We start from the raw sequence: 1,060,395 nt of genomic DNA on the forward strand, positions 1-1,060,395 counted from the left end.
TAACCAAATCATAACAAAATTACCTAACCAATCATATCCTACCTCCTTAATTGATTTTACACCTAACAAAATTAATTATACAGCAGACAGGAACAATTACAAACCAGACAGTGATCACACAGACAAACATTAGGAAAGTGCAATGACAATGACCATAGAATGAGGATTCCATAACCTCAAGTATTGATAAGCAGTTCCTTGCCAGACAGAATGGTGTTTCTTAAGTTTTTTTTGCCCATCTTGAGATCTGTTTCTTTATCTGGTGACAGTGGGGGAGCTATCAGGACAAAATCCCCTCCTCACAGCTTGGTGTGACACTATTTTAATACAATTTAGATGGAATGTGAGGATGTGACTCTAGGCCTTACAGCTAATAGCTGCTGCTCTTCAGTCTGGCCGCAGAAGAAGGCTTTCGTTCAGGCCTACCACAGGCCTTCCAACATGGCTACAGAAAAGCCATATTGTTACCCCCCCCCCGCCCCCAATAAACCCTTCAGTGCAGAATGGTCCAAGTCTTCGGCACTGCCAAGTTACCTTAGGCTACAGAGACACTGGGATTTCATTTGTCTTTGAGCAGCACGGGGTTACACAGAGCACTATGCACAGTCCATGCACAACCAAAGACACAGGCCTGAAAGCACCAAAAGGAGTTTGGTGTTGTGTTGCTGAGCATTGCCGTGCCTAACTTGTAGGTACCTAGAAACATCACTGTGATTCTCAAAGCCTGAGTTTCTATACAATGCATGGGAACAGGTAGGCCCTTAGACTGTGATTCACAAGAGTCTGCATACCAGCCAGGGAGACACCTAAACTAGATGCCAGTGATAGGGAGTGTATGGTAAGCCCCACCTTGTCTCAGAGAGGTGCCTGAATCTGGAGGGGAGGTGTCTCCCTCTAATTGGGATTGTCAGCTGTAGCCTATGAATCTTCTCCAGCTGGTAGGTGTTTGTGCTGTTAGCAAGCAGCAGAGGATGGCCACAGAGAAGTAATGTTGAGCGTAGTGGTTAGTAGTCTCAACCTTTGGCCAACATATCTTGAGAAAGAAACTCTGGGCACATCTATACTGCAGAGCAAAAGTCAGATTCAGCTATGCAACTTCAGCTATGTCAATTGCTTAGCTGAAGTCAAAACTTAATTAGGCTTTTGGTGCTGTCTCCACAGCAGAAAGCTGAAGGAAGAGCACTCTTTCTCTAACTTCCCTTACTCCTCATAAAATGAGGGTTACAGGAGTCAGAGTAAGAAGTTCTCCAGCTCACCATTATTTCGAAATAATGGCTTGCTGTGTAGACGTGCTCTTTGTTGTTTTGGAATAATATCAGTTATTCCGAAATAACGCTGCTGTGTAGACATACCCTGTGTGACTATAGTCTAGTGATTAGAGCACTCATTTTGAAGAGCCAGGGTCCAATTCCCCAGGTCTACTAATCATTTATTGAGAGTTCAATAGTTCCAACGGGAGGGATTGAGGGAGCAGCCCTTCCCCCGTCAACACACACAGTAGAATATTCCATAAGCCAGTGTTTAGAGGACTCATCCAAGATATGGGTATGACAGAAGGTTGGTTCAAGTTCCTTCTCTCTCTCAGGTGGAAGGGGGAATTGAATTGGGACCAGGTGAGTACCTTAACCACTGAATTGAATATTATGAGGGAAATTGTTCTCATCCTCCTTCCCCTGCAACATAAGCAGAGATCCAGAGGCTCAGACAAGATTTGGACTCCTGAATTCTTAGAGTGAGGCAGCAGTGTGCATCAAAAAGGCAAAATCATAGGGCCCTAAGAAACTTTTATTGCAAAACCAGCCACTGAGTTCAAGCACCTGGGTACAACTCCGTGGTTCCAAAATTGGAACCTAGCTGCCTAATTCCTTTTGTGCAACCCTTGCCCTGAGGTGCTCAGAAGCTAGCTTGTGAAGTTGCTTACCTATGCGAGGAAAGTAAAAGGTTGGATAAAATCAGTGACAAAAATGCATACAGGCAGTCCCCGACTTACGTCGGATCCGCACTTACGAACGGAGCTTTCTCGCCCCGGAAGTCGGGGCGAGAAAGCCCCGTTCGTAAGCTGCTCCGGTGCCCCTGGTCTGCTGGAGACCGTCTCCAGCAGACCAGGGGCACCGGGTGGGTTCCCGCACTTCTGAGGCTTTGCCAGAGCAAAGCCTCAGAAGCGCGGGAACCGCTGCTGCTGCCCCTTGAGACCCGGTGCCTGTGGTCTGCTGGGGACGGTCCCCAGCAGACCACAGGCACCCGGACTGAAGCCGCAGCCGCGGGGGGTCCCGCGCCTCTGAGGCTTTGCCAGAGCAAAGCCTCAGAGGCGCGGGGAACCGCCGCTGCTGCCGCTCCAGTCTGGGTGCCTGTGCTCTGCTGGGGACGGTCCCCAGCAGACCACAGGCACCCAGACTGAAGCCGCAGCCGTGGCGGGGTCCCTGCCTCTGAGGCTTTGCCAGAGCAAAGCCTCAGAGGCGCGGCACCCCGCTGCCGCTGCGGCTCTGCTCCCCGTGTCCCTGGTCTGCTGGGGGGGGGGGCGCAGCTAGTGTGCTCCCCCCCCCCCCCCCCAGCAGACCAGGCTTTTGTTTTGGACTCTGGGGCAGAGCAGCTGGGGCGCTGCCGATTGGTCCTGCAGCGCCCGTGGGCACTACTGGACCAACCCGGCAGCACCCCAGCTGCTCTGCCCCAGGTCCTGATTCAGCCGCTGCTGGTCAGTTTCAGCAGCGGCTGAATCAGGACGTCTGGGGCAGAGCAGATGGGGTGCTGCTGGGTTGGTCCAGTAGCACCCCAGCTGCTCTGCCCCAGGCGTCCCCAAGTCAGCCGCTGCTGAAACTGACCAGCGCTGACTACAGGAAGCCCGAGGCAGAGTTGCTCTGCCCCGGGCTTCCTGGAATCAGCTGCTGATCAGTTTCAGCAGCAGCTGACTTGGGGACGCCTGGGGTTCTTAAGTTGATTCTGTATGTAAGTCAGAACTGGCGGTCAGTTTCAGCAGTGTCTGAATCTGGACGCCAGTTCCGACTTACATACAGATTCAACTTAAGAACAAACCTACAGTCCCTATCTTGTACGTAACCCGGGGACTGCCTGTACTCTTAATTTTCCTGACAGTAGAATTTTGCTTCCCACCCACAAGATGGAGCCAGCTAATTGAGGTTAATTTTGGTTCTTTCCCATGTTGTGTTTATATGAGGAATACTGAAAGGATTTGGGTTTAGTATTCAACATACCATGATTTGGAAGTTGTTCAGAGGGACTCTTAATAAGGTTCACTTTTGTTGTTGTTGTTAGCAACAATAGCTTATACAGCAAGACTGGCTTCATCTTAACTTAACATGAAATAGGTCAGTATTAGGCTAGACAGTTTAATTGTGCACTTTGTATTTGGGATTAACAGTTAAAATAAATAGTCCTTTTCTTCCCTTGGTAGCTGAAGAGCCAGCCTTACTAACTGACTCAAGACTTCTTAATTGGAGCACTGTATTTGTCAAAGAGCACAGAATAGTAAACAGGATTAGACACACTGAAAAAAAGCTCTTTATCATTAGAAAGTTTGAATGTGGGAAGTGGGATCTGCTTTAAGTGTTAATTGTTATACTGATTTAGTGATTTTTCAAATCCAGAGGTGAGATTTTTGAAAGGGGAAAGCACTTAAAAGCAGGCATCTATCTATATATAATTTAAAATGAAGTTTTTAAGGTTCACAGACTTAGACTTATTATTAGCCACTTGAACAGATAAGCAACTTATTCCTCTTTAATTAGTGGTTTCTATTAAATATAGTTGATTTATAGATTTTTTTAAAATCTTTTTTTCACTCAAATGGATGAAAACCAAAACTTTCAAGGCTGAGTCAGACACATTATGTTTGTAACTGTAGCAAGAGGCAAAAGACACAGGGTATGTCTAAACTACATTCTATTTTCGAAAGAGGATATGCAAATTCTGTGGATCTTTTGAAAGTGAAAGTAGTCTGGACGTGGTTTTTTTCGGGAAAAAAACCCTTTTTCGAAAAAACAAACAAACAAACGTGCAAACCTCATTTTTTAAGGAAGAGCGGGGGGGGGGGGTTTCCGAAAAAGGGGTTTTTTCCCCCCAAAAAAACGCATCCAGACGACTTTCATTTTTGAAAGATCCACTTTTGAAAGTGAGATTGGAAGAAGATATGTAAATTCCCATAGAATTTGCAATCCTCTTTCGAAAATAGAACGTAGTCTAGACATAGCCTCAGTAAGCAAGTTTGTTGGGAGCTCATGAGTCCATTAGATTCTGTGTCTGAATACAATTCACCATCTCCAAATAGAGATTTATTGCTGGGGTTCTGGTTTAGTCCAAATTGCCATGAATTTGGCCAGTTTCCAACTGCAGCTCTTCCATCCAGTATCACAAGTGATAAGCTCACAATTATAACAGAAGTACAAAGTTTTCCTCCGTGATTTTGTTATCCTATACTTAGATGGCTCCCTCACAGTGCCCTGCACTGGATTTTGAGCAGCATGAGCTTTTTGGCTCTCTGTCCATAGGAGAAACACCATTCATTAAAGGTGTTTAGGTGAAATAGGCTCTGTTACACCAAAATCAGTTCCTGTTTGTTAGTGTCTCAGGGTACATCTACACAGCAGCATTTTTTCAGAATAATGTCAGTTATTCCAAAATAACGTATAATGCGTCTACCCAGCAAGCCCATTATTTCAAAATAAATTCAAAATAATGGGCTTCTTACTCCCACTTCTGTGAATCTCATTGTATGAGGAGTTAGGGAAGTCGGAGGAAAAGTGCTTTTTTTCAAAATAAGTGCTGTGTAGACGTGCCCAAATTCGAAATAAGCTATTTCAATTTAAGTTGCGCAATTAGTGTAGCTCAAATTGGATAGCTTATTTCAAGTTTAGCCCTGCTATGTAGACGTACCCTCAATGAGTAGCCTCTGCACTCTGCCTCAGAAGTAACCCCAAAACCCAATACTGCTCAACTCATTTGGAATTATTTCTAGGGATATCCTTTGACCAGAGTACAGCAGGAGCTTATGCACCCTGTCAAAATAAATAATGAAAGGAAAATCATAGTGATCCATTTATATTTAACAGCTTAATGCATTTAATTATCTAGAATGATTGTTTTCATAACTGCTCTCCTCTGTGTTCTGGAGCCAAGGCAACAACAAAAGTTCCCTGAACTGGCCTGAAGTTTTCCAGGCTGCTCCTGGAGTGCTTTGATAACCTACCTGTCTATCCCATTTCTTGTGCAATGTGGATCTAACTCCTATGTTCTCAAAAGAGTGGAAGAGATTCTACTTTCCAACTTAGTTCCAAGAGAGAAGAACAATACAATATATGCTAATTTGAGATGGATGTTCAGAAAAATCAGGGAATTTTTTCAGTGAGAAAAGTGTTTCAGATTAACAGGTCTAACAAACTACAGGAAATGTAATATTTGAAGGAGGTTAAAAAGGCAAAGGAAATTCTTATATGCTGTAGGATCTCTCAAGTTAATATTCTTTCTCCACAGCAAAATAATTTAGGTTCTTTTTTTGCTATTGATTGTATTTTTAGTTTCAGAGATCAATGGTTTGTGAGAGGGAAAATGAGAGTCCATATTAATGGCACAAGTTGGCAAGGACTCATTGCTAAGTGCTTATAATACATAAATAACTGCCTTACCAGCTCAGCCCATTTAGTCATCATCAGATACTTCACAGAAGGTCCAAGAAATCCAATGCAGGACAGTTACAAAAACAATCTGCTTCACTTATTAGAGAGTGGCTTATGCTCTAATCATGAGAGCTTGTATGCCATATAATGTAACTATGGATGTTCACATTAGCTGTATAATTATCTAATCCTTTTTGCCAGTGATTAAGCTTTTGAGCTCAATGACATCCGGTGGCAATTATTTCCACAGGTTAGATATGCACTGTTTAACATAGTATGACCTTTTTATCAGTTTATACTTGTTGCCATTCCATTTCATTGTATATCTCTTGCTCTCATATTATTAGAGAGTAAATAGGAGCCACTTTTATTGTTTTGTATATTTGCATTTATATATTGTTTTGTATATTTCTCCTCTCTAACTAACCTTGCTTCAAATGGAAGACTTTCCATGATTCTGATATAGTCCAGCAATTATCTATGGGCACTTTTTTACTTCAGAGAAGGTGACCCGAACCCCCAAACCTCAAGCAAATTCTTTCCAGTAACCACGCAGCACACCTCCATCATACTCGTCCAGGAACCCACCCCTGCAATCAACCCCAATGCCAACTCTGTCCACATATCTATATGGGTGATATAATCACAGGACTTAACCACATCAGCCACCACATCAAAGGCTTGTACAACTGCACACCCACTAATGTGATCAATGCCCCTTTGCCATGTAAATTGGCCAAACCAGACAGTCTCTACGGGAGAGAATTAATGGGCACAAATCAGATATTCGAAAAGGCAACACACAGAAACCTACTGGGGAACATTTTAACTTGCCCAGGCACTCATTAATGGTGCTCCAAGTCTGTTTCAGGCCAATTCCACAAGCCAGCTCAATAGGGAAGCTACAGAACTTAATTTCTTTTATGAGTTTGATTCCTACAACAGAAGTTTAAACAACGACATTGGCTGGATGGCCTGCTACATTCCACATCCTAATGACATAAAAAACCAAAGGGTACTTGGAGTGGGTACTAAGTATTCTTATCAGCTTCATTTAGCATTGATGCTCTAATTGACAATTTCCTTGCCCTCCTTTTTTTCCTTCTTTTTCCTTCTCTCCCTCCGCCCCCATCCTCTCTCTGTGCTATTTATTTGAAAACTGGACCCCTTAAACTCCATTCATCTGAAGAAGTGGGTTTTCCCCACGAAAGCTCATGATACCATCTGCATGTTTTGTTAGTCTCAAAGGTGCTGCAAGACTATTGGTTGTTTAAGTTTTTCCAGAACTGAATTCAGTATTCCAGGTAAGGATGTATCATCGATTTACATAATATTTGCAGTACATTGTAATCTGTTCCTTATGCACATCGACACCCCTTGCTCATATGACTTCATGTTGACATTGAGCAGATGTTCGCAGCAAGGCACCTACATATTACAATGCTGATGGACATGTAATTTATAGCTAGAACACACCCAGATCTTTTTCATGAGTTTTTACAGTTAATACCTGCTGTGGTTTATGCTTCTTTCTATTGGCTTCCCTCAGGATAGAATCCATTTTATTAAGAACATTTGTGTGGCTCTAAAAGTATCTTGAACTTTGCCTTTTAGTCTATTGTTTCCAATTTCTTGTTTTATTGATTCTGATTCTGTTTAGGGCAATGGTAGGGAACTTAAGGCCAAGGAGCCGTTTGCCTGGTACCAGCCCCGGAGGCTCAGGGTCTCTCCTCCAGCATTGGGAAGCTTGTTCTGGTGCTCCAGTCCCTGTGCTTCTCACTTGTGTGCTGCCCCCATCTGATTTTCCTGCAGGTCAGTGGCCTCTTACCCCAAAAAAGGTTCCCCACCCCTGATTTAGGATATGCATGTGTTTGTGATGCTATTCTCATGTGCCCTAGATATCCTCCATACTGAGTCTAAGGATTTTCATACTCTTGACTTAGAGGGTGAGTTTGGACTAGCTGCCTCATTTTTAGAGAGCCTTCGGTCTTGTGGAGATTGAAGGAAAATGGCAGGTCTGGGTAAGTCTGTCTGCCTCCTTCCATATTCCTCTTTAGATATTCTGAGCCACTAGAGACCATCCCTAAAAATTATGGACCTTCATAGAGATACAAAAGAGACAAATGGGAAATATCCAAACAGAAAGGAAAATCAAAACCATGGAGCTATCACTGTTCCAGTTTAGTTTGGTTTCTATATCTTACTCTCACCTCCTTTCTCAACCCTAGCATGCTACACAGAGGTAGGAGAGAAAGATGCTGAGTTATAGACACTCTAATCACTAACCTCACACTTGGGAATGCTTCAACATGCAATAAAATATTTTCGCATGCTTTACTTTACACTTCCCAAATTGTTTGTAGATTAAATGAGGCCTTTCTTAGATAAAGGAGAACACAGGAAGGAAGTGTAGTGGAGTAGATCTTAGCATGGAGCAAGGAATTTTGCAGCTGCATTTGTTGATAGAAACTTGAAAAAAAACCCACTCCTGGCTTAATGCCCTTGTTTTCTTGGTGTCCATGGTAGTTTCACACATTTCCCAGTGTTCCATCTGTGTAAGACAGAATTGCAGTAACAATGTTCAATGCACAAGCATTAGTAAAGGCAGACAGAGGAAGAGCTTTACTCAATGGCTGAGCTCAGTGAGAGATCGGGAAATTCATTCAAATCAGTTGACACATTGCAAAGCAAAAGGACGTTAAGGAGTATAAGAAACATTCCATAAAACACACATCTGCAAGTTACTGTCATTGATAATACGTGATTTGATTAATATAAATGTGTGAGTAATAAAATATTTTGAAAGGGAAGTAGATAACTATTGTGGGGCTGACTGCAAAGGAAAAAAGAACCTTTTGTTTACTTTTCCTTTTTTGTTTTGTACCAAATTATGATGCTACATTGCTAGAATTGGAAGATAGGGAAATTATCTTTAAACACTGGAAGGATAATGCTGCTTTGATGGAAACAGAGCAATTAACAAGCATGTCCCAAGCAGCTTTATATGGGAAGATTTCAAATTTTATCCAAATGTCTTGCATAAGATGTTTATTATCCATATAGAAAAAATGCAGATTCTGGTTAATAAAATAAAATATAGAATGTTCCTTTAAAATGTAAGATGTCTAGTTAGGATATTATGTTCACCTTGATATTAGATGAATAAATCTTTGAAGTAATTGACCACTAGTTACTTCCCACAATACTTTTTAATTTCGACATGATCTAACTAAGGCTGTGTCCAGACTCCATGCCTCCGTCGACGGAGGCATGTAGATTAGCCAGATCGGAAGAGGGAAATGAAGCCGCGATTAAAATAATCGCGGCTTCATTTAAATTTAAATGGCTGCCCCGATCTGCCGATCAGCTGTTTGTCGGCAGATCGGGAGAGTCTGGACGCGATGCCCCGACAAAGAAGCCTTTCTTCATCGACACAGGTAAACCTGGTTTCACGAGGCTTACCTGTGTCGATGAAGAAAGGCTTCTTTGTCGGGGCATCGCGTCCAGACTCTCCCGATCTGCCGACAAACAGCTGATCGGCAGATCGGGGCAGCCATTTAAATTTAAATGAAGCCGCGATTATTTTAATCGCGGCTTCATTTCCCTCTTCCGAGCTGGCTAATCTACATGCCTCCGTCGACGGAGGCATGGAGTCTGGACACAGCCCATGAGTTGGACATTCAGCTTGGATTGGTGAATCTGATAGAGATGGAGCTCTGGTAAGCAAGTGTAATTATGTGTTTCAAACTATTATAAATTATTTGTCAGGAATCTCATTTTAGGTGTTAACCAATGAGCACCAATAAAACACCCCCAAACCAAACATCTTTTTAACTATATTTGTGTTTAACTCATAAATACCAGATACACCATGAGAATGGTTATTCAATGCATGTTGACCTCACTGCTTTTCCAGTCCAGTTTGTGTATATAGGTGATATCCCTGCTCCCTGATTTTACTGGAAACCTCACAAAATTGACAGCTCAGTTGTGAAGTCCCAAAAGGTTTCAGTCAGTCAGGTGAAGTTTTGATGGACCTGCAAGCTAGTGCATAGCTATTCATGCCCAGTTCTTACTAGCTGTTATGATAATGACTGATGATAATGGAGTAATGAGATTTTGTAAGGGTTATATTTCAGCACAAAGGTTTTCAAAAAAGAGTTGCTACAGAAATCTGCTTTCATCATTTTGGGTACATCTACACTAGCCCCCTAGATCGATCTAGGGAGGCTAATGAGGGCGACTGGAATTGCAAATCAAGCCTGGGATTTAAATATCCCGCGCTTGATTTACATGTTCCCGGCCGGTCGCCATTTTAGAAATTGACTAGCCCGAAGTAACTGCTCGTGTCTACATGCGACAGTGAAACGGCATTCCAGAATAAAGCCCTACATTGAATTGTGGTATTCCTCATGGAATGAGGTTTACCACCTAATTCGAATTAGGGGCTTTATTCCGGAATCCCATTTCACTGCTGCGTGTAGACATGGGCAGTTACTTCGAGCTAGTCAATTTCTAAAATGGCGATCGGCCGGGAACATGTAAATCAAGCGCGGGATATTTAAATCCCGGGCTTGATTTGCAATTCCAGTTACCCTCGTTAGCCTCCCAAGATCGATCTAGGGGGGCTAGTGTAGATGTACCCTTTGTATCTTCTAAATTGCTATTCACACTGAGATTAGACCAGTGTACAGCCACATTGTTTAAACTGTGTTGGAGCTCAGAAGATTGTCCTGCATTTTGCTTCTGATCCTTTGTTTGTGACCAAAACCTAATGTTCCCTTCCTACAGAAAGTCTGGACTAAAAGCACAACATAGACCTCAGGTATCAGTCAGATTAATTCTCTGGTGTAATATGCATTTTACAGTTACCTGGAAGTGACAGGGTCTTCCCAAGATTCTTGCAACCTGATAAGGGGACTCTGTGAAAGAGCTACATATTAGTGTACTAACTCCAGGGACCACAAAAATGAAAAGATGGCTCGTAGTTAACAGTCTGTCAAAAATGCATAAAGAAAAGCAACAGAAAGTGGTTTCTGCAGACTACAGTCTCTGCATGATGTCCAAATACTCAGACTGATATGGATACTGTCGATAAGAGCTAGTCAGATAAAGGGGCTTAGGACTCAATCAAAAATTATCTGTCACAATCTCTAAAACTACCATAAACCTTATAATCTCGTAATCCTTCTGGTTTTCTTTTGCCTTTCCAATTTCCTTCCTCTTTTAGTGTACGTCTACACTAGCCACCCTCGTTCGAACTAGGGTGGCTAATGTAGTCATTCGAACTTGCAAACGAAGCCCGGGATTTAAATATCCCAGGCTTCATTTGCATGTTCCCAGGTGCCGCCATTTTAAAATGCCCCATAGTTCGAATTACCTGCCAGTGGCTACATGCGGCACGGGCTAGGTAGTTCAAATTAAAGCTCCTAATTCGAACTACCGTTACTCCTCATTGCAGGAGGATATTTAAATCCTGAACTTCATTTGCAAGTTCAAATGACTACATTAGCCACCGTAGTTCGAACTAGGGTGGCAGTGTAGACATCCCCTCAGATCATTACATACTTACAAAAATTAAATCTAATCCTTCATAAAAATGATGTAATATGGGCTTTATGATCATACCCTATTCATCATCTTACCAGACTTATGTATGCTTTGTTGTTGATTTTTGTTAAAAAAGAAGCTATACAATATTCACCTTTACTATTTGATTTATTGAAATGTCTATTCAGGGCTGCTGACAGAATTGCTGGGCCACTGTGCAAGGTGGGAGGGGCCAATCCTGGATCCCCAGAAGGGGCAGATTCTCAGGCAGAAGGGACAGATATCTGGGGTTGGGGGCTTGCTTCCCCTAGCCAGCCCTTCAGAGCTGCCCAGCCTGTGCTGCCCAGGGCTCTGGCAGTGGTTGAAAGGGCCCACGGCTCTGGCTGCTGCCATGGTAGCAAGAGTCACAAGAACTAGACTCTTTTAAATGGCTGCATCCTGGGGCAGCTGACTCTTTTGCCCTCTCCCCCATCAGTGCCCAGTGTCCATTAGTCACTCTTTACATCTCTGGAATTTCTCCAGGGAGCTAGAGGAAAAGAGATTCTTCTTTTTGTTTTAAATTTTATTTACTGTTATTTCAAGTAGTTAATAAGGATTTAGTGTTCCATAGGACGAATATTAATGCTACAAAGAAAAAAAAATATTTATATTAAAACTGTGCAACTGACAGTACTTCCTAAGACGTATCAGACAGGCAGTGAGCTCAGGTAATAATTTCTCTCTTCCCCTGAACATTAAAGCATGCCACTTTAAGAAAGCCCCCAATATGACCACACCTAGCTATCTTTAGATATGTTTGCCAATGAAGAAGTCACAGTCAATCTAATGACAAATGGCATGTAGGCAACTCCATCAAAGCTAAGAGTTTGCAGTGATTTCTTCATTGACAAGCATGTCTGTAGGGAAAGTACTAGGCACTAGGTCACCGTTTCGGGTGGGCTAAAAGGTCTGCAGCCCTCCCTAAGACTCCTACCATAGTAGCACACTGTCTTCTGCCTCCCCTCTATCCAGAAGTGAGGGGAAAGAAGGCAGCTTTCTTCATTTTCTCCTTTTCCCTTCCTGCAGGAGAGTCAAAGGAATGTGGGCTCATCAAACAGAACAAAAGGCCCATCCCAGGCAGACTCCTGGCTGAAATCAGGAGCAGCTGGGTTAGAATCAGAGCTCCTGAGATACTGGTTCCATCTTGGCAAACACAGAACTGCAGCAGCAAATGCAAAACTCACAGATGAGAAGTCCCGCTGCTTGCTTGCCTCCCTTGGCTTCCGCTTCTCCCCTCTCCCCTCCTGGCCTGGCTATTCTTTCTTCTACCAACAAAAATGCAGAGGTGTATCTGGCAGAGGCTGGGAGCTTCTTCAGCACTTTTTTTCAAATTCATTTAAATAAGTAGATTCAGGGAATAGTGGGGAAGGAAGCTCTGTGCTTAGGTCAGAAGATGTTTGGGGCAGATTTCATCATGATCTTCCCTCATCTTCACATAAAGGCTGGGAGGAGCAAGCCCCTTGTGACACCAGGAGATGAAGGGCTTCTTGGGAAAGGGAGAGGCATGCTCCCCCATGCACATTCAAGCTAGCCCAGCTTTAGGTGTTTCACTGCAAGAACCACAACGCTAAAGAATGACTACTTGGGATCTTTCCTTGCTGTCAAGAAACAAACATGAGGTGCAACACCAAACATTGCTTAAATTTTCCCATTTTTTTCCAACTCGAATTTTTTTGAGGTGTGGAGAAATCAATACCCCAGGTTGGCTGCTATTCTTCCATTTAGTCCCACTAGTTTCTATGGGTCTTTCCTTTGATTAAAATGGGCTTTGGGCCAGGTTGCCAGGTAGGGCCATACAGACTGTTACACACAAATGCTGATTCCTCAGTTGGGTTGCAGCTGCATTTTTTAATTCTAGGACTTTTCCCCAGAACACCTCTTAAGGAGCTTCTGGTCCTTTATATGTGTGGACACAAACACATGCTGCCCTATACATGCCTGTTAGCAGTAGCTACAAGTACAACCACCATCAGCTGTTTGTTAAAGTGCCGCAGGAGCGAGGCCAGAAGAGACTTGAGCTAGACAGATTAAGTTAAACTCACTGGTCATGCCAGTACAACTCTGCATACAAGATATGGCACAATATTGGAAACACTTGAAGCCATTTCAATTCAGAATGCGGATGGCTTTGGCCCATCAGCTAGCATTGTAAAGGGATTGATGGAAAAGCTAATGACTTATTCCTTTCTGCTGAGGTTTTGGAAAGAATATTCAAGATTTTGAATAGCGCTCCAGAAGTACTACAAAATGAAAATTTGAATTTGCCAAGTGCCATGGAATTAGTAGAAAGCAATGTTGCTGCTCTTCAAAAAAAATGAGAACATCTGATAGCAAATAAAAGGAGCTGTGTGATGAAGCTGCAATCATTGCCAAGAAATTTGAAAATGCTACTCCATTTCAGGCAGTCACAACTCCTGAGCCCAGGAATACCAAAGCCCCGTGGCCAAAAGACCAAAAAACAAAAACAAACAAAAAACCTCAAACAAACAAAAACCCCAGGCTGGCCTTGTATTTTGTTTCTAGTTTACTGTGTCAGCTATTTACACATGATGTTCCCAAGAGCACTTGAGAAATCTATAAAATCTGATTTCTACTCTCCTGTTCTGGACAGAATTCTTGCAAAGCTTCATAAACAATTCACATCCAACTCCAGTTTGCTTTCTGCATTAACTGCTTGTGACCCAAAGAGTGGGAAATTTTCTTGATTATAAGAAATTGAAAATAATTGCAGATCACTGAGTCAATAGGGACTGACTTTGACAGTGTGGATGCAGAAGTCCAAGTTACTACGAAGCACATTGCACTAAAAAAAAATTAACCCCAATTTCTGAATTCTGGAATGTTCTGACCTTACCAACAAGTTACCACTATTTACTGCCAACTATGGAAGTTGTGTTGAGCCTTCCAGTTTCTACAGCATCAAATGAGAGGTACTTCGCTGTACTCAAAACAGTGAACAACTACTTAAAATCCACAATGGGAGATGGATATTTAAGTGACTTGATAATTTTAGCCTGTGAATGTGAAGCTTCACAACATCTGGATATCAATAAGGCCACTGGCAATTTTGTGAAGATGAGTCTACAGCATTATCCTTTGCTTTAGCTCATATTTGGATTGTTAATGGCAGATTTTAAGATTTTATTTATCTCTACTAAAGATCATGTACCAAGTATCAAACTTGTGTTAAGGCTCCAAAGCTGAAACTTCAAGATTTGGGATGGGATATATCTTGCTGTTGATTGTTCTAAATTTACAAATAAACTTAAATTATGCCTTTAATTGGTATTTGTTAAATATTTTTCTTAAGAATTAGGAACACTGTTCCTGTCAGATAATTTCTAATGATTACTAGCAAAAGAAACCTAGTTTTCAGGTGCCTAAGTAGCTTTAACCATGATTCAATTCCAGGGGCTGCCTCCCCAACACCAAAATCTGACACGGAACCCCTGCAGTAGGCAGAGGGGAGGAGGTGGAGATAATGTACACTGCATGCCTTTTATCACCTCAAGTGACCTATTTCTGAAAAATAACAAAACCCATTACAAATGGCATTTCTAAGCAAATATACAGCATCCTCTTTTTGATTTTGAGTCAATTAACTTACCACTTCCGGGTCACTTATTTAATCTAGAAATCTTCATATTCTAAGCATACTGTTCTAGAATGTCTCTACCAAAAAGCTGTGTTCTTTGCAGTCTTCAAGACTCCCTCTACTGCTTTCTTTTCTCATGCTATGACTGAATCTGTAAGGCATAATCCTTATGATGCTAGAATGTAACATGAAGCAAACTTTGGAGACAGAATAAAGAAAACCTACTGGGGCTGGGAGTAATTCAATAAATAGTTGGAAAGAGATATTCTGAAAACAGTGTTTGACAGATGTGTGATACAATGAAATAAAACCATAAGAAGAAAAGCAAAGGTTAGCAGGAGCACGTCCAAAGTGTTTCACTCAGCTCATATTGCACACCACAACATTAATAACATCCTCTTTCCCCAAAGACTAACAGCATCCAGTGGCATTTGGATAAGACTCTAAAGTCAGTGGAGAGATTCATGTCAACTTCAATAGCATTGGATCAGGCCTTTAAATTTCAGTGAACCTAGTTAGGATTAGCCAACTAAAGAATGGTTAACATCAGTAGACAATATTAGGCTGGTTAGACACTAAGCTACACCTCTGCATTAATAGTAGAATGTTGTTGGATGATGAATTTATACATTAAAGCTACAGTTGTTAACATAATGAAAGTATGTAATAAAAACACTCACCTATTGTTTTCACAAGAAAAATATTTTGATTTGCAGTAACTCAAGGGATGAGACTGCCGTAGAAGAGTAGCAAATCAATAACTATGCTTCTCTACAAACAGTTTTCAATGGTATAGCATTTCATGCATAAATATTGTGTAAACAGACATTACATTATAGCAAGGAAAAAAAGAGCAGATGGAAAAAGAAATCCTGTATTTTGCACTATAATTCTTTTATATTGCAGATGAATTACATTAATAACGTAACACACAGTTCCCTTTAGGAGACAGAATATGAAACAGTAGCTAGAATTACAAGAATGTGTTGTCTCATCCAAAGAATATATTCCTTTGTCGCTGAACTGCAGGGCTAGAAGAAAGTTTTCTGTTGAAACTTGTTTATAATGGAAAGTTGGATTTTTGACTGCACAAAATTTCCAATCAAGACCTCACCTACCTGAAGAAACATTTCTAGCTCCTTTATATTCTGGAGGTAACAGGATGCAACAGCATGACTCAGCAATAATTATTCTGAATCATAATGCTGGTTTCAATGCCTGAATTTAGCATGACTTAAAAGAAGAGCCCTTTAATCCTATACAATATCTTAGGGCATGTCTGCATTATGGAAACTATACTGGGATTGCTTGCCCTGTCACATAGTCACAGCTTACAACACCAGAAGGAACTTTTCTGTTGGTGCAGGAATGTCACCTCCCCAAATGAAAACAACAAGTAGTCCAGTGGCATTTTAGAGACTAACAAATATAGAGAAAGTATCATGAGCTTTTGTAGGTAAAACCCACTTCATCAGGTGAGCTCAAATGAAATTAGGTATGTGTCTGGAAGCACTTTTCAACTGACATGACTGTGTCTACACTGGAGGTTTTGTCAGCATAGTTGCATCAGTTGCATTTTAAATGGCTTAGCTATGCTGAAGTAACATCTGTGTGTAGATCAAGCATTGTATTGGTATAGGTATACTGATATCATTACCCTGGAGCAAACCTCAAATGTAGATGCACTGCACCATGGATCATGCACTTTGGGGACTTACTCTGGAAATTTAACCACATTTTACGTACAAATAGCACATCTATAGTGTTGTTACATCGGTACAAAAGTCATTAATATTCCTAGGACCATAGTCTGCCATCCCACAAATCTTCTCTGTATGTTTGTTCTTTTAGTTCTGAAATATTGAGTCTGAGTTTCATCTCCATCATCTTCACCCACCAGGTCTACATTGGTCTAACACAACTGATCTTACAGGAGTCACTCCTGATTAATAACACTGTGACATCCAAGCCAAGTCCATCATGCCCTCTTTTTCCACAAAGGTAGCAAAAGCCTAGCCCTATTATGCAGGGACAACAAATTGCAGCTCAAGTTTCAATCTCATGTGTCCTCATTATTCAGGTCCTCCAAAGGACCTGTGTGTGTAAAATAGGTTTTGCTGAGGTCCTTCAGTAAGAAGAGAAAAGGGGAAGACAAAATTTCCCTGACATATCTAGCATAAGCAAAACTTCTTTAATAAATGGAATCATTCATCATTTATATAAAAAGAATAGTAAGTGGCAAAACAAATGTGGTTTTTTTTTCTTTGTACTTTCCCTTTAACAAATGTCTGGTACTTAGTTACCAAACAACACGGCAAATTTATGGAAAACACATTTAGATTATTTTGATGGCAACGTACAACTTACTGCAAAGATATCACTATCATTGTGGTTTTCTTTGAAAAAAGGGCCTTTTATTTTGTTTGCATGTAAAATGTAAAGTCTAATTATTCAAACTGACATCCCACAGGAACTTTTATGAAAATGTGTCTGGGTCTGCAGATGGGCAAAAGCACATCAGATAATCATTTGCAAGATTAGGGCCTAATCCTGTTCTGCTGAGTTCAGTGCTTGTTACCAGGAGTGGAACTATTGACTTCTGTGAATACTGGGCTTGTCTGGGGGGAGTCACCGTACAGCAAGCTGGGGTGAAGATCCATAGCACTCTAGCATATCACAAACTGCCTGCCAGTGTAGGCCCATCTGCTGCACACTAATAATCCAAAGTACACTAGAGAACCTTTAGTGCACACTGGCAGGGTCCTTGTGGCCAGTCAGTGGATGGCAGGCTTCCAATATAGAACTTTATCCCAACTTTCCCCATGCTAACTTTCCACTATTCACAGGAGTCAGTGCTCTGCTTGATAGAATTTTCAGGATCTGGTCCCTATGTTGCTCCCATTGCTATTCTTATTAGTTGTGAACAGCCCATTATAATAAGGCTGTGCTTAACTCCAAGAGGCTCTGGGAGACAGACCCATAGTCTCCTATATGTAAGGGGACTGTTAGCCCCTTACTTAAACTCTGTGGGAGTTTTTTGGCTTGCCAGCTCCCAGTGTCAACAGGGGAAGGGTCCATGAGACTGACAGACCCCAGAGACAATGGAAAGCAGCCAACACTCCAGTTTAGCCTGATTGACAAGTTGGACAGGCCAGTGAGAAAAGCAAGAGGCCAGGACCCGTCCTCCCTGTGAGCTGGGATTGTTCTGGCTCTCTCTGAGCAAACAGAGAGCTGAGGGTACGTCTACACTACAGCGCTAGTTCGAACTAACTTAGTTCGAATTAGTTAATTCGAACTAAGCTAGTTCGAACTAACGCATCTAGAACTAAAAACTAGTTCGAACTAGCGTTTTGCTAGTTCGAACTAGTAAGTCCACATTGAGTGGACTCTGAACAGGGCTTAATGATGGCCGGAAGCAGTGCCGGCAGGGCATAAAAGGAGGACTTAGAGCATGGAGATGCTGTCTCAGGCTAGCCGAGGGCTGCGCTTAAAGGGTCCCGACCCCCACCCCGGACACACAGTTCTAAGGGGTGCCCCGCTTGCAAAGAAGTTCTGGCTTGGAGTGCCCTGAGTGCCCACACTGGGCACATCACACCACTCGGCCATCAGCCCGGCTGCACTTGCCGCAGGCTGCCATCTGGGGAGAGGGAGTAATTGGGGGGCTGCAGGAGAGCTTCCACCCCCAGAAGCCCGCAGAGCCAGCCCAGTCCTCCCCATCGGGGGCTCGTACCCCATTCCTCCCTCACCTCCTTCCACTTGCCCTTCCCTAGCCCCCCTTCTTCTTGATGTACAAAATAAAGATAACGTTTCTTCCAACATTGACTCTGTCTTTATTGAAAAAAACTGGGGGAGACTGGGAAAAGGAGGTGGGAGAGGGGAAGAGAAAGGCTGGGAGAGGGGAGGGCAACTAACATGATCAGGGGTTGGGAACAGGTCCCAGATGAAGAGAGGCTACAGAGACTGGGACTGTTCAGCTTAGAAAAGAGGAGACGGAGGGGGGACAGGATAGAGGTCTGTAAAAGCAGGGGTTGGGTGGAGAGGGTGCATTCAGAAAAGTTCTTCCTGAGTTCCCATAAAGAAGGACTAGAGGACACCAAAGGAAAGGAATGGGTAGCAGGCTTGAAACTAGTAAGAGAAAGTTGTTGTTCTTGACAAAGCAAATAGTTAACCTGTGGAACTCCTTGCTGCAGGAGGCTGTGAAGGCTAGAACTAGAACAGAGTTGAAAGGGAAGTGAGATCAAGTCATGGAGGTTGGGTCCATGGAGTCCTATTAGCCAGAGGGTAGGAGTGGTGTCCCTGCCCAAAGTTTGTGGAAGGCTGGAGAGGGATGGCACGAGACAAATGGCTTGGTCATTGTCTTCGGTCCATCCCCTCCAGGGTCCCTAGGGTTGGCCGCTGTGGGCAGACAGGCTACTGGGCTAGATGGACCTTTGGTCTGACCCAGTATGGCCATTGTAAGCTCAGGGCTCAGTGTCGGGGGTCTCAGTGGACCCCCTTGATTTTCATTCACACCTGGTCCTGGGTGGCCAGGCTGGCAGCTCTCCTGCCCTAGACGGCCACTTTCCTGTGCCTAGTGCGGAGATCGTGGACGAGGTCCACGATGTCCGCACTAGCCCAGGAAGGTGCCCGCCTCTTGCGGTCCAGGGCAAGCTCCCGGGAGCCGCCAGCCTGGTCCCGGCAAGAGGGGGTGGGCTGGGGGGCATCGGGTGGGTGGCTCTGTGCCGTGCCAGGTGCAGGGTCTGCTAGCTGGGTGCTGGCAGGCTTGCACCTGGCACGGGCACCGTAGCCAGCCCGTGCCCCTTTAAGGGGTCCGGGGCCGGGAGGGGGGCATAGAGTTTCCCTGGTGTTGGCCAGAGTGGCCACCAGGGAAACCTGGGGAGGGCTAGCCTCCCACTAGTTCGAACTAAAGGGCTACACAGCCCTTAGTTCGAACTAGCTAGTTCGAACTAGGCGTTAGTCCTCGTAAAATGAGGTTTACCTAGTTCGAACTAAGCGCTCCGCTAGTTCGATTCAAATTCGAACTAGCGGAGCGCTAGTGTAGCGCATAGGAAAGTTAGTTCGAACTAACGTCCGTTAGTTCGAACTAACTTTCTAGTGTAGACATACCCTGAGAGACTGCCCAAGGGGGGGCAAGCAGTGTGCAGAAGAAGTCCTGCAAAAACAGGGAGCAGAGGGTACGTCTACACTACAGCGCTAATTCGAACTAACTTAGTTCGAATTAGTTAATTCGAACTAAGCTAATTCGAACTAGCGCATCTAGAACTAAAAACTAGTTCGAATTAGCGTTTTGCTAATTCGAACTAGCGCGTCCACACTGATTGGACGCAGGGGGGCATTTAAGGGCAGCTGAAACCGGTTCTGGCAGGGCATCAGGTCAGTAGTTGCTTTGTGTGGCTGCTGTCTGAGGCTATCTGAGGCTCGAGCTTAAAGGGACCCCCCCGGACAGCCGGTTCTCAGCTTTTCCTGCTTGCTTGCCAAACTCGCCGAGGGACAGCAAAGCGTTGGTCTCTGTGCCCGTCTGTGTTGGTGCTTCCCTTCGGGGACGCCGCCGCAGGTGGCAACATGGAGCCATGGCTCGCCCTGCACCTTCTGGTGCTCTTTCTGGACTTGCTGCTGCAAGCCTGCCAGCAATGGCTTGAGGCTGCCTGGCACCACCTGGTGCACGTCAGCCCCCTGCCTCTCCGCCTGGCCGCCCTGGGGGCTGTGGAGGAGCCGTGGCGGCGCCCCGGCACCGGCGTGCCCCGCCGTGTCTGGCGTCGGGACACCAGCACCGACTGGTGGGACCGCATCATCCTGGAGCGCTGGGACGACCGACAGTGGACCCAGAACTTCAGGATGAGAAGGGACACCTTCCTGGAGCTCTGCGAGTGGCTCGCCCCTGCCCTGCGCAGAAGGGACACTCGCATGAGGCCCGCCATCTCCCTCCAGAAGCATGTGGCCATCGCCCTCTGGAAGCTCTCCACGCCGGACAGCTACCGATCCATCGGGAACTAGTTCGGCGTGGGGAGATCCACCGTCGGAGCGGTGCTCATGCAGGTACGGCACTCGTCGGCCACCGAGCCGAGGGGGGAGGGGGCTGCGAGGAGGGGATGGGCCGCCCCAGGGACAAAGGGGGGGCGGGAGGAGGCGAAAGCGCCCCGCACCGGAGGGGTCGGGCTGTCCCGGCCGTACTACACGCCGCCAGGGGGGTTGCTACCGGGAGTGGGGCGCGGGGCACTACCATGGCACGAACGCTCCCAGCCACCCGGGCGCCCCACTGATTGACGCTTTGCTGTGTCTCTCTCCGCAGGTGGTCAAGGCCATCAACCGGGTGCTGCTCCGCAGGGTGGTCCGCCTCGCCGACCCGGACGCCGTCATCCGGGGATTCGGCGCCCTGGGCTTCCTCAACTGCGGGGGGGCCATCGACGGCACGCACATCCCCATCCGTGCCCCGGAACACCAGGCGTCCCGGTACGTCAACCGCAAGGGGTACTTCTCCGTGATCCTGCAGGCCGTGTGTGACCACCGGGGCCAGTTCACGGACATTAATGTGGGCTGGTCCGGCAAAGCACACAACGCACGGGTGTACCGCAACTCCTCCGAGTGCCAGCGGCTGCAGGCCGGGACCTTCTTCCCCGACCGCCACATCAGGGTCGGGGATGTGGACATGCCCGTGTGCCTGGTGGGGGATGCCGCCTACCCACTGCAGCCCTGGCTCATGAAGCCCTACACGGGGCACCTCAATCCCTCCCACCAGGCCTTCAATGCCAGGCTCACCAGGGCCCGCATCGTGGTGGAGGGGGCCTTCGGGCGACTGAAAGCCCGCTTTCGATGCCTCCTCACCCGTCTGGACCTGGCCGAGCACAACATCCCTCCCGTGGTGGCGGCATGTTGTGTACTCCACAATTTGTGTGAGCGAAAGGGGGAGGCTTTCCTGCCAGCCTGGATGGCTGAGGCTGACCGCATGGCTGGCCACTACGGTCAGCCCCGCACCGCCGCCATCCGGGAAGTCCAGCGGGGGGGTGTCCGGATCCGGGAAGCCCTGCGGGAGAGCTTCCTGGTGGAGGAGGAGGAGGACTGACCTCTCCCTGCATGCCCCACTGGGGCCTTCTTCCACCCTACCCCCCTTCCTCTTTCCCCTCCCTATCTACTGTAAAATAAAGACACCTGTTTTTGAAACATAAACGTCTGTTTATTTAACATAACTGGGTGCGGGAAGGGAGGAATGAGGGTTGGAGAGGGGAGGGGGAAACCTGGGACGAGGGAGCTGGAAGGGGAGGGGAGGGGAGGGAAGGGAGGAAGGGAAAGGAAAGCTCAGGGGTGGGAGTCCAGCTGCCTCTCCCGTCTCGCCACACTGCAGGTCCGGGGGCGTCGGTGGGAAATGGTTGTGGGGGGGGGCAGGAGGGACAGGGGGTGTGGAGGAAGCAGGAGCGGAAGCGGGAGCAGGAGGAGCAGGAGGAGCAGGGGGAGCAGGAGGAGCAGGGGGAGCAGCAGGAGGAGGAAATGGGAAGCGGTCGAGCAGGCTCTGGAGGTGGCCTCGCAGGGCACGGCCCTGCTCCTCCAGGGCCTCCAGACTCCTCCGGCGCAGCCTCAGGTCCTCCTGGACCCAGTGGTCCTGGAGACGGAGCTGTTGATCCAGGAACCGGAGGTGCTGCCTCTGGTACTCCTCCTGGTTCCTGGCTCTCCTGCTTGCCCGGGCGTGGGCGGCTGCTGCAGGCGGGGTGGTGTGCCCTGCAGTCCCAGGTGCTGCGGCTGTGGTGCAACAAGACCAGCGGTCAATTACCCCAGGGGCCCAGGTGTCTGAAACCCAGCTCCCCTCTGCAAGGCCAGGGCCCCTGCAGGATCCCCAGCTGCTGCTCCTTGGTGGGCAAGGCCCAGGCGCACGGTCCCGGGGCTCCCTCTCGCCCCAGCCCCCCGTACACATAAGGGGAACATGAGGGTACTCACAGGTGGACGCCTCCCCGGCCTCAGACGACACAGGCAAGCGGCTCTGTGGCGTGCCTCGGGGGTCCCGGGTCCCGGGCAGGCTGGCGGCAGGCTCCTGGCTCTCAGAGCCCTCTTCCTCCTCCTCCGTCTCCAGGAGCGGTCCCTCTGCCCCGGGGTCAATCACGTCCCGGGGGGCAGGGATGGCATGAGCCCCCAGGATGCGGTCCAGGGCGTGGAAGTGGGGGCAGGCCTCCGGGTCGGCCCCTGGCTGGCAGGCCCGGGAGTAGGACTGCCGCAGGTCCTTAATTTTGCAGCGGACCTGCTCCCGGCTGCGCTGGTGGCCCCTGGCGGCCAGGCTGGCAGCCATGCGGCCGTAGACGGCCGCGTTCCTGTGGCTAGTGCAGAGATCGTGGACATTGGAGGCTTCCCCCCAAACCTCGATGAGGTCCACGATCTCCGCACTTGACCAGGCGGGCGCCCGCCTTTTGCGCCCCCGGGCAGGCACCTGGGAGCCGCCAGGCTGGTCGTGGGGAGCAGTGGAGGGCTGGGAGCCCTCGGATGGCTGGCTCATGCTGTGGCAGGTGCAGGGTCTGCTGGCACGGGTGCTTGCAGCCTTGCAACTGGCACAAACTGTGTAGCCAGCCCGTGGCCCTTTAAGGGCTCCGGGGCCGGGAGGGGAGCAGACGAGTTTCCCTGGTGTTGGCCAGAGTGGCCACCAGGGAAACCTGGGAAGCCTTAGCCTCCCACTAGTTCGAATTAAGGGTCTACACAGCCCTTAATTCGAACTAGCTAGTTCGAACTAGGCTTAATCCTCGTAAAATGAGGTTTACCTAGTTCGAACTAAGCGCTCCGCTAGTTCGAATTAAGTTCGAACTAACGGAGCGCTAGTGTAGCGCCTAGGAAAGTTAGTTTGAACTAACGTCCGTTAGTTCGAACTAACTTTGTAGTGTAGACATACCCAGAGAGACAGCCCAAGCAAAGCAAGCTGTGTGCTATGGGGCAGTTTTTGCAGCAGCTGAGCCAGACACACACAGCCCAAGGAGCGCAGACCCTGTGTTGAGCAGCAGACTGGCAGTGCTCAGAGAGCCAAAAGGAACAGAAGCAACGCAAGAAGCTAGAGACTGGCCAAGCAGCACCCTGCAGCTGGATGTGGTGAGCAGCTGGGAACTGCAAAGTGTGGGGAGAGGCTCTGGACTGGGAGAGGAGTCTGTCCACTTAGAGCTTGAGGCTGTGTGGTCACTGCCAGAGCAAGCGTATCCAGCCTGCAGCCCCCCCTGCAGCACATCCAGGGCCTCTAAGGGGCCTCTAAGGAAGAGACTGTGGACTGTCCTTACACTCTGTAGGCTGCTGTTTTGATGTCCCTGTGCTACAGAGCAGGGCTGTGTGTTCTCATTTAACCATTCTCATTTTTTCTTATTCTTTTCTCTTTAATCAGTTGATGTTTAATAAATTGTATTTGCTTTGAACCTTATGAAGTGATCACTGGGCCAAGAAGGCCTGCAGTGTAAAGAGAGCACCTCGGAGTGGGGACACCCTAACTCCTGCCCCTAGTGACTAGAAGGTCGGGGATTAAGCCCCAGGAAACCTGGGCCCAGCTTTGTTGGGGTTTCGAGGGCTCTGCTACTCAGGAGAGTGGAGGGGGAGCCCTCAGGATCAGGGAGGCTGTGGGGTAAAGGAAGTGGGAACGGGGACTCAGACCCTTTCGCTGGTCCATTTCACCGGGGCATATAGAAGCCAGGAAAGTTCCCCACAATAGCGGGACCATTCCCCCGCTTACATATAGACAACCACCTAACCTCAAGATGATTCTTACCAACAACCACAGGACATACCACACTAATACCAACCCCGTTGCTAGCTTTGTCCACATATTCACTCTGCTGATACCATTATTGGAGCCAACCAAGTGAGTTATAAGATCAAGAACACATAATCCTGCGCATCCAGAAATACAATTTATGCTATCATGTGCCGAAAGTGTCCGTCTGCTTTGTACATTGGACAAACGTCTCAGACACTTCGCCAAAGGATTAATGCCCACAAAAGAGATATTAGACAGGATCACAAAGAAAAACAGTTTCTTGCCATTTCAACCAGAAAGGACATTGTCTCAATGACTTGATTACTTGCATCCTGCTTCAGAAGCCTTTTAAATCTGCACTTGAAAGGGAATCCTCTGAACTGTCATTCATGCTAAAATTCGACACTCTCCAAAAAGGAATGAACAAACACTCAAGCTATCTTACCCATTACCAAGATAGCTTCCCCAATTATCACCTCTAATACCATTAACTCACAAACATCCCACTCTCCCCACCTCTAATATCATCAATTCACAGACACTTACCTTCCTTCCTTCCCCCCCTCCCCCCCCGCATCTCCCTGCTGTTCTGAAATGTGATTTGTCCTTTTCATATGTGTTCATTTTTTTTAATTGTATCCTTTGGTATATATGGTTGTGACTATTTTCTTCCACTATTTGATCTGAGGAAGTGGGTCTGGCCCACGAAAGCTCATCATCTAATAAACCATCTTGTTAGTCTTTAAAGTGCTACATTGTCCTGCATTCTGCTTCATGCTAAAATTAGACACTCTACGCGAGGGGCTCAACAAAGACTCTGGCTATCTTAGGGTACGTCTACACTACAGCGCTAGTTCGAACTAACTTAGTTCGAATTAGTTAATTCGAACTAAGCTAGTTCGAACTAGCGCATCTAGAACTAAAAACTAGTTCGAACTAGCGTTTTGCTAGTTCGAACTAGCGCGTCCACACTGATTGGACGCAGGGGGGCATTTAAGGGCAGCTGAAACCGGTTCTGGCAGGGCATCAGGTCAGCAGTTGCTTTGTGTGGCTGCTGTCTGAGGCTATCTGAGGCTCGTGCTTAAAGGGACCCCCCCTGGACAGCCGGTTCTCAGCTTTTCCTGCTTGCTTGCCAACCTCGCCGAGGGACAGCAAAGCGTTGGTCTCTGTGCCCGTCTGTGTCGGTGCTTCCCTTCGGGGGGGACCGCCGCAGGTGGCAACATGGAGCCACGGCTCGCCCTGCACCTTCTGGTGCACTTTCTGGACTTGCTGCTGCAAGCCTGCCAGCAATGGCTCGAGGCTGCCTGGCACCACCTGGGGAACGTCAGCCCCCTGCCTCTCCGCCTGGCCGCCCTGGGGGCCGTGGAGGAGCCGCGGCGGCGCCCCGGCACCGGCGTGCCCCGCCGCATCTGGAGTCTGGACACCAGCAGCGACTGGTGGGACCGCATCGTCCTGGAGCGCTGGGACGACCGACAGTGGACCCAGAACTGTAGGATGAGGAGGGACACCTTCCTGGAGCTCTGCGAGTGGCTTGCCCCTGCCCTGCAAAGAAGGGACACTCGCATGAGGCCCGCCATCCCCCTCCAGAAGCGGGTGGCCATCGCCCTCTGGAAGCTCTCCACGCCGGACAGCTACCGATCCGTCGGGAACCAGTTCGGCGTGGGGAGATCCACCGTCGGAGCGGTGCTCATGCAGGTACGGTGCTCGTCGGCCACCGAGCCGGGGGGGAGGGGGGCTGCGAGGAGGGGATGGGCCGCCCCAGGGACAAAGGGGGGGTGGGAGGAGGCGAAAGCATCCCGCACCGGAGGGGTCGGGCTGTCCCGGCCGTACTACACGCCGTCAGGGGGGTTGCTTCCGGGAGTGGGGCGCGGGGCACTGCCAGGGCACGAACGCTCCCAGCCACCCGGGCGCCCCACTGATTGACGCTTTGCTGTGTCTCTCTCCGCAGGTGGTCCAGGCCATCAACCGGGTGCTGCTCCGCAGGGTGGTCCGCCTCACCGACCCGGATGCCGTCATCCGGGGATTCGGCGCCCTCAGCTTCCCCAACTGCGGGGGGGCCATCGACGGGACGCACATCCCCATCCGTGCCCCGGAACACCAGGCGTCCCGGTACATGAACCGCAAGGGGTACTTCTCCGTGATCCTGCAGGCCGTGTGTGACCACCGGGGACAGTTCACGGACATAAATGTGGGCTGGTCCGGCAAAGCACACGACGCACGGGTGTACCGCAACTCCTCCGTGTGCCAGCGGCTGCAGGACGGGACCTTCTTCCCCGACCGCCACATCAGGGTCGGGGACGTGGACATGCCCGTCTGCCTGGTGGGGGATGCCGCCTACCCACTGCAGCCGTGGCTCATGAAGCCCTACACGGGGCACCTCAATCCCTCCCGCCAGGCCTTCAATAACAGGCTGAGCAGGGCCCGCATCGTGGTGTAGGGGGCCTTCGGGCGACTGAAAGCCCGCTTTCGATGCCTCCTCACCCGTCTGGACCTGGCCGAGCACAACATCCCTCCCGTGGTGGCGGCATGTTGTGTGCTCCACAATTTGTGTGAGCGGAAGGGGGAGGCTTTCTTGCCAGCCTGGATGGCTGAGGCTGACCGCTTGGCTGGACACTACGGTCAGCCCCGCACCGCCGCCGTCCGGGAAGCCCAGCGGGGGGCCATCCGGATCCGGGAAGCCCTGCGGGAGAGCTTCCAGGTGGAGGAGGAGGAGGACTGACCTCTCCCTGCATGCCCCACCGGGGCCTTCTTCCACCCTACCCCCCCCTTCCCCTTTCCCCTCCCTACCTACTGTCAAATAAAGACACTTGTTTTTCAAACAAAAACGTCTGTTTATTTCAGAGAACTGGGGTGGGGGAGGGAGGAATGAAGGTGGGAGAAGGGAGGGGGAAACCTGGGACGAGGGAGCTGGAAGGGGAGGGGAGGGAAGGGAGGAAGGGAAAGGAAAGCTCAGGGGTGGGAGTCCGGCTGCCTCTCCCGTCTCGCCACACTGCGGGTCTGGGGGCGTCGGTGGGGAATGGTTGTGGAGGGGGGGGGCAGAGAGGACAGGGGGTGTGGAGGAAGCAGGAGCAGAAGCAGGAGGAGCTGGGGGAGCAGGGGGAGCAAGAGGGGGAGAAAGAGGGGGAGCAAGAGGGGGAGCAAGAGGGGGAGCAGGGGGAGGAGGAAATGGGAAGCGGTCCAGCAGGCTCTGGAGGTAGCCTCGCAGGGCACGGCCCTGCTCCTCCAGGGCCTCCAGACTCCTCTGGCGCAGCCTGAGGTCCTCCTGGACCCAGTGGTCCTGGAGACGGAGCTGTCGGTCCAGGAACCGGAGATGCCGCCTCTGGTAGTCCTCCTGGTTCCTGGCTGTCCTGCTTGCCCGGGCGCGGGCGGCTGCTGCAGGCGGTGTGGTGCGCCCTGCAGGCCCCGGTGCTGCAGCTGTGGTGCAAGAAGACCAGCGGTCAATGACCCCAGGGGCCCAGGTGTCTGAAACCCAGCTCCCCTCTGCAAGGCCAGGGCCCCTGCAGGATCCGCAGCTGCTGCTTCGTGGTGGGCAAGGCCCAGGCGCACGGTCCCGGGGCTCCCTCTCGCCCCAGCCCCCCGTACACATAAGGGGAACACGAGGGTACTCACAGGTGGACGCCTCCCCGGCCTCTGATGATGCAGGCGAGCGGCTCTGTGGGGTGCCTCGGGGGTCCCGGGTCCTGGGAAGGCTGGCGGCAGGCTCCTGGCTCTCAGAGCCCTCCTCCTCCTCCTCTGTCTCCAGGAGCGGTCCCTCTGCCCCGGGGTCAATCACGTCCCGGGGGGCAGGGACGGCATGAGGCCCCAGGATGCGGTCCATGGAAGTGGGGGCAGGTCTCCGGGTCAGCCCCTGGCAGGCAGGCCCGGGAGTAGGACTGCCGCAAGTCCTTAATTTTGCAGCGCACCTGCTCCCGGCTGCGCTGGTGGCCCCTGGCGGCCAGACTGGCAGCCATGCGTCCGTAGACGGCCGCGTTCCGGTGGCTAGTGCGGAGATCGTGGACATTGGAGGCTTCCCCCCAAACCTCGATGAGGTCCACGATCTCCGCACTTGACCAGGCGGGCGCCCGCCTTTTGCGCCCCCGGGCAGGCTCCCGGGAGCCGCCAGGCTGGTCGTGGGGAGCAGTGGAGGGCTGGGAGCCCTCGGATGGCTGGCTCATGTTGTGGCAGGTGCAGGCTGTGCAGGCACGGGTGCTTGCAGCCTTGCAACTGGCACAAAATGAGTAGCCAGCCTGTGGCCCTTTAAGGGCTCCGGGGCCGGGAGGGGGGCAATAGAGTTTCCCTGGTGTTGGCCAGAGTGGCCACCAGGGAAACCTGGGAAGCCTTAGCCTCCCACTAGTTCGAACTAAAGGGCTACACAGCCCTTAGTTCGAACTAGCTAGTTCGAACTAGGCGTTAGTCCTCGTAAAATGAGGTTTACCTAGTTCGAACTAAGCGCTCCGTTAGTTCGAATTAAGTTCGAACTAACGGAGCGCTAGTGTAGCGCCTAGGAAAGTTAGTTCGAACTAACGTCCGTTAGTTCGAACTAACTTTCTAGTGTAGACATACCCTTACCCATTACAAAGATAGCCTCCCCAATTATCACCTCTAATACCATTAGCTCACAGACATTTACCTTTCCCCCCCCGCCCCCCCGGCATCCCCCATCTGTTCTGAAATTTGATTTGTCCTTTTCATATGTGTTCATTTTTTTAAATTGTATCCTTTGGTATATATGGTTGTGTCAGCCGACGGTCAGGGCAGTGAGTCCCTTATGACCGGCTGAAGTTCCTTTTAAATTGTGCTTGGTTCTGTTACAGCAACTGAAGGAGTCAGGTTAAAGCTTAAACAGTTACTATTTATTGTTACAGGGTAAACTTAGTTGTTAAATGCTACTGCTGTGTTACAGATAACACAGCCACTACAAAGGACAGGACAGAAATTACACTAATAAGTCACTTACAGGTACCATGAAACCTTTTTGGTTCTCTGAGCTCTTATTAAATGCATGCAAAATAGACACATAGCAGGTATATATTCTCACCCCTGCGTTCCAGACTTGGTGTGGCCAGCGTCTTTCTCTCAATCCCTCGGGAAGAAGTAGGGCGAGGTTGGGCGTCCCACAGACCTCGGGAGACAATCAATACCTGCCAGCAGGTATAGATGATTGGAGCTCAAATTGGGTGGGCAACTCAACCCTCTTTATACCCCTTGGGTCACATGGGCTTCTTCCTGGTCTTAAGTGGCCAATCAGGAAAAATGGCTTTGAATGCCAAGTTTCCCACGAAGGGTGCAAAGCATAATTCACACCTGGGAAGATGCAGACAATGGGCACCTCTGGTATGTGATGGGCGAAGATTCCTCTCCCGAGACAGTGCAGGCGTGTCAATTACTGATACTAGCCATCACGGCGACGGGAGGCCTCCCAGTCGTCAGCTAGCCCATTTACTGTCTGGTTTCTGTTTATGGTAGAATAAGGGACAGGCACCACACCTGCGTTCCCAGGGCATCAAAGGCTGACTGCCTTTCTCTTGCTCTCTGGGGGGGGGAGAAAACAAGATGGGGCTCGTGGAAAAACAAGATGGGGTTTTGTGTCTGGCTACAGGTTGTGACTATTTTCTTCCACTATTTGATCTGAGGAAGTGGGTCTGGCCCACGAAAGCTCATCATCTAATAAACCATCTTGTTAGTCTTTAAAGTGCTACATAGTCCTGTCTTTTGTTTCAGCTACACCAGACTAACACGGCTACATTTCTATCACTATCCTACTAAAGGAGTAACTTGCTATTTTGTGTCATGCTTTTAGACCCTATTTTGCCCTCACTGATAGCCAGTGAAAATTTCGACATTCATTTAAATGGGGGTAGAAGCAGAGTTTTTATAGTGCAAGATGCAGTGAATACTGGCTTTGACTCATGTTGGGTTTATTCCTCTAATACTTCATTCTCCCTGTGATGGGCCGTCACTGACCCAGGGGTGGGACGACCGGAGCCCCCACTGGCAGGGGGTTGACGGCCAGCCCCGGACCCCCCAGTACCTCCGCAACACCAGCCGCCGGGGACGGTGGGCTGGGGCGCTTCCCCCGTGCCTGCACCGGCAGCCGTCTTACGGCTCGACCCCCGAGGGCTCGCACAGGGGGGGGGGGGCGGGGCCGAGGAACGCGGCTGCTGGACAGGGCCGCCCGCCGGGACATGCCCGGAAGAGGCGGGGCCCCGGGCAGCGGCCGGCGCAGCGGGCCAATTCAAAAGGGCCCGCCGCCAAAGAGGCAGGGTGCAGGCTCCTCGCGGCGGCGGAGGAGCAGCCCCCGCCACAGGATGGAGCGCGAGCGTCCCTCAGCCCGGCTACCGGCCCGGCGCTGGTCCCGGGGCCTCCGGGACAGCCACTGCCCCTGGCGAGCGATCAGCCCCTCTTCGGACGGCGGGCAGACCCCGCCGCGCCGAGCCAGGAGGGAACGGGACAGCCAGGAGCACGCCGGGACCAGAGAACCCACCCCCGAGACTCCACCCGGACACTGGACGCCGCGGGCCGCCGAGTCAGGGTAGGCGCAGGGGCGTCGGGGGCGGTCCGCAGGACATGGCGAGAGGGAGGAAGGAGCCCGGGGCAGGGAGCTTTTGGCGACCGTGGGTGGACGAGCTTAGGGGGGAGTGAATCCTCCCCCCCCCGTCCACCGTGCCGGGGTCCCCTCCCTCCACAAGGGTCCCCCTCCCTCCACCGGGTCCCCCTCCCTCCACAAGGGGAGCATCCAGCCCCAACGGCCACACTTAAAGGACGAGCGCAAACCAAATCCCCGTGTTGGGAAGGACTTACACTGGGGGCGTATTCCCCACCCCGCAGGGCGGGTAGTCATTGCCAGGGTTCACTGACCCCCCCCCTCCCATCGGGGAGGGGGTGATCGCACCCAAGGGCCCGGGCCCCATATCCGGGATCCGGGGACACTAAGGAACAAAAGGAGGACAAAAAGGGGTCCGCAGACCCCCCCCTCTCTTGCCGAGAGGGGGTGATCGCACCCCAAACCCTCACACTCCCTATCAGGAGTGTGATTCAAAGCTCACTGAAGTCACAGGAAGACTTCCATTGACCATGAAATCTTTGGATCAAGTCCTTGGATATTTCCCCCAGTTTTGAAATAATGAGGGCATGATTCTCAGGTCATCCTTCTCAGCCTCCCTGTTTCCTTTTGCCTTTGTAATTACTTGGGCACACTAATTATGTGCATTCACTACTATTTGTGGATGTGATTGTTGTAATGTAGCTATCTAATTACCTGATTGTATGCACATCTCAAATGATGTAGTGGCTAAATTTATTCCCCCAGGTAATTGTGGAAATAACTCTTGTGCCTGCTACTTAGTTACCCCCAAACTGTGTGTGTAAAATAGGAGACCAGGCTTTAAAAATCTGGCCTTGAAGCATTCCTGTTTACTCATGGTTTCCTCTTATACTTTCAACTTTCAGGTTTTTACTTTCTGACTCAGATGCTGCTGACTGTAATCTGACCTCAGTCCTGCAGTCTATATTCATATGTGCATGCATAAAGTGGAAGGGTTGCTCATAGATATAAGGTTTTGCAGGTTTGGGCTCTTTAACAGTAAATGAAAACCAGTCATCTAATTGTCCAAAGATCTTTCAGGATGAGTGTATTTATTTTAGATGAAAGAGCACAACAAAACAAGAAGGAATGTAGGTAAAGTCTCCATGAGACCACAGTACATGCATTTTCTGTAACATCCTTTATCAACTGACAGATTCTTGAAAACTCGAAAGCCCGAGGTACAGAGAAAAACAAAATTATGACCCAGAGCCCTCAGCATTGCCCGGTATGTGCTGCGCAGGGCTCTGATGGCAAATTAAAGGGCCTGAGACTGCAGCCACTGCTGTTGTCACGGTAGCAGCGGCAGCAGTCCAGAGTTGCTGGGACCCAGGGCAACTCTCTCTCTGTCCCCCATCTCTTCCCTGCCCCTCTCCCATTGATGGTCCTGCTGATGACTGAAGTCTTCACATTGGCATGCACAGCAATCTATACTGAAGCAGTACAGTGGCTGCAGTGTTTTAAGCATAGACAAGGCCTTTGCCTTTGCACATTTACCACAAACAATGTATAGACAATGTGGTAAAAAAACTGTTCCATTTCAATCAGCATTGCTCGAGGTATCCATCGACACACTGTGGAAAAAACAAGGCCCACTGAGATTGTTCACTGAATATTATTTCCAAACTCAAAGGTCTTCCAGGTCCTTTGCCTTTTGACATGCACTGTAAATCATTTGGGTTTTGATAGGCACTCTTATTTTTATTAAACTGATATTTTGCATTCCACAGCTTCCCCTTTCCTGTAAAGGGCAATGGTCTTAAAATACACGCCTAAGCCACTAAGCCACAAACTGAAAAGTAAATGAGAATAATACACAAAGTCTCCAACTATACTGATGAAAAAAAAGACAAATTAAAAAGATACAAAGTTTTAGTTAAAACAAGAAGGCCTGCTTGTTTAAACTTCTTATCTAATTTTCCAATTCCACGTGTCCAAAGGTGAAAGGTTTTGTACATTTTGTAAGTTTCTGGGCTGCTCAAGCTTGTTCAAAATACTCTTGTTTCTCACACAGGTTTCCCACTCACGCAGCAAAAGAACCGCTCCTGAAAAGTTCTTTGCTTCCCATCCTCCCATGCTCTAATCTAATCTGACAACATGTACCCACAATGGTGTTTTAAAAGGAAAAATATGACCTATCCCTATTCCAGGCCAGCTTAACATAATGTCTTCATTTGTAGACATATGGTGCAAGGGCTTCACTGCTTCGTAATTTGTAATGCAGAGGGAGTAAAATATACAGATTATTAAAAGTTTAACTATAAATGTCAAAATAGCAGGAAGATAGACAGATGTCATCTGGGAGGTTTTTATGCAAAAAGGACTCCCTGGCAAAATGATGTGGTGCACAGAGAAGATGCAAATGGCACGCTACCAGATAATAGCTCTCAGGACTCGATGTGCAAAAAATGCTGTGGGAGTTTGCTGGAGATGACAGGGGAAAGAAGAGGACAGAGCGGGTAACTTTTGTGCTCAGCCACGGGCAGTGGATAATGTAGGCAAGGGAAGGCATTGCCTTCCCCAAACTGCCCAGCTGCCTGGCAGGGGCTGGGGCTGCACCACGCAGCTCCCCAGTAGCCAGGGAATTCTGGGGCCGCACCATGTGGCTTTCCCAGGGAAGGCTGGGGCCTAGCTGTGTGGCACCTCCAGCCCTCAGCTGGGGTTGGGCAGGGCATGGCTGAGGGGGAAGAAAGGTTGTGAAGTGGCAGGGTCTCGGGGAAAGGGGTTTGGCTTTGAGCAGAAGGGTGGAACTTTGGCTGCCTTCCCCAGCTAGGCCTTCACCTACCACTCATGCCCTCAGCATCTGTGGGTCAGGAATCCAGTGCAGTCTTCTTTGGAGTGCTAGACCAGATGTCCCCCACCACATCTGCAGAGGACCTTGCTCTGATAGCTTTGATGCTTATACTGTGTTTTGAAGCGGGCTTGTTACAGGACTACATGTTACTCATTATTACCAGGACAAGGGCAGTAAAGTCAACCTCAGCGTGTATTCCCCGCCCTAGCACATCAGATCAAATGCCTTATATCTTCTCTCATCAAAACAAGTTTGTTTTAGCCATAGAAAAACTAGCTACCCAGCTATAAAAGGAAAATGGAGACAAGGAACTTGTAGCATAGGGAAGCTAAGTGAAGTCAACAACAAGTGGTGGGATAAGGTTGACCTGGCCTACCTAGTTTTTGATAAACCCTACAGTGCTTTCTCTCGCTGTTAAGCCCTGCATGGCAGCAATCCTGTGCATTAACTTGCTGTAAAGCTACCTGTGTGTCAGGGAGAACAGAGCCTGAATCATCTTCCTGCTCTGTGTTGGCAAGATGGCTCAGGCTACGTCTACACTTGCACAAGTTTTGTGTGGAAGAGAGAGCTGAAGGGTATTGATTCCCTTAGCTGCTTGGATAACAACAGCCCCCACTGTAGATTTCTTCACTCCGAATTGATTCCCAACTGACAAGTAGCTGTCTGGCATTGCAAGGATCAGGAGATTGGCCAAACTAGATTATATGAAACTAGAGTATTACTATTCCACTGGGAATCTTACAATTCTATTCATAGAATACTAGAACTAGAAGAGACCTTGAGAGGTCAGCAAGTCCAGTCCCCTGCCCTCATGACAGGACCAAGCCCCATCTAGAACATCTCTGATACATGTCTGTCTAACCTGCTCTTAAAAATCTCTGGTGATGGAGATTCCACAACGTCACCTCTCAGGCTAGATCTAGACTACACTCTTTTATCAGCAATTTGCGTAGGCTTTTCCAATTGCTTTCCAGAACCTTTTCCAGCAATCTAGATGGGGCCAAATGGCAAAAAAGCCTCCTCTTTTGGTGGAACCTTTAGTCCTCATAGAACAAGGTATACAGGGTTCCCTGAAAGAGCGTGTTTGCTCTTCCACACCACTCTAGCTGTACCCTCAGTCTTCTCTTTTCTAAACTAAACTAGCCCAAGTCTTTCAGTCTTCCCTCATTGGCCATGTTTTCTAGACCTTTAATCACTTTTGTTGATCTTCTCTGGACCCTCTCCAATTTCTCCACATCTTTCTTGAAATGTGGTGCCCAGAACTGGACACAATACTCCAACTGAGGCCTAATCAGTGCAGAGTAGAGCCGAAGAATCACTTCTCACGTCTTCTTCACAACACTCCTGTTAATGCATCCCATAATCATATTTGCTTTTTTTGCAACAACATCACACTGCTGGCTCATATTTAGCTTGTGGTCCACTATGACCCCTAGATCCCTTTCTGTAGTACTCCTTCCTAGACAGTCACTTCCCATTCTGAATGTGTGAAACCGATTGTTCCTTCCTAAGTGAAGCACTTTGCATTTGTTCTTATTAAACTTCATCCTGTTTATCTCAGATCATTTCTCCAGTTTGTCCAGATTATTTTGAATTATGACCCTATCCTCCAAAGCACTTGTACTCCTCCCAGCTTAGTATCATCTGCAAACTTAATAAGTGTACTCTGTATGCCAATATCTAAATTGTTGATGAAGATATTGAACAGAACCGGTCCCAAAACTGACCTCTGCAGAACCCTACTTGTTATGCCCTTCCAGCATGAGTGAACCATTCATAACTACTCTCTGAAAATGATTATCCATCCAATGCCCACCAAAATCAATGGAAGGACTAACAGACTTCACCTGGCTTTGGCTCAGACTTTATATTGGCTGCTTCCTTGTTTAATATTTGTGAGATACAAGCAGTGCCAAGTGTCAATGCAGAAGACATAGTTCATTTTGTAGTCTACATACAAAAAATGGTGTGATGCAATTTTTTGTTAAACTTTTTTTTTTCTGTGGGAACAGCTCACTTAAACTAGTCTGTAATAGAAGGTTTTTCCAACATCAAATATTTATATGAACAGGAATACTGTACTATATCAAACACTTTAGAAGCCTGAAGACATTTGTAAAGATCTATGTATCTGCTCTTTTAAAGGATTTGATAAGCTATTATGGAACTAGTTTATATAAAAAATAGCTAAGAATTACAGTACCTGCATTTGTTAGTTTTGAGTTTGCAGTGCATGACCTTAAGTTACCCAAATGACAGAAGAGGATGTATATATTACACAACCCAATCTGGTTTATGTCTTTTAGATTTTAATGCTATTACTCTCTTAATCAAGCAAATGAATGTTAAGTTTAACCATTGTTGTGAACAGGAGAAAAATATCCCCCTTATCTTTCAAAAAGGGTATAGATTCAATCTTTATAATTTCGAATATATAATACTTCAGTCTAGAAACTACAAGTCATATTTCTTCATCTCATATCACTAGTGAAACAATGAACAAAACAAAATTAACTTTTTAAAGTTTTGTAGTCTAGTGCATATTATCTGTTAATTCTAAAAGTCCAGGTTTGCTCTGAAAATGGTATTCCTTGTGCATACTCTCTCAATGTGTTTCATAACATTTCAAATTTGAAAAACAGGGGGGTCTTTGCCTGTCATGTAAACTCAACTTGTGATTGGAGATTCAAGTTGGATTCTTTCCTTTTCACAGCTCATCAGTAATAAAAGCTTCATAGTCCCAATGCCAGTCACTCCTGTACAGTCCAGTTCTGTTAAGGAAAAGTAAAAGTGTGCAAAAGAGGTTCCTGAGGTACTGAAGCAAAGCAAATTGTCCAGATTCCCATTCAATTCCTTCCTTATTTCTCATGATGATCTTTGACGTTGTGGATCTAATCTATTTGTGAAATTGTGATGTCTTGAAGGGGCCACCATACCTGAGCCAGGAGTTAGAACTGAAACACACTTTTCAAGTTATGAAGAGCAGTTAGAGTAAATTCTTTGCTGCATCCATTGGCACCAGAGCTGGGCATGGCTGATATGGAAGAAACAGTGGTACCATTGGCTTGAAGAGCTGCATAGGTTACATAATCCTAAAATTGTCACTGCATCCCAGATGGCCAGAGTGAGGTTCTAGGGAATGAGTTTCTTCCCACCTCCCTCAAGAATAACATGGAAGAAAAACCAGGAAGCACAGACACCAGGAAGGATGCATGATGAACAGGTCTGTGTAAGAGCATTAGCTGCACTATCTTAAATTGTGCTTTGACTCCAAAATGGGGCTCTGTAAAACTGGCAACCTGAGTTGCCATTAGTATGGCATCCCATCAATATGATTTACTTGTGACACTGTACTCTGCTTCCTTTCACAAGTCACAGATCGGGGACAAAGCCAAACCAGCTGGTTTCAATTTCTTGTTATAATCAGTAATAGAGATGTAGCCATGTTAGAGCTTTAAAGTGCTGCATCGCCCTCTCTTTTGTTATAGTCAATTTTACTTTCTCCTTCTCTGGCACCTGTGCAAGGTTGCAATATTTGAGTTAAGATTTGAAGAAAATAAATTAACAAAAATGTTACATTGTTTGTAGAACTTAAAAAAACTGAACTTTTAGCCTAAACTACTTGATACTATCCCTTAGATAGAGCTTATCTAAACTTGTGATGGGATGTACGGGATGTGCAATTACACGCTGCAATGAAAGGCAGAATCGCTGAAACCAGTTCAGGCTCAGGCTCTGGGTTTGGATTAATAGAGAACGAGCATGTCTGTCTGCCCATCTGACTCTAAGTGTCTGCGTCAGCAGCAGTCCTTACTCAGGCAAAGTGCTGGCTGAAGTTCCTGGGTTCTGAATGGTGTTGACATAGGACAAATTTGAGATTTAAAGTGTAGTCAGACAAAACATTTAATTCCTGTTGTGGGCTTTGTTGAGTGAGTTCCCTAAGAAGATTGTAGCAGCAAACCAGGCAAGTTCATTCAATAAGCTAATACATATATTGAGAAGTATGTCTTATTTTATATTAAAATGTAAAGCCAAATAGAGCAGAATGCAGAATATGGCCATACATCATATGAAGGGAGCATTTATAAGTAGTTAATAACTTATGAACAGATGGTAAATAAATGGTTAATCACTGTCTATAGACTCCAAGAGGTCAAGAGGTTGTTTTTATAATGATGGCATATACCTATCTTTCTGATGATGTGCTTATAGCCTTTTGCACCACAGACCACTTATCTTTGTAAAATGCTCATAACATTTTTAATTGTTTAAGCCTTTGACAGCCTAAGTTCACCCTTTATATAAAGTGTGACCAAAATTCTTTAGGTTTTGGTTAACTCTCCAGCAAATATCTGAAAATACGGGCAAGCCTCCATAGTGATTTCTTTTTATTCATTCTGGTCCATGATGTTTACTTGTGAGTTCACTTTCATGCTACTTTAAAAACAGCATAATCAAGAGTGTATAAAAGTCCTGCAAAGCTAAGGAAGACTTTGAATTTTTCCCTCTTTATTCCCATTCCTTGGCTCTCTGATGTTCCCAGCTATATTCTGTGATCTCTGATACTTGTGGTATATGCACTAGCACTACTTGAAGAACTGATAAGCAGTACAGGAAGCTTTGAAAGAGATTGAATTTATATTGATTATGAGACTTCTGGCCATATAAGATATAGTTTCATAATCTTACAGGATGTCTGAACTGACTTTTTTTCTCTGTTGGAAATACTTTCCAATACACACTACTGTACTGTTTTCAGTCTTAGTTAATCTTTGGGATGATTTATGATCTTTGCAGTATTCAACATGATGAGCCCCACTGATATGAGTACCCATGGGAAGGCTCTTTTAAAGAGATAGATGATTACAGTTGGTGACTTGTGACAAAAATCTGAAGCCAAGTATTCTCTTGAGAACAATTTCTCTTTTAAATGACACAAGTGGAACTTTTTCTGAAAAGTAATAGACTAGATGCAAATGCAGTCAGAGGAATTTATCATCTTAATCACTCTAAGACATATTGGTGATGATATGACTATATGGTAGTAATGAATTTTTCATGGTTTTATAAATGCTGTTTGTTACAATGTTATGCATATATATTGAAAGTCAAACTGGAAATCCAGTTTCACTGGTTTTTTATTCTCTTGCCACCATGGACGTGCTTTATAAATATTTAGAATGAGTGGATCAACTGCTACATTCATACTACCATGACTCATATATTTCTCTGGATATTATGCTGGATATTTTGGCATAATTTGGTTTTGAAGTTTCTCTCTAGAAGGCAGGCTTTCTAATCCTTTCTGCAGTCTCCTGGCTCTTCTCTGGACCCTTTCCAATTCATTAACATCCTCCTTGGGCTCTGGGCACTAGGACTGGACACAGTATTCCAGCACTCACCATGTGGTATCAAGAAATCTCTAAAACAAGTGTTTGACTGGTGTTGTAGGATATGGGAGACAAAACAGAGATAAACAAAATCAGGATACAGAAAAAAAGTAAAAAAAAGACAGACCGTTAATTACTCATCAGCATAGTCTCTGTCTTTTCATATCCGGCTTATAAAATGGGTGAGATGGGACAGAATTTCTGATGAAAGATCATGGGACAGCTGAATTACATAACAAATATATATTATGGGATGCAATGCCAAAACAGCATATGACAAGGAAACTATACAAATAGTTTTAACACATTCCAAGCTTCCTGAAGTTGTTTATATCTTTCTTCAGTTGATGAAAAGCCTTTTATTATATGCTTGTGTGAACTAGCTTTCAGCCAGTGCTTAGTCTGCAAAGGATTGTGGGTAAAACTGAAATCTTGTTGCCTGAGGCTAGGAGAAATATATTTATACCCCAACTGAATACTGACATATTGGTTTTATCCAAACATTACTTTCCTTGTATAAATTAGTGGAACTAGGAGGAATTCTGGTGTTATTTTGGATTAATTTTATTGGGCAGCATCTCTGCAGACATAATTCAATAACTTTTTGTGAGCTACTGAATGATTCCAAGGACTGGTGATGAAAGGTAGAGACTTGCAAGAATCTCATTTGAATACAAAGTAGGGCCATATTCACCACTACATCACTATGCTGTTTATGCTAGCATAACTCACATTGATCATTGCCTAAAAGTAGAGTAAGGCAGTTATGAATGAGACACAAAGTGATTAGACACCAGTTGTTAATGTCTGTATTTGGTGAGCCCTATGAAATGGGTTGATATTTTCAGTGTAGCTCATAGAAGAGAAGACATGTTTTCACGCTTGATATACCCCAATGAGAGAAAAAGGAGTAAGAAACAAAACAAAACTACTGCCAGCTTCAAAAATCACACTTGTCTGAAGTACACTTATGGTAGCTGAGAGAGCTGGGAAAAGAGCTCCTTATGTATTTCTCTGAGAAAGCATAATCATGCTCCGTCCCTGAGTGAAAGCTGTAGATGTCAGATTCATATAAACAATGAAGATAAAATAAGTGAAAGGGTTATTAACGGAAAGATTAAAGAAAGGACATTTTTCAGTTTATTTTCTTGGGCACTTAAAAGGCACTTTGGCACTAACTCAGCAGAGTACTTAAGCATATACTTAATGCTGTGCTCGTGACTAGTTCCATTGCTGAAGCAATGTAAATGCCATGTTTCATTGTGGTCAGTTACCATTTTCAGGGCCTGCACAGACAGCAGCAGAGGATATAGACATTAAAAAGAAGACAGGAAACTTATGGTTGAATCCCAACCTATTAAATAAAATTGAGTTAAAAGTTAGTGGATTTCAAGCCAATGGCATTTTTCAATGGACATGGAGATGCCAACTCTACACGGCGGTACCTCTGGAACAAGGCTAGGCTAGATTAGTGGAGCAATGTGGGAAGTTTCTGCTGCCAGGTTCTAGGGGTAAACAGAAGAGATTTAGTTCCTCAAGGAGCACTGAAGACTAATTTCATGTTTTAAGTTACTTTAATTTATACAGTAATATGAATAGGAAATCAGCTAGTATCAGCCCTTGATTTTATTTTTGCTACAACTTCTATACCTTCCTATTGCTATTTCTTTATCTTTAGCTGATTCTTACTCAGACATTTTGGATCCATTATGGCTGGGGATAGGTTGCTTTTGATATCTGATCCACTCTTCCTTTGAAACCTTCTCTTTTCTGGACTTGATCTATACTTATATTTTCATGCTCCCCCTTTAGTACTCCTGTTTCTCCTCAATGCCCTAGTCCTCATCTCCTTCCAAGCAGGAAGAGTGAATATCTAAATGCCAAGAAGTATGAAAAATTAAAACAAAAGATTATTTGTGTTTTGGAAATATTTCAGATTTCCCCTGACTTTTCTCACACTCCCCTGCTATTAATCGCTTCATGCAGGATCTCTTCATCAGGGACGCCATTTCAGATTTTGGTGGCAGTGGGGACTTGTGCAAGCTGTGATGTGGGAGAGGGGAAGAATGAAACGATGGGGGGGATGAACTGAGGACAAGGCTTCAGCAGTGTTACTGAGCATGCTCAGTAGAAGCCAAGCAGCAAATGAGGAGGGGAGAACCAACCCCATCTGTCCTCCCCCCACGTACATCATCTCTATCCGGGGGCTACCAAGGTATTGGAAAACTCTATTTTTTGGGCAGACAACTTAGCAGTTAGCTGACAAGAGCACTGTATCTAATTCCTATATAAAAGAAAGAAAATTAAATAAATATTAGACCCACTCAGCTCTAAAACTAACATATTCTGACATTGTGTGGCAAGTCACTTAAAGTTTAAAATTTTAATGTATAGTCTTACTTTGTTACTAACTCTGTGGAAAGAGAGAGACACTCCATCAGGACTCCTGGGCTCTCTCTCATCTCTGGAAGGAGAGAGGGGTCCAGTGGGTAACAGCAAGGGGGCAGATACATTTCAGCTCTATATAAGAACACCAGAATGGTCATACTGGGTCAGACCACAGATCCTTCTAGCCCAGTACCCTGCCTTCAACAGTGAACAATGCCAGATTCTTCAGAAGGAATAAACCAAAGAGACAATCATCATGATCCATCCCCTATCACCCATTCCTAGCTTTTGGCAAACAGAAGCTAGGGACACCATCCCTGTCCATTCTGGCTAGTAGCTATTGAGGGACCTATCCTCCTTGAATGTCTTCTTATTGGAACCCTGTTGTAGTTTTGGCTTTTCCACCATCTCCTGGAGTTCCACAAGTTGATTGTGAAAAAAATCATTTATTTTGTTTGTTTTACATCTGCTGCCTTTAAATTGGGCCAGTTTCTTGTTTTATGTTAGTAAAGGAATAAATAACATTTCCTTATTCTATTTTTCCACACCATTCATGATTTTCTAGACCTCTAACATATCCCCCCACCCTTTAGTCATTTCTCTTCCAAGCTGAAAGTCCCAGTCTTGTTAATCTCTCCTCATATGGAAGCTGTTCCTTACCCCTAATAATTTCTGTTGCCCTTTCTGTACCTTTTCCCAATACAATATATCTTTCTTTACATGGGTTGACCAGATCAGCATACAGTATTCAAGATGTGGGCATACAAGGACTTTATGTTGAGGCAATATGGTATGTTGTCTAATTATCTATTCCTTTCCTAATGATTCCCAATAGTCTGTCACTTTTTAGTTTTTAGACTGCCACTGCACATTGAACAGATGTTTTCAGGGGACTATCTATAATGATTCCAAGATCTCTTTCTTGAGTGGTAACAGCTATTTTGTATCTATGGTTAGGATTATATTTTCCCACCTGTGTTACTTCACACGTATCAACACTGAATTCCACCTGCCTTTGTATTACCCAATCACCCAACTTTGTGAAATCCCTTTGTAACTCCTTGCAGTCAGTTTTGGATTAGTCCTGGTTCACCCCTTTTTCAAAAACATTCATAAGTTTGACAAAGTGCTTCAAATGCAGATTCCTGCTGCTCAACACTCATTTCTTTCCCCCATCTCTTCCCCTCTCCCTTCCCATGCCATCTTTTAAGTGGAGTACCCAGCAATGTTTTTATAATGATCTAACGATCCTTCAATTGCCTAAATGCCCAGCTTTTTGTTATTCTTAATCATCTGCCTTCTTCTTTTTATAACAAACTCCCTGCCCCAAAGGCAAAACTGGGAGCAGCTCAAATGCTGTTGCATTTAAAAACTGCTTCCAGAGTCAGGGCATACAGCTTTAAGGAGACCTCAAATAGGAAATCCATGGAGTTCAAACTCGGGGGGTGGCTATGGTCACCCTAGCCCCCCATAAATGGTGCTCTTGCTCTTCATTATGTCACTATTTGCTTCCACTCAGCTAGGTGAGCTACAAGGGAGAGAAACCCCAACAAGCTACATTGAAACAGATGCTCCTACAGACTTGCTATGGAATTTTGGAGGGAGCAGTTAAGGACAGACCATAGAGAAGAGAACTTATTCTCCCTAAGGATGGAGGAAACTAAAGAGCAAATATAAAACCAAATTAACAAAGAGGAACTGTAAAGTTACACCTGCAGTGGCATATGCAGGGGGTGGAAGGGATGAAGTAATCACTCTTATTGGACCAACTTCCGTGGTGAGAGAGACAAGCTCTGGGAAATACATTTCCCAGACACAAAGACCTCTGTGTAAGCTCAAATGCTACCCTCTCTTATCAGAAATCAGTTCCATAAGGGATATTACCTCATCCACCTGTCTCTATTAAAGCGGGATGTAAGTTTGGAAGCTGGCTTGAAGCCTCTGATAATTTGGCCCATAAAATAAAAATTAAGTGTAAATTAAGTCAGCTGTATTGTTTTTTGTAGATGAGAAAGTATAAACTAGAATCAGCACCAATGGCTCCTGAAAAAAGTAGTCCATTGAACTTGCATCCACTCAGTTTTGTGCAGACCGCTGCCTACATTATGTACAGTGCAATGTTTTATCAATGATGTGTTTGGCACTGTCTCCTGGGAGTCCCAGGTTAAAAGCCATGCCACCAAGGGAAGGGATAATTTTCTTGCCACTGATGGCATATAAGCTATAGCCTTCTCTGTCTACTGCTACATCATCTCTGCCAGAGACTACTTATCCCTAGCCAGGAAGCATGGTTCTGAAAAATTAGGTTTTTTTAATATTTGGAATTGGCTGGAGGCCACAAATGCAGTGTTTTCAACTCTTGTGATTGTATCATGACTTTGCAATATTCAGTGTTCTTAAGATCCAGCTTGTGGAATCAAGAGATGATTGCAGGAGCATCTCAGCTTAGATTTTAAAAAGTTGTGGTGCTCACAGTTGCAAAAAAAAAAAAAAAAAAAAAAAAAAAAAAAAAAACCACACACACACTTGATAACATGAAGTGAGTGCTCCTTACAGACTCAGAAACTGAAAGGCAAATAATATCCACAATGTATTTTTATTATCCCAACTCACGATTTTTAAATGCTTAGGGTTGGCACTCCTGCAAATAACAGGTTCAGTCAAATATTTCTTGAGGGAAAACAGCTCTTTTCCTTCTACAAAGCTATCCTTCCCAATAACAATTACCCCAGAAGGGTTATCTGATTTGAGGGACACATACACAGCACAAGCATAGTATGCAAATCGCACACCACAACACCCTGCTCCAAAGACCATTCAAGTCAATGGGAAGCTTTCCAATGGCTTCACTGACGTTTGGACCATGCTCTGCAATAGGAGATTTATTACAGGTGAAGGCAGGAGTGGGCTGTTAGACGCGCTTGGTAGGCTATTACTATTAGACAATGTTACTAAATGAACCCTACTAATTAGCCAGGGGTGTAGTAATCACCTGGAGAACCCTTTCTGCTCTGGAGATGGCATAAGACAGCAGCTTAAGTTATTTGATTGTTCTTAACTTCCCACGGCTACATAGCTTTGGATTTGAAAAAGCTTTGGCCTAACATCAGACATATATTGATTAGAAGGATTTAGAGGTAATAAGCAGTTTTTGCCTGATGTATATCCCTCTTTTAATGGAATGTCTCTTAAAAATAACCCTGAAACTGTCTTGGTGGTGGTGTTTTTTTAAGAGCAACATTATGCCCCCTGGATATTCACACAAAACAAACTGCCAGTGAAATCAATGGGAGTTACATAGGAAGGCAAACTGGGACTCAGAGCAGCTGTGTCCTTCAGAGCAGTATTTAGGAGACTGAGTCATTGCACCTGCAGAGAGGGAAGGGTGAATCAAGTCAATTTTCTATAGTCCTGTCCACAGACAGAAAAGGGTAAGAGATGGCACTTGGGCAGGGACAAGAACAGAGGATTGCATTGCTTTTTGTGCCTCCCCTAATAACAGGCACTTAGAAAATTAGGAAGAGCATATAGTCATTAGCTGCCACTTTCTGGCTACTTCAGTTTAAGGGGACCGTCTGCCAGTCACTTTAAAAGATTGTAGTTTACTAGATATTAAGTTTTAATACCTTTGGGGCCAGAGACCCTAGAGGCAGTGCAAAGTCATAGAGCCTGCTTGTAGATACAGCCCTTGTTTTCTACGGGATCCCCACCCAGTTCTAGGTCTGCCAATATACCTGCCTTCTGACCTGCAGTATCTTCACTAGGACAAGACGGTTGTATTTGCGATCCAACCCATCTTGAATCAGTTTCCTCAGGTAAAGAGCAAGCTAAGCTCTCCTACTATTCATCACTCATGTGGTATAAGGCAGCACTCTGATATTCATATCAATGTTTTCAAAAAGTTAACTTAGACATTAATGTTTTTTCAAGATTTAAGTCTATGATTATATTACTTAGGCCCCAGTTCTGCAAAGACTTAAACACATACACAGGTATACACATAAGCAGGGCTCAACAAATAATGCAATCTACTTGCCCCTGGTGAGTAGATTGCAACCTGGAAGAGCTGGGTTCGGGTGATGTGTGCCGATCACCAGACAGCGCGGCTGGCGAGCTGGGCTCGCCATGGTTTAGCAAGCCCTGCACATAAGTATTTCCATTTACTTAAATTACATTTACATATATGAGGCTAGTCAAATGCTTAAGACTTTGCAAGATCAGAGACTTAGATTTTTAGATTGAATTTAAATTGTTCTGATGTAGTAATGTGAAAATCAAAAGTGTACATTTGTAGTAAAGTTCTAGGCTATGTCTAGACTGCCATGATTTTCCGCAAATGCTTTTAACAGAAAAGTTTTCCGTTAAAAGCATTTGCGGAAAAGAGCGTCTAGATTGGCACGGACGCTTTTCCGCAAAAGCACTTTTTGCAGAAAAGCATCCGTGCCAATCTAGACGCATTTTTCCGCAAAAAAGCCCCAATCGCCATTTTCGCAATCGGGGTATTTTTGCTCAAAACAAATCTGAGCTGTCTTCACTGGCCCTTTTGCGTAAAAGCTTTGCGCAAAAGGACTTTTGCCCGAACAGGAGCAGCATAGCATTTCCGTAAGTAGCACTGATTTCAGACAGTAGGAAGTCAGTGTTCTTGCGGAAATTCAAGCGGCCAGTGTAGACAGCTGGCAAGTCTAGACACAGCCCTAGTGTTCTTAAGAGCTGATACATTACCTACCTGTGTCCAACCCTATGTCCTTTCGTGTGCAGAACTACTACTGAAGCCAGTGGAAGGTCTGCACTCAGATTGCAGACTTGCATACAGTAATTCCTCGCTTAACACGTTTTCGCGATAGCACGATTTTTTTGGAGGGAACATTTTTTGAACAACACGACCCATCCCCGCAATAACACGATTTTCCCTAGGGCTGGCCGGTGGCTGGCAGCTGCGCGAGGCTTTCCCTGCCTCCCTGCCAAGTGGCAGAGGTTCTCTGCTCGCCATGCTGTTCTCTGGCGATCCCCTCTGGCCGGATGCTTTGCTCCCACTCCTCCACCCCCTGCTTGCAGCTGGTGACTGGGTTTCTCCAGCTGGCAAGTCACTGGCAGCTGTGCGGAGCTTACCCTGCCTCGGGAAGTTCACCGCTCACCGTGCCATTCTCTGCTGACCCCCTCTGACCGAATGCCTCTCTCCCTCTCCTCTGTCCCCTGCTTGCAGTTGGCAGCTGGGTTTCCCCAGCTCTTTGGTCACCGTCAGTTGCGTGGGGCTTCGTTTGCCTCCTTACCAAGCGGCGGAGGTTTGCCGCTCTCTGTGCAGTTCCCCGGTGACCCCCTCTGGCCTGATGCCTTGTATCCAGCCAGAGGGGGGGTCACCAAGGAACTGTGCGGCAAACGGAGAACCTCTGCCGCTTTGTAAGGAGGCAGACGAAGCCCGGGGCAGCTGCTGGTGACCGGCGAGCTGGGAAAACCCAGCTGCAAGCGGGAGGCAGAGGAGAGGGAGCAAGGCATCCAGCCAGAAGGGGTCGCCAGGGAATGGTGCAGCGAGCGGTGAACCTCCGGAGGCAGGGTAAGCCCTGCGTAGCTGCCGGTGACTGGCCAGCTGGGGAAACGCAGCCGCTGGCTGCAAGCCCCCTCCCCTGTCCTTCCCTTTCCTTTCCCAGAGCTAAATACCTCCCCTTCCTGCTATAACTCAGTCCCCTTTTTCCCCCAACCTTATGTCCCGGTCCCAGCTGCTAACAAATGCAGGCTGGAGCTGCAAGCGCACGTGCACTTGAAACGCAACTCCCACCTTTTCCATTATTTTCAATGGGAAAATTGACCCCACATAACACATTTTCACTTAGCGCAATCATTTTCTGAAACGTATCTACCGTGTTAAATGAGGAATTACTGTACAGGAAATATATTAGGTTGTGCATAATTTTTACTTAATCTTGATTTTTAACTTTGAAATGTGGTGGCCAAAATATTTTTCACATGTGCCTTTTCAACTGAAAATTAACTCATTTTGGTCAAAGTTTTCTGGTCTTTGTTTTCTAATACCAATTAAGCTTCAGTTTCCTTCCCATCTCTCTTTTCCTCTTTTCCGAGGGGGAGGGTAATGCATAGCTGTAAGGGGAAAAGAGGCCCAAAAATTAAAAGCAAAAACAGATCGCAAATACCACCGCAAGTTAAACAAATTGCATGTTCTTCATTTTATTCAAAAGTTTCACAAAATATATCTGGCGTTTTTCATCCAGCTCTACTTAGGATGGATGAAAATTCAAAGAGAACAGAAAGTGCAGACTATGGCCAAATGAGCATTTCAAATCAGGAAACAATTAAAGGTTATTGTTATGTGCACTTAAATGCATTTTCTGATTCTCTCTTGAGTCCAATTGCTCTGAAGAAGGCAAATAATCGTAACCCATGTATTTTGAGCAACTTTCATCTCACCACATCACATCAGTTTGAATAATGTATGAACTTATCAAATTCATAATTTGTCAGTATTTTAGCAATTACATGGCATGTTGAAATAAAAAGAGTAACTCAGCTGAGAACTGTATAGGTTTAGGGGTTGAGAGGGCATAAAGCTAGTCAGCTGTTCAAATCCAGCCCAGGTTGCTAATGGAAAAAGCAGCAATGGAAAGTCTTTACCATCTGACAGCTGTTTGGCTTTGTGAGAAGTGAGTCAGTGGCTACTCAGATATTTTTAGAGCACCCACTATGGATTCTAGGCAGCAGCATCTGTATCCCTGCCCAGATTCTCATGGACAGGTGTCCATATCATGAAGCTCATTAATGGCATCCAAAAATCTCTGCTGTGGCACCGAGGAAGGAATAAGTTCAGTTGGTGACTGAACAGCCCTCTGACTGAGAGCTAGTCCCCGCAAGCAAGCATGGGGACACCAGGGAAGCAGAAGGCAATGTGATAACCCATATTGTACTAGTCTTACAGATACTTCTAGAACATTCTTCAGGCCTGTTATTTCAGAACCTTTCACAAGCCCAACATTCACTCAAATATGAAAGGTGGAAAACTGAGCTCGCAAAACTCCATAAAATAATTATGAATGAGCATGTGCTCCAAATACTATCCTCCCAATTAGGCTCCTCTCATTTTTTCCTGTAAAATATTGTCAGCCTTTAGGTCCTACATCTAGGTTATTCATTTGTTATTACTGGTGCCTTACTCAAAGAGCCTCATGAGCATATGGTAACGTGTACATACAGAGATAATGCTGTGTTCAATATTTGTGATTTATTTTGTCACAAATGTCATCTTGGAGCTGTCACTTGTATAACCTCCCTGCAATCTAATGCTCAGGAAGAAAGGAGGAATAATATGGGATCTTTCATGGACCCACATACTGAACATTTCCCTCTCCTTTTATTTTTGTGCAGATCTTAGCTGAGGCACAGGAAGAAAGGCATCTGCAGACTAAGTGGCAGGTTCCAAGAAATTGTCTGTGTCTAACACATAATTGATACATTAATAAACACCTCACTGCAGTTAGTCAACCCAACTAGCTTTCTCACAGTGCATATATGCACTATGTCCTGTATTTTTTTTATTCTGAACGTAAACTTTTTCCTCGTACATACTCTAGCCAAGGTCTGAAGAGAGTAGGAAACTTAACAGTGCAATGTTTGAGTATCAGAAGAGTATTCACATCCAGTTTGTTAAGAAGATTTTTGAAACAGAAAAGTGTTCATCTAAATTTTTCCATGGAAATATTTGATTTTTTTTCAGCATAAGTTTGAATACCAAAAAAATTGTCTAAAACCAAAATCCTCCAGGTTTGGGGGGGGAGTGGTGGTGTTTGTTTTTTTGGAAGCGGGGAGTGCAGGATGGAAAATAAAACTCAAAAGATTCCTTGAGGAATCAGGTACTTTTCAGAAATAAAAGTAAGAATGTCTTTTGTTGAAAGCACAGTTTTGCATTAGACATAGTTGGCAGAACTTACTTGCATTATTTAATTTGGGAGGCTTCTCTTTAGCTTAATGGTTCATCTTGTCCTCTCCCTGAACACAAGAGACTCGCAACACTTGTCTCAGAATTAAAGTTTATGAAGCTAAACACTCATTGTGTTCCTAGGGTTGACTGTTATTTCTGCCCGTTCTTGCCATCAGAGTTGGCTATTAATGGAATTACCGAGCCTCAGACAGAAGCTCAAGGTTCATTGGGCTGGGAACCCCTTCTGATAACAAAAATTACTCTAGCCTACCCTTCTGGTCTGTAAGGCCTGAGCTCCACCAGCACTGGTGGAAGCCAAAGCCAAAAGCCTGACCCCCTTCATTCAGGGCAGAAGCCCTTGAACTTTGACCCCTGGCACAGGGTCTCGGGCTTTGATTTCCAACCTAAGTAGTGGGGCGTAAGCTTCAGCTCTGGGCCCCAGCAAGCTGAATGCCAATCCCGACCCACAGTTTGAGAACCACTGACTTAGAGGATGATTAGCACCCCACCCCCAAGTCCTCTCTATCAATGTCCCTGCACGTGCAGCTCCTAATTTATTCACCTGTACTAGGGGGGAAATCTACTCTGTAGTGCCTACCTACCACATGCTGTGGTCCAAAAAGCAGTGAGTCCACAGGAGTCTCCTGTGCAGGAGGGAAGGGGAGCAGGTATCTGAATTCATGTAGGGGAATCTATGCACCTACAAACTGCAGATATCCCTGGTATCATAAAGGGTGATTTTAGGTGTAGGAGAGAGTTCCTTTACTGCTGCAACCAGCAATCAAAACTCCTTGTGAACAGGGAAAAACTGGCACATTGTTTCAGTGTTGCTATATCTCAATAAAATAGATTCTCCTTCCCTGTTCCTAGCCTCACGAAGTTCTACACAAAACCTTCTTACTTCAACTTCTACAATTGTACAACTCCCCCTGCTCAACTCAGTTGACATGAGCTAACCCTGGGGCTGTGTCTACATTGGCATGATTTTGTGCAAAAGCGTCTGCTTGTGTGCAAAGACATGCTGCCTGTCTACACTGGCGGGGAGTTCTTGCGCAAGAACACTGATATTCTAATGTGTGAAATCAGTGCTTCTTGCACAAGAACTGTGATGCTTCTGCTCAGGAATAAGTCCTCTTGCACAACTGTTCTTGAGGCAACATAAATTTCTTGCGCAAGAAAGCCTGATGGCTAAAATGGCCATTGGAGCTTTCTTGCGCAAGAGAGCGTCTACACTGGCACAGATGCTTTTGCGCAAAAGCACATCTCTTGTGCAAAGGCACATGCCAGTGTAGACACTGTCTTGCGCAAATACTTTAACACAAAAACTCTTGCGTTAAAAGTATTTGTGCAAAATCTTGCCAAAAAGTAGCCTGGGGGTTTAACTGTAGTATAGATGTACCCCTGCAGTGCTTCAGCATCTGAGCCAGGATACAGCATGCTGTTGCCAACAACCCTGCAGTTATGCAGTCACACCATGGTGTGACCATATATAAATGTGGTATTTATATTAAATATCTACAGACAGAGTGCAATAGCCTTAATCACAAAGGGGATATTGAGGCATACAGTGCATTTACTTAGAGATGGGGCCCTTACTCATAAGTCTGAGAATATTATGCCAACTTGTCCAAAGCATATAAAGGCACTTCCTGGGGGTGTTCAGATCCACAGTTTTGGTTCAGCACATTATAAGATTAGGTATCAGCAGTTAAGTTTTGTCTGTGAAATTCTAAATCTCCAGGCATCAAGGGTTTTTGAATCCAGCCCTCTCCTTTAATTTTAGAAAAATACTAACATGATGGGAGAATAATGTTGGTAACTATTACAAGTTTTCTTAAATATAATGGAAGCTAATCTCAGTTTGAGATTTTAGGCCCAATCACCAGAGATACTTAAATACTTAATTCTAAATTCCATTAGCTTCAGAAAAACTACTCATGAGCTTAACCTTATATCTGTGAAGTATCAGGGTTTTATATTTCAATATGAGTTGCAATAACTAAAAATTAATAAAGTTGCACCAGATTCCTCAGTGGAGTTATTCTGATTCTCTGTTAAGAGCAGAATTTGCTCATTTGTTTTACCTCTTTCAGAAAAGTACCCGCATAGTTTGAGTTGTATGGAAAATCATTCATATCAGGATCATAGTACTTCCCAACAAAGCATTTGGATATGAACGACAATCTGTCACTTACCTCCAGAATCTGTGAAGACTATCAGCTGCTTCAGAAGAATTCACTGTCTGGGAGGGCAACAGTGGAAAAACAGTGAATGTAGCTTACTGATGTTTGTGTAATGTTTCCATCTTGTGGCCAGATAAGTGAGAAGCTTCTCTTTTAACACGGATTAAGAAATGCCTTAAAGATGAGAGATTTTTGTAAAGATTAGAGACTTTTGTGCTAGTGTCTACATTAGGGTTGCCAGGTGTCCGGTATTGACCCAGACCATCCAGTATTTTTGCCTCCTGTCCGGTAAGAAAAATTCAGAAAATACTGGATGCTTAAAATGTCCAGGATTTTCTAATTTTTTTTCCCAGCCAGGAGATGAAAATACCGGGTGCTTACCTGCTTCTGCAGGGAAGCTGTCTGGCCCAGAGCAGGAAAACAAGATGGCAGGTGGCTGCCAGCAGCTTGTTAAGGCCAAAAAAGCCTCAAAAGCATTTCTTAAAGGGGTCGTGCTGGTGGGGTTTTTTTTGTTTGTTTGCTTTTTTAATTAATAACGCTCGGGTCCTTTTTTTTGCTCAACAACTTTGTTCTCAACAGAATTTTTATCCACCATTTTTGGGGGGGGGGGGCGGGGGGGAGATGTTCAGTATTTTTGGTTAAACCATCTGGCAACCCTAACTACATTTACTAATAAATTTAACAAATCATGAGAACTTTGTATTTTAAGTAGATGAGTGTAAAAGAATGGACACTCCACTGAATTGCCATTAGGCATGGAGTAGCAGCTCTCTGCCTTCTGGGTACACCCTGCAAACAATCACTCCACTCCTGGGATAGTCTCTCTTCTCATGACTCAGCCCTCCAGGCAGGTCCACCCCTATCAGGGTAACAGAGTTCAACAAATAAACACTCCAATGTCCTTACAACATGTCTTCAGGCCTGCCTCTGGACCTGAAGGTCCTCTCTTGGCTCAGTTCTGTGAGTATCATTATCCCCTTTTTATGTCTAAAAGGAGGGCAGGAAGGGGCTTCATATTACCTTTTTCCACTGCTGGATATGGGAAACCCATTGCTTCTCTCTACTGTGGATTCCAGTCCAATAATCCTGTAGCAAGCTGGCTAGGTCTGACTAGTGAAAGCAAGCCCTGCTGCCTCCCTGGACTTCTTTCTACTATAGCCTTTTACTAGGCTGTCTCCCTACTACCTCTCTAGGTTCACCCTTCTCTCAGAACTCCCAAAGTTCTCCTGAAATCCACAGTAAGTCTCAAACCACAAAGGTACATCTTAGCTCAAATTCAGTCCTCCTCAAGCAGCTCCTGTCACCACTCAAATATCCCCCCTGGCAGAGCTGTTCTTCACTTAGCTACTTTGCAGGGCTCTCTCCCTGGAATGCTTCATCCTGCCTTTTTATCAGGGCTCACCACTTGTGACTGCTTTATGTCACTTCTGTCAGATTTGCCCACTCCCAAGAGCCAACTTTCCTTCTGGACAGCCTCCTTTGGGCTGCTGGCTACTACGCCCTCATGTAACACATTTATTCTATGCAGCACCTTCTGGGGCACACTCGCTGTGTTTTAAATAACCCACCAACTTTCTCGCCCTCCTGGGACCCATTTTTAATTAAGCCTGGCTGGCCAGCTCACTGTCCAGGCAGTCAGGGCCACATTAACCCTTTCAGATTCTGTATGGAGTACACATACCATCACAAGCTAGTCAAAACATTTCCTTTTAAACTTGCTTTTGGGGGGAAGGGGCGGACAATAGTATTTTCAAATTACATGTACATTTTCATTTTTCTTGAAATGTTTAAATTTTTTGTCAGAAAGCCAGAAGAGTTTCGGTTTTTAGCAACATATTGAGGTTTCAAATTTGTGGATTCCTCCCTCCCTCCCCCAATAACAAATCACATTTCTGTTGAAGAAATGCTCCTTTTTCAGCCTTTTCCAACTCCCCCCAGGGAAAGAAGGATTTCTGGAGCCATTCAGGGGTTGGACCCCTGCAAGGAGTTGGGAAGAGAGATAAGGAAATACGGTAGGGGCGGTAGAGATAGGGTCAATGAATCTGGAGCCAGTGACTCCCACAGAGGCAGGGGATATGTCAGCACCGGGGAAAACTGCAGCTCCAGGCTTAATTTCAGTTGCAAATTCTAGGAGCCATCCAGTTCCCAAAGGGGCTTTTATTGTTCCAAAAGCATACACATGCCAAGCAGCTTTTTTTTCTTTTTTGTTCTGACCCAGAGGGTTGATGTTGCTTTTGGCTAGGTCAGCCCAGCACACAACTTCCATAGGCAAACAATTTCACAAGGATCAGGCCATTAGAAGGGCCATCTCACCCATCCTATCATGAGAATGCCAGGTCTCAGCTTCCCTCAGTCTCTCTGGCAGGTTAGATGATTTAAGTGCTTTGGCCCTCTGGCTAGAGCAGGATGAATAAACTTGGATGAAGCCATGTTCCACTAGAATGGGCAGCTCTGTCAAAAATCAAAATGCTTGGAAAAATCTGTTGCTCCAGCATTTTGCTGAAAAACAAAAAATTTCCAACAATATAAAAGCCTCCACTTTGACATTGTCAGAACAAATTTGTTTCAAGTGATATTCCTGTTTCAATGCATAATATCATATTAACATTTTAAAAGTTGAAATAAAAATGAAGCATTGAATTTTTGTAGAACAAAATGTTTTGAACAACCAAACAGAAAAATGAGGCTTTTCTTAGTAAAGAATTTTTAAGTGTTTGGTTTTCCCTTCAGTTGTGAATGAAGACAAATTTCAAAATCTTAAAGTCCTTCATGAACAACACTTCCATCCTCCATACAGCTCTACCGCTGGTGTACCCTAGCAGGGTAAATAAAAGTACATAGCAACACACTTTTTCATCTTCCTGAGCCATCACCCACTACATATAACCGTCAAGTCCTTCTCCCCGGATTGCGAGGGGTTCCTTCTTCACATCTAGCACAGGGCTGACCACGGTCCCCAGCCCATTGCTGAACTCAGAGCCAGCAGACCTTTGTCCTCAAGAACTACAATTTCTTTGATGCTCCTTAGGCTAAGTCTTTGTTTCTAGATGACAAGATATTTTGTTATCATGACACAATATGGTAACCCTGGCCCTGAGATCCCATGGTAGAAAACAGCAACCTGACCTCAAATCTAAACTGTCCCACTTCCTAGTTCCCAGAAGCATTCCACACTTCTGCTCATTTATTTTTTTCCCTTCCCCAAATTCTGCCTCAGCAATAGGGTTACCAGATGGTTTCAAAAAAATACCAGACACACTTGATCTCAGATGAAGCGGGGGGGGGGGGGGGGGGGAGGGAGGGGGAAGGGTAGAACCAGCTGGCAGGAAGCAGGGTGGCTGGGATGGGGTTGGGGGGAGCAGGGCTGTCTGGGAAGAGGTTGGGGAGAGTGGGTCTGGCTGGGGGGAAACCAGCCAGCGGGGAGTGGGGTTGGCCCGGGTGCACACAGATCCCAGGGCGCTGCCCGTCCCGCACTCGGTCCCGTCAGCGTTCACGTTCGGGTCCGGCTCCTGGGATTCCATCCCGCCCTGCCCCCGCCCCCGCCCCTCTCCTCTCTACTGTGTAGTTGTGTACTGCCTGGCTGGTAGACACACTCATTCAGTGTAAGCATGTCTACCAGGTAGGCAGTACACAACTACGTACTGATGGTACTCATGATAATAATAAAACATACTTAATTAGAAAATACTGGACATGTATGTATCCAGTACTTTCTCAATTTGTTTTCTGGACAGAAAGCTCAAATACCAGACTGTCCAGTTCAAAACCGGACACCTGGCAACCCTACTCAGCAAGCTGGTTAATTCCCTGGCTCCATCTCCACAGGATAACACAGCTGGTTACTCAGGAGCCATCTCGGCAAGCTTCTTTCCTTCTGCAAGTTTCTCTATACTGCCTTCCCCCTGTCACAAGAGTCTCCCAGCACACTGCTATGCCTGCCATCTCGCTTCCTTACGGAAAAAAGATTTCCTCCTGTATCCCAGCAGGGCTAGTTCTCAGTCACCTAGGGCCAGATTTTTTTTAAAAACTATTCAGGTCCTAAGGATGCATATAGCCCCAAATAGCTTTTTAAAAAGTGTCCAGGTTCCTAACTACCTTTAGAATCAATGGGACTTAGGCACTTGTGTGTTTTCAAAAATCCCAAGAGGTGCCTATCTGTATTTCTAGGCATCTAAATACCTTTAAATGTGGCCAAAATCCCTCTCCTATGATTTAAGAGGAAAATCAGACATAGGTAGAGGTGGGCTTGACTTCCCCATTCAAGTGTTGTAGGTTCCAACCTTATATCAAAGTGATCATAGAGGGCATTTGCACAGTGCTAAAAGGCATGTTTCAAAGACCAAATCATTTTGGCCTCCTTAGAAGCACAATGAGCCTTTAATAATGTACTACTCTGTATGGGACTTTTTTAAATACAAATCAGATATGTAATTCTATATGAGGAACGATCCAGATATGTAGACAGTATCCAGGCAGGTTTGAATTGGGTACAATTTGAATGTTCAAATATTTAAAGTTGAAGTTGAGCATATTGCTCTTGCAGGGCCTCATGGGTAGATTGCATTCACCTGGAACACTGCTCTGCACAAGTTCCTGCTTCCTTTGCAGGAGCTCTTTGAAAAGTTGTTGTCACATTTTGTTGTGACCAGGGGTGTGGATGAGCAGGTTGGCCGTCCTCCTTACACAGTAGTGTCTTTGTTATACAAGTGTTCTGAACAGTTTTCAGGCTGCTTTCAGGAGGAACGAAGGAGCTTGAACTGGCCTGCAGCAGACTGAACAGGAAGATGATGTCAGAAAACCAGTGGCAAGGGTGAGCAAAGCCTGACAGCTGAAAAAGCTACATTGACAGGTATTTATTTGGGCACTGACTAGACCAGGGGTCGGCAACCTTTCTGAAGTGGCATACCAAGATTTAACCCTCCTGCTCTGGGCCACACCGCTCTGCCAAGAGGTGGGCAGGAGTCCTCTCCACTACGTGCCCCAGTTGGTCTCCTGCCCTGGGCTTGGCTCAGCTGATGTACGTCATTTCCGCTTTTGCAAGTGGAGACGATGCACACTTAACGCCGTGTTACCCACCCTGTGGCAGCAGCACGCAAATGTGCCTAACTCTTCCCCTCCCACCCCTGAACTCAGTCTTACATCTGCAGGGCACGAGCAATGAACAGGTTCCCCCTCCCCCCCTCAGGAAGCCAGTCTTGCGAGAGGCGTGATGCTGGATCACCAGCACGGGCTCCCTGTTGTGTGCTGGATGTTGCCAGTCCCTGGACTAGACAGAGAAGAGAGCAATGAGGTGAGTCCTGGGTAGACCTGTTAGAACAGTCACTGGGTGGCCAGGGCTGGATAGTTCAAGTTTGAGCAATAACCTACAACAAGGAAAAAGAAGGAATGTCTGTTGATGGGGAATAACTGGGAGACAACAGGGCTGGCCTTACCATGAGGCGAATTAAGGCGGCCGCCTCAGGTGCCAGACTGTGGGGGAGGTGCCACTAGGACCCAGAGTATAGAAAATTGTGTCTGCTGCTGGTGCATATGTATTCTCTCTGCTCTAGATGCACAGAGATGGTGGAGTGCCATGAGAGGAGCAGAACAGGAAGAAGGCAAAATTGAGACCTTTCAAAGTTTTGGCCCAAGTGAGGAGGTATGGGGATGTCATTTGAGCTCCCCATCTCAGGTGCCAAAATGTTGTGGGCCGGCCCTGGGAGACAAAATATTTGGGGCTCCACATTTTGATAAATCTGGGTTATAGTTAGCCATAGGCCACCCCTATGGTAACCACATGCTGTAGAGTGGAATTATTAAGTCAATGATATAGCAAAGTAGGACTTATCATAACAGGTTAAAGCTGTAATAAATAAATATGAATGACCACATACTAATCAGACAGGGAGCACGCTTATATTCCACAACATGGAATATCATTGCATATCTTTGACACATTTATTTAAACACCAAACTGAAGAGAGTGCCACAACTCACACACCTGATCTGAATATATTTTTCAGAACTTAAGTGATGCGATTTAGTAATTACTGAAGTAAAAGTCTATGGTACATATAGATTTATCAACAATCAAATCATAATGGTTATCAGTGTTTGAAGTTTATTTAAAATTGATTTATTTAAGTATGGTCTTAAATTTGCAGACGCAGGGGTAGAGCAGGGGGCAGAGGCACGAGGAAAGTAAATGTCATTGACAATCTGAGCAAGTTTTATTCATTATCAAGTGATCATCTTTAAATGAGTATAGACCCCTAAATAGCCTTAAATTATATATCATTTATTGAAATATAGAGATCTTAATGTACAGGTTTATGACAAAATATGAACGGGGCATATGTAATACATGTTGTACTTCCCATCATTTATATCAGTTAGCCCTTCTTCAAACACTTCACAATGCCACCATTTTGGAAACACTTTTTTTTTATTATTCTAAAATATAATTTTTGGACATTCAAAAGTGCAACAGTTAACGTGCCTGTGGATTATATCACAGTTAAAAAAATATAAACAAAGGCAGTGATACAGCTGTCATAATTGTTTTGGCAGTATTCTAGGGCTATGTCTACACTTTGGGAGAGGCATACGGATCTTGTGCAAAAGGGGTTTTTTTTTGCGCAAAACGGAAGCGGCTACATTGCTTCTTTTTGCACAAAAATCCCTTGCGCAAAAGGAATCCGTAGAAAATATGCTAATGACATCGCAACGTATTTTCTGCCGCAAAAACTTGCAGTGTAGACAAAGCCTAGAAGTCTATATAAAAATACATATATACATATTGATGTATAACATCATTATATCTTACGTCCTTCATCATATAATAGGACCATTTTGTACAAGAGACAGCCCAAATTTTAAGGGATTTGATTGGCCATTCAAAATAGGAAGCTGTGTTTCACAGGAAGGTTTTGATTGTCATTATACAGAAGGAACTGGGAATTTCTCTTCCGGTGGCTTCTCAAAATTAAGCCATAAAAGAAAAAAAATCTGCAATGCTAAAAGTGTCAAACAAACAAACAAAAAAAATCTTAACTCTGCTTTCTACTCAAATCCAAATAATTTTTCCAGGCTAATATCCCTGGCCCCAGTCCTGCAATGAACTGTGCTTGGACAGACCCCTTCACCTTGCAGTGAACCCCACGGTCTTCAATGGGGTTCTGCACAAGCTTCCATCTGCATGCAACTCATTGCAGGGCTGGGGGTTTATGATTGATAAGGGAATGGCGAGACAGGAAATGTTTGAGTGCCAATCTAAAGCATAGGTCCAGTCCCAAAATGTGTAGTGAGATTCAGAATAAAACCAACAAGAGGAGGGTGGGGGGCAGTATAAGAATGTTACATGACCTGTCTTTTGATAACACTAAGCTACACGGCCTGATTTTCAAACATGATGAAATATGAGCCCTATGCAAAACTGTTTGCCTACCATAAACATGAAGTTATGTGACTGTACATATAATTTATGTAATTTGTGGTCTTGGTTGGTCAGTGCTTAATTTGTAATAAAAAATGCTCAAGCAGTTAGGAACTCAAGCATTTTTTTAAGCTTTCACTTCTGACACAGCAAACCCAGAAGTTTGAGCTGTGGCATAAAATAAGAAATGAAAATGGCCCTTCAGCTATCTAATAGGCCATTTTTTCATAGATTCATAGAGTTCAAAGCCAGAAAGCAAAATTAGGTCATCTAGGGCTATGTCTACACTGAAAAGAAAAGTCAGTAAAAGATATACACATTACGAATCACAATATGCATATCTTTTTCCACTTTTCTTTTAAAAGAGGCTTTTCTGAAATTTGGCACGTCTACACAGCGCCAAATTTTGGAAAACCCTTCTTTTTTGAGCCATCCCTTATTCCTCGTGAAACAAGGTTTACAGGGATGGCAAAAGAATGTGTCCGCTTTTTCAGATATTTTTCAGAAAAAGCGGATGCATTCCTTAGATGCGGCATAGCTTTTCTGGGATACCTCTGGTATCCTGGAAAAGAGCTGCAGTCTAGACGTACCCTAGTTTGACCTCCTGTATGTGTCAGGCTCTTAAATTTCATCCAGTAGTGAACCCAATAACTTGTGTTTGACTAAAGCATAGTTTGAGATTACCACAAGCTTATTTTCCAGAAAGGCATCCAGTCTTGATCTGAAGACATCAAGACCTTGAGAATCCACCACTTCCGTTGGTAGTTTTTTCCAGTGGTTAATCACCCTCTTTGATTAAAAAAAAAACATTGTGCCTTACTTCCAATTTGAATATGTCTGGCTTTTGTTTGCAAATGCCTCATTGGCACCCACAGTTGCATGCATGCATACTTTTGCATGTGGCCTGAGCCATCTGACACTTTGAAATTCATACCCGTACTGATTTATCTGTAACAATGGCAGTACTACATTTGAGACCTATTTTGCTCTCCTCTGCTCACCACAGTAAGTGAAGTCAAGAGGCAGTGCACAGTATTTCTAAGGGCCTAACAACTGGTCCTTCAAGTTTAGTTTTAGTTGTTATTCAGAATCCAGTCACTTTGTTCTGTTTAGTCACTCACTGGTTGTCCAATTCCACATGTAGTAGGAAAAAACATCCCATGCAAGCTTTAGTTTAGATCTCATTTGTGTTGAGTGTGTCATCTCAGGTACTGAGCACTTGCTGTGAGGTTCTCAGAGCACACAACTCCTACTGAGTTTAAAACCTAAGCACCAAATAGGATTTGGCCCATAATTGGCATGTACCTTATCTGTAAGACTTCCAAAGCATCACATTTCACAATGACAGCAGTAATCATAGCATATTCTATGTACATGTTATATCAACAAACAAATATTGCAGACCCAAGAGCCGATTTCATTTTGTAGTCCCTCTTTCCTAAGTAAAGGATTCAGACCAGAATAACCAATACACTTGAAAGCAATTACCTGTCTTAGAGGGTTGATATAGATAATACAGACAGCTTCTTCTGCTGCAACTGAAACCTGAAAACTAAGATAAGAACATGTGTTGCAAAATGATGACTGCATATTTAATCTGGAGTCACAGGCTAAGAAACAAGGCTTCCTTGTTTGCTTCCAGAACAGTTCATATATCAAATCAGTTCTTCACATTTGACCCCCAAATAAGCTCCCTTTTGAACAGATGTGCAAAATATTACTTAAACACTAACAATAATGTTACTATTGATTAGTCATACCTCTGTTTTATCATAACTTCGGAAACATGATGTACATTATTTAAAGGTTTAAAAATAGCTCTACATTTGAAAAAAAAACCCTCAGTAAATCAAAAGGTGATTGATTTAAGAACATCTTAGTAAAAAAGCCACTCATCTGATGCTGGCAAATTAACTCTTCACGTTTTAGAAGATACAAAGTTCTTTTCTACGCGTGAAACTAGTTTTAGCTCACCAGAGCAATTATCGTATTGTATACAGTCAAATACAACAATTGTTTCATATAAACATTTTGAATCCTAAATCCTACTTATAAGTTTTTAAAATCTGTGCTTTTACTGAAGAACAATGAGTTATAAACTATATAGTTAGTGTTATTGAAAACAGTAGTAGTATGAAAATAGCTATTTTCTATCGTTAAAAACTCACTAGGTTTCTAACACCTATTATAGATGGTTTTTTAAATTACTATTCCTTTTTATTTGTATTAACTGTAAAAATTAAAATGTTATGTAGTTCCGGTACCTTTAAATTTCAAAAGTGGTTTTTGCACGTACTTCATTCACACATGGATAGTTCAGCAGCAGAACTGAAATCAAACAGAAATCTGGAATGGTCTCTTCAGAAGTCCACAGAGTATATTCAATGCATACCTCAAAAGATCCTTGAGCTGACAGTTATTTACATAATTACAATGATGATGTTTTGCCATAGTGGAAATTCTATCCATCGGAGTCATGAATGCCCTTGAAACACAAAACTGGTCTGTTTTATGGCCTCTGTCCTTGTACCTATTCAAACTGCAAACAACACTGAGATGCTACTGAAGTACTGCAAAATGCAATGCTGAAATGCTGGCTTCAGCCTGTCTTACTCTTTCAAATTCAGGATGATCTCTGTGTGCCGGGAACAAATTTCTACTTTCTTTGCATCCTTTGCATTGCAATAAAGTGGTTTTCTCTACAGAGTAAAAAAATCCTTAAGACTGCATGGAGAGTTTCTCTTTTGATATAGCTCAAAGATGTCTATTTATTCCCTGTGAATTACAGGAAACTGTCTTCCACCAGGTCTGAGGAATCTATTCCAATGTCGTCCATCATGTCAATGTCCTCAATGGTCTCATCCTCTCGCTTGATAAAGGTAGAGCTGCTGGAACCAGTCTCAATGGCACTTTCTTCGGATGTCTGGGAACTGTAAGAGGCAAAGTAACTAGGAGCTGTAATACACAGTGAAATAAACATGATCTTTAAATTTCTAGTAGTTGGCCTATTGACCTGGAAATGGATGTATGCCCTATCTTTTGGCACCTTGGGTTATCGTGGGTGATCTCTGACCACCTGTTTCTTAGACATCTGGTAGGAAGAAGTCACCAGAGGTAATGAATAATCTTGGAATTCAAGGGAGCGGGTTGCTCCTCCCCCCCTTTTCTGGGAATGACCCCTGACAACTCATCCATACAGTATTCAGGAGTGAAATGTTAGACTTGAGAGCAGCCCCCACCAAACAAAATCAGATGTTGCTGTGGCAACTGGCTAACTAGAAAAGTCTGGAAAAGTGAGGGAATGAGATGCTTAAAGAAAAGATGGTACAACAGAAAAAGATGGCAGGTGCTTAGATCAGGCCTGGAAATTTCTGCCCTACGGCCATGAGTGACCTCATTTCAGCATCTCTTGATCATAGTCTAAAAATCCAAAAAACTTGGCTCCTGGAATCTTAACTTTATAATTCATGTAGCATAATAAGAATGTAGCTGGAAATATTGCTAGCTACATAGTGCTAGATTCAGCTACCCTCATTCACATTAAGCATTTTATTAATGTAACTATTTATATTGATAACAGTCCATTGAAAAAAATCCCAGCCAAAGGCTCTGTCACCAATTTAAAATAAAAATAAACTCTCTCTGAAATAGCCTAACCCCAGTTGTTCTGAAATAAAATAAATGGATCCATGGATCCCTCACATATCTCAAACCTGTTTCAACTCATTCACTCTAGGAAAAACAAATGGGGTCTTACAGTGTGTCCCAAAGGTCAGTCAATTTTGGCTGCTGGACCAAGCAGGAAAGTGAATTCCAAAGGTGAGGGGCCTCATGGGTAATATCCTGCCAGCCCCTTTCTATATGGCAGTGTGGTATAAGAATGGAGGCAGCCTCGTGAGTAGGCAGGTTTCTGGCCATAATGAATAGCTAGTTTCATGGGCTGCCCCACTGAAATCATTGGGGCCAGTCACGGAGGGCTGCACTCTACCCCCTGACTGATGATGAATAGTACCTAACTCAACAAGTAGTCCCACTGAAGTCAATGGGCTAGCTTTTGAGTAAGGTGCTACTCAAGAAGAGAAAGGGAATCAGAATCTAGAGCAGAGTAAAGTGCTATAGAAGTGTGAATGCAGACAGCAGGTCCATAATGTATTATAAGCAGCAACTACCTGTGCCTGTTCCTTTTGCCAAGTTCATCTTCGGAGATGGGATCAATGTCAGGCAGAGGAATGATGTAGCCACTGTCAGCACTCAATCGCTGCTCATCAAATCCACTCTCCCTGTCCTTTAACTTGTCTTCATTCTTGTAGGTGACACCGATGTAGGTGTTGTCACAGTCCACTCTCATGCGTGTGACAGCCGGGTGGTCACTTTTCAGGAAGTCCAGATGAATCCTTTCATAGCTCTGAAAAGATTCATTTAAAAATGCTATTTGATGCTGTATGCGGAGGCCTCAGCTTCCTGCTGCAGATAGCTGTGCTGCGTAACTAAAATGGATGGCACTCTGAGCAGGCCTGAGTGGAGCTTTGCAGACTTACTCAAGAAGATTTACAAGCCTTCCCTGGACCAGTGCCTATAGCCTGACCCTACAGATAGGGTACCAATATTTCATATATGGAAGGGTTTCATTTTAAATTAGTGCTCAGGCCCCTCCATGTGCATAACTTGCAGGCACGTGATGGCAGCTTGCAGATGCAACTCTGATCCAAACAGGGAGTTACTAGTTTAACTATCCAGTGGTGCATGTACGCCATGAGCCTGGTTACCTCGTGACTGTTAAACTATATTAGTGCTGGGGATAAGTGAACATGCAAGTGTTCAACTGTGGGGAGTACTGGGACTGCATGATCTCTCTCCCTTCTGTTTTTGCTTCCACCTGCTCTCCCTACTCTAAGCTAATGAGGAGCAAGAATGAAGATTCCCCATTGGTTTCCCTTCCCCGTTGCTCCTGGCAGCTACCCTTCCCCTGAGTTTACTAACCAGTTCTGGCACCTTCTCCAAGGAAGGAATGAAAAGATACTCCTGTTGGAGAGAGGATGAATTCCTCTCCTCTCGCACTCCAGTGGGTGGGGCCAGGAAGTGTGGATGTTTGCAAATGGAGCCAAAGATGATGATCCAGGAAGAAGTCAGGGGAGCTGACAGCCACGATGGATCCCTGGGCCAAGCGTGGGGAGGGAAGGCAGCTCCATGCTCCACTGAGCCTTGGACAGAAGGGGTGGGGCCAAAGGCAACTGACCCTCCGCGCAGCTGAACCCCCTCCCAGCCGTTAGCGCTACCAACAGCATGCACAGCACTCTGGTGGCCATTCCATAGGGTCTCAGGCTCTTGGCCACTGTAGCGGCAGCGGTAGCCAGGGGCCTCAGGTCCTTTCAAATCACCAAGCCCTGGGGCACTTGCCTCCTTTATTCCCCATTGGTGAGCCTGGAAGGAGTGTGTGTGTGTCCTGAGGAGGGTCAGAAATAATTACCACCTCTGTGGAGAGGAAGAAGAGGGACTCAGACATCAGTGAAGTTCCAGGGGCCCAGAAATGATGGGCTGGCCATCATCATCCATGCTTCTCTGTATATTAGGCAGTAGAGTCCCAGCAATAAGGGATGAATGTAGTGAGATAAGAGGCCCATCAGTGAGAAGTGACTGGGTAGTTGTGGGGTGAAGAAGTGAGGAGCACGTTTAGGGAGGCACAGCAGTGGGGATGAGCAGCAGAAGTGAATGGAGGGGCAAGAGTGAGTGAGGGCTGCGGGAGGGGGCAGCAGGAATGACGATGTGTGGGAGAACCCACTAATAAATGATGGGTGAATGGGAAGCAGGACTGAGTGATAGGAGTGTGTGTGATGAGGGGTCATTAGTACCCGGGGATCAGGGTTCAACGTGGGAAGGAAGGGTTGATTGAGGTTGGTGGAGATTATACACAAGGAGGAATTGGTGCCTTTCTTAGGATTTTGCATTTTCTTTAAAAGGCCTATGCTGTAGGAGCAGCTCTGTGGTCAACAGAAGGATTAAGATGATAGAAGGCCTACAGGAAATGAAGAGTGTCGTTCCTTATGTAATATTGTAAAATGATTCTTGGCAGCAGCCTTAATTTTATAGCTTTACTGCAGGGGTAACCAACACCCTTAAAGTGCGCGAAGCAGCCCCTGTGCCCCTAGAAATGGCCTCGGCTCCCTGTGCTCACGGGAGCAGGGAAGCCATCTGGTGTGGCAACTGAAAAAGCCTTGTCTTTTAAAGGGGCAGTGTCCTTTTTTTTTTGGCTCAACAACTCTGGGAGGCTGGTGGGGAGCTCTTCCTTTTTTTTTCTTTCCCTCAACAAAATTGCTCAAAAAAAAAAAAATTCTGGTGCGGCTCTTCGCATTTTTTCTTCCACTCTTTTGGCTCTCTATGTTTAATGGGTTGGCCACCCCTACTTTATTGTCTCTTATATGCTGCAACAGCATATCTGAAGGATTTCACTGACATGGCTTAATGAAATGCTTACTGTACAGATGATCTGAGTCGCTGAATTTCAATTCCTCTGGGGAACAAAGATACAAAGTGCAATAGAAATTCCAAAAAACAAACCTTCTTGTACTCGCCAGGCAACAGATTCTCAACGATTTCACTCAAATGGTAAAATGAAGGTCTTTTCTCTGGTTCGCTGTTCCAACATTTCACCATGATCTCATACCTGAAAATAAGACAGAAACCAGTTTCATCCGTTGGAAGTTGAAAATAAAACAAAGTTAACTAGAAGTAGGCTTTGGCACAGGAGAAACAAGAAAGAACATACGTACACTTCACTGGTAGCATGGTCAGGTTTTGCCATTCGGTAGCCACTTTTTATCTTGTTGTAGAAAGAAGAATCAACCATCATGCCAGGGTATGGGGTGCCACCTTATCAGTAAAAGGCAACAAAAATAGCTTTTTTTACACTGTTCAAATACTTCCAATGTCATAATAAGACACGACTAAATATATGAAAAACCAACCATCCAGCAGAACCCCTTTAAACCACTAATCTCCTCTGCTGGGTATTTAGTGAGCTGGAAACGTGCTCTTTTCCTGTGTCTGGTTATTATTTTTTGCATTAGATGTTCTCCGAAGTTTTGGAGAGAGCTAGGAATGTGAGCTAGATTTGGAAGGTAGGAGTTTAGCTGGCATGTCTAAGGCTCTTGAATCAATGTACTGTATTTCTGATTTCTGTACTGTACTTTTTAAGTCTTGTAATATATCAGGACCTAGGGATTGATGCTCTAAGTCTGAAAATTCAACAAAAATAATTCTTAGTCTCTGCTATCTCTTTTCATCTTTCAGAGATGTAATAGCAGGACACTGTAGTAGGTTTCATTATTACTATTATTGATTATTTATAATGCCTTATGGCTTCAGCTGAGATCAGAGTCTCATTTTGCCAGGTGTTGTAAAAACATATAGGTACGTATAGGGAAGGCATACAGCATATACTACAGTATATTTACTAGTACAAAAGCTATTCCTTTTATTGGCTTTTACTTGTCATCATATGTTTAATTTTTTTTTTTTTTTTTTTTTTTTTTTTTTTTTGCCTGGGCAAAAGCTCTGCCTGTGGGAAAATGCTAGATTAGTATCATTAACTAGAAGTTAGTTATTAATAGCAAGTGGGTGTTGCTATTGGCTAATTGCTGGGGCCTAAATGGGGCAGAACTGTATTATGAAGTGTTATCAACTAATTAATGCCAAACAACAGTTGACAAAAATGAATGAACAAAGTACAGTTTATGATGCATTATCCTTGATTGTTTTTATTGCATGTATTCACTTTGAGTTATTCAGCCACTCTTACTGACTCTGAGCACTGCACTCCTTCACAGGTAGTCCCATTGGAATCGATGGGACTAGTCAACAGAAAGCTCAGCATTTAATAGAAACTAGTCAACATGAACAGTCAGGACCTTTACAAAATTCAGTTATTCACAATAGCTCTTCCTAAGACTAACATGAGTCATTGAGATTCTAATGTACACCTTTGGAAACTCATTGAACTATAGCATGACTGTAATACTCTATGTTTGTACAGCACCAAACACAAAGGAGCCCCTGGCTGAGGTTCCTAGATGCTCCCATGATAAAAAATAAACAAATAAATAAATAAATACATGTGCCAGAGCTCACATTAATGTCCTGCAGAAAGAAAGCTTAATATGGTTAACAGATTTAGATAAAATGTCTTTTAGAAACAATTGTAATAGGCTCTATTTAGAGAAAAATCAATCTTCAATATTTTTGAAGTTTATTATGCTAGGAGAGAGAAAGGAAGGGCAATGCAGGGGGGTCCAGGCACTGGATTTGGGTGGCCTGGATTTTTCTACATTCCCCCTACAGTTCAGACAATGGGGGTGTGAATAGAACAGCACAACCAAGTATTGCTCTGGAGCTCCCCTGTGTGGAGAATGTGGCATATGCAAACAAAATGTTTCTAGTTCATATTAATGATTAATGTAAGCACATGTAATAATGGTGTTTAGATACTATAGACATGGATGAGATAGGATTGAGAGAGAGAAAGAAAGAAAAAGAGATTATATTGCATTGACCTGATTAATGTGTTGGAACATCATTGCCCTCCTCCGGATATAATCAGAACTTCTCCAATGTCTCATAGACTCTCCACTGCAGGAGTACATCAATGCAACATTGGCACCTTTTTAGTTTGCACCTGCAGCATTTATGTAGGAGCGTTTCAGCACAACAGGTCTGGTACTCTACAGGGCAGTGTAGCCATAGCCAATATCTTGTCTCTCTGGGCCAGATCAAAGGTATTTAGGGGCCTAACTCCCATTGATTTCAAAAGAATGTAGGTACCTAAATACCTTTGAGGATGTGAGCCTCAGTTGCCCATCTGCAAAACATGCCTTGCTCACAGCAGTGCTGGAAAATTTTAAAAGATTGTGAGATACTCAGGTTCTCAGTTGCCAAGGGCTGAATAAACCCAGCTGATAGATGTGTGTGTGTGTGTGTGTGTGTGTGTGTGTGTGTGTGTGTGTGTGTGTTGCTGTTTTAATAAGTACTTATGTGACAAGTCATTCTAGAGCTTAACAGTCACTGCTCACTTTAAAGGCTACTAGCATGTGGTGAGTCCAAGGGCTATTCAATGCCGTCAGCTCTCACCATTGTAATTTCAGGCAGACTCACCTAATTTAGTCTCTTCCTACCAGGCTTGAAATGAGCCACCAAGCATACGGGCAGCTGCCCAGGGGGTTAGTCAGTAGGTCAGCTAAAGAGCCGTTCTTCTTCTAGTCCCAGTACATGCGGGCTGTGTCTACACTGGGCCACTTATTCCGGAAAAGCAGCCCACTTTTCCGGAATAACTTGCCAGCTATCTACACTGGCCGCTTGCTTTTCCGGAAAAGCAATGACGATCTACTGTAAAATTGTCAGTGTTTTTCCGGAAAAACTATGCTGCTCCCGTTCGGGCAAAAGTCCTTTTCCGGAAAAACTGTTCCAGAAAAGGGCCAGTGTAGACAGCACAGTAGTCTTTTCCTCAAAAAAGCCCCGATAGCAAAAATGACGATCGGGGCTTTTTTCCGGAAAAGCGTCCGTGGCCAATGTAGACGCGCTTTTTCTGGAAATACTTATAACGGAAAACTGTTCTGTTTTAAGCATTTCAGGAAAAGGGTGCCAGTGTAGCCGTAGTCCCTTCTGAAAGATCCCTTATTCCTTATTTTAAGAAGAATAGGGGATCTTTCGGAAAAGGCTTTATTTTCTGAAAGATCCCCGTCTAGACTGGCGCTTTTTTCCGGCAAAGCTCCGGAAAAGGGATGCAGTCTAGACACAGCCTAGCTGTGCTTCCCTAAGCCTGTCTGCTAGGCAAGTTTTCCCAAGCCTGTATGTAGTATGCCTCTGTCCTTTGGTTCAGTAAATGGAAGGAAATGAGTTGAGGGTGGCTTTCAACTCAGTAGCAGCCAACTCAAAGTCAGCAGTGATCAATAGCACACGCCTTTAATCTGCCTACTATCAAAAACCAATACTCTCAGTTCTTTGGCACAGGGGCTGACTTTTTACTTCATGCCTGCACAGAACCTTACACAGTGGGACTCTGATCCCAGTAATATCTACTAGAAATCATTGAGATAATTCATCCCTGCAGTTTAGCACAATAGAATTTACAGTTCTTAATTTAATATGGCATGAATTCACCCAACTTAATTATTACTGTAGAGAAGCGCTCATGGTACATACCAAGAGAAAATATCTCCCACAGCAGAATGCCATAAGACCAGACATCGCTTAATGTGGTGTACAGGTTGTCAAAAATGCTTTCAGGTGCCATCCATTTCACTGGGAGAAAAGTCTGCAAAAAAACCCACCATATTTATCATTACAGAAATCCTGCTCAGTAGAGCAGGTGTATCATTTTTAGCAGGAAAGTTTGCACTAATACACATTTGCTGAAGTGGTTAGTAAGTTGTTTTATTCAAGGAACTATGAAGAGGTTACAGGATTGGGAGCAAAGCTTCTACTTACTCCGTGTAAAGACTAATCTTGGAATCGCTGAATTGATAAAGTGTTAGCAAGTGACTCAGTTGATTTGTGGACATGATATAGGAGGTAGACTGGTGATTTGCTTATGCAAATGTGTCACTGATTGCTATGTTATGTTACATTATAATGACAGTGCCTAATAATTTATTCAGTCACAAAACTGGCCAGTTAAAATCTGACTGCTAAATGCTTGTTCTGGCCAAGAACTTTTTATCATTCAGACAAACTTTATTCCCCTAGTTTTCATCTTGCTGTCAATTAGTGTAAGCAAACTCTGACCAGAAGAATCTTACAAAGCATATTATACTGAAACTTATCATCTCAATTAAGAACTGAAAGAAAAAGATTAAAGAAGTACATACGCTGCCTTTGGAGACATAGTTGGAATCGTGCATGATGTCCCTAGCCAGACCAAAGTCACAGATCTTCACAATTTTTCCTTGAGCCAGAAGGACATTACGAGCTGCCAAGTCACGGTGCACACACTGCATGGAGAGATAAGACATGTAAAGAGATACCAATTCCCATGAAGGCACGTTTCCTTTGGAATGCATAGCCCTCCTCCCCCCACAAAAAAATGTGTTGACCTTTTAGGTAGGCACTGTTTAAAATTGGACCATCTTTTGAGCCAGCACTTAAGGAGGGTAGATTTGGGAGCGGGTGGGTCTTGTCAGCTAGGAAAGTATGATGTGAAAAAGCTCTGCCTTGCAGTTGATATTTTGGCTAGTAATTTGTAATCACTTTTGTCTTGGCTTTCTAGTTAACAAGGAGAATGTGTAGAACCTTGAAAGGACAATCTTTCATGTTGTGATTTTTAAATAATAGTAAAAAAAAAAAAAAAAGACTAGGCCATTTCTATTGTGTTCCACATGACACTCACATTTTTAGAAGCCAAGAACTCCATTCCTCGTGCAACTTGGTACGTGAAGCTTAGTAAATCCAGCAGACTGAGGCTGTCAGAATTGTCATCGGAAAGCAGGTTTTTGACTTCTGGTTCTGTTGAAAAAAGCAGAAAGGAAGGGGGATATGTTATAAAAGTGTATTTAGGCCAATTGGTGCCCATGTTCTTTCTACCTTCTGTGCCTCTGAAGTAATGATGTTAACAGAGTATCATGACCCCAAATCCATCTTTTCAGAATAAATAATCATGTTTGCATCAGTTACTAACACAAGCTGCATTCCTTATGAAAAAAATCAATATTAAATATAGTTTTTTGTTTGTCTTCTGTACATAGACTTTTTATGGGGAACTGTAAAAAACAGCTAAGTTAGAAAGGGCCAGTGACATTATGTGGGTTGTGTTTACAATCTGACATGGTTAGAAGCTAGGCATTAGCTTAGATATGGTAATGCCATTAAGACTTTTGTACATTTTTGACCATTTCAGTTTTGCTGAGTGCTGTTATGTTTCTCAGCACCTACACATTAGAATATGTCCAATACTATCAGTGGAGGATCAGGAATTCTATGGCAATCATTCTTTTTTAAATTAAAACAAATTCAGGAAAAAGCAGTCCAAGCAATTCGTTTATCCCTGCTGACCCAGAGCAAAGCAGCAGTGCACTGATGGGACTAATGACTTGGGAATTGGTATTGACTCTGAGTCTGAAAATGATTCAGAGACAGAAATGAGCAACCTTCTTTTGGAAGCAGTGCTTTTGTTTGCTGAGAAAAGGGAAGAGGAATGGGATGTGCGGCCCTTCCTCACCTGTGTTACATAATCCAGAAAAGCATTTGAATTTTTTCCCTTTTTCATAAATGTCAGATAATGAAAGTGCAAACAGGGAAAGAAAAATGATCATGGTGAGTAGTACTGTGACATTGCTCAAAATCTTGTAACACGCACAGAAGTAACAATACCATTGCTACTTAAGACCCTGAATGTCACCATGCCATATTCCATGATTAATCAGTTAACATTTAACCAGTTAACCAATTAAAGAGGGACAGGCAGGGGCTGTTTTGGCAGGGCTGGAGTGCACCCAACCTGCAGTGGGCACCACAAGGCTGGAGCAGCTCCCTGCCTGTGGAAGATGGGAAGCTGCTCCAATCCTCACTGGTTAACCCGTAAGGGTGATGCTTACCTGTTAACCAGTTAATCATTCACATCCCTAATCATGACGGCTCAGCTGCAGCAACCACAAAGATAAAACTCCATTCTTTTTGCCCCACAAGCACAGATGGCTATCACATGAGCTGAAGGAGAATCTTCCTTGTTGGTAAACTGCATGAGGCTTGCACAGATATTGGAGTACTTCTAATTCTTTCTATTGGAGAGCAGAGGTAACAGGCATTTCTGAAGGAATAATTTTTAACAACAAAAAATACACTTACCTGACACAGATTTTTTCTTATATGATGCAGGCCGATCATACAACGATCTCTGGATATCCGAATACTTAGAACCCTGCTTCCTTTCCAGCATTGGCACATACTGTGTTGTATCAGCTTGTTTCATGTCCATGTATTCTCCATTGTTTTCAAAAGATAAAATGACATAACTGAAATAATAAGCAAAGGCAATATTACCCAGTGAATTGGTTGATATTTCACATGGCATTTTCATAGTTCTACTTCTAGATCATAGTTAATTATGGCACAGTAAGGCCTATCATGTCACTCTGATGCAAAGAAGTATAAAACATTACTTCTCAGGGTAATAAAAAAAACCCTGCCCAACATTTTCTAAACTAGGTGCTTATATTACACTCCTATATCCAAATTCAGACACTTATATAAGACTAGTTGATGAGGCTATTTGCCTAAATCAAGATTTGCATTGTAACATCAGGGCCTTGCATTGTAACATCAGGCACCAGGTCTTTTTGTCCACCTTTTTCCCCACCTTCTTGTGCTTTCATCAGCTGTGTTCATCCCAAAAATGTCGAAGTCCTTCTTTGACTTTTCTGGATGTCGGCTCAGGAAATTATCCCTGTTTTTATGCAGGTAGTTTACCAAGTCACCATAAAAGCAGTATTCAGTAATGATGTAAATTGGACCTAATGAAAGATGGCACAATAATACTTAGATAAGAGAAAAAATATAAATCTGTGAAAAGATCATGGAAACCAAATAAACAGTATACAGAGTATTAAGGATTGTGCAAGTCTATTTGTTGGGCTGTAAGAAGAACTACCAGTATACTTGCTCAACACCTAGACTATGTTAAATGCTAATTTTAGTTGCTTGGCAGACACCAATTTGGGATTGTTAAATACACAATTTTATATCCTTGGCAAACATTGATTTATCTTAGACAAACCTACCTGATTTGGTACAAGCTCCTAAGAGATTCACAATGTTCAAATGGGGCCCAAGATGTGTCATTATCTTCAATTCAGACATCAGTGCCTGTTTTTCACTGGATCTAGCTGTTGCTGTCAGAAAAATAAACAGGCCACTTAAGGGTCAAGGATCCTTGTTCTTGAAAATGTTAATACAATTCCGTTAATACAAATATTTAATATGATGCATTGTTTGATTGGTGAAAACATTTACATAGAGGCCTCTTGAGGTTGGCTTTGCACTTTATCTGATGATGGAATTACTAGATACTAATAAAGGACTCACATGACACAATTCACTAGTGAGTCCTATCTATTTGCCATTCTCTGTGATACAAAGTGGTCATAATCCCAGGTCATAATCCCTTTGAGTTTTCTCCATGGTTGGATGAACCTCCAAGTGGCACAGAGACAAGGGCTAGATTTGTAATAGCCAGGGCTCAAGCAATTTTCTTGGCCCAGTGCCAGAGCTGAGAACTGACAAGCCTAGAAGTGCTGGGGCTAAGCCTGGCACAAATTAAATACTGACAGAGTCTCTTTAGAAGCTCCCCACTGAGCACCTCTACTCCCTGACAGCACCCACTGAATGGAACAGCCTTTGGGGGCCATGAACAACCAGAATAAAATAGAGAAGCCTTAAGGCAAATATATTTTATACCATTTCAGACTAGGGTTGCCAGAGGTCCGGTTTTGAACGGGTCAGTCCGGTATTTGAGCTTTCTGTCTGGGAAATAAATTGAGATTTATATGTCCGGTATTTTCTATTAAGATTTATTATTATCATGGGTATCAGTATGCAGTTGTGTACTGCCTGGATGGTAGACACGCTCACACTGCATGAGTGTGTCTACCAGCCAGGCAGTACGCAACTACACAGTAGAGAGGAGGGCCGGGGCAGGAATCCCCAGGGCCGGACTCGCCTGTGCACCCTGCCGGGACTGTGCGCAGGACAGGCAGCACCCCGGGTCCTGCGTGCGCCCGGGCTAGCCCCACTCCCCGCCTACCATTTCCTCCCCGTCCAACCCCACTCCCCCCAATTCCCTCCCAGCCAGCCCTGCTTCCTGCCAGCCAGTCTCCCCCAGCCAGTTCTGCTCCTCCCAACCCCCTCCCAGCCAGCCGCACTCCTCCCAAACCCTTCTTGGCCAGCCCTGCTTCCTACCGGCCATTTCTCCCCCCCACCCCCGATCTTCCCTGGCCAGCCCCGCTCCCGCAACCTCCTCCTGGCCAGCCCTGCTCCCCTCCTCACCAGTCCCCACTCCCATCTGAGATCAAGTGTGTCTGGTATTTTTTTGAAATCATCTGATAACCCTATTTCAACTACACAGCCCTAAATCAAGGGCCCACAATCTTTCTGCCCAATACTTTCAATCACACACCAGCCAATCTGGCTTGTGAGGTTTATATACTCACAGGCTAACCCCCTCACCTTTCTGATCATGCCAGAGCACCACTATCAGAAATATTTACAGACACAGAGATATTAGATTCCAAAACGTTTATCACTGATTTTTACCTCAAAAGTAGCTCTTTGTGGTGTGATGGGTGCACATTACCACATATATGCTGTAGTCATTGATTTTAAATTTCTTTTCAAGTCATTGGGTCAGCTCCTTAGCTAACATAAGATGATTTAGTATCAGTGGAACTTCAGTGAGAGGAATTTCTTTATAGGTTGGACCCCCGGTGTGTGCACAGGCAGTGGGGCTGCCTGGTAGGGCAGCAGGCCAGCAAGAGTATGGAGCCAGCTGGGAGGGCAGTCGTTGGGCCAGGATTAGAGGGGCTGGCAGCCAGAGGCCAGAAATGACCACCTCTGGTCCAGCAAAATCCCCCATCTGGGACTGGACAGGTCCCAAGGGTGCTGCTCCAGTGCCCAGCAGCCCTATTGTCTCTGCATGCTGGGTTCCCGCTGCAGAGCCTGGCTCCTGTTGGGAAGTCCCGCTGCCTTGCCAGTCTGCAGGGCTCCTGGGTGCTCACCCTCCAGTGAGACTCTCTGGTCCTGGAACATCCATGGTCCGTGACGGAGTAAAGAGTCCCAGTTAAAAGAGTTTCAACCTGTACCTGAGAATCTGACTGATTCCACTTCATTGCACCATGGTATTATTTTAATTTGTTAAAAAAAAAAGATTATTTATCCTTTTCCAAACTTCTTGAGTTAGCTCAAAGTCTAAGCCAATGCAATTAAGACAGAACCTTCTAATATCTGCAGAAGCCTCAAGGATATTTTTAAACCACAAATATCACAGATCAGTCCAAAAGAATCTCAAAATCAGGCAGCTCTATGGTTTACTTTCAACATTACAAATGTAAGGAGAAATCAGAGATACAAATGAAAACAATGCTAATGATTCTGCACAAGCTTGAACCACCTGGCTTGGATACTGACAACATGAGAATCACTTACGTTTTAGCATTTTCACAGCTACCTTCATCACCGGTTGAGAGCGACTTAATCCATATGCAGTTCCTTCAACCACTTTCCCAAACGCGCCTGAACCCAGGATTCGCCCTGCAGACAATAGAGTTTGTTAGTCAATGAACAGTTGCATGATAACTTATCTCAGCTTCTGCACCCATTGCTCTTTATGTAATGCTGCTGGTATGTGTTCTATGTACACAGAGTGAGCATGTTCTTCTAAGGCTGGTAGTAGCACTAGTAGTAGTAATACCACCACCACCAATAAAAATCAGGTAAGCAGGAAAAAAACAAGAAAAAGAATTGCTTGAATTAAACAATATTCCTAAAAAAAGCCAAGTAACCAAGAAGACAAGAGCACATTATTAATCAGCTTGTAGGGCAGGAGGTGACATCACTGGGACTCCCTGTTTCATTCAGGGTTGCCCACTAAATTCTTTGGCTGAACACTTTTAACTATAGAACACTGATTTCCTATTGCCTAATCTAAATTCTCTGTTCCAAAGTTTGTTGTAGTGTAACTGATTTGAGTTGTGTTGTTTTGCTTACCCCAGGGCAGAATTTGAGTCTCCATGATTAGTTTGATGCCCTCGCTGTCGTTAGACTCAATTTCAGATAGAACTATCAATCTAAAGCAGTGGTGTCCAATGCAGTGCCCGTGGGCGCAATGGTGCCTGCTGGGGCATTTATGTGCACCCATCTAGTGACCAGGGCCGGCCCGAGCCATTCTTACGCCCCAGACGCCCAGAGCATGCGCGGCCTCTGCCCCGGGTGCGCGGTGCATGTGTGGTGCTGCCCCCAGGCAAGCGGCATATGTGCGGTCCCGCCCCCAGGTGCCTGGCAGCCCCAAAAGGTTGGGGACCACTGATCTAAAGGATAGTCCAGCAGAGTGCCTTAGACTGTTATGTTCATGCTCTAACAATAAGATAGATTTGATGTCAGAACCAGCTTAGTTTAAGAATTCAAAACCAGGGACTATCAACAATCTAAGAGAAGTTAAAATACATGCTGATTGCCCATGAGGGAAAAGTCCTCTGAAGTTTCATAAACAAATGTGTTTCATATAGATTGTATTGCTACAATCGATATGTTATATTCACACCTCCCATGTTTAACCCACTTTATTCTGCCCACAAATCAGTTAAGACAAAATGGTGGATTATTATATTCTATCCTTTGTTGTGGGTTCAGGATGTGGAAGAATTGTATGAGGAACTGAAGACTCCAGACAGATTTTTTAAAAAATACACAACATGCAAAAATACACCCAAATTACTAAAGTCCATGGATTTGATATTCAAAAGCAAGTGCAGGTGCATTAAGTCAATGTCTGTTCAGTAAACAAACTGTGCATAAATTCCAGATGTCAGTATGTGATCACATTTCGGATGCACTTTTTTTTATTACCAGTACCAAAAAAAAAAAAAGGTCACCCGGATTCTGTTCTTATCGGGAAATACAACATTGCTCCTTTTAATATTCCTGTCGTTTACCCTTAATCTGTCATATATTGCCCCTGTTCTCTCCTTCATTTCTGGAGATGATGCTTCTGAAGATGCTACTCTTTCTCTTAACTACAATACCCAGTACAAGGCCTACATATAGGCTATGTCTAGACTGCATTCCTCTCTGAAAGAGGAATGCAAATAAAGCAGATCAAAAATTTAAATGAAGCAAGGATTTACAAATCTTGTGCTTCATTTGCATAATCGTATCCAAGCTCTTTTTCAAAAAAGGAGTTTTCGAAAAAAAAACCACAGTCTAAACGGGGTTCTTTAAAAAATCACCCTTTTTTTGAAAGAACCCGTACTCCCGAAAAAATGAGGTGTATGGGTTCTTTTGAAAAAGGGTTTTTTCCCCAAAAAAGAACCCCATCTAGACTGCAGGGGTTTTTTTTTTTTCGAAAAACCCTTTGTCAAAAAAGCGCTCGGACGCGATTATGCAAATGAAGCACAAAATTTGTAAATCCGCGCTTCATTTGAATTTTTTATTTGCTTCATTTGCATTCCTCTTTCGAGAGAGGAATGCCATCTAGACGAGCCCATAGTGAACAAACTTACATGTAATTTTCAGTAAAAAAATGAATGTATCACCAAGATAAACAAGAAAGATGGGATTTTCAGAAATGGTCAGTGCTGGCCTATCTATAATCCTATCTAAGGTCTCTCTCAACTCGGTTACAAAACAGCATGATTTTTTCTCATTTTCTTTCCTATTCTTGTGCGCCACTAGAGTCTCCTACCAGTCAGGATGTGAGATGCTTCCTATTAAATTCCGCCATCCTGAGTGTGTAATTTAGCCCTGGAACATTTTCAGCTTCCAGATCTGTGAACCACATGGCAGGATGCAGCCCTTTTAAACATGCTGACCTTTGCCAACATGGCTTGATCTTGTCATCTGCACTCACGAGTTCAGTCCACAATTGTATCGGACTGTGAGTATGAGAAGTCCTTCCCCCGCACTGGTATTTCAGTGCAATCTGAGGACTTGTGGAGAATGGTGAGCCTCTGACATTTAGGAAGTGGTTCCATTATTTCCCCCTTCCACCATACTCTTCACATATTTTTTAAGTCCTGCGTCCCATATCTTTTACCCTTGCATTTTGGAATTGGAGTTAACTGCTTGGAGCTGAATGCTTCTTCTGGCACAAAGTGAAGTTTTATGCTATTGATACAGACACCTTGACTGGTTGCCCCCAATTAGACTATACATTTATGTTTATTTTTACTATACTGGTGCCAGAGTGATAGCCCTGGAGAGTGAACTCTTCTATTTCTCTACATTGATGGAAAAGGCAATATCTTGGGATAAGGAGGTGCCTTAGTTCAGCATCCATCTACATTCAGTCCTTGGCTTCTCTGCTTAGAATGCCAAGGAGAGAGACCATTTTTGTCATCAATTCTAGACCAAATTCCACTCTAAGCATAAATCTGGTAAGTTCCTGAGATGCTCCAGATGTAGATCTGTGAAATGGAGACCTAGACACATAAATTTGCATTGTGCCAATTAATTAATTTCAAATCCAGCCTCCAAATGGTAACACACACACAGTCATTGGCGTAGGGTGCCAGTCTGTGTTAGTGGCTAATAAATGATAGACTCTGAAGCCATATCCAGTCTTGTGAACTATTCAGGGAATTTAGAGTCATTAGTTTCAATGGAGTTTTGTGCATGAAGCAGCTACATAGTTGGGTCACTCGGTTGGTATTTAAATACTGTTGGTAGTCTGGGCATGGGAGTGAAGCCATTAGTCTTTCAGAGTTTATCAGGCAGAGTAACACCAGATTTTTAATAAGACTATTGTGGCAAATTTGTGGCCATGTACGAGACCATGCATGTCACTATGCTGCACACTGTGGGTATGTCTACACTTGCACCCTCTTTCGAGAGAGGGATGCAAATGCACAGAGCGAAATTGCAAATGAAGCATGGATTTTAATTTCCCGCACTTCATTTGCATATTTGCGTTATGGCGCTGTTTTGAAATAGCGTTATTTCGAAAAAAGAAATGCTGTCTAGATGCAGTTATTTCGAAAGAAAACCCTTCTTCTGAAATAATTGGTAAAACTCGTTGTAGGAGGAATAAGGGTTATTTCAGAAGAAGGGTTTTCTTTCAAAATAACCACTTCTAAACAGCATTTCTTTTTTCAAAATAGTGCTATTTCGAAACAGCGCCATAAGGCAAATATGCAAATGAAGTGTGGGAAATTCAAATCCATGCTTCATTTGCAATTTCACTCAGCTGCATTTGCATCCCTCTCTCGAAAGAGGGTGCAAGTGTAGACAGACCCTATGGCCATTCAGAAATTCACAGCAATGGCAGGGATAGAACTCAGATCTTGGCATTCTAAAATCACTATTTTCTACCACTTCAGAGAAAGAAGAATGTTGATTTAGCTAGTAGCAATGGAGGTCTTATGGCACATAGTGGGGGTATTCTGATTACAGGACATCCCTGCTATAATTCTCCCTGGTATATATCCATTCTGCACTAAAGTTGTTGGTACTTGTAGGAACTATAAGTCCTCCTATTCCTTGCTCTTAAGTCACGCAAAAAAAAATCATTTTGCTATAAGTCCAAGTTTTTTTGAACATATCTTGGACTCATAGTGAGGACAGCCTGCGTATCCAACAGAAGGTAGTGGTATTTAAACACATTAACCAAGTCATTGCAATGTAATTTATCTCTCTCAGGTAGTTCTAACTCATCCATGACTGTAGGATCTAAACCCCATCCTTGTATGTAATTGTCACAGGAGAAGGTTTCCTCTCCTTGGATTCCTATTGCACACAGCCCTCACACACATCATTAACAAATTCAACCAAGTGCTTTATTTACAATGTGCTTGATAAATGTTTGTTCACCATAATATACGACTTCTCCCCAAGTCTGTCCTTTACCAACAAACAGGGCAGGGGAGAGCTCTGACCTCTTTAAAATCTTGGGCTTCTTTGGCCTGCAGCCTTCCAACCTAGGCTCTTCCTGCCTCTCTCTTGTAATGGTTTCCAGCTGATGAGCTGAATCACCCAGCTAATTAGTTAATCACTGAGAACTTAACTATTACCTCCTCAATTTACCTAAGGTAGGGATGCTGCCCCCAACCCTCCACCAGAGCACTGAGTCAGCGTTGGCCTATTCACACTCCATCAGTGTAATACATTGGGGGAACAAAACAAAGCAAAATTGTAGTGTGACCTCAATTTATTGAATTCCAGTCAACTGAACTCCAGTGACCCAAAGCTGAGTATGGTCACCTTGCACTCCAGATATCACACTCTAGATACCACAACCCTATAAAACAGGTAGAAGGAGGCCTTCTGGAAGAAGAGGAAACTTGCATGTTTAAGGAACAACACTAGTTAAGCCACATCCCCTAATTTTCCTAAAGGCTTTGGATACCTCTTAAGATCTTCAATACATTTGCTATAAGAACATGCAATGCCATTTTTCTAAAGTGAACCTTCCTCCCGCATAAACAAGAATATATTGAAGTTAACTGATGCCAATGAGTCACAGAGACACAAAAAAATACTGTGGTGAACAATTAACAATGCAATTCCAGCAATCTTTTTACTCATATAATTAAAGCCAGGGACATAGTCAAATATTTCCCTTAAATGTCCATCATGGTTTAGTCTGCAGTTAGCATAGCAAATTTAATTAAACAAATTTATTTCTGAATCAGAAATTCCTGGTGATACATTCATTTGAGAATCAACAGAAATCCGCTCCCTGACAAGAAGTACTTTTGATTATATTGATTCACATAAGAAATAGAGGTGTATAAAGTGAAGAGGTTTTGTAAAGTGTATGAAACAAAAATAGCATTCTTTTTTTTCACGTTTTGTGTATTATTTGATGCATAGATACCTCTGTAATGGGGATGTTCAAAATACATAAGATGCTATATACAGATAGGAGAGAGAAAGAGGTAAGCAGACAGACAATTATTTATTATATCACACTTCCTAAAATTCCCTTATAGTTGAATTCCACATGAGATGTGACAAAGAAACGGTAAAGCAGGAGTGGAAGAAAGAAAGGCAGTGGTTACAGAAATAAGTTTATGAGGTTACTTGACAATAGCATTTCACATCATGGATTAATAAATTATAATATTTTTTAATAAAATGGCATAACTACTTCCAGGTTACATTTGGTTCCTACAGATAGAATTAATAATTGTATTTTACAATAAAAATGCCATTGCTGACTCACTTCTTGTGGGCTTCTCAGCAGAAGTGAATCTTAAGGCAGGAATTTAGGGAGGAGAGGAGAAGTTAATGGCCTAACAAACCATTTTGGGGAAAGCATGATGTGTGAAGCAGTGTGGAAGCAGTATGAAAGAGGTATATTTAGAGACACTAAAATGTGTGTCTCAAGGCAGCCAAGTCTGGTAGAGAAGAATGGTCAGTGGGTAGTGTGAAGAAAAATATGGACAGATACATAAGTAGGGGCAGTTCCACAGACCATTAAGAGGAAGTGGAAGGAGCTTGAACTTAAGGCAATGAAGCAGGGATAAATCAAAGGAAGGACAGTGACAGTTTTGTAGGGACTTGAGAGGAGCCATGTGGGGAGAAGAAATGCCAGATATGAAAAGGTCACAGCACTTAACACAGGAGAGAACTTTGCTGTCTGGAAAGAGAAGAAATTGGATCTCAGAAATGTTGTGAATAAGCTTGGATGTGAGAGGTAAAAGAGTGGGAGAGGCAAACATGGCTCCAGGTTTCAAGTCAGGGTGACAGGGAGGATAGTGATATGACAGAAAAAGGAGAAAGAGAAGAGGATTTTTGGAGGAAAGTCAAGCATCTAAGATAGGTGTAGATGAATGTATTTTTGGTATATTCAGAATAACTTTCCATGAAAAATCAGTTTGCTTGTTCATTTATTAATAATTTTGTAAAGATTCTGCAGCCGCATAGAACTTCATGGCCATCAGCTGTATTTCCAGCCATGGGCATGGAGATTCAGTTGTCCTTAAACTTTCTGTTCACAAATCCAAAGCTCCTAATGATGCCACTACGTGGAAATTTCCATGAACTTTAATAGCATTAGGGTTTTTATACTCTATGATCCATATACTAGTGGGTGACATGATCAAGCACACGGTGCATGTCTGAGATTCTGTCCAATACTGGGCAATGGTACTTATATACTTGCCAGGGCATTCTCATTTCTATGTTTTTGCAAGTCTTTTCTGCTTTTGTTTATATGCCAGGTTAAGAACAGTATTAATGTTGGATAGCATACAATTGCTGTGGTGTGATATTTTCATTTCACAACATAGAAAGTTATTTTTCTGTAAATCAACTTTTTCTGCAAACTTTGGCTCTTCACAGAGCTCATCCAATGATTGTAGGTCAAAAGCTCTGCTTCACCACATCATTAAATCAACATCTTATCTCTACAGAAGAAGAGGGGCTCACAGTTCTTACCAAGTACTAATCCATCTCTAGGAAACTCCCATCTTGAGTCATAGGGCAATTGCATTGGGTCCACATAAATGTACTCATGGCCATCAGGGCTGATAGACTCAATGACTCTCCATCTTATCTCATACCTTGGTTTCTGCCATACATAATAAATAAAACATAAATTGTCAGGCTCATGCCTGATTTACAAATGGGTCAGATCACTCACTGAATTCAATATAAAAATTACATTCTTTAAGTTACCTGTTTCCATACGATGACCAGGACAATCAGTAAAATAATCACAAACACTAATAACACTAGGACTGCAGCAGCCACGGTTAATTTTGAATTCAATGCTGTAGTAAAAGAAAAGAGTGTAATTTAGATTTGCCTCCTGAATGCAGGATGTGATAAAGTTTGTGAGTGACATAAGACTCCCACTCCTTTGCCATCAAAGTTCATGTGCACTGCAGATGTGATAATGCAGTCTTCTGAAGCAGGGAACATTAAGCTATTCACTGTCTAGCGTAACCCTCCCTCCGTAATTAAGGAACACTTGTGGTAACCTGAAGAGGCCTCCATGGCCATTAGTAACTAAAAAGAACAGACAGATCATGGAGCTACATAATATGGGAAAGATGGATCCAGAACTAAGACCTGAAGAATGGCTCACGTCTGGGGAAGATTTGTCAAATCTGTTTGCATTGTTATTTACTTTCAAAAAGCTGGGTTTTTTTTAAAACCTATTAGACATATTGCATAATTATTTCCAGATTTGATGGGGAGTGACAAAGTTAACTCACTAGGAGCCACAAGCTTCAGTTCCCGAGTAACAGCACCAAGAGTGTTCCTCGCCATGCACCGTACTGCCAGGGTCTCTTCTACCTTTTGGAAGGTCACCTGGCTTTCCACCTGGTCCTTCTCAACCCGATGAGCCTCCATGTGTATATCTGAGATGTTGTTAGTCAGAAGCATCCATGAGGTATCATTACTGCATCTGCAGAAATAGAATAACCATGAATATAGACATCAGATTTATGTATGGGTCAGCAAGTGTAAACAAAATGAGGCTCACCCTAAGGCTTTTCCCTTCTCCTTTCCTTTGGCAAGAATAATTTTAAGGACCAAAAATGTTTAAATTATGTACCCACTGCCTAATAATCCCCTGGCTCCTATAACTAATAGGTTTCTGATCCCTACCAGCACTACTATCTTTAAAGCACCAATAATGGAGCCCAGCAGTCCACTGCTGCTTAGTCCAAACTTTGCTTTGCTTTGGGGGTTTTCATTACATCCCAGAATTTTTGGCTTGTCTCTGAAGTCCTGGCACCAATTCTGGGATAGAAAAGAGTGGGAAATCCCATACGGCAATAGTGAAATGTGAATATAATGACACTAGAAAGCATTTCTGAAGTTACCAGGGCTGCTGGGGCTCACCAGACTTGTTGGCGGCCTGTGAGACTGCCTCCAGAGGAGGAGGAGAATGGATGACCCTGGAACTAGATCAGCATATGTGAGGGGATTAATTAGTTAATATTTTAAAGCACATTGAATGTAAAATATATTATCTATGATGGGATCAGTTACAGGAAGAAAGGTGGCTGGGGGAACATGAAAGGGATAGGTTAGTCTGTTCAGGAGATGGCAGGAGAGCTTCAGAAGTATGTGGATATGCATCTGACTTTTTCAATCTTCTTTGGACTTCATTGAGTCGCACTCAATACTAATCTCCGCTTAGAGAAACTTACCAAATAAATATAGCAGATGTGTCTACAGAACAAAATCAGTAGGAATATCTCCTAGCCCCATCTCTATGCTGATTAAGTATAAACAACTTGTCACTTTGGCAAGACAATCTAGAATCATAATTTACAGAGGACTGACCAGGAATGTGTGTCATGAGTTTAAATTATGTTGGTCAAGGGAAAACACTCACATTTGGAGATAAAGGCACATCTGTTTTCTTACTTTTTAATGTCCTTGCAAATCAGCCAATCCACGTCAGGGAAAGGTGTCCCTTTTGCCATGCATTGGACTGTCTGTCCCCCTCCAGAGCTGTGGTGATCATCCACTAGGTCTAGAATTGACGCTGCAACTAGAAGTGAATAGGGAAACACATGTCAACATTTTCCCCCTGTATTTGGGGTAGAATTACAAATGGAATATGACAGAGGTTTAAATTGCTCTGCTCCTCAGGGAATCCAAGTCTGGGTCCTAAGTTCTTTACTTCGCTCCAGGCTTGATGATTCCCTGAAGGATATGACTAACTCAGATTGACCTTGATATCCTGCCAGGCTATAACACAGCACCAGAAGGGGGCACTGTGGAAGGGCATGCTCAGAGCTGGGACATAGGGAGAACATGAGAGCCTCACATTCAGGAGCGGATTTATAATGAAACATACCATACCCTGCCATGGGGCCCCCCAAATGTCATGGGACCCCCAAGGGCTGGGCAGGCCAGCATCCCCTGTGCGGGGTGCAGTCCCTCTGCAAAGTGGGCTGTGGGGGGGGGAGGGAGGAGAGCAGGAAGGCTCACCTACAGGCTGCAGCCCCAGGAGATCCAGGAGGAGGTGGTGAGCAGCATGAACACAGGCTGGAAGGCGTCAGAGTCGCAAAGGCCAGCTGCACTGCCAGCCAAAGAAAAGCAGTGCTTTGAAGCGGGAAAGTGCCACATTTCTCTGGCTGCTGGCTTTGCAGCCACCCAGGTTCCTCTGAAGTCTTCCAGCCCGTGTTCCTGCTGCGGACCACCTCCTGGTGAGTGGTGGGTGCCCACAGGATGGGGAGGGTGGCTGGCCGTGTCTGGGGTGGATGCGGCTGGGAAACGGAGAGCCTAGGAGCTGCACAGCCAGCAGGAAAAAGCCACACTTGGAAGCGGGAATGCATTGCTTCTCTCCAGCAGCTGGCTGTGCTGCTCCCTCCTCCTGAGTCCTCCAGCCCTTGTAATGTTGCGCTGCTGTTGGCTGCCACCTGGTGAGTGGCTGCTGCCCGCAGGCGAGGGGGAGAGCTCCAGAGGATGGAGAGTCTGGGGAGGAGAAGAAGGGTGTTCAAGTGGCCAAAGGAACTGTGCCCCCCCACCCCCCTTCAGATAGATAAGCTGAGTAAGTTTCTTCAGAGGAAGTTAACTTTTATTTTTCCAGTCATGTGTCATCTAAACATTTTATTTTACATCTTTTCCATGTTAGCTTAATGCAAAAAAAAAAAAAAAAAAAAAAAAAACGAAACGAAAGTTTTCATCTAGACCAGAAGTTCTCAAACTGTATTCTGAAAACTCCATTCAGGTAGACCGAGGAAAGGTTATTATGTTTTTTTAAATAAATTGCTCTTATCCAAAGCTCTTTCCAATAGTTAGCTAATGACAGAAAAAATATTTGGAAAGATCATTAAGTGATCCACTGAGACCCTCAGCAATTTTCAAGTGATCTGTGAAAAAAGTTAGACTACAGAAACAATCAAGGTACCTGAGACGAGGCATCAAGACCCCGCACTAAGACCCAGGGGGTCTGCGCCCTGGCAGAGAAGCCACGGAGCAGATACCAGCTGTGCGCCGGCTGCTCCCAAGCCGCGGCTCAGCCGGGTAGAGCCACAGCTCAGCTGAGCGGAGACGCCGCAGCTCAGCTGAGCGGAGGCGCGGCTTGGCGGGGCAGCGCCGCGGCTCAGCTGAGCGAAAGCGCAGCTCAGCTGGACGAGCGCAGCAGCGCCGCTGGAGAGATGCTGAGGCCAGCCCTGACAGGCCGAGAGGCCAATCAGCGGGGTGGATGATGCAGGGGGCGGGACGGACTCCGGCGTACCAGCACGGCCGGAGCTTTAAAAACCGCCGGACAACACAGGAAGGGGGGAGCAGTTGGGCAGAGAGGCTGGATCCACCAGGAGGGACATTGATGGACTCCGAGCTGTCGCCCCGCTGAGACCCGCCGCCACCGGGGTAAGGACCACGGAAGGGGGAAAGGAAGTAGCCCAGGGCAGGGTGGGGAGGAAGCCCATGGACTGACGCGTTTAGGGGCACACCCCCATCAGCCGGACCCAGACTGGCAGGCAGTCTGAGTCCTTAGGGCCCTGGGCTGGGGCCCATGAGTGAGGGCGGGCCCGGGCCCCCCTTTTCCCCCCTTCCATGTGGGGGAGCATGACCGACGAGGAGTGCCCAGCAGTGAGGGGCTAGGGAGCCTCGCGTTTAGAGGGCCTGACGTCCCAGGACGGGACCGACGTGGGCAGGACTGGGCTTGACGGACTCGCATCTTCCCCCCCTCTTCCTCCAGGATAGATGAGGGGGTAAGGCCGTCACAGTACCTCACTTTTTTTCATTTACTACTTATTCCTTATAATATAGGAGGAGGAGGAAGGAAAAAGAATGAAAAAGGGGAGGGGCAGGAAGAGTGAATGTTCTTTTTTTTGTCTGGGTTCCCAGAGGCCCCCCAAAATGAAGCTGAGCACAGGGCCCCAGAAACTTTAAATCCACCACTGCTCACATTGCTCCTGAGAGCCACAAGTAGGGTAGCAATTTGGATGTCTCTGATGGAATGGAGAAGGAATATTCTCCTTTGTTATGCTGCCTCATTTGAGAGCACAGGGAAAGTAAAGATGAAAAATAGAGAGAAAAAAAACCCCAAAGGATCTTCCTCCCATCCACCTCTCAGAACTCAAGCTATTTTGCAAAATCACTATGATTGTTATTTATGTCTTACATGAGCGCACCTGTAGGAAGCAGCCAGGGCCAACCCTCAGGAGCCAACAGGACTTTTCAGATAGGGGATGAAAGAGAGGGAGAAGTTTATACCATTTTCGTGAGAGGAGGGAGCAGAAAGCACCCAGCACCTCGGGGTACTCTGCTCCTTCCCTCCTCCCTTTGCCACTCCTGCAACACCCAGCCTAGGCAGGGGAAGTGGGTGAAGTGTGTGTGAAAGACCCCTAGAGCTGCAGAAGGAGCAGAAGTGAGGCTGAGGGAAAAAAGCACGTGTTGGAGTGGGACCGGCAGAATTAATGTGGGAGCTGGGAAGCAATTAATTGCTGGACTGGGGATGGGCAGACATGGGGCCGATGTAGTTAAGTAGAATTTGGGGGTCAGAGGAAAAGATGGAAGCTCCACACCATCAGGCAGCCAGGGAGAGCGCGCCTGCAGCAGGGACCACGTTTCCTCATTTTATACATCTGAGAAAGGTGGTGACATTGTAACCATGACACAAACACTGGAGTGGGAGGGAGAGTTCAAAAGACAGACAAAAAATATAACAAAGCTCATGATTTTGGGGGATCTGACTCACTATTTTTGAACTTTTTGAATTGGCAATATTGGAAATATTGTTCCTGAAATGTGCATCTCCTGCAGGGGATAATAAACAGTATGAGGGTATGTCTAGAGTTTTTTCAGAAAAACAGCCGTTTTTCAAAAAAAACTTCAATTATGTCCACATATTTCTATCACATTCTTTCGAAAGAGAATTGGAAGAACAGAGGGGTTTTTCTGACATTGGTAAATTTCTTTCTATGAGGAAGAAGCCTTTTTCCAAAAGAGCTCTTTCGGAAAAAGGTGTGTGTGGATGGGGAAGAGGGAGTTCTTTCGGTAGAAGAGGAAAGAGGAAAAAAGCACAGGTGCCCTGGTGGCCACTCCATCCATAGTAATCACAGCTTAAATGCAAGATAGAGTCCATTCAGTGTGGACGTTATCGTTCGAAAAAGCAAATTGCTTTTTTGATGTGCTTTGGCAGTGTGGATGCTCTCTTTTGGAAGAAGTTTTTTTAGAAGATCTCTTCCGGAAAAGCTTCTTCCAAAAGAAGCCTGCAGTCTAGATGTAATCTGAGCGTGGAGTGGCTAAAGGTGAACTGTTGTTGCTAAGAGTCCTACCTCAATGACCAGTCAGTACAAGTGGCATATCCAGTGAGAACTACTCTTGGAAAACAACAATCCAGCTCCAGCCAATCAGCTAGGCTACGTCTACATTGGCCCCTATTCCGTAATAGGGATGCTAATGTAGCACTTGGGAATAGGCAAATCCGCGGGGGATTTAAATATTTAAATATCCCCCGCGGGATTTGCATTTTCATGGCTGCCGCTTTTTTCCGGCTTGTAGATAAGCCGGAGAAAAGCGCCAGTCTGGACGCGATCCTCCGGAAAATAAGTAGGAATAAGAGATCCTCCGGAAAAGAGCTTATTTTCCGGAGGATCGCGTCCAGACTGGCGCTTTTCTCCAGCTTATCTACAAGCCGGAAAAAAGCGGCAGCCATGAAAATGCAAATCCCGCGGGGGATATTTAAATCCCCTGCGGATTTGCCTATTCCCAAGTGCTACATTAGCATCCCTATTACGGAATAGGGGCCAATGTAGACATAGCCCTAGTGTTTTGCTACTAAGCAATGTGGCAGGGAAGCAGCCAAAGGGATTTGTTGCTAAAATTCTAACACTTAGCACTCTTTGTCTTCATAATAATCTCTTGTGAAGTAAATTTAAAAAACAACAAATAGTCTGGTAGCACTTTATAGACTAACAAAACATGTAGATGGTATCATGAGCTTTCATGGGCACAGCCCACTTCTTCAGAAGACCGGAGTTTTCTTCAGATGACTCCGGTCATCTGAAGAAGTGGGCTGTGCCCATGAAAGCTCATGATATCATCTACGTGTTTTGTTAGCCTATAAAGTACTACCAGACCATTTGGGTTTTTTTTAAGTTTATCCTGCACAGACTAATTCGGCTACCCCCTGAATCTTGTGAAGTAGTTTAATTAGTATGCTCTCCATTTTGCAGATGGAATAACTCAGGTAGGGAGATAAACTACTTGCAAAAGGCCTCTGAAGAAATCAAGTCAGGATTAGAACACAGCCATTCCTGGCTTCCAGGCCTTTCATTTTAGTGTACCTGTAGGTAGCAGGATATTGTATTTGAATGAACCTGTCTTTACTGTCTACTGCTGCCTCTGCCTAGTCCAACAGGTTTCTCAATGTGCTTACCTTGTATTATCAATGAGAAAGTATAGCTTTTAGTCTCTTCTCCGTTTTCAGCAACCAAAGTATAATCTCCACTATCTTCTTCCTTGGCCCGAATCAGTTTTAATATACTTTGGAATCTATGGAAACAAGAGATTTTGTACACATTATTTTATAAAACATCAGAACAAATAATTACAAAAATCAAGCAATTTTAGTAGAATATATATATGTACGCAGATACTTTGCATTTCTATAATGCCCTTCCTGTCAAAGTGCTGTTCAAACATTAAGTAAGTCTCCCACACCTCTGAGAAGCAAGCAAACATTATCATACCCTTCAGGGATTTGGCAAGGGCACTGATGTGATTAAAATGATGAGCAAGAGATTATTTTGACAGCAACATTTTGAAAAGATTGGAATGGAGCCAGGCGAGTATCCAGAAGGCAGGATTGTAGTAAGATTAAAGGAGGTTACAATTGTCAAGGTAGCAGCCGATTACAGCCTGGAAAAGCAAATTAGCTGATAAGATGGCCAGAAAGGGATGGTTTTTATATTTGGCACTGTGTGACTGCTGCTGGCATAAAGTTCTCGTACCTAAAATTCAAGAGGGATATTGATGAATTGCTCAGAGAAAAGCCTCAGGAATCACTGAAAGATTAGAAAACATGCTTTATAATGATAGATTCAAAGAGCTCAATCTATTTAGCTTAACAAAGAGAAAATTAAATGATGACTTTTCTACAGTTTATAAATATCTACAAGTAAAACAAATATTTGATAATGAGCTCTTCAGTCTAGCAGAGGAAGGTATAGCACAATCCAATGTTTGAAAGTTGAAGCTAAAGAAATTCAGACAAGAAATAAGATGTACATTTTCAATGGCAAGAATAATAGACCACTGGAACAATTTGCCAAGGGTTGTGGTGGTTTCTCTATCACTGCCAATTTTTAAATCAACACTGGATGTTTTTCTATAAAATGTGTTCTTGGAATTATTTTGGGGAAGTTCTATTGCTTGTTTTATACAGGAAGTCAGATGAGGTAGATCACAGTGGTCCTTTCTTGGCTTTTGAATCTGTGAATATTGTGGCGGAAGCAGCAGTAGAATATGGAGTGAAAGAGGAAGAAGGAGTCAAAAATGTTGCCCAGGTTACGTTAAATTATAATGTTGTCAACAGCAATGGAAAATGAATGAAGGGCATAAAGTGTGAAGGAAAAATAATGAGCTAGGTTTGGCTTTGATAAACTTGAGTTAACTGCAAGTCATACAAGAAGGGCTAGCTATCAGAGAGAGAGATAACAGTAAACCACTGTAAAAGTATACTTGAGAATTGCCACCAGAGCAATCATAATTAAAAGAGAGTTAGGCTACCCAAGTATAAAGGAGAAGAGGATGAGTGGAAAGAGAGAGCCCTGACATACTCCAGTGAAGAGGAATGCCCCCAAAGGAAACTCTTAAAGAAGCGTAAGAAAAGCAGGAAAAGAATCAGAAGGAGACAGTGACATGGAAGCAGGCCCACCAACAGGGGTGGAGAGTGGGGAAAGGGAGCAACTGTCCAGTGGCCTGGTGATTCAAAGGGGCCCGGAGCTCTGGACATCACTATCATTGCTATGACATGGCAGTACCCAGACCCTGGGTTTTTTAAACCACTGCTAGAGAGCTATGCAGTGCTTTGGGGCAACTCTTAGGGCTGGCTGGGGAGGGGAGGTGGGGGCACAGCCCCCCACACACCAGGCAGCACTGGGGGGGGGGGCGGAAAGACATCTGGGTGAGGCTGGCTGCCCTCGATCACAGCCATCCCATCTGAGGATCTGCCCCTTCCAGCTCCCAAGAGCCCAGTGTGGCTGTCAGCTACCCTGCATGGAAATCAAGGACAGAAAGGATATCAAAGAGGGGATTATCATAGGCAAGGAAAATGAGATTTTATGTGATGTCTTGGTTCTTCTCACCAAATTCTAGGCATAGATTTGATTAAATGGAATCACAAGATTTCTGGAAGAGAAACTCAGACCGTCACCTTATCAAGACCTTTCTTTACCTTGTCTCGTGGATCTTGTTTGAACTAGTAACAATCTCTGTAAGGTTCTCAGTCAGAGTCACATTGTCTTTCAGCCAGATCATTTTTGGAGCTGGGTACGCCTGCACATCCACTATGAAATTTTTGACCTCATGTAAATTGACTGCTTCCAAAGGACTGAACTGGGGGTCCAGATGAATGAATCCTTTATCTGTAAATGACAATGGTTGACATAAATATTGCTACTCACTTTATTTCAAACATGGTATTTGCCAGCATACTAACAATTTCTGGACACTAGAATTGGACCTTACCATAAACTGTAATTGCTACTCTCTTATTTTCTTTAACCTCCTTGGTTGCATGTTGGGCAGTACATTCATAATCCCCGGTGTCTTTCACTGAAGCCTCAGGAATGGTCAAAGTGTAAACCAGCTTCTGAGATGGAACTTTAATATCATCAACTTTTGTCACACCTTTTTCTTTCTGTGTTTTGGAGAGAAAACTTATCTTATTTAAACAACCCAGCTACAGGAAATAAATACAGTACAAAAATGATGATCCCATCTGAAGGACAGCAATGAAAGAGTTACTACTGTATGATCCAAATTCCATATTCAAAAAAAATGGCTTTATGAGCAAGGACAAATTTTCAGGCATGGATGCTGCAGGTATGCCCATAAGAATGCATAGTTTTGGAGCTAACAAAGGTTAAAATAGGTTAAAAATTGCATAGGTTGTGCACAGCGCCGTAACTAGGTATTTTTGTACCTGGGGCAAAATACTAATCATGCGGCCCCTTTTCTTAGGTCAGCACATGTCAGTCACACTCTTCATATTTGCAGCTTATTATTTTTACTTATTGCATCTTTGCACCCCTGATTATGATGCACGCGAGGCGAGTGCCCCACTTGCCCCACTGGTGACAATGGAAGAAGACTGAAGTGATGAATGTGTAAAACTGAAAATAAAATGGAACCTTCTTACACAAAGTAATTTTTTTTTTCAGGCCCTTACATTTAAAAAAATTAAAGCTGCAAATCTGGGTCCAAATTATTCTACAACTTTAAAAGAATCCACAATTACCAGACCTTTTACACAACAGCAAATCTGTGGGACACTGACTACAAATGGGATTTCACTGAACAGAAACTTCACTTCAGAATCAACATTATGAGAATTTGGGACTGGTTCTCCTCTCACAACAGGTTTTCATTAGTGTAATTCCACTGACTTTACCTGAGTTACTCCTCATTTACACCAGTGTAACTGAGAAAAATCAGGCCCTATCAACACTGCGACTTGAAGAGAGTCATTTTTAGAGTCAGATTCACTTCCCCACCAGTGTTACGTGCAGACATTTGGAGACATTTCCAGAACATTCCATCTTTATTCCACCAGGCTTTCTAAAGCACATGTTTAAGAGAAATTTTATTCCTTCTTTGCCACAGTTCCAATCCCTGATAACTTCTTATGCTCCCAGTCACCCCAATCTTGCTCAAATCCTTTGCATGCTTACTAATATGAATTCTATCACCCGATACTGATTTTCTGTAGTCATAACCTGAAATAAAAGAAATGGTACTTTCTTTTCTCTCTTCCTCTGTCCTTGTTCAAATGGTGAAGAACTGATCTCTTCATATCCCCATATTCCTCACCAACTGATAACGATAATTATGCAAAAACAAACCAAGATATTTACCACTTTCCCTGGATAATTCCACTGTAAATTAACCATCTCGTTGTCAAAGACCACACAAGTTACAACAATTGTTTCTCCTTTTACATGTACAGTTTGAAGGGCCTCAATCTCAACTGGCAGCTGTGAAGTAGCTGAGGGGAAAAGAAAGAGAGTGCACCAAGTTTAACAACCATATGCTGTATACAAATGGTATTCTTCTAGGGCTAGATTGTTTACGCAATTATGGTGTTAGCAGGGAAAGAATCGCACTCAATATTTTTGCCGTCCTTTAGAAAATAAACAAGAGTACCTTTCAAAATGTAGATGAAAAACTGATCTGACTTGAACTCCACTCCTTTAACAGTTGTTTTGCATGTGTATGAGCCTGCAGGAAAATTTCCTAGGAACCCTTGTTTGCTGTCATAATAGGCATATACGACCTTGGCTTCACTGTTAATTAAAACTACTTGAGCATTAGGGTCACTTGTCCGACAAGGGATAATGGTCGAATCTCCATCTTCTATTAGGATGAATTGATCCTCTGGAAGTAGAGGAACAAAGGGCATATCTGGATCTGTAAAAAAGATAATAATTTAACATTGTATTGTTTTTAATGTACAAGTGGGGAGACATTAGCAGGTAATTATGCATATTGATTGAAATGAATAAATTTGTTTCTTTAGCAACAACCCATAATGATATTTTCCATCTGTTGAAACATGTAACAAGTCAGGAGTCCCACCAATAGACAGGATCCTATGGCCCCAGCCTGGGAAGTTTGAGGTCTCCAGGAGAATGGGAAATGTTCTTATTTCCTTTTGATGTGGATCTGGTGCAGCTTTCCCACAATGCTATTCATAGACAAAAACCAAAAGGCTAGAAAATCAGTAATGTTTAAGTGTGAGAACTGTTGCACATTCCTGAAGGAGAAAATAAAAATGAAGGGCTGAACCTCTTGTTACGCCTATGCAACCCCACTGACAACTCTTTCCAGAAACACTTTTAGGGCAGAATTTGGACTGAAAAGACCCATTTTCCAGCTCAGGGAAATTGATTTGTATTTTGGATCTACATTAACTGGCATGCACAAAGGAGATTAGGCTGCTTAGAATAAATATCCTGGCTTTCAAGTGGTATTGAGTATGAGTAGCCAAGGGCATGTCCACACTACCACTTTTGTCGGTCTGACTCAAGGGTGTGAAAAAACATCACCATGAGCCACATAAGTTACACTAGCGACGAGGAGTCCTGTGGCACCTTATAGACTAACTGAAGTGTAGGAGCATAAGCTTTCGTGGGCAAAGACCCACTTCGTCAGATGATAAGTTACACTGGTATACACAAACTTTCCTGGTGACACAGCTACCAGTACTCATAGAGGTAGGTGTGTTATGTCGATGAGCAAGCTGTCTCGTCAGTCACACAGAGTGGCTGTATGAGTGATCTGACAACAGCGCAGCATTGGTACAGCTGTGCTGCGGTAAGCTTGCTAGTGTAGACCTGGCCTCAGGCTGACTCACCAGGCTGTGCACTTTGTAAGAGCCCCCACTTGGGGAAAACTGATGAGATAATTGATAATTCCTTTTTAAATATAACCTCAGAGCCCTGGAAGACAATGGGAAGAGTTCGTAAAACATTCATTTTATAAAAAACACTTGTTCATGTTCCTCTCCCTCCCCCGTCAGCCCTCCAAAGAAAAAATATTAGAAACCAAAGACATTGATGTGATTGGTTTTCAGCTAAGTTAGTTAGATTTTTTTAAACATTTCTGGCTAGATATCTGTACCTATATATTTCTGTGTGTCCAGCACCAGGATACTCAGGTGTCATTAACTATGGTTGTTGTTGCACGCGGTTTCCTGAACTAAATGGCCCAACCATAAAAAAGCAAACAAATACCCAACATTTTAAAAAACAATGCAGTGCACCCCAGTGCCAATTGCAAGTCATAGCCAGCTTTAAAACAGCAGCTCTGGAAATGATCAGAATCTGCAACTTCTAAATACGTAAATAACTACTGCAAGCTTATGAGCTTATGAGCCAAGGTTCATCATCCATTTTAACAATGGGAGTATAAACCCCTCCAACAATGGGATTTATAACACAATGGCAGACTCCTTGTAACAATAACCCAAACATAGCACTATAGAACTAATATTCACCCAAGTTGATACTTTTGCTTTCCACATGTTTATTAAAAACATAAAGAGGATTCACCTAAAGTTTTTTTTCTGCTTGTATAGCTATTAGATCCTTATGTAAAAGTCTTAAAACAAGCTGGTTTTGATCAAGAAATTTGCTCCCCCACAACCCTCATAATTTATTATTGGGAGGGGAATTGCTTTGCACAAAATAAAAACATTTCAGGGTAGAAACAGAACTTTTCTTGATTATTCTAAAAATAGGTGAAAAAAACTTTTGGAACACTGCCAGCTGGCTCTCTAGTAAGAAGAAAAACTACAAGATGTCTATGTCTTGCAGATCTAGTAGGCTCAAATCTGTGACAGAAAGTACCTGTGGGTGTGTCTAGACTACATCCCTTTTCTCGAAAAAGGGATGTAAAATAGACACTTCAAAATTTCAAATTAAGCTGGGATTTAAATGTCCCATGCTTCACTTACATAATGCTGACCACGGGGTTTTTTTTAAAATGGGGCTTTTCTATAGAAAAATGACAGTTTAGACGGGGATCTTTTGAAAATAAAACCCTTTTTTGAAAGGTCCTGTAAACCTCATTTTTTGACCTTGTGTGTCCACACCTTATCTACTGTTGTAATAACTTTTGTACAAAGACTGCATTGAGAGGTATTATCTGAAAAATAGACAATATTATCCTTTTAAAATATGTGTGATAACACTGTAGGTGAAGTTATAAGATTCTACTGTATGGTGATCTTAACACATCATCCAAACTGAGATTGACAAACAAGTCTGTCTCAAACAAAGCAATGCACACTCTGCTTAATTTGCATTTAAGCAATAAACAAAGTCATCAAGCAGGAAGGGAAGACAAATAAACCTCAATCAACTAAGGAAAAGCAACAGGGAACATCCTTCTCACAAATTTTTTTTTCTCCAAAATCTCAGCTGGGAGCAGTGGTAAAAGTAATTTCTTACCAGTGTGGTGGGGCACATCAGTAAAGGGGGGGACCATGTGACCTTCCCACATGCCCCTCCTTGTGACTCTACTCTACTCCCAGTCTGGGGCCCAATACTCTTCCTCTCCCTTCCCTATCCCATGTCACCTAGGAAGAGGAGGACTGGGGGCAGTACAGCTGGAGGAGCTGCCAGCTGTTGTGCACCTTTCCCCGTTCTGCCCCAGCCAGCAGGGAAAGATACAGAGCCCACAGCCCCACCTCCTGCCCTTCCATGGAGCTGCCTCTCTTTGGGGTTGGGGGTTCTGCTCCTTTCCCCCACTGGGAGGGTCAGCAGTGTGGGCGAAAAGAAGCGGAATTATCAGAAGCTCCTCCAGCTGCTGTACTGCTCCCATTTCCCCCTCCTCTGCCTTGTTCTCCAGAGAGGCAGCTCCATGCGGGGGCTGGAGGTGGTATGGCATCTTTCCGGTACTCTGTACTGGCTATGTATAGCTTGCTGGTTGGCATACCAGACCATACTGGCTTCCTTGCACAGCTTTGTTCCTTTCTTACCTGTATGCTGTACTGGCCTGTACTCCCACCTCTGGCTGTAAATATTTTTCATGAGGGAGACTGACTCTATAAAAAGAGAGACAAAGACCCCCAAGGAACCTCTCTCCTTTTCCTTTCTCTCTCTCTCTCTTTGGCTGTGTCTACACTGGCACCCTTTTCCGTAAAAGGGATGCTAATGAGACACTTCGGAATTGCAAATGCCGCAGGGGATTTAAATATCCCCCGTGGCATTTGCATGAACATGGCTGCCGCTTTTTTCCGGCTCGGGGTTTTGCCGGAGAAAAGCGCCAGTCTAGACGGGATCTTGCGGAAAATAAGTCCTTTTCCGGAAGATCCCTTATTGTACGGAATAAGGGATCTTCCGGAAAAGGGCTTATTTTCCACAAGATCCTGTCTAGACTGGCGCTTTTCTCCGGCAAAACCCCGAGCCGGAAAAAAGCGGCAGCCATGTTCATGCAAATGCCGCGGGGGATATTTAAATCCCCCGCGGCATTTGCAATTCTGAAGTGTCTCATTAGCATCCCTTTTACGGAAAAGGGTGCCAGTGTAGACACAGCCTTTCTGTTCATTGCTTCACTGCACCAGAAGGGAAACAGGACACAGCCCCTGAACTGGAGAAGGGATCCCAGCATGGGCATTGAGTGAAAGCCCAGCTGGGGAAAGCAAGCCCAGCCCTGCCCCTTCCACCTGATATCCCCTCGACACCCAGTCCAGTCCTTCCTGGCCACTTGGGGTGTGTCTAGACTACATGCCTCCTTCGACGGAGGCATGTAGATTAGCCAGATCGGAAGAGGGAAATGAAGCCGCGATTAAAATAATCGCGGCTTCATTTAAATTTAAATGGCTGCCCCGATCTGCCGATCAGCTGTTTGTCGGCAGATCGGGGGAGTCTGGACGCGATGCCCCGACAAAGAAGCCTTTCTTCATCGACACAGGTAAACCTGGTTTCATGAGGCTTACCTGTGTCGATGAAGAAAGGCTTCTTTGTCGGGGCATCGCGTCCAGACTCCCCCGATCTGCCGACAAACAGCTGATCGGCAGATCGGGGCAGCCATTTAAATTTAAATGAAGCCGCGATTATTTTAATCGCGGCTTCATTTCCCTCTTCCGATCTGGCTAATCTACATGCCTCCGTCGAAGGAGGCATGTAGTCTAGACACACCCTTGGAGAGCCAGGGCTGCTATGCTGTGGCCCTGGCATAGCTCTCCCTGGTGGCTGGGGAAGATGAGCTGCTGTGTCATGGTCCTGTGACTTCCCTGGCAGCCAGGCTGTTGAGCTGGGCTGCCTCTCTCAGCAGCCCAGCAGAGTCATGCTGCCACGTCGCCTTCCCCAGACTTCCCCCTGATTGTGAGATTCCACCCTACCCAGAAGTATCTTTCTTGTGGTGGGCCACTTAGAACTGACCTGACGTTGAGGTATAAAGACACAGGCTCTGCCCAAGCTTCTATAACTGTCTTAAGAATACATATTAGTGCTGTGAGTTTGTCATGATAAATGTGAGGGAATTCATGGAAGAGTCATACTGACAGTCGCATTTATGGTCCATAGAAAATCCAAATGTCATTGCAAAACAGACTTCAAAGTTTTAGGGCACTTCACAACATCTCTGGTGCTGCCTCTTTCCCCTTATATAATCTTTTTGTAGCTCCCGGCATCTTTTTGTTTTCCTTCACTAACATGTTAAAGTTTTACAGGATGACTTGGAACCTTTTCTTTTCCCTTGTTTTCCTGTACTGCCCGTCTACGCTAGCACGCCGAGTGCTCACTGCCAGTCTACCCATCTGCTCCTTTGTGTCCCTGCAATATTGTCTCTCATCCCGTTCCCCAAGAGAGCCCCAGGCAGTCCTATATAATGCTTTACACAGGCTCTCAATAAAGTTTATAAAGCCATTTATCTTCACATCACCCACTTTTCACCCATCCACCCACTTACCCTCCTCTTCTCCCCGCCAAAATCCCCAGATGTCAATCGTTATCATCTCTTTCTTTTTAAGGACGTTGTTGCTCATGTAATAGTGAATCATGACTCAGGCTGTGACTCCTATTACAGCCATGACAAATAGGTTTAATAGATTCTGACTCCAACCTCAGAGGATTGGCAGACAGGAGGGCATTCTGTGAAGTCCCCACCACTTCCCCAGGGGTGTGGGGGAGCACTTCTAAAAAGAGAATGGGAAGGATGATGTTCCCTGAAATCCCTGTTGGGCAGTGTTCTTGTTAATAATCTAACACCTAGCTCAGTAGATTCAGAGTGATTTACCAAATTGCTCAGTGTCATTTGCCCATTTTATAGACGGGGAAACTGAGGCTTGGAACAGCTGTGGCTTGCCCAAGGTCACCCAGAGGGCAAGAGGCAGAACTGGGAATGAAACTTAGATCTCCTGACTCACAGGCCAGTGCTCTATTTACTAGACTACACTGTCTTGTTGCTTTTGTCATTGTCATTTCTTTGGGGCTAACAGATTTTCCACTCTGCATGAGAGGAAGTTGGCGGGCAAGAAAGGCAGGTCTTGCTGTGGAAATTATGACACTTTGTGGCAAATGATGCATGAAAACATCGCATTATTTGCCTTTTGCCAGACTGCCTCGCAGCAAATTCTTGTTTCCTGCTCTCTTGTTATAGGTGTTCAAATACAGCATCTTATAATCACCTGGGATTCCTACTTCCTCCACCCCATACATAGGTGATCATCTGCTACACTGCAGTTTAAGTTTTCTATCAACTAATACATTTCCTCACCTCAGGTATTTGAAAGTCACAATATATAACCTCTAAGCTATCAATTCAAACCCAATTCAGCTCAACAGTGACCAAGAGCCATTAGCATCCACTGACTATGTTATGGGATGTATGAAGTTAGTTGGTCTCAGTACAGGTCCCAAAAGACTCATTCTACAAGCCACCACCAAATAATTAGCATTGGTGTTCTCCTGACTAGAAGCCTTCGCAAAGAAATCAGTGGCCACGGAGGTAGACCTACATGCACCTACAGGTCTGGTCTCTGTGTCTGAGTTGAGGTGTCCATGGGGGATCACTGCCTTTTCCTGCACTTTGTGGGGAGAATGCTTCAGTCACATAGGGATGTAAAATCCCATTTAACGGGTTAATCGGTTAACCGTAGTGCTATGCACTACATTTAACCAGTTAACCAGTTAAAGGAGGGGTAGATGTGGGGAGACCACTCCAGCCCAAGAGGTGACAGGTAGGGGGGTCTGCTGGCCCCATGTGGGGCTGCTGCTTCCAGCCCATGTCCAGTTAACCGTTACCCAGTAAGCACCAGGTTAACCGTTCACATCGCTGGTCTCCAAGGCCGTCAGTTCATTATCTTTCATGAGAACAAATTCATACAAAACAAAATGACTGTGAAGAGGAGCATGCCCAGCCCAAATAATGAGGTTGCTCTCCATTTAAAAGCTCAATAGGGTCTTTGGTATTTCTACAGAGCAACCCAGGTAATCCTTTCAGCACTCACCCATAACACACTCACCAGGCACATAGATGTAGATATCCTTCCCCTCCACCTCCCCGTCCTCCTCTTGGGTATGATTGTAGTAACAAGTATATAATCCGGTATGAGCAGCTGAGGCATTCCCCACTTCCAGCAAAGTCACAAAGAGACCACTGTTGTTCTCTTCATTTCTAATGTCTATTCTGTGGCTTCCTTCAGCCATTGGATACTGCCAGGTCACTTCGCTGTCTCCAGAGCACTTCAGGGTAAAGGAGGAATTCAGCTGTACAACCATTTCATCTCTATTCGGAAGAACAGTCGGCAATGGAAGCTGGCAGAAAGTTAGCCAGGGTCCTGTCAAAGGAAATGAAGAAGTAACTGGTTACTAAGCAGAAGATGCTCACCACATGGATATGGACAAACCAGCCACATTGGTCAATGTGCCCTTTTGAAAGCAGTCACAGCCATTTCTCCATGGAGGGAAAAATAATTTCTCTTTGGAACTCTCAGACAAAATGCTGTTCAATTCAGATCAGTCTGTCTGGCACTGAGAAATGGAAGACAAAGAATTGAAATTAGAGGCGGCTCTTAAATCCTCAGATCCAAACAGCCCCAGACTGTGGGAGCATTTTGTGCTACATTAACGCCTATATCTGAGCATTACAGCAGCCTGGATCCAAACGTTGGGTGTGTTTCCACTGCAAAACAGACAACCAAACAAAACAACCAAAACAAAACCTTGCGGCAGTGAGTCTCAGAGCTTGGCTCTACAAATTTGGGAAATACTATGATGTTAAAAATCACCATGTAGACATTCTAGCTTGGGTTTGGAAGCCCAACTCAGACCTCAAGCTCCAGCTCAAGCCAGAATGTCTACTTGGCTATATTTAGTGCCATTCTGTCAACTGCAGGCCCTAGTCTGTAGACCCAAACGCTGAGACTCACGGCTGTGAGTTTGGGGGTAGGCGGTATTGCAGTGTAGACATAGCCTAAGAGGCTCAGGCCCATCTCTAGTTGAAGTATATGGCAGACCAGCCAGCAAATATAACTAACTTATTGAACAGGGTATAGTAACTGTAGTACTTTTAATGTTCAAACTGGATTTACAGAGCCAGAGTCTCTGGTTTGGGCCAATTGTACTTGTGCTGGTTCAGACCCCACCATGAGAACAATGAATGGTTCAGCCACACTCAGCTCCGTGTCCCCCAAGAAATCATCAGGGGATAGATAAACGGTTTGTCTGCCAGGGGACCATCACAAAGCAGGTTGAGTGGGGGCAAGGACTGGGCCCATCGTGGTCACTGTTCTGTTTCTCAAGCCATTGCGAGTATTTTACCTCTCCTAGCTAGGAATTCTGGCCTTTTGTATATGTGGCACTTTGGAACAAAGCTTGTCCTGCCCCACACTTCCTTCTCTGGATATAGAAGGTCTGCTCACCACAGCAGCCAGTGGTGCAGAGGAAAGAGGCAGCCTGCACTCTGCTGCACATCATTGAGCTCTGCTCCCACCAGTGGCTGAAGTAATATGGTGGGAGTGACATGGCATGGCTGTGCATCAGCAGTGACACAGACCCACGAGCCAAACCTCTTCCCCAGAGAGAGAGAGAGAGAGAGAGAGAAACAGGTTCAGGGGTTACTACAGCTGTACAGTGACTTCCATTCCCCTCCATCCAGGAACTTCCTCATCTCATACCCATTCCTGCAGTCAGTGATCTTTAATCAGTTTTAAAAAAAAGAATGAACTGTCCATATATATTTAATCTGAGTTTTGGGACTGTGTTCCTCACTGTTTTTATTACAACTAATGTTAGAAAAAAAAAAGAATTTACAGCAGCTTGGCTGTAAGCCATGTTGTGACATTCATTATCACTGATCACACTGAAAACAACCCTATCTTGGACATCTACTGCAGAGTGCTGATTGACACCCAGATCTACAAAAGAGAATGAATGAAGACACACAGGAATGTTACCTGCCAGGAGACATCCCAGGAGCAGGAATGTCCTTGGGGAAGTACCCATCACTGCAGACACCTGAAAGAAAAAAGCAGAAAATCAGGAAAAAGTACTTAGTGAACATATTGATAAAAGAAATGAGCTTTGTGTGGTGATTCTGATTCTACCAACAATTTAGGAGTACAGACAGCATACAACACACAGAGCTCACTCAGGGAAAGAATACGGAACAAAAAACAGGACTATGTAGCACTTTAAAGACTAACAAGATGGTTTATTAGGTGATGAGCTTTCCTGAGCCAGACCCACTTCCTCAGATCAAATAGTGGAAGAAAATTGTCACAACCATATATACCAAAGGATACAATTAAAAAAAATGAACACATATGAAAAGGACAAATCAAATTTCAGAACAGAAGGGGGGTTTGGGGGGGAGGTAAATGTCTGTGAGCTAATGATATTAGAGGTGATAATTGGGGAAGCTATCTTTTTGTAATGGGTAAGATAATTAGAGTCTTTGTTCAAACCTAAGTGTAAAGTGTTGAATTTGAGCATGAATGACAGTTCAGAGGATTCTCTTTCAAGTGTATTCTTAAAAGGCCTTTGAAGCAGGATGCAGGTAATCAAGTCGTTGAGACAATGTCCTTTCTGGTTGAAATGGCAAGAAACTGTTTTTTCTTTGTGATCCTGTCTAATATCTGCTTAGTGGGCATTGATCCGTTGGCGAAGTGTCTGAGACGTCTGTCCAATGTACACAGCAGACGGACACTTTTGGCACATGATAGCATAAATTATATTTCTGGATGCGCAGGAATATGTGTTCTTGATCTTATAGTTCACTTGGTTAGGTCCAATAATGGTATCAGCAGAGTGAATATGTGGACAAAGCTGGCAACGGGGTTTGTTGCAAGGGAAGGTACCAGGGTTGGTATTACTGTGGTGTGTCCTGTGGTTGTTGGTAACAATCATCTTGAGGTTAGGTGGTTGTCTATAGGAGACTATGGATCTGTCTCCCAGAGCCTCTCGGAGTTTAGTACCCTGTTCCAGTATAGGCTGTAGTTTATTGAAGTAGTTGGTTTCTAGGTATTCGTCTGGCTCTTTCAATTTGCTTTTTTATTTCTCTGTGTGGGTAGTTGAGTTTCTGGTCTCTGTCAGTGGGATTAGAGCAGATGCGGTTGTATTGCAGGGCTTGGCTATAGATGATGGATCGTATGGTGTGTTCTGGATGGGAGCTGGAAGCATGTAGGTAACTGTATGAGTCAGTGGGTTTTCTGTAGAGAGTGGTGTCTAATTTTCCATTGCTGATTTGTACTGTGGTGTCCAGGAAATGGATCTCTCGTGTAGAATGGTCCAGGCTGAGATTGATGGTGGGGTGTAGGTTGTTAAAATCTCTGTGGAATGTCTCCAGTGTTTCTTGGCCATGAGTCCGGATCATAAAGATGTCATCGATGTAGTGTAAGTAGAGAAGGGGTAAAAGAGGACGGGAGTTGAGGAAAAGTTGTTCTAGGTCAGCCATAAAGATATTAGCATACTGTGGGGCCATGCGTGTACCCATGGCTGTGCCGCTGATCTGGAGGTATAAGTTGTTCTCAAATTGGAAATAATTGTGGGTGAGAACAAAATTACGTAGGTCTGCTATCAGATTGGCAGTGGTGTCCTTTTTGTTCCAGCTACACCAGACTAACACGGCTACATTTCTATCACTATTCTACAGGAAAGAATACGGGCACTTTAGGTCAAATTCTGCACTTGTGGTTCAATCATGCTAAGCACTTTCTGCCTAAAATCCCTACAGCACCTTGCAGAATTAGGCCCATAGTTCCATCGCTCTATGCATGGAGTAACTCTATGGAAGTAAGTGAGACTGCAATGGAATTATATCAGTGTAAATGATGGCGAAATCTGGCCTTTGGATTGCAGTATAATCTAAAATCACTTTCTCTAATAAAAATGTACCATCATCTGCAAAAGATCTATTTTATCGCTTTATCTCTTTTTCAGATTGTTCAATAAGTGCATTTGTTTCATTTAATAAGAATCCCCTTGATTGAGAGAGCTTCTTTTGAAAACATATGTTGAAGCTCTCTAGTAAAACACAAGAGGGAGCACAAGACTATAGTTGTGTTTCTCCAGAACCTCTTTTCCCAAGCAGCGTAAAGAGTAATGGACTATGTGGAGTTTTCTGGTCTTCTGTCTAAGAGATACAGAGCACATTGCCATAAGACAGCAGGCAGTGTCCAAAGAATAATTGCAATAAATAACATGCCATGTACTTTAATTTCAGCTTCTGGCAATCAAACTGTTCATATTTCCAAAGAAAAACCGGTCATCCCTATTCAGTTTTGCTATTGATTTCAATAGAGACCACAACATCAGTATATATTGAACAAGGACAATACAAATTGAGCTACCAAAGTGGACACAGAGCTCTGCAATGTTAATTAAATGTTGACAGCAAGCCATGCTAGTGTAACCGCCCGAACCTGGGACCTCTAGAGCTTAGTGCATGAGCCTCTACAGCTTGAGTTTTTACAAAGCCAGTTCACTCTCAGCTAAGGATGTAGAGCTCACTCAAATCTTATCTCTCCCTGTAAGTGGTCTAAATGCCACTCCATGGGACTGTGAACCACATCCAGTAGGTGTGTGGGTTACACTAGCAACCAGTTCTTCCAAAGTGCTGGACACCCTCTACAACCACCATAAGGACCCAACAGCTGTTGTTGAGAAGGGAACACATGCAGATTCTTCCAGCTGTCAACTACACTTCAGAACAGCATGATCAGAGAATGGCAAGAAATATTTATTTATGAAAGATGAGTCGGTCCTTCCTGCCTCTAGCCACATGTGGAACAACATATAAAAGCTGGGTTGAAGACTAAAATGTGTTTCATACATTGTGAAGGACTTGAGCGGTGCAGTGGCAATTTGAAGATTTACAAACTCCCAGCTAAACGGAACATATGCAACAGCTTCAGAAATTCAACAGACAGCATTCCAGCAAAGACAAGCTATTCAGCCTGATTTTGCAATTAGCAATAATGGCCATGTGTTTATGTATCTGCCTCCCACTGATAACTGACTCTGGGACATCAAAGAAGTCCTCTGGTTTCAGCCTGTTTTCTCACTTTTATCACATTTATATCCTGTATTTCTTTAGATAAAGCAACCCACTTTAAAGAATTCCCATACTCTGCCTTATTGATTTGACTGTTTACAGCTCTGGTTCCCCAAGAGAATGTTACTCCTAATGTCTGCCAGGTTTCCTTCTGCCCTTACACATAGAAGGATCTTTTATCACAGTATATTGCTTTCATGGCTTTTCATGAAAAAAAATGCAGTCTATAAAGAAGTGTTTTGGATCTGATTCTCCTCGGACCCTGATATGTAAATCCGGAGTAATTCCACTGAAGTCACTGTCATGATGCTCGTGTAAAATTTGTATAACTACATGGTGAATCAGGGCTTCCAATGCCCAGTGTAACTATGGGTGATGACACTATGATGTGACATGATTAATCAGCTTAGCTGCTAGCGTTATTTTGAAATAACATAGACCACATCTACACAGCAGAAAGTTATTTCTAAATAATGTTGAAATACTGTCAAACTGGAGGACTTCTTACTTTGACTCCTGTAATCCTCAGTGTACGAGGAATAAGGGAAGCTGGAGGAAGAGTGTTTCATTTCGAAATAAGTGCTGTGTAGATGCTCCCAATTTTGAAATAAGCTATTTTGAAATAAGCTACGCAATTCATGTAGCTCAGTTTGTGTTGCTTATTTCGAGTTAAGCTCTGCTGTGTAGATGCACCTAAACGAGCAAAAAAAAATTGTCTCATTCCAGGGCAAGAGAGAGAGTTAGTCCATTCCAGCTCTTCATGCTTTTTATTTTAACTATTTTAATTTAGTCAGCTGCAGTCAACACACCAGGTTCAGTTCAGAACATCCCATGGACCAAATCCTTATATGCCAAAAATTGAGTCAATAAAACTACACTAGCTGAGAATCTGGGATCAGGTCATAAGCATATATGCAGTGTATGAATATTTCTGGTGTGATCCTTCATTCCTTGTACATCTAGGACATCCACTGATAACAGAAGGAATAAGGAGGCATGCAAAGAATGTTACATCTGGTTCAAATTTCCAAATTAATCCGTCAATGTATATATAAAAAGCAGAGCATATAGAGAAAAGCAGTAACTATATTTATTTAGATGTTTTGGTGTTAATTAAATGTTAGCATTTTTTATACTTATTCTGATGACACTAAATCATGAAAGGAATATGATCAAAATATTTGTGTATAAGGACCCAGTCTGCCACATACTTGCTATCATGTACAGTGCTTATCACCATGAGTGTTCCATTGTCTGTGGTGTGTAAGTCTAAACAAAATGTGGTGAAATTTTTATCCAGAATTTTGTGAACCTTGATGGAAAATTTCATATAGAAAATGAGAGACCCAGCCAGTCATTCTGCACATGGTAGAGGGAAAGCACCAGCACTACCAGGAGGAAAGAGTGGTATACCTCTTTCATACTGTCATAAATTAAGCAAAGACCTTCACCAGGAAAGTAGTAGTGTATATCCATTGTTAAATCCCATTGGGTACCAGTCACCTGCATTTAATCCAATTGACCACATGATGGCAGTGTTGATCCACCCGAATGCAGCCAAACTGCATTTCTGCGGCAGAAAGGAACTTAACGAAGTGGCAGATGGAATTTGAAGACTCCAAGTCTCCATGGATCAACTTGAAACTGTTATTTTATATGGAAATGATTTTAACTTCATACAAGCAATAGTCTTCCTAAAAAGACTTGATTCCTGCAATGCTTATCTACATATGCAGAGCTAGGGGGGACTGCTGCAGCAGCAGGTCTAAATACTATTATCTATCTCTTCAGATTTTGAAACCATAATGATAAGATTATCTTAATTTGGGAATCAGTTTGATGCTTTTTTGTGCAAACTCTCGCTAAGACTGGCTTCTATGGGGAAGCTCTGAGCTTTTCCAGGAAAGATTGGAGCAAGATAAGAAAAAAAAGAAATCATTGGATGGAAATGGCATGCTTTCCCAGGGCTGATTTAAATATGTAAACAAGGCCACCTGTAACTTTCTTGGTCATTGGCTACTTTCTTTATAAGACATCCCAAAAGCAAGACCCTATGTACAGTGAACAACAAGTTCCGAAGATTTCCATCGATACTCAATGGAAAGGACCAAGCAAGCCAAAGCCCATTTAAAATATACTAGCAAAATGCAGTTTAAAATTAAATATCTGTTCTTAAAGAAAGGGTGGCTCCATTGCCCCTTTCAAACTATTTACATTCAGGGTAGCCTCAATTAGTTAGTAAATAGTAATTCTCACTCCCCAAAGAGTTTATAATCTAAGGCCCTGATCCTGCATTATGATCCATGAAGGCCCCTTTGACTTCAGAGAGAGACTACAGGAATCAAGATTTCCCCTTGCAGATCAAATTACAAGATCAGGGTCTAAAATTTAAAAAAGAGAAGACAGTCTGAAGTGGCACACCCAAAGAAAAGGGAGAGTGGGCGACAGTCTGCCTTTGCATTTTAAGCTATTACCACTTTTTGTGAGCCACAGTGAGGCAGTCTTCGAAAACACTGCTCTTTGAAACAGCTGAAACAACTCTGGCTTAAATCATCCGAATTTGGATCCAGAGTACAACACAAAGAAAATTAGACCAAAAATGCACCTTACTACATCATGCTTCCCTGGTACGAACTCTGTGCTGTGTGAAGATCTCTTTATAGCCTACACAGCTGGTGACAAATGGTAGCAAATATGGCCCCAATCCTACAGTCAGAGCCACGCTGGCAGACACTTGTGTGTCCCCTCCCTGCACACACTGATGTAATTGTGGAATCTGGGCCATCATTTAAAAACACAGATCTCTGACCAGGAACAGAAGAATCTGGTGTTTGGGGGTTCTGAAATCCCCTTGAACTTTTAAAATACACTTTTAAATTTATTGAAGTTTTATCAAGTGTTTAGACATTTTTCTCTTAATTCAAATCACTGCTTAGTCAGGCACATTTCTTTTAACAAAAGAAAAAGCTGACTAGACACTAAGAATGAAGATGTGTTATTGAAGATAATTCTTCCCTGATTGTAGGGCATTTTTAAAAGCCAGATCTTTATAGTTCAAATTTTGCTTGAGCCAAATGGAAGATAAACCTCCAAATCTTTTCTTTCTGTCCTATTAGTTTTGCTTAGTCCTGTCTCTGAATCCACTGTGGCAGATTAAATCTACCCAGCCCTTGAGTCTGGGTAGAGTGGCATTGACTTCAAGAGGGTTCTGCATTGGTGTGGGGAACTACTCTAGTAGATCCTATAGCAGGATGGGCTCCTTAGTTTGGGCGTGAGGGGAGCGGTACAACTCAGATTCTGGTCAACTTTCTATAAACATTGTACGACTCGGGAGGTAACCATACATCTAACTGCTAGAGGGCAGTACAGCACTGCAAAAGGCACCACTTCAAGCCCTGCTTTTGCAGAACGCCGTCAGCCCCAGACTGGATAATCTCCTGCCGCCTCTTCCCATGGGAAAACAATCCGGCACCAAGCAGCCTATCCACCATGTCATCCCACTCAGGCACCAGCTCTAACCGTTTAACTAACGCCTCGTCTCTCACTTGGAAAGCAACCTCGGCCCTTTTGTTAAACCAGGCGGCTTTGTTTGGGAGGGAAAGTTCTTTGGGGCTGCCTTTCTAACTGTGGATGCTAACCAATGGGGACGGGTATTAGCCAGTCACTTTAAGAACGAGCAGTCCTGTGGCACCTTTAGAGACAGATATATCATGAGCCTTCGTGGGTAAAACTAATATAACCAATATATGTGATCGTGAGTTTCTTGTGAGTAAAAACGGTGAACGGTTAGGTGTGTTCTCACCACTTCAATCCCCCAGCGTTGTGGCAGGAGGCTGAGATGTTTCCCTTATGCACACACGGACATGTATGGTACTAATTACTGGCAGGAAAAACCCTGCAGAATCAACATTCCTATACCTAGAGATACAGGCAGACAGCTGAAGGACAGACCTCTGTAACTCTTCCCTTCCTCCTCGCCTCAGCCCTGACTCAGACGAAGAGGCCACTGATTTCCTTCCCTCCCTGTGGGGCGCAACCAATTCTCCTCTGCGAGAAACACCAAGGTTTGGGATTACAGCCTGGGGAACGGTGTCAGGTCAAACCATTCTTCTCCCCAGCGCCGCTCTCTGTAGGGCAGGCTGTCATTTCAACATGGGTTCCGAAACCCAAGCGCGCACACAGGGAAAACTCGCGGAGAACTCAATAGAGATAAAACCTGTCAGGTCAATGGACATTTAACAGGGTGCAATGGAAATTACGCTAACTCCCTAGACCTTTTAAGAAAGAGTGCTGTCCTTGAGTTGAACCTAAATCCTAGGGCAAGGAATATACTTCTCCATTACAGCAGGGAGATGGAACAATGTTTATAGCAGGCTGCTGAGAGCCCTGGAACTAAACCGTAAATCTTGGAAACCACTTCAAGGCTCCCCTAGTTCCAGTACCTATACTCTGCAGTTAAACAACCAACTGGACTTGTGAGCCCTTTCTGCGAAAGACTGCAGGGCGTTAGCATCGCAGCGCGCACGCACACACCCATGTACACAAACACACACACACTCTCAACCGCCAAGCCCAGTCCCCTATGGCCGGAGAACAACTGGATGCTATAAAGCCTGCCTTGATGGTATCAGTTTGTTTAGTTTCGGGGGAGGGGAATGTTTACATTCACACTTTCAAGCGCCTTGGTCTGTTTTTAACGTCTGGCCAGCGCTTGCCACTTACTGACTCTTTGGGAGCGAAGCCAAACGATCCGAGGGTACCACCCAGCGAACAAAGTCAGCGCATGTTAGGGAAGACCCGTCTATGCCGTGACCATATTGGCAAGCCAAGAAGCGGCGAGTTAGCGGGAGAGGCTGACTCGAAAGAGCCCAAGAACAATGAGAGAGCCCAGCAGTGACGTCAAATTTCAGCCACTTCGCTATTTTCAGAGGAAACAATAGCACGACCTTTGCCAAGCTGCAGCAGCAACCCTTAGGCGAGCCCGCCAGAAAAGGAACAAGAGGCGGGGAGGAGCCCCGCAAATTTGTACTTTACGTGGGTGAGTCAAATGTTTTCCACTCCGCATGTCCTGGAGCTGTCACACTGGATCTGTCCCCAAGCCCTCGGGGACCCCTTCACACACGAATTCCAGTCCACACTAGACCATGCTCAGCAGTTGCCCACCGTGGCGGTAAGGAGTCCGCAGGGTCCCCAAAGCCGCTTTCCATGGAGGGGGTATTTAGATGTTAGGGATCCATTCACCCTTTGTGGGATGCCCGGTCTTGTAGGGGATCCGACGCTGTGGACATCCTGCACAGATAAAGGCGCCTGTTGGGGCAAGGGAAAGAGTTCCTCTCTCTACCTGGCCTCAAACCTTCTCAGCCCCGAAACGCTCCGTATTTGACCTACGGCGCAGTTCCAGCGGCACACGCTGGGCGAGGGGAACGCAATCCGAATTCCGGGACCACCGGTCTCAACAGTGGGGCCCGGATAGATGTCTGCACGCCAGAGGTGTCACTCCCAAATCTGCTCCCCGAGCCTGCAGCTGGTTCCCGGCTTGCATGGCTTTCTTCGCAGGGACTAAACATGTGGGTGGGACGTGGCCAAAGCAACTGGAGAATTTGCTTATGGAAGGGTTGAAAACTCCGGATAGAAAAGAAACCCGTAATCCAGGCAGGAGCACAGCGAAGGCGCTGTCTGTAATTGCAGTTACCTCACGTTAACTAAAGGCAGCGCTCTCTCCTCGGGGATTGACCCCAGTCTCTGCTCCCAGACGTGTTGCTGAGCCCTGAGGGCTGGTGCTGTCTCCCTAGAGCCATCCCGCTCCAAAAATCTGTCCAGCCCTTTTCTTAGGAGTGTCTACAAGCTGCTGGAGCCCAGTCCAAAAACGTTCAGCAATGTAGCGAGGAGCCAAGAAGCCATTTCCTCGTCCTCTCGGGACTTGTCCAGGGGACTCCAGGCTGGCAGGCCCGGCTAGTGTCAACCGCAGCGCCTGACAAAACCCAGGCGCCCACACCACAAGCCGCAAAAGGCGACGGCCCCCGACAACCCCCGGTCATCCCCACAGGGCTCGTGCGCCTGGGCTGGAGCGGGCTGCCAGGGGCGGAGCAGGGAGCTAGGGGCCCTTTAGTGGCTTCCAGGTAGCGCCCAGAGTATGGAGCTCGAGGGGGGAGCGGCTCCTGGGCGCAGGGATCGGATGGAGAATGACTTGCCCCTGCAGGCTGAGTCCTCCGGGCATCTCCAAGCGCGTAGCCCGAGAGGGGAAGGGGCTCGGGAGGAGCAGGGAAAGACAAGGGAGGGAGGGGTGTGAACCGCCGTGGGGACAATGGAAGAGGAGGGCAAGTGGGGAGGGAAAAAGATAAAGCCCAGCGTGGATTGAGACCACAACAGCCAAGGGGTTGGGAGGCTCGAGAAAGAGCGCTCCCCCCACCCCGCGTCGGTCCGTCGCATCTTCCTTTTACCTTAGCGAAGCCCTAAGCTCCCCGCCTACGCCGCCCAACAAGCGGAGCCGGGCTCCTTGGCAAGCCCCCCGCTCCCCTTCCCGCTACGAGATTCCTCCGCCCATCCCGGTCTGCACACAAAGGGTTTCACTCCAGATTGGGGCGCCTCCTGCTCCGAGCCCGGCGGCAGGAATGCGGCGCTGTGGCCCCTTCGCCGCGGCCCAAATGTGTTTGTCATTAGCGCTGCCTTTCCGCCAGCGGGGCAGCCGCCTCCAGACAGGGGCCTTGCTCGCAGCTCCCAGTGGGAGAGCCCCCGCTGCCACCTCCAGTCCCTAGGCGATCGCCGCTCTCTCTTGCCCCCGGGACACCGGAGCGCCTGCTCCATCCATCTCCCGGGCCGAAGGGGATCAGGGAGACGTTTCCAGCTTTCGCTCCTCTGCCAGCGCCCTCGCTGCGCGTCCCGGGGTGCGGCGAGTGCCCCGACCTCGTCCGCCCCTTCTCCAGCCAAGCCCCCTTCGCCAACAAAGCGCCGATGAGTTGTGCTCTCAGGGGTGGAAGGAGCGTCCCCTTCCCGGGACAAAACACCTTCCCAGCCCGGGGAGCCTCCGTGCGCCCCCTAGGAGAGGGCTGCCCCCCGAGGAGCGAAAGCTTCTAGCGCCCTGTGAGTCTCAAGCGCAAACTTCCAGGGTGAGGATCCCCAGCGCGGATCCCGGGAGGGGAGCCTGCCCCGTCAGCCCCCGCACGCACAGGCTGATCCCCAGCAAACTTCCATTCCTTCGATCCGGATCGACAACGTCCCCTGGACAGAGAACCCGGACTGGAACGCTCCCCCGCCCTTACCTTCCCGTTCACACGTTAATCCGCAATGAAAAGTCTAGAGAAAGAGTCAAAAATATGTCCACGTCCTCCGCCGCCTCCTCCTCCCTCGCTCCCCGCGGCTCAGACTGCAATGCTCTCACAGACCGAGTCTCGTAATTGATTCGATGTTCGAGTCCATCCTTCCAAAACTAATCATTGCTTTAAGTAAATAGTTGTCAGGAAACGAGCCCCCCCTTCGCCCCTTCAGAATAAGAGCTGCCTTGGTCCGCTCCGCGCCTGAAGCCCAGCCCCCAGCGGCTCTTACGCAGGCAGGGGGGCCAGCCAGCTCCCGCCGCGGAGGGGGGCGACAAGTAGAGCCATATGGCAAGGGAATGGGGGGCGAATTTGAGAGTTTTGCACTGCGAGGAAAGGGGGGTTTCCTGCAAACCCACCGTGTTCCCAATGGCACCAGTGCGCTTCCCTCCACACGCGCTTTGGGCAGGTGAGGGCTGCCCAGGCTGGTCCCTCTCCCGGTGTCAGAGCCGGGATGAAGAGGCAGCGCTGGAAATGAATGGGAAGCTTGCTGATGCGCTGGGGCTTGGTGTAGGATGGTGGCTGGCGGGCTGGCTGAGAAGCGCCCGGCTCCCACAGACAGGCGAGGCCCTAGAGGGTAGGAATGGAGGGGCCAACGCAAGGTAACGCTGCCCGAGCCCCGCTGCTTCCAGTGGGCGCCCTCTCTTCCTAGGTGCGCTCCGCTCCCAGCGCCCCCGCAGAGCAGCGAGGCGCTTGGCAGGATATTGCCTGGCGCTTCGGAACAGGTCGCTTTCGCAGAGTCTCAGGCCAGAGCTTTGATCCCCCGCCGGGAGATACGCGTATCTCGGCGGGGTCGGCGGTCGCTATGTGCTGGAGATAAGCGAGCGTGGAGACACTGAGATGGAATCGTGGTGGGAGTCAGATGGGGCTGCTCTTCGTTTTCTGGCTGGCTCCTGCCACGAGGCGCTGAGCTCACCGCTGCTCGCCTCGAGAGTTATTCAGCTGTTGGGGGCGAGGGGGCACTGCAGCCCTAGGAATGGGAGCTGAGGCGCGTTTCTCCAGGGCAGGACTTGGGGCGCGCAGGGGGGAGGAGGGGCGCTGCTGCAGAGGGTGCCCTAGAGGAACTGGGGGTGAAATTGCGTCCTCGGTTTGTTCGGTCCTTTCCCTTTCTCTCACCCTGCGTCTGTCCTTCCTAAACAAAAGAAGTTTGTTCTCAAAGTCAAGCAACGGGCTCTGGAGGGGTTTTCTCCCTCCCAAGCGAAGGAGAATTGGTCTCTGAAGCGCAAATCCCCGAAGGGACAGGGCCGCGAGAACTGTGAAAGGCAAGGAGTGTAATCCTGCTCAAGCGGAGAGCCCTCTGGCTGCCTTTGCAGGGTCCCTGGTGCTCCCACTGCCTGCAGCCTTTTGCATGTTCTCCACCAAGGCAACTTCGGCTTGGGTGAGTGCACAACCTCACTATTGCTTCCACATGTTCCTCCAGGAAATCATTGGAAGCAGCTATATGAACAGTCCCTTGTTTGGAATGCTAACAGGATACCGTAATGCTTGTAAATAAATACCAGGCTCCCATCGATCCTCAAGCAAGGAGAAAACGTATGCATCTTGGAGTGATTTTAGCTACGATCTTTCAAATGGATGGATAGAAGAAAAACAAAACCTCTAACGAAACCGATGAACCCTGTATCCTTACAACGGTTTAAATAAAAGCGAGATTTGGAATTCGAAACACCCACCCAGTCTGGGCTCCGGAATGGCAACGAACTCGCTAGTAGCTTTGCAAAATAGTTTTGTTTCCCTTGGGTTTATAGCCATAAATATCGCGTGGGGATTAAATCCCTAAAACGATAGACTGGACGTTTGATGCTGTTGTGTCCGGGCTAGAGGTGAAGGGAGAGTCACTCTTGCCAAAAGAACAGAGAAAAAGGGGGGGAAAGGACTTTTCCTTCTGGTTGCAATTACCTGTCTCATTTGAATAATGTCTTTGTTATGATCATTAGCAAACAGTCGCTAACTGCTTCCATGTGGGATACCCCTGGGCTTAGAGAAAAAAGTAAATGCCCCTCAGTAGAAAAGTTCTTTGGAGGATGATCTGGTATTCTGGGAGCTAGCATTTTATTTACTGGCTCTACCGCAGCCACCTCTAATATGAAATAAGTACTTTAGTTAGCCACAACGTGGCTAATTACAAGCCCTGGAAATCTATGGCCAGACTCCCTTTGCCTTCAGCTTTGGCTAGGTTCGGGCCCAACGAAATACCGCTTATAGTTCAGCTGATATTGACTCTGCTTCTGTCGTGTTGACATTCTCAGCCTTTTATCTCAGTCCCTGAGCCAGGCGGGCTGCCTCCTTCAGCTGGCTTACCAAAGGGAGTGCGAGATGCCCTTCCCTCCCTGTTGCTCTAAGATCCTACGGGATAGTAGAGCAGAGCCAAGCAGGGGGCCATGTGTGGTCCCAGGCTTGGGAACAGGGCGAGAAACCTCCCCCTTACAAGGCTGGGTGTTTGGTTTGGTTCTTATCTAGTGTATCTGGTTGATAGGAAGCAGCGAGCTGCACACCATATGGGCGCCCCAGGCCGGAGGGCTCCCTCTGCCCCTGCTACCGCCCCAGCTGCCTCTGGGCCATTTGCTGGGAACGAGAGACCACGCTGTGCTCCTGTCCTCCCCCTCTCGCCTCCGCTCCTTCGCTAGCCGCGCTCAGCCCTGCTTTGGAAACGCAGCTAAGGGTCCTGCCCTGATCACCGAGCCGTGCGGGGCGTGCAGGAGCCAGGGCTGAGGCGGCGCCCCATTGTCACATGGGTCCCACTTTGGCGAGCCAGGCTGGGGAATGGGCCTGAAGGACACCGCCTTGGGGGGAGGGGCTGGGGCGAGGGGAGGGAGAGGAGGACCCTGGACGGTTAAGAAACCCGTTTAAAACATAATTCAACATCTGGCTATTTTCACCCCCTCCCCCCTCTCCCGCCTCTAGGCACTGTGGTTCCCTGTGGCTTGGCCAGACTCGGCCTTCTGAAAGGCTGATGTATTGCAACAAGCCGTTCTCCTGAACAAGCGCCCGCCCCTCCCCACGCAAGGCCCGAGCCTTTCACAATCCTGCCTCGTTCGGACTCGGGGATAAGTGTGGGGAGTCTGCGGATCCCAGCCCGGGCTTTCGTGGGGCGAGCCAATAGGTGTAACCCCTCCAGACAGGGGCAGGGGCAGGGGCAGGGGCAGCGGGGGCGGGAAGGGGCGCTTTTTGGCTCTCCCCCCCGTGCTTCAAATGCCCCCCGCTTATGTCACAAACTCTTCCGAGGGGCATGGTGCTCTCGGGGGGACTTTCCTCCCCAGACTGTGGATGTGGCAGACAGATGGGAGCTTCGCGTCTGAAACAAAACAACTGGAGCCCAGCAGCTGACACGGCTGTTGCCTCAAAGTACATGTTTACACTTCAGCCCTGTACTTCGGCGTGTGTATACACTGCGGCGCTAACCCCGCCTGCAGGGCAGTTCGCACTCCCACCCCGGGCTTGCAGGGCCAAGAGCAGAGACAGTGGGGAGGAAGACTCCCCGTGGAGCAGGGGGCGGCCGGGAGGTGCTGTTGAAACGAGCGGCGGAGCTGCTCCTGTGCGCCGTGTATGGGGCCCCGCAGCGCTCCTGGTCCCCAGGAGAAGGAACAATTTGCTGGAAATAATGAGCCTTTCCTGCGCCTCCCTCTGGCCCCAGGGCGAGATGGGCTGCGTGTGACTAGCCGGGGCTATTAGGCAGGCGAATGGTTTGTTAGTTCGCACCCCTGACTTGCGGGGCAGCGCTGGCTGGGGGGCTGGGTGAGCCTGCTCGCCCTCCAAGCGGGCAGCGGTTTTCACGTGCTTCGCGTGTACACGGGGGAGTGGCTGGAGCGGGGCTGGAGGCCTTTGTCTCGGCTCGAGGAGGTCTGGTTTTCATTATTCTTACCCGTGTTTGAGCGTTTGCAGCATGGACTTTCTTTGAAGCGCTGTGCTGGCTGATTCCAGCCAGCCCCCTCCTCTTGCCCTACCTCTGCGGGCCGGGGGGAGCCTTCCTTGTATTTCCCACCTAACCTGGCTCATCTCCCGCAGCGCTCCGAGGTGGAGGGCTACAGGAACCCACGGGGCAAGCCCTTGTTTTGAGCGTACTCCTGTAAAACTGTGACTGGCCCACATCGGAGTCACTCGGGGCTTGTCTGGTTCGATCCCAGCTCGGACCACAGTTACCTAAACCGAGTTGCACTCAGAAAGGTGCGAAGCTAGCTCCCCTCCCGCCCCCCCCCCCCCCCACGAAAACAGCAAGGAAATGACTTCCCAGCCGGCTCCGCAAGCACGAGTGCATTAAATGCCACAGGAATTGGCTTGTGGGGAATCGTTTCTGATCCCCAGTCCAATGAGCCCCGCAAGCTGGATCCCCTGAAACCCGATTTCGTTGTGGCACTACGCGTTTCCCTGAGCAGCCTGGTTTCCACGTGTCCCCAGCTTGTCCTCTAGATCGGCTCCCGGGCTAGTCACGCCACCCCGCCGCAGCAGCGATTCGGTTCCGTTCAAGAGGGTTTCTTAGGCCATGTCTACACTATGTCTTTGACCGGCTAAGCGAAACACTCGCGTTTGGGTTGGGCGGGCGTATTGACACCCTCGCGCGCGATGCCACCTTCGCTTCAAAGCACAATCCTGGTTTGGAGCAGTTACATTCAGGGGCGCGACCCCGCCAGTCCCAGAGAAGGGGGCTTCTCAGAGCCTCCGTTTGTCGCCACCTTTGGGGGAGGGGGCGGCAAAAGGGTTGTTATCCCTGCCAGACTAAACAACTAGCCAGCAAGTAAATCAAGCTGCAAATTCCCTCTGAGACACTACACGGGCCGCAGTGAAGACAAAAGCAGAGGAGAAAAAGAAATCCAGTCGTCATCTCTATTGAGTCTGACAAGGTTAGCCAGGCCCTCTGCTGACGCGCACACATTTACAGTTTCCCTGAGATCTTTTTTGTTCTGCCCCAACACCAGTTCCACTCAGTCTGTTTGTTCAACATAATTTGGCTTTGAATAGCAGGGATCCAGTGACACTGGAGGGGAGCCAGACAAAAGAAATCAACGGTTAGTTTCTTCCCCCCTCCCTTTCCTCCTATCTTTATTTTTATTCATAACAGTGTTGGTTAAGGTAGTTGTGCCCAGAGTTTTTTCTAGTGGGGCTGCTACAGCAACGGGGAGATATTTTACTTTCAGTGTTGTAGTTGGCTTTTAACATTAAAGGAGGGGAGGGAAAGGCTGAAAGCTTTATTCTCTGAAAATAAGCTTTGTTTTCCTTTGGCTCCTGCCCTGGCCTGGGTTTTGACTGTGGCAGAATAAACAGGCTGCTCTGGGCCTGAAGCAGCCCTAACCCGGTATAGAGGTGAGGTCATGCATCCCAGAGAGGCAAGGAAAAACTGACTCCTTGATATGCTCGCCGGAGAAGTAGCAGGATTCGTCAGAATTTCCATAGGTCCCACGCCACTGTGTTCACCACTTTCTGCCATTTGCGTTCCTAAGTGAAATTACTTTTCTCAGCCTTCTTAAGAGACAGACAAGTGCCTTGCCTCATAATAAGTAGTCCTGAGGCACCTTAGAGACTAACACAATATAGATAGTATCATGAGCTTTCCTGGGCACGACCCAGTTCTTCAGATGAGCTTGAGTGGAGCAATAAAGGGGGACTCTCAGAATTCATAACCGAAAAAGAAAAGAGAGAGAGGGAAAAGTACCTATCAATTGTAGTGTCAGGGCTAATGAGGTCAATACTGTATGGGACACACCTAGCTCTCTCAGCTGGCCTCATTAGCCCGGCACTACAATTGACGGGTACTCCCCTCCTTTTTCTGTTATAAATTCTGAGATTTCCCCCCCTTTTCTCCATTCCAGCTCATCTGAAGAAGTGGGTTTTGCCCAGGAAAGCCTATGATACTATATATATGTTAGTCTCTAAAGTGCCACAGGACTACACATTTTTAAAGTGACAGACTAGCACAGCTACCCCCTTGAGACTTCTATCCTATTAGAAGCCTCACACAGGACTGATGCTCCAGCTGAGATAGTCTGTGTGTATCTCCACACCTTCCTAGCAAGAGATAGTACCTGTCTGGGAAGAGTTAAATTGGTACAGAGCTGAATGCACTGTGGGTAGATCCGAAAGATGGAGAGGGTATAACACAGGTATGAAAAAGTGGACTAAAAAGTGGACTCAAAAGCAGGGGGAGATTCTGAACATAAAAGCCTCCAGATGGCATGAGGATGAGCATTAAATCCGAAGGATTTCGGCTGTATTGTAAGTCAGGCTGTATTGAAAGGATTATTAATCTGCGTGCTATGCGAATTTCCAAATATCACGGCAGGAACATCTGTTAGAAGGTTTGAAAAAAAAACTTCCGCAGACTTCTGCGGCAGTCTTATTGCACAATGTGGGCTGGAGATTGTCGTTGAAAAAAGTTTAGTTGGTGATAAAGGAGGTTTTCAAGTACTTGGGGCGGGGGGAAGTGTCTGCAATATTGTTAAAACCACAGTGACAGAGGGGTGGGAGTTAGAGAAGAGCAAACCTCGGGAGAAATACTTCTTTCTGTAGCGCAAACATTTCCCGGTGCCCACACTTAAAACCACTAGAGGGCGGCCCAGACCGACAGGGAACCCAAACATCTGGCAACCAACCAAAGTGAAATGGGTCAAATTGTACATCGACCGTTCAGATTTCACCTCACTCATCTCTCCGGCCACACTTCAGAGACGCGCTTTTTTGCTACTTACAATTATGGACAGAACTCTTTTTTAAAAGTTTCCAGTCCTTTCTGTCGGAAATGTCAGCCTACAGCAACGAATGGATTACAACAGCAAATCAAGTGTCGGCAACTGCAGCCCGCGTTGTCTATACAGTTTTATTGACTATCAGGACCATTCCTCTGTGAGGTCTGACAACGCCTTGGCAGATAGGAACAGAAACAGTCAGCTGCTGCAGAAAGTGTTTTTAACTCAAATGTTGTTGTGAAAAAAACAAGCTCTATATGAATGGGGCCAGGATCTGCTCCCTTATTTAAATGTGTTGTAACTTCATTTAGCTGAGTGGAAATATTCCCGATTTAAACTCGTCTAACACCTACAAATGTGGCTGCTCTACATGTCTTTTCTTTGGCAATAAAAACAAAGCACTGCAAAGAGAAATAATTCAAACCAGAACATCATTTGGGAACACTTTTATTTAACATATGCTATAAGGGTTTAAAGACATTTATTCTCCATAGTAGCAACATTTTAAAATGTTCAGTTTGGTTCCAGTAACTAAGTTAACCCTTGAAAGCAGAGCATATTTCAACTGTAAATAAATTCATTAAAAAGAACATCAATAATGCAATTGTTAATATAATACAAGATCACTTCACATTATTGACTGGGTGATTATTGTCATGTGCTAAAGAAGCATATTTCCTTCTAGCCAGGATTTACTGTGCAGGTCACAATGGTCCAGAATATTTGGCCTGCATTATCAGAAGTAGCTAGTAATTTTGGGTGCCAGCTAAACACATGGACATTTCAGAAAGCATTTGTTCAGTAACTGAAAAGCAAGTATCTCATGGTGTCTCAAATTGGGGGCTCAAAACTGAACCACCCTAAATCACTAGCAGCTTTTGAAAATGGCCCTGCCTACATAACTCCCCATGCATAAAAATAACTTTATATCCTTTAATGGCCACCTTGTTTGATATAAATGTATTTGTTTAGTTTGTATCACTGATATAAAATTGGTTTATCCATACATTTTCCCAACCCCCAAGAAGTCTCTGGACTTGATTCATGTAGCTGAGTGATATTTTCCAGGCAGGGCTTACTTTTTTAGAGATTTTTTCCCCACAGTTGTACATGCCCCACCCCAGTTTGGGGATCTGGGCTTCAGCTAGAGGACATGGGGTGGGTCTTAGGATCTTTAGGATCACCAGGGCTTGGGGCTTTAGCCCCATAGGCAGGGAGAAGAGCAGAGACTTCCATGAGTTTGAACATATTTACTGAAACTCTGTTCCAGACAGCTTTGGATGAATTTGAGCTCTGGTTCCAGGGCTAAAGTGTTGGCCCCACTGAAGTCAATCAGATGTTTGCCATTGACAACAATGAGGTGGAATTTCAACCCAGGTTAATAGGAGTGTTTTAAAGGTGGGTTGCAGCAGGACAGGGAAGAATTAGGGTTGTGCTCTTATTTGTTCTTTGTGATCTATAAAAGAGCTTGAAAAAATTGTATTAGGGATTCTTTGTTTGTTTGTTCGTTTTTAGTGGCAGGAGGAGAAGAGACATCCCTATTTTGTTTGCTTATTAAGTGTAATAATTTCTCTTTTTTTGCTGAATGACTCTTGTGGCACCAGAGACTTGAAATGGGTATATTTTCAATGACCAGTTAAATCTGAACCTTTTACAAAGTAATCATTCATCCCAACTGCTTGCTGTACATTTGAGTTATAATTCTTATCCAAACAAACTGTCAAAGAATTTCTAGTGTTCTGAGAGAGGAAGGGATTTCTCATCAATTGCTCAGGCTTCCCTGCTGTTACTTGTGAAATCAATATCCTTCTAGTTAACTAGTCATCCATAGTCTGCTATGAAAAATACAGTAAATAAGACCTGGATTTTTAATGTAAAAAACAACCTTAAAGAAAAGTAGTGGCTTGATTCCCTTTAAGAGGAGTTTGCCAGTCAGAGTGAGAAGCTGCAACCGAATACAACACCTGTCAGCTTTTCAGAATTAAAATGGGGACAGTGTACTATGCAACATCCAAATAGGTCAGACAAATAAAAGCAGAGGGGCTCAAAGACCCAGAGAGAAAAGCGTTCTGCAGTGCACTGATATCAAAAGGGGGAAGTGTTAGCAAAGTTCATTCACACAGCAGATTCTAGGGGGTGTCCCACGTTGTTTGAGTACAGTCTCTGGCAGCTGCAGGGCACAGGGCGCATACATGCTATTGCTGTAGTTAGCAGCCTAAATCTGTCTATTAGTCCTGCCTGTGTGTGTTTCTTTGGGGTGGGAAAAGAGACCCCAGACTCCCCTCTTACTCTGCTAGCATATTTGTGCAAGAAAGCTTGATATGGATCAGTGAACGACACTGGAAATAGGGCCCATTATGTGTTCAAGAGGCATTTCCAGAGTCAGTAAAGATGAATATGGGCTATCTCACTGCTATTCATTTTTACTGAAAGAACCTGGAAATAGGTATAAAAATAGCAACGAGTCCATTTTCTTTCCATAAAGCTGAATTTAGGGCCATTCTGATTTATAGTATTTTACACTTGCACTGGGGTAAAAGCCTATTCATGGTATTAAGTGTTCTGTTCCAAATACATACTACCTCAAATACCCAAAAAAGGATGTTAGTAGTGCACATAAATTAGATGTGAAAAATTGTTAGAAGCTACCCATGAATGTGTTTAATACCTTATGTTATATTAAAATCATCATTAGCCTTTGTGGCTCAAATAACTTTATGATGCCCAACATCACATGAGTTTCAAAATGGGGAGTAGCATTCAGTCAGCCTAACAAAGTGATAGAAGCAGAGAACTGCTTTACTGCAAAGAAAATATGTCAGTAGCTGTATTTATAGGATTGTCTGGCAGGCTGATCCTAGAGTTTCAACTTCAGGATGAGAGCTGTGTTTTTTATAATGTCACCAATATAAGCACTGGCATTTAGATCATGGAACTTTCCTTGTGTGCAGTTCAACTATATAGGCAGCTAAACAGTTTCAATGAACAGAGGCCATTATAAATATATAAGAAACAGAGTGACTTCTTTTTCTGGGAGACAAATGGTCCCACAGCACACTTGCACCTGTCAGTGCCCCTTAATTGCCCTTTGCCCTGTGCAGTCACTTGTTGAGAGTGTTTCTAAAGTACACCCTGGCTCTAACTTCTTTTCCGTATGTTGGGTTTTTTCATTGTAGCCTATCCCAATATTGACTTAGGAAAGAGTAAAGTTAAAAGTAACTTGCTCTGTTATGGTCTACAGACCCACTGCATAGCTTTGCATTAGGGCCTTCAACGGCAAGCATTAGCTTAAACCATTATTAGCATCTGAATAGAGATAAAGGTCACAAAAGGAAAATTGGGTAAAGCAGTCACCTTGTGTACATACTATGCCATCAGCTATTTTGTAACAGAGAGTGGAAGCTGGGTCACACTGGACATCTTTTAAGTCTCTCTCAGAAAAGTAGATATTCTGATGGAGGGAAGCAGCAAACTCACTTTTAGCAAATGTATCAGGTTTCAGGGATACTCTGTTCACTGGATTTCAAATAGGGATGCTGATGTGGATCTAGTCAAGATCTTTTCAAAGGTCTCTTCTCTTCCTCTACTACCCATGCCCCCAACTTTTCATCTTGGTGCAGGGTGCTTTGCCCCTATTCCTCTCCAGGCACTGCCCACTTCACCCCTTCTCCCAAGCCCTGCCCCCCTCTTATCACCCCTGCTCTATCCCAGCCCTGCCTCTTCCCAGCCTCCTCCCACAAGCTTCTCCTTATCCCTGCTTCTCCTCCTACCTCGCAGAGCTTGAACACTGCAAATCAGATGTTCAAGGCACTCACAAGTGCTGGGAAGGAGGGGGAGGAGCTGGTAAGCAGGGGACCGCTGGTGCTCAAGAGGCATGCAGGGAGGGGAGTAGTGGGGAAGCGTTAGTTCCAGAGGGTGCTCTGCACCCACTAATTTCTCCCTGTGGGTGATCCAGCCCTGGAGCACCCATAAAGTCAGTGCCTATATTCCCACAGCTGCTCCACCATGGTACACAAGTCCCTGAACAAGAGGTAGCAGTAGGGGAATCTCAGGGCATTGGGATGGTAGTGGGAAGGAGCCAGTATGTATATGGGAGGGGGCAGTGGGCAGCTCAATGGATGGCTCAGTAAACCTGGGCTTTATCAGATCACCAGAGAGAGCTGGTAGCATTCAAACAAGGAGCCCTCCACTAAGAACATCTCACCTCTAACCTCTAAAAGAGTGCACATCTGGAACTGTTAGCAATGGCATCTCAGCCTAGCTCATTAGTACAAAGTTGCATAAGAGCAGAGTCAACTGGAAAGAGCAATTCTGAGCCATGCTGTCAAACAGAAATTAAACTGATTTGGACCCAGAAGCTGATGACAAATCAGCAAAGCACGTGGAGCAGAGGTATAATGTGCTCAAAGTGAGCCACTCCGCTAAACAGGTGGTTCATCAACTTGCACACTCTGGAACTTCAGGGTTGTCGTTAAGGGTAGCGCCAAGATATACTGCAGTAGTCAGGCCAGATGTGGAAGACATGAATGACAATGGAACGGTCTCCTTTCAGCAAGCAAAAGAAAAACAAATTAAAACCCTTAGCTGACCATAGAGGTGAACAGATAACAAAAGCCATTGCTTAAACCTAAGATGCCAAGCAGTTAGTGGGGTCAAAAATACCCTGATACTCTGGGCTTCTTTGGCAGGAAGTCTATTATGTCATCGTACCACAGGACCATAACAAAGCTCATCAGCCGCATTACCATAAACCCTGCATAGAGCTATAGAGGTAGCTTTGCTATGTTTCTGCAAGGCTAGATGAGCACCAGTCCTGGAGTTGGAGTGTCATCCTGGGGTGGACAGAGAGGTATTATATGGAAGCACTAGGGCCAGCCAAAGAGAAAACGTAGGTTTATATTTATACTTTTTGCCTTTATTGCTAACTCAAATAATGACAGCCTAGGAAGAGGGCTATATCCCATGTGTCTATTCTCTTCACAGCAGAGTGGAAATGCCATTTTTTTTACATATGATGGGAGCGATCCAGCACTGGAGGACAGAACAGCAGCTACCGTCCTTGATGACATTTCTGAAAAGCCAGGAGCCCAGGCCTGAGCCCAACAGCAACAGCAGGAAGAGCTCCAGGAAAGGCAGCAAATCCAGGCAGGAGTACAATAATAGCAGCAGCATTCCTAGAAGCAGCTGCTTCCAAGGCTATTTAATCCAAGTGCACCGTCCCTATCCAAGAACATACCAAGAGATGACCCAGCAACATGCTTGATGGCTTTCAAATGGGCAGGTGCTGCTGCTCAGTGAGAGAAAGTCTTGGACTACATGACTGACCCTGATTCTAATGGAAGCAGCCCAAGCAGCACATTAGGGCTTGGAGGAGGATGCATCTACAGACTATGAGTCATGAAAACTGCTATTTTGGAGCAGTTGAGAGTCTCTGTGGAGCAGTAATGGCTGTTTCAAGATAAGTTCTATTTAGGGTTATGCTTGATGGGTGATGGGGTGGCCAACAGTTGACTTGAGGCCAAGATCCAGGTAGTGGGGAACTAATGGACATGATAGAGTAGTTTTTGGAAAGTCTGCCGGGGAAGATGCAGACTTGATGAAATAGCAACAATCATATACACTGGCAGACAAGGGCGGATGAGAGTGCCATGGGGCCCAGGGCAGCACTGCAGGGCCCCGGGCAGCGAAATTTCGCGGGGCCCCCCCTTTGACACGGCACATGCGCAGGGCCTCGGGAATCATGGGGCCGGAGGCAGCCGCCCCACTCACCCTGCCCTAAATCCGCCGCTGCTGGCAGAGGCAATGCCATAAACCAAACAGGCTGACTCTCCAAAGAGACCACCATTTAGAATGAAAGAATAATCAAATATATAGATGTATGAGCCATTATACAGAAATATGAAGTGACTGGGGGACTCCATGGAGAACAAGAAAGTTCACAGAGACTCTAGGGGAGAGTCACTAGCTGTCCCATATGTTTACTTGTGGCAAATATTCTCATGCAAAGATTCTTTCCCTTGAGGGAGCATGGACTATGTTATATATGAAGTCTTGCTTAGGTCACGAGGTGCAGGGAACCTAAGGAATATTCTGGGCTTGTGTATCTGAGAAGGTGGAAGAGATGTAGCCAAAAAGACTTGGAGTGGGTCCAGTGATGGTCAAGAATAGAGATGTAAAAGCAATTTCACAAACAATTTTGAAATGTCAAAGTTGTTTCTGGTTCACAGGATTCAAGTATCTGTCTCATTTGTTTTAAATTTGTTGTTTGTTTAAAAACATTTTAATTTCTATTGCATTTAGTTGTGAAAAAGAATAATGGGAAAAGGACGAGAGAGGGAGAAAAATTAAAGGAAATCAAAAAGCTTGAAGAGCAGGAATTGTTTTTAAAATGATTTATTTTGCTTTTGATTACAAAGTAGAAAAAACATTTTAAAAGATTTTATTGGAAGATTTGTTTCAAAGAGAAGCCAGTTTTCATCAAAAAATTTCATGTGAAAAATATTGACTATATCTAGTGTCCAAGCATTGGTGTATGAGGGTTTGATCAAAGCCAAGCTACTGCAGAAATTATAACCAGGGATTTCTAGAAGTATTTCTTGGGTGTAATCCTATATGTGTTGTGGTTTCATTGTCTCCACAGGATAACCCACTCACTACTCTGGATATTTATGTTGAGGAGAGAGTGGGAGAACTTTTGTACCCTATTGAGCTCCAGAAACTAATTAGAAGGTCATGGAATCTACTCATGACCACAAAAGGAAATGCCATACACAACAACAGATTTTCTGGTAGAAACATGGAATTTCTGGTGCTGAAGCTCTTAATATTATGCAGAACAGAAATAAGGAGGGCATCCATGTAGTCCAAGACTACCATGGGTGCTATACTAGAGGGATTTAATAGGGTAGCAGATTCTAGTACTTTGAATCTTCTTTTGAACTGTCATAATGTCAGAGCTTTGAACCCTGCATACAGATAAAGATTTTTTGCCAAGTCACAGTGAAGTTAGATCAGGTGGGTCCAGTTAGATCCAATCCAAGAGCATGAGATGGGTTTGAGAGTCTCACAGGCAGAAGGAACTAGGTCCAGGTGCAATAACCAAGCATGGGGAGAAATCATAGGCAGATAATTGAGTTTTCTTTTTGTTATTTAATTGAGACAAAGATATAGAATTAGCCCATATTCATTGTATTTTCTGTGCATGGCAAGGCAGGAACCTACAGTCCCAGCCATATTATACATAGATACAAATGACTGAAAGATACAGTCCATAGAAACAGAGCAAGATTTTACATAGAAAGTAGAATGCATCCACTACTGTTTGTTGCCAGCTGTGTGTAGAAAAAATACATCAATGTAACATTCAGTTACATTGATATAAATAAGGAATAATTCTGTTGATATTCATGAAATTACACCAGGACAGAATCAGTTAAGTGAGAAGAGAATCAGATTTTAAAGGTCAGAGAATTTTTTCCCAAGCTACAGGAATCACATATGGTATCTTTTTACATTTGATTATTAAAAATTGCCAGGCGATTTCAGCAATAAAACAGGGACTAAATAATCTGCAAGGACAACATGAAGTATAACAAACACTATGCACCAAGAGCTGTCAAATGTCTGAGCAAATAATGTGTCCAAAAGGTGGGGTTTGGGGAATAGTTAGTAATGTTCTCATCCCACTTTTCCAGACTTATATGTTAGGAGTATAATTGGAAAGGAGACAGCTCTTTTGGGAAAAGAGGGAAAATTTTGTTTGGGAAAGATACAAAAAGAGAGCTTATTTTGTCTGATTCCCTTTCAAACATGACCCATTCAGCCAGAACGTGCAGGCTGCTTTGATTTGACAATGCATAGGTTATATATATTTGGTGAGGGGAAAAGGAAAACAGGGAAAGCATAAACAATACAGGAAGCGAAACACAACCACCTCTTTTCATAGTAAAAACAATGCCAGACTGTTTCCTATCTCTCAGCGCTAGGACCATTTTCTCAGATTTTTCAAATCCCATAGCATATGTTTATCAGCATGTTTTAACCATACAGCTCCAATGATTCTATGCATTCAGTTCAAAATCAGGCACTGCCTCCACAGGTTCAGAAGGAAAGCCAGGGAGGTTCCACAGTACACGTGGTGGCCCCTACATGGAAATACGGAGGGAGCAGGTCTCCTTTTCTGCTTGAAACATCCCTTCTTGGCCCACAAGGGCTGTGTGAACCTACTCTAGACTCTGCACAAGTGTAGGCTCCACAAAGTAGGTCCACTTCCTGGAATGAGGGTTGGGTGAGGGAGGTGCTTTATGGAATTTCTGAGTGTACACAGCTATAGTGTTTATAAGGCAGGACTGAAGGAAGTTGTGACCTGCATCACTAGCAAATAAAGTTTGCATGCTATAGAAATGCACATAAATAGATGTAAAATAATGTGTCCTGGAATAGACACTCCATGCATATACTGCCATCTTCCCATGTGTGTGTGGGGATTCAACCACCTCTGTGATTGCCTGCCCCCTTTCTCTAGGCCTTATAGAAGATTCCTCCTGGTCTAGAATCTATGCAGGGGAGAAACAGGTACTGGGGCATGGAGTTGGAGGGTTCAGGAAGTAGTGGTGTGACCGGGGAAGGACTGAGAGCACACAATCTCCTCGTTCCAGTCACTAGATAATACAGCTTGAAGTGGTATGATCCTTCTGGCAGAAAATTCCTATCGGCCTGTCAGAGGCAGCCATGACCAGGGGTATTGCCAATAGCACAGCACCAGTTGAACCATACTACTGAAGAACAAGGGAACAAGGGCATGGTCAACATATAAATGGCCCTATGGCTTCCCTGAGACTCTCCAGTTTGGGGGTAAAACCTACAGCCTAATTTTTTTGAGAGGTGTACAAACCTCACCTATCATTCACTCCTATCCCCAACAGAATAGTGTGTAGAACTGTCCATGAGGTGATCTGTATTAATATATCCTCCCACTGAGATGTCTGCCTAGGATTTCAAACTGGTCTGACTTTATCTAATGATTTTTTATCTTTTAGTAAAGTGACTGCAACAAATATGCTGTATTCTATGGAATGCATCATGCTGGCAACATCTGAAGCTCCTCACACAACAGTCTCATAAAAGGATTATTGAAACAAAGCAGATAAAGGAAGGTACACAAGTTCCAGGCCACTCTAGAAAGTCTGGTCCTGATGCTCATGGAAGATAATAAAAAAACTCCAGAGGATTTTCAGAGAGTATTGGGCCTGAATCTGCACTCCCTTACACCTTTTTGATTTCAATGGAACCACACCAGCTGAACTGGTGTAATTGAATAGAGTACCAGTTGCATTTTCTTCAAAGGAGTTACTCCTGACTTACATTGATTGAGAATCAGTCTGGATGTGATTGCTGCCTGAAAAGGCTGCACAAGAATTTGGGGGGAAAGAAGGCATTACTCAGAACTAATGCTATTTACAGTAGCTTTTCCTCTTGAAAAGGAGTTAATATTAGGCAGCAGTGGCATGTGCACCATATCTTGGTAACTGCTCTTTCTAACACAAAAACATTACCATTAAAATGGAACTAACTGCATAAGAACCAATTGGGAACCTTAAGAAGCATTTAGATAGAAACTTACTACTGCATATTAAATAAACATACATTGTTTCCACTAAATAAGATATAGGAATATGTCATGCTACCTGGAGCATGGCTTAATAATGCATCAGCCTTTTCAGTGCACATGCATGTACACATGCACGCACACACACTCACACTTAAAATGGCACTTTTTCTACATCATGCGGTGTGGAGGTTGGCCACAGTGATTGAAGGTTGGGAGAAGGTGCGATAACTGATAATGACACATTCACTAACTGCTGAGCAATATGCACAGGAAACAAAGAAGTTAGTTTTCTTTAGTTCCTTGCCTCACAAATTCTAATCTATAAACATTGTGTAGAGCAGTTGTTTACTCAAGGGTTTGATTTTGTTCCCACCTCAAGTCTCTGGACAAACTCACACTGATCCAAATGGTGCAAAATCAAACCTTAAAATGCCTTCACACTTGAGGTATGTCTAGACTACATGGCTCCATTGACGGAGCCATGTAGATGAGTTTACTAGACATAGGAAAATGAAGCGGGATTTAAATAATCGCCGCTTCATTTACATCAAAATGGCCGCCGTGCTGTGCCGATCAGCTGTTTGGTGGCACATCGGGGCAGTCTGGACGCTCCGCAGTCGACAACGGAAGCCTTTGTCGACCACTCCGGTAAACCTCATTCCACGAGGCATAACGGAGCGGTCGACAAAGGCTTCTCTTGTCAACCGCGGCATGTCCAGACTGCCCTGCTGTGCCGCCAAACAGCTGACTGGCACAGCGCAGCAGCCATTTTGATGTAAATGAAGCAGCAATTATTTAAATTGCCGCTTCATTTTCCTATATCTAGTAAACTCATCTACATGGCTCTGTCGACAGAGCCATATAGTCTAGACATACCCTTGGTGCTACCATAAACACAAGAATTGGTCAGAAAGTGGTAATTGGTTTTCCATGGGAAATTGTGATCCATCTTAATCTGTTTTGAATTTGTTTCCAAAAGTTTATTACATTGACAAAAAAAAAGAGAGTCAACCCATAACAATGAAAGCCCATATTTTCTTCAGTTTTGAGGTTTATTTTCTCCCCAGACACACATTTCTTCCTCTTTCTTCTCTTCCCACTTTTATAGCTATATACCTAGATTTTGCTTATTACTTAATGATACTTCGCTTTTAGGTTGTGGCTACAGATGGCTACATCCTGTACTAATTTACATGGAACATATGAGCCCAAAGAATCAAGGGTCTTAACGTGACCCTGTCACTATCCAACAGGAAACAGTTTTAAACAAGGTTCGGGGTTTGCTCTAAAGACCTCAACCTACTTATTCCCATGGAAACACACCATTAATCTTTTATTAAAAGATACAGAAAAAGTAAAACAGTTAAAGCATGTGAAATGTAAAGTATTAAATAAGACTTTCATTTTAACCAAGATTGCAACCTGCAACCTTCACTGAGACCAGCGGGTAATATTATTGAACTCCTACTATTCTCAAAGTGAAACGATCCACTTTTATGCTATAGAATCCTGTAAGTTCTCTTTTCTGACCAACTAAGTCTTTATATCTATAATAGATTGAGATGAGAAGATACCACAAAATATCTGTGTGTTGTTGCATGTGATAATCATATTACCGTACTGATGTTAAATAGCTACCTTGTGGAGAGATATTGTCAGACATAGCTCTAAAAAAGTTGATTTTCAAAGTCATTTGAACCTCATGTTGTTTATACCTGTAAACTGATTAACCCTTGCACTCATCTTTCAACATATCAACTCAATTTTCCATTGAAAGTGTCAAATTAACTGACATTCCTAATAGTTTTTTCTTTAAAAACCTCTATATAAACATGTCACAATTGCTTGCTCTTGGGACTGTCTCTGTCCTTAGCACTAATGTCTCTGTTTTGCCAAATGATTGTGATCTAGATGTATTTTTGAACCACAGAGAGAATAAATCAACAACTACTACTGACTGCACAATAATCTTTAGCTCCAATGGCAGAGACTGGTATTTTCAAGCTGAGAGACAAAGTTCCTATTTTCTCATCATCAGCCACAGGTGTCTATTGTTTGCAGCACATGGTGCCATTAGAATATTCCTGAAAATCCATGAAAAGTAGAATTGAAAAATAAATGGATGTAGACCAATGCATGTGTCATCTGGAGTGACAAAGTTCAGAGTTAACCAATTAGAGATCAGAGTCAGCTTATGTTCAGAGAAAGTGAGGAGATGTCTGGACTGGGGTCTTTCTGAAGACCTGAAATTAATCAGTTTAGGGCCTAATTCAACATCCATTGGAGTCAATGGAATAACTCTTCTTGACTTTAGTGGCCTTTGATTCAAGTCCTCTGAAGAGGCTGCAAAGACCACATAGAATATAAGGTATTGTGAGCCCTGTAATATGATTGTACCATGACTTGGTCTGATCTATAGAAGCAAACTCAAGGTGTTATAACATGGTTAGGATGCAGACATATCCTGACTCTGTTTTCTAATAGGTTTGTAACTGTAATGTAAATAAGTTATCTGAGTATATATCCAAAATATTACTATGCTCTATTGTCTAGATATTTCTTCATATTTCTTCCTCTTCATATTTGGATGTCTGCCTATAAATACTGGACCAAATGATGAATAACCTACTCAGGACACATCTTGTAGCTTTTATTCTAATATGCCTCCTAGAGACTCCTTTTGCATTTGATGTCAATGGTAGTTTTGCCAATAATAAGATGTACACAATCGAGCCACAAATAAGGAATCCGGTTTATGTCCAACATCTAGAAACAGATAAAAACAACAGAAAACTGAAACATAATTTTTCTTCTGTTTTGGATTTATATTGTACAAAAGGAGACAGTGAAGACTGAAAGAAAATTAGATTGTTTCAACAGCTACCTTTTCATGTGATCATAAACATACACAGAAGCCAGATTTGATTTTTCAGTTAGAGATTTGTTTCCTCTTGAAATAATCAATCATGTTTTTATGAGAAAAAAGAATTTATGATTGCAGAAAATTTGCAACTACTGTGCTTTCCGAATCCTCAAAGTCAATAGTGATGATTTTACTGTAAGGAGATGTGGTATATAGCATTTCTTATTGTGCAACATAACTCCTTCTAAAGTAGGGAGAGACAGCACTGTTTTCCAAATTATGCCTAAAAAGGCCATAACTCTTCAGAACTATGGAAGAATGGAAATAACAGTTGGTTATTTTTACAGTAAAAAGCAATGTAACTTTATAATGAATCATTTCAAACTGCCTATCATATACCCCATTATAAAAATATTTTAAATCAAATTGTAAGGAAGTGAACCCAATAAATCTGAAAAGATTCTAAATCCTATGAGAACCACATTACTTCTCTTGGTAGGTCACATTTTGCATTGGAGAAGTCAGTAAGGGTACGTCTACACTGCACGCTTATTTCGAAATAGCAAGTCAACACTGCAGGGAAGCCTCAAAATTAGTCTGAGGCAGGCTTCCCTAATGTAGACATGTTATCTCAATTTAGAGCCCCAGGATGCACTGGGGAGGAATAACTTAGAATGGTCCTGGTGAGGGGCTATTTCAAAAAAGCAACAGTGGAGCGTCTACACACACCTTATTTTGAAAAGGTATTTCAGAATAGGTGTTATTCCTCATAGAATGAGGTTTACAGAAATCACAATAAGCCATCCGTAATTTCAAATTTATTTCAAAATAACAGAATGGCTGTGTAGACGCTCACATTGTTATTTCAAAATATTTATGTGTCATTTAAAGTGACTACATAAAGTCCCCTGACACTCGAAATAATGGTGCAGTGTAGACTACACAGCAACCTAAACTCAAAATAAGATATGTAAATTGCATATCTTATTTTGAATCTATTTCAAAGTAGGCGACTTTGAAATTTGGTGCATCTACACAGCACCAAATTTTGAAATAACGTGCTATTTAGAGTCATTCCTTATCCCTCATGCAACAAGGTTTACCAGGATGGCAAAATAGTGCGCCCATTATTTAAAAAAATATTTTGAAATAAGAGGCAGCTTGTGTAGATGCAGGGTAGCTATTTTGGGATACCTCTGGTACGTCTACACTGGATAAATCCGGTATCCTGAAATAGCTGTGTAGTATAGACATACCCTAAGAGTTTTGCCACTCAACTTAATAGGATAGTATCAGGGGGTGTTATGTGGTCAATGTAAATGACAGTGCCCCAAACAGATTATATTATTGGAGTACTTTTCTTTTTCTCTAATCAGCCAGAATATTTTACTGAGCAGTTTAATAAAAGGCATGTTACACATGTGATTCAGCTCATAAATCAGGAGGACCTCCAGTTAAATCAGTGGAGTAACTGATTACTCTGAAATCCGTGTAATTGAAAGAAGAAACAGGCCTTACTTCTGAGAGAACTTTGCAGGTGTATATTTACCAGTTTTTTATTATAAATGATCCAGAGGGTTTCTATTCACTTGAGAATCTCCTCAAGTAAACATCTGTTCACATTTATATTCAACCGTCATATATTTTCAGGCTTTTTGGCATTCAAAATATAGTTTCATTTCCATTTTTAAAAAGCATGTGCTTTTCATACTCCTCATCAAAAAAATTTTCTCCTCAGCTCAGCCCTGATTTCTAGCATGTGATATGTATTCATCAAGAAAGATGTGGAGAAATTCAAGAAAGATGTGGAGAAATTGGAGAGGGTCCAGAGAAGAGCAACAAGAATGATTAAAGGTCTAGAGAACATGACCTATGAAGGAAGGCTGAAAGAATTGGGTTTGTTTAGTTTAGAAAAGAGAAGACCAAGGGGAGACATGATAGCCGTTTTTGGGTATCTAAAAGGATGTCATAAGGTAGAGAGAGAAAACTTGTTCTTCTTGGCCTATGAGGATAGAACAAGAAGCTATGGGCTTAAACTGCAGCAAGGGAGGTTTAGGTTGGACATTAGGAAAAAGTTCCTAACTGTCAGGGTAGTTAAACACTGGAATAAATTGCCCAGGGAGGTTGTGGAATCCCCATCTCTGGATATATTTAAGAGTAGGTTAGATAAATGTTTATCAGGGATGGTCTAGACAGTATTTGGTCCTGCCATGGGGGCAGGGGACTAGACTCGATGACCTCTCGAGGTCCCTTCCAGTCCTAGTATTCTATGATTCTATGATTCTAAGGTGCTGAAGCAGAGCTATAAGAAATAGCAATATTTGTACAGCAGATGCAATTGATGTTAAGAAACCCTCTTGATTTGGAAAATATGTCAGTGAAGTTCCAATCCGCAGCCCAATCACATGAGTAACCCCAATCATGTCAATGTCAGCTCCAAATCAGTGCAGGTATAGTGGAACAATTTTATTAAAAAGTGCATTGCATCTCTTCATGGTGTGTAATTTCAGCAGCACTTATACCAGCCTTTGCCTTGGAGAAGGTGCTTCTAGGGATAAGCTCACATGAATGAGCAAATCAGTAAACATACTATCACCAATATTTCAGTGCTATTTGCTTTTTGAGGTAGCTTGTAAACTCAAAAGCTATATAAATACTGTAAGAAAATAGAAATCAGACTTCATTAAGGATTGGTCTACCATTTTTCCTACAAACATACACCTGGAAAAGGTATGTTGATATAGTATTTTGGAGCCCAGAGGAGCAAGCCAGACAGCCTTGGTCAACAGACTTGGGCTACTCGGGTCATACTAGTGCTCTGAATATAGCCCTGTAGACAGCACTTTGAAGTTGTGGGATGAAGCCTATGCAATAACTTCAAAGCAGTGTCCATACGGCTAGTTTTACAGAGCAAGCAAAACCCCAACGGCAGCATAGGTCTGTCAACCTGGGCTGGTAGGTTCTCTCCCAGAGGCTCCAAAATGCTGTGTAGATACCCTCTATAATCCTTATTCATGCTGGCAATCTCACAGCAGTGCTGTTCTGTGTGCACATAGCACCAAAGAGTATCTATGCAGGGCCCAAATGTCATGGATGCACCTGACTGTGCTAGCGATCTGACCAGTGGAAAGTCCTTGGAGGGGTATACCTCATGCTGTAAGACACCACTGCGAGGTCTCCATATATTGTTATAGGGAGAGACAGGGCAAGGGCACGTGTTGAGATTGTGACCAAAGAGTTCACACACAGTATTGATCCACAAGCACCACATTCCATGTGCAGAAGAGCAATGGGCTGAAGCCACTGAATACCCACCAGTTACCTTGTAACAACCCAGCAGGAGGTAGCTATGTGAGTTTGCTTCAAGACAATCTCAATTAGAAGTTATGGTGAAATTCTAATTTCCCATACTTGTCAGCTGTGGTATTTCTGCCCTCATTTTCTGAAGCATCTGGTACTAGCCACTATTGAGTACAGGATACTGGAGTAGATTGGCCATGGATCTGATCCAATACGACAACTGTTATGTTGAAATTATTCAAGATTTTGTCCTTCAGCTGCACTTTGAATAAAGCCCCTTTAATAGGATTTGGTCCTATATAAATGAAGAACCTTAGGGTATGTCTACACAGAAGGGCTAAAGTCAGAATAAGCTACGCAACTTCAGCTATGTCAATTGTGTAGCTGAAGTCAAAATAGTTTATCTTGGCTTTTGACACTGTCTATATGGCAGGAAGTTGAAGGAAGAACACTCTTCCTTCAACTTCCCTTGCTTCTCCTGAAATGAGTGTTACCATGAGTCAGAGTAAGAAGTCCTCCAGCTCGACATTATTTCAAAACAAAGGCTTGTAGTGTAGATGCGCACCATGTTATTTCAGAATAACATCAGTTATTCCGAAATAACACTGCTGTGTATACGTAGCCCTCTCATAACCTCCCCCAATAAAGCGGTGAGGAGTCCTGTGGCACCTTAGAGACTAACTGAAGTGTTGGAGCATAAGCTTTCGTGGGCAAAGACCCACTTTGTCAGATGCATGTAGTGGAAATTTCCAGAGGCAGGTATAAATATGCAGGCCAGAATCAGGCTAGAGATGATGAGGTGGATCCAATCAGGGAGGATGAGGTCCACTTCTAGTAGCTGATCTGGAGGTGTGAATAGCAAGAGAGGAGAAGCTGCTTTTGTAGTTAGCTAGCCATTCACAGTCTTTGTTTAATCCTAAATTGATGTGGGTCTTTGCCCACGAAAGCTTATGCTCCAACACTTTGGTTAGTCTATAAGGTACCACAGTACTCCTCGCTGCTTTTGCAGATTCAGACTAAAACGGCTACCTCTCTGATATTCCCCCAATAAGGCTCACAGAAGGACTATTTCTTGACCTGACTCAGAAGATTCTGCAGTGGTCTCCTCAGACTGAATGCTTCCTATAAAGGGAGAGGTTTGTGGAACTGCAAGGGAAGCAGGGACCACTCTCCCTCACTGTAGGTGTATTGGGACAATAGGCCACTTGCATGAAGGGCCTTGATTAATGTGGTATAAATCTATAATAAACAAGTTTTGATGACCGTGTGAGGTATAAAGTCCTTTCTATATATTATAACACAGAAGAAGGAAGAAATGGGGATGATGGATGATAAAAGAAAAATGTTCAAGATTCAGGATAAGAATAAATCCTCATCTTGACCCAGTTATCAGATCTTTTAACAAACCTCCCTGCTCATGGTCAAAACTGAAGTTAATGTTTATATTCATGAAGCATTTGCATGATTGAGCCTCAAGTGTTTAGGCAGCTACTTACGGCCTCAGTCCTGTTCCCAAGACAGAACTCCCATTAAAATTGATATACATACACATTTGTTATTTCAAACAAGCTGAAAAGAGAGAATCCCTGATGTTCAAGGTATTCTAAGCTCCCCCTGCAGAGTTTGTAAAATGTGTGAGAAAATTCCTCCAGGTTTATCCTTCTTATTTTTATTCCATAAAAATATACTCTAGAAATTAAATACACAAATAGTGTCTAAGCAGCTGGTCAGTAAGGATTACAACAATCTATTTTAATTGTTCTTCTAGAATTAGAAAACCCAACAAACTATCATTAATGCCCCTGTGACTCAGGTTCCACCTTAGTGCCAAGTGGCAGAAGGCACAGAGTCTTGCAGGGAGCCCTTGGATCAGATATTTGCATAATATTTCATTGAAGGGTAACATGTAAGATCTCTGATAAAAGCCAGTAGCCCACTGGTCATCCTAAGCATTGTGCATGTATGTAGAGAGAATGTTTAAAGTGTTATGTATCTATAATAAAAGTTACGTTCCTAAGCTTTCAGAGGTAAGGAAGGTCACTTGGAGGTGAAATCTCAGACAGGTTTCTTTCAGAAAGCAGGTAACTGATACATGTCTCCCAGCCTGGTTATATATACGCTGTTTGCATTCTGAACCTGATGTTAATCCAGAGACTGCCAAACTGACAAGAGGAAAATCGCAGATAAAAAAAATCAGCCCAGAGGATGAGGTCCTGTTTATGAATATGCACAGAGGATTGTTCTGATATGTCTAGGGGTACCAAGAGACACTCAGGCTTTGATGACCACAGGGTGTGCAGAACTTCCCAACAGTTCCACATTGTGTGGATCTCAGAAGAGGAGCTGTCATAAGAGAAAAGGCAGAATCACTAAAAAGCTGTAATTGTGTAAGCTTTCTGCCTCGTAGCACCAGCAGCAGCCAGGGCTGGGTTCAACATCTAAGGATTCCTCTCCATCCATCCAATACAGAACTGGCTCAAGTCCCCACTCCAAGAGGCAATGCTTCCCCATTTGCAAGCACAGAGTCTGAATGGAGAAAAGAAACCTTTAATAAAAGGAGAGGGAAGTAACATGTCATTAATTTGGGAAAACACCACAGAGTTCATAACCAAAACCATGAGTAACAGTCCCACCCCAAGTAGGTTGGGCAGTGTCCTTTTCCTCTCAGGTTCTTAAGTCCAGCAATGCAAATGTCCTCTTCACATGCCCAATCCTTCTCTGCACCTCACTCACAGTTGCTGCCCTTGGTCAGAGCAGACCCAGAAGTATATCCACAGAGTTCACCTCCCATCCTGAGTGGGAGAGGGTAAGGAGGCATCGCTCATTACACCTCTCTGTCATACTGCGCTGCTGGCTGCTCATTATGTCTCTCCCTCGCCACTCTGCTGGCTGCTCATTGTGCTGCCACCACTCATTGCATCTTCCACTGGCTTGTGGTAGATTTGACTCTGGGCCAAACCTAGTGATTTCAGTTCTCAGTGATTTCAGCTCTAGGTCCAAAGCACAGTCCAGCCACAAGAAATTCCAGCACCCACTGGAGTAAATAATAAAAGAGACTCCTGGTGGAGCCTGTTCTAGTTCTATCATTGGGGGGAGAAACAGATTGAACCAGTCTTACAGCTCACTCCTGGAGGGCATGTAGCCTGCTGATTCAGAGTCCTGCCTTCCCCCCAGTTAGATGCACAGAGCTTTGGCAGGAGAGCCCTTGTCTGTCCGAAGTTCTTTAAACTGACAGTCTCTCTCCTTTTGAACTGAGTTAAACACAGTCTGACTTTTCTGCATTCCCACTGTTACACTGTACATAAGTTTTATGTTAACAAGGGCATACAAAATGGAGCCCACAGAACTTCCATTTTGTTTAAGGAATGCTTTCTCCCTCAGATTCAGCTTCCTGACAAAACCACAGCTTTGTGCACGTGACCCCACCTATGCACCCATCCCTAAGCTATGTGCACTTGGTCCTAACAGCTGCACTCAGCCCCGACATCGCTGCACTCATTCCTAAAAGGTGCACTCACTCCACTCACCAGCTGCACACAGCCCTAATTGTGCACCCAGCTCATCAACACCTTTTTCCTGCCACAGAGTCTATATAAGCTCTGGCTTGAGAGGAATTCAGTTGGTTCCTCTGATTTCCTTGATCTTTCCAAGTTCCTGTGGTTCCAATCCTTTTTCCTGTCATCTTTGAATAAATGGTTTTGATCTGGTGAGGCCTTGGTTTTGACTCATCTGCCACCTTGCGTGTGGGAATGCCCCACATGGAGAGTATTTGGCCAGAGTCATTGGACTGAGACTGGACTTACCACCTACCACCACTTACCTTCTGGACCGGACGGCTTAGCCAAAGGGCGACTAGTACCATATCCTGAGGAGCCATTCTGCAAGAGATTGAGGGTCCTTCTAGCATTCTTCTGCCAAGAGGTGAGAATTATCACTTCGAGGGATCTCCCGCTTGTCCTCCTTCAAGGCTTCCAATTAGCCATGAAGAAGAAGGTCGCAGGCACCGATTGCCACATATTTTGTAAAGTATACCTTTCTTGTATTGGGATCTTTCCTGTTTTCTTGGATTCTAGGGCTAGGCGTAGCAAGGTCAGGGTTCGAGGGGATGCCCTAAGCCCCCTTTCCTTGCTCTGCCTCTATCCTTCTTGTATCCCCTAGGGTGTACCCCATCCCACAGTCACAGCAAGTTCACGCCTGGTGGCAGTTATCCGCTTGGGTTCCTCCATGTCCTCCTTACGTCCAAATTCCTCGCCTGGCCAGGAAGGCTCTGTCTCCGCGGCGTCTGCCTCTTTCTTGCAGGCTACCTTCTCTGGGCTTCCTGGGGGTGAGTGCACATCCAGCCCCTGCTCTCCCCACTTCTCTCCTATCCTCCCCCCCCTTTTGAATTCCCTGTGTTACACCATCCGGCGTCCCCACGCAGTGAGCAGCCTGTGGCCACGAGGTCCTAGCACCGCTGGGTTTGGGCCGTAACACACCCCCACATGTGCAGCAGGCCCTGCGCACGCTGGCCAGCACACCCCAAGAAGTCATGCTCAGGCGTCCTTCTCTGTGGGGGCCCGACCCCCCATCGCAATAGGGTGGGAGAGTTTTGTTTATTATTCCTGTTTGTGGTGTTAGTTCAAAATACATGGTTTGGCCCCAAACTTTGTGTTGCCTAATTATTGGGTCCATAAATCAGTGACAGAGATTCAGATTATTAGGCGAACCTTGCTTCCTACTCTGCGATCAGTTACATCTAGTCAGAACAGGTCTAATTTCATTCTAAATTAACGTGTTGCATCATTCCCAGTGTAACACCACGATAATTGTAAGCATTGGTGATCATATCTCAAAATTCCTGCATTTAGTGTTAACATAGTTGGTAGCCCCACAACAGTCGAATTGGTTACAATGGGCAAAACACCATTGTAACTGTTGAATATTTAAGCAGGCCTATGCAAACTGAGTGAACTGTATTTATATGCATGTACCTAGAATCTCATTCTTTAACCTGAGAGTGTTTCCCTCCTTTGTGTCAGGTTAAGCACAAACTTTCTTTTTTTGCATTCCCCCAATAATTACAGACATTGCAGTTAGTATTAACACAATTTGTGAGCCAACACCAGCCAAGTTGATTACAACGAGCCATTGTAACTGCCAAATATCCAACACATCTAAGCAAAGCAGGGGCAAATTATATTTACATGAACACACCCAGGATTTCTTTCCCATTCTGGCTGGCTGAAATAGAAGCATTCTTTCAGACCCTAAAGGTATGTTCAGACATTCACATAATTCTGTTTAGTTAAGAATCACATGTATCCTGTCAGCAGTGACACCTTTTTTGCTTTTAATATGAGTAGAGTACCCATCTATACTCTCAAATGTGGTACTGTTGACAAAAACTTTGCTCTGGAGAAGTCTGAAATGCATACATTTCCTCCTTACAAAGCTCTTGAGAGAAAACTCCTGTACATAGTAAGAATGACTGACTTACAACTAAATTTTAACCAGCTTTCTGTGGGTATGTCTACACTACCCTCCTATTTCGAAATAGGAGGGTAATGTAGGCATACCGCAATTGCAAATGAAGCCCGGGATTTGAATTTCCCGGGCTTCATTTGCATAAGCGGGGCGCCGCCATTTTTAAATCCCCGCTCGTTCGAACCCCGTGCCACGCGGCTACACACGGCACGAACTAGGTAGTTCGAACTAGGCTTCCTCCTAGTTACTCCTCATTCCACGAGCTTCATTTGCAATTGTGGTATGCCTACATTACCCCGCTAGTTCGAACTAGCGGGGTAGTGTAGACATACCCTGTAAGAGTAGTCCCACTACACACCAAACAACAACTACAGTGTTCAAAGCCTTCCTGAGGCCTGGTTTATTGATTAAAAGGTCATTCCCAATAACATTACATGAACCACTATCTATGATTTCATACCAGCCTAAATTTTCTCCTCAGGCTTGGCAGTTACTAAAGTTCCTTCTGTCAGGATTTTCCTGTTCCAATCCCTAGCTTTCTCTATCCTGAGGTCTTGTCCCACTACCCTTATATCTGGGTGGGAGTAATAAACCACCTGCTCCCATGAGTCAACAAAAAAGTGCAGTATGTTCCTCAGCATCTGAGAAACATAACAGCATGAAGTGTTTCAGGCAGACAGTGCCATTCTGCTCCACCACTTTCCCACACTATTAAACATTTTCAGAAGTGCATGTGCTAAACTGTATACATGCTGTTATGTACAAGCAAGCCCCAATGTGCCACTCATACAAGCCTGACAAATCAGGGTTGGTTTGTATGTGCATGATGTCTGCACAATCCTGCATCAGGCACATGCTTTGGGTATATTTGCCTCAGGTCTTTTAATTGAGAACAAGCAAGAAACATTTCAAACAATCGCTACTTCAGCACAGTTCAGTGTTTGAAAATGGGCCTGTAATGCAAGTGTCTTAGACAAACTAAATATCACTTTCATGATGCTACAGTGTAGCTGAAAGACATTTACTGATCAACAACACCCATGTGATTAAAGTGCAAGATTACACTCTTTAAAGTCTTTTGCTAATGTGCTATTCCAGAGCTATGACCATGCAGGCATTCTATCAAAGAAACCATAATGTTCCACAAAATAAAGAGCCAAGGGTGTTAGGGCATCCAAGGAAGACCACACAAGATTACTTTATTAAGGCTGAAATGGGTTACCTTTGTGCCATTCCCACTCTCATTTGCAATCATTGCCACTAGAATGGATTCATGTTGTGCCATTTTCTGCTCCGGTTACAATAAGAATGAAGTTTTTTAATCCACGTACATTCTTTGACTGGTTGATCATTCCCACTCTCCCTTTGATACAGCTTTGGCAGGTTGGAACAGTGAAATTGTGAGTGAATCAAAATACACACTTTGTAGGAAAGTTTTGTTCTCCCCTTTCTGTCTTTCATCTTCACCTTTTGCCTTCACCATACCCCCCAAAGAGGCCCAGGATGGAGCCAACACAATCTTTCCCAGATTCCCCAGCCCCTTAAAATTACAAAACACTTTTCTCTCATTTAGCCTCCAAGATAAGTTATTCACTCTCTCCACTAGATGGCACCAGTTCAAGAGAGGAAGTCTTTTCTTCAACCACATGCTATTCCCAGGAAACTACTCATCTCCCTACACCCCTGGTTGAGCAGTTCAGCTCATCAGTTGCCTATTCATTCCTGATATCAGTATCACAGCTCAGAGTTGGATGCCTGGCCATTTCTGGTTGTCATTCCTGCATGCCTGCCAATATGTTCTGGCAAAAAAAGTATGAATTGCAAAATTGCATGCATTTCATCTTTGCATGAAGCCAGGAGTAATCCATTAGAAGCTCAGAATTTCCTGTTTAAAAGCTACAGTACAACAACTCTCAATACAGGGAGAAAATTTCACTCTCTTGTGGGGAGTTGTGAGTGGTTGTCAGAGGATGTATGCATGGCACAAATCCAACAAATACACCAAAGAAACTTTAATGACAGGTTTCCAGTATTCTTCCTACTTTTGTTCACAGTGAAAAGTTGTAAGAAAGTGGATGGGGAAGGAATGCCTCTCAGTCAGGGTGGCCAGGTGCCCATTTTCAACTGGAATGTCTGGTCGAAAAGAGGACATAACAGTGTCTGATCAGATATATTGACCCAATACCAAAGTTACTGTGGGCAGAGGAGACGGGGAGGTGCTAGAACATCACTAGTACTATCCCTTACTTAGCCAGGGCCACCTCCTACTTGTATTGTGGGGCTACAGCTCCCAGGGCAACAGGGGGTTGGGAGAGGAAAAGCAGCCAGTGATTGAGAGGAAAAGGGAAGAGGAGTAGATGGCAGTGGGGCCGCCATGGAAGAGGCAAGGCAGGGGCTGGAGATCAGGGAAAAAGTGAGGTGAAGGGCCTTTGGAAGAATAAATGGGGTAAGGGTGAGGCCTCAGAGGGAAGAGACGGGGCACACGAGGGTCTAGCATGACTGAGGGAGTGTCCTGTTTTTAAATACAAAATTGGCAACCCTACTCTGAGCACAACATGGATCTTATTTTTTACTCAGTGAGTCCTCAAAATGTCAAAAAGAAACACAGAAAGTTTAACTAATTCTCTACTGATTTTCTTAAGAGGTGTGAAGGTGACATCTTAAGGTTAAATGCTGGAAAATCAGGGATCCAAAATATACATCCCATTTTTTTCTCTCGTTTTCTGATTTTGGGGAGCAGTCTGAAAAATTCTAAGGTTCCTCCAAGATATTCTCACCAAAGATTTAAAACATGAGTAAAATTCAATGAGAAATCTGATTTATGGAGATGTGGGGAGGTGATATTTGTTTAGAATTGTGTCTTGCCAGAGAATCTGGAAATCTGGTCATGAAGAATCTAATAAATTATCTAATTTCAGGAAAGATGTTGACAAATTGGAAAAAGTCCAGAGAAGAACAAGTAAAAATTACTAAAGGTCTAGAAAATATGACTTATAAGGGAATATTGAAAGAATTTGGTTTGTTTAGTCTATAAAAAGAGAAGATTGAGAGAGGACATGATAACAGCTTTAAGTATCTAAAAGCTTGTTACAAGGATGACAGAGGAAAAATGTTCTCCTTAGCCACTGTTTATAGGACAAGAAGCAATGGTCTTAAATTGTAGCAAGGGCAGTTTAGGTTGGACATTAGGAAAAATTTCCTAACTATGTGGGTGGTTATGCACTGGAATAAATTAGCTAGGGATGTTGCAGAATCTCCATCACTGGACATTTTAAAAAGCAGGTTGGACAAACACCTGAGGGTATGTCTACACTAGCCCTCTAGTTCGAACTAGGGAGGCTAATGAGTGTGACCAAAATTGCAAATGAAGCGCGGGATTTAAATATCCCATGCTTCATTAGCATGTTCCCGGGCAATCGCCATTTTGGAAATTGACTAGCCCGGAATAACTGCCCATATCTACATGCGTCAGTGAAACAGGAGTTCGAAGGAAAGCTCTAACTCGAATTAGCTGTTATTCCTCCTGGAATGAGGTTTAACAGCTAATTTGAATTAAGGGCTTTACTTCGAACTCCCGTTTTACTGCCGCATGTAGATGCGGGCAGTTATTCCGGGCTAGTCAATTTCCAAAATGGCGCCCACCTGGGAACATGCTTATGAAGCATGGGATATTTAAATCCTGCGCTTCATTTGCAATTTCGGTCACCCTCATTAGCCTCCCTAGTTCGAACTAGGGGGCTAGTGTAGACATACCCTGACAAGGATGGCCTAGATGAGTGGTGGGGAGCCTACATTTCATGTGCCAGATGTGGTCTGCGGATTGTCTTAATCCGGCCCATGAGGTTAGGGGTTCAGCTCCCTGCAGCAGTGTGAACTGATGCTAGCACTCTCACCATATGAGGGTGCTGTGGCTGGAATGCCAGCACAGACCAGCTAGTGCTGCTGTGAGGTGAGGAGCCTCGAGTCTCATGAGCCCAATCAAAACAAGCCATAGGCCGAATTGGGGACATGGGCTCTGCCTGGCTGGGAGGAGGGAGCAGCTTCACAAGGCTCTGCATGCTGTAGGGAAGCACTCCCTGCATGCACTACCCCCTGTCACCTCTGCTGGCCAGGAATCAGGGCCAATGAGAATTATGGTGGGGAGGGATGTGTGGTGAATGTAGAAAGTGCTTCCCTCACAGAGGCACCTGTGTCCCTTCCAAGCTGTGCCGGCGGGGGGGGGGGGGGGGGACAACTCTATATCATGGCCCCTCCCACCCAGCTCCCATCCCCACACTCCCAGCTCACTCCTGTACCCACCAGACCCCACACTCCCAGTCTGCTGGTGCACCCTGTCTCCACCCAGATCCCACCACGCCCTTACCCCTAGCTTACTCCTGCTTCCTTTCTCCTTTCTATACCCGCACCTCCAATTCCAGCCTGCTTCTGCACCCTACCTCCCACTCAGACCCTGCACTCTCCTGCTCCCTGGCAACCCCCGTCCCACACACCTGACCTCTCATTTTTTGCCCCACCCCAGAGCCTAGGGAGCCCCACAAAATCCTCTGTCCCTGGGCATCCAGAAGAATTAATTCAGCCCTGGGATAAACCTTGAGCTTCGGTGCCTCCCTCCAAGGGTGTAGAGTGTGAGGGAAAGGCCTTTTTCCTGCTTCTCAGTTGTGGGTGATATCTGTGAGGTTTTTTTTCTTCTTCTCCTTCTCACTGGGAGGCCAGGTTGGTAAGGGTTGTGGAGTTTTGTTTTTGTTTGTTTTGCTTTGCTTCTCACTTGTGTGTGGCTCCTGACTGATTTTTCTGTGGGTCAGTGGCCTCAGACCCAAAAAAGGTTCCCCCATCTCTGACCTAGATAATACTCAGTCCTGCCAAGACTAGACTGGACTATTTGACCTCCTGAGGTCTCTTCCAGCCCTACAAGTCTATGATTCTATGAAAGTGTTTTGTAGGGAGTGTTAGTCATACTAACAGTGGGAGTACCTTGGCAGATTTTGCATCTGTTATTCTAGCAGAATCTGTGGGTTTTTTTTTTAAAGGATGGACTTTTTTTTCTTAATTAGATTGAAGAGCTAGACAAAGAGAGACTGCAGGCTGTGTCTGCAGACCAGCACATATGTGTCCTGTTGGGAGGCTGTAGTTTTATAACTATGACATCAGGAGGTATTAGATGGTAGTAAGCAAGCGCAATATGCCTCGTTTATTTAATACCACAATAAACAATCTCAGCGTGGGTAATTAGCCAGCAAGATTCTGCTGAGAGACTTTTGAGCCTTGTTTTAGGCCTTTCTGGTCGACATGAGAGCTGAGGGCGCAGTAGAGGGAAGCTGACTGTCCTGTCTGGCCCATGGCTCGGCGTTTGTTGCTAGCTGTAGGACCTTTCCCGCTGCCTGGCTCTCTCAGCAGTGACTTGTCAGAAGAGCTCCGCGCCCTGAGCGAAGCTTCATTCCCACACTAGAGACACCAACCGCGGGCTTCAGGGAACGGACCATAAATCACCTCGCCGAGTCCTGTGCCCGCCCGTGCGCCCCGCGCGCCACTTCCCTGTGCTGAGCAAAGCGCCGAGCAGCTGCCCGCCTGTGAGCGCTTCGGGCGGGATACGAGGAGCAGTTGCTCTTGCGGACGCTTCGCAAGAGGCCGGAGCCGCGCTGGGGGCCGATCCGGGCTCCAGCCCCATGCCTGGAAATGTGCGGAGGAGGAAATCGAACGCGACCCGTGTCCCCCTGATCTCCTGCGCCATGGCCCGGGCCCGTCCGCCCCCTCCCCGCCTCCCAGCTCGGGAAGGTCGCCGGGATCATCCCGAAAGCGCTTGATCCGTGACAAGTGTGGCGCTTAATGCGGGGAGAGGCAATACCGGTCAGGTGGCAGCGCTCCAAAGCGGAGATTCGCCTCCCTCCTCCTCATTAAAAAAAGGCGGGGAGCGGGGGGAGGGAGCAAAAACTTTTGCACGCGATTAATATATTCGAGTTTCCTCCCACTTTCCCAATGGGCTACCAGCTGCAGAACTCCTGAATAGCAAGCTTAATTGTGTTTTGTCATGCAGAATCCCGCGCGCTTCTATAGAAGGGTACAAAGGGCCATTGGCAAATTTGGAGTTTTTATTTCTTTGCCGAGGCGGGCTCGTTTGCATAGATCACCTCTTCGCCTGCCAGACCCAGGTAGTAGCCCGGAGGCTCCCTGGCCCTCGCCTCCTCCATTGTATAGCAAGCTATGTCACTGTCACCTGGGGGTCGGAGACAGTCCCCGGCGAAGAACTAGCAAACACGGGAGATTTCGCCTTTAGTGCCTTTCGCTGTGAGGAACACAGCGGCTAGCTGGAGTTTATTTTCTATGCCGCACTCTCATGTTATAATGAAACTGAATCGCATTCGTCCTATGACAGTTCCTTGTTTGATAGCGAATCAAAGGGATGGGACACTGGATGAATGGACAACTCCTGGACTCAGCGGAGATTTGCCATTATAGGCTAATCATACAATCTAATCTCTATATGATATAAATAGCAAATACTGTGTGGTGTACATATTCACTGGGAATTACAGCTAATTATTATTTGGGTACCACGCTTCTACTTCTCCCAGTTGATTGACATCGCTGCCTTCAGAATATCTTTTTTCTTGTTTCTTGTTTTGACAGTTTAAATCCAGGTCTATGTGACATAGAAAACTAATAAAATTCTCATTTCATTGTTAATCTGATTTCACTGCAGTGTAGGTTTTTACCCTCACACCTGCGTGGCAGGGTGTAATTCCATTAATAAAAAAAAATCAACATATTCATTGCATGTCTTTTTCCTGATGATATATTGTGAGCAGTGTGAGTTGAAAAAGAGCCATTTATTCCCACCGTGAATGAGTCTGCATGGGTCTGAGACTTCACCTGCCTTCTCAGTCAATTAGGAATGTATCGAAAATTCTACCAGAAAACGAGTTAAATTAACCGTTAGCTAATTTCCTTGTGTCCCTCCTACATAATCCCCCCTTTTCAGCTTGCCCCAGAAATTACCACATGTTGCAAGGTTCAAATAGTGCCTAATGAAACAGTGACTAAATGGTTCTCTCAAACCCACAGTGTGGCTCTTTAGCTGTGCCTTCAAAGCCTGTGGGTCTGCAGCAGTCGGGGGTCCCCATCTTAAAAAATACTTGTCTTTGGCAGAAAAATCCAACTCGTCAACGGCTTTGCCCGGCGAATGTAGCCTCCCTCCCTCCCCCCACACACACATTTAAAACACACGCACACAAAACATACACACACTTAACACACACACACACAACAAGCCTACTAGCAAAGAAAAGATGTCCCAGACAGGGCCACAGTGTAGATGCTTCCATCCAGCAAAGTGGCAGGAAGGGGTTGCCGAGGAGAGAGGAAACCCAACAGCAGAAGGGAACAGACAAACTACGCAGGGCACAAAGGACACACATCTTTTCAACCTAGTTTCCCCGATTCTTCCGGGTTTAACCCGAACATTTGCAATGACATTGTACAAAGAGAAGCTCTCGTGAAAATGCCCTTTTATTAATCCACATAAGCATGCAATATTTCTCTACTGGATTTTAAGAGCCCTTAGAATAAGCTTTGAACACGATCAGTTTTGAGTTTGCAGCCCACCTGCAGGCAATTCAAGCCCATTCGGTGATTCACTGCTGTAATTGAATTATTTTGCCTCGCTAATTTTATGAAGTCTGAATGCCTCCATGTTATTTATTTGGGGAGGGAAAATTAAACCTGCCTGTGATTTTCCTTGTGAAAGGAAAGATGCCTTGGGTCGGTATTTTGTTTCCCCTAACTTCACTGGAGAAACTGATTCCCTCCTTGCCCTCCTTCCCCCCGAGTTAGAGACTCAGGGTGCTAGCAAAAGTGCCTTCACTGAAGTGTCATCCACTAAATTTCCTTGAGTTCTGCAAGGAGAGCAGAGTCACTTCTTTGAAACGGTGAGGCTAATACAAAGTCATCAAAGCACTATGGTTCTTGTCTTAAAGTGACAACCGTCTTTATGGGGCTGTTTGAAATACGCCCCCTGCTTTTCAATGTCCTTCTATCCATCTTTGTCTCCTCTTCAGAAATGCAGACAATATAAAGCAAAGCCTGGCCAGCTCCCCACGCTCAGGCTTGGGCAGTGCCAACCTCAGCCTTTAAACAGATGGAAATTGTCGGGGCTTCATTAATTTGAAACTAGTTACTTTCCAGAGCACACAGCACACACTTCCGATCTAGTCTGCTGCACTTGCAGGATAACGTGTGATGTGTCTGAAGTACTGGAGGGAGCATAAGAGCCCTAAGAGTTCTAAGCCCTAGAAAATGCTCAGAGGCTAAGAGCAATACGCTTGCCTTGAAAACTGGACGGTACCAAAACCGGGCACTGTGGGATTCGAAACAGAACTCAGGGCAGGAAAGGGTTAGGAATCACAGGCTGTGAAATCAGAATTTGTATTTCAAGGACACATCGTGCTTTTTATTTAATTCTCAACACATACACATGGGCATTCTTATAACCCCGTGGCACATTTTATTTATTATTTGTATCAGTTCACAATAATGAGAACATTTCATTTATAAATAATGACAAGCAATGCCTCTACACTTCCAAGGCAGGAATTCGTTAGAACGCAAAATGTTTACATTGGCTATTGCTGTCACTAGGTGTAGAGTCCATGTAATATGAAATTATACATATTAAGGAGGAGGAGGAAAAGTGGGCACAGCATGAGCTTGTTAAAAATAGCATTTTGCCATCAGATCCTGTCCCTTTTAGAACAGCTGTTTAAGGTAGTCATGTGTAGAATGCTCTTAAAAGACACAGGGTTGGAATTGCTCCTCCTAAAACTAAGATAACATGAAGAAAAAGTGTAATAACTTTCACCTAGTTCGGTGCAGAGGGTTGAAAGAACACTAACAGCAATAATGGCCTATTTTCCTTCACTTTTCTTTACTCATGGATATTAAAGAATGCCTAGATCTTCTTCTTCAATTTTATACCCCATAACATAGTCAGTAACTTGGTTTTATTTTCCTCCACCTGCTTTGTGTTGGAACTGTATTTTGAGGGTTCAAGGAATTGCAGCCTTTCCCATATAGCTTTTCCCCCATTGCAATTATTTCATAGTCTACTTCATGGAGGGTGGCTAGGCACTGCATAGTGGGCCTGATCCTCAAGGTATCTGGCCCCAGTCCAGAGCTGCAAATGAACTCAGCCCAAATGTGGAAAAGGGAGGGCAGCTTTATGTTATCTTTTCAAGCATCCTAGCTTCTGGGGCTGGCCAGAGCTGCCTGAAGGCTGCACTAGGTCCCCAGAGCTGTTCAGATAGCCAAAATAGCCAAAACAGAAACATATTCCTAATACACTCCCTCTCTTCAGGCCATGCCTCCAACACTTTTTTATGCTGGAACTGTAAGGAGATGCAAATGTTCCAATAGCCCTTCACTACTTGGGGAATCCCTCTACTACAGAGGAATTCTTCCCACATGGCCAATTCACCTGGTTTTATATTAAGGGGCTGTATTGGAACCTAGATTTGAGTCCAGAGGAATTTTATTTAAATACGTCCTGCAGGGAAGGAAGCCATTTATTCCTCTTCTGCTGTTAGAAGAGATCCCAGCAACACAACCCAGGTACTATGATCTGGGGGGATCACAGTTTCAGCCATAATAATCAGCTGTCCTTACTCTCAAAATCTCTTACTTTAGTCCCCATTTTACTATTCCTGCAACCTCCAGACTATTATATCATATCCTCTATATCCCAGATGCTGACTGGTAAGACTGAGATAACAGTGAATGGTCTATGTGTCACTTAAACTAGCTCTACATCCTTTTAAGCCTCCTGTGAACTTTCTGTGTTTCCCTCATTGTGGGTCTTGTCCCATTCCTTGAGAGGTTGAAGGTTGTCGTTTCTGAGCTTATCCCCCTGTCTGTAACTAATTTGGGAAAGATCTCTCCTCTTTAGAGCCATGTGCAAATCCACAGTCTTTACAAACTTTTTTCAAGTGCCACAGTCTGTCGCCCATCTTTTATGGATTTGTCACAAGGTCTTTAATATCCTTAAATGCAAGACCCTAAATAAGTGGGCAGTATTTCATTATGATGGGCTTTCATGAGTGGTTTCTTACAAGTGGGACATTTCTTTTGAGTCAGGCCTCATGCATAGCCAGTGTAGGATTGCTCTCCAGGAGAAGGTTTTTGGCTTTGGGTCATGGGTCTTTCTACTCCGATGGCACAAGTTGATGTCAACGAGGGGATACTAATTCATTGTCATAGATTTTACTCTGTGCAGTGCTGCAGCCTGTTTCTCTCCATAACCGAATTGTTTGCAATCTATTACTTTACAGGCATACTTCCCATTAGCCTCTTATCTTATTTTGAGTGGAGTTTTGAAGGGTTCAACCATCTAAATCTCAGTCAGGAACTACAGTCCATACCTATGTCCCCATCTCCCCAAAGCACTGGAAAATATTGCTGTGTCCTCCAAGATAGTAGTGCCATTTCCCCTAGTATAACACAATATTGAGGAGGTGGAGAAGGAATTTACAGTATCAGGTCATTGGTATATGTGGCACTCTGAGAGGCTGTTTCTTGTTCTTAGCATGCATGGTGAGGATTTCCAGTGATATCTTGACTTATGGGGGGAAAGGAGTGAGGTGCCATAATGCGGGACCAAAAATAGATGAAAAGGGGATGCACACACACACACATAGGATTTTCCAGAAACACAAATTAAATATCCTTTCATTTTGATGTATCAGGAATGTTTAACCCTACCCTACTGGGTGGATCTATTATCATTTGGATACTATGCCCTGTGCAATTGTATATAGTTGAAGATTTGCTTATGCCTGCTGTATATTTCTTGCTCTCAGGTGGAGTTGGCTGAGAAGTATCTGGTATGGCCTCTTCCAAAGGGAGTGGGGGAGAGGTTAAACTACCATCAGGGATTTCATTATCACCCCTCTCTGAGGCAGATGGTCTTGTGTGTAAAGCAGTCTCTATTGTGAGTATGAGCAGAGCTGGCAGCAAAACCTAAGCTGTTTAACATTTGCCATTCTGAGTTGTTTGAAGTTGTTTATAACTTTGCCAAACTTCAGCTGCTCCTGCTGGTTGTCTGCCTCCGGCTGACTTTTTTTCTGGAAAGTTTTAGTAAAAATGGGTTGGCCCTTTCTGAGAATGAATTTGGGGGAAATCTGTTGCTTTGCCAATGTCAAGGCAGTGCTACAGCTGTTTTGTTGAGAAGCCTGAGTGCCTCCATCCATTGGAACAGGGACTTGAAATTTGGCAGAGGGATTGCCCTGAGATGAGCAACATGCCCTTGGTCCACCCTTTGAAAATCCACACCAATTTGACTGAATTATATTGTCCTTTGTGTATGCTCAGAAGACATTTCATAAGAGTTTGAAAGAGAATTTCTTGAAATATTCCGTCTACACAAAGTATACACCCTACAAGATGAGGACAAGTCACCACTTCTGGGAGTCACTAGAGATAAACACCTCCTCCCACACCCAACCTCTGCCTTGTTCTGGAGCCCCCTTCTGCAACCAAACTCTTTCCCGAGGACTGAATCCTACACGCCCTCCTGTGCCCCTACCCCAGCTTGGAGTCCCCGCCCTGCACACAAACCCTTCATTCCCAGGCACATCCCAGAGCCTGCACCCCCAGCTTGAATCCTCCACCTATGCCTCAATTCTCTGCCCAAGCCTAAAGCCCCTTTCTGTACTCCAAACTCTCATCCACTTCCACACCTTGGCACCCAGACTCCCAGCTGGAGCCCTCACTCCCCCTCCACACCCTAACCCCCAGCACTAGCCCTGTGAAAATGATCAAGTGAGGTGGGGGACAGCGAGTGACAGAGAGAGGAGATGGAGGGACAGGAAGGACAGACCTCAGTGAAGGGGTGCGGTTGGGCAGGACTTTGGGTAAAGGGCAGGATAAGAGCATGTTGTGAAGACCAGGACTTTAGCAGGGTTCTAAAAAGAGCTTGATAAATTCATGGAGGTTAGGTCCATAAATGGCTATTAGCCAGGATGGGTAGGAATGGTATCCCTAGCCTCTGTTTGTCTGAGGCTTGAAATGGATGACAGGAGCGGGATCATGTGATGATTACCTGTTCTGTTCACGTCCCATTGGGGGCATCAGGTATTAGCCACTATTGGAAGACAGGATACTAGGCTAGATGGACCTTTGGTCTGACCCAGTATGGAAATTCTTATATGGGCAAGGCCTCAGTGAAGGAACAAAACAGAGGCAGAACAAGGGTGTTTGGTTCTGTGCAATTAGGAAGTTGGAAACCCTAACTGTATTCTAAAACTTTTGAGTAAATTTGAATCCCATCATTCCTCCACTGTCTAACAAATAGCTGTAAAGCCTATGACAATCTGTAGATCTCATCCTTTTCTGGGAGATGGTCCACACAGAGGATAATAGTCTACTATTAACTTGCAACTTTACCCATGACTGTCATAGGGCTCACTGTGATCCTACAGACAGAATTTCTCTTTTTGTATTCACATTTTTAGAAACATAGAAAATTACATTTTTAAAAACTCTATTGAAAGGAAATTAAGGTTGCCAAACCAACCACTCAAAAATTAGGGAAGATAAGTATTGTTACTTGTGCACCTTTAATTTTCACCCTTTGTGCACATGCATCATGATACAGTCTGTAATGACATGATCACAGGGCCCTGCCTCAATCAATGTGTGCAGCAAGGATGGTGCTCAAGGAATGAATCAGGCAAGGCACGTGAATGAGATTGAAGTTGGTAGGACTTTTGCCTGATTTGTTGCAGCAAAAGCTGAACAGTATGAATGAGTAATGAATGAGACAAGCTCTTGAAAGAAGAGAAGGGAATGGTCTTATGATTAAGAAAGCTGCAATACTGCCCTGCTGAACTGGATTCTGCTCCTGTCACTGCCAGAGATTTGATGAAATGTTGGGCAAGTCACTTAAGTGAAACTTTTTAGATGCCACTAACTATTTTTTCAGTATTTTCTCAGTGCCCAATGTGAGGCACATGTGGCCTGCTTTGCAGAAGGGCTGAACTGCACAAATGCAGTTGAAATAAATAGGAACTGTGCTTTGAATACATAAAGTGCTTAAAAATGTAAATCGCTTTAAAAAATTAAGCCCTTTGTTTCCGACATTGGGCACCCAAAATTAGTGGTAACCTTTGACAATTGGGGATTTCATCTCCCTGTGTCTTGCTTCTCGGTCTGTAAAATGGTGACAGAAGCATCCCCTATTTTTACTGGGGTGCTATGAAGACACAGTCATTCATGGTTTTGAAGCTCTCTGTGTGATGATGAGCACCAAAGAAAAGCCCATGAGAAAAGTAATTCTTTATTCAGGGGCAGAGTTTGGAGGGTGTGTAAATAAAGCCTGGGACCACACATTGATGAGGATAAAAAGAAATATTGAATAGCCAGCCATTCAGTGAGCACCATCCATCCTATGCACTGAATGAGGCAGGGGTTCCATGGAAAATATAGCATGTGAGCGTGTAATTAAAGACAGCGTGATATAGATGCTTCAGGGGCATATATTGAGGCTGCTCAGGGAATCTTAATCTGTCTTTTGCTAACTTTGTAACCATAAGGTACTTTTAATGCAGTGGGGGAGGGGAAAGGGGTGTGTAATGTAATTTTATATAAAGTTTGTTTACATTTGTAGCTAATTTATTAGGGTGCGTCTACACAGCACTCTAAACTCAAAATAGCATATATTGAAATTTGGCATGTCTACACAGTGCCAAATTTCAAAATAATGCTCTATTTCAAGCCATCCCTTATCCCTCATGCAACAAGGTTTACCAGGATGGTAAAATAGCATGTCCGTTATTTCAAAAAATATTTCGAAATAACGGGTGACTTGTGTAGATGTGGGATAGCTATTTTGGGTTACTTCCAGTATCCTGAAATAGCCGTACAGTGTAGACAGACTCCTAGATCGGGACTCAGGAGAATTGTGTTTTATTTGCAGCTCTGCCACAAATATCCTGTGTGACCTGGGCAAGCCCTGTCCTATTCCTCAGTTCATTGGCTGTAAAGTGGAGATAATACAATGTTCCAATTTCCCAAATAATTAGAGTTGTGCCAAGGCACCTCCTCCAACTTGCCAGGGTCAGGGCTTTCCCCTGTGGTGTGCTAATCTTCCAACTTGAGATTTATTTCTCAAATGTTTCCAGGTAGGCCTCAGGCAGGCCAAGGAGTGCACCTCCACCAAACAAACAAAGAAACCAAATCACAACACAAAATAAAGAGAATAACATTTCCACCCCTCTCTGGGGTGAGTATCACCTTGTTATTGGTCCCAGTCCTTCCCCTACACAGGCAGTCAGGTTGCATCCCCTGTAGGGAGGAGATCAGCAGCCATCTTGGAGAGGCCTGTCTCTCCACTGCCACTAGCCCCGCAGCAGCTCATCTCTCTCTTTGTCCTCTTTTAGGAGAGGAGAGGCTTGTAAAGGTCTCAGCAGAGCCAGCACTAGGCATAAGCAGACTAACCAATTGTATAGGACCTCAGGCAGCCCCTATTTGATTTCTGTTATAAGAACTTGCCTTTTTAAGTTTTAGAGAGGGTAATAGTCCTGCTTAGGACCCCCAATGGGCTAACACAGCCTTTAACTGGACTCAGATTTCCCTAGCTGGCCTGAGGTAACCCCTTTGCCGCTTATAGAGAAAAGGAACTTTGTTATTCTAATATACTTACCATTTACCACTTTCTTAGAGTTGTCCAGCCTGAGTTTGCCACAATGTTCATAAAGCACTTGGGGTATGTCTACACTAGAAAGTTAATTCAAACTAACGGTCGTTAGTTTGAATTAACCTTGATAGGCGCTACACTAGCGCTCCGCTAGTTTGAACTTAATTCGAACTAGCGGAGCACTTAATTCAAACTAGGTAAACCTCATTCTACGAGGACTAATGCCTAGTTTGAATTAACTAGTTCGAATTAAGGGCTGTGTAGCCACTTAATTCGAACTAGTGGAAGGCTAGCCCTCCCCAGCTTTCCCTGGTGGCCACTCTGGGCACAACCAGGAAAACTCCTCTCCTCTCCCCCAGCCCCGGGCCCTTAAAGGGGTAGACTGTGGCCTGACGGCACTTGACACAGCCAGCCCAGCCAGCAGTCTGTGCCCCGAACCAGTGGCCCCAGGATGAGCCAGGGAGCCAGTGCCAGCGAGCCGTCCCCTGCCCAGTCCCCCAGCACCCAGGGGCCATCCAGAGACCATAGACGGCGTGCACCCTCCTGGTCTAGTGCGGAGGTCATGGACCTCATTGAGGTTTGGGGGCAGGTCCCCAACGTCCATGATCTCCACACTAGGAGGAGGAACGCGGCTGTCTATGGCCGCATAGCAGCCGCCATGGCCCGAAAGGGACACAGGCACACCCAGGAGCAGGTGCACCTGAAAGTAAAGCAGCTGCGGCAGGTGTACGCCAGAGCCACCAGGGGCGGCGCCGCAGCAGGGGCTGCCACCTGCCCCTACTTCCCCGCCCTCGACCGACTCTTGGGGGGCGGGGCGGTCCGTGCCAGCCCGGGGGATAGCGATCCGGGGCCGGAGGGGCCACCGCAAGCAGTTCCATCACCAGAGTCGGCAGGGTCATCCAGGGAGACCGTACTGGGTAAGTAGTTCGAATTAAGTAGTTCGGGAGGGAGGGAGGCAGGAGGGAGACCAGAGACCGCGCGTGTGGGCCATGCCTTCCACGGATCACGCAGACACCTGTGCATGTGCGAGCACGTGCCATGCCACCCTTGGGCAGGTGGCTCCAGCTGCTTGACACCCAGGGGCCATGGCCCAATAGGCACATGTATGTGTGAAGAGACCTGACACGCTCCCGACCCCGGGGCGGGACCCAGCAGGATGCTTTCCCTTCACATGTCCCCTCTACACGGAGGCAGGGGACATCTCTCTCCCCCCGCCCCCCCGCCACCTCAGCCACATTATACACGGCACAGGGGCATGGGTGCGGTCTTGGGGCAGCTCCCAGTCCCGGGGAGAGCCAGACATCCTGACCATGGCCTCTGTACAAGCACAGCGGCTCTGACGGTGTAGGGCATGGTCGTCCTCATGTCGCGGGGGGGGGGGGGAGGAAGGGGGCTGGGCATCATCCGCTGCATCCCCAGGGAGAACTGACCACTTCTCTTCTTTTTCTACAGCTGCACCAGCTGCTCATGCAGGGCGCACCACCCCGCCTGGGACATGCTCCCGCACCCGCGGCCTGCTCCGGACCACCACCATGGAGCAGGAGTACTGGGACCAGCACCTGGGGTCCTTGCAAGCCCTGCACCGCACAGTGGAGGCCTGGATGCGGGCAGACCTCCAGCTCCGCCAGGAGCAGCTGGCTGAGGTCCGAGGGCTGAACTCAAACCTGCAGGCCCTGCTGCAGAGCATGGTGCCCCATGCTGGTCCTGCGCCTGCTGCCCCCCCAACTACTGTCCCTCCTCCCACTCCTGCCCCCCTCCCACCTCTTCCTCCTCAACCCTCACACCCTCTTCTTCAATGTCCACACCCCCCACCTCAACCTCTGCACCCTCCACCCCATACCCCTGGGGACGCCGAGGCCCCCTCCCTCGCCGTGCTGGGAGGCGGTTGGCCCGGCGAGACCACCACCCCAATCCCTGAGTTTCCCCTCCCCTTCCTTTCCCTTGCCTCCCCCTTCCAGCTCCCTCCTCCCAGTTTTCCCCCTCCCCTCTCCCACACTCTCTCCTTCCCTTTCCCGCCTCCTCTCCCCCGTCTTCCCACAGTTTTATTCCCCCCCCCCCAGTTTTGTGAAATAAAGAGAGTTTCTATTTTTGAACAAGTGTCCTTTATTTTTTACATCCGGAAGGGGGGCTAGAGAGGGGTAAGTGGAAGGAGGTGAGGGAGGAATGGGGTACAACCCCCTGATGGGGAGGACTGGGTTGGCTCTGCGGGCTCCTCGGGGTGGAAGCTCTCCTGAAGCCCCTCAATTGACCCCCCCCCCCCCGGATGGCAGCCTGAGGCAAGTGCAGCCGGGCTGACGGCCGAGTGCTGTGATGTGCCGAGTGTGGGCACTCAGGGCACTCCAAGCCAGGACTGCTTTGCAAGCGGGGCACCCCTGAGAACTGTCTATCCGGGGTGGGGGTCGGGTCCCTTTAAGCACAGCCCTCGGCTAGCCTGAGACAGCAGCTCCACGCTCTAAGTCCTAACCTGATGCCCTGCCGGCACTGCTTCCGGCCAGCCTTAACCTCGGTTCAGGGTCCACTCAGTGTGGACATGCTAGTTCGAATTAGCAAAACACTAATTCAAACTAGTTTTTAAGTCTAGATGCACTAATTTGAATTAGCTTAGTTCGAATTAACTAATTCGAATTAAGTTAGTTCGAATTAGTGCTGTAGTGTAGACATACCCTTGGATACTATGGTGATGGAAACCATAAAATATTCACATATTATACTAGGTGGCTGTGCCTTACTCACTTTGCTCACCAACCACCCCTCTTCCCCAGGCCACTTCATGGCCAGAGAACGTGATGCCACAATGATGTCATTCTGTCACCCAGCGGGAATTTTATATATATATAGTGCGATTATGTTATATAGTATAACAAAACAATACTACATAACAATACTAAAATACTAATAATAAACAATAATAATAATAATAATAATAATATGTAGTCTTTAGAGCCTGCTACATCCTCAAAGCACTGTAAAAATATCAACTAGTAAGTCTAACTATAACATACCACTTTCCACGCTTTTTAAGAAATAAACAACTCTGTTGAAGCCATCACTTCACCTATTTCTGTGATGACGATAAATATCAGAGAAGGAGGACATAATATCACTGATTCCCACTCATTTATACTGAAAGAGGTCAACTTGGTCCAAGGAAATGTGTTTATGGGTAAAAGAAAAACCATCTGTGAAACTGCAGCTATTTCAGTTTCAACCAATTTTCTTTGGTTTCACTGTCTGAAGACACTAAGGTCTTGCCTGACTCCTTCTCTTATATGAGCAGAAGTTTCCTTGGTGGACTTTAGGGACATGTCTATTTTCCAGAGAAAATCAACCCTCCAGAGATCTATCTTCTAGCATTCGAATTAGCAGGTCTAGTGTAGGAGGTAGGCATTTTGCATAATTGGATGGCATACTTTAAGCCATCCTTCAAGGCTGAAGGAATTGGACTTGTTTAGTTTGGAAAAGAGAAGATTGAGAGGGGACATGATAGTGGTTTTCAGGTATCTAAAAAGGTGTCACAGAGAGGAGGGGAGAAATTGTTGTCCTTGGCCTCTGACGATAGGACAAGAAGCAATGGGCTTCAACTGTAGCAAGGGAGGTTTAGGTTGGACATTAGGAAAAACTTCCTAACTGTCAGGGCGGTTAAACACTGGAATGGATTGCATAGGAAGGTTGTGGAATCTCCATCTCTGGAAATATTTAAGAGCAGGTTAGATAGACATCTATCAGGGATGATCTGGACCGTGCCTGGTCCTGCCATGAGGACAGGGGACTGGACTCGATGACCTCTCAAAGTCTCTTCCAGTTCTAGTGTTCTGTGATTCTCTGATTCTAAGCTGACCTGCCTGGTCTAGTGTAGACCAGGCCTAGGTAGAACTCACCTAATGGGAGCAGAAAGGGGAGTTCCCATATCTGTGGCATCACTCCCTTCCCCAATAATTACATGAAAATGTCTATGCAAGAAAAGTCTCTGTGAGATTTTGGGAGCAGACCAGAGTCAAGTGGGGTGAAACAAAGCACCAACTGCTCTCTGGTATCCTCCCCTGTCAGACCCATAGGTGTCCTTCTGTAAATGAATACTTCTTGAATTCAAATTCACCCCAGTTGGGTCCTCTCAGTTGCTCCTCCATGCTGGTGAGGAAGGCAACACTGAAAAGACTGGACAGCTCCCCATGAGGAGGCCTCAGCCTCCACAAAGCTTGCATTTCTCTCTTTCATGGATCCTTAGGATTCCTTTGATTGGAGAGCCATGCCATTGGTCCCTCATTACCCCCCAAATGACTCCTGTCTGAGGAAACAATTAGCTGAGTAGCCCATAAGGTGCCTCTGGCAAATTTCTTGGGCCTGCTCCTCCCTACAAGAAGATTTCTCTTTACAAGGGAGCAATCTAGCCCACCGAATTTACAATAAAAAGGACCATCTCTTGCACTCAAAATAAATTCCCAATCATTTCAGCTGAAGCAGAACGGGACGCACAAAGCTAAAACCTGTGCCTAAACCTGAGTTGAAGAAATGTGATAATTTTTAGGGAGTAATAATGAAACTCATTTTGGTTTTATTTCTCATTTCATTAACATTGTTATGACAAGTACAGTCCTGTGCAAGGTGAAAGTAACATTACCTCTGGTCATTTCATCTTTGAATTTACATGTGTTACACAAGTAGATGTCCCAATATTTCATTGTATACTCTGGAACACAATTAGAAAATGTTTCTAACATATTGATATATAACTGTAGTTCTCACCCTCTTGTATACCAGGCTCCCTCTTCCAAAGTCCTCTTCCTATCTAGCCAGGATCTAGCTGGAACCCCTTACCTCCTGTACCTGTATAGGATGGGCAGGGTGTCTCTGATCCCCTCCAGGGGCGGCCTGTCCATATAGGCAAACTAGGTGGTCGCTTAGGGCACCAAGTTAAATGGGACGCCAAATGGTGGTGCAATATCATTGAGGGGTTTGGAGGTGGGGGTGCCGATTGCATGGTTCGCCTAGGGCACCAGTTGCTGGCAGCTAGTCTAGGGCCGCCCCTGATCCCCTCAGACCTGTTCATGAGCTCCCAACAATTGAGAACTCCCTACAATTCTTTCTTTGGCTCAACACAAACAACTTAAAAAAAACTAGACAGAAAATGTATCCGAATTTTTACAATGATAGAATTATGGGGGAGAAGGGAAACAGGTTTGCTTCTTCTCAATCCTGCTCTACCAGTGATTGCCCCCAACCTGCTCTGCTCAATTTTCTTCTCTTGCTCCCCATCCATTAATTTTACATGTTTCTCTGTGGAGTGACTTCCCAGTCCCAGTTTGTCAAACTGAAACTCCCTGATCATTCCAGTCCCACCCCCAAAACATATTTTGAATTAGATGTGAAATGAATTTGTTGTATGATATGGGTGAATAAACAAAAGCAGCCAAATAAAATACTGAGTAGTCCCCAGATTGTACCCACTATATCCTTCTCTGTGTGTTGCAAATTCATAGAATCATAGAACGGGAAGGGTCCTCTAGAGGTCATCAACTGGCAGGACCAAGGACCATATCAATTATCCCTGACAGATGTTTGCCTAACCTGTTCTTAAATATCTGCAGTGATGGAAATTCCACAACCTCCCTAGGCAATTTATTCCAGGGTTTAACCACCCTGATTCACAGATTGTCAGGCTGAAAGGAACTGCTGTGATTGAGTCTGATCTACTGTATAGCACAGGCCATAGAACTTCCCCACAATACTTCCAAGGGCAGATCTTTTAGGAAAGCATCCAGACTTGATTTGAAAATAGCTAGTGATAGAGAATCCAGTACCAACTTTGTAAATCATTACAGTGGCTTTCACTGTTCAAAATGTATGCCTCATTTCCAGTCTGAATTTATCTAGCTTCACCTTTCAGCCACAGGATCATGTAATCTCAGCTTTCTCTGGTAGGCTATAACTATTTCTAGAAGCCTTTGGGGGAAGAGCTTGTCCTAATCTTTGTGTATTGTACATTGTCTGCATTGAGGGCCTGATTCAGTACTTCAGGGGAGTCACAGCAGTATGAAACTGGTGTTAGGTAGTGATGAATCAGGTCCTATGTCCCTGAACCTGTGGGTTATCTAGCTTGTTGATCTGATTCTCCTCTCACATCACCTTCACCCCAGTGTAACTTCATTGACTGCAATGCAGTTACTCTTGATTCTTGCTGGAGAAAATGTAAGAGGAGCCAAGTGCATTGATTTCAGTGAGAGTTGGGAGTGCTAAATCAGGCCCTGCCCAAATAATAAAGCACAATATTAATAACCATGCACTATCAACCCATAACTAATGTATTTCTAATTACCCTTCTATCAGAGGGCATTTTCTGAGTAACACTATTTGTACTTGTGTTTTGCATGAAATCTATCAAACCTCGTTGTTCAGAACTGCATTTGCTTTCATGCACCAGGACATGCACTGCTAATGTACAGTGTGCCTAGGTTATTGGCTTTTGCTGTGCAAACCATTGGGAACCTCATTATCCATCCTGTGATTAAAAGTGGGACAGGCACTTGAAAGAAGGGACCAACATCTTAGCCCAGATGCCAGGGTTTTGTTAGAGAGAAAGGATATATAAAAAATAAAGTGTGTAGGAGATACATTTTTCTAATGGTTTTTTATATCAGATAGAGGCTGTGGTTGGAAATCTCTCTCAAGAGAAGGAGAAAATAGCAAGAGATTGTAACAAAGGGCAAAAAAATGGTGTTAGAAAAGAATTCAGGAGGTAAAATAGGCCTATCTAATCCTAGGCAAAAAGCTGGCACAGTCACATGAAGGATCGCTGCGGGAGGTGTAACCCAAAGATGTTCCAGCCTTTGGAAAGGGTGGCAGGCTCATGAATGGCAATCCATCCTGCTATGAGGAATACTCACTAAGGAGAGACTGAAGAGCTTTGTCCCATTGAAATCTGTGGCAAAACTCCCACCATCTGCCCTCCAGCCTTCACTCTCTGCAGTCCAGCTGTACAACTGGGCTAGAACTAGGATAGCTCAGTGGGTTGAGCACTTGCCTGCTAAACCCAGGGCTGTGCCATCAATCCTTGAAGGGTCCATTTAGGAATCTAGGGCAAAATCTGTCCTGGATGGTACTGTGCTGCTGTCACCTACCTACACTTAGTGGGCCAAATTCCACAGCTTAGCTCCAGCTGATGCCTGAGGTTAATGGATTTGACTCAGGCAAAGTCACCTGCAGGACAGAGCACACTGCATCACACCACACCCCTGGGCTGTAATTCACCCTCCAGTCCTTTGTCTTTTTGGACAAGCTTTAGGCTGTACACACCTACGGTTGGAGTCACTCAGCCCTGCTCTGGCACAAAGCTTTCCTAATACAGCAAGGGGCCACGCCTGCGGGCTCCATACTCCTCCTGGGGCTCTGCCATGCTCAGGAGATGCTAGAGCAAGCTCTTGGGGTTCATGGCTACTCTGCCACTGACTGTAGTGCCTGCAGGATTGGGCCCTCCAGGGAGCCCCCTCCCCTCACTCCCATGGCTGGGGATTGTGTTGCTCCACTTTCAGTAGCACCACCAGTAACCAGCTTCAGAAGCACTGCTCTGCTGCATGGTGGGTACCACACGCTGTCACAGGCTCTCAGACCAGGCATTGCCCACTGCTCAAAAGTAAGGAGAAACTATTTACAGTGCCAGGCTTTGGGACCTTGCTTCTTTTGCAAAGTTATGCTGAACTAGGTGCGACTTTTTAAAACCCGGTGTGACAGGAAACATAGTTATTCAGGTTAGTAGCTGATGGCATTTATTTGGATTGATGTAGATACTTCTGAAACAGGAAATTCAATTAGTGTACAAAGCATTTTTAAAAAACACCATTTTGCCCCATTAATTAATTACACCATTATTGTTTGAACTACGCTGACACTTAAAAAATTAAAATTCTTGTCTGACCTCATTTAAATAAATATAAATATAAATCTTATATAAAACTATTCACATACAAACGCACGTCCGAACGGTTTGCAATGTGTAAAACTGTACAGAAGATTCTCATGCTGTTAGACCTACTTTTTTTCCTTTTCATTCGCTAACTTCTTCTCAACGTCACAACTTTTCAGCAAAGTCATGAAATGGGATTTTCTTCACCTGTAGTGAGGGGAGGCAACCTGCCATGCCTATGGGAAATCCAGGACCACGCTAACTTTTTGTTAAGTTCAGAATCGCTCCATGTGTTCTATAAATAAGGTTTTAGTTGAACGCTCCCCCCTAAAGCCTGGACATTCGAAATAGCTAGGACTGGATCCATTCAGATAAACCGGATCGGCCGAGAAAGCCAGCAAGAGCTGTTTCCTTTGTGCCTTAGCCTGGTCACAGCTGGGTCAGGTGTACGCCCTTGCAGTCACATAGGCTTCCCTGTTTAGTTCAGACTTGCAACCTTCTAGTAGGAGCAGTTAGTTCAGAGGCTGGAAGGCGTCCCAGCTTGGCGAGGGTTTGCTGAGCGCTTTATAAAGGGGAGATCTCTTTGTCCTCGTTCGCCGAGGAGGGGGATAAAGACTCTTCGTCTTCTGACCTGGGGTAATGGCCCGGGTTGCCCGTGCACTTGCAGCCTCCGTGGGGGTTTCGCTGGGTTCCTTTGCCTTCTTTCTTGTGTTTCACCCTTCGATTCTGGAACCAGATTTTCACTTGCTTCTCCGACAGGTTCAGGTAGGTCGCGATCTCGATTCTCCTCAGGCGGGACAGATACATGTTGGAAGAAAACTCCCTCTCCAGCTCCAGAAGCTGCGTGCTGGTGAAGGCAGTCCTCATCCTCTTGCCGTTCTGAATATGGCTCGTCTCAGAGCCTCCTAGGCGGGAGAGAAAGAAGGGCTAAGTGCCAGGAAAATAGTTAAGCCTGGTCTGTCCCTGGCGCTCTTGACGAGTCCTGCATTTCTCCCTCCCGCGCTCGTTTCACGGATCCCAGAAACAGCAAGACGCAACCCCGCTGTAAGCGCCTCGCAAGGCGTGGCTGGCAGAAAGCCTGCGCTTACCTGCCCGCCCTGAAAACCTGCCTCCTCTTTGTCTGTCTCACAAGACCTGCCCCCGCGGGAGCGACCGCACACCTGCTACTTCCCCGAGCCGGCGCGGGAATGCCCGATCCTTCCCTAGTCACCACCTTCCCTCGCCCTTCCCCCCAAAGCCCGGCCGCCCCTCGCCCTCCAGCTGCAGCTGGAACGCCGCGGCCAGGTGACTCCTACCCATGCCGAGGCAGTGGAATCGCCGGGGGTCGCTCACGCTGTAGGTGGTGGCGCTGCAGACAGGTGCGTGGTGCGCCGGATGGCCCAGGGCGGCGGCGGCTGCTACCGAGCTCTGCTGCTGCTGGTGCGGCTGCTGGTGCTGGGCATGGCTCATCCGGGGGCAGTACTGGGCATCTCCCCCGGGAGGGAACTGGCTCTTGAGCAGGGGGATGGCCCCGCTGCCGCCCCCCCGGGACGAGTGCAAGTGCGAAGTGACACAGAGCGGGCACACGCAGAAGGTGCCGCTCTTGCGGGACGGGCAGCCGGGGCCGGACACCGACATGACCAGGGGGGAAGGCATGCTGAGGGGGATGAGGAAATCCTGTCCGTGGGGATGCTCAGGCAGGGAAGGAGCTGGCCTCGAGGAGTCTTTGATGATTAAAGAGTCGACATAGAAGGATCGGGACATGGCTGCAGGTCGGGGCTGGCTCTCCCGGGTCTGTCTCCTTTGCCAAGGCGGGGAAGTTGCCACTGGAGCACTTGGCTAGCGAGAAGGTGCTTATGTCTGAGAGCTGAACAAAAGGGTCCCTGGAGAGGGCTGGTCTTACAGTCCCCCGCCTGGATCCCCTGCGCCGGGGTTTTATATCAACTATTTAACACGTGATTCCTGAAAGAGATGCAGATCTAAACCTCCTTGGCTTCTCCTCCAAACCCCTCAGGATAGGCTGCCCGAGTTGGAACAAAACGGGGCGGGGAGGGGGGGGGGCGAAGGGGAGACTCTCCAAAGTGTGTGTGTTTTGTTAATTTCACCATGACTTCAGTTCTCCTTCTCTCCAGATAAATTATAGGAATGGGGAGCAACGGAGGGGGCACAGCTGCCCTGTTTGTGATTCAGGCACAGCCCACGTTGAGCTTGCGGACACGTTACCCTGTAAACAAATGCACGGTTTTGACTAGGTTTTAAAATGAACCGCAAGGGAGTCTCCCATCACGGACTTTATGCCAATAATGCACCATTTCTTGAGTAGGGGGAAACCAGTGACACGTGAGGAAATAAGTAGGATCCGGGTTGGTTTTCTTTTCATTTACCCTGTAATATCTGGTCATTCTAATTTCTGGATGATCGTTTCTCTCAGTATGTCGATTTACACCTAGAAACAACTCCCTCTGCTTTCCCAAGAATTTAGTCGCCCTTATATTTTCTGTGAAGTATGTTATCAGAGCTATTCCAGAGGTAAAAGGCGGGGGGGGGGGGGGGGGGGAGTGGCTATGAGCGAATCCTGTCAAATTGGCAATTAGTTCAACAGGCAAAACCTTCAAATATCTGGACACTTCTCAGCCAAGACGTCAAAACGGAAGACTTTCAAGTTAACTTCCATGATCATTTCAAAGCTTCAATTCAAAAGCCTAATGAAAAGAGAAAATGTCAGCGAGGCATTCTTTGATCTCCACCAAGTTTGCCGAAGCAATCATTCCAAGTAAAATTGGATGAACAGCGAAATATGGTCGGTGACTCCTGAACATTTCAAATTTCATTAAAGAGCCAAGGTATTTTCAGCATGCTGCACGATTTTCCAATGACCTGTTCTATAGTGGGAGCTTAAGAGGGGACTTATCGTTTAATAGAAGTAACGTTGCATTCTTGGTGAGCTGACTCCAGTCATCACGTAGAGATAACAGCAATGTATCCAACTTCAAGTGACTTTGGAATCAGGGATGACAATTGCAGTTTACAGCAGAAAACTCTGGCCCCCAAAAGCCAGGCTAGAACAGGAGTCTATGTGCTAACGTATTTAAAGCATATTAAGGTGCGGGGCGAAAAAGAAAGACGGACAATCACCCTAAAAGAAGTGCCTGGGCAATTGGGCACAATCGAACAGCGATCACCGTTCAAATGTCTCTCAAAGTCAAGTAAAGTGGCCTTCAAAGCTTGCTTATTTGCTTGCATTTCTATTAGAGGGCTATTTCCACGCCACTGATCTGGAAGTATAAAGTACCAGCGCATCTCCGCATCAGTGAAAAGGCCAGTGAGCCTCCCCCGTTACAAAATAGAAAGAAGCTAGGCCTTCCCCAGCAGTCGGGAAAGGACACGCTACGAGAAACAGAAGTAGGGCTCCGTTCACCATCAATAGCTGAGTAAGGGGAGGAGGAATTGTCACTGCCTCTCCTTGCCGCCATCCAGTTAAATTCAGGCAAGCGCGGTATAATTGAATTGTAGGGACACTCCACACTCGGGGAGCTCAGGATTTATGGATGGCAATTAAAGTTTTATGAATTGCAGCTGAGGCTGGTTATTGAGCTATTCAAATGTGATTAGAATTCAATTAGAAAGTGTTTACTGGACTGCGGCTCTCTGGAGTGTAAACAGACAGCTATTCCAGAAATGTGTTAATCCAACATCTTGTGACAACAATTAGGGAGTTGCAGAGTTTAAGGCAGGTCAGCTTTAACTATTGCTAGCAAAGCACCTTTACAAAGGCACCATTTACTCCTTCAGAGCAACAGACAAGATCAAAGACTTAAAGATCCCGGAAGGCAGGAGATAGCTAGAGAGAGTGGGTGGGGGGAATGATTAAGAAGAAAGATCAATTAAAGAACGATCAATTAAAGCAAAGTGGTCTGAGGCAAAGCGCCATGTTAATATGGTTTAAACTATTGCACTGATTAAAGTCAAATTAACAGATGCGATCCACAGGTTATCTAGGCCTAACAGTGTCTTTGGAAGCTAAAGGTAGTAAATTATCGGAAGTTCATTGACACTTTAAAATATTATTCTTATTAGGCTTTACCACATAGGTAAGTAGCGCACAGATATACGTGTCCCATTATGAGATTCTTTTTCTAGATCGTCCAGTGTAACCTAGCGTTTACTGGAATGGATAGAGAGCTTTGGAGTCATCTGTGTGTACAAGAAGGAAATCACCCGCTCCTTGAAATGGGGGAGGCTGTCTCTGCTCGGAAAGAGCGGATCTGGAGGGAAATTGCCTTATTTAAGGAAAGTCAGACAGGGTAAGAATCAGATCACGGTTTTAATCGGTAATTGTTCTAACAAAGCAAGGGCAGTGATAACAGAGGAAGCAAACAGCAATTGTAGGCGAAGATATCCCAAACCAGGCGGAATGATGCAAGGCGTGCGCCCACATCACATCGACCTCCTTACAATTTTATTTTTCAATAATTCTGTCCGATAAAATTTCATTGTCCATTAAGTAATCCCCGAAATGAGAGCTCTTATGAGCCTATAATGAGCTCTAATTGCCACGACTAGTCGAGCCACGTGGAAGGATTTAGAAGGTATTAAGCAGTTGGGTACAGAGCACAGGCTGTTACCTAGCCATTACTTTCATAATTCAAGGAGAAAATTAGTCCTTTTAAGGGAAAATCCTTTGATTCCCTTCATTCTGCTCGGGGTGACAGAGTATAGCTTTGTCTGCCTTTAGTTCAAGACAGTGTAACAAATGAGAATGTAACGAAATTGCTCCCCTTTTTAAACCAGAGCAGTTCAAAAAGAACATCAGCTCTGCTCCCCCCAGACTGCAACTTGCAGGACTAGGTGCCCTTATTTTCCCTTTCTTCCAGATGGCTTTATTTATAAGAGATTCGCAGCTTAAATGACAAAAGCGAAATCTCCCTCCCCCAATCCCAATAAACTCCTACTAGGGAACGATTCCGCTCTCGTTCCCTATAGCACACACGTTCACTTCCCTGCGGGATTTGGCTATGCACGGAAGGCGGCACCCAGGCATAACTGTGTAAGTCAAACCGTGGAATAGCCCGCTTACAAACAGCCAGTGACCAAATTGCTCTCCAGTGAATGGGGTGTTGTGGGAAGAATGCACACTAGTTTGGATCATTTGCATGGGGAAAGAATCCCTTGCAAACCAAAGGGAACATTGACTTCTGCGTTATAATCACATTTATCTGCTAATCTAACATGGGTTTCATATTAGTTTGCGAACGATCTCAAAGCTGGGTTTTGTTAGGTGAACACAAGCAGAAGACAGGACTTGCCCCCAGCTCCCATTAACGAGGTCATTATAAAAGCGTGAACAAGTCTATTAATGTTTTATTGAAAGCGCATCGTTAACTTGTATCCATCCTTTTCTGAAAGTGGCATTGTGATATTGCTGTCTGTGGCACATCTTACCCAATATAGCCCGAGATTTCTCCATTATCTGTAACCAAGCAACACTTTCTGAATACCAAAAATTGAAAAGAACCGCTTAGTCTTCAAGAAAGTCCTCAATAATAGTGGAAAAGAACAAAGATCCAGGAGACAACAAAATGCCACAGGGGTGACTTTTCATGAGCAATTATCTCTCATTAATCAGAAGAACAGCTGCAATATTAATTTTCTCTCTTTCTTCCTCTCTTTTCACACTCCCCAACATTTGAATAATCATAAATTTTGATTTCATGGAGTAGCAACATTGCCGGGGACCTGAAGATACAAGCTACCTATACAAGACAGAGTCTTCCCAAAAAGCTCTTATTTTAAGGCTGACAGAAAATAGTAAAGGGGGGGGGGAAATAAAAGAGAAAAATGTTCCTTCCCCGCCCCCAGCCTCCTTCACTCCACCATGTCTGTGTCACTTATAGAAACTTAACAGGAAAATGTAGCGACTGCAGTGGCTAAAGCGTGGGAGTTTCAACATCCTTGTTACCCATTTAACTTCCAAACATTAAGCCAAGCGTTGTAGATCTGTCCAAAGAGACAATCTTTGGGCGTAACGCGCATTGTAGCACATCAAAAGGCCCTAGCATTATATGAGCTAAGAAGTGCATTCAGCAGAAATTGTGCAATAGGTCTCTTTTCAGGGTCTTGGGCTCTGATTGTTAAGAGGATATGTAACAAGGATGGAAAAGTAGGTTTTCCCCAAAGATAAAGATGTAACATTAAAACGTGTCTTTTGGGATTCAAAGGATCTCATTATGGCAGAGACTGGCAATTACAAAAAATTGAAAAGATGTGTATTAGGATAAAAGGGGGAATTTCATTTCTGATCTCTCCCCCCCCCCTCCCCAATCCTTCCGCTGCCCATGGAGAACTGACTCTGCTTCTAGACTCCAGCAGCCTTTAGCTGCTAGAATACAACTTTTATCAGGGGAAAGCAAAGCTGTTTCATTGAGTGAAACCGGGATTGTGAGGGATCAGGTTTTTCCACTTGATTTTCTACGTCGTTTGTTTGCTCAAAAGGCCAGTCCCGCCAAAAAAAAAAAAAAAAAAAAAAAAGACAGCCAAACTTCTAATGCGTTTCCAAAAGAGAGTGCTTAGTTAACCAAGAGCGGAGCAGATCGACAAGGTGGCTTTTGCTTTTAAATCCCGTTTCAGGACACTTGCCTTCGAGAAAAAGCAAAATAACGATCCACCACTACCACCAATGAGTCCGTTGGAGGAATGAAGAATTAATAAATCAGCATTAATTATTATTCACGTTATTGTACTAGCAAGTAAGTACCCTTAATGTCAGGCGCTATCCAAACATAGGCAGAGACAGTCCCTGACCTGAAGATACAGGTTAGCTAACGAATGCAGCAGTGGCTAGGGCTGGCCGCTTACAAAGCCACCACTCGGGGTAAAGGCCTGTCTAAAGAACCAGGTTGTATCTAAATACCTTTGCTTTTTAGTAACACAGCAGCACAGTCACGCGTACCGTGAGGATCACATGGGGTTGGCTCTTAATTCGACTTAACACCTCTTCGAAGGAGTCTTCTGAAACGAAGGGTTTCAGACGTCCCCTCTCCTGGTAAAAGGATCTGGATGGCAATGTATGCTCCTTGTCCGTAGTGTAGTACTGAGATCTCTGTCTCATTTGCAGATCTTTAAGAGATCGGCAGTAGCCACGCCAGCCCACTCCACTAAACTACAGCCCGCACTTTCTTCCCACCCGGAAAGAAACGCGCGCGGCAGCTATGCGACCGGTAGTGTTACAGAATGGGTGGAAGGAGGAGAGTCCGTAACACCGCACCAAGACTCTCCCGAGCGGATAAGATTCGCTCAGTGAGAACTGAGGCTCTGGTGAAGTTGGCGGTGTCTTAGCGAAAGTCAGTTTGGGCCAATCAGCGCCCACAATGTGAAGCCACTTGTTTAGCCTTAGGTGCTATTTTAAAAGACAAAAGTGATGAGATATCTTTGGATTGCGAAAGCTGGCTGTTAATTGACCAGCACTGTCATAGAAGCAAGCTAAATATACTTGGTGTTCAGATAAAATGTGGTGTTTGAAGTATAAAGTTGTTTTACAATGGAAAAAAATACAGATGCTCAATGAAGAAGACTTTTTTTCCAATACATGGATTTCTTCTTTTGTAGAAACCTTTGCATCTGGCTGGAATAAACATACGCAAGTGTTTTAGGCTAATTAAATCATATATGGGTGACCATTTAAAAACAATCTCAATACAAGCCTTTCAAACTATTTATTCCTAAGGGCCCATCCTACACCAACCAGGTCTTTGTTCAAGCCCAGGGTAATGGTGTCAGATCTGTAGATGAATTTCAGTTCTGTGGACTCACTCTGTAATTGGTTAGTGAAATTCCTTTGATTGGCATATTACAAAGCCAATTTCTCCTGCATTTCCACACCAAAACCTATGTAAGGGACATATCCAGCCCACTTATTTAGCCTCATTAACACAGTTCTACAATTGACTGGTACTACTTCTGCTATTATATATAGCCTGGCTTCTGTTATTTCCACTCCAGTTCAGCTGATGAAGTGGGTTTTGCCCACAAAAGCTCATGATTCTATATATTTTGGTTAGTCTCTAAGGTCTCTTTTAAAGTTATAGAATAACAAAGCTATCTCTCTGAGACTTTTTATCCATTTAAAGTTCTGCAGATGTTTAAGAGCTTTGCTGGATTGGGCTGTAATTCAACCTTTTGAATTTGATGCCAGCTGAAGTGTTGCTTTTCTAGCCAGCTGAGCACACATGACATTACCAAGGAGAGCCATCTCCATCATTTAAAATATATGAGCCAGATTATTGTAGAAATTGTGCATGATGCTACATTTAACCTTCTCAAATTAGCATAATTAGTATAGTTTACTCAACTATACTAATTTTCCTCTTTCATTGAGTGAAGATATTTTTTTATCTGCATATTGTGGTCTCATTTATTAGCTATGGTAGTGCTGGGTAATTGAATGAGAGTTGATAGTGCCTCTCTAGATAAAAACCATCATTATTATATAGTGATATATCTTCAGACTGCTTTGAAATATCTGACTTTAGATGCAAATGATTATTTAAGTGAATATATTACTTCAGGAAACATGCTGGTCTGATATCGTTGGAGCTAAAGTCCACTATTGCATTAAAGTGCATAGAACATATAAAGCATTGGCAGAAACAGAGTCCTAGCCATTTCCATCTACACTGTCCATCTCAGGGTCTGAGGAGGTAATTAATTTTCCTGATTATTTAACCATTTGCTTTGTGCAGAGACTATCAACAAGAGTGTTCTGTGGTAGTGACACTTATTAGGGACTGAATTGAGATTATTAATTTATTTCACATTTACCATTAAGAGACTGAAAGAGGATAAATGACATGTCCAAAGCCCCCCACTCAATGTAGATTTCACAACCCACATTTAATTTCCTATGCTAAAAGTTTAAAACTAAAATAAACACCATTCCATTTTGAGTTGAGCTGGATGTCTCAGAGAAATATGGAAACACCCAAGGGCTTTTCTCCAGGCACCTTTTACACAGGACATGTTGCACTTTCAGCCAGGTGCTCCCAAGTCTTCTTTAGCCAGGGAGATGGGACTTATTTCCTGCTGGCTGCTTTAGCTGGTAAGGTAATAATCCTTCTTCCCCTCAGCTTCGGAAGTGACTAGTTTTGAGTTTTCACCAGTCAGCCCCAAACTGAGCCAGGTTCTCTCCTTTTCTTCCCACTCCAGGTCTGGCATTGGCTGCAGAAAAATGGGCAGAGCTGACCACATCCAAAAGCTCTCTTTAACTCCCTCTGTGACAACAGGCAGTTTCTTTGTTTCATATTTGAGGTACAAGATACACAATAGCCCAGATCATATGTCCAAAGTTCATGTATGGAAAAGACATTTTCATATGCAGGTACTATTAACTGAGTGGAATCTTGGCCCCTTTCAAGCCAGTGAGAGTTTTGCCATGGTGTTTAAGGAGGCTGAGGTACAACTCATTATAAGGACAGCAGGAGCAGACTGTACATCATTTTTTCAGGATTACAGAGCAAGTCAGTGGCAGGCTCAAAATTAGAACCAAGGACTCCAAGTACCTTGCACTGATCACTAGACTAGACTGCCTCTTGAAAGGCTTCTTAAGGTTACAAACAAGTCTTTTTAGTAAGGGGAAACATGCTTTAAAAATTCCTATGGCAAGGAAATATTTGCCGCTTAGTCACCGTTTACCAGCCATCAGAGTTCCTCCTGTAGATAAGGACTTCTACAGTCCAGGTTTTAATCCTACTCCTGTGATGATTCTAGTACATGTCTTGTGATGTGTTCCCATAAACAGTGGTGAGCTTTCTGAAACTTATTTTTATCCTAATAGTGATAAAGACAATTAATCCAAGCTGGAATGTGCCTTATTCCTTCATCTACTCCTCCATTGTCCAAAAGCAGGGTGAGATTTATGCAATACCCATGGAATTATATGTGTGGCTTCTTCCCCCTTCAGTATGTTTGAGGAGTTCCAAATATGCACCACTGGAATAATATTACAGCTATGTGCAGTGATGGAATGAAGAATAACCAAACAGCTCTGCCACTTCAGGTCTGATATTTTGGACAGAACTGCCAGCATTTCTGATAGGCCACAGTTTTTTTCGAGCTGTACCACTTTTCCTTCTTAATGTCTCACAGGATCAGACCCAGATTAAGGAAATCCTTTAAGTCATAGAGGGAAAGGTCTGAATTTAGAGATGCTCAGAAGAAAACGATAGAAATGTAGCCGTGTTAGTCTGGTGTAGCTGAAACAAAATACAGGACTATGTAGCACTTTAAAGACTAACAAGATGGTTTATTAGGCGATGAGCTTTTGTGGGCCAGACCCACTTCCTCAGATCAAATAGTGGAAGAAAATTGTCACAACCATATATACCAAAGGATACAATTAAAAAAAATGAACACATATGAAAAGGACAAATCAAATTTCAGAACAGAAGGGGGATGGGGGGGGGGGGGGGGAGGGGAGTTAAATGTCTGTGAGCTAATGATATTAGAGGTGATAATTGGGGAAGCTATCTTTGTAATAGGTAAGGTAATTAGATTCCTTATTCAGACCCAAGTGTAAAGTGTCGAATTTAAGCATGATGGACTCAAGTATTTACTTTTCCTAAAGTGCCTTACATTGAAATTTCTTGCCATATAAAAGTAAATAACCCAGGTTTGCCTCCTTCCTCTTAGAAAAGATTAAAAAGTTTATTTTCTCACATTTTACTTCTTATAAATGCAACGTCCTTCATTATTAACATAAAGGATCAGCCTATTCACAGTTTAGTACTTGTTAATATTAATTTCAGTTTTTTGTTATCTATGAGAATAACAACTTTAGAGGTTCAGTCATATTTGAAAGACAAAATCAGTGTCTTCGATAGAAATAGGAACTGTCCAGTGAGATAGCAAAGGATTGAAAACAAGGACACAAAATTAAGTATGGAAGTGAAAACCTGACCCAGTTAAGTGAAGAGGAGCTTTGTTATAGACCTTTACTGAACCAGGATTTCACTCTGTGTTTTTTGGCAGTCATATTAAATGTGTCCATAAAATATATTTACACTCACTTAAAGGTTGCTTTACTCTGCCAGAATGATGTGAGAAGTAGGCCCAAAGTGTCTACTGAAAACTGTTTTAAACAATTCAAAAATATGTTGTGCTTTAAAAGTGATCTTCTGGTGGTAATGGTTTGGTATTGTGCACTTGTCATGTTTAAGGGACGTCTCTAAAGCTTGAACTTGCTTTAAGACGGTCACATGTTTGCTTTTAAAATAAACTTTATAGTTTGCAGACCTAATATTTCAAGATGATGAACACTTCTGCAAAAACACATTACATTTCACATAGGTGACTATGTGTGTGTATTGTATTGTGTGATGACAAAAAAAGTGAGTAAGGACTCTGTCATAGTAGTTAGAACTCTCACACATGAAATAAGTGACCATACACACTCACTACTTCAGTGATTCTTACTACTAAGGGCAAGGTGAATAAATCAGTGGAATGCCTAAAAGCATCCAAGAGTTTATCTTGGCAGTATATAATATGGAAGACAAGTAGGTCTTCCTTAGGTCGGGCATATTACACATTCTTTCTGGATTAGGGGATTCTTCTACCCTCAATAATGTGTCATGTCATGTGGTCTTTAAAACTGAACCAGACCACAGATTTTAAGTTACAAGGGGCCTATTCTTCACTATACTTTGGTATATAAAAAGACGATATCTGCTTTTTTTCTTTATAAGGGATCTATTCTTTACTGTACTTTAAATGGGATTTATAAAGCATCTCTTTCAAAAAGAGACTATACCCCTACATAAGTACCTTTTGAACCCTCTCCTCATTAGTGTCACATACAAGATCTAGCTTCTTATATTACGAAGGCAAAACAGAATAAATGACTTGACTGGAGTGAAAGGGACAGAGCAAAACATTGAAAGAGAATTGAATCTACTCCCATATCTCTTTGCTCTAAGGGCCTAGTCCTGCACCATTAAAGTGACCACCAAAACACCTGTAAATGTCAGTGATTCAAAATCAAACCTCAGTAGAGAGTTTCTCTTCCCTTTTTTTGTTTTACAAAGAGCATTTTTATTCACATTACTGTAGATTCAAAAGGAGTTTATAAATTAAAGCATGCATCAACGTAAGAAGACCAGCAAATCTAGCCAGGGAAATTACATCAATTCTCTGATTACATGACATGGATTCTTTGAGCTGGAATAATAGAGTGAATTATGTCTACTTTTCTTTTCTTGACTGTGCCTCTCCATGTCTTTATTAACACCTCAAATTCACTCTTTTTTTACTTTTGTACTCATGGTTTGGATTTTTTATTTGTTCAATGTTATAATAGAGGTGGGGAACCTTTTTGGGTTGGGGGCTGCTGACTCACAGAAAAGTCACTCAGGTATCACACACACACACAAAAGCCCTACCCAACCAAACAAAAATAACCCCTTCACTGACGTGGCCCCCAACTGAGAAATTCCCCTCGTACACCAGGCTAATTGATTTTGTGTTCTCCAGCCCTGTGGGTGGTGCCAACCTGGACTCCTCAACCAGATGGCCCCTAGGCCTTAGGTTCCCCACCACTGTGTTATAGTTAAACTATATTGATCTTTTGCTCCTTTTTCCGGTTTTCCCTTTGAATTTGCTGGTGTCTTCAGTAGAAAAGTCAGACCCTTTGCTTATCAGTTTCTTTTTCTATGGAACTATGTGCATTAAGATTGCCCCTTTTCAAGTCCATTCTTCTTTCTTCATGCCTTCATCCTTCCCCTTGCTTAGTGCTAGCACTCACATTTTGCAATCAGTGATGCCCAGCTGTTACCTAGTTTCCAAGATTCCAACCAGTTAATTTCTAACTAATTTCTGTTGATTTATATCTAATCTAATTATAGTGTTTACTTTTTCCTTTTAGCCTTCCAAACAAAATAATGTTGATACCATTTGGAATGTACTGCAGACCTTGAATTTGCTATCCTACTTTTAAATACAGCTAGATAGATAAGTAAAGTCCCTCTCTTCCAACATGACTACACTACCATTTTTGGGGGTGTAGGCACTGTTTATCTTTCTCCTTGGGCATACTTTGTCCACCTCTTTTTTTCTGATACTTTGATTTTTATAGTTTACCTTCCTTAATGAAGTCCCTTCCATTCCTTATTTTTATCTTAACTCATTTGCTATATTTTGCCTAGTCAATAACAGCTGTCTTTTCTTACTCTGTCTCTGTGATACAACTGTTTCTTCTTCTAGGTATGTTAGCTATTATCCCCTCATTTCTCATCTCACTCCTGTATATAAGCTATTTTAGTTTTTTTCCTTTTTAAACACATTTCCCACCACCTTATCCCTATTGATTCTCTTTCTCTCTGTACCAGTTAATCCTGAAAATATCTTTGAGTTTTTGAGATATTATTTTATGTAGAAGGCTATACAAAGCAAATGCAGGTATCAAGTCAAAAGTTTAATCAGTTTTCACTGGAACTTTGCATAGGCTTATGGGGAGCTGTGTAAGAATTAGGGAGGCCAGAGATACTTGAGACATAAGCCAGTTTCAGCAGAAGAAATGATACTGGAAAGGATGGATTCTGTAGCAGCTACAGAGGAAAAACCAGAAGCATATGGTGACTGCTTGGATGTGGAAAGCCTGAGAGTTTTTATACGATTCTATATTTGTAACAGCTGAACCGCACTATGATGTGTGTGTGTGAATATAAGTTCTCTTTAGCTGGTATCCCTTTCTTGCTCCTCTCCGCTTCTTCTTCTCCTTTCCCTTCCGCCCCCATCTTTCTTCTGTTCTCTTTTTCTTGCCAGTTGCCACTCACTTTTTCTTTTAATCCCCTCTACCCACTTCTCTGAACTAATCAAGGTCTTGCCTGAAAAAAGAAGTAGTTGCTGTCAGCTTTGCTTTGCTGCTTGGCAGTAATAGGAGTTCAGAGAACATAGATACTACTGGACCTGCTGATTGTTCTTTGATTATCTGTTGAATGGAGGCATTGCTCCTTAGAAGCCCAGATCCTTGCTAACTCACTAATTTAGGGTACGTCTACACTGCACAGCTCGGAGGTATCCCAAAATAGCTACCCTGTGTCTACACAAGCTAAATATTTTTTCAAAATAATGGGCGTGCTATTTCAGCATCCTGGTAACTCTTGATCCATGAGGGTTAAGGGATGTCTCCAGATAGTACGTTATTTTGAAATTTGGCTCTGTGTAGATGCGCCAAATTTCAAAATAAGCTAATATGAAATAGATTTATGATGCATAGTGCAAATTGTGTATCTTATTTCGAGTTTAGGGGGCTGTGTAGACACTCCTTAAGAAAACGATATAGAGAAACAAGGTAAAGGGGAACTTCACAAATATGGGAGAAGGAATGAAGCCAGAGGAAGAAGAAAGAGGCAAAGCAAGTGAGCAGTAAAGAGGAAGAAGTTAAAGAGGAGCAAAGGAGAAAGCATGAAGCAAGAGAAGGAATAAGACCAGGAAGCAAGGAGAAAAAAGGAAGAAGAAAGGGAAAGCAACAGGAGAAAAAGAAAGAAATCAAGTATCAAAAGAAGAAAGAGACCAATAGGAGTAAGGAAGGGAACACAGGAAAAGAAGTAAAATGGAGGAGAGGGAGAAAGCAGGAGGAAGAAAGGAAGTAACCACTTATTGGGCATTAAGATCTAGGTGGGAATATACTGCAGCAACTCATCCACTGTGCTGATAGATGTTGAAAACAAATAGGGCTCGTCTACACTGGCCCCTTTTCCGGAAGGGGCATGTTAATTTCACCTATCGTAGTAGGGAAATCCGCGGGGGATTTAAATATCCCCCGCGGCATTTAAATAAAAATGTCCGCCGCTTTTTTCCGGCTTTTAAAAAAGCCGGAAAAAAGCGGCGGACATTTTTATTTAAATGCCGCGGGGGATATTTAAATCCCCCGCGGATTTCCCTACTACGATAGGTGAAATTAACATGCCCCTTCCGGAAAAGGGGCCAGTGTAGACGTAGCCATACAGTGGGTGTTGGGAAGATAAATACTAGTTACACCCTTAATTATGACATGTATATTTTTGCTCTGCAGCATTGGACAAGATTTCCTGGCACTTAGATAGCTAAGTTGTAGATCCTTAGAAATACAATAATGCTAATACAAAACTGTAGTTTTTCATAATGTTCCCAGAGGAGTGACAGATCTGAGTTGATTGTATTTAATCTGCTCAAAGGGCTGGTAGTGGAAAAATGGTTAGGTGGTTAACATGCTAGCATAGAAGTCAGGGGATCCAGATTTTATCTCTTGCATCACGAGACACGTTGGGCAAGTCATTTAGCCTCTCTTGCCCCAGTTCCCATTTGTAAAATAGGGACAATAGCAATTCCTGATCCACAAGTGAGAATAACAACATGAAAGACTATCTACATTTTTTGTTAGTCTGGTCTCTTAGGTCCTGAAGGACCATTTGTTATTTTTTATGAGGTTCTCAGATACTATAATAATCGAATAGCATAAATATCTTATATTAAGGATTGCCCAACACTCCCAAATAATACTGTTTTCAGTTGTCTAAAACTTTGCCACATTTTAAGAGTCTGGACTAAAATTTTCTATGACAAGAATCTGCCACTGACAATTATTTTGAAGTTTGTCAAAAAGGTTAGCCCTTTTCCAAGAAAGAGGCAAGGAAAAATAAATTTTAACATTAACATTAACCCTTCCTTTGCTTGTGCTTTAGAGTAGAGACTTGAAATTTGATTGTGGACAAAACACTTTGTCTGGGAGGTGCCTTTTTACATACACCAGGAAAATTCATCCAAAATTTGCCAAGCTGTAAGTCTTTGAAAAAAATCACAGCTTGCATGTTCAACCAAAAATTCTTAGTTTAGCAAAGAAAATTTCCACAATTCTGTTCTCACTGAACATGAGTCCAATATGTTTACTGGGATTAGTTGGAAAAGGAGATTAGGATGAGAATTCTAGTAAGAGGAGACTAGGACTGAGTAGGCAAGAAGAAGGAGACTGAGATAAGGAGTCACGGTGGGGAAAAGACAGAAGACGGGGACAGGATGGAGAGGACAATACAAAAGGGGTCAAGCCTGTGAGGAATGGGCAGACGAACCTTTGTCCAGAAGGACGCACTCCCCTCCAGAGGTTGAAATGGAAAGCTCATTCTTATCATTCCTCCACCACCAAATATCTGTGAAACCCACTAGCAAAGGGTGTGTCACAATCCCTTTTAGTACTAGTCCAGACAGAGGATATCAACTTGCTATTGTTATGAATTACTCCGTTAGTTCAAGTGGGAGAGTACGCAAAGTGGATTTCTAGGTTTCAAATCAGCTGGTGAACTATATGGGTATCAGCATGGTGCCACATGACAGAAGTTCTGGTTTTTAATTTTATTTAAATGAAAGAAATTATACAAAAACTATGTTAAAAGAACATTGTTACTTTTGTAAAGTCAAGCAGTCAAGTTAGGAAATGCCAGAAATGAAGTTATATTCCCCCCCCCCACACACACACACTACTAACCAATGTACCTATTTCAAACTAACTTTTAAATGTAGACTGATCCTTAGATTCCTAGCTGGCTTTGCATGTTATGGCCAGTAAACTCCCCCCCCCCCCCCAAACACACACACATAGCTATGTATTCTGTAAAAGAAGCTTAATCACTTTTTGTATTTAACCTGAATGAAAAGCAGCTATGTTACACCCACCACTTCAACAAGGTTTCACTCAACCCCCCATCACAACAATATGATCAGCTATTATAATAGAACTCATGTCTCACCTCAGTGTATCCTTTGGACAACAGTCAACACATAAAGAACATTTCTATCAGGGTATGTCTACACTAGCACCCTAGTTCGAACTAGGGAGGCTAATGAGGGCGACCGAAATTGCAAATGAAGCGCGGGATTTAAATATCCCACACTTCATTAGCATGTTCTCGGGCGGTCGCCATTTTGGAAATTGACTAGCATGGAATAACTGCCCGCATCTACACGTGGCAGTGAAACGGGAGTTCAAAGTAACCCCTTACGTCAAATTAGCTGTTAAACCTCATTCCAGGAGGAGTAACAGCTAATTTGAGTTAAGGGGTTACTTTGAGCTCCTGTTTCACTGCCGCGTGTAGACGCGGGCAGTTACTCCCGGTTAGTAAATTTCTAAATGGCAACCGCCCGGAAACATGCTAATGAAGCGCGGGATATTTAAATCCCACGCTTCATTTGCAATTTCGGTCGCCCTTATTAGCCTCTCAAGTTCGAACTAGGGGGCTAGTATAGACGTACCCTCAGTGACTATCACAAATACCTGTTGAAAATAGTAGGTGAAATCCATTTCAGTGAAATACAAGTGGCAAATTGGCAATCAGTATTCTCAGTCAATTCGTCCTTCCACGGCAGTCTATTACACAAAGGTTGTAAACCCATCATCAGCCTATCAAAACACAGGATCTAAATGTTCCTGCATACTTCATATCCATTGGCTTAGTCTGTTCAAACCAAAAGATAATTTTTCCTTTCTAAAATGCCATCCTGTTGCCACTAAGTCCCACACTGACTATGATTTGTTGCCACAACAGCCAACATTCTGTTACTAAAGGTCTTACTATATTGCTGGAATTTTGAACTCTTTACATTAACTTCCAGTTTTGACAAATGTTAAAGGTGCAAAGGAAAAACAAAAGATTTTTAAAAAACAAAACAAGAAATGTGTAAGTCCTAAAAGTTCTAGGGTATGGGGCAAGTGTACAAATTATATTTTGGGGGAAGGAGTTAAAGCACATTATAAATGCAAGGTTTTTTTTCACTTGTATACTTCCTGGAAGACACTATGCATTACTGAAGAACTAACAGAATTACATTATCACTAGTAACAAGAAAGAGAAACCTGAAGTGACAATGAAATATCTTGCAAATTGCATATTATTTGCTTTTTTAAAAATAAACTATTTAATTCAAACACCTGATTAAAAAGTTTGAAGAAAATATTTATCTGCTCCTCCAATAAGAACTCCAGCAAAAACAGTGAAGACAAAACACTTGATACTCTTGAGGGAGGGTGAGAGGGTTGAGGGGTGTCCCCCCCCATTTGTATGGGAACATTGCTGGCTGTTCCCCTTTGTCAGGGAGTAAGGGGAAAGTGTACAGTTTCCTGTATTCCTCACTCTGGCTGACGAGTACAGAGGAACCTGGATCTACCTCAGTCAGGGGACATATACCCCTTCCCCTAGCTGTGCCCACTTGAAGCAACAGTAGCCATAGAGAGGCACTTTTCACCTGGCCCCAAACTGCTGTAGTGAGAGAGAGCTGGGGTAGTCCTCTCTCCCTGGGGGTAGCCTGCATACTGACCCCCTTATCCCCAGTCCCACCCCAGAGCAATGATTTAAATGGCCCCCCAATTAATTGAGTTAAAAACCTGAGAAATGCCAGGTAAATCTTTTCGTACCTCATAAAGAAGAAAACGAAGGATACAGATTTGACCATTTTTCATTAAAAATGGTGCTTAATCCCCCCCACATGTTAAGCAATGTCAAGCTTTGCTTTAACACTTGCAGGAAATGGGCTGGAGATTTATCAGGCTCATCCTGTACAAAGAATTTGATTCATATAAATTTATTATTAATTTTTTTCTAAATCATCAGGGTAAACTGCAGCAAGTTCTGTGGCATGCTTGTGAATATCAGATATATCTACCAAGTTGTTTTCAACTAGTACTCCAAGTTGGTGATTCAACAACTCACGTGTATCCTGTCATACAGACAAGCGAATACCTGGTTGATTACATACAAAATCTCAGTGCAAAACTTTTGACTTCCCTCAAGTAAAACCTCAGGCTCTCCCACTTCATCTGCTAATTATTTTCATTTTTTGACACAGAATGTTTGGGAGTGCATTGCAGGGTCCCAGTCATGGGAAGGAGCACCACCTAGCCACACTCTGGCCTTATCCCAGCCTATCCTATGGTTCTATTCCTGGCCACGCTCCAGCTGCACCTCTGGTCCCACTTCCAGCCATGTCCATGGGGCACAGGATACTGGAGTACTCCTAGGTTTTTGGCATCCTGGTCCTGCACCCCTGTAACCCAGGATCCTGGCCACTAGCCCCATGACCCTGCCATCTGGGATCATAGCTGCTGGGCCCACTGCTGGCCCAGGTCCCACTCCTAACTGCTGGGTCCATACCTGGGAGCTCTGTCACTGGGCCCCACACATAGGTTTCCACCCAGCTGCCAGGCTGGGGGGGGGGGACCTGGCTGCTAGTCCCAGCTCTAGGGGGTAGTGAGGAGCATGGGCAGGTGTAAGGGGGGGGAGTGTATAGCTCAGCACCTCCCCTTTTTCTGGAGGAGAAGAATGGTTCAGGCTCTCTGTGGGGGTGGGGGAAATAGGAGAGGTGGCTCAGGCCAGCTCTAGCCAGGGGAGGGCAGAACCTGGGGTGGGGGAGAAGAATCCTAGGGCTGGACGAGACCTCAGGAGGATACCAAGTCCAGCCCCCTGCCCAAGGCAGGACCAATCCCAACAAAATCATACCGGCCAGAGCTTTGTCAAACGCGGAATTAAACACCTCTATGGATGGAGACTCCACCCCCCCCAGGTAACCCATCCCAGTGCTTCCCCCTCCTAGTGACATAATTTCCCTAATGTCCAACCTAGCCCTCCCCCGCTGTAACTGGAGAGGCGGAAAGGGGGCGGGATCCCCAAAGTGGCCTGGCCAAGCCCCGGCAGTAATTCCCTCCCCCCACTGAGCACCATTTGCCCACCCAGGCCTGGCGCCGTCAAACCACCGCCCGCGCGGCACCACCCCAGGACGGACACCCGCGCTCGCCTCCGAGCCGCGGGCCGCGCGCCGCAGGAGCCCGCCCCCATAAGCTCTCGCGAGGCCTGGGCGGCGCTGTTGCTGTGGCTCCCGCGCTGGGGGCGGCGCCACGGCCCGGCCCGGATGTTGTTGTGCCTCCTCCTCCCCGGATAGCGACGGGCGCTTCCTGCCCCTGAGTCGCAGCGACGCCGGCTCAGCCTCGCCGGGGTAGCCCGGCCGCCCCGTACCGGACACAGCGCGCGGCCCGGCCATGGCGGATTTCGACGAGATCTACGAGGAGGAGGAGGACGAGGAGCGGGCGCTGGAGGAGCAGCTGCTGAAGTATTCACCCGACCCGGTGGTGGTGCGCGGCTCTGGCCATGTCACCGTGTAAGGGCCGCGCCGGGGAAAGGGCTGGCCCGGTGCGGGCAGGCCGCGGCCATGCGATGGGGCCGGGGCGCGGGGAGACTGCGGCGAGCTGGTGCTCCAGCGCGGGGGGTGGCAGCGCTGTGCCCCGTCCAGCCCCTGCTCTGGGAGCTGGCTCGGCCCTGGCGGTGCCCCGGGCGGTTGTGAGGCGAGCGGAGTGCCTGCTGTCTGCAAGCTGGTTGGGAAGGGCCAGGCGGCTGGTTCCGCTGGAGACCCGGCCGCTCCGCTGCAAGGAGCTCGCCTACGACTCTGGCTTTGAACTTCCCAACCCAGCAAGTCGGGGGCGTGTGGCTTCTCCCTCCTCCCAGCGCTCCTTCGTAGCCAACAGTGGGGGCACCTGTGGCGTGCCCCCTGCGTCGCCTCTTGCATTTTGTAAACACTTCTGCGCGCTTGGCTAGAAATCTTCACAGGCAAATCGCCCGTTGGGGCGATAAGTAAACAAAACTGACCTGGGCCGTGACTAACAGCGGTATGCAGAGTATTAAATCCAACGATGAGCTGTCAGGAAGTGGGACGTTGGGGGAAAAATAGTTCAAGAACGTAACCTGTAGTTCTGTAGTTATTTATGCGTTTGTTAGTCACGGTGTTAGCCTCTTCCTTTTATCAAGCTCCAGCGATCTGTAGTGCTCTCAAAAGTCTTAGTAAATGAGAGCAGCCAGCCAGTCTGACCAGCACAAGCACGCCCAGCATCATTAGCTTTTGGCATGTAATAAGGGTGACTGTATTGTTGTTGAGGGTGGTTTTGGTTTTTTTGAACAGGTATAAGTGAGGGGTCTGGTGATGATTCTAAAATAAGTGTACTTAATTTCTAGTAACTTAACAGACTCAGTTGTTTTATGTGCTCTATTAAGAGTTCGTTTAAAAAAAAAGTGCTCAGTGGTAGTGGACGCTCTTAGGCACTTTTTAAAAAAATGTAAAAGATAGAATAGGCCGTAAGAAGCTTCTTCATATGCATTCACTACTGAACTGAGCTGGATTTGAGACAGTAGCATAGAAGTTAAAGACCTGTATCCTATTGTCATCTGATGTTGAGTTCTCCAAGATGCTGGGGGGTAATATTAACAGTACCGTGGTAACTTTTCATTAATACTGTTTTACTGTGTTGCTAATGTCATGGAAAATATTGATGTGGAAAGACAGATTGATTTCCTCTCTGCTGAGAAATTAAAGTTTACATAAGGGCTTTGGTGCTCATTGAAAGAGATGTTAGAGGTTGAGATGTTACCACCATCCAATGATATATGTGAAATAGTCCTGATCATATACTACATTAAAATTATAACTGTAATTATGCATTAGTTTTCAACAGTTTCATTGTTCTCATTTTAAAAGGCTTAGAATTAAAGGAAATTAAGATGCTTTTCTTCTCTCTCTTGATTGTGGGTTTTGTGGGCTAAGATCAAAGCCCGCTGGTGGGAAATCATGGAAAAGACTTCACACTTCTAGCTTGTAGAAGAAATTTGGCTCTACGCTACCAGTCCTGCCAACTGTTCATGTGAATTGTTTTCTCTTTTCTTTTCATCTCTAGTACAGGTACCGGAGCTCTTGGATGGCCAAAAGAGTTCCACAAAAGTTATTTTGAGTGGTGGTCTTCAGGTTTATATATCCCACCTAGTATTAAATATGCTCTGAGGGTACACAGCAGGGCTAATGTCGAATTAAGCTATGCAACTTAAGCTACACAACTGATTAGCTCAAATCGAAATAGCTTAATTAGGCTTTTGGCACTGTCTATACAGTGGAAAGTTGAAGGAAGACCACTCTTCCTTGGACTTCCGTTACTTGTAAAATGAGGGTTACAGGAGTCGAAGGAAGAAGTCCTCCAGCTTGCCATTATTTCCAAATAATGGTTTGGAGTGTAGACACATTCTTTTTCGGAATAATGTCAGTTATTCTGAAATAAAGCTGCTGGGTAGACATAGGCTGAATGTCCTCGCTCAGCCACCTATTTTCCCTCTCTTCCCCCAAATTACATCTATTAAATTTAATGACATCGGAGAAGATTGAACACTTCTACTGGAGTTTTTCAGCTCTCCTAATGAAACTGAAACTTTTTGTAATTCCTACTTTTCATCATGTTTCCTTTAATAAGTATTTTGACACTAGAAAATTTCAAAAGTATTTGGGATAGGATGTTAAAGCTGTTTTTCTCTTAGATTTTTGTTACAGAATTTGCATGCAAAGATTTCTTCCTTGATTTACAGAAATGTGCATTTTGGAGGTTTGGAAAATTTTATCACAGATCTAGCAAGCAAAAGCAATACTTATTATTCTCTCTGTGCAATTTAAAAATGTTGCTGACTATATTTGTAGTTAAAAACTTCCTCCTTCATAGTCTGTTGTCATATCCTTTCTGATCTTGCAATGGAGTTGTAATATTGAATTTATATTATCAGTAATTTTTATGACTATAGATTAACGTGTCAAAGCCAATTATTACTTGAATGTTATCCAACAGAAGGAGAGATGGGTTGTGTGTGAAAGAATCCTTAGTCTTTAAAAAAAAAAAACACACAAAAAAACCCCACACCATCTTAGAAAAAAATAACAAAGGGAATGCAGGTGAATACTGTCCAAATAAAATGTTTAATGCAGAGGTAATCAACTATTATTTGTCAAGGTCCAAATTTCTTTGTCAAAATATAGTCAAGATCCAGACTCCAGAGAAAATCTGGACTCCCTAACTGACCCTGGGCTCCCTGTGGCATTTCTGCAGAACCAGGAGTCAGCTGGGGAGTCCCCAGCTGTTGCTGGGCTCCATGTGACGCTGCCACTTTGAAATGCCGCACTGGAGCCCGAGATTACCTGGGGAGTTCCCAGCTGACCCCGGATTTGGGGAAAATGCTGCACAGAGTCCAAGGTTGACCCCAGGCTCGCTCTACTTGGCATTTCAAAGCGGCAGCACAGCATGGAGCCTGGGATCAGCGGGGGAATTAGTGCTGTTCAGTGTTGTGGTTCTAGATTAACTGGAATTGATTTTTAAAGACACCTTACGATTGTTGCAGAAGCGGACGTTCATATTTTTCCCCACCATATCACTGCAGAGCACAGTTAAGGATACTTGCATGCCTTATTTTCATATTTCCATACTTTAATATGTTTGGATTTCTTTTGAGTTTGAATACTCATGAAATTCAGAATTAGTGCTTGTTTTGTAAATAAATACAATATCCTTGTGCTATTTACCCTTAAGTTACTGATGTATGTGCTCTACTTCATCTCCACTTTAAAGTCATTTTTAGGGATGTTAGCATTTAGTCATTTAAGCGATTAACTGATAAGCCTGGGTTTACTGGTTAATCCAAACGACTACCCCCATTCCCATGCTGCCCCTTTATCAGAGGCACTAAGGCCGGGGGAGGTGAGAGCCAGTGCCTGTGGAGAGCTGGCTTTTGAGTCAGCTTCCCATGAGTACCGGATCTTTCGAAACTGTCCCCCCCCCTCCAACCCATGCTGTTACCTCTGATTAGCGAAGCAGCAGCACAGAGGGTGAGGGGGCACTTTGTATGTGTGGGGAGCCAGCTTTTAAGCTGGTTCTCCGTGTGTACCGGCTCCACAGAGCCGTCGCCCCCTCCCCCACCCGGCTGCCACCCACAAAAGTAGTGGGGAGTGCAGTTGGGAGCTAGTGCTCAGGGAAGGAGCCGGCTTTGCAGGGATGCCTCCCCCCCACCCCTTTGTGCTACCCCAAGAGGCAGCAGCACAGTGTGGTAGGGGACTACCTTGGGGGGGGGGGGCTCGGAGGACCATAGAATAATCATGTAACTGCTAAGATTTGGTGTGGTTACATGATTATTAAATTAAACAACATCTAACATCCCTAGTTGTTTTATTTTTCTCTTGAAATGATGTTGGATGATGTTTTGTAATTAAATTTTTTCACATGAACATTAACTAATGCTACAAAGTGACATTTCTAACTAAGGATGTTAGCAGCTAGTCAGCACAGCCAGACCATCAGTTAACCGATATACCATTAACGTCCCTACTCTATGGTAGAGATGTAATAGTATAGTCAACTAACCGATTAACTGATAAGCAAAAGCTATAGACTACATGCATTCCCCGCCTTCCACCAGTACATTTTTTAGCAGGCTGGCCAGCAGCCCAGCTTAGTCCCAGCTTTCACCTGGTCTGGGACCAATCCCTACTGTGGCTCTGAATTTCAAGTGTATTAGGAACCAGGTGGGCAGGCAGCCCGGCTCAGTTTCGGCTCATGCTGGGTTTGGGAGCACAGATCCCCAATGGACAGGGGCTGCTGATGCCTCTGTATCAGCTGGTTTTTAAACTGGCTCCCTTCCTGGACCAGCTCCCGCCTGGCACCCTACGCTGTTGCCTCTGATACAGAAGCTGCAGGGCCAAGGGGCAGAGAGCTCCTTGGGAGTGGGGGTGGAGTGCACTGGCTGCAGGCCTCACCCCTGGGGAATAATGAATAGTTGAGTAACCGATAAGAATTCATGAGGTTAATCAATATTTAACATCCCTAGTCTACGGCCATATCTCCAAGTTTTCTCTTGAGGTCAGTGACAGAAATCCCGATCTTTTAATTTTTACAATGTCAGTTTCAGCAGTCCTCTTTTTTTCACCTTATTTACTTTAAGCTGAAAATGAGATCTAGTCAGTCTGGAAGACTGTACCATAGTTGCCTGAATCATAAAAGTTCTTCAGCATTTGCTTCCAGCCCTGCATCTACATTATATGCTCTTCATAAAACAATAGTTTTAAAGTTCCTAGAGAACTTCTCTATCCCACTGTGTTTTGTGTTTTCCTGCTTTTCAGCATTTGAGAGGGTGTTTTTCCTAATTTTTTCAAATATGGAAATGGTTTGCTTTGGACTGAGTTTTACAAATAATCGCAGAAGGGTAAATCCTTCAAATTCAAATCCATACTGAAAGGCAACTCATCTACTCCCATCTTTGTGTGGTTTTTTTGTTTGTTTTTTTTGTTTTTTAACAAGACAGTAAATACACCAAGGAATTCAGTTCTTGTATTCTTACCCCAAGTTTAGAAAATGCTTCCATTAACATGTTTAATGTACATCAGCCAAAAGTTGTAAATAGAGTAACCAATCTCAAATAAATAAATAGATTTTTATCTCTGTCTGTGTTTGTTTAAAAAACAGGATTGTTGAGCAAATACATTCATTTCCACTATCCTGAGTTTGAAGTAAAATTAAGGGATTGTCTACACTATCAAGTTATTGCACTGAAACTTTCTTGCTCAAGTGTGTGAAAAATGACCCCTCTGAATGCAGCAAGTTTCAGTGCAGTAACTTGCCAGTGTAAATGGTCTCCCAGCACTGGGAGCTACACTGCTCATAAAAGTGGTTTTACTAAAGTACTAGGATAGCTCTCTCCTAGTGCTGGTGTTGCAACCACACCATCATTTTTAAGTACAGGCAGTCCCCGGGTTACATGGATCCGATTTACATCAGATCCCTACTTACAAACAGGGTGAGGCAACCCTGCACTAGCTGCTTCCCTCCAGCAGACCAGGGAGATGCGAAGCTAGAGCCCGCCCCCCCCCCCCCCCCCAGCAGACCAGGGAGACGCGGAGTGGCTTTTCTCAGCAGACACCTCAGCTTGAGAATAAAGGACTGAGGGAAGTGAGGTGTGGGAGAATAAAACTGAGCTCTGGAGAAATGTTTGGCTAGAGTTTCCCCTATAATATGTACCAGTTCCGACTTACATACAAATTCAACTTAAGAAAAAACCTACAGTCCCTATCTTGTACGTAACCTGGGGACTGCCTGTACTGTAGTCCATGGCAGCACGTCAGTGCTGCAAGTGTAGAGCCTAAGTAGTAAATCTCAAGAGTAGACTACCGTTTAATTAAATTATATATTTAAGGTAGGGGATAAATTTGATTCTCTAGCAGTAAAAACATCCCATTGAAAGGGATTCTGAAACCTCGAGGCATATTTACTAAACTGTTGTGATTAAGATGAAGTGACTGAATCCCAACCAATGTCATCGTAGAACAAGAGTTAGAAAATGGCAGTCCAAAGAAGGAAATACCTGTGCAATATATTTCCAAAATGTAGCACAGCAGTGCATATCAAGTCGTACATGTTAATTAAATGAATGTAATAGTCATATTATGTATTGCTGTGGAATCTAATCCTGTTGTCATTGCACAGTGACTTATATAATGTATTATTGACTTGATTCATGCAGCTGTGGCTGTAATTTTTTTTTTTTATTTAAGCTAGTATGTTGATAGTTAAAGTTAGGAATGTTAGATGTCGTTTCATTTAATAATCGTGTAACTGCACCAACTCTGAGCAGTTATATGATTATTTGGTGGTCCCTGGGGCCAGGACCAGCAGCCAGTGCACTCCTGGCCCTGCTCCCAGGGAGTCCCCTATGTACAGGATAGCAGCAGCCTCTGTGTGGGGAGGCTCCCCCAAGCCTCTTTTAAGCGGGCTTCCCAAGAACCGGCTCCCACGTGCCTCCCCCCCCCCCATCACCTCTGTGGAAGGCAGCAGGGGAGGGCAGCTGGCTCCACAGGAGCCAATATATACGGGGAGTACTAGCATGTACTAGCTCCCACCTGCCTCCCTCACTATCCACGCTTCTGCCTCTCTATCAGAGGCATTAGGGTTGGGGTGGGGGCAAGCAGCTCGGTGTGATCCGGTGCTCGTGGGGACCGCCTCAGCCCCTCCCCTCCCCTCCCCTCCCCTTCTGTGCTGCCTCTGATAGAGAGGCAGCAAGGGGGGACTGCATATAGTCATTAGGATTAACTGATAAGCCTGAGCAACAAGAGCGGGGGAGAAGAGGGAACACTTCAAAGTGGCAGCTCCACTTGGAGCTCGGGCCAGACCCCAAGCTCCACATGGCATTTCAAAGCAGCAGTGCTGCATGGAGCCTGGAGTCAATGGGTGAGTCCCCAGCTGATCCTGGGCTCCACGCTGCCCTGCCACTTTGAAATGCTGTGTGCAGCCTGGGGACACCCTAGCTGCCACTTTGAAGTACCCCCTCCTCATCTCCTCTCTTCTCCCCCCCCCCCCCCACTTCCTCTATCAGAAAGAGACAGCAAGGGAGGGAGAGAAGCAACCAGTTGACTAGCATGACAACTATCCAATAAGCATTTGCTTATCAGATAAAAACTAGTTGACTCACATCCCTAGTTCAGGAAGGTACTGTTTCCACGCCAGCAGAAAAACTCCTTCTGTAGGTGTATGATGCATCCACACTAGAGGGTTATCATAGAATACTAGGACTGGAATGGACCTCGAGAGGTCATCGAGTCCAGTCCCCTACCCCCATGGCAGGACCAAATACTGTCTAGACCATCCCTGATAGACATTTATCTAACCTACTCTTAAATATATCCAGAGATCCCTGGGCAATTTATTCCAGTGTTTAACCGCCCTGACAGATGGAGATTCCACAACCTCCCTGGGCAATTTATTCCAGTGTTTAACCGCCCTGACAGTTAGGAACTTTTTCCTAATGTCCAACCTAAACCTCCCTTGCTGCAGTTTAAGCCCATTGTTTCTTGTTCTATCCTCAGAGGCCAAGATGGACAAGTTTTCTCCCTCCTCATGACACCCTTTTAGATACCTGAAAATGGCTATCATATCCCCCCTCGGTCTTCTCTTTTCTAAACTAAACAAACCCAATTCTTTCAGCCTTCCTTCATAGGTCATGTTCTCTAGACCTTTAATCATTCTTGTTGCTCTTCTCTGGACCCTCTCCAATTTCTCCACATCCTTCTTGAAATGCGGTGCCCAGAACTGGACACAATACTCCAGCTGACGCCTAACCAGCGCAGAGTAGAGCGGAAGAATGACTTCTCGTGTCTTGCTCACAACACACCTGTTAATGCATCTCAGAATCATGTTTGCTTTTTTTGCAACAGCATCACATTGCTGACTCATATTCAGCTTGTGGTCCACTATAACCCCTAGATTCCTTTTTTGCCGTACTCCTCCCTGGACTGTCGCTTCCCATTCTGTATGTGTGAAACTGATTGTTCCTTCCTAAGTGGAGCACTTTACATTTGTCTTTATTAAACTTCATCCTGTTTACCTCAGACCATTTCTCCATTTGTCCAGATCATTTTGAATTATGACCCTATCCTCCAGAGCAGTCGCAACCCCTCCCAGCTTGGTATCATCTGCAAACTTAATAAGCGTACTTTCTATGCCAGTATCTAAATTGTTGATGAAGAGAGACAGTCCCAAAACAGACCCCTGCGGAACCCCACTTGTTATACCTTTCCGCAGGATTGTGAACCATTAATAACTACTCTCTGAGTACGGTTATCCATCCAGTTATGCACCCACCTTATAGTAGCCCCATCTAAGTTATATTTGCCTAGTTTATTGATAAGAATATCGTGCGAGACCATATCAAACACCTTACTAACATCTAGGTATACCACATCCACTTCTTCTCCCGTATCCACAAGGCTCATTATCCTATCAAAGAAAGCTATCAGATTGGTTTGACATGATTTATTCTTTACAAATTCATGCTGGCTGTTCCCTATCTCCTTGCCACCTTCCAAGTGTTTACAGATGATTTCCTTAATTACTTGCTCCATTATCTTCCCTGGCACAGAAGTTAAACTAACTGGTCTGTAGTTTCCTGGGTCGTTCTTATTTCCTTTTTTTATAAATGAGCACTATATTTGCCTTTTTTAGTCTTCTGCCTTCTCCAGTCTTCTCCAGTTATGCTGACATAGGTTATGTTGTACAGACATACCAAAAATAGATTACATAAAGTGTATGTCAGAGTAAAAAAAGATGGAAAAAGGCAAGCTTTTTTTCTTCTAAACTTCTTCAGTTATGGTAATTTTAGAAGTTTTTTTTTAACAATAATAGATATATTTTCAGATAGAAATGTGATGATTTTTTTTTAATTTGGTTTGCTTTTGGAAAGGAGCCTTCATAATGACATGTTTGTTAATCTCTTCATTGAATTATTGTGTTTCTGATATGATCTGTTTTTATTCCTTTTCAGGTTTGGACTAAGCAACAAATTTGAAGCTGAATTTCCTTCATCATTGACAGGAAAGGTGAGCCTCTATGGATAAGAATCAGTTACAAATGTACTATAAGAGTCTCTAAAACTTAGAATTTGGGTAACAAGATTTTGCTACTAGAAAAGATTATTTGGGTTTTTACATGTAGTTGACTTTGCAGGAATACTCATCGTTTAAATTATACTGCAGTAGTACTGTATTTTTTTTTCCCCCTCACAGGTTGCACCTGAAGAATTTAAAGCCAGCATCAGCAGAGTTAACAGTTGTCTTAAGAAGAACCTTCCAGTTAATGTCCGATGGCTACTTTGTGGCTGCCTTTGTTGCTGCTGTACATTAGGTTGTAGTATGTGGCCGGTTATTTGCCTGAGTAAAAGAGTAAGTTGGACTATATTATCATTTGGCACAACTTGCTGTAAATTGTGATTTGGCTTTGTTTGTGTATTGGTTTTTTGTTCCTTTTCAAAACTCTGCATGTAGTTGTTGGGACCTGGCGCGAGACAGGACTGAGCCAGCATGCCTGATCGCTGGCTCTTAAACACCTTTAAGCGCTGAGCCACTTACGGGTTGATCATGTAACGGATGATATTGTTGTCTGCTACATGATTATCGAATTATATGCTTCCTAACATCCCTAGTGCAAAAGTGAATTTTACGTGCTTCAGTATGGAATTGAAGTGTGACACACAGGGTTGCCAGATAGTTTCACTAAAAATACCAAACATGGTTTGGGGGGGAGGGGGGGAAGGGAGTGGGAAGGGGAGAAGGGACCAAAGAAAACAGGGACCAAAGGTGTTGAGCAAAAAAAAGTCACCATGCCTTTAAATCCCCATGCTCCCTCCTCCCCCTACCAGACATGGCAGGGAAGAATGTTTCCTGCGGCCTTCCGTCTGAGACAAATAGAAAACACCGGACATTTTACATGTCCGGTATTTTCTGTTTTTTTTTTTTTTTTTACCGGATAGAAGACGCAATTACCAGACTGTCCGGGCCCATACCGGACACCTGGCAAACCTAGTGACACATCACCTCTGTATTTGTGCACATAACACAATTGATGGGTTGGGGCTGAGAGGTGCAGCATGTGGGAGGTTGTCCAAACATTAATGAGGGAGGTTTGGTCATAACTGAGCTACTGCAAGCAGCATAACCTATTCAGGCCATCCATGTCCATCGGGACTTGTATACCCATTTCTCATTATGTACTGCCCTTACAAGGAGTAAATTAAATAGGCTTCAGAGTGAGGTATCTTTCTCATTAGCCTAACTCAGCGATGAACAACCAAGTCTATTGAGTGGTCCTCATGATTGGCCCCCAGATCTCAGCGGGATGCAAGACTGACATAACCAAGACAGTTAGTCTCCCTGGATAGGGTAGTTTTGCTATCTAGAACTTGTGGGATGTGCCAATAGCTGCACTTGATTGGATGCAGAGGGAGCACACAGTTTTTTCAGTCAACGTTGTATGTGATCAGCATTCACCTCAGCTCACATGCCTGTGCTTTATGTGCATGTCACTTTAGAACACCTGTAAGGGGGGGGAAAAATCTGTGTGAATGGAACACAATGGAATGTGGCAGTCCTGCACATGGACAACCCCTCACACTGGGGTATTATGTCTTCGAGGCGCGTTCTCAGGGTGGCAGATTGAGGAAGTCTTCCATGGAGTGAGCTTGAGGAGTTGCACTGAATAGTATGGAATAAAGTGCTGTGAACTACCAGTACCTAGAAGAATCAATACTTGATTTCAAACCAAGGCAGACAGAGCTTGCTAAGCCATTTTAGGCACATCTGTTTTGGGGTGCGTCTACATAGCACCCTAAACTCGAAATAAGATATGCAATTAGCGTTACGCAAATTGTGTATCTTATTTTGAAATTTGAAATAACCCTTGTGGACTGAGGGTTACAGTGATGTTGAAATAGCGTGCCCTTTATTTAAAAAATTATTTCGAAATGATGGGCAGCTTGTTAAGATGTGGGGTGGCTGTTTTGGGATACCTCTGGTATCCTAAAATAGCTGTGCAGTGTCAACTTACACTAGGAGAAAGATTCATGGAGGATAGAGGTGTCACTGGCTATTAGCCAAGATGCTTAGGGACTGAAGCCTGTGCACTGGGTGTCCCTAAACCTGTAACTGCCGGAAGGAGACAAAAGATGGGTCACTTGATAATTGCCTTGTTTTGGTAATACCGTCTGAGGCATCTAGCACTGGCCATTGTCAGAAAGCAGAGTAATGGGTTAGATCCATGATATCCAACCAGTCTGAAGCAGTAGCCAGTACAGTGGCTACTGCTGTAGTGAACTAGTCACACTCAACTGCCAAATAGCCACATGTGGCTAGTGTGTTGGTCACCAGGGTCTAGATGGATCATTAGGCTGACCCATGATGGCCTTGCTTATGTTCCTATTGTGTATCTGTCCATACATGTATTTTGACACTTTCTGGAGATTATTGTATCATCTGGAGATTACCAGCACATTTTATTTGTCAAAAGTTAATGAAGGGAATAGTATAGGTTGTACCTCCATACATCGGATGTTCCTGGACCACAGAGCCTAGGTATAGGAAGGTTGTGCCATGGGGCAGAAGCTGCAGTGAGGACACGGAGACTTAGCTGGGAGCCAGGGGGCAGGGCGCGGAGGGGTGGGTGGCGCAGCATGGAGCTCTGGCCACTGCGGCCAGGTGGTAGCGGGGGCCTGGCAGCAGCAGCTGTGGAACTCTGGCCCCGGAGCTCCGGCAGTGACGGTAGCCAGGGGCTCTGTCCCTGGCTGCAGAGCTCTGACTTCAGTGGCAGCCAGGTCCAGGCAGGCAGCTGTGGGGCTAGGCTGGAGCCCTAGCTGGGGGCAGCAGGACAGTATGGGCCATGTTGGGAGGGACCTCCCTTTGTCCAGCAAATCCCTTTGTACAGTACTAGTCAGGTCCTGAGGTTGCTGGATGAAGGAGGTCCAACCTATACTTTATATTGTCCACATGTACCTAAAATTTACAGTTGGTGATGAACTGATATTTGCATGAATTGTTTGCAAAGGTACAATACACCAGTAGATATGATGTATGATCTATAAACTAAAACAATAAGAATGTTGAAGAAGGTTGCAAAACAAACTATTTTGGGTTTTTTCCTGCTTTATATCAGACAGATGAACACACTTGTGTGGTTTTAGTGGCTTTCATTTTCTTATAATACAGCTTATATTTATGTCCTTGTACTGTTTACAACTATCTTAAAGAATTTTTAGGTTTTTTAATATTCTCAGTTGTGTACTGTATTTTTCTTTTATTCCCTATAACACCCTAAATGTTTTTTGGGTCTTACCAAGTCTCTGTTCTTCTGATTTCATGGTAGCTGCCATCAACAGTCACATGATAGAACAATCCTCTGACTTTTAAAAAATAATTTAAAGCAGGAAGGGCATTTTTACTAGTGGGTTCTTGGCTTGGGAAATCACTACCTTATCTTTGTAGTATCAAAGGCCAGTTTTGGTAAACTGCAGGGTACTCTTCAAAGACCTGCCTCTCTCCTTCCCCCAGGCTTTTTTGGGGAAGTAGAAAAATGAGTAAATGCTGAGTGAAGTTTTGGTAAATGCCCAAGGGAGTATCTTTTTATTTTGCAATCTTTTTTGTTGTTGTTTTTTTTTTGTTAAATGATTACTTTTTAAAATGAAAGCATCTATATGAATATGAAATAAATTGCAAGATATTTAGTAGTATCTATCTCTTGTGTATTAAAGTTCATATGTATTTAAAAAATAACATTCTAAAGTTGACTCAGAGTCCAACATACTAAGAAGTCAATAAGGAATGCTACAATGTGAACATTATACAGTAAAACCTGTGTTAACCAGAATGCCCTAATTCCCGAGCTTTCCGGTTATCTAAAAATTCCGGTTATCTGAGGGTGTCATCAACCTAGGAAAAACCAATGAACAATAAGAGTAAAACTCAAGTTTTTAATATTGGTAGTTTTGTATTGTGAGGAAGTTGGTGTCACATTTCTGTTTTCAGTTAAAGATTAGTACTACTTAAATAAAAAATTGTTAAGCCAATCATGGTAAACCAAGCCAAGCCGGTGCGCCTGAAAATATGACACTATTGTGATTCGGGGCAATGCCAGTTAACAAAGTTTTCTGGTTAACAGAGTGCCGGATAACAACGCTTTCACTGTCATAATTTTATGTATTTTGAATTAAAGATGTTAAGGACTTGTTGACTAGTCAATTCCCTCCACCCCCCTTGCTGTCTCCATCAGATAGAGGCAGCAAAGGGGGCGGGAAGGGGAGGTACTTCAAAGCAGCAGCCCCGGCGGAAGATCTGGTGAAGATGCTGGAAAACTTTTCATCACCAGTCCCACTGTAGGGAACAAGAGAATGAGTCGAGGTGGGCCAGAGATCCCTGGTTACACACAGCCGACCCCTCTGTGCAGGCAGCCTGTGCTGAAGAGGAGCCTGAGTCGGGCTGGAGCTGAAGGGGACTTTCCGGGGATGCTGTGGTCGAGGATTGCAAAGCATTGGCTGAACTGTATGGAGGAAACTTGCTTAGCACATGGTAACAGGCACCTCCCAGGGCCTTAGACCTCCTTGGAGTGAGGCTGTGGCCTGCTGAGTAGATGCTGGCAATTAGCACGCCCTTCTTCCCCGGCTTCCAGGCCCTGGAGACTGATCGTGGCATTTCAAAGGGGCAGCGCCGCATGGAGCCCAGAGTCATCCCCTTGTGGTGCTGCTTTGAAACGCTGAGGCAGAGTTTCAAAGGGGCAGTGCCGCACAGCTGAGCCCGTGATCAGCTGTGCGATGCTGCCCCTTTGAAATGCCGCTGTGGCATTTTCATGGAGCCTGGTGTCAGCTGGACACAGAGATGGCGGTTCTGTGGAAACCTGGGTTCCGCGGAAATGCTGCAGGGAGCCCAGGATCAGGTGGGGAGACCCCAGATGACCTGGGCTCCACATGGCATTTCAAAGCAGCAGCTCAGCATGGAGCCCAGGGTCAGCAGGGGACTCTGAGTCCCTTGCTGACCCCAGACTCCATTAGGGCGCTCCCACTGGAGACTCTTGTACATTTCAAAACTGGCACCCGCATGTAGCCAGGAATCAGCAGGACTTCCCACTGGCCCGAGGCTACATGCAGAGTTCCGCGTTCCTCCTTTGAAATGTACAAGAGCCCCAGCAGGAAATTCCATTAACTACTCAACTAGTAAATTACGCAATATTTAACATCCTTATTTAGAATAAAGTTATATATATGTTTCAGTTTGGGTGATAGATATGCCTTTCAAATATAAGAACAGCCATTTTTTAAAAATGTTATCAGTGAATTGTTTGCTGACTTTTTAAAGATCTTTTTGAATTAATTGTATGTTGGAATTATGCCTTTGAAAACTTTTAATAGTAATCCATAAAGGATATATATGTCTACCACATCATGGCAATATTTGAAATGTTTTAGATATAAACAAACTATAATGTCTAGTTTATTTTTGAAATCTACTACATAAGTTATATTGACCATAATATTTACTTAAAAATAAAAAACATTTAAACAGTGATTAGGGATGTTAGATATCGTGTAATTGAATAGTCATGTAACTGCTTGCAGTTTTAAGGGTTACACGATTATTCGATAGTCTCCACAGGCAGGGCTGGCAGCCAATGTACTCCCATCCCCATTCTCGAGGAGCCCCCTGCCACCTCATGCTGCTGCCTCTGTATCAGATGGGGGAGCACAGGGTGGCAGGCAGGAGCCAGTCCACCGGGGAGCCAGTTTAAATACTTTTGGTACAAATCAGCTGCCCGATTCATCATGCTGCTACCTCTGTGGGCAGCAGCCCCTCATAGAGGCAACAGGGCGGGGGGGGGGGCAGGAGAGTAGCTTTAAGACAGCTCCCCCCAGCACTGGCTCTTGCCTGCCTTGAAGCAGCAAGTGGGAGGGCAGGGAAGTCCAGAGAGTATTGCCTCTAGCCTGCCCCTCCTCACCCTCCATGCTGCTGCCTCTCTATCAGAGGCAGCAGTGTGAGGGAGAGGGGAGCAGTGGGAGGCAGATCTGGTGTTCATGAGGAGCCTGCTTAAAACAGCTCTTCACAGGCACCAGCTCCCATTCTCCCCCACTTTGCTGCCTCTGCAGAGGCAGCAAAGGGCAGGGGGGAGTACAGGTAGTCGACAGGATTAACAGATGAGACCACGCTTATCAGTTAATCATGTAGGTGACTAATAGTGGTGTGGGTCTAGTCAAAGCATTCATTACTTATGGTGATGGCATCTGCCAACAAAAATAATCCCAGCAAAGCATAATTAACCAATCTGAAATGGAAAGTACAGAAAATCAAAGGAAAACAAATATAATGTTATAGAGAAGCAAAGAGTATAAAAACATAACAGTAATAAATTACATTGAAATAATTTAGTAATAGAAATGTAGCCATGTTAGTCTGGTGTAGCTGAAGCAAAATGCAGGACTATGTAGCACTTTGAAGACTAACAAGATGGTTTATTAGATGATGAGCTACCATATATACCAAAGGATACAATTAAAAAAAATGAACACATATGAAAAGGACAAATCACATTTCAGAACAGAAGGGGGATGCGGGCGGGGGGGGGGGGGGAGGAAGGTAAGTGTCTGTGAATTAATGATATTAGACTTTCCCCACCTCTAATATCATTAATTCACAGACACTTACCTTCTCCCCCCCCCCGCATCCCCCTTCTGTTCTGAAATGTGATTTGTCCTTTTCATATGTGTTCATTTTTTTAATTGTATCCTTTGGTATATATGGTTGTGACTGTTTTATTCCACTATTTGATCTGAGGAAGTGGGTCTGGCCCACAAAAGCTCAGCATCTAATAAACCATCTTGTTAGTCTTTAAAGTGCTACATAGTCCTGCATTTTGATTGAAATAATTTGTTTGAATGAAATAAGTCCAGTATGTGTCCCTTGCCATGAAAGGAAATATCCTCTTTTGGCCCCAATGAAAAGGAAGCAAAAGAATATATTGGTGAGAGCCGAAAAGAAAAAAACCTCTGTCCTAAAGACATTGTAATTAGAGCTGTGGAAATCACTTGGTGCGGCTTTTGTTGTCGTTGTTGTTCGTTATCAGTTCTGAAAAATTAGGAAGAAGGTAAAATTAGTTTGACCCGAACTGAAAATGACAGTTTTTAGCATTTTGGGCACACTGAAAAAGTTCTTTACTTGATTGACTGAACAGCGGTGATGGTAGAGCCCCCCTGTATTCTTCCTTTATGGTAGCACCTCCAGGAGCAGAGACTTGAAGCCAGATTTCCCCTCCTCTTCCTGGGTGGTGTGCTCAAACCACCCAGACTCATAGGGTGTTCAGTGGTTGGTGTGTCTCAATTTCTGTGCGGAAATTGTCCCATTTGATATGAAACTGTTGAGTATTCAATGGCATGGGGACTGGAACCCATGTCTCCTGCCCACCCATATCCTCTGCTCAGTGTTGTAGCCATCAGATTATAGAGCCCCTCTCTGTCTCTCTATCACTCTTTTTGCTCTCATCCAGTGATTGTGGTTCACCAGGGATCTAAAAGGCCATGAATTAAAACCCTTCATGTTGCTGAGGTACAGGGAGATTGTAAATGGCATTTTTTCTTTGAATGTGCATACCAAGTGCTTATCACCTCCCATGGTGCCAAGCCACATATGCATCTCTGAATCTCTCTAACTCCACACAGCCCCTCTCACTTCCACCAAACCACAGCTGTAGCTCCTGGAACATTTGATTAGTGGAGCAGGGATGTGAAGTGGTAGGGAGAGCATAGCTTTCTAGGGGGTGCTTGAAAAAGTGGTCGTCAAGCTGACCGGGGAACCTCTGGTGGAATAAGCAGAGCAGAGGATGGCTGCATTCTGATGAATAGGGGGATCCTCTATTACTCCCCTATTTTCACCCCAAGCAAGCCCAATGCATCCTATTCCCTCACCAATCCAGCTTTTAGGCCAGGAGTGGGAAACTTTTTATTGGATTGGGGGGCCTCTAACCCACAGAAAAATTAGTCGGGAGCCGCACACAAGTGAGAAGCAAAAGAAAAAACCCTCTCTGACACATCCCACGACTGAGAAGCAGAAAGACACTCCCCTCACACAACAGAGCCTAGGGGGCTCCAGGCTAGTAGATTTTGTGTGCTCCAGCCCCACGGGAGATGGGGGTTGGAGCACCAACACAGGCTCCCCAGGGCTGGGTGGGGGACAAGCCTTAAGGACTGGATTTGGGCAAGCCAGTTCCCCACCCCGTACCCTGACAGTGGCCAATGCCAGGTGTTCAAGAGGGAGTGAATCGAACCGGTAATGACCAAGCAATCTCTCTCCTGCCATCCATCTCCACCCTCTGACAAACAGAGGTTGGGAACACCATTCCTTACTCATACTGGCTAATAGCCATTTATGGATTTAACCTCCAGGAATTTATCTAGTTCTCTTTTAAACCCTGTTATAGTCCTAACCTTCACTGCCTCCTCAAGCAAGGAGTTCCATAGATTGACTATGCGCTGTGTGAAGAAGAACTTCTTTTTATTTGTTTTCAACCTGGTGCCCATTAATTTCATTTGGTGGCCCCTAGTTCTTGTATTATGGAAACAAGTAAATAACTTTTCCTTATTCACTTTCTCCACACCACTCATGATTTTATATACCTCTATCATATCTCCCTTTAGTCTCTTCTTTTCCAAGCTGAAAAGTCCCAGTCTCTTTAATCTCTCCTCATATGGGACCCGTTCCTAACCCCCTAATCATTCTAGTTGCCCTTCTTTGAATCTTTTCTAATGCCAGTATATCTTTTTTGAGATGAGGAGACCACATCCAGATGTGGGCGTACCATGGATTTATGCAAGGGCAATAAGATATTCTCTGTCTTATTTTCTATTCCTTTTTCAGTGATTCCTAACATCCTGTTTGCTTTTTTGATTGCCGCTGCACACTGCAAGGATGTCTTCAGAGAACGATGACTCCAAGATCTCTTTCCTGATTAGCTGTAGCTAAATTAGCCCCCATTATATTATATGTATAGTTGGGATTATTTTTCCCAATGTGCATTACTTTACATTTATCCACATTAAATTTCATTTGCCATTTTGTTGCCCAGTCACTTAGTTTGGGTTCACATGTATCCTGGTCATAGACGAGGGTTGTGGTGGATAGTAATGCTCATTGGCAGGAGTGTGTTGAGGAACAAGGTTGTAGGAGACCTTGGGAGGAGTTGCAGCTGTATGCAGAGCCAGAAGAAGAAGTGGAACTCGGGGAGTACAGCATAGGAAAGATATTAGACATTCTCTAAGACTTCCCCAAGCACTTGCTTAGCTTGCAGTTAATGTTGCTTGGGTACTCATTATTTCAACACAAACAATAAAACCAAAGGAAATCCAACTGCACACTTGAATTGTACCTTCCACTTACCAGACCTCACTTAGATTCATGACGCTCACTGATATCCTACAATACCCAGCACTAAAAGTTAACTCTCTACAGGGCTATTTTTATGACTCAAACTGCATTCTATTGTTGCATATTTCTTGCAGAAATATGATTCCTCAGTTTTATGATACCTCAGTTTCACTCCTCCCACTGTGCCCCCACAACATAGTTCAGATATAACAATCATATGTCAACTGTTCCCACAGTCTCAACCTAAACACATTTCTCTAACTAATTTGGTAAGAATTGAGGTAGGCATTTGGTTGTAAGAGGGAGATGGTCTGGGTGGTGGTTTTTTGTGTTTTAATTGGGGTGATGAGAAAGTATGGGTGAAATATATTTAACTTGTGACTTTTTTTGGCTTTCATTGTGTTGGTGGATGTATACCTGAGTAACCATAACTGGAAGCTAACACAGATTTAGAGATGAAACTATAACTTATTTCTGGAAAAATTCTTTTTTAGACCAAAAGCATGCATAGATGCAGGCACAGAATAGATAAGAAGCCTTTCTGTCTTTGTATTTAGTTGAATTCCTGTGAAGATGCATAGCCACAAAGACCCCAGATGTTGCAAAATCCCAACTAAATTAGATTACTTGCATATTTGAAGTCAATCATGTTCATAAGTCTTTTCAGGAGCAGGGCGAAAAGCATTATCATTTAATTGTGTAATTGGTTATACAGACAGTCCCCGGGTTACGTACAAGATCGGGACTGTAGGTTTGTTCTTAAGTTGAATCTGTATGTAAGTCGGAACTGGCACCCAGATTCAGCCGCTGCTGAAACTGATCAGCGGCTGATTCCAGGAAGCCGGGGGCAGAGCAACTCAGCCTCGGGCTTACTGTAGTCAGCCGCTGGTCAGTTTCAGCAGCGGCTGACTTGGGGACGCCTGGGGCAGAGCAGCTGGGGTGCTGCTGCGTTGCTCCAGTAGCGCCGCTCCTCGGCACTTCTGGAGCAACCCAGCAGCGCCCCAGCTGCTCTGCCCCAGGCGTCGTGGGCAGAAAAGCCTGGTCTGATGGGGGAGGAGGCACTAGCTGCGCCCCCGCCCCCCAGCAGACCAGGGAGACGGGGAGCAAAGCCTCAGAGGACGCCCGCAGCGGGACAGCCGCGGCGCGCCTGGGCTGTCCCACTGCGGGCGGCCTCCACGGCTTTGCTCCCCGTCTCCCTGGTCTGACCAGCAGACCAAGGAGACGGGGAGCAAAGCCTCAGAGGCCGCCGTCTCCTTGGTCTGCTGGTCAGACCAGGGAGACGGGGAGCAAAGCCGCGGAGGACGCCCGCAGCGGGACAGCCCAGGCGCAGACCAGGGAGACGGGGAGCAGCTTTTCTCGCCCCGGAGAACGTGGGTGACGGCACTGCGGCTCATCTGGGCATCCTGCCGCTCCCGTCTTCCGGGGCGAGAAAAGCCCCGTTTGTAACTGCGGATCCGACATAAGTCGGATCCGCGTAACTCGGGGACTGCCTGTATTTATAAAATAATTGGTTGTCTTGGTACAGTTCTTATGGGGCATGTGTCACATCACAGTTAGCACCCTTGTTGTCAATTTCAGGAAAGAAGCCAAAGATCAAATGGTCACGAAGAATGAAGCTCCCTATTAATCCTAGAGGAATGTGAACAAAATTGAGTAGGGTGAAAAAGTTGTAATGCAACTGGCCTTCCCCTGTTGTATTTAAATAGAGGGCTTTATTCTCCAGGACTGTCAAAATTACTATTTATGAACTATACAGTCCTTTAAATATTTATACAAATATAGTATGATTAATCCTTAGGAATCCACACCTTAAAATAGGGAGATACTCAAATAGCATTATAATAAGTACAGGGTCTCTGTAATTTAATATTTGCATTGCAGTAGCATTGAGAGGCCTCCATCAGGAATTGGGTTCCCATTCAGCTAGATGCTGTAAGCATGTATGAGGAGAAGGTTATCTTGAAATTGAATGGCATGAGAGGTTAGAAGATAAATGTTGAGCAAAATTGTATGATGGGATATGTTGTGGGAAGACAAAAAAGAATGTATAACACTGGGTGCATGGAGACATTGAGGCTCAGACTCTTGGATGGCAGCTGTACCCAGATTGCCCATTTGGAACTTCGAGGGGTTTGAATTTAAAGGGTATTTTTTGGCTCTTGGAAAGAGGATACGTTTAGACTATGATCATCAAGGGAAGCATTGCTGGGGCTTTACAAGATTATGGTTTCTCTATATGGAGTAAGAAGTAGAAAAATTACTAAATGTGACTGTTATTTATCCAGAGTAAACAGAACATATATACGTTTAGTGGTTTTTCAAACCCAGTAGTTGGAAGCATAGTCAGTGGGTTTTAAAGAGATCTTCAGTAATGTAGAATTATGCAGAGCAGCTGGAATCACCGAGTATTTACAGAGGCCAGGTTTACACTAGGGGAAAAGTCAGCTTAAGATATGCAACTCCAGCTATGTGAATAACGTAACTGTAGTTGACATACTTTAGATTGAATTTCTTCAGAGTCCCCACTGTGGAAGGTCAATGGGAGAAATACTCATGTTGATTTCTCTTACTCCTTGTGAACTGGTGAGTACCAGAGTTACTAAACCCTCTAAATTAGACCATGGAAGATGGATCTTAGCAGTGTCAATCTCCAGGTAAGTGGATCAAGCCCTGATAAGTGTCCTGAAAAGAAGAGTAGAGGGGCAAAAGGGCTATTCTAGTCATCCAGAAACAGCAGTATTCAATAAGTAAGGTACATGTCCAGGGAGAAGCAGGTTGATAACAGATCTTAAAAATGTAAGTAATTTTTGATAGATAACACTGATTTGTCACACTCAGCCTACCTGAAAACCACACAAATTAAATAACTAAAAAAGTGCAACATAGCTTTTAGCTAAAGGGCTTAACTTTGCTCCCTTTGCAGAAATGGCAAAACTCTCATTGACTTAAATGGGAGCACTATCTGACTAAAAGTGTTTATTTTGGCTGTAGATTTTCTTGTGGCTGGAGGAATAATTTTTCAAACGAGGCCATCAAACATGCTCATTTTAGAAGCTGAGTCAAATCTAATTGCATGTAGGAATTCAGGATGCTATGTTTTCATATTACTGAAATGTCTCATTCAATTCTCCACCTAGAATTGATGAAGCTGAATTTGTTATGCTACTTTTTTTTTTTTTTTTAATGGAGAATAAAGATCTGGTTTGTCACATCTGTCTATACTTTTAACAGTGAAAAAACAAAAAACTTGTATTGGTAGTTGTTTACAAAATTGATTTTTAAAAAGATTTAGAGATGTGAACAGTATTAACTAACTTCCTTATAACTAAAGCTTTCTTCCACTTAATTTGTGCTTTTGTTGTTACTAACAAATAATTTGCAGTATAGGTTTTTTCTGTACACCATTGATAGAATCTATATGCTTGTCATCCCAGTATGCTGGAAACGTTACACTAAAATCAAGGGGTCCTTTCTGGTTTTGTATGTCCTCACCTGCTCCTCACTGTAAATCATTGAGATGTCAAGTGCAGTGATTAATTAAGCTGCACGTGCAAGTGCTTTTTTTCACCTGTCAAGTAGGAAAGAAGACTTGCTATAGAGAATTGTGATGCTGTTTAATTCACTTCTTTTCCCCCAAGCTGTGGAGTTTTCAGTAGAGTTTTACATTTTAAGTTTTCATTCACATTTTTATAGCTGTAATTCAGTGTTGGTTTATGAATTGTAAATCTCACAAAGCATATATACAGGGGGATAGGAAGTATTATAGTAGCAATTTTACATATGTGATCAAGACCATCTTTGTTGTAATGTGTTATCAAACGTTATATAGTCCAAATCTTACTAGCTAGAGTAGTTCTAATTGGATACAATTGATTAGTTTTTAAATAAATTGATTAAACCTACATCAGTAGTTTAACAGGTTTAATATTTGGTGGATATTTTTACTGTAATGAAGGATCTAGTACAGAAAGTATTTTTGGTCCATTCTGCATGCAACATTTTAATATTGTACGTTCAGTTTCTTGTGCATATGTAATGTATGCAATATACAGTATACTATCTACATACACATATTTGTGTTAGCCATTTTATTGGAATTTAGAAATCTAGAATATTTGTTCCACTCTTTTTCAGGCAAGTAATAAAATTAATAGATTAAGATCACAATACAATTTATTAAAAGGTCCGGGAAAGGAAGATTACAAGGTAGATTCAAAACCTGAGTCGGTTTTGCCATTGGTTTAGCAGCGGGTGGGCAGGCAGATGCCTGCTCAGAGTAGAACCTATTGCCATTTTTCACCATTGATAGAGTAGCCTTTCAGAGTCAATGAGCTCTGTCAATGTGAGCTTGTCAAGGCTACAACTTCATAGACCTGAGAGGCGGTTTGAGAGGTCAGCCCTTTTCAGGTTTGCTGTGATGCAAATGAACTTTAATGCTTAAACAACTATTGGAATTTTTATGTCTGCTCCTTGTTCTTTTTTCTTCACAAAGTCATTGACGAGACATTCAGTGCTTTTTAAATTGGAAGTTGCATTGTGCTAAAGACCTAGTACAGATTTACGGAGGGCTGAAAGCAGTTAGATCATGTTCTTTTCATGGTGCGATTAGAATCAAATCGATTTCCCTACAGCCTTCAGCATTCAGATGGCAATTTTAACAAAGCTTGGGGGCTAGACAAGGGACAAAACGACTGAACTGAATGTTAATTACACTCTGCAGCCTTATTTTCTTTTGATTTGGAGCTGACTGGCAACTAAATTAACAAAAGTGTGACCATAACTGCTGCCCTATTTTCATTTAAAAGGAGAGCAGACTCTAAAAGGCTATCTTTACAAAGAAACAAGTTAGGTCTGCTGATCATTGTTAAAGGGCACTGTCTTAAAAAAAAAAAGTAGTAGTTGTTGTTATTATTTTTATTATTATTATTATAGTAAACAAAAAACCTCAATTCCAAAAAAACCCGATGCAATACACTAAGTCACTGACAAAACCATGTTTAATGTCCCTATAATGTGTGATTTTAAAATATAATGTAGTTGAAACACAACCCAATAATGATTATTCCTAGATTATAATTAATTTATTTTTAATCCTATGACCATAGCTCAGGCTTAAATATGTTTGTTGAAAGGTTGTATGGTAACTAAAAAGCAAATAGCTGACTTTAAATAAATATTAACATTTTGTTTTTGAAATGCCTAACCAATCAGTTGAAAGCAGTCGTTTAATTTTTATTTTCTTCAGCTTATACTTGCTTGATGCACAGATTTGTCGCTTGTCATTGTTAGTGTTTGTTTATATTACCTCTGTTATTTTGCAATAATAACAGCAAGATGCTTCCCCCTTCACCCCATTGCCTTGTAAGGAAGCTGCAGCTGCACTAAGTTGCAGTTGATCCTTGTCGGTACTGTGTCCTTTTGCACCTGCAGCTCTGTTGGTCTCATCTTAACACCTGGCATCATGAATTATCCTCTTTTATTCATACTTGCTAGCAAATCCCATTAAGGACTGAGCAGTATACATTGCAGCAGTCAAATGACCATAAATGTCGGTGTACGTTTCTAAAATGTAAATACAACTAAATTAGTATACCCAAATACTCAAAATATCACTAGGCGTGAAGCTGTTGTTAAAGATTGCCATTTTCATTACATTTTGTATACATGCAAAATGTCAGTTGTAAAGATTTATCGAGGTTTAGATTTTAAAATGTCAGAATTCTTTCCATGAAATGTCAAATGTAAAAACACAAATATCCAAACGTTTAGAGTCTGAAATATTGATATTTCACTGCATTTTTATGTAAATCATAGATTTTTTATAACCACTTAAGATGGTAACTTGCACAAACGCTTAACTTTCTGTATTTGGACTTCTCTGGCAAGTTTTCAGAGGTTAAGATATAAAAGATTTTGTTAAAGATCTTGCTTAGATAGAATATTAGATATTTATCCTGGACATCTTACATTACAAAATAAGGTTTACAGCATCTTTCAGCTGTTCAAATACTAACCTTTTGGAAGCAGTATATTCACATTGATATTATTGTGTAACATTCTTTTTGATACTTAAAAAAAAGTCTCAAAATTGCTGTTTGAGTACTCTGAGGAGACATTTTTAAGGCCAAAGCTAGTCTCCAAGCAATTAAAACACATATGAACCACTGTGTTCAAAAGTTGTAATGCTTTTTTCATATGGCCCAAGATTTTATTTTTTTAAAAGGGTCATTTCTGCTCTAGTTACAGTTCAATACTACAGAAGGTTTGATAGTATTGCAGACCACCCTGTACTCAGTCACTGTCCTATACCTCTCCCCTTTTCACACAAAAGCAGCTGCAAAACAAAGTTTTTCTAAAACCAGTCAAGAGTAAAATTCTTTCTCATTTGTCTTCCAGACACGAAGATCGATTGAGAAGTTATTAGAATGGGAAAACAATAGGTTATACCACAAGGTGAGTGCCGCAGGGAGCAGCTTCGTACTGTTGGAGTTTGAATTGCACAGTATGGAAACAGATGCTTTTGTTGAACGAAAAATATGAAAGGTGGACAAATGGGCTACTCTGTGTGCTGCAATAAAATACAACTCATTTTTCTTCTTTTTCTTTCCTCCTTGTCTAGCTGTGCTTGCATTGGAGACTGAGCAAAAGGAAATGTGAAACGAATAACATGATGGAATATGTAAGTTAAAGGGCTGTTTTGTGAGTTTCTCTATTAAATGATCATTTATTTTGCTTCTGATCTTATTCTTTTCATGATTATTAATCAGTAAAGGTGTCAGGAGCTTAATCGCCTGAGTGCAAGGATTTTCTACGGTTCACAGATGCATGGTTTCATGTGCAGGACTGATTTATAAAGTTATGAATGACTTGAAAACAAGGCTTCACTGTGTTCTGAAAAATAATAAATTAATTGCCAAGATAAAATAGCTTGAACGTGTGTTGATGGAGTGTGAAATTTTAGATGCTGTATAAAGAATAACCACAACTTTGGTTCCGCAGCAAGTCAGATATGGCTGTTTAATATAATGCTAATCAAGTCTAAAAGTATGGAAGAAGACCTTTCAGCTAAGCTGTTGGAGCTTAAGAAACCTTTAGCCTTTATAGATATTAACTGCCCCATATCTCAATTGTCTTGATAGTATCATTAACAGGGTCACTAAAATCTATTTTAAAGTTATTCTTGTAAGTAAGCTACAAAAGAAACTTCCCTTTAGAACTTTTTAGAGAATACATTCCAAAGTTACAAAAATACATACACTGAAAAGTTGCATGCCTCTACAGTCAGTCAGCATGGGATTTTGGTTTGCACACCTAGCTGTTATCTTATTCTTTTATTTGTTTTCTGTTTTATTGCTATTTCCAAAAATTTTCGAACACAGTCAAGGGAGAACGTAGTGTGGTGAGATGAGTTTGTTAAATTGATTATATAATTCAAATATGTAGGAATTCCTTAATAGAAGTGGGCCAAGAAGGAGTTAACTACTGAAAATAAAGACTAACCTTGGAGAAACACTTAAGATAGCATTTCTTAAATATGCATGGTCTTTTGTTATGTGATATTTTGTCTATTCTTTGAAACAATAAAGCCATCATAGACAATATATGAAAAGATTGGTTAAAATAGTATTTAAATAAGTAGAAATTATCTTAAAATTGTCTTTTCACTGCTTTCTTCCATTTTCATGCGAAATCCTATTTCTAGGCTGAAACATAAAAGATTTTTAATGTCTCTTCATAGAATAGCTCTATTCACTAAACTGAATAAGTAGATTTTTGTATCATTACACTTTACTCAGCCAGTTAGTTTTCTCCTACATCCCCAAATGTACTTACTGAGAGTCAGCTTTTTGTCTATTTCAGGTAATAAGCTTTTTATGTGATAGGTTTTTGATGATGAAACATTCTTTTGTTTCAAAAACTTTTAGGAATGCAATTTTAATTGATTAGAAGAAAGGCTACCTTCTTTTACCAGCGTGCTTTGAATTGCACAGTTAGAAACCAATAAAATTCAATTACATTCCTTTGTTGAACAGAGTAGAGTGTTAGGAGTCCCAATCTTACTTATGTGTCAGTAATTTTATGGACAATTTTATGGAGGGGGAAAGTTTTGAAAGGGTAGCTTTTTTTAAGATGTCCTTCAACACACACTAAGGGGTAGATTATATTCAGATAGGTTATATTGAGGGCCTCCTATATCTTGCATCCGAGTCCAGCTGTAAATATTCATGTTGAAACATAAGTTGAGTTTCTTTTTACCAACCTCAAAATTTGATATAGAGATGGGCATTGAAATATGTTAGGCAGAAGATTAGTGAAATAGTAATTTATTACTTGTTATGGAAAGTCATTGAAACTGTAAGCATGTTTTAAATTTCGAATTGATTGCAAAACTAATTTGAATTGAGAACAGCTGTTGATAGTTTGCATGTAATGTTATTCTTCAATGTATTTATCTTCTCTTTTAAACATTTAATACATTTACATTTTGTTAGGGAAAAATTGACAGGTAGCTGAATTTCTTAAAGGATTGTCATCTCGTACTGTAGCTGTGAAGGTTTATTGCTCTTAGATAGGCACATAGTGTGCATCACCTTTTGTTAGTGGTCCTTTACCTAGAAAGGGTAGCATGACCTTTGATTGTTCATTCCTTCCGCCCTTTTCCCCCTGCCTTTCTAGATAAATGGGAACACATTTTGTGAGTGGTTGCTGTGATGGATACAACTAATGCCCAGTTTCCTTAAAATTATTTTTCTTTTTACACAGGTCATCCTGATAGAATTTTTACCAAAGACACCAATTTTTCGACCAGATTAGCATTTGCTTTATTTATAGAGACTTATCCAAGTATGTTGTCTTTCCAATGGTGCCTTGCTTGGTGCTCTCATGGTGGTGACATAGCATTGGTTCTACAGATTATTGTGGTGGTTTTTTTTCTTTCTGTTTTTTTTAATAATGGCATGTTCTAAGTGCATTTTGTCAAAATTTGCAAAAGTCATTTCATGCAAATGTTTAACTACTACTTAAGTTATTACTTGTACTTTTTATGTTAATGTATCTTGATTTTTGGAGAATCTTTTATATGTGTGTGTGTATATACAGAACTATAAATATACAGCTGAAAATAGCTTATAAGTGAGCAGATATTTTTTTACTCCATAATACACATAATGAGTTGATTATAAATTGTGGTAGTTCTTTTAATTTTTAACCTGTATATCTAAGTAACTTCTATGACCATCTGCAGATTTTACTGGTGACATGTATACTAGTTGTATATTTTTACTTTCCTATCTTTCTCTGGATGGGATGCGGGAGGAAATATCATTCTTCCCCCTCTACTGGGATAATGACTTACATTTGTTTGAAACTGTCCATTTTGGAACCCAAATGTCAATGCTTCATTAGAAGTCTCTGTGCTCTTTTGTGAAGAAATCTATCAGCTGGTTCTGAAGAAGTTCTACTTGAAGATTAATAAACCGGAATTCGAAGTATTGTACTCAAACTAGAAAAAAATCACAAAGGTTTGCATGTATCTGATGACTACTAGAGCTCAGGATCACAAAAATACATTAATATTGCAACTTACAATGTATATATCTTAATTCAGGCTGATGCCATGTAACAGCTTTACTATTTTCTTCTTATTGTTCACCAGATCTTGTACACAAGGGTGCAAAACTATTTTTCAGTGAATTTATTATCCCAATAAAATATTTTTAAAGGTTTTATTTAAATAAATTTATAACCTCACATAGGCAGTTGTTTGAGAGAGATTTTGAGAAACACAGGTCCAGACACAAATGTGGGCTGATGCCATGTATCACAAAATTTAATCAAAGCTGGGTGCACAGGAGAATTTAAGAAATATATTGGATAAATATTTATTGCACCCTTGTTTCTTCCCAGTTTGTTTTACAAGGTATTATATTCTGCACAAATATGATTTAAAAACCTGTATATATATGATATATGCTTGGGTCAGGCCTTTCTATTTCATTCTGTTATTTATCTCACTTAGTTGTACATATCTTCATGTATATTTTGTTTTTAATAGCTACTTGGTAATCTTATTTTTATGTTTGTTCTTTGTATGTCTGGAATAACTGTACATGAACATAAATGTAAGCTAAGAAACTGTTCCCCGTAGATCTGTGGTAGCAAGCAATAATGTGAATAATTATGACAAACAAATATACTCTGCTTAGTATTTGTATCAATGAAAAGTTGACATCACTACAAGAATAGCTTTCTCTTTTTACTTTTTTAAATGCAAGTTTCATTTTTCATTACCAAAAACAAGTACCCGGGTGTTTATGAACTATTTTTGTATACTTCTTCAAAATAGTTATTCTTGATAAATCTTCACTTGTGAATGTCATATTCATTGTTTGATATCAGGAACTCTCTAGAAAGGTCAAGGGTTTTCTCTGAATTATTTTCATCTGTGTTCTCAATACATGTCCCAGAGTAGAAATCTTCCATACTCAGCTTTTATCTATTGATCCCCACTCTCTGCTTTTGAAGAAAGGAATTCTGTTTCTTGTGAAAGCTTCAGGTATGTTCTATTGTTATCAAAGATTTCAATGGACTGTATAAAACAGCATTTTCATGGATGTATTGTTTGGTATCTGTTATCTCTTCAAGGTTCCCTGTGGTATTTCATTAATGAAGAAGAGTCAGAGTGGTTTAAGATTTTCACTGGCTGCATATCCTTTGTAAACTTCCTATATGTGATACAACCCTGTGTTAAGACCAGAGCTATGACTATGCAAGCTGTCAAATTTGTATTAACCAAATGAATATCTGTCTAGTTTTATCAGACTTTGCAACTCAGTTTTGAAACTTCTGTGAATATCTGTTGTGCAAAAGTCCAAATTAGAGCTTTTGTCAGTCAAAAACTTTGAAAATTCCTTGATATAAAGGACAAGTCAAAACGTCTGAAAAGCTCTAAGAGCAGTTCTCATCAGACTTAATGTCTCTGACTTTGGATGGCCTCCAGAGAGACTCAGGAATTTGAGATCATTGAGGCAGTTATTGCTAACCAAGATTCTTAAATCCTTGTGGTTTCTCCTGTCAAAATAGACCATTCATCTAGTAGTAGTTATAAAATGACCTTACACAAATCCCTTTACAAAAATCATAGAAGCCAGAGATGGAAAAGACCTTAAAAAGTCATCAAGATAATCTTAATAGCAGCCAGTAGGGATTTTTTAACAACATAATTTCTAGTGTTTTGTCCAATCTGCAGTAAGTTTGTATGTCTAACCATGGTTTCATTTCCTACAAGTCCAACTACAAAAATAAAACAATTTATAGCTTGGGCAGGCAACAAGACAATGGTAAGGGGAAAAGGGGAATAATAATGATACTTTCTTTTGCATGATATTTTTCAATTATAAAGAACATCCTGAAATGCAGTTGACACTAGATTAGTTTGTGTTAACTGCTTTACAATTATGAAAGAGAGCCTGAAAATACCCTACAGAAGAAAATAATCTTTCTGATTCCCTTTAGCTAGTTAACTTTACTCCCTCATTAAACTGTGAAAGTGGCTATACATGTAAGATTTCTCATTTGTATTCTTTTTAATTAACTCAGTGTCTAGTTATGCCTATTTCACTTTTAATATGGGAAAAACTAGTGTTAGGGACATCAGTATTTGAAAGTTATGTTAGATGATTATAAGTGCTGTTTCCTTGAATTGATTGGCCAGGATTTCTCTTTCTATAGTACAGGCAGTCCCCGGGTTACGTACAAGATAGGGACTGTAGGTTTGTTCTTAAGTTGAATCTGTATGTAAGTCGGAACTGGCGTCCAGATTCAGCGGCTGCTGAAACTGACCGCCAGTTCTGACTTACATACAGAATCAACTTAAGAACCCCAGGCGTCCCCAAGTCAGCTGCTGCTGAAACTGATCAGCAGCTGATTCCAGGAAGCCTAGGGCAGAGCAACTCTGCCTCGGGCTTCCTGTAGTCAGCGCTGGTCAGTTTCAGCAGAAGCTGACTTGGGGACGCCTGGGGCAGAGCAGCTGGGGTGCTGCTGGGTTGCTCCAGTAGCGCCGCTCCTCGGTGCTACTGGACCAACCCAGCAGCACCCCAGCTGCTCTGCCCCAGGCGTCCTGATTCAGCCGCTGCTGAAACTGACCAGCAGCGGCTGAATCAGGACCTGGGGCAGAGCAGCTGGGGTGCTGCCGGGTTGGTCCAGTAGTGCCCAGAGCGGCGCTGCAGGACCAATCGGCAGCGCCCCAGCTGCTCTGCCCCAGGGTCCAAAACAAAAGCCTGGTCTGCTGGGGGGGGGGGGGCACACTAGCTGCGCCCCCCCCCCCCCCCCCCCAGCAGACCAGGGACATGGGGAGAAGAGCCGCAGCGGCAGTGGGGTGCCGCACCTCTGAGGCTTTGCTCTGGCAAAGCCTCAGAGGCGCGGGACCCGCCGCGGCTGCCGCTTCAGTCCCAGTGCCTGTGGTCTGCTGGGGACGATCCCCAGCAGACCACAGGCACCGGGACTGAAGCGGCAGCCGCGGCGGTTCCCCGCGCTTCTGAGGCTTTGCTCTGGCCTCAGAAGCAAAGCCTCAGAAGCAAAGCCTCAGAAGCGCGGGAACCCGCCCGGTGCCCCTGGTCTGCTAGAGACGGTCTCCAGCAGACCAGGGGCACCGGAGCAGCTTACGAACGGGGCTTTCTCGCCCCGGAGCTCGCAGGTAGCAATCCGCCACCTCGACCTCCGGGGCGAGAGAGCCCCATTCGTAAGTGCGGATCCGGCGTAAGTCGGGGACTGCCTGTATAAGCAAAGCAATTAGTTATCTTTTGATAGAGACAACTGAGTTGTTGAGGAAAGGCTCCTCTGCAGAGGGCTTTGGATCAGGCCCTACATGTAAAGTCTTCATGGTATTATATATTTGCTAGAACCGTTAACACTTGGTCATTCATTAAAGTTTGAAGCTTCCAATAAGATTTTACAGTTGATTCAGTAAGCTGTTAGGCAAAGGAAGGAATCTTTATAAAAGTTACAGCTAGCAAGCATTTCAATATCCCCTGCTAAGGGTACTTTTAAATACATTTTAGAAGGAAATCCTAGAGTCCCAGTTACACCCATCAGAATAACAGAACTATTCATTATATATGCTCTGGTTTCTGAGGCCTAGTGGTAGTTGAGTTCTAAATATCTTAGGAAAGTGTTAAAATTGTTTTTCCCCAAATAGTTACCAAATCCAACGTTGCCAACTCATTATTTTTATCATAAGATCTTGGAGGCATGTGATAGGTTAGAATCTTAGCTTTAAAAATATAAATTTCTAGTCATCCTAGTTGCAGGTAAACACTTGAATACATGAGTCCTAAAGGCTCAGAAACTAAAAGGAAAAGAACCATACATTTTTTTTTTTTAAATCAAGAGACATTTAAATAAATAAAATTTGGGAGGAGAGGAGTGACTCATTTGAATATTTGAGTTTGGTAATCCTCTATATAATATTAGTGGCTCTAGTCTACACCTTGAAGCACTGCATTTTTGTAGATAAGAGCCTTCTCCCTATCTGAGGTCAAAATGTTTAATGTGACTGATCCTTAAAATCAGTCAAGGATGCATCCAAATCTGAAAAGATGTCTTGGATTCATTGTAGCAACCCGGAAGTGTGAGTGGTGCCTTCAGCCTGGCTAGCTTTAGATCCATGACTGAAACCAAGTTCTTGCTTAAATAATTTGCTATTGAAAGAACAGTGTTTCAGAAGAGAAATCCATATTCATCTGTCCAAAACAAGCCTTAACTGTAAATATTGATTTTGCTAGCCGTACATAAATAAAAATATAATTCCTGAGGCATTAATAGGAAATATGATAAAAGAGCTAATAGGTTGAATGGGCCTTTCTACATGAAGACTTATTTTGCAAATGGCTTCCCAGAATGCACAACCATTTAGAATGTCATCACCCTGTGGCCAAGAGAACCCACTTCATGGTGCCATGTCAGAATGTTAAACACAATGAGCGTTTTAGATAAGGACAGATGAATTTCCTTGCTATATTGGACAGCCCTTTAATGTGAAACCTGAATGTTTCCAAGGATGACTAGTTTCACACTGAAATGCTTTCCACATGCTTTCCCTTTCTATAACAGGTGTGTCTGCAAACTAGGTGAGCCAGGATTTTCTGTTAATGGTAATTGCAATGTCCTTTTTTGCTAGAAGACAATCAGTGGGTCCTGATGGAGAAAAAAGTGCAGTGGACATAAATGCTCTTGCTACTATGTGTTGTAGTTCTAGTCTCAGTTAATGCGGTTATCTCGTTTTCCACCAGATTAATATGTTTGGTGGTGTTAATAGTAGCATGTCAAACTCGGTTTTTTTATTATCCACTGACATAGCATTAGTCTTTACCCCCAGAATTTCCTGGTAAAATGGCTAGTCAGTGTGATTTGGTATGTTTTGAGACTAGTGTGTTAAGGCTGTTAAAAATGCTTTGAGTTGTGTATTAAATTTACTATTGTCTGTATATATCCCCACCATATCACAGCTGGATGAAACAGATTTTTTTTTGTAACCAAGATTATTTTGTTTAACTGGAAGACTATCTTTTTTTAAAAGCTAATCTAGTCTTATTTCCTTTGATACTCCTTCATTAAAATTTGCTTGTGTTGGAGAAAATTAAATTATACTATTCCATTTACCATCAAGAGTCAGGCATTTGGGAAAATTACAATGAGTCAATGGTGCAAGTAAGGTAATTGTAATACATTTTAGTAGGAAGGCAAGGTGCAAAAGGCTGAACATAGAGCTTGGTAACAGAACTCTGAGTGTACTTCAAAATGGATTTCTTTCTGTATCAAACAGTACTGAAGGATGAAGGTTATGTCAAGACTAATTGAATCCCTTTCCTGAGCTTTTGTAGACAGTGTTCTAATTTCCACTGCATTTTGGGTCTCCAGCAAGTGCCTCATTAACCTTTTTGGCTGTGTCCTAATTGAGAGAGATTTTTCTAGCCATACTACTTATGAGAAAAGCTTCCATCTTAAGGGTAAATTATCTTTTACCTTTCTGTTAAGTTTTAAACTAAAGATACCCAGTTAAGCTATCTAGATCAAAAAGGAATCACAAATAAAAGCGGGACAGTCTTAACTACTCACCAGTCTCTTCTGTAGCTAGAGCCTGCAATGCATAGTTAATTCTTGCAAAAGAAAATTCTTAACTTGTCCATACAGCTCCTGTCATGTGACAACTTACATAATATCCAAAAGTAAGGTTCCAGTGAGGCTAACTTACATTCAGGTTAATTAAGTGGATTTGGTAGCAGGCTTTCTTTTTGAGAATGAACTTAAAATATTTACCTTGTAAGGGGCAGATACATTTTTTTTAAATGGCCCTTGCAGAATATTTCTCTCTAACAAGCATTGCAAATTAGATTGCCCCAAATGTCAAAAATTAGGATCGGTCATAGTATTCTAAAATTTTTGTTTCAATAATTTTTATTTGTAAAAATGGTGTTGTTCATCCATTTTATAGACAATGCTTTAGCAGGTTTTTATAAATTAAAATACACTGATGATGCAGTGTAATCCTAAAATATTTTACGGTTGTCATGTATATGGAGGAACCTTCTCAATGAGTTTTCTGATCTCATGTGGTTGCAACCCATTACCTAATGCATTAGGATATTCATTTGTATATATTTCAAAACAGAAGGGTTTTTTTCAGTGAGTAAACAGTTTCAAGGAAATCTAAGTAGTTCAGCATTAAAATGTGCTATTTATTCAGTTTTCCTAAAAGACCAAAATTTTACAGTGAAAAAAGCTGACCTTTAAAAGAATGTTTCCAGGTTCAAGTAAAATAAGGGCCATTATACACATTAAGTAGAAATCCTAAAAATGACCTAAGAGATCTGTCAAACTGACCAAATAAATAAACTCGTTAGAATAACCACACTGCATCAGTCTGTTTAAAAAAGCCAAAACAATAAATTAAGATTTAGTAGCAGCTTCTTAAATACCTAAATTCAAAAGTAATCATGTCACTTAAGGATACCCTGGTAATACATAATTGAGAATATCAGAAGGATTGGATTGCAGTGACTTGACTATTTTAACATTACTCTTCAGATATTTTAAATCCAGGATGAGTGACTGAAACTTTAAAGAACAGTATTATGTTAAGGGGAGGGAAATGAGTGAAGAAAGGATAGTTTAAAAACTGTGCAATTGTAAATATGCATATTTAACCACATTTGCTACAATTACTGAAGTTAATGACTTGTTAACTTTACAACTTTATTTAATGCATCAACCTTTTGTTAGTTTTTTTTTTTTTTTTAACCTGACCCAGGGTTGGAATGGATTCCAAAACACCTTTTTAAAGCGTTTAAGTTGTATTATTTCAAACTAATAAAATAATAGTTTCACAATCTACTAAGGCTTATTTCTTTTATAAAATAGTAGCTGGAGGTACCTGGTGTTGCTCGGGAAAGTGGAGGAACAAAATTTAGAAAACTTGTTGAAATATAAGTTGACAGTTGATATAACTGAGGTGATCCTGAGGGAAGGGAGGGGGAAGGGAGCCGTGCGCCTCCCACTGGCGCCCAAGCCCACCTTCTGCTTCCTTGTCCCTCCGCCGGCCTTAGTGAGCGACTGTCCCTGCTGCTTCCCTCCGGAAGCCGCTTCTCCCCGCACTGCCAAGCTCTGTGCAGCCTCGGGGAGAGGTGTTGGTCTCTCATCTCTTCCCTCCCACAGTACCTTAAAACCTTCTCCTGAAAAAAAGGTTACCCATGCAAAGTTTGGTTGCGGTAGCTCTTACAGTGTCCAAGTTATTAGCATACAAACATTCTCCTTTATATATTAGATGTGAAAGCTGTTTTATGGCATAATAAGTTTTAATTCTTGAGAGACAAGGTGGGCAAGATAAGATCTTTTATTGGACCAACATATGGTAATGAAAGACAAGCTTTCCTTCTTACACACACCTCCTCTTAGGATCTGGTTAAATCATATCAGTTTAATACTTTAAGTCTCATTGGGAGAGAAGTCCATAAACTCTCTAGAACTGCAGAATTCAAATTGGGTAGTTTTGCCTACACCGAATCTTTCAAACTGACTTATTTAATTCTGTGGCTGAAGTTCTTAAGCATTTCATACCAGCATACTATTGGTGTTACTTGGTGACATAATTAACTTGTTGGAGCAGTAGATAATACCATAGTTAGCACTGTTTCAAGTTAGTTTTATATATTAGTTACCTACACAGTTAATATATAATCTCCATCCAATCGAAAGTCACCATCTTAGCCCCATAAGAACCATTATTGTTTAATTATTTCATATTAGGCAAATATACCACACTCTCTTACAAAACCTAGTAATGTTCCTTAAACTGGACCTTCATAAGCAATGCTCAACTTCTCTCCAGTGCTGTAAGAAGAGCATTGAATGTAATCAGCGAACTTCTTATTTCTTTATGTATCAAACATTATATCCCTGAGGTTACTGTGCTTATGAAATCCTAATTGCCTCTTTTTTTAAGCTATATTTTTAAAAAATCCAACCCCGCCCTGGAACTATTCTCAAGCATGCAGGGTGTTGTAAATTCAGCTTGCAAAGCGGTATGATACAATGTTGCTGAGCAGAAAAGCACACGATAGATTTAATGTAGCCAATTGTGTACTTTTGAAAAAAAGAGTAACTGTTCAGTGTGAGTTAATTTTGGATTTTTTCAGCATCTCTCTTTTAGGCTTTGTGCTGCATTCTTCTAGACAAATGCGTATTCCATGTGGGCCACTGTTCTGCTAAATGCTCTCAGTTCTCCTTTTGCAATCAAGATTATGTTGCTAAGGAGATTTTGCTTTTATTGGTGCCATTGATTTGTGTTAATACGTTTTGAATACCTCTCGGTATTCTTCCGTAGACAAGGCCAAAAGAAAAACTTCCCCGAGTTTCCCGATTTACATTACAAATGGAGCGGTGGTGTAATGAAGCCGATATAAAGTGGGCAGTTGAAAGGGAACTAAAGAAGGGCACTCAAGTGAGAAATGAAGAAATGTGCCGAGTGCAGTCTGCAGGCCGCCTTCGGCCCAGCTGCAGGAACTGGCTCAGGCCAGCAGCAGAGGGAGAAGAGCGAGCGCCTCCCTCCGCACAGACCACCCACTCGCTGCTCCCCGGGGATTACCTCAGTGCTCACAAAGCACTGCTCTGCTGGCTGCGGGAGGCATCGATGGAGCTTCCCCTAGGGGTCCTAGAACCAGGCCGCTCTGCTCACCCAGTGCTTCCTGGCCTTTCACTGGGAACGAGCCCTTAGCACTATCTTGGGGCGTTTGTCATGTAACCTCTCCATCGGACTCCTCTGTGAGAGGAGCTGCAGGCAACTTCTTGCAGCCTAGTGAACTGCCCTCCCTCCCCATGCTGGTAGGCCGCTTCATTCCCACCCCTCATCCCCCCGATTGGCATTGCATGGCCTCTGTTGTGAATTGTGAGATGATACTGCTGTGTGCCAGGGAATAGGAACATTTCCTCTTAAAAACACAGGATTGTGCCTGACCCCAGCAAGCCAAACCCTGCTGGCCTGGGACTAATAAACAGGAAGCAGACTCGATACAGCAACACAACCAACTGCAAATCTTTGTGTTGTGTGGTGATGGGGCTGGGGATCCTATTGCAGCAACTGTGTTACAAAGCAGCTCCAATGTGACAGCCTCCTGTAAAATCAGGAGCCAAGGAAGGGCCTCATCTACTTCCATTCCTTCTAAGAGGGGCTTTGCCAAAGAAGTGAGCAATTTGAAGGCAAGTGCTCATTTGTTCATGACAAACTGTGAGAACATTAACGTTTGTGACCTTGCACTACATTGTGGGTGGGGAACCTTTTTTGGGCCAGGAGCCACTGACCCAGAGAAAAATCAGTTGGGGGCCATACAAGTGAGAAATTCCTTCCCTCTCCCCTCCCCTCCCCGCCCAAATACTCCTCACTGACTGAGAAGGAGAAGGACACTCCATACATTCCCCTGGCACACCAGAACCTGGCGGGGCCCAGCCTAGTAGATTTTGTGTGCTCCAGCCCCATGATGGGATAGTAGGGGGGCTGGAGTGCCAGTGCCAGCTTCCCAATGCTGTGGGGGGCCCTGAGCCTTGTGGCCAGATCCAGTCAAGCTGGGGCGGGGGAAGTGCATCCAGTCCCCGGGCCTGAGGTTCCCTACCCCTGCACTAAATCATCAAAACCCCAAGAGGGTCAATTTTGGGAGAAAAGGGTGATTTCAGCTTGTTCCTTTTGGAATAGGACCAGTGGTGCATAGGATATGGTATCACCCAAATCTTGCTCAGATAAGGGACTAAATCTTGCTCTGCGGTTGTTTCACCTTTCAGCCTTACCATTATTTTTACAGGACTACCTGGTCCAAGAGGGAGTTGGCAGAGACAAGGTTGGGGAGATAGCACTGCCAGGCAGCATCGCAAAGGAGGACTGTTCATGTATGAAAAGTAACACAGTAAATACTTAAAAACAAGTAGTCCTGTGGCACCTTAGAAACTAAAGCATATATATAATATCATGAGCTTTTGTAGTAGCTCATGATATTACAAAACACAATACAATGAAAACTCATGAAACTATATATTTTTGTTAGTCTCAAAGGTGTCAAAGGGCTATTTGTTATTAAAGTTAGACTAACATGGCAACCCCTCTAAGACAGAAAATAATATATTGGTGGTGGATGGGTATTAAAGATTCTAACCTGAGGCAACGAGAGGACTAAGAATAAAAGTTTAATATAGATGATGTTGGTCCCATCAGGTCTGCAGGCATTTGATCTCCCTTCCTTCCTTTTTCCTCCTCACATGAACTTGTTTTTCTTCTTTCTATATGTGCACAGCTGAGGAGCAATCTGACGTTTTAAATATTTGACCATCATGTACACAGTTGGCTTGTTCATCCAGCAGTGAGTATCTCACCCCCTTTCCTCCTGCCAGGGAGTTCCTACAACCATGTAATTAATTAGCTAATCCAGTTTGCGAGCATTCACCATGCAAACTATTCTACTTTTGAAACCATAGGGCTCAAACTCTAAGTTAGGTTTTATTTAATTGTTTTGGAGGGAGAATACAAAATGCAGCCCCACTTTCTGGAAAATGAGCCATATTAGTTTGGCTCGCACTACTAAACCTCCTCACCACAGGAGTGACATATGGGTCGTCCTCCCCCCCCTCTTTTCTCCACTAAGGTGCCACAGAACTACTCGTTTATAAGAACTACAAGTAACACTCAAACACAAGAACTAGAGGTCACCAAATGAAATTAATAGGTAGACTAACATGGCTGCCCCAATTTAGTTTAATATAATAGCGAGTTTAAATCAAACAAAAGGAAGTACTTCACACACTGCACAGTCAAGCTGTGGAACTCCTTGCTAGAGGAGTTGGGAAGACCAGGGTTCAAAAAGGACTAAGATAAATTCATAGGGGATAGGTCCATCCATGGCTACTAGCCAGGATCAGTAGGAATGATGTCCCTAGCCTCTGTTTGTCAGAAGCTGGGAATGGGTGTCGGGGACAGATAACCTAATGATTACCTGTTCTTTTCACTCCCTCTAGGGCATCTGGCATTGGCCTCTGTCGGAAGACAGAATATTGGGCTAGACAGACCTTTGGTCTTGACCAACCATAGCTGTTCTTATGTTACAATCAGGTCCGAGAATGAGAGTCAATACCCTGTGAGCAGTCATAGCCAAATAACTGATGTGAGGCTAGAAAAACACCCGTTTTTTCAAGTGTTTTAAAAAAAAGTGTTCCTATTGTGCTAGATGTCTTACAAAATGAAAACATGAGTATTTTCTCTAGAAATGGCAATCTATCTCTTTATCACTATAAAATAGTACTTCAAAGCAGTGACTATGTGCTGCCTGGCTGGCTGGCTGACTGATTTCATTACCTTTCACTTTGTTATGCAAGCAATGATAGCCATGGCACTGATGGGATCTAAGAGTCACCATTTCCATGCATTCTACCTTTCAAGGAGGCCATTGTAAGGATTAAAAATAAAATTTACTGTCCTTTTGAAGAGTTGGTACTAATGAATCAGATCTTGAAATGAAGACAGTGGAACAAGCACATTACATTCCTGAATTAATGGGAACAGAAATCCAGTAGCCAAGGTAAGTAGTAGATTTTACAGCATTTTCTTCTTCCCTACCTCTTGTGGGACAGGAAGCTTTTAAAATCTACCTTTGTGTTATTCAATGAAAAAAAGTTCAGTTTCAAAAAGGGAAATTTCATTGGCTGTGATAATTTTCTTAATAGACATACAATTAATAAGAAATGAACAGTATTTTACACTTTGATCTAAGAAAGTCAAAACACAAATATGAATGAAACCTTACTTCAGTTCTGTGATGGTCGATACTGTTGGTTTAGCTGAAGCCAAGTGATTTGTGGGTACAAAGGACACCAATAGCAGAGCCAGTAAGGAGAACCCAGCACTCTTGAATCTTAGTCCCACATTCTAGTCACTAAATCAGTTCCTCCCCAAAATAGTTTAGATGAGCTATTTTGCTGTTCTTAAGCTCTTTAATTACTTTATAATAAATCCAATAATTGTTGCTTCATTTGAACTAAACCCAGCTAAGAGGCTTAAAAATAGTGTAGTCTTAACAAATTTGAATTTTTCCAATATAAGGTATGTGTATTTCAGATACTGTTTTACAGATCACAGGGGACTCACTCCATAGTGTGTTGTGCCAAAAAGGAAATAGCGAGCAATTGGATTCTTTGTCTTTTGAAGCTTGCTCTTCTGGTGCATCAGAGTGCTATGTGGTACTGCTTATCCCATGTATGTAGTTTGTATTGGGGTATATGTAATGCAATATACATTATAGACCTGGGGTGGAGAACCTCAGGCCTGGGGGCCAGATGCAGCCCTGGGCTTGCCTGGATTCAGCTCCCAAGACTTGGGGCTCCCCCCCAGTAATGGGAGCCAGCAATGGTGCTCCACCCCTGTGGGGCTGAAGCACTCAAAATCTACTAGCCTCTGGTGTGCAAGGGGAATGTAGAGAGTGTCTTTCTGCTTCTCAGTCAGAGGCCATGTCAATGAGGACTTGTTTTGTTTTTTTGCTTCTCATTTGTGTATGGGCCCTGACTGATTTTTTTTTTCTGAGAGTTAGTGGCCCCTGGCCCAAAAAAGTGTCTCTGTTATAGACCAAGAACAGTTCTTCTCAGGGGCTAGTACAAATAGCCATAATGAAAGACTTTACACATTAGCAAGGGGAATTTGGGCTATTTTTTTCCCTCTAAGTCCTTTAAGCTTTATACAAATAGTAAAGCTTTGATCTTACTCTGAGGTAGGTACTGTACCTATCTTACAGATAATAGAGGAATTCGGTATGGCAGCTCAAGCAAGCAACTGCCACAGGGACCCCTACTAGTCCTGCAGCCAGAAGAGATAGTTGGCTGTATATATAAAGGAAGCTACATCAGAACCCCATAAAATGTAAGACTTTCTCTATATTAGTCACTCTGCTTGCATGTGTGTGATAGCTACATAGCCATTAGAACATTGCAGAATGAACAGTCCCTTTGGGAAAGGGCATGGCAACTGTGTTGACTGTCTGCCAGCACAGCAGGGTTAAAAAGAGTCTTTTGGGCCTAGTTAGCCCAAGTCCCTTATACCAGCAGTCAATGACAAATCTAGAGGAGGAACAAAAGGAGAATATCTGGCTCAGTTTAGAGATGAATGGCACACCGATAAGGACTAGTTGCTTCCTTACCTGAGAGGATGGGTCACTAGCTGCCATCTGCCTGGGAGTAAGTATAGTCTCTCCAGCCAAGAAGGAGACATAGGAGTTCCCTGCAAAGGAGACCTATAAGCCTCCTGAAACTGAGGAACTGGGTGAGTGAGGTCTACAAACATTGTGGAGCTCGGCCTCATCAACTCATGGCCGCCTGCCTGGGTTGAGGGGGTTTAGGACAGATTGTTACAGAGTGCTGCCCACGATCCATGAAAGGATACTATGAGAGGCAAGATACCCAGAGAATTGGACTAGAGGGGCTACACTCCAACCTTAAGACACAGTGGAAGGAAGAAGTCCAGGGCAGTGCATTTAGACTCTTTCCTGGAAGGCCCTTCCACCCACCACTCCCATTCAGGATGATGCACTGGAGGGGCACACATGGATACATGCTTCTCCCTAAAATCCAGAGTGGGGGCCGGTGGCAGCACCAGAAGGGAAGAGGTGGCGCCAGAACCTTTTGTTGTGGTTCCAGCCATGCTGCTTGCTTGAGATGTTGCCCAGTGCAGTGCAGTGGCTGCAGTCCCCCAGGCAGCTGCTGTGGTGCACTGGACAGCATCCCAGGCAGGCAGTGTGAGCAGGAGAGGTTGCGGGGCCCCAGGCTGGGAGTGGGAGTTGGTTGCATGGGGTTATGTTCCTGCTCAGCTGTGGCACCCCTTATTTTCCTCCCATTAATCATTTATGGGTCAGGGGTTGATGCACACAGAGCTAGTGGCTGGGAGCTTGTGGAGAAGGATGGTCTGGGTCCATCTACCTCCCTGCCTTAAAGAGTGAGGGTACGTCTACACAGCAGCGTTATTTTGGAATAACTGACATTATTTCAAAATAACATAGTGCGCGTCTACACTGCAAGCCATTATTTCAAAATGTCAAGTTGGAGGACTTCTTGCTCCAGCTTCTGTTACTCTTTGTGAAATAGGGTAAGAGAAGTCGAGGGAAGGCTGTTCTTCCTTTGACTTCCTGCTGTGTAGACAGCGCCAAAAGCGGAATTAAGCTATTTAAACTTCAGCTACAGAATTGACGTAGCTGAAGTTGGTAGCTTAATTCGACTTTTGCCCTGCTGTCTAGATGTGCCCCGAGACTCCTCAACAAAGCAATGGGCTGAAAGTCAAATGTTCCAACCTCTCCAAGCCCCCTGTTACAGTAACCTTCAAGAAATACCCAATGAAGATAATTTGCCTGTAATCCTTGTAGATTAGATCTATTAGAAAATCAGATCTCAGCCAAAAATTTTTAATATGTGGTATGCAGGCACCAGGCAGATAAAGAACACCAGGATCTGACAGACCGTACGGAAACAGAAAATCTTAGGTTTATACATGTTGAAAATACCAAAGATTGTTCACAGAATTCAGGAACATTATTACTTGGCTTTGACTGCTCTCTGATGCAGTGATCAAATTTCCTTCTCTCACAGTTTGACTTCTGAAAGGTACAAAATAAAGATCTAAATTCAATTTCACAATAAAGAGTAATGTATCTCTCCCAAATTATGCATGTTTATAGGAAAATGTCTTGGTATTTGCACTGCAGTATGTGAACCTGCTAGTTAATGTAGAGATACACAATATATATTTGAGAAGCACACATTTCTACCTGGTTACTGAATCAAATTAAAATAGCTTGCCAGTTTTCAAAGGTGTAGCTTCCCTAAATAAGAATTGGCCTGTCAAAACATTTAATAGTGCTTGTTAATGTCTTAGTACTTTCAGAGGATATCTTAATTATTTCACACTATCTTGGTGAGACAGGCAAGCATTATTATAGCTGTATTACCCAGCAGTGGGGAAATGAGGCTTGCCCCAAGATTACAGAACTGATAAAAGAACCAAAAAGCATCTTGACTCCCTGCAACTAGAGGACCTATATTCTCTCATAAAAAAGGGTAATTTATCACTTGCACTATGAATGCCCGAATAGGATTGTTTTTGTGGCTGGACCTCGCAGTTCTCACTGATATTAAGGTGTTATTGCAGTTATCTCATATTAAACTGGTTTTGGTTTTTCAGTTTGTTGTTCCATATTATGCAAATAATTTCATCCTAATATTCACTGACTGCTGCACACCTTAAACCTCTCTTTTCATGCTCTGTTTTTCCAGTGCAATACAAATGGAATACTAATAGAAAATATGATGCCTCACAAGGCTGGACTGTGGCAATTTTTTAATGTCTGTAAGTACCCACTAATGAAAAGGAATACTTACAACAAGAAGGTTTCATTACAAAGTTTGCCAGTGTTACCTTATCAGTAGACCTTATTTGCAGCATGTTATACTATTTTAGAGAACTTAATTAGTCTGTCAAATTAAATCCTTCCATAATAATTCACAAGTCTGTGCCTGGGTATCAAATGCATAATATGTAAAGTCCCTTGTATATCTTTTCCAACATGCTCTGGTAAATTCTGCTCCTAGAGAATATGAGAGTTTTGCCCATTACATTAGTGGGAGCAGGTTGAGACTAAAAGGTTCTACTGTATTGTTCATAGGGGCATAGATCTTTTTAAATCCTCTTTTTTGTTTTATATATTTAACATTCAGAGTTCAACCCAGTTAGATGTTTAGCTGATTTTAATGTGTCCTCTAATCAGTTAAATGAGAATGTGTAGAAAACCTGAAGAGTTGCTTCATATCGGCAGAGAACGTCTGTTTGCATTGTTGCACTTCAGCTAAGAGGATATTTGTCATGTACAGTGCATCTAAAAGAAAAATGTGTAAGGCCAAAGAAATCTTTTAGACAATTGGATCCAACCCCTTTTCCCTCCACTCCACAATACAAGCTCTGATGACTTAGTATTTTAATTAATGTCAACCCGTACCATCAAGGCTCATGGGAGTAATCATTAAACCAACACAAAAACATTTTAAATGGTTGGCAACCTACCAGACACTGAGCTAAGCATTCCCATGGTAGACTGGATTGCTTCATCTCCGACTCTGCATCAGATTAAATACATACTCTATTAGCACAGACACTAAAGCCCATTATTTTCAAACTAAATAGTGCAATATGGTTTCAAAGTTTTCTATTTTAGAATGTTTTTATATTGACTTTCCAACACTAGAGTCCATGTTATTTATGTGGATGTGGTTTACTTTGTTTCTTGTTGTTCCTAAAAGTTATTTTTCTTTTCATATTATTTTTTTGGCTTCCTCTCCACTAAACCAAAAACAGTTTTTCTTAAGAAAATCTCACGATGAGACAAAATAGAAACCAAGGATGATTGTCTTTCTAGTTCCAAAAATCGCTGGCTGAGTAGATTTTAAAATTAGACAAATTTATGCCTCTGGAACCTGGTTTCACATTATTTCACAATCAGATTGTTAGTCCCATCTATTCAAGTCTCTATGGGTATGTCTACACTACAGCACTAATTCAAACTAACTTAATTTGATTAGTTAATTTGAACTAAGCTAATTTGAACTAGTGCATCTAGACCTAAAAACTAGTTCGAATTAGCATTTTGCTAAAAGCCCAAAGTTAAGGCTGGGCTTAAGCAGTGCCGGCAGGGCATCAGGTTAGGACTTAGAGTGTGGAGCTGCTGCCTCAGACTAGCCGAGGGCTGTGCTTAAAGGGACCCGACCGTCACCCCGGACAGACAGTTCTCAGGGTTCCCCGCTTGCTTGTCTACCTCGATGAGGGACAGCAAAGCAGTCCTGTCTTGGAGTGCCCTGAGTGCCCACACTCGGCACATCATGGCACTCGGCCATCAGCCCGGCTGCACTTCCGGGGGGGTCAATTGGGGAGCTGCAGGAGAGCTTCCTCCCCGAGGAACCCGCAGAGCCAACCTAGTCCTCCCCATCGGGGGCTCATACCCTATTCCTCCCTCACCTCCTTCCACTTACCCCTCCCTAGCCCCCCTTCCTGATGTAGAAAATAAAGGACACGTGTGTTCAAAAATAGAAACTCTCTTTATTTAACAAAACTGGGGGGGGGAGGGATTAAGCTCTGGGGAGACTGGGAAGAGAGAGGGTGGGAGAGGGGAGGGGGAAACTTGGGAGGAGGGAGCTGGAAGGAGGAAGCCAGGGGAAGAAAGAGGAGGGGAAGTATCAAACTATGGTATGCCATATCTTCAATACTGTGTACAGATGTGATCTCCTCACCCCAGAAAAGATATTTTGGCCTTGGAAAGGGTTCCGAAAAGGCTAACTAAAATGATCAGGGGTTTGGAACAGGTCCCATATGAAGAGAGGCTAAAGAGACTGGGACTTTTCAGCTTAGAAAAGAGGAGACGGAGGGGGGACAGGATAGAGGTCTATAAAAGCATGAGTTGTGTGGAAAGGGTGCATACAGAAAAGTTCTTCATTAGTTCCCATAATAGAAGGACTAGAGGACACCAAATGAAATGAATGGGTAGCAGGCTTCAAACTAATAACAGAAAGTTGTTCTTCACAAAGCAAAGAGTCAACCTGTGGAACTCCTTGCCGCAGGAGGCTGTGAAGGCTAGAACTATAACAGAGTTTAAAGAGAAGTTAGATAAAGTCATGGAGGTTGGGTCCATGGAGTGGTATTAGCCAGGGGGTAGAAATGATGTCCCTGGCCTCTGTTTGTGGAAGGCTGGAGATGGATGGCATGAGACAAATGGCTTGGTCATTGTCTTTGGTCCATCCCCTCCAGGCTACCTAGTGTGGGCCGCTGTCGGCAGACAGGCCACTGGGCTAGATGGACCTTTGGTCTGACCCAGTACGGCCGTTCTTATGTTCTAAGCTCAGGGTCGGTGGTCTCACTGGACCACCTTGATTTTCATGCAAACCTGCTCCTTGGTTTGCATGTGGCCTTTGGTGGCCAGGCTGTCAGCTATCCTGCCCTAGACGGCCGCTTTCCTGTGCCTAGTGCGGAGGTCGTGGACGTTAGAGGCCTCCCCCCAAACCTGGATGAGGTCCACTATCTCTGCACTAGACCAGACGGGCACCCACCTCTTGCGGCTCCAGGCAGGCTCCTGGGAGCCGCCAGCCTGGTCCCGGGAAGAGGCGGAGGGCTGGGTGGCAGAGGTGGGCTGGCTCATGCCGTGCCAGGTGCAGGGTCTGCTGGCAGGCTTGCACCTGGCACGGGCACCATAGCCAGACCGTGCCCCTTTAAGGGCTCCAGGGCCGAGAGGGGGGCAGACGAGTTTCCCTGGTTGTGCCCAGAGTGGCCACCAGGGCAAGCTGGGAAGGGCTAGCCTCCCACTAGTTCGAATTAAGTGGCTACACAGCCCTTAATTCGAACTACTTAATTCTTACTAGGCATTAGTCCTCGTAGAATGAGGTTTACCTAGTTCGAATTAAGCGCTCCGCTAGTTCGAATTAAGTTTGAACTAGCGGTTTGCCTGTGTAGCGCCTATGAAAGTTAATTCAAACTAACAGCTGTTAGTTCGAATTAACTTTGTAGTATAGACATACCCAATGTGACCCTATTCTCTGTATATCTGAGCACATGATATGCTAAATAATACATTCTTAATCTTTATCATCCCTTCCAGGCTGTGTTTGCTGTGTTCTCAAATTGTTTGAACATGGTACTCCGTAACAAGCTATGAATGCAGGCTAGAGCCATGCATAATGTAGTTTTATGTTGTGTATGCTTCACAACTTGACTGTTAAGTCATCTCAGTCTTGACCTGAAATGCCCTTGCTATTTCGGTCTATGGACCCCACCTATTTAAAAACTACTTATCCACTGTATGTCCTCAGGCCTTTGAGCAAGAGGTGTCCATGGAAAAAAAACACTGGAAGCTAAGGGAAGATGCCAGAATGGATTTGACTGTTATATCCCTAAGCAGAGATTATCATCCATTCTAAGTTGTGATGAACTAGTGAAATCTGATTTGGGGTCAAACCCTGCTTTTGGCTTTCTCACATGGGTAGTCCCATTGCATTTAATGAGTCTGCTTTGGTAAGGAGAGCTGGCGCTAACCCTTTACCTCTTTCCTACAACATTTTTGCCAGAGATCTGTTCTCTTTCACCTGGAATATTTCTCTGCCCAGGTGACATACCTGCCACATTGAATTTGACTTCTCCTTCTCTCAGCTTCCATTGCATGGACACCTCTTGCATGGACACCTCTTGCTCAAAGGCCTGAGGACATACAGGGAATATGTAATTTTTAATTTGTCAGTCATGTAAAACGCACAGATGCCAAAGGCATTGACAATGTTAGGCAGCTCATTAGAAAGAATAGGACTTCCAAGACCGGGATGACAGCAGAGGGAATCTTCTTGATGATTCTGCCTGTGCTGAGATGAAAAGAAGCAAAAAAGGGTCAGGAAAATAGAAGAAAACTGATCTTGATTGAGGGAATATAAAAAGGGGGTGAGTGGGTCCTCAAAACACTGATCTTTTTGTGGGCTTCAGTGGAGGAGTAGCCACCCCACATAAGACTGAAAGGGGTTAAGGTAGCCAGGCCTATTAACTCTACGTGCTGCACCTGGAGGAAGAGCCAGGAAGTAGGGAACTAATTAGAAGCAGGGTCAGCTGTGTTGGAACAGCCAAAGCCAGAATAAAGCCAGTTAGCTGATATCAGATAGGGCCTGCAGGAAAGCAAGCAACAGTTACTCCATTGGAAAATGATTTGAAGCTGGTACTGCCAGAGAGAGAAAGGCATGACAGGATGGAAGAGGACCAGTGAAGGGGCAGTGTGGAAAAGTCCAGAACTGCTGAGCTGTTGGGCCCTGAGCTGGAACCCAGAGTAGAGGGTGCCCTGGGTTCTCCTTGCAACTATTGAGGGAGTGGCACTAAGGCAATGGAAGGGAAGGCTGCCTACAACTTCTAGGGAGACTGGAGTTTGTTACTCTGGAAGGCGGGAAGAGGGTGAGTCACCTGGAGGTAAGGCTGAGTCACAAAGAAGGTACTGTGATTCCTGGGATGAAAAAGGAACAGCAGACCCTCTTAGAGAGATCATGGTAGCATGAAAGGGGGAACTGACCTCATGAGTTAATCCCTAGAATGACTTGCTGGAGACATCAGCCCAGCAGTGAGTACTATATTCCATGACAGGTGCCAGAGAATCAATGGGCTCATCTGGAGATACGTGGTGGGAATGATAGACAATCAAATGGCTGCTTGAAGAGCTTTGACTCGATTCCTTTGCTGGGTAGTAAAGGACACGGGATTAATTGGATTTTCGGAGGTGGGGGTAGGGGATGAGGCTAGAGAATGTCCAATTGGATAAGGGGTTGGAGTCAGAAACACAATTGGCTGGAGGAAAGGCCTGCAGGATACAGGATGGATTGGTTGGAAACTGTTGAGGACACAGGTTTTGATTGAGCGGTAGGCGCAAGATGCTAGCTGAGTTGTTGTGAATGGAAATAAAGGGATGGAGGAACAGGACAAGGCTCTGAGAGCACCAGCACCTGGGGATGATAAGAGAAACCAATTATGGAAACTTGAAAAAAGAGAAGAAAATGTAGGGAGAAGTGGTTGGAGCAGGTCAGCATTAAGGAAGTCATTGGTGTAGGGATATAGAATGGCAAGAAAATGGTAGAGTAAACTTAAGCAGAGGTCAGAAGATTACTATCAAGGAAAAACAGATAATGTGAGAAGGGTGAATAAAAAGAAAGTTACTGGAAAGGCAAATGGCACAGATGGATAAACTAGAAAGGGAGAGATCTGAAGGAGGAACAGGGGATACAAGACACAGAATTAGGGAAAGGAGACAGCTACAGAAAGAAAATCAAATGAAGATGAAAATGTCCCATCTCCTCTCAGAAGAAAGACAAACACACACTTCATGTATTATTTGTATTGCCAGAGCACCTAGTAGCCTGGTGCGGCACTGTGCAAACACAGAATAGAAAGACATTTTCTGCCCCAGAGAATTTGCAACCTCTGTAGAAGGCAACAAACACCAGATGAATACTGGCAGTTGGGGTGTACACGAAAATAATGTGACATTATTGGTCAGTGTAACTGGTAGTGGTCTCAGCACACCAGCAGGCACCCACTGTCATGGGTTTGTAGGTATGAGGACAAAGGAGAGTTGTAAGAAGAGATGTGAAAGGGAACAATGAAGTGGCTTTATGGACACAAGAAGCTCCATTCAAGCAAAATGTAGAAAAGGGTGTGTATCTCTTACATTTTTTAAATAAATAAGCTGCCTGGAGTTCTCCCTACATCCATTATCTGGGACTGACCCAGTCAGCTCCATCCACCATTGCTGACCACCCTTATTCCAGCTTGCTTCACCTGGGGAGGGCAAGGGAAGGAAGTCTGATTTTTTTTTTTTTTTTTAATTCCCAGAAGCCTTCACATTTCCTGACTCTTCTTCCTTTTTGGAGAGGCAGCTGTCTCTTTCAGTTTGTGTGACTAAAAAGAGGGAGTAAAAATCTTAAGTTGTCATAGAAGTGCCATATCTTCTCGACCCTTTGTGTTGCTTCAAATGTTGCAGCTGGGACAATGGGGTCATCATCATTCCTCCCACAGTTTGCCTCCTGTCATTGGCAAGCACATGGTTGTCTCTTTTCCCCTCAGATTAGTTTAATGTGCAGAGTAAACTTGATTTGAAAAAGACTGCTCTGAAAAAGAACTGCTCTTCTGTCGTTCTAGTCGGCACAGAACTGATTCAGTAGTTCCAATAACAAAGCTTTTAGAGCAGTCACTACTTTTGAAAATGTTGATTCAACTCTGTGAGCGACCATGGCAACAAAGATAGGATGGAGACCTTTGAAGAAAACTTTGAAGACTATTTAAAAGAGGCAGAATGGATGGGTGACAGAGGGAAAGAGAATAGGATTCATTTACTTCTTAGAGGTGCTATCATTTTAGGAGACTGTAGTAATTCCTATAATAGATTTCACTCCTGGGCAAAGAAAATACTACTGAAAAGCCTAGCATGAGTGCCACTTCCCATTGAGATAATATCTAAGATTGTAGTCATGTTTTTTGCTATATTTGTTTTGACAAGTAGATTCCTTTGCTTTATCTCTCTTAAACAAGAGAAGTTTTAAGGCTTAACGATTTGAGCCCTCTGAGAAATAAAAACTTCAGTCTTTGAGGTTGTGCTAAGTATATTTACACAAGATTTATGACAAATCCCACAGAAGTAAAGAGAATGCTTAATACAATTCAAATAGGCTGGAATTTACCATCTAAAGAAGTACTAATCTACTGCCTGCCTGTGATTCCCTTGTAAGAGACAACACAACTCACAATGTAAAACAAAAGAGGATTTTAGGGAACAAGAAAGTATAAAAATCCTCATCTTAAATTCATGGATATTCTTTTTTAACTGAAATTTCAAAGGTTATGCCTACTCAGGACAAAGGCATTTTTCAGGTTTTGCAGCAGCATTATTATTTACCATTTTTACTCTGAGAAAATTCTGTCCCTTTGTACTGTATCATGTTTCTGCTATAAACAAGTTTTTTAATCAGCTTCACTTCTAACAGGATTTTTAATTGCACTATGAACTGTTTTCTTGTTGTCTACTGTATTTTTGAAGGTAAAAGTTCTCCCAAGTTTGGGATGAGGTACCGTGGAATATTTTGTATCTTCTTGAGGTTCTATCTCAAAGCCCTTATAAGGCAATACAATGGATGTTCTGCAGTAGGAGCACTTAACTTAGTTTAATGGAGGAATAAAAATGGGTTCTGCTTTAATGTTTTCTTTAGCATTCACCAACTGCCATGCTCAACTGTTTGTCACCCTAAATGGAACATTGTTTCCTATGAACAAATATAGACAGGCATTAATTACAGGGGAAAAGAGTGCCGTGGGTACACTGCCTTCCCCTTTTTCTGAAAGCAGAAGTCCTCTCCTGCCTTTTCACTGGCTGATAAGGAGAGGCCTTGTTAGATAAGACAAGCCGCAGGAACACGTGGTACCTGACTAAATAGCCTTTTCATCTGTAGGTGGAGTAGCAGCAGTACTTGCATTGTCTCTAAGTAATTTGTTGATCAGTTATGGGATTATTGGGGAAATAGGCACTTTGGGAGCATGGCATTGTGGTTGATGCTCCCACATTGTTTTTTCTCCACTAGTTCATCTCCATACATTGGTCATGCTGTTAAATAGAAAGCCAAAAATGTATAGGGAACCTGAGTTCTGAAAGTCTCAAAGTTCATTGAAGTCCATCTGACCAAGAGAAGCATGGTTTTTTTTCATCTTTCCACTAACCGCCCTTTGGCTAAAGATAGTCTATGTGTTTGGCTAGCTGTCAAGATCTGGAGATAACTCAGAAGAGACTAGTAACAAAGGGGTTGCCATGTTAGTCTGGATCTGCAAAAGCGACAAGGGGTCCTGTAGCACCTTATAGACTAACAGACGTATTGAAGCATAAGATTTCATGGGCAAAGACCCACTTCGTCAGATGCATGTAAGATACATGCATCCGACGAAGTGGGTCTTTGCCCACGAAATCTTATGCTCCGATACATCTGTTAGTCTATAAGGTGCCTTAGGACCCCTTGTCAGAAGAGACTAGTATCAGAAGGGTAGCCATGTTAGTCTGAATCTGCAGGACTCCTCGTCACTTTTTCAGAAGAGACTAAATGTTTACCATGCAGGTCATGATACAAGGTGATTCATAGAATTGTCTAGGTAGGTATATGAATTTCCAAGGACAAAACAAATCTAGAGGACTCCATTGCCATACTTGGTGGCTTCTCTGGTAATTTTTCTAAGGCCAGGTCTACACTATGCAAAAAATTAGATTTAAGATACACAACTCCAGCTAAGAGAATAGCATAGTTGCAGTTGATGTACCTTAAATCATATTTCTCCAGCATCTCTGCTATGGGAGGTGGATGGAGAAATACTCTCCCACTGACTTGCCTTACTCCTCGTGACCCTGTGGAGTACTGGGGTTGATGGGATTGCCATCAACATTTGATTTAGCAGGTCCTTATTAGATCACTATATCAAACCCTAGAAGATCATTCTCTGGAGTGTCAATCTCTGTGTAAGTATAGACAAGGTCAAAGGCTTTGAAACAGTAGAATCCCCATGTTCCTTTTCTACAAAATAGAGTACTCCGAACATCTTTTATTACTTACAAAACTGGCCACCATGGAAAATTTCTGCAAGAAATGTACAGGTTGTCAGTGTTCCAATTTGTTATGCATCAGCATGAAACATTGACAGCACATTTCTGGCAAAAAAAAAAATCCATTTCAGGGCCTACCAACCCACACACCAGCTGAGGAGTTAGCTGGCTGGCTTGCTGACTGCTGGGCAAACAGCCCAGGGAGGTTCACCCCCACCAGCCAGCTCACTGAGGCAGCCCAGGAACCCACCAGCTAGGAAGCCAAGGAGTTAGCTGAGCAACAGGTGACATGGGTTTTCTGCTAGCCAAGTGGCTGGCTGGTAAGTGTACTGTTAGAAAACCAGGTAGAGACGGTGGCCATAGGCAGACAGTTTGGCCAGTCCACCAGTTAGCTTCCCTGTCGGTCTGGTTTCCCTGTAATCTGTTGAGGGAACTGGCATATTCCCATAAAATGTTTAAATTCCACTGAATCAACATTTTCCAACTGAAACCTGTTCCATCAGAAACATTTCTACCAGTGCTCACACAAACAGGGTACTGTGTTGGTTTTTGCATTCAGGTCTGAGTTACATTCCAGCTAATTATGTAGAGTAACACTGAGTTATGTATATAGTACCAGACCTTACCTCTTATTTAGTCTAAATTGCATTTTAGTAGAATTTCAAGTATGTGAGGAGGGAGAGCTTAGTGGATTATTTTATTTACATCAGAACCAAATGGTTGCTAAGTGAAGTTCACAGGATAAATGAAGCTGTCAGAGTTCTAAATGTTGGCCTCTTGGGACCAACATGGAACACTGCATGTTATGAAGTATAGTTTCCACAACCATGCTGCTGGATTAAAATGGCTGCTCCAATTTATGGAAATTGGGTGTATCCATTGGTCTTTGGCATATTGCTAATGTATTCCTGAATTGGCAGCCCTGGTATAAATGACCTGCCTGTGATTTGCTGAAAGTCATCAAATACATACACTTCTAAACATATGAGGTCTCCTCCAAAAGCAAATCTTCTTTCAAATGTTGTTTGCTCCAATCAATTCAGTAACACTGTTTGCTTTTTTTTCCTGTGTTGACATGATGGCTTAGCTTCATCAAGATTATTTTATTATTCTGCTTAGATATTTATTTTCCTGTCCAAACATCCTGTGAACAGACCAATTGTACTTCATCAGATTCAAATTTTAGCTGTCTGCCAATTGCTTTCAAATCTCAAACCAATCAAAATTAACAGCACTCAAAAAAACAGTTAGAGGTGGACACCTCCACTTCACAAAGGTTAACCAAATATTTGGTTGAGGTTTTTTAAAGCCTTGTAAGGATTACTTTCACCATTTTGGCTCTGTGTATACACCATGTCTTGTTTAAAACTCAACACTATGCCCAAATTTCCCTCCTAAACAAGCGCGTGCGCGCGCACACACACACACACACACACACACACTGCTGTTCAGCTTGTCATTCACATTCTGTCCAGTGCAAATTACAGATTCCTGTCTTATCAATGGCCAAGAGAGATGCTTTTAGAGTTCATGTGCAAGATTTCTGCTTTTGCTGTTGCTGATTATTATAAATTACATGACCAGAAAATTAGACTGGTGCATCCTGTCACAGATAACTAATTTTGTTTTAGCAAGCAAAAGAAAAGATGTTGTTAATAAAATATTTTCTTTCAGAGTCAGATTCCAGTCCAGTTGCAAATATTGGAAGCAAAGGACACAGCTAGCATACACAAGTATGCAGTTTAGTTTGTCAGAGCCTAAGGGTATGTCTATATTGCCACCCTAGTTCGAACTACGGGTGGCTAATGTAGTCATTCGAACTTGCAAATGAAGCCCAGGATTTAAATATCCTGGGCTTCATTTGCATGTTCCCAGGCACCGCCATTTTTAAATGCCTGATAGTTCAAACTACCTGCCCACTGCTACACGCAGCACGGACTAGGTAGTACGAATTAAAGCTCCTAATTCGAACTACTGTTACTTCTCATGAACCCTCAATGAGCAGGCAGACAGGGATTCTGTCTCACTGCTATGATCAGTGATACGGAACAGAGGGATGGGTGAGCTAATTCTTCCCTTTACACCTTTGGAAAGAAATGGTGACTGTACAATGGATGTTCTCTAGAAACAGAGGGTATGTCGTTTGTGGCTTTGTTTACATGTCTTGGGTTCCTCCTGAAGGATCCTCAGAGGTGACTATAATATGTGACCTTTTTTGTAGACTAGGTAGCTAGTTCCTTAGCAGGTTTGTTTTGAAATCTAACCCTTTAAAAGAGGGGCTTTCTCCTTGTCATAGTATTTCTTCTGTTCTACTTTCCTAACAGGTACCTCTTTTGTAAGTACAGATTGAACCTCCAAAATCCAGGACTTTCTGGTCCAGCAACATCCGGAAGGACCATGGATGTTGCTGGACCAGAGAGTCCCAGAGATGAGGAGCACAAGCCAGCCAGGAGTCCTATGGGTGCTGGGGAGCCTCAGCTGGCCCTGCGGTGGGTGGAGAGCCCCAGCCTGGGGATGCCTGGTGGCAGCAGGGAGGAATCCCTGGTCCTGGCCAAAAATCAGCTGCGGCAGCGGCCAGGGTGGGGGTGGGGGAGAATCCCTGGTGGCAGCAGGCCGTTAGATGGCCAAGGGGATCCCTGCCCCAGCCAGGAACCCCAGTGGCAGCAGGGTGGTGTAGGCTGTAGTCCCAGCCCAAGGAGTCTGGCCCCAGGCATGGGGCCAGCAGCAGGGCTGGGAGCTCAGGCACCAGGGACCCCCACAGTCCAGAAAGTAGCTTGACCTCCCGTGGTGTGGCAAATTTCCTGGTTTGGGACTGTTCAGGTCCCAAAGGTGCCAGACCAGGGAGGTCCAACCTATACTTCCATGTAAATTATGTTTAGCTCAAGAAGTTTTAGATGCACTAATACTTTTGTTATTCTGCCAAGGATTTGCTCAAAAGTTTATTCTAAAAAAACACTGAGATTTTCTAACAGTGGCTATTATTTCACACTTTAAATATGCAAGGTTTCTCATAAAAACAGTCATACTGAGTCAGACCAGTATCCTAGCCCAGTATCTTGTCTGCCGACAGTGGCCAATACCAGGTGTCCCAGAGGAAGGGTACATAACAGGTGATCCTCACGTGATCACCCATTTCCAGACAAACAGAGGTGTTAGGGACACCATTCAAATACTTTTGGTATTTCTACTGACTCTTATTCTAACCCATTTTTGGGGTATAGTTAAGTGCTTGATGTTTGAATATTTATCTCAAAAAGAAAATCACCAAAGTGAGCCTTTCCTAAATTGTGGGTCACTATTTATTAACTCATCTGGAATCCCATTAAGTGATTTATGATGATATTGTTATTTGATGTGTTGTGCAGCAGCTTAACTTTTAAGAAAGTAGCTCATCAAAGAAAATATAATCAATAATCTTATTTCCTTCGTATTTGTTTCCCTCTGCAATTGTACAAGAGAAACACTTTATGCTCTCAATAGTGATATTTATAAGTCTGAACCCTGTGTAGCTAAGGGTCTAGTTTTCTATGTGGAAAAAGCAAGGTCTGTGAAGTTGGTAAAAGGAGAAAAGGATAACTCAGAGGAAATTCCAGGCATGGGGCTTCCTAGAGATAGTATCCTCTAAACACAGGATATATAGGTAGGGGACAATCTGGTGTTCAGTAACTTTTCATAGATAACATTAATATACATAGATAACATTTTCATAGATTAACATACTGACTTTCCATTAATGCTACTTAATGTTTCAAGCGAGTTAAGATCTATCTTAATGAAAACATTGTAATGTTTAATACATGCAATAAATATACCAGCAACTTGCTTGAATTTAGACATTTTCCCTTTATATTAAGATAGTGATGAAGATGAATTAAGTACGCTAACAGTAAGCTACACTTGGAATAGAAGATTATTTGCCATCTTTTAAAATAAGTAGTGTTTAACATCCTTACAAAAGTGAGCTCTCTCTTGTTACATAATATTTCTAATGACAATAGCAGCCTTAATTATAAAGTATTGATCCGACATTTTTAGTAACAGTTTAAACATGCAACTGAGAATAGTAAATGTATTAAAGTTATGTAAACCCAATAAAAGATTACTGAAATTAAATGAAAACCACTTGCAATTAATATAATCTGTCCTAAAACTGCAGAATGATCACTAATACTTATCATAATTACAATGATATTAAGGCTTGTTTGTTTGGTTTTTGTTTCTTTGTAAATAGGATTTAAGCAGCAAAAATGATAGATCTAACTGCATGACTACCAGGTGCAAGAATTCTATCTTTGTGCTAATCCCTCACTAGCTCTTTCCCGTTTGGCAGTGAAGTATTTCCTGGTGTGCACTGTAATAACAGGCAGCTGTCCTCTCAGCTCCACTGAAAAATGAGATAATAAGGCAGGCAAATGATGTCCTTTAAGTCTCAAATCTACTATTTCCTACAGTTTTCCTTTAAGAGGGTTCAAGCAACTTTTAACAGTTTTTTTTTTCCCTTCACATGTGATTGGACTGAATTGTAATGAATAACAGTACAGGCAGTCCCCGAGTTACGCGGATCCTACCTATGTCGGATCCACACTTACAAATGGGGCTCTTCCCGCCCCGGAACTCGCGGGCGGCGGGACCACCCAGACGCGCAGTGGTCCCGCCACCGCATCCTCCGGGGCGAGAAAAGCTGCTCCGGGTGTCCCTGGTCTGCTGGGGGAGGTCCCCAGCAGACCAGGGACACCCGGAGCAAAGCCTTGGAGGCGGCGGGGTCCCGCGCCTCTGCAGCTTTGCTCCGGAGCAAAGCCTTGGAGGCGCGGGACCCCGCCGCCTCTGCGGCTTTGCTCCAGGTCTCCCTGGTCTGCTGGGGGGGGGGGGGGGGGGCGCAGCTAGTGCGCCCCTCCCCCAGCAGACCAGGCTTTTGTTGTGGACGCCTGGGGTAGAGCAGCTGGGGTGCTGCCGGGTTGGTCCTGGGGGGACCTACCTGGCAGCGCCCCAGCTGTTCTGTCCCAGGCTCCAGATTCAGCCGCTGTTGAAACTGATCAGTGGCTGATTCCAGGAAGCTGGGGGCAGAACAACTCTGCCTCGGGCTTCCTGTAGTCAGCCCCTGGTCAGTTTCAGCAGCAGCGGCTGAATCTGGAACCAGTTCCGACTTACGTACAAATTCAACTTAAGAATAAGCCTATAGTCCCTATCTTGTACGTAACCGGGGGACTGCCTGTACTGAATATCATCTCCCGAAGAAGAGGCAGCATGTTAAATAGGTTAAAAACATCTAAAGAGACAAACCAGCTAATTGAAAACATGACACTAAAAGTCTCACTAAGGTAATAAGACCTATAGATGCCAACACTGCTTCTGTTAAAGTTTTTCCATTAACTTCAGCTGGGAGCAGGGTCAGCCTGATAAGCTGAAGGATGGGATGCTCCTTGTTGTTCACGCAGGACTAGGAATCAAGTGATCTGTAGATTCCCACTGGTATCACAAGCTTCTTCTGTGAAATGTCCAGCCCTGCACCAGTTTTTGATAGAATCCCCCCTCTAGCCTTTGACATGGAACTAGACCTTGAGGCCTGTGGCCTTTTGGAACTCCCAGTACTGGATGCTTTCAACCTTTAATTTCTCTGTGCTGCAGTTTTCCTATCTATAGCATTAGGCTACCAGATATTGAGTAATATTTTGAGCTCCTCTGCCCAAAGGTGCTATGGAAATATTAAGTGGTATTATCATTTGTTACAAAGAACTTAAATCTTGGAAACATTTATCTTAGACATGCTGTCCTATGATCTGTTCTCTCTCTGATTTTACAGATAAGAACATGGCTAATTCCAGTTACAAAAATCCTCTAAAATTCACGGAGCTGTTAGGAAGGAAAACATGCTTAATTCGCTTCATTGAGAACCCTTGAATAGATAACTAACTGGAATAAGCTGTCTATACAGGAAGTTTTCCAGTTAGTAGATGGCTTATACCCTAAACAAAAGGGTTTATGTAACTTAGGCCAGGAGTAATCCATTATTTTTGTTAACTTCCAAATTTCTTGGTCAAGTTCCAGACTCCAAGAAAATACAATAATAATAAATGGATTTTGTGGTCAATTCAAAAGCATCTGATGGCGGGGGGCTGGAACAATTTGTACAGCGGGGATGCTGAGAGCCATTGAATCTAATTATAAACCCTCTATATCATTATTACAAGCTTGGGATGTGGCAGCACCCCTATTCCAGCATGTGTCTGGTGGTCGGTATTTGGCCTGCAGTCCACCTATTGACTACCTCGGTCTTAGGATCAGTTTTATTAATCTTGTTTCCCTGTACGTGTCTATTTTTAAATCCTGTTAAAACTTTGCATTCTGTTTCATGATGTGTTCTGCAGGTTTCTAGTAAATTATTTCAAATTTATTGCCTTTCAATGTTGTTGGCTGTCTGCTTGATTTTGTATTAAGAAAGAGGGTAAAATGAAACATCAAAACTACCTTCTTTGTATCACTCAGTATGCATCTCTCTCCATCTTTCTTCAGATGGAGGCCTTTTATTTACACTCAGTTTTGTTGCTTGCCTTAGGGCAGAAATAGATAGAGCTCAAACTTTAAAATTTGAAATTTAGGCCACATGAAAAGCAATCATGTACCCCTGATTTTTCTCATACCATATTTTCAGTGGTTTTTTTACCTCATTCATTGAGTCCGGACATTTTGTTTGCTAATTTGACAACTGCTACACCTGGATGTCTGCATTTTGTGATCCACAATGACATCCAGAATTTTTTCATTAGAGATTACAACTAAAGTAGAAACAACTGGTGTATATGAGAAGTTTGAATTATTTTTTCAATGTGCATTAATTTCCATCTATCAACATTACTTGGCATTGCTTGGGTCCTTAATTAAGTTTTTCTTTTGGAAAATGTACATGCTTTATTTAAATTATTGAATTTTTCAAAAATAGTGTTATTTTTATTGTTAATTTTTATTTCTTAAAAAGGGAGAGAGTTAAAATTTTCCCATTGAATTTTAGTACATTTTTGAAAATCAGAATTCCATCAAGCCATATTTTTTCTTCATCCCTATAAACTCTTATCATTCACTGTTTTAAACAAAAAGAACTATAGTCAATTTGGTTTCCGATAACATTTTCTTCTAGTTTTCAAACCTTAACCATTGATTTAACTGTGCTCCAAATTTCTCTGTTATCCCTTTTCTGTAAGGCTTATTGAGAAGCAATTCACTCCAGGTTCATCCTACTTTTCTGGTTCATCTTAGTTCTGTCTCTTTCAACATTCACTCAGTTATGTCAATGTTGAGGACTATACTTGAGTTGGTGATTCTTTCTTCTTTCTATTTGGTTTTATGAGAAGCAATCGCAATACAGGCACATCCCTTTTTTCTGGCACAACCAAAATCGTATGTTGCTTTAAGTTATCAGAGGAAGCTGTATGCCAAATTTGGTGGTCCTAGTTCTTACCATTTGGGAGGAGTTCTTGATCAGACAAATTCTCTAAAATGTATAATAGATAATTTTCATCAGCCATCATATTGCCCATTCATTAGTCTTCATAGTTCCTCTCAGTATTCTCTAGTCTTGATTCTGTTTTATGTAGGTTCTTATACTACACTTCTCACCACAGAATCTGATCACCTGCCCCTTGTGCTTTTAGCAATATGACTAACATTCATGACGCACATGATTTATTCTCACACTGTCTCCCCAGAGGTAGAATTACAGCTCCTTGACTTCTATATGTTGTAATTTTAATTATTTAAATAAGGTTTGCTTGCCCGTAATTACTAGAATTGCTTGTCATATTTTTTTCTGAAACATTAACTTTTGACATTCCCCAGTCCTTGGTATAGTAGCTGATTTTAATTGAAAACTGCAAGTGTGATGGATAGGAGGAGTGCTGGCTTTTTCCAAACATCCCAGTTTTTGGTGACTAAAGGATTAAACGTAGGTAGCTTGGGGGTGTTGGCAGGGAGCCAGGAAAGCCAATGGAAGAAGGTGTTGAAATTTGAATTGGAAGATATACCTGCCTGCTCTTCTTCTTTGTGTGATGTTTTTAAGCCAAGAGTTGTCAGAACAAAAATAATTGAACCAGGCAGAACTTGCCTACAAAGAATAGTGGACATGGAAATGGACTGGACCTTGAAGTATGGATTGTAAGCAGATAGGGAAACATTTATTTAGATGTGATCAGGTAATTTTCTTTGGAGAATAGTGATAGAAATGTAGCCGTGTTAGTCTGGTGTAGCTGAAACAAAATACAGGACTATGTAGCACTTTAAAGACTAACAAGATGGTTTATTAGATGATGAGCTTTCGTGGTCCAGACCCACTTCCTCAGATCAAATAGTGGAAGAAAATAGTCACAACCATATATACCAAAGGATACAATTTAAAAAAAAATGAACACATATGAAAAGGACAAATCACATTTCAGAACAGAAGGGGGCTGCAGTGGGGGGGAAGAAAGGTGAATGCCTGTGAGTTAATGATATTAGAGGTGGGGAAGGGTAAATGTCTGTGAGTTAATGGTATTAGAGGTGATAATTGGGGAAGCTATCTTTGTAATGGGTAAGGTAGTTGGGGTCTTTGTTCAGCCCCCTGCGGAGAGTGTCGAATTTTAGCATGAATGCCAGTTCAGAGGATTCCCTTTCAAGTGCAGATTTGAAAGTCTTCTGAAGTAGGATGCATGTGATTAGGTATCCCAGGGAAGAAATGTTGTGTTTTTTAAATTGTCCTTTCCTCAGTTGCTTTAAAACACCTAGCAACCAAGTATGCTTCATCAAGTATATCTTCTTGTTTTGTTTAATAAAATCACCTTTTTTAAGGCATTGATTTGATTCTTGTGTCCTGGGAGCTAACAGGAGGTTTGTGTATGCATACCTAACGCATAGGGGTCAGCTATTAGAAATTACAGTTTGTTTTCTCTTTTTATTCAAGCTTTCTTATGGTAGAAGAGCTTGGGGTACCACGCTGAAAGAAGTTCCAAGTGCTTCTTCCAGGGTTCAAGAAGAAAGGGGTTTTTCACTTGGTGATGACAGCCTCTCTTCCAAGGCCAGGAAATCTATGATTTTGGCAAGTTTTTAAGCAGAAGCCTTTAGAGTCAAGGTATTTTTAAGGTCTCTTGTGGGTCCCCACTTTCTGCACTCAGAGTGGGGAACAGTCTTGATAGCATGCAACTCAGCTACAGCTTTAAGTTCCTTTAGAGCATTTGGATGGATAACAGTTTGAGACTCTCTATCAATTTTTCCCAAGATCATCTCTTAGGTGTCTCCTCAACATCCCCTAAAGACTTATTCTATATGATAAAGACCAATGGTGACTATTCTCTCTACTTTCCTTTAATGCCCTTTTGTTATTGAATACTTTAGAAAAGCAAGGTTGAGCTAATTTCTTAGTAAATAATTTATTAAAAATTATAATCTTTCTCTGTACTTTCCCTCAAAACTTATTTGGTTTTATGTTAAAAAGCTGTGAAAATAAAAGGCTCAAACAGTGTTTGCATATAGGGACATCATTTTGCTATGTTACTACTAGTTTTTGATTCTATAATCACTTCCTTTCCATATGTCAAGAGGAGGTCTAAGTCTCCTATATTAGATGCAATATTTTTGAGTTAGGAATTTCTCATAATTTTCAGAAATTCAATCAGGGGTTTAGGTCAAGCCCATCACTCCTGTGACTATCACCTGTTTTAAGAAACAAATTCATAAATTATAAAGCCATAAGGGACAATTGTGATAATCTCTAGTCTGACCTCCTGTATAACACAAGCCATAGACTTTCCTGAATGAATTTCTGTTTGAACTAGAACATATCTCTTAGGAAAAACATATAACCTTGACTTCAATATTGCCTGTGATAGAAAATCCACCACACCACGCGGCAAGTTGTTATAACAGGTAATTACCTTCACTGTAAAAATATGCATCTTATTTCTCATCTGAATTAGGTTAGCCTCAACTTCCAGAAAGTAGAATTGGGTAGATCTTTGCTAGAACAAAGAGCCCGCCATTGTCAAAATTATCTTCTCCATATAAGTACATAGGCCTGGGTCCACAAAAGGGCTTGGGTGATTCACATCTGGGAACCCTTCTCATAGAATCAGGTGCCTTAGGCTCCTAAGTTGTTTCTTATGAGAATGGCTTAGGTATGTGCCTATCTCTATATACAATGTGGGAAAGAGGAGGGCAACGATTATGACTTTTTGGGCATCTAGTGTCTTGCAATTGATTTAGCTCATAATTTTTTCCAAAGTGGCCTTTTTAAAGCATCAAGTATAATTATATTACAGTTTGGACTTTATTCTGTTTGCATATAGTGATTGTGACTTGATCACATTTTGCTATGTTACTACTAGTTTTTTTTTATTCTTTTCCATATGTTAAGATGAGGTCTAAGTCTCCTATATTAGGTGCAATGTTTTTGAATTAGGAATTTCATAATTTTCAGAAATTCTAGAGACTCCTTAGTACTGGCAGCATGAAACTTCCTCTGTAGCGTATGTCACTTGGACTGAAGTCTCCACGGTGATGCTGTCCCTTCCCCTCCCCTGCGCGCGCGTGCACACACATATACACACACACACACACACACCCCCTACACATTCTTGATAAATGCTTAAGGCAGTGTATCCCAATTTTATTTGGCCACGGAACCCTTTAAACTCTGAAGAATTTCGAGGAACCCCTAGGGAAAATTTGTCGAGCCAAAAAAAAAAAAAGCCGCCAGACCTGATCACCACGACCCCCCCTCCCTATCCTCCCCCCCTCCCCCCAAGCTCCCAGGAAGACAGTCTGGTTTTTGGAGCTGAAAAAGTAGACCACAAATAAGTAAGGATAATAATAATCAACAAATGCTAAATAAGGTCATGAGATCAACCTTTAGTTTAATTGCACATATTTAAAAACAAAAATCACATTTAATATGTTCCAAAAAATAAAGCTCAAAAACTAGTATGAATTATATTGGCAGTTTTCAATGTGAAGAGTGGTTTTTATTTTTTTCTTGGCAAATTCTTTTTATATTTTGTTTAATACTAAAAAGTTGGATTTGCATATCTGGCGCTGCATTCAGTTTTCTGTATTTTGTTTTTGTTGCTGCATAATTCGAGAACCCAGCTTCACACAAGTATGTGCTGGTGAATGTTAACAACTGACAAATTGCACGTCTTTATAAAGCTGAAAATTCTTGACATAAGCTGCCCCAAAATGTAAGAAACTTCTTTAAATTTTTGTATTAATTGGCCATATGAAGTGATTTCGATTAGGTTTTCATAATCTTGCATAGAAAAACTGACTGGCTTTCCTGTTACACTTAATGGATTTCAAATCCTGTTATTGTTGTCACTTATGGTTGGAAAATACTTCATGATGTTTGTGTATAAATCACAAAGATGATCTGTAATGTCCTAGACAGGAAGAAGAGTACAGGAGAAAGCTTGGGGCAGAGTGCCTGGCCAGATGGAGGGTACAAGAGGGGACTTGGGGCAGGGTGTCAGAGCAAGCTGGGAATGCAGGCTTTTGGCGGGGGGGAAGGGAGTGAGGGGTCTTGGCGTGAGGGGGGACGCTTACCTGGCTTGGCACCCTGCTGCAGCAGGGAAAGCCTCCAGGCAGCATGCTCTTCTTCCTGAGGGGAGGGAGCTCAGTCCCCTGCCCGTGCAGTGGGGAACCCAGCGCAACTGCAGCACCAGGTCATGCTTTCCACTTCCCCAGCAGAGAGGAGGGGCGCAGGGGAGAAAGAGCAGCAGCACATGGGGGAGCAGCAAAGCCCAAGCGCGCCCCGAGCGGGGCAGCAGAGCCCAAGCCAGGTTCCACACAGGTGGCAGTTTTAAAACACCGAGATCCGAGAGCGGCTCCGGCCATCCTTCCCCCTCCCAGCAGCAGCAGCCACTGTAAAAGCTGCTGCCTGCACACAAGGAGGAGGCTGCAAGGCACCAGGTCAAGGCAGTCCTGTAGGTGAAGAGGGGCTGTGCTGTGTGCGGGGGTGGGGCAGCTGCAGTGGGTGGTGGAGCGGTCAAAGCTGCGTGCCCCCAGAAGAGCGTCCTCGCCGGTGAAGCCCCAGTGGGAGCTGCCTATGGCTTCTGCACGGGGCAGGGGAGCAGAATTTTTTCACGGAACCCCAGGGGTTCCACAGAGCACCATTTGGGAAACACTGGCTTAAGGAGCTGGGTCATCTTATTCTCTAGTTGATGTGCTTGTCTGTGGCAGGCATCAGTTAATAACCGATATGGCACAAAACAGGATAAGACCTTAATCTATAATTGTTCAAGACAATTTGCTTCTGAGTTGTCAGTGACTCAGAAACAGGAAGTACCCATTTTGACATAATTGTTACAATTTAGGTTCATGAATAGTGTTCAAGTCTATAAGATTTAAAGAGAGTTACTTTTTGATGATACTTCAGCAGCCTAAAATATTATTTTGCATTAATTATATTCATGTGTCTTTTGTGCACCTAGGGAAGAGTCCAGAAGATGCATTAAAACACAAGTAGCGCACAATGCTTGAAGTTATGTGTTTGATCTGATGTAATTTGGTGGACGGGGGAAGCATTGAAGACTTGCCAGCTACTGAAGTCCCTGGAGCTGATTTAATCCTAATGTCAGTTTTTAAGTGTGGGCAAAAAGCCCACAATGTGAGCTCTGGAGATGAAGCAGAAATTGTTGGTTGCTTGCATGTTTTGCGGCACAGAAGCAAACTTGTGGTTAAAGCTTCTGTCAAGGATTATGAAGGTCTAAAGTTGAGAGCAGTGATCTCCAAGGGGAAAAAAATAAACACATAGTGCTCTTAGTGAGAAAACTTAGCTGCTCAACTAAAAACTGGCAAATGTGATTAGGACCATTACATATCACTTTATGATCAGTAATGAGGCAGGATTTCAGCTGGTATAAATTGGCATAGCTCCATTGAAGCCAGTGGAGTAAAGCTAGTTTGCACCATTTGAGGATATGGCTAGTTGTGTACCATTAAATATAGGCCAGGGAAGAAGTGTAATCTTCCTGCTACATGTACAATGGGCTGTACTTTATCTTACAAACCTTTCTGACTGGAGGGTGAAAGAACGTGCTCGGCCCTAGTTGCAGGAGATGAAAGAAGCTTACAGTTTGACTGATTTCAACAGTTATTGCCATTTGCAGCCTGGTCTAGTGGATAGAGCGCTGGGTAGGAGACATGGGAGTGAAGTTGTGATTCCACTGAAGTTAATGACCAATCCCCCATTGACTTCCACATGGGCAGTATTTCATCCCAAGTTATATTTCTGGCTCTGCCACTGACTCAAGTATGAACTTGAAAAAATCACTTAGACCCAGTTGCTCAAAAGTTGGCTTCAGATTTTTTTGTGTGACCAACACATAAGAGGAAATCAGTGGGAATCACATGGGACCTAGCCTCTCTGAAAAATCAAGTCTCAAGTGTGTGGAGATGGGCACACAATAATGTGAGGCATCCAGAATTAGTGAACATACTTTTGATAATGTGGGCCAACTTGTATATGCCTCTTCTTCTCAGGAAAATGGAGGGTTTGCTGCTTGCACCTCACTTCTATAATTCTTGTAGATCTATGGTTGAAAACTGCTTACAGGTACATTGCACTAAATATCACAGATGCCACCTACCTCTGGAGGCTTTGTCAGGATTGTTCCTTGTTTGTCCAGTCATTCCTTGTGAGCTGGGCAAATGGCAGCTGTGGTATCATAGGTTTTGAAGGGTTGCAAACTTTTGTTGAAAAAGAAGAAGAAAATACTCCTTTTTCCGTAAAGAGAACATAATTCAATATATAGTATTTCTGGATAAGAATTTGTTCTGATTATTTCATTTAAAACCTAGGGTGCTACAATGCAAGTCAAGCACAACAGGGAATGTATCAGTTTGCTGAGTGATTTAACCCTGTCTCAGTCCAGACTCTGAGTTTGCTTGGAAGTTTGAGTTCACACACAGCAACACTCTCCCAGTGAAGTTGACCTTTCCCCTCTAACCAGTGCTGAAGGTCCCTTCTTATCTTAATTTTGGGAGCTGTGTATGTTGGGACGAGGAGCAGGTGTTGAGACTGAATCATGGAAGGCCAGCTGGTGAAAGTGGAGCTTCCCTCAGGGAGACTCCTGTCACTCATGTAGTATAATGGGAAGGAGGATCTGGCAACCATCTAAAGCCATTTTTTTTTACCAGAGACTTTGTTGTGCTAAGCTTTTAGTGATTGAACTCCTTGCTCTGGTTGGCACTTCTTGTTATTCCAGAATCAGTTAATTTGTCCAATATCTGCTTGTAGAGTCACAGATCTTTGGACAGCAGAGCTTAGTTCAGCCTAAATTGAAACGTCCTCTCTGATCAGGATCAAAGTCTATACATCAGCCTCATCCCAAGCATCTACTCGACACCAGTCTGTTACAGGCATAGTAGAAAAGGACATAAAATGCGTGCTGCTGCTGCAGCCTGTTGTATGGCACTTATTTTTTTTTTCTGTGGCCTGCATTGCCCTAGGTGATGCTTTGGGCAGGGCATACTAAGGGAAAGCTTTCTATGTAACATCCTGTGTCGTGGGATTGCCAGCTGCAGAACAAAGTTGGAGTAAGGGCACAACTGCATGGGGATAATTAAGGTGTGTCTACATGGGGATACTTAGGAAGCTAAAAATGAAGAAACTAAAGATGTAAAATTAAAGCATGTTAGCCCCATAGATAGACACATAGTCATCCAGAAGTGAAGTGGCCTTTGTACATTGTAACTTTAATCCTCTTCTCACTTTGAAGTCTTGTCTACACTTAAAACATATATACACTTAAAACATATATCTCAGGTGTGAGAGAACTCCTGAGCATCATAGCTATGCTGACCTAACTCCTAGTATAGATGCAGCGAGGTGGATGGAAGACTGTTTCCATTGACCTAACTGATCTCCCTCAGAGTGGGGGTGTTTCAATAGCAACGGAAAAACCCCTTCTATTGCTGGGGGCTGCTTCCTTGCCCCATGTAGATATTCTTTAGGAAGACCAGCAAAACAATTGGGTTGAGCTAACTCCTGAGCATGAGTCAAGTTTTTCTTGCTGCAACTACTCATATTGTGAGTAGGTGCAAAAAGAAAAGTCTCTCAATCTACAGCAACTCTAGCTTGACATTGAGACTCTGGTCTTTGTGTGGAGAGACTGGCAACTAGGCAGGGTATCAAGGTGCTTTTCACCTGAGGAGCTAGTTATTGGTAGCTGCGAGATAGTGAACCATTAAGTTGCTTATCCATGAGGGGTAGTAGTTGATTGAGCCTCCAAGTTCAGCTTTCAATGTGGAAGGGATTGCAGTAAGAACAGGAGGGAGTAGTTGTGGGCTGAAAGTTGTTGCTGGAATAATAGAGACCACAAGAGTTCAGGGTTCTAGCGTAGGGCTACTTATCTAGTTCAACACTAGAGCTACCCATGGAACTGGGAATGTTTGGCAATTCCCCAGCTGTGTGAACAACCCTATTCCACAGTCCCTAACTCTTGCAAGCAAGAGTTAGGGTTGATATTAGAGCCATGTTCAATAGCAATATTTGCTCCAATATAAACAAGTATTTACCAATTCAGAGCAATACATTATTCTAGGAAGTTCAGAAATTGTTATATAATCCTGGATCTGCCCACCATACCAACTCTGGAAACATTCAGATTGTGTTTATAGTTTGTGTTTATCTCTACTTCCAGTTGCCATCTTTGTGCAATATGTCTCTACACTAGACATCCTTGAGAAAATTTCTATGGGAGAGAAGGAATCAAGAGTGAAATGTATTCCCAACTAAATAAGGTTTTATGACTATATTATAAACCCCTGCAATTTCAGGATTTATCAAATAAATTCTGACTCAGCCATATCCAGAGCAGCATGTATACATAGCTGCTTTCACGTAATCTGACTACTGACAAGTCCCAAAACATTACTGAACTGTTTGTTAATCATATCTAGTCCCTAATGGTGAATTCATTTTTATTTAATAATATGCTGTTATGAAGTATGAAGAAAAAAACAGTGCCATGCATAGTAAAAGGGCCTGTTTTCTTTGACAGAATGCCAGTTCCTCAGCTGCAGCATTACAGTTCTATTCATCTTCATAAAGGGCTCTTTTGAAAATGTTATTAAGCAGCAAGGAAGGAAGGGTGTATGAAAGTTTCATTAGTCATTGGAGGTAAACCTGGCCAATTTCTTCTGGGGAATCGTTAGCACATTCCTCAACATCCCTGGTTTGATGGCATCCAAAAAAAGAGGGGGGCGGGGAATCTGTTTCACTTCTGGAGTATATCCAAATCTCCATTTAAAACCTCCTGGGTTACAGTTTAGCAATCTGTTCATTTCAGTGTTCAAGTAGGATCTGTCTGCTTAGGGACCAGGGACTCTCCAGTTCAGGGATTGTCTACAATCTGGGGACTTTTGCAGTACTGTTATTTTATCACTTGATTTGAAATTCAGATGAACTGTACTAGCACTGGCCATTTTGTACACCGTTACAGCACAGCTACAGTAAAAATTTGAATTGGTGTAGCTACACCAGTGCAATTTCCCAACCCCTCTTCTTAGTGGTTGACAAAAATGTCCAAAAGTAAACGGGTGTGTCTGTACAGAACCTAGCACAATAGGGTCCTGGTGCATGGTTGAGGCCACTAATCCCTTTGATAATATGTGTAATGTATAAACTGTTGCTAACAGGTGAAGTGTCCTGTACAAACAACAGGTGAAGTGTCCTGTCCCTGTTGCTCTACAAAACAGGTTAGACTACAGTATTTCATAAGTCAAGTGCTATATGTTTCCAGGTTCTAAGGTCATGGTTCAAACTAAGACTATATTAATGTGCTTAGAGCTAGGCACTTGCTTATGTATGTTGCTCAGTGAGAGCCTAAGTTGTCCTATATACACTTTATGCTATAATTTTATAGATAGCAGTTCAAAAACATCAAAGGTAATTTGTACAATTCAGTAATTTAGGCTAGAATGAGTCTGACAATCCTGCTGTTTTGTGAGTATTCTACTTAGATTTGATGCACAATCATCATCCAAGAGCTTTTTTTAAGTGCCAAGATGGTAATACTCACATATATAAATCCTTTTATAGGAAACGGGTATGACCTACATCTTATGTGATGGCTGGCATCTCCTTATGAAGCAAATGATCCACTCTAGGAAATGAGTAGCAGTATATGTTATCTTCGTTAGAAGCTTTTTGCATCATACAAGAATAGTCATACCAGGCAATGCACATATTTATGGTTACCCTTCCCAAGAGATACTAGCAATCTGTGTTGTTTTGTCTACAGGTTTTTTCAACATCTTCGTAGGTTTACTGCAGGATGTGTTGTGGTTTTTATTTTATGCCTTAATACCAGCCATCATTCTCTGGCAAGAATTATGAACATTTAGAAATATGAATCACTCTAATAAATTAGCTATGAGTGCTGTGTGGCAAAATTATGCATTAAGATGCAAAGGCGAAATTCATTTCACATAGAGCCTGAGGAACCTGGTATTATGTGAGTGAAGTACACCAGATTTGGAGAGTGACATTCAACCAAGGGCTGCAGCAGCTACTCCAGACTGCGTAGCCTGTCTGCACTGGATCTGCATAATACCAGATCCCAAGGTTTCTTGCAATGCCTTTTTCAAAACAACTCAATAGCAGTCTATGCAGGGCTAGCACAGAGGAGAGATAGATGCTCCCCAAAAGCTGTTCCTCAGCAACAGCCACACAGTGTGACATAGCAGGGTTGAAGTGGCACCTGGTGAATTTTACCCATTGTTCCATGCTCAATAAAGCCTACACCTGAGTCCAGGAAGGAACATATACAGAGAATCTGTTGTTGCCTATCTTTAACAGATCTGCAAATACATGCTGAATTTTTATAAGGACTGTAGTATTGAATCCAGGCCTAACAGTTAAGAAGCATCTTTGGCTGCTGCACTAGAATAGCACACTAAACAGGTACTAAGGGGCATACCACAGGCTCCTGACTGGATGGACAGACAGACCTCTCATTGTGTGGCTGGACTATATATAGCCCCAACTGGAAGAAGCAGCTGTCTGAGCAACAGATCTCTGATTGCTGCCTCATACTGTCCTGTCACCTCACCTGACTCCACCTACTCCCAATCCACTTGGCTTCTTAGGGTGTGTCTAGACTACATGCCTCCTTCGACGGAGGCATGTAGATTAGCCAGATCGGAAGAGGGAAATGAAGCCGCGATTAAAATAATCGCGGCTTCATTTAAATTTAAATGGCTGCCCCGATCTGCCGATCAGCTGTTTGTCGGCAGATCGGGGGAGTCTGGACGCGATGCCCCGACAAAGAAGCCTTTCTTCATCGACACAGGTAAACCTGGTTTCACGAGGCTTACCTGTGTCGATGAAGAAAGGCTTCTTTGTCGGGGCATCGCGTCCAGACTCCCCCGATCTGCCGACAAACAGCTGATCGGCAGATCGGGGCAGCCATTTAAATTTAAATGAAGCCGCGATTATTTTAATCGCGGCTTCATTTCCCTCTTCCGATCTGGCTAATCTACATGCCTCCGTCGAAGGAGGCATGTAGTCTAGACACACCCTTAGATTGGATCTTCTGGCTGCTGACTCCTGTGAGAACTCTTACCATTCCTACAGGCTGCCTCTCATTCACTTGCTGGCAACCCAATGATCCACATTCACTTTCCACTTTCTGGGAGATCCATGCAGACTCTTTCAGTGGACAGAATGTGCCCTGAAAATTCCACAGTGGGTTGGTCCAAGATGCATTGCTCCTTTAGCATATACTTGAGAGAGGAGTTGGAGAGAGAGAGCATAGAATCAATAAGTCCAATGAAGAGGGAGGGATTGATGGTGTCAAAAGTGGCAGAAAAGAGGCGGAAGAGAGGAATTGCATGGAGGGTGGAATGAATGGAAGAGGCATTGTCAAAGATCCAAGAAAGAATCAGAACACTGAAGAGAGACTACTCACTCATAGAGCAGGGAAGCAAAGCAGATAAGGCAGTAGCTGGTAAGGGGGGACAAGCATAGGGTAAGTCAATGTGAGGATTTAACAAGTGTAGGAATCCTTTCTCTCTCCAGAAGTTTCTTGCCTCTTATACCTCAATATAAGTCAGCAGAATCTTTTTTCTTTATATTCCTATGAACCATTCTGCAAATGTCTCTCGACTTTGATAAAAATTCAGGGTATTTTTATATACTAAAGGAAGTGTATTACTGATTGCTTCATCTATTGAAATGATGGTGCACAAAGCAATTCCAACTGGTCCCTTTTAAAGAACACTATACTTCCCTTCCATTGTGAAGCTTTTCTCCCTGCCCTGCATATGATAGCGCAGCTGCTACTTTCTCTTATAGCTTGGCTTCCTCAAAGGCTGTCCCCAATTTCAAACACTAGTGATTGAATGTCTCCCCAAAGGTTTGCTGTTCCCTATAAACAATGCAGAGAAACATCTGCTTTTCTCATATGGATCTCATAATTTTTGCCTTAAGTTTTATCTAGTGCTGCATAGAAGAGTGATGCCTCCCAGCCTCAGAAACCTGACTACAAGGAACATTGGGGCACTGACTATTGTCTGCAGTTTGTAGCTGATTTTTGGAGAGAGGGAAAGGACAGGTAGGAAGAAGAGGTTTTCACTTTGAGGCTTGCCACACTTGGTTCACTCTCTAATCTCTAGGCAGATCCACCCTTTTAAATACGTGGTGACAGTTGGTTTTTTTTGCAATAGCACTCAGGTCCCAGTCAGGATTAGAGGAGGCAGGCCAGCACGCTGTGTGCATGCTCCCCCTCCCAACCATGGGGAGAGGAGGTGAGCAGGTGGGCGCACGCTTACCCCAGTGTCTCCAGCTCTAGGGAGGGTAAAGTGGGTGCAGCATGGCCCCAGCCCCCAGAGGAAGGCATGCCATGCTGCGCCCCAGCCTCTCCATCCCCAGAGCACTGGGGGAAGAAGGAGGGCTCTCCGCATGATGCAGCCTCTTCAGCCTCCTGGACGGGGAAGGCAGAAGGTGCATGGCATGGCCCCACCTCCTCAGCCCCAGAGCAGGGTGTGCCACGTAGCCTGGCCCAGCCCTCCTTCTCCAGCCCAGGAGCATGGGGAGGGCAGGTGCAAGGGGCAGCAACACTCCACCCCAGAACACCTACAGCAGCCATTCTGGGGATGGAGTATGGGCCAGTCTATGCCTGGCAGAGCCATTCCCCGGACTTACATACCAGATGCCCATGAATATAAAAATGAACTGCAAACAATAAGCTTTTGAGTTTCCTTATATTGCATAGTGTGACAGTGCTCTAGGGTGAGGCCATGGATGAGGTGTTCAGGGTGCAGGAGGGGTCTCAGGGATGATGCAGACAGCTGGGGTGCTAGCGGTAAGGGCTCTGAGGTGGGGCGGGGGATGAGTTTTGGAGTGCAGGCAGTTTGCCCTGGGGCTGAGCCCAGAGGAGGACTCTTTTTCCCCCCCACCTCCAGCCCTCTCCCTGCTGGCAATAATGAACTCTGAGGGGGAGGAGGCCCCTTCTACCACCAGTCATGCCTGCTGATGGGAGGGTGGGATGGGAGGCAAAAGGGGCAATTCCTCAGGGGCTGGAGCAATTCAAAAGGGCCCCAGGGCCTCAGTTGCTGCCATGCTTTGGGGAAATGTGCCTCTTGATTCAAAGATGCTTTGGATATGCCCCATGCAGATTCCGGAGCAGCTGAGGCAGCAGATAAGCAAATACCAGTGTCTCGGCCAGCTGGAAACCTGCATGAGGCATATTCAAAGAATCTCTGAATCAAGAGATGCGTTGGCTTTTCCCAAAGCAGGCTGGGCTGGTGAAGCTGCAGCTGCCCTGTAGCTTCTCTAGGAAGGTGAGGGAAGGGGGGCGCTTGGGACTTCTCTGGGCATGGAAGCTTGTGGCCCTGGTTGAGGGAAGGGATGAACGGCTGCAACCTGCTGCCGCCCACAGTGTGGGGCTGTGGAAGAGGCCTGGTCTCTGTGATTTGAATATTGGTGGAGCACAGGTATCATAGGCCCATATAATTCACCAGAGCTGGCCTTACCATAAGGTGAACTGAGGCAGCTGTCTCAGGTGCCAGGCTTGGGGAGGAGAGGGAGGTGCCACTAGGACCCAGATAATTGAGACCTTTCAAAGTTTTGGCCCAAGCAAGGGGGCATCATTTGAGCTCCCCGCCTCAGGTGCCAAAATGTTGTGGACTGGCCCTGTAATTCACCATTTACGTCTGCACCTAATTGTGGAGCAAGGATAATGTGCAAGGAGGAAGCATTCAGCACTTTCCTCATGCATGGCACAGATTGGCTCTCCCATATACAAAGAGCAGCCCTGGTTAAATATGGGGTCGTCTCTGGTAAAATTACTTGTATTCAAGGGAGTTCAATGGCAATCAGAACTGCTCAGTACAAATGTTCAAATTTTAACATCAAATTGACTGAGGCCCCATTAAAGTAGAAATACTGAGTAGCTGGATTCTTTGTTTACTTTTTTATTTTTAAGGCCTTACAGTTTACACAGGTAGGGGCAGAGGCAACTGCTGAGGATGTACACTAGGGACACTGACCATGTGACCGTTCCCCCATGTGACTACTCCAGCACCACTCTTTGCCTGGGGAAGGGATGGAGTAACTCTCCCTTCCATCTTTATCCCACCACTACCAACCCTTTATCATGAAACCCCCACGTTCCTAGTGACCCAGCCCCAGCCCATTCTGCTCCTTGCTGCGCTGCTCCACTACCTACCAGTGAGTATGGGGCTGATGGGTAGATAGCAGATAACTGGCCTCTTCCTTGTGTCTGCCCACACTTGCGAGCTACTGCAGCTCACAGCAAGTGCCATCTGGAAATGAGACAGGGGAGGTCCCTGCTGGCTGAGAGCCTTGCAGTGGAGGCCGTGCTGACAGACGAGCAAGGGAAGCAGCCCGGCCCACATGCCATGTCATCATCCCGCCACCAATCTTACACACCGACCTGTATTATCAGCCACTGGACTCTCCCTCCCTCACTGATGGTGTGTGGCTGGCTGGCAAGCAGAGGTCTGACCAGCAGCAGGACCCACCATTACTGATGGGAGGAATACAGAAAACACGGGACAATTTGCCCATTTTTAAGAAAAAGTTGGGTCACTGGCAAGAGGGCTTAAATACAAGGACTGTCCCTCTAAAAATGGGATGTCAAGTCAGCTTAACCCTAGTAGATAGTCATCCTTATAAACACTGGCATGTTTTGTTGACAGAAACTGTCCTTTGTTGACAAACTGTGAAAGCATACACACTACAATGCAACTTTTGCTGGGAAAAACACCCAATTTTGGGGACAAAATACTTCCAGCTCTTCAAGAGACTTTTGTCTTTTCTCCTTCCTTCATTGTTGACACAGACTCAGTGTGGACTCCGTAGTTTGTTTTGTTGAGGGGACTGGTTTTGGTGGTGGTTTTTGGTTTTGATTTTTTTAAAATCTGTGATACCTCAAGATAAGCACTGTAGTTCACTAACTAGAAAAATGCAGATTCCGACAGTCAAATTTTGTCCTTACGTAAATCCTTAAATCCCACTAAATTTAATGGGGTTAAACAGATGGGGCAGACTGTAATCCAGTTTTTCTAAATGGATAGCATTTTCCTGTAGTGAGAGCATTGAGCTTAGAACAGTGTTTCTCAAAGTGGTCTGCAAAACCACTTTGAGAAACCTGCTACCTGGTCACTCCAGAGTCTCATGGCTCCCATTGGCTCTGGTTCACCATTTGCAGCCAAAGGGAGCTGCAGGAAGTGGCAGCCAGGACCACACTGCTTCCCCCAGCTCCCCTTGGCTGCAAACAGTGAACCAGAGCCAATGGAAGCCACGAGGCTCCATGGCCTCAGAGCTGGTAAATAAACACACTGGAGAGGCCAGTTAGCAGGTTTCTGAAAGTGGTTTTGTGGACCACTTTGAGGAACACTGTCTTAGAGCCTGGCATCGCATCTCAGGTGCTAGCATGTTATAGTACCTTTGGAAAAATTAGTGTACTGGCGCCTTAGCTTTTGTTCATTTTATAGAAGGGAATACTGATTACAACCTCACAAAAAGTAGTGAGACCTAAGGCATATCTACTCTACATACTTGTATCAGCACAAGTAGGGCTGGGATGCTTCTGGTTGAAGCTTAGTTATAGCCTCCTGTGGAGATGAAATTGTCAGTAGAAGAAGTTCTCCTTTCAAAATAGCTCTATTTGTGTGTGTGTGTGTGTGGGGGGGGGGTGTAGGTTGATATATCTATATTCTTTCACACCCCTGAGAATGTAGTTATACCAAAGTAAGTACATTTTAGGGTTTTGTAAAGCTGTTTTATTAATGTTGTTTCTGAGGGGAAGAAACTTGGTTTATTTATGTACAACTCTGAGTGCACTGTCAGCCCATTACAAATGATCAAAATTATAGTAATTTCCTCATGTGAAACGTTTGACGTGTGTGCTAAGTATTATTGTTCTGTGTTAGCTTGAGGCATCATATATCTTTGGCTTTTGATTGCTACAATCCACACCCTTCCCTTGTGTTTATAGTAATCTGTTACATATGTAGGTTTGTTTTTGTATGTGTCCTGACCTCAAAGAGGAACAGCAAAGATTCTCTTTGGGAATACTGGTGATGAGGTACATATCCTTTCTATTCGTGTTGAGGTTTTTTTTCCTCTCTTGTTGACATGGTCTCCCCAGGCTTTGGATGATTTAAAAAAACATATTTTTCTGTTTTTTAAACCTGCTCTTTCGTTGGCTTTTTCTTTTGTCTGTGTGTCTGGGTGTTTCCACATGCTGATGTATCAAAATAACACAGACTTTTTCAGTGCAGGAATAAATATATAGAGAAAGTGACCTATAGAAGAGTTCTGTATAAGCTCCAAAGCTTGTCTCTTTCTCTAACAGAAGTTGGTGTAATGAAAAATATTATTCATCCATCCTGTTTCACCTCCTCTTTTAATAGTCCAGAAAGGCAAACATGAGGTCCCTTCATGAAGGAAACCTGAAACATTACAAAAATTAGGATGTTATATATTAATGGAGTGAAAACTAATTACATTTTTCCTTATAACATCAATATTTTCAAACTTATTTTTCTCTTTCCCTTTTGCCCTGGGTCCCCCATTTTAATCCCCCTCCTTCGTGAATATATGCCTCTCCTCTACCTTCTCCTCCCTGCAAAGGAAAATAATGACCCTAATTGCAATGGGTCATTGGCCTGATGACAAATAAATGCTCCCTTCACCCTGTCCCACTAGCACCTCCATAAGAGTTTTGCCTGAGCAATGACTGAAGATCAGACTCAGTAGGAGAAGGGAAAAATATAAGCATCCATATGTTGTCTGTGATATCCTTAGTCTGCTTTTTCACAGCTCAAAAACTGAGCTGCCAAGTGGCAGTTAGAGGCTTTAGGAACATTAATATGTATGGGATCAGAGATACAGAGATTTCTGATAGCATAAGAAGAGAAATGGAGTAGATTATTGCTACAACAGTGAATTAATTAGTAACATGAAAAGAACAAGATCTTCCATTTAATATTTAAATATTGCTGAGGGATTGCACCCTCAGCAAGTCTGCAGATAACACTAAGGCTAGGGGGAGAGGTAGATTATGCTTGAGGGCAGAGATAGGGTCCAGAGTGACTTAGACAAATTGGAGGATTGGGCCACAAGAAATCTGATGAGGTTCAACAAGGACAAGTGCAGAGTCCTGCATTTGAGATGGAAGAATCCCAAGCATTGTTACTGGCTGGGGACTAACCAGCTAAGTAGTAGTTCTGCAGAAAAGGACCTGGGGATTACAGTGGATGAGAAACTGGATATGAGTCAACAGTGTGCCCTTGTAGCCAAGAAGGCTAATGGCATATTAGGTTGCATTAAGAGGAGCATTGCCAGCAGATGTGTGATTATTCCCCTTTATTCAGTTCTGGTAAGGCCACATCTGGAGTATTGTGTCCAATTCTGGGCCCCCCACTACAAAAAGGAGTGGATGCATTGGAGAGGGTCCAGCAGAGGGGAACCAAAATGATTAGGGGGCTGGAGCATATTACCTACGAGGAGGGGCTGTGTCTACACTGGGCCACTTATTCCGGAAAAGCAGCCGCTTTTCCGGAATAACTTGCCAGTTGTCTACACTGGATGCTTGCTTTTCCGGAAAAGCAATGACAATCTACTGTAAAATTGTCAGTGTTTTTCCGGAAAAACTATGCTGCTCGGCTACGTCTACACTGGCCCCTTTTCCGGAAGGGGCATGTAAATTTCAGCAGTCGTCGTAGGGAAATCCGCGGGGGATTTAAATATCCCCCGCGGCATTTAAATAAAAATGTCCGCCGCTTTTTTCCGGCTTTTAAAAAAGCCGGAAAAGAGCGTCTAGACTGGCCCCGATCCTCCGGAAAAAGTGCCCTTTTCCGGAGGCTCTTATTCCTACTTTGAACTTACCAGAACTTTGAAGTAGGAATAAGAGCCTCCGGAAAAGGGCACTTTTTCCGGAGGATCGGGGCCAGTCTAGATGCTCTTTTCCGGCTTTTTTAAAAGCCGGAAAAAAGCGGCGGACATTTTTATTTAAATGCCGCGGGGGATATTTAAATCCCCCGCGGATTTCCCTACGACGACTGCTGAAATTTACATGCCCCTTCCGGAAAAGGGGCCAGTGTAGACGTAGCCCTCCCGTTCGGGCAAAAGTCCTTTTCCAGAAAAACTGTTCCGGAAAAGGGCCAGTGTAGACAGCACAGTAGTCTTTTCCGCAAAAAAGCCCCGATCGCAAAAATGACGATCGGGGCTTTTTTCCGGAAAAGTGTCCGTGGCTAATGTAGATGCGCTTTTCCAGAAATACTTATAACGGAAAACTGTTCCGTTTTAAGCATTTCCGGAAAAGGGTGCCAGTGTAGACGTAGCCAGGGAGTTGGGTCTGTTTAGTCTGCAGGAGTGAAGAGTGAGGGGGGATTTGATAGCAGCCTTCAACTTCCTGAAGGGAGGTTCCAAAGAGGATGGAGAAAGGCTGTTCACAGTAGTGACAGATGGCAGAACAAGGAGCAATGGTTTCAAGTTGTGGTGGAGAGGTCCAGATTGAATATTGGGGAAAAAACTATTTCACTAGGAGAGTGGTAAAGCATTGGAATGGATTACCCAGGGAAGTAGTGGAGTCTCCATCCCTAGAGATGTTTAAGTCTCGGCTTCACAAAGCCGTGAATGGGTTGATTTAGTTGGGATTGGTCTTGCCTAGAGCGGGGGGCTGGACTTGACCTTCTGAGGTCTCTTCCAGCTCTATGATTCTATGAAATATTATTTGAATGATGATTTAAATAAATATTTGACTATTTTATCTATAGCAAAATAGAGAAGAAGGATGTTGGATGACTAGGGCACTAGCCTAAGACTTGAATTCAAGTCCCCCCACCATGCTTTCTTGTGAACTGGGGCAAGTCATTCAACCCCTTCTGTACCTCAGTTTCTTTATCTGTAAAATGGGACTCTGCTACTTCCCTAGTCATAGGATTGTTATGAGGCTAAGCAATATGAGGCACTTGGATACAATGATTGTAGGTCGGTGGATGTATAAGTCCCCAAAATAGAACATGGAATCAAAACATATGTGTGAGATGTGTGCGTGGGGAGAGGGGGGGGGCGTGGTTTTTTTTTTTTTTTTGGTAGGATGTGGGCAGGGGGTTAAACTGAACGGTGCATGGAGAGTTCATAGGCATATTTAACCATTTTTATTTATATACGTTTGTTCTTTTATTTATATACAGATAGATCCCTATAGATAAATGCTGCTTCAGGGTCTGTGTTATCTTTTGAGGAGAGTAGAAGGCTATTAGGCAGAGGCAGCTGCTAAATTCTGCATGAAGTGTTTTGCCTGCTGCTTTCAAAATTCATGTTCTCCAGCAGGCCCTGAATTAGCTGTCCATCCCTGTAAGCCAAGCATCTAAATATGTGCTTAAGCATGTGCTTAACATTGTTTTTTATGGTTAAGTGGTTTAGGGAATAAGGGTGGATTTAAGAAGGCACTTAACTGTGTTATTGAATTGGGAATTCAAATCTTACTCTTCAAAACCCCAGACTTGCACACTCTGCAGTCAAAGGCAAAAATTCCTTTGTCCGCAGTAATACAGGGCTGGGCTCTAAAATTTTCAACCTCATAATGCGCCTATAGGTAATAATGCACTCTGTGTGCAAGGTGGTCAACATTTGGAAATTCTGGTGTCATCAGTTACACATCCATCTGAATTTCCTCATATCTGTCCTTTCAGGTGCCTGATTACTCATTTTCTTAATTACACTATGTATTCATCAGAACTTATTAATTGGCTCTTTATTTGCTTTGATTTATTTTTTTCACCGGATTTGAAAAACCTGGAAAATCACCTTTCCTGGGCTTCCCTTTGTCAGGCAAATACTACCGCCAGCTGTGTTTGGTGTGGTCCCCTCTGACTCTGTTACCATGTCAGGTCAGTGTCTCAGGTCAGTGTCTCAGGAAAACTGATTTGCAAGAGTGTAGCATGCCACGTACAGCGTGTTCTCTGTCTACCCCCAATTTCTGCTGCAATCCTGCCTTCACAACAGCACTCTTGTGGAAATGCTGCATGTATCTTTCACTGTGGCTATCCTGAAGCCTATCCAGAAATAGGAACATACTACTTAGGTTGGTTACACCCATGCAATGGGTATGTGGTCTGTTTTAGGCATAACTAAATACAAGTAGCTTTCCGTATGACATAAAAATTGCTTCCTGTGTAATTGAGTTGTTAAAATGTAGTTATAGGGGGCCAGATTGCCTTACCTAGACCTTATTCAGGCAATATATCTTCTGGCCTGAGTATTGATTGGTTTAAGGACTACATAGGTGCTTATACTAGATGTTGCTCTCGATTGTATACAAATTACTTCCAGTGCCTGGGTTCCCCTTACATTCTGTTGGAACAGAATTTTGCCATAAATATTTTTCTTCTGATATTGAACAAAACTATAAAAACATGAAGGATTTTCTGTGTGCAATTAGTAAAAGAATCTTGAGCAATCTGAGTACAAAAAGGTGGGGTGTTTTTGCTTTATTTTTAATTGTTACATCCTTTTGGATTTTGAGAGGCAATGGCAAAGCTCAATATCTAATCTTCTATGGTCTACATAATCCCTGTTTCCTGTGTTATGAAATGCTGGAAGCAGCTCTGAACTGCAACTGCGCTTTAGTAGAAACTAAGCTGCCTTCTGAGGAGAGGTAACGTAGCAAAACAGCGCCCTCTTTTGTCCATTATATGTTGTTTTGCTGACTGTTCCAACCATAAGAGTAGGTTAAAAAAATAGGACAAAATTGGCATTTAGTTGCATCAGATTTAAGCTTTATAGTATTCTGCTTTGTTTCAGTTTGATTCAGATGTTTGAAACACTGATAATTTAGCGAGCAATATTATTACACACAAATTTAAAGACAAGGCAACTATTTTTCTTAAAGCACGAAAATATTGATTTCTGAAACTTATTATTTAATGATAGCAATAAACTATTAAGAAAAATGTAGTGTTTATCATCGATGCAAGTTACCATAAAGACCTCTTTATTTGTGTGTGTATATATGTAAACTTCCCTTTCCAAAGGCAAATTAGGCTAAATGTTTTTCTAGTGTACCTCCATAGACGTCAAGAAGTTTTATTGAGAATGAATTGAGACCTGTATGTTTTGATAAAATCGTAGAAATGTAGGGGTGGATGGGACCTTAAGAAGTTATCAACTCAGATGGCAGGACCAAGTAAACATAGACTACCCCTGACAGGGGTTTATCCAACTGTTTTTTAAAACTTCTAATGATGAGGATTTGATAACCTCCTTTGGAAGCCTCTTCCAAAGCTTACCTATCCATATATTTAGGTTTTTCCTAATATCTAATCTAAATGTCCCGTGCTGCAGATTAAGCCCATTATGTCCTGTCCTAATTTAATTAGAACTGAAGAACAATTGATCAATCTGAGATCAGATTTTCTAAACCTTTGATTTTTTTAAATTGTCCTTCTGTAGACTCTATTCTGTTTGTCTACATCTTTCCTAAAGAATGGTTCACAGAACTGGACACAATTCTCCAAATGAGGCTTCACAAGCATGAAGCAGAGTGGGACTCTCCTGTCTTACATATGGCATTCCTGTTAGTACACTGCAGGATATTAGCCTTTTCTTACTACTCCATCATATTGCTGACTCATATTCATTCCATAGCCCCCAGATTGTTTTCAGCAGAAGTAGTAGTAGTAGTCAGTTCATCCCTATTTTACAATTGTGCCTCATTTCTTTTTTTAAATATAATTTTGCACTTGAATTTCATCTTGCTGAATTCAGGCCTATTCTCTATTAAAATCTTTTTTAATTCTAATCCTGCACTTCATGGTGCTTGCAGAGGATACCAGGAGGGTTTGAAAATTTTATAAGAGTATTCTGCACTCCATTATTGAAGTCATTAATGAAAATATTGAGTAGCACCAGACTCAGGATGGAGCCCTATCGGATCCTCTAGATCAGTGTTTTTCAACTAGTGGTACGAGTACTCTTAGGGGTACTTGAGAGAAGTCTGGGGGCACATCAACAGAAATGAAATTTGGAGAAAACTGAAATTTTGTTTTAAGTTTTTACAGCGCTTTATTGTTTTTTACTTTTTACACCCAAAAATGTCATTGCCCGCCCGGCTATGATTGTTTAAACAAATGTGTTGCAACACTAGGAAAAAAAATTGTGTGTCTGAAAACTGTAGGTACTGGGGGTACTTATAATTTTTTTGAAAAAGGGGTACTTTATAAAAAAAAGATTGAGAGAAACTGCTCTAGATGCACCCTCCCAGTTTGACAGTGAACCACTGAGTATGGTCTTCCAACCAGTTGTGCACCCACCATATAGTAATTTCTTCTAGGCCATATTGCTCTAATTTGCTTATGAGAATTTTGTATGGGATTTGTCAAAAATTCTTTCCACCACCACCATCTGCTAGGCCTGTCATTGAAGGCAATTAGGTTGGATTGGCATGAGTTGTTCTTGACAAATCCGTGCTGGTTATTTCTTATGAGCTCTGAGGACTCGCAAATTGGTTTATTACATAATTTTGCCTCCATGACATAAGGATCTTGCGCAAAATGGAAGCAGCTACACTGCTTTTTTCACAAAAACCGCTTGCGCAAAAAGAAATGGCGGAAAATATGCTATTGATATCACGACTTATGCTAATGATTCCTTGTTAGCATATTTTCTGCCGCAAAAACTCAGTGTAGACAAAGCCCTAATGACTTTAAAGAACCTCTATTTGCCTTTTATGTCCCCTTCCAGATGTAACTCCTTTTGTGACTTAACTTTTCTGATTTTGTTATTACATGCTTGTGCTGTTGTTCTGTACTTCTTAGCAATTTGTCCATGTTTCCACTTTTGTAAATCTTCCTGAACTTCTTTTTCTTTTAGAACATTTTCTCATGGGACCTTATATGCCAGCTCTGAGTTAAGTCCGCCTTTTTGAAATCTATTGACCTTTTTCTGCTGCTTTCACTCCTTCCTTTCCATAGAATCTTGTAATCTATCCCTTCATGACCACTTTTACACAGATTTCTTTCCACCTTCAGATTCACTGCCAATTCCTCTGTGGTGATCAGAATCAAGTGTAAAATGGCTATCTCCTTGGTTACTTCTGTGTACAAAAAGTTGTCCCCAAAGTATTTCAAGAACTTCACCAAAAGTGTGTGTGTTGCTTATTACTTTTCCAGTGATGTCTGGGTATTTAAAGTTCGCTGCCCCATACTACTAGGTCTTATATTTTGGCTGTTTTTGATATTTAAGTGGCTAATTGTTGTCTAGATCTAGTAACTAATAATTTGAAATACATTACTGATTTCTAAAAACTTTAACAATCCTGCACACATGATATGATTCTTTGGACGGAAATGTAATGAGAGACAACACAAAAGACTCCACGTGGTTTGTGACATTCTGTAAAATCAAGTTTATAGTTCCTTGCTTAGTTTTCCAGTTGCCTGGTTGGAAGCATACATTTAATAGTGTAGGAATTTCACTAAGAGGGCCTGATACATCCAAACTATAAATGTTTCTTGTTTCAAAAGTTAAAAATATACATTTTCACTCTAGATTTATCCTGAATAAATGTGTAATCTGTTTCATTATTGTATTTGATTTTTTATTGTTTTGAGAACATCATTTGAAGTTACTGTTTTCAAATATAAACAAACAATACCTTTAATTTTTGAATATGAAATGTTATATTGCCACTTAATAGCATAATGCAGGCTACAGTTTTGCAGAAAAAAAAGTATCTCTGTTTTTGTTTAGAGGTGAAGACAAGTGATTTTGTTGATTGACTGTCTGATTATACTGAGATAGAGCAATCCTATTAGACAGCCTGGTAACTTCAGTCCTTACAGTACTCAGAAGTTGATAGGCAGAGTTATATTGAGGTTTGTCACTATCTGTATGTCAAAGTATAAAGGTCAATCTGCCACTAAAATGTCTTTTAAAAATTCATATGATGCTGTCCTAGCGTTTACTGATGGATTTTCTCTGATTTCCCTTTCTTCAGTGTCCAGTTACGCTTGTGATGACATTGGCAGATTTCATCCAGTTCTTAGATTGTTAAATCTTATCAATGACGGGGAGGGGGGGTGCAGCCCTTGTGAAAGAGTTGGATGATTGTAAAGACCATTAACAGGGTATCTAGTACTCAAGATAAATGGTGTTGCCTTAAAACAGTTGGCAGAAAGGTCTTCGAGGTCTGAGACAGGGATTAATTAAAGAAGGAAAATGGATCTGCCTTGCTGTTTGTTTGTTTTTTTTCATTTAGATGGTTCCAAGGCAACTATATTTAGCTTAAATCTTAAGGTAAAATCTCAACTCTCACTCATTTAAATGCGTAATGTTTCCAGCAATTTCAACCTCCCCCCCATATCACCTAGCTGATGGGGCAGATAGGTGGATGGAGGTATCTGTGTGAGTGTACACACTTAGGCTATGTCTACACTCGCGGGTTCTTGCGCAAGTAATATGCAAATGAGGCTAAGTGTGGAATATTGCCGAGCCTCATTTGCATACTTAATGAGCCACCATTTTTTTCAGAAGAGGCTCTTGCACCAGAAGGAGTGTCTACACTGCCCCTTCTTGCGCAAGTAAAACCCTCTTGCGCAATGCCATTACACCTATTACCTTTCAGGAAGAATGGCATTGCGCAAGAGGGTTTTTCTTGCGCAAGAAGAGGCAGTGTAGACACTCCTTCTGGCGCAAGAGCCTCTTCTGAAAAAAATGGTGGCTCATTAGGTATGCAAATGAGGCGTGGCGATATTCCAAGTGTAGCCTCATTTGCATATTGCTTAACCTCATTTGCATATTACTCGGGCAAGAACCCGCGAGTGTAGACATAGCTCTAGTGTATCATCTTCAGCATATTAACATAGTTTCTGGAAGGGTATTTGTATTGTCTTTTTAAAAGTTATATGGTAAATTCTAATGCCCCCCCCTTTAAACTCAGGTAGGGAAGCTGGGAGGGAAAAGCTCTTCCAGTAATAAGTGTATTCTGTCCCTAGTGACCAACTCTACACCTTAACAGGAAGCACACCTACCTCAGCAAACACAGAATTAACAAAAGGCAGACACACCCAGATCTCTCTGCTGACACAGAAGGGCAATTGGCTCTACTCTTAAAACGACATCAAGGGGAGTTCTAAAAACTTCTTAGGGGCCAACCCACTGTTACAGCGGTTTCTAGATGCTTCATCTGATCTTTTCTTATTAAACCTTAACACTGTCTCCTCCTAAATACGGGCCACAGTGTACTTACAGAAGTGGTGCAAACTAAGCAATAAACGGGGGGGGGGGGGGGGAGAGGGATAGTGAAGTAGTGAACTGCGTTAGCTCCGGAGACTCCCGTTGAAATGGGACGTTTTCCCTTGCAGAGGACGCGGTGATGTCTGCGCTGCTGCAAATTGTCACGGACAGAGGGGTAGTTAGGTAAGACACAAGCTTTTCCATTGAAGATTTCTGTCTCCTCCTTTCATCTCCTACGATCCTCCCCGGCCATTGTTCGAACGCATTTCAATCACCACCCGCCCCAGCAGGGCATGGCTGCCACATGGCTGCTAATAGTCTCCCAACTGCAGCGTCTTGGGGGTTCATGCAGGAAGCTCAATTTTAGTTCAACAAATTACCGTATTTATCTTGAAACTGACACCTAGCACATTTGGGTCTGCCCTGCTGGACGGCAGACTGCAGTATTTGTACAAGCTTGCTTGAGTTCTGCTGACAAATCAAATCAAACCAAAACAGATGACTATTTATTATATATTTTGAAGAAAAACTTTCAAAACAACAAATAGTCTAGTCTTTAAACAAAACCACTCCGGTCATCTGAAGAAGTAGGTTGTGCCCAGAAAAGCTCATGAAACCATCAACATGTTTTGTTAGTCTTGAAAGTGCTACTAGACTGTTTTTTGTTTAAGTTTTTCCTGTTACAGACTAACTCCGCTACCCCTCTAAAGCTTTTGAACATATTTTGAGGAGTTTGTTTTGGATTTGTGCTAAATAAGTCATACTTCATGATTACCTATAGATACCAAATTGTGCATAAACAATCCTGCCACTTAAATTAGCTGAATGCACTACATTTTACACCAGAATATGCTGGGTGAAAGGTTTAAATAATTATTTTTGGTTTTCATTGAAAAAAAAGTTATGACTATTATGAGGAGAGTACATAAAAATATTTGCTAACAAAATTAAAATCAAGTCTTCTATTCAACTGTCATTTTAGTGCAAAGAAAATTTTTAGGATTACAAATCACAAAATAATTCAAATTAGTTACAGATAGACTAATGGAAGCTTCATGAGTTTCTGATTCAAATTTACTATGTATGGTAATTATTCAATAAAAAGAATGTTTTAAGTTAAAATCCTACAAATTTAAAACTGTTCTTTTACTTCCCTTTTGCAAGCACATTAATACAAATTTCTGTTACGTATAGGAAAGTTCAAGAAATTAAATATAAGTGTAATCTACACAAAATGACTTTGCCTGGTCAATGGCAGGCCTCATCTGCTAGTTTTCAATAAAAGGACACTGATTTAGCTGACCTTCCCACTGAAATATAGACTGCCAGACTTAACTACTTGATTCTTAGCTGGCATCTGATTTCTTACACTTCTGAATTTTGAATATTTTCCTTTTTTCATTGCAGTATCCATGCTGCTATGGAAGTAAATGAAAATTACAAAGCAGTGGTGTCCCTGTAAAACAACCTTACACACAACAAAAATTAGCATGCTGTTAAGTTGTTCCAAGAAGTGTCTGGTGAGTTAGCAAGTCACTTCATCTGACTAACCAGAGAGATTTTTCTAAATCTTGTTTCCCCCTATGCCCCCCCTCCCCAAAAAAGTGGGGAAATGGTTACATAAGATTGGACTAAAATCCTTTCAGGGCTTGGCTCATGTATTTCCTCAGTGCCTCACCAATCTCTGTTTACAACATTTAACATTTCCAAGGGGTTGTAGATGTAACAACTATGCCGTTGGGTTCAGATTTGGGTTCATTGTCTGTCTTTCATCTTTAATTTAAACAGAATTTTTAGTTAAAGGAACAGAGTTAAAATCCTACAAATCCTGTGGTCAAAGCTGTTGGCTTTTGCACGTGTGGCAACCAGACTGAAAACAATTCATGATATGATGTTTGTGAAAACTGAGGAAAACCAGTCCAAGTCTTTTGAAGGCTATAATCCAGATCATAAAACACATTGCATATTAGGCAGACTCAGTGGTCCCTGATGAAAAGCCAGCCAGAATGCTAGTACAATAATGGGCAATGGCACACAGCGAGATCAGTCAATGAATGGGCCATATGCTTTACAAGGAAGGTTGATAGGCCTGTCTTAGCTCTGTTTGTCATCACCTCCATCCCTCTTTTCACTTATAAAAAAACAACCTCTGAAATGTTTAGTATCTTCTTCTGAGCCACTGTGGTTTCTTGTTTCATCCTGTGCTTGTCTGACTGAAACACCCAGGTCACACATTCCCAGTGCTTTCTTGTTGGTTTGCTTGAAAAGGGCCATTTTAACTTTCTACAGCATTGCCCTGGGGTATACTATCCTTAATAAATCAGTCAGCAAGCAAATCACCTGCTGCTGAAATCTGAAGCTAGAAGCTTAGAAAAGATGGCACAATCAAGCATGCAAGCCAATTACCCAAAACTGGATTTGTCATGCCCCTCTGCTTCCTGCTACACATCCAGCCCTGTTTTCATCCTCAGACTGAAAGCAGTCTTCACTTCCTCAAGCATTTCCACAACAATGTCACATTAGTTCCAGGTATAAACCTAGGCTCTGCAGAAGTTGCCATTCAATAGCTGTCCAGTGGAATGGAGGAGCCGAGAGCTCTTTGAGACATGGGATGCACAGTTGAAAATGTATTGTTAAGAGGTGACTTGTCTCCTGGGCTGTGTCTGCAGCAGCAAAAGTGGTGCACATAATTCACTGCCTGTGCAGCTCCAGCCATGGAAGTAACTGCTGAAGTGATGAAGACAGTACTCTGACAAGCGCAGGTGTTTTGTGTTTTTTACAATCACCTCATCTCCTGTTGGGCAAAGATGATTTTATTGCTGATCAAACCCCTTTTCCAAAGAAGACATCATGAAGTCAGCTGTGGGGTGATGATTTTATGTTGCTGTGAGGGGAAAATGGGGAATTGAGAAAGTTCTTCAGCCTCCATAAAGACTTTTTCCACAAACAGCAAGCAGTGTTGCCTTCCTTCCCATTGCCAGCTTGGCAGGTTAAGAAGTGGGTTCTGCCTAGTGCTAGCTATCGTGCTCACAGAGGTTGCTGTAGATTGCAATGGCTCATGCTCTCCACTGCACCTAATTTGTGCCAGTTCACCACCACTTGGTGCAGCTCTGCCTGGCACATCTCATCAGCAGTGTGAAGGAATCTTTCAGTGGCGATGACACAAAAACCAGGACAATGTAGCACTTTAAAGACTAGCAAGTACTTCAGTTACACCAGACTAACACGGCTACATTTCTATCACTATTCAGTGGTGATGGTGAGCCATCATAGCTGCCCCTGTTTTTCCCCCTTCCCATGGCCACACATACTCTGGAAACCGCTGTGAGCGGGAAGGGGAGTGTAACTGGGGGCACTGCTGCTCCTAGAATAACCCTTTAAATGTTATTACCAACAAGCGAAAAGTAGAGCAGCCCTGTGGCTGCTCCACTTAGCGTTGGAGACTGGATTAGTGCCTAAACATCCCTAAGGTTTAAAGCCATTGTTTCTCCATTGTGCTGTGAAGTACATGGGGACAGCAGCCCATCATGCTCATCCACTGTTCAGGATTTATTTTTTCCACCCATTCCTTCTAAGATCGGGTTTATGCATCCCAAGCTATTTTTGTTATCTTATTCTGTAGAGCTGTGTAGATGAGACAGATCCATGGATAAGTTCTTTCAGAGCTGTGTTGTCGCCTTCATGCAGGGCAATGATGGCTCTTCTGAAATATTTTAATGCACTAACGGAAAATACAATCCTGATGCTTACCTCTTTAAAGCCGCTCAAGTCTCTGAATCTGTTTCCACTTTTTCTTGTTCTCGTCCCAGCCCAAACACATGTACTTGGTTTATTGACATACCGTACAGTCATTTGTGACCATAGTAATATTCTATATGAAAAAACTTGAAAAACAACAAATAGTCCTTTTGTGAGCTCATGATGCTATCTACATTTTGTGTTCGTCTCTAAGGCTATGTCTAGACTGCAAGCCTCTTTCGAAAGAGGCTCTTTCGAAAGATACTTTTGAAAGAGCCTCTTTTGAAAGAGCGCGTCTAGACTGCACGCGGAACTTTCGAAAAAGCAAGCCGCTTTTTCGAAAGAAAGCACCCAGTGAGTCTGGATGCTCTCTTTCTAAAAAGCCTGTTTGCTTTCAAGAACGCCTTCTTTTGAAAGAGCACTTTCGAAAGAAGGCGTTCTTCCTCGTGGAATTAGGTTTACCACCGTTGAAAGAAAAGCCGCATTCTTTCGATTTAATTTCGAAAGAACGCTGCTGCAGTCTAGACGCAAGTGAAGTTTTTTCGAAAAAAGGCTACTTTTTTCGAAAAAACCCCTGAGTCTGGACACAGCCTAAGGTGTTGCAGGACTACTAGTCTATAATAGAAAAAACATAAAAAACAACGAACACAGCTACCCCTCTGAAAAAATTCTGTATGAAAGGCAAAGAACTATTGGCGCTGGTTGGTAAAATTGGAAACATGGAAAGCATGGAAAGTTGGTAAAATACGGTAATAGTTATATCAGAAATAGTCTGTGTGAGTTAGACTAGTGTGAGAGCATTCAGGCACTGTTGTACCCAACCTTGAATGACTACCCTGGTCTGTGTCATCAACTTATCAGTTTGCATGATTCATAAGGCATATTTAAATAATTGATCTGTGAATATTCTGTGGCTGTGTCTACATTGGCACCCTTTTCCGTAAAAGGGATGCTAATGAGACACTTCGGAATTGCAAATGCCGCGGGGGATTTAAATATCCCCCGCGGCATTTGCATGGACATGGCTGCCGCTTTTTTCTGGCTCGGGGTTTTGCCGGAGAAAAGCGCCAGTCTAGATGGGATCTTGCAGAAAATAAACCCTTTTCCGGAAGATCCCTTATTCCTACTTTCAAGGAATAAGGGATCTTCTGGAAAAGGGTTTATTTTCCGCAAGGTCCCAACTAGACTGGCGCTTTTCTCCGGCAAAACCCCGAGCCGGAAAAAAGCGGCAGCCATGTTCATGCAAATGCCGCGGGGGATATTTAAATCCCCCGCGGCATTTGCAATTCTGAAGTGTCTCATTAGCATCCCTTTTACGGAAAAGGATGCCAATGTAGACACAGCCTGTGTGTATATGGTGGGGGGGAAGGAAGAGATTTAAGTCTATAAGAAGTTAAGAACCACCTTTTTTGAGTACTTATTATAGGTATCACACATGCTGTCTTCTTCTCATTTTGCTGGGGGGATGGGTGGTGGGGTGCTCAACCTCTCCCAGAACTTGAATGCCACGAATTGGATGTTCACAGCCCTCTGAAAGTGCTGAGAGGGAGGGGAGGAGTTGGCAAGAGCTGAGCACATGAAGAGGCAGAGTGGGGGAGCTTGGTGCTAATGGATGCTCTGCACCCACACATTTTTCCCCATGCATACTCCAGGGCTGGAGCATCCATAGAGTTACTATCTATGATAGGTTTGATAGTCGCCTTTTTTTTATGGCAGCTATTTGTTTGCTGACATTTTTTAGTAATTCTGTCAAACAAGCCACTTCACTTGAAACCTGCATACTTGCAGATAAACTCCCTGCTGATTGCTAGCTGAGCTCACACTATAACACAGGGATGGGCAATAATATTTGATGGAGGGCTACTCCAAGAATTTGGAAAGGGGTCAAGGGCCACACTCTTCCATGATGCTAATGGAGGAGGAGCAGGGTCTGAGATGGAGGTTGGGTGCAAAAGGGAGTTTGGGGTAAGGGATTTGAATGCAGGAGGGAGAGTGGAGTCTAGGAGGGAGTTTGGGTGAAGGAGGTGGTTTTGACCTAGGGCCAGGACTAGGGTGCAGGTGTTTGGGATGTGACCTAGCATAGGAGGGGATTGTGATTTGGGGCAGGAGATTAGGGTACCAGATCTGGGAGGGGGTATGGGTGCAGGAGGGGGGCAGTGGGTTTGGGTTTGTGGGGCAGGAAGGCAGGAGTGGGGGAACAGAGGGTTGGAAAAGGGAGGGGCTGGGGTGCCAGAGGTAGGATCTGGCCAGGAGACTTACCAGCCAGCAGACCAACCAGCCTGCCTGCCTGCAAAGCTAAATGTTTGCAGAGCTAAAAATGTTTCCCAGCCAGCCAGCTGGCCTGCCTTCCCGGCCATGTGCTTGTGTGAAGAACTAAGCCAGAGGGGAGGGCAGCATGGTGCTTCGTGACTTCCTGTTGTTCAAACAGGCAGTTCCCATTGACCAGTTTCAGGCCAACAACTGGCCAATGGGATTGTGCTGTGGTGGCAGCAGCACCTGAAGCCTTTCCCCCACCCTCTCCAGGATCACAGTTTTGAAACACAAATGGCCCAGCAACTGCTTTTCTGAGCAGCATCCAGGGTTGTTAGGTGAAGCAGTGGAGCCAGCCTGGAGCTCCCCACTGTGTTTGCAGGCCTGATATGGTGGTTTGGCATGCCAGATTCAGCACCCGGGCCATATTTTGCCCAGGCCTGTTATAACACTTAATTAGTGTCAGTAATGTACATTTTATACATGTTTGTCACAGAGGGAGATAGCAGACAGCTATGGGGAATGCTGTGGGACTGTTTGGGAAATAGCTGGCAGGACTGCCTTAGCTACTCAGTCTGGGGATCCTGAAGTCTCAGACTGTGTTAGCCAAAACCTTTTGCCCCCACAAATGTTGCTGCCATTGTAGCTGCAGGTGCTAAAACAAGGGATAAAAGGAAAATCTGGCTCTTCCCATGCCAAGAGTCATATCTTAGCCTGGAATTGTTCAGAATGAGCGATGATGCAACCAGTGTTTGATGCCTTCCAAAAATGGTTAAAAATAAGACCAATGTGAAACATTCCAGCATACTGTGAGATTACCCTTTGGGTCGGTGTGTCCCAAGCACTTTTCAAAAGCGGAGTCCCTGTTTCAGGAAAATGAGTCTAAATGAGTTATGCCCTATTTCCACATATGTATTAAAGACCTGCCGATCTTAATATTCACATGTTCTTTGCCTCCCCATGCCCCCGGTTGATAATGTGTCCCCCACACTTTGGAAAACATTGCTGTAGGTGTACAGTCAATGGAGCTGAGGACTAAAGGAGACTGCCTGGGTAAGGAGAAATAAAGGAGTGTCACGCTGCCAAAACGGCACTGAAAGGAGATTCCCAGCAGCGAGTTACTTGGCCTGTAACGGCCTCAACCCCTAGGGCTATGTGGATTCCTTTTTCTCTGCCATGTTGACTTAACATTGAAAGAATCCCATCTTGACCACATTTGAGCATCCCTGTGGAGTTTTCTCATCATTAGCTTTGTCTTATCAATTAATGAGTCTTCACAACCTTAGTTCCTTTGGCTGCCTTCATTAAGGGTCTTTTTTGATACTTTTTACTGATTGGGACTGGTTCCTATCTGTGCCATTGTTTGGTCTGCCAATGATGATGATTTGGGGGTTTTAGGCATGTATAGAAAGTTGCCTCTTCGTAGTCCAGAGTCTCCATGTGATAGTTTATAGACTCTGGGATTGGGGTGAAAGGCAAATTAGCTCTAATTGCTGATTTAAAACTACAGATTATTTCTTGGTAATCATCTTGACTTGTATCAGAAATGCCGGCCATGTCTTGCTTTCTTCACATTGTCATTAATATTTCGTCGCACTATGCTGTGTGAAAGAAAAGCTTTCAAAACAGAAAGCGAACTATGGCAAGGAGCAACGGAATCCTATTAACTTCTATAGAGAAAGCACTTGGCTTAGAATGCTGATTGGAGGTCACTTTCAACATACATCTAATTCTGTTTGTTTGTATGTGGCAAATGTAGCTTTGCTTTAATTGTAGCCTGTTTGTTTACTTGACAAAGAAGTTGGCTTTGGGTTTTAAAGAAGAAAACTCTCCTCTTTTTGAGGACTCATGTTTGTTCATCTCTGCCCCTTACGTGCATTTTTCTGGCTACATATTACATCTCCCCCATTCATGTCTCAGCAAACCGTCTCCCACCATCAGCTCTGCAGTATGACCTTGCACCCCAGTTATTCTCCCTGTCTGACCTCTGCCCTGGTTTGTGAACTGGCAGACAGGCAAAGGGAGAGGTGATGCAGAAGTTGTTCTTCCTTGGTTCGGGCTTTACCCAAAATCTTCAAAGGCTGCAATGCAGGCCCCATGCAGCAGGAACAACATATAAACCAAGATTTGTGTTCTCCAGAAGAATACCTATTTAAGATTTAGGTGAGAATAAATTAATGCTGCTTTTGCAATTTTCCATGCAGCAGTTTATATAGTGTGTTATGCAATCTCAATTTCTAGCATATAAACTAGAAGATCAAGGATTTGGGAAATGAGATAGCAAGTCTATGGATACCTAAGACATTCAGTTTTATGTTCTTGTCAATTGCCTTGCTGCATACAGTGTGTATAGAGAGCTTTTTTTTTCATGCTTTGCATATAAATCAGCCCTGTGCAATAACTAACTTGAGAGGTTTTACCCAAAATGAAACTGACCAGTGAGAAGTAGTCCTCAAATAGCAATCAGAGGAGGCTAAATATTAAAACATTAGTAATGGAATTTGACATGTTTGAGAGATCTGGAAGCATTGACCTGTTTGTGATGCCTCTCTTAGTAATTGTAATTGACAGGCTGCTGCACTATTAAGAGTTTGTTCAGCTAGAGGGAAAGTCTTCAAATATATATTTTGTAACATGTTCCTTTGGTGCCATAATTGCTTTGATGTACACACCATTCTTTCCAATATGTTGTATAATCATTTTTATTTGTATAGACATCATGCTCAGAATGAAACAGTACATTGAAAATGTTTTAAAGGATCTAAACAATGTACAAGAAGAAGAGTAGTGCCCTACAATAGAACTGGCATTGCTTACTCCTTGCATATCTTAGCCATTCACCTTGGCATTAGACGGTGGTTGATCTGAGATGGGACTGACCACTGTTACCTAACTTCTCTTGTGGACCCTACAGTTTCTGGAAAACCTTAGCTTTTATTTTCAAACTGAGAAACGTTTCTCACTTTCATTGTGGAATAAGCTTCAGAAAATGAATGGACATGATGTTATTTCTGACTATAGACAGATAGCCTTAAAATAATTGAGATGTAGGAACCACCCCAGTTACTTAAATGGGCTGGTAACATTGCAGCCTAACGAGGACCACTAGCACAATAGCATTATAAAGTACCCATGTTCAGCTACACTGGGATTGTGTGTTCAGCCTAAACTGACCACTACTCCTCTTCTCCCCACAAAGTGATCCTATGGTTTAGGAAAACGTAAACTTCCACTGTAGATAAATCACTTCCAGAATGCTGATAATTACAATAACCCCGTGAGTCAGACTTCGGAAGCTAGGTGCAGTTGTGGTCAAACATTTGTGTCCTTCTGACTTATTTGATCAATGTACTTAAATCAGGCATTTGCACATGCACTTAGCCCAGGCTTGGGCAAAATATGGCCCACAGGCTGGATGCGGCCTGTCAAGCCACTGGATCTGGCTCGCGGACACAGTGGGGAGCCCCAGGCAGGCTCCCCTGCAGCCCCACACACTGCTCAGAAAAGCAGCAGCTGGGCTGTTTGTGTTTCAAAACTGTGATCCTGGAGGGGAGGGAGGGAAGGCTTCAGCCTCTGCCCTTGCCCCCAGCACAATCCCATTAGCTGGTTTCTGGCCAGAATAACAGGAAGCCACAAATCATCATGCCCCCACTCCCCTCCAATTCTGTTCTTACACAAGCACATGGCCGGCCAGGCAGGCAGGCTGGCTAGCTAGCTGGCTGGGAAACATTTTAAGCTCTGCAAACATTTACCTCTTCAAGCAGGCAGGCTGGTTTGGCTGCTGGCTGGTAAGTCTGCTGGTCAGAGCCTGCCTCTAGAACCCCAGCCTCCAACCTTCTGCCCTCCCACTCCTGCCTCCCTACTCCACATACCCAAACCCTATGCCCCTCCCCCCCAACATCATGCACCCATACCTCCTCCCAGGTCTGGCACCCCTATCTGCTGCCCCAGATCACAATCCCCTCCTATGCTAGGTCACATCCCAAACACCTGCACTCCAGTCCCCTGCCCTAGGTCACAACCACCTCCTTCACTCAGAGTCCCTCCCAGACTCCACACTCCCTCCTGCACTCAAATCCCTTACCCCAAGCTCCTTTCCACACACAACCTCCATCCCAGACGCCGCACCTCCTCCATTGACATCATGGAAGAGTATGGGCCTCGACCCTTTTCCAAATTCTTGGAGTGCCCCCCCATCAAATATTATTGCCCACTCCTGAGTTATCCAGTTAAGTGTCTAATTGGCCACATTTGCGCTTAAATACCAAGTATGCACAAGGATGAGGGCAAATGTATATCTCTGGTTATGCACAGTTCACTTAAATTTGTCTGTTTTTCTTCCTAATAACAGTTAAGGGTCATTCTGCATTAATGTCATTTTATGTAAAGTTGTGCTTTATCAGGATACCTTTGAATGGTTTGAGAGTGTTGTTCACAAGTTCATTTTCAAACAGTTCACTTGGAAAGATCATATCACATGACTGTACCATAGTAACTGAGTGCTTCACAGTCTTTAGTGTACAGGCAGTCCCCGGGTTACGTACAAGATAGGGACTATAGGTTTGTTCTTAAGTTGAATTTGTATGTAAGTCGGAACTGGCTCCAGATTCAGCCGCTGCTGCTGAAACTGACCAGGGGCTGACTACAGGAAGCTGGAGGCAGAATTGCTCTGCCCCCAGCTTCCTGGAATCAGCCACTGATCAGTTTCAACAGCGGCTGAATCTCGAGCCTGGGACAGAACAGCTGGGCTGCCAGGTAGATCCCTGCAGGACCAACCCGGCATCACCCCAGCTGCTCTATCCAGGGTCCACAACAAAAGCCTGGTCTGCTGGGGGGGCACAGTAGCTGCGCCCCCCCCCCCCTCCCAGCAGACTAGGGACATGGGGAGCAAAGCCGCAGCGGCGTGGGAAAGCCTCAGAGGCGTGGGACCCCGCCGCCGCTGCGGCTTTGCACCCCGTGTCCCTGGTCTGCTGGAGACGGTCCCCTTCAGACCAGGGACACCGGGAGCAAAGCCGCAGCGGCGGAGGGGACCCGCGCCTCCACAGCTTTGCCAGAGCAAAGCCTCAGAGGCGCGGGACCCCTCCGCCTCCACAGCTTTGCTCCAGGTGTCCCTGGCCTGCTGGAGATGGTCCCCAGCAGACCAGGGGCACCTGGAGCAGCTTTTCTCGCCCCGGAGGTCAAGGTGGTGGGACCGCTGTGCTTTGGGCGATCCCGCTGCCTGCGAGCTCCGTGGCGAGAGAGCCCCGTTCGTAAGTGCGGATCCGACATAAGTCAGATCCGCGTAAGTCGGGGACTGCCTGTATTTATTGTCCCTGAAGAAAGTAGTAACAACCCCATTTTACAAATGGGTAACTAAGGCACAAAGAAACAAAGGGTAGGTCTACACTACACCTTTTTTTTTTTTTTTTTTTTTTTTTCAGAAAAAGGTACACAAAATGCTCTCCGCATTTTGCGTACCTTTTCCTGTTTTTTTTTTTTTAAAAAGAGGCTTTTCTGAAATTTGGCCCATTTACACTGGGCCAAATTTTGGAAAATCCCCCTTTTTCGGAAGATCCCTTCTTCCTAATTGCACAAAAAAAGCAGAAGAGCAAACGCACTCCCTGGACTAGACATACCCATAGTGAATTGCCCTAGGTCTCACAGGAAGTCTGCTGTGGAGCAGGAACTTGAACACATATTTAACAAGTCCTAGATTAGTGCCCCAATCACTGAACCAGGCTTTCTATCTTTCATAAAACCTGTTTGCACTGAGACACTGAGTCTTACCTGTGAGTTTGAAAAGAGATTTGACTATGAATACTTCCAAGGTTTGGGATATGCAGCTCATTGTGAACAGACACTGTACAAATATATATAAGTAGATTTTAAAAAAGCCAAATTTCTTTCAAAATCAACCCAGAAGGGATTTCAACACTATAAAGAAAATAACCTGTTAGGAATACAGGCATCAGTGATTGGAATGTGATCTCTGGGCCTACTATAGCCAATTAAGAAATAAGATTTAAATGTTGACTTTAGGCTTCAGCAGTAATTACTCCTTCAGATATGCCATCTCAGAGGAAGATCTATTTGTCTCCTCCCTTAAACATTGTTTTGTACATGGAGATGGGTCCTTGCACAAATCTCTAAGGTTGCCAGGTGTCCGGTTTTGAACCAGACAGTTCAGTATTTGAGCTTTCTGTTCAGGAAACAAATTGAGAAAATATAAATGTCCAGTATTTTCTAAATAAGATGTAATGTAGATTGTGATCTAATGTTAAGTGTGTCCGGTATTTCTGTTGAAACCAACTAGCAACCCTACAAATCTCCCAGCTTGGTATGAATGCTGGACCAATCTCTGAGTTGTATAGTAATGTTGTGAAAGATTCGTTGTCCTACAAGATATATTTTACGTCTATAACCCACCTGCAGTATAGTGGTTTGTTGTATTTTGGTATCCGTTTCTTCATTCATGAATCGTCTCTTAAATTCTGCCAAGTTTTGCTGGCCATTTTGCACAGTTAGACTCAAATTTGGAGAACACCAGTTCTGAATTCTAATAGGGTGTATTTCCTGTCTTGCTGGCTGCAATAAGCGCTACTGTTGTCCCAGATGACTGCAAAAGAGACAACTATATTATTACTATGCTAGAGTCATTGTGAAGTTTACTCATTGACTCACTCTGGCCCTGTCTCAGGACATTTTAGTATTTAGTTTCAAGGTCTCTCTAATAAATTCTCCATAAGTTTAGTTGAGTCTGTGTGTTTTCTTTCAGCGAATCCTAGCACTAATATTTCTGGTGCGCATTTGGTTTTCCGGCATTTTTTACTGGTAGTCAACCTCTGGGAGTTTCTCATTACCAGGTTCACTGCTTTTATTCCTTTTTGCTACTAGTTTTCTTCAGTGTTCAGTGAACTATATTGCTTTTTCTAGCCTCTTCACTAGCCCTCCTCCCACAACTCTTCCTTCTCCTCAGTAATTCATATTTTACTTTCCTAATAATGTCAGTTATTTTCTTATTACCAATTTTACATTAACACTTTTAACAATGATTTTCCTTGCTTAGCACTTGCAAAAAGTGTTGCATGTTGTTATTCTCTGCAAAACTCAGGCACTTAAAAGGCCAGGACATAAAACTGCATGGACTAAAGACTGTTTGACCTTTTAAAAATTCCTTTGGGGCAGTTTTCAATGTAGCTGCTGAATGTTGTTGATAGTCTTCCTAAGTAGTCTTTGCTTGAAATTCAGAGTTAAATCAACTGTTCTAGAGCAAAGCTTGGCACAAATTGTGGACATACAGCAAAGGAGGATCTAGGTTACCTCCAAACATAAGGTAGGTTCGGTGCCAGGCTAATTTATAATAGCCTCTTATAGGCCAGTACGTCAGCAAAGATCACTGGGGTATAATGTAGTCCTTCAGGTCCTGAAATGCTCCCCTAGCTCTGAGTGGAGGTGGGAAGGGAGGCCTGGCACTGAACCTCGTATGCTGCCTTTACAACATCCGAGAATTACCCACCACTCCCTCCAGAGAACATTTGGCTGTTAATTCAGAGCAGCTTCTAAAAGTATTTTGTTGTTAATGTGTAACTATTGTTGTTTTTGTTCCCCAGGCTTTTTTTTACACAGAGGAGCTCCACCAAGATGGGTCTCCTCTTTTGGTTTATAGCCTCTGCCGTAAGAAGTAAAACTGCATAAAATAAGAGGGAAAATCCATTAAGATGCATCTGAAAGAATTTAAAAGCAGTAATTTTAGCCTGCCTAGTTCTTGTTTATGTAAGCTTTGTTTCAAGTGAGAATGTCAGGCAAATGGAATGGTGCAAAAAAAGCCTTTTTGTGTTTCTTTAAGGATACTAGACCGAGTGAAAGGAGAAATTAAAAAAAAAAAATCCACCAAACCCAATTTAGCTAAAAACAAAGGAAGGAAGTGGCAGTGATAGACCAAAAAGCCAAACCAGGACAAGAAAGGGGCTGTAGGGAGAAACTCTACAATCACTTCCCTGGCAGCAAACAGGCCTAAGGGGAACAGGGGGGCTCCTGCAAAGTAAGGAAGAAGCGTGGAGAGGGCATAAAATTGGAGAAGATTGCTGTGGTTGACCTTAACAAGGGAAGGAATCAGACCACTGAGAGAGTGGTGCTGGAACAATATTAGAGTGGGGGTACTGATCTGAGCCTTCTTCCCCCACCTTACTCTATCCACATCCCTCACCTCCCCAGGCTGGTGTCACATCTGGGAGTGGCTGTGGAGCCCTAGTTTTGGGGTCCCAGCACGGGTGACTTCTGCAACTCTACTTCCCACACCTATGCACTGGGGAGAAGCCATGAGTGATGCTAATTGTTTAGAAAGAGCCTAAAAAGAGGTTGAGCCTGAAGGAAAGTTAATGGTAAAGAGCCCAGTGAGACAGCAGCAAAAGTGGCTGCCAGAGCAGGCATTGTCTGCTCACCCTAATATTCTTGGAGGGTGGGGCTGGATATGCCAGAGAGAAGCGTGTAAAGATCATGGGGCTTAGAGCTGGGGCTGAGGATTAGATGTAATTGGGTCTTTTTTTGTCTGGTCTGTAATGTCAGAAGGAACTACAATGTGGCTTATGGGGAGGGGGTAAACTGGGGAGGGATAGCTCAGTGGTTTGAGCATTGGCTTGTTAAACCCAGGGTTGTGAGTTCAATCCTTTAGGATGCCATTTAGTGATCTGGGGCAAAATCTGTCAGGGATGGTACTTGGTCCTGCTGTGTAGGCAGGGAACTGGACTGGATGACCTTTTAAGGTCCCTTCTAGTTCTAGGAGATAGGCATCTCCCTTCATTTCAAGTTTTGAGAAAAGACTGCTGTAGGGCAATGTAACTGTCTGAAAAGGATGCCAGAAGAAAGAATTGCTACACCATGCACAGCCATTAGGAGCACACCTATGGTGAAGGCACCCTTCTACACATCCCCTCTTTCAATCAAAGGGCAAAAGAAGCTCTGTATCATGTAACTTGGATCGCATGAAGTGCCAGCTTTATTTCTGAACGAAATGGAGTCACTGATCAGAGAATGTTGTGCAGCAGATGCAATATACTTAGCTGTAGCCCAGAGGAACACTTCTGTGGTAGCTCAGCAATGCACCTTAGCAAGGCCAATGAGTCACATGAAGAAATCCTAAGTAGCATTTTGAAATACTCAGATATTCTGGGGAAAGTCAAGTCACCCTCTGGCCCAACTAAAGGAGCTGGCTCAGAATCTTTCACTCTTCTGACATTGAAGCTGCTGTTTGACATGATTTGAAAGAGGAGGTCTTGACAGAACATTTGGCTTGAATGATGAGAAATGGACTTTATGCTTTTATCAGAACAAAATACTATTTCCACTTGAAAAGAGAGGCCTACATCTGTCCCAAGAATAGGGGTTGGTAAAAACGGACTATTTAAGTCTGTAACCGTTCTGCCAGGTGGTGTTGGCAGCAATGAGGTATCGGTTCAATAGCTAGGGGTTCCTTTTAGTAAAACAAAACCTGCACAAGCCCCAACCCAGGGTGCCTCTAAGAGACTATAATTGGGGGGAAATCATAACCATAATTAAAAAGCATGTAACCATAAGCAAGACCCACCCTACAATATGCTGTTCAGTGTCCTTTGCTTCAGTTTCCCACTTTGCAGTGTGACCGTTCAAACATAACTCCCTTTAATACTTCTCTTCTTCCACTATATCCCAGTCACTGTTGATTGTCCTTGGCTTGTGAAGACGGAGTTCAGATGAGTTCACCTCCCACTTCTCAAGCAAGGAGGGAGGGCATTGAGCAATGGCGGCTGCATGGCTCTGAATCTGGCTGGCTGCTGCTATCTCTGCTGCTGTGTGTTACTGCCTTTGCTCGCCACAGCTTTCTTTGCCACTGCTGACCCCTGTGGCTGCTCACTGCCACTTCTGCAATGCTATATTCTGAATTTTCCCACCACTTAGCCCCAGAGGCAGATTAGCTACTGGGTCAACAGAGCCTATACTCAGGGGCCCTGGCCATTTGGAGGCCATGGAAAAATGGGCACCTTTGCACCCTGACCTTGCACTCTGCCATGGTATGAGGGAAGTCCCATGTCCCTACCCCGGTCTCCAGCAAGAACACAGGAGGGAGTGAGGGTGGCTTGTTGGAAGAAGGGGTGGGGAAGGGTCCCACTTTCTCTAGCCAAGGGCCCCACAAAACCATAATCCACCTCTGGTTAGCCCAGGTCTTAGTGATTTCATTAGGTAGGAGGGAATCTCACTGCTAGCGCAGGCTCTGCATTATCTTTCACCGCAACACTGTCTGACAGGGAGGCTTAGACCCTAGACCTGCTTATCAGTGATTCAACTCTAGTAATCATGGAACAAAAACAAGAACCACAACTGAGTCTAATTAACTTTTTAAACACTGGCAAGAGGAGGGTCAATAGCATCAAGGACTCTTTTCAAGCAGAGACCACAATTCCCCCTTTAATAGAGTTTTGGCATCCTTACGCCTGCTTACTGGGGTTCAATTTAAGGAAGGGGTCTCACACTCCTGGCTGGTGGGCCATCCCTTGTGAGAGCAATTGCTCAATCTGGCATGGGACTCCCTGTGGGCCAGGGGGACCTATCCATTACCAGCCTCTAAATCCTGCCTTTTCCTGCCATTACCCTCCCCCCGCCCATGGCACACCATTCCCGAGCAAGCAGCTTTGGAGATCACCATGCAGCAGCAGCAGCAGCTGAACCCCCCTGCACTCTCTGCAGCAGAAGGAGTGGTGGAGAAATGGAGCACAGCAGGGCGAGTGCACTCTCCCAGTATGCTCTGCATGGGCAGTGGGTGAAGGCCCAGCTGGGGAAGACAAGCCTCAGCCCTGCTCCTTCTACCCAAGGCCAAGCCTGGTTCCCATCTGAGGTTACTGCCCCCAGCCCTCTTCCAGCAGGTGTCAAGGTTGCACCCTTCCCAGGTAGTCAGAGCACCTGGGCAGCTACGCAGCAGCCCGATCCTTCCTGGCTAGCTGGGGAGCTGCACCATGGCCCCAGACCATTGGGGGGGGGGGGGGGGGGGAGACATTGGAGAATGTAGGCAGTTTGGGGAAGGGAATGCCTTCCCTTGCCTATGTTACCCACCCCTGATGGCGCTCCACTTCCTGTGTCTCCTGCTGCCACAGAACTCCCAGAGGGCCAGGGATGCCACGGGGAGGAGAGGGAGTTTGAGACTCCTAATTTAAGGTGATCCCCCACCAGGCATGCTCAATACAGTTCTGCTGCCCTTCATTCATACAATAAGTATAACAACAGTTCTTTGCCCCTTCATTCAACTTTAAACTTTTTATTACAGGTAGTGTTAAAATTATGTAATATACAGATTAAGGAAATAGTGTTTGTACATCTGGGGGGTAATGCATAGATTATCCAAAAGTACAAAACCTGTATTAAAAGTCATTAAATACATATAATATATAATCTGCAATAAACCAAATTTAGGTGAATAAATTCAATAGTACAGTTTAGATATTAGAATCTGAATACTTTGGTACATCACTAATGAAGCTATACAGAGTTGGTTGTAGAATGCAAATCTAGGAATGAGTGTAGATTGTCCCTCAGTAACTGAGCATTTAAAATAGATCTAATCCACCTGAGAAGTATTTCATTTACTTTCTGATTTTGCTTCTCATCGGCAGGCTAGATCATCTCTCTTGGTATTGCCAATATCTAGTGATGTGTTTTAAGTAGATGTCCCTCTACCACCTGATAGCATCAGACAATGAGTTGCCATGTCAGCCAAGCATAGCACTGATCAATTCTGCATTCCCAGAACACTCACTCATTACTGGGGTCCCATCCATCCAGGGCTCTGACAATTCGCGCTTGTGTTTGAACACTAGCTCTCAAGGGTTCATAGGAATATATTTCTCCATCTTTCAAGGTTGGGCATTATGCAAAGCCAGGATCCTGTTCTCAAAGGGCACTGAGACATCCACCATGATCTTCTTGATCATAATTTTGCTGTTTGGAGAGAGAATCACAAAAACACTATTAGGAATGAGTGGAAGCAAATGTGGTATATTTTTTCTTCTTGTGACAAATCATATCTTTGAGTTTTCAGATATTTTCTTCTCTCTGTAGGTAACTAAAACAAATTCTATAATCCCATGATAGCTGAACTTCAGATATTGCAAATATGAATTGGAAAAGATTTAGGTAAGGCCTTGCTGAGGCTACCCAGAACATCAGAAATTTCCAGCTCTGCATCAGTGTAAATGAGGAGTAACTATTGAAATGAGGTGTAGATTACATGAGTACAAAACCTGTGAGAGAAAAGAATTGGATTTATTTGTTACTACGCTAGAGAGTGATCCCACAGGGAAATCTTTGCTACAGTGCATGCACAAAATATATGTCCCCTGCTGATTTCTTTGTTTCGCTGCAGAAAAATGACTTTTTGAGAGGGAAGCAAAGGGAAGCCACAAGAGCAGTTATGTGACCCTCCCCAGCAGATTACTGGATGCCCTGGGCACCCAAAACAGAGAGGTACATTTCAGTGTGTATATATGTTTAAACAAATAAATGCATTTTAAGATCCCCAGTGCAGCCTCACTGCGGAGTTTGTGTCCTGATGTGGGAGCTGCACAGTGATCTACCACCTCTGTGCAGCCTGTGGCCTGTGTTTCCCAATGTCATGCACATCTGTTTGATAAATAACATTTATCACGTTTATTTGATTAATGTGCAGAATTTTGCAAAATTTTAAAATTGGGTGCAGAATGTAATTTTTTGGCACAAAATACCATCACTATTAATAGAGGTCTGAATAGGCATCTAGTGTTGTGTTTTTGTGCTTTTTGTTTTTTCTTTTGTTTCTAATTTGTATCCTTTTGTAGTTACTGAAATAAACTTATGTGACATCCATTGTAGATGCCTGGCCTTTTTCTGATCCTCGCTTTCCAGAAGGTCAAGGAGAAACAGGATAGAGATTGAGAGTTGCAGCAAATCAGTCAGACAGGAATGGGGGGAAGAGAAGGGCTGGATGGATTCTGTGGAGCCTGAAACGTGAATTACATAAGGTGGTCTCTGCAATATTGATTCAAACAAATTGGCAGCGACCACCTGGATAAAGCAGGAGATTAGGGTTCTACAGAACATGCACTTTTGTGCCTCAGACCTTTATCTTTTTCTTTAGTATGGGATGGAGAGAAGGGAAATGTTGTTTTGGCTTGCATTCTCTCTCCACGTCCCCTAACTTTAGGGTAGAGGATAAACTTAAAAAATGACAAACAGTCTGGTAGCACTTTATAGACTAACAAAACATGTAGATGGTATCATGAGCTTTCGTGGGCACAGCTCATGACACCATCTACATGTTTTGTTAGTTTATAAAGTGCTACCAGACCATTTAAGTTTATCCTGTACACACTAACTCAGCTAACCCCTATAGCTTTAGGGTAGAGAACAGCCAAAGAGGGCTAAAGAGATCCTAAGCCTAATAATTAGTTGTTAATTTTATTTACTCATATTACCATAGTACCAAAAAGTCATGGATCGATATTCCAGTGTGCTAGGTGTTGTACAAACACACAACAAAAAGATGGCTCCTGGCCCAAAGAACTTATTGTCTAAGCCAAATGCCTTCACAGAGTAATGCCAGGAAGCTTCTTAACTTCCTTCTTCTGTCTGCTGCAGGACCAAGTGACATCCCAGAGAGCCTTCCTTAATATAAAATAATCCATTGCTAGGGATTTTCTGTCCTTCCTGAATCCATTGGCAAAAGTACTAGTTAGATGATCCCACTTGGCTACATTACCCTCCACCTTTCTATCTGAAGCAAAAATGGAGTTACCACCTGCCACATCATGAAAACACTGACACAAATAGCAGGCCTTGGCATATCTGGATATCATCTCTTGAAGGCAACAGAGGTTAAATTTAGGGAGCATGTAGTAGTCTGTGGACCTATGCTAATAGTCCTAAGAATATAACATGACTGGCCATACTGGATTAGACAGTAGACAAAACCAGATGCTTCAGAGCTGAATGAAGAGAACAAGGCAGTTGCTGAATGATCCATGCCCTGCCATCCAGTTCCAGCTTCTGGCTGTAGAGATTTTGGGACATTCTCTTCCAACCTGATCCAAATGGTAGGTGGTGGCTAGGCAAATGTTTTCTACTGCCCTAGCAAAAAGGTGTAAAATAAAGTAGAAAAATGTGAGGGAAATGAAATAATTTGGCTTTTGGAGGATGGGGGCGGGAGGAGGGGAGAAGCGAGAAAAGAAATGAAGAAAGCAAGGCATGCATTACACAATCTTACAGTAACTAAATTTAAACATATTAAGTTTCTATACTTATTGGCTGTGTCTACATTGGCACCCCTTTCCGGAAAAGGGATGCTAATGTAGCATGTTGGAATAGGCAAATCCGTGAGGGATTTAAATATCCCCCGCGGCATTTGCATTAACATGGCTGCCGCTTTTTTCCAGCTTGGGGAAAAGCCGGAGAAAAGCGCCAGTCTAGACTTGAAAGTAGGAATAAGAAATCCTCTGGAAAAGGCTTTATTTTCCGGAGAATAATGTCTAGATTGGCGCTTTTCTCCGGCTTTTCCCCAAGCCGGAAAAAAGCGGCAGCCATGTTAATGCAAATGCTGCGGGGGATATTTAAATCCCCCGCGGATTTGCCTATTCCAACGTGTTACATTAGCATCCCTTTTCCGGAAGCGATGCCAGTGTAGACATAGCCAGAGTGTATCCCTGAGAGAGAGGAAGTAAAAAGAGGGATTGGGAAAATCAAGCAAATGGTAGGAGTGGAGACGCTTTTGGCTTCAGTCTAGGTAGTTGAAGGAACAGAATTCCACAATCACTTAGGCAGTGCCTGGCTTTTTTTATACCAGATAAGATGTTCATTGCCCCTTTGACTTGATTCTATATTCTGGACTTTATTTTTGATGTATGCTTGTGTGGTTTTTTTCCTGAAAAATTGGTGCTTATTTAAGCAAACTACAATTCACTTCCAAATTGTATTTTCCAGTTTATCACTGTAAAATGAACTTTCAAAGTATTTCTCTCCAATTTGTAATTACAATTTACAGTTCAAATAACTTTTTTTTCTCCTCAAGAATCCAACTCCTTTCCAGATGAATTATTTAACTTCTCAGCAACACATATGGAGATGTAACTCAAAGATAAGATGAGAAACAAAGAGAAGATTGTTAATTTTTGGCATATTTTCAAGAAGCTTAACACTAACCAATAGCTTTGGGGGTAGTTTTATTAGTCGGCATTAGATTTAAACCAATACAAAGAGACCCTGAGGTAATCTTATCTAAATAGGCATAGCGCCATTTACTTCATCGACGTATTCTGATTTAAGCAAACATCTGGCTCCTATGTATACTACATTACACAATATGTTTATATTCTACACACAACATTAGAAATATGTAAAATAGTATGTTCTAATTAACCTTGTCCAATAAATGTATTTTACTTATCACATATATGAAAGTAACTTTTTTTTGCTTTGTAAAACAAGTTAATGGGCAAAAGCCTTGAAATCTAAGGTAAAAATTACAAAGTATAGATTTAAGTATCAACACTTTCTTGTGGACAGTTGTAAAACCAGCCTTATATGAAGGGCATAGCTATTAGATTATGATGTATTTATTCTTATGAAATAGACATTCTTCAGTCTTTCCAACTGCGTTAATTCACTCCAGTATCATTTTTACTTGAAGCTGGTAGTATCTTAATGGATTTTAAGTGGTTCCAGCAGTTCCATTAGAAGAGGATGGAATAAGTGAATAGACAGTTTGCCAAAGACAGGCAAGCCACAGTTTTGAAGCCAACTAATGTTTTATGTCAAACACAGTCATTTTTTTAAAAGGGTGTGGTGAATTAAAGTAATAGTGACTTAAAGGGTAGGAGCTCTACAGATTGTTGCTCTAACTGAAGATAGCATTATGATCAGCAGTGTAGAGATAAAATAAAGCCCAATTTGAGAATAACATTGCTTATTTGAACAACTTCAGTGCCAGTGACTAAATTTAAAACTAAAAACTAGAGACTCCAGGGAGTTTTGGAAGAGGGACAAAAGGTTGACAACTTGACAGGAATTTTTCAGCAGCATTATTGTATAAAACTAGCTGTCAAGAGAACAAGAGATGACACAACACTTAACTGCAAACACATTGAATGATGATTCTGCGACTGCCTTCAGTGGAGCTATGTGAGGGCTGAGTCTTAGTGTCTATTTACAAGGAGAATCTAAATCTAGTTTTTCATTTTTGGCAGGTATTTTTGCCTTATGCTAGCTTTAGTCATTGCTGAAAAGCATAATAATACCAACATGTTTTGGCTCTCATAAAATGTATTCTATTGCACGTAATTTCTACTCTTGGCCATCTTCCTACTCATTAGCCCAGGAGTGAGTTATATACACTAGAGTTTATTAGGATAATTGAGTATGCTTCCTGTTTATAGATTAACAAACCCACACCCAAGCCAAACAAAATCAGAGACCAGAGGATGAGGTACTCAGGATATTATATAATTACTACTGAGCTAACAGGAAGCATTCTCAAGTAGATGCAACAATCTTCTGAACTGTTTAATAACTACGGTGTTTTTTTTAGATCTGTCTCCTCTTGAAATGGTTGTTTGGAACCAGCAGCATTTCTTCTTTATTCTTCTGGGTGAAGCTAAATGGAGCTGGGCCACATTTTATTGTGCAAGTCATTGTGGTGAATTTTGATGACAGCTATGAGTCAGTTCTAGAGTCTTACATTATGTATAGTTTGTGCTTACTGATTCACAAATGCACACTAACCACTTCTGTGTTCTGATTGGCTGAAACCATTTCACTTCAGTATAATTTACCATTGACATTGGGCACAATAGTCATTAGTAAGAAAAAATTCCATAGTGTGCATCGAGAGAACAGATTCCTAGAACATGGAAAGAAACACAATGTGACTTACAAAGATGTGTCAATTATTCTAGATTCCTTACTAATTAGTTGTTTTATAGTCCAGCCTTTATTATATTTGTGGCACTATTTAAGTAAAACTGGTGTTACCGCTCAGAAGTCTGCTCTTCTGTCACACTACCTTTTGTTTTGATTATTGGAAGAGAAATCGTTTTTATAAATATTTGTAAAACAAAAGGCTAAAGACATTTTATGTTAATTACAGTTAAGTAACTTCCTCCATGTGGCTTTGAAATAAACAAGTAGTTTGACATTAAACTGTTGATTCTGAAACAAAGCGCGGAGTTTAAAGAAATCCTTTGAAAACTTTATTATGTCTCCCTCTGATAGAAAAGAAAGCAGAGGCTCTGCCTTCAAAATGGACAGCCCCTGAGATGGCTCTTGGTGGTCCTGTACTAAAACTGTAGCTGTCTGAGACCCCCTGTGGACCGAACTGTGCATATGGTGCACTGATCTTACCAGATAACAAAGACGATCTAGGAGCTTCTTGGTGAACAAAATTAAACACTGCAGGTCAAATGTAAATCAATTACAAACTGTGCTGAGAACCATGGAAGTCAACACAGGCTCTCACCCATGAACTGGGATGTAGGCAATCAAATGTTAGGTCAGTTTAGGTCAAGCCTATGGCTTTGTATATCCATTTTTCACTCAGTATAGGGTAGGAAACTATAAACATATGAGACAGCGGGTGAAGCTAATTAATTACTGAGGAATGGGAACAGAGCCAGTGCTGATCATATTGTGCCAAGACCCCTGATAAAAAAAAACAAAAAAACCTCCCCTCCCCTGAAAGCAAAATACTGCTTCTTAAAATGAAACAGTCATATCTGGAAGAGCAAAAATAGTTCTAAGATGATGCATCTTATACTGTGTGCTGCATTTTGTACATGGCATGTACTTTTATATTGAAATATTTGCATATTTTATCTGTGAAATTCAATGGGAGTTGTGCATTGAACTTCCATAATGCTTCTTCGAACACTGTAATCTCTATCAATACATACAGTGCTTTATGTTAAAAAGGAAGCACGTCTTCTATCACGATAATAACCATGGGTGGGATTGTAAAAAATGCCTCAACAAATTAGTAGCATAAGCCCTATTAACTCTTAGTGGCATGGTCCTAAACCCCAATGGTGTTTTTGAAAATCCCACCCCATCACTTCAGAAGTTGTGATATTTTTATTATCCCAAGAAAGCTGTTTTGAAGGAAGGCTTTATTAGTGCAATAAAAGTAATGCTTCATTTTAAAATGTAAACTGTAGTTACATCTAGTAGTTTTCTATTACACATGTATGCTATGCACCAAAACATCCATCCTGAAAGCTTATATTATTAGGTTAGACTTTCGTTATCCCAGGCTTCCAGAGGACAGAATTTTCCTGTGTACATCTGTGTGTATAAATTTATTACGCAAAAGTATTTGTATACTCTCCTGTTTACATTGCAGTCTTTTAGGGGCAATGAATTTATATTTTGTGTCTTGTATTCCCTGAAATGCTGTTGATTTTTAACAAATAATAAGCAGTAATGCTTTTAACAGAAAGCACATTAGAGGTGATTTGTATGATCCTATGCAGCAGAACTGTGTTCTGAAGTCAGCAGGTTTTTCTCCTCAATGAAGCTCAGAATTAAAACAATAATACCCAGTGTAGAACAAAGGAACAATACCTAAGATTTCCACATTGCACTGTTATATGGTAGAGAAAGAGCAAGTGCATTGCATCTTAGTAATTATTTCATATACAGAAGGTCACAGTACCTCCTTTGGAGATTACATTGGCCAGGAGCTCCAGGGGACAAATCTAACCTGAATAAAATGGAATAGATTACAGGTATGAACATCTTAAATACAGGCAAGAGGCCCAAGGAAGTGATAGGTCACCGCATTACATACCCCACCATCATCTAAATTGCCTGGGATTGGTAGTCTCCATTGGCTGCATCTTTTAATGACAGATGAGGCTCAGCAGGCCAAATTATATAATGTTATGACCTGCATTTGACACACAGAAAACATTTTCATCACCACTGCTGGGGTATGCTGTTTATTTTGGGGGCTTAATGTATAAGAACAAAATTTAAGTAGAAAGCTGAAATGTAAATATTTTTTCCAAAAGTAGGTGACGATTAATGAAGATTTCTCTCTGTGCAGCAGTAAACAATATAAACTATTAGACAAGGTACATGAGGTAATATCTTTTACTAAACCAACTTCTGTTGGGGGAAGGTACTAGCTTTCTGAGCTATACAGTGCTGTTAAATTTTTTTTTTGAAAATACTGCTAAATTTTGATGCATTGGTTTAATAGCAAATATAAGTGGACAGCTATTGTAAAAGTCATTTTAAACTCTGCTTGGGAGGAGGTATAGCTCAGTGGTTTGAGCATTGGCCTGGAAACCTAAGTTTGTGAGTTCAATTCTTGAGGGGGCAAATCTGTCAGGGATAGTACTTGGTCCTGCTGTGAGGGCAGGGGGCTGGACTTGATGACCTCTCATGGTCCCTTCCAGTTCTATGAGATGGTATATTTGCAGTCTTTAATACTAATAAATGTGTATGGAAAAGTTGAAAATATTCTCTTTTGATGTATTACGAGCCAAAGTAATTCTAGCAGATGTCCATCTTTACTATTTATAGGCTATACTCATGTCATATTGAAACACAATTTTCTGGCTAAAATTTTCTATGCTTCAATTATTCCTGATAGTGTGACTCTTTCTTGGAAAGGTCATCAGTAACATATAGGGCATGTCTACACTGGGGAGTTATTTTGAAATTACTCTCCTTGGTTTGAAATAACAAGGCAAGTGTCCATACTACCAAGCCTGTTATTTTGAAATAATGGGCTTGTTATTTTGAAATAATAACTCCTACTTGTTTTGAAGTAGTTATTTTGAGAGTTATTTCGAAATAACATGGTAGTGTAGACATAGCCTAAAAGTCTACTTAAAGCAACAAAAGAGGGGAAATTCAATTTTTAGGGTCAACTTCTCAAAATCACTTAATCAGTTTTATTTTTTGCTTCACCCAGGATAGAAAACAATGAACTTTTCTTAACTTAAAAAATGGTAACCAAACTTTTCAAAACCCATCTAACGCAAAACATGGCTGTAGTTTGAAAGGTGAAACTGGGAATGGATTACAAATGTCCTCATGAAGACTGGTGGTTTTGTTTGGTTTAGACAAAAAAGAGGCTTTCATTCAGTAAGATATATCTGTATTATTTGAGATTGATCATGCATAGAAGACTCAGGTTAAAGAAATGGCCATTGTAAGGATAGTGGTCAATTGCAAAATCTAGATTTGGATGTACTCAATACCTATTTGGTCTGAAAGAATTTCAGGGCCTGTATCAAAGCCCAGCTCTTTTTCCCATGTTTTTTAGAAGGAAAGGATATGCTAAAGGTGCAGATTTGTGCCTCAAGAACTGTGATTTGTGGCTGGAGTGGGGTTTTTTTTCTTTTAGGGGCTTGTGCATTTGTTGTTGTTGGAGTGGTTGTATTTTTCACATATGATAATCATGTCTGGAGCCTTTTATGTCTTGAATAAATCTATATAAATAATTACCATTTCCCCTTACCCAAAATTAATGAATATGTTGATCTGAAGTTCTGGTTCTGAGCTGCCTTTATTGAAAAACCTTATTTTCTTGAAGGTCAAGAATAACTTTGTTTACATTTTTCATTGATTAAATAAAAATGTTAATCAGTTTGCAGCAGGAAATACATTTTTATGATCCATCCACTGACACTAAATTAAAGGTTATTTCTAAGGGCACGTTTTCTATAAGGCTATTGAGGTTTCTGCTAAATCACTGAGAACACAGATTATTTTTAAAGTTTGTACTAAATTTTCACAATCAGCCTGGGGCAAAATTAGATGGTATGTCAACATATTTGGTATGAGCACCTCAAAGAAACCAAATAATAAAAGAAGAAATAAGTTGTGAGACCACTAAAGTCTCAAGGGTCTTCTGATTTGTCATCAGACACCTTATGTCTGACCTGCAAAATCAAAGTATTTCTTTAAAGTACAAAAGTTTACAGTTAGATTTTAATTAAACTTGCTCCTCTTGTCAATCTGCAGGACTCTTGATTCCCACTAGACTTTTCCTTCATATACTACTATAATGTCACGGACAACAAGGAAAAGAAGTTTCAGAAATAAATGCACGTGACTTAAACTTCTTTTTTAAAAAAATAAATGAACTTTTAAAATAAATATACAGTTATGTGGGTAAAAATGTAATCCATACTTCTCAGTGTGGCACTTTGTCTCGTGATAGTGGTGGCTAGGCCAGCTAGAGATTGAGTCTGCTATAGTCTTAGCTAATATAGATGTAGATGTATCTTTTAGCTCAGGCAGTTGAGGCTTGTACATGAGCTCCAGAGATCTCAGATCTGATCCCTGTTGCTGATGACTCACCAAGGAAGTGTCCACATTGCATGAGGAAAATGTATTCTAAGGATAGAAATAGGATAGTTAATGAAGTTTCTATATTGAGGGGTGGAGAAGGGGAAGAATGATGGATAACATTATTACCTTGACACACTATAATAGAAAAAGGGGCCAATTTTTGCTTTTGGAGATTCTTGCAGGGTTCACGCTAAAATCTGTAGTAGCCCTGTTCAAGTATGCACATGTAAGCTGGATCCTGGGCTATGCCTTCAAAGGGAAGGGGGTGAAGGGAAGTGAACTGAACTCTTTTCTGGAAAAGTGGTGGAGGCAGGATTGAGGTGGGGGCAGCAGGAGGAGGAGGACGTTGGAGAGCTGTACTAGAAGCCTGTGGAGAAGGATTTGGCAAAGGAAGAAGCCAAGGGTCTGGCTGAGGTGGTATGTAAGCAGTTTTGGCCACAGAGTCACCTCTTCAGACCCACTTCTGAGATCTCTGTTTATTTTAGCAGCTCTGTGACCCTGCGTGTCCCATTTCCTTTTAAAGCTTATTAAGCCTCGCTTTGGTTCAAAGACAGGATGGAGATCTGTCCAACTCTGTTCTTTTTGTGAAATCTGATGAGTAGCCTCATTTGCTCAGCTCATGTCTGTCTGTCAAATCTGTCTTTATACCATAAAAGAAAGGACTTGACAGTGTGTAATAGCTCTGATACTTTAAGTTGCCATGGATGGCCTTAAATCCACATATTAAAAACTATCAGCGTTGTTTTTTATAAATTCAGCTCTAAAACCTCATTTAATTAGATTCAATATGTTTCCAGAATATAATAATCTTTCATTATATTATGGACTAATCTCTTCCAAAACGGATTTTTTTTAAATCACTCTCATTCTCAATACAGCCTAAACCCAAGATCTTAAGCCAATAGCTGTCTGTTTACAGGCATTATTTTAAAAGGGCTGAAGTGATGTTTCTAAAATGATAAAAATTAAATAATTGCTTCCCAGGTGGGATTGAGGCATGCAGGTCAAGTTCCAGCTCAGAACACCTTTCTATGGCTGGCCTATAAACCCCTGAAACTAGAGCACTTAAAATAAAATTGTGATTTTGAAGTGAAATATATGCTGCATGAAACAGCAATGTCTGCAACCATGACTTACAGCTTATAAAAGGTTACCACAGCTCCTGTTGTCTTAAACTATGTTTGCCTCCTCGTTATCTCCTCCCAAGGGAGCCTGAGGTCATGAATCCAGTTGTAAACACTGTTGGGATGGAGTCCCATGACCTAGTTACAGTTGTAGTGAAACTGGGGCTTTAGATGACATAGATGTACATCCCCCCTTGTGACCGATAGAAAATGTTTAAATTGCAACATTTTGCACACTGGAAGTTTTGTTGATTTGATGGAGAGAATCTATAACTATTTACTAGTATATTGTTAAACATGTTGTACTTGCAGAGCGCTACATGGCAAAACCAAAATAACATTTTCTGGTCTTGGTGGTTTTCTCAGTCAAGAGACTTGGCTCTCTACAGTGATATATCCAGTTGTTTAAAATATATATTTGAGGTGACTGCTGGTGGGTCAAAGCTTTCTTGGGGAGGTGTTCAATGCAGTGTGGCCAAACCATGCAGAGTTTGGTAGTCCTCTGCTGGTGAATGCCCCTTTAGAGGCCAACGTAGCCAAAGCACAGTTAAGTCTTGAGACCTAGCAATTCAGGGCTGCTCTAAACTATGCCTAGACTCAAACTAGGGCCCTGCAGCTTCCAGGATTGCAATTCCCCCTCATTTCCTATGTCTAGTTTCCATTGGGTGAATCATTGGATTGAGCAGACATATATTTTAACTGACGGTAGAATGAGTCCATCTACATAACAAAATCAAACCCCAAAATGTTAGGAGATAAGATTTCAACATGATTTAACCCTCAACATGGTTGAAACAGTATGAAATGTAGAGGTGACCAGTCTTTATTTTTAGCCATGTTCCTGAGTCATACTAACATTGTACAGTACAGGCCGTCCTCTCTATAAGTCCAAGATATGGTCCAAAAAACTTGGACTTATAGCAAAACAACTTAAAGTGGGGAATATTTTCCCACAGTTGACTTCCATGAGCTCATTTTTTTTGGCGCGTAACTTAAGGGGAACGGGAGGACTTAACACGTATCACTTCCTACAAGTGTGGACGACTTTAGTGTGGAATGGATGTATACCGAAGTGACTTAGTGGGGACGCCCTGTACGTATGGTTTGCTAATGGTTATTTTTGTTTGCTAATGGTTATGTGAAAGAGTATATTATAGTTTTCTACTGGGTAGTGATATAAAGAGTATTGATGGCAGGGTAGATGAATGAGGTTTTATTTTAAAAGCAATTTTTATTTTGATATTAGACACATTTGCCTTTTTATCGTCACTGCTTTGCACTTTAGACCACATTAAATGTTTTGTCTGATGACCAAATAATCTCTTTTTTTCCTTTAGCCTCATTTTGTATCTTTATTCATGATGCTATGGCAAGAGTTTTAACAGGATACTGAACCATCGAGCTGTTGGCATACATTCCACTGAGCTATGCCTTCACTTAATCAATTGATTGCAACTACTTATCTGTTAATTGACCATTTATAATCCAGTGGGACCGTAACAATGACCTGTGTATTAGAATGAAAGTAATGGAGTATCAGCATGACATGGAGTTAGCCCACCTTGAGAGCACTGACATAACAACTACCCCACTGGATTAGAGAAGATATGGTTTATATTAGTGACCTGAAGAGAGTTCATGCCCTCTGGGAAAAGTTTGTTCCATGGAATGGCAGTGTGATTAATGGCTTATTTACAGCACTGACATCCAGGCTGTCAGAACTCTTCATCAGCCTTTGATGTAAAACACACTAAGAGGCCCTAGGTCATTCTTATCTGCTTAGAGGAGAGAAATCAGAAGTGAAGAATGGTTGAGTATGGTTAACATACTGGCACTGACACTCTCCACTAAGGAAACAATGCGAGAGAGCTACAAGGTCACCAACTTCACTGGCTGGAATGGTGAAACCATAGGCCTGAAGTAGGTAATACTTCATTCCACTTTTATGTGTGATCTAGCAAAGAAACAGCATAACGAAGCACATGGTCAAGGAACAGAGGGATGCTTACATCAAGTACACTGAGAGGCATGACATAAACCTTAAGGCCAGATGCACCAAGCACACAAGAAGTAAATGTTCCCCAGTACGATATAAATTCATGTACTGACGTGAATTTATTCTAATGTGTATGTTTATGGGCATTTGCATAGTATTCTGCACTGTGACATCAAAAGTCTTTCCTACCCATCATCAGTTCACTATAGTTCAGTGTCTGAGTTTACTGAGGGATAGTAGAATTTTTCTGAAAGCCGCTTTGGAGAAAGTGGCCATGTGCACAAGAATCTCACTTAGTCCGTTGTTCTATTGGATCATGAGGTGAGTGGGCTAGTGTTAAGGTAGCTTTAATCATTCCTCTCACAGGAGCATGGATTGGAACCTGCTTCTTGGTCTCCAGAACATTTGCCACAGGAATCCATCTTTATGAATATGAAGCCACTAGTAGAAACGTTGATACAGTGTGGACAGAAATGTGCAGCTGATACTTGTGAAAGTTACAGTGATTAAAATTTCAGGAGTATGCAGGATTTCCCAGCTCTTGAGGATCCTATTCAAAACAGTATCTGGATGAAGATCCGAAAGATGAAGCTGAATTCAGAAAAGACAGAAAAATGCTACCTATTGAATTTGGACATAATCACAGTGATCCAGGTAGTCATGACTTGCAGACTTGGTAACTGTAATGGAATGTTCACAGGAATTAAGCTATTTTTAAAAAATATAGCTATATTTAAAAAACCTCCTCCAATTTGGTTCAAAACACAATAGCCTGCTTACTCACAAAGAGGATATTATGCTGGGGTCTCATTCTTCCACTGGCTTAATGCAGAATACAGAATAAAATTCAAGGCTTGGTTCCTCCTCTGAGCCCTCTCAGAGATTGACCCAAACAGTATCTAAAACAGCACCTCAGCCTATGTGATCCTGACTTTCTGGAACAGTCCTTTAGAGCTGTGGGATTGATAATGTTAGCCTCAAGAGAGAGACTTGATGTGTTCAAGACCCAGAGATTTTTTCAAATAGGCCCACAAAAATTGAACTCATTTCCAGAACAATGTTGAATAGCCATGAGCCTCAGTATTTTCACACTGAAACATCAGGCTCATCACTTTGACCAGCTTTAATTCCATAACCCTCCAGAATAACAGCCAAAACCTAGTAGCAACAACAGCAAGAAAAGCACAATAAAATATCAAACAAATACCCAATTAAATCAAAGCCCACACACAGTTACATGCAATGAAAGAGGAGAGAAATATACAAAGCCCTATGTGAACACACTTCAATCATTATGGGTTCTCGACCATGTATAAGTTCCTGTCTAGAGTTGGGCAAATATTTTTTAAATAGGAGTTTGATTCATTTTACCTCTTTTTCTGCTTGAAAACTGTTCATGAACTAATTGCAAAAATCCTCAATTTGATTCTTTATTTGAAAAGTCTTTGCCGAGTTTTTTAAATAAATAATTTATTGGCAAGAGGCCATTTGTAAATTAATATTTGAAATTTTTGCTGTTGGTTTGTTTTGTTAAATAAATTATATGGTATTTCATTTTCCTGACTAGATGAATTCTTAACTAGACAACAGCACATATTTCAAATTGCATATCTGAGTGCAAAATTAGAAATGCATAGTGTTGGTTAACTATACAATTAGAAATTCCCTCTCCATACATCATCAATTTCTCTTTCTTTAGAATTCTCACAGGAAGCAACCACAACAAGTGAGAATACAATCCAAGAGATCTTCTGATGATTCAGTTGGACGTTTTGCTGAAAAAAAGTGGTAATTTTTGTCCAGCTTTAGTCCTAAAAGACTAACTGAATCAATGTGAATTAAAGTGAAATACTGTGCATAGATCCAAAAGTGAAAAGACTGTAAAAAGCAAATTAACCAGAGAAAAATAAGCTTGTTCATGTATTTTCCATCCCACTCCTTTCCCAAACTTTTTCATGCAACCATCTACATAACAGCGAGAATGAGGCTCATGAATTATGACCTGCAATGGAATACTATAAATAGTGTACATGCAGTTTAGAATTCTCAATTTCCTAAAGCAAGTTTCTTCCTCTTCTTCATTTTAAATCTTTCCCAGACCTTCCTCTTGTTAAAACATTGTTGAATTTTTCAGGGCTGTGAAGTGTTCTGAAGTCTCTGTATCCTAAGAAACATGGGAAGTTGAGATTATGTTGCAGGAACCCCAAAACAGAGTAGGCTATCCACCAGTTCTTCCCTCCATCTTAATTCATGAGTACCCATATAGTATCCCCAGTTAACTGCAGTGTACAATGCCTCAACATTTTAAATGTTCAACATGATACAGATTTTTGTATAGAGAGTGGGTAACTGCAATGTAAAAATTGTGAATGGAAAAAGTGAAGTTTTGGGCTGCTAGTTTGAACACTCAGAAAGGTCTTCCCTTTCATTCTACTCTTGCTGGAGCTAAATGAGGCTTATTAGAATTCCAGAGGTTGCAAAGATTGTTTTCAGAACCAGCTGGCCTGGTATATAGCGTTTCAACTGGCCATATGAGGCTACCATATTCCTTACTGTTATGCAAACCTAGAACTAGGGTTTAGCTCATTAGGGATAATCTTTTTGTTCTCTAACTTGTATTACACTTGTGAATTTTACAGGTAGTTGGCAAAGGCCAAAATGTGGCAGTCACAAATGGTTCAGAAAGCCACATCGGCTTCCTAGGTCCTCTCCCGGGCTTATGGAGGTACGAGAGGAGAGGAAAACGCCTATGCCGGCCCTGCACATACCACACAGTATGTCCCCCTCATGTGCTGGGCAGCTGTGCATTTTGGGGGAGGTGCAGGTTTGGTGCCTAGTCTCCACCCAGTTCTTGCTCTTCTGTATTGGAGGAGGAGTGGTAGCTTTTCAGATGCTGCTTCCCTCCCCCACCATTCTGCCCACATTCTGCGACCAGCAAGAATGACCCTGTGCCTAACCCGGTGTCTCCTTGCCCTTCTGCATGGGAAAGAGGCACAGTTTGGGTCCAAAATCTAATATCTGCTGCCAGAAGTCTGGTTTGAACAAGTCACTTTGTCCGTTTTCCTAAAGCATCCATTTAAATAGCATAGCAAATCGTAGTCTGTGTAGCATACCTTGTATTTGGCATAGATTATAGAGCAAGAGATTCCAATGGCAGAATGAGACCATTGTGATCATCTAGTCTGACATCCTTCTGTGACACTAGGCCACAGAACTTCCCCACAATATTTCCTAAGGCAGATCTTGTTGGAAAAACATCAAATCCTGATTTTAAAAGTTCAGTGATGGAGAATCCACCACCACTCAGACTGAATTTGTCTAGCTTCAACTGCTAGCCATTGCATTATGTGATATCTTTCTCTGCTAGATTGAAAAGCCTATTCGCAAACATTTGTTCCTCATGTAAATGTGATTGAGTCACCTCCTTAACTTCTCTTTGCTTAAGCTAAATAGATAAACTCAAGAAATTCTATTACTACAAGTCATGTTCTACATGTATTAACTTACAGACTTCTACATATTAACTTACATGGTTCTTGAAATGGAATACAGTATTGTATCTGGTCATAGTTACATTAGGGTCAGGCTTCAAGAATAAAGTGCTGCAGATATGCTTTCAGTCAGTCGGTTTTCAAAGCATTCAGACTGAGTAACAAATACATCCTGGCCTGAGAGTGAATATTTTTTATCACTAGCCCCACAAATAATTTTTCAGTAATTCATCTATGGAGCATTTTCATTACTGAGTATTTACAATCCATTAACAGGCTGATTTGTTGCTCTGAAATGGCCTTAAAGGAACTGTGGTTAATAGTCAGGTTTGACAAATACACTGATTCATCTGTGTTACAAGGTATTTTTGCTTTGTCATTCTCAATTTAACAAATGCCCATGGGCTTTGGATGGGGCGTCTCAGGCACAGCGAAATGGGAAACAGAACAGCAACAATTCTCCAGGCACAATATTTTGTATGAGTCATAATGAATTTCTCCTGCAAAGTGCTAATACAGAATGGGCATAATCCTGCTGCCTTTCAAGTTGATTAAACTTCCATTGACTTCAGTGGGAACAACACTAATCCCAAAGGGTATATCTACACTTGCAGCCTAATTCAAACTAGGGCTGCAAATGTAGGCATTTGGAATTGCAAATCAAGCCCGGAATTTAAATATCCCGCGCTTGATTTGCATCTTCCCAGCTGGGCGCCATTTTTGAAATTTACAAGCCTGAAGTAACTGCCCGCGTCTACACGGGTGTTCGAAATAAAGCGTTAGTCCGAACTACCTGTTAAACCTCATTGCAGGAGGAATAATAGGTAGTTTGAACTATGGCTTTATTTCAAATGCCCTTTTCACTGCCGCGTGTAGACGCGGGCAGTTACTTCGGTCTTATAAATTTCAAAAAATGGCTCCCGACCAGGAAGATGCAAATCAAGTGCGGGATATTTAAACCCCGGGCTTGATTTGCAATTCCAAATGCCTACATTTGCAGCCCTATTTCGAATTAGGCTGTAAGTGTAGACATACCCAAATAAACTTTTCTAGTAATGAAGTGAATTAACACATCTATTATCTTACCGAGATCAAGAAATGTGGAGTCTTTTGTGCATTCTTGGTTTTGTTTGAAATGTATTTTGTGTATGATTTCAGATTTGCTTCCCTAATTCTTAACTACAGCTGTACCAAATACAAATGCATTCCTGGCACAGGAATATTTCCCATACCTAAGACCTGATCCTGATGCAATTTGAATTGAGATTAGACCTGACATGAACTTTGATAACATTGTCTTATACTTTGGATTTCCTAAGCACATATGTACACAGTTTACTGAGGAAAGATTGTCCCTTGCTCAAGGCACTGTTTGTAGACTCAGGAGCTCACTGACATTGTGTGTGACCTTATTTGTTTTACTATAGGGCCTAGAGGGTGTAACTGAGACATTGGGCGCATGGCTTCTAGGTGCTGTACAAACACTTAGGAAGACTGATGCTCTCTGGAAGAGTTGACAGTTTTGTTCAAGTAATTTAATATCTCCCTGTCTCCGTTCCCCATTTATAAAATGGAAATGATGATGAAGTTGTCTTGCTTGTTTACTTTATAGGATCTTTGGAGCAGGGACAGTCTCTTGCTATCTCCTTATACAGGGTCAAGGGACCCCCTGTCTAGGTGGGGGCACAATGGTCATACTACTAATAGTTGTACTTTTAGTGTATAGTAGGAAAGGTAAAGCTCTGTTCTCAACCCCCTCATGCTATCATAATAATAAGCTGCAGCTGATGATGGTGTCCTCCTTAATTCTAAATTTTCTGTCATTTGGTCAAGTTTTTTGTTTTTAATTGTTTCAAATTAGTTTTACCACTGAAGAGCCTGATCCTGCAGTTATTACTCAAGTGGAACTCAAGTTGTGGTCAATGGGAGGTGTGCCAAGTAAATCTGAAGGAACAATTCCTCAAAATGTGTTAGCAAGCACCAAGTCAGCACATATGCACTTTGTGCACATTCCTAATCAAGCCTATTACATGTTTACTTCAGTGTGCTTGATATGAATCCTCTGTTCCTCATTGAGGATTTCCTGTATATTTACATTTGGGTGTTCATATGCAGCAAGTAAGACCCATGTCAGAAGAAAGATATGTTCGGGTGTTTCATAATAAGGAAATTCCTGAAGACTTATTTGAAAATCTGTCATACTTTCAAGAATTTATCCAACCACTTGACTTTCTTCTTCTTGTGAGGTGCCGTTGGTGTTAAACTTTGAGAAATAGATCTAGCAGAATCTTGTTCGGGCGATAAGACAATATGTCACATTTATTGTAAATGCAGAATTCATTTACTGTTCCTAGTTAAGATTATCCATCACACATACACACTTTCTATGGATGTGTTCTATGGATGAGATATAATTACCAACCTCAGTTGCTCATACTAGTCCACTGGCTACCTGGTCTAGACACGCGGAGGGGAGCCGGTCGTGCTGGTGCACACTGATTCTCCTGAAGGACGATTATAGAACCAAAAGACCCAAACCTATGGCTTTGCCCCAGTCTTTTTATATGTTTTCATCTACAGATGCTGTCCTGTCCCTCCTCCCTCATGGCACTGAATGACCATGTTGGGGTTTTGTCTCTCTCTTTCTTGGGTGGGTTCTTTTGCAGGTCTTTTCCTCATTGTTCTTATGCCATCAGGGTGGTGCTGGCAGCTGGTCACCATCATGGGCTGGCTGGCTTCAGGGATTGATCCCATTACAGATGCCTACATTCACACTTTTAAATGAGATTCCAAACACACCTAACTTTAAACAGAGTGAAGGCAATTCAAATAGAAATTTCATTAATAAAAACAGTGGTTTCAATACAGCAGTTTCATCGTAGGTGTACAGAGTCATATTGGTAGATCTAATTCATTAAATGTGCGATTTCATACTTCAGCCTTACACTGGGAGCTTCTGTTTCAGAATGGCAAGCAAATAAATTGACCTTAGTTTAGAGGCACTTGATTTTTAGGCATCCTCGGCCCACCTTCCCCGCCTTGCCCTGACTCCTTTGCTCAGGACTGGTCCCGTCCTCTCCCCGTCTCCCTCCGCACCTGTCTCCCCACCCCTCTCTGGGCTGAAAGCGGCCACCACAGTTCCCCAGCTGGCTGGGACCCAACTCCTCAAGCCCCGCGGCGGGGCCAGGCATTGCCTGGGGCAGCTTCTTACCTGGAAATGCCACCCTTGGAAAAGTGTCACCCCAAGCACCTGCTTGCTTTGCTGGTGCCTAGACCCGGCCCTGCTTTTAGGAAATCTCAAGGAAGACTCCAAACAGGAGTTGGAAATTGATTAGTTTCAGTTCAGCCCAGACTCCCATATAGTGCCAGGTATTGGATCAGTGAGACACTAACAAAAGATGTCCCAGTTACATTGTACCTGGAAAAGAACCTTTCAGCACCACTTGGCCGAAGATCTTTTGGTTGCTGAACTTATCCTGTCTCTTGGAACCCAGTGCATGTTGAAAGATCAATGGAGTAAACATGGCTATAATTAAGACTATTCAAATATTTTAATTCTTTACAGGATGCTGCTTTTAACCAACAGAAAAATATACACCTTAATCTGAGAACCACAAACAGTTAAAAAGCATATTGGAAGTAGCCATGTTAAAGAAATATATATATGCAAACATTTTATTTATATATATATATATATATATATATATATATATATATATATATATATATATATATATATATATATATATATATATATATATCAAGATATGTGGTGGTATATATATATATCCCCAAAAATAGACTAGTTAACATACATAACTTAACTGTAGTGATCTGAAGAACTAGATTGTGAATCTTTGCTCCTGTTGGTGAATGACCCCTGTGCTCTTTGGCTGTGTCTACACTGGCATGAATTTCCGGAAATGCTTAAAACGGAATACTATTCCGTTTTCAGTTTTTCTGGAAAAGGAGCGTCTACATTGGCAGGCTGCTTTTTCAGAAAAGCCCTTTTTCCGGAAAAGCGTCTGTGGCCAATGTAGACGCGCTTTTCCGGAAAAGAGCCCCGATCGCCATTTTCGCGATCGGGGCTTTTTTCCGGAAAAGACTACTGGGCTGTCTACACTGGCCCTTTTCCGGAACAGTGTTCTGGAATAAGGACTTATGCTCGAGCGGGAGCAGAATAGTTTTTCCTGAATAGTGGCTGATTTTGTACAGTAGAGAATTGTTGCTTTTCCGGAAATTCAAGGGCCAGTGTAGACAGCTCGCAGCTTATTCCGGAAAAGCGGCTGATTTTCCAGAATAAGTGGCCCAGTGTAGACACAGCCTTTGAGTTTTGGTGTGAGAGTAACTGCTCATCAGCTCCAGTTCTGAATTTGACTTTGAAAAGATAGCATCATTTTCATGATGATCTGTTTAAGAGGTTTGAAATCGTAAGCTTGTAACATTTCTTGGGACAGCATGCTAGAAAAATGCCCACCTGATGTGTCATAGAATCATAAAATCATAGGGCTGGAAGAGACCTCTACTTAGACAGTGCTAAGATTTTTTTTAACTCCATAAGCCTAGATTATCAAGTGTGATAGCTTCACTACAGAGCAGCAGCATTCTTTAATTTAAACCTATATTTTTAAGCTACCAGGGTGAGAAGTGGAGAGAAAGAACAGAAGAACATTGCCTGAAAACAAGGCATTTGGTATGGGGGGAACAAAGTACTACTGAGTAAAGATACTGGGATGTACTAGACACTGACTGAGGCCCCACCTATCTGGTTGCTAGAACACACTGTGCTATACAAACTTGTATCGACATAATGATGGGCATAAACCTGAGTAATTACCTTTCTAACTGATCAGATTTGGACACTCTTATTTGCACTAAGTCTCACCTGACTCCCAAAGTATGTCATCGAAATCAATGGGGTTATGTGTAGAGTTAAGGAACTACTTGAGGTGAGTAAGGGTATCAGAATTTGGTATCTGCCACAAGTGAGGTAAAGTTGCTACTACTTGGATTTGTGCCTGCAGTTAAATTTCTAGTGAAAATAAATTACATGTAGAAACAATGAGACTTCCTTCTGAAAATGTGTTGGTGACATACCACCTGATGGGGCAATCAGCCCAGTCCTTCAGTCTTTGCTTTGGTAAAACTTCCATTGACTTCAGATTAATGCCAATAACTCCAAATATATAAGTAATGGGAGTTGTCCTTATAACATAATGCCTATTAATGAATACAAATACTCTCCTGCATCTTGCTGCTTCAATGAGGCCTAAAACAAACATGAAATTCCCTTGGCGCTACAGTGAACTCATTCCAAAGGCTATCCTGTTAGAACACATTCATCCAAATGTAGGGATATACGTTATTGTAAAGCTTTCACTTTGTGTTGGCTGCAAGTACTTTGACCACAGGAAAACAGACAGATTAGCTGCAAACAAGATATAACTCAAGACGCACTTTTCTCAGGATAACCTCTTGGGTTTCCACAGCAAATTAAAAGTACTCAGTTGTTTTTCTTAGCTCAGTTTGGTTCTTTCGTCATGGAGAACCATGCCAGAATCACTGGCATAAGATATTTTTATGACTATTCAGTTGTGTAGTGGGGCAGTCTTGGACCAAACTTTTTAAAATTCGACTCACTTTTTCATGTCTCAATTTCTAAATGTTCCATCTGAGGTAACTTTAATTTAATGTTAACTTTGATTTTTTTTTAGAGGGCTGGGTCCTTTCTGTGGTGCTTTCTGAAAACCAAGTCTCTTTAAGGCATCTCAAATGGGACCCTTTTGCTTCCAAAAAAGAACCCCCCAAAATAACGTATTACTTCTTAAAATGCTGGCCTCCATTCTTTGATCTTGTCTTAAAATTAGATTCAAGTTTCGCACAGATGATTTTTCCAGAGTTGAGAATGTAGCTATTTAATATAGATTCATATTAAAAACAAAAATAACTTTTATTCTTTGGATGGTATTTACATTGGATAGAGTTGACGGATGAACTATTTTGATTGATGGCAGAAAAATGCTCACAATTCATAGGCCCTTTTCTCTTTATTCCAGACAAGTGGATAAGAATGTATGAAAAGACTTTGTAGGAGCCATGGACAGAAAATATATTCTTCTTTGAATGAAAGGATTTTGTTAACTCAGTTATTCCATTTCTTAAAAAGCACTATATTTTTCAAGTTTAATCATAGAAACTTAGGTTTGGAAGGGACCTTAAGGCCTCCTGAGGCAAGACACTTTGCCTGTCCCTGGCAGATGTTTGGAGGTGTTTAAGAACAGATTAGACAATGATGGAGATTCCAGAACCAGTCTATTCCAGTGTATAACAGTACTTATAATTAGAAACTTTTAATGGTGTATGGACTACATATTTACTCCACTTACCTATTTGCCTATATGTTCATAAAGAAGCATGCAGCTTTCTCTGCTTCGTGTGATGTTGTTTGCTTCCCTTTGATTTTTTGCAAATGTAGCTGAAGGGGGCAGTCCACAAGGATAATTTTTAATCAATACAAAAAACAATTTTGTATTCTATTGTGGCCGGAGTATGAAAGCTTAGATCGTGGTAATACTATATTAGGGGTGATGGGTTCCTATTTTTAAATCCATTCTCTTTTTTATTATTTTAAAAGTTCATTGTAGTGTCATGACTCATGAGCATTTGGAAATTGCTGCTTTTTGCCTTCAAGGGATGTTCAATCTTTGCTGTGGAGGAGAATGAACACAGTGCCTTAAAATCTCAACTGCCCATCAACATTTCCAGATGTGCAAGTAGGACTCAACGCATCTTTCTCAAAGCTCCTTTTCAACACACAGAACAGCCAGCAACACTATTCAGAACATATGGAAAAGGCACCAAATGTCTGACCTTCTGCTGGAAGAGACCTTTATTTGGGAGCTGCCCAGTGTGTATCTTACATAGAAACCAATACTAAGTATACAAAGCAAAACCATATTTTTGGCTGCACTGAAACAAATTGCAGCCCCTGACGCTCCAAAAGAATGAGGAGTACAAGAAAAGGAAGAGAAAATAAAAGCATATGAAGCAGACCAATTTCAATGTGCTTCAATCCAAACTATTCAAAAAGTTTAGTTTTAAATGAAAATATCAAGGGACTACTTTAGTTCAGTAGATGCAAGATTCCCTCCTCCCTCGCCGCCCCCAGGGGTCCTGTGAAAGGCAACAGACTGTTATTTTTGCACATACATCTACTCAAATATTTATTTTAATGAATAAATGAATATTTATTTTGCTTTGTTAAAGAAAAGAAGTTTTTGTTGCTGAGAATAGAAAACCACTTTAAGTTAATAATATATGCAAAGAGGTAGGTACACGCAGCTCCCATCACACACACACACACACATGCTATTGCTAATATCCCATTTCCTTCCTCAAAAGAATGGGCTGTCATTCTCCTCACTTTTTTCCTTCATATAACAAAGCAGTATTCTGTTATGCGAGGAAAATCTCTAAATTAAAATGAGAGCAAAAACCTGAAGCATGACTTGCTGCTTTTGTATTATAGCAAGAAATAGCCTGTTCTATATGTATAGCTAATAATGGGCATTCAAGGTATAATTGTAATACATAATCACTGTTTCATCTCTAGCCCTAAAATGTGGGGAAATGCTTTATTTCTGTGCAGATTTCTGGGACTGACAGGAGCATTATATAAGATAGATATCTATATTAAAGTCCTGTTTCTCCATGTTCACAATGTCCCATAGAGACAACATTTTCATTTATACTTGTAAATTCTAGTTTCTGCAAACCTCGAAAATTACAAATTTGCCTGTTTTCCCACTTTTGTTTCTGAAGCAGAATTAGCAGGATTAGTAATTGCACGAATGAATCTTGATAATGGTACAGGGGACCCAGATGGTTAATAGTTACTTTTGTTTTATGTTAATAGTTACTTTTGTTTTATCCACAAACTATCTTGAGGTTTCGTCAGTCCAACATGTGTACCCAGATTGTTTGTTTGGTGTGGTGTGGCTTAGATGTCCTCTTGTGTTAGCATTTTCTGATACATTTTCAGTCCTTGAGTGACGCTTGCTGTTGGCATAAACTTGAGCAGCCTTCACACTGCTCAACTCCAGAGCAGGAGGATAAACCTGCGGCAGACTGAGGCCGAGTGGAAAGGACCTCACACAGACACCCATCCTGTGTTCTGTGCAGATCAGCCAGAGCCCAGAATCCGGCCCACTACATTCAATGTTTTTCTTCTGCTTAACTTAGCTGGCTTACATTTAGAGGAAATGTGGCTAAAATTAAGGTAAACAAAATACTTTTTCTCATTCTGCAGAGCTTCATAAAGTCACATAAAATTAACAGTAAACACAATATATGGGCATCATTGGCCAGTCATCTTCCTCCACATTACATAAAAATGTCAGTGTAAATAAAGATCGTCATTAATTAATTGCGTTCCTCTCCTCCACCCTTCATGTGTTGATTCTCACTCAATGTTTCAATGGACAGTGCCTCACACCTTTGAGAGAGCTACTCAAAGACAAATAATTACAGTATTCTGATACAGTATTCTGTCCTGCACTTCTATAAGGTTACACATAAATAAGATGCTTTTATATACTCAGAATCTGTTAATGTCTCTCATTCTAGCTTTATGCCAAAAGTTCATTTCTATTTTTGTTGTTGAGTTTCCATATCTGAGGGAATGGGCCATAGCAATAGTATGGTTAATATATGTTTTTTAGGAGGGAAACTTTCTGGAATTTATATGGGGAACATAATTATATTTCATACTTGAATATCAATTGCTGCTGATAAAACATTTGCCCCAGGACACAAGCTATATTTTCTGTGTGGAGTGTCAAAAGTCAGTATTTTATTCCCCTGAATATTGTCTGTGTGTTAACATGTGGATTTCAGTCTTTGGAAAGGATTGTTTGGCTGTTTCTCTTTAATCTTTCTTCTCAAAATCACTTGTGCTGATGTAGCTGTCTTCCACTCTGGAATATCGGGAGGACTTGTTAGGATTAGGCTGAAAACTACCATTGTGATAGTTGTCTTTCCACATGTAATAAAGAATATTTACATTCTGGAATTACATTTCGAACAGAGAGACTTAGAGTTTGTCTGCATGGAAAGTTGCACTGGTATAAACTGAGATGTAAATCAAGATCAAAAGATCAATATATTTAAACTGATGCAAGCCTCTGTGTGAAAACTCTTTTAGTTTTGAATGTCTTATTCTGGTTTATCTTAAGGTGATGATTCGGAGCAGGTAATAAACTAATAAACTATTGTCATATTAAAATGTGTTTCCAGAGCCTTTTACCCCAATTTAGCCACATCAGTTTAAAAAGCAATTCAGATTGTATAGGGGAAACTTTCTTGTGTATTTAAACTTTTGCATGATATTAAATCTTTCCACTGTGGCAATTTTGCTGATGTCTCATTTGGGAAGTTCACCATTGAATGGATCAACAAGTAATCATTCAAGTGATTTAAAGAGGACTTATCTAAACAGGTACCTAGATTTCTATTATGATTTCTATAATCAGCATCTTTCTAAACCACTGTGCATCATCAATACCACTCTCAGGGTATGTCTACACTACCCTCCTATTTCGAAATAGGAGGGTAATGTAGGCATACCGCAATTGCAAATGAAGCCCGGGATTTGAATTTCCCGGGCTTCATTTGCATAAGCCGGGCGCCGCCATTTTTAAATCCCGGCTGGTTCGAACCCCGTGCCGCGTGGCTACACGTGGCACGAACTAGGTAGTTCGAACTAGGCTTCCTAGTTTGAACTACCGTTACTCCTCATTCCACGGGATTTTAAAATGGCGGCGCCCGGCTTATGCAAATGAAGCCCGGGAAATTCAAATCCCGGGCTTCATTTGCAATTGCGGTATGCCTACATTACCCTCCTATTTCGAAATAGGAGGGTAGTGTAGACATACCCTCAGATATTTTAGATAATTTATTATTACACTGATTTCCAAAACCTTTTAAAATTAACTTGCACATTGATATGAGGGGAAACTCTACAGAAGCTTGCCCTGTTTTGTAGAGAACTGAGATCATGATAATTTAATACATTGTCTGACCCATAGTAAATCATCAATCATAGCTGAATTGTGAATGCAACTGATGAGAGAACACAGCAAAAGCCCAGGGGCATGTTGGGGAGCTAGTGAAGCATGAAGACAGAAGAATAGATGTGAAAGCCAAATGGTCAAAAATTAAGTGGCACTAAAGGTCCAAGGGAATCTAAACTGCTGCAAGCAGCTCAGGAGTGTTGGGAGGGGCTCAAAGTAACCAACACAGGGGGGCTAAGGAGAGACCCTGAGTAAGTAGAGTGTGTGCTGGCAGAGTCCAGTCATAGCTAATGAAGTGAGACAGAAGGATCCAATACGGACAGCCTTTTAAGGACCAGAAAAGTTGCATGATATCTTGTGGAAAGCTTTGCCTATGCGTGTTTATAGGTGGCTCTCAGGAGGCACTGTAAAATGTAATGTCAGGTCTTTATATCTCTCTTGCTGTAAAAGTCTGTCAAATGAATCATTTACTCACTCTTCAGTGGCTACTCTTTCTCATTGCTCCTTGGAAATGAAGACAACATGGACAGAAATGTGCCTCAGCAGCCAGTGGGAACCACTTCTGCATCCAAGAAGAAAATACAGCCTCTGGATTCTTTATCTCTGTGGCTTAGACAGATTGGCATTGCTACAGGGGAAGAGTGCTTTGGGAAGGGAGGGTTGTGTTGCTTAGCAGTGATGGCCTGAACGGATTAATAGGCAGCATTGATGGGGTCTGCAGGGAGTTGTATATGGTTGTTTTTGGTTACAAAGATGATGGCTGGTGTCATTGTGCTTGGGGCAGCGCCAGGTTCCTTGGCAGTGTTTCTAGACAGCATGCCTACCAGAAACACTTATTTGCTTGTGCTGTAATGGCATGTTGGAAGGAACCCCTGAGATGAAATAAAAGCCACACACAGAGATAAGTGGATACTGCACATATAGATGTATATAAATCTTTGCCAGAGTCTATTTATTGGAAACCCCTTGTCCTTCCTCTCCCTGTAAGACTGTTTATTTCTGACGGTAATAAGAGAATGTAATGTAAGAACGTAAGAATTGCTAGTGACCTGGTTTGGAACAGACCAATGGCCTATCAAGTCTGATAAGTGCTTTCTGGTAGTGGCAGATGCTTCAGAGTAAGGAGTAAAGTAACTTCAGTGTTTCGATTGAAGTGATGGTGTCTCTTTACCCAAGCCTGTGATCAGTTTCCTACCCAAAACTTGATGAATAATGAGGAGGAATTAGTAGTGATGGGCAAACAGGCTGATATTTATGGTCTAGGATCCAGATGTCACCCAACTAACTAAACTATAAAGGCTTCAGTGTCTATCACTCCAAAATTTACATGGGCTACCTTCTGGTTGGGGGCAGCCACATGGCCTTGTGCTCCATTATCTGATGCCCTGGTACTCCACTTTTTCCCCGGCAAACATTAGAGAGACCCAAAAGCTCACTGAGGGGATGTGTCTGCTAGATTTTATGTTGACTACCCATTCAGGTCAGGAGAGGAGGAGCTCACCTCCCCCGCAAGGAGTTAGATCAAGCCCTGTTCTTTGCCTGTGTTCAGCAAAGGGAGAGAGACTGGTCAACAGTGTTATCTTCATCTGCCTAAAGCTAGCAAGAGAGAACAGAGCCATGGATCCTGACCATCTCCCTTCTCCAGCACCAAATCAAGGCAAGCAGGGATAGGTGGCTGCTGCTTTTTCTTCCTCTTAGGCTGTGTCTAGACGACAAAGTTCTATCGGAAAAAGTTACGCAAATTGCGAACCGCAATTTGTATATCTTTTTCCACTTTTCTTCTGAAAGAGGCTTTTCCGACAATTGGCCCATCTATACTGGGCCAAATGTCAGGGGGAAACCCTCTTTTGGAACATCCCTTCTTCCTCGTAGAATGAGGTTAATAGGGATGCTGAAAAAATACATCTGCTTTTCCTAATTTTTTTTTGGAAAAGCAGATGCATTTCTTGGATGCGGTAGAGCTTTTCCGAGATACCTCCCAGAACTCTGCAGTCTGGACGTACCCTTATAGCAATAGGAGGAGGGAGAATGGGCCCAGCAGCTCAGGCCAGTAAAGGGAGGAAGAGCCACTCGGTTCTATTTCTGTAGCTCTCCTTTGTTTGACAAGTATTTTGCTACTTGCTGTTCAGGTTTTTCAGCATATGTATTCTCAGCTACATGAATTTACTGCATAGAAATGCCTGTAATAGTGGGGTATTTTTAAAAGTACTAAGCTATTTGCTTCAGCAATATCCCAGTGTGTCTGCTCCAGGCTCCTCATAATCCCCTTCCCCAGGCAGTCCAGCCCTTCCTCTGATCTCAGTTTCACTTTCACCCCAACCAGCTGCCAGGTCCTCTGTAGCCCACACAGAGTCCCAGACTCCTGATCCCAATTTGCTCTCTCTACTACTCTCTTCCTTCCTTCCCCTCCTGGCCTGAACCTTCTTTCTCTGTCCATGCTGCCTTGCGAGTATGGGGGCATTGGGGGCACAAAGGAGTAAAACAACATTTTCCCCATAATCTTATTCTCCTAAAGGGCTGCACCATTTTTACTGAAAATTTTCAGAACTATACAGCCTGAGGCAGATACAGGGCATGGAAAATTCCAGTTCTAAGCTGGACAATTTATAAGCCACTGAAAATACAGTCTTAGAATGGGCAGTGGAACTTTAAGTATAGATGATCAGCTCTGGCTGTAATCAACAAGGATTTATTATAAGCAGCCTGACTGTGGTGGGACTTCAGAAGACTCGGCCGTGGCCAGTGGAGAGGTCTTGTGGAATGAGCCCTGCAAGGCAGAACCACGCACAAAGGGCTGTATAAAAGAAGGCAAAACGAGTACTGTGATAAACTGGTAGAAGGGTGGGGGCACTGACAGAGCAGAGAGCATGAGTGGCAATGGGAACTGACAAGGTGGAGGACAGGGATATGTAGAGTGTTGCAAGTGGTGATAAGATTCTTACACACCATGCACAGGTTCCTCTAGAACTTCAAAGGGAATACACAGGTCCTATGTAGTATAAATTGTGTTTGTACCCAAACCTGACTGAACCTTGAAAACCCAAGAGAGCCCATACGCATGCATACAATTGCACACGAGGTTACCCATCCACCCTATTCTGCAGATGGCCATTTGAATCTGGATGGCCTCAACTCCAGATTGTTACAAAAATGCACATTTAAAATACAGAATACTGCAAAGTTCCTCCTAGCCGGAGAACACATACCAGAACTTTGCTTTATTTACTTTAGTATATTTTCATAGGAAACTTGATGATCTAAACATCCTTTCTAATTCAGGCTTTTCTTGTATTTGCAAATCTTATTTGTTGTTCTGGAGAAGGTAAAATGGAGGCTTGTGATGGTGTGTCCATCCCACACAAGGCCTAAAGGAGTTCAGGTGGCTAGGTGGGCCAATTAACCATGCAAGCTGCATCAGGGACTACGGAGCCATTGCCAGCTCAAATAAATAGGGTTCTTTGGTACTAATTTGGATGGGGGAGAAATATGTGCCACATACATCAAAATATATGCAAACTTCTGGACTGTACAAAGAAATCTAAGTCAGTGTTTCTCAATCTTTTTTTTATAAAGTACCCCCTCCAATGCAGCCCTAGACTAGCTGCCAGCAACTGGCACCCTAGGCGAACCATGCAATCGGCACCCCCACCTCCAAACCCCTCAATGATATTGCACCACCATTTGGCGCCCCATTTAGCTTGACGCCCTAAGCGACCGCCTAGTTCACCTATATGGGTGGGCCGCCCCTGTACCTCCTTAAAAAATTATAAGTACCCCCAGTACCTACAGTTTTCAGACACACACAAATTTTTTTCTACTATTGCAACATATTTGTTTAAACAACTTAATCATAGCCGGGCGGGCAATGAAATTTTTGGGTGTACAATGTACAAAAATAATAAAGTGCTATGAATCTTAAAACAAAAATTCAGTTTTCTCCAAATTTCAGTTGTGTTGACATACCCCCCAGACTTCTCTCGAATCCCCTGAGGGTACTCGTACCACTGGTTGAGAAACACTGATCTAAGTAAAGTCATAATTCCAATGGAAGCCTAATATTTTGGAATCTGCAATTTTCACAGTATCTCAAATTGAGGAAGGCTCTTATTCATATATAAAATTGGAATAATGATGCTTGACTCCTTTTGTGAAGCACTTTGAGATCTACTGCTGCTAAGTGCAAGAGATGGTATTGAGCCACAAAGTTTTCATTTCAGGGATTGGAACCAGGGATATCCAGGGATTACAGACATTTAGAACCATGAAGTTCTGTTCTAAATTTTCTTAAACCTCAGAGGTGTTTGAGTCTTAATGTTGAACCAGGCACATGTCCAATATGGGAACATCATTCCTTTGCTCAGTAAGTGTGGCTGTGGGGCTGCTTTTTTATAAGAGGCACGGATAACACAAATTATACATTTACTTTAGCAGAAATCTGACTTTTGAAGCTTCTTTGTGAAAGCAGGTAGATGTGATAGTACATAGCTGGATTGGCTTCACAAAGAACCCTGAGAGTTGCCCAAGGGACACCCTGGCAGAGTGAGGGGAGCAGAGACTTGCATAATTAGCATTGCTGCTGTAATGTGATTTGTGTCTTTGTTTACTGCTACTAATTGCTGGAGAGCACTGGGGAATTCATAGAGGTTTTATAACTAGCTTAACACACATTTGTACTGGAGAAGGCAGCATCAATAGTATCCCACTCCCTTCTTGATGTTTTTGGCTTTCTGTTCAGCTGCCGCTGTGAGGCTGCCCTGGTAGCATCAGAGGGAGTTGTTTAAAATATTATACAACTGTTAGTTAAATGTTTGTTGCATAACAAAGGAAATTTTGATTAAAACAATGTGACCTATGAAGCTTTAAGCATAAATTCATGATTTTTTGGTATTTTCTCTCCATGTCCAGACGGTGACTCATTTTGCTGGTAGCTTCACTCGTAGCTTTTTATGGGAGTCACTGATAACACAAATTATGTTTACTTTAACAAAAATCTGAATGTTGGGGCTTCTTTGTGAAAGCAAGTAGATGTGATAGTAGCCAGTCAGACTGGCTTCCCAAATAATCTTGAGAGTTGCCAAAGGGTCATCCTTATCCTAGTCAGAAGACTTAAACAATTTGAGACCTTAGTTAAAATTTTCAAAAGCACTTATATGGTGCTCACCTGTTTTGAAGCTGTTCCAAACTAGATCACACAGACTGAGTGAAAAATGACTGCCTAACAGAGGGATTTGATCTCACACTTCAGTGGTGGATGCCCTAAGTTCAAGTCTTTGTTCTAATAACTAATAATTATAATTATCTATACAAAGTAGAATAGTTTCAACAGGAAAGTATCAGCTAGATGTGTACCATAGCCCAGTAGTTAGGGAATGATCCTGAGCATTAGAAAATGTTGGTCCTTACTCTAAATCAGGCAGAGAGAGTATTTAAACCTGGATCCCCAGCATCTTAGGTTAGTGCTGAGCTAAAAATTATGAGATGTGTGTGACAGCTTGGGAGTCCAACTCCAGGAGATGGTTCCTGGCTATGAATCACAAATGAAGAGAGGCATTGTTACATTAGAAACACTTGCAAGGTAAAAACAGAGATAGTCACAGAGCAGCTGACCACCTCCCTTATGTTGATCTGCAACCCTTCAGCATTTAAACAATCATCTGAGAGATTTGGGAAAACAGTGTGCCCCTCTCATGATGGATGTGAAGAATAAACTGAGAAGAATAAAAGCTTAAACACAACAGAGATTTATTAAAAGGAAAAGCTACAACACTGGGATCTAACAGGATTGGCAGAAAATAAATGAATGATGTTCCATGTGAGTCTGAAACTCAGGCCCTGAATACCCATAACAAAAACCCAAATAAACAAAAGAATAAAAGATAAATGCCCAAAATATTACTGTCTCTACTTTGGCAGGTTACCGACAGGTGGACCATCACAGCCACTGCTAGGCATTTGGTAGATCTAGTCCTCAACTGCCACAGCAGTTCAACAGACCTTTGGATTGGCATTAAGTTCTCACTCCGTCCCTTTAGATGGATAACTGGAATGAAGGAGTGAGGTAAGTAAGTAAAGTTTATTGTCCTCATTTTAGCAGGTAAATCATTGCTAAAGATTGTCACCTGATCTTGGTCTGGAGCCCATGCAGAGAACATTGACGCGTACAGCAAGTCCTAGCCTTTCTTTTTTGGTCTCTGCATCCCAGCTCTTCCCATTCCCTCAGGCTCCTTGCTTCTTTGTTGAGGCAGTCCCAATTTACCCTCTCAGCTCCTAGTCTGATCCATCTCTGTCCCACTCCCCACCCCCATCCCTGCCTTGAGTCACCTCTCTGTGCACATTGCACATCCCCAATGGCTCCTCATCTCCCTTCACAAGATCCCTGTACAATCTGGTCCAAAGGGCTCCTTGTCCCACTCTTTTTGCCCAGCCAATCCCAGTTCTCCCCCAGGCATCTAAGCTCCTTGTCAGGTCTCTCTCCCTTCCTCTTTCTAACATGCCACTGGTTCCTAGTCCCATTTTCCCTTCACCCACCATGCCAGCTTCCTGTCCCATCTCTGCCCATACCATCCCCAGGTCTGCCACCTTTTGTTTTTGCATTTCAACTTACCCCTCCATTATCCATACTGCCTGAGCCCACCTGAGAGAGTGTTGAGAGCACTGGAGAGACTGTCCCTGCTGTAGTGACCAGTCCAGAGCTGCAGTTGTACAAGTCCCGTTCAGCCCTGAGCTGAAGCATGCTTAGTGCAGATGGAATACTTGGGGAATCTAGCTGCAAAGCTGCAGCGAATCTGCACTAAGTGTATGTAAAGGCTTCTAACTCAGGCAGATTTTCATAGGAAAATGCAGAGGCCATCTCCTGCCAAATTTCAAGTCCCTATGCCACAGCATTAGGGTGCTATCATTTCTCAAAAATGTGCCAGAATTTTTTAACACAGTATATTGTCCCTGAGTCATTTTCTGGGAAACAGCTTCACCATTTTGGCTGATAATATCCCAAACTAGTCAGCCAGAGGTAGACATTCTGCATAGAGATTCAGTGCAAACAGCTGAAATTTGGCAAATTTATAAGCAATTGAAAATAGGGCATTATAACTGAAAATGCTGGGCCACTGAGGGCTGATCGCATCACCTATCATACATGTTCGCAGTGAACTAAAAGAGAATTTATATTTCTTAAAGCAGCGCTCAACAAAGTCAAGGGGTTTGTAGCAAAGTGATATCTGTCAGACTTGATATTATGCAGTAAGTTTATTACTACCACAAAGTACTTTTTTATATTTATTTTGCTGAATGAAAGGATATTGATCAATAAACCACAAAGATAAACTCTCTTGTAGAGTGTGGTGATGTCTTACGCTTATGGGAGTAATGGCAATGCATTCACTTTGACAGTGATTACATTGAGTAATTTTGAGTGTGTGTATATATTCGTCAGAATTCTGACAGTCCACTAATGTGTGACTTTTGCTCACATCTGCATGTAGTCTCTAATATTGTAAGTCCCAAGCTGTTACTTGTGATGCCTCCTGGATTTGAAACTCCCTCATTTTTGGTCCCAAATGAAAATATTTCATTTTCTGATTTGAAGGCTAGACAGATGTATTAGTCATTTTTTCAAGCAAGATTTCGTGAGTCACGATGACAAATGCCTTACAAAAATGTAGCTGTAGTATGCTTATTCATGTTTACCAATGATTTTGCAATTCAGTTAACAGAATGATTTGTTGAGTGGCTATTGTGCATTACGTGCACAGAAGAGCTGTTCATATTGTTTTGTTTCAAATATAGAAGCACATACCTAACTTGTAATGTTAATTACAAACAGACTGGGATAGTAAACAAATAAATAGCTCTTCCTTGGGTAGCAGGACATGACATTATATGCAAAACATTTTCCCAATTACCATTAACATCTTAGCTGTGTCTAGACTGGCCAGTTTTTCTGGAAAATCATCCACTTTTCCGGAAAAACTTGCCAGCTGTCTACATTGGCCGCTTGAATTTCCGCAAAAGCACTGACGATGTCATGTAAGATTGCCAGTGTTCTTGCAGAAATACTATGCTGCTCCCATTTGGGCAAAAGTCCTTTTGTGCAAAAGGGCCAGTGTAGACAGCTCAGATTTGTTTTCCGCAAAAAAACCTTGATCGCTAAAATGGCGATCGGGGCTTTTTTGCGGAAAAGCGCGTCTAGATTGGCACGGACACTTTTCCACAAAAAGTGCTTTTGCGGAAAAGCGTCCGTGCCAATCTAGATGCTCTGTTCTGAAAATGCTTTTAACGGAAACCTTTTCCGTTAAAAGCATTTCCAGAAAATCATGCCAGTCTAGACGTAGCCCTTGAGTATGGCATTTTGTGGGGGAACTGATTTTTATTTCTTGTTTTCTGAAAGCACAGTTGCACTATTATTGTATGTGTTTACTGTCAGGATATATTGATCACATTGTGTGGCATGTCAAATCACATAAGGTGACATGATTGGCACAGTGTGATTTGATGCTCTAAGCCTCAGAGCTGAAATGTCACCTTTAATTCATTGATGGTAGTTCTAGTCTGTGTTTTATTTATCCTTGCTGTTCCCTAGTACTAGTTTGCTAAATCATGCAAATATTCCAATGCTCCTATGACACTTCTTTCTTTGGCTGTCCACAATACAGTGTTGTGACTCTCCTTAATCAGAAGTCCAGGAGGAAAAATATGTTCTGTGGTGCTGTTTCATTTCATACAATGTAAATCAACTCATTTTAACATTTGGTCATTTGAATTACAGAAAAAGACTCAAAAAACAACGAATAGTCTAGCAGCAACTTAAAGACTAACAAAACACATAGATGGTATCATGAGCTTTCATGGGCACGACCCACTTCTTCAGATGACCAGAGTGTTGAATGTACCCTCCAGTAATCTAAAGAAGTGGGTTGTGCCCATGAAAGGTCATGATACCATCTACATGTTTTGTTAGTCTTTAAAGTGCTACCAGACTATTTGTTGTTTTTTTTTAATTTATCCTGTAAATGAAGTTAAGTTCCAAAGCTTCCCTGTGTATTTGGCTTGTGGAATTGGCCTGAAATAACACAGTGACTTTGAGAACCATTAATAGGTATCTGGGCAGGTTAAAGTGTTCTCCAACAGGTTTCTGTGTGTTGCATTTTTGGATATTTGATTTGTGTCCATTCATTCTTTCCTGTAGAGACTGTTCAGTTTAGCCAATATACATGGCAGAGGGGCACTGATGGCATAGATCACGTCAGTGGATATGCAGTTAAATGAGCCTCTGATGTATTGTCGCCTTAGGCACGGCTTAAAACCAATGTGCAGTGTTTTATCCTAAATCTGTTCAGATCCTTCCTGCTTCCTGTGCTTGAATCCAATGATTCAGGGTCAGAGCCCACCTGACCCTTTAAAAGGTGTGAAGAGAGGTGTTGCCAGCTCTTGCAGTTTTATTGCAAGTGTTGTGATATTCAGTGTGTTTCCTGAAGCTCCAGCTTCTGGAATCATGTAATCACGTGAGAGATTCATCCTTGTGATTTTTTTCCAGTGCAAGTTCTGGTTTTCCTGGATGTGGAGGGAAATGAAAGTCTAATCCCTAAAGAGACAAAAAATGGCAAAATACAATAACGTAGTTTAATAAAAACCCATCATGACTTTAGACATCTGATTCATAGTCTTCAAATACTGGGAGTTGGCAGTACTGGGAAGGGGAGGATACATGAAGCTCCCCAGCTCCCAGCTACAGATAGTGTAAGAGATGTGCAATTCCAGTAAGCATAGGGACTTCTCATAGGGGCTTCTCCCCTCAGTGCTTCCCCAGGGAGCTGCGAGGGATGGAGTCAAGGCCATCTCCCTTACCCCCAGCCCAATCCATAGAACTGGAAGGGCCAGTGAAATCTGCACACTGTGGCAGGACTGGGTGGAATGATTTAGAACTTTCTTTACTATGGGCTGTGCCTACAAGACATACAGGAGCCCTTAAAATGTTTAAAAATCTGTTTACTCTTCCATACAGCACAATGCCCAAAGATTTGTTGCAAAAAAAGAAACCACAATATGCTTGAGGGTACATTCTCCAGACACTGAAGAATTATTGGTCAATTGCCTTGTTGTAAATGGATCTCGTCTCTGATTCAGAAATTGTATGGCTTTTGTGCGTGCTGAAACCTTGTTTTTGTCAGAGTTACAATAATACGCTTTTCCTTGTCTGTATCAACAGATCAATTCAATGAACAAAAGCACTTTTACTTCCTTATAGGACAAAACATTTTCTCCATTGCAAATGGAAAAAGACATATTGTTAAATAGGGACATACTTTCAGCTCCTGAATGAGCTTTGGCAAGAAGCCCAATAGTAAAGACATAACAGTCCGTAGGTTTGCTAAACCTGCCAACAGCTCCTGAACAGGAAGAAAACACTGAGTTGCCGAAGTAGTTATAGGTATAATCCTAGCCCCTGAAAATTTCCTCTCATCTGCAGAGGGAACTTCTGAAAATCATCCACAACTTTCCCTCAGGGCAGATGCCATTTTAAGAGGCCAGATTGTAGGGTTTTTTTAAAATTATCTGGGCAGGAAATCTGAAGTATTCTGCCACTGACTTTGTTTGCTCTTGGTCAAATCATTTAACCTCCCTGTCTATAATCCCATATTTGTAAAATAGGGCATGGGGGATGGTCTGGGGTGCCTTGAGAACCTCACATACTAATAATTCTGAATTTTATAATAAGCAGAGATTGTACTTGTACTTATTTTCACCACTAACATGGTCCAGGATTTGGCTGAAGATTTCTATAAATGCAGACAATAAACAAAAAAATATATACTTTTAAAATAAGGTGTTTATTTTTATATATACAAAATAAACAAAATACTTTGATTAAATCTTGGTTCCACTGAAATTAATGGGAGCTTTGAATTTTTTACTTTGGTTGTATAATCACTTTTACTGTTTTCCCAAATAGTCACTTTGTTAATAAGTTTTCCTTACTAAATGTGTTTTTTTCACACAGCAACAGAGAAGAGAGGCTTTTTTAAAATAAAAAAGATTGAACAGCCACAAAACTTGGCAGGGAACTCAGAAGCAGGGAACTTTCAAGTATACTACTTGAAACAACTCAGCTTCATACATGTTGATTTTTCAGGTTAACCTGTAAATTTTCAGTTTTTTGCTACTTGAAACATATCTTTGCAAAGGTAATTTACTATCTTTTTTGTATATATCCTTGCTGGTAAATACAAATATGCCAGAACAGAGGTAGAGTCATAGAGATGAAAGAGACCTCAGGAGGTCATCAAGTCCAGCCCCCTGCCCAAGGCAGGACCAATCCTAACTAAATTCTTCCATTCTTATTTCACAATTTAGAGGTGTTGCCCAACAGCGGATTTTTGGGTTGCTCTAACTAACCTGTCACCAGGCTAATGTATCAGGTACTTTTACATCTGCTCTGCCCATTTGTGATGGCTTGGACACTAGCCCTGCAAGAGGAGAATTAGGCCAGGTGGTCCCAACTGACTAATTAGGCTGCAAGGCAGCTAATTAAAGACAGAATCACCTGTGTAGGAACTGCTAGTTGGCTACAGAGAGGGGACTAGTGGTGGTGGTGGTGGCTGCTGCAGCAGCAGCAGGAGGAGCAGGTTGCAGTAGCCATCTGAGTGGAGGGAGTTGGAGTCTGGCAAATCTGGAATGAAGGGAAGCCAGATATGTAGGAAGAAGCTCAGGGAAACTGGCTGCTTGTTGTAGAGTCCCTAGACTGGAGTCTAGTGTAGAGTGTGTGTCTGGGAAGTGGTAAGGGAATTAGAGGGGCCAACCAGCCAGTAGGTCTGGAAAGATTTTGAATTCCCTGGAAGGGGAGGACTTTAGTGACTTGGTTGAAGGGCCAAGTCACACAGAGCAAGCTACAGACCCAGCATGAACAGGGCAACAGAGTGAGACATAATGGGAGAAGTCAATACCAAGGTGCAAGCTAGCAGAACCAGTCCCCAGGATGGCTAGCAGGAGGTGCTACCTGTGGTGAGTGGACCCCTGACACTGTTGTATACGTTGTATGTGTTTGAGGGTAACAGTAGTGGCACATCAAGATAATGCTTCTAATCCCACTGAAGAAATGGGATTAAAACTATTTTGCAGTAAATCTTCTCCTTAAAATAACTATGCTATTGTGTCCAGTTGAAGATTACAGCATAACAGTATGTTGGCAAGTTGCTCCAACATACCAGTACATCATTTACTTTGGATACTTAATTTTTTCTTGTACTGTGGTAACATTAACCTGTTCCAGTGTATCTTGTTTTATATGACCTATGGAGGCCAAAAAAATTGGTTATTTAATAGAGGTGGTCATCTTACAAAGAAATATAGAGAAGAACTGTCCTTAGTGAGCCAGATCGTGGCCTACCGCACAGGTTTTTGTGCTGCTGTGCTTGCACAACCAAACCATAAGTCTTCCCTAGCTGGGAAACATTGGGAAAATCTCCAAGTGGTGTAGCGCTAATGTGGCTGGGGATTTTGGTGGTGAGGTCTTTTCAGCTAAGATGCCACATCTCCATGTGAGTCTCTTATTCGGTTTCATTTTATTTGCTGCATTTAGAGAGTCCGCTCACAGACTGATCTGAAGACACCACAGATTCTCCTGTGGGAGGCCAAGGGTGTGGGGGAAAGGCAGAATATTGCAGAGGAGAGAGCACTGAAGTGACTGGAGCTTTGGGTTTTGTTGCTACTGAGCTGCTGTACAGCTGTGGTGAATCACTTGAGAAAACCAAGGTGAAGAACATTCATCTGTAAAATAGGGCAAATGATGTTCACCTTTATAAAAGTACTTTGAGATCTCTGGATGAGAAATCCTACTGAAATGATCGCAAAGCATTCTTATTAAATGCACACAGGCAATTATATTCTGTGTGCAGAATATGCAGTTGAATGCACAATTGCCTGTTTACATTGACTCTGGCATATTTTACATGCACAGTTTATGAACCTCTTTATAAATACTCCCTAAATAGAAATTGTGAGGGTTAAAATCTCAAATATTTGCCAAAAGTTAAATAGGAATTGTTGATTATAATAGAGAACTAGCCAATCCAATGCTAATTTTAATGTACACTAAACCATCAAGTCAAGGAGCTGACATGTTACCGTGTAACATACAGCTAATCAATGCAATGCAAATCTTGACTTTAGAACATTCGCAACAAACTTTTTGCAAGCTAATCAGAGTAGTGAGTTGCATGAAGAAATATATGCAAGTAATTTTAAATTAATTTTTAAGAATGTTTCCATCCTATTATGAATGTTTCTCCAACAGAAAAGAAGCGTGTTTTCAATTCTTTATGAAGTATTTACACAGCTTTTACCTCTCACCCTATTTTTTTGAAGTAACAGTGTATTTCTTTTATTGGTGAATCTTGTCCTCTTTGGACATGGCACACCTTCTTCCACTCATCTCTATTAAATTACTTTGGTAGTTTTTAGTGATGTGATGTATGGGCCCTGTTTTAGCAGTACGATATACAGGGATCTCCGGTTTCTTCTGTGAGGTTCAGTGACATGATAGCTAGCTACTAGTGATGAAGATCAAAGCCACTGCAAGACAAGCGAGTGTAACAGTGGACCTGACAGTGGGTGAAAGGGTGAAAGAGAATGTACATAGGCAAGTTTTGTCAGTGCTTTGGCATGACATTTGGGTGGATGACAAATGTAGTCAGAGAATATTCCTGCCTTTGTTAGAAATACTAATAAAGGGGGGAAATATAAGGCAAGACAGTATCCCACAATGCAGCCAGTGGAATTGTGCTCTCGTCAGACAAGAAAATGTTTTTCCTTGTCCATGTTTAATTCAGGTGCATCCTGTAACGACCGCTCACTTGTACATGCACTAATGTATCATAAGAAATCATTTACAACTCCTACAACTTGACTTGCTCATCAAAATACTAAAATCTAAGTCCTGCACTGAGTGCATCGGTAATGTATAGTCATTATATGCCCCTAGGGCCTTCCTGCACTCCTGAGAGGCTTTGGGCAGCTCACCCAGGCCAGTAAGGATTTTTGTCACTGCTGGCTCTGTTTTGCCTCCTTATGTCTAGGAGTCTGTAATGAGACTATCAGAATGATCTCCCATGCAATGTTGTTACAGTCATTTCACAGTGATATTAATAACCAGTGTGTTCTGAGTTTTTCAAATGATCTATTCCAAAAAGATACCTTTCAAATGAGCATCATGGTAATAGTAAATGAGGCATGTTGAGCTGGTCAGGCCAGCTGAGACTGATGTTTTACACAGGCAGGAGCCTTTGCTATCTGGCATTCGGGTGTTAGGGCCACAACTCCTCACTGCTACTGGATACTTTATAACTATTCATCTGCTCTCCAGCTTATCAGTTGGATGCTGATGTGGCCACATTGCTGAGACCTACAAGCTAGCTATAGCAACTCTCTACATTGAGGAATGAGTATTCAAGTTGTAAATAAGCTTTAGCTTGTTAAAAATGCAGCATTTGGCCTCCAGCAATCCTTGTGTCTGAGAACAAATCACCATAGGTGTTCGCTTTATTATACTGGCTCCCCAGAGAGCTCCAGGTCACATTGGGCCAATTCCTTATAGCAATTTAATATGATGACTAACCTCTACCCAGAATGGTTCTTTCTCCTCAATCCTGTTGAAACAGCTTTGTTCCTCAGGAGCTATGAAATGATTAATCTGGACCTGTGGGAGGGGGGCATGGGGAAGGCAGGAAGGAATGTGAGTGGAAGATGAAATTGTTCTCAACTGAACCATGAGCAGTAGAGATATGCTGGTTTAATATGGGGAAGGCTAGAAACTAGACCAGATTTTTTTTTTATGTGTTAAATATATATTGTTCAGTTGAGAACAGTTTCTCTCACACACACACACACACACACACACACAACACACACAATAAAATGGAACCATTCCATAAGAGTTCGAACTATTCGAGCTGCTCCTTGCCAATACTAAAACCCAAAGTTATTAAATTTAACATTAATACATTAATGAATAAAAACTAAAGCGAGATTTTCTGTATGTATGGTCTCTCCCATGGCTCAAACAGTCATCATTTGCCTCAGCCCTGGACACCAGTTTTATAGTCTCCCGATCTTGACTTCACCTTCCTTTTGGTTTCAGCCAGATTCTTCCATCAAACTGTTAGCACACTCTGCCTTTTTACTCTCCTGTAGCCACGGGGAAGCTGGGGAGAGGGGGGAAAGAGAGAGAAGTCAATTGCTGCACTTGCCCTCCTGGGAGACTGCAGTTTGGCATATGTGCTGCCATGTAGGCTAGACAGACAGCCAACTGCACTCCTGGGCCCCCTCATGATTCCAGAACATAATCTCCTCGCTCTTGGGACCTGTTGGTCTCTCTTCAGACTCTGAACTAAAGAGGGGACCCAAAATACAGGTGAACAGTCCCCCAAACTTGAGAGTATTGACTTGTTTTCTGTGGTTGCAGTGGCAGACAGCTATTAAGCCCCATTAAAAGGGATTGAGATGATAAATATTGTCCCATCACAGTAGGATACATCAGACCACGCTTCAACATTTTGTCATTGAATCAACAAAGCTGAATGAAGTTTAGCAAATCTCTCATTTACTGTACTTTCAGTTCGTATTAAAGTATAAACTACTAGATTCACATATTTCTGAATTGGAGTATGATAATCTGTTATTAGTCAGCTAACACATCCAACTGGTTGACTTAGAACAGCTAATATGATCACTTTAATAAAATGCTTACAAGTGCCTATTTGTGTCTAAGTGCAGGCATGAGCATCCATTTCTGGACATACTAAATCATGCTGCTGAAAATTGAACTCTGAGTGTGTGGCAACAGACTCTGATAATCATAACAGGGTTCTGAATGCGCATCTGGTTTGTGTTCTATTAATGTTGGCTGGCTCTGAGAGGAAAACTTTGGCATTCATTTGGCCTGAGTTTCCTGTAACTTCTATGGCCACTTTCTTCAAACTGAAATTCTTTGTTTTAGATATGTTTTGCTTTGTTTTAAAACGTGAAAGTGCTCAAAAATCCTTTTCTGATGCACTATGGCTATTCCATCTGAAACTACATGCTTGTGAATTTATGTAAAAGTTATTGATATTAGTAACTGGTGTTTAATCAGTTTTATTTATTATAGGCAGTACTCATTATTTGCAAGATAAAAAATATGAAGCAGCACAATGCTGCCAGCCTTCATTTTGTATAATAAATGTGTAATACACATTTAGGTAGGAAAACAAATATAAATACTGGATTTTTTTGTGTGTGTGGGGGGGGGGGGGGCAAGGAAATCCCATTCCACAAAAGCATTTTTACACTAGGGGAAAAAAAGGCTAGATATAGTAGTCCTCCAAAGAGCACCCCTTCTTCTATTTTGAATGTGGCTCCATGATTTCTGTATGTAATTAACTTTATTCTTAATTAAGGATCTGATGCTGGCCCTCCCTGCAAAAAAGTCAGCAGTTCTCTCAATGACTTATGAGGTAGGTCTTATTAATCCTATTGTCCGTGCTATGTAATTGCTTACATTAATCCATCTATATAAAATATCACTGAAATAAATACCATATACCTCCATTGCTAGAAGAGACTGGAGAGTCTGACTCCGGAGAGGGGCACCCCAGAGAGCAGGTGGGTGAGCTCTGTGGTATTTTAGCACATCAAGTAACAGTCTCAAGGGGAGCTCTGTGACCAAACCTGTTGCAGAGGATGCCATCCTCACAGATATCTGTTTGAGGAATCCCCATTTCATATGTTGAAATACTTGGATGGCTCCAAATGAATTAGTGCTGTCATGCTGAGCGGCCCCACTCATACAAATGTGGGGATTAAGAGGCAAGTAAATAGAATAAGGGATAGTCTAGATCTCATCAAGGATTGATCAATTTATATATCTTATGATTAAAAATACTTTATTGGTATAAAGTGGTAAGTATGGCACAAAAGTATAGCTGAGTAGAGAAACTGCTAACCCTGCAGTGAACAAGCTACATGCATTTAAACATAGACCTAAAAAAAGAAAATGACAGGCATCATTTAACTGAAAAACTAATCAGAGAAGCTGATGTTTCTATACTGCAGAGATCTTTTCCTAATTGCATTCTTGCACTTCTGACAAAATAGTGCCCTGTCTACTAGTGCCAACCCAACCAAACTCAACTCTGGACCAAAGCCTTTCAAAGTTTGTGGATATTTAATTCTATTGGTTTGGTCTGAGTTATAAAGATGGTGGTCAGATGCATTGCTTGGATCAAATTCTTAACTTCTGCAAAGTTTGGGCTTCTTTATAGACTAGTGTTTTAGTTTCAGACTATTTTAAACCAGCACATTTTCTGCAGCTTCAGCCATTCCTGCAAATTGGCCAACACAATTTCTGAGGAAAAAGTATTAGTGGGTATGGAGTAATTTACCTGGAATTTCAAAAGGGGTAAATGAGTATTGCTGCTATCAGCTTCCATAATGATAGGAGACAATATAATAATAATAGCATAAAGGGACATTATTTGCATTACTTCTATTTAAAAGAATAAAGCTAATTGTCCTGTAGTGCAGCTGTGCCTACTAAATATTTTGGTGGCTCCTCTCCAGTATCTGTTGTGAAAGACTTTATTTCCGCAGGGAATGTGGTCAGTAGCAGAAATCTACAAATGTTGAAAAACTCACTATGTAAAGTTTATATATTTTTCAACTACAAAACATTCCAGAACTAAGCTTCAGTGGGTGTTCTGGGCTTAAGGTGAATGCTTACTTAGCTGAAAGCAGGGCAGAATCAGGACTTTGGATTCTGCATGTTATAGTCTCCAAATCTCTAAGTTCTCAACATGGCATACAGGAAACCCCTTAAACCCAGAATTTTCAAAGTCAGTTTCTGAATTTGTAATTATAAGCGTATGAATATCTCCTAGTGAGGAGTGTATTGTAGTTTCCTTTGTATGAAAGTTTTGAGTGTTTCCCTTAAACTTTCATTAAAAAGGTATAGGATAAATTGCCTGCTTCACATTGTTCCTGCTTATCTTTAGGTTTATTTTGATCAGGAACATGGAGCATTTAACAAAGCATGAATCCACAGTGGTATTGTAATTGCGTGTAGTTTTTGTTTTTTGTTTTTTTGAGAGAGAGATCATAGGGAAGGAAGCAATCTGCAATGGACAGCATGTGTCTGAATAGCTCTTGATCTGTATGGAGACCAGGTCCCAGAAACTAAAAACCCAGTTGGGGTGTGTGTGTGTGTGATGCAATGTGAAATGGAAGGTGCATGCAGTAATCTGTTTTAGACGATGTATACAAGCTGCCGAATGATTTAGTATATTGGATGTAGGCCCTATACTATATCCACTCCAGAAATCTAACTCTAACTCCATGTAGCTTGATTATATAGAAACATCAGTCACAAGTTTGGAGTCAAGTTGAAGTCTTGGAAACTGAGTGGATAAGGTCAGAGAAGTCATCTCAACATACTCCTGAGGGGGGAAGGTCTCAGAGGCCACCCCAACAGTATCAAGTAATATTGAATCATGACTGGACCATCCTGGTGGTATAATAGTAGTAAATTTGTCAAGTTTGCATATAAGTTACACTGCTTGTCCTGAGGGAGGAATGTAATGAGATGAGCAACTGTGGGAGAATGAATTCCCAAGTAGTGGAAGGAAAGGGCTAGAAAGCTATGATGTGGCAACCTTAGCCTTCTGCACCCTAGTCCTTTGACCTCTCCTCTCTGACTTTTAACCATTACTTTTTATCTCCTTTCCTCTAATTAGCAGATGTAATTTTTGCTCAAGTTTTCCCTTGATCAAAATAGAAGAATAAAAATACAGTAACATGTTCAGTGATACTTTCTCATGCAGTACATTGCAAACTAACCTAAATTGCTCTTTGCAAACCTTCCTGGCTGCTGGCACCATGGAAACATCTAAAACCAACCTCAAAAAGAGAGAGAACCTCTTAATTAAGAGGAAATATCGTTTGTACTGCCTCTTCCTTCCAAACAACTTGATCCTGGTGAGGTAGCATGTTCCCCTGCAAGATACTACAGCACTGTAGCCTTTTAAAATTCATGGGCAAAACGTTCTCCTTAGAATACCTTTTCAAATTCACATAGCTCACATAAATATTTGGCTTGTACTGATGCTACTATTAATCTGTTTAGACTGTTGCAGTACTATTTACATATAGTGGAAAGCCATAAGCTTACTTGTCCAAATAATTTTAATCAAGGGAGACACTGCTTTTAACACCTTGCATAAATATTTGTAAAACCTATAAATCCCAGATAACCTTGTCTCCCTTTAAAGATATTTACTACTTCCTAAAACCATTCTCCAAAATGTTCTCCTTTATTTTTTGTTACTACATTAGACAAGCTTGACCTTCATTGTGAAATGTATTTGCACACCCTTGGTGACTCTGTAAGAATTCATTAGACACAGTACAGCTCAATTTCTGTCTACCTAATGCTATGAAGTTTAAGATCTGTTTCCCAAATCTCCTACTATTTGAAACAAAAAGTTGACACTCAGCCACAAATCGTAAACACTCAGGACAATTGAATGAGTGGTCTTCAATCTGTGCAAATTTCTATATAGCCTAGCTTGTAATAGATAGGAATCTGAACTCATCTTTTCTTTTTTTGTTGCTGTGATGATAAATCGTATTTGTATTATAGCCTTAAAATCTGCCATTTCTACAGCATAATGGAGATTTATTCTGGCTGAACTTTTTAAAGAGAAATATTTGCATTTCATTTAGCTGAGCTGTGTGTGGAACAGGTGAGTGTTTAGAATGAAATATCATAATTTTAATTAGCACATGTTGTGTTGTCCACAGTATGAAATGTGCATTATTTTATAATTACATCTATAGTCAGTTTCTGCTTCTGCTGGCCAGGTTGTAAAAGGAATTTTCCTAGGTCATTCTTGTAAACTACATAGCTCAATGCACCCAGGATAAATGACAATAAACCTGTAATGGTTTTAATGATGTCAGGGTTTCACCCTTCATTCTAGTAAGAGAGCATTAGTACCAACTACAAAATTCAATTTTTTTTCAATGAAAGCAAGGTTTGAATTCCAATACTAGGAACACAATTCTGATAATCAAAAGTACACTACTACTTCCACTTATTCCTAGAGTAGAGATTGAAGGCCCAATTCTCTGCTAGCACAACTTTGAGCTCAGTAGACTTACATTCACAAACCATTGTCTGCTTATATGTCAGATTTTTAAAGCTTAGGCCAGGTCTGTAAAATATTTGGGGACACTTCTCACTCACAAACGACTTAGTTTCAACAACTCTCACTTCTAGCAAGGTATTACAGGTCTGAACAAATTTTAACTCATCAGGTAGCTGTATGTAAAATAAAGTTATCACTGCTTTCTATTGAAGTTTTTTATCTTGGTCACAGAGACTGATATAGAAAATATTAGCCTGAATGGAAGCTGATGTAGAAAATGAGACAGATTTGATATGTAGATTATCATAATCTGGGGAAAAAACAGAGAGCAGCTCTAAGACTCCTGCCCAGCAAAGTGCCAAGAATCAAGAGGTGAAATCACAGTCCCATTTCAGTGGTGGTTTTGCCACTGACTTCAGTAGAGTCCAGAATGTTATTGAGGTTCTCAATGTCACTGGGTAGCCAACTTTTTCAGCAACACATTAGCGCACAAGAGGGGATCCTTCTTGTTGTGAATCTCCTCATATACACTGTTCACCCTATCAAATGCATAGGAGCAAAGAGCCTAATGTAACACAATACAATTGTGCCTGGTGCATAAAATTTTCTAGGCAAACTACTATTGGTCTGACATAGCAGAAACCACTTGCAAAGCACATAATTTGCAGTGCCAACTTGACTTAGGCTTTCTGGTCTCCTTATATATATTTATTTATAAATAAATATTTAGGAATTTAAAAAAGACAGATAGCAAAGCTTGTGAACTAACTTAAAGTGGCTAAAGTCATGTGGTGATTATGTGAGGTTCTAACCAGAGCAGTCTCTTAATAGGAGTTGCGGAGCAAATGACTAGTTTTAAAAGTGTGCCAGACAATTGTAAGTAGGATATGATGTGGTTGGTTGTTACAGAGTGGGGCAGGGCTCAGCAGTCCAGGGAGTCCATTCCTATTTGTCTTATGTTCTTAAAAATCTGTCTCAGTATTTCAGCTGGTCAACGGCAGGATATACAAGACCCTTCTCCCCTTTCCCCATGTATTCTGCTTGGGTTTTTGTTTTTATCTCCTTCTGAAGTATCAGGTATGGCCATGGCTGGAAATGGGACACTGGATCAGGTGGACCAGTTCTGTGAGGTGGTACAGACAACATTTTTTTTTTTTCTTCCGGTGTTTAGCTGGGTGGTTGTGCTCACCTGCTCCAGGTGTAAATTATTGCCATAGGGTAGGTTTTGTGAAGAAATTTTCCAACAGCACAGGTTGGAAGTGACACGGTTGTCTTTCTGTGCATGATGGGGATAGGTCACTTGCCAGGATTAGCTTGGTATACCGCAGTTAAAATTCTTCCTGTTTTAGAAGAGATATGGTGCAGATCGGTCCTTCTTCTTTGCTGCTGGTGGCACACACTCATTAATCTCCTGAAAGCTGTAATATTTTGGTCATTGGGCTTAGTGTGCAGGTCTAATGGCTTTGGTCCCAGATACACCAGTGGTCAGATTAGAATAAGGCCCTAACAAATTCAAAATCCATTTTCACAGAATACTAGAACTGGAAGGGACCTTGATGCCATCAAGTCTAGATCACCCCTGATAGTTAAGAGCAGGTTAGATAGATGTCTGTCTCCAGAGGTGGAGATGCCACAACCTTCCTAGGCAATTTATTCCAGTGTTTAACCACTCTGACAGTTAGGAAGTTTTCCCAAATGTCCACCTAAACCTCTCTTGCTGTAGTTCAAGCCTATTGCTGCTTGTCCTATCATCAGACGCTAAGGAGAACAATTTTTCTCCCTCCTTCTGTAACACCCTTTTAGATACTTGAAAACTGCTATCATGTATAAACTTGACGACATAGCATTTTAAAACTCTGCATTTCACAATTTCAGATACATTAATATTAATGTTTGTAACAAAATATGAATAGTTATTTTAAATGGCAAAATATAAAAATTTGTAAAGCCCTTGACTTGACATTTTTCAGACAGGAATTTAGGGTGGGGGTGGACACATTATTGCCACCCTTCTGTGCTGCTTTCAAGCTTGGCAGTCAGAGAGCAGCAGCTGCTTAGCAGGGTGCCCAGCTCTGAAGGCAGCAGCATAGAAGTAAGTGTGGTAATACTGTGATCTTTGCAATCCCCTTTTGGGTTGAGATCCCTAGTTTGAGAAATGCTGTGTACTAAAGTACACAAGCCAGATTCCATGGTCTGAGACACATCTTTCATAGCTGTGAATTTTGTAGTGCCCTACATATAGATGAATACAATAAGTTGGAGGAAGAGTCAACAAGTTATACAAGTTATAAAGTGGTGAGCCACAATTTCAATCTATCAGAATTATTTGAGGGAGTTGATAAATGTGGACAAAAGGGTAGTCCAGTGGATATAGTGTATTGGAATTTTTGGAAAGTCTTTGACAAGGTCCGTTAGGAAAAAGATAGAAAATACAATGTCCCTATATAAATCCATGCCAAACAAATGCCTTGAATACTGCATGTAATTCTGGTACCTCACCTGAAAAAATATGTATTATTATTGGAAAAAAGAAAAAGAGCAACAAAAATGACGTGGGGGTATAAAATCCCTTTTATATGACTGCAACTGTTCAGCATGGAAAAGAGACAACTGAGGAAGCATACAAGCAAAGCATATAAAACAATGAATGCTGCAGCCTATATATATATATATATATATATATATATAGGAAATGTTATGTACCCTTTCCCACAACACATGAACCAGGAATCACCTAATGAAAATAATAGGCAGCAGGAAGTACTACTTCATACGCTGTGCTTTCAGCCTGTGGAATTCCGATCTTCACAACATCTCCAGGCAATGAAGTATAACTTTTCTTTTTAAAAAAAAAAAAAAAAAGAGAGAGAGAGAGAAGTTGATGGAGAGGAGGAGAGGGATAGGCCTGTCACTAGCTATTAACCAAGATGATCGGAAATTCAGTCCTATGTTCTGGCTATCCATCTATCTCTAACTGCCAGATACTGAGACTTCATGATAGGGGGATGGATTACCTATAAATTGCCTTGTTCTGTTCACTCCCTCTGAAGCATCTGGCGCCAGCTGCTGTCAGAAGATGGACCATTGGTCAGACCCAGTATCCCTGATCTTACGTTCTCAGCATATTTGAAAATGGGCATATTTGAAAATCAGGCCTACATATGGATTTAGCAGTGTAACTTTAGGCTCCTTTTTTTTAAATCCTGGCTTATAGTATCACTATTACAAAACTCTAAACACTAAAAAAACTAGTAGCTTTACAGTTCATCCAGTCATTTAACATTGACAAGTTTGCACGTGAATATACATTTCAAAAACAACCTTAAGCATGTCCCCAAAACTTCTTCTGAACCCTTCTCACATAATTGTGAACTTCTTCAACAAACGGGCGATAACTGATATTTAACATCCCTAACTGAATAGTAGATTAACCTAATGAATGCTTATCCATTACTCAACAGCTCTATAGTCCCCAAGGGTGGGGGCAGCAGCCAGTGTGCTCCAGACCCACTCCTAAGGAGCCCCCCACCACTCCACTGTGGGGTGCTAGGTAGGAGCTGGTCTGCGAGGGGAGTCAGTTTAAAAGCTAGTTCTCCTTGTAGTCCGGTTGCCCTGTTGCCTCTGATGCCACCTGTGCAGCTGCCATTGTAGCAGCCCCTGTCCAGGAGGTCTCTGAGCTGCCAGACCCAGTGTGAGCCCGAACTGAGCCAAGCTGGCTTCCCGCTTGGCTCCTAATACACTTTAAATGCAGAGCCGCAGCAGGGGTAGGTCCCAGATCCAGCGTGCAAGCCAGGACTGAGCCAGGCTGCTGGCCAGCCTGCTAAAAAATTGACTAAAAAGTGGGAAAATGTATGTAGTCAATAGCATTAAACGATAAGCTTTTGTTTATCAGTTAATTGACTATACTACTACATCCCTAATGGGAGTAGCTGATGGAAATGAGGTTGTCATAAGAGCATGGAGCGGTAGGAGGCTGTAAGGAAGATGACAAAGAACATGGTAAACTCAGAAGAACTAATGCAATCTCCTTAGTACACTGTAAATCTAATTAGCAGATTTCTATTGTGGTCAGATATAAAAATCAGGGAGGGTGATGTTGTTAACTCTAAAGATGATCCAAATGGTTCAAAGTAATTACAGGAATACACAGGACTGCTATAGAAATCCCAAGACCTGTCCACCTAAGTGCTCTGTCCAGTGAATTAATCCTCCTTCAGAGAGGAGAGAAGTTGAAAGGTCTGATTCTCCGCCCCCCCCTCCCCCTTATGAGAGTTGATGAGCTAACACAAGAGAAAAGAGAAACCTACTAAGTATGAGAACCACTTCTGCATTTCCAGAAAATCTGCCAAATATGCATGTATTTGCATGCTCCGAATAGCCCTGTCAATTTCAATACTAGTGATGTGAAGGTTAACAGGTGAGGCTTACTGGTTCCGCTTAACCATTAGGCGGGGAGCTACTCCAGCACCCAACAGTTGCTGCATGCAGGGGGCAACTCCTGGCCCCCCTCCCTCCCCACCCCCTATGGCCTGGCACAGACAGGGACTGCTCCGGTTGCCCAGAGCAGCCTCTGTCTGTGGGGAGCCCGGGTGCTGCTCAAGCAGGGGCTGATCTGGCAGCTGTGCCACACCCATGCCCCCTTTATGTTTAACCGGTTAACCAATTAAACCGTCTTTTACATCCTTAATAAATACATTAATAATTTCTTTCTAGTCTGCTTTTTCATGCAAAGGTCTGCTTAGCTTTCAGAGAGTTTAATTACAGTACAAGGAGAAAAAAGTGATTTGTCCTGTAACTGCTGTTCTGAAAAGTAAATGCTCACAAAGTGTCTATAAATCCTACTGAATATAAAGCAGAACCAGTTGTGGCACCGCTTCAGGAAACCTGCCAGATCCTTCTCTTGTCTGCATTGTCTCTGAAGCAGGAAAGCTAAACATATATTCCAGTTTGTCAAACTTCCCAGAGTGCTGCTATGTATGGTTGCATGATAATATTATGATTGAACTAGTCTCAACTACTAGTGTTAAGAGGGGAAAGGAAAAATGTCCTGGGTTAAGAGTAATATGTCCTCTTTGGAAAATATTCCCAGACTACTAGTGTATAGGCCACCATGTTCAAACTTGGATGCCTACAGTTACTTAAATAAAAGTGGCCTGTTTTTTTTTTTTTTTCAGATGGACTGAGTGTGTACACTACATTTAATGGGAGCACTGAAGTTAATGGCAGGTACAGATACTCAGTCTCTCTAAAATTCCACTTGTATACAATTACTTCAATTTGGATGTCTAAGTTTTGCAGCCAAGTTTGATTAATGTTGGACTTTGTCCTCTTAATGCCAACCAGCATCCTGCCTCTCTTAAACTACTGCTACTTTTCTTGTAAAGGATCAGTACTCCATTAACTGCAGTGATGAGTCCTTACAAAACCTTGTTAGATGGAAAGGTAAAAATTATAGTCTGCAGTACACCTATTCTGATCATGGGTATCAGCCAGTTTAACAGGATACTGCCAAGATAAAAAGCTATCTTAAAATATTTTCATCCTTTTATGACTAAAACAATTTGAATAGTTCACAGATTCCAAGGCCTGAAGGAGACCATTATGATTATCTTGTCTGCTCTCCTGGATAACGCAGGTCCCTTAGAATTTCCCCAAAATTATTCCTTTTGAATTAGAGTATCTCGGGGGGGGGGGGGGGGGAGAAGGGTGATGGATACGCCACCTCAACCCTTCTAGCTAATTCCAATGATTAATTTAACATCACTGTTTAAAAAAAAACATGTGCACCTTATTTCCAGTCTGAATTTATCCAGCATCAATTTCCATCTTCTGGACCTTTGAAGATCCCGTTACTAAATATTTGCTCTGTGTAGATACAGACAGTGATCAAATCACTTAGCTTAACAAAGAGAAAGTTAAGTAGTTTGAGCTGCTTGAGTCTATCACTGTAAGGCCTGTTTTCTACTCCTTTAATCATTCTTGTGCCTCTCTCTGAACTTTCTCTAATTTATCAACACCCTTCTTGAATTGTGCAAACCTGAACTGGACATTGTATTCCAGCAGTGATCACACCATTGCCAAATACAGAGGTAAAATCTAATCTCGCCTCCTATTTGAGATTCTCTTGTATATGCTTGTAAAAGTTTCAGAGCGGTAGTTGTGTTAGTCTATAACTGAAAAAAACATAAACAACAAATGGTCCTGCAGCACCTTTGAGATGAACAAAAAATGTAGATAGCATATAAGTAGACATACATGTAACACATGAGCCTTCAAGGTAACACTATTCAAAAAAAGTCAGCTGAATATGAGCCTATCTGCCATAAATCTTTATCACAACTTCTGAGAACAGCCCTCCTGTCCTGTAAACTTGGCCCACCTTAACTTTCACCCTTTAGGATATTAATTTTGCATTATATTAATAGGGACAGAAAATAAACCTGCTTAGTTTTCCTTTCAGTTTATAATTGGTTTCATTTCCTTCAAATGCCCTCACTAGCACAGTGCTGATATGGCTTTCAGTTTGCAGTGCTGCAGGACAATTTTTAAATTATAAACGGTTTAACTGAAATACTTTTTAAAACCATGAAATTATTTTAGCCTGTTCTGTAAAACCAGCTTCCCTATCTTTAGGAAATAACAAGAATAGGCAACTACTTCATTTTACATGTAGGCTACACCTCTCTCTGCACATTTCAAGGTGGCAGAAACTTTATCACCAATCTTGAGAGAAGATTAATTAGGAAGGCAGAGTCTTAGTACTAAAGTATGACTGGGACTAAATACCCGTGTAGATGAATAGCTGGGGAGTTGGAACTTTTCTTTTTACCCATTGGCAAGCAATTTGGACCTTGTGTCCAAGGTATAGACATTGCACTCTCCTCTAGTAATGTGAGCAGAGAGGTGCAGGAAATAGGCTGAGTGTTGCTGTGTCTTCCACAATGTACAGGCCAGCAAGCAACTTACATTCATCTCTGGGCATAGAAAAGGGTAACAGTATCAGAGTCCCAGTGCCTCCCAGTGCTTAAGGGTATGCCCAAAGGTGAAGCCTAGCTTTTTAACTACCACAACATGAACAAAATAAGTGTAATTAAGCTTAGGAGGAAGGCCCCATTAGCAAAAACTTTACCTTGAAACATCAAATTGTACAAAAACTATTTAACAGCCTATTGTGGGACAGCCTACCTGATGCTGTAGTATCCTTAAATGGAACAGAAAGATACTGAATTAAACATATGATCAAATCAGCTATGTGCTGATCAATTGTAATATGTGTGATTGCTTCCAAGAATGGCCAGTTGATACTTAACAAACTGACAAGTACACTGTATGCTGCCCTTGAAATGGGAAAAGATAGTACATACTAGGGTCCATGAGACTGATATGTACAGCCATGAGACAAGAATCTCACCAATGACATTTTAGATGAAGCAGATAAAATTTTTGAAGAGATGCAAGGTTATGTGTTATGAGTAGGAGATACATTGCATCTTTTTCATTAGAATTGTTTTCTTCTCTTGTGAAACAGGTGTGTTTTCTGATCCTTCTAATATTTGCATTTAGTTTTAATCTCAAAACCACAGTAGTTTGAATGGGTTCAAGATTAGGTAAACAGTGTGGCCTTTCCTATCAAGAATCTCAGTGAATCTACTTGTGTGGGATTTAGTCAATTCTGAGCTATGCAAAAGCACAGGGAGGAAATATATAAAGAAATAGATCTCTTGAAGGATGAACAAGTATTTTTAAATTAAAATAGGTATTTCTGATCCACTTTCTGGGTGTGACTTTCTGGTTGAAATGATGTGATACAGGACATGTCAATAATAGGTTTGAGGAGCCAGAAGAAAAGTCAGTGTGTAAATAAAAATTTTGATCCTAATATCGTAGAGTTTTTATTAAAGCAGGAAGGGAAGACAGCTTTACACTACCTTCAGCTCCCTCAAATGCTTACATTGCCACTATGGTCAATCACATTGAGAGAGAGAGAAAATGCATTCACCTCACCCAGAGGGTGAGAACTAATTTAATTTAAAAATGTATCCATGGTGATAAGTATTTGTTAAGCTTAAAAGTTTCATGCTGCTTGGCAAGAACAGAATGGGCAGTCGTCTTTCACCATAACACAAACATTCTCTGATTTGACAAAATAACTTAATATTGACAACAGCCATCTGCAACTGATCTGAAACCAGTTTGTAAGGAATTAGAACCTGCAAAGCTGCTGACCAGCCATTGTGCACCAAACATATTTCATACAATAAAAAGGAAAAGTGGAGAAAATCTGAGAAGGGGAAAATAGGACCTTGAAATACATTATTTTAAATTCATTTTTCCCCTACATATAGTAGCAAGATCTATTAAACTTGCTTTTAGTGAAACATTTTTTTAATTTTCCACTTAGTGTGTTCTTCTTGTTACCTTTGGTAACCAGATTCTTCTGTACCAAGTGCCATTTAGACTCCTTTTGTATTTTCTCCAATAATTCTACTTCCTCTTCCTTTATTGTCTTAAGCACTTCCAGACATTAGCCACCAGGTGTCACAAGTACTCATGCAGTATCAATATCCTCCTACTAAAAAGAAATGTCCATAAAATTGGTTCCATAGTGCCAATTTGTATTTGTCCTTCAATGGTTTTGTAACTCACCTTTGTTATATGCAACATATGACTTTCTCTTCACCTGCCCTGGAGAAACAAGCAGTAAGGAGAAGAGATGGGTCTGTCTTTTTACATGTGCAGACAGCAGGGTAGAGTAATTCAGAAAGACCCAGAATTTACTACAGAAGGTCAGTACCTGTTCTAAGGCTGTGTAGGAAGTTTTCATTGTGGGGCTCCCCAATTGGTATGCTGTCATATCCTATTCATCCTCTGAGAGCTGAGCTAATCAGAGAACAAGGGAACAAGGGAAGGGGGTATAAACTAAGGAGCTAAAAACTGCTCTGTGTATTCAATGGCTCGTCAATGCAGCACTAAGCATTGTGTGTGTTGTGAAGGCTGGGTCCCAATCCCATCACCGTTCTGGATACAGGTTTCACCAGTAGCTATTAGTCCAAGGGCTGGAATGTTGCTAACTGTGGAAGTGCCCAGACTGCATTTGTTGACAGGCTCTGCAGTGTTTTGAAAGGATGGCAATGCTGCCATTTCTCAAGTGCTGAAGAGTCCAGATGACACACACAATATACTGTGGTCACACTCTATTGACTCAGAAATCATCTCTGAGAGAAGATGAGAGGTCAGCCTGATTTTATTTTAACTCTGTGCTGCATCCTACAGAGTCCTGCAAAGGCAGAATTCTAGCCTGTGCTTCCACGAAGAGTTAAGCTGAGGAGCAGGAAGAAAGGGAATGTAAATAAATTATGCCAAATATTTTTGACTGGTCATTCTCCCCATCTCCCTCCCCTTTACGGGTGCATTGTGGCAAGAGCAGATTAAGTGGCTTTCCTCTCTCCTGCATATAGGGCTGGGAAGAATTTTAGCTTCCTGTAGTATGAGGCAGAATGACTCCTAGTGTTTCCCCAAGAAAAATGTGGTTCTTTACCACCAGACCTATGGTCTGATACTAAATGCCACCCCCCCCCTCCCAAAAAACCCACCCTAAAGTATCCAAGTAAGAGAGAAGATAAACCATCATTGTTCTAGTGAAGAATAAATGTTGGACCATCTCTTACTCATAATCTTTCACAAAGAGCTTGTGTGTTCACAAATAACCAAGTGTTCCCAGATACAAAGCATCTTTCCTAAGCAGTGCTGTGGCCTCTTGGGTTTTGAAACCTTCCCCAATGCAATGGGAATTACTGAATGCATTGGAGAAATTGAAGCCAAGGATTAAAATGTTACCTCTTTTGAATGCTCTATGCACCCTAAATCCCCAATAAATGTTAGAAACAGGTTTCTGCTTGGTTCTCTATCAGCACACTGGCTGAAAAACACCTACAACTATTGGTTAATCCAGGATTTAAGTAGGAACGTACAAAACAGCCTATTAAAAGAATGCCAGTGTTGCATAGCTACATAAAGTTAGGAATGACCAGAATCAGAGTTGTCTGTGAAGCCTTAAATTTGACCTGTTTGTGCATATATACTATGACCTTTAAAAGTCTTGTATTACATTGCATTGGAAATCTGTGTCAGAGTGAGAAATAGAATCTGCTCTCTTGGAATAATCCCAGTGGATTACCACAGAGTTGTGATACACCTGTCTCATTGGCTCTCCTTTCTGTGGTCTGAGTGAATGGGGATATCCTTAGAAATAGTATGTGATCATGTTATAAAAGGCTGGCTAATGAAGAATATGCACAAAGGGGCCAAATTAATATTGCAATGGACAATGCTAAATGTGGTCTTCCCTGATTGAGTGCTTGACTTTGGAACCATAACATTATTTAATGAAGTTTTTTTTTTAACTTATTAGAAAACAGGAAAGTTACAATTTTCCATCATGTTACCATATTGAGCCCTGTATGAATCATTAGTGTTTGTACCCAGTACTTTTAGATCCATAACATGCACCGCTATTGCTTAAGTTACAGGAGTAGCTGATAATTATTATAGCAGAGTCCCACGTGTTCAAACGAAAGCAACTATTACTGCATTATATAAATGCATACCTAGGGAGAATCACTCAATAAATCAGAAAACCATCTGAAAGGATTTGAATATACAAGAAAAATCTCTTTTATTGGGTGTTAGGTAAAAGCTAATACTATTGTCATAGCATTTTTGAATGTTTCAAACCTATTGAAATTTTGTCAAATTTCGATTTTTTTGCACGCACATTTTACTGTGTAGTTATCAAATGCAAGTTACGGTACTGTCTTGCAGAATGGTTTGGTTGTTACTCATAGTTACTATTCCAGGCACGGAAAAACTTGGGGTTCAGTTTTTAGAACCATAATGTTTTTTTAAATATTGTCATATGTGGAATTCTGGTAGATGTCTAGCACTTAACTTCTCGCTGACTGAATCTAAATACAGACTTGATGATGTCTTGGCAATTGTCTGTTATGACCTATGGCACATCAGTGAAATTCAATTAGTCAAATCAGTGAGTGTAACAGGAACAACTGGACAAAACGGGTGTTACTGACCTGTTACATACAGCTGTATTTGGCTTCAAAGCCCTGATCTGGTCTTGCACTTGTGCCAGCAAATAATTTTTAGTTTTCCTGTCAGCATTCCTGCATCAGATACTTATTACAGTGAGACATGATGCACACAGTGTCTAGCTCATCCTGTGTTAAAGTTGTAGTGCAGAGGAAGATTAACTTTTGTCCATGTCTGTCCATTTTCGGTATCAGGTTTCAGTAGTTTCTACGCTGTATTTGTACCTTTAATTGAAATTATTCTTTAAAATGAAGGTATATTTGATCCAAAAGAATTTATCTCCCTCATTCTCTCTTTAATCCATTGTTTGTTTGGTTCTTTTTCAAACAAGTAGTAATTGTCCTCCTTTACTAGTCAAAAAGCCATCAGATTTGGGCTTTAGTACTTTATTTTCAGATCAACGTTCTCTAACTGGAATCAGGGTTAGGCCATGTGTTTGTCAGGTTTCCTTCATCTTATCTAACTTATCTCCTCCAAGTACTATCACCAGTAGTATTGTTTCCATCCACAGTGAGTGAAAATTAAGTCTGTCAGTTCCTGCAAGAGAAAGTAGGGAAGGTAAAGTTTGAAGAAGAAATGTTATAAAATTTGGAACCAACATATGATTTGATTAAGTATCTGAATGTCTGGTTTTATTTGGGCTCTTTCCAGCAGGAACACTCACTTTTCTGATAATATCTCATCTGGATAGAATCTGAGTAATTCTCTTCCAACTGATGATATCCTGAGTTCCATATTGCAAGACAGTCTGGTGAACACTGTTTCCTCTGGAGATTCAACTAAATTTTTTCATTTATTCTGAATGGATTACATCAGAATCCTCTTCAGAAGCTGCAAACTCTGTTTTCCAGTACATTAACATTTTGTGTGTGATCACTTTTCCACAATGTATCTCAAGTTCTCCAGGTGTGTTTGGATTTTTGTTTTCTGTACTTCTGGACAAAGTAGCTTGTTAGGAACTGTTTACTTAATGTGGATGTTACTAGTATATAATATAGTCTCCCCCTTAAAGTCATTAGAAAAGCCACTGCTAAACCAATATTAATTTCATTTCCATTTTTAATTTGTCCGATTTCCACGTTGCATCTGTTCTCTGCTGTTCTGGCTAAAGTGCAGATTTAAGCTTGTGTGTGATGATAAAGGTTTGTCTGTACTAATTTAATCAAGCTTTCATCTAGGACAAACTATAGTTCACTCCCACCTATGTGACCAGCTAGTTTATAAATACATCAGATTCAAGCCATTCAGAAGGCTTTTTTAAAACTTTATTGTCTCTTACTACCCAGAAATCATGAGGTCCCACTAAAGGTTCTGGTAGTTTTGCCTCTGGTCAGTTCTTATATGGCTGAAATATACTATTGCTTTTGGTGCATAATTCTGAATCTGTTTTAGTGCACAGTGATTTACGTAATATGTAGCTTCATGGTTCTGATCTGATATTTTATTCATCTCTGCATATTACTCTTACCCACTGTTTTTAGAAACATAATTTTTATTTCCAGTCAGATTAACGTCCAATCCAATTTACCATCTCTATCGAGAGAGATTGATGTTAAAATGTTTTGAGCTGTAATATAAATACACGTGCAGAATCTATATATAAACACTTTCTGCTCAGATTACTGAAACAAACTGTAGTGGCTTAGAAAAAAAGTTTGTTTAGACTGCTGCTTATATGTTAAATTAAAGTATTTGGAGGGTATGCTAGATGCATGGTTGAACTTAGATTGCGTATATGCAGGGATCACATACAGGCAGTCCCCGGGTTACGTACAGGATAGGGATTGTAGGTTTGTTCTTAAGTTGAATTTGTACGTAAGTCGGAACTGGCGTCTAGATTCAGCCGCTGCTGAAACTGACCAGCGGCTGACTACAGGAAGCCTGAGGCAGAGTTGCTCTGCCCTGGGCTTCCTGGAATCAGCCGCTGATCAAATTCAGCCGTTGTTGAAACTGGACGCCTGGGACAGAGCAGCTGGGGCGCTGCCGGGTAGGTCCCCGCAGCGCCGCACCTCAGCGCTGCGGGGACCAACCCGGCAGCACCCCAGCTGCTCTACCCCAGGTGTCCCCAACTCAGCTGCTGCTGAAACGGATCAGCGGCTGATTCCAGGAAGCCCTGGGCAGAGCAACTCTGCCTCGGGCTTCCTGTAGTCAGCCGCTGGTCAGTTTCAGCAGCAGCTGACTTGGGGATGCCTGGGGCAGAGCAGCTGGGGCGCTGTCGGGTTGGTCCAGTAGCACCGAGGAGCGGCGCTGTGGAACCAACCCGGCAGCGCCCCAGCTGCTTTACCCCAGACGTTGTCGGCGAGAAAAGCCAGGTCAGCTGGGGGGGGGGGGGTGCACTAGATGCGCGCCCCCCCCCAGCAGACCAGGGAGACTGCGGAGCAGCTTTTCTCGCCCCGGAGGATGCGGGAGGTGGGACCGCGACGCATCTGGTGTCCCACCGCTCATGTCCTCCATGGCGAGAGAAGCCCCGTTCGTAACTGCGGATCCAACATAAGTCGGATCCGCGTAACTCAGGGACTGCCTGTAATACAAGACTTCATAAAGCACACTCTTGCAAGAACCATGCAGAATCTGACCCTTTGTGCTGAAGTTGGAGAGGAAGGGAAAAAATCCCCACCACCCACGAATGCAATATGTAAAGGCTAGATCAGGCAGAGCTCAAGTCATAGAATCATAGGACTGGAAGGGACCTCGAGAGGTCATCGAGTCCAGCCCCCCGCCCTCAAGGCAGGACCAAGCTCCGTCTACACCATCCCTGACAGATGTCTATCTAACCTGTTCTTAAATATCTCCGGAGAGGGAGATTCCACCACCTCCCTTGGCAATTTATTCCAATATTTGACCACCCTGACAGTTAGGAATTTTTTCCTAATGTCCAATCTAAACCTCCCCTGCTGCACTTTAAGCCCATTACTCCTTGTCCTGTCCTTAGAAGTCCCCAATTCCCATACAGAAACTGCTCATGTCACATTTCCTTTGCAATGCAACAGTCCAAAAGGGAAAGGAAAAAGAGGTGAAGAAGTGTTCCACCCTTCCAGCACGCTGGACAGAAGAACTGACTGGCCCAGGGATGCAGGAAGCATGATCCTGTGTGGAGATTTCTTTAGGAGATTTTTGTTGCATTATAAGAGTGGCTCTCAAACTTTTGTATTGGTAACACCTTTCACACAGCAAGCCTGAGTGCAATCCCCTTATAAATTAAAAACTCGTTATAGATATTGAACACTATTTATAAATGTATAGGTGAAATGGGAAGTTTAAGAGTGAAAGCTGATAGTATGCGGGAGTTGCACACTAGCCTCACAAACCCCTAAGGGGTCATGACTCCCCAGTTTGAGAGCGCCTGCATTCTGAGAACCCCAAAGCTGTCTAAATTTCCAGGCCTCCACCAACCTAAATTCATGTTCATTAAGGGCTTGCTGCCTTACGGGTGACCACATCTGACTATGAAGTAAGAGATGATAGCTAGAGAGCTGGAGGTGGAAATCTCGGCATGTCTCTCTCTCTTTTCATATATGTAACACTGCTGTAGTCCGGAGAGCAGACAGAATTGCTGGGCAAGAGTGTGTGGGGGGGGGGGGGATGGCTCCATTCTCCTGTAAGGGCTAAGGCCTCAGACAGAAGGGGCTGCAGCAGCTAGACATCGGTGCTGCCCAAACTGGATCCCCATCCCCGTTCTTAGTGCCACCTGAAGCGCACCATCCTGGACTCTGGTACTGCTTCTTTTCTTTTTCTTTTTTTTTTAAGGGCTGTGGTGGCAGCTGGGAAGTCTGCATCCTTTAGAATATCTCTGCCCCAGACCAGCTGTCCCTATTTCCTCCCCCACCCAACCACCCCCATCGGCAGGCCTGGCTACCAGGCCCAGCCCTAGGGCAAGGTGAGCAAGGCAAATTCCTTGTGCCCTGCACTTTTGGGGCCCCACCATGCTGAATGTTCACCATCCACCAGCCTGGGATCCTGCTCCTAGCATCCTGCCTTGGGCCTTGCAAACCCTTTGGCCTGGCCTGCTGGTTACAGTTGTGCTCATTGGAGATATCTGAGCTTGTGTGCCATTCATACAAAGAGAGAAGGCTGCCGGCGAGACATTCTCTCTGCTAGGCTCCCGTGTCTTTGTAATTAATTTCTCCCTTTGGCTGCAACAGCCCAAGATATGCCTGCTCTTCTGACCAGTGGTGCTGGAACACTTTTCATATTGGAAGCACTGAAAGCCAGTGAAACTGTAAAGCAATTTGGTCCCCAAACTTTACCTTGTGACCCCTTACATCTGTCCATGACCATTTCCCCCCCAGTATCCCTCAGAGAAAGGCCATGTCTCTGGGGGTGAGGGGAACTTAGATAGGAGTAAAGGGGCCAAGGCTGGAGTGGGCAAGGTGCCAAGAGCATAAAACTGAGCCTATGACTCATGTAAAATCTGGAGGTGCTGCAGCACCCCTGTATCCCTAGTTCCTGTATGTATGATTTTGTGCAGTCTATTGGATGTTAATAGACTTACAAGAACCCCTGGATACCCCTGAATTTAATGTAGCAAAAATCTGAATTTTTTTTTTTTTTTTGGAGGGCTGGTCCGAAAGCCATAGTCCAAGTGTATGTCAGAAGCTGCAAGTAGTTGTACTGCCTCAGGAGGAAGAAATAGTGCGCTGGAGTCACTGTTCTTCACCAGCACTCTGCTTTCTTCCAAGGAGAAGGTAATCTGCCACTTTCCCTGGCCAACAGCTAATCACTTCCCCTCCCCACCTAACATACATGACAGGTGCACTTGCTAGATCATTGAAGGAGCAAAGCTGATGCTCCAATGATTCCTGACTTCCCCATCCACTCCTTGCCCACCTGTGCAGAAGGTGAGACGGTGCTAGATGAGCAGCTCTGGTTTGCCCTACCCATTGGAAGATATAGGACAGCCATGCAAGACAGAGGATGAGATGGTATCCCTTCGTTTTATAGCCATGTAAGACTGAGACACAATCTGTCCCTCACTGTTTTTTAATAAATACAGCTATCTGACTTATAGAAAGCATATAAAAAATCTGAATATCAAGTATGTGCAGTGAACTGAACTATTTCACATAGATTGTTTGATAGATTTGAGAGGTTTAAGATATTATATTGAATTCATGAGTAAAAATAGAGTGCTCATAAGTCCGTTACAGATTTACCTCTTGGTCACGTTAAATATTAACCAAGCTCGGTATGAGTAAGGTGAGGTCAGGCAGTGATTCCAGCATTTTTTCTTTTAACCTGAATTATGCATGGCTTTTTAGTGACTAAAGACTGCAGTTGGAAGTAGTTCTTTGATTCTGCGTTCATGTTTTATTTAAAATTTAGAAATACAGAAATAGTAAAAATGTGCCTTTTGAATGTAACATTGTGAAAGAATAAATCTGTCCACTTTCTTCAAAACTTGTAATCTTACAAACTCCATATGTTATGACACTGTCCCTATTTTTGTGTATACTGCTCAGGGACAATAGAGAGACTTTACCACATTTAGTGCAGCAGTCTTCAAAGTTTTTGAGCTGACTTCCTTCCCCTTTTGTGTTACAACTGTTGGTTGTGCCCCCCCCTTGACCCAACACAAAAGAGGTGAATTGTAGTGGTGATGGTGGTCCCACTTCCTCCTCCCCTTCTGCCTGGGTAGATGGTCTGTAGTAGACCTCTAGCATCACATCATCCTTCTTAACATAAGAACCGCTATACTGGGTCAGACTAATGGTCCATCCAGCCCAGTATCCTGTCTTGCTGACAGTGGCCAATACCAGATGACCCAGAGGGAGGGAACACAACAGGTAATCCTCACGTGATCCCTCCCCTGTCACCTATTTCCAGACAGAGGCTAGGGACACCATTCCTACCCATCCTGGCTAATAGCCCTTGATGGACCTAACTGCCATGAATTTATTTTTTTATACCCCTTTTAATATAACCCAGAGACTCTTAACAAGTCTGTCCCCTACATCCATCTCCACCACAGTCCAAGTGTGTACATTTTAAATATATAAGGCAACACCTCCTCCCTTTTTTTCCCCTGCCTATCCTTCCTGAGTAAACTGTACCCTTCTGTGCCAATATTCCAATTGTGTGTATTATCCCAACAGGTCTCTGTGACATCCACTATGTCATAGTTGTGTTCATTAGCACTTCAAGTTCTTCCTGCTTATTGCCCATATTTCTTGCATTTGTATACAGGCATCTAAGATACTGATGTGATTTTGCTTCCCAGTTCTGTCTTGTCCCTCCTTTACCTTTTTTGTTCTAGCCCATGCTCCCTACTATTTCTGACCCATCTCCCAGGTCTCCATGTTTTTCGCTTACCTCTGAGCTTTGGTCACCTGTCCCCATCGAACCTAGTTTAAAGCCCTTCTCACTAGGTTAACCAGTCTACATCCAAATATGGCCTTCCACTCCCTCGAAAGGTGAACCTCATCCCTGCTTAGCAGTCCTTCCTGCAACAGCATCCTGTGGTCGAGGAAGCCAAATCCCTCCTGGTGACATCATCTTTACAGCCAGGCATTCGCCTCTAGGATGCACCTGTCTCTGCTTGGGCCCCTTCCTTTGACAGGAAGGACTGATGAGAACACCACCTGTGCTCCAAATTCCTTCACCTGTACTCCTAGAGCCCTGTAGCCACTCACGATCTGCTCAAGATCATACCTTGCAGTATCATTACTGCCCCATGGATGAGCAGCATGGAGTAATAGTCAGAGAGCCGATTAATCCTCGACACTGCCTCTGTAACATCTTGGATATGGGCTCCTGGCGGGCAGCATACCTCCTGAGATAACATGTCAGGGCGGCAGATGAGTGCTTCCGTCCTCCTCAGAAGAGCATCTCTTTCCACCACTACCTTAAGTTTCCTCCTGTAAGTGGTGGCTGCAGACCACCCAGCCTTGAAACCAAAACATAGGCAAGGGCAGACAATACCTTCCCAAACTGCCTCAACTGAGCCTGCTCATGCTCCACCCTCCATGAGCCTGCTGTTGCTGTATCAGGGATTGGGTAGGCAGGCTGATGGCTGCACTGCACCACATTCCTGCTCAGTGCTGCAGCTAGTGATTTGGCTGTGGGCGGGAAGGGGAATTCTGGTTAGAGGTCCCACCTGGGGCTATGCTGCTCGCCAGTTCTCCTCTCCGAAGCTCTGAGGTGGGCTGAGGGCAAGGGCCATAGCTGCATTGAGGAGAGGGGGAGTGGAAAGGAGCCAGCAGCAGCCAGACTGGAAGGGGGGGGGGGGGGGCTGTGTTCTGGTGGCCATAGAAGGGGCAGGGCCTTAGCCAGAAGAGGTCATGCTGCAGGGCTTGCCTTCCCAAGCCATGAGGTCACCAACTGCCCATGTTGGAAAGAATTGAAATTGACTGTTTCAGAAGGATTGCTTGATTAAATTGGAATTCTACTGAAAACATTCTCTGTAGATTTTAACATCTGTCAAGGCTTCAGTTAAAGCCCTGTAAAAAGACAAAGGATATTTTGTGTGTGTGTGTACGAGGCCTCTGGTGAAAGCAGCAGTATGAGACTTCATGTTTTCCTCTTTTTAAATGGCAATCTGTATTTACAGTTTCCATGTAGATTGAATGGGATCCTGGGTAAGAAGCAGTAGGATATGGTTGATTTTAAAAAATGTTTCATGAAACTGCTAGATGCAAATTGTTGCAGCATTGAGCAATAACTAGCAGCTGCCTACCACTTTCTATCCAAATTAATATTGTAATGTACTTTTGATTAAATGTAAACAGAATCTTAAAGTTCAATATTAGAAAAGGCCCCAAGGGCATCTTTGAACAAAAGCTGAGTGGTGGTAATTTAACCTCTCCCAAGAAACTGAGGACTCAGTGTAATGATATACATTCCCAATCAGTTTGCTGAGGTTATGTGAGGAAGCTTCTCTTTACAACAGTGGAAATTCTTTTTCATTATGACCATTGTTGTATTTTATGCAATTGTCTACAAGAATGGATAAGTACAGGCTAATCTGGGATTGGTCTGTTTCTTCATCGCCACTTTTGATGTTCGCATTTTCTTATCAAAAGCTATGAAAGGGACACATGCAGCATACTTAATTAGCTTCATTAAAGTGGGTCCTCTGACTGGAAGGTAACTGATTTCGCTGTTCTATAACTTGGATTCTGTTTCTACTACAACTCATCAGGAGTGGGTTTTACCCAAAAACTCTCATGATCCTTTTTAAGCCTAAGGTGCCAAAGGACTACTCATTGTTTTCATCACTGAGGTTGGCTTTGCTCTTGAAATATTTTCCATCAAAATTGTATGGCGTGTGTGGGGTTTTTTTGGGGGGGAGGTTTGTTTTTTAAACTATTGAAATTCTGTCACTTTTTTGTTTGTTTTCAAAACTAAAATACAAGTTGAACCTCTGAAATCTGGCACTATGGTCCAGCAGTATCTTGAGAGCCTACCTGGGAGCAGGGGTGGCCGGGATCAGGAGCGAAGCCCTTGACTGCAGCTGCAAGCTCAGCAGCTGGGAGCCCTTACAGGGCCAGTGATTGAGAGCAGAGCCCTGGTGGGGTCTGGTGGCAGCGAGGCTGGTGCAGTAGGGAGTGGATCCCCGTGGCCAAGGCTGGGAGAGGAACCCAGTTGCTAGGACTGGTACTCCAGAGGACCACTGAACGACCTCAGGGTGAGCCTTAAACCCTCTTTCCGGTCCAGCAAACTGCCTGGTTCAGGACCACTCAGAGTTCTAAGGGTACCAGACCAGAGAGAACCAACCTGTATTTAGATTCTGAAACACTGCTGTAAAGTCTCATGGGAAGTGGCATTTTGGTGCTTCATATTTCCCCTTTACTCTCTGTAGGTCAGGTTCCCGAGTCAAACATCCTATTGGCAAATGCACCATGGAAGTCTTATAGGCTACCTCTAGACTAAGGATGTTAAAGATCGATTAATTTACTAGTTGAGTAGTTGATAGAATTTCCGTCGACTAGTCAATAGGCACTTCTGCTTTCCTCTTTTGAAATGTACTTTGCCTCAGCGGGGGCTCTTGTGCATTTCAAAGCAGAAATGCCTGCGTGGAGCCCGATGTCAACAGGACTTCCTGCTGGCCCTGGGCTGCACGCGGCATGCCAACTCAGCGGGGGCTGTTGCACATTTCAAAGCAGCAACACCCGCATGGAACCTGGGGTCAGCAGGGAATACTTTGAAATGTTGCATGGAGTTCTCCATTCCCAGCTGATCCTGGGTTCCATGGAAATATTGCAAATTGCATTTCTTTTTCCAGCTTACCCTTTGCGGTGTAGACCACGCCATAAGCTGTGCTTATGAGGAGGAGAGGCTGGAGGGCATCATAAGTGGTGTAATCTGATAAGGGGGGCCCAGTGTAGAGGAGCTAGAGAGGCACTGAAACAACTCCCCTGAAGTGTGCCAGAATTGAAATATTTCAGAGATTTGCTTTGATTGTGGTTTTGACAAAAACTAGACTTTTTCCATGAGAGGTGGGGGAGGGACTTTTCCTATGAGCGCTTTCATGTTGAACCACAACTTGGTATTTAACTTGGGCATCTTTTATTGTTTAGTGCCAGCCTGAAGAGGATGTTCTGTCTGGTTTGTGTCTTTCTTCTTAGTGACTCATTTCCACCTCCCGCTTCTTCCTCTCAAACATCTTCTGTGCTTCCAAATAGAATTTGCTGTATTACCATTTGTAATCTGTGGAAGACAGCCCAAACCATTTGCAAATCATTCATTCTTGGCCAAAACTCCTTTCTGGGCAGATTTTCTTTGAATTTGGTAAATGTGGTTAATGGTTATTCTAAAAATCGGTTTCTGGTTTACATTTTGGTAGCTAAGAGCTCTTCTTAGGCAGTGGAATAGAATGAGAATGGGATGAGACATATTAGCCTAAAAATGGCCAGTTAAATTCCTTGGTTTTAAAAGATCATCTTGAGGGGATCTAATTTGTTCATGATCATGTGACTTTATAAGTCTACTTTCTCTAACTTTTGACCATCTTCTGTTGCTTGTTTTCTCTGAGTTTGAAGGTTATCTTGAATCATAGGACTGGAAGGGACCTCGAGAGGTCATCGAGTCCAGCCCCCCACCCTCAAGGCAGGACCAAGCTCCGTCTACACCATCCCTGACAGATGTCTATCTAACCTGTTCTTAAATATCTCCAGAGAGGGAGATTCCACCACCTCCCTTGGCAATTTATTCCAATATTTGACCACCCTGACAGTTAGGAATTTTTTCCTAATGTCCAATCTAAATCTCCCCTGCTGCACTTTAAGCCCATTACTCCTTGTCCTGTCCTCAGAAACCAAGAGGAACAAATTTTCTCCTTCCTCTTTGTGACACCCTTTTAGATATTTGAAAACCGCTATCATGTCCCCCCTTAATCTTCTTTTTTCCAAACTAAACAAGCCCAGTTCATGAAGCCTGGCTTCATAGGTCATGTTCTCTAGACCTTTAATCATTCTTGTCGCTCTTCTCTGTACCCTTTCCAATTTCTCCACATCTTTCTTGAAATGTGGCGCCCAGAACTGGACACAGTACTCCAGCTGAGGCCTAACTAGTGCAGAGTAGAGCGGCAGAATGACTTCACGAGTTTTGCTTACAACACACCTGTTGATACAACCTAGAATCATATATGCTTTTTTTGCAACAGCATCACACTGTTGACTCATATTCAACTTGTGGTCCACTATGACCCCTAGATCCCTTTCCGCCATGCTCCTTCCTAGACAGTCGCTTCCCATCTTGTATGTATGGAACTGATTGTTTCTTCCTAAATGGAGCACTTTGCATTTCTCTTTATTAAACCTCATCCTGTTTACCTCTGACCATTTCTCTAACTTGCTAAGGTCATTTTGAATTATGTCCCTATCCTCCAAAGAAGTTGCAACCCCACCCAGTTTGGTATCATCTGCAAACTTAATAAGCGTACTCTCTATCCCAATATCTACATCATTGATGAAGATATTGAATAGTACGGGTCCCAAAACAGACCCTTGAGGAACTCCACTTGTTATCCCTTTCCAGCAGGATTTAGAACCGTTAACAACAACTCTCTGACTACGGTTATCCAACCAATTGTGCACCCAAGCCTTCTTTTGCTAGGCAGTAGACTAAGATAAATCTGGTCAAAATCAGGCAGCATTCCCCTACTTTTCTTCCCTCTGATTTTTGGAATAGGCTACTAAAAGGAACCCACCCTGTTTAATTGGATCTTTGGTGATGGCAGTTCTTTTTAAAGAAAGTGAATGTAGAATGCAGGAGAAATGTTTTGATATTTTGTCCAGGGCCATGCAGGATGGTAAAACTTAAGCTAGTTAAGCTCTGATCCAGGATGTGTAATGAAGAATTTGATTTAGCCAGGTGAGTACAGTTAAGCTTGTTGACTGAGCAATACACAGCTCTTTACACACTAAAATCTCACTTGTGAGACATGTTTTGAAAACTGAATCTAATAAATTTCAGGGAAAGTTTTGTATAGGTATCATCAGTGGGTAGAATTCTATCCTGGATAGTGGCATACTAGAGGGTTGCACATTTCATTGCTTATGTAGACTGAGCTCTGTATGTCCATCTAGGCCCTCCTACCCCCCAGCCAGGCCCCTAGTTCCCCCACTCCAGCCAGCTCTTGTCCATCCTGTCACCCTCTTCCCCCCCCTTCTCCCTTCACCTCCCCCCTCCCCCCCCCCCCCCCGGCTGGGCCCACCAGCAGGGTTAGAGTAATTTGGGTTATCCATATGAGTAAAATTATGTGAATTACATTTCAGAGGGGGTAGCCATGTTTGTTTTAGGGGGGGGGGGGGGAAACAAGTTCTGTGGCACCTTAAGACCAAAAAGTGTATTTGGGCATAAACTTTCATGGGCTGCATCTGACAAAGTGGGCTCCTGCCCATGAAAGCTCATGCCTAAATACATTTGTTAGTCTGAAGGTGCCACAGGACTCTTCATTGGTTTTTATGTGAATTTTTATTTGTGTTTTTTAAGGTGACTGTATCTCTAACTTTCAAAGACACCTCATATCTATGTCTTTAATACCCTTGTTCATGTTACTAATATTTCAAAATGTTGAAACTAAAACAATTAAAAAATCAAGTTGACAATGTTTATGCTGTTTGTTCATTTTGCTCATTATATACAGTGAAACTAGACCTGTATTTCTAAGTTTCATTTTCTGTTAATTATGTGTAGTCACTTTCACTTAATATCATGTCCTACTATGGCACTGTTTCCTAACAAAAATGAAGAGAAAGGGTTAAATATTAAAAGCTGTTTTCATTTAAATTTATAAAAGAAATCATACAGGCATGTTCTCTTTTTGAAAAGAGTGAACATCTAAGAGCATGAATATTGTGCAAAAGCTATAAATCTATAATTACCTTTTACACCATTCGGCCTACAAATATCCATATTTCTAAAGATACGTGAAACAAATATCTTGACGTTTTAGCGTATGGGCAAAATCCTCCCTTGTGAAAATCCATTTGTGAGGGATACATTTGACTTAGTATGTTCATATACTTTTACTCAGAGCCAGTGGTCCTGATTCTGATCTCACTTTTGACTTACTAGTGGAGTTTCTACAGTAGTGTATCAGTGAGGAGTTCAAATGCCATTGATATCACTGAGGGCTAAAGTGATGCAAAATTGCTGTGTGTGAGATACAAATCTGACTCTGACAGTTTTACCACCAACTGTGTTTACTGGTAGTCATTTTGTAGAACTGTTGATGGCACTGCACTATATCATTTACCTAAGTCTCTACAGTATTGTACAAAGGTTTTCAATAAACAATCCAGCTAAACAAACTTCACTTAAAAGTTTCTAGTATCCTAATCTACACTAAATATGCTAGCACAGGCTCACTTTTGGGCGTCTTTCCTTCTTTTGATGAAACAGAACTCAGGAAGAATGTTAGCTACAGTGTGCAGACTTGTAGGGATCTGTTATTTATTTAGACAGACAACTTGTCTGGAAACTTCTTCTAATTCTGTGTTGGATCCCATACCCAATTCTTCTTGTAGCAATCTGTACTACTATTAAGAGCTCATTTGGGCACGTCTACTCAGCTCAAGTTGCATAGTTTATTTCGGCTTTAGCCCTGCTATGTCAATTGTGTAGTTAAAGTCAAAATAGTTTATTTCAGCTTTTGGCGCTGCCAACACAGAAGGAAGTCCAAGAAAACACTCTTCTCCCTCCCTCCCTCCCTCCCCCCCCCCCAACTTCCCTTATTCCTTGTAAACTGAGGTTTACAGGAATCAGAGTAAGTCCTTCAGCTCAACATTATTTTGACAGTTCATATCTACACTACAAGTAGTTACAGGGAAGCCCTGAGAGGCAACCGCCCGCACTTACAACCATTTTTGTAAGTTCAGAAGGGGCCAAAAACCCCCGACTTACATCCTTGTACCGCACAACACCTATTTTAAATGAGTTACAATGCCTCTAACTTGCAACACTTCCCCAGGAACCGATCATGTAGCAAAAAATCAGGGGCATCCTGTATTTCGGAAGAACATCAATTATTCTGAAATAACACTGATGTGTAGCTGTACCATTAATCCTGAATTAATCAAAATCATTCCTTTTTTTCATAACTGCTGTTACTCTTATGGTTTTATTTGCAATTATCTTTGAAACTGACAAATCTCCTACACCTCATTGTTATACAACTGCATCATGCTTCTGTTGCTCATCCTTTCTGACTCGCTAAGCATTCCCAAGGTTCACAATCAGCAGGTCAAAAGAGCACGACATCTGTTTTTTGGTTTAAAAATGCATTGAAGTAAGATTCTGAAGAGCTTGAAGGAAAAAATCTTAATTTGAACATCCACTTTAAATATATGGTGTTCTGAATATCCCACCAGCAGGAAAATTTTGGATGTTTCTTGAGTCCTTTGTTGGTGCTTACTATATAAGTACTTAATAATATGAATTGCATTGAATTGTATTAATGTTAGCCATGAAAATTGCCTATAAAAGTCCTGCAAAGATCTCAGGAACCCATTGCAGACACCCTTAAAATGTGACTGTCAGGGATGAAAAAATTTCTCAATCTCTCTCCCCCCCCCCCCCCCCCCCCCGCCCGCCCCCGGTCCTAGGGATAAATGTTGCATATAACTGTGTTGCTGTATAAGGGACCAAACTGGTACAAAAATCCCTAGATATTCTGAAGGATCAATGATCTCAGGAATCAGATCACTGTGGTGGGGGAGAGGAAAGACTCCTGCCATAGCATACTAGCCAATTAAGTTATGCACGCTTTGGATTTTTGTAAAAAGAATGAGTGAGTTTTACTTAGAAAACCTGGCTAAGTGGAGAGGGGTAAAACACCATTTAACTTAGGACAAAGAATTATTATTTGGGGTGGTGTCCAGGAGTAATCAGATTGTTAGGAGACTGTGCTTTTCTAATCCGATATAACAATGTCAGTGAATGGTAGAATAATCCACCAAGAGAATTAGTGCAAGTCCTCAATGTGCCTTGTGTAAAATATCCTAGCAAAAAATTCTTTTTATAATGGAGATTGACTATCTCCTAGAACTGGAAGGGACCTTGAAAGGTCATAGAGTCCAGTCCCCTGCCTTCACAGCAGGACCAAGTACTGCCCCTGACAAATTTTTGCCCCAAATCCTTAAATGGCCTCTGCAAGGATTGAACTCACAACCTTGGGTTTAGCAGGCCAATGCTCAAACCACTGAGCTATCCCTCCCCCTGTTCACCAAGGAATGTTCCTGAATTAACAGAGGAGTGGGCTGAGTGAGCTAAGGTTTTTTTTACTTGTAATGATTACATGTAACTAGCACATACACGTGTAAGTAAATGCATTTTATGTGCTGTACTAACCCTGCCTGTGTGATGCACTACACACAGGCCCAGGAAGTGCAGAGTGGTGGTGGATGAGAGCATTGAGATGCTCCCACTGGGTTGTATTCCGCATGGCTTTCACATTACACTAAGCCAGTGGTCTCCAATCACAAGATCACTTTTTTTAAATTTAAGTGTGATGTAAGATCTACCTCAAACCCAGATACCCTTGTCCCACTTCCTTCCCATCCCTTCTCAGAGTCTAACCCTGCTCACTCCATCCCTCTCCCTCATTTACTTTCACCAGGCTGGGGTATGGAGTTGGATGTAGGCTCTTGGGCCACGGAATTTGTGTGGAAGAGGCTCTGGGGATTTAGTCCAGAAGGGCTTTCAGGGTGCGAGTTCTGGCACAAAGTTCAGGTGGAGACTCACATCTGGGGCAGGAGGTTGGGTGTAGGAGGAGGTTCAGGGCTGGCACATGAGTTCAGAAAGCAGGTTCTGACTGGACACCATTTTAATTGAGACAGCTTCCAGGAGGCGGAGCAGTGGTGTTAGCTTCCAGGAGGCGGAGCAGCGGTGTTAAGGCAGGCTTACTCCTGCCCTGGCCCTGCGCCACTCCTGAAAGCAGCTGGCATGTACAGCAGTGGCTCCATGGCACCATGTGCTGCTCCTCATCAACAGGCACTGAGCCCACAGTTTCTATTGGCCATGGTTCTCCATTACTGATCAACAGGAGCTGCAGGCGTGGTGTCTGCAGGCAACGACAGCGTGTGGACTCCCCTGCTTTGCCTTTCTCAGAGGCTGCAGGGACCATGTCTGGAAGCAGCAATTACCACCGGGATAATGACTTCAGCCATGACAGGTTAGGCTTTAGAGCTCACTTTTCAAAGAATTACATTTAAGCATAAGAGAAATGAAAATTATGAAATGCACAGACCAGTCCAAATAACACCCTGTGCAGGCAGTAAAACAAGTAACAACTCCTCCCTCCCCCCACATACGTGTTGGGTTGGGAAATGAGTGAAGGACATTGTGTGTTTGTGAGAGTGACAGACACACACGGGGTACGTCTACACTACAACATTAATTCGAACTAAGCTAATTCAAACTAACGGATCCAGACTAAAAAACTAGTTTGAATTAGCGTTTTGCTAATTCGAACTAGCATGTCCACATTAAGTGGACACTGAAGCGGGCTTAAGGATGGCCGGAAGCAGTGCCGGCAGGGCATCAGAGGAGGACTTAGAGCGTGGAGATGCTGTCTCAGGCTAGCCCAGGGCTGCGCTTAAAGGGACCCGACCCCCACCCCAGAGACACAGTTCTCAGGGGTGCCCCGCTTGCAAAGCAATCCTGGCTTGGAGTGCCCGGACTACCCACACTGGGCACATCACACCACTCGGCCATCAGCCTGGCTGCACTTGCCGCAGGCTGCCATGTGGGGAGAGGGGGCAATTGGGGGGCTGCAGGAGCGCTTCCACCCCCAGAAGCCCGCAGAGCCAGCCCAGTCCTCCCCATCGGGGGCTCGTGCCCCATTCCTCCCTCACCTCCTTTCACTTACCCTTCCCTAGCCCCTCTTCTTGATGTACAAAATAAAGAAAACGTGTGGACAAAACTAGAAACTCTCTTTATTTAACAAAACTCGGGGAAATTGGGAAAAGAGAGGGTGGGAGAGGAGAGGGGAGGGGGAAAACTGGGAGGAGGGAGCTGAAAGGGGGAAGCAAGGGAAAGGAGGGGGTGGGGAAACTGAAGGATCAGGGGTGGGGGTCTCGCCGGGCCAACCGCCTCCCAGCACGGCGAGGGAGGGGGCCTTGGCGTCCCCGGGGGGGACGGGGTGGAGGGTGCGGAGGTTGAGGTGGGGGGTGTGGACATTGAGGAAGAGGTTGTGGGGGTTGAGGAGGGAGAGGTGGGAGGGGGAGCAGGAGTGGGAGGAGGGACAGCAGTTGGGGGGGAGCAGGTGCAGGACCAGCATGGGGCACCATGCTCTGCAGCAGGAGCTGCAGGTTGGTGCTCAGACCTCGGACCTCAGCCAGCAGCTCGTGGCGGACCTGCAGGTCTTCCCGCATCCAGGCCTGTAGTGTGCGGTGCACGGCTCGCAGGGCCCCCAGGTGCTGCTCCCGGTACTCCTGCTCCGTGCTGGCGGTCCGGAGCAGGCCGCGGCTACGGGAGCATGTCCCTGGTGGGGTGGTGCACCCTGCACGAGCAGCTGGTGCAGCTGTAGAGAAAGAAGAGAAGTGGTCAGTTCTCCCTGGGAACGCAGAGGATGATGCCCAGCCCCCCCCACTCCGCAACGTGAGGGTGACCATGTCCTGCACCGTCACAACCGCTGTGCTTGTACAGAGGCCATGGTCAGGATGTCTGGCTTTCCCCAGGACTGGGAGCTGCCCCAAGACTGCACCCATGTCCCTGTGCCATGTATAGTGTGGCTGAGGTGGCAGGGGAGATGTCCCCTGCCTCCGTGTAGAGGAGACATGTGAAGGGAGAGCATCCTGCTGGGTCCTGCCCCGGGGTCGGGAACATGTCACGTCTCTTTGCACAAGCATGTGCCTATTGGGCAATGGCCCCTGGGTGTCACGCAGCTGGAGCCACCTGCCCAAGGGTGGCATGGCACGTGCTCACACGTGCACAGGTGTCTGCGTGATCCGTGGAAGGCATGGCCCACGCACGCGGTCTCTGGTCTCCCCACCCCCCCGAACTACTTAATTCAAACTACTTACCTGGTATGGTCTCCCTGGACCTGGTATGGTCTCCCTGCTGGAACAGCTGGCGGTGGCCCCTCCGGTGCGCCCAGGTCAGGGCCCTCTGGTCCCGGCTCGCTGTCCCCCAGGCTGCCACGGACCGCCCCTCCCCCCAAGAGTTGGTGGAGGGCAGCGAAGTAGGGGCAGGTGGCAGCCCCTGCAGCGGCGCTGCCCCTTGTGGCCCTGGCGTACCCCTGCTGCAGCTGCTTCAACTTAATGCGCACCTGCTCCTGGGTGCGCCTGTGTCCCCTGCTGGCCATGGCGGCTGCTATGCGGCCGTAGACGGCCTCATTCCTCCTCCTAGTGCAGAGATCATGGACGTTGGGGGCCTGCCCCCAAACCTCAATGAGGTCCATGACCTCCGCACTAGACCAGGAGGCCGCGCGCCGTCTACAGTCTCTGGCTGGCCCCTGGGTGCTCGGGGACTGGGCAGGGGACGGCTCGCTGCCACTGGCTGCCTGGCTCATTGTGGGGCCACTGGCTCAGGGGCAGAGACTGCTGGCAGGGCTGTCTGACTCCAGTGCCATCTGGCCAGAGTCTACCCCTTTAAGGGCCTGGGGCTGAGGGAGAGGAGAAGAGTTTTCCTGGTTGTGCCCAGAGAGGCCACCAGGGGGAACCTGGGAAGGGCTAGCCTCCCACTAGTTCGAATTAAGGGTCTACACAGCCCTTAATTCGAACTAGTAAATTCGAACTAGGCTTAATCCTCGTAAAATGAGGTTTACCTAGTTCGAACTAAGCGCTCCGTTAGTTCAAATTAAGTTCGAACTAACGGAGCGCTAGTGTAGCGCCTATGAAAGTTAGTTCGAACTAACTTTGTAGTGTAGACATACCCACAGTGTTTAAGTGACAGATTTGCATTGCCAAGCTCCCTGCATCCCCTTCTTTCTGTATGGAGAGAAGGTACAGGAGGGGGGCAGTGGGCACCCTGACATAAGCGCCCCTTCTCCTTCCCACACTGCACAGCAAGCAGGAAGCTCCCGGGGGGGCAGCTCAAAGGCAGAGGGCAGGAGCAGTATGACAGTGGGTAGAGGGGCACCTGAAGTGCCAGCACTTGATAACTTCCCAGCCAAACCTGTCAGGATCACTCCAAGATCTACCGGTAGATCCTGATCTACTGGTTGATTGATCACTGTGCTAAGCATTGCATCAGATACCATTTACCCAAGGCTGTATAGTGGCAGTTGTTGTTCTGCCCTCACAGGTATTATGCAATCTCCATAATAAAGGAGTTCTCATGACCCAGGAAATAATTTGTCTTAAACATTTAGGTTGCTCATAGGCTCAATTATACACTGTTAATGAGCAAAATAGTGCCCCTGCTGTACCTTTCACAGCTAGGCAACAAAGAATAGCTGAGGTGTGACATGGGATGCCACAACGCTGGTGCCAGTACTCCTCCAATGAACCCACGGCGAATGCTTGTCAGACATGTGTACATGATATCACTCGGTACTTCAGGTCAATCACATGTGAATGCAAGAAGCAGGTACTAATACCTGTGTGAATGTCAGTCTATCTCATTGCACAAACATAACCACACTGTCCTTGGTCCCAGCAGGTACTGTTTTCAATACAAATCTTACCCCTGAAAGATGTGGGTATGGATGTGTTAATCTCTGCTAACACGCTCTGCAGCTGGCTTTGTGTTTGAAATGTCCAGTCCATACTTTCACTCATGTCAGTGATGGTCTTGCATTTTACCTTAATGGGAGTGTGCTTAACTTTTACAAATTTAGATAACTGAGTAGTGTCTTAATGGCTGAGCGCCCGCAGTCCAAGGGTGGAAGAAATGAAGAGCCAATGTGGAGAGGGCAGCTGGCCTAGGGGTTTAAATGCTATCTTCAGACTTGGGAGCAGTGTTCCCTATAATCGGTGCCCTCCCAGAAAGGCTTTTGTTTCTGTGGGTGGTATACATTCATAAAGGCATTGGTGCATATAAAATTATTCCACACATGGATGGAAAAAAATGAGAGAACAATACTTGGGAGATCCTAGTTCAGTTTTTTGCTCTGCCCTAGACCACTTCTGTGACCTTGTTCTTTGGGCCTAGAATCCCACAAAATACTTAGGCTCTGAAGTACCAATTATACGTGCTACCATGATTCACAAACCTCCTGCTTGGTTGACGTCTAACCCAAGAGTAGACAAGTAAACCCTCTCAGCACCCAAGTTTTCAGCATTAAAGTTCCCAAGGTGCCTAAGTATCTACTTCTGGATATGTGCAGGATGCACAGAGACACTTATCTCCCACCTAAGCTCCAGAGTGACCAAAGAATCAGGGGATGATAGGTGTTCATCTGCCTAACAACTCGTAGGCACACTCATTGGCCACTTACCATTCAAAACCTGGACAAAAAAGAAGGCAGCAATTCCATGGACGGAGAATTCAGCTGTATTGAGACACCCCGGTTAATTTTCTGCCTCAGACAGCAAAGAGATTTGAATGGGAAGCTGCGTTAACCAGCAATCTCCAGAATTCTCCTCACTGGCTTTCATGGCTTTTCCGTAGAGGAACAGCTTCAACAGGAGAGAGTGAGAAAGCCTCACATCAGACTCACCCAACCCAGTCATTAGAGCACTCCCCATTGAATGAAAAGCCCCCGTTCAAAGCCTTTCTCCCCCTCAGAGGGGGAATTGAACCTGGACCTCCCTCATACAGGGCAAGTGGTCTAATCTGTGACTGAACATCTCTCAAGTGAGCACCACTGCTTCCATCAGCCATTTCATAGAATCCTAGAACACCTGAACTGGAAGGGACCTCGAGAGGTCATAGAGTCCAGTCCCCTGCCCTCATGGCAGGACAAAGCACTGACTAGATCATCTCTGACACATGTCTGTCTAACCTGCTTTTATGTGGAGAGAGGCAGGTACCTAACATCTTGCAAAACACAACTTGGATGCCAAAGCCTCCTAACTTCAGAGGAGGAAGTTCCTGATTGTGGATTACCACCAGAGAGATATGCATCTCTCAAGTCCAGACTTAGGTGCCTAACTCCTCGTTGCATCTGACAAAGTGGGTCTTTGCCTACGAAAGCTTATGCTCCTACACTTCAGGTAGTCTATAAGGTGCCACAGGACTCCTCGCTGCTTTAACTCCTTGAGAGAGCCAGGGCTCAAGATACATCTCTCTCTCTCTTTCTCTGGATCTTTCATAGGTTATCCAAGGCAACTCCCCACCTAGCATGCTGGCTTTTGTGGATTACATTATAAAACACTTAGTTCTCCCTATTCATTGTATAGGGAGTCTAGGCTTTCTCCATCATATTGTTGTTCCTGCGAAAGATGCCTAGAAGGTAGTGTTGCAATGCTGAAATAAGGCCCTTTGTAGATCTGGTCCTTGGTCTTTCTGTGCCTCAGTTTCCCACACGTAAAATAGGATAATAGTACTTCCCTACTTCAGATGGGTATTGTGAGGATAAATACATTGAAGGTTATGAGATTCTTGGATACCACAGTGAGCAAGACAGCTACCTAATATGTCTAGAGGATCAATATTTTGATTACAAATTACATACAGGAGCTGATAGCGGAACACAACTAGTGAATCTACAAATGAGCTCTGTCCTTCATGTAAGCTGGGGACAGTGTACTGTATGATGCCATATTTCAGCAAGCAGGCTGACAATGTTGCTTTAATGATGGCCTTGATCAGGGTTGCCAACCATCAATACATTTACGGACAGTCCATAAAAAAAAAAGCTGAAATTGGACATGTCCATAAAGTCCATAAAAAAAGTAGGTGTCCGTAAATTTTGTAAAAGTGCAATACAGTTTCAAAACACAGTGATTATTCTATAGCAATTACATTCTTCTATGCTGCTTCAGCCATTTTACTGTGGAGCAGCGGAAATTGGACGTTTTAGTTGTTTGTTTATGGTTAACAGCATCACTGTTCGGATATACGATCACAAAATGGAAAACTTCCAGTACCATGACTGACTAAATGAAAGTGAGTTAAATAGCATATTGTTCTTGTGATGTATGAATGAAACGATTACTTTTTACTTTTGGCCATAAAAAAAAAGTCTGTCCGTAAATTTTTCCCATTTTGTCCATAAGTGAAAGTTCAGTGGGTTGGCAATCCTGGCCTTGATTCAAGGGACTTGAGAGTATTGGATCTGTAGTGAGCTGACCTCTGTGCTGAGTTCCCTAGCAGTAACCAAGTCCAGGCCTACACTAAAGGGGAAGGTTGAATTAAGATATGCAACTCCAGCTATGTTAATTATGTAGCTAGAGTTGACAGCTTAATTCAAGTTTTCCTGATGTCCCCACAGCAGGAGGCTGACAGGAGCGTTGGCTTCCCTTACTCCTTGCAGAAGCAGGAGTACTGACTGCCTACGGGGGCACCCTTCGAGTTTGATTTTAGCAGGTCTCTACTAGACTTGCTAAATTGAACTCTGGAAGATCAATTACGGCAGCGTCCTTCTTCCTTGGAGTGAAGATGTGGCTTGCCGGGCAAAAGCTTAGAGACTCTGCAATGGTTTCTGAGGTGGGCTGCATGCAGTCCTGTCTCCTTTGTTACTGCAGCAGGGTAAGAGCACAGGAGGCAACATGCTAAGGGTAGTAAGTGCTAGTATTGAAGCCAACAAAAGTACTGTTTTGGAACATTGTCATATGCTAGTCTGAGCCCTGGGGGGAGAGAACGAACACTAGGATACTGAACACATTCGGATCCCATTCCTCCCAAGCACACATGGGGAAGGTGGAATAAACTTAGAATCTGAATGACTGTCAGATATGAATGCACATCCTCATGTAATGTCTCTAGAATGTGTGGAATGAACAAAGTACTGGTCTGTGGCAAAGAGGAAACTGATGTATTGCAGCTGACTTTTTAGTGTATGCGAAGAGCCCAGTTTTACCACACATTTGTAGTATAGAGCAGTAAGTAGAAAATACACCAAAATGAATGAATACTAATGGCTGTAATAGATGATCATACATACCTACATCACCAGGCTTTTATGAGGATTAATGTTTGTAAGATGCTTTAACAATGAAAAGCATGATGTAAATACTAAGTATTAACATTAACACTCTCAGTATTATATAACTGATGGCTCCATGGAGTGAGAAATCACAAGGGCTGTTTAGTTGAGTTCTTGGAGATGCACATGTTGCACAGACAATTCTGCATTCAGGGATATGTGGATTTCACATTGTCCCCACCATCTGATACTGTTCCAAAACAGAGCGTGAATCAGTGATGTGTTGTGTTTGAGCACAGAGTCCATTGAGTAATCTATGTTCCTACAAGTTTGTGTGTTCTGAATAGAATATATGTGCCATCATGTCACTCTATATAGATTGTAACGTGTTTTTGTTAGCTGCCTCAAGAAGCTTCAACAGATTGGGGCCCATTGTGGTATGTGTTATTTGTATACAAATATTAAACTATCCCTGCCTCCAGAAATGATCTCTCTGTAGAAAAGACAAAAGATGGGTGGGAGGAAGTAAGTAGTATTTCCCTACTTTACAGATAGGTGATTAGACACAAAGATTAAATGACATGTATGAGGTCACTCAGGAAGTTTAGGACAGAGCTAGGAATTGAACCCAGATCTTTTGCATCCCAATGAAGTGTCTTAAACATATGTCCTCTAACACTGCATTTAGCACAGACACTCTAATTGACAATATTTTTTCCCTTCTCTTTTCCTCCCCATCCCGTCTCTTTCTCTGCTAATTATTTATACCCTGGACCCATAGGCTATGTCTACACTGCAGAGAAAAGTCTCAAAAAGATACACAAATTGTGAACCGCAATTTACCTATCTTTTTCTGCTTTTTTTTTTCTGAAAGAGACTTTTCCGAATTTTGGCCAGTGTATACAGGGCCAAATTTCAGAAAAAAACTTCTCTTTTGGAAAGCTCTGCAGTCTAGACATAACCTTAACTCTATTCATCTGAAGAAGAGGGTTATGCCCACGAAAGTTTGTGATACCATCTACATTTTTTGTTAATCTCTGAGGTGCTGAAGAACTTTTCACTATTATAGTGGTCTTTCTTTACACTTTGGTCTGGTGATAATTGACAGACTGAATGGTCCAGAAGGGGACTCCTGGGGGACTCCTGTTTTAGGATAAAACTCAATTTATGAGGAGAATCTCTAGTCATTGACCCAGTGGGTGAAGTTTTCAGTGAGGTTTTTCTAGTGACCACTGAAGACATTTGAGACTACTGACCTCTAACAACACTTAGGTCACAAGGAAGTGCCATGTGTTTTGTGCAAAGCCATGGGGTGTTGCCCTGGGGTCCTGAATTGCTAGGTTATCTCTGAAGGGCAAACCAAAAAATCTTGTTAGATTGACACATTGAGCTAAGAATGCAGGCATCCTGCTGGTCAATGCCAGATGTTATTCAGTCACTCTGCTGGGCAGCTGAAATCCCTGAACACTACATACATGGTTTACTCAATCATTTAATTGACAAAGATGTACTGTAAATTAAAATTGACCCTGAGCCTCAGTTTAAATCCTTCTTCTTCCTCCTGGTAGGCCCCGGAGGTTCCTGTAAATTTGGTAATAATTCTATATCTTCTGAAATCAGTCTTGCTTTGAGAAACCCTATGGAACATGGGTGAAAATCAGTCCTGAGAAATGGAACTAATGGAATCCGGACACAGAGGATTTGGGAGGTAAATATGTAAAGAACTCTTCCCTAATAGAAATGGAGCTATATGCTTTGATCTGTATGACTGATCATTTGTGTAATGATGATGGTCTTGGGCGAGATATTCCACTGGTACTATTTGGTAAGTATCAATACAGTAGATTATTGGTAGAGTTGGAAATACCATTCAGATCTCCTTATTGCCAGGTGAGTATGTTGTCCACTGTACTCTGTCATCTCACTGTGGTCCTCCGTGCACACTGCCTCCTGTATGTGACTGGAGGAGGCCTTGTACAAAACTGGAGAAAGTATCAAACAGGGTCCTGTTGCAGCCTAGAAAGGAGGAAAAAGATAGTCTCTTTCTATTTTTTAACATTCTAAGTCCTAACTAATGCATTTACTGACAAATGTTTGCCAGGCAAAAAGGAGGTTCTGCAGTATTTATATGTCTCCGTGATCATTCTGTGCAAAGAAATGTCACTACTGAAAAGCAGTATGCTTTCCATTCTTCTGAAGTGCAATTAAATCTCCTGTGTCTCTATTAATCAAAAAACATGTTTTTATATCAACATTTTTAACAGAAATCACCAAAAGTTCTTTGTTTTATGGACAGGATTAGAAGATTGCAAAATGCATTTGATTCATTTTACCACAACAGGTGCTTTCAGGAAAGAAATATACTGCATGTAGTTGTTTCGCTGCTAGGATGTATGGTAACTTTGCTTTTAATATTACTCGGTGCCAAATTCCATTTTGCATCTCTGTAGTGTCCTCCATAGAAAGGAAAATCAGAAACATCTGTCCTCTCCTCACCCATCTCTCCCTCCCTGAAAAGAAATGTTATAAACAGGAAGCTGGCATAAATAGTAGAAGCTAGTGCATAAAAACAGGACAATAATACAGAGCCAAATGGATGCATATTCTGCACATTAAAAAGATAAATCACTTGTCAATTATATTTACTAGCAACCAATATTGATGTTTAATATTGAGATGTTCTTTGGGAATAATCATTTCCCATCTTGTAGTAATGCCAACAGTACACAGCTGTACAGTGCCCTTTATTGTGATGAGAGCGCTTTCAGATCTGTGACTGAGATACCAAATGATGACTGAAAAGGAACCGAGGGTAACAAATACTTTACTTTTCCCTTGCTGTAGTACATCTCTGTCAGCATTTCTTTCTCTGAAGAATAAAAAAAAGTCCCTCAAGTTTATTTGATATGATTTTTATATTTGAGCAACCCAAAGTATGCTAAGTCCTTCCCAGAAACTTGTACAGATGTAGCTTTGTCCTGCGGGGCCTGCAACATGGAAAACAAATGAAGGTCACAGCTTAGAATTAGGGAAAGAGAGGAGAAGGAGAAAAGGAGTAAACATGAGAGTGATATGGTTATCCAGAGTCCACTGGAGACAACAGAAGACTTCTAACTTACTTCAGTAGGTTCTGAATCAAGGCATAAGGCAAATGATGGCTCTGTTTAATCATTTTTTTCTATTGTTTTTTTAACTACACAGTAGAAATCAGAGAGATAAATGTTAAGAGGGAATTAGCTGCTCTGACACATTTAAGGAGACCATTCTATGGAAAGGGATCACAGACATTAAAACTAGGAGGAGAATGCCAGGTTACCCAAATAACTACTGCAAACCTTTGTTATTAGTAATTATTTTCTTGACATGTAAAGAAAAATGTTCCCACGCATAAAGGAGAGAACAAAATATAGACCCACTAAATTACAGTCTATTTTGTTAAAATCCTCCAAATATTTTGGGCAACTTACAGAAGGATGTAGTAACATTAGGATACATTTTTAAAAACCACCATTTTAAACAACTAAAATACCACTCTGTGTGGATACTGGGAAATTTTTCTTTTCATTTACGGTAATGATAATATTACATTTAAGACAGAAAGAGCACAGAATTCTACTTCCTGTCTAAGGACCTCAGAAAGGTAGATTACCTTTAGCTGTGCTAGAGACTCTTAGAAAGGGCTAATCAGAACACAGGTAACACTGGTTAAAGAGCACTTTTACTAATAATGGTCAAAATTGAAGAGCAACTAGGAAAGAACACAAAAACTAACCAAAAGAAATTAAGTACATTAGAAGCGGGAAGACTGCCAAACAATCAGTGGGGCCACTAGACAATTGAGGTGCTAAAGTACCCAAGGAAGTCAAGGCTATTGTAGAGATACTAGATTCTTTGCTAGAAAGATTTCCACACCTGAGCCATTTTCTTTAGGTTAGAGTTCTGATGAACTATCCCAAACTAAAACAACATTAAGAGATGGTTTTGGAACAAATTGATAAATTAAACCATAATATGTCACCAGGACCAGATGGTTTTCACTGAAAAGTTCTGAAGGAACTCACAAAATTGCTATGTTTGGTGTGCAACCTATTATGTAAATCCACCTCTGTGCCAGATGAATGGAGGATAGATAAGGTGGTAATACTGATATATTTTAAAATGGGGCTCTAGAAGTGAATTATTCTTATCAATAAACTAGGCAAATACAACTTAGATGGGGCTTCTATACGGTGGGTGCATAACTTGCTGGATAACCATACTCAGAGAGTAGTTATTAATAGTTCACAATCCTGCTGGAAAGGTATAACAAGTGGGGTTCTCCAGGGGTCTGTTTTGGGACCGGCTCTGTTCAATATCTTCATCAATGATTTAGATATTGGTATAGAAAGTACGCTTATTAAGTTTGCAGATGATACCAAGCTGGGGGGAAGGTTGCGACTAATCTGGAGGATAGAGTCATAATTCAAAATGATCTGGAAAAATTAGAGAAATGGTCTGAGGTAAACAGGATGAAGTTTAATAAAGACAAATGTAAAGTGCTCCACTTAGGAAGGAACAATCAGTTTCATACATACAGAATGGGAAGCGACTCTCTGGGAAGGAGTATGTCAGAAAGGGATCTAGCGGTTATAGTGGACCACAAGCTGAATGAGTCAGCAGTGTGATGCTGTTGCAAAAAAAGCAAACATGATTCTGGGAAGCATTAACAGGTGTGTTGTGAGCAAGACACGAGAAGTCATTCTTCCGCTCTACTCTGAGCTGGTTAGGCCTCAGTTGGAGTATTGTGTCCAGTTCTGGGCACTGCATTTCAAGAAAGATGTGGAGAAATTGGAGAGGGTCCAGAGAAGAGCAACAAGAATGATTAAAGAGAACATGACCTATGAAGGAAGGCTGAAGGAATTGGGTTTGTTTAGTTTAGAAAAGAGAAGATTGAGGGGGGACATGATAGCAGTTATCAGGTATCTAAAAGGGTGTCATAAAGAGGAGAGAGAAAACTTGTTCATCTTGGCCTCTGAGGATAGAACAAGAAGCAATGGGCTTAAACTGTAGCAAGGGAGGTTTAGGTTGGACCTTAGGAAAAAGTTCCTAACTGTCAGGGTGGTCAAACACTGGAATAAATTGCCCAGGGAGGTTATGGAATCTCCATCTCTGGAGATATTTAAGAGTAGGTTAGATAAATATCTATCAGGGATGGTCTAGACAGTATTTGGTCCTGCCATGAGGGCTGGGGACTGGATACTATGATCTCTCGAGGTTCCTTCTAGTTCTAATAGTCTATGAATGTGACATACAGGCCAGTATGCTTAATTTCAGTGCCACAAAAATTGAATGAAATTGTAGTACAGAATAGAATTCTCAGACACACAGATATGTTGACTGTTCCCCAGTGGCTTTTGTAAAGGGAAATCATGTCTCCCCAATGTAATAGATTTGTTTTGAGGGTCCCAAAACGTGAATAAGGGTGATCCAGTGGATAGTATACTTGGATTTTCAGAAACCCTTTGACAGGGTCCCCCTCTGAAGGTTCTTAATCAAAGTAAAAAGTCATGGGATAGATCAGAGGACCTTCCCTCTTATCTATCAGTAACTTGCCAAGAGATGGGCAACAAAAAGTAGGAATAAATGCTAAGTTTTCACAATTGAGAGAGGTCCATAGTGGGGTCCCCCAAGAATCTGTACAGGGGACAGTACTGTGCAACATGTAAGTGATCTGGAAAAAGTGGTAAACAGTGATGTCAAAGGTTGCAAACATTACAAAATTAGTCATGTTAAGTCTAAAGCTGTTGGCAAATACTTACAAAGGTATCTCACAAAATGGGTGACTGCATAAGAAAATAACAGCTGAAATTCAATGTTGATAACACTTGGAGAGGAAGATGATCAGGGACAGCCTATATGAATTCACCAAGGATAAATCATTCCTACCTAACCTAACTACATTCTGTGATGGGGAAAGTGGTGGATGTGTGAGAAGCTGGACATGAGTCAACACAATGTCTTTCTTGTCAAGAAGGATAATGACCTATTGGGCTGCATTAGTAGGAGCATTACCAGCAGAGATGTAATTATTACCCTATGTTCGGCACTGGCGAGGCCGCATCTGGAGATTTGCATCCTGTTCTGGATCCCTGACTACAGAAAGGATGTAGACAAATTGGAGAGAGTATGTCAGAGGGCAACACAAATAATTAGGGGGAGGTGAGATGAATGATATAAGAGGAGAGGCTGAGGGAACTGGGCTTATTTAGTCTGCAGAAAAGAAGAATGAGGGGAGTTTTGATAGCAGCCTTTAACTACATGGGAATGGAGTTAGGCTATTCTCAGTGGTGGCAGATGGCAGAATGAGAAGCAAGGGTCTCAAGTTGCCAGGGGGAGAGGTCTAGTTTGGATTCTAGGAAGAACTATTTCATTAGGAAGATGGTGAAGCACTGGAATGGGTTACCTAGGGAGGTGGTGGAATTTCCATCCTTAAAGATTTTTAAGTTGAAGTTTGAATAAACCCTGGCTGGGATGATTTAGGTGTGATTGGTCTTGCCTTGAGCAGGAGTTGGACTAGATGCTCTCCTGAGGGCTCTTCCAACCCTAATATTCTATGAAATGTGAACCACCTTTGGGAAAAAAATTGTAAATGTGCACTCAAAATGATGGGATCTAAATTAGCTGGTACTATTCAAGAAAGAGATCATCATGAATAGTTTTCTGAAAACATCTTCTCTATGCATAGTGACAGTCAAACCAAACAATATTGATATTCATTTAAAAAGGATAGATAAGACATAAGAACATATGAACGGCCGTACCGGCCATACGAAGGTCCATCTAGCCCAGTAGCCTGTCTGCCGACAGTGGCCAGCACCAGGTGCCCCAGAGGGGGTGGACCGAAGACAACGATCAAGCGATTTGTCTCGTGCCATCCATCTCAGAGGAAACAGACAAACAGAGGCCAGGGACACCATTCCTACATATCATATCATATAATGCCACTATATAAAGCCATGGTATGCCCTCCTCTTGAATACTGCCTGAAAGTCTCATCACCCATTTCAAAAAAGAGAGATTAGAATTGGCAATAGTACCAAGAAGGGCCACAAAAATGATTAGTATCAGAGGAGTAGCCATGTTAGTCTGGATCTGCAAAAGCGACAAGGAGTCCTGTGGCACCTTATAGATGAATAGATGTATTGGAGCATAAGCTTTCGTGGGTAAAGGCCCACTTCGTCAGATGCACGTCAGAAATTTCTAGAGGCAGATAAAAATATGCAGTCCAGAATAAGGCTAGAGATAATGAAGTTAATTCAGTCAGGGAGGGTGAGGCCCACTTCTAGCAGCTGTTCTGGAGGTGTGAACACCAAAAATGATCCGGCGTATGGAACAGCTTCCGTATGAGGAGAGATTTAGAAAAGAGATGGCTAAGGGGAGGGGGAAGATGAGGGAAGTGTATAAAATAATGAACGGTGTGGAGAAAGTGAAGAGGAAGTATTTGTTGTTTGTCCCTTCACATAATGAGACCCAGGGATCAAACAGTTGAAATTAACAGGCAGCAGATTTTAAGTGAAAGTGAAGCATTCCTTCAAACATTGCATGATCAACATGTAGAACTCAATGTCAAGGGGATATTGTGAAGGCCAAAAGTATAGTTGGGTTCAAAAAAGAATTGGGTAAGTTCATGGAAGAACCATTAGCTATCAGCTGGTCAGGGATGCAGCCCCCTGCTCCAGCGTCCCTAAGTTGCTGACTGCTCAAAGCTGAGACTGAAAAATGGATCAGCCAATATTTGCCCTACTTTGTTTATTCCCTTTAAAGCACCTGCACAGGCCACTTTCAAATGTCAGGATATTGGAACAGATGGACCCAACAATGCCATTGATCTGACTCAATAATGCCATTTCTGTGTCCTTATGTTTCCCCTTCCAATAAAAAGTTCTGCAATATTCTGTGGGGGGTGTTAGATTAGAAAAAATATAAATGAAAAGTAAGTCAACAGTCCAATGTTTATAGAAGGCCCTTAATACTGTTCTGATTACTTACAGGAATTGTCAATATTAATATATTTAAAGCATTTTTTCCCACTTTAGTATGAGTTTAGGGTAGTACAAAGTGACTGGGTATATAATGCCACTTGAAAAAAAACTATCATAAATTAAAGGCCATACAGCCATAAAATGAGAAGACTTTGGAATCTTTAGAAAAAATGTTGAAATGTGTGACTACATAACTAATTATCCTTTGTACATAAAGAAATTAATTGAATTTAAACTGGGATCTTTTTCATTCAGGTGGGTTTGATGTCCATCATCACAGTACTGTGTACAAACAGCAACTCATCTATTTTATAAATATAAAAATAATGCTTGCTTGTGTGTAGACTTGGCTTTCAGACAAGATTTAGGTCTATAATTAGAAGAGCAGCTGGGTGGTTGAAAACCATCAAAATGCCTTAAGGCAGGAGGGGGAAAGTATTATTTTTAGAATTATTTTAAAGCAAAAACTATAGAAAATCCATTGAGTTCTTTAACTATATAAAAAATGTGGTTCTGATATCAGGACAATGTTTTACTGGATATGTTAAAATAATGCTGCAGCTAGTGTTGTTAACTTATGTAAAAAGTAGCTAATCTTCATGTATATTTTTGATGACCACAATAGGCATGAAATAATATTGTTTAACTTTCTTTTGTTTCTTTTAAAGAGAAAATGAACATTTTAGGCCAGATTTGAATAATACCAATAAAACCAATTTTGTCATTCCCAGGCATATCCTGTATCTTGCAGAAATACAGACAAAGGCAGCAATATAAAGATGCAAGTTTTCTGCTGGCACAGCTCTGACTTCAGTGGAATTACACTAGCATAGAATTCAGCTCTAAAAGTTGTGCTGGGAGCCGGCTTGTTTAAACACTGTGTGAAAGTTTTTCATAACAATCACTATCTAAAATCTTATCTGCCAAGAGGGTTAGAAATTAGTAGAGAGTTCTTGTGAATGAAAGTGTTTTGATATTCCCCTGATATATAAGGAAAAGATAACATTTCTAGCATAATCAGTGATGCCAGAACTAAGGCCATGAGCCAGGATTCAAGGCTCATTTATACCAACCTTAACAAAGTCCCTGGCTTTAAATTAGTATACTGATTGATCCTGTTTTCCCACAAACTTCAGTAGATATGGGATTGGTAAGGGCAGAATCAGACCCATGTATTTTTAAACGCTTGATCCTGCATGTTATGAAGTGTCTTACTGAAGGTGAGGATGATCGTTATCTCTAGCCAGCACTAGGTACTTCACAAGAACAAACTAAGTGGGTGAAATCCTGGCTCCTTTGAAGTAAATGTGACCATTGCCATTGACTTGAACGTGGCCAGGATTTCACTCTTGAATCACAAAAGAAACACAGTAGGTGTAGTATTGTCACATTTCAGTACAACTGTACTTGTACTCCCAGTCCTTGGTCCCTCAAGAGAACCTGTGCTCTTCAGCTGTCGCCTCTCTTGAGTGGAAACCTGTGTCTTTCCCCCTCACCCACACTCTTTCCTATTCAGGGATTTTACAGACCGCACAGATGCCATCTTTCAAAAGTGGCAAGGGGTGCCTGACCTCTGGCTCTGCCCCACTCCCACTCCACCCTTTCCCTCGACATCCCACCCGCACCCTGCCTCTTCCCATCCCTGCTCCACCCTCACTTCTTCCTGCCCAATTCCATCCTCTCCTCTGAGCATGCAGCATACTTGCTCCTCCCCCTGCCCTCGCAGAGCCTGCCAAATGCCATGAAGTGGCTGATCGTAGTGGGCGGGAGGTGCAGGGAGTGAGGAGGAACTGATCTCCCAGTGCCTCCTGCAGGAGGAGCAGAACTGATAGGAGGGCTCTCTGTGGGTGCTCCAGCCCTAGAGCCCCCATGGAATCTGCACCTAGGCTATAAAGTGATACTTCCAGCAAGCTAGCACTGCCAAAACAGACCAGCATTTGTGCTCTGCTTTCTCTTTGAAGGCTACGAACAACATAATTGCCAATTGCTACAAGTTAGCACGCTGTTCTTTCTAAGGAATCCCACTTAAGAGTAAGTTGAAAGCCTTACAGACAACACATTAAAACCAATAAAAGTTGTGGTCACCATCAGACTCATGGAACCTGCATAGTCCAAAATCTTTCAGTCTCTTTTCAGGAAAGATTGGGGTTCTGCTTGGACTGAAGGTTTGGTCCATTTGCTGAATCAGAAGGAAGGCTGTGTCCATTTAAATTAAGGCTGTTTGTCCAAAAGTCCTGTGTTTGGCTGTTGGTCTCTGGAGAACTCCATCTGAACCAATGTATATGAGCATCTGCGGGTGGTAGAACCTCTTGGGAGGTGTTACAATCGGAGTGAATTTTCCTGGTCATTCCCTACAATTATTCTTTCCAGGAGAGCTATGGTCACATTTCCTCATAGAATTACATGGCCTATAATGATGCACAAACATAACATGGCAAGATCTCGCAAAGTTATTGCAGGAAATGGCCATATCTGTCACAGTGTAGAGTCATGAAAATAAGGAAATCTTACATTCTCAGTTACCTCTGGCTTAGCATTGATTTGATTGTCTGGCCCTCTAAGTTCTGTGCAAGCACTTTGATTTTGTTTTCATTTGTACAATGATGTGTAATCCAGATATCTCTCAGATGATAACTCGTATTTCTGGTTAACTGTAGCAACTCCCTGAATGTGTGTGTCTTGTAAAGGTAGGGGAGGGTCATGGGAAACAAATCTGGTGTAATTTTTTCTTTGATGTAAATGGAGAACTTTCGTTCAGCTGATCAGGCACAGCAGCAGCTCCTCCTCCACTATGTGGGAATGCAAAGGGATGGCAATTTATTTGCAAATGCATCATAGGAATAATAGGTTTTGTATGACACAGAATATAGGTTATCTTGATGCTATACTTGCTGCTGCAAGGAAGCAAGTGTGTGGGTGTGGTTGCCTAGTGGCTGGCCAGGAGACTAGAGTACAGGGGAGTGGATGAAATAATGTTCACATTTACAGTAATTCTTTATAAATGTTACTGAGTTCTCTTAATCCTCAGAAGTCCAATTTACTGAGTTCTCCTAATCCTCAGAAGTCCTATTTGGGAATCCAAATTTTTAGCATTGCAAGCAGCTCAACTTTTCTCACACTGTTTTTGCAGTTATCGTTTCCTGCTAGACAAACATAATCAGAGTCAAAGTGGGTGAGGTAATCTTTTATTGGGCCAACTTCTGTTGCTGATGGAGACAAGCTTTTGAACATAAGAAAATAACAGGTACTCTTAAGGGATCAAAAGCTTGGCCACAGAAGTTGGTCCAGTACAAGATGTTACTTCACTCACCTTCCGTCTAATATCCTGAGACCAACAAGGCTTTAACAATAGTGTGTGTGTAGGGGCTGGGGCAGTCCGCCACTATTCCTTATGTTTGGCAGTATCTTTCTTGGCAGATAATTGCATGGATTTCAGTAGAATTTCAAGTATAGGACTGCATAGCATGAGAGATTGAATATGGCCCACCGTGTTCAGTAAGATAAATGAATGCAAATCCAAAGGAAGTATTCTAATTGTAACTGATACCACACGCTGTAATTCCAGTAAACCTCTACAAGCTAAGATAGGTCAGGCTTGCAATGGAGAACTTCACAGAGAACACTGGTACCTTATGAGGAGTTGATGGTGATTCCAAAGCTGGCATTCTTCCCTCTGAATCAATACTGGAAGTGGTTTGCTGTGCTGCTAGAGGTGCTGTCTGGCTGATGGGGTATAACACTGAGATCGTGAATATGTGTAGTCTTCAAAGTTGTTCTTATAAGAGTTTGTAGTGTTAGCTCCTGTATCCTATTACTTCCAGCTCAATTACTACATTCGGCCTGCCCAAATTCCTCCTTCAGTATTCAGTGGTTATGATAGTATTCTTCATTTCACTTGCTAAATTGAACAGCTAATACATTCCACCACCAGCCTTTATTGTGACTGTGGATAAAGTTATTACCATATACAATATCCCTTACCTATGTTACAAGAGAGTTGTGCAGCTTAGTAAGTTATAAAGGGCTAAAAGTATGCCATGTATTATCTTACTAGGAATAACTATATCCCTTACCTATGTTACAAGAGAGTTGTGCAGCTTAGTAAGTTATAAAGGGCTAAAAGTATGCCATGTATTATCTTACTAGGAATAACTATATCCCTTACCTATGTTACAAGAGAGTTGTGCAGCTTAGTAAGTTATAAAGGGCTAAAAGTATGCCATGTATTATCTTACTAGGAATAACTATCACCTTAAATATCAGTCTGAATAATTTGTCTAGCTACACAGATTGATAGATTGTCATAGGTTGTTTGTATAAAGAACAGATGATTTACACTGAACCCAAGTCAATTTGTAACTATAGGGTATGTCTACACTTGCACCCTCTTTCAAGAGAGGGATGCAAATGAAGACATTCGAAATTGCATATGAAGCTGGGATTTTAATCATGCAGGGTGCAAGTGTAGACATCATACCCATTATGCTTCAGAGACAGAAGGAAATATTTCGTTTTTAGCCATGCTACAGTCTCCTTCACTTGAAGATACACACCCTTAATTGTTCAGGTCAGTACATAGCTTAGGAGTGCTCCTGGATTCCTGGCTGTTGATAAGCTCTCGCATATCAGCATCAGCAAATAATGCTTTTTACCATTTCTGTTCATGCTGGCAGATGATTCATAGCATTTAAGACCAGAAGGCACTATTATATAATGTAGCCTGAGCACCTGTATATCACGTATTAAATTTCACTTAGTATCCTGGAATTGAACCTAATAACTTGTGTTTGGTGAAAGCATGCCTTCTGGAAAGACATCCAGTCTTGATTTGAGAACATTAGGAGAGCCACAACTTCCCTTAATAGTTCATCCCTATAGTTAATCACCTCACCTGCATGATTAAAAATGTATTCCTTATTTCCAATTGGAATTTGTCTGACCTCGGGTTTTAGTGTAAGGCATTTTCTTTAGCTCTCAAATAGTGCATTGTGGATCTTTTCTTCATCCTCTCCAATTTAGAAACATCCTCTTTAGAACACGGGCAACAGAACTATATATAATATTTCAGTATCAATCTCACCAATCCCATATACTAAGGTAAAAATCACCTCCCTATTGCTGCTCTCCTGTTTATGTCCAAGGATCTCATTAGCCTTTTTTGCAACAGTATAGCACTGGGAAAATGTTGTCATGTTCAGTTGCTTGTCTACTGTGACTCCTTAATCCTTTTCAGAATCACTGCTTTCCAGAATAAGCTCTCTATTATGTAGGCCAAACCTGCTTTCCTTGTTCCTAGATGGATATCATTTAACTTTTTTGGCTTTTTGTTTACTAAGAGATCCAGATCACTCTATCATTACGTGGTATGACAGCTACCTTCCACTGGCCCAATGGAAGAACACATCTTGTCCGAGGATGCTTTTTCAGAGCCTAGATTAAGACTGTAGAATGAAATTTGACAGAAACTAAGGATAACCACAAACCTTTCCACTTTCTGTTCTGGAAGTGCAAGGTGATCAATTTTTTACCTGCCTCCTCTAATGGAAACACAGAGCAACATAAACAGTTTAAAAAAATCCTCAATGAGCCATACTAAGGACATATAATTCTCCCTCTGGGGAAAAAGATGAGAGGAGAAAAAATAAACCACATGTGACAGATGTCAGTCCACATCACTTAATGCGCTACAGGAAGTTGCTTACATACTATGGTGATGAGGACAGTATAAGAATCTATATAAAATAGAATACAGCTCAACTTTTCCAGTGCACTATTACATTGCCCCCATTATGAGATCACTGAAGATTGTTTATCTGAGTTTCTAATGAGGCAATATCACCAGGTGATCGCTATTGTATTTTTTGGAAGTGCTGTATGAGAGGCAAGCCCACTGACCGGGATGGGGGGGGGGCAACTGCCCCAGGGCCCAGCTATTCAAAGCCGTTACTGCAGCAGTGGTAGCAGCCAGAGCCCTTGGTCCTCTAAATTGTGGGAGAACTGTGTGGTGTGTTCGAGGCAGCACTGAGGCCTGGAGGGTGTGCAGTGGTTAGGGTAGCACTGAGAACTGACTGCCTAGCCCTACCCTTTCCATCTGAGGTTCTGCCTCTTCCAGGAACACAGAATCATCCCTCCCTCCCCCGCCCCAGCTGTCTGCTCCCCTGGTGAGAGGATACAAGGCTCTATGATCTGGATATACTTCACCTTACATTTCAGCTTTATAAGCACATATCAGTGTGGTGTTTGCCTTTGCAGTGTGATTAAGTGCTCCTAGTATGAAAATATTCTAATCAAACAAAATTTATACAACTGAAGTGGGCTAGTAAATCCCCTTGGAGAGAGTACAGATTGCATTTTTTTAAAACTCTACTAAAGACATTTTCTTTTTGTAATTCAGGCATGCAGTTTTAAAAGAATTTTCAGATAAAAATCTGGAGTGTTCGACACCTTAAAACCAGGGCATGACTGGTTTCTTTTCTTCACTAGCTTTTATAGCAAGAGTTTAAATGAACCAAACAATGTATCTTCCATGAAACATTAGCATGGCATTTCCAGTATCCGTCAGAAATCTGGAAGTGATTCAGTAAACTGGGCAACAAGCTGTGAGTTTCTTTATTTTGTTTAGGTCCATTCAATCAAGTTGGTAAAGAAAACACAAGACTGTTTAGACATTCAAATTGGTGCATATTAATTATTAGGAAAACCTCCTATCTTTATTCCCTAAAAAAATCCTATCTAACTGGGCTAACAGCATCATCCAAAATGAATGTTTAGAAGTGTATTGTCTTACATTAGATGGCAGCTTTAAAAATGCAGTGTAATTCTGAAACTGATCTGTTCCAAGATCAGCAATATAAACAGAATAGTTCCAAAACACACTTTTAAAACATTTCAGCTCACAATCTTCACTCTAATGACCATGGTTTCGCAAGATATTCTAGTCCAAAGCCAATTCTCAAATCCGGCCCCTTGTGGGTTTTTCCCAACATCTCTTCCCCCTTCGTGCCAGCTATATCATCATCCACCCACTTGTAATATTATCAGAATTTGTCCATTCTGTGCTGATGTGTGTGTTCTCAGGATAGTAATACTCAGAGTTTGGGGTCACACAGGCTAATAAAGGGTTCAGTCAATATCTGCCTTGTAACTTTGGGTGTCCTGTGGCTGTGCTCTGACCTGAGAAGCTTGTTAGCAGCCCACAGGCTTCACCCCGGTTTTGCAGACCTTGAATGCTTCTTGCAGAGTGTCCTTGGTATCCTTCCAGCCCTGAATTTGCCAGAATTTTCTTACTGTGAGAAGCAATCTTTCTCATTAGACCTATGCTGGTTGCTGCCTCTCCAAGGACAATACAGTTTACTCGAAGCTTTAGTTACCTGACATGGTACTGAGTATTTATAATAAAAGCAAAACAAGTTTCAAGAAACAAACTTAGATTGAGTGATATCAAAAGAAATAAAGGCAGAGATGGTTACAAGCAAATAAAAGTGAAAATGCCAATTTCAAACTCTAAAATTTCATCTAGCAAGATACTGTCTTTGTTCAAGATGATTTCTCCCAACTACAGTCTTCTTTCCAGCATTTAATGGCCAGGACCCATCACAGAGATCAGAACACTTGGTTTCTTTGTCTCCTAAGATGAAGGAAAACCCTGGAATCTGTGTTCCTTCTATCACCAAAAGGATGTCTTTTGTCTTACCAGTCAGGAAGACCTCCTGTGTGTTCCTGTGGGGCAGAAGACATGTTCATTCTCTGTCTCTTGAGATCTGGTTCATAATACTCCAGTTTAGTTCGATAGCTTGTTTGTAGCTAATATGTAAATTGAAGAAAACCCACATTCCTTTGTCTAGGGCAGACCTGTTTATCACTTTTGCCTAGAGTAGTCGTTCTTATTTTAAACAGGGTCTAATATATAGAGGGGGAATTTGGAACTTCACATATAAGATTAATATACTACCTCTCACGGCCTATATTGCACACACATTATTGCAGTAGTGTTCAGGTATGAATACAGGGGTACCTAGAGTCACAAATCCACAAATGATAATCTCATATGTACCTGTAAAAATCTTTGTGTGTAACTTATTCATATAAACAGTAAGGTGAGTATTTATGAATAAGTCTTAGCATCACATTAGAGGAGGATAAGTCCCTGAGGGTAAATTTTCATAGCATGCAGTGATTTTATAAATGACTCCCACTGAGCTTAATAAGGACAGCCTGACACTGAAGACCTGTGAAGTACTAGTAAAGACCATTTGTCCAGAATACAGATATGGTTTTTTATCTCCTCTGTATATAGCACTTGCACAGGTAACAGCAAAACATATTAAATGTCAAGTATCTGACCTAATTAATCCATTTTACAAATGTGACTATAGCTTCATTAGTATAATTTCTTTATATCCCACGGAGCTTCATTAGTCTCTCAAGCTGACCATGTTCATGGTATTTAACATAATTTGTTTCATAGTCTGAAAATATATTTTCAGAAATATCTTTATTTCTTCCATATGGGTCATGTTCCTCTCTTTATGCTAGGGTCCTTCATTTAAGATTTGTGGATAACTGAATACTGGGGTCTTTTGACCTAACCAAATGCTGGAACATCCTGCAATGGTTTAAGTGAGGATTTTTGAGTTTGGAGAGGAGGGGAGCAATGTTGCCTGCTTTCTTTTCTCTCCACATTGTTGTTCTACCTGTACTTTTCTCCTGAATTTACCTTTATCCAGGCCCTGATATTTGCCAGCTAACTTCTCCACATTTACAGTTGCTATAGACTATAATGAAAATATCCTGGCCAGTTGTGCAGCTAGGACTGGGGGAGGCGGGCCACCAGCCCCACCTCCCCACCATGGGAAGGTGAGAAGGCAGGGTGCCGCCCCACCACAGGGAGGGGAAAGGTGAGCATGCACGCCCCAGCCTCCCTGCCCTGGAGTTCTAGGAAGAATGCTGCACGTTTCCTTCTCCCAGCCCTGGGGAGGCAGGAGGGAGCCTGTCCTTAGCCGCACCACAGCACGGGGAGGGTGGGCACCGGTGGCAGCAACATTCAATCCCCAGAGCGCGTGCAGTATAATATGCCTACAGCATTTTGGGGGTGGTGTGTGGGTAGGGCCATGTATGGTGGTTTGGGAATTATGCCCATGCAAAATATCCTTCAAGGAAACCAAACAGGGAGGGATAGTCTTAGATTTTGAGGGGCCACACACAGACTTCTAACAGTGAGTGGCTGAAGAATGTCTTTGGTTGAGGCCAGGGCTGTATGCAGAAACAAGTAAACACAGTGTATTTCTTTGCATCTCCATACGCAAATTTTATCCTAATGAGTATCTACAAGACTTTAAATATTCCTTCTTGGATGGAACACCACATCTTCCTCCTAGGTTCTTGTTCTTCCTGCTTTTCCTCACACATTACCAGGAAAACTGTCTTGTGGCCCAGTTATATCTGTGTTGGATCCTGTTGTGTTATCACTCTCTGGGGATGACACTCCTTCTTCTCTTCCTCCTAAACCCAGGAATCTTGGGAGATCTGGCTCTGACCTCTAGTCTTTTCCTTTTAACTACTGATTCTCTCTTCTGACTCCAAATTAGAAGACTTTCCTAGCTGGGCCTAATACCATACTTTCTTTTGCTTTAACTATAGGAGAATACAAGTTATTTCTTTGTATTGGCTCCTAATACATGTAGCTGTCTCTTTTTCAGGGCAAATGACCAATTACTTAAAACATCCAAAAAACTATAATAACCTGCCTAAATCCTCACTCCTTCATAAAGCAACTACATGTTGACAGACAAAAGCCGTATGGTAACTTGGAACGCTGCTGAGCTGCTCTTCTCCCTGAGTCCTTGCTTCAGTTGCTGTGCATGAATCAAACAAATAAGTCGTTGGAGTAGGAGATGAGTTGGATCTCGGGAGAAAATAATTAATTTTTTAAGAGTTGATTAGAGCATCTGGGTGTGAGCACAGCACAGAGAACCTGTTCATGAGCATACTCCGAATAGTCTTACCGTTGGCTCTGACCCTAGAGTTGTTTATTCTCCCTTTTTATTGCAGGGGTGAAGACACCTTTTTGGATCGGGGGCCACTGACCCACAGAAAAATCAGTCAGGGGACACACAAGTGAGAAGAAAAAACATCAAACAAACCCTCTTTGTTGTGGTCCCTGACTAAGAAGCAGAAGGACACTCCCTACATTCCTTTCACACACCAGAGCTGGGGAGGGTGGGGCAAAAGACAGGCTAGTAGATTTTGTAAGCTCCCAATGCTGGTGTGTGAGGGGGAGCCCTGAGCCTCAGGGGCTGGATCCAGTGAAGATGAGGGCCACATCCAGCTCCCAGGCCTTTGGTTCTCCACCCATGCCTTACTGGGAGGTGGAAGCATTCAGCATATTAGATTTACCAGAAAGTGGTATGAAAGGAAGAGTAGATTATGAAAACTAGAGCCACTGGCTCTCCTAAAAAGCTATTGTGTTTGGGGAAAGTTAGTAAGGTCCAGAGACCAATTAGGAAAAAAAATCACTTGAGCAATATTAAAATCTAAAACTTATTTAATTTGGATCCTCAAGATAGAATCACTTCTTAGCTTCACAAAGACCTCCACTCCACACACAACAGTAGACAACATTAGTCACCCCATGAAACACAAGACAGTTTTATTGCATCAACACAACAAAACTTCACAGGCAGATGAAAATTCCAATTAACCTCTTTCAGGGTGTCAGGTACACTACAATATTTATTTGTGTGATCACCATCTACTCAACATGGTCAATCTACTGAGGAAGTAAAGAATTTTGAATATCTTTGTGCTGGATTTTTTGTATTGCTTATTGGTTATATACAACAGGAAATAGTTCTATAGAACTCTTTTAGAAACCTTTGTGGCAGGAATCTATCTTCCCATGTTTGTTAGTTCAGTGCAATGCCACCAGTCTGGATGCTGCATGAAGTCTTTTAAAGAGCTATTTAAGTTCTCAGCTAACTGAGAGGGGGGTGGGGGGAATCTGTTTCATATTTTGCTACATATTATGTTTATCCTTAATACGATGAAAAAAACTTGCTTTTAATGTGGATTGATTCAAACAAGGGAATTCTTCCAGTCTCCAGATTGACAAACAGTCCTTCCATGAGCAACTGTTCCCATCTTTATAAAAAAGAGAGAGGTAATTAGAGGGGATTTGAATGTTATCCTAGATGTTAATAGATTTTAATTCTAATAAAGGATTTCTCAAGTCATGTTGTATTCTGCAGCTCCCTTCTAAATGTCTGCGTGGGAAATAATAATTAAATTGGCAACAGTTGTGTGGAAAGATTGATTTAATCTCTAGACTCAAAAGTGGTTTGTTTGCTTTTCCTTTATAAATCACTGGAGTTGAATCACAACCTTTGGACTGGATCCTTAGCTATGCCACTTAACACGAAGGATCCAGAAACTGAGCTGATGTAAACTGGCATGTTGTTATTGATTTAATTGGAACTACCCTGATGTGCACCGGATAAGAAGTATTGTGCCTCTGTGATTATGAGCATGTCTGCACAGCAATGTAAGTTCAGAGTCTCTGGGACTTGAGCCCACATGACTGGTGTTTGTAAGCCTGAGCTTGAGCATCTGCACTAAATAGTGACAATAAGTTTGGAGTTTCTGAACATGGGTCACATCACCCACACTTATGCATTACGCTGCATTATGCAAACCCAAGTGAGCCATCCTATCCCATGCTTCCTAGTGCCCTTCCCAGTTCTAGCCACTCTGGCCGTTGGTTCATGATGCACCGTGAGAAACCTTGACAGTCATCCTGCTGCACTTTACAGAAAGTTGTTGCAACTTGCCAGCATCCAGCTGAGGCCCACTTGCTCCCAGCAACAAGAGCCAGCAGTTCATCTGAAGAATTCAGGCTTTCGCTCCCATTTCAAGAAACGAGCAGAGCATCCATAAGAACTATTGTGCTGCGTCAGACTGAGTCCATCTAGCCAAGTATCCTGTCTTCCAGGTGCTTCAGAGTAATCCGTCACTGGTCATTGAGGCCCAGCTTCTGGCAGTAAGAGGTTTAGGAAGACAAAGAGCAGGTGGTTTCATCCCTGATCATCTTGGCTAATAGCCACTGATTGACCTATCCTCCATCAATGTACCTAATTCTTTATGGAACTCAGTTATATTTTTAGCCTTCTCAACATCCCCTGCATTGAGTTCCACAGGTTAACTGTGTGGTCTGAAGAAGCACTTCTTGTTTGTTTTTAAACCTGTTGCCTATTAATTTTATTGAATGATTTCTACAAGTTGGACCTTCCTGGTCCAGCACCCTCAGGACCTGACCCATTCCAAAAGAGGGAATTTGCTGGATCAGAGAAGGTCCCCTGCCACCGGCCTTACAAGATGCTCCCCTTCCATGCAGCTGGCTCCGCTCTGGCCCTGCTGTCACTGGGATCCAGCTCTGCTGCCAAAGGGCTTGACTTGGGCTCCAGCCAGCTGGGGCTACCCAGGACAGAGCTCCCCAGCCTCTGTGGGCCCACTCCTCCCCTGCCTGGCCAGTGCACTCCGGAGACGGGGTTTGCTGGCTGCTCCGCTTTTGCTGTGTCCCTAGTATGGGGTTCACTGGATGCCCCACTGCTGCCCCGCCTGGCCAAGGCTCCCCGGGGATGGGGCTAACTAGTTCCACTGCTCCCCTGCCCACCCGGCCAGAGCTCCTGGGAACAGGTCTCCCAGCTGGTTTGCACTCCCAGGCACCGGGGTGTTCTGGTCCTGCAACATCCATGGTCCTGCAGGACCACAGATGTTGCCAGACAAGAGCGTCCCAGATTTAGGAGGTTCAGCCTGTACTTCTGTTATATGAAGGTGTAAATTACACTTTCTTGTTCACTTTCTTGATGACATTCATGATTTTATAGACTTCTGTCATATCAACCCTTAGTCGTCTGTTTCCAAGTTGAGCTGTCGCAGGCTTTTTTAGCTGCCCCTTTTACTCTGTTTAACAATGGTGGTGTTTCTTTGCTCCTCTTGCTGCTGCTGCTGCTGCTGCTGCTGCTGCTGCTGCTTGGGTTGCATGTATTGCTTGAGCTTCTATTATAATTATTATTAGAAGATTCCATCAAGCTTGGAGGCATTTCATTCTTATGATAGTTCCTTTTTATTTTCTGTTTAACTAGCTTCTTCACTATTGTGTAGTTCCCTTTTTCAAGTTAAATGCTGCTGTGGTGAGTTTTTGGTATTTTACCCCTCCAGGACATTTACACTGAATTACATTATAGTTGCTATTACCAAGAGGTTCAGCTATATTCTCCTCTTGGACCAGATCTTGTGAGCCACTTAGGACTAAATCAAGAATTGCCTCTGCCATCATGAGTTCCAAGACTAGCTGTTCTAAGAAGCTGTCACTAGTAGTGGCCAGTGTGGGATGCTGGTGGATATTTTTGATGTTGCTTTCTTACCATCTGATGCCACTTGTCAGGGCATGAGGAGAATGAGACTGACCTGGAAGATTCAAACTGGCTTATGCCTCTGTGTAGATGCTGATGCTCCTGTGTAGAATGAGATTTCTGGAGGAGGGCCACAACTCCAGCCTACCAAGATCACATCATCACGTGGACCTGGGATGATGATGAGCAGTGGCTCCAGAACTTTCCCATGGAGAAAATTACACTTCAAGAGCTTTGTAAGCAGCTTACCCTGACCCTTCAGCATCACAACCTGTGTATGAAGACAGCCACACCAGTCCAGCTTGCTATAGCATCTGGAAGCTTGTTTCCCCAGACTGCAATTGGTCCCAAGCTAAGCAGTCTGGTGTTGGAAAGTCAACTCCAGGAGCAATGGGGGCAGAGATTTCTGAGGCAATCAGCCCTGTGGCCTACCCAAAGATGGTGGTCATAAGCAGTGTCCCTGAAGTAACTGTCGGCTTGATGAGAATGGAGTTTCCAAATTGTAGTGAGGCCATTGGTGGGACTCCTGTCCCTGTAGTTTGCTCTTCTCAAGAAGTACGTAAGTAAATAAATTGCAAAAAAGTACTACTTCATTGCTATGGGGGCCCTTGTTGACCGTAGAGGCCAATTTTTGGATGTCAGTAGGGGCCACACTGGAAAAGTTCATGATGCCATTAGGGTCTATCTTCATGGGCAGGCTGGGACACTCTTCTCCCCAAATTACATTGTTGTATGTTAAGGAATTTCCCCTTTTTTTGCCATTAGGTGTAGAATGATGGTTGAAAGATTTTGGGAGATTTTGGGAGATTTAAATCCACTGCTGCTGTTTACAGAACCTTTTGGATTCCAGTGTAATCAGTGCAGTCTCCATCATTGTGGCTTGCTGTGCTCTTTACAGTCTTTGCAAATCTAAAGCTGAATGGTCTCTGAATGGATCTAATAATGGTAATGGGTTGCTGAATTCAGCCAGAAAGCACTGTCACAGCTGGAACAAGATGCCCACTTGCAACAGAAATCAGAGCTGCTTTGTTCTCCCACATTATGGATTTGTGTGGGTCAATGGAACAGAGAGACTAGTGTGTGGATCTGTTCAATTTGTATAAGAATACGGTATGTATGATTGTCTTGCATTATTCATCGAGGAAATGAGTGCTTATACAATATGGAGAACAGTAGTTTGTGACACGTAAATTCTGGATTTTCATCATGGATGGATCTGTATAGATATACTTAAATTGTGATACAACTTTCCAGTTGTACCTCATCACTTCTTTATCTTCTTCAAACTACACATTTTATGATATGATGCAGTGGTGGTAATACTTTCTTAATAAAATAAAAATATTTATGAAGATGGCTGTATAACCAAACAAAATAAAACCCCCATAGGCAGGCCAGATGCCTTTACAACATTCAAACAATCACAAACTAACACCCACACAGTAATTAAAATAAAGTGCATAACACACACATTGAACAGTGCAAAACAATGAAACTAGGGCAAACACACACCCTACTTCTGTATGCCTCCTATTCTCCCTTCCCTCTCTGGCACATTTAGCATGCCCTTGGGTACATTTGCCCTGTCCAACTAATGTTCAGTCCCAGTTGCATGGGTCACTCACCATGGCAATGTCCAGTGCAGTGCTGGTCTTCAGGACATGGTGCTATGGAGGAGAAGCAGGACATGGTGTGCATGAAGCAGGAACCTGAACTCTCGCAGCCATTAAATCAAGCAGACTCTCCAACAGGACAGTCCTGCTGCAGACCATCTTCCTCCAATAAGCAATGTTCCCGTTCCAAAAGCTGTGCCACAAGTTTCTCTTCATGCTCTGTAGCCTGTTAGTGCCTTTCCACTTGCCTTGAATCCTGTTTCCTTCTGGTATGGTACCAGCTTGTTGCTCTAGCTGGGATATCCATCAGAAGTCCTCTGACCACTCTGGGGCAGTTCAGAATTCCAGGCTCCTGTGAAGTGTAGCTGGGCTGTGGAGGTGGAAGGACTGCAGCAATGGAAAGAACCTGAAAGCTGACCTCAAACAGTACATTACTACCTTAGCCCTTCAAAAAAGGTCCAGTGCATCTTCCAAGGAAAGGGCACTTGGGATTCCATGGGCAAAAAATGATATTTTGTAAAACTCAGCTTCAGTATATTCTCAGTGGATCTGGTTGGTTCCCATAAGTTCCATGGACACAGCTGAGTTAGAAGAATTCATGAACATTGGTAAGGTGAAATTTACAAATCTAAGACTTAAAAATCTGAGAGCACTGTAGTCTGAGGTGTGTGGGGGTGGAGGGGTGGGGTGTAACTACCTAAGGTTTCTCAATCCTCCTCTGCCATTCTACATTTTGGAGGACATAATCCAGGAGGTTCCTGAATGGCAAGGGGCAATACTGTTCCAAGCTACTGACCCATGTATGTCACAGAGCTTTAGAGACAATGCTCGGACTGCATCTACATATGGACTTCATGCAAATACATATAAGGATCAGGACTGTCAAAGAGGTGCACAGCCAGCCCCCACTTCTCTGGCACATTTCTGGACTCCTTGCAATCCCCCTGCTGTATTGTGGGCATTCATTTAGTCACCCTGGCACTACAGTTAGCTAGCTCAGAAAAATGCACTGCTCAAAGGGGGCTGACTACACTGTCTTAAGGTTTATTTGTATAGTGTAGCATTTTAAAAGGAAAGTTGTATAAGGATCTTTCTTTTAACTCCTCCAGCACATTTTTGTAAGAAAGTGCAAGTATTTAGTAACAATTTACTGTTAAATGCATTTCCCAGGTCTCCATTTTGAATTCCACAAGGTGACATGGGAGTTGGGAGTGTGCTTTCTGCTATTAGTGGATACACATTGCTACCCATGGCTTGTAATAAAAATTGTATTGGATCATAAACCAGAAATCCTCTCATTGTATATTGCAAACAACATATGTGGAGCCCAAAACATACCAGCCTCCATGGCTACTTCTGCTTCTTCCGTTTCTCCTGCAAATTCAATGCCAGGCTGGTTGTGCAAGTACAGACCCAGTATGTGTGACCATGAGTATCACTTCACTAGGTCTGGGACCTGAACCTTGGTAGCACAGCAGGGGCCACAGCAACCCCAGTAGCAGGACCGGGAATGTGGCAATTGCGGCAGCCCCGATAGCGGAGCCAGGGCTGGAAATGCAGTAGCTGCAGCACCTTCAGTAGTGGGGCCAGGACTGGAGACACAGTAGCCATGGCAGCTCCAGTGGCGGGGCCAGGGCTGACCTGGTCCAGCACCTGTTTTCCCTCCCTCCCTTCCTCTCTCTGGGCCTAGGCTAGATTCAGGGATCACCAGCCTGGCTGACCAGGCTATTGTGAACAACCAGGGACTCAGTGCTCAGCACAACACCCAGAACCTGGTTAAAGTCCTCATGAAAATAGGCAGGGTGACAGGGAGCTCCCAGAGGTGCAGTTCTTACTTTCCAGCAGAACTTACACAATTGCTCTTGAGCCAATTTTCCTGTCTTACTGGGGATTCAACAGACTGGTGATCAGTGCAAGGGATGGGTAACAGGATTGTGAGAAAGCATTGGTGGACTTTCAGGACGCACATTTGGGGGATCAGGGGTTGAGCTGTATCTCTACTACAGAATGATGCTCTGCGGGCTCAGACCCGCCCCTCCTGCTGGGCCCTAGCATCCAGGTCTTGAGGGCTTACTGGTCCAAGTCAGATTTGTGTGTAAACAGAAAAGGTCTTACACTGAGGCAAAGACACACCCAAGGAGTCCTCCTTATGAGAAACTTTTGTAATTGTTGTTTAAATCATCCCTGGGATATAAAAAATAGTTGTATTGATTCATTCTCAGTTACTTATGATTCCCTCTCAATGTGGGTAGTATCACAAGTAAATAGCATAACTGTAACAATTTGTGTATAACAAGAAGTCAATACAGAATAGAGTTCTGTCAGACTATAATTTGCCCGTGTGGCTGCGTTTTATTTATAAACTAGCTAAACCTCTACTTACAGACTCCATCTGCAATTTAATCTTAACTCAAGCCCTCATAAGTAGAAAAATATAGTTATAAGGTGGTTTGCTGACTTTTCTAATTGTGCCTTCCTGGCGTTTTTATGAGTCCAGCATCAGCCTTCCTCCTCCCTCCTCCTGGCTCCCACAAGCATACCTGCTCAGTGCCGCCCTAGAGGCTGCCTGGATGCAGGAATTCTCACTGAGTGTAGAGGAGATTCCTGAATGATCTTCATGGTAGGGTGGTGCAAGGTCAGCTGAATTCTACCCACGACGCACATACACAAGTGGCCACTACTAAAGAACACACACATGCCTTTGCTATTGAGGTGGGAAAGACCATATGTCTAACTATTGTAGCCATTTTGCTTAACCAAAACCAAAGAGTGCTGACAGTAGCAGGATGCTACAGTCCTGTGCAACCCACAAAAAGAAGACGGTCGGTATGTAAAAAACCCTCTTCACTAGTAAATGCTAATTTTTAAGTTTATACCAACCAGCTATGTTAACAAAATTATATCCAAAAATAAATGAAGGGCCACCCTAGAGGCTGAGTGGTAACATACTCTGCACTGCTCTGCTGGGAGACTTTGACTTGATTCCCATTCTCATTGTCTTTCTCCCTGAACTGAGATTGAGGACCAAATCGTTAAAGATCTCTCAGATGCAGAGAAGCACCAAGGGTTTGAAAAGCCTAAGGTGCCAAGGCAATTTTGAAAATCCTACTTGAGGCATATCTGCATCTTTAAATGCCTAAATACATTTAAAAATGTGGCCTTGAGTCCCCAGAGAGAAGAGGAGGGACCATCTTGGTTTCCCTCAACAGCATCCTTTATGGCTGCATAAGGAACTGGGTAAGCAAATCCTAATGAAAGCTCCTTTCAAATTCCTACTATTGGAAAGGATTTGTCTATATTACAAGACCCTCAAAGTGAGGTTCCTTCTCTGTCCTGCCCTTCATTAGAGAAGAAGAGAAAAACAAACTATAAGTTGTTATTCAAAACAAAGGTAGGTAAACAAGTCATGAAATGGGCTTCTTGGCACACAGACAGGTAAAATCTTTCATCTAGGCACGTGAAGACTATTGGCATCACTGGGAGTTCTGCACCTGGAGTGACTGTGATATTCAGCCTGTAGACAGGGTGAAGCCAAAAAATAAAATAATAAATAACTATCTATCCCTGTGCCATGATTATTCTGCCACATGGCTGAGAAATTTTGCACCTCTTATTTTAATAATTTGTGATCAGAAGCAACACTGCACAGATTGGCACTTAAATGTCCTATGGTCTAACAAAACCTTTTGCTCTTTACTGTAAGTATGATGAGTGGTAGAGGATCTGTGTATAGCAAGGCTACTCAACTTTGGAAGCCCCGGGGTCACAATAATACTCTCAGCATATGCCGAGGGCCGCAACCTAAGTGTGGTTGCATGTACATGCAACCACAAATATGCAAATAGCTTCTTTCACACTGACGGGCATGTATACAAAGATTAAGGCAAGACTACACAACACATAGGCCCCGTTTAAGTCAGTTCTACTGATATTAATAAAATGCAATATTAACCCAATCTTTACCCATATGACATCACTTTTAATGAGCAATTACAGTCCAGGTATTTAACTACTAAAACGCATATCAACAGAAGACCATTATATTGACTACTTTTTTGTTTTGGCTCCCACCTGTGGGCTGCATGTTGAGCCCTGCGTAAATCCAAACTGCACTTCAGGCCGCAAACATACGTGTTGAGTAGCTCTGGTGAACAGCATCAATACTACTTATGGGCTGTCTGCAGGATAAGTCACTTTTGATATGTGTAATTTTGTAATGAAAATAAGAAGTGCCTTATTTAAAATCTAGAGGAGTAACTGGGTTCTTCTGCAGCATCAAAGATGCTGGCACATGTGGCCAGAAAGGTAAAGCAGCCTAGCTTCTGTTGCACTCAGCACAAAGTGCAAACACAAGAACCTACACTCAACCAAAAAGCTCCTAAGCTCTGTCAGGCCATGAACTTGTTCCAAGAGAAGTTTTGTTTATGTAACCTCTCTAGAAGGCACTGGAGAACATCTAATCCCATGTTACAGGAATATGGTTGCTATAGTACTGTGTGTGGGCCTGGGTTTTTTTCCTATTGTTCTTGACTTGCCGACTAACATTATGACTTTTAAAAAATCTGGTTTTCCATCAGAGTTTGGCTGCTTCCTCATTCCTGCAGCCCACCTACATAATGACGCAGGGGGGAAGGGCTAAAAATGGAGACTGGGTTTCATTCTGAGTGCCACGAGGTATAAAGCAGTGGGGTGCAGAGTATCTGTTCTCTGTGACATCCCAAAGCTCTGCTAACATGAGGAGTATTTCATCTCTGACTGGTCATTGCTCCACTTGTTGCTACTCTGTTCAGTAATCCCTCCATCATCTGAGTTTACCTGACTACAAGCCTTTTATTACTAAGGGTTTTTGGTGGGGAAGATATTTGAAAATTATACTTGAGGTTTTTCTTGAATTCACCAATTGTTAGGCAGGGCAGCAGAGATCCAGTAGACTGAAGACAAAGATAAGTCAAATTACCAGGGCTCTATTAATATTTACCATGACTTGTTTGATCATGAGCACTTGGCCTTTCTCTATTTCATTTACCCCCAACTGGAGATAAGATTAATTCATTTTATCAAAGTACTCTGAGATTGACAGATTGCTAAGCATATGTTTAAACCAACACATATAATAATGTGAATTATTAAGAATACTTAAGTCTCTTACTGTATAGTGTTTTTCACATTTTTTGAGATATTTTAAAGTTTATAGTTTCTTTTATGTTTTAATAGCTCTCTTTTTAAAATCAGTGCAAATAAGGAACTAGTTTAAAAGTTAACATGAATCTATATGTAACTGATGCACAGAGATCAAATGTGTGATTTTTTTTTTCTTTTTTATGCTGAGCTCCTCCAGATCAGGAGAGAATTTTGAGTCTATTTAAATAAATAACCAAAGTGAGATATTCTAAAGCCTCTGTAAGAGGATTTTCAGGGAAGATCATTCTTTATATTTTCAATTAATCCTTTGGGTTTTACAGCAAAAAGTGTCAATTCTCTTGTAGAATATAATACATGTTGACATAAATCACCAAGAGAATTGCTCAAATATATATGCTAACAAAATAGCACTATCTTCTCTTCAGCTCAATCCTATGAAAAATTAGGAGACCAAGGACAAGAACAAACCATTCTCAGAGTGTATAAGCAGAGGTCTGGGTTCCAGAACAATTAGTTTCTGAGTCTGTCCCTGAAACCTCTTTGGCCTTCAGAAGTAATTTAGTTGTTCCGTTCCACCGGAAATAATCATGCTTTGGAGATTTTAGTGAATAACTGGCAACAGCTAATTGGCTCAAGTTATCATCTTTTCCTGCATAAAGAATGTCTTCATGGAATTTTTGTTTCTCTCTGGGCTTTTTTCTCCTCTGTGATTGACCATGAACAGTTTGAGAATATGTTCCATAAACCATATCTAAAGTCCAAGTGGTGTGTGTTGGTTGCAAGTCACATGATGGTGTTTTTGTTCCATTCCCTAACTAGAAAAACACACTACTCCTCATTGGTTAGGTGAACATTTGTCAGGGATGATCTAAATTTACTTTCCACTTTATGCCAGCAAAACTTTTGTGTAGACAGTCCCTAAGAAACTGTAATTCTGACTGCAAATGTGATCAAATTCTTGTCTAATTCATTTTTTAATTGCATCTGTGTCAGACTTCTGGCAAGGGGTTTTGATCTTGTGTTAAGCAAATCCATCCTATATAAAATACAATACTTTCTTGTGTAAGTTTAAAACCTATCCACAAAAACTTGCATGATTTGTGTAATGTATTATTTGGATGGATTATTAAAGCTAGATAAATGATTTGTAGCAGTATATTCAAGATGTTTTGCCTTTTTTATGAATTGTTAGTAAACAGATTATGTGAAATTCTAAATTTGTATTTATTATTCTTCAGCAAATAATTCTTGGTCCTCCTCATGCAATTTTAAGTGTCCACTGAGATTAGTTAACACAAATCATCTAATCAAAGATCAGAAACAATATCATATCTAACCCAGTTCTGATTGCTAATCTTGCAATTTGTATTGCATGGTGCAGTGAGTAATTTTGAATCATGAATTTGACAATTATGCGGACAATCAAAATTCATTTTGATCAATTTTCAAATATCTGAGATAAAAATTTGCCACGTGTAATAACTTTGAATGCTTAGGTGTTTCCAAAAAGGAAAGAAAACTGAATCATGCCTGATCAAAATTATCTTCAAATCTCAATGTATAACTGGAAAAAAATTATCTTCAAATCTCAATGTATAACTGGAAAAAAATTAACTATTTCACTCAGCCCCAAATATCAGTAATTTCAGATTTCAGTTTAACAATTGTTAAATGTTATCCTATCCCAAAAATTACTAAAGCAAAGGTATCTTTTAGTTTTCACCCCCCCCCCCCCCCCCAAACACAAAAGCTGACATTTTGCTTTAACTCTGAATAAAAAGTGACTAAGTTCAATATTTTAAGGTGGATACCTACACATAATTCTGCCTTCGGAGAAAAATCTCCTCCTCTCCTCTCCTCCTTTAAAAATGTTGTATTAGGTTACAATGGTTAGCTCTGTCACTAATGACATCTGTTGCTCATCTAACCATTGAAATGCTAATAGGTCCCATTAATTACATATGCTGGAAGTTCACCAGTCATGTTACAAATGTGATTGAAATGATCCCATTAATAGCCAATTGGAATACATTTTAACACTCTCTAATGTCCAAGGAACCACCTATCTCCAAAGGAAAGGTAAATGTTGCTTTTTTGCTTTGCCCAGAATTAAATTTTGCCCAGAATTAAATTTTGGGCTCAGCCGTCAGCAGTGACCTGTAATTCCAATTACATGAAAACTCTGAGATTTTCTCTTAACAAAGGTGCTATAGAGAAGCTCTGTTAGAGCTGCAGTAGCATTAATTGAAAGGCTGCCAATGGGTAAGGGACTTGCATATTTCTAAGGTATTCCTGAGAGTATTTATTTTGCACATTATTCTTTCTTTATTTTGTTTCACATTAACTAAGTATGTGCCACCTGGGGCTTTAGAAAACTCCTTTTGCTTCATGGGAAGAGTTCAGTTTTGCTCCCGTTTTCACTGGTTGTCTATCCGACTGTTGTTTCTTTTGTGAGCGTGTGAAAGAGATTACTGGATATGAGCAGGAAGTAGCCTCTTTTGGACAATCTGAATAAGTTTCCTGCAGAGGTGAAAACAGTGCAGTTTTATTAGCTCAGACTTCTAAATATTCACATTACAGATTCCATATAACACATTGTGCTTTGCATTTGTGCTTTTGATGCTAGGTCTAGAAGTACAAATAATATTATTTCCTTTTTTTTAATGTTGGAAGTTTTTTTAATATAGTAAATCAACCCTACACAGGCATTTTTGAGGGAGAGGATGAGTGCAGTTAGGCTTCAAAGTCAAAAGCCATGGTGACTTTTCACCAACCAATCACATTCCTCTATGTGTCTGACAATTCTGTACTTTATTAAGGGACATCTCTGTCCAATCCATGAGCTCCTCCGCACTTGTCCATTTTCACCCAAACGTTGGTTGCAAAACTCCTTTATGATCTTTGTAACTTTTCATGCCAGCAATCTAGTTCCATTTTGACATAGATAGAGCCCATCCTTCCTATATAGGATCCTCCTTTCCCAAAAGATTCCTGAGTTCCTAATAAAACAAAATCCCTGCTCCCTAAACCTAAATTGTCTCACCCATCCACCAAGACTGTGAAGTTCTGCTGTCTATCTCACCCTACACGTAGAACTGTAAGCATTTCAGAGAATGCTACCATGGAATTGTTGAACTTTAATCTCTTAATTTAGCAGCCTAAATTTGAACACCTCTGCTACCTTTCCCTATGTCATTTAAACTTACATGTACCATGGCCTCTGTACATATGTCTATCTAGATGTTTTGAGAGGTCCATGCCTTACAGGCAATTCACCAAATCCCCCATTACTATTATCTGTCTCTTTCTTATAACAGGGGTCCCCTCTCCTGTAAGGGTAGTCTCAGGACACCATATCACCTTCCCAAAAGGCAGGTAATCATATAAGCTAACTTTAATGCAATAAACTGGAGAGCCCCCACTCTGTTGCTGGATTTCTGCCTGCATTATTTTTATTTCTGTTGGAGGGCATGTTTATTCCTTTTTGGGTTTTGGTGGGATGGTGGTAAGAGCTGCTATTGGCCTAAGTTTTTAGTATGTTTTTGTTAAGTGTATCTGACGCTCTCACGCCCTTTCTAAACTTCCTCACAATATTCACTTGTTTGCTGCTTCGATTTGCTAGCTCTTCTACTCACTGATGAGCTGGCTTTTTAAATCCTTGTTTGCCCTGAGCTAGCCACATGCCCTTGGCAAGGGATCCTAAAGGGAATAGGTATCAAAGGACAGCAGGCTAGAGCATTGCCTTGCCAACTCTGCACACAGACCCTCTACAGACCACACTACAAATGTCACTCAAGCAGGTACATGGCAAGCAAGCACACAACAAACCACTAACAAACTCACCCCAACAGTCATGTATTCTCTCCTCCTTCACCTGGGAATGCCTTCACAAAACTCCCCTGTTGCAGCTTCTCATTGCTAGAAGAGGTTAACCCTCATTTAATTTCACATAGAAAATGAAAGAAAAAAGCTAAAAAACACAGACGGCCATATTATGAAACAAAGCAAACATTATTATGGTAGCAGTTAGCTCCTCAATGTGAACATAGCCAATGTCAACTTCAGGCAATTTTCACATTTCCCTCCGTAAAGGATATATTATTTGTTAAAATAGGATGTTGAGGTTCTTACATTTTTTTCTCTGCCACATGGTAGCATGTTAAAAATTATCAACCTTTTTTGTGCACCAGATGGAGGTTCTGTCTATGGCTTGTATTGCCTATCCTCTTAGAGTGTCAGAATGATTTTTCCATCATATTGTCCTTTAAAAGCATATTTTTCAAAATTTGATGGTGTAGGTGCATGTGTGTGTGTCCATGTCCTATGTAAAAAAAATGCACAAGCCAGTTTCGGGAGATTTTCACTACTGGCCATAAACCCTAGAATTAAAGCCTCCACCCCTTTCACTTTCCTCTTAATCAAGCATGATAGACTTGTTTGAGGCCATAGGTAATACGTTAAATGTTGGCCTTTGCGGATGTGCTATCCAGGGCTTCCCACCAATGTTCTCTCTAATCTTTTCCATCCATGTGCAGATTTTTCCATCAATGCATGGAATACGTTTTTCGATGTGCACCAAGGCATGTGTAAATGTGCCCACCAGTAGAAACACACAACCTACATCTGGGTGCTCTGCAGTGTTCCCTCTAAGATTTTTCCATCCCTGAGTGAAGTGAGCTTTGTCTTATGCACCAATATTGATATCATGCATGCTTGTTTGGATGTGTGCCACTCTGGCACCCTAGTTAGAATCATAGAATACTAAGACTGGAAGGGACCTCAAGGGGTCATCGTGTCCAATCCCCTGCCCTCATGGCAGGACTAAATACCATCTAGACCATCCCTGATAGACATTTATCTAACCTACTCTTAAATATCTCCAGAGATGGAGATTCCACAACCTCCCTGGGCAATTTATTCCAGTGTTTGACTACCCTGACAGTTAGGAACTTTTTCCTAATGTCCAACCTAAACCTCCCTTGCTGCAGTTTAAGCCCATTGCTTCTTGTTCTATCCTCAGAGGCCAAGATGAACAAGTTTTCTCCGTCCTCCTTATGACACCTTTTTAGATACCTGAAAACTGCTATCATGTCCCCCCACAATCTTCTCTTTTCTAAACTAAACAAACCCAATTCCTTCAGCCTTCCTTCATAGGTCATGTTCTCTTTAATCATTCTTGTTGCTCTTCTCTGGACCCTCTCCAATTTCTCCACATCTTTCTTGAAATGCAGTGCCCAGAACTGGACACAATACTCCAACTGAGGCCTAACCAGCTCAGAGTAGAGCGGAAGAATGACTTCTCGTGTCTTGCTCACAACACACCTGTTAATGCATCCCAGAATCATGTTTTCTTTTTTTGCAACAGCATCACATTGACGACTCATATTTAGCTTATGGTCCACTATAACTCCTAGATCCCTTTCAGCAGTACTCCTTCCTAGACAGTCGCTTCCCATTCTGTATGTATGAAACTGTATGTATGTTCCTTCCTAAGTGGAGCACTTTACATTTGTCTTTATTAAACTTCATCCTGTTTACCTCAGACCATTTCTCTAATTTTTCCAGATCATTTTGAATTATGACTCTATCCTCCAGAGCAGTCGCAACCCCTCTCAGCTTGGTATCATCTGCAAACTTAATAAGTGTACTTTCTATGCCAGTATCTAAATCGTTGATGAAGATATTGAACAGAGCCAGTCCCAAAACAGACCCCTGCAGAACCCCACTTGTTATACTTTTCCAGCAGGATTGTGAACCATTAATAACCACTCTCTGAGTACGGTTATCCAGCCAGTTATGCACCCACCTTATAGTAGCCCCATCTAAGTTGTATTTACCTTGTTTATTGAAAAGAATATCATGCGAGACCATATCAAACACCTTACTAAAGTCTAGGTATACCACATCCACCGCTTCTCCCTTATCCACAAGACTCGTTATCATATCAAAGAAAGCTTTCAGATTGGTTTGACACGATTTGTTCTTTACAAATTCATGCTGGCTGTTCCCTATCACCTTACCACCTTCCAAGTGTTTACAGATTATTTCCTTAATTATTTGCTCCATTATCTTCCCTGGCACAGAAGTTAAACTAACTGGTCTGTAGTTTCCTGGGTTGTTCTTCTTTCCCTTTTTATAAATGGACACTATATTTGCCCCTTTTCCAGTCTTCTGGAATCTCTCCTGTCTCCCATGATTTTCCAAAGATGATAGCTAGAGGCTCAGATACCTCCTCTATCAGCTCCTTGAGTATTCTAGTGGATAGAAATGTAGCCGTGTTAGTCTGGGGTAGCTGAAGCAAAATGCAGGACAATGTAGCACTTTAAAGACTAACAAGATGGTTTATTAGATGATGAGCTTTCGTGGGCCAGACCCACTTCCTCAGATCAAATAGTGGAAGAAAATAGTCACAACCATATATACCAAAGGATACAATTTAAAAAAATGAACACATATGAAAAGGACAAATCACATTTCAGAACAGGAGGGGGATGCGGGGGGGGGGGGGGAGGAGGAAGGAAGGTAAGTGTCTGTGAATTGATGATATTAGAGGTGGGGAGAGTGGGATGTTTGTGAGTTAATAGTATTAGAGGTGATAATTGGGGAAGCTATCTTGGTAATGGGTAAGATAGTTAGAGTGTTTGTTCATTCCTTTTTGGAGAGTGTCGAATTTTAACATGAATGACAGTTCAGAGGATTCCCTTTCAAGTGCAGATGTAAAAGGTCTTTGTAGCAGAATGCAGGTGGTTATGTCATTGAGAGAGTGTCCTTTCTGGTTAAAATGGCAAGAAACTGTTTTTTCTTTGTGATCTTGTCTGATATCTGTTTTGTGGGCATTAATCCTTTGGAGAAGTGTCTGAGATGTTTGTCCAATGTACATAGCAGACGGACACTTTCGGCACATGATAGCATAGATTATATTTCTGGATGCGCAGGAATATGTGTTCTTGATCTTATAACTCACTTGGTTAGGTCCAATAATGGTATCAGCAGAATGAATATGTGGACAAAGCTGGCAACGGGGTTTGTTGCAAGGGAAGGTACCAGGGTTGGTACCAGGTGTGGTATGTCCTGTGGTTGTTGGTAAGAATCATCTTGAGGTTAGGTGGTTGTCAATAGGAGACTATGGGTCTGTCTCCCAGAGCCTCTTGGAGTATGGTATCCTGTTCCAGTATAGGCTGTAGTTTATTGATAATGTGTTGGACAGGTTTAAGTTGGGGGTTGTAGGTGATGACAAGTGGTGTTCTATTGTTGGTTTTCTTGGGTCTGTCTTGAAGTAGATGATTTCTAGGTATTCATCTGGCTCTTTCAATTTGCTTTTTTATTTCTCCGGGTGGGTAGTTGAGGTTTATAAATGCTTGGTAGAGATCCTGAAGCTTCTGGTCTCTGTCAGTGGGATTAGAGCAGATGCGGTTGTATCGAAGGGCTTGGCTATAGACGATGGATCGTGTGGTGTGTTCTGGATGGGAGCTGGAAGCATGTAGGTAACTGTATGAGTCGGTGGGTTTTCTGTAGAGAGCGGTGTCTAATTTTCCATTGTTGATTTGTACTGTGGTGTTTGTTCCAAGTGTTGATTTGTACACTTCCTGGACACCACAGTACAAATCAACAATGGAAAATTAGACACCACCATCTTGTTAGTCTTTAAAATTCTACATTGTCCTGCATTTTGCTTGAGTATTCTAGGGTGCATTTCATCAGGCCCTGGTGATTTGCAGACATCTAACTTTTCTAGGTGATTTTTAACTTGTCCTTTTTTTATTTTATCTTCTAAATCTACCCCCTTTCTACTAGCATTCACTATGTTAGGCATTCCTTCAGACTTCTTAGTGAAGACCAAAACAAAAAAGTCATTAAGCATCTCTGCCATTTCCAAGTTTCCTGTTACTGTTTTTCCTTCCTCACTGACCAGTGGGCCTACCCTGTCCTTGGTCTTCCTCTTGCTTCTGATATATTTATAAAAAGTTGTCTTGTTTCCCTTTATTCCCATAGCTAGTTTGAGCTCATTTTGTGCCTTTGTCTTTCTAATCTTGCCCCTGCATTCTTATGTTGTTTGCCTATATTCATCCTTTGTAATTTGTCCTAGTTTCCATTTTTTATAGGACTCCTTTTTATTTTTAGATCATGCAAGATCTCGTGGTTAAGCCAAGGCGGTCTTTTGCCATATTTTCTATCTTTCCGACACAGCAGAATAGCTTGCTTTTGGGCCCTTAACGATGTCCCTTTGAAAAACTGCCAACTCTCCTCAGTTGTTTTTCCTCTCAGTCTCGATTCCCATGGGACCTTACCTATCAGCTCTATGAGCTTACCAAAATCCATCTTCCCGAAATCCATTGTCTCTATTTTTCTGTTCTCCCTTCTACCCTTCCTTAGAATTGTGAACTCTATGATTTCATGATCACTTTCACCCAAGCTGCCTTCCACTTTCAAATTCTCAACCAGTTCCTCCCTTTTTGTTAGGATCAAATCTAGAACAGCTTCCCCCGGTAGCTTTTTCAACTTCTGAAATAAAAAGTTGTCTCCAATGCAGTCCAAGAACTTATTGGATAGTCTGTGTCCCGCCATGTTATTTTCCCAACATATATATGGATAGTTGAAGTCCCCCAACACCACCAAATCTTGGGCTTTGGATGATATCGTTAGTTATTTAAAAAAAGCCTCATCCACTTCTTCTATCTAGGTAGGTGGCCTGTAGAAGACTCCTAGCATGATATCACCCTGGTTTTTAACCCCTTTTTGCCTAACCCAGAGACTCTCAACACTTCCGTCTCCTATGTCCATCTCCACCTCACTCCACGTGTGTTCATTTTTAATATATAAGGTAACACCTCCTCCCTTTTTTCCCTGTCTATCCTTCCTGAGCAAGCTGTAACATTCCAATCGTGTGTATTCACGAGGCATAAAGGATCTGATGACAAAGGGTTCTGGGGTTGGCAGATCCCCGTCTAGACTATCCCCAACAATCAGCTGATCGGAACAGCGCAGCGGCCATTTTGATGTAAATGAAGAGGAGATTATTTAAATCGCCACTTCATTTCCCTTTGCCGAGTAAACTCATCTACATGGCTCCGTTGAACGAGCCATGTAGTCTAGACACACCCTGAGTGCCCTTGGGACCACATTACACTAGCAGACTGTTTTGTGTCAGCATCTTAACTCCAGTTGTAACTGGAGTTGGATAAGAGTTTAAAAGCAAATGATTTGCTTTTACTTTAAGAAGTTTGGAGGCTGCCATTTAAGTCAATAACCCATCATTCCAGGAAAACTCAAGAATAAATTAAATGCAACTGCTATCAAACACTTTCCATTGTATTTCACTTTAAATTAACATCTCTTCCCTGGAGTAAATTTCATACAGCTGTCAGCATTTTTAGAACTCCATAAAATAAAGAGAAAACACATTTCACAATATTATGGCATGCACTTCATTTTTTTAAGTATAAAGTCAATTAAGGATCTATTTTTGTATCAAAAGCATGTCAGTAGTTGGAAAATGAGTGACAACCCTTTTTAAAGGGAGAAAATTTCTCAGTGCACATGTGTTTACTATAGTTGTGGAAATATCTGATATGCTAGACCTGGCAGTAGCAAATTGCTCTGACATACAGGGGCCCTTCATTCCTGAACCAAAAATGCCAAACAAGCAGCACAAATAGCCCTAGGCTTACAATTGTTTTGCTTCTGGAAGCATATTCCATTTTCAGCTGTTTTCCTGGACATATTGTTGGTATGTCCTGCAATATGAGAGCAGGCTGCTGGGTCTACTCTCCACACCCTGTGATCAGAACTCCGCTGTGCTAGGGAATGGAAGAGAGATCTGCATGAACAGCCATGGGTGGAGGGGGAAGAGCAGGGGATATAAGGGGAAGTGTGGAGAAAATTTCATGGGATAGAGGCAGAGAGAGCATTAGAGAGAAAGTAGGAAAGAGAGTAAGTGGAGGTGCAGGAGCAAGAGGAGGAGAAATGAGACCACATGAGGGAATAAACTGTGTCCTGCGATGAACTCCATATCTTGGAGGTCACTGCCTGTCATGTTTTCGGTGATTACATGCCTCTTTGCAGCTGTGGGATTATTTCAGGAACAATGCTGATAGACTCTGGAAGAAGACACAGCCCTCTGTGCACAGCTGAGGAGACAATCATTGTGACATGACATAAGAGCCTTGAGGATTGGGGCAGTAAAGAGCAAACATGGGAGACTCCTCAGGGCTCATTTATTGTTGACTGGCCTTGATAGGATACTAAGGAAAGTGTCATTATTCTGAGAAGCTCTTATGACTTTAGCAGTTGACTTCCAAGTAACCTTGACATTTTATCCAAACAGTGCTAACCGGAATTGCAGCTTTGCTGGGAGGTCATGAGTAAGCTGAATGTAGCCTGACATGTGGCAATGGGCCTAATTCTGATCTCACATGCAATTATTGTCTTCATTGAAATTACCCCTGATTCACACTGTTATGACTAGGATGAGCACCTGTCCCACTGGAGAATTAGAAGAAATAGGAGAGCTTTAGTGTACTGAATTATTGATAGGCTGGTGTTCTCTAGGCAGTTCTTGCACACTTGTAGGACCAAATTCAACCGTCTAGTGGATGAGTGATGATTGTTTTCTCACAGTGTGGCAGCATTTTGGGTCTAAAGGTTACTCTTAAACACAAAATTCCTAAAGCAGCCTGGTTCAGATGCTGGCTTATATTGTGCCAGCCAGCTCCACAAGGGACACACGAGTTGGGGAGGCTTCAGAGAACTACTCTGCTCAGCAGTGGGACACATCTGGGAGTTACTATTACAGCGTAAGGGAATAGAAATACATTTTTATAGGCAATGAATGAGCCCACAGGATGCTTCTACCTGTGGATGTTCCTTCTACTCAAGTCTTCCCCTTTCATGACTGTTAACTCATTCTTGTTGCCTGTTTCTTGATTTGATTTTTGTTCCAGGCAGGACATTCCAAGGAGAGGGCCTGTGTTGTGGAGCTGGCTTCTGACAGACTGCAGAGCTAAATTGGGCAGTCATCAAGGCCTGCTGCGAGGCTCTCTGGTTTACTCTTTTTAATTAGCACAGTGAGACATGATCTATATTTAATTTTCCTGAGTCATTCGAGTGATTCATGTAGTCATCTTTGTTGAATTTTAAATGAACGTGAGGCACCCATATGGCATTATGTCTCTCGGTGAAGAAAGAACAAAACAGGAAGCAATTTTTTCTGAGTCTTTTGATCTTTGCCAGCAAAGAGGCAGTGTGGTATAGTGGACTGAGCAAAGGGAACCCCTGGCTATGTCAGTGATTTACTTTGTGGCCTCAGGCAAATCATTTAACCTTTCTCTGAGTCTGATTATGCACTGCCCTTCACCTTGTGTAGTCATTTGCATATTTACAAATGGGCCAGAGTCTCAGTTGCAATCTGGCTTCTTTAAATTTCCCTAACAGCATAAACCATAAAGAATATTTTTAAAAAAATCTTTAAACAACAATGGTCCTGTATCACCTTAGAAACTAACCAAAATATGTATAGATAGTGTCATGAGCTTTCATTGGCACAACTCACTTCTTCAGATGACAAGTAATAAGCAAGAAGCATATTACATACAGACTATCACAGCTACCCCTCTGAGACACAAAGAAGTTGGCAAGTCAGTGGAACTAGTCCTAGGAAATACACCCATGGAACTTTATGCCACTAGCTCAAGGCATCCCCCTCAGTTTAGGGGATGGGAAGGGGATGCAAGCAAAGTGCACTCTGCTGCTCTCCAGCTATTCTTAGCAGCAGATTAGCCTCTTGGTGCTGTTGCAGCTGAGCATAATTAAAGCACTCCCTGTAGGTGTGCTAATTTTTGCTTCAGTCAGGTAGGCCTGAGGGAAGGCCAAGGATACAGGATTCGAAAGTGGATTTAAGCCACCTTTAGCCTACCCTATTGTCCTCTGCATCTTAGGATTGGTCCATTGAGAATCAAGTGGCTATAAAAGGCAGCCACAGCAAAATGGTAGGTTTGAACACCCACTTGGTACTCCATGTACAGGTGTCAATGACAATACAAGGGGCATAGCACTAGAGAACAAGACCAAATGTCTGGCTCTCCATATGTAATAAAAGCCCAAAGGTAATAGGCTGGCAAAATTTGTCTTAAACAACATACCCCATTAGCAGATGTTGATCCTTCGGAGAAAGGGTTAATGTACAATGCAGACTACTTTTAATACTTAAACATTCTTAGCCTGGGCTTACCATGAGCAACTGACATGTTTATAAAGATGTTAAAATATGTCTGTCCTTGACATGTTCTTAAACAGCAGTAAACTAAAATGTTTGCTAACTCACCCTAAAATGTTCAATTTTCCCCAGAATAGGCAAGGTTGGGTAGATGGCTTTCAACCCCAGCCAGATAGGAGGGAGGCAGATGTAACCCACTGGGGATAAAAAAAATAATCTAGAGAAGGGTTGAAAGTTTAGTCAACTAAGTCTAGGTGCAATCAGAGTTCTTAAAGAAATCCAGCTGCATATATGAGGGATCTCATCAGTTTACATGGCTCTGAATGGAAGTGTAAGGTATTTGGTTTCAATCAGGTGGAGTGCAGAGGGAATTGTGGGGAGAATAGATAGCAAGATTTCTTTACATCAGACCATCGAGGGGTTTTGCAGTGTTTCTGCAGCCGCTTATGCAGCCTCGGGGCTGCAATTGTGTCTTAAAACTTTGTGATGCCCTTTTATGGAGCCACGTTATTCCCAGCCCACTGGTCCTGACCCCAAAATCAACTTTGTGTCCCTTCCCATTTATCAATGGCAACTGTAGATAACAAACATTACAGAAGTTTCTGAAACTTTTTTTTCAGATCATTATGACAAGTGAATACTTCCCACAGTCAGAGTTTCCTGTATCAGGAAGATGGAGTGTTGTCAATACAATTGTGTTTCCTAATCTTTTAAAGGGGTGAATGACATCGGTCAGGTTCCTGGATGATATTGAAATGGAAGGTAGGTGAAAGGAAGCTGTTTCTTTACTGGATATGACTAAGAGACACATAGGGTTGTGCACTCATGACCTGGAGATCAGTGAGCGACTTCTCTAAGGTAGGGAGCAGGTGATTTTGTTACCTCAGTGTGCACAGTATGTGAGCTGAAGGTCTCATTATGAACCAAAATGTAGAGGCAGTATCATCTAGAAGAGGTTCATGTCTCTTCTGCGACCTTTCACTTTTTCTTCCCTTACCCCGAGTCTTCTATTTGCTCTGTCTCCTGCCAGCTTAAGCCATGTCTGCAGTACCGATAAGCCATGTCTGGCCCTAGCGTAGAGGCAGACTTACAGTTATGGGAAGGGCTTTTCCATCACTGTAGCACTTCATGTCCTCGAGCAGCAGTAGTTAGGTTGATTGGAAGGCAGACCTAGCTGCACTCTACATGTCAGCATAGCTGTAATGCTCAGGAGTATGGAGTTTTCACGCCCCTGAATGCCATACCTATGTCAACCTAAGTTTTATGTGTAAACCAGGCTTTATTCACCTCTTCAGCCAGCCTCTCTGCTGTGGAAGACCTCTGTCATCTACTGCCTCCCTGCTGTGATTGCCACATGGGCTAACACTGATCACAGGAAAGTTACACAAGACAGTGGTAGAAATGCAGGTAGCAACTGGCTACTTGTTTACACGAGAGCTCCCACTTGTGCAACCACCAGTAAGTAGCACTGATACCAGAAAGCCATTAAACCATTCTATGTGGGAAAACTCAGCCAGAGGAGAACTTATGCATGCCATGACCACAAGAAAGTCTAGCACAAAGCTATAAAGTTAAAAACCATATATATATAAAGCAGCCTGCCAATTGACAAGGCACCACCTGTCCAATTCCAAATGTGTACCACAGATGTCAGAATGGACAATCACCTCTTCAACCATTTTAGTTCATTTTTTCAATTCACATTAGTAACATGAGATTTGTCTGTTGAGAATTACTGTCAGGCATCCAGTATCTGAAGTAAGCAAAATATATTCTCATTATTCATAATGTAGTACCATAAATTTTCACCTTGGTTTACAAACTTAGGATAAAATATGGTCCCTGCTGCCCTGTATGTATGGTTTTGGAAATTCATTCTGATTCTAGACTCCCCACAGGTGATCTCCATCTTTTCCAGGCACAGACCATTGCCTTCTTAAAATGCTTGCCTTGTCTGGATTTATTTCTACTGTGTTGTTCCACTTCCTGGCTCTCTGAACAATGTCTTCCTTATAGGAGACTTTCTAGCAAAGCACAGTACAGTTCTTATTACTGCAGCTGACTTCCTTTTATCCCAAGAAGCATTTGTGTCATTTTTTAAGATGCAGAGACACTAAATAGATTCAGGCAACCCTATGCAAGAGCAGGCAGGACTAAATTATGCATGCTAAGGAGAAAAAGCTCATGCAGTGCAAATGGGCAGGAAACTTGCCTCTTGAAGGTGCATAGTACCTTAAAAAGAACTGGAGGAAATGTGAGGAGCTGGAAGACTTACTTCACCTTCAGAAAAGTATTGCCAGAACCCCTCTCAAAGCTCTCTTGATGCTATCTATGTGACACACACACACACACACCTTTGAAATGTCCTGCTTGTCAAACACGATTTTGAGTGGTTTCTTTGTAAAGGTGCCAAAAGTGCCTCGAGACTCTCCAAATGGAGAGCTACTGATGATAAAAGTAATTAGGTCTCTTTTAGACCTGCTGATTGTGAAGAGAACTTTCCCTCAGCATGCCAATCCAATACTGCCTCAAAGTCTGCTGTAGCCAGGTAGATTGAGACAATGCCACAACAAAGAAAGAATGCTGGAACTGTATATGGCATAGCCACCACAAGAGTTGCCTATTTCCATGGTTGCCTTAATAGGGTTTCAGAGGGGTAGCCGTGTTAGTCTGCAACTTTAAAAAGCGTAGTACTGTAACACCTTAGAGACTAACAAATAGTACTGTAGCTCTATATAGCACTGTACAAATAGTATTGTACTATATATAGGGTTGCCAGGTGTCCAGTTTTGAACCGGACAGTCCAGTATTTGAGCTTTCTGTTCAGGAAACAAATTGAGAAAATAGAAATGAGAAGATATATATGTCTGGTATTTTCTAAATAAGATGGAATGTAGATTGTGATGTAATGTCAAGTGTGTCCAGTATTTTTGTGGAAACCATCTGGCAACCGTAACTATATATATTTTTGTTAGTCTCTAAGGGTATGTCTAGACTACATGGCTCCGTCGACGGAACCATGTAGATGAGTTTACTAGACATAGCAAAATGAAGTGGCGATTTAAATAACCGCCGCTTCATTTACATCAAAATGGCTGCCGTGCTGTGCCGACGATTAGCTGATCAGCAGCGGCACTGCAGCGGGGAAGTCTACATGCGCCGTAGTCATCAAGGAAAGCCTTTGTCGACCGCTCCGGTATGCCTTGTGAAATGTTTCAGGTCGACGGAGCCATGTAGTCTAGACATATCCTAAGATGCTACAGTACCACTCGTTGTTTTTTTAATGGGGATAAACTTCAAAGCTTCATAGACAATTCACAGTGTAAAATCTATGCTGCATTTCCTCAGTGATCATATTTTCACTAACTAAAGGATTGCATTTAAAAACCACATGAAACATTGTTCAAATTCACATGCATTCCAAACCCAATTTGGCTGATATTTGTTGACAAAGGCCAAACATGATTAGGACATTGGAACAGGCTAGAAACAAGAGTAACACAGATTGTGTCCATTTGACTTGCTAGCGTGTGTTAGACTCCATTTTACAGCAAGCTATGTTTAAACAGAGACTTAAAGCATGTTTCTTTGAATAGGGAGTTTGGAGTCATTGAGGGTATGTCTATGCTGAAATGAGATGCCTACAAGCTGGTCCATACCAGCTGACTTGGGATCATGGAGCTCAGGCTAAGAGGCTTACAAATTTCAGTGTAGATGGTCAGCCTCAGGATGCAGCCCAAGCTCTGGGAGCCTCCCACATCACAGGATTCTAGAGTCCAGGCTCCAGTACAAATGTCTATGACAATTAAACAGCCCTTTGACCAGAGCCCCGTGAACTGGAGTCAGCTGGCACAGGCCAGTTATGGGATTTTAATTGCTAAGTGGACATACCCTGAATGATGACATAATTTCATTTTCTGCAGAATAACTTTCCCCTGGGGTGTTAACTTAGAAGCCAAATTCTAGCTTTCAGTATGTCAATCAGTGCACTACTTCTTCCTATATCCTGTTAGCTTGTGTCATGGCTCAATGCCCCAACCTTACACTATGAATGTAGAGATTGAGGGGGGGGGGGCAGCTAGTAGACTAAGCTCTGTAAAACCTGTCTGTGTAACTCCCAGAGACAAACTTGTTCGGTCTCAGTTTCCCTGAGATCCAAGAAAAAAAATTAAAATTTGCTGCCACCGCCCAAGTGTACTTAAAAAGATATAAAATAAACCCTTTTCTAGGGAAGAGATCACTTGGGAACCCCCTCTCTAAGTCAATGCTCTCCCCGCTGCCCCAACCTGTTTTACTTGGAGTTTGGAAAACAGTGGGAATCCACGGAGAACAAAGGGGCTCTTCTTCCCCCGGGTAACTGCAAGCTAAAGGACACAAAAATGAACCAATACTGGTTAATCAAAACTAAAAAAAGGAAAACACTTTTATTATCAAAACAAAACTATTGTTGCGAGCGTAGTAAATGACTGCATGTTAAATAGCCATGGAGTGAAATAGACTCAGAAGGAATCCCTGGGTTATAATCCTTAGTTACAAAAGAGAGAAAAACTATTAGCCAGCTCAGACATGATTTCCAAACAAAGAAAACAATAAAACCTGACAGCCTATCTAAACTTTTCCCTACTTACACATTTCAAGAAGTCTATTCCTGGGAAAGCCAATCTCCTTCCATATCTGGAAAAAACTGCTCTGATCTCACACAAAGGAGAGAAAGAAAAAAACCCTCTCTCTGTTTGAAATTCCTATTTGCATTTCATTGACTGAATGCCCAAGCCCCCTCCCTCAGGTGCATCTCCAGTTGCTTAACCCTTTTCTCACTCTCCAGATAAGTCCGATTCTCCTTAGCAGCTCCTATTTATGACAGCCTGAAATGATGATACCACCACCAAGGTGTAAATTTACCCATTTTGCTTAAGAGGGTGTTATCATAAAAGTCAAGCTGGGCAGATTTTTAAAAGCTGACATGATAAACAAATAGGCCACACATCTTCAGCAACTGAAATGCAGTTATAAAGGTGCATCTGCGACTGCTTTTGAATCTGAGTATTGGTGGAGGGAGCAGTTAGAATGCATCCAGCTTTCAAAGCCAATTCTGAGGACCCAAGTCAAAACATATGCATGTTTCCCAACTGTTTCTAGCCTGATACCAAGTCTCAAAACTAAATGCTGGATATTTTTAATTAATATACTTGTCAGGTAGCAGAAAGTTAGCATTTTTTCTTGAAGAAATTAGAAAGAAATATCCTCCAGATTATTTCCCTTCTGAAGTAATTTCCTCCCTCTCCTCCATTTGAACTGACCTTAGACGGTTTCTTTTGGTCTGTTATTATTGTCACTAGTTCAAATATTTTCTTCTTTCCTAACATCTGATCTTTTCTAAAATTATGGTATAAGGTCCTTGAGTACTTTCCTTTGGAACTCTGTGACTTGCTTTCAAATGACAAACTATCTTTACTAGCTAAAACAGTTTACTGAATATTGTTACTTTTCTGATCTTGATAGCAGTATGCATGCAAAACAATTTTTTTCATAATCAAAGGTTTTATGGGAAAAATGAAAACATAATGTGAGATTTTAATTTCCCATGTTTCTGTTGAAAACGAGTAGTACTGTGGCACCTTAGGGTATGTCTACAGTCAGGGGTGGCCCATGCCTATAGGCAAACTCACCAGCTGCCTAGCGTGCCAAGTTAAATGGGGAGCCAAATTCCCTGCCACTTCCCCTTCCCAGAGGAGGAGCGCGGCGGCTTCCCTGTGACGCAGGAGGGGTGAGTCAGCCCCGGAGGAAAAGTGCAGGGAGTTGGTCCCAGGGGAGGCGGTGCACGGAGGTTCCCTGCACTGCGGAGTGGGGGGGTCGGCCCCAGGGGAGGCACTCGCCGGCTTCTCCTGCACTGTGGGGGGGGAGTTGCCCCGGGTGAGGCGCGCACCAGCTTCCTTTGGGGGGAGCAGGAATCCTGGGAGGAGGCGGATGCAGGGGACTCTGTCCCTCCACTGGCACCCTGTCCCCTCTCCCATGTCCCCAGCCACAGAACTCTATCCCCAGCCCCCCTCTCTCCAGCGATGTGTTGGTAATGGCAGTTAAAGCAGGATAGAGTAATGGACTATTTTGGATTTGTAATAATACAAATTATAATTAACATTTGTAATGCATTTTTATTTGAAATCGTACTGAAATATTGTCTAGCTGTCATGTACAAATCTATTCTGAAAATTTCCTGTGTCTATTTTAATCTGATCTCAGAAACATTGGTTGGACAGATGGACAAACCGAATAATTATGCCTGTTTAAATAAATATGCTTAAAAAACATTAAATGGAAAATAGGGGCAAAATGTTTCCCAGTTTACCAAAAACCTCAGCCTATATCTGCCCTTGGGATTGGGCCGGGGGGAGGGGCACCGACTGCATGGTTCGCCTACGGTGCCAGTTGCTGGCAGCTAGTCTAGAGCCACTCCTATACTACAGAGAAGATCAAAGCTGCCACTGTCGACCTTCCAGGGTTCGAATTAGCGGTCTAGTGCAGACACGCTAATTCAAACTGAAATGGGTGTTCCCGTTGATGCCAGTAGTTCTGCTTCCATGAGGAGTAAGGGAAGTCAAAGGGAGAGTGTTCTCCCTTTGACTCCTGCCATGTGGATGGCTCCAAAAGGTGAATTAAGGTACTTTAACTTCAGCTACACAATGAACGTAGCTGAAGTTGAGTATCTTAATTCGACCTTATCCCACAGTGTAGACATACCCTTTGAGACTAACATAGATCAATAGATAGATATAGTATCATGAGCTTTCATGGACAAACCCCACTTCTTCAGATGTGCTTGAGTGGAGACTTTTTTAAACATGTTTCTGTTGGTTAACTAAATTTAAAAGTTTTTTATTAACTGTTTTTGTTGCATGTAATTGTCACAGTTAATCAGTCAGCACTTCTCTATTTCCAATTATTTAATATTTCAAAGTGCATTGGTTGATTAGAATGCAAAGTATAATAGAAAGAGAACCCTAGTAGCACTAAACGATGAACTCTTTCTGAAAAGTAATAGAATCTGTTATCACAGCAGTACTCCTCTTCAATCTCTCTCCCGTGTTTGTTACAGTTGACCAGAACGTCTGGCTGATTTGTTTAATGCAATGTTTCCCAATTGGTGCTCCACAGAACCCTGGGGTTCTGCAAAGTAAAAGTAGGGGTTTCATGAGGAGCTTGCACTCCTCTGCCCCCTCTGAAAGGGAGAGAGCTGCTAGCCAGCTTCTTAAGAAAGCAGCACACTTGTTTCCCCTTCCTCCCTGGCAATGCAGAGGCATAGCGAGGTGGGGGCAGAGGGGAACAGTTGCTCCCAGCTGGTACACTAGAGGGGTGCTGGACAGGGGTGACCCCACGTGACCCACAGCGGGGAGGGAAGCACTTCCCCTCCCCAAAAGAGCCGGCATGTTCTGCCTGAACAGCTGGGGCTGTGGCACCTGGCAACTTAGTTCCACGGTGCGGGGGGGTGGGGGGGAGGAGGTCAGGAAATCCGGGTCAGCACAGCTCCGACTGTGCAGGCAGTGCTGTCTGCCCTGGGACTCCCCGCACCCTCCCCCCGCCCCGCAGGACAGCATCGCGGAAGTAAGTTGCTGGAGTGCAACAGCCCCTGCTGTTCAGGCAGCACACGCACCAGCTGTTTGGGGAGGGGAAGTGCAGTCACATGCTTCCTGGAACCCAGAGGTGCTGCAGGATTGCCGGGTACTGGTCCCAGCTGCCCCGTCCCCTGTCCAGACCCCCCACGAGTACCCTGTCCCCTTCCCCCACCAGCACAGTCCCCAGCACCCAGCAGCGCCCTGGCCCCAGCACCCTGCCACTTACCCCAGGACCCTGTCCCCACCCCAACACCCTGTCCCCACCTCAAGACCCTGCCACCCACCCCAGTATCACCCTGTCCCCGGCCCCAGCACCCTGTCATCCACCCTAGCACCCAGCATCTCCCTGGCCCTAGTCCTGGCCCTGGCCTCAGCACCCTGCCATCCATCCTAGCACCCAGCAACACCCTGTCCCCAGCCCCAGCACCCTGCCACCCATTGCAGCACCCAGCACCACCCTGTCCCTGGTCCCAGCACCCTGCCACCCATCCTAGCACCCAGCACCACCCTGTTCCTTGTCCCAGCACCCTGCCACACACCCCAGTGCCCAGCAGGACCATGTCCCTGACCCCAGCATCCTGCCCCAGCACCTCACCACTTGTGCCAGCATCCTGCAACCCAGCAGGACCCTCTTCCCGGCCCCAGCACTCACTAGCACCCTGTCCCTTGCCCCCACCAGCACAGTTGGGACCACATTAGTGAGGCTTGGGGGTTTTTGAGGGTTTTTTTTTTTTGCATCCCACTTGTGTGGCCGCAACTGACTTTTCGGTGGGCCAGTGACCCTTGACTCAAAACAGGTTCCCTGCCCCTCTCATAAATAAAGACAATGCTAAAACCTTTTGAGTTTGACATATTTTATTTAAAAATAAAGCCTGGCCAACATGCCCCCAATTGGGGCCAAATCCCCATCTCAATGCAGCATCATAACACTCCTGCACCACCTGACCCCCAAATCTGAGCCTATCATACCCTGGTACACCCTGTCCTGAGCCTCTTACATCCCCAAACTCCTGCATCCCCACATCCTCAGTCTTCTGCCACAACACTCCTGCACTATGCACATGCTGCAAATCTATGTCCTGAGCCCATCATACTCACAACCTCTTTGCTCTGAGCCCCAAACTCCTGCACTTTAACATTCACATCCACAAGCCTGTGACTTGCTTGGCACTCCAACCTTCCACCTGAGCCCAACACTCCCCAGCCTGGAGCCCCCTCCCCAAGCCAGCATCCCCTTCTCCTGCATCCAAATTCCCTCCCAGAGCTTGCACTTCTCACCCTTCCCACACCCAAATCCCTCATTCCCAGAAAGCCCGCACCTCCTGTCTCAACCCAGTGAGAGTGTATAAGGGCTGGTGATAGCAAGTGATGGAGAGGAGGGGAACAGAGAGGATGGGGCCTCAAAGGGGTAGAGTCTTGGGGAAGGAATGTGATTTTCATGCATTGGTGGGTTGTGTTTGACAAACGTAGGGGTTCCTTGACATTCTGAAAAGGGTTCCATGGCCAAATAAAATTGGGAAACACTGGTTTAATGACTTAGCTGCAGTACATGGTGCAGCAGTTCAGTGGCTTTGATCATTATCCTCAAACAGGGCCTCAGGTGGTAAAGGGTAACTTGAGAGCTCTTGTGGAAGAGGCACACCAGCAGTATTCAAGAGGAACCTAATTTGTCCCATTTCCTCTTTAATGTCTAGATGAGACAGCTTGGGCTTTCCACCCAACAGAATGCTTCTGATCTCCACCCATTTCACAATCCCAGGACTTAGCAATCAGTCCCAGGAGAGGGATGTCCCAGTGCCTACATAGGATAGGCTATCCCTATGTGAATCTGGGTAAGACCAAAGCATTGCTTGTATGAAGAAGAAAATAACTGAAACATTGACCTCCCCCTCTAGTACAGGTATCTACCCAAGCTTTTCAAAGTGAAATGACCTTCAGAATCTTATTTCACCTTTTGCTTGTCCTAGATAAACAGGTTCCATCTGTGCTGAAAAATGTCTCCTTCCATGTTCAGCATGCTAGGAAACTTTCCCCTACCTCACAAATGAAGATCTGGCCACAGTGTATTCATGAATTCATCATTTCCCCCACTGGATCACCACAATGTACTGTGACTCTGTCTAAAAGTGGAAGCAAGGCAGGAGACACTAGTTTGTGCAGAATGCAGCAGCTCTCCCTCACAACAGAATGTACTGGCTAGGAGCACATCACGTCAGTGCTCCAGTCCCTGGACTGGATCCCATGCTGCTTCCATTGCCAGTCCAAGACACTGGTCCTGATTTTCATCATGGGAGGACCCAGCTGCATCACTTACTATATTTACATCCACAACCAAGCTGTACTTTCTTTGAAACAATACAGTTTACAACCTTCCTTCTCTTGAGCAAAATGTGAGGTTAAGCATTTTTGGTGGCAGAAATAGAATTGTGGAAAAACCTTCTGAGGAGATTCGGGCAGTCTAAAATGTTAGTGCATGCTGCAAGACTTACCAATGCCATAACTGAGAGGTTTTTTTTAAAGGATGTTTGTGTATCTAACCCAAAAACAATTTCCTTTGACCACTGAATGGAGAAGAACAAATGACTCCATGAAGTCCATGGGACATTGCCATGCAGATGTTAAAGTTGCTGTGAAATGCTTAGATTCTACAGTGGATGGATATTATAGAAAACCCTAAGAGAAGTGGAAAGCCAGGATGTTAACTCCATTCCCTAGCATTAGAGCAAAAAATGCAATGTTTTATGGAGTTTCTCTGGTACACTTTCTCAGGGACTGTTTTGCAGGAATGTGCAGATAGTCATGAAAAGAGACAGAAATATTTAATTTTCAACCAATTTATCCATTATTTCATTGTGAAAGAAGTATAAAAACAGATTTCAAATCTCAAACATACCATTTAAATAAAATAACAGGATCTACACACACACACACACACACACACGAGCCAAAATATTTTTTAAATCTAGAAAATATTGTTCCAATTAAACCAGTCTATTTTCTGCTGCTCTACACTTTCCTTTTCCATGACTGTTGTGATTATATCGTATAATTATATTATAATGACATTTCAGCTTGTTTTTTGAATCTCTGGCCCTTCTGGAACTCCCCACCCATGGTGAGAATGACACTCTAAAGTAATAGAACTTGCTTTTGCTGGATAATATATAGTGATGCTTACCGCCAATGAATGAGTAATTTTGGCTGTGGAGAGCAGGCATTTGAAATCAGATTGAGATCAGTTCTCATTCATAACTGCTCTGTATGCTTTTAAGGAAGCCATTTAAATTTGTCTTTCCCTTGTTTCCTATTTACATATTTTACTTGGCAAATATTAACTGTGTGGTGTCTTTCTGCTCCGAATTCTCTCAAATAAGCAAGGAACAGGAATTGTCTTTCCAGCTGGCAAGCAAATGGAGTGTGAAAGGTTTTTATTTTTCTATTTTAAAATAAAACAGAACTCTAAACCACTCTAAACATAGAGATTATATAGGAATAAATCACATTAGTGTGTGTGTGTGATATATATGTGGTGCAGCAGATGGTAAAAGAGAGAAAAATCTTAGTCTTTCAGTTTTTCCTATTTTTCTTCATGTGTTTCATATAGTTCCATTGAGACAAATTAGTGGCTATAAATCACCTCTCCTCAACAAAGATCTCCAAGAACCATGCCTATCTGTAAACAGAACTAAATACATCACTCAATAAATCATTAATAAGCAAAGCAAAAGGATCATCTATAAAATAAAACGCCTCTCTTCATTCAGAATTTCTATAATTACATCAAAGTGTTTTTGTAGAGCAGGAACAAAAACAATTAAGACAGAACACTCAGATATTAGACTTTATCATCAACACCGTCTATGTCTTTGGGAGTCAGAAATTCTAGTCGGATTATATGCATCTGCTGAAGTGAAGTGAAAAATAACTATAGGCCCATTTTGCCCAGAGAAGATTTGACTCAGCAGGAGAAAGTACGGTCCAACAGCAGAGGAGGATAAGAGCTAGAACCAGCCATACTTGCAAAGAGTACTAAAGAGCATGTTATTTTAGTAAGTCAAATTAATGCTTTGGCTCTCTCTTAACAAACTGCCAACAGTCCTGCGATAGTAACAGTGTCCTAAAGAACTAATTGTTGAGAGCTTCCAATAAAGATAAAAGAAAGAAAAACAAAAATGTCTTAAAGTGACCTGAAGATAGAGAACATATGTTCTGGCTTCCTTTATACATTCAGACAAAGTTCTACAGTTTGTCATATTCAGTCTCATTTGCCTCATCAGAGTCAATGAAGAAGCCTGCAGCTATCAACCACAAAACAGAGATTGAGCTCCCTCCTCCGCCCCATCACAACCATCCTAAGGAATGACAGGGAATTGGATGTTTCACCACCTTGTTTACACCTCTGCTTCATAGCTGGGAAGTAGATTTATTAGCCTGTAGCAGTGGCAGCAGCTGCTAACTAAGCAGCATGATCACATCAGCCTAAAATACTGTTTTGGGGAAGTTGGTACTGGGGTTGGAAGAGAGGAGATTTGTTTAACTTCTCAGGAATGGACTACTGAAGGACTTGGGCGGAGGGGGTGTTAAAATAAAAATAAATAATTTTTATTTGGCATCCAGATTTTTTACTAGATTCTGGTGATATTTATGAAGGTAAAATTTAGGGCCTCTTAAGAGTCCAATATAAATCCTATTAAAATTCTTAAGATTTTCACTAACTGTAGTAGCAGTTGAAACATCAAGCCCTAAATGAGAAGTGACCTAATTGATATTTACTTCTCAGGTGCACTGAAAATACTATCCCAAATCACTGGTTCTGTTTTGTTTTGGTTTTTTTCCCAGCGAGCTGAAGGTCACTTTTTAATGCTAGCAGGAACCCAGTTGGAAACCTGCTTTAACAGTGGTTTGTCATGCCAAATGGAAGTTAACAAAGGAGTGGTGTGTTATAGATGTGTGTGACAAGAATTAAGGTGGGAAAGAGTAATATCGGGAAAGGTCTGAAGTACCGGCCCAATTAGCCTTGTAGCAGTTAGTCATTGATACTAACGAGGACATGTCTACTTAACTTTTCATCAGAAATAAGGGAGCCGCAATATCAGCCAACATTTGGAGGTTGTTAAGAGGAAGGAATTGTGACTGAAGACAGTAGCATACAACATCAAATGATCAGAAATGTAAATCCAACCTACAATATATATAGCTTCTGGTTACTTAACAACCAGGGAATCACTTGGCTTAAATTTGTGAAAAATCTGACACTAGTCAGACGAATGACACTTGGCTCTTATATCCCTTACTTCCTACCTTTAAAAAAATCTACTCCTTCTATAAGCCACAGATACATTTTGTTTGTAATAATGCAATCCAATCTATTGCTATTATAGATCATACTTATGTTTTCAAATGTCCAGGAAAAAAATTGTAACGTCTTAGATGCTCATTGTTCTCTGTCTCAGATTCCCTATTGCCAATGTGTTTTCATTGTTTATAGCTTATGATTTTACAGAATGCCCTATTCTTCCTCTCTTTGGCATGCCTGCTAGTTTTGCTAATATGTGCAATGGAGAGAGGTTTTTCTATGCAAGAGTGATTAGACTTGTATTTCTATATCTTTTGTTATAAAACCACTGTGACCCTAGAAACTCTTAATGCCAACTGGCATGAGGGTCCTGACAGAAGCAGCAGTGCCTTGCCAAAAATGAGGGGGAAGGGTCCCTGCCCCTCCTCTTCCCCTTAAGGCTCTGCCTCTTCCTGAGGTCCCACTACCACCTCACCTCTTACCGCAGAGGCACTGTCCCCAGCCAAACCAGAAAATAGAGTGGTGATGAGGGTAAAAAACAGCCTCCAACTGTGTCCCCACCCACTCATTCCCCCATCCAGGGTGGGTAGAGAGACCCACAATCCCCCCTCAGATGTCCATGTGGCTCTTACCCCAACTCAGTTTCAGCCAGGGGTTGGGGCCCTTGTAGCCATAGCCTGGTCATGATTAGAGATGCCACAGCAGCTGTGCAGAGCCACAGCAAAGGGTTAGGGTAAGAACCATGATGAAGTCAAGACAGACCCTCCACCTCCACTGACCTTGGGCTGGACTGGGAACCTGGGGGGCCGGGACATGGGCCAGGGGCTTCTCTCAGGCCCCGTCTGCACAGCAGGCAGATGCAGAGACCATGTGTCTCAGCTGCCTGGGATCTCTACCAGCTGCTGGCCTCATAGGCGGATGAGGTTTCTGGGGGGAAAGAGGGGGAAGCTGTGCAGAAACTGTGCGGAAACATGGATGATAGAGATCCATCAACTTCCTCTTTTTGAAAGATCCATGACCCCCCGACTCTCCCCTTTCTGGTGCCACTGGATCCACAGTGTTACAAGTGTCTCCTGACTATGGGGTATACACTCAGTTACCTAAATAATGTCAGGTCAGGTCTCAAGGGAAAGCTGGTGTCATGTTGGTCATCTGTACCATTTTGAAATGTAAATACCAATACTATGTATGGAGGTATGTAGACCTACTGAAAAAAATGTGTAAAGGCTATATCAAGGTATCAGTAACCAGCAAACATGAAAAACAGGTTTATATCAGAAACAAGATGTCTATGCATCTATGGCTACGTCTAGACTGCAAGCCTCTTTCGCATAGTCAATCTGTGGAACTCCTTGCCTGAGGAGGTTGTGAAGGCTAGGACTATAACAGTGTTTAAAAAAGAACTAGATACATTCAGGGAGGTAAAGTCCATAAATGGCTACTAGCCAGTATGGGTAAGGAATGGTGTCCTTAGCCTCTGTTTGTTAGAGGGTGGAGATAGATGGCAGGAGAGAGATCGTTTGATCATTACCTGTTCGATTCACTCCCTCTGGGACACCTGGCATTGGCCACTGTTGGCAGACAGGGTACTGGACTGGATGGACCTTTGGTCTGATCCAGTATGGCTGTTCTTATGAAAGAGGCTTTTTCGAAAGATACTTTCAAAAAAGCCTCTTTCGAAAAAGAGCATCTAGATTACAACCAGTACTTTCGAAAAAGCAAGCTGCTTTTTTGAATGAGAGCATCCAGGCAGTCTGGATGCTCTCTTTTGAAAAAGCACAGTTTGCATTACATAGCGCTTTTTTTCAAAAGAGCACTTCCAAAAAAAGGCATTATTCCTTTTTTCCACATTTGGAAAAACTGCCTCATTCTTTTGATTTACTTTTGAAAGAACGCGGCAGCAGTCTAGATGCAGGGGAAGTTTTTTCAAAAAAAGGCCACTTTAAAAAAAAAAAACCTGTAGTCTAGATGCACCCTATGTGTTCACATGTCAATTGAATATTGTGTCATTCAAAATGTTATTTCCTATCACTAGTCTGAACTGAATTCAAATGAAAGATAATAAGAGAGAACCTCAGAAGCAAACTAACATGAAGAGAGAGAGAGTGCAGGGGGGACGGGGGGAAGAAACACAGGGTGGGGAAAGAAAACCTTATCTTGAGGTTCATATTACAGGTTTGCTTGAGGATAGTTGGAGGACAAAGAAACATTAAAGCACCCTCACTGAGAGAGAAAAAGATGGTGCTATTGCTTCATGAAAAAGGGATTTTGACGATGGTTGGTTGAAAATACTGATGAGAACTTTGGCTGAAAACTTCATTCTTTTCTAAAGAAGGCTATGTTTAGTCTGTAGAAAGCATACTACGGTTTTACTTTACATGTATTCATTTATTTCCAATATTCTTTCTTCATATCACTCAAATCTCTAGTCTTTTGATAATAATTTTTACTTTCCCTATAAATGTGTCTAAGTGCTGTGGGGATAAACAAAGAGCTGGTTCTGAGTTGACTCTTACAAGCTTTGGGGACATGAGACCTGGTCACAGACTGATCGATGGATAAGGGCAAGGTGCTGCAGAACTCGAAGGAGGGTAGATGCCTATCACTACCTACACATAGAGAATTAAAACTGCGGAGGCCTGGACAGTGGTGCTCGTGCTGCCTGAAGACAGTGGTTTTAGAAAGCTGACCCAAAGTAGACACAAACAAGACCCTTTTACACTCAAGTCAGGCATGGGTGAGGTGCCTCACAGCCCTGCAAACTCCTGGGAAGGATACTAACCAGTATAGCAGCAATTCAGTGACCCATAAGTACTGGTTACTCTTTTCAGGCCTTGTGAATGTAAAATCTCTTCTTTATATTGTTGTGTGTCACAATTAAAAATATTTGGCCCTTTCAACAGGATAAGTTGCTTGTTCATAGAACATAGAGTTAGAAGGGAGCACAAGGGTCATCTAGTCTAGCTCCTACCAAGATGCAGGATTGTTGTCTATACTATCGAAGGCCGATGGCTGTCAAGCCTCCTTTTGAAACCCTCAGTGAAGAACCTTCCCCAACTTAGTGAGGCAACCTGTTCTGACAGTATGAAGTTTTTCCTGAAATTTAATCTAAGGGTACATCTACACAGCAGCACTATTTCAGAATAACTGATGTTATTCCAAAATAAAGAGCATTTCTTCTACACAGCAAGCCATTATTTCAAAATAATGTTGAGCTGGAAGACTTCTTTCTCCAACTCCTGGTAACCCTCATTTTACGAGGAGTAAAATAAGTCAACAGAAGAGTGTTCTTGCTTTGATTTCCTGCTATGTAAACAGCGCCAAAAGCTGAGTTAAGCTATTTCGATTTAAGCCACACAGTTGACATAGCTCAAGTTGCATAGCTTAATTCAACTTTAGCCCTGCTGTGTAGACGTACCTTAAATCCTTGAAGGATGCAAAATTGAGGGGAGAGGAGTAAGGAGACTCTTTCTCATACTCTCTCCAACTCTCCACCAATCTATTCAGATAAGCAGCAGGGCAGGAACGTTTCACTGCATATAGGAGTGCTGATAAAATAGGCTTTCCCAATGAGTCTGTACATGACCCTCTCTGGGAGAGATGTGGCTCTAATCTAGAGTAGTCTAGAATCTAGCATTTAGACTGCTGTAATAGTTAATGCTAGCTGGCAGACCAGGGGAATGGCTATTGCTCAGCTGAGAGACACAGGGCAGTTCAATGTTTCTGATGGAATCTTGCTCAGGGCAGCGCACACAGCAAGGCGCTCTCCCCCTCTTCTCTAGTAGCATGCACCCGTGGCAGGTCAGCAGTGTTCTGAAGGGACATATGGGTCCAACAGTTTTTTTTTTCTTTCAAAATGCATCTCCTATAGGTGGAAACCAACAACCATATGTAAACGAACTAGAGTGCATGAAACAAAGTGATTGGGCCAATAGTCTGTGTGGGTAGAGAATTTGGTTCAGGTGCTAAAACACCTGCTTTGTGTTTTGTGTTTCATATACTGCTATAGGCATGTAATTACCTGCAGACACTGTTAATGAATACCATGCAGTGCAGGCTGAGGCAGGGTTGGGTTTTTTTGGCATTTTAACCATCCCTCTCATCTTTGGGAAAGAAAAGAAATTAGTTTATTTCATTCTGAATCCTGTTATCTAGTAATAAAAATTGGCATCTGGGATAAAAATAATGTATGGCTTATGAGCTCTCTTAGCTGGCTACCACAGACCTTCTTAGCACAGAAGAGAAATTTGAAATGGTGGAGACGGCCCCTCTGACAAAGACAGTGTTTTGGAAGAATATGAAGAGAGGGATTTTTGGCAGGTTAACTTGCGAAACTCTTTCCGTTATAGGCTATTTTAAAGGTTCGGTCTTCTGCTTGCATTTCTACTTGTCCCCTAAGGGATGCCCATTTGGTTTCTGTTAGGAAAGATGGATGGTCCTGGCCCTCTATCAGTCACTTAAAGGACTGAACAAACAAGCAGAATCAATAGCCTCTTTCATGCATTTTATCTCTTAAGGACCAAGACCACTCTTTGCAACCTCTCTTATTTCTGTTTCCTCATCCACCTCCTGTCTTCATAAATATGACAAATGGCACTGCACTATACAAACTAGTCTGCCACAGTAAAGACATCTGTAGTCCTGAATAGCCTTTGCAGAAATGCCACTTGAGGGAATAGCTCTTCTTTTTATGAGAGGCTCCATTTTCAAGTCCATGCTGCATTTGACACTATTTCTGTATAGTTTTTCAGGGATTTTGTGGAAGAATGTCATGTATGTGATTTATTAGGCTGCCAACATGAAGATAGATGGCAGTGGATTAACTATAATAAACACCATAACTTTATTGTTTTTGAGTTCTCTACTCAACCCTAACTAGAGCAGCCTTTTCTGTTCTACCCTCACACCTGTCACATGTCACCTAGTGATCTAGCAGGGAATTGTGTGTTGTGGGAGAACTGCAACTTAAAGGAAAAATTAATAATCTTAGGTTTATTGCCTGGATGAGTTAAGAGGAAGTTATATACTTGCTTACTTTGTCATCCTATATTGGTCAGGATATATTTGCTACATATTGATGCCTCAAAAATATTAGTTCATAAAATTTGTATATCCTATATGGCCAGCTTTCTTGCTTCAGACATATAAAAATAATTGGAAGGATATAAGTTTTACCTTGTGAGACTTGCATAGCTATTCCTGGACCTTTAATTCCTAAAAAAGAGATGGCCAATTTTTTATCTACACTGGCAAATTTAACTTTGTCCTCCCAGTGTTTCTTTTCTTATATGTATTTTTCGTTACCATTGGGTTGTTTAATATTTACACAGCTAAGAAAGAGCTTCTCCTTAGGACTGGGTAGTGTTACTGCTTTTGTATTGCAGACTTAGAATTCATTGGGACTTAGCTCCATTCTGTGAAGGCACACACCAAATTGTGTTGATTGTCCCCTTCAAATAATGTGATTACTGCTAATCATACCTCTGATACCTACCATGTAATTTACTGCATCTGACTGTTTACTATAAACTCCGTTCAAACCAACAAAACCTGAGCCTCAACAAATCTGGATCTCTCCATGTAGATCAACAAATGTCCAATTTTGTTAAAAGGTTTTTGAGTCCAAAAAAATCTTCAAACAAAAATCTACTAGCTCAATAATTGAGTGCCAGTTACAAACCGGGGAACTTCTGCTGTGGACCTTCAGCCTAGCTCTGCTTCGAATCTCTGAGATTATCTTGACAATAATTGTAAAACCTTGATTTAAAGTGATCTGCTACATTCCATGATTATAAGGAGTTTCACTATTCTTCTTTACTAAGCCATCAATCTCTCCATATTTGAGTCCTTCCCTACAATTCACTTCTTCCATGATACTTTCAAGATGCGAACAAACAAAAGTTTGTATAACACACAAAGTTCCTATGTGTTTCTGTGTGCAAGCTTATCTTTTTCTATTTTGTTTCTTGTTTTGTTAACTCTTGGATGTATAGGCTATCTTTTGTGACTTGTACAGCACCGAGAACATTGTCAATATTTAAATAAATCCTGGGATTTTGGAATTAGACAGTTTTAGAATCTAAACTTTATATTTCACATTACTTTTTCTATTGCCGTGTTTGTTAAAGTGTTCCTCAGGCCTGCTTTGGGAAAGCCGCTAGTGAGCCCAAACCACTTTAGGTAAACAAAGGGACAATAGTCACAGAGCATTGTGGTTCCCATTGGCTCTGGTTCACCATTTCCAGCCAAGGGGAACCACAGGAAATGGCAGCCTGGGCCACACCACTTCCCACAGCTCCCCTTGGCTAGAAACGGCAAACCAGAGCCAATGGGAACCAAGAGGCTTCATGGCTACAGACTCTTTAAGCAAACAAAGCAGTTCTATTGCATTTGATCATATTGTGCTATGGAATATTGATACTATTATGCAAATCACTACCACAAAGTGCAATAACTCATGTTTATTTTTGTTAGGATACAGATATAATTGCACATTTCTAGATCCAGGCTTCTTATCTGCAGTTTGTGTAACAAACTTGTTCTTCTAGTTCTTCAAGAAGTGGTTAGGGTCTGCGAGGGGATCCCTTCAAAGATTTCTGAATTCTAGTACCATTTCCAACACTGTGTTGGTGGCTTACAAGGAGCAGCACAAATACTAATTATAAGTACACCTCCACATTTCTTCTACTATAAAGGTACAATTTAACTATACTTAAAAAATTGCACCAATGTACTCAAAGTCTATTTTAAGTAGTTAACATACTAATGATATCTTTTCCATTAGGCAAAAGTCACTTCTGCTTTATTTGGTGTGTTTTGTTTTTTCTCTGATGTATTTTTCATTTACAGTGTGAGCTTCTCTCCTTCAAATCTTTCCCTGTTTTCCTCTACTGTATCCTGTTGTAATATTCCCTTTGAGAGGTTTTTTTATGGAGTATTTTTATACAGATTCTAAAAACTTCCTGCCCGGTGTTTGCATCCTCTCTCAGATGTCAAAATCAAAGATAATGGTCCATTGCTAAACTTTTTGGAAGAGGAGAGGGATGTGAGGGAGTATGAGGTCTTCACACACTTGACAAGTCAACATTTTTGCATGGTATGAGGGACCTAGTGTATTCCAACAGTAGTTCACTGTTATCTGTTACAAGAGGCAGTATTGAAATTCAAGGCAAGCATTGTGAAAATAGTTAGTATTATCCAGTCCATGTCCTCAAATGAAAAGCAATCAGATCTTCTATATTATAACAAACATGAATGACCCAATGTCTGAATGTAAATGGCAATTTCCCCTGAAATACATTAATGTAAACTTATTCTATCAGCAGTCGAAACACATTTTGATATTATGTTAAATGATTACTACTGCTGAAACCTTTGACAGTTAAAAATAGAGTATGTTCTCAAAATGCACAGTAAAAGATGTGCTCTGATCACAAACAGATGAGTTGGTTAGGAGGGGAAGTGTAGGTGTAGGATTAATGCATCACCCTTAAACTTCTGGAAATGTCAGTTCATCTCCTGCTTGGGTTATGTGTAAATACTAGTTTGGTGGTCTGTGTCCTAGTTTTCTTCATGGTTATTGCAAAACTCAGATTGTTTCTTTCTCTGCTCCAGAGAAGCCTAAGACTAGGATAGCAAAACTATGTGTTGCAGGCCAGGATAGAGGTTTGTTAGCATATCTGTGTAAAGATATTGTGACAGGGTCAGAACAGAAGGTTATAAAAAAGTAGAGGAGGGGAGATACATAAACCTCAGACTGAGGAGATCTCTGTTCCCAAAGTAACAGGAAGGAGCTGGTTTAGAACAGAGACAATTAGGAGCAGTGGAACACCTGGACCTAATTGACCAGGTCTGCAGTGTCAGGCCAGACTAGATTAATTAGGGCAGTTAGGGGTAATTAAGAGAACTAGTTCAGACTGACTATAGGAGAAAAGGAGACAACTGAACTCTAGGAGGATGAACTGAAGAGAAGAAAGGTGCTGGGGAAGTAGCCCAGAGATCTTGGATCTGTCTTATAGCAGGTGTCCGGGATTCACACAGGCAGCTACTATTGCAGGACCCTGGACTAGAATGTGAACGTGAAGTAGAGGATGGGCCTGGGTTCCATAACAAAATTGAAATAGTGCATGCACACCACAGGAGCGCATTGAAATAGCTCAGAATTATTTCAAAATAGTGCATCCACGCTGATTGGAGCTGCCTTGGATGTACAGCCCCCAGAAGCACTCTGGGGAGAGCACCAGGAGGACGGACACTTCCTGTGGCTGCGTGGTCAAGCCAGCTGAGACACGTGTTTTCAGGGACTCCTCTCTACACCCTCATCTCACATGCCACTCCTCCATTGCTCCCCCCTCGTGGACACCAAATGCACAGAGTGTGCTCTGATTGCCCTTGCGGATGCCACAGCACTGACACCAGGGAGCCAGAGCTGCTGCAAAAGCAGTGCCAGGCTCACGGGGCTCATGCTGTGCCTCAAGGCACAGTTTGTTCAGACTGCCCACATGCTGCTCCAGGAGGACAATGACCAGCCCAAGTTCTGGTGCTCTTTGTGCTGCAAATGGCCCTCAATCCCCTGGACACTGTTGAATGTCCCTTTTGGTGGAGGGAGACCACTTCTGACTGGTGGCACCACATCGTCATGCAGCAATGGGATGACCAGCAGTGGCTCCAGGACTTCCACATGTGGAAGGCCACCTTCCTGGAGCTCTGCAAGTATCTCACCCCTGTCCTCAGGTGACAGGACAGCCACCTGCCACCCACCTGCAGAAGCGGGTCACCATCACCATTTGGAAGCTTGCCACATCGGACAGCTACCACTTCGTGGGAAACCAGTTCAGTGTGGGGAAATCCACAGTTGGGGCTGTGCTCCTGCAGGTAGCCAAGGCCATCAATAACATCTTGCTATGAAGGGTCATCACTCTGGGCAATGGCAACAGCATCATAGATGGCTTTGCCACCATGGGCTTCCCCAATTGTGGGGGGGGCCATAGATGGCACACTCATCCCCATACTTGCCTCTGACTGCCATGCCGTAGACTATATAAATAGGAAGGGATTCTTCTCCATGGTGCTGCAGGCCCTGATAGACCACAAGAGATGCTTCACCAACATCCATGTCAGCTTGTTGGGGAAGGTGCATGATGCCTGTATCTTCCAGAACTCATGCCTATTCCAGAGGATGCATGCTGGTACTTTTTTTTCCTGACTGCACCATCAGGTTTGGGGACGTGGACATGCCCATCTGCATCCTGGGCAATGCAGCCTACCCCGTGCTCCCCAGCTTATGAAGGCTTACACAGGCAGCCTGGACCACACCAAGGAGAACTTCAATGTGTTCGGCCACTTAAAAGAGAGGTTCAGGAGTTTCCTCACCTGCCTAGACCTCAGTGATTGCAATAGTCTGCTGTGTGTTCCTCAACCTATGTGAAAGCAATGGAGCTACTTAAGTGGGAGACTTTACTGCCAGGGTCAGGGGCAGAGGCTGAAAAATTGTCCAGGGCTTATGAGCAGCTGAACACCAGTGCCATTTGCAAAGCACATCAAGGGGCTCTGCTCATTCAGGAGGCCTTGAGGGAGAGTTTCAGCCAAGACCAGCTGTGAGATTCTCCCCCATGCCTCTCCACAAGGGGCCCCTGCATTCCCCCATGTATCTTTTTTCCCCTTCTTCTTCTTCTTTCTCCCCTGTCCTCCCTTCCCACCTTCCCTCCCCTGCAGATCAAATAAAAAGCCTTTTTGTTTGAGAACACAAGTCTGTTTATTAAAGGGAATATAAAACAGGGGAGAGACTGGAGAAAGAACATGGAATGGGAAAGAGGGGGGATGGAGGCCCAGAGATGGGGCTGGGAGGGGCGCCTGCCTCAGTCAGTTCATGAGGCTTTGCTGGGCATCTGTGTGACAGTGTCATGGGACTGAGTGCTCCAGACTGACGCTCCATATGCACCTACATGCACAGGCTGTTGTGCAACCCCCAGGCTGAGCAGGCCGAGTGAGAAGCATGCAGACCATTGCCTGCCCCCGTCTGTGCTTAGGGAAAGCTATAGAACACACCTGAAATGCCTTCCTCAGCTTTTCCAAGGCCTGGGAGACATCCTGGGAAAGGGGACTGGCTCCCGGCTGAGGAGCAGCTCCTGGCAGTCGCCTGGCTGGCCTGCTTCTCCTCATCCTCCACAATCACAATTTTTTTTGTGTTCCCCATAAAAAAATACTGTTTGGTGATCCTCAGTCTTAAAAAGTTTAAGAAACACTGGCTTAATAGATTTATTTGGGCATAATTTTTTGTGGGCAAAGACCCACTTCGTCAGATGCATAGATTGCAATTGCACATTGGGTTATACATCTGATCAAAGTGAGTTTTTGCCCACTAAATCTTATGCCCAAATAAATCTGTTAGTCTTTAAATGCTACAGGACTCCTTGTTGTTATAGCAAAGACTATCAGCTCTTTGGGAGATTATCTCAATTGAAATTGATGGAAATGTTGCCTCAGTGAAGAGTGTAGAATAAGGGCTGGAGTGAACACTTTTATATTGAATTTCTACAAACTAACATTGTACAGCATTGCTAGGCTACCACTAATAAGTTTCCTACCCCCACACTCTGCTTGAGCTTCACACCCATCCATGATCTTGCAAACAAATGCAGACTCTTGCACTTGCATGCAGTTGCAGTTCCTTTGGCTTAACTGGGATGTCAGTAGACTATAACATTCTACACTGACATCTCTTTGAAGTAATTGAGGATTTATTTTGCCTGTTCTGGTACACAAAATCCTAACTTTAATTTGCACATTTGAAAACTCCTAATTTGTATATGTAGGATTAACACACTACAGACCTTCCCCACAGCTGGAGCAAATGCTGCCTGATGCTTTTATGTTTGAAATGAGACTACAGTGATGTTGCTATATCCAATATTGTATGCTGGGACTCATAAAAAAAAAAATCATCAGGAAACAGAAAGTGTAAGTGGGTGCATGTCACAGCTGGGTCAGCATCTGCTGCTGCTGCAAGTGCTTCTGGAGCTGTAATGTTTGGATTTCACTCTCTGTCCCCTATTACACCACAACTATAGAACTCTTAATTTGCAGCAAGCAGGGTCCATGCAGCCCGTGAGAGAGTGGCAGGCATAGTGCACCATAGATTTTACACCATGTGTTGCCAGGCACTAACTCTGTGACAATTCCTGAAGAAACTGCCTTGTCTTCTTACAAAGAAATGGGTAGCACCGGGGCATCCATGACACCTCTGGAATAGTCCTGGGCACTGGGGTGGCTGTCATCTCTGTTCCAGAGAGTAACCTCAGGAAATTTGATGGTATTCTATGTGGTATATATGAAAAGGCTCAATTACAATAGGTAACAAATACTGTCACAGATTAGTAAAAGATTAAGTTGTCTCACATAATAGCAATCTATTTCTGCTTGTTGTGTGAAATGCAATTGTCTCTCTATAGACATTTCTACAATGTTTTTTGGCTAAGTGTGGAGCTGAATACTGTGGCTTTATATCAGGAGTCTATAGACAGTGGTCCTTTGAACTTATGTCATTAATCCTGATTGCATAACGTAAACAGAATTGTTACACTGACATTTACAATTTCACTTCTTGAATTAATGTAAGAAGCCACCTGCAAAAACAGAATGTTCTTATGGAAAAGAACAACATTATTAAAGCCGTAGTGCAAATAAAATATTCCATCTTCCTTGTGTCAGTGTCTCACATGTCATCAAAAATATCCCGTGTTTGTTGTTTGCTCCAAAAACAACATAGGGATAAATTCTCTGTGGACTTGCCACACATGCAAAACTACTGAAGTTAATTGGGTTATATTAGTGTCACAGAGGACAGAAATCTTCGTTTTGCGTGACTGTGAGGTTGGAGAATAGCTGGAACCTCTGGGAGGATGTTAGACTAATGATGGAAGGGAGGGGTAGGGGTTGCTAAGGAAGCATATGTGATTCAAGCTCACCAGTCAGGAACAAATTAAATAGATGTAGCAAGTGATTGTGAAGAGACAACTTTTTTCAGTTGCTTAAATACCACTGCCAGAAGACTGGGTAACAAGGAAAAGGGAATTGGAATTCTTATTTCCAAGAAGAAACTTGATATAACTGGCACTATGGAAACCTGGTGGAATCATTCCCATGAACGGAATGTTAGAATCACTGCTTATATTCACTGGGCCAGAGAGTGGGACCAAGGGTGCCATTTTGTGAGGGTGGGTGGGGGGAGGACAGCTGCCGTGTGCTCTGGGACATGGCTAGCTTTTCATCCCATTCCCCAGGTGCAAAGGAGTGAGGGGAAAGTGCTTGCATTCCATGCGTGCCCTTCACACCTGGCTGGTGAAGGGAGCACTTTCCCTTCACTCCTTTAGCATCCAGGGAACGGGATGAAAAGCAAGCCATGTCCCAGAGCGCACGGCAGCTGCCTTCCTTTACCTGCCCAAAATGACATCCTTGGTTGGGACCCACTATCCCTTCAGACTCCCCAATACCCTCTCCCAGATCTCCACCCTGGAGTTACACAGTTAAACCAACTTGATCCCCTAGTATAGACAGCACCTCTGCCTCTTGGGGAGGTGGCGTACCTATGCCAATGGAAGAACTCCTCCCGTCAGCAGAGGCAGTATCTTCACTGAACCACTGCAGTAACCCAGCTGCTGCAGCATGTTAGGTATAGGCGCAAATCTTTGTTGTGAAGCAGCCAGCACACTCACACATTTCCCAGTGTAAAACGTCATGCTGTTTTATCTGTAGTCATGTAAAGAACAGAAGAGTAATAGATCATGCAAAACAATGCAACAGCATAAACACAATGTCCCGTGCTAGCTCACCTTTTCCGTTGGGAGTCCTTGGGAGATCATCTGTGTGCCATCGGACATACCATCAGGTTCCTCCTTGAGCTCTCTATCCCTGCAACAGCCTCCCTCATCTTAATCTGGTTCAAAACAGGGATCTCCTCCCCTTTTTGTTTTCCTCCTGGTAATTTTTCATTACTTGTAATTCACCATCCCTTCAGACAAGAGGAGGGGGAGTGTCTTCTCCCAGCCACAAATAAACCATAGTCCCAGGCTAATTTACTTTGAATAGATGATCGGTCATTGAGTGCTGATGATTCACCATTGTCTCTGGCCTGGTAGAAATAAAATACAGCCTGGCTAACTGAAGCCATGTCTATACTAAACAGAGGCTCGACACTCCAGAGGTTGATCTTCTGGGGTTTGATTCAGCAGATCTGCTAAGACCCACTTAATCAAATGCTGAGGGTGCCCCCATCAATTCTGGAACTGTAAGGGAAGTTGATGAAAGAGTTTCATCTCAGCTACAATTAAGTTGTTTAAACAAATTGTTGCAATGATAGAAAAAAAAATGTGTGTGTCTGAAAACTGTAGGTACTGGGGGTATTTATATATATATATATATATATATATATATATATATATATATATATATATATATATTTTTTTTTTAAAGGGGTACTTTATAAAAAAAGGTTGAGAAACACTGCTTTAGATTCTCAGTCAAACGTTTTCCCAGCAGAGCTACTGTGACTGGATACAGTATGGGCTCTCCCCAGGTTAAATCATTCCACCTTATTACATATAATCAGTAGAAAGAAGATGGATTCTTGGTTAAAACTTTGATGTGACTGTCAAGAGCTCTATCCAGATATTACTTCTGCCACAAACTCCTTTTATAATTATTTGTAAGTCACTTTACCTCTGTGTCTCAACTTCTGCATTTGGAAGATGGGAACAGTATTTGTTTTCTTTCCTCATTGGGAGGTTATAAAGCAAAATTTAATTAATGTTAAGTAGTTTGAGATCTTTGGAAGATGTTATGTAAATACAAAGTATTATTGTGGAAGAAAAAAGTTAATTTGAAAATTGTTGAAGTGCATGGGCGATTTAATGCAGCAAACCACTTTCATCTGCACGGATGCATCCCCTTTATTTTGGTTAGAAATCCATCAGCACGCTGAACTTTGAGGGGATAAATATAATTGTCATAGGATTGGTTATGTAACAAGCTTGCTTTTCAATTTAACTAATGAATGCACTGAAAGCCGAGATTATCTTAACTTTACTCCTGAGAGAGACCTAGAAATCTAAAAACACTAAAATAGTTAACTGATTAAACATTTTGTTTAACTGGTTAACTACCAGCGAGTTGGCCAGCCTTCGGTAGGGTCCAGCTAGCTGGGTCCACTGTGGCCACAGATGGGCTCCAGCCTGCCAGGCCAATTAACCAGTTACCTTGTAAGGCCAATAAGCCTGCTTCTTACTGGGTAACCAGTTAACCCCTTATATCTCTAGTTGTTTGGTTAATTTATATCAAGTAGTGATTTTTACTTTGGTGTCTTAATTTTTATTGTTGTTGTTAAGCCCAAGCTCTATTTATCAACTGATTAGATTTCAAAAGGGAAATGAGACAAATTAAAAGTTGGACACATGGACAATATGGACATTTAAGATTCAATGTTTGAAAGCTAAGAGCGGGATCACACTCTGGGTACATCTACACAGCAGTGTTATTTCGGAGTAACTGACGTTATTCCAAAATGGTGCGTGTCTACACTACAGGCCTTTATTTCAAAATCATGGAGAGCTGGAGGCCGACTTACTCTGACTCATGGTAACCCTCCTTTTACGAGGAGTAAGGGAAATTGAAGGGAGAGTGTTCTTCCCTCACCTTCCTGCTGTGTAGACCGCACCAAAAGCCAAAATAAGATATTACGACTTAAGCTATGCAATTGATGTAGGTGAAGTTGCATAGCTTAATTCGACTTTAGTCCTGCTGCGTAGACATACTGTGATGGTTTTGAGGTTGGAATTTAATACGTTCTTTTGTTAGCAGAATGTGAACATTGCACAGGTAAGAACACAGAAGTGAAGAAATGGCATATTCATGTTGTATATATAACCTTAATTTGTCCACATATTGCTATATAGTTTTCAATAGCATGGTCACGTGCTACTTATTGTAATGTTGTCATTCTTTTATGTGGACAATAATTTCAGTGTTTTAAAAGTTCAATGTATCTTTATTGACTTGAAGCTTTTTATATACTGTGATATCAAGTCAAATGATTTGATGACGATATTGGTGATATTTAATTTTTTTCTTAAAGCCCCTATTCTTAAAGAGATGTGCCAATGACAGAATCTCATATTTCTTTTAAAAACATAATAAGCTTCTAGCCCTCATGGTTGCAGAGAAAATATTTCTGAATGTGTGGGGTTGGCAGTATTGTATATAATACTTTCTTTACCCTCCAAATTATTTATTTAAAATTTTTTGCAAGCATCTGTGCACTTTACATTTTCATCTCAGTCAGTACCACAAGCCTTCCTTAGATGTCCTTCAAAGCTGGACTCTGGTTGATTAAAAAGAGTAGCAACAAAGAAAAGTAACTCCCTTTCCTTTGAACTGAAGCAAGTAGGGTCTGTTGACTCTGCAAATCATGTCTATTTACAGAGACCTCATCTACACTCACACACTTGCACCAATTCAGTTACACTGGTTTAGATAAAACAAAAAACAGGACTATGTAGCACTTTAAAGACTAACAAGATGGTTTATTAGGTGATGAGCTTTCGTGGGCCAGACCCACTTCCTCACATCAAATAGTAGAAGAAAATTGGCATGACCATATATACCAAAGGATACAATAAAAAAAATGAACACATATGAAAAGGACAAATCACATTTCAGAACAGAAGGGAGATGGGGGGGAGGTAAATGTATGTGAGCTAATGATATTAGAGGTGATAATTGGGGAAGCTATCTTTGTAATGGGTAAGATAGTTAATGTCTTTGTTCAGACCTAAGCGTAAAGTGTCAAATTTAAGCATGAATGACTGTTCAGAGGATTCTCTTTCAAGTGTATTCTTAAAAGGCCTTTGAAGCAGGATGCAGGTAATCAAGTCGTTGAGACAGTGCCCTTTCTGGTTGAAATGGCAAGAAACTGTTTTTTCTTTGTGATCCTGTCTAATATCTGTTTTGTGGACATTGATTCTTTGTCGAAGTGTCTGAGACGTTTGTTCAATGTACATAGCAGACGGACACTTTCGGCACATGATAGCATAAATTATATTTCTGGATGAGCACGAATATGTGTTCTTGATCGTATAATTCAATTGGTTTATATGGTCATGCCAATTTTCTTCCACTATTTGATCTGAGGAAGTGGGTCTGGCCCACGAAAGCTCATCACCTAATAAACCATCTTGTTAGTCTTTAAAGTGCTACATAGTCCTGTTTTTATGTTTCAGCTAGACCAGACTAACCTGGCTATATTTCTATCAGTATTGGTTTAGATAAACTGTATAAACCTCTTTAAGGACACCCTTTCATTTCAGTGTAGCTTAAACATGTTACTAACTGATTTTTGTTGAATCAAACCCAATTTAAACTGAAATAAGTATGTCCACATTGCCCTTGAACTGGTTTGACTAAATTAATTGAAAATCACACATAAAATTAAACCAATGCATCTCTTCAGGCAGACAAGCGTCAAAGCATTTAAAAGAGAGAGAGAGTAATGGGGATTCAGGCTTGTGTGAGGATTCAAAATTCTGTGGAAGTCTTTGCTGGGGGATGTTTTTTTGTTGCGGGAATTAGCTGCTGACTGTTAGCTTGATTATTTGTCTGTGAATGCTATGTAAAACTTGCCTATATTTTGAAGAATGATGCCTTTTTGGTTAATCTTATAAATATTTCTGAAAGTTTGTTTGTTTGTTTGTTTGTTTGTTTGTTTGTCCCGAAAGATCTCCAAAATGGTAAGAGCTAGAAACACCAAATTTTGCATGGTTTCTACTGGTTTCCTAACTTAAATAACTGGATTGGTTATATCTTGAAATCAGTTCCCCCAGAACCCCTATTGGGCCCACTGGTAATTAGCTTTTAGTAGCGCCTGATCATAGAAACACAAAATTTTGCACAGATACTACTGATTTCCTAACTTAAATAACTGTATTGGTTATATCTCGAAATCAGTTCCCCTAGACCCCCAGTTGGGCCCCCAGAGCCCCAATTGGGCCACTAATTTGCTTTTAGTAGTGCCTGATCATAGGCATTTGCTGGACTCTTCTGTTAAGCGTGTCACATAAACTGCAACTACGAGATCTTTTCCCTATGATAACAGAAAAAGTATTTCCAATAAAATATCTTATGTTAACATAATTTACGTAGTTCATTCACCACACCTTTTGTTATCAAGAAATGAGTTAAATGTAAATGCATTTTGTAAGCACATCACTAGCTATGTTAATTTCTTAAAGTAATATATAAGAGAAAAGTATTTCCAATAAAATATGCTATGTTAATGTCATTGACGTAGTTCATTCATCACACTTTTTACTATATTTTCCTCAGGCGACGCCAGGTATTTCTGCTAGTATTTTATAAATTTAAATAATGGTTGGGGTCTTTTACTCCTATTTAGTGCAATATCTCATACAAAAAATGATGAATTGTGCAAATATCACAAATAACTGTAAAAGGGGTACAGCATATCAGTGAGTAGCCAATTGTACCAGCTAATCTTGCATTTCATTTTCTAGGCATTTCTATTTTAGAATAAGGAAAGTAATGGAACAAAGAATAATACTGAAGTCTACATGATAGCATGCTGCATCCACTCTACCTCATAAAATAACTACTGCCTCTGCAGACAGCAGTTTTCCAGAAATGTAAAGGTATGGTATAGAGAAAATTAAGCCATAAATTATATAGCAACATATACACCACATAGTTCATTTCAGCTTGGTAGAGCCTGATCCAAATCCCACTGAAATCAATGAAAAGATTCCTTTCATTCCATGGGCTTTTTGTTAAAGCCGTTAGACCTGTACATCAAGACAAACTTTACTTCCCATAAAAATTCACATCACAGAAAATCTTGCATTATGCAAACTGCACTGAGATAAGCTCTCTAAAGTCATGTGTACACTGGCACAAAAGACAGCTAACTTGGGTTCCCATGGTTTAGGTTATGGGGCTAAAAATTGTTGTGTAGGTGTGCAGCTCAGTGCAGAATCCACCCTTCTACTTCACCAGGTGCAGAGCTCAGAGTCCACTCTGGGCCTGAATGTCTACCCAGCAAGTTTACAGCCCCAGCCCTGTGAGCCCGAGTCAGCTGTTCCAGGCTAGCCCTGGGTGTTTAACTGCTGGGTATACATACCACATAGGGCCAGTTGTGAGGGTCCTTCATAGAACTTCACAGTACAATGTGTTTTTAGTCTGGCATCACTAGACTAGTTGTTAAACGAGAGTCCGTAGTGCCATCTCCTAGCAGACTGGTACACCATGCTCAGTGGTCATGAGAGAATCCATAGTAAACTCCCTTTCCAACGTGGCACAATCCACCAGAAAACTATGCCCAGGTTTTTAAATCTGATTTAAAATGTTAATTCCCTAAAAGAAGGGATGGGTGAGGAGAATAGAAACAAAGACAATGGCTTTAAACCTAAAGCCGTTACTAAACTGGATGATGAGGGACCATTTCCAGACTTGTCTTTGCCCTTCCAAACTCAGTGGGCCAGATTCAGACCTGGTATGTATGGAAACAACTCAATAGAATCAAGAGATTTTTCCCCCCACATTTATGCCCAGAGCTGAAGGCAAATTTTGGCACTCAGGAAAATTCATCCCCGGGTTTGGACTTGTAGATAGCATCCAACATTGCAGAAGAGCAGTGAAGGGGACTGAAGAAATTATTATTCAAGTGACTTTGCATCTTCTCCATTTTGCACAGCTTAGCTCCATGCCCTTTCACCCTAGCCCAGCATAGAGTATTATAGGGACTGTTTTTGCCAGTCCAAAGTTACAGATATCTATTGGCTACAGTTGGAAGGATGGGCTGTAATAGTGCCCATCAGCAAGCTGCACAGATGAACACACACTGGTGTCAATCTGACCCTAGCCTCCATAGAATTTCCTAGAGAAAGTTCCGATGTGTGTGAGGAAAGGCAACTTCACCATTAAGGTTAGGAGAAACTTAAGTTGAGGCTGCGTGGGAAAAAAACTAATGCTCTCATCAGAGCTCAACACAAATAGCACCTATCCTATAACAATATTATCTAACATTTTGCTTATTACAATTTTCAGTAATTTGACTGGACTAATTTGTAGTATACTGAGTCTACACCATGTGCCAGTAAATATACCAGAAGCTGAAGTAACTTAACAGAAGGAAATGAATAACTGAATGTACACTATGCTGTCCTGATGTAAATACTTTCAGCAGTTTGGAAGTATAGAATGACTTCAATTAGAAAGGCTACACATTAAAATCAGATGTTGTGTGTTCAGTCAATTGATGCAAACTGTATAATGTGTTAAAATTAAAGACAGTAAAACTGTAATGAATCATTTTTGTTCTTTTGATTTTGCATCCGACAAGTGAACTTCTAAATCATTAGGTGGAATTTCATTAGTTCAAAGAAGCATCTAGTGTACTCAGCCTGGGTAAATAAGAGGCAGATTTAAAATAGGACCTCACATAAAGACACATCACCAGCCCTATGGCCCTGATTCTACAAAGCACTTAAGCATGTGCTTAATCATTGTGGAAGTCAAAGTATATGTTTAAGTCCCTTTGTTGAATAAGGATGGACTTAAGCACTTGCTCACAGTTAAGTATGTGTAGTTTAAATACCATTTTAAAACTCAATTGTATATAACGATGACATTTCATTAGTAAATATTTAGTTTAGGTTTTGTAGTGATTCACTGCCATTCAGTTTTTAGTGTATTTTGAAGGATAAACAAAGCATCTTACAGTATGAATCAAAGGACAGATGCAAAGATCCATTAGTCACAAACATTTTCATTAGTGACAACTGAATTTTTGTTTCGACATGAGGTAGAATAGCTGTAGAATCAGTGTTTTTTAATGAAAACATCTTCTTTTAATCTTTCTTAGGGAAAAGCAGGCATGCTGGAAGAGTGTTTATAGTGGGGGTTCTGAAAGCCACTCAATCAAACTGTAAACTCTGTGTATAATGGAAACCATTTCAAATCACAGGGTGCTGCAGCATCTCCCACACTCCTCGTTCCAACAATTATGAGTTGAAGGCCCTGTATTTGTAATGATTCATGTAATCACTACATTAGTTTTCTGCCAATGAAAATATTCTTTCAGACAAAAGAGATGTTTTTATTTTTATTGTAAACATTCATACGTAGTCATTTCACTGCAATGCTGTATACCTGTACAGCTTTTTATCTCTTTGATATTCATGGTATTTTCTCTTTTTTAATTTTTATCCATAAAATATACTCTTTTTTTGGTGGTTTAGTTGGCTTGCTTGCTATGGAAGAGTCAAACTTGAAATCAAGATTATGAAGTTTGCTCTTAATTTTTAAAAGAGTAGTCATTCTAGTTCTGATTCTTCATCTGCTGACTCCTAAAGGATTATTCTTTTAAATTGAATGTGGGTTTTGCATTATTTTCTTTTTGCATGGTTCTAAACTGAGCTATTTAAACCATTCTACTAGCAGCCTATAATTGGTCGCTAGCACTTGACCGAGTATCCTACTATCCAAGTGGATAATGGTTTTTTTGTTTGTTTCAAGTATGAATTGAAAAGAAAGAGAGATGTGTTTTGCTTACGTACCACTATCATATTATGGGAAAGGTACTGTGATGGTCTTTCAGAAATGAATATATACGTGTATTTTAATTGTGGTTTTGCTTTACAAAAATGGTATTCTAAATAATAGTCAGCACTTACATTGTACTTTTCATCTATTGCTACTGAAAAAACATTAGAAGAATTAAAAGCCAGTGAAATAGGTAAATATACCCATTTAATGGAGGATAAACTTTGATAGTTAGGATAAAGGAGACCTGCAAAGTGGTGGAGGGGGAGGGACAGAGGAGAGAGTGGAATAGATGTAGTCTTTTTTTGCTGCTGTATGTTTATATAATATGGCTTGAAAGGTCTCTCTCTCTTTTTCTCTTTCAAAAAGGCTTCTTTTTCATATTAGAAATAATCTAGACCTGAAACTCTCTGATGACTGGACATTAGTGAAATGGTGACATCTCAAGAGCCAAAAAAGTGCAAGTTGAACAATTGTGGGGGAGGGGGAAATGATTTCTAATAAAACTGTCTTTAAATGTCTTTTTTTTAGCTGTTTCTGCTAACACCTCTATAATTGCATTGACTAACATTATGGATATAAAGGAAGCTTTTGCTCAAATTCAACATCTTTGTCTTTTCAATTAAGGCCTAAGATCTTACAACATTCTCTGATTCTTCCCAGAGGCCCTTCAGCAAAAACAAGGAAAACCCATACCTGATATTTTGATTAGTTTTTTTTAAAGGGCCTCTTTTATGCACTATTAAGAAGCAGAAAAAGGGGTAAGTGATCTTATACATGATTTGTCTGGGAATCCAGCAAGCCAGCAGCAGAGCAAGGATTAGAACCTAGGATTCTAGGTCTGTGTCCAAAGCTCTCAAACTAAACTGAATGAAAGTTACATTTCAAAAGTTCAAAAGCAGAGCTAGGGTTGCTCAGTTTTTTCTGGCTTCATCTGCCTTCTTCAGGGGGAAACAAAAACAAAGTTTTGTCTTGAACCAGTCCACAGGTTTTCATTCAGTTGTTTTAAACCTGTACTAAAAGTTGATCAGATGGAAAAGCTATACTATAGTGAAAAGCACAAAAATCAAATGGAATGTATGTTGAAAACTAAAATCTACAAATGACTTTTGCTATCTGATAAGTCTGAACATGCAGGTGTGAGCAGCCTAGGGCCTGGTTTGCCAAAGCTTTAAATTGCTTATGAGTGTGCACTGAAGCTTGTCTTTTCTACTTTTTGTGATGTCAGGCATTTCCTTATGTGGTGCGACCAATAAGAGTTTTCTTCTTACAGAAATCAGACTGAAAGGTAAAACACCATTGTTGGGCAGAAAATCTGCCAAAGTTCATTAAATTACACCTGCAGGAATCTAGCAGCAGCAGCACAACTCTGTATAAATGAAAGTAAGACAGAAAGGTGAGTTTAAAACATTTTGTTCTGACTTTTAATCTTCAGTTGGCCACATATTTGTCTAAAAAACAAATGTGAAAGGAACTGATCATGTGAACAAAATACTGTACTCTTTTAGAGGAAAGGACAGTTTAAGGATCAATTAGTATCTCCGTCTTTATAATTATGAAATTACTTGCTACCATGGCCTCAGCAGTGACTTTTTATTACTTCATACGTTTAGTTCAATCTCTTCATAAATTAAAATGCTGATCAATTTCATAATCCATAGGAAAAGGCTTGTAACTTAATTGCAGTGTAACAGTGTTTCTTCCTAACTGATTTTAAAATACTCTTCTGGTTGGAAAGGATAGTATCAGCCTTAATCCACAAAATCTCTGTTTGCTAGTTGTGTTTTGTTTTGTATTTGTACATTTCTAAGTAAACTTTCATCTGTGGTAAAGTATGTTAACATCAAAATGATATCCCTTCAGATCAGAATGTTGAACTACCTTTGAAAAGATAAATTATTTAATTCAATTTGTGTTGGTTTGCTTTTGGCACATACAGTCTTCCACTGACTAACTTAATCTCACAGTCAAGTTTTAACTTAAAGCAACTAAAGTTTTTAATGATATAGCTGCAGACTGTGACCTGAATCCTTTACATAGTTACACTTGTGAATAATTTATGCATATATTAGCAGTCCCATTAACTTTTATAGGTCTTTTGACCTCTGCAAAAGTTCACAGGACTGGACCCTGTATTGGCACATACCTGCTAATGCCTCAATTTCAGCAAAGTATTTAAGCATGTATCTACATCCATCCCATTCCTGCAAAGTACTTCCAGAGATTTAGTCAAAGGGAGTTATCAGGTGCCTGGAGTGTTTTGCTGGGTTGGGAGGATGGACTGCTGAATTGAGGTCTTAGATGCATAGCTATCTCAGAAATATCATAAATAGAGTATTCAGAACACAGCTGCAGTAATTCATGCTTTCCATTTATTGGCAAACATATTGGTAACAAATTGTTCTCCCAGCAATAAAAAGAGCAAGACTGACCTTAAAAGTTCTCACTGGGGAGCTACATCAGTTGATTGTTATTTATTTAATTTTATTTTATTTTATTTTATTTTATTTTATTTTACACAGAACTGCGCTGTGGAATCCTATGTAAAGATTGAGGATCCGGTTTTTCCCTTGAATCTATTTGTATTTGCTCAGTCAAATTCCTACAGTACAACACCAATAGCTTGGCAGTTGTCCCAGTGAAATAAAACCTGTGCTTTATATTATCATCTATTGTTAAAACAAAAAAATCACTGATCTATAAAATGGAAGGCTAGGATTCACCACTGGGTTATATAAGGCATTTGAAAGGATGCTTTCTTTGAGAAGTTCTACACTAAATGCTCTAATCTGCTTTTTTCCTGAGATAATATTGGAAAATTCTTCTCAAGGAAGTAATCTGTTAATAATTTATTATCATATACTCTTTCACCCCAAAACTCTGATTGTATATTTTCCAAAAATATAAATTGAAACAAGCTGTCTGTTAGCCTTCTCTTGCCACCTGAAAATATTCCTGCCTCCACTGTCAATTCCTTTCACTCACTTGGGACTCATCTTGTTCTGGGTTCCACAAACATTAGTGCTATTTAGAGGTTTGTTCTTTGCTTGTGCGTTTGGGCGTTAACTGCTGCAGTGCTTTATCGTAGCACTGCATTAGAAAAAGAGAAGGCCCTTGACTCAATATCGTGCTTATTTATCAGAGCTGAAAATTTAAATTTCCTGTGTGAGCATTCTGAAGAGTATCCAGTATCTCTCCTAGGATAACATTTTTGTACAAAATGCCAATAAAGTACGCTCACAGGATGAGATGGTAGATAAGCTTCATTGCATTGTAGAACATTGAATTACTTTGTTGAATGTAAGACTATCCAATAGCTCAACGTTTTTTTCAAGCAGGAAGACAAAGGGACAAATTCCAAAATGCAATATTTCAATATTACAGGCCCTCTACGGGAAGTGAGGGTGAGGGGTAAATAGGTCAGTTGCTCTGGGGCCTGGGGCTCAGTGACAGCAACCAGAGCCCCATGTCCTTTAAATCACTGCTGGAGCACCGTGCATGCACTCCAAGCAGCTCTAAGGGCTGGGAATGGCCAGCATGGTGTGCTCTGGGTGGCAGTCAGAGTCTTTAGTCAGTACAGGCAGTCCCCGAGTTACGCGGATCCGACTTACGTCGGATCCGCAGTTACGAACAGGGCACTTCCTCTCCCTGGTCTCGAGCAGACCAGGGAGAGGAAGCAAAGCGGCGGCGGAACGCGCGGCCAGCTGTTAGCTGGCCGCGCGCACCGCTCTGCTTCCCCCCCTCCCCCCCCCCCGTCTGCAGACCAGGGGGAGGGGGAGCAGAGCGGAGCACAGCAGAGCGGCGGAACGCGCAGCCAGCTGACAGCCCAGACGCGTCTGGGCTGTCAGCTGGCCGCGCGTTCCGCCGCTCTGCTGTGCTCCGCTCTGCTCCCCCTCCCCCTGATCTGCAGGGGGGGGGGGAGCAGAGCGGAGCACGCGGCCAGCTGACAGCCCAGATGCATCTGGGCTGTCAGCTGGCCGCGCGTTCTGCCGCTCTGCTCTGCTCCGCTCTGCTCCCCCTCCCCCTGGTCTGCAAACCATGGGGGGGGGGGGGAAGCAGAGCGGAGCACGCGGCCAGCTGACAGCCCAGACGCGTCTGGGCTGTCGTTCCGCCGCTCTGCTCTACTCTGCTCCCCCTCCCCCTGGTCTGCAGACCTGGGGGACGGGGAGCAGAGCAGAGCAAAGCCGCGGAGCCCGAGGGCAGCAGGATAGCCACGGCGCGTCTGGGCTGTCCTGCTGCCCCTGTGCTCCGCGGCTTTGCTCTGGACGCCTGTGGTACAGCAGCTGGGGCGCTGCCGGTTGGTCCCGTAGCGCCGCTCTGGGTGCCACTGGACCAACCCAGCAGCACCCCAGCTGCTCTGCCCCAGGTGTCCCCTAGTCAGCAGCTGCTGAAAATGACCAGTGGCTGACTACAGGAAGCCCCTGCCCCGGGCTTCCTGGAATCAGCCGCTGATCAGTTTCAGCAGCAACTGACTTGGGGATGCCTGGGGTTCTTAAGTTGAATCTGTATGTAAGTCAGAACTGGTGTCCAGATTCAGTCACTGTTGAAACTGATCAGTTTCAGCAGCGGCTGAATCTGGACGCCAGTTCCGACTTACATACAGATTCAACTTAAGAACAAACCTACAGTCCCTATCTTGTACGTAACCCGGGGACTGCCTGTAGCCTGCTGAACATAGGGGCTTAGAATGGAAACATGTATGCAAAACTTACTCATTGCTTGCACTCCCACTATGACACTTGATGATTTTACAGGCAAAATGGGCAGTGTGCACTGTTACTGTGTTTTACAGCTGAGATAAACTGAACAAGAAAAAATGTGTTGTGTGTCCAAGGTCCTGTAGGTATTAGAGGCGGTATTAGAACTGGAACCATGTTATTTGTGCCAATAGGCCTCACTTTTGTGTCTCACTTTATTCCCTTCTTTTAAGTTACATTTTACTTTGAACACAGCAGCATTAGGCCTGCCAGCAAGGTTCAGTTTTTAGAAATATATCCAAAGTTTCAGATGCTCATTAAAACTTTTTAAGCCATGCTTCCTCAAATCACCTGAAAGCAAAGTTGAGTGCAGACTGCTGCTTCTGTATAGTTCCTCCATGGGAATTATTTGCTGGTGGGAAATGAACTATCCATCTGTCCTCTGAAAATCCAAGTGTGGGGATGAGAAATAGACAAGCCAATCCCTTCCTGAAGTAGCAAGAGGTTTAAGCAGGAAACCACTCAGCCTTTTTCTACCACACTCACAGGAAATGGTTCATATGGAAAGGGGAACTCTTATGTAGGAATGTATACTGCACTCCTCACTTCAGTGTGTGAGCATAAGAACCTGTACCTGGGGAGGATGTACCTGGGGAAAGGGCAGGGAGATGTTTAGGATTGGGAAAATGACCAGACATCCCTGCTCCCTCTCTGGAGGGAGATTGGGAGATGGGGTTACTCTGAGGAAATTTTGATTTCCTCCAGCTGGAAACAAGAAATGAAGAACTTCTACCCAAACATTTCAGAATCTCGTAAATTTCAGTTGACATTTTAAGAATTTGCCCATCACAACCTTTGTTAGATGCACCTGACTGCAATTTTGTTAGCTGCCCTCATAAATTCTTTCCTTGCACAATCACTTATATGACCACCTCCTAATACTGAATTCAGCCAACCAGCCTTCAGCCTAACCACTGAAAACTTGTGTCCACTTTAAGTTGCATGAATAAAATCATTCTCTCCTTATTCAGTACCAACTCTGTCCAGTGTTGAGCAGCTAATGCAGTATACTTGAGAGCCAATCCCTGTACTTGGTCTGGGAACAGAATAATAGCCTGATCAGCAGAATCAGAACTGCTCTCCAAGTAGTGTTCTTGGTCCCATTGAATTCATTCAGTTCTTCCATTGACATGAGTGGGGCCAAGATTTCACCCAAAATGCTTTCTCCTCAGTTCTGTCCCTGACGGCTAAGAATGAATTGTGGGTTGCTGGAATTCAGATAACCTCCCTGCAGCTCACCTGTGCAGTTTATGAAATTGGCATTAAAAAACCTAAAATCACATTGGGTGTTGTGAGAATGGATTAAATTGTATGTAAAGCATTTAAAAGTCTATAAAGGAAAGGAGTTATGTAAGTTAACAGTCCAATTAATGTAGCATACTCACTGTTACAGTATTAATGCAGCCACCAATTACATGTGCTCTGTTTTATAGTTAAGTCATTATTATAATGTGATGGGCATGCCATGGTACTATTAAACATCCTATTCGTTGTAACAAACATAATAATAGCTGACACAGGTGGTGTCTGTGAACATTTTACCCTTGAGCTCAGTCTCCTTTACAGAAGGGATGTGGACACCTCAGGGCCTGCATCCTTCAATGCATTTCAAGAATCTTAACTGTGCCTGTGTCGTTTTTTTAAAAAGAGAAACTTGAGGTTCCCCAGACACTTCAAATGTTATGCCGACTTGAAACAGCAGTTTCGAAAAAGTTGTACAGGGAGAATGGACGGGAACAGTATCCTTTAGAACCCTGAATAAGAGCCATAGGCTGAGCAGCCTTCGGTGGACAAGCTCATTCCAGGATGTAAATCTAATAAGAACATAAGAATGGCCGTACTGGGTCAGACCAAAGGTCCATCTAGCCCAGTATCCTGTCTGCTGACAGTGGCCAGCACCAGGTGCCCCAGAGAGGGTGGACCGAAGACAATGATCAAGCGATTTGTCTCCTGCCATCCCTCTCCAGCCTCTGACAAAGAGAGGCCAAGGACACCATTTTATAATACTGCCCAATATGGTCTGCTAACAAAGTTGGAGGCCCAAAAAGGGAATGTAAAGAGAGATTAAGACTGTTGGGTAAATCTGTATTAAGATTAAGATTTTCAAATTACCATACATTTTCATTTTTTTAAAATTTATTATTGCTTTCTAGTACATGGTTACAGTAAGTAGAGAATGGGAACACAGTTGTATAGTGCATATACAAAATACACAGCGATTGGGGAAATATTCCAGTGATGGCACCCACGGTTATTAGTGTTAGTGCTTTGTATGGCATGTGAATGTATAGTAAACCCTGGCTACCTGGGTTCCACTAACTGAACCTCTATTATCAGAAGGTCGGTTGTATATTCTGGGTGTTGCTGCAGTTTCCACAGCATTCGGGTTCCAGGAATCTGGAGCACAGTCAGAAGGAAGCCAGCTGGCTTCCCTATGGCCAATCAAATGAGGACCAAAGCAGAGCAAAGCTATCCACCCACCAGCTTCCTCTAGGCTTGCCAGCTGAATTTATTAAAACTTTCACTTATCCAAAGGTTTTAACATGTATACGTTTCTATAAAAAGGGACTACAATCCATATAAATATTAACATGTAGATATTCTTCATATTTTAGAATTATGTGATGGATATGTTGATTGATAAGCTATATCTATTGTAGTGTCACTCAGTCATCTGTAGCATTTTGTCTATATAGAGTATATATTTAGTAGAGCAGTGTTATTATTGGAACAACTTTGAGTTGGTGACATAACCCCCAAGTCACAAAACCATGAGTCAGGCAGGCATGCCATTCTAAACCAGTGCCAATACAAATATACTGTACAAACACAGAATACAGTTGTACCACATTTTGGAGTAAAGCTACTTAGATGTTTTTAGAGGATTATTTTGTTGCCTTTTCAGCTTTATTAATTCTTAGTGTTTCATGAATTGGACAGTCTGGTTACCTGAGTTACCCAGTAGCCTAGCTAAGGCTACCATAAGCTTCAGAGGGAATGAACAGAACAAAACAATTATAGAGTGTTCCCTCCTTTGTCATCTATTTCCAGCATCTGGATGTCAGAAGTTCAGATGCCAAGAATACGTGGTTGCATCCCAGGGCATCCTGATGAATAGCCATTGATGGACGTATCTTCCATACATATATCTAATTCATTTTTCAACCCAGTTATAGTGTTGGCCTTCACGTACCATGGCAATGAATTCCACAAGTTGGCTGTACATTGTGTAAAGAAGTACTTCCTTTCCTTTCCTTTAAACCTATGGCCTAATAAGACCTCAGGTTCTTGTGTTGTCTGAAGGAGTAAATACATTTTTTTATGTACTTTGTCCACACCAGTCACAACTGTATAGAAGCTGAAAAATCCCCGTCTTATTAATCTCTTCTCGTATGGAAGCTGAGGAGATACCCATAATTATTTTTGTTGCCCTTTTATGTTCCTTTTGCAAATCCAGTTCATCTTTCTGAGATGGGGTGACCAGAATGTCACACAGTACTTGAGTGTGGGAATACTATGGATTTTATATAGTGGCATGATGATATTTCCTGTTTGATTATCTATTTCTTTCTAAATGATTCCTAACATTGTTAGCTTTTATTTTTAAAACTTCTGCTGCACATCGAGCAGATGTTTCCAGAGAGCTATCTACAGTGACGCCAAGATTTTTTTGACTGGTAACAGCTAATTTAGACCTCATCACTTTCTATGCAGTTTTGTTTTCCAGCGTTCATTACTTTGCATTTATCTACATTGACTTTCATCTGTAATTTTGTGACCCAAACACCCAGTTTCTCATGTAATTCCTTTATAACTTTTTACAGTAAGTTTTGGACTTAACTGTTGTAGTCTGCAAATGTTGTCACTTCACTGTTTGCCTCTTTTTTTCAAATCATTTATGAATTTATTGAACAACATCATTTCCAATACAGACACTATCTAGGGAGACCCAGCTATTTACCCCAGCTATTGTACACTGTGAAAACATTTTTTTTTAATAATTTATGAATGTTGAACAACTGTTATGTTGAACAGTGCCATTTCCAGTAGAGACACTATCTAGGGCGGGGTGGGGAACCTCAGGCCTGATGTGGCCCCCAGCATGCCTGGAACTGGTCCTTGAGGTTCAGGGTCCCCCACCAGCATTGGGGAACCCACGCTGGTGCTCCAAGACCCCCGCTGCTCCAGCGCTGGAGCCTACAAAATCTACTAGGCTGGCTCCCCCTAGCCTCTGGTATGGAGGGTACACGTGTAGAATGTCTTTCTCCTTCTCAGTTGGGGGCCATGTCAGTGAGGGGTTTTTGTTTGTTTAATTTTGTTTTGCTTCTCACTTGTGTGCTGCCCCCAACTGATTTTTCTGTGGGTCAGTGGCCCCCAACCCAAAAAAGGTTCCCCACCGCTGATCCAGGCGACCCAGCTATTTACATCTGTACACTCTGAAAACTGGCTATTTATTCCTATCCTTTGTTTCCTGTCTTTTAACCAGTTATCAGTCCAGGAGAGGACCTTTTCTCTCTCTCTCATTCCATGACAGCTTACTTTATTTAAAAGCTTTTGATGAGGGACCTTGTCAAAGGTTTTTTGAAAGTCCAAGCACATATCCATTGGATCACCCTTGTCCATGTTTGTTGACCCCTCAAAGAATTCTTATAATTTGGTGAGGTATGATTTCCTCTTGGAAAATATATCCCCACTATACAGTGTTCATCTGTGTGTCTGATTATTCTTTTCTTTACTATTGTTTCAACTAAGGATGTTAAGTTGTGGGTAATTCATTAATCGTGTAGTTGATAACATTTTTATCAACTACACCATTAGTTGATAAAGGAAGGATTGCTCAGTCCTGGCTCATGCTGGGTCCGGGAGCTAATCCTGCTGAGGCTCTGCAGTTTAAATGTATCAAGAGCCGGAGATGCAAGCAGCCTGGCTCTTACTAGATTTAAAATGCAGAGCCTCAGCAGGGGCAGCTCCTGGACCCGGTACAAGCCAGGACTGCGTCGGGCTTGCTCAATCCTGGCTCCTGCTGGTTCCAGCAGTTCCTGTCTGTGGGGGATCCCAGTAGGGAGCTGGGACCCTCTACAGACAGGAGCTGCTTCTGGAGCAGCTTCTGCCTGTGATGAGCCTGGGTCTGCTACAGGCAGAGGCTGCTTTGCAACAGCCTCCCTTGTCCCATTTCCTGTGCTGCTGCTTCTAAGAAACAGCATCATGGGGGTGGGGAAGGTGGCACCACAGAGACGGTGCTGGGGGGAACAGGCTTTTAAGCTGGCTCCCCTCAGCACCGATTCCTGCTCGCCCCCTTGCTGCCTCTGATACAGAGGCAGCAAAGGGGTGGGGAAGCAAGTAATCAAGTAGTTGAATCAACTACTTAGTAGGTCTAGGCTTATTGGATAGTCGACTACTCACTTAAATCCCTAGTTTCAACTAGTTTGCCTGGTACTGAAATTAGTCATACTGGCCTCTAATTGCCAGCATTGCCTCTGGAGCCTTTTTTTAAAAATCAGCATTACATTAACTATTCTCCAGTCAGCCAGTACAGAGGCTGATTAAAATGATAGGTTACATACTACAGTTAGGAGTGCTGCAGTTTCATATTAGAGTTTCTTCAGAATTCTTGAATGAATACCATCTGGTCTTGGTGATTTATTACTATTGTCAGTTTGTTCCAAAACTTCCTCTAATGACAGTTCCTCAGATGTGTCACCTGCAAAGAATGGCTCAGGTGTGAAGAATCTCCCTTTCGTCCTCTGCAGTGAAGGCTGTGGGATGCAAAAATAGTTTAGTTAGAGCAAGCAAAATGTTTTCTAAATCAAAATGGGGTTAAGAACCTTCTGCTAGCTCTTTCCAATACCATTCTAGCTATATTTTTCCTCTTCCATCCCAGCTGCCTCTTTAATTTCATTCCCCTCACTCAGGGTATGTCTACACTACCACCCTAGTTCGAACTAGGGTGGTTAATGTAGTCAATAGAAGTTGCAAATGAAGCCCGGGATTTAAATATCCGGGCTTCATTTGCATCTTGCCGGGTGCCGCCATTTTTAAATCCCCGGTAGTTCGGACTCCGTGCCCCCGGCTACACGTGGCACGGAGTAGGTACAGTAAAACTCCATTAGTCCGGCATCCAATGCTCCGGGACTCCTGATGGTCCGGCACCATCAGGAACCCGGAAGTGCTGGGGCAGCCAGACAGACTTCCCCCATTCAGCTGCTGCTGAAACTGACCAGCAGCTGAATCGGGGAAGCCGGGAGCAGAGCAGCTGGAGTGCAACTGGGTTGGTCTTGTAGCGCTGCCCCTCGGCGCTGTGGGACCAACCTGGCAGCACCCCAGCTGCTCTGCCCCAGGGGTCCCTGATTCAGCCGCTACTGAAACAGATCAGCGGCTGATTCCAGGAAACCCCGGGCAGAGCAGCTCTGCCCCGGGCTTCCTGGAATCAGCTGCTGATCTGTTTCAGCAGCGGCTGAATCGGGGACCCCTGGGGCAGAGCAGCTGGGGTCCTGCCGGTTTGGTCCCGCAGCGCCGTCCTTTGGCACTGCGGGACCAACCCGGCAGCACTCCAGCTGCTCTGCCTCAGGCGTCCCCAAGAGAAGCTGGAGTGCTGCTGGGTTGGTGCCGTAGCGCTGCCCCTCGGCGCTGCGGGACCAACCCGGCAGCACCCCAGCTGCTCTATTGCAGGCATCCCCGATTCAGCTGCTGCTGAAACTGACCAGCAGCAGCTGAATCAGGGATGCCTGGGGCAGAGCCGGACTATCGTAAGGGGGGGCTATAAGGGGTCTGGGGTGGCATCCCCTCCCACCCCACTCCAGACCCCTCATAGCCCCCCCTTCTGATAGTCCGGCATATCTGATAATCCGGCACCCCCTGGGTCCTAAAGGTGCTGGATTATCGGAAGTTTACTGTAGTTTGAATTAGGCTTTCTAATTCAAACTACCGTTACTCCTCGTGGAACGAGGTGGTAGTGTAGACATACCCTCAGTCTCTACTCCCCCCCCCCACCCCCATATAGCCACTGAAGGCAGCCTGGGAATATCCTATTTGACATGGAGGAGTGAGGGAGAAAATGGTAGAGCTCCTCTTTGCAACTAGATGAAAGGAGCAGAGAAGCAGCTTGAGGACCTGCTCTCCAGTGTGCAACCTGTTTCTTTGAAGAAGGACAGGGAACAGGACATTGAAATATAGAGCAAAGTAGATTTCATTCCTAATCATTGCTCGGAGTGGTGGCTGAGGAACAAATCCCTGCTCTAATGGGTTACTCATCAGGAAATATGGATATTTACCATAGATGGCCAGGTGGGGCAGGAAACAACATTGACTTTTAGAGTTGAAGTCCTGGGTGTAAAAATGCTCGAATCAAGCAGTCCCCATGACGATTAGTGAGATGAGTACAGAGGGTACAAATTCAGTTTATTCCAATCTTTTCATTTTGTATCTGCTAAAATACAGGCGTTTCTTTGATGGGTTCTTTTTACCACACACTGGGTATCCAAGGCAGCTAGCTATCAGTACTTTGTCAAGCCAAAATAACCATGGCTCTAAATCAGTGGGAGTTGGGTAAGACCATTGAGTCATACTGTCAAACCAACCAGTCTACCAGCAAAAGAAAAACATTGTTATTTGGTCATATGGTTTTAGATATGGTCATATTACTGAAGACGTTACTTCTTTGGGAAAAGTATGTTAGGGGTATTAGTAAAAGTATTTTAGGGGTATCATCCAAACTACACTGTAATGCAATTTCTATTACATAAAGCTTAATACTATTTATAAAGTGCAATTTAGTACATGAAATGTTGATGGCAGTTATTATGCAATTAGGTGGAGTACATATTTAGGAAGCTGTTCAGGAGCTAATCATCATTGCTCACATGATCTGACCTGAACCACATGATGGATTTCCTCCGTATAGGTAGAAGCATATGTTTGTGAAGCAGTTAGCCTCTGTCTCTTGGTTTTGCCACAACTCGTCCTCGTACTTGTAACCTTAGCTTGTGGTTTAGTCATGGGACTGTTTGTCAAATATTAATGTATTGAACCATACAAGAAATTGGAACTTTGAATTATTTCCTATAACAGCAGTGGAATATTTTCAAATTATTGACCATTTGAACTATGCAAGCAACAAAACTAAATCTCATCAGAAGTATTATGTATTGCCAAGGTAAGTCCATTTATACTGATATTCATTATAGTACAAGCAACAGCTATAGTTAAAGATGAACCGCAACTACTATTTTGTGTGCTTTGTGTTACTCTTTCCTCTGTACCCCTTCCTCCTTTTCCCCTCCCTCATCCTACATCTCTTGTTCAGTTGGTCCTAATGCTCTTAAAAAATTATTTTGGGGCTGAAATTTAGTATTTTTGAAAGTGTCCGTTAAAATCAGTACAGGCATGTTGAGAGGGGCATGTACATGCATGAAAGAGAGAGTATTTCAGTATATTCTGATCAGAAATTTTGTGTACAAAACTCAATGAGCATCAGTTTCTCCAAGTTTGTTTGTTTTGTACATTTGTGGATATCACAGAGTAAGCCATGTTTCAAAGAAATTTTTTCTATACTTTTAAAATTACTCACAGGAGCTGTATGGATTTTGTCAGTTTCATAGCTTGATCAAAAGCATAATAACTTGCATGCATTAACTTACATTACAGCTCTATTAGATTTTTTGCTCAGTCTAAAGTAGCTTAAGACATCCATGTTTATTGATCTTCATGTTTGATTCCTGATGTAGAGTAAAAACAGAATTTCAAAATTCTCAGAGAAAAGGAAAATAACACTGGCTCCGGGTAGTACACCTGGTGGGTTGCCCTTTAGTCACAAACCCGGGAGCCCCTGGTGTCCCTAATTCAGAGGTAATCCAACAAGCAGGCAGCCAAGGAGCCTGTCAGGCAAGGTAGCAGAAAGCCAGGCAGGTTTCTGATTAATATCAAAGTTTCTTTGGATTCCAGCCAAGGGCCCATCAGAAAGTTGTCAAAATCCAACAGTCTTTACTGAATGCTTTCATTTTGATAAATGGGCAAAACTGACCAAAAAAATGATTGGAATTTTGCTGACCAGCCCTAGGATGCATAGTAGGAGTTGTGCTTTGAAGATCTGAAGGAGAGAATATCTTAGTGGTCTAAACATCAGGATTGAAATGCTTTGTAACCCTGGCAGCTAAGGTTCAGATGAGGGGTGTTAGCGTGTAGCCATTTACATGATTAACCAATAAACCTGTGCTCATTGGTTAATCCTAATGGTTACATGCACCCTCCCTTGCTGCCTCTGTATCACAGGCAGCAAGGGGACGGAGGCAGCCACGTAGGGGAGCAGACAAGAGCCTGTGCTGGGGGGAAGCCTGCAGAGCTGCCTCCCTCCCCCAGCCCCCATGATGCTGCCTCTGATAGATTCTGAATTAGGATGGCCAGGAAGCTGCTTAATTAGATAATGAATAATGTTTAATTAGGCCAATATTAGAATCAATAACTGGTGGCAGACAGCTATTCTGGTTTTCAACCAGATGTCCACCAAGTGTGAAATTTTTAGTTGTGGTGTTTTTATACATAAGTTACAAAATAATAATTAAATAATATGTTTCCTTGTGTATTTTTATCCCTGACCCTGTTTGAACTAATAGTGGGGTTTGAAACCTGGAACTTGAATGAAAAATGCATGAGTCATATACTTTGAGCTAAATGAGTAACTCTTCATTATTTCAAGTATCAGGGGGGTAGCCGTGTTAGTCATACATGCATCTGACGAAGTGGGTATTTGCCCACGAAAGCTTATGCTCCAATACATCTGTTAGCCTATAAGGTACTACATGTCTCCTCGTTGCTTCTTCTTTATTTGACATCTGTAATAAACTTGCACCTTATTATGGGGTCAGCCAGTAGGTGGGGACAAAGAACTACATTCCTTATTTTTATACTTGCTTAGTAAAGGGCAGCTGGGTTCAGGAGCCATTAAACCAACAGATTCTGAATTATAACATTTACAAACTCAACTAGCTATTTATTACCTTCTTTTTGCCTTCATTTAATAAATCAAACATACAAAATACCAAATGACAACTACAAAAACAAGTTAAATCCAATCTAAAAAACCAGCCCAGTATTAGGAACATCTGAAATGACTGTTTTCATTCAGTGTTTTACAAAGAGCATTTTACAACTGTTTTAACTTACTGTGGCTGTTTCAACTTTAAAGCTCAGTGTGGCATAAAATTATATAAAACTTTAAAAACAGAAAAAAAAAACCTCTCCTTCTGCAAACATATCTAGTTTTAATCACCTGGATGATACTGTCCATTCTTCGTCTGCTGTTTGTCATTCTCCTCAGTGTCACTGATATGTAGTTACTGCTTACTTGTGTATTATTTTTTATATTGTTTATTATTTATCTCAGCCTATCAGGGGTTCTGTTGTGCTAGGCATTGTGCAGACACACTAAAGGGCAATCCATGACCTAAAAAGCTAATATGGGGAATGACTAGGCTTGATAGTCTGACTGCAGTCCAAGCCACAATACATACACAGCTATTTTTTACTATGCTTAAACCCCATTAGTGCAAATATGCCCGGGCTAGATGGTTCTCTTCCTGCTAGACTATAGATGCGCCCTATACAAGCTTAGTTCTGCAAATGCTTTATCACATAACTAGTGCCAAGCAATAGTTTTGGGAATAAGATCAGGCCATTAGTGGCCAGCTTCACTCCCATGAAGAAGACAATGTCAAAATTCCTTGAGGGGGGGATCATAGCCCCATTGAAGTCAACAGGAGTTTCCCAGGAGTTTGTTCCTTGAGGAAGAAATCTTGGGCCTGATTATACTCGCATAAATGAGATCAGAATGACACTTTTAGCATGATTGTGAAGTACCATCTACATGTACAGTCCTTCTTCATTATGTATTGTTTACTAATTGTAAACAGGTAGGGTATGTCTAGACTACAGGGTTTTGTTGACAGAAGTTTTGTCGACAGATACTGTCGACAAAGCTTCTGTCGACAAAGAGCGTCTAGACTACATCCAGTTCTGTCAACAAAGCAAGCCACTTTGTCGACATAACAGTGTGGACGCAAAGGACAGTGTATATGCAATAATGCCTTCTATCGACAGAACTCTGTCAACAAAAGGTGTTATTCCTCGTAGAATGAGGTTTACATACGTCGACAAAACTGCTGAGTTTTGTCTACATTATGTCGACATAACTCAAAGGCAGTGTGGACGCAGGATTAGTTTTGTCAACAAAAGTCCACTTTTGTCGACAAAACCCTGTAGTCTAGACACACCCGTACAGTCCTTCTTAATCATGTATTGCTTATTAATTGAATGTAATGGAAAATCACTCCATATGTGAGTCAGTTTCATAATGACTTTTTTTTTTAAAAAAAGGTTAATTTTTACACACAAAGAGATCAGTGACACTAGTTTAACATCATGCCAGTAAAAAAAAGACATGACATGAATTATGGAGGTTGTTATGACAACACAGTAATATAAATTCTGTTGTAAGCAGTACAGAATAATCCCTTTCTTTTAGAGAAGTATTTTCTATACTTTAAATACAAAATAGGTGTTAATGTAATCTTTTATTACAGGCCAAACTGTGATTGTTTTATTACATGGGCTGACACAATGATTTAACAAGATTGCTTGTGTATAAAAAGTGATCACAGTTACGCTGTAAAAGTTTGATTTAGTATTCTGATTTTTTGTATAACAGTAAGTACTTTACTTTTGACATTCAGGTATAATATCCACACACACACAATACTAACTGTAAATCAGATGAAGGAGTGTACTGCATAACCATAGATAATACATATGATGAGCCAAGTGGAATCTAGGGATGTGCAAGGTATAAATTAAAATAGGTTTTTAATTTTTTTGTTTTTGTTTTTTTACCATTTCTATGTTACCCATGCCACTATCTAATATCAAGAGATCAAGTCATTCTAGTCAGTACAAAATTGTGTACTGAATCTGCTTACACTAGAGAAATGCAGCCAATAGCATTTCCCCTACATTTGACATAGGCCATGTGATTTCCATGGCATACTGCTGCCTATAGTCTCTCCCACAAGAGTCTGCTTTCTAGACCCTGTCAGTGCATCTAACATGCTGCCACTCTAGAGGGCTGTGCCAAGTTATCAACTAGACTTGTTTGCAGTGGATCCCATTGATCTTTCTTACTTCACCAGGGTGTGATCTTAGGACAGGCCTGGATAAAATACGGCCTGCGGGCTGGATCCGGCCTGCCAAACCACCATATCTGGCCCATGGAGGCAGCAGGGAGCCCCAGGGAGGCTCCCCTGCTTGCCCTGCAGCTCCGTGCACCAGGCAGAAACACGGCTGCCAGGCTTCCTTTCTGTTTCAAAACTGGAAGAGGGGGGGAATTTCAGGAGCCATCTCACCTCGCAGCACAATCCCATTGGCTGGTTTCTGGTCAGAAACCAGCCAATGGGAGCTGCTTGTTTGAATAACAAGCAGCCAAGGAGAACCACACTCCCTCTCCTCGACTCAGTTCTTCACGCAAGCACATGATGGGAGAGGTAGGCTGGCTGGCTGGGAAATGTTTTAAGCTGTGCAAGCCTTAGCTCTACAGGGAGGCAGACTGGTTTGGCTGCTGGCTGGTAAATCTCCTGGTCACAGCCTGCCTCTGGCACCCCAGTTTCTCCCTGCCCCAATCCTCTCCCCCCCACCACCACACTCAACATACCCAAACCCTCTGTCCCCCTCTTACAACCATACCCCCTCCCAGACCTGGCCACCCCAGTTTCCTGCCCCAGATCACAATCCCTGCTATCTTAGGCCACATCCCAAACTCTTGCACTCCAGTCCCCTACTCCAGGTCACAACCACCTGCTTCATCCTGACTCCCTCCTGCACACTAAACCCTTACCCCAAGGTCCCCTCTGCACCCAGCCTCCATCCCAGACCCCACATCTCCTCCATTAATATCATGGAAGAGCACAGCCCTGAATCATTTTCTAAATTTTTGGAGTGGCCTCCGTCAAAAATTATTGCCCACTCCTGCCTCAGGGAAACAATGTCTTTCTCTCTCTATTGTCACTGTGAAAATATTGTCACCTAATAGGAAATGGGTAACTGTTTTGCACTGGAGAGAAAGGGAGCATGTTTTGCTCACTAGGGTGCTAAATACTGTTTCTTACACTTAACTTGCCGTGTGACTATCAAAAGGAGTGCTGGGGAAGTCACGGTGTAAAGCAGGGAGCTATGCAGCCAGTTCCCCACCCCACTCACAAGGGAATGGGACAATGGGCCTGCCCAGAGATAGGGTGATGGCTGGAGGAGGCCTGACTGGACACTCCTGTGGTGGAACGTGCAGGTGCAGTTATCCTGAAACAGTCAGCACTTCTGAAAATAGAGCCTGTTTTCTGAGGGACCTGCATATGAATTTTCATGCTGAAATTGAGGCACTCAAGTTTGAAAATCTTCCTCTCTGCACTCCCTTGGTCCTTGGATGTTGATTAAGTAAACTTCATGTATTCAGTTCTTTTAATCTTTCCTCATAGCCAATCCCTTCAGTTCCTAAATTCCCTCAAATATGTCTAATCTTTTTGGTAAAACAGTGTTCAGAAATAAGGCCCCTAGTCAGCACAGCACTTAAGCATGTTGATTTCAGTGGGACTTAAAAGCATACCCCTGAGCAGTGTTCCCTCTAAGATTTTCCAACCATGAGCGGAGGGAGTTTTGGCTTGTACAGCAATATTGAGGTCTTGTGCACTGGTTTGGATATGTGCCACCATGGCACCCACTAGTTATTAACGCATACGTTCCCAGCCACCATGCAGCAGGTCCCATTCCTGGCTGCCAGAGCGGACACTCCCCCCACCCCTACCATGCAGCAGGTCCCATTCCTGGCCCAAGTGTCCAGAACAGACCCTGACCCCCACAGCCATGTGGAAACCTGCCCCGCCCACACGTGGCCACAGCAGGTTCCAGTCCCCTACCCCAGTGGCTCCCTCATCACACCATCTCATTCAGCCCCACCCGCTGGAGCAGCCACCTGCCATGTGGCTCTCTAGAGAAGGTGGGAGAGGGAAAAAAATTTTGCGTGCAGCCATGCAGGCGTGCACCATAGTGGGAACTATGCCCATGGGTTGTTCTTAATAGGGGCCTATAGACTGTAGGCCATGGGAAAGTCTTACCAAAGTCTTAGACTGTTACCTCTGAGCTCCATGATATGATACATTAGAACCGTGGTCACCAACAGGTGTGGGCGCTGTGGGCGGGGGGGGGGGAGAGTCGGGCCCAGAGGAGGCACGTGCTGGCTTCCCTCTGGGGAGGGGGGGGAATCCTGGGAGGAGGCAGATGCAGGGGACTATCTGCCTCCACTGGCACCCTGCCCCCAGACCCCACTCCTCAGCCACAGAACTGTGTCCCCACTCCCATCCCCACTGGCACTCTGTCCCCTGCTACAGAACCCTGTCCTCTGCCCTCCCAGCATCCTGTTCCCTCTCCCCTGCCCCCAGCCGCAGAACTCTGTCCCCACAAAATGTATAATTATAAATGCTTCATTTTAGATTTAAATAGCATGAATAAAAAACAAACCATTTATTTCATAACTATAAACACCTGATTTTAATTTTATATATTGCATAATTTAAAAATAAACTGTTTATCAGAGTGTGTAAGTAAGGGCTAGGGATAGCAAGTGATGGACAGGAGGAGACTAGAGAGTGCTGGGCTTCAGGAAGTGGTAGGGCTTCAATGAAGGGGCGGGGCAGTAGATCTTCACCTTTCTGAGATTTAAAAAGTGATCTTGGGTGTAAAAAGGTTGGAGACCACTGCATTAGAATATGGAACTAAAACAGCTTTGACTCTTTTGGAGGGATGATCAGAGGTGAAAGTAAGCAGGTGAGCCCTGGGGCACAGCTCTGGCAAGAGTTGGCTAAGCAGCAGCAAAATCCAGCAAGGAACTATTTAAAGTGCTGCCAGGTACCCAGGTTGCAATAGGACAGTGCCTGTAAGGAATTTTAAGTTACTTTCACTGCTGGAGATGATTGATGGTGGGATGGAGGAATTCAAAAATGAAAACACAAAATTAAAAGTTACATTTAGGTTTCTGCTTAATCTGTCTTGCTGTAGCTAGCCAATGCAGCATTTAGGATAGATAAAACATACTTTTGTGTAGAGAGAATATATGTAAAATATATATATAATTAGAGAAGTTAAAGATTTAGTTTCACATTTGTTGGTTTTGATAAACAAGTAAAACCCCAATAGTGCTTGGCTGTAACATATTTATATGTGTGTTTCTCTGTAGCAGTGGTTCTCAAACTTTTTAGTCTGTGGACCACCTGGCTCAATTGTAAACCTTTCTGCAAATCACCAATTGCTCACCGTTAATTACATAATTATGCCTGAGCCATTTTGCTAGTGCTGCAGCTAGGGAGAATGGTTTAATTTAAATTATTAAACAGATTAAGCATTTTAACTTTCTCATGTTAGTTTATCAAACTTCGTTTTAAATAAAGTAAAATATTAATTTGTTTCCAACACAAAAAGTTTCAATGTTTTCTTTATTTATGGGAGGGGACCCACAGAAAATCAGTTGAGGACCACACAAGTGAGAAGCAAAAAAACTTCCCCCAAAACCTCCAACCTTCACTGATGTGGCCCCCAACTAAGACACCTCGGCTACATCTAGACTGGTATGATTTTCTGCAAATGCTTTTAACAGAAAAGTTTTCCGTTAAAAGCATTTGTGAAAAAGAGCATCTAGATTGGCATGGATGCTTTTCCGCAAAAGCACTTTTTGCGGAAAAGCGTCCGTGCCAATCTAGACGCGGTTGTGCGCAAGAAAGCCCCGATCGCCATTTTCCCAATCGGGGCTTTTTTGCGCAAAACAATACCGTGTTGTTTACACTGGCCCTCTTGCACAAAAGCATTTGCGCAAGAGGGCTTTTGACCAAATGGGAGCAGCATAGCATTTCCGCAAGAAGCACTGATTTCAGACAGTAGGAAGACAGTGTTCTTGTGGAAATTCAAGTGGTCAGTGTAGACAGCTGGCAAGTTTTTCCGCAAAAGCAGCTGCTTTTGCGGAAAAACTTGCCAGTCTAGATGCAGCCCTCACTTCTCTGGTGCTCCAGCCCCAGAAGGCAAAGAGAAGGGGCAGGGAAGACTGAGGTTCAGGGCTTTCCATAGGCCAGATTTACTTTTTTGGGGTTCTGGAGTTAGTGTATTTTATGGACCCCCTTAGGCTCTCAGGTAGGGACAAAAATGAGGGGTTCAGTGTACAAGACAGGGTTGCCAACTAGTGGAATAGGGATGGTAGTGCAGGATCTGGGAGGGAGGTGGGGTGCAGAAGAGGGAGAGGTTGCAAGGCCTGGGTGGGAAGTAGGGTGCAGAAACAGGCTGGGAGTAGGGTGTCTGGCCAGGGGAGGGTGCAGGAGCAAGGGAGTGTGTCAGAGCAAGCTGGGGGTGCAGGGTCTTGGCAAGGGGAGAGGAGTGAGGGGGACTGGGGTGTGGGGATCTGGGCATGAAGAGGGGAACTTACCTGGTTTCACACACCCCTTGCAGTGAGGAAAGCTTCCAGACAGTGTGTCATTGCGCTGCCGTTCCCCCAGTAGTGTGGGGACAGAGGAGCTCAGTTCCTCCCCATGCACACACACGCAGCAGGGAACCTACACACCTGTGAGGCTGCAACACCAGCTCCTGGTTTCCAATGTGGGGTGGGGGCGATGAAGAAAGTCCTGACCTTCCCTGCCAGACCTAGCTCATGGAGAGGGGCAGAGCAAGTGGCTCCGGAGCATGTGGAGCCACTTGCTCTGCCTCTCTGCAAGCCAGGTCTGGAAGGGAAAGTTGGGGCTTTCCTCACCTCCTCCACACACCCTCCAAGTGGGAAGCTGGGTCTGGCGCGGCAACCTCATGGCTGCAAGGCAACCACAAGGCTCAAGTGGCAGTGCTGGCTCCCCGCTGCATGGGGAGGAAATGGGGGCTGAACTTGAGCCGTGAACCACCTGGCAGGCAGCTGTGAATGACTAGTAGTCCACAGACTGCACTTTGAGAATCACTGCTCTATAGTATATAGTGTGATGGATGCTTCCCTCTGGACTAATATGATGTTTTGCATGTTTGTACAAGTAAATGTATAGTTTGTGAAAAAGCCTTAAGTACTGAAGACTGAAATTGTCTGGTTTGTTCACAAAACAGATGTAGTATGGGTGGTGGTGGCAGCATGCAGCCCGTCCTCAAACCACTTCAGCAATGTGCCTGAGTCAATGACGATTTAAAGGCTTAATTTCTAGGGGTCGGAGGGAACTTAATTCTTCATATGTATTTAATCACTATTGCTTCTGGGACTGCCTATAGGGTTCCAGATTTTAGTTATGACAAGTTTCCACTAGAAACTAGACTAGCTGCTATTAAATACAAATATATAGGCCCTGTTCTCATCTCTCACTAGTATAGATCAGAAGTAATTCTTCTGAAGACAGTGGAAGAACACACAGGTTTTAAATCTAGTGAAAGCAAATCATAATTAATCCATACAAATATTTCCTCTCCCAAAAATCCAGCCTTATCCATCCTTCAGATCTCTATGCTCACTGGTTGTTTGAAGGATAATAGTATGTTTTATGGTTATTGTTCTTTTCTTCCACAGTTGAGGCAACATTTAGAAGAAAGGTCTTAAAAGTTTATTAGCGGCGAAAAGTGCAGCATGGGACATGGACATAGCACTAATTCAAAACATAACTCTTTGCCTTTACATCTACTTTACAAGTGGCTTCTCATTCTGTGCTGAACTGGTGGCAGAGGAGGCAATCATTATTCTTAATGGTATTTCTACATGAAGTGTCATGCCACTTTCACCTTTACATGGTGCTGCTTTGTGACTGCAAAGTTTTCCTGTAGGGAAAAAATAATCAGCTGACTTGCATGCTTTAAACTCAGATCTCTTCTCCTCCTTCTCCCTCCCTTCAGAAATGCCCGGGGGGGGGGGGGGGGGGGAAGCAGAGAGGAACAGCAAGAAAAAAACATAAGTTATATGGTTAACTCATTTTCCTGCCCTAATGATGCATTCTTTCTGTAAAATTCACTGAGGCATTTTCTTACAGGACACAGCACAACCAGATAAACCATAAATTATGTTTAAAAACAACCATCCCAAAATGTAATTATTTGGTTTTTTTTCCCTACAGGTTTGTGGTCTCAGTGAATTTGCTGATATTCTCCCAAATAGAGAGCAGTTTTATTTGCTCTGTTTTGTATCATATCATATCTCATCATGAGTCAAAGAGATTTGTCAGTAGAAGTTGAGGACAATCGTCATCCCTTATGTATCACCTGTGGCCAATCACACTTACCAGAAGAGAACCACCTGTACAGCTACACGGAAGAAATGGATGATGATCTAATATGCCACATCTGCCTGCAAGCTTTGATCCAGCCACTGGACACTCCCTGTGGTCATACCTACTGCACAGTCTGCCTTACAAACTTTCTAGTGGAAAAAGACTTCTGCCCTGTGGATCGCAAAATGGTGATTCTACAGTCTTGCAGAAAGTCCAGCATACTAGTAAACAAACTCCTGGATAAGCTAATGGTTAGCTGCCCCTTCACAGACCACTGCTCAGAGGTTTTGCAACGTTGTGACCTTGAACAGCATTTCCAAACTGGGTAAGTCTCACCTTTCTGTTTTTTGCTTGCTTGCTTATTTGTCTATCTGAGAAGGGATTGAAACCATCAATAACTGGACTGGAGTTGAATACACTCTGCTTGTTATGGACAGTTAATGTTAACACAGATTTTTCAAATTCAGCCCTGATTTAAATTCATTGTATTCAAAGAAGTTAAGGCTAAATTTTTACCATTCATTTGAATATATCTTATTCTCTTCTCTACAACAAACTCACTCAGCTATATCAGGTTCTCCTGGGCAGTATCCTAGGGCTGTGATCAGAGAGGATATCTCTATGGTAAATTACACACTTTAACTGTACAATTTCAGAATCCAAAGTGAGCTTAGAGATTTTTGGGACCTGGGATATCTTAAATATGTTGTAGTTGCTATCAGGGGTATAAATGGCTCTCTCTCTTCACAGAAACAGACACACACGAAAATGTATCAGATACAATTTTGAAAAGAACTGCAGGCCCAGTTTCAAAAGTGGCTTAATTATTTTGAAGCCTAAATCCCATTGAAAGTCAGTAGCACTGGCATTTTCGAAAATGCCAAAGTTATTTTTGAAAAAATGTCCCTTTTTCTGTGAAATGCAAAGATGCTAATCTGCTCTATGTCACCCATGGATCTGGTCAATGTAGTATGATCAAAACTGAAAGACATCTTAAAACTTAGGCCCAGATTTTGAAAAATGTAGGCCCCCAACTTACAAGTGGTTGTTCCTTGTAGAGGCATAAAATCCTGGTTAAAAAGTTAACTGGTTAAGCAAAATGTTTAACATTCCAGTTAACCGATTAACTGGGATCCTGCGGGTAGGGGGTCTGGTCAGGCTGGAGCAGCTCCCCACCCAGAGGGCAGTGGACCTGGCTGGAGAAACCCCCCACCTGTGGCAGAGTCAGCGGGCTGCTCTAGCTTGGCCAGGTCCGCCACACCACAAGCTGCTTTGGCCAGGCTGGCCCCAGCCCACCACACTGCAGACAGAGGCTACTCCAGCTGAATTTCCTTGCCCCTACACCAGAATGACCTACCCTGGGAGTTCCAACCCTGTATTTATGTTTAAATACAAGCATTTGGTAATTATCACTACCATTTTTATGCTTTTGAGGACTTCAGCCCCGAAACCCCACTTGCAGTCTGAATTCCAATTCATAATAGTACAGGAGACAAGAAGGGCTGCATGTTCTTAAAGTTAGGAATTTGTCCTGTCTAAGCACAATGCAGTTTGAAACGACTGTGTTCTGTTTAATACAAGCAAAACAATAGGGAAGGAGAAGGCATGTGACTCTGTTAATAAAATAGTCTGATGCTCCTGGAGGGAGCAGCTCAACTCAGGCTGAAATCTCAGCTAAATGTGACTAGTTCTCAGTGAATAAATCAAAGTGGATTCTATTAGAGTCATTGGTGTACCCGGCAACTGCTACATTCTTTCATAAATCAGTCTCCAGCCCCTTCTTTTTCTCTAGGAGAAAATGAAAGCTCCCCATTTACAGAGATGAGCTCACTGACGGGACAAGATGAATATCCTTTATATTTATGCTTGTGCTAAGAGAAATTTAATTGCTTATACCTGGAATTGGCACAAGCATGCACTGGAAACACTCTCACTTAAAATTAGTCATTCGCATTACTTCTAAAAGAGAGCAATATATCCTGGGTTCACATTTAAATCACCTTTGCACAAAAGCATCTAGCTGAATACTGAGCAATTAGACTGAACTGGAATCAATAGCCAATCAGATAAGCTTCTTTGTGGTGTTTTACTTTTAAAAGATGTAGTCATCCTCCATTGCATGCTTTGGCACTGCGGGAGTTGGGGGAGGGAGGGGGCTTCATTTGCCATGTTGAGCCTACTACACTCTTCTGTGATGCAGTTTAGTTCATAACCCATCTGCTTCTGGCCAGTGATGTAAATGTACCAGCTGCTTCTGAAGAGCCACTCTGGATACTGCAGGAGGCAGGTCTCTTTCCTGTGCATCAGCCTGCTATGCAGCATAAGTCACTGTCTTGCCAACCATGCTGTGCTGTCCCTAAACCCTCACATCTACCCATCTGAGAATCAGCTCAAGTAATCCTCTTACAGGTCAATGATTTTTCAGCATAGCTTCGTTTAAGGGATTTAAATTTGATTCATAACGTGCTACCAATTGCACTGAAATGGAAAGGCTTGCTTAGAAAGGGTTTGGCTGACATAAAAGCTCCAAGTTCTGTGTCCCATCAGCAGGCAGAGGAAAAAGTGGGAAGGAGGAAACCTAGCAGCAGTGCCAGCAGTGCCAGCTGAAAATGAAGGCTCTTCTGTTATTGGTCCTACCTTGGCTAAGTCCTGCAAACTACATAGACAATGTGGGCAATCTGCACTTCCTGTACTCAGAGCTGTGAGTACTCACAGTCATGCTGTTGTTGTGGTCTCTGTGTGTGTCTGTGTATTGTCTTTTTAATGGGGAATTCTCGGAATGCAATACCTGTATGTGTGTGTAAGCTACAAAGCATCTTGCCAATGTTTAAAACAGTTCCACATGCAGCCTGCATCTGATCGGAAGGACTAATAATAGCGAGACTTCTCTAATTCATTCCACTTCTGAAATGTGGAAGCAGCTGAGCAAAGCTGTCTTGGTGTCTCCCTGTCAATTTTGCCTTTCTGGGTTGGTGATTCTGATGGAAGTTTTTTTTTTTTTCATCCTTTTATATCTCCTTTTCTGTCCATAGACTCAGAGAATGAGAATAGAGCATGGGATCACAGATACACACCCTTTGTAGATCACCTTTTGTGTGTGCACATGTGTTCTCTTTGTAAATCTGCACACCTTTCGTGAGAACACTTTTACTATATATTCACTTTTGAGATGAAAAAATCCTCATGTTTGTGGGGGGGGGGGGGGTTGCCTATAGCAGAATATTATTTTTCTATAATACTGTCTATTTTAAATGTAGTGATTCATATTTACATCCTCTGGAGCATTAAAAATATAACTGACTTTTCCAAAGCTTACGATAAATACTCTGTCACTTCATGTATGGTCAGTAAATGATGCTAGTTGAATTAACACTTAGATGCAATGGTAATAGGTGCTTTAAAGTTTCAAATAAATACAGGAACATTATGAAATATGATCCAAAATAAAACAGGTTTTATTAATTTCAACATGTTGCTTGAGATGAATGAATGGAGTGGCTTTATTTTGCTCAGGAATTATAAGATTACCTTTTGAAGAGGAGAAGATCAGAACAGTTTTAATTCACAGGGTGTGTTTGTGTTGTATCGTCTCTGCTCTCATGCCAAACTAGTAGCATTTGAGATAACAAAAAGCCCCTTTTGAAATTCGTATTTGATGTGCACAGCAGCTATTAATAATTCAGTAATTATTTATAGTGCTACTCGGGATTACTATAGGCCACACAGGTTTTTCTAAATATGAAAGAGAGTCTGGCTTAGAAGAAGATGATTCCCTGACTTTAATTTAGCATTTTGGCTAAGAACGTTCATTAAAAAAATAAATCACTTAAGCAAAACAAGCAGAAAATCAAGCAGAAACCAGAGCAGATGAACACATTTTTTATAATGGCAACAACGACATCTGGGCCATCCAGTTTCCAGGAAAGCAAATTGATGAGATTAATCAGAGCTTGTGCACGCGCGCACACACACATACCCCCCCCTCCACACACACACTCACATCCCTATTGCTTTCTTTTGAGGAATTCTGGTTCATTTGTTTTACAGGAATAAAAAGCTACTACATGCAGTAGTTATTCATCTCCAATTTACTTGAACCTTTTGTCCTCCCAAAATATTAGTCACTTTATATAGTTGTTCTTGTAAAGATGCACATTCCTTGCCCAGTGACTCTGGAGTTGGACGTGCATCTCCATCTGTGAGTAATGGGAGGTGCACATCTATTCTTTTGAGAACTTTAGTGAAACACAACCCAGCCACAAAAGAGTAATTTAAAGCACTGAGGACAGGATATGGATTGTATGACTGGAGACTGGCTTTTTTTATAATGTACAGGAGCATTAGTCAGTTATCTTCTCTTTCACGTAATTCAAAAGAACATTAGGCAGTTTATACTTGTTTAAGAATTGGCTTCTGTAATTCTTCTTTGTTTTTTCTGTGTTGGCTACTCATGGATACTGCACAGTCAGAGACATACTCTGTTAGCATATGGGTTGGATTCAAGGCCCTCCCTCTCTAATGGCAGCAGTTGAAAGAGAGGAATTCTGTTTTCAGTCTTGTTTAGTCACATTGCATAATTTTTTTAGTCTGACAGTTGCTTTTCGGGTTACTTGCACACATTGTCCAGTGCATGTTTGTGTATATTCTTAAAGATTTGTCTGTCTGACAAATACAGTATCAGTATCCTAAACAGTCTACAGGCTGTGTAGGCAAGTTTTTAACCCCTTATCCTTTAGTGAGTAGGGTAGGGACAGGTGTCATTTTTTTAATCCCTGAACCACACAGCAGAAAGCGTTAGTGCATCACTGCATGCAACAGATCGACTTGTGGGTGTCACAGGAAATTCGGTTGCAATAAGTTACACTTTTGGCTGGAGGCCAATATAAATACAGAACTTGGTTGGACCTCACTTTATTGACAGTCATCAAAAAGACATCAACTCAGAGGACAGGACAGGAATGCTGCCAAGGGAAAAGACTGGTGTATTCTGATCATGAGTTGCTATTGGTGTAAAACTAAATGAAGGTCCTGCAATGAACAATAGAATGAAGCAATCAGGAGATTCCCTATATCACCCTGTAATACCATAATTTACTAGGGACTAAGATGCAAGCAAGCCAGGAAAGGGGCATTGAAAGTAGGAATGCCAGGGTTTGTTCTACACAACAGCAGAATGTATGATATTTTGGATGAGGACCATGATATAGCCCCAAATCTCTTCTAGCTGCTAGAGAAACATTTTCTTAAGCTATGGAGAAGTCATTGGTTGCCCCTTTCACCAGAGCAGAGGAAGAGTAAAGAGGGGGAGACAGCTGTTGTAGAGCACAGAAGCCTTCCTTTCTGTGACAGTAGAGGCATTAGTGGGAGGAGTATCAAAAGGGGTCAGGGCTCTCTATCTGGGACCAGGCAGGTGGGAATATAACGGTACGGGCATTGGGCAGTTCCATGAAGCCCAGGAGCAGCAACTTTAGGATTTCCCTGAGAAAGCGTGGGTGGGTGTGGAGTCGTTTTTAGCTTTCTACTTTTTTTTGCCATTTGTTCAAATTAGGGAAAAATATTTGATACTTACAAGTACTCTGTGAGCAAATGTCAATCTCTTGTTTGAGTTACCACTATTAAAACCACTTCCCCCACCTTTCTGCAGGGCGGCTGTTCCCTCCCCTTGGGGCACATAATGCATATTACTCTCATTTTTGTCCTGAATATTAGACAGTTGTTTATTATTATTTGACTAGATTGCTCCATCATGCAGAGAAACCCTTGGGATTGTGCTAAAATTTCCTTTGCCAAGCCTCCTTTCCATTGTTCAGTGGAGGGGAGTCCATTCCAGCAGTATGGGTAAGGTATTGAGAGACAAACCTAAACAGCCTCTGAGATCCAGATGTGGGGGTGCTATAGGAGACCTGGGCAAGGTGCATTATGCCTCAAATTCATTCCCCCTGGCAAAGCCACTCCAATGGATAATTTTTTGCGCTTCCATAAAACCTAGATAAATGGGCCAAGAAGCTCTTCGGAATGGGAATAGAGTTCTTATGAATTTGAAAATCAAACATGAAAATCAAAAATCAAATATGTAAATCGCAATGTTAGCATGAAACAATTTTTCAAGAACATTCCTTAAGCAGAAGGCAGAAAGTACTGGTGGAGTCAACGTAAAGGCATCAAAAAAATCAGGCACTAACTAAGCATACTAGAAATACAATGGTGAAGGAAAGGATGCTAGTCCAGCTAGTGGATGTTACAGTACTTGACTTCTACCTTTGAGAAAAAAGGCTTCAGCCATGCAAAGATTGTATCTATTGGTTTTAATCTAGGTGCACCCTTCACTGGTGTGACAATTCCCATTCAGTTGTGAAGGTTTGGCAGTTTGGGTGTTTAGTGGCAATCCAAGATTGAAATAACTGTTGCCAGGATTGAGTGCTGGGTAGTAAAGCATATACAGTGCCTAGGTATAGTCAGTGCCATTAACTGACCAACTTCAGAGCACCAGTAATTTGAACCCAAATTTTTTAAATCTGTATCTGAAGTCATGTTTTTAATCTGTTTCTTGTGTAGTGCAGAGAATTAATTTGCAGTCTTTTTTGCATTTGCATTAGTCAAGAATAGCCACACCAATTTAGCTGGATTGGGTTTCCCATTTAATTTGTATTGGATAATTCTCTTAAAACAATAGTCTGAACTTCATAGGTTCTCCAATAATAATTAGTCTGCAGAAGTTTCTTTCATGAAATTAAAAAACAAACACAGCTGTCTTATAGTTTCCTTGGCTATATTTCAAGTACCATAAGCAAAGTTTGGGTCAAACTACTAGGAGGAGGACTTCCTTACACAATGAGAGATGAGGGTTACAATTCATTGCACAATTTGAATGATTGGTTTCAAGACAAATATGCCCAAAAGTCCACTTTTTCAATAAAAATCCCTTATTTGTGTATACACAACTTGCCAATGCAATGGTGTCCCTAGCCTCTGTTTCTCTGAAGGTGGGTGACAGGGGAGGGATCACATCAGGTGATCCCTCTGGGGCATCTGGTATTGGCCATCGTCAGCAAACAGGATACTGGGTTAGATGGTCCTTTGGTCTGACCCAGTATGGCCGTTCTTATGGATAGGCTCTGATTCTACAAAACTGTACATATGTGGATAACTGCATGTATGTGTAATTCCACAGTAAGTGAAGTTACTCCTCATCCTAAAGGCTTGTAGGTTTGAAGCCTGATTATTGCAGTGGTTAATTTCTACATTGTATATTTTCAACGTATTTGTAGGATTGTCATTTTGGGGCTCAGTTCTGCAAGATGCTGAGTACTCTGCCCCCAGTTCAGCACAGTACTTAAGCCACCCATTTAACCTTCAGAATGAGTAGTCCTGTCAAGCTGAGATTACTCACATGCTTAATTTTAAGTGCACGTGTGTTGTGCTTTGGATAGGGTTAAGGTGAGCCCATAGTGCATTTGTTATCATTTGACAGAATTTATAAACACGGGTCCCATATGCATGTAGGTGCTAGTGCATACCATTGATTGTGCACTTGGAAATGGCCTGCTTCAGGAAAATGTATCCCAAAAATTAAGATTTTTGGTTTTATAAGGAACTAAAACATTGTGCAGGTCCATTGTCAAGTGAAAGAAATTATTGTTCTTGAGCAGAAACCACTGAGGATATTTAAGTTAAATTGGTAGCACAAAACTAATCCTCTTTCCAGTGTACTAGAATTGGATGGGTCACAAGAAAAACAAAACTGAGGAGCAATAAAAGGAAATAGCTAATTTTTGACTGTTAGCCTCAGACCTACTTTACAGCATTACAAAAGAAACTGTGCAAAAAACACCACCTTCCATAAAAAGCTCGCCAGTCTGGGGTTCTGTAGCCTCTCTGCCCCTGATATCTCTTTGGGCCTCCCCTGATCTGGATATTATCTTCTGGTTCAAAGCCCTTCATTTAGTGTGAGCAGCTACTGCAGGATGGATGAGTAATAGGCACTGGAATTTTTCACCCTCCCTTTTTATTTCTCCCCAACCTCGTTCACTACAGCAGCAGATCCCCTCCCCCAAATAGTTACTGTTCCAAACTGCTGGGATTGATTACAGTTTCTAGCAGCTATTGTTGACACTTTCCTCAGCTTGAAGGTAATGACCCGTATCTGGTGTCTGGCCCTACTTTCACTCTCCCTTTCGTTCTCTGTGGTGTGACTTTCTGGTTCTGACCTCTGCTTAGTATCTGCTCCGGATCCTTCACTTGATTTACCCACTCCTTCCATCTCTATCACTTCCACTCAGTTGCTTTTCCTTTTTTTCAGTCTTGTTCCTTTCCTCTCATCAGTAGCTCTCTCCTGCTGTGAGTGGGGACCAGCAAGGCAAACGCAAAAGAAGAGCTGGACTGTGCATCCCTCACACACATTAGTAAGTGTTTGCTTACACAAGGAGGCCCACTGAAAGCGCTGGTACCACTTGCGTGAATAAAATGCTCACTAGCCTGAATAAAGTTTCTAAAAATCTATCCTGAAAGTTACATTCAAAATGCTGTAATCTGTTTAATTGGACTTAAATTAAAATTAAATTAACCAGGGGAGGCTCCAACTCACTCCACCAGTGTCCCAGAAGCCAAGTCGAGGCAGGAGGCAGCAGCCAGGCACTCTTCCAGGCAGCACCAGTGAGTGGCTCTGGGGCCTAGCTGCTAGGGAAAGCAGATAAACATGCTGTGAGGAGCTAGTGCAGCTGTAGGACAGAACTTCCCCCACCCCCAGTAACATGGAGTGAGGAGGGTACCAGCTCATATTGCTGGTGCCATTTTCTGCATTTACACAACTGTGCCCTTTAAACATGTGATTATACAATGCTTTGAAAATACTGGGCTCTATGTAATGGCTCAGTATTGCTAGTAACACAGGCAGGGCCGGACTAAGGGGTGGGCAAGCCGGGCAGCTGCCCGGGGAGCTAACTGATGGGGGGGTGCCTGATGGCAGCTGTAAGGGGTGTGCGGCGCCCCTTATAACTGCCATCAGGCGCCACGCACCCAGCTCCCACAGCGCCGGCCCCCTCCATCCCCACAGCACCGGCCAGCAACGCCCTGCCCCCCCCCCCCCATAGCCATGGGGCCCTGCATGACCAGATGCGGCGGCCGGGCCGGGCAGCACATGGGCCGTGCCCGCACATGTGCCGTGCCCCCTAGAGGGGTGGGCCCGCACATGTGCCGTGTACCCGGGCCCAGGGCGCCAAAATGGCTCGGGCCGGCCTGAACACAGGGAAGGGCCATTTAAAAAAAAAAACAGTGTATTGGGCCACATTGTCTATAGGAGATAGACTCATAGTCTCCTATAGACAACCACCTAACCTCAGGATGATTCTCACCAACAACCACAGGATATACCGCTCGAATACCAAACCTGGAACTTTCCCTTGCAACAAACCCCGTTGCCAGATTTGTCCACATATTTACTCTGCTGACATCATCATTGGACCTAACAAAGATCAAGAACACACATTCCTGTTCATCCAGAAATATAATTTATGCCATCGTGTGCCAACAGTGTCCGTCTGCTATGTATATTAGACAAATGTCTCAGACACTTTGCCAAAGAATCAATGCACACATCAGACAGTTTCACAAAAAAGTTTCTTGTCATTTCAACCAGACTGGGCATTGTTTCAATGACCTAACGACATGTATCCTGCTTCAAAGACACTTTAACACCAGACTATGAAGGGAAACCTCAGAACTGTCATTCATGCTTAAATTTGACACTTTATGAATGGGCCTTAACAGAGATGCTAACTATCTTACCCATTACAAAGATAGCTTCCCCAATTATCATCCCTAATATCATTATCTCATAGACACTAACCTCCCCCCCTCACCCCTCCTCTGTTCTAAAATCTGATTTGTCAGTTTTATGTGTTCACTTTTTTTGATTGTATCCCTTTGGTATATATGGTCATGCCAGTTTTCTTCCACAATTTGATCTAAGGAAGTGGGTCTGGCCCATGAAAGCTCATCACCTAATAAACCATCTTGTTAGTCTTTAAAGTGCTAAATAGTCCTGTCTTTTGTTTCTTTTTTTTCTAGGGTTACACTAGGGCCAACAACACTTATTCTTTATAGATTCCTGTCGATCTCTACCAGGGAATTTTGCATAGGAGGCAGACTGGTGGATTGAGTAGTTTAAAATAAAATGATCAAACCACATTCTACCATCTGGGTCCTGTGTGAAACTCCTTATCTCATTGGTAGCTAGATGCATACTCCCCTCTGGAGGCAGAATCTGATCTGTAGTGATGCTGTGTATCTCCTCTCTAACAGTTTTAAGACAGGCTGATGTGAAGTAGTGTACTGTCAGCTGGTACACTCCTTTGCATCAGGGTGTGATACTGCGAGGGCCTCTTGTCTCTGGCAGGTCCTGAAGACTTGTGCCTCTCACAAGGTCTTCTGTATCTCAGTCCTCTGGCCAAATCACATCAAGATCCCCACCCCACCCCCCAAAAAGTAAAAAGAGGGTTTAAAGTGAAAGTTCACAAAATATCACAACATTAAAGAACTGGGGCTGTCAACTGATGTGCGTTAATGCCTGTGCTTAACTCAGGGCAGGATTAACACATTAATTTTTGTAACATGTTAATTGCAGGCATTAATGCTGTGCTGCCCCTTTGAAGTGCCACTCTAGCACCTCAAAGGGGCAGCGAATTAGGAGCCAGGTATAAGCTGGAGTTCCCAACTGATCCTGGGCTCCCACAGTGCTGCTCCTTGGAATTGCCACCGCTGCATTTCAAAGGGGCAGTGCTAGCAGAGCCTGGGATCAGCTGAGGACTCCAGCTGATCCCGGGCTCCTGTGGTGCTGCCCCTTTGAAACACTGCTGCAGTGTTTCAAAGGGGCAGTGTGTGCAATTCATCATGATTATGGTTTTTTTATTCATGCAATTAATCACAATTAATTTAAATCACTTGACAGCCCTAAAAAAAAAAACCCTCAGCCTCCTCTAGGGTGATTCCTTTGCCTGCCCGTTGGGGTCAGTCTCAGCCCCATCCTGAGCTCAAAATTCTTTACATTGGGCTTGTACACCCCTTTCTTCAGGACTGGTAGAACAATTTTGGCCCACTCTCCACTCTTGGCTCCAGTCCAGGGGCCCTGCATTAACCATCTAGGTCAGCTTCTTCAGGTGTGTTGCTGTTTCCCAATCCCAAATTCCGTAGTGCTGCTTCCCTGCAGCCTGTTCTGAATGCAACTTCCCTTTGGTTGTCAGACTTCTGCCTTCACCCTAGATCTTCCCAGCCTCTCCTTTTTCTGCTGAACCCACCTTGCTTGGGTTTAGCTGCTCTCTATAGAACTCTCTCCTCAGGAGAGAACAGTTTCCCTGCTCCTTATAAATCCCAGATACCTAATGATTCTTAGCTCACCCTCAGCCTTACCCTACTCAGGCTAGGAGGCAATCAATCAGTCACAGGTGCACTGATTGGCTCTTAACCTCTGAAAAACAAACCCCTGTCTAGGCAACATCAATTAGGGTCAATACTTCTATACCCAAAAAGCCAAACCTGTGCTAGTTGCAAAAATTAAACCTCACCAAGCTGGAAAGGTAATCCCATAATTGCAGTTGGCAAAAAGCGCTCTTTTCATGAACTAGTTATGCCTCAATTATGTTGGATTTTTGTATGAGTTTCCTGAACCACACTGGATGCCTTTCTTACATAACCTGTTCCCAAACACAGCACAAGAACTGCCCCTCAGAGGCTAATTTGCAACAGGAGGTGATGGGAGGGGCCTGGAGAAAGAGGTTGAGCATTGAAATGGGGCAGGAAATGAAGGGGAGAAGGTGCAGGCTGGGTATTACGATGCACCAGAGACAGATTCATAACCAGGGCTGCCCTAGGCACTTTGACAGAAAAAAGAAAAAGCTGCACAGCCCAACAAGCCAACCCCTACAGCTGGCCCTGTTCATTCCCAAAGCCTTCCTGCCGTTAATTTGTATTGCTACCATACGTAGGCAGGCCTAACTTGTGCTTCCTCACTTTACTACAATTAACCCAGTTTATCACTAAACTTGGCAGCATGCCGAGGATGATATTTTACCTTGAGCGCTTTTTCTGATGGATCAGGCAGAACTCTGCTTTCTTGCAACACCAGGGATCAACATTCTTCTCTCCCTCTCCTCCCCCCGTATTTCTGTGCTCAATATAAAGTAAATCCTACTCAATAAATATATAAGGTCCCTTACAGGAATGTCCTGCTTAAAATAGGGAAGCAGAGTGAGGAGGGATGGACTGCGTGTGTGTTGGGACACCCGTGACCTTTTTGTAGAATCTGCCTTCAAGCTTGTAGCATAGCAGAGCAGCTGGTTGTGTTTAGTGACCTTCTCTATAAGTAGTTGTATCTTTTAGGGCTTAGCATTGATTTTTGCATCTTGACATGTGACTGAGTATCCAAACTGTTCCCCTTGAGCTATAGACTGTATGTGCAAAGACACTTACAGCACCAGATACAGAGGCAGAGACTTATAGCAGCACAAGTAGTAACACTAGCATAATAAAGTAGAATGTATGGCTAAATGTTTAGGGTTTGGTTAGGGATTCACTTTTGTAAATGAAGGCATAATGCGGCCCCTTTTGCTGAATCAGCACAACAATGGAAACAGTCTCTCTAGACTTGGCAGAATTCAATTTTTAATTTTTACAATGTTGATGGATATCATATCATTGCTGTTTAAGTATTTTTAAAAGCTTCAGAGGGGTAGCTGAATTAATCTGTAACTGGAAATAATTAAACAATGAACAGTCTAGCAGTACCTTAAAAACTAACAAAACATGTAGATGATATCATGAGCCTTTGTGGGCACAACCCACTTCTTCAGATGAATGGAGTATCTAAAAAAGTGGGTTGTGGCCACAAAAGCTCATGATATCATCTACATGTTTTGTTAGTCTTTAAGGTGCTGCTAGGCTATTCGGAAGGGGAGGGAGTGTTTAAGTATTTTTAGATTTTTATCGATTTAAATTTTCACAGTTGTACAAAATTATGGTATTTAACCGTTTTCTTTATTTTGTATTGATTTAAACATTCACTGTTTAGAGAAATTATGGGACAATCAATATCATGTCAATATACAAAGTAAATATCCTTAAATCAAAATCTGAGTGTTCAAACAGTATTTTTTTACTTTGCTTATCTGTAAATTTCTATTATTGATGGAAATATTTTTCCAGTGGCTTGTTTATGTATGATGAAATTGATATTTATTGGAAAAAAAATCCTTCCACGCCTACATATTAATAAAGAAGGTGTACAGGCAGTCCCCGGGTTACGCGGATCCGACTTATGTCGGATCCGTACTTACGAACAGGGCTTTTCTCGCCCCGGAGGACGCGGGCGGCAGGACCGCCCAGACCCGCCGCCCGCGTCCCCCGGGGCGAGAAAAGCTGCTCCGCGTCTCCCTGGTCTGCTGGGGGGGGGCCCCCCAGCAGACCAGGGAAACGCGGAGCAAAGCCACGGAGGACGCGGGCGGCAGGACTGCGGCGCGTCTCGGTCCCGCCGCCCGTGTCTCCCTCGTCTGCTGGGGGGGGGGGGGCAGCTAGTGCGCCCTTCCCCCCCCCCCCCCCCCCCAGCAGACCAGGCTTTTCTCACGGACACCTGGGGCAGAGCAGTTGGGGCGCTGCCGGTTGGTCCCGCAGCACCACTCCTCGCCGCTACTGGACCAACCCAGCAGCACCCCAGTTGCTCTGCCCCAGGCGTCCCCAAGTCAGCCGTTGCTGAAACTGACCAGCGGCTGACTACAGGAAGCCCGAGGCGGAGTTGCTCTGCCCCGGGCTTCCTGTAGTCAGCCGCTGGTCAGTTTCAGCAGCGGCTGAATCTGGACGCCAGTTCCGACTTACGTACAAATTCAACTTAAGAACAAACCTACAATCCCTATCTTGTACGTAACCTGGGGACTGCCTGTACTATGGTTAATCATGTATTTTAATCACAAAGGGATTTGAGTGCTGTAGCTACATTTTGTTGAATCCAGATGATAAATCAGAGAATGTGAAATCAGGTTTTTTGAATCACCGAGGAAAATTCATCCTTGGCATTACTTCAAGGATGAATTTGACTTTTCATAGAATTTACTTTGCACAGAATCATGGAAATGTAGGGTTAGAAGGGACCTCGGTAGGTCATCTAGCCCAGCCCCCTGCTGTGAGATTGTCTAGAAGCTGGCTTTTAAGCTGGCTCCCCACGCCTATCAGGAGCTTATGTGTAACCATGAAGGCTAACCGATGAGCCCAGGCTCCTCAATTAACCGTGTACATGATTACACTTTCACATCTCTAGGCAGGACAGTCTTGCTCTGCTGTGAAAGGAAAGCAGGATGTGTGCCCCTTAGTGCATGCAGTAAATTAGAGGAAAATAGCCCTGCTAGTGACCTAACTCTATCTAAACCAAACCACACATTTCGTAGATTATCTTCTGATTTACTGTATAGAACAGCTGAAAGCCCATGATTTTGGTAAGAGTGCAGAATCCAGTGGGGATTTAACCTGGTGAGACTGGGAACGAAAAGATCTCTCCTGACCCATGCTTGTAACTGATTCTATTGTTTCACATTATTTTAACCACTTAGTTAATGTCCGATGGGGAGCACTGGAGGCTCTCTCACTTGGAACTTTTTAAACTAGATTATGCAAATGCTAGAAACTATCATATTGAACAATCTTGTATGGACAGGAAATGGCCTGGATGGTCCAATAGATCTTTTTAATTTGACTTCTGTGATTCACAAGCAGCCACCTGAAGGCAATGAGTACACTGGGAGTCTAGAGTAGGTGCTGGTAAATGTTTAGATTGAAATTTCTGAGTAAGAAGTAAGATTGTTCCTCTTAATATTCTTAATAGATTCTGGAGCTTGTAGTGATACATTAAATTACATGCAGAAAAGCATACAAACTGTGTGCAGCACGTGTTGTAATACAACAATTCACAGAACTGGTTCAGCAGTAGCATTCTGTGAAACCAGAATCTCGAGGTAATTGTTACTTGTATTATCCAACACCCAGGAAAAATCACCAATAATTTTGGTTTAAACTTTTGGTAAGTATCTCATTGGTATATTAATATCCAATTAATAGTCACAATAACTGTCACTAAGGACATGTCTAGATTACATCCCTCTTTTGAAAGAGGAATGTAAATTAGACAGATTGAAATTGCAAATGAACCCGGGATTTGAATTTTCTGTGCTTCATTTGCATAATGTTGACTGCGTGCTCTTTCGAAAAAGTGCTTTTCAAAAGTGAAACCGCCATCTAGACGTGGTTCTTTTGGGGGAAGGGGGAACCTTTTTTGAAAGATCCTGTATTCCTCAGAACTCTTGTGCAAAAAGGAGTTATTCCTCATGAGGAGAGGAATAATTCTACAGCAAAAGCCCTCTGTCCTGTTGATTTACTGTATTTTTTTTTTTTTTGGCGCAAAAACGCGCTTAGATGTGGATTTTTGTGCAAAAACTCTGTAATGGAGACATAGCCCTAGAGTCTTCATTGGAGGGGGGGAGAATAGAATTATTTTCCCCATCTGTGGCATGAATGTAGTCTTAATTGTCTTGCTATTGGTGCTACTGTGCTTATTTTGCCATGGTAATCCATTTGGGGAAGCAGGCAGATGAAACATGCTACCCACTTTATATTGTTTGCATAAATGCATGAGAGGTGACTATAATATTCATAGCAGATTCAAATGAGGAGAGGCAATTCTGGGTGCCTCAGGATTGCTGGTACACAGTAACATTCTGTCTATACTCTCTTCATGAAGGGCTATAGGAGATGGCCCTTCTCAATCTGGTGATCCCACTACACTAAGTAGTCTCCTGTTCTAGTTTTTCCGCCACTATACAGTGTTGTGAGCCAAGGATCTTTTTCTAGGAATGTATAAGTATTTTTTTTCATGCATTGTTTTAATTGTCTGCATCCCCCATTTGATGTACTTTGTACATTTTACTTATCTTGGTCATTTCCAGGGGCCTGAATGCACATAGTTGCTAAGTGATATTTTCTGCTTCCAATTTCTCCTCCTGGAAGAGATTGCATTCCAGTGCATTCTTATTTTATCCTTCCAAGGCATGAGTATAATGAGAGCGGACAGTAATGGTTGTTGCATTTCACATTTTTGTGCTGTGTCCCAATGGTCTAAGCATTTGTAGGTTTGAAGGCACTTATAGTCACAGTCTTTGAATTCAGAATAAATTAGATGAGAACAGAGCTAAACAGGACAGAACATTTAATAAGATAAATAGCGCCTATCTAAACATGCATTTAATACATAGAGCTGACAGAGCAAATAAACGTAACGCTTCACGGGTCTGTCTTTTTCAGATTTTAAGGTTGACTAATAGTAATGTGACCTGAATGAAGAAAAGAAGTTTGTAAAGGGAGATTTAGACCAAATGACCCTTTTGTACAGATGATGAACCATAATCCATACTACACACTTTTGGAGAGCTTCACTTACCCCACAATATGCTGTCTGTCAGCTGACACTGAGTTTCAGCCCTTGTGATAATTTACATCAGTATTATGGAGTGTTTATTCTTAAGCAGCTATTTAAAAAGGCTTTTTAAAGATTGGCGATAGTATCTTTGCTTGTTGTTAAAGTCAACTAATAGTTATGCAAATTTTGTTCTGTACTTGATGTCTCTTCAGTTATATCAATTTCTCAATAAATATGTCTTGACAAGCAGTTAATAAAATCCTAGCCTGATCTGGGCCTTTTGTGTTTTCAAGCCCCAGGATAGCTGGTAGTTAACAGACCAAACATTGCTGCTTTACTGATAAAGCCTGATTTGTAGTCATGCTGTTTAAGGACAACAAGGTTAAACAAATAATATTTAGCACTTTAATTAGGCCTCTATGTCTTCAAAATATGTTATAAACATTAACTAATCCTCTCAATCCCACTCTTAGGTAGGTAACTTTATCTAAATCTGGTATACATCTGTAGCAGCTTATACTTTATAGATATTGAGAGTTATGGAGAGCAACACACATGAAACAGAGAAATACTTCTTTTTGGTGTCCTAGGGTATGCCTTGTAATTTCCACTCCTTGTCCATTCCACAATCCGGTCTTGCCTTGATAACTTTAACCACGATCTGTCTGGCTCTCACTCCTTATCCTATCTGTCCAAAATGCTTCTGCCAAAATCTTCCTCTTGTTCTTGCTTCAATTCAGTTTGTGTCTCCTTGAAATCCTCATTTGTGTCCCTGTCTCTTATCTCACAGGGCTGCGAACAGAAATGCTGGGCCCCTGGAAAAGGGGATTTGGAAGGGGGAAAGTCTGGCTCTGGGCCCTCCCAGAAGAGGTGGGGCTTTGAGTGGAAGGAGTGGGCTGGAGGCTAGCCTCTCCCCGCCAGTGCTTTTTGCCTAGTGATTTAAAAGGGCCCCAGAGTTCAGGTTGCTACTGTGGATGTGGCGGTGGTGGGAACTGGGAGCCCTGAGCCCATTTAAATGGGCAGGTGCTGGGACAGCTGCTCTCTTTGCCTCCCTTGTCCCCCTCCCATGAGCAGCCCTGTTACTTCATCACATTCAATCTCCTTGCCCTTTCCTACAAAACTGCCAGTGACGGGTTTCCAAGCTGCTCACTACTAGTGGTAGGGTAGCTCATATTTCATGGGGAATTGCCCCAAAAGAGCATATGATACTTTGGCCATGTGATGGAAGAGAGAGATAAAGGGACCATGGACAAATAATAGGACTCTCTTAAAAATAAAAGACCAAATTCTGCTTTCACTGATGCTGGTGTAAATCTGGAATAATTCATTGTGGTCAGTACCAAAATCAGGAGTCAGGTGAGAATTTGGCCCTTGATTATATAGTAATTTATTTAGTATGATAGTTGATGATGGGTGAACTTGAAAGTTATGAGTTCAGAAGTCTGTCTTTGATGGGTTTGAGTTGGTTTCCCTTAGAAGAGACTATTTTTTAAAATGTGTATGTGGGGGAAGGAAATTGGAGCAGGGAGGGGAAGAAAGGCACATCAGTGGTCCTGATTCTTCTCTCACTTCTGCAGTATTGTACTGGTGTTACTTCAATTATTTTGGTGGGATTATCCTTGATTTACACCAGAGTAAATCAAAGGAGAACAGGCTTTGTAAATGTGGATACGTGTACATGTATTTACACACACACTCTCTCTCTCCCTCTACAGGGGAATGCAAGCTTTTTCTAAGAGCCTGGTTCTTCTGTTTCCCTTTCAGTTAGAACACAAAAGCAACTTTTAAAACACTCAATCTCCCTTGGAGGGGCAGGAATGAATGAGTTTAAATTACATAAATAATGTTTTATGAACTTCTATTTCTGCAAATCCTGAGACCCCAAAAATAATAGTTTGTTAGCTTCGTAGACCTTGTACTCATGAGCTTTTCCTTTTCCTCGGACAATGGCAGGATTTGAAGCCAGATTCTAAATAGCTGTGAGTTCTTGCATATTTCTGTTGATATTTATCTTCCAATGGTGGTGGAAACAAATGCCATATTTGTCTTCCTTCAAACAATTATCACACTTAAATAAAGTCCCTTTTAAGTGTAATATTCCTGATAAAACAGCACAGCTATTTTATGAGGCTTTCCAACACAGGGCCAAATTCTAAGCATCAGTTGAGAAGTACTCAGCACAGTGCAAGAAGAAGATGCTGCCTTCCAAGTTGTGCTTTTTTTAATTGGATTAGCTCCACACATACTTAAAGAAGTTTGAAAGTGGGTTAGATCAAGCTGCTCCTGTCTGTGCAAGTTGCACTAATGAAAGGTGAGTGTTGCTGAGGCCCAGGGTCAGGGCCAGGGCCAGCCCACAACATTTTGGCACCTGAGGCGGGGAGCTCAAATGACGCCCCGTTGTCACCTTTTCACCTGCCTACCTGTTATGTCTCTTGTACCCTCCTTCCTCCAGCACAGCACTCCACCATCTCTGTGCAGCTAGAACAGAGAGAATACATATGCACCAGCAGGAGACACAATTTTCTACACTCTGAGTCCTAGTGGCGCCCCCCCACAGTTTGGCACCTGAGGCAATTGCCTCAGTTCTCCTCATGGTAAGGCCAGCCCTGTTCTGGTCAACAAAGTAAATCTGGTCCTAATTGATTTGAGGACGAATGTTTCTAACTTACCATTGGAATCAGATTTGTTTTTATAACTCCCTTTCTTACGCATAAAGGTTGTCATAACCAAACCATCTTGAGATGCATTATAAAGGAAAGAATCTGAATATATAAAGCATCACCTTGAAAACATCTAGTGTGCTGACTGCTAATGACCTTCCATTGCAATTTATTTTTCTTTTAATGGTTCCAGAAAGAACAGCTGTTGCATCCAGTGTCTCTTGTGCCAGGGAAGCTCTTGTTCTCATCCTTGTCTCCTCTGGCACCATTCATGAAGAATACTATTTCCAGGCCTTTTAAAATATTCATATTGGAGAAAAATTATTATTTAATGTTTAACAGAACTTTCAAGCCAATGACACTGTTAATATTTTCAATGAGCAAATAAGTTTGGATGAGCAATAATCCTGAAATGGAATCCCAGATCAAGGGACCTTTAAATTTTGGTAACATTTGGATGTAGATCCAGATAACAGTTCAGGTCCCAGTTTCATGTAGCTTTCAAGTAAAATAAATAAACCAAAGCCTTGAACTAATTAAAAATAAAATCCATGCCTTTTTGAATTACTAATCCCTTCTGTTGTTCCTGGTACAATGCTCAAATATCGTTAAATATGCTCTCTATATAGTTAAGTGAATGGGAGGGTCTTTTCCTAACTGTTAATATTTGTACTAGTGTAGTACATAAAACCCCCCATCCAGATCAGTGCAAGTCACTGTACAAACACATAGTAAGAAATAGTTTATGCCTCAAAGAGCTTTCTGTCATAACAGATCCTAAGGGGCTGCACCCTCTGCTCTCTACGCTTGCCCACCCTCCTGTCTCTGGCTGCTTTTGCCACACGGAGAGAACCTGTTGATGCTGATGATGTGATTCTGTCATCCATCAGGAAAATCTTTTTTGTGTATTAAGAGAGAAAATAGATGGGGTGAGGACAGAAAGCCACAGCTAGGTGAAATGACTTTCCCAAAGTAACACAGCGTGTGAGTGGAAGAGCCAGCAACATAATCTGTGTCTGCTGAGTTTGACACCATCTATTCATTGGACCAAACTACTTCTCTTGGGCCAAATTCTGTCTCTGGCTCTCTTGCTTGAGTGCAACCTTACACGTAAGGCATCGGATATTAGTTTCTGATCTTTTAACCATCTATCAATGGATTTAATGTCACATACACATGTAGTGCTATTAGTTTCAACAGGACTACTTGTGTACATACAGTTAAGCAGGTATTTGAGTGTTAGAAGGTTCAGAACTTGAGGCCAGTTCTGAAAAACAGAACCCCTTTTTCCTGAATCCCAATGCCTTGCTCTAACTGGGAGCCGAGATAGCCTGCTCATTGACATTGAATCACAGCTACAGTGGTGACTGGATTTATCTTTTGTTTAGGATGTTAACTCACAGAAGTGTCTTGGGATTTTTTTTCCAAATCAAAGCACCTATTTTAGTGATATTTCTCAAGATTAATCAACTCAAGAGAAGATTGCCAAGGAAAGAAAGAATAACCTCAAATTGCCCCCTCAATATCAGAATGAGCTGCTGGTCATTGTATTGTGTTACTGGCATCCTGTTCATACTCAAATATACCTAAGCCTGGATAGGCCAGAGTAAGGGGCTAAGTACTTTCATTGCTTGTGATCTTTTATTTTTTAATCAAAGTTTTGAAAAGTTTCTGGTTTGAGATCATTGTGTTTAGGATCTTTCCTATGTGATGGAATGGAAACCAACAAGTCTGACATTTAAAAAAGCACATATTGGAGAAGACATTCTGATTCTTGCACAAAAGTAGGTCTCGGTCCAGATATGACAACTCGGGGGGGGGGGGGGGCCCAAGCCAATAGTAGGTTCTGCATTCAAAAGAATGTGTCCTATCCTCCATCTGGAACACTAGATACTCTTGCATTGAAGTCAATGCACTTAAGTTGGGGAGTATAATTTGGGGAGACTATGCCTTGGTGGGGTGTCTCAGTGTGTGAAACCATCTCAGTCAGTGGCATTCTCAGGGGGAGCTAGGGAGGACAGAGTAACCCACGTTTTTGTAGATGTATGGTCCCACCCAGCCTTACCCTATTGTGGGAATTTGTGGCTGCAGAACCTGGAACAGTAGCTGTGGAAGAGTCTAAGGAAGACTCCAAACCATCTTTCCTATGAAGATGTCCCCAGTTCCCTGTCAGTCTTGTGAGGGGTGGAACAATTTCCCCCTAACTGAGGCCTTGTTCCCACAGGGAAGTGATGCTGGAGTAAAGTAGAGTGTGAATTTAAAATGATGGTCACTAGTCTGGAAGAACAGTGCCTTTTTCTGGTTTAATTTAATCTACTCTGAGTAAGGTAAACTGAAGACAGATGCACTCTTATTTCCAGAGCAAGTGTATCCACACAGAGAGCTATTCTGGAACAGTTGTTGGAGAATATCTTATTCTGTAATAGAGAGAGAGTATAATTTACTGAACCTCTTGATGAAAGGGACACTTTTGAGCTACACAGAGCTCTTCTTCAGGACAGTGGAGCTCAACAGTGAGTCTCTTTCACCAATGAAAATTGGTCCAGTAAAAGATACTGCCTCATTGACCTTGTTTCTCTTCTCTCCTGGACCAACAAGACCACAACAACTCTACCAACAACAATGGAAATTATTCCATAACAGCTATTCTGGTCAGATTCCCCCTGTAGATGAGCCCTTAGTAAATAGTTCCATCTACTGAAAGTGGTCAACTGGAGTGGCAATTTGGTAGGACTCTTAGAGTTCCTTTTTGGAAGCTCTCCTGTAACACAAAAATCTAAGAATGCAGCTGTCATTAGGGATGGTGTTGTAACATATCCAGTAAACTTGTTTAAAAACAGAGCAGAAAATAGTTTGCCATGAGTCTTTGTTCTGTTTATCGCCAGTAAGATGTTAGGCATTTCTTCCCTTTTCTTCCTCCTACTTTGTATATCCGCCCTTGTAAACAAAAAGTGATGACTGCTGAAAATCCTCTCTCTGCCTTCCAGGAAGAGAACTCCTTCCATTAGAAATATAATGCTGCCAAACCACAAAAGGTACAATCAGGTAAAACTACGTAAAACAAGGATCAAATGTACAGGACATTGCAAACAGTCACAAAGTTAAAATCTGATGGCCAAGTCATTAATATAAATATTTGAATGCATCACCAGATTTGTTTAGTCTTTCTTTCCTGGTGAAAACCTTTCATGCACAGTATTCATATCCGGGATCTTTTTAATTGAAGAAAATTTTCAATATTATAGCTCTAAGAGTATTACATCCTGAAAAGCTGGTCAGTTTGGATGGATTAGCCATCTGCCTTGACTAGCTGTTATAGTAATATTTACCAAAAACAAACAACATTTGTTTCCAATATGTCTGGATTCAGTTTGTCAGCCCATCCAATACTCACCATGTGTTGCAGTCTGGTGTGTGTGCGTGTCCCCCTGGAGCTCTTAGAGGTTGCTGCTATTAGTGGCTTTGAGTCACCTTGTATTGACCTTACATGATATTGCTAGTTCCTCTAGTGTGTAAGTTTTAGCAGGAGGTGAGCCATGCAGTGAATATGCTGCTAGGATTTGTTTTCTGAGCTGCTTACTCACTTCTGAAGGAGTCAGGTCATCACAGTTTTAGGGAGGTAGAATGTCATTGCTCACCTTTGAGTCAGTACTGAGCCAGCAACATTTCCTACATCACCTTGGTTTCCTTGAGGGTCTGCCATTGCTGTTCACTAGATCCAAACCCGTTTAACTTGTGATGCTAATGAAATCACAGCCCTGATGTGTTGTGGCTGCCAGCTGAGTGACTGACAGACTCACCATGATGTCAGAACCTGTCAGAAACAATGTATATTTGGCATAATTTCAAATGTCTCACTGTTTTGGTTTTTTTTAATAACCCAGATCCATTTTATAGCAGCAACAAGGAAAAGCAGAGTATGCATTGGTAGGGAGTGTGACTATGAGGGACCAATGTACATCCAGAGTCTAATTTTGAAGCATTGATCTCTACATTTGGGTACCTAGTTCTGCCACTGGATATTTTGTTGCCCAATTACCCATTTTAATTTCATGTTTGAGTTTCCAGATTTGGAACAAAGAACCCAAAACAGGTACAAAAAACTAGACTCCCAATTTGGGCATATTGCTATATTTAAGAAAAACCTTAGAGAATATTTCCCTCTTCCAATTTTTGCTTTTTGATACACTGTATATTAATTGGAGGGAAAGTAAATGAGCTAATACTTTTTGTATTAGCTGATATGGTGTCAGTTTCTCACCTTGGTATCTTTGTTGGATATAATTTTTAAAAAAGATTGTAGTGAAAAAGGGGTTTTATTTTGATGATTGTTATTTATAATCGTACTTCAAGAGGCCAATTGTGTGAAGGACCTGAAATGACTGAAGCAAAGAGGTGTGAGAGAGACGTTCCCCGAAAATCCTGAGTATATGGAGATGAAGAGTGATTTCCAGGAATAACTTTGATAAAAGTACTTTAAAGACTAACAAAACATGTAGGTGGAGGAATGAGCTCTCATGGGCAAAACCCACTTCTTGCCCATGAAAGCTCATGATACCATCTACATGTTTTGTTAATCTTTAAAGTGCTACTAGGCTATTTGTCTTTTAAGTTTTTCCTGTTAAGGTATGTCTACACTACAGTGTTATTTCAAAATATCTAATTTCGAAATAGTTATTTCAAAATAACGCGTCTATACACAAAATGCATTTTGAAATAGCACATCCACACTGATTGGATGCTGAATTGCATTTAAGGACAGCCGGAACTGGTTCCAGCAGGGCAGCAGATCAGATGATATCTTGTGGCCAGGGCGGCCTGCAGGGCACCTTGGGAAGGGTACACAGCACTTATTTTGCAATAGCAATTTCGAAATTGGTGTTATTCCTCGTGGAATGAGGTTTACCAATTTCAAAATAAGCCCTCCGCTATTTTGAATTAATTTCAAAATAGCAGTTGGCTTGTGTAGACACTAGGAAAGTTTTTTCGAAATAACTTTTCTGTGTAGATATACCTTTACATGCTAACTCGGCTACCCCTCTGAAGCTTTTGATAAAAGTGTAATTGACATGGTGTTAAAGTTTTTTGTTTTTTGTTGTTTTTTTTTTTTTTAAATGATTGCTGTATAATATTTATATAACATCAGCACCAAGTGATCAGATCAGAAACTAGGCCCAGTTGCGGTTGGTGCTGTACAAAAGACAGTTCTAAAGAATATGTTTTTTATCCAGCTCTTAATTTACAATTTAACAGTAACTTTCACTCCAGAAGCATGCAAGAAAACATGCATTAGCAGCATTAGGTATATAAAGGGAATCTATGTGGGCAAGTTAGGCCCAAAATATAAAAATGTTGCAAAACCAAATGCTATGAAGCCTAATTTCAATAGAAATGTTCCCATGACTTTTTAATTTCAATAGTGAGAGATTTTTTGGGGGGGTTAAATTTTACTAGTGTGGTGCAGTGTGTTGGGAACTGGACTAGAAATCAGGAGACCTAGATTTTATTCCCAGTTCTGACCAGGGCCGGCCTGAAGTATTCTGGGGGCACGGGCACGCGGCGCCGCCCCCCAGGTGCACAGCGCCGACCCCGGGTGCACGGCGCATGCTTGGCCCGGCTACAGCTGCTGGCGCGCAGCCCAGGGCCCGCCCCCAGGTCGCACGGCGTATGTGCAGCCCGGCTATTGCTGCTGGCACACAGCTCGTGGCCCACCCCTATGGCGCATGGCGCAAGCGCAGCCCAGTCTAGCTTGGTTGTTGCTGCTGGTGCGCGTGCCAGGCCATGTAGGACCCCGCAGCAATGGGGGGAAGGACGCTGCTGGCGCGCAGCTGGGAGCCGGGCGCGCAGCACCTGATGGCAGCTGTAAGGGATGCCACGCGCCCCTTACAGCTGCCATCAGGCGCCCTCCATCGGTTGGCGCCCTGGGCAGCTGCCTGGCACACCCATGCCTCTGTCCGGCCCTGGTTCTGACACAACTCTGTGACTCTAGAGAAAGTCAATTCATTGTCACATGCCTCAGTTTTCCCATCTATAAAAAAGGGATAATGATATCTACTATTCACTCTAAAGTACTTTATTCTATAGGTAAAAAGTAGGGCTGTCAAGCGTTAAAATATAATCTCAATTAATCGTGCAATTAAAAAATTTAATTGCGTGATTAATCATGTGCGCCTCCCCTTTGAAACGCCACGGCGGCGTTTCAATGGGGCAGTATTGCATGGAGCCCGGGATCAGCTGGAGTCTCCAACTGACCCCAGGCTCCATGGAGCGCTGCCCCTAGGAAGTGCTGTGGCTGCGTTTCCAAGGGGCAACGCATTAGGAGCCTGGGATCAGTTTGGGACTCCAGCTGATCCCTGGATCCTCTTGCACTGCCCCTTTGAAATGCCAGAGCTGCACTTCAAAGGGGCAGTGCAGCATTATCACCTGCGATTAATGCATTAAAAAAATTAACATGTTAATCCTGCCCTGCATTAATTGCAGGCGTTAATGCAGGTCAATTGACAGCCCTAGTAAAAAGTCAGACTTATGAGCTAAATCATCTCTGCTGTGATATTTCCCTCTGTTATGTATCTCATGCCCTCCCTTATGGCCTGATCTTAATTAAAATCAATGGCAATTTGATAGGATTATGCTTTGACTTCTTAGGTAAATAAATACTTTGTATTATCAACAATTCTGTTTGCATGAAAAAATGAGGAAGTGCATTTTGTAATTTTTACAAAGTTATCAGTGTTACATACTATGTAAACTTTCTCTGGAGTATAATCATGTACCTGTGATATTTGTACTATGGCTGACCAAAGACATCTCAAACCTTTGTATTTGATTTTGGCTTGTATGTATTTTAATAGTTTACCAGAGTACCTCCTCAAAATTCCAGGCAATTTCTTTGTTGTTGTTATCATCAGTTATTGTTTGTTTTAAGAATATTCCAGGGAATGTTTTTAATCCCATCAACCATAGAGATTTTGTCTACCCAACTGGCATGGGGAAAAAAGGAAAGTTCTAATTAGTTCACAATTTCTCACTTAACCAAATCTCCTTCCAGTGATAATCATAGCAAGAGCATGGGGCAGTAGGTAGACTGGAAACCAGACTGGTGCTTTTCTACAGTTAGATGAGCAAGGTATGTTGTTCAGTATGTTACTTCCAAAGAGCCTCCAGTGAAATCAATCTAATCCACAATGTGACTTAAATGAGCATTGCCACTGGAATAAAAAGTAGATTATTTTGAACATCCTGAAACTGAAACTATAATAAACCAGGAAATGTTCCATTCCCTTTTACAAGGAGCCCCTGCTCAATCAGGGTTTTGTGCAAAATACTCTGATTCATTCATGTTTTGAACTGGTTTTTGCTCCTCATTAGAGGTCAGAACATGAAGATAATAGGTCAGGAAAATCACTTTTTAAAGTAAAAAAAATTATTTTAGCATTCTGTGATGCTCCTGTCCCTACCCCTTCCTGCACAACATTTACATGGACACTTGATTTACATCTTCATTTTTACTACCATTTTAGCACTGGCCATTTTCTGACCTTTGTTAGCATGAAGCAGATCCTCTTTCAGAATTCAGTCTCTACCAAGATATGCCCACAGTGGAAATCTGGATATTTATGTTGACCTAAAGGGGGCCTTGAGGGAATCTACAGGTCCTTAAGGTCAGAGGCAAGTGTCATTAAATCCAGATTTCAAGGCAGCTATTGCACCTTTTTATGTGATGGAACATGGTGTTAAGACAGTGTTCATTGTTTGTCATAATATGCCTGGGGATGCTGTCAAAAATCTCCAAATACTTCAGGCAGCAGGTTAGTAAAAATAAGATCCTGATTGGAAGCTCCCTGAAATTGAATGGGATTCTTTTAAACTGGTTTAGATTTCAAATCTTGCCTTTTATAATCTTGTGGGGCTTGGGGGTTTGTTTTGTTTTTTATTTTTTCAACAGTAGGTTAAAACCAGATATTTTGAGCTCATGTAAGTTGGCGTGTTTAGTCTTGGTGGGTAGTCTTGGTGGGTATTTTACTTAGCTATAGCCAAGAAAATTGTATGTAGTGTGTTCATACTTAATGTTATAAAACAACAAATATTAATACAAAGGGTCAGAATAAAACTATTTTTGAGAGCTCCATTTCTGTCCTGCCTTTTCCCCCTCCCCCGCCCGACAATAACCATTGTCACAAAACTAAACATCAATATTCGTAAAGCAAAAATATTTCACTCCTCACTAATCTTCTTTAATATGAGATGTGTATTTTGTATGATTTAAAGACTTTGATTTTATAATCAAATGACACACAAATCCACAACTCATTAAAAAGACTCCTCCTAATTTATTATTTGGTAGGTTTATGAGTTGCATTAGTACTGGCAGTTCAGATATTGCTTTCTGCTGGTTATGCAATTGCCTTAGAGAACCAAAATCCCTTTCTCCCTCTTTTAGGCTTGTTCTGTATGTGGCACTAAAACACTTTTGAAGTTCAGTGGGAAGGGAAGATCATGCTGAGATACTCTTGAGCTTTCTGGGTAACTAGTTATACTTGTTTGAATGTAATCAGAGGATCAAACACTGAACAACAAACATGAAAAATACATCAAGCAATTAACAGATTTGTGGCTGCATTTTACCATTGTAGTTCAGAATGAAGAATCACAGTGTCACTGTAGCACATTGTATTAGTTATGAGGCACATAACTGCAGTATTATGGAAATTTCACTCTGTTTTCACTTCCTGTTTTTGCATCAAACAACTTGACTGAGCCACTATAAAAAAATAGCCATTATATAAAAGTACTGATTTAGATTAGGCCCTTTAGCAAGGAAAATGTTAAACTCTGAAAGCACTAGGTCTGCAGTCTCACTAAGTATGGTGTTCTTTTGCTATTGAAAGGATTATGTTTATTGTTTTCTTACTATATATTTTAGAAATGTGGGTCTGTCTGCAAGTCTCTTCACAAACTCCTTCAAAACAGTAAGACCTAAGACCACCAAATTTGGTATGCAGCTTCCTCTTATAAACCTAAAGCAAGGTTAGGGTTGTGCCAGAATAATGGGACGCACGTAGAATTCAATTGTTTCTGATAAAATGGAAAGGGAGGGGAGTGACAGGAGAGAGTTATACTGCAGAATGAACACAGGATGTGGGGGGAGGGACAGCGAGGGGCCAGAGTTAGGTACTGGAACAGCTGTAACCCGACTGGGCCAGCAGTGAAGAAAGGGACAGCTCTCTACTATCCGTTTCAGAGAGTTTATCTGTGTGTGTCTGTTCCCCCAGCTAGGGGACATGCACCATGAACATGTAGCTGCAGTGGTCAGGTGCAGGTCTTTCTCATGTGGCCCCAACTTGCTGTGGTGAGAGAAAACTAGAGTAGTTCTCTCTCCCCCAGGTTAGCCTACATATTGAACCCTCATTCCCAGCCCACTCAAAGTAGTGATTTAAACAAAGGGAAAAAAACTTACTTTAGTCTGTTTAGTTTACTTTACCTGAGCAATGCTGGGTAAATCTTCTAGTATTATTGTAAAGCAAACCTAGTCCAGATTTCCTGCTATTCTTGTTCTCCAGAGGCTCTTGGAAGGATTCAGAAACCAGATGTGAAGTTGATAATCGGAATATTTAAGCACATGGAACAGTCCAAGTGAGATACTAACACCTTGTGGAGATGTACACATAGCTAATCTACCGTTCATAACTTCTATATTTAATCATTGATGGGATGAGAATGTTCTAGTATTGTGGGACCACTTACTTAATGAACAACATGGGCTTTCCACCATTGTCTTTTCAGGGTCAGATGTTTTAAATTAACATTTTCAGGCCTCCTTCTTGAAGGGGAGTATTCATCAGAAAAATCCTAGCTGAAAGCTAAAATGTGTCTTGTAGTAAATGGCCCAGTCCTGCGAGGTAAGTAGGGATATTAAATTGAGGTTATTTTAGTAATCAAGTAGTCAATAGAATTTCTATCGACTGCTCGATAGAGAAAGGCAGTCCAGCTCAGTCCCACAGCTAGCACCAGACCCAGACCCTGCTGTGGCTCTGCAATTTAAAAGGTAATAGGAGCCGGGCAGCCTGCTCCGCCCTCACCCTCACTTCCCCAGCTCCTACTGCATTTTAAATTGTAGAGCCACAGTGCCAGGTCCCCAACATGGTGCGAGCAGCAATTGAGCTGGGCTGCCTGCTCACACGGCTTCTAAATTTAATAGGACCCAGGCAGGCAGTCCAGCTCAGTCCCTGCTTGCATCAGGGTCCAGGACCAAACCCTGCTGTGGCATGTAAAATGTCCAGTATTTTCTGTTTCTCTCAGATGGAAGTCCAGCAGGGACATTCTTCCTCTGCTGCATCTGGTAAGGGCGGGGGAAGTAAGGAGCGGGGGGATGTTTAAAATCGCAGACACACCTTTCTGGTCTTGGTCTCTCTTTTTTTTTTGCTCAACCAATTTTTTTTCCTGCCATGGGATTTTTTGTGATAGCATACTTTTAAGATTGGTGGGATAAAACAGTTTAAAGCCTGAATATATGAATAGCTACGTGCCCTCTAATCCTATTGACCATCAGTAGCAGATAAAGGCTCTCTACACCCCAAAGGTTTGAGCCCCCAGTACTGTATTTTTCTGTGACTTGTTCTGAATATCTGTCTGCCAACCTACATGCATGTGACACCCCTCATCGAATTAGTATTTGAGCTTCTCTCAAAAGTAAAAAAGTAATATCAAATCTCTGACTCTCTCCATCTTCCTTACCTGGGGTTTGAATAGATTGAATGTGAGTGTGTTTAAAATTGTTAGGTTTCTCTTAAAGCTATTAATTCCTCACTGCAAATGTTTACAGAAATAGTAGCTACCAGTTGTTGATGTTACAAGATCATCCTGATTATATACTTAAAGCCAATGATTTTCCTGTGATGAATAAAATCAATATCTAGCATTCTTAGTGCATATGATTATTAGTCTGGCTTCTAGTCTTCAACTCATTTTGCATCCTCATTTTTGTTGCTTCTATTCTACATCCATACAAGTACTATATTAAGAGTGATGTGTCTGAGGGAAGTAAAACAATTGCTGTGTTCTTAAGCTGAATTCTGAAATGTGCAATAAGAAAGGGTCATTAATACCATGCTGTGTCTCAAAGTATTAATGATTTGAGGAAAAAACAGAAGGTGAATCCATAAACTGAATTCTAAGCACTAGCTTTTCAAAGAAGTAACTCTGTTAGGCAAGTTAAATAAAGCAGTTCTGCTGTGCTCATCCATAAGAGAAGCTGACATTTTGCACCTAAGTTTTGACACATCCAACTAAGCAGTAGCTAGAAATTGAAAACTCCCCTTGCAGACTGATAATACAACCACAATCAATTTTTGTTTCCTTTAAACTCAGATGATAGGCCTAAAGAAAGCCATGTATGACTGTACCCTCAAAATCATCCCAGTAGAGATAAGATGACAGGGAAGTAGAGTTGGAGAAGAAATCCTCAAGAATAATGATTCTCTCTTATCTGTGTGTTATCTATGTTTGTACAGTATGCAACAATCCTATTACAGATTGAGGCCTTTAGGACATTCCATTTGTGAATGTTATATAATAAGAAAAAGCTAGTGATAAAATTCCATATTTCATTTAACTATAGTTTAACTATAGTAAAGAGTCACATACTATATATTTTTTTAAATGTAGTTTATTCAAGTGTAGAATTTCAACCTTTGACCAAATTTTTGAATTCTCATGAAAGTGCTCTGAAAATTTTAGGTTTCATTCCATCTCCCATTAAAATCTGTAACACAAAAAAGAAGTGGATTGTACCCATGAAAGCTCATGGTACCATCTACATTTTTGTTAGTCTCTAAGGTGCTGCAGAACTATTTGTTGTGTTTTACTTTTTTTCCAAGTCTCCCAGTGTATCAGTGACCAAGCTGGGGATTAGACAAGTTCATATTTTCCAGTGGTGCATGCAGTACAACAGACCATGCCTCTTCTGGAGAACTGGAAAGTTTAGCAGTTTAGCTTGATCTCTCTGCGGCTCACCTTTTGGTTATATTGTGCCATGCTCACTAGTGGAATAGACAGTTATATTGGGGATGTAGGCATTCTGAGAGGGTAGGTGCCTGGAAATTGTGATGTGCATGTGCTAATGAAAGTGTTTTAAGTCTCTCTGATCACTGGCAGTGTAGCAAATGCAAATAGTTGCTTCACGTTTTATTGAGGTTTCTCCACTACCACAGCCATAATATAACTTGTTGGTTACGGCTTAAGACCTTGAATAGAGCCTGATTTCTCTTTGATAAGTGAATGCTATGGTGCTACTAGCAGAGCAAATACAATCTGCCAGCCCTTCAGATCTGCACATTCATTTAGTCTAGTACCAGAGAGCTGAATTGATTTTCTGAATCATCAACATGTGCTTCAAGGCTACACTATGTGCACATCATTGTCCAGGAAGAAAAACAAATAGCCCTGTGTTGGTGATGTTTCACAGAATTATATGTAACCCATAAAAAGCTACTTTTTAGGACAAAGTAGGGAAACACAGCCTGACTATGCCAGGACATCTGATCAAACCCAGGTTGAGACAGCTCACAAGAGAAGGCTAATGGTAGTTGATTTATCATCTGTCCTTGCAGCTGGCCCTCATCCTCTGTAAATGACTGCCTACCTTGCCACAGGCTCAGTTCCCTGTGGGCTAATCCAGCACCTATCTGCCCACGTACTAGCCAACAGAATGGGAGGTAGAGAGAATAATCTGCATTCCTGAAAGTGAAGTTTTAGATTGTGAGATTTTGCTTCCTCCAGCATAGCCGAGGAAGGGGTGGGAGGCACATCTTCTAAAGCTTCCCTAGGATGTTGTGTCTTCACACTCCCCTTTCTATGGGTTATAGGTAAAGGGCACAATCTAGCCATAAGTTAGCACTTCAGTGCAGGGGAAATCCTAACTCCTGGCTCTGGACTTTCATTATAAAAGAGGCGGCAAGTATTAGAAGCCAGGTTTTGAAATTCCTGTATGCGCCTTCTGACACTGATTTAACGGTACTAATTCAATGATGCACAGTTTTGTAAAAGGACAGTTTGTGTTATCTTCTTTTTGTGGCTTTCTGTGTCCTGTCACAGCAAAGAACACAAATCCACAATTTACCTTGGCCATTGGTCAGTGTTCCAGAGCTAATCAGGGGTTCTACTTTCCTTTCCATCCTTCTTTTTCATCCATAAATCAGGGCGCTGCATATTAGTCGCAACAAGAGAGGAAATTAGTACCGGCATGTAGCTATTTCATTGCTCTCTTTCTGTTTGGAGACCCAAACATGGCCATATAGAAAGAAAAGAAACCATACAAATATGATTCCACTTAAGCAGTTGCCTCCATTCATGGCTAGAGAAACATATTTGCTTAGATCTGCTTTCTGTTATCTCATGTGTTATTTTAAGTGAAAAGAGAATATTTGAAAGTGAAGAGATGCAATTGCAAGATTGAGGTTTTTCCTTCTTCTAGGATGTTAATCTGAAATGTGATTGCTGAAGTCTTGATGATTTATGCCTGCCACAGTTATGTGGGGTAGAGATTTGGTGTTCACACTCAGAGTCAAGGCTGTCTTTTAACTTCTTCTGGTAGAATTAGAAGAAGATGTTTTTCACCTTAGAACACAGCACCAGTCAGCCACATCTTAAACTTTGCTGTCCATCTATATGTTAGAATAAATTATTCTCTAAAATAAACCAGTTGGCTGCACCCTGCTGTCCATCTGTAACAGAATAAACATCAGTGATTTGGGATGCCCAGGGAATGTGAGATGTAGTTGAAGTAAAAGAAGCACTTTGTGAACCAGCAATTGGTGGGCCTATGGGCTTGTGCAGTCTCATTTTCTCCAATGGGGCGTCCTGCAAATGTAAGGCTCTAACTGTGCAGATCTATTTGCAGGACTGGGGCCTAGGCATGTAATTAACTGAACACTGGTCACAGTAAAAATACTCAGATTTCTAGTTTAGGGTTAGTCTGGTCTGTCGTTGCTCCTTGCTGTGAATCCCTTACATCATTAACTACCTAACATTGGTTTTAAAGTGTGAAGTCTGTAACCATTTGTGACTCTTCGCATCCCAGTGTTCACTCCCTACTTGCAATAATGTTGATGTAAAACATGCCTTCTGAGGTATCATTTGAAAACTGATTGTCAATATCCATGTAAAAGGCATGTATTAACATTAGTATGAAGTTATAAATGTCCCTTGTAGGATGTTACCAGAACATGTTTAAGACCCAACAGCCTAGGCTAGGAAAAGGTGATCAATAGGTCTGTCTAGACAAAGGATTTTGGGTTTACCTTAATTTACATATTAGCAATAAACAAAATCATTGAGCTGAAATGGCCAGTGTTATCCTGAGCCTGAACTTGAGAGAGACAGAAAATTAACATAGCTCATCCCAGAGAGACACAGGAGACTGAATCCCCAAGAGGCCTTCCTGACTTGTAAGACAGAAACATCCCTTTGAGCATATAAGGAACAAAGAGTGAGTCTATCGTTATCCATAGGAGACAAGGAAACCAAGTGATGTGATCTCTGTGATGGGATCCTGTCCAGTAAAAGCTGGAAAGAAGACTGGGGGTGCGAGAAACAGTCTTGAACAAAGACTGTATCTTGATAGTTTACATTTAGTCTTTTAGATGCTTATAACCATATCTACCTTTATCTCTTTTACTTAGTATCCCTTATCTACATCTATTTGTTAACAAACTTGCTTTATTTATACTATAAACCAACTCCAGGTTGTGTTTGAAAGGAAGGATGTATCTTTCCCAGTCAAGTTATTAAACTGTGGTGCACTTACAGTGAACTTAATATGTTTGGTGACTATACAGTGATACGGGCTGAGAGTTGCAGAGAAACATCTCTGAGAAGCTCAGGTGCCGGAGTCCACTGACTCTTTCTTACCAGGCCAGTTTGAGGCAGAGAGAGCTTGGTGGAGTTGACTGCTGAGGAAGACAGATGATGGTGGCAGGGATCTGATGCATAATCTGCTCTCCAGCAAAGCTCACTCTGTAATAATAAATACTTACATAGGAGCCTCTGATACTAATCCTGAATCCTTGCAACACGTCCATGAGGTAGGAAGATTGTAATCAGAGATGAGCAACTAACTCAGAATAAACATTTTGTTTTTGTTTGTTTGTGCAATGTTCACTGGGCAACTGCAGCATTTTGAAATTGGTTATTCCAGATTCTGCAGCTACGTTTTATTCCCTGCACAAATAAGTTGTGACTGGTTTGTGGGTGTGAGTGGAGTTGGTTTGGAATTTTTCATTGGAAATCTTTTCTGGCCAAAAAAATTCCTTGTCTACAAAATCAAAAATGTCATTAAAAAATTTGGTTTTGGGGAAAAGGAGAAGAATTCATTGGGATAAAATTGATGTGATCGCTCCCTAGCTTCTGACTGGAACACTCTTCTAAATGTCTGTCTGGCCAAAAATGAAATAGATGGTTGCTTTTCAGAAGAGCAGTTGACTGAGTGCTCTGACTGGCTCTCAGCCTGCTGTCTACTCCCAGGCCAGAGAGACAACGGTCCACTTAGTATGTGACATTTTCTTGGAGGAAAGGATTTCCATTCTCCAGCCAGCTATACTTGTGACACAAACCCTTCAGGACCCAAAAGGGTCCTGGTTTCATGGTCCTTGTTCTCCATTCATAGTTTCCCCTAACTAAAGAAGGCAACATTTGGGTGATGGGAAGCAAGAGCACAGGGGACTTCAATCAGAACCAGTAGGGCATAAAGCAGGATAGCGACAGCTTCCAGCACCTATAGGAAAAGGCCAGTCTGATAGAAGGAGCTGCTTTAGTGAGGAAAGCTCTCCACTCCCCCAGTGAGTCCTTACAAGCTTAGTTACTTTTTATTTTGCCAGTTTTGTTGTGAGCCTGGTTTTAAAATAAGCAGCAGATCAGAGGACCTTAGTGTGGACGCTTTTACTTTTTGCTGTCTCTTTATAATTCTTCACCAAGCCTTTGTCCCAGAGGAGTTTCCTTCTCCTACTGTTTGAAAGAGAGCTCTGGATACTGCCCCAGGCATCCAAACACTGAAATGTAGACATGCTAGTTAAATACTAAGTCATATGATATTGTGGGTTTTTTTCCCCCAACTGGAAGCCTTATGTCTCTAGCCAGCACCAAATATATTTCTAATATTACAATCAAATGTACAGCTTGCCTGAAATGTGTTTCTGGTGACTAATCAAGAATTAAGACTTGCTTCTCTAGCATATTTATATTAGGACAGCTCGACCACTTGACAGTTCACAGCAAGCAAACAGTAACAGGTCACAAATACAGTCAAAAGGAAAATTGCTTGTCAATTCAAATAACTATTCACCAAAAAAAGTTGTCATTTGTTGCTAAGCTCTCATAAATATTTAAAAATGAATAAGCTGAGCCAGCTTTCTGCCCAAGAGGGAATTGATGTCAGAACCAGTATCACGAGAATGAAGATAAAACATGATTTAGTATTATAGGAGTTATTTTTAATTCTTCTCTTAAAAATACCACTGCTCTAATTAACAGTAAGCTGATTTAAAATACAGTTCTGAAATGTTCTGTGACTTGTCTGCCTCCCATCTACACCTCCCCTACATCCCTAAAAATACCCCCATAAGCCATTTTTATTTCATAGGCCTCTGATCCATGTATTACTGTTTTCCTGATGCATATTCCACCAGCATCATGTACTGTATGTATTATGCATTCCTCTATGCATGGGCCACATATTACAAAAGGCTTTGTGTCCCTAAGGGCTTCCGCAGCTATTTCTGTGATTTCATCCTACAGGGCATTTATATGAAAGTCATCAGTTAACCTTAGCCACAAGGAAGATACAATAGTAACAGTAAATAGGGCAAGTTCATTAGGAAATGATTAAAAGACAGAATTCATTACAATGAACATGTTTGTGATGGCTGAAGTGGTGGGGTAGAAATGACACTGGAGAGAGGTGACAAGCGCTGTTCCCTTGAACCCCCATGGTTTTGTGGTTATTGTGTGACTGATTAAATATGGACTCACTAGAAGCACAGAACCCTTCTTTCTTCAGGCAGACCTAGGAGTTTTAAAAGCAACTATGTGTGTGTGGTCTCTCTTCTGTCATACAGGATCAATCACGCGCAGGCTCCAAAAATAAGTATATTTAAAATTAGAAGATTTGTGTTTTTATCTCCTATGATGCCATATCTGTAGCCTTCCTACATGTTTTAAGAAGAAATGTGTCTGTTAACTGCCAATGGACTGACTTGGATTTGGTTGCTGCCAAGATTAAGATACAGGGTTTGCATTTTTATTTGTGAAACAGCTGGATCCCAGATCCAGCATTTAATCCCAAACAGTAGTATCCATTGACAGTGGCAGCCCGTCAATACAGGCGAATTAGGCGGTCGCCTAGGGCACCAAGATAAATGGCCATTGAGGGCTTTGGAGGCGGGGAGCAACGATTGCGCGCCGATCCCGCGTTTCGCCTGGGGCGCCAGTTGCCAGCAGCTCATCTAAGGCCGCTCCTGTCCATTGAACAGCTATTGCCAGCCTCTCCTGGGCCCTTGCTCACCACTGCTGTATTCCGGATGGACCCACAAACTTCCATCCTCTCCAGGGCTCAGATTCTTATGACAATGGTGGTAGATCACTCCCTATTGTCTCTTGGGCCTTCTTAGACTCAGGGAGCGAGGGAGGGGGAGATGAACTTTACAAATGATTTAGCCCAAGGGAGGTGGCCTAAATCATCTGAAAACCCCACACAAACACCACTGCAGATACCATTTAAATGAGTTTGATTTTTTTTTTAATCTAAAGGTGTTAACAGTGCCTGTGTTATCAGGAATGAGGTGTTCCGTCAAGCTAAGCAAGCTGGGTCTGAATCTGACATTACACTCTTGACTACACCCATATTCAGGGTTATTCATATCCAAAGTTGTGGCTCATTGATACTGTTAGCTCATTGATACTCAAAGTAGGTGCTGTCAAGGAAGAGGTTTTTTAAAAAGCGGGAAGGGGAGAGATCTTCTGCCAACACAGGGATGCTGCTATGCTAACAGAGAATATTTGTTATGGTGAGGCCTTCACAAAGGTACTGTGTATGTAGCTTTTTCTTTCACAAATGTAAGCTGACACAAACAAGCTTTCAAGCCTCACACTGGCCTCTTTCATTAACTGCAGACAAAGGACAGATTATAGATTCTGGTCTTTGATTTGATCAGTCACTTGCTATGCCTGTGTCTCCCATTTGCACCCAGTAGAATTACTGCTACAAACAGACTGAATCTCTCTAATTGTCTCTTGAAGTAGATTGCTCAAGTAAAATTATAATTTAGCTAATTATTCAGTGGTGTTTATTCTGTGAAACCTGGAGAGGGCAGGCTTTTTCCCACATTGCTTGGTCAAGAAGATTTAATTGCAATTGTTACCCTTGGTATTGTTAGTCATTTGTCAGTGCCAGACCCTTGTAAACATGTAATGTTTTAAATGCAACTTTTACTAATGTATCCTTTTCCTTCACTTTGCCTTAGATGTAAAGGAGCATCCCATTATGGCCTTACCAAGGAACGAAAGAGACGTTCACAAGATGACTCTCCGGATTGTAGTGCCACTTTAACTGTAGCAGCTCTTGGCCCAGAGCTGTCTGCAGCTGCAGCAATAGCCTTAATGACAGATGAACCAGGCCTAGTTAACCCAGCCTTCAGCTCTGCTTCAGAAGACAGCCAGTCAGGAAGCAGTTCTGGGGATCCCAGTAGAAGTAACCGAAACAGAAGTAAGAGCTAACTAGCATGATCTCCGAGGCTAGGGTGCCTCTTCTGAAAGTTTTACAAATGTCAGAGAGCAGAGAAACCTGTCTGCTTTCTGTAATAACCATTTTTAATTTGTCTTGTCAGCGTGTGCTCCCAGTAAAGCAATATATTCATTCAGCAATGTCTTGAAATGAACCAGTGTTTTGTGGGTATAACATTTTCCCAGGGAAACGAACCCATGACCTTGGGTGAGTGTTTGCCAACATTCCAAGATGATGAAGCTGAGAGGAACTGACATTGCAAAAATGAACCACAGTAATGAGCTAGCCACACCAATAAATCTTTCCCTATTTCTTCTTCTCCTATCCTGCCAAGCCCTACTGAGTGTAGCATATTGGAAAAATGCAGTGGGGCCAGAGGTAGCCATCAGTAAGTGAAAAGAAGAGTATAGTAGAGTTAGAACTATTATCTGCGGAGGTAAGGGAGCCAAACTGAGTTTATCTTGGGAGGATGGATGCAAGAAAAGCTTTGAAATGAGTTGAATCGGGAACCAAGACCAAAGCCATGGTCATTGAGAATCTGTGGTGGGAGGGCAGATGGAAAGGTGGATGGAAGCACCAGAATCAACGTCCTTCATCACAGAAGTGAACCCTTCTGTTTTGGGGGAGCTGTGAGATTTAAAACGTAATTATGAGAAGTTTTGTACCACTGGAGGACAGGACACTTATTGTACTGAAAGATACGGAATGATAAGTGTCATGCACTATCTTTGACCCTGTAGCAATCAGAAGAGTCTTGTTTAAATCATGCATTTGTACTGTCTTGCCAGGTCGGTTTGGCTCTTTTTGCCTCTCATTATTTTTGCTCCATTTTAGAAACCTTTTCACAGAATTTTTGTCTGCTTTGAAACTAGGGCCCCTTTTGATTTCTCACCTTCCTTATTATAGTTCCTAATCAAGCAGGTGGGCTGCCATATGGCTAGGCATTCCTGACAATTCTCAATGTAGCTATTAAAATATTAGGCACTCTTGGGGTAGGGCTGGAGAGGCCGTCCTGGTGGCTTTGTGGCATGAATATGTACTGCTTCCATAGCCGACCTAGCAGCAACAGCCTCCAATTTCTCTTCTGCAGGCTGCTGGAACATACTCTGCTCATTTGTTGAACTAGCCATTGCCCTTATAGGCATTTTCCACTAGCCAATCTATGGGATGGGTTTGGCTTTGAATAGTGTTGTTGACAGGCACTGCCCTTGGAAATCGATGCTAAGTTCGTTGCTGGCTAAACACATGCATGGCTGTGTCTAGACTGGAAAGTTTTTCCGCAAAAGCAGCTGCTTTTGTGGAAAATCTTGCCAGCTGTCTACACTGGCCACTTGAATTTCTGCAAGAACACTGACTTCCTACTGTCTGAAATCAGTGCTACTTGCGGAAATGCTATGCTGCTCCCGTTCAGGCAAAAGCCCGCTTGCGCAAATGCTTTTGCGCAAGAGGGCCAATGTAGACAACCTGGAATTGTTTTGCGCAAAAAAGCCCTGATCGCGAAAATGGCAATAGGGGCTTTCTTGTGCAAAACCGCATCTAGATTGGCACGGACGCTTTTCCACAAAAAGTGCTTTTGCGGAAAAGCATCCATGCCAATCTAGACGCTCTTTTCCGCAAATGCTTTTAACAGAAAAGTTTTCCGTTAAAAGCATTTGCGGAAAATCATGCCAGTCTAGACATAGCCATGAAATTTAGAGCTCCTGGGATGTGGGGCAAAGGCAGGGTAGCAATTCTTAGAATTAAGGGTAAGAAATTCTCAGGCTGGCAACTCCTTTTGGGGATAGGTACAAGGTAAGGGAAGCCATATGCAGTAGGGAGAGGAGGTAGACACTACAGCAGCCTCTGCCTCCCCAATGCATAGCTGAGGTTACAGAAGTGACATGGTTCTGTAGGTTGTAGAGCCCAAAGCTGCTGCAGTCTACTTATTTTCTCTTGTCTGTTGCAGGTCGGCCCTTTGAACGTTCCACTATAAGAAGCAGATCTTTTAAAAAAATCAACCGTGCTTTCAGTGTCCTTCGAAGGACAAAAAGTGGCAGTGCTGTATCCAGCCAGGCTAACCGGGAAAGGGAGAGTGTTGAAAACTGTTTTGTCTCTGAGGAAGGTAACACTTTGTTCAGCATATGTATTTTTCTATTTACTGTGAGAGGGTAGGAACCCCATTCACATGACTATTCAACACCCAAGACTTACAGTACTTGTCATATTTATATATTGTGTGACCATAATGTTTAGGAGCGCTGGTCATAGACTAGTTTGTGTTTTTAAAATGCTTCATTGTTTTATTCCCATGTTTGTGTGTAACCATGTTTGTGTGTGTCTACGAAAACAACAAGGAGTCCTTTGCCACCTTAGAGATTAACAGATGTTTAGGACATAAACTTTTGTAGGTAAAACCCACTTCATTACCCAATGAAAGCTTATCCCTAATAAATCTGTTGGTTTCTGCAGTGCCACAGGACTCCTCATTGTTGTTTTGTTGTTTTATTTTTTTTAAATGTACCAGCCCTCAAGGAGAGGGAGAACTTAGAGGCATTTGAGACCTAATTAAAACTATTCTGGAAACAGAAGACATGCTACAGAGACAGCGGAGGCCTAGTGTTTAAAACACAGATTGAAATTCAGAACACCTACATTCTGTTATTGGCTCTGCCCGGACACACTCTGATTTTGGACAAATTACTTATCCAGAGTGTCAGTTTCCCCCCTATAAACTTGTGCATTATCTACTATACATCTCAGGGGATGTGAGGGTTCATGAATGAGTTTAAGCATATGGAAATCTGCAGGTGGAAGGCATTATACAAATCATCCATGTCATCAGAGTTCTGGCACCTGTGTTTGATACTGGGTGGCAGATGCATGCTAACGTGGCTGGGCAGGTGACACTGCAAGAGAATTGTGCTCTGTCATAGGGAAATGAGACAGGTGTCAATGTCATGTGTCAATAATAAGAGAGAGGTGGAAACTAATACCTAGCACCTGATGTACTCACAGCACTACATAACTAATTGCTCTGAATCATATGCCAACACGGCAGCCATCAGCATGGAGAGAAGTGGCAGTATCTTTACCTAAATCAAGCTCTAAACTTTAGCCATAGGAATATGGCATAGAATCTCTTATCCCCAAATCAGATATCCATTTGCATCTTGCTCAGGTTGGTGTTTCCAGAAGACAAAGGGTCCAGTTGCCCCATTGCATTGCGATCATTAGCACCTTGTGAGGGGGCCAACTCACCACCGCAGCACCACCAGCCATCTGACCTTGGAATTAGCTCTTTCTTGCTAGCTGGTTGCCTTCCCTCAGGTGGTGTCCCCTCTTTCTCCCGGTCATGGCGTCCTCTTCAGGACACTGCCCTCCGGCAGTGCCCACATCAGTCTCTGAGCCCCCCTTCCGGGGGTGGTTGTTTACTCAGCGTGCCATGTCTCAGGCCCTGCAGCCTGGGAGCTTACTCGGCCAGAGCTCCCCTAGCCCTGCCTTGCTTCCCCAGTACTGCTTTAGCTCCAGGGAGCCTCCTGCTTCCCTGGCAGCCAGGTCCTTACTGCTGTAGGTCCAGAGCAGTAACCCAACCTCCTCCTCCCTCCAGGAGTCCTTCCTTATATAGCTCCCAGCTGGGCCCTAATCAGTGAGGCCTGCCTCAGCTGGGGCTTTACTCCCAACCCTTGCTCAGGGCTGGGGTTTGCCCTTAAAGGGCCAGTGCAGGGCAAGCACCCTGTCACACACCTGAATACAGCAAGGCTGTGTCTGCATTGGCACCCTTTTCCGGAATGACGTAGGGAAGGGTAGGAGAGATGTCCTGGAGGCCAAATTTAGGCTGCTAGGAAAGAGACTGAAATCCAGGACCTCTATAGTGGCATTCTCGGAAATGCTTCCAGTTCCACGCGCAGGGCCAGGTAGGCAGGCGGAGCTTCAGAGTCTCAATGAGTGGATGAGACAATGGTGTAGGGAAGAGGGGTTTAGATTTATTAGGAACTGGGGACACTTTTGGGAGAGGGGGAGCCTATACAGGAAGGATGGGCTCCACTTAAACCAGGGTGGAACCAGACTGCTGGCACTAAACATTAAAAAGGCCGTAGAGCAGTTTTTAAACTAAGAGATGGGGGAAAGCCGATTGGTGCGGAGATGCACATAAATCGGAGGGAGACTTCTCTTAGAGGCGAATCCATTGATAGAGATTCTCTAAGCTGTAGTCAGAAAGAGAAGAGGGGAGAGGGCAAACCATGGGCCAGAGCAGACACACAACCGCATACAAAGGAATCCAATGCACCAGGGAAGGGCAGACAAATAAGCAGTGGCAAATTTTTAAAGTGCTTTTACACAAATGCTAGGAGTCTGACTAATAAGATGGGTGAACTAGAGTACCTAGTATTAAATGAGGAGATTGACATAATAGGCATCACTGAAACCTGGTGGAATGAGGAAAATCTGTGGGACACAATCATACCGGGATATAAAATATATAGAAAGGATAGAGCAGGCCGGGTGGGTGGCGGAGTGGCACTGTACGTGAAAGATAATGTAGAATCAAATGAAATAAAAATAATAAGTGAATCAACATGTTCAATAGAATTGCTATGGATAGTAATTCCATGCTCCAATAATAAGAAATTAGCAGTAGGGATATATTACCGACCACCTGACCAGGACAACGATACTGACATTGAAATGCTAAGGGAGATTAGAGAGGCTACCAAAATAAAGAACTCTATAATAATGGATACATGTCACCTAAGGAAGAGAAGCGGAGATAAAATTTCTCAATGGCTTAAATGACTGCTTCTTGGAGCAGCTGGTGCAGGAACCCACAAGGGGAGTGGCAATTCTTGATTTAGACCTGAGTGGAGTGCAGGATCGGGTTCAGGAGGTAACTATTACAGGACCGCTTGGGAATAGTGACCATAATATAATAACATTCAACATTCCTGTGGTGGGAAGAACACCTCAGCAGTCCAGCACCCTGGCATTTAATTTCAAAAAGGGGAATTACACAAAAATGAGGAGGTTAGTTAAATAGAAATTAAAAGGCATAGTGACTAGAGCCAAATCCCTGAAAGCGGCATGGAAACTTTTTAAAGACACTATAATAGAGGCCCAACTTAAATGTATACCCCAAATTAAAAAACATAGCAAGAGACCTAAAAAAGAGTCACTGTGGCTTAACCACCATGTAAAAGAAGCAGTGAAGGACAAAAAGGTATCTTTTAAGAAGTGGAAGTCCAATCCTAGTGAGATAAATAGAAAGGAACATAAATACTGTCAAATCAAGTGTAAAAATGTAATAAGAAAAGCAAAAAAAGATTTTGAGGAACAGCTAGCCAAAAACTCAAAAAGAAATAACAAAATGTTTTTTAAGTACATTAGAAGCAGGAAGCCTGCTAAAAAACCTGTGGGTCCCCTAGATGATCGAGCTATAAAAGGAGCAACCAAGGACGATAAAGCCATTGCGGAGAAACTAAATGATTTATTTGCTTCAGTCTTCACGGCTGAGGACGTTGGGGAGATTCCTGAATCTGCACCGTCCTTTGTGGGTGATGAATCTGAGGAACTGTCCCGGATTGAAGTGTCATTAGAGGAGGTTTTGGAACAAATAGAAAAACGTAATGTTAACAAATCTCCGGGACCGGATGGCATTCATCCAAGGGTTCTAAAAGAACTCAAATGGGAAATTGCTGAGCTATTATCTGTGGTTTGTAACCTATCTTTTAAATCGGCTTCCGTACCTAATGACTGGAAGGTAGCCAACGTGACACCAATATTTAAAAAGGGCTCTAGAGGCGATCCTGGCAATTACAGACTGGTAAGTCTAACTTCAGTACCGGGCAAATTAGTCGAAACAATAGTAAAGAATAAAATTGTGAAGCATGTAGAGGAACATAATTTGTTGGACAAAAGTCAACATGGTTTCTGTAAAGGGAAATCGTGCCTTACTAATCTGTTAGAGTTCTTTGAAGGGGTTAACAAACATGCGGACAAGGGGGATCCAGTAGATATAGTATACTTGGATTTTCAGAAAGCCTTTGACAAGGTCCCTCACCAAAGGCTCTTGTGTAAATTACATGGCCACGGGATAAGAAGGAAGGTCCTTTCTTGGACTGAGAAATGGTTAAAAGACAGAAAACAAAGGGTAGGAATAAATGGTAAATTTTCAGATTGGAGAGGGGTAACTAGTGGTGTCCCCCAAGGGTCAGTCCTGGGACCAATCCTTTTCAACTTATTCATAAATGATCTGGAGAAAGGGGTAAGCAGTGAGGTAGTAAAGTTTGCAGATGATACAAAACTGTTTAGGATAGTCAAGACAGAAGCAGACTGTGAGGGACTCCAAGAAGATCTCACCAAACTGAGTGATTGGGCAACAAAATGGCAAATGAAATTTAATGTGGATAAATGTAAAGTAATACACATCGGGAAAAATAACCCCAACTACACGTACAGTATGATGGGGGCAAATTTGGCTACGACAAATCAGGAAAGAGATCTTGGAGTTATCGTGGACAGTTCTCTGAAAACTTCCACACAGTGTGCAGCGGCGGTCAAAAAGGCAAATAGGAATTATTAGGAAAGGGATAGAAAACAAGACCCAGAATATCTTACTGCCTCTGTATAAAACTATGGTACGCCCACATCTTGAATACTGTGTACAGATGTGGTCTCTTCACCTCAAAAAAGATATTTTGGTCGTGGAAAGGGTTCAGAAAAGGGCAACTAAAATGATTAGGGGTTTGGAACGGGTCCCATATGAGGAGAGGTTAAAGCGACTGGGACTTTTCAGTTTAGAAAAGAGGAGACTGAGGGGGGATATGATAGAGGTCTATAAAATCATGAGTGGTGTGGAGAGGGCTGATAAAGAAAAGTTATGTATTAGTTCCCTAAATAGAAGAACTAGAGGACACCAAATGAAATTAATGGGTAGCAGGTTTAAAACTAATAAAAGAAAGTTCTTCACACAGCATGTAGTCAACCTGTGGAACTCCTTGCCAGAGGAGGCTGTGAAGGCTAGGACTATAATAGAGTTTAAAGAGAAGCTAGATCATTTCATGGAAGTTAGGTCCATAAAAGGCTATTAGCCAGGGGATAAAATGGTGTCCTTGGCCTCTGTCTGTCAGAGGCTGGAGAGGGATGGCAGGAGACAAATCGCTTGATCATTGTCTTCGGTCCACCCTCTCTGGGGCACCTGGTGCTGGCCACTGTCGGTAGACAGGATACAGGGCTAGATGGACCTTTGGTCTGACCGAGTACAGCTGTTCTTATGTTCTAATGAGACAAGTCAGAATTGCAAATGCTGCGGGGGATTTAAATGTCCGCCGTGGCATTTGCATAAACATGGCTGCCACTTTTTTCCGGCTCGGGGCTTTGCCGGAGAAAAGCGCCAGTCTAGACGGGATCTTTCGGAAAATAAAGCCTTTTCCGGAAGATCCCTTATTCCTCTTAAATTCAAATTCAAATTCAAAAAAAGGTAAGTAGTTCTTGGATGACAGTTCTGGGAATCTCTTTAAGTGCCCCCTCCATTTTGTAAACAAACATGTAAACAAATAACCTGCAAGAATTCAAATACACCCTTAATATGAATCTGTTATTTTGATACTTGACAGTTTGTTACTACAAGTGCTTTGTGTAGTAGAAACTCAAAGGTTCTTGCTCATCTCTTTTCTCTTGCCTGAGGAGAAACTGAATACAGTTCTTCCTGAACCAACTGTAATCAGCTTGACAGGCAGCAGAACGCTAATTATGTGGGTGGGTATAGGGGCTCCTTCAGTTCTACTCCATAGGCTACAATCTGACTTTGGTTAATTGTGTTGTCACTGGGTCACACTCTGGAAATGGCTGGTGTCTGCTAACCAAATAGGTGACTACTCTGCAAGCTGGATTTCAGCTTGCTACAGATTCATCTTGCTTTGCTGAATCTCTTATTCATTTTGGGGAGATGTTCCCTCTTGGAGAGTGTGGCACTGTGTTGGATGTGATGCCCTTCTTCCCTTAGTGGTCCACTAGCTTCCAGGCATTGCCTTGTGCCTTCCAGGATCATCCTGACTGGTCAATATTCAGATGAATTGAATCCTGGTAGGAGTAAAAATCTGGCTGGTTTTACCAATAGAGCTTGAAATTCCCTTAACTGGGATTCTCTGATCCGGCAACATCCATGGTCCAGTACAGATGTTGCAGGACCACAATCCTGGTGGAGGGCCAGTGGCAAGGGTCCCTGTGGGACCGGTAGGGCAATGGGCTGCCCACAGCAAGCTGATGGCAGGGCCAGTCAATGTGTAGCAGCAGGGTTGTCCGGTGGGGCGGGGAGTCCCTGCATGCATGTGCCCAGAGGGACTGGAAGCTGCGGTAGCTCAGTGGAACAGGGAGCTGCAGCACACAGCTGCCCGTTGGGTCCTGGAGCGCCGGTGAATCGTGTGCAGCTGTCCTGGGGGGTCCCTGAGCCCTAGCGATGGCTGCCCAGCAGGGTCGGCAGGGCAGAGGGGCCAGCAGGAGGTGAAGAGCTGGCTGGGAGGTCAGCGACTGGGCCAGGGAGAGCTGGGGCGAGGGTCCAAAAATTACCTTTCCTGGGCTGTCAAAATCCCACATCCGGGGCGATTCAGGTTGTGAGGGTACCGGACCAGGGAGGTGCAACCTATATTAGACTTTATACCTCATGTTTTCATAAAGGGCAGCAGCAGTTTGGACAGTTTAGCTGCCACTATTATTTTAATGTTTTCTGTAGTTGTCAACTCTACTTCAAAGTATTTCTAGGCATATGTCCTGTGCCACTCAATGTCCAGTCAAAATGGGATTCAAAAGCCAGATATTGCCTTGTGCTGAGCAGTTCCCAGTGCAGGAGAGACCAGGACCATCAGAAAGCCAGTTATGTATGTTCCTTGATTCTCAAGATGCCCAGGCCTCAGCCCAAGTTAGAACAGCTTGGGGGCTTATGTGATTTATGACAGCTTGCCCTGGTTCCCAAGGTGCCATACACCTCTTGTGACTTGGTGTAGCAGAGCTGCCTTCTGCCCTGCCATCTCCCTGTTCCTTCCTGCCTGTGAAATGCCCTCTGTCTCCTACCACATGTCCCTTATGCCAGGGTGGTTGATGCTGATGTCAAGGTGTCAGAGCTGATCTGCCAACTTTACGTTATCCCATACATCTCCCAAATTGCCCATCTTTCCCTTCCTACATTTCCACCCATACAACTGCACTGACAGCAGCTGAGAGATAACTGGTGTATGCCAGTGTGAGGGTAGAATCGGGTCCAAGTATTCATGTGTTTTCTTACCATAGCATCTGAATAGCAGAAATCAGGTTTCTATAAACATTTTTGATAGTGCTTTATTACTAATTAAAGGCAGACCTTTCTGTGAGGAGCTGCTATCCGGTTTACAAAAGCCCAGCTGAGCCTGAGTTATTAATGTCTGTTGTGATTGGTCTGCTGGTATGTCCAAATTCCCTCCCCTTGCCTGGGTTAGGGATCTATGACTGTTTTGTGTTTATCTCTACCTGAGGCACAAGATCTCCATAAATAAGGGGCAAGTAAGAAGATGCTTGCACTTCCTAGTGCTGCACAGCATGAACAGAATTTAGAATTACCTCCCTGCCATAGTCCATGTAGTTGGTATACTCCCCTTTATATAATTGGTCTGATATCATCGCTGTGGTACTGCTCTGATAATGTGAAACCAATAGACTAGCTGCTGTGTGCCTGAGGTGATGATCTATACTCCTCTTTGTCATGCTTTTTGTTAAGTTAAAAAGATCCACATCGAAGCAGTCTTACCCCTATTTAGCTTGTGGTCTTTATGGAATTGTCCTTGCGGAGTTCTTTCATTCACCATGGAGAGTGATACATTTGATAAATATTAAAAAATGCTGATTGTATTTTTCTACCCTACTAGCTATCTTTAGACTTTAGTGATCAGGTATAGATGAAGCTGGTAGTTCATTGTGCAAGATGAAGGAAATGCTTTAAAAAACACTAAACCATAAATACTGAGAAGTAAACTGAATTTTTAAGAAGTATTTCATTTTTAAGAATTTTAAATATTTTCTGGCAGTATGGCCAAGGAACTGTTTGTGTACAATATGGCATCCAAGTTGACAGCATTTAGATGGGAATGGTCTAACATGTAGCATTATAGGGTTTAAAAAATATAATTACCACTTCATCCCTGCAATGCTGAGAATCTAAAAATAAATGGCTTTTCATTTTGAGAAGTGAAACAAGGTGGTGAGCTATTGAAGTAGCTTCTCTGACTGTGTTGCATTTTAAATGTAATTTCTCATGACTAAATCTGTCATTGTGAGTTACTTCAAAAGTTGACGTAAATGATCAAGTACCTAGGAGCAACTTAGTAACAACTATAGCATACCACTTATGTAAGCATTCTCTGAGTTTCACGTCACCTACTCTGTCCAACAGAGGAAGATATACTCCTCACTGAACCCAGTCTCCAGTATTAATTTTAAATCACCTAGACTAAAGCCAAGTGTGGGAACAACATTTGCATCTTTCCCTGTAACAGGTATCCATGCTAATGGTTTTCAGTAATGTCCATTAATTCTTTTAGGATTCTATATCACTCTAAAATGAATGGAGATTGTGATGTTACTTGCTATTTTAGATGGAATGCGTTCTACAATGCATTATTTGAGTAATTACAGGCAGTCCCCGAGTTACGCGGATCCGACTTACGTCGGATCCGCAGTTACGAACGGGGCACTTCCTCTCTCTGGTCTCGAGCAGACCAGGGAGAGGAAGCAAAGCGGTGGCGGAACGCGCGGCCAGCTGACAGCCCAGACGCGTCTGGGCTGTCAGCTGGCCGCGCGCTCCGCTCTGCTCCCCCTGCCTCCCCCCCCCCGTCTGCAGACCAAGGGGAGGGGGAGCAGAGCGGAGCGGAGCAGAGCAGAGCGGCGGAACGCGCAGCCAGCTGACAGCCCAGACGCGTCTGGGCTGTCAGCTGGCCGCGCGTTCTGCCGCTCTGCTCTGCTCTGCTCTGCTCCGCTCTGCTCTGCTCCCCCTCCCCCTGGTCTGCAGACCAGGGGGAGGGGGAGCAGAGCGGAGCATGCGGCCAGCTGACAGCCCAGACGCGTCTGGGCTGTCAGCTGGCCGCGCGTTCCGCCGCTCTGCTGTGCTCCGCTCTGCTCCCCCTCCCCCTGATCTGCAAACCATGGGGGGGGGGGGGAAGCAGAGCGGAGCGCGCGGCCAGCTGACAGCCCAGACGCGCGTTCCGCCTTTCTGCTCTACTCTGCTCCCCCTCCCCCGGGTCTGCAGACCTGGGGGACAGGGAGCAGAGCAGAGCAAAGCCGCGGAGCCCGAGGGCAGCAGGATAGCCACGCGCGTCTGGGCTGTCCCGCTGCCCGCGTGTTCCGCCGCTTTGCTCCCCGTCCCCCTGGTCTGCAGACCAGGGGGACGGGGAGCAAAGCAGAGCAAAGCCATGGAGCCCGAGGGCAGCAGGATATCCACGGCGCGTCTGGGCTGTCCCGCTGCCCCCGTGCTCCGCGGCTTTGCTCCGGACGTCTGTGGTACAGCAGCTGGGGTGCTGCCGGTTGGTCCCGTAGCGCCGCTCTGGGTGCCACTGGACCAACCCAGCAGCACCCCAGCTGCTCTGCCCCAGGTGTCCCCTAGTCAGCAGCTGCTGAAAATGACCAGTGGCTGACTACAGGAAGCCCCTGCCCCGGGCTTCCTGGAATCAGCCGCTGATCAGTTTCAGCAGCAGCTGACTTGGGGATGCCTGGGGTTCTTAAGTTGAATCTGTATGTAAGTCAGAACTGGTGTCCAGATTCAGCCACTGTTGAAACTGATCAGTTTCAGCAGCGGCTGAATCTGGACGCCAGTTCCGACTTACATACAGATTCAACTTAAGAACAAACCTACAGTCCCTATCTTGTACGTAACCCGGAGACTGCCTGTATAGCATTATAATTATTTTATTCGTAGTATTGTGGTAGGCCCTAAGAACTGGGACTCCATTGTGGTAGGTGCTATACAAACATAGGGCAAATACATCCATACAGCAAATGTATTTTGTGGACTTATTGTTGGCCCTTTAGAGGCCTCATGATGCTATCCCACTGAGGCAAAGCACATTAAAGGGAAACTGCAGAGTTCTATAAAAAGAAGGTGAGTGCATAGTGAGCAGTCAGACAAGAAGGTGCCATCTTGAAAATCTCACAAGGCAAATTTAGGCCTAAAACAATTCAGGTCTCATTGGAAACCACTAGAACTCAGACAACTTCAAAGCTATTTACAAGGAAAGATTAAATTGGAAAATGTAATTGTCAAACATCTTTTTTTAAACGGGCTATATGTTAAAATAAAATTTAAAATATCTGCTTATCTGAATTTTTCTCATGCCCATATGTCTCATGAGGCCTGGCTGCTTCCTTGGGACTGCAGTGGCATCAGTGGCATCCTGTAGTGAGGGCTGCAGCTTAACCCTTTCCTTCTCTGCTGAAGAGGGACGTAGAGCTGGTTTAGACACTGCTAGGATGTCTGCATCCTTGTACACCATAGAGTTCCTTTATGAAGTGGGGGGTCACTCTAAGTGAGTTGGTGGCAAGACTGTGGGCTGGCTGGGCTATACATGTTATAGGAGAGGAGCTCCTGTGCTCCATTACTCTCCAACCCTCACCTCGTGAAGAGCTTTTGCAGAGTCAGGGCTGCAAGAATGGCTGCTGAAGATTTTTTTCCTTCCCGTCCCTATGCTAAGCCTACTACTTGGGTTTTGTGGAAGAGACAGGAATTGATCCTGAGAAGATGAGAGTCCTATATACTGAATGGAGATACTGAAAAGATGAAAATAGGTATGACCTTAGAGAATTAGCATCCCCTTTTCAGCTATGTGCTTGTGACCTTCTGGTAGAAAAGAGAGGGAAATGGTTTATATAGGCCAAAGAAAGAACACCAAAAATCAAATTGATTCCAGAGATGGCCCAAATCCCGACTGTGAAGTCTAACTCGCTTTCAGCTATTTTGTTTTTCCAATTTAAATCTACCACAGCACATTGGAATTTTTGGTTCTGTTTTTGCCACTTTCAGTTGCAACCAAAATCTCACGAAAGAGTTGGTGGAGATTTCATAAGCACTCCAATTCCATGGTGGTACACAAGGCATAAACACATAGGGAAAAAAAGTAATCCTCCAGGGTTCCCCCATTAGAGTAAATTCCTGTTTTAGCCTGTCTGTACCAGGCAAGAAAGGACTATAAAAGAGCAATGTGATTACTGATGAAATAAACCAAATGCAATTTTAGTGTGATACTATAGGATTTTAAACCATCACATCATCAGTCCTACCAACCCTCTTTGAGAAGATTGGTATACCACTGGAGGAAAATACAGAAGCAATAAGATGTTAAAAAGATGAAATCCCCAAAGTATAGATTACTTCACTGGAAAATGTAGGTAGGTAGATCATGTCTCCAAAGTGACTGAAAATCATTATGAAAGTCAAGTATTAAATCAGGTTGCAAAGGACAATATGCAAGGCTCTCGTATCCTGCATAGCCTTACTTAGGGGAGTAGTCCTTAGTCATGCAAATAAACCCATTAACTTCAGTGAGATACTCATGTGAATCAGGCCAACTAGCATGAATATAGATTTGCAGCACGGAGTGCAAATTGCATTAATTACTGAGTCTAATCAAGATGGACTAAAACCTAATAGCAGACCATTATCAGTACTCCTCGCGTCTGATGTCAGAAGTTAAGTAACAGGATATTTCACTAGCAGCATTATCAGTAGGTGAATAATAAGCATATGAGTTTGTTAAACTTGAGTATTGAACTTATGCTTACATTAAGTAACATATATTTGAGGGACATAAAGTCTCATATAAAAATCCTGTAGCTAAAGTGTTAATGTATCTGAGATCTTTTCAAGCAAACATTACCATCTTAAACAAGAATGGCCATTCTCTCCTGGGTTATTTAAAACTATACTGTTATACAGAAAGTTTACTGCTTCTAGATTCTGCCATTCAATGATATGTAAAGACTGGAACTGTAAATGGGGAAAAGAAAAGTATGAAATACTTAATGGCTTTGCTACTCTAGAAAACCTGCTAAAAGAAGATGGCGGGGGGTAACTAAGAATAATTGGACTCAATGGGGGGCACTCCGATTAAGGCTCAGACCCTACACTAGTGTATTGTGTGGTGTGTGACTCGCACCGTGCAGAGCTTTATTGAGATCAATGACCTAAAAGTACCTACTTTATCAAAATAGCAACCAGTTTTTAATCTGGTACAATTTAGACAAACGTATACCTGAAAACCCTGGCTCAAAGTAGAAATCGATAAACCATACAGAAGAACATCAAAGAAACCAGCAAAAATAAAATTAATCCAATTATTTCACCTGCTTGACCTTTATGGGCAGAAATGTATACTTTTTATATAGAACATACTATATTGTATAGGATGTTCTTTACAGGCATCAAATGCTCACAGTTGTATGTAAGAGGAAAACCTTTGTAATCATTGACTGGCAAGACAAAATTCTTGTGGAGATTTCTTTGTAGATTACATGTTTGTTTAGAGTTAAAAGCAAATTAGATATTAAAATTCTTCTTGGTATATCTACAACTAAGACTCTCTAAAAGTTTGTAGTGGACAGGAGCATGCCATTACAAGACTTAATAGGTTACAACCTAGTTAAAAGCATCATCTATACATGAATCAAGGAACCAAAGCTAAAACAATTGTTCCTGATTCACCATATTGACTGTTACTCCACTTTTGTGCTGACTGGAATAAAACTGGGATAACACAGTAGTGTATCAGGCCCACAATCAAGAGACTATCAGTACAATTCATTAGAAAAGGTTCTGAGAATAAGATGTAGAGACTGAAACTGATCAAATCAAATGGTACATTTTGTAGAAGCCATAAATAGTCACCATGGAATGTGAAATTCAATCAGTTTTTTGATTGGTTACATTGGTAAGACTACAAAGATTCCATTTGCACCTAGAAAATACAGTAATGAGGGCTTGAAAAATGCCTAGGACAGACAGACAAGATGATTTACTGTGGTGTTTAGGTATAATAAATAATACTGGGATTCTGATTCTCATTTACACAATATCCCCCTTACAATCTCCCTTATATTTTCTGTCAGTTGTACATCCACTTATGCAAAATGAGAATAGGCCCTAAAAGTGTGGGTCCTTTATAAAAAATATTTAGGGCCAAATTCAGTGATGACTTAAAGTTGTTGAGTATCTTAGAAACTGGGCAAAATCTGGTTCCAGAAAAATTGGATGTACATGGCAAAGTAACATGACTTCTATCTATTTGGCATTTAGTGAGTGTGCAGAACAAACAGGAGTTGATATTGTAGCAGAAACAACTAAAAGGAGGGTGTAGGATAAATGGCACTCAGATGCTGCAGTGATGAGGCTGTATAATTACCTAGATCAGTAATAAACTATCTACTATATGTAAAAAACAAAGACCAAGTCCATGCCGCTGGTAGGTCCTTTTTACTGATGTGAAGGAGAGTTTCCTGTTCTGAAGAGTTTACTGTCAAAGGAATGATAAGGGATGCAACACCATGCTACTTTTCTTTTCAGCTTCTCTCCCACTCTTTCTCTGTCTCTGCTGTTTGACAAACTTATGCTTAGGAAATACTGTGCTCTCTGAAAATGTTCTGCGGTAACCCTAGTTAAGTGTTGGCTTTTTTTTAATGGAAACTTCTGCTCTTTGATGTAAAAATAGCTAATTACAGGTCTTTGAGAAGAATGATGACACATTATTTTTCTACCTGTGGCTTATTCATGGGAACTTGCTGTTACAATCAAAAGATCCCTTGTACCAAAAAATTCAAAATTTTGGTACAAGGGTAAAGCCTTCTGTCATGTGTGAAGGCTTTACCTCTGTAATAGATGGTTTGGGGCAGAGGAATACATTGAAAAATACTAAGGCATGTGTAAAATAATATTAAACCACATACCTCCTTAGTGTAAATCAATTGATTTTTATTTGGATTTAGACCAGGGATTAATCTGGACCAAAAGTTTTAATACTCCTGAAAGAGAATAAAATTACAGTAACATGCTGTATAGAGAATTACTGTGCCTTCTATAGTAAATTATAGTTTAAAAAGATAATACACCTACTCTCAGATCTTCTGGTACAGCAGAGCTCCACACAATGCAGCTGGGAGGACACCATAGTTCTGTGCCACCAAGGGAGAGGTAGGAGGTTCTTTAGTGAGATGAAAAATATTCCAGCATTGAGGGGAAATAAGGTAATTGTTCCCATCAAGTACATTTCCTGTTATTAAAATCCAAACCTACTTAGTCTCTGTATAGAATAGCGCTGCCACAGCAAGGTACTAGTATATGCCACACTTTAAGAACATGAGCAATCCCCTGGTTTCAGTGGCCCTACTATGTGCTTAAAGTTCAGCATGTTCTTAAGTTCCTGGCTGAATGGGGGTCTTTTCCCCTGAATTTGGATTTTAGGAAATTTTCTGGACATGAGCATTTGAGGAAATACTTTTTCAGGTTTTGTAAGCCAAGCATCCCTTGGAATTTTCTGGTCTGGTGCTGATCCTGGGCTACTAAATTTATACTTGGCCATGTGTGGGGAGGGGGAAGACAGAGGCATCCACAACCAACCAACCAACCAGTTAAAAATGTCGATGACATCTCATATCTGAGTTCTTGCTGCTGCTCTGCAGGCTGTTGGCTTATCTGGTAGTTACACACGTCCCTTTGATATAATCCTTGGGCCAGTAAAGAGCTGCCTTAGTAGGGAGCGTATTTGAAAAGAAAAGTGTTTATTTAGCTCTTCTAAGATACTAGAACAAACACTGCAGATTTCCTTTAAATGTGTTTCACCTCCCTGGATCACTCTGAAGTCCCAGCTGTGTTCTATAGAATTGTACTTATGAGCAGGGAAGTCACAGTCCATCTAGGTATTGGCTTTCAGAGAAGAACTGATTTCAGAAAACATGAAACCTTGAATTGACTAATTAAAAACAATCTCGGGCAGGGGGTGGAGGAGGTAAAGAATACAGATCGTCCTCTCCTCATATCAGCTGCTAAAACCTGGTTGAGTCTGCTGCAGAGATCTGAAGTTATGTTAATTTTGCTTTTATTAAGAAAACCATCATATCAGATTTTTTTTATGTGCATTTCAGTCCTCCCCAGATTATATCACCTGATTCCAGATGGAGAAATTACGAGTATTAAGATCCATCGTACTAATCCCAAAGAAAGTCTTGCCATTAGAGTTGTGGGAGGTAGCGAGACGCCTTTGGGTCACATCATTATACAACATATCTATCGAGATGGAGTGATTGCCAGAGATGGAAGATTACTGCCAGGAGACATGATACTAAAGGTATGGTACTTGGAAATGCCAGGTAAAGGGTTATCATCTTAACAAAGAACAAGTCAATGTAAATACATAATGCAAGACAGGGAGGTAAGACTTACCTGTTGGTATATATGGAAGCATAATGCAAGACAAGATGTGTGATAAAACTGCAGACCCAACTGCTTAATATGGTTCCTTCTGTCTAGGCCTGTATTAAGTGCTGTCATGTCAAGACACGCTTTCCCAAACTGTGGCCTCAGTGAATAAGGATGGATGAACTGTGTTGCACAAATAAGAACTGATCATAACCATTGCTCAAAACCAGAACCAAACCGATTTTGAAGATTACTGATGGGTTTGCTCCTTTTCCCCGATGTTTCAGGTCAGGCCCCTCAGCTTTTGGGCCTGAGGTGGAAGGACCAAAATGCAATACAAGAAAGTACTCCTGTGCCATTTCTGACCCAGCCAGAATCAGGAAGTACTGTTCAACCTGTTCTATTGACATTTTGAGCCCCACTCTGGATGGAAGGGGCTTAAATTCTCCATTGTTCTGCTCCTTGTTTACTGAATGACTCTATTGCAAAGGGTGTGAAATACACCATTCTGGCTTGATATTTTTCTCAGCTGATAAACTTTAATAGAATTCCACCAGTAGAGAATTTGGCCCTGAAATGCCTGAAGGCCCAGACTAGTGGGTGGTTCATGCCTTCAGTTCCCAGCAATACTGAGAGACTTTCAGCACCTGGCAGGATGAGTCCCTAGTTCTGTCGGTGCTATTTGGTAAGCAGCTCCATCTGTAAACTTGAATAATTAGGTGACATTGGCTGTCAGCTGCTACTTCCACTCCTGTTTCCACAGAAATGGATGACAGGTGGGCAAAAAAAGAGGCCACCTACTCGGAAATAATCCGGTTTGTATATTTCATCTGTGGCTTCAGAACAAAGGCTGCAAGTATCATTCCTCACATTGTGCCTGTGAGCTCAGAGGCCTCAGTGGCTAGTGAAATCAATGGCATTTCAGCTCTTAGAAGAGAAGAGTAATAGCACCTAGCAAAGACACTACCTTCTTCCATGGCCTAGAGGTGTGGTGTTGGTGGAGGCCCTGTATATTTATTCTACAGGAGTCCCACAAATCTAGAACTTCTGACAGCCATGCTAGTGCCTCCTTTTGCTATGTTGGGGCATGAAAAGCCAATAGTTAAGCTAATTTAACCCCCCCTAGACAGTGCTAGAACAATGGAAGAATTCTTCTGTCAACCTAGCTGTTGCCTTCGGTGACAGGAGAACCCCTCCTGCTGCTATAGTGAGTGTCTAGACTGAAGCACAATGGTAATGCAGTTGCAGCTGTGCTGCTGGAATGGTTTAAGTGTAGACATAGCCAAAGTCTATTTTTGTTTTGTTCTGGTCCCCAGCTCAGAGTAGTAGATTTGTCGCATCGATAACAGGTTAGCAGAGTCTGTATAAGTGGCCATGGAATTGGTTTACAAAGCCAAACCAAGCTGAGTTGTATTTGCCTTGGTTGGGATCTTTTTTGTTGCAGTACAGAAACATTTTGAACTACAGGCAGTCCCCGACTTACGTCGGATCCGCACTTACGAACGGGGCTTTCTCGCCCCGGAGCTCGCAGGCAGCGATCCGCCACCTCGACCTCCAGGGCGAGAAAAGCTGCTCCTGGTGTCCCTGGTCTGCTGGAGACCGTCCCCAGCAGACCAGAGACACCGGGAGCAAAGCCGTAGCAGCGGCGGGTTCCCGCGCTTCTGAGGCTTTGCTCGGGCAAAGCCTCAGAGGCGCGGGACCACGCCGCGGCTGCGGCTTCGCTCCCGGTGTCTATGGTCTGCTGGGGACCGTCTCTAGCAGACCAGGGACACCGGGAGCAAAGCCGCAGGCACGGCACCCCGCTGCCGCTGCGGCTTTGCTCCCCGTGTCCCTGGTCTGCTGGGGGGGGGGGGGGGGGGCGCAGCTAGTGTGCCCCCCCCAGCAGACCAGGCTTTTGTTGTGGACCCTGGGGCAGAGCAGCTGGGGCGCTGCCGGTTGGTCCTGCAGCGCCGCTCTGGGCACTACTGGACCAACCCGGCAGCACCCCAGCTGCTCTGCCCCAGGCGTCCTAATTCAGCCGCTGCTGGTCAGTTTCAGCAGCGGCTGAATCAGGACGCCTGGGGCAGAGCAACTGGGGTGCTGCTGGGTTGGTCCAGTAGCGCTGAGGAGCGGTGCTACTGGAGCAACCCAGCAGCACCCCAGCTGCTCTGCCCCAGGCGTCCCCAAGTCAGCCGCTGCTGAAACTGACCAGCGCTGACTACAGGAAGCCCGAGGCAGAGTTGCTCTGCCCCAGGCTTCCTGGAATCAGCACTGATCAGTTTCAGCAGCAGCTGACTTGGGGACGCTTGGGGTTCTTAAGTTGAATCTGTATGTAAGTCAGAACTGGCGGTCAGTTTCAGCAGCGGCTGAATCTGGACGCCAGTTCCGACTTACATACAGATTCAACTTAAGAACAAACCTACAGTCCCTATCTTGTACGTAACCCGGGGACTGCCTGTATTTAAATGGCTTGGCTATTATAATGTAAAATACATAGAGGTTGTTGTCTAGTTTGGTTTTTTTCCTCCAACAATTTAAAAACCTGCAAATATTTTTTTCATTTAGCAAGGGTAAAGTTCAATAGCCATTCAGTTTTACAAAACAAAAATTACACAATTGAATTAAAGTTCTTTGTCTGAAGTCATTTGAAAGAAATATGAATGATTCTACCTAGGAAAAATAGGGAACTATGAAAGATTAATTCCTTGGCTGATGTAAATCAGCATTGTTTTAAGCTGAGATTCTGGACCACAGCAAACTAAAACTACTCAGGACTTTCTCCTCCCCATTTTAATTAGAAGTTTTTTTTTGTGAGGTAGGAAATTGGGGATACAGACTGTCTACTGTCTAACCACAATGGTAATGAAGTAATGAACAAGGACACTGCAGAAAAGGAGTGGGAGTAGGAGGAAGGGTAGCTGGGAAGATGGTTTGAAATCTGAAACCAGTGAAATAAATACACAAAAGGATCTTGGGGCCTGAGGGGGAGGAGCAATAATAAACTGAAAAATAACAGTTATGTCTGGAGACAATTAGAGAGAAGGGGGGAAAGACAGTAAGTGTCTGTATGCTGTGTCCTCTCCTTGGGGGAAGCATACTTAATAATAAAAACTTGGCTCTTGTGTGACACCATTTCAAATACTGCACGTCAGTTAACATGGAAACATCTGTATAAATAGATCAGCTGTCTACAGTGCCAGTTCAGATTATCTGCTTCTTTACGTTGCTGATTTATGGTTCTCTTTTCCAGGTGAATGGCATGGACATCAATAATGTTCCTCACAACTATGCCCTGTCAGTTCTGAAGCAGCCGTGTCAGGTACTCCGACTGACTGTACTCAGAGAGCAGAGGTACCGATCCCGAAACAACGGACTTTCTCCTGATGCTCACTACAGCAGGGATGACAGTTTTCACGTGGTTCTAAACAAAGGTAGCCCAGATGAGTATCTGGGAATAAAACTGGTCCGCAAGGCAGATGAACCTGGGGTATTTATTTTCAACTTGCTGGAAGGAGGTGTGGCTGCCCGCGGTGGACAGCTTCAAGAAAATGACCGAGTGTTAGCTATTAATGGGCATGATCTTCGGTACGGCAGTCCAGAAAATGCAGCCCAGCTGATACAGGTTTGTCATGATGACTTGACCCCCATTTCTGAACTCCATTAACTAGAATGAAAAAGCCCAATTTCTCCATCCAATGCTATGACACTCTGAGCCATATCAAGTTATAGGGTAACTCCATGGGCCAGATTCTGCTGTCACTTAAACCTGTGCAACCCCACTGCCTTTAGGAAGAGTACATGGGTGAAAATGAAAGCAGAATTTTGCTCAGATTGGTGAAGAACTCCATGAAAATAGCAGACATCATCCATGTATACAAGATTATTCAAGAGACCTAGTTATATTTTAAACTAGATTTAATCTCTTTGCGTATTCTGCATGTCAGCAATAGGATTGTTAACTCGTTGGATGCCAGACATGCTGATGTGCTCAGTACTACAACTCTTTGGACAGATAAGGGGCAATGGAAGCACTTAAGGGAAGATTTGTTTAGATTAGATCAATTATTTACATACCGACTAAGAATTAAAAGAGGCAACTATCAAAGGAACTAGGCGCCCCATCAAAATTACCAAACCAAATAGACTTTCAGTTGCCTAAACTCATCTCCCCACTACCAACCTGATTTCTTTCCAAATCCTCTAGACTTTCCACACAGCCATTTGGATTGGTCTTTCTTTGAGACCCAGTCCTTTCCTTTTTCTTTTTGCAGTGTTACCAGCAAAACAACCGAGAGCGATTTACTGTTAAATCTTGCATTTATGATAGAAGCTTCAGAGGGGTAGCCGAGTTAGTCTGTAACAGGAAAAACTTAACAAACAACGAATAGTCTAGTAGCACTTTAAAGACTAACACCACATGTAGATGGTATCATGAGCTTTTCCTCCTTCCCTCCATGTTTTTCCTTCTTTCAATCCCCCCCCCCCCCCCCGGCCTTATTTATTCTTGGATCTGAACTTACACTCTGGTCATCGTTTATGACAGAGTCGCTGTGCTTATTCTGTGTGATGTGGTATAGCATATATGTAAATGGAAGCATTTTACATGTAGAAAGACAAAGACAACAGATCAGGCCAGATTCGCCTCTTTGTCCTTTGCATAAGCCTACTGACTTCAGTAAGGTAACATGGGCTTGGCTGAGAAAAGACTTCAGCTCTGCATATTGTGCATATTATTTTTAACAGGCTTATTTTTAGCATAGATTTATGGGGTCCAGTGATCAGTGTGTATTGAAAATCTCTAGCTGAGCTGGAAAATGTTCATTTACTCAGCTGTTTCTCACTGGGTACAAGTTCCATAGTCAGCCTTCTCTAAGTAGAGTACATTCTAGCTGGGGAATGAGATTCTACACCATCTTGCCTACTGTGAGTTGTTGGAATCCTGACTGAGTCATGCTCTGGTTTTCCTTGTGTAACTTACTAATACAAAAGGGGGGGGGAGTGCTCTCTGGAGAAAGCAACGAATGAAATGGAACCCTCATGAAAATGTGGTGTTCTTGGAACATTTCTTTATGCTTAAAAAACAAAGCAACAATGCTTCATACGCAGAAAACACACACTGCATTTTGGAAAGAGATGGAAAAAATTACTAATGAGACCATTCATGCTAACGTTTAAAAACACAACTAAAGCGCCTACTAGTGCCACAGAATGGGTGTTATTTATATAAATACTTGAAACGTACAGCAGCCTCTGGAGATTTAAGCAACATGCCTATCAAAGACTTTGACTCATGTTTCCAAACAGGCCAGGATTACATTGCATTGATGTGAGCTCCATGAATCATGGTTGCCTAACACTGAATTCCCAGACTGTGTGTCCTTTTTGTCATGTTTTTCATAAATCTCCTTGCTTGTTTCCACATTATTTCAGAGGAGAACGATTATAGAGGCCACAAATGTTTTGCATCTGCTTTTTACACAGCACAATACTTCATCTGCTTTCTCAACCATGCTCCACCTGCCAAGACTCAAATGTAGGACATTTGTTAGATAAGGAACCAAAAAAAAATAATAGCACAGGAAGTTCAAAATATGGGATTAATTTTAAAATATAAATAACCTTAATTAACATTTGTAAAGAATTATATATCACAAGTGATGGGTGGTGATGATTATCCTTTTATTATCTTGTCCTATATCTTTACTTTCCTGACTCATTGCACTGAATAAAACTGAGAGAAAATCAGGTTTCTGTAGAGCCTGATTAGATTTGGCTCCTAAATGATGGATAATTGAGAGAGATCTGACTCATCAGCCCTAGCAGTTAGATATTAGCACATATTAAGTACTTGTTAATCAGTAGATTGGGTGTCTGGCTGTTATAAACTCATCAGTCACAAAAGCTGGAATGGAGAAAACAAGAAGGAAGTAATTAGGGATGTGCATGAATTACAGAACTTGGATTTAGGACTTTGCACATTTTCCCCAACACCCTATGATCAGGATGGATCATCTAGAGGCCTGCAGAAGGAGGATGTGGAGGTGGGAAGAGTAATTGCTGAAGGGCGTGGCAATACAAAAGGGCCCTGAGCTCCTAGCTGCTGCCACTACTGTAACAACTGTGGCAGCTGGAACCCCGGACCCTTTAAATTGCTGCCAGAGCACCCAATGTAGCCTCATCTCAACTGAGGCATCTAGGGGTGGAATATAAAAATAATAAGTTTGACTATTGCAGAGCAGTGCAGTGTAATTAGAGCAGCCCTTTGGCTCCTCTAGTGCAGTGCAGGAGGGAATACACTGTGCAAAGCAGGCCCAGAACGAGGCTAGTGTAACAGTGTTAAGACACCTTGATCCCTGTGTGTGTGTGTGTGTGTGTGTGTGTGTGTGTGTGTGTGTGTGTGTGTGTGTGTGTGTGCGCGCGCGCATGTGCGTGCAGACATGCACCTTGGTTTGTCATTAGAAAGGATCTGACCTTAGTAGTTTCTTTATGCTACAGTTTATGCTCAATACAGAAACAAAGCTAAAAGTAAAATGCATGAATCTTTACATCTTGTCTGGTCATGAATGGCTGTGGAGGAGCTGGGGAAAAACAAGTAACAGAGAGAGCTCAATTGAAACAACAATTTACATACTAATTGTGATAATTTTATCTTAAATTAGGAAAAAGCACTTGTATACAAGGGTCCTACAAAATCTAATAGCCCAGGCCCATAGGAGAATTAGAATCATAGAATACTAGGACTGGAAGGGACCTTGAGAGGTCATCGAGTCCAGTCCTCTGCCCTCGTGGCAGGACCCAGTACTTTCTAGACCATCCATGATAGACGTGTATCTAATCTACTCTTAAATATCTCCAGAGATGGAGATTCCACAACCTCCCTGGGCAATTCTTTCTGTGGGAAATTGTGGGGCTTTAGTTCCTAGTGAACAAATGTCCACATCACAAAAAACAACCATGCCATTCATTTTCAGCCTTGTTAATGAGGCCAAGACTACACACACACACATCTGTTTGTCTTCTCCATGTTAAGGTTGGGATACTGGTGAAGCAACATGCACCACTGCCACATGCAGTGTACCCATTCCAACTGATCTATCTAGACTCTACACAGCATATGGGCATTGTGAATTAATCTTTCCCTGTCTGGTTCTCAGTTCTGTGTTTGGTCCATGCTGCCTCCTCATTACCCTAATCTGTTAAGATTATATTGTTCAAAATAGTAGCATGGCCCCTTTTCTAAGTAAAACTACATGAATGATGTTCGCCATACTACTGAATGAAATCCTGCCACTGGCCCCCTCAGATGAGCATTCCATCATAAGCAGCATTGCCTCCACAGTCTCCATTGACCAGTAATAGGCCTAGTTTTATACCTGTGAGGTAACCACGAGACACTACTTAGCTGTGCTAATGTACACCAGTGAATAGAATAAATGTCTAAAAGCAAGAACTGTGCAGGATTATCGTGTGGTCAGATTGTTAATTCAAGGGAAATTCTAAATGCATGAAAATAGTCTTTAGGGCATGTTTACACTAGGAAATTATTTTGAAATGAAATAACTCCCAAAATTACTATTTCAAAATAGTGTGTCCACACTAGACAGAAGCCTTGAAATTAGTCCAAGGCAGGTTCCCTTAATGTGTCAACTTAGAGCCCCAGGAAGCACTGGGGAGTAATTCCTTTGACTCTGGGGAGGAGTTATTTCAAAATAGCAGCAGTACAGTGTCTGTACTAACACTATTTTGATATAACTATTTCAAAATAAGTGTTGTTCCTCATGCAAAACAGGAGTTGTTATTCCGAAATAACCAGTCCCTTATTTTGAAATAACAAGCTTGGTAGTGTGGACATTCCGCTTTGTTATTTCAAAATAAGGGCGGTTATTTCAAAATAACTCCTTAGTGTAGGCCAGGGCTTAGAGGATTAACTTAAATTGTGCACTCTTTGTTGTACTGAGTTGAACTTAAATTACTGTTTTCTCTTGTGACAAGCTGATAAGAAGGGTGGAGGCACAGGAAAGATTTGCCCTTCAATTCACCAAAATACCACAAAAGAAAATGAAAATAACAGCGAGCTTACCTAAGACCTGGACTTTGTGAATTTCTAGCACTGAAAAGATTGGTTTTGTAGCTGCCGAACAGCAGGATTTACATCTGTGTCTTGTCATATAGGCCAGTGAGAAGCGGGTTCACTTTATTGTGTCACGGCAGGCCAGACGGCAGACCCCTGACATCTTACAGGAGGCTGGGTGGAATTACAGCAGCAGCCATCAGCAGTGCCCATCGGAAAGAAACTATTCTAACAAGGTAAGGCCTAGATCTATTCTTATATTTACTGTTCTGTGGGAAAGAGAAGGTTGGCTAGCATTTTGTTGTCTCTAGACCCTGCCACCAGAAGAAGCACATCTTATTTTGCGGTATAAATGTGAAAATAGAGATCGTCTTTATTTAAAGCCTCATAAGTGCTTCTATCTTGACTCCATTTGGAAGGATGGGGAGAGAGAGAGGAAACTGTAGGATAATAATGAGATAAACGTTTTATACATGCACACTGTACCCTAGACAAACCTGCCTCCAGCCCTGAGCCAACAAAATATAATACATTCTAAAAAAGATAGGTTTATCTGCACTTACTGCATCTGGAACAAAGCATGAAGGCAAGAAGCATGCATAGACTGGCTGAGATATTCCCATCAGCTGGGTGTTGATTACTATTACTGGTACTCTATCATTTATTTTTTAGGATAGGTGTTGTTATGATTGGACCTTCAGTATTTTTGCCAAATTCAGAGCCAGCTTGCAAGCTTTACATGTTCATTGATAGCAGTAGATTTATTTCTCCACATCCTTGTGCCTTGGCATCATTTACAGCCAGGCCCACCAATGAGCCTGAGCCCTGGACACTTTAAATCACCTCTGGAGTGCTGTGCGCTCTGAAGAGGGCTGAGGGCTGCCTGGGGGGGATGACATGGCACACGCCAGGCTGGCTGCCCCAAGTCGGAACCACACCCCACCCCCGCGCACGCGCACACACACACACTTTGCCTGGAGGAGATTGATGCCACCCGTTTACAGCTGCAGAAAGTAGCTGTATGATGCTACCGTTCCAATCTGGTATCATCTTGCATAAATACAAATTAGAGAGCAGAAAGGGCAGGCCATGAAATACCTGACCAAACGGGGCCTGCACAGTCTGTATGGCTGCACAGAATTTGGCCCTGATTCCTTTTATGATGTTGTTTACCCAGCACTCTTCCATCTTCCTCTTGTACCAGGGGGCTTGCCTCGTACACGACTCACAATGTAATAACAGTAAATGAGTGCAGTTAAACCCCCCTCCCTCAATATAATTCAAAAGCAATAAATAGAACCAATCTCAGAACTAGAAACAACAACAAAAATGTTTTAAAAAGCAAAAGGGAAAAGGAACTGAAAGCAGGATGAGAGTGGGAGGGAGGAGGAGAGGGGAGGAAGAATGGGTCTGCATATGATCCCAGCTAGGGTCACTGTACAAACAGCAATCAACCCAAACAGAGCCTTGTAAAAAGAGAATATTTTCAGGTATTATTAACATGAAACTGTTCGGTGCATACAGTGCACAGTATGCAATTCATGGCAGATGAGTTTATTTTAGATGAGATTCTGCTCACATTGTAATTGAGAAGGACTGGCTCAGCAGCTAGTGCACTGGGGCGGGATTCAGTAGATCTGGGTTCTAGTTTTGTTGCTGCTTTTGTATGGTGTAGGGAAAATCTATGCTTCTGCTTCACTGTCTTTAGAATCATTGCTTGGACTGTTGTAAGCCATTTGACTTGGGACAATATTTTGATTAACAAACTAGAACAGTATACATGAACATGACCCATTAAGTATACTAAAAACTGGCTAACTGATAGGTCACAATGTAATTGTAAATGGGAAATCCTCATCAAATGGGTGTGTTTCAATAGGGTCCCACAGGGATAGGTTCTTGGCCCTTTGCTATTTACATTTTTATTGGTGTCTTGGAAGAAGAAAACCATCACTGTTAAAGTTTGCAGATGCAGAAGTTGGGAGAGTGATAAAGTCTCTGATACAGGGTAATCTGCATTGCTTGGTAAACTGGGTTCAAGCAAGCAATATGCACTTCAAATATAAAAATATACACCTGGGAAATGTAAGACTGTGAGGCACACTTAAAGGATGGGGGACTCTATCTATCATGACTGCTCAGTCTCTTTCAGAATCACTGCTTCCCAGAATAATCAGCCAAACACGAACTGCCAATGCAACAGCGTGCCCAAAAGAGCTATGTGATCCTGGGATGCATAAGCAGGAGAATATTGAGCAGGAATAGAGAGGTTATTTTACCTCTGTAATTGGTACTGGTGCAACCGCTGCTGGAATAGTGTGTCGGGTTCTGATGCCCAAAATTCAAGAAGGGTGTTGATTGGCAAGGATTCAGGAAGAGCCACAAAAATGAACAAACTATTAGAAATGTTGCCTTTTAGTGGTAGACTAAAAAACTCAATCTACTTAGCGTAACTAAGAGTAGGTTTAGGGTTGATTTGATCACAGTCTATAAGTATCTATGTGGACAACAAATCATTAATAATGGGCTCTTCAGTCTAGCAGATAAAGGTGTAATGCCATCCAATGGCAGGAAGATGAAGCCCGGGGGCAGACTGGCCCAGTGGGACGCCAGGAATTTCCTGGTGGGCTGTCCTCCGAAGGGCCGGCCGAAGGGCCGGCTGGAGGCTGCTAGAGGAGGAGGGGGATTGTGATAGGGCACCGCAGCCCCGCACTTTAAATTCCCCGGTGCCGCGCGCCAGCCATATACAGTGCCCTGTGGGGACGAGGGAGCGCATGCGCAGTGTGCTCAAATGCCACGCAACAGGTGAGAGTGGAGACGCCTAGGCGTGGTGTGACGTCACGGCCCGGGACTCTAAAAGTGCTCGGCCCAGAGTTGCACTGTGCGGCCCAGCATGTGGTCTGGAGCCCCGGAAGCATCTGGGGCCCGATCACAGATTCTAGCCCCGCAAACTGGAAGGCAGAAGGTAGGTGGGTGGGGGGGGGGGAGTGGAATAGGAGGAAGGGGTGGGAAAGGAAGAGGCTTGTGCTGAGTGGAAGGGGGCAGGACAGGAGAAGAAAGGGGAAGGCACCAAGGGACAGGGTGGAGGAGAGACAAATGCCAGGGGGCCAAGTGCAGACAATGAGGAAAAGGACAGGAAGGGAGGTGTCAGTGGGATGGGGGACAGGGTGATGCTGGGAGAGGAGAGGGGAAGGGCATTGGGGAGGTACTGGGATAAGGCTTGAAAGAAGGGGTGAGCATGAGGAAGGCCAGGATGGAGCAAGTTGTATAAGGGGAACTGGGAACAAAGAGTGGTGAGGGGGTTGGCATCAGGGAAAAAGAAGGCAAAGAGGGCGGGGCAGTGAGGGAAGGGGGAGGCACTAGGAGGATGCAGGGGTAAGGGAAGGTGCAGGTGCCAGGGGATTCCGGGGTGAAGCAGAAGGGCAGACACCTGCAGGGGAGGGATCAGGACCAGAGGAGAGAGGCAGGGAAGATGTGTAGAGGAAGGTGTTAGGAGAGAGGATGAGGCATAGCTCACATGATCAGAGTGAGGCTACTGGAGGAGTGGGCACGGGGGGAAGAGAAGGGCTAGTAGAAGGGGGCAGGTCTCAGGAGGACTGAGGGCAGTGAGAAGGGCAGGAGTCCAAGTCAGGACAGCAGAGGAGGGTGAGGAGTTGGGGGGGGGGGGCAGCAGGCACCAGGGAAGCAGATGGAGCAAGGGGAGGAGACATGGCAGCAGAGGGAAAGGATAGAGGTTTATAAGATATTTATTAATAACTTGGATGCCACAGTGGCACATCCAAACAAGCCACATGAACTCAGTACTGGTGCACAACACAAAATTCATTCTGCTCATGGGAGGAAACTCTTGGAGGGAACACTTCCCCCAGCCTCTCCGCCCCTGAGTTAACGTCACACACGTTGGGTTAATGCAATTGCAGGATAATTGCAGGAGGTGGGTTTGGTGGGGGCCAAACTAGTCCCTATTGGTATGAGGATAGTGGGAAAAATCCTTAGAGGGGTCACATGACACCTTTTACTTCTGGTCATGTGTTCATCTTGCCCCGAAAGTGTTACCTCCAGAGGCCTGGCTAATGGGGGTGTGGCTAATGGGGGTCAGGGGCATGGTTAATAGGGGTCAGGGTTGCGGCTAATGGGGGTCAAAGAGTAAAATTTTAAAAAAAATTTGATGTGAAAAAGTGGGCTGTTCTCAACCCATTTCCAGGGCCTATTTTGATTGCCAGTCCGCCCCTGGATGAAAGTAGACAAAGGCGTAAACATTTGTATGAGTACTTAACCATTGGAACAATTTACCAAGATCAGTGGTGGAGTCTCTATCATTGACAATTTTCCAGCCTGGCTGTGTTTCTAAAAGAGCTGCCCTAGGAATTATTGTGGGGAAGTTCTGTGACCTGTGTTATACAAGATGTCAGACTAGCTTTAGAGTCTAAGAATGTGTGAAAATGAGGCTAATGATCTCCTTTGTAAAATGCTGTGGGATCTATGTAGGAAAATGACAAAAGAACAAGCATACAGTTTCCATGAAGGGGACAGTAGTGTGTGCATTATTCAGCATATCCTCCACCTGGAAGCCAGGCAGACAGAATACTTCATTTTGAAAGTGCAGTACAGAGAAAGCAGAGTCCCAGATACTGTACATACACCACTCAAATTAGGTGTGGGAAGACATGGGGAAAAGCAGATATCAAGGGAGAGCATGTTCCACAATCTGGGGTCCTCCACAGCCAAGGTGCAATTCCCTGCCAAACAACAGTGAACTGTATAGAATCACAGAGCTGGAAGAGACCTCAAGAGGTCATCAAGTCCAGCCCCCTGCTCTAGGCAGGACCAATCCCAACTAAATCAACCTAACTAGGGCTTTGTCAAGCCGAGACTTAAACACCTCTAGGGATGGAGATTCCACCACCTCCCTAGGTAACCCATTCCAGTGCTTCACCACCCTCCTAGCGAAATAGTTTTTCCTAATATCCAACCTAGACCTCCCCCACTGTAACTTGAGACCATTGCTCCTTGTTCTGCCATCTGTCACTACTGAGAACAGCCTCTCTCCATCCTCTTTGGAACCTCCCTCCAGGAAGTTGAAGGCTGCTATCAAATGCCCCCTCACTCTTCGCTTCTGCAGACTAAACAAACCCAAATCCTTCAGCCTCTCCTCATAGGTCATGCACTCCAACCCCCTAATAGTTTTGGTTGCCCTGCACTAAACCCTCTCCAATGCATCTACATCCTTTCTATAGTGGTGCTCTTGTGCATTTCAAAGCGAAAGCACTCGTGTGGAGCCCAGAGTCAGCGGGACTTCCTGCTGGCCTTGGGCTGCACCTGGTTGCCTGCTTTGAAATTTACAAAAATCTCCAGCGGGGTCTCTTGTGGATTTCAAAGCAGAAGTGCCCTCAGAGTCTCCTGCTGACCCCGGGCTTCAATGTGCGCTGCCACTTTGAAATACCATTTGGAGCCTGGAGTCAGCTGGGGATTCCCCAGCTGTCCTTGGGCTCTGCGCAGCATTTCTGCAGAATCCGGGGTCAGCTGGGGGGTCGCCAGCTGATCCCAGGATCCACTCCACATTTCAAAGCAGCAGCCCCGCACAGAGCTCAGAATCAGATGAGGACTTCCCAGCTGGCTCAGGGTTCCATGGAAATGCCGCAGGGAGCCTGGGGTCAGCTACGGAGTCCCCAGCTGCCCCTGGGCTTCACACAGCGCTGCTGCTTTGAAATGCCACTGTGGCATTTCAAAGGGGCAGCGCCGCACAGAGCCTGGGATCAGCTGTGCGGTACTGCCCCTTTGAAGTACCCTTTGGGGGGATGGAATCGACTAGTCGATTTGACTATCTGATAAGCATTTGCTTATAGGATAGTCAACTAGTCCTTAACATCCTTAGTAGATATAAGAGGTGGGGAAGGCATTTCCTTCCCAAACTGCCAGGCATGGCATTGTTCCTGGGCTGCCCCTAGGACAGGGCTCTGCGGCTGCCCTGCTGCTGATGCTCTGGGACTAGGTCTGCGGGGACAGGGCTTTCCGGTCCCACTGCTGCCCCATTTGGCCGGGGCTCTCTGGTTTTCTGGCTGGCTCATACTCCCAGGTGCTGGAGCTCTCTGATCGTGAAACATCTGTGGTCCTGCCAGACCACGGATGTTGCCAGAACAGAGTTCTGGATTTAAGAGGCTCAGCCTGTTCAAGTTGATTTTGGGGAGCTACATTGACTTGCGAGGTTTAGGGAGTTGTGTTTGCATTGTGTCTATTGCACGGAGCTGGCTATTTTGTTGCACAGGCTGTGGAGATAAGGGAATTCCTGATCCACTTTAGGAATCCCCAACAAGGTGTCTGGAGCAACCACAGAAAAAAAATCAGTAGGTACACCAGCAGCCATACTCCCACAATTCCTTCAGCTCCTCTTGCCCCCTGGTGGCCTCACTCATCAATTCCTCCCCCACACTTCTGCAGCATGCAGAGGCATATGGTGCACATTAATTGATCATGCCAGACCCTGCTTGTGTGTACTTTAACATAGTACTGAAACAGGCACTGAGGCCACTGACAAGGAAGAGTGAAGTCTGCTCTACAGCCTTACCAGAGAGCCTCTGGGATGGATTTTGCAGTGGTGTACTCTGTCTTTAACTCGCTGTTGTATTGTTGTTTGACTTTTGTCAGGCACATGCGAGTGTTGTTCTGGATTTGTCTCAGTATTTGCCAGATACTTTTCACTAAATACCTTCTTTTTTTTTCACTGTACTCTTTCATAGTTCACTCTCTTTAAAATTAGGCTGCATGGTCTGCATAGTCTTAGTTTTCTTTAAACCAGACCTTAATGCAGGGATTAAGCTTGCTAGCCCAGTGTTAGTGTAGTCTTGTAGTACAGTATGTACTCTTGCTAAGATCTAATGAACATCATCTTGGCCATCTTTCCAAGTGAAAGCAATTTCCTCTGGGTGTGTAGCTGAGTGAATCTTATATCTGGCTTCGTCAGTGAGATTGTTAAATTAAATATGGCTAATAGAGAAACTGCTAATTAACATAACCTGGTGTTATTAATTTGAAGTTTATGGAATAGATAATTCATCCTTGGGAAAAGTGGAATTTTTTAATATCACTGGTACCCTTTTTTAATTCTCTGAGAGAACCAATTCTGATTCTATAACATGGATGTAAATGTGTGCTGGAATTTGCTTTTGAGTTTCCAGTGTATTCAGTGCCAAGCATAAACTCCAGACTGCAGTTATTTGTTATTGTATAATGAGTCAGGAATCTCTTTTGGCCATGTCACTGCCCTCATGACATCCTGCCTCCATCTGGAAAGAGCAGAAAAGAGGTTTTCTTTCAAGCAGATGCCAATAGTAAACAGTACAGCCAGCGGAGCAGTGAAGAAGTAGCAAGACAATCTGTACTGAATACATCCTCTGTAGTGGTGGCGGGAGTGCATTTTACATGCAGTGTGGTGTACAATTGGTCATAGGCAAGGTTCTTAGTAAGCTATCCTTCCATGTATGAGGAACAAAGAAATGTAAAACAGGAGTTGCTGCTGCGGCTGAGACTTGAATAGAAAAGATGTCAGAAACACTCTCCTGAACTACAGAGGAATCTGTTGAACAGGATTTGTATTTATATAAATAGAGCCAGATCCTGCTCCTTTGAAGTCATTGGGAGTTTTGCCATTAACATCAATGGAGATGCAGTCCTAGGCACTAAAATAGCACTTGATAATTATTGCAACTATTTCTTCTACCTGTATTGATTGTTTATAACAAGTCGTCCAGTCCTTAAAGACTGACCCCATTGACCTTGATGCTCAGGCACATAATGTTGTGTAGCTGTATGAGTGGGTTAGCCTGTAGGTAATATATATTTTCCAAGCAGCTGCAGCTGTGTCCCTTGCCTCTGAGACACGCGTCATGACTTTGAGGTTGTGATAATTTGCTGTAAATATTTATTTTACAGTAAACTTTAAAAAAGGAACAAGCTATATGTTTTCCCTGTCATGGCCCACAAGGTCATCTCAAAGTGATGGAGAAGGGTAGTTGTTTAGAAAAGAATGTATTGAAATGCATTTGCTAATAAACATTGCCTTTTAACTGGTTTACTCATCAGCAATACCTCCAAGAGAGCACTCCATGTATTTATTAAAAAGGCTTTAATTTCCTTTTATCACTATCCTCCCCTCATTTGAGAATTCACAATTCCCATCCATCTATATGATCATTTTAAAAACAAGATGTTACAAGGAATCTTCAAAGGGAAGCTGATTGTTGGATTGTGCGTGCGCGCGCGTGTGTGTGCACATGCTCAGAAAAGCAGTGCTTCTGTCATTTTTCATTGAAAAGTAACATGATTTTTTGTTCCTGAGCATAACTATTAAATGCTGATAGTGTCTGCACGGTTTCCTCAGAAATATGGCTTAAACAGCCTACTTTTATCAGTAACATTCTTGATGTCTGAGACAGAACGGGCAACGAATAGCTAACAAGCATGCTCTGAATCAGAGGGTATAATTTTAAGTGGTTTTCATATTTTGTTACAAAATAAAAACTGCCCTTGAAAAGGGCTATCTCATTTAAATCAATCTGTTCTCAAGGTGGAAAAGGCCATTTTTTAATATGTAAATTGGTAAAACAAAGAAAAATTAGGTTTATTTTTTGAGTAAAGGTCGGATTACAACAATTTGACGCATTTGTGTAAAAATATTAATTTTGAAACAATAGACATTATTTTGCAGGAATGAAACTGCTTAAAACAGAATAATGACTATTTTTTGTGAAAAACCATATAGAAAAAATGTTGATTTCACGTAGTTGTGCTGTAGGATCTTTGGAAGTCTTCAGCTGTTCTCAAATGACAATAGCTAGTCTTCTTATAGCGGTTCTGACTCTGTGTTCTATCTCAGGTCAGCAGTTATGTGGTATGCTACCTTTGCAATTCATGACATAAGAAGGAACCCATTTAGATGGTGTTAATAACTTTATTCACTGAAGTGTTATGGAATGTCAGGATTTTGATATTTTCTGCTTATTTTCTAAAATATCCAGAAGTCTTTTGCTGAACAGTGCCGTTGTTCCCTCTTCTTACTTTCCCGCTTCTTTTTCCTTGAAGTTTACTGTAGCCATTGCCTGATTAGCCATACTTTTGAGTGTTCTTCTCACTGTGCTATTGAGCTAGAACTTGAAATGGGATTTCTTGGTTGAATCCTGGATTTCTAGGTTGGAATTAACACAGCCCCGAATGAGACTGATAGATTTTTTTTTTTTTTTGCATATCTCAGATGTGATACGACACTCATGAATGATGAGATCTTTTTTTCACGTTATAAAAAGCAGTTAACCTTGAAGCACATGTATTGTATTTTTATATTAAAACTTAACTGTTTTGTGTCAGTTCTGCTCCAGAAGCTGGAACCTTTAGAAAGTAATTGCATAACATAACATGAATTCTTTAGGGAAGTTAAGTTAAAAGTAAGGTTTAAATCCAGATTCATTTGGAGAAAAATCCATGTCCATGTTATAAGCACAAATTTTTAGCAGGGACTAAAGTACTTTGAACTATTCCCACGTTCTCACTGAGGAGAGAAATTCTATTGGACTACTAGAACGGCTTCTCCTGCCTGTATTACATTTTAGAACCTATATTACCTTTTGATCCTTCAGCATCTGTTGGTGTGTGTTGATTTGTCTGACCTTTATTCATAAATAGGGTGACAGTCCCTTATTTAAGACCTCCTCCCAGTGTCCTTTTTAAAAAAAGGCACATTATCCTGTATTTCTCCTGCAGCAGGGTTGGGAGTGGGGCATGGAGAGGAACCGCCAGTGCTCAGGGCTTCAGCTGCTGAAGCCCCAAGCACCAGCGGTTCCTTTTACTGTTGCAGGGCTGAAGCCCTGAGTGCCAGCCCTTCTCATCCCCACCCTGAATTTCAGCCCTGCAGAGGGGCAGGGTGGGTGGGGAGCTGCCGGCACTCAGAGCTTCAGCCACTGGAGCTCCCAGTGCTAGCGGCTCCTCTCTCGCTTCCCTCCCAATGTGGGTATGAAGCCCCGAGCACTAGCAGATTTCCCCCCTCACCCCCCTTTGGACTGAAGCCCTGAGCACAGGCAGGCCTCCCCCCTCGCCCCCCCCCCCCCCGCTTGGTATCCCATATTTGGCATAGGGAAATATGGTCATGCTATTCATAAAGTACAAACAAACTAACTACATTATTCGTGAAGGAAGTTCAGCTTTTCTTCTTTGTTAAATGTGTGTGACAGTTTTCAAATTTGGATGCCTGAAGTTAGGCACTCAAATCTAAATTGAGACATCTGAATAAGGGGCCTGATTTTCAGAGGTGCTAAACACCCAACATTTTTAGTAGTGTCTAATCCCTGGTTACTTTCTAAATTAAAAATTAGGCCACTTATTTAGCTGTCTGAGTGCCCTGTTTCGGCTCCCATTAAGGTAAATGACACAGCCATCACTGACTTTAATGGGAGCAGTACTGGATTCCAAATACGGATTGTGTGACAGTCTTTACTCATCCAAGTTGAAGTGCTTTGCCGTAGTTGTGACCATGCAGAAACCCATGTGGTAGAAGAATTATATTTACTATCCATACAAGTGTTGTGAGGCTCAGGGATTGTAAACTGCTTTGAGATCCTCTCCATGTTCATCCTACAACTGCATATTGATACCAATGCAATAACTTCAAGTGATGAAGTTATCAGAAGACTGGCTGTGTACCTGGCATTTATTCTTGCTATTTGGCTTCCACAGAACTCCCTCCATTCTGTCACCTGTCATGAGAAGGTGGTGGCTGTCCGAAAAGATCACACAGAGTCACTGGGAATGACGGTGGCAGGTGGAACGTGTCACAGGGAATGGGATTTACCCATTTATGTGATAAGTGTTGAGCCTGGAGGAGTCATCAGCAGAGATGGCAGAATGAAAACAGGTAAAGCTAAAGGGGTTTGGAGGCCTGCTTGAATTGAAAGCTCCCTTTTGACAAACTGAAAGATCAGAAAAAGGGTGTCACCCTCTGCATGTTTCTGCATGTTTCTGAGGTGAGAGAGAAACTTACCTGGAAGAGTGTTTAAAAGAAGGCAAACTCCTTAGCTGAGATCTATGGCTGGAGGGACCCAGCTTCTCTCAGCTACTTCTGTAGCTCCATCCCTCTACCCTCCTCTCAGAGCCTGTGGTTGCTCTCTGTGGGGCCTGCCAGTGCACTGAGGCAATAGACGTGGGGAGCGCGGGGCTGAGTAGTAATATAATGTAAATCATTCCACCACCCCCACAGAGCTGCTGAAGTCAATACAAAAATAGTGCAGCCTGAGGGTGTATAGTATAGCATAGCTCTTCTACTGAGCTTCCATTCCCAAAGTCTTTTCCACGGGGAGAGACTCTTTCCTCAACCAGATGATGTGAGGGGACCTCAGCAAAGGGATCCTTGCAGAGATTTCCTATTTAGTATCAATTCCTAGGGCTTTTACCATGAGGGGAGGCTGACTGGACCTAAATTATTTATTACATACAAAAATATGTTTTATGAACATTAAGGTTGTAAAGTCAAGCACTCAGTTAGGACAACATTCAGATAGCTCATACCCACTTTATTTGGCCCCCTCATCTGTATATATATTGTGACAGTCTTCAGTTACATGATCACATACTATTTTCCCACAGGACCCATTCAATGCACAGGATGGACAGTGCTCGCTTAATAAACAGCTTTTCAATATTTTGTTTTATCCTCATTTTCCAATCTGCAGCTCCCAGCCTTATTTATTCAAACCTTTCCTCAAAGGCTTTTCAGTTATGCTCTTCACAATAGTATTAATGTCAAAATTGTCCACTAATATAAAATGCCCAGTTGGTGACACCTAGGACCTGGCTTTTTCATGTTATCTAGCATTATATAGCATATCCTGTGTTCCAATCACAGACCTCATTCATTACATGCAATACTCAGTCCTGCCTCATTCATGACACACCTCCTGTCATCTGCAACAAGTGAGGCTTACATATATTATTAGCCTCCTTTACTGTACAATCTTCATTTATTTCCAGTGTACCAGCCATTCTATGCACTGAATGAGACGGGGGTCCTGTGGGAAAAAAGTATGTGATCCTGTAATTAAAGATTTCATCATAATAAATACATGCAAGGCAGACAAATTAAGACCACATGGGCAACCTTAATTCTGGCATTTCCCAACTTTTGAGTGCTTGACTTTGCAACTTTAACTTACTTCTAGAGTTTTTGTATGTAACTTCCTAGATTTTCAAAAAAGAAAATTGGAAAAAAAAATTTTTTATAATGCAGACCCATTTACTCCATATGATTCATCTGCAGGGTTAAAACCTTTAGAGCCCCAGCGCTGCTTGGCTTTTGAGCAAATAGAGTAAGTAATAGCAGGTGTTGATTTTCATCCTCTATGTTGGCCAACCACTAAAGGGAGATGAGAGATTTTGCCTAGTGGGTTTGACAGCAGACAAATATTGAGACTATGGATTCTGTTCCAGGTTCTAAGTAAAATGTGTTGTAGTGATTACAGATCCATTTCCCTCAGCTCCCATCTTATCTTTGTCCTAGTCCCAGACTTCATCTTGCTTCAGTCTCTCATTCTAGCACCCGTCTCTGCCTCCACACAGCTCCAAATCCCAGTGCTCCTCACCTGTTTTCATTTCAGTCTGGCTGCTTCCTTTTTTACTTTTTACTGTCTGGGTGCCAGGAGGAGGAGCACAGAGAGCCTGCTTTCTTCCTGGCAACAAAGGCATCCTCAGCCCCTGAAGCTATGGATTAGATCATGCACCATACAGACAGAATTTTAGGTATCCTTGTTACAATGTGTGGAGCTACTGGAGTTTCTCTGAAAAACAGATTAAGAATTGTATTATCTATTTTTATGCATTAAAACAACCTGTGTTTCCCTACCTTCATTCTGAGACATGGCTGAGTCATCTTAGCTTAAATTTTCCAAGTATTCAGCCCTTGACAGATGTTTCGCATGGGAAATTTCAGCCCAAAGTGCTTAAAATTTGGCAAAGTTATAAATAACTGTAACCACAATTTTATAATGGAAAATGTTGGCCAACCTGAGCTATAGACATCACTACTTTGCCACTTAGAATTAAATGCTGATCAGGTGCTTAGCACTGCTCAGGGTGCCTGTCCATATAGTCCGTACCACAAGAAGTTTATGGTGTAAGGGTATGGATGTGCTGTAGCTATAGTAGTGTAGATATTTCCTACATCAGTGCAAGAGGTTTTTGGATGTAGTTAATCCATCTCTCCCAGAGATGATTGCTAAGTAGATGAAAGAGTTGTTCCGTCAACTTGGCTACATCTAAAGTGGGGGTTAAGTTGGCTTAAGTATGTTGTTCAGGGCCCAACATTTTTCACAGCCTTGAATGGAATAGCTAAGTCAAGCTATATTTAGGAGTAGACCCAGAATAAGAGACAGACACAGATAAGATAAAATGCACAGGAGGCAACCCAGGAAGCTTTTAGCTTGGAATTTGTTCCAAGTTGTAAGGTAGCAATTCCCATTCTGGTACTTGTGCTCTCGCTGATCATTATGGGATCATTTTTATTTTACAACTGTTATTTTTCATTTGTTGTATTGCATGAGGCAACCAGAGGCACTAGGCATATTTAAATACACATTAAATCTGCATTGGTACCAATGTCATAGAAAACCTGCTAAATTTGCTCTCCTCAGTTTAGGACAAGTAATAGCATCCGGGGAGAAATAAAAACAAAAACCCTTTCTCCCCCATATTTTAAATTGTTTGAAAACAAACCCTTGAATGTAAACAATAGCATTTGAAGTTCATTTCACAGACCTTAATTATCTCAGTGCCATGTACGAATATTATTCCTATAGTTTCTCTAGCTATACTGAGGCAGAAACATGGTGACCAATCATGGGGGAAATCAACATTCCAGATGGGATTCAAATTTTAGAATTCAAATCCATGCTCTTTAGCCCTACTTTGTCCCATTTTTATTTCTGCATCATTTTAGAAAGGATATAAACTGCCCTACATGGTTAGCTGATGATTGCAACCATGTAAGGGACTTGTGATATTCCCTTCCAGTTCCTCACCTGCTGTACATAGTGTGCTGGGGTGAGGGAGGACATCAGTGGTCCCAATTTGCTGGAGAATCTCACCCAACATACCTTCCTTTTTACACCAGTTCTTTTTAGAGTAGCTCTGTTGTGATAATTGAGCCTGCAAATTTACCCTAATTTACTCTCAACAGTAAAAAATGAGTGAAAGGCTGTAAGATATTGCAACAACCTTTAATAACAAATGTTGAGAAAAGATGCAAAAGCAAGACTGAAAAGTTTGAATGTGCTCCCCACCCCCAAAAAAGGGCTGCTGATGTAACTGAAGGACTTTGAGAAGATCATGCTTGGTAAAACAGAAATCAGTAAAGCAAAAATTGGGGTGTCAACGTAGACCTAACTGGTGGATAAAATAATTACATGGGCTGTTTTGCCTGTTGTTGCCTTTTGGAACCCTTAGAGAAACTTTGGGAGGCACATTCAAAAAAGGAGGGAAATTGGCTACTGAACTTTACCACCATGATTGCCAACCCTAGCATCTTCTGGGGTGCCAAAGAAGATCCAAAGAGAGAGCAGGGCAAAATTTTCACCTCTACTAGCTGAAATCCCACCTCTACCTAGGATAAGAAGCTTCCTGTCTCCTCTCCCTTTCTGGCACTCCCTGTGTCCTTTTCCTTCCCTGCCTTATTTTTCTGCTTTTCTTTTGCTCCTTTTGTTTAATAAGAGTCTAGCTTAGCCAGTCAAGACTGTGCATTGTAATGTAAGCCTGTGGCTAGAACGAGGCATCTAAAAGCAATGTCCTATACAGCCTTATTCTGACATGAGTCTGTCAGGTTCCCGAATGGCTGATAAGAAATCTTCCGCAAAAAGTTCTTGCGCAAGAGAGCATCCACTCTGCCATGGATGCTCTTACACAAGAAAGCTCTGATGGCCATTTGCAGAATGGCCATCAGAGCACCTGTGCTTTTTCCCATAGGGGTTTCTTGTGCAAGAAACCTGTTGCCCGTCTACACATGCCTTTTTGCGCAAGAGCTTGTGTGCAAAAAGGTTTATTCCTTGTAGAAAGAGGAATAACTCTTGTGCAAAAAGCCCTGTGTTGTTACGATCTACTGTACTTTTACTTGCACAAAAACGCGTTTGTAGTATGGACTCTCCGAGTCTTTCCGCAAAACCAGCCATTTTTGCACCAAAACTCTGCAGTGTAGACATAGCCTCAGTGTCTATTTCATGTTTGTTTCATATGAAAATATTAACAAACACTTTTGATAGGCAACAAGTTTCCAGCCCTGGGCTATGCCTGAAATGCTTTTTGTTTGAAAGAAAAAAATTAAAGCCTTAAAACATTTTCTCCTTTTAAGATGGTTCTGCTTATTGTCCTTCAGGTGATATTTTACTGAACGTGAATGGAATTGACCTGACTGGTGTCAGCCGTAGTGAGGCAGTAGCCCTTTTGAAAAACACCACCTCGTCTGTAGTACTCAAAGCCTTGGAAATGAAAGAATGTAAGGCCCAGGAGGACATGAGCCATGTATCACTCCCTGACACCAATCAGAAGACATCTGATAACAGTGAATGGTCACCTTCCTGGGTTATGTGGCTTGAGCTGCCACGGTAAGTCCAAAAATTACATCCTTGTGTTGAAGGGGAGTGGGAGGAAAGATTTATGTTTCTTGAATGGCTCTTGCTTTTGGCCTGATTGATTACACTGACATCTTAATTAAATCCAGGCTCTGTCAAAAATCTTTATTGTAAATACCTCTTTGTAACTGTATATACATATATGGAAAATAGACAGGGCTGCTTTTAAGGGAGGAAAGAGAGATCCTGAACAGCCCTATAGTCAAAAATATGCTAGAGAATGAAGGGAAAAGTCTGAATGGATGCAGGAGCTCAGAGAACAGGGATCTGAGCCCTTTGGACCACCCTGCAAAGTCCACAACTACCCCTGCAGCACTCAAGCTTCACAGACTACTGTGTTAAATGCAGCTGAATTGTTTGACTTTACCCAGATGTTAAAACGTGCACATAGTTGGTGCATTTCTCAGAATTGCCTTCCCTGACTCCACCACCTGCCTGAGAGAAGTTCATTTGTAAGATACAGGAAGCAGCTGGTTTGTAGTTTTAGTAAAAATAAGCAGCCACATAGTATATAGTTTAATTGTCACACAACGTTCATCTTGCAATGCTTGTTTGAACCTGAGCTTTTAATGAACACTTGGCCTGCTTCAGGGAGTCCACTGAACTAATGCCACAGTGTGTGACATTCTAATGCTTAAATGGAACAAAACTGTCATTGGGGTTTCAAGGACAGTGGAATTTGACTGAACAGTTTATATAGGCTTTACTTCTTCACCTGAACTGTCAGAGATGCAGAGAATCAATAAGCAATAGCATACCGTTAAGATCAAGCAGTCAGATATCTTTGGCTTTCTGTGCTGGAAGGGACTTTACCCTTTTGAACAGCATCTGAGTTTGAGCCTCTCTGCTCCAGAAAATACACAAGTACAACCCTCACCCTTTTAACTAAAGGAAAATTACCACCATGTCAGCAGATCTGAAAACAGGAAATTCATTGTAATCATATCCCCAGCTGCAACTCAACTCACAGAAAAGGGTCTCAGTGAGGATGAAGACTAGGGGAATTACTATGCTGAACTAGTACACTGGTCTTCTTAAATTTAAATGAAAGGAGGAAAAAAGATTATTAGAATTGACAGTAACAGAGGTGCACTTCACCCTTATTAGTACTTGCTTATTGGGTAGGCCCCAAACATTAGACCTGGATTTATTCTCTTCACAATAATGTTATCAGATACTTCAATCTCACCTAGTGCTAATACTAGTTACCCTTCTGTTCTCTCTTTGGCTCTCTGGTGCCCACACTACACATCTGGAAGTCCTTCAAGTTCTGTCACCAGGACATGTATCATTAATACACATTAACTCATTTCCCACCAGTCTGAGAATTTAACCTTTCACTATTAGGCTTCCAGTATATTGTTGGCAAGAGCCACTCCCCACTGGCTTTAAAGGTTATTTTCAAAAGCCTTGCTACACAGTCCCAGCTTGTCTTGGGGAAAAGATGATTCAATTCAAATACAGTTCTGCTTAGTCAGTGTTCATCTTGATTGCTTAATATGCAAGTGTGGTGCAATGGGAAGAAGTCTCAATGAACAAGAGCATGGTACATTTAGATACTATAATTAAAGTTCAACAGCAAGAGACAATGCCCCTGAGGAAGAGGAATGCAAGGAACAAGCAGGTCAGGTCATGCAGGATAGGAAGCTGGAGAAGGAAAAGCAGGCAGAAAGAGAAAGGAAAGAAAACGGAGGAGAACTATAGAACATGATATAGTTCTATATATGCCCTAAAGCAGGGCTACTCAACACGTGGCCTGTTTGCAGCCCATGGTGTGGTTTGGGTTTACACCGGGCTCAATATGGGGCCTGCGGGGGAGGGGATCCTTTGAATATGGCCTCTGCTGGGAACACATTCCACAACAGCAAGGTGTCTCCTGGGTGGGGTGAGCATTGAAAGATGCAAGTGGACAGGCTGGATGGAACAGATGGGTACAGGGTGTCCAGAGTTTCTAGCCCCCACGGAGGAGAGGCCGGGAATGCTGGGGCATTATGGAAAGTGCTTTGTATTCATGCCCGTCAGTGTGAGAAGCTATTTGCATATATATTTGCATGTATGTATGCAACCAGAGTTAAGTTGCAGCCCTCAGCATGTGCAGAGAGTATCACTGTGGCCCCCAGAGCTTCCAAAGTTGAGTAGACCTGTCCTACAAGCATAGGAAAAGGTAGGGCAAGAAGGAAGAAAAGACACTGGCCTAAGCAACATCTTGGAGTAAGTTTTGTTTCCTCTTAAATCATACATCTACAATCACGAATTAAGACTAGTGTTTCTCTGGGCATGCCTTTATGCTGATGCAAATCCTGTAAATGAGCAATATGTTCCCCTAATATAGCTCACCTCTCTTCCAAGGACTGTATATATATATATATATTACAAAGGCTGGCCCAGATGAGGAAATAAACCCTGAGGATTAGATAATTACTCAAGGGCCCACAGCAGTCAGTGGCGGAGTCAGAAATAGAAGCCAAATCTGACTGGTTAGACCCTGTCTCTCAGCACCAGATATCACTGCACCTTCCTACATTCTTCAGGTGTGTAAACACTTGCAGAACTCATAAGAAATGAGCAGAAATTTAATTTCCAATTATATTTTAAAACTGATCTTTGGTGAGTCATTTTTAGATGACTTGCTAGCATATAAATAACTACCCTCTGTTCACTCTGTAGTATGATGCACAGTGTGCTTCCAACAACTGTCTGAGCCAGATACCATGTATCACATGAGTGTGGAGTATATGGTTGTTGGTTATCACGGATCTATTGAAGTAAAAACGTATCCCTATCCAGCATAGATACTGATTAAGATTTGCCTCTCTTTTTCCTCCCACTTCTCCCCTTTTTCTGCTTTATAATCAAACTCTATACCTCTTGCTCCATATTTGTCATCTGAAGAAGTGGGTTGTGCCCAGGAAAGCTCATGATACTATTTATATATTTTGGTTAGTCTCTAAGGTGCTATAGGACCATTGTTCTTTAATCTGTAATTTAAGGTCTTTTTAAACATGGCTACTCTTCTGAGACTGCTTCAGATTTGTTTTTCTACTCAGTTTGCTGTTGAATAATAATATAGGTCATTTATTGTTCAAGGAAAATTATACTCCCTAACATGAAATTACTGTACAGCAGCTGGATCAAAGATACTCCAGTGCTACCGTAATTTTTCTATCCTTGCTAATCTTGCCCTCCTTCCTTCGCTAGCCTCACATTTTCCCCCCAATGCTTCTATTAAAAATACATTATAAATCAACATATCGTAACTTATAAATACTTCCTATACTGTAAACAGCAGTGTCTTCACCCAGCTGTGAAGCGCAGAGACAGGTTATGAATTAGCCAAGGTCAAACACAGATGCAGTGGCTGAACCCGGTAGAAACAAGAAATTGGACAAGCACTGCCCTTTAATCATTAGATGCAGAATATGGTCATGATGTAAAAACTTTCAAACATAGCTCTAAGCTGTATGAAGTAGGGATATTAGATATCATGTAACTGTGTTAGAGGCAGCAGCATGGGGTAGCAGGTGGGAGCTGGTCTGCAAGGGGAGCCTGCCACCCCATGCTGCTGCCTCTGATATGGAGGCAGCAGCGCGGGGTGGCAGCAGCCCCCGTCTGCTGGGGGACCAAGCTCCCTACAGACAGAGACTACTATGCCTCTGACAGAAGTGCAAGGGAAGGGGGCAGATAGTACTGCAGAGCTAGTGCTTGGGGGAACCAGCTGCCCCCAGCACTGGCTCCTGCCTGCACACTTCCACTACTTGTGTAGGAGGCAGCAAGTGGAGGCTGGGGAAGGGGAGAGAAGGCAGGTCTTCAAGAGCCAATATGCGCGGGGAGCTGGCTCCCCGTGCTTATTGACTCCAGACTGCCCTGACCCTCCACGAAGCTGCCTATTGGAGACAGCAGTGTAGGGGTGGGGAGCTGCCTCTGATACAGAAGCAGCAAGGGGGGAGGGAGGAATGTGTGTAGTCAACAAGATTAACTGATAAGCCCAGGCTTATCAATCAATCATGTAGTCTACACGAGCACATACCTAATATGAAGTACACAAGCTAACATCAGTTTTATAGACCCATTAGATTGAAAATTGTACTTATTCTATAACTTTATTAAAACAAGGACAAAACAGATGAAATTTGGTATGATAGGAAAATCAGTTTTGTCTGCTAACAATGGTTGCCATTTTGAAGTCTGAATGACAAACAGTTAAAAAAAAATCTTTCAGTATTCATTATTGCAGAGACAAAGATGAAGCAACCAGGAGGGCATTATATATTTTACTATTTGAATCTAAGACTTAAAAGTAAAGAGAACTCAGTCAAATTGTATTTTAATCTTCTAATGTATGAGTGAAAGCTTTGTACTGGAGTAGTTTACCAATGTGTATCTACAGCTGTGGTCTGACAGGGTAGTATAGAAGTTACTTTATGTCAATTACATGGGCTATGTTTAGACTCCAGGATTTTTTTGAAAAAAAACTTCACCTGTGTCTAGACTGCCACCTGCATTCTTTTGAAATTAAATCGAAAGAACGCAGTGCTTTTTTCGACAGCAGTAAACCTCATTTTATGAGGAAGAACGCCTTTTTTTTTTTCAAAAGAGCTCTTTCGAAAAAAGGTGTTCTTGACCATAAACGGTGCTTTTTTGAAAAAAGTTGTGGCTGTCTAGACCTTCTCTTTCGAAAGCTTTTTCTAAAGCTTCTTTTGAAAGAAGTATGTAGTCTAGACGTACCCATGATGAGTGTATGTATGCAGGGAGAACTCTCATAGGCATAAAAAAATACTTATCACTATCTTCTGTAGGGTGTTAATCTGTCAATTACTATGGTTCAAAGTAGGCATTGTCCCTTTTACTGAAGCAGTTTCAAAGGAACCATTGTGGTCCAAATAGATCAATACTCTACAGATTTAGAGTTTTTGGCTTGTTTTTGTTTTTATAAACCAAGAACCCCCCTACTCTACAAAATAAATACAGAGATGCAAATGTACCATTTTATTTTCTCTTGGTGATCCTATTAAGCCAATCTTTACTACTACAAGACTCAAAACTACCCCATTCTTATTCTTAAACTCTCCATTTGTAACCTCCATTACGTCTGGCAGTGCAGAGTAGGCTTTTCATTTCTTATATGCTGAAATATCCAGGCAAATGCATTACAGCCTTACTTGCTTCTGTGCAGATTTCAGGCCCTTAGCAGTCATTGCAATGTATTAATATATAGGTGGGGTGCACTATTGTAACTTATTGCCATGACTTTGGTAAAGTAATGACAAAATGTAACTGCATTTGCATGAATACAAATTCACCTATTGGTGTACTTCACTTTTAGTCTCCAAATTTGAACATTTTTAGCCTTGACTCCTTGTATTTCTGGCCAACCAATTAATTAAAGTGGCTATTAGAAAGTTAGACATTTGTATTTTTTTCTTCTTGAAGATGTTTGGGGTTTTTTTTGGGGGGGGGGGGGGATTCTATTTTTTTGTAACACTGGGCAATTCCTTTTGGCCAGTGCCAAGATACTGCCACAGTTGGTTCAGACTTTCCAATCCAACCTGAAGATGTCACATTTTCTACTCTTCACCTACATGCACAGTTCTCAAAGACTGGATGTGCTCCTTCAGCTATCAATACCCAAAGCTAAGCATTTAACAGCAAGTGAACCACCAGATAGGAACAAGAGCAGTTCAGGCAAAATTTGTTCCTCTGAGGGTATTCACCATTGCTGTCTGATTAGTCTAGAGGGGCTGCCAAACAGCACTAGCTTCCTACTAGAGCTCAAATTGCTATTCACTATGGCAGCAGCATCTTCAAAGTTTATGACTCTAGGGTTCTCTCAGATATTCTCTAGTTCATGAAAAATGCTTGATGTGCATTACTTTTTGTGGCACTCATGGTATTCCATGCAGTTACAGAAAGGGACAATACTTGGCTCATGAAGCTCACTGTTTAAGAATATCTGAGTTTTAGCCAAAGTGTTGAAAGGAAAGGGACATGTAATTCATGCAGTATCCCAGTTACCCCATCACCTACTCTAGGCTCTGTCCAGAAATCTGCTTCTTCTCTCCATTGGGGGAGCCTGGCCATCAGGTTGAGCCTAAAGACTCCATCCCAGACCTTGTACCCCATCCTACACATGTCCCCCAGGTTAGAAGCCCAGTATCTACACCCCATCACAACACCTTCTCAAATCCCTTACCCCATGCGCCCAGCCTCCAACCTAGACCCTGCATCCCCTCCACAGAAAAGTGTGGCCCTTCACCACTTACCAAAACCTTGGAGTAGCCCCCCACCAAAAATTATTGCCCACCCATATGCTAGGCCCGAGGTCACCAACTGGTCGATCACTATCGACTGGTCGATTGCGAGGCCTTGACCAGTCGATCGCAAGGCGTCCTGTCTGCCCCGCCCCCATTTCTCTCCCACCCCCGAGAAGCCCCACTACCTACCTCCAGTGAAAATGGAGGTAGTATAGGCTTCCCGTGGATGGACAGAAGTCCTGCAGCTTAGCGCCACTTCTGGCAATTCCAGAAGTAGCACTAGCTGCTCTGCCGGGTGTACTGCAGGAGGGAGCATCAGCTCCCTGCACCGCACAGGAGGGGTGAGTCAGCCCCGGGGGAGGCATGCGGGGTCAGCCCTCAGGGCAGGCGCGCACACCAGGGGGATTCCCTGTGCTGCAGGTGGGTCAGCCCCGGGGCAGGCATGCATTGGTTTCCCTCTGGGGGCGGGGGAATCCTGGGAGGAGGCAGATACAGGGGACTCTCTGCCTCCACTGGCACCCACTCCCCAGCTACAGAACTCTGTCCCTATTCCTGTCCCCACTGGCACTCTGTCCCCTGCTGCAGAACCCTGTCCTCTGCCCTCCCAGCACCCTGGTCCCTCTCCCCTGCCCCCAGCCGCAGAACTCTGTCCCCACAAAATGTATAATTATAAATGCTTCATTTTAGATTTAAATAGCATGAATAAAAAAGACCATTTATTTCATAACTATAAACATCTGATTTTAATTTTATACATCGCATAATTTAAAAATAAACTGTTTATCAGAGTGTGCAAGTAAGGGCTGGGGATAGCAAATGATGGACAGGAGGAGAATAGAGAGGGCGGAGGCTTCAAGAAAGGGGCATGGCAGTAGATCTTTGTCTGTTCGGAAATTTAAAAAGTGATCTTGGGTGTAAAAAGATTGGAGACCACTGTGCTAGGCCAATAGGGATACCAGATGGGTTTAAAAAATACTGGACACAGGTGATCTCAGAACAGCAGGGCTGACCCAGGTACATGCTGCACAGCCCAGGGATTCCATCCTGCCCCGACCCCCTCCTTTCTACTGCATAGTTGCATACTGCCTGGCTGACAGACACTCTCACGCAGTGTACATACTGATAGTCATGATGACAATAAAACTAACAATTAGAAAATACCAGACATGTATATCCCAATTTATTTCCCAGACAGAAAGCTCAAAAACCGGACTGTCCGGTTCAAAACTGGACACCGGGCAACTCTGTAGGCGAAGTATAAGAGCAGACTCACTTGAAAAAAAATCATAAAATGTTCACTATAAAATTGCCCTTATTCAAGGATCAAAAACTTCCTCCTTAAGGAAAAGTAATGTCCAAATACAGCAAGTTTACCCATTCTTCATATCAGTCACAAAAAAGGCTGAATTAATACTGATGACTACATCTTGGCAACACTTGGTCATGACCTTATTACCAAATCCTGTGAGCTTAGGGTGGCTGGGTTTTTTTCTCTCCATTTTCTTTAAAGTGATTTTGCATGCTCAAAACCTCACAGATGGGAAAGTAATAGAGCCTGCCTTTTGGGGAAAACTAAGAGTCACCTGCTTTTCCCATTAGCAGCCCATGAACGGTTGTGCAAATACTATACCTAACATCCTGGCAGCAGGTGAATATTTGTAGATCCTAGGGGACTAATCTAGTAATATTGTAAAATCCTGCTCTAAATTTTGCAAACACATTATTTTTACAAAAAACTCTTTTTCTGTAAAGGTACAATTTTTCCTTTTTCAGCAGAAGGGTCCACTCTCAATGAGAATTTTAAAATGTCAATACAGATTAAATTCAACTGTAATGGATTGTTTTAGAACATGTGCAGACTAAATGTCACAATACCAAATTTCAAACTTGGAATAACAAAGGGATTTCAGCTTTTTCTGACATCCTTAAGCTAGAAGGTAAGGTAGTCGGGGGCAAAATTTTGTATTACTACATCTCTAATGAAGATGCCAACATTATTTTCTCATTTCTAGCAAATATTTGACTGGCGCACTGAAATTTTAGGATGTTAGTTTCACAATCAACCCACAAATTAACAACAAACAGCCATTTAAACTAATGCAAGATTGAGATATTATAACAGAATACCACAAAATACAAGCTTAAAAATACAACTTAACACTCCCCACCCTTTTTTTCTTTGAATCAAGTAACAGTTCTGTCTAGTTGGGCAGTATACCTTATATTTTCAGGTAATATAACCAATGTATTATAACAAAGTAAACCAAACCAAAAGACAGACAGGGTTTTAAAATCATTCTTTACTATGTTAAAAAACCCAAAAAACGTGCACCAGTCTTGGACCCATAACAAGGTACTGTCTCTCTAACAGCATAGTTACTCTGTAACACTTCACCACTGGAGTTATGAAAGTATAATACTCCTCCTCACAATTCCCACTCATCACTTACCATGTTATATACCAAACAAAGTTATAAATCTCTTCCCTGTGATGCTATTTTTCCTAGTGTGATATCTTTGATTTTTGTGGTACAGTTTGTTTATGGACATCTGAATTATTCCGTCCTGTACCAGTCCAAGAGGCATAGCCATGTCAGTTTGTATCTGCAAAAACAATGAGGAATCCTGTGGCACCTTAGATTAGGGCATAAGCTTTTGTGGATAAAACCCACTTCATTAGATGAATAGGAGTAGAAATTACAGAAGCAGGGATATAAATACACTATTATAACAAAAGAAAGATGTTTCTTATCAAAGTGTAGGACCAGTGTTAAGAAGGCCAACTCAGTCAGGGTGGATGTGGCCCATTCAACTCTGTAGTGCACAAGAATTCATATCCAGTCTTGTTCTGAAAGCTTTGGGGTGTGTTTGTTTTTTAAAGCATGTCTATTACTGATGTAATAGATGATCAGATGTTGTTAACAAGGCTCTTCAGACCTGCAGGCAGCATCAGTGATGTTTTTAAATTTTGACTTACATGAAGTTTAACCTCATCTGAAATATTTATTTCAATGGAACTTTGTTGCTTTTTAGCAGTCTCAAGAGTGTGTTACCAGTACCTAGAAAGGCAGATGCATTGACAAATAAACTTAACTTAGTCCTGAGACATTAATTAAACTGATTTGTTTCAGGTATTTGTACAGCTGCAAAGAAATTGTATTACGAAGAAATACAGCAGGAAGTCTTGGGTTTAGCATCGTGGGCGGTTATGAAGAACACAATGGGAACAAACCGTTTTTTATCAAATCCATTGTTGGGGGGACACCAGCATACAATGATGGAAGAATTAGGTAAAGATGACAACTAATGAAAATTTCAATAATACTCTTCATTCAAGGAACTCAAAAGGACTGTATAATTAAATATTAAATATGGGGAGACTGATCCAAATAGACCAAGTGTTACAAAGAGGGCTTAGTTGCATACCAGTTCAATGAAAACTTGCATTACATCCAGTCAAGTGTAAACCTTTGACAGAGCTGGAAATATAACCCGAAACAGAATCCTGTGCTTTAAACATGTGATAATATTCTGCCAGGAAAGCAAGTTTATATCTATCAACATTACAACTTCACAGATGTCTTTTATGCTATTTACAAAGTAACAGATTAGAACAATTCTATGTATTTCCACACTGACAGCTAAAACGTTCATTAAAATCCAATGTTGGGGGTGTGTGGGTGAGAAAATATAGGTGACTGAAGGACCTGTCAGTTCTTACACTGTTTTACCATATAGATCTGATTTGTAAAGAAATGCAAGGAAAAAACAAATACACATGAAGTAAAAACACAAGGATTCTTTTACCAGCTTACCTTCAGCGTCCTCAGTTTTTTCACCCGTCTCTTTGGGTCCTGCTTAGTAGCTGTCATCCTTCTGGCAAATGGTGACACAAGGTTATAGAAGCAGTGAAAGCAAGAAAGGTTTCTGAGGTCAGGCTCGCATCTTAGTTAAGGGAGTTTAATTAATCTTATCTACACTTTTATTTTTCCAGATGCGGTGATATCCTCCTTGCTGTCAATGGCAGGAATACATCGGGAATGATGCATTCCTGTTTGGCAAGGATGCTCAAAGAACTGAAAGGAAAAATTACTCTCACTCTTGTGTCCTGGCCTGGCACTTATTTATAAAACAAGTATTTATGGGAAAATGACAGATCATTTGATACAGAAAACAAATGGAGATGAGTTTTCCTACACTTTTTTTGGTCAACTGTATATTTGTAAAAAAAAACTTTGTGAAAATGTAAGTTTGTATGTCAAGATTGTTTTAAGAAATATGGCACCTGTCAGAAAACGTGCACTTCAGAAAGAAGCAAATCTACTGAAATTACAGATCAGGGTACAAGTCTGATTCATTATTATGGTCAAAGTTAAACATAAAATATAAAAATACAAAGACCATTAAGAAGCAGCAGTAATTCTGTTCATCACCACCTTCAATTTATAAAAAAAAAGTTATAGAAAAATACAATGATAAACTTGAAATATTTTTCTACTGACTGTTTCTATTGGTCAGTATGATGCTGATATTTTCAAGACTTTCAAATATTTTGTCTCTTAGAATGTAATACTGTGAATGAGATTTTATTTCAAAAATTATTAAAAATAAATGTAACTATTAAAAATGTATTTTATTTTAGATTTCTTGAAGAAAACAAATAATTCGTCCCAAAATTTGACTAACTGCAGATAATCTAGAAAGATTAGGATTTCATATTTAACTTTTTTAAAATTCATGGATAAATTATTAAATGTATTTCCAGATTGACTGCTGATTATCTATTTGGATAGTGGTAGTACATGTTTTACTAGACTCAAACCTTTTCTGAAGATAATATGTTCAAAAGAGTGTCTTTTCCGCTCCCCTCAAACAATTATAGGTGCTCTTCATTGAAATTACTAATATTTTGAAGTCAGAGCTTTCCATTAACTTTTTTTTAAAAGGTATTCTGGACAGTTGTCTCTAGAAAATATGCCAAGTCCAACTTTATTTTACAAGGGCCAGAGAAGCAGGACTAAAGGATAACTACTTTTGGTTTCCATTAAACTGGTTATCCAATCTTTAATCATTTTAACTATTTAAGTCATCCTCCTGCACTAATTTGTATATTTTAAAATGGTGTTAAACATTTTATATGTAATATAAATACTCTCCAATCACACAAATAATAAGGTGAATATTTTACGTTTTTCTAATATTTCTGCCATACCTTCCAGTATAAGTTTCTCAAACACCTCTCACTTCTCCTATGGCACAGAAAAGGATGAATTTATTTATGTAATGAATTAAAAGGGCAAAGCTACACTTCAAAGATCCATTAGCACTGTTTTAGATGTATTGGCAGGTGTTAATATGCAGTAACATGAAAGCAATCCAACCTCAATACAGGAGAATAAACTTCCCCAGCTTCTACTGACTTTAGGAACAAGAGAAAGTTTTGGGGTAAGTTGGGTGTAAGTTTCCTACAATACTGCAGTAACATCACCCTTTAGTCCTTAGAGCCAGTGCTGCACTTTCCTTTAAATATCTTAAAAAGAAGATGAAGTCAATCCATGAATCTTAACTTAACATGAAAAATTCACTCTTTTATTTTCAAAAAACAAATTAACCTTATATTTTGTACTAACAGAACAAGATTAAGAGTAAATTTCTTTAATACCCAGAAAAATAACAAGATTTATAGTAATCTATTTCTGGCACTAATATATATGCAAGTAGGCAAATATCACTCATGACTATTCCACAGGCGCAGCTTCAGTATTTTCCTGTTCAGGGGCAGGTTCACCACTAGCTTCTTTTCCTTCTTTGCTTCTTTTGGACTTTTTGTGTTTGTGCCTCCTGTGGCTGTCCCCTTCTTCACTGTCGTGACGACGCCTGCTGTTACTAAGAGAAAAAAGAAAACGCTCAGTCACACAAACAAGCACTCTTCTATTATACACTTTTTGAGGGCCTACTTGAGAAATCTGCATCTTGCACATGCAACTTTCATGCCATGTGCAGTACTTGAAAATGTGGACAAATAAGATTAAGAAGCGATCAGAACAAAATGTGCATCACAATCAAGCTTCATATTTAATAAATAGCTTTTATGCATCCACACCATACTTTGAACCAAGAGTGACACATTCTGTCTCTAAAAGCGACGAGGAGTCCTGTGGCACCTTATAGACTAACTGAAGTGTAGGAGCATAAGCTTTCGTGGGCAAAGACCCACTTCGTCAGATGCATGTCCCTGACGAAGACATGCTCCTACACTTCAGTTAGTCTATAAGGTGCCACAGGACTCCTCGTCGCTTTTGCAGATTCAGACTAACACGGCTACCCCTCTGATACTTGACATTCTGTCTCTAAATGTATCTCCTATTCTAACTGCAAAGTTTCATCCTTACAGCTTTAGAATGCCCCTACAGGTAATTCCTTTAATGTTTTTGTTATTCCCCAGCACTTATACTCCTTATACAAATTATATCATTAAGGTCCAAACAAAGGATTTTACACATTGCCTCAGGTAAAGCCAATGGAGACATTACACAGTAACCCTGGACCAATACCTCTTTTCAGCTACATATCTTTTATGTGACAGTTTTGCTGCAGGCAGCACATGGGAATCTTTGCAACCTTTCCATGATACACCAACTTTTTTTTAAATATCCAATTAAAGATCATACCTTCGAGATGATTTGTGTCTAGTCTCTTCTTTTTCTCTATGTCTCCTTTCTCTGTGTCGTTCCTCTTTCTCTCTGCTTGTTCTGTGACGTTCATAGCCTCTTTCCGCATATTCTCTATACCTATATCGCTCTTCATCACTTATGGGAAGAAAGAAAAAAATCTTTCAGCGAGCTAATGAAATGTTCAAGTGGCTGGGGACACACATTCTAACATTTACACAACAAATTGCAAAACAGACTCAACATATGTCAGGATTCATAAATACCATCTACTGCATATGTTAAAAAGCTAACATTGTTTGGCTTAAGAGCTAGACCAAGGGTCAGCCACCTTTCAGAAGTGGCATGCCCCAGTGTACTCTTCTGCCCAGAAGGTGCTCTCTCCACACTGCACCCAGCTTGGTCTCCCTGCCCTGGACTCCCAGGCATGGGGAGGCAGCGCATCTCCCACATCCCGGGAACATGTGCTTTCCTGCAAGCTGGGTCTGGTGTGGAGCCTCGGGGCTCCCCCCCCCAGGAAGCTGGTTCCAATCTTGGGGTGTGTGTGTGCATGATACTGGATTGAGGATACTGGGGAGGAGCAAGGGGGAGCCTGTTCATTGCATGTGACACTGAAAATCATCTTGCATGCCACTTAAAGCATGCATGCCATACATTGCCAACCCCTGGGCTAGACTAAGTACTCGGAGTCTTGATATTTTGACCTAAGAAAGTACTGGGGCGAGGAAAAATAAATTAGCAGCATCTTATTAAATAAACACACAGCTTATTATGCAATAATTCAAATTTTGTAAGAAACTCACATGAAAATGTATTATATTTTAGTTTTTGAAAGAACACACTAGCTATTTCTTCTCAGTATCTCAAAGGTGTTAAAAAACATGCAGTAACATCCATGATGGAAAAATCTAGGCATATAGGAGGCCTTAAACTGTAAAAAGATACTGTAAAATATATAAGATCCTGTAAAATATTGTAGCTTTGGTATGACTCCATAACATCTCAGTTTAAATGTATACTGTAACATGTCCTGTCCTGCTAAAACACATGTCAACAAAGAGTTCCATAAAGTAAGAAGCTGACAGTAAATGCTTATTTGAATTTACCCGAACAGAAAACACAATAGATTTTAACATTTTTTTTTCTTATTCACCCCTGCGAACAACATGTATCCAATGTACTTTTGTTTTGAAACCTGTTTATGAAAATTGCTGTGTCAGAGTTGGGTATTATTTACGACTTGGTTAAAAAACAGATGCAGTGTCATAGGTAACATTTGACACCTATGCTGCTCAATGAAGATGAGTTGATAGAATAGTAACATTTAACAAATTCTTAGTTTCCATAGCTTCAAAAAAAAAAAAAAAAAGGGGGGGGGGGGGAATATCTCTGCAAGTTAAGAACCTGAAAGTTAAGTGCAGGCTAATGTGATCACACTATGAGTTAGTGACTAGCTAAAAGGAATAAGAACTTACTGGCTTCCAAGTTATAGCAAGAACTAAAGCTCCACATTTTCAGTGTAAGCCAACATTCAATATATCACTGTCTTTTCCTTCAAAGAACTGGGGACCTTGTGTGCAGAAGAATCCTTGTGGTTCCACTAATCAGGAGGAATTTGGGGAGGCTGTGCAGGATATACCTTCTACATGAATTAGAGCCAGGCTCCACAGAGATTCCCACACGTCAATGAAATGGAAATTTGGATGAGAGAAAATTGATCTGCCACTATATGGCGCCAGTGGCCATTTCTTAAGGGCATGTCTACACAGCAGTGTTTTTTCGCAATAACTGACATTACTCCTAAAAAACACAGTGTGTCTACACTACAAGCAGTTATTTTGACATAATGTCAAAATAATGTCAAGTTGGAGGACTTCTTACTCTGACTCCTGTAACTCTTCGTTTACAAGGAATAAGGGAAGTCAGAGGAAGAGTGCTCTTAGACTTCCTGCTGTGTAGATCGTGCCAAAAGCCGAAATAAGCTAGTTTGACTTAAGCTACCCAATTGATGTAACTCAAGTTACGTAGTTTATTTTGGCTTTAGCCCTGCTGTGTAGACATGCCCTAACAGAACTACTGCATTTCTGACTACTCCATGCCTGAGCATAAAACTTGCAATGGGGGTGAAGAAAAGGAAATAAACACCTGAATGAGTACAATCAAGTTTCACAACGGGTTTCTATATGTTGCTTTGAATGATTTTACTGTTGTGGACCAGTAAAATTAGGGACTGCTATGGCAGCTAAATCTTGGGTACATAATTGAAAAATTTCCTTGAAAATTACAGAATGCTAATTCCAAAAAAATTACACGGCACTTCAGCAAATGGATTAATGATAAAGGAAGCCAATGAATGTTATTTGTTTCTCCATAATATGTTAAAATATTTCATCCATTAAAATATGGGACAACAGCCACCACTGGTTAGCTCACAGTAATGATTCATTGCTAAGTAATACAACTGGATTGACTAATCCTGACTCCTGAACCCCTGACAGTTCCAGCTTCCTGCCCTCAGCCCCCTACATCTCCAAGCTCCTGCCCTGACTCCTGCACCCCCACAGACCTCAGGGACATAAGCAATGATGGGTAAAAAAAAAACACACACACACAAGATGCTGTACTGGACCCACAATACACTCCTATTGTATTCTTCTTAGGTATCCAACACCAGAATACATAGTTCAAAACAAGTTGAAGTAGTTTCACTAGAAAAGGACACTTTACTGAATCCCAACTGTAGTAAGAGTAGGGCTGTCAATCAGTTAACTCAAAAAGTTAATCATGATTAATTGCACCAACTGAAGTATATTAAATATTTGAGAGTATTCTTCTACATTTTCAATATTAATTTCAATTGCAAAACAGAATACAAGCTTCAGAGGGGTAGACAAGTTAGTCTTGAAAGTGCTGTTAGACTATTTGTTGTTTAAGTTTTTCCTGTTACAGACTAACAAAACATGTCATCTGAAAAAGTGAGTTGTACCCACGAAAGCTCATGATACCATCTACATGTTTTGAGAGTCTTTAAGGTACAGAATACAAGATGCACAGTGCCTCGCTTTATATTATTATTACAAATAATAATGTAAAATGATAAAAGAAATAGAATTTTTCAGTTCACCTCATACAAGTACTGAAGTGTAGTCTCTTAACTCTGAAAATGTAACTTACAAATGTAGATTTTTTTTGATTACCTAACTACACTCTCAAACAAAACAAACTTTAGAGCCCACAAATCTACCCAGTCCTACTGCTTGTTTTGCCAATCACTAAGACAAACAAATTTGTTTATCTTGATGAGAGATTCTGCTGCCTGCTTCTTATTTATGTCACCAGAAAGAGAGACCAGATGGTCACATGGCACTTTTGTAGTCAGTTTTGCAAGATATTCACTGCCAGATATGTTAAACATTCATATGCCTCTTCATGCTTCGGGTCACCATTCCAGAGAGCATGCTTCCATACTGATGATGCTCTCTAGAAAAATAATGCATTAATTAAATTTGTGACTGAACTTATGCTGGTGCCATCTGACTCAGATGAGATGAAAATAAACATTCATCAGTCTGGATCATTATCTAGAAAAACCCATCATCAGTATAGATTAATGTACCCCTAGGATGGTGGTTGAAGCAAGAAAGGACATCTGAATCTTTAGTGAATCTGGCACATAAATATCTTACAACGCTCATTACAACAGTGCCAAATGAACCCCTGTTCTCACTTTCAAGTGATATTGAAAAGAAGAAGCAGGCCGCATTATCTCCAGTAAGTAGTAACTAAATTTGTCTGTCTGAGGCCAGGTCTACATTAAACCCAGACGGTCAGCTTAAGGTATGCAACTTCAGCTATGTAGACTATATAGCCGGAGTCGGCTTACCTTCTTCAGCTGAGCTTGGCACTATCCCCAGAGGTAGAAGCTGACAGGAGCAAATGCTCCCATTTACTTCTCTTACTCAAGAGCAGGAGTATGGGCCGCCAGTGGGGGGGCCCTGTGAGTTCAATTTTCTAAATCGAACTCTAGAAGATCAATCATGGCAGCGTCAATCTTCTGCAGAGTGAAGACAAGGCCTGAGTGTTTGGCTGAACAAGAAGTAGGGTGGACTTGTAATCAATTGTTTTATTTTTGAATGCAGAAGTTTTTGGTACAAAATTCTATATTTGTAAGTTCAACTTTCATGATAAAGAGACTGCACCAGAGTACTTGTATGGGATTCAATTAAAAATACAATTTTTGTTCACATTTTTGTGCAAATGTGCAATTTTTGTTCAAATGTTTTGTGCAAATATCTGTTGTAATTAAAACTAAATATAAAGTGAACACTGTACACTTTTGCATTCTGTGTTGTAATTGAAATCAATATATTTGAAACATAGAAAACCAAATATTTAAAATAAAATAAAACTCTAGGACAAATCTAAGAAACCATTTGTGTAAAGGGTCTATAGAAATATGGAAATATGCATCTTGGAGATCAAGGTCTGAGCCAGTCCTCCTATTGCAGAGCTGGGATTATAAATTATTAACACGACCACCCTGAAGCACTGCAGTTTGACAAATCAAGAACAGGTCTCCATCTGCTGTTCTTCTTTTGCATTATGAAGTAATTAGAATATTTTTTTTTCCCTCGGTGTTGGAATGCAACTGATTCTCTGGCTCCCAGTTGAAGAAGGTGGCTCATTTTCTCATAATTAAAAGGGTCCCTGAAAGTGGGGAAGGAGGAGGGAAAAGACAGTTACCTGTTTCTGTAACTGATGTTCTTTGAAATGTATTGCGCATGTTCATTCAACATAGGTGTGTATGCTTGCCACATGTACTGGTGCCAGAAGATTTTCTCTCAGCAGTATCTGTATTTACTATGAGGTAATTAGGGGTACAATAGGAAAATAAAAAACCTGTATTTTTTTGCAGGGTATGACAAGTGGCGATTGTATTCACTCTGTCATGTTGTGATTTCTACTGACTTGTGCTGCACTGTTGTAACAGTGTGTGTGTGCGCCTCAGTTTCCCTGGGCACTGCACCTAGCTGGGGATGGAAGCTTTGGGTGTGACTCACTGAGGGGGAGGCTGTCTGCAGGGCTGGACTGGTTGCTGAGGGTGGGAGTTGGTTTCAGTTGGCTTAGGATGCGGGGGGGGGGGGGGGGCTGAGGGTCCTGCTCGGGGCCCTCTTATACTCACGATGGATTGTATTGACTACTCCTGGTTCCTGTACTAACAAGTCTGTGTTATGCTGTATTCCTGTGAACCAATAAATCTTCTGAAGGGGGTGCAGGGCCTGGTTGCCCCCCCCCCCATCTCCGTGACACAGGGACATAAAAGTTTTTGTTTATCCACTTTCAGATTAATGATATGGACACATGGGTCTGCCAGATTACTTTTAGTTGGTTTAATAAGACTCACTCACAAGTGTGAGTCTTGCCAACGTGGAGGCTTGTATGATTAACAACGTATGTTGTTGTTCACAGACTTCTTCTAGAGGGATCTGTAGAGCGTCCACTACTCTACTAAAGAGTTCTTGGATGTGTCTTAGGTCATCTGCAACAATGGGAAGCAGTGCATGATTGCATCATCTGGAAAGGATGAGATGTTAGCCAGTGGTCTGCCTTCTTCCTCTACTTCCTCTTCCTGATTCCTCCAGAAATTCTAACTCTAGCTTTGGTGGCATGGAAACCAAGAAGATGGAGAGAGGCTATGTCTGTAAAGCCCTTCTGTGAGAGGATGGTTGAGGAAAGGATGCCTATACTCTGCCCATGGATCCCAATATGCCTACTTTGAGGGAATAAGCATATTAGGTGGCCTCCATGGGTGATCATACAAAAGACTTCATTCAGTTGTGCACTGGGTTGGCGTGCGTTTGATGCTGAGCCATGTTCTGTTATGATGGAAGATTGCACAGTGCAGCAGTGCCTTTTCTGCCTTTTCTTCTTCTCCATTAGAGAAGGGAGGCCAGTTCTAGGAGGTGAGGGAGAATGTTGGTGTGGGGAAGAGACATGGATTGTAGCAGATCAGTACAGAAGAGAGTCAACTCCAGGGTGTTAGAAACTGCCAGGTTCTTTCAGGAACCTAAACTCCTGAGATACTAGCATATGCATCCTTAGCCTCAAATGTTGAGATGTCATACAATGAGACATCAGTGAAAAGCTCGTTGGTACCATGTGGTACAACAGTCAAAATGTAGCATGCTGAATGGCCACCAAATGGCTATGCCAATAGAGAGGTCTTTTGGTGATTTTGCCGCTGCCGAGGCACTTGAGAGTCGTATGTTTCAGGATAGAGGGCAGAGCCAATTTGGAGCTTCTCTCATTACCTTTTCTTTTTTCCCCCCCCTACTCAAGCTCATCTGAAGAAGTAGGTTTTGACCACAAAAGCTTGTGATTCTATACATATTTTTATTGGTCTCTACGGTGCCATAGGACTACTCATTTTTAAAGTTACAGACTAACCTGGTTACCCCTCAGTCTCATTACCTTTGTCAGTCTCACACGGTGGAATCTTCTCATGAGATTTTACACTCTTAGGGTGTGTCTAGACTACTAAATTTTTTCCAAAAAAGTGGCTTTTTGAGAAAAAAAAATTTCACCTGCATCTAGACTGCTGTCGTGCTCTTTCAACATTAAATCGAAAAAAATGCAGCAGTTTTTTCGATATTGGTAAACCTACTTTTAGCAGGAAGAATGCCTTTTTTCAAAAGAGCTCTTTTGAAAATAGGCGTTCCTGAACACAAACAGGGCTTTTTCAAAAGAGAGCATTCAGATTGCCTGGGTGTTCTCTTTCAGAAAAGCTGATTGCTTTTTCAAAACCCCTGGGGCTGTCTAGACAATCTCTTTCGAAAAAGCCTCTTTCAAAAAGAGCTCTTTCGAAAAAGCCTCTTTCGAAAGAGGCTTGTAGTCTAGACGTACCCTTAGGGTCTTTGGACCTGCCAAAGCATCAGTACAACAGGTAAGCAGACTGTCAGAACAGCTACATCTCAATGAAAACAACATGACAACCACAACTTTGCTGTGATGGTCTTTTTGGGGGGTGGCTTCTTGGAGGGTGAGGCCAGGATTTTCATCTTTTGGAAAGAAAACAGCAAACTTTCACTTCCCAGTGTACAAGGAGCGGCGTCAACATCGATGACGCCGAGGAGGATCAGTGCTGTGGAAGAGAGGTCTCAGGATCTGTATGTGGTCCATTATAATTAACTTGAGTTTGAGGCCAGTCTTTTCTGGTCTGTGCCTTTCAACTAAGGAAATAGGAGTCACCAGCGCCCCAGGCCACCAGAGCCTTGGGCAGCGCACTTTGGACAATGTTGGAGGAGTTATCTGGGCAGAAATGAGGGCTAGCTGCCCCACCCCATCAGCTTGAGGACTTATCCCTTTCATGAGTGCTGAGCTGTGCTTCCCGCCCCACACACCTTGCCTAGGGGTCTGGAGAGACTGTTGGCTCGCCTGGGAGTGACTATCACTCATGGGAATACTCTCACAGTAAAAAAAGCACATCTTAAAGCCAGAGCTTCTGGGCACAGATGAGGAGAGAACATCCCAACCGGGAAGGACTGTGGAATCTCTGCTAGGAAATAATATAGAGGAGAGAGTGGAATTTTTTTTTTCAGGTAAAAATATGAGAGGGAGAAACAAGTATCTAAAGCAGAAACGTAATGAAGTGGTTTCCAACGTTTTTCATACCACGGACTGGCAAACACATTCACAAACGTTTGGTGGACTGGTAACATTTTATTTGCACGTTTTCATATTCATTACATAAATAATGAATATGCAAATAAAATATTACCGGACCGCCAAAAGCCCTGGCCCTCAGAGCTGCCACAAACAACTGGCTTCAGCTCTAGGAGTTGCCATGTGGTGGGCGGCTGCCATAACTGAAGCCAGCTGTTTTCAGCAGCTCTGGGGGCTGGAGTGTACCCTGGCCCCCTGAGCCCCACAGTGCCAGATCTAACCCCTAGAACTCCCCCGCCACTACCCTCCCAGTGTCAGCAAGTGACCCCAGAGTCACCTGCACCCAATCCCCCCATGTCTGCCTCCCGCCCTCAGAGCCTCCCAGTGCCAGCTCCCCACCCCTTAGAGCCCCCACCAGACACTCAGTGCTAGCCTCGTGTTTCCAGAGTCCCACTGCACCCAATCCCCCCAGAGTCCTCCCAATATTAGCCTCACCCTCAGGTGCAGCCCTGCCCCTGTAGTCCCTCACTACTAGCCCCACCCCCAGAGCTCCCCAGTGGCAGCTCCCTGCCACAGATGCCCCAGTGCCAACCCCCACCTCTTAGAGCTCCCCAGCATTAGCCCTGCTCCCAGAGCCCCCCAGTATTAGCTTCGCTCCCAGAACCCTCTACCCCCAAATCATCCCAGCACTAGCCCTGCCCCCGGATCCTTCAGTGCCTGCCCCATCCCCCTCGCCTAGCTCTGCACTGCTTCCCAGGTCACAGCTGTTCTAAAGCTGCCGCGCCGGGGTCTGTACGGACCTCCCGCCACAAAACACTCTTCTTTGTTTGGGAGTAGATCCTACCCTGCAACAGCTGTGGCGGAAGGGGAGGTGCTGGGCAATGTACCCCAGCCCTAGCCCCCAGAGCCGCCACGGCCCAGCAGCCAACAGTTTGCAACCCAGCACTGGTCCATGAACCGGCGGTTGGAAACCGCTGACTTAATGCACCTAAAGCCAGGACAGTGAAAGAGAGAGAGAGAGAGAGAGAGAGAAAGGGAGTCAGTCTGTTAGAGGCCCAGTCCCAGAGTGGTTGAGAAAATACTGAGGGTGACTGGATAACTCAGTATATAAACACTGCTTAAAGTGCATGATGGGGTGAGCATAGGAGAAGCATGGCTACCGAAGACCTCCGATCCTAGTCATAGGTACGCCATCACACAAAGCGAAGAACCTCTAGGGACAACACTCAACGAAGAATCTAATATTTCATCAGTGCCCTTTCTGACAGAGAAATCCAAGTGGGATAGAATCCAGGAAAGCCTCCTTTCACTACCTCTTCTTAGAAGGTTGAAATTTACCTCCTCAAGACGGCATTTAAAAAATGAACTGTCACATACCCTTTCCAATCATTTAAAGCTGACTTTTTTGTCCTGCAGAGCTGAATAATATTGGCTTCCAATCCAATTACTGGTGCAGGACTGAACAAATATAGCCAAGTCTTGGGCAATGGCTCAAGTGAGTTTTCAGAGCAGAAATAGAGATTCTATGACTTTGGACAGAAGGAAACAACATTTCTCTGCCTGGCAGGTAGCTTAAAGTAATAATCTATGGGTATTTGAAGCAGCTCAGGTTCCGAATGTCAGAAATATTCTCAATGAGAGAAATAAAAATTTATCACGACTACAATATTTTACCATATAGATAGCACGTGCACACAATAATTGAACATATACACACAATCAATGTTTGTGTACACTCTACCACGCGCAAACATTTTATGCCCACAATTTTCAAACATGGGTGCTTAAAGGTCAATATCTGACTCCATATTTAGGCATCAAATCAGAAATTAGCACAATTTTAGAGGTTCTGAGAAAACTGCTGTTCACTTCAGTGATGGCCAAGAGTGTTCAGCATATTTGAAAATGCCACTCCCAACAAAGCATCCATATTTGAAAATTTTATCAGATATTTTACTAAAACCCTTCAAATTGATTTAAACAGCAAAATTCATTCTTTACAAGGTATCCTGCTGAGACTAAGGGTGGAAGTCAACCAAGTATTTGTATTTTAAGGTGTTCGTAATAACTAGCTTGAAAATTGTACCTTAGCACAAAGACTTGGTTCTTGCCCTGAAGAGACTACAAACCAAGAAAGAAAGCACCATTTTGAACAGCAGGGAGTGGGATTAAGCAAAATATGTATAAAATATGCACAATTTTCATATACAGAGAGAGGTAGTATGGGGAAGATGTAAAGATGGCTGTGGGATCATATTAAAACCACATTAACTTGCATATTTGCAGTAACATTCACTCTGGTTATCTTCCATTAGTAAAAAATGCAATAGAGCAGACACAGATTTTTTCATTTGTAGGACCACAACAGAAGTGCATATATAGCTTCATTTTACTTTTTCCTGCACAAAACATGATGTCTACTTTAAACCTCATGGAAACATTATTTCTGGGCATCTTAAACTGAGAGAAACAAAAAACACAGAGATAGTAAGTATTCGCTCCCTAAAATTTAATGTTCTTTGTTATGTGTAAAATTCCCATTCTCTTTTTCCTCCTCACAGTGTTTTTATTTTTGAAAAGCGAACTAAACCATAAAAAAGCTTAAAAAACATTACCATATATGAATTATCTGTCCTTTTAAATCTTCTCCCACTTTCTTTGTTACTCCCAAATCTACTTTTTACTAGTTAAGGGCCTCTTGCTTCCTTACATAGCCATGTGGCAACAGCTTTGCTGCAGATGGTGGATAATTTAGACACATTTAAAAAAAAAAAAAAAAAAAAAGCTGAGGCCTCCTCTTCCCCCTCCTTTACTGATATCTCTGGCAGCAACACAGAGACTTCCCTGGGCCTGGAAGTCATTAAGGCACCCCTGAATGACCAGCCTTTTTTCTGGCCTTCAATCAACCTGCCTGAGAAACAGATGTTTAAATTGGACTTAAGTTTTTAAACACTAACCCTGTAATTTGCAACACAAAACTCTGACACAGTACAGGACCACATCACCACTATGTCTGTGTCTGCACAAAATAAGAACTAAGTTTTCTTGCACCTAATTTAGGTCTTTAACAATTCTTTCATGCCTTCAATGGTTGATAAAGATGACAAAAAAACCTCTTCTCTCTTACAAAGATAATACTAATTCTTGGCGTTCTGTTCACATTCTGTAACACAAAACAATTAAGGTGACAATCCCAAAATCAATGTAACAGCTAATGTGTATATAAAAAAGAAACAGATCAAAACAATTAACTGAAGAGTCAAGGCATTAATCCCAAAATATTTTGCAGACATTAGAAAAGCATGAAATAAACTCTGAGCAAAGTAATTTTCATCCCTCAACTCACTTATGTCACATCCAATTCAATATTAAATTCTCTGTTCTTGTGCACAAAAACATACCGAAGATAGCAGTAGTGTCTACATTTAATCACATAAAATTACTGAAGATGTGAAATGTCAATAAAGGAGTTATCTGTTTGAAAACAAAAAGTTATTGACCTTTGAATGAAACCTGCAGTTCATAAATGAATAGCTTGGACAGAACCTTATTCATTCCCCAACTACTCACAAAATCCATTAAACTAACCAACCATTTTGAGCCAGCAGGAATACCACTGTTTCAAATAAGAGACAACCATAGGTGGACACTGCTCTTGGAAAAAATGCAGAAAATCCAACTGTAAAATAATAAAGAGAACCCACAGATTCCACAGTTGTTTTTTGAATTAATGAGGTCAAAGAGCTGCTTCTTTCCCTCATAAACAAAGTTTAAATCATACTCTTAATGCCTGGAGCCCTATAAGCAGTATCTAAAACATATTTTACACTTCTGTTTTACATTGGGAAATTTTTGCTATAGTTTCCAAGAAAAAAAAAAAGTGGAGAAGGACACCCACACCCTCTTGTCCCCAGAGAACATACAGCTGCGCACTACAAGTTTTAAGTGTTGAAACACACTACCTAACACGGACACTGCATTTAAATACAGCATTATAGTTAACTATTTTATTACTAACCTGTTGAAAACACTTGGAGTTGGGCTGTGATCACGTTCCCTCTCTCTCTCTCTGGTCCGTTCTCGTTCCCTATCACGATCTCGATCCCGATCCCTCTCTCGATCTCTATCTCTCTCTCGTTCTCTATCTTTCTCTCTTCGTGAATAATAATCCCATTGTTTGCTTGTGTCCACAAGACTAGGCCATGAAGGAGCAGAACCTGCAAGGTGCGGAAAAGTGACTAAAGAAAAAAATGCTGGTATTAGCAAGAAAAAAAAGATAGCAAAATGTAACATGATTCACTCTAGAAATTAGAGTTTTGTACATGCAATTTTTCCTTAATAAGTCTACATATTATTTAAAACTAGGTAAAGCATTTTACTATGATGGTAATCCAAGGTCTCCTCTGTTTCATTTTAATTCCAAAGATATATGGTTACTAGTGTACATGTTGTTTCTTCAGACACATATCATGCAGAATGCCTGAATTCTAGGTCACTACAAATAAAACAGTCATGTAAACACTTCTTAAGAAGTGTCAGACTTTTTATGTGAGTAACTTAGAGTAATTTTGTAAAACGAGAAAATAGGAAATAAAGAAGCCAGAACAAGCATAGATCCTTTTAAATGTTGTAGCTCTGAAAGTATAGTTAAAAGAGAGGTAGAAAAATGGTTTCCTACGCTGATCAGTTTAATTATTTTGAAGAAAAACATTATGGAAGTAAAAATATGCACAAAATAAAAACAGTTGCACCTAAATATACAATTTTTGACAGTTACGTTCCATACATTCTCTCAAGCGTTCATCTTCTACACTATATATTTTTTAAAAATATTTCCAATTATAGAACACAAACGAGTAATTATGGAAGTCTCTTCTGTAAGTTAGCCTTAGGAAAGCTGCTATAACTATCCAAAGGAATATTGTTTATTTTACACAAATATACCGTTCTAATAAATGATCACCAGAATCATCGTTACTACTAAAACATTCATTTTCTCAAAATGTAGGTGTTTTTTTTTTTGTAAAATACAATATACAGGTTGGATCTTCTTTGTCTGGCACCCTCAGGATCTGACTGGTCCCGAACAAGGGGATTTACTGAACAAGGGAAGGTCCCTCCTAACATGCTACCCCCAGCTAGGACTCCAGCTGAGCCCCCGTGCTGCCTGCCCAACCCTGGCTCCCCAGACTGGAGCTCCGCAGCATTTAGTGCTCCCAGGGCTCTGTGGTGGCCACAGCTTCTGGGGCTGCAGGGACTTTGCAGCCATTGCCAGCCCCCTTGCCCAGCAGCAGGGGCCAGAACTCCCTGCTGCACCCTTCTCCCTCAACACTGGGCTCCTGGCTGAGTCGCACCGCCCTCCCGCCCACTCCTGCCCTGCAGCCGACCTCCTTATACCTGGACTTTGTGGTCCAAAAACATCCGTGGTCCTGCCGGACTGTGGATGTTGCCAGACCAGAGAGTCCTGGTTAAGGGAGATACAACCTGTATTTGTTTAGAAGAGAAGAATTATAATTCTTTATATGTAATATAAATTATAAAGCAGGTTTAAAACAAAAGGAAGTTTTTCTTCACTCAGCACACAGTCAACCTGTGGAACTCCTTGCCAGAGGATTCGGTGAAGGCTAGAACTTTAACGGGGTTCAAAAAAGAGCAAGCTAGATTCATGGAGGTTAGGTCCATCAATGGCTACTAGCCAGGATGGGTAGGAATGGTGTCCCTAAATGCTGTTTCTCTGGAGGTTGGTGACAGGGGCGAGATCACGTGAGGATTACATTTATTGTTCCCTCCCTCTGGGATATCTGGTATTGGCCACTGTCGGCAGACAGGATCCTGGGGTGGATGGACCGTTGGTCTGACCCAGAATGGCTGTTCTTTTGTTCTTAATTAGACTTCCTGATAAGCAAACTGCCTCTGGCACTCAAGATTTTTTTTGCAACCAGCAGTGGGATAAGGAGACTCTCCAGTGCATTCTGTCACCAGGAAGAAATCAAAATGTCTTCGTATCTGGCTTAGTGGCCAAAAGATAATGCTCAATGGGACAACTCGAATGCCTCATTCTGCCCAACAGTGATGTCTTTATTTTACTGAGACACAGCATTCTCTGCTGGACTTTGGGTCCCAAAGTCAGGAATTCCTGAGGGCTTTTGCAACCAACTCACTGTGTGGCCTTAAGTAAATCAATTTAACTGCAGTGAGTTACGAGTTTTCACCATCTGTAAAAGAGTAAAACACTTATCTAAATTGTGTTATGAAGGCAAGTTAACGAATGTACAGAGCTTTCAAAAATAAAGCATAAAGTGTATATTTTAAGTGCATAAAAAGCAGCACTAATGGGTTCGGATGAGAATCATGTTCACTTTTCTTTGTCTAAGATGCCTGTATGTGTCTGCAGCAGCGCGCTTGAGCAGAAGTGTAAAGCACCAGGTGGCAAAGGGCTCCATGAAATAATACAAATAATTCTTTGGGAGAAAGGGGGGGGACTATAATTAAAATACTATTGTCAATGACAACCCATATAATGTATGAGAGCAGGAGTTACACAATGCTTTACATCCACAAAATCCTGAATAAACATTACTTGATGTATGAATTAAGGAAAATGAGGAGTTAACAACAACAACAAAAATCCTAAAACAACAGTGTTTTATTTATTATGCTGCCAAAACTGAAATTCTTCTAAGGACAGCAGCCAGAAATAGCAAAAAACAAAAACGAAAAACAAAACAAAAAACATCTGGACTTAAGACTGCTAATTTCCTTAACTTGTCATGATTTCAACAAGGCACATATGGTTTTCAAGGGTTGAATAAAATGGATGATAGAAACTATTCTAATTTAAAAATATGTTATTCTATTTTCTAAACTCTACTGATTACATTAAATGTAAATTGCAAAACAGAAAATGTAATGATTTTTACTTATTATGGAATCTACATCCATGCTGATTTGGTCTGCTCCCTCCTATGCATTAACTACAGGTTGAACCTCTGAAAACCAGTACTCTCCAGTCTAGCAACATCTGTTGTCTGGCAGGATCACAAATGCTCCCGGACAAGAGAGCCCAGGAGTCTAACGAGAGGAGGGCCAGCAGTCCAGCTGAGGGCAGAGGGACCAGAGCCCCACAAAGTGCTGAAGACAGGCTGGAGAACCTCAGCAACCAGTGGCAGTATGGGGGACAGAGGAAGCATAAGCTTGCCCACCCACGGCAGCATGGAGATGGAGAACTCTGACAGCCAGCAGCAACACAGAGCTGGGGAAATCTAGCCTCTTATGGTAGCATGGGGACAGGGAAACGCAGCAGCTGAAGTCAAGGGCTTGAGAATCCCAGCAGCCCGTGGCAGCATGAGGCAGTGTAGAATCCCGTGGCAGGGTGGAGCTGGGGAAACCTGGCTGACCACAGCAGCACAGGGCCAGGGAACCATGGCAGTGTGGGGTCGGAGAACCCCAGATGACCATAAGGGCCTGAGTACGGGGGGCCAGCAGCAGCATGGCAGGAGAAAGGGGGGAGGGAGAAAGTGGGGGACAGAGGCAAAGGGCTGTCTGGCTTGGGGCTGGTGGCAGGGGACACCTCCCCTGGCTCAGAATCATCTCTTGTTCAGGACTATTCAGGTCCCAATGTTGCTGGACCAGGGACATCCAACCTGCACAGTAATCTCCATATCCTGCCAGTCAGATACACCAGAAAATTCATTTGACATAACCAAAGTATGTCATTTGTGTTGCAATGAACTAATGTGACCCTGTACTCTGGCTTTATACATCTCCAATTACAGCTACTGGGATTTTATCTATAGATGTTCTCAACATACAAGTTAAAAAATAGAATTGCTTTCTAACATAATCAAGGTTAATATTTTGTGTGTTCTACTGAACAAATTTCAGTATTTTGTTATTTCTTGATGGATTTATACTAAACTTCACACCAAAACAGCACCTAGAACAGAAAGAGTACCACCAAGTAATTTAGAGATTGTGATTTCCAGTACAGGAAACTTTTAGTTTATTCAATATATCTAAAGACATTAACTCTGCTCTAAAGAGCAGTTTCTTATAAATAAAACTATACTATGGACGTAAAACAGCAAAACATTAGCTGATCTTAGTTATGTTAAAGAAAAGGGGAGTCTTTTTCATGCATAGGGAATAGAACAGGAGAAAGCTGATTAAGTCCATATAGGGCAAGTAGACAACTAGGAAATTAAAAATTCTGATCATGACTACCTAATTTTTCTTTGAAGAATCTATGGACAACTAAAGAAATGATTCAGAAGGGTAGCCGTCTTAGTCTGTAATAGAAGAAACTTAAAAAACAATTAATGGTCCAGCAGCACCTTAGAGACTAATAAAAAATGTAAATGGTGGTATGAGCTTTCATGAGCACAACCCACTTTTTCAGATGAAATGATACCAATCTAGCAGAGAAATTTAAGAGATTCTAAACTGTTTAAACTGTTGTTAATACTTACAGAACTGCACCTTAAGAGAAGAGAAGTGTGTGTGTTAAGGATTCAAACTACTCTAGTTTTTTCAGTTAAAAATTGAACCCATATCTCAGGTTTCTAGTAATGTCTGAGGTGGTTAGACATTTGTGATAGTCTCAGATAAAACACCAGCAGGAAAACACCCCCCCCCCCTCCTCCCAAGCCCTTTTGTAAAATTCATTTATAAAAGAACTAAGCAAGCATTTTATATATATTATGAAGGAAAAAAATAGACAAGTCGATGGTTTTCCTCTTTGAAGGTTACATTTAAATGTCTTCCTTTAAAATCTCCTTCATAAAATTCTAGCTAAAAAGTAGCACACTCAAGCCACATTAATGAAGTTGATTATAATAGGCCAACTTCTGCCATGCATTCACAAAAATGTTCTTAAGGAGTAAAAATGAATTGTTAGTAACTAAATATCTACGATAATCACCCTTCAAAACTATCAGAAAAGGCAAAATGCAGTAGGGGTCATGGTGAGAGAAGTCTGTTGATTTGCAGTGTGAGAAATGTGCAAAACAATGTAAAAACAAGAGGGCTCCTACTTTGTCAAATGTATACCACACAAAAGATAGCATTTTATATCCCTAATATATACTCAATGTAGTTGGAACTACTATGTAATCAAGAAAGCAAATATGCAAATATAATTACAGGCAGTCCCCGGGTTACGTACAAGATAGGGACTGTAGGTTTGTTCTTAAGTTGAATTTGTATGTAAGTCGGAACTGGTACATATTGTAGGGGAAACTCTAGCCAAACATTTCTCCAGAGCTCAGTTTTATTCTCCCACACCTCACTTCCCTCAGTCCTTTATTCTCAAGCTGAGGTGTCTGCTGAGAAAAGCCGCTCCGCGTCTCCCTGGTCTGCTGGGGGGGGGGGGGGGGAGGGGAGGGTGCTAGCTTCACGTCTCCCTGGTCTGCTGGGGGGAAGCAGCTAGTGCGGGGTTGCCTCACCCCGTTTGTAAGTAGGGATCCGATGTAAGTCGGATCCATGTAACCCGGGGACTGCCTGTATATCAATTAACATATACTATATATTTGAGAGTCTGTTTGTGTGTTTGTTCAAGAACTCCTCCCAAACAGTAAGAGCTAGGATCATCAAATTCAGTATACAGCTTCTTATTATAACTTCATGCAACATAAGGGTTTGGTTGTGCCAGGAAAATGGGATGTGCCTGGAATGGGAATGCTTCACAGAAAACTACACAGAAGAGACTGAGAATCACCAGGCAGGTGAAATGGGATGGTTGGGGCCCCAAAAGCCCTGAGTCTCCCACTTCCTAGGCGTCCGTTAGGCAAGGCAGAGAGGAGGGGGCTGAAGCTCCCCCTTATTCATATGTGAACATTGCTGGCTATCCCCCTTTGTCAGGAAGCAAGGGGAAAGTAAAGTTGGCTGCATTCCTCACTCTTGCTGGGCAGTGCAGGCGGCAAACGAATATGGACCTGCTTCAGCCAGGGGACATGCACCCCTTCTCCAGCTGTGCCCACTGGACTTTCAGCAACCATGGAGAGGCACGTCTCACCTGGCCCCAAGCTGCTGTGGTGAGAGACAGCTGGGGCAGTCCTCCCTATCTGGGGCAGCCTGCATACTGAACCCTCATCCCCAACCCCACCCCAAAGCAATTATTCAAATGAAACACATACATTTTCATTTTATTTTCCAAAATCTAAAAACTGAGTTAAGGACCTGAGCAATGCTGAGTAAATCTTCTAGTTCTCCATAAAACATTTTACAAAGGATATGTCTATACATTATTTAAAATATGTAGGCTATAGTAAAAATACATATTTTTTCTCATAAAGGGTTTTATATATTGGACATACTACTATGTTAAAATATTGTTCATGTTTTCAAAAGTATCTTTATAATATGCTTCCTCCTTGTGGGTCACTGAGCATGCCTGTCAATGTTAGGGCCTTTTCTCTATCAGGAGTAACAAAATGCATTAATATTTTTGTCCAAATTAATACTGAAGATGTCTGTATTCAACTGAGGGTTTCTTCTTATTGTTATTTTGTTTTTTCTCAAAGCATGGACAGGTTCTGTCTGGTTTCCTTTAATTCTGACCTTTGAAAAAGCAACTGGCATTCAGCATTACTGATGTTTCCATTCATCCGTCTATCAGCAACCTCAAACAATGTCTTGTGATTTTTTCTTCTTCCAGACAGTATCAGGTGAGCACCCTGATTAAGATGAGTGAGAAAATGAGTCCACACCTTCACCCTATGATCCATGAATGCATATCACACTAAATTTTGGGCTGGATTGGATAAGAGAATCTCTTTGGCAGTGTGCAGCCTCTCAAAGTCACTAATCTTTCTTTGGCTCCATCCAAAGAACTTTTAACCCAAGCCTTTGGAAATTATTTTTGATAAGGCCCAGTTAAAAGACAACCCTTTCTAATTAAGACTTTGCATCAGGCTTCAGAATCAAATGAGGATTAACAGCTCGCGCCTCAGAAGAATTTTTTAAAGAAGGTCTCCCAGTGTCATGCCACCAGAGTTTTTCACAGAAGTTAGTAAGGAATCGGTGTTAGTCATTCTAGAAGACTCTGAGATCCTCCATTGGTCCTGAAGTATTTTGGCACTTATATCAATACTGGGAATGCAGATACCATTTCAAATAACTGAAGTGACTGTAACACAGCTCTTCAAAACACAGCATGATTTCTGGCCTGCTGAGTGATGGCATAGTGAGATGTGTGGACTGATGACCACTTCACAGCTCTACAGATGCCTTGAATTGACACGTCCCAAGAAGATCACCAAGGATGCCTATGTCCTGGTCAAATGAGCCTGGACAATCGGTGGAGGTGGGACTGTTGCCAACTTGTAGCAGTTCCTTATAAAAGAGGCAATCCAGTTGGAAATCTTCTATGATGAAACTGGGAGGTCCTTTACCCTATCAACCATAGCAACAAAGAGTCGAGTCGACTTGTGAAAGGGATTAGTATGTTCCAGGTAAAAGGCTACAGTTCTCCAGAAGTCAAAGGTGAATAGATATCCCTTTTTTGCAGTCTTGTGGGGCTTGGAGCAGAACACAGGTAGAAATAAGTTCTGGTTCATATATAAGGAAGAAACCCCACTGCACTGCTGACCAGGAGCCACTCCAGGCAAGTACTCCCCAACCCCAGCCCCAATCCGTACGAAGCTAGAGCCATGCCCCAGAGCTTTCATCTTCAGCCCACTCCAGAGCCCACACCCTAGTCAAATTCTATTGGCAGAAATGACGGGTGAGTCTGCAGCTGCACCTCGTCTTTGTAGAAGACTGTGTAAGGTCAGAGCCTTGATCTCCAAGACTTGTCTCGCCAACATCATTGCCACTGAGAACACAACCTTTCAGGACAAGTAGGAAAGGGAGCAGGATCTCAGCAGCTCAAAGGGTGACCCAGTGAGTCTGTAGAAGACCAGGTTCAGGTACCACTGTGGGACCAGGTTTTGTACCTGGAGGTAACACCACTCAAGACCATTTAGGAATCAAGGCTCTTTAGGAATCATCATGTCATAGAAGAACAAGGTCTGCCCCGGACCAGTTTATAGAATGTGGAGATGACTGCAAGATGCACTCTGATGGAAGAATGTGACAGACCTTAGTTTCTGAGTTGTAGCAGGTAGTCCAGAATGGACTGCAACTGAGAGCTCGAGGGGGTAGATACCGTGATCTGATGCCCAACGGGGAGACCTCATCCACTTGGCCAGGTAAGTCAGGCTCATGGAAGGTTTCCTACTTCCCAGAAGGACCTGCTGGATCTCCTCTGAATAGATAGGTTCTTCCTGGGTCAATCATGGACCATCCATGCTGAGAGGAGCAGGGACTCAAAGTTGGGGTTCAGAAGCCAACTGTGGGCCTGATACAGCAGGTGCAGTTGGGTTGGGAAGGGCACAGTGCCATGAGAAGGGCCAGGGAGGGCACAGGGCCATCGTCACAAGTATGCTGAAACAGTGCTAGGGAGGCCACATTGTGGTGATCATAACAATCCAAGATTTCTCTCTCAATCTTTACTAGTACCCAGCTGATGCGAGGGATCAGCAGAAACGTGTACATCAGACTCTTGGACCATGACAGGAGGAAGGCATTGGAGAAGGAGACCCCTATCCATCTGGGAGCAAACCAACAGCACTTTCTGTTGCGTCTGGTGGGAAACAGGCCCACGAGTGGAAAACCCCAATCCTGAATGATCACACAGGCCACCTACGGATGGATTACATCCGGTGAGAGGAGCACTGCTGAGATGTCATGGGATTTTTGGCTACAGTGAAGTGACCCACTTCCAGATGCCATGTTGTGACTGATGCAGAAGCCCAGACACTGAGGGTGTCTTGGCATAGAACTGAAAAGTATGCCTCACCTTGTCCTCTGATGTAGAACGTCGAGGCTGTGCTGTCTTTGAGGACTTGCACCAATATGCCTGACAGGAGGACACCCTGCAGGCCAACCAGACCACTCTGAATTCCTTGACATTTATGTGTAATGTTGCACGGGGTCCACATCCCTTGGGCGTGGTGATCTCTTGAGATGTGTCTCCCCAATCAAGGCTTCTGGCACCAGCTCGAGAGGGGGAGTGGGAATGATGAATCGGAGTACTTCTAGAATGTTCTCTGGATTGATTCATCACAACAGGAAAGTAAATACTGCCAGGGAGATGGGCACATTTTTATCCAGATTATCAAGAACGTACATACCGCCACATACCCCAATAAGAACAGGCAGACCCTGCTCATGATCAGGGGAAACACTGACATCTCTGTGTTGAGGCTCATCGGGGCCTGGAACTTGTTTATGAGCAAGAATGCTCTCATACAAGTTGAATAAAGCACCACTCTGAGCTTCCGCAGGTACCTAGTCAGGTCTTGCAGGTCCAGGATGAGTCAAAGACCTCCCTTGGCCTTTGTAATTCAGAAATAGAGCCTCCTGCTCCAATACTTGGGTGGAAGGTCCTCTAGCACCCTCAGCCACAACAGCTCCTGGACCTCCTGAATGAGGAAACTCTTGTGAGAAGGGTCCCTGAAAAGAGGGATGGGGAAGGTAGTGTAGGAGGAGTTTGTGGAAAGGAATTGGAGTTTGTGGAAAGGTATAATCCTTTAAGACTGTGCACCCTCAAAATGATTCTGAGTTTCTTGTTTGGAGTGAGGTGAGCCCAACTGGGCCAAGGATGTTGGTTGACTCTGCCAGGATTTGTAGCCCTGTTTTTCTTGGTAGGTTGCTCCTGACATAATTGGATACCCTGATACAGAGGGTGTTGAGGATGGAAACTTTTCTGGGCCAGGCTGGGGACATATAGCCGCAGGGTCTTTGGAAGAGTGGGGGGTCCTTAAGCCTGTGAAATTTGGTATCCGTTTGCTCAGCAAAGTGACTCCATCAAAATGAAGACCCTGCATCGATTACTCAGCCTGCGCTGATAGGTCAGAGAGAAGCAACCAGGATGCCCAATACATAGGATGTCGTCTGATTCCATCGTGTTACGTCACAGAGTCCGCTGTGTCTGAGGCCGCTTGGAAGGTTGCCTAGAAACCACTATGTCCTTCTCCAGGATCCTTCTCCAGGATCAACCTTAAACTCCTGCCTGGAGCCTTCAGGAAGGGATTCCTCAAAATTGGTTATGATCCGCCACATATTAAAATTGTAAAAAACAATGAGGGCTTGGTGATTCACCAGCTGAACTAGAGGCTGGAGGACAAATATATTTTTCACTAAAACAAATCTAGTCTTTTGGAGTCTTCATTCTTTGGCATCACCCCTGGTTGTCCCTACCTCTTCTGGTTGACTGCTTCTACCACCAACGACTCTGGGGTTGAGTGTATAGGAATTCTGAGCACGAGGGTGCAGTATACTTGGAAGAGGAGGAGGAGCCAGGAGTTGAGCACTGGAAAGGTGGCACCTATAGCTGCAGCCCCGGAGTTATTAACTTCAGAAGAGCTTCAGGTGGCTCCTGAGCCTCAGGCTGGCCACCCCTGAAATAGGGCCTCTGCTAGGTCCTTGAGCTTTTCCACATGCAGCTCCAGGTTAGATGAGACCCTTTTGAGGACCTTTTTGAGGATTTTCTGGTGCACCTTTGCATGGTCTTGTGGCACTGAGAGACAGGAACTTGTGATGGCCTCATCCAGGGTAGGGATATGAATATTAACCTTACTGGGTGATGAACAGCTCCTAACCAGCTGCAAGGCAGGTGCACTCCAGCCTGCCCCCATTTAACTGGTTAAGCGTAGTGTTTAACTGGCTAACAGATTTACTGAGATTTTACATCCCTAGTCTGGGGAGGATAATGATGCTGGTGCCCCACCCCTTCCTGCAGAGTGACCTGTTGAAGTGCTAGAACCTCCCGGGTCTGAGGGTTTTCCTCAGGAGCTTGAACCTGACTTGGGGGCTGGGACACTGAGGCCAATGGTCTCACACTTCCCTGAAACTCACCGGGAACCTGAAACAGTTGAGTAATCACCATGCGTTCCAGGGGTACCAGCTACTGTCCCTTCAATGATGTGGGGAGTTGCAGTAAGGGCCCTACCACTGACGTCAGTGCCTGACTTGGTGGAAGGGAACCCTACGCTGTGCCAACTTCTGAGTCTGCATGCTCACTGCCTGGAGACCAGGAGTGTCTCTTACCATCTTCCACATGATGGTGAGTATTGTGGTCCTGAGAGGATCTCTCTGACCAGGACAAACCTCTGCCATGGACTCCAGAGACTATTGAGGATATGCAGATTGGTGACAGGAGCCAGGCGACAGATGCTTCTCATCGCTTGCTTGGCATTAGCAACCTGATTGGGCCTGGGAGCTAGAGCAAGTCTGGTGGCCTGAGGACCATCAAGACCATGAAGATCTGTATGGGGGGGACCAACAATGCTGTTTTCCTTAATGGTCCTGGGAGTGGTGCCATAGTCTCAGAGATACAGGGGTCTTGTACCAGTGGCCATGCTGGGATCCACATACCTTGACTGGTCTACCTAATAGTTTCCATGACTGTTGCCCTCCGAGTCCTGCTTTTGGCACTCAGATACAGAAGGTCTAATGGGTGTTTTTTAAGCCAGTATCCTAATGTGAGGAAGAGTGCTGGTGGTATGATCCCTTAGACAGGGAATGGGCCTGCTGGGAAGATGATCAAAAAGAGCCCAATACGGTCTTGCCCTGGGATCTTGACACTGCTGGTGTCGGTGCCACTGGCACCGGTAAGGACAATATATCCTGCACCACCCACAAGGCCTCCAGGGTCAATGGTACCTCTAGGTGCCAGAGGCATTCATTGCTTCCCAGCATAATTGGCCTGAGATGGGAAGGACTGAACTGTTCTACTTGAGCTGGAGCCCAACTCTCAGACACAGGTGACAAGCCACTCAACACGAGTCTTAGCTCTCTTCCAACTTCTCCTTTCCCTTACAGGATATCAGAGATCATTCCCTTGCTGATGCCTTCAGTTTCTTGTCCGGATCAGGGAATGGTGCTGGCTTTAAGATTGCACTGGTGGGATGCTGCACACTGACACCATGGTTCTCAAGGCAAACTCTGACTTCTGCACTGGTGCCAGAGCTAGCACAGACTCCAGTAGGAGAGCCTAAGGTCACTAATGGTGCATCTACATAGCAGGGCTTTACTCGAAATAAGTTACGCAAATTGAGCTATGACAACAGCATAGCTTATTTTGAAATAGGGAGTATCTACACAGCACTTATTTTGAAATAGAGCACTCTTCCTTCTAATTCCCTTACTCCTTGTACAATGAGGGTTACAGGAGTAGGAGTAAGAAATCCTCCAGCTTGACAGTATTTCAACATTATTTCGAAATAACTGCCTGCTGTGTAGATGTGGAGTAAGTAATTTCGAAATAACACTAGTTATTTCAAAATAATGTTGCTGCATAGACGTACCCTAATAGGCATAGGATTAAGGATGTTAAGAAGCGGGTTACTGACTAATCATATCAACTACATGATTAGTCAATAAGGGAAGGCTGCTTGAGCAGCCTCTGCCCGCAATGAGCCTAGGGTCTACCGCGGGCAGAGGGTCTGATAGAGGCAGCAGCGTGGGGGAGAGGGGCAGGTGGCACTGCCGAGATGGTGCTAGAGGGAACCAGCTTTTAAGCTGACTCCCCTCAGCACCAGCTCCCGTTCTCCCTCCTTTGCTGCCTCTGATACAGAGCCAATAATAAGGGGGAAGGGAGTGGAGAACTGAATAGATGACTAGTCAACTCAGCTACCCAATAAGCTCAACTTATCAGGATGCTTGCACTCTTCAAAAAGGCTTGAAGCCTCGGATTGAGGCATTCTGCATCCCTAAGGCTAAATCCTGTCTCGGACAACTACAGACTATTACAAAAAGAGAGTTATATCACTTTGTGCAGTAACGTCTGTTCTTCGAGATGTGTCCCCCCCCAATGGGTGCTCCACTCAAGGTGTCAAGCTCGTCCTGATGCCACAATCCGGAGAATCTTCATTAGCAGTAGCCCCGCCAGACCGTACATGCGTGCCTGCTGTCTCACACAGTTTGCGCCTTTCTGCTGAGCACGGTCTGGCCCCATCAGTTCCTCCCATCCGGAAGCATCTGAAAAAGAGAAAACAGTAGCTCCGAAGCAGGGAGAAGGGAGGGACATGGAGCACCCATGGACACACATCTCGAAGAACAGACGTTACTGCACAAAGTGAGTAACTCTCTCCTTCATCGAGTAGTGTCCCCGGGGGCGCTCCGTTCAAGGTGAGTACATAGCAGTGGTCCAATGCTATACGTGTGCTTCGGACTTATGTTCTCGGCGCCGTGGACAGAACTGCTTGGGACATTGCAGAATCGCTCTTCAATATTTTCATGAAGGCATAATGTCTGGCAAAGGTAAGAGCAGATGACCAGGTTGTTGCACAGCATATGTCCTGTAATGATACACTCTTAAGATAAGCTGTTGATGTGGCCATGCCTCTGGTGGAGTGGGCATAAGGTTGCTTTGGTAAAGATTTATTACGAAAGGCGTAACATCAGGTGATGCAAGAAACTATCAAGTTAGAAAAGCGTTCTGCGGAGAGTTGCTGGCCTTTTGAACACTCGGCTGTAGATAGGAAAAGGCGCTGAGACTTCCTGAAACCACGTGTTCTCTCAAGGTAAAAGACTAGCGCTCTTCTGATGTCCAGCGTATGTAACCATGATTCTTCCACTGCGTAATGCGGTTTTGGATAGAATGTCAGCAGACTTATGGGATCATTTATATGAAAAAAGGAATTCACCTTCAGTAGAAAGGGAGGATGACACGAAGCACTACTCCATGCTCAGTGAACAATGTGTATGGTGGATCGGTGGAGAGAGCCGCTAATTCGCTCACTCGCCACGCCGAAGTTATGGCAAGCAGGAACACCACCTTTATCGTGAGCATTTGGAGGTCGCACATCACAAGAGGTTCGAAGGGGGGGATGAGTCAGGGTGTCCAAGACTAGAGCCAGGTCTCACAGCTCTGGTGGAATTCTGTGAGCAGGATACAGATTCTTGAGCCCTTTTAAGAATCTTTTGGTTAGTGAGTGTGCGAACACCGAATGGTCGTCGATGGGAGGACAGAAGGCCAAGATTGCCACCAGGTGAACCCTGAGGGAAGAAATCGACAAGCCTGTTGTCTTTAGGTGCAGGATGTAATCGAGTACTTGCTGGATAGGTAAGGAAAGAGGATCAAAAGCTCTTGCTGAGCACCAGGACTGGAACTGGTACCATTTATGGAGGTAAGTCTTGCAAGTAGCGTGGCATCTGCTGTTTATAAGCACATGCTTCATAGCCTGAGAACAGCTCATTTCCAGCCCTTGGAGCCAACTAGGAACCACGCCGTGAGATGCAAGCGATCGACGTGAGGGTGAATCATAGTACTGTGTTGCTGAGATAGTAAGTTGTACAGCTTTGGTAGTCACTGTGGCTATGCCACCGACATTCGCAACAATTGCGTTAGCCACGTCTGTCAGGGCCAAAAGGGTGCTATCAAAATCACTGTTGCGCCATCCAATGCTATTTTCTCTAGTACCTTCAGAATGAGTGGGAGGGGGGGAAAGGCACAGAGCAAGTGGTGATGACTCTAGTCGAGCAGGAAGGCATCCCCTAAGGAAGCTGCACCAATGCCCGCTCATAAGCAATAATGATGGCACTTTCTGTTGTGGTGAGTGGCAAAGAGGTCTATACTGGGGAACCCCCAGCGTTGTAAAAGATTGCGGAGAACTTCGTTGTGCAACTCCCATTCATGCTGAGGAAGGAATTGTCTGCTGAGGGTATCAGCGAAGACGTTGTCCTTGCCTGGAAGGTATGATGCACTAAGGGTGATACTGTGCTGAATGGCCCAGTTCCATAATCGTATGGCCTCCACGCAGAGGGGGCGTGAGTGTTCACCGCCTTGCCAATTAATATAATAAACCGTGCTTATGTTGTTGGTGAGGATCTGGACTGTAAAACCTCAGATCATGCAAAGGAAATGCTTGCAGGTGTTGAATACTGCTCATAACTCGAGGAAGTTTATGTGCTGCAGAGATTCTTGGGGTGTCCAGAGACCCTGAGACCAATGGCCCTGTAAACGGGCACCCCACCCGAGTAAGGACGGATCTGTTGTGATCTGTACTGTGGGTTTCTGCCTGTCAAAGGGGACACCTATTAACATGTTCTTGGGACTGTCCCACCACGCTAGTGAGCCCCTAACGTCTTTTGGAATGGAGACTGTACTGTGTGCGCTATGGACAGTTGGTGTGTATATCGTGAATAGCCAATGTTGAAGGCTTCACAGATGAAGTCTTGCGTGCGGCACCACATATGTGGTGGGAGCCATGTGCCATAACAGCCGTAGGCAGGTAAGTAGATGAGATTTGGGAGAAATTGATACAGTCTGAACTAAGTCCTGGATAATGTGAAACCTCTTTATGGATAAGTATGGTCTTGTGGTCGATGAATCGAGCCTTGCACCAATGAATTCTAGGCAGTGACTCAGCATTAGGAAAGACTTCAAGATTGATTATGAGCCCTAGAGCCTTGAACACTGTCGTGGTAGTGGTGACTGCCTGCGTAGCTTCGTCCAGGGTGAAAGCCTTCAATAGACAATCGTCTAAATACGGAAAGATCATGATATGGAGACGTCGAAGGTAGGCAGCCACTACCGCCAGTGTGTTGGAAAAAACTCCTGGCGCTGCTGAAAGTCCAAAAGGTAACATTCTGTATTGGTAGTGGTCCATGCCCTCTACGAACTGGAGAAATCGCCTGTGGGCCGGGTGTATTGTTACATGAAAATAGGCATCCTGTAAATCAAGGGACGTGAACCAATCCCCTTTGTCGAGAGCTAGGATGATAGAGGCTAACGTGACCATCTTGAATTTTTGTTTTCACAGGTGATGGTTGAGCTGGTGTAGGTCCAAAATAGGTCTCCAGCCCCCTGACTTCTTCTGAGTGAGGAAGTACCGGGAATAAAAACCCTTCCCATGAAACTGAGCTGGTACCCTCTCCACTGCTCCTATGGTAAGTAGGTGGGAGAACTTTTGCTGTAGAAGAGGCTCGTGAGAGGGGTCTGTGAAAAGGGATGGGGAAGGTGGGTGGGAGGAGGGATTGAGTTGAAAGGGATGACGTATCCTGAAGTGACTATGCCCTGGACCCAACAGTCAGTGGTTATGAAAGACCAACGCTGTTGATAAGGTCTCAACCCGTGATGAAATAATTTTTGTACCTCATGCAGAGCCTCTGTCAAAGGCGTGGTGCACAGTCCCTTGATCAACACGTCTAACTTGCTGCCAACCCTGCTGGCACCGTTTTTGCAGGCATTGTCTTGGCCATAGTATGGCCTAACACAGGGTGCAGCATAAGAGAAAGGCCTCTGTTTGTTTTAGGGCATATATCTTTTACATCTATGCGGAGGCATGTACATCCTCAAAGTGGTGCAGGAGTCTTTGCCTGAATGGAATACCTGATCTGTATTTTGAGCAAAGAGCAATTGGCGATCAAAAGATAAGTCTTCAACCTTGGCTTGTAGGTTTTTCAGGACGGCCGCCAGATGCAACCAAGATGCACAACGCATAACCACGGCTGTAGCTGTGGTTCATGCCGCCGCGTTGGCTATGTCAAGGGCGATCTGCAGTGCTCTTTGGGCCACTGTGTAGCCTTCCTGGATTACTGCCTTCAGAATTTGTCATTTGGAGTCCAGTAAGGGCTCCAAAAGAGGGACTAACTTTGAAAAGTTGTCAAAATCGTGATTTGTGAAAAGAGCCATGTAATTGGACATTCTTAAGGTTGAGGTGGCAGAATAATATACTTTTCTGCCTAAGATGTCCAGATGCTTAGCCTCGTCGTTAGCGGTGGTTTTGACCTCTGTTGTGCAGCATCCATGACGAGGGAATTGGGCTGGGGGTGTGTAAACAAAAATTCCATACCTTTCTGGGATACAAAATACTTCTTATCCGATCATCTGTTGGTTGGTAAAGTGGGTGCTGGAGTCTGCCAGATGTCATTGGCAATCTCCAATATGGCCTTGTCAAAAGGGAGCACTAGCTTTGATTTTTGCAAGTTTTTTAGCAAACAATGTTGTTTTTGCTGCACATCTGTAGCTTGGACCTCCTGAGATTGGGCAGCTCTCTTAAAGAGCCCCTGAAATTGTTTATGGTCCTTTGTTGGAGAAGATTCCCCTGGGAAAACTGTGTTGTCAGGTGGTGATGATGACTGTCCGGTAGGGGAATCCAAGTGCTGTTGCTCCTGATGCAGAGTGTGGTTGTCACTCTGCTCCTCATGACTAGAGACTGAGATTGTGTCCTCCGCAGGAGTTGGCAGAGCTGCACAAAGAGCGGATCTTGAGGTGGTGAAGCCAGGGGCCTGCAACGCAGAGATCGTGATCGCGGGTATCATCTACTGAGCGAGCTTGGGCGGTCGTGATAATAACAGTCATAGCATCACCCATGATGGTATGAGCCCGGCGAACATCATGGAGAACACCTCCTTGTTGCCCCATAGTGGAGTGAGTAACCCAAGGGTCTTGAGGATCTTGGTGACATAGACCCCAAAGTGTAATGAGATGGGGAGTGGGAATAGTGAACTCGGTAATACCGTTGTGGAGGGGAGTCACGAGGTGAACTGTAAAAGTGCTTTTCTGGTGGAGATATAATGTGAAGCGCACTGATGACTGCCAGAACAGGATGAGGCAGATGAAAGAGGTCTAGGAGAAAAAATAGCCCAGTCCAGAGTAAGGGATGGCGTCCAAATGTGTCCTGACTTCCGCCATGCCTTAGTAGGCACCAAGGAGATGCATGGGGAAGACAGTGCCGTGTGCAGCAGACTGGCCAGCGCGGAAGCAGCATCATGTACACTGTTCTTTATGTACACTGGTGCCGCAGGCGCTATCAGCTGTATCGGCACCAGGAGCAGCAATGGCAGCGATGAGGGCTGTGTGGCGCTTGACTCTGCCTGCACCGCCGGTGCCACCGTGGATAGCGGGGCTGATGTTGCCATCACCACAAAGGTGCCGGTACCAGGTCCTTTGATAGGGCAGGGCGTGGAGCTGAAGTGCTACGGCCCTTGCCCATCTTTTCGGTGGGGTGCCTTGGCAGAATGCCTGAGGTGCCCGGTCTAACACCCACACTCACTCGTCCGGTGGGTTTTGAAGTCCTGCGGTTAGGCTCATTGGAGATCGGGTGAGCTTCATGCGTCCCTGAGATGCCTGAGGATGGCTCGTCCGCACCGGGCATTTGGATTTATTAAACAAAAGCATCCTCAGCCTCATTTCCCTATCGCACACACGCGGTCAGTTTAGTGCAATGTGCGCACTTTTGCGGAATGTACCCGTCTCCTGGATGGGCATAGCAACTCGGCACTGCGAACAATTTTTGAAGCCGGGTGACCCCAGCATAATGATCTTGCTTATTTAACTGTCTTAATCTTTTCTTCTTATTCTTTTTTTTGGGGGGGTGGGGGGGGGCGGCGCTACTCAAACCAAATGTATAACTAGGACGGAAAGTTTTTAGTTTTTTTTTTTAAACTGTAGTATATACTATAATGAGTAACAAAAAATAACAACAACTAACGAACAAGGAACTAACTATGATTCTATAACTAATTTCCTGTTTTCCTCAGATCAGAGGGGGAGCGCGTACTAACTCAGTCTGCAGCCACAGACGGTTGGAAAGGAACTGATGGGGCCGGACCATGCTCAGCAGAAAGGCGTGAACAGCACGAGACAGCAGGTGCGCATGCACGGTCCGGCAGGGCTACTGCTAATGAAGATTCTCCGGATTGCGGCATCGGGACAAGCCCGACACTTTGAGTGGTGCACCCATAGGGACACTACTCAACGAAGAACTATAACAATAAGGTAGAACTATATACAACAAAGGTACTGCGTTTACAAGAATGAATGGCAAATAAGACTAGCTGATGCTATAGCAATTCTATTACACCTCTCTGGCAGCAAGAAGGAAGTGAGGGTTTGGGGAGCTTGCGGAACTCTTTATGCTATACCATCCCAAAGGTCACCAGAGCCATTCCTCTACAGATAGTGCTCAGGGAAAAAATTCTGGCACTGGTGCACATGACAAGTAAACACACCTAACGTGGAAGGGACATATGCAATCACTCAAAGAAGAAACTTGTTTTCCACATTTGCCTAACAAAATCCAAATCAACTGACCTTCAAATAATCATGTAAAAGCCATCTATTATCAAAATTTCATCTGAGAGAATTGGCTAATGAAATATATACTGTATCCAAGGCAAATATATTCATTATGAAAACAGCTTATTTTCTGAATATTGGATATCCCCAATGAAAAGTGAGAGTACATTTTAGCAATTTAATAAATAAAAAGTCATGTATACTAAAACCAACTACACCTAAAAAAATTAAAATGGACATGTGGAAAATAGCTTAATACATTATAAATGAATAGATAACCTTGAGTGCCTTTACTAAATGTGATCAAGAACGAAGATCCTCATTTTCTTCTGCATTACAGCTATTCTGACAGACAGAAATACAGAGAAGCCACTTATACAGACTGTTAAGTTGGCATTTAAAACTTGTATTGTATGTGACACACTATGTCAGCAGTGATGGCAACTGGAGCCCTTTGGAATCACTGGGCCCCAGGGCAGCTGTTCCCTTTGCTTCTTCCCTCCCCGTCGGCAGCCCTTTTTTCAGTTTTTCAGTGAGTTTGCATGAAGTTTGCAAGAAGTAAATCATCTGCTCAGGTTTACAAAATCTAGTAAATATTTGTTTTCCATTATTGAAGTGTTGAATTAATTAATAAACTTGCATTGCTCATCTTGAGAAGAACTATACTATTCCTGAGATGCAGTACTAGGAGCTGGGGGAATTTGGCTGGTGTCTTTGTGTGATTCATGAATGGCTTGGAGCTTTTGTGCAATCTAGCTGGGCTCTTCACATGGTTGGGCTAGGTGATAACAGTGCCTGGAAGTGTTTGCTACTTGTCACTAGCAAAGCATTGACACACACAACCCAGGCTGGAGAGGTATGGGGGCACACCTCTCAGTCTCAGGCTGCACCCTGAGGATCTTGTCATATTGTATTTTGACAACTGTAAAGTTTTTTTTTTATAAATGAATTTGAGAGGCTTGAAAAATCATGTTCTAGATTTGCATGTTTTAAGGAGTCAATACAGTACTAGTCTCTGAAATAAAGAGTGATGCTCCAAAGTCAGAGTTTCAAACTTGCTGCCTGCACCTGGAACCAGCTATATGTTCAGAGGGCGACAGGGAGACGAAGCACCACATGTTCCTCTCTAGTTAACTTATCCAACTGACCTAAAGAGCCCATTGATAAATTTGAAGAGGGGGCCATTTCCAGCTTGTCTTCATTGGAGAGAGATTCACCACAATGGATAATGTTAAAGAGAAGAAAAGAAGAGGGGCGGCGGGAATCTAGATAATATTTATTTAACTTATAAAAGGCAGTTTAAAAATAAATGCTTGCATACAGGTATTAATCAGATCACATCTGTCTTCTATTACAGAAGACAATTTGACCAACATCTGTGATGAGTTACCTGAAATAAAATCCTGCCCATTCACAACTAAATGTCCCTCTGACTTTCCATCCCCCACCCCCATTTGCTGCTTGGTCCTCACAACCACCTATACTTACCATTACTGTTTTTATATTGCCCGTCAGACAGGGAAATATTCATTGCAAGAATGATCACCCCATGTGAGCTTTTTTTTGGGTAGTCAATCTCAGTGTGATATTACTATAAACACCAAAGGGCAATCACAGTCTTCTAACGTAGAAGATGCTGTGTGGGTTCTGCCACTATCTACAGCAGCAATAAAACAGAGCTGGAAACAGCTTACCCTTTATAATCAAATAATTCTCAAAGTGAAATAAAGACTTCAATTGGGAGTACAACAAAAGATCAAACTATCGTGGGTGGGTGTTTTTAGTTTTGTTTGTTGTTATAGATAGCTTAGACTGTAAGGTAGGTGCTGCATGCCCCCTGCAGGGTGAGATCTGGGGGAGGGAGGGAAAGGCAGTATTAGGGGAAGAGGAAGACTTCATGTGCTCCCCCACTCCCAGGCCAATCAGATGGGGGAGCACGGGAAGTGTCCTGATCCTGTCACTTTCTCCCAAGGACATTCTGGGATGGTCCAGGGCCACTTCAAAAATTTGTGAAGTGGCCCCCCTTCTAAAATTATTGCCAACTCTTGCTCTAGTGGTTAGCCCACAACACATGACAACCTACTATTTTTGTCATTTACTCTTAGCTCAAGTGGAAGATGCTGTGCATCTCAAGTTTTTAATCCTGAAGATAAATCATTTGGGTATCAGTATGATTATACAGGATGGAATTGGTGGTTTTTCAGGTCACTTTTTTAAAAAGCTAGGAAATATAAAACCACAAACAAAAATGTCTGAAAAATGTCATTTGCAAACTCAAGCACTCCATAATTAGGAATGACAGAATTAAGGCTATCCATGTAACATTAACAAGATTTAAATTCATTATTTGCAGGAGATAAAAGTATATTTTTAATTTAGTATATTAATTTAATTAAATATAGTTATTTTAAAATAATTTACTTTAAATTTAAACTTCAAATTGACAACTTATGTTGAGGCCTAACCTTATGATAATCACTTCAATAAGCATCAGAGTCTGCTGAAGGCTAGATCAGCTTTTGACAGCAGGTTTATCACGTTAAAAAAAAACTAATTTCATTTTATTTAATTAATTCAGTTAAATTACTCATTCATTCAAAGTTATTAAACCAATTCAAAGTTTAAAAAGTAAGAGAGCTTGTTTTCCTCTTCCAATCTGTGATTAAACATTAAGTCTGAGAATGTGAGATTTACTACAGAGTGGACTACCATGATCTGGTGCCCTTGGGCCCTGAGCGGTCCCAAACCAGGGAGCTTGCTAATCAGGGGAGGTGCATACTCCCCGATGGCTGCCCTACTTCTATGCTCCTCTCCTTGGGGACCCCAAAGCTGGGGCTCCCACCCCGCTGCCCGCTCGCTGCCACCAGAGTTCCCTGGGGTTCTGACTGGCCTAGTCACTGGGGATTGCCTGGGGTTCCCCTGCCAAGCTGCCTGGCCATTGACAGTCCCACTCAGACACTACTGGCCCCGCTGCGGTTGCGGGTTCTCTAGGGTTCCCTGGCTAAGGATCCCCTGCTACAGCCTGGACCCACTATCGCTGGGGATTCCCTGACGGGGTTACCCAAACAGCTTGGTTTGGGGCTACCCGGCCGCTGCCACTGGGAGTTCCCCAGTGTTACCGGCTCCACTGCTGTCAGGGTTAGTCCTGCTCCTGGCAAGGGGTCCCCCAGCTGCCACCTGGCCCCACTGATGCCAGGGGTTCCCTAGTTGGGGTGGGGGCTCCCAGTTCACTGCCTGGCCCCAATGACGCTGGGAGTTTCCCCAGCCGCTGCTGGTCCAGCCAGAGCTCCCCAGCCCTGCATTATTCTGGCTGGCTCCCACCCCAGGCCTCTGGGACAATTTGGTCCAGCAACATTCATGGCCCAGCCGGACCACAGATGGTGCTGGACTAGATAGTCCTGGATTTGGGAAGTTCAACTGTAGTTCTAAAACCTTGAGGGACATGGGGCTGAAGAAACAAACTCTTAATTGCAGACAATAGTTCCTTTGTTTTATTAAAATCATTTAGCTATAAAAGCAAAATATTGTGATACATTTGATAATTTTTTTTGTTTCAGCACTTGCAGTAGTTTTATTTAATAAAGAATGTGCTTTTATTCTTTTTAATTGAATTTAAATTACCATCCAAACAGACTGACACAAATCACAAGTAAAAAATTAATCCTCATCTTATAAATAAGAAATGCATTATTCACAATTATTTAATGTGTAAAGAACTTAATAAATGTAAAGTAAGTTATATAAATGGCGTAAGTAAATGCGTAGCACTACAGTGTATACTACTTGTTAGCAAAAAGAATACCAAACTTAGTATTAAAGCTGTACTGAGTTTCAAGTCAACATGTTTCAATAGTTGCGAGAGAATAAAAATCAACTTTTCTTTAGGAAAAGAATGAAAGTAAAAATGCAAAACAATTAAAACACATGACTCCTGCTTGCTGATTTAAAACATGGTTACAATCATCCACTTTCCTTTTTTTTTTAAAATAGTAAAATAAAAAAAATTCTCTAGAAAGTGAATGCATGCGCACGCACGCACACACACAGAGAATGTTGGAATGAAGAGGTTTCTCACCTTGCTGTAACTGATGTTCTTCGAGATGAGCGTCCCTGGGGATGCTCCACAGTAAGCGTAGGTGCATCCCAGCGTTGCAGAACAGATTCTTGATAGCAATGCATGGGGGGTTATGCATGCATGGCGCGCTGGTCCTCCAGCACCATCCAGCATGTGCAGCCACCCTCCTTTCAGGTACTTCTCTGTCCGAAACCCACCATAGGAGAAAGCCTTTTTTTTTTGCCCCCCCCCCCCCCGAAGTAGAGGGGAGAAAGGGAGGATAGTGGAGCACCCCCAGGGACACTCATCTTGAAAAGCGTCAGTTACAACAAGGTAACCTCCTCTTCGAGAGAGACAGACAGCTCCTTGGGGGTGCTCCACAGTAGGTAACTGCAAAGCAATTTGTGTTATGGAGGTAGGGACGTTGGATCTGGCAGGTAAGCTGTCTGCAGTACAGCCTTTGCTACTCTTGTGTAATGGAGAGGCCAGGAGGAAAGTGCATTGTGCTTAACAAATGTTTGTTCTGATGCCCATGTAGCAACAGCACATGTCAACGATGGGAACCTTCCTCAGATAAGTGACTGAGGTGGCGACTGCTCTAGTAGTGCGTGCCCAGATTGAGGTAGGTGGTGGTAGATGATTGAGCAAGTAGCACATGGTGATGCTGTCAGAATTCCAATGAGATATCCTCCCAAAGATTATGTGGCTCCCCTTCTTGCATTCTGCAATGGAGACGAAGAGTCATGGAGACAATCTGAAGGATTTTGTTCTGTGGGTGTAAAAGGAGAGTGCCCTTCAGACATGGAGGGTATGCATCTGTGCCTTGCAGGTGCTGGCGTGAGGCTTTGGGAAGAATGTAGGTAAGTATCATTTGGTTGAGGTGAAAGAGGGACCACACCTTTGGTAAAAACTTGGGGTACATCTGTAAAGAGACTTTGTCCTTAAGAAGGATGGTGAACAGTAAGTCCTCCATTAGGGTGTCCCTGTAACTTACTTTATTGCGACTAGAAATGCCGTTTTTTGGGTTAGCTGGAGAAGGGGACCACAGGGTTGCAAGACATCATGTGACCCAAAAGTTGTAGACAGTCGTGAACTGTGACAAGTGGCATTACACAGAGCGAATGAGCTAACTGGATGAACCTGAGGACCCTGTTGGGAGGTAGGGAGGCAACGGCTGTGGTGGAGTCGAGACGGGCTCCGATAAATTGGATGGACTGAGTGTGTGTGGGCACTGATTTGCTCTTGTTTATCATAAGTCCTAATGATTGGAAACACAATTGTACCAGATGGGTACAGTGGTAGGAATCGTGCCTGGTTCTTGCCTTGATGAGGCAATTGTTGAGATATGGATAAACGGGGACACCATGTTTCCTGAGATGGGCTGTGACCTCTGCTAACACCTGGAAGAAAACCCTTGGTGCTGTGGAGAGTCTGAAGGGTAGGACAATATATTGGTAATGTTGCAAACCTAGGGTAAAACGAAGAAAATGTCTATGAGCAGATTATATGGACACGTGAAAATATGCATCTTGTAGGACGAGAGATGAAAACCAGTCGCCAAGCTCCAGAGTGGGGATAACAATGGCTAGTGTTACCATTTTGAAAATTTTTGTCTAAACAAATTTGTTTAGGGCTCTCAAATCAAGAATTTGGCACCAGCCACCGTTTGTTTTCTGGATGAGGAAGTAATGGGAGTAAAAAAACAGTCCTCAAACTCCAGGGGAACGGGTTCTACGGCTCCAAATTATAGCAGGTGATCCACCTCTTGTTGCAATATAGTCTCGTGAAAGGGGTCCCTAAAGAGGGACGGGATGGGCGGGTGAGGTGGAAGAAGAGAGAGAAAGGGAAATGGTGTATCCGAAGGTAATTGTCTGTATCACCCATTTATTGGATGTGATGTTGCACCGTCAAGAAATGGCAAAAGATGGTAAGTGAAAAGTTTACTAGTATTTGGGAGCTCTGGAGGAGATAAGATTTTTTTTTTAAATCTCTCAAAGGATGGCTCAAATTTGCTTATTAGGTTGGGGTGGATGGTTGGAAGTATTAGTCTGGGGCCACCGATGCTGTTGATTATCATGGCCATGTTGTAAGTATGGCAGGTGGTCTTGCCTTTGGTAATGACATGTGGGTATCTTGGCCTCTAGTACGGCTGTATCTGTATTGTCAATGCTGAGAGAGCAGAAGGTTGCCCTGGAGTCTTTCACTGAGTGGAGGACCTCATTGATTTTCAATGAGAAGAGTTTCTCTCCCTCAAATGGCAGGTCTTCCACTGATGACTGGATTTCTCGAGGGAAGGTTGACCAATTAAACCATAAGGCATGTCTCATGACAACTGCTCTGGCTGCTGTTCTCGTAGCCGTGTCAGCTGCATCTAAGGCAGCCTAAAGGCCTCTTTGTGATATTGCCTGACCCTCTGCGATGATTGCTCTAAATTGCACCTTTTTATTTTCTGATATATCACCTAAAGCTCTTCATAATTATTGAAATCATATTTACTGAGGAATGCGGCGTAGTTGGCCACTGATTTGCAGTGTGGCTGATGTGTATACTTTCTTACCAAGTATGTCAAGTCTCATTATGCTTGCCAGACAGTGCGGAGCAGTTTCGTTGTTTACTTCTTTGCTGAGCCACGTCCACTACTAGTGAGTTTGGTGGTGGATGAGTGAACAGAAATTTTGACCTCTTAGGTGGGACATAATACCTGCGGTCTGCCTTTTTACAGGTGGGAGGGACTGAGGCGGGGGTTTGCCACAGAGTTTTGGCTGGTTCAAGCATGGCTGAGTTAATTGCCAAGGCAATTTTTGAAGATGGCATCGCCTGAAGGATATTTGTGAGTTCGTGCTGTGTGTCCTGCACGGCAACGTTCAAATAGTTTGCAACTCGCTTAAGCAGATCCTGGAAAAAGGAGAAGTCCTCGATGGTTACTGAGGGCGGTGGCATGATAACCTCATCTATCACAGTTGCAGAGCTTAAGTCAAGTAATGCCTCTGGACCCGAGTTCAGAGAATAGTATTCGTCAATTTCATGTTGTGCTCGCCACACTGGAGGTGATTTGAGTTAGGGGAGAAAGTGCTTTCGCTGTATGCTTCATCTTATATGGTCTCTTCCTGTGGTGTTCAGGCCACAGCCTCCAAAATTGCCATTGGGGTGGGTAAGGCATTGGCGGTGGCATCCATGGATATGGGGTCCAAGGGGCCATGGCTGCTCCGCTGTAGTTGGGAGCATCAGAATGAAACTAGTGTCCCGATGCCTCTTTGCAGGGGATACTTGTGGTGAGAAAACCCTTGGGTTCTCATCGTCATCAACTGATAAAATGGTAGGCGATGATGTATATTTAGACTGTGGTGAATAAGATGGTTTGTCATTACATAAAAATGGGAAGTTAAAGGTTGAGGAGACTGCAAGGTCTCTGTGATTCCGATAGGTAATGGTAGGAGTGTGAGGTGCCGAAGATGTCATTGTCATAAGAGGTGCTGGCGCCTACAGTACTGTAGAAGCAGAGCATGCAGCGTGAGGAGTTGTTACGGGCAGCGAAGGGGGGGGGGGGCGCTGAAGCTGGGGATGGTATGAAGGAACTGAAGGGAGGGTAGCTGCACATGCGCGGCCCCCAATGCACTGCTATCAAGAATCCGCACTGTGACACTGGGACACACCTACACCTACTGTGGAGCACCCTCAGGCATATATCTCAAAGAACTAGATTATCCTGTGCCTCAAAGTATACATTGATACCGAGAAAACACTGACCAACTCAGCCACTTTCTTTCTATTGCCATCTGCTACAAATTTACAGCATCCTGCAGAGAAAATAGATGCTTAAAAGTTTGCATCTTTCCAACCAGTTACAGATTTTGAAGGTACATGAAAGAAAATTATGTCTGTCCACCTGCTATTGATACACACTGAATTCTACAGATGTGCGTTTTTTGTTTTTTAAAAATCATGCAAACATTTGCACTGAAGACAAAAAAATTCATCATAGAAATTTTAATTTAGAGGACAGAAAAATAAATGACCAGGTAAAGCAGGTGCTGTTAACATGAAGTGCTAGGTATCCGGTAATGATAAAACTCACTTTGACCTTCTGCATCATCTTATTTTGATTAGTGAACAAATTCTTGCTTATATTTTACCTGAAACAATGTTGCTATAGCTATTCTAAACAATTTTTAACAAAGCTTAAGTAAAATCCCCAAAGCAGATAACCATACTCACACGGAAATGCACGAGCAGAGCGGCTGTCATAGCCAGAGGAATGTCCACTGTTGAAAGGTAAATATACAAGTCAGGTTCCTGCCCACACCTGCATGGATTTATATATATATATCACCTGATTTTACTTTTCACCAGTGGTGGGCAACCTGAGACCCATCAGGGATCTGTGTGTGGCACATGAGATATTTTGTTTACCATTACCTATCAGCAGTGTTGCCAGATTTCACTGATTTCCATCGACGTATGCCTTTTTTCCTACCAGTATTACTAAAATGACACACATGTAAAGCAAAGGCACATGAAGTGAGATGCATATTGATTACACACAACTTTGACTGCCATGTGCTCCCCCTGCATCCAATCAAAGCACTGCGATGATTCAATCAACACACCCCACAAATTCTATGTACGTAAATGCAGTTAGCAAAAATATCCTAATCTGGGAGACTGTCTTGTTTACAACAACCTTGCTGCCCACAGAGATGAATGAGGCCACTCATAAAATTGCCCACTTACTAGCCTAGGTTGCCCATCACTCTTCACAATTCTTAGAAGTTTGTGACTAAAACAGTGTTTTTAAAAGGATATATTTAAATAACATGCCTGCCATCATAACCATTCCTACTATAAAAAGCAATCTAATGATTAACTGAATTGAATACATACAGACATCTAATACTAATATATACATATTTTTATTTTAATACTAATGTAGACAGAAGAATTTGTATTCTTCGTTAACATTCCTAAATTTTTAAACATTTATTCCCAAAACTGTCTTAATATATTTCATAGTAAATTTAAACTATTCTGTTTTGTCCTCACTGGATTTTCTATTTCAATATATTACTTATATCTGAGAAACAGTTGCAAATATTGGCAGATAAAACATACTCCATGCCCAGTTGCTTCGCAAGAAGCAAATTTGTGAATGAAAGCTTCCTCATATCCTTTCTTTAAATAACTAGGTATAGAAGTGAATCCAATTTTTTCAAACACATATGTATATAAAACAGGTGTGCTTCAAATAGATTATTCTATAAATATTCTTCTAAATCAACTTCATATTTTCTAGAGCTACTTCTTTCAATGGTAGCCAACTTAAATAGGTAAAATATAGAGGTTGAAAAGGATGATATGCACACAGGGCTTAAATTCAATTTTCTATAACCTTTGATAAATTTTATCACTTCCTAGATAGCTTGAATTAATCTTCTATACTTTATTTAACACATTTACTTGAGTGCTACTTTTGTTCTTGAAGACAGCCTCACAGTATAAAAGGGCTTTTGGATCAGCATGGTTTTAAAAATAGAATAATGAAAGCCTTATGGAATGTTTCAACATGTCAGAACTAGAGATGCAAGTTTTAATATAAACTAGATAAAGAAGTTTACAAAGTTATACTATACTGAGAAACCTATTGAAATTATTCTCATAATTAATAAAAAAGAGCCATAAAACATAATGACCCAAAGAAACAAAGCCAAGCGTATACTTCAGTTTTCTGTATTGGCTATGACTTCTTTACTGGAAAAATCTTAAGAAAAGGAATTGGTATCTATTTTATTTCCTTCAGCAAGTTTTAATATTCTGCTCAGTGGGAATGTAAATCTTTTCATGGTACATGAGCTATGTTAAAAAAAAAAATCTTTCAGCTTTTTCACTGAGAAGCATTATCACCTGCATATTGTGGCGCAAGGATTTGAAATCTGGGAAAGAGGCTACCCTGATGTCAAAAATGTACCTTTTACCTTCTCTGAAATTCCACTCAAATTTGGCCAAAATATAAATCAATGAAAATCTGTTTGCACGTGTCAAGAAGGCTTGTTAGAGGCTGAGAGTGGAAAATAGGCTACTGATGCTACCAGTTATCCCATAAATTCAAATGGAAAATGTCTGCATTATGAATCTAAAGATTCTGATAGTGCTGCTGACTGTGAAGATTAAATTGGTTCTATATAATAGAATTTGTGGAAGTTTTACACCTTTTTTAAGAAAAATTTAGGATACTACATATAAAGACAACCATATTACTAGAATGTTAAGGTTACAAGTCATTCACTAAAAGGCAGGAAACACCAGAAATAAGGTTGTCTGTGCAACTTTAATTTGGCCCCATGAGCATATACATTATCAAATCAATAGGAGTTAGGTGCCTATGCACTTTTGAGAATCCCACCAAGTTCATCCCTGCATCTAGATAGCTTTAACTATCTGGCCCATAGTCTTTAATAACAATTATGTACTATTTTTTAATATTCCTTTGCCCTAGCTGCTGTACATTTTTCAACCCTACAAGCACCTGACCTATCTTAAGTGTAGACCAGGTTTGAAGTAGTGTATGTTCTGATTTAGGATGTTGCATGCAGGGTCTGATATTTTGAAAACCAGGAAGGTGTGTAGTAAATAAGGCTGGGAATTGGAGGAAAGGAAGAAATGATCTTCTGGTTTGGACAGTGGACAGGCCTCCCCAGACACCCTGATTCTATTCCTTTCTCTCCCACAAAGTTCCTGTGTGACAAAGGAAAGCAATTTAAACCAACTTTTTAGAAGTGGCCATTGTGAATGTTTTATTATCTAGGGACCCATCCTGAGACATCTGGGACCTGATTTCCAGAAGTGATAAATACAACTGCAACTAGAGTCGAATGGGGCCTGAGCTTTGAACAGTAATTGCTATAAAAATGTGAAGTATTTACAGAAATCAGACCCTAGGCATCTCAATTTAGGCTCCCAATACTCGTGGACATAATCTCTGTGTATCAGATCTTCATCTATAAACATGGGAATAATTTTGCATCTTACCTTATAAGGATGTTATGAACATTTCTGATTCTACACGGTTGAGTGTCAACAGTTGCACAGAAAACCTAATTTCTAGCATTTCCTAGTCTCTGAATGCTTGACTTGGCAACTTTAACTTTTTGGCATGTAACATGGATGCTGTTCCAGAGAAACGTGCTAATATTATGTTAGATAATCAACTGGATAACCTGAGAATCTCTGAATAATCAGCCCTAGGGATGTAAACGACTAGTCGGGTAGTCTAATCACTATTCAACTAGTCTCTTCTCTCCCCACTCCTTGGAAGGGGGGAAAAGAAGGAGCCAATACTGCGGGGAGCCAGCTTAAAAGCTTATTCCCCACAGCACCATCTCCGCGGGAGGACAGAGGAGACAGATCTGGGACCAGATGCTGTGGCTCTGCCTTTTTAAATGTAGTAAGAACATGGTGGCTCTTACTACTTTTAAAAAGCAGAGGTGCAGCGCCTGGGACCCGGAGCAAGCTGGGGACTCAGCTATCTTGGCTCATGCCCAGACCTCTATGCTCTACCTTTGAAAAGCATAGCTGCAGCAAACCCCCTTATCAACTAGTCAAGTAACGGATGGAAATTCCATCAACTACTCAATCAGCTTACTAACCGTTATTTAACATCCCTAATCAGGAGCCTAACAGAATAGCTCCTCTGTTCTTAAATCTTGCATCAGTATAATGGTATAGAGCTACATAATGACAAATAGCACAATGCTTTATAAACAAACATTGCTATCTGAATTAAAGCCTTCTGAAATTTTAGATCACAGTAACTGAGGAAAAACCAAAACAAAATGACAAAAGCAGAATTTTTTTTCTATAAAAGGAAAGTATTCTTTATGTAAGATTTTTTTTTTTTTTTAAAAAAGCCCCGTGTTGCAAGGGATGAAAATGAATGATTTTGAACAAAGTTTACCTTTCTATTGTTGGTATAAGAGAAGGTGGTGGACCTCCAGGTGGGGGAGGAAAACCTGAAATATTTAATTGGAAAACATAAAAAATTGGGTTAGATTTACAATGGCATACTAATTTCAGAGAAGCTGAGCTGACAAAGAATAACCCAACTACACAGTTAGTGATTACGTAAAACTGGACAACACATAACTACTTAATGAAAGAGCAGGGTCAAGTCCTAAATATATACATGCTTTCAGTGTCTCAATTTCATTTGCCATCAGTCTTTAAAACATAAGTATTTTCTATTGTACTGAACTTTCAAGAAGTTATCAAGAATGCTTTGCACCAGCAGTTCAACAAGACTCTGAGGAGAGGGAGAAGTGTAGTTCTCAGGGAAGTGGCACATTGGTCCCACAATTAGGAACATGAAAATGGTTTCATCTCTACCTTTCTATGATAACGAGGCCTAGTTTTATGTTCATGACCTTTTATCTAGATATGAACAAGCAGATGTAGAAAACTGCATGTTGCACCTTCAAATTTAAGTTCCACATTACTTAACAACACTTCAGAAAATATATAAATAAGTTACCTGGTGGTGGCACTGTTATTGGTATACCTAAGAAATAAAAATATATGATGTATACTAAGTCAATTTTAGCAATAACTTGTGTTCATTATTAGCAGAGCTAATTAAAATTATGTCATCAAAACAAAGAACGAAAATATCTAAATTTTCCTGGTTTTAGAGTAAGAATCATGGCATACTCAGTGATACCAATTTGTCATTTTTCTCATTATATTTAGGGTCTAATTTAAAATTTCAGCTCCTGAGAATCGTTTTCAATTAATACAACAAAAAACAACCCTGGAAGTTCTAGGTTTCAAAGTTGCAAATAATACCTTGAAAATGTGAACCAAGCACACCCAAAACATTTAAAAAACAGAAGGCAAATAAAATATACCCAAGGCTGTTTTATTGTTGCTCTGTTATTGTTTTGTTTGGTTGCTTTTTAATGTGTCAAAAAAGGATCTGTAACCTTTTGGGAGCAAAATTAAATTACATAATTTATACCCCTCCTTAAAACTACAAACTAGCCTCACGTACAATTTGGTTTAATATACTAGGTATCATGATACTTCACCAAGAACACATGCCTACTTTAGGCTTTGATCCAAAGACCAAGGAAGTCAATGAAAAAGACTGATCAATCCTGCAAACATTTAGTTGCATCTCTAAAATCCAGGATTTTCTGGTTTGGCAACATCCGTGGTCCAGTATGACCATGGATATTTCAGGATCAGAGTCCTGACGCACTGCAGGCGGCTGGAGCCTGGGAGCAGGCACACGGCTCAGTTGGGCTGCGAAGGGGGAGCCAGAAGCTGGCACGTGGCTCTGCTGGGCTGCGAGGGGAGAGCCAGGAGCTGGCACGTGGCTCAGCTGGGCTATGAGGGGGGAGTCAAGAAGCCCGGGGGAGGGGAGACGGGGGCATACCAGGGGGCCTGAAATGACCTTCCCTAGTCTGGAAAAATCCCTCATGTGGGACCAGTCAGATCTTGAGGGTGCTGGGCCTTCGAGGTCCAATCAGTATAACAAGAGTAATCCCACTGAGTTTTAAAAGACAAGTTTTTGCAGGATCAGTGGTTAAAGTATTAAGACCAAAATTTGCAAACTTGGGTGCCTAAAGATCAACACCTAAATGAGAGCACATACCCACTAATTAATTTCAATGCAAATCTTTTCACTAATTTGAATTGGAGTTATGGATACTCAGCACATCTCAGAGTAAAGATACTTTCCTTATACATCTAAATATGGATTTAAGTGTCTTACATTTTGGCATCCAAATTTGAAAACTTTTGCTTGAGGATCTGTGCAGATTGTATTTCTTTCTCAGTTCTATACACAGGTAAAAATATGTTTAAGGTTTTGTTTAAAATCAAAATTTCCTGTCTAAAATTGTAACTACAAATAATGTAACATTTTCTGTTTGAATGGTAACAATTTGTTAATTTACAGAAAGTTCCTTGAAAAGTTCAGCTCCAATAAGAAAGCATAACTAATAAATTATTTTTCACAAGACTCCAGGTATGCATTTTCTAGAACACTGTAATGGACATTTTTTAAATATAAAAACCTAAAGAAATTGTGGATAATTTGAAGAATGTTCCATTTAGACATATTTTAGTAACTACATCCAGAAATTATTTAAATAAGTCTAAAAGGGCATTCATGTTAATGCCAAAAATGATTATCCAAAACAGGTCATGTGGGCAGGTGTGGCAGTCTTAACAAGCAATGTAAGGATCGTTATATACAACAGTGCTTCCACTAGGAAAATGAGCATCTGTACAATCTGATAAGACTCACATCTTTCCTTCATGTTATTAAAAAGAACGGCTGGAAAGGTGTGTTCATCAGCTTTTTTAGGACTATTTTAATATGCACACTGAAAAAAAGCACAATCACATTCATTGGCTCCATCCTCAGAATCTCTCTCGTAATAAAAAAAATTATACTACACTTCTCTAGGTAAGATACCTTCACCTTGCAGAAGCCAGCATTAAAGTTTATCTTTGGGCAAGACTGACAGACGCTAGATGCATGATGAGTGGTTCTATTCTAGAATTGAAAATGAATCTATTGTGGAGTTTGAGCATATTATGGCATAAAATGGAAGTATAGCTGTGTCAGCCATTCTGCTGGCACTACTGTTTTACCAAATTTCCCAATGACTTATGCATGAAAGCAGAGTGCTTAAGTATACAAGCTGAGATAGAGTACTGGATAAGACCCACTTTAACTGGTGATGTGCTTGGTTTTCAATGACTGAACGGACATATAAGTTTAATAACCTTAATTTAAGGCAATTAAATTGTTTATGTTATAAAATTGTTTGTTGTTCAAAACCAAGAATTTTAAAGCTAATTTTACACCTGAAATAGGAATTAGGAAATGACACCATCCAAAAAAGTGGGTGGCTTTGCAGCCATAGGTAACTTCTGAATTCAAGTAAAATTCCTCAACAGTTAGACTAAGGGGATTACAGAACCCTGGCAATTCCAGGAATACTTACATGGTGTCTGCTACCTAGAACTAAAGTATTGCCCTGCATGGATACAAAATTTTTATCTGTATCTGCAAAAATGAGAGGTGGGTATCTGTATCCACAACTGCAAATGCGGATACCCGCAGATATAAAGCAGGTAACTATATTTGCAGGGTTCTAGATACAAAATTTGTATCTGCATCTGTATCCACAAATATAAGCTGTGGATATCCGCATCCACGGATGCAGATATCCATGGATATAAAGCTGATATTTGTGTATTGGAGGGGTCTAAAGATTTAGACATAATTATTAACTAAGTGCCAAAAAATGTGTAACATAATATCAGCAGAATCAGGTAATTAGCATGAGGGACACTCTAGTCCCTCATTTCTGATTAACACAGTGTTAAAAAAAGATACTCTTTGGACAAAATAGTTAGCCAATAATTTCTTTTGAGAGAGGACAGCACTGAAGTACAGATTCATTCTTGGCAATATCTGACTTGACCTGAAGACTAACCTGAAAAGACACGCTAATATAGTTCCAACACTTTATTTTGGGATCTTGCCGTTAGCCACCACACACTGTCCAAGTGTGTAAAGTCTTCACAAAATGTTACAGCTTCCACTAAAGGGGAGCAGGGCCACAATATGCTGTCACTAGGATTCAGTAACACCCATAAAATTACAAATGGTCTGGTAGCACTTTATAGACTAACAAAACATGTAGATGGTATCATGAGCTTTCGTGGGCACAGCCCACTTCTTCAGATAGTGGGCAGTGCCCATGAAAGCTCATGATACCAGCTACATGTTTTGTTAGTCTATAAAGTGCTACTAGACTATTTTTTTTTTCCTGTACAGACTAACTCGGCTTCTGTAGCTTGAAGCTTCTCAACCCATAAAATTATGTGGCATGTTTGAATGCGTCTATAACGATGTAAAGCGGGGGGTGTACAATAATTTTTGTAAGGGGGGCACTTCACTAATGTTCGTAGTGGTCGGGGTTCCTGGCTGCAGTATTGGTCCCCCAACCCTGCAGTGGTCCCAGCCGTGCTGCCAGACCTCCCCGCCCTTGGGTCCTTTGGCCCAGGACCATCCTTGTCGGACACAGATGTTGCTGGACCAAGGAGACACGGTTTAGGGAGGTACAACCTGTACTTTTTTTCCTCAAAAAGCATTTGCATTGCAAGAGAATAAGTGAACACAGTACAGGAGACAGAACTTCAAAGCAGGATCCTTTTTCAAAGGGGCTTTTACAGGATGTTTTATATTTGGAGTACTTAAATTTTCTGGGAAGTGGTCCCAGTTAATATTAGGTAACAAGAGTGGATTTTTTTCCACTGAACCTAGGAGAGATGGCAGAGTCTATTTTAGTAACAGCTTTGAAGATAAAGAGCTGGCAGCAGCACTATTAATGCATGGGACTGGAGGCTGGAGGAGTCAAAGCCACAGGTCTTAATAGTTATTTTCAAATTACTTGAAACACAGAAGGATGTTGAGGGAGACTTTCTGAACAAGTGCATGTCATAAACCTGTCTGTAAAACATTAGACTAAAGCCAAACTGGTTTGACAGATCTGCAACATGTGTTTATTTCATTAAATGCCTATTCTTGACATGTGAAAGGTTTTATAAAAACACAGTACACCTACATATCATCATCTCACTTAGTAGTGGAAAAATGGGAGATCAGCCTAACTTTTATAGTTTGCAATTCTGATCCTTTCCACTATTATAAAGAAGATAATTATTTTCAAACCATTCCAATGAGTTGTACACATTGATTTAATGAAAAGTTTTCTTTAAAGTTGAAAGTCTGATTAACTCTGTTTTTAACAATAATATAACTTTTACAAAGCCTCCAGAGCAGCAAATTTGTATTTCTACATCTTATTTTTACCCATAATTTCTCTCTCACACACACACATACACACACAAAACACAGCTGAAGGATTACATTTTAAACTTCTCTCCCCCTCCCCCTCATCTGCCTTAGAATGTACCATTTCCTAGATGCAGGCCATTGAGAACGATTCTGTTTTCCAGGGATCGGGAACTGACAATTCTAAAGGTTGCAGCAGCAGCTGCAGAGAATTTTGCCTCCTCTTCCATGAGCAAGATCTAAAGCAGTGGTTCTCAAACTTTTTGGCCCATGCCCCACCTGGTTCAATGCAAACCTTTCCGTGGACCACCAGTTGCTAATGGAAACTCGCCATTAAGCAAAAAAAACCCCAAAATACAAAAACAAAACACACACACACACACACCCTCCTCACTGATGTGGCCCCCAACTGAGACACTTCACTCCTCTGGCACTCCAGCCCTACTGGGGGAGTGGGAGGGACAAGTAGAACTCTGGTTCAGGACTTCCCATAGGCCAGATTAACTGTTCTGGGGTTCCAGGTTTAGTGGATTTTGTGGACCTCCCAGGCTCTGGGTTGGGACAAAAATGAGGGGCTCAGGGTGCAGGACAGGGCTGCCAGCAAGAGGAATGGGAGTGCGGGATCTGGGCAGGAGTGCAGGCGCAGGATGTAGTAAAGGTGCAAGGCCTGGATGGGAGGTAGGATGCAGGAGCAGGTGGGGAGTAGGGGTGTTTTGCCAGGATGAGAGGACAAGAGAAAGGGAAGGTGCAGTGTGTGGCCAAGAGGGAGGGTGCAGGAGCGGGCAGGGGTAGGGTTTCTGGCCAGAAAGGTGGGGGGCAGGAGCAGACTGGGGGTAGGTGTCCAACAGTGGGGAAGCCTCAGAAGTGGACTAGAGGGTTAGGGTCTGTGGCTAGGGGGAGGGGGCAGGAGAAGACTGGGAGTGCAGGGGTCTCAGCATGGGAGGGGGGATGCGTGAGGGGGCTGTGAGTGTGAGGGTCTGGGCATGGATGGAGGGAGAGTGAATTTACTTGCCTTTGTGTCCCACACCTGTCCCAGGCACCTTCCCCCGCTGCTCCCATTGGCCAGATTCTGGCCTAGGGACGCAGCAGGAAAAGCTTCCAAGCAGCATGCCTACGCACTGCTGTTCCCCCAGCTGAGGGAGCAGGCAGCGAGGCTTGAGGCTTTCTCCCTCCCTCCTCTAGCAGGAAGCCAATGCCGGCATTCCAAATGCATGAGGGAGGGAAGGCGGGCAAGGCTGGAGTGTCAGCGTGGGCTTCCTGCTGCAGGTTGATGGGGGAGGTCCTGGGCTTGAGCTGCAGACCACCTGGGAGGCGGCCGCAGTTTGAGAATCACTGATCTACACCATGAAAGGCCATAAAAAAAAAACCCACCGCAGAGAGGAATGGAGCTACCTCGATAGCAGGTATCCCCATCCAATTCATGTGCAGAGAAGATTAGAAGGGAGGATTCTAAAAGAGCATCAGACAGCAGAGGAAATGTTAGGCATAAGGAGAGGCTGAGAAGGATTTCTGCAAGGCCAAGGAAGGGAAGGAAAACTGCTCAGCCGGGGGACAGTGGAGTAAGTAAACAGAGCAATGGGGAAGCTAAGAAAGGAGGAGTGTGTTTCTCTAGCTCTACCTTGAACAAGTCTCTCTTCCTATGAATAGCATAACTCTTAATGAGCTCCCACACATCTGCTCCACTGTTCAAGAACCTCCTCACCAAGCCCCACTGCACTTTTAGTATTATCCCCTCCAATTCTTTTGCCATCCATAGCTCCTTTTTAAATGATAACACTGAAATATTAACAATAGCAAAATATTCCTAAGAAAAGCATTAGGCTGAAAAAAGCCCTTTCAAGGACGGTAGACTCAAAATTGTAGCTATTAGTATCTATATCTGTAGATTGTCAGTAGTGAGGATGTAAAAACAGACTTCACACTCAACCTTCTCAGTTTAATTCTGAATGGGAAAGAGGGGAGGCAGGAATGTTCTGAATAATTGATTTTAGGATTTCAAATATAAGCAATTTGGGTATATCTAAACTACATGGCACTGTTGACAGAGCCATGTAAAGTAGTTTACCCGACATAGTCAATTAAACGGGGATTTAAATAAACCCCGCTTCATTAAAATAAAAATGGCCGCTGCACTGTGCTGACAATCAGCTGATCCGACATAGCGCGGCAGTCTACACGTGGATCGGTCGACAAGGGAAGCCTTTGTCAACCGCTCCTCTAAACCTCGTTTCATGAGGCATAAGGGAGCGGTCGACAAAGGCGGGAGTGGTTGACAAAGGCTTCCCTTGTCGACCGATCTGCGTCTAGACTGCTGCGCTGTGCCGGATCAGCTGATTGTCGGCACAGTGCGGCGGCCATTTTTATGTCAATGAAGAGGGGTTTATTTAAATCCCTCTTTAGAACCCTTTAGGTTCTATTTTTTTTTTAAACCAAGCATTTCAAATATCACGTTCCTGTTTCAATGTTATACATCTGAGCAAGTTTTTTCTGTCTGTGCATGTGTCTTTTTGTTCAAGAATGCCTACTAAATGGTAAGATCTAGGACTACCAAATTCGATATGCATCTTTCTCTTATAACAACTTAAACCAAGGTAAGGGATTGATTGTGCCAGGAATGGGATTGCTTCTCATAAACCCATACAAAAAAGAGACAGAATCACCAGGCAGATAAAAGGGGATAGCTGGGGGTGCCTCCTCCCCCAATCCAGGACTGTGCCTCCCATCTCCAGGCTCCCTTTAGGATGGGCAGGGTTTGCTTCCTCACCCCCATTCATATGGGAACACTGTTGGCTGTTCCCATTTGTCAATGGGCAAGGGGAAAGTGCACTGTTTGCTGAATTCCTCACTCTGGCTGGGAAGCACAGGGGAAGACATGGGAGACATGCACCCCTTCCACTGCTGTGCCTGCTGGAGCTGCAGCAGCCATGGAGAGGCTCTTCTGACCTGGCTCCAAGCTGCTGCAGTGAAAGGGGGCTGTGTTAGTCCTCTCTCCTCAGGGCAGCCTTTATACTGTCCCCCTCATCCTCAACCTCACCCCAGAGCACTGATTTCAATGAGAAACAAAAATGGAGTTAAGGACCCAGGCAATGCGCGGCAGTCTACACGTGGATCGGTAACCTTCTAGTAATTCTATAAGACATACAGTATTTACCTGGTGGGGGAATTAGAGGAGGAGCAGTACTGACAGTTGGAGGGGGTGGAAGGAAAGGAGGCGGTGGCAGGTGGGTGGGCGGAGCTCCTGGAGGGAAAAATGGAGGTGGCTTGGTAAAACTGTCTACGTCAGCACTGGCTCTTTCTGAAAGAACCTGTAAGACATGAAATGTAGAGATACAGTTGTTACGTAGAGATAGACTAGAAAATATAGCTTTCTTCTCTTTCTAGTTCTTTCCTCAATATCTATGTAAGGAATATATATTTGCTTTCTATGAACCAAATGAAAAATTCAAAAGGATTCTTGTTTGTTTTTTTAATTTCTAGATAAAGTACATGACGCTGGAGTTAGGATTGACACTACATATCAGTAATTTATGAGTAAAAGCCATTACAAGAAAATTGCTATTATTACATTCAGAATAAAGGTTAAATTTAACGGAAATCCTAATATGTGAAAACATAAAAATATAGCTAGAACTCTCAAAACCTTAATTTTGACACACAGTGATGCTATGAGGGGGAAAATTAAGAATAAAAATCCTGATTACTTTAAAAAAATCAATTTAATTTAATCAGGGTCCACAAATGCTAAAATATCTTGTTACATAATGTGAGATAGGGGAATAAAGACCCAGAATTAAAATATCTCCCTTCATTACAAAACCATTTATTCTGTTAAGTGAGTTGTTTGGTTTTTTAAAAATTTGTAGTTCTTAAATTGTATATTAAGAAAATTTCCTCATTTCTTTTTAACCTCAGTGTCATTTATGGGGAGAAGAGACATACACAGCAGATAACTATTTTCAATATAATATCCTCCCTTGCTGTAAAATTGATGTTTATATTTATAATGTATGCACACTCAACCGTACAGGCCTGATGAAATCAATGCATCAGTTTGGAGTGCAAATCAGAAAAGAAGTTCGACAACTTCTCTCTCTTTTTCTCGCTCGCTCGCTCTCTCTCTCTCTCTATTTATTTATTTATTTATTTCCCTGTGGTATGACAAAATGACATAATCACTTCACTCTTCATCCCGCCTTCCCCTCTGCCCTTACCCACTTTCCCTCCTCCCTCCCGCCTCTGGTGCAGCAGGGCGGGAGCCACACGCCCTCCCCGCTCCCGGGGGGTGGGAGCCATACAGACTCACACCCCTCCCTCCCAAGGGGGCTGGTGACCCAAGGCCTCCCACCTTTGCCAGGTGTTACGTGACTGCATGCCCTCCCCCCCCCCCGGGGGAGGCGGCCTGGGAGCCACACGCCAGCCCCCCCCTTGCACCCATAGCCCCTTTGGCTGAGACGCTGCACCTGCAGCCCACTCACTCGCCACCCTGCTGAGACCTCATACCCCCAAACCGTTTTACTCCCCACCCTGCTGAGAATGTGCGTCCCCAGCCTCCTCACTCACGCTTTCCACCGACCCTGCCTTCCCCTGCTCTTGCACCCTTCCCACCACCGCCAGACACCAACCACCAGAGAGAGGGGAGCTGGCGATCGTAGCAAGCAATGGGCTCAGCCCCCTAGTTTTAAGAACAAATTTTATTTTATTTTTCTTTTGAACTACATCTATTTAGATTTCACAGAGAAATATGCATTGGCATTAAATGCAACGTGCTAATTTTAAATGATATTTGTTCTTTTCCTTGGTTTTTCATATTACTATGGACAGGTGGCATATGTGTGCATTCGGTGCAAGGAGCTCCGGGCCCTCGGAGAGCACATAAAGGCTTTGGAGACCAGGGTGACTGAATTGATGGAGCTATCGGAGGCAGAGATACACGTAGAGGAGGCTTTCCGGGACACTGTATAACAGTCACACCTCCAGTTAGACAGCTCCTGTGCTGTTAAGGAGAGTGAAAGGCTCAGGGAAGGAGAACATTCAATTGGAGCAGAGGGAAACCATCCCATAGTTGGGACCCTCCTTCAAGAGGATGTTGTGGTATCCTCTTGCACTGAGGATATCTCTCTGGGAGAGGGAACTCCAGTCATTAGGAAAAGGCAGGTGTTAGTAATAGGGGGATTCAATTATTAGAAATACAGACAATCTGGGTTTGTGATGACTAGGAGAACCATATGGTGACATGCCTGCCTGGTGTGCAGGTTGCAAATCTCTCAAGACATCTAGACAGACTTATGTGTAGTGCTGGGAAGGAGCTGGTGGTCATGGTACATGTAGGTACCAATGATATAGGCAAAGGTAGGAGAGATTGAGGCCAAATTTAGGCTGCTAGGAAAGAGACTGAAATCCAGGACCTCTATGGTAGCATTCTCTGAAATTCTTCAAGTTCCACACGCAGGGCCAGGTAGGCAGGCAGAACTTCAGAGTGTCAATGCATGGATGAGACAATGGTGTAGAGAGGAGAGGTTTTAGATTTATTAGGAACTGAGGGAATTTTGGGAAAAGGTAGCCTATATAGGAAGGATGGGCTCCGCATAAACCAAAATGGAACCAGATTGCTGGCACTTAACATTAAAAGGGTCATAGAGCAGTTTTTACACTAAGGACTGAGAGAAAGCTGATGGGTGTGGAGGAGCACATGGATCGGACAGAAACATCTCTGAGGGGAGGGTCTCAGAGAGATTCTCTATGTTCAAGTCCGGAAGAGAGGATGGAAGATGATAAAGTATGGGTAAGATCAAATGAGAAATAGTCAAATATAAAAAGAGTCTAATACATCAAGAAATGACAGACAGATTAACAGAGACTAATTTTTCAAGTGCTTATACACAAACACTAGAAGTTTAAATAATAAGATAGGTGAACTAGGGTGCCTCATATTAAAGTAAAATATTGATATAATAAGCATCACAGAAACTTGGTGGAATGAGCAAAATCAATAGGACACAGTCATACTAGGGTACAAAATACATCGGAAGGACAGAGCAGGTTGTGCTGGTGGGCGAATGGCACTATACGTGAAAGAAAATGAACAATCAAATGAAGTAAAGATCTTAAATGAATCAAAATGTTCCATAGACTATCTATGGGTAGAAATTCCATGCTCTAATAATAATAGATCAGTAGTGATATATTATCAACCACCTGATCAGGACAGTGATAGTGACTATGAAATGTTCAGGGAGATTCGAGAGGCTATCAAAATAAACTCAACAACAGTGGGGGATTTGAACTATCCCCATATTGACGGGGTACCCATCACCTCAGGATGGGATGCAGAAAATAAAATTACTTGATACCTTAAATGACAGCTTCTTGGAGCAGCTAGTTCTGGAATCCACAAGGGGAGAGGCAATTCTTGATTTAGTCCTAAGTGGAGCACAAGATCTGGTCCAAGGGATAAATATAACTGGATTGCTTGGAAACAGTGACCATAATGGAATACAATTTAACATCCCTGTGGTGGGGAAAAAATCTCAGCAGCCCAACGCTGTGGCATTTAATTCCAGAAAGGAGGAGGTTATTAAACAGAAATCGAAAGGTACAGTGACAAAAGTAAAATCCCTGCAAGCTACATGGAAACTTTTCAAAGACGCCATAATAGAGGCCTAACTTGAAAAACACAGTAAGAAATCCAATAAGTGCCACTGTGGCTTAACAACCAAGGAAAAGAAGCAGTGATAGATAAAAAAGCATCGTTTAAAAAGTGGAAGTTAAATTCTAGTGAGGAAAATATAAAGGAACATAAATTCTGTGAAATTAAGTGTAAAAATATAATAAGAAAAGCCAAAAAGAAGTTTGAAGAACAGCTAGCCAAAAACTAAAAAAGTAACAGCAAACTATTTTTAAGTGCATCAGAAGCAGGAAGCCTGCTGAACAGCCAGTGGGGTCCCTGGACAATGGAGATGCCAAAAGAGCTCTCAAAGACGATAAGGTCATTCATTACACACAAACACTAGAAGAACACAAAATAAATTCTTTGCTTTGGTCTTCACAGCAGATGATGTTAGGGAGATTCCCAAACCTGAACCATTTTTTTAGGTAACAAATCTGAGGAACTGTCCCAGACTGAGGTGTCATTACAGGAGGTTTTGGAACAAACTGATAAACTTAACAGTAATAAGTCACCGGGACTAGATGGCATTCACCCAAGAATTCTGAAAGAACTCAGATATGAAATTGCGGAACTATTAACTGTGGCTTGTTACCTATCCTTTAAATCAGGGTCTGTACTTAATGACTGGAAGATATCTAATGAGACACCAATATTTTAAAAGGGTTCTAGAGGTGATCATGGCAATTACAGACGGGTTAGCCTAGCATCAGTACCGGGCAAATTAAATGAAACCATAGTAAAGAATAAAATTGTCAGACACATAGATGAATTTGCTGGGGAGAAAGTCAATATGGTTTCTGTAAAGGGAAATCGTGCCGTACTAATCTAATAGAGTTTTTTGAGGGGGTCAACAAACATGCGGACAAAGGGGATCCAGTAGATATAGTGTACTTAGATTTCCAGAACAACTTTGACAAAGCCCCTTATCAAAGCCTGTTAAGTAAAGTAAGTAATCATGGGATAAAACGGAAGGTCCTCTCATAGACTGATAACTGGTTAAAAGACAGAAAACAAAGGGTAGAAATAAATGGTAAGTTTTCAGAGAGGAGAGAGGTAACTAGTGGGGTCCCCCAAGGGTCCATACTGGGACCAATCCTATTCAATGTATTTATAAATGATCTGAAGAAAGGGATAAATAGTGAGGTGGCAAAATTTGCAGATGATGCCAAACTGCTCTAGATAGTTAAGACCAAAGCAGACTACGAAGAGCTTCAAAAAGATCTCACCAAAATAAGTGGCAAATGAAATAAAGTAATGCACACTGGAAAAAATAATCCCAACTATATATACAATATGATGGGGACTAATTTAGCAATAACTATGCAAGAGAGATCTTAGAGTCACTGTGGATAGTTCTCTGAAAACATCCATTCAATGTGCAGCAGCAGTCTAAAAAGCAAACAATGTTAGGAATCATGAAAAAAGGGACAGAGAACATCTTATTAATAAGACAGAGAACATTTTATTGCTTCTATAGAAAACCATGGTATATCTACATCTTGAATACTGCATACAGATGTGGTTTTGCCTCATTTGAAAGAAGATATATTGGCATTGGAAAAGGTTCAGAAAACGGCAACTAAATTGATTAGTGGTTAGGAAAGGGTCCCATATGAAAAGAGATAAAAAAAGACGGGACTTTTCAGCTTAGAAAAGAGGAGACTAAGGGGGGGATATGATAGAGGTCTATTAAATCATGACCAGCGTGGAAAAAGTCAATAAGGAAAAGTTATTTACTTGTTCCCATAACATAAGAACTAGGGGTCACCAAATGAACTTAATGGGTAGCAAGCTTAACACAAACAAAAGGAAGTTTTTCTTCACAGAGTGCACAGTCGGCTTGTGAAACTCCTTGCCAAAGAAGGTTGCGAAGATCAGGACTTTATCAGGTTTGAAGAAAGAACTACAGAAATTCATGGAGGCTAGGACCACCAATGGCTATTTGCCAGGATGGGTTGGAATGGTGTCCCTAGTCTCTGTCAGAGGCTGGGAATAGGTGATGGGAGGGAGACTGCTTGATGAGTCCCTGTTCTGTTCACTCCCTCTGGGGCATCTGGTGTTGGCTGATGTCAGAGGACTGGATGCTGGGCTAGATGGACCTTTTGTCTGACCCAGTATGGCTGTTCTTATGCACTACTGCAGTGGTCCCCAACAATTTGGGGCTGCTGGGCGCAGCCACCCATACGCTGCGTGCCCAGTGCCGGTGCCACCCATACGCTGCACTACCGGGGCCGGCACTGCTCCTGTGCCGCACGCCCAGGAGCCGGCATCACCCACGCGCTGCGTGCCTGGGGCCAGCGCCGCTCCTGCGCTGCATGCCCAGGGGCGGGGATGCCCATACGCCATGTGCCCGGGGCTGGCACAGCTCATGCGTCACGCGCCTGAGGCCGCCCATGTGCTGCGCACCCGGGGCTGGCGCCGTCTCTGTGCCGCGTACCTGGTGCCGGCGCCGTGCACCCAGGGACCGGCACCATGCCTGTGCCACGCACCCGGGGGCAGGCATCACCCATATGCCGCGTGCCCGGTGCCGGCACAACTCTTGCTCTGTGCACCCGGGGACAGGGCCGCCCAAACGCTGCGCGCACAAGGGCTGGGACAGCCTATACGCCACATGCCCAGGGGCCGGGGCTGCCCATACGTCTTGTGCTCGGTGCCAGAGCCACCCATGGGGTGCGGCACACCCAGGAGCCAGCAGCCCATGCTGCCCAGGGGTGGAGACGCTCATACGCCACGCGCCCGGGGCTGGCACAGACCATGTATCGTGCGCCCAGAGGCCGGCACAGCCCTTGCGCCGTGCACCCAGGGGCAGGGCCACCCATACGCTGCGCACCCAGGGGCCGGCACCGCCCATGCACCACGTGCCTGGGGCTGACCCCGATCACTCGGCGGGCGCACAGAAATGGCGTGGAGGGAGGAGCCATGGCGCCCACGGGTACCATGTTGGGGACCACTGCACTATTGTTTATCCATGCAGTTTAGAATTTATTCATTTGGATAAGGTGAAAACAAAAAAAGCCCCTCTTCAGTCATTGATAGAACATGTGTAAATCTGCAATACAAAACCTGTATGTTGCTATTTTCATTGGCACGCCGCCTTCCTTCCACTCTGCTGATAGTTATGGTCTGCCCAATCACATCTATTGTGCCAGACAATCTCCTGTAACACAGGACAAAATGGAATAACCAAAAAGTACTACTCAAGGACTTTTCCAAAACTTAGAGCAAGTCAATTAAACAGGCAAGGCAAATAATATGAATCAATTTAAGACTATAAGCTCCTTCTGCTGTACCACAGCAATGTACAAGACGTGTAAGGTTTCTGCAGAATCCTAGGTGTTAAACACACTTTTTTTTCTTTACTGAATCTTACAACCTTAGCTTTTTTGTTTTTTTTAGAATTAAGGAAAGGAGCAGTATAGCATTCCCAAGATTCAAGGGTGAATGTTTCCACACACAACTCCCACCTCCCTCAGTAAACTGCTATATGTTTCTGTAACTAGTAAAAGAAAGATCAGCAATATTGCAGTGAAAGAATACTAGTACCATGTAACAAGAAAAGAGCATTCTAAAAGAAATTCTACAAAACTTATCAAAAGCAATAAAATAAAACACAGAAATGATAGCTGTAACGGTCCATGGAAAGTGGAGAGAAAGACAAGGTAAATAATGAGGCACTGATAAAAACTGTTAGCCAGACCTACTGTGCATATTGTAGGTATTGCAGCACATATTACATTAAATCACCTATTAGCCTTGGGCTTCTGCAACATCTAGACCAGTGTTTCTTAAAGTGTGTTCCGCAGCACAGTCGGAGGTGTGTCGCAGAGAGAACAGAATTCAAAATGGCCATCCTTAAAGGGACAAGGCTCCCCCCTCCCCTTTTTCTTTGGTTCAACAACTGTTCCCTGGGGGCTTCCCCCCCCAACAAAAAAATCGTCAGTGTTCCCCATAAAAAAAAATTATCGTTTGGTGTTCCTCGGTTTTAAAATGTTTAAGAAACACTTATCTACACACAGCAACATGCCATCTACTGGGTATTGTCAAATGCAAAAGGGTACAAGAAGCCATGAGTCCTTGATTCTGTTCTTGGGAATGATTGGCTTCTGAGTTTCAGGCAGACCTCTTAGACAAGCCACTTCTCCTTTGGTACCCTAGTTTCCCAAAAAGTAGAAATGTGAAGAGCTGCCTTTCCCTAACTACTCTAAAAACAAAGTAGAGGCAAACACGTAGCTCCTTCCTGAGTTTGCCTTTATTAACAAAGTAATTAATAGTAGGATAAAGTTCAACTCAAGCCTGTCTCCAAACTTTAATTTTTGTGTTTGGTAGAAATAACAACAGTGTTTCTCAACCTTTTTCTCATCCACTATCCAAAATCCATTTGTAGTTTACTGCCCAAATGACAAGCCTTTATTATTCAAAGGACTTATTCAGATCATAGATCCATAACTGGTTTTGTCTACAAGTGGTGGAAGAACAAGTGTAAGTACTGCTGAAAGGAAGACAAAGGTGTGGAATGGAATGGCAGTTTCCATAGAAAGAGTAGTTGGAGGAAACAGGAACAGTGTTTTTCCTACCATCAACTTCATTTACTCCTGATGGAGCCTAGTATCCAAGGGACTCTGCTTTTTCCACCCATTTCAATCTCAAAAGGTACGACCTAGTGGTCACCTCATAATCCACCAGCAGGTCTTAAACCACAAGTTCAGAAGTTCTATTCTACATATACTCGGGATAATTAAAGATTTTCTGATTATTTTTTTTGTCACTTCGTTACTGAAGACCTCTCACCCTACCACAACATCCTCCTCCTTATTATGGAGGAATGGATCACAATCAGATATTTAAGTACAGACAAGGCAATAAATTTCAGAATGCCACTGACAAATTTTCTATGCGTATTAGATATCAGCACAAAGGTCATGTATAAATAAGTTTGAAAAACCATACTTTTTTTAAACGCAATGTAACAGGAAAAAAGAAGTGTTTGTTAAAGAATCTGTGGCATTTTTATTAGCGCAGGCGTTATTAAATCTTGGTACCCTAAGCAAATTCTAGCTCTAGTACTGCATCCTGACTACCTAACTCCTCCTGAAATTTCACTTGGCTTCACTTCCAGTTCTAAGCTGTCACGTGCTATTGTTCTGTGCCAGTAACAGTTTTCCCATGTCACTACAAAGGCTGCCATACTTCAAGTGTCCTACATATGTTCCCCAACTACTTAAAATACTTATAAAGATTCAGTCTTTATAATATTCTTTGATATCCTCACATGAAACTCAACCTATACATACAAATTATTAATAAAACATGCAAGTTGTGCCAGCAAAGACTTTTCTTCATCGTCTCATGAAGATAACTCATCAGTCTTCGGCAATGAACTAATACTCACCTCCCTTTGAACTCCTTCCTCAGATATATTTCACTATACTCTTTCAAATTTGAGACATTTAAAAATGTTCTCAAGTTATACTGCCCAGATAACATAGGAGAGGGGTAATGGCCCTCATGAAACTTGGACTACTCATTTTCATTAAGCTTCAAGTAATTCCCAAAGGTCTGCATTTTTGAGAGAACGTCTAAAACTAAAGGATACTAGTCCTGAGGTAGGAGAAAGACAAGATTTTCCATTAACACATTTAAAAGAGGTAAACTAACAGAACATAGCAATTCCAGTCCGTTGAAATGCTGACATTTTTTCATCTTAGAAGCAGGAGTCCAAAGGGTCTGGGTACCCATTTTTCTTCTCTTCCCTACTGTAGCAAGTGTCTTAGTCTCTCTCTCTCTCTCTTCCACTTCATGAAAGTGTGTAGAACAGCTTGATTCTTTTGTCTTCCAATATGTTTCTCTTATTTTACTCCAAACAAAATGTGCATGTATTCTATGAACTGGAAACAACAAGTAGATGAGGCGGTCTCTTTTCTCTGGTTTCTCATCTTTTGGTATTAAAATCTTTGATGACAGTAATAAGGGGAAAAAGCGTATCATAAGGAATCAAATCATGGAAATCAAATCTAAGTGTATACTACTGGACGCACCTCTAAAATCCAGGATTCTCTGGTCCGTCAAGACCACAGATGTTCCAGGATCAGAGAGTTCTGGCGCACTGCAAGAGGGAGAGGGGGCCCAGGAGCCGACACATGGCACAGCTGGGCTGCAGGGGGGGAGGGGAACGAGGGAAGGAGGGGCAGGGAGAAGGGGTGCAGAGAGAGTGTATGGAGCCAGCACGTGGCTCATCTGGCCTGCAGGGGGAGCCAGAAAGCACGAGAAGAGGGCAGCAGAGGGGGTCAGCAGAAGGAGGCCTGAAATGACCTGGGCCGGAAAAGTCCCTTATCTGAGACCAGTCAGGTCTTGAGGGTGCTGGATCAGGGAGGTCCAACCTGTATATGTAGACAATTCTCTGTAACTAGTTAAGGATCCAGCTACTAATAAAGTAGGGATGTTAGATATTGATTGAGTAAATCATGAAACCACATCAGAACTTTGTGGTTACACAATTATTCAATAGTCTCCCAGCCCCACCTCGCCAACCTGAGCAGCAGTATCTGATACAGAGGCAGCAGCGCAGGGCAGCAATAGCTGCTGTCCATGGCAGGTTGAAGCTCACTGCAGACAAAAACTACTCCATGGTGCCGCTGCTCAGGGGGAAGATGGCCCCCTCCTCATTGTCTCTGTGGGCTGCTGCAAGGGGAAGGGCAGGCCACTCTGCTGAGCCAGCTCTCCACACATATTGTCTCCCCCTCCTGGGAGAAGCAGCTCTGCATGAGACAATACACATGGGGAGCTGGCTTGAAAGGCAGCTTCCTGCACGTACTGACTTCTGAGTGTCCCCCTCCCCATATCATCCAGAGGCAGCAGCACAATGGTGGGGAAGCGGGCAGTTCCGCAGAGCTGGTGCTGGGGGGAACCAGCTTTTAAGCCAACTCCCCCCAGCACTGGCTACTGTTCCCCCCACCCTGCTGCCTCTGACACACAGGCAGTGAGGAGGAAGGGAATGCAAGTAGTTGAGAAGGTTAACTGATAAGTCTAGGCTTATTGGTTAATTGTCTACTTGACTACTCATTCACATCCCTACTCTTAAGGCCTATTAAGAAAAATGACTATTACTAAGATCTCAGCTTCACAGTTTGGGGATAAAGTTATTAACTATTACAGGATGGACCTCCTTGGTCCAGCACCCTCGGGACCTGACCAGGCCCTGGTTGGACCAATGGAGGTCATATCTGGCCCCCCTGCTACTGGCCACGCCCCAGTCCTGAAGCAGCTGCCAGCCAGCTCTCCCCACCCCCACCGTGCTGCAGGTGCCACCCCCCTGCCAATCCTTGCTCGCACCCATGCCTGCCCTGCTGTGGTGCTCCAGTATCCCGGAGCCACTGGGAGCACGAGGCTCCAGGTCCCAACCAGCAGCCTCGCTGGGCAACCTCGTTAAGGTGCGCCAGGCCCCGGATCCTGCCCGCAGTTTGCTGCCGGCAGCCTTCAGCCCTGCAAGCCCTTTATAGTCCTAAAACTTCCGTGCTCTTGCCGGACCATGGATGTTCCCAGATCAGGGAGTACCAGTTTACAGAGGTTCAACCTGTATTCCTTCTAGCCATCCCCAAAATTAACTTTTGGAACTAAGTAATTTGTTAAATTTTATATGGCAGAAAAATCACAGACTGAAAGAGGAAATTACATGCATTTACCAAAAGCTAAGCTTTTCATCTTACATAAATTAAATCAAATGGATGAGAACATACCATCATAGGTGAAAATCAAGCATTACATACATACAGCACACTGCAAGGTATGTCACAAAGCTACCAAACTACATAATAAAACATATCAACAGGATATGAATATTTTTAGTGACATTGGTCAAAGCAGGTACAGGAGATTGCAACAAAGGTAGTGTGAAAAGAATGGAGGACCTGGCTATTCAGGTCTGAAAATGCAGTCAACAGAGAAACTTCACGTCACATACAGAAGTTATCTGCTGATTTTCTAAGGCAAAAGAACAAATAATATATCACTTCAGTGTTACACACACAATTCCTAAAAAGGGGTAAAGAGCAAAATACAAATGGTGAATGCTGTATGAATATAAAGTATAGCTTACATATTGTGCCTAAACAAAAGCAGAGATCTATTTGTGCACTATGTACATGTGCACATAAGGAAAAAAGGAGGCGATCAAGAGAGAGACAGTAATATCTACCAGTATTCACAATTAAACTAGATAATCTGATGAAAGGTCTTGGACTACACCAATCCTTAAATCCAAAGAATGAAAATATGGATTAACAGCTAAAAACATTCAGAGGTTCTGACTATTTAAAGTATGCTCCTAGATTTTACAATTAAATCACCTATATGTTAAAAGCAAATTTGGGAAGCAGAGTTTGGAAGCAGATTGGCCCAATTAGTAGTCAATTGGCATACAGACACTATGCTGAAACTCACACAATTAAAATCTTTACATGTTATTCAAGACCCAGTAGTGAAAGGACAAAACAAGTCCATGATATAGCAGTTTACAATGAACATCTGGCAAGATTAGTGCTGGCAAATAATGCCACATTCTAGTAATGTTAATGCACAGGGTGTTTCTGGGACAGCGTCCTGACAAAAATAAATTAACCAGAGAGTGGATCTGCAGATCACCTCCTTTACACAGACAAACACAGTCTAAGTAATCTACTATAGACTCCCAGATACTGAAAGAGTGATATGAAGGTTCATGCACTTTGTTTACTTTCTATGCCTCTTCTCCATTGAGTTAACTTTGTCTGTTTTCTGTAGGAGTGAGGTGTAACTAATATAAAGGAAGCTGCAAGAAGTATTACTTGACAGAATTCTTTAATACAAATTGAACCGTTCAAAATCCTTCCTTTCTGAAACATTTTATTGTTTACTTCCTGAAAAACAAGCAGAGAATAGCTCTCTACCAATTACTTATATTACAGTAACTGGAATTCTTTGAGATATATTATCTACATGAATTCCTTTTCTGGAAAGCATATTTCCTATGCATATAAAATTGGTTTATTGTACGCCAGCAGTGTGGAGGAGTGGGTGGTGCAGCAGCTAGCTCTGGTCCCTGCGGCTAGGTGGTAGTGAGGACCCAGCAGCAGCTGCCACGGAGCTCCGGGACCTCAGCCACTGCCGCAGAGCTCCAGTACAGTAGCGGCTGCCACGGAGCTCCGACAGTGGCAGCCAGAGCCACAGCCACAACCAGGCAGAAAGTAGCAGGGCTAAGCTGGAGCTCTAGCTGAGGGCAGCAGGAAAGCATGAGCCATGATGGGAAGGATCTTCCCTGGTCCAACAAATCCCCTCGTTTGGGACCAGTCAGGTCCCGAGGGTGCCAGACTACTAACTAGCTCAACAAGATCACACTATAATCAGATGCTCCATCTTGCTTCCATGGGCAGTAAGATAGAATTGAGGGACAGTTGTGCTTGCTGCACACTTTATGCTCCAAAGTCAATTAGGGCGTAGGCATTGCCCAAAAGGACTCTGGATGCCAAGAAGTATCTATTCTTGCGGACATGGGCACATGCACACCAGAAGTATTATCTACATGAACTTGAAAAAGAATGATGATCCAGAAATAATAAATGGCTTCATTTGAAGCACAGAAAGGTTATTTATAAACTATTCAAATCACACTATCACTTTTCTTCAAGGAAAACTAGTTCAAAGAGTCTCATGACACACTGAATTTGTTTAGTTTTATAAAAAGGAAGAAAAATATAAATGGAACTATTAAGAAATTCATAGCTGTTATAAACTGCTTCATAACTTCATCAGACATAAGACTACAAACAATGCAATGCGTTTTAACAGAAACTTAACTTTTTCCAAATGTATAAGCTCATAAAATCTGAAAGATACCAATTATTGACTAAGCTACTCAGTACTAACTTTACATTTATGTTTTGCTCTTCATCTTCAAAGTGTTTTAGAAACTATTAACTAATAAAGTAATACTTTCATTTGTCTCTTTTTATACAATCTCTATATATACGTTGTATCTCTTTACGAGGACTGGGGATTTGTTGAGTTTTATTTGCTATTAATTGTTGAGCAAAAGTAAGCAAACAAATGTAACCAAGTAATCCAGGTTCAATTCTGTACATTTACTGAACAGACATACTTCAGTATAATTAACTCTAGTTGATAATTCACTCGTTAATCTTGCTGATTCAGCGAGTTTGTGCTTTTTAACTTTTTATCTATGAACGATCACAGACTAATATTTTATAGTACTTCATTGCTTTTTTTCTTTAAACCACATGGAACTGAGAACATGAATGTCAAAGAAAGAAGTCATTTTTCTCCTTATTGAAATACCCATTAGAAACATAAAACAGTAAAATTTACAAAGCAGACAAGGGAAACAATATAAAAATACTACTAATAAAGTTACGGAGAGTTAGTTATACTATATATTGCTAAAAATGTGTTCTACCATTTGCTATTTAGATGCAAGAAATGTTGCACATCACTGTTCATGTTCACACCTAGCGTGTTTGAAAAATACCATTTTTATAAATGTATCATTATGATCTTAGAACAGAATAGTCTACTAAGACCTAAAGTTTTTGTGATCAGACTGTTAAGCTAGTCTGAAATAAACTTAATAAATGTTCAATCTGTTCACAATCTAACTACTAATATGTTCAAAGAGGGTCTTTCACATTGTTGTAAGTCTATATGAAAATAATTAGTGTGGAAAAACTGGGAAAATATAGGAAATGCAGAAAAATGGGAAATGTTTTTATTAATATAAGTAAAATAGTTTCCCCATTCAATTTTATATTGGTGCCCGACTGACTGCAGAAAGCTAAATCAAATGAGCCCGTAAAGCGGCTTCTACAGTACTGAGCAGGAAAAGTAAAACAATGTCAGATATAATTTAACTTCAGGTATACGCCTTCAAAGCAGCTAAGTGCACTGTGGCTGGGCTATCAATTGAGGGAGCACTTACTTAGCTGGCACCATCCAGACTAGAATGTTTCACTTTCTATCACTGAGATCAAGAGACTGACTTGAACTGGTTTTTGGGATGAACTAGCCTTGGGTGCTGAGAGTGGAAAAAAAATGCTAATAGGAGAATGTACTCAGAGACAAAGGAATAAGGCTATGAGCAGTGTAGGCTAGTTCTCCCAACTAAGAGATGGGAAATAAGCCAGGCCCACTTGAGCTATAGATAGAGATAAAACTTCTGCAAGAGAATATGTATTTAAGGTCTCTTATTTTATATCTACTAATCTAAACACTGTGTACCCTTTGGACAAAATAAATCATGTTTTGTTTTGAAGAAGCTGATTCTTTGTCATTGCGATCATATGTTGTCACAGGTTCTAAAGAGAAACTCTTGAGGGATCATAGCTCATTAATTATGGTTGATACCCAAGGGATTGAAACTCAGGTCCTGGTGTGACAGTGGACAAACCGCAGAATTCCACCACAGGAATGGTAAAGACAAAGGCCTGACATCTCTGGTGTGGGACAATAATGCAGCCAGGCCAGTGACAGAAAGAGACTCACCCTATAATTATTTGTTTCTGTTAACATGTTCAAAGTTCTAAGTAAATGTTATTAATTAGACATTTACTAGATCAGTGGTCCCCAACGTTTTGGGGCTGTCGGGCGCCTGGTGACGGGGCCGCTCACGCGCTGCGCGTACGGGGGCGGGGCCGCTCACAGGCCACGTGACTGGGGGCGGGGCCAAGCATGCGCCGCACGCCCGAGGTTGGCACCGGCATGTGCTGCGATACTGGGCAGGGGCTGCCCAGGTTCTGCGCGGCCGGGGCCGGTGCAGGCACGCGCGGCGCTCCCGGGGCTGGGGCCGGGGGTCAGGGTCGGCACCGGCACGTGCGGCGCCCCCGGGGGTGGGGCCAGGGCCGGCAAGGGCACGCGCGGCGCACCCGCAGGCGGGGGTCAGGGTCGGCACCGGTACGTGCGGCGCACCCAGGGCCGGGGTTGGCCATGCGCCCGGGGCTGGCACCTGCTGCACGCCCATGGGTGGAGCCAGCCCAGATTGCTCCGCGGGCGCACGTAAAAGGCCCAGCAGGCGTCATGGCGCCCGCGGACACCGGGTTGGGGACCACGGTACTAGATGATCTCTACTGATTTGTAGTTCTTTCAGCATTACATATCACTAGATTATTAAATAAAGTTTAATTTCTTTCATAATTATATTTATACTACAGTTTCTAAATAGAGCTAAGAACTGAGCTATAAATAGATGAGCTATTAGGGATGTAAGCAAGTAGTTGACTAACCAATAAGCCTAGGCTTAAAAGCCAGTTGCTCCCAGTGCCATCTCCGCTGTGCCACCTGCCCTCCCCCCCACGCCGTTGCCTCTTCTACTACATTTTAAATTGTAGAGCCGCAGCAGGATTTGATCCCAGACCTGGCATGAGCTGGACTACATTCCTCTATTGACTCAGAGTAGTCGATAAAAATTCTATCAACTACTCGATTAGTAAATTAACCGCATTTTAACACCCCTATGAGCTATCACTAAAGATAGGCGATCAAATGGAACTCTTCCATTATACAGCTTCCATGTTCATGGCTGCTGATGATTACTGATTTATACACCAGAGGAAAAGCTATTTAGATATTAGAGTTTTCCAACTGATAAGTCGTTAAATGGAAGCAATTAATAGGCTCTAAATTCAAAAATTAGAGGAAAAATATTTTTAAAATAAAATGCTTTTCAATATTTGCTTCTCACACATATAATGTAGTAAAACCACCACCTGTTCTCAGATTCCCAAATAAGGGAAAATATGTGCTGCAATATCTAGGCATAAAAGTATATCCAGTAAACCAAATAACAGCCAAGACTAGATTTCCAAAAAACTGTCAAAGTGGGACAATGTCCCACCAATGACAAAAAATGGGGAGAATGGGGAAGAGAGCAATTAAAATGATTGTGCCCTAATTTTTTTTTCTTACCTTAGTTTAGGTGATTCGACCCTCCCATAGCGCTCCTGCCACTTCCCGATGCCTGAACTAGCTTTTCTGGAAGCAGTGCTTGTCTGTGACTGAGAAGAGGCGCTGTTTCTGGTGAGATAAATTTTCTAGGTCTTTCTTTTCTTGTGTCTCTATCTTCTCTGTTCTTTGAGCCCCTCTTCTTTTCCCTATTCCCATCTTCCCCCACCCCACATATCATCTACAGATAAAAGGTAGCAGGAATTATTATATAAGTTAAGAAGCTTAACTAGAAAATTTAACAACAACACTACTGCTAGAGCCTCATACTACATTGGGAATTTTTACCAAGTGACATCAAATTGGGATTGCAGTGCAATCCTACTACATGAAATGATCCATACCTAGCTAAAATTCTCTTATTCTAAGGTATAATAGCATTTAAAATAGTTAAAAAAAAACCTTTGGAAAAACTAATATACTAACTTGAAGTTAAAAAACCCCAACAATCAGAGTAACCTTCCTATGTAACAAGGCACAGGCAAGGGTGATGGTGCTGAGATATGTTCCACTGCTACTGCATTCTACCAAAAATGTTTTAAGGAGAAACATGTAAGTGATCCAAAACTAAGTAGTTTATAGTAATTTATAAAAAAAAAGTTGCTTTCAAAGTCTCATCTGACTAGTTATAAGAAATGGTGTTTCTGGCATGGCAATTTATGATTCAGTGTACCCTTAAACAGTAGACATCAAATACTAAAAAGTCAGCCTTGCCATTGGCAGGACATGCAACACAATGATTTAAGCAGTCTACATATAAACACAGACACACACAATGTATACACCTATTCTAAACATGTACTGCTGGGGAAATATAAATGTTGGCATGATGATTTGTGTTGCCATGCAAGAGAACCAGGTTTCATTTCTAGTCTCTACTCGGAAAGCTATCAAAAGTGGAAGACCTAGAAAGAGAGTAAACTCAACTCTTTTAAGAGGAGTGCACCTTCAATTGCTCAAGAATAACCTTCTCTAATAAATAAAAAAATGTTTACTGACTTTAGGACTAGTTAAAAAAAAATCAGACTATGGTAACTGCAAGCTGAAACTCAAAGATAAGGGATGTGAGGGGAAATGGAAGGAGGCAAAGGAATACCAGGAAAGGTAAGAGGCTTGGCATGATTTTTCCCCCCTATCTGCAGCATGCCACAGAGATTTTCCTTACAAAATAACAAATTAAATCTCAACACACACACACTCAGTGACACACACACACACACACACCGTGTTTAATAAACTAAAACTGCACACTCATATCAAACACATGCATAGAATATGCCATCCAATGTTTTTCACATATTTAAAGCTGAATGGATATTATTTAAAACCCTAATTTCATAGCAGTTCATTAGTACTATTTAAAGTATTTAAAATACCAATGCAATAGTAGGCTGTGTTACACAAAGGTGTCATGGAACAACAATGGCACTCTACAGAGTACCAAAGCAATCACACATGAAATACTACGTTTCGTATGGAAATTTCATTACTAAAAGACAAACAAGAGGTAATTCAGGAGAGAAATAACATTTATCAGGGACTGGAAGGATATAAAAATGAGGGAAGTTTAAAAATTATACTGTTTTGTAGTACAAGTAAAGCAAGGGTAGGGAACTGGCCCCGGGTTCGTCTGGATTCAGACCCTGAGGGGGCTCCCCTCTCAGCATTGGGGAGCCTCTGCTGACACTCTAGCCCTGCTCCACCCCACCCCCCACGGGGCTAGGACATACAAAATCTACTAGTCTGGGCCCCTTTGGGCTCTGGTGTGTATGAGAATGCAGAGAATGTCTTTCTCTCAGGCAGGGACCATGTCACTAAGGGGTTTTTTTGTTTGTTTGTTTTGGGGGGTTTTTTTGGTGTGTTTCTCACTTGTGTGCATCACCCACTGATTTTTCTGAGAGTCAGCAGCCTCCAACCCAAAAGGTTCCTAACCCCTGAAGGAAAGGATGGTGGAGGGGCTTGAAAATAACTTACCAACACCTCAACAGTATGGGCCCCAAGCACAGAGAACTATTTAATTTAGTACAATGGTGTATAATTCTGAGCAAGAGAAAGGGAACATTTCAGCTGAATATCAAACAGGTAATTCTCTAAAGAGAGATTTATTTGCCTGTTAAACACATTTTTCAAATAAGTGATAAAAACTCCTTTCTTTGGGATATTGAAAATTACTCCTGACATTGTACTAAAAATGAATAGAAAAAAACCTTAAACTGGGGAAAAGTGGGAAGGCATAGAAACACATTTCCCCTGCAATCATCTCTAATGTCTACAATATGGTGATAAAATGCCTTCAGGTTTTTTGAGTTGCCAGTAGAATTGCTCTTCAGGACTATTTGATAACTAGAACAAAGAAGAGGCATGAAATCCAAATAGAACCAAATTCATAATCACAAACACAGTAAAGCTCACAGCTGAAGAGAGCAGAACCCAAACTGTACGTATTAAAGCCTGGGAGGTGTGGAGTAATACTACAGTCATGAAGTTATTTCCTGCATTTTTAAGAAAAGTATGCTCACATGTAAACAAAATATAAGAAAGCAAGAGATACTTTACAGCGGATTTGATACCAGGAACCCTGAGTTGTAGTGCCCTGCAAGAACAGAAATGTCTATATGCGGATGTTGATATTCACAGATACACATCATGATCAACAGGGCTCTCTCTACTCCCAAGAGCCACGGTAGCCAATAGCCCTGCATCTGCAGCTCCTCCTGCAGTGTAGCTGCACTGGCCCAACAGGACTGTATGAACCTGGACAGGAGATGCCGTGGCTGGGGAGCGGTGCAGCCATGCTCCAGGAGCAGCAGCAGGTACAGGACACTGGCTCCAGGACACGATAGGGTAATGCTTTTTGAAAGATCCTATACTCTGAGCTTTTGAAAAGGCGCCGTTGTCGAAAAAAATCCAGGAGTACAGGATCTTTCAAAAAGGCGCCCCGTTGTCGGGAAAAAAAAATAACACATCTAAACTGCGATTTCAGTTTCGAAATGGCATTTGTTCGAAACAGAGCCATGACGCGATTATGCAAAGGAATCATGAGATATTTAAATCCTCGCTTCGTTTGCACTTTCGAAGTGCTTCATTTATATCCCTCTGCTGACAGAGGGGTGTAGTTTAGACGGAGCCTACGTGATTGGGCAACAAAATGGTAAATTAAATTTAATGTTGATAAATATAAAGTAATGCACATTGGAAAAAATAATCTAAACTATGCATACAATATGATGGGGACTAATGTGGCTACAACTACTCAAGAAAGAGGCATCACTGTGGATAGTTCTCTGAAAACATCCACTCAGAATGCAGCGGCAGTCAAAAAAGCAAATAGAATGTCAGGAATCATTTAAAAACGGATAGAGAATAAGACAGAAAATATCTTATTGCCTCTATATAAAAACATGGTATGCCCACATCTTGAATACTGCGTTCAGATGTGGTCGCCTCATCTCAAAAAGATATACTGGTATTGGAAAAGGTTCAGAAAAAGGCAACAAAAATGATTAGGGGTTTGGAATGGGTCCCATATGAAAAGAGATTAAAAAGACTTGGACTTTTTAGCTTAGAAAAGAGGCGACTGGTGAGGGGGGTATGATAAGAGTTCTATAAAAGCATGACTGGTGTGGAAAAAGTCAATAAGGAAAAATTATTTACTTATTCTCACAATATAAGAATTAGGGATCACCAAATGAAACAAATGGAATTTTTTCTTCATTCAGTGCACAGTCAACCTCTGGAACTCCTTGCCAGAGGATGTGGTGAAGGCTAGGACTTTAACTGGGTTAAAACAAGAGCTAGATAGATTCATGGAGGTTAAGTCCATCATGGTTATTAGCCAGGATGGGAAGGAATGGTGTCCCTAGCCTCTATTTTTCTGAAAATGCGTGACAGAAGAGGGACCACATGAGGATTATATGTTGTGTTCCTCCCTCTAGGGCATCTGATATTGGCAACTTTTGGCAGACATGATACTAGGCTAGATGTACCATTGCTCTGACCCAGTATGACTGTTCTTATGTTACAAACTGAAACTAAGAAACATCATGCTTCCTCTCATATTTATAACTAGTAATTTATTTATTTATTTTGGTTCCCATAGAACAGAGGTCGAGGCAACCTTTCAGAAGTGGCATGCCAAGATTTAATTTATTCACTTCTATTTACGGATATGCATACTGGAGGATGGAGAGGATAGGGGTAGGCTGGGGCAGGCTAGGTACAATGACCATATTTTCTGAACCAGCTGCAGCTAGGGAGAACGGTTTAATTTAAATTATTAAACAGAATAAGCGTTTTCACTTTATGCTACTTTATCAAACTTCACTTAAAATAAATATTAATTTATGTCCAACACAAAAGGTTTCAATGTTGTCTTTGTTTATGGCAGGGGCAGGGGCCACTGACCCACAGAAAAATCAGTTGGAGACCACACAAGTGAGAAGCAGAAAAAAACCCCAAACAAACAAACAACAACAAAAAAAAACCACCTCCAAAAACCCCCAGCTGATGTGGCCCCCAACTGAGACACCTCATTCTTCTGGCTCTCCAGCCCCACGAGATGAGGGGAAGGGACAGGGAGGACTGAGGTTTAGGGCTTCCCATAGGCCAGATGTACTTTTTCTGGGGTTCCAGAATTAGTGAATTTTTGTGGACCTCCTTAGGCTCTGGAGTGGGGACAAAAATGAGGGGTTCAATGTACAGGACAAGGCTGACAGTGGGGTAGGGGTGCTGGATCTGGGCCAGAGGTGGTTAGGAAGGCAGGGTCTGGAAGAGAATTTGGCAGTAGGAGAGGGTTTGGGGCGGGGATACGAGAGAGAGTTTGGGGGCAGGAAGAGGTTGGGGGAGTAATGCAAAAAATGCGCGAGGGTGAGAATGCAGCCAAATAGCTAGTTGGGGAGGGAGGCAAAGAAGTGGGAAGTAAAGGAAAGTGCAGCTTCTGCAAAGTAAAATTGTAACCCCCCCTCACATCTTTCCTCTACTCCAGCCTCGCTCCCCTCAGCCCCATGATCTCCCCCGCAGCTTGATCTCCTCCATCGCCCCATTCCCCTCAGTAAAACCCCTGACCCCTCTCATCCTACCCCCTATTACTACACATCCCCGTGTACCTAATGTGCACACCGGAAGGGCAGCAGTGCTGGGGCAAGGAGAAGCTAGAGGGGAGGGGGAAACAGAGTCACTTCCCTGCCTGGCCCAGCCCTCAGCCAGGGCTCGCCCCTCACCCGTAAGCTATGGCTCCAGGACTGGAGCAGGCAGAGTCCAGGGCTGCTTGGGGCTGGTTCCAGCCTGGCCAGGTGCAGCAGGGTGCTGAGGAAGGGGCTCTCTACTGCCACACACCCCCCGCGGGTAGCTGCATAGCACAGCCTGGGCTCTGGCACCCCATGAAGGCGGCAGCAGCGTGTGACCGGCCGTGCAGCTCTGGATCTGCAGAGCAGCTCCAGCCCCAGCCCCTCCCAGAATAAGGAGCAGAGCCTGTAGCGAGGAGAGGGGGTATTAAACCCTTAGCTCCTGGGAGCTGCACGCCCAGGCTAGGCAGAGGCAGCCCCAGGGACACGGAGCCCCGTGCAGGGTCATGCCTCCTGCTTTGCTTCCTGGGCCACCCCGCCCCCTATGCTCCTGACCCACCCCACCCTTCCAGCAGGAAGCCGGAGCTGGTTCTCCAGCCTGCAGCTGTGCAGTGACCGCAAGGCTCTAGCCACTGCTGGGAGAGACGGGAACCGAGCTCCCACCATGCATGCCACTCAAAACTGGCTCGTGTGCCATAGGCTGCCAACCTCTGCTAGAGCAGATCAAAACCTTTATAAAGAAAAAACTTTTACCACAAATTCTGAAATTATGACTGTCCAACTGACCTGTTTGTCGGGATTCCTGATTTGAACAGGGGGGGAGGAGATGTAAACTCAGCTTTGGTTGATTGCACGGCCATCTCTTTCTCCATATTTCCAGTTCTGCCCTGCTGTACCTTCAAAACAATATTTTCCTCATTAGCTCAGTCTCAGAAGTTTAACAATACTATTACTTGACTTAACAATACACACTGGAAAGACCATATGATTCACAACTTCAGTAATATTAAAACTATTATTCTTGAACAGATAAAATGTGGGATTTTGTTAAAAAGAAGCTGTATTTGCCAGAAACTGTTTTTGACATTTAAAAGGAAGCTAAAGAACTCCACATTTATCAATAATAATCAAAATGCGTAACTTTTTCAAAGCACTTGCCCAACAATAAAAACTGGGTTTAGTGTTCCTGTAAAAGTCTTATTTTATAAAATAACATTTTGTCTTTGAAAATAACTTTGATATTTTAAAACAATTAAGTGAACTAATGAAATGTAAAATCTTCACATCAAAAACACACTACAAAACAAGGTGAAAACATGCTTCATTTAATGAGACAGTAACTACAGCCCAACTAACTACTTCACGGTTGAAAGTTATTCCAAGAATATTCAATTCATATACTTTCACCATGCAGCTACTAGCATTTACAGTTTAGTAAGAAATACTAGAAATGTAGAAAAGTCTGTACAGTACTGGAAGATTTTGTAGGATTTCTATCTTATTAAATACTTTTGGTGCAAATACCTATAATACCTACTTTTCCCCCATACACTTTTCAGCTGACACCCAATATCCTAAAGATTTTGTTAAGAAAATATGTGAGAACTAGGAAAAAAACCCAAAAGTAGTAGTGATTCAGAAGTGGAGTGATTCAGTAGTGGAGTATACATATTAACTAGGGCTGGCAACACACACATATCACCTCCTCAGAGATTATATTTGGAAAAGTAGTAAGAAAAGTGGAATTAGGAGTCAGAAAAAAACCTAAGACTTTTTAAAAATATACTGTATCAGATATCTATTAGCCAATAAGATAGATCAAGAATCAGAATTTTAAATGCAGAATGCAAAATATAATAGAAAGTATTTTTTATTTTTTTAAACAATGCATTACTCAACTTTCCAGTCCTTAACATCTGTAAAACAATTTCCATTTATTTAACAATTTGTATTGAATATCTGCTTAGATACCTGTATCTCAAAATCTTATATGGGAGTTTAACTAAATCATAGTATAATTAATTCCACATAACTCTGATTTTGTAACTTTCTACATGAGAGTGAACTGTTGAGTCTTTCCACAGCCCCAATGCCTTAAAGCAAATGTTCCCAACCACTAGGCCACAGACCTATGGCTGCCAGGCTGTGGTGGATATAGGGGCCAGGACTAGGGTACAACACTCTCAGCACGGCTGTTGGAAGAGTCGTGTCTTGCCAGGCCTCTCAGCCAACCAGTGCTGGGCAGGGTCTTCTTCCAGCCGCAAAAGAGTGCTTCCCTGTGCTGCAGGAAGGCCGCACACAGCCGCTCCGTGTGGCCCTCCCATTGCACAGGGAAGCGCTCTTCCACTGCTGGTAGGAGACCCCCGTGCCATGCAGCCCTCCTGCCTCATGGGGAAGCACTTTTCTGCAGCCGGAGGAAACCCCACCCCTGCCCGGTGTTGGCTGGCTGACAGACGGGGCAGGACACGCCTCTCCCAACAGCTGTGGTGGGAAGGGAGGCACTGGGCAGTTTACCCCAGCCCCGGCCCCCAAAGCCGCCATGACATGGGCAGCAGCGCAGGGCTAGATGAGCGCGGTGGGGCTAGTGCTCAGGGGCTTTGGAGGCTAAGCTAGTAGTGGGGGCTCTGGGGATGGGGCTAATATTGGGGACTGATATTGGGGAAGGCTCAGGGGGGTTGGGTGCAATAGGGCTCTGGAAACAGGGGACTGGTATTGGGAGGTCTGGTAGTGGGGGACTCTAAAGGGCAGGGGGCTGGCACAGGTGTTTGGGATGGGGAGCAGGTACTGGGGGAGCTCTGAGGGCAAAAGGCTGGCATTGGGAGGGGTTAGGGGCTGGTGCTGGGGGGTAGTGGAGAGGTGGAGGGCTCTAGAGGTTATGGCTGGCACTGAGGGCTCTGGGGACTAGGCTTTTGGCAGACCGGTAACGTTTTGTTTGCATATTTGAATATTCAACATTTGCATAGGGAATATGCAAATGTTCAAATAATTGTTACCAGGCCACCAAAAGTTTGTGAATGGGCTTGCTGGATCCCAGTTACGAACAGGTTGGGAACCACTGCCTTAAAGAGAGCTCCACACAGACACAGTAGTCTAACTGTGCACAAAAAATGCCTTAGATAGTAAGTTTACATTTACATATTTACATACAACACCTCATATGCTTTCAGTGCTTAAATAATTAATCATGATAATAAATCTTGCATTATTTAATCTCACAGGCTATCCAATTTAAAGAAAAATCTTTGTTCAAAGCAAAATTACTTTATGTGACAACAGCTCCACATTCTGTTGCCATGCTCATGCTGGGTTTTAAACAAATACTTTGATTAGAAATGTTCTAATTTAAGCAAACATGCAAAAGATTAGCATAACTGTACCAGTTCTCAGCCAGAATATGTATGTTGCAATAGCTCACTTCAAAAAGTACTATACTTTTTAATGACTTACCTTTTAACCAGTAAAAAAGTGTAATAGCTAGAAAAAGTCAATTAAAACTAATTACAGGTTCAATCTCTCTACACCAGGACACTCTGATTCAGCAAAATCTGTGGTCAGTTCCAGGAACAGAGTATCCCAGTGGAGGGCTGGCAGCTGGGAGTCCTGCAGCAAGCTGGAGTCCAGTAGCAGGGCTGCCCTATGGCAGTGAAACCAGGAGGCAGCAGGGCTACCCAGCAGCGAGGTATGGAGGGGGGCTGCCGCCTGACAGCAAAGCCAGAAGCCCAGTAGCTGCCCAGAGGTGCAGCTGCCCAGTTGGGACTAGGAGGCAGTGGGACTGTCTGGCAGTAGGACCAGGAGCCCAGGAGTTAGGCTGCCACACTGTGGCACAACCAAGAGCCTGGCAGCCACGATGCTGCCTGGCACAGGTGCCCAGCAGGACCTGAGTTGCACTTTTGTATTTTAGACCACTGGTATCTAATCTTTTTGTGCCCAGGATCACTTTTTTGAATTTAAGGGAAACCCAGGATCTCCCCCATCCTTTCCGCAAGGCCTCACCCCTTCCTCAAAACCCCATCCCACTCTCTCCTCTGCTTGCTCTCCTCCACCCTCATTCCCTTTGATTGGGCTGAGGCAAGGGATTGGAGTTCAGGATGGTATGCAGGTTCTGTCTGGAGCATTCAGTGAAACTGGGGGTGAGCATACAAGCTCTGGGAGGGAATTTGGGTGCAGAAGGGATTCTGGGCTGGGAACAGTATTGGGGTGCAGCAGGAGGTGGTACAGGGTGCTGGTTCTAAGAGAGGGCAGGGATTTGGGGTACTTGCACTTGAGAAGAGGGTCTGGTCTGGGGCAGAGGTACAGGATGAAGGAGGGAGTATGAGGTGCTGGCTCTGGGAGGGGCAGTTCCTATTCCCAGCCATTAGGCATCATCAGTAGAAACAACAAATCAAAATATGATATAATTTTTTTAAAGTTACCATATGGTTAATTACTCCAGTCAGGACAGGTTAGACATTTTAGAACTCACTACTCAAAGAATTAAATTTAATGTAAGAGAAGTAAAAATTAAAATGAAATGCATACATATGTCAACAACCTTAAAATAACATATTCTGAAAGAATGAAATTGCAGAGAATATATAGGTATAGTCGATTAACTGCTTAATTGATAAGCAAAAGCATATAGGTTAATGCTATAGACTACACGCATTTTCCCCCCCTCTCCCCTGCAAGTTAATTTTTTTGCAGGCTGGCCAGCAGCTTGGCTCAGTTCTGGCTTGTGCTGGGTCTAGGACCTACCCCCACTATAGCTCTGCATTTGAAGTGTATTAGGAACCGGGGCAGCCAGTCTGTGTGAGGAGCTGGTTTTTAAGCTGGCTTCCCTCGCATACCAGCTCCTGCCTGGCACCCCATACTGCTGCCTCTCATACAGAGGCAGCAGCACAGAGTTGCTGGAGGCTTCTTTAGAGTGGGGCCGGAGCACACTGCCTGCCAGACCCACCCCCAGGGACTATAGAATAGTCAAGTAACCGATAAGAATTCATGAGGTTAATCGACTATTCAATTAACTGATATTTAACATCCCTAGTGCAATGCAAGAAGTACAATACAAGTATGTGTTGGGAGGTGAACGTGACAGAGACTGTGTGTAACTCAAACAGTGAGAGTGTGAGAGAGAGAGAGAGAGAGAGAGAGAGAGAGAAAGTGTGTCTATTCACGCACGATAGACTGAGAGAGCTGGCTGCTGAAGAAATTGCAGAAATTTTCGAGGGCACTCTGTCTGCATTTCTTAGAGGATCTCATACACTTCGGAAGTGCACTGAAGCAGTCAGGCTGTCCTCCCTCTTATGGAGATGAGTTACAGGGGCAGGGAGAAACCCCAACATCAGTGCTCCCTCCCTGTTGTGCACAGCCACCTGCCCAGGAGCAGCTGCAAGAGGGAGAAGTATGGATTGAATAAATGGACTGTAAGGTGGACAGAAAGCTGGCTAGATCTTGGGGCTCAATGAACAGTGATCAATGGCTTGATGTCTGGGTGGCAACTGGCATTAAGTGGACTACCCCAAGGGTCAGCTCTGCAGCCATTTTTGTTCAACATCTTTATTAATGAATGACCCGGACGAGGTGATGGATTGTATCCTCAGCAAGCTTGCAGATGACATTAAGATAGGGGAAGAGGAGGGACCTCCGTTGGAAGGTAGGGACAGGGTCCAGAGTGACCTAGACAAACTGGAGGATTGAGCCAAAAAAAAATCTGACGAGGTTCAACAAGGACAAGTGCAGAGTCCTGCACTTGGGACAGGAAGAATCCCAAGCATTGCTAAAGGCTGGGAACTGACTGGTTAGAAGCAGTTTGACAGAAAAGGACCTGGGGATTACAGTGAATGAGAAGCTGGATATGAGTCAACAGCGTGTCATTGTAGCTAAAAAGGCTAACAGAATATTGGGGTGCATTAGTAAGAGCATTGCCAGCACATCTAGGAAAGTGATTATTGCCCTTTATTCAGCCCTGGTGAAGCCACATCTGGAGTACTGCATCAAACTCTGGGGCTCCCATTACAGAAAGGTGTTGGACACCATAGTTTCCTTTAAAGTACACACTTGTGGGGATGTGCACCAAGAATTTGCCACCCACCCACCTCAGCTGTTCCAGGGAGACGCTGCGTGGCGGGTGGCTGCCCCGCCCCAGGAGCAGCTGTGGAGCCACCATGCAGCCACCATGCAGACATGGCATTAGCTTCAGCCCTTCCCCAGGGCTGGAGCTGCGGCCAGGGTAGTCCGTGGGCTGGAGCTGCTGGAGATGGAACCTGGGCCTTGGTACTAAAACTAGCACCGCAGCAACAACTCCAGTCCCAGGACATGGGGTAGCTGCCTGTCATGTGGCCACGCCTCCATATGCTGGGACTGGAGCAAGGGCCCTGGTGCTATTTTAAGTACCATGGTCCTGGCCCCAGCCACGATATGGCCCCAGATGCTCCCGGGGCAGGATGGAGGAGACACAAATGCCAGGGGTCCAAGAGGAGACAATGAGGGAAAAGGACAGAAGGGGAGAAGAGGATGGGAAGGTGTCTGTGGGGGTGGAAGTAGGGAGGGGACAGGGATGCTGGAAGAAAACAGGGGAGGGAAAATGGGGGCAAGAGGAAGTAAGAGGAGCGGTGTCGTGAAGCGGGTGCCAGGAAAAGGAGGTTGAAAGAAGGAGTGTGAATGAAGAAGGCAGGGGATGGAGCAAGTCACATGTGAGGTTGCAGAGAGGTGTGAGGAGAACTAAGCAGAGGATGGGTACCAGAAAGGAAGGGAGGGGGGCAGGTGTTGGGAGGGCAGAAGTAGTGAAGGAAGGGGGAGGCACCAAGAGGGTACAGGAGGCAAGGGAAAATGCAGATGCCAGGGGTATTGCGAGGGTGAAGCAGAAGGGCAGACATGAGGAGGGGAGGGACGGGCACCAGAGGGCAGAGGAGGCAGGGCAGGAGAGTAGAGGGAGGCGTTAGCAGACAAGGTAGGGAGCGGCTCAGAGGAGTGAGAAGGGCAGAAGCATGGGTATCAGTTGAAAGGCCAGCTGGGAGAAGGCAAGCCCCAGCCCTGCCCCTTCTGCCTGAAGCCACGCCCACTCCCAGTCCTATCCTTCTGGTCCACATGGAGAGCCGGGGCTACCATGCTGCGGCCCCGGCATGGCCCTCCCTGGCGGCTGGAGAAAGCTGGACTGTTGCGTAGTGGCTCTATCCTTCCTCGGTATCCGGGGAAAGCCGGGCGGCTCTATTCCTTCCCAGGCGGCCAGGGAAAGTTGGGCTGCTGCACAGCAGCCCTATCCCTCCCTCATGGCTAGGGAAAGCTGGGATGCCGTGCAGTGGCTCTATCCTTCCCCTGCAGCCAGGCAGAACCGGGCTGCCAGGCCGAGGCTCATTCCTCCCTGGCGGCCAGGCTGCTGAGCTGAGCTGCCTTCCGCAGTAGCCTGATGGAGCCGGGCTGCTGCGCCTCCGCCCCAATCTTTTCAGCAGTCGGGCGTGCAGGAAGTTTTGGGAAGGCTGTGCCTTCCCTTGCCTACATTACCCATGGGCAGAAACCCGGACAACAGAGGATGGGGAGGGGTGGGGGCAGCAGCAGGGCAGCAGCAGGCACCAGAGCAGTAGGTGGGGTGAGGGGAAAAGGGAAAGGTTTATAAGGTATTTATAAAGATATCTGTTATTAACTTGGCTGCCATGGTGGCACATATCTGAACAAGCACACATGACCTCAATATTGGTGCACAAGACAAGAATCACTCCGCTCACGGATGGAAAAATCGTAAGAGCAAACACTGTTGGGCGCATTGGAAAAAGTCCAGCGGAGAGTAACAAAAATGTTTAGGGGATTGGAGCATATGACGTATGAGGTGAGGCTGAGGGATTTGGGCTCATTTAGTCTACATAAGAAGAAAGTGAGGGGGGATTTGATAGCAGCCTTGAACTACCTGAAGTGGGATTCCAAAGAGGATGGAGAGGCTGTTCTCGGTGGTGACAGGTAACAGTACGAAGAGTAATGGTCTCAAGTTACAGTAGGAGAGGTCTAGATTGGATATTAGGAAAAACTATTTCACTAGGAGGGTAGTGAAGCACTGGAATGGGTTACCTAGGGAGGTGATGAAATCTCCATCCCTAGAGGTTTTTTTAAGTCCCAGCTTGACAAAGTCCTGGCTGGGATGATTTAGCTCAGGTTGGCCTGCTTTTAGCAAGGGGCTGGACTCTATGACCTCCTGAGGTCTCTTCCAACTGTATGATTCTAAGAACATGGGGGAAAGGCACCTGAACACAGGTGCTGGCTGTGGAGCTCTGCATATCAGCAAGCCTGACTTCCTGCCAGAGACTGACATCGACTGGGAGAGTCTTCAGGATTGACCAGTCAATTACAATGGGTTGGGAACCACTGTTTTAGAGCTTTCTCTGGCTTATCATTTGAAAAGTATTTCAGTAACTAAAACCATACATTTACAAAATTATATTTTGTCACATTCTAATTGTAATCATAGCTCAAATATGATTCATGGAGTAGTTATGACCAATTTATATTCAAATAAAAGCTATTTTTCTTAAGTAATTCATTCATGGTTTCATTATGGGTAAATTAACAAGATTAATATTAAATGACAGAACTTGTTCTAACACAGACAGAAGTTATATTCTTCAATGAAAATGTGTCTTTCTTCAGACATCTATAGAAAACAGGTACATATCCTAGAAATAAATACTCTCTCTATTCCCAGAAAGGGCACATAAACTGCAAGACACATATGCAAACAACCTATAATATTCAGACAATTAAATACTTACCTAAATAGTGACAGATCACTAGCTCTTGCCCCCAGACTGTCTTCCCATTACAGCTTCAAACCTCAATCCCCAGACTCAGGTGAGACATTCTCCAAGTCAGATCACTAACATTTAACACTTTATTAGAGCAAGTAGAAGGTCCAGAAGAGAGTTTGACCTTGTAATGGTTAGCTGCAATGGCAGACCACACTCCTTGCATTTCCTGAACTCTACTATGACGAACATTGAGGAAAGAAAAGCTACAGAAGCTACTGTAAAGGATGCCTTCACTGAAACAGAGAAGAAAACTAGTGGACAGCAATGTAAGCATGAGGATAAAATGGCACCAAAAAAACCAAAACTGGCTCTAATTGCTGTTTCTGCATTATGGATTAGAGGAACAGCAATCGTGTTATGAACTGGTTTTATGAAGTTCAAGAATGAAATACCATAAATTATAACTGAACAAACAAAATAAAATGACTTCAATATTGCAACTGAATTTACAGGCTTATATTAAAAGCAGTTTTAACAACTTAAAAGATTAAAGAGTAACGTTTAGAAAAGAGAAAATTGCTATCAATACTTTAGTCTACTGAAGATAAAAAAAGGTAGCTAGGTTGTTTTTCTGTTCAAGTATTGCTATTTTCTTATGGCACTTTGTCCTCATGTAGACAAATATCAGATTTGTAAAGCAGAGTACCTGTAAACGCACATTAGACAACAGAAGAACTTAAAAGAAAAGACATCTTCATATCTCAGACTCATCAGAGATGAAGGGTACAAAAAGTCAAGTAACCACAAAGCTGTGGAGTAAAATATCATGCTATAATCTGCAAAGCCTCTCCAGCAATTCTTTAACCTGAACAAACAAATGCACTATAAACTAAAAAAAAATAAAAAAAATAAAACCACCACATAAAGCAAGTATAGTTTCACTCAGCAGTTGTTAGTGCACTAGGCCATTAACTCACATGCTTGCAGCAGTGATGTCAAAAAATATTTTTTTAATTCAGCAAGTATGTGAGATACACAGAAAGTCACTGATGTAAGATGAGAGCTAGGAAAAATAGCTATGTCCACTTCAATCTTGCCTCTATCACTTCGGAGTGATATGGGAAGCAATACTCAACAAAAATGAGAGCAACCAAGGAAAGTTTACTAAAATTCACCTTAAAAAGATTGTATCTGCCATCTTGAATCTCTGCACCTGGTGTAACTTCCATAGAATTGTCTTCGGCCTAAGTTAAATAACACATTGCCCATTAAGATACCACACAACTTTGAATCAATGGGCTACAACGTGACTAACACACAGTTACAACCTAGTGGTGCCACTATCCGCACAAATAGTCAATGAAACAATGGAGAAGATTCTGGGAGACAAGAAGGGAAAGGTAAGGTATGAACATACTAACAATGATATTATACCAGACAGAAGAGATTTCTAACACAAAAACAAACACAGCACTATATCAATTTTATGTGGGGGGGAAAAAAGTGTTTACATATTATGGAATATCACAAAAACGTTATTATTACCGTAATTTTATTTGTAGTTGAGGTAACTGGTAACATTTCAAGTCCCATTCGTATCCTCTTTTGTTTTTCACAGTAAGCTTTCCAGGTATCTTCATTAAACCCATAATTGAAATAATCTGAAAGATCAGCACCTTCAAACAGAAAAGCAAAATCTCTTAAGAATTAAGAATTATAACTAAACTTTCCTTTTCTACTTCTGCTTTGTTTATAGCAACAGAAAGCATCAGAAATCAGGGAAAAATCTTGATGTTAAGAATTACAACTATCTGACAACGAATAATATGCAACGTTCTATGGTTCAATGTATTTGATGTCTATTCAGGACATGCTATATATACACATTTAAATTGTGCTGAGATCAGTTTTGAAATAATCAAAGCAATATGCTTCTTACATCTTTATAAAGACATTGTTTCCTTCTTCAATGCAATTTACAAAACACTAATGAGAAGTTCAAAGTAGGGTTGTTAAATTTAGTTTAATCAATTAGTTGACGGATTTTCCATCAACTAGTCGATAAGTGGGGTAGCCCCAGGAGCTAACCCCGCTGCGGCTCTGCGTTTTAAACGTATTAAGAGACGGCAGCTTTTGCTTATTGGATAGTTGACTAGTCGCTTACATCCCTAGTTGAGAGAGATAAAAAGAATGCAAAATACTTGTCAAATCTGGCTCTACCATACGTCTGTGAAATTTAGACAGGGAAGCAGAACATAATGAATACATGCATGAATATATGTTTCAGCATCCCTGATCCTGTCAGCTTTTTCCTCAAATTCTGTGGGTACCCCTTCTATGAATATAATACATCGGAGAGTGGCCAGAGCCATGGGGCAACCATTCTATGTAGATTTTTTTTTCTGTTAGTACAGGATGAATCTCTCTAAATCGGGACTCTCTGGTCCAGCAATATCCATGATCCAGAAGGACGTTCCTGTACCAAAGAGCCCCCATGGCCAGGGAGTCGGGCGGCAGTAGGGCAAGCAGGAGGGAGTTGGCTGACCAATGCAAGGCCTGAGGTCAGCAGTCTGGCTGGGGCTGACAGCAGCAGGGCCACCAGCATGGCTACAGCCAGCAGCAGTGGAGCTGGCAGCCTGAGCCCAGCCGGGGCGGACAGCTTGAGCAGGGCCAATGGCCTGGAGTCTGGCTGGGGCCAGTGGCTGCGGGGCAGGCAACTCAGGTGGGGCCAGCAGCCCAAGCGGGACTGATGGCAGTGGGGCTCATCTGAGGGGTCCAGCAACCAAGGCCTGGTGATGGGGAGAAGGATGCAGCCAGGGAGTCTGCAGTGGAGCCAGAACTGACCTCCTCTGCTCTAGAAAACTTGCTCGTTTGAGACCAGTTAAATCTTGAGGGTGCCGGATCAGGGAAGTCCAACCTGTATCACTACTTTCTGTTTTATCTCCTATAGTGCATGGAGCCAATGTCAACAACCCCAAAGAATCTGGATTTGCCAATAATGGATCTCCCAGGATATCCATGAATTTAGCTGGGCATATGCTATGCCCCCTTCCCCGCTCCCCTACTTGCTGGCAGGTGTTCGCAGTGGATGCCCTAGAAACTCTATGTAATTTAATACATTCTCAGAATAATTTGTGTCCCTTTACAGGTTTTTCAAGTAAGACTGGATGATTCAGCTCATTAACTGTACAATTAAATATTTGTGAATATTACTTCCAGTTGTAGGTTGTTACCAATAAACTAATCTGCTATTGGTGAAAACTATCCGAAATAGTTTATTAAATACCTGTATTTAAACTCATGTGTACATTATTATGCAGTAAGATATCATACGGATATACTACCTGGTTTTCGCCAAGGTTTATCCTCAAAAGAATCTAAATCTACTTCAAGCAGTGGAACACCATTAATACTTCCTGGTGCATCAAGATCCACTCCTTTGATTTTTCCACCTATAAAAAAAAATAATAATAATAATAATAATAACTTATCACTGTAAAAGGAATTTTAATATATGAAACACTTTTCATGTGACTTTTCTAAAATGAAAATTTTATTGAAACTTATACAGCATTAAAGTTCTAGACTTTTTTACAGACAAGTATGAAGAAAACATCCCTGCTCCAAAGAGCTTGTAATCTAAATGAAATAATTTTCTTTGCTACTTTAAATGCATTTTACCCTTCCACCTTTCCTATAGAGAAATAATAGCAACTAAGTGGTCTGCAAATAATTTTTTGTACACTCAACTAGTTGCTTCCTGCCCCACATTGCCTCTATCAGAGGGAAGCAGCAGGGGAGGGAGCAGGAACCAGTGCTGGGGAGAGCCAGCTTGGGTCCTCAACTTGTCCCATGCTTTGCCTTTGAAATGTACAAGAGTCCCCTGGGGCTCTTGTAAATTTCAAAAGCAGGGAGCATGGGGCCAGCAGAGGACTGCTTGAGTCCCCCGCTGGTCCCATGTTCCCCAAAGTGCTTCTACCTTTAAAACATAGCAAGAGCCAACGGGTTTTTGCTACATTTCAAAGGCAGAAGCACCCTTATCGACTAATTGAATATACAACACAAATTCCATCGACTATTAGGTGACTAAGCTCAATTTAACATTCCTATGCCATACCCCCTAACTGTTCCTTTGCACCTTCCTAAGGGGGCATCCCCCCTAACTGTTCCTTTGCACCTTCCTAAGGGGGCAGACCTCTGCACTATAAGCTAATTATAGAATCATAGAACTGCAAGGCACTTTGAGAGGTTGAGTGCAGTCCCCTGCCCTCACAGCAGGACCAAGAACTGTCTAGATCATCCCTGCTACATGTCTATCCAACTTTTAAATAAAATATTAAAGGCTTTATAATTGCCTAATTCACTACCACACTACTGCAGAATCTTTATGCAAGAATTATATTACTAAATACAGAGCATGTACTACTACTACAGACTACTGCATTTATTACATTTTCTATTAATATAAATGTGTAAACTTTTTTTACCAGAAGATCCATAAACTCGACCTCCTGTCTTGATGTTGAGATTCACAGGAGCTGTTCCATAGCTTCAAGAAATCAACAAAATTGATAGAAAATTAGGTAGAAAAAAAAACTGACGAAAGAGTGTATTCAGAAACAAAACAAAGAGGACATTGGTTCAACTATAATTCCAAATTTCTAGCTTTCCAAACTAGCAATGCAGAAGTAGAGAGAGCAATCTAGGAGCAAGAGCGTGCACGGCTCCAACACTTCATAACAAAGGGCACTGAAGTCTCAATTACACTTTGGGTGCTGAAAGCATAACGACCATGCCAAAGTTTCAACAATACACAAGATAAAAAAGAAAACTAAAACAAAGGGGGGGCGGAGGTGCCTGCTTAGAGATATAGAGGATTCCAGGGAACAAGGATTGGAGAATGCTTTAGATAAAGATTCTTCATTGTTTCAGTATCATCATTTAATCTGTATGGAAGCAGGAACAATAAGTATTTATCAAAAATGACTGAAAGGTTACTGTAGTTTCAATAAATATATATCCTTGAGTCTTTTTCTGAAATGCTATTTCTCAAATAATTCTCAGTACATTAAACAAATATCTCATACCTTTAAACTAACAATACTATTTAACAAAACCAGTAAACAAAAATTAGGCCTTATCAGATCTTAAACTTCCAGTGTATATAAAAACACATTAACTAAAAACAAGATGCTATGCTGATCTATTACTAGAGTCCAACACCTGAAAAGATCCAGAACCGTACTGTACCTCAGAACACTAAGGAACAAATTCTACCCCAGAATGTGTGCATGTGGGACAACCCCACAACTAGCATTTGCCTCTAAACATGGTGAAGACATTTATATTATGTAATCTTGGTAAGTAAAAAGAAAGGTACAATTTACAGCATAACTACCCTGCAATATTTTGTATTCCAATTCTCTGCCTCAATAAAAGTAATATGCATTGCAATAATGCAAGACTCACAAATAGCACTTTTCTTCTGTTATGACATGCTATATTAGTATTCAACTTTGCTGAGAACATTTTGTAGTTCGTGTGTCAATGGCTGAACCTAAACGTATGAAGACATAATTTAAGCTTGTAAAAATTATTGCACCAGTTTATTTAAAGCTGAATTAATTTTAAAATCCTTTTGCTGTACATAAAACAAGAGTGGGTGACAAATTCATTGAATAATCTTGCTCTGAAAGGGCTTTTTAGAAAAAAGTGGTCATTTTATTTAAAATTCCTAGTACTCAGTCTTATTAAACTTTAATGTAATCTGCTGATATCTCTATGTACTCATGAGGGGCACCCTGCCCGTTAGTAAAGCAATATTAATCTTCCTCCCTCTTCTTTTTTAGGTTCTCCTTATCCAAAGGTGACCAGCTCCGGAGCATGCAGTATGCTGTTGAAATGATAATCAATCACAAATACTCATGACAAATAGAGCTGGCATTTGTTAACACTGCACTGTTTGGCAAACTTAGTTTTTAATATATGAATTACCAAAGCCCTGGAACACTAAATACTTTGCAAAACTGAAGAATATGTCATTCTAAAGCGGACACTGTAATAGTATACATAACCTAGTAAATATACCACTGCAGTACATAGAGCATTAAACCCTACAAGCTCTATTTATATAAATAATCAATATGTCTATTCATGTGAGAAAAGCAAGCAGAATATGACTCAGTATCATCAGAGGCATCATTAACAAAATTTTATTCTATGCATGAGCAGCAACCCCAAAGCAGGCTTTCCATTCTTTAATGCTGCTTTTTCTTTGAAATCCTTGCAAACATGTAATTAACTTGAAAAATTATATTCCATAAATTTAAGTTAACATAGCGCTTTTTAAAGTTGTTGGGATAGCAGAAAGTGAAAATGAAGTGCTCTATTCACAGGAAAAAAGATACAAGACAGTGATAACACAAGTTTTTCTACATAGCCCAACCATGTCTCTAACTTTCAAGAACCATGCCAGTTCAATACTCAAGTCCACTAAATACTCTGTGAACTAGGGATGTAAAAACATGTTTAAAATAACTGTGTATAACCTCTGTGATTTTCAGCAGAGCTGCTGCAGGTTTGCCGGAAGCAAGACTGGCATGAGCTGCTGCTGACCTTGCTCCTGGGAAGGAGACTTTGCTGACATAGCAAAGCTGCCTCTCTGGGAGTGGGGCCAGAGCTGCTGCCAGCCCTTCTCCTGGGGAGGCTTTGCTGCAGGATATGCAGCTGGCTCCCTGGAAGCCCCAGGGAGACAGTGTGTAACCTGTTGCAGGGAGGGGCAGAGGGGGCCACCATGGACAGGGCTACTTCGACAAGCCTCACAAGGCTGCAGTAGCCTCTTGCCCAGGACAGATTGGTAGCTACTCTAGCCCCTATCAGTTAACCACAACCAGTAAGCCTCACCCATTTTACATCCCTACTGTAAACAGCATAAAACGTCAACTATAATGGTGCTATAATATGCACTTATCCACTGGAAGTTGGCTGAGAACATATTTCAAGTTCTTTGTACACAATACTTTCCAGTTTGCAAAAAAAGGCCAAGATGTCATAAACACTAACCTAAAATTCTAATTCGGTTATATTTTCGCTTGATTAAATTAACGAGTCTCAGCCACCATGTTTCTGCAAGGCAACTGTTTTTCAGAAATTTAAAGTGAAAATGTACTTTATCTGCTGTTTCTTCCTTACAGAAATTTTATTTTAAAGTTTTCTGTTTTCAGATCATTTTGATCATTACATTTTATTTGGTTAACCAAATGAAAAGGCTATATAGACATGCACAGAATAACCCAGTTGCTGTTTATTTCAAACATTATACTTGCTGTAAGGTCTGAGTCAAACTCTTTAATATTCCAGGTCTGAAAATAACATACCCATACTGTGGACCACCTGTTTTAATATCTCCTATGGTGACATGAACATCATCCTCATCATCATCACTGTCACTGTCACTGTCATCCTCAGCCTCTGTTGTCTTCTTCAACAAAAACAGACAAAAAAGAGATACAATCAGGCATTTACTAAAAAATCAGACTTAAGCATCCATTCCAGAGATCTTTGGTGAAAAAAAACATTAACAAGTCAGTTTATACTTTTTGGCTTACAGCTGGCATCTACAGCTTAGCACGAAGGATCCTTATAGGACAACCAAACATATCAATTGAGTCTATATGAACACAGATGATATCTGGATGCAAAGGGGGTAAGAAAGCTTAAATAGCTTGAATGTCAACAGGCTATTTGTGAAGTTTAACATTCTGAAGAAAAAGTGGTTATGGTTAGGGTGATGCTTACTGGTTAACCAGCGACCAGGCTGGAACAGCCCCCAGCCTGGTGGACCCAGCCTGAGCCGCCCACGGTGCAGCAGGTTTAGATAAGAGGCTCCATCCGCGGGATCCCGTTTAAGCAGTTAACTGGTTAAACTTAACATTTAACTGATTAAATAGGATTTTACATCACTAGTTTTAGATAGACAAATTTTACTTCCCTAGTTTTGGATATCTAGTTCATAGCAGTTCAGCTCTATTATCATGTACTCAACATGGAAAGAACATAAAAATAAGAGACTAAATTCTGTAAATACACCTTCACAGGGAATCAAAAACTAATATTTACGAATGCTGGTAAAAATAATGTTCAGGTACACATTCTTCAGCAAACATCACAAATTATTATTAAATAAATCACACAATTTCTTCTCTATAGCTGAATGAATACTATTCAGCAGATAACTTATTCAAGGACTATACTTGGTATACAATGAATAAGTTGTTTGTTTTTTGTTACTCAAGAATTTTTACAGTAAGGTATGCTTTTTTTAGACTCCTGTTGACTCTATATGTATATCCTTCCTATTCCCCATTTTCCCCTAATCACCATCATTTTATTAAAGTGACAATATATTAATAAGTGAATTGCCTGGAGATGTAAGAGGGGGAAGGATCAAATGGTATTAGAAATAAATATTAACATGCATACATATTTAAAACATAGTACTAATTAGCTGCCTCCATGTCGCCAACATATTAAAAATACTATTAATTTAGTAATTTACAATTATCCCTTCTCTCCTCCCTTCCCCACCAAAAAACTAACCTTTGCAGCACTACTAGTAATTAGCATTTACATAGTGCTTTTAATTGGACAACCATAAAACATTTCTGAAACATTATATAAGCTTTGATATCCCTGTTAGGTCATTTTTAGGTCACTGGTTTAACCCATGAGATGTGCAAAAGGTTATACAAAAAGTATTGTTGCAGGCGCAAACTCTGCACAAAAAATGAGCTGAAAATAAGTCAAATCAAGTGACAGAGTTCTTCAGTCACTGAAATTATCATTGCCTCATGTGAAAACAAAAACGAAGCATATTAACAATATCTGTAATATATATTTAAAATTACCGTTTTCACAACACCATTTTCAGAAGCTTCCTCTTCATTTGAAGCAGGTGGCGGAGCACTTAAACAGAAAATGCAAGCTAGTTACTATGTTTATCTACATATTACAGTAAAAAAGCACTGATACATTATTTTGAACTATAGCCAAGGTCCCAGCACTCTTTTATATGACTGTTAAGCAATATTCTGAGAGATAATTTAATAGCAACTTTATGGTCTTAGGAGACACAAATTATGCTAATATTTTTAAAGTACTATATTTTCAATTCATCATCAGGCTTGGATCCTGCATCTTTGAAAGTCAAAGAGAGGTTTTCATTGGAATACAATGGGAACAGGATTTGATCCTTGATATACAAAAATGAAGACTGAGATTTTACAATGAGCAGATTAAGACTCATCTTCCATTAAAATGATGTGCCTAAACATACCATGTTTCAAAAAATCTCTATCAAAGTTTTGTTCTCTCTGGCACAAGAGTATAAGATATTTTAGAGACAACATTTGATCATCCTTTAAATTTGTTGTAACCTAATTTGTCCATAAGTATTGAAAACTATTTGTTTGTAAAGTAATTCTGCCACTCAAATTTATAAAAAACAAGTGAACCCAATAGCCAGTTTTTTGTGGCTTCTGAGACAGCAATTAATTTAATTTCTATAATTGTGTTGACATCCTTGTTTATGCTGCACGACAAAAAACATACAAGAACCACACTGACCAATGTTCCTTAACTGAAAAGGAGAACATTGATACTTAAAAAAATATTTCCTCAAGCCTGTATGTGGGATCTGCAGTTCCAAATTATTTTTGGGTGGGCAATCAGACCAAAAAAAAACAATTTGGTACTAATTTAAGTTGGCAACACTTCCGGTACTTCAATGAGAGATGCACCTGCTAGTTATCAGGGCTGAATCTGGTTCTGGGATTCACTCCCAAGTGTTTCATGTCACTGTTCATTACAATGATACACTGGCTAATGTCAAGTTAAAAAACAATAATTTAATTTAATGTTTTGAATGGTGCTAGAATTACAAGAATGGAGACTGAAGCATTAGTAATAGTACAACCTTCATCACTCTGTCCCAACCTGTAAGAAGACAGATTAGGGGTCAAGAACTAGTGATTGTCATTCAGCATATTGCCAATAGTGATGCCAATTATTGTCAATCAGGATGGCTTGTTTTGTGGTCAGATATGGCATTATTGACTAGAAACTGCAGAAATCAACTTATTTAACAACTGATCATTTTTACTGACACATAACAAATACTCTAAAAAGAAAACAGACTTTAATAATAAGATCACTATAAAGCCTTAAAAAGTAACCAATACATCAAAGAACTAGTCCAGCACATTTTAATTACTATGGCAAATACAATCTAAAGTTTATCTGCCACAGAGGCCAATCCAATAAAGATGAAAATACTTGTCTTTAAACATGTTCAAATGCAGTGAATCTCAGAGAGTGCAGGTACATTATTAACTTTCTCATGGCTATGTTCTTTCAGTATTTCTCTTCATTACAAATTATACCCATACTAGCAGGTGAAGCTCGTCTTTGAGACGCGGAGCAAAGCTGCGGAGGACCTGGGCGGCGGCACCGCGGCGCGTCTCAGTCCTGCCGCCCACAACTCCATGGTCTGCTGGGGGGGGGGGAGCGCAGCTAGTGCGCCCCTCCCCCCCAGCAGACCAGGCTTTTCTCGCGGACGCCTGTGGTAGAGCAGCTGGGGCACTGCCGGTTGGTCCCGCAGCGCCGCTCCCCGGCGTTACTGGACCAACCTGGCAGCACCCCAGCTGCTCTGCAGCACGCGTCCTGATTCAGCCGCTGCTGGTCAGTTTCAGCAGCGGCTGAATCAGGACGACTGGGGCACAGCAGCAGGGGTGCTGCTGGGTTGGTCCAGTAGCGCCTAGGAGCGGCGCTACTGGAGCAAGCCAGCAGCACCCCAGCTGCTCTGCCCCAGGCGTCCCCAAGTCAGCCGCTGCTGAAACCGACCAACGGCTGACTACAGGAAGCCCCAGGCAGAGTTACTCTGCCCCAGGCTTCCTGGAATCAGCCGCTGATCAGTTACAGCAGCAGCTGACTTGGGGACACCTGGGGTAGAGCAGCTGGGGTGCTGCCGGGTTGGTCCCCGCAGCGCCGAGGTGAGGGCACTGCAGGGACCTACCTGGCAGCGCCCCAGCTGCTCTGTCCCAGGCATCCAGATTCAGCTGCTGTTGAAACTGATCAGCGGCTGATTCCAGGAAGCCTGGGGCAAAGAAACTCTGCCTCAGGCTTCCTGTAGTCAGCCGCTGGTCAGTTTCAGCAGCAGCTGAATCTGGACGCCAGTTCCGACTTAAGTACAAATTCAACTTAAGTACAAACCTACAGTCCCTATCTTGTATGTAACCTGGGGACTGCCTGTAAAAGAACAGTTTTAAATTTGTAGGATTTCTACTTTAAATATTATTCATTTAACTGAATAATCGCCTTACGTAATAAATTTGAATCAGAAACTCAGAAAGTTTCCATTACTGTTTCCATAACAAATTGTAATTATTTTTTGATTTGTGACAGTAAAAATTTTCTTTCCACTAAAATGACAATTGAATAGGTGATTCAATTTTAATTTTGTTAGTGAATATGATTAGAGTTCATAAAAAATAATGATCCTGACTTTTTTCCTGATAAAAAACAAAAATAATTATTTAAACCTTTCACCCAGCATATTCTGGTCTCAAAAGTATTGCATTTAGCTAATTTAAGTGACAGGACTGTTTAATACAAAATTTGGTATCTGTAGGTAATTGCAAAGTATGACTATTTTGCACAAAACCATAAACTCTTCAAAATAAATAAAACAAAGCACTTTTGCTGCAAACACCTAACTAAGCAAACTAGCATATTGTTCATTCATGCCATTTTGACTAGAGTTGTAAAATGGAGCAGGTGGAAGCAATACTGGGAAATCAAAAAACGACACTGAAGGTTAGGTTCACAAGAGGGACTTAACCCCCCCTGCTACCTAGTCGAATTCACAACCCCAAGTTTTCTCCCCACACAACACATAGGGAGAGTTAGGTGCCCGAAAAAGGGATTCACAGAAGTCAGCATATTTGGTGGACTGTAGGGATGTGAATGTATAATGGTGTAAACGGTTAACTGATAAGCCTGGCTTATGGGTTAACGTTCATAGTTTCATGCAGATTCCCACCCTGCTACTGGAAATTCGGCTGCTACCCTTGCACTGCTGCCTCTGTATCAAAGGCACTAGTGTGGGGGCAGCAACCAAGGGGGCTGCAGGCAGGAGCAGGTACGCTACTGGTGTGCATCAGTTCCTGGGGAGTTGCTGCTGCTCTCTCTGGTATGTCTACACTACAGTGTTATTTTGAAATAGTTATTTCGAAACAACGCGTCTACACACAAAATGCATTTCAAAATAGCACTTTGCTATTTCGAAATAGCGCGTCCACACTGAGTGGATGCTGAATCGCATTTAAGGCTGGCCGGAACCAGTTCCGCCAGGGCACCAGGTCAGGACTTACTGAGCCTCAGGCAGCAGCCCCACAATCTGAGATCTGTGCTTAAAGGGACTCCACCCTTCCCCCTCCCCTGGATAGCTAGTTCTCAGGTTTCCCTGCTTGCCTGTCTACCTAAATGAGGGACAGCAAAGCATTTTGTCTCTGCATGCTCTGGTCGGCCTCACTCGGGACACCACAGAACTCTGCAATATGGAGCTAGAGCTGCCCCTGGGCACTCTGCTGCTTCTCTTGGTTGTGTTGCTAAGAGCCTGGCTGCACTTTCTTCAGACTGCCATCCGGGAGGTCCATCGGGGGGCTGCCAGTATCCAGGAGGCCCTGCGGGAGAGCTTCCACCCTGAGGAGCACTAAGAGCCTCCCTGGTCTGCTCCACTGGGGGCTTGTGCCTCATTCCTCACTCACGTCCTTCCACTTACCCCTACCTAATCCACCTTCCTGATGTCAAATAAAATACACGTATTTTCATGAACACAAACTCTCTTTATTTAATGAAACTGGGAGGGAGGGAGTGAAACTCTGGTGAGACTGGGGAAAGGAGGCAGGAGAGGGGAAGAGAGAGGGTGGGAGAGGGGAGGGGGAAACCTGGGAGAAGGAAGCTGGAAGGGGGAAGGGAAGCTCAGAAGTGGGGGTCTTGCCGGACCAACTTGATTTTCATGCGAACCTGGGTTCGCATGTGGCCTTTGGTGGCCAGGCTGGCAGCTATCCTGCCACAGGCTGCATTCCTCCATCTAGGGCAGAGATCATGAACGTTGGGGGAATTCCCCCCAAACCTGAATAAGGTCCAGGATCTCCACCCTGGACCAGGAAGGTGCCCGATTTCTCTGGGCCCTAGCAGGCTCCTGGGAGCTGGCAGACTCCTTCTGGGGAGTGGTGAAGGGTTGGCTGCCAGGGGCTTGCTGGCTCATGTTTTGAGGCCACTGGGTCGGGGCAGTGACTGCTGGCTCTGGGCTAGCAGGCTTGGAGCTGGCACATCACTGTGGCCAGAGTCTACCCCTTTAAGGGCTCCGGGGAGGGGGTGAGGGAGTGGAGTGTTCTTGGTTGAGGCTGGAGTGGCCATCAGGGCTCCCTGGGAAGGCTGGAGGCCCCCTATTTCAAAATAAGTGTCTACACAGTACTTATTTTGAAATAACTATTTCAAATTTGGCGTTATTCCTCGTAGAATGAGGTTTACCAAATTCAAAATAAGCGCTCCGCTATTTCGAATTTATTTTGAAATAACTCTGCTGTGTAGACATACCCTCTGATACAAGTGGTAATGGAAGAGATATACTGAAATAACACAAAGCCATGAGATGATGAGAGGGCGAGCCTTAAAAATCACTCTTCAAAGGTGATTAGGCAACAGCTGAGCAGCAGTTTGGTGTATGCTAGTGACATATAAATATTGAACTTTGGTACATAAACCATTTTGTGAATCTATGAAAGAAATGATCAGCATAGCAATTAAATACTATGGGGAAGAAGAATCTGGACACTGTTTACAGAAGATACTAGAAAATCAGAGAACAACAAGGTAGTATAACTTCAAACATCAATATCAGAAGTGTCACCAATATGAAAGTAACATTAGAAAAGTCAGATTGATACAAAAGGGACCATTTCATTGCTTAAATTTTCATTGACTCATATACACAAATATGCCCGAGCTATTCAAACTGGATTTAAATTCTGATATGAGCTAGAAACAGTGTAACGTGATCATAATCAATCACATATAATGGTACTCCTGTATAGGAGTAGAATGCAAATCAAAAATGTCTTGTGCATTTTGGTGAACTTCCACTACTATTACAGTGAAGTTTCACTTCATTACAACTGAATCCACTGTGGAATACTGAATGTAAAGCATAAAATTTCAAAGGGATTGTCTCTACCTCGTTACTGCTTAGGGATAAAGTCCAGTCACTCCAGAGATTTTAGAAAATGCCAGTCTTGGAAAAGCATGAAAGCACTGACTACAGCTACTCCATACTGTGGCCTTCATCACACTGAGAATTGCTAGCAATTCTTTCTTCATTAGTTAAACACCAGTGTAGCTTTGGCACCAATGTGAACACAGGTGAAAAAGGCAGAGTATATTCATGTAAGCTTCTGAACAGGCTTACAAGGCTCTAATTTTTTAATTGGAGCATATGGTTTTACACACACACGCAAAATATACTTCCATAGATGATAACCAAAATGTACAGTAATAAAATGTTAATTAAGAACTTAAAGTCAATATCCAGTGATTTAGACTTTTTACAAATTCACTATGAACGAATAGTAGTAACAGGTATAATCTGTTGATGGTACGTGTATTTGAGTATTTGACGTGACATTGAAAAGTTGAGTTTTAATGGTATATAAAGCTTTAACTTTTTAATCTCAACACCTTTCATTAAATAATTGTCTGATCCCCATAATTTCCTGCAACTGTGCAAATGTTTAAGCTTTTATATTGATTAATTTACAGTGTTATCTACTAAAATTATAAAAGAATAAAAAATGAATTCTGTCAAGCCTATCTATAGATTATGAGAAAAGACACAGTAAAACAGCTTGTCTAGATGACATAGTGTAACAATGACAGACCTCAAATCTACGTTAGCGTTTCCATTAGCATCAGCAAAACTGCACTGTGCTAGACTAAACTGCTAAAAGGCCCAGATTTGTACAGGTATTTGGACAGTGCTGAACTCAGTGTCACAACACTTAACTGACTTAGGAACCTAAATATCATTTTCAAAAGCTATAGGCATTTTAGGACTCTAAAACAATTATTGTAACACAACACTGAGCATAGCAACACCTAAATATCTTGGCCAAAGTCTTCAGTGAAACTACAGCCTAGAAATGAAGGTGCAGCCTTCCAGAGTTATATCTTGGTAAGATTTCAGTCTCCACACCCTGCAGTTGCAAAGGACACAGGGCACAACAGAAGGTGTAGGGACCTCTGGATGATCTCTGTCACCAAGTTAACTCAATGATTGGCTGAGATATGCTCTTGGATAAAGAAAAACTGGTTGTAAGACTGAAATTATACTATTAGGTAGAAGAAAATACCAAGAAGAATGTGTAGGCACTGTGCAGTTTAGGAAGCTTTCCTTGATTCCTAGCTGAAGCTAACCTCTCACAGCAGCACCTGCAAGTAACACGTTCTACCATCTCTCACTGACCAGAAGTAATGTCCTATCCTTACATAACATGGGTAATTCACAATTTTGTCTTCATTTCCCTGAACTACAAGAATGCAGGCCTGACAGCACTACTGCTGAGGGAATTAGAATGCAGCAGCTTATCTCCTCACTTACAAAAGATTCTGTGAACACATCACATCTGCCTTTTACTCACTAAAGAAAATCATTTCAAGTAAAAGATTTCAGTCCTTACTATTGATAACTAAAAGGCCTGGTCAAAGAATACCTAGAAAATATGTACTGCTCAGAAATCTCAGTCACTCTTGACAATAAAGCTCTATTTAAAAGGATTCAACTATAATCTAATATCATATGTATATCCCTGACAAGGCAATCTCCAAGAACATTCAGTATATGCTTCAGGCCTAGCTTCTAATTTTAGGAATACACTAAGCAAGTCAAATGAATGAAAACCAAGAACTAGCAAAAGTGAATGATTCCATGCTGTCATATTTATTGCTCTAGATGTCTTTAGTTGCTCAGTATCTATTTTGTCACCTGCCTCAAAAGAGAACATCAACAGCTTGAAAATAGAGTGAAATGTTCTTATTTCACTGTAGCATCTACACTGAAATGTTATTACACCTTCCTCACAAGTACAGGCAGTCCCCGGGTTACGTACAACATAGGGACTATAGGTTTGTTCTTAAGTTGAATTTGTATGTAAGTCGGAACTGGCGTCCAGATTCAGCCGCTGTTGAAACTGACCAGCAGCGGCTGAATCGGACACGCCTGGGGCAGAGCAGCTGGAATGCTGCTGGGTTCGTCTGGTAGCGCCGACCCTTGGCGCGGCGGGACCAACCCGGCAGCACCCCAGCTGCTCTGCCCCAGGCGTTCCCAAGTCAGCCGCTGCTGAAACTGACCAGCAGCTGACTACAGGAATCCAGAGGCAGAGCTGCTCTGCCCCGGGCTTCCTGGAATCAGCCGCTGATCAGTTTCAACAGCGGCTGAATCTGGACGCCTGGGACAGAGCAGCTGGGGCGCTGCCAGGTAGGTCCAGTAGTGCCGAGGAGTGGCGCTGAGGGACCAACCCGGCAGCACCCCAGCTGCTCTACCCCAGGTGTCCCCAAGTCAGCTGCTGCTGAAACTGATCAGTGGCTGATTCCAGGAAGCCCAGGGCAGAGCAGCTCTGCCTCAAGCTTCCTGTAGTCAGCCGCTGGTCAGATTCAGCAGTGGCAGAATCTGGATGCCTGGGACAGAGCAGCTGGGGCGCTGCCAGGTAGGTCCCCGCAGCGCCACACCTCGGCACTGCGGGGAGCAACCCGGCAGCACCCCAGCTGCTCTACCCCAGGCGTCCTGATTCAGTCGCTGCTGAAACTGACCAGCGGCGAGAAAAGCCTGGTCTGCTGAGGGGGGGAGGCACTAGCTGCGCCCCTCCCTCCCCCCAGCAGACCAGGGAGACGCGGAGCGGCTTTTCTCGCCGCGGAGGACGTGGGCGGCGGGACCGCGGCGCGTCTCGGCGGTCCCACCGCCCACGTTCTCCGCGGCGAGAAAAGCCTGGTCTGCTGGGGGGGAGGGGGCACACTAGCTGCGCCCCCCCCCAGCAGACCAGAGAGACACGGAGCGGCTTTTCTCGCCACGGAGGACGCGGGCAGCGGGACCGAGATGCGCCGCTGTCCCGCTGCCTGCGTCCTCCGCGGCGAGAAAAGCCGCTCCACGTCTCCCTGGTCTGCTGGGGGGGGCACTAGCTCCACGTCTCACTGGTCTGCTGGGGGGAAGCGCCACCTGCGCCGCCGGAGGCGGCGACAGTGGGGGAGGCACCCCGCACTAGCTGCGCCCCTTCCCCCCGTTTGTAACTAGGGGTCCGACTTAAGTCGGATTGACCTAACCCAGGGACTGCCTGTACTGCAAATTACAGCAGATATCCCTAAGTCCTATAATAATACATTTAAGTGTGAATGAAGTGGGCTCCCAATGTAACAAAAACTACATTAAAGAAATCTTAGTCCTTTTTTACAATGATATGGATAATGCTGCACTTAATTAAAAATGGATTTTCATATGTAAGATTGAAAAGCCCCAATTCTAGAGAAAGCTATTTAAACAGTTGAACTGGCAGATCACACAAATGATATGAAGGAGATATTCAAAGGTAACCATTTAGGTGTCCAACTCCCAACGATGTAACCGCAAGAAAAAGGTGTGAAATTATGTTTTAATACACTTTTTGCACAACTACATTACCAGATTCACAACTTATCAAGACACCCACCTAGCTTTTTGTTCCTCTGGTCTCTCTGGTTCATTTTCATCTGTCAAAAGAAAAACATTATTTAAATATTATGTATGAGAAACCCTAGAGTCAAAAATAGCAGTTTATTGCAAGCTTATCCTATACCAAATAACTTTATTTAAGCAATGATCCCTGAATAAATTTGTGGGCTCTCCAGTCCTGAGTTAGATATATGTGCTAAGACATCTGACCCAAGACAGCACCCCCTTAAGCCAACAGAGCTCTACAAATAGACCCTTACAGTATCAGTGTTTTAGTTTGCAGGCAACAGTAATGTGGTTAGGGTACAAAATTGGTATGTCTACACTGCAGCTGGCAACAATGGCCCACTCAGGGAAAACAAATTCATCCTAGTGAGGTGCAAGGTAGCACTCTTAAAACAGAAGTATTGATGGTGTAGCTTAGACTGCATCTTAGACTCACAAGACCAGTTCATATTCCTAATGTCAGCATGCTAGCTGAAGCCCCACTAATGAGAGTGTCTACCCAGGCTGGAAACTCACTCCAGTGGCAGATTAGACATACCCACCAAAGTGAAGCTCCATAGTTTCAAACAAACAAAAGAGAAAGATTACAGTATTTCAAATGTGATTATGTATGTGAAAATTTAAGGGCCTAAGAATATTAAAATAATTTTAAGATAATTTATATGAAAGGCATAACAGAAAACAAGGTGTTGATCTTGCTATCTTTATTCATGAAAGCAATCATGGATTTTGGTGGAACTAATGAGATGAATGAGGGGCCAATCCTGCAGCCCTAAATGTAAACTCAGTATTCCGTATCAATCACATCTCAGAATTTTCTCAAAGTGTTGGAGACACTACTACCTGTCAGAAAATAAAATACCGTTTGATACACAAACATGCTTTTGATCAGTCATTATATTCTAACCTTCCAGTCCAAAACGAGTGGATTTGGTACAAATTATAGACTGAAGCACTATAGGAACCCAGTGTCCAATCAGCCTTTTCCTCCTAGTTCTAAGTAATTCTACAGAATGGGAAATTACACTTGGAAGTACACATTTTAAATCTTTGGTATGTCAAAGGAGTCTCTCACCTCTAGATCTAGGTAGGAGCTAAATAGGATGGTGATGGAAAATTTACAAGGCCAGAAAGAAAGACTCATGGACCTTTTAAAGGGGGCCGCATTTGTGGGAGCACATAACCAGCCAGGAGCTGCCTGAGGCTTATGGCGGAAGGGGGGTGGCCGGATAATGGAGAGCTGAAAACCCAGGAGGTCAAGCGAAAGGAGGGGACCAGGCAGAGATGGGGCGGGGAGCAGAGAGCCGCAGGCCTGGGGATCACTGCAGTCACACTGGAGCCCGGGGGTGCGCCGTGACCAGCCTCCAGTCCGGCCACACTAGCGCAGGTGGTTCCCGCACCAACAGGCCAGGCCGGCAGCCCCCGGCGCGGCTCCTGCGGGAGATGGGCACGCGGTCAGAGGCAGCAGGCCCGGCCCGGCCCGGCCCAGGGATCGGCCTAGGCGATGGGAGAGCGGCTGCTGCGCACGCTAGGGCCTAGCGCTCCCCTTCCGGCCTTTCCCCGTCCCGCGGCGCCAGGGAGCGCGAGGCGGCCGGGCCAGGCCGGGGCCTAGGAAGGTGCGTACCGCCATAGAGCCACTCCTCCTCCTCATCCCCGCCGGCCCCGCTCAGATCCGCCGCCAGCCGCTCCACCTCGCCGGCCGACATGGCCGCCTGCCCTGGACCGCGCCGGCCCTGCGCTGCACAGGCACAGACCGCGCGCGCAGCTCCCCGCGGCAGCCGAGCGGCGGAGGAGGAGGCGGCGGCCGGTGTGTGCAGCGCCCGCCCTCCCCCGCCGAGGAGCCGCCGCCGCCGCTCGCTCAGCGCTTCCCCTCCCCCCGCTGAATGACTGACACACACACAGGAAAGGGCCGAGCCCCGCAGCCCGAGGAGCACTGGGACTGCGGGGAGGAGTAGGACACTGCTGGGGGTTGGGGCGGGGAAAGGGGGCCTGCCCCCTCTCCCAGCTGGGCACAGTGCGGGAAGGAGTAAGAGGTTCTGGGCCTTCGCCGTGCGGCACAGTGGGAAGAGGAGCCTCTCCGAGGGGCCACCCTGGGGGAGAAAGATACAAGCCGGCGTAATGTAGATTTTACAGCGGCCTGTCTCAGGCCCACCCCCCGTGGGGCCCTTTGCTAACCCAGCCCTGCTAACTAGTGCCACAGAAATTGGGCTTCCCAAAGTCAGGGAAGGCGGGAAACGGACACTTGCCTGCCACCAAAGTTATAAAAATCCTCAGCCCAACAATAAAAAGTCGATTAAAACAAATCACTGGGAAGACTGCAAGGGGGCAGGTGTTTCAGTCTGCAGGGGAGTGAGCCCTTACCCAACAGGAGCATGCTCAATGCAGCTTGGACAATCCTCCAGCCAACAGGCCCACATTAAGGGAAGCCTTCCCCAGGCTACTGGCAAGAGGAGAAATTAGCCTCTCTTACTTTTGGAGGAGAGGGTAGGAGCTGCTGTTTTATCCCTTCCTACCCACTCACATAGCATTATTCTGCATCTCTCTGTACTGCAGCAAGGATCCATTCCTTACCTCCTTGTTTTTCACCTGCTCCTCTCCCATATTTTCCCTCCCCTACAGGCGTGGCATCCTAACCTTCTCCTTTTCTGTCAGTCTCCCTCCCCTATTCCCTTTAGCAGGGCCGGCCCGAGCCATTCCGGTTCCCCGGGCAGACAGTTTAATTGTGCCCCAGGTTGGGGGAGGGCACATGCACGGCCCTGCCCCCGCCCAGCATGTGGGGGAGGGCATGCGGAGCTGGCGGCAACAGGACACACATGCCCAGCCCGGCTATCGCCATTGGCGCACCGCCAGAGGTGGGCCGAGTCTGGCTGTGTAGGGCCCCACAGCCGCAGGGGGAAAGGGCGCTGCTGGCTGGCGCTGCGGGGTTTAACGTGGCCCCCCGCCCCAGGCGGCCACTGCAGGGTGGCCGCTGGGAGCTGCTGCAGTCCAGGATCCAGGTGCGCGGCACCTGATGGCAGCTGTAAGGGGTGCTGCGTGCCCCTTTACAGCTGCCATCAGTTGCCTCCCCATAGGTTGGCGCCCTGGGCAGCAGCCTGGCCAGCCCTTGCCTTAATCCAGCCAGCCCATGCCTTAATCCTGCCCTGCCTTTAGGCATTTCTACTGCACCCTGTATTGCCATGCCTTCTGGCTGTCCAGTTAGCATGGAAAGTGAGATGATTTTTCTTAAAGACAACATTTCTTCAATCTCTTTTTCAAAAGTGAAAGTTACTTAAAAATTTCTTACAGGTACTGTCCTATTGCAACCTGGGATCTTGCCAGCTCTTTAAATAGTTTTTGCCACAGCTCAGTCAGCTCTTGCCAGAGCTTCACACCAGGGCATACACCCTTACTTTCCCCACTGCACATTTTAAAAACGATAGGCAATGGCTACCATCTTTGTTACGGAAAGACCCTCATAACTAAACCTACAAAAATTGACAGGACTCAAAGGTAATTGCAGAATGTGAAACTACTTTTACATCATTTTTTAAAACTTAAAAGTTTTCAAGTTTAAAGCAAGTCTTCAGATGAATACTGATTATTTTAATTTCAGGAATGCTTAAATATTTACACAGGCAATAATTAAATCAGACTACAGAGAACTGCCAAGTAAATTATTAATTCTTCATTAATGTAATCATTCTGGATTTAAACTGGTTAATCTGATTTTGGCTAGTGGTCTTTCTTCCAAACTGGCCCATAAAGAGAAATAGTTGCACTTTGTGCTGTACAGTATATATAAAAACAAAACAAAACCCTCATGATTTCCTGACAGAACTTCCATTGCTTTGACTTTGCATAATCATGAAAACGGAAGTTAAAACATTAAAAAATAAAAACATAACACTGGAAAAGCAGAAGAAAACAAAAACAGTTTTTTCAGCCTTTATCTGTGATGTATCAAAGCAAAAACTTTAAGAATTATAGTCTCCAAGATCATTCAACCTGACAACAAATTAATTCTGTATGGCTGTGTCTACACTGGCCCCTTCTTCGGAAGAGGCATGCTAATTTCTAACTTTGGAATAGGGAAATCCGCGGGGGATTTAAATACCCCCCGCGGGATTTAAATAAACATGGCCGCCGCTTTTTTTCCAGCTCGGGGAAAAGCCGGAAAAGAGCATCCAGACTGGCGCAATCCTCCGGAATAAAGCCCTTTTCCAGAGGATCTCTTATTCCTACTTCAGGTTGGAATAGGGAAATCCGCGGGGGATTTAAATACCCCCCGTGGGATTTAAATAAACATGGCCGCCGCTTTTTTTCCGGCTCGGGGAAAAGCCGGAAAAGAGCGTCCAGACTGGCGCGATCCTCCGGAATAAAGCCCTCTTAGAATAAGAGATCCTCCGGAAAAGGGCTTTATTCCGGAGGATCGTGCCAGTCTGGACGCTCTTTTCCGGCTTTTCCCCGAGCCGGAAAAAAAGCGGCGGCCATGTTTATTTAAATCCCGTGGGGGGTATTTAAATCCCCTGCGGATTTCCCTATTCCAAAGTTAGAAATTAGCATTCCTCTTCCGAAGAAGGGGCCAGTCTAGACGTAGCCTATGGTTTTAAGCCCAGTAGCCTGGTGATCAACCATCACCAATTCTTTTGGCATTAATTGTTCACATCAAATATTTTCCAGACTAATTTTATTTTTCATATTGTTGAGTACTCTAAAAGTTTATACCACATTTAGTAGGTTAAAATAATAAATCAGAGCTGAGATTAAATAAAGGTACAAATCAGAGGCAAGAATTGAAAAAAAATGGATGAGAGAGGGAGTTGGAGGGAGATGCACCAGAGCTGGAATTAAAAGAACATTTTCCTGCCATTTATCACCACAAAAGATGAGAAGTGCTTATTGTCAGGCCCATTACTACTTGTCCTATCTTCACCAGACAATGAGAACAATTAAACACAATCTTCTTTATACCGCCTTGCATATCTGAAACCTGTTATCAGGTCTCACCTCAGTCTTCTTCTCTCAAGACTAAACATGCACAGATATTTTAAGCTTTCTTCACAAGTCCGCTATTCCAAATCTTTCACTGTTTTTTGTTGCTCTTCTCTAGACTCTTTCCAATTTGTCCACATATTTTCTTAAAATGTGGCACACAGAACTGGATACAGTATTCCAGTTGTTGAGGCAAAACAGAGCAGGAAAATTATCTCTCATGTCTTACATATAACACTCTTGTTAATATACCTATTATAACCTGAGGGGAGGGCAAGAACCTAGAGCAGGGGTATTCTAGGCTGCCTATGCTTCCACATCACTATTGGAAGGGCCAGGTTGCCAGTAGAGAAGTCTGTGACGCTAAACCTTTTTAAACCGCGGACCGGCAAACACACTGACAAACTTTGTGTGGACCGGTAAAATTTTATTTGCATACATGCACACCCATTACGCAAATAATATATATGCAAATAAAATGTTATCAGCAGGTGGCTGCTGCAGCTGAAACTGGCTGTTCATGGAGGCTTGGGGGCCGGGGCTGGGGTATACCCCAACCCCTGAGCCCTCCAGTGCCAGCCCCAACCCCTAAAGCCCCCCCACTCCTCCAATACCCCCAAGCACTAGCCACTGATCCCAGAGTCCCCTGCACCCAACTTTCCCAGTGCCAGCCTCCCACCCTCAGAGCTCCCCAGTGCCAGCCCCCGCCCCTTAGAGCACCACCACCACCAGACCTCTCCAGTGCCAGCCTCCTGTTTCTAGAGCCCCACTGCACTCAACCCCTCAGAATACCCCCGTGCCAGCCCCCAGTCCCCAATGTCAGCCCTGTCCCCAGAGCTCCCCAGTGCCAGCCCTGCCCCTGTAGCTCCTCCACTACTATCCCTGCACTCAGAGCCCCCCAGTGCCAGCTCCCCACCTTGGATGCCCGAGAGCTGCCCAGTGCCAGCCTTCTGCCCCTTAGAGCCCCCAACACCAGCCCCGCCCCCAGAGTTCCCACTGCCTGCTCCACCCTGCATGCCTCCCAGCTGAGCACTGCTGCCCAGGTCACCGCTGTTCTAAGGCTGCCATGCAGGGCTCTGCACAGTCCTCCTTCTGCGCAGCAAACCACTCATCTGCATCCAGGAGGAGCTCTCACCCCTGCCGGGTGTTGGCTGGCTGAAAGGCGGGGTAGGGTATTCCTTTCCCAACAGCCACGACAAGAGAGGAGACGTTGGGCAGTGTACCTCAGCACTGGCCCCCTGAGCCACTGCGGCCCATCAGCCAGCAGTTTGTGGCCCAACACTGGGCTGTAGACTGGTGGCTGAAACTGCTGAGCTAAACAACGTAGGAAGTACCATCCAGCAGGACCTCAGTGATAACCCCCCATAGACTACTGACTGGCCTGCGCTGCTATAGAAAGCAGGAAACCATCATATGTAGTTGTCCATGCAATGACACAGACTATTTGCTTGCTTTTGCTCCAGACCTTTCCTCACTGTAAAACTTAGTCTCTGGCTTCTGACTCTGATTTCTGTTAGTGGCCTGCAATCTGTCACCTGGTGGCAGCCTGACCCTGACCTCCTCCTATCCTGACTCAGTCCCCAGTTTTAGGGACAAGAGGCTCCTCCTCCTCGCCATTATGGTCTATTCCTCAGACACTGTGATCTGCTCCTCACTTTGTGTTGCATCTACAGTATACTGATTCCTGACTGAAATGGACAGGTGCCTGGGTGCGGTGTGGAGCATTGTCTACTGTCCCAGGGGGCCAGCCATTCTCCTTCCTCTAGACAAGCCAGTTTTCCTTCCTCCTCTGGTACCACTGTAGTTGTGTAGTGAGCACGTTATTTCCCTCCCTTTGTCAGTTCTTACTTGTAGGGTACCTGAAAATTAAGGAAATTCAAAATTTTATGTCTCTGCTTTTCCTCTACTGGCAAACATCATTGGCTAACTCCCTAAGGCAGAGGTCCCCAGAGTGTGGGGTGCAACTGCTGGGGACCATGGAGAACTGTTTGGGGGGGAGCAGGGTCCTGCGCCAACCCCCAAGAAGGGTGAGGGAGGAGTGCCACACAACTCTACTCCCAGCTCTGGCTGCTGGTCCTGTACCTCAGGCCCCACTTCCAGCCCCTCACCTAGGGTCCCACCTCCAGGCTGGGGCCTCAGTTCCCAGTACTCTGCTTCCGGCTCTGTCCCCCAACTGTGGCCACAGTCTCAGTCCTCATATTCCTGTCCATGTCTCTCTGTCTCCTTCCTGCTGCCACAAACCTTATCAAGGTGTTCAGGGCTGTGAAAAATTTCATGTTCTAAGTACAGGCAGTCCCTGAGTTACGCGGATCCGACTTATGTCGGATCCGCAGTTACGAACGGGGCGTTCCTCTCCCTGGTCTCCAGCAGACCAGGGAGAGGAAGCAAAGCGGCGGAACACATGGGCAGCGGACAGGGCTGTCAGCTGGCCGGGCGCTCCGCGGCTTGGCTCTGCTTTGCCCGTCCCCCGTCTCCCTGGTCTGCAGACCAGGAGGACGGGGGGGGGGCAAAGCAGAGCCAAGCCGCGGAGCGTGCGGTCAGCTGACAGCTGTCAGCTGGCTGCGTCCTCCGCGGCTTGGCTCTGCTTTGCCCCCCCCCCCCATGCCCTTGGTCTACAGACCAGGGGAACGGGGGGGCAAAGCAGAGCAAAGCCGCGGAGCACGCGGGCAGCGGACAGCCCAGACGCGTCTGGGCTGTCCGCTGCCCGCGTGTTCCGCCGCTTTGCTCCCCGTCCCCCTGGTCTGGAGACCAGGGGGACGGGGAACAAAGCAGAGCAAAGCCACAGAGCCCGAGGACAGCAGGACAGCCACGGCGCGTCTGGGCTGTCCCGCTGCCCCCGTGCTCCATGGCTTTGCTCCGGACACCTGTGGTACAGCAGCTGGGGTGCTGCCAGTTGGTCCCGTAGCGCCGCTCTGGGCGCTACTGGACCAACCGGGCAGCACCCCAACTGTTCTGCCCCAGGCGACCTGATTCAGCCACTGCTGGTCAGATTCAGCAGCGGCTGAATCAGGACGCCTGGGGCAGAGCAGCTTGGGTGCTGCTGGGTTGGTCCAGTAGCGCCGAGGAGCGGCGGCGCTACTGGACCAACCCAGCAGCACCCCAGCTGCTCTGCCTCAGGCGTCCCCAAGTCAGCCGCTGCTGAAACTGACCAGTGGCTGACTACAGGAAGCCCCTGCCCCGGGCTTCCTGGAATCAGCCGCTGATCAGTTTCAGCAGCAGCTGACTTGGGGATGCCTGGGGTTCTTAAGTTGAATCTGTATGTAAGTCAGAACTGGCGTCCAGATTCAGCCACTGTTGAAACTGATCAGTTTCAGCAGCGGCTGAATCTGGACGCCAGTTCCGACTTACATACAGATTCAACTTAAGAACAAACCTACAGTCCCTATCTTGTACGTAACCCGGGGACTGCCTGTACCGTAGTTAAATTGACCTAATCCCTAGTGTAGATGCAGCCCAACTGACAGAATTCTTCCACAAACTTAGCTTCCACCTCTTGGAGAGATGGATTAATTGCATGGACAGAAAAATCCCTTCCACTGATGCATTAAATCCAACACCTCAAGGGGAAGTAGCCAGGTCAAAAGAAAATTTATTTGGGGTCTACCATGGGACTTAGGTTGACTTAACTACATCTCTCAGGGTTGTGAGCATTTTATGCACTCAAATATTTTATCTCCCTGAGTGACACAGCTATGTCAACCTACGTTTTGGATGTAAATCAGGGCTGAGTCTTTCAGCTGCTTTCATCTTACAGAAACTGGGCATCTGCATGCCTTTAAAAGCCTGGGCCCACACACAGCTGCAATGGATTATTTCACCTCTCACACTCAGGCTACATCTACACTACAGCAGAGATCAATGGTGAGATCTATCCACCAGCAGTCAATTTAGCAAATCTAGTGAAGACATGCCAAATTGACTGCAGATCATTCTCTTGTTGACCCACTTTACCCTGGATGACAAGAGTAAGGGAAGCTGATTGGAGATTTTCTCTTGTTGACAATCATGGGGTAGCCCCTGTGGTAATAGGTACATCAACTCCAACTATGTTATTCTTATAGCTGGAGTTGCACAGATTAGGTCAACTTTCTGAAGAAATATAGACACAGGCTTAACCTCCTCTATTAATTGACCTATTGAAACTAAAACTGCACTACTCACGCTTCAGATTTCCCTAGGCTTAGAAGGCTAGAACCCTTCAAAGAGCCATGCTGGAAAGCAGTTTCTAATGCACCTAACTGCAGGGCAATCAGCTATCAAGCCTAAATTTCAAAATACATCAGACACACAGTAACCAGACATATGTGTTTGTGTGTGGGGGGGTTACCAGGACAGCGATACTGACATTGAAATGCTGAGGGAGATTAGAGAGGCTACCAAACTAAAGAACTATATAATAATGGGGATTTTAATTATCACCATATTGACTGGATACATGTCACCTCAGGAAGAGAAGCAGAAATAAAATTTCTCAATGGCTTAAATGACCGCATCTTGGAGCAGCTAGTATAGGAATCCACAAGGGAAGAGGCAATTCTTCATTTAGTCCTGAGTGAAGCGCAGGATCAGGACCAGAAGATAACCATTACAGGACTGCTTGGGAATAGTGACCATAATATAATAACATTTAACATTCCTGTGGTAGGAAGAACACCTTAGCAGTCCAGAACTCTGGCATTTAATTTCAAAAAGGGGAATTACACAAAAATGAGGAGGTTAGTTAAACCGAAATTAAAAGGTACAGTGACTAGAGCCAAATCCCTGCAAGCTGCATGGAAACTTTTTAAAGACACCATAATAGAGGCCCAACTTAAATGTATACAGGCAGTCCCCGGGTTATGTTGGTCCAACTTACATCGGACCCCTAGTTACGAACCGGGGTGGGGGCCCATTAGTGCGGGGTGTCTCCCCAACTGTCGCAGCCTCCGGCGGCGCGGGAAGCGCTTCCCCCCAGCAGACCAGGGAGACACGGAGCTAGCGCCCCCCCCTCAGCAGACCAGGGAGACGCGGAGAGGCTTTTCTCGCCGCGGAGGACGGGGGCGGCGGAACCGCCGAGACGCGCCGCGGTCCCGCCGCCCGCGTCCTCTGCGGCGAGAAAAGCAGCTCCGCGTCTCCCTGGTCTGCTGGGGGGGGGGGGTGCGCAGCTCTGCCCCAGGCGTGTCCGATTCAGCCGCTGCTGGTCAGTTTCAACAGCGGCTGAATCTGGATGCCAGTTCTGACTTACATACAAGTTCAACTTAAGAACAAACCTACAGTCCCTATCTTGTACATAACCCAGGAACTGCCTGTTCCCGAAATTAAAAAACAAAGCAAGAGACCTAAAAAAGAGTCACCGTGGCTTAACCACCATGTAAAAGAAGCAGTGAGGGACAAAATGGCATCTTTTAAGAAGTGGAAGTCCAATCCTAGTGCGATAAATAGAAAGGAATATAAAGACTGTCAAATCAAGTGTAAAAATGTAATAAGAAAAGCAAAACAAGATTTTGAGGAACAGCTAGCCAAAAACTCAAAGGCTGTGTCAACATTGGCATCCCTTTCCGGAAAAGGGGTGCTAATGAGACACTTCGGAATTGCAAATCCGCAAGGGATTTAAATGTCCCCCACGGCATTTGCATTTACTTGGCTGCCGCTTTTTTCCGGCTTGGGGTTTTTGCCGGAGAAAAGCGCAGTGTAGACGCGATTCTCTGGAAAATAAGCCCTTTTCCGGAAGATCCCTTATTCCTACTTTCAAGGGCTTATTTTCCGGAGAATCGCGTTTACACTGGCGCTTTTCTCCAGCAAAAACCCAGAGCCGGAAAAAAGCGGCAGCCATGTAAATGCAAATGCCGCGGGGGATATTTAAATCCCTTGCGGATTTGCAATTCCTAAGTGTCTCATTAGCACCCCTTTTCCGGAAAGGGATGCCAATGTAGACACAGCCAAAAAGAAATAACAAAATGGTTTTTTAAGTACATTAGAAGCAGGAAGCCTGCTAAAAAACCTGTGGGTCCCCTAGACGATCGAGATATAAAAGGAGCAATCATGGACAATAAAGCCATTGTGGAGAAACTAAATGATTTCTTTGCTTCATGGGTCCTTTATGGGTGATGAATCTGAGGAACTGTCCTGGATTGAAGTGTCATTAGAGGAGGTTTTGGAACAAATAGAAAAACGTAATGTCAACAAATCTCCGGGACCAGATGGCATTCATCCAAGGGTTCTAAAAGAACTCAAATGGGAAATTGCTGAAGTATTATCTTTTAAATCGGCTTCCGTACCTAATGACTGGAAGGTAACTAACGTGACACCAATATTTAAAAAGGGCTCTAGAGGTAATCCTGGCAATTACAGACTAGTAAGTCTAACTTTAGTACCGGGCAAATTAGTCGAAACAATAGTAAAGAATAAAATTGTGAGGCACGTAGAAGAACATAATTTGTTGGACAAAAGTCAACATGGTTTCTGTAAAGGGAAATCATGTCTTACTAATCTATTAGAGTTCTTTGAAGGGGTTAACAAACATGCGGAAAAGGGGGATCCAGTAGATATAATATACTTGGATTTTCAGAAAGCCTTTGACAAGGTCCCTCACCAAAGGCTCTTGTGTAAATTACATTGCCATGGAATAAGAGGGAAGGTCCTTTCATGGATTGAGAACTGGTTAAAAGACAGGAAACAAAGGGTAGGAATGAATGGTAAATTTTCAGAATGGAGAGGGATAACTAGTGGTGTCCCCCAAGGGTCAGTCCTGGGACCAATCCTGTTCAACTTATTCATAAATGATCTGGAGAAAGGGGTAAGCAGTAAGGTGGCAATGTATGCGGATGATACCAAACTGTTTAGGATAGTCAAGACAGAAGCAGACTGTGAGGGACTCCGAAAAGATCTCACCAAACTGAGTGATTGGGCAACAAAATGGCAAATGAAATTTAATGTGGATAAGTGTAAAGTAATGCACATTGGGAAAAATAACCTCAACTATACGTACAGTATGATGGGGGCTAATTTGGCTATGACAAACAGGAAAGAGATCTTGGAGTTATCGTGGATAGTTCCCTGAAAACATCCACACAGAGTGCAGCAGCGATCAAAAAGGCAAATAGGATGCTAGGAGTTATTAAGAAAGGGATAGAAAATAAGACCCAGGATATCTTACTGCCCCTGTATAAAACTATGGTACGCCCACATCTTGAATACTATGTACAGATGTGGTCTCCTCACCTCAAAAAAGATATTTTGGCCTTGGAAAGGGTTCAGAAAAGGGCAACTAAAATGATTAGGGGTTTGGAACGGGTCCCATATGAAGAGCGGTCAAAACGACTGGTACTTTTCAGTTTAGAAAAGAGGAGACTGAGGGGGGATATGATAGAGGTATATAAAATCATGAGTGGTATGGAGAGGGCGAATAAAGAAAAATTATTTATTAGTTCCCATAATAGAAGAACTAGAGGGCACCAAATGAAATTAATGGGAAGCAGGTTTAAAACTCTAATAAAAGAAAGTTCTTCTTCACACAGGATGTAGTCAACCTGTGGAACTCCTTGCCAGAGGAGGCTGTGAAGGCTAGGACTATAACAGAGTTTAAAGAGAAGCTAGATAATTTCATGGAGGTTAGGTTCATAAAAGGCTATTAGGGGATTGAAATGGTGTCCCTGGCCTCTGTTTCTCAGAGGCTGGAGAAGGATGGCAGGAGACAAATCACTTGATCATTGTCTTTGGTCCATCCTCTCTGGGGCACCTGGTGCTGGCCACTGTTGGCAGACAGGCTACTGGGCTAGATGGACCTTTGGTCTGACCCAGTACGGCCGTTCTTGTGTTCTTATGTTCTACCAATATATCATGGCATCATGGTGAGATAGAACTGTAAGTATTATGAGCATACAGATGCTTGTAGAGCGCAATGTACTCAATCCTATTCTTCCCACGTAACTCATGAGAAAAGGGTATGGTCAGGGGGACTCAGACTTTTAGACCAGAATAAATTAGTCTGATCAACTACCTGAAGCACATGCACACATAGGCCATAACACTTCATCCAGAAACTGAATTAAAGCATCACTTTAAAAAAAGATATCTAACTATTGTAAAGACTCCAGCAGTGTTGAGTCCATTCCCTCCCTCAGTAAACTGTTCAAATATTGAAATGCCTGCACTGCTGAGAAAGTACATCTTATTTCAGGGTTGAATTTGTTTAACTTCAGCTTCTACTAGTGGTTCCCAAACTTTTCGGTATCATGCCCCCTTTTTGATTTTTGAGAAACCCTCATGTTTCCTCGCTCCCCAAAAGCAGCAAAACTTGTTGAACATAAAAAAGAAAGGAACTGACGAGGGCTGAAAAACAAAAATAGCAGCAAAACTTTGGGGGGAAGGGGAAAAATTGACAGAGGAGGGCTGGGTCGCCTCGCACGCCCCTTGAAATTTCTTCACACCCCCCCCCAGTTTGGGAACCCATGTTCTAGCCATTAGATCTTATTCTGACTTTCACCACAAGTCTCACACTATTTGGGTTATGCCTAAACTGAAGCTGGGAGGTGTAATTTCCAGCTTTAATAGACAGACCGATGCTTGCTTTTATTAAGCTAGCACACTAAAACCAGAAGCGTAGTTGCGGCACTGTGAGTCACTACACTAGCCACTCCAAGCATCATTCCATCTGAGACGTCAGATACAGTTTCAGGCAGCACTACTGTGCCTATGCTTCTGTTTAGCACATTAACTCCATTACAGCTAGCATTGACACATCTACCAGAGCTGCAAATTACACACCTTCCAGCTCCGTTGCAGACTAACCCTCAAGCTGTTGACTGCAGCTACGCAGAAACGGCTCAAGGAGAGCTGATGGCAACTGGCACCCCTAGGCGGAATGTGCGATCGGTGCCCCCGCCTCCATAGCCCTCAAGGGCGAGACATCATCATTGGGCGCCACGTTAAACGCAGCGCCCTAGGCAACTGCCAAGGTTGCCTACATCCACGGGCCGCCCCTGAAGCTACACCATAGAGTTATATTGGCATAGCAACCATGTTGGCATAGTCTTCATAGAATCATAAAACACTAGAACTGGAAGGGACCTCAAGAAATCATTGAGTCTAGTCCCCTGCCCTCACGGTAGGACCCAGTACTGTCTAGACCATTCCAGATAGATGTCTATCTAACCTGCTCTTACATATCTCCAGAGATGGAGATTCCACAACCGGCCTAGACAATTTATTCCAGTGTTTAATCACCCTGACAGTTAGGAACTTTTTCCTAATGTCCAACCTAAACCTCCCTTGCTGCAGTTTAAGCCCATTGCTTCTTGTCCTATCCTCAGAGGCCAAGGAGAACAATTTTTCTTCCTCCTCCTTGTGACACCCTTTTAGATACCTGAAAACTGCTATCACGTTTCCTCTCACTCTCTTCCTTTCCAAACTCAACAAGCCCAATTCTTTCAGTCTTCCTTCGTAGGTCATATTCTCTTGACCTTTAATCATTCTTGTTGCTCTTCTCTGGACCTTCTCCAATTATGCCACATCTTTCTTGAATTGCGGTGCCCAGAACTGGGCACAAAACTTCAACTGAGGCCTAATCAGCGCAGAGTAGAGCGGAAGAATGACTTCTTGGCTGTGTCTACATTGGCATCCCTTTTCCAGACACTTCGGAATTGCTCGGGGTTTTTGCCGGAGAAAAGCGCCAGTCTAGACGCGATTCTCCGGAAAATAAGCCCTTTTCCAGAGGATCCCGTAGGGCTGGTGGGCCCAAGCTGGGAAGGGGGGGCTATATGAAAACCATGGGAAGGTGGGCTAAAACCCCACCCCAGCCTTACAGGAGGGACAACTGGACCCATGTCCAACTGATTACGGGGGACAAATGATGAGGAAAGGATCAAGGAGTGCGGGTCACAGGTTCAAAATAAAGGGTGGTGGTGGAGGAGGCGGCGGCTGGGCAACGCCTGAACCCTCCCATTGGCCGAACCTGGCCCAAGCGCGGTCCCAGCGTTTCCTTCCGAACCCGGCTCGCAGCCGCAGCCGCAGCCGCAGCCACCGAGGCGACAGCTGGCCAAGGCTACGCCGAATCCGGCGCTTCGCATTGCCCCGCCCCACTTTCAAGTAGCCAATGAGCGGCTTTCTTCGGCTTTGTACGTCACATTCCTGCGCCCTCCTTCCCCCCTGGCACGTGTGCTGCGCTGTGCCTGCCCCAGCCACCCGGCGGTACCTGTCGTGCCGCGGCTCTTCCGGGGTTTAGCTCGCTCTGCGGGGCGCGCCCTGCCCTTCCAGCCCAGCATGGCGGGGTGCTACGCCGCCGCCGCGCTCGGCGCCTGCCGCCAGGCCTGGGAGCAGGTGTCGGCCAAGGCCAAGCGGGCCGTGGTGTTCGTGGACGCGCCGTGCGCCGAGAGCCTGCATTGGGCTGCCGGGGGCGCGGGCAGGCTGTTGGAGGCCGGCGCCCTCAACGTCAAGGAGTTTTCCAGCTTCGAGGCGGGCGCGGCGGAGCAGCCCAAGGCGGTGTTCGTGGTGAGCAGCCTGCTGAAGGGCAGGGCGGTGGACATCATTCGGGACATCGTCAGCCTCAGCCGCTTCCAGTACTGCGTGGTGTTCACCGCTGTCAGCCACGCCGTGCACTTGTTGGCGCACGGGGCGCCTGGCGGCGCGGAGCCGGAGGGGGGCAGCCAGGTGGTGTTCGAGCAGTTCGAAGAGAAGCTGTGCCAGTGGATGGGCAACATGAACTACACCGCCGAGGTGCGGCATGCCCCCCTGCTTCTGGCGCCCGTCTCGCCGCAGCTCTTCGTTACCCCAGCCTTTGCCTCGCTCTTCCCCTTGACGCCCCAGGACCTGGCTCGCATCAATGCTCCCAGGCCTGAGAAGAAAAAGTTGAGCAGTTTAAACGACCTGGACTTCTCCTCTCTACCTACTCAGCTGCAGCTTCAGATCAGGATCTTGGTGTCCGGCTTGAACTCCTTGTTTGAGTGCCTAAATGTGAGAGAGGAGTGCTTTGCAATTGGGACACTGAGCAGGATTATCGCAGGGGATTTGGCAAATTACTCACAGGCCAAAAACAGGAGGAAGACTGCACAAAACCGAGCCTCTGTCATCTTCATAGATAGGACATTGGATCTGACAGGTAAGAAGCTTATAGCATGGGTCGCTGATTACATCGTTGTGAGCCACACTTCATTTACCTTATTATGGTGATCACTGGACTTCCCAGTGTTTATGCAGATAGGTGTTTGCATACAAATGTAGCACTAGTTATAGTGGTCCATTGAGAGGGTGTAAGTAGGAGATGTGACTGCAAAGGCAGGGTCTTATGTTTTAAGCAGGAGACTGAATCATAAGTTTTGGATTTGGGTTCTGTAAGTTCTGTACCTGGTTCTGTCACTGATCTTTGTGCCACAGGTTCCCAGTCCTGGGGGAAGGAAAGGTGCAATATGTTGGAATGTATTTTATCATGATTAGGTACTTCCAAACCTTTGAATATAAAATGGTACATAAGGGCTAGGAATGTAAAGGGGATAACGTCGCCTTAATGGGTGATGTTTATCAGATAACTGATTAACTAGTTAAAGATAACATTAACTTTTGAAGTGGGATTTAAAATCCCTAATAAGGGTAACACTTTTTTTTTTAATTAATAGGATCAAACCTGAGTGATATATTTAATTTCTAGTTTTCAGAAGTTTAGCTTTCATGGTAGAAGCTATTTTAGCAAATTCAATAGAAAAACAAAACAAATCTCTGCTTGGGGAGAAAATAAAATAATATACATGCTGTATGTTAGGTATGTCACTTAATACACCGGCTCCCATGTAGTGGCCTGCCCAGCACAGCAGCAGTGGGGGAGCTGGAGGGAAGCGGGAAAGAGGAACTGCAGCCAACAGGAGCTTCAAATGGTTGTACCTCAGGGGGCAAACCGTGATGAACCCCATCCAGTCTATGGACTGGTTATTGCTCACCGCTTATTTAGTGCCTCTGCAATGGTGTTATCATTATCATCCTTAGTTTTCTTTTAGCATCTCAGTCATTCAGTGGCCCAACTGGTGGTTTAACAGGCTTCCTGCTTCTGATGTACTTCAAAAGCAACAGCACAATTTTTAGAGTCTTTGTCTATTGTTCAATTTTTTTGGCTTCCTAATTGTATTTTATACTTTATTTACCAGAGTTTATGCTCCTTTCTATTTTTCTAACTAGGATTTAAGTTCCACTTTTTTAAATGATGCCTTTTTGTCTCTTGCTGCTCCTTTTACTTTTAGTCACACAGCCACTTTTTTGGTTCTCTTACTATATATTTTAATTTGGGGTACACATTTAAACAGGGATATGAAAGTGTAACCTTGTACACAGTTAACCAAAGAGGCTGCTCCCTACCCCCACCTCCGGGGAGCCACCAGTCCCCTACCCCCCTGCTGCGCTGCTGCCTCTGTATAAGAGGCAGCAGCACAACAGGGGGAGATTGTCTGGAGCCAGTACAAGCGGACTGGCTCCCAGGGAGCCAATTGCCGCCCCCTGTGTAACCATGTAACCGCTGAAAATTAAACTCTGGGTACTTAAAAGCATTTTAACATCCCTATATTTAATTTGAAAGTCTATGATATCTTTTAAAAGTTTCCATGTAGGTTACAGGGATTTCACTTTTGACACAGTACCTTTTTAATTTCTGTTTCACTAACTTCCTCATTTTTGTGTAGTCCTCTTTTTGAAAATTAAATGCTACAGTGATGTGTTGTTATGGTGTTTTTCCTGGCACAGGGATGTTGAATTTAAATTTATTATGCTCACTATTACTAAGCAGTCCAGCTCATTTTATGGTTCTTTTATGCTGTGCATCTTATTTCTGTTATGCCAAAAATTAATTCAGCCTCCAAGGTGAGGATTTGCCATTGATATACATTATGATATTACAATACTTTCAGTACTCTTCTCTATTTGTGTAGTCTTGCTGTACTATGGTCAGTTTCATAGTTGTTCAGAGGGTGCTGAACAGCAGCTGTGATTTAGCATGATATTAATGTCAATGAGGTCAGTGAATGTTTGGGAAATCTATTAGCAGTTCACTGGTTCACATTGTAGCCCTTATGGTTAAACATGTGGCCTACTCAACCTTAATACTCTTTAACAAAAGTTTAGATTCTACTGAAATTGATAGCTTAAGTCCCCTACTCTGCAGGGAAAATTTCCTACTTGCCACTGCGTTTTTCAAGTTCTGATGGATAACTAAAATGACACAAGTATCCAAATACTTCTTCTGTATTTTTACCATCTCTGAGAACTGCATGAGAACATACTCGGAGGAAAAAAGGAGCAATTGCTTATTACCACATTTTGAGACTGGTCAAGAAGAAAAAAGAACAAAGTTGTACCCCACACAATCTAACCATGTCCCCAGGCAACATCTCCTAATCAAAAGCAGTCAACATATTTAACAATATTGGCATGGGTACTTGATGTGCATCCGTTGGCAGGGGAAAAATCATCCACCAATGCAAACAGCTGTTTCTGTGCCAGTTTAGCATCTTGCCTACTAAAGATCAAGGAGATTTGAGGCAACAAAGTGCCAAAAGTTGTTTTGTCACCACCTTTCCAATAAGCTTAAATAAAAAGAGAGACGGAAAGAGTAGCATAGAGTTAGCCATATTGTGATTGCTAGTGCTTTTTTGAGAGAGAGGGATATTAGTGACTTCCACTTATTTAAAAAAAAAAAATTTGTTTCTGGAGCAGCAGCCACATACCTCCACTAGAGATGTAATAGTGTAACCATTTACGTGATTAGCCAATAAGCATGAACTTATAGCTTATACCAGCTCCCAGCCACATGCCCTGCATCTGAGGCAGCAGGGCAGGGTGGGAGCTGATGTGTGCCAGAAGCCGGCTTAAAAGCCAGCTTCTAGCACGCAGTGGCTCCCGGGGAGCTGCCCTACACTATGGGCTCTGTAGTATAAAGCTTATAATATAATACTGGATAGCTTCAATATTTAAAAATGTGTGTTTTCTTAGTTTTGAAAAGAGGCTAACAATATCCTCTCTCCAGAAATGTAATGGTTTTTTTACTTGTTTTTACCTCCCCTATTTGTATCTGAACTTTATTTCTTTATCTTTTTTTTCCCCAGGGGCGGTTGGACATCATGGTGACAGCCTAGCTGAGAGAATTTTCTCTGTGCTTCCCCGACTTCCTGGCCACACAAATGATGTGATGGTTAATATGGTGGAGCTCACTGCACTGCAGACTAAAGATGAAACTTGCAGTATTATAGCACCTGGCTGCTTGGCACAACCCAAGTAAACTGGCTTTCTTTTCTTTTTAAATTTATAGACTTTTTTGTGTGATACAGGAGGAGAGAACAGTAACATATGTCCAGAAAAATGGAAGATGATGGTTTTAGTGCTATTGTAATTCTGAAATAATAAACCATACATACAGCTGTGGTTGAAATAAGCTCCCGATAGAGGCAGGATTTCAGTTTTTTTTTCTTCAGATTAAGCGTATTTTTTTTTTTTTTTAAACTAAAACAGTACAAAATAAACCAAAACAGATAAGACCGGTTCTGCTGCTTGGTCCTCCCTAAAGCCTCTACCTCACAAGACATCTGCTCCCACATATTGAGTATTTCTAGCCTGGTATTCCAGCTAGCTAGGGTGGAGAGGCTCCTTCCAGGTTCTGTCTTCTCTACAGAAACCTTCCTGAGCTGCTTGCTGGCCTCTCACCTGAGGCTGGAAATCACCTGATCCTGTCACCTCACTTGCAGAGGGAGTTAATTAGGCACAGGTGGGGCTAAATTCACCTTTCTTCAAAGGCCACCCCACTTTGCGATGACAAATAAAAACAATAACACTTAAAAGAAACAACTTTTGTTTTATTTGCCTGTGTTTAATTGAGAACTAATATTTTTATTTTTGCATATATAGTGTGCCTTACTTTATTTTAAATTTTTAGATGTGATTGTAGGTTTGTGAATTGCTGTTACTACAGCTACTGTTACGGTATGAAAGCAGTGCATAACATCTGTCTGCCTGTGTGTAAAAATAAAAGCTCTCTAGTTGTTTTTATCTTACAGAAAGATAGTTTTGCTCTGCAAGTCCTAGGGTGGGAATCAGTTCGCTAGGTCATTTCCCTTTTCCACCACATCCCCACTTGTCTTGGAAAATGATTTTTGAGGAGAGGTGTATTTTGTTCCTTCTGCACTGACAACTTTTGGCTTGTGTCTCTTCTTGCCTTCCCCCTGGATATTTTGCAGAGGACATCCCAATCTATTACATTTCATCCTATAACCTTCACTTTATAGGATTCCTATGTGCCTGCTACCCTCTCCCAGCTCCGACCTCAGTCTAGTTAGGTGCAGCTGAGTAATGCAAAGCTGTATGTTTCTTTAGTCTGCTCTTCAGAGGGTAGAGGGGGATACATTTGCTGAGCTAGGTGGTCTTTACCTTTACCTAGGCAGTTACTGCTCTGATGACCAGGGCTGTAGAATCCCGTTTTAAATGTTAACCAGTTCAACTATAGGTTGAACTGGTTAACCAGCCTGCTGAATTGCATTGTGGGCAGGGGTCTGGTGCAGCAGACCCTTGCCCGCTGCAAAGCACTGTGGGCCCAGCTGCACTGGATCAGCTACCACCCATGGTGTGGTGGGCTCAGCCAGGCTGGTGTGCCACTCTGCCTGTGGTGTGATGAGCCCTGCTGGGTGCTAGTTAATTGCTTATCTAGGTAGGCAATGCTTACCTTTACATCCCTACTGATGACTGAATTAGCAAAAAGAAACCATTTGTTGGATCTTCACCAAACATTTTCCATGGTGCTATCTGGTCTTTGAGTCACACTTTTAAGAATATGTTTCAAGGGGTAGCTGAGTTAGTCTATACAGGATAAACTTAAAAAACAACAAATGGTCTGGTAGTCTATAAAGTGCTAAAAACATGTAAATGGTATCATGAGCTTTCGTGGGCACGAAAACCACTTAAGGCTTCCTCACACTTTAGGAAACAGCTCGATTCTGCTGAGTTATTGTAAAGCAGATTCTAGGGAGGCTATTAGCATCTTTTATACTCTTTGTTCTGTTGCTAGCTGGAAATGTTTTTGTTACAGCCATGTTTATATTTCTACACATAACTCACAACTGGAGAAGTGTTACATGATCCAAAAAGTTCACTCCCCAAATCAGAATGCTATTCTGGAGCATGAAGACCTAGTTTAAAGAATGAAATATTTGGAAACAGTTTTCAATTACAGCTGGCATTTCTGACATAGTTCAAGATATTTTGCTGAAAGTAGCAAAATCTGTGACATCATTGGAATGGAAGTTTAACTATTTTAAACTAGTTTTATTCTTCCATACAATTCTTTTTAAAAATACAACATTACAAACATTGACCAGTGTGAAATGCCGATGTCCTGAAATACTGAAATTGATCAACAGTCCCTTACAATGAGCTTCCAAACTGGTGGTGCTGTTAGTGATCTCACTGTTCATCAAAATGGCTGTTACAAAGGCTAGCAAGCTCAAAAATGCTAGTTATACTTAAAAACAAGAGCATACAATTTATGCATAGCAAGCTTACGCATAGCAAGAAGTGTTTCTCTGCTTGTAAATTTTCTAGTTACTGCATAGAGGGAAGGTAGTGGCACTTCTGCCAGGGGAAAAGATCAGTAATTTCATTTGGCACAGTAGTGGATAGAGTGGGGGCTCTTTACACCAGGACTGGGCAAAACATGGCCTGGGGCCTTGATCTGGCCTATCATGCCACTAAATATGGCCTGCAGATCACCCTGCCAGGAACTTTAGGCACTCAGCTGCCAAAGTTTAAAGTGCAGTCCCTATGTTTCTGTGCTCTGCAGGGAGAAAGAAGTTTCATGTGATCTCCCTGCCCCCCAGCCCAATCCTCCGCTCCTATTGGCCCAACCAACCAATAAGAGCTGATCTCAGCCATTCTCTCTGCTCCTAGTGGCTGGAAACAGCCAGCCAATTGCAGCTGAGAGATTCCCCTGGGAGATGGGGGCAGTGCAAGCCTCTTCCCCTACCTGGAGTTGAGAGCCACATGGAAGGATTTTGAAGCGACCTGGAACTGCAGCAGTCAGGGAGCAGAGCCTGCCTTGGGGTGCTGCAGGGCTGCTGTCTGGGAGATGCGTAGATAAGTACCTCCCAGCCAGAGCCTGTGTCTGGCAACCCTGCCCCTCCTGCACCCCAACTCCCTCCCCCAGGTCACCATCCAAACCCTCTGCACTCCCCTGTCCCAGCTCACAACTCCCTCCCAGATGCCTTCCCCAGGCCAGAATCCTGTTTTTCACCTGAACACCCTCCCAGACCATGCACCCCATTCCTCTGTCCCAGGTTACAACTGTCTCCTTCACCCAAACACTCTTTCAGACTGCACACCATCTCCTGCACCCCAGTCTCTTACCCCGTGTGCCTTTCTGCACCCAACCTCCCCCGTAGATCCTCCACAGAAAATTGTGTCCCTTGACCGCTTACCAAAATCTTGGAGTGACCACTTACCAAAATCTTGGAGTGGCCCCCCACCAAAAATTATTGCCTACCTCTGCTTTACACAATGGCTTGAGGACAGTTGTGCCAAATCCAATGGCATTTAACAAATGCTGACTTCTAAATTCAGAATATTTTCAAATACTTAAGTGGGATTTTTTTTCTGAGTTAATACTCAAATATATTGTGGGGGGAAGAGGAGGAGAACAGTCTCTTCTGTCAATGCAGCCTGCAGTACTTAACATGTTTAAGGAATGTTTCTCCAACAGAAACATCTGGGCTCCGTTAAGGGGTTAGCAAACAGAATTGATGAATAATTTATAGCTGCTGTGGTGAAATAAAGCAGGGTTATTTTCTTAAACCTAAGGAAATAATGGGCTTCTTTAAAGATTTAAATGAAATTTTAAATACCATATGCTGCTTAAGTTATTATACTTTGAAGGTGATCTCTTGACACAGGTAGTTCAAGGATTGCTTTTTTAAATTTTCAATTTTTGTAGTATTAGTAATACAAAACAAGAGGAAAACATTTGCATTATTACAATTATGGACACATTTGTGTTCCAGCATGTGTGGTTGCTAATCAAGAAATATTTGAAAGGATATTCCAAGACTCTTTTCTAAGTTAAAGAAACAGTTCATGGAATGAGAACAAAAGACCTCCATGTTGAATCCGTACTGTGTGATGCTTCATTTTCTTTAAAGCTGAAAAACCTTGCTTTTTCAGATAAATAATGTACAATATGAGTGAAATAAGAAACAGAGACACTTTTTAAAACAAAAAGTGTGATATTGCTGGCACCTTGGTCTTAGCATTGAGATGACTTGTGGAATACGTTTGGAATCAAGAAGCTTTAGGGGGTAGCTGAGTTAGTCTGTATAAGATAAACTTAAAAAAACAACAAATGGTCTGGTAGCATTTATAGACTAATAAAACATGTAGATGGTATCGTTCATGAGCTTTTGTGGGCACAGTCCACTTCTTCAGTAAAATGCTGGTCTTCTGAAGAAGTGGGCTGTGCCCACAAAAGCTCATGAATGATACCAGTTACATGTTTTGTTAGTCTATAAAGTGCTATCAGACCATTTAGTTGTTTGTTTTTTGGAATCAAGTTTGTATTTAAAACCATTTTACTTAAAGACAATGGCAATTCTTTGGGGGCACTTTGTGCCCTCTTTGGATGAATATTTGGGTGCTGTTGACTTTGTTTTGTCCACTTGAGGGCAGAATTTGGTCATTTACTTCAAGAAAAAAGTGCCAGGTTTTTTTTTGGTTTTTACCTGTTTTCCCCATTACCATAGTATCTGATCATCTGAAAATTATTCATTCTGACAACATCCTGAGCTGTTGATGAGGCACAGAGGCTTAGTGATCTGTTCAAGGTCACATGGAGATAGTCTGTGAATATAGAGATTTGCACCCAGGGCTCACAAGTAAGGATGTTAAAATGCAGTTTATTTTACTAATGGAGTAGTCAATACAAATTCTTACTTGATTAATCAACAGGGGAAGGCAGCTGGCTTAGTCCTGGCTTGTGCTGGGACCAAACCCCACTGTGGTTCTGCAATTTAAAATGCAGTAGTAGCAGGGGAGCCTTGCCAGCTCTCCCCCGCCCCCCCCCCCCCTGTGGTTCCTACTGCTTTTTAAATTGCAGAGCCACAGTAGGGTTTGGTCCTGGACCCAGCACAAGCCAGGACTGAGCTGTCTCCCTACCCTGACTGGCTCCTACTGCCTTTTAAATGCAAAGCTGCCCAGGTTCTGCTTTTAAAATGTAGTAGAAGTTGGGCAGGCAGGCAGTCTGGCTCAGCCCTGACTTGTGTCAGGTCTGTGACCAAACCCTACTGTGGCACTGCAATTTAAAACACAGTGGGAGCCGAGGGGCACACTGCCCAGCTCCTACTGCACTTTAAATTGTAGAGGTGCAGGGGGGTTGGTCCCGGCATGAGCTGGGGTGCCTGACCAGCCGGCAGCAGCCCCTGTCCACAGGCGGTCCCAATGGGGAGTTGGGATCCCCTGCAGATGGAGCTACTGCTGGAGCAACCTCCTCTGCTGTCCCCGCAGCAGTGGAGAGGTAAGGCAAACAGCACTGCAGAGACAGTGCTGGGGGAACCAGTTTTTAAGCTGGTTCCTCCCGGCACTAGTTCCTGCTTCTCCCCCTGTACCTTGCTGCCTCTGATATAGAGGCAGCAAGGGTGGGGGGAAATGCAAGTAGTTGACTTGACTTACTAGTCGACTACTCACTTACATCCCTACTCACAAGTCCTAGTCTAATTTCCTAGCCACTGGACCATGATGAATGAGACCAAAGAATACAAACTAACATGATGTTGAAATGTGGGAAATTTTATTTAAAAAGTCTGTAAATGGTACCTTTTTATTATTCAACCATATCTTATGTTTTTAGTATCAAATGAGACAAAGTATAATGTTATAAATATATAAATGGCTTGCTGAATACAGCTCATGTTCCTTGCCATCCCCAAAACTCTTGGGGAGCTTCTAAATTTCTCTTATGTATACATTTTGGACCAGTTTGATGGTAAAATACAGCTCAGGAAAGGGCCAGACATTTATGAAGAAGATAAATAGTTTTTATAAATCATGAAATGGGCCATTAGCTACTTACTATAAACATTTTGTCCATGAAAATGCAAAAATGTACTGCAGTACATTTCACATTTGGACTACTATACCTAAAACAATTCAATAGGCAATAGTAGTAAGGTGTCTAGACATTTTTGACAAAGCAACTAGAGTCATTAAATCTTCTGGGTCTGCAGTGGTAAAAATAACAAGCTCTGAATGTGGTGATCTCGTTCATTTGGTGTGCGATTCAGTAAAGCTTGAAGTACAGACCAGATGTTTAAAATACAGTACACTAGAGAACTAGCTTTTGTTTTCTCCCCTCCCCACCATGTAACACATTGGCAGTAGAAACTTAATCATGCATTGAGAATCTTTCTGTCTTATTCAAGAATATGATGAAGCTGAAGGCAAGTCTCTTCCTCAGTCTGAAAAATAGTAATGCCTCTGTTTAACTTGAGGCTTTATTCTCTCTGGAAGGTGTGCCAGTGCACGTGTGCATGTTCATTTGGTCTGAAACCATTAACATGTTTGTTTGCATGTGTATTCTTACAATTTTTACACTTCAAAAAATCCTTGACTTGTTACAATTTAAAGTAGGAAGAAAAAAAATCCTTAATTCTTGTTCTTTCATTATATTTTCATTCTTTCAGATAAGATGGAAAAAATGTCATGCAGCATACACCTGGAACTCTGAGAGTGCAGATCTGGGGCAGTATATGGCTCCAAAATATCTTAGATGGCTTATGATCGGTGGTGGTGGTGGTGGTTTTTTAAGCGTCTAGTTAAAAGCTTTGAGCGCACTAATGATAATAGTCCTTATGTGAATAGGATACTGCTCTGTGAGGTGACCTGAGAGCTAATTCCAGTTATGCTATCAACTTGCTGTGTGACCTTGGCCAAGTCAATCTCTCAGTGCCCTTTTCCCCTCACTATCTGTCTTGTCTACCTGGATGATAAGCTCTTTGGGACAGGGACTGTCTCTTTTTATGTGATCTTTTCAATCTGAGCATGGATTGAAAAGATTAGAGGAACATTGCTTACAACACTTTGTAATCTCCCATCACCTGTTTGTTCCACACAGATATTGGACAGACTCTTAATCCAGAGTCCCATTCTGTTCTAAAATCTTAGTATAGTCATTATTTAAACAGTATTTTTTAACTTGAAGATTTTTACCTTACTAACCTCCTCAGGACTCCCAACATCGAAATTTCAAACAGTGTAGCAAAATAAACCACCTCAGGACTTTGTTCATTCCATAAATCTTAATGTAGTCCCTCATTACCAGGACTACCTGTGTTTTGTAACTGAAGGGGATCACTTCCATTTTGTGCTGGTGCTTTTCAGCTTCTTGTTCCTTTGTAGAAAGATTTAATTTGATTTCAACATCTCAGAATATTTCTCAGAGCACTCTCACATGTCAGCTCGCCATCTTCTGAGGATCAGCATAGTAATAACATTGCCCATGGCAGACCCGGCCCTTGGGCAAGGCGTTCACCTTGGACCCTGTGCATTCAGGGCCCTGCGCTACCCAGCTCCCGGCCCCGCCCACCTGGCTGGGAGCCACATGGCCATGCGGTTCAGCGTGCTTCCTTGGGCCTTGCATACTCTTCGGTTGGGCCTGGCCTGTGGTCTTTGGTCTTTCTCACCAGTCATTTGCACTACCAGAAACAAATTACTTTCTCACTCTTCCTCCCTCTGTGCAGCTATCTTTTGTGTTATCCTTTAACTTCAAAGCTTATGCAGGGAAAGCCTCTGACCCATTCACCAACAATCACAATAACAAATGACACCATCTTACCAGGGTAGAGGTTGCAGAGAGGCTCATCTGTGGCTGTGGGCAAATTGTTATTCTGGAAATCTCAATGTAACATTAATTTTCTGGAGTTGAGAGTGGTAAAGAATGTAGTATTTAATCTGCTAAGAAATTTCCTCCAATAGAAAGTGACAGGAAAAATCATAATGATGTATTTGCACTTTCAGTATGTAGCAAAATCAAAATCCCAAGTCATGAAATGAGCTCTCCTACTGTGCTTAGAACAACAGGGTCTGTCAATCAAAGCCATGCATTTTCAAAGTAGAAGCAACAGACAGGCTAACAGTTATAGCTGCCGTGAGCTAGAAGCAGAAGAATGGAAACCAAATCAATCAGATTGAGAAATCATCTTCCTTCAGATGAACCTTTGTGGAAGTGGTCTGACATGAGATTTTATTTGTCACTGAAATCCAGAGCCTGGTGGTTTCTTTCTATTGGGCCAGAGAGATTTACACTATTCTCTAACTTCAAAGGTAGCCATCAGCGGTGAAAGTAACTTACAAATTTCTTACAGCTACTGTCTTATTACAACCCAGGCCCCTTCCAGCTCTTTAAGAACATAAAAATGGCCATAATGGGTCAGACCAAAGTTCCATCTAGCCCACTATCCTGTCTTCTGACAGCATGGGCTCCAGTCTATGCATAATGTTACTATCTTTGTAATTTTGGCTATTATTATAAAGTACTCTTCATTGTTTGGTTAAAATTTGTGTGCTGTCTCAGATTGACATGAAAGTTCGAAAAAGCAGTTGTACCTATTAGCCTTATTGCATACTGTGGAATTATTCCTAGGTACCAGAAGAGACCGTGTGTGTGTGGAAACATCATTCAGATGCCCTTACAATAGAATAAATCTGCTTTCTCACAAAAGAGTGATGTAATTAACTGATAGCAAGAACAAATGTGAGCTGCTTATTCTGATGAGGGAGCAACATTTGGGAAGAAAAACATGATCTGCCTTATTCTGGGCAAACTAATTTTGTTGCAGTTTTTTGAAGTATGGTTAAGAGTCCATCAAATTTTCTTATATACACTCAAGCTTCAGTGTCTGCTGGTTGCAAATTCTATGGGTTGAAGATAAGTTCAAGGCACAAAACCGTTATCTTAGTGGTTTGAAAACTAAGCCTGCTAGCCAGGGTGCAAAATACCGCACTACCACAACTCCTACATTTAATTCCAAGGTATTGGCAATCCCCTTACTGTTTAATACATAGTTTACTACTGCTCTCATGTTTCTGTTGGGTCTTCTTTCTCTGTCAATTTTTTTTCTTTTTATCTTCCTGTAATATATTAGTGATGTTTTCAATGTGACTCATCTTTTTTTCTTTTACCTTCTTTACTCCCCACATTTTTTTTTTTTGGCCTCTTCCTTTCTGTGTCTCCCCTCTTCTCCCTGAAATCAATCATCTCTCCCTACTTCTGGTTTTGAAATTGTAGGACCCTTGTAAGGGGCAGGCACTTGTCTCCTCTGAAGTGCTTAGTGCTCTGGTGGGTGCCATAAAATATGTAATAATTGTTTTTTCTCTCTTTCCCTGCCTTCTCTATATTCTGTGCCCTTTTTATTAGGTACCTAATTGAATTCTCTGTTTTATGACTGGTCTTTGTGTCCAGTGGTAAGTCAGGGCATTTTCTCATTCACACCCCATTCACATCCTCAGAAGGGAAAGTCTCTCTCTTTCCCTGTACTCGCATTCCAGATCTGTGAGTAATGGTGGCTGTGGCCCTTTATTCTGTCCTTCAGCCGTTAGCTCCAGTTCCTGCTGTAATGGTGCTCATTGCTTTTCCAAGAGATACCAGGATGATTTTTGTCGATTTCGTAGCTGCTCTGCCAGATCCCAGTAACAGTGCAAATTAACAAAATGGATCAGTTTTCATTTGCTTACAAAGCTCTGAGCAGCAGTAAAAATGTCAGACCTGTCCGTCTTTTTCTACTATTGGGTCCATGAAGAATAGAATTTGTCTCATAGATTTTTAAGACTAGACGAGGCCATCATGATAATCTAGTCTGACTTTCTGCACGACAGGTCCCAGAGTTTTACTGCAGTTGACCCATAACTTCTGGATGAGTTATGAAAGTCTTCCACTCTTGATTTAAAAATTTCAAGTTACAGAAACTTCAACATTTTCTCTAGTTCAAACAAGAAAGTGACCCCTGCTCCACTCTGTGTCTAGCCCAACATTTGCCAGTTTGACTTGGGGAAAACATTTTTCTTCACTTGTCTTCAAATAGGATAATCATTTAGTGTCTGATCACAAAGGGAGACCCACTAGTGAGATGCTGGGTAAAGAATTCTGTGTGGTAGCTCAGAGCCTTCCCCATCCAGTGTCCTATCTCTGATTATTGGAGATATTTGGTAATCTCTTTGGGTTTTTAAAACATAGATGCTGGAGTAGTTTGGCACTCAACCAGGAAAGATTCCTGTTTGCTGTGGGAGAGTGGGTTTTTCAGGCCTTGCTTTAAGTTGTTCCCCAAATGTGTTAAGTCATTTTTAATTGTTAGTTAAACTTCAAATCCAAACTGTAGATATACAACTGAGCAGAAGAAGAATTGAAACTTAACAGTAAAACTTGCAGGTCATATTACTTACATGGACAGGAGGCCATAATCAGGTTTCCAAAACTTCTTACAAAAGCTAGAAAATACAAACATGCTGATTAAAAGAATCATAGAACCACAGAGCTGGAAGATACCTCAGAAGGTCATCAAGTCCAGCCCCCTGCTCTAGGCAGGACCAATCCCAACTAAATCAACCTGGTCAGGGCTTTGTCAAGGTGAGACTTAAACACCTCTAGGGATGGAGACTCCACTACTTCCCTAGGTAACCCATTCCAGTGCTTCACTACCCTCCTAGTGAAATAGTTTTTCCTAATATCCAACCTGGACCTTTCCCACCACTTGAGACTACTGCTCCTTGTTCTGCCATCTGTCACTACTGAGAACAGCCTTTCTTCATCCTCTTTGGAACCTCCCTTCACGAAGTTGAAGGCTGCTATCAAATCCCCCCTCACTCTTCGCTTCTGCAGACTAAACAGACCCAACTCCCTCAGTCTCTCCTCATAGGTCATATGCTCCAGCTCCCTAATCGTTTTGGTAGCCCTCTGCTGGATCCTCTCCAATGCGCCCACATCCTTTTTGTAGTGGGGGCCCAGAACTGGACACACTAGTCCAGATGTGGCCTCACCAGAGCCGAATAAAGGGGAATAATGACATTTCTGGATCTGCTGGCAGTGCTCCTCTTAATGCAACCTAATACACCATTAGACTTCTTGGCTACAAGGGCACACTGGTGACTCATATCCAGCTTCTCATCGACTGTAACCCACAGGTCCTTTTTGCAGAACTACTACTTAGCTGGTTGGTCCCCATCCTGTAACAATGCTTGGGATTCTTCTGTCCCAAGTGCAGGACTCTACACTTGTCCTTGTTGAACTTCATCAGATTTCTTGTGGCCCAATCCTCCAATTTATCTAAGTCACTCTGGACCCTATTTCTGCCCTCAAGTGTATCTACCTCTCCCCCTAGTTTAGTGTCATCTGCAAACTTGCTGAGGGTACAATCCATCCCCTCATCCAGGTCATTAATAAAGATATTGAACAAAACCGGTCCTAGAACCAAACCTTGGGGAACTCCGCTAGAAGCCAACTGCCATCCTGACATCGAGCTGTTGATCACTACCCATTGGGCCCGGCCTTCTAGCTATCTTTCTATCCATCTTACTGACCATTTATGCTATGCTTTACTCATAGCAAGGAGGTAGTAGATATGAGACAAAGTGGTTATCTTTCTTGTGTGTACCTTTCCCTCTTCTTGTCTGCCTGTGCATGCATGCAAGCACGTCTGCATGTGGGTGTCGCCAGAAGGCAATTACTCACCTAGGTAATATCTCCTCCAAAAGAGATTGCCTGTGTTGAAGACCTGCATAAACCTACATAAAATCCGGATATCTTTTTGTAGTCAAAATTTGTTCTCTTAGTCACTGTGGTAGTCATCTGGTCCTTTGTGATAGGCTCTCCAGAATAGTGAATGACCTTGTGCAGTGTAGGAATGGTTATCTGTGCTGTCTTGGTAGATCACTCTCAGTATGAAAACAGACAAAAGAGAGTCAGAAGTTAACGATTAAGCTTTATATGCATGAGGTTCAGTTCAATCTAGATGTGTGCAATCAGCCAGATTGCGTGAAGTCTGCAAAAATAAGACTATAATGTGCAGTCCTAGTTTGTACCAAGATAATGACACACAACTTTAAAGGAAAGAGAGAAAATAAATATCAAACATTCTGTGTCCACAGAGCCAGTTCCTCAATTGGTGTAAATCAGAATAGTTCCATTGAAGTCTGTGCAAAGCTACACCAATACTTAACTATTTTAAAATAATAGAACTTTGTAATGAGGTGCTTGATTTACACTAATCTATTTATTTAATTTTGGGGGGCTATATGTGTCTATTACTAGAATAGCTGGATCATCAGAAAATGTTTTAACAGAACAGTATTATAAATACTGATGTAAAAATTACGGTTCATATGTCATTTAGTGAAAGGGTCTTTCTACCTTTTCTGATGAAAAAACTTCCCCTTGCAAAACACACAGAACAGCATCACAGACTACAGTGGAATGAATTCCCAGTTGGGAGGTTGCTTTAAGGCCCGAGAACTAGAGAAAGGTCAGAGGATCAGGTACCAAAAGGTGGCTTTGCAAATAGAAAACAGTCAGAGGCAGGGAATTCTTGGCATTCCATGGTATCAGAATTTCCATTTTTTGTTTTATACATGTAGAAAAAAGTAGATTTTTGACGTATTTGATGAACGCTTTCAGTCATATTCTCTATTTCTCCTGCAAAAAGTGATCCAAAATATTAATTTTACATGTATCAAGGACATATATTGGATAACTAGCTAGCGCATCTGCAAAAATGGACTTGGCACTCTGGATATAATCCCTGAACATAGATTCAGTTGTCAGCACCTCATTATTAACTGCTCTTTCATTGGAATTGTTTTTATTATGTGAGAGTGTTAAAACAGAAGAGGTTATTTTAAATTGTTAGTATGTTACATGTAGAATTCCCAAGTAATACATATGTTGTAAGGATCAGAATTTATTTTTAGCATAATTCATTTGCTTTGTCCAAAACCAAAGTTCAAATCCCTGACAAGTGTCTCTTTAATATCTAGTTTGTGAAGAGTTACTTGGCAACAGTTTTAATAACTTGTATTGTGCAGAATATCTGATTTGGAAGTTTTCCAATAACTAGATTCCTAGAATTATAATTCAATCTGCTGTTCTCTATAAAATTGTGTGTCAGTTTGTATGTATAAAATATTTAATAATAATGTCATTGGGATAAGAGGCAACTAGTTGAAACTTGGGCAAGTCTGAAGCAATACTTGTAGCTCATCCATGCTGGTTTTTAGGAAGTCTGTAACTGGATAAACAGGAGCTGCGTTTAGGAGTTATGCTGGTGTGATTTCTTGGTGTTAAGATCCATATTGTTATAGTGGGAAAGAGTTATGTTCTGCTTATCTAGAAAAGGTGACTATTTCTCTTGCATGTGGACTATATCATGCTTAGTCACATTTGGACTACAGGCAGTCCCCGACTTAGGCGGATCCGACTTATGTCGGATCCGCACTTACGAACGGGGCTTTCTCGCCCTGGAGGTCGAGGTAGCGGATTGCTACTTGCAAGCTCCGGGGCGAGAGAGCCCCGTTCGTAAGCTGCTCTGGTGCCCCTGGTCTTCTGGAGACCGTCTCCAGCAGACCAGGGGCACCGGGCAGGTTCCCGCGCTTCTGTAGCTTTGCCAGAGCAAAGCCTCAGAAGCGCGGGAACCCGCCGCTGCTGCCGCTTCAGTCCGGGTGCCTGTGGTCTGCTGGGGACAGTCCCCAGCAGACCACAGGCACCCGGACTGAAGCGGCAGCAGCGGGCGGTTTCCCGCGCTTCTGAGGCTTTGCCAGAGCAAAGCCTCAGAGGCGCGGCACCCCGCTGCCTCTGCGGCTCTGCTCCCCGTGTCCCTGGTCTGCTGGGGGGGGGGGGAGGCGTGGCTAGTGTGCCCCCCCCGCCCCCAGCAGACCAGGCTTTTGGTTTGGACCCTGGAGCAGAGCAGCTGGGGCGCTGCCGATTGGTCCTGCAGCGCCGCTCTGGGCACTACTGGACCAACCCGGCAGCACCCCAGCTGCTCTGCCCCAGGTCCTGATTCAGCCGCTGCTGGTCAGTTTCAGCAGTGGCTGAATCAGGACGCCTGGGGCAGAGCACCCCAGCTGCTCTGCCCCAGGCGTCCCCAAGTCAGCCGCTGCTGAAACTGACCAGCGCTGACTACAGGAAGCCCGAGGCAGAGTTGCTCTGCCCCAGGCTTCCTGGAATCAGCGCTGATCAGTTTCAGCAGCAGCTGACTTGGGGAAGCCTGGGGTTCTTAAGTTGAATCTGTATGTAAGTCAGAACTGGCGGTCAGTTTCAGCAGTGGCTGAATCTGGACACCAGTTCCGACTCTCATACAGATTCAACTTAAGAACAAACCTACAGTCCCTGTCTTGTACGTAACCCGGGGACTGCCTGTACATTGCTTAATGTTTTCAGATTGCAGCCTCCACTTCAGCCCAACTGTTGTAGAAAAAAATCTGCTCACTTGTTCCTCAGAATAGGAGGAAGGGAATTTGCTATAACTACATTTCCAATATCACATAGGAAAAGAAATCGGGTATGGCCAGTCTGTAGTCCTCCAGTTTGGGGTTTCTTGCATTATTTCCTGAAGTATCTGATACAGTCCATTGTTGAGACTACAGGCAGTCCCCGACTTACGCGGATCCGACTTATGTCGGATCCGCAGTTACGAACGTGGCTTTTCTCGCCCCAGAGGACACGGACGGCGGGACCTCATGGTCCCGCCGCCCGTGTACTCCGGGGCGAGAAAAGCTGCTCCGCGTCTCCCTGGTCTGCAGACCAGGAAGATGCGGAGCAAAGCCGCGGAGGGGCTCGGGCAGCCAGGCAGCCCAGGCGCGCCTGGGCTGTCCTGCCGCCGGCTTCCCCCGCGGCTTTTGCCCCGCAGCCCCAGCCCCTCCGTGGCTTTGCAAAGCCGCGGGGGAAGCCGGCGGCGGGACAGCCCAGGCGCGCCTGGGCTGTCCCACTGCAGGCGTGCTCCAAGGCTTTGCTCCCCGTCTCCCTGCAGGGGACAGCTCAAGCAGACCAGGGGAGATGGGGAGCAAAGCCTCGGAGCACGCCAACAGTGGGACAGCGCGGCGCGCCTGGACTGTCCCGCTGCCCGCGTGCTCTGCGGCTTTGCTCCGTGTCTCCCAGGTCAGCAGACCAGGCAGACGGAGCAAAGACGTGGAGGACTTGGGCGTCCCCACCCCCGTCTCCCTGGTCTGCTGGGGGGGGTGCAGCTAGTGCCTCCCCCCCTCTCCCAGCAGACCAGGCTTTTCTTGCCTACCCCTGGGGTAGAGCAGCTGGGGGCTGCCGGGTTGGTCCCGCAGCGCTGCTTCGGACCAACCCGGCAGCACCCCAGCTGCTCTGCCCCAGGAGTCCTGATTCAGCCGCTGCTGGTCAGTTTCAGCAGCGGCTGAATCAGGACGCCTGAGGCAGAGCAGCTGAGGAGCCGCGCTACTGGAGCAACCCAGCAGCACCCCAGCTGCTCTGCCCCAGGCGTCCCCAAGTCAGCCGCTGCTGAAACTGACCAGCGGCTGACTACGGGAAGCCCGAGGCAGAGTTTCTCTGCCCCAGGCTTCCTGGAATCAGCCGCTGATCAGTTTCAGCAGCAGCTGACTTGGGGACGCCTGGGTTTCTTAAGTTGAATCTGTATGTAAGTCAGAACTGGCGTCCAGATTCAGCCGCGGTTGAAACTGATCAGTTTCAGCAGCGGCTGACGCCAGTTCCGACTTACATACACATTCAACTTAAGAACAAACCACAGTCCCTATCTTGTACGTAACCCAGGGACTGCTTGTACTGATTTGATGTGGGAATGTTATGTTTTTAACTAATTTTAAAGGTGAACTACAGTGCTTAAACAATGATAATGATCTGTATCCTTGTCTCCGCCCTCCCTATGTGTCACCGTGAATAAAATGGGCTGTTTGAATATTAGAGTATCGATTTCTGAGTTCCATTCCCAGAGAGGAGTCCTGTTTAGGGGCAGGGACCCCGGTTCCACTCCCTTCTGACTGGAGTCTTTATGGCTGCATAGCATTCTGGCTTGCACTGTGATGTCTTCAGCAAGTCAGCCTACCTAATAATGGCCAATGCTCTGCTTTGCTTTCTCCTCAAGGGATAAGAACAGTATTGCCGGCAGTTACAAGTTAGCACGCAGACCTTTTTCGAAGCAAGTATTGTAGAAAAAATGTAGTACAAACAGTAAACAGTTTTAAAACTATACAAAACATATCTGTGATCGCCCATCAGTCTTACGGAGCCAAGCAGGTCATAATCAAACTTTTCCTCAAGGCTTGGGGCCCTCCCTTGGACAGAGGGTCTTACCCATATGCTGGATCAGAAAGAAGCCCTGAGTAAGTTCAGGCTTAAATGTTTTAAAAAATAAATCAAAAGCCCTTTCTTTGTTCTTGATCTTTGGAAAAGTATATAAAAGCATCTGTAGGAGGTGGTACCTCTTTGAGGGGGGAGGGGCGTGTTGCTTAGGTTGTAAAACAGAAATTGAAAGCCAAGAACTTTCAAGAAACAAGAGCTGATAGGCTGAACAGACTAGAGACTGTAAGTGTAGGTGTAGCATGTTTGTGATTAGATTTAATTGTAACTTATTTATAATAAGAATTTAGTATTTTATTGATTAAAACTTTTTTAAAAAAGTTTTAACCACTCTGTTAGTAAGAACTATTTCTAACTGGTACAGGTGGTCCCCGACTTGCGAAGCGATCGGTTCCTGGGGAAGCACTGCAAGTCAGCGTTGTAAATGCGGGTTTGAGTTGCTATAGGCACAATGCACTGTTGTAAATGCAGGCCAAGAACGCAAGTTGGGGGTTTTCACCCCCTTCCGTGCTTACAAAAACTGTTGTAAGTGTGGGGGGTCGCAACTCAGGCCATCTTAAGGCGAGGGTTTCCTGTAGTACATTGGTCATTGTTTGCTTGATAGATGAGTTTCACTGATGATTGATATATTTAGAGATGGAGATAATGTTTTGCATGCAAAATTAAGAATTCCAACCCCATTATACATATTTTCATTGTTTCTATATTTCTGCCTATAAAATATGGTTCTCCCTTACAGGGATGAGAAGTGAAAGAGCAAGCAGCACTGCTACCAGTCTTGAGTGGGAGTGCTTCGGTTCCTTCCACACTCGCATGCGCGCACACACATGCACTCCCAGTCCCCTGCCCTGAGCCTCTCTTCAAGGACCTGAGAAATGCCAGATAAATATACTAGTATATAAATAAGTTTGGATACCCTTAAGTGTTTCAAATGGCATTCAGGGTGTGTAATAAATTTATACTCCCCCCCCCCAACATTTGTGGGATAGATTTGAACAATGAAGTGTTTTTCCTGAACATGAATGCTTTATTTATCTATCCAAATAAACAGATTTATAATAACCTAGAATTTAGTTATAAATCTGTGTTCTTTTGTGCCAGCTCTTGCTTTCTTAAGAATAATATGCATGTTTGACTTCTCTTAGAATGTATTATATGGTTCCCAAGATTTTTTTTCTACAATTCTTGGTTATTGTTTCTCATTGTGGGTTAGCACCGACCAAATACATTGAGTCATACTAGTTTTATTGAAATTGGGTGGAGGGGGAGAGCACAGTGAGCTGAGTTGAAAATGTTATTCCCTAGACAGCTGGATTATATCTTGTCCATACAATGAATAACATGTAAAGTTGTTCCATGTCACAGAGACTAAAATACTTTTTAAACTTAGACATTGGAAAGCCTAGGAACTGTGTGTGTGAGAGAGAGAGAGCACACTCTTCTAGATCAGCATTAAGTAGAACTGTGGTTAAGATGCTAGTCCTTGCAAATTTACAAAATTTACAGGAAACCTTTGATACTGGTTTTGTTGGTGGTTTGGCAAGTTACGAACTTGCTTAGAATGTTGGTTGACCTCATGTGCATGTATCTGTAATACAGATTTGGGAGGCAATTAGTTTTCTAAGAGCTTAGTAAAGTTTACCAAGTTATGTGACATTTTTCCCTTTATCCTACCTAATCTTTTTGTATATTTTCAGTTTTTATTTGATTACATTACAGTTTATTCCATGAGACACATTTTTGTCCAGAAAGTAAACTTATTAATGGTTATCTATTAAGCAATACTTAAGTAAAATATTGGTGTTCTGCACTAGGGTTTGAGTTAATCAGTGATGTTTCTAGGGCATCTCAGGATTTCTAGTTCTGTTGTGCTTGAAAGCATCTTTTGAATTCTGTTCGTTTTTAAGTTCTCCCACGCTCCCCAGATGACAGGGAATACATCTTTTTGGAATGCAGTGGTTAGTTTTATTGGAACACAATATTTTACACAAAACAGAACAATCTTGTAACTTAACATTATCTCAAAGTAACATTAAAACCACACCATAACTCTTTGTATAGTCCTTATCTGGCCAAAATACAATTGTGATTTTATACGTTCTCGGCATCACTTCAGCGCCTTTGAGAATACTTCTGTGGACAAGGTATTGCCTCCGTTAGCATGAGTGGACTCTGGCTATTCTGTTTATAAAAAATTGGACCTAAGTCTTCTGGAGAAGATCCTCAACAAATTGAGATTTGTTTTTTCTTTTACTTAAAAAAAAAAAAAATCGCAGATGTGGGATCCCCTTCTCCAGTGATATTCAACTGCCTGTGTGATTTTTTTTTTTAATTGTAACTGTAGAGATGATTTGGGGAAAATACTGAGTTATTGCATCAGTCCCCTTTGAGATGAGAGAGTAAATGTGCCAATGTAATTAACTTATCTAAGTCTAGGGATGCATAGATTCTTTGAACATACAGCTGAAGGCAGTGAAAGCAGACAAGGAAAAGATGGTGTTCTTTAATCAGATGATGAAGGCCTGTCTACCTGCATTACCATACTTTTGGTATATGGAGACCAAGCTTCTTACAGCAGATTACCACTTCTAGGCTATGTCTACACTCACGGCTTCTTGCGCAAGTATGGCCATTATTGCACAAGAATCCGCAGAGCGTCTACACTGCCTGTCCACTCTTGCGTAAGGAAATTTACAGTACGGCGTGGTAAGAGAAGGCTTCTTGCGCAAGAGCTACGCTCTTTTTTTTAACAGGTGTAAGCCCTCTTGCGCAGGAGCTCTTGTGCAAGAGGTCAGTATGGACGCTCGGCAGGGATTTCTTGCACAAGAAAGCCCTATGGCTAAAATGGCTGTCGGTGCTTTCTTGTGCAAGAGAGCGTCCACGCTGCCATGGGAGCTCTTGCACAAAAGCACAGCGCGCACATGGCAGTGTGGACGTTTTCTTGCACAAGACTTCTTGCGCATATCCCTAGTCAGCTTGAAAATACTTTATCCTTAACCAGCATACACTTGTAAATACCCTATTTCATTTGGGAAGAGTTGCAGTGCAGACCTAATTGCAAGCTCATGTTTGATCATAAAACAGAACTTTTTTGCTAAAAAGCTTCCTTATTCCTTCAGATACCCATAACTTTAGAGGTATCCCACAAAAGCCATGAGAAGCCGTGCCATCTATTATAATTTTTTTGTATTTTAGCTGCTGAATGCTATGAATAAATTTTAAAGCAAATGAACTGTACTGGATCTTCAAGAATTTACTGTTTCAGGTATCAGATTCTGGTCTGGCATTTCAGTGCTTTCTTGACAAAGCTTTACTATTAGCTGGATCTTTTGCCTCATTAAAGAATATTTGGAATCGTTTCTATTCATAAAGTTTGCTTTGCCATACCTTTTTGTTTGCGGAAGATTGTAACTGTTCTTTTTGTAATTAAAAATGTATAGGTACTATTTACTCGTTGCAGCCTTAAGTTTCTAACCCTTGTTAATCAGATGAGAATGAATATGAATATCTTGGAGGTTAGATCCATCAGTACTTATTAGCTAGGATAGGTAGGAATGGTGTCCCTAATATCTGTCTGTCAGAAGCTGGAAATAGATGACAGGAGAGGGGTCACTTGTTGATTACTTGTTCTGTTCATTCCCTGGGCACTGGGCATCTGGCATCAGAAGATAGGTTACAGGGCTAGATGGACCTTTGGTCTGACCCGGTATGACCATTCTTATGTTCTTATTAATGGAACTGGCACTGCTAAATATGATGGTTGAGAGGAAGTAGTAGGTCTTCAGTGAAATTCCTGTTTGCTTTAAGAATGTGATGTTCTGAGAAATATCATAGCACAAAATGTTTTGTGAATTTCATAACACATTTTTATGGACAGATTGTTCCCCCCCCCCCAAAGTCTTCAATCAATTAATTGAATAAAACAATACTCTTATTAGTTGCTCTGAAACCTCCAAACCCAGGGTCTCCACTAGAATTTGGAAGAACTCCAGGAATGTAATAGCCTTGGGTTATTCACAGTTGTTTCCAATTTAAAAGCCACTGTCTCTACACACCATGCCGCTAGAAATATATGTCTAAACCAGTTAATCCATTTGTACCAAACCTACCTATTCCCTTAAAAAAACCTATATATTTCTTCCTTGGCTACACTTCTGCATTACTGTTTTGCTGAAGGAAGAGGTACTAAAATATAGGTCCTCCAAGTCCTTTATCAAACTCATGCACAGGTGTGACTCCGCTTACTACATATCTGTTAGTTGTTACCTTAATGGAAGTAAGATTTATTGCATTTTTCTCAGTATAAGTTCTGTTTGTTACACAAGGGTTTTTAAGCTGGAATTGACTGCACAAACCAGTACAGCTTGCATGTTAGTTTAATTTTCAAATGACAGTCTTGTTTGACATATAGCATAATGAATGTAACTGAATCAAATAAAAACTTAACATTTATATATTGCCTTTATAAAATGTTTTGATAGTATTTTGTATTAAAGTAGTACTGCATAAGGACCATTTATCCAACAACTAAAGGCAACTGGGTCTATGAGATCATCTGCACTAACTTATTCCCTGTTATTTTATTGTATATTTACTGAAGTACTGTACCATTCATTTTTAAATTTCAAATTCTTTGAAAAAACTTCCACTGTTTTTTCTTAAGAGACATTCAACAGTCTAATATATCTCACTCAGGAAATTTTCTGGATGTTTAGCCTAAATTTTCTTTTTCTTTAACTAGGGGCTGTGCCCACTGCTCACTATGCTCTCCTGTCCCCCTCTTGGCCGGGGTGGCAGCCCAGGGCCAAGGCCACACCCAGGGCTGGCCTTACCATGAGGTGAACTGAGGTGGCCACCTCAGGTGCCAGACTGTTGGGGGTTGAGGGTGCCACTAGGACCCAGAGTGTAGAAAATTGTGTCTGCTGCTGGTGCATATGTATTCTCTCTGCTCTAGATGCAGAGATGGTGGAGTGCCATTAGAGGAGTAAAACAGGAAGGGAGAATTGAAACCTTTCAAAGTTTTGGCCCAAGTGAGGGGGCATTGGGGCGTCATTTGAGCTCCCTGCCTCAGCTGCCAAAATGTTGTGGGCCGGGCCTGGCTGCCCCAGACCTGGCTCTTCCCCCATCCCACCCCCAGTTGCTGGGGAGGGCCTGGCCCCAAGGCTGCCCTGGCTCTTGCCACGCTTGCTGCCTCCAGCTCTTGGAGCCCTCCCCCCGGCAACTGAGATGGGGGGCCATGGCAAGGTTATGCGTGGCTCTCCCCCCTCCACTGGACTCTGGGAGGGGCCGGGCTGAAGCTGCGGCTGCTATAGGTCTCTCCCCAGCTGTTCAGAAGGGGAGAGGGGAGAGCCAGGCTGTAGGTAGCCCCAGCTCTCCATGATGTCATCTGTCCTTCCACAGGAATTTTTTTTTTATATATATAGAGAGAGATTGCATTCATTCAGAACTATCAGACTGATTTTAATCAAACACATCTTATAAAAGGCTCCTAATGCATTGGCTTATGCTAAATCATTTTACAATTTTCATGCTATACCTGTTAGTTTTGTTCCTATTTCACTCTGATAAAAAATAAACTTGTGATTTTTTTTCTCCTGACTTTTTCCTTCAGTTTTCTACCATGTGATTATTGCTTAACATTGCTTTTCACTGTGTAGAAAAATGCAAATTAAAAAAAAAGCTACACATGGTTCAGACCCAAAAAAGTTATGTTTTTAACAGAGGCAAGAGCAATCTCAGTTACTTTCCCTGAAGTGATAGCATAACTTGATTGATAAGTCTAACAATAGGTTAATTGGATAACTTGATCTTGATGTGACACAGTATTCCGTGATTAAATGCAGAAAGTGGGTGAGGGGCAAGTCTGCCCAAACAGCCCATGTACAGGTTGAACATAACAGCCAGTCACTAGACTAGACCTTTATCTGTAGACTCTTGGCACATAAATCCAACAATAACCTCAGAATTTTGAGTCTGTGCCAAAATACACAGGCACAGTTGAGTCTAGAAGAGATTACACCAGCCAAGTGGCTTGAGGGTTTGGAATGAATTGTAAATAAGCTTTATGCACTCAAGAAAACATCTATTGTTTATCAGATTTTTTTTAAATATCCATTTGCATGTGGTGATTTTAGAAAAATCCATGCACTGAGGGCATTTAAACACAATAAATCCAAATGAGCATAAAGTCCAGTGTAATCTAAGATTGTGAGACAGCTGCTGTTAATAAAATAGTATTTCATGTTGTTAGTAGCTCAACTGAGTATCTAGCTATTAATTTTTCCTATAATCTACTAGATGAATCAGCATGAACTCAGGATTTGCCACTCATGTTAAAAGTTCAGCCAATTAATCTGAGCCATTTTAATGGTTTAAAAAAGTTGTCTGATTTTTTTTGGGGGGGGGCAAATCAAGTTAGTATTGCAAACCCTGGATTAGCCACCACCTTAGTTCTGGAATTAAATGTTCTGTTTTTATTTTTAGTTTCTTTAGGAGAAATCACTGCCATGCACTCAGTTACATTAATTCTACAGGTTGAACCTCCCTGGTCCAGCACCCTCAGGATCTGATCAGTCCTGGCTGAAGGATTTTGCTGGACCCGGGGAGGTCCTAGCTGGTTCCCCTGTTTATCAGACTCCCCAGCGTTGGACTGGCTGCCGTCCAGCTCCACTCTCCGGTGGTCCCCACCATCCTTGCCATGCTGGGCGGCCCAGCTCCCAGCACACTGGGCTCCTGCCCCACAAGGCAGCCATGATGCAACATGCGAGGCTCCCGGCAGCAGCCCAGCTGGGTTGCATCAGATTTTGCTGGACCAAAGTATCCTGGTTTACACAGATTCAATCTGTAGTTAATTGTATGTAGGAAATGTATAGTGTGTCCTCTTGGCGCACATACAGTAATGCCAAGGACTTAGTTTTGAAAAACAAAATCCAAAAATATTAACACTTGTCCATCTGAAAGTCAGTTTTGCTATATATCAGAGCCACATTGTCACTTTAATAAAAAGTGAAATCAGAGTGCTGCTAAGGCAGGGCCAAATTGTGACTTGGATATTGCTGTGACTCAGGCTTCCCATTACACTCCTGTGCCAGCTACCAGCATCATGACTGTCAGCATAATAAGGAAAGTGGGTTCAGCAGAGCTGATATGTTCCCACAGCATGCACATAGTGGCATCAGAACCTTACATATGTGCTAGCCAGTATAATGGGAATATATACTACACCGTGTTAGACTCAGCACAGATAATGCTCCCTGAAGCAATAAGGGAACTAAGAGCGAGATTGTGACTCCCCATGCACTGCCCCTTGGTCAGGACTTGAAGTCAAATTGTATAGCTCCTGTTGCAGACTTCTTGGATTTATCAGAGTTTAAATGACATGCTATTGAGAACCGAAGATAGTTCGATTTTTCTTGCTGTAACTATTGTATTACTTTTGAATGATTTAGCAACTAATGTGGAAGTTGCTTCCTCCTTTTTAAAATAAATGTGGGAGTTAATGGTTCTCTTCTATGAAAAGAAAGAAAGATAATGTGCCAATATTTAAAAAAGATAAATTGACCTGGACATTTATAGACCTGTCAGCCTACCATTGATACTAGGCAAAATGATGGATTGATAAAGAATTAAAGAAGGGTAATATAATTACCAGTTAGCATGGGTTTATGCAGAATAGATTTCATCAAACTAACTTATTAACTATTTTTGATGAGACCACAAGTTGTGGTTGATAAAGAATGAGGTGATGTAATATATTGTGCTTTATATTAAGCATATGTCTTGGAACCACATGACACTTTGATTATGAAACTAGAAGTATAGAGCCAGAATGAACATAACACACAGTTGATGTATTAAAAAACTGGCTAAAAGACAGGTCTCAAAATATAGTTGTAAATGGACAATAATCATTGAGCAGGTGTGTTTATTGTGGGATCACACAGGACATTGGTTCTTGGCCATATGCTAGTCAACATTTTATTGACTTTAAGAAAACAAAATCATAAATGACAAACTTGGCATCTGACAAAGATAGAGGGGACTAATAAATATTTATAGGAAAGGTTACTATATCATGGAAAGTAGTGACTCTTAAAAGAATATAGGTGTCATGGTGTATATATATGTAGAGAACATTGAGGAGTAGAAGAAAGAGTACATTACCACTGTGTTTGACACTAGTGACCTGTGGCTGGAATACTGTGTCCAGTTCTGGTGTCCACACTTGAAGGATGTTGATAATTTGGAGAGTGTTGAGAGAGGTGCAAGGATGATTGAAGGATTGGAAAACATGTAATGGGGCAGACTCCACTTCCTGTTTAACAGCTCTCTGAGTTTTATTTATATTACCACCATAATTACCCTTTGCAGTAACTTTGTCCACAGTTTTCTTTGTTCTGCCATTTTTCAAGGAAGGGAAAGATCTTGCTAGTAAATTCCAGAAGTAGTATCTCTTTTCCCCCACCCAGTGCTTTTTTAATTATCCTCTCTGGTAATGGATAATTAGCTCTGGAGTTCATAAAACCCCAGTCCAATAGGTAATTAAGTACTCCACTTCCCTATCAGACCTTTTCTGGGGGTACTGATTAATGTTGAAGTGACCAGAGTGCTGGGCCAGCTACTGGCTCTTACACTCAGGCTGTGCCTAGACTGGCAAAAACTTGCCAGCTGTCTACACTGGCCGCTTGAATTTGCGCAAGAACACTGACGATCTAATGTAAGATTGTCAGTGCTCTTGAGCAAATACTATGATGCTCCTGCTCAGGGATAAGCCCTCTTGCGCAAATGTTTTTGTGTAAGAGGGCCAGTGTAGACAGGGAAGAACTGTTTTGCGCAAAAAAGCCCCGATGGCTAAAATGGCAATGGGGGCTTTCTTGTGCAAAATCGCGTCTAGACTGGCCACGGATGCTTTTGCGCAAAAGCATCCATGCCAATCTAGACGCTCTTTTGCGCAACTGCTTTTAATGGAAAAACTTTTCCGTTAAAAGCATTTGCGCAAAATCATGCCAGTCTAGACGTAGTCTCGGTGTAAAGCCTGTGTCCTAAAGTGCAAAAGGAGCTCTATTTAGTTTATGATAAAGAATCTTTCTTACTTGGATCACAGTCTGTAAGTGTCTGTATGGTGCTAAAAAGCTCTTCAGTCTTGTTTACAAAGGTATAAGATCTAATTGCTGACAGTGGTACTAGAGAAATTCAGGCTAGAAGGTGCAACTTTTTAACTGGGGACAATAAACCATTGAAACAATTTACCAAGGATTGTGATGAATTCACCATCAATGGAAATTTTAATATTAAGAGTGGATGGTTTTTCTATAAAGCACACTATAGTTTGAACAGGAATTGATTTAGGGAACAAATATGTTTGTGTTGTGCAGGAGAGGAAACCAGAGTCACTAGATGATCACTGTAGCCCTTCATAATATGTAAAAATGGGAAAATGCTCTTTCAAAGAGGAAAGGAATGTTTTAAAATACGTATGTAAGAGGACATATAGACTAGTCCTTTCTAAGCAGGAGTGATTGAAATGGCAAGTGTTTCAGTACAATACCTCCGTATCTGAACTCTGTTGTATTGATAAGTTTCTCAGTCTAATTAAATATCCGCTTCTGAGTTCGTTTTGCTACTTCAGTCATGAGGCATCCCCAAATTAGAGGTGAACATTAGCATCTTCTGGCATGAAGTATAAAACTTAACAGCTTAACTTCTGTTACAACCCACCATGTTTTCATGGATATAGTGTCATATCCAAGAGTTTTCTGCTTTAAAAAACACCTTGTTTACATGTAAAATAAGCTGGATAGGCAATTCAAATGTAATATAAAAAATGATGATTTTCACCTCTCATTTCTATTAAATGTGTGAAGCTCTTTAAGAAATAGGAATTTGCAATAACTTGGGTTTTAGTAAAAAATCGTATTCTACAAGGATCAAATGACATTGCTTTTTCTGAGAACTCTTGTTATATATGGCTATCTTTTTTAACCTGGTGAATGTGATGTTACATATTCGTTTTGCAGGATTTATGATCGACCACCATATAACTCCATGGGAACTTTTAAAACAAGCACAAATGTGGAATTGTAGCATAGCAGTGATAACTCATATATTAGGTAGCAAGACCACATGATAAAAGTAAGAGACAAACCTTAAATCTCTTGGGTAAAATCCTTGGCAAACATAAATAGATGTCACGGGGGCCAACATTTAAATCTAGGTTTCTCTTCCTTGCTTTTGTCAATCTCTCTCTTTGGCCTTCATCAGTTGCTTAACATCTGTGCCTGTCCTTTTTCTCTCTGTAAAAAGGGTTGTTGTGAGAGTTAATATTTTTAAAGTGATTTATGGTTCCTTGAATGTAAGGTTCTAGATATGTAAAGAATTGATTAATTTTAAGAATATTAAAATATAAGTTATATTTTGGTTGCTTTTGTAACCAAATCCATTATAGTCAGGTAAGTACATTATGAACATTGTGGTTGACAAATTGCTTCCGATAACATATGCAGCTATGTAAAGTGTCAGAAAATAGGGAAGGAGGAGCTAGAGCAGGGGTGGGCAAGAGAGCCTCCACAGGCCAGATCTGGCCCGCTAAGCAGGTTGATCCAGCCTGCGGACGTCCTGTCACTTCCCTAACCCCAGGCCACTTAGCACCTGGGGACAGGGGAATGTGCAAAATCTTCTCCCACCCTGCAAGGGGCACACAGCACTTAGAGCGAACCGCCAGCTGTTCAGAACAGCAGATTGCTCACTATTTAAGTTCCACGCACTCCTTGCAAGGCAGGGACAGCGGGCAACAGACTTCATGTCCTTCCCCAGGCCCTGATGACCTGTCTGCTCACATTAAAATCCAATCACGCCACAAGGAACCAAAGATAGAAAAAGGAGAAGAGAACTACGGTATGGCAGAGAAAAGGAGGATAGTGAGAGGAGAGGGACTTGCTTTTCCATTTTTTGCTTTGACTAATTGTGTCATTTAGTGTGGGATTCTAAAACACAATGTGGTAACTTTGTCTGAGTTACAAAGGGAGCAAACAGGAAAGAAAGACCCTTTCCCATGCCGTTTACTATTGTAATAATTACATATATACTCACTAGAGAAATTATGGAGCTAATTTTTTTTTAAGTTGAAATGGTTCCCTAAAGCTGCAATAAAAAGGGAGGAAAAGTAAGTACAGGAAGGTACATCTGAACATTTTTGTGCTACTCTTTCAACCAGTCAGTGACTAGCACTTGCTGAAATATGATGGATAATGCAAAACCAATGATTTTGGCTACTGAGACTCAGAGCTGTTCTCTGTTAAAATTATTTTAATAAGTAGTTTGTCCTAACTCTAGCACACTAGGTCACACTAACAAGAAGTGATGTGACCTACTAAAATGTATGTAAGTAAATTGGTCTTGTGTCATGAATAAACAATATATATTAGCAGTTTAATTTTGAAAGATTGGGTATTGGTGATCCATGGGATATGTTTTGTTTGTTGTCTTTGCACTCAGTTTTTTTACCTTGCACTTCATTGAGTCAGTCCCATGTTTCACTCCTTAACAACCTTCTTTATAAATTAAAACACTCACTTTTTATCTTATGATGAGCATTTCCTATTAGTTTCAAGCAAACTCCAGTTGATATTTATTGCATGCCATACATTTTTCAAATGCTTTATCCGGATTGAAGTAGCACAGGTGAAAGACAGGAATTACTCTTTGGTGCTAAGCTGTTCACTGATAGAACATCCTTATTGTATAAAAGAATAGTTTAAAATCTTGAGGAGACATTTGATAGAGATTGGTAAAACTGTGCATTCTGGGTGGAGTCCTCTTTCCCAGGAAGATGCTAGTTTACTGGTATATCTATGGGCTTTACAGCGATAAGCTAACATAGTAAAAATGAAGACTTTCATTTTATTTAAAATTGCCACTTATAGTTTTATGCATGGCCGAAGGCATGGTGTTTCAAGATAGAGAAAATTCTTTGGCTGGTTATATAATTTGTTAAAACTGGTACATTTTTGCTGTATGTGTACTTTGCCTTGGCTAGCTTTCCTGGTTATCTGCTTCATACGTTTTTCATTCATAAAGCACAGAACATAACTAATCATCAGGAAAGAAGCACAGCACACTCGTTTGCTTTTTTACATACATTACAGTTGTTTTTGTCCTCCTCCCTAAAATTATATAATCGCAAAAAATCAGATACTAAAAGTTATATAGGCTTCTAACTTCTGTTGATTTCACTGCAAGCAAGGAGCCTAATTAATTACCTTTGGTATCTAGGCCTAAATTTCTGAAATGTGCCCAGTTTCTCCTCCATCCCGTAAAAATTTAAAAAATTGGAGGGTGATGTTCCTCTTTTTTCCCCCTCTTAGTTTGGAAATCAAGTTGATTAATTTTATTTAATATTTTAATCTCTCTTTAAGGGGGGGTGGGAGAGCAGAGAGTACAATGCTCACTCTTAAAAATTTGCCAGTTTTATTGTAAATAACTACATTATTGTACCTCAGTATTCACAGTAATCTCACTATATAGGGAAATACATGGCCTTCTGTATATACTTGGGATAACTGTATTTGAAGCAATGTTGCAAATTTTTTATTTAGCATTTCTAGACATGTAAACTGAATCATGCTATTGGCTGTCCAAAGGTTTTTAGTGAAACCAGGAGATTGGGCTCACCAGCCTATTTCAGTCCAGAGAACTGAAATGGAAAAGACTCTGCATTCCTGATTTTGCTTTCCATTTTGCACATTTTGAGACCAAGGGTGATCTGTCTTTGAGGCTAGACTGCTTTATCGTACTATGCATAAAGATGAACCTTAACATCATTTGGAAATGTTAAGTCATGCCATATACATTTGCCTCCTTGTTAACCCCAGAGGAATACATTGGCAATCCAAAATCCTCATCAGATCCTGGATAGCTTCCAAGTGAAATTTAAGATGTTGCTTTTAATTTAGAAAGCCCTAAATAATTGGGAGCCCTAGTTATCTGAAACATAGCCACTCATCATTAGGGATGTTAAAATGTGTATAATAGGGTAATTGTGTGACTGTAGAAAATCTCAGCAGTTTATACGCTGTGGGCTCTGTAGTATAAAGCTTTAGCTTTAGCTTTATTCTGCCGAGTAGCCTCCCTGGAAGCGGGGCTGCTGGCTCCGCTCTTCAGCCGGGGCCAGGGATGATGGGTTTGAGGTGGGCTAAGGTAGAGGCTCTGAGTGAGAAAAGGCTCTGGCCAGGCAGCAATTAAATCAAGCAGCTTCTTGAAGTGGCTGGCATGTCCAGCTCCTGGGCCCAGTGGCCAGTGAGTTTTGCACTGCCTGCATCCACAGGTGTCGCTCCCATAGCTCCCATTGACTAGGGGCGGCATGCAGAGCCTCTGACTGCCCCTGTGTTTAGAAGCCAGACAGACCATCTTCTTCTAGGAGCTGTGTGGAACAAGGGCAGACAGGAAGCCTACTTTAACCCTGCTACATTGCTGACCAGACTTTTATCAGCTCAGTGAGTGGTGCTGACTGGAGCTGCAAGGTTCCCTTTTGAAACCGGCATGCCAATCAAAAGCTGGTGCCTGGCAGCCATAGCAGTGGTACCTGAGCTACTTGCTGTTTGGTTAGAACGGAAGGGGGCACCTAGCTGAGTTTTCTTTGCAGAAATCCTAGTTGCTGGAGCTGACTTTCCCTTGTACCTTTGATCTGATAGGCTATGTTGACACAGCATTGCAAGCCCAGAACAAAGTGGGAACCAAGCTTAGAACAGCAGAGCACAGCAGAGGGATGACCCCCGCTATCCTCACCTGGGAATCTCCTTCTTCCTGTTAGCTTTGTGTCCATGCTCTGGGCAAGCTTCACACAGCTGGGAGGAGGAGCATGCTCTGCTAGGAAGGTAATGGCACTTCTGGCCACTGCACTGGCTGCCTGCGGCACTGCTCCTTTGCCACGAGGAACTCTAGGATATATTGTAGGACTTCCAGGATCCAAATCAAACTGGGGCTGCTTGCACACAGAAAGGTCCCAGCTTACCAAGCCGGGACCCAGGACTCTGTGTGTGAGCCCTAGGTTAGCACATTTGCAGCGTGGATGCAAGTGGGGTTTGGCTTGAGCCTGGACTCAGACCCAGGCTTTACACTACTATGTAGATATATCCCTAGTGTCCATGTTTGTTCACGGTCAGGGCATACTTATTTGCTTTCTCAGGCTTTTCAAGATGGGATGATGTGAAGAATTGGGGATGTTTGGTTGTGGAATATTTTTGATGGGGCATTCTGAATCGTTAAGTGGATTATTTTTGAGCGCATAAGTCCTTGAGCAATGAAGTATTTTGCATTATGGATTCTTATTTCATTTTTTGTATTTTAAAATATTTGCACACAGAGACCTAGAGCTTGGGTACTTTTTTGGTGCATCAGCAGAAAAAAGAAATAATACCTATGGTATCCCTTTTTATTTACCCTCTTTTTCTTTTTCCTGCTCAACCAGAGTTTTGTCTGGAAATACTCATTGTAATTTGTAGAAAATTCCAGGCACATGGGAATATGAGGCACCCTGGTCATCAATAAGACTTCACCACACTTGTGGGTTTTCTTTTTTCTGTTTTAGCACATTAAAACAATCCTCAGCCCCACAACTTATACCAGCAAGAGTAAATAATATATATAAATAATCTCACTGGGTCGAACACTATGAGAAATAGCTGAAAAAACAGAGGTCTGTGTTTGTTTTGTAGTACCCAAGTCTGGCTCAGCCATAAGTCTGGGCATGTTTTTTATTTTTTTTAAATCGGTTATCTAAATAATATCTAGTTCTTACACAACACTTCTCAACAGTAGAGCTCAAAGTGTTTTACAACAGGAGGTCAGTATAATTATCCCCATTTTTCAAGTGAGGAAACTGAGACACAGAGGGGTTGTGTTTGCCTAAGATCATGCAGCAGGATAGGACCCAGGTCACTTGAATGCCAGTCCGGCACTCTGCCTACTAGATCACTCTGCTTAGACAAACCAGGCAGAGAGTGAGGAGAAAAATATGCAACAAAGAAGACAACAAAGCAATGTGGAAGTTCCATGTGTACTGTTTTAATAGATATGCTTTTTGGGTGGGTTTTCTAAATTTCATTTGTTATGTTTAAATATGCACTATAGTGAAGGGGTGGGAGAGAAGGAGAGACAGCAGTTCTGCCAAGTTTCACAATTTTATTGCTATATTGATTAAAGCCCAAGCTCCTGGAGGCATGTGATAGTGTGAAAACATTAGCTTACTTTTTTTTTTTTTTTTAATGAATATTTCTAGCCTCATGGTTGTGGAGAAAAGCCCATGACAATCTGAACTCTGAAGTTTCAAAAACCAGAAGGCAAAAAAAGACCGTCAAAATGTATTATCTTTTAAAAAATCCATGATCTTAATGCAATTTCCTGGTATTTTGAGTCTGGTTTATGACATTTGTATGGTTGGGGTTGGTAATACAGAGTCTGAAAGGAATTAGCTAAAAAAATCAGTCAGAGGGAGGAACGAAGATGGGGGACAAAGAATGGAAGAGACTGTGAGGATGAAGATTATTGGATCAAATAGTCAATCAGCACAGGGGAAACAATGTTTTCAGTAAAATGATGTAAAAACCTCTCATGATGTATACTCTAGATGGGCCCATAGAACAACTGAGGCACAAAGGAGAAATAGATGTGAAAAGTAGTGGTAAGGAGGAATATGAGGGACAATGGGTAAAACAAGCAGAGCAGTGGAGGAAGGGAGATGAGTGCCAACCTTCACCTCATAAGCACCACTGTAAATGATTACTTGCAGAAGGGTTCCCATAAAGTTACATGTTGGGGACCCAGTTACAGCATGATTTCATTTTATAATGTGATGAGAATACAGCAAAGTTGCAGAAAAAGTCTTGAGAAAATCATGTCCAACCAAGGCTGCTTTACCATGGCAAGAGGCTTGGCAAGAGGCTTAGGAACCCCTGTATGTTGCAGAGTACAAGTGTTGTAACTAGATCAAAGGATAACTTGTACTAACCTAACCCTCAGAAACAGTTTAGAACAGGGGTCAGCAACCTTTCAGAAATGGTCTGCTGAGGTTTAACTTATTCATCTCTTTGTACAGGTCAGAGTGCTGGTGATACTTTTAAAAGTAAATACTAATTCTACTTACAGCAGCTTCATAAATAAATAAAGAAGCAGATCTTACTGTTTAGTGTGATTCTTGGCCTTGTTTTGCTTTGCTGAGTTGTCCCATCTTGGGCTCAGTTTGATACTTTAAGCAGCACACAGGCCTCTGAGTGTTCCGTCAGACACCCCAAATAAACTGTCCCCTACTTCCACCTCACCACACAGATGCCAGCACCCACCTCATGGAACCTGTTCCCCCCAGCCCATGTGGGGGCTGGGATAAAATCCTGCTTCTCGAAGTAGCAGGCACCAGCCATCTGTCCTGTCCGAACTCCCAGCTAAAGCACAAACTAATTATCCCCACCTTCCTGATCTCACAGCACAAACTACCTTCCTGCCTCCACCTTCACCCCATGCCAGCACCCACCCACCAACTCTTTTTCCCCCACCCACCTCATGCAGTCACACACGGGCTGCCACTATCCCCTGCTGGCTTGCCTGGCTGCCTCTGCCCCACTACCACGGCTCCGGAGTAGCGACATAGCCCAAGCCCCTGCCACCAGAGTTTGCCCAGCTGAGCTCCCCAGCAGCAGCACACATGATTTCACCAGCTCACTGCTGCTTCCACCGGCTCACTTCTATAATGGAGTTGGGCAGGCGGAGAAGCATAAGAACACCGACTGCTGGCTGGCGCACAGCCCCATCTGCAGCCTTTTGCCCTCCCCCCAGAGCTGGTGCTGTGGCTGCACACTGGCCACTCCCACAGCCCAATCAGCAGCCTCTCCGCCTGCCCCTTGGAGCTGGTTCTGTGGCTGCGCACCAACCACCAGACTCAAGCGGCAGCACAAGCTCTTGCTGTGTGGGGGAGGAGGAATAGGCTTGAGCTCACACCCCATGTACCAGTAAAAAATTGGCTCGTGCCACCAGTGGCGCACATGCTGGGGGTTGCTGACCCCTGGTTTAGAATGATAGACATGAATGATAGATATGCTCTATGAGTGGTCTGAACAGAGTCAGTTACATTTTTGCATGATAATGATTAGAAGGAAGGAATTTCAGCAGTAAAACCCAAGCAATCCAGTATTCATAACTGTAAAGCAACACAGCATTGCATTAGTTCAAGGAAACTGTGTTTGAAGAATACAGTTAGTTACTTTCGGAACCTTTGATTTATTTTGAATTCCAGTCTTTGTATCAAAAAGTATTCCATTTTGTGTGACGAGATCAAAATCTGGTGCTTGGCTGGCTAGCGAAATAAGGCACTCAGATTGCCCTTGCAAGTGGAGTGTCTGGTGCTACAACTGTAAGTGACACGAGAGTTGGGTGGTCTCTGGAAGAAGCCGTCCCCCAAGCCTCGTTGGCCTGAGAGAGATGCAATAGTGTCCTTGAAATTTGAAAATGAAGAGACTCATTAGATCATCTGATCAATTCCTCTGCTGGTAGAGGATTGTGCTGTACATATATTTTTCTAATGCTTTATCAAGGCCACTTTTTACATGTGATGGGTCTTCTGCTATTTCCCTGGGGAGACTATTTCCTAATTTACTCCAGTCTTTCTCTGCTCTTTAGTTTGGATAGTCTTTCTCAGGCATATTCGTGGGATGAAATGCTTGCACTCTCATTCAGTCCAGGTCTACGCCTACCTCAAGATAGATGTTTCAGAGAGCAATCTTCCAGAGTTCGATTTAGTAGGTCTAGGAAGGATCTGCAAAATTGACCACTGATGATGCCCCCATCGATTTCATTACTCCACAGGATCACGAGGAGTAAAGGAAATTGACTGGAGAGTTTCTCTATTAACCTCTCATAGTGGGGACGCCACAGAAATTACATTTACGATACACAACTCTAGCTATAAGAACAGAGTAGCTGGAGTTGACGTACCTTAGGTTGATTTTCTTGCATAGTATAGACCTGGCCTCATACAGAATACATTCCCTTGCCCTACCCTGGTTAGCTGAGGGAGAGATTTAAATTCCTTCTCATCTGCCACTTATTCCAATCTTCCCTGCCATATCCAAATAGAGGTTTTGGGCTGCCAATAGAGGGGCTTGGAAACACTCACCTGCAGTGGGGGATGATATGCTGGATTTAACATAACTGTTGTTTCTGGCACGTGGAAAATTTGTGGTAAGGGACTCTAGAGGAAATTTAGGAGGGGAAAAAAATCTGCTGAGAGAATACAGAACGAAGCTTTTTGAAATAAACAAACAAACAAAAACCAACCCAATGAATCAAATGTGCATGGACATAGCCTAAGGAAAATTTTTCCAGAGAAAACACTAGAGCCATTCGCCCAATACAATAACTTGGGTGAGGGAGAATACTGATGAGAAAATGAACGCAGATGAGCAAAATAAAATATTAGGTGTCTTTTATGAAAATCCAACTGCAAATAATTTTAGCATTCTGTACATTTACTTAAAACGTTTAAGCCTTATAGCAGATTGTTCTTTTTTATATGTAAATATAAGGGCAATAAATAAAGCCCTAAGAGACAATACCGAATGTACCAAACCAACATGACTCCTCCCAAATTTTAGGAATGTTTGCATCAAGCTCCACATGCCAACTTTAGAGTTGGAACCTATCTGTACTTCAGTTGCAGTGTTTGAAAAACCTCAAAGCATTTTTGATATTGCCGAAGTGCACAATAAGGGTTCCATCTGGGCCGTCCTGTTAGTTTTAGCTTATGTTGATTATCTATGAAAATATGGATGTCTCTTGTAATGCAAGTTTGTAGCAAGAAAATATATGCTTTTCATATGGAATCACAGTAACTATTTTTAAAAGTTAATCTTGAGTCTACTGACTATCCATCTCATACAAGTTACTACCTATGAACACACATTTTAAAATGTAAATGTTGCCTTCACCTTATTTCATTATGCAACAGATGTTTAGTGTAAACCCTCTTGTGGTTTTGTTTTTACAGTGATCCAGCTGCCAAAGCGCTCTGGGAGTCCTTAATGAATCTTAGACAAAAGGAAGCTGTGATGGAAGTTAGGAGACACCTGGTGGAGGCTGCAAGCCGAGAAAACTTGCCCATTAAGATGAGTATGGGTAAGCATTATGATAGACCCTTTATCACATAGCTATAATGCGGAATATTTCAGCATCCATACTTCCTTCAGTCTCAAGCATTTAAAGCAGTGGGGCCCAAACTTTTTTTTCTCATATCCCCCCTTATCAATGGAATGTGTCCACACTTCCCTGGGTTGGGAATGGAACCCAAGGATTGTGGGGCTGGGAGCTGGGGACTGGTGGTCTTAAGGCCAGGAGTGAAGCCTGGGCTACAAGTGTGGCCGGGGCTGGAACTGAGGTGGGGGCAGAGCAGGGCTGAATGGTTCTCCATCCCTGCCCCCCCTTCCTGTGAGGATTGGCCTGGACCCCACTGCACCCTCCCAGACAGTTCTCCTTGCTCCCTCCTGCACCAGAAGTCATGCCCTGTGGTTTGAAGGTCACTGATTTAAAGGATTAATATTGTTCTTAAAATTGTTATCCTGCTGTATGAGAACGATTGATGCTTAAGCATGATGTAGTGGTGAAAAAAATTAGTTGCTTTGGGGTTTTTGTTTTGTTTGTTTTTTTAAGATTCAAAAACCGATATATTGAGAGAGTTACGTGGAAAATGATAAATACACTGACGCAAATGCTTAATCTTACCTCTTGCCTTTCTACTATGAAGCATGACAATTTGGGGCATGTTTACAGAGAGTAGTCTGCTGAGATCCTGTTCTCAACACGCAAACAGCTAGCAGGAGAACTGTTGGAATCTATGCTAATCTCTCTCTTTCTTTTAACTGAATGTTCTGTGTAGCAAGGCCACATCACAAAAATTGAAAACAATATTTAATAAGTCTTTAGAGTCGTAATCCTTAGAAATATGCTAGCTACAGGACATAGAGTTTTTGCAGCTTTTTTTAGTACATAATTCTCATTGGATCAAAACAAAAAAATGGAAATGAAAGAAGTTAATAGTTGGCCTACATACTTAAACAAGTTATGAAATACAAAAACGGAAGATTTTTGTGTTAGTATTAACTCACCCCTCTTATATATTCATTATGCACCTGATATACTTAAAGTATACATTAATAGACTATTAATCATTTATATTGAGAGGAAATGTTAATATGCAAATAGTAATGTTTTCTTTTAATGTGTAATTTCTGTTTAAATAACAGCCATAGCATTTTACTAACATACTTAGCTGTGTTTTATATTGCTTGTTTTCTTTTGTTCAAAAGAAACAAAAAAGAGGTTAGGGAAAAATAGAACAGGTGAAGATAGCAAGTGGAGAAGACTGACAAAGTCCTTTTCCAGTTCTTGGAGAAGCTAGGAAGCAATTAGAAAGGTTTTACATAAACCCCATCAATACTGAACCCAGGGACATATTTTAGGGAGGTTAAAGAAGACCTTCATGTTTTGAGGATTTCCTTAAAGATCTTGAAGATACGTAGGAGAAGCACCATTGGTAGCATTCTGAACCCTCCATGGGATTGGGGGTAGAAAGGGGGAATGGAAGGAAGGGCACTAAAATCTTCAGCCTATTTGCCCACCAGCCTAGGTGGGGAGCATTTGGAACCTAGATGGGGAACAGCTTCAGTGCAGAGGACCAGAGAAAATATCAGATCCTAGATCAAGGAGGTGAAGAACTGTGATGGTCCCCAAATTTTCCCTGAAGCTGAAGAGAGAGTGGAATGAATGAAATATCTCCGGGCATCTCATCACTATATTAGACCCTAGTGATAAGACTATGAACAGATGTGTGTCTTTGCATGACTTCATGTTGTTGCTGGATGTTTCAGTTATGAGAGAGGACTCACCTGCTTTACCTTTTAAACAGATGTCAGAGGGGTAGTCGTGTTAGTCTGAATCTGCATAAACAACGAGAAGTCCTGTGGCACTTTACAGACTTAACAGATTTATTGGAGCATAAGCTTTCATGGGCAAAGACCCACTTCGTCAGATGTTACTCTTCTGTCAAAACAGTACATTGCAATTTGGGATGTTTTGAAAGTGGGAAGATGGCAAGTATGGTAGGGCTGTTGTAAGAAATCTACTTAGAAAAAAGGGCACAGTAAATTGAGAATATTTTCTTAAATAACCTCAGATGATGTGAGAGAGCCAGGATGACTTGTTCACTTTTGTGTGATACAAGGTATTGATTTTTATAACTGATCTAATTTTTGTTTTTCAAAGTGGTTTCTTTTGCATTTGAAACTCCATGATCCATTAGCAATCTTTGACACTTTGTATTGCTAATAAACCAATAACTTTGCCTTCATTCTGTGCTCCCTTCTCAATTCCCATTTTCTCAGATTAAGTGTCTAGTGTCAGGTGAGCAGGAATTTCAGTGAGACTCTTGGCAAGGAAAAGCATTTTCTGGATTTAGGCCAAAGTAGTGCCACAACAGCTTTTCCTCCTGTAAGGGCTGGTATTAAGTGGGTTCTGTTGAGTTAATCTGTTGAGTCCATTTGCTTTTATTGCTTAGGGTTTTGTTTTTTGTTTTGGCAATGAGCGTGCATGAAATGCTATTCGTAATTGAAATGCTGTTTGAAGTACAGATATAAATTACTATTTGTATAAGTCTCATTTATTGTTTTAAACAGTGGATTCATCAGCTCACAACTGGAAGAGCAACAAAGAAAAGCTTTGGGCAGCTTTGCAAATGGAAAGAAAAGAGAAACAAGTAAAAGCTAGGCATGAAGGCAGAAGTGTATGTGTGTGGGCATGGTTTTGTAGAAACCCTAGCTTTTCATTGGAAAGTGAAGGAAACAGTTCCAAATGTCAGGGACTAAAATTTGTTCAATGAAGCATAACTATTGAAAGAAACTTTGAAACTGTACTATATCCTTAGAGTGTACAAGGCCAAATGTATCTATAGAATATTTTAAAACCCTTAAGGCAGTGAGAAATTAAGATGCATGTAGCAAATCAGTTGCTTCCTTTACCTGGGACAAAACAATTCTAGCTACCTCTTTTCTGCCAGATGCCTTTATTTAGTCGAAAGGCCACCTACTTTCAATATGGCTGAAATGTGGGGAAATGGAGGCCTAAGAGAAGATAGATGGGCTTTAAGTCTTCATCCTCTTTGTCAAAGTTGGACTCTGCAGATATTGGTATTTTCCAATGGATTCTGCACTGCCATCTGCTGTTTAGGAGTAGCACCTCAGTCTTGTCAATATTTAGTGGCATATCTTGAGAATTTTTATGCTCTGCCTCGTGAAATATCATAGATATCCTTTTCCAGCATGAAGATAATCTCTAACACTTTTACCTAAGTCAGTTGTCATAAGATGAAAACTTCTTATGCTTGACATAAGGAGTGAATACATTTGGAATCAAAGCTTTAAATTCCAGTTGGTAATTCTGAGACCTCCATGTTTGACATGGGCAGCATAGAAGGCCTGTATCAGATTATAAGCAGTTCTGTCATTCTTTAATATGGGTAGAGAAAATATCCTTAATCACTCACTGCAATGAAACAAATCACTTTCATGCCATTGTGTGTACATGGTTCATGTTTTCTTAGACCACCTTTTTTCCTTTCTTTGATTGGTCTTATGTAATGGCAGCAGAGCACCTGTCTTAGGAGCACTGCTTGTTCTGTGTTATACCGGGTATCCTGCAGAGTGATCAGCACCATTGTGGGGTTGCTGAAGAACCCATCAGCAATCCTGCCCTGGGGTAGGAGGCAAGTGAGAATTCTTATGAAACCAGTGGAAGAAAGTTGTCATTGTAACTGTGCTTGCGCCTGCTGACAGTGTCATTTCCTTTACTCTTCAAGCTTCAAGGATGAACAGAGGGAAAGATTTCTGCATCACTGCCAGGAGAGAGAGAGGGGGGGGGGAACAGGAGCTCCTTACTCTTCAGCAGCCAAGAAGGGGTGTGTGAATGTGAGAGATGTCTGATCTCACAATTTGGGCACTGCCTTTGAATCTCACTGGTGCTGGCATCCATGACTGTGGTCAGCCTTCAATACTATGAAACTCCGAATTTAATTTTAATAGTTAAACCCCAGTGAAGTTTTAAGCATTAACAATGTCAATGAACAATAAAGATGAAGATTGGTTAGGAGAATCCCAGGAACCAACAGCACCATTTTCAGGCTATATATACATTACTATTCATAAACAAATGTAGAATTGTACTCATGCCTTATTAACCCCTACATATCCTCCTATTAAATGTCAGGTAAGCCCTTTCTTGTTAAACTTTCTTTGATGTTCAAAGCAAAGTTGAAGCCAAACTAATGTATTGGCTAGAATTACCTGTAATATATTTCTGCACCTCACCCAGGGATAAAGTGAAACCTTAGGTTTACTCCAGATATGACCCTGCACATCTACTGCTTATCAATTCCTTGGCATGGTAGAGACTTGGGCATTGGCAGACCTCAGTGCCTGCTATTCTATACAGTGCCTGCTAACCTCCTGTGGGCTGTACTGCTTTGGTCTAGTTTCAGTTGTTTGCTTTATTGTGTGAGTGGTAGGTGGTGTTGGTGTCTGGTAATATTTGGGAGCTCAGACGAGATCCAGTAGCCCTCTTTGGCCCTAAACTCTGTTACTTTAAGTATTGGAGAACTTTGGAAGCTACTTTTCAGTTGCATGCATAATGTTCCAGTGCCCCCATATGATGTCATTTTCCAGCAAAAGCTCCGCCGCTTACAGGGGACTCGCTACTGTCTCTCCAAGCTTTCATTTAAAAATTCATCATAACTTTTACCTTCTGAACTCTCAAGACTGGACTGGACAGCTGGTGCCTTCCTATTAACGACTCAACCATGGTTCCTTTACAAATCCCTAATGGTGGGGAATAATGACTCTCCTATACAAACTGCCCCCAGGCTACAAATGAATGAATTACAGCAGTTTGTTAGTTGAAAGGAGTGGAAGGGTAGGTTAAATTATCCTCTGAACTCTACCACTTTAACAGGTTTTTAGGGACTAATGCTTTAGAGAAGTGGTGAGAAACCACTTTGAGGGCATAATGCTGAGCTGACTAGGCAAAGTATGGAGTGTTGCTTTAAGGTTTGTTTTAGCTATATAACATTATTGCTGGCAAAAGTATCATCAAATGTGAGGAGAGTGCCTTTGGAACATCTGGAGACTGTTGTAAGAGGCCAGGACATCAGGGAAGGTGCAGCGAGATGGGAAGAGCATTGCTAAACATTTTCTGGAAGCTCAGAAAGAAATATAGTTGCAAGGGGGCAAGATCTTCCTGATGTCTACTGAGGAGGAATTTTACTGAGAGTCTTCTGTTTTCTCCTCTGAATGTTTCAGTCACCTTATGCTGTGGCTTCCAGGTGTGAATAAGAGATCTTTGGAGAGTGTGCCATTTTTGGGTGAGTTTAGCCACATGGTCAAAGATAAATGTGGTGCCATAATTTTACAATCTCAGGGCAAGTCTACACTACGAAGAAGAGCAGCCCTCCGGAAGTCTTCTAGCATTCAATTTAGTGGGTTTAATGTAGACCTATGAATCAAATGCTGAGGGCAGCTCCCACTGGCATCCGGTATTCCTTGTTTTGCGAGGAGTAAGGGAAGCCAACGGGAACTCCTGTCAGCCTCCTGCTGTGTGGACGCTGCCACAGCTCAGTTTAAGGTAAGCCAACTCCAGCTACACATTTTGTGTAACTCGAGTTGCATACCTTAAATCAACCTGCCTGGTCTCAATGTCCAGCTCAACATCCAGCTGACTTGCTAGAAATACTTCAGAAATGTTTGCCCAAAGAACTGATGCTTCAAAGGAACATCTGGATGAACTTCAGATAACTTTGTCTAAGGAAAACTTGAGGACCTGATGAACCATCTCACAGAACTAGACAAAGAGCAAAGAGCGAGTCCTTGAAGGCCTGATATACACTAAAAGTATGAGTTGGCCTTGGTTCTCCATAGTGGAGCCAAGTGTGGTTTTTAGGAAATGCTAGAATAGGGAAATGGGATTTCCTTTTATCCACATGACTTTGTATCTCAAAGAGCATATTTGAATTCCTAAGATTAAATCTGAGATGAGACTTGAAGGAGGTAGACTGATTTCTTAGGTACTATTTTACATTGGGACTGTTGTTTTAATTTTGAATATTTTTTGCTATATTTGGATTATTTGCGAATGTTTTTAGAGTTGATGGGTGAGGTATTCTCTTATATTTGACCAACTTAGTTAATGAGAGAGACAAACTTTCAAATTTATACAGAACAATGGTTTGGCAGTTAATACTAACAATCTTAAAGTATTTTACAATCCACGTGTAAAAAATAGTTATTTAGTATTTGAAGATTTAATATGCTGTGGTATTCTGTAATTTTTTTTCTATTTGTATTTTTCATTGTGAATTATTTATTCATTGTGATTGCTAGTTATTGTAACACTGAATATTGAGTGTGTTTCAAAGGGTGGAACTAAAACCTTGGGGACAAGATTATTATTGTGGCAACAGATCAGAAGATTGGTGGAGTTGCTCTAGTTAGTTCCTTCTGGTTGGATGTATTTTCTGGAGCAGTTCCAGCTAATCTGTAATATCCAGGTGCAAGTCTGAACTTGTTGTTTTGGTTGGTCTGTTTTTATTAGAGTTCCATAAAATATTTGAGGGCCGTGCATATTGAAATCTTTGGAATACTATGATACTTATTTTATAAAAAGGAAAGGAAAATGAAATGCCTTCATGCTGCCTTTCAAACAACTGTGTGTGTATATTAGGTAAGCACCGTTAGTCTGTCTACTACACTACAGATTACTTTGATATAACTTACTTTGCTCTAGGGTGTGTATAATCCATGCTTCTGAGCAATGGAAGTTATACTAACTAAAGCACTGGTGTGAACGGTGCTATGTCAGCACGATAGCTTGTCCCACTGACATAGCTACTGGCTCTTGTTTAGATCAGCGTTATTAAACCACTGAGGGCTCTCTCCTGTCAAATTTTAGCATCTTCACTTGGTGCAGCTGTAGTGCTTCTGTGTAGCTGTGCTGCTGTAGCTGCTGTAGAGTAGAAATAGTCTTAAATGCCAAAAGAAGTTGACTATTTTACAGTGCAATTTTGATTGGCCAGCGTGCAGATGACAGCCATTATTTCTGTAGTTTGGTGCAACAGACACATTGTAGCTTCTATAAAAAATCATAAATATAAATTAAGCAGTTTAAAAATATTCTGTTTTCAAAAAACCTTTGCTGAGACCATTTTGGAGGTACTGCATTTAAAGATCTTTATGTTATGTAAGGAGAATGCAGTCATTTAGGAATTGATGTTTCATGCGACTGGCTTCTGCTCAATTTAAGTTAAAAACAAGTTAACGGACTTTGAGTATTATTCATGATCAGTAACAGGTGCAGATATATTTTATGAGTTCCATTCTGGAGTTAGGAACCCACTTAAACCAGAGGAGAAATATTGCTGCTTTTTCAACTTCAATAGAAGTTCTTCTCTGATTCCATTGCTAATCTTGTGTATATCTTAGTGATCCTCTGACTGTGACTGACCTTGATTCTGTTTTTGAAAGCTGTGGTATTAATATGTAAAAGAAACCTTGCTACAAATATCTTCCTATTGTCTCAAAAACAGACTTGTTTGGCAGTTTTAAAAGAAGATAGGAAATCCAGGTTGACTCTAAATCCCTTTATTATGTTCCTTTATTGACAGAGTGAATGATTAAAGTTGAAACACCAGTACAGTAACAGAAACCAAGTACTTTCTGCTGTTACTTTAACCTTCATTAATGGGAAGAAAGCCTTCTCGGTGTCTTGCTATTAAAGTATGCATAATGCATTTTGAAAGTCTTAGTCTTAACATTTTTAAAGAGCCCAGGAGAGACCTACACTAACTATGTAGCCAAGCAATCAGGTTTTGTAAAAGATGTGGGGGGGGGGGGGGAGAGGAAATATTGTAATGCCCTGAACCAGTGTGGTAACGCCCTGTGTAAGGTTTGAACTGAAGTTACAAACTTTAGGTAGGAGTGGAGAGTGCATGGAGATTTGTCCTGGCCTTTGGGAACATGAAAGAATAGCCTCTGAGGTAATTTAGAGAAAGTTGGGGATGAGTATTGGCCTGGTTTTATTTTATTTTTTCCCTGTCAAAAATTGATCTGGAACTCTATTTGGAAAGTAGACCATCAACTTTTCTCTGTGTTGGAGAAATGAAGTATTTGAAATCTGAAGCAGATATAGAATAGGAAGCAGATGTTTTAAACAGTTCCTTGCATTACATTATAAATAACAATATGTTTATTAATATGCTATTTCTTGTGATTTTAAAAAGTGGGATTAGAAAATGGTCTTAAATTTTTGCATTGATAATACGAACTTTGATCAGAACAGATGTGATGAAGTGAGGATTGTATTCACTTGGTTTACTTTGTTATGCTATGTGTGATTCCTACTGTCCTTTTATAACTCTGCATGTGTGCCTCAGTTTCTCTGGGCACTACACCGGTGTCTGGTTAGGGGTGGCTCTCACTGTGGGGGAGGCTGCTCCAGTTGCCCCATCTTAGCACATACACAACAATAGCTCAGGCTGTCTTGTAACCTGGGCCTAGGTGGGGAGAGCAATCAGGTGACACCTTTTTGCCTGGGAAGCTGGACAAAGGAGGAGGCAGGGCTTCCCGTAAGGCTGGGACTGGTTGTTAAGAATGTGAGTCTGGGCTAGCTGTGGATGTAGGGAGGGGACCCAGCGCACTGGCTTTGGGTCCCCCTCACCCTAGGTTGCATTGTACTGACTGGTCCCTGTGTTAACAAGACTGTGCTACACTGTATCCCTGTTAATGAATAAAATCTTCTGTCCTACTTGCTGGATGAGAGTCACACCTGACTACGGAGGGGGGTGTGGCACCCGGTGGCTCCCCACACACTGTAGCAACATAGCGCTCAGTTTTATACTAACGTTACATAGCCAATATGCTGCTTCCTTCTACAAAGTTCATAGGTTGAGCACAGAACAAGAAGAGCCTGCCACATGATTATTGGAACAGGATTCTAAGGTCCTTCCTCATCTACAGGCATTTAAATAGGAAATTCTATTTTCTGCTCTAAAGCTGTTTGTGAATAAGATCTGCATCTGACAAAGTAGGTCTTTTCCCATGAAAGCTTATGCCCAATTACATCTGTTAGCCTTTAAGGTGCCATGGGACTCCTCGTTGTTTTGTGGATACAGACTAACAAGGCTTACCCCTCTTACGCTTGTGAAGGAGATTGTATCTTAGTTCTCTGCAACAAAAATGGTGGGAAGTTTGTGGTAGTAAATTTATTAATGAAAGAGTTGAAGTCAAATTCTGACTAGCTAGCTATCCCTCAATCCAGGCTTTAGCACATTTTAATTGGCTTGATTAAAACTTGGTAATTGTCTTTATTTTAAAGAAGCAAATCTGGATGGAGGGCTTAAAAGTTGATAGATTTACTAAATTAAGGTATTTTAGGGGGAAAATCTTTAAATGGTTGTTCACTAGATTTTGTTCTTTTTCAGATCAGGGGAAAAATACAGTAACCTCAAATCTTGGAAGTTTTTTTGTAGGTGGAATAGCAATTTTGTTCCATGCATAGTTGACCTTCCTCATTTAAAAATTCTTGATGAAGTCTGACATATCTGGTTAAAGTCTGGTCTATTGAGACAGTTAATGTTGATCTATCAACCTGTGTCATTACTTGCCTGTCCAAAAAGGGCATTGAAATAGTTACCTTCCACCTATGTTGTCCTCAGAACATGGTGGACCATCTCCACTGTGCTCTAGAAGCCACCTAGCAAGGAATAAAGAGCGAGTACATGGGGGTTATAGGAGTCTCTTCAGTCTGGCATGTACATTCTTACTCACCAACTATCATATGAGGTCTCAAAAAGTGGTATCACAATTGCCATCAGTATTATTGCAACATGCATGTACAAATGCTATGTAAAGAGCTACATATTTGTGTATGTGTGTATATGTTCTTAAAGTCTGCACCTAGATACTGGTGACCAGCAAAACTGAAAAATGGAGAAAATGTTCCTTTGAGGACAGAAGATCTGGTAATTTGTAATTGTTTGGTGGATAAGGGACCAGGTCATTTCAGGAAGCTCTCCAAGAACTTGGAGATTAGTGTAAAGACCATTGCTACTTGTATAGAGAAGTCGGTAGTTGTATGGAGAAAGCAAAGCTTGGAAGGTGGCAATTCTATTCTGTGGTTTCAGAGAGTGTTCCACGTTAAGCACAGAAAAGACCCCTTCTCACTAATGGCAGGTGATGGTGAGGTGCCTCACAACACTGGGTACCTTAGGAGATCATCATAATTGTTATGTTCTGTTAACAGGACAACAGATATAAGTCATATGGGAGGTGGTGGAAAGGTTCTCAGTAATTAAAAATAATATTAACTACAGAGCAGAGGGTATTGAAGGAAATTTGCTCCATTTAGTAGGGAGGCTGAAATGAGTAATGGAAAAATACATTCAAAATTTAATCAAATTATGTTAACCAGTGCAGGTTAGCAGCAACATTTTAGAAAAGGTGATGAACTGATTCCCTCTCTGGTTCATCCTGTTCAGAAAAATACGTATCTTGAACATTAAAGGTTTTATAAATATTCATAGGCTAAATGTAATTGAAGATGCGTAAGTGAGAGTGGAATTTCGTCCCTAATATTTTAGTATACTACTCTACCAGGTAAATATTGGAATTGCCTTTTTTCTTCATCTTATGTAACAGCTGAATAATTTATTTTCTAAGTATATTTAACTGCTTAACGATATTCATTTACCCTGGAAGGGGAGATATTAAGGTTCATTATAATTTATAAGAAAATAAGACACAAGATTCCATTTACAATGAAATTTCAGTTCTGTGCTTTTATTACAAAAAGTGCATACTATAGCCTATATAATTTATTATGCTGCTTCATCTCTTTTGCAGAAGTCATAGGTTAATCTATATTTCAGTGTTTCAAATAAGCTATTTTAGTCATATCTTTACTCAATGAATAACCTAGAGCATCTAAAATCACAGTGATGTAAGTTGGATAACAGTTCACGCACTGAAAAATTATAAGGCATATCATACTTGTGCCTCATAGCTCACTTACTCTGCCCTTTATTACTGTAAAACCATTAGCAGATGGAATTGAGACGTTATTGGAATGCAGTGCTATGATGCGAAACAGCAGTATACTGGTAGTATGTTATTTTTGATTAAATTATGGTTGGCACAAAGAAACTGTACTGTTTGGCTAACCTTACTGTTGTTCCTTTTAACAAGGGAGTTTGTTGACAATAGCCTCTTTGTAAGCCTGGAGTCTTTGGATTAAGCTCTTATATTTTTAGTCTCCATTTTTGTTGTAGACAGAAAACTCAAACACTTAATTTGAATTCATAGGCAGGTCTCTTTATATGACTGGTTGTTATTACAGCTTAAAGATAATTCAAAAAAGTTAAAAGAAACAGAAGTGTGTTGATCTTGTAAGAATGCTACAATTAAATCCAATTTTATTATGTTATTGTTGTAAAATTGCAAATAGCGAATATCAACATCATCAGAGGCTCAGATTTTAAGGCCAGAAGTCTGTCTGTTAATAAAATAAAATTGTATTAGTTCATTATTATTTCGCTCCTACTTAACATAATTTGTGGCCTGTTTTCCTATAATTAGTCATGGTAAATATTCATGCGCTGATCTGTATCCATCACATTTTAGCTGCAGGAAGTCCAAGGGTTTAAACTAAACATGCATTGTCTTCCATGTATTCTAATTCTTTTCATGTAGTTCCTTTGAATTTTGGATTGTATTTAAAAATGGCAAAAGTGACAAAAATAGTGTTTTATACTGTATACTAAAAATATCAAAATAGTTGGTACTGGATTATCAGAAATACATAGCTTCAACCCACTACAATTAGGATGACAAATTCTAATGTTTATGAAGGGAGTAATACATGCCATTATCTACAAGAAACTTTTGAACCCCAGGTCATCGTATAACATGTTGAGGCTATTTTAGGTATATATCTTGAGGTCTAAGACAGACAAGATATGTCCAAAAGTACCTCCAACAGTGATTACAGATTATCCACTAAGCAACGGTGGACACATGAAAGCCAATTGGCTACAACAGGCACCACTGTGACTACAAAAAGGAAATCAGTGCATAGCCATTTTTTTGGTCTCTGCTGCATGTGGCACAATATCATTTCAGGTACACTTCTGTGTTCCTTTAATTCATTGGATCAAGAGAAGTATGCTACATCTTTTTAGTAATTTATTTTTATTGTACATTTTCTTACAAAAAGAAAAATCTCATTGTTCAGCAAAAAAGGACAAGGAACTAAATTAGTACCTCCACATAATTATTATGTGGCATCAGTGGCTTGAAAATGTTGAATGTTACATAGTCACTGACAATACTAATGATAAGAGAAAGAAGAGTTTACTAATTTTAAAAAGCATGCTTGATCCTGCCATGAGTGCAGGGGACTGAACATGATGACTTTTGAGGTTCCTTCCAATCCTATGATTCTATCACAGAGGAATGGAAACATTTGCCTTACATGCCCCAAAACGGTGACCTATTCTAGTAGCAGACGCTTAAGTGGACAAGCAAAAAAAAAAGGAAGATGCCGAGAAGTCAGACAATACAGTCATAACTGTGCTCAACTATGGCTATGTCCAGGGCTCGCCGAACCATGGCGAGCCCCGCTGTCCAGCAATCTGCACATGCGCAGATCGCCCGAACCCAGCTCTTCTGGGTTGCAATCTACTCACCACAGGCAATGTCTGTACTACAGAGTGCCCTCTGCTGCGTCCAGGGAAGGCGTCCACTTTTTTGGATCCGTTTTTGAAAAAATGGGCATGTATTTTCAGAAGTATTGTATTCCTCATTTTATGAGGAATCTTCCGAAAGAGAAGGTTTTTCCCCACATTTGGTCCCATGTAGATAGGCTAAATGTCGGGAAAGCCTCTTCCGAAAAAAGAATCCAAAAAATAACTGCAGTTGTAGACATAGCCTATTGCCAGCCGACGGTCAGGGCAGTGAGTCCCTTATGACTGGCTGAAGTTCTTTTAAATTGTGCTTGGTTCTGTTACAGCAACTGAAGGAGTCAGGTTAAAGCTTAAACAGTTACTATTTTATTGTTACAGGGTAAACTTAGTTGTTAAATGCTACTGCTGTGTTACAGATAACACAGCCACTACAAAGGACAGGACAGAAATTACACTAAGAAGTTACTTACAGGTACCATGAAACCCTTTTGGTTCTCTGAGCTCTTATTAAATGCATGCAAATAGACACATAGCAGGTATATATTCTCACCCCTGCGTTCCAGACTTGGCGTGGCCAGCGTCTTTCTCTCAATCTCTTGGGAAGAAGTAGGGCGAGGTTGGGCGTCCCACAGACCTCGGGAGACAATCAATACCTGCCAGCAGGTATAGATGATTGGAGCTCAAATGGGGTGGGCTACTAAACCCTCTTTATACCCCTTGGGTCACATGGGCTTCTTCCTGGTCTCACGTGGCCAATTAGGAAAAATGGCTTTGAATGCCAAGTTTCCCACGAAGGGTGCAAAGCATAATTCACACCTGGGAAAATGCAGACAATGGGCACCTCTGGTATGTGATGGGCGAAGATTCCTCTCCTGAGACAGTGCAGGCGTGTCAATTACTGATACTAGCCATCACGGTGACGGGAGACCTCCCAGTCGTCAGCTAGCCCATTTACTGTCTGGTTTCTGTTTATGGTAGAGTCAGGGACAGGCAGCACACCTGCGTTCCCAGGGCATCAAAGGCTGACTGCCTTTCTCTTGCTCTCGGGGAGGGGGGGGGGACAAGATGGGGTTTGTGTCTGGCTACACCTATGTGCTTACAAAGGGGACTGTTACATGAAAGAGAAGCTGTGGCATGTGTGGAAAGAAATGTTTTTTCTGAGGGGCCTATCAGCGCTAGCCCTGTTTTCAAGAAGTATTTATCAATAATATTCATTTAAAAATAACACAACCCCGCCAAAAATGCAGATACATTCTCACCATCAATCATCTGACATGTGCTTTTGATACATTTGTGTCTGTCTGTCTGTCTGTCTATTTTAATTATAAACTGTTTGAGTAAGTGACTGTCTGCCTATCGGTATGATATAGTGCCCAGTAGAGAGAGAACATTGTAAAAGCAGAGACATAGCGTCTGGGACCAGGTGTAAACTGGGACAGCTGAGTCCCAACTCACACCTGGTCCCCCTCTGCTCCTCTGCCTCCCCTGTCTATCCCCATGGAAACAGTGATGTCGGGAACCAGCTCCTGCTCACCCTTCTTGCTGCCTCTAATAGAGGCAGCAAGGGGGTAAGCAACTAGTCAAGAAGCATATGCTTATCAGCAGGGCTTGACAAATACGCTTGCCTGTGATGAGTAGATATTACCAGCTGGCGAGTAGCTACAGACATAGGCACATGCACTATGGGCGGCGCGGCCCCATCTGCTGTCTGGGTGGAGAAGCGGAGTGCCGCCGGGGAGGGAGAAGTGTGGCAATTCTTGCCTCCGGGCTGCCTGCATGCAGCTCTGATGCGAGGAAGTGGGGTACAAGCCAGAGGGCAGGACGCCAGGACGCTGGTGTGACATGGCATCGTGATGTCACGGCTGGCAACCTCTGGATTAAAAAATGCTCCAGCAGCCCTGCAAACTGGAAGGCAGAAGCCAGGTAGGGGAGGGGAAGGGGGAAAAATACAGGGAAGGGGCTTGTGCTGAGGGGAGGGGGCAGGTCAAGAGAAGAAAGGGGAAGACACCAAGGGACAGAGTGGAGGAGGGACAAATGCAAGGGGGCCAAGTGGAGACAATGAGGAAAAGGGCAGGAGGGGAGGTGTCAGTGGGAGGGGGGACAGGGTGATGCTGGGAGAGGCAAGGGTAAGGGCATTGGAGATTAGAGGGGGGGAAGGGGGAGGAGCTGGGATAAGGCTTGCAAGTAGGGGTGGGCATGAGGAAGGCGGGGATGGAGCAAGGCATGTGTGAGGGCGCAGGGGCATGTGGGGAACGGGGACAGAGCGTGGTGAGAGGGTGGGCATTAGGGAAAAAGAGGGCAAAGGGGCAGGGGCAGTGAGGGAAGAGGGAGGCACTAGGAGGGTGCAGAGGTAAGGGAAGGTGCAGGTTCCATGGGGATTCTGGGGGTGAAGCAGGAGGGCAGACACCTGCAGGGGAGGGACCAGCACCAGAGGAGAGAGGCAGGGTAGATGTGTAGAGGGAGGTGTTAGGAGAGTGGATGAGGAGGGGTAGCTCACAGGATAGGAGTGGGCACAGGGGGGAGAGGAGGACTGGTGGAAGGGGGCAGGTCTCAGGAAGGCTGAGGGCAGTGAGAAGGATAGGAGTCAGGACAGCAGAGGAGGGTGAGGGTTTGGGGGACAGCAGGCACCAGGGAAGCTGATGGAGCAAGGGGAGGGGACATGGCAGCAGAGGGAGAAGGTAGAGGTTTATAAGATATTTATGAATATATTAGTAATATTGGGTGATATTTATTAACATATTCGTAATTACTGTTCTTACTCTTATTAGGAATTTATGCCATTAAAAACACTTTTTGGGGGGGGTGGCGAGTCCCCTTTTTGTCTGGCAAGTAGGGTTTTGCATAATTTGTCGAGCCTTGCTTATCAGGTAATCACTACTCCACTAGTCGTTTACATCCCTAGTAAGTACATAGCCATTTTTCATAACTTGGGGATAAAGTAAAGGACTTCCAGATTTAGGTGAGAGCCGCACTAGCAGCCCAAGAACCCAGACAAATTATCTTTTCTATGAGAGGACTGATCTGAAAGAAACAAGAAAAGTACAAGAGCAAGACATAGTTGAGAGAGATCTATTCTGATGAGTCCTAAAGCTGTAGATGTCATCAAAGCACTGAATGAAGATGCAATACATATTTGTGAGGTCATGTAGTCTCCAAATGTCACATTCAAAGAGGACCATCATATGACAATCTGGATGAACTGTACATTGTTTTTAATTGACATGGAATCAAGACCTTATTGCAAAAAGCGTTTACAGCAATACAAATTATCTTCCTAATCCATATACGTCATCATGGTTTCCACTTATATTGGATTGCAACATCCCCAAAGTGATTCTTTTAGTATTCTCAGTTGTGGAAATTGTCCAAAGCATCATCAGACAGATAATCAGTCCTGTGAATAATGTACTGACCTACTGCGGTGATCTGCTTGTCTTTGGAACTACTTGCCAAGAACGTGATGAGGCACTCAAGAATGTCTGAAAACACATGACTTAATGTTAAATGAGGATGTGTAAATTTTAAAAAGCCACCTGAAATTCTCCCGGCACACATTTTTTCATTCAACTCATCTCTCTAAGACCAATCTAGGAGATGGTTCAACCAAGCTATGTTGTAGATTTTCAGTCATTTTAGACATAAATTAATACTTATATTACACTTTAAATTTTGCAACTCTAGCTTTTACACTTCAGTCGGTTTTAAAACTGTGATTAAAAAGCACATGCAGAGGAAAATGTATAATTTTATTAACGTAAATGTAATAGTACAGTCTTCTTCCAAATATCTCAACATTAGCAGAGAGAGCTCTGCAGCACTGAGAGTTCTTTTTCCCCTGTTGGTACCTCAACAATTTGGGGGGGGGGGGAAGCATTTCACAAGTCTATTTACAGCCTTAGGATCTACTTTTATTAACATAAAGTTCAAAAACTAAAAAGGATCATCCACCCTGTCTTAAAATGGGCACAGCCTCTCCTCCCTGAGGTGTACTGTGTCTAACTATTCTCTAAGTCATTGAGGAACAGCTAGCCAAAAACTCAAAAAGAAATTACAAAATGTTTTTTAAGTACATTAGAAGCAGGAAGCCTGCTAAAAAACCTGTGGGTCCCCTAGATGATCGAGCTATAAAAGGAGCAATCAAAGACGATAAAGCCATTGCAGAGAAACTAAATGATTTCTTTGCTTCAGTCTTCACGGCTGAGGACGTTGGGGAGATTCCTGAATCTGCACCGTCCTTTGTGGGTGATGAATCTGAGGAACTGTCCCGGATTGAAGTGTCATTAGAGGAGGTTTTGGAACAAATAGAAAAACTTAATGTTAACAAATCTTCGGGACCGGATGGCATTCATCCAAGGGTTCTAAAAGAACTAAAATGGGAAATTGCTGAGCTATTATCTGTGGTTTGTAACCTATCCTTTAAATCAGCTTCCGTACCTAATGACTGGAAGGTAGCCAACGTGACACCAATATTTAAAAAGGGCTGTAGAGGCGATCCTGGCAATTACAGTCTAACTTCAGTACTGGGCAAATTAGTCGAAACAATAGTAAAGAATAAAATTGTGAAGCATGTAGAAGAACATAATTTGTTGGACAAAAGTCAACATGGTTTCTGTAAAGGGAAATCCTGTCTTACTAATCTGTTAGAGTTCTTTGAAGGGGTTAACAAACTTGCGGACAAGGGGGATCCAGTAGATATAGTATACTTGGATTTTCAGAAAGCCTTTGACAAGGTCCCTCACCAAAGGTTCTTGTGTAAATTACATGGCCATGGGATAAGAGGGAAGGTCCTTTCTTGGATTGAGAACTGGTTAAAAGACAGGAAACAAAGAGTAGGAATAAATGGTACATTTTCAGAGTGGAGAGGGGTAACTAGTGGTGTACCCCAAGGGTCAGTCCTGGGACCAATCCTTTTCAACTTATTCATAAATGATCTGGAGAAAGGGGTAAGCAGTGAGGTAGTAAAGTTTGCAGATGATACAAAACTGTTTAGGATAGTCAAGACAGAAGCAGACTGTGAGGGACTCCAAAAAGATCTCACCAAACTCAGTGATTGGGCAACAAAATGGCAAATGAAATTTAATGTGGATAAGTGTAAAGTAATGCACATCGGGAAAAATAACCCCAACTATACGTACAGTATGATGGGGGCTAATTTGGCTACGACAAATCAGGAAAGAGATCTTGGAGTTATCGTGGACAGTTCTCTGAAAACTTCCACATGGTGTGCAGAGGTGGTCAAAAAGGCAAATAGGATGCTAGGAATTATTAGGAAAGGGATAGAAAATAAGACCCAGGATATCTTACTGCCCCTGTATAAAACTATGGTACGCCCACATCTCGAATACTGTGTACAGATGTGGTCTCCTCACCTCAAAAAAGATATTTTGGCCTTGGAAAGGGTTCAGAAAAGGGCAACTAAAATGATTAGGGGTTTGGAACGGGTCCCATATGAGGAGAGGTTAAAGCGACTGGGACTTTTCAGTTTAGAAAAGAGGAGACTGAGGGGGGATATGATAGAGGCTTATAAAATCATGAGTGGTGTGGAGAGGGCGGATAAAGAAAAGTTATTTATTAGTTCCCTAAATAGAAGAACTAGAGGGCACCAAATGAAATTAATGGGTAGCAGGTTTAAAACTAATAAAAGAAAGTTCTTCCTCATACAGCGTGTAGTCAACCTGTGGAACTCCTTGCCAGAGGAGGCTGTGAAGGCTAGGACTATAATAGAGTTTAAAGAGAAGCTAGATAATTTCATGGAGGTTAGGTCCATAAAAGGCTATTAGCCAGGGGATAAAATGGTGTCTTTGGCCTCTGTCTGTCAGAGGCTGGAGAGGAATGGCAGGAGACAAATCGCTTGATCATTGTCTTCAGTCCACCCTCTCTGGGGCACCTGGTGCTGGCCACTGTCGGTAGACAGGATACAGGGCTAGATGGACCTTTGGTCTGACCCAGTACGGCCGTTCTTATGTTCTAATGAAGATTCAAGATCTGGTCTGCCTTTTTTGCCTTCTTTTCTTTATGAAAACAAAACTTCTTACTGGGTCTTTCTACCTAGCTACAGTTCCCTTCCTCAGGGACTACTGTGGGAGACTCACATTGCAATCACCCTTTGGCTGTCCACATGCCTGTTTTTCTACATAGATGTGTAAATCTAAAATATGGGTAGAGTAGCACTCACTTAAAAAATGTCTCAGTTCTGTATAATGGGGTAGCTAAGCTACTAACTTCAGCTTACAAGTAAAGAAACTGAAGCCCAGTGGAAGTAGATAATGTCATTGACATCACAACCTTGAAGTAGTATAGTTCTCTCTTTTACTAGAAGTAAATCTGCAGTCTCTGTAGCCAAACTGTTATAGTCTGTTCAGATCCGGAAGCATACTTTCATATAGTTCAAGGTTTTGGTGAGAGTCCAATTCTAACAGCCACCTTCTTTTCAAAATAATTAATGATCACTTTGCATTCCTCTCTTTTTCATAAGAGGTCTTTGAAATTAAATAATAAAAATAATAGATTTTAGTGGAACTTGTTGGCAAATAATATTTATTGAAGCTTCCTAAGATGTATGAAAGCGTTTCATATTTACATGTGCTTCAGCTTTATATCTCAAAATTTAAAGCTGAGTACATATTGTCCACTAATGCATGCCCCTTTTTATTTTGTAAGTCTCTCTCTACTCTGAATGGAGCAGCATAACTTGATTTTTTTTTTTAATTTGTAAAGTTGAGTTGTAAGAAAGAGGAGTACAATCTGCCCTGTTTCCTCTTGGTCTTTCTGCTGAGATGCCAGAAGAGATGTCTGTTGTGGTGATGGTAATGTTTGATATGCATGCCTACTATTGGGAATCCTGCTGCAATCTACCACACCAACTCAGATCAACCCAGTGTCCCATAGATTTTGTCGCTGTTGTGCCCATTGCTGCAGATAGTCATTTTGTATCATAGTTGTGGTGTATAGTGCTTCTTTTGATGTGACAAAAAGTGGACAACAACTTGTGGATGTACCTTTCTCATGGGACCTTGCCAATGGGTCATGTGTTCGTAACCTCAAGGCTAAATTACTGCATTGCACTTTTAAAGGCAGTCCTTGAAGAGGATTCAGAATTGCCAGTCACTTCAGATTGAGTAAGGTGTTCTGAGCATGGAACCTTAGTGTTCCATTCTCTGTGCAGATTGAACTTCTTTAGTACGGAACCCTCAGGACCTGACCGGTACCAAACCAGAGAATTTGCTAAACCACAGGAGGTCAATGCTGTGTAGCAGCATTACCAACACTTCCACTGATTACTGGGCTCTTAGAAGGCATGGGGTAAATTAGACCTAAAGAACAGCACAGAACAGAGAGCCAGGACTGGTGGTGGTAAACGTACTTTATGGGACCACAGAAAAGTTGCCCACATTCATGGTAAGTGGACTTCTGGCTAACTAAAATTGTGCCGGACAAGGACAATGGGTAGTATAGGTAGGCAAGGGAATGCACTGCCTTCCCTAAACTGCATATACTTCCTAGCAGCCAGGGAGAGCTGCAGCTGTGGCACAGCTGGGCAGGCAGTAAGGATGGGGCTTGAGAGTGGGAATGGGTAGGACTTGGCTGGGAGGAAGAGGAGAGAGGTTGTTCAAGGGGTGTGGTCTCAGGTGGAAAGGGGTGTGGCTTTGGTTGGAAGGGACAGGGCTTGGGCTTGCCTTCCATAGCTTGGCCTTCACCCACTGCTCCTGATGTCAGACCATGGATATTGCTGGACCAGAGAGTGCCAAACTACAGAAATTCAACCTGTATTGGATTTCTGCTAGCATGTGAGGAAACTTTGTGGTCCCCAATTTTGTATGGGTACATGTTATTTGAGGCATTGTTTCCCTTCCTGTATTCCTTTTCTGATGGAGCATTGCTGTTGTGGGGCAAGAGAGATTTTTTTTGTCAGCTGTCAAGGAAGCATCTCGAGCCTGCTCCCTCCCTGGTTCTAGAAGAGCCAGAGTTTGAGGGCCCTGAAAGAACTACTTGTATATTTTTAAGTTAAGTTTTTGAGTAACTTTGAAGTGGAAGCCTTTCTGTTCAGTTATGAGTTTCCTGAATCGTGTTACCCTTCCACTAGTCATTCTTCATCATAAGCTTTAGTCTAAGCCTCCAATATTGTCATTACTTTATTTGTACTGCCTAAGAGTTTTTTCACAAATATGTGTAATATTAAGTTTTTAAAACATTGAACAAGGGTTTATTCCTGGAAGACAGATCACTTCCCCCTTTTGATTCCACTTCAGGTTAATACAAGGCATTATTTGTGCATTTAATATTCTTATCTCTACTGTGTATTCTTGCATCTGTTGATTTAAAAGCTGTTGTAAAGTTATTTTAACGCAACTCTGATGAAAGAAAATAAATAATCTCTTTCAACAGAAGTTATGTTTGTCTGTGAGGCTGAAATTGCATAAATTGTAGTTTTGGGATCTTCATTTGATGCCAAGTAATTTCCAGGTGGAATTCAAGGTTTTAGTTTTAGCCTACATGGTCCTAAAAGTTTTGAAGCCCAGAGTGGTGGGAAAAGCGTCGTTTCTTGGACATACAGCCAAAGCTAACATCAGCAGAAGCTCTTGAGATTATTTTCCTTCACTCCAGACAATACAGTTGCTGCTAAGATGTGCTTTGAGAGGTGTCCTCACAGTGGAATTCACTCCCCCTCATTGTTCTGCCAGAGCTTGGATCTATTAACATTTCAGACTTATTGCAAAATACTTTTTTTCCTTCCCAGGCATTTGGGAAGTTGGTGGGCCAAGGTTTGGAAATATTATCTTCGTTATTTTGCCGTCTGCAGAGACTTTTTTAATTATTATCATATTTCCTAGGCCATGTTTGATTATTTATTGTTGGAGTGGGATTTTAATCCGGTCTATTAATTTTCATAATAAATATCTTAATATAGCTGTGACCAGAATCTGAGATGAGCATTTTTTTGTTTTATAAATATAAATAAATGGTTGCCTCCTGCAGTATCCCTTGTCAAAGTTCACTTCCTAATCTCTACTTAGATTTTTCACTTTTGCTCAAAAATGGATATTCTTAACTTATTTGTATCCCCTAAAAAGACAGTGTGGCCTCTATCTCCACTGTCTAGAATGACCTTAAAAATAGGTAACTACTTTGCTAGCCTAATATAGGCCTTTGTCCTGCAATTTGTTCCTTGTGGTCAGAATGCTGTGTCAATATAGAGCCTCATCAAAAAGCAGTGAGGTTTTGCATAGGTCCAGTGCTCTGGAACTCACTAGGGACAAGGAGGAGCATAAAGAGACACATGGCGGGACACAGGGTGATACACTCACTTTAGGCAGATATAGAGAGGAAATATAAGGAAATTGTAAATATTACAGATTAAATCCTCATTCCTTTGAATCCTATGGAATGCTTATCATGGACTTAACAAGGCTGGGATTTCACCCTATGATTTCATGTGCTGCGGAACTTTCCCTTTTCACTATTCAAAGTAATGTTGCAAAGTGTTATGGGGTAACATTTTCCAATCACCATCTAAATCTGCCTGACACAGCTTTAAAAGAAATAAAACATAACTACAATTTCCAGTGTTTAGACTAAAAACACATATGGCTGAGGTTACTGTTTTAGGCTATGTGAACCAACTATAAATGTCTTTTGTCAGCTCTTTGTCCCACTAAAGCCTTGTCAGCATGAGTAATGTGTTAATTTACTGACTTTTTGCCTTAACACTTTTAAGTTTACTATAGTTTGTATCTCTTTTGTTTTAATGGCTTTCCATATTTTAAAGATGTATTTGGAGGGCTTCATCTTCAATGTTTGCTCTTTAAATCGTGTGAGTGTGAGTGAGAGAGGAAAGTCGGGGAAGAGGGGGAGTATATCCTCATGTTGTCTCTTCAGATTCAGACAGCAGCTGGCAACAAGCAGTCCCGAGGCAGACATGTGGGGGGAATGGGGGAATCAAACATCAGCCCCCATCTCCATCCCTAGTTAATTAGTCCTACCAGGAGTGCAGGGGAGTGAACTAGACCTTTCAAGGTCCCTTCCAGTTCTGATTCTATGAATTTGAATAGCACAGCAATCTCTCTCTCTCACACTCACGCTCACGCTCACACTCACACTCACTTACTTCCTCTGCCAGCCTGCTGCCACCATGTTCCTAAGGATGGCGAGAGCAGGATTCCCCATTAATGATTTCCTGGTTCCTGTCACAGCAGAGTGGCATGTTGAGGTGTCAGAACTGCCCAAAGCTGTGAAAAGGGAGAAGCACATGTCTGTGTAGCTGGAATTTAGGGCTGCCAAGTTCAAAACAGTGAACAGAGTGGTCAGCGGGTATTGTGGGATACTGGGGGAAGTCCGTTATGGTGACATAATGAATAGCAGCTTCTACTCCAACACTTTGTCATTTTAACTTTGCCACAAGAAACCTTGTTTCCCATCAAGATGGTTTCATTTGACAAAAGTACCAGTGTACTGTGTACATCTGTATTGTTTTGTGGGCAAAGCTGCCATTTGCAACAAAACTGGGTAGTGCAGATAAGGCCTTAGAAGCAAAGTGATCAGGGGAACTGTCAACTGATTAAGTGGCCAAACGGGGGTGAGAAGAGATACAGTTGCTGCCAGCAGATTCATAATTTTCCTTAAGGAAAATTATAAATGATAAAGAAACCAGCATAAGATAAATAATAACAACAGGAAAAAGCCCTTGTCTTCAGTACTACTGACTGCCATGATCCGGGGTGTGGAGCCTTCCTATTACTATTACTATACAGGCACTCCCTGAATTACAGACATCCAACTTACAAACATCTGCAAATACAAGCAAGCTCACCAGCAGCTACTCTCAGGGAGCAGACAAGATGCACAGGTGGTGGCCAACAGCACAAGTGCCGGCCAGAGGACTGCAGAGGAGCAGGGGATTGTCACACAGCCAGCAGCTGGAGAGAAGCAGTACTTTGAAGGGGAAACTACCACTTTTCTCCAGTTGCTGGTTGCACACCTGCTCTTCCAGCTCCTCCAGAGTCCTTTGACCCGTGCTTGTGCACTTGATGCCACCTGATGAATGAGGGCTGAATGCAACCTGCATTGGGGTGGGGAGAGCTGGCGATGGGGCTGACCAAAGGACCTGGGGGGAGCATACCCAGAAGTCCTCTTCAGATTCTCCATCTACCTGCTTATCTACTTCTAATTAAACCTGCCTTGCCTCAAGCACTAGCATTCAAGGTTAAATAAAAAACTATTTCTACTATTTTTAATTGCAAATATTCATTGCAAGTATTTCAGCTACATTATGGGTTAAATAGGTTTTTGTGGGCTTGCATGGGAATCTAGCTACCATTTATAGCATTGTTTCTATGGGAAAATGCTTTATGAGTTCCCAACAATGGACTTAAAAATGAACTTCGGAACAGCTCCTAGTTTGTAAGTTGGGGATTTCCTGTATTGCCATTACTATACCAAAGTAGTCTCCCAATTTTATCCTCAAACCGCTCTGAGACCTGGTCTGTACTAAGAAAATTACTCATTGAGAACAATATGATCTCGATGGTGCTTGGTCTTGCCATGAGCACAGGGGACTGGAATTGATGACATCTCAAGGTCCCTTCCAGTTCTAGTGTTCTATGAGTCTGTGAATATGCCATGAAATGGTACAAGCATAGTATCCTGTTCTATACATTACAGTGGTCTATGTTCACTATGATTAAGCTGTGCACACTAATGATCCCTGCTATTAGTAAGGGGAGTTCTCTTAAAGTAGAAAAGGTCTGATCGTTCTCACCTTGATCACTTGTACAAGAAGAGGGAGGAAGCTTAGAGTTCAAATTTTGTTCCCTGAGGATCTGGTACCATAGTGCCCTCGACTCTTGGTCACCTGGCAAAATATTGGGGAGGATATTTTAGATTTACCAAATAATATAATTTACATTTTAATATCTTGCAAAATGTTTATTTCAGGATTAACTATATGATAAAAAAAAAATCTTAATATAGGTTGCACCTCCCTGGTCTGGCACCCTTGGGACCGGAATGGTCCCAGATGACTGATTTTGCCGATCCAGTTGAGGTCATATCTGCAACTGTCCTCCCGCCAGCCCTGGATCAGCCCTGCTTCCTGGCTGGCTCCCTTGCCACCAGCCCCCCTGTTAAGCCAGGCAGCCCAGTTCTAACCCAGCTCCCTGCATTCAGGGCTCCTGGCCACACTGAGGCAGCCCCACTGTGTTGTACCTAGTAGGCTACCTGTGGCACGCTGGTCAGCCCAGCAGCAAGGGAGCCAGCTGCCCAGATACAGGGAGCCCAGCTGCCAACCTTCCACCAGAACACTCTAGTCGTGGAACATCCATGGTCCATTAGGACCATGGATGTAGGTGGACCAGGGAGTCCCGGTTAACAGAGATTCAACCTGTATATATATATATATATATAGCAAAGGATAACTCAAGTTGATTTCAGTGGACCAGGAACAGGCTCATAGTTTGTAAAGCTTATTTTCTGAGTGAAAAGCATGGTGTAAATACAATCCATCATCTTATAAACGTTTATTCAGATATTTATGATTATTCACAGTTGTGAAATGCTGGCAATATTCCCTGTTTTTCTTTTAACAGGTAGAGTCACCCCAGAGCAACTCAGTTCATACATCAAGCTTTTCAAAAACAATTTCAGTGCTCTCAAAAACCACTGTGGACTTCTACAGCTTGTGCTGGCCACAATCCAGACTTTGAAACACCCCCAGAATGCCAAATGGGACAACTTCTTAGCCTTTGAAAGGCTACTTTTGCAGGTACAGTATTATATAAACTTACTTAACTTTATACCAAGTAAACAATATTGTTTTTAAGTAATTAATTTAGTTTAAAATATTTTTGTGAAATTGTATTTGTGAATAATTTGTTTGAGCTACCTGTTATAAAAAAGCTACCTCCTGAGCGTCCATTTTTCATACATTGCAACCTATTTAAAAGAATGGGAAACTACACAGTTAATATTTTTGTAGTTTTGAATCTGATGATAATTTTACATACGCAAAATTAAATTTTTTAGGTGGAAGTACAAAAAGCAACGTGAATTGGGGTTGGAACATTTGTAGAGCCTGTGTGAATATAAAATTTGTATCCATATCCTAATCTGTAGCTGTAAAAATGAGCCATAGGTATTCTCATCCATATCTGGGAATGCGGATTTACACAAATATAAAGTGGATATTCACAGATTTGCAGGGATCTAAACATTTGCATATTAAATTGCAAGAAGACAGTATAGATTTGTCACTGGTTAGAATCACTATTAAGCTTCAAAATAATAATGATAAATAATGGCAAGACGTAGACAAATTCAGAGATGACTTAGCGGTAAATTACATATCTTTATGTGAGTGTAAGCTTGTGTAATTTACATGTTGAATGGGTGAGATTTAATAGGGAAAGCCATGCTCAGGAGAATGTGATATTAATTTGTTCCCTCACACATTCATATTCTCACTGATAATTTCCTACAACTTCCTATTGGTAGTGACATTCTAACGGACATGTAATTTCTATTTCTATTTATGCTATTGCTGAACGTTAAGAGTAGATGGTATAGTGAACAGACTGTATTTAGCTTTGCTTAGATGCAGCAAGGGTTTTTAAAAAGAGTGTAAGGGCATTGCAGTGGGCGCTGGGCACTTACTCCTTTAGCTTACACTTATTTTGGCAGTGAGGACAGCCTACCTTAAAGAAGATAACTTAGTTGTCTCACTGTAAAATCCTAGTTGAGACAAGGCTCTGTAACTTTTATCTTAAAGTAGTTAGGCAATATCAACCCTGGGTAGGGGAGGAAGTGTACTGCGACTTCAGCTACCTGCATCAAAGTGAGAACTAACTGTGGCTTGTCTCCACTTACCTTGCTATAAAAAAAAAACAATCCAAATAAAACTTCATCTTTGTTGGGTGAGGAAGATCTAGCCCTTGACTCATCTGAAAATTCAAGCCTATACAGATTGCTGAGACTCACACCAATAAATGTTTCCTGGAAGATAAACAGACAAAACTTTAAAAAAGTAGGAAAGTGTGTGCTAACAGTTAACGGAACTATTTTCTCAACATTGAATTATTTTTTGCTAATTCCCATTGCCTGAAGTATTTAGTATTATATCTTCTTCCATTAAGTAACATGACTTAGGTAAAACAGCTGTGGCTATAATGGATCTTGATTGCTCTAGAAATAAAACTCATGCTCAGCACAGTTTATACAGATAGGTGATATGTATAAAAAGTATTTTTGTAACCACATTCAACTATGGAGTGTATTAAGGGTGTTCAGTTCATCATAAGTAGATCATTTTAGTCAAATCAAACTGTTTAGCCCAGTGTTATATCTGACCAGGACAGTGATAGTGACTATGAAATACTAAGGGAGATGAGAGAAGGCTATCAACATAAACACTCAATAATAGTGGGGGATTTTAACTATCCTCATGTTGACTGGGTACATGTCACCTCAGGATGGGATGCAAAGATAACATTTTTCATACCTTAAATGACTACTTCTTGAAGCAGCTGGTTCTGGAACCTGCAAGAGGAGAGGTAGTTCTTGATTTAGTCCTAAGTGGAGTACAGGATCTGGTCTAAGAGGTAAATATAACTGGACCACTTGGAAATAGTGACCCATAATGTAATAAAATTTAACATCCCTGTGATGGGAAAAACACCTCAGCAGCCCAACACTGTGGCATTTAATTTCAGAAAGGGTAACTACACAAAAATGAGGAGGTTAGTTAAACAGAAATTAAAACAAAAGTAAAATCCCTGCAAGCTGTGTGGAAACTTTTCAAAGACATTGAAATAGAGGCACAACTAAAATGTATGCCCCAAATTAAAAAACACAGTAAGAAAACCAAAAAAGTGCCACCATGGCCTAACAACCAAGAAAAAGAAGCAATGCAAAATAAAAAGACATCATTTAAAAAGGAGAAGTTAAATCCTAGTGAGAAAAATTGACAGAGTTTATGCTCCTTTCTAATTAAGTGCAAAAATATAATAAGAAATGCCAGAAAAGAGTTTGAACAACAGCTAGCCAAAAAATAATAGTAGTAATAGCCAAAAAGTACATCAGAAGCAGGAAGCCTGCTAAACAACCAGTTGGCCCCTGGACAATCGAGATGCAAAAGGAACACTCAAAGACAAGAAAGCCATGGTGGAGAAACTGGGGGCATGTCTAGACTTGCTTTCACTTTCGAAAAAAGATATGCAAATTCTGTGCAAATTTGCGTATCTTCTTTTGATCACTTTTTCGAAAGAGCTTCTTTCGGAAAAGAAAGTAGTCTAGACGTGGTTCTTTTGAGGGAGGGAAACCCTTTTTCGAAAGAACCTGTTCTTCCTAAAAAAAGAGGTTGACATGGTTCTTTTGAAAAACGGTTCTTTCTCGGAAGAACAGCATCTAGATTTTCTTTTTCGAAAGAACCTCTTTCAAAAAAGTGATCAGAAGAAGATATGCAAATTTGCGTCAAATTTGCATATCTTATTTTGAAAGTGAACGCAAGTCTAGACATGCCCTAAATGAATTCTTTACTTCCGTCTATTTGTATTTGAAGGCTTCAATATCTGAGATATAGGTGAGAGGATTATTCTAGGAGGGGTGGGTGAGATTCTGTGGCCTGTACTGTGCAGGGGGTCAGACTAGATGATCATAATGGTCCCTTCTGACCTTAAAGTCTGAGTCTTCCCGCAGCTCCCTTTGGCTGCAAGTGGTGTTCCTGAGCCAATGGAATCTGCAAGGCTCCATGGCCACGGCACTGCTAAATAAACACATTGGAGCAGCCAATTAGCAGGTTTCTCAAAGTGGTTTTGTGGACCACTTTGAGAAACACTGCTATACACTAAAGATACACTTTAAAACCAAGGGGGGGAAAAAAAACCCAGAGCATGCAATTAGAGAATCAGGGAGGGAAACGTAAAATGCTGGTCCTAAAATGTTGCAGTTTAATACTACTTAATTTCTTAAAATTCAGAACCTTACCACAGCTGCTCTTTAAGGCACAGAGGCACAATTCACCCCATCTCTCTTTAGCTGACTCTTTGCAGACTGATTGCTGATAGGCCCTGATTCCAGGCTTCCCTACAGATCCATCCCATTAACCTGAAATTAGGATCACAGAATCTCTACAGAATTTAAAGTAGTAAATTGTAATTTTAACAGTTAAATACCACGTCAGGCTCCATAGTTTTCTAGAAGGAATAATTTACGCTGTACTGAAATCTTTTAGTTGACTCTCCATGGCCAGTCTCACTGTTTTTCTATTCAGTCAGCTCATGCCTTTCTAAAAACTACTTAATTGACATTCTGTCTTTAATCTAAACTTTTTAAAATCATCCATTGTATTTCTTATTCTGTTTCTTAAAATGCTCATACTGTTCTGGGGTGTAGTTGTCCCAGTCTGTTTGGCCCCGCTGAGACCTCAGTTGAAGTAGTGTGTCCAGTTTCTGGGTGCTACACATTAGGAAAGACATGGATAAATTGGAAAGAGTCCAGAGCAGTCACAAAAATGATAAAAGGTTTAGAAAATCTATCCTATGAAGAATAGTAGGTCTTGAGAAAAGGAGTGGGAACCTCATAACAGTCTTAAAATATGTTAAGGGCTGTTATAAAGAAAATGGTTATCAGTTCTCTATGTCCACTGAAGGTAAGACAAGGAGTCAGGGACTTAATCTGCAGGAAGGGACATTTAGGTTAGAAATTAGGAAAAAAGTTCTAAGTATGGAATAGGCTTCCAAGAGAGGTTGGGGAATCTCCATCATTGCAGGTTTTTAAGAATAGGTTGGATAACCATCTGTCAGGGATGGTCTAGAGTTTACTTGGTCCTGCCTCAGTGCAGGGGGCTAAACTTGATCACTACTTGATATCACTTTCAGATCTACATTTCTTAGATTCTGTGAATTCTTTCTCTGGGATGCCCCTGGGGCAGCAGAACACAGCACCATCCTTTACTGTGGATTGTGGTCCTCTGGAATAGTGTAGCCCAAAAGATTCTACAGTATATATGAGCGACAAGGATTTTCCACTCTTATTCACAGTGACTAGAAGTTTGTTCCATGAGTAGTCCCATCTGTTTCAGTGAAACTGTTGCAAGGTAACAATTGTTCACATTGAGTGAACAAAATATATAAAATATATAACATTATAAAATATCATGGATGGATAAATACATTTAGATGGCTTTAAAATATCTAGTTTTTTACTCCAAAGCAGGGATAGTCCTACTAGCATTTAAAATTTTACTACTGGATTTCAGATTTATAACAAAGTATAAAAAAAAAAAAGGCAGATATAGTTTTACCACAAATTAATATAGATTGGCTTGACATAAAAATAATTTTATTCTTATTGGCATAATTTCTGTCTGGCAAAGTTAAATGTGTTTAATCTACTAACATCGTATGACATACAGTTATCCACACTTTTCTCTGAGCCAAAAGTATCCAGTGCAGATTTTATTATGTAGATATGTCTAGTAAATGAAGTGGATTTAAATTGCTGTCTATCTCACTGCTGGTGGTTTCTCCAGTTTTTGACTCATACAGTGGAAAAGACAGACTGTTATCTGTGGTGTTTAAAAATATAATGCTCGGAAACTAATTTAAATTGGAAAAGCAAAACTTCTTGTTTCTGTGCTATATCAATTTTGTTCACACACACCCCTCTGCGTCCCCCTTCTGCTCTGAAATGTGATTTGTCCTTTTCATATGTGTTCCTTTTTTTAAATTGTATCCTTTGGTATATATGGTTGTGACTATTTTCTTCCACTATTTGATCTGAGGAAGTGGGTCTGGCCCACGAAAGCTCATCATCTAATAAACCATCTTGTTAGTCTTTAACGTGCTACATAGTCCTGTATTTTATATCATTTTTGTGGTACTCTTCAGAAGGAAACGTTTTATTAGCTGGAGTTTATATTGATTTTTTTTCCCCCCCAAACATTGCAGGCTATAGCTGCTGAAACCAAACAGCCGTTTTCACTTTTTTTTTTTTAAGTGAGAACCCTCTTTAGTAGGATGATCTTCTTTGTTACAACACCTTTCAGATAAATGCATGCTAAGAAGTGTAAAATTCAGCATAACAAAATTTTTAAACTAAAATAATATTACATTTAAGTTGTCTACATTGGCATGATCTTGCACAAATACTCTTTAACGCAAGAGTTCTTGTGTTAAAGTATTTGTGCAAGAGAGCGTCTACACTGGCACGTGCCTTTGCGCAAGAGATGTGCTTTTGTGCAAGAGCATCCTTGCCAGTGTAGACGCTCTCTTGCGCAAGAAATTTATGGACAAGAACAGTTGCGCAAGAGGGCTTGTTCTGAGCAGGAGCATCATAGTTCTTTCGCAAGAAGCATTGATTTCACACATTAGAATGTTAGTGTTCTTGCTCAAGAACTCATAGCCAGTGTAGACAGGCAGCATGTTTTTGCACAAACGCGGCCGCTTTGGCGCAAGATCATGCCAATGTAGACACAGCCTTAGAGCTAAACTGCCCAAAACAAGGAAAGGAAGTTTCCTTAACCCACACACTCTTTTTATCTAAGAATCACTACACAGTACTAGGCCTTGTTGTATGCTGAACTTTATTGTAAAATGGGGAACAAAATAGTTAAAAGTACAATAACATTGTTTTTCAGAGTTAGTTAACATGAATTAGTAGACTGAACCATGGACTACGGGTCTTATCCCAGATCTGTCAGAGGTTTTGTTGTGTACTACTGAATAAGGCATGTAACTAAGGATTTGTCTAAACTTAAAGTAACAATCATGTTTTAATATGTTAAAAACTGTTATTCATTCATGACATTAAAGATTCTAGCATAGCCAAGGACACAACTAATTTTGTTCATTTGGTTAATCTTGGGATCTGTGACTAATTAAAACTCCCTCAGCTTTTGTCTATCAGCTAACTTAGGCTATAAACTCTTTGGGCTGAGGTTGTGTCTTGCTGTATATGGAAATGACATGATGCTTTGTGAATCTACCATTATTCAATCAGAATAAATAATAATAGATGGCTGGGTGCCAGATATAATGGCTTCTCCCTATCTCCCATTCACTGCTGAAAGTGACATCAGGGAGCTTGAAAGCTCCCTTTTCGTCAAAATACATCAATGCCCATTATGTAGGTTGCAAGAGTGGATCATCGGAGAAGTTAAAGGTACCTCCAGCCTCTGATAGATCAGGAACAGAGGCCCAAGACAAACTTCCAGGCCACTCAGGAATTAGGTTATTTTAGTAGAGCATTCCAGGTTTTTATGACTCCTGTTAATGTGAATAGATCAAATACTGTGATGATGGAAACTAGGAAAGTAGTTAAACAGATAAATATTGGCAGAATTCAGTATTTTCATGGTCTCGATAGCCACAACGTAATTTGTTGTTTTAACGTTTGTTTTATTTACTTTGTTCTTTGTCTCACAACATTTTTGAAAGGCAGAATAGTAGGTTTTTTTATTATGCTAAGCTTATAGGAAAAATTAAATTATATGCATATATTTGAAAAAGAGAAAACAAACTTAATGCCAGCTGGTCATTCCAGTATTTTTATTCCTCTCATAGTGGAAAGTTATGAGGTTAATAAAATCACATCACTTCTCTCACTTATGAATGCTATAGTGCAAGCTAAGGGAAAAGGAGTGGAAAAATACCATAGAGCATCATAGAATACTAGGACTGGAAGGGACCTTGAGAGGTCATCGAGTCCAGTCCCCTGCTCTCATGGCAGGACGAAATACTGTCTAGACCATTCCTGATAGACATTTATCTAACCTACTCTTAAATATCTCCAGAGATGGGGATTCCACAACCTCCCTGGGCAATTTATTCCAGTGTTTGACCACCCTGACAGTTAGGAACTTTTTCCTAATGTCCAACCTAAACCTCCCTTGCTGCAGTTTAAGCCCATTGCTTCTTGTTCTATCCTCACAGGCCAAGATGAACAAGTTTTCTCCCTCCTCCTTATGACACCCTTTTAGATATCTGAAAACTGCTATCATGTCCCCCTCCCTCAATCTTCTCTTTTCTAAACTAAACAGACCCAATTCCTTCAGCCTTCCCTCATAGGTCATGTTCTCTAGACCTTTAATCATTCTCGTTGCTCTTCTCTGGATCCTCTCCAATTTCTCCACATCTTTCTTGAAATGCGGTACCCAGAACTGGACACAATACTCCAGTTGAGGCCTAACCAGCGCAGAGTAGAGCAGAAGAATGACTTCTCGTGTCTTGCTCACAACATACCTGTTAATACATCCCAGAATCATGTTTGCTTTCTTTGCAACAGCATCACACATTGACTCATATTTAACTTGTGGTCCACTATAACCCCTAGATCCCTTTCTGCTGTACTCCTTCCCAGACTGTCGCTTCCCATTCTGTATGTGTGAAACTGATTGTTCCTTCCTAAGTGGAGCACTTTGCATTTGTCTTTATTAAACTTCATCCTATTTATCTCAAACCATTTCTCCAATTTGTTCAGGTCATTTTGAATTATGACCCTATCCTCCAGATTAGTCGCAACCCCTCCCAGCTTGGTATCATCTGCAAACTTAATAAGCGTACTTTCTATACCAATATCTAAATCGTTGATGAAGATATTGAACAGAACCGGTCCCAAAAAACAGACCCCTGCGGAACCCCACTTGTTATCCCTTTCCAGCAGGATTGTGAACCATTAATAACTGCTCTCTGAGTACGGTTATCCAGCCAGTTATGCACCCACCGTATAGTAGCCCCATCTAAGTTGTATTTACCTAGTTTATTGATAAGAATATCATGCGAGACCATATCAAACACCTTACTAAAGTCTAGGTATACCACATCCACCGCTTCTCCCTTATCCAGAAGACTCGTTATCCTATTAAAGAAAGCTATCAGATTGGTTTGACATGATTTGTTATTTACAAATCCATGCTGGCTGTTCCCTATTACCTGCTACTTTCCAAGTGTTTACAGATGATTTCCTTAATTACTTGCTCCATTATCTTCCCTGGCACAGAAGTTAAACTAACTGGCCTGTAGTTTCCTGGGTTGTTCTTATTTCCCTTTTATAGATGGACACTATATTTGCCCTTTTCCAGTCCTCTGGAATCTCTCCTGTCTCCCATGATTTTCCAAAGATGATAGCTAGAGACTCAGATACCTCCTCTATCAGCTCCTTGAGTATTCTAGGATGCATTTCATCAGGCCCTGGTGACTTGCAGGCATCTAACTTTTCTAGGTGATTTTTAACTTGTTCTTTTTTTATTTTACCTTCTAAAATTACCCCCTTTCCACTAGCATTCACTATGTTAGGCATTCCTACAGACTTCTCGGTAAAGACCAAAACAAAGAAGTCATTGAGCATCTCTGCCATTTCCAAGTTTCCTGTTCCTGTTTCTCCCTCTTCACTGACCAGTGGGCCTACCCTCTCCTTGGTCTTCCTCTTGCTTCTAATGTATTTATAAAACGTCTTCTTGTTTCCCTTTATTCCCGTAGCTAGTTTGAGCTCATTCTGTGCCTTTACCTTTCTAATCTTGCCCCTCCATTCCTGTGCTGTTTGCCTACATTCATCCTTTGTAATTTGTCCTAATTTGCATTTTTGTATATGACTCCTTTTTTATTTTTAGATAATTCAAGATCTCATGGTTAAGCCAAGGCGGTCTTTTGCCATATTTTCTATCTTTCTGACACATTGGAATAGCTTGCTTTTGGGTCCTTAACAATGTCCCTTTGAAAAACTGCCAACTCTCCTCAGTTGTTTTTCCTCTGTCTCGATTCCCATGGGACATTACCTACCAGCTCTCTGAGCTTACCAAAATCCTCTTTCCTGAAATCCATTGTCTCTATTTTGCTATTCTCCCTTCTACCCTTCCTTAGAATTGTGAACTCTATGATTTCATGATCACTTTCACCCAACCTGCCTTCCATTTTCCAATTCTCAACGAGTTCCTCCCTATTTGTTAGGATCAAATCAAGAACAGCTTTCTCCCTGGTAGCTTTTTCAACCTTCTGAAATAAAAAGTTGTCTCCAATGCAGTCCAAGAACTTATTGGATAGTCTGTGCCCTGCAGTGTTATTTTCCCAACATATATACAGGCAGTCCCCGGGTTACATACAAGATAGGGACTGTAGGTTTGCTCTTAAGTCTAAATTGTATGTAAGTCGGAACTGGTGTCCAGATTCAGCCCTGCTGAAATTGACCAGCGGCTGACTACAGGAAGCCCGAGGCAGAGTTGCTCTGCCCCGGGCTTCCTTGAATCAGCCGCTGATCAGTTTCAGCAGCGGCTGACTTGGGGACACCTGGGGCAGAGCAGCTGGGGTGCTGCCGGGTTGGTCCCCGCAGTGCCGAGGTGCGGCGCTGCGGGGACCAACCTGGCATCGCCCCAGTTGCTCTGTCCCAGGCGTCCAGATTCAGCTGCTGTTGAAACTGATCAGCGGCTGATTCAAGGAAGCCCGGGGCAGAGCAACTCTGCCTCGGGCTTCCTGTAGTCAGCCGCTGGTCAGTTTCAGCAGCGGCTGACTTGGGGACACCTGGGGCAGAGTAGCTGGGGTGCTGCCGGGTTGGTCCAGTAGCGCCGCTCCTCTGCGCTACTGGACCAAACCAGTAGCACCCCAGCTACTCTGCCCCAGGCGTCCTGATTCAGCCGCTGCTGAAACTGACCAGTGGTGGCTGAATCAGGACGCCTGGGGCAGAGCAGCTGGGGTGCTGCCGGGTTGGTCCAGTAGCGCCGAGGAGCTGTGCTGCGGGACCAACCCGGCAGCGCCCCAGCTGCTCTACCCCAGGCGTCAGCAGTAAGAAAAGCCTGGTCTGCTGGGGGGGGGGGGGGGGGCACTAGCTGAAAATACCGTGTTGTCCGGTGAATACCGGACACTTGGCAACCCTATTCCAGGGTACGTGTTTGTAGTCCTCTGCAGAAAATTCTAGTACACTGGTCGTGACCCTCATTTAAAAGAATATATTTTAAAAGGAAAATTGTTGTGCATCTAAATAAAATTCCTACAAAGCTTTTAAAGTGAACACCTAGTAAAGAAACAACTTTGTTAAATGAACAAAGGTCTACAGCAATAAAATATAAAAACCGGTGGAAAAAGAATGTTGAATGCAATAAATGAATTGGACATTTTAAATAAAATTCCAGTATACCAAAACAAAACATGTGCTCTAAAATATTAGAATCTTATTAAATAAATGACTGTTTGGGGCGTGAACTATCAAGAACACATACATTATTTTATTATTAATGTTTAAGTATTTAACAGATTTTTCTTGTCACTATTCCCTTGAAAAACATGCTGAAATCTAATTGCAATTGATATGGCTTACTTTCTAAGAAAGAGAATTCAGTTTTATAAGAATATTAGCATAAGATTCTATTTTATATGCGCATTGGTCATTTGAGATTTGTTGAAACCATCAGCTTCCTGGGAATGTTAAGAAGTAAAGGTCTATGTACTGCTGTCAATCATATGTCACTTGTATTAAATATTTCACTAATAGGGATCAGATGCTTAGTACTGTGGCTATGTGAGGTGAAGGGGTAAGGAATATGGTAATATTAGTGATACAATTGCCATGCACCATTTAAATACATTTGTTTTCTGAGTATATAAAATAATCTGTTAATAATATTTATTATCATAAAGGCACAGATAATGCCACCTTTACGCAGCGTCTGTAGTCTCTTACTCTGTGAATAGTCCCACTGAAGGCTCTGTTTAATTAATAAGGTGTTACTCAGTGGGAGTAAAGGGAAAATTAGTCCAGCGTACTACCCACGGTTTTTGGCTTACCAAATGTACAGAAAAAGGCTTTGGACATATTTCAGAACTAACAAAGTGATGGATTCCAAAATCGTGGGCAGCTACATTTTGTAAATATATAATATGGAAAAGGAATGGTGTCTTTAGATGTGGCCTTTGTGGTCCTATAAAAACAAACACAACTATAAAGTATTCTCTGTTGTTCCTTTTGCCTCTTAGTAACAGAATGCCTACAGGAAGACACCCATTCTAATCTACATTTTGAGTTTGATTTGTAAGACAAGCTATTTTGGAAAGTTTTTCCTGGTATTCAGTTTTTTAAAAAAAGGTTGTGTTGCTAGTCAGTCTTTTTGTACTGTTTGATTCTTGTTAGAAAGGGGCAAGAGAGGCAGAATGGGGGCTAAAGAGGCAACACAGTGGAGTGAGTAGTGCTCTGGATTGGGAGACCAGTGCTCATTTGCAAGCTCTGTTACTGAGCTGGTGTGCAATGTTGGGCAAGTCACTTGACTACTTCTTATGCTGCTGCTGTATTAGGAAAAATAACGACACCACAATGCAGATGTCAGCATTTAATCTTGTCATTATAGGTTAGTCTATGAAGCTGTACATCAGTGGTTCTCAATTGGGGGTCTGTAGCTGAAGCTGACTGGGGTCTGCACTCCATTTCTGGGGGGGTCCACTAATTAAGGCTGCTTGGAGCCCTGAGTCCTGGCAACCTGCAAGGCAGAAACCACAGCAGAAGCGGTTCTGCAGGGATGAGTCCCCAAGCCCTGCCCTGCCCCAGCAAAACCCACCCACACAGCCTAGCTGAAGCCTGGACCCCCTCTTGGGATGTGGCATTTCTATAATATTTGGGGAGGGGACTCTGAAAGAAAAAGGTTGACGTATATCATAGCAGAGCTCACCTATAGGCAGTAAAGAACTGTAAGCCCCTTTGTGTACAAATCTATTGGATTTATTTGGTACCAGTACTCAATTTACTATCATTTTTTTAACTAATTAGGTTACTAAACCTGACAATTCAGGATTCCATTGTTGCTTATAATCTTCGGCGATTGTGTTTGAATGGCTCCCTTTTTCATCTCTTACTGGTGCCCATGGGATTGGTATATGTGAAGTGACAAAACAAAAACAGCATCAGGTCATGAGGGAGATGTTTATAGTTGTAGCTGCAGCCCAGAATTAGGATTGGAGCTGCTAACTAGACCAATTGCTTTTTCTCTTGAAAAATCCTGACCTTCCCTCTCTCTGAATATCATTTTGTATCTCCCAAAAAGGATCAACCAACAAACCAATTTTGGTATCTTCCCTCTTTCTCAATAAATACATTTCTGCCCCTCAGTAGCTCTCTCCTGTAACTTCACCATTGCTCCCCTGCTTCTGAAGCAAAAAGACAGTCCCCTTTCTCTCTCAGCTGCCCTCATCTCCCAGCAAGGGCACCAGCTTTCCTTCTTTGTCCCCTTCCAGCCTCACCCATTTTGAGTTTCAGATTACTGCCTGCTTCCACTTCAACTGTCTTGCCCTCTTTCCTGGATACGCCTCAGCCTACTGCACCCTCAAAACCAGAGCCTGACCAACTCTTCTGTTATTCTTTCTCAGCTGTCCTCCACTTGGGCCTCTGCTGCTGCTCCTGTGGTAGGGTTGGAACTCTACACTGGGGCTTTGCCTGTCCTCAGGGTCTTTGGCGCCAGTCTCCTGTAGCCCATAAAGGCATGGTTTTCACCTCAGAAAAAGGTTATGCTCTTAACTTGAGGTTAGCTAACTCATGGTAAAATCCTAGAGAAGGCGGCAGTTTGTGATTTTCAGGCGAATTACCAAGTCAGGATAAATCATAGGCTCTCCCATAGTCTTTAATTCAGCTTGCAGTAGGAGAGCCTTCAGTTTACCTTGACCTGCTAATTTGTATGCAAACAACACACTGCTTTGTCTTCTCTATAATTTGCAATGTTCAGATTATCTCAGGTTTGGAACACACCTATTTTCCTAGTGAAGACTTGTCAGTGTGCTCTGGTCTTCCCTTTTTTTGGAATGAGTTCTCTGGGAAGAAAGAATCTTCACAAAGTAAAGGAAACAAAGATAAAATTCATGTTATGCCCACGTTTTGAATACTGCATGCAGATATGGTCACCTTATCTCAAAAAAAATCTTGACATTGGAAAAAGTTCAGAAAAGGGCAACAAAAATAATTAGGGGGCTGGAACAGTTGCCATAAGACAGACTTTTCAGCTTGGAAAATAGACTGTTAAGCGAGAGGGGAGATGCATATGATAAAGGTCTATAAAATCAAGACTGGTTTTGGAGGAAGTGAATAAAGAAGTGTTATTTACTCCTTTACAGAACACAAGAATTAGGGGGTCACCAAATGAAATTATAATAGGTACCAGGCTTAAAACAATCACAAGGAAGTAGTTCTTCACACAACACACAGTCAACCTGTGGAACTCCTTGCGAGAGGATGTTGTGAAGGCCAGGACTATAAAAAGGTTCAAAATAAGAGCTGCTCGATAAATTCATGGAGGATACGTCCATCAATGGCTACTAGCCAGGATGGTCAGGGATGGTGTCCCTAGCCTCTGTTTGTTAGAAGCTGGGACGGAGTAACAAGGGACGGATCACTTATGATAGAATACTGGACTAGATGGACCTTTGGTCTGACTCTGTAAGGCGTTCTTATGTTTTTAGATATAAAGATAGTGTGACTGGGTTTCAGTGCTACTGTGTCAGACTTTCATTTTCTGCTGTATCTTTCTTTGTGAACATTTCAAAAGATCCCCCCCAAAAGATCCATCATTTATGCTTATGTAGTATGTCTCTAAAGGGCAAATTCAGTCGCTGCTTAAACAAAAGAAAACACTCTAGCTCAGCAAGGGATAACATCTGAGGATTTAGTTAATCTGAAAACAATGGTGCACCTCTTGCTAGTACACAAATAATTGGCACACACGCACCAACCAACATTCATTGTTATGGATTGATTCCTAGATCTGTCTAAGTAGAGAATTTCTGAATTTCCTGGGAAAATGGAAAAAGGTTGTTTGTTCTGTTCTTTCACTCTTTCTTAACTCTTCTGTCCTTCCAGCTTCCTGTATTATAGTGAGTCAAACACTATAAAGCATACAGATTTTCTCTGAACTTTCCTGAGCTGTGCAAAGGAATCCCTTCAGCCCTCCTGTATCTGACTTCCTTTTTGAGATGTATGGGTATGTCTACACTACAAAGTTAGTTCGAACTAACGGACGTTAGTTCAAACTAACTTTCGTAGGCGCTACACTAGCGCTCCGTTACTTCGAATTTAATTAGAACTAATGGAGTGCTTAGTTCGAACTAGGTAATCCTCATTCCACGAGGATTAAGCCTAGTTCGAACTAGGTAGTTCGAATTAAGGGGTGTGTAGCCCCTTAATTCGAACTAGTGGGAGGCTAGCCCTCCCCAGGTTTCCCTGGTGGCCACTCTGGCCAACACCAGGGAAACTCTATGCCCCCCTCCCGGCCCCAGACCCCTTAAAGGGGCACGGGCTGGCTACAGTGCCCGTGCCAGGTGCAAGCCTGCCAGCACCCAGCCAGCAGACCCTGCACCTGGCACGGATCGAGCCACCCACCCGATGCCCCCCAGCCCTCCCCCTCTTCCCGGGACCAGGCTGGCGGCTCCCGGGAGCTTGCCCGGGACCGCAAGAGGCAGGCACCCGCCTGGGCTAGTGAGGACATGGTGGACCTCGTCCACAATCTCCGCACTAGGCACAGGAAAGTGGCCGGCTTGGGCAGGATAGCTGCCAGCCTGGCCACCCAGGAGCAGGTGTGCAAGAGAATCAAGGGGGTCCACTGAGACCCCGAGCCCTGAGCTTACAATGGCCGTCCTGGGTCAGACCAAAGGTCCATCTAGCCCAGTAGCCTGTCTGCCGACAGCGGCCAACCCTAGGGACCCTGGAGGGGATGGACCGAAGACAGTGACCAAGCCATTTGTCTCGTGCCATCCCTCTCCAGCCTTCCACAAACCTTGGGCAGGGACACCACTCCTACCCCCTGGCTAATAGCACTCCATGGACCCAACCTGCATGACTTGATCTCACTTCCCTTTAAACTCTGTTCCAGTTCTAGCCTTCACAGCCTCCTACTGCAAGGAGTTCCACAGGTTAACTCTTTGCTTTGTTAAGAACAACTTTCTTACTAGTTTGAAGCCTTCTACCCATTCCTTTCCTTTGGTGTCCTCTAGTCCTTCTATTATGGGAACTAATGAAGAACTTTTCTTGATGCACCCTCTCCACCCCACTCATGCTTTTATAGACCTCTATCATATCCCCCCTCCGTCTCCTCTTTTCTAAGCTGAGAAGTCCCAGTCTCTTTAGCCTCTCTTCATATGGGACCTGTTCCAAACCTCTGATCATTTTAGTTGCCTTCCCCTCTCCCACCCTTTCTCTTCCCCTTTCCCACCTCCTTTTCCCAGTCTCCCCGAGTTTTGTTCAATAAAGAGAGATTCTATTTTTGACCACGTTTTCTTTATTTTGTACATCAGGAAGGGGGGCTAGGGAAGGGTAAGTGGAAGGAGGTGAGGGAGGAATGGGGTACGAGCCCCCAATGGGGAGGACTGGGCTGGCTCTGCGGGCTTCTGGGGGTGGAAGCTCTCCTGCAGCCCCCCAATTGCTCCCTCTCCCCAGATGGCAGCCTGCGGCAAGTGCAGCCAGTCTGATGGCCGAGTGCTGTGATGTGCCCAGTGTGGGCACTCGGGGCACTCCAAGCCAGGACTGCTTTGCAAGCGGGGCACCCCTGAGAACTGTCTGTCCGGGGTGGGGGTCGGGACCCTTTAAGCACAGCCCTCGGCTAGCCTGAGGCAGCAGCTCCACGCTCTAAGTCCTCATCTGATTCCCTGCCGGCACTGCTTCCGGCCATCCTTAACCCCGGTTCAGGGTCCACTTAATGTGGACATGCTAGTTCGAATTAGCAAAACGCTAATTCGAACTAGTTTTTTAGTCTGGATCCGTTAGTTCGAATTAGCGCTGTAGTGTAGACATACCCTATGAGAACTACATTAAGTATACTCTAACATTCTAGGGGGGGAGGCAAAGGTGATTCTGTGTCTAAGGCTGTCTCGGAGGAAGTGGGGTCCCAGTGCACTTACTCCCTGGGCTGATCTAACCTACTTGATAATAGCCTCATAGGGCACAAGAGGGAAGACTTAATCTTGGCTTGGATATGAGCTCCAAAATTTAGGCCAGTGGGCAATGTGGTTCATTAGGGTTAGCCCCTGGCGGGCCGCTGCTGCTGTATTTCCCTGCTGTTGCAGGTAAGTGTGCTTGCAGTTCCTGTTAGCCATGGATTGCTGTTCCTGGTCAATGGGAGCTGCAGAAAGCAGTGTCCCAGTCCAGGCTTCTTCCCGTAGCTCCCATTGGCCACGGGTGGGGAGCTACTCCAGCAGAGCCTGGCCCAACCTGCTGTGAGCCCAGCCCAGCCTGAGCAGCCCTTGTCCACAGCGTGGCGAGCTCGGCCTAGCCTGGCTGGAGCACTCTGCGATGTGGCAGGCTTGGTTGGATTGGAACGCCCCCCATCCCTGGCTGCAGGATCCCGGTTAACATAGCATTTAACTGGTTAACTTAAGCTACATGTGTTCTCTGGCAATTTGGGCAGAGATGCTAAGGACAGGTTGAGCATGGAAACTGAACTGCCTTTTCACTTAAGCTATTTCTACACTGCAGGGAAAAGTCAGAAAAAGATACGCAAACTGTGAACTGCAATTTGCATATCTTTTTCCACTTTTTTTCTGAAGGAGGCTTTCCAACTTTTGGCCCGTCTACATAGGGCCAAATGTCAGGAAAAAACCCTCTTTTGAAACATCCTTTCTTCCTCCTAGAACGAGGTTTATAGGGATGCCGAAAAAACACATCTGCTTTTCCGAATTTTTTTCCAAAAAAGCAGATACATTCCTTGGATGCAGCAGAGTTTTTCCGGGATACCGGAGATATCCCGGAAAAGTTCTGCAGTGTAGATGTAGCCTTACTGATTGGGACACACAGATGGAACGGTGTGGGAAAGCTTGTAGTGCTGCTTCCCAGGATGTACTTGTCAGTAAATCCAAGGAGAACTAAAATCTCCTGATTTGTTAGTCCATCATTCTTCTTAAATAGTTGAGGTGCCTCACTTTTTCTTCACTGTTATCAGTACGTGCAGAAGAAAAAAAGATTCCACTTCTATAGGAGGTGTTGAGGGAGATGATTTTCTTTGAGTCTTTTTTCTGCTGTACATAATGAGGAAGGAATTCAGTATTTTGTAAAAGAGGTACATCACCATAAACAGCTATCTCACTGAGGGAAATATATTTCATGTGGATGGGTTCTATAAGAAGGGTAGAAACATGAACTGATGTATGACCTGTTTTTCTGGCCTGAAGAACTATAAAACAAGGTACATATTTTTGGTGTTTTTAAAACACTTGCATGTCATGTTTGTGCAATTACTGTTAAATATTGAATTGATTAGATTAAACTTCATTGTCACATTATTCTCTTGTGTCCAAGTGCCATATGGGCTTCACATCTGGTGAACATTCAGGGGTCTTCTGAAAAGCAGCACCATATTTTGTGCTTGGAAATGTGTATTACAAATTCCGTGCTTTTTAATCTGCCTCTTCTGTTGGCTGCAAGCACGCTGAAGTCTAAAGCAGCTATTATGCAATAACAGTACCACCAAAAATAACTAAGAAGTTCAAGAGATTAGCTGCTTCCCTATGGGCTCTCTGCTTTCGTGCATCTGTGGATGATAATACTTCTTTGATGTTCCATTGAAATCACAACAGATTGTAGAGTCTACACTAGTATTTCAGGCAGCCCTGGAGAGGTGGCCACGTCTAGCAGGTTAGGCACGAGTTAAGTGGCTAAGAATGGAGAAAAAAATCCTGCTATGTTTATAGCAATGGGTGTGCTTCCCCCCCCCCCCCTTCATTCCTGTTTTGTTTTATTTGTTGTAATTCCTCTGTAACTGATGCTTAATGGATTCTGGTGGGGTATTTCATTAAAATTGCTAGCACAGTATTAAATATTAAAAAAGAAAGAGGGATAAGGAAACTAAATGAAATGCAACTATTAACTGTAAAATGTCAGTAACCTGGAAAAATAGGAACACTGAATAATCAGTATGTCAACTGTCAACGTTAGTGCTACATGGAGTCAGAAATGAAGAAAGGTTTCCAAATGGAAAGGTTCTCTTCCATATCTGTGTGGTACTATTTAATGCATTTTTATAATGTGGTTACATAAACACTTATCATATTGCAAGAAGGTGACATTCAATTTATTGTGAACTACTTATGTCTGTAAAATATTTCCAGAGTGAGTATCATCTGTTTAGAATATTTGGTCCCCAATACCAAAGCCATTGCATGTAAGTGGGATTGCACTGTACTTTTTACAGATTATTTATTGTATAGGGCAGAGTTCAGACTTGTGATCAGTATCATTTTACATTTCACCCGTAGGTGCCTATAAAATAAAATCTCATTTGGAGATGCACAATGCCAAACCAAAACCTAAAACATGTTTAGTTGGGCTTAGAATGAAGGAGGAGAAAAAATGCTCCTGGCTTAATAATGAACTTCATTTCTCTTTTGAGACTTGACTTTTGACACAGAAAGAAGGCCAAAATAAAAACCAGAGTGAGTGAGGGCCCTGACACAAACCTGCTTTTAATTAGGCTTTGTAAAGGAGCTTTTCTGCTAAAACTCTCAGGTTGAAGAGTTCATGCACAAAACCTCACTGTGGCGTATAAGGAACCAAGCTTGGGACATTCAAGCAAACATTTCTGTATAGTGAAAAGGTCTATGTTTTTTGCTAACAAAGACATTCCTCTTTCCGGTTATCATCCCCACTTAAAATGTAATGCCAATTCAGAATGCTTTGATATTAATAAACATGAAAAAAATGTAATTACTTTGGTTTCCTTTTTTCTTATCTTTCATAATTGTATGTGAATCTGACCTATTTCAGCCGGACACAGTTAACATGTACCAGACATGTATGCACATACCTTTATACCTTCCTGGCAAAGGCCAAAGTACTTTTCTTGGGACAAAAAGTGACTAAATAAATGTAATTTTACCGCATAAAAAAGTGATTATGCCAGTTGCAAAATCTGTACCTAAGTCTATATTGTGGGAGTGTTGGGCTTGTTTCAGAAGTGAAGTACACACGCTGTATCTGAAGTGACTTGTTCAGAGCCCTCTACTGGATGATTCACAGTGACAACAGCATCAATTTCAGAAAAAGATTTTCACTTATGCAAAATAAAGCTGTGGCTTTAGTGTCAAGATATAAACAGAGAGGGGAAGGATAAAGCTAAAATACAGCAAAATAGTGCTAAGCATGGATAAATAGCTCCCCTTCCTCTGCAATTAACAAATGCCCAGATCCTAAAACTTCCTTAATGAGCCTACATAACTAAATGAGATCATAAATGGAGTAAGAAAAATAAACTTTTTAGTTTAACTTGTGGTTGTCACAGTAAAAATCAACTTCCAGCTAAAATGTTGTCCACAACCTATGTCATTTTCTTAAATAAAGTTTCTATTTTTCTCTTTCCACCTTCATTCCAGAATCTCTTAAGAGCTGCTCTCTAATAATAAATATGGGTATGTCTACACTACCACCCTAGTTCAAACTATGGTGGTAATGTAGGCAACCGGAGTTGCAAATGAAGCCCGGGATTTGAATTTCCCGGGCTTCATTTGCATCTTGCTGGGCGCCGCCATTTTTAAATGTCCGCGCCGCGCGGCTACACGCGGCACTGACTAGGTAGTGCAAACTAGGGTGGTAGTGTAGACATACCCTATGTTCCTTAACCTAAAAACATAAGATGAGGAAGAGTATTCAGATGAGGAATCAGATGTTGACAGATTTTGTTGATAAGTTAATTGCTTGAGACTTTCCCAAAACTTTGTTTAGATGTACAGACTTTGTATTTTAAACACCAAGCATACCTGGTATTCAGCCTTTCAACTTCCCCGGTCATCAACTGGACAATGTAGCAGGCTTGCCCAGACTGTGAGAAGCATGTTACATTTAGGCTATGACCCAGGAAAACCATTCTAAAAGAGAGATGTATTAGACAGCGGAATAGACTCAAAATATGTACTTTAAGAATTAATCTTATATTGACAGAAAAATTGACTAGAAATTCTAATTTCTGAAGTTATTTAATTTGTATTATGGTGATTCATCATCCATTAGATGACAACTTTATATTTAGAAGACAGATTCTTGGGGCATTTAACATCAGAAAGCTTGGCATTGAAAAATCAGCTTAAGAGATGGCAAACCTTGCCTTTCTGTTTTCATCTTCGTAGACCATTCTAAGAGATAAAGCTGCAGATCTTGAGTAGGCAGTTCTGCTAACTGCTGGCATTGTCTAAGAAACACAGGTTGTAATGGGTGAACAAGTAGCAGTCAAAAATTTGGGCTGCTCACAAAAGCACCAGAAATGTGCAGAGGTGTTAAAACTTTTAAATATTCCAAGATCTGCAGAACACCTAATTCCACCCAGGTTGTTGACTGAAAGTCATTGCCATATCCCAATTGTACAGTGGCCTATGTGAAACAAATTGAAGATATCAGTCCATTTCTTAGAGGTCTAATTGGTGGCAAATTGGCAGAGACCAAAAATAGAATGGGCAGAGAGTTTGAAGTACCGTCTAACACTTAGTACTTTGGCATGCTTGCTTTATCAGTTCTATATACTGCAGCTAGTTTGGCACCTTTCATAAGCACTAAATATTGACTTCAAATACAGAAACTGGAGTGACAGTGAGAGCAGATCTTCCTAGATCCATTTCTCACCACTTTTCCATAGTCTGTTTGCTGCAAAGTAGGTGGTCCCTTTAAATCTGGGGTCAGAAACCCCAGATAGGGGTTCAATAGGGAGTCAACTATGGCTCTTTTGCAGCTTGAGCTCAGCCCCTCCTTCCCCACCTCATTCCTCCCACAGCAGGGAGCCCATGCTTGCATTCTAGCCTCATGGCCCCCTACAAGATTGGAGCACCTGCTCCAGCATCCTGTAGGAAGAGAAGGAGGAGAAAGCAATAAGCCTCCCGCCGGATCCGGTGTGCAGGGAAGAAGCAGAGCCAGAAGTGGCTGCATGTGCTGCTGCTGCCACTTCCCTTCCCTGGCTGGGGGAATAGCAGCACATGGACATGCTTGCTGAAGGCTTTCCCTACTGCTCCCATGAGCTGGAATCCGGCCAGTGGGAGGCCTGGGACACAGTGCTGGGAGCCACGTGAAAGCAAATAAGTGCCCCCCCCCTCATTCCCAGACCTCATATCCCTACCCTCTCACTTTCCCCTTCACTGAGACTCTGCACCCCCCAGCTCACTCCTGTTCTCTCTCCCTTGGCCAGACACCCTACCCTCCGCCTGTTCCTGCATCCTCCCCTGCTCCTGCCCCCTCTCCCCAGTCAGACATCCTACCCCCAGCCTGTTCCTGCCCCCTCCCCTGCTTCTGCCTCCTCATCCCTGGCCAAAACACCCTATCCCCAGCCGGCTCCTGCATCTAGGGTTGCCAGTATTCACCCGGACAGTCTGGTATTTGTGGGCTCCATCCAGTAAAATAAAACAGGAAATACTAGACATGTGAAATGTCCAGTTTTTCCTGTTTCCCTTGGAGGGAAGCCTGGCAGGGACAATTTTTCCCTGATGCATCTGGCGGGGGTAGGGGAGTAAGGAGCGCGTCAGAGTCGTAGTGAAGGGGGGAAGGAGAGGGAACTTGCCGGGCACCATGCTAGGGGGGGCGCTAGGCTGAAGTGGGCACGGAGCACACGCTGCTCTGGCCCATGTGATCAGCAGAGATCCGGGAGCTGGCCACGTGATGCCTCCCTCTATATCAGCCATGGCCAGCCCGTGGCTTGTGAGCCACATGTGGCTCTTGCTCCCCAAAAGTACGACTCACAAAGCCGCTCCTGCCCCCTGCTGGTTCCCTCTGGCCCCCTGTTTCCCTGTGCTTATCGGGTTAGAGCGGCGGGGTTTTAAAAATGGTGCCCAAGATGGAGGCCATCTTAAAGCGGCAGCCTCCTTTAAAAAAATGTTTTTTTAATTGAAAATTCTGTTCTAGGGCTTTTTTTCCTTCCTCTTAACTTTGGTCTCCTCCTTTTTTTCCCCCTCAACAGAATTTTTTCCCTTTTTTTGGGGGGGAGGAGATTAGTATTTTTTGTTTAACCATCTGGTAACCCTACCTGCATCCTCCTTCCTGGCCAGATATCGTATTCCCAGCCTGCTCCTGCACCCTACCTCCCACCCAGATCCTGCACTCTCATCCCTATTTCACTCACTAGCAGCCCTGTTCTACACACTGAACCTCTTGTTTCTGGCCCCACCCCAGAGCTTGGGGGGGGGGGGATAATATCCACTAATCCTGGGACTCCAGGAGAGTGAATCTGGCCTGAGGACTTAGATCTCAGGTCTCCCTGCCACTCCCCCACCATGGGCTGGAGTATGAGGGGAGTGAGATGTTTCACTTGGGGGAGACATCAGTGATGTTTGGGGGATTTTGGAGAGGTTTTTTTTGCTTCTCACTTGTGTGGTCCCTGACTGATTTTTCTGTTGGACAGTGGTTCCTGACCCAAAAAAAGGTTTCTCGCCCCTGCTATGAATAAAGACAATGTAAAACCTTTTCTGTTAGACGTGTTTTACTTTATTTAAAATTTAGCCTGGCCACCAAGGCACCTCTCCCAAGCTGGGATGAGACAACCTTTACTTCATGGTGAAAGGTCTTAAGAGGATGAGAGTTTTATTTTTGAATGAGTGGGTGTTTTGTTTTTGTTTTTGTTTTTGTTTTTGTTTTGGAAGGCTCACTGTTGACAACAACTTCAGGTAATGCAAGGAGACATTAGATTTCTCTTCTCCGTGTAAACCTGTATACCTCCCTGTTCATTGGAGAGCAGGATTATATTTAAAATACAAATCAATGGAAGATGAAAGCCACATAAGGTTGAGAGGTCTCTTGGGATAGGTAAGGAGTGATATTTGTTCCCCTAGATATGATCATATTCACATCTCATCCATGTAGTCAGAGAGGTTGGATTGGCATTGGACATGCACTCTTCTCACCTGGGAAGAGATGGCATGACTTTGAGGATTTGTCCATTTCAGGCCATGCTCATTATGATGGAGAGAGGAATCAAAAGGGCTGAATGGGTATGGAGAATGGGAAGCTGGGGGTAGGTAGTCATGTGAGATCCTAATTTGTGGGATGTAAATTATGAGGATTCTCAGAGGCTTTTTGAAGGGTTATAGGTAATTTGAGGTGTAAGAAATAACTGTCATTATTTCAGGTGCTCAAGTGCAACCACTTCAGTGCTTGGATGGACACTACCTGATTATCAGGAGGATAAAATGATTCTATCATATGCTGGGGATATGGAGGTCTGGTGGTGTCAGAGTTGGCTGTGATGGTTTGGGTTCTTTGCTTCTTGTGATAGTGGGCAGCGGGATAACACAGATAAGAGTGAAGGGTAGCCTTCAGCCAAAATGTCTAGTGTCAATTTTATTGCTACTGTTCTGGCTTTTCAAAAGGACAGGGCACTGAGATTTGTTTTTTTGTAATCCAGATTTTGGCCAGTAAAATTTATGATTTAAATGTAAGCCAGGAGTCTGAAGGACTGCTTCCAATGCAGCCAGCTGAAGTTGTTTAGCTATGCAAGATAATTAACTGTTGATATGTAAATACAGTTCATGCTGGGATGAGGAGGAATCCAGGGTGTAATTATGTAAATCCAATTCGGCCAGGGCTGATGGAGGGTGGGTTGTTAGAATGGAATGTGATGTATTGTAATAATTTGGGCTGTTGTGGGGTCACAAACCATGCTACTCCTAAATGTAGGAACTGTAAAATATGACACCAGTGCTTGCAGGAGAGACACCATTATTGTAAGTGGTCTCAGAAAGACAAGCCTCCCCCTTCTAGAGTTGAGTGTACTGAGTTGGGGGAAAAGGGTTTGAGCCAGTCTGCTTCATGCCTGCCAGATGTGAGCTGTAAGACTAGTTCATCCTGTTTTTCTCCCTCTCCCCTTCACCCCTCTGCCCTACCCCCGCCTCTTCCCCCCCCCCCCCCCCAAGGATAGACATAAAGCAGATTCCATCAGGAGTCTTTTTGCTATTCCAGTGGAAGCTGGAATCTTTTGCCAGCCTAGAGGGTGACTAAAGGGTTGAAATCACTAAGAACTAAAGTCACTGGTTTGGCCTGGAGCCAGACCCATTGCGGCCAGCAGAGTGGCTAGTGGGAATGACTGGTGAGCGGCTGGTAGGGGCAGCGGCAGGTGGCCAGCAGAAGAGCAGCGATGGGCGGCCCCCAGAGTGGCTGGCGGGAATGACCGGTGGGCAGCCAGTAGGAGCAGCGATGAGCAGCCCGCAGAGCGGCGGGCGGGAACGACTAGTGGCCAGTAGGAGCAGTGGCTGGTGGAGCAAGCGGATGACAGGAGCAGCACAAAGGTGGCATGGCCTCAGCTCAATGAGTGATGTCATCAGGGTGATGCATCAGGGTCCGCACTGACTGGACAAGAGCTATAAGTGGGGCGTTTGAAGTGGGGTATGGAGAAAGTTTGGGTAAGTGAATGGAACCCTTGCATTGTTGGACTAGTGAGCATGAGAGGCAAAGGACATGGCTCAATCCATTTGAGCTGGGACAGTTACTCATGGGAGGGTTATGAACTCATATTTTCCCAAGTTAATGCCATGTGACTTCTCTCTCTTTCATTAAAAGTTTCTTTTCTACACTCAGACTCCGTGCTTGCAAGTGGGGAAGCATTGCCTCTCAGAGGCGCCCAGAGGTGTGTGAATTTCCCAGGCTCTGGGGTCTCGAGCCAGTTATCTGTGAGATGGATGAAAAGGGACCCCTGGATATTGAACCTGGTCCTGGCTGCTGCTGGCACTACCCAGCCAAAGGGTTACATAAATAAGGATGAGGCCTTACATCTATACTATGCATGTATCACACAGAGTTGGCTGGGTGATACAGGGTTCAGTTTGACTCAGTTTATTCAAGCCAGAACCTCACTGCAACATAAACCAAAAAGGACAGTTGAGAAAGTGGTGGTGCTGTATTGTTATATATGACATAAAGACTCCAACACAAGCTTGATTTAATGCAGCATCTGACATTTGAGACCCAGTTAAAATTACACAGGCTAGTTTTGCCATCCCAGTTGTCTCCCAACGTCACGTCATGATCTGATGACAGACATTTGTAACGGCTACATTTTTGGAGGCATAGTTTGTAGTCCCCTTACTACAGATGCCTCTGCTTATTCTCTGGGAAGATCCTGTGTACTGCAATCTAGCCCCAGAGACTACAATTCCCATGAGCCCTGGAGGAAACCAGGAAGGAAGTGACGCTTTGTTTGGGTGCTGGGTCTCTCCACGTGCATGGAGAGACTCTCAGCAGTCTGTGGACTCTTCTCTTTGTTTTTGGAAAAGAGGAGCCAGGCTGCTGTGGAGGAGTTTTAGCCAGTCCAGAAGCTGTCAGGTTGCAACTACAGACTTGGATTCAGAGCCTTTGGGACTGGAATCTAGCAGGCTGCTTCTGTTTGCGCTTTGGCAGTACATGTGGCTAGAAGTACTACTCTGCACCCAGCATACAGAAGGAGATGAGAATCATCCACTCCAGCTGCAAAATCTTCAAGCATGACCACGCAAGCAAGTGTATGGTACTGTGAGTCCTGAGGAGTGCATACTCTGGGGCGTGATATACAGGGGCAGTGCAAATGCCAGATAGATAGTTCCTATTATTTCTGTGTACTTTGTTAATGTTATTCACTGTTAATCTGTTAAACTCTGTTTCTTTAAGTTAAGTAAAGGTTGTTGTTTCTACTGTAATCTATCAGATGTATTCTATTTATGATTTGTAATTGTTCTGGAGCTAGATCCAGATTATTGCTGGAATAATTTTATTCCTGAGGCTCTCAAGGTACACCATTAAGTGTACAGGGCCAGCCAGGTAGAGGCACCGCCATTAAATGTTTTTTATGAGCAAGGGACAGCAGCAAGGGGGTGAATAGCCCAACTAAACAACATCACCTCTGGGATACTCAGGATCTCCTTTTATGTTAAAACCATCTGGCGCCCAGGCACACCTGTGACTGTGACTTGTTCCCGAGTAACCTGGGGAGAAAAAAGGGGGTTACAGTTGATTTTGCTGTTGCTTCTGATTCTGCTCAGGATTTCATGGCTATCATCATAACCATGGCACATTCTGGGGTTAGGGTAATTTCAACTCAACTTAGCTAAGCCAGGCTCTTGCTGTAGTGTTTCAGTTAAGGTTGAAAGCCTGGAAGTTTTGCTCTTGTCATGATCTGATTGTTGCTTCCTGCATTTTTAAATCAGGACCCCTCTCTATTTTTCTGATTTTTGAAATTCGACCTCAGTGGTTAATGAAACATGAGAGTTTTCAGACAGGCCTTATGGAAAATGTAATCCTTCAAGTAAAAGAGATAATCTTTTAGGCCTGGCCATCATGTACATGAGTTATGGGCATACTTTTACATGAGATCATCTTCACAGCTTACAGATCACTAACAACAAATAAAGCAAGACTGAAGATGCTAACAGTGGAAGTAGTCTTAGGATGAATTTAACCAATTGTATCAAAATCTTTTAAAAATCGTATGTAAATAGCCATAAAAGAGACAAATAAAAGGCCATTTGCCCCCATTTGAACATCCATAAAATCAGCTGGTCTAGAGTGTGAAAGTAAATTGTTGATTTTTGTGTTTCATAGTACTGAAGTAATTTGGTCATGAGCATTCTCTAGTAAATAGCTAAAAACTAAGATCAATTAATAGCCCAAAAAATCCATGAAGGCTGTTTATCATTCCTTCTGTTGTTGTTGTTGATCTGTTCCCGTGTCCTTTTAGCCTGTTCACATGTTCAGATAGTTTGTGAATTTAAGATTGTTACTTAATAGTTAAATCATTACTCTTCCTGCTTCTTTAGTGAGCTTCAGGGAATCAAAAGTGACAAAAAGATTCTATCAGCCAGTTACCCCTGTAGAAATGCAGAAGACTAAAAAGACTGTTCTCCGTGTAACATATACTCTTTGTCCATTATAAAGGCTCCTCAGTGCACTGATTTGAGTGTCAAGACCTGGCAAAGAATTTTATTTGGCTTACCCAAAGGGAATGAAAGCCATTGAACACAGAGCATCCCATAGAAGCAGTTTCAGTTTCCTTTCTTAACATTCCTGCCAAAAGTCTTCTAAAACAAAGAAAAAGGTTCAGCTAAATAGAAGAAAACTGCTGCACTTGTCACAAACATTTGCCTGTCCTAAGTATTTGAAAACACAACTCTGTGTATCAGGTCACCTTTTCAGATATGAAGTATGCAGGTTGTTTTTTAAAAGAAGAATTATATTTCTAATAAGAAACAGCTGGATTGTTGTATAATCCACTGGTAAATTCTGCATTTCAGAACAATAATTTCTGAATATTATCCATCAGCTCTGTTTTAATCATTCAGACATATGTAATATGGAAATTAAAATTATATTTTTAATTTGAATTTTGTAAAAATGCCTTCTTTTCTGTGTTGAGTTTAAAGAGTTAATTGACATTTTCTTTCTATAAATTTAAAAAGAACAAAATTAGTAAGCTCATACGGGTAATTCAGCAATTTTTGTTGTGTGTGGATAATTACTAGGACATGGCTGAAATTTAATGTTGATGCTGTTACATCATTTTCTTTGGGCGAAGGCATTTTATGGTTTGTGTCATAAAACCACCAGTATAGTGCAATGCTGCCACCTACTGTAACTCTGTGTGATTGGAAGATCTCACTTCCTGCGGTATGTGTCTGTGCACAACAACATACATACACTAAGTGCACTTCTTATGAGTGCAAGAAGTTAATAATAGCTAGTAATTATTGTAACCATTATTTGGGGGTTTTATAAATGCCATGAATAATGTTTTTTTAATTCATAGAAATACTATAAGATGCTCTGGCATCAGTTTTGATCTTTTTTTCTGTAGACTTTCAAATTGAACAGTATTATTTGGGAAAATAATACAAGATGTCATTTTGGGCTGGGAAAAAATATACTTTTGTGTCTCTCCTGTGCTTCTTTGATTGGTTTAACAGTCTGCATGAGTTCCATGTTACCTTCCTTCCAGACCACATGTAGCAGTCAACAAACAACTCTCTGTCCTTAAGGCTAAGAAAACTAGATATTAATTTGGACAAATTCATTGGCCTGATAATTGTATGGGAGTGGTTTTCATGTGAACATTTAATTTTTTTCTTTGAAACAGTTTTGTTATATTAAAATGAAGTTGGTGGCAATTCTTACGCATTTTTCTGATGTGGAAAAACAAATCAGAACCCACTTATCGGATGAATCATTGTTAAAGTCAGCAGTAATCCTCTGTGTAAAATCTACCCATAAAAGCTGGGAGGATGGAGGATAAAACCTGGAGCACATTAAATTAGTTCTAGTCTATCCAGAGCAGGTTGTGTATTGCTTGCTTAGGCAAGCTCAACGGAAATAGGCACTTTATAACAAGCAGTCTGGTTTAAAAACTGTGGGGTTCATTGGAAAAAGATTTATATCTCCCACTTATATAAACATTGCAAATGTGGGCTGTGAGCAGCAGCAAATCTTTATCGAAATCTCTTTAAAAGCTTTTTCATTGTGAATAAAATGGATTTTGTGTTTGAAGATTCGCCAATAGTTGTACAATATTTTTTTTCAGTGTTCTGACTAATTAAAGAACATCTTTGTGTGGAACAGCCAGACCACCAGCCAAAAATGTATTTGGATGCTGAAAATATTGGCACTGATCAATGTGAAGGAAAACATAGCAAGAAGAGGGAAACTATTTCTGGTCTGAGAAGTTTAGCTAATCACTTTTCTGTAGAGATAACTGTAAAAAGTTCAATATACATTTTTACAAAGAAATAATGGATTAAAGATATATCATTTCTTAGCTTTTACATATCAATATTTTTAAAAGGATATTATGGAAATCCTGTTGCTGTGAACTGTAGAAGAGCATAGATCGGAGCCTGATATCTAGCTCTGAAATTTTGTTTCACTAGAATTAAATAAGTAGGTGGGGATCTGATATCACAATTTTAACTTGAGTAGCTACTCCGATAAGACATTGTCATGTCAATAACTAATATGTGCTGATGTTGGTTTATAAGTTTATTTTAGATGCATACAATAATACATTAATCTAGCAGGACTTAATTTATGTTCTTGTTTATTTAATAATAGCTAATATGGAGTCCTCTTTAGTAATGTCTAGTTGCCATTAGGTCATTTTTTTGTTTGTTTAATATATTGATTGCACATGTCCTGGTTTTAATAAAGTGTTTTTTTAATATTTTGTGTTAAAAAAATATATCAATATTACCATCTTGCTTTCCTGAATAGCGGTGCTAAGCATATATCAAATAAAAGCCTCAAAATAGATTGTGTATTGTAACATATAACTAGATTATTTGGATTTTTCCAGCCACCATATTGTGTTCCTTTCCTCTTCCTTACTGATGGTAATTACTCTCCATAAGGAGCACAGCTTACCCAAAATATTTTGTTGTATCCTTGCATGGCACTAAATTAAAAATCTGATTCAGAAGTCAAAAACTCACCAGTGTGAAGCGAGATATGAGCTTACTAAAGATTTCCAAGCAGAAATAAATATTTAGGCAACGTCTACACTATAGTTTGTCGTCATAATTTATGCTGGTCGGAGTGTGAGTAAATCACTTCCCTGAGGGTATGTCTACACTTGCCCCCTAGTTCGAACTAGGGAGGCAAATGAAGCATACCTTGAGTGACATAAGTTACACCACTAGAAGCACCAGTGTGGACAGTGCTAGATTGATGGGAAAGCTTCTACTGCAAGTGTAGCTACCAGTGTACATGGGGGTTGGAGAACTTAAACTGATCGGAGAGCTCTCTCCTGTCAGCTTAGAGGGGCTATATAAAGAACTGAGCGTGGTGCAACTGTACCCCTGTTAACTCTTAGTGTAGCCATGCTCTTATACACTCTTACAATTCTGTGGAGTCTGAGATGGAAATTACTGCACTAGCTACAGATCAGATTCATCTGGCCTCCATTTGCAAAATATGTGGGTACCTCACTATTCTTGATTAATTTATCATTACATAATCTCTGCAAGCTAAGGAAGCAATAGTATTCATCTTTCGCAGGTGAGGGGACTGAGGGACAGAAAGATTTACGTGAGTTGCCCTATGTCATTTGCAACCCACCTGGAAATCACACCTGGGTCTCTTGAGTTCTAGGCTAGCACCCCAAACCATGGCATCATTCTTCATCTCTTTCCCACCAGAAATATGGAAGACTTACTCTGGAATGTGAGTCCAGCATGTGGAAATGGAGGGTGAAGGCTGACTTTTTAACTTGAAGCAGACTACCGGTATATATGTGTGTTCACAAATGTTTGGTTATTGTTAATAGTCTGAATGTGTAATTGAGCACTCTGTGGCATAGAAACAGTCTTGAGAGCATTTTAGTACCACACAAAAATAATGAATAAAAATAAAATAAGCTGGGGCCATATACAGTTTGATTCTCTAGCATAGTTTTAACTCTTATCATCCCTTTTTCTGCTTATTGGAGATATGGACAGAGAAGGAGTGTGGCTAGAGCACTGCTGTATCAGCAATCCCTGTCAGCTACTATGACCTTTGACAGGGCTGTTGCAGTTGGACACAGTTTAAAGAGGCCCCGAGGCTGCTCTGAGTGAATCTGGGAGTAGGGATGTTAAGTTTTGATTAATCAGCTAAATGAGTAGTGAATGGAATTTCCATCAAATACTTGATTAGTCAATAAGGGGAGGAGGCGAGTTGGGGAACCTGGAATCTCGCGCTAGGTTCTCCACTGTGCCTCTATTTCCCTTCCCTCAGTCCCCTTTCTCCCCCCCCGCGCCGCGAAGACTGTGCTGGCGGGAACCTGCTCCCCCCAAAACCGGTACTGCTTCCTCACCTTGCTGCCTCTGATATAGAAGCAGCAAGGTGGGGGGAGAGGAGAATGCAAGTAGTGGACTTGACTACCCAATAAGCTTAGGCTCTGGATCAGCCGTCTCCATTGTTGCAAACACCCAGTGTAGCTTGGCCAGGCCAAAGAATCATGTCCCACATCTGTGAGAACACAACTACTCTGAAAAGAAAGTTAATGACTTTTCCCCATTTTAGCAGATGTCGGTGAAATCAAAGTATTAAAATGTGGGGCACTATTCGGTCTTAATCTCGACTCCCACCCCTCTTTCTATCTCTTCTCTATGGCTTTGCTTCCGCTGGGGAGGAACTAGTTAACATAAAAGTGAAAAAGCCTGCCAGACCTGTGAAAGAGCCAAGAGTGGTAACGAATTCATTTAACAGGCATTTCCCACCCCCAGGTATATACTGTCAGTTTCTGAATTTACTGCATTAGTCTCCAAGGCATTAGTTTAAAATTTGCTTTAAAATATTTAATTAGTGTGTTGCAGAAGATTATAAAATTGCATCGCTAAAAAATTGCCATGGCCCACCTGCCATCATGCATAGAGGCACCAGTTTAATAGTATAGCATAGGAGCCAGACGAATACCTAGAAACCATCTACTTCAAGACAGACCCAAGAAAACCAACAATAGAACACCACTTGTCATCACCTACAACCCCCAACTTAAACCTGTCCAACACATTATCAATAAACTACAGCCTATACTGGAACAGGATACCATACTCCAAGAGGCTCTGGGAGACAGACCCAGTGTCCTATAGACAACCACCTAACCTCAAGATAATTCTTACCAACAACCACAGGACATACCACACTAATACCAACCCTGGTACCTTCCCTTGCAACAAACCCCGTTACCAGCTTTGTCCACATATTCATTCTGCTGATGCCATTATTGGACCTAACCAAGTGAGTTATAAGATCAAGAACACATATTCCTGCGCATCCAGAAATATAATTTATGCTATCATGTGCCAAAAGTGTCCGTCTGCTATGTACATTGGACAGACGTCTCAGACACTTCACCAAAGAATTAATGCCCACAAAACAGATATCAGACAGGATCACAAAGAAAAAACAATTTCTTGCCATTTCAGCCAGAAAGGACACTGTCTCAATGACTTAACTACCTGCACTCTGCTACAAAGACCTTTTACATCTGCACTTGAAAGGGAATCCTCTGAACTGTCATTCATGCTAAAATTCGACACTCTCCGGGGGGATTGAACAAAGACCCCAACTACCTTACCCATTACAAAGATAGCTTCCCCAATTATCACCTCTAATACCATTAGCTCACAGACACTTACTTCCCCCCCCCCCCCCCGCATCTCCCTTTTGTTCTGAAATGTGATTTGTCCTTTTCATATGTGTTCATTTTTTTAAATTGTGTCCGTTGGTATATATGGTTGTGACTATTTTCTTCCACTATTTGATCTGAGGAAGTGGGTCTGGCCCACGAAAGCTCATCATCTAATAAACCATCTTGTTAGTCTTTAAAGTGCTACATAGTCCTGCATTTTGCTTCATAAATCCTAAGGACAGCCCTGGCACAAAGAAACTGACAAACTCCCCTCTCCAGATCTAACCCCTCTTCAAACCTTTGTTCTCTCAGCAGCCTGCACAAATAGAGGCTTTAATAAACCTGAAGACCCAAGGAACTCAAGCCTTATTTTGTTTGAAGCCTGCCTGGAAAAGATACATTTTTCCATTCTTTTCTGTTCTAGTCAGCATCATTTTCTTGCTTGTTATGCTCATAGCTACGGCACCAATGACTGTCACATTGCCAAAAGTCTGGAGGTAGTCTTGAGAGTTTGAGAAATCTCCCAGAAGTCAGAGGTTAGACAGGTGCAGAGGTGAGAGACCATAGAAAGGGGGAATTGGTGAGGGACACCGCAGTAGAGGTGGCTGAGAAAGAAAGGAGAGAGGAGACAGTGGGAGACAACACAGGGTGACTGGAGAAGAAATACAATGTGGGGCCATTTGTATTTATGAACAGTCTCACTTAAAATTTATTAATGCATGACAGCTCTAAGAGTAATTTCTAGTATTTCAGAAGTGGCCTCCCTGGTTCTTTGTGTAGTTCCTAAGTGATTTCCTTTGAGCAGTCAAAATTTTTGTTTTATTTTTTCTATTAAGAAGTCTGCCAAAGGGTTTAGAATTTTATTCATTAGGTGCTTCTCTAGTTTAGTGTAGTATTGAATGTATTATTGAGGTTATGCTTTCTGAAGTCTCTTCCACTACCTTCCTGTATCATAGAAATTGGAAAACATTAACTGAGTACGTGAGAGAAGCCTATATCACTACAGGGGTACGTCTAGACTACAGGCTTTGTCGACAGATACTGTCGACAAAGCGCGTCTAGACTACATCCAGTTCTGTCGACAAAGAAAGCTGCTTTGTCAACATGAGTGTGTAGACGGAAAGGACAGTGTAGATGCAATAACGCCTTCTGTCAACAGAACTCTGTCGACAAAAGGCATTATTCCTTATAGAATGAGGTTTACCGCCGTTGACAAAACTGCCGAGTTCTGTCGATGTTATGTGGACAGAACTCGGTGGTAGGTAGACGTAGGTATAGTTTTGTCGACAAAATTCCACTTTTGTCGACAAAACCCTGTAGTCTAGGCGCACCGCAGGAGTTTGCCTGAAGAAGATTTCAACTAACTCTAAATGGCAAATAGCCCAAAACAGAGTCCCATCCATATAAAATAAATGAGAATTAAGAACAAAGCAAAATTACAGTTCACCTTAATAAACTGGGGAAACTGTAGTGGATTCAAACTCTATCTTACTATATATTTTAGAAATGTACGTCTGTCTGTCCATCTGCCTGTGAGTCTGTTTATTCAAGAAATCCTCCTAAATGGTAAAAGTGAGGGCCACCAAATTTAATATGTATCTTCCTCTCATAACTTAAAGCAAGGTCAGGGTTTGGATGTGCCTAGAATTCAATTGTTTCTCATAAAATGAAAAGGGAGGGGTCTGGCAGGAGGGAGTTATACTGTAGAATGACCCTGGAGGGCAGCAAGGGGCCAGAGATGGGGACTGGGACACCTGTAAACCTAATGGGACAGCAGGGGGCAGGGTGGAGAAAGGGACAGCTATCTAAAAAGCCAGGTGCTTTTTACCTGGCCCGAAGTTGCTGCCATGAGAGAGGGCTGTGGTTGTCCTCTCTCCCCAGGGCAGCCTTCATACTGAACTCCTCATCAACAAAACTTAAGGACTCAAGCAACACTGGGTAAATCTTCTAGTCCTAAATAAAAATATATGCAAAAATTCAGGGTCAATTATGCAAACTCACAAAAGTTGTTTTAAAATCCTGCTTGCAGCATTATATTTTTTCTATTTATATATATATATATATATATATATATATATATATATATTTATATATATATATATATATATATATATATTTATTTATTTATTTCTAGGGCATTTATTATTGTAGTTTCATAGCTCTGGAGGCCAAACAGGATCATTAGATTGTCCAGTCTGATGTGTGTATTATAGAATCTTAGGGCTAATGTCCAACCTAAAGCTCTCCTTAGTGAAATTTAGCTCATTGCTTGTTGTCCTATCCTCAAAGGTTAACAAACATTTTTTCCTCTTCCGTGTAATAACCTTTTATGTACTCAAAAATAGTTGTCATGTCCTCTCTCTGCCTTCTCTTCTTCAAACTAAACAAACCCATTTTTTTCAGTCTTCCTTCATAGATTGTGTTTTCTAGGCCTTTAATAATTTTTCTAGATCTCCTATGGACTTTCACCAATTTGTCCACATCGTTCCTGAAATGTGATGTCTGAGACTAGAGATAATATTTCAGTTGAGTCTTAATCAGGTGGTCCCAAATGAATCTGTGACTTCTGCGACCTCTGTGACAGACATAGAACATTACCCATAACATTGGTTTGTCTCTCATGGTCTCTACTGATGCAATGTCAAAGGCTTTCTGAAAGCCAAAATATATTACCTGCATTGGATCACCATTATCCATGTTTGTTGACCACCTTAAAGAATGCTGGTAGATTAGTGAGGCATGATTTCACTTTAGAAAAAATATGTTGCCTGTACCTTAACACATTGTGTTAATCTAGGTCTCTGATAACTGTGTTTTTTACTGTAGTTTCACTTAATTGCCATTCAACCAGTTGCTGGTTAAATTTGCGGATGACAAAAGATTGGCAGAGTTTCATGAAGATGACAATCACGAGAATAGGCTTGCATGGCAAATTGGTCAGTTTTAAACAAACTGTGTTTTAATACAGCCAAATGCAAAGTTATCTCTCAAGGAACAAGCAATGCAGGCAGTATTTAAGGAATGAGGGAATATATTTTGGATTGCAGTGACTCTCAAAAAGATTTGTGTGTCAAAATGTACATGTAACCGATATTGCTGGGGAAATTCTATGCCAAAAATAATAATTCTGTGCACAATTACTTTAACATTCTGTTTATTTTATTTGTCAAAATAACACTATATAATTACACCACTTTCAATTTTTTTTGGTAATTTATATAAAAATGCCTGTCAGTAAAGATGTCTGTAACAATCAATATGCAAAAAAAATTCCCTCAGGAGTAGAGCATTAAACCAACACCTCAGTTCCTATTTTTCTACTCCCTCCCCCAAAGAACAGCTCTATTGAAGGTGATCTACAGCCAGCCACTGCTGGAGCTGCCCCAGGGCCAGGCACATTGGCTGCTGCTTGGGCAGCCCTAGTCATTTTGCCCCAGGGTCTGCACAAGCAACAGTCCTGGCGACAGCAAGAACAGCTGGGGGTACGGAGAGGTACAGTCCTAGGGGCACTTGGGGCACTCACTAATCTGCAATCCCTGACAGCTGGTGCTTTGCTGCCCACATTTCCTCCAGAGCAGTGCACTATCCCAGGTCTTCCACTGAGTAGCAGTCCCTTTGGTGCTCCCCAGCTCTCTCTCTGGCTCCCCTGAGCAGTGGTCCCTAGCTAAGATTTAGCTAGGGGTATTTATAGTGCAAGTTACGGACAGGTCAGGGATCATGAAGTTTTGTTTATTGCTCATGACCTGCCCATGACTTTTCTTAAAAATACACTTCACTAAATCAGAGACTTAGTTGTCAGATAAGAGGGAAGGTCCTCTTATAGATCAGTAACTGGTTAAAAGACAGGAAACAAAAGGTAAAAATAAATGGTAAGTTATTAGAATGCAGACGGATAAATAGGATGTCCTAGAGATCTGTGTGGGGACTAGTTGTTGTTCAACATATTCATAAATAATCTTGAAAAAATGATAAATAGTGAGGCATGATCACTTTCACCCACTCTGCCTTTCATTTTCAAATTACCAACTAGTTCCTCCCTATTTGTTAAAATCAGATCAAGAACAGCTTCTCCCGTAGCAGCTTTTTCAACCTTCTGAAATAAAAAATTGTCTTCAATGCAGTCCAAGAACTTTTTGGATAGTCTGTGCCCAGCTGTATTAGTTTCCTAACATATGTCTGGATAGTTGAAGTCCCCCATCACCACCAAATCCTGTGCTTTGGATGATTTTGTTAGTTGTTTAAAAAAAGCCTCATCCACCTCTTCCATCTGGGTAGGTGGTCTATAGTAGTCCCTAGCATGACATCACCCTTGTTTTTACCTCTTTTAACCTAACACAGAGACTCTCAAAATATCTCTCTCCTACGTCCATCTCCACCTCAGTCTGTGTGTATATATTTAATATATAAGGCAACACCTCCTCCCTTTTTTCCCCGCCTATCCTTCCTGAGTCTGCTGTACTCTTCTATGCCAATATTCCAATCATGTGTATTATCCCACCAAGTTTCTGTGATACCAACAATGTCATAGTTGTGTTAATTTATTAACACTTCAAGTTCTTCCTGCTTATTACCCATACTTCCTGCATTTGTATATAGGCATCTAGGATACTGATTTGATCTTGCCTCCCAGTCTGCCTTGTCCCTCCTTTTTCTCTGCTATTATAGCCTACACTCCCTCCCATTTCTGAGTCATCTCCCAGGTCTCCATGTTCTTCAGTTTGTGGGCTTTGGTCACCTGCCCCAGTCATAATAATGCTGTGACCTGGATGAAGGGGGTGCAAAGAGTTTGGGTGGTGACCTGAGTCAGGGGAATGGGGTTCAGTGTTAGGGAGGGGGCATGGATGCGGGAGAGGATTCTGGCCTATGGGAGGTGTGCAGGATCTGGGAGGGAGTTGTGACCTGCGAGAAGAAGGAAGAGGGGCACAGAGGGTTTGTGTGGTGGCCTGGGACAGGTGGTCAGAGGAGAGAGAGGGGATGTGTACCAGAGGCAGACTCTGGCTGGGAAGAACTTACCTGCGGAAAGTTGAGTCTGACTGTCTGCTGCAGGCTGCTCGCTGCTCGACATGGCTCTGCTCCAGGCGTGAGGCGGGAAGAGAGAAGGCTTCCCACACTGCCCCTGCTCCCAGCAAAAATCTCAGCTCCTATTGGCCAGAAACTGCGAGATTAGGCAATGGGAGCTGAGATATTTTGTTGGCAGGTGGGGGCAGAAACAGCATGAGAAGTCTCCCATCTCCCTGTCTGGCCATCCAGAGCAGAGAGCAGCTGGTTTTTAAGTGAGCTGTTCTCTGCCCAAGGGTTCTGGCGAGGTGACCCCAGGCCAGATCTGGTGGCTTGATGAGCCAGATTTGGTCCACTGGAAGCTTCTTCCCCACCAGTGATGTAGCTCCTTACAGCCAGTAGTTCACATGTTGCTTCCTCCCATATTTCTGACAGATTTGATCAATTTGCTGAGTCATCGTTACTCCAAGCATGCCCTGCGGAAAACAATCCTGGCTAAAGGCTTTTGACCTAGCAGGGTTGGACTTAAACCTTCATTAACTCTTTCCTGGTAGATGATTCTCTTCTGTTGAACATTCAGGATATGTCTGTGCTTCAATAAAACATCCATGGCTGGTCTCTGTCTACTGACTTGGGTCATGGGGCTCATGCTGCATGGCTAGAAAATTATAGTGTAGATGTCCAGGTTTGGGCTGGAACCTTGGTTCTGGGATTTTCTCCCCTCATGGTATCCCAGATCTCTGGCTCCAGCCTGCCCTGAGCTGTCTCCACTGCAGTTTTATAGCTTCACTGTATGAGCCTCACAAGCCCAAGTCAGCTGACATGGGCCAGCCGCGGGTGTTTTATTGCTGTGTAGACATACCCTCAGGGTTTTGCTTAAAATTGTTCTTATGCTTGCAGAGATTTGCCTAATAAAATCCAGACTTATTTTATATCTCTTTTTTTAACATCCTGTTGCTATTGGGCCCCCATGAACTCATTAAACTATCTTAACACAGCTGCAAACTTGTATTGTTTCCAAAGAGAGTCCAAGAGAAACTGGACGTTATGATACAGTGATACATTGCCAGACAGCATAACTCGTTGAGAGAGATTGCTTCTTATACTGTGTCCACTAGCAGGTTAGTTAGTTGTAAGTTTATTAAAAACCTTTGTGTTGGATAACTAAGGGTATTTCATTTTTTATTAGAACACATGTTTAAGCCTTTCAGGTATGGTATAACAATTAACAACTGAATCTGACAGGTATGTAACTAAAGAAACAAGAAATGATTGAAGATTATGTGACTTTAATGAAAGCAGGAAATTGCCACTTAAACAATTGGGGAGTTCTGGAGAGTCAGGGAGAGCGAGGTGGAAGAGCGAGGAACTAAAGGGCAATATTAATTATACTGTTAAAAAAGTGTTTGGTATGGCCTCTGGAAACTAGGTAAAAAATATAATGAAATACACTTCCATACTGGTTATACAGTATAACCAAATCTGCAAATACTCTTTTTCAGGCATGAAGATGAGCTAGATCTGTCTTTAACTCAAAGTACTGTTCCATCATTTTGTAACAAAATGTTGTAGCTTGAGCATCTTGTTTCAAACATTTTCATTGTTTTTGTGTTTTAACTATTATTTATGTGACTGGAATTGTACTAGACACAAGAAAATTGCTGCCAGAAGTTTTTAAGTTTAATACTTGTAGCATTGTGAAGTGAGTTTCCATTTCCCTTTGAAAGGTCACTGTTATACAGTAAACACAAGTAACATTAATGGTCCAGTATTCTTTTCTATATTTTTTTTCTTTATCAGGCTTTAAATAGCTACAAGAGGCAGGATCTTCAGATGATGTAAATTGATGTAGCTCTATAGAAGTCAATAGAATTCCACTCATTTATCACGACTATGTCAGGTGGCAAACTTGGATGAGACAAGACCGGTTAAGAACAGTTTATTAATAAAGCTCATTTGTTAAAAAATCTTTTGTTGTTTAAATTAGACTCTGTTGCACAGAGTAGGACTGTCTAAACATTTTTCATCTAAACAATATTTTGGTAGAAAATTGGATCTTTGACTATATGGAAGTTTTTGCTAAAACTTTCTGCTCACCACAATTTTTTTAAACTAAACACTAGAAAACAGAAATATTTCATCAGAAAACAAAATATTTGGATTTAGTTGTGCTACTTTGGTGCCTTATGGGAATTAAATTCAGTCTCCTCATATCCTCGTTCTCCTCTGGGGTGTCCCAGCCTGACTGCATTTTGCATCATTCACTAAGGGCATGTCTAGACTACGTTTTACTTTCGAAAGAGGATATGCAAATTCTGTAGGATATTTGCATATCTTCTTTCAATTGCATTTTCAAAAGATGATCTTTTGAAAATGAAAGTAGTCTGGATGCAGTTTTTTTCGGGGGGAAAAGCCTTTTTTTGAAAGAAAGGGAAAAAAAAAAAACCCCGCTCTTCCTTTTTAAAAAAAAGGGGGAGGTTTACGCAGTTTTTTGGAAAAGGGATTTTTTCCGAAAAAACTGCATCCAGACTACTTTCACTTTCAAAAGATCCTCTTTCAAAAATGTGATCGGAAGAAGATATGCAGATTCCTGCTGAATTTGCATATCCTCTTTTGAAATTAAAATGTAGTCTAGATGTTCCCTAAGACTGTGGCCTCCCATGATGCAACCACCTCTTCTCACCATGAAACGTGACCATGGTGTATAACAGAAGTCATTCATGCAAGGAGCCTAGCTTAGAGTGGAGAATGGGTGCGTGAGGTTCCTTAACTAGAATTACAATGTTATACTATAGCAGCATTTCTTAATTGAAATTCTTTGAAGTTTTGCCTAAATTTTTCACTATTTTTAATTTTCAAGGACATTTGAAATTACATTTTTTTCCAGTTTGGTCTGTGAATTCCAAGGCATTTTTCATCTTCCACTAATTAAGACTGTAAAGCATTTTCATTATGACATCAGGCTTGTAAGGTTACCGCAGGCAATTTTCTTATTTCATGTGGCATCTGCACCATATGGGGCCAGATTTTTAAATGTTCTCAGCTCCCATTTAAACAAGTAAAGAAGTAGTTGGATTTTCAGAAGTGTTCGTTAGGAGCCACTAGGTGCTGACTCTTCTGAAAATTCTGGCTGAACTAGTTTATTGACATTCTCAATTTAATATACTGTGATTTAGTGTCAGAGCTGGGAATAGAGATCACGAGTTACTGGTTCAGCACTAAAGCCTCGTTATTAAAGTGTGTCAGCACTTTCTTTGTGCCCCAATCAACATTTTTCCTTCTTCAATTAAATCTCCAGTCTGAGTGATTGTGTTTGTATTTTAAATGTCATGTACCAGTTTAATTTGAAATTGTATGTACCATTATCAGGGACGGTGATGCTTGTAAGAGGAAACAGGAGGGCAGACAGGAACCAGCATTCCCTGACAGGTTAGCCTTTATCTATGCCATAATATGGGTTTCCAGCAAAGTTTCACTGGAGAGGAAATGAGAGTGGGGAACCTGAATCTCAAGTTTTCAGTGTTTGGTTCTTAGTGCCAGCATTTAAAGGGCTATATGGAAAGTAAGCACCCAGCGTTAGGAGAGAAGGCAGGATTGACAACTTAAGGTGCTGCCTCCAGAAGGCAATAAGAGTAAAGATAGAGGGGTCAGCCTCAGCTTGAGGATCATCATGCCACAAGCTTTGCCTTTCACCAGGGGCATCATTCTATCTTTACGGGCTGCAAGAGCATCATGCGTATCAGTTATGACCTCAGTCATCTATATACTATATAATACATCAGTATCTATATAATACATCATCACTGCCTTCACGCTTAGATATGTGTGTCTTTCTACCTGGAAATGGCCTTCTTCAGTAGAACCTACCACTTCTATGCCTTCAAGCCACTGCAAGGTTGCTGGATTCCTCATCTGCTTCCCTTCTATTTCCTCAACTGCTGGGATTGGGCTTTTTCTCTATTCGATTTAAAAAGTAGGAGCATGTCAGTTTTACCCTAGTGTAAACCTGGGGTTGAAAAAAGGAAGTTAATTGTCCTGCGTTTGTGATCGTTTCCCTACTCAGTACTTAGGGCCCTGACTGATCTCTTGTATTCAATCTCAGACATTAAGGGTATGTCTACACTACCCTCCTAATTCGAAATAGGAGGGTAATGTAGTCATACCGCAATTGCAAATGAAGCCCGGGATTTGAATTTCCCGGGCTTCATTTGCATAAAGCCGGCCGGCGCCATTTTTAAATGCCGGCAGTTCGAACCCCGTGCCGCGTGTAGCAAATTAGAAGCCTAATCCGAACTAGCTACTCCGTGCCGCGTGTAGCTGCGCGGCACGGGGTTCGAACTGCCGGCATTTAAAAATGGCACCGGCCGGCTTTATGCAAATGAAGCCCGGGAAATTCAAATCCCGGGCTTCATTTGCAATTGCGGTATGACTACATTACCCTCCTATTTCGAATTAGGAGGGTAATGTAGACATACCCTAAGAGAAGTGAGGGCATGGTCAGAATGTCCTTAATATTTTACCAGATTAAACAGGGAAACTGAATTTGGGAAAAGACCCTGCAGTTTAGGGTATAATGGAAAGGCTTCTGAAATTAAAAAAAAAAATGTTAGAGGTGGGAGCGAGTACCTACCTCTCACAGTTCCTCGCTATAAGCACGTTATCAGATTAGACCCAAATTTAACTACGTTCCACTGAAATTTGGTAATATTTGCTGAAAATTATTAATATCAGAGAGGCACAAGCCAAATATATTTTAACTAAAGAGGAGAATTCATCCTCATTTTGAATTTCCTGTGTGAATAATTTTGTCTCACATTTAGACCCTTTTAGGTTGAGTCACCAGATGGTAAAGAACTATATTTTTAAAGACTTTTTACGTGTGCGTCTGTATAAAGTTTTTGACTTCCCGTTTCTTTTTTGCTCCCTTCCATCCTGCCCTTCTTCAAGCATTTTAAAATTCAAAGATATAAAGAAGATAATTTTATTTATAGAAGAGTGCATAAATAATTAACTTCAGTGGCTTGTGTTTATCGTGAGAAGCATAATTTACTTGATAAGATCTTATTTTGAATGTTTTGTTAGTGTAAGTCACACTAGATGTAGCTCATTGCAGTCACTCTTTTAAGGGGTAAATCCTGATTTGTTTAATGAGAGTAGGAGGCTCATGGGGAGCTACATTCTAATAAGCCAAATCTCCATGTGTTGCATAGATCTGGAGCATCTCTGGAGTTATGGCTGCCTGAGCAGCTGAAGGGAGTGAGTTCCTGCTTATACTAACTTGCTCTCTGTTCTTACTGAGGCTACCACTGCAGTAGCTTCCATGGAACTGCCATAGGCATAGTAGAAGAGGAGTGAAAAGGTGTTCCTTGTGGATGAAGGGGTCTTGATGCTCTCTAAGGAGGACAGTGCCATTCCATCCCAAACCTACATGGTTCCCTCTAATGATCACTGAGACACATTCTCAGTCAACTTTGAAGATCTGCCCACTCTTGGGGGTTTGTGGGACTCTGTATATGCATGTCCTAGGAGTTCTGCAATGTAGCCATCATTTTTAATATGGTGACTTCTTTGGAGTGTATACTGAACTCTCTTCATTTGATCTAAATGCTTGGATGAAGATGGAGATGGGAAGAACTGTAGCCTTCATGAACCACACTGACATGTTACAAATAAGTGGTATTCCTTTTCACAAATTGAAAATATGGTCTTTAGGTATATGGCAGGATGATAATGCAGTCCTCTTTAAAGTATGTGCTTGTGTTCTGGTTTGGTTTTGGGGTATTGTTGTTTTGTTTTTTTTGGTGGCGGGGGCAGGGAAGGGAGCGGGAAAGGGTTGTAAAGCTATCTGTTCTGAAAATAAGCAAAAGAAGACCAAGCAGTAGCAACAGAAAACTTGAAGACCACAGAGTATCACAAACTTGAGTTGCTTATGACAGAGTTGTCATTGACTAGTTCTTCTGAAAAAATCCATTCTACATACATGGGACACGGACAAAAGCTATTTGTATCAGTTTACACAGGCGAGCCTTGCACTTAGGACCTAATTGGTTCCTGGAGAACCGTCTAAGTCAAGCCGTCGTAAGTCGAACCCTTATTTCCGGTAGGTGCAATGTTATAAATGACAGTTTCATTCCTGGAAACCCCTTTCATACCCTAAAAATACCAAAATTGACTATGGAAATGGAGGAAAACTAAACAGTTCAAATAATGCACAAAAAGAACGAAAAAGTGAAGACCAATGTGGTGGATACGCATGCAGTTCAAGTGGCAGCTGCATACTGGCGATTCTGACTGACCTTGTGCATTTCTTGTTTTAGGATGATGCATGGAGTTTGCATTGTATGCCATCATAAATACGAGCTGCGGACGTAAACTGGAGGTTTTTAGGAGCTATCTCACATGAAAATAATGGTCGTAAATGTGGGGGGGTTGTAAATTGGGCAGTCATAAATCGGAGGCCGCCTGCACTTACAAAGTCTGTTGACATAAGCTACAAAGAGATAATAAATTAAACATCAGTCAAAATTAAAACTGCAAAAATATGAACTATGCCAGGCCTACACAACTCGGAAAGCGGCGAGGGCCATATTACTCCAAAGAACACAGCTGCGGGCCGCAAGTAGGGTTGCCAGATGCTCTCCCCAAAAATACCGAACATGCGGGCTAAAATTTTTTGTCAAGCACAAAAAAACCCCAAAACACCCACGTGTGTCGGGCATACAAAAAAAAAAAAAACCTTGCACCACCTAGCTTCAGCACGCAGCCATAGATTTTGTTGAATAAATTCACACACAAGGGAAACACTCACAGTAAATAAATTCACACACAAAGAGAAGAAATATCTCACGGTGCAAAACTTGTTCCCTCTGATACAAGTTATAATATCAATGGGGCGTAGATTTTACCAGCTGGCGAGCTGTGACGGGGTGGGGCCGCTTCCCGGTGGTGAAGAGAACCCGCCACACGGGGAGCGTGGCTTTCTGATGGCGGTCTGCGCCACACAAGCGGCCACCCAGCCGAGCGGTGTGCAAGGGCGCTGAGTCCTGGGACGGGAGCCGGAAGCGGGGGCGGGGCTGCATGCGGGCGTAGGGTTGGGCCAGAGCGTGCGTGCATCCTTGATGTCAGGGGAAGAGGTGCCAGCACATGAAAGTGCCGCATTCAAAAGGGGAGTAGAGGAAAGCAGAAGAGAGGAGGGAGGAAATATTATTTCTGAAAGTCGTTGCGAGCCACACTGTGAGCCCCTTCAAGCCGCATGCAGCCCGCAAGCCGTATGTTGTGCAGACCTGAACTATGCCAATTTTAAACTTGAATCTGTAGGTGATATTGTTGAGTTCTATTATTCAACTGCATCTTAAATTTCCCATCTAAAACTTTTTATAAAAACCAGCTGAAAAGTGGGTGGGACATTATAAATCATGTATTGCAACTTAAGGAAACTGAACACATCAGTTGTTCATCTGATTATATTGCACTGAACGTTATGGTACTTTAGAGCTCATATCAAAAGAGAAATATATACTTTTGCCTTTGGAGAATACTTATTATAAATTATTTTGACTGTCTTAATTTGGGGGCGTGGAAAGGTTCACTTCTTGACAATTTTTTACTGCCAAAGAGGAAACAGAAAAAACTATCTCAGCTTCTAGTCATCCCACCACTCACTAATCTTTCCTGTCCACCTTTGTTATTAACACAAACAAACCTCTGTTAAATATACAAAATATACACAGGCCATCTAATGCAATGGATTTGTGAGGGATTGGGTGGCCTAGTATTTTCCTGCTCTAGCTTCTGTGATCCGATTTACTTTGTACATATTGAAAAGGTCTTATATAAGATCTTATATTGCAAAGATCTTATATAATAACTCCATGCCCCAACGGTCCTACACTTCTGGTGGACAGTATCTGCCTCAGAGACTCACTGTGACTTTCCACACAGCCTCTTCTTTTCTAGAGGCAAGGGTCACAGCTTACTGAGCCATACTGATCATAGGCTAGTCCACAGTTTGGAGTGAAAACCCCTCTATAGTCCTGGTCTCTCTTTTCAGGGGGAGACTCTTTATTGGCACGATGAGGATTGTGGGGAACGTGGGCACACCCATTACTCCTGGTTGCAGCCCAGGGATCCTAAGGCAGTTGCAACTGACATGGTTTATTCTGCTCCAAGTTAGGCAGCTTTTTCCCTTGGCCACTTCTCTAAACAATCCTTCCCAGTACCTTTCCTCTGGAACCTGAGCAAGTTTGTTTTGCTCCTCCACAGCACTCTACCTTATTCGCAGTCCTCAGCTCTCACTCAGAACTCCTCTCACTCTCAGATCTTAGACTTCTGCGTCCCTACAGGGAGGCTTTATAAACAAGCCCCAGCAGGTCTTAATGGGCTGCAGGTGTCCTGATTAGCCTGCTGCTTCCCGTAAGCTCTTAATTGGCCCCAGTGCCTTGCCTGATTATGATCCACTAGGCTCAGCCCTGTTTACTCGGGAAAGAGGAAACTATGCACCCAGAGCCCAACATACTTTCCCTCCATTAGATTGCAGCAGCCAGCTCGTCTGGGTATGTCACAATGTAAATCGCCACTCTTTTTTTGTGGTGTTGAGTGTGTGACAATAAATGAATGGAGACTCAAGCATTTACACTTTTTCTGCTGGTCTTAGATATAATTCTTTTAATTAGCTACTTGCAGTTATGAGTCTATATTTTATATTCCAAAGTAACCCTTTAAGTAGCATTAAAAGAATAAAACATTCTTTACATTTTAAATTAAAAACCACTTGAGTAGTGGCATAATAAAGTAGTTTATCTACATAGTGTTATCTGTTACAGAAAATAGATGAAATGCTTGTCTCTGTGTTCACCCCTCCTAAGCAATTTTAATTCTGTAGTGTAATCTGTGGGTTAGCCATGGCCTTGAGTTCTCGCCTTAATTTTGTGATCTAAGTCACTACAACCCCTCTGCACTTCAGTTTCCCAAACTATAAAAGGTATATACCGATGCCTACTGGACAAGAAGTACATGGGTTTCATTAATATTTTCAGTAATTGTCCTTGGTTGAAAGGTTCTACAGGAGTACAAAATATTATTCATTTTATTATTATACTCCCTCGTCAATGGTGTAGATTCTTGAAGTTGGATTTAGTGTTGTTTTTGAAGAACGATATCATGTTCACACTTTGGAAACTGAAAACTGTATTTTTACTTTTTCCTATTTTTTCCGGTCTTCCAAAAACAGACCCTTAGTAGAAGTCAGCAAAGTGACATCAGTTCATTTGCCTTTAGGGACAGTAAATTATTGCTCATCTCAAGTTTTAAAATAGAAAGACAGACCGAAAGAGGTGAGAGGAAAGAGGGGAAAAATCTATTACTAATAAACTCTCTGGAGTCTGAAAGTGTTCAATCAGAGTTAAAAAATATCCAAGCTGTGCAACTAAGGAGAGAGTGGTAAGTCTGATTCTAAGATGGTGCCGACTTGAACATTGTGAATGTTCTTTATGGAGCCTTTGGCAAATTTAGGATTGACCTGTTTTTATTGGCTCCCTTGGGAATCGACAAACAGGGCTAACTTGAGGCCAACATTACCAGCAGGAAATTTGGGTCATGGGCAGTTGCATTTTTAAAACTTTTGTTTTAGGGGCTATTCAGTCAGTGTAATTGATTGATTGTAAAAAGGCACAGAGAGCTCCTTAATCATTAGAGGTGGTTAGATAATGACAAACTGCTAGGATTTTGTTTGAGACAAATTTTCCAACTCCCTGCAGTATTTTGCTTGGAAAAGAGGTGACTTGGCCCTTATTTCATGCAGGTTACAGTCCAACTGGCCTGTTTACACAAAATAGTCTCTTAAATTTGGCATTTAAATTTGAAATCCACTATAAGGTCATTTCTCCAGAGATTAAAAAAAAAAAAATCAAAATAGATCATAACACAAAAATCTAAATGCATATTTTGAACTTAGCAGTTGATTGTAGCTGCTTAAATTATTATTTATTTCCTTTTTCCTTGGAGATGTTTAGTTTGTCCTCCTTTCTTTAGTAAATGTGTAAAAATAGGTGGAAAGGCCTCTGTTTTTAAAGATATTTAAAGACTCCTAAGTGCCTAAATCACATTTGACAATGAGACATAGATTTCTACATCAGTTAGGTTTTGCAATATGGTGCATCACAATGCCTAAATATCTTTAAAAGTCTGGACCAAAATTTAAATCTAGTTTGTGTGCAATTTTACACACAGTTATTTTTAATTCCTGTGTGTGCTCTCAACTAGGAGGTGAGCATGCTCTGTTTTGTATGTCCCCAGGCAACACCTCTGTTTTGGAGGACTTGTACACCTGAACAGGGTGCGTGCAAAAAAGAACATATCCTATTTAAAATTTTTTGTCTCTTTTTTTTTTTTATTGGTGGTTGTGAGACCAATAAAAGATTGCTGTTGTGCACAACAGATGGCTTCCTCCATGAAGCTCTTTACAACTGTTTTTCTTCAGTTGTTTTTTCTTCCATTTTAGGATGAATGGTAACAATGGATACATGCATGTGAAATAATTTGTAACACCAAAAAGATACTGCTTTCCAAACACAGTGAATTTTAGCGAATTAAAGCTAAGCTAATAATAAAAAAAATCACCAAGAACTGGATTATTTCTAGTTTTTTTGCTGTGCCTGACTAGAATGAGGCAGATCCAGGTTCATATTTTTCCCAAGTTGTAAGTCTTTGAAAAATTTTAGTTTGCACATGCTTAGTAGAGACTTCTTGAGCATTTGAAGCTTTGTCCTCATGGAGTATGCTTCAGTCCCTCCCAGTTCATAGTGCTGACTAGATAGCACATGTGCCGTCCTCACGGAGTGACTGACCGTGCTCAGCGGAGGGGCGGAAAACTATCCTTACACATATACAACTGGAAGTTAAATTGAAGCAGCACAGGCAACTTTAATTCTGGCATTTCCTGTCTTTAGAATATTGAACTTTTTCAGTTGAAAAATGCTTCTTTAAGATATTGTGTGTGTGTGTGCATGTGTGTTATGTAGTAATTGTTTCTGAAATAAACTCTAACAGGAAAATATTCAGGTAGAGTAACAGTGCGTAGACAGAATCTTTTTTTCGGCTTGAGTCGTCACGTTACTTACGTTGAGGAATGTGTTACTCTGCAAGTACTCCCAAGAGTGTACTCAAGGTCCAAGAATGATTTTTTTCAGGCTAGGGATGTGAACGACTAGTTAACTATTCGATAAGCAAATCAGATAGAGGAAGTGGGGGGCTCCTTGTGGCATTTCAAAGCGGCAGCACCACACATAACCCAGGGTCAGCGGGGAAATCCAGCTGACCCCGGGCTTTGGCACTTTCTCCTTTGAAGTGTAGCAACCCTAGGGCTGTTGCTACACTTCAAAGACGGAGGTGCTCTATCAACTAATCGAATAGTCCAGTGTTTCCCAATTTTATTTGGCCACTGAACCCTTTTAAACTTGAAAGAATTTTACGAAACCCCTAATAACAGTCTAATATATGGAGCTGAAAAAGTAGACCACAAATAAGTAAGGATAATAATAAACAAATGCTAAACAAGGTCATGAGATCAACATTTAGTTTAATTGCACATATTTAAAAACAAAAATCACATTTTTTTTTAATTGTAAAATGTTATTGTAATGAAATTTCTCGCAGTACCCTTATTTTCACTTCACAGAACTGCGGGGTTTGGCGAAACACCATTTGGGAAACACTGGAATAGTCAATGCAAAAATGCATCAGCTATTTGATTAGTCATTTACCTGATACTTAACATCCTTATTTCAGGCCTGTACAAACATGTAACATGGGCTCCTTCCCCCACACATACCAGAATTTGCCAGTTGGGCAAGACCCATGGGAAAGTGTACCCTTCCTCTCCCCTATGTTTGGCCCCTGACTGTGCTAGGCTCAGGTGAGCGGACACAATCCGTGCCCCAAGGAACTTACAAACTTGGTGCAATGACGGGAATAACAGAAAGAGAGGGGCAAGATTACGCAATTGCTCCATAAAGATTAGTTCATGGAGTAATGAAGGAGATGGTGCTTGGATTTGTTTAAAACAATGATGCGGCAGTGTGGAAGCAGCAGTCTTCAAGAACAACCTGAGAATACATGGGCAGCCGTGCAGAAGAACTATTCCCACGTGTAGACAGCAGCATCTGTCTGATGGTGACAAAAATTACCTGTTTGTATTAGGGAAACCAAGACCTTCTCTTCTCTATTTTCAGAATATCGGTGAATCTGAGATACCCAATGTTTTGAATCAGTTGTTGCCTATGATCAAGTCTCATAATGAAAGGACAGCTAATGACTATACCTCTGAAGACTTCCTTGTGTTGCTGGTGTACATTTACTCTGTGGTTGGGGAAATCAAAGCTGGAAAAGAACTGGATAAAGCTGAAGAAGAAGTGAAAATGGCACTAGTGCAGGCTTTTTGTGATGAACCAGAACTATCTACCTTGCTGCAGAAAATAACAGGTGAGTTTATATTTTATTGCAATGAGAAAACAGTAGGTTTGAAATTAAAATCTAAAGAAAGAATATGAATTGCTTGAATTGTCTGTGGTGGTTAGGTATGTGAGTAAGCATGAGGATTTCCTGTGGATTATTCCATCACTGATGTGCACAAAAGCCAAATGCTGACAAGTTATCCTGAATAGTGCTGAATCTGGTGAAAGCTCTGTAGTTTGTTCTTTTTGTTAAAGAGCGGTTAAGTTTATATGTTTTCATAAAGTAATCTTTTCCACAATTTTCTTACATTGATCAGTGTAAAGTTGACCTTGGAAAGTCAAAATTAATCCTGGAAACATGCTCAGTGAACCACAGGATTGTAAATGCTAGGAATTGCCCTGTTTGTTATATATAAAAAAGAATTGTGTCTAAAACTAACATTGAATTTTTTACTAAAATAATAAATGTAGGGAGACCTTTTTGGCAAACACTATAACTTTGTAGTGCTTTCTCAAGAATATCCAAGTACTAACTTGCAGTTGTCCTTGCCACATACTTAAAAAAATGATCAAAAATATTGTAAAAACTAAAACTGTAGCAGAAGAGTAGTATTTCTGAATGGAAAGGGGCTGTGTTGCCCACCTATCATTGGTTCATCTGCCTGATCACAGGTATAATTATTATTTATACAGCATAAGCACTCAGGAAACTCAGTCCTAGACCACTGCGCTAGGTGACATACAGTACAAAAAGCCAGTCCATGCCTCAAAGTACTAACAGTCTAAGGTTCTGTGTCTAAGGATTTGTCTTCACAGAGATATTTACTGGCATAATTATACCGCTGTAGTTATACCAGTGTAGCTCCCCATGTTTAGCTTACGTCACTCTAAAAACATTATGAAATAACCATAAGATGACACTCTTATTCTGTACTAAGCATGTCCACATGGGGATTTATATTGCTATGACTATAGCAATATAATAATACCAATAGTATTATGCCAGTACATTTCCACACTTATAGAAACTTCCAATTACTTTTGTGAGTTCAGGAATGCAAGTTTTGTGTTCCACCTTAAATATACATCACAAGAATCATGCATTTACACGCTGCTTCAAAGTCCAGTGAAGATGGCTGGAGCCTTTCCATTGATTTCAGTGGGACTTGGGTTAGCCATGAAATTACTGTTAGTGGGGAACTGCATGTAGTTTTCCCATTGTGCTCTTTAGTTTCTAAGGGGGAGGGGAAGGAGGTAAGAGTGTATATGTGTGTTGTGTGACAGAGAATGTTCTGTATTGCTTGCATTCCATTTTGCTGACCCTTCTTTCAGTGTGTGCTGATTGTCTTGTGTTCCATATGATGTTTCCAAATGACTTCAGTGGTATTCACTGTTGGATATTGTTCAGTATGAACCCTGCTGTGCAGAACTCCATCTTCATGGTTAGGTTTTTCTTCTTTGTTGTTCGATGTTTTTTAATTACTGTTATACATTCCTTAATTGTGACAAAGAAAGAAAGACAAATGTGAGGTTTTGAATTATTTAACTTTAAATTTCATTAAGAATCAGCAGGGTAACTGCTTTCTGACTTGCAGAGAAACTTTGCTCATTGTCCTCTACAGTCTCACAGACCAGCAGAGTTGCATAAATACAGAGTGGATTACATAGCTCACTAGACTGGAGTAATCTCTTCACAGAATTCACCATATTATGTTAAGTTCTAATTTAGGTACATTTCAATTTTTATACATAGATTTCCTTACTTTTTTCCAGTGTTGTGCATCAGTAGATTTGTTAAGTAGAAGCAAATATCAGGATTTCAAGGAAACAAACAAATAAAAAATAGTAAATGAAAGAAAAGGTATATATGGGTTAAGTTTTGAAAAAAAAAATTCATTGCTTACACACTGCAGATATAATCTTAGAACAGTGAGAGTGCTGAAATAGAGCACTCACATGTGCTCCTAATCATCTAAATACTTTTTGTACTAATATGGAGCTGGATCTCAGAATTTAGGCACATATGAAAACTGAGCTCTCTGCATAATATATCTTGATTAGCACGGAGGGCGTTAGCTGTTGACCAAAAGTTTTGAAAAGTTCATGTTGCGGTGTTATAAAGACTTTTGTTTCGGGTAAAGGGTTTCATTTAAAGTCAAATTAATAGTGGATTACAAAGGCCAGTTGCCTGTGCAGCCTGCTGATATTTACACAATATCACGAACACATTTTTAAAAAACAAACTATGAGTGTAAAACACTATTTTTAAAAGAGGTGGCTCAAATGTTTCTTAGTACAGGTTGAGGCTCCCAAATCCAGGACTCTCTGCTCCAGCAACATCCATGGTCCAGCAGGGCCACAGATGTTGCTTGACTAAAGAGCACTGGAGGCAGCAATGAGAGAAAACGTGATCTGGGGAGCTCAGGCTGGACCAGCAGTGGCTACAGCAGCAGCTGGGGAGCTGTTGACCTGACCAAGGAACCCTCAACATCAGTGGGGCTAGGCGTGGCTGAGGAGCCCCCACCTGGCAGGGGAATCCTTGGTGTCAGCTGGGCCCAGCTGAGGAACCTCTGCAGAGGGGTTTCCAGCAGTGAGAGGCCCAGCCAGGGAACCTCCAGCAGCAGCAGAGCTGGCGACAGCCCCTACCAGAACCCCGGTTCAGTGGGGCTGGCAGAGGCAGGCAGCCCTGTTGGGGAACCCCAGGGAATCAGCAGGGATGATCTTAGTAGAGGGGCAGGGTAATTGGGCGGCCCCTTCTGGGAAGCCTGGGGAGCACCCTGCGGAAGAGGGAGCCCCAGGGGACGCTGAGGCAGACTGCAGGCAGCAGCATGAGGGGACCCTGCTGGGCCAGAATTAGAGAGGCCAGGGCAGGGCAGGGAGCCCCAGGGAGAGGATCCCGGGAGTGGGCAGCCAGCAGGGGAGCACTAACCTCTTCTGGTCTAGCAAACTCCCTGGTGTGGGACAGCTCAAGTCCTGAGGTTGCTGGACCAACGTGGTCCAACCTATACATGCATCAGTTATATTATTCTCTTCCCATTCTTTAGTACCTGAAGAAATTTGGATGATACGCTCGTCACTCTGTGTGTGACTCTCTCTGTCTCTTTCTGTGATTTACTGTGTGGTCAGTTGTTTGCTTGCTGGTGTGTTTTTTGACCTCTTGCAATTTAGTGGTTTGTAGCTTAAGTGTCAGTTTAGCTGGCCCAATTAAAAAGAAAAAAATGCCAAATAAACTGTTGGTGACATTTTATTGGACTAACTAAAAAGAACAAAAATTGGCCCACACACATAGGATCTTGTGAAAGAGAATATTGGGCTAGATTCTTAACTGTGTAAATTGACATCTCTCCTTGAAGTCAGTGTAACTGTGCTGATTTACACCAAATGAGGATCTGGAATATTCCATTTATAATGCCTCATAATTTTCTTTTAAATTAAAAAGTATGTTTTGCTTTTGAATGAATGCAAAACTTAATTAAACTGAAACCATTTTTAATACACTTGTTTTCATTAGTAGAACAAAGAAAAAAACTCTTTTTATCTCTTATTCGAGAATTTCCATAAAACTCAATTGTTGGCAGAACATTATAATTGTACAGTCAAACATTCAAATCAGGAAAAGCCTAAATTAAGGTTGCATGTGCCTTATGCATGCGCACACATAGACTTAACACATTGTGTCATTTATCCTCATTGGGTGCAGCACAAGGGGCCGGAGCTTATGCAGCTCCCAAGATGGGAAGATGCAACCAGAACAGATTTCCCCCAACTGTCCTTTGGACCTACTCCACCATCCACCCCTATTCTGGAATAAATCTTCTGTTCCTCCTAGCTACCAAAGTTAGTCCTGAAGTTCAAGTAGTAGCAGGGATGCATAAAACTATACAGAAAAGAGATGGAATCACCAGGCAGGTAAAAGGAGCTGGCTGGAGGCCCCCCAGCAATGTGGGACTGCCCCAGTTCCAAGCCTAACATCCCCCCAGGTGCCTTTAGGGGAAGACAGGAGGGGCTGCAGATCCCCCTTTCCCCCATTCTTTTGGGAACATTGCTAGCTGTTCTCCTTTGTCAGGAAGTGAGAGGAAAGTGTCCAGTTTGGCTCTGGCTGGAGAGTGTAGGGGATAGATGAACCTGGATCTGTCCCATCTGGGGGACATGTACCTTCCCATGGTTGTGTCTGCTGGAGCTGTAGTGGCCATGGAGAGACACTTCTCATCTGTCCCCAAACTGCTGGGGTAAGAGAGGGCTGGGGTAAGTTCTCTCTCCCTGGGGCAGCCTGCATACTGAACCCCTCATCGCCAGCCCTACCACAGAGCAATGATTTTAATGAAGAAAAACAAAAATCACTTGTGTTAAGGACCCAAGCAACACTGAATACATCTTCAAGTAAATGAACAGTGGTAAAATTAGGCCACTTCAGTTTGAAGCACAGTTAGTTATGTAGTTAAAGACTCATATAAATAAAACAGGGCCAAAATGACATACTAGAAAAGAGGCAGTGTATTCCAATGGAGACATCATGGCACTAGAGGTCAGGACTTCTGTTCTCTTCCTAATTCAGTAACAGATTCACTGTGTTATCTTTGGCAAGTAATTTGCACTTTTCTTTGCATCTTAATTTCCAGTTTGTAACATAAATTCTTTTGTGAGCCACTGTGGGGGCTATAGATGAAAAGCTCTTTATAAAGGCTAAATGTTGTATATCGTGTAATACAGCCTCTGTACCAGTTATTGAAGGATAGCTAATGTAATGCTGATTTTTTAAAAAAAGGCTCCAGTGGTGATCCTGGTAATTATAGGTCAGTAAGCCTAACTTCGGTATGAGGTCAACTAGTTGAAAGTGGTAAAGAACAAAGTGATGAGACAAAAAATAAACATGAGATATTGTGGAAACACAGCTTTTATAAAAAAAATCATACCATACCAACCTATTAGAATTCCTGAGGCAGTAAGCAAGTGTGATCCTGTTGATATTGTGTACACTGACCTTGAGAGAGCTTTTGGCAGGGTCCCACCAAAGGCTCTTAAGCAAAGCAGGGAGTCTTGAGATGAGAAGTTTCTCATCGATCAGTGACTGGTTAAAGACAGGATACATGTGATTAGGGATGTTAAATATTGGTTAATTGAATAATCGATTAAACTCATGAATTCTTATTGGTTACTCGACTACGCTATAGCCCCTGAGGTAGAGCTGGCAGCCAGTGCGCTCCAGCCCCACACCCAAGGAGCCCCTCCCACTCCGCACCGCTGATTCTGTATCAGAGACAGAAGCGTGGGGTGCCCGGCGGGAGCCGGTCCACAAGGAGAGCCAGTTTAAAAACCAGTTCCTCTTGCAGACTGGCTGCCTGTTGCACTGCTGCCTCTTATACAGAGAGGCAGAACACAGGCTGGCAGCAATCCCTGTCGGGGGGAAGAGGGGCCAGGGCTCCTGGACCCAGTGTGAGCCAGAACTGAGCCGGGCTGCCTGCCCACCTGGTTCTCCTAATACACTTTAAATGCAGAGCTATATCGGGGTTAGATCCCAGACTCCGTGCAAGCCCGGACTGAGCCAGGCAGCTGCCCAGCCGCCTAAAAAAATGTACTGTTAATCAACTATATTATTACTTCCCTACATGTGATAGGAATAAATGGTTGATTTTCACAGTGGAGAAAGATAAATAGTTATGTCCCCCAAGGATCTCTCCTAGCACATGTACTGTTCAACATATTTTTAAATGCTCTGGAAAAGGGAGGGAACAGAGAGTTGGCAAAAATTGTAGATGATACAAAAATATTCAAGATTAAGTCTAAAGTTGTGAAGAGTTATTAAGGGATCTCACTAAGCTGGGTGACTGGACACCAAAATGGCAGATGACATTCAGTGTTGATAAGTGCAAAGTAATGCATATTGGATAACATAATCTCAACTATATATACAAATTGATGGGGGGTCTCAATTAGCTGTCACCATTCAAGAAAGAGATCTTGGATTCATTGTGGATAGTTCTCTGAGCACATCTGTTCAATGTACAGCTGCAGTTATAAAAAAAAGCAAACAGACTGTTAGGAACCAATAGGAAAGGGATACATAATAAAACATAAAATATAATCACCATGATTGATCAGTTCTCCAGTCTTCACAGAGAAAGCGCCAATCACATGTCATTTGTGGTGTTCTAGCTAATCTCTCAGCCATCAGCTGACCAGGCTCTCTCTGGCCAGAAAATATAGTAACACCACTATATAAATTTGTGTTATGCCCACACCTTGAATATTGCATAAAGTTCTGATCCCCGCCTCCCCCCCAAAAAAGATGAATTAGAATTAGAAAAGGTACAGAGAAGGGCCACAAAAATAAGAGGTATGGAACAACTTCCATATGAGAAGAGATTAAAAAGACTGGGAGTATGCCTCTTACAAAAGTGATGACTAAGGGGAATGTGACATAGGTCTATAAAATCATGAATGGTGTGGAGAGAGTGAATAGAGGAGTGTTATTTACCCCTTCACATAACACAAGAGTACAAAAAGTTAATAGGCATCATGTTTAATACAAAAGGAAGCAGTTCTTGACACAATGTTCTGTTATCCTGTAGAACTTGTTTCCAGGGGATACTGTGAAGGCCAAAAGTATAAATGGCTTCAAAAAAGAATTGGGTAAGTTCACAGAGGATAGATCCCACCATGGCTATTAGCCAAGATGGTCAGGAACACAACCCCATAGTCTGAGTGTTCCTATACTTCTGACTGTTGGGACTAGATGACAAGGGTTGGCTCACTCAATAATTGCCATGTTCTGTTCATCCCCTTTGAAGCATTTGGCAGATGCTACTGTAAGAAAACAGGATTCAGGGCTAGATGGACCATTGGTCTGACCTAATATGGCCATTCCGATGTTCTTATTATTATTGAAAACCAAAGAGTTCTGAAGGACATTGTATTGTACTCCCTCAACACAAACCTTTAACAAGCTTATTTTCTGGCTCTGGTTTGAATGAGGCTGAAATAAAAAATGCAAATTATAACTGTAATTCTGCACTCTCCTGGGCTCACCCCTTCACTTGCAAAGTTTGTAATATATGCAGTCTGAACACACCCACATTTTCCTTTTTCTGCCTTCTCCCTGTCCTTCAACTGGGATCTGGTGGAGGGGCGGGTGTCTGTGCTGGGGGGGCTGCGTCTGGGCTCTGAGAGGCAGAGAGTGTAAGTGTCTGCTCTGAGTGGTAATGGGACAAGTCCCAGCCCATGCCTGGGTTCTGGGGGTAGGGAGTGCAGGTGTCTGGGCTTGTGTGTGCCTAGCAGCTGGACCTCTGGAAGGAGGTAAAGAAACAGGAATTGGGTTGTCATAGGGGTTTTCTTAACTCTACTCCTGGGGAGCACTTTTTTGTGTGTGTCTGTATTTTTACATACGTAGTTCCTAACATGTATTTTGAAATTACCAAAATAGACTGGTGACTGATGTGATTGTATAGTGTTATTTTGATAAAATAAAATTGTCAAAGCTGTTTCCTACTCTGGCACTCTGAGTGCAAAAGGTGGGGACCCGCAAGACACTTTAAAAATATCTTGCCTCTATAGGCTTCTGATTAAAAGCTTCCCAAGATCACAGATTTCCTGGTCCTAGGAGATAGGCTGCTACCACCAAGGCTATGTCTAGACTGCAAGCCTCTTTCGAAAGAGGCTCTTTCGAAAGATACTTTCGAAAGAGCCTCTTTCGAAAGAGAGCGTCTAGACTGCACGTTGAACTTTCGAAAAAGCGGCTTGCTTTTTCGAAAGAAAGCATCCAGTGAGTCTGGATGCTCTCTTTCGAAGAAGCCCTATTTACATTGAAGAACGCCTTCTTTCGAAAGAGGAACTTTCGAAAGAAGGTGTTCTTCCTCGTGAAATGAGGTTTACCGCCATCGAAAGAAAAGCCGCGTTCTTTCGATTTAATTTCGAAAGAACGCGGCTGCAGTCTAGACGCAGGTGAGGTTTTTTCGAAAAAAGGCTACTTTTTTCGAAAAAAACCCTGAGTCTGGACACAGCCCAAGTGAAAAATCCCTTTCTTCTTGAACCCAGGAAGAAGCACTTGGAACTTCTTCCTAAGGGGTACCCCAGCCTCTTGTAACACAAGAAAGCTTGAATAAAAGGATAAAATAAACTTTAATCTCTGATAGCTGACCTCTCAGTGTTAGGCATGCATACACAGACCTCCTGTTAATTCCCGGGACACAAGAATCAAATCATCATCTTACAAAAGATGATTTTATTAAACAAAACAGAAAGATATACTTGTTACAGAGTACTTGGTTGCTAGGTGTTTTAAAGCATCTGAGAAAAGAACAATTTAAAAACACAGAGAAAATTCCATCCTTGGATACGGCTTAAGATACTTGGATATAGTGTATGGTGGGGGCCACATGGACTTAGGACAGAGAAGTTTAACCAAACAGCCAAACAAAGAAAATAATCTGATTGTGTCTAAATAGACATTTCCCTATCTACTTACGGTCTGTGCTTTAAGGTTCAATCTATTTCCATGCCCACTATTCTTTGTAGTCATGGTAGTTCTGCCTGGTTCAATTCATCTTGTGTCCCCCAACACTTGGCTTTAAAAACTCATACAAAGAAGAAGAGCAGACAACACCTTCTCCCACTGGCTCTCCTGGCTCCCTGCCAACACCCCCTAGCTATCTGAGTTTAATCCTTTAGTCACCGAATGCTGGGATGTTCAGAAAAGACTAGCACTCCTCCTAGCCATCACATAAATACACAGAGTTTTGCAAAAATTTAAAATATTGTGTGCAGATTTTTTTGAGGGGTGCAGAATTCCCTCAGAAATAGTATTACATTACATTGGTATAAGCCTTTCTTTGCTGTTGTGCAGCACGTACATGCACAATAGACATTTGCAAGGATATAACTGCATCTATGTAGGTACATTGCAGTGAATTTCCTTTGTGTGGATTGGTCCTGAGTTATTAATGCATCCTGTAAAGTACATTAGGATGCACCATTTGGCTAAATTTATATTGTGAAAGAAACGTTAGCATTTGGAATTTCTCAGAGGGGTAGCCATGTTAGTACATATCTAAATAAACAATGAGGAGTCCAGTGGCACATTAACAATGTAACAGATTTATTTGGGCATAAGCTTTCATGGGTAAAAATGCATCTGACGAAGTGGTTTTTACCCACAAAAGCTTATGCTCAAATAATCTGTTAGTCATTAAGATGCCACAGGACTCCTCATTTTATCTGGAATTTCCTTAACTTTTGAGTGCTTAATTTTTCCACTCTTAACGTTGCATGAACACAACATTTTTCATGTAAAAATGCAAGGTAGTAATATATTGTATTTATATAACCTCTTATAAAAGCAAAGCTCAAAACATCCTGGAATCATTAATTAAACTGAAAGCCTAATGGGATAATTGCTTTCCTAAATTGAATGGCAAATCTGATATGTGTTGTACATGATATCCATTTTAAAATGTGATACAAATGTAGCTTCTTTTAATGTATCTATTCAATAATGTGCATTGTGGTGGACTATTTTAATACTTTGGATAAAAAAACTGAATGTTACAGTTCCAAGATTTTTCAAGAGTGTAATTTACAACAGGCATATGTTCTTCATTACTATTTCCTGCAGAAATCTTGGAAATCAGGGAGAAAATTACTAGACCAAAACAGTGATTTAAACTGTAATAGAAAATGATGCTTTTCAACAAACAGATTTTCTTTGGAAGATGTAGAAAAATGGAATATAACATACACCATCTTTATTTATTTATTTAGATTTTTAGCACCCCTTCAGACCTTTGCACAATAAAAACATGCAACTCCCCTCCCCGCAAAAAAACAACAACTCCTCCTCGAAAGTACATCTTACTGTTTCCACGAAGAACTTTTCCATCCCCCATTTAACAGTGCAGTCCGGAAAGGGAAAGTCTTGGAGAACAGATCCAACTTTATGGTGTGCTTGGAAGACCAAAAGGCAGTAAGGTCTATTGGACTGAAGGGCAAGCCAACTGAGCTATACTAATATAGTAATTCTAACTTATGAGATATGGCCTGTCCTTAAGTTACCTGGGGCACCTCATGCATCTTCCTCCAGCAGTCACATCAGCAGCTCTAGCCCACAGCACCTAAACCTTCCCATTGTGTCTTTATTTGACCCAGCTCCACAATTTTTTATAGCCACAAAGGCCTGGAATTTGGTGGAATGCAGGGCTGTTTTCTGTTTTGTTGACTTGTGCATCGTGTAACATAGGACTTACCACCTGACACTAGGTTTAGTATCCATGTCTAGTAGTGGCCAATATTGGAAGTTTTCGATTAAGGTATAAGAAACTGCAAAGTAAACAGGTATAGGATAATCTGCTCTAGAAAGGCATTGTCCTAACCACTTGTAATTAGAAATTGTCATAAACTATGAACCCATTAGCTTTTTACTATTAACTGTTTTATTCGTTTTAGCCATATAACCATCTGAATCATCTTTGAATCTTGCTGAATTCTTGGCAGTACCACCCTGCTGTAGCAGTGAGTTCCAGTGCTTGCTTGTGTTGTCCCAGAAGGCATTTGCTTTTATCAGTTTTGAATTTGCTACCATTCAATTTCATTGAATGTTCCTTTGTCCTTGTGTTATGAGACGTAGATACCCAACACAAAAAGTTTGGGAGCTTCTCCTCTAGTGGATTAAACTTTTGTTGCTGTGCGTTAAGCGAAGTTTAATAACCCCATCTATATGCAGTCTCATGAAAAAACTAAACCATTTGGCAATCAATCTGGTTAGACGTGAAGTATGGGTTTATTTGTTTTTTTCAAGTTTTCACATTATACAGAAAGGAATTTGGGCCTGTAGAACAAATGCATGTTGAAATAATAAGTATTTAAGATTGTAAGTAAACATGAATCAGGAAATTCGAAGCTCTGATCCTCAGACTATTCATTTGTATATCATGAAATGTCTTAACTAGGTCTTCTGCCCTCCAGTCCCTCCTCAAATTCTTCCACTTTGTCTACTGCTGGGGGATTGGCTGTCCCCATTCATATTCTCTGCTTGGAAAAGTGAATATAAAAATAACACATTGGACTCTTGTCAGGGTAATTTGGAGTGGCTGGGATGTAAGAGCCTGGCTCTGAGGATTGCTTCTTGATTTCAGCCATGTGTGGGCGACGGCATATAGATGGGGTTATTAGATACAGGTCAATTCCAGGCCAGAGCTAAGATTTATAAACAAAACTGTTTATTTTAAAGTTCATAACATGGTTATAGGGGGTAGGGTAATGTCTCAAAGCATTAAGCAACAAAACATTTTGAACTGTTCTCTCAAATACAGATTAGATAGTCTCTGTTAGAGTAAAAAATACTTTCCTGTCTCATGCAGTCGTGTAGCTTACACATCAGCTTATATCACTAAGAAGATGTCATTCCACTGGGTTATTCTACAAACTTGCTCAGTTGCAGGCAGTATTGTTGTATGAATCTACTCTGCTGCACGAACCTCTTGCTATAAATGTTTCTCTGCAACGACAGCTAATGGCTGATGACTCCATTGGGTTTGTATAGAACACCCTGGTGTGATTTGAATGGAAGCAAGCCATTGTCATGGAGCGATGATGTCTCTGAATGTCATAATGATTTTATTAAAATAGTAGAAAATGTTGGTTAGTGGCAGACTGGCCACAATCAAATTGTAAACAGGAGTCCTTCACAGATTATAACAGGGTTTTTTTCAATAGGTAAGAGATTGATCATGGGTCAGCATAGAGCCTGCTGATGTCTTATAGAGATAACTGAGTTTATTGGCGTGATTTCTCTTTTTATAGTTTGTCAAAATAGAGCCTTTTCTGATCTTGCAAACTAGTTATTCTGCCACAGTGATGAAATTGTTACAACAGGACCAAATAAAACCAGATCACTTATTTCAAAGGTGCATTGAAATGCTTTTCAGGTGCCAAAAACCCTGTTGAGGATGCTGTTTTTCGCCTGCAACACCAGCTGATGTTACCAAAACTTAAATTGTTCATTTCTCTGCCTTGAAATGTGTGCCTATAAAACTAACATAAAAATGATCTTCTGGTACCTTTCATTTACCGGATATATTTTGGACAAAATCCAGCTGAAAATATTTGTGATCAAGATGCCTTAGAAGTTGTTGAAACTGACATAAACCAAAGCAGCTGCATAGCCAAGTTATGTTGCTACACAAGAGGTAGAGAACTCATGCAAATTAGCTTGCTGCCATTTTCAGCAACTGGGTGTTTCAGTCCATCTTCTCATGGCCGTGAAGCAACTGGGGGATCATACTACTCTTAAGTACAACGTACTTGACAAATTTTAATTTTCCTGAGCATACTTAGTAGTGAACCCAGACAGCGTTCCCCAGTTCTACATGATAATCAGGAAATAACCATTGAAAACGAGAAGTGTGGAATGTCTGATTCTGATTTCTCTTGCTTCACAATGGGAGCGTTCCTCTGAAGATTAAGAATTGACCTCTGTTGCTGCATCCCTCCAGAGAGACAGATTTATCTGTATTTTTGTTTAGTCTAATGCTAAATTGACAAATAAATAATACAGTATTTGTTTACAAACATTTTGTTGGATGTCTTATAACAAAAGACTTACTTGAAAAGCTGTTCAGTATCAACACTAAAAGAATTCGACTTCTTTGTGCAGGGCAGCGATATTTTAGTTCAGATTTCAAACTGACATTTTAAATGTAGCATAGAACATAATCCCTATAGAAGCCCAACTTTGATTCTGCTTTCATATGTTACCTATTTATTTTGTCTTCAGCACCTGGTTGGGGCTGGCTCCAAACTGGATGGTAATTTTCATTGAAGTGTTTATAACATGAGACTTTTTAACATGAGACATATGCCTGCAGCTCTGCAGGCCCCTGAATTGCTGCCAATATAACAAGACAGCCAACTGGAACAGGAAACTGATATGGTGCAATATTCATTAACCATTTGTATTATTTTTCAGCACACAGATGCAATAGCATTTAGAGGACATTCTGACATCAAGTATTCCTGTTTAAGTAAGCTATGAAATGGAAACTTAAGCTCCTTTTTAAAAATTAGGTGACAGTTTTTGAAAGGTACTTGTACAAATATATTTGGTGAAGTTAAATCTTGCATTTTTTCTCTCTTTTTCCATACAAGTCACATAATCTCAAAGGTTCCAAGTTTTGGTAGGCTATAATTTACTAATTTTTAAAATATGAGTCAATTCTTTCTAGGTTGCAGTACACACCCAGCTTGGGAAAGCAAAAATAGTGAGGTGATAGGTAATGCATTTAAAAATTATTTTAGTGGTCATCATCCATAAAAAATAAATCTGTTTTTTTTTCTCTTTCACACATCAGAACAAATGTCAGGATACTTGCATTTGATTATAGAACTTCATCTTTTTGTTCAGTTTTAGTAACCTTTCTAGAATTTCAAGATACTAAACTATTCAGCAAATATCTGCTTATTCTTTTAGCATTCTTCTAAATTGAATATGTTTTAGGAGTCAGGAACCAGGACTACCAGTATGTACTTACCTGCCTTATAGATGATGAATCTGAACAACTATACACTGTGCTCTTGATTGTTTCAACTTATTCTCAGTGAAAATGCACAAGTGTAGACAACAATGCATCATCTGGGGCAAGCAGGAATAATTATTTTCAGACCTGGACATTTATAATTACGTGGTCAAATTTATTTTGGTGTAATTCCAGTGCACTGAGTAGAGTAATACCAAGGATTTATTTGATCCTTTAAATTTAGGACAGTTACAGCAAGGTAGCAGTTTGTACAGATTTTGCCATGTATATTGAAGTACAGTACAGGTAGAACCTCTAAAATTCAGGACTCTCTGGTTTGGCAACATCAGTGCTCCAGCAGGACCACCAATGTTCCTGCACTAGTGAGCCCCTGTGTGGGGACTTGGGCAGCAGGAGGGTGTGGCTGGGAGCCTTGCCACAGAGCAGTGGGTCCAGTGGTGGTAGCCACAAAGCAGTCATGGGTCTGGTGGCAGCTTGAGGCTGTTGCAGGTGGCAGCCACAGAGTAGCCGTGGGATTGGTGGCCGCCCAGCTGAGGCTGACAGCAACTGTGGAACCAGCAGACCGAGTGGGCCAGGCAGCAGCAGCCAGTCTGACTGCCTGGGTGGGGGAGAGGTCAGCAGCTGGGGCTGGGAGCAGAGTCCAGTGGAGGGGCCAGAATCAACCTCCCCTGGTCTACCAAAACCCCTCAGTCAAGACCAGTCAGGTCTCGAGGGTGCTGGACCAGGGAGATTCAACCTGTAATTCAATGTACAGCTTGCACAGATATAAAAAAGAGTCACAAGGGTCCAAAATCACAGGGTATGTGCAAAGCCAAATAAGTGTCCTGAATTATTGATTATAACCATTTTCATTGCATAAGTCCATTGGTGCCTTTAAAGTCTAATAGTATGTGTGGAATTAAAATGTGAAAACCTGAAAGGACACAAGAAATTTTCTTAAAGCTGGTATATATTTTACTTATCAGTAATGTCATATCTCCTGATTTTTATTAAAATTATGGGACTTAAATAAGTGTAGTTTTGCAGATGCGGCTAGTGTTATGTGTTTCCCTTTGGACCCTATCCACAGAGGGTGTGAATCTGCTATAAATCTTTATGACAAAGCCCATGACTCTTTAGCTCAGGCTATAGTGTATTTTTAGCTCTGGAACACTCCAGTTTAGTTCCCAGTGTTGGCTAAGATGGATTCTGTCCCTCATAAAGTAATTAAGGGCCTGTTTCAAATACATCCCTATAAAAATACACATTTGATGAGGTTCCTCTTTATTTCAAAAAAGGTTAAGATCAAATGTGACCATTGGGATATGGCCTGTAAACCCATTCAGGCTTATAAGCATAAGTCATCAGACTGGTATCAGTTGATCTCAGAAACTTGCTGGTGCAGCTCTGAACTGTTCTAAAAATGTAATAATTAACAACTATCCCATACTTATAATGGCATATGGGACATGTCTATACTGCTGGGAAGAGCAGTGCTGCCACAGTTGATCTTCCAGGGTTCAATTTAGTAGGTCTAGTGAAGACCTGCTAAATCAAACTCAGAGGGTGTCCCTGTTGGCACCAGTACTTCAGCACCTTGTGAAGAGTAAGAGAAGCTGATGGCATACATCAGCTCCAGCTATGCAATTAGATGAAGTTGCATATCTTAAATTGACCTTCTGATCCAGTGTAGACCAGGCTATGGTGTTGGTGTTGTTTTTTTTAGCACCATTTAAAATGCTACTATCCATTTTCTAATCTGTTACAAATTATCACATAAACAGTTCTTCTTTGGATTTAAGCAAATACTGTTCTGTAGAAATCTTCATATGCCCTGTTTTGTACTCCATAATAAGAAATGTCTCTGCATAATAAGAAATGTCTCTGCAGTATCCTTTGAGAGCGATACTAAATTGTCTTGTATTTTTAGTTCAATATGGACTAGGTGGTTCCTGCATTCCCCCCTTCCCTATTTGTTCTGTTTAGTTTTTACTGTTGCATAAGTATCACCTCTGGTAGTTAAAGTTCAGGTCAAGATGTGTCTTGCTTTGACCCTTTTACTCTGGTTTATGGCATATGGGCTGGTGTCTGTCAAGATGTAAAAGTTCACAGACCACAGTACAGGATTTCTTTCTTGGATTTGCTTTCAGCATGCATAGTAAATGACAGTGCTACGCAGTTAGACAGAAGTAGTTCTATTATGTAAGTGTTTCATGTGAATAACAGAGTACAGTGTTCATACACTACATAAGTTTAGAAAGCAACATGCTTTTATAAGCAAATATGTAAGTTTTGCTTTTAAAATTAGTTTCCTTTTTCATGATAGTAACATTGTTTTAGAAATGCTTATCTGATGATCAGTGGCGGCAGCCAGTCATAACCAATTAGGTATGTTTATATAATGAAAAACAATACACGGGTGTGATTGACTAATGTGGAATTCTTATCAAGTGAGAAAAAAAGGGGTAAAGATCACATAGACTCCTTGTTTTGTACAATTTCAGGGCATGCATAATTTCTGTGATCAGGAACAGTCAGCCTGGATTCACCAAGAGTATGTCATGCCTGACCAACTTCATTGCCTTCTTTGGTGAAATAACTGGCTCTATGGATATGGAGAAAGTGGTGGATGTGTTGTATGAAAGTGTTGTGTTCCCTCCCTCTGGGGCATCTAGTATTGGCCACTGTCAGCAGAAGGATTCTGGGCTAGATGGACCTTTGGTCTGACCCAGTATGACCACTCTTATGTCTACATACCTTAACTTTAGCAAAGTTTTTGATATAGTTTCCCAAGGTATTCTTTCCAGCAAATTAAAGAAGTATGGCTTGGATTAATGGAGTGTAAAGTGAATAGAAAGCTGGCTAGTTTGTCAGACTGAACAGATAGTGATCAATGGCTTGATGTCTAGCTGGTCACCAGTATCAAGCAGAGTACCCCAGAGGTTGGTCCTAGGCTTGCTTTGTTCAACATCTTCATTAATGATCTGGATGAGGGGATGGATTGCACCCTCTGCAAGTTCGTGGGTGATACTAAGCTGAAAGGAGAGGCAGTGATATGCTGGAGGATAGGGGTACAGTCTGGAGTGACCTAGACAAATTGGAGGCTTGGGCCAAAAGAAATCTGATGAGGTTCAACAAGAACAGCTTAAGATTCCTACACTGAAGATGGAAGAATCCCATGCACTGCTACAGGCTGGGGGCAGAGTGGTAAGAGGCAGTTCTAAAGAAAAGTACCTGGGGATTACAGTTGACAAGAAGCTGGATATTAATCAACAATGTGCCCTTGTTGCCAAGGAGTCTAACGACATATTGGGCTCTATTAGTAGGAACATTGCCCACAGATCGATGGAAGTGATTATTCCCTTCGTTTTGGCACTGGTGAGGCTGTATCTGGAGTATTGTGTCCAGTTTGGGGTTTCCCACTAGAGAAACTATGTGGACAAATTGGCGAGAATCCAGCGGAGGCAACACAAACGATTAGGGAGTTGGGCTGCATTACTTATGAGGAGAAGCTGAGGAAACAGGACTTATTTAGTCTGCAGAAAAATGAAAGGAGATTTGATAGCAGCCTTCAACTATCTGAAGGAGACTTCCAAAGAATTGGAGCTAAGCTAGTCTCACCACTGTGCCAGTAGTAGTACATGACAAAACAAGAAGCAGTGGTCTCAAGCTGCAGTGGGGGAGGTCTAGGTTGGATATTAGGAAAAAGTATTTCACTAGGAGGGTGGTGAAGCACTGGAATGGGTTACATAGGGAGGTGGTGGAATCTCCATCCCTAGATGTTTTTAAATTCTGGCTTGACATAGCCTTGAATGGGATGTTATAGTTGGGGTTGATCCTGCTTTGAGCAGGGGGTTGGACTAGATAACCTCCAGAGGTCTCTTCCATCCCTAATCTTCTATGATTCTAAGAGCATCTCCTGTGAGAGAAGGTAATCCAACTCCCCAAAAGCAAGTAATTATGTCAATGGAAGAATTTTTCCATCAGTCTAGCACTGTAAACACCAGGACTTAGGCCATCTTAACTACATCACACAAGGTAATAAGTGCAGAGCTGGAAAAGATTTGGCTCACCTGTGTGCTAGTGTTGTTAAAATAGATGTTCAAGATATAAGAATATATTTACTGTTTAGAATTTATGAAATGCTTGTAGGATGCTACATGTATTAATCTTATTTACAATACCTGTATTCCATGTTATGAGGTGATAGCAAGTGTTTGTATTTGAATCATCTGTAATTGTATAAGTCATCAAACAAGAAAGTCACATTAACATAGAAATGCTGTTTTCCTGCAGAAGTGTTACATCCTGCCCACCAAGACCCATGAAAACCAAATAAGCCACTGTGAAACATCACAGAGCAAAGACTTTGTGATTGTTTTCCCTCCCCACTCCCAAATTTGCTGGGCCCTTAGGCAAGAGGGGCATGACCTCAAGTGGAAGGCATGGGGCTGGAGCAGCCAGCCCTCTTCAACACTGCCCAAAGCGTGCCATGCCACAGTCCTCCCTGCCCCGGCAGCCCTTAGAGCTGCCCAGCATGCACTGCCCAACACTCTGGTGGCAGTAGCACCAATCACAGCTGAGAGCCCCGGGCCCTTTTCACTTGCTGGATCCCAGGATAACTGCCTGGGAAAAGGTTGCCTGCCTCCCTTGGTAGGCCTGTCCTCCACGTCCATAAAGAAGAATCATGCAGGTAGACTTATCCCATCAGTATGAGCTCCAGGGCAAGTGAATAAAAATCCTTGACAAGAAGGAATTGTATCTTCATGCTGTTTGAACTGTGAGGGGCAAAGATTTCTAAGCATAAGCAAGGGATCTCCAACTTGGCCCGGGTTAAAAGATTAATAGAGCTTGCATATCAGAGCTTGCAGCTTCTGTTACCTTTTGGAATCTAAGGCTGTAATTCATTTGTGTGCACATGTTTACCTGCTCATTTCTTTTTCTTAATTAAAAGTTTTAGTTAATGGGTAGGACTGGCCACAAGCCTTATCTTTCATATAGGATCCAGGGTGCTGCTGACTTGGAGTAAATCAGTGTTTCTTTAAGACTGGCAGTAATCTGAATAGTGTTGTGATTTTTGGTGGAACAAGGACTATATTAACAAAGACAAGCTTGCCGGGGTGGCAAGATAGACTATGATATGCTGGGGGATTGTCTGTGATTTCATATTAATGCTGTTACAGCACTTAAACAGTTCATACAAGACACTTGGTTGGTGAACTCTAAGGCTGTGTCCAGACTCCATGCCTCCGTCGACGGAGGCATGTAGATTAGCCAGATCGGAAGAGGGAAATGAAGCCGCGATTAAAATAATCGCGGCTTCATTTAAATTTAAATGGCTGCCCCGATCTGCCGATCAGCTGTTTGTCGGCAGATCGGGAGAGTCTGGACGCGATGCCCCGACAAAGAAGCCTTTCTTCATCGACACAGGTAAACCTGGTTTCACGAGGCTTACCTGTGTCGATGAAGAAAGGCTTCTTTGTCGGGGCATCGCGTCCAGACTCTCCCGATCTGCCGACAAACAGCTGATCGGCAGATCGGGGCAGCCATTTAAATTTAAATGAAGCCGCGATTATTTTAATCGCGGCTTCATTTCCCTCTTCCGATCTGGCTAATCTACATGCCTCCGTCGACGGAGGCATGGAGTCTGGACACAGCCTAAGTATAGAACTCACAACCTGTTTGGGATTTATCTGCTTTTTCAGAGTCTGTCCTGAGATTGGCACTCACACTTGTAAGACACTTCAGACAGCTTGACAATGAGCTTTGACATTAAAGACTCTTAAATCATTTCTAAAAGAAGGAACTTCCTTATAGTCAATTTTACAAGGCTGAATATCTCCAGAAGCCTCACTATATAAAAAAAGATTTTCTGTTACTTTTTAATTTATCTAAGATGAGTAAAAATCTGCATCCTTTTTAATTGTTCCCACTTGCGGCCAGGGGGCTCCGCTGGGGCCAGAACTCCCTGTCATGCCACCTACCCTACCCTACCAGCTGAGTTGCTGGTGCCCCTTATGATGCTTCTGCCCTCGCTGCCAGACCTCCCTCTTCCTGGGCTCTGAGGTCCAGGAACATCCATGGTCCATGCTGGACCACAGATGCTGCTGGACCAGGGAGTCCCATACAGCCTGTACACAAATTAGGCTTCTCTCATTTATTAGAAGTTGCTTGTCAGTGCCTATAGTTTTTTTCCACCTGTCCTATAAACTTTGTGGTTTGTAAAGTTGTAGAAAATCTTAATGTTATTTAAGGATTGTGACAAACCTAATTTGCATCAATTCATACATAAACCTAGATCCTTCCTTTTATCAAAGAAAAAACATATCTTAATATGACAATTTTCCATAGGATCCTTAATGCCATCCATTTGACAATTTATCACATACACACTATTCTGTCCCTTAGACTCCCATCTCTGTTCTCCTTTGGTATACAGGAAGTCCCCAGGTTACATGGATCCGACTTACATCGGATCCCTACTTACAAATGGGGTGAGGCAACCCCGCACTAGCTGCTTTCCCCCAGCAGACCAGGGAGACGCGGAGCGGCTTTTCTCAGCAGACACCTCAGCTTGAGAATAAAGAACTGAGGGAAGTAAGGTGTGGGAGAATAAAACTGAGCTCTGGAGAAATGTTTGGCTAGAGTTTCCCCTACAATATGTACCAGTTCTGACTTACATACAAATTCAACTTAAGAACAAACCTACAGTCCCTATCTTGTACGTAACCCGGGGACTGCCTGTATACTGTCTCAATTTCAGCATAATATGACTGTACTGCTACCTCTCCCCTTCCCCTCCATGGTCACACTAACTTGACACACTAACAATTCTGAATCATTTATGAGAAATTTCAAGAGCCTGAACAGAAGGATGACCCAAATAAGAATGGAAAGATCTTTAAAAGAAAATTGGACAATGTGATTATATATAAAGACCAACCAACCAAAAACCCCTGCTTATTTGTGTTGTATGGCAGCACGATGCCAAGGCTTGTAGAAGATGGTAATGTGTTTCTATTTGTTTACTGCTGCATTGTAGCCATGCAGCTGGGAGTAGAACAAGCTGCTCATCGAACATTTTTAATTGGTGGAATCTGAGCAGTTTTGTTGCATTGGCCTAAGAAAAATCTGAAATAGAAGTGGGAAACTGGAAGTTGTTAACTGCAGCTGTGTCTATTTTCCAGTTTTGTTTTTATAATATGATAGAACTATTTCCTTGACAAACATGGCATAGTTTGTTATTTCTACATCAAACATTTTGCAGTTCTTCAGCTCTCATGTTTGAGTTTCAATTAATAAAAACAGAGCTGCTGTTGAAAAGAACAAATGATCCTTGCTTTCAAGTATACAAAGACTCCCATCTCTGCCACAACGGTTCTCCTTTGGTATATACTGTCTCAATTTCAGTGTAACTATGACTGTACTGCTACCTCTCCCCTTCCCCTCCATCGTCTACTGCAGTGTTGTCTTCAAGTCGTCATTGTCAAATCCAAGTCGAGTCTCAAGTCACTACAGTTCAAGACTCAAGTTGAGTCTCGAGTCCCTAAAGTCACTTTCGAGTCAAGTCCCAAGTTGAGTTTCATGTCTTAATTTTAAAAATGTCAAGTCACTTTTGTACAAGCCATCAATATTGACATTTTCGGACAATTTTTTTACCAAGTCGATTTAACAAAATTAGCAAGTCTGAAATCGAGTCTCAAGTCACAAACAATGAACCCAAGTCAAGTCTCAAGTCGAGTTACCTAGGCAACTTAAATCGGACTCGAATTCAAGTCGTGGGACTCGAGTCAACAACTCTGGTCTACTTTGAGAGAGTCCCCAATCCAATCTCAGACCTCCAGCCATCACCTGTTTTTGGACAGGATCCCATGTCCCACTCCCTTCTGAGTATGGTTTTTTAATTCTGCACAGCTCCCCACTTTATAGTGTGATAATCCCCAGCAAGCCACTCTGTCTAATGGTCACTTTCTTTTCAAGGGCTTTGAGCAATGTATAGCCAGCAGTTAATGTTACCACATAGCTCCTCCTAAGCAATCGCATTTATACCTGAGGTAAAAGCCTTACACAGAAAGCACATAAAAACAATAAAAGTCTGTATATACATGCTAAAGGCTTATCATAGGTCACCCATCAGTGTTCTGGGGCCCTAGTGGACCAAAGTCTTTCCACTGCTTCCTCAAGGGTTGGAGTCTCCTCTTGGATAGAAAGTCCTGTCTGTTTGCAGGATCAGAAAAAAATATGCTGCAGGTCAATTTAAACCCAGTCTTTTCTATTAAAAACCTTTTCTTTGTCTCTTGATGGCTAGAAGACCCAGTTTGAACCCGTTTGCACGAGCCTCCCCAGAGGTGCTCTCTTTGGAGCTATCTACAGCCTGGGTGATTCACCTTAATCACTCCACTGTTTGGGTTCCCAAAGAAGCTATTCCCAAAGAAGCTATAGCAACCTTACACCCTATAGTTGCATACAGTCCCTGCCCCTCAGTGATATATAAACCATTCATAACCCTGATACAATGTTTCCCCCAAAGATACAGCATGCGGTTGCAATATCTTGCTTTGAAGTGTACAAAGGCTCCCACCTCTATTACATCAATTTTCCTTTGGAGTATACTAAACACCATAAATCACAGCAGGTATAACAGTATGAAACAGCATGTATGATTGATGTGAAGTGTTTGTCAATGTGCTGTTTAAATTAACTCCTTTAGCTTCCATCATATAGTGCAATGACAAAGACATTTCTAGGTTAAATCACAGCTTGATGGGTGAGGCATGCAAGATTTTAGCCTTTTAGAATTGAATGTTCAAAAGCATTCTGCTTATACCATTGCACTCAGCATAGAAGGAGAGTTATGCCAAAGTTGGCCACTTTAAAAGTCCAGGTTTTTAAATCAGTGTTATGGTTTGGACTAGGGATGTAATTAGGGTTGCCAGATGATTTAACAAAAAATACCGAACATTCCCTTCCCCCCCCCCAAAAATACAGGAATAAATTTTGTTGAGAAAGGGGGAAAAAAAAGGTGCTGCACCTTTAAATGGCCCCACGCTCCTCACTCCCCGCTGGGCTTCCATCCGAGGGAAACAAGGGATACCAGACATTTCACATGTCCCGTATTTTCTGTTTTGTTGTTGTTGTTGTTTGTTGTTTTTTTTACCAGTGGGGGACCTGAATAATGGATAGTCTGGGCGAAAACGGGACAACTGGCAACCCTAGATGTAATAGTGTAGTCGATTAACAGATTAACCAGTAAGCAAAAACTTATAGGATAATGCTGTAGACTACGCGCATTCCTCCCCCCCTTGCCAATACATTTTTTAGCAGGCTGGCCAGCAGTCCCGCTTAGTCCTGGCTTGCGCTGGGTCTGGGACCTACCCCCACTGTGGCTCTGCATTTAAAGTGTATTAAAAACCAGGCGGGCAGGCAGCCTGCTCAGTTTCAGCTCATGCTGAGTCCAGGAGCTCAGCCAGTCCTCCCTCCTCCCCCCACACACGGATAAGGTCTACTGCCACCCAGCACTGCTGCCTCTGTATCAGACAGCGCTGCATGGGACGACAGGCAGCTGGGCTGTGAGGGGAGCTGGTTTTTAAATTGTCTCCCCTTGCGGATCAGCTCCTGCCTGGCACCCCCTCCTTCTGCCTCTGATACAGAGGCAGCAGCACACAGTGGCAGGGGGCTCCTCAGGACTGGGGCTAGAGCACACTGACTGGTGGCCCCACCCCCAGGGATTATAGAATAGTTGACTAACCTATAAGAATTCATGAGGTTAATCGACTATTCAATTAACTGATATTTAACATCCCTAGTTTGGACCAGAGTCTCCCAAACTTTTTTTCCCCTTGAGGCCCATCTGTGAAGCTGCAGCAGGCCTTTTGGCCCACTATTAACACGTCTTGAGGAAAATTATTACTAATTTTAATTATTACATATGAACTGTGACACTGTAAATAAGCAATGTACATGTTTCCTTCTCATGTAATATAGACAGTTGTAAGGATAGAAATCCCTAGCATTAGGAACCCAAAGAAATGCTTCAAGATCTTTGAAAACAAACAGTTTAACTTGGGAATTCAGTTGTACCAGCGTACTACCCGGGGCTATGTTGTGGCCCACCGTTTAGAAGCTCCTGGTTTAGATAATGAAACTATTCCTCAGAAAGCTGAATGTGATAAATTTGATATCAACAAAAATAATTTAAAATTGAGAGCATTTAAAATGTAATACAATGTGTAGTCCAAGTCCATTGTGTGGAAAATCCTTGCATACAATCACAGTGTCACTAGAAATTACTGCTGTGAGATTTTCCATAAACATCAGCAGAACACTTTAAATCAAGTTTCCAACTGCTTCTTATAATCACTTATAAGCAGCTCTGCCAGCCCTACTCCTCTGGCTCCCAGCCTCACTCCCAGGGAGCCAGCTGCCACCCCGCACTGTGGTCACTGCAGTATAAAAGCCCAAAGCACAGGATGGCAGCTGATGCACGCCGGGTACCGGATAATACTATAAGCCAGCCCCCAGCATGCACCAGCTCCTGCTGCTGGCCCCACTCCCATGATGCAGTCTCTTATACTGTAGTAGAGCCTGCAGTGCAGGGCAGCCAGCTCCCTCCTGGGAGCTAGGCCAGCTCTCCAGGAGTGGGGCTAACAGAGTGCTAAGATCCCCAAAAGTGGTTAACCATGTAACCTCTAGGATTTTTAATGGTTACCCAGTTACTATTTTACAATCTTTTAATTTTTTACATCCTAGTTCACAAGCTGTGCTGTGTCTCACCTGGGGTTGCTGTTTTCAGGTACTGAAGGTGAGACAGCAATATCCAAGAAAGAGTTGATAAGTCAGCCAGAAAAATGTAATTGCAGTAAATCATCTGAAATATATAGCACTCATCCAAGATTTCTGACAGGTCTTAAGAATAAAATAGTTGAATTACTAACAATAATAGTAACTTATTAAAAATATCCACTACAGCACAGAAATGGAGCATGGTCAATGACCCATACCCAGCTTTAAAACATGGATGGAATTGTAAATGTTACTTTTGCTACCAGAAAGATTAGTATAGGCAAGTATTGAAGACAGAAATTAAAACACTGATCTATGTGAAAATACTATGATAGGGGAAATCTATCACAACTTTCATAAAGGTTGATCATCTTCTCAAGCTTTATTAGAATTTTTTGAAAGGTTTAATAGCATAGAAGAAAAGAGAGAATTGTTGGATGTTGTGAGCTGCTTCATTGTGGCCTTTAAGCCTGGCCTCATGTTGGAGGGATGCAGAGAAATTGAGCTAGCCCAGCCATGGGGAGTCAGGCTCTAGGCCCTGCTGGCAACTTGGTGACAGCAGCCCGCAGCCCTGATAGCCTGCACAGCTCCTAGCCACCAGTCCTCCACCGGGACACTCTGGTCCTGGAGCATCAGGACCACAGATGTTGCCAGACCAGAGAGTCCCAGTTTACAAAGGTTCAAGCTCTACTGTCTTTACCTAAAGCATTGAATTCAGTGTTGGTCACATTGTCTGTTGAAATCACATTGGAATAGAAAAAATCAAGAGAAGTAGTGAAAGTGGTTGGAGGGATAGGAGTAGATTTGGAAACCATTTGAAGAAATCAGACCTATTCACCATAGCATGGAAAGGAAAAAGTAGAAGAAATATAAATTATATGGAGAAACCTAGTTAAGTGTCTTATTTGTCCATGATATGGAGATGCTCTGTGAAATTAATATGCAACACATTTAAAATGGGCTCTAATTAGGGATGTAATAGTGTAGCAAAAGCTTATAGTTTAATGCTATAGACTACACACATTTCCCTCCCTTCCCCCTTGCCAGTACATTTTTTCAGCAGGCTGGCCAGCAGCCCAGCTCATTCCTGACTTGCGCTGGGTACGGAACCTACCCCCACAGTGGTTCTGCATTTAAAGTGTGTTAGGAGCTGGGTGAGCAGGCAGCCCAGCTCAGTTCTGACTCCTACCGAGTCTGGGATATCAGACCCCACCCTAGACTGGGACTGCTGCCACCCCATGCTGCTGCCTCTGTATTTGAGGCAGCAGCATGGGGCAACAGGCAGCTAGTCCATGAGGAGAGCTGGCTTTTAAACTGGCTTCCCTCGGAGACCAGCCCCCGCCTGGCACCCCACGCTGCTGCTTCTGGGGGGCTCCTCAGGAGTGAAGCCAGAGCACACTGGCTGCAAGTCCCACCCCCAGGGACTATAGAGTAGTCCACTAACTGACAAAAATTCATAAAGTTACTCAACTATTCAATTAACTGATATTTAACATTTCTAGTTCTAATGTGGTGTGTCACTGAAATATCTTTTTCATCAATTTTCTGACAGCAGGCCAGACTATGTATTTATTTGTTTAGGATATACTCAGATGTGCTGTCTACACTGGCCCTTTTCCGGAACAGTTTTTCCGGAAAAGGACTTTTGCCCGAACGGGAGCAGCATAGTTTTTCCGGAAAAACACGGACAATTTTACAGTAGATCGTCATTGCTTTTCCGGAAAAGCAAGCGGCCAGTGTAGACAGCTGGCAAGTTATTCCGGAAAAGCGGCTGCTTTTCCAGAATAAGTGGCCCAGTGTAGACACAGCCAGAAAGTATAGGCATGTTTCCCTTACAATCTATCAGAACAAGAATCTGTTTGCCATAGAGGCATGAAATAAAGTTAAAATCCTTTCTTAAGCTTTTGTCTGAGGAAATTCTGAATGATTGGTGCCCAAATACTCAAGGTTGAAGTGCATATGAAGCTTGTACATATTAACTGTCCAGTCTCTCCCATTTTTTAAAGGGAGAGTTAAAATCAAAAGCATCACTCGAGCTGAAAATTGTGAGTAATAGTAATTGGATAAGGGTGAGAAATTATTATCTATTAGTAGTGATGACGTGGTCGTGATAAGCTGGAAATAAAATGCCATATTTTACAATCAGACACTTCAAAGGATATCACTCTTGTAGTAATCCCCCAGCTCTGTTTTGAGTCACAAGTCACCTTAGCAGTGTTTACAAATTTCACTGAGGCACTTATTTAAGATTTAAGGTGTTGTAATTTTCAGGTGTCACAAGTTAAAATGCATTGACATTTTACAGAACAGTGTGTCATAATTAACTTCTGTTTAGATTCGTTTTTATAAATATGCTCTTTGAAAATAATTTAAAATTTCATAGGATGTTCTCTGGTGACTGACCGCATTTTTGTTTACAGTGTGGTATGATTCATGGTGTTCATTGTAGTTAATGGCATGCTACTCTGAACATGGTCCAGTGAATAGGGACCAAGACTGTGTGTCAAGGACTTGGTTTTATTCCTGGGTCTGCCACTGACCTGCTGTGTTACCTTGAGCCAAACACTTCACCTCTCTGTCTGTTTCTCCAGCTATAAAATGGAGCTCATGTTCTATTAACACCCCCCTTAGGAAACACTTTGAGATCAATGGATGAAAAAGTTCTGTTTAAAAAAAAAAAAAGCCAAGTATTTCCGCTTATTTAGCTGAAACAAATATACAAATCCTGTTCTTAATTTCTGTTCCTTATGCAGAAGAGTGATATGGACAGTACTGAGATTTCCTATCTTCTTGCTGTCCCAAGAATGTGAGATAAGTGAGTGGAGATTCCACCCTCCCCCCAGCTCAGCCTTATAAAAGGGGAGAAGAGAATAGAGCCATCCAGATCCCTTGGCACTTACGATTGGAAGGAATTGGGAGTGAAACTTCTCCGTGACTTACTAGCAGCCAGGAGGGAGTGATGTAGATGTTAGAGGCATTTTCTCTCTCCTAAAAGGGGTGGGAATAAAGTTGCCAAATCCTTATTCCAGATGTTACTAGCCAAAAGACTAAACCTATGGTGTTCATCCAAGTAAATTTTGACCACTGAGCCCTGTTAGGCTCGTACTGGGTATCATTCTGTAGGTAGCTACATTTTTTCCAGTGTTCTATTAATAAAAAATAGATATGCAAACTCTTAAGTTAGCCAGTCCAACCTCTTGCTTTAAATAAGATGGGCATGTACTACTTTGGTCTTTCCAGAAATCTTTCTTACCTATCTGAGAGAACAATAGTTTTAACTGCTTCTCGTCCGCTTACAGTTTCCTGCAAACCTTTGTCATAGCAGAGCCACTTTGCACAGTCTGAAAACTGGGCATATTGTGGGCACTATAGGAAATAATAAATGACATGCTAAAAATTCTACATACATTTGTTTTGGAGCTGTGTCAGTTGTAGGATACCAGAGAGAGAAAGTGGGTGAGAGAATATCTTTTATTGGACCAACTTCTGGTGGAGAGAGAGAAGCTTGTCTCCCTCCCCATCAGAAGTTGGTCCGTAGAAGATATCACGTCACCCACCTTGTCTTTAAACATTCTACACTCAGGATGAAAGGGCCAAATTGAAATAAATCTTCTGCTTGGAAACCAGAAGTACTCAGGTCTTTATTTCAGACACACTGTGAAGTGGGAATAATATAAGTTCCATTGCCCTTATATATCTAATTGAATTGAATAAGCTTATGCTGTAATGTAACAGAACTCATATGATGTTTATCATCAACAACTGTCGTCTTGTCTCTTATTTTTATTTACTTTATGATAACAAGATATCTTCTTTTTCCTTGCTAGAGAACTGCTAGTCTGTATCAGTTTCCAGAAATGTACATTTCTTTCTGTTTATTTTTACCATCCAGTGAACTGTTGATTCTTTGCTATGGAAAAATGCTTAGCAGATCTATTTGAGGACAGTTACTTCAAATCGCAGACTTGACTTATTTGACACTTTAACCTCCCTGAACGTTCAGTAATGGATTTGAAAGTAGCCATCCTTCTACAAAATAAAGTTAACCCCAATTACAAAGGGAAACAGCTAAACTGGAGTTGATTTGCAAATTCAATACAATCAATTTAGGATTGACTAAGGACCTCAACTGGTTAACTCACTACAAAGGCAGTTTCCCTCTTTTGATATACACATCTCCATACCAAATGCTGTAAATGAGCCACTTCCACACTGATTTGATTAGCCTCATTAACACAATATATGTACCCCTGCCTCTCAAACTTCCACTTCAGTTCATCTTATAAAGCAGTTTTTATTCACAAAAGCTTATGCCCTAATGAATCTGCCAGTCTCTAAGGTGCCACAGGACTCCTCGTTGTTTTGATTTATTTATGTATGGTTTCTGTTACACGACAGGCAAGTCAGAGGAAGTAGGTTTCTTTACATGGTGTCTGAAAAAGAAAATATGGTTTTGTAGAAAGCAGGTGTGGTTTTAAAATACATTCATTGCAACAGCATATTTTGAAGAGTTATAGTCTAAGATACATTTTATCACTTTATTTTAAAGGTTGCTATTGGGAAAATGTGGCTTGTTTTTTGCAGCTAACGACATTCGATTTTTGGGAGTCTCTGAAGTAAGTAGGTGCCTGGTTCCCATTTAACTTCAGTGAGAGATGAGGAGCTAACTTCTAACCCCTGGTCTACACTAGGGGCTAAGTTCAAATTAAGATATGCAACTTCAGCTATATTAATTGCGTAGCGTAAATTGAAGTATCTTAATTTGAATTTTGGCGCCGTCCACACTGCGGGAAGTTGAAGGGAGCACACTCTCCCTTCCACTTCCCCAACTCCTTGTAGAAGCAGGATTACCAGCATCGATGGGAGCACCCTCTCAGTTCAAATTAGCATGTCATCTCTAGACCTGCTAATTTGAACCCTGGAAGATCTACTGCAGCTGATTCAATCTTATGGCCTTAGTGCTTGTCTACATACAGACACGCTGTAAAGTTAATAAGAATTAGTTTTTAAGCATATTAAACTACATTAAACCCCTTTGTAGGTGCTCTTATTCATAATTAAAGTGACCTTAATGCAGTTTAGCTTAATTCACTTTCAAGCTGAATTCTGAATAAGCAGCTTTAAAAATTGCAGACTTTGATGTCTGAGGTGATTAAAGCCCAAGCCTAGGCTATAAGGTATTCTGATGTGGGCCTCTCCATTTCTCTTGTGGAAGCCATTCCACTTAGTATTGAAATATACCATATTAATTGGGCTGGAAAGAGTGAGAATGAGTCTCTAGTTCAGTTGTAGGACACTCTCCTGAGAGGTGGGTGTTGAATTTCTTCTTCTCATTAGACAAAGAAGGGAATTGAACCCATTTCTCCTATGTGCTGAGTGGATTTACCCTATCCTCCTTTTCCCCACCCCAGCTCTGGCCTTGTTGGTTGTTTTATCTGGAGTTAGGCACCACCTAAACCATTCTCTCAAGAAACAACTGAAGTGCCTGATTTCAGGAGGGGATTCCCTGCTGTGGATTACAAGCCAAAATCAGCACTTCCATGTAGCCCATACTTAGGCTTCTGGAATAGGGACAGGGCTTAAACATACCCCTCTCCTTGTCATATGCATTTGGCTAGCTTAGGTCTTTCCTTGCCTTTAGTGGATCCCATTATCAGGTACATGGTACTTCCAATACCTTGTATATGGAGCATGGGTGCCTACCTCAGGATTTGTAGATTCCAGTGATTTTCTAGGCACCTAAAAGTCAGATGTGCCAATACTTCACATCAAAATGTGTAAAACCTTTTTTGAATATAGACCTTGACCTTCCTTTGACTCATTTCCCCATCTCTAAAATGGGGATAATAGTATTTCCTTATCTTCCAGAGACATTTTAAGGACCAATAAATGAAAGACCGTGGTGTGTTCAACTATTACCATCAAAGAACCTTACAAGTACCTAAAATAGATGGCATACATTAGAAATGAGGTATAGCTTTGGCAATAAATGCTTAGTTGCTTTTTTGTTGTTGTTCAGCACTAGTTACCCTGACTAAATGAAGAAATTGTCAACAGACACTATAGAGAGGCATGGTTTCATGTGTTTTATTACTGGCAGCTTAAAGATATATAAGGAAATTTGTAACTGCTGAGAGTATCTGACTACAAAAACATTGACTTGTATAAAACTTCACGTTTGCTGAATATAAAAGCAAATCAGAATATTCAGGTATCATTTGTGGCAATCCGTTTGACAAAAAAAGACGTGTTCTCCTGTATGCTTTTCAGATAAAGATAATAAAAAAGATACTTAATGTCAAATTGTTTGTCAGAGAATTTTCGTTATGTGCTGTTGTATGTATGTGGTGGTTCTTATTATTTTAAGTTTGGTCATGAGTACTCATCTACTGGTCTCTTGTCTTTCAGAATAACAGCATGAAAGCATTTGGGGAAGGGAGAGTACAGATAAAGAATTACTTGAAATTTGCAGTCACATAGGACAAAAGAGGTAGCCTTGCAAGCCGTTTATGTGCCTTTGTAAGTTTGCATCAATGTAAACTATGATAAGAAATAATTACAAAATGCACAATAAAATAAGTTTTATGGAAATGACAGGAGTAGTATAAATAAGTTCCGTGATAGATCTATTTGATTTTTTCCCCACTGAGTGCATACACATTCCTAATGAATTCCCAAGTGCCCATGGTGTTGAAGATTTCTACCACTTGAAAAGTGTTAGAATTTGAAGTATATCATTTTTTGTGCTCCAGAAAACAGATGAAAACCCCTTGCCATCTCCTTATGGATGTTTTCAGAGAACTTTCTGATTGGTTTTCTGTTACTAAACCATATTTGTCATTGAAAAAATACGATTTTGCCATACCAGCCCAAGTTTTGAAAGTAGCCTTGGCAACATGTTACTTCAACAGAAGGGATTCCCTGTTGGTGTCTACAAATTAATCAGAGATGATTTAGGAAACCATGCATCCATATTTACACAGTGACTCCATTGCATGTACATAGACGTTCTAACAGCCTGAGGCAAAAGACAGGACTATGCAGCACTTTAAAGCAAAATAGCAGAAGAAATTTTAAATCCAGAAATCTCCAGCTGATTAGGCCATTACTATATAAATAAGCTCACTGCTTTAAGATAAATAGCAATTTGAACAACCTGAGGGTGAAACTTAACATAGATTATAAAATTCTAAAAGGTGGGATTGCTTTAGTACAAAAACACTGAAAAATTAATCACAAAAATACTTTTTTTTTCCTTTGGGCTAGTAAAAAAGATGAGAATACACGATTATATGAATTTCTGGTGATGACAAGAATCTGTACTACAAAATAGCAGAAGAAATTTTAAATCCAGAAATCTCCACCTGATTAGGCCATTACTATATAAATAAGCTCACTGCTTTAAGATAAATAGCAATTTGAAACATTTCAAGTGCAGATTTAGTGGCGGGTATAATTTCTGCTTCAGAGGAGATTAAGTGGTCATAGTCTTGCATCCATTGTGTATCAAAGCTTTCTGATTAGTTCAGTGACAGATAGCATTTAATCAATGGACATGAAAGAATATTGCCGTAGGTATTTCCTTCAGTTACAAATATAGCTAACTCATTCATCAGGGAAGGGAAAAGGCTTTCCCAGGTTTCTTGCTTGACACAAGGCCAGCTTTAATATACCCAGGAGAAACGTTTGCATTAAAAGATCATTGCCTAGATATGCCTAATGTAAGTTTATGCAGAATGTTTGAAAACTGGACATTGATATATCTACTGACATCATCAAAAATAATTTCAGACATTTAAACTAGAGCTTCCCACATCCCTTTCCTGTTTTCTGAACATTCAATGACAGTTCCATTCTTTTTGCCTCAAGGGAAAAAGTAAGGACCATTGGGGTCCTATGTCTTATGATTTTACACTGTTAAATAAGTCTCTTTTTCCTAGCCCACCCTTACCTAGTTTCAGTTTGGGCAGTGAGAAATGCTAGGCAACTAAAGTTGATTATAGTCTAAAGGGTCCCATCTAAATAAATGCTCCAAAGAAATGTTGCTTTCTGAGAAATGGGTAGAAGCAATGTCTGGAATGACTAGGGTCCCTTCGTGTTTTCTCTCTAACTGCCACAAGAATGTCTCTGTGTAAGAACACAACAACCAAGGGGAATATTTTGTACTTTCAGAGCAAAGAGAGAGTGATTTCCAGATAAGTGGCAAACTAAGTAATCTCATTGTTGGAACTCTTAGGGCATGAAATTGTCATCTTGCAAGGCTAGATCCTCATCAGTATAAACATACAACATAATGCTGCCATTTACAGTGGCCATATCAATGTCGTGATTGAGTATGGAAAAATATCTCCTCTGTCACTGCTAGAGATGCACACATATTTTGAGATCCTATCGAGTAGGGATTCCCAAATTTTTTGATACTGGGGACCAGTAAATCTATTCACAAGCTTTTGGAGGACTGGTAACATTTATTTGCATATTTGCATATTCATTAAGCAAATGATGAATATGCAAATAAATTGTTTCTGGTCCTCCCAAAGCCCCCAGTGCCAATAGAAAAGTCAGTCAGGGCCACACAAGTGAGATACAAAAACACAACCCCTCCAGACTCCTCAAAACTCACTAATGTGGCCCCAATTGTGCTTGTGGGTGCTGGGACAGAGTTCTGGGGAAGGGTGCCAGTGAGTGCTGGGGCAGGGGACAGGGTGCTTGTGGGTGCTGGGGCAGGTTACTTGTGGGGGTCGGGGGCAGGGGAGGGGACAGGGACTGATACCTGGGGATCCTGTAGCTGCCAAGGCCCAGGAAGTGCGTGGGCTGCTCCCCTGTCCCCCAAACCGCGGCGCGGTACCTGACACGCTGCTCCGTTGTATGCCCAATGCCTTCCTGCGCAGGGGGAGCGCCAGTCCCAACCACTTGGGCAGCACGCGCCTTGCTCCTCTGCTCCCCATGGCAGCATGCGCCGCCCAAGCAGCTGGAGCCGGCAGAGTCCCAGATTCCCACCCACTCCCCCGAGTGCAGGAAGGCAGCAGGGGAACAAAGTCCCCAGCAAGTGATGGACCGGCGTTTTAGGTATTGCACCGGCTGTTGGGGCAGAGGAAAGAGCTGCCCGTGCACTTCCGCGACCTGGCGCATAGCTGCAGAACTGCCCCCTGGCCACAGAGGAAGCCCGCGCTACCTGTGTTGACACTGGGAGTTCAGCACGGCGTTTATCTTGGGGGTTGTGGGCAGCAAGGCAGGCTCTCTCAATAATTGTTCTGAGGCCCAGTATTTTTTTCCCTAAGGACCGGTACCGGGCCACGGACCAGTTTGGGAAACTCTGCTATAGAGAATTTGTAAACGTGCTCCATGGCTATCTTATATTCTAAGTCTCAGATGAGTATCCGTGTTAGTCTGTGACTAACAAAATAAATAAATATATAGTTTCATGAGCTTTCTTGGGCAAAACTACATGATTCTCTGTATATTTTTGTTAATCTCTAAAGGTACATTTACACAGTAGCACTATTTCAAAATAAGTAGCATTATTTTGAAATAACTTAGTCCATGTCTACACAGAAGGCAGTTACTTCAAAATGTCGAAATACAGTCAAGCCAGAGGACTTCTTGCTCCGAGTCCTGACTCTCATTGTATGAGGAGTAAGGGAAGTCGGAAGAAGAGTGCTCTATTTCGAAATAATTGTTGTGTAGACGCTCCCAATTTTGAAATAAGCTACGCAATTGACGTAGCTCAGTTTGCGTAGCTTATTGCGAGATAAGCCCTGCTGTGTAGATGCACCCTAAGGTGCCGCAGTACTACTCGTTTTTAAATTCTAAGGGTATGTCTAGACTACGTTCCTCTGTCGCCAGAGGGATGTAAATTAGACATACCAACGGTGCAAATGAAGCGGGGATTTAAATCTCCCGCACTTCAGTTGAATAAAAATGACCACTGCGTTTTGCCTAGTCAGCAGTTTGTCCGCAAAAAGCAGCTGTCAAGACGGGGATCGGGTGATAAAGAAAGCCTTTGTGGCCAATCCCTTATGCCTCGTAAAATGAGGATCAACTGACAAAGGCTTTCTTTGTCGCCCGATCCCTGTCTTGACAGCTGCTTTTTGCCGACAAACTGCTGACTCTGCAAAACGCAGCGGCCATTTTTATTCAAATGAAGCGTGGGAAATTTAAATCCTGCTTCATTTGCACTGTTGGTATGTCTAATTTACATTCCTCTGGCAACAGAGGAACGTAGTCTAGACATACCCTAAGGTGACATAATGAAGCAAAATGCAGGACAATGTAGCACTTTAAAGACTAACAAGATGGTTTATTAGATGATGAGCTTTCGTGGGCCAGACCCACTTCCTCAGATCAAATAGTGGAAGAAAATAGTCACAACCATATATACCAAAGGATACAATTAAAAAAATGAACACATATGAAAAGGACAAATCACATTTCAGAATAGGAGAGGGATGCGGGGGCGGGGAGGAAGGAAGGAAGGTAAGTGTCTGTAAATTGATGATATTAGAGGTGGGGAGAGTGGGATGTCTGTGAGCTAATGGTATTAGAGGTGATAATTGGGGAAGCTATCTTGGTAATGGGTAAGATAGTTTGAGTATTTGTTCATTCCTTCTCGGACAGTGTCGAATTTTAACATGAATGACAGTTCAGAGGATTCCCTTTCAAGTGCAGATGTAAAAGGTGACATAATGGGGATTATTATATTCACTGTTTGCTTTGTGGTGTTGTATGTGATTCTGCTGTCCTGTACTGTTCTGTAGTAACTCTGTGTGTGTTACTCAGTTTCCCTGGGCTTTGCAACACTATCTGGATGAGGAGGGGAAGGCTGGGCATGACTTACTGTGGAAGTATGCTCAGTCTCTCACGTCTTGAGGACCAGGTGACAGCAGAAAACACCTTGCCCAGGAGTCTGAACAAAGGAGAGGGTAGGGCTGACTGGTTGGCTGGGTGTGTGAGTTTTAGTTTTATTGGCTGGCTTAGGGAGAAGGGAATCTAGCTGGCTTGGGGGGCTGGGCAGGGCCCAGAGCCTGGGCTCTGGGACCTTTACCCCCAAGATGGATTGCACTGACTGCTCCTGGTTCCTGTAACAATTTTGTGCTACGCTGTGTTCCTGTGAACCAATACACTTTCTGTTCTTCTTGCTGGCTGAGAGTCACGTCTGACTGCAGATGGGGGTGCAGGACCCGGTGACTGCCTCACACTCTGTGACATAAGGAGATTGAGTACGAGCTGCCTGTGACCTGGGCAGCAACTTCAGTGGGCTGCTGCTCCACTTCTTGCACAGGTGAGCAGTGTTTAGCCACAACCCCCTCTCCCGTGCACTGATCACTGCAGCTTGAGAAGACATTGAGTGAGGTGGTTAAGCTACACTTACCTGGCTTCTTCTCCCTCTAGAAGAGGGGAAAAGCAAGGACTGAATTGTGCTCCTGGGGCATTGCGTTATTCACTTCCCCTTACTTTAGGGTTTATGGTAATTCAATTACCTAGCCTGGAAAGTGAGAAACTCAGCACTTTCTTCTGGAACTCTCACTGAGGGTATTAAATCCCAAATAGAGCTTTCCTGAAAGGTGCAAGGAAATGAATGTCCCTCTTTAATGCCAGAATCTCAAGGATATTTTTGGTATGTCTGAGCATCTTCATTTTTCAGAAAGTCATAGATTTGAAGTCAGTGAGCTTGTGTGCCAGTGCAGATCTATCCTCTGCCTTTGTGACAGACTGCAGGTTGCCAACTGTCAGTGTAAATGGCTTCAGAAAGCCATTTTCAGTTATGGCCCTGAAGCAAATAAATCTTTAAGTATTAGTGCTTTATAAGTTTATCCTTCCTTCGTCCTTTGGGAAACTCTTTAGCCATATAGTAGACAGGACAGATATTTCCACATCCTTTTGATCGACATGCATAAAAAGTCCATTTGCCAAAACAAAGTTGGGTTTTCATACAGATTTCTATTATTTGGGCCACAAATATATTTTGTGGAGGCCTTAAACTGCATTATAAAAAGTTCTTTGTGCTTCGTGCCTTGCAGTTCACTGTAGATCACAAGATAGTAATTGAAAAAACTGGAGAGGAAAAGTTTTTTCAAACTAAAATTCCGAGGCAAATTGGCTACATGTAAGAGATATGTGGGGAGCATATTGTTTTTAATTTTAAATATAGAATTACCTCTGCACCGCACAAACTTAATTGTATCTAATTTTTATCTAATAGCCTCCTTTCAGGACTATTGTCTGTTCCATTAGGAAACCCCTGAATTAGATGCTTATGGCTTACTCAAAAGCTCTACTTTTGGATTGAAAATTTCCTTGCTGGATCTCAGTCTTAAAGTAATTTTCATTCTGAATCCCCCAGTTGTTTGAGAGGAGACACCCAGTAATGAAGACCCTCATCCAATTTTTGAAACAAATCCACTAATTGGTGTAAGTTTATGAATGTTAGCACATTTCTCAGTCAGACAAGTTTCACACTATTTCAGGTTCTATTGTGAAATCTTGTACACCCCCTGTCGTTCCTCCTCCCCTCCCCCCTTTGCAATTCATTAGGACCTTACAAGTGAAAGTGGCAATTTTTTTTCAAATCATGATGAACTGGTGATTCAAGTTTGTATCTTTTTTTGCAAATATTTATTAACATCATTACAAGAATGCTAAGGTTACAGAATGAAACACTCCAAAGTCAGGAAGGATACTCTCTTGTTTCACTATCAAACCATACAGATTCCCCTCTCCTTCAATGTACCTGTAAGACTACAAGGCAAAACTACTTCTTTTCATGGCATCATTATTTGCTGAGAATACATGGATCCAGCCAACCACTAACGCTCCTTCCCAAATGATTGAAAGCCATGACTGGATTACCCCAAATATGTTGCTTTATGAGACTGCAAAATAGTCAGACAGAAGATCTGCAAGACAGATAAACTGTCCTCCTGCAGCACTAACTCTCTAGTAGTAGCTGTGTGGCTCAAACTTCAGTCACTAATGGATACTTAGAGGCGGTCAAAATCTAGATCACTAGGACTTCCCTTGTAAATTTGACAGACAAGAATGTGCAAGTGTATGCTCACACCATAGATCAGGGCTCAACAACATAAGCTTCTGGATCCAGTCTGTGGATGCAGCGGAAGCCTCAGTCTCGCCTGCTTGCCCCGTGTTTTCCCCCCACTCCCACATACCACTCAGAAAAGCAGCTGCAGGGCCCTATTTGTCTTTGAACAGCTGCTAGCCCAGGAGTGGTGGGTACTTCACGCTCTGCCTCTACCCGCAGCACAATCCTATTGGTCGATTTCCAGCCAACGGATGCTGCCTGTTTAAAGAATAGGCAGTGCATGAAGTACACACCACTCCCCTCAGATGCGCAGCTATTCACAGACCCACATTGCCCCTGCTGCTGGAACGGGGGCGAGGCAGGCAGGGAGCCTGCCTAAGAAACCTGGTAGGTTGCTGGCTGGGGCGTTGCCAAGGTAAGTCTTGTAGCCAGAGCCTGCCTCTGGCACCTCAGATGCTCCCTCCCTCCAACCCTCTGCCCCTCTATCCCACATATCCCAAACCCTTTGCCCTCCCTCCTGCACCCATACTCCCTCCCAGACCCAGCACCCCAATCCCCTGCCTGATGCCTTCCTGCGAAGAGGGAGGGGGAGTCCTGGACTGCGCCAGCCCCAACCACTTGGACAGCGCGCGCTTTGCTCCTCTGCTCCCCACGGCAGCCCGAGCCACCCAAGCAGCTGGAGCCGGCAGAGTTCCAGATTCCCACCCGCTCCCCTGAGCACAGGAAGGCAGCAGGGGAACAAAGTCCCCAGCAAGTGATGGACCGGCGTTTTAGGTATTGCACCGGCTATTGGGGCAGGGGAAAGAGCAGCCTGTGCACTTCCGTGACCTGGCCCACAGCTGCAGAACTGCCCCCCGACCACAGAGGAAGCCCGCGCTACCTCCGTTGACACTAGGAGTTCAGCACGGTGTTTATCTTGGGGGTTGCGGGCAGCGAGGCAGGCTCTCTCAATAATTGTTCTGAGGCCCAGTATTTTTTTCCTAAAGACCGATACCAGGCCACGGACCACAGTTTGGGAAACTCTGCTATAGACAATTTGTAAACGTGCTCCATGGCTATCTTAAATTCTAAGTCTCAGATGAGTAGTCGTGTTAGTCCGTGACTTTAAAAACAAAGAGTAGTTCTGTAACTTAAAGACAAAATAAATAAATAAATAAATAAATAGTTTCATGAGCTTTCTTGGGCAAAACCCACTTTTGCCCACAAAAGCTCATGATTCTCTGTATATTTTTGTTAATCTCTAAAGGTACATCTACACAGTAGCACTATTTCAAAATAAGTAGCGTTATTTTGAAATAATTTAGTCCATGTCTACACAGAAGGCAGTTACTTCAAAATGTCGAAATACAGTCAAGCCAGAGGACTTCTTGCTCCAAGTCTCTGCTGTAGATCCCTGAGCCTGTACCCTGGTATCTTTCCCATTTCTGATTGGCCTGTCCCTCAGTGTAAGACCCATTACTTGCATCTGCACAAAAAGCCCTCTCCAGAGAGGATTCCAAGAAGTTATTTTCTAGTTCCTCTGTCTTCTGTCCCCTTGGCATGCGCCTGGAAATCCCATGGTGCATATTCTGTCAAATAGGCTTTGTATGTATGAAGGGAGAGGTTTGCCATGTCAACATTTCTCTTCCCCATTATGAGCATAGACATCTTTGGTCCCTTATTTCCAGTCTGTTCTCCTTGCACCGCAGAGCAGAGACAAACATGGAAGTTTGTAAACTAGAAATATATATTTCTAATTTTCTTTTTTCAGTTTTAATCTATCCTAATCCTCACATGTAATTTTAAATTTTCATACGCAACAGAAATTGCAAATGCAAAACTTTGCACTCTGTTTTAAGGAACAACTTCACGGAAAGTCCTGATGTTATCAGTTTCCCAAGGATATACGGATGCAAAAAAATTCTAAGAGAGCCTCTAAAATGCACATACAGAGTTATGAGCGTTTGTGCATGCAGAATGGATGACTGCTTGGCCAAATGTACATACATCAGTAGTTGCATGTTGATGTACTCATAAATATTGCAGGAGCATTGTTAGAGACTGCTTTGGAAATTGGGCCCAGAAAAAGTAAAAGGCAGAAGGAACCAGTACATATCTGAATGACTTTGTCTGTAGGAATTGTAGGTGTAGGTGGTTGAAAATGCATTTATAAGAGCAAGTGTTGAAAATCATAAAAATGCAGTTGAACAGCAAAACATATTTTTAATATGTATGAAATACAGACCTAATAAAAACTGATTTTATAAGACCTAACTGTTGTCAATTAAAACTAATATCAAAGTTAAAACTTTCACTTAGAGTTCTGTATTTTTATTTATTTTTCTTAGTGTTTTAATGTGCAAAAATATTCAGCCCATTTTCCTTCTGGCCAAACTAAAAAAATATCAGGCTTATAAAGTAGGTGTTCTCTGCAGAATCAATGTTGATGAGAACCATACCACTGAACAGGAAGCTCTAAAGACAGAGAATGGCAGACGAGAGCTGCTCCATCTGCTCTGGAAACATATTACTGTATAGTGGAGGCCAAAACAACTGACAAGACTAAGTCATTATTTATGGAAAGACTCTGAACTCTGGCCATTTGTCAAGCTGACTCAAGTAGTCTATTGCTGGACCTGATGAGCCAGCAAGTATCCAACATAGATTTGTGCTCTAATAACTGTCACATGCAGAGGTGTTACTGAAACAAATTGCTGAAGTATTAGGCAAAAAGGGGGAACATACGTCCATCAGCCGGTGACCCTGTTGGCTCACTTCACTAATAAAGATTCAAAAGAATTTTTAAAAAAGCAATTAAAAAAACCCAGAAATACTGGGTAAAATTCTGGTAGTATTTCAGTCAATGGCAAAACTCCCATTGACTTTAATAGAGCCAAGATTTCATCCGCGCTATACAACATTTCAGTGCAGTACTACTGCATGATTTTATTTCATGTTATAGGAACTGTCTTGGTTTGTATGTTAATGAAATACTGTCTTTGTTTGCCACTAGTAAAAGTTCCAGTCCTCGAGCTGATTGGTGAAAGCACTCCTTGTTCTCTTCAAACATGTGCATCTTTTGGACCGATGAAACCTGATAAGGATGTCTCTGCTTCTTTCTCATGTTAACCACTGTTGAAATCTGGGAGGCTAAAGAATCAGCTAAAACATACATAAATGCCATTGTAGCCAAGACCGGGTTTGTGTGGTTTTTTCCAGTGTTTGAGGGAGTGAAATAGTGTCATCATTCTGAAATTTGTGAATCATTGCGTGGTAGAAGGTTTTTCAAAAGCACTGATCTTTTCTCTCTCTCCCTACAGAGGGCTGCTATGTAGGCTGAGTTTCCAGAAATTCATATATATTGCAGCTGTTGTTCTCTCAGTGCTAATCTACTATCTGGCTTTTAATAACATTGAGCAATGTGCTGCCATCTTTACAAATTGTTGTGGTATTCTTCTTGTTGCTGGAGGAATATCCCCGATTCAGAAATATACTCAAAATCTTTTATTTTCTGATAATCTTTCCTGTTACATATGTGACACTTTTATGTGCACATTTTAAGACAATTTTGAATTTATCTCATTCATTCTGTTGTTCATTTAATTTATCTGATATCTTTCATATTGTCTAAAACACAAGTACCAAGGCAGCAAAGAGTAGTTGCTAAAATCATACAAAGGTTCAAACTTACAGAGGTTCCAACTTAGTCATGCCCTTTAGTAAAACATGCCTACGAGGTCAGCCTACAGGTCCTCAGCTAATATGGTGAATATAGAGAATGAGGTGATCTTTTATATAACAGGATCCTAGACCATGTTGAATTTTAAATTGAGAATAACACCTTAGTTTGTAAGTGACTGAATAGATAGCCAGTGTAATGAAAATTGTACAGGTAGAGCTTATTGAAATGTTTACGAAAAAAGACTTTTCTATCAAAAAATTCCATTTTGTCAAAATCAGAATATTTCTCAGAAACATCAGGTCAAACGAGAGAGAGCCTAGATTTTCACTTCCTTGCCAAAATGGCTGCAGCCTGAGGATGTAGAACTGGGAGAGGTACTGTTCTTCCAATGAGTTCTGTGGATGTAATGGTGGAAGAATCATTATTGACTGTTTGGCATCTTATGTAAAAATTACTTTGCATAGGCTAGTAGGTTGTGTGGCACTAATAGCTGATACAGGCAGTCCCCGACTTACGCGGATTTGACTTACGTCGGATCTGCACTTACGAACGGGGCTTTTCTCGCCCCGGAGCTCGCGGGCGGCAGGACCGCCCAGAGCACAGCGGTCCCGCCACCACATCCTCCGGGGCGAGAAAAGCTGCTCCGGGTTTCCCTGGTGTGCTGGGGGGGACTCCCCAGCACAGCAGGGAGATCCGAGCAAAGCTGCACAGGTGGCCGGGTCCCCCGCCTCTGCGACTTTGCTCCTGTCTCCCTGCTGTGCAAAGGAGCAAAGCCGCACGGGCAGCGGGGTCCCACCGCCTGTGCGGCTTTGCTCGGGTCTCCCTGCTGTGCTGGGGAGTCCCCCCCAGCACACCAGGGAAACCCGGAGCAGCTTTTCTCGCCCCGGAGGATGTGGTGGCGGGACCACTGTGCTCTGGGCGGTCCTGCCGCCCGCGAGCTCCGGGGCGAGAAAAGCCCCGTTCGTAAGTGCAGATCCGACGTAAGTCAAATCCGCGTAAGTCGGGGACTGCCTGTATCAGCTATTAGTGCCACACAACCTACTAGCCTATGCAAAGTAATTTTTACATAAGATGCCAAACAGTCAATAATGATTCTTCCACCATTACATCCACAGAACTCATTGGAAGAACAGTACCTCTCCCAGTTCTACATCCTCAGGCTGCAGCCGTTTTGGCAAGGAAGTGAAAATCTGCACAGCAGGGAGACAGGAGCAAAGCCGCAGAGGCGGCGGGACCTCTGCGCCTCCGCGGCTTTGCTCGGGTCTCCCTGGTCTGCTGGGGGGGGGGGAGGGGAGGGGAGGGGACACAGCTAGTGCGCCCCCCCCCCCCCCCCAGCAGACCAGGCTTTTGTTGCGGGACACCTGGGGTAGAGCAGCTGGGGTGCTGCCGGGTTGGTCCTGCGGGGACCTACCCGGCAGCGCCCCAGCTGTTCTGTCCCAGGAGTCCAGATTCAGCCGCTGTTGAAACTGATCAGCAGCTGATTCCAGGAAGCCAGGGGCAGAGCAACTCTGCGTAGGGCTTCCTGTAGTCAGCCGCTGATCAGTTTCAGCAGCGGCTGAATCTGGAGCCAGTTCTGACTTACATACAAATTCAACTTAAGAACAAACCTATAGTCCCTATCTTGTACGTAACCCGGAGACTGCCTGTATTATGAGCCTTGTTCCTCTGGTATCTACAGGTTTCTATTCCCATGTCAAATGTATCCCAAATGGGGAGACTTGCCTGGGAACTGTGGTGAGAGGAGGCACAGGTCAGAGGGATAGATTGTGACTGACATTACTGTGGGTATCCCAGGAAGCTACTTGCTTGCTTACCTATAGTTCTACTGAGTGCTACCTGTTGGGTGAAGAAATGTGTGCACTATGGGTCTTATGCCCAGCAAACTAAGGATAACAAGGATTCCACTAGCGCAACATGTATGGGAGAAACATGGACATGTTTATAAATAGTACCCAGAGGCATAGCACCATGGGGAAATATTTCATCCTATTCATTCAAAGATTTCTTCTCCTCTGCGTCGGGGTAAGAGGGTTCTGACAAGCCCAACAAAGTGATGAAGGCCCCGTTTTGAGTGCCGTGGACTCTCTACTTTTGGGAGAAGGACTAATTTCTGTCCTTCCCTGATACAGGATTGGCAAGGGGTAAGAGAGAGTAAATGAGAGGCAACTAGAGGAAATGAAATTTCATTCAGATGTCTAGTCTTCCTTGGGGCTGGTGGATTGACAGTGGGGAGGTGGGGTAGGCCTTGCATGTAACCGTGAAGGCTAACCAGTGAGCCTAGGCTTATCAGTTAACAGTTTAAACATCTACGCTGTGACATGCAAATTTCTATAATTTCACAAATTTCTATAATTTGTCCATATTCTCTTCCATGAGCTCATATTCTCAGCAGGAGTCTGCCTCAGGGCCCAGCCCCTAATTTCAGTCCTCTCAGAAACAAAAAGAAAATCTCAATTAACAGTAATAAAGAGCAGTTCCAGCTACTCTGGCTAGGGTTGCCAGGTATCCGGTATTCACCTGGACAGTCCAGTATTTTCGGCTCCTGTCTGGTAAAAAAAATTCAGAGATGTCCAGTATTTTCTGAATTTTTCCCCAGCCAGGAGGCAAAAATGCCGGGCACCTGGCAACCCTACAAACACTCAGCACCCGCCCCCCCCCGATCCCTCCCCAGCCCCCCACACCCCCAGGTCCCCAACCCCCATGCTTACCTGGTTCTGCAAGGCTGCTGGCATAAAATGGCATTGCTTCTCCTGGGTCTTAGTGCTCAACTTCTCCCCTGTTCCTATCCCTGCACTAAAGGGGACATGCTGTTTTATTAAAAAAAAATTTTTTTTTGCTTAATAAGTCTTTGCTTAACAACTTTGGTCTCCCCCCCTCCCATGGTTTTTTTCCCCTTCAACAGAATTTTTTCCTGGTGGCTTTTTTGGGGGGAAGGAAAGGAGGCGTGTTTGATATTTTTGTTTCAACCATCTGGCAACCCTAACTCTGGCTACCTGGGTCTTCCAGCTGTCTGTCTATCACTTTGGGCTCACAGCTAACCTAAAATAGCTTGGTTCTCTGCTATGCTCCTTTCTGGGAGCTGAGGATGAGAGGTCAGTCCACCATCCCAAGCTTGGTCTTTCTGAAATGAGATTCTCCCATTTCAAAGGTCTTCTCCCCGCTGCCTCCTTGGTGTAGCGGGGAGGACTGCCTGGACCCAAAGCCATTTCTTAATCCCTTCTTGCTTAGTATAAGGTTTGTAATCCCAGCACAGAGATGCAGCTGGCATGAAAGATATATACCCATAAGACCCTAAATGCTTCATTCTCTATCAACTTGCTTTAAGATGCATCTCCCATTGGCAAATTCAGCCAGCCTGGTGGCTCACAGTTGAGGGCAGCGTTATACCAGAGATGTCTTAAGGAAAGTTTTCAAAACATCAGATGACAGTATTGAATTGTCCAAAAGATCGTTGTTATGTCTTTGAAATAAGAGTTCAAGTATTGGATATATGGTGACAGGTATTCAGGGAAGCACATAACAGAGGCTGCATGAGGAAGCTGCTCTGGATCAGAGGAGGTTATGGAAAACTTTTTACTATACTGCTCCTTTAATGTCTGTATTGGGGATGTGCTGCCCTCAAAGCTGAGAGTTTCCCTGTTGCATGGTGTGGTGGGGCGGCCCTGCCCTACACTCAAGCCCAGGGAAACCACCTGGTGCCAGGGGCGGAGAGGGCCCCACCCACGCAGCCCTACTGGGCATGCTCCCCGGGGAGCCAAGGCATAAAAGGCTCCCGGCCTGCTCAGAGGGGGCAGATCGCGGCCAGAGCTGGAGCTGACGCCCAACCGCCCACGGCACAGACCTCCCGCCAGAGAGGGAGTCGCCAGGCCCAAGGCGGGCTCGACCCCAACGACGGAGCTGCCGGCCGCTCCCCCTGGGACCCACGCACCAGACCTGCCGACGCCGATGTGGGAAGTGCAGCTACAGCCACCCGACTCATGCTGACAGGTGGGACCGCTCCTGGCTGGGGGAAGAGGGCAGAAAGTGACCCAGCGCAGGGAGCTGGAGAAGCCCCTGAGGGCTCGGCGCGTTGTGGGGAGGAACCCCCGCCAAGCCAGTGGTGGGAACTGCCCGCCACTGATAGAGCCCTGGGTCGGGGCCCCCTACCCTCCTGCCCTGAACCCCGGCGAGCGGGGTCTCGGCTGAAGGACTAGGCCTCAGAGCCTGGACACTTTCGGACTAGGCTAGAGGGCCATAGTTCCCCTAATACAGGGGCAGTGGACCTTTGAAATGAGGCCGGGGAAGAGTGAACTATGCCCCGGAGGCGGGCAACCTGCCCCAAGGAAGGGGCAGCCCCCCAACACATGGCCAGACATATGGACAATTTGCTTTTGGGGTTTTTTTTTCAAAATATTCTGCCTCTATCTGGCTAAGAAAGGATAGACTTCTGCTGAGTATTTTCTTTGAGACCTTTGCCGTTCTTAACACAGCAGTTTTATATATACCTATGGCAGAACTGCTGCTTGGCCAGTTTTCAGGCATAGGTGACTCACCTGGAACTTTAGTTTGAACTATTCATACAGGCATTTAGTGGCTAGTAATAACTGGAAAAAATTGCTGCATCAAGCAAAATGCCAGTTGGTGTGGGGGTCTATCATGTCAAATTGACTTTTGTGGAGGATTGAGATGGTTTTTATATTTGCATACTGTCCTGCTTGTAATTTCTGGTTATTTTTTTTAAGTTGTCATTTCATAAACATGAACAGAGCAAGTTATTCTGACAACTCTCTGTAACCCAGGATTGACCAGAAAGAGTGTCATACATAGTCTACATTTTTTAAAATGTCAACATATCCTGTTCTATTCAACCCAGTTTACTCTACTTTTCCTTTCTGATGGTAAGCATAATCAGTGACTGTTGACCTGATTTCCCCCTCTGCCCCTCCATTTTGTGAAACTTTTGAAAGATCTTGTTTTCTTCACGCATTGGAACAAAAACAAAATATTTCATGGAACAGTACTGCTGTTTTCTAGCAAGCTTTAGTTATCGGCTTATCTTGACCTGCCCCATTCAGAAACCAGGCTGCTGTGCTCTCCCCACATGAAGCCTCTGAACTGGCCCAAAAGTTCATTCAGTAAACCAGTAGGTTAAGATAGAATTGATAACTGTGGTAAAGTTTGCATGCCAGAGAAGTTGCCATCTGCATATCCAGAAACTACAGAGGCTCTAAAACCATGGTGTCCAACCAGTTCTGAAGCGGTAGCCACTAGAGTGGCTACTGCTGTAGCAAACTAGGCACACTCAACCAGCCAAATAACCACATTGTTAAGCCAACTGACCACACTTAACTGATCAAATAGCCACATGTGGCTAGTGCTAGTGTGTTAGACACCACGGATTTAAAAGGATCCTAAAGCCAGTGAAATATTACACTGGGGAAGAATAGGAACTGTGTCTCAAACTAAAAATGCAGACTCAATTTCTCATCATTCCTATGCATCTGAGATTCCCAGACCTTTCCCTGTCATGACCTTCTTTTTGGGTATCTAAATATCACCCCTTTATGGGCACATATAACAATACATTTCAAAATGCTATCCCAAATTCAGCAAGCCTGTTATAGAGAGGAATAAAGTACATAAGTGCTATACAATACATTATATAAAAGTGTATGTGTTAATGAATTCACTTAATGTTTACATATTTCTTCCTTAATTTTGATAGGAATTAAAATTTATTTTAATGTCAGAAACATTAAAATACTTCTCCTGTGCTTCTACTCAAAGTTAAACTTATTTTGAAGCACAGGATGTATCTGAAAGTAAGCCATTCATAATATATTGTGCTCTTTTCTTGGGAAAAAAAAAGAACAAGCTCATTAATTTCTAATAAATAAATTGGTGCATTTTTAATTGCTGCAATTTATATTTCTTACATTTTATATTCATTATACTGTAGTGTACAGGCAGACCCCGGGTTACGTACAAGATAGGGACTGTAGGTTTGTTCTTAAGTTGAATCTGTATGTAAGTCGGAACTGGCGTCCAGATTCAGCCGCTGCTGAAACTGATCAGTTTCAACAGCGGCTGAATCTGGACGCCAGTTCTGACTTACATACAGATTCAACTTAAGAACCCCAGGCATCCCCAAGTCAGCTGCTGCTGAAACTGATCAGCGGCTGATTCCAGGAAGCCCGGGGCAGGGGCTTCCTGTAGTCAGCCACTGGTCAGTTTCAGCAGCGGCTGACTTGGGGACGCCTGGGGCAGAGCAGCTGGGGTGCTGCTGGGTTGGTCCAGTAGCACCGCCGCTCCTCGGCGCTACTGGTCCAACCCAGCAGCACCCAAGCTGCTCTGCCCCAGGCGTCCTGATTCAGCCGCTGCTGAATCTGACCAGCAGTGGCTGAATCAGGACGCCTGGGGCAGAACAGCTGGGGTGCTGCCCGGTTGGTCCCGTAGCGCCCAGAGCGGCGCTATGGGACCAACTGGCAGTGCCCCAGCTGCTGTACCACAGGTGTCTGGAGCAAAGCCATGGAGCACGGGGGCAGCGGGACAGCCCAGACGCGCCGTGGCTGTCCGCTGCCCGCGTGCTCCGCGGCTTTGCTCTGCTTTGCCCCCCCCCCCCCCGGTCTGCAGACCAGGGAGACGGGGGGGAGGGGGGGCAAAGCAGAGCCAAGCCGCGGAGCGCGCTGCCAGCTGACAGACCAGACGCGTCTGGGCTGTCAGCTGGCTGGGCGCTCCGGGGCTTGGCTCTGCTTTGCCCCCCCCGTCTCCCTGGTGTGCAGATCAGGGAGACGGGGGGGGGGGGGGGGGCAAAGCAGAGCCAAGCCTTGGAGCGCGTGGGCAGCGGACAGCCCTGTCCGCTGCCCACGTGTTCCGCCGCTTTGCTTCCTCTCCCTGGTCTGCTGGAGACCAGGGAGAGGAACCCCGTTCGTAACTGCGGATCCGACATAAGTCGGATCCGCGTAACTCGGGGACTGCCTGTATATAATTTATTCTCCCCACAAAAAATCCTGCAGCTGTAAATGCTTATGGCATTGTTTGGATTAAATATAAATAAAGTGTCAAGAAATTTAGCACCTTTTTTATTTTTAAATCAAATGACAAGCATTAAACACACAAAGCCAAATGAATTCCTGGAGCCTTTCCATTAATTTAAGTAGAGTTAGGTTGGGGTGAATTTGGCCCATAGTGTTAGTTTCAAACCATTTTTTCTAACTTCCCAAATTAATTATCTGATCTAAAACCAAAGATGTAGGACAGTATGTTCAGTGGGCTCTACTTCTACTTCTAGAATTATTCTCAAAATAATTTGCTAAAATTTGTATTTTGTTGATTGCTGGGAATTTTGAAATCTGGTATAGGATTAATTAAAAACCAGGCATTTTATGACTCATATATTTCATCAACAAAAGAGATTATTGAGGGCTGATTCTGCAATCCTTAGTTGAGTACAGCATATTTAAATTGTTCCATTGCATCCAGTAACCCAGTTTGCAGGAGTAAGTAAGGAGAGTGAATGAGAATAGGGCCCTTAGATGACACACAGCATTATCAAAGAAAGCACTATAAATAGCAGTTAGATAAAACATTTGTTAAAATGTTTTATCTATGATTTGGTTTGAAAAACAGCCATTTGATCCTACTTTGTGTTAGAGTGGTAAATAATGTTAATTTGTATGTGTGTCTAGCATTTCCAAGGTGCAAAATTAGCAAATGACTTGTGGAGTGAATCAGTAAAGCTATTGTGCTCAGTGAAAAAGTGAATAAACTAGCCATTTTAACTCAAGCCTAGGCTTCCCCTTCTCTGAGTTCCCTAGCAGATCTTTTGAACTGAATCGACTCCTAAAATAAAGCCACTTTTTATGTTTTTTTAGTCCATACTGAGTATTTGCCAAAGAATTCTATGAAGTATCTGTGAATTTACACTGAGACAACACCACACTACTTCCCCTGTTTCCTGTACTGAATGGCGAACACCAATGATAAACTGTAATACTACTCAAGGTAGGAAGAATGTGCTGCCAGAACCTATTTATCATTTCACTGGCTTTGTATCATGCACATCCGTCTGAAGTTAAACGGAGCTATAAGAAGAGTTTTCTTTTCTTCAGCTTTGCCAATGATAGTATCTTGTATAAAGATTAACATAGAAGTTCAGTGTTTACCCATTAGATTTTCCCAGCCCTCTAAAAAGAAAGTGGAAGGGATATAATTTGGACTCAGATGCTTGCAACTCCTGAGATAATTAATATCAATCTATCTTTCAAAAGAAAAAGTGGCTTTTAGCTAGTTAATTTTGACTTAAATCTTTTTATGGCAGCTTTTAAGATGATTGTATGATATTATCCATTTAAACTCATTTAAGATTCATGTACAATTTTGACCATTTTCATACATTTTCAAGGTTTATTTTAAATATCTGAAGAGCCTGATTTAGTCAACCTAATTTAATTTACTTACCCTTTCTGATAGCACAAATAAGCAGTGGCTTTCCCTCTGTGGAATCTCATTTTAAGTTTTGGAAAATAAAGTGAAAATTTAAAAAATGGTGGGAGATATACTTGATCATAGAGCTCTGGGCAATGCTTACAAGCTAAGCCCTTTGGAACTCCGTTAACATGGAGCAGGATACTCTTGAAGATATTTACTAGTAGGGATGTTAAATATCGGTTAATTGAATAGTCGATTAACCTCATATCGGTTACTCGACTATTCTGTAATACCTGGGGTGGGGCCAGCAGCCAGTGTGCTCTGACCCCACTCCTGGGGAGCTCTCTGCCACTCTGAACTGTATGGGGTGCCAGGCAGGAGCTGGTCCATGAGGGGAGCCAGTCCAGGTGCCTGCTGCCTCATGCAGCTGTCTCTGGTACAGAAGCAGCAGTACAAGGTGGCAGCTGCCCCTGTCCAGGGGAGGTCGAAGCTCCTGGACCCAGTGAGATTTGGGACTGAGCCAGGCTGCCTGCCTGCCTGGCTCCTAATACACTTTAAATGTAGAGCCGCGGCAGGGGCTGGTCCTGGACCCATCGCAAGCCAGGACTGAGTCAGGCTGCTGGTCAGCCTGCTAAAAAATATATTGGTGTGGGGGAGGGAGGAAATGCATGTAGTCTATAGCATTAACTGATAAGCTTTTGCTTATCGGGTAATTGGTCAATCAACTACATTTATTACATCCCTGTTTCCTACAATAAAATGGGAATTTGCCCTTTCTAGTGTTTATTCACTGCACAAAACTAGGCATTTCACTTTTGCATTCTGCTACTTGTGATCAATGGATTATTAAACAGAACCATCAGAATTAGAAGGCAACATCTACATCTCACAACCCTAGGATCTCTCACATTGCCACAGAAAAAGTAGATGTGCACCTCCTCACAGTTATGCATTATGATTCTTGTTTGTTTTGTGGGAGCACCCAGAGGTCACTGCTGGCTGGAAAATAAGAATCTGTTTAGTGAAAAATGTAAGTTTTCAGCACGTTTTCTGTTCTGTTCCAGTGCACAACGAAAGCAAGAACTTTCTAAATATTTTATGGGAGGATGGGATAAGAAAGAGAGTGTGTATGTTTCAGTACACACTCTCTCTGGGGTAGGAGCCTAAGATGTGGGAGACCGAAATCTTTCATCATGTAGGTTTGTCAGAACCAAGATGGAATTTATGGTGAAAGTCAGGAAAAGAGAAGGTCCCCGCTCCTGAATAGGCAATAGCCCTAACCACCAGGCTATTGGCTGTTCTGAGCTATTTCCCTGGTTTCAACCCAAAATCCTGTCCTAAGCCTAAGAAACCTTCCAGCTGAAGGTTTAGTCAAAACTGGTGGGTTTCCAAAAAAGTTACGATTTTCTCAAATCATTATTTTCCAACAAAAAAATGTTTCATTAGAACGTTCCCAGCCAGATTAGTCACCACTCTGTTGTGCTAGGTAATGCACTGACATATTTTAAAAAATGACAGCCCCCTTGTTACATGGAACTTGCATTGTAATTATAAGGCAGCACTTACGATATAACATGCCTCAGTAACCATAAGGTTGGCTTACCTTAAAACAATTCATCTAGCACAAAATGCAACTGTGTGCCTATTAATTGATATTTCCCACGAGTAGCATATGACACCAGCTTTATTATCTGCCTTCCCACACACAAGTTTCAGGTTTGCTTTTTGGCCTATCAAATCAAAATGGTTTGGTTATTAGCTGCTTCTTTTCTACTCTGATCAAGCCACTTGAATTGACAACTCCCTTGTATAATAAAGTAGAGGAGCCTGGGTGCAAGGCATTGTGTTCAGGAATAATCTTCCCCTCACCCTTTTACTGTTTCTTTGCAAGAGTACATATTTTGTGAAATTCCAATCACTCTACAAATTGTATCTGTTTTCCCAGGCCTTTCCAGGAGTTGGCAATGGTGAAGGGTTTTATGGAGGCAAGGGAGTGATGAAAGAATCTGAATATTGGATGGGGGGAGGGAGTAGTAGGAAGGATTGCTATGTGTGTTGGAAGGAATTTGTATTAATATTTTGCACATGGGCCTGGAGCTGTAAATAAATGTATGTCTAAATCCAAATAAATAAATATATGTATGCAAACTCATATGTATGAGCAAAAAGCCATCACGCAATTGACATTGGAAATGCAAATTGTGTGTTACAAGTTATGGCAACAACACATTTATATTTACGTTTATGACCTTTTGTACTTGTTAAATACATTTAATGTATTGCTTAGAGAAAAAGTTTAGCAATATAGCTGTTTTACTTTGTATCAGAATATGAAAATATATAACAGAATTGCCATGGGGAGGGAAAAAAATCTATTGCCAATTCTTACCAGAATGACTGAATAACTAGGCAGTATCCTAAAGTTATTAAATTTCTTTAACAACTGTAACAGATAACTAGGGCATGTTGGTACAATTAACATTATTTCACCCTGGTGCCGGCAACAACCCCAAAGATCTATCATTTAATCTATCATTTAATTTCACCTAACTTAGTTTTGCTAAAAGTAAAAACAAAGGAACAGTGTGTCAGAAGCACACCATAGTTTCTCTCTCTTTTTTTAATGAAAATGAAAATGTTGTTTTTACATCATTGTTTTAATGCTTGCACTTAATGAACTTCAGGACTTAAGGGTTAGTCCTGATTAGTGCTTTGATGTGAGGTGGGCTTCTTTTTTTAATGAAGAAATTGTGGGATTAAATCTATTCGCGTTAAAGGAAATATTTTTAGATAAAAATCCAGTTCTCTTGATTTGCTTCCTGGTCTTGCCATACAATCTCTTTTACTTTGAATTTTACCCGTACAAGAGTAGCTAAATAAATACAGTAGCATGAAAGCAAATGAAAAACATATGTTTGTTCTTAGGAATACAGTGAATCAAGTTGTTTGAGGATCTGAATTCATCAGTTTTACTCATTTATAGTATTATCTTAGTAAGAAAAACATTCAAATAAAAAGAATGTAGCAGGATCTTACAAAAGTAAGCAGAGTCATCTTTATTGATGCAAAGGTTGATACTGGAACAAAAACCGTTAATGTTTTTATGTACATTCTAAGAAGATAAATTAATCAGAATTTTGCAAGGAGTATAGCAGTGTAAGGTAGGTAGACTGTTTTGCAGGCTATGCTGGAGAGGGCTAAAGATAATCTGATACCGACGAAGGAGATTAGACTTCGTGAGAAGACAGTGCATGAGCTGGGAAAATATTGTAATGTGACTTAATGAATAGGTCATTGTAATATAAAAAACTTTAAAGATACAATGTCATAATAGAGAACAATGATTCTATTAGGAATGTTTTACTGTATGATATAGGAGATTTTCAAACATACCATTTTTCTTTCTAGTATGGCATACTCTATTATAATGGTGACATTATTTAGGTTCTACTATGATCCCTTTTTCTCATATTAAAGCTTGTATGTGCTGTCTTTTTATATTTTTCTCCATGTTACATCAACTCAGACTCCATTCAGAACTTTATTCTGTTTAAATTTAGTTAATCGATAAATGTGGGCATAGGTGCCATGTAAAATTAGCATAACTAGTTATAAGTTATTTTTTGTGAAACCCAGTTTCCTATTCCTATACTCTCTCTTGATGAGAATTCTTACATACTGCCCTGATTCAGTGACTTATCTCTTTACCATCTCTGTTTTTAGAACCCTAAGGAGTGGAGAGGTTCCCTCCTGTTTCCCCCTGATAGCAATGGGAAAGAAGAATTCATTTACCTTAACTTTGCACTTCTTACAGTTAATTTAAATCCTCTTTAGTTAATGTCAAGCAGCTTTTTCCCCACCAAAGAAACACTGACATTGCATTTCCTTCTTGGCCTAAGAGAAGTTCTGAGACATAACTACAATTTGAATAGTTTGACTTCCGCTTCCTTTTGGGGCACCATTTAAGATACTCAGTTTATTATCCATGCTTTAGTTATCAGAAACTCCTGGTAATCCACTGCAGGGTCGTGACATCCAGAACTCATGACACTTACAATTCCTTCATTGTCTAAATAAGGTGTCCGTTCCTTCTCATGTCTTTATGTTTCTCTGGGTTGCACTAACTAGTGTGTATTGATTTAGAATACCCTCTATAGTTTCGATGTGGCTTTGAACATTGCAAAATAAGTATTTTCAGTATCTCAAAAACAGAGTGGAAAACAATAACAGTTTCTTCTTTAGTTTATAAACGTGTGCTGTTTTGTTGGGCTCAGTTCTGAAGCTGTTCCATACAAACAGCTTCCACAGATTTCAACAAGGGGACATGTGTCTAGTGTTCATTGAATCAGGTCCACCCACAAATAGAAAACAGAATAGTTCCATAAATCATCCATCGTCCTGTTTGCATGTGCTAATTATTAGCTTAGACGTGTGTTTCTCTTTTTTTTCCCTAGAAACAAATGTGGAAAAGTAAAAGGAAGTAATTTTGTACTAAAAATAAACAACAGGAAGGGGGCAAAGGAGAGAGGGAGTCACAGGTTATGTGTATATGCTAATATGTTTAGTCACTTCATGCAAGCAAAAGTCTTGGTGGTTAAAAAAAAATTAAGTGTAAAAGTCACTAATATAAATAATGCTGACAAAATGGGTCTTTTAGGAGTGATTTGAATGTGATGAGGGTGGAGGCATGGCAAATAGGTTTTGGAAGGGCATTCCAGGCATAAAGGGAAGTATGAAACAAGTGTGAAGTTGTTTGTGAGAGAAATACATATAAAGGGGCACTGTGGAAAGCATCACTGATACAGTGCAGAGGCTAAGAGAAAAGTCAAAGAGAAGAGGCTATATAGGCATAAGTTTCTTACCCCCGGGTTCTGTTTTCGCCTCCTAATTTATTTCTTGGTCAAACAAAACTTTTAGTAGGTACTAGTGTTAATATTGTCTGTGAAAGGTCTTCGCAGTCTAGTCCACAGTGAATTAGGAGGCACCTGCTTTAGTATGCTACGTTTAATTCAGAACGAATGAAATTCGCAAATCAGCTGTTACCTAGACAGGAAAAGGCAGCCAGGAAAGCTACAATAAATGTTTCATGATATCTTAGGATATTCTGTAATAACTTGACAATTTGAAATGGTCAAAGAATTGGTTTATCTCATATCTGACCACCTGACCTTCTCAATCTGTTTGTTTATTGTAATTAGCATATTTTGAAACGTTATTAACTCCAGCAATATTCCTTTCTCCTCCCACACACAAACGGATTGTACAGTAGTTGTGGCATAAAATCTCTTGGCATTCTTATTGCAGATAGTACACTATATTTAGAAATATGTGCTATTTAATGTGAAATGTATTTTGGTACATTTATGCTTTTAGAACATCAGAGGAGTCTCAGATGAAAGACCTTTATTTTGTGTAAAGTAAAGATTCTTCAAATCACCAGGGCTTCAGTAAAAACAGGATAAATTGAACATTTTAAACAATATTTGTGGATAAGTTATAAGCTTGTTATTTCCATTTTTCCTTGGAGGGGTGGAGGGAGCAAAAATATTAAGGCAAATTAATTTTGTTTTGTATAGATACATAAATACATATGTTCCCTCATACTACTGTTTTGCTGATACAATTTGAACAGTTTCAGATTGTCTTTTTTTCTACCCTAGTATCACTATCTTGAGTAACTCTTTAGATACCGATTCTGCAAGCTTCTCTACCACCTCAGGCCCCATTGACATTGAAGTCAGAGGGCCTGGATGCAGATGCAGTGCATCCACACAGAATAAGATGCATGATTCGGATCTAAGTTAGTGTCAGCTGATGGTCAGGGCAGTGAGTGGTGTGTGTGTGTGTGCTATACACCCGAGACTTCAACTGCTGAGACCGGGGTCCCTTGCAGCGGGCAACCTGGAAGAGGTTGACGAGTGCCCCAATTCTGCCAACCGATGGTCAGGGCAGTAAGTGGTGTGTGTGTGTGTGTGTACTATACACCCGAGACTTTAACTGCTGAGACCGGGATCCCTTGCAGTGGGCAACCTGGAGGAGGTTGACGGGCGCCCCAATAAGTTTTATAGAGAGAGCTTATAACACCTCAGATTTTAGCTGCTAGAATCTAGAAATTCCTTCGCAGCGGGCAGCCTGGGGAGGCTGAGAGATGCCCCATGGATCTGTCACCTGGGAGTGACACACATCCAAACGCCCAAGCTCTCTCTATACCTGTCCCTTATGACCGGCTGAAGTTCTTTTGTTTGTGTTTGGTTCGGGTACAGCAGCACAGGTTCAAGTTAGAAGCTTGACACTGACTGGCTTATTATAGGAGAAAGAAAGAGAAAAAAAAATGAAAGAAACTTGGTTCAGTGTATATATATATTTTATAAGTGAATGAGGCCACTTATTCCCAAAGTTTATAGCTAAATCACCTTACCAAAGGCAGTTTACAATAGAAATGAAGCAGTTTGACTTAAGAAAACTATAATAAAAGTAACTAAACTTACAACAGAGAGACAATTAGAGTGTACACATAAAGAAAACACATTGCAGGTACAATTCTCACCCCTGCGTTCCAGACTTGGCGTGGCCAGCGTCTTTCTCTCAATCCCTTGGGAAGAAGTAGGGCGAGGTTGGGCGTCCCACGGACCTCGGGAGACAATCAATACCTGCCAGCAGGTGTAGGTGATTGGAGCTCAAATGGGGTGGGCAACTAAACCCTCTTTATACCCCTTGGGTCACATGGGCTTCTTCCTGGTCTCATGTGGCCAATTAGGAAAAATGGCTTTGAATGCCAAGTTTCCCACGAAGGGTGCAAAGCATAATTCACACCTGGGAAGATGCAGACAATGGGCACCTCTGGTATGTGATGGGCGAAGATTCCTCTCCTGAGACAGTGCAGGCGTGTCAATTACTGATACTAGCCATCACGGCGACGGGAGGCCTCCCAGTCGTCAGCTAGCCCATTTACTGTCTGGTTTCTGTTTATGGTAGAGTCAGGGACAGGCAGCACACCTGCGTTCCCAGGGCATCAAAGGCTGACTGCCTTTCTCTTGCTCTCTGGGGGGGGGGAAACAAGATGGGGTTCGTGGAAAAACAAGATGGGGTTTGTGTCTGGCTACAGTTAGGTAGTGTGGTTCTCCTCCATGACACAGAGTACATGTTAAAGCTAGGAACATTATGTGGCTCTTTCCAGTTTAGAATATTACTGTTCTGCATTTCCAGCTCAAATGGAAAGAAGACATTGTGTATCTTAATCTGTGATTCTTTGCAATTCATGGCAAAAAAAAGATGCAATTCAGCCGCATTGAGCAGCAGTGAATTTGGCCAAGCTCCTCTGCTTTTCTATAGTGTATTCACCTGTTGCTCCATTTCCAGGGGTGCATTGTTACAGTGCTGGCCATCTCAGAGTACCCCCTCGTGATCAGGCATGGTGCCTTGCCTTGATTTCCCTTCATCCAGGATATGGAAGACTTCCAGGTAGAAGTTCTCTTTTTAGTAGCTGGGGGAAAAAAAACACATAGCTTCACTAGAATCACTCTAAGGCCATGTCTTCAGAACAGGGAAGATTGAAGCTGCTGCGATCGATCTTCTGGAGTTTGATTTAGCAGATCTAGTAAAGCCCGACTAAACTGAACTCAGAGGGAGCTCCTGTCGGCACCAGTACTCCTGCTCCTTGCGAGGAGTAAGGGAAGCCAACAGGAGTGTTTACTGCCATCAGCCTTCCACTTTGGAGATTGCATGGAGACTCATATAAAGGTATGTCAACTCCAGCGATGTAATTAACATAACTGCAGTTGCATATCTTAATTTGACCTTCCCCTTTAGAATAGACTTGGCCTTATTTGATGTATCCAGAGGCCACTGCTCACTTCTGTCCAGGCCGTCTATTAGCAAGATTCTCTTGATTCAGGTCCCTTTCCTGGGGGTCTCTTGCTGCTATCTGGGAAGAATTCTTCCCCAGAGCCAAGAAGAGACTTGCCAATGGTAGCTCTTTTCCAGAACAGCCCCATAGCTCCTGACAGGCTCAGTTTGCTACCACTTTTGAGAGATCCCTTCACTGGGTCCTTGCTTGTGACCTACAGATTGTAGTTCTCCACTTGGGGATCTCCTTCTAGTCTCTTTCCCCAATGAGATCTCTTGATTGAAAGCTCCCTGTCCCTAGGAGCAAACCTTCTCTGTGAAAGATTTTGCTTTAAAATCACCTTTAACCTCCGAGTATCTATCCTAAACTCAGATAAATGTTTTGTTAGGTCCACGTACTTGAATACCAATTAGCCTTTAAAGTGCCCCCAAGTAGACATTCAGCTGGCATTCACAGGCAGATTAGGCCTCTATTTCCCTTAAAGGAACCTGTCATTCAGAGACATACACCTACATTCTCTTCGGCTGCTGCTTTTTCTTTTCACTTCCATATGTGGTTTTTTTTTTCCTATTTCTGCACCCTTTATTGATGATACATTTTCCTCTTGACCTTCCCTCCACATTTCTCTTAATTTCTCACATTTTTCTTCCCCAGCTTCTCCCACCTCTTCATTCATTGATTTTTCTTTAATTTTCTCTATTGCTGTCTTTCCAAAACCCTCAATTTTACTTATGAATTTTGCAGTAAAATGAAGCAGTCCCCTTCCTGTGATACTAGATGGGAATATAAAGAGTGAATGGATGTGTGACTAATATTACAATATACTTTTCTACAATAGTTAATTATTATTGAAAGGTACTCATCCTTCTGAAAACCTGTGCATGTAGAATGAGTTCTGGGAAATTAGGAAGATTTAGGGGGAGTATAAAAAAAATAAAGAAAACTGTAATAATTTAATAAAATAATTATGAATTAATCTCTGAAATAAAGGTTCTTTTTATAAATTAGACCCTGGCCCAACAGGTTATTCTTTGTATGTAACCTCTCTTCATATTCAGAATTATTTTAGAATTAGTTCCTTATTTTACATTTAAAGTGATGTTGTCAATTCTGTAATTAGTTGCAAAAACAAAAAACAGTGGAAAGTGCTATGTTGTACTTGTTCACCTCCCCTGCCATTTTTGTGATTTTTACAGTTATGTTTCTTTCCTATTTTTAAAATGTCCCTCCTCTTCTCCCCCCCCCCCCCCCCCCCCCAACCACACACACATTGCTGTGTGAAAGATCTACAATCAATAGGGAAACTGTACAGGGGAAGCAGTAAAGATTATTATTCTCCAAGTGCTATAAAATCCATCAAGTACACAAATTGAAGCAGCAGAGAAAATATTTTTTCAATATTTCATACAGTTATAGAGACAATGTCACTTTTGAGAATAGATAAAACATTTCAAATATTGTGTTTTTTTAATTTTTAAATTGACAATGTCCTATTAAGTTGATACGGTATTAAAATATAAGCTGCATTTAGAACTGTGATTTGCCAACCAACCTATTATCATCTGATGAAAATGTATGTATTACAGGCTTCTGTATGTAGCCCTAATAATAGTTTCATCCTTGATTTGGAGGAGCTGTCTTCTCTATGAGTGGCAGTTAATTAGATGATATGTTTCGCTTCTGAGTGAAGATGAGGTCCAGATGCTTTAAATTGTGCCTAAGACAAACTCCTTGTGATATGTGGATTGAATTCCCTTTGGGACTTGCCCTAAATCACTAAATTGATTTAATCTAGATCCATTGGTTATGTCTGAATGCAAAGGAACAGCAAAAGCATAAGGCTTTATTGTGTTTTGCACATTTTATGTTGTTGTTTTCATAGTCCAGTCAGCTTTAAATTTTTTCCTTTTGGCTTTCCATGCTAGAGAGTTAGCTGTTTTTAAGAGTAGTGGAACACCCTGAAAATGTTGTTTTTGGATGGTGCTTTTTGTTAAAATCTGGCAAAAAAAAATTTGGTGAGTATGCCAGGCTTAGTGGACCATAGATGGTAACGTCTTACATTCTACTTGCCATTAGTTGTTCCCATTAGTTAAGTGCCAGGTCTGAGAATTGAACGCAGAAAGAGCTTCCAAAAAAGTAGTGGTTCTTTTGATGGTGGTCAGTTTTCCGCAAAGTAGTCATTACCATTGCAATCTGTCTAAAAACAGTCTAAACAGATAGGTACACTTTAATAAATGGAATCCTTGGCAGCTACCGAAAATACATAGCTCCCTAGTCTTACCAAAAATAAACACGATACATTTCCACTCACCAACATACCTAAAGTTAACCATTGTTTCTATCTGTGGTGGTTCCTATAAGAACCATATTATTTCTAATTAGGACTTACTGTACCCAGCTAGCTCTCTTTCTATGAATAAAGCAGATATTAACTCATCTGTACTTTTCTTGTGTGCTGTCTTCACTGCTAGGCTGTTGGGTCCGATGTTAGGATCCTATAAAGAACACAGGGCCTTTTTTAGGGGTAAAGGCACTATGCTGTGTTTATAAAGAATACAATATTAAAGCGACTAGCATACGCTCACACACACTGTCCGGCTATAATTGTTATCAGTCCAGTGTCTGAATCCTTCTGGTGGCCAGGCACCAGATTACAGGTAAAGAGGAGCCACGTTAGTCCTACTAAAACTTCCCCTGGAGCATCATGTCGCAACGAGCAGAACTTGGCTCCTCCCTATCTGTGATCAATCTGGCTGGCCACCAGAGCAATCCATATTCTGGACTGGTACTAACAATGACTGATGGGACTGTGTGTGTGTCTATGTGAACATATGCTAGCTGCTTGACTATTGTATTAATAAACACAACATATTGCCTTTTCCCCTAAAAGATCCTGTGTGCTTCTTATAAGCAAAAGACTTACAGGTATTGGAAATGCTTGTTCCCTTCAGGATGCAACTAACATTTGCAACTATGTGTCATTAGTTGTTGTATTACATACATTGGCAATACAGAAAATTGGGCCACACAGCATTAAAGGTGGCACACTCCTACCTTGTTCTGCTGTGTAGGTTAATTAAACACAAACCTTGGAAATAGAAAAAAATAACAAATGGTCTGGTAGGACTTTATAGACTAACAAAACATGTACATGGTATCATGAGCTTTCGTGGGCACAGCCCACTTCGTCAGATGACCGGAGTTACCTACTCATAACTCCGGTCATCTGAAGAAGTGGGCTGTGCCCACTAAAGCTCATGATACCATCTACGTGTTTTGTTAGTCTATAAAGTGCTACCAGACCATTTGTTGTTTTTTTCTGTAACAGACTAACTCGGCTACCCCCTGAAGCTCTTGGAAATAGAAGCTAAACATATAGATAAAGCTATAGTCTCTCTGAGTGAAGATGAGGTTTACCATTAAACCATCTCTAGCTTGAGACCTGCCCCAAAGCCCATTCACCTCACTGAGTTTTTTTCCATTTACTTCAATGGGTCAGGCCCATAAAGAAGACCAGTGATGCTACATAAGTAATAATGTTGATAATCTTTCAGGTGAATTGCACTCCTTCCTTACCTAAATTCTTACAAGAAACAAAGACCATGGGATCTAGATGTCTTAGTATTCTTGGCCTCAATAGTAGATAGACCTGTCAGTCTGGGAACAGTGACCAGATTCTGAGAGGGTGTGAATCGTAGTTCCATGGATGTCAAAGGAGGTATTTTGATTTACCTCATCTGATAATCCGGCTCTTTATATCTATCTGCTTTTTCAGATACCTATGTAAAGCTGGGCAGAAGTTTTCAAGCAAAATAATGCTATTTATCATCCAACCTGGCCTAGACCACTTCCCAACGTTCCCATTCTTGTTTCCTGGTCTGTGCCATAGGCCTCTCATGTGCAGCATGTGTATCCTCTAAATCCTTTTTTAGCTGGTCTTTTTCCAGAAGCACCTCCTGTAATTCCCATTGGGATCTGTCTGTTACAGAAATCAGGCCTTCCATAGGTGTGCCCCCTCAGTACTGCATAGGTTCCTATCTCTGCCATAACTGCAGTCTGTACTTTCTACTGTCTCTGTGTTCAGCCTTTTAACAGCAGCAAATCAGCACAATTTTTCACTGTGTTCACGCATCGCCACGTTTTGCCCAAAGCCCTTATATGCCAGTAGAAGGAAGAAATCTTGCTCTCCAGAACCCTTTGTCTCTCAGGTCAGCTACTCTTTTAGGTGGTTCCTCTCTGCTTCCCTCTACCTCAGTTGGGTTCAAAGACTCTGATTCATAGAATCATAGAGCTGGAAGAGACCTCAGGAGGTCATCAAGTCCAGCCCCCTGCCCAAGGCAGGACCAATCCCAACTAAGTCAACTCAGCCAGGGCTTTGTCAAACCAAGACTTAAAAACCTCTAGGGATGGAGATTCCATCACCTCCCTAGGTAACCCATTCCAGTGCTTCACCACCCTCCTAGTGAAATAGTTTTTTCCTAATATCCAACCTAGTAGACCTCTCCCACTGTAACTTGAGACCATTGCTCCTTGTTCTGCCATCTGTCACTACTGTGAACAGCCTTTCTCCATCCTCTTTGAAACCTCCCTTCAGGAAGTTGAAGGCTGCTATCAAATCCCCCCTCACTCTTCGCTTCTGCAGACTAAACAAACCCAAATCCTTCAGTCTCTCCTCATAGGTCATGCACTCCAGGCGCCTAATCATGTTGGTCGCCCTCCACTGTACCCTCTCCAATGCGTCCACATCCTTATATAGTGGGGGCCCAGAACTGGACACGATATTCTAGGTGTGGCCTCACTAAAGCCAAATAAAGGGGAATAATCACTTCTCTGGATCTGCTAGCAATGGTCCTCCTAATGCACCCCAATATTCCATTAGCCTTCCTGGCTACAAGGGCACACTGTTGACTCATATCCAGCTTCTCATCCACTGTAATCTCCAGGTCCTTTTCTGCAGAACTACTACTTAGCCATTCAGTCCCCAGCCTGTAACAATGCTTGGGATTCTTCTGTCCCAAGTGAAGGACTCGACACTTGTCCTTGTTGAACCTCATCAGATTTCTTAGGGCCTCTGACTGGCCCCCAGCTACAGTTTTTGGACATAAAGTTTGAGCTCTTAATGGAACAGATCCTTTTAATATATCCTGTCTTCCAAAACAAGAAATTCCATCCAAAGGAACTTGCCATCTCTCCTCCACAGGGGCAGACCCTCCTTCTGTACTCCGCCTTCACCTAAAGCACAGAATTTCTCCCTGGCCTGGCCTTGGCCATGCTTTGTTAATGCTGCTTTTGTGGGCCTTCCAACAACTTCAAGAAGATTGGCTGTGTCTGCTTTTCTTGTGCCACCAGCATACTGAAAATGTGTTCTGCTCTTTTCCCTTTTGCTAGGAGTTCACTAGAACCATCTTGTCCCTACATATACTAGCCTGAGAAGGTAGAGATTTCCCAGCCAAAGGATGCATCTGTACCTCTCTCCCCCATAATCCCTTCTGGATGGAAGCAATTGCATTTCTAGTATCCACTTGTCGTATGGATATAGCTGTCCCTTAGTGAAGCTGGCATACCCAGCCAGTGTCCCTCTTCAATGTTGGTCTCATTGTCTTCCTAGACACCAGTGCCTGCTGGAAACTCATTAAGTCACAACAAACATAACCCCTTCTAGGGTACCAACGGCCCAAACTAAGAAGTCTCAACTAAACAAAAAGGTCCCTCTGCCATTGGGACTTTCTTTAGTCCATCCTCTGGGCCCTGTTCTCAGCCCCTTTCTATGTGTCTTGTGTCTTTCCCTGGTCTGAACAAGACCCCCGCCCCCGGTTCCCTTGGCTGGAGTAGTACGTACCTCCTTTCTTTGAAGAGCCTGGCTCAGGGCTTTCTGCAGGAGCCTGCCTGCTCCCGTTTCAACTCCAGATTGATCTCACTCAGTTGTTTTGTATGGCCCAAGTATCCATTAATCTGTCACCTCACCTTCCTTAGTCCTGCTCCTTAAAGGGGCCAGTCACCCTGTGACATTTAGAAACACATGTCTCCCTGCGCCCTGCAGCTTCATCTGTGGGCAGTGAAGATGGATTTTATAAGATCTTTCCAGCACTAATTTCTTTGTTTCTGGGTCTGGTGGCAATTCCTTTTCACTTAGAAAATCAGGACCATCTTTTCCCATGCCAAAGTTTTCTGCCTCTATAGTGAGGTGCAGGGCAGGTTGGACCTCCCTGGTCCAGCACCCTGGGGACCTGACCGCTCCTGGATGATGGATTTTGCTGGACCAAGGGTCATATCTGGCCCCCCGGCTGGCAGCCCCCTCCAGCTCTTGCCCCACCTCCAGCCTCTATGCCGGCTCCCCCATCTCACTGGCCGTTGCTGCCCTGTCCACCTCTTCTGCCTCTAACTCAGTGCTCTTTCCCAGGGAGCCCCACCTCCTCTGCACACACTGAGGTGCTGCTGCAGTGCCTGGCAGCACTATCACCTCTGTGCACACTGGGTTCCAGGTGCAGTGCCCAAAAGCCCTGCCATCTCCACGCCCCTATTCCTGTTGCCATGCAGGCAGCCCTGCTGCCTCTGCACACTGGGCTCCATCTGTAACCTACTGAGCAACCCCACTGCAGAGTGTCAGGCTCCTATTGGGGCTCCCAGGCACTAGCTCTCCACTGAGACTCTCTGGTCTGGAACATTCGTGACCCAGCTGCACCAGAGTCCCAATTAAGAGCGTTTCAACCTGTACAAAACTTGCAGGATGGTGGTGGGCAGCTTATATGGTTTCAAGCTGCCATGTCACCATCCTAATCCTGGGCTGCTGGGACAGAAGGGTCTCCCTTGTATAATTTAGACTAGGGTTGCCAGGTGTCCGGTATTGACCCGGACAGTCCGGTATTCTTGCCTCCTGTACGGTAAAAAAATCCAGAAAATACCGGACACCTAAAATGTCCGTTTTTTCTGGTTTTTTCCCCTGCCAGGAGGTGAAAATACCGGACACCTGGCGACCCTACGACACACTCAGCAACTGGGCTCAGTCCCTGGACCCTCTCTGGCCCCCCGGTCTCCCGCTCCCTTCTGGCTCAACCAAGAAAACAAGATGGCCACCGGCAAAAAACCTAAAGACCTGAGCAAGGGGAGGCAATGCCTTCCCTGGGTCTTAGTGCTCAACCTCTCCCCTCTTCCTATCCCTATTCTGACTCTGCACGTGCTTAAAGGGGCCAGGCTGTTTTAATGTTTTATTTATTTATTTATTTGCTTAATAACTCTTGGGGTCCTTTTTTATTTTTATTTATATTTTTAGTTTGTTCAACAGCTTTGGTCTCTCCCCTTCCCCCCCCCTTTTTTTCCCCTCAACAGAATTTTTTCCCCAGTTGCCTTTTTTGTGTGTGTGTGTGGGCGGGGGGAGTGTTACATGATGAACTCGCAAGGTATGCGTTTCACTGGGTTTATTGCCTTTCTCCCCGCTGGTGAGCCCAATATGCCCTCCACCCGACTAAGCCATCATTTGCCCCAGTCTGAACTGAACTGCCGTTAGTCCCTTTTACTTGTCCACGTTACAGGACTACCATTAGCCGCCCGCATTGTATGGGCAGTGGTTCCGGTTTACATCCAACACTGCCTGGGCAGGATTAGCCGAGGGTGGCGAGGTAGGGGGACCCAGGCCCACCCTCACTCCCTGGTCCTAGCCCAAAGCCCTAAGGTGGGGATCAAATCTCCCCTCCCTGGCTGATGGGGGAGACGCCCCTAAACACGCCAGCCACGGACTTCACGACCCCGCCCTGGGCCACTTCCTACCCACCTCCTATGGCCCCTGTACCTCCATCCTCTTTGTCTCCGGATTGCTCTTGCTCTGCCGCACCTGCAGACTTCTCCCAGGATTGTGCTCTGTCTCCCCCTTCCTCTCTGCTGTCCTCCACCTTTTAAACTCCCTGCTGTCCAGCTTTTCCTGGCGGCAGAGTTCCGGCAGATCAGCTGTTCTGCTGCCGCCGGGCCGGCGGGTGACATTATCCACCCGTGCCAGTGCCGAACAGGCGCCACACCTCCGCCGCTTTTCCTGCAGCCGCGGCTCCCCCCCCACAGTGACAGCACCGTGACAGCCGGAGTGTGGGGCGCAACAGCCCCATCACAGGGGGGTGTTCAATATTTTTGGTTAAACCATCTGGCAACCCTAATTTAGACAAGTCTGAGGACTGCACCATGAACTGCTGTACTGCCCAAAATCTCTGCATCGCGCTCTAATTTGGCCCTGCCCCTTCCAGCCCAACTTCTAGAATGCCCCATAAACCAGAAATGGTGATGGGTTCTCAGGGCAGCCATACACCCCCATTATACAGGTAAGGACACAATCTAATCATAGAATTGTGCTTTCCCGCTTTCACAGATTCCAAACTTAGTCTTGCTGTTCTCCTCTCCTATCTCAGGCACACATAGTCGCAGAACAGTTTAATCTAATCCTTTAATCATTTTCCGAATATGAGTTTAAAATATTCTTTTCAGCCTGGGGCAACTGGACACCGTCCAGGTGGGAAAATCTCCTATGTTCTATTTCCTTGTTCATCTAGACATGTCAGGCCAGGCCCAGAACACCTTAGAAAAATTATAAAACTGCAAGACCCTAACTCAGATTATAGCCTCAGTGATTTTTAAACAGTTTTTTACCACCCAGCGCACTGGGAGCACATCTGGATCTGGTAGGTTTCTCTGTGTATGAGTGTGTTCCATTCCAATTTAGTGCAGTTTGGCCAGCTCTCTGACTCAAATCCCAGCTGCAGACTGTGGCTTCTTGAAAGTGCTGGGTTTTTCCACCCATAGTGTAAAGGAATGACTTGAAATTCCTTCTCTTCCAATGCCTGCTAGGGAGAGAACACCAGTAAATGCTAATGAGCTGGATTAAAAAGTCTGAGGGTGGTATGCAATATAAATAGTCTTTTTATTTCTTGATTCATATATTGATCAGTGTGTTGGTTTAAAGTATCCTCTCAGAGGGTAATACTTCTTCATGTTTCAGGGAATAAGGCAAACTCAGACTGCCTGGAATTAGGAAGCAGCTTCCCTATCAGGCAGGTGATGGCATAGTCATCCATCACGGATGCTGCATCTTGCACTTTCCTCTAATGCAGTGGTTCCCAAACTTTTTGGCATCTTGCCCCCTTTTTGATTTTTGAGAAATCCTCATGGCCCCCCTGGAATTTCTTCATGCCCCTAAAGGGGCACACCCCCCAGTTTGGGAACACATGCTCTAATGCATCTGATACCGATTAAGGGGACCATGCTGGGATTTTCAGACATTTATTGATGCTTCAGGTGCTGAACTTTGAAAATCCAGTTGTCTCATTCAGTTCCAGTGTGCTGCGATCCAAGTGTGTATCTGAAGCTTTTTCCAGCTCCTGAAACTAGCAAAACAAAGGCTACCAAAATGTCTGGTACTGTTACTTGGCAAGCACAGACGTGCAGGTATGCACTAGTTATGTCTCAATTAAAAAAGAAGTGGATACTATTATTGGTGGGAGTATCCTTTATACTGTTAGCTTAAAGCAAAATTTAGATAGATTTGTCTGTTTTACTCACTCTTAATTTTGTGTCTCTTGTCATGCTGTCCTTATGCTTGAGACAGTCACTCCATTAATATATGCAAACTCCAGCACTCTCTTGCTTCATATAACCCACCCCCTCCATCAGTGATGCAGTCCTATTAAAACGACTCTTTGTTATTACATCATTCTATATTACTTTGTATTGTTCTCACTTATTCTCCTAAGGCTGTTTGAGGATTTAGCATGACCCTCTTACATAAATGGTGCTATGCTCTATAAATGGATTAATAATGGTACTCCCTCTGCATGCACAAAGAAAAGCATGACATTGTTTCACATATATTTGCATGTAACTAAATATAATTTTGACTCCATATTGTGACCTATGAACTGCTTCTTTGGCAATCTTTGAAAAATAAGATAATGCTGACTGTGTCTTTGGCATCTGAATGTTGGGGCCATCATCAACTGAGACCTTCCCCAAAACAAATCCACAACAAAGCTAGTTTAAGAAAGTTTTTTTTTTTAATCGCTGTGGTATGTATCTTTCAGAGATGACAGAGGGCTATAAACTGATTTCTTACTTGTTTGACCAGACACAGCAACAGTTTTTCTCACCACAAAAAGAGTGTTTTGGATTCTGGAATCCACTCAGTTTTAGAAGGAATGACACTTCAGCTAGTTGTGGTTGTAAAAATCTGTACAGCTAAGAGCCAGAAAAATCTGTAGCTGAGAGCAAATGTGGTGCAATAATACTAAAATGTTCCTTTCAGTTCAAGGAAGGTTAAATAATTCTTGTTCCCATTCTTCTAAAAAAGAAATGAATTAGCAAAAACCAGGTTTGCAAATATAGGGGAAGAGTCATTGTGGGTTTTCTTTGGATTCAAATCTGACACTATGAAGGTGTGTAAATACAAGAAGAAAAGTTTAATGTGTGGCATTTTAGCATGGTGGCCTTTTCCTGCACTTTGAAAGAAGAAAGAAAGAATTTTAATTGGCAGGAGAGCAAAACTGATGCAGGCAGAGAGTGCGTTGTAAGAAATATGTGGTAAAGGATGGAGCTGCATTTAGAGGTGGCAGATGGTGCTTTTTATCATATTGTAGCAAGGCAATGGAAATGTTTTGGAGTTAGGGAATGAAGAGGCCAGACGTAGTTCTCAAATGCATGATGATTTATTTATGAAATATTCAGAAAGATAGAGAAGAAAAGTATTGAACAGCCCCAGGAGACTTGCATGAAAATGATACATTATTTACATGAAGTTTATACTGCACCTCTAGTGAATCACTTGGAATCTTCTACTACACAGTCTTAGTTTGTCTGACAACAGCATCCTGGGCCCATTAGCTCTACCATCAGTGCTTTCCTCACTGTGTCATCTATTCTGCTAAGGATTGTTTGCCATGATGTGTACAGTACCTTTTCTCAGCACTCTCCAACATCCATTTTTCCATTGGTGGCAGTAAAGTTGACTTACTTCCCAGAAGCATTAAAGGTCTATTTAAAGGAGGGGCGGAGAACCACTGATACACAAAAAAATCAGTCGGGGGCTGCACACATGTGAGAAGCAAAAAATACCAAACAAAACCCCAAAGCAAACCCTCACTGATGTGGCCCCTGACAAAGACAAGACACTCCCACATTCTCCTTGCACATTAGAGCTAGGCAGGGGGCCTCAGGCTAGTAGATTTTATGTCCTCCAGCCCTGCAATGGGCTATTGGGGGAGGGAGGCCAGATCCAGCCCCCTGGGCCTTAGGTTCCCCACCCCTGTTTTAAAGTCTCACTGATGCCTATGCACCCATGAGAGAAGAATTCTCCTAGACAAGCCATAATTCTGTCACTGCTGCAACAGGCCCCAGTCTCCAGAGGACACAGGTATTTGGACATTCCATTTTACTTCTGGACAGTGTTTCTTCTTCAGGAAGAACACTGCTGTTTGTTCATATGTGACCCAGAGAATCTCCTTGTGCACATTTTTAAAGAAATCAAGGCTGTGTAAGACTCTGAGTCAGTTATTTTCTGTAACTTAGTATTTTTAAAATGACTTAAACCGTAAGAGACTCTCGTCTACTGGCTGAGATGATAATACATAGCTGGAAACAAATTTTGAAGAATTGTACACCAAGGAAGTAATCCAATCTTTAATTAAGAATTGTAGTATATATTTGCATTGAGTAGCTACTAGGAAACTGATTTTTTTATTGGTTAATTGCAAGGATTTGAACACTGAGGACAGATCTTATACTATGGGGACAAGTTAATTTGAGTTATGTAAGTAACATAACTCAAATTGACATAGCTTAGATCTACTTACTGCAGGGTCCACACCACACTGGGCTGACAGAAGAAACTCTCCCGTTGATTCCCCTTATTCATCTCATTCTGATGGAGTACCAGAGTTGACAGGAAAGTGATTGGTGGTTGTTTTAGCACAGGGGTTGGCAGCTTATGGCTTGCGCCTCAAGTTTAGCCCCTTACTCAGATCCTCCCATAATGGGGAGCCTGTGCTGGTGATCCAGCATCCCTCCCTCCTCCTGCCCCCCCCCCCCCCTGGATTTGAGCTAGCGCTGGCTTCTTGCAGGGGCAGCGGGTAAAAGCCCTGAGGTTCTGCACTGGATCTGGATTGCGGGGATGCATGCATGCGTGCTGCTCCTCCCCTCCCCATTGCAACGCACACTTCCTTATCTACCCTCCCCATGCTCTGGGAAGGCGGGACACGGGAGTTGCGTTGCCTTCCGCTGCCTGGTGATTAGCAGAGAGAGTGCACTGGGCTGCGCCAGATGTGGTGGTGATGCACATTGAACGCGCAGGATCTGGGTGCAGAGGGTGACTAAGATGGCAGTGGAGGATCCAGGCTTTGGGGACCAGGAGCAGCACGTGTGCTTCTTCTAGTGCTGCCAGCAGATCCTACCCAAGAAATACTTGTCCCTGAAGACCAGCAGGTACCGGCCAAGCTGGGGAGGCAATGGGAGCGGGATGCTGCTGCTGGGTGGTGTGTGCGAGGCTGAGGGAGCCCGTTGGAGCTGTCTCTGGGCCTGTCCCATCAAGGCACTTCAAGAGCAGAACTTGACCTTGGTTGTCTCCTAGGCTGGGGATCCTGCCGCTACTCCATTGGCCAGAATCTAGCCAATGGAGTAGTGGGAAGCCATGCCTGGGACAGTGAGCCTGAGAGCAGGGTGGGTGCAAAAAGCAGGTAGGTGCTGCTAGACCCTACCCTTCGTCCCCTCCACCTTGTGCCCTGAGCCCCTCATATAGCCCAACCCAAACTCCTATACCCCCATATCCCCAACCCCTGTATAAGATTGACAGAAGACAGTCTGAATGCATGCATGAGGTTGCATTTGACCAGTTATGATGTAAACTTCAAAGAAATGTGTGAAAAGATGCAACAGGAAAAGTCCCATTAAATAAAGTCTGTGGGTACAATGTTTCATTTATGCTATTATTAATCATTATGTCAATTATCAATAATATTAAATTGTATATTTTCAGTCATGCACGTGGGCATTCTTATACAGCTCTTTGTTGACTACTTGTTCTGAATTTTGATGTAGTTTGGCTCTTTGGTTTGAAAAGGTTGCCGACCCCTGTTTTAGCGGGTCTTTATTAGACCCACTAAATCAACCTTCAGTGATCGATCGCTGCAGCATCTATCCACCCATCGTGGAGACATACCCTCAGTCTTAAACTCATCCAACCATTGGGCATTTGAATACACAGAGCCAAATTTGCATGGTGATGCATAGAAGTTATGTGCAGACCCTGTGTTTTGGTAAGATATTTTTGTGGCTCTCTCAAACCTGATGAAAACAAAGCAACCTTGTAGTATTGTCATGAAAATTGAGCAGCTTACTCTCAAATTCCAGTTGTCTTTACTTACATCTATGATGTTGATGATAAAACTAGAACTCCATTCTCAACATTCTTATCCTTGTATAAACAAACAGCGTGTTTCATGAATACATTAAAAAACACTTGTTTCAGCTGAGTGGGCAAGTAGAATTTTGCAATGTTGTGATAAGAAATGCAATGTATGAACCTTCCAGACTTGGAATTATAAACACAATGCTTTATGGAAAGATATGGATATTTAAAATCTTACTGAAAGTCTGCAAGGAAAAAAGGATGCTCAATATGTTTCACCCCACAATACTATAACAATTAACCTTTGAAATATTAAATTTATAACTAATCTCAGAAAGGGGAATGTTTGTTTATACACAGATAAGAATGTTGAGAATGGAGTTCTAATTAGGGATGTTAAAATGCATTTATTTGTGTAAACGTGTAACCATAAATTTCCAACAGTTACACATTTACACATGGAGGGAGATGGCTCCACGGGACTTTTAAGGTGGCTCCCCATGTGCACTGATACAGAGGCTGCAGCATGAGCATGTAACCATGAGGGTACATGTTCACATCCCTAGTTCTAATGATAAAACAATTTTCAAGTGTTCCCCAAATAATGTCGTCCTTTCAAACTGTATGTTCTGATGTGTGTGTGTGTGATGCTCCCCTCCAATAGGTGGTATTCTTCTTTCATTGCAGATTTGTGTTAGAGTAATCTTTATTACATTCTTTTGGGCACCCCTAAGAATCTTCCAATGGAGAATTTCCCAGTAACCATAAATTCTTTGAACAGAATGTTTCTGTAATGTAAAATCATTGGCCTCCCTCCAAGATGTGACATGTTAGAAAAAGGATATTTGAAGTAGAGGTAGTGTTTGATGGTGCACATACATTTGTAATTATGGAGATGGTTTTCTCCCCTGTAAATAGGACAACTTTACATCTTCTCTAGAATTTCTAGTGTGATCAGCTCTTTTTGAGTCCCTGATTAAGATGTGGGCACAGCCTTGGCTTGGAATTGGCTTCAGTAAGGCTATGGTGATTTAAATCAGTGAGAATCTGGCCATGTGTTTTCACATTTAAAAAATTCCTATCCAGATTTCTCATAAAAACCATGACAGCAAATGTTTTCAAATATAGTTTTGAATAACACAGTTTCTAATGTAGTGTGGACAAGCCCCCATTTTATGAAGTGTGTATAAACCCCAACAGTTTTTGTGGTTCGTTTCCGATAAGTGCCTCCAGTAATTTAATTTAATTTTCTAAATAAATCTGAGCCTTTGTAAGGTCTTGTCTCCCTTCTCTGCTTCCCATACATCTCATTCCCTCCTACCTAGCCAAACAGACAGTTTTACAGAGTATATTTCTCCTTTGTAATACAATTAGTCCTCTGGCTTCTTTCCTCATCTGTCTTTCTCAAAGCCTGGGCTACAGTTCTCTTGCTCCTGATCCAGTCCAAGGTCTGTTCTACTTCTCTTTCCACACACACAAGTTTTCTGATATTTGGTATACATCATGGATGCTTAGCAGTTCTGACAGTGTGTTTGTCAGGATGCTGCATTAAAATCAGAGGCTTTCCTGCACCAGAGGCTTCCCTGATGTTATCCATCTTTGACTCCTGGGGCTGAAGTTTCTGGGAGTTTTGCCTGATTGCAGCAGCATCAGGCCCTAATTTGTAGATTCTTGACCCAAAAATATCTTTTAATGTATCCTTCTAAATTGTGAATTTTATTTTTGTGTCAGCACAGCTGGTGTCCATGTGTTATTCTAGATCCACATGTTAAACTCCTCATGAAACATTAGAAAATGTTCAGCACATGCTGATTAGCTCATCAGTAAGGCTCAATATCTTTTTTCTTCCACCAAATATAGTCCATCACAGCACAGATTAATGATAACGCAGCTTTTTTTTTTAAATCAATACAGTTTTGAGTTATGCAAGTTGAAAACCAGATTTTAAATTCAGTGAACTACTATTTTTATCCTTGTAATGTTTAAAACAACAAACATATACAATTAGGGGGGTTTAGAATACCTAAAAACTGGAGAGAAATCCTGACTGGGTTTGAAGTCAGTGGCAAAACTCCTATGGAATTCAACAGGACCAAGATTTCACATACTGCATTCATTCCTGGGCTGTGTTGTACACCAGTCGTTACCCCAGAGTGAATTGTTACAATCACATTATAAACCCCTAAAAACCAGGGTTCACAATGACAACACTGGCAGACATTTACCTACAGCAGCAGTATAATTTTAGGTCACGTAGACTGTAACGCTCTTAGGAGTTACATAAATTGAGTTATTAAATACATACATGATTATAAGCAATGAACCTTAGAAGCTATAAAGCTTAAGCACTGCAAATATAAATCAATGTAGCAATTATTTTTCCCAAATTACTTTCAGTTAAATTCTTTGTTATGAAGTCCTATATGGTGAAATTGTCCACATGGCTTCTGCTGTTGTTAGTATTAAACAAAGAGGACAAATTTTTGCAGTGTGACATGCCAGCTGAGAAGTGCATTATTTAAAGTACTTCTGAACATTATCCGGTGACAGAATAGGTTGTCATTCTGGGTGATTCCAGACTCCCACTTTCTTAAAGTCTTATTCAAGAAAGGTGCATTTCCTTAGCTGCAGAGCTGGCCCAAGCTACGGGCTGACAGGGCTACCACCCAGGGCGCCCAGACCGGGTAGGGGCAGGGCTGCACATGCGCCGGTGCCCCAGGGGTGGAGCTGTGCATGCATCAGGCGCCCAGGAGCGGGGCCGTGCATGCACCAAGGGCCCGGGGGCACCATGCACCCAGGGGCGGGGCCGCGCCTGCGCCACACTCCCAGGGGCGGCACCATGCTCCCGGAGCCCGGGACACACGAATGGCTTGGGCCGGCCCTGCTTAGCTGTCATGGGTACATTATAGTGCAGTGTAAAATCAGGTCTCCTGCCCTATATTGGAGAACCCAGTGCTTGAGTATCTACATTGATTTTGAATCATAGGTTAAGAATTTTTTAACTTGGGCTCACATCTGGGGCTCTCTGTTATGCACACTGCAGCTCACACACTCGAGTCAAATCAACCCTATCTCAGATTCCCTAGCACACTCCTGAAACATGATCACTATAGCCCTCTAACTGTGGTGTGCTGTGGGAAAACTTTACTTCCCATCCTGTGTGTTACAGGAAATTTAAACAGCCCCAGGTAAAGCCTGCTAAACAACAAGGAACAAAATTGGCCATCAGCAAGTTTAGGGTCGGAAAATTAGGCAAAGGTTTCTAACCATCAGAAGTGTAAAGTTCTGGAACAGCCTTCCTAGTCAAACATCAGGCAAAAACTTAATGAGCTTATAGACTGAGTTTGATAAGTTTATGGATGGGATGGTTTGATGGGACTGCCTACAATGGCATGTGGCCCATCAGTGACTGCCAGTAACAAAATTACCCAATGGAGATGGGACACTAGCTGGGGAGGGCTCTGAGTCACTACTACTGAGAATTTTTTCCCAGGTATCTGCCTGGTGAGTCTTTCCCATAAGCTCAGGGTCTAACTGATTGTGATTTGTGGTTGTGAAGGCATTTCCCCCCATGTTAAATTCTCAGATATCTGGGGCGGGGAGGGGGCCTTCTTCTGAAGCCTCAGTTATGGATGACTTGCGGTTTTAAACTAATGTATATGTTGGTCTCTTTGTAACTTGACGTCTTTAAACCATGATTTAAGGATTTCAGTAACTGAGCTAGAGTCTGTGATGTGCAAGAGGTCAGACTGGCTATGATGATCCTTCTGACCTGCAAGTCTACTAGTCTATGAGAATGGATTCATGTAAGGAAGTGATTGAATAGTAGATTGTTGTAACTGATTGTAGAGAAGAGTAGTGCTTGCTTACTAATTCCTAACTGTTTCTGATGATATGTTTAGCTTTATTATTTCACCCACTGATTTCATGAGATGCAGTGATAGCAATAAACTTTCTTAGTGACCTAAAAAACTGTATTTGTAACCCTGTTAAAACAGTACCACAATAACCTATTGCAAGGCAGAAAAGCTGTCAATACAGCACTCAAATACCAGTTACAAAAGAACATTTCTAAAGCAATGTCCATTAAAAAGTGCAAACAGGACAGAAATCTCTACTGCTGCACTTCTCCTCCTCATCCCCTTTCTGCCTTCTTCTTTCCCTTTCCCTTCTCCCCACTTTCTGTGCACTTGGCCCTGGGGGAGAGTTATCTGTGGTGGGGGAGGCAGATCAAGACAAGTAACTCCAGAAGGTTTATTGCTCATGACAACACTGTTGGGGGAACTAAGTGAGAGTCACAGGGGATCCTTTAAAGCACAGATACACTGGCATCGACTATATCCATGAAATGTGAGATCTGATTGCTACAGATGCATTGAGACCTAGGGACTGGGCTCTCCCTACCTCCTCCATTACTTTAGTTCCAACCTCTCTAATATCGCTTTTGAAACCAATAAGTTGTCTGCAAATTAAGGGCCAGAGTCACCTGTACTGGTGATACAAAGAAGCTGTAAACACAGCTGAAGTAGCCAATGCAGTCTGGCTGCTTTATGGTGCTTTACCAGTGAATCTGCCCTTACTACTTAATTTTAAGCAAACAATTTTAGATTGTTAATATATATCACGTTCAGTGCTTGTGTGTGAACTTTTTAATAATTTTAAAGACCAAGGGAATTCCCAAGTTAAAACTATGGCAAAATGGACTTGAGATGGAGTGTTCATATCAGTAATTTAAGGAGAAAATGGATGGTGTAATTAATTCAAAATGAAGCACTATAAACCCAAAAATTCAGAATTAAATTTATGCCTTAAAGAAGTAAAGACATGTTAAGGTAAGATACAGAGATGAGGCACTCAAACAATCTTAACTCTGTGAGGTAGTGACACAGTGAGAGGTGATGTTGGAGAGGACAAAAATATTTTCAAAAGAGTTTAAACTAATTTGGGATCACAAATACTAAAATACTTTAACTCTAAGCACATAGTTATCACATGATAATCATGCAGGACAGAATTGAGATTGTTGGAGTGCCTTGCCTGTGCACTTTGGGTCTTAACATGTTTGAATTTCTTTAAATGGTAACCTTAACTCTGACTACTTATTCCTACTGTAAATCTGCTTTCTTTACCCAGGTTTATAACTTGTCTGTTACCTTTGTGTTTGACAAAAAGCAAAGCACAACAGTTCTCAAGCAGAGATAGTGATTTTGAATATATAGTTGGTATGGGAGAAGGAAGTATCTTTTTAAAAATGTAGGGGAAATATTAGAATTAAGTAACCTAACTTTCAGAAGTGTTGAGCACCAATGAACTTCTGTTATTTATTTAGGTGCCTAAATAAGGACTTAGAAGCCAACTACATTGGCCACTATATGTACTGTACATGTACAGAATAGAGAAACTGAATTCCCAAAGTTTTGCGATGTTTCTCATTTTGGTACCACTGCAGTACAGAGATTTTTTTAAAAAATCTTTGAATATAATATCTGGAAGATCCTCATGAACAGTGTGGATGTGATGAGTACAGTAAAATAAATATTTTTTCACAAAGAAGTAAAATATTTTCAGATTTTAGCTATAGGTTTATTTTAAAGAAGATATTGTGTGATTTCATATTTTCCAGAAACTCTCTACTATAAGAACTCCACAAAAACTTCAGAGCAATCAAATAAAATACTCTTATTTGAAAACACTATTTTATGAGGTGTCTTTGACATCCCCTGTGTAAACTGATCAGGCATTGACCATATCCATGAAATGTGAGACCTGATTGCAACAGTCCTTGACACAAACACAAGCAAACATTCCCAGCACTTCTTCCCTAATTTAATTTTGCTTCACAGTTGGATCATCACCTCCACCAGGGAATATAGCTCCCCACTTGTTACAAAATAAAATGTGTGCCAAAATATGTGCCAAAATAAAACAATAGTGGCTGCATAATCATTGTTTAAAATGTATAGTACTGAAGATTGTAAATACCTCCATTTCCAAAGTCTAAAATATGCTATAAATTAAAGACAATTGGTTACTTTGTGTCACAGTGCAGCCAAAGGGAAGTGTGAATTGTGAAAGTATTAAAAAAAAAAAAGTAATAAGTCCACAGAGTAAAGGGCTTGTTATTTCTTACCAAAAATTTGCCCTATTGGCAAATAGCCTATTTTACACCGTAACTTTCATGGAAATTCCACTACAATGATAAAACAGAAAACAAAATTAAGTTGGAGAGAGAATTCATCCACTTCAAACAATTTAAACTATTTTTATGATGAACATTAATTCAGTGGGAATTCTTTCCTCTTGCTTTTGTAGAAGCAGGATTGGTCCCTAAAATCCTGTTAGCTTAGCACCCAAGTAATCATCACATTTCATAGCTGCTGAAGACCAGGCCTTCTGATATAAATGACAAAAGAAGAGCTGTTGATACCATTTTATTGCCTTTCTTCCATCCAGGTTTTCCACTCGCTCCCTTATATATCCTTGTGACCAGTTACCATCCCAGTCTTCCCTCAAACACAGTCCACACACTAGGGAAAGCCAAACTAGTCCTTCCTAAGTTTTAACTTTTTTATTCAACAATAGGAGATTCTGCGTACAGCTCAAAAATACTAGATGAATGAGATTTTTGTCTCCTGTTATTGGAGTCCCTTGGTCCTTTGTGGCCATAGCTAGTGCCCAGACATTGCAGTCCCCTTGACTTCTCATTCTGCATGTAGCTTTCTGTGTGTCATAGACAACTGCTGCTCATATATTCATATCTGCCCTCCTAGACAGAGTGTCTAGAAACAGCTCTAGCTTGCCTAAATCGCTCAGTTCTCTCACTGTCTGAGATTCAGACTTGAGACAGAGTTGTCCATTCAGTCAGCCTCTGGGCAGAAATGTCCAGTCATAGGCCCAAGGGGAATGGATACCTCTGTAACTGCTACCTGTACTTTTCTCTTCAGATTTCTAACCAGTCCCTAATGGCAGTTTTGATGGCCCTGTAATTGGTGGCAGTGCCTCTGCCCACGGCCCAATATGCAACCTGGGCCTTTCCTGTTAATGAAAAGATGATAAATAAATGGCTCAAGGCTCTTTCTTGCATTCAATGGCCTTGGCTACCCACTGAAAGGAGATATGGAAGGGGTCAGGGACATCGTTTAGTCCCTGTGTAGAGTATGTCTACACCACAAATGAAGGTGTATCCATAGTTTGTGGCATGGGCATACCCATACACCTCTCTGATCACTAACCTAGGTGGTATCCCTGGACTAATAAGCTCTGAAGCCTCAGCCCCAGCAGTTCTGCCCGCTCTTCCTATCGAGCTGTGGCTCCTTCTTGAATTGAAGCAAGGTCTGCTGCTGATGTTTGGCCTGCTGTTCCATCAACCACCTCACATCTCTGCCACTTACCCCTCTCATACCTCTGTTGCATAAATTGCTAGTTTCGTCCCCTGGAGGCTAGTTCAATTTGCCTCAAGAAGAGAGTCACACTTCAGGCTGGGTCCAACTCCATTTTATTGTTTGCAAACAAGGTCGACAAAGGAGCTCTATACTCAAAGCAAGGTTGACCTTGAGCATCACATGAGCTGAAACTTTTATAGATTTCATATTCCTTCTGGTCAGCGTGTCGCAACGTGATTGGTCACTGCGAGTTTACTCAGTTCCCTGGCAGAAAGTTTAGCAGCTTCTAAGACATGCGCAATCAGCTAAATGATACGTGCTGTTTTGAGCTTAAGCAATACAGGCAGTCCCCGACTTACGTGGATCCGACTTACGTCGGATCCCTAGATACGAACGGGGTGAGGCAACTCCCGCACATGCGCAGCAGCATTCCCGGGGCTCGCTCACCTGGGTCCTAGGATCCTCCTCCTCCTCGGGCCGGCTCCGACTGGGGTCCCGCAGAGCTGCCGGGCAGAGGAAAAGTGCCTCCCCACGCCCGCTGCCCCCCCCCACCCTCCTGCCAGCAACAGGCTGCCCCCTCCCCTGAGCAACAGGCTGTCGAACAGCAGACAAAAGCAGCCTCTCTGCCCCTCCTCCCCTCTATACATGCCGGCCTCCCGGAGCGCAGCAGCGTCCCCGGGGCTCGCTCACCTGGGTCCTAGAATCCACCTCCTCCTCCTCTTCGGGCGGCTCCAACTGGCCTCTGCCTGCAGCAGCTGGCCACAGGAACAGGGATCTCGCAGAGCTGCCGGGCAGAGGAAAAGTGCCTCCCCACGCCCGCTGCCCCCCCCCCCCGTGGCCTCGCATCCTGCACGCCTCACCCCTCCCCCCCTGCCAGCAACAGGCTGCCCCCTCCCCTGAGCAACAGGCTGCCGAACAGCAGACAAAAGCAGCCTCTCCGCCCCTCCTCCCCCTATACATGCTGGGCTCCCTGGGCAAACAAAGACTCCACCAAAACAAACAAAGTGCTGGCCTCATTGTGTTAGCAAAAAAAGGACCCTCCTCCTAGAACCCTGGGTGGTGTGTGGAAATAAAGCTATTAGCTCAAAGCATGGTGCAGAGCTGTTTGGTATTTGATGAGTTACTCCTTTAGTCCTGAGTTTGTCACAGGGACAGAAATAGATGTGAAATCTTCTGAACAGGGGAACAGACAGCAAAACAAACATTAGAGGGGAGTTAACCTTTCCCTATGCTATCCAAAACTAAAAAAAATGTTTGGCTAGAGTTTCCCCTACAATATGTACCAGTTCCGACTTACATACAAATTCAACTTAAGAACAAACCTACAGTCCCTATCTTGTACGTAACCCGGGGACTGCCTGTAGAGGGGAAGAAGCACACTTAGTTTTTTACTACACCTCCTTTGCAGAATGGTCTTTAAAGATTCTACCACATGTGAACTGGTGCCATTTTGAAACTGCTCAGAGTCCACATGCTAGTCCAAACTCTCCCCTTTCTTTGATTTGATTTTACTGACATCTATGTTGCCAGCAAGCTAATGTAAAGCATAGCTCAGATCTTCTCGGGCCTGGAAATTTTGTAGAATCCCTTCTTCAGGATTTCTCAGTCCACACATTATATCCTCTGTCTCATAAGAACATCTCCTACCTCCCTTATATATAGGTAGGGTATTGAGGAATCTGAATCATTGGCATGTTTTATATTCTCCAACAGGATTAACACCAGCACTTAGGACTGGGTATTTCAAACAACACTGCGAGCCTATTACAGTCTTTCCACAATTAAAAAGTTATCATTATTTTAGGCTTTTAAAATATGTTCCATATGGGACTGCTATGCTATTGGCTGGACTTATAGCTTCTCATTTTTAGTCACTTGCATTGCTTAGATCAGCAGTTCTCAACTTTTCCAGACTACTGAACCCCTTTTAGAAGTCTGATTTGTCTTCTGTAGCTCCCAAGTTTTGCCTCACATTAAAATACAAAAGTGCCACAGCACATTATTACTGAAAAGTTGCTGACCTTTTCATTTTTACCATATAATTATAAAATAAATAAACTGGTATATAAATATTGGTCTTACATTTCAGTGTATAGTATAGAACAGCATAAACAAGTCATGGTATGAAAATGTAGTTTGTACGGATTTTAGTAGTGCATTTTATGTAGCCTTTTGTTAAAACTAGGCAAATACTTAGATCAGTGGCTCTCAACCAGGGGTACATGTATCTTCCAGGGGAACATCAACTTATCTAGACATTTGGTTAATAAGAATGGGGAAAAACATTCTTTTTCTTTTTTGTTGAATGGTCTAACTTCAAAACTTAGGTTCATTACAGTAATACCACATATATCTAGTAGACCGAAAAATCTGTGGGCTTCATGGAGATTTGGGGAAATTGCCATTAGGATTGGTTTGTTTTTGGTGAGCCCTGAAAACAGAAGGTTTCCATTGCTCTAATTGTTTTTTATTATATACTTGTATAAAGTAGCTGGCAATATCTGTCTATTTAGATAATACCATAGAGAGTACACTTATAAAATTTGCAGATGATACCAAGCTGGGAGTGATTGTAAGTACTTTGGGGGAGAAGGTTATAATTAAAAATGATCTGGACAAAGTTGAAAAATGATCTGAGGTAAATAAGATGAAATTCAACAAGGTCAAATTCAAAGTGCTTCACTTAGGAAGGAACAATCAATTTCTCGCACTTAGGAATGAACAGTTTGAAAATAGTAATGTGGAAAGAAATTTAAGGGTCATTGTGAACCATAAGCTAAATATGAGTCAACTCAACAGTGTGACACTGTTGGCTCCCCCACCCTTCCCCCCAAAAAAGTGCCAGACATCTTTCTGGGATGTATTAACAGGAGTGTTGTAAGCAAGACATGAGGAGTAATTCTTTGGCTCTGCTCTTCTTTGTTTAGGCTTCAACTTGAGTATTGTCTCCTGTTCTGGGCACTACAATTTAGGAAAGATGTGGATAAACTGGAGAAGATCCAGAAAAGAGCAACAAAAATTATTCAGTCTAAAAAAATGTGACTTATAGGGAAAACTGATAAAATTGGGTTTTTTAGTATCTAAAAGGTTGTTACAAGGAGGAGGGAGAAAAATTATTCTCCTTAAGCTCTGATCATAGGACATAAAGCAATGGGTTTAAAATTACAGCAAAGAAGGTTGGACATTGGGAAAATTTTCTTGTCAGGGTGGATAAGCACTGGAAAGTTGTGGAATTGCCATCACTGGGATTTTTAAGAGCAGGTTAGACAAACACCTGTCAGAGATAGTGCTTGGTCCTGCCATGAGTACAGGGGACTGAACTTGATGACCTTTCTAGGTTCCTTCCAGTTCTGTTATTCTGTCTTGGTGGGCATTTGTATAGGTATTTCTAATTGCCTGATAGAACTTACATAAAGTATTAAAAAGCTACAACACAGCTATAAAGTATTAGGATTTCAGTGAGTAAGCTTTATGTTCTTTATGGTGTCTTAGTTTTGCCTTTAGAAGATATCAACGTTGAAAAGCTGGCTTTTGCATTTCATCCTTACTAGGGGAAAATCTCTGGTGATAATCATCCCTGAAATCCTGCAGCCAATGTGGAGCTGTAGAGGCTGTCCTGTAGCCTGCAGTGTGAGCTTCACCCTAGGAACAGCCAGTTCCACCATTTTCATGGTAATGCCTGAGCTCAGGGGGAGATGCAACTCTTGGAAAGAGCCCAGGCCCAGCACACAGAAGGATGTGCAGATGAAGAGCAGAACCCTGGATCAGGCAAACTGCTGCCTTCTGAACCAGCTGGAGCATTTCCAGAGACACTGTTTTCATTCCCATTGACTAATGAAGCGGCTTATATTCCTAACCAGCCTCAGAGTAGTTTTGTATTGCTTTACTTTGAGAACATTGCAAACATTAACGAATCATCTAAAAACTTCCCATTTTTAAGCTTTTCATAATGTTTGGTAAAAGACCTTCTTTAGAATGACTAATTTCAACTGCGGTAAGATATTTTATCACTAATCATTACAGAAGTTAAAATCTAAATGATTGTTAATTAAAAATGAACTGAAAACCGCCAGGTGAGGAAGCTGCAGCAGCAGCGTTTCCTCTAAGCCATGGGTTCCCAAACTGGGAAGAAATTCCAGGGGGGATGCGAGGCAACCCAGCCCTCCCCACCCCCATACCCCCATTAATCCCTCTCCCCCCCCCCCCCCCCAGTTTTTGTTTTTCAGTTCCTTTTTTTTTGTTTTTTTTTGTTTGCTTAACAAGTTTTGCTGCTGTTGGGCGGGGGGGGGGGGAGCACGTGAGGGTTTCTTAAAAATCAGAAAGGGGGCATGATGCTGAAAAATTTGGGAACCACTGCAAGTCTAAGCTCTACAGGAGCACAGCTTCACGGGTGATTAATCAGCCCCTCCCAGACGGTCAGCTCCATGCACAGAGCCCTGAGCCTTTCTGGTGGGGCTGATTAATCACCTGGGAAGCTGTGTTGCCCCACGGCTTAGAGGGAACACTGAGCAGCCTGTGGGCTTCACTCTGGGGACCCTCAGACATGCACTTTCCTATACAGTGTCAAGGATAGAGCTGTGCCCATAAAGACTTTTTGGTTTTCATGCAAAATTTAAAAAAAAAATCAGGTCAAACCAAAAGTATTGGTTTGATATTTTTGTTACATTTTCAGTGAATTGAAAAGTCAAAAAAATTGTTTAGGGTCCAACATAACAATTCTCTTTCACAAAACCAAAATGTCCTCTTTTGATTTTGACCATTTTCAGCATTTTTTATTGTTTTTTAATAATATTAAAGATGATTTTGAACAAATTATTTTGACCCAAACAATCAAAATGTTTTGTTTACAAAATGTTGAAATGAAACACCCTTTTCCCCTGAATTTTTTTAGATTTTTGTGTTTGGCTGAACCATTATGGTTCACATAAATTTCAGTGTCACCATATCTGCCTCTCACATAAAACCGTTTCAGCTAGAAAATGTTGTCCAGCACTGATCAGGAGATTTTAACTAGCTTTAGGAGGAAAGTGGCTCTGGCTACATTACTCCTGGGGGGTGAAACTCACTGTTCCACCCTTCCTGCCTCAGTTATGGAGCTGTGCAATTTGCTGGATTTTACGTACTACTCCCATTCAGATCAGTTACTGCAAAGAGACTATGGGGGATTAAATTAAATTTGAAACAATCAGAGAAATAGGATATTTGGAAACCTTAACTATTCCTGTTGGACTGATTGGGAAGTTAAAGCAGAGAGAGGCCATCTTTTAATGTCTGAGGCTCCCCAACAAAAAGTGAAAATAAATCTACCCTCCGCACACACATACCCTGTAGGATCTGATCTTGGAGCTGAATATCCTCATTTACCATTCAAATCCAGAGGATTAGGGAATGCTCACTGCACTGGGCCCATTGATTAAACATTATCATGTTAGATTACTCTTTTCTACTTCACTTTCTTTGTGAAACATCTTAGTCTCCATCATTATCTTTTTCTGCAGTCCCTCTGACTTCTGACATCCTTTGGAATTACCAGTGGACAGCACTTTTCATATTTGTATCAAAAGAGTTAAGAACAAGGAGGGATTCCGACAGTCACCAAAATCGCTTTGAAGTGAAAAACTCAACAGCATCTCTAGTTGCATTAGCATTCATGTTTTCAAATGCATAGTCCTTTAACCTCTCTCTATTTTTTATCCTGGGATCCTGGCATTCAATTGTTTAGACAGAATTGTCCCAGTTCTGTAATGCATTCCATCTGCTGACTTGGCATCATTATCCAAAAGGTGTCACTTGGTTCCTATCTAATTGTGCACTGTGCCAAGACTGGAGGCCTTGCAGAAGAACAGACTATCCATTTCATCTCCTGGCAATGTTTATTTTATTTTAGCAAAACAAGATTGTGCTGATTTATGTGAAAGGAGAGAGATTGCAGTTTTGAAGGAATAAGAAGACTATTGAAAGTGAGTTCTTCTTTTACTGAAGGAACAAATGATTATACTTCAAAAATGTTTTATGTTATTTTTCATCAGAATCTGAAACAATTATCCATGTGTTCTGAGTTGTGTCATACAGTACGTGAGCATGAATTTAACTATGATATTTGAGTCCAACTTTGCATTCTTTTAAGCTCTACAACACAGCTGTCTTCCTCAAAACAAATCATTGTAGATTTAGCCTCACAAGTCTGCACTGAGAATGTGTGTGTGCGTGGCTGTGTGTTTCTGAAACAGCACCAAATGCTAGGTTACAATCACATTCTTATCTTTACATTCAAGCAGTAAGGCATTGTTTTGAAAAGAAAAATCCCCTATTTCTTACCCCCAACATATTTTACTACACACAAAATATGATTTGGAAGAGAAGAACAAAGTGTTATTTACCTTCTGTTTTAAATATTTTAAAGTTAAATGCTACACTGTACTTGGGTATGTTGAAACAAAACTTTTGTGGTACTACATGACAGTACCTATTTAAAATAATTGCTAAAATATGTTGAATATTTAGCACATATTTAGCCTGACCTTAACATTTGCTAACAAAATGGCACTTATTTTGCAAAAAAAAATGCAAACTCTACTTGTGCAGTAATTTTTAAATCACCAATATATTTTGAATAATATCTAGTCGTTGAACAGCAGTTGTCATCAATACATTTCAAAGCACTTTACAAAGGAGGTGTCATTTCTAATTTTACCGATGGGGAAAACTGAGGCAGAGGCCGTTACGTGACTTGCCCCAAGTCACCCAACAGGCCATTGCAGAGCCAGGAATAGAACCTAGTGAGTTCTTGTGAGTTCCAATCCCAGTCCAACACAAACATCAATGTCCATGAATGCACATGAAGTTAATAATACACATATTTTGTTACATACACAGGCCTGCTATCTGAGAGAAGTTTGGGGACCTGGTGCATCATGTTCCCTAGACCTCCACCCTCACCCATGCTGATTTCACTTTATTTGCACTGATTCTATGAACATTTTGTGGACCCCGTGAACCCAAGACACTTGTCCTCTCCCCTTTATGAGCATTATACATATATTTTGAGGGTCACAATTTGCACAGTTATCCTTATGCGGTCTCACTGAAATCAATAAAAGTGTAACTGAGAACAGAATCTGACTATTTTTCCACAGAAATATCTGGACATCTTATTCCGGCATTATTGTAAGTGGGGCAGACTTTTTTAAAATTGAGTGTCCTAACTTAGGAAGCTGTAAAAGCACACTAGACATATTGGTCCAAATCCTGAGGTTATTTAAAAGACAGTGTAAGATACACACCAATAAGTGTATCTATAAGTGTACATAACCCCCCAAGATCAAAAGGGTGAAGTTGAACTGGGGTTGGAAAAGGGAATGCTAGCATTCAGTGGAGATCAGAAGCCATAAAATGAAATAGCCTCTTACTCTGACACACTGGGTGGTTTTCAGGCCATTCCCTTCTGCATTTACTTTGTATCAGTTTACTGGTGTATGAATTACATCACCAGTTAAGTATCAGAGGGGTAGTCATGCATCTGACGAAGCGAGTCTTTGGCTTATACTCCAATATATATGTTAGTCTATAAGGTGCCACAGGACTCCTTGTTGCTTTTGCATCACCAGTTAAATCACCCAGGATCTGACCCAGTATGTCTAGCACACTTTTAGTGCACCAAATTAAAGTTCAGTCTCAGCTACAAACTAAACAGAACTAAAATTAAACTGACAGAATCTTTGAAGGAGACATCAGCGATGGTAAGTCTTAGGTTTTTCTGTGGCACAGAGGCCTTTGCTGGTGCAGAGAAGTATAATTTACGTCTCCCTGCTCCAGCACTAGGGAACCTAGCCCTAACTTTGCAAGTGTTATGAATGATTGTTTCTTACCATCACCCAAGGCCACTTGAATATTTTTTCAGAATATGTTTTGTTTTAGGTATATCTGTTGAAAGCCTTTATAGTGTCATTAAAGTAAGTACTTCTGGAAAAATGAGACTAGTACGTAGACTTTGTGTTTTAAGACATGTACACCGCACTTAGGAACTCCTGTTTAAAAAATGAGACATCTGGTTCAAAATAATAGGTTGTAGCCTAGAATTAGACACGTTATAGGTGACCACATATAGGAGGGGAATTGCATGCTAATTTCGTACATTGATGATTAGGTTCAGAAGGACAGTAGCCGATGCGTGTTTTGTGTGTTTAGAATATTCATATTAACTCACCGAACCAAGGGGTGATACTCCTATTTGGTAAAAAAAAGACAATAAAAATTAGAGGGAGGCTTCTGAGACTGAACTTTTAACCTTTGAGCTGTACATCCCATTCAAATAATAACTAGCAGGGGTGTGGAACAAGCTGCAGAGATGTGGGGAGTGATGATGCTACAGCTCAGCCACTAAAGATCTATTGCATTACTCTAAATTAAATCAAAGACTGGGGGAAGGTGCCCAGTTCCTCTCTCCTTCTCTCCTTCCCCCTTGTTTTCTTGGGCCACTTCTTAGAAAAAACTGGAAAAGATGAACAGTTACTTCAATGTAAACACGAAAGAATTTAATCATATTTCTGTTAAGTATCCAAGAATGTTGACCTAGATTTAGTGGAAGTTGAAGAATTCAACTCTGTTATCAGCCTACTTTATTTTACAAGACAGGATTTCTGTCGTAGCAGCAGCACAAAGCAGAGCACATTAGGGATGTTAAATTTAGTTTAATCAACTAATTGACTAGTTAGTTGATGTCTCAATTAGTCAATAATTGAAGGAGTTGCAGTGGGATTAGCTCCCGGCCCTGGCAGGCTCTTAATACATTTAAAAGGCTGAAGCGCAGCAAGGGAGGGCCCAGTACGAGGTAGGACATCTGATTCCCAACTCGTGCTGAGTACCCCCACTGCGCTTTAGCCTTTTAAATGTATTAAGAGACTGCTGGCTTTTAATTCATTTTAAAGGCTGGAGCAAGTGGGCGGCGGGGGAGGGGGGACCCAGCGCAAGTGGGACCAGCTGATTCCCAGCTCACGTTGGGTCCCCTCCACTGCACACCATTCTTAAATGTAAAAGAGCTGGAGTGCAGTGGAGGGGACCCAGTGTGAGCCAATAATTATAACTGGGACACTGATTATAATCAGCTGTCCCACCTGCTGTGCTTCTGATTTTTAAATGTATCAAGAGCCAACAGGCTCTTAGTACATTTAAGAAGCAGAGGCGCAGATTCTGGGACTGGGCATGAGCTGGGAATCAGATGCCTCTCCTGCCCCCTGCAGAGACGGTGCTAGGGGAAACCAGCTTTTAAGTGAATAGGTGATATCACACTGGCTTCTTGAGTTCACTTGGAGGCCACTGTCCTCTTTGATGTTTGGATATTGAACAGGTACAGGTGTGCTGGGTTTGGTTCCTAAATTCATGATTTCTCTGGACTGAAACTCTGAAGACAAGTGCAGATCCTGACTCTGGTAACTGCATACTAGGGGACCTTAAGCAAGTGATTTCACTGAGCCTCAGTTTCCCCATATTTGATAAGAGGATAATCACATTGACCTTCTTTGTAGAGTACTTTTGAGCTTTATGGAAGAAATGTAGTATATAGGAGCTAGGGATTATGTTTATTTTAATATTCATGTTAACTAACTAAAGACTAACTCTTAACAGAGTTGAAAATAGTGGAAACGGCTGATTAAAAACCTCCAAAAAAGACATATGGGAAAATATTCTGTATAATGTCCATTTCCTTATCAATTCTGAGTAGAGGGGGCTGTGCTCACATTTGTGGCACAGCACAGACTGGATTAAACTCTGACAGTAGTGTTCAAATAGGCTTGCAAATCATGGAAGAAAGGAAGCAGAGCTACACCCTCCTCTCTGTCTGAGCCAATGGAAACCATTTAACAGAGCAGGGAGAAACTGGAGCTGTTGAAAACATTGGAGTGGCAAAGGGATTAAAGACTGGAAGAGGGAGGGCAGCTCTCTGCAGTTCTCTCTGCACATCATTTGGTTGTCTGAAGCCTGTCTGGCAATGCCACAATCGGAATGGGTGTCTGGTGCTATCTATCATACTGCTCATGAGGCTATGACAGCAGTTTCTCCTGTCCTTTAGCAGCTTAGATACATTTGCTGGCTCTGCCTTTTCCAATCCACTACACCATCAACCCCAGCTGCAAATCTTGCAAGGCTGTCCTGTCTCCATATGTACTGTTTCTCCATGCCATCCATTTGCCATGTCCCCCATGGGAATTTCAAACTGTCACGCACCTTCCAAAAACTTGAGATGTGCAAATGTCAGAGAGGATGGGACCACCTCTTCATAGCCATATTTTTACATTGCTTCTCTTTCCCTTCAATGCTTATTTATGGGAAAACATGAAATATGGCCCAAGGCAAATATCATTGCCACTGTCCACATTGTCTGTTTAGAACTCCTTGCTCATCTCTGCCAGCAAATAAATCATTGCACTAGTGGGAAGGATACTTTCAATCTCACTTCCTTGGTCAACAAGTTCAAGTCTGAATAAAAAGGGTTGAGATGCTTTCAGAAAAAATAAAATACGTAGGATTTAAAGAGAAAAGAATTTTCAGACTTATAACTCAATTTATTTTTCATATATTCTAATAATTTTATATGACATTTCAGAATATGTATCTCTGATCTCTTCAGTAGTTAAGAAGATATTTTTTAAACAACCAACCTATTCTATTCTATTCTGGTCCTGTATTGGTCATAATAGTAAATCTGTGACATCGCATTTATTTCCATGACAACCAACTGTGATGTTGCAAACAAGGGATTATAGTCTTGTTGTGGGATCAAGCAAAAGGAGAACTTGGATTACAAGGGAAGAAAGTGTCTTTTCAAACACTCATGTGATATATTTGCAAAGGGAATATAGAAAAAGAATAGCCAAATACATTTCTCTAACTAAATGTTCTCATTTTTCAATTTTGTATTAGTGTGAAAGTACCTCTTTGAGATCCACAACAGCAACAGTGAAGCTTTTTAGCCTTGTACAAGGACTTATCTCAAACATCTAAGCTTGAACTGGCCAAACATCTGCATACCAACAAAGGCAGCTGTCCTTCATGATGTTAGATAAGCACATACTTCTTTTGGCCAGCGCTTACCAGAAGTAAGCAAGAATGCAAAAACTGGCAATAAACTCAGAAAACGTGTTGCCACATCTTTTATTTCTTAATACATAGTGCCGCCTTGTGGACAAAATATATTACTGCTTCGTATAAATACTCTTCCCTTTCTTTCCTTTCTCAGGAAAAATGGCTAAAAGAGCAAGCAGTGGCAAGCACACTCAGAGATGTACCAAGATGTCTTTCAGACATTACAAATTAATAAAATTACTGTTTTGGAGTCTATTTAATATCTGTTTTAAAGCTCATGCAGTGTGTGATTTTTCAAAGGTGCCTAGCACCTCCTTTCCTGTTATTTCAAGAGGAAAGATTATATTTTATTCCTCAAAAGTGGTTGTCAAAATAGCTCTTCAGATACTCTCTTTTTTCCTCAATAAAATGTGTTTTACATCTAAAATTAAGGTAAAACATACATAAATACTAACAAATGCCAGACACCTCTCATTTTTACGCATGTGCCTGTGGTGCTAGGTATATGGGGCAGTTGTTTGTGGGGGACTTTTTACTCCTCTGTTTAAAAAGTGTACTGAGTAGGGTATATGCCTTGTAAGACTAACAAAATCAATTGTATTTTACAAATTAAGGCCCCAGTCTTGCAACATGTTGTTCAAAGCTGGACCACAAACTGATTGTCCTGACTTACAGAGTCAGTCATAGATTCATGTCCCTTTCTCCCCTAATCTAAAAATAAATAAAATTGTAAAATAAGTTGACTCCAAAGAGGGTGCAATGCAGTAATGAAAGTTGGGTATTCTAGCAATGCCCAGCAATGCTACTTAACTGAATACTAATGACCAATTGATAATGAGGAAGCTTGCCTGTCAACATAGGTATTTGTCATTGTTAATAGTGACATAATAAACCTATGAAACACAGAGAAGCTTATGTTAAAGTGGGGGAAGGAAGTCAAATAGGCATGACTACATTATTACCAGTTCATTATTCTGTTTTGCTCGTGTGTGCATATTTTAGCAAATTTGCTTACCGTTTATAACATCTTTTAAGAATTTTGAATGTTTTCAAAAGTAAACTGCAAATATGTTTATTGCTATGATGAGGGTTCTTTCAGACTGTTAGTATCAGTCCAAGTGTGGTGGAGTTCAGTCTAGTGAAGGCCTCTTCCTGTCATAAATAAGATTACTTTCATTTAGCTTGTGGAGTGTGTTATTCCTCAGAGTAATGAATTTCCTCTGTGCCTTTGAGCACATAAACATGGTTTTCATTAGGTTTCTCTTTTAAAAAAAAACTGAGTAAAATTAATAAAATGACAATTAACTCCATAAATGCAGATGTGTTTTAACTGTATAACTGAAATAGGCTCATGATCTATACTGGGAAGAGAGTGCTTCAATGTAAAAAATAAAATATCAACAAAATTAAATAATTCTGTAGGAGAAGTTGGATTCTGTTTCATGAGCATTACAGAAATAGGTGGAAAATCTGACTTAAAAATTGTTTCTTAGGGGAAAAAAAAGAAAAAAAAAGAACATTAGATTAATTGTAGACCAGACAAATAGCCTCAAGCTTTCTACTTAATATATAACACGTGTGATAATACTAGATTCTACCCATATATTTAGCATTAGTATTGCAACTAACCGTTTTAATATTGCTTCTTTCTTCACCAGATATTTCTCTGACATTTTATAATGAGGTATGCTGACAATTGCTAATATTTCACTGATAAACATATCCCTTGATAGTTAGACCCTGCAATTCATAAAGTCTTCATGTACAGTTTGTATTTGTGGCTTGGAATCTCTGTCAAGTGGTGAATAACTACAGCATCATTGTGGTTTTCTCATAACTAACAGCATTTCTATTTTTAATCACCATGCATGAATACATAAGTGAGAAGGTTTTGTATTCTTAAGGCTTCTGCAATTTTTCCACTTCTCCAATCAAATTAAAGTGGTAGAACTCTGTAATACCAATGTTAAAATATATAATGCATGTTCTTTTTGTATTTTGAAAAAGACAACTGAGATCACAGAATGCAAATGTATGTAATTAGGCAGCTATTCAAAAAACCAAATAGATTGGGAACACATCAAAATTAAGATGCTAAAAATTTACCAGATACCAAAAGTTGAAAGCAATATTATTGTAGTAAATTAAACTGTTTACACGTTGCTATTCTTGAGTATGTACTTGTAGTCTAAACCATTCTAAAATTTGTATTTCTAGAAAATCAGATTTTGGTACCTAGCTTGCCCTTCTTTAGGCAAATCTAATGCAAACAACTGAAAGGAATTAATAGAAGAATTGATGCTGTTAGTATTGACAGAAAAGAATAGCCTACAAAGATAATCTGCATGCATGCAGAAATGTGAAATGTCATCTTCATACCAAATCGATGCTTTCAACATAAATCTTTTGCTTTTCTTATTGCTCCCTTTATTAGTTAATCCCCAGGAATTCAGTCAGGAAAATTCTGCCAGTTCTACCTTAAGAGACAATTTTAGTCTAATGCCGACCTTATAGATAATGTTCCTTGTTGCAGTCTAAGTATTGCAATGCCTTTGGTGTAAAAGTGCAGATGGTTTCTATTTAAAATTATAAGTCTAAAGTTGTTTAAGGAGCCGATCTCAGTTATGGATGAAAGTTGCTGGTTGAAACCTCAAAAGTAGTGGGGAAAAAAAGCCTTAAATACAAATTTTCATTTCCCTTAGCTTTTGGGCAGGAAATTGTTTTTGGCTTGTTTTGCAGTGAAGATAGAAAGCACTGCACATTAAAAATTTTCTATACTTGCTTAATATTTGCTCACTAGTGTACTATTCCCTAATCAAACCCCTCTAGACTGTAAATCATGTCCACTATGTCACTGTTTTGATTGGAAGCATGAGTTGTACCATTGCAGATCTCTAGGGAGAGTAAACTTTTGCAGCTGCAGAAAGCTGGAACTATTTTCTTATATTATTAAAGGAACCTGAGGATTTTTTTATGTAAAGATGTAGTGAAATTCATAAAGTGCACAGAGATTTAGTATGAAGGTTTTATTACAAGCAAGGCCCATAACAATACAACGCTGGTAATAGAAACTGAATTGTTCTAATTGTCAAACCAGCAAACATGTAAAATTATAGCCCCTCTCTCCTCCCCTTTCCTCCATCTTGGGAGAAATGAAATGCAGAGTCACAAATTATTTCAAAATGTTAAAAATTCGGTCTGACTTAAGGTCCTGTGTTCCTGCTGAATTACAGCATGAATGTTTCATCATGACATGTTGTGGAAATCTTTACACATAGTTTCGTTTTCCTGAAGATATTTATGTGTATTGCTTTGATATCTGAAATTCAGTTATTAGACATGGAACCAAAAGGGTAAAATATTGACTTCACTGGAACAGTAATGTAAGGACTTGAGTTGACTTAATATTTTTGCCTATTAAAGAATTTCTAGAGATAGATAACTTTCTCTTCTAATGGTGTTCTAACCTTATTCTTGTGATTAGATATAATGATTGTTAAGAGAAATTCATCCATGATTCATGTAATTCTGCTGTCTGAATAGACAGATCCCATGGTTGGACTACTGCAGTATTTATTCTCATCTGCTTTAATAATGTTTTAGGGCTTGACTAATTAAAGTAGTTCTATAATCATTCTGCGACTTTGCTGTCAACAAATCTGAGTATATGGTATACCCAGTTTAAAACAGGGGAGAGTGGAATTATACGAATATTAAGGCATGTATAATATTGAAATATGGACAAATAAAAATCATTCCTGTTTGATTGCCAGAAGATTTGATAATGTTTTGACATTTAAAACGAGTCTTTATGTGTAGTGAAACAGTATCAGCTTTTACTGCTTCCTCATAACAATATCTAATGGCCATGGTGTCCAATCATTAGCTAAATTTCACAGCACCGTTTCTTCAAATGTAACTACTTCTCTGTATGACTTCAACCTCAGAATCTTACTACATGTATCTTTTCTCTTTCCTTCTACTGCTACAAACTATGTAAGAAAGTGTGTCAGATAGGATAGAATCATAGAAATGTAAGTCTGAAAGGGACTTCAAGAAATCATCAAACCCCCTGCACTGTGAGGCATGACCATCTCTGAGAGGTGATTCTCCAACCTCATCTTACAAACCTCTATTGAGGGGATTCCCCAAATTTCCTTGAAAGTCTATTCCAGATTTGAACTATCATTATGATTAGAAAGTTTTTTTCCTTAATATCTTGCCTAAATTGTGTTTGCTGTAGATTGTCAGTTATTTTCCCCTAACTTTAGAGGACATGGAAAACACTGGATTGCCATCCTCTGTGTAACAGTCCTTCACATATTTGAAGATTGTTATCAGTTCCCATTTCAGTCTTCTTTTCCAAGATTAAACATGCCCAGTTTTTAAAACCTTTCCTCACAGGTTTGGTTTTCTAAACCTTTGATCATTTTTGTTGCTCTCCTCAGAACTCTGTTCCAATTTGTCCAGGTCATTTTGAATTCTCATCCTGTTCTGCAAAGTGCTTGCAACCCCTCCCAGCTTAATGTCAGCAGGAAGTTTTATAAGCATACGCTGTACTCCATTATCTAAGTCCGTGGTCCCCAACACGGTGCCCGCGGGTGCTCGGGGCTGGCCTGGCCCCGGGCACATGGCGCGGCGCTTACGGGGAGCGTCGGCCCCGGGCGCGCGGCGCTTGCGGGGGGGGGGGAGGTGGGAGTGCCGGCCCCGGGCGCACGGCGCTTGCGAGGGGGGAGCGCCGGCCCCGGGCGCGCGGCGCTTGCGGGGGGGACGGGGAAGCGCCAGCCCCGGGCGCGCGGCACTTGCGGGGGGGGGGGGGAGTGCCGGCCCCGGGTGCACGGCGCTTGCGAGGGGGGAGCGCCGGCCCTGGGCGCGCGGCGCTTGCAGGGGGGAGGGGGAAGCGCTGTGCGCGTGGCTATGGGGGGGCCCCGGCCCCCTGGGCAAGTGGCTATGGGGGGGGCCGCCCCCGGGCGCGCAAGTGTCCCCGCCCCCTGGCGCCCGGCGGGCGAACAGCCACGCCCCCTGGCACCCGACAACCTCAAAAGGTTGGGGACCACTGATCTAAGTTATTAATAAATATATTGAATGGCACCAGACTCAGGATTGACCCCCAATGGAATGTCACTAGTCTGCCAATTTGACAGTGAATCATTGATAACTCCTCTTTGAATACAGGCTTTCAGCCAGTTTTGCAGTATATTAACTTCATCTAGACCACATTTCCCAAGTTTGTTTGAGACTGTTGTGTCAAAAGCCTTACCAAAATCAAGATATATCTTGGCTATCTTTCCCCCTATCTACTAGGCCAATAACCTTGTCAAAGAGGGAAAATAGCTTGGTTTGGCATGATTTGTTCTTGACAAATCCATCCTGGATAGCTTTGTAAGTACTTACAAATGGATTGTTTATTTGTTCCAGTATCTTTCCAGACATTGAAGATAGGCTGGTTGATCTGTAATTTCCTGAGTCCTCTTTGTTCTCCTTCTTAAAGACAGGTACTATATTTGCCTTTTTCCAGTCCTCTGAGACCTCACTTGCTCTGCAGGAGTTCTCAAAAGATAATTGCTAACGGTTCCAAAATTACTTCAGCTACTTCCTTAAGTATCTTAGAATGATGTATCTTACATCAGGCTCTGCCAACAGAAATACATTGTACTTATCTAAATATTCCTTTACCTATTCTTTCCCTATTTTGGCTTATATTCCTTCCCCCTTGGTGTTAATATTAATTGTGTTGAGTATCCGGTTACCATTATCCTTTTTAGTGAAGACTGAAGCAAAATAGGTATTAAAAGCCTCAGCCTTCTTAATGTCATCTGTTATTAGTTCTCTTTCCCCACTAAAGAATCATAGAATTATAGGATTGGAAGGGAACTCAAGAAGTCATGTATTCCAGTCCCCTGCACTCCTCAGGACTAAGTATTATCAAGACCATGCCTGATAGATGTTTGTATAATCTGCTCCTAAAAATCTCCAGTGATCTTCCACAACCTCCCTAGGCAGTTTATTCTAGACTACCCTGACAGGGAGCTTTTCACATTTTTCATTATCTTCTAACCATTTGCAAATCAATTGCTTAATTCAATTGCTTAAGGATTGGAAGGGACCTCGAGAGGTCATCAAGTCCAGTCCTCTGCCCTCATGGCAGGACTAAATACTGTCTAGACCATCCCTGATAGACATTTATCTAACCTACTCTTAAATATCTCCAGAGATGGAGATTCCACAGCCTCACTGGGCAATTTATTCCAGTGTTTAACTACCCTGACAGTTAGGAACTTTTTCCTAATGTCCAACCTAAACCTCCCTTGCTGCAGTTTAAGCCCGTTACTTCTTTTTCTATCCTCAGAGGCCAAGATGAACAAGTTTTCTTCCTCCTCCTTATGACACCCTTTTAGAGACCTGAAAACTGCTATCATGTCCCCCCTCAGTCTTCTCTTTTCCAAACTAAACAAACCCAGTTCTTTCAGCCTTCCTTCATAGGTCATGTTCGCTAGACCTTTAATTATTCTTGTTGCTCTTTTCTGGACCTCCTCCAATTTCTCCACATCTTTCTTGAAATGCGGTACCCAGAACTGGACACAATACTCCAACTGAGGCCTAACCAGCTCAGAGTAGAGCGGAAGAATGACTTCTCGTATCTTGCTCACAACACACCTGTTAATTATTTGCTCCATTATCTTTCCAGATACTGAAGTAGAGGATTACCTTTTCCAACATCTTTCTCTTGCTCCTAATACATATGGATAGAGCCCTGCATGGATATAAAACTTGCATATGCATCTGATCTACGATTCACAAGCATGGTCCATGTATATCCACAGATATAAAGCAGACAGCCGCCGCCCGCGTCCTCCGGGACGAAAAAAGCTGCTCCGCATCTCCCTGGTCTGCTGGGGGGGAGACGCGCCGCGGTCCCGCCGCCCGGGTCCTCCGCGGCTTTGCTCCACGTCTCCCTGGTCTGCTGGGGGGGGCGGGACCGAGACGCGGAGCAAAGCTGTGGAGGACCCAGGCGGCGGGATCACGGCGCGTCTTGGTCCCGCCGCCCGCGTCTCCCTGGTCTGCTGGGGGGGGGGGCAGCTAGTGCGCCCCTCCCAGCAGACAGGCTTTTCTCGTGGACGCCTGTGGTAGAGCAGCTAGGACGCTGCCGGTTGGTCCCGCAGCGCCGCTCCTCGGCACTACTGGACCAACCTGGCAGCACCCCAGCTGCTCTGCCCCAGGCGTCCCCAAGTCAGCCGCTGCTGAAACTGACCAGCGGCTGACTACAGGAAGCCCGAGGCAGAGTTTCTCTGCCCCGGGCTTCCTGGATTCAGCCGCTGATCAGTTTCAGCAGCAGCTGACTTGGGGACACCTGGGGTAGAGCAGCTGGGGTGCTGCCGGGTTGGTCCCTGCAGCGCCGAGGTGCGGCGCTGCGGGGACCAACCCGGCAGTGCCCCAGGAGCTCTGTCCCAGGCGTCCAGATTCAGCTGCTATTCAAACTGATCAGCAGCTGATTCCAGGAAGCCCGGGGCAGAGAAACTCTGCCTCGCGCTTCCTGTAGTCAGCCACTGGTCAGTTTCAGCAGCGGCTGAATCTGGACGCCAGTTCCTACTTAAGTACAAATTCAACTTAAGAACAAACCTACAGTTCCTATCTTGTACGTAACCCGGGGACTGCCTGTATTATTAATAATAATAATAATTATTATTATTATTAACAACAACAACAACAATAATAATAATAATAATAAATAAACCCACACATTATTCCTAAGCCTTTCTTGGGAAACACCTCTCTAATATTAATGATTAACACACAGTGGATCTGATTCTCATTTGCAGTAAGGCCCCTTTAAACTGTTCCAATTAGAATAAAGGCGTGTCAGCATAAAGAGAGTCAAACCTGTAATATTTTACATCTTCAAGGTGCAGTACAAACTTTAGCTTCTTTATGGTTCTAACATCTCTGTGAGGTAGGCAAATACTATCTTCACTTTACAGATGGAGACACTGAAAGACAGAGAGGTTAATTGACTTGCCCAAAGCCACACCGCAAGTTAATTGCACAGCTGGGATCAGAGCTCAAGAGTTGATTTCTTGCACTCTTATGGCTAATTCACTACATTAGGGGATCCACTGAATTAAAAACATACATGCACCTATTCTGATTATTCTGGGTGTGTTCAGAGTATGCCATGAGGATTGTGGGAGTAAATTCACCCCTCCAGATTTTATAATGACCATGAAGCTGCAAAATAGCCCTCCAGAACCACTGTTCCAGCCGGAGGTCCATAATGTTGGCACAGATTCTGGGATTCTCCCCCAGTCCACCTCAGACAGCCTTTCCTATGCTGTCCTTCATTACTGTCGAGAGAATCCCCATCTGCAGTTGCATACAGTAATTCTACGCATGCAGCCTCCCAGCAATCCTTAGGCTGAGGCAGTGGACCTTAGTCTTTCTGTGCTTGAGTGAATTTGAACCAGAAGAAAAGGCTTTATAAAATCGAGTTGACAAATGCAACAGAATTTGCTGTTATTGAAAAGGTGTGTGTTTGTAGGGCAGCAAGGTAAATGCTGAACAGAAATACTCAGAATTCAACTCATGGCTGCTATTGTACAGCCCCCAAACATCTTTGTTCAGAAAATATTCTTTACTCCCACAGTTGCTTTCCAACACTGGAGTCCACCAGTGTTGTTCCTGAAACTTTCCCTAATCATCCAGAGTTAAATTGCAATCTGATCCCCATATGTAGTACACCCCTCTCCTGCCAAACTGTTTCTCTGTTTCGAACATTCAGTTGTGTTTTGCCTGTTGGTCATTGCGACTGCATCTCTTATTTTATTGGAATATGTTATGAAATGTCAGGCACCACAAACATCCCTAGAGTGTCAGTAACACCTATATTTAATAAGGTTTGCATGCTATTCTGTTAGTAAAATATTTTAGCATTTTGCATACAAATTTTACTATGATATGGTAGTTCAGTAATGCACCATGAGCAAAACTACTTAAAGAAGCCATTGGGACTCAAAGACATCATTGTTGTTTGTTTAACTGCCTTGTAAACCATCTCGAGAAGCATATAGTAGAAGACTGAGGAAACTTGATATACTGTAGCTTGTTACATTAGAGCCATTTTAATTTTTCCAGAAGCACTTCTAGCATTTGGTGCATAATTTATATTTATTTATTTTGTTTAAAATATTGCACCCTCCTCTCTTTTTAAAATATTCGAGGTGTCTTGTAAAATTTTAAAACACAACATATCAAAAAATAGAATAAAAGACCCCAAGAGGGGGAGCCTACTAAGATATACCGACAGGAAGGGTGCTCTCTCTCTCTCTCACACACACACAGCCCACCCCATCCCACCCCTACCAATAAAAGCATGGGTAAAAAGGGTGGCTTTAGCCTGATGATGAATCAATGCCAGTGTTGGCACCACACACATGTTCCAGGGGAGGGAATTCTGTAGCCTGGGAGCAAAAGCTGAGAACGCCCTGCTCCGCGTAGATGTCAGCCTTATCTCTATAAGTGGAGGAACACGGAGCAGTCTCCCTACTGATCTTATTCCCTGGGCAGCTTCATATAGGAGGAGATAATCCTTCAAGTACTCCGGTCCCAAACTGTTTAGGGCTTTATAGGTCATAACCTATAACGAGTTAGGGAGCTATTGTGCCCGGAAACATATGGAAGCCAGTGCAGCTGCCGAAGCACCGGCATAGTGTGCTCCGTATAGTGAGTATAAGTTAGAACTAGAGCAGCTGCATTCTGGACGAGTTGAAGTTTCTGAAGACTCTTCAAAGGCAGCCCCACATAGAGCGCATTGCAGTAGTCCAGTTGGGAGGTGTCAAGAGCATGAATCACTGTGGCCAAGTCATTCTTACTCAAGAAGTCACAGCTGGTGGATCAGCCAAAGCTGCCCAAAAGCACTCTTGGCCAACAAGGAAATCTGAGTTTCAAATGCTAGAAAGAGGTCCAGGAGGACTCCCAAGCTGCGCACCTGTTTCTTCAGGAGGAGCGTGACCCCATCAGTACAGGTAATACACTACATTCCTGTTAAGATGGCTTCCTGATCCACAGGACTTCAGTCTTATGTGGATTCAGCTTATTCAACTTCATCCAGTCTATCACTGCCTCCAGACACTGGTTCAGATAAGTCACCACCACACCTAGCTCCGATATCACAGAGAAATAGAGTTGGGTGTCATCCTCATATAGATGGGACTGTCCTCCAAATCTCCTTACGACCTCTCCCAACAGTTTCATGTAAATGTTAAACAGTATAGGGGACAAGATGGAACCTTGCAGGACCCCATAGCACAGTTGCCATGGTGTCGAGCAGCAGCTACCTAACTCCACTTCTGAAAGCATCCCGACAGGTAAAATTGGAGCCACTGCAAAACAGTGCCTCCAGTACCCAACTCCTACTAGATGCTTTACCCAACATTGCTCAGGTCTTTAACACTGTTTTTTTGGGGGAAAAAAATGAAAATGTACATGCTTAATTTGAATTATTGGTCTAGGGTGGGAGTGGGGCTAAAGGGTTCAATATGCAGGCTAACCTGGGGAGAGAGGACTAACCCAGCCCTCTCTCACCACAGCAGCTTGGGGCCAGAGGAGAAGTGCCTCTCTGTGGTCACTGCACCTCCAGAAGGTCCAGGTTCATCTACCCTCTGCGCTCCCCAGCCAGAGGAAGGAATGCAGCAAATTGTGCATTTTCCTCTTGCTCCCTAATTAAGGGGAACAACCAGCAATGTTCCTCTATGAATTGGGGGTGGGAGAGTGTCAGCCCCCCATGCCCTTCCTAAAGGGCATCTGCAAGGTGGGAGGCTCAGGGCTGGGGCAGTCCCAGATGGGAGGGGGTGCCCCCAGTCAGTCCCTTTCATCCACATGGTGATTTTTTTCTCTTCTCTTTGGTTTTATGAGAAGCAATCCCATTCCTGGCACATCTCATTTTCCTGGCACCACCAAACTGTTATCTTGCTTTAAGTTTTGATAGGATGAAGCTGTATAGTAAATTTGATGGTCCTAGCTCTTACTGTTTAGGAGGAGTTCTTGAACAGACAGACAAACTCAAATATATAGTAGATTTTGTGGGGGGGAAAGAATACATTTAAGTAGCACTTCCTGCTCAGCACTGCTTCCTGTTGTGTCTAACCATTTCTAAGGCTCTCCACCCCTGAGTATAATTGTCAAGCTGCCTAAGATGTATATGAGTTTTGTAAAGTCAGAATGGCAATCTGTTCTAACTCATGTGTAAGATGAATGACGCTCATCTATATTACATGAAAATCTGAAAAATGTGCTACTTAATATAATGCCTGTCAGTTAATATTTTATAGGTTGAATTGCTATTCACTTTATGTTTTTATAAGTGTATTTTCTTTCATGCCAAACTCTCAATCACAAGGGCTTTATTTATAGGAGGTGGTTGGACGGCATCTGTTTTGCAGTTTTGAATCAGCCTCATTGTCTCCTAGAGCCATTTCATCATTTACCAAATGCCATATGCAAGTCCTGATTATGTATGTTGTTGCTGAATTTCATTCTGTGCTTAAAAACTAAATGTCTAAGTATGGCTTCTCTTTACACTGTAACTATCCAATTCTCTAATTAAAAGGGAACCAAAGTATTCATTTGGAAGTCCAGAATAATTCTTAAGAATCAATCAAGATTATTTTTGACTTCTTGAATTATGTATTTATTAAAATAAATAGGATCCTCCTTCCTCTCATATACTTTCTTCTTAGGAGAAACTTCTTACAGATTTGAAAAATATTGCTATGTTTGCCAATCTATCTTATATCAAATTCCAGTCCAGTAAAACCAATCAACATTGTGCCAGTATCCTAGTGAGTTTTTCCCTCAGAAGCTAAACTAATGGTGTTTCTAATTTTCATATATTAGAGAATTATCTTTGACTGTTATTTCTCTTAGTTTTTTTTTTAAACTTGTGTTCTCTTCTTTAATTTTTCCTTTTTACTCCCAAAGGAATTAGTAACAAATTATACTCACAAAGAAGAGTAATTTTCATGATTAATGGCCTTCCGTTCAAACACTTCCTGTCCACACTATACAGTCCATAGATTCTGGAAATCAATAGGAGAGGGTAAGAAGATCATTAAAACCTCTCAGGCTTGTCACCTTAGTAAATAAGTATTATTTGGAAGTGACATAAGGGGAATATTGTGGCTCACATTTTGGCCCTGATCGAGCTACCACTGAAGGAGTGGCAAAACTCCTGTTAGTTACAGAAGGAACAAGATTGGGTCCCTTAGCTACTGATCACAAGTATATGAAAAGACAGTGTGAAAGATCAGGTGGGTGAGGTCATATCTTTTACTGGACCAACTTCTATAGGTGAGAGAGAAAAGCTTTTGAGCTAAAAGTGTAGCTCCAAAGCTTCTCTCTCACCAACAGAACTTGGTCCAATAAGAAGATATTATCTCATCCACCTTGTTGCACTAATATCCTGGGACTGACATGTCTCCAACAGCATTGTACACAGTAGTGTGAAAAGCAGGCAACTAGGCAGATGAGGATGGAGAAGTGATTATAGATTCCTTACTTTGTGGAGAGAAAGCATTCACCAAGAAACATAAGTAAACTCTTTGAGGTAGGGGCTTTTCATCATATGTGTCTATGCAGTGCCTACCAATCGAGCTGCAAAACTTAATTGGGATCTTGAGGCAAATAATAGGAACAACAGATGGTGTGAACTCTGCTCCTGACAGTAATTTTGTTGTTTCCTGTGGACAATTGTAAATAAACTAATGAACAAGAAATTATATGGATAGAGAAAGCTAAGTGATTTGGGATCCATCATGTGCTCACTGAATCTTTGGGAGTACATCTGCAGACAGTTCTTTGAGAGACATTTGCCTTTCCTCCCTGTTTCTCCTGTCACCCTTATGTAGCCATCTGGGGGTGCACAACACATGTGTTGATCAGCAGAGTTAGCCAGCAGCCAGACATTCCATGTTTCTCTTTTCTGCTCTTTGGCGTTCAGCAGAGTTGCAAGGGCAGTCCAGTTCCACAGAGCTACCATTGGATGCTCTAATCTGAATGAGGCCGCTGGTCAAATGAGCTTTGTGGCTGAAGTCTTCTCCCAACTGCTTCTTATTCAGCACAGTTGCAGTCTTTGGAATGGAATTGTGAGCTTCTGCGGAAATGCTCCCTTCCAGAAGAGCAAAAATTAAGGAAGAGCAAAAATAATAAAAACAAAAGAAAAATAAAGCAGAAGAGAGAGAGTGTGAGAGAAATTTCTAAAAGGAGAGAACGAGAGAGAGAAAACAGAAAAGAAAGAAAATTGACAGGAAAAAAAAGAGCTATGATGACAAGCGTGCAGGGGCCCGGAATGAAGGGACACAGAGGGAGACTGCCATCTGCTAATCTGTGTCAAGTGAGGGACTGTTTGGGGGGGGGTATAGAGGGGGAGAGTTAATATCTGTTATGGAAATGTTCCAATTAATGAACAGGTCTGAGGTTCACAAGCTAAGCTGTCACAGTGCAGAGATTTAAAAGATCTGGTGCTTGGTGATCCTAAGCTGCCGCCTGTAACAGCTCTGCTTTTCCTTACTGGTGGTCATATGGTTCCTATTTATGGAGTGCAAGTGAATAGCTGCAGGTTTACCACTCGCAGAGGAAAGAGATCATCTTACTGTAAAAGTCTGAAAAGTTTCTTTTCTACACAAAGAGGACAATGTCACGAAGCCTTGCAGAATGCTCAGTGGGGTGTGCAAGGTAATTGGGCTCCAGCGCACATGTGAGGGTGATGAGGCATGGGTGCAAGTGAAGTTCAGCACTGAGCATAATCCTCCTCATTGAGCAGAAACAATTCGTTAACCCATGGGACAATCACTTTCCGGTCTCTATATAGTGCAGGGGTGGGAAACCTCAGGCCCGGGGGCTGCATGCGGCCCCCAGCTTGCCTGGATTTGGCCCTCGAGGCTCAGCATATGGGAGCCCATGCTAGCACTCCTGCCTGCCAGCCACCCAACCACAGAGCTGGAGCACACAAAATCTATTAGCCTAGGCCCCTCTGGGCTCTGGTGTGCAAGGGGAATGTGGGGAGTGTCATTTTTCTTCTCAGTCAGGGGCTTCTCACTTTGCTTCTTACTTGTGTGCAGCCCCCAACTGATTTTTCTGTGAGTCAGCGGCCCCTGACCTAAAAAAGATTCCCCACTTCTGATATAGTGCATGGTAAAAAAACCAAAACAGGAGGAAAGAGAATGGGGATGGCTAAGAAAATGTGAACTGAAGAGTGATCCTCAGCATGCAAATGAGACACTTAGCTACCTGTTCCCCCTGCTGCTAGGCTGAAGTAAATTGGTGGCTATTAGCACAATCATTAATACAGGATCAGGTCCCCTCCCTGCCCTATTCATCACCATTCAGCTTACATTTATACCTGTAATATTGCCAGCTCTCGCAGTTTTACCTGAAGACTCATAATGTTTGGGGGTTGTCTTAGAATGAAGTTGTTGGATTCAAGTTACTGCCTGCATTTGGGCGGGTGGGATTTTTTAAAGTAAATTTCTATTTCTCATTGCTGTGGAGAGCTTGAAATGTTAATCCTAAATATTCCAACACCACAAAATCCCATGATTTTCAAGCCACTCATGATGCTTTCGAGCCTAGCTCATAATTTTTGAATGCTTGGTGTAGGCATTTCCATAGCAACACTCCACACCTGAACTGAGCAAAATCAGACCTTTAACGTTACTTGTTTATACACAGAATGCATACAAAGAAACCACTAATTAAGCAAAAGGTGTCATTTAGCTGTAGTCCATGACTAGTTGTCAGCACTGAAATGGAAGGTTTAGGAAAGATTCATCCTTTGTATCACAGGTAGTATTAAGCCCCTACCTGAATAATTTTTCATTATGCTAAATAATGTCTTAGAGATTTTTGAGGTAGATTTGTGTATCCAACAAACTAACTAGAACTTTCTTGGCATCATAGATTGGCCTAGAACTGAGAGCTCAAAGATATAAAAGATTTTTTTTCTTAATAAACTTAGTTTTATATACTGTTTCCCCAAAGTGCCCTAGGTTCCTAATGGACAAATGAAAGACAAAATGCCATATTTTTAGTCTTAAATAATTATTATTCCATGGGCATAAATTCTTCAAAATGTTCTTTCAATTTGTGTAAAAAAGCTCTAAACACAATAGGTCCTGAATGTTTCTAAATATTCATGTCCAACCCAGACCCATTTTGCGTTTTAGTCCTGGGACACATCCTTTGAAAATCATGAGGCTATCTGGAAAATTAATCTTTTGTTTCACATTTATTTTTAAAAAGAATAGAAATGTATAGAAGTTAATAGCTTATCATGTGCCCTTTGAGGCTATTATGTCATGTGGCTCCAGTTTTAGAATTTTGAACTGGTTTCCTCTCTGTTGAAGAGACACATAATAAGACAAATTCACAAAAATGTAGTTTATCTCCCAATTATTCTTTTTATATTCAGTTTTCTGCTGTTCTTTCTGTAATTCTTATGCAATCATATCCTCATTTTTCTTATCCTCATCTGGATTTTCTTATATTGATAACCATATTATAGGCTGTTTTCTTAGGGTATGTCTACACTTGCTCTCTATCTTGAGATAGGGATTCAAATGTAGCGTACCGAAATTGCTAATGAAGCACGGGATTTAAATATCCTGTGCTTAATTAGCATAATCGCGTCTGGCCGCCATTTTGAAATTGCATTATTGCAAAATAAAACGCCCCGTGTAGCAGTGTTACTTCGAGAGAAAACCCTTCTCTCGAAGTAACTGTTATTCCTCATACATTGAGGTTTAACAGTTATATCGAGAGAAGGGTTTTCTCTCGAAATAACGCTGCTATACGGGGTGTTTTATTTCGCAATAACGCAATTTCAAAATGGCGGCCGGACACGATTATGCTAATTAAGTGTGGGATATTTAAATCCCGCTCTTCATTAGCAATTTTGGTACGCTACATTTGCATCCCTATCTCGAGATAGAGAGCAAGCGTAGACATACCCTTATTCGCTATGTGAGAAGCAAAAGGAAAGCCAGTCATCCTGAAATAGAGTACACCTCTAGAAATGTATACCTCTGGATTGCAATATTAGTCTCATAGACGGACAGAACCCAGTATTGCTGGATAATGGATGTCATTATTTTTTTCCATCTTCATGTTTTGTTAGTCTTTAAAGTGCTACCAGACTATTTGTAGTTTTTTAAGTTTATCCTGTACAGACTAACTCGGCTACCCCCTGAAGAATTATTTTTATCATGACTCTTGTGGTATTTGGTGCTTTTTCCCTAAAGCTCCAACTGCCGGGAGTCAAAAGACACCTGCTTTTAAAAAATTAGGCCACCATTTGGCTAATACAGGTAGTCCCCGGGTTACATGGATCCGACTTACATCGGATCCCTACTTACAAACGGGGTGAGGCAACCCCGCACTAGCTGCTTCCACCTAGCAGACCAGGGAGACGCGAAGCTAGTCCCCCTCCCCGCCCCCCCCCCCGGGAGACGTGGAGCGGCTTTTCTCAGCAGACACCTCAGCTTGAGAATAAAGGACTGAGGGAAGTGAGGTGTGGGAGAATAAAACTGAGCTCTGGAGAAATGTTTGGCTAGAGTTTCCCCTACAATATGTACCAGTTCCGACTTACATACAAATTCAACTTAAGAACAAACCTACAGTCCCTATCTTGTACGTAACCCGGGGACTGCCTGTAGTGGCTTAATTTTTTAAAAGTGGGTGTTACTTATTAGGTCAATAGCCTTCAGGAGAAAGGGAGTTATGACTAGTTTATTTCAGTTTTCTAGAATAGTTTTGTGAGAAACCTTTGACCTGTTTCAATCTATTAATATGCCAGACTTTTGTGGTGGTTTTGTAAAGAAGGGAAGCATCCCAGAGACTCTGCCCTATTGTAGCTTATTCCTGTATAGAGTGACAGCCAATTATACATAGAAGCAGTATTGGGAGGATAGCACAGTGTTTGGGATTATATTTGGGCTGTTAACTTCCTTCAGAGCCCAAGAGGTCCCCACTAGGACAACAGATGGGAGCTCTCCTCAGACCATGGCACTGAAGAACCACCAGGAGGCAACTGTTTGACCAAAGCTATTGGAATTCAAAGCTTTGCCTTCTCAGAGGAAAATTAATGCCTTGTTTTTTGTAGATTTTTAATTATTTTTAAAATTATTTGGTCATATCGTCTATCTTTAAAATCCTAAAACTCTCCAAATGAGATTTTGAAAAGGAAATCTTTATCTTTATTTTTTGTTGTTCTCTAGCATTGGAACAGCATCTTGTTTATTCCATTTTGAAGGAATGTTTTTTCCTGGAGAGGAGTAACAAATGCAGACAACCTAATTTGTTCTTGGCAAGTCCCGGAATCTGCAATGCTGGGAGGGTCGGAAATGTAATAATTTATAAATCTCTCCTTGCTTGAGCTGGGCTCAATTAATCGGAGTCTGACTTTTGTGCTATTTTTTTCTTTTGGATGGGCAACAAGTTCCCTGAAAATGAGCATGAAACATGCTGTACTGATATGTAAAAACCACAGTGGAGTTATGTATATCAGGATAACTTGAGAGAACAAATGTAATAAAATGTTTATAATACTTTTATCCATGGATGGAAGTGAATCATGGTAAAAAGTTCTAGCAAAAGTTTTTTTATTTTCTCCAGCCCTTTGGGTGGTGCAGGTTGAAAGGTGTAGATTACACTGTCCACACTAGTAGAGACTACATTTCATACTGCTCTCTCCACTGTGGGAGAGTGTTTGGTGTTAAAATAAACCTGAAGCATGCTCTTTAACCCCTTAAACTCTAGAATTAAGGAATTAAAATAAAACTGTTAGTGTTAAGTATAAGTGACCAATGTGTCATGTTTGGAATGAAAACAGAAAAAGGCCCCAATGAAATGAGACTCAAATTAGCAATTTTGTGTACGTATAATGCTCTGTCATATGTCATTTTGTCTTTCTGTGCCTCAGTTTGCCAATCTGGAAAACAAAAAGTATAGCCTCACATTAGAGCTGTGATTTACATTCCCTAATTAATGTTTTAATGCACTCTGAAATTCTTGGATAAAAGCTGCTATAGATGTTCAAGTTATTAATATTATTTTATTAAATAACTCTAGACTTAAAATTTTACAGTCAAAATTCGATATTAAAATGTATTTTGACCAGACCACTGTAAGGTTTAAATTTTCTAGCTGCTATAACCCCAAGGTACTACAGGAACTATTCAAAAACCTGCTGCAAAAAAATTAGCAAAAATATATTCTTGGTACTACAATCTGCATTCCCAGAAGTGGCTGATCTATTTTTAGTCCTACCTTCCAAAAACATTCACCCTTTGAGAAGAAATCAAATGTATAAAATGTCAGTCCCAAACGCTAACATTTAACAGTTATGAGCACCAGATAAAAGGGCCTTTTAGAATGGAAGCAGGCTGCCTCCTTAACTGTAGCTGACACTGACTGCTGTTGCTGCATTGACATGTTCCATTCAAATAACGGAGAAACCAATTTTCCTTGCATTCGGATTCATAGTTTGATGTGTTCAGAAGGCTGGGCAAAATTCAGACCTGATATTAGTGGGTATCACATCATTGACTTCTGGAGGAGTGCAACTCACATGCAGCATATCTTAAATCGGTCCCCAGTTTGGAAATGTGATCTTATGGGTAGACTCAGGAACCATATAGACCCTCTATGAAGACAACTGGTATAGTGCTAACTCAAATCAGCCAGCTCGAGTCTTGGACAATGGTCTATAAATTTTGTAAATAAAATTTTACTTGTAAAGAAATTAGAGTAAATAATATATAAATAAAAAACTCACTATTACAATATGTGTTGTGTGAGAGCTTACCAGCACCTCTCCGTTAATACCAGTAATGGCAAAACTCTTCTGACATGAACTGCATTTTTAAATCAAATTGCCAGCATTTTAGAGCATCAATTTATATAAAATTAAAGAAGCCTTTAAGGTTTACAATAACAATTCATATTTATGTTAACATTTCCCCTATATTTCATGTGTGTCTGTGAATTTGAGTTCGGAAAATTTATTTGTTTAAGGTCAGTTGAGATGAAAATTCCACATCCATGAGCCACAGAGCAACCCAGATTTTCAAGGAAGTATCTCACATTTTGTCCCTTTTCCAGCTTCAACACTGCTGCTGCATTTAACTGCTGTACTTGTGTCATGTTCAAGAACTTTCCTGTGGTACTTGACTGAATGCTGAATTGTTGGATCAGCAAGGAGGAAATGGGGGCAGGAAAATGAGAGAGAAGCTGAGAAAAAGAAAAGAAAGGAGAGATTAAGAAAGGCAAAGGCACAAAATGAGATCAAACTAGCTACAGGCATAAAGGGAAACAAGACGACCTTTTATAAATACATTAGAAGCAAGAGGAAGACCAAGGACAGGGTAGGCCCACTGCTCAGTGAGGAGGGAGAAGCAGTAACAGGAAACTTGGAAATGGCGAAGATGCTCAATGACTTCTTTGTTTCGGTCTTCACTGAGAAATCTGGAGGTGTGTCTAATGTAGTGAATGCAAGCAGAGAGAGGGTAAGTTTAGAAGATAGGATACACAAAGAACAAGTTAAAAATCACTTAGGAAAGTTAGATGTCAGCAAGTCACCAGGTCCTGATGAAATGCATCCCAGGATACTCAAGGAGCTGATAGAGGAGGTATCTGAGCCTTTAGCTATGATCTTTGAAAAATCATGGAAGACAGGGGAGATTCCAGAAAACTGGAAAAGGGCAAATAAAGTGCCCATCTATGAAAAGGGGAATAAGAACAACCCAGGAAACTACAGACCGGTCAGTTTAACGTCTGTCCCAGGGAAGATAATGGAGCAGGTAATTAAGGAAATCATATGCAAACACTTGGAAGGTAATAAAGTGATAGGGAATAGCCAGCATGGGTTTGTGAAGAACAAGTCATGCCAAACTAATCTGATAGCTTTCTTTGATAGGATAACGAGCCTTGTGGATAAGGGAGAAGCGGTGGATGTCATATACCTAGACTTTAGTAAGGCATTTGATACGGTCTCGCATGATATTCTTATTGATAAACTAGGCAAATATAACTTAGATAGGGCCACGATAAGGTGGGTGCAAAATTGGCTGGATAACCGTAGTCAGAGAGTTGTTGTTAATGGTTCTAAATCCTGCTGGAAAGGGATAACAAGTGGAGTTCCTCAAGGGTCTGTTTTGGGACCCGTACTGTTCAATATCTTCATCAATGATGTAGATATTGGGATAGAGAGTACGCTTATTAAGTTTGCAGATGATACCAAACTGGGTGGGGTTGCAGCTTCTTTGGAGGATAGGGACATAATTCAAAATGACCTTAGCAAGTTAGAGAAATGGTCAGAGGTAAACAGGATGAGGTTTAATAAAGAGAAATGCAAAGTGCTCCACTTAGGAAGGAACAATCAGTTCCATACATACAAGATGGGAAGCGACTGTCTAGGAAGGAGCATGGCGGAAAGGGATCTAGAGGTCATAGTGGACCACAAGTTGAATATGAGTCAACAGTGTGATGCTGCTGCAAAAAAAGCAAATATGATTCTAGGTTGTATCAACAGGTGTGTTGTAAGCAAAACTCGTGAAGTCATTCTGCCACTCTACTCTGCACTAGTTAGGCCTCAGCTGGAGTACTGTGTCCAGTTCTGGGCACCACATTTCAAGAAAGATGTGGAGAAATTGGAAAGGGTACAGAGAAGAGCGACAAGAATGATTAAAGGTCTAGAGAACATGACCTATGAAGCCAGGCTTCATGAACTGGGCTTGTTTAGTTTGGAAAAAAGAAGATTAAGGGGGGACATGATAGTGGTTTTCAAATATCTAAAAGGGTGTCACAAGGAGGAAGGAGAAAATTTGTTCCTCTTGGTTTCTGAGGACAGGACAAGGAGTAATGGGCTTAAAGTGCAGCAGGGGAGGTTTAGATTGGACATTAGGAAAAAATTCCTAACTGTCAGGGTGGTCAAATATTGGAATAAATTGCCAAGGAAGGTGGTGGAATCGCCCTCTTTGGAGATATTTAAGAACAGGTTAGATAGACATCTGTCAGGGATAGTGTAGACAGAGCTTGGTCCTGCCTTGAGGGCGGGGGGCTGGACTCGATGACCTCTTGAGATCCCTTCCAGTCCTATGATTCTAAGTGGGAAGGGAAATAAGGATGAAAATGTAAACAGGAATGGACAGAGGAAAACCAGGGAGGGAAACATTAAAAAGAAACCTGGGGAAGGATGAAGAAAACAAACAAACATAAAATGTGAAGAGGGGAGAGGAACAGAGGGAGGAAAGAGAATGAGAGGGAGATAAGGAAAGAGGGAACAAATGTTTAATATTATGGAGAACTTAAGTCAAAACAGAATACTGACCAAGATTCAGGAAAGCTACTGCAAGATACACTAGAAAAGGAAAGAAAACAAAGAATAAAAGGGGGGGGGAGAAAAAAATGAAGGGAAATATAGCAATTCACACTCTAATTGTTTTTGGAAATGTGATGCCAAAATATGCAAAAAATAATCGTTTTATTCAAACTAAGGATGTTAACTAACAAGTAATTAACTAGTCAAGTAGTCAATGGAATTTCTATTGATAGGCACTTCTGCATTCCTCCTGCAGGGGCTCTTGTACATTTCAAAGGAGGAATGCGGAACAGGAAGTCCTGCTGACTCCGGGCTCCACAAGGGACTTCCTGCTGGCCCCAGGCTTCATGGGGCATGCCAGCTTTGAAATGTACAAGAGTCCCCAGCAGGGGCTCTTGTGTATTTCAAAGTGGAAGCGCTCTCATGGAGCCTGTGGTAAGCAGAATCCCCCGCTGACCCCGGGCTCCATGCTGCGCTGCTGCTTTGAAATGCCATGCGGAGCCCGGGGTCACCTGGGGACTCCCCAACTGACCTCTCGCTCCGCACAGCATTCCCAGGAACCTGGGGTCAAACTCCCCGGCTGACCCCAGGCCCTGCCCACTTTGAAATGTCGTGCTGAAATAGCCGATTTCCTCCTACTTGCTGCCTCTATCAGATAGAGGCAGCAAAGGCGGGGGGAAGAGAGGGTACTTCAAAGGGACAGCACTGCACAACTGATCCTGGACTGTGTGCAGCGCTGCCCCTTTGAAACGTCCCCTCAGCATTTCAAAGCGGCAGTGCCGCACAGAGCTGACCCCGGGCCCCATACAGCATGCCTTTTGAAACACCTCCACGGTGTTCAAAGTGGCAGTGCCACGTGGAGCCTGGGTTCAGCTGGGGACTCCCTAACTGACCCCGAACTCCACGTGGCAATTCCGAGTGGCAGCAGCACAAGTAGCTCAGGATCAGCTGTGTGGCTCTGCCCCTTTAAATACCCTCTCTTCCTCTCCCCTCCCCCCCCCATGCTGCCTCTATCTGACAAAGGCAGCAAGGGGAAGGGATCAAATAGTCGACTCAACTATGCGATACACATTTGCTTATCAGGTAGTCAACTAGTCCTTAACATCCTTAGTACAAACTGATGGTTTGGGTCAAATGATGGACGTTGCACTGTCCTGATTTTTTTTTTTTTTTTTGAGTCACTCAAAAGGTATTTGCCATATTGTTGGCTATTTGTTAGTGGATAGGAAACAAATTGAAATTCAACAATGAGGTAAGTAAGCTTTTCCTGATTTGGAATATAGTTGAAAAGAAGAGCCATGTTGTTCTTACCATGCTAAAGTTTAGAAAAACAGGATTTAAGGAGACTGCAAAGGAAGAAATTAGAGCAGTCAGGGTGAGATGACTGAAAGCATAAATATGTTTTGGCAGAGGAGTTGTCTGATGCAAGTGAGCAGATAGTTAGCAGACTAATTGACTGACTGACACACCAAAATAATTGAAAGTTGCTACAGAATCATGGTTGTGTTAGTTTCCCATTTATTTAGGATCTTGGCAGACGCAACAATTAGCAATCATTTCAAATTGTTTCTGATTAGTTCAGCACTTCTCTGCCATAGTGTGCATCCTATTGATTGCAAAAGCTCAGTGGAGAAGGACTAATCAACTGTGAACTCCCCCGTGGTTGTGACCTCTGTCAACAAGATTTTTATGATTCCCAGAGTGGATTTAAATTAAGGACCAGATCTCCCTCTGCTGTGAGATGTGGCAGGCTTGCAGTCCATGAAATCATTAAATGATGGGAAGAAATAAGTGCATCTTCTTTTTATTTGGGTTCTCAGATCATCACCTTATTGCTTTAACAGAAACATATGCAGTTCATAACAGAATCATCTCACTAGGATCCAACCACAGTAAAATTGCCAGATCTCACACCTAAAAATATATATGACTATTTGGAATAAACATTCTCTTATTTCATTTTTTTTTACAGAAAGTGCATTCGTGTAAAATTATGCTGATTTTTTTTACCAAGCAAGGGATAAAGGGAAATAGTTTCTAAGTTGTGCTTATTGCTTTTCTAAACAATATATCTTGCACAAAACAGCAGAGGTCACTGTTCTCATTATGAAAAGGTGTTGAAGGCCGTCTGACATACTAACGGTTCTGCAGTCCCTGATTTCTTAATAACAGAATATAATTAGTACACCCTAGCCATAATCATTTTCCTCCCTGTAGAGTTCTGGGTGAAGTCATAATCGTTTAAAGCCAGATGTTTTCACCAAATGGTTATCCTAAAGGAGATACAGTGTACAATTATAAATTGAAGACTGCCTAAAACAGAAGTAATGACCGACATCATTTTAACTGGTCTTTTTTTCCATTCCTTCTCCTTTCCTACTCTCATGGGAATTCATGTTAGAGATGCAGTTTCTTAAAACTCATAAAAGCTCTTTAAGAAGTAATATCTTTCTTTGAAGTAAGATACAAGTGAGTACTTACTTATCTAGCTTACTAGTAAAAGATGTCTTATTTTCTCTCTGCCTTGCAAATTTGGTACCAGAACATCAAGCTTAGCTCTGTCTGACTTGTGTATCGTCACTGATGACTGACTTGAAAAGATACTTTAGGTCCATTGCTGCTTTAATTTACCTCTGTACATATCTGTCATCCCCAAACTGTGCATGACTTTCACCTGTGCTGTCTACTAGCAATAACAGAGTTGCACTTGCGTAACAGAGAACAGAACTGGAAGGCAGGGATTTGCAGTTGGAACTTAGGGAACAATTCAGTTGATAATGTACTAGTCCGATAAGAACTCAGTTATATGATCTGGAGGACCTGACAGTAGTAAAAACATATTTTTTGTCACTAAAGTGAACAGATAAAAGTGGATCCATACATGAAGCAGACTGACAAAGTAAGAAGAACCTATTTTTATATTGTCTCTTTTCAAAATGAACCACCCTTTAAATCATGCTGAGTTCCCAGTTTTAAAAGGTATTTAGGGCACAAATTAACATATTACATATGCACTGCACACTACTGGCAGCAGCATGTGGTGTATGTGTAGCAACACACCACTGTGGAAAAACAGGCTGAAACCACACTGTGGTGTGTAGCTACTTGTGGCAGGGAAAGGCTTTCACAGAGATGAGTCATAAGGAAAGGCTTCATAGCTCCCCACTGCCGGAGGCTTTCACTGAGTCAAGAAAGGCTCTGCCAAGGAAGAGGCTGAGGAAAAAGGCTGCCTCCTAACTGCCAGGCCCTTTTCCCAGTGCCAGAAGCATTCCCTGCAACTGGGCAAGGGTTGCAGCAGTGGGGAGTTGCCAGAGTCTTTCCTTGTGGTGGGGGAAGATCTCCAATGGTAGAGAACTGACAATGCCATTCTCTCTCCCCCCCCCATAGCCTTCCGCATGGAAGGGAAATGCTTCAGCAGTGGGCAGCTCACAGAGCCTTTTCCACGGACCAGTCTTTTCCTGTGGCAGGACAGGGAGCCTTTTTCTGTGGGGGAGTCCTTTCCTGCAGAGGAGAGGCTTTGGCAGCAGGACACTGCACTGCTAACAATAGCAATGTAAACAGGGAGGCCTGACATGGGCAGATAGAAGATACATGCTCACATATTTACCCACACTTTTCAGGCTATGGATGTTAAATTTAGATTAATTAACTAATTGAATAATCATTGGGATTTCCGTTGTCTATTTGATTAGTCTATAAGGGCGCCTCCACCTTTGAACTGTAGCAAGAGCCCAAGCTTTTGCTACAGTTCAAAAGCGGAAGCCCAGCAGGGAGCGTGGGACCAGAGGGGGACTGCCCCACTGGCTCCGTGTTCCCTGCAGTGCCTAAGCCTTTGAAATGTAGAAGAGCCCCAGTAGGACTCTTGTACATTTCAAAAGAAAGCCCCACAGGGAACACAGGACCAGCATGGGGCTCCCTGCAGCGCCTCAGCCACTTCAAAAGCAGAATCGCAGCAGAAGCGGTGTGAGTGGAGACTGCTTCAGTCCCTCGCTTGCGCCGTTTCCACTGTGCCTATACCTCTCCTGCACCCCACAGAGATGGTGCTGTGGGAAACCAGCTTTTAAGCCGGCTCCCCCAAGCATTGGCTCCTGCTCCCCCTCGCCTGTCCCCTCCATGCTGCCTCTGTCTGATACAGGCAACAAGGGGAGGGAGGAAGTGACTAATCACATCACTAGTCGGACTAGTCTCTGACGTGCCTACTTCAGGCATATCTTACTTGTCCATGCCAGAACCCAACAGCTGTAGTACTATTTATATTCATGCCGGGGGCACTCTGCAGGTGCATACTCTACTCACCACCAAGAGAGGCATGCACTGTGGGCTAAGCCTTCACTGCAGAAAAGGTGGGGCTTTTACAGTGAGATAACTAACCACCAAGTAGGTTATTGACATCAAATTATATCCCTGCCATCACCATGTTCACCTCACTGTGAAACAATAGTGCCTTGTGTCCGGTGTTCTCTCTAAGCTACGCACAGCTTCGCAGGTGATTAATCAGCTCTGCCCAGTCAGTCAACTTCCTGCATGGAGCCCTGAGCCTCTGACTGGGCGGGGCTGATTAATCACCAGCTTAGAGGGAACACTGCTTATCATAGAATCATAGGACTGGAAGGGACCTCGAGAGGTCATCGAGTCCAGCCCCCCGCCCTCAACACAGGACCAAGCTCCATCTACACCATCCCTGACAGATGTCTATCTAACCTGTTCTTAAATATCTCCAGAGAGGGAGATTCCACCACCTCCCTTGGCAGTTTATTCCAATATTTGACCACCCTGACAGTTAGTTATATCCACTAGAATTTTTCAGAGGGATCACTAATTATTCCACAGTAAAGTTATCCTAGTAAACTTAGTTATTGAGGCATCCTGATGGCAGTGTAGGTACTTAGGCTCAAACTGTCCCTTGTGTAGTCAGCATTAATAGCACCAAATGAAATGGAGAACCTTAAAAATAGAGAGATGGAAAGGGTGGGAAATGCAGACGGAAAATATTATCAAAATATATGGAATATGTGATATTTATTAGATTTTCAAGGATTTTTAACCACACTTGTTATATGGGTAGCACAGTTTTACAGCATGTACTTTAGCATTTCAGCATATGTTTTTATGTAAGTAGAAATGCTTATATTAAACAGATCTGAGCGAGTTTAAAAGCGTACTTTAAGTGCCATTTTTTCATGTTTAAATACTCTCCAGCTAATTTTTAGCTTAACTATAGCAAGTTTAGAATTGAACAGCAGAGGGCAGAATTGTTCTGAATACCAAAACTGGATACAGGAGCTTCTGGGGGTAGCTAAGTTAGTCTGTTACAGAAAAGAACAAATGGTCTGGTAGCACTTTATAGACTAACAAAACATGTAGATGGTATCATGAGCTTTCGTGGGCACAGCCCACTTCTTCAGATGACTGGAGTTATGAGTAGGGGATTTGAAAACTCGAAATAAATAGAAGGGAAGGGGGGGAGGAGAGAATGGTGTCCAAAACTGGATGCAATCTTTAAAACAAGCTACTTTGGGATAAAATACAGGCAGTCACAGAACTATGTTTTGTTTCCATCAGAAAAGTGATAGAAGCTTTTAAAACACTATTTTGTATCATTAAGTAGAGATCTCTGTTTTATAGAAATGCTTGTAATTTAAATCCAAAATTGTTTAATGGGCTAAAAGTCAAGAATGCCATTACTTACGTTGATATCTTGGTTTTATTTATTTTAATTAGTGACGTTCTGTTGACTTTGGGGATTGTGAAAAATGTGGTAGCAACTTCTGTTTAAATTTAGAATAAGTCAGGATAATAAAATTACTTACCACAGCTATCCAGAGTAACAGTGTTATATAATACCTCAAAGAAATAACAAAGCAAAAATGTGTTCTTCTGTGAAGATATATGTCTATGTCCAGTAAACACTGGGCTGTATAAATATGCCAAGCAGCTGCTCTGAGGCTCATTAGTGAGAATACTCTGAACATACTTTAGTTCAGAGACAAATTTAAAGGTGGCTGGAACCATAGCACTGTACCTGAAATGGGTCCTGCCCAGTTTTGACCTCAGACACTGGGAGATAGTTGAAACTTTTAATATGGTTCCCCCTAATTACAATGGCGCTATAATGGTTCCATAATCATATACTGTTGTGTGTTCCCAGAGACGAGGATCTAGGATTTTTGTGTGACTTCCCATCCTAATTAAAAGTCACGTCCTTGTAGGAGGGTGTATAGGAGACACAGTGCCACAAAGAAAGGGGGTTCTGCTCCTGCTGCACGCTATGTCTCACCTCCCAGCCAATGGAAGCTCTTCCATGTTGACTCTCCAGAGATGGCTGGAGTAAGCAGAAAGAAGTTCCTCCAAATTCTTGCCTTCAAAATCATGTCAGCCAAGACCAACAAGCCAAAGGCCAGTTTACCTGCTTTCAGTGGGATTGTGGCAGGAGCCACAGTAGATAAATTCTGTAAGCTTGGTTCCTGCAGGAGATATGGTGACCAGTAACCAGTAGAACTGGACAGCGCGGCAGAAGCATCCACACTTAAGCTTCTTGATCTTAGAGGATCTAATAGCTAAGAGAAGAGCAGAAACTCTACAGGTTGTTACAGGGTTACATCCAAGAGATTTTTGTGTCACAGGAGTCTTCAGTTAAGGGATAGCCAAATGACAATAAAGCATCAAAGCACAGAGAATTATTTGTTCATCATCTCTTTCTTCTCCTGGATAAGGTGTGAAATCTCAGGGGCCATCTGTAGTTGCAAAATTTAAGAACCAAATGGCACAATGTGGGTAAAGCTTAGGGAAGGAAATTAAACAATTTAGTTTAATTAACATGTTCAATATTTGGGTATAAAATGATGTACATTACAGGGGAAAAAAATCTATAGAAATTGTTGCTAAACTAGAAAGTTCTGTGGGCAGCCTCTTTTGAAATAGTTATAATTGTTTAATCTCAGTCTCTTTCCATGGATAGAATTGTTCTGCAGTCTGTTGTTATGATTGTGTTACGTGTTGCTTATGCACACTCAGGATGTTAAATATTGAGTAATTTAGTAGTTGAATAGTCAATGAAATTTCCCCATTCCTCCTTTGAAATGTACAAGAGTCCCCAGTGGGACTGTGGAACTCCGCGTGCAGCCCGGGGCCAGTGGTAAGTCCCGCTGACTCCAGGCTGCATATGGGTGCCAGCTTTGAAATGTACAAGAGTTCCCTACGGGGGCTGTTGTTCATTTCAAAGTGGAAGCACCTGCATGGAGCCTGGGGTCACGCTGATCCTGGGCTCCATGCTGTACTGCCGTTTTGAAATGCCACGCAAAGACCATGGTCAGCTGGGGACTGTCCCCAGGCTCTGTGCGGCATTTCCCCAGAACCCGGGGTCAACTGGGGACTCCAGGCTCTGCAAGGTTTGAAATGCCGTGCTAGAACCCGGGATCCATGTGGCTGCCACTTTGAAATGCTGTGGCATTTCATGTTTCTAGGTTTCAGAAAGCCTGCTGTATTTTGAAACACCATAGGCCAGGAACTCTGCTCTGGAAAAACGTATGTATGCGTATGGTGGGAAGGAGAGAAGATATAATAATGGGCTGTGTCACCTCTTGCCCTGTGACCCTGGATGCCTTTTAGTCCTTTGCTGATATAGCTCCCAGTCTGGGGTGCTCAGTGTCCGCTTTCAAGCAGGTACGTTACATCTTGAGCATCTGCGTGCTAGACAGCCCTGGCTCAGCAGCTCAGGCTCCTACAATCTGTCTGTAGCTCCATTCTGGATTTTGCCACCCTTGATCACAAACAGGACAGTGACCGGTCAGTCCTGAATTTCCCCAAAACAGTGTATCCTGAAGTATCCAGCCCTCATCTGGACAGCTGAGAAATAATAAGGTTTGTTTCTCATTAAAGTGACAAAAGCATAGCATGGTTTATTAAGTTAACTTGGGTAAATATACCCTTCCTTTCGAACACAGAACTAAGTTGGTTCATAGTAAAAATAAAACAGTTTTACTAGCAATAGGACATAGGTTAACTGATACCAAGTAAAAGTACAAAAGAAATAAAAGTAGAGGTGATTACAAGCAAATAAAAGTGAAAACATGCATATTAAAGTCCAAAACTTAATCTACCAAGGTACAGGCTTAATAGGTAGCAGGTTTAAAAACAAACAAAAAGAACCTGTGGAACTCCTTGCTAGAGGATGTTGTGAAGGCCAAGAATTTAACAGGGTTAAAAAAACTAGATAAATTCATGGAGGATAAGTCCATAAATGGCTATTAGCTAGGATGGATAGGAATGGTGCCTGTAGACTCTGTTTGTTAGAGGCTAGGAATGGGTGACAAGGGAGAAATCAGTTGATTCCCTCTGAAGCATCTATCATTGGCCACTGTTGAAAGACAGGATACTGAGCTAGATGGACCTTTGGGATACGTTTACACAGCAGGGCAAAACTCAAATTAAACTATGCAACTTCAGCTATGTCAATTGCATAGCTTAAGTTGAAATAGCTTAATTTGGCTTTTGGCGCTTTCTACACAGCAGGAAGTCGAAGAAAAAACACTCCTCCTTCAACTTCCCTTACTCCTCATGAAATGAGAGATACAGGAGTCAGAGTAAGAAGTCCTCCAACTTGCCATTATTTCAAAATAATGGCTTTCAGTGTAGGCGCGCTGCTGTGTAGACATACCTTTGGTCTGTCCTAGTATGGCTGTTCTTATGTCATGTTCTTTGTTCAAGATGATTTCTCTCACCAGTTTTCCTTCTTCCCAGCCATTGCCAGTTTTCCTCAGTCAGGATCTTGCAAGGATTACAAGGTTCTCGTTTTCCTGTATTAGGTGAAAGATCTTTGCATAAGCAGGTTTCTTGCCTATATTCAGTTTCAGAGACTTCACCCCACCATCACTCCATCTTTCTCAGCTTGCAAACCTCTTTGCTTGTGTCTTCCAAAGCTGTCTGAACTTGTTTCAAGAGGCAGGATAACTTAATGCTTTCTCTCCTCTCCCTCCCCTCCCCCCCTTGTGGGCTTCCCCATCCCGATCCCCATCCCCTTGTGTGTAAATAAGCCTTCTATTGTTTCTTATCACACCTTGCTTGGAGACACAAGTCAACAGCTGTCCTGTCTGGAAAAGACCATTTGATTCTCCATTTTGGTTCTCCGTTTGATTTTTCACAGACTATTAAGCATAATGATAATGAGTAACCATAATTCCTTATGTGAAGTTAATACCTACACATCACAGTAATGTTAATCACAGTATGTTGTTAGCTTTCAGAAGAGACCTCACTCTATACAGTTTTATAATACAGTAATGTTGTACACAACCTGTCAGTTCAGTTACTTATCGCTTGAGGTTTAGCCTCCATGGCTTTATCGACCAATAAACCTTTGCAATGTATTGTTTGAAACATAAAACTCAGTCCCTACTCCACTTCTGTGCTGGTGCAGATTCCAAGCTGTTTTCTCCCCGACTTGTTAGCATGATAGCTTTGTTTATCTAATTTTTAAATGGTCCTTATTTTTTTTCTTCCAGATGACCCAGTTGGTCAGAGAAAAACACATTCTTTTATCTAGGACAGACCTGTTTATTAACTCCCCTGACATGCCTGATTTAAATACATTTTAGTCATAGTCCCAGCATCTGTCCATTAGCTCTTTGCACATACCTTGGCATACATACATTATGTAAAAACATTAATGATCAGCGAGTTATTAGTCTTCCAGTGACATGTTACATGACACCCTTTAAATAAAAATTATAACCATAATGATCTGGGGTTCCCTGAATTGGCCAGGCCAGCTGAAAGTCATTGCCTGATACCAGTGAGTCCCTTGCTCTCTGGCATTGGGATGCGCTTCAGGCCACACCTCCCCCCTTACAGAGCTGCAGCAGGGTTAGCCACTGGCTTACCCACAGGGTAAGGGTATGTCTACACTACAAAGTTAATTCGAACTAACAGCTAATTCGAATTAACGTTAATAGGCGCTACACATGCAAACTGCTAGTTCGAACTTAATTCAAACTAGCGGAGCACTTATTCAAACTAGGTAAACCTCATTCTACGAGGACTAACGCCTAGTTTGAATTAAGTAGTTCAAATTAAGGGCTGTGTAGCCACTTAATTCGAACTAGTTGGAGGCTAGCCCTTTCCAGGTTGCCCTGGTGGCCACTCTGGGCCAAACCAGGGAAACTCTTCTGCCCCCTTCCCGGCCCCGGAATCCTTAAAGGGGCACGGGCTGGCTACAGTGCCCATGCCAGGTGCAAGCCTGCCAGCACCCAGCCAGCAGACCCTGCACCTAGCACAGCACGAGCCAGCCGCCCGCTGTCACCCAGCCGTCCGCCTCTTCCCGGGACTAGGCTGGCGGCTCCCAGGAGCCTGCCCGGGGCCGCAAGAGGTGGGCACCCTCCTGGCCACCAAAGGCCACATGCGAACCCAGGAGCAGGTTTGCATGAAAATCAAGGTGGTCCAGTGAGACCCCCAACCCTGAGCCCTGAGCTTAGAACATAAAAACATAAGAATGGCTATACTTGATCAGACCAAAAGTCCATCTAGCCCAGTGGCCTGTCTGCCGACAGCGGCCAACACCAGCTACCCCGGAGGAGATGGACCGAAGACAATGACCAAGCCATTTGTCTCGTGCCATCTATTTCCAGCCTTCCACAAACAGAGGCCAGGGACACACCGTTCCTACCCCATGGCTAATAGCACTCCATGGACCCAACCTCCATGACTTTATCTAACTTCTCTTTAAACTCTGTTATAGTTCTAGCCTTCACAGCCTCCTGTGGCAAGGAGTTCCACAGGTTGACTATTTGCTTTGTGAAGAAGAATTTTCTGTTATTAGTTTGAAGCCTGCTACCCATTCATTTCACTTGGTGTCCTCTAGTCCTTCTATTATGGGAACTAATGAAGAACTTTTCTTTATGCACCCTCTCCACACCACTCATGATTTTATAGACTTCTATCATATCCCCCTTCAGTCTCCTCTTTTCCAATCTGAAAAGTCCCAGTCACTTTAGCCTCTCCTCATATGGGACCTGTTCCAAACCCCTGATCATTTTAGTTGCCCTTTTCAGAATCCTTTCCAAGGCCAAAATATCTTTTCTGGGGTGTGGAGATCACATCTGTACACAGTACTGAAGATGTGGGCGTACCATAGTTTTATACTTCCCCTCCTCCTCCTTCCTCTGGCTTCTCCCTTCCAGCTCCCTCCTCCCAGGTTTCCCCCTCCCCTCTCCCACCCTCTCTCTTCCCTCTCCCACCTCCTTTTCCCAGTCTCCACAGAGGTTAATTCCTCCCTCCACCCCCAGTTTTGTTAAATAGAGTTTCTATTTTTGAACACACGTGTCCTTTATTTTTTACATCAAGAAAGGGGACTAGGGAGGGGTAAGTGGAAGGAGGTGAGGGAGGAATGGGGTACGAGCCCCCGATGGGGAGGACTGGGGTGGCTCTGCGGGCTACTCGGGGTGGAAGCTCTCCTGCAGCCCCCCGATTGACCCCCCCGGATGGCAGCCTGCGGCAAGTGCAGCCGGGCTGACGGCCGAGTGCTGTGATGTGCCGAGTGTGGGCACTCAGGGCACTCCAAGCCAGGACTGCTTTGCTGTCCCTCATCGAGGTAGACAGGCAAGCTGGGAACCCTGAGAACTGTCTGTCCGGGGTGGGGGTCTGGTCCCTTTAAGCACAGCCCTCGGCTAGCCTGAGGCAGCAGCTCCACACTCTAAGTCCTAACCTGATGCCCTGCCGGCACTGCTTCCGGCCAGCCTTAACTTCGGCTCAGGGTCCACTCAATGTGGACATGCTAGTTTGAATTAGCAAAACACTAATTCGAACTAGTTTTTAGGTCTAGATGCACTAATTTGAATTAGCTTAGTTCAAATTAGTGCTGTCGTGTAGACATACCCTCAGAGCCCTTTTTCCTGGATGGGGCATCTGCCACTGTATTTTTCTTCTTTTTATATAGAAGAAACTTGTTTTGTCACCTACTGCTTAAGTTGATGTAACATACTTTGCTCTGGGTGTCTGTAGGAACCAGCTTAGGCTCTGTGCCCCTTCAGTCTTTGGCTTTTGTATTGAGCATACTGGTTGTGATGAAGACATCAGTGCACCAAGAGCTGAACAGAGTTCATGACCAATGACCAACTCCTTTCACATAAGGCACTATACAATAGTTAGGGAGGACTTTCAGTGTTCCCTGTAAGCTGGGCAATTGTGCAGCCACTCAGAAGAGATTCCAGTGCTGCCCAGATGATTAGCAGAGCGCCCATAGCTAGGTTTTGTTTCTGCTGGTGGTGCATATTTGCACATTAGAAATTATTCTGCACATTGATGGAAAAGATTAGAGGGGACATTAAAATGCAGGACAATGTAGCACTTTAAAGACTAACAAGATGGTTTATTAGATGATGAGCTTTCGTGGGCCAGACCCACTATTTGATCTGAGGAAGTGGGTCTGGCCCACGAAAGCTCATCATCTAATAAACCATCTTGTTAGTCTTTAAAGTGCTACATTGTCCTGCATTTTGCTTCAACTACCCCAGAATAACACGGCTACATTTCTATCACTAGGGGATATTAGTGATTTTTGGTCACTAATGAGCAGGACCAGATTTAGAGCAGTACTCAAAGGTGAAAGGTGTTGTGTTGTTACCAGCACCCCAAAAATATCTATTCCTCATAAATCAAGACACTTTGTTTCTTCCCATTCTCTGCAGAGAAAACTACTCCTGAGCCAGATTTATGTCTGTACTTGTTAAGCAGATATATTCAGTTCTTTGACTTTAATTAACTTGAATAAATGCTTTGGCCTTAACATCCTGAAGGCTTTCGATTCTTAAAACTGCTGCCCAAGTTTACTGTTAAATCCCTTGGTATAGAAACATCCAATATGTTGTCATTTTTTTAAAAAAAAAAATCAATGCCAGCTTTGTGTGGGTTTTTCTTATAAAGATAAAAAAAATAACATAGTAATTTACAAGCTAATACAAATTAACACTAGCCAGTGAGGGCATGAATTCATGATATGCAATAAGTATTCCCTTCTTGGCCCTCAGAGCCTGTTTTATAGCATTTAATGTGTTTTGTCTCTTTGATATGTGTATTTCCATTGCATTGGACAACTGACAGGCGATCTGCTGAAGTATTGCATTGAGTTCAGTAGGAGTTGAAGACTCACTGTACCTTAGTCTCAGGCTCTCTGTCCTGTTTGGATTGTTTAGATCTCAAACAGTGCCCTTGATTGTGAGTAGGGACAGTCCCATATTTAAGCCCTCCTGCATGTTTCCTGACTTTTTCTTTAAAAAAAGAATTTTTTCTTTAAAAAAATTGTCCCATATTTTCAGTCTCCTCCCAATCAGGACTGGCAGGTCTTTTGTCTGACCTGATCCCTCCTTACCAACAATTTACCCACCAGCAGTGAGTGGGGGGAAGGTCCAGTGGTCAGTGATTGGGGGGGAAGGGTCCCAGGTTGGTAGCAGGGAAAAGCTACAGCATGTAGTTCCAGGCATTCCCCCGATGATCTTTCAGCTGTGTGCTGGCTCTTGGCCAGCAGGACTCCCCTCTCCCATCCCATTTCTGGCTTGCACTGTGATGACTGGTGAGTGCAGGCAGGTGCCAACCCAGTTACGTGTCGTCTCTGCTTCCTCTCTTACTTTATCTCTTTACCCTCCCCCTAGTGGGGCATGTCCCACTCCCAGTGCTGTGCAGGAAATCAGCTACTGGTTGGAGCACTCAGTTCCCCAAGAGCTTGACTGATAGGCTGCTTCCTTCCTCCAGAGCCTGCGATGGGCTGGCACTCCAGGAAAGCATGCAATCCTCTGTCCCGGGGGGGCTGGCTTGGAGAAGCCATGCTCTGCACATGCCAATGCCTCCCCCTCCGCCCCCCAGCATTGGCACAGAGAAACCTCTCTGCCCCTCAGCTAAGCTCTGGAGTGATGTGGGGAGGGACGCAATTTCCAGCTTGTTCATGCCACAACCCTACATTCTCCACAGAAGCCCTTCAAACAGGGGCTTAGCACGTGCGTAAGCACGCGCATACACACAATTCCTGCCCCGGGGAGTGTGAGGTGGCTCCATCCCCTAGGCACCTTCCCCTGCTGAGCCACTTCTCTGATTGGGTTGGCTGAAGCATCTGCAGTCAGGTTCCCTGGACCATGGTGCACAATGCGTCCTTAGGGCTTAATCTTTCCCGCTCATGCTGTAGCCAGAAGACAGGAGAGGCTGGGTTATGTCAGTGGTCACCAGCAGCCTGGAGGTTTTAGCTGCTTTTCAATGCTGTGGGGGCAGGAAGGGAGCAGCTGTTTCCAGCCTTGGAGGCAGTGGGGAGGGGAGAAGAAAAGATGAGCATTGCAAAGATATGGACCTGCTCTCCCTGCCCCTCTCCCCAGAAGCTGGAAACTGCTCTTATCCCTTCCCTCCTTCCAAGTGCCAAAAGGCGGTTGCTGATGGTCACAGAAATTGTGGAGGGGGATGCCACCTTGCATATCCCCCTGAATGTTGCCTCCACACAACATCAGGAGAGGTTTGTCCATCCTGAGGGCCCAGCCAAGCATAGAGGGCAGAGAGTGCCAAGCTGTGAGGATCAAGTCAGGGAAATATAGTTACCCCAATTATGGACTTTTTAGGTATCTGTACCTTAGTATTTGGGGCAACAGGGTGAGCAGGAAAGCCTGCCAGGGAATATCCCCCAATGTGAGAGCTCTATGTTGACCCCTTTCCTGAAATTTGGCACGAGGGCATGCTGGGGGATGTTGAAGTATATATTCTGCTATTCTGGCCTTACAGACAGCTCTTTAGGGATTCATCTTAAACCAGGGGTGAGCAAAAGGGCCTCCTCAGGCTAGATCTGGCCCACCAAGCGGGTTGATCTGGCCCACAAAGGTCCTGCCACTCCCCTGCCACAAAGCCAATCAGGGCCTAGGAACAGGGGAGCAAGTGGCGCTTAGAGTCAACCCTGGCGATTGACTCTAAGTGCCGTGTGTCGGAGAGCAGGAAGGAAGAGACTTTACGCTCTCCCCACCCCTAGGCTGTGTACTCCTTGCAGGGCAAGGGCAGGGCAGGAAGAGACTTTGCATGCTCCGCTCATCCCCAATCCCTGATTGGCCTGAGCAGGGGGTAGAGCACATGAAATCTCGCACCCTGCAAGGGGCTCGGCACTTAGAGCCAACTACCAACTGCTGCGTGGCGCTCCCTTGCAAGGTGAGGGCAGGTTTTGCTTGCTTCCCCTGCACCCTAGGCCCTGATTGACCAGGGAAGAATGGGGAGGAGTTTGTGAAGTCTCCCACTGCCAGGGGCACAGGTGCCTAGGGGGAGCCAGCAGATGTTCAGAACAACTGGCAGTTCTCTCTGGAGGAGGACAGGGGCAAAGACTTCACACGCTCCCCCACCCACGGACCAATCAGGGTGGGGAAGCATGGAGGTGTCCTGGCCCTGCCCCTTCCACCTGAGGCCCTGCCTCTTCCGGGGTGGCCCTGGGCCACTTCAAATATTTCTGAAATGGCCCCCAGTCAAAAATGATTGCCCACCCCATTTTAAACAATAGAGTGTAGACCAGTGACTTAGACCTGCTCTAACTCACACTGGGGACTTACCTCAGTGAAACTATACCTGCACTATACCTAATGGTAAATTTTGGAAGAATCAGATGGGAGAGTATTTTGCAACTAAATGAGTAATTGAATGCATTTTGTATGTCTGTGATTTTTGCCCTTTACACTGCTGAGGGCTAGGGTTACCAGATGGTTTCAACAAAAATACCGGACACACTTGACATTACATCACCATCTATATTACATCTTATTTAGAAAATACCGGACATTTCTATTTTCTCAATTTGTTTCCCGAACAGAAAGCTCAAATACTGGACTGTCCAGTTCAAAACTGGACACCTGGCAACCCTACTGTGGGACCAGTGTTACCCAAAGCTGAATGCATGAGTTGCCACCCAGCTGATTAGCAGAGTGCCCACAGCGAGCACCATGTGTTCCTACTGGTGGTGCATATGTGCACATGCCTCAGTGCACATAACAAAATTTATTCCATGAATGGATGGAAAAAATTAGAGGGAACATTGACTGAGGCTTGGACTTTTCATATAAAGTAGGCCCCGAGAAAATCACTGGCTTTGCATATATCATATAAATGACTGTTTTTCATAATATGATATGCATTCTCACAGTGGCTGCCCTTAAAACCCTGGCAAGAGCATAAAAATATGTGCCTGCAGGAAAAGGTGCATTCTTCATGTGTGTGTCATTTTGCTACATTTACCTTTTTTCCCCTCCTTCTGCTATAATTTATTTTAAACACATCTATTTCTCTTGTGAGCTAGTTCATTCTCTTGGCTCCACTGACCCCCGTTCTGTAATTCTTTCCATATGTTTATTGTCCTTTGTTTGTGAAACAGTCAAGCCAGTTTTCTGCTAAGGTCATGTCATTTTGTTTGCATTCCTTGTAAATGCGAAGAGTTTGATTGGAGCCATTTAGACATTTCAAGTATGAAGAGTTCGCTTGAGCCTTGTATGAAAACAAGATGTTTATATTTTGTGATGCTAACCTGGTGAGAAAGAGGTTTAATAAGGTAGACAGCTTAGTTGTAAGCATGGATTGTTCATTGACATCAGTGTAAACTTGTTCATTTTAAAAAAGAATTCCTCTATATACTATATATTTGAGATAGTTTGTCTGTCTGTGTATCCGTCCGTCTGTTCAAGAACTACTCCTAAACAGTAAGAACTAGGGATGTAATAGTGTAGTCCAGGGGTTCTCAAACCTGTGATACTGCAACCCCCCACTCAGTTGCTCGTGACCCCCCTCTCCATTGCTGCAACCAGCCTCTCATTTGCTCGTGACCCCCCTCTAATTTGTTTGCGATCCCCCTTTAAGTTACTCGCGACCCCCCGGGAGGTTGGGACCCACAGTTTGAGAAATGCTGGTGTAGTCGATTAACTGATAAGCAAAAGCTTTTAGGTTAATGTTATAGACTACAGGTATCCCCTCTCCCCCGCAGTAAATTTTTTAGCAGGCTGCCCATCAGCCCAGCTCAGTACTGCAACAGATCTGGGACCTGCCCTTGCTATGGCTCTGCATTTAAAGTGTATTTGGAGCCGGGCAGGCAGGCAGCCTATCTCAGTTCTGGCTTGCGCTGGGTCTGGGAACTCAAGTCCTCCTCCTCTTCACTCCTCCCCCTGACAGGGGCTGCTGCCACCCCACATTGTTGCCTTTATCAGATAGCTGGTTTTTAAACTGGCTCCCCTCCCCAGACCAGCTCCGATCTGACACCCCTCTGATACAGAGGGCAGCAGTGTGGAGTGGCAGGAGGCTCCTCAGAAATGAGGCTGCTGACCCTGAGGACTATAGAATAGTCGACTAACAGATAAGAATTCATGAGGTTAATCGACTATTCAATTAACCGATATTTAACATCCCTAGAAAGAACTAGGATCACCAAATTTGGTATATAGCTTCTTCTTACCATAACTTAAAACAAGGTAAGGGTTTCGTTGTTCCATAAAAGTGCTTGGGATTGCTTCTCAGAAAACCATTAAAAAAAAAAGACAAAATCACCAGGCACGTGAAAGGGGCTGGCTGGGGGCATCCTATCTCATCCGGGACTGCTGCAGCCCCAAGCCTCCCACCCCCAGGCACCCTTTGGGGGGGCTTAAGCCCCAGCCCCCAATTCGAATGGAAACATTGCTGGCTGTTCCCCATTGTAAGGGAGCAAGGGGAAAGTGCACAGTTTGTTGCATTCCTCATTCTGGCTGGGAGATATAGGGGGCAGATGAACCTGGACCTGCCTGATCCAGAGGACATGCTCCCCTCTTCTGGCTGTGCCTGCAGGAGCTGCAGGGGCCCTAGAGAGGCACTTCTCACCTGATCACAAGCTGCTGCGGTGAGAAAGGGCTGGGATAGTTCTCTCTTCCCGGGGAAGCCTGCATATTGAACCCCTCATCCCCAGCCTCTCCCCAGAGCAATGATTTAAATTAAGCATGTATACTTTCATTTTATTTTCTAAAAACAAAAATTAATTGATTTAGGGACCCAATCAATGCCGGGTGAATCTTCTAATATTTTAATAAATCACTGCACATTAAAAAAAGTAATACTTTTCTGCTACTCATTTTATATAAGGACCTTATCTCTTCAAATGATTTCTTACTAGCCTACGCATACTGGGGTGAGTACGGAAATGAGTCAATCCCATGATCAGATCAGAGATGCTTTCTGGAAGATTTAATCCTAGGATGCAACATTAACAAAAATCAAGAATATGGCATTGGGTGAACAGTATCAAGACACACAGCAAAGCATGTCTTAGTGTTCCATTTTATATACATCATGTAAAAGCTAGGGTAAAAACACTGATGAGATTGTATAATTAAATATTCAAAAACAGGAAATGACAGAATGAAGGTTCTTGTACAATCTTAGTTCAGCCTCCTTGTGTGTTTGTTATGATGCAGTTTTTAATTATACTACCATACACATTCTTTTCCAGTCCCCTGCCTCATTCAATTCTAGATTCTTAAAAAAACAAACCAAAAGAACAGAAGCACTATGTTGACACCCGCATAGGTCATCAGCAGTGTTGGAAGTTTTCAGTCTTCTGAGCTAACAGAGAGACTCGTAGCAATAGTAGGTTATCATTCACTGTGTGAACCAATCTTTCAGGGGACAAGCCATATTTTCCCAGTGGTTTTCACAGATATTTGCAGTCAGCAGAGAAATGGTAGTACTCCAGAACTGGGTTCCATTTGGAGTTTTGAAGATGAGTGTGATCTAATGATCATACCCTTTTCTGTCCATTTCACCCTGCACTTGACCACTTCTGTGCTGTATCCTTCCTTCTTGCTCCTGTGCCAGTCCTATCTTATCCTCAGTCACATTCTCCTTGTCTACCTAGCCCCAGTTTCTGCTCCACAATATTCCTAGCTAGTTGGGTTAGCAGTGAATTACAGCATTCAAGTCTTGACCCTCAAATTCTTATAGTTTGTTCAGGATGTATCACTGCCAATGTATCAGAACAGCTTGATTTATTTTTTCCTCTTCAGTCTAAATTTTTGAATGCTCTGAACTGATCATGCATTTGCTCTCTTATGCTGTATGAGACTATCTAATGAGTATATTGCAGGTCAAACAACATCACATACAGGCAGTCCCCGGGTTACGTACAAGATAGGGTCTGTAGGTTTGTTCTTAAGTTGAATTTGTATGTAAGTCGGAACTGGTACATATTGTAGGGGAAACTCTAGCCAAACATTTCTCCAGAGCTCAGTTTTATTCTCCCACACCTCACTTCCCTCAGTCCTTTATTCTCAAGCCAAGGTGTCTGCTGAGAAAAGCCGCTCCGCGTCTCCCTGGTCTGCTGGGGGGGGCACTAGCTTTGCGTCTCCCTGGTCTGCTGGGGGGAAGCAGCTAGTGCGGGGTTGCCTCACCCCGTTTGTAAGTAGGGATCCGATGTAAGTCGGATCCATGTAACCCGGGGACTGCCTGTATTTGCCACATATTCAAACAAGGAAGCTTCCCGTTTCCCTTTATCTACTAGTAATAGAATGCGTGTTAGGTTTAAAGCCTTATGCTTTCCTTTAAGTCTAGACTTTTTCATTACATTGCTTATTTGGTGCCCTTTTTCATGCTTCTTTATGTGTGAAGTAGTGCAGCATATTAAGAAATAAAAAAGCTATATATCTGTGCTGTCTGATCGGCTTTACTGTTATTCCCAGTCTTTGCAAATTACTAGACAAGTTACCCCAGAGATTATTTTTATATCTTGAGAGAAGGAAAGAGACTTGAAATAACTTTCCAAGGGGAAAACATCATTTCCATTAGAGATCAGTTTCCAACATTTGGTGCTTTGTCACTTATGGATTGTAAAACTTTCAGATTGTATTATCCCATGCCTGTCCGTGGAATCATTTGTCAAAATAGAAAAATGCCCTTGACAAAACTGGTCAGAAACAGCCTACAGCTAGTTTGAACTGGAATTTAACAAATGCTAATAATCAAAATGCTGCATTCACCCTTTATGAAAATGTTATATAAACTGAGAAAGCTCAAGTTATTAGTACTTCAATAAACTTTTTGTTTTTCAGTAACTTAATTTCAGGTGGCTATACTCAGAAAAGTGACATACAGATGATACACTGCAGGATTCCAAGTGTATTGCCTCTCTAATTCATATCAAATGTGCTTAGCATACAATAGCGGATATTTTTTTCTAGCTGCTACACCTCTAAACATCTCTGGGGATTTGCAAGTCAAACTTTCCCTTTTGGCTCTCACAACAGAAATTCAGATCATGTTGTGAGGCTTCTTTGTTCAGTCAGGCTTTTGGCTGAACATTATTTCATTTTGTTGTTATTGTGGTTCTTTCTCTCTGGAAGCCTTATGTGCACAGCTCAATATATAGGTGCTGCTGCTAGAGGGACTGTGCAAAACAGTAAATAAAATAAAATATTACAAGTAATAAAGATTCCATAAATATTTGTTACGTTTTCTGTTAATGATACATGAGGCAGAACATAAGCTCGTTAAGTTCCTTTTAGCTCTGTTGCTTCTGCAATGCAGACATGAGCAAAAAAACAGGACAGTTTATTTGTCTGTAAAGTAAGTGGTTTTCAACATATGCAGGGAGCAGAAGATGCTGTTTGTCCTAATGACTTTTCTTTTCACTGACTTTAGGCAAGTACTTCACTTTTTACTTTTACTATGTTGTATTTTCGTGCCCAGTAGATTGTTTTCATTATAACAGAGCTGTGTTTTGCTAACTAATCCACAGACCTTGTTTCACTTGTGAACTCTAAACAGCCAATACAGGAGAACCCCTTAATTTACAATCTATTGGGGGATTGAGAAGTTCATAAAATTGAACACCTCAAAATTACACAAGGTGCAATTCATAATTTATAGTGTGGTGCACTGCATTGCTGTCATTTTGACCTTCAGACTACTTCAGAGTGATTTCCAATGTTTTGAAGACCTCAGACGTCACATCAACTTCTTCTTCATCAGCGTCATTTTCATTATGTGATTTTATTACATTTGTTCCCCATCAGGAAAATTGTTTTGTACATTCATATTTTAAATACTGAGTGCAAATGTGATCGCCTCATCTAAAAAAAAAACATCTTGGCATTGGAAAAGGTTTAGAAAAGAGCAATAAAAATGATTAGGGGTTTGGAACTACTTCCATCTGAGGAGAGATTAATAAAACTGGGACTTTTCAGTTTAGAAAAGCGGAGACTATGGATACGTCTAGACTACAGGCTTTTGTCGACAGAAGTTTTGTCGACAGATACTGTCGACAAAGGTTCTGTCGACAAAGAGCGTCTAGACTACATTCAGTTCTGTCGACAAAGCAAGCTGCTTTGTCGACAAAACTCTGTAGTCTAGACACAACCCTAGATGCAATAACACCTTCTGTCGACAGAACTCTGTCGACAAAAGACGTTATGCCTCGTAAAATGAGGTTTACCAGCGTCGACAAAACTGCTGAGTTCTGTCGACGTTATGTCGACAGAACTCAGTGGTAGTGTAGACGCAGGTATAGTTTTGTCGACAAAAGTCCACTTTTGTCGACAAAACCCTGTAGTCTAGACACACCCTAAGGGAAGATACAATAGAGGTTTATAAAATCATGACAGGTATGGAGAAATTGGATAAGGAACAGTTTACTTGCTCCCATAACACAAGAACTAGGAGTCATCAAATGAAATTAATAAGTAACAGATTTAAAACAAACAGAAGGAAGTATTTCTGCACATAACATACAGACAAGCTGTGGAACTCCTTTCCAGAGGAGATTGTGAAGACCAGGACTTTAACAGGGTTAAAAAAAATAGATACATTCATGGAGAATAGGTCCATCAATGGCTATTAGCCACGATTGGTAGGAATGGTGCCTTTAGCCTCTGTTTGTCAGGAGCTGGAAATGGATGACAGGAGAGGGATCACATGATGATTACCTGTTCTGTTCATTCCTTCTGGCATTGGCCACTGTCAGAAGACAGAGTACTGGGCTAGATGGACATTTGATCTGACCCAGTATGGCCATTTTTATGTTAAAATTGGTTCTGCTGTAATTAAAATAAGCCAAAATGCATCTCTGCTCTCTACCACAAAAAATAAAAATGAGCATGCTGTAGATATTAATCTAATTAACTCTCAGGTAGCACAGAAAGGGCACTGAATTGTGTCATGATGCTTAACATCTAGGTGACACAACTTAAGTTTTATGATATCATGCCTCAGTTTAGTGGCCATCAGCTGCTATTTACTACATCTTGCAAATTAGGGAAAAAGATACAAACCTCATGGGCCTGATCCAAATCCAGTGAAGTCTGTGGGGAAAGTTCCATAGAATGGGCTTTAGATCAGGCGGCATGGGTGAGACCTTTGCAGTTTGTAAAGCCCTTTTATGCAGGGTGAAAAGGCCATGGTGGTGTAAAGGGGTATGAAATGACATAGTTCAAGCTGAGGGAGAATTCCTCCAGCACAGGCACTGTGGAGACAGCAGTAAGGCTGCCTTTCAAAGACCCCCTCTCAAGCCATGGCACTGTGGGAGGGTGCTATGAACAGGTGGGGCACATCAATGGGAGGCCATGGAGAGGCCACATCACACAGTGCTGTGGAGATTCCTGGCAGCACTAACACCCCTAAGCCAGCTCTTCGAGACTGCAGGAAAGTCAACAGGCCACCAAGATTGAAGCCTTAGCCTTTGTCTTAGCTGTCTTCAAGATTAGGATCTCATTTAGCTGCAAGGTGCTATGGTAATCATTGCCAGCACCTCGTGCCCTACACTGCAGTTTGTTTAAAGACTAGCCAGGAGCTGCTGCAACAAGGAAGAATGTGAGGAGGCCATGAACACAGACATGTATGAAACACTTGAGTGGAGCCATGGGCAGATGCTGGTAGCAGTCAATCCTTTTAACACAGTTGTATGCCAGTTCTGGTGCCATCAGACAAGCACAAACTAGTGCTTAGTTATGCAGATATGGGTGATTAGCCGTGACTGCAAAGCTTTCCCATGCGTAAGTCCACTTTCATGAAACTGTGCAAATTGCTTTCCCCCACCCTGAAGCGCAGCAATACCAGTGCTTGAGCGTCTGATCTCAAGCATCCTCTTCCTTGCAAAGAATAATTTGGCTTTCTAGGGCTTGCCAAATGACTTGTTCACTGAACATAACTGTAATTTCCTCAGTTTGGTAGAGCTCCTTCGGAAATACTATGATGTCCTGCATGAGCACCTGTGTTAAGTAGTCTGTAAAGAAGCTATGCACCATTACTGCAGCAAAACCATTTCAAACAAATTGATCTTATGGCAAGTAAGGTGCTTGATAATGTATTGGTTTAGTTTGGCAAAGCAAAGTACTATACCACAATAATGGACTGCACTCCCCCCAAAACCATTTCAAACAAACTAACATTAGATACAGTAGAAAGATGTCATTTACAGTAAGATTTGTTAATAATGTGGATGGCTGTACCCAAGTAAAGGAACATTTTATCTTTTTCTGGTCTGTGGATGACTCTACGGGGGAAAGCCCAACTGAGCTGCTTATAAAAGTTTTAAATGAGAATAAAATTAAGCTTCAGCACTGCTGTGGCCAAGGCTATGACAGTGGTACAAACATAAAGGAAGGAAGCAGTGGCATGCAGGCAAGGATCCTTGCACTAAATTTAGTAATTTTCTTTGTGTCTTCTGGCTGCCATTATGAGGCTGTGCATGTGGGAGGTCCATGGATCTTAGATACTTCTGGTTGTATCAGATGCAGTGTCATCTTTACATTTAGTATCTCTCTTTAGAATTTTGCAAAGAATATGTACTCTATCAGGTGGAAGATCCTCATGAGCAATATTACAAATCTGACCATGAAGCTGCTAAGTGATACTTGCTGGAAGAGCCACATTGATGGCATAAGTCCAGTGAGGTACCAAATGATTGAGGTTTATGATACCCTGATGGAACTGGCTCAGTCAAATAAAACCAAGGCCAGAATCCAACACAAGGCACAAAGCCTGGCAGACTGTCACTAATATTAAATTTCTGGTCTTAGTGTTGGCTTGGCATTATATCTTTTTCCAAGTAAATATTATAAGCAAGAAATTACAAACTCAATCGATGGACATCATGCCTGCTACTTACTTGATAAGATGCTGCTTTGGTTTCGTTGTACTCTACAGAGACAATGGATTTGAAGATGCCATTACAGCTGCCAAAGAAACAGTGGAAAACTAATAGAGTTGAGCCTGTCTTCAAGGAAATTCATACTCATTGGAAGAATAGATATTTGAGTGATGAGAGCAGAGGTGAACTGATAGGAAGCTTGTAAGAAAAAAAAATGAAGAGAAAGTGTTTTTGCTCACTTGTTGACACTACTTGGAGATTGATAAGCAAATGAAGCACCGTGAAAAGAGCTGGATGATTTTCTATGTTTTTAATAAGCTTCTGGCAGACAGAAAAGCACTCCAGCAATTGTAAAGACCTTCACCAGATGCTGACTTCTGGGCAGTGTTCTGATGTCAGTGATAATAGCTTCTCTCTATATCAAACTGGACAACGTCGGTCACAGTTTGTCACATGGGAAGCACTCTAAACTCCAGTTTCCCCAATTCGTTCATGATGCAGAGCTGAAGGGCTCTTCTCCCAATTAGTGAGTAACTTTGAGCATTCTGCTCATGCTGCCAGTCACAGTTGTGAGTGGTGAGCACAGCTTTTTGAAGCTCAGGCTCATTAAAACATATCTTCAATTGACGATAGCCATCGAGAGACTGATATTGCTTGTTAATTCATCACTTGAAAATGCCATTGGCCAGTTTTTGGATCTCCCTTACACCATGATTCAGTTTGCAAGGCCAAAGGCAAGACAAGTGACTTTTGAACTAAAACAATGGTTCTCAACTGCGGTAGACAAAGGTCTTCCATAGGATGCCTCAGCTCGTCTGGCTACCTCCCTAGTTTTACAATAGGCTATATAAAAAGCAGAAACTAAGTCAGTATAAACTAAAATTTCATACAGTGACTTGTTTACTTTGCTGTATATACTATACACTGAAATGTAAGTACAGTATTTATATTCTAATTGTTTTATTTTATACTCATATGGTAAAAATGAGAGAATCAGCAATTTTTCAGTAATAGTGTGCTGTGACACTTCGGTATTTTTCTTTCTGATTAAGCAATTAGATTTTTATGTTTTGTGAAATGTGATGGTATGCAAGATAAATCAGACACCTGAAAGGGGTACAGTAGTCTGAAAAGGCTAATACTCACTGAACTTTAGAACGAGGGATAACATTCTAAATCTGTCATCTACTGTAACACACTTTAATATTGGTTCACCCGGTGCCGGTGCACAGTTCTATTTCTTGATGTTAGTACATTTCAGTTATTCGTAAAAGGTAAAAGTTTCTCTAAGCTTAGAAGAACAATTTTTTCATTTGCTTGTATATGAAGTGCATAAATACAGATTTACAGATCCAAGTGCCTTATATGATAGAGTTAGACCATGCATGCAAATCGTGCATCAAAGTCATGAACTACAAATGCGATTAAAAAAATAACATATTCCAAAATTTAACAAATGGGGAGGAGCATTAAAAACACTTCTTACTTGGTGCACCATTTGTTCTAGGGCTAGCTATGTGTCCATCAATAACTTCTGAAATCTGTTCATTAAGATTTTATTGTTATTATTGTTAATTTATTATATGCTAGGCACTATACAAACATATTTAGCAAATGATAATCCCTGCCCCAAAAGACCTTATAATCTAGGACCAAGTTTTTCCTCCAAGCTTCACTCTTGCTGTCCCATTGAAGGCATTATGATTATACATGTCCAAGTCAATAGAATTTGGCCATAGAAGACCATAGCCAGTACTTCAGTCCCTGTTATTGTTGCTTGTTTATATTAGCTTTTTCACACATAATCAGAGAAAATCCATTTTAACATTGAAACTGCATTAGCCTTTTGGAATTATGAAAGCACAATTTGATGAAAAAAGCCTTATGCTATTGTAATATGCTTGAAACATAAATCATTTTTATTCATTACGCTTTCTGGCAGAACAAACAAGCAGGTGTTAAAATGTGGTTGCAACATTATGAGTAGTTTTCATTATTACTTTTTCCTGGAAATATTAGCAATGTATAGTAAATTATTACTGAGACTGGAAATCATGTACTTTTTATTCTATTTGCACATATTTGAAAAAGAGTAGTCCCACTGAGGTGTACTTTATTCTGTAGCTGTATTTGATTATTTTAGCCAGAAAATATGAATTCATAGACCTCTCAAGAGACAATAAAATATTATAAATTGATTTCACAGCCATCTCAGACATTAGCAAATAAAAACAGTATTATTCTGACATCATACGGGATGTTTTGGCTCTGATTCATGAAGATACTGAAGCCTGGACCAAACTCAAATTCACATTGACTATTTGCATATTTTAACTTAAGTTTGTGCTGAAGTACCTTGGTGAATTTCGCCCTTTTCATGTCTTTTGTACACATTCCATTCTTTTATGACCATTGAAACTTTTGGACGCTTTCTTCCCCTGAATATGTGTCTACAGTACTTGCTGAAGTTTCATTTTCTTCATTAACTGACGTTTTGCCTGCTATGAAAAACTGATGTGAAATCTATACTAAAATGACTTCTTCAGTAACTTACAGGAAAAAGTAAAGTTTTAAAATGCATCCATGCTTTTCTTTGTTCTTCTGTGTAGACCAATTTTCTCCGTGTGGAAAAACAATTGCTATGTATATACAGGGTGCTATGTTAACTGATTGACAAGTAAAGAATACAGACTTAAGAAGTGGTTAGCAGACATCTAGAATGACTGTAACAATCTGTTAACATGCAACATAGCCTGGTGATGTTTGAGACTGAAAAAGACCATGTGGCCCATTTTCCAATGTACCAAATGTTGTTCTTCTCCAAATCTCTCCTCCTCCTTTCTTCTAACTTTTTACTATTGCCCTGCACATCCGTGTCTTACTCTCCATTTAAAATCAACACCAAACTTAGATTCATTAACAATACAGCACAGCACACATGATTTATTTGTTTTAACTATGGTCCCTCACTTCCATTTAACTTGTTTTCATTTTCTGATTGTTTGTAGATTGTTAGCTATTTGGGGACACGGACCAATTACCATTTTATTCTCTGTAAAGTGCCACACAAAGCTATAGTTATAAATACAATTCATTAATACAGAAAGGTTAATTTGTGTCAGATAGCTGTTTCAGTTATGTGAATATTTTTAATGACAGTTATTTTATCTATAACAACCTTTTCCATAAATGTAATTTTTCATAGATTTTTTTTTTCCGGTTGATCATCTGAAGAATTTACCAAAACGAAGTAACTTGTACAAAGCTCTAAATATTGTGTGAGAGGAAAAAATCCAGTTATTCCAAAGTGATGAATTCAAATGAAGTATCTGCATAGAAAGTAATCTAAGAGTATAGATGTATAAACAAAGGGTCATCCGGGAGGCTCATAAAACTCTTCTTTTGTATTTCTCTGTCAAATTGTAATAAGTTTCTCAAATGGATATTTTATGAGATTCATGATGTACAGGTTGAAACTCTCTCAACCAGGATTCTCTGTTCCAGCAACATCCATAGTCCAGCATGGATGTTACAAGACCAGAAAGTGCCAATGGAGGGCCAGCAGTAAGGATCCCTGTGGGGCTGGCAGGGTAGTGGGCTGCCCTCAGGGAGCTGACAGTGGGGCTGCCCAGTGTGTCACTACCCAGTGGGGAGATCTGGTGTGTGACTACCCAGTGGGGCTGGGAGTCCCGATGGAGCCACAGTGTGTGCGGCTGCTCAGGGAGCCCCGGCTCGTGTGACTGTCCGGAGCCCCAAAATGCAGTGCGTGCGACTGCCTGGAGCCCCAGAGCTGGGCTGCCCAGAAGGTTGGCAGGGCAGTGGGGACTGCAAGCGGTGGGGAGGCTCGCTGGGGGGCCTCTGGCCGGGCAGCAAGGCCAGTGGCAGGGATACAAAAAATGACCTTCCCTGGTTGGGCAAAATCCCTCATCTGGGACTGGTCCAACCTGTATTTAAAGAAAAATAAATACTCCTGCAAAAATGTTTTTTTGTAATCTAATCAAGGTACAGTGTTTACTGCAATTCACATAATCAGACATATACTAGGCACATGTGACATCTACCCATTTTATCTGTTCATAAAGCTCTTGAATATCAAACTCTCCTTGAATGTTAGTTCAGCTTTCCACCACAATGGAAGCTCATTTCTCATGACTCAGAGCTTTAAAAAGTGACTCACACATCCGGAATTCATATGTACAGTTTTTTGCTTTTTAGGCAGGCAGTTAGTTGTAAAAATGATGACTAGTTTCCTATGTGTATTGTGCATAGAAAGGCATGACAAACCACATGTATTGAAATTAATCAGATCAGATCAATATATTGTCTCACTGCAGACAAAATTTTGTCTCCTGAGTGTGTGTTATGCAGTAGATAAAGTAGATTTGATCTATCAGTAACAATTCCATGTTGCTAATACATTAGAAATGTATGTTAGATTTGCTTTAGCCAGCAGTCTTTCTGCTATGTGACAATGATGTGACTTTTCAAGCTGAACTGACAAAAAAATTGTTTTTCTTAAAGACTGACTAATAAAAGGTTTAAGATGCAAAGGCTCAAAAAAGCTGTGCACTGCTGTTCGTGATCTCCATTCAGAATTCATGAGATGCACTATGCCAAATTCTGCCCACACTTATACTCATGCAGCATTGTTGAAGCTAGAGGATGCAGCTGTGGGCTTTGAGTTATCATGGGGTAGATTCTAAGATGTGTACTACTTAAGTTCTTGATCCAACACAGGTACCGTGCTCTTTGACATGTGTTATGTGACTTATTTTGTAGTAGATGATAATCACGCTGAAGTTAAAGTCTTTCATCTGAAAAATTGTGACTATTGACTTTATTGCTATACTGGGGACTGCATTAGATACAGTCTTCATTTTTCACAATGTGATCTAGGGATGTGAACCCCTATACCCAAGTACATTCTTACCTTCTCAGTTACATGCAGCCCCTTTCCAAAACTCCCAGCACTGTGGAGGGGGGAAGGCAGGAGCCAGTGCATGAGGGGAGCCAGCTTTTCAGTTAGCTCCCCACGTGTGCTAGCTCCTATGGAGCTGCTTCTGCCTCCTCTCCCCTTCCCCCCCGCCCCCTGTACTCCCTGCCTCCCACAGAGGCAGCAGCGAGGAGGGGGACAGGTGAGAGCCAGTGCTTGCAGAAATCCACCTGCCCCCTGTGCAGCTGTCTCTCATACAGAGGCAGCAGGGTGCGAGGGAGACGCAAGCTGCTATTCGTGGGAAGCCCCCTGCGAGCACTAGCTCCCGCTCCCTGCCACCCCATGTAAACGTGTAACCACTGAAAAAATTCAGTGGTTTATACAAAATTTATACAAATAAACACTTTTTAACATCCCTAATGCAATCCCCTACTATACATTTTCCAATACCTTTTCCCAAGAATTACTGTTTTGTTTAGGGTGATTTTAATTTGCAGGTAATTAGGTGCAATGTATCATTTTTTTCTTTGACTTGGCTACTGTAATACTTTTATCAGTTTCTCAACATTTGTGTGTGTGTGTGTGTGTGTGTGTTCTCCAACATTTTTGGTTTTGTGTGTGTGTGTATATAAAATAATATTTAGCACTTGAAAATTCAGTTGAGGCTCTGATAGAAGTTTAGTAGGAAATAGGCCAATTTTTGAATAGACATATCTAGACCATTGGCCAATACCTGATCATTCAGAACGAACAAACAAATCCTTCCTCTTCCCTTTATATGGCACTTAGCCATTGCACAGTGCAGTATGTCACACAAAAAAACTTCTTCTAGCATTCAGTTTATGCCTGCTAGGCCTCATTCTCTTTCCTGTTGTTTCGTTAGGCTTTGTCCACATAACCAAACTAGAGGGCTGTGAATTGCAATGCATACTAGCGTGGTCTTCAACTGTCCCATGTGGGCACTGCTGATGTGAACTAAAAGATACTTAGTTTGTATTAACATTGTCTTATTTCAAACAGGGCTATGTTAGCCAGAGATGAAAGTAAGGGGGAGCGCCCTCGTACGCAGCTCCAGGAAGAGCTTGCTGAGCTGCAGCAAAAGCCTGCAGGGAGCTATTTAAAGAGCTGACAGGGACCTGGGTTGCAATAGGACAGTACCTGTAAGGAATTTTAAGTTACCTTCACCCTTGATATTAACATAAACTAGGTACCTTTTAACAAGACAGAACTATGTAGCACTTTAAAGACTAACAAGATGGTTTATTAGGTGATGAGCTTTCGTGGGCCAGACCCACTTCCTCAGATCAATATGTGGAAGAAAATCGGCACAACCATATATACCGAAGTGATACAATCAAAAAAATGAACGTATGTGAAATTGACAAATCAAATTTTAGAACAGAGTGGGGGTGAGGGAGAAGGTTAGTGTCTGTGAGGTAATGACATTGGGGTGATAATTGGGGGAGCTATCTTTGTAATGGGTGAGATAATTAGAGTCTTTGTTTAAACCCATACATATTATCACCCCTGTGTCATCACCTCACAGACATCTTACTGTATGTAGATGAGATGCAATAAATCTCAGAGAGAACCTTGGCACTATACCATAAGTGTTGTCACTGGCAGGTTTGCCCGCGGTGTAGAAAGACTAGCCTAACCATATCAAACATGCACCGAACAGCAAAAAGGCCAAAGCTTTCAGCAAAATTAGGAATCTGACTCAAGATCATCTAATCTGAAGTGGGTTTTGCCTTTGAAAGCTCGTGATACTATATATATATATATATATATATATATATATATATATATATATATATATATATATATATATATATATTTGTTAGTCTCAGAGGGTATGTCTACACTATTGGATAAGGTCGAATTAAGATACGCAACTTCAGCTACATTAATTGCGTAGTTGAAGTTAAAGTACCTTAACTCAACTTATGGTGCTTTCCACACTGCAGGAAGTTGAAGGGAAAACGCTCTTCCTTTGATTTCCCTTACTTCTTATGGAAGCAGGACTACCAGTATTGACCAGAGTACCCCTCTCAATTTGAATTAGTGTGTCTTCACTAAACCCACTAATTCAAACCCAGGAAGATCGATAGTGGCAGCTTCGATCTTCTCTGTAGTGTAGACGTACCCTAAGGTGTCACAGGACTACTAGTTGTTTTTTACACTGTAGTAGGCTGAGACCAGCCAATTAATTGTCCAGGATCTGGAGTGCAACATGGTCTTTGGGATTTATAACCCTTTGTAGTATATGGAATTTTACTGATTTCCTGCAAGAACCTTGTTAAGAAATGTTATTTAGATGCATAAAGCATGTGCCATAGCTGTTTTTATTTATGTTCTAAAAATATGTGCTTTTTAAATTAAGATATAGCCTACTTGAGGAAACAACTCCATTGTTCCCTAAGGCTATGTCTACACTGCACAATTATTTCAGAATAAGCTATTCCTGAAGAAATACTCCGAAATAGCTTATTTTGAAGTAGTGCATCTAGACTACAGGGAAGCCTGGAAATTAGTCCAAGCAGGCTCCCCTAATATGAACATGCTACCCGATTTAGAGCCCCAGGAAGCACTGGGGAGTAATTACTTTGAATGGCCGGGGGAAGGAGCTATTTTGAAATAGCAGCAGTGGAGCATCCTCACTACTGCTATTCCAAATTAGCTATTTTGGAGGAAGCATTATTCCTTGTGGAATGAAGTTTACAAATGCTGAAATAAACTTCCCATTATTTCAAAATAACGGACTAGCTGTGTAGACGTTCCAATAGTTATTCCAAAATAACACTGCTGTGTAGATGTATCCTAATAGACGTACTGCGTTAATTTTCTTTAGAAATCCCATTTGGGTATAACTTAATTCCTTCTACACTGAGTTTGTGTAATTTATTCTAATATGTATGGTAGTCTTTTCTATAATTGTTCATGAAATGGACATCTTTAAACTCATGCAACATAAAAGCCTCCAGAATAGAACTTATCAGTACTACATAAAAGTTAATCTTGCATGGTATGTTAGACTAAAATACAGTGAGTTTTGGGAAGGGGAAGAAACTTTGCTGTAATAAAACATTGTGTTAGAAATAAACACCAAGATCAAGATTATACAAAAGAGACCCAAAAGTCAGGTTGCTAAAACCATATTTAAGTACCTAAATAAAAAAAGTGCTGAGTACTCAGCAATTCTCATTGAATGTGAAGTTCCTAGACCAACAAAGTACTTAGGCACATGCATACATTTAAGCATACACGTAAATCCACTGAGGCAAATTGGACTACTCACAATCTGAAAGTTACTCATGTTGTATTGTTCAGTGGAGGCCAAATAGAGCCTCTCAGTGCCCAGAATTTCTGAAAATTAGGCTACCTATTTAGATGCCTAAATGCAGACTTGGAAACTTTAGTTACCTATTTTATAAAATCTCAAATGGGAGGTGTTTGTTGTGATATAAAATAAACCACATATTGCATCTTTGCTGCTCATACTGCTCGTTCAAAAAGTTTCAGTGTTTGTTTTGGCAAGGTTTCAACTCTGCCTTGTGTTTCCTCCTCCAAACTCAGGAACCATATTCATTCCTTAATTTGAATCACTTGATACTGATGATTGCTCCAAAGCGTTTCTGCACACTACTTGCTTTACGTTCTCTATATGTCAATCAGCCTAGAAACTGACATTTTTAGAAAAAGGGAGTTGACCATCTCCATTTTGTGGCTTTTCAAGTGATCCCATTTGATTTCTTCTAAAATTGTAATGCAGCTGGAGTTTTATGAATAAAACTCTATACAGACTTCAGTTTCCAAACGTGTTTATATCAAATGTTCATTTGTAATCCAGAGCAGAAAGAAGAACTGTTTCTCCTCTTTCATATCGACATCAAAACTATTGCTATTCTGTTTCTCTTTTCTGATACTTTTCCTCCATTCTTCTCAGCTTTCCTTTCCTTTCCCACTCTGTTTACAGTGTCTTTTTTGTTTCCTAGACTTCATGGTAGTTATTATTTTCTATGTGCTTAAGAAAGAAATTAGGGATGAAAATCCTGTTTACTTGGTTAACTGGTTAAACATTATGTTTAGCTGGTTAACCAATTAAAGGGGGCACAGGCAGAGGGGCCACTCCAGCCACACTGGTTTGGATCAGCCCCTCCACCACCTGACAAGGCTGGGATGGAGCAGCCCCTGCTGTAGGCAGGAGCTATTCCAGCCTAGCTGGAGCATCCCCTGCCTGTGGAGTGCCTGGACCTGCCACGGATCAAGCCCCTTGCAGGACTGGAACAGCCGTCTGCCCACAGCAATCCCATGGGTTAACAGTTAACCCGTTAACCTTTAACATCCCTAAAAGAAATTGCCAGAGTATAGAACTCAGAGCCAGGAGCTCCTGCACTATAATTCTGTGATGCTGGGCCCTTCCATACCCTGGGGTAGTTTCTGCCTCACTTTCTCCATCTGTAAATTGTAAATAATCTACCTCCTGCAAAGCAGTGTTGTGAGGATTGAGGCTTATAAAATAGAAAATGTTATATACCAGCAAATTATTTGTGATTTTTAACTCCTTAGAATTCTTTTCTTACTAATACTAATTAATTACAAGAAGAAAATTTGGAGTTAGGCAGAGTGAAATCCTCTATTGATGTCAATGGCAAAACTCCCATTGACTTCAGTAGGATTAGGATTTTATCCCCAGCTCTTAGTATTGGATATCAAAGCAGCATTGATCTGTGTGATCTCATAACTCTGATTCTCATTTACTAAACAGCTCTGTTCACACTTGACAGCTAACTCCAGTTTTACAAAAACTTACCCTTTTCCTCCACTTCTTTGGGGTTTTTTTACCTTCTAGCTACTCTTGGTTGCTGTAGTATCAGAGTAAATTGCTGATGAGATGAGCAAGGCCAGTCTGAATCCAGCTGGTCCTAGCAGCAACTTTTCATCTTATGGTTGGCTATTCAGTGGCCTACGTGCAATAAGTTAGCGGACCTCAGTTTAATTCCTAAGGGAAAGCTGTCAGGAGCACAAAAATTACTTCCACACCTGGCACGAAATGGCACCTTTGTGGATAATTTCAGCAGAGAAGCCCAAGGGCTCAGTGAACTTTGAGAATGAACATTCATCTCTAGAAGCAGGACTGAAGTCTGTTGGTGAGCATAGTGCAAACCCTTACACTTGCAGTGTCTATGTGCTCTGAAGGTAAATGGATGACTTCATTCTCCCAGGCTGTCAAGCTGATCCTTTCCAAGCATTTAATTCAATAAGTTATAATTTGTGTAACTAAATTCTGACTATATTTCTTCTGTAATTCAGTGGCCATATAGTACTGTTCTTCACTCCCTGCCCTCTCCTAAACTGTCCTGTAGTATCATTGTACAGTGTTAAACAGCTTTGAGCACAAGCAAGAGTGAATTAATTGTTATGTGTAATAATGATTGCAAAGCATGGTGGGATTTGCCAAGGCCGAAGATAATATCCTATAAATACCAATTTAGTTCTGATTGTTATGCCTCTTTTTTTTCTGGCTTATAGATATAAAGACCTATATACAAGTAGTAAGGATACCTAAATACACATTCCCTACATTTTTCATAATAGCTTTTATGTTTTAATAAACTTACGAAACTTAAGAGGATGGAGATGTTTTATATTAATCTGCTAGAAAAAGAGAGGGATAATATTCCTCTAAAATAGAGCTGAAGAACAAATGTGAGATTTTCATTAATTTTTAAAATGGTGTGATGTTCAGTTTTTTGACATTCCCCTCCCCTGGCACTCCATCCCTCTGTTCTTTCTTTGTCTTTTCCCAAAGTATAAACAGTCCAAATGAGCTAACTTTTCACACATACAAAAAAAGCAACATTAATAATGAGATCATGGTGCTCTGGGATTTATTGTTAACAACTTTTATTTCAACTCAGCATTTTGCTTATGCTTATAGAACTGCTCCCACCAACTCAGTAGCATGGGGAGGTTTGTTCGCTGTTTTTTGCAGTTACTTGTACAAGTTCACGTGTCACGGTGCTGATCATGGCTGCACTATGCATCAGTTCTTCCAAACAATGGCCCTACACCATGAACCTTAGTGAACTTATGAGCTTTAAAGGAGTGTTTGATCTTTCCCTGACTTTGCAACCTTGCAAGCTGCGTTATCTTTATTAAGGACATCTCTCAGAAAGAACATCTTCATCTTAAATGGCAACAATTGTGTATTATTTTACAAGAAAACAAAAGCTTACTTATAATGCCTTTTCTATAGCTTAACAGACACAAAGTATAGTAAAAACGTATGAAGGTGATTTTCTGATACATGATGAGTTTTCCCTAAAGTCTCAGTTGTGGTGTATTCCTGCAGAGAAAAATAAAGAAGATTGATAGGCTGACAGCGCAAATTTATCTTGTGTCCTCCTTTCAAGCAGGTTTTTAGTGATTTTTTTCAGTTGTTTTAGAAATTTGTTAAATAACAAATATGTTACAGTTTGGTTTCTATAATTACTGTAGGTTAAAGACAAAAAGTCTCAGTTTTTTCTCCTGTTCTAAACTTTGTGTGGAAATCAGTTGGTTCTAGTTCTCATAGTTCTGCCCCTCCCAAAAGAAAAGCCATGGTATGACTCAGAAGGACATCTGTAGCTCTGAGTGGGGAAATCAAAAGTAGGCAAACACATGGCCTGCCAACCAGTGCCTGAATCCTATTAGAGCTGAATACAGACGTTGTAGTTCTAAACTCCCTCGGCTCCTGCTGAAGTCAGTGGAAGTTGAGCAGTTTCAGATTAGAACAAAGTCTGAATATTTTCTTTTTACTTCCTAAAGCTCTCCAATCCCACAAGCCATTAATAGAGATTTTCCCATTTTTACAAGTGTTATTTTATATTTGCCAATCATAAGGCAATGTGCAGAAATTTCTCAGGTCCTGCTGTCTTCTCCAGTATTGGCACAGAGTTGGGGTCGCAGCCTACAAGAGAGTAATACACACCACACTGAGATCAGATCCACTCTGGGTAGACTCAGTCACAGGAACTTGCCACAGCACTTGGGTGCGCAGCCCCAATGGAACCAGAACCCCGGATAAATCTATAACGTTTTATACAGATCAAGCTCATAAAGTGTTTTCCCCCTTTATCAATGAAAGAGAGAGATGCATAGCTGTTTCCTCCCCAGTAAACATTAAGTATAAAAGGTAGGAGTTAAATTGAGTATTGCAAGTATAGGATAAAACTCCCTGGTCCAGCACCCTCAGGTTCTGACTGGTTCCGAACCACCAGGGAATTTTCCAGACCATGGGAAGTCAATGCACCAAGAGCTCAGCTTTTCCTCCTGGCTACCACACTGCCAGCAGGGATACTTCTCTCCCCATAGCAAAGGGTGGGCTCTGCTCGCTATCCCCTGTGGCTCTGTGCTCTCCCTACAGATGAGGGGGCTCTGCTTTTCCCCTTTGGCTCTGCTTTTCTGCCGAGGGGGGAGGGAGCGGTGCTGCTGCCCAGAGCCTGGGGCTCTCCCTGGCGATTCTCATGCTCCTGGGTGGAGCTTGGGGCTCTTCCTGGTGTCTCCCACTGCTGCCAGGAGCTTGGGGGTCTTCCCAGGTGCTCCTGGTCTGTCGCCTGAAATTCAGGGCTCTCCCCAACAGCTCCTGCTGCTGCTCCAAGCTTGGGATTCTCCCCAGCAGCTCTGCTGCTGCTCAGGGAGCCCCGCTGCCCCCAGCCCTCTGCGTTCTGCCTGGCTGCTTTGATGGCTGCCAACCTAATCCCAGGGACTTCATGCTCTGCCCAGCAACTCTGTTGCCACCTGGGACTCCACTCACTCAGCTCCCTAGTCTGGAAACGCTCTTGATCCTGGCCAGTGGGCTTATTCTTGTGAGTGCTGCCATGGGGTCACCCTGACAATGCAGGACCAGGGGTGTTGCCACACTAGGGATTTCCAGATTGTGGAGTCTCAACCTATAATAGCAGACAGTTCAAAGTAAGCTATTAAGCAAAATAAAACAAAACATGCCAGGTAAGCCTAATTTACTAAGAAACTTGTTACGTGCAATTTCTTACCCCACAGTAGTTTGAATAATCTTTTCTCACAAGCTGGAAAGCCTTCCAGCTTGGGCCTGATCCTTCCCCTTCCCCTTGTTCAATCTTAGATGTTTCCAGCAGGTATCTTGGGGCATGAGCAGGGATGTCCTGCTGTCTGCCAGCAGCCCCTCTTCTTTGTTTAAAGGTTCGTCAAAAGACGGGAACCCTTTGTGTTGAGTTTAAATTTCCTCCTACCTTTTCCTGGAAAAGTACATGGTTTCTGATGGATTCCAGTATCAGCAGACATGGTCACATGCTTAGCAGGACCCCTTACAGCCCCTCCTCACAAGCTTAAAAAAAACCAAGTCTGTTCATAGATCATTGTTCTGAGTACTGGGCCATTGAGTTCCTTGAGTATTATTAATGGCATGTTTACAGTAGTAACACAGGTTTATACTTCACATTTTTAACTTCAAATACAGAAATGATACATGTATACAAATAGGATATAAATTTTCAGCAGATTAATACCTTCCTAATCAAATGTCACACAGAGTATCTTGCATAAAGTATATTCCAGTTGTGTGTTCATTTTCTTAAAGCCTATGGAATGCCTGTAACTGATATGCTGTCTTAGTTACATTCATTTTTAGTGAAAAAATCAGTAACAGCTACAGTTATTTTAAATAACACATGAGTTATACTCCAGCTAATATATTCTACCTCTGCATTATTATAAAAAAAAGGAACACATTTCCTGATAATGTCAGCAAGCTAGAGTATAAAGGTTCTGTTCTTCTCTCCACATGCACACACAACTCCCACTGACATGAAAGGTGTGAACAGGGTGTGATGTGTAGGATCATGTCATTTGTACAACACAGTTTCCTTTCTTTTCCTGATTTTGGCAACAGATCAGGGCAAAGTTGCTCTATTTTACAGACATATTATGGTATGGTGAATACATACCGTGCTTCAAAGAATCTGAGATTTTTTTATATTAATACCTAGTATAAGGGAATGAAAAACTGAAAATACATTTAAAAGGAGAATAGTGTAACTGTCATGCTGCCAAACAGAGAAAAGACTTGATTTCCCTAGGTGTTTGAGCTTTATGGATCAACAAAGTCCCAAAACAGCCACTTTTTCTAATGGACAAAGATGGCTTAAAAGGAGCTGTCTTCTTTACCTCTGTGTGGGCAATTGAGAAAGGATGACAGAGAAAGGTATGACAAGCAAGTGTTTTCTGTACGCTCTGCCACAGAACAGTAGAACAAAATACCAAATACTTCTTGTAGATAGAGTGTAAATGAGCATTCATTGTTCAGCGGAGGCCTGCACCTCCTCTTATCCCTGTAGTGCTTCCTATTACTCCATAATGTAGTGGCATACACAATTTTTATCTAGAAGACTATGGTCTACTGGTGCCCAAGCCACTAACAAGGACAGAAGGCAAACTTTGATTCCAAAGAAAGAGCTATATGAAAAAAGTGCAACTTGACTGGAGTGCACAGTTGTCTTATTTGCTACCATGTGAAAGGTGCTGTTTCCAGATGGCACAGAAGGAATAGACATAATTGAGGAAAGAGATTAGAAATGGCCCAGAACTGGAACTCTGGATCCAAGAGCCCTCAGACTCCAAACTGGATCCAAAACCTGTGAAATGCCAGCTTCCACTTCTGGGCATGTAAGCAGAAAATAGGCACCTCCATCAGTACCCATCCTCCCCAGGACACACTTTCCATCACCGCTGTCTTCCCACGGGCTTTTACGTAGCCCCACTTCTTCAATGGTGCCAACTGTCCATTTCCTCCCACTTCAAAGAGCTATGAGATGAGACTACTACACTTCCTAGTCACTTCATGTATCAGTTTTCACATTGTTTCTACATCTCTGTCTAATTTGTATGGGACACTTCAACTCTCCAACATGCTAATGAAAAATGTGCCCTAGAGCTTTGGATGCCTATGGTTTACAGGAGAAGCTTTTGATGCTGTTACATTGAGCACTAGGAATCTAATATGGAGTCTGCAGGACTCTAAAGGTTGCCGTGGTGGGATCTGAAAAACCATCATTGTAATAGTTTAAAGAATGTAGGGAGGATGGTTTTTATAACTGTGTGCCATAGTCGTTTTAATCCAATTAGAATAATTGTTAGAATTGACTGTATTCTATCTAAGGGGAGTTTACAATGGTTTATAATCTAAACCCAGCTGTGCAGTATACCAATGATTTCTAAACATGAAAACAGTATAGCTCTAAAATGGAAAAGGTCAGAGGACGAAAATGATTTGCCTGAAACTGAAGTACTCACTAAATATTTGTAACCAATCTGACTCAATGAAACTCTGAGCAGAATATTTATTAGCACATTTCTCTGTTTGCACTCCGCAATATAAATTTTTCTTATGTAAAGTATTTCCATAATACGAGGTTCTCTTGGTGTCTCAGACTGCATGTATAATAAATCACAGTAAATTGTCTTAAAGATTCTTGGCTGAATTTTTGGAATATGTTTCTAGAGCAGAAGAATTCCTTACTTCCTTTCCTGGAAACAGAAGTTCAAAAATTAATGCATCCTTTTTTTAATTTTAAAGCCAATGAATCCTAGAAAGTACACAGAAATTTACACTAACCAGATTATGAATATTTCATAGAACAAGGTCTTTTTAAAACTTCATGTTTATAATGGGTAGAAGTTAAAGCTAATATATAAAATTAGAAATATGGCATACTTTTTTAATAGTGAGGATGATTAACTAATGGAAGCAGTGGATGCTGCATCTCTTAAAGACTTTAAATTAAGACTAGATACCTTTCTGGAAAGCATGCATTTGTTTTTTTTAAAAAGTTACTGGACTCCATACACAAGTAACTAAATGAAATGATATGGCTTGTGTTATATCGGACATCAAACCAGGTAATCTAAGGGTTCCTTCGATTATGGCCTTAGAATCTCTGAGTCTGTTAACATAAACTGTAAAAATAATGGGCACATGTAAAATCAGTCTTTCTGTACAAATAAGATGGATAGTAAATCTAAGTAGTTAAAGGTCATGAACTTAATAAAAAAATGCATTAATAATGGGTTGGCCTCAACAAAGACATCAGAACAAGATGTGTTGTTATTATGTGGCTAAATGCAGAAAGAACAACCACCAAAGAAATCGCTAGGCTCCAAAATAAAACAAATAAAAATAAAGATAACTGTAGCTAAACAATCAAAAATAAAAGAGCCAATAGAAGCAAAAGAGCACAAAAGGATAATTGCTAGTGTTTGCAATTGTCATAGTGTGTCTACGTAGAGTCCTTAACCAATGGCATCGTACACTTCTAGGGCCTGATTCTTATTGTCTTGCTCTCAGCACAGTCATTCACACTCATGTAACATGCTGGCAAATGAGGACTCTCCACTTACAGACACTTTTGGTAGCATTTCTTGTCCACTTTGCACAGGCTTAAAAGACTGCACAGGTGCAAGGCAGTGGACCTAAGTGACCGATTATTACATTTTAGAAGAAGTGGAGGGTGGAAAGTTTAAAAATTCTAATTTGAAAGCTGCTTTTTGAAGTAAAAAAGCTGTCAGTGGAAGAAGGAAGAAACTGTATACAGAAAAATAACTGTAAGAACAAGACAATGAGCATTGAAATAACAAAAAATAAACTCTAAGAATAAAATAGGAAAATGTCGAAAGCAAAAGCAACAAAGTTTGTCTCGTGTGGTTTTGCTTCATCTGAACTTGTCTAACAAAGAGTTCTGAGGGCCACTAGCAAAAAAGGGAAAAAAACCATTCCAGATGTGTTCTGACCAAAAGCAATGGCTTTCTTATCATAAAGTGTTGCTGTCAGGGCTGTTTCTCTCTCTGGCACTCTGACTGCAGAAGGTGGGGGCCTGCAGAAGACCTTAAATTCCCTGCCTCTATAGGCTTTGCTTACCAAAAAAAAAAAAAAAAAAAAAAACCAAACAAACAAACCTCCTAAGATCAGAGGGATATCTGTGTTAGTCTGGATCTGCAAAAGCAACAAGGAGTCCTGTAGCACCTTATAGACTAACAGATGTATTGGAGCATAAGCTTTCGTGGGCAAAGACCCACTTCGTCAGATGCATGACGAAGTGGGTCTTTGCCCATGAAAGCTTACGCTCCAATACATCTGTTAGTCTATAAGGTGCTACAGGACTCCGTGTCACTTTTGCAAACCTCCTAAGAGGTACAGATGCACTGTCTCTGGAAGATAGGCTGCCATCATCAAGTGATTTTAAAGAACCCTGACAAATCAGGAAGAATCACTTGGATTCCTTCCCCCGGGGTACCCCAAGCACTTCTACCACAAGAAAGCTTGAAAAAAGAAACAAAAGGAAACAGAAAAACTCTCTTTTATAGCTGACCTCTTAGGCTAGGCAAAAACACACACACTGACCTGTTAACTTCGAGGACACAAAAATCAAATCATCATCTTCGAAGATACCATTAATAAAGCATACTTGGTTGCTAGGTGTTATAGAGCAACTGAGAAAAATAAATTAAAACAGAGAATATAGTATCTCTGTGTACAACTTAAATATAGTGAATAGGAGTCAGGGAGAGCAGCACATGGATTTTACTTAACCAAAAAAATGAAACAAAGAAAAATATCCTGATGGCAACTAAACATACATTCCTCTCTCCACTCACAATCCATGCGGGTCCATACTTCAGGGTCCAGTTTACTCCCATGCCCAAAAATCTTTGTAGGCATGGTAATTCTGATTACTGCATGTTGCTCCCGCCAGCCCTTAACTTAGAACTCACACAAAGGAAGAAGCAGCTAGGTATCTATATACAAATAAAATTTCAACAGTCTTTCCCATTGGCTTTTCTGGCTTTCCTGCCAACACCTCTGTTGGCTACTTGCGTTAAACCCTTTAGTCACTGGGTGGTGGCCAGCACTCCTATCCATCACAGAAAGCATTCTATACCAAGGGGAGAAACGCTTACTCTAGTGTTTACATACCAGGAGAAAGCTTTGCTCTTAATTAATGTAATGTAGCATAGAGATGGGAAGCAACCGCACAACCCCCCCTGAAGACAGATAAGATTTAGGGTTGGTCCTGCTTTGGGCAGGGGGTTGGACTCAATGACCTCTTGAGGTCTCTTCCAGTGCTAGATTCTATGATTCTAAGAGTTGCATACTCCATTGAAGTATTAGTATTAGGGAAAGCAAAACCAAGTTTAAAAGAACACTGTCAATTTAATATCTATCTGAATTTTTTTAGCTACTGTTGTTATAAATAACATTTACTACAGCTGCCAACTATTAGAGAAAAACCATTTTTTCAGTGTATTTACTTTATGCATTCCATTGCACAAATGTGTGTATTTGACAGTTTCACTATAGAATTGGCTCCAATCCTTCAATTGCATACATGGGCCAACTTTGCCCATGTGAAAACAAGGAGTCCTGTAACACCTTAGGGTGTGTCTACACAGCAAAATTATTTCAGAATAATGGCTGTTATTCCAAAATAAATATGCGAGCATCTACACAGCAATTCCGTTATTTTGAAATAATTTTGAAATAAAAGATGGCTTATTCCGACTTCTGTAAACCTCATTCTACAAAGAATAATGCCTATTCCAAAATAGCTATTTTAAAATAAGGCATGGATAGATGCTCCACTGTTGCTTTTTCGAAATAGCCCCTCACCAGGGCCATTCTAAGTTACTTCTCCTGGGAATCTACATTGAGATAGCACATTTACATTAGGGAAACCTGCCTCGGAATAATTTTGAGGGTTCCCTGCAGTGTAGACATGCTATTTTGAAATAAGCTATTTCAGAATAACTATTCTGGAATACCTTATTCCAAAATAACTGTTTAGTGTAGACATAGCCTAAGAAACTAATAGGGATATAAGTTTTGTGGATAAAATCCACTTCATCGGGCCCTAATAAATCTGTTGGTCTCTAAGGTGCCACAGGACTCCTACTTGGTTTTGCAGACACAGACTAACATGTTTACCACCCTGAGAATTTGCCCATGTGAATAGACTGATATCTGTAGAACTACTCATGTGAGTAAAAATGTGGACATATTTAACTGTCTGAAGAATTGGGGCCACAGTCCTGTCATTGGTAGGAAGCAGATGCCAGTGGCAACTGCAGAATTGAGAAACAAGAGAAAGCAACAAGGGAAAGATAAGCTTGTTTTAAAAACAGAAAATGATTATTGTACAGTCACAGCAGTTTGCAGGGGGACTTGAACAAACACAGTATCTGAAATGCTTTTATCTCGCTTTTTAAAAATTGACTAGATTTCACGTGTCTTGCCCAAAGACTCATAGACTTCAAGGTCAGAAGGGACCATTATGATCATCTAGTCTGACCCCCTGCACAGTGCAGGCCACAGAATCTCACCCACCCCTCCCAGAATAATCCTCTCACTTATTTCTCAGATTTTGAAGCCTTCAAATACTTTGAAGACCCCAAGATGTAGAGAATCCTCTAACTGTGATCTGTACCCCATGCTACAGAGGAAGGCGAAAACTGAGCGAGTGTCAGTTTGAGGGTTTGAATGAAGGAATTGCTTTGCAGAATACAGAGATCACTGTCTCTCTGATGGTTTGACAGGCAGTCAAATGTTCATAGAATCATAGAATCATAGAATAATAGGACTGGAAGGGACCTCGAGAGGTCATCGAGTCCAGCCCCCCGCCCTCAAGGCAGGACCACGCTCCGTCTACACCATCCCTGAGAGATGTCTATCTAACCTGTTCTTAAATATCTCCAGAGAGGGAGATTCCACCACCTCCCTTGGCAATTTATTCCAATATTTGACCACCCTGACAGTTAGGAATTTTTTCCTAATGTCCAATCTAAACCTCCCCTGCTGCACTTTAAGCCCATTACTCCTTGTCCTGTCCTCAGAAACCAGGGCTGTGTCCAGACTCCATGCCTCCGTCGACGGAGGCATGTAGATTAGCCAGATCGGAAGAGGGAAATGAAGCCGCGATTAAAATAATCGCGGCTTCATTTAAATTTAAATGGCTGCCCCGATCTGCCGATCAGCTGTTTGTCGGCAGATCGGGAGAGTCTGGACGCGATGCCCCGACAAAGAAGCCTTTCTTCATCGACACAGGTAAGCCTCGTGAAACCAGGCTTACCTGTGTCGATGAAGAAAGGCTTCTTTGTCGGGGCATCGCATCCAGACTCTCCCGATCTGCCGACAAACAGCTGATCGGCAGATCGGGGCAGCCATTTAAATTTAAATGAAGCCGCGATTATTTTAATCGCGGCTTCATTTCCCTCTTCCGATCTGGCTAATCTACATGCCTCCGTCGACGGAGGCATGGAGTCTGGACACAGCCCAAGAGGAACAAATTTTCTCCTTCCTCCTTGTGACACCATGTTAGGCATTGCTTTGAATTTCCACAGTTTTGCTTTTCTTGTTTGTGTTCATTGCATAGAAACATTTGACCACTAGTCCCTTCATGGTATTTATGAAGCATTGTTACAAGATACCATCTGAAGGAGTTTACAGTCTGAGAAGGGCCCATTCCTTGCAGCCTTTCATTCCTAGAGGGAGTCTCACTTATGGTAGTAGGATTGCAGGCAGATGCCAAGGGCCTGCCCATGTGAATCATATTGCAGAACCAGGATGTAAAACAGAATGCACCCTGTCCCCCCAGTGGTAAATTGTTTGTGGAGCTGAGAGTGGGGATTTGTTTAACACTCTCTTTATCCTTTAGAGCAGAGTTTCCCAAACTGTGGTCCGTGGCCCGGTATCGGTCCTTAGGAAAAAAATATTGGGCCTCAGAACAATTTTTGAGAGAGCCTGCCTCGCTGCCCGCAACCCCCAAGATAAATGCTGTGCTGAACTCCCACTGTCAACGGAGGTAGCGCGGGCTTCCTCTGCGGTCAGGGGGCAGTTCTGCAGCTGTGTGCCAGGCCCCGAAAGTGCACAGGCTGCTCTTCCCCCTTCCCCAACAGCCGGTGTAATACCATCACTTGCTGCGGGCTTTGTTCCCCTGCTGCCTTCCTGCGATTGGGGGAGTGGGTGGGAATCCGGGACTCCGCCGGCTCCAGCTGCTCAGGTGGCACGGGCTGCCGTGGGGAGCAGAAGAGCAAGGTGCGCACTGCCCAAGTGGTTGGGGCTGGCGCAGTCTGGGACTCCCTCTCCCCCTGCGCAGGAAAGCATCAGGCATGCAACGGACCAGCATGTCAGGTACCGCGCCGTTGTTTGGGGGACAGGGGAGCAGCCCACACACTTCCTGGGCCTTGGCAGCTACAGGATCCCCAGGTATCAGTCCCTGTCCCCTCCCCTGCCCCCAAGCACCCTGCCCTAGCACCCACAAGCACCCTGTCCCGTGCCCCAGCACTCACTGGCACCCTTCCCCAGAACTCTGTACCAGCACCCACAAGCACAGTTGGGGTCACATTAGTGAGGTTTGAGGGGTCTGGAAGGGTTGTGTTTTTGTGTATCACTTGTGTGGCCCCGACTGCCTTTTCTGTTGGCACTGGGGGCTTTGGGAGGACCAGAAACAATTTATTTGCATATTCATCATTTGCTTAATGAGTATGCAAATATGGAAATAAATGTTACCAGTCCTCCAAAAGCTCGTGAATGGATTTACTGGTCCCCAGTATCAAAAAGTTTGGGAACCCCTGCTTTAGAGAGTTAGAAGTCTTAGAGGTGGTGGTGAGAATGATGAGAAATAAGAGCAGAAAAGTAGACAGAGTTACAGTTGTGTGGCTATTTGGCAAGAACGACAAGCATCTCAATATAAATAATGAATTGTCCAATAATTCTTTAGCTTGAACCATTTAAGTGTAGAAAGCACTGTTTCCATTCCTTTTTGTGATATAAGCCAGATGGTGTGATGATTAGAGACAAGGACTAAAATCCTTCCATAGTGAGCCATTGTCTTTGCAACTGGTTATTGCTTGGGGGAATCGTTTAACCATCCACTTATTTGAGCTTCCATCTAATGGAGAACCAGAGAGAACTGGGTTAAAAAGTAAGGCCTCAATGAAAATTAATACTCACATCTTAACTTGAACTTTTTTTAAGCAAATAAATTTAAAAAATATTATAGTAATTATGGATTAGTGAGTAACATACATAGTTCCTTTTGGATAATACTGAATCTTCCTTGACAATGCACAATACTTGTCACTAAGCCATCCAATTAGTTCTTCACAGATAAGAAATGCCTTCTCAGTCACTGGACTGCCAGCAGAGGTTCAGGAACTATGTTGTGAGTAAACTTCCTTGCATGATTGTGTCACAGTTAGCTGACTTAAAAGTGAAGGTGATCATTTTAGCAGGTTTCTATCCCTTAAAGATCCGGTGACATAACCAATGTTCCCTCTAATCTTTTCTCTCCATGTGTGGATTTTTTGCATACATGTGTGGAATATTTATGTGCCCCAAGGTATGTGTGAATGTGCTCCACCAGTAGAAACAAAAACCTAGGTGTGGGCTCACTGCTAATCAGCTGTGTGTCCGTTGAATCTCTCCTGAGCAACTGCACAAGTGCCCAGCTTACAGGGAACATTCTACATAATTACCTCTTCTGCCTGCTGTACCAACCAGATTGATTGCATTGGTTTTAAGTTGTTTCGTTATCCAAGATGCACATTAAATCATCTACTGTTGGCTTTGTTTACCCTCTAGATTTTATGGCTGCTTTACTGAGCTATTCTATAAGGTGAGCATGCTGTATATACAATACATGCTGGTTTCTAAAGTGTAAAAATATTAAACTAATTTAAAATTTCCTCCTCATCATTCTTTTCCTGCTGTTTATTATCAAAAAAATGGAAAGATCTTTGCTCACACAGACATGTGTTTCTATATTGTTTCAGGCTGTGAATCGTCTCTTCACCTGACATTTGAGAAGGCCACGGTTGCAGTGGACAGTATCTTTAAGTCTCTCAGGGATATTACAAGTGCTCGAATGCACATGAAACAGTTTAATTCTGTACATGTCCTAGGAAGCAATACCTGCCAGGTAAGTAGATCATCCTTTTCATCTGTGGGATATTTGTCTAGCATATGGTCAAAATTATAGCTTCACAGATGTAACTAATTTACTTGTGTATAACCATAAAACTTATTCTACAACTCCATGGGGAAGGCTTCTGGAAACAGGACTTAGCAGCAGCCTCCTGAAATCCGTAGTCAGTCCCAACTCAAGCAAACTCCTCTTGGCTTCACTGGATTTAAGTAGGAATTTGCCTGAGTAAAGACTTCAGGAACTGGTTAACAGTGTTGGGATACTGTATACTTTTCATGTGAGTTTCAGAGCTCGATCAAAACTACACAGGGCCAGAATCCATTGCTGCATAATGAAATGATGTCTAGGTGCCTACATGTGACTGTGTTTCAAAGTATTTTTTCTCCGATTTCCACAATTTCAAGAGTTTTGCTGCAGAAACTGGCTGATAATACTGCTTCAGTTTATTGAAAGTAGCATGATTTTCCTTTGGCACAAGTCATCCTGACTGAAACTAGTTTCCCCCACCCACCCTCTAAATTACATAACTTCTTCTGGAGGAAATGGACATTTGCCACATGGAAAGCACACATCGTAATTTAAGATTTTAAAAGACCATTAAATTTGTTCTTGGTCTTCCGTCAGAAAGATTCCTTTGAAACTTCAGTGTGCTGCAAGCCAACAAATGGATAAAATTATTCTAGTGGTAAGTCAGACTGAGCTGGGTAGCAATGGATATTACATATAATTGCTGAAGAGGCTGTGCAGTTGGAAAACTGTACAAGAGTCAGGTGAAAGAGTGACTGGGATCAAGCAACAATTACAATGGTTGTCAAAATAGAAAACCTAAACCCAACATCAGCTGGCATATATGATCAGAATGATGGCCAATGTGGCTAATAGCATCAAAATACTTATTAGGGAGCTCTGTGCAGAGTTCACAGCATGATAAGAAAAGTACTTCTGAAAATCTCCTAGATGTCCAGGTAGCATCAGTATTTTCTTTGATTTTTACCCACTTCTACTCATTTAGGCTAAGTCCTGGAAAGTTTTTTGTGGAGGTAAAGGATCCGGTAATTCCTTACAACTTCCTGGCCTGGTTCTGTACTGGGCTAGCTGATCATGAGGAAAGAGAGTAGCAAGATTCACTGTAGACAGCAGTTGGGGTGGAGGGATGTATGGGGAATACACAAACAAGCTCTCCTTTTCTCTCAAGCTATTCTTTGTGGATGGATCCTAAGTCCTTTCTCCCCCTGTTTAGTTGGTTTACTGGCAAGCTACAACTGCTACAGAGAGAGAGAGAGGGTATGTCTACACTACCCCGCTAGTTCGAACTAGCGGGGTAATGTAGGCATACCGCACTTGCAAATGAAGCCCGTGATTTGAATTTCCCGGGCTTCATTTGCATAAGCCGGGCGCCGCCATTTTTAAATCCCGGCTAGTTCGAACCCCGTGTCGCGCGGCTACACGCGGCACGGAGTAGCTAGTTCGGATTAGGAAGCCTAATCCGAACTAGTTACTCCGTGCCGCATGTAGCCGCGCGGCACGGGGTTCCAACTAGCTGGGATTTAAAAATGGCGGCGCCCGGCTTATGCAAATGAAGCCCGGGAAATTCAAATCCCGGGCTTCATTTGCAAGTGCGGTATGCCTACATTACCCTCCTACTTCGAATTAGGAGGGTAGTGTAGACATACCCAGAGAGAGCTTCAGGGAACCAGGGTCCTTCTCCTTTCAAACAGAAAAGAACAAAAGTTACCATTTTGCAAGTTAGGGTGCTTTTTAGGGCCCTGCAAATTTGTGAATATGTGCTGCTCATTTTTGCAGATACAGATGTGGATGTGATTACAAATTTTGTATCTAGAACCCTGCAAATCTGTGGCTTGATATCCACATATGCGGGTGCAGATATCCGCCTTTTATTTTTGTACTTACAGATGGGTTTTCAGAGTAGAGGGACTGTTCAGCACTACCACTAAGGTGCACAGCTGTGTACTTGCTCTTCCCACAGTGTCTGTCAGTTAGGGTATGTCTAGACTATATGGCTCCATCGACGGAGCCATGTAGATGAGTTTACTAGGCATAGGAAAATGAAGCGGCGATTTAAATAATCGCTGTTTCATTTACATCAAAATGGACACTGCGCTGTGCCGATCAGCTGTTTGGCGACACAGCGGGGCAGTCTGGACGCGCTGCGGTCGACAAGGGAAGCCTTTGTCGACCGCTCCGGTATGCCTCGTGAAATGAGGTTTACTGGAGCGGTCGACAAACGCTTCCCTTGTCGACCACGGTGCGTCCAGACTGCCCCACTGTGCCGCCAAACAGCTGATCGGCACAGCGCAGCGGCCATTTTGATGTAAATGAAGCAGCGATTATTTAAATCGCCGCTTCATTTTCCTACATCTATTAAACTCATCTACATGGCTCTGTCGACGGAGCCATGTAGTCTAGACATACTCTCTAAGAGGAGCCACCCATTGGAGGGAATCAGAAGGTACTGCATTTCCAAATGGGACAAAAATATGAGCGGATGTGAGGATTTTGGTGGCTACTACAGCACTATTCCTGACATTCCTCATCCTCATACAGTTTTGGGTAATCTGATCTGTCTATCTGGGACCAGTCAACTTGTTAGCATCTTCCTAGCAAGAACTATATTTAAACAGTTACGTTAGCTAAACAAATACGTTAGCAATGTCAAATCTTCGAACCGTGTCTTAGTATAGACATTGGGGTCTTTGTTTTTGTCAATCTAATGTAGCAATTAAAAGAGATTTGTTTTTTTTGTTTTGTTTTTTTAAATATTGTGGCCAAGATGTTCAAAAATTAACTAGTGGTTTTTTTGGCTCTCAAGTTTGGGGAGGCCAGCCTGAGACACTGGAAGGTCTTTGATTTTCAGAGCATGGGTTATCCAGACACCCCAAATTAGGGTTGGCCAGAAAACAAGAATTCTGTTTTGCAAAAATAAATAAGTAAATAATATTGAGGTTTGGACATCTGTTTTTGTTCTGAACAAAAATGTGACCTTCTGAAATTTTTCGCAAAATAACATGAGAGAAGGAAAGAAAACCTGACCCAGGAATAGTCCATGTCCTGGTAGCTAGTGCAGTCACCTGGGAAGAGGGAGACTCTGTGTGACGAGTTCAGTCACAGAGATCCCCTTGGGACTGTCATGTGATGTGCTGTTCACACCACATCTGAACCTGCCTACCTGTCCTCTTGGACACCCCGCCACCTGTCCTGCTGAGCTAGAACATCTGGTCTACCCTAGAAATGGTGCAGAGTTGGGGTCGCAGTCCACAGCAGAGCAATACAGACACTGAGATATACTCAGCTCTGGGAAGACTCAGTCAAAGGGACTTGACACAGCACCCAGGTGCACAGTTCCAATGTGACCAGAACTAAAGTTCCCTCTACGGGGCGTGCTTGCACATGAACAGAGGAAATTTTTACCTCACCCACCTCCTAAGCAGAGTCATGCAGCAGAGTGGCGGGAGGCAGGCAGGCAGCTGCTCGGGTGGCCAGGGTGAAGGAGCCACGTAGGAGATGGGGCTGCTCCTGCCGGCTGACTGGGACTGAGACCATGGCTGCAAGGCAGGTGGGCAGGTGCCTGCTCTGGCTTGGACTAGGACCAGGGCCAGGGCTGCATCGTGGGCAGGCAGGCAGTTGCTCAGGCTGGGATCGGGACCATGGCCACAAGGCGGGCAGGTGCTGTTACTAGATGTTAAGGTCAAAAATATTTTTTCTCGGTTTAAAAAAAAAGTATATTTAAGAATAATGCTGACCATATTAGTGCCAAATATAGTAATGAAGATCTACTACAGAAAACGTCTTATGTAGTAGAAACTCACTAACTAACATTGGTGATTGGGAGAGTCATAGTAAATCAGCAAACTTTACAAATAAGCAAGTAAGCAGAAAAACACAAACTCAAAACTACTGCAGCACAAAAAGGATTTTGGTGTTTTTACATGTATAGTTGGTTGAATTATAAATAATATGCATCATAATGTATTTTATAAATAATAAGTATTAATCTTATCAGATTTCACTACAATACTTGGCTGTTAAATCGTCACAAAGAAGTGGACAGAGTAAGACTACAAGAGTGTTAATGAGGATTTGGATTTGAGATGAGCAAACTGATGATTCTCAAGGTTTTACTGTGAATGTATAGTAAGGTAAAAACAACGAATAGTCTAGCATACGGCTACTCAACTTTGGAAACTCTGGGAGCCAAATGATACTCATAGCACATGCTGAGGGCCATAACTTAAGTGTGGTTCATATACATGCAAATATATGAAAATATCTTCTTTCACACTGACAGGCATGAATACAAAGCACTTCCCACAATGCCCCAGTGCTCCCAGCACCTTCTCCATGGGGGCTAGAAACGCTGTCACACTGTACCCGTCTGTTCAGCCAAGTCCGTCCACTTGCGTCTTTCAATGTTCACCCTGCCTGTGAGATGCCTTGCCATTGTGGAGCCTGTTCCCAGTGGTGGCCATGTTCAAAGGATCCCACCTGCAGGCCACATGTTGAGTCCCGCGTAAACCCAAACCGGTTTGTTTGTGGGCCACAAACAAACAGGCCGCGGGCCACATGTTGAGTAGCCCTGGTCTAGCAGCACTTTAAAGACTAACAACAGATTACTCTTTAAGATGCTGCTCGACTATTCATTGTTTTTTAAGTTTTTCCAATTACAGACTAACATGGCTACCCCTCTGAAGCTTATAACAAGGTGACGTTTGATTTCAGGATAGATACAAATCTGTTATTTACAAAACAAATTGAATTTGTTTTTGTGCTTTCTGCAGCAGCATCCCCTGGGAGTCTTCGGGCCAGTAATCAGGAATTACTACTATTAGAAGTACCTTCATACCAATTTTGGCTACTGTTGTGTGGCCTCTAAGAGCTTAAGTCAGTGGTAGAACAGCTCAGTAGGACCGTGCAAGTAGGTGGAACCAGAGTCAGATCTCCAATGCAACAGAGGGAGGAGTCCAGGGTATGTGCAAGGCTCCTGGCAAAGTGGCTGCTGTTTACATAGCTTCCCAGTATGGCCTCCAACTCGGGGCTTAAATATTGAGTGTGGTTGAAGGCCACATCACTGGTGCATTTCAGCCTTAATGCATAGTACTGACTGGAAACACTATTGCATATGTAATACGAAGAGAACCAAAAGATAAATTGGCAAATTAAACAAAAACAAAGAATATGGAGAGCAAATGATGAACCTTTAGCTCTAATAAAAGATTCCAAGAACTAATGGAAATAAAGTGAGAATTAAAGTCACAATAGGCCAAACAGAGTTCTGATTTCAGTCATCCAGAACCAAATGTTATGATCCAAGTGATAGGATCTTGAAAGCTTTTAGTTGTATTTTGAAAAAGTAGGCAACTTTCCAAGTGCATTTCATTCCTCACATCCTAAATGGTGTAGTGCCAACAGTCCCAAGGGACAGAAAGGGAGATCATCTACTACAGCTGGTCGAGGGTCTGGGACAGGGCTATAAACAGGAAGTTGTCTACTGAAAATTTTGCAGTATTAATTTATTTTTATTTGACTTCATATTAAATAAACATTTAAAGTCATGTACCTTGTTAATTATCCCTTGTTTTTGTATTCTTCCTTCCACAGTATTTTACAAAATATATATACGATATTTGTTAATAACTTGGGTGCCACAATGGCGTACAGCAGAACAAGTGCATAAGACTTCAATATTAGCGCACAAGACAAAACTCACTCCATTCGTGGATAGAAAATCTTAGAGGGAACACTGACCAGAACCCCAGATAAATCCATGTCACTATGCATAAAGTTTATACACAGTGAGATCATAAGTTGTTTGCCCCCTTTATCAATGAAAGAGAGAGATGCACAGCAGTTGTCTCCCCCAGTAACAAGTATTTACACTGGGTCTATTAATAAACAAAAGTTATTTTATTAAGTATAAAAAGTAGGATCTAAGTCAGCAGCGGACAATAATTTTTGATGGGGGGCAACTCCAAGAATTTGGAAAGTGGTCAAGGGCTGCACTTTTCCATCATATTCATGGAGAAAGTGCAGGGTCTGGGATAGAGGTTGAGTGCAAAAGGGAGCTTGGGGTAAGGGAGGTTGTTTGGGTGAAGGAGGCATTTGTGAGTTGGGGCACTGGACTGGGGTGAAGGGAGTTGGATTGTGACCTATGGCAGGGAATTGGGGTAGAGGAGAGTGGTGCAGGGATTTGAGTTGTGAGCTAGGGCAGAAGGGGACTGTGATCTGGGGCAGTGGATTGGGGTTCTGGATCTGGGAGGGGGGCAGAGGATTTTGGTATGTGGAGTAGGGGGCAGGAGTGGGGGGCAGAAGGTTGGGGAATGGAAGGACTGGGATGCCAGAGGTAGGCTCTGCCAGGAGCCTTACCAGCCAACAGTGGTTCCTGGATCAGCCTCCCTGCCTGCCCCGCCCCTGCACAGGCTGCCGCCATGTGCTCTGGAGCCCCTTGTGTTTCATGGCTGCCTGTTATTGAAACAGGCAGCTCCCACTGCCATGGGATTGTGCTGGGGGCAGGAGCAGCTCTTAAAGCTTCCCCCTCCCCTCCGGACTCACAGTTCTAAAAGAAAAACTACCCCACTGCCACATTTCTGAGCAGTGTGCGAATGGGATGAGGCAAGCAGAGAGCCTGCCTTGGGCTCCTCACAGTGCCGCAGGCCAGATGCAGGGGCTTGGCAGGCCAGATTCGGCCCATGGGCCATATTTTGCCCAGGCCTGATCATAAGAAACTCAACAAAATAAAACAAAACATGCTAGCTAAGCGTAATACACTAAGCAAACTTGTTTCATTCCCTAAAAGTAGTTTTAATCACCTTCTCTCACAAGGTAGGCAGCTTCCCAGCTTGGGCTTGATTCTTAGAACATAAAAATGGTCATATTGGGTCACACCAAAGGTTCATCTAGCCCAGTATCCTCTCTGCTAACAGTGGCCAATACCATATGCCCCAGAGGGAGGGAACACAAAAAGTAATCCTCAAGTGCTCCCTCCCCTGTCACCCACCTCCAGAGAAACAGAGGCTAGGGACACCATTCCTACCCATCCTGGCTAATAGCCCTTGATAGACCTAACCTCCATGAATTTATCTAGCTCTTTTTTGAACCCTATTAAAGTTCTAGTCTTCACAGCATCCTCTGGCAAGGAGTTCCACAGGTTGACTGTGGGCTGAGTGAAGAAAAACTTCCTTTTGTTTGTTTTAAACCTGCTGCCTATTAATTTCATTTGCTGATCCCTAGTTCTTTTATTGTGGGAGTAAGTAAATAACTTTCCTTATTCACTTTTTTCACACCAGTCATGATTTTATAGACCTCTATCATATTCCCCTTTAGTCTCCTCTTTTCTAAGCTGAAAGTCCAAGTCTTTTTAATCTCTCTTCATATGGGACCTGTTCCAAACCTCTAATGATTTTTGTTCCCCTTTTCTGAACTTTTTCCAATGCCCGTATATCTTTTTTGAGATGAGGTGACCATATCTGTATACAGTATTCAAGATGTGTGCCTACCATGGTTTTGTATAGAGGCAATAAGATATTTTCTGTCTTATTCTCTATCCCTTTTTTAATGACTCCTAACATTCTATTTGCTTTTTTGATTGCCGCTGCACACTGAGTGGATGTTTTCAGAGAACTATCCACAATGACTCCAAGATCTTTCTCTTGATTAGTTGTAGCCAAATTAGTCCCTATCGTATTGTGTATATATAGTTGGGATTATTTTTTTCAATGTGTATTACTTTACATTTATCAACATTAAATTTCATTTGCCATTTTGTTGCCCAATCACTTAGTTTGGTGAGATCTTTTTGAAGCTCTTCACAGTCTACTTTGGTTTTAACTATCTTGAGTAGCTTGGTATCATCTGCACATTTTGCCACCTCACTATTTTTCCCTTTTTCTAGATCATTTATAAATAATGTGAATAGGATGACTCCCAGAACAGACCCTTGGGGGACCCAACTAGTTACCTCTCTCCACTCGGAAAACTTACCATTTATTCCTACCCTTTGTTTCCTGTCTTTTAACCAGTTATCAATCCACAAAAGGACCTTCCCTCTTATCTCATGACAACTAATTTTACTTAGGAGCCTTTGGTGAGGAACCTCGTCAAAGGCTTCCTGGAAATCTAAGTACACTATATCCACTGGATCCCCTTGTCCATATGTTTATTGACCCCCTCAAAGACTTCTAGCAGATTAGTAAGGCATGATTTCCCTTTACAGAAACCATGTTGACTTTCCTCCAACAAATTATATTCATCCATGTGCCTGACAATTTCATTCTTCACTATAGTTTCAATTAATTTGCCCGGTACTGACGTTAGACTTACCCGTCTGTAATTGCCAGGATCACCTCTAGAGCCCTTTTTAAATATTCATGTCACATTAGCTATCTTCCAATCATTAGGTACAGGAGCTGATTTAAGGGATAGGTTACAAACCACAGATAATAGTTCTGCAATTTCCCATTTGAGTTCTTTCAGAACTCTTGCATGAATGCCATCTGGTCTTGGTGACTTGTTACTGTTAAGTTTATCAATTTGTTCCAAAACCTCTTGTTCAGTCTTAGATGTTTTCAGCAGTCATCTTAGGTACAAACCATGGGTTTCTTGACATCTGGCAGCAACCCCTTTTGCCTTTATATGTATTTTGCCCAAGATGGGAATCCTTTGTATTCAATTCAAACTTTTCTCCACTAGAGTGGAAAAGTACAGCATTGAACATGGTTTCCAGCATCAGGTGGCCTGGTCACATGTCTTTGTAGGACCAACCATAGTCCAGGCTCATAGGAGAAGCAAGACTGTTCACAGCACATTGTTCGAGTTAGACATATTCATATTCAAAAGCATATTTCCATAAAGAATACGGGGGTGCAACATCACACTGAGGTTCACATCCTTGCACTAAATCAGGCGGTGTGGGAACTTGCACCTGTATATCACCAATATGGTAATTCTGGGTAGACCTGAAAAAACATAGTAGGGAAATTTTTCCTATAAGCTTTTATGTTCTATGAAACATATTAGTTCCCTTAAAATGACATTTTTTGATTAAAAGAAATCATAAATATTTTGACCAGCCCTTCCCCAACTCATTGGTCACTTTTGAAAAATCTTAACCGGTAAGTATTCATCTATGATGACATTTAAATTATATCTGCCTTCTGTTTCATATTATAGATTTCTGGTAACCTTTCATCTCTGCTCCAGATGTTTCATTTTAATGCACTTCTATTGTTCATATGTTGTTTTAAGTGGGTATTATATAGTTTTACACTGGATTTCAAGCTTTTGAGTGGTATTTCGGGCACTCATTCATTGCATAACTTGCTTTGACGCAGGTCTGGAATGTCCTACTACAGAAACAATACAGCTAATGTCTGTTATGGTCTTGCCTTATTGGCTTAACTTAAAAGAGTGCTCATATATTGTAGAAGAACTAAGAAGTACATAAATCTTCTTTGACGTGAAGTGTAAGATTTGTTTCCCTCTTTGTAAACTGCTGGACAAAAATATCTCTTTAATTACAGTGATGACTTGAAAAGTTCCAAGTTGCATAATAAGTGCCTAATTTTTCAATGTTTTCTTTATTGTAAATGTCATAAGAGATGCTTCTTACAAAGCATGAGTGAAATTGCACATGAATCTTTTAAGAAAGCTAGAGATGTGACATCCTGGAATAGCTCAGTAGGGAAATATTGTGTACTTGATTTGGAACCAGATAATTTTCTAAGATTGTTACACTCATTCCTGAAACTATTACAGCTACTTTTTAAAGTTTTAATCTTATAGCTTGCCACGAACTAAATGGTCATGTAGACAAATCTCTAGAACTCCTGTTTAGGGTAACTAGGTAGCTCAAGCCACTAGTAATAGAACCCTTTCCTCTCTACATCACTAGTTCAAATTCAGCCCAGGTTGATAGACACTGATAGTCATCACCTGGTAGCTATCTGATATATTATGAAAAGAATTTGTGGTCTCGGTCCATTCATTGTTGGACAGGTGTCCATGTCACCAAAAATACCACTTGTCTCACCTATGCTAGTGTAGGCGTAAGGAAAATCAGACCCACTGTCTCAAAGTGGTTGAGAGCATGTTCACAGATCACAGATGGTATTTGTGTTTAGTGCAGGCCCACCAACAGGGAACAAAGGGGATAGTTTACTTAGGGCCTAGCAATTCAAAGGGGCCTGGGGCTCCTGACTACCGCCACTGCTACTGCAGTGGCGGCTGGAGCCCTGGGTCCTTTATACCGCCACCAGAGCACTACATCACACACTCTCTACGGTTCTCCCTCCTTTTCTGGGAGCATAGAACCAAGCCTCCCCCTCACCTTGCACAGGGGCCTGCAGTAGCTGTCAGCTCCTTTGCTTTGGTGTTTTAACGTCTGCATCATATGCATATTCAGAGGGCTCTGATACTCTCAAACTCAGACCTCTAAATATCAAACCTGAGTCTGAGAGCTTCTCCCACTACCTCTGCTGAAGAGCTCTTCTCCTCTTCCTTTTAGGGGAGCATCCTTCTACTCTCAGATCATCAGGGTATTTTGCTGCCCTTTTCCTGGGTCTTCAAAGGCAGCTGTCAACTCCTTCCTCTTTCTGTCCTTTTCAAGAGAAGACCAATAGGCTCAGTGCACCCTAAATCTAAATAAGTATCTTTGGGGGAAACAGGAAATGATCTACATCTTTCAATACTCCACCAGTACTGACTCTTTAACACTCGAAAGCCCAGACCATCCCAGAGTGTACTCAAGATTCAGCCATCAAACAAGGTTACTCATTGGTCCAATTTCACCTTGTGTGATCTAGGCTATAGAAGTTAAAAGTGTAGCTTTTAGCAGGAGCAAGAGGAGTGCTTGGATGTGCAGTTGCTGTCGGGAGTGGGGGTAGAAACAGGCAGAGCTGACCAGCTTTCAGTAGAGGATGGGCCACTCAGCTAACCCTGAAGTTCTGGGAGGGGACCATCTGGCCATGCCCTGAAGACAATGGAGCTGAAGGGGCCTTTTCCTCCATCTTCTCATGTGGGAAACTACATCAGAATCTGAGCTTTCGTTTAGAAAAACAAAACTAGGTTTTTAGTTGTCGTGGTTGTGAAGAAAACATGAGACACATGTTCACCAATACAGTGACATCTGCATGAGTTTGCCAGCAATCTAAAATAATAGCTCTGAGGGATGAGTTCATTCCAAGACTCACTAACTCTGGTGGGGCTCTGCCAAGACCTCACAAACAGCAGACTCATGGTATGTCTGTACTAAAAACACTGCAGCAACACAGCCTCATTCCACAAGGAGTAACGGTAGTTCGAACTAGGAAGCCTAGTTCGAACTACCTAGTTCGTGCCGCGTGTAGCCGCGCGGCACGGGGTTCGAATGAGCGGGGATTTAAAAATGGCGGCTCCCCGCTTATGCAAATGAAGCCCGGGAAATTCAAATCCCGGGCTTCATTTGCAAGTGCGGTATGCCTACATTACCCTCCTAGTTCGAACTAGGAGGGTAGTGTAGACATACCCTAACTGACTGCTGGGTAAGTGCAGGGATTCCCACTAGTGGCCCCTGACTGTGTGGGACAGGCAACCCCTGCTGTTGCCCCTGCTGTGTCCAAAATGATGGAGGCCCTGATTGCCACACCTGCAGGGGAAAGAGGCCTCTGCCCCTGCCACTATCACTTCAGATGGAGGGTTGAGCTGGAAGGAAAGACTGGCAGGCGGCTGCATATGATTAGGTTATTATGGGCCTAGGGGCCCATATTGTCTTAATCTGTCCCTGTTCTCCTGTGAAGGTGGAGGCAAGAATGGCTGGCAGGGAGAGCTAGAGTTGCATTATCATTTCTCCTACAGCTCTCCCTCACCGAAGCATAGGGGCTGAATTGTCATTTCACACATTATGTGACATGCCCTTCTCTAGCAGCCAGGACAGCCTGTTTCAAATGCTCTTAAAAATAAATCAGTCAGAATACTCATTTCGATTTGTGTGTTCAACAAAGCCGCATGCAATTCTGCCTTCTGGATTTGAGCTAACCTGCAGATTTGGTGACAGTGCTCTGCCCTCTCTGTATGACCCTAAAGGAGCTTTGGGTTTCAGAGAAACCTAAGCCCATGCACTCTACTTTGCTAACAATAACAGCCTTGACTAGCCACTTGACCTCTTCTCCCACAATAATCTTCACACTTTTTTCCTTGCCTCCCTTTTCACGTACAGTACGCACAGCACCCGGATAAAAATAGCTTGTATCTGTCTTTTCAATTACATGGGAATTCTGTGCATATCCTTGGTATGTAGTGTTGCAAATGCAGTTGCTGCTTCAACCTTGTAAATGTATCCATGACAAAAGTTTTTGTTTCCTTTAATACAAATTAAATTCTAAGAAAAACAACTAGCCACAAGCATAGGCAATCTTATTTTCAGCTCACGTTCTACTTTTGCAGGCCACGTACAAGCCATTGCTGAAGCAAGTGGTAGAGGAGATATTCAATTCTGATCGACCTGACCCTGTTGATATTGAACACATATCTGCAGGCCTCACTGATCTTCTGAAAACTGGATTCAGTATGTTCATGAAGGTAAAGTGATCATTCCAAGTTCATATATAAAATCTGCACCTCTCCATAATTAAACAGCTCAGCTGCTGATATTCTATATGGTTGTCTTCTACCAGCTACCCAGGAAGTGGTACACAACTGTGTTTGCCTTTGTCCTTGTCAGGAGCTCCATGTGTTTCTATTTTCCCTCATTCAGTTTTCCAATGTTCCCCAAAAGCAAGAGGTTCTGCCTTGCCTAGAACATTCACTGAAATTTTGCAATCAAATGTGCCATTCAAAAGTTATTGTGTTAAATACAGACAGGCAAATACAATTGTCAGAGTTGAGTATAAGGCCCCCCAACCTGTGCCGAAAATGCTTTGTACTTGCTATCAGTTTATAAGAGGGATTCTTGTTGTGTTAGTATAGAGTAAGTTGTTATCAATCCCAAAGTGTAACATACCTGTGCCTGATGTTCATTTCTCTGCCCCCCAATTGCATCTGCATTTTCAAAAGAGCCAGCTGCCAATTTAGGTGCCAAAATGAAGTAGCCAGAGCTAGCACCCAGCAGCTTCCACTATACTCAGAACCCTGATGGTAAAGTTACTGTCTATAAAAATACACAATGTGAGGGTTGACAGACCTGAAAACTGACCCACAGTTCTTTGTTTCTGGAAGATCTTTCCATACCTGTGTGATTTCTAAAAAACAATCCATTGCTGTAACTCCAAAAAAGAAAGAACAAGAACAGATATTCCACTATCAACATGTATAAATGAACTGGTGCACACACAATATTTGAAATGACTGGTTTTATATCCTGAAGGTTTCCCTGTAATTCAGGTCTGCATGTATTTGATTTGTATTTCCTTGGAGTTTTATTTGGGGGGTGGGTTTTTTTTATTTTTGAAGCAGGAACATAATTTTTTTTTCTAAAAACACGTGTAGTCTCCAGCATGGTTCTCTCTAAGGTGCGTGTCTCTGTGGGTACACACAAAATATTTTACTCCTGCTTACCTCATCAACAGAGCCACACTGCAGCACTCTGCTTCCACGATGTGGAAGGTAAGCTGGTGGCAGTGGCCAGAAGAGTAGGGGCCAGGGTTGCATGGTGGCTGCTAGAACTGCGGCTGGAGCCACGGGCTGCGTGGTGGTAGACGGAGCCCGTCCCAGCCAGAGCTAGGGTTGCGTGGCAGTGGATGGGGCTGGCCCCAGAGCTAGGGCTGCGTGGCAGCAGACGTGCCCAGTCCTGGAGCTAGGGCTGCATAGCAGCAAATGAGGCTGGTCCCAGAGCTAGGGCCATGTGGCAACAGCCAGAGCTGGAGTCTTTGCCGGTCTCGGAGCTAGGGCCACATGGCTGTGGCCAGAACCGGTCCCAGAGCTAGGGGCTACATAATGGCAAATGAACCCGTTCCTGGAGCAAGGGACGCATGGTGGTGGCACGAGCTGGCGACCGCATGGCAGCGGATGGGGCTGGTCCTGGAATTAGGTCCGCATGGCAGTGGACAGAGCCGGTGCCAGGGCCAGGAGTAAACAAGAGTGGGTGCAGCAGCAGTATTTGATCAGTAAAGAAAGGATTAACTCCGGGTGAGTGCTCCCTGCCCCTATGCACGAGTTCTTCAAGTAAGAGCTGTATAAATAGCTGCAACAGCTGCTTGGGAGACTGGATGGGAGAATGCTGTTGGGAAGATTGGTCTCCATGCATCAACCCCCAACTTCTTCTAATTACTTTCTTATTTTATTAATTAACTTTTTCTTGTTTAAAATACTAATCCTGGAGAAATGCCTCTCCCCCCCCCCCCCCCCCCACTGACTGAGGCACAAACATCACTGTAGTAGGGCACTTTATGATGTAACTTGGCCTTGGAAAAAAGGCCTAAATGGCAGCATCTGTGCTTGGGTTCCAAACTCTGCCATTCCTGTTGGTGCTGTGTGCTGTGCTACTCCAGGATACAGTCATTCTTCCAAAAAAGTGAGCTGACTCGTCAGAGATGGATTCCTGTGTTCAGCTTCCCCTTTGGCCAGTGACTAGGGTGGTGTGGGGGAGAGGAGGTGTTACTGCAATGCAGCAACTCACAATCAGAGAGCAAAAACCAGAGGGGATCACTGATGGGGTTAATTTCCCCAGCACAAGATAGATGATCTGAAAGCAAAACTGTACTTCAAAGCACACCAAAGAACACACACTAAAAATGCCATTATTAGCTTGGCAAGATATTATTCCCTTTTCCATTTGCAACAATTAATACAGAGATATGTAATCTGAGTGAAAGCTTTTCTCTTCTCATGACCTGGTTTCTCTCCTGGCAGATCCTACTCTGCCAGCACCATCCTGTACCAACAGCATCACTTTTTTCATTTCTTGCTACAGAAATATTTGAGTGATGGAGAGGCAAAGAAATAAGGGGAGATTAAAGAGGGACACCAGATGAATTCTCTTCTTTTGCAGAAAAGGAGAAAGGGGAGTGTTGGGAAACAAATTCATTATTTCAGCATAGTATTTCTTTTCTCTGTAAAATTTAACCTAGGTGAAAGATGTAGGACTGAAAGGCCTGGAGACTGTGCTCTCTATTTAGCCATAGAACAGCACAGGCAGTGCAGAGCTACTCACATATGCTCACCCACGCCCCTGCCCACTTCCTTTTCCCCACTTGTCCTGGGGGCTCTCTGCCCAGCCTGGAGGTGTCCTTTCCATGGCTGAGAAGACAGTTCAGTCTGCCCATCAGTTCTCTCCTGACATTGCCAAGAGAGCTACTGAGGGGCTGCTGTTTTGGTAGGCGCTGTGTGAGATGTGCTCAAGTTTTATCTGAAACTTCCTCACAGGCCCTTCTTTGGTGAACAGATGCTCTCCCTTGCCTTTGCAATGCCCTGGAGACATGTGTGCAAGCAGAGGAGTGCTCCCTTTCCGTTTCAGTGAACAGCAAGAGTCCCTGCGTGTGCAGCTTCACATTATTCAGCTGCAGAATCCCTCCCAGACTCCTCCGCACAAACTCAGTGCCTACAAAGGGGCATGCATTCATGAGATGTCATGAGGGTGATTTTAACACACATACACCAGAACCTCAGGAAGGCTGCACAAGATTTAGTTGCCTTGCTCAGCCACTCATGAGTCCTGAATGTACAGGCCACCCTGACACAGAGCTGTCCTGCTAGACTGCCTGTGCACTCTGGAAGCAAAGAGCACTATTTGTCACCTTTCTTATACAGTATTTGTATGAATAGACATTTAAGATTTGAAGAATGCCTATGAGGTGATCAAATCAGACAAGGGCAATCTGCACTTAATTCATCAGAGAGCTTTAGCTCTGATTTATGTCTTTGTGCAGAACAAGCATTCCAGGTATCTGCATTTCCTAAGTTGGCTATTTATCTGTAATAAATAAACAGAGTGAAGGGCAGTGGTGAAGAGACACTGGATTGACTTCACCTCTGACCCAGAATAAATATAGCCCTGAGACACAATGTGAATGGAGAGAAATATTCAGTAAACTGTTGTCTAGGTGTATAATGGAGAGTGTATCCTACGGTGACAGACCAACACCAGCTTGGGTGAACAGCTTTCTCTTTCCTGAGTATTAAAAAAAAAAGGCCAAACCTAAGTCCAGCATAATCAGGCAAGCACCTGGAGTCAATTGGAACTTTCTAGAAGCCACAGGCTAATTAGACACCTGCAGCCATAAAAGGTCTCCCCTAAGCAAGGAAGGGGGTGAAGGAAAAGAGTGAAGGACAGGAAGTGTTGTGTGCAGAAGATGTGTGGGTGTGGGTGTGGGTGTGAGCTGAGGACTGAGGAGCAGGCACCAAAGGAAACATACTGGGAGGGATCGTTTGGGGAGGTGGCCCAGGAAAAGGCTGCCAGATTGTGGGTGGCAGTGACCCTGCCTGTTGTTGCTGCATTGAGGTACCTGAGCTGGAGCCCAGAGTAGTGGTTGGGTCTGGGTTCCCCACAACATCTCAACCTCTTCCTCGAGCAGGGAGATGAGGACTCCAGAGGAGATTTTACCCCAAATTTATGGACAAGCATGTAATGAGTATGTCTCAGTAGGCTGTGTCTCCTGCCTCTAGTAAAGAGAAAGAGGCCATGTGGAGGGCCACAGCGAGCCTCTGAGGCCAACACTGTCCATCAATAGTGCAAGGCCCACAGGGCATAGCTGGAGCTTTGCCACACTGACACAAGCTCAGAAATGTTAGTCTGAAAGGCCAATTAACATAGTTCTCTGAAAGGAGAGCCTGATTTAATTGAGGAGGAAGCTCAACTGAGGGAGGCTCTAGTAGAGGGCTATAAACAGAGGAAGTTGGCTACTGAAAATGTTGCATGTTTACATTTTTTAATTTAACTTCATATTAAATAAACATTTTTAAGTCACGCACCTTTGTCTGTGAGAGAGGCAACTTTTAAAATCTTGTATATTTTCACTTGTCCTTGTAGTAATGTAATAAATAAACTTGCTATGTTTGAGTCATTCTAGGCTTTTAAGTTTATGGTCTTTCAGCAACATACACTTACCACCTTAAATGCCTGTAAATCTGCTAGTAATATAAAGCAAATATAAATGCATAACAGATGTGCATGTATGAATATTTCATGGACACAAAACTGTCATTGCATCCCTCCATTTTCTCCTGTGCATGTTGCTTACACCTGTGGCTGGTTGGCAAGGTGCTTCATTACTATGTGAGAGATTCTGAATGAAACAGTTAGCCAGATTCATCATATAGGAGACGTTTCACAGTTTACCCCCCTTTTTTCCATGACTGTCATGTTCCATGATTATTTCACAAGAAGCCTTAAATTCGTTGTCCTTATGTGATGTGTCAAACAAGTGGCATTTGATGAGTTACGGGTTAAGATTCCAGCCAAAAAACAGTCCCTGCTCTTCCGTGTCTCGTAGCATGCCATCCTACTGGACTATACTGCCACGCGCAAAAGGACTTGCTCTTCATTCAGTTCACACCTGCCTAGGACAGTTACTTTCCACAGAACAGTGGTTCCCAACCTTTTTTTAATACCACAGACTGGCAAACCCATTCACAAAATGTTGGTGGCCATTTCACTTGCATATTCATTATATAAATAATGAATATTCAAATATGCAAATATTACAAGTTCACCAAAAGTTTGTCAGTGGTTTGCCAATAGGCGGTAAAAAAGCCCTGGCCCCTAGAGCCCCCCAGTGCTAGCCTGAACCCCTGTAGCCCTCCTCTACTCCTAGAGCCAGCCACTGATCTCAGAGTCCCAGCACCCAACAGCCTCTCACCCTCAGAGCCCCCCAGTGCCAACTCCCCATCCCAAATGCCCCAGTGCCAGCCCTCCACTGTCAGACCCCCCAGTGCCAGCCTCCTGTTTCCAGAGCCCACTGCACCCAACCCCTCAGATCTCCCTGTGCCAGCCCCCCATCCTCAATATTAGCCCCGTCCCCAGTGTGCCCCAGTGCCAGCCCTGTTCTCATTGCCCTCTCACTACTAGCCCTGCCCCAGAGCCCCCCAGTGCCAGCTCCCCACCCCAGATGCCCCCCTCACTACTAGCCCCACTTAGAGCCCCACATCTTCAGCTTCATCCTTAGAGTCCCTCAGTGCCAGCCACCCAGCCCTTAGAGCTCCCCTACCCCCCTCACCTCACCCTGCGCTGCCTCCCAGCCATCATCTGAGCGTTGCTGCCTGAGTCACAGCAGCCATGCTGGGCTCCACGCAGACCTTCTGCCGTGCACGCTCTTCCACGTCCGAGAGGAGACCCCCACCCCTGCCCACCGCTGGTTGGCTGAGAGGCTGGGTAGGACACACCTCTCCCAACAGCTGCAGCAGGAGGGGAGGTGCTATGTAGAGTACCCCAGCCCTAGCCCCCAGAACCACTGTGCTCAGCAGCCAGCGGTTCGCGGACTGGCACCAGTCTGCGGACCGGCAGTTGGGAACTGCTGTGCTGCCATACTACATCAATAATGCCCGTAATCGTAAGCGTCATGCTTGCACTATCAATCTCATTTCTCCTCCTTTATCTGCCCACATTTGTGATGACAAGTTATACATCTTGTCCATGGTGTTTGCAAGACCTGGGCCTGGTATGTATTTCTATCATACCAGGCTACCTCTGGAGGTTGAGTCAAAGTGCGTGTGTCCCTGGCCACTTTTATAACCATCTTACCAAGCATGCATCTCTGCATGTGCCTCTGAGAGGAGACTTTCTGAGTGCTGCCTTGTCGTCTTTGTCTTCTCTTCACCAACCAAAATTACCAACGGTGGTTGCCATCTTGAGCTCTAATTATTTTTCTATTGCAAAATTTCTAAATCTGGATGTTTTGAAGTGTATTTCTGTAGGTGATTTGCAAAATTTTTTTGGGGTCATTGACATTTCATATTAAAAAACAAGTTTTTGAAGACTTGAAAACCTCATGAAATAAACTGGTGAAGAACGTGTGCTATATTGAGAGAGTTAAAAAAACCCTCCAATCTTCACTAAGCATAGTTTGTAGCAGCATGACAGAATGTATGTTGCTTTTTGTTATGGTTCATTTTTATTCTTCTGTAACACAGAATTGGGTTGTGTTTAGCCACATGGAGCTAGTCTCATCAAAAGAGAGAGCCTTGGGTGGTGGTATTATCAAATGGAAAAATGTTGGCAGAAACCCACATTCTTAACACAAATATTTTGTACCCAAAGTATTGTCCTCCTCCAAAGCACTTGTGAATAGTATAATAAAATTACAGGTTCCAAGCCCTTTTCATGACAACTTTAATTTAATTTAGAGCTTGCATGTCTAATAGTTGGTATTTTTTAATATGCATTTCTGGAATTTGTGGTTTAAATTTTAGTTTTCTGAAAAATAATACATTTTAGATATGAACCATGTGTTTGGATAGAAGCTTATTTTGACTGATGGAAATGATTTGTCAAATTTTTTCTCCTTTTCTGTATCTGTGAAAGGTTACATTTAGTAACCTTTTAATAAGTTGTAGGTTTTGTACATACATGTTTACAATGAGTTTCTTAGTCCCCAGATGAATTTCTTAAGGAGGACATTCTGAGGTGAATATCTGAAGCATAAATTATTCGAATCTTACTTTTTGATCATCATCTTTATTCTGTGTGTCAGCTAAAATAACACTAGGAAGTAAGAAGCAGCCATGTAAAGTTTATTCATTGCTAGCCTTTCGGCTGACAACTAATAGTTCTTGTACTGCATAGGAGTACCCTAGCACAGCCGGTTGGCCAGTCTTCATGTTTACCAGCTTTATGAACAGTTTGTTCTTCAGCGTTGTGGCAGTTGCCCATGCAGTTCACTGTAAACTCCTTGTAATTCTCCAGCACTTAAGCTAATTTTATGATCCTATTGGGCCAATTTTTATTCAACTGTTTACACTTTACTTGAACTCCTTACACTATTTGTAATAAGAATGGATTTGGTATTTTATTATGGATAGCAATGCATTTTATGAAGCCATTGTACTGCCCTGGGAAATTAGGGAAAACCTGTGTGTAGGGAAAAATGAGTTATATTGACCTACTGGTGGATTGTGGGTTTCACTGGAAAGGAGCTGCATGAAGTTCTTGAATTGGGGGGTAGACATGATTATGTGACAATTGCATTTGCTTCTGCTGCCCGCAGAATAAAGATGAATGAGGGAAGGCTAGGAGACTAAACATCACACACAGACACCCTGTTCAGGCACTGGCAGTATGTAAATTATCTGCCCTAATTTCAAACCCCTGATGAGCCCAACAGCTCTGCACCTGGGAGCAGCACTTGATTGAACCCACCGGTTTATCAAAGGCACTTTGCTTGGAGAGCTTGGAAACCTCCTGCTAGTTTCAAAGGGAAAAACCTCAGAGGGAGCCTCCCCTTCTGCAGACTGCCAGTCAGATCCAGAAGGGAAATCATGAATTGGATTGCTGGCAAAGAAACAGCCCAAGGACTAAATATAAGAGAGGCACAATAGAAAATAGAGGAGGAGCTGTACTCCGGGGAGCTGGAGCCATCAGGATCAGAGAGAGGCTGTGGGTGGTGAAAGGAAATGGAACCATGCTCCGCCTACACATAGATTGCTACTTTCATTTTATAGACTGACGGTTGGCAAAAACAACGAAAAAAACAAATTAAGCTCTTCTCAGTCCTCAGAACCAAATGTCTGGAGCCGCATGCATAGGGATGTGATGTTACAAGAAGAGGGATTGCTGAGTCTGCCCCAGGATGATCTCAATGAACGACTCCTATCAAAACATAACTGTAGAAAACAGCAAAATAAGCAAGCTAATTGCACCAGTAGAATGTGCTAAATGTAAACAATGAAGATAAAGATGAATACTTACTTTGTTTATTTTTAAATGAAAACAGTATTTTGTTTGCTCTTAAATGTCCTAACCAGTGGTTGCAACCCAAACACTGCAGTGTTGTTCTACTGCAGGAGAAAACTAAACTAAAACTGTCTGAAGTCTGATTTTTAAATTAAAGTAGATGGACTAATGTGTTTATGCTGGAGGAATTGCAAAGGGTAATTCATCTAAATGATACAAAGCACATTAGACACTTGTAATTCAGATTCCACAATATAAGGTAATGTATGTAAGCACATTTGATCTATTGAAAGTCATTGGCTTGATTCTAAGGTCTGCTAAGCACACACACTCCCTTTGACCTCAGTGAGACCTGTGAATATGCCACATCTACATATTGTTCCAGTGACTTTTAACTTGCCAGCATCTCTTTAATTTTCTATCCAACTTCCAGAGAAAACAGCATTTAAAAAAATCACTTCAGAGTTTCCTTTTGATCCTTCAGTACTCCATCTCGATCAGTCATAAATAGCCATTGCATTATGTTGTTTATCATATGCCACGTGCAGCTTTGTAGTCAAGAACACTTGTATTTCAAAATAAATGGATGCAATGTGAATAATGCTTTCTGTTGTTTTATAGGTGAGTCGTCCTCACCCCAAGGATCATCCTCTCCTGATTTTGTATATGGTTGGTGGTGTGACAGTGTCTGAGGTCAGAATGGTGAGGGACCTAATATCAGCACACAAACCTGGTATCCAGGTACGAAACCTTAAATGCTGGGATTCCTGTCTAAAGTAATGAAGGACAAATGAAGAATAACAAAGAAAATGCTTTTTATAGCGCTGAATACTGCCCTGGTACAGAACACACACACAGAAATTTGGAAAATAATGGTGTCAGGTGTCTGTTGTGAAACATCTGCAGGCAAGCAACTTTCAGGTGGAAGTTACTTAAAATTTGTTACGTGAGGCTCAGAACATTCCATAGGACTTCAGAATTTGCACATGCAATTTTCTGTGAATAAACATTTGCTTGGGTATCTACATGCACAAATTCAACTGCAAGTAGCAGTCCTACCAAATGCAGCAGAAATGACTGCCTTTCCAAAATATTCAGTTCTCCTCAGCCAGAAAGAAAATGGCTGGGATTAGGGGTCTCACAGTTTGTATTAGAGACCTTCCTATCAAAGTGATTCTGACCCTTTTTACGCGAGAGAAGGCCAGCACACCAATAATTGCTCACTGGGGCTTAAAACAGGGCATGTGGGCTCTATGGGAGAGAGACCTAGTAAGACAGAGCAACCTGATAGAAGCAGAGAGGGGCAGATGAGAGCTGCTTGAGCAGGAAAAGAGAGTTCCTGACAGTGGCAGCAGTGAGCTGTTACAGAGAGCTATATGAGTAGAGCAAAAGGTTGTTGGAGAAGACTGGCCAAAGCTGGGGAACTCCTGATGAGTTGGAAGAGAGCCTGTGCAGAGGTCAAGGTTTCCTCTAAACTGCACTGCAGCACAGCCCACAGCTGCTTAATCAGCCCTGCCTAGTAGGGTTGTCAGATGTCCAGTATTAACCCGGACAGTCTGGTATTTTCTCCTCCTGTCCAGTAAAAAAAAAATTCAGAAAATACTGGACACCTAAAATGTCCGTTATTTTCTGATTTTTTTTTTCCTGGCCAGGAGGCGAAAATCCCGGGTGCTTACCTGGTTCTGCAGATAGGGTTGCCAGGTGTCCTGTATTCAATGGGACAGTCCGGTTTTGGGGCCCTCTGTCCGGTAAAAAAAAACAGAAAATACTGGACATGTGCAATGTCTGGTATTTCCTGGTTTTCCAGCTGGGCGCCCGACAGAAGCCTGGCGGGGGCGAGGGGAGTGGCTGGGAGGAGGGGCACGATCGGTGCTGGGAGTTTCTGACGTAGGAGTGACAGCTTGGGAGGAGGAGAAGCCCTGTCCATGCTCCTGCGCACTGTTCAAGTGCATTATGGAGCGGTAGCCGGACTCGCTCGTGCTTCGCCAGGACCGTGCATGGGACAGGCAGCACCCTCGGATCTGCATGTGCCCGGGTCAGTCCTGCTCCCCGCACGGCCAGCCCCGCTCCCCCGACCCCTCCCAACCAGCCCCACTCCTCCCGGCCAGCCCTGCTTCCTGCCAGCCGGTTCTCCTCCCAATCTCCCCCGGGTAGCCCCACTCCCCCTGACCCCCCCACCCCCCGATTTTCCCCAGCCAGCCCCGCTGCCCCTGACCTCCCCACCCGACCAGCCCTGCTTCCTGTCTGCCGCCTCCAATCTCCCGCGGCCAGCCCCGCTGCCCCCAACCCCAGCAAGCCCTGCTGCCTGTCCCCCCTCCCTTCCCCCCCCCCCCCATGGGCCAGCCCCGCTCCACTCCCCCCGATCAAGTGTGTCCGGTATTTTTTCTGAAGATACCCGGTAACCCTATCCGCAGGGGAGCTATCTGGCCCGGAGCAGGAAGACAAGATGGCGGATGGGCCAAAAAGCCTCAAAAGCATTTCTGAAAGGGGCCATGCTGGGTTTTTTAAAATTTTTTTGTTTAACAACTCTTGGGTTTTTTTTCTCAACAACTTTGGTCTCCCCCTTTTTTTCCCAACAGAATTTTTTTTTGCAGAGGGGCGGGGGGATGTTCGGTATATTTGGTTAAACCATCTGGCAACCCTACCACTTCGCCAGGGGCTCAGGGCTCTGCGCATGGAGCTGCCTGACTAAGTCTTCAGCAGGGAGCTGCTGCTGTAGCTGAGGGAGAAGTATCCCTCCTTCAGCCAGGCAGCTCCGTGTGCGGAGCCCTGAGCCCCAAGCCCCTGGCTGGATTAGGCCAATTAAGTAGGGCCGTTCTGTGGCACAGCTTAGAGGGAACCTTGGCAGAGACCTGTTGGAAGAAGGGAAAGTTAGGAGAAGGTACGCGCAAAAGGAGAGTGAAGAGTGTGATCCTGGAGTGTGGATCCCAGGAGCATGGGCAGGACTTCCAGGCAGAGTCTGGCTGAATGTAAACACTGTGGCAAGCGGGCCTGACTGAGAGGCTGCAAGAACTTGAGCCCAGAACAAGGGGCTGGTCATGTGGAGGGACATTTCCTGAGCAGTGGTAGGAGTGTCAAGCAGGGAGGCCTGGTTGAATGGAACCCTGAACAGAATTCTGTGGGCTACAGGAGAGAAAATTCATGCTAGAGAAGTGGATTCAGGAACTATTGGGTAGAAGGTCTGTAGAAGGGGTGTGTGCTGTAACGGGCTAAATGAACTGGGCAAAGCGGGTGGGTGACCTGAGAGTGATGACCCTTGAACGGGATTGAAGGCTAGCCTTGTTTTACTTCGGGGTTTTGAGAAGAACTGTCTTTAGGAGGGAGCTAAGGACTGCGGCATTTTATATGAATAAAAAGGGTTTGAATTTGCTGCTAAGAGAAACAGTTTGCCTTTGCAACTCGGAAACTGAGGCAGACACACTTGTCACGCCATGACCTGCCACACGAGGGTGCCCCAAGCAGAGCCATCTTCTCACAGTCAGGTTTGAGTTGACTCTCTACACAGCAACAGGGTTGAGTTATTGCAGGGCTGGCTTAGCCTCTCATCTTTCTATACAGGCTAAATGGTTTCTTTGTTGTTTAATGAAAGTCAGGATGAGACCTTAAAAATCAAGTTCCTATCTGCTTCGCATGGACCTCAGATCCCAAAACATTTTCTGTAAGAGTTTGTTCCAACTTTACAGTTTACAATTTCCCCTTTGCCACCTGCAATTCAGCATGCTGTGCTTAAGTTGACAACCTGGCTGCCATCCCATCCCTCATAGTAAAAGACGCCCATCTCAAAGAATTTACAGCTGAATAAACAAGATGGACAAAGTCCATAAACAACCACATAGGCAGCCTTTCAAATATTCCTTCCATTCCCTGTAGCATTCTGTCTCCAAACCAGCCTCCTCCCCTGACCCATCCTCTCTCATCTGTCCACATGCCCCTGGCACAAAGGTGCCATTCATTGACCCTGCCCACACTTGGAAAGAGCTTTGGGCTCAGTCAGTAAAGGAGAAGGGAAAACTGTTGGAAAGCATCTTGAAGGTCTGCTGCTCCACACACTGTCTGCTTCTGAGAGAGTTTAGCTCCATGTGGCGTGGGTTTCCTGAGTGAGAGGACAAAAAGTCTATCTGACTAGTCCTCACTACAGTCACATCCTAGTGGAGTGGAAAGGGCAGAAGTTGCTTCTGGCAAGGTCTAAGATACTGATAATTTTTCATTTGGAAGAAGGTGTATGGGAACAGCTGGATTTCTCCTGGGAGTGGGGAGGCAGGCACAGAAGGTGATCCTTTTAGCTGCAAGAGGGATGCAGAGAAACACTCCATAAATAGGAATGTTAAATATTGGTTAATTGAATAGTCAATTAACATCATGAATTCTTCTTGGTTAGTCGGCTATTCTATAGTCCCCGAGGGTGGGCCCAGCAGCCAGTGCACTCTGGCCCCACACCTGAGGAGCCCCCTGCCACTCCACGCTGACAGAGGCAAGGCAGGAACTGGTCTGTGAGGGGAGCCAGTTAAACATCCAGCTCCCCTCATGGATCGGCTGATACAGAGGCAGCAGTGCAGGGTGGCAGCAGCCCCTGTCCAGGGCGGGGTTGAGCTCCCAGACTTGGCACAAGATGGAACTGAGCTGGGCTGCCTGCCCTCCTGGCTCCTAAAACACTTCAAATGCAGAGCCACAGCATGGGTAGGTCCCAGACCCGGCGCTATCCAAGACTGAACTAGGCTGCTGGCCAGCCTGCTTAAAAATTTACTGGGAAGGGGGAAATGTGTGTAGTCTATAACATTAACCAATAAGCTTTTACTTATCGGTTTATTGGTTAATCTACTACACTATTACATCCCTACTCCATAACAAGCTGCCTGTGTCATTAAACATAAGTCCTGTTCCAAAGGCTGACTATCCACTCTCTTGTTTTAATTCCTGCATTTCTGACTAATGAAAAGTCTTCAGCAAAATGGAGCCAACTAAGGCAGACCTGCCTCTGGCTTAATAGCATGATTTCCACACTTTAACAGCATCCTTGAGTTGAGAACTCAATATTTTTATAAGATTAAATGCCCATTCCAAGAACACTTTTTTCTATCTGATAGCATGTTTCTCCCCAATTAGCTTCTCACTTATCTCCTTAACACAGTGAGTCAAATTCTGTGCTGTCCAGAGCAGGGACTGAGCTGTGACGTACTGATGGACAAGTTAAGCCAGACTCTAAATGTATTAAAATAGCTTGATAAATAAGCACACAGTTAATGAGAGAGATGGTGTAAAACTATGCAAGAAGGCTTTTGGCTAAAAGGGATTGAGATTTGACAGTGGTGACATGGAATCTGGTGCTGCTTTGCTTTGGTTGACCCTCACGGCAGGTCACCCTTTGAGGCAGATTCCCAAAGAATTTAGAGTTGCCACAGCTTTTTCTGCTGCTTGCCTTTGTATAAAATTGTTACATTAGGGGCTAAAGAGCTTTAGAGGAGCGTTCTGAGAGGAGGAGGGGAGGAAGAAAAGAAATGACTGAGTCTCTTGCATATAAAAGTGTCTGAGTTAGTTGGATTTACCTGGATTTCTAGAGTTCAGCTGTAAATACATGCCACCTGTTTGGGATTATTCTCTATTCAAAGAGCCAGGCATTCATCTACCACAAGCCAGTGTTTAACAGAGCTGTTTTTGTGATGTTCAGACGATCAATTTCAGACAGCAGGGCAAGATGAAAACATTGGCCTCGCCATTCCATTTTACTTAAACAAAAACCTGACATTTGCACTAATTATTGGCACTTCTTTTAAACCAGAGTTGCGGAGGGAATGTGAAAGTAAAGCGTTTTATAAAACAATAGTCAACCTGTCAGCAGGTCAATTTTCCACCAGTTGTTCCAGCAGTTGTTTGCAGTTTAGATAAATGAGAATTAAGTCTGACTAATTTGAAACATATCTTTTATCTGTATGAGCAAATTATATATTTTAGTGTAGTTACAGGAACATTTGGTTCATCTCTTTTCATTGTGAGACACAAAAGAGAATAGTGTATTTCAGGCCTCATTTGGTTTTGGGTGAAGCTGAATAGCTCTGCATACCACTTCACTAGAGATACCACCCATAATTGTAATGAACTGGTACCTTTAACACCCTCTAAATATGGAATAAACAGAAACAACAGAACTAACAAGAATGGCTTTTAAAACTATAAGAAACGAAAGAGGAAACATGGATGTTTTAGCCCCTTCTTGTGTGCCACATCACTACCAACCCACAAATGTTTGACCAGATGCCAACATGTCTATACATGCATGCATACAAATTTCAGAGATCCAATCTACAGCAGAGCATGGTGGCATGTGGCAATCTATGTACCTGCACCTTGTTTACCGTAGTCCCAGCATATTGATGGAACAATGACAGACGAGAGCTGAAATATAAAAACATGCCCAATTTATTCAAATTCATTTTAAATTATTTATTTCAGTGAGGTCTCAAACATGCCTTACATAGAATCATAGGACTGGAAGGGACCTCGAGAGGTCATCGAGTCCAGCCCCCCACCCTCAAGGCAGGACCAAGCTCCGTCTACACCATCCCTGACAGATGTCTATCTAACCTGTTCTTAAATATCTCCAGAGAGGGAGATTCCACCACCTCCCTTGGCAATTTATTCCGATATTTGACCACCCTGACAGTTAGGAATTTTTTTCCTAATGTCCAATCTAAACCTCCCTTGCTGCACTTTAAGCCCATTACTCCTTGTCCTGTCCTCAGAAACCAAGAGGAACAAATTTTCTCCTTCCTCCTTGTGACACCCTTTTAGATATTTGAAAACCGCTATCATGTCCCCCCTTAATCTTCTTTTTTCCAAACTAAACAAGCCCAGTTCATGAAGCCTGGCTTCATATGTCATGTTCTCTAGACCTTTAATCATTCTTGTCGCTCTTCTCTGTACCCTTTCCAATTTCTCCACATCTTTCTTGAAATGTGGTGCCCAGAACTGGACACGGTACTCCAGCTGAGGCCTAACTAGTGCAGAGTAGAGCGGCAGAATGACTTCACGAGTTTTGCTTACAACACACCTGTTGATACAACCTAGAATCATATTTGCTTTTTTTGCAACAGCATCACACTGTTGACTCATATTCAACTTGTGGTCCACTATGACCCCTAGATCCATTTCCGCCATGCTCCTTCCTAGACAGTCGCTTCCCATCTTGTATGTATGGAACTGATTGTTCCTTCCTAAGTGGAGCACTTTGCATTTCTCTTTATTAAACCTCATCCTGTTTACCTCTGACCATTTCTCTAACTTGCTAAGGTCATTTTGAATTATGTCCCTATCCTCCAAAGAAGTTGCAACCCCACCCAGTTTGGTATCATCTGCAAACTTAATAAGCGTACTCTCTATCCCAATATCTACATCATTGATGAAGATATTGAACAGTACGGGTCCCAAAACAGACCCTTGCGGAACTCCACTTGTTATCCCTTTCCAGCAGAATTTAGCACCGTTAACAACAACTCTCTGACTACGGTTATCCAGCCAATTTTGCACCCACCTTATCGTGGCCCTATCTAAGTTATATTTGCCTAGTTTATCAATAAGAATATCATGCGAGACCGTATCAAATGCCTTACTAAAGTCTAGGTATATGACATCCACCACTTCTCCCTTATCCACAAGGCTCGTTATCCTATCAAAGAAAGCTATCAGATTAGTTTGGCATGACTTGTTCTTCACAAACCCATGCTGGCTATTCCCTATCACTTTATTACCTTCCAAGTATTTGCATATGATTTCCTTAATTACCTGCTCCATTATCTTCCCTGGGACAGACGTTAACCTGACCAGTTGTAACACAGCATGGTTATTTATGAAATACAGTTCTGACCCCTGATTATCATTTGGGGGTGATTGATTTGTGTTCTTTTTCTACCTGGAAATATTGTGTGAAATCCTGGTCCCGCTGAAGTCAAAGGAAGCATTGCCCAGGGGATTTCACCCAGGCTACGTCTAGATTACGTCCCTCTGTCGGCAGAGGGATGTAAATGAGGCACTTCGAAAGTGCAAATGAAGCTGGGATTTAAATATCCCGTGCTTCATTTGCATAATTGCATCATGGTGCTCTTTTGAACAAGCGCCATTTTGAAAGTATGACAGTGGTCTAGATGCGGTTCTTTTGAAAACGGCAGGCTTTTTCGAAAGATCCTGTACTGTGCTGCATTTTCATTAGTATTGCTGCTTGCATCATACTGTCTGAGCAGTGTAGTCTGAAACTTCGGTGCTTGTGAATTCATTTTCCTTGTGTCTTCTTGCAAGCCATATCTGGTGATATCCAGAATTACCAACTACCATCTGATGGAAGGTTTGCCTTGTGGGATGATTAATTTGCCAAATGAATTGGTTTCTGTTTCATAATTCTCTTAAACAAATCTTCTATTACCTTCCTGTTTTTTATGGGGCACTCCTCATTACAGTGTAGTGAATCATGGGGGTGATCCTCCAGCCACTTTGTGGTGACTCTCATGACAAAATGTAGCAGTGCCACAGACAAGGCCACACATGTTAAATTGGGGGAGAATCTGCAAATGAATTGTATCTTCTTAAAGAGACTTGCCTGCGCATTTATATTATGGGTAGTTCTACAAAAGACTGGATTGTCTGCTCTCCATAGAAACAGAGGGTCATATGCTGTCCTTTATTCACAGGTGAAACCCCCGTTGATATCAGTGTACATGAATAGATTGCAGCAAGACTATCTTAATGTCAGAATAAATCATCACTCTCATTTGTTTATGCAGTCTCATTTTATCAGTTGAACATCTGATAATATGAAAAAGATGAAATTGCTTTTATCTGTGAGAGGTGGTGGTTTGGCCCGTTGATACATAGACAAAAAAATTAGTAATATGTCATCTTGTATTAGAATTAAGCGGAGCACTTAAGAGGAGTGAACAAACTGTACTGTACTCTGGTTCCTCTACAGCATAAATAGAAAAGTGGCAGCCTTTGGCACAATGGTACCTGCAAATTACAGAGCTGGTCTTAAGCAATGGGAAATAGAAGAGATAATCAGTGTCATTTTGATGTAGTTTATGTGGGAGCGCACAGGAGGTTATCTCAAAAGAAAGTGTAGTAATTTATCTCCAGATTCTTTTCATTATTTAAAAAGAGATGAAAGAAAAGACAGGAATATGGAGCAGAGGAGGCTTAAATGTAGTACTACGGAGATCTGGAGGATCTGATCTTTTTTTTTTCTACTCACCTGTAATATTTGAATATCAGATAGCAACATATGTATGCATGTTTTTTTACAGCAAATGAAGATCAACTACTAAAAGAAAATAGGTGCATGCACACTCACTGTTGGTATTTAAATTAGAATTGACATAATTTATACTTCTTTATTTGGGATTTTTCTAAACTAAATACCCTTAATCTTACATTGAGAAAACAAATTCATTTTTAAAGTGAGTCTAGTAGAACCCTCTTCTCCAGTTTGCCCTGATCTTTGGGCCTGATCTTACAAACACTGCTAAGCAGAGGGCTTTTTATACTCAATAATCACATTGACTCTCTTGGAAGTAAGCCCTACACACACCATAAAATCAGCAGGATTGGGAATTTAGTTGCTAATCAAATCATGTTAGGGATATGCAAACCTGCTATCATTTGGGGAAGAAAAAAAATATGCATTGTGTACAAATATCAGTTTATGATGTTCTGCTGCTTAAAGGATGAAAAGAGTAGGCCGGCTGAAAAACATTTATGTGTTGTGAACAACTTTAGTTTTCAAAATTTGTTTTTGTTCCAGTGCTGGATGTTGGCACTGTTCTGTGAAAAGAATTAAATATTCATTGGGCCAGACGGTGGGAGTAGGATTGGGAAGCTAACTCTAAAGCTTTGTGCATTGGTTATCTGTCTGGGATTGGAGAGAATTCAGGTTGAAATCCCTGCTCTGAATCGGAAATACAACTTCAATCTGGGATTCCTATATTCTGTTTCTAACTAGACATTCAACCCTGACCTGAGAAACCTTCCCAGTAAGTATTGTGTCAGAACCAAGATGTTTCTGGGAAATACTTTGGGTTCTGACAAAACAGTATCTTTGTGGCAAAAGATTTTATCAAAACTGTTTTTACCAACTCTGGTTAATGGGGTGATGCTGCCTTTCATTCGGGGCATACTTTCTCCTTATAAAGAGAGTAACAAAGATCATCCGTACTGTGGCCTTGGTTGAACTGTGATCCTGCTGGTTGGAACCCCATGTTCCTTGTCTCAAGTGGCAAGTTTCTGACAGTTGACTGAATTTCATTGACTAGCCACAGCAGGAAGGCAGCGCATTCTGTAATTTCCCCCTCAGCATAAACAAAGAAGAAACAGCTGCAATTTGGAGTCACTTGTTGACAAAATTCAGTGCTGTGGCAGGGGAAATTGCAGGTTGATCAACTAATATGTCAAAAGTAAACACAATGGGAGTCATAACAACTCACTGTGCTACCTTGGTAGTGGAACTGTGTGGGGTGAATGAGTCAAACTACAAATGCATTAGGAGTAGGATAGTAATGGTTGTTTTGCTCCCACTGAAGGTAATCGTTAGCTGAGCAGGTGGTAGCATTGGACCAGTAGTTGCCACCCTCAATGAGCATAAGACGCCAATAACTCCTCTGCTGTTCTGTAAATGAATGGAACGTGGTTAGAGATCTTGCTCTGATTGCAGACAAGATTAGTCTCCTGAATTGTATTTTTTTTATTCTGTCTTCAGGTAATTATGCTCTCCTCAACACTCCTGACACCACTTAACATTCCTGAGTTGTTGTTTGCAACAGACCATCTACAACCAGACATAGGCATCTGAAGAGTGCAGATCTGCAGAGAAGATAAGTGGTTTGCCTTCCCTGGAAATACCACCCTCTGGCCTGTCATGCTTTCCAATAGTCTTCCAAAAATGAATTCCTCTAAAACTAATTGTGGCTGTAATTGCAAACTGAGTTGAGCAATTTGATAGCTGCCTGCAAGAGGGTGGATTGAATGGGTTCTTAGAGCACTTAAAAAAGCATTCATTTTTTCCATGATGTCAAGCTGGCACTCAGCTCCTCCCTGTTGAATGATATCGCTAAGGAGTGCTAGCATGGGCCCTCCCCACTGCATTGCCCAGAAAACAATGGCTGCCTGTAGTAATTCCCCAGATAAGGGGGTAATTCTGGAACAACTGCCAAGGGCCAGATTCAGTCATTTACCTTCACTGAATGGGACTTTCCACATAGTAGTCCCATTGATTTCAGTGGGGTTCCTTGTAATGTAAAATAGAAGTAAAGGTAGCAGAACCTAGGCCTGACCTGTTTTGTTCCTTGCAAAACATATGTGCCTTAGTGTTTAACTCCTGTGCAGTCTGTGACCCTATCTCCAGAGAGAAGCCAGGAAGCACAGCAGTGAAACTGCGTTGTCCCGTCAGTAGTAAAATAGCTACCAGCCTGCTGATGGCTTTAGTGCTGACTGGGGAGAGGCAGAGAGAAGCCCACCATAATAAAGCTGGTGAGTCATGTACTGACTCTCTCACAGGTCCTTGGTTTCCTCTCCTGTTTGCCCCAGTCATTGTCCCATGAGAAGAGTCACTATGATGACATTCCCCTGTGCATCAATATTCACAGGAGAACATGTGGTCTGTGATGATTAGATGTTTCACTTTATTAATCCTAGAGGAATGCGTCTGTGAGGCACAGCAAATAAATAACATATTCCCATTTGCAAATACATTGTGGAGTCCAAAAACAGAATAGTCTTTTAAATGGTACTTTGAATCACAAGGGTAGGAAAAGCTTTTGAATTTAATTTATAATTAGGCAACAGCCTTTACCAAGGCAAGCTTTCTTTGTTATGTAACTTTGCTTTTTTAAATTTTGCTTTAATCTTCGGAGGAGAAAAACACAAGTGGCTGAGGATTCCAACTGTATTCAGCATTGAGATTCATAAAAATGCAGCAGAATACACTGGTGCCACAAAGATGCAGTGTATTGTCTCACTTTATTCAACCCAGGGATGTTAAGACTACATTCTACCCTAAGGTTATGTCTATACTCGCAGCTTCTTGTGCAAGAAATATGCAAATGAGGCTAAGTGTGGAATATCACTGAGCCTCATTTGAATGCCTAATGAGCTGCCATTTTTGCAGGAGAGGCTCTTGCACCAGAAGGAGCTGTCTACACTGCCCCTTCTTGCGCACTCCTGCTACGCCAATTATTTTCAGGAATAATGGCATATTGCAAGAGGGGTTTTCTTGCGCAAGAAGGGGCAGTGTAGACAGCTCTTTCTAGTGCAAGAGCCTCTCCTGCAAAAGTGGTGGCTCATTAGGTATGCAAATGAGGCTTGGCAATATTCCATGCTTAGCCTCATTTGCGTATTTCTCACGCAAGAAGCCGCGAGTGTAGACATAGCCTAAGAGATTATTTGAAGTTACATTTTAGGGGCACATTTTTAAGCCCTCTTTCTATCTACAGCAAAGCTCCCCTACTTTAGCATTCTTTTTAAGCCCAGAGGATTAAATAGAAACTAGTTATTTAACTTTTGCTCACTAGCTGATGTAAGTTCTGTTAAATCAGTGGTCCCCAACACGGTGCCCACAGGTGCCATGGCGCCCGCGGGGCCATTTGTGTGCGCCCACCAAATGCTCGGGGCTGGCCTGGCCCCGGGCACGTGGAGCATGCATGGAGCCGGAGCCAGACACCGGCCCCAGGAGCGCCGCGAATTGGCCGCTCGCGCCCTGGGCGCGCGGCGCTTGCAGTGGGGGGCGCCGGCCCCGGGCGCGCGGCGCTTGCAGGGGAGGGCGCCGGCCCCGGGCGCGCGGCGCTTGCAGGGGAGGGCACCGGCCCCGGGCGCGCGGCGCTTGCAGGGGAGGGCACCGGCCCCGGGCGCACGGCGCTTGCAGGGGGGGCGCCAGCCCCAGGCGCGCGGCGCTTGCGGGGGGGGTGCCGGTCCCGGGCGCGCGGCGCTTGGGGGGAAGACCCCGGACGCACGGCGCTTACACGGGTGTGCCGGCCCTGGGAGCATGGCGCTTGTGGGGGGGCCCCCGCTCCGAGCACGCGGCTATGGGGGGGGGGGCTGCCCCTGAGTACGCGGCTATGGGGGGGGCGCCCCCGGGTGTGCATGTGTCCCCACTCTCTGGCGCCCGGCAGGCGAACGGCCACGCCCCCTGGCGCCCGGCAGCCTCTAAAGGTTGGGGACCACTGTGTTAAATGTAATCTTTTCCTGAAAAGCCTTAATTGTGTTTTAAGAGTGCACGGCCATGGCCAGAAGGGAACAAAAGATTACACTGAACCATGAACAAAGTGGCCTTTATGGAAACAGATTTAAATGATGAATATAGAAACATTAGATTACACTGTATTTGATGGGCAAGTAACATATCAAACAAAACACATATGTTTTGCTAAAAGCTTACTGTCTCGTTGATTGAGTTAGAGAAATAACAGCAAACAGCCTGTCTCTGTGGTGACATTTCTTTTTTTTTCTGTTCACCTTATCCAAATATCGATGTTTTTGAAATTACATAACAATAAAGCAAAGAATGCAAACCTACTCATCATCTTGGCTTTTTCATGCACACCAACCCCTCATCTTTGTTGTATACATTCTATTGCAGTCAAGCAGCCAGGGCTGAAAGGAGAGAGATGATTGGCTACTGTTCAAGGACAAGAAGGCAGACCTTGAGCCTTTGGGGATGAAAGGAGACTGGTGGTTGTGTCCCCTAGTTTGAGAGAAGGCAGGGCAGGGTAAGTGTGATTTTGGTGGTTGTTAGCTACAGAGGTTTTGAGGGAGGATGAGGTAGAGCACAAGTTAAGGCCAGGAACCAGATCTTATGGGGGAGGGGGGATTCAGCCTGGGTACTGCATGCTGTTCCAAAGGAGGTCAGGGGTAGCACCCCAAAGTGCTTTAGAGGTCAAGTGGATAGCAAGGTGTCTGTTGCTCATCCCGTGGTGGGCACCTTCTCTTCTGCCAGCCACACAGACACAACCGAATTCAAGAGCCTTTGCGTGCCCTCCAGTTTTCTACAAGCAGGAACAGCTCAGAAGATGCCTCTGCTTCATCAGGCAAACCTCATCTCCGAGATACAGGATGTGGCAGTTCACCACTGCAGTAGAAGTTTGAATTTTGCATGTGGCGAGGTGTAGGATGCTGCCAAGGAAGCAGGGAGGTCAAAGGCTACTATGAGAGACCTGCTGCTTTTGGAAGGCTTCCCCTATCTTAGTTGTAGCAAAATAGGTGGTGGGGAGAGGGTCTTTGAGAATAAGAAAGAGGGGGTCTAGTTGGTCATGCATATTGACCAGCAGCTCTCAAATCTTTTCCATCCCCCCCGGAATTCCTCCTCCCTCCCCCACTTTTGGCATGCCCGCACCAGAACAGGAACCTGCTCTCATTTAGCATCAGGAGAAAGGTGAAATGTTTGCAACCCTGACACCTGCCCTGGTTTTGGCTTGTATACGGCACTTTGGCCAGTCTGCCTGGGTCCTTAGTCACTTAGTGTCATGTCTGCATTAATGCAACTAGTGAAGCTGAAATGAGACTACAGTATGAGCACCTTCTGGCTAGACTGGTATAATTGCACATTGCTTCCCCGCCACACCTGCTGCAGCGATGCCCCTGTTGCAGTTAATGGATGGAAAATGCTTAGCTTGGTATTGGGAAGGGGGTACCCTAGGTCGGGATGGGGGATTGGAAACATGCCTGCCAGGGTCGGCCTTTCACCTGTTGATTACAAGAACGTTCCTTCTGCAGGCAAACAATTTGTCCAGGTGACAGCCACACAATGACTAGTAGCATCCTGGAGCAGGGCTAGTCTTGGTGACATTTTGTAAGCAGTTGGAAATTAATTTGGATAAATGGTTACAGTCTCCTAGTTGGGTGATGAAGAGAATGTAGATCTCTCAGGACAATTGGATTCAATGCTCGAGGTTCTGGGGAGTTGGCCTAGGTCAACTGTAGCCCCTTTTTAAGAACGCAGAATGGTTATGGATGGGTGTCACCTCTTTTCATCTGTTTTGTTTCCCCATGATTATTGTAGTATGATAATACAATCCTTATGTCCCAGTCAGTCTGGCTCAGCAGTCTAGATTTGTGTGAATGGAACAAAGTCAGAGGTTTGTGCCAATTTACTATATCCCATAATACCTTGATCACATTCACTTTAATTCTTAAAGGCATTGTATTTATCTCTAAGGCAAACTAGTGCAGGTTGTGCTAATACTTCCAGTTTCTAACAGCAGAGTTGAAAGTGGAAGAGGCTGGTGTTTAGCTCATGAATATGTTCATATCCAAGCAACATTATCCCCACTGCCCTACTATTAGGGTTACATGCAAGAAGGATGGATCCTGACTCCTAGCTTGTAAGGCCTTGATTTTTTTCCTGCTTGATTGCATCAAGGACAGTGTATGTTCAGTAAAAGATTCTGACTCCTTCCTACCCTAAGCACCAACTCCACGGGTGCTCTGGAATACCAGCAGGCCTCCTGCCCCTGCCCAGCTCCTTCCTCCCATTCCACCACCTCCTGCCTACTATGGATTAACTGGTTAGCAGCACACAGGAAGGGCTGAGGGGGGAAGGAGTGAGGGTAGAAGCACTTGGGCTAGGGGATAGTGTGGGGTAGGAAGAGGCAGGGCTTGGTGGAAAGGGTGATGTGGGGTACGGATTTGGGGCAGAGCAAGGGTTAAGCACCCCCTTCACTTTTGGCAACTAAGAAAGATGGTACATTTGCTTCCCACAATACCCAAGACACTTGTGCCTGTAAAAAAATAAAAAAAGGATTAATCAATATTTCTTCCCGTTGATTTTTAAAAAGTGGTTAGTATACAGGAAATTGAGAGAAAGAGATACTTACAAAGCAATGCTTTGTCCCCACAGTTCACTCATTGTTCCGAACTCTTTTCATAACAAAAAACACTGAGAAAATATACAGTTCCAAAAAATTTTAATGCTCAAACAGACTGCAAGTGTAAAAAGTCTGCTTCACAGAAAGAGTTATTGTACACAAAATAAATAAGTTACAGTTTAAGCAAAAGCACAAGTGGCTTTTTAAAGTGCATTTGTATAAAGGCCGTTAGCCTATATTCTCACACTCCATTGGCTCAATGTAAAAATGCACACATCTGCTATGTGTGGTTAAAATGAATATCCCACTGAACTTGGAGAGGAATGGCTCAGTTAAGAATGATCCAACCAGTTTCACTACCTAGAGCCAACTGTATGTCATGCAATACTCAACTGACAAAGTGAGCTGCTTCCATACCTACTACAAAGAATGGGATGGAAGGGGAGAAATGGAAAGGGTTTTGCACTACACAAGTACTAAGGACTTTCATTTCAACTCAGGACTTGCATCTGAAAAGCAGCAATAGTGTAACGAGCATATTTTAAAATTAGATTTTTTCAGGCAGTAAAAAAGTTATTTGTGGTGATAAAATACACTTTGACCAGAATTTTTGTACCCAAAAATATTGTGCACAGGGTCTAACTCTCAGTAATAATGTAGCTAGTAAAAATATTGTAGCATTGTTTTTACAGTCATGAAACTCAGTCATGGACTCATTTTACACTGACTTTTCAAAACAAGCTCAATTGTGCTTCTGAATATATGGGTTAAAACCAAGCTTTAACGGCCATTAAAATACAGACATGCTGTCCTTCATTCAATACTGAAAACAAGCATACAACTGTAAGACTCAAATAGTTATTTCCAATGAGTAAGCTGCAGTCAGCGTATTTTTTTTGTCACCAAACTTAGTTAAGTGATGTGGTTGTACATCAAGCCAACTGTGTCCCATCCTAGGAAAACAAGACTAAAGTTTTGTGGGTTTTCTTTTCGATTATTTAAAAGTTTGGTTTTCAAAAGAAGATTGATGTTCCATTCGCTTTCTATAACCACTTATGGAGCTCATTCAAGCTGCACTGTTTCTCCTTTAAGCAACTGTTTATTTCTAAAGCACTTCAAAAGAACCTCTGAACCATCCTTCTTTCACGCTGCCTTGTACTCCACAGTGCCACTGTTTAACATTCCAAGGTTGGAACTTTTTGACAAGTTGAGAAGAAAAACCGCCACTTAACTTTGCTTTCAGACAGAAGTGACAGTTCTAACTTTAGCAGACAAAGCTTGCTTAAACCTTCTCTTCAGATCCTGCATGTTCGGTGATTTTGGCCTTGGGATAAGAGAGGTTCTTCTCTTCTCAGGGGTGCTAGTTATCTGTTGTTTACTAACTTCTTTACACAGGACATGAAAGGCATTAAAGACGTCATTGTAGTTCTCACTGACAGACACTTCATAAAAAGTACAACCCAGCATGTTTGCTAGTTGAAGTCCATGCTGTGGCTCCACTTCTTTAATATGCAAGAGATCAGCTTTATTTGCTACAACAACAACAGGGACTCTGTTTCCTGGATGTAACTGTCGAACTTGCTGGTGAAGGTGACTAAGTAGTTCATAGCTCTTATAATCTGTGATGGAGAAAACAATCACAACAGCATCTGCCCATCGAATGCATCTGTTCAACTGTTCATTACAGTCCAGATTGTGTTCATGGATCTGAGAAAGAGGAATTGTTTTAAATTAGATGGTTGTCAGAAAAAAAATAAAGTTATCCGACTTAAAGCCTGTAATGCTAAATACAAATGTATTGTAACATAAAATGTATTTTGTAAATAGAGCTATATTTTGTTTGCACCTTCAGAAAGTATCTTGATCCAGCTGCAGAAATCTGGAGTAAATAACACTGGAGTTTGCCATACTCCAATGGAAAACTGACCTGAGTGGTTCTGCATGCAGAAAAAAAGCTTTGTATTTCCACAGAATGGGAAATTAACTGGCTAGACAGTAAGTCTGGGGAAGCAAATATATGAGCTGGAAGCATTTAAACCTGGAAAATTGCCCAGTTCAAAAAGGCAAAATCCAGCACTGCTCTTGTCTACACACTCAAACTTTCCATAATACAAGTGTAAGTCATAACAAATCCTAATGAATGCAGCCACAACACTATGGGGTTTTAGTTTCTATTGTGCATGTTTGTGAAACTTTGAAGTTTATTAGGCTGTAGTAATGACATTTTTCCTTCCAAGTTTTTCTAATGCATTTCTTGTTGGCACAAAAATAGTAAGTTCCTTCTTCACAGTCAGTGTTCCTAACAGATTAGAATGTGAATCCATATTGGATAAATCAGCCTTTCCATACAAGACTCCTTGTATCTTCAAGAGTACAAAGATTAATTGAAGTAGCGGGTTGTTTATTTTTGCTGTCAATGCACTATACACATACAGTACATCAAGGTTTCACTGTTTATAAATGAGGTTACCAGTTTTGCCATTCAAAACACTTGATATTAAAATGGTAGTAAACCATTTTCTAGAAAGACTGATAAGTAGTTAAACAGCTCTTTGAGCAAAAGAAGATACAAAGATTAAAGTTTGTTTTACCATTTTAAGAGATGTGTAGCTTACCTGAACACCTGGTGTATCCTGTACTTGAATAGCAAGCATCTCTCCATCTATTTGGATCTGTCTGCTATAAAGGTTACCTAACAATAAGAACATTTTGTTACAAATAAGCTCCTAGTCATATGAGCAGACACAAAAATTGCCTGTGGTGGGGTGACATAAATGCAGAAGAGCACAGGACAATATAAGTGTTTTATTAGTAGCCAAACAATTTATAAAGGGTTAGCAACTGCAATCAGAGACTAACAACTTTAACATTAAGACAGAGGAAAGGCTGTAGTGGTCTGTGATTATCATCAGAACCCACAGAAGTTAGTTTTGTATTGGCTTGCTTGCAAGTTTTCAGTATTTTAAATTTTATAAAAGACTTGGAGCGGATTGGGTCTTTCAAGAGAACTGGACAATTTTAATGATCAAAGACAAACCAACTTTTATTATAGAAAATCAGTGCCTTGGACAACTAGGAATTCTGCACTTGAGCAAATATTTTCTCTTTGAAGTGTTTCAGGATTGGATGCATTTCCAGTCAATATGGTCTTGAAATGTCTACAGTCATATGTCCCTACAATAATAGCCATATCTTGATTGGTTTAGGATGGCACTAGAAACACTCTTTTCTTGAATATATTTGTTGCTGTATTTCTGTAGGATAGCCAATTCCTAGTCAGATTACCTGGATCTAGGCTCATTTTTTTTTAAACTTTCTGTCACTCATACCTCTTGTCTAAGCTCATTTGCTAGTCTGTCTTCCCTAGATCATTAACTACTTTTAGAAGTGGAAGGAAGAGAACAGGTCCAGTGGTACTGGAACAGTTGTTACAGTAGGGATGCTGAGAGCCATTAAACAAAACTGTAAATTCTACATAAAGATGGAAATTATTTCAAGCCAGAAGTGTGGCAGCAACTCTGGTTCCAGCACACCCGAAAAGGGAAAGCTGGGTTACCCCAAGATCACTCAGCTAGAACCACAAGACTGAACAAGATAAGCCAGGGGAAGTGGGGGGTTCTTGTGGGTTTAACAAGTCAAAGTGCAGCTCAAACACTGTGATAATCTCGCTATCGTTATCCCCATCAAAATAGCTGGAGGATGCGCCTAGTCCGCTTTTAGCCTGGCTTCGGTACGCTACGGTGCAAGGCTGCTTTTTGCTTTGCTGCTAAGTGGCCCCTGCACGTTACAGTGAGCCAGGCCCAGGGAGGGGGTGGGGTGGGGTGGGGGGAGAACCGGGGGATTAGATGTTCACTGTTCAAGGCACAAAGTACCCCAGCCACTTGCCGTACCTGCGTTTCTCTCATAGTCCCCGATGAAGCGCTTTGTGAGGAATCTCACCACCAGGGCTGCAAGAGACCCAAGAAAAAGCCGGTTTTTTTATATATACACACACACACATATGCACACACACACCCTCTACACCCCCTGGGATGCGGTTGCAGCAGCCCCGGGGGCGAGCAGCAGCCCAGTTTGGAGGAAGGGCGGCATGGGAGAGGGGACAAGCGAAGCGCCCGCCCCGCTGATCGCCCGGGCGGGAGGCACTCACCGGTTTTGCCCACGCCACTGGCTCCCACCACCGCGATCTTGATGAGGCGGGGGCGGCCGGAGGAGCCCCCGCTGCAGCCGTCTCCGCTGGCGCTGCCGGCCTGGGGGTACTCGGCGATGGTGCACATGTTCTGGACAAGGCGCATCGCAGCTGCCCGCGAGCAGAGCAGCCGGCGCCGGGGAGCGGGCGCTGCAGGGAGGGAGGCTGGCGGGGCCGTGGGCAGGAGCCGCTGTCTCCGCGCGAGGAGCTGCCCGGCGCGTCCTTCCGCCTCCGGCTCTGTGTCGCTGCCCCGCTGCCCCCGCGCTTTTCTCTCCCGAGCTACAAGCCCCGCCCCGCCCCCGCCGGCGGCCACTCGCCGCTCCCGCGCGGCGCCCGGCCCCGCCCCGCTCCGCCGCCGCCAGCCCGCCCAGGGCGGCTCCGGCTCGGCAGTGCAGCTCGAAGGGGCAAAGGGGCACGGCGGGCTGGGGGGCGGCTCTGCTGGAACAGACACGGACCGGCTGGCCCCAGTGGCAGGAGCGGCCCCTTCCCCTGAGTCACAGGCACACGCTTCCCCTGACGTACACCGTCTGCCACAGAGCTGAAAGGGCCAAGGGGGAGCCCCAAAGGGCGGCAAGTCCCCTTCAGGTGCCAGACCTCGGGGTTATGACTGATGGGCCAGCTCTTCTGCTGCCGTCCTGGCTCCAGCAGTGGGCTATGCCAGATGCTGGCCTGGAGGGCTACACCTGCCTCATTAAACAGCTCAAGCTAGGGTGGCAACTCCCACAATGTAACTATAAGCCCCTTATTGCAAAACTAGTGGAGCATCCACACGACCAGCCCACACGAGCTGGTCATTTCGAAATAATAACGTCTGTTTGCCACTAAGAATAACGCTTATTTCAAATGTTAGTATTTTGAAATAATGTCCTAGTGTAGACATGCCCTAACTCTGGAATAGGAGCCAGTTGGGAGGTAGGGGGTGCAGAAGATGTGAGAGAAGAAAATAAAGAAAGATGCAGGAGAATAAAAGGGATCTAGATGGGGAGGAGGGCCTTACATCATGGGCTGTGTTCAAGATGAACTTCACACTGTTCCAGAAAATGGGGTTGCAAAAGTGGCTTTAAACCACTTTTATGCCCCTCCTCTTCTTTGGCTGCCTAGAATGAATGCTGAACCCTGGTGTAAAAATAGTTTTAGGGATCTTCTAAGCCCAACTGTTTGTGTTCCCAGCAGGCCATTATCATAGAACACTAGAACTGGAATGGACCGTGAGAGGTCCATCAAGTCCAGACAGTACCATCTAGACCATGGATCCCCAAACTGGGGGGGGGGGGGAGGCATGAAGAAATTCCGGGGAGAGGCGCACGAGGCGACCCAGCCACACACACACACCGTCACTCCCACCCCAAGTTTTGCTGCTATTTTTTTAGGGGAAGGGGAGAGGGTTTTTCAAAAATTAAAAAGGGAGGTGTGATACCGAAAAGTTTGGGCACCACTGGTCTAGACCATCCCTGAGAGATGTCTATCTAACCTGCTCTTAAATATCTCCAGAGCTGGAGATTCCACAACCTCCCTAGGCAACTTATTCCAGTGTTCAACCACTCCGACAGAAAGTTTTTCCTAATGTCCAACCTAAACCTCCCTTGCTGCAGTTTAAGCCCATTGTTGTTTGTCCTATCCTCAGAGGCCAAGGAGAACAATTTTTCTCCCTCCTCCTTGTGTCACCCTTTTAGATACCTTTATGTCAGCTCTGTCCCTATGGAATATATAGAAACCTTCCTGGCTGACTCATGCCTCAGGCCCAGGGAACAAGTGAATCAAGGTCCCTCCTCCCCCTTTACCCTAGCCCCTATACCAATGGTCCCCAACCTTTTGGGGCTGCCAGGTGCCTGGGGGTAGGGCTGCGCATGCGCCACACGCCTGGGGTCCAGACACAAGAACGGCTTGGGATGGCCCTGGTCACTCGGCAGGCTCACATAAATGCCCTGGCAGGCACCATGGCACCGCATTAGGGACCACTGCCCTATACTATAGAAGACTTCTTGTACTTAACTTTTGCTTTGGCCCAATAGTTAAAGTGGAACAGCTTCAACAGGCAGCAAGGAAGACAGTGCTCCCTTCCAACCCTTGTGTTCCAGTTGGGAGACAGGGGAATTGAACCAGAGTATCTAACAGCCCAGATGAGTATCCCAGATAATACCAGAGAGGGCTTCACACACTCAAATTTGCTTTGCCCAGTTAAAAAAATTAAAGTGGAACAGTTTCAACATGCAAGTCTCAATGTTGTCACTGTTCAAATCCTAGGGAGGAACTGAACCAATGTTTCTATTATTGCAGGTGCTTACTATAGCTACTGTACTCTCAGACTACGTCTACATTGCGCTCTCTTGCACAAGAACATATACAAAAGAGGCATAGCGATGACTATCACCGTGCCCCATTTGCATACTTAATGAGCCACCATTTTTGCGCAAGAGGCTTTTGCACAAGAAGGAGCAGTCTACACTGCTCCTTCGTGCACAAAAACTCCCTCTTACGCAAGAGCCATGCTGCCGCTTTGTTAGCAGTGTAGACTGCTCCTTGTGCAAAAATGGCGGCTCATTAAGTATGCAAACGAGGCGCAGCATTATTCCTTGTTGCACCTCATTTGCATATGTTCTTGCACAAGAGAGCACAATGTAGACGTAGCCTCAAGTTTTCCAGACAACTGTATCTCCCTCAGGAGTCTGATTTGACTTTTGTACTCCCAAGTTTCACTTCTCTTTAAAATTTGCAAAATCAGACATAAAAATACAAATGTGTCACCGCACACTGGTACTAAAAAAATTGTTGACGCTCATTTTTAACCATAGAATTATGAATGAAAATGACGAATATAAATATTGTACTTACATTTCAGGGGGATACTTGAGCTTGTCTTTTTACTTGCAAGCTTTTTCTGAAGCCCTATCCCAACCACCTGGGGATGAAGCCTCTACCTTATCTTTGTGCAGCCCCTGGTGGTGTGGGAGTCCTGGGCAATTGCCACCCTGTACAGTCGGGTCTGCACTTGCAAACCTCCTAAACTCATCCACTGATCCACACCCCCAGAGCTGAGAAATACTAGTTTAAAGGAGCTGAGTACCTTCTGGAAGACCTTTGCTACCTCCAGAGGTATATGTTTTCCTGGTTGAGAACCACTGCTAGAGGGCACCAACTTTGTGGCCACACCCATTGCTCCCCGGGAACATACAGATTCTTCTCCCTAGCGCCAGAGCCAACTCCCACTGAAGTCAACAGCTTTTGCTTTGCTGCCTTTTTGAAAATGCCGTGATTACATCAAGTTCCCCTTCCACATGGGTTAGGTGCAAACCTCCATATTTACACATCTACTCCCCAATCTTGGAAATCCTGGTTCCACTGTCTTCAAATGGTGCAAGAGCAGGCTCAGGGCTTGTACAAGACATTGAGGCTGTTTTCTAGACTACATCCCTCTTTTGACAGAGAGATGTAAATTAGACACTTCAAAATTGCAAATGAAGTGGAGATTTAAATATCCCACGCTTCATTTGCATAATTGTGTCATGGTGTTCTTTCAAAAAAGCGCCATTTCTAAAGATAAATCGCAATTTAGACACAGTTCTTTCTAAAACAGATTTTTTGCGAAAGATCCTGTACTCCTAAAAAAATGAGGTTCACAGGATCTTTTGAAAAAGCCTGCCATTTTCAAAAGAACCGTGTCTAGACCGTGGTTTTACCTTCGAAATGGCACTTTTTCGAAAGAGCGCCATGATGCCATTATGCAAATGAAGCACGGGATATTTAAATCCCTGCTTCATTTGCAATTTCAAAGTGTCTAATTTATATCCCTCTGTTGAAAGAGGGATGTAGTCTAGCCACAGCCTGAGGAAAAAAGTATGCATTGTATTGCTGCTCTGTAGCTACTATGCCTCTGCTATCTGACCCATCTTACAGGGTTCTGTATAAGCTCAGAAAAGGGATATACCTAGTACTGCATCAGCTCAGGAAAAGGAACCTTGACATCATCATGGCCAGCTAACTTAGGACTTCTACTGTATGAAGCAGTAGTTTTTTAAAAAAGAGAAATAACATTTTAGCATGCATATGGAATAGGATGGAGAGTAGTATAATGCCAGTACATGAACCAATCAGTGGGTTACCTCCTTTAGAGTAACATGCAGTACTGGTGACCCCTTCTCAGAAAGGATATTGTAGACTCAGGCTTTGTCTACATGCTAAAATTAGAGCTCAGGCGTGTCAGCGCTTTAAAGTGAATGTGTTTTTCTACGGCAAAGAACTCTCCCAACACTGTACATAAGCCACCTCCATGAGGGGAGTGTCCATCAGTGCTGGGAATCTGTTTATACTGGCATTTTACAGCACTGCAACTTGCTGTGTGTATTTTCAGCACAGTAAAGTGGCATTGTAGCCTCAGCCTCAGAGATGGTTCGGAGAAAAGTGCTGAGACTGAGAACAGAGCTGGGAAAACTCATAAGAAGTGAAAGTGAAAGGCACCCCACCTCCCAAGAGATTGGGATTGTTTACCTTTGGGAAAGGGATAATTAAAATAGCATGAGTCCATGGGTGCTGGAACTAGAGGGGCCGGGAATGTAGCAACACCTCCTGGCTTGGTTTCCATCAATACTGGGTTTATTATTTTAGTCAATGGCTCACAGCACCTAGCCCCTGTCCCCCCTCTCCCCCCCACACACACTATACAAATTGTTTCAGTGCCACTGGATGTGACAACAGTCTATAAAATACTGTTCAGTCTACAGAAGGCAGATCAGGAGTGTTATTCTCCGTGGCTCCAGGGGACAGTCAATGAAATTGAACTGTAGAAAAGTCAAACCTGGTGAAAGGAAATATTTTGTCACAGAACATAATTCCATTCTGGAACTTGTTGCTACAGAGAGTCAGCAGACTGGAGAGGGATTAGACATGTATCTGGGTAACAAGCATCCCCATTTTATAATAGTTAATGCTAATATAAGTTTTGGAAGCAATATGAAACCTCATGCTTCAAGATTTTTTAAACCAATCTCTGAGTATTAGGGGAGGCAAATTAACCAGACTAGTGTGAGGTTTCTTTCACCTTCCTCTGCAGCACCTGATATGGGCTACTGTTAGAGCCAGGATACTGGACTAGATAGTGTGACAACTCCTACATTCCAGTGAACTCTTCTCATAATAGGGTCTTTTTTATCCATTTCTTTTGTGCTGTTGTTCAGAAAGAAACCATTCATGCACAATTCTCTGAAGCTTCATAAGGAAGATAATTTATTGGCAGCTCCAACAATGAGGCAGAGTTTAATTTCATAACTCTGATTCCATCTATTTTCTTTTTTTAATGTGTGTGGCATTTAATATCTAATGTGTCTTTTTTGAAAAAAAAGCTGTGTGTACACAGTGTTCAGAAACACGGACAATGTGTGCTCCTTCCAGGTCAGTGTTTATTTTCCAAAGCATCCTTGGTCACGTGTATAGTTAGGTATAGTACAAGTAACCACAGTCTGAAGGTCCCAGTACCTCCCCATGTTCCAAGTTCTTATGTAAATCAGTATAGATCAGTCACTGGGGAAGGCAGTTAAACCTCACAGCCTAGTTTAACTGCTCTTTTGGCACAGAGATGCATCACTCAACAACAGAAAGAAAGGGGACGAGCTGAGGTTAAGAGAAATGAAATAAATAGGAAACAACTTTTCTTTGTATTAGGAACGATCATCCAAACAACAAAGCACAAGGCCTATTGATTAAGAATAGATAAGATCTTCATTCCAAGAAAGCAGGAGGCGGGAAGACACACATGTACACACACACACAATCCTTCATCCACCCACACACCTTACTTGGTTTCTATAGCAGCATAATAGTAGACATTTTTCTCTTTCCATAAGGAAGACTGACTAATGTTCTGCAGTTATGTTAGTCTGCATTTTAATCAGATTTTATCTTCTCTTAGGCTTTTGGGTCCCATCCCCCCCACCCATTTCCCGCTTTCTCATTCTCCTTCTTATGTAACATGCAAATTCTGGGCCAAGAAGTGAACAGGGAGGATTTTTTTCCCCATCCAGAACAGCACATGTGCCTTTCTTATTTCATTACATTTGTTTGTGTTTCCATAGTACAAGTAGTCTCTGAGCATGGAACGCTTGTTTAAGAAGGAACCTGATGACAGTCTCTTAAATAAACCCAGGCTCTCACCCTCATATAAAAAATTTACTAGTGAGCAGTAAGCAGGATTTTTTTTCAGAAATAAGGACATGTTATTGTCCTTTTTTAAAATGCCTTGGAGTCTACATGAAACTCTCTGTGAGCTGGCATTACTATGATATTAGAGTGCCAACCTTTGCCTGTTTTCATCTCTTTTGTGACAAGTAGGCCAGGCTCCTTTAATAATCCCAGGGTCTAATCTACTTTGGAAAAGATTTGCTTGTATAGCTATAAAGGTAGGAATACTGGCAAACCCTCCTGCTCAAGGCTAGCTAGGGAGGTGGTGGACTCTCCATTCCTAGAGATTTTCAAGTTTCGGTTTGACAAAGCCCTGGCTGGGATGATTTAGTTGTGGTTGGTCCTCCTTTGGGCCGGGCGCTGGACTTGATAAGGTGCACGGCCTTGGGCAGAAGGGGTGGAGCTGGGAGCAGCCAGCCCTCAGGGCCACCCAAGGCAAACTGTGCGGCACTCCAGCAGCAATTTAAAGGGCCCAGGACACCAGCTGCCACTGCTCCTGCAATAGTGGCAACAGTGGCTGGGAACTCATGTCTGGGTACTATTCTGGCTCTGTCAATCTGCTTTTTCACTTCTCCAGGTGGGTATTTCAAGTTTTAAGAATGCTCTATATAGATCCTGTAGGTGTTGTCTGTGACTGTGGGATTGGAGCAAATCCAGTTGTATCTTAGGGCTTGACTCAATAGACCGAGAGAGGTGTTTTGGGATGGAAGCTAGAGGTATGAAGGTAAGTGTAGCAGTAGGTAGGTTTCCAGTAGAAGGTGGTGGAAATGTGTCAACAGATTGACAGAGCCAGAAGAGTACCCAGACATGAACTACTCCAAGACAGGCCAAGAAGCGAAAACAACAGAATTCCACTTGTCATCTCTTACTGCCCACAACTTAAACCCCTCCAACTCATTATCAACAATCTACAACCTATCCTGGAAAATGACTCCTCACTCCCACAGGCCTTGGGGGAAAAGCCATTCCTCGCCTACAGACAACCCCCAACTTCAAACAAATGCTTTCCAGTAACCATGCAGCACATCTTCACCATAATCAAACAGGAACTCACCCCTGCAATCAGCCCCGGCGCCAACTCTGTCCACACATCAACACTAGCGATTTCATTACTGGACCCAATTACATCAGCCACCAAATCAGAGGCTCATTTAACTGCACATCCACTAATGTGATCTATGCCATCAAATGCCAGCAATGCCCCACTGCCATGTATATTGGCTAAATTAAACAGTCCCTACGGAAAAGAATTAATGGACACAAATCAGATATCCGAAAAGGCAACACACAGAATCCTGTTGGAGAACACTTTAACCTGCCCGTGCACTCATTAATGGATCTCCAAGTCACTGTGATGTTTCAGGCCAATTCCACAAGCCAAATACACAAGAAAGCCTTGGAACTTAACTTCATTTACAGTTTGGGACCCATCACAAAGGTCTGAATAAAGACATTACCTGGCTAGCAAACTACCTTCCACATCCTAATGACTTTAAAAAAAACAAACAATGGATATCTAAGAAAAATTTGTACCTTCTTTATCAGATTCATGTAACCTGAACACTCTAATTGCCTCCCCCCATATTTTTCCCTTCCTTCTCCCCTCCCCGCATTTAATTTAATTTGGAAATAGACCTTTAATAACTCCATTCATCTGAAGAAGTGGGTTGTGCCCATGAAAACTCATGATACCATCCCCATTTTTGTTAGTCTTTAAGGCTGTGTCCAGATTCAGGGGTTTTTTCGGGAAAAGTAGCCTTTTTCCGAAAAAACTTCCCCTGCGTCCAGACTCAAGCCGCGTTCTTTCGAAATTAAATCGAAAGAACGCGGCTTTTCTTTCGATGGCGGTAAACCTCATTTCACGAGGAAGAACGCCTTCTTTCGAAAGTTCCTCTTTCGAAAGAAGGCGTTCTTCAATGTAAATAGGGCTTCTTCAAAAGAGAGCATCCAGACTCACTGGATGCTTTCTTTGGAAAAAGCAAGCCGCTTTTTCGAAAGTTCAACGTGCAGTCTAGACGCTCTCTTTCGAAAGAGGCTTGCAGTCTAGACATAGCCTAAGGTGCCGCTAGACCAAGGGTGGGCAATAATTTTTAAAAGGGGGCCACTTCAGAAATTTCTGAATTGGCCCAAGCCACCCAGGAAGGGGCAGGGCCAGACCACCTTGTATTTCCCCCTATCCTGATTGGCCAGGGGCAAGGAGCTCAAGAAGTCTTCTCCTTCCCTCCCTCACCCATCCCCTAGAGAGAAACACCAGCTGGAGAAGGAGAGCTCATGTGCTCCCCCTGCTCCCAAGCCAATCAGTGCCTGTGGGCAGGGGAGCACGCTAAGTCTCCTTGCCCCCACAAAAGTGCACGGCAGCTAAAGAGACATGGCAGCAGCTTTAAAACAGCTGGCATGTATCTCTAGCCCAAGGGTGGGCAAAGGGCCCTCTGTGGGCCAGATCCGGCCTGCCAAGCTGGTGGATCCAGCTCATGGCTACCCTGCTGCTCCCTCGCCTCCAGGCCAATCAGAGCCTGGGGGCAGGGGAGCACGCAGTGGCTAGAGAGACACAGCGGCTGTTTAAAAACAGCCAACATCTCTCTCTAGCCACTGCGTGCCCCTGGCTGGGCGAGGACAGGATGCAAGAGACTTCATGTGTTCCCCACCTGATTGGCCTGGGGGCAGGGAGCTCGCAAAGGCCCCCCCCCCCAGCCAAAGGCTTGCAGCAGCTAGAGATAAATGCCAGCTGTTTTAAAACAGCCCGTGTGTCTCTGTAGCCACCCACGCTCTTGCAGGGGTGAGGAGACTTCACGCACTCCCTTACCCCCAAACCCTGATTGGCCTGGGGATGGGGGAGCAGCAGGGTAGCCACAGGCTAGATCCACTGGCTTGGCGGGCCAGATCCGGCCCACAGAGGGCCCTTTGCCTACCCCTGTGCTAGACTATTTGTTGGTTCTTAAGTTTTTCCAGTTACAGACTAACTTGGCTACCCCTCTGAAGCTTTTAATTTTATCCTCATTGCTCAAGGTCAGTGTTTCCTGTAAGCTGCGTGCTGGTGCGGCCTCTCAGGAGCAATTCCAGTGCCACCCAGCTGATTAGAAGACCACCCTCTGGCTAGGTTTCTTGTTTCTCCTGGTGGTGCACATAAACACATGCCTCAGTGCACATAAAATTTATTCTTACATGGATGGAAAAAAATCGACACATGGATGGAAAAGATTAGAGAAAACATTGATCAAGGTGTGTTCTGGTTCATTATTTACTACACACCATCCAAAGCTGAACTGAATATAGAATTATTAATTTTCTCATGGATTTTTTGATGGCGTTTTCACTGAATTATCTTAGTTCTTCACAAACATTAATTAATATACTTTCACAGCAACCCCTGAGGTGATATTGTTATCCCAATGTTATCCTCTTCTGTGAGGCCTGTAAGTATTGTGGGAAGGGGCTGATTTTTTTAACTCTGCAAGGAAGAAGCTGGCATTAAACAGCTCAGACCAAAACGTTTAGAAATCTTGACCCCACAACTTCAGCAATTACAATATTCGCAGCAGGTATAGTGATGGAAAATACAAACCTGGATGTTAATGCTCAAGGAGAAATGAGCTGCTACCCACTCAGATATGGGAAGCTCACTAATGTCAGGAAAGACTTCACGTGGGAGGCAGGGTTTGCAGAGTTGAACTCATGGGCTGCATCTAGACTGGCATGATTTTGCAGAAATACTTTTAATGGAAAAGTTTTTCCGTTAAAAGTATTTCCGCAAAAGAGCGTCTAGATTGGCAAGGATGCTTTTGCGCAAAAAGTGCTTTTGCGCAAAAGCATCCATGGCCAGTCTAGACGCGATTTTGTGCAAGAAAGCCCCGATCGCCATTTTAGCCATCGGGGCTTTTTTGCGCAAAACAGTTCTTCCCTGTCTACACTGGCCCTCTTGCGCAAGTATTCTTGCTCAAGAGGGCTTTTTCCCGAGTGGGAGCGTGAAAGTATTTGTGTAAGGAGCACTTATTTTGTACATTACAAAGTCAGTGCTCTTGCGCAAATTCAAGCGGACAGTGTAGACAGCTAGCAAGTTTTTGCACAAAAGCGCCTGCTTTTGCGCAAAATCTTGCCAGTCTAGATGCACTCATGGATTGTGTCCTCTTTAGAGCAGGGTTGTGTCCTTTGATTGTAAGGTACATCAATGGCTCTGTGACTGAGACTTTTGAAAGCAAATCAGCAGTTAAATGCTTGATTTCCATTCAGTTTCAGTGGGACCTGGATACCTACGCTCACCTCTATAGGAACCTTTGAAAATCTCACCTTGTCTCAAAAATAAATATCAGTAAAATTATCAGTAATTGGCTCTAAATAAGGGCTGGAAATGTCCACTGATTATACTTTCAGAAATTAGATCACATAAAGCGTTTCAAGGATAATCCAAAACCGATAAACAGGAATTAAGCCAATCCGGGAAGTAGCTTGGTAAATAGTTCCTACTGGGGAGACATAACTATACTTCAGATAACACTAAATGAGGCTGGATAAACATGTCGGTGCTTTGTGTGAATACTAGCATACTTACTCAGTGTTGTCTGGATGCTTCAGGGCAGTGGGCTGGTGATGTGGGAGGTGTAAGACTCAGGGCAGGACCTCGGGGATGTGGTGTGGGGGGAGCAGGAGGCTACAGAGGGGTACAAGGGTGAATGTTGGGGGCTGAGGAGGGGCTCAGGATGGGCCTTTTCTCTCCTCCCAGCATACTCCCAGGCCACCAGGGGCCTTCCCTCTCCCCTCCCCCCCCAGTCCCTTCCTGCCCCCAGCACTGCAGCCAAGAGCCAAGATGGGGGAAAGAGTCTGAGGCAGGAGAGTACTTATGTAGTATGCTGGCAGGCAAGATGGTGGAGCCCAATGCTGCTGACCACTCCCTTGGTGGTAAGGCTGCCCCCACTGGATACTCTGAAGGATAGCACTCCCCGTGGGCTCGCTTCTAAAAGTGGCCCCTCTCATATCACATCCCTCCAAACAGCAACCATTGTATGGAAAACATTTCTTTGCCCAGGGCTTCTGGTTGTCCTGGCACAACTAAACCCTGTCCTTGCTTTAAGTTAGGAGAAGAGGAAGCTGCATTCCAAATTTGGTTGACCTAGAACTTACTGTATAGGAGTTTTTGAACAAACAGACTCACAGACAAATACACAACAGACAGATGCTCTCTAAAATATATATCATCCCCTTTCATCTAAGGCAAGAGCCTGATCATTATAATTTGTAAAGGATGTGTTTAAGGTATGTAAATGAGCCAGAACTGCTGCCTAAAAGGTTGTATAACAGCCTAAAATAATTTCTATTCATAAAAGATAGTCATTAGCATTCATACAATTATTATTCAGGCAGTTAACTACAGATATGCAGCCAAAAGCTGACAAAAAGCCACTAAATTTTATTAGCAAAAATGAGAAATTGGAGCTACTGCAGAATCCAGCCCACTCTGACAACCCACTTTTGAACAACATACTGTGAAGATGGTTAAACATGAACAGGAATTAAAACACAGGAGGCTTGAGACTGGACTCTGTCAAAAATGTTGGCATTCCATAAATCCTCCTGTGATAATGATGAAGTGTATCATATGAGGGAAGGGTAATTCAGTGCTATTGTATAGAGACATAGCTCAAATAATCTGATATGTTCCAACAAGAGCACTGCTTTTTCTGTATAAAGCATGGAGTCAGTCCAAAAATAGAAGTAACACTTAGAAGAATGCAGCTCCTGGATAAAATACAAATTCCAAGAATAAAAAAACACAAAGGTTGGTATGCTAGGGCATCTCTGCTGAGAATATTGTGTGAACGCCATTAATATTTCATCTGGAATGTAAAGCTATCAAATCCCACTTGGAATCTAAGTGTTTCAATGTATAACTTCAGTTGTTTGCTAGAACCAGTTGTAACTAGTTCTGCCACTTTCAGGACCAATATTATCTTCATTTTCTTGTTCAGAACGCAAACTTTTTTGCCCCATGATAGCTGCAGTATATTACATTCCAGATGTTTAAAGATGTAGGAGTTGAAATAAAATAAAACCACCTTAGGAGCATTTAAAGAGATGAGAGAGACAAGGTGAGTACGGCCCTAACTCTGTGTAAATTCAAAAGCTTGTCCTTTACTCCAACAAATTGGTTCACTAAAAGATTTTGCCTCACCTACCTTGTCTCTCTAATATCCTGGGACCAACACAGCTACACCATCACATTTAAAAAGATTAGGTCTTTTCTTAAGAAGATGCTCTTTATCTTTTAGGATGTAGGAAATAATACCTCAAAGGGACAATCAATTGGTGGACATTTTCCCATCTGCTCCATTGACAGTATGTAGTATATAGGATAATGTTTCTCAAAGTGATCTGTGGATCCACTCTAAGAAATCTGCTAACTTGCTGCTCCCGTTTATTTATTTACTGGGTCTGCAGCCATGGAGCCTCGCCGCTCCCATTAGCTGCGGTTCACCGTTTGCAACCAAGGAGAGCCACAGGAAGCAGCAGCCTGGTGTACGCTGCTTCCCACTGTTCCCCTTGGCTGAAAATGACAAACTGGAGCCAATGGGAGCCACGAGGCTCTGTGGCTGTGGAGCTGGTAAATAAACAAACTGCAGTTGCTAGTTAGCAGTGTGACCAGAAACACTGAGCAACACTGATATAGGACAAAGGAAAAAGGATAAGATGTCATAATTTAATTTCCATGTAGTTGTCTGTTCCTTGTCTTCTTCTCTCAAATACTCAGCATCTTTGAAAACAAAATGTTCCCCTTTCCCCATATTTCTAAAATGGGATTCATTGGAGGATCAAAGCAAAAAATACCAGTGCTTGATAAGGGTGGCTTAATTATGCTAGCAGTACCAGAAGAACTCTTTGCCACTGGCATAGAGCAGCTATGCGGGGGACCTGACAGCAGCAGAGCTGTGCCACTATTAGGTTATATCTGCACTATAGACCATACAGTTATACAAAACAAACAAACAAACAAACAAACCACTAGCCATTCACAAACCCAAATCGTATTTTCATAAATGATACTGAACACCCTAGTTACGTCAACTGTATTTGATTTTGATCTCACTTACACCAATGTAAATTAGGACTAGCCTCTCCTAAAATCACTGCATTTACAGCATTGTAAAACTGGTGAGAATGGAATCCTATTAAGGCTGGTTGTGTCCATATACATTATCTCTTTTCCACATAGGTAGCTCCCACTAAAAATTCTTCCCTTTTCAACCTACTCTCAAGCAATCATTCATCTAAGTTACTCCTGCCCCCAGAGGTCTGAGTACAAGACAGTACAGAATTAGAGAGGTTAGATATCGGGTAATTGAATAGTTGTGTAACTGCATGAAATCTTAGTGGTTACACAATTCTTTGATAGTTCTTGGGGGTGGGGCCAGCAGCCAGTGCACTCTGGCCCCACTCCTGGGGAGCCCCCTGATACCTCACACTACTGCCTCTGTATCAGAGGCAGCAGTGCAGGGTGCCAGGCAGGAACCAGTCCACGATGGAAACCGGTTTAAAAACCAGCACCCTGCAAAGATCAGCTCCGTGCCGCCCCACGCTCCTGCCTCTGCTACAATGAAGCAACCTCTGACCCGGGCTGTGGACAAACACTGGACCCCAGCAACAGCCTCTTTCTGCAGGGTGGCCGAGGTCCTCGCGGACAGAGGCTGCTCCCTTGGAGGCAGAGCAGCCTCTGTCTGTGGGGAGCTCAGACCCTCCGTGGAGAGGCTGCTTCGCGGCAGTCTCCGCAGCCCTCTCTCGCCCCACTGCTGCCTTTCATATAAGCAGCAGTGCAGGGTGGGGGACAGATGGCACCATGGAGTTGATGCTGAGGAAAACTAGCTTTCAAGCCAGTTCTCCCTAGCATCGGCTCCTGTTCCCCGCCCCCTTACTGCTTATGATACTGACCCAGCAAAGGGGTGAAAATGCATGTAGTCAACAAGATTAACCGATAAACCTAGGCTTATTGGTTAATTGTATAATTGACTACATGTTGACATCCCTATACAGAATAACTCTCCCAACCCCCCCCCCTCCAGCTGCTTACCCCAACACCTCTGCCCTTCTTCCCTATGACTGGAGCGGTGCTAATGGCCACTTCACCTTGAATGGTCAATTTATGCTAAACAATCTCTTCCACCTTGTGGTTAAGCTGTGATTATGTTCACCATGGAGTGACACGCTGGTTAAGTTCTCTAGATCTCTAAATTTGAAAGTTTGCCTCTCTCAGCAACAGAAGTTGGTCCAATAAAACACATCACCTACCTTGTTTCTTTAGTATTTATCCTAGTTTATTATTCAGTTCCATGGTTTACTAGCACTCAAGTCCCACAGCTCACTTTTCATCCATGTACCTCAATGAACTTTGCCAAAGAAAGTATCATTACCCCGGTTGGCAAAGGGAAATCTGAAGCATAGAGCCTTGAAGTAACATATCACAGGTCTCAGTGCAGATCAATGAAAGGTCAGGTGTTGAGTAAGAGATGTATTAACTTTTTCAGAGGCCAACAACAATAGACCAACATTTATCATTAAAATTCCACATATAAGTGTATTCACTATCATTGGCTGTAACTGAATTCAATGAAAACTATTATTCACCTAGAGCCAAGAAGCTATATATGTACATTTGTGTGCTTCCTGAATGGCTCAGAGTTAAAGATTTTTTCCTGCCCTTTTGACTTCATTATCTCCTTAGAATGTTATTTTAAACCAAAACCAAACCCCAAAAATGCTTATATTTAATATGCTGAATAGACATATTAAAATATTCAGCATATAAATACTATTGCTATACTGACTTTGGCTGTGTCTACACTGGCATGAATTTCCGGAACTGCTTAAAACGGAATACTATTCTGTTTTCAGTTTTTCCGGAAAAGGAGCGTCTACATTGGCAGGCTGCTTTTCTGGAAAAGCCCTTTTTCCGGAAAAGCGTCTGTGGCCAATGTAGACGTGCTTTTCCGGAAAAGAGCCCCGATCGCCATTTTCGTGATCGGGGCTTTTTTCCGGAAAAGACTACTGGGCTGTCTACACTGGCCCTTTTCCAGAACAGTGTTCCGGAATAAGGACTTATGCCCGTGCGGGAGCAGAATAGTTTTTCCAGAATAGTGGCTGATTTTGTACAGTAGAGCGTCATTGCTTTTCCGGAAAGTCAAGGGCCAGTGTAGACAGCTCGCAGCTTATTCCGGAAAAGCGGCTGATTTTCTGGAATAAGTGGCCCAATATAGACACAGCCTGTATGTTTCAATGAGAGTCAAAAGACGTTATGTCAGGTAATATTTACCTCCAGGTTAATATAAACTTCTCTTTACTATTCCTTGATTATCTGCCAAGTGGAATATTTTAGCCAATCATAACCCAGAAATTTAAATACATTCATTACCAACAATCAAGACTAAAACTTTTATTATCTCTGTGTATCCAATCAGATTATATATTTACAGTACAGGCCACTCTTTCAGACAATCATTCACTTGATTGTCCCAGACACAAACAAGTTATTCATCCTATTCCCAATGTAACATTGCTAGAAAAACCAACATACCACTTTAAAACCTAGATGAGGGATTTAAGATGTATTTGTTTTAAATTGTTTAGTGTTTGATTGTAGCTCCTTCACCTTGCTGTGTAATAAAAATAATCAAGGCCCCGGAGCATAATCAGAATGATCAAGTGAGCAAAAGTTACAGCTTCATTTCAGTATCTACTGATCCATGCAAGAAAATTACTACTTTGTGTGCGCTGTCATCAAGATTATTGTGTATGTTGGAGTAGTTAGAGCAGACTGTAACAGGTCTGTGGGAGTCAGAACTCCTACATTCTAATCATGACTTTGTTATTAACTCACTATTTGTCCATGGGCAAATCACTTAACTTCTGGGTCTCTTTTTAGTCCTCTGTAAAATGGGGATGCATACTTTACAGTAGAGTTGTGATCTTAATTAAATGTAATTGTAAAATATAAAGAGCATTGCGTTCAAGATGAAAGGTCTACAGAAGCGCAAAGTACAATCATTACTACATTAAAATATTATGTAGTAAAATACATTATGTATTGCTATTTCAATACAGCATATATTTCTTTACAAGTTTGATCCTGCTCCCACTGAAGTCTGTAACAAAAGTTTCAGGAATGTTTAGTATTTAACACATGTACATTTAAACTGGATTAATATATTTTTCATTAAAATAATTCTTATCCAGACTGACTTGTATCTCAAGTTTGAACCTGCTATAGTTGTAAATGGTTCAAATATTAGCTATTGAAAATCAAGGTCATAATAAGGGCACTATAAAAGAAAAGATTTATGAGATTATGTAGCAGGAATTTGTCAGTTATAAGAGCAATTCCAACAACTCCTCTCAGGTAACAATACTTGCAAAACAGACGATATTGGAATTCAACAAATATAACCATCCCTTTACTGTCTCTTGTATTTTGCTAGCTAGCTAAAGAGCCACCAACCGGAGACTCCTCTACCAATACAAAATAATCAGTTCAGTTCTTCTCAGTTGCTTTGTTGAATGGTTTTAGGAGCAAATGAGAACATATTTTGCATTAAAATAATTAGATGATCAATGGAATGAGATGTCTATTCCACACTGCTCAGCTAGAGAACCTAGAGAACAGCTGGCTCACTATTTAAAAATCACACAGCCTCTCGATCCAGGGAAACTATTTCTAAAATAGATGAACCATTAACTGATAATTGGCTTTCTAAATGAAAAGTAAAATAATTGTGTATTAATATTGCACACAGTCAAATAAAACATTAAAAAGTTGCTAGAATGTCTTTTCAACGTATACAGGTTGGACCTCGCTGGTCTGGCACCCTTGAGGGATTTTGCCAGATCACTTCTGGCCCCCTGTCCGCCAGCCCCCTCCAGTGCTGGCCCAACTGCTGCCCTCCAAGGTGGCTCCCCCCTCTCACTGGCCCTGCTGCCCTACCAAGTAGCCCCACTTCCTGTGTGCACACTGGGTTGCTGCTGCAGTGTCCCACAGCCCCGCTGTTTCTATGTGCCAGATTCCTGCGGCAGAGCCTGGCTCTTGCTGCTGCTCTGGGCAGCCCCACAGCCTCTGTACCAGCCCCTGCTGTGCGTGGGGCTCCAACAGCCCTGCCAGGAAGTCCTGCTGCCCTGCTAGCCTGCAGGGCTCCTGGATGCTCACCCTACAGTGAGACTCTTTGGTACCGGAACATCCATGGATGCTGCCAGATCAGACAGTTCCAGTTAATAGAGTTTCAACCTGTATTTAAACAGTAAGTGCTATCTCAGTGACTTCAAAAGATGTACTTTTCAAAATACCAGATGATACCAAATATATAAAAGACCCAGTCTCTTGTGGTGTATGACAGACTCAGAAAAGAGTCCATCCAAGTTACACCTCATTCCCTAGCCTGCTCATGAGACAGTGCAGCTGCCTGCTGCCCCATGGTGGGGGCAGATTATAAGGTTAAAATTATAGCTCTAAAATAAAAACCTATGCAATATCAGAGCCCAGCATGAAAGTACTCATAGAAGTATTGGGTGCAATTATAAAAAGGTATAAAGCTTTTAATGCCTATGTAGTATATTCTAAATTAACATTTGAATTGTTTATAGTCATTGTCCTCTGTTCTGGGGTTAGTGTATTATTCAGTTAGCCAGATGGAAAAATTTGTTGTGAGTTATATAAAGCAACTCTGGGGTTTTAACAAGAACTCCTGGCAAATACTCAGCAAAGTTATGATGTCATCTCTTATGAACTTTCCTTACACAGGAACAGACTGTCCTGTAGTTAGCAAGGAAGCTTAAACATTAAGCAAGATTTTTTTATTGTGTTTTAAATCATATACAAACTCAAAAAGTACATCAAGAAGATCCAACCCTTGGTTTGTTTTGGGGCTTGTAGCCCCAGTGCATTTGAAAGAGTGCTTGAAAATACTTTCAAGGATAAGCTTTTCAAACACTGGGGAAGAGAAAGCCCATAAATCTAATTTGGGAATGGAAAGAAAGCTCCGCAGTAAAAACAAACCTAGATCAGCATGGTCTTGGATTAACAATCTCCTGTGTGTAGTAGCACATGAGAAAACCCATTTTTTCCCTACCACTTTCTGTCCAAAGCAAAATGTTCAATTCCTTCATATGTTGTCTGCATGATGGAGACCTTTTCAATTATTCTATTGACAGGTCAATCTTTGTCCTCCACACTTTCTCCTCTACCATATGGAATCCAGTCTATCATATGTGCTTCTGCCATGGGTAACCTGAAGGCATGCAGTCTCTCTCTAATTATTGAGTCTGCAGTTTGCTGACCTGTGTACTGCAATACTCCCATTTTGTTGCCCAGTCTTTCCCATGAATTTCCAAGAAACTTCTTAAACTACATTGGTGCATTCAGCTTCCTGTTATGTACTTCCACCAAATACCACATGCCAAAGTATACAGTCATACTGAGAGGACAATAGCATTATACAGGTTGAACCTCTGTGGTCTGCACCTTCAGGACCTGAGCAGTGCTGAACCAGAGAATTTTCAGAACCATAGGAGGTCAATATTGTCTAGCAGCATTACCAACACTTCCACTGCTTACTGGGCTTTTGAAAGACATTTAGGGATAAATTAGAGCTAAATAACAGCACAAGACACAGAGTCAGGACTGGTGGCTGAAAACAAACTTTATGGAACTGTGGGAAACTTGGCCACACCCATGATCTGTGGATATCCAGCTAACTAAAATCATGCCAAACCACAGATGTTGCTGAACCAGAGTAACGATGTTAAATATTGGTTAATTTACTAGTCGAGTAGTCGATGGAAATTCCATCGACTACTCGAGTAGTCGATAGGCACTTCTGCATTCCGCTCAGGGCCACCGGGAAGTCCTGCTGACACCAGGCTGCATGTGGGCGTGCCAACTTTGAAATGTACAAGAGTCCCCAGCTGGGGCTCTTGTGCATTTCAAAGGGAAAGCACCCTCATAAAGCCCGGGGTCAGCCTGGGACTCAGAGACACCACCATGGTGTTTCGAAGTGACAGTGCTGCACAGAGCCCCAGTACAGGCTCTGTGCAGTGCTGGCACTTTGAAGTACCCCCTCTTTCCTCTGATACAAGCAGCGAGGGGGGTGGAGATTGACTAGTCCTTAACATACTTAAACCAGAGAGTGATGAACCTCTCTAGTCCAACCTGCAATGTGTAGAAGTATCTTCCTTCACTTCCCAATGCTTGACAAATGGAAAAAATGATCCACTTGCTTTAACAATTTGATGGGGGAGGGGAAGAGATCATAGAATACTAGGACTGGAAGGGACCTCAAGAGGTCATCAAGTCCAGTCCCCTGCCCTCATGGCAGGACCTAATACTGTCTAGACCATCCCTGAGAGACATTTATCTAACCTATTCTTCAATATTTACAGAGATGGAGATTCCACAAGCTCCTTAGCAATTTATTCCAGTGTTTAACCACCCTGACTGTTAGGAACTTTTTCCTAATGTCCAGCCTAAATCTCCCTTGCTGCAGTTTAAGACCACTGCTTCTTGTTCTATCCTCAGAGGCCAGGAAGAACAAGTTTTCTCCTTCCTCCTTGTGACACTCTTTTAGATACCTGAAAACCGCTATCGTGTCCCCTCTCCATTTTCTCTTTTTCAAACTAAACAAGCCCAATTTTTTCTGTCTTTCTTCATAGGTCATGTTCTCTAGACTTTTAATCATTCTTGTTGCTCTTCTCGGGACCTTCTCCAATTTCTCCATGTCTTTCTTGAAATGTGGTGTCCAGAATTGGACGCAATACTCCAATTGACGCCTAATCAGCGCAGAGTAGAGCGGAAGAATAACTTCTCATGTCTTGCTCACAACACACCTGTTAATGCATCCTAGAATCATGTTTTCTTTTTTTGCAACAGCATCACACTGTTGACTCATATTTAGCTTGTGGTCCACTATAACGCCTAGATCCCATTCTGCCGTACTCCTTACTAGACAGTCGCTTCCCATTCTGTATGTGTGAAACTGATTGTTCCTTCCTAATTGGAGCACTTTGCATTTGTCCTTGTTAAACTTCATCCTGTTTACTTCAGACCATTTCTCCAATTTGTCCAGATCATTTTGAATTATGACCCTATCCTCTAAAACAGTTGCAACCCCTCCCAGCTTGGTATCAGCTGCAAACTTAATAAGTGTACTCTCTATGCTGATATCTACATAGTTCATGACAATATTGAACAGAACTGGTCCCAAAACAGACCCCAGCGGAACCCCACTTGTTATACCTTTTGAGCAGGATTGTGAACCATTAATAACTACTCTCTGGGAATGGTTATCCAGCAAGTTACGCACCCACCTTATAGTAGCCCAATCTAAGTTGTATTTACCTACTTTATTGATAAGAATATCATGCAAGACTGTATCAAATGCCTTACTAAAGTCTAGATATACCATGTCCACCACTTCTCCCTTATCCGCAAGACTCGTTATCCTGTCAAAGAAAGCTATCAGATTGGTCTGACATGATTTGTTCTTTATAAATCCATGCTGGCTGTTCCCTATCACCTTATTATCTTCCAAGTGTTTGCAGATGATTTCCTTAATTACTTGCTCCATTATCTTCCCTGGCACAGAAGTTAAACTGACAGGTCTGTAGTTTCCTGGGTTATTTTTATTTCCTTTGTATTGATGGGCACTATATTTGCCCTTTTCCAATCTTCTGGAATCTCTCCTGTCTTCCATGATTTTCCAAAGATGATAGCTAAAGGCTCAGATACCTCCTCTATCAGCTCACAGTAGAGCGGAAGAATAACTCTAGGGTGCATTTCATCAGGCCCTGGTGACTTGCAGACATCTAACTTTCCTAAGTGATTTTTAACTTGTTCTTTTTTTATTGTATCTTCTAAACCTACCCGCTTCCCACTAGCATTCACTATATTAGGCATTCCTTCATCAGACTTCTTGGTGAAGACCAAAACAAAGAAGTCATTAAGCATCTCTGCCATTTCCAAGTTTCCTGTTACTGTTTCTCCCTCTTCACTGAGCAATGGGCCTACCCTGTCCTTGGTCTTCCTCTTGCTTCTAATATATTTATAGAATGTCTTCTTGTTTCCCTTTATGCCTGTAGCTAGTTTGAACTTGTTTAGTGCCTTTGCCTTTCTAATCTTGCTCCTGCATTTCTGTATTGTTTGCCTATATTCATCCTTTGTAATTTGTCCTAGTTTCAATTTTTTATATGACTCCTTTTTTTTTTAGATCATGCAAGATCTCCTGGTTGATCTAAGGCGGTCTTTTGCCATATTTTCTCTCTTTCCTACACAGTGCAATAGCTTGCCTTTGGGCCCTTAATAATGACCCTTTGAAAAAATTCCAACTCTCTTCAGTTGTTTTTCCGCTCAGTCTTGCTTTCCATGGGACCTTACCTAGCAGCTCTATGAACTTACCAAAATCTGCCTCCCTGAAATCCATTGTCTTTAATTTCACAATGAAGTATCCTAATTAAATAGCATACAGAGAACTAAAGGAGTCCCAAAAGGACAGTTCCAATCTTTAGTTGTTTCCATTTTATAATTTGTAGATTTCTTATACAGATTAACATACTATGAAGATAATAAATAATGTTTGCTCTAGGCATTACATCGTCAAAGAACTACCAATCAATTGTTGTGACATCATTGAGGTTCATAAGTATAATTTTCATACTGCATTGTTTTTAAGATACGGTGATATTATCTCAGCAAAGGACATAATCCAAAATCCACTGAACTCATTAGAAGTAGAGCTGGGCAATAAATGCTTTCCCTGCACCACAAAAGTTTTCACAGCTGCATCAGGATGAAACCAAGACTGTTTTTCCATTAAAAAAAAAAAAAAAAAAAAAAAAAAACAGACAGAACTCCCTTGTTCCCAGAACAGCCAACAGCCCACTGATTGGATGTTCGTCTGTAAGGTGAGAGACTTTGGTTTAAACCTAGATACATATGTAGGACTGGAGCCAAGGTCTCTGGCCTTCCAGATGAATATCCTAATCAGTGGGCTATTAGCTATTCTAAGAGGGCTTTGTTTCTCACCTTTTTACTGAAATTCTGTTCTGGACTTCAGAAATCCTTCCCAGCTCAGAGGTAAGTCAAAACTGACATACTCCTGAAAAAAGTTTCCGTTTGGAAGAAGAGGCATTTTCCAATGAAAAACTATTTCATCAAAAAATTCTCCAACCGTCTCTAATTAGACATTTTCCCACTAATTTCAATGTGTTTTGGATCAGATCCACAGGGAGGTTATATGACCTGCTAAAAGCTACACAGCAAATCAGTGGTAGAATCTTTATATGAACTCAAGAACACCTAATTCCCAGCACTATGTCTTAACTGAAGGTTCTCAACTTCTTCCCTCTTGAGACACAAAAGCCATGTCTGATCTCTTGACACCCAGGATCAGGGAATACTGCAAGAAATTGCAAATAGTTTGTGGATACTAGGACTGGATTTAAGTGTGGCTGTTGCTAAGAGATGGGGTTGTGCTGGAAAATTGCAGGGGTGTAGGGCTGGTGGCTCCTGCCTAGAGATGCTACTAGGTTGCTTCATATCAGAGGGTGTCCAATTTCAATAAAAAAATATATTGTACAAATTACATTTGTTCACAAATGGCTTGAGGCTGAACACTTCATTTTTAGAAAAATCACTCTGTTGCCATATTCAAATCCACATACTGTAAGATTTATTTTTGGCTTCAACATTAGATTTTTATCTCAGAAGAAGAGAGCTGTTGTGAAATTGTAAGGGACATGTACCGAATCACAGTGTGCACTTCAGAAAGAACTTTTGAGCTGTGTATCAGTTGTATTCTTATAGCTTCCAAATAGCTTTTGTTTGAGGACCAATTCAGCAGAGCTGTCCTGCTTTGCGATTCTTTGGAAAGAAAGAACAGATTTTAAAGAATATGTAAAAAGACAAGACAAATTACAGATAAAGATATACAAGTGTCTTTATGTAGGCAAATAAAAACAGCATGTGCTGAATCACTAAGTTCCCGTGTACAGGCTTTTTTTTCCCTCCTCATGATACATTTGTTTTTCAAGAAAACCGCAATGAACTTAGTAAGACAATGAAAGGAATTCCACACAAGACCAATGATACAAGAACCATATGAATGCCTGGATCCATTTCAGTACCCTGGAATATTCTTTATACACACCACTAGTGTCTTTCCTAGACACTTGACTTTTTGTGAGGATTGAATACCAAATTCTCAGTCAGCTCTACCTAGAGTAAACTCTCTAAACAGAACCATAAAATTAGAAATATAGGATTTGGAACAACCAAGGCATTTCCTAGTCTCACAAATATCAGAAACACTATATTCACTGCTCCATAGACTCATTCTCCCTATCTCTTATAATTTTGCAATTGGATTTAAAAAAGTACATGTGGATTGTAGCCATAGTTGATTGTGCATTTCAAATACTCCATCTCTTTGACATTTAGCATTAAAACATTTTTGTGACTTCTTCATCTGCTCTGAAGTATTAAACCATTCGTATTGTTTTATTTCATAACCCCAGAGTATTTCCAATAATCAGTTATAATAAAAGCAACTTAACTACTTGTGGACTCAATCTCTTCATGTGCAGACTGAAGATACTAATCTTACTCCATCTTTGCAAAGTGGGAGACTGCACTATTAAGTATGATGTATTGTTATGATGAAATGGTGGATTTTTTAAAGATATTAAGTGTTTTTAGTGTAGCTTTGGATCAGATCATTCTGTCCAAGGATAAAGATTTTTTTTTTTTTTTAGGAGATGATTTGCAAGGAAAATCCCTGGATTTCCTTACTGAAATTCCCCTGCTTTATCCCACTGGAGAGATAGGATTTCCCCCCTACAGAAAACCTGGAGCTCACATCTCCTGTGCCCAAGGGATCCATAGGAGGACAAAACTATCTTCACAGACTAAATGTGAACTCTTGTGCCCAACAGCATCATCCTCCAAAGGAGTCACCTTCTTGCTGCAATGAAATAAAAAAACTGGAGGCACTCTTGACTGAAATAGCCAATATCTCATTCAGGGAAAGTTCCTCCTGATTCTCTATGTTTCTGAAGAATGAAGATTCAGAACTAAAGAAACCTATCCTGAATACATTGTTTCTAATGCCCAGCATCCAACCTTTTGTTCCTGAGCAATTTCATAGAAAAGTGACCCAAAGGCCAACTACTAGCTCCTTTATTTGAGGCTTCTATCTCAGATCTGGCAAAATGCAGACTTAGGTTAAGACATGGAACAGAAACTCTGATGGGAAATAATCTGCTGTCAATGGTTAGTAACTGGACATCCATTTTCATCCTCCTGGGCCTTTCTGCAGCTTTCAGCACTGTCTATTATGAGATGCTTGTCTTGCCTGAAAGAGTGGCAGGTGTGCTATTAAAATTCACTAAAATGGGATAAGTTCTTTTGGAAGGGACAAACCCAAAAAGTAAAGACTGGAAATTGCACCTTCACCATATATTCTACTGATTCTTTATCACCTACATCCATATCATTACCATCAAGATAGCCCAGTGGACAGAGAACAACTGACTAAAGCTAACTCCCCACCTCCTGGCCCTCATCCTGTCCCCCCTGCAAAAGAGGTAATGCAAATGGGCAGAAGAAAGCACTTTGGGTACGTCTAGACTACAGGCTTTTTTCGACAGAGGCTTTGTCGACAGATACTGTCGACAAAGAGCGTCTAGACTACATCCAGTTCTGTCGATAAAAATTGTTGACATGAGAGTGTAGACGCAAAGGACAGTGTAGATACCATAACACCTTCTGTCGACAGAAGGTGTTATTCCTCATAGAATGAGGTTTACCGCCATCGACAAAACTGCCGAGTTCTGTTGACGTTATGTCGACAGAACTCAGTGGTAGTGTAGACGCAGGTATAGTTTTGTCGACGAAAGTCCACTTTTGTCGACAAAACCCTGGAGTCTAGACATACGCTTTGAAAGTTTGGATCCCTCACCCAGTCGTCTTTGGTTGAAACTACACACCCAACACTGGGCAGTTCAGTCTATAGTTTCACAGTGATTCTGGATTTGTCACAGCTCTTACATAGCAGCATCAACAAGTAATGCCTTCTACCATGTATGGCTAAGAGACTTCAAATCAACATGATGGACAATGACATCCTGGGCAGGAAAGTCATCAGCCCTTAGGCTATTCCATCTAATACAGAATGCTGTAGCATGTCCCCTCAGGAACACAAGCTATCAAGAGCATATCAAACCTCCACTCTCTACACTGGCTTCCTGCACATGTAATCAAGTTAAAAGTCTTGGTCCGTATCTTCAAAGTGTTCAAAGGCTTGGGCTCAGGGCACCTAAAAGATCACCTAAAACTCTGAAATATAATGACAGCAGTTGACAACTTCAATCTCCTGGCACAAAGAAATGGTAAGCTGGTGGACCTAATCACAAGCCTGGGAAAATCAATCAGCCACCCTCCCTTGAGTTCAGTTTGTAAAGCCTACCTCAGAGCCATAGGCGTGTGCAGCACATTTTATTAGGGTGTGCACCTAGGGAATTTTATTTTTTAATGGCGAACATTTATTGACCACTCAATCATAAAGGACATTATTTTTATCCATCAAACAAACTAAAGAAACTAAAACTTAACTAAACTTTTTTTTTTAAATTAACAACTAAACTTTACTTAAAAAATACAAACCTAAGTATGGGACATTGTACTTCTTAGTTTGTTTTTTACATGTGCAATTTGGCGCTTATTGCATAATACAGCAATCCATATTTTAAAACTAAAAGAGCGTATCATGTGATTAAATTAAAACACAAAGACACTTTTTTTTGGAGACATTATAGGGTTACCAGGTAGTCTTAAAAAAAATAATACCAAACACACTTCATGGGAGGGGATGGACCAGCCGGGAGGGGAGCGGGCCGAGAAGCAGAGCTGGTGGGGAGGGACGGGGGCTGGCCGGAGGAGATCGGGGGGTGGGGTGGCCAACGGGAACCAGAGCTGGTCGGTGGGCTGAGGGGGTCAGGCAGAGCAGGGCTGGTCGGGGGAGATCGGGGGGAAAGAGGGGGCAGCTAGTGGGAGCAGGGCTGGCCGGGGGAGCCCAGGAGGAGGAGGGGAGAACTGGCTGCCGGAAGCAACACTGGCGGCGGGTGCAGCGGGAAAGATCAGGAGGAGGAACTGGCTGGCGGGAGGTAGAGCTGGCAGCGGGGGCAGGGGTTGGGTACAGCAGAGTTGGCCAGGGGAGATCGAGAGAAATGAGGGAGAACCAACTGGCTGGCTGAGAGGGGAGGAGTGTATCAGCTGGTGGGGAGCGGAACTGACCTGGGCAGTGCAGATCCCAGGGCGCTCCCGCCCCCCATACGGTCCAGGCGAAACACAAGACAGTCTGGCTGCAGCTCCACCACACGCTTAGCCAGTGCACAGGAGCACAGACCGGGCTGCCCCTCCCCTCCTCACATACAACCAGGGCTCCCAGCGCCGATCTTGCCCTGCCTCCCAGCCACTCCCGCCGCCAGGCTTCTGGGTGCCCAGCTGGAAAAACAGAAAATACCAGACATGGCATATGTCCAGTATTTTCTGGATTTTTTTTTACCAGACAGAGCCCCATAAAACCGACTGTCGGGTAGAAAACGGGACACTCGGCAACCCTAAGACATTAGGGTGTGCCTGGGGACACCCGGCACACCCCGTACACATGCCAGTGCTCAGGGCTTTGCTTACACTTACTCAAACATGCACGGGGGTGGGGGAAGAGAAGGACATGAAACAATAACAAAAAGCAACTGAGGTTGTAGAGCCCTCTAGGAGCTTAATGGTTCTGACTTTTCACTCTAAGGCTATGGCTACACTGTAGCCTTCTTGTGGAAAGTATATGCAAATGAAGTGCAGCGTAGAATATTGCCGCACTTCATTTGAATAAGTAATAAGCAGCCGTTTTTGCGCCAGAGGCTTTTGCGCAAAAATGAGCAGTGTTGATGGCTCCTTTTTGCGCAAAAAACCTTCTCTTGTGCAAGAGAAATTCTTCCTCAAAAAATGACTTTGCAGGACCTGCTTGCTGTCTTGCATTTTTCTGCTACAGCCTCAGGAGAATCTACTTCAGCTCTCTCCTGGTACTAGATTCTCTGGGGCTCTCTTTTAGATCCCTTCTACCTGGATCAAATGTTTCCCAGCACCTGGCTGCTGAGCACCTGTCCAGAATTGTTACTTGTCCTGGTTGCTCACCTATCTCCCTGGCCTTTACAGCAGCCTGTCCTGTTACAGGAGTTTCCTACCAAAAGGGTAAAGTACATATGTGTAGGAGACGGAGTTCTCTAAGTTCTTCACAAATTTCATCACACTTCAATCTAGGTGCAAGGCCCAGTTCTTCAACATGCCTTCTTTAAAATAAGAACGAAACAGCTTGTACATGTAAACAACAAAAGTCCCCCAAACTAAACCCTACCAAAACAAAGCATTACTCCACACGCTCAACCTTCCTCATCCTCATCTTGGAGGGAAAAAAAAAAACACCACATGATGGATGTTAGTCACGTTGTCAATTAATGCCCCAGGTGCTCAGATGAGGGCAGTGACAAGGCATTATAAGAATTACAGAACAGACCTTATTAACCTTTTACTGAAGTTGCTGTTCCCATTTTGAGATAGGTGAAATATTAAATATTTAGTAAATAAATGTGCATGCTGTATTTTATGAAATAAGGTTTTCACCTTTAAATCTCAACCCACATCACCGTCATTGGCACTTCCCAAATGCTAATTTTAAGGGAGCAGGTGTTTGATTACTGCAAGCTCTCATCCCAGCAGAATTCTGCCTTGCTGAAAAATACAAGATTTTCTCTAACTATAACAATTCTGTAAATACTGCTACAGGTTGAACCTCTGTGGTCCAGCACCCTTGGGACCTAGTTAGTCCGAAACAAGGGAATTTGCCGGACTGGGGGAGGTCCCCTGTTACTGGTCTCCCAGGCACCCGCCACTCTTCTTCTGGCCCCAGCCAGCCCCCACTGCTGTCAGCCATATGTACAGTAATTACTCATTTAACGCGTGCCCGCTTTACACGTTTTCGCAATAGCACGATTTTTTTTTAGGGAACATTTTTCAAATAACACGACCATCCCCAAAATAACCCGAAAAGAATCATGTGGCGGACTACTTCACGTGGCAGTATAAGTTGGTGAAAACAGTGGTAATACTTGTAAGTGGATGAATTCACATGGTCACAGCGCTCCTCCACTCACGTGTTTATCTTTGTGTTTTAACAAACCACGGCGACTTGTGTTGCTAGATATCTAATGTTGACACTGACAACCCAGCACCAACAAAAAATTTACTTTGCCACCACCACCACCTGAAACGCAACCCCCGCCTTTTCCATTATTTTTAATGGGAAAATTAACCCCACATAGCACGTTTTTGCTTAGCATGAACATTTTCAGAAATGCATTTATAGTGTTAAATGAGGAATTACTGTACTTCTGGCCCTGGCTGGACCCCTCAGTTATGTCACCTGAGCCCCCTGCTGCAGGATTTCCAGCCACACCACGGAGCTCCCTGCACTGGCCCAGTCCCCTGCTGTGGGCTCTTTATGCTACCAGAGCCCCCTGCCGCAAGGCTCCTGGCCAAATTTCAGAATTCTCCACACCGCTTGAGCCCTCTGGCATTGTACTCCCATGCTGCCTAACCTTCTTCCCACCACTGGCCTCCCTGCCCCTGGGCTCTCTGATCCAGGAACATCTGTGGTCCTGCTGGACCATGAATGTCCTGGTTTAGGGAGGTACAACCTGTAATCTGAAAACCAGTTTAAACAGAAACAAACCAATCACACATTTAATTTCATAACTTGACAGATAACAGCCTTGTATGCTACTGCTGAATTCAGCCTCTTATCTCTTTGATTCTACAGTTAAGGCTGAGTCCGCTTTTATCATTCTAACATTATGATTTATTTGTACAGCTGAGGTGTGCGGACCAGAGCCCTAATGGATACCATACAAACATAGAAAGATATAGTTCCTGACCTAAGGAAGTTATAGGACAGAGAATCCCAGATCATAAATTGGGCATCCAACAATAACCCATCCAGGGAAACAAATATACCAGGGTTCTGGGCCATATAGATGCATTTTGCAGCATTCATTTTCTCTCCCCCACTTGCTCCATTGTCAAGGTCCAGAATGGGCTTGAAAGTGGCAATGCTATGGACCTTTGAATTCTTGGAGAGTAGAATTAAGGTCAAGGACAATTCCCTTCCCAGTGATGACAATGGAGCCAAAAGGGAGTATTAGGAGATGGCAACATGCTTAATATGTATCCCTGACCGTGTATTTGTCATTGTGGATGCTGGCTTGCCAAACTAAGGAGCTTGACTTTTAATGCTGTTGTAGACCTTAGTCTGAAGGCTGATCATTTTTTTTTACTATCAGAGTTCTTGCTAAAGCAAAGCATCAAATTCTACTCTGATATGTACATTCGGAGCTCCCAGAGAAGTCTACAGAGTTTACTAATCTCATATAAATCACGACACTTATCTTGGAACATTACACTATTATTTATTCAACAGATGATAATGCATACACCTTAAAATATGCTTCAGTGACATGGGTTGTATACACACATCTTTATAAACACACATACTCATATGTACACTTCATAATTAAAGATACTGCACATGAAGGAGTGTAACATCTGTTCTGAAAGAGAAATAAAAGTCAATGAATTGTATCTAATGGAGGGGAACATTAATACAAAACTGGATATTATTTTCCATGTAGTTTTGTGGGAAAGCGATGGGTTGGGAGCTGCTATTTAATAGCAGGGAAAAAAAAAAAAACAAGACCCACTGCCCATTGCTGTGAGACGACATATGGGAAATGAAACCACTGAAGATAGAAAATCAACAGAGCTACGTCTAGACTACATCCCTTTTTCGTAAAAGGGATGTAAATTAGATGTATCGCAATTGCTAATGAAGCAGGGATTTAAATCTCCCACGCTTCATTAGCATAAAAATGGCTGCCGCTTTTTTTCCCCCGCACGGAGCTTTGTCGGAAAAAAGCGCCAGTCTAGACGCTGATCTTGCGGAAAATAAAGACTTTTCTGAAAGATCCCTTATCCCGATTATGAAATAAGAGATCTTTTGGAAAAGGCTTTATTTTCTGCAAGATCAGCATCTACACTGGCGCTTTTTTCTGACAAAGCTCTGTGTGCGGAAAAAAAGCGGCAGCCATTTTTATGCTAATGAAGAGGGGGAGATTTAAATCCCCGCTTCCTTAGCAATTGTGATACGTCTAATTTACATCACTTTTACGAAAAAGGGATGTAGTCTAGACATAGCCCAGGAGATTTACCATTGACCTCAGTGAGAGCAGAATTAGGTCAATACTGAGTGCTTTTGAAAAATCTCACCCACTTTATTGGAACTTTCAGGTATGTTAGAAATAAAGTCAGTGAATACCTCAACAAACTCATGACAGAAATAGGCAGGATAGTTATGGATTCTGTTGCTCCTGAGAGGTATGGAGCAGTGCCAGTTCCCATAGACTTCACCATTTCTCAAGGTCAAGCCCATTATCAGTGGCAAGGCATAGCTCTGTTGTATGATAAAGACTCTCCATTGTATTTATAAATAGGATAATCATTCCCAGACAAGTATAATGCCCAGAAGTACTAGAAGGCCAAGGAACTTAAAAGATGAATTCTTGGCTGACTCATAATGAATTTTGAACCATGCAAGAAGCAAAACTACAGAATGAGGTCAGATCATCTATAGCCTAAATATACTAGTTTGAGGTGGGAGGAAAGGGAAGGCAACTGGTGATGTGTTTGGGATAAGAATAGGAAGACTTAGAACTGGTTATTAAAACGTTCCACATCTTCATCTATATGAGAAAGTATATATGAGAAACAATGAAATCTTTGATGCAATACCAGAGGGAAAGAATTTCTAGTGACATGTAACCCTTGAACTCTCAAAAATTGCTCCCACCTAAAAAAATGAGGTAAAACAGCCAAGTAACCATGTAACTAGCTATCAAATGGAAGGAGAAAAATTATAGGCAATCTTTTCCCCCATCAATATTTTCTTTACAATTATAAGGAAATTCATTAGATTATCTGCATTACAGTGGAGTGCTATGAAAATGATCCTCTTTTAAAAGTCACTATGTCATTGAAAAGTGTAATGTCTAAATATAGGAATTGCTCAAACAATGTTTAGAAATAAATCACTTAGTTACCTTATTAACTGAGGTTCCCTCTATACAAGTGAAATCTGAGCAGAGACATTTCAGTGCACGATACAGGCAGCACAGATTTCTTTCAAGATGTACTATCATTTCAACCACTTAGTTGTCAATATTCCTCTTTGCGAACAGAAAGCTTTTTAACAGTGTTGCCAAAAGAATGGAACCTGTCAAGGACAATTTGCAAAAATAGAAATGTAAACTCTGTTCTATACACCTGATCAACAGATAGTGTAGGATCAGCGTCAGTTTGAGTGTTTATGATCGACATCTCCCAGGAAATCAAAGCCCTTACAGAACAGACTTAATGGAAGAGAGGAACAGTAATGGTAAATGGAACTGTTCACCTATAGCCACCCAATTCCAATCTGGTTCAAGTCAGTTTTGACGAAAAGGTGTTACTATCTAATGGCTGCTGTGTAGCTTAATACTTATATGATTATTATTTGCATTATTCTCATGTGCCTAGGACCAGTCACAGACCATAACCCCTCTGTGTAGCTGCTGTGCAAACACAGAACAAAAAGATGGTGCCTGCCTCAAAGAGCTTACATGAGAGAGAATGTGACCACCACAAGTTTTCACTAATTGGCATCCCTACAGACAGTCTCAGCAAAGAAACCAAGGCTTGGAAGTGAATGGAGATTGAAGAGCCTTATTATTCACAGAACGGTACAGAAGCACATAAGAAGGGAAATCTCACACTCTTCTCCCTCTTTGAGGCATGCCTGTTCAGAGGACTATCAGGCTTGTCATAAAATTCTATGTTTATACAAAAGCTATTTAACAGAACATTCTTTACATCCCCCCTATCACAAGCTACACCACCATATTCCCATCCATATTACTCAGACAGCCTTAGCTCTGTTACAGAATTTTCCTTTTGGAAGCCAACAGTCTAAGCAGAGCTGGTAAGAAAATAGTTTCCCCAGTACCCCAATAGAAAATGTCAACTTTCCACTGAAAAAAACCAAGCCCATTTTTTTTCTAGTTTCAAGTGTTTTCCTGCTTGTCCATTTGGAAAACCAAAAATAACATTGATCAGCCAATGTGGCACAAATGCATTTTATCTTCATAACCCGTCTTTGCAATCCTTTGCTATAAGGGTTGCATGATGCCACAAAAGGGCTGAATCTGAAATCCTAGAATAAATCTAATTAATTAATTAGATAATTAAATCATCTTCTTATGTTTCACGGGAACCAGAATGAAACAAATTTCTGCCCATTTTCAGTTTGCAGACCCCTGTGCAGGGCATGGATGGTAAACACTTAATAAAAAGAGGTGGGGGAGGAAGTCTCCTGCCTATTTTCTCTTCGTATTAAACTAATTACTCTAGTTTAACAAGGGGGACTTTGTTCTCATAATTTCCAAATTTCATTCCAAGCCCTGCAGCTAATCATGACCATGGTCACTGATAATGAGTAGTAAATTGTTATAGCCCTTAGAGTCTGATAGGTACATTCCAGTCTGCATCATGCAGCCGTACTTTTCTATACATTATTGTTCACAGATGGTAGCTGTCAAATGCTGTCAGCTTCTTATACACATTGAGAAAGTCACATCCGCATTCCTGGAATTTATCTCTGCACAGACCTCACCTTCTAGGGCCCTCAATTCACTAACATGTCATGTCCCTTCAGTCTCACCCTGCTCTAAAATACTTTCACCCACTTATGGGCTTCCCATTTAGAAAAAAAACCTCTTCACTGAGTTATTACAAAGTAAATATTTTAATAGAATAGAAAAAAAGTCTATCTGGCTTAAAACAGCTTCCACTAATACACAAAGATTAATAGGCAGGAGCTAATGGAGCATTTGTTTTTAAAAGTTTATTTAACTTTACGGGACAGGAAAGTGGATATATATTGGGTGTCATATCACCAGGTCCCTGGGTAACAGTACGTAATGTACAGGACATGTGCTGTAGTTTGATCTTTTACAGGAATGTTATCAACTCAACTTTGGCCCAAGATTTAGAACCTAAGCCCAACAGAAACATTTTTATGATTGGTTTAAAATTACATTTTAAAGGCATTTGTTTAAAACAAATATTCCCCTGCAGCATTTGAAGTCCCTAAATTGCATCACTAAGAACATGAAAGAGAAACAGATTACAAATAAAATGGAAACTGCCTCCCTTAAATGCTCATTGTTCAGACTGAAAGTACTGTGACAACTGAAGAGCATGATCAGTGACAAGTACATTTTAAATGGTACATTTTGTAACCGTGTAGGCTGTAGGCAGGAGAGTCCCAGCCAGAGGAGGTGGACCCGTGGTATGGGGCTGGCAGCAGGGAAGCCCAGGCTCCGGGGAACACCGCATTCCAGAGAGGAGCCTGACCTCCCCTGTTCCAGCAAATTCCCTGGTTCGGGACTGCTCAGGTCCCAAGGGTGCTGAACCCGGGTGGTTCAATGTGTATCACCCTCCTCATGCCCCCAGCACACCTCAAAATCAGAGTATCTGGGGTTAGGAGCATTCAGTACCAGCTTTAGTCCATCCAGAGAAGTCCCCCTGAGAGAGCTGTTCCTTGATGAGGAGATCAAATACTTTACAGTCCCTTTAAATTGCCAGAGGGGTGTCAAAGAGAATTGATCTCCTAGTGTGTAAATGGACAGTTTCCCTTGAAGCATTTATAATCTCTCAGGCTGTCAGACACTAGTGCATGAGAGCCCGTGAAAATTTCTGACATGTAATCCCTTTCACCCAAGCTTTCTCCAGCTCACAGTTAGGGAAGCAATCTGCCCTGCAGGGATACAGATGGCACTCTCTGCTTCACTAGGAGCAGCAGCCACTTAGGCTGCACCTCAACTAGGGATGTTATATTTAGATTAATTGGTTAATTGAATAGTCAATGCAATTCTGAGTCCCCAGCTGACCCCGGGCTCCACGTGATGCTGCCGCTTTGAAATGCCCTGGGCTACATACAGTGTTTCAAAGCAGCAGACCCCAGGCAGCTGCTGCTTTGAAGCACCTTCTCCTCATCCCTCCCCCTCCCCCTCCCCCTCCCCCCCCCCCCCCCCCCCGGCCTCTTTCTGATAGAGGCAACAAGGGGGAAAGCGACTAGTCAATTAGTGTGTCAACTATCCAATAAGCATTTGCTTATCAGATAGTCAACTAGCCGTTCACATCCCTAACCTCAATATTCAGTTAGGACAACTTCATGCCACAAGCTTAGTGGATCCAGTTCTTATGTCAGGGGTTTAACTCTAATTTGCTTTAGTGGAGCAAACCTCGATCTGCTTCTATTAACTCTCTGCTTCAGTGGAGCTATTCCTGAATTTCACCAATTTAGCTGGACACACTTGAACATATCTGGTCTGTAAGAAACACTATAGCCATACCACTATAAGGGTGTGTCTAAACTACATGGCTCCGTTGATGGAGCCATGTAGATTAGGCTGATCAGCAGAGGGAAATGAAGCCGCGATTTAAATAACCGCAGCTTCGTTTAAATTTAAATGGCTGCCGCGCTCTGCCGACCAGCTGATGATCAGCTGTTTGTCGGCAGATCGGGGCAGTCTGGACACGCCGTTGTCGACGAGGAAGCCTCGTGAAACAAGCAGGTATGCCTCGTGAAACAAGAGGTTTGTGGGTGCTGGATTGATCCAATTCAGTGTTACTCATTTTGAGGCCACGAAGGTTGTGAGCCAGAGAACATTTAACAGCAGGACTCCTTTAAAGTCACTTTCAAACAAGAGTCCATCTTGCCCCTTTAAAAAACTTAGCATAGAGCAGAGGCTTGGGGTTGCATAATGTGGGGAACAACATTCTATAAAACAATGTGTTCTATTGTTTTGCATCACCTCTCATTTCTTATGACTCATGTTACTTAAAAGAGTTAATAACATATCTTGCAAAAGCCTGACTAAAAATAACTGGAAATGTTGCTGTTTTTGTTTTAAGTATGTGTACTAAATAATTTCATAATTTTGCTGCTGGATTGCTGACACTCATTTTGAGAGAGAGGGAAACAGACTCAGTCCATTATGAGTTTTAATAATTAGGCTAGGAAATACATACTTAGCCATACTGCAACAAACCATTATAAATAACTACAATACATATAAACATTTCACACTTGTTCTTTCTAAATGACAGTTTTCTAATTCCTTGGTGGCTCAAATTAAATCACAACTCTTTTCTAACCTGCCCTGTTCTCTGTTATAAACCCAAAATATACACCACCCTTTCCCACTTTTTTTCAAAGATCTTTTTAAAGATTAACTTGTATTGTGAAAGTTGTTTGGTTTTGTTTGGAAAGACAGAAGGATATTGTTTCCAAAAGGAAAGCAAGAAATACACACATACACAATTTTATATAGATAGAAGTAGTAAGAGAGTCAAATAAATCCATTTGACTATAAACCATTTCAAGTGAATTAAGTGCTTGCGAAAGGTGACAAATTGACAGCTCTGGAAATGAAGAGCTCTCTATTTATAGAGCATAGACAAAAAACAATGCCTCCCACATAACCCTCCTGACCCCTGGCTACAATGCTTAGGAGTTAAGCCTTAAGGATGCATGGAGCACCAAGGCTCAGGAAATCTGGCTTCAGGGGCTTCAGCAAACACTGCTGAAAGGTGGCTCAGCATAAGATGGTGCCTAGCAGCCACAGCAGTCCCACCATTCCCTGGGAGCAGGATCTATAGAGAATCAGTGAGCGGGGGGTGGTGAATGGGCACAGCAAGAAGAGGACAGTGAAGGGAAGCATATAAAGGGCCAATGGGTGGGCATCAGAGGTAATACATAACCAGCCACTGCCTGCTCACACTCATCAGTCACCACAGGAAGCAGCCAGAGCTTGCTGGAAACAAGGGGTGGGGTGAGAGCCTGCTGGCCAAAAGCTGGCATTCAGCAGGGAATCACCGACAGACCAGTAGGGAGGAGCAGCCAGCCACACACTGGAGTTTTTCCCAACCACCAACCTTGCACACTCCCTACCCGATCAACAGCCACTGGACCCTCCCCCCCACTCATCACTGGTGGGTGGGCAAATGGCAAGCAAGGATCTGGCCAGCAGTAGGACCCACTAGCAATAATGGGAGGGAACAGCCAGAAAATACAGGACAATTTGCCCATTTTTAAGAAAATGGAGTTAGTATTACACTACAGGAGGGCCTAAATACTGACTGACCCTTTAAAAACAGGACATCTGGTCACCCTAGTTACAGATAGTCTACAGGAAGATAAAACTGACTCTCAAACACTGATTCCCCTATCTCCCAGTGGAAAGGTTCAGCAGTCCAAGATGGAGTCTAGTATCAGGTAATGAGACCATCTAACTCTCTATTATCACAGCCTCCATGAATCAGTGACAATATGGATAGGGTGACCATAAAGGCCACAATCCATTGTCCTCATTTGATGGACCATCAGCCATGCCTGGCTTTATCTCTGTAGTGCCAGAAGTGTTTACTACTCTGGGTGACATCTAGTGCTTGGTTGAAACACAGATACATAATCAATATTACTAGCTTCAGACACAAAATGATACATGCATACAAGTAAGATAATGAGTTTATTTGCTTAAAGCATCTTAGTTATGCCTTATGACTATCATAAGCATATTTTCATAAAGAATATAGAGTGTAATGTCAACAATATGGTTTAGCCCAGAAGAGCAGATATCCTATAGCAAGTTTATTGGTAGTCTTTAAAACCCTCCACAGACATCTAAATAAATTCTCTCTCCCCCTCCTCCCCCCACTAATCAGTCACTTAACTAGCTGCACTAGGGTCTCACCTAAGCCCTCTTTAATTTCATCCTCAGTCATGCCTAGCGGAAGCCCATACAATCTGGCTTTGTCATAAGTGTAGGGATCTGACAAGCTACTTTTATTTCCCCCATGTTGTAGTTTTAAAAGGTTTCTCAACCAATTCCTTACATACATGTTTTATTAATAGAGCTCCACCTTGTATTTTTATGTCTTTTAATAGATCTCTGATACTTTGCCTAATCCATTCTGCTGTTTCCAAGGGATTAATACCACTTATCTTTACATCTTCAGCCAGGGAGTTGATAATTATAAAACATTAATCCTTTCCTTCATTCTTCCCCTCCTCCTATTTACTCCCTCTTCATCAGCTCCAGATACTTCAATTTTTTCCCCTTCTTCCTAATCTGAAGCAATTCCTCACTTCTCCCTCATTTTCCATCATCACTTCCAGCCTGTCTCTATCTGAATTTACAACTCTGTTCAACCAGCCAGCCACCAGTCCAAACTGCCTCCTGAGTGCCATAGCCAGTCTGACCAGCAACTACCCTAGTCCAACCAGTCAGCCCACCACTTTCTGCAGGGGCTTTCCCCTTTTAAGCTTCCTCCCTCCAGGCCGAACAAGCCTTTCAGGTGTGTCTGGTTAGTGCTGCCTGAGCCCAAATGAGCTTGTTAACATCCTTCCAATTAGGGCAACGGCAGGCACAGTCACACGGCTGCAGAGAGAAAGGATGCTACTCAGGAAACCTGAGCACAATTCCAGCTCTGTCATGGGCTGTCTGTATGAACTTCAACATGCCACTTTACTCTTAACTAGGGCAAAGGAGATTAACAACTAGGAGTTCTGTGGCACTTCAGAGACTAACAGATTTATTAGGGCATAAGATTTCGTGAGTTTTACCGATGAAAGAGTATGCACTAATAAATCTGTTAGTCTCAAAAGTGTCATGGGACTCCTTATTGCTTTTGCAGATACAGATGAACACAGCTCCCCCACTGAGACTAGTTAAACATGTGAGAATCCCATTAATGTGACAGAGCTACTCCTGTGCTTAAAGTTACACATGTGCTCAAGTACTTTATAGAATCAGGGTCTCCGTGGCTCAGTTCTCCAATTGTAAGATGAGGATAACAACACTGTTCCTACCTTTGGAATGTCGGTTCTATTTAAAATTGTAAATTTCTCAAGCTGGAGGCTGTGTCAGACGGCAAGTAGGTACAGAATCTAGCACCGTAGGGCCCTGATCTCAATCAATGCTAGTGTATTACAAATTTCTAGTGTGCATAACAAATGTGATAAAACTTTAGAATACTGGTTTCAATGTTTCCTAAATGGAAACACTGGGCATCCTCCCTATCGTTCTGAGTCATATGAAAATTCAGTATGGTATTTTCACGGCATGAAGAGGCAAAGAATATAAAGACTAAGACTCTGAGTTGAAAAAATTGAAATGGCTTTTTATAGAAAAGGCAAAATTTTGTTATGTCTTAATCACATAAAAATGTTTTGTTTATATCTTTAATAGCTTTAATGATTACAGATATTATGAACTGCGAAGATAAAACTTCTAAAATAATTATTAGAATTGGGCCTCCACTGGAACCCCGACCTAAACAACAATGAACGTTAAGGGTGCTCAAATTCTGGACCCAGATGTGTATCAAAATTGTGCCAATGATTCCCATTATTATAAGGTCTGACCCAAACTCCAGGATCTGAACACTCCTGAAATTTGGGGGGGTGTCAAAATCTACATCCAGACTTTTCCACCTGTGTGCATCTCTAAACTGGATTATTTCACCCTAAATATGCATTGATCGTGCCAGTTACAAACAGAAAAAGAAAAGCAGTTTTTCCTGTTTATATTCTGGTTGCAGCTTAATTAGTGCTACAGTGGAACCATTGTGCTGCAGATTTCATGCTGACAACATGCACATTCCTTCAGGTGCGATAGGGTAAAGGAATTAAAACCAGCCTTATCAAGAAGAATTGTGCAGGTGCACAACAGAACACGTTGCTCCTACAGGGATGACAGGCAGCATTCTTCTTCCATAGCATGGCCCATTTATACAGTAATTGCTGAGAAATACACACAGAGTCTATTTTCTGATCCAAAGTCAACAAATAAAAGCATTTTCTAAGGTGACCAGAAAATTTTTTCAACTCAGATGGCATCTCTTCACTCTGCCAAAATACTTGAATAGGAACATTCCACTGCTGAACCATCCAGGCAAAAAAGGATTTATAATTAGATGCAAAAGTATTAGAGTAAAACAAAATTTAAAATTTACTCACAAAAACTGCCAAAGATTAGTTTTGAAAAACATCTATTAATGAGAGAAGACAACTCATGCCAATCGCTTAGGACCGACAGAAAGTAGGTGGACAGTATGAGGTTACTGACCTGCTCAGAGGGAACATGTGCTGGTAAGGTTTCCTAGTAGCAAAGAGGCCCAACAAACTGGGCACTTAATAGAGGTAGATAAAGAGTAGGACTGGATTCAAGTCCTGGATTCATTTCCAGTCCCTCGTTAAAACACATACAAGTTATGTCTAGACTTCCCCCTCTTGCGCAAAAAAAATTCAAATGAGGTGAAGTGTGGAATATTGCTGTGCCTCATTTGCATAATGAATTAGGCTCCGTTTTTGCGCAAGAGACTTTTGAGCAAAAACCTCTTACACAAGAGCCGTTCTTCCTGAAAAAAAGAGGAAGAATGGCTCTTGCGCAATATGGGGTTTAGGAGCTGTGTAGATGGCTCCTTTTTATGCAAAAGCCTCTTGCACAAAAACAGAGCCTAATTCATTATGCAAATGAGGCACAGCGATATGCCACACTTCACCTCATTTGCATTTTTTTTGTGCAAGAGGGGGTAGTCTAGACATAGCCCCAGTGTTCTAATTGCTTGTCTAAACTAGGTAAATGATCTCAGTAACACGGATACCAAACTATTGAACAGAGTTTGGCCTGGTCTATATTATTATCCAGTTAAGAGTTATTTTCACCTGCTATGTCCAAAAGCATACAAGAGCCCTCAAAGAATGTGGTGTCCAAGATGGTTCCTGGGAAGACACTGAAAACATCTACCTTAGCAGTCAAACCTTTCTGGACACCATCTGAGGGTAGTACGGCAAGAATCACTATTGGCAATGGCTTATTATCAACCAGTCATTTTCTGTGTTGACAGATTAGGTGTTCAGGAAGATGTAGTTAAGGAGGCAGGTGAAACTATCCTTATAAGCCTCTAATGCAATTTAAAAATTAGGGATTTTGTATGTTCCAGTGTTCACTGACACTACGGGTGGACACAAACAATCACATTTAAAAATTAAGAGGTGTCCACAACTGCACAGAGCCTAGTTCTCTTGCCACATCCTACGAACAGTTGCTTGGAAATCCCAAGGGACTCTGTATAGGAAAACCTGTCCACATGAGGAACTTCCATAGTGCCATTACTCCTCTGATTTTCTCGCAAACCTTTGTAGACAAAACAAGTAGCAAATAAAAAGAAACCTTATTTTACAAATGTAGAGATCTAAATCTTAATTGTTTTAAAATTAACTTTGTTCTCCCATCATATCTCATTGCTACTTCTGACAGACACTTGAATTTGGGGGTTGTATTATATCCAACATTTAAGTCATTTTTAAAGACCCACTTGTACTGTTTTCAGAGAATCATATTAACTTGTACATAAATTGCTTACTATTGTTCCTCTATCCTTAACATTTGACTACTTGTTTGGCTATCCATCCAGCTTTAGACTGTAAGATTTTCAGAGAAGGTTTCATCCTTCTTAAATGTTTGGAAGGTCATAACACATTCCAGGAAACAATAACAATATATTAGTGCTATAATTAATATTATCATTAAGCATATCATACTGTGCATCAATCTGATATTTTGTAACAAAGTTGGATATGATTTACATAGTCATGCTGTTGCTTTTTGTGCTTAATTCCTTCCCTAGCCCAAAAAGTTAATTTTGTTCTTTCTTTAACATCAAATGTGTATCTATTCCCTTCCAGCTAACTATTAGCATTAGGGATGTCAGCATGCAAAGACCCTCTTCAACTTGGGTGTATGATTTATCAGCACTCTGCAGTCAGTTCTTACTTTCATTGTTCAATACTTCAAGTAAACTGAAAATTAATCTTAAATTTTACAGTGTGGTGGGATTGAGGTCCCTGTCTTCATGCTGCAGGAGGAAGGAAAGCCTCTGAATTATTTTTTCCCCATCTGTTAGTGAGATACATGGCAGATGGGAAAAATAGTTCTCAAAGTGGCTCAGAGTAGACCCTTGAATTCAAGCAGTGAAAGGTCAGGGCCTAGTGATCTTGTAGCCTCTAAGAGACTCTGAGAATGAAGATGTAACTGGTTTCCCCTGGTTATTTTAAGGGTTTGCAGGATACAGTAAGTGGAAAACAGCACCTGTGTATACAGCCAGCCTGTCCACAAAGATTGCCTAATTAACCACAAAGCTCAGTCTCTAGGGTAAATCCATGCTGGTTCTAAAATAGGGTTAATAAGATTGCTTTCAGTGGTTATTTAACATGCTGACCAAGTACATCAGCCACCAATCTCTTATAATTATGAGCTATAAACAAAGGCAAAGGAGGTAAAAGTCAGCCCTGGTGAAAGCAGATGCAAGAGCAAAATTTATATTTAATCAGAGGTGGCACCAGACCCCATGCCTCCCAGATACGCTTTTAAGTTAAAGCCAGCTGTCTTAGTAGGGGAAGCATTAGGAGTCCTCCCCATAAATATTTGTAGTAGCAGTAAGGCTCACCTAGAGGAACCAGACTTTAGTAAAGAGGAGATGTCAGCATGCAACAAGGCCCACACTGAAGCATGTGAGAACAGTTCCAATCCAGATGACAGAATATATAAAACAAGATTCTAGGAACTACATTTCATAAGGAAAAAGCAGAGGTCAATCTCCATTTGTGTTCTTGGAGCTAGATTCATAAAGGGACTTATGCACTGCAATGCAGAGTATTGCAGTTTCCACCCTGTTTAAGTGCCCTCATGTTCACAAACCTGAGTTATACATAGAAATTAGATATGGATGTGACTGTTTGAGCCAATTATAAATTTAATTTAATCAGGTGCAATTCCATTAACTTTACTGACACAGCATCTGTTTAGAAGAGGTGTGAATTAGTCCTTTCCTTCCTGAGTTTTCTACAGGTTGAACCTCCCTGGTCAAGCACTGTTGGGACCCAAACCATAGAGTTTGCCAGAACAGGGGAGGTCAAGGCTCCACTCTGAGCTGTTGGGGTCCTTGGCACCTGGGCCATCCCCATGCCAGGGCTCTTGGGGTCAGCCTCCTCAGGCTGGGACTCTCCAGCCTCGGCCGCCCCACTGCTGCCAGGATTCCCAGCTAGGGGGGATCTCCCCCTGCTGCCACTGTGGATCCTCCTCCCAACCAATGCCACCCCAGCTACTAGTGGGCTTCCTGGATGGGGCTGAGGATTCCTCCTAGCTGCTGCTGGGCCTCCCCAGGCTGGGGCTGGCCTAGCTAGGTCTCCCCAGCACCCACGGGACTTCCAGCTGGTTCATGCTCCTCACCTCTGGGGCTCTCTGGTCTAGCAATATCTGTGGTCCTTCTGGACCATGGATATTGCCGGACCAGAGAATCCCAGATTTCAGAGGATCAACCTATAGTACTCAATCTAGAATAATTGTAGACAAAGCTTCTACTATTTCCCTTAGGAGGCTGTTCTCTGTATTCCTTCCTATTTAGCTGTGTTTTTCAGTGCTGAGGGATCTAAACCTTAACACAGTTACATGCAGCCCTACCAAAGTTAGGGTGAAGGGCCATCTATCTCCTCTCAACTTCTTGTATTCACACTCATACAGCAAAATAAGTGGGATATGGGCTTTGAATATTATTATTTACTGCCATATCATCTTGCAAACTCTGATCTAAACTACCATTAATCCAAAATTGCTGTTAATGTTGGGTTTAGACTCGACAGATCACTTTCAGCCTTATGATCACAAAGGGATCTTCCTAGATTCCAAAATATCCACACAGCTATGTGTACTTTGGCTTGTACCTCTCAACAAAAGATTCTGAATTCTGAAAATTCAAGTGTTGTTATAAAAGTTTCATTTTCCAAAGAAAATATTCCCTTCTTAAAACTGATGTTATAGTAAGTTAAAGCAATCAATATTAGGCTCTTCATTTTTCTTGGTTGGTAAACTACTGTAATCAGTACAGCATATTTGCTGCCTTCCTGTACTCTTTTAATTTGTTATTCTAATACTTAAGGGAAAAATTAATTGATTATCATAAACTTTTTTGCCATGTATTTTCCCGCTTCTCTTCCTGTCCCACCGCTTTTCATTATCCTTTCAGTCAGAAATGATAATAAATGGGGCATTACACAACTACTTGGGCCTTTCCAAACATTCCAGCACTGCAACATTCAGTCCCAGCAAATGTAAGCTTATGTAAACTGAATAACACTTTTAGATTTGCTTGTAATAGTACAGAATATGCTGTTTTACCCAGTGTCTTTTAAATTAGGCCATCCTCTAAGAACAGGGTCATAGATGAGGCACATCTGGAATTCATATCCAATGGCCTGGCATAAGCTTCATAACCAATCCCTTAATCCTGTGATAAGTCCCCCTAGCTACAAAGTTCTTTAAATACCTGGCACTTTTTTACTGCCATAAATAATGGCACAAATGTCTTTCAAGTGAACGGCTGCATGTCTTCAGGCATATACAACTTAATTTTTATTTTTATTAAATCACCACAACAGATGAAATATATTGTTAGGAAAATCTTGGAGCCTGTGATTTAAGTGTTATTGTTTATTTAGGGAAGGCAATGGCAATATGGTGGACTGGATATGCTAAATATATTTTTGGGGAGATTAAAAGCTTTTATGTTCCAGTCCATTAAGTCTTGAAATCCACGATTTTATCATTCCTTGAAACTGATGTGACTTCCTTGATGTGGCTTCAAATCATAATAATCCAGTTATAAAAACTCTCCAGGCAAGAAATATTATCATACTCAGACAAAGACATTGACTGAATGGGCTGTTCAACACCCAAATGACATCAAAAGCTAAATACTGGACACTTACAACCCACTCTATTATTACATCCCCCTCATTTAACACAGCCACTATAATTGATAATTGATAGGTTTTTTTTCCCCTTTCTCCTCTCCTTCTCCCCTCTTTTTCTGCTTTAAATGTTGGGGTTTCCATGCCTCTCTGTGCCTCTTGCTCCACTCATCTGAAGAAGTGGCTGGATGAGCTCCACAAAAGCTCATGATACTCTGTATTTGTTAGTCTCTAAGGGTATGTCTACACTACATGTCTTCATCAACGGAGCCATGTAGATGAGCTTTGTAGACATAGAAAAATGAAGCAGTGATTTAAATAATCACCGCTTCATTTACATCGAAATGGCTGCCGCGCTGTGCCAATCAGCTGTTTGTCGGCACAGCACGGTAATCTGGATGCTCCGTGGTCGACATCAAAAGCCTTTGTTGACTGCCCTGGTAAATCTCGTCCCACAAGGCATAATGGGGCGGTTGACAAAGGCTTTTGATGTCAACCGCGGAGCGTCCAGACTACCGCGCTGTGCCAACAAACAGCTGATCGGCACAACGCGGCAGCCATTTTGATGTAAATGAAGTGGCGATTATTTAAATCACTGCTTCATTTTCCTATGTCTACAAAGCTCATCTACATGGCTCCGTCGACGGAGCCATGTAGTGTAGACATACCCTAACGTGCTACGGGACCACTTGTTTTTTAATTATTTTTTAACACTGAAAAGTTCTATATAAATGAAATACAGAGTATCTAGAAGTAAACCAGTATATTCCTTCCTTGGTAGTCAAGACAGTATAGTGGTGTTCATGTAACAACAATAATAAATTGAATGGCTAATCAAGATAAAACCTACTTTCCCTTTTTCCCTTCTGTCTTGAAACCCTGCCACTTCCCAGAGGATGAAGCCTCACAATTACAACTATTACAACCCGACATAACACAGCAGAGGAAAATGAGGCAGAAAATGAGAGAATATTTTGAAAGCCTATTGAGAAAGCTGTAATAGAAGGAGAATCCAGAGACTATGCAATTGTTCTTTAATTTCTTTGAATCTTTGGCCTTGATCCCACAAAATTGAAGCCAATGGGAGCAATATAAATCCCTAAGGGTACGTCTACACTGCAACACTATTTTGAAATAACTAGCGCTATTCCAAAATAACTTAATCCACGTCTACACAACAGACAGTTATTTCGAAAGTGTCAAAATACTGTCAAGCTGGAGGACTTCTTCACTCCAACTCCAGTAATCCTCATTGTAAAGGAAGTTGGAGGAAGAGTGCTCTATTTCAAAATAACTGCTATGTAGATTCTCCCTATTTCAAAATAAGCTACACAATTGGGCTACGTCTACACTGGCCCCTTTTCCGGAAGGGGCATGTAAATTTCACTAGTCGTCGTAGGGAAATCCGCGGGGGATTTAAATATCCCCCGCGGCATTTAAATAAAAATGTCCGCCGCTTTTTTCCGGCTTTTAAAAAAGCCGGAAAAGAGCGTCTACACTGGCCCCGATCCTCTGGAAAAAGTGCCCTTTTCCGGAGGGTCTTATTCCTACTTCCTGTATAGTGTAAAGAGGATGTCTGATTTTTATGTTTAATTTTTGTATACAGGGAACACTTGTAGTAAGACATATAAAGAAGACTCACAATCTAGTCCATATTCCAAGATATATAATATATGGCTTTGGTTATTTGCAAACATAATTATAAATTATTCTTGGATAAGTTTTGTTCACCCACATCAGTTCTTAAGAGGAATTTGATGTTTTAATTCACATTGTAATTCAGCTTGTGGGTGAACTTGAATGTGCAATTTGGACTTCTTCTTCTTTGCCCTTAGCTCCTATGGGAGCATAGGCCATCAACAATTTCTTTCCAAGCCTTCAATTTGGACTACCACAGACAATCTCTCTCTCTACTGAAACGAAATACAGGACTATGTAGCACTTTAAAGACTGTATTTCGTTTCAGCTACACCAGACTAACACGGCTACATTTCTATCACTATTCTCTCTCTACTGACTGCCTACCAATTGTAGGCTTCAGTCAGTTGCAAAAACATGGGAATGTATTATGTACTGTGAATTGTGTATTCGTATTTTCAGGTCATTTTTAGGGAACTTTGTTGAGGGGGGATTGGAGAAAGACAAACAAACATTCTGTTTGCAATAGTTAGTGAAGCGTCCCGTTATTTAGAAGTCAGAAGCAATCAAATCCAGTACACAAGATCCTTGTAAATTATTTGAAGTTGCTACTTCTTTGCTTGCTGTCTGGTTTCATTCTTTGGCATCATTCACACAATCCTATGAACATCTTTTTTTGGTTCATGCCAAATAAATTGAATTAAATATCTTATAGCTTTCCAACCTCAGAAATGTGCAGACAAGACCTACAAAAATAGTACTGCAATTTCAGCAGCTCCTACTACCGTGACTATGCGTTATCATTATCAGGTAATATTGTTTTTCCTTCTCTTCCTCTGAACTTTCTTAGAGTTTCTTCAAGACATCATCTTGTAAGTGAGCTTCTTTCATTATTCTTAATTTTAAGGTATGCCTGCTTTTTAATTAAAGGGTTTGATTCATGGACTATGATTCAAAAAACATTCTTTATTTTTTTCTGACACTAAACACACAAAAGTGGCTATGCACCTTGATTCAGCCTTTTTGTACAATTCACTGAGCAAAACCAATTTTAAATACTCAGTACAATGTGTGTTATCAGTGGTCACTTTGATTCTCAACTTGGGCATGAAATATTAAGCTTTGCTTGTTTGTGTGGGCATAGCCAGAAGGCAGCAGCTCCTAGTTCTAAGAAAGTTTGGTTTGGGGTTTTTTTGGTAAAAAGAAATCCAAGCAGGAAACAAGCTTTATGAAGAATATGCTCAGCTTCTTAACAGAAGTGCACCCCAGATAACAAGCAATTACCCAAGAACAAATGCCTATAATTTCAGATAAATGGTAGTAGCTGCAAGACCATCTGCAACAGAATCATCTGATGACTCCCAAAAACTGAAAGAGTACGTGAGTTACGTCTCCTTGAAAGACATTCACACTTTTAACCTTATCTCTAAATGTCCTGGTTTTCTAATGCTTGCTTTGGGGGATAATTACAAAATCTGTGGAATGCTTGTTACACTAAGTTACTGATAAATACTTTCTGCCTTAACTCTAGCAGACCATATAGCTTTTTGTCTGGTAACAAATGAGCAGTTTGTATTTCTGAGGAAAAGTGGTCACCATGAGATTCTAATAATGGTGTGAGATAAATCTGCTGCATATTCATAGGTCAGTTAAACCAAAGCATGTTCCAGACAACTGGAAGGATGAGGAGTGAGTCTGGAAAGAGTTTGAGGGGCCTGGGAGGAGTGTGACTTCTGGAGGCAGCTGGAGTGCTTATTGGGACCTACTAGTTGAAGTACATTTGCCTGTGAGTCATAGACACACTATCAAGTACTGCATCTCAAAACAAGCTAGTCTATTGCTCTAGTAACCCCATAGAAGGGGAGATAATTACACAAAGTTGCCAATCTGAATCAATATTGAAGCAATTCATTTAATTAACATTCCAGGAAAAACAGCAGGGAAATGACAGTGGCATCATTTCTAATGGTCCATGCACCCTGACTACTGATCCCTGGAAGTTCAGAGCAGACATTTTCTCCAAAGCACTGATGGAAGATTTGCTGGGGTGAACAATTATCATCTCCACCAGTCACTTCTCTGCCATAGTCACCTCCATCCTGCAGCCCCCAGTGGGGAAAGGAGTTTACACATAGTGCAAACAGAAAGGGAGGAAAGCTCCCCAAACACATTTTCATGATGAGGTTGAGAACCACAATGGGGTATTTGAATCTTACAAGAGCCACTTATCCTAGAGATGTCTGGTTGGGAACAGGAGAACTGTGAGACAGAGATGGCAAGAGAAGAGAAAACACTCTGCTTCTGCTCTGGAAGTCATGAAGACAATGCCAAGTGAAGGCCAGCAGAGGGTGGCAATTCTCTTCACCAGGCAAACTAGAAGTCTACTGAGGGCTGCAAAAAGGAAAACTGATAGCTTTCAGGGCCAAATGGTTTGACCAAAAAAATTTGTTGTTGAAGAGGGAAAAAAAAAAAAAAAAAAGGTGCCAGATAGAAGGCACCAGTACAGGATGCCTGGCAACCCAAGGGCCCCAAAGAAAATGTACTTCATCGGAAAGTTGTACTTATTTATTATTATGGATTATGTTTTAGATATATTTTATATTATTACAATAACTTGATGTGTAAAATTATTTGCTCAGATTAAATACCTTTAAAATTAATTTTACATCATTTTTAATTTAAATATAAATTTAAGGTACTTTTAAATGTTGTATATGATACCTAACTTGTTTTGTTGAAATAAACACAAGTATAGGCCATAGTTAATCAAATAGAACAGCCTTCTGTGAAAATTTCAGATACTTTGTAAGATACTCATGAAACTGCAAAAATTGACATATTTATAGATATAAAATTAATATACATTTTGTGATTTTATTTGGGAATAAATAAGCACTCCCAGCTCCTCCCAACTTAATGTCTCCTCCCTCCCCCAGAGCCAGGCATTCCCAACCCCCCCAAGCTAATGACTCCCTCCTACCTCAGAGACAGGCTCTCCCAGCCCCCCCATAACCTAATACCTGGGTCCCGGACATACCCTGGGTCGACATTGCTGCCTGAGGCACTATGGCAGCGTGAGCACATCAGCGAGCTGTGAGTGACTGCTGGAGCACCCCGTGCAGAATGCTCAGCTGGCCTTGAGCATGTGCACAGAGTGGCCCGGCCAGCTGTGAGTGCCTGCTGGAGCGCCCATCACAGAGCACCCAGCCGGCCGTGAGCACATGTGCAGAGCAGCCCAACCAGCTGTGAGCAGATACTATGATGCAGAGCGGCCCTGCCGGCTATGAGCAGGGACTCAGCCATGTGCTCCAAATGGCCAGCAGGCCACACTTCATTCTTTTATAAAAATGTTCTGGGGGCCACAAAAAATTTCAGACGGGCCGCATGCAGCCTTCCAAATGCCAGTTTGACATGCCCACTCTACACCATCCTTTCAATACAGTCAGTGAGCTGGGACAAAGAAGTGATTACTTCTGCAACCTCCCACTCTGTAGTGTCCACTGAAGCGGGCTTTCTGAACAAAGAGCTGAAGGTGGATTTGTTAGCATCAGAGGCTCTCAGCTTTAAAAGCAGTACTTCTCCTGTGTCACAAGAGGGAAGAGGGACACTGTTCCAGCCCTTCCTCTACTAGTGTACATTTGGAATTGCAGAAAACGGAGAGAAGCTCACCCTGCAACAGAGAATCTGAAAGTCCTAAGAGTTGCTGAAGCAAACTGCAGGACTATGTAGCACTTTAAAGACTAACAAGATGGTTTATTAGATGATGAGCTTTCGTGGGCCAGACCCACTTCCTTAGATCAAATAGTGGAAGAAAATAGTCACAACCATATATACCAAAGGATACAATTAAAAAAAAGTGAACACATATAAAAAGGACAAATCACATTTCAGAACAGGAGGGGGATGCAGGGGTGGGGGGGAAGGAAGGAAGGTAAGTGTCTGTGAATTAATGATATTAGAGGTGGGGAAAGTTAGATGTCTGTGAGCTAATGGTATTAGAGGTGATAACTGGGGAAGCTATCTTGGTAATGGGTAAGATAGTTTGGGTCTTTGTTCATTCCCTCCCGGAGAGTGTCAAATTTTAACATGAATGACAGTTCAGAGGATTCCCTTTCAAGTACAGATGTAAAAGGTCTTGGTAGCAGAATGCAGGTGGTTAAATCATTAAGAGTGTCCTTTCTGGTTGAAATGGCAAGAAACTGTTTTTTCTTTGTGATCTTGTCTGATATCATTAATTCAGACACTTACCTTCCTTCCTTCCTTCCCCCCCTGTCCCCCACATCCTCCTCCTGTTCTGAAATGTGATTTGTCCTTTTCATATGTGTTCACTTTTTTTTAAATTGTATCCTTTGGTATATATGGTTGTGACTATTTTCTTCTTGATCTGAGGAAGTGGGTCTGGCCCACGAAAGCTCATCATCTAATAAACCATCTTGTTAGTCTTTAAAGTGCTACATAGTTCTGCATTTTGCTTCAGCTACACCAGACTAACATGGCTACATTTCTATTGCTATTCTAAGAGTTGCTGACTATCTACCTGCTTATTCTCCCCACCCCTCAGTTAGTTTCAGGGACAGGAATACAGCTTGTAGTTGGCACTGATAAACATGAAAGATTACTCTGGGCATGGAGAAGCCCCACAGTCACTAACATTCATTCATCATAATCAGCAATGCTCCAGCACAGCCAGCAAAGGCTGCCTATGACTCAGAATCCATGAAGACATTGGGCCATAGGTTACAAAGCATTAAGCAAAACAGCAGCTAGGACACGAGGCCAACAGGCAGGTGAGATTCTTCCTAATGCAGGATGGGAAAATGAGGATCCATACTGGGCGCAATCTAGTCAACCTATTTATCCTAAATTGGAGGAAGATTATATCTTGTGGCTAAAGATATCTAGCAGCTTATGTTCCTGGTCTTGCAGTGTAGACTTAAATTGTGGGTGTTTGACTCATAATTCATCAAGTACACTACTAGTGAGTTTGGTTGGGGGTGTGTGACAAGAAGTCCATGCCTTTTGCTAGGACAAAATATTTTGTCCACCCTGGGAGTTATTGGGGGGATTGAGGCTGGAGTTTGCCAAAGTGCTTCTGATGGTTCTAAGATTAAATGACATGAATGTCAAGCTTACATCTGTAGGAGGAACTGGACTTTCAGTATCTTATAAAGCTTAGTTTTAAACACACTTACAATCTTTTTTAATACAGTAAACACTAATGATAGTTTTACCAGGCCACTTGACCTAAGCATTGTACACCTATATATTGTTACTAAGCTCATTTGTGCTAATTTATAGCATGACACCAGATGCATGGGTGCTGGGGGAGGGTCAGGGCTGCAGTGCAGGAGGGGGATTTAGTGCTAGCTCCACAAGGGAAGCATGGAATATTACCTATAGAGGAGAGCTGGCATGCAGCCTCCTGATGGGCAGCTCCCAGACAGGCTAAGGTTAGCACCCTACCTGTCCCTTCCTGAGAACAGCATGGGGCAATGTGCCCATATGGCCTCAGGGATGCCAGGCACTATCCCTCTGCCAACACCAGCACCTTAGTGTTCATTGTCCAGAAATGGACTCTCTTCCCCCCCCTCCCCGCCACAGCTATTTTCCTAGAACAGTAATGGCATGGGAGTAGGGTAGGACCTTCCCCCCAGAATCAACCAGTTGGTTATCACTGATTCAGGATGGAATGTAGACTTAAAAAAACCAAACGCACACGGTCTTTTAACATTTTATTACAGGTATACACCCTTTTTGCAAATACAAGAAAAAAATATCTAGGTAGTTTCTCAAACTCTACTATAGCTGACAAATTTGAGATTAATGTTTGGAAGCTAAGGTAGTCATTGAAAATCTGTCTTGGGGTATGGTGGATTCTCCATTCTTTTAAATCAAAATTTAACATCTAAATGACCTACTCACTTTATAGCAGAAGTTACAGGTTTAACCAAGGAATAAGTAGGTGAAGATGCACTGGTTAGGTCTGTCAAATAAAGGATTGCCAACATTCCACCCCATTCCTGGGGCCTTAAATTAAAAATGGACAATTGTCCACTGAATTACATAGATCTGATTGAAGTGTGGCTGAGTCTGAGACCAAAAAAGGCAGAATATAGGAGAAGATTCTGCTCTGTTTTTTTAAAAATACATTTAGGCTTGTAATTTATTGGTGTAGTGCTGCTGACATTCTTTGCATAAGCAAGCAAGGCAGACCTCTCTCATTTGGAGGTAGAGTAAGTGTAAGGACCACACTAGGCAAATTTTTGCATTCTATTATTTCTATAAACTAGTTATGGGAAACCAACTGAAGATGTTTTAGAAAATCTACACATCAGAGGGATTCTAAGGTGTGTATATCTTTCCATCCTACATACAGTGCAATTTTAGGGGCTTATAAGAAATTTTGCTGTTTTTATAAGATGTTGTTACTTTAAATACTAGTTGAAATATATCTTCATGTGCCATAAAATTCTTATGTTATTTGAAACTAATAAATTATTGGATTAAATTGTTTGAGGTAAGATAAGGTCAATGTCATCTGCAATGAGATGGGTTATACCATTCTAGCCATTTTCTTACTCTTAGGATTTTTCTAGAAACGATACATTACAGCAAGTTGTTAAATGATCATGGATGGAATCAGTTAACTACCACCAATCAGGAGCTGCAAGTTCAAATCCCGTTTTTCCCCCCTGTTTAAAAACAAAAAACAAGAGTTAACACTAACAAAGTAACTCACAATGGCAATATATAATAATTTGTCATGCCTCCAGTATGCCTCAAGCTTTCCTCATCCATTTCCAATTAAAGTGGAGGTCAACTAAGTCAATGTAAGCCAAGTTTTAATTTAAGAGCACACACAAGTTGTTTACACTAGTTAGATTTAATACCTTTACAAGTTTTGCAGATCAAATCAATAGCTTGGCACTAAAGGCTTTGTCTACAACATACAAGGAGCCAAGAATGAAATTCAAGCTACTGAATGGGAAAAAAAAAACAAGCTTATGCATCTTTAAGGTTCCAGAGGATTCCTTGTTTTTCCTGAAATAGATTAACAGCAGCAATCTCTGAAGTGTCAGAATTATAATTCCCCCATCACAAAAATAAGTGATGTAGAGGGCTAACAAATAATCTTACACTGAAGTGTTTTATTCTCTTCAGTGGCAAAGTTAAGTTTTCATGAAGGCATCTCAGGTAAGTGCATAAGGAGTTCTAAATTCATATATATTCCACCAGTTTACTTCTAAAGCAGAAAAATATTTCCACGCACCTCAGTCTGGTGTTCCTATTTATATTATGTTCCTGGGAATTTGTCATTTTTTAAATGGGAGATTTTTATGCCAAATATCTTGCACTTGATAGAACTTGCATCCAGGCATCTGATTATTGCAAATACATTCTTGAGGCCTCTGAAACCAGGAAAAACATCACTTGATCACAAATCAATTATTTAACACCATGAAGTTAAGCATGGCAATCTGATGCCATCACTAAAAGTTCATAAGAACACTCATACTGGGTCAGACCAAAGGCCCATCTAGTCCAGTATCTGTCTGACAATGGCCATGCTAGATACCCCAAAAGGAAATTAATAGAACAGGACACTCCCTGTCACTCATTCCCAGCTTCAGGCAGGTAGAGGGTAGGGACACACTCTCTGCCCATTCTGGCTAACAGCAATTGATGGACCTATGCTCCATGGATTTTTCCAATTCTTTTTTTGAACCCTATTAAAGTCTTGTCCTTCACAACATCCTCTGGCAAGAGTTGTGCCTAGTGTGAAGAAATACTATCTTTTATTGTCATTTGGTGACCTCCTGTTATGCATAGGAGTAAATACTTGTCAGCTTTCTCCACACTAGTCATGATTTTACAGACTCCTATCATATCTCATCATCTCTTTTCCAAGCTGAGAAGTCCAAATCTTATTAATCTCTCCTTAAATGGAAGCCATTCCATAACCCTAACCATTTTTGTTGCCTTTTTAACATTTCCAATTCTTCTTTGAGACATGACCACATCTGCACAGTATTCAAGATGTTGATATACCATAAATTTATATAGGCAATATTAAGAAAGGGATAGATTAGACAATTTCCAACATTCTGTTCACTGACTGCTGATGCATAGAGTGGATGTTTTCAGAGAACTATCCACAATGTTGGCAAGATCTTTGAATAGTAACAGCTAATTTAGAGCCCATCATTTTATGTGTATAGTTGGGATTATCTAATGTGCCTTATTTTGCATTTATCAACATTCAAAATCATTGGGTAGCTTTGTATCACCTACAAGTTTTGCCACTTCACGGTTTACTTTCTCCAGATCGTTTATGAATATGTTGAACAGAACTGGTCTCAGAACAGATCCTTGGGGGACACTACTCTATTTCTCTCCATTCTGAGAATAGATCATTTATAACTCCCCTTTGTTTCCCCATCTTATCTTTTAACGAGTTACAGATATAAGAGAGCGCTTTCCCCAGCCTTTGGTGAGGGACCTTGTCAAAGACTTTTTGAAAATCTAAGTATACTGTATCTACTAGATCCTCTTGTACACATAAGTCACATTTAAGTAAATGAACCCCCCAAAAAACAAATTTACTTTTGAATAAATTTAATACATTAGATTTGTCATAAGTTTGTGCCTCCCGACAGGATCCAGAGAAGAGTTTTCATCTCACCTCTGGGTTTTAGAGAGTGTTACTATACCCCTCTGTGTTGGCCACTTAAAGCACAGTCTACCTTAAGAGGGCAAAGCAAAAAAGGGGATGCATTAACAAGCATTTTAGTATTCTTGATAGAACTCACTGCAATTTACAATTGATCTGTAGGCAAAAATTCAAGTCAAGCCAAGCTAACTTTCATTCAATTAGAAACACTTACCTTCCATCAGAGGAACGCCATTCTTAAGTGATGCCTTCATGAGCATTTATCTACACCGCATTTTAAAAAACATGATAAAGATAAAAATCACTTGCTTATATTTAAACAACCAGCGAGATCAAATGGGGTTATACATAGTTAATGTTTTCTAAAACCAAAAGTTTAGGGAAAATATTTGGTTTCCCAAACTGGCAGTCATTAAAACTAGTGTAAGCCCTGGGAAAGAGTAAGAGTTCACTTTTACAATGTAGTGACTTTGTTATTATCTTAACTACATATTGTAACAAAGTATCCAGGAGCCATTCACGCCTGAGGATTAAAGCACATGGCAACAGTTCTACACAAGGAATCTGAACACTAGTAAAAGGTCACAGGATGTTCAACAGAGTAAAAACCTTTCAAAAAACCTACTCAACGTGCATGTTTCATTCCAAACGTTTTCCACCCCCGAGACACTCTGAAGCTTTAGGTTCCGCCCAGACAGTCCTACAGGGAACCCAGGGTTACTGCTGGGGGGGGGGGGGGCGCAGCGCCGGGAGCGATGGGGGAAGGGGGAGAGAAGCACGAGGCGCGCGACGGGAGGCGGCACCGGCGGGCTGCGCTGAGCGGAGGTTTGTGGGGCCGGCAAGGCCCAGGTCGGACACGAGCCTGGACGTAGCTACCTGCGGAGGCCGCCTCGTCACCGCCGCGTCTGCAGGCGAGCCCGGGGCCGCGGGCACCGCACCCCACCCCGGCCCGGCCGCGGGCTCCCGCAGCCCAGGCGCCATTGCGGGGGAAAGAGCGAGCCCGGGCCGCCCGAGGGCTTAAATAGCAGCGGGCAGTTACCGCGAGACCTCGCGCGCGTCCCCTGCACGCGCTGGGGGTGGCGAGCAGAGGAGGGGACCCGCGTTGTGGGTGCGGGCGACTCTGTCTCCGCAGCGATTGGCGGAGAGCAGGCACGTGGCCGGAGCCTAGCCGTGGGCCGGGGGGAGCAGCTATTTGTGGGGAACGGGGCGTGGCGAGGGCGGCCCCAGTGCACGGGCACTGTGCAAACTGGCAGGCGCTGGGCACACCCCGGCCGACCAGCCCTGCAGCTGTCGTGCTCCTGTGCAGGTGAGGCCATGCCTTGCACACAGCCCCCACACCCTCTGCACCCCACACACGTGCACACTGCCCTGGACACCACCGCCCTGCCCTAGCAACCCTCCAGCCCCACAACTGCCCAGTACCCCACAGAGACACCCCCCTACTGCCCAGAACCGTTCCCCACAGTCCCACCACAACTCCCTCCCCCCCACAGACTCCTCCACTACTAGCACCCAAATTGACAAACCTGCCGGCTACGTCTACACTGGCATGAATTTCCGGAAATGCTTAAAACGGAATACATTCCGTTTTCAGCTTTTCCGGAAAAGGAGCGTCTACATTGGCCACGGAGTTTCCGCGATAACGATGCGCTTTTCCGGAAAAGCGCGTCTACATTGGCGGCGCGCTTTTCCGGAAAAGCAAAAAGCCCGGAACCATTTTGAAAAGGGCAAAGGCCACCAGACCTTTCCGGGGGCGGGGCCGGAGCTCCGTCCAGACGCGTGGTTAAAGGGGTCTCGCCGGGCAGCCGTTTGTCTCGTGCTCCCGTGCCTTGTGACCTCTGCCAGAGACTGGCACCCTTCACAGGATCGGTGGCTGCCCTGTGAGTTTTGGGGACACCACCCTTTGGCCCCCCCACCAGCTTTTCCTGGCATTTTATTTTTTCTGCTCTGCACTGTCTGCTATGGAGCCGTGGATGGCCATGTACCTGCTCGGGCCCCTGTTAGACCTGTACAGGTGCCTGGAGCTCGTGCTGCAGGCTGGTGCCCTGCTGTACACATACCAGGAGGCAGAGATTGCCTTGGACTCCCTCACCAGGGAGGTCCTGGCAACCGCGTGGCATCAGCACCCAACGATAGACCGGCCCATTTGGACTTTGGAAACGAGCACCGACTGGTGGGACCGTGTGGTCCTCGGAGGATGGGACGACTACCAGTGGGTCCGGAATTTCCGAATGAGAAAGCGGACCTTTTTGATGCTGTGCACCTGGCTGACCCCCGCGCTGCAGAGAACCGCCACCCGGCTGCGGGCACCCATCCCCGTCAACAAGAGGGTTGCCATCGCGCTGTGGAAGCTGGCCACACCGGACAGCTACCGCTCGGTGGCACACCAGTTCGGGGTGGGAAGATCCACCGTTGGTGTTATCGTCATCCAGGTAAGTCCCAGGGGGAGTGAGATAGGGGAGGGTGCTCCACTCCAGGCCCAGGGACACCCAAGACTCCAGGCTGGGTCGCTCAGGGGTTTCGACCGTCCCTCCCTTGCACCGGCCCACTGGTGGGGGGGGGGCGTGGGGCGAGGGGGGCCCTGTGTGTGTGTGTGTGTGTGTGTGTGTACAGAGGGAATCAAGGGGGGGACCCAAGGGAGCGCACACTCACCCCTGGCTGTATGTAATGTGTTCCCTTGTGTTTCTCTGCACCCTTCTGCAGGTCGTCCACGCCATCAACGACGTCCTGCTGCCAAGAATCATCCGCCTGCGCGATGTCGATGAGACCATGGCCGGCTTCGCTGCCCTCGGGTTCCCCAACTGCGGGGGAGCCCTGGACGCCACCCACATCGCCATCCGGGCCCCGGAGCATCGAGCGGGCCATTTCATGAACCGCAAGGGGTACTGCTCCATCGTCCTGCAAGCCCTCGTGGATCACCGGGGTCGCTTCCTGGACATCTACGGCGGCTGGTCCGGCCGGGCACACGACGCCCGCATCCTCCGGAACTCAGGACTGTTTCAGAGGTTGGAGGCGGGCACCTACTTCCCCCGGTGGGACTTGACTGTCGGGAATGTGCCGATGCCCATCTGCATCGTCGGGGATGCGGCCTACCCCCTGATGCCCTGGCTCATGCGGCCCTACACGGGGCAGCCGGACCAGAACCGGGCCCGGTTCAACGACCGCCTCAACCGGGCCCGAAACCCAGTGGAGCTGGCGTTTGGACGGTTAAAAGCCCGCTTCCGTTGTTTGCTCACCCGTCTCGACATGGGTGAGCAGAATGCAACAGAAGTGCTGGCCGCGTGCTGCGTGCTCCACAATATTGTGGAGCGCAGTGGGGAGGCCTTCCTCCCTGCATGGGTGGCAGCTGAGGCACAGACCTTGGACCAGCCCGACACAGCTGCCATCCGCCAGGCGCGCCAGGAGGCGGTGCGCATTAGAGAGGCCCTGGTGGACATGTTTGCCCAAGCCCCGTAGCAGGGTCGCTTGGGTCACCCCAGAGTACTCCGTCCCAGCTCCTACCCTTCCCCACCTCCTCCCCTTACCTCCCCCCTCCCCATAGTATAGTAAAGCGTCGGGTCACAGCACATCGCGGCCGTCATCGAGTCTGTTCGTCGGGTGCGTCGGGTGTAGTTAGGGTTTTTCTTTTAAGTTAGGCTAGGGTTTAGGCCACCATCGCCGTCCTGAGGAACAGCCAACAGGATTTGGGACTTGTGTCGAAGGCTTACATCAGTGCCATCTTCAATGGATCTCCTGGCTGTTCCTCTCCTGAGGCCCGGAAGGACCAAAGGATCGAGGTGGCCAGCAACACCACAGTCATCCGTCGAGGGATCTCCTGGCTGTTCCTCTCCTGAGGCCCGGAAGGACCAAAGGATCGAGGTGGCCAGCAACACCACAATCGTCCTCCCTGCGCCTAACTTATGTTTTTGAATGTGTACTGTACTGCATATTGTAACCATTTTTTTCTGCTTGTTTGTTGCTATGTAAATATAGTTTCTGGTTTACATCTTTACTGAAAAGTCTCAAGTATTTCTTTATGCGCCGCGAACCAATGACCACTGAAAAAGCCCCCCCCCCCGGTGATAGAGTCATGAATTTGTTGTCCACAGTTGTAACCCTCTTTAAATTGAAGTGGCTAATTGGCATCTCACATAATTTCTGTACAGTTACTAGAGGAACACAATAACCACACAAGATTGAAATGAAAACAGAACTTTTTATTTACAAAGGAGGGGGGGGGAGCTTTAACTGCGAGAAGGAGGGGGGGACCTTTAACTGCGAGAAGGAGGGGGGGGGAGCTTTAACTGTGAGAAGGAGGGGGGGACCTTTAACTGCGAGAAGGAGGGGGGGGGAGCTTTAACTGCGAGAAGGAGGGGGGGACCTTTAACTGCGAGAAGGAGGGGGGGGAGCTTTAACTGCGAGAAGGAGGGGGGGGCAGTTACTGGGACGGGTGGCCCCTGCGAGCGCCCCTCTGGGGGCGGACCTGCCCACGCTGGGCAGACCGCGTTGGGGCAGCCTGCACGCTGAGGTGCCCACGAGTAGGAGCACGAGTAGGAGCACGAGTAGGAGCACGAGTAGAAGCACGAGTAGGAGCACGAGTAGGAGCACGGTCTTCAGGGTCAGGAGCAGGACCATGAGCAGGGTCAGGGTCAGGAGCATGAGCAGGGTCAGGGTCAGGAGCATGAGCAGGGTCAGGGTCAGGAGCATGAGCAGGAGCAGGAGCAGGGAGAGGAGCAGGAGCTGGGAGAGGAGCAGGGATAGGAGGGGGCATGGGCTGTGCTCCCGGAGGGATGGCGGGGGCATGCGGTCCGGCCATGCCATAGTGGATGGCATGTATTAAATGTGCCGTCAGGGTGCCCATTGTGGCACGCATCTCGCGGCATTCCTCCAGGAACGCAGCCCATCCCTCCTGCCGCCACTCCTGGTCCCCCTGCACACGCTCCGCAATGGAGGTCTGGATCCCCTCCACCGCGGTGACATGACGCCGAAGCAGCTGGTCCCAGTGTCGGAGCCTGGTCCTCCGGGCTTGGGCAGCTGGGGGTGCCGCTGCTGCTGGAGTCGCTGGTCTGGTGCTGGGTCCCGCTGCAGGGAAGAGAAGAAAGGACGGGTCAGTCAGGCAGGCCATCCACTGTCCCCACACTTCCATGCCCTCCACCCCAGAGCCCCAGGTGACCGAACAGTTGTGGCTTGGGCCCACTCAGTTCCCCTCCTGCTCCCGGGGGGTGTTGTATGTTGGCAAGAAGGACCACCCCTGGGAGTAGGGTCCTCCTTGCAGTATTGTAAGCACCGGTCTGTATCCTGGCTCCGTGCAGGGCAGGAGGGTGCTTGTGCTGCGTTCACCTGTGGAACTCCCTGCCGGTGGACACTGTGAAAAGCTTAGGGCTAATCACTGGTGTTTGACAGGGAGCGAGATGCATCCCCACGCAGTGCCTGGGAGCACACCTGTCAGTGGCGGTCTGGGCTCTCAGATCCCATTGCGTGCGATATCTCCTGGTCAGAACCAGAAAGGGTGACTGGGTGGGGGGATGTCCCATCCTTGCAGCAAAACTCAGGGGCCCATCTCCCTCCCACTATCCCTCCCGCAAGCCTGGTAGCCCAGGGACAGGTGTGGCCGCAGTGGGGACTTCCCTCGGGGAACCTGCCAAGGCACTGGGAGCAGGTGAGCGGCTCGGTGGCGGTCCACGGTCACAGGACTGTGACGCTGCACTTATCCCAGGAGCAGCTGGCTGTGCCTCACAGCCAGGCCTGGGACAGTGTGCCATTCCCTGTGCTGCACCCCTTGGTGGAGCAGCAGGCTCTGGGCTGAGTCCCTCGGGCCCTGGCCGGTTCCAGCTGGCATCCACCCTTCCCCCTGATCCCGCTGAAATGTGTGTGAGAAGCACGGTCCCAGCCGTGCCCGCAGCTGCCTGCCACGGCCACCTGCCGCTCAGTCACCAGGCTGCATGTGGTTGCACGTGCTGCTAACTGCCGCATGCTATGCAGCGTGCAGCTCACGTGGCCTGAGTGACATGCTCTCCCCTTCCCCCCTCCGGACACTTGGGTCTCGCTCCCCCCCGCCCTCCGCCCCCCGCCCTTTGGGAGTGTAACCTTCAAAGACTCACCAGTGGGTTCCTCCCCGGCCACAGAGGAGCTGCTGGAGGGGGCCTGCTGGGTGGCAACGCTGGCCTCCTCTCCCGAAGCGCCGCCGCTGTCGTCTTCCTCCTCCGGTTCGGTGGGACGAATGATCGGGGGGTGCTGGCAGGTGTCAACGGGGACAGCTGGGCCTTGCGGGGCTGGCTCGCCCAAAAATGAGTTCAGCCGCTCAAAATAGGGGCAGGCATCAGGCCCTGCTCCCCTCCCCTCCGTGGCCCGCACGTACCCCAGCCGCAACTCCTTAACCTTCGAGCGGACCTGCTCGCAGTTGCGGCTGGGGTGCCCTTGCTGGGCGAGGTTCCGGGCCATCCGGGTGTACAGCTCAGCATTCCGGCGGCGGAACTGGAGGTCATGGAGACCCTCCTCCTCCTCCCACAGGTCCAGGAGGGCCTCCAGCTCCCTGGGGGTCCAGGATGGGGCCCTGCGCTTCCGGCCCCTGGGGGCTTCCTCCTCTGCCCCGGGTGACGGTGGCTGACCACCTCGAGCTGCCATGCCTCCGCTGAGGTGGCTGGGCAGCACACTTGCCACGTCGCAGAGCTGGGAAGGGAGGTCTCTGAGGGCCTCCTGCCACGTGCGGCCAGTAGCGTGCTGGCTCTTTAAGCCCTCGGGTAATGCGGAAGTCCGTGGCTTCTACGGGGTCTCCCGCCGTCCAAACCGCTTTTTTACGTTTCTTCTGCTTTTCCGGAAAAGCTGTCTACACTGGCCCTTTTCCAGAAAAGCTTTTCCGGAAAAAGGACTTATGCCCGAGCGGGAGCATCGTACGGTTTCCGGAATAGCGGCTGATTTTGTACAGTACAGCATCGTTGCTTTTCCGGAAATTCAAGGGCCAGTGTAGACAGCTCGCGGCTTATTCCGGAAAAGCGGCTGATTCTCCGGAATAAGTGGCCCAGTGTAGACACACCCGCCCAGTGCTTCCCACCACACCGACCTACTCCTCCAGTGCCTTGCCTCAGGCAGGACCCTACTGAGCTAGTGCAGAGCAGGGACTTTGCATCTACTGTTTGATTAGTCGATATAGGGCACCTTCAAAGGCAAAAGCAACTTCCCCACTGACCCTGGTGCAGCGCTGCTGCTTTGAAACATCGCAGGGAGACTGGTGTCAGGCTCCTTGCTGCATTTCAAAGCGTCAATGCCACACAGAGCAGGGGAGTCCCCGGCTGATCTTGAGTGCCACATGGTGTGAAATGCTGCATGCAGCCTAGCAACACCCCAGCTGGCCCTGGTTCCAGGCTTCAGGTGGCGCTGCTGCTTTGAAGTATACCCCCGCTGTCTCTTACTGATAGAAAGGTTGGGGGAGGGAGGCATCAGTCTCTTCACTGGGCTCCTCTCCCCAGCTACCTGGCACCACTGCCCTCGGCCACCTGACTGAGACAGCTCTGTGGGTTCCATGGCCCTAGCAGCCCTGTGGGCATTCACCCCTGTCAGCATTCTCCAGCCCCCCACTTCCTGCTCAACCTGCTGTGGGCTTGGTGCCTCCCTCCCCCCCATGGACTCCAGCACCCCCATCAGCTTTTCAGTCCGTGGGCTGCAAATATTAGTGCCCCGTGGGCTCCAATGTTCTGCTGGCCAGCTCTGCTCCCTGCCACTGGCAACCTCTGTACTGGAGCTCTCTAGTTCAGCATAGGGAGGTAATAGTGTAGTCGATTAACCCCCTCCCCCTCCACACACACACAACTTGCCAGTAAATTTTTATCAGAGGTAGCAACACAAGGTGATGGGCAGCCAGTCTATGAGGGCAGTTGTTTTTTAAACTGGCTCCCCTCATGGACCATGTTCCCTCCTGGCACCCTGTGCTGCTGCCTCTGATACAAAGGCGGCAGGACGCTCCTCAGGAGTGGGGCTGGAGCACACTGGCTGCCGGCCCCACCCCTAGGGACTATAGAATAGTTGACTAACCAATAAGAATACATGAGGTTACTTTACTATTCAATTAACTGATATTTAACATCCCTAGTCCAGCAGCATCTGAGAGTCCCGGACCACAGAGGTTCAAAGCTATCACTTTCTACCATCTCCAGTAAGCTAGGAGTTTCCATCTCAGCCAGGTGGACAAGGATTTGGCCTCAGTTATTCATGCTGCCACTTCTCAACTGGACTTCCACAATGCAGTATATGTGGGCATGAAACTTTTGCACTTAGAAAACTCAAACGTGCACAACTATGACAAGCACAAAATGCTGCAGCACATCTCAGCAACATAGGTTACCATGAGCAAATCACACTGCCCTCTGTTTTTTACATGGGCTTGCCATTGAATTTTGAATCAAGTTTAAGGTCTCTATCTTCAAAGCACTCCATGGCCTGGGTCTGGGATATCTCAAAGTCTAATGCTCTGACATGAAAACTGTGATTGAAAACCTAATTCTCTTGATGTGAAGGAACTGTAATAAGGACATGAGTAAATCACAGAGGTCATGGATTTCATAACATTAATGAATCTCCATGACTTCTTCAGCTTCAGCCCTTCCTGCAATGGCAGGGCCGGAGCTATTAATGGCTGTGGCAGAAGCTGGAGCTTCTTGCAGGCAGTGGGGCTCAATCCCATCCATGGGCATCCAGTAGCCTAGGCGGGGGAAGGCTCTGCCTCCCCAAACCGCCAGGCATGGCCCTACCCACTTTCTGCCCCCAGAACACCTCTTATAGGCTTTCTGGGGGCAGAGCATTGTTGCCCCCAGTTTCCACCTTTCTTGTGCTCCAGGGGTCAGGGAGGTTGGAGCCTGCCTCCACCAGTCCTAGCTTCACCAACTGCCCATGGTCCCAGCCCCTATGTAGAGCTTGGGCTTCAATGCCTACTATTTGCTCATGACTTTTAATAAAAATAACCATGATAAAATCTTAACCTTTGTAATTAGAATAAAGTTCATCTGTGGGAAACAACTTTTCTTTCTTGGGAATTAAGGACTATCATAAACCACATCACTTTCTATTCCATGGCTGTGTCGAGACTGCATCCTTTTTTCGTAAAAGGGATGCAAATTAGACATATCTCAATTGCAAATGAAGCGGGGATTTAAATCCCCCCCGCTTCATTAGCATAAAAATGTCTGCCTCTTTTTTCCGGCTCGGAGCTTTGCCAGAAAAAAGCGCCAGTCTAGACGCGGATCTTTCGGAAAATAAAGCCTTTTCCGAAAGATCCCTTATCCCTGAGCTCCGAGCCGGAAAAAAGCGGCAGCCATTTTTACGCTAATGAAGCGGGGGGGATTTAAATCCCCGCTTCATTTGCAATTGCGATATGTCTAATTTGCATCCCTTTTATGAAAAAGGGATGCAGTCTAGACACAGCCCATGTGTAAGGCATGTTTTTTTAGCCTCACCTTCTCTGATATAAACACATAGACACAGGAGTATTAAAAAAACCCCTACTAAAACAAGGCATTCATATTTCTCTGGGGAGAGGATGAATGAACAAACAACAGTGACAGATTTGCAGTTATGTCGCTTAAGGCAGTACTGGAATGCACTCGGATACTACAATGATAGTACAAAAACCTAGATAGAACAGAAAGTTATCCAAATAGGTCCTAATTGCTGACATGAAATAATCACTAGAAAGCGCTGAAGACTTTTATATATTAAAAAAATGGGTTAGGATGACCAAGTTGTGCAAGAACTATGGAACTAATTGATCTTATTTTCATTATCTCCCCATCACTTTACTTTGACATGAACATTTGTTGCATTTTTTTTTTCAATTTAGGCCTTGTCTGGGCAGTTGCACCTTGTGTACAAACCGTATGCCCACAAAAATGACTACAGGAATCTACCCACATGCGATAATGTATAGAACTGAGGCATTCAGTTACAAGAAACTTCATCTATTACATATGTGTATATACAGTATCCACCTCAATGGGACCCTGATTTTTATTTGAACCCCCCCGATGCCACTATAATAATAATAATTTCATGGATCTATACCACAGTTTGCATGCAATTAAAAGAGTTATTTTAAAATCATGCTAAAAATAGACCAGGTTCCATTTACAGCTCACATACTGTCAATATATCTTCTTAATTTTGTTTCCAGAATGTATATTCCCTACAATTAGCACATGCAGGTTAGGGTAAAAAAGAAACGTTGAAGGAGAGGAGGGCAAATCATGTTAGTATGTCCTTTCCACAGACAAAGAGCATTTTGTAGTCGTATTACAAACTTTAATTTTATATTATTTTTGCCCTTTCCTTGTTTGGCAAATTGAATATTTTGGTGACTTTGAAAGGTTTGACTTATCTTTTTTTGAAAAATGCCTTATAATTAGCACTTATAAAGCACTGTTTACTCATGAAGCACATTTTGCATATCAAAGAAACAAACTTGTAAAATTCACCAGTGCTTTTTTTTGATGAATAATCTACATGGTGAAGAGACTGTTTTGTAACAGTATGAAAGCTTCCACCTGGTGAAACCAAAAGATAAATATTATGTAAACTGATGAAGCCATAATTCCATATGCCAAAAAATGCCTTGAAACATTTTGTACAAACTTCTTAATATACATAGGAAACAAAGATTTATGAAATGTAATTAAGCGGGAAGATAGAAGTGGACTGAGGTATGTTATGAGATAATTGCATCCCTAGAGTATTGCTTCAAACTGATTGTAAAGGATGTTCAAGACTGTTTATTGAATAAACCCTATAACTGCTACTGCCATAATAACAATATAAACCCACTTTACTGTCTTAGCCAGGCCTTGTTATATCCGATATTAATATATTTGCATCTACTTCATTTTGTAATCTTTCATTTAAACAAAAAAGTTTTATTTCAACTACAAGAAACTAAGATGCTTCGGTGTTCTCTTTTCTTAGGGTATGTCTACACTTGCACCCTAGTTTGAACTAGGGATGCAAATGTAGGCATTCGAAATAGTCAATGAAGCGGGGATTTAAATATCCTGTGCTTCATTAGCATGATCTCACCGGCGTGTTACTCCGATCAACAGCTGTTTCGAAAGTGAAAGTGCGTGCTGGGACGTGTTAGTTCGAACCAAATCCCTTGGTTCGAACTAACGTTACTCCTCAAAAAATGATCTTGGGTCGAACTAATGTTACTCATTTTTTGAGCGCGCACTTTCACATTTTTGAGCGCGCACTTTCACTTTCAAAACAGCTGTTGTTCGGAGTAATGCGCCAGCGAGATCATGCTAATGAAGCACAGGATATTTAAATCCCCACTTCATTAGCGATTTTGGTCGCCTACATTTGCATCCCTAGTTCGAAATAGGGTGCGAGTGTAGACGTACCCTTACTGAAAAAGCAGTTTCTACAGAAGGAATCAGCAACCTTTCAGAGGTGGAGTGCTGAGATTTGACTTACTCACCTCCGTGTAGGGGTCCAAGTGCCGGTGATACTTTTTAAAGTCAATAATAGTCTTACTTACAGCAGCTTCACTAATAAATAAATTAAGATGCAGATCTTACCTTTTAGAGCAGGGATCAGCCACCTTTCAGAAGTGGTGTACCGAGATTTAACTTATTCACGGATCTGTGGGCCGGGGGAAGGAAGAGGGAGGGGAGGCAAGGGCAGACTGGGTACAATGACATTATTTTCTGAATCAGCTGCAGCTAGGGAGAACAGTTTAATTTAAATTATGAAACAGATTAAGCATTTTAACATTCTCATGTTAGTTTATCAAACTTCATTTTAAATAAAGTAAAATATTATGTCCAACACAAAAGGTTTCAATATTTCCTTTATTTATGGCAAGGGTGGGGAAACCTTTTTGGGTTGGGGGTCACTGACCCACAGAAAAATCAGCTGGGGACCACACAAGTGAGAAGCAAAAAAACTCTGCCCACACCTCCCAATACTCACTGATGTAGCCCAACTGGGACACCACACTCTGGTGCCTCAGGCGATGGGGGGGAGGAAAGGGGGGAAATGAGGTTCAGAGCTTCCCATAGACCAGATTTACTTTTCTGGGGTTTCAGAAAAGTGGATTTTATGGACCTGCTTAGGCTCTGGGGTATGGACAAAAATTAGGGGTACAGTGTGCGAGACAGGGCTGCCAGCAAGTAGGATAGGGATGGGATGCAGGATCTGGGAGGGAGGTGGGTGCAGAAGGAGGAGAAGGGTGCAGAAGGGGGAGAAGTTGCGAGATGTGGGTGGGGGGAAGGGTGCAGGAGCAGGCTGGGAGCAGGGTGTCTGGCCAGGTGGAGGAAGCAGGAGCAAGGGAGGGTGCAGTGTGTGGCCAGGAGAGAGGGTGCAGGAGCAACATGGATGAAGGAGCAGGGTGGGGTGCGTGGTCAGGAGAGGTTGCAGGAACAAGGGAGGGCATTGGAACAAGCTGGGGGTGCTGCGTCTCGCGGGTGGGGGAAGAAAGTGAGGGGATTCGGGTGGGGGGGGGGTCTGGACATGAAGGGGACCATACCTGGCTTGGTGCCCCCTTGCAGCAACGGCCGCAGCCATGCTGTTCTGGTAGCCTGTGACGGGCCGTCACTGCCATGGGGGGAGGCTGGCCGGAGCGACCCCCCACTGAGAACCGGCGGTCAGCCCCGAGCCCCCCGGCATTACCTCGGCGTAAGCCGGAGGAGCCGGCAGGCCCACTTGCCGCCGCGCCTGCGCCGACAGGGGAGCGTTGGCCCCTCCCTCGAAGCCCCGCGGGGAGGGGGCAGGGCGAAGCACAGCGAGCGTGCAGCGGGGGCGGAGGCAGGCACGCTGCAGGAAGGGGCGGGGCCCCGGGCAGTGGCCGGCACGGCAGGCTACTTTGAAAAGGCCTGCCGCCGACGCGGTAGGAGAGAGTCTCCCCGCCACCCCCCCGCCCCCCAAGGACGGACCCCGAGCGCCATCCAGGCCGGCGGGCGGCCAGACCTTGGCCCCGGGGCCATAGGGACAGCCGTCGTCACCGGCAGTCGGCCAGTTCCTCCTCTGACGAGGGCCGAACCCCACCGCACCAGACCTGGAGGGAATGGCCAAGCCGAGGGCGGACCCGGCCAAGGGAGCTCTCCCTGGCGACTTCCCCCGGACGACCCCGGAGCCAAGCGACCAAGCCGCGGTAAGTTTTGGGGTTGGAGGCGGCATCGCCAAGAGCCGCCAGGAGGGAGGAAGGAGCCCGGGGCAGGACACTTCTGGCGTCCATGGGTGGATGAGTTTCGGAGGGAGCGACCCCCCGTCCACCGTGCCAGGGCATTAGCAAGCCCCGACACTCAGGGCCCCGGGCTGGGTCCCGGAGAGAGGGTGGGACCGGGTCCCCCTCCCTCCCCTAAAGGAGCATCCCGCTCCCAACGACCGTAACAAGGGAGAGATACAAGGCCGAACCCCGCAAGGGGGAAAACCCAGACCAGGGGCCTTGGCCCCACCCCGCAGGGACGGGTAACTACTGTAGGGTTCACTGACCACCCCTTCCTCCTGGGAGGGCGTGATCGCACCCAAAATCGTGGGCCCCATAGCGGGGACCCGGGAGTCGATAAAGGACCGAGAGAGGGCAAGAGGGTCCGCAGACCCCCCTCTCGGGTGGAGAGGGGGTGATCGCACCCTGAACCCCTCACATAGCCCTAGAGGGAGGCCTTGCTGCCACTTCTGACACAGTCCAAGGCTGCCCCAGAGGCCCTCCTACCACTGTGGTAGGGATGCTAAGGACTAGTCAACTCTCCGATAAGCAAATGCTTATCGGATAGTCGAGAGGATAGTCGATGCAAAAATGCATCAACTATTCGCTTAGTAAAATAAGCAATTTTAACATCCTTAAATATTGGCCCTGGACCGCGTGGCTGCAGCAGCAGCGCCTCCATTCCTGGCTGAGGCACTGCTGAAGAGCCTCAGCACTGCCTCCTTCCACCACAGTTTAATCTGCAGCAGGGAGGAGGGAGCGCTCTCCAGCAGTTGTGTGGGAGAGGAGGGGTAGGGCTGAGTTCCCTTCCACATGCCGCTGAAAATTGGCTTGCATGCAATAAGTGGCATGCGTGCCATAGGTTGTTAACCCCTGCTCTACAGGAAAGAATAAAAAGAACAGTTATTTAAAATAGTGATAGAAATGTAGCCATGTTAGTCTGGTCTAGCTGAACCAAAAGACAGAACTATGTAGCAATTTTAAAGACTAACAAGATGGTTTATTAGGTGATGAGCTTTCGTGGGCCAGACCCACTTCTCAGATCAATATGTGGGAGAAAATCAGCACAACCATACATGCCAAAGTGATATATACCAAAGTTCATCAAAAAAATGAACATGTGAAATTGACAAATAAATTTTAGAACAGAGTGGAGGTGAAGGGGGAAGGTTAGTGTCTGTGAGGTAATGACATAGGGGTGATAATAGGGGAAGCTATCTTTGTAATGGGTGAGATAATTAGTTAGTTATTTAAAAGGCAACCAATATTTCCTCACTACCAATCTGTGTAAGTTTTATGGCACCAGTTAACCAAGGTGGACTATATTCAGAGATTAATTTAGAACAATGTTTCTAATTGTAGAGTTTAATTCTCTGTGCATTATATTCTGGTACTAACAGATGTACCCGGTGTTGCTCAGGTCTGTAACTGAAGTATTTTTTTAAATAAATTAAAAATATGCATACTTTATTTCAATGTTTGTATTTTTCAAAAATGAAAGAAAATGAAGGCTGGATTGAGAATTCGGGAGTGAGGAGGGACAAGAGGTGGGTGGCTTAGGTCAGAGAGTTGTGAGGTGTGGGGGAGCTTAAAGCAGGGAGTAAAGGGCTCAGGGCAGGGGAGAGGGTGCAGAACTTAAGGCAGGTGGAAGCTGCAGGACTCAGGCTCAGGATAGCGGGTTGGAATGTAGGGGGGGAGTTTACGGGGCCTTACATGGCAGCAAGGGTTGCGCTGGTCTAGTGGCGACTCTTCCCAGGGAGCCAGAGCAGCACTCCCCTGCCAGTGGGCCCCCCCCAGTTGCTCTCTCATGATCTGCAGGCTGTCTGGGGGGGGGGGGGGTGCGAGTCTCTGGGGGTTGTCCCCTCTTGCAGTGCCCCCCATGGCCTGCAGGCTGTTGCAGGGGCAAGGTTCTGCAGGTTGTTGAGGTGTGGGACCAGGGTCCAGGGGCTGTGTCCCCCTTCTCTTGCTTGCCACCCGTGGCCTGCAGCTTGTCTGTAGGGGACCAGGATCTGGGGGGCTGACCTCCACACTGACCCTCCATGGCCTGCAGGTTGTCTGGAGGGGGCAGGCTCCAGGGACTGTCCCCCCTTCCATCTGCCCCTGTGAATTGCAGAACTAATTGCTCAGTCTAGAGGTAGGCAAGATAGTAGAGCCCTGCTGGCAGTCTCTTGGTGCTGCAGCTGCCCCCAGTGGTCACTTTCAGTATCACATCTCTCATCTCTGTGCACCTCCCCTTCACATTCTTCTTCTGTCTCCCCCTCCCTTTCCATGTTATGGGGAATAGTTCCATTCTCAGCATTTCCTGTTTTCTGTGTACAGCCAAACCTTGACTTTGGTTTCAGTTAGAGTAAGAGTAAGCTGCATACCAAATTTGATGGTTCTAGCGCTCACAGTTTAGAAGGAGTTCTTGACCAAACGGACTCTCAGAGAGACAGATGTGCTCTAATATATAGGAAGACATAAGAGGGGGTAGTAAGACTTGCTAACTTTTTGTAGCACTAGCTTAAGAGACAACATAAAACTAACAGAAAACCACTCTTTGCACCAGAGAAAATATCTAGTTTTCTGACCCTTTAATAGTTGAAGATTAGGGATTGCCATAAAGTTGACCCTGTCCTACAATGTATTCCCAGAATGCTCCATGGTGAGACTAACCACCCCAAAATAATCTGAAGGGAACATCATATATTTTTCCACTCTCATCCCTTCTCTGTTTTTTCCATAGACAAGGCCAATTTCTCTGTTTTAGCTCTTACTTAAATTCCCACAGACTTCAGGAGGACTAAGAACTGAGTAGTGTGAGATAGATAATACTGATGAATATAAGAACGGCCATACCGGCTCAGATCCAAGGCCCATCTCACCTAGTGTCTTGTCTTCCAACAGCAGCCAATGTGTTCTTAGTCTTTCTGGTACTTCAGTTAACATACATATTTCACCACCACCCAAAAAAACCCCTGTCTATTTTAACTGAAATTATATTGATAAGATATATAAAATAAGAAAACTTAAAACTTTAAAAAATCCGAACACACGTTCAGTATTGTTAGTGTAATGAGTCAATATCCACTTTCTTTTACTCCGAAACTTATAAATATTGTACATGGTTTTAGCTGCTAACTCCCAATGAAATGTTCTTTTGGCAGCTTGAAAACATCCATTAGTATGAAAGGGGCTAATCTTGCTTCTTGTTTAGCAAATATTTTTTAGCCAGGCCAAGTGAGCGTTGCTTAACCATGTTTTATTATAATTCTTCAGTAGAAGATTCTAATACCTCTAGAGCAATGGTTTTAAACCTGTGGTGTATGGACCACTGGGGGTTTGCAGACTATGATAAGGGGTTTATGAAAAGTTGTTGATACCATACACCTTTGGGATTCTGCAGACTATGTCTGAGATTTCCAAAGGAGTTTGTAAATTAAAAATAAGGTTGAAAGTCATTGTTCTAGAGAGGATAAGGCTAGTCTTGCAATTATACGAAGGAGGGAGAAAAACTGTTCTCCTTGGCCTCTGAGGATAGGACAAGAAGCAATGGGCTTAAACTGCAGCAAAGGAGGTTTAGGTTGGACATTAGGAAAAACTTCCTAACTGTCAGGATGGTTAAACACTGGAATAAATTGCCTACGGGGGTTGTGGAATCTCCATCTCTGGAGATATTTAAGAGCAGGTTAGATAGACATCAATCAGGGATGGTTTAGATCAGGGCTACTCAACTTTGGACGCCCCGGGGGCCACAATGAAACTCATACCACATGCTGAGGGCCACAACATAAGTGTGGTTGCATATACATGTGAATATGTATGCAAATATATGCAAATAGGTTCTTTCACACTGATGGGCATGAATACAAAGATTAAGGCAAGCCTTCACAATGCGCAGGGTCCATTTAAGTCAGTTCTGCTGATATAAAATATATTTACCCGATTTCCACCCATATGACAGCACTTTTAATGAGTAATGACAGTCCAGGAATTTAATTACTAAAATGCATATCAACAGAAGACCATTACACTGACTACTTTTCTGTTTTGACTCCCACCCGCGAGCCACATGTTGAGCCCCTCTTAAACCCAAACTGCACTGTGGGCCACAAACAAATGGGATGCAGGCCTCATGTGGCCTGCGGGCCGCATCTTGAGTAGCCCTGGTCTGGACGGTGCTTGCTCCTGCCGCGAGGGCAGGGGTCTGGACTTGATGACCTCTCGAGGTCCCTTCCAGTTCTAGTGTTCTATGATTCTATAGCACTGAATGAAAAATTAGTTCTTTCCCTGCCATTATCACAGACATTCCTATGTGATCTTGGGCAAGTCACTAATCTCTCTGTTCCACACTCTCCTTTGTTGTAAAACAGACTAATACTTGCTGCACATGGCTGTTGTAAGATTCACGTAACGTTTGTAAAACTCCTTCCAAAAGTCATCTGGAAAGTGTTATATAAGTCCAAAGCATTTTTAGCCAGGTGGGATATTTGTTACTGGCATTTTTTTTTTACAGCAAAGAGGGTTCAAGTAGCATTTTAAGTAGTTTTTTAGCCAGATGACGAAGACTGAGCTAAATAGAAATGCAGAGGTTTATAAATTACATAAGCACTGTTGGGTTATAAATAGCTCTTTGTTTTACCACAGAAAAGAAACAGTTATTCCTTACGAGAAGATAGTGCAGTACTTTGTTTTTTTAAATACAAAACTGGAAACCATTGTTCACTGTTCTTTATTTGTATGGTTCTTATGTTGTTAAAGAACTAGTGTTTGCTGCTTTACATGCCACTTTTTATTAAAGAACCACAAAAATATACTTTATTGGACCTGCCAGAAACTCACTCTAGCTACTATATTGTCTTGCTTTTTCCTTTTTAAAAACTATCTCTAGCTGAAAAGCAATAAAGTCAATGGTACCTGTAGCTAAAGTGAAGCAAGCATTATCTCCTTTTTGCTTAAATCCACCAATAAATAAAAATATCAAATAAATAAATTCCCTACTCTCCAAAACAAGTGTTGTGTGAAATGTCTGCTTAAAATGTTTGAGATGTTCAACTGAATCACAGTTCTTCTCTCGGAATCATATTCCAGATGTTGCTATTTATTTTTCTGCTTATATCTTGCTTATAGAACTCCCTTTGATGTCACTGCAAGATTGGTTCACAGAATGATTATAGAATATCCAACAAAGATCTGGACTGCACATATAAACACACCTTAGACTGGAATATGGAATTTTAATCTTTGATTGGAAGCATTAGTTTGAGATAAATTTACATAAATAAGATATGAGGACTTTCATATTTACACTAGATAGCCATTTTAAACATTTTGAAAGGGATATACACTTCATGTGTCAGTCCACAACTCTCTGAGCAACAGGGTGAGGGGTGAGGAAGAAACGTCCTCTATGATGTAATTGTCCAGGATGAGGGTTGCACTTTCTTCTGAAGCATTTAGTACTGGCTAGCTGTAAGGTGAGCTCTTGAAAGGCCACCCAGGAGAGAGTCAGGTGCCACTCAGCTGATTAGCAAAGAGTAGGGTTGCCAGGTGTCCGGTTTTGAACTGAACAGTCCAGTATTTGAGCTTTCTGTTCAGGAAACAAATTGGGAAAATATAAATGAGAAAATATAAATGTCTGGTATTTACTAAATAAGATGTAATGTAGATTGTGAGGTAATGTCAAGTGTGTCCTGTATTTTTGTTAAAACCATCTGGCAACCCTAACAAAGAGCCCTTGGCCAGCAGCATGTGTTTCTACTGGTGGCGCACATCCGTACGTGCCTTGGTATAACATTTATTCTGTCCATGTATGGAAAAAATTCGAAGGAACACTACCGGCCGGAGACAGATGCCAGATTAGACAGACCTCTGTTCTCATCTAGTTTGGCAGTTCCTATGTTCCTAATTCACACAGTTGACATCTAGACTATAGCCCTTTACCAATGACACTGACATTTTGCATTCAACACTTGCTGTTCCCCCAGACAATTAACAAATAAGAAGCTTTAAGCTCAAAAAGCTCTTTACTTAAGTCTTGCCTCAAAGTGAAAATAATTAGAAAATTAATTAATTCTGCTTTCTTGAAAGCAGAAAGAATCTTAAAAATCTCTCAAGGCAAGGTGCTGTGTACCTACTTCCTTTTTATTGTTTGGATTTTTTTCATGTTTCTTTGTTTGGTCATACTATAGGAATAATATCTACAACATTGGAATACACTTGCAGTAATTGGCTTTTCCAGTTATCAAATCTTTGGTTTCACTTTTCAGGTTTAATCACTTACACAATCCAGTCATTTTCCTTCCACTCCTTCATATGTGTATTATCCAATCTATAATTTCCAGTGTGATATCTTTGTTTCAGTAATGCAAAGTGATTTCAAATATGGGGCAAAGCAGATGGTTTAACTGAGGACAGGATTTGAGTCACTGAATAAAAGACCTTTGCATTTAGAAAACAGCAATGGTGCAGTGTTGTTGCTCAGTTTGGATTCTTTTCAAGAGATACCACACCAGCCTGATAAATTGCCCAATGCCAAATAAGTCACATTTTTGGTATAACTTCTTAGTAAATGATAAACATTTCATTCACTAATTTCTTTCACAGTCCAGCCACCCCATCATTTTTAATCTGGTACCATATGCTATACATTGTTTTCAGTTTACATTTAATCTTTCATTCACACCTTCTGCTCCCTTACCCCATTATTTCTATTAAAGTTTTAAATGTTGATTTCTTTCATGTTTCCTGCTTTACCTTCAGATAAAACTGGCCCTATTTCAAAGTATCTTTTATTTTATACTAACTTTATATAAAGTTTCATATTAACTTTAATCTTAAATCCTGTTCCCAAAAATCACCCCTCACCCAACACTTCCGATAGGGAGAAACATGAGATGGGCTTTGGATTTTTCTTTTGAATGTTAAAAGCTAAATCAAGAGTTGTGCAATGCTGTTATTGAGCTTTGTGGTTTTGCTTTGTTTTCTTAAAGTAGAAAATAAGACTGAATCAGTGTGATTGTAATAGCACAGATACCCAGTACAGGTTGGACCTCCATGGTCCAGCACCCTCAGGACCTGATCAGTCCCAGAGGTGGGATTTTTCCAGACTAGGGGAGGTCATTTCTGGACTCCTGCCACCAGCTGGCCTCCTGGGTGGCTTCCCACCTTCTGCTGGGCCTGCTGCCCTGCTGACCCCATTGGGCAGCCATTGCTGCCATGGCTCCAGGACTTACCGTGCAGCTGCGTGCACCACACTGAAGCTCCAGTATCCTCAGGACAGCTGTGCATGCCGCACTGGGGCTCTGGTCCCGCAGGGCAGCCACACGCACCGCACTGGGGCTCCAAGACCCACCAGGCAGCCGCATGCTGCAGATCCCTGTCCCACCAAGCTACCGTGGCTCCCAGACCTGCCGGGAGCTTTGTTCTAGGTCTCCTTACCCTGCTGGACAGCCCCAATGCCATGTACTGGGCAGCCTCACCATCAGCTCGCTATCCGCTGCCCTGCCAGTCCCACAGGGATCTGTACCACTGGCCCTCCACTGGGACTCTCTGGTCCTGCAATGTCCATGCTGCACCATGGATGTTGCCGGACCAGAGAATCATAAAATCATAGAATCATAGGGTATGTCTACACTGCCACCATAGTTCGAACTAGGGTGGCTAATGTAGGCATTCGAAGTTGCAAATGAAGTCCGGGATTTAAATATCCCGGGCTTCATTTGCATCTTGCCGGGCGCCGCCATTTTTAAATCCCTGTTAGTGCGGACTCCGTGCCCGCGGCTACACGCGGCACGGAGTAGGTAGTTCGAATTAGGCTCTCTAATTCGAACTACTGTTACTCCTCATGGAACAAGGTGTACCGCTAGTTTGAATTAGACAGCCTAATTCGAACTACCTACTCCGTGCTGCGTGTAGCCGCGGGCACGGAGTCCGCACTAACAGGGATTTAAAAATGGCGGCGCCCAGCAAGATGCAAATGAAGCCCGGGATATTTAAATCCCGGGCTTCATTTGCAACTTCGAATGCCTACATTAGCCACCCTAGTTCGAACTAGGGTGGCAGTGTAGACATACCCATAGAGCTTGAAGAGACCTCAGGAGATCATCAAGTCCAGCCCCCTACCCAAGGCAAGACCAATCCTAATTAAATCAACCCAACCAGGGCTTTCTCAAGCTGAGACTTAAAAACCTCTAGGGATGGAGATTCCATCACCTCCCTAGGTAACCCATTCCAGTGCTTCACCGCCCTCCTAGTGAAATAGTTTTTCCTAATATCCAACTTAGCCCTCTCCCACTGTAACTTGAGACCATTGCTCCTTGTTCTGCCATCCATCCCTATTGTGAACAGCCTTTCTCCATCCTCCTTGGAACCTCCCTTCAGGAAGTTGAAAGCTGCTATCAAATCCCCCCCTCACTCTTCTCTTCCGCAGACTAAACAAACTCAAATCCCTCTGGGTATGTCTACACTACCCCGCTAGTTCGAACTAGCGGGGTAATGTATGCATACCGCACTTGCTAATGAAGCCCGGGATTTGAATTTCCCGGGCTTCATTAGCATAAGCGGGGAGCCGCCATTTTTAAATCCCCGCTGCTTCGAACCCCGTGTAGCGCGGCTACACGGGGCTCGAACTAGGTAGTTCGGACTAGGGTCCTATTCCGAACTACCGGTACTCCTCGTGAAACGAGGTGTACCGGTAGTTCGGAATAGGCACCCTAGTCCGAACTACCTAGTTCGAGCCCCGTGTAGCCGCGCTACACGGGGTTCGAAGCAGCGGGGATTTAAAAATGGCGGCTCCCCGCTTATGCTAATGAAGCCCGGGAAATTCAAATCCCGGGCTTCATTAGCAAGTGCGGTATGCATACATTACCCCGCTAGTTCGAACTAGCGGGGTAGTGTAGACATACCCTCAGTCTCTCCTCAAAGGTCATGCGCTCCAGCCCCCTAATCATTTTGGTCGCCCTCCGCTGGACCCTCTCCAATGCGTCCACATCCTTTCTATAGTGGGGGGCCCAGAATTGTACACAATAGTCCAGATGTGGCCTCACCAGAGCAAAATAAAGGGGAATAATCACTTCTCTGGATCTGCTGGCAATGCTCCTCTTAATGCAACCTAATATTCCATTAGCCTTCTTGGCTACAACGGCACACTGTTTACTCATATACAGCTTCTCATCCACTGTAATCCCCAGGTCCTTTTCTACAGAACTGTTACTTAGCCATTCAGTCCCCAGCCTGTAACAATGCTTGGGATTCTTCCATCCCAAGTGCAGGACTCTACTCTTGTCCTTGTTGAACCTCATCAGATTTCTTTTGACTCAATCCTCTAATCTGTCCAGGTCACTCTGGACCCTATCTCTGCCCTCCAGCGTATCTACCTCTCTCCCTATCTTAATGTCATCTGTGAACTTGCTGAGGGTGCAATCCATCCCCTCATCCAGGTCATTAATAAAGATATTGAACAAAACCAGTCCTAGAACAGATCTTTGGGGCACTCCGCTAGAAACCATCTGCCAACCTGACTGAGCCGTTGATGACTACCCATTGGATCCAACAGTCTAGCCAGCTTTCTATCCATCTTACAGTCCACTTATCCAATCCATAGTCCCTTAACTTGCTGGCAAGAATATTGTGGGAGACCCTATCAAAAGCTTTGCTAAAGTCAAGGCATGTCACATCCACTGACTTTCCCATATCCACAGAGCCAGTTACCTCATCATAGAAGCTAATCAGATTGGTCTGGCAGAACTTGCCCTTCTTGAATCCATGTTGACTATTCCTGATCACTTTCCCCTCTTCCAAGTGCTTCAAAATGGATTCCTTGAGGATCCCCTCCATGATTTTTCCAGGGACTGAGGTAAGGCTGACCGGTCAGTAGTTCCCTGGATTATCCTTCTTCCCTTTTTTAAAGATGGGCACTACATTTGCCTTTTTGAAATCATCCAGGATCTCTCCCGATCTTCAAAGATAATGGCCAAAGTCTCCGCAATGACATTTGCCAACTCCCTCAGTACCCTCAGATGCATTAAATCTGGGGCCGTGGATTTGTGTATGTTTAGCTTTTCTAAATAGTTCCTAACTTGTTCTTTCCCCACCAAGGGCTGTCCACCTCCTTCCCATACTGCGTTGCCTAGTGCATTTGTCGGGGAGCTGTCCTTGTCCGTGAAGACAGAGGCAAAGAAAGCATTGAGTATTTCAGCTTTTCCCACATCATCTATCACTAGGTTACCTCCCTCATCCAGTAAGGGCCCCACGCCTTCTCTGATTACCCTCTTATTGCTAACATGCCTGTAGAAACCTGTCTTGTTGCCCTTCACATCCCTGGTTAAGAAAGTTCCAACCTGTAGTTTCTATTTTTAAAGATGTTTCACTCTATCTGGGCTGTGTAGTTGTGGCAATCAGTAATTTATTTGCACTGGCTGTGTCTACATTGGCATCCCTTTCCGGAAAAGGGATGTTAATGAGACACTTCGGAATTGCAAATCCGCGGGGGATTTAAATATCCCCCGCGGCATTTGCATTTACATGGCTGCCGCTTTTTTCCGGCTCGGGGTTTTTGCCGGAGAAAAGCGCCAGTGTAGACACGATTCTCCGGAAAATAAGCCCTTTTCCGGAGGATCCCTTATTCAAGGATATTTCCTACTTGAATAAGGGATCCTCCGGAAAAGGGCTTATTTTTCGGAGAATCGCGTCTACACTGGCGCTTTTCTCCGGCAAAAACCCCGAGCCGGAAAAAAGCGGCAGCCATGTAAATGCAAATGCCGCGGGGGATATTTGCAATTCCGAAGTGTCTCATTAGCATCCCTTTTCCGGAAAGGGATGCCAATGTAGACACAGCCACTGTGTGTGCAATGTCCTGCCCCACAGAAACTGCACAGACACTACTGATTGTGAATTCACAGTGCCACTTATTTGAGTCCTCTCCACAAACACTATTTAATCCCCATACAACAGTCTATTTAAAATAGCCTCTGTGCTTTTGACCCTCACATCAGGATCTGTGATAAGTAGAGATCTCTCTTCCCTGAGGTTTCTGTGGGTACGTCTACACTTGCTCCCTAGTTCGGACTAGGGATGCAAATGTAGACAAGTGAAGTAGCTAATGAAGCTGGTATTTAAATATCCCGCGCTCCGTTAGCATGATCTCGCTGGTGCACTAGTTCGAATCACAGCTGATTCGAACCAGGAAGTGCGCGCCAGGACGTGTTAGTTCGAACCAAAGCCCTTGGTTCGAACTAACATTACTCCTAATTTTTTAACGTTACTCAAAAAAATGAGGAGTAATGTTAGTTTGAACCAAGGGCTTTGGTTCGAACTAACGCGTCCCGGTGCGCACTTCCTGGTTCGAATCAGCTGTGATTCGAACTAGTGCACCGGCAAGATCATGCTAATGGAGCACGGGATATTTAAATCCCGGCTTCATTAGCTACTTCACTCGTCTGCATTTGCATCCCTAGTCCGAACTAGGGAGCAAGTGTAGATGTACCCATATATGAGATCAGCTAGACCTGTTCCTCTCACCCAGAACTGCCTTCTCATGTCTCTTTACTGAGGGACTGGCCTAACTGGCTCTGTCTCACCCTGCTTTCAAACCTATATAACTACTTCAGTCTGCTGGCAGA

The 1,060,395-nt window shown here is 42.9% G+C and overlaps 8 protein-coding genes, 2 long non-coding RNA genes and 1 other non-coding gene across 34 annotated transcripts in view; 3 read left to right on the top strand and 8 right to left on the bottom strand.

Annotated features, from left to right (window-relative positions):
• Positions 1 to 58,014: 58,014 nt before the first annotated feature.
• Positions 58,015 to 112,866, bottom strand: PDGFRA (platelet derived growth factor receptor alpha). 4 transcript variants are annotated; one of them, XM_075930412.1, is made up of 23 exons: positions 112,733 to 112,866; positions 101,966 to 102,026; positions 100,034 to 100,348; positions 93,208 to 93,471; positions 92,919 to 93,049; positions 91,531 to 91,702; positions 91,238 to 91,427; positions 89,219 to 89,334; positions 84,247 to 84,373; positions 83,082 to 83,275; positions 82,540 to 82,634; positions 82,300 to 82,432; positions 75,352 to 75,456; positions 72,933 to 73,043; positions 72,512 to 72,665; positions 72,001 to 72,167; positions 70,547 to 70,662; positions 70,029 to 70,151; positions 69,364 to 69,475; positions 65,940 to 66,039; positions 65,728 to 65,833; positions 63,342 to 63,577; positions 58,015 to 62,102 (listed from the first exon to the last, which is right to left on the bottom strand). In XM_075930412.1, exons 2-23 carry the CDS (start codon positions 102,012 to 102,014, stop codon positions 61,955 to 61,957), a joined length of 3,264 nt encoding a protein of 1,087 aa, XP_075786527.1. In that variant the 5' UTR covers positions 102,015 to 102,026; positions 112,733 to 112,866; the 3' UTR covers positions 58,015 to 61,954. The 4 variants fall into 4 exon arrangements, with proteins under 4 accessions (XP_075786527.1, XP_006113545.2, XP_075786526.1 ...); XM_006113483.4 differs by lacking the exon at positions 112,733 to 112,866 and adding an exon at positions 112,323 to 112,603; XM_075930411.1 differs by lacking the exon at positions 112,733 to 112,866 and adding an exon at positions 111,504 to 111,527.
• Positions 112,867 to 162,703: 49,837 nt separating this feature from the next.
• GSX2 (GS homeobox 2) lies at positions 162,704 to 165,379 on the bottom strand. Its single transcript, XM_006113482.4, has 2 exons — positions 164,159 to 165,379; positions 162,704 to 163,768 (listed from the first exon to the last, which is right to left on the bottom strand). Exons 1-2 carry the CDS (start codon positions 164,604 to 164,606, stop codon positions 163,428 to 163,430), a joined length of 789 nt encoding a protein of 262 aa, XP_006113544.1. The 5' UTR covers positions 164,607 to 165,379; the 3' UTR covers positions 162,704 to 163,427.
• Positions 165,380 to 182,712: 17,333 nt separating this feature from the next.
• Positions 182,713 to 212,237, top strand: CHIC2 (cysteine rich hydrophobic domain 2). Its single transcript, XM_075930413.1, has 6 exons — positions 182,713 to 183,011; positions 192,014 to 192,068; positions 192,255 to 192,410; positions 207,813 to 207,869; positions 208,036 to 208,095; positions 210,180 to 212,237. The coding sequence occupies exons 1-6, from the start codon at positions 182,893 to 182,895 to the stop codon at positions 210,228 to 210,230; spliced, it is 498 nt and encodes a 165-aa protein (XP_075786528.1). The 5' UTR covers positions 182,713 to 182,892; the 3' UTR covers positions 210,231 to 212,237.
• A 228,447-nt stretch (positions 212,238 to 440,684) lies between these two features.
• On the top strand, positions 440,685 to 552,158 carry LNX1 (ligand of numb-protein X 1). 4 transcript variants are annotated; one of them, XM_006113478.2, is made up of 11 exons: positions 440,685 to 440,840; positions 462,345 to 462,822; positions 500,117 to 500,358; positions 502,322 to 502,477; positions 517,498 to 517,700; positions 521,001 to 521,372; positions 525,923 to 526,057; positions 536,544 to 536,721; positions 541,222 to 541,450; positions 550,860 to 551,018; positions 551,723 to 552,158. In XM_006113478.2, the coding sequence occupies exons 2-11, from the start codon at positions 462,431 to 462,433 to the stop codon at positions 551,856 to 551,858; spliced, it is 2,202 nt and encodes a 733-aa protein (XP_006113540.2). In that variant the 5' UTR covers positions 440,685 to 440,840; positions 462,345 to 462,430; the 3' UTR covers positions 551,859 to 552,158. The 4 variants fall into 4 exon arrangements, with proteins under 4 accessions (XP_006113540.2, XP_075786531.1, XP_075786530.1 ...); XM_075930416.1 differs by having other exon boundaries at positions 525,962 to 526,057; XM_075930415.1 differs by lacking the exon at positions 440,685 to 440,840 and adding an exon at positions 452,008 to 452,353.
• A 1,132-nt stretch (positions 552,159 to 553,290) lies between these two features.
• FIP1L1 (factor interacting with PAPOLA and CPSF1) lies at positions 553,291 to 655,174 on the bottom strand. 16 transcript variants are annotated; one of them, XM_075930418.1, is made up of 19 exons: positions 654,916 to 655,174; positions 653,284 to 653,323; positions 644,377 to 644,434; positions 642,847 to 642,947; positions 639,958 to 640,019; positions 638,815 to 638,922; positions 637,016 to 637,146; positions 636,646 to 636,714; positions 627,546 to 627,655; positions 621,661 to 621,768; positions 611,779 to 611,872; positions 605,200 to 605,353; positions 598,947 to 599,012; positions 597,705 to 597,731; positions 597,132 to 597,186; positions 593,399 to 593,445; positions 566,080 to 566,299; positions 554,400 to 554,537; positions 553,291 to 553,614 (listed from the first exon to the last, which is right to left on the bottom strand). In XM_075930418.1, the coding sequence occupies exons 1-19, from the start codon at positions 654,995 to 654,997 to the stop codon at positions 553,467 to 553,469; spliced, it is 1,818 nt and encodes a 605-aa protein (XP_075786533.1). In that variant the 5' UTR covers positions 654,998 to 655,174; the 3' UTR covers positions 553,291 to 553,466. The 16 variants fall into 16 exon arrangements, with proteins under 16 accessions (XP_075786533.1, XP_075786534.1, XP_075786532.1 ...); XM_075930419.1 differs by having other exon boundaries at positions 566,080 to 566,278; positions 642,847 to 642,950; XM_075930417.1 differs by having other exon boundaries at positions 642,847 to 642,950; positions 654,916 to 655,173.
• A 13,193-nt stretch (positions 655,175 to 668,367) lies between these two features.
• On the top strand, positions 668,368 to 974,646 carry SCFD2 (sec1 family domain containing 2). Of its 3 annotated transcripts, XM_006113517.4 has the most exons (9): positions 668,369 to 669,336; positions 672,320 to 672,488; positions 707,591 to 707,718; positions 732,955 to 733,130; positions 782,621 to 782,870; positions 940,144 to 940,289; positions 952,728 to 952,862; positions 961,726 to 961,845; positions 971,837 to 974,646. In XM_006113517.4, exons 1-9 carry the CDS (start codon positions 668,502 to 668,504, stop codon positions 971,927 to 971,929), a joined length of 2,052 nt encoding a protein of 683 aa, XP_006113579.2. In that variant the 5' UTR covers positions 668,369 to 668,501; the 3' UTR covers positions 971,930 to 974,646. The 3 variants fall into 3 exon arrangements, with proteins under 3 accessions (XP_075786548.1, XP_006113579.2, XP_075786549.1); XM_075930433.1 differs by lacking the exons at positions 940,144 to 940,289; positions 952,728 to 952,862; positions 961,726 to 961,845; positions 971,837 to 974,646 and adding an exon at positions 866,331 to 866,718 and having other exon boundaries at positions 668,368 to 669,336; XM_075930434.1 differs by lacking the exons at positions 940,144 to 940,289; positions 952,728 to 952,862; positions 961,726 to 961,845; positions 971,837 to 974,646 and adding an exon at positions 823,158 to 823,544.
• A 2,370-nt stretch (positions 974,647 to 977,016) lies between these two features.
• Positions 977,017 to 981,373, bottom strand: RASL11B (RAS like family 11 member B). Its single transcript, XM_075930436.1, has 4 exons — positions 981,082 to 981,373; positions 980,825 to 980,881; positions 979,550 to 979,626; positions 977,017 to 978,641 (listed from the first exon to the last, which is right to left on the bottom strand). The coding sequence occupies exons 1-4, from the start codon at positions 981,224 to 981,226 to the stop codon at positions 978,174 to 978,176; spliced, it is 747 nt and encodes a 248-aa protein (XP_075786551.1). The 5' UTR covers positions 981,227 to 981,373; the 3' UTR covers positions 977,017 to 978,173.
• A 51,308-nt stretch (positions 981,374 to 1,032,681) lies between these two features.
• LOC102463121 (uncharacterized) lies at positions 1,032,682 to 1,036,666 on the bottom strand. Its single transcript, XR_012904295.1, has 4 exons — positions 1,036,510 to 1,036,666; positions 1,035,848 to 1,035,897; positions 1,034,233 to 1,034,371; positions 1,032,682 to 1,033,654 (listed from the first exon to the last, which is right to left on the bottom strand). It is a non-coding gene; the product is annotated as an uncharacterized LOC102463121 (long non-coding RNA).
• LOC112544194 (small nucleolar RNA SNORA26) lies at positions 1,035,602 to 1,035,719 on the bottom strand. The gene has a single exon (XR_003087514.1). It is a non-coding gene; the product is annotated as a small nucleolar RNA SNORA26 (small nucleolar RNA).
• Positions 1,036,667 to 1,039,983: 3,317 nt separating the features above from the next.
• Positions 1,039,984 to 1,042,466, bottom strand: LOC142829647 (uncharacterized). The gene is made up of 2 exons (XM_075930437.1): positions 1,041,714 to 1,042,466; positions 1,039,984 to 1,040,694 (listed from the first exon to the last, which is right to left on the bottom strand). The coding sequence occupies exons 1-2, from the start codon at positions 1,042,234 to 1,042,236 to the stop codon at positions 1,040,051 to 1,040,053; spliced, it is 1,167 nt and encodes a 388-aa protein (XP_075786552.1). The 5' UTR covers positions 1,042,237 to 1,042,466; the 3' UTR covers positions 1,039,984 to 1,040,050.
• Positions 1,042,467 to 1,053,997: 11,531 nt separating this feature from the next.
• LOC142829648 (uncharacterized) overlaps positions 1,053,998 to 1,060,395 on the bottom strand; it is an 8,915-nt gene continuing 2,517 nt past the window's right edge. Inside the window, exon 2 of the long non-coding RNA XR_012904296.1 lies at positions 1,053,998 to 1,054,364. This is a non-coding gene — a long non-coding RNA (uncharacterized LOC142829648). The remainder of the gene's footprint in view (positions 1,054,365 to 1,060,395) is intronic.

This window comes from Pelodiscus sinensis, chromosome 5, assembly GCF_049634645.1.
Source record: "Pelodiscus sinensis isolate JC-2024 chromosome 5, ASM4963464v1, whole genome shotgun sequence".
In the NCBI taxonomy this organism is placed as follows: Eukaryota; Metazoa; Chordata; order Testudines; family Trionychidae; genus Pelodiscus; species Pelodiscus sinensis.

Bases quoted from the DNA above. Each gene is read 5' to 3' on its own strand.
- PDGFRA (XM_075930412.1), bottom strand. From the start codon at position 102,014: ATGGGTACTTCCCCAAGGACATTCCTGCTCCTGGGATGTCTCCTGGCA. The intron at 84,374-89,218 runs GTAAGCACATTG...ATTCACTTCTAG, and splicing joins TTTCTCATTGATAATACAAG to TTGCAGCGTCAATTCTAGAC. The intron at 62,103-63,341 runs GTAGTTGCTGCT...TGCCTCTTACAG, and splicing joins GGCAAAAGGAACAGGCACAG to TTCCCAGACATCCGAAGAAA.
- GSX2 (XM_006113482.4), bottom strand. From the start codon at position 164,606: ATGTCCCGATCCTTCTATGTCGACTCTTTAATCATCAAAGACTCCTCG. The intron at 163,769-164,158 runs GTAGGAGTCACC...TCTCCCGCCTAG, and splicing joins ATTCCACTGCCTCGGCATGG to GAGGCTCTGAGACGAGCCAT.
- CHIC2 (XM_075930413.1), top strand. From the start codon at position 182,893: ATGGCGGATTTCGACGAGATCTACGAGGAGGAGGAGGACGAGGAGCGG. The intron at 207,870-208,035 runs GTGAGTGCCGCA...CTCCTTGTCTAG, and splicing joins ACAATAGGTTATACCACAAG to CTGTGCTTGCATTGGAGACT. The intron at 208,096-210,179 runs GTAAGTTAAAGG...CTTTTTACACAG, and splicing joins CGAATAACATGATGGAATAT to GTCATCCTGATAGAATTTTT.
- LNX1 (XM_006113478.2), top strand. From the start codon at position 462,431: ATGAGTCAAAGAGATTTGTCAGTAGAAGTTGAGGACAATCGTCATCCC. The intron at 502,478-517,497 runs GTAACACTTTGT...TGTGCATTTCAG, and splicing joins CTGTTTTGTCTCTGAGGAAG to TCCTCCCCAGATTATATCAC. The intron at 541,451-550,859 runs GTAAGTCCAAAA...GATTTGTTTCAG, and splicing joins ATGTGGCTTGAGCTGCCACG to GTATTTGTACAGCTGCAAAG.
- FIP1L1 (XM_075930417.1), bottom strand. From the start codon at position 654,997: ATGTCGGCCGGCGAGGTGGAGCGGCTGGCGGCGGATCTGAGCGGGGCC. The intron at 599,013-605,199 runs GTAAATACTGTA...ACCTGTGTATAG, and splicing joins TCCTCTAATTCCCCCACCAG to AACTGAGAAAGAAATACAAT. The intron at 554,538-566,079 runs GTTAGTAATAAA...TCTTCCCATAAG, and splicing joins ACTCCAAGTGTTTTCAACAG to TGATGAAGAGCGATATAGGT.
- SCFD2 (XM_006113517.4), top strand. From the start codon at position 668,502: ATGGCGGGGTGCTACGCCGCCGCCGCGCTCGGCGCCTGCCGCCAGGCC. The intron at 733,131-782,620 runs GTACAGTATTAT...CTCTATTTTCAG, and splicing joins TTGAAAGGCTACTTTTGCAG to AATATCGGTGAATCTGAGAT. The intron at 782,871-940,143 runs GTGAGTTTATAT...ATATTGTTTCAG, and splicing joins CTTGCTGCAGAAAATAACAG to GCTGTGAATCGTCTCTTCAC.
- RASL11B (XM_075930436.1), bottom strand. From the start codon at position 981,226: ATGCGCCTTGTCCAGAACATGTGCACCATCGCCGAGTACCCCCAGGCC. The intron at 979,627-980,824 runs GTACGGCAAGTG...TCTTATTGTTAG, and splicing joins GGACTATGAGAGAAACGCAG to GTAACCTTTATAGCAGACAG. The intron at 978,642-979,549 runs GTAAGCTACACA...CCTCTTTCTCAG, and splicing joins AGGATACACCAGGTGTTCAG to ATCCATGAACACAATCTGGA.
- LOC142829647 (XM_075930437.1), bottom strand. From the start codon at position 1,042,236: ATGGCAGCTCGAGGTGGTCAGCCACCGTCACCCGGGGCAGAGGAGGAA. The intron at 1,040,695-1,041,713 runs GTGAGTCTTTGA...TCTTCCCTGCAG, and splicing joins GGCCGGGGAGGAACCCACTG to CGGGACCCAGCACCAGACCA.